A 1019836-nucleotide genomic window follows, 5' to 3' on the forward strand; every position below is an offset into this window, starting at 1 on the left:
CGTTCTATGCGCCTAGGAATCAATAAAACAAACCATGTCCACACTAATAGCCAATCGGAAATGGAGACGAGGCCGACTCAAGAATCGGCTAAGTCTGTAAGAGTCTCGATCTAGCACCGTCCGTCCCGTGTGTGGCCGCGTGCCAATTGAACGAGAACGCCGCGATCGCCAACTGACGGGACTCACGGGAGCAAACTGACTGCACTACCAAGCGTCGCAAGCCTGCAATAATGGCATCTCGGCCGATCTCTTTGAGAGTGGGCCTCTAATTACTTTGGTCAAGTTCGACGATGGAACAGGCAGGCGAGCACCAAGGAAATCGAGTACTTTGCCATCTCTCACGTCCGGCGGGATTACAACTGGCGCTCGATTGACGGTATCGAGGGAGAGAAACGGATTTCACAAGAAAAGGCCGATTTTTTGAAGAACAATTTGACTGTAATTGTCGGCAACACTCCCTTCTGAACGGATACGTTGTCGGTGGATCAGAGAAACACTGATGACGCCGTTGCAATAATTCGCGATATCCTAGACATCTTTCGCGATGTGGTACAGACCATTGCCATTTGAGAACCCGATGGCTTCTAACACTGCTGTAAGGAGGCGAGGCATAATTGTCAAGGCTGGCCAGACTTCAATGGCAGACTCATGGCCCACAGTGGAGAGCATCACGATCATCTCCGGGAGGAGTCGTATCTGCGCCGGTTGTGGACGCTACACGAGTGTCCCACATCATCCAGTTTGCAGTTGCCCCGACAAGCAAGTGAACAATTTGACATTTACCGTCTCTGTTGATGCAAACTTATTATAATACCAATCTCAGATGCGCCTCTTCCAAACGTAGAAGACGCCGGTCCCAGAACTGGGGGTGTCTACGCACATCAAAATGGCATGGAGATGCTTCCAGATTGACTCTGGGTCCTACCATATTCTTTCAACGGTACCTATTGATAGGACGATAATAAAGTCATAAACACCTTTATCAAGACATACCTGAATTGGGGGACTATTATACGAGTAAGGTCGCTCGATCGCACCGCGGAGGACACTCCCCACACCATCGGAGGCAAACAGTTCCGTCTCGTGAATCAAGCGTCGATCAAGGCTGTGGAAAAGTCACAAGACTACATATTCGCCAACATGGCGCAGTTCCCATGGCATAAGTCTCCCTTAAATGCCAACGATATGTCATCCACCGAGATTTTAATAGACTTGCATGATCAAGCCTCTGCAGCTGAGCACAGATTTTCTCTCAAAATATTCCAATCCATGACCGGCCCGGATGGAGTTAACGGAGATGCCTGGAAACAAAGCGATGACCAACTCGAGCCCGCCTACCTCGGCGATTTGATCAAACTCATCGGTCGCAAAATAGGGCCCTCTCTGCAACTCATTCAGCCGACCCTTCAAGTGAGCCTGCATACCACGTCGCCTATTAGTGCCAACAAGAGTTAGTGCTACGGGTGATTGAAAGCGCCATGACTAGCACAAGGGACGCGAGCAGTCCAAGTTCGGCGTTCGTCTTATTAGACGTGGCCCTAATAAAGCGAGTATTAAGTAGAAGCTGACACACTTATCACGCTATACGCATATAACTACAAGCGGTACGATGTGAAAGACTAAAAATGTCAACAATTGAGAGGTGGGATGGGTAATTTAGTTTGCTTGCACTATTGCAAAGACCAGAGTGACACCAACTTTGGGGGTATGCAAGTAGGTAGGTAGGTAAGAATAGCCCTGGAGATGTGAAGTAGGGGAACAGATTTACGTTAATAAATACAATGAATATTGCTATTAGGACAGTATATATCACGTAACCCCGCCTTTTTCGCTCCGCATTTCAGATCTTCCCTCTATTCACACGAAATTTACATATAAGTCAGGGAACGAACGAACAATAAGTGAATTCAACAGTTGCCGGCATACCGCAACAACCTGTAGGCCCGACCACAGCCAAATCGTTCAAAAAAAAACCGCATCTCTACAGTTTCCCGAAAGGCTGTAACTTTGGGCCCGGCCTAGCTGCGGCTGTAAGGGCCCCAGTTGCGTGGCCGCGATGACTTCCTCTGTGGCTGCCGGAAAAGTGGGGTCACGTAATGCATACATACTGTCCCAATAGCAATACTCAATACAATACCCAGAACTCGCTACTCTACCTATCTGCACTACTCTCTGGTGCAGATCACCATGGGTGCCGAGCACCGTAACGTACACGGTAGCTTTGAAATATACACCGAGCTAAACTTCAACCGGAAGAGATCGCCACTCTCCCAATCCGTTCAAGTCCTGACTTAACAGCCACAACACTTGAGAAAACGCCCCTGGCTACCACTTCCTTTTTAGCACTCTCCGCCAGGATAATGCACGCACTGGCGGGTTCACAACGTAAATTACACCTTTGAAGGGATAGCCTGAGTTTTATAATCCAGGCGAGCAAGCTACTGCCGTGAAATGATAATTGCCGTCAAGTTGGTGCTGCTATTCTGCCAGGTGCTTAGAGAGAGTGGGCTGTGGCTGAACTGTGGCTGGAGTGTTCGAGGTTGACGCATTCAGAGCGGCGACCTGTAAGTTATTAGGCTTAGCTGCGGTGTACATTACACATGCTGCGTTCACGAAGTACTGCGTACGTTACGGTTCTTATGGATGCCACCCTTGTTAAACCTTAGGCAACTGTGAAGGCAGTTCCAGCGTCGCAATGATGCTCTGGATGCGCGTTTCCGCAGTGCCCACCGCAGCAGCAATCGATGTGGTTGGTTGAAATCCCGGCGGTGGGCGATGGTGGGGTTCATCCGCCTCCGCCAAAAACCTGCCGAGGCCGTACGTGGGGCCAGCGTCCCTTGACGTTGATTCGTGGGGGATTCGATCAGACCTGATCAGTGAGAAGTCTCAGTTCAGATACCTAATTAAAGGGAATATGTAGTAGGAATGCGTAGAATAAAGATTAAAAAAACACGTACATTTTCTCGTGGACAATAGTTTAGGACAGAGACAGGATGCTATGTGAATTGGCGTTACTGATGAGAGGATCCTCAGGGAATTGCGTCTCGATATTTAAGTAAACTCCCAAGTGAAGGCCCTTCCGGTTACAAAAACAAAAAAGTACAAAGGTACATGCCTTCATTGATTTGAGCTGTTCGCCTGATGCGTACTGTTCGCCTGGTGTGCGCACCATTTACCTCTTCCCCAACAATGTTGCCTTCTTTTGCCACTAAGTATGCCATGCGAATGAGAAAGCTCGCAGAGATTCGTACAATTGCCGAGTTCTTCAACCATGTTGCCTTCTTTTGCTCACCCTCTGAGGATATCATGCGAATGTGAGCCTCAGCTCACAGAGATTCGTACAAGCGCTGCCAAGTTCTTCAACCAAACACAGGTGGGTTGCTTTTCCCCAAGCTGGAATCACTGGGCGCACACGTGCGCATTACATTTGTCGGACGATTGTGATCCCGTCGGTGGGATCTGACGGTCCGAGTAGGGGGCCTGTTGCACAGGGAGATGCACGATCAGATGAGGCAAAAATAGCCTGATTGAATTGACGACACATATGACCTCGTTGGCGATGATCTAGTTGATGAATTGACTGTATTGTAATGATCCTGATCTCAGCGAGGGATTTCCCTTGGCTACGGTCTTAGTGACCCCCGCTTCCCTAATAATCACCCTTCGGACCAGATCCCTCCGTCTGACAACATTAGCTCACACCTAACCTTTCATAATCTCCATTCCACTTCGCCGCCTTGGTCCTCATCCACAACGCTTCCCTTCAGGCCCTGACCGGACGACTTTCAGCCAGGCTGGAAATATATGGATATCTCCTCCTTGGTATACATGTCACTTCTAAAAGGGAATTTTGTAGTGATGAAAACTGGCCATGGCTTCAATCTGATCACTAGGTGCAACCCCAACAGTTGCTAACGCCACGTTCCTACGCTACGACAGCTCCACAGCACATTGTAAGGCATCCATTTCTTTTCTTGACCATTCTTGATTATTCTTGCAAGGGCTATCGGGTGGTTCGCGTCCCTGCTCCGGTGGTGTTGGTGCTCAATTCTCCCTTGTACAAATTCCATGCGTCCACCACAGCGTCCAACACTACCACACATTTAGTGATTCGTGACAGAGATAGTGAGTAGCTCCCGACCCTTTGCTGTCGCCGTGCCCCCAACAGGGCAGTTCCTGTGATAACACTCTGATGTAGTGGCGCAAGTGTCCAACACCCAAGTCACCGCAGTCGCAACATGGTTGCACTCGGCATTAATATACCAGCGCCCGCTGTTTGGTACTCCTCGAATCACCGTGCGAACCCCATCGTACATAGCCTCGCAATAGCGGTCATTCGGCCCTCGGTCCCTAAACGTTTTGCAATAGCGGTTGTTCTTAAACAGCCAGAGATAATCTCGGCAAAGGTAGGCGCCTCCCAGATTGCCACTCTGCGCACCTTCTGCTTCCACAAAGCACCTGTGAGCTGGCGGCAGAAACTTCCCACCGTCCCCAACGTATCTGCTTCCGTGGGGCGCCATGTATTCATCGCGAGGTTGCAGTTCATTCCTGGGATCTGGCAGCCCTTGTTCTTGTCTCCATTTCCGGTCGAAGAAGTCGTGGACGGTGAAATTTTGGTCTTCGAAAGATGCGTCCTTGACATTGGGAAATAGTGATACCGTATCGACGTTCGTGTTCTCGAGGTAGTCAAGGAAGGGATCAGGTGTATCTGGGAATTTCGGTGTGGTGATGCCCGCGGCCGTAACTACCAAGGCCAAAGCCATCTGGCCGAGGATAAAATGTAGAAAAAGGCCACCCATAGTGTTGATATCGAAGAATTCCACCCTGGATATTGCTGAGAATTACCGCAGACGAGACGGAAAGCACTCAGAAGTCGAGACAGTGTACGAAGAAGACACCATCTGCAGATGCTCGTCTGTGGTGTCTGGTGCCACCAACACCCGTGAGGACCTCAATGGCCAGGGCGACTGCGAAAAAAGCCCTTCAATAAGTTTTTTGAGTATACACGGTTGAATAATCCCAAGCGGGTCAAGGTTGGCGTATATATTGAGAAGGTTCCACTCCGAATACTGACAACCGTCGCAAGGTGAGGTCTGCGGCATTGACTGTTCTTCCCGGTATACTTGCTCTTTTTAGGTTGTGATGGCGGCTTAATTAAATACAAAGGATTTGAAAGAATTCAATATATTCCACTGTGAGGTCTGTTATTGGCAAACGCTTACACGCAACGCCGGGCTGCATTATCTGTTGAGTGCCAGTCAGACGGGACCAGAAGGTTTACGCTGACCACGGTCGCGGAAAATGAGGGATCCCTAGGTATCTGGGTTACCAAAAGAAAAAAGATTCCTGTGTTTCGCCTCCTCTCCAGTGGTTCAGGAGTTAAAAATTGCAAAAAGATGCCAAAAAAGAAAATGTGTCAATCGTACGAATGCTTGTATAGGAATAGCCCGATGCGGGGGTCGAACCCGCAACCTTGAGATTGTGTACTCGTAAGAGTCTCACGCTCTACCGATTGAGCTAACCGGGCAATAACCGGTTTTGGTTGGAAGAAAGGGCTCTAATTGTACACTATATACCCGCGTCAGAATTCCATTCCAAGGTTGACTCAAATGCGTTGTCCTCTTGGAAAGGGTGGCCCAACACCTGAGGAAATGCCGTGTTCGGGTGACTTGAAGGGAAAAGGACTCCCAATAATCCCAATACAACCCTGAGGCGCTGCTAGAATGCTCACTTTATTCCAGCAGTGAAGCCATAGTTCCTTCACAATGTGACAGCAAGCCCAGATGGTGTTTCGGACAGTGGGAATACCAAGCCGTCTTAGCACAAAGACCTCGCCAGATCCTACCACAGCTTCAAGCCTCCATCATCGCCTTTACCTGGCCTAGAACATCGGTGGTCTTCCTTGCAGTCAAACTGGCGTGTCCGTCTTCCGGAAACAGCTTGAACTGACATCCCGGTAGCAATGCGCTTGCTTTTTCAGCCATCGCAGGAGGCACGTTCTTGTCCAGCCCTCCGTGCCAGATGACAAGTGTGTTCTCTTGGACCTTGACCTCATCGAGAGAAAAGCCCCAGTCGCTGCCAAACAGCTTGGCTTCGTGCGCTGAACCCGTCGCCCCGTTTTTCAACGCTTCGCGCAAGTTGCTAAGGACAATCTCCCTGAAGCCGCCCACATCCTCCCTCCACACGTCTGCGTCCACGCCGGTGCGAGATTCCATCATTTTGCCCACCGTCGCCGCAAATACCTCCGGGTGTTCGGTGTCTCTAGCCGCTTTCCCCAGACTATAATCTATCCCTGCTGCCACTAAGCCGGGCACCCACGGACCGAGGGCCAGCATCACGCGCAACTCCAGTAGCATTCCTTGTGTCCCCAGAACCCTGGGCCAGAGACCTGCCACTATCATGGCAGCCTTGAGCCTTGTGCGCGGGATCTTGTGGTAGCACGCGAGCACGTATGGGCCGCCGCCCGAGATGCCGATGCATGCGAACTGGGGGATTTGCAAGTGATCCGCAAGTGCAGTGATATCGAGTGGCCAGTCGAGGATGCAGCGCTGTGGTTGAAAGGTGCTTGAGCCCATGCCAGGCCGGTCCACGGCGATCAACTGGATGTTGTGGGAGGCCGCCGCATCGTGCAGCATTGCTCCCTCCAGTCGTGATGCGGGGTAGCTGTGGAAGTAAAAGGCATGATGAGATGGCGAGGAAGCACCGTAGATTGCGTATGAGAGGGTACGACCATCAGCCAAAACTAGCTGATTGGTGTTGATGTCTTGGCTCGAAGCTATGGTGGAGTCCATGTCGTCGCGATGTGTTTGGAACAGCAATGGATACAAGTCGGCGACAAAGTAAAAAAGAGGATACCCTCGGACATGATATAATTATCCGTAGCGAGCCTGCGGACACGTTTCTACCCGTCCGATTGGTACTCTGCTCTCGCCAGAGCTAACCATATTCGTAATTCGAATCCTTCGTTGTTGCGAAACCAGGTTCGAGTGGACTCTAATCTCGCCAAAGCCAATTATGCCTACCTAGGATCCGAATCCTTTATCAGTACAACATCGCCAAAGCTAAGATGATTTGGGATTCGCATCCTTCATTCTTATAAAACGGCTTGGTTCATTGCGAATACAGTAGCACCAGTGGCGCATGCTTAATTGAAGCTACGGATAATTTAACAGGCTGTTGTTCTCACTATGTAACGGTACTTCCTATCCACTGTTGCTAGCTACCCTTGCAGGCTATTGAGGGTGAATCTCGATTGTTGGATACAATTTATTATATTGCTCAGGTAGGATATGACAAATAGGATCTTGTTGTTTTCCATGAGCCTTCTCCCCGGCACCGCGCAGCCGGAGTCGGTCAGTCGTCTAAAATACGTGTTGGTACCTCAAACATATTCAGCAAATCCATCAATGCGAGTTCTATAATTCCATGAGATGGCTGCAGTCTCTCATTAGCATGATTCCCCATGAAGGCTGTGGTGTGTTGTGAACATACACAACTTACACGGTACCTGCATAATGGTTCGCATACATACTTGCAAAAAGGGTGCCTCGCATCAGGTGTAAAATCGATCAGATCTTGGATCCCGTAGCGCCAAGCAATGCAACTAATGAATCTTCCGACAAGGCTAAAAGCACAGCATTATGTGGCGCTTATTAGGCTGCTTGGTGGTTCAGCCGTCCCAAATGAGCGTCCCAAATGAGCTTGGTTGCCCGCCCACATCCCGCGATACTTACCTGATGGATGCAGAGTCGCAGCGCATATATTTCCCCACATTATTGATGAATGTAGATTCTATAATCACTTGCTCATAAGAACAAGGATGGTAACCCATGTTTCAATTTGCCTCAAGCTGCATGTGAATGCCGTGACTAGTCATAGTAACGGTACCAACGTGATGGTTCCCTTCTCATATTAGCCTAAACAATGATGGATGCCTATCGCTTACTTAGGTAGTTATCGGAGCGTTAGAACTGGTTCGCACTTATCTAAGGTTGCGAACACAGGAGGGAAGCCGTTGGTCCATTCTGCGCCCATTCTTTCTGCGAGGTTGTCTCGACAGAACCCTCTCACGCCAGCCTCCCCACTTCCCTACAACACCGTATTGTGACTCACTTCAAATCCTTCTCCGACGTTGACATGCAGAAATAGGAAATTGTGATTATAATTAAAATGCCGGGCTAACGCCATCCCATTCGGGATTCTCCAGGTGCGCCCGAAGCAGGATACCAGGCCAACTTCCACGAGGGAACTTCTGCGAATCCGGGTATGTCATGCTATCGATAGGCACGGCAATTTTGACCGCCTGCTTCACCACGGCATCTCCCAGAGCTTTCTCGATGTCCAATCGTGGAAGGAGCTCCTCAATTTGGGCGGCATAATCTCCCAGACCCAATCCAAGTCCGTCACGGTATGCCGGCGAGAAGTCGCTCTTGACGCCGTACCTGACCAGGCGAGAGAGCGAGCTAACGCGTTCGGCAATTCCGGGGCTCGTGTGGACTGCGATGGCGATCCAGACATCGTGGCTATCGCATTCTGTCGATCCATGCGCAAGGAGATGCGCCTTGGCAGCGTCGGCTCCCTCAACCTCGAATCGATGTTTGCCGTTGTAGAGGTCGCTGGCGCCCAGGTCATGGCACACAGCAGCGACGAAGAGCAAGGGCAGTCGGGATTCCTTTAGCCACTCGCTGTTCTCCTTCTCGGCTACGTACTTGGAAAGGAGAAAGACGCGCAGGCTGTGGTTGAAGATAGGTTCGGGGAGCACATCCTGCGCTATAGCCAACGCCTTCGTACAGACATCAGTCTGGGGGATGAGGTCGAGGACGCCCTGAGGCAGGGGAGTGCGGGATTTCTGTTCAGACATAGTTATCAGAAACGAGGCTTTAGCTGACCTCAATAACAATGGTTTATGCGTTGAATTTATAGTTGTTGGATATCGCCATTCTGCTTGGGCATTGACTCATATTTAGCCTCATTATTGAAGAGGGGCCGACTGCGGCGCATTACTCATCTCACCCCACCACGACACAAGCATTCAATAAAGTACCAAGAGGATGCTGACAGAGGCCGAAAGTCATTGGTCAATTAGTGTTGTATAGTAGTTTATCTCCCAAAATCTCCAAAGCTGCCTTAAATGGACGTCGTTCCCATAATTCTCTTAAACTCGCCCTCCAGGTGATCCCAGACCCTGTCTCCCATTCCTTCAGCCCGATACCTGTCGAGGAACTTCACGACAGTTTCCGATGCACTCTCGCCATCCCAGTCAAGGCTGTACACACCACTTCCACTCTTCCCGTCCGAACCCATCGCAATCGTCTCAGATGCTACCCCATTAACACCCTCTCCGGCTTCCTTGGCGGGATATCTCCCACTTAGACACAGCCAGGCATGCCTCTCGCCGCACTCCTCTGCGGGCACCCAGCTCTTTCTCACCACCATTGACAACTTGAACCAATACTTAGCAACCTGCAAGATCATTCCATCTCCACTGCGGATGAGGTTTGTGTCCACTGCGCCGGGGAAGTTGTGGATGAAGGATACTTCGGGGGCTTTGGAAGACAGCGCCTCGAGGGACAACGTGAGAGCGGTGCAAAGATGACCGCGAGCGCCTCGAATGGGGACTTTTCGCCCGGGAATATCGTCAGCGTAAATGGGGCCTTCTTTGGTACCGGCCATGACAGTGACGACGCGGCGGACGGAGGATGCCTGTCGGAGATTGGGAAGTAGATTGACAGTGAGGCGTGTTCGAGAGTATAGAGTCACTGCGGTGGTCAAGGGCAAGCCTTCAGCGGTGTCTTAAGGAGGAGATAGATCAGTAACGGACACTTGACGAAGCAATGGGATAACAACTTACTAATGCCAAACTTCAGTGTTCCTTGGCTCATGAAGAGCACATTGATTGCCTTCTCCTTGCTCTTGATATCTCTACACACTTCATCCACGTTCTTCATCAAGCTCAGATCCGTCTTGATGAAGTTGTACGTCCCCTCAGAATTCAGCGTTTTCAGCTCCTGCTGTAGCCGATCACCAGCCTCTTGTGAGCGACCGATAAAGTATATTCTTGGCTGCAGCGTGTGTTTGGTGAATGCTTTGAGGGCCATCTCGCCGATTCCAGCCGTGGCGCCTGCGAATACAGCGACGAGCCCGCTGGGGAGGGTTGAGCGGGCAAGGAGGTTGGACTCCAGGACTTTGGAGATAGCTACCATTTTAGGCGAGAAAGGGTAATACAATTTACAACTGGAGAGAAAATTATGATGGTAAACTTGGCCACAATGCTATGCCAATATTGAGTTCTGGAGTAAAACATTTCCCATACCATCTCTTGAGACCGGCCGTCTTTATAGCCCTTTCTCAACAGGCTAATCCCAAGCCACGTCTCCCATCGCATTCGCAAACTACCCGATCCCGACCTCGTTGAACTCGTTTCCCCTTTCAGATAAAGCACGGGTCATTAAATTAATCGTCGACGCAGCCCATGATCAGGTGCGATGGTGAAGCGGTTCAATAATGTGCCGGGAAAATACGAAAATGAGTTAGCGTCGGTGGTTAGTACTAGAGGCTTGTCCGTGGGTCGGCGGATGCGAATGCGAAGCCCCGACATCTGGCCAAGTGTGCATTTTCCACCTGATATTAGGCGGTCATCTGTATTACGCCGAGTCCCGGCACCTGGCATCGAGTAGAATGCAGTGACCTGCAACAGCCTAAGTCTATGACGCAGAGGCTGGGTTCATTGACAAGCTTGGTTAGCATGCAGTTTGGAATCTGAGAGAAGCAGAGCATTAATATTCAAAAGCTGAAGCCCTCTTTGTATTGAGCAATTCACACTTGATAAGGTAGGTAATGCAAGAAAAATAAGTCCTCCGTCGCTATCTCGTCCATGCAGCCCACTGCTCGCATCCCCATCTTTGTGTCCTTCGTGCGCCTTAATCCATGTATTGAAGTCGAAAAAGATTAACGCCGTTCCGTCCAACCCCGACAGTGTCACGCCGAGTCCTTGCCAACGAAGGTCCTCGAGCCGTGCCATTGTCTAGTTGTCATTGGTACAAGAGAGCCAAGTATAATACGTACAAAGGAAAACAGTAGTCCAGTCGGATATGTCCATGGTGGTGTCGTCTCGTCTCGTCGTTTGGTCCAGGCGGTATGCCGCATGCTGCATTATGAATACCGCTCATGACAAAGTTACAAATCCCCAGGATAAGATGTCGTAATCCCCGATCCCTCTAGCTAACATTCGCAGGAAGCCTCTCTTACAGTCTGATCCATACGAGCGATGATCATTGCTCAGAGTTGGGTGGTTGGGCCTGCCACCCATTAAGATATGCCATCAAGCCCACGCCGAAGAGCACGACGCCGAACATCGATGCGAAAGGCAAAGCAGCCTGCAGACGGTGTTCCTGTGCGAGTGCTCCCTTATCGGAGGTCATCGGCTTAATGGTGTTGGCTCGAGAAAGGCTCGGCGCATCGATCGACTTGGTGGTGGGGCCAGAGCCATCAGTCTGAGACTTCTCAACAGAGTCCTCGTTGGCTTCTGAAGTGGTTTCCTCGTCGACCTCGGCAGCCGTGGCTGCGGCAAGCCGCTGCCTTGATCGAGATCGAGCCTTCCTCTGGGCCTCCTCTCTGGCTGCCTCCTCCGCGCGAAGTTGGACAACCATCTCCGCTAGAGTCTTTCTGTCGGCATCTCGTTCAGATTCGGCAACCTCGCATCGCTGCTTCCACTCCTCCATCTGCTCTTTCATATCCCGCATCTGACTGTCCATAATATCGATGCGGGCCTGGAGAGCGGTAGCGGTCTCCTGAGCCGGGTCAACAGCCGGGTTGACCTCCTCGATAGCCTCTTGTTCCTGAACGTCTGCAACGTCCTCCTCCTCAGCCAGTGTGCCGTTGATGCCATCTGCCTCGCCATGGACAGCGGAGCCGTTTGTGTGGGTAGTCGCGGTCTCCTCCAGCCGCTTAGCCAAGTCTTCTGCCTCCTCACGTGCGAGGCGCTCCTTCTGGAGCATCTCTTCAAGCTCGCGCATACGGACGGTCTGCGTGTCAATATCTCGCTTGGCGTTGTTAAGAGCCTCTGTGAGTTGAATGATCTGGCTAAGGTTGTCTTGTCGAACAGGGGAACCATTTGGCGGGCCGGATTTCGGTCGCTCGGTTGGGCCTCGCTTCAGTGAAGGCACATCCGGCTTTTCGGGAAGTGGTTGTTGTGGTGGGGGTGCAGGAGGGTCCGAGAAACGCGCCTTAGGGTCGGATCGGAATGGAATACCGTTTCCATTAACCATGGGCTGCGGCTTGGGCGGCTGCGGAGCTTCTGGTTTCTCGAGGTCTTTCAAGTCTTCCTTCGATAGGAGTGTGTTCACGAATTGGTTCGTCCGACCCAGGTCTTGGGCCTGGACACGAGCGCTTCGCATTTCGTTCTTTCGAATAATTAGCGCAAATATCAGAGATTTGGAGATTGGTGACACATACAGCAAGTCGCTTGAGAATTTGATCGGTGGCAATTGGTGTGAGGAAGAAGGGTCTTTGTTGCGGAATTCCGTTAGGCTGCATGCCCATACCACCTCCATTAGACATCATCCGGCCATTGTTGGCCATAGAGACATTGCTGCCATTGCGCCCTCGCATTGGCATGGCGCCGGAGGGAATCATCATGGCACCGTTGGCTGGGTCAAGATCGCCAAAGTTCATGTCGAGTACGTTGTTCGAGGAGCTCAAGAACCCGGCATGTTCGACCTTGGCAGCCACCTTGTGGTGAACTACAGTCTTCTGATCTTCACTAACGATGTCGATACCAAGTTCAAGGTGGTCCGAGGTCTGAAGCTCATGGGGCTCTGATTCACGATTCTCCTGTGAGAGGCGCGTGCCGTTGACAAATGTGCCGTTTGAGGACTTAACATCGCGGATGTAGATTTTCCCGTTGCGCTCGGCATAAATCTCAGCGTGTTGTCTGGACAGCACTTTACTGTCAAAGAACCCGTTGGTGGGCGTCGGGATTGTTTTTTGGTTTGTTTGGCGGCCGATTCGTAGGCTATCGGGAGCAAAAGGAACAGCGATTGTTTTCCGTTCGAAGGTCCCGTTGAGGGAAAGAAGGTAGAGTACAGGTTGCCCGGGAGGAAACTGCTCGGCAGGCATAGGGCGCATCATGCCTTGCGGCGTCATCTGGACTTGACCAGAGCCGGTTTGCACCGGCCCATGAGATACCATCATCCCGGCAGTCCGATTATTGGCAAGTCTGGAAACGTCCTGCTGGAAGTCGCCTTTTCCGGCCGGCCAAGCGCTCTTGGGCTGAGGTCGCTTCCGAGGTGCTCCGTTGGCTGACCATTGGCTCAAATCAGTCGTCGAAGACATGGGAGTGCCATTGGGTTGAGATCCATTCGAAGCGACTGTGGTGGCAGATGAATTTGACGAGTTTGAAGAGACGGACGACGACGAGTTGGTCCGCGACAAGGTTTTGCGCGGCACAAACATGCCGATGCCCCCTCGTGCGTCGTCTGGGTTCATTTGGTGATTTCCGTTAATCGTGCCCCATGCTGGTCGTGAAATCTGCGGAAAGGTCTGTGGGTTTGCTACAGCCGTCATGAGGAAGGCTCAGCGGCGGGCCAGGCCGATGGACGAGAGGGGTGAAGATGGTGAAGGCCGTAGACTCGCGTTTGAAGCGTGCGGCTCTCGCCCGAGGTCGTCGTCGCCACCTCGCCACCGGTCAGGACAGAAGCACTTCCACTGGTGATGGCTCGATGTGGATAGAGATGGTCTCGATCCGGTGCGATGCGCTTCGCTAGAAAGGAGTATATTCGCGTGGCTCGCAGCTCTGCGTTGAAGAAGAAAAAAATGTCAGTCCGAGGTTGGGGCGAAGTTGGCGTAGGGGGGCGGTATCGTTGGCGACGGCCCACAACGCGTGGGGAAGTCGATCGAGGTCGAAAAAAACAACTGCCAGCGGTTGTATCGGTGCAAAACTCACCAAGAGAGAGGTTTTCGCGATGCCTAGGCGGTTTCGCGTCGCAGTGATGGATGGGCTCAAGCCGTGAGTGAGCTGATGGGAGGTTCTGGTGATTCTGTCCCCCCGTCTCGCTAAGCGCTGCTTGGCGTATTGAAATTGGGGGCCAGATACAGTGGAGCACACGCCCATTGACTCTGGCATGTGCTCGCAAAGCACCTAGCACCACACAACAAAGCGAAGGTAAGACAAACAACTGTCTAGATGCTCACGAGAGCTCGAGCAAATGCACAATCAAATGCCTCTCATCTTGGACAGGCGCGCTGTGGAGCCGGCTGTTGACCCACGAAGAGGAGCCACGTGATGTTTCTTCACAGTGACTGCTGACTCGCGGGTGATCACGGGCACTGTGCGCCGTGGTCCGTGCTGCGGAATAACTCTTTTGCCGGGCGCCATTCTCCTCATTCTTCTGCAGCCAATGAGAGAGTCGAATGGAATTGGATGGACGTTCTTGAGCTCGAAAGACTGGCGTGGTGAGAGCTTCGAACAAAAAGAAATCCCGACCCTCACGACCACACCACACCCCCGCCGAACCGTACGAATAGCAGAGCCGAACCTTCCAGAATCAATAAATCGAGCCGATAAGCCTGTTTCTTCGCCATGCCGCCCGTCGCGCCAATGAATGCTGGCCAGCATGGTCCCTCGAACGCAGACAAGTGTACGTTATCTGCCTCGGTCGCTCGAGGAGAGAGCCGAGGAGAGAGGAGAGGAGATGAACCTGGCTAACGCTGGAGGTGGTGCAGTCAAGATGGGCGCTATGATGGGTGGAAGTACGATATCCCACAGAATCCTCGGAGTCTCGACCTTTATTCTGACATGCTTGCAGCCGTGGGAGTGATCATGGGCTTTGTTTTCGGTAGCGCCTCCTGCAAAGCAACACTCGTGGGAAAGCTGGGATACCCAGAGCTGTCACCACACCAAGTGGCAAACCTTTGGCCCCCGCGCCCCGGAGGACTAGATCGATGACTGACACCCAGTAGGAACCGTCAACATCTTCCGCTATGGAGCCGGCCCCAACGGAATCATGAGGACGCTGGGCCAGTATATGCTAGGCTCAGGCGCTACATTCGGGTAAGGCGCATTTCATTGTTATCTCGTCATCTCATCATACGTGCGTAGTCACTGACAAGGGCGTCTTAGCTTCTTCATGTCAATCGGTAGTGTCATCCGATCCGACGGCGACCCCAGAATGCACGAGCTGTATATGCGAGCGCAGCGGCGGCCCATAGTAATGATGGCAAACCCCGCTTGGAAGAGATCATAGGGAGCGGCAGCGGCAGCGGCAGAAGCAAAGGCAGCAGCATCAACAGGATCAGCAAGCGAGGGGCATCTGCAGCTAATGCGAGCAGTTGACACCGATATTTCGCCCATGTACAGTCTGGCCGTCAACGGCCGCATTCTGTAATATATCAACCAAAGTTCTACCGCCTAGGGACAGGGAACAAGGGACAAGGGACAATCTGACTGTGCTTGTTCGGCGGACCGAATTCTCCATGCGTTTCAACCAACGGATACGAAGACAGTGCTTAACCTTTGGCCCGTGAGACGCGCCCGCGCCCAGGGCCACAGCCTTGCCGGGTCCGACGCCCGCCCACTACCCGGGACTGGATGTGGCTAACCTGAGGGCTCGAATGCGGAAGCGGTATGCAAGCGGTATGCTGGCACGAAGGCGGAACCCTCCCACACTGGTCGCCAACAATCTCCACAAAGCCAGTTGTGGCGTTGACCTCGAGGGTGTCAACTGCACATGTCGAAATATCCTTGAATGGCATGCAGGCTGATGCCGCTGCAACCCCCCGTGACCTGACACACCTTACAGGTTGATACGAGGTCTCGGAGGCTTTGTCAGTCGTGGCGCTGGTGCTAGAGGCTTGCCGGCATGCTCCCAAGTGGATAATCTGTTGGTCAGATAAGGTTTTCTGCCCTCTCAGCCCTCCCGTCTTTGCATCTTCAGCGTCCAAGAATGGCGTTTTTGGGATTCTGCACTGCCGACTGCAGATATTACCTGCAATCCATCTGCGCGGGACAAATGGCTCATACTGCGTAGTCGAGTGTTATGCCGCGATTGGTCCCAGCTCACAGAGATACCAGGATCCACCCAATCTGTGGCCAGCTGAGGCCCGACGCGATGTTCCACAACATCACGCATGTTGGGTCTGTCGCCCTAAGTGGTATATTTTTTTTCACCCTAGCTGACTGTAGTGTGACGTTGCTCGTTTGCCGTTGGCCGTTTACCGCTTTGCTGACGGTTGAACGGAGGAGCCTTGCACCATGCCCTCCCTGCTTTGCCCTGTCATGTCCGCTGTGCCATGCCATGCCATGCCATGCCATGTTTTTGGGGCTGACTTGCTGACACTCGCCATGCGATAGACTGCATCGATTACATGCAACAGGCTACAGGACAGCCACCCACCCCCTCATAGAATCGTCCCACCCCCAACGGCAATTGATATCCTGCCGGCCAAGATTCCCAAGACGGCACACACCGTCCCTTTCTCAAGCCTCCAGACCATCCAGACCTCGCAGACCAGACGCGGGCTGCAGCTGGACGCTGCTAAATCCTACGACAGGTTTGCGTGAGGTTACAGTACCAAGACGCCTGATGGAGGGCTGCCTTTGTGGCACCATGCCAGGGGCCCCGGACCTTGCATGACTCCATCCACGCCAATCACGAATGGCATCTTGAGCCCCAGACTCCAGATCGACCGCCAGTCGCGGTGCCGGTCGGGTCCGGAGAGGGCCAGGGCCAAGACGGCCTGCTGTGGGGCGTCTTTTCGATTGCCTCAACCTGAATCCTACATAGCCCCAGATTCTAGCTACATACGTAGCGTATACAAACCCCCGAAGATGCGTGATGACTTGGCGCTAGGCTAGGCCTACGGGACCCGAAGGTCCCAACTAAGACATGCCCGAGGCGGATTCTGACCAACGTCGTGGTTCGTGTTGTCTGTTGAGTTACTAAATAAGCTCTCCGATTGGCTCCGCCACAACCGTATTGCTTCTTTACTTAGTCACAGGAACGGCGAGCGCGATCCTACGGTTCCCACCACAATTCCTACCCCGTAGGGCACACCACTAGAGTCATCGTTTACACGAAGGGGTCTGAGCCCGTCCATCACTTCTCCCGTGTCCATGGGACTTCCCTGGACATCCGAGGCAACCGAGTGATATGACATCAGTCGGCTCTCCGTGAAGGGCTTGGTGCACCCTGTGGCTATTCTAAACGAGTCCTCTCGACACCCTGACCTGGATTGCCGATCATGTTGCTATTTTACACCCGCGTTTGAGGCTGAAGCCACCACACCTTTTTCTACCTCGGGCACTGCGATATGGGTCGATGAGATAGGATCTAGCGGCCTGATAGGCGGCAAGATGCCTTCACGAGTGGCCCTTTTCTTGCCTTTTGGTGTGCTGACTGTCATCCTGCTTTGCAGCTCTACCTGAGCTGTGCTTGAAGCCCCACATCCAGTCCGTGCTGCTCATCAACTCCTCCACAGATCCACCTCCGCTCTATCCAACATGGCCTCTCTAGGGCCTCGACCGAGCTTCTCACCACGTATCTGCAAGCCTCTCTTGAGATGAGCTGTGGGGTGCCAGTAGGAATCAGGCACGGGAGTTCGGCAGATGCGTTGTCCCCGTCCCTGAGAGCAACGGCGTCTTTGCCTTATTTCGCCCTAGCTGTAATCAGCTGCTCCCAGCGGCTCCCAACAGGCACGCGACGTATATAACTGGCAGATTCCGCCGTGAAGATGAAGGATTTTGCCCCAGTACCTTCAGCTCACACTCTTTGAGATCAGTCAATCTTTTTATCACTTGCTTGATAATGGGTAACGCCGCCAGCATTCAGGGGAGGTCCGTCCTCCCCGCCCAGATGGAACCCCGGGCCAGCCACTCCGGTCACTACTCTAACACTTCTCTTGGAGGAGCTTGGAGTCAGTCCAGAACCAATGGGTATGTTCCCCAGTTGTCCCTTGCCTACTCCATCACATGGAGCCCGGTGCTGACCCCTGTATAGCAAATCTGTCTTAGGAACGACGGATGCCCCTCAGCTCCCCTACTTCTTGACCAACAACCCTACCCCCAATGGGTTTCCTTGGAGCAAGATGAACGCCCATACCAACTACTACAAGACCTGCCCCCATACAGGTGTCATTAGGAGGTATGACTTCACTATCCAGCGTGGCACCGTTGCCCCTGATGGCTATGAACTCTCTGCCATCCTCATCAACGGTGCCTTCCCCGGCCCCACCATCGAGGCCAACTGGGGCGACACCATTCAAGTCACCGTTCACAATGAGGTTGAGGACGAGGGTGTCGCCCTTCACTGGCACGGGTTCCTCCAGAAGGACACCCCCTGGGAGGATGGTGTCCCCGGTATTACCCAATGTCCTATTGCCCCTGGAAAGAGCTTCACCTACCAGTTCCTTGCTGAAATGTACGGCACTACCTGGTATCACTCTCACTATTCTGCTCAATACGCTGCTGGTCTTCTCGGCCCTATTGTCATCCACGGCCCTCGTGAAAAGCGAGACTATGATGTTGACGTCGGGCCCATCATGCTCGGGGATTGGTATCACAGACCATACTTCGACCTCGTTGAAGATGTCATGAACCCCAACATTGGCATTGTTATCTCTGACAACAACCTTATCAACGGAAAGAACAACTTCAACTGCTCTACCCTGCCTGCCTCAGACACCACCACCTGCAACAGTGAGGCCGGTCTCTCCAAGTTTAAGTTCAAGCGCGGCAAGGTCCACCGCCTGCGCCTCATCAACTCCGGTGCCGAAGCCCTGCAGCGGTTTTCCATCGATGGCCATACCATGACGGTTATCGCCAATGACTTCGTCCAGGTCGAGCCCTATGATACTAAGGTTGTTACCCTCGGTATCGGCCAACGTACCGACGTTCTCGTCAAGGCAAATGGCAAGCTAGATTCCTACTGGATGCGCGCCAATATCTCTGTGCCCTGCAGTCTGGCCAGAAACGCTAACGCCTTGGCCGCCATCTATTACGATAAAGCCGACCAGACCAAGGAACCCGAGTCCACCGCCTGGGACATCCCTGACCCTGCCACTTGTGTCAACGATGACCTGGCCCTGACCGTCCCGTTGATGAAGCTCCCCCTGCCCGCCGCCCAGCTCACATACGATATGCCCGTCGAGTTTTTCGTCAACGGCAGTGGTAACACCCTGTTCAAGTTTGACGGCATCGACTTCCGCGGCAACTACAATAGCCCGACCTTGCTGCTTGCCAAGCTCGGAGAAGACGACTTCGAGGACCAGTGGAACGTCAGGAACACCGGCAGCGCCAAGAGCGTACGCGTTAATGTCATCAACAACACTCCCATTCCGTAAGTTGACTCAATTTCTCGCCAGACTATTGAATCACGCTAACAACTAAACCACAGCCACCCCATGCATCTTCATGGCTTCAACATGTACATCCTCCATGAGGGCCCCGGAGCCTGGGACGGTACTATCATCAACCGAAATAACCCTCAGCGCCGAGATGTCATCCAGGTTCAGGGCAACGGCCATGTGGTGATTCAGTTCGACGCCGGTGACAACCCAGGTAAACTCCCCCCATATCGCCCACTGCCCCAGACCTCTCGCTAACCGACTTTACTAGGTGTCTGGCCCTTCCATTGCCACATCGCTTGGCATGTGTCCGCCGGCCTCTTGGTCCAGTTCCTCACCAACCCGGACAAGGTCAAGAAGTACAGGATCCCTAACATCGTCGCTCAGACCTGCCGCGAATGGGGCAAGTGGACGAACACCAATATCCCGCTCCAGATCGATAGTGGTCTGTAAAAGCCCTAAAATGACCGCGTGCTCAGCGGTTTAAGCGTTGATTTCACTTCTCTTCTATCTTCTAGTCAAGAGCCGTGCCATGGTGATGGGTCGACTTTCGAGAGAACAGACGAAACCCAGAGGACCAAGTGTCCACTAATGACCGTACGGATGATTATTTTTATGACAGGCTCAATGCCATTTTCTTTGCAATTTTACTGGGTATAAGGGTTATAATGTACATCAAAAATTGGATTAATTATCGTTGGTCATAACTTCATGTGCTGCGTTACGTTATGATGTGATTCTAACGAAGCTCTTGTGCGACGCTGGTGTTGTAGCTGCATCGATCGGCACTCTCGCGTATCATAGCGTCGTCCTCTTGCATGTGATGAAAGCCCAACTAAGCAGCTTCTCGCTGATCCCTTGGCCTCTATCATGTCTCGGACGCATGGTGCAGTGGTACGGTGACCTATCTGAAAGCCCTATTTACAGCCCCAAAAAGCAACGGCATGTAACCCTCCCGCCACCTGTGTCAACGTGTTCAATAGTCTCAATAGTGCGCGCCCTAGTCAGCCGCTTCTCCAGAGGTTTGATTGGCGCCACGCGTCACCTCTCCCACAATTCTGATGTCAGAATGTTGAGGTTGCTCCGACTCCTTGGGGGCGGCTTCGTTCGAATCTGTGGGGGGCGGCGGTGAGCTTATCGCCTCGAGCTGGTCGGTGTTGTGTTTCGCATCCCCCTTTTCGCCCTTTTCGGTCTTCTCGTCGTCTGTTTTGGCGTTTTTGACTTCGGGGGCGCTCGCCGGCTTCGCAGGATCCAGAACAGCTGCCATCCGAGCGACATGCCCCTCCTCTACCTTCGCGTCATTGTAGCTGCCATCGTCCTTGAAAATCAGGACGGACTCGACCTCGGCTGCTAGCTTCTCCACTTCGTCCTCAAGTCTCTCCTCAGCTTCAGCCTGGTCGCCCAGTTGTCTCTCTGCCTCTTTCTCTCCAACGACTTCTCTCCACAACTGCTCTAGCTCATCTCGCCAACCAAGCTCATCGGCAAGCTTTCGAATACCGGCATCACAGGAGCCAAGCTCTGTGACGTCGTCCGCCCTATTTCCAATCTGACCCACTCGTTGCATGTTGAAGAGAACTCGAGGTTTTCCTGGCATAGTCATCTCCGGGAGACCCGCAAAAGGGTAGACGCTCAAGCTCGTCCCGATAATCAACACCAGGTCCGCCATGGCCGCCTGGTAGGTGTTGTTGTCAAAGATCTTGGGGAGAGGCTCGCCAAAGAAGACAATGTCTGGCTTGACAAGTCCGCCACAGTCCGTCTCGTCACAATGAGGGACCTCCCCGTTGTAAACGTGTTCCCTTATCTTGTCATCCAGATACTCTGTCTTGCATTCAATGCAACGCTGTGTTGCGAAGCTACCATGCGCCTCGATGATCTTTTCCGATGGGACTCCAGCTGCACGTTCAAGACAGTCGATGTTCTGGGTGAACAGCATCTGGAGAAGCCCCTTGCGGGCGAGGAGCGCAATGAAGGCATGAGACACGGTGGGGTGAAACTTTCCGGGGTAGAGCTCCTTTGCAAGGACGTAGAAGGGTTCGGGATGTTTGCGGAAGTAGGAGATATCGAACACGGCTTCGGCGTAGGGTAGGTTGAGGCGCGCAAGGTTGTTGTAGAGGCCAGTCTTGGGCGATCGAAAGTCAGGGACTAAATGCCACGGTTAGAGACGCACTGCAGAGGGATCGGATATACACACTTCCAGCAGACGTAGAAATTCCCGCGCCAGTCAAGACAACGATTCTCTTGGCCTCTCCGCTCTTGATGTACTCGGCGACGGCGGGGAGACTCCGGTCAGTGAGAGTCTGAGGCGGGCCATCGGCGAGAGATGATTCCTCCTGCCCCATTCTGAGAGCAACCCAACGCGGGACGCGGGGCCCTAGCTTGTTGCGGTTGCGGCGTCGTCGACCTATGTTGGCGGCGTGAGCGTGGGAGTCGAAGAGCTGGAATCAGAGGCGTTTGGAGCGATGGCGCATAAAGTTGTAAAGATGCGAAACGCGAGGATTCTCGAAGGTGGGGTGGCTTATGGTGGTGGTTATGGTGGAGTTACTCGCGGGGCTGCGCTTATCGATAAAAGGGTGCGGGTGCCTACAAGGCTCTCAGCTCAGGACTTGTGCAGACAATGTGGCGAGGATGCGGCTCAAAAAAAAGGACTTTTGACAGGCAATTAATTGCCTGGTTGACCCTTGTTAGTCGATGACGAGATTTCAAAGGATGCGACATCACTCAAGTGGAGACAATGAAAGCATGATTTAAGTTACCCCAAACACCGCCACCGCTTCCATTCAAGAACGAAGCCTTGTGAAGTGTCTATAAGCGATGGTGAGAAATAAGTCGAGCCAAACCGGGCCCTCAAAATCCAGAGCCCATACCAAACCGGTCCTGTACGTCAACGCCTAGCAATGCCAATTCCCACGCCCATTCCCTCGTAAGATGCCTCAACCGTGTCGTTCCCGCGCCTGGGCAAACTGCTCCTCCTGCAATCGAGCGAGCTCCTCCATCGACATCCCGCTATTAGCGAACTTATCGGCCTTCTTCTCACGTCCCTAGACTAGGGTTAGCACGGTTTCCCTGGATAGATTAGAAAGGCGAAAGCGGCTTACCTTTTGGGTTTCCTTGTGTTCAGCAGCTGCCTCCATCACGGCGGGGACATAGTCGGTGAAGCCTAGTTGTTCAAGAGCCTTGGTGATATGGTCGCATGCGATGGTCTTTTTGGCCTCCTTTTCCGAGATTTCGTTGGCCTCGGAGGAGATGAGAGTGATGAACTCGACACAGCACTCGATGAGTAGATCACGGGCCTCCTTGGCGAAGGCGACGCCAGCCTGTGGGGGCAAGATTTCGGTCACGATCTTTTGAACGGTAGCTATCGAGATGTGTCAGCGCACTGTGATGTCATGGTGAGGGGTGCAATATCATACCTTTGGGGAGCGACAAGTCATCGTTGGCTATGAAAGAGACAGTTAGCGCCATGCTCGAGTCTAGAGTGAAGGTGGTGGCGGACAGGTGCCCGCGTCAAACTGCGCCCAGTAGCGATCTTGAGCTGGTTTTCGCATGGTGAAAGCAAAGATGAGGCAGTAGCCAGGCAAGGGTAAAGGGGCATTTGAGAGATAGGAAACCAGATGGAAAGTGGTGTGCGTGGCAATAGATGAGATGAGGATTCAAGAGCAGACAGCTTCGCAAAGGGATTTTATACGGATTCGAACATGACAATGAGACTCGACAGTTATTCACAAACGCTGGTTTGGAGTAGCCGCGCAGTCAAGCAGTGACGCACAGCAACAGATGGCATCACCAGCTGCTCCGGGATGCAGATGCAAACGCAGATGCAGATGCACAAGGCTTGCTCGAAGAAACAGAAAAAAAGACTTACCTCCAAACTCGTGGTCAGACATGGCTACAGCAGGCGCGGTGCAGTGATGCGTCTAAGTTGAACGGGTGGTGATGTTGGTTGAAGGCAGGACAGCAGAGATGATGCCGGGATGCTTGTATGGGTACGAGGGAGAGTGGCGGCGCGGGCTGGCAGAGTGCAGGGGGGCCACGGCGACGGGAGTTTGGCAAACAAGGCAGGAGAGGAGCAATAAAGCGACAAGAGGGACCGGATGCCAGAGATGGTGCGCAGTGAATGGGTTCCTAAGGCGGCAGCTGCTTCGTTTGCCTGGGTGGATGCTTGATGTCCGCCCCGTGGTTCACCGAGAGGGCGATTTGCAATAGGCGCAGCGTGCTTCGGAGTAACAAGTGCGATCAGAGACGGATGGTTGCTGATGGGCGATGAGTGGTGGGGCAAGCCTCTTTTGTATCCGCGCCCTCATCACTCCTACGTGCCAAAAAGGGCCAAAAAGGGCCAAAGGGCCCAAGCAGGCCCCAGCAGGGTCCCAGCCCACTGAAAAAGGCCCCCCGACCCAAGGGCCAATAGCCCAATGACGGCGGCGCTGGGGCCCCGGCAAACCACAATGGAGGAACGCAGAGCAGTGAGCACTGAGAACTGAGAACACAGAGAACTGAATCCAGCCATGCGAGCCATGTACTACGATCCAGCTGCATGCACGGCCGGCACGGAGCAGGTACGCATCCAGCCCTTGAGGCTCTAAGGGAGGGCCCGTACCTGCTACGCGCCTGACGTAGGCAGACAGGCAGATATGGGGCTGAAGAAAAAACATGATGCCCGCCCGCGCTCGCCTTCTCAGCACGCGCCACACTCACAAGCAATCTTGTCTCTTTCGCGTCGGGCCCCCTGCCGCTAGAGGTAGTGGGGAGCGTGCACGGGCCATCCAGAGCTTCACTTTTATCAGCAGAAATTTCTCTCTGGCAACTTTCTTCCTTCCTCTTCATCACCATCACCTTTCCAAGCAACACTTAAAGAACAACCGCACCATGCTGTGGCTGCCTTGAGTCGTGGCAATGGGTCTCCCTCTGCACTCTACGACTCCTCCTCTCTCCGTTTCCTGAATCCCCGGGCCAGAGCAGAGCGACACAGCGGAGTGCGCCAGGTCTGATGCGTGGTCGCAATGAGCCTCTATGATCCCATTGGTAAGACATTTTCCTCCACTGCCTTCTTCACACAAGCACACCCCAAATCGAATGACGAGACCTTTGTCGCCCCAGTCTTAGGTGGTTCGACAAGCCTCCTATGCTGAATGACCTAGTCTTTGCCAAATAGACGCTACTGATCGACTTCAACCTCACACTTTTTGTCTGACATCTTGTGTTGGCATCTCGCTAACATTCAAAAAGATTAGGCTTGCACTCGTCCCGTCTCGGAACTAGAAGCGCTCCTCCGACCCCCTTGACCGATCGGCCCGCGCGATTCTCTTGCTATCTGGTACCATCGAATGCCGACGTCTTAAGACGGAAACAGTTCGATGGCCTGACCACATTTCAGCCACTGCCACCTTGGTATCCTTCATCTGGATGATGCCGAGTTGACGGATGGTCGAGTGTTGCGGTCTTGAATTATGCCCGAGTCACTTGACATCCTTCGACTCACTGCAAACTCTTCAAGCACAAAGGTAATACTTTTTTTTTTTTTCCCAACTACTAAATGCTGTGATGACAAAAATTACATTCCATGCTAATCCTGAATCTTAATGTGGATTAACGTAAACGAGACTTTTCATCTTTCGACTGACTTTGCATATTTGATCTTCATTACTTGTTTATAACTTTGTCATGATCCAAAGCTAACATTGCTTGAGATTAGGGAAACCCGATTCTTCCGCTTATGCCTGATACACGGCGACCTCAGGTGAGTTCCATCTATGAAGTTTGTCAGTCTTGTGGAGTTGTTGTGTGTGTTGTGAACGTACGAGAATGCTTTGCCGGTCAGCTCCCTGAGCGGGTTGGCCACAAACTTAGCCATGACATGCCCAGGCTGCTCTGGCTTAAGCAGCGTGCCCTTCTCAAAGGCCTCCGTAAAAGTGTCGTATTGCGACTTGTCCATAGTGTCCTTGCCCTCCGACCTCAGCACGCCTTGCATCTCGGTATCTACTCGACCGGGTGCAATGGCAACGCTGATGATGTCGGGCTCTTCAACAGCGATGTGAGAGGAGACGGAGTTGTAGACCGCCTTGCCCGACCCGTATGAACCCCATGCCGCGTAGGCCTTCGTTGCGGCGCCCGATGACACCCACACGATGCAGCCTTTGGACTTGCGCAGCTCATCTAATCCCGCCTTGGCCTGGAGATGATGTGAGCGGGCATTATCGTAATTGGAAGCATGAGGCCTACCATGGCGATTCCACTAAAGACATTGACGTCGTAAAGCTGCTTCCACTCTTCAATGGTGCAGTCGGCGAATCGCTTGGGCGCCAAGACGCCGTGGTTGATGACAATGCCATCAAGCTTGCCAAATGACGACACGGCGAGGTTGGTCAGTTTCGTCGGCATCTACACACCATTCGTCAGTCTCAAACAGGACCATAGATCAAGTGGACTTGTCTACCTCAGGCTCGACCATGTCTCCTGCAATGTACTGCACTTGACCCGGGTGCGACGTTTTCAAGGCCTCCAGGGGCTCCCGGGACCGTGCCGTGATGACGACATTGTGAGACTGCTGGAGCAGGTATTTGGCAATGGCGGCGCCAATGCCCTTGCTGGCGCCCGTGATGATGAAGACCTTGGACACCATGGTTATACGTGTTTGTACTGTTGAACGAGAGTTGAGAGGGTGTGATAGTGCGGGCAAAGAATCCCGAGTCTTTTGGGAGGTGGGGGTTTATGGTGTGTGTGTGGGTCGGGTTGTTTGAGGGACAGAGTAGGAGTAAAACTACCCTGGAGCTTCACACCCAACCCCTAGGAACACGTTACATCTGTAGGACTAGGATTCTTGCATACCGCACCCTGTGCTTGTAGTATAGCCTTGGTATAATAATAGTAATGATAATAATAGCAAAGATCCCTGGTGTTAGCCAGACGGTGAGCCTATGCAAGGCTGAAAGAATTGAGTGCTGATTCTTGGTTGTCTGTGGAGAACATCTGTATTGGCTTCAACACAGCATAAAAACAGTGCCCTTCTCCGTAGAGAGATGACAGTGGGTCAATAGTCCCCATTTGATGACTTGTTTTTTGCTTCTATTTTATTTTATTTAACCGAGTAGAAGACCTTTCAGTTTTGCAATGTCGTCGCTTGTTGCTCGACAGCACCCACCGACGACAATGGTCGGCCAGTTGCCGCGCTCCTGCGTGGCCTTGACAACATCCGTCACTTGCGTCTCCCATGGGCCACGGTCCTGGGCCTTTGCGCCCTCTGGCAACTCCCACTTCTGGGTTGTTGTGTTGTAGACCTCTCCATTCGTGCCATCGGGGTAGAGGATGAGGGCAGGCCACGAAGAGGCGCGGCCGTCCTCGACCATGCGCGCAACAGTGGATTCGAAGATGCGAAGCATGGCGTCCAGCTTGTGCACCTTGGTGCAGTTGATGCCAATGCCCCACGGCACGCTCGCAGACAGTTTGGGATCCAGCATGGCCTCGACGGCAGCCTCGATGGAGCTTCCGTCGGGCAGGGTCATGTCCTCGCCTGGGGAGAGGCACGCGGTCCAGAACGGCAGATGCGCCAGCTCCGGGGTGGAGGCGACGGCCTTGCGCATGGCGATAATTTCGTCCAGGCGCGGGATGGTCTCGAGCGCGACGTAGCCTACGCGCGAGCCGACGTCGGCAATGGAGCCAAACAACTGCATGCGCTGGCGATGCCACTCCTCCAGCGCGGCGGGCGAGTCGTGGGCGGCGTCATACTTGCCGCTGTACTCCTGGCCGGGGATCATGCAGGCGCCGTACGGCCCGCAGCTGAGAGCGACGCGGGCATCGCCGTGGATGGCCCTTTGCGCGATGGCGACGGCGTCGTCGAGGAACGGCGGGACGGCATTGGCGCCGATGCCGTCGGGGAACGTCTCGTTGCGGGTGCCGGCGAAGCCATCCAGCGAGACCTGGTACGTGGCTGTGAGGAGCACGTCGACGGGGACATCGCCAAAGTCCTTCTGGCACGCGAGCAGCGTCGCGGGGCTGGACACGAGCAGGTCCGACGACCACAGCGGCGTGGCGCGGCTGAAGGTGACGCCGTACTTGGCCTCCAGCGAGGTGCCAAGGCCGCCGTCGAGGATGAGGATCTGCGAGGCCATTGGGAGTTGTGTGGTGAGTTTGTTTCTTTGTTCGATTGTTGCCTTGTCTTGGCCGAAAGAATGAATGAAACCATCGCCGATGGCGGGGCAGTGAGACCCCGCTTGGTGGGGTGGATTGCCTCATCGCTCGGCATTTATTTCGAGAAAATGTAGTTTGTCTATTGTCAGGGTCTGGATTTGGTATTGGGGATGCAATAGGAACTGGGTAATAATAATATGGGATTCGCCCAAAAAGAGGTTAGGCAGAGATGCGAGTCCTGCTCCCACCCTGCTGAGTCCATACATTGTCATCCACACACACACACACGCACTCTCTTTGAGTTGTATTCACAGCTTCCGCCAAGAACTGGTAACCCATCAGAGTTGAATTCGTGTACCGACACCTGCAACTCTGCCCATTCGCCAAAAGCAATCTTCGCTAACCATCGATTGTTGGTTTCGAGCGAAATGCCATATTTTGGCACATGGCTTTTGACAATAACAGCCATTGTGCAACAATAGCGGCATGATCGACGGCAACTCACACCTCTTCCATGTCAGTCGCAGCTGAACAGAGGATTTCCGCCAAGGAAGTTCAGGCCTGTGGTGCAACCAACTCTGATGTGGTCGTGGAGGTAATTGGCTCACCGTATGCTCCGTGGCGCTTTGGGCTACAGCCTATCTGGAATGAGTGGTCGGGGTCTGTTGTGCGCGTGTGGACGCCGGGTCGGCTCCCGACTACTTGTGAGATTTCCTGACGTTTGCAGCCGCGCAAGACGGAATAAATGGGAGTAAGACTGTTCTGTAGGTTTATCTATAAGAGCTCGGATGCATGGCCTGGATTTCTGGAACAGTTCTTGTGTCTCTTTATTGGAAACATTTTCACCATTCGTTGAAGAGCACTATTTGTCAAGTCCAATAAAAACAATACTGGGTTCTCGTTACACTAAGACATCAAGATGTCTAAGTCCTCTATCCGTGAAGAAAAATCCAGTCTTGAAGCTGCGGGTACCCCAGACAAAGACCATGCGACTATCAAAGAGGCAGAACGTCACCGAGACGGAGTCGAGACTGAAGGGCAGAGCGAACCCCAACCACATATCCATGCAAAAACATTACTGGCATTGTTCGCCATTTGCCTCATCTACTTCTCTCAGACCTTTGCGCTAGTTGGTACTGGAGCGGTGAGTAAATCTCCCTGGACCCAAGACTATTCCAAGACGTTCCGGAGAATGGACACATCCGTAGAGAAGGTCCTAACATTGGCATCATAGCAAGGTCAGACGATTGCGGCATACTTGGGGCGCCCGGGAGAAGCTGTCTGGCTGACGGCAAGTATTTCTATCCCGAGTGTCGTCCTAGGCCCTGTCGTGGCCCAGTCAGCCGATTACTGGGGCCGGAAGTGGTTTCTCGTCCTATCCAGCATTCTCGGCGCTGTCGGCTGTGCCATCGCTTCTCGAGCCGACAACTTCGCCATGTTTATCGCTGGAATGACCATCACGGGTATCGACTTTGGAGTCCTGCCGCTCCTCCACGCAGTTCCGTCTGAGATCCTCCCACGCCGGTGGCGCGCCCCGGCCCAGGCAGCTGTCATGATTGCCAACTCCTTCGGTCTCATAGTTGGACTGATCCTGGGGGGTTTGTTCAGCCGGAACGGGCATTCGGATGGGTTCCGCAACTACTACTACATTGCGACAGGGATGTTCGCGATTGCGGCAGTGATTTGCTTCTTTGCATATCAACCACCTCCGACGACATTGCAAGCATCTCTCAATCTCCGACAGAAGTTGGCGCGACTCGACTGGATCGGCTATGTGCTCCTGGCGTCAGGTTTAGTCTTGTTCTGCATGGGCCTTGCCTGGTCTCAGAACCCCTACCCGTGGTCAGATCCGCATACGTCTGTACCCTTCGCCATCGGGCTGGCGCTGGGGATCGCGTTGGTGGTGTACGAAACCAAGTTCAAAGCTGATGGCATGTTCCACCACGGTTTGTTCTCTAGGGAGGACTGGAACTTTGCTATCTCGCTAGGTGCCGTCTTCTGCGAGGGCCTTGCCTTCTTTGCCGCGACGGTCTATTTCCCATTTCAGGTAGCCATGCATTTGGAACGAGCAAAGAGACTTGGACTAACATGGTTCTAGGTCAGCGTACTGTACGAAGAGGACCCGTTGCTTGTCGGCGTGCGGTTCAGCATTGCCTTCATCGCGACAATCCCGGCCTCTATCTTGACTGGTCTGTACTGTACCATTACGAAGAAGGTCCGGTGGATCACTGTATTCTCGTTCATGATTTTCGTCGCCTTTTTTGCCTGCATGGCAACTTCAGACGAGTCTTCGGATACAAATACCTGGGGATATCCGGTTCTACTTGGCTCGGCCCTTGGAATGACACTCATCACCCTCCTCACAGTCGCCCAACTGTCTACTCCAACGGAACTCATATCAATCGCAAGCGGTCTGATGATCAGCATGCGGTCTCTAGGTGGGACCGTTGGAATCGCCATCTGTAAGTCATGAAACCCCGCAACTGCTTGTGATGAATAATATAGACCTGACATGTTCCCTACAAAGACAACGCGGTTTTTAGAAATGCGGTCAGCCAACTGGGTGATGATATAGCCGATGCTGTCGTGAAAGCCGGCCTCCCTACTGAGTCCGTTGGACAGTTCGTGGAAAACATGCTCCGCCACAATGAGACCGGCGTAGTACTAGTCCCGGGCGTGACACCGGACATCATCGAGTCTGGTGTCCACGCACTCCAAAATACATATGTGAGGGGATTCCAGCATGTGTGGATAACGGCGGCGGCCTTCGTTTCAGTGTCGACTCTGGGTAAGTGATCCATCATATTTTTTCTCTGCCAGGGATTTGACTGACAGCTCTTCAAAGCCACGGTATTTCTCACAGACCCGAGCAGCGAGTTTAATAACAAAATTGATGCTCCGGTTGAGAACGATGAAAACTTGTATCATGATCGAACATGACAGGGAAAGGAATGATCCTTGTGGGGGAAAAGACTTCCATCAACATCTCCATTTACCCTACTGCTCCATGCCCCTCACTGATACATTCGCACTTCGGCGCCGTCATTTACTTGTACAACGGGAGAAAAGATTGTCACAGAAAGATCCACGGATGTTGATGATGTATATACATCCTGGTGGAAAATATAAACGCATTAATTTGGCTACATGCCCACTGTTAGTGGTAATCAAGTTCAGAAACTACGTAGATGGAGAGTAAAGTTCTCCGTCAACACTACTCTCGAAATAATTTAACGACCTAGGGACACTGTCCGTCGGCAAATGCAAGAGGATCTCGGCGTTTTGCAACGAGTCATCTTCTACAGCGATGGCCACCTGTATCAGTATCAATCCACCATACCCCCCGTTTTAAAATCTCCGAGCCCCCCTGAACTTCTTCAAGCTTCGGCGCTCCGAGCTCGACCTGATTTTGCCCAAGTATAGTCTCGATCTTCTACCTGAGCACGATTTTCGATGTTGAGTTTGCCCTAACCATAACCCTTCCGGCCCGTGAATTTTGCCTTGCCCTCCAAGATAGTCGTAATCAACTGCTACCAAAACCCCTTCTGGTGAACTCCGAAGTTGAGCTGTGTTTCCTGACTGTTTCTGGCAGTCGCCTGCGAGCTCGGGACCAGTCCCACACTGGGCACTGCCTCGCTTGCCTCGCCTGTGTCTATCGAGAAGAGGTGTTTTGCCGCCCTCGTTCCGTCCTCGGCCACTGATCTGGCGATTGCCGCGGATGCGTTTCCGTCCCATCCGGGAGAGTTACCTCGGATCGCATGGTCCGCCGAATGTGCATCTGCTTGAATATGCGACGGACAACCCGGTGAGCGAATATGAACCCCCAGTCCATCTGGCGGGCGGCTAGTCGGTACAGGTCTGGGGATAGTACACCGACTTTAGCTGTGCCTCCCACCCGGCCTCTTAGGAAGAGAGTCATGTAGGGACGCAATCCAAGCCAACGACGAGAGCAAACGAGTTGAATCTGCATCTGACCACCGACCTCAGCTATGCCTTCCACCCTATTCAAAATGTAATAACACATGAACTATCGGCACTTGAAGTCGACCATGCCAAGGCCGTCGAGATGATGCAGAGCCGTCAGAGCTGTCGCTGTCAAGACCAGGTTCCAAAAACAAACCTACATCGGCTTTCGTCTGGGGGATAGCATCATAAAAATTTTCGTCTGGGGTATGGCACCAGAGAAACTTTCGGCCTGAAGTAATGGTGCCTCGCTGGCCTTTCGTGCTGCATCTCATCTGCATCTCATCTGCATCCCATCGTGGACCAGGCCCAAGTGTAAGGAAGTGTGAGAAGAGCGATCTCGTTCTTGCCACTGTGCCACGTCGGGAGCCCACTGGACGAGAAATTTGTCTCTGACTGCGAGTAGGATCGCGTAGACATCATGCCTTGGTCGACGGAGTTGAACGTATTTGCTAGCCCGGCCGCATAAGGTATGTTGTAAAATGTTGATAAGTGCCGCGTTATCTAGATCCGCCGCTGGAATGCAGTCAAACTCATGTCATCCACATCGAGTCCAATGACGCGATAATGTCGCGGAGCAAATTCGAGAGTGGCGTGCCATCCACCTAGAGCAGACGCTCCCACCCCCAAATCTTCACCATACTGAAATACGAGCCAGTAACATTGCGGGCCATCTGGGCTTCGTCTGCAATAATGGTACCAGCCCGTCGAGAGAAGTGAGGCGATCAAGCACATTAACGGTTGTGTTGGGACAGTTTGAGGTCTTGTCGTGCGGGTTTGTGATCTCTCTATCCAAAGATAGTGTGGTTTGTGTCAGATTTGTCGAGCACTCCACCAGAGTCTTGATCGTTTGTTGGAGCGAGGAATTCGACGTCATTCTGAATGGGACGGAATTCTGCCACCGCGCGTTAGGGCTGAATGGAGTGGCTGCTCACTCATGTATATAGAAGCGTATATACTAAAAGGCTGATGGTAGCGAGATCGTTCTCTGCTGTCATGGCATTCAACAACTCTAATGTTCTGGCCAAAGTGTGAGGGTCAACGCGTTTGAGAAACACTTGGAGCTGCGCATCTTCTCTATCTGTGTGTATCGTGAACCGGCAGACATCGTCCCAGCCGTTCAAAGTGTCAATATCTGCCGACACTAAGTAGAGGTAGCACTGGCGGAAAGTGCTCGATCTTGTCGATTCGTACGGGCGAGATGCAATCCATCCCCGAGTTGCAACAGGCGTTGCAGTTCACCTATTGCTCTCTGCCATAACTCTGCGTATGTGGATATCATACAGCAGCCCCTTCACAAATTGACCAGAGTGCGATACTTGTGGATGGGTTTGGTCCAGTCCGACGGGAACGAGCATCTTTGGTCTTCCCACGTTCCGTAGAAGAGGAACTGAAGGACTTCGGCATGGCCCAGAGACGATACCCAGACTGCCTCCGTAGTCACGGCCGCCGTACCGGATCTCCGGCCCAGTTGGCTCCGCCGGCCTGAACAAGCAATCCTCCAATTTGGTACTGTGATTGAGGTTGTCGACTCCACTGGCACCATGTCCAGGAAGAAATGTGTGATGCGCAATCTCCTGTGGCATGCCTTGTAGATATTGATCCGAAGGCAGACGGAGTCAATAAAGTGGCCAAATAATATAGAGGCAATCCATCTCCCTAGTGCCAGCTGTGAGTAGTGTGGCACGCTGTTGTCTTTGTGGCCCACTGTTGTCTTTGTGGCCCATGAAACTTGCGGTTCGTCGTCCAAGGTCTATGTCCGACTCGAAGATAAAAACTCGTAGCAATGTCGTCATCTCATACCGAGGTTGTGTATATATAACGGGGTGTCTCGTTGGTGAGCCGTCTGAAATTGTGTTGTTGGGGTTGGCGGAACAGAGCTGCTCCAGGATTGTCCCAACCAAATCACCAGCATCCGCGCCAGTGATATCGGCGTGCGTGGTCGGGTTGTCTTTCTTCCGCTGTCTCGTCCCTTCCCGCTGGAGTCGAGCACCTTCATCGGAGTCGAGCATTGCGTTGGGCGTTTTACCCTCCTTGACAGGAGGCAGGCGGTCGAAAATGTTGCTGCCTCTGGCGCGGCGGGAGATGGCGTAGTAATAGAGTACGACCACTCGGATCAAATCTTCCATCTGCAACATCACATCGACTTTGATCCACTTCCAGCGCCATCATCTCGACACGGATCTAATCGCTATTAGTTCTTGATCGCAATCTGTTGAGTGTTTCATTCAAATTTGCGTACCACAGGTCAATATAATATCTTTCGCCCTCGGCGTCATCGTCCTCGAGCTCATGAGGAGTCCTGGCATCATTATGAAGTGACCACACTTCCGTGCCAGTCAGGGGAGTGAGCGAGCAATGGCTGCACCGATCCGTAGCGTGTAAACATGTCCCTCGGTAGGGCTGGTGAGGGCCCGCGACGATGTCTTGTGCTGGTGAAGGGGGTTGGGCCTTGGTCCAAGGTCTCGATGTACGGGAATGCAATGGGCTTCGTTGTCGGTCATCAAAATGTTTGGGGGTGACGACCATGATTATTTTTGGTCGTTGTCGAGGAGCGTCGGGATCGAGTTTCGTTTTATTCGTTCTCTTCGGAGTAGTGGAAGATGCACAATTCTCATCAAGGAGCTTGCGTTTATTTGGAGCAGGGCCATTGCATGTTCTTTTCGTTGTGCGTTTGTGTTCCTTGTCATCTGGGCCCATGTTGTATCGCTTCGGTCATGACTGTGCTGGTTGGTCACGGGATAAACTGTTGGCGTATCTCGGAAGGTTTCTATCCTTGTCGAGGACGGAAAGGGGGTAAGAGAAAAGTATAGTATAAAGAGGGTCGAAGATGAGATGAAGCCGAGGAAGATGGAGGTGAGGGAAGATGGAGGTGAAGAAGAGAAGGATGGTAGAGAGAGGGATGAGATTTCCTGAATTTATAGAGAGAATTTACTCTGATTTCCTGCGAATTATTCTGGCACTTTCTTTCCATTTCATTGACGTCAACGTCCAGTGATTACTACTAATTGGTACCATCCTGAAGAGCAAACAATTCATCTTCGCTGCTCTGTCTGTTACGCAAGAGTCGCTACCCGAATGAGCGGTGGCTCACCGACATGTAGGACTTAACTTTACTCTCTCACTGGTTTCATTATGTAACTTCGGTTGAATAGCAGTTATTTACTGATCTTGGGTCTTACTCTTGCGCTCTCGTACTCGCCACTCAACCCGCTCGATGACATGCGTTTAATGCACAATTGGGTTGGAGGACTATAGGCTAGTAGGGGACAGGGTGGCAATTTAGCTTTCGTAGGACTCCTTCTCGCGTTTTTAGACTCTATCAGATTGTTTGGTTTGACAGCACGGAGGACTGCATCTCCACTACATGCACTGCAGTCTGTAAAGCCACGTTGACAGCACAGCAAGAACAGATCGGAGGGGAGGGATCAGCATGTTGGGTTATTCAACCAACGCAGGTGTGCTGGACTTGCAGGGCGTCAGTTCATTCAGACCCAGAGCTAGCTAACACCCAATCTATCCTTATCTTCTTTATAAACCCCTCCCATCTTCTACCGTTAAGGCTTGCAGCAAAACACTAGTCTCTTTGGTTTGTGATAGTTGCGCCTTGGCTCACAGACTCACTCTGCGATTCTTGAGCATAAAGACTGCTGGGCAAGACTCTTCTACGGATTCCAAATCGTAGACGTCATCCAATGTTCAAGATGCAGGTATTCTCGACTTGGCAAACCCTATTTTCTGTCATTTGTCAACAATTGTCTCGTGTTGGAAACATATGTGCGATCTCATGTCCTGTACAACCACATGTAACCCTAGCAGTGCCCTACCTGCATCACCAGAACTGCTGAACGGCCATCACTTACAACCAGTCGAGTTTTGTGATAGAAGACGTCACATGGCATCCGGTTTGCCTATCTTGGTTTCGCTGTATCGATAATCAAGAAAGCTGCAAACGTGCATCGTCTCACAATCCGGCGTCGCCCTAGGTGCGAAGCAACCGTCGCAGGTGGTCCCCGGAACGACAACCTGCCGATCGGGTTCTCGGCGGGTGGCGCCAAGCACGGCTAGGAAGATGGCTCGGATGATCGCCGTTGAGACAGCTGGGACTGCGTTTGAGAAAGACTCCGACGATGGTCACGGTGGCTCCACAACGACACAGAAACCGGTGTGAATGTTGCGACATTCAACTGCCGGTGAAGCAGGACCAGCTGCCCCATTGGACCTTGACAAATGCCGCAGTCCCCAGAAGGCTTGGGACGGCTTGTGCAATGGAAACGGCGCTGCACTCTAATCCATCGCGGGTCGAAATGGAGCCACTCTGTGGCTGCCGATGCAAATTGAGGCCGCTGGTTGGGCGTGGCGGTGCGGATGCAGGCTCTGGTAGATGAGGTTTCGTGGGTCAGGGGTAAAACAGTGCGAGCAGAGATGGGGAAGCGGCTTGGACAGGGGTGAATCGGAGAGTTTCAAGGTTTTGAGCATGTGTATCGACGTGCTACATCGGATGAACCGGAAGTTGGGGACGGGGACAGAAGCGCCGAAGAGGCAGCCCGTGGGTTTCGCGATCCGCTTGGAGAGACGTTGTCATCGGAGCGGAGGGGGAGCGGAGGGGCAGCGGCAGTGCGTATGTAGATGGTGGGCGAATGGCCTCACATGTTGTGGCAGTATGCTCAATGCCGTGGGACTGTGCTCCGTCCTCCCCGGCACATTCACATTTGACGGCTTGAATCCTTGAGCATTAATTCCATCCGTTAATGCATTCATCAAGAAACTTTTCTCAGGATATGGGACTCCTTGACCGCCTCGTCAGATCCGAAATTGACGATCCGCCCAATGCCAAGGCAATATAATGGTGATATAGGGCGCCATCCGGCTGCGACTGCGGCTGCGACACCTCCACATCACCCACACCTGTCATCACGGTCCGTATAAGGCAATACTTGGTGGCACTCTCAAGTAGCACTCTCAAGTAGGGCAAGGTAGCGACGCGTGTTGCTCAAGTGCTTGGTTGGAATAAGCTCTGCGCTGATCAGGCCGTTTGGGGATGCGATCTGCTACCGCCGGTGCAAGGCCAGACGCAGGTCTGAAGCACGACATGACCGCCTCAAGCGCTTGACGTGTGAGGATCTGGAGGAGCGGCTGCGAAAGGATGGCCCAACGACCCCGCAACGTCCGTTTCTTAACGCCATGATTTGCGCCATTGCAACTCTGCGAGTGTCGGCTTGGACGCCATGGTGCCCTGTGTTGCGGGAGGGCTGGGGATGCATTCCCGGCGAGGACGGTGGAGCACTCACTTGGTAGAAACAAAGCATTGACGGATATGACTTCGTCGCGACAGGACGGGAAGGGAGGGATCGAGTGCGCGGCTCGAGAAACGGACTTTTGCTGCGGCGGCGGCTGTCTGGTAGGCGGAGATGAACTTGTCGGGAGCCGCGATGCGATCGTGGCGGGTGGAGGGCCAGCCACTCGCTGGAACTAGCACGACACATTCCCTTACAGCATTTTTAGCTTGTAGGTTGGACGAGGAGACACGCGAGCAGCGGCAAGGCAAGGGGTATTGACTGTCGTGTCTCTCGTGTGCCCGACCGCCTGTGCCATTTTAGGGATCTGGGAGAGACAGGCGCCGAGTCAATGGGCTTTGTGAGCGCCCTACACATGCAGCACCACCTCATCCTCGCCTTGGAAGGGCAAGCCCAAAAGGAAGGGAAAAAGCCGTGGGCCATTGGAGGTGCGGGCCACAGCACGTCGATGAAACTCGCCCCGTCGGGCTGGCCACGGGGTCCGCTTGTGCCTCGTGCCTTCGCGCCTTGTGTCTTGAGTGTCCGCCGTGCCCCTGCATTGGAGGCAAGTTCAGGCTTGGGTCCGGCATGGCCTATCGAGGCCGTCGGCGCCCGTGGCACCAGCCTCTGGCAGCCTATCGCGGCGACAGCGCAGGCCCCGGTCGAATCTCAAACGGACGATTGTGAGGCCCGTGGCGGACGACCCCAGATCCCGGCGAGCCAGGATGGCAGGCATGCAGCTTCACGGCGCGCGCGAAGAGGGAGGAGGTCGTTGCGTGTGGTGGTGCAGTGTTCTACGTGGTATTCCATGCTGGCCTGGAGAGCGGCCGGGCGACAGGGGCGAGGGAGATGCAGCGTCATGGCGAAAGGAAAGCATGGCATTCCTGGCCATGGCGGCGATGGATGGATCACGTAGGCTGGGGATGTAGGATGGTTGGATGGGCCTTGACGACACCACTGACAGCCGCTGGAAACCACTGCAACCACCGAGCACCAGTGACGAAGGCTCCAAGACGTTCATTCCTGCGTGAGCCTGGCTGCTGCAACATCCCACGTCGATCCGGGACGAATAAGTTGACGTCGTCTCCCGCTCGCTCACACGGAACCTCTTGCCTAGTTTTTCTTTCACGGTCTGGCCACCTCTCGTTCACTTCTAAATTATAGCCCAAAAAACCAACATCAAAAGCTCGACGCCATTACACGACACCATCCCCACCAACCCGCGCGTTGAGGTACGAGTCCCGTCCCTCGCAACGAATACGCCTACGACCACAACCACGACGACTACACGACGAAACGAAACGAATTTTAGGCCTGACAGTCGCTGCGACCCAGGCCCTTGAGAGACTCCACCGGTTCTTGCCCAATCACCGGGTCAATCCCTCGCGATTCCGTGGCCAAGGCTCTCATCAATCTCCTGCCAGATACGAGCCATTTCCATCCATCCAAGCCGGAGGGTTCGAAATCGTTGGATCCATCCGACAAGCCAACCCGTTCCTCCTGCCGTCCATACACACCCGTTCGCTCCCGTTCACTACGCCCCTCTCTTGCTTTTCTCACGTCTCCCTCACTGCTCGAGTCTCACGCATCCCGAGCGCCACAGTCAGGGGCCGCCTCCAAACCCACCACCACTCCACCGCGCTCCCCCTCGCAGCGAATAATCGTGCATCGCCGCCCATCCTCATCGTCTGGGCCCAGCATACGCCCTTCATTTCGCTCGCCCGAACGGCCACTAGCTTTTCGCCAGCCCAGGCCCTGCACGCGCCCTGGACTACGCCAACGGGTTTAGCCTGTCCCCCGGCGTGCCACTCTCCCGTCTGTCTCTGCCCTGCTGCCCTGCCGTTCCTGCTGCCCTGCCGGCTCCTCCAACCAGAGACGGGTTGAGGGTTGAGTTTATGCCCTGTGGCCCCAGTCTTTCTTCGTGCTCCCTCCCTTATTACAGAAGGCGTACGCACTGCAACTAAGACCCGGGCACCCGACCGGCCACAGCCAACCCGTCCGACTGAGCCCTGACTGCCCCCCGTATTCGACTGGACGGCAGCCACCTACCGATTTATTGGGTTCCAGACGGCGTCGCAACACCCCCTTCGCTGCCACACCGCAGCAAAAGGCTCCCACACCACGCCCAAGGTGCTGTTGCAACGCTACGCTACCGTGTGCCGGGCTGCTAATTACTGCTGCTTGTGTGCTGACGGGCGGGCTCTGCCACTCTGCCACTGCGCCTCTCCGTCCTCAGGTCTTCAGCTCAGCTCCCGGGCAGCCCAATTTGGAACAGACCATTGAATTTGGCGTTTCCATTTCTACTCTCCGGCTCCTGCTCACGCCCGGTTTCCCTTCCCAGCATACTTCCTACTCTTCTTCGTTTTCTCTTTCGACCTGATTGATTCACTGCTTCGACAACCCCATACCTTTCGTTCCAGCCCTTTGGATCCCACGATTCCAAGCGCTGCGCCTCCTTCGCAGCCACCTGCAATCGAGGCAGCCCTTGCTGCTGGACCAGGCACCCGCTGTCCTCTTTACCCCTTTTGTCTGTCAGCCGATCTGACAGGCCCGGACCCCGTTGCAAGCACGCTGCACTCGACTGTATACGACTGTATACGCGACTCGGATCGACTAGACTCGTCCCGACTCAGCAGCTTTTCGTTCTTTGTTCCTGGCGTCTGTCTCCTCTGCTCTGATCTGACGAGTAGCCTGCAAGTGCCACCTTTGCGGAGCATTTGTGTGTGTTGTTGGCTGGTGCAGCCCAGGACAGCCCAGTGCAGCACAGCGCATTCTTCTTACGCCAGCCAAGTCACAAGTCACAAGTCACTGCTGGCCCATCTCACCTCACACACGCCGCCCAGGATCCCCCTTGTCTCCGCGTTTTTAACTCTACGTACCCGCTCGCATCTCGCCTCTCGCCCTCTTGTCTCTCCCGCCTCCCAACCACCCAGATCCTTCATCCCCTTCCTCCCCAATCGTGGACTTGATCGTCCTAACATAGTCATTCCTTTGATTCTATTTTGTGTCGTCTTTTTTTCTTCCCCGTCACGCCCGTTAGCACGGCCCCCAACCGACCGCATTCTCCGCCTTACGTCCTTCCTCTCTCTCGACGACTCAGCACAGCCCAGCGTCCTGCGCCGAATGCTCCGGTAGCAATCGCGCCTCGTCCGACTCTCAACAATCAACCCCCGATCAAGAGGCGCTTCCTCTCCTTGACTGCTTCGACCCCGAACTCGACTTAATCACCTTCTTTCCTTATGCCATCGTACGGCTCGCTGGCTTCTCCGTCACTCGCGAAAATGGACAACTCGAGAATGATGTACGGCGCCCGCCGCAAGGGGATCCAGATGGGCAACATCCTCGGCGATCCCTTCGCTCTGGCCACCATCTCCATCGCCACGGTAAGGCCTTTCCCTGCACCGCTAAATGCTGCCTCCACCTAATCGCAGCGCTAACTTTCGTCCAGCTTGCCTGGTGCATCACCTTCATCGGCTGTCTCATCGGACAGGTACAGAACCACAATGAGGTCTTCCCGACGTACGCCTGGTGGGCTTGCGTCTACAACCTCATGCTCATCATCGGAGTCTTCGTCGTTATTGGCAGCGACTCGATCCATACCTACCACGTGGCCGTGACCGGCTTCCTCGCAGCCGGAATCATCACCGTCACCTCCAGCATTAACCTGCTGCTCTACTCCGGCAGCGGCGCAAGACAAGCCGCAGCCGCTGGTTTCATCCTGTTGGCAATGGTAGTGGTAAGTTCCAGCCCATTTGTGCCTCACACTGACCTCCAACGGATCGCCATGCTAACATGACTTGGCAGGTTCTCTGGACCTTCTACTTCGGATCAAACCCTTCATCAACTCCCCGAGCGTTCCTCGACTCATTCGCCCTGGCTAAGGAATCCACGACGATGCACCGATCAACAATCAACTACGGCGGTACCGGCCGCCCCGAGACTTCCAACTCGGTCCAGCCACCTCAGATGTACACTTCAGCTCAGCTCAACGGCTTCGAGAACCCTTCCCCCGTTGGTGGCGTGTCTCAAGTAAATGGCCGTGGTTCTGCCGTCCCCCAGAGCTTCACCAACTCTATGATGCAACAACAGCAGGCGCAACATCCGCAACATAGCCAAGGCAAGCCGACCAACTCTCCTGATGCCGAGGTCGTACCGCCGACCGAGTACCCCTACCGGGCGAAGGCCATCTACAGCTACGAGGCCAACCCAGACGATGCCAACGAGATCTCATTTTCGAAACACGAAATCCTCGAGGTGTCAGATGTCAGCGGACGCTGGTGGCAGGCTCGCAAAGAGAGCGGCGACACGGGTATTGCACCCAGCAATTACCTCATTCTATTATGAGCAAGGACTCAAATAAACATTCTCTGGGATACCCGCCATTGTGCAATTATGAGCCGCTCAACACCATCGGTGTCGGAACGGGCTGCTTGTTCATCTATTTTGTTAACGTTTTAGAGTCACGACTCCTCAACTTGGTTCGTTATTGGGATGGGAAATGTGTTGGATGGTGTATATTTAGGACGAAAGGCCCCTTTACAAACGGCCCACGGCGCCTGGCAAGTCGCTGCATTCTTTCTATCTTCAATGTCTCTTTTTCTTCAGTCGTCATTTCTGTTTCTTCTTCCCTTCATCTATTCTCTTGAATCCTACGGGACTCAAAACCCACTTGTGCAGTGCAGACGAGATCAGCATCAAAGCCAAAGCCGCTCCTGGTGCTGTATTCACAAAAGACATGTGGATGGAATTCAAGCATGACGAGGAATTTGGGTCAAGGGCCACGTAGGTTGGCCGGTGGGCGGAACTATGCCCAAGCAAACAGGACAGACCATGTGCAGTACCGGTGCAGGCGCACAAGTAGGCGCCAACTACACAGGCGGAGGCGGTAGCTAGAACGAGGAGGGACTCACGATGTCCCTCGTCTTGGTCAATGTGAAAACTATTGGAATGAAGTGGCCAACCTAGCCGATGCCGCGAAGTCTCAAATGTTACTGTTAATATGCTGTCGACAGTGGATACGGTCACGGAAGATATATACCAAAGCACCGGTGACAAATTAGGTTCACTGTGAGCCCGGGAGCATCGTGAAATGGATATCAAATTTGTCATTCGAGACTTGAACGCGTGTCCGGTCTCAAGAAAGCTTGAAGCTTCCTATTGAAACATGGTGTACTCCTGACTCTCTTCTCTTCCCGGAGCGGCCAATCGTCCCAGACGATGCCCTTGCTGGACGGAAGTCACAATGCCGATGCCAACTCGGAAGGGGTTGGCGGACGACGGATCGGCATGCATCCACTGAGCATTTTGCTCAGCCGTTGCATCTCGACTGCCGATCATATTCGGCTCGATCCGCCCCTTTCCTATCTCGATTGGACACCCATCATTGCCCATTTTGTACGTTGGGTCCCCATATCATCAATCGTAGATCATTATCCCCAGGGATTTGGGGATCCCTGGATCTGTTGTGTCCCACATCGCACGTGCGAGGTCCTTCAACCTTCAAGTCGCTTCCTCAGCTCCCTCTCCTTCTGTAGCACCTCGAGCTCTAACCTCTCAACGCCATACCGCAAGGCCTCCTTGCGCTGCCGTACCGCGCGAGCACGCAACCTTTCCTCGGCGGTGAGCCGGCGTCCGTTACTACCGTGCTGCCGGCGCTTTTTGTCGAGGTGGATATCGGGGTCGCCATCATCGGACCGGGCGAGACGGCCCTGCTGCAGCTCGGCGCGGGCCTTTAAGGTCTCGATGCGGCGTTCCTGGCGCTCGATTTGAGAGTCGGCGCGGGAGAGGAGCAGGGCGATGTAGGGGCCGATGTCGTCGCGAAGTGAAGCCTCTGCGGCGGCGAGTGTGGGCTGGGGGATAAGTTCGTAGTGCTTTTTTCTAACGTTAGCAAAGACGAAGAAGATTGCATTGTGATGGACGGGAGAACGCACGCGAACAGACTTCAGCACGTTGACAAGGCGGGGGAAGTCAGAGACGCCATTGTCGAGGGTCTCAACGGAGGATTCGAGGAATTTGAGCGAGGTGCGCAGGGATGTGACGCAGTCGGCGTAGGTGGAGAGATTGGCGGTGGAAGTGCTGGTCGCCATGGCCGGTGGTGTGTATCGTAGTGTGTATCGTGGGGTGTTTTGGGAGTGCGACGCGGGGCAGACGCTGCGAACAAATGCGAGGGAACTATCGTGAGTGTGTTGTCTTCATTCCCGAGCGGGGGAGGCGAGCTGACTATTCCGCCAGTGGTATTCAACGGGAATGTCGTAGGATTGGAGATTAGGCTTAGACCCGGAGAGGGAGGGCAAAGGCGTGCAATGTTTGGGGGTATCGTGAAGGGAGCTTTGGCGTTGAGGATTGTTGTGATATCACGGTTGGAGGCAGGGGACGGGAGTCAAGCGCCAAATATGCACGGGCCACACCACATATGTGGGGGCGGCTTCCTTCCCCCCGCGCTCCGAGATATCAGGGGAGCACGTCACATGCATCGGATTTCACTCCATCTCAAGTTCTCGATAAAGCCAGGTGTTTGCGGGCGTCGTCGTTTTCCTCTGTCTCAGTTCCTCACGTCAGACCATGAGAGTAGGGGACAACGAAACCTCTGCGCACGGTGTTCCCACCTTCGCTTCGCCGTGACTGGATCCCCAGCGAGCTGCTGGAATGCGACGGCTGCATGCCTCATGGGTCTGATGGGAGGGGACACAGCCGTCGGGGCTTGGAGTTGCGGCGTTATTCAAGAGGATGACCGTGGTGAGGCGAGGTAGTGCTGAGTGGCCACCTTGATCCCCACATGTTTGGTCTGCTCGATTTCGCCTCCATCGTGGACGTTCCCCCGTCGACTCTTGGCTGATCCGCTGTAGATCTTTTACTTCTCTTTCTGCGGCCGAGTGGTCCGCTATGTAATTCCTCGGCATCTACCGGCAACTCCATTGATCCGGGGCTTGCTGCTAGGCCGTATGCTGGTCTCCTGGAGAAGATATCTATCTGGGGCATATTGTACTACTGGGCTGCTTGTTGAATTTGGATCTATCAGTGGATGGACAAAGATAGCCCTAGGATATCGGACTTCGACCAGCCTCATCTGACACCTTTTGATGTCACCCGGCATCCGCCACACCTACTCGCAAAGGATCGGTGATCCATGGCCCATGAGAGCCCAAGACTTCGCCACGATGCGACAACGGTAGACAAATGAGACCCAATTCACGGCCAACTAATCTCGCATCACTACCATTGTATTGCTATGGGATGGCCAAGGGGACATCCGTCATCCTTGGCTCCATTCGGTGTCGTAATTGAAGGCCGGTCACTCGCTTCGGCGCTTCTCCTCCCGGCTCAATGACTAAATCGACTGAGTCTCCCTTGCCGGGCTGAGACCTTCAATCATAGGCATTCTGTCCGACACCCCACCCCCCGGGTCCCGAGGCCACTTTGCCTATATTACTTAATGCCCGGCTTGTTCTTCCCCCCCATGTTCGTGTTTGATCCCCACCTTTCCATCTGGAACCCCCCACGGGTTTGGCAAAGTTCCTGTGGTTTATCTATTTGCATTGCGTCGTTGCCATTACCTTCATCTCTCCTATCCTTCTCGCCATTTTTGCCTCCCATAACACTATAGATGGATAACAGCCCTGGCGCCACACGCCGGGATTCCGAGGGCCATGGCCTTCGCTTCCTCAACGAAGAGTGGAACGAGAGTATCTCCAACGGCGAGCTCTTTACGCTTGTGTGGAATGAAACGATCGAGGGTTCAGATGCCCAACTGGGTGTCTTCCGGATTACATACCCCCGAGATGGAGTCAAAGAATACGAGTTGGTGACGAATCTGACAGGTGAGTGTTATACTAATCTGTGCTCCTGTTTGCTGTGTATTTAAGTGCAGGCATATATTAACCAGCACTGTAGAGTTCATGGAGTCGACGACTTGCGAATGGACGCCTGATGAATTAAACGATGACCTCTATGCCATGTGGCTGACAACGGTCAGCAATGGGAATCAGAGCTGGACCATTTCACCCCCCTGGAAGTTAAGAAACTATGTGAGCCAGTCCCACAAATTCTCTTCACTACCTCTACGTCGTTACACTTCTCTCTAACACAGCCCTCCGATAGAGAGGCCGAAGACTCCATTGGGCTGCTCCCGTTGGCATCCCTATTGTAGTCATCCTCGGCCTCTATGCTCTCTGTTTGGTGGGCTGTCTCTGGTACAGGCGTCGGAAGCGCTTGAAGCGTGAACGGGATGCCGCTGACGGCGACGACCACACCAACGAGGCCACCGATACCGAGGACGCTGCAGGCCGGCACCCCTCTGTCAGTTCCGTCGAGACGGCTCAGACATTTGATGAGCCCGACTTCAAGAAACCTGACACCGTGGTGGTCGTCTCTCATGAATACCTCGATTTGCCGACTCCAGAACGGGAGCAACTACGAGACTCCCAGCGAGGTACCTGGATTGAGACTGTGCACTTTGATGGCATCAGATTTGATCGAGGTCGACGAAGAAGCAATGACAGTGTGGACGATGAGGAGCGTCAAGGTCCACCGCGAAGGCCCGGGGAGTTGTACGTGGCGCCTGGTACGGCAATATGATGGATAGTCTTTGATCCATTTCAACATGAATTCAAACACATAGCGAAAGAACGAGACGCATGAGAACGACGACAATGATTAAGATGCTCACATAGGATCAACAGGGGCTGGGTTGGCGGAGTAAGAATTGGGGCTTGAAAACGAAATATTGGAGCATCGGAAGCTGTAATCCGGTTCATAAACAATACCGTCTTTAGCTTGAGTATGTTTTTGAAGTGGGAACTATTAACCTCACCGACAGACTCCGTTACGGCAGTGAATATTATATTTTGAAAATACTAAATTAACCTGCACCCTTTGATAATTCAGAATCCCCCACCCGCACTTCAATGTGATCTTGGGTTCCTCTTTACAACCATAATGGCGCATGTCAAAATGGCGGCCGGGTGAAGACCTCAAGCCTGCCCAAGGGCTTCTTTGCCACCCCTGCAATGACAACTGGTTCAGTCACGGGCGAAGAGACATTTTCTAGCGAAAACTTCATTATGCTAGAAGAACTAGGGAGTAGATAGTGAAGATAGGGTATTCGGCAAAATCGCCGGAAACGGACTGGAATTTGGGCCATGATCAAGGCATGTCCTGGACTCTTGAAAGTAGGGGCCTCCCTGTCGATCTCACCGCCCACTACAAAAGTTCAAGGGGCGATCCACGTTCGCGAAGCTTATTTAGTATGTATCTATGTCAGATGGAAGTAGTTACCTGAGATGTCACAAAATTGTATCTCCCATCTCCCGTCTGCAACGGTGTCGCGGCGACGGACAAGCCTACATCGTTCATGCTTTGTAAGTGGGCGCATCTACACAACCCAGTCTTTCATACTCCATAAGCACTTTCCAACCCAACATGATTGAAAACCCCACTCAAGGATTAAATCCTAAGATTTTGCTCTCAGTTACTATTTGGTCTATCGTTTGGCAGTGAGGTCTTGGTTGTCAGTTGTTCGAATGAGGTGTCACGTGCACCACCATTGAAACCCGGAAGTGACCGGGGTTCGGGTCCACTTTGTTCCATTTCCAGCCTTCGCGGTCTGTGGCAGGCAGGAGCCTCTTGCGTGAGCCTCGTCACTAATCCAGCTCCGTCCATCCAAATCCCAACACGCCCCACGACACTCACATCCATCGCATCCAACCCGATCAACAATTCCCACGAGATCGATCTTTTTTTCTGCGACTCTCCTTCATCGCAACTACCATTCGACTCATAATATTACACCCCCGCCTCGCCCATCATGTCTGAGGGAGCTCTGAAGCCCGAGAAGGACTTCTCGAAGGAGGTTGACCAGCAGCTTCCCGAAGCTGAGAAGTTGGCTGCGGTATGCTTCCTTTTGCTTGGCTCGCCAGCCCAACCATCTGCTAACTTGTTGCCCTAGTCCAACAACCTTCAGGGTGCGATTGAGAAGCTCGTTGCGCTTGAGAAGCAGACCCGACAAGTAAGCCCCAAGCTCCACAGCTCCGCAGGGCGTCTCTGACCCAGAACAGGCCTCCGATCTTGCGTCGACATCCCGAGTACTCGTCGCCATCGTTACACTTTGCAAAAATGCCGCCGACTGGAGCTTGATGAACGACCAGACCCTGGTCCTGTCCAAGAAGCACAGCCAGCTGAAGCAAGCCATTACCAAGATGGTCCAGACCGTCATGGGCTTCCTTGACGAGACCCCCGATCTCAAGACCAAGCTTACCGTTATCGAGACTCTGCGAACAGTAACAGAGGGCAAGATCTTTGTCGAGGTCGAGCGCGCTCGCGTTACCAAGATCCTTTCCGACATCAAGAAGGAGCAGGGAGACCTCAAGGCCGCCACTGAGATTCTCTGCGAGTTGCAGGTCGAGACCTTTGGATCTATGGACAGGCGAGAGAAGACGGAGTTCATTCTGGCCCAGGTTGCGCTTTGCATCGAGAGCGAGGACTGGACACAGGCTGGCATTTTGGGCCGCAAGATCAGCACACGATACCTTTCACGGAAGGTGAAGAAGACTCCCGAGCAGCTGGAGAAGGAACAGAAGGAGCGCGAGAAGAAGAAGGCCCGTGGCGAGGAGGTACCCGAAGTGAAGGAGGACGACACAACCGACCTTAAGCTCCGCTACTACGAGCAACAGATCATCCTCGCCAAGCATGACGAGAAGTACCTCGATGTTTGCAAGCACTACCGACAGGTCTTGGACACGGAGGCGGTGGAAGATGACCCCGCCAAGCTGCACCCTGTAGGTACACTAGCTTGCGTTGCTCGCTTCGCCACTAACTGTTTTCCAGGTTCTGCAGCGAATCATTTACTTTGTCATTCTGGCCCCCTATGACAACGAACAACACGATCTCCTCCACCGCATCCACAAGGACACCCGCAACACTCAGGTTGCGGCCGACGCTGAGCTTCTCCGGCTCTTCACCGTCCACGAGCTGATGCGATGGCCGGAGATTTCCAAGAAGTTCGGTCCCCAACTGTGCAGCACCGATGTGTTCGATGTTCAGGCTGGCCAGTCATCAGACGAGAAGGCGCACCAGAGGTGGAAGGATCTGCGAAAACGGGTCATTGAGCACAACGTCCGCGTTGTTGCCAAATACTACACCCGCATTCAGATGGGTCGACTCACCCAGCTGCTCGATCTCGACGAGGATGAGACGGAGAAGTACATTAGTGAGCTCGTCACATCCAAGACGGTCTACGCCAAGATCGACCGGCCTGCCCAGGTTGTCAGCTTCGCGAAGCCCCGGGATGCCGATGATATCCTGAACGAGTGGAGCCACAACATGAAGAGCCTCCTAGGCCACCTGGAGAGGATTGATCATCTCATCACCAAGGAAGAGATGATGGCTCGTATTCAACCTGCAAGCGGAAAATAAGTCTGGGCACCGGGGTTACATGGCGGTTAGATACATATTCATGACGGTTCTGGGTGGAGTCTGTAATGATACAGGTTAGATAGTCCTCGGGGTGAGGATATGTAACATTTGGCGCATGAGTGCATTGCGCTATTCCCGTGTCTATTCCGAATGTCTATATGTATCGCCAACCAGATTAGTCTAGGAACCAGCTTCTCAAAGCTCCGCTTTGGGTTCTGCGTCGTAAGCATGCTGCTTGATGAAGCCAGCCAACGGCATCGCCCACTCCTTGGACACAGGTACGTGATGTCCGCCGGGATGGATCACGACGACAGGCTCCTCGCACCGATCCACAAGCCCCTGACTGCGGCTTTCCTCAACGACGGTATCTAGGCTTCCCAGGTAGTGCAGCGTCGGGGTCTTGATCTTGGGTTCGTAGCAGAACGCGAGAGAGTCCACGGGCGCAAAGAAGCCTGAGTAGCTAACGGCAAACTTGACAGGCTTCCCGCCGTTGGCCTCCCTGAGTCCTCGTGCCCAGTTGCCCTCCTGGCCCTCAGGCGTCGGCCGGTCCTCCAGCGCAGCCGCCACAAGACCGGCCATGGCACCGCCCTGGCTGAAGCCGCACACGGCATCGACACCGCCGGCCTCGCGGATGGCATCAGCGACAGTGGCCATGCCCTCGTCAAGGTAGCGGTAGGCGCCCGAAGCCTCGTCCTTACGCCACCACGCCCAGGTGTCGGGCTGATAGTCGTCGGCTTGCGGCTCCGCGGGTGGCTGGTAGCCCGGGATGTCGGCGGCCGTGAGTCGGTTAGGCGCTGTGGGGTAGATGGGCACCGGGAGCAGGGCGAGAGGTGTGAGAACCTTTATGAGGAGCTTCTCCAGGGCACGGGTCTTGGCCCGGAACAGGGGGCCAGACTGTGTGAAGCCTGCGATGAGGGTTAGTGAGTGGCTTTGTGTGAAGGTGAGGATGGCAATCCAGGATAGAACGACGAAGTACACAACTCCTTAGAACGCTTCTCATAAAGGAAGTGACAACTCCTGTTTGGTGACTTACCGTGGAGCATTAGAATCTTGACTTCCTTCTTGCCTCCATTGCTCTTAGGCTTCTGTTGGTTTGCGCCCTTGGGCCCCGCGGCGGCAGTCATGGTGAAAATCAAGGCTCTAGGTGTAAAAACAGGAGGTCTAGTTGTGAGTGGTCTAGCGGTGGCAAAGAAGCCAGAGAGGAAACGCATCTACAAGAGTATAAATGAAATGTATGATGACAAAAGACGGACGTATCTGGCTCGCCGTGTGAGTCGTCGGATCGTGGTGTGAGCGATAACGGTGATTTGTCAGAGTGAGATTTGGGGGATCTTAGGCCCGTAATTCAGGACTGGAGGGATTCCGGTTTGATCCCCCCACATGAGGACAACCTGGGCTCTATAGATATGGAGATATGACATATTTCTACGGTCTATGAGTTTGGAGACGCCTAATTACTATGATTTCCTCATTGTGCCAAGCCAAGGCCACAATTGGAGGTCCACGGTTGACATATTACACAAGTTAGATTACCAGCGAAAACGCATCACGTCGGCAATAGATATATAAGCTACGATAAGAAAAACTTTCTCGAGAGCTCTCAAGGTGGTAAATAGCCAATGACACGGCCAGATCCTCTCAGTCGCATTTCCAGTTTCCAGTTTGAATGGTTCGATTGTTGTGTCGCATGGACAACAGCATTGGGGTTGGCAAGCAATCCAGGCACGTGGGACGTATGTCGAGACGATTCGTTTTGACAATAGGTCAATTAAGCCCCTTATGCGACTCTATGATACAATTCCATCTCACAGGATCCGGGGCTCGCGCTCGAGCGGATCGATTGTGTTTTCTTCGACGAAATCTCAAGTTCCTCCATGTCCGATTTAGTGGCCGCCAGTCTTGGCGTTGGGGTTGCGGGCGTCGTTCTTCCACTCGGCAGCTATGGGATACGGTCAGCTCGAGATGACCTCGGGGGGGTTCTTGTCGTAGGGGGATCGTACAGCTCATCATGCTGGTCTGGATAGAGTTGACACCGTAGGCGATGACAACACCTGTATATTCACGTCAATTGCTGTCCAAACTCGTCAACGCATCAATCGGGGTCGGCGCGTGGGGGAATGCTCGTCGAGGACACGGTATCGTCGGGAGAGCTGCGCATTGTCACGTACCGGCAGCGAAGAAGGGCCAGTACGGCTTCACTGTTAAGAAACTGGTTAGCGGGACACGTCGCTTCGGCAACACGGAAGGAGTCGCAATTGGAACCGGAGGGACGCACGGAAGGGAGCCGGGAACTTCTTGAAGGGTTGGACACCGAGCCACGACATTTTGAAGGTGTTGGAGGATATCGCGAGGAAGGGGATCGGTTCGGGTTGATGGAGGTTCGGCAGGGTGCTTTGAGATTGAGAGTCTTCAAAACGAGCGCTTTTCGATGCAAAGCTCCGAGCGGGTTCTGCCGAAGCCGAGCACCGGAAATCAGTGGCGGCCTGAGGCAGCGAGGCAGGCGGCTGATGCAGAAATGCCAAGCAACTGCACGGGCCAGGCCCCACCTACTACGCGCTCGGAGCCGCATAAACCATTCTGCCGAACCCCGCGTTTTCATGCAGGCGCTAAGCACTTACACGTGATGGTGTCCTGGCAGGTGACATCATGGGGAAGCTCAGCGAGCTCGCAGCTTTAAGAAGAGGGGATACGTACTTGTCTCACCCAAGCTTTGTGCTTTGACTTCTTCAAATCAGCCTATTCTGCGACCGTTGAGACTCGTCAGAAACTCGTCAAACTATCCCAAGTGCGGGGTGAAGATACCTGGAACGTAACAGAAGCTGTTCCGTCCCTCCAATACCACGCACCCACTTGTCTTGTCTCGTCCACCCTGGTCATTGCCAACCCTCCCTCAACTCTACAGTGCCGCCAAGGGCAAGCTCGAACCGCTTCGCTTCCCTCCTTCATTCTGTGCCTTGCCACTGTCTGCCAGCTGCCGGTTGCCTTCTGCCATCCGTCATCTGCTTCTGACGCAACCAACTGCCTATTTCGTCTTCTGCCTCTCCCTCTACCTCTGCCTCTACCATTCAATCTTGCGCCTCCTCTTGCTCTCCGATTGCCGATCTTGCAACCTCGGCTTTCCCGGGAGATCACCCTTGTTTACCTCCCCTCCTCGTGTCGTCGCACACCTCCCCGGAGCTTCTCATAGCTCCCAGGCCTTGCACCCTTCCACCTCTCACATCCAACCGCCCTCCCTCCCCAACATGCTGAGCCGTCAGTTTGTCCGTGCCGCCGCGGTCGCCCCGCGGTCTGGCCTGCGAGCTCTCAGCACCAGCGCCCTGCGGCAGAGCAAGACACCTTCGATGGGAGATGTCAATCCTTCGCGGGCAACCGTCGAAACGTTCAATCGGAAGCAGATTGCGTTTCGCGAGCAGCAGATCCAGGCACAGAAGAACCGGGAAGCTAGTGCGTTCACCTCACCCCCGAAGTCGGCTGACGCTGCCTCCAAGCAGCCAACTCAGGGCTCACAGGATGCGAACGCAGGGCGGAGCGCCGAGACCAAGCAGCCTGAACCCGACCGAAAGGCTGGTCCGCTGACGAACCTCATCTACGGAACAAAGGAGGGTCGCGAGCTGGAGGCCCAACTTGAGGCCAGTTTCAGCCAGGTCCTCGCCCGCGGCAAGTACGTTCACTCTATTGTCTTCCACGAGGTCAAGCCCGACAAGGTCGATGAGTACGTCAAGCTTGTAGGCGATTGGTACCCCAAGATGGCCAACACCCCAGAGAACAAGGTACACTTGGTGGGCAGCTGGCGGACAGAGGTCGGCGATTGCGACACATTTGGTATGTTTCCTTGCTCTCTTGTCCGGCTTGTTATCTTTGCCTGCCGTTTGACGTCAACCTCAGAAACACAATTGCTGACTTGAGGCGGGGTTATAGTTCATATCTGGGAGTATCAGAAGTACGAAGGCTACCACGCGTCGCGACACAACATCTCAAACCACCCCGACTTCGCCGAGTTCGACAACAAGCTCAAGGGCATGATCAAATCCAAGAATATCTCACTGATGCAGGAGTTCTCATTCTGGCCCACTACCCCACCACGAGAGCTTGGTGGCGTCTTTGAGCTCCGGTCTTACACCCTGCATCCGGGCAACCTACTTGAGTGGGAGACTCACTGGCGCCGCGGCCTCAAGGCCCGTCGCGAAGTCATGGAGGGTGTCGGTGCCTGGTTCGTTCAGATTGGCGACCTCAACACCGTTCACCATCTGTGGCAGTTTGCCAACCTCGAGGAGCGCCGCACTCGTCGCGAGCAGAGCTGGCAGGTCGAGGGCTGGAGCGACACGGTCCACAAGACGGTGCCCTTGATTCAGAGCATGAAGTCACGCATCCTTATCCCCATGCCGTGGTCTCCTGTGGCTTGAGCTCGCTCCGTGTCAGCATGGACTCGCCGTCTAGAGCTCAATGTTTCACTGCTCGGCTGTGTTGCCATGACCACCGGCGGACTGGACCCCCACTGTTTGACAGAAGCTGGGGCATCATTTTCCTTTGTTGAAATGCATAGCTCATTTGGTTGTTGATGGCGTGAGGATCGGATCGGATGGGTGGAGAAAGCGAAGCAAACTTGTCGATGGTGAATTGCATGTACAGATAAATCTACATTCCTACCAAATTGTGTGAATTGAGTCATGAGCCAACAAGAGAAGACGAACTGCGCCGATACTTTGCCATGTTTCCGATTCCCATATATACAAACCTGTCTACTCTTGACGCCGGGAATATCTAATTCCCATGTTAACCAATGCCCCTCAGTCTTCCGAGTCTACGCCCATCACGGCACTCAAGTTCCTCCTCGCCTGGCCGAGCATGTGACTTAGGAACCCAAGCTTTGATTGCAACGAAATCAAACTCGGGTCCGCGCTCTCGACCCGAACCTTTTCCCTCACATAGACTTCCTGAATATCCCTACCGTTACCAAAGAGTGGAGGTGTAGTCCTGGGTTCTGGGGTGTGTCTTGCGCTGCGGGGTCTTGACTCTCCGCTGTCGCTGCCCTTGGTATTGTACTTGAAGATTGTATCCATTTCATCGTGTTCGAGTCGGCGGAATGTGCCAATGGCAAGACCGAGCTTGGTGCCGAAGTGGACCGGGGCGTCAACGGGTTCGAGGGCTCGCAGCCAGAGGACAATGGAGCTCTCCTGGAGACCAATGTAGAAGCTGAGATTCGGGCCGGGAGCCGGCTGGAAGTGGTAGGCTGGACAAGACGCGGCTTGCCAGCCAGGATCGGCCTCGGTGAGCGGCGGGCCCTTGAGGAGGGCAGCGGAGTCGGTGAGTGAGTCGGCGAGGAGGGCAAGGGTGGAGGCTAGGGAGCTCGGGTCTTGGGGCTTGGAGAGGGTAATGGAGAGGAGGTCGATGGCTTGTGTGAGATGGGTGTGGAGTGAGTCGAGGGCGTGAATGTGGATGGCGTCGGAGTGGGAGAGCGAGAGCGTATGCGCGGCCATGGTTCGGAGTTGAAGGTGGAGGGACTGCATAGACCCAGGGGGTTAGTTTTCTAGCCACCGCGAATAGGGGACTGATGCGCTACTTACGCCCTTGACGATGCGGGTGCCCACGCGGGTGAGGGTCCCCTTGACCTTTTCGTTGCGCGGCGTGCTCATGACGAGCGTGCTCCCGGGATCAATGGGCGCGAGGAGCGCATAGCAGTCGTCCAGGTTATGCTTGAGGTTGCGACAAATCTCCAGCGTCTCTTCGACGATCCATTCAAGCTCTCGTTCCTTGGAGTAGTAAATCAGCATGATGGCTTAACCCTTTGCAATCCCCGTTGCAGTGTTCGTGGACGATGACGGAAGCTCCTCGTCGTACCTGGGTTGCCGCGGCTTTAAGCCTGAGCTCGTCCGGCGAGACAGCGGGCCAGACTGCAATGGACATGGTGGCCTATCGAGACGGGAGTGCGCGGGAGATGGTATAGGCAGCCATAGAGAGGCCCGAGACAGCGAGCTCTCGGGAGGGGAATGGCGGCGACGGCGATGGCTGCGGATGGGCGTTCGCGACGGGCGAGTTGGAGGTGGAGGAATCGCCAGACGCCCTCGCAAGGTTGGCCCGTGGCATGTTGGAGGTGACGTGGGAGGGAGCCGCAGTGGGGTTTGCGCTGCAGTAGCGCCGTGGTCCAGTGGAGACCCGCTGGAAGAATTGACGGCGCCAGTGGGGTAGCTTTTTGACGACGGGCGACTAGGCAGAGAGAAAAGTCGACGACGGACCAGTTCGGACTTCAGACTCACTCACGACGAATACCCGGCACCGCTTGGCATCTCATCGCTATAACCCTGCGAGCTAGGATCTCACAAGGAGCGACTTTAATATTAGGTTGCATTCATAACATCATCGCCCACCAAGGGTCTTGACAAGCCACTGCCATTGGCTCCTCTTTCGGCCGCTCAGTCACACATCAGTCTTCAAACTCATCTGCCTATCTACCCGTCTAGGTAGCAACACCACAGAAACAACACCATGGCTTCAAGTAAAGCCACCGATGCTGCTTCATCCCGGCTGCCTGGGACATTGACCAAGCTCCCTCCTATTCCCAATGGTACTATCCAACTCCACGGCCGACCTACTACGCTCTGACTAACCTCACCATACAGGCGCCCGCGTCGAGAAGCGGCCCCTAACTAGGCGGCAGCCTCCGGCATCGTCCAAATCGCGCATCATCTACGTGTCCTCGCGCACGCCCTTTGTGGCCGTCGTCAAGCGGGTGCGCAAGCAACTCGACGCCTCGCTGCAGACCGTCGGCGCCGCGCCCAAGAGCGCGTCGGTGCACTCGCGCATCCAGGCGCTGGAGCGGATGGGCGGCGAGATCCAGGGGGACGGCGGCGTGGTTACTGTCATGGGCACAGGGCGCGCCGTCGAGAGGACGCTGGCCGTGGCGAGCTGGTTTGAGCAGCAGGACGATTGTCTCGTGGAGGTGCGGACGAGGACGGTGGGGACCATTGACGACGTGGTTGTCGAGGATGGGGATGTTGAGGATGCGAGCCGGTTAAGGAAGATGAGCTGTTTGGAGGTGACGGTTAAGCTCAAGTGACACTTTCACCAGAGTTGGACGACTCTGTTGAATTGAACTGCATAGGGCTGAACAGCATCGAGGTGTGAGGAGGTGGGTGCAGACCAGACCAAGAACGGGGCTTTGCTAACATCCGTCCAGACATGCTTTTTCAGGGCACCCATGGCGGAGCTCGTGGGAAGCCTGATCTAAGTCACGAAGGCCGATACCAGGGGCCTGGCAACCTTGTCAGCAACATATTGTACTTTGGCGTGACCGATGCCTCCGGAATTGCGGTTGCCTCCCATCTACGATTTCTGACTTGCATTCCCCGCTTGGCCCGACCTCCCAGGCGGGCCGCATGCCCGGCGAAGGTGTCAGTTATCAAGAGGTGCGAAGCGAGCTAGTCGTGTCACGATGGCGACCCGGGGATATAGCTGCCTACCCGCGGCCATTGGCTGATGACGGCCGTTGGAACGTGGCATACACCATCACGGCCAGGTCTCACACCGCATATGTCAGCGGCGAAGTAAGGTCTCTCCGCCAGCCATGCCTTGTTCGGCGTATCTTCTGAGCCTGGACTTAACCGGAGTTCCGAATGGGGTACAAAGAATCGCTGTCTAGTGTTAGTGAGAATCAAGCCTGCTTAAGTGCTTAGCAGGTGGCGGATAACCGCGACGAGAGCTTGCAGTCGTTTAATAATCTGAGTGACATCTGATTAGAAACGCCCGTCTCGCGGATCCGGAGTCGGTCGCGAGCATCACGGCGAGGTTATACAGTCGATTCGAGGAGCGCCAGAGTGAGCCGGAGTGACTGTGGAGTTGCAAAGCCAGCCCCCCGCTGTGCGTTTAAAAGTTGACCAGAGTTGTCATGTTTCTCGTAGACCCGTCAACCCGGTGAAGACAAAAGAAAAAAATATGCCTAATCAAAGTCCCAAAAGTCGAATGCAAGTTCCGTCCTGCGCCGGGTTCCAATGCACCGTCCCATATTCGTAATCCCCTCCCCCCCCGCGGCCGACGTTGAAATCGGCGGCCCGCCAAGATTGCTCCCCCCCGTACGCCGAGCTCCGAGGATCCATGCCAATCAAATCGGATCCATATGCAATGCTAAACGTTGTTTGGATGTCATCATCCTCAAACCGTCTTCTTACGAGTCCTCCTCTTCGCGTTCATATCTATGTGACGCGGTACGCACTAAGAAACCCCGGGAGTCAGCACACTGCATCTCATCTCATCCCATCTCATCCGGCAGTCGCAGGAAAGGAGGGCTGTCAAGGGGGAGTTGCTTACTCAATGACGAGGTGCTCACCACGCCAGGCACCGCTAGCCACCCACAGGCCGCAGTTGACAATCTCTGCATAGCGCTTGTCGGCTGTCTTGATAGTGGCAAACATGCGAAAGCCGTAGCGGCGCGGGTCAATGTCCTTGGGGCTGCGCGGGCTGAGGAGCGCATCGAGGACGTCCGACGGGCCCGAGAGGGAGCCGCGTGTACGCATCTCAAGTCTAAGTGTGAGGTTTGGTCAGCGTCGTGGACTCACTAAACCATCATGCAGGGTTGCGGGGTGTAAGAGGGGAGGGCTTCGTACACTGCAGGTATCTCGTCGCTAGTCTGCACAACAAAGGCGCCTTCAACGAGTCTCATGGGTCGGAACCCGCGGGCTTGGCCGAGATCATATCCACCAGCCTATAGAGATAACTCAACTTGGTCAGCCGCAAGACATATACAGAAGGAGAGGCATATGAGATGCCTGTCGCAAACTCGAGGTGTTGCGATAAGGGAACGTACCATAACGCGGCCGTGGCCAAATGAGCCAGACCATACGCCGGCAGCGACCGTTGTGATTTCCTTTGTAGCGCCGGTATCAACACGGGCGGGTTCCTGGTTGAGTCGGACGGCGAGCCGGAAATCGAAGTCGAGGGCGGGCATGGGAAAGGCAAGGCCCGGGCACGGGAAGTGATTAAGAGAGCGCTGGCAGGCTTCTTCGACGGTCCTATAAAATTACCCAAAGAGAAAGTCAGCAAGCCGATGGCTTTAGTGAATGACGGATTCATCTCCCTCAATATGAATATGAAAGTGTTGGAGATGAAGGTTGGGGGTTGACATACTTGCCGGGGCCTTCTCTCATTTCCATCTCGGCTTGTGCGCGGTACAACATGCCACCATCGTTAAAACACCCCGTTCCACTGCTATTTCCACTTGCACTTCCGCTTCCGCTTCCACAGTCGAAAGTAGACGGCGTCCCGATGCCATAATGCGGAAATGCCGAGGGGTGAGGCATGTCCGGCATAACTAGCTTAGTATCCCAGTCGGCGGCCGCGGGCACCTGAGGGACGGCCTGGAACGGCGACGGGAAGCTGGGGTGGGAGTTGGGCATGCATGTCGACTCGGTGACGTCTGTGGGCGCGGTGCTGGTGGGCAGCGACAAGGTGTCGGTCTCGGTGGCCATGTCTTGTTGTTGCGGTGGTGGTGATGTTTGCGAAGCGGATGACGAGAGGGAGCAGACGGAAGTGTGCCGCCCGGTTTCTCTGGAACCCTGGACTTCGACGGGAGAATTACGAGCACATCGAGACCTGGGGGTGGCGTGGCGTAGTTGCTTGATTCTTGTGCTTGCTCTCTGTTTGCGAACCTTGGTGGTCATGGGGTGAATTAAAATCGGTTGGGCGAGGTGAGGCGAACAAGAGGCTGAGTGAGTCGTCGGAGCGGGTTGGTGAGCCGAGGTGTAGATGGGTTTTGTGTGAGCGTCGTCCGGGGGTTGCACGGCGTAGTAGCGATGTCGCAATCCTCAAATCGGGGGAGCCTTTGGAACCAACCACAAGGTGACTCTGCGGCGCTGTAATACTTGAATTCCGGATACCGACGTCACATATAATGGAAAGGATAGAGCAGAGCAGAGCAGACAGGATAGAAGGGCCCGGCGGAGGGGGGGAGCAGGCCAAGGCTGGGTATTTAAAGCGGTTTCCCATCCGGGAATGCCTCGAGCTGCATCCCGCCCAAGCCGACGGAGCAAGGACAGGAGCCCAGGCGCCTGAGGTGTCTAGGTGCTGGTGCTGGCTGCTGCCCTGGGGCGGGTTTTGTCATGCTTGCAAATCTCCGAAGCCATGGAGCACTCTTCGGCCGTGGGGACGGGGGACGGAACTACCTTACAGGTGGCACTGGGTCTAGGCTTGGGCGTGGGCTTGGGCTTGGGCTTGGGTCTCGGCGTACGTTATCCAAACTCAACCAATTCAGCCGTTCGGCGTCTTCTCTCAGCCGCTGGCTTCAGTGGGCTGTACCTAGGCTGTGGGCTGTGGGCTTGCCCTCCAGTGCACACCTCGCGCCGCACCACCACAAAGTCCGAGACGCTCGGTAATCCAAAGAACCCCCCATATCCGCCGTGGGAGGGCACACATAAGCCTGGGCCTAGGCCTGAAGGGCGCCGGTACATCCCTAGTACAGCCTGCCACAGCGCATCTTATTACGCCCTCCGGCCTGCGAGGTGCGCTACTCGCTGCTCGGGTGGAGTTTGCGTGCGCTGCGTCCGGGGTGGTGACGCCCATCTCCCGGTCTATCGGATCCCAGAGCCCTACCAACACGCACCCCAGCACAGGCTTACCAGGATGGCTTTTGATGGATTGGCTGGTGAGTTTTGCCCAGCGGAACTCCGCAGCATCAGCAGCACCCACGGCAGCAAAGTCCCCATCTTCGTTCTGCCTGATGGTGGTGTACCAACTCTCCTCGGTTCGGGCGTCTTGGTTTGGGTGGATAGAGCCTCTCAGCGCGCCCCCAAAACTCTCCGCGGCGCAAAAGCTTCAGCCCCCGGATGTCAACCGACTCAATCGCCGATGGCGCCGGGAGGAGGGCCCACGATGGACCATGGACTTACACCTCCCGCGCATTGGCTCCGGGGTTTACGTACGGAGGCGGCACGCGGCGCATCTTTGTCATTCAGTGAGCGACGCTGCTGTCTCTCGGGCGATGCCCTTACAAATGGGCATGCGACATGATTACGGAGTCAAGGCCAAAGAGACAGGCCTGGGAGAACACACACCCATCCACAAAACACTGGAGCAGGGCGACGACCAACTCCGGCATTGCTGGGATCCTCATGTACCTGCCGGATACAACCCTCCTCTCTCACGTCGCAGGGCACGCACCGTCGAGTTGCATGCAGAATGCAGATGGCAGCCAGCAATCACTCACTCCGCGCCGGCTGCTTTTGCGCGAAAGGTCAGCTCCAAGCTCCCCCCAGCGCGCAAACGCAAAGGCAAACACACAAAACGCCAGGATGCACCTCGCTGGGATTACAGGGCTTAAGTCCGCGTGGGAGCGGGGCCCCCCATCCTGTTCGCCGTCCGGCATCCTCGGACGATTCAGACTCTCCGAGGCCCGGTGCCAGCAACTCGCTTTCGCTGTGTAGCCTGCAACTCAGGTGGCAAGCAGGTTTCGCCTTCGCATTTACTAATTTTTTTGGCCTTCTCACCAGCGGCCGTGATTTGTATTTCCAGCAAGTCGCACTCCGTAATCTCACTCGCGCTCCGAGCGGGGCATCCTCCTGCGGAGTTATTTCCAGGCCGATCGGAGGCTGCTCGACGGGCCTTTCTCGCCGTTCGCTCTCGGGTTCCAGAACACCCTCCGCGCTGGGGTGATCCACCCGCGACCCAAACGAGCAACCACAAGACAACCTCCGGAATCCGATTTCCCACGGCCGAAAGCGCCAGGCACTTAGGTAAGTGTTCCGTCTCTGGAGCAGGTGGTTTGCTACTACGTAGTAAGGCTCTCTCTCCCACTTCCCTTATTCGTCTCCCGTCTCTAGAGTAGGTGGTTTGCCAAGGCTCTCTCTCTCTCTCACACATTTCCCTCATTCGTCGTCTCTCGCCTCTTCGCCTCTCGTCTATCGCAGTTACGTAGCACATGGGAGACATTCCGGGTGGTGGCGCCCGAACCCCCGAGCGCGAACTTCGTTGTGCGGCTGACAAATTGGCGACCCAACCATGACAACGGAACCTAGACAAGTCTGCCCTCGAAATACTGGCCAGTCCCCCGACTAAAAATCCGAGAACCGCTCCCGCACCAGGGGGAGGGACATCGGCCATCATTAGCCCGCATTCTGATAACGTTACGGAGTAGAGGGCACCCTGTTCCATGTAAGTTCCAGCGCGGATGCAGTGCTGCATTTCCCCAAATCTCACGACCTCGTATTGTAGATACCTATACATGTTGGATGCTCCGCGACAGAGAGGGCGACATGTGCTTGCCAACTAAGCTATGTACATGCGCAGTACAGCACACGGAGAGATCTCGATGCAACTGATACCGAGCAGTAGTAGTTCAGTACAGTACATGTGTATGTCCGTAGGGTGGGGGAGGGGCTCCTCTTGAAGCTAGCCCTACAGAACTCCGAGGGAGGGCGTCATGATCTCTCAAGCTTGTCATCGGCTCGTCGTGCCAAGGGCGCTTGTTCCCTTGATCCCTACCCCTTCCCCCTCTCCCATCCCAAGCAGCTTCCTTATCAAGAAACATCGTCAGCCAAACTCTTAGAGACGGTCGTGTCGTCCGTCCCTCCCGGCCGTGGATCGCCACGAGAAGGGCGCGCGCCGTGCAAGTCCCGTATGCGAGTCCGAGCCGCGTCGGAGGGCTGCGCCAGCGTCGGCGAAGACTATTAATATGCCCCGAACACGCGTTGTCTCGCCTCATCGTGTAGCGGCGACAGAGAGCGAGACGTGGCACTCGGCGACATCTCCTCGTACGGTGCGTGGCTGCCCACTGCCGCAATGGCTGTCCGTGATGAATGCCCGTGATGGCTGCCATAAGTTAGCTTCCAGGCCATCATGACACCCGCGCGCGCGGTCATGGGCTAGGAAGCCGGGGTCTGCATGTCACATCGTCCCGTTCCGAACGAGCTCCAAGTCCCCTCCCCCAACATTTTGGTTTTCACATCGAAACATTTCAGCCCGAGCTAGGTAAAACCAGGGCAAGGGCAGAGTTGATTTTGGGCCAAGCGCTGGACGACCGGTTCAAAGATTGACCAAGGCCCCTTTCCCGCGATGGCGGGGGATTCGGGCTTGCTGATCAAGCAGGAATCTGCTCTGTCAGCCAGTAAGGGCTAGTTGATTACGCGCCACCATGAAATACATCAAATTGCACCCTTTTCCGTTATAGTTCAAGGCTGCATATGACAAGGTGGAATTAGTTTCCGTAGTGTCGAACTGAGGGTTGCAATGACTCTCCCTCGCAAAGGGTGAGGCTGGCCTGGATACATCCAAGTTCAGTGGACAAGGAAGTGAGCGGGAATCAGCAGCTCCGGTTCGGAGTCTGTTTCAGCCCACCTCGATCTCCGTCAATTATACTCACTATTCCACCATCACTTTCTAATTTTGGCACAAGTAATAGTTTCTGGGCTTTGAAAAGGAAACGAGTGTGAAAATGTGGTGTGGCGTTCTGCTACCCTTTAGCCGTAACATGTCTCTCACACAAGACACTCTCCGCAACATGACAGCCAAGAAGGCTTGTTTTGAGACCGGTTTAGTGGCCAATGTATGATACCTCATTCCACACAGTATTTCGCATACAGTTGAATTTGCCGTAATGCGGCGAGAGCCACTGGTCCAAGTCCTGAATTAAACGATTGTCCACAGACGGAAAGCATCGCGGAGAGCTCCGGTGAGTTGTGTCAAGGAGAGGCACCACGTTCCCAAGGAAGCTTGTGTTTCTGAGACTAGGCGAGGCCTGTGCACCAGTTGCGAAACGCAAACTGGACTTGCAAGTCATGCAAACTAAACGCTTTTCCCGACAAGCATATCCCAGAACCTGTCAATTAACTCAAGAAGTCATGACCAAAATGAGAAGCTGGACGCAATGTCGGCAGAGACGGGCTCGAGTCCATAACCTTGGGCAACTCTGTCTTTGCTACCCTGAGCAGGCTCGCCACCATAAAATTTCGACAACTGACGAGAATTGGATGGCTTCATGAGCAATTGACAGTTCCTCGCCAGGCAAGCGTGAAATTTCCTGGCCCGCTGCGTCATTGCGCCTCTTCGTATGACGAAATGGAGGACCCGCGTATCCTTTGGCCGTTCAGGAGTATCACGGACCCCTTTTTACGGTGGAGCCGAGGGCCCGCTCCCGACTGTGGTACTTGGCACCATGTACTTCCCTACTTCGTATATAGTACAGCATCGTATAGGAAAGGAATTGTCGGCCAATTCTGATTACGGCGTCGGGTGCCGACACCCTCTTTCCGTGGCCTCGTATCTCCACGCGAGAGTCGGATTCCCCGCCTTGAAGTACGTCTTCGGGCGTAGACCTTGGGTGTCAGAGGGAGTAAATGCCTGCGCGCGCGGCGGCAATCTGACTGATGCTGTGTGGGACGGGAACGCTGAAACAAGCGGCGACGCTCAATCTATCTGAAAGTCTAGAGGAAAATCCAAAGCAATCCGTCCGAGAAGCGAACAAGGGGGGCCCTGGCCATCCCATCGCCCAGCGGTGTGTCAAATCCATCCAATCCCCGGTGGCTAGCCTCATGCCGTTGTCTTCAACGCGGGATTGCCCTGGGTTCTAGCTTCGGCCTGGCTTTGGGTTGTGGGTTCTTTGTCTCGACCTTGTCTTGGGTTGCACATGAAGACTGAATCTGCAATGGATTGTCGAAACTCGCGTGCAACAGGGTTGTTCTGATTCGCCACCTCTTTCCCTTCTGGTGGCCTGCACCGGACTGAACTGTGCTCCATCCTCCGTGCAGCTTCCCCATGAGCGGAGGATGGTATTCGTGTGCGTCCGCGTCAGCTTTGTTGGTGGGTTGTTAGATTCGGAGCTTCGATGTGGCTGTATCTTGTTAATAGACTTCCATCCACGTCATATGCCTCGAGTACCGTGATCAATGACGCTCTGGTTTGGAGTACGAGCTCCCAGTGGCAATGGTAAATTGGCCTAGACAGAAAACAACTTCTGCAGCAGACCGAGATGGCATCATTCTTGTCTTCAGTGCCATCACACTGACTTCCTTATCTGGGCTAGTAGTTGGTCTGAAACTAAGACACAGAGCCAGTAACGAATGGCTGTCGAGGAGTTGGAAAACGGACCGGGCTCGGGCGCCAGTTGGCGACATTGCTTATCCCTTCCTTTCTGATTGCCCATTCTCTGCTAATTCTTCCGTCCCTGGTCGATATCCGGCACCGTGCTCCCTGAGTCCATGGCGATTTGCGCAGGTTAGGTTTGGTGTCTTGGGGCTGTGGCTCTGGCGGTTCTTGTTCTGCCCCACGTCCCCACCGTCGAGACCAGGGTCGCATGTCGTCGCTGGGCCCATCTCCCTTTCGTCGACGACAGTTGGGTGGTTCGTAGACGTCGAGGTACTCCAGGTTCGGCAGCATGCGTGTACTATCCCAATTACGCAGCGCAGTAGGTCCTCCAGTCACCGTCGTCCATCGCCCATCGTTCAACGCCTGTCGACCCGCGGCGGCATGTGCCACAGCGGCCTCTGCGCCCGATCTACAGCGCAGTACATCCCCTAGAAGTGCCTCCCTAACCGGATCCCCCACTCCCCGAAAGGGGCTCCCTCCTGTCGCTGCGAGGCATGTTCGGCAGGCTACCGACTGGGACTCTTTCAAGCTCGGTGCTGTGTCCACCAACCACGTCTCAGGGGTATCTTCAGATTCAGGGTACCTGAGATAGAGGTACCAGATAGCCCCGGACCCTTGGTCCCCTCGATCCATCGTAACTCTGTGGTCTGGGCCTCCACGTCACTTTCACTCGTCGCTCGTGCCGTCCATAGCTCCTTCCACGTATCATTTCTCCTCATATACCTACCTACCAGTCCCGCGACTCGCACGTTGTGGCGTTGGCGTCTTGTTCGCTCAGCCCAACACAGCCAATCTTTTCCTTCCATCTCCTCGTCATCCTCTTTATTCACCCAAGTCCCTTCAGCAGCTCCCTCCCTACTGCGAGTAGTGCGAATAGTGCGAATAGTGCGCACCTGAGTCGATAGCCGCTCGCGCCTTCTGCAATCAGCGTCAAGGAATCAACCCTCACCACTTCCCCTTGCTGGCTTGGCGGATCCTTAGCGAAAACTCCAACGTCGAAAGCGGTGCCACATCCTGCAGCTCCAGAGATTGCGCGCGACCTCATTTTGCCTAGGGTGCAACCGCTGCTGGGGCTCTGTGCTAGAACCGCTGCTAGAACAGTCCCTGTGCTGCGCCAGGGCCAGGTTGTATCCAATTGCGGATCCCCTACAAGACTCCCCTTCCCGCCGCGACGCAACCACCAGGGACTTTTTTTGTTGCATCTTCATTCTTTGCCCGTTGTCGTCGTCGTCGCCTCGCTTCTTCCCCTCGTTCCTCCCGACCGCCCTCTCTTCTCGATGCGCCTCTGGACCTTCACCTAGTGTTTCTCCTCCTCCGCTGCTGACGGCATCTCCCCTGTGACGGGCATCCACTCCTTTAACTATACGAGAGCACCCTCAGCACCGCCGAATTTCGTCGCTACCCGTCGCCTGTCATGCTCAATTCTCGGCGCGCCATCGTGGCCGCCATATTCATCCTCACTTTCTTCTTCCTCCTCTCGAGATCGCACGAGTCTCCCTCAGCTCCCTCGACCCCTCATGCCGCCGCCTCCAACAATGACGCTCCTGCCTCGAACCCCGATTCTACAACCCCCAAGCCTGCGGAACCTAAGGAGATGGAGGTGAAGCCGCGACGCATGAGGCCCCGCATTGACATGTCGGACATGTCCACCGACGGCAAGCTCGCCTACGCATACCCCTACGATGTCGAGTCCAAGTTCCCGGCCTACATTTGGCAGACTTGGAAGTACAGCCCCGACGATCCCAACTTCAAGTTCCGTGACGAGGAGGCGTCCTGGACTGACGAGCACCCGGGCTTCGTCCACGAGGTCATCACTGATGATGTCGCTGTCAACTTGCTTCGCCTTCTCTACGCCTCGATCCCTGAGGTGCTTGAGGCCTACAACGCCATGCCCCTGCCTGTCCTCAAAGCCGACTTCTTCCGCTACCTCATTCTCTTTGCTCGTGGTGGTATCTACTCAGATATCGACACATTCGCCATCCAGAGCGCATTCAAATGGATCCCAGAGGAGGTTCCCCGAGAAACCGTTGGTCTTGTCATTGGCATCGAGGCTGACCCTGACCGCCCTGACTGGGCAGACTGGTACAGCCGTCGCATCCAATTTTGTCAGTGGACCATCCAGAGTAAACCTGGACACCCCGTCCTGCGCGATATCATCGGCCGCATTACCAACAAGACGCTCGCCTGGAAGAGCGCGGGCAAGCTCGAAAAATTCCAAGGCAACGATGTGGTGGAGTTCACAGGTCCGGCCCTGTGGACAGATACCGTCATGGACTATTTGAATGACGGGCGCTACTTCGATGTCAGCGCAAGCAAGGAAAAGATTGATTATCGCCAATTCACGGGCATGGTGACGAGCAAGCGGGTGGGCGACGTTGTGGTCCTGCCCATCACAAGCTTCTCTCCAGGTGTGGGACAGATGGGCGCCAAAGAGCCCGATGATCCCATGGCCTTCGTGAAGCATGACTTTGAAGGTAAGCAGATGCTCAGAACAAGGGCGTTTGCGGACAGGGCTGACTACTTCATTACAGGTACATGGAAACCCGAGAGTGAGCGACACATGGGCGAGCAGCAGGAGGAGACCGTACAACCGCCAAAGCAGCAGGTCATTCAGCAATAACCTCAAGCCCCCGGCTAACAACAATACCAATACACCATTACCGACGAGACTTAATGCTCCACGACGACCTACCTAAGATACGCTTCTCAACATTGTATATTTCAGTTGCTACTCTATTCTAATGGCATCCTTCAATGCCTGTTTTGGGCTGGTTTCCACTTTATGTGGCTTCCCTTCGAGCCTGTTCTACCTACAACGATTGCATTGCAGAGGAAGCGCAAAAAAATTGGGGGCAAAGGGGACTAGACTTGATTTCTTTTTTTTTTCCTCCGTTGGAGTGTGTACCTGTGTTTTTGGGATAGATTTTGGACTTTTTCTACTTCTCGTTTGAGTTGCCATCATCGATGTTCTTTCTAGGGCTGTTTGCAGTTCCTGAGGTGTTGTAAGGGGCAAGAATTTCATGGAGTAGGAGTACGATGACTACTTTGACGGACATGGCCGATTCGCTCGGCTAATGCATATATTTATGTCATGAGCAAACGCGAGGAGTCGAGGTGGCGGACATGACGGAGATAGATCCGTCAACAGCATGGGCTCGGCCTTGAAGGAGACGAGCTGCTGCTGCACTGTCGCGATATGGTTCCAGGGAAGGGATTTTAGACAGTGCCCAAGAGGCACCTCATCAATCAGAACCGGCTATGAGCGAGCAAGTTGCCCACTAATATTCTTGACAACTTGTAGTATCCATCATTCTTGAAGGGCAATGTCATGCGCATGATGGCCATCTAGCCATCGACCAACCAGATGGCCTTAGCTTTGTTACCCCTTGTCAAGGTTACGTCCGTCCACCCGTGTCAAGGACATTTTATCTTTCAATTTATTTTACGATAGAAACTGAACTGTTACAGAATTTAAGACGGATATACGGAGGGCTCTTTCAAAAGTCTTATCTAAGCGCTAGTAAATTATATCTATTTATCCCTGTCGGTTACCTGAGATATATAAAGCTGTTACAGTCTCGTTAAATGGCTGCTGTAACTTCAGGAGTAGTACGCTGCTGATCAGGATATAGCAGTTGCTGTATACTATAGCCTGCTATTCTTTAGAGCCTATAGAAATCAGGAAGTACTTAGTGTACTTATTATCTAACCTAATGATTAGGACTTACTTCTTATAGATAAGACTTTTAAAAGGGCCCTCCGTACAGACCAGGTAAATTATCTCATATTGGACTCGGGTGTAAAAAATTTGTCCTTACATGTCATTAGTATTTTGAATATGTGCGAATAACAATACTCTTCCTTATTCAGGTTGGTTGGCTCAATTCAGTTCAACCGCCCAACTTGGCTTCGCGATTTCTGCTGCAACCCCGCATTTTCCCCAGATTTGGCACGCATGCGCCTCGCTCTCGGCCCCATTCATTGGGCGAACAGCTGAGGGGAAAGGAACTTGGGTTACGGTTCCGCGCCCCGTCCCCCGTCTGTCCCGCATGCATGCCGCTCAAGTGGAGAGGGGAAAGGGAGCGGAGGCACGGCTATCATTGGCGATGGTAGCCGAGGCGAAGGGGGGAAGCAGTGATGATGTTGGTTCAGAGCTGGGGCAACTGTTTGTTCTTCGCAAAGGACGGACGAGAGACGGGACATCAGCCGCCAGACGCGAAGTGCGAGTGAGACATAGTGTCCGCATACATCAGCAACTAATCGATTGGCACGCCGAGACTGAGTGTGAGCTCCATCATCTCACGGCGACAGAGCTATCAGTCGAGAGAGAAATCGGCCACATCTTCAACTCAGCCGCCGGACCCAGCCAGAGTTTACTCCCGTCAATGCGGGCACAACGGCGACAATGATAACGATGCGAGGACTGGCCAGACGCAGTCTTGCGAGCGGGGCGGCGAGCGGGAGGAGGACGTTGCAGCAGCGACGGGCAATCGCCACCGCAGGGTTGAGCCTTCGATGGGGTCCTGAAGAGGTACGTGTTGGCTGGCTTCTTTTCAGTTTGTTGGTTTGCGCGTACATGTCATGATGGGAATGGGGAGGCGGATACACGGGCAAGTGTCCGTGGCTGGGGATGGTGTCCTTCTCTTCAAGCAATGGCGACGACAGCTTTGGGGTCAATGAGGAGATTGACATGCTGGATGAGTCCTCTGTCATCTGTTGGCGTCAACGCAAGTCACGTCATCATCTCATGATACTACACATCACTAACACCCACTCTCTCAGCCCGCCCTGTACACCGGCACCATCCCTCAGCACTTCTCCTCCATCGTCTCCTCCCACGGCGACCGCCCAGCCGTCATTGCCCGCTCCCCATCATCGCCGCCACTCTCCATCTCCTCCGCCGAAACATCGCTCTCGTACTATGCCCTCGACCTGCTCTCCAACCGGCTCGCCGCGTCGCTCGCTTCTCTCGGCGTCCGCAAGGGCGACAGGGTCGCCGTCTCGCTCGGCAACACACCCGACTTCGCCGCCCTCACCTACGCCATCTTCAAGCTCGGCGCCGTCCTCGTGCCCCTGAACCCGGGCTTCAACGACCGCCAGGTCGCTGCTGCGCTGCAGCACCTCGCCGTCGAGGTTCTGATCATCGGGGCTGTTACGGATCTGGCGTACCGGCCTGGCAAGGGGAGATGCAACCAGCCTCTGCTCGAGAGCATAGTTGGCGATCTCGACGCTTCATCCATCCAAAGCGAGACTGTCCCCTCACTAAAGAAGGTCATCGTCGTGGATAACCGTGCCAGCCACCCTGATATCAACTTCAACCTCGAGGGTTGCCGCGCCCTGACGCCCTCCACCATCCTCCTCGAGGGCTCTGACCGTCCTGTCACGCCGGATGAGCCCCTGGACCCAAACGAAACCGTCAATATCCAGTTCACCTCCGGGACTACGTCAACACCCAAAGCCGCCATGCTCTCCCACCGCTCCATCCTCAACAACGGCGCCCTGATCGCAAACCGCATGGGTCTCGTGCCGCAAGACCGCATCGTCGTGCCGCCGCCCCTGTTCCACTGCTTCGGCAGCGTCCTGGGCTACATGGCAACGGCCACCACGGGTGCGGCCATCCTCTTCCCTAGCCCGGCCTTCGACCCCGTCGCCACGCTGCGCATGTGCGTCGACCACGATGCCACGGGCCTCTACGGCGTGAGCACCATGTTAGTTGCAGTCCTCGAGGCGCTCGACTCAGGCGAGGTGGTGGACTCGGCGCCCAAGAACCTCACCAAGGGCATCGTCGCCGGCAGCAGCGTCCCCGAGTCGCTCATGCGCACCCTCTACGCCCGGCTCGGCCTCGGCGACGTCGTCATCTGCTACGGCATGACCGAGACCAGCCCCGTCAGCTGCATGACGTCGCCTTCGGATCCGCTGGCCAAGCGCACCGCCAGCGTCGGCGTCCCGATGCCGCATACCGGCGTCAAGGTCGTCGACCCGCACGACCGGAGCCGCGTCCTTCCCCTCGGCGAGCGGGGCGAGCTCGCAGCCGCGGGATACCTCGTCATGAAGGGCTACTACGGGGACGAGGCGCGCACGGCCGAGGTGCGGCTGGCGGACCCCGAAGACGGCACGGTGTGGATGTACTCGGGCGACGAGGCCGAGATGGACAAGGACGGCTACGTGCAAATCACCGGCCGCATCAAAGACCTGATTATCCGCGGCGGCGAGAACATCCACCCCCTCGAGGTGGAGGACTGTCTGATGACGCACGTGGGCGTGCGCGAAGCCAGTGTCGTCGGCGTCCCAGACGAGCGGCTGGGCGAGGCCGTCGCCGCCTTCGTGATCCCAGCGCGGGGGTGGAAGCCGAGCGACGACGAGGCGGCGACGGTCGAAGAAAGCGAGCAGCAGCACACGCTCACTCCCGAGACGGTGCGGTCGTGGGTGGCGACGCGGTTGTCGAAGCACCTGGTGCCCAAGTACGTCTTCTGGGCCGACGAATATCCCAAGACGGCGAGCGGCAAGATCCAGAAGTTCAAGCTGCGAGACACAGCGCGGGAGACGCTCGGGTTGGAAGAGACAAAGTGAAGGACATGTGACTCGGTAAGGAAGAGCAGGGTAAACGATGAATGAATCTTATTGATGTAGATGGCGTCTTCAGGGGTTGTATGTCCCCGTCTCATGTCTATAGGGAAACCACATAGCAAGTCAAGACAAGATATCTGTACAAAACCCCAGGTCCAAAATGCACCCCAAAACACGCAAGCAAACTTTTTTATGTTCTCTCTGCTAGGGCCGTCATCGTCTATAGGACGTATGCTGTTGCTCAGTTCATGCGAGGTGCCTGACCCCATCCATCTGTTCGCGCTCCAGCTCTGGAAGAAAAACCCAAAAATCATCAAGGGAGCGCTCCAACACCGGGTTACGGGTCCAGAGCACATGGATGTGTCAAAAACAAAAACAAGAAACAAGAAACGACAAGACCGCATCATGGGGCGAGTCTGGCGTGAAATGGCAACATGGCCCCGTATAACTCCCCGTCTCAAGTCGTTTAATCAACCTGCTTCTCGCAACCAATGCGACCCAGCAACTCCTTGCGATCGCTATGTCCCGGCAGACTGACTCCAGAGCTGCTAGCCTGCTTCCTGAGGCCGTGACGACGCTCCCAGTTCCGAAGGTCAAGATCCTCGACGCCGACCTCCTCCTCGAGGGGCTGAGCTTCCTCGTAAATGAATTCGTCTTCTTCTTCTCCCTCATCCTCCTCGCCGTCACTCCGGACATCATCAGAGACACCCCCCTTGAGGACTTTGATCACAACACGAATAATCATGGTGAACCAGATGAGGGTGAGGACCTGGAGGAATAGGAGGGGCGCTAGGAAGGTCCACTTGACGGTATCATTGAAGCAGAGCAGGCCGCTGGTGTCCATGAAAGGCTGAAGCATGTACGAGTGTCCAGGAGGCGTGTCAAAAGGTCCGACCCTATTCTCATTGTCGCCGTGGAAACAGACGTTGCCTGTGATTTTGGTCGACTGTGCATAGACAGACCAGCAGGCCGTCAAGTACAGAACGTGCCGACAAACAAACCATGAGACGACGAAAAGGCCAAACATGGCGTCGCAAAGCGTCTGGAATCCGCAGTACTTTAAACATTTGGCGAGCTGTGTATATATGAGCATGGTTCTTCCACACAGGACTGTTGGGAGCGGTGCCACTTACCGGTAGGATCAAATCACCCAGATCCATGATTACCAGTATGAAGTTGCCGATGCGGGTATGGCCGTAGCAGTAGCACGCCCAGATGAGGGCTGTGGTGACGAAATGGTGAGTGAGCATCTGCCAATGGTCCTTACGACGCTCTTCAATATGGATAACAATGAGTTGCTGCAGCCAGAATGCCCACTGGACCAGCAAGTAGCTCTTCATGAGACCACCGAGCTCGCGGTTGGGCCAGCTGGTCCAGAGCTCCGTCATATTCAACCAGTACGGCGAATTGTAGTAGATGTACTGTTCTCAATGTCAGCGGTGCGCTCTCGATGCTCGCGATTCACTTTTGAGGACTGACCATTCCCAGGGGCCAGAAGACAGTGTAGAGAGCAGTGAGCCAAGCTTGCTCGCTAAAGCGGGTCAAGGCTTTCCTCTTAGTGATGCCCTGAAGCTTGGCGAGAGGCGCAAGCAGGTACTCCATGGTGGCGGCGCGGAGGCCGGTGAAGGCAACAATGCCGAAGACGAGAAAATAACCATCGTCGAAACCGATGCCGTACTCGCCGGACAGGGGGTTGTAATAGCTAAGTTGGAAGAATTTGGTGGTGTGAATCCTAGCCCTGGGGATGAAGCTGTGGGCGAGGAAGAGAAGCGCGACGAGGTTGAAGGAGAGGCCTAAAAACAGGGGGTTCCTTGGTTAGCACAGCTTGGCGACCAGATAATACAGCGGCGCATCACATAACAGATGCCGACTCAGATAAGGACGGACAGGGCAATGGGACGGATGCGCAAGCGGAGCGAGAGAAGAGGGGACGTCGTGCCAGCAATCGGCGGTGTCTGGAAAGTCTCGGAGGATGCGCAGGGGTTCGGATGCAGCTATGCCACGCGGGGTGATTGGAGAGCGGGATTCATCCGCCTCTGAGTCCGCATCCGTATCCGCATCCACACCCACAGCACGCATCTCACAGGTGTGAGAGGGGGGGGGGCTGGAGGTACAGCCGGGTAGGACTCGGCGGCATGGGGATGGAGAGATTGGGGGATTGGGGATTGGGGACTGGGAATGAACGGGATCAAGTAGACGTACCAATCTGGTTCTCGACAAACCAGCGGGTGAGGTGTTTCCAGGTGCTCTCGTCCTTTCGCTTCAATCGCCGGACAAGAACCACGCTATTGCCTGAGGTCTGCATGTAGAGGGGGCCGTTCATGTTGGGCGTGCTGTGGCCCGATTTGAGTCGCGGGCGCGGGGCGGCGACGTATGTCGTTTTGATCTTGGAGTTTCCGTCGCCGTTTTGGCCGTTGGCGGACCCAATGGCCGTTGCATTGGCTTTTGGGCTTGCGGGAGCTGTAGCTGTAGGTGTAGCTGGTCGGGGTGCATTTCCAATTGCATGGTCATTGGCGGGGGAGGAGACCGTGTCGTCGACCTGCGACGGCGCAGGGGAGCCCGAGGCGCTCATGGTTGAGTCGCTGGGGGAATACGGAGGAGGGAGGAGGGATTCGCAGTGTTGAGATGAGGAATTTCGGGTGCCTTGTCGTGTGTATCGTGCCGTCTCGTTAATTTGGACTTTTCGCCAGTTGTCTCGCTCAACAGGTAGTTGTGGCTAAAAGGTTGGGGGGTGGCGGGAGGAGGGAGAGCGAGCGAGCGATTGCCAACTGGCAAGAGAGAGACCCGGGAGAGCAAGCAGCGACAGCTCCAGATCTCGTACAGCCACCAAAAAAATAATAGGAGGGGTGGAAGATGACAGATGGGAGAACGAGTACGACTCCCTCAATGGCTTTTTCCTGGTGGTTGGGGTTGTCGACGGCGGGAGGCGGTCGCCAGGCTGCCAGCGATCTCGATGAGCTGTGGATGTCGAAGAAGCAAGAGTGCTTCAGGTGAAAGCCTGAGGTGAGAGCCCGCTGGTGGGGAAGAGAGCCAACCCTCGAGACTCGCAACAAACGAGAGAGGGATCTCGCAAAAGGCCAGAGCACGCAGAGGAGGGGCAGGAAGTGACGAGCAAAGAGGGAGGGAAGAGTAAATACGTCGGCAGTAATTATTTAGCAGCCACTGCTACAAAAGGGAAACGGGAACCCGATGAATTTTGAGAATCCCCGATCTGAATTGGCTCGACAGATCCATGTGCCAAGCCCCGTCGGGGGGGGACCCGGGGGAGTAAGGACGACGCCTGGAGCCAGAACACGCCCCACTACGGGCAAATCCCCAAGGCGGTGAGCAGGGCCCTGGAAAGGCCCGTGGCCCCGGGTGTGTGGGTGCAGCAAGAGCAGCAAGAGCGCAGTGCGCAGTGCACACCACGCATCCAGAACCTGTCGGCACACTGGCCTGAAGCCCTGAAGCCCTCCTGGGAACTGGGAAACATTTCAAGTGTGCTGCGCGCTGTGGAGCGCTGTGGGGAGTGGGAGGGGCCGGAAGGGGGGGTGTACCAGTCCCGGACAGGACGCCAGGCCCAAGGAGACTGGCCAGACTGCCAATTGGGGGTCTCCCAGTGGTCCTCCAGTGGGATTTTGTCGAATTGGTGGCTCCCCAATGGAACCAAGGAACGGTCCTTTGGGCAGGGTCTCGACGTCGCGCATCTGGGCTTTTCTGGTGCCATCCAGATTACAGGTGGCTGTTGAGCGGCGGCAGATGGCCCCCGGTAGCCCCCTCTCTTGGTGGCCCTCCCCTGTCTTCCCCTCCTCCAGGGCCTCCACTACGGAGCACCTCCACCATCCAGCTCTCCCTGCTTGCGACTTCTTTCATCTTCACTCTCCCTGCCGAGCATCGTGCGCCAGTCCAGGCCGCTCGCCTAAGGCATTCCTAGGAAGCGTGGGAGGGGGACTTTTTGGCTCCCGCACCCTAATCTGCACCACCGCGCCGGAGCGTCTGCAGGTAGCGGCTTTGTCCTGGTTGGTCGTTCTGCGTTTAGCTCCCCCGGCTGGCAGACGGCGCCCATCCCATCCAGCCACCAGGTACAGTGGCGTGCTAATATGGTACGGAGTACATACCGGCTCCCATGCCTTCATGACACCAAATCCAAAACGTTGAGGACCCAGAGGCATGTCGACCCTCTCCTCCTTGGCTAGTAGCTACCCCCCTTCCCTGCGGTCCCTGACCCCTTGTCCCTTGTCCCCTCGTGCTCAAGTCGGGTTGTTTTTAGCTGAGGCACGCCGCCCACGAGCAGCAAGCACCCAGCACGGTCCCCTCCGCAGCCCCCAGCAGCACGCACACCTTTGAGGGACTCCCCTCTTTGTTTACTAGAGTTCGCAATCCAATGTATCCCTCACACCCAAGCTTACCGGCATACCTAATCTGCGGTACTTTTCCATCCAGGCAGCGTAGCATTTGGAGCAGCTCTTTTCTTCCTACGTAGTCCCGCGTGGTTCCAGAAGCCTTTAAACTTCCATGCTGGCCGTTTAGCTATTCCCTGGACCCCTAAAGAGCGGCTTTGACAGTTGGCGGGTGGCGGCACACGGCCGAAACCCTAATATCCATCCTTCACCCGCCCGGAACCGCAACAGCGAGAGAGGATGGAAGAGAAAATCGACTGGAAAAGATGTTTACCTTGATCCCAGCAAAACATCCAAGCGAGGTATCGGACCCGGTGCACATGGCCAGACATGCGCAAGGGCCTAGCATTCGCCCTCTGGTTCCCAATCGCCAAGGGTAGGCAGTCTGTCCCGGACTGCTGCATCTCATCTGCGCTTGTTTGGGCCATGCTCCGTCGACTGCCGCTACTGATTTCGTGCCTCGGCCGGGCTGCCCTGCGGCATGGGGGCTGGTTTGGTGAGGTGCCCTGTGAGCGCGCTGTAGCTGCCCTGTGGCCTGGCGACGGGTGACGAGCTGGGCATTTCCGCGCTTCTGGTTGGCTGGCTAGCCCTGCTTTCGCTGCATCCTCGCTTCCCTCAAAGAGACGAATTCCCGGCCCGCCTGTATCCTCCATTCTTCATTCTCCGTGCCCTGTGCTCCGTGCGACGGCCATGCTGTAATTATTCGCAGATCCTCAACAAAGTCCGTCAAATGTCTTACAACAAACCCCGTGGTCAGAGCTTCCAGAGCCGCCCTCATTTCTTTCGTCTGGTCCATGTGCTACAACGTCCAGGACATCAACATTTGGTTCAGCCAACCACCACTACCCTCCTTCCCCCTTTGTCGTGACCTGCCTACCCCCTCACGCCTCACATCCGTCCTCGGGTGCGTCCAGTCCTCCTGTAGGTCCGTATATCAACCGGATGATATCGCTACATATCCGCCTGTCGCATCGCGCATACGGCGCTCCGCGTGTATAAGACGCCACGTCGGCCACTCATCACATCTCGAAAATAATCCCAGCCTCCCGGCTGCCGTCCAAGCACTTTGCATACACCATAACCTATCATACCTTATCAGCCATCCCCGTGGATTCTCGTCCCCGGGTCCATCCACCGCCAAACTGACAGTGTTCTGATCACATCGCCCCTCACTTTCCGACATACATCATATCATGCGCATGGCTGGATGTGACAAGCTGTCCAATTGATCGAACCGGAGCTAAACATTGCACACACACATCTTGAACTGCGTATTCACCCTTCTATGAATAGACATCATAATCCCGGGAAATAATGATAGCTCGGAGTGTCGGTGGAACCAGAAATTGCGTACCCTCCCAAGCACGTAAACTACGCTACTGCGTGCCGGGCATGTGTTCCCCACCTCTGTCGGGTGCGGTATGCTATACGAAAACTGCCCGCCGTGACGCCCCTGCCCAGAATAGGACGCGGTGAGAGCATACAAGCCTAATACTGAGGAGCCTCCACGTTTGTAGTATTTATCTAGAACTGAAGATTGTCTTGAGAACCAAACGCATCTGATGCACCGTTTCGCATTCCTGATGCTGCCCCTCCTACCCTAGACACCGGGGCTGGCTGTGTGGGCAAGGAAGCCTGGTTCGGCTCTAGTGCCCTCACATCAGCAACCAGTCTTTGCGACAAAGTTGTGGAGGGCAATTATTTAAATGGTTTACTCCAAGTCAAGAATCCGTATCATGGCAGTGCCAGATTCAGAGCAAATAAAGCCCCTAGCTGCCTGTAAATACACAGCGAAGCGTACGAAGGCTGGCGCAGGAAGTTTGGCAACTTTCCAAGGTATAGGTACACAGCGGCCTACAGTACAAGTGCAATACAGAGTGTAGGCGGTGTCTTTCAATACCTAACCAGCCCCTCAGACCTTTTATTATTTAGTCCTTGGGGTAATGTACTCAAGTTTCATTCTTATTTTTAAAAGCAAGGGATTACTGCTACTGCTTGCCTTAGGTAGTTGATCGATTGCAGATTATACTGTGGGGGCTGTCCTGATACCATTTGAAGTCGTCAAACTTCCTGCGGCAGCCTTCGTACTATAGATGAAGCTTCCCTCAATCAATGAGCTCCTGCACACGTCGCAACGCCCCAATGTAGGCACCTCCCCCCCAAGCTAGCGCCACAACCCGCACCGCCACACAGTGCTTATCTACCTGTAACACCTGCCTAGCGCCACAATCAACTCCGCCCTCCCACATGACCTCCAAGCGCTCATTCGGCCAGGCGTCATTACCCATTACCCATCGCCTCACATCGCCGACGTCCTCACGCTCTACACAACATCGCTCCCACCATCATCACATCACAACTAGCCCAACTGCGTCCCACCCAGAACCTGAGCGAACCTCACCGTTGCAGCAATGGCTTCCACCGCAAAGTACCAGCCTGCGCCCCAGCAGGAGCCTGATGACGACTTCACCAGCGCGCCCCCCGCATACGGCTCCTCCTCCCGCGACGAGGGCCTCTTTGGCGCTCCGCGCGACAGCGAAGACAACATCCCCGATGACTTCAAGGTGAGCAGAAGGATGGCCCTGCTAGGCGCCGTGGATTGCGAAACCTACCTCCGGATAGATGGAAATTTGGGTATGATGGCTAACACGCCCTTTGTAGTTTGGTGGTTCCGTGGCCGAGGCTACCGTCGACATCCGCAACCAGTTCGTCCGCAAGGTCTATACCATCCTGACCGTCCAGCTTCTCGCCACAGCCGGCGTGAGCTCCCTCACTTTCTTCAGCACCGGATACAAGGAATGGATTCAGAGCCACCCCGGCGTCGTTTGGATTTCGGTATGTTGTTCTGGTTCACCACCACCCATCTCGCGGAGACGGCGGTTAAGCGAGACCGAGGGGTTATCCAAAAGAGTAAAGTGCTAACACAAGCCACAGCTCATCGGCGCCATGGTCTTCATGGGCCTGACCTACTGGAAGCGCAAGTCGTACCCTACCAACCTTCTCTTCCTGTCCCTGTTCACCCTCGCCGAAGCCTACACGATATCCGTCATAGTGTCATTCTACAAGACCGAAATCGTTCTCAACGCTGTCATCATCACCGCCGGTATCTTCGTCTTCCTCACTGCCTTCGCCTGCCAGTCCAAGTACGACTTCACCTCATGGATGCCCTACCTATTCGGTGCCCTGTGGGGTCTAGTCCTCTTCAGCTTCATGGCCATGTTCTTCCCCTACAACTCGACCGCCGAGCTCATCTACGGAGGTGCTGCCGCCCTCATCTTCAGCGGCTACATTCTGGTCGACACGCAGCTCATCATGCGTCACCACCACGTCGAGGAGGAAATTGCTGCCGCCATCAGCCTGTACCTCGACATCATCAACCTCTTCCTCGCCATCCTGCGCATCCTCAACAGCCAGTCCAACAACTAAGCTATGCGCAACATGAATGAAAATGGTGAGTGTATGTGAATACGTGTGCGACGTGTGCGACGGAGTGGGAGATTGCTCTAGTGATGGAGTTTCCTAAGTCAAGATTTCCTTGTGTCTCTTCTAGTGGAGGACCTGTTGTTTCGGGTAGTCTGTTAATTTCCACGACACCCATTTCGTTGCCCGAGTAAGAGATGGGAAGCTGCATGGGTTACATGGTTAGGCGTTCAAATTGTAGTTCTCATCCACTTCTCGTTTTTACAGACAGCTCGTTTAGTAAGATAGTGCGACCGTTAAGCGTGCTAAGTTCCCAACCACGCTTCATTCTGTGAGACATGCACGCGCCCAAGTACCTGTGGCATATTTAACAACGCTCAAGCACACCCAAGCACTGACTACGCTTATCTTTCAGGTCCAGATCAAATCATGGGAGGATTAAGAAGTATCGAATTGATTTGATATCAGCATTAGAAGGCGACTAGAGAAACAGGAAAAAAACCAAGGAGGGGTGGTCTTTGAGAAAATGGATGCCCAAACAGCTAACAAGATCCGCTGACTTGGCTGGCGGAGAAGCACATAAAACAAGACAAGGTCCTCAGGTCGCCAGGGCGTCAACGGCATTGCATTGAATGGTCGTCTCCATTCCTCTGAGATTCTCCTCTCCTTGCCCGGCTGCATCCTCCGCAATGTCCACGTAAATAAACCCCCTCGCTAATGGCCGTCCTCCGTCATGCTTCCACGGGTGGCCCCAGGGGTGGTATCTCTACCGTCATATCAAAATCGTGGGCAGCTTTTGGTGGGTGTAGCAGGGCGGTTGAAGAAAATAGAAACGACAACTCTCAGTTTCGCAGCAGCAGGGGGAATATTCTCATCTTCTTTCTCTTTAGTCGTGGGAGAGGAAAAACCAACGCCAGCAATAGACAATAGTCCAACGTCGCACTTTTTGGAGTACCGCGGAAAGAACCAATATGTGATGTATGATGGGTCTAGTTGGTCTCCTCGCCGTTGGCCTCGGCCGCCGGGGGGTTGGCCTGGGCAGCCTGCTCTCGTTGCATGCGAGCTTCGATCTCGCGAAGCTGGGACTCGCGAGCCAAGAGCTCCTGTCGCTTCTCGTTGATCTCGCGCTGGACCTTGAGTTCGATCTCGCGGAGCTTCTCCTCCTCTCGTCGGAGCTGCTCCTCCTTGAGGCGGACGGATTGAGAGGCAAGATCCTCAGGGTTCATTGAACTGTCGATGCTACCAATATATTAGCAACTGTGGTTATTCATCGCGATAAGATGTAGAACATACCCGGAAGCACCCTCAACGCTCTTAGAAAGCTTCTCGGTACGGTAGTTCTCGTACAGGAAGTCGTGGGTGATTTCCTTCAGATCAGCCAAATGGCTGTGGAGCAGCGCGGATCGGATGGCCAAGAAGTCGGAGTGACGAGGGTTGTCGACCTCGACAACGCCCCAGGGGTACTGGCGGGCGCGGACCTTGCGACCGCCAATCTCGACGACGTCTTCGGAGCCGACAATGGCGAAGGGCATGAGACCTCGGAGCTCAGCATTCTCCTCAACGGTGTCCTCATCGTCCTCCTCAATGTCGTACGGGAAGTTGTAGACGGGGATTCGGTAGTGCTCGATGTCCTCCATGACCAACTTCTTGGATTCGGCCAGCTCAGCGGGGGTGAGGGAGTCGGCGCGGCCGATGACTGGAATGACGTTGACACGGGGAGCGAGGCGCTTCATGAGCTCAATGTCGAGTTCTCGGAGACTGCCATCGAATGAGCGAGTTGCGCCAGACAAAGGGTCGCAAAATACTTACCCATGGCCAGTGGGGGTGATGAAGTAGAGCATGGCATGGACTCGGTTGTCTCTGAAGCGGGGGTTACGCTTGATACGAGACTCCTCGGCGAGAATGTCGTCGTATTGTCTCTCGAGGTAACCGACGATCTCGGAGAAGCTGTGACTCGTGTGAGCATGTCGTATTGGGGTGCATTTGCGAGAGAACGGAGCTCACCTGGCCTCGTTGTCGATCTGGTCTCCGAATCCGGGGGTATCAACAATGGTCAAGGAGATGCGGGTGCCCTCCTCGTCCAGCTCTAGCTCTGGGGGGTGAAATCAGTAAAGGTGTTCCTATGAATGGGCGAGGGAGGTCGCAGTGTTACGCACCAACGGTGATGGGCTTGATCTTGACACCATCCTCAACGTGGGCGCTGCCGGCGTCGTCAGAGTCCTTGTGAGTCAAAACACCCTTGCCACAGAGGGTGTTGACAAAGGTGGTTCGGCCTGTGTTCGATGGTGAGCTTGTTGTGCAATGGTGGTGATGTCGAATGCAAGAGCGGCGTAGACATGATGGTAGCATTTCTTGAATGGGGCCACGTACCTGTGCCAGATGCACCGCAGACCATCAAGCAAAACTGGATACCCTTCTTGACATTCTTCTTCCTACGGATCATCTTCTGGAGAGTAAACATGTCAGCAACTGGATGTAGGATGCGGTTCGACGCGCTCGAGCTTCGGGGGACGCCCGATGCGGTAGCGGCAGCTCTATCGGGTGGCCATGCCTTGCAAGGACGGCCAGGACAGGACGGGGCAGCGAGCACGCGCTACAGGCGTTGAGGAGAGAAACGTACGGTAGTGGACGACATGGTGGGCTGTCTCGGTCTCGGACGAGGTCGGGGGAGAGGTAGCTGAGAAGCGACGGGCAAAAAGTTGAGGTTGTCGAGATCGAGAGGACGAAGGTCGACGATGGAGAGGCGTTGCGGTGGGCGGTGCGTGGGAAGCAAGGGGAAAATGTTAACTTAGGTAAAGGAGAGGGAGGATGTTGACCTGAAGGGGTCTGGCCAATTTCACGCCTGGCCAATCGCTCCTGCACTGGGACTGGGATGGGGGATGGGGACTGGGTCACTGGGATTCAGGGGGTGGAAGGGAAGGTGCGCACCCAGACTTGCCAGAGCAAAGCAGACAGGTCCAGCGCAGCAGGAACTGAGGGAGGAGCCACACTGACCACCCCTGGCCACGCTGCACGGCTTGCCAGACCGCCTGCCCGCCCCCTCTAGTGCACCCCCCCAGCTACTAAATTTCGGCGTGAGGCTGGTGGCACTCACTGGCTTTTCCTCCTAGGCTCCTTGGCTAGGGGCTGGGGAAACGGCAGTTCGCCGGGACGCGTTTAATTGACAGGTATGTCCAATGTCGCTTCTCACGTGACACTTCATGTGCCGATATGTCTGGATTGTAGTGGCGTGGCATGGCATGGCGAGGGTGAATGGCATGGGGGGAGCTGAAGATGGGCATGCGGCGCACCGTGCGCCGTCCATATGATGATGAGTGTGGCTTGCGTGGCTCGTGGGCGCTGGCAACGTGTGGCTCCGGGTGTGGCTTCAGCTCTCCCTTCTTCATTCGGGAGGACGAGGGATGATGAGCTCCACGTTTCCCGTTTGGTACCTGCAAATGAAGGGTACCGGTTGAGTTGCCCAGTGAATGAGACCGTTTTGGTAACGTCGCCAACCACGGATCTGTACGACGTGTGTCGCGGGAGAAGCAGACTCTGCTTAACCCTGTGGAGCGCAACTGGACAATACCCAAATCAAACAATGCCGCCACCCGGAGAGATATCCGCCAGGTTTGTTTTGTAGCTGTCCGCCGGTGGTAGTTGTCGTCGGCTGTCTATCCGCCATCTGTGCCCACAGAGGTACTGCCCCGATCTCACAAAGGTCAGCCGTAGCGCCTCCAGCGGCCAAGTCAGCACCGCACAGGTACCCGTCCCGAGCTTTAGCAGCCCCAAACGGGTGGATCTGGCCATGTACAGCAGCCTGCTCGGTGACGTCCCGTTGTTCATCGCCCATCGCCCTCATCAACCCGCCTGGCCGGCTTCGACATGCCCAGCTTCCTACTTCTTATGAGGCTCCCCTAACGCTCGCTCACAAAATCTTTATCCTCTCGCAACACCACTACCATCGGCCGGGCGTCCATATACTGCGATCCCCTCAGCTTCCGCCTGGCCACGCATTACACTACCCCTCCCTCCAGACCAGGCTCATTTGGTGACGCTTGCCTTGTCCTCCTGCAACCAGCCCACAATCTCAAGATGAATGTCCGGCCCCCCATAGAAGCGTCCAGCACTGAGGCTGTCTTGTCCGTGTCATTCAACAATGATGCAAGTTGCTTTGCCGCTGGCCTAGACTCTGGCATCTGCAGTAAGCCACCACATCACCCGCATGCCAATGCCATAACGTGCTGTATCCATCGACGATGGACCCTCTCAACTGACAACGTACCTGCCAGTCTTCCACACCAAATCATGTCTTCTCAAGGCCTCCAGAGGTATGCTTATCACATAATGTATCGCGTATGCATATAGAAGCCTAACTTATTCTAGATTTCAACGCGGGCATCGGCCTCGTCCAGATGATGGGCATGACCAACTACCTCGCCCTCGTTGGCGGTGGCAGGTCCCCCAAGTTCGCCATGAACAAGGTGAGTCGCTTCCATCTCAACATAGACACCCGCAACTCACACTGTACGCGCAGGCCATAATATGGGATGACATGAAGGGCAAGGTCGCACTCGAAATCACAGCCTTGACTGCAGTGCGCGGCGTGCAACTGGGGAGAGAGCGCATAGCCGTGGTCCTCCAGAATAGCGTCCGCGTTTACTCCTTCGCAAAGCCCCCGGATCTCCTCCATGTCTATGAGACCGCAGATAACCTCCTCGGCCTCTGCTGTCTTTCAGAAAAGAAGCTCGCATTTCCAGGGCGCACCGCCGGCCAGATCCAGCTGGTCGAGCTGGCAACTGGCAACGTCAGCATCATCCCAGCACACTCGTCGGCGCTCAAGGCCATCACCTTGAGTCCGGATGGCGAACTCCTCGCCAGCGCCAGTGAGATGGGTACTCTGATCCGCGTCTACTCAACAAGCAACTGTGCCCGCGTCGCTGAACTCCGCCGCGGCATCGACCCAGCCACCATTTTCTCCCTCGCCTTCTCTCCTTCTGGCACCGTCCTCGCCTGCACCTCAGACAAATCCACACTCCACGTCTTCGACGTCCCCCACCCACGCAAGCCCCCCATGCACCGCAGCCAGCAGCTGGGGACGTCGGGTGCGGACGCTGGGGACGGGACAGGTAAATGGGGCATTCTTAGCAAGATCCCTTTGATGCCGCGGGTCTTTTCAGACGTCTACTCGTTTTCGTCGGCACCGTTCGAAGCCGGTGACGAGTCCATGATCGGGGGCATCCCATTTTCAGAGGGCACTGTATTGGGCACATCAAGGCCTCCCAAGGGTGTCATTGGGTGGATCGCCGAGGACAGCCTAGTGGTGATCGGCGCTGGCCAGGATGCGAGATGGGAGAAGTTTGTCATCGTGGATGGCGAAGATGGAAAGCGGCATTGTGTGAGGGAGGGCTGGAAACGATACCTGGGCAATACTTGAGTGTCGGAGGTTACAAACCTCTCGAGACATCTCTCATTATGTGCGCGGCGAATTTGGGGAGGCGTTCTAGGCGGATCAAATCATCAGACTAGGTCTGTTGTTGGCTTTGGATTTATCTGTGTTTTTGGTGTATTTTACTAGATTATGGGCTTGTCTCTAGTCCTTGTGCCGTCGTGGCGACCGACTTCTACTCTGTCTTCTTGACTTCTTGTCAGGGCGCTCATCGTCCCTGTGCCTCCTGTGCTTTGAGTCGTCTCCACCATCCCGGCCCTGTCTTCGATGGTCTCGTTCACGATCTCCCCGTCGTTCCTGATCCCGATCCCGATCCCGGTTCCTGGGTTCGTCGCCATCTCTTCTCTCCTTCCGTCTGTCACCGTCCCGTCGGCGGTCCCCTCCTCTCTCATCGTCAGGGCGCTCCCGGAGTCTCCTTGAGTCCTTGTCCCTGCGTCGGTCCTCCCGGTCGACTGTAGGTTCATCTCTTCGAGATCTTCGATGTCGATCCTCTTCGCCCCCGTCTCTTGTTGATCGGTGCGACCGGTGGCGGTGTCTGTGTTTGTGCTTTTGGTCTTTCTTGTCTGCTTTTTGGCGCGCCTCTTCAATCTCCTTCTTCTTCTCCTCGATTAGGAAGCCCTTCATCGGATCGTCGTCGTCGTGATCTCGTATGAGCAACGCAAGCTCCCGCTCCTCTTGCAGCATGGGCCGGGCCTCCTCTTCGTCGCTGCTCTCGTCCTCGGAGACGGCCTTGCCCTCTCTCTTCAACATGTCCTCCCAGCCGACCTTGAATTCGTCGGGATCCTCATCGTCGCGCGCTGTGTACCGCGCATGGTCGACGCGAATTAATCGCCCGCTGATCTCTGCGCCTCCGATGTTGTCGACGGCCAAGTCGGTGCTCCGCTGGTCCTCATACTTCAGCCATCCGAAGCCCTTGGACTTTCCGGTCTCCTTGTCGCGGACGAGTTTGAGGAAGGTGGGTTCGCCGAACTGGGAGAATATGGTGACGACATCGCCTTCGGAGAGCTCGTAGGGAAGGCCACCAAAGTAGATGTATGCTGTGTCGCGGTAGTCGGTATGCCAGGAAGCTTCGGGGGAGCTGTGTCGCAAATGTCAGTGTTAGCAGTGGACGGAACGTGCAGGTAAGGAAAGCGGAGAATCAGGGTATATGGAGGGACGTACATTCCGTTTTCAATCTCCTTCTTGTTGAGCGCCTGAATTGCGCGTATTTGGTTCATCTCGAGGTGTTGGGTTGTGCTGCTGTGACGCAAAGCTCTGCCAAGGTTAGATCACGAAAGGTTGGATGCAAGGCTGAGAGGGTGGCTGCGTGTCTGTGAGGCTTCGACCTAGTATAAAAAAAAAGACTGGATCCCACTGAAGCTCGGCCAACATTTAGAGGAGACTAACCAATTAGCCCCCCGGGACCGTGCGTTGGTGTGTTTGGCTTGGTTATTACAGCGGATAGCGCAGCAGATCAAGGCGCTGAGTTTGTGTACCACAGGCGGACAGGCCCCGGAAGGCCCCCGGAAGGCCCCCGGGTGGTTTGGTTAGGTACCTACTGTAGGCGGGTCAATTTCCGGACCAACAGTAGACAGCCAGTGCAGACTCCGTGCTAAGCAACCCACCCCCGTCGCCTCAACTATTGGCAACCCTGGCACGTAGGGAGGTTTGTCGACGGTCGACGAGACGACGGAAAAGAAGCCAGAACCAGCTGCAATAACGGGGTGCCTTGTCTCCGGCCGAGACCCTCTGACGATCCGCCGCTGAGGCTACGCATCCGACCTTCTGCTTGTCTCGCTGTTGCTGTCCGCCCTGTGCGACAATGCCCCTACGACACCACCAACAGCCCTCTTATTAACATCTTCCTTTGTTCTCCTGTGACGATTACCATATCCACCGCGTTTCCCTTCTCCACCACGCTCTCTCCGACCTACCCATCCATCGCCCAGGCTCCTGCTCACCACCTATGATCTGAGCACCTGCGATCCGCTCCTCGTTCCCCGGTGCCACTGTGCGTGCGCGTGCCTCGCGGAATTTGCGGCCATGACGGCGAGTAACAACCGGGTGTCGACCTACACCACGGGGTCAGGGGACGACGCCCGCAATGGCGAACAGAAGAAGGACCTGTGGACGTCCATGCTGGAGTCCGTCGCCAGCGGCAAGCGCCTACCGGAGAAGAACCTCATTGTCCTAGGTATGCTTGTGCTTGTTCTCTGAGCTCTGAGCTCTGAGCTTCCCCCGCCGTCGCCGCTATTCCCACCGCTCTGCCGCATCCGATCCCGAACCTGGCCAGATAGCTGGTAGCTGATTTCTTGCTTGCGCTCCAGGCGGCACTCCCGAATCGCAACGGGACTTCCTCGAATCTCTGTCCGGCTCCGAATCCAGACGCAATGCCGACCGCCATAAGACACCGCCCATTGCCAACAGCTTCGCCCTGGGCTACACCTACTACGATGTCCTCGACGCCGACCAAGACGGTTCGTCCTCTTTGACACGGCACCCGATATCTTTGGACTAACAGCTTCAGATACTCTTGCGCGCGTCTCGCTCTACTTCCTCTCCCAGCCCTCCGCCGAGTTCGCCTCCCTCGTCGCTCCCCTCCTCACGCCCGATGCCATTCCCAATACCGCCCTCATACTACTCCTCGACTGGTCACAGCCGCATCTGTGGCTGCGTCAAATGTGGACCTGGATTCAGCTCCTCCAGGAGGTCCTCAAGAAGGTTGATTCCGAGCAACATAACCTGATGGAAGACGTCATGTCGGCTTGGAAGGAGAGAGGTCGCGGCGGCGCAGCTACCAATCTTGACGGAACGCCCTCGGCCACCGCAACGAGCGGTGACGGAGACAGCGCGTTGCCACTGGGACCAGGAGAGTGGGAGGAACCGCTGGGATTGCCGCTATGTGTGGTTTGCCAGAACGTGAGAGCAACCCTGAAGCGTGCGCTCTACAGATTGACTGACCAGACACCTAGGCCCAAAAGATGGAATTTCTGGAAAAGAACCAGGGTTGGAAAGAACCCGACTTCGATACAGTATTGCTATACCTCCGAACCGTGATATTGAGACGTAAGTCGAGCCAGCTAGAGTCTATGTCTATGCCATCAATCCCTTTGACGCTAACATGTTCCCAGACGGCGCTTCTCTCATCTACACCTCTCAAAACACACCCTCCCAACTGCCAACACTCATCCACTCAACCCTCGGAATCACCTCTCTTCTCAAGCGCAACCCCCTTAAAATCAACGTTATTGACCGCGATAAGATCGTGGTGCCTACTAACTGGGACTCGTGGGGCAAGATCCGCGTTCTTGCCAATAACTTCGATGCTGAAGTCGTCTCCAACAGCTGGTCCGAGGATATCAGCTCCTCACCGGCTGACATTGAGGCCGCCAAGAAAGCTGCTGAAGAAGACGACACGCAGCCCGGCCAGCAGCGCCCGCCGAGCAACTCCGCCATCGCGCGGTATGAGGAGTGGTGCCGGGATCCCAACAGCGGCGGGCTGGCCGTGGTGGAAAGCGCCATGCATGGAGACCACTGGATCAATGTCGATAGCGACGACACGCAGGTCTTCCTTGAACGCCAGCTCAAGATCCTCGAAGCCTTCAAGGCCAAGGTCCCCGAAAAGGCGCCCGAGAACGCCATCTCCCTCACCAGCAAGCGTATGGAGTTCAGCGACGAAAAGTCCGTCAGCGAGCACATCGGTCCGGTACAGTTCAACATGGGCGGCATCCAGGTCGATGCCGACGATATGTTACAGCGCCTCAAGGTAAAACTCTCCCCTCTACTATTGACACAACCCCTTATTAAGTCTCCGTCCAGGACCGCAACGCACATACCGCATCCCCCGAAGGAGAACACGAAGAAGGCGAGAGCCCCGCGGACAACATGGTCAAGGAATTTGACAACGACCAGCTGCAGAGCTTCTTCACGGGCCTGATGAACAGAACGGGCAGCACCTCAGACACACCCCGATCCTGAGCCAGCGGGACCCGTTGTGGGAGGAAAAACAGACGAAACCTGACTTCTAAGAGAGAACTCTGGGGAGAAGACCACACTCTGATGTTCCGTTTTGATGCTTTGTACTAAGAACCATGATGCGGAATGAGATGGGCGTGGGAAGGGGCGGGGAGTGGCTGCTGTAGATTAGATACCCCTGAATGACAAAGATTTGAACACACTCATTTTGAACAGCTCGCTAACGTTAGACGTGGTCCAGAGAGCAGGTCATGGTCATGGTCTAGATTTGATATCTCTAAAACCTATTCATCAAAGCACAATATGTAGTACTAATTCATCCAAAATAAGGGGGACAGACCCGATGCAAGAGCTCCTAAATAACAACCCCCCCCCCCAATAAGGCCCGGCGTCCAAGATGAGTTCTCCAAAAAGGCATGCGACGAAATCTCATAATGTCCCCAACATCTTCCTCTTAGTCCCAATTAGGTACTTAATCTAGCAGGCTTGTATGCGACCTTCACGTTACTCTTGTCAACACCCAACCGCGCGGCGACGACACCACCGAGCAGGCCGGGGAACAGCCAGGGGTGCTGGAGCATCTCGACCTCGAATGCATTGATGGCCTGGCGAGCTGAGGCAGAGAGAGCATCGTCAGAAAGGAGGTCGGCGAGGCGGAAGAGGTTGGCAACGGTGACGGCGTTGGTAGAGGGGAGGGAAGTATCCATGCCGTCCTTGAGGCGAATGATGGTGTGTGGGGATGACTCCGTGGTGGAGAAAAAGGCGCCATCGGGGTCAGAGAACAGCGAGATTTGAGATTCTGTCAAGAGTAAGTGATCAGTTTATGAAGCATGTTATTGGATGACGGGCCCAGCAGAAGACTTACGTTGGAGTGTGTCAGCAAACTCCAGGAAGGATTCGTCACCGGTGGCCTTGAAGAGATCGAGGAGGCCTTGGGTAAGGTAGGCATAGTCGTCCGCGAAAGCTTTGATCTCCCTTTCACCTTGCCAGATCCGATATAGGGTCTTCTCATTGGCAACCCATAGCTTCTCCTGGATGAAGGCCACGGCTTTCTTCGCAACGATGAGGTATTTGTCGCTTCGCTCTTGATCGAGAGTCTTCAGAGCCAGGCTAGCGTGGGCCAGCGCTGAGATAACGAGGCCGTTCCATCCCACGACAAGCTTGTTATCCAGATCCGGCCTGGCACGATACTTGTCTCTCCTCTCCTTGAGGGCAGATTTGGCCGTTTGGATGGATTGCTCAACTTCCTTGGCGGGGATACCAAACTGCTTGCTCAGTTGCTCGACGTTTCGGTCGACCTTGAGGATGTTCTGGTTTATGAAGTCGTCGTTTGGGTCATGGCGCTCATCCACGTTACCATCTTCATGGACGCCCCAGTGGATTGCTACAAGTGGACTGATGTTTTTGCTCGCTGCGTCAAGCACCGAGTCGAATTCACGTCTTGTCCAGGTGTAGTACGCGCCTTCACGCATTTCCTTGTCACCCTTCTTGGGATACGAATCGGACGCTTCGCTCGATGCGAACCCGCCCTCGGGTAGGGCGATCGGGGCTGAGGAGAGGTAATCAGCCAGTTCCAGGACAATGTCGTAAAACTCGCTGTCCTTTTTTCCGCCGCTCGACTTCCACGCTTCGAGATACAGAGAGAGAAGCAGGGCGTTGTCCACGACCAGCTTTTCAAAGTTGGGAATGCTCCAGTCAGGTGTGACTGAGCAGCGCGAGAAGCCTGTGCCACCAACGTGATCACGCAGAGCACCATCGCGGATCTTCCGCAGGGTGTCCAGGGCAATTTCTGAGGCATGCTTGCATTCGGCTTCGCCAACAACATCCTGGACTGCGCTTGGCGCCTGTGAGAGACCTAGGAGGAAACCCAGCTTTGGGGGCGTAAGGAACTTGGGCGCAAGACCAAACCCTCCGTAGACAGGGTCGAATGTCCCGGCGATATGGGTGTACGCCTCCTCCAGCTGATCGAGGTCCAGCTCGCTGGAAACCGCGGTATCCTTCTCCTTGCTCCCATCGCTGTGGGTTGGGGCTGGCGCACCCCACCCCGAGGGCCCCAGAGACGACGTAGCTGAGATGCGACTGGTGCCAAGGGTACCCTCAGCAGCGAACTCCCTGAGCTGCCCTAAGACCTCGGTTGCCTCCTTTCGGCAGCGGGCCTCTTGGTCGCTCCAGATATCCCGTACCTTCTTCACGATTGTGAGGAAATCCAGCACCTCATCCGCGTTCTCATCAGTAGCACGACGTCGGTTGCCTGGGCCGGGCCAGTAGGTTCCACCGAAAACGGGCTCCAGGTTGGGAGTCAAGAAAAGATTCAAGGGCCAGCCTCCAGCATTGCTCACGGCCTGGACGTAGTTCATGTAGATGGTATCCAGGTCTGGGCGCTCTTCTCGGTCGATGATGACAGGGACGAAGGACTCGTTGAGGACAGAGGCGCAATCCGGGTTGGAGAAGGACTCGAGGAACATGAGTCGGCAGTCTAAGACTATTAGCAGTGGCTATGAGACGCATCACACGGGTAAGACGCTCACAGTGGCATGCCTTGTATCCAATGTGCAAGAAGATGAGCTTGTTTTCCTTTCTGGCCCGCTCCACAGCCTCGTCGTCCAGCAGCTGCCATGACACCAACCCATCCGCCTGGTCCTTGACGTAGGGGCTTCTGCTGGCGGCCGCGCGGTTTCGAAGCGCTGGGAGAGGTTCGGAAGCAATGGCGGCGTCTCCTGGGGTCACGGCGGTGGTGCGCAGGGCCTTGGCCGAGGCAGTGAGCTCTGAAGCGACCATGATGCGAGGCTGATCTCGCGCGCGTACTCTCAGTCTCTGCGACTAGTTCGGGGGAGCTAGTGCGAAGGAGATATCGAGGGTCAGCGGCGTGACGAAGATGTTGGACGATCCAACACGAGTGCAAGTGGAAGGGCAAGTGCAAGCGCAGGTGGGAGGTGGGGGAAAGTGACCGCCTGGCGGGTGGTACTCCGTTCAGAGGTGGATATTCAGAGGTGGAGGTTTAGCAGAGGTGGAGGTTTAGAAGAGCTGTAGGAAGCCACTAGAATGACACAATCTCCAGCAGCAGCAGCAGCAGCGCGTGGTGCACCAGGGAGCAGGATGGGGACCGATCTGTATGTGTAGATGATACCGGAGAGGACGAGATAGCGACAACTGCGACGGCGATATGGACGGCGGCGGTCTGATTAATAAATTAGCCTTTAGCACCAGAGTCCGAGCAGCTTCTACAGTTTGCTGCTGCGTCTCTATTTAGAGGCACACTTTCTCAGCAAGGGCCAAGTCCGGGCCAAGTTTAGGCCAGACGAGTGAGGCGATAGCGGGGTCGTGGGACTGGGAAGCAGCCGCGGGGCAGTCATTCATGACTCAAACAGTTAGATGGGCCTCTCTTCCTCGCGGTTTGCTCCAGTCAACGGTTTTCTCATGTTATGGTACTAGACTGCGTTACTTAATCCGTCCATGTACATGTATCATGCGTCATTCATTCATTCATTCAGTCATCCAGACTCAAACCGCCGACCGCAATCACAATCATCACACACTCCATCATCATGCCCGGTCCACCTTTTTTCCATTGGTCGCGGGATTGAGCCGGTTGGGCCTCGATAAGTTCCGAAATCCGATTGATCGTTGCAGGGGTCTTGCCCGTAAAATCCTCCAACGGCTGCCAACCCAACTGGCGATAGCCAGCATGAGAACAAGCCAATAATCAGGAGAATGCTTGCTGTCAAACATGATATCAAGACCACTTTCGTCTGCCCGCGTAATATCAGCCTTGCTATATGTCTCCACTTATGCACAAGCAGCCCGCCACTGCAACTCTCTCGCCAGTACTCCTGACCTCTCTCACCGCCAGTGGACAGCTGCTCCCATACGAACCCCTTACCCTCGCTCCTATGAGCATGGGTTAGGAAGCACAAACCAATCTAGGATGCTCCTTGTTGGCATGGGCCTTCCCGAGTGACTGCGAATTATATCCGATTGTCCGTTACCGGGTCACTTTTTTTGTGCCTTGTATGTCACCACCCACCCAGGTTTAGTTGCAATCATGCCTCAGGAGGACAACATTTTTCAACTCGTATCCATGTAAAGCAAACGGATTGGCTAGGTGTATCAACTACACCCCGTATGACTTAATTTTACTAGCACGCGTGATTGGGAACACAGGAAAGTAATACGAGCGCAAATGTAGGACAAGTGTTGCTTTACCATCCCAGCAACTAGTAACGAGAGGAAGACAATGACCCGGGTCTAACATGATAGGGCTAGGGTTGGATGAGAACTAATTCGTGTAACTTTGTGATGCTTCTTCAAATTTGGTTGGAGATTCCATGACCATGTCATCTCAACAAACACAATTTGCGCCCTCCACTCTGTCGAAAGTCATCCTACGAAATGTCTCGATATGACCCTTCCATACCGAAGTCTGGCGAAAACCGGACGACAATGGCAGACACAGAAAGCCAGGTTAGTCTGGCATACGGTGTGGCCGTTACTGAACTCGACAATATTCTTAAGCTGGTTCGCTTAGTTGAACCTCCGCCTACGGAAGACGCCAACGCCTTGAAGAGATACCCGGACCTGGTATTCCACCATGTCAAAAGGTTGGCAAAGAAGGTCAACTTTAGCAAAAGATACCTCAAGGCCCGCGACACACAATTCCACTACAGGGCCAAGCGATTGCGCACCAAAGACCGGGTCAACAGGTTGCGACTCTGGAACAGAGAAAAGAAGCAAGAATTGGAAGCCTGTCGATTGCAGTCCGGAGATGCTGGGCTCGAGGCGGCTCAGCACCGGTTCGACGAAGAGAAGCGCGTCATGATCAAGTGCTATGGCCTAGAAGGGCTATGGGAAAAAGCAATGAAGAGGGAAGAGTTGAGCAAGATGGAAGGAGATGACTTGTCAAGCGGATGCGAGACGAGCATGGAGGAATAGGACAATTGGGCTATACCGTGTGATGAAGGGGACGATTGAGGGTGGTGCTCATGCTAGACATTCCTGTTTCTCAGAGAGTGGGTTTATATATATGAGGTCAAGACAATGGTATTAGTTCGGGATCAAGGAGACAGCGAAAGAAGAGCTACAGCTAGTAAACGGTTATTGGCTGGGCATGATAATGTTGAATTGCTGAATCTGGATGGATGGCTTTTTCCACTTCATGAGTTGACCGGGTGGGGCCGGTGTCCAGCTGGCCAATGCGCCCACTATAAGGCGGCAGCTTATCGATAAGTCCACCCCGGACCCTGGTAGCTCACTGCAGGTACCGGCCAAGCACCTTCGTCACCGTCCTCCTCTTCCTCTCCCTCTCCTCGACTTCTTCCCTCCTCTCCCATCCGCCCTGATATCGCGTCCATCGCACGGGCGGCGATCCACACACCATGACCGACCCTACCTACACCGTCTTCATCCGGGTGCCCATGCCCCGTGGCGACTTTGTAGATCCGCCGCCGGTAAGCTGAACTGCAGCATGATGCTCGTCATGGGCCCGCCGGAAATGGCTGCGGAGGGGCTAACAGCCTGCGACAGGTTAACTGGGACTCCAACAAAGACGAGGCGCTCTGGAAGATCTTGTCGGGGGCAGCCAAGAAGGAAATTGATTGTATGTTTGATGAATTATTGCTGGATATTTGGCATATCGCTGACACATGCAGGGAATCACATGTATGTGTAGATCGCCGTTCTCGGCTGCTCGATGATACTGACCCTGACCAGTGCCGATCGCTTCGAGGTCACCGTCGATTTCCTTCTACAACAGGTCGCCTATCTCACTGAACGACATGCCTCCCAAGTCCGCGCCCAAGTTCGAAAGGCTACTGCCGCCGTCAGAGGTTCGGCCGCCCCGTCACCCATCCCTAGTGACTCGGCTGGACTAGGCCATCAGCGAGCGCCGTCGTCCCTCTCCATGCGAAGAGACTCGCCCATGCCGCGCAACGAGCATGGAAGCGGCACCGGAACGCCCCTCCAATCATCGATGCGACCAATCGTCTCGCGAAATCCTTCAACTAACACCACAGTGCTGCGAGACATGATGGGAGGGTCAGCATCACCCCGGCCGGGTATGGCAGTTACAGGCCGTAGCGGAGAACATCGTCGGCGGCTATCATCGTTACCCATCACTTCGAACACGACCAAGTCTCCCGAGAGGGAGCCGCAACAAGCACCCTCGCCCGCACTGCGGGACCGGAGCCCATCACCAGGCCCGGCTGAAGATAGCTCCACGGCGACTTCGGACGACGAATCCAGTCCCGCCCAGTCCCGTATTATTCGTCGCCCTCCCCGCTTTCAGCAACATGACGCAGCGCCGCCCTACGATGACGACGAAGACGATGAATCTGAGCCCGCATTTCAACCGTACAAGGCCCCAGACCAGGCGTCGGCGGGTGACCTGGGATCAACACTCAAGGGCGACGGCCGCGGCTCGTCCAAGAGGCTCCCGAGGAGTCTGGGCAAGGGTGCCATACACAAATCTCAGACGTCCGACTCTTCAGCCAGCTCTGCAGCGATGGTTCAGAGGCCAGGTAAGTCGCGCGAGCAACGCCAACCAGGTCCTCTGTCTCCCCGTCGCGCCGAGCTCGCTGCTCAGAGCCCAGGCAGCAAGAGTAGGGGCTATTCTCGCGAAGGTAGTGACGGAACGCCCAGCATGGGCAGTAGTTTCAGTGATCTCGATGGTATGGTAGCCATGTATCCTCCCTTGTTCGGGCCTTGCTGACCTGATTTCCTCTAGATGCATCAGTCACACAATCAGCGTTGGAAGAAGCTCTTGCAAGCCACATGAATCGCGGAGCAAGTAGCCGGTTTAGTATCAGTCAGGCATTCCGCAGCCGGTACACCCCCAGCTCAAACCAATGAGCGTTGTTTAACTTGGGGGGATTTCATTTGCGTAGGCATGGTGTTTGGATTGCAAGTCCGATTTCTTGTCGGTTGCATACAGGATAGGCGTTGGATATTCCTCTCTACATTTCGCATCGCATTTAGGACTAGCGATGGCCAAAGATCCCATCTCCTCAATTATGAAGCATGTCAATCACAGCCCATTTTTCGACGCAATTGTTTGCATGACCTTGAGAGTGCTGATGGTGACCTGTTGAGTGTGGTTACACAACAAACATCTCGATTGGTTAGCTTGTTTGAAAGTGTTGGAATTTTGCTAGCTTGCCGGGAGTTTGCATGGTTATATTGGAAAGCAAGCAAGTCAGCTTGGTGTGCTCCGTGAGTTTTAATTGCGTCCTCCAGTGATGAAGCGTAACGTGGTGGAAAACTGGAAATCATCCCGTGCTGAAAAACAGGCCGGCTGCGTGCACCTGCAACACTCCTGGCCACCTCCTGATCACTTTGTCTTTCGCCAATACCCGCACCAGGGCCTCTTCCCTCTTCCTTCTTCACTCTTCCTTCATTCCAATCCCCTTTAATCACGGTAGTCGAACACTTTTCTGCATCTCCTCCCTTCAAGCATCTGTCCAACAGGCCGATCGCCATGTTTCGCCGTCACTGGTCTGGCCTCCCCAAGGACGCCTCTTTTCCCTCCGACCTCGCCGGCCTTGGGTTCGTTACCCTTTTCCACCCGCCCCTTCTGTAAAACTAACGAGGAATTAGGTATTTCGTCAACAGTGACGATGAAATTCGCTCTATTGAGAACCCGAACTGCTACTTCAAGTTCTTCACCAGCCGCAACACACGGGTCAATGAGCGCCAGCGTTTTGCGTTCAACGGTATGGCCTTGACAGATTCTACCATCGTATCTGAGCACTAATTTGCCTCTTTAGGAGCTATGGAAAAGATCATACACGACCGTCTCGAGAAGGAAGGCCTTCAGAAAACAACTCTCCCCCTGGAAGCCTCTCGCTCGCAGAACCACGTTCCGATTTTCATATCCCCTGACCTCGCCTCGTGTTCCCGCATCGTCGTCATCTTCGGTGAGCCAACCCAAGACCTCGGCATGCTGGCTGGTCGCATTGCCAACGGTCCCGGCGGGCTCGCAAAGGGCAGCATGATCTCTATCGTCCGCGCACTCCACCAGCAGACTGCTTCGCCCACCGACGCATCCCCGCCAGGTATCGTACTTGCGAACATGGGCCAGAGGTACTGGTGGCCCGAGGGACAGCGTGCTCTCACTATGTCTGCGAGTGTAGATACACCGCTGCCAAGTTTGGTTCATTCAGGAACGCGGCATATCCCTTCTTTGAACGACATCCCTGGTTGCGAAAGCCCACTTCGACACATGGCGACCGTCTTCCAGGATATTCTCGCCAGAATTCCGGAGTGCACGGCCAAAATCGACTTGATTGCACTGGGAGAGAGCTGCGAAGTCGTTGAGAACTACTTTGATGACCAGAAGAATTGGGATTCGTGGGGTCACAGACTCAACTCCATGGTATTGCTTGGTACCGTTTTCGAAACGGACAAGCTCGCCAACGAGGCGTTTAAGGAATTTCTTGCCCAGGTGAGTTGAACAACTCGAAAAGTCCAAGATAACTGCTAATACCACCCTCTTTTAGCGTACGCGAGGCTACCTTGTCTCCGAAGAACCATTGGACACGCCCCTTGCACCCCCCGAAGGCAATGCATCTCTCTACATCGAGAACCTCGGCTGTCCCTGCTACTCCTCTTCCGAGCCACACTACGCCGAGCTCATCGCCATTCGTGCTTTTGGACCTATCCTTGGCTACATTCAGGAGGTTGCCATGACCCCTGGCTTCACCAACCCACCCATCAGTGTCATCGAGCGCCCCAAGGCCGACTTCACCGACAGCGACTGGCAGAACCTGCCGGACGAGAACAAACCATCGATCATTCAGATTGACCCAGAGATCATGAAGAGGGAGGTTAAGCAGGCGAGAAGATGGAGACGGTTTGAACAGACGGGAGAGGCGCCAAATTCAGATTCAGAGGACGAAGATGAAGCCAAGGATGCCCAGCAAGGTGATAAGTCGGTAAGAGATGAGAACGCCCCCTGGTAAGAGGACCAAGACTTTACAAGACAGTTCGTAACGCAGTGAGAGGCGTATCTCATTCATTAGATGTGAATTACACAGCCGCTCCAAACAACTAGAGCGTAGCCAAAATAAGATACAAGACACAATCTCGGCTCGTGCCAGTGACCGATGACATTCCCAAAACCTGTCCACATAAGATACATCAAAGTGCCAATTTTACGCCTTAAATAGAGCTGCCAACCCAGGGTTCTCTTTCCTCACTTCTTCCACCAACTCCTTTGTCCTCCGCACGCGCTCCTTGACGACCGCATCCTCCGCCTCCCAACGGCCCTCGACGGATTGGGCTCCACTCCAGAAAGAGAAGACACTAGAGCGGTTCGCAGCCTTTTCACGGAGCTTCTCCTCCTCCTTGGCGAGCTTGACGACCATCTTACCCCAATTATCGAGGCCCGCGGTGAGGCACTCGCGACATGTCTTTACGGAGGCCTTGTCGTCGGTGATGGGGCCGAGAGCGCGCAGCTGCTCCTCTGCTATGTCGACGCTGTCGCGGGTCCACGATAGGCCATCATCGCGGGACGAGGATGCGTACAGGATCTCGCCGATCCAGAGGCTGAGGGAAGCCTCCTGGCAGCGCTCTTGGGGGCTGCGCCAGGGGGCTTTGGTTCCGTCGGGGGGAGGCGACGGGTAGTCGGGTTGGGAAACGGCGGAGATGATTTGGTTCCAGAGGGATTCGCTGGGGGGTGGTGCGCGGGCTTGGTTGGGGGGGTCGTTGGGGAGGAAGCGGCGGGCTTTGAGTAGGGAGAGATAGATGGGGAGGGCGGCAGAGAGGTCGCCGTTGCGGGCCTTGTGGGTTGCAATGGCGGTGATGGCATCGAGGAGGTTCAGCGAGGGGGGGCCGGCCTTTTCGTTCAGGATAAAGGTCTTGGGGTTGTAAGGTGGGTTCGACATGTCGAGGCCTTGGGTGGCCTCGGCCAGCGCCAGGTTGTACAGAGCGTCCGGGCCTTCTGGTCTCTGCTTGAACTCCATAAAGCTGGCGTACTCCAATGCCGCCTCCAGTTTTTGCCGCGCAGTGAAGCCCTTGGTGGCCAAGATCTTCATATACCAGTTATCGGCGCCCGGATAAGCGATTTCGCAATCCTCCTCTCGGGGCGCATGGGGCTGGCCCGGTGGGATCGGCACCGGCCGCGGGTTGGAAGGCCCAATGACAAACTCCGGGGGCGATATCACATTGCGAGTGAGGTCTCGTACCCAGCCATCTGTGTGTTCTGATGCCTTGGCGGCTAGCATAATGGCTTCGAAATAACCGCGCCTCCACTCCTCGCTTTTCCCGGAGATATCGCACGGGTTGAATTCGCCCGGAAACTGGGCACTCGGGTCGACAATATCGGACAGCTTCGTGACGCCTTGCCCGTCGACCTTGGCGTCTTCAAGACGCAGAACGCCGCCACGAGATAGCTCCATGGCCTGGGCCCAATTGACCTCGCCGTTTTTGGGATCCTTGCCGTTGTTTGCGTCCCTCAACAGCTTCCTGGTAATAAAGCTCCACTCGTGGGGCGTCGGGAAGTCCCTCTCCAGCGATTCCTCGTTGATGAAAAAGTAGATGACACCCATGCAGGTGAGGATGCCCCAGAACGAAACGGTGTACCGGACCGCCATCTTGGCCTCGTGCTTGAGCCATTGTCGACGCTCGGTGGTGAAGCATCGCACGGAGTGGTTGGTTACGGGGATCGCGAGGAAGGGCAGGATCGGCCTCGACTTGGTGGTGAGCTGCGTGTAGTAGGTGAATGTTCGGAGGCAGGGTGTTTGCGATCGGAGGGCTTGCCGCGGGGTGAGCCTGGCCCGGCGAACAGCGAGCCGAGGACGCATGGCGCCGGCTGGATATCGTCGCCCCCGGGTTGTGCGGGTTGTGCGGGTTCTAACTGGGATGCTTCAGTTGCGGGCGTCGCAGATGTTTCGTCCCATCGTCGAATCTAGCGTCGATTGATTGATTTGCGGCTCAGCGTCGCAACTTTTACATCATGCGTCAGTGGTCGGCGCGGCTGCTGACTAAGGCGCTTATCGCGGGATTGGATGTCAAATTCTGGAACCCGGGCGAACGCATGATGTTTCAAAATTCCCGTGAAGCGGTGTGTATACGTCCCTAGAAGAGTCGCTTACAATTTTCGTCCCATTATGGTCTGAAAACATGGCTTCATTCTTCTCAGATACGATTTCGAACCCTCGCTTCCAGCTGCTTGCGACGGCTGTGGTTTCCGGAGCGACAGCCGCCTCCCTGCTCCTCGGCTACCAGGCGCTTGAGAGGAACGAGAGGATCTCTCAACTGAAGAACTCCATCCCAGACGATGATGCTGTCAGCTTACAGCGAGTGCGTTTGAAACCTGCATGATTGATATGGTCGCTCAGGCCCGCTGACACAGTTTGTAGTTAGACAGTTTTGGTGGCCCCTTGGCTGCCCCTGTCGACGAGGAGGATGCGCGGAACATGGCGCTCGCTCGTCGAGCGCAAGCCGGGGATTTTGACGAGGAGCTGATTATGGAGCAGCTTGCGCGCAACCGCGTCTTCCTGACCCCGGAGGGTCTTGAAAAGCTGGGGAGCTCGTTCGTCGTCGTCGTCGGGTGCGGCGGCGTCGGCTCCCACTGCGCGGCGGCTCTAGCTCGCTCAGGCGTGTCCAAGTTGCGACTCATTGACTTCGACCAGGTCACGCTGAGCTCGCTGAACCGCCATGCGGTGGCGACGCTGGCGGACGTGGGAATCTCCAAGGTGCAGTGTCTTCGACGGCGACTGATCGCCATCGCTCCCTGGGTCAAGTTCGATCTGCAGCAGGAGAAGTTCGACGAAGATGTCGCTGAGCGATTACTGAGCCCCTGGGGTGGGGATGAGGACGGCTGGGCTCCGGACTATATTATCGATGCCATCGATAACATCGATACCAAGGTCGCCCTCCTGAAGTACTGTCACGACAACGGCCTCCCTGTGATCAGCTCCATGGGCGCCGGCTGTAAGAGCGATCCAACACGAATTATCGTTGGGGATATTGGGACAAGCACAGATGACGGTCTGTCACGGGCAACGCGCCGACGGCTTAAGCTCAAGGGCATCACGAGTGGAATTCCCGTGGTGTACTCAAACGAGAAGGCAGGCGAGGGCAAAGCAGAGCTGCTACCCCTGGCCGAAGAGGAGTTCGAGAAGGGTTCCGTCGGGGACCTGGCAGCCATGCCTAGCTTCCGCGTACGTATCCTCCCTGTGCTAGGCACTATGCCTGCTATCTTCGGCCTTACTGTCGCCAACCACGTCATCCTGAGCATCACGGGCTACCCACAAGACTACCTCCCGGCCAAGGGCCGAGACCGCATGTACGACGGCATCCTGGCCTACGTCCAGAGCTCCGAAGACAAGCTAGCGCGGATCACGGACGGCGGCGACACCGTCGGCCTCAAGATACCCCTGACGGTTGGCGACGTGGCTTTCCTAGCTGAGGAGCTGTATAATGGCCGCAGCGTCATCACGGGAATCCCGACCAAGCTGGTCCTGATTCGTTGGCGCCGTCCCGAGGGCAGCAGCATGACGGTTCTTGGCGAGGGCAAGGATGTTCAAAAGTGCTCGACAGTGCGGTTGGGCGACTTGGTATGCATGACCAAGGAGGAAGCAACACGCCATGAGAAAGAAGTGTTCAAGGCCGGGAAGCCCCTGAAGAAGGTGTATGACGCCGCCACGATCGAGCGGGTCAAGGCGAAGCTGAAGGAGGCGAAGAAGTACGAAGCAATTCGATGACAGGGTTTCTGGGTTATAAAAACGTCGTGCAATGTACTTTTGTCTTGCAGTAGAGCAATCTAAAGTGTTCCTAGTCATCCGCCAGGTATAAAGGAGCGCGGTTCCCCCCACACTTGACACTTTTCATCCTCCTCTTCACACACTTCACTCTGTTCTACACACCTGAGCTCGTCTTGCGCCAAAAACAACCCGAAGTTACCCTCACTCGTTTTAATTGGCAATTTTCCATTGTCCATTTATATTATATCTTCAAAATGGGTTGACTGTTGCAGAGGCACACATGCAAGATGAGGCCTACCCTAAACCCATCCACGAGACTGTCCAGATTTCGCACAAAACACTTCAAATGCACATCAGGAAGTCGACATCCGGAAAGAAAGCTACAATTGCAGTGCAGAGTGATGATATCATGAAGAATGATAGGAAATATTTATCAACACACATGGTTACAGTACTTGCTCAGAGTTGTTCTCTCCATTGATCACGCGCACACCAGTCACCAATCAATCATCGACGTTGGAGCTGCATATTCTCTCACTCGCGAGAAGCCTCTGAATGGCTGGATGACGCAACAAAAACTATCTATCACCTGCATCAAGCAGCCTCACTAGGTGATGGTGCAGCATCCTCTTGACTCCTCCCGTTCCCAAGGGCAGCTTTGCAGCAAGCTTGACTTTGCACTAGATACCCGATCTACCCCGCAAGCGCATGTGCTAAGTAGAGCATCCAACAGGAAGTTGCACTTCGACTTTGCGGTCAACGAGTTGGAACAGTCTGGGCCGGGAACGTGCCTAAGCGTGAGTTCGCTGTTCTTTTAGAAAGTGCCCATTCGCCCAACTACAATGGGCCATGGGGGCCACAAGCTCAGGCGACTGTCGGTGTATCAAGGCGACTGTTGCAGACTTTCTTTTGCTCAATTTCCCCCCTTCACTGTTTAATGCAGGTGATCGAGAGATGGGCCACAGAGCTACGAGGATCGGTATTTTTTTCCAAGAATACAACCTGATCCCTTCATGCTGACAACAGGTCACAATCCACAACACCCTGCCTCCCTGCCGCCCTTATTTCTGAGCGCGGGTCTTGGGGTAAAACAAGACGGATGCTCAGCCTCGTTGCCTCTCCGGGTGAAATGACCTAAGACATCCGATGGCTTTAAGGCGTGCCAATTGTGTGATCCGCGGCCGGAAGGAGGCGGGGGAGCGCACGTCCGAAGCACCCCCTTTGACCGGGATTTATATTGACTTGCAACATCAATTCTAGGCAGAGAGAGAGAGAGGCGGGACACAGGCACAAGCAAAACGGCACAACAGGAAGCGACCCGTTCAGCCGCACGGCTTCTTGGCTGGTTTCATAAATAGAACGACGCCTTTAACCACAAGTCCTACGGAGAGGGGTTTGCTGAGATACCGTTGCGGCCGCAACCACACGAAAAAGGGTTAGGGAGAAGGCAGAAGGCGGCGCCAATGGCAACCCGGTGTTTGACAAAGAGTTGCCTACTGGCCGCCATTGCAGCTAGCCGTCTGGTACAATTCGGAATCGCGATGAGCAACAAACGGTTGGCTGCGTCGCAGCGACTTGCCGGATACGAAGTGTATCTGCAAGTTTGTGCGTCGCGTCGCGGCACAACCCTCAATATTCTGAGAGGGTGATACAGAGGCAACTGCACATCTTTCGGTGAGTACCTAGCTGATCGGTTGGGACCAACCGCGAGCTGCAAGGGATGGAAATTGAGGGTCAAACATCTGGTCAGACCTTGACCTTTGTGTGTAGGTGAGCCGCACTCAACGACTTGGATTTGTGGATAACTTCAAAAAGATTGGGGTCGCTAGAGCCGTATCCAGCTCTGACAGCTGCTGTTGAGAAGACGTTGTTACCCCGCCAGTTCCACACCCTCTGGAGCTGGGCTTCGCCGAAAGCGACGAGCAAGAGCGTTGAAAAACGTCGTCTTCACGTCGTCATTGCTCACACGATGGAAGCTTAGGTTGCACATTTGCGACCTAGCGCATGCTATTACCTGTCACAAGTCGTGATACTGGATGCATCCCGAGACTCTGTTTGCATTTTATTGGTGACACGGTCGATCTAGGCACTATTTCAAGGAGCCTAGATCGACGTGTTGGCATTGGCTCATGGGCCCAAATTGTGGTCGCGTCGGTTGGGCGTGACGGCCGTTGATGGGAATGTGTATCAATATATGCGATCCGCTGCCTCGAGGAGAGATGTCACGTTCTGCATTTTAACTGGAATGTGACTCCGGTCCCTTTGGTGGTGTCCTGGAGCACTGGCAGGGTGATTGGGCTTGCTTTCATTTGGGGGCCAGCTGATCCCCTCAACGATACTGGTGCCAGAGCCTCAAAATGATGGCGACCGTCCGAGGCGAACCGCAAATGCCTCCCGAGGCAACACAAACAGGCCTACAGCCAGCCGCCTGGAAATTTCCTGTTTGGCGGAGATGTGACGGGCGCTAAGTGATAGGCTGAACCCTGGGTGATCCAAGGATGCTTGCAGCATAAATGCTGGGTCAAATTAGGGGATTCGCAGGGCGTTGACCAACCTTCTGGCGACCTGCCGTTGTCGCGGAGGTACTTTAGTAGTCTGGTCGCCTTATGCCATACTTTGGACTGGATGGATGGCCCGGCTTCAAATCAGGCCGCCATTCTCTTTCGGCCCTGCTTAAAACCTTGAGCTTCATAGATATGCACCGTTGCCTCGTTAGGCTGTGCTCAACCCGTATATCACGAGCTGGCAGCGTTGGCCTTGGTTGGAAATCGCTGATATCGTGTTTAGACGCCAGTGGACTGCGACTCTGGCGGCGGGAAGGGCCTCAAGTAATGCAAGGCAGCAATAGCAGCATCGAATCAATGACACGTCAACACGTCAACACGGCAACCAGCCTGTTTCTGATCTAGGGTAAGATCAATGCGACCGACCTACGCTGGATGCAAGCGCATCAGCCCGGCCATTAGCGAAATACCACGCGCCAAAGTTGCTCGGGCCGCGCACGCGGTTAGGGTGCAGGAACTGCTTTACTAGTGCCAAATATGTCCTGTCGCAACAACATTGCAGCGCTGACATAACTGCATGATTTTGCTCAAGCTTGTCATGCATAGTCCTCGGACCGTGGTATCATGAATATTGATACTAATAATGATCAAGGGTGGCCCTGATCCGTGAACCGCCAGGGTGCTCTTCATCACATCGCAGACCGGTCGGCCACGGTGAGGGACGGGTTGCCTATGTTCGAACATGCCGATGCACAATCACCGAATTAGCAGCCCCTGACAGGGGAATGAAGGTGCCGTGTCGCAAAATCGTCACATGGCGTCGTGTATCAACTCCGGCCTCAAGACGTGAGGCCATTCGTGCTCTTCTTCTCGCTGTGATTCACTGTGATGACATGCATCACTGGAGGGGGGCCAGCATAGATACCCATGTGATAAGCAGGCAGAGGCTAGGATGCCTCACTTCCATCTCTGCGTTGCCTTTATTGATTCGTGTCGTCTAGAGAGTAGACTTGTCAGCCAGCCTCAGCCTTCCTCGGAGTGGACCACGATACAATACAGTGCTGTTGTCACAGGCTGGCCTCTAACTTATGGCCTCCATAATATCAGCCCCTCTCAGGATGTGCACGCTCGCGGTTCCCATTCGTTTTGCCGGTGTTGCCGCCTGGAGCCGCCGAGCTACATGGAGTATCCCATGCCAGTCATACCATCCCTTTTTTGATACCAGAAACGTTGTAATAGGCTGGAAGTTGCCATGGATGACCTGGCGGGAGGAGAACATTCGCCACGTGAGCCTCGCCTCCAAATAAACTTGCTTTGTGATATGGGTGATCGCCATTGATATTCGTAGGCAAATGATGAGGCTTCCGTGTCAGGTGCCTTTTATTGGCATGTAGATGAGTTGATACTGGAGGAAAATATTGAGGCTTTAGCCAATGTTAGTTAAGGGCCAGAGGCGCGTAACTTAATTCGTCAAACAACAGGCTGGGCGTTTCGCCCCATCGCTAAGCCAGGAATCCAGGTCCAGATGGGTCGCCACCTCTCTGGCATTCTGGGCTATTGATATCGTAAGGCGACAGAGACTGTCTCAGTGATGGTCATTCCAACCCCCGTGTGTAATTACCGCCCTGGTGTCTGAGGAGGCTGTATGGTTGGGGTCCGTTTGCGGCCATTGGCTGCTAAAACGAACTATTGACAGACGGGTTGAAATAGATCAAAAATAATAAAAAAACCACCATTTCTGGCTGAGATAGGTGGCTGTAAAACTGGCCACAGGCGGAAGGCTAGTATTCCTATCACCTGGCTTATGAGTCTTAGCTGCTCCGGCAAAGAATTGGAGGAGATGAAGATCTGAATGGTGGACCACCAGAGGGCTGGGGACCGCGAGCTCAATGCCAATTCCGGCCCCCTTTGCGCCAGCTGAAAAGCAAGTCTGTCGCCCGGCCACGCAGCGGATGAGAGGTCGGGTTGGGAGTTGGGTGCGAACGGTTCGCATTCTCGAGGGGGGATCTAAATTGTAGTCAGGCTGTGGTGCGCGGGCAATGTCTTGAACCGCTGCCAGGCGAGTCACTGGCATAAGTAGTCATAGGCTGATGTGTACAAATCTGAGCACGAAAATAGACTGGAGTATTGGAAGGGTAAGAATGGAGATTCTGGGGATGTTCAGTGAATGTGATGATGGAAGAGAGAAGTGAACGCACTTGCCAAGTTGCAAGTTGGCATGGAGAAAACGAATGCTACACTCAGAGACACATAATCAGACACGCAACCATTCACGACCGTGACTAATTCACGCATAGACTAGCCTCCATTAATACCCGACGGGACCGAGCAGTTGCGAGCTTGAATAAATCTCGGGGACCTCAGCGCTTACTTTACTTGGCCCGCCACCATCCAAGTTGCGTTCTCCTCGGCCCTGCTCTGGGAGCACTCAATCATTGACTGCTCTGACCTCGCAACCGTGATTCATATTTTGTGCATTTTGTTCAGAGTAGAATCCCTCCATCACGATACAGAATTTACTTTCATTCAATGCATATTCGACCATAGATTGCAGGACTTGAAATACCAGCCTCACCCAGGCCCAGGCCCTGGTCTCTCGGTGTAAGACGATAACGTCACCAGGCTTCCATTCACGACGGGGCGCGAACATCGGCAAACCTACCCCGGGCGTGAGCCATTCAGCCTCAGTTGGGGGCACAAATCACTATACGAATCCGGTTTACTATAAAGAACTGGACGTGTCTTCCTTCTGGCTCACACAGGGCACTCCTGTATTAAAACGATCTCCTGCTTTTCCTGGCGTGCACCGCCGCATGGCAGATTACTTTTCTTCGTTCCGCCACCCAGTCGAGGGCCTGCCTTAGACCCGGGAGGAAGGAGGTGGGGCAGCAGCAGCAGAGCCGCAAGTCCATGGTTCGCGCACCAAGTAAGTTTTGCGAACCAGATTAAGGCAACCCTTTTTTTCCCACACCGATGCCACCCCCCTCCCAATTTTTGAGAGAGATCTTTCGGGCCAACAGTGTTGCACTTTCTTAGGTCGCTCCTCCCACCCGAAGTGGCTCTCCATACCTGCAACTCAGTCCCCATCCCTCTGATACCCAACCACCCCCCTCTTCGCCGACCACCACGGTTAATCAACATCGCTACGGCTGCCAGCAAACGCTTAGCCCACACTGGCGATTTCGAGGCCATCTCAGGCAGTGCTCACTTGAACTCGTGGACTCTTTTGACTGGTTCATGCTTGTTCGATGTTGGTGTCGTTGGCCTCTATTCACGTACTCCGCACCCTCAGGTTCAGGCACCAATTCTCCGCCCTCGGCAACGTCACGCTTCTGCTTTTTCTTCTCTGCCTTGGGAGCTGTACCAGCATCTCCCCCAGTGCTCATTTCATTGCTTGTGCCTCCGGCGTCTTCGACGTATTCTTCGCAGTCCCACCCCCGTTGGACTTCCGGCCAACTATCTTCCTGAGCGGCGTCGACGTCGCGCCCAAGCTATCTGCTAACCCCGCGGTGCCACCACACCGGTACATGACCTGGACACGACGACGGCGGAAAGCACTTCAGTATGGACTTCACCAAAAGATGGGTCACCCATTTGCGGAGCAACCACCGTCAGGAAACCTCCACTCATACGTTTTTCTGTCCTCTTTGCAAATCTGAGTTGCCCAGCGACAGCGAGGACCTTTTTCGGTCCCACGTTCTTGAAGATCGTGAAAAGCACGCCGACTGGGCCACGGATGAAGAGATATTTAACGCCTACAAGCGCATCACAACTAAAACGTGAGTCCGCTTGTCCCGAAATCCTGACCGAAACCCTGATCATCTCTCTCTAGGCTACAAGAAACGCAACAACAAACGGATCGATCCCGCAAGCGTCGCGTATCGGGTGACCCGGAAGACACCGGCGATGTGGCCCAAGAAACTCCCGGGTCGAGCCCGGATCCCGGAGGCGGCGGCGGAGAGGGCCGGACCTTTAAGAAGCGGTCTCCGTCGGTGGATCACCAACCGGGCCCGTCACCGCCCGTGGCCACGAGTATCCGCAGTCGCGCCAGAGTAGCCGACCCGGGAGACAACTTCGACCGAGGCCCGAAGAATCCTTCTGGAAGACAGTTGTGGACTGACGGTGATGGCACTAAGACCCCCCAAGGCCGTTCGGTTCCCGCAGCCTCGTCCTCTGTCGCTCGACAGCCACCCTCAAATAAGGCAAGCCGGCAGTCTCAGCCTTCCTCCCACGTCAACGAGGCTGAGCCAGTAATCCAAATGATGCGCCAACCAGAGACCAGACCGATATCGCAAGATCAACTGGTCGCTGAAGTTAAAGGAATATATGCGGGCCTGGTCATGGTCGAAACAAAGTGCATTGAAGTCGACAATGCCCAGTCGTCAAACACAGATGCTAACAAACTCAATAACGAACAATGGCAAGCGCTAATCGCCCTCCACCGAACACTTCTGCACGAACATCACGACTTCTTCCTCGCTAGCCAGCATCCCTCAGCCAGTGTACCACTACGTGGCCTTGCTTCAAAATATGCCATGCCTGCTCGCATGTGGCGCCACGGCATCCACTCCTTTCTTGAACTCCTCCGGCATCGGTTGCCGGCATCTCTCGAACACATGCTTACCTTCTTGTATCTTGCGTATAGTATGATGGCATTGCTATATGAGACAGTGCCAGCATTCGAGGATACTTGGATCGAATGTTTGGGAGACCTGGGTCGCTATCGCATGGCGATCGAGGACGACGATATTAAAGATCGAGAGGTCTGGACCGGGGTGAGCCAGCACTGGTACAGTAAGGCTTCGAACAAGTCTCCAAACACCGGTCGCCTTTACCATCATTTGGCGATCCTGGCTCGACCCAATGCGTTACAACAGCTTTACTACTACGCGAAGTCGCTCTGTGTGCCGATTCCATTCCTTAGTGCGAGGGAAAGCGTTATGACCCTCTTCGACCCTATCTTGGATTCTGATCCGCGTCACCTATCAGAAGTCGATACCAACTTTGTCCGGGTGCATGCAATTCTCTTTTCGGGCAAAGGGGACGAGGACAAGCTTAAAGACTCCATGGAAAGGTTCCTGGTCATCCTTGATTCGAAAATTGCTGGACTCACAAAAAAGTGGCTTGAAGCTGGGTGTGTATTTTCGCAGCTCTTGAGGAATATCTATTAACATAACTTAGTTATTTCATGGGCATTGCCACCTGTTGTTCGCTCCTCGGTTATGGCAATGAATCTAATGTTCTCATGAAGGCTATATCTCAGCGACCAGATGAGACAGACGTTACCATGGGTAACTCGGTACTGGAGGTACCCCCTAGTGAATCCTTTAAGAAAGCACTCGAGTTTGCGGTCAAGACATATGAGATCGTCGTTCTCCGCTGGGGAGATACGAACACTCTTCCGTTCGTTCATACAATGATGGTACTCATCCACAAGTTGGCGCAATACCCGGCTGCTATGTCATACCTTGAACAGGTGTTTCCTTGGAAGTTGACTATGGTCATGTTAAACTACCACTTGACTTCGTGCGACTTCGAACCAAGAATGGACGGAGACTTCCCTGGTCCAGAGAAGGATGAGGCTCCCAGGCCTTTACCGGAGGATTATGCCATGCGAGGCCTTATCTACGTTGATGACTACTACCCTAAGTTGTGGTTCGTCAACGAGAAGATCGACGAGGACGAGAAGTACTTCGAACTCGCGTCAATGGTCGACCAGCGAAAGGAGCGAATACTGTATCTTGGTTACAAGATTGCAGCTCAGGGCACATGGTTAAAGTTTGACGCTGACAGTCGGCAGTTTTCCGTCGCAGACAAGTATGATGAGGACTTTGGTATCGTTTCTCGGCCAGCAGAGGCCCAGGAAATAACTCGGGAAGTGAAGAAGGATGGAAGGGACTTGGATTTAGATAACCCTCCTCGATTTCCTACGGATGAAACCTTGGAACAGAAGCTACCACTATGAGTGGCGTGGCGGGAGAGCAAACATCATATTACTGGAACTCGCTTGGTTTTTGGCCTACTGGAATGAGCACGTGGGGCTTTAAGACTTAATATTGCATCAACTTCAAACCCAACCAACCCTACTAGCTCTACCATCGACAAGCCCACGAGTTTGCAACCGTCAAAGACGCCACACACATGTGTTGTCGCCATGGCTTCATTCCGGCAATACTGAGAATGATGGGCTATGGATCTGCCTACTATAGCACCTGACGTGTCGCTTTGGTGCAAGAAACGGTCGTTGCGACTTGCAACCTTGACACACGCTCATGGTAGCGTTGGTACTCTTGCTGGTAGGCGAGTATACCGAGAGTTGGATTGATGGATATGCTCAAAGCGCTCTGAGACGTTGGACAGCTTTCTCAAAACGGACATTTCCTTTATTCTACTTCACTTATGGTCCTCACCACTATCCTTGAGAGCACAATATGTCGTCCATCGGTTCTGGAGTGCCCATAGGGCGAGATTAGATATATTTTGGCGGCGGTGTCAAGTACACCCAAGTCTTAGGTGGTGGCAATAGCTACTTTGTCGGTTCAATAAACATGCAATATCTTTAATCAAACCCCTGGCCCTTCTGCGATGGTTTCCTTTGCATGGCCCACCTGATGTAGTACATACAGAATGACTGTCGTTCACGGCTCCGACGGAGTGGTCTTGACGGCGGGATCGCTGTGGATCCCCCACGCTACTGGACTCTGCTGCAGGGTCCGACTCCGGGGGGGATATACAGGCCCCCGCCACCCATCTTTCCCTAAAGGGACAGTGCTGTTGGTTATGGCCCCCAAATTTCACTCCCAGGTTCGGCTGAGAACAGCCATGTGGAATTTGTATTTCTAATCGCATCGTCTTGCTGTGGAGTCGCAATTCGTAAGGAACGAGGCATATTCATTTGATTTTCGCACGCCGCGTGGAAATTCGGGGAACTTGCCTTCGGGTCAGACAGTGGCAAGTTGAAGGGAGAGGCGAACGCGACTAAGCAGGCCCGAATCCTCCGCCGAACCCGGCGCCATGACGACTGGCGACGGACGCCTTGCGACACACGCCTTCGGGGGCGATGGGCTTCGTTGGGTCTGAGCAAACTGCGCAATGGCGACGATGGCAAAAAAGCATCACGGGGGAGGATTTTTGCTCGCATTAACTGCGCCCCCGACTGGATTTTCAGCTCTCTCACGGATTTCGGGCGACGATGACTTGCGCCAGCGAGCTAAAACGCACAGGACTCTTACGAACAACCCAATCGGGGTAAATCTGGGGGGCCATGCGGGATGACGAAGAGCCACGTCGGCCGTTACCTTATTCTGGGTTTGCCATCAAGGCGCAGTCACCGACGGCGTGACACGGTGAGCAATCGCCGGCCAGGTTCACCGTGGGCGTTCGTGGCGAGATTGGGCGCAATTTCTTGCGTTGAATAGGCAGGTGACGGGTTGCTGCTCTTATCTGGCCGGGCTCCTCGGTGACGGGTTGGAGCAAGGCCCGTGGGGTGAGAGAGGTTATCGGGAAGCAGAATAGGAAGCTGGCTTCGTGGTTGAAAAGACAACTGTCCTCGTGGGGGGGACCGGTGATCAAGACGAAGATATAGGCGTGGGGGTTGGATTGTTCAATGGCATTATTGATGAGGCGAGAGCTGATAGTTATCACAGGCGGTATCACTTTTGCGGCGGGCAACCAACTATCTTGACAGACCAGATACTGGCCAGAGCTCTATCAAAATTATTCTCAAGACCACGGACGGTATTGGACCTCGATTGGTTTAATTTGTTGGACGTGGGGGGTTGCGAGATTGGGATTTGTGAGTGTTGGCAACTGACTCACGGGAGAAACACGATGACGAGTAGGGAAACTCCTCAAATTGCTACACCTTGTAAGTATTTGGCATCGTATGACTGATTTTCGTTAATGGAGGTAACAAGGGACCAGAAACTCTAATATGGGAAATGTGTTCCAACTACAACGACTGTCGTCTTATAGAATCCGCGGTCCTCGGAGATGATTGGCGGATTTCCTTGTACATACGTACGCGACTAGGAATCCTATTTCCAAGACTCAAGTATCGATATTGGATATACCGTTGGGTCTTTGGTACTCACTTACGAGTCATTAGCGACTGACACATCTCCGGGCACCTGTCAGTCAACCAACCCTTCACGTCTCTCCGTGCACGGCCAGCCAGCCAGCCAAGCGAGTGGAACCGCCGCCTCGAACTTAAGGGTCCATCGCTAAGCCCCTGGCCGGTCTGGAACTGCCCATATTAATTAGGTCGGTTGCCTTGGCCGGAGACGAAGTAGACGGCTGCCTACTCACCGCTACTCGTGATGCTAATGCTAAGTCCGGTACGCCTCGCATGGCGGGATTTCATGTGACGTGTTGATGCCCCTTCCCCCCTCGCGTGCTCCAGAAGGCAACCAGCGCCATTACAAAAAGAATTGCTAAGGAGCCTCCACTCTTGTTTGCCTTCTCTCGTCGGTTATGTCTAATTACGGCTTCTAAGCCCCCTGGCTTACGTTTGCCATAGCAACGTCAGCGGGCTATGAAAAGCCCCGTTTTCAGCTGGAGAGCTGAGCGAACAGCAGCCTAGAGTTACCCATGTAAGAACAACGGCTTTTCCGTAAGCAACCGGGATTTCGACTCGGTTCTTTTATGTCAGCGGGGTCGGATAATATGCATCTCCGTTTGTCCAAGCGACTGGTTACAGACGCACCCACCACCGAGGCATTTGGTTGCCTGGCAAAGCAATGTGACGACATGATTGCTTCTCGATTGGCTCTCCGGCTATCATGTCTTAGTCTAGGTTAGGTGAGCATGACACTGATAAGTTCTTGTGGACGAGCCGCAGCACTTTGACGCAGTGGTGATACTGGGTGGGGGAGGACACCCTCTGGATTCGTCCATCCATTGGTGTGGTGCTCGCCTCACTTTCAGAGCAACCCATATCGGTGTGTAGGGATTCGACCACGATATCGCCTTGGACGTGGGTGTATTCTTTTCTGAAGGCAAAACCACCCATGCTTTTTGGCCCATCGTTATTGGGAGAAAGACTGGGGATCGGCTCCTTAGCCGCACCGTTTTCTTGTCGCCTTGCGGAGCCTGGTTCGCGAATGTGAGGCTCAACGAAGATCCTTGCACCTTGGGAGTCTACGAGCTTCCCCGCAATACCTACATGTGTCAAACTTGCCGATGGCCATGTGGGACCGGGTTGGTCTTTGCTTGAAAGCCGGCTCTTGTGATGATGGCCGGACCCGATCAAGAGTTCCTTTCAACCCACTTCCGTCTTCTGGTGACCCTATCTGTGGACGCAAAGAACAGATCTAGCCCGGGCTTACTGCCTAGATCGGAAAATGTCTAGAAGGCGTTCGTCGATCATCAACCGGCGGGCCGGGGCGATGGAAGTGGCCGAAGACCCCAAGCCGAAAGTATCGCAGGCCGAGGTATCATTGCCGGCCCCGGATGCCGACGGCTTTCCGGATTCGGAGCCCGGTAACTCGGTCCCAAGAACCCATCAATGTTTAATGCAAGGCGAACCGAGTCTTGCGTTGTCTCTCGTAGAACAGATGTGGGGTGTTCTGTCGTTCGAGTGGGGAGTCGAGTGGCCGGTTTGATCGGGTGACATCGCCCTGCTTCTCCGAAGCGGCGAAAGAAAAGAGCCCACATGACGATAACTTACCTCACCTCGGGGAAGAGCTGCACTTTATGATAGGAGAGAAAGCCGTTTTGCACAATGCAATTATGGAATCGTGACGTGGATCTGCCACGTAGGGTCACGCAAGCAGGAATGGTGTACACCCTTTCCGGCTCTGCTCAGAACTGCAAGGCAGGCCAAGCTTCGAGTTAGAAGCTCTTGTTTCAAGCCCCACGTTAACGGCTACATGCTCGAGGCGTCCAGTTGCCTGCCTTATGCACACCGGGTGGGAGAGGTGGTGGTCAGATTTTACCTGCATTCAGGCCGTGATCGCCGTGATGGCACATGTGAGTGGCCCTCAATGCAGCCCCAGAACAATCCAATGTGCGCAGACGCCTTTTTCATAACAGGCCACGAATCAAGAGTAATGTTTTGGTGAAAACGGAAATTAATAGGCATCCCGAATAACACTAATGCAAGTCTTCGTGTAATCCCTCAGGCGTAGACCGATGAAGAACGCGATATCGCTCGAGGCATTTCTGTCCAGGGCAAGAGGCAGCGGCTAGTTCAAAGGCGTAGCGCAAGACGCAAGGCAAATTTAAAGGCAGACCCTGCATGATTGGAAATCACTGAGCGGTTTTCTGGTTCGATGTCACTGTTGCATTGGGCTCGGAAACTGCCGGAGGAGTGCAGTTACCAGGATCCAGTTGAGTCTACAGGGGCCATAGAAGTAAAAACGACGCAAGGGAGAAACTAGTAGAATAGAATAGAATATATGTTAACAAGGAAGAGTAGAAAGGTATATTGGTATTGTCATTTGTTTGTTTGTCAAGCTCATGAATGTAGAGTTCCTTTTCTAGCTATTGCGGTTTGAGGGAGAGGATCTATTAAATTTGAGAATCGGAGAAGTAAAAGATAGATCCCACGAGATACCCACTATCGTTCCAAATCGGTGGAATACCTAAGGGCTTGCGGTTTGTTTCCTAGGTCAAGTCTTACTGCGTCTCTGAGATCAAGCACACATCAATTTGGGAAGTCTAAGGCGGGCCAAGCAGGTTTCTAAATAGAAATAAGAGTCTCAAAAAATCCCGCAACACCTAGTTTATATCCCAAATCATAGGAAATTCAAGGAGCTGCCTTTTAAGCCTTTCTAAGTTCCCCTAGTTGGAGGCCAACTTCTTTCCCATGCAGAGCCAGGGACGCAGTGGCTAAGCACCAAGAGTATTGTGGCTGTCTCGACATGATTTAGTGATCAGTCCGTATAAAGAAAAAAGAATCAGAGGTGAACATAATCCCGGGTCAACCAAGTCTGGTTATCTTCGAGTCCAATGTAAGCGCTCTGCCAATAGTCTCTGGAACCATCGCCAACCTCCGCCCTCGACGCCTCCTTAGTTGCCCCAACATCCATGATGACTATAAGCTTTGCCGTGGGGGCACTGAGACATATGCAAACTAAACAAGTTGTCCACCACGTTCGCCAGTTCTCCCGTTGATTTCGGTTGGCTTCATCGCTGGTTATGAAGAGATGGCAGCGGTGGCCTCAACATCCAGTTTATATGTACTGAATATTTACAAAGATTTCATCGAAGTTTAATAATTTTAAGGTATCTTATCTGGACATAGAATTAACAACAACCTCTCGAATTTCGCCTAGGATTGAGATTGCCGTTCATTCGTTGACGTTGATTATGTGGCGTCTACTGATCAGGACCCACACTCAAGAGGAGTTGGGTGACAGGGAGAACATTAAAGAGATGCGTGGTTGCCTGAAAATAACAGTTATTTGTAAGGAAGCACATAGTAGTATTTGTCGTGGTCGCCGGCAACACATAGCAGCTTTTCGTTATTAGATACACTTCATTCAATCTGGATGTGACTCGTCTTTTCGACGCATCGCCGAGTTGTTCAATGTCAACCACTTTACCGCAAGTTAAGCCCGCCTCTAACTTATTCCTTTCATCCAGTTAGACATGTCTGGCCTTTACTTATGATGAAGCGCGAAGCAAGCCGAGGTATGTCTCTGCCTTTCTGGTTAGGATGGCCACACTCTTAGGCTCAGGTGATCACCATCGAGTACATCCGGGTTAGGAACTGCGTCCTTGGGCATACTGTTGCGACGAAACACGCACCTGTTGAGCCTGCTGTTGGCTGGGACGTAGATGCGCTCTTGTCACGACCAAAACACGAACAAGACCGGTAAGAGACATCGTCAAATCAAACACATCATTCTCAGGAGGCTAGAAATCGTCGAAACCCGAGCGCCAGAGACCCCGCAAAGGAGGAGAGTAGCCTGACTGCGAATTATGACAAATTTCATGTGACGCTTCCTACTCGGAGCGGAACTGTTGCACTAATTTGGAACTGGGCTCTCATTTAGAAACCAGGCATCCCAAAACGCCACGTCAACGCAGTTAGCTGCTATCGCACAGACAACGGGTGATCTAAGATAGGCAGTAAATTCCCGACACCGAACACTCAACTCGAATAGCAATGAGCAGGCTCAATCTTTCGCTCTCTTCTCGAAGTCTGGCTGTGAGGCTTCACGGGATGACCCTCTGCTCCCGTGAATCTCCGTCCCATACCGGGGTTAAAGATTGGCGAGAAAGGGTAAAATCGGTCAAACGGACCATTCTGTGTCGCCACTCAGGTAGTTGATGGGGAAGCAATCTGAAATCCCGAGCACTGTGCCATGTTCACCTGTGTAGGAGTATGGAACTGCGAGGACTGTGCATGCACATTTTCGCCGCAAAAGACGAGCGCCTATATCTACAGCTGCATCTGGTGGCAGCCGAAATTTACCACTGGCACGTTTCTAGGACCTTTAGTACTATGCGACCTGATGCTGGTGCTATTCCCCTACTTAATCGTTGCCGTACTCTGGTTATCGGTCGGGCAGGACGATGCTTGATGACTTGGCGGGCAACTCTGCTCACTTACGGTCTTCTCTACGTATCAGTCTGCACTCCCATCATTATACTAAGAAAAGCGGCATCCACATTCTCAAAGCTAGCCTACAAGTCCTGCAGCGCACCCAAGAGTGGTCCAACGACGATCAATACCCAGGGGTCAGTTAAGACCAAACTAGACGGCGATATCTCAACAAAGAAGTTGATTCAGCACCGTAACGAGGCCAAGCATCACTGTTAAAAAATTTTCAGGCTGGGTACCTTGTAGGATAAGAGCTGAGAGCACAAAAACGTTGATATTTGCTCGTTTAGATTGCCCAGTCCTTCTATCCAGGTGCCCGCAACCCTCAAATCGTCCGTAGGCCCGCAAGGTTGTGAAAAGTCTTCATCAGAAAGAATTTAAACCATTTCAAAATCTGATCTCTTCTTTGCATTCGTACGTTATTCCCAAATACTTCTGTATCTTTCATCCTCGGATCACGCAGCCGCAATGTCGCAGGAACGTCACAAACGGAAGATGACCTTCAAATATGCGAAACTATCCAGCTTTCCGGCCCCTGTCAAAGTTGCAAGTGACCTTGGTAATGCCTTGCGCAGTCTTTTGCGTCCGAACTCACCCTCTGGCTCCGAACTGCCCAACGTGGACCATCTGCGGATTCCCAAGAACGTCGTCGAGACTCGGGTCACCCCACGGCAATGCATCGCCCACCTCCACCTGTTGGAAGAGTTTGTATCGGCAAAGACAAAAGTAACAAGGTGGGCTGACCATAATATGATTCACCGCGAGTCAGCCTGGAGGTTTTATGTCAACATGGCGGTTGAGCGGATGGCGAAGTGGTTCGAAGCCTCCTATGAGCTTAACTTGAAGAATGTGACTCCCCCACTGGATGTGTTGATGGTTTGGCACGCCTTTTTACAGAGTCCAAAGGAGTGGGATCGATTTTCAAACCTTGCAAGAATAGATCATCATAGTTGGAACTGGGATTCTTTGGTAAGTTGGCTCCCTGCAAGTCAACACGCCGGGCTGACATATTCCCAGCTCAGTGCACTACGGACGACCGACACTTGCAACTTTGAGATCCCAAGGGACTCAATTGATATCGTCCGACAAATCTATCCCGCACCTGATCTATTGGAGCTTATGGACCTCTCTACATCGTTTTTTCAGTCGCCAAATCCGGACGACACAACCGAGCATCTTACCCATCTCTATTTACACAGAAAGAAAGTCCATTCTTTCAAGACGCCCAATCGGCATTTAAATATCCGCTTCGATTTCCACGAGGCGGTGGGTGCTCAACTAGGCTTCGCAAATCGGCTGCTCCAATACTCCTGGCATCGGATGTACTCGGTCGAAACTGCCAACGAGCCACAGTTCGGCGCCGCTATCGAGCGATACAAGAAGTTCATGAGCCTGATCAAGTTTTCGTCCGGCAGTCACTCCAAGGAGCCACTAGCACGCGCGGTACCGAATCTCGTCCCCGCTCTGGATATTGACCTCGTCTGGAGAACCCATATGCTATCGCCCGGGGAATATCGTGGATTCTCCAACCACAACCATGGCAGGCTCCTAGAACACAGACCAAGCCCTCATAACGCCGTGTCCAGACTCAAGACTGCTGGTGTTTATCAGCATGTATTTGGGGAGGAGTATGATTTGTGCTTGTGCTGGCCCTGCGTTGATGGTCGAGAGACTCGAGGCTTCTCTCCGGTAAACTGGTCTCCGAGGCCGACTTTTGACGAAGAGCGGGCCGCGGAACTTAGCCGCCGACTTTCTTTCATCATTGAAATCCCCTTGACCTTTAGCATCAAGCAGTGCAAGAAGTGCGGATTTCATAGTCGTCGAGGCTGCAAGCCCGGGGACGCTTTCAACGGTCCAGACTGGCAAGTTGAACCTGCTCTCCAGAACCCCCGAATCCCAGTAGTCATACGGAACGAGAGGATCACGCACAGGATCCCTACTCCGTGGGCTAGATCAAACCTTGACTCGTCGCCGGGACTTAGAGCCATCCGCGCTGAACTGGGCCTCCCACCCGTTGGACAACGCACCGGACCGATGGTCCCGCCTCCCCGTCATCAGTATAGACATATCGCTACGCAAGCAACACCATGGGCACGTCAACTTTCATTCAACAGCTCTAAGAACAAGGGCCCTGCTCGAGCCCTCTCCCAAAGATCCCTTCATTCCGCGGGTAGCGAGAGGGACACCGCCCAAGAGAGTAATTACACCCACCTCCCGGCTTCCTACATGCGATCGCCTAATCATGTGGCTGAAGCGGGACCTTCCACCATCAACAGAAACCGGGAGGAGTTATATGAGGGACCGCTAAGTGATCCTGATTTTGCGGATAATGTTGGCAGCCGAATGGGCATCGATGTGGGCTTGTGGATGTCAGGAGTGGTACCATCTCCCTGATACTTGCCCTGATACTTGCCGGCCGATGTCCCGATGACGGCGGCAAACAATGACGCCCATTTGAGTTTGGCTGCATAGCTTAGGGTCTTTTGTCGATATCGTATTCTGCGAATTAGACTAGATTAATCCATGTGTTTTACCTCTCTTGCCCCTGGACATGCTCCACGAGAAGTCTGAGCGCAACAACGACAATTCTTAGCGATGGCACCATGGGAGACAAGCCCAGGATGAGGACAGAACTTACCTGACAGCTAGCCAATCCTAAATGGTAACACCTAACTCTCCTAGGCTAAGCTCGTCTCGAATGCACGCATTCGAATCGCGAGTCTTGGTGTATGAGACAGGGCAGTGCGATAATTTGTCATTCTGTGAAGGTTTTGCCGCGGGCGCCGCTGCTAGACCATTATTCATTGTTAGCATTAGCGGGATGGCGATCAGAGCATGGCTCTGACACATTCTCCCCTCGTGGATTCAGAATGTCTGAGATTGCTTCTGGAGCATTGCGGCGAAGCTGGTTCCACGTTCTAGTCCCGGGACGGAGACTCGGTGTTGATCCCAACCCCGGGCGATCCAGAATCCGATGGGATTCGAATGGCAAGCCTCTCAATCTTACTGAACATGATCTCCGCCCTGTCGTTGCTTTTCCTCGCTCTCGTTTACTCGTAACCGCCAATTGCCGCGGAGGCACGGTCTAAGACATCTATGTATCACTCCACATCTAGAAACGTCGACCCCCAACCGCCACCCTCCAGCCACCGCGTCTGACCTTATCCAAATGTGATATCTGACATCTGTGGCTCCTGACATGAATGTCTCCCTTGGCGGGCGTACAGGCATTGCAAGGTCTAACACAAGGCCTATGCACGGCGCTACCCTCCAATTCCCCGGAAAAAGCAACGGGCTGCATGCGGAGTGGCGTTCAACTGAAGTGCGGTTGTGTGGGAAGAGTCTGCCACTTTGCTCCTGCGAGGCAAAGCAAGGAGAGTCTACCGGAGGGTCGTACGAGTATTAGTGTGACAAGGCGAGCTACGAATGGCAGGAAAAGGAAAGGGATACATTGCCGAAGGTATAGCCACCGTCAGTATAGCCACCGTCAATATAGCCACGTTAGCGTCCACATCGCGGGTATTGGGACGGAGCTCTCACCGAAGACGTCGAATGAGCCCCGGACACACGATGCCCATACCCCCATTAACACACCAAGGGACTACACCGAGGGAAGGACAATAGCTCTACCTCTTCTCCGAAGCGGAAGCCTTGTAGACATATGAAAGACGGAATATCGCCTTCGTTAAGCATGGTCCAGACACGCTATTGTTCCACGGTAGCGCCACCTGCCATGTTGCCTTCCCCAAGCAGCTTGACACACTCCCAGTCACAAGTCTCACACACCCAACGTTGCCCTCGGGTGGCCTGGGTTCAACATCGCAGAAGCTACGCCAAGATATTGAGCGTATTAACACAGTCTTACAATGCCTTCTTTTCTCGAAACAGGGCTTGCGTCCGGTGAGTTATGTGGCGTCTCTGCAAGGGAGACAATCGGCGTCCTGCCAACAAAATCGGCAGCAGTGGTAAGAACGTGGCACCCAGCCAGACCACTCTGTGGACTCTCCGGCCTGGGCAAGACTGGGGTTTTGGGGCGGAGCTGTAGCCGTTAACGCCGACCAGATCTCGACATATCAAAGCTGCATCGAATGCCCCCAACACTGCAGGTGGGACAAATCATCGCGGCCAGCCCCCATAGGCGCCGGGTAGCCCGAGCTGCCATCGTCCCCTGTGCAGATGATCAGCACGAATCTTTGGTACGGCCCGAGAGACCAAAGCCTGGCTCTCGACGAGGGGGTGGATGGGTACGTCTCATGCAAGGTGGTTACATTGAGAAGTCTTAGCTACAGGAGACTGTTGATTAGGAGGCGCTTATAAATCCGGGGGGGGGGGGTCAAAAAGAGCCAGGACTGCGAATTGGGAATGGGGCGTGTGGGATGCCGGCCGTGGGATGCTGGCAGGCGCAATACGGATGAATCGTGGACCGCATGTACATAACGCAGTACACCTGGAGGGATCCTTGGGCATGCCGGAAAGTGGGTAGTCAACCAGCGGCCAGGCTGTGTCCAAAACTCTTTTTGCTCATTGAACACAGAGGGATCCGTGGCGTCGGTCATGACAGCCCCCTGAATAGCGTCACGGCAAATTCTGTAAATCATGACGCGATACGGCTCGCACACTCCCGTGCCAAATACTCCGTCTTTGCTGCCCGTTTGAGGTGCGAGTTCCCGTACCCGCAAGCGGCTAAAGTGGTTTCCTGTTCAAGGGGCGATCACATACGTGCCCTTCGCTTGCAGAGCCCTACCCCACGGATCCAGACAGGCCAAGCCCGATGACTGAAGAGTTGTGGCCACCCTCCCAAGGGTTCGGCCCGCAGGCCGATTTGGCGGTGCTCTACTCCGTACTGCAGAAAGGTGCAGCTGGCGATCCCCCAGCTTGTGACAGGGAGGAGTTCTTGCCACCTCAACTATGTAGGTCAATGTGGGAGATGATTCGTGGAGGACCGACTGACCACCCTTTACGAACAGGGTTTCTTGATGGCCGTTATACGTTCGCTTAAGGGCCTTGCGGTCCCCTTATTCGTAGCTAATAAACAGAACCAGCCAGGAGGCTTGGCAATCATTGTACTCGTCCATGTCATCGAAACCAAGAGGGGAACGGCAGTTGTCGGCGGGTCGTAATTAGCCTATCGTTCTCTCATGAATCGTACACTCCAGGATGTACAGACACGGATATCCCCAGTTGTATGGTTGATGATTGTCCCCCTGATCGCCATCCATACTCCTCTGCAATGGGAATCGTACCCAGTGGCGTGCGCTTTAGAATTGGTGAAAGCACCGAGTCCTACTACGGACTACGTAGTAAAGCGGGCTCGCTGGCCCAACGAATCCCACCGTGAGGCCATAACCCGCAGCTAGATGCACCCACAAGGTCATCCTCGATTGAGCATAACGCAGTGTAGTTTTATCTCCATGAGGTTGAGCACGTTGCCGCAAATACCCCTGGAAGTCGGCAGGCAGGCAAACTTGCCACAGCACGTATCCTTGCCAGCCAGGGCAAGGGGATTTGGCTCTTGGGATCCGGAGGACTAGGTTGAGGATCTTACATGCCGAAGATCTCTCTGGCAGAACGAAGGGACGTGAGTAGGCCGCGACGGGAAACTCGGAACAAGGAGGTTCATGCTAGTTTGTTCGCGCCTGACCCTTCACAAATGGCAAGGCAGTAGATCAAGTGTCCCCGTCCCGGCCGATGGTTGCCAAAAAGGGTAATCATGTCGTCGCAGTGGAGTCCTTGAAGGTATGTGGCCCGTGGGCATTCGGGGTGCCTGGTTCTCGAGCAAGGAAGAGGGTGTTTGTCAGTGTGAAGGAATACGGATGCAAGGACAGACAGAGGCTGACAGGGGATGGGTTCCATGTGGACAGCGTTGCCGTCAACTAATTAATAGAATGAGAAGAAGTCGAAGTCATGGCATCTCCGAACTCAATTCGGAGGCGACGCGTTGCGATGGCTCGGGTCTTCCATTGCCCTATGCATCCGGCTATGGCTGCTGCTCGCCCACATAGTGAAGTTGAGAATGCGCGATGCGCCCTGTGCCTCGATGCTGGAGGTCCGCACAAGATTCAAAGCCAAGCACCAAGCCCAAGCCCAAGGCAGCGCCGCCGCGCCGTGTCCTCAACGCCCGCCGCCTTGGGGCCAAGTTAGCGTGGCCTAGCCCTCACAACAGGGCTGCAACTGATGGTGCCAGCAGACGCAAGAGATTAGTATCAGGCCACTATGGACGAGTGGAGCGTAGGGTCAAGGGGGTGGCTCCCGAATCGAGTTAACCCACATCTCGCGTGGCCTCCATCGTGGACCAACCGGGGTCACCCCTGCTGATCGCCGCGGCCTCTGGAGATCACAGGAAACCTCGTGGGGACTGTCAAGTGAGGGACCAAACGGGACGCCTCTAAGAAGTAGCTTGGCGTTCTCGACCTCCTGGGGAAAGTTGCCTCATGACCGGCCTCCGAAGTGGGTTCCGCGGCGGCCGGAGGTGGTCAAGGTCGTACTTCGTTGGACGGCTTTTTGCATTGCGCCTCGGCCAAGAAAAGTCCGGACAGGATGAGCTGGTTACTGTTAGTTCAGGCTGTGAATGAACTCTAACGGCTGGTGTTATGAAGTCCCCGCCCATCACCCAAGGATGCATGGTCTGCGATGATGGTGACACAGATGCGATCCGGAAATTGCGTACCTGCTTCACTCAACACAAATAGCGAAGCCAGAGAGGAGAGGTAGCGGAATGTGGGACGGAGCGTCCCGGCATGCAACTGCAGAATGGTGAGTGCGACGCTGCAGTGGACACGGGAAATGGAGACTGCAACGCAAAAGGAGATGGGGATGGGCATGGCATTGAGACGAAGATGGAGATGAAGATGGAAATTGATATGGGGATGGAGACCAATACCAGGACGCATCATCTCAAGGTTCGCCGATGATGTTCATTGCATGCATTCCTGGGAGGGCCAGCAGTGGCCCCATGCACGGGGGCAGACCTCTCCCATATCCGTAGTTAAGCCGCAAAGGGAAGTGGCGGAGAATGTGATTTTAGCTTTCTGTGCAACGGCACAGTCAACGGTTATGACATGGATGGTGAAGACGATGGAATGAACGGATGGATGGCATCGAGTGAGTGGAGTTGGAGAAGTGGATGAAGGTTTGATTTAGGGACGAATACAGTAGAGTGTGATCAAAGCACGCACCACGTCATTACCACGGGTACGAAATGCGAAGCACGAAGCGTGAATGAGAAGGTACGTAGCAGCGTGATATTGCAAAATGCATCCATCAAGGCAAGCGCTCTGCCGTTGTCGGCGCGTGCAGTGCCTGGTTAAGGTCAGGTCGTGCCTACGTCAATCTTGCTTCGGGCGGGAAGGACTGGCTGAACTGTATTTGACCGCGGCACGACCAAGCTTGGTTCAGGGCCCTATGCCTAGATACACCGGTACTACGTAGTACGAATTGACGTCGGTGACAGGCCCCTCGTACAACCTACCCGCCTAATTATGGAAGCCCACCCCTGCTCGTTAGGGCTCACTCCAGAGTTCAGTGGGTGGAGGAATCCCAGTTGGAGGGATTCCAGAGGAGACATTCCGGGCGAGGGTTTCGAGGGAGCTACTCCTTAGCTTGCCAAGGAACCTTAGGCTCCTGGTTGACACCAACTAAACCCAGCGAATCCAGCCTCCCGAAGGCCCCGAGGGAACGAGTCCCTTCCAGCAGAATTCTAGGCGCATCCGAAAAACCGGCGTCTGGTGGGATGGTTGTGTCAGGTTCCTTCCTCCCAGGATGTCCCGAGCGTGTCCCAAGCGTGTCCTGAGCGTGTCCCTCGTCGACGTCGACGGTCCACTTAGGTGGGGCCTTTTCCTGCATGCATTGGATCCCTTTGCCTGCAGCATGGGAGATGCAATGGGGAGCGCGTCTGAGGCATCTCACATCTCACATGCGGTGCCTTCCCAGTTCCCTTGGCTGTCGTCCACGCCGTCCACACCGTCTACGAAACAGGCAGGTACCTGCTTCGCCATCGCTCCTTCACTAAACTGGCGGCCGTTGGTTCTTCCGAATCCTCAAGCCACGCGTCATCTCATATCTTCCTCCGCCGGGGCTCCGTCCGTCCTCGGTTCCTAAACTCACCCTTCTCCCGCGCCGCCCGCGACTTGGGAGGCTTGGGAGAATGGGGATAGCCACAACATTGGTCGACCCGTCAGCACCAACACACTTCCAGCTCACTCCTTCAATCTTTGCTTTTTTCAGTGCGACCCTCGCCCCCCTTCGTAACGTCCACGGCAAACTTAGTCCCCACCGAACGGTGCGGGAAGCTTCCCCCAGCCCGCCAGTCCTGTACTGATCGACAGATTTCTTCACACCCTCAACCCTGTCTCGCATCGACCAGTTCTGGAAGTGCCCCGGCACTACGGAGGCCCAGACGGATATTCCCAGCCAATTGTGCCGCCTATGCTGGAACCAAATTGCATCCGATTGACTGGTCGTCCAACTAGCATTACTGTAAGGCTTGGTCTGTGTGGTGTCAACCGGCACCCATTTCCATCCTTTCCTACGACCTCTCCATCTCACCTACAGTTGGAGCGCGGTCGTGGGGGTTCCAATGCCAACAAGAACCTCCCTGTCTCTAACCCAAGCGAGGTACAAGCCTTTCGCCAGCCGAGTTTCCATGGCTGCCGCAGCTCCCGTTTTCACAGACCCCACATCCGCCGTCGGCTCTGGAAGCGCGTTTTAAACCAAGACACGGCACTAACATGGCCACCGCCCGAACTCGGAGCCGGGGCAGACAGGACAACCGCTTACTACGTAGTGCTACCACCGCACGTTAGCTCAACTCAACTGAGGGCGAGGCTACATTCGGTTCGCAGCACATCATCACCTCGGCACGCTACCCAGTCTTGAACTGCAGCACCGGGAACATGTTTCACCACTCTAATAGCTCGGCCCTGCATTCTCGGGAGGACCCTCCATATCTGAGCCGCTGATGAGCTATTCCGCTCTAGACCAGTCTGGGGAATCCTCCACCGCTCTCTTCCTGCTCCCACCGCAAATCCCAGTTATCGCATCACCTTGCCCGGTCGAGAATCTTTCCTCGTCAACATCCACTTGGTCCTTGAGGCATCGCTGGTTCGCTGCCATCCCCTGATCATCCCCCTGCCTCTTGCTCCTCTCTTCTCTCAGCAGTGGGTGTGAACTGTTTTTTTTTTCTTTCTTTGAGGAAACATGACCCCTACCTGCCGAAGATTGACATCGACGGCCCTACAGTATCATTGTCTATTATCCTAGATGGCCCACCATTTTATGCTGCGACCCACCGATCGGCATTGCAACAATCCCGACACTGACGGCCTGACCGGCTGTGCCCCAACACTAGCTGCCCAAGGGCATCATCACTCCTGAGATCCAGATACTAGCAAATCTCCGAATGGTCAACACTGGCTGCATAACCACATTGTTGGGTCCTAGGCAGTGGGCAAATGGAGAAGCCACCGAAGTACCTCCGCTGCAAAAGTGGCCTGAGAGCACAATCAACCACGAGGCTTCTCAAGAGGTAAACATTTCCAGGATGCCCTGGGGAATATCATCGGGGATTATGGAGAACTAGGAACGGATGGCCCCAGCATTTGCGCACCTCACTTTCGTGGAGTGAGACGAAAGGTCGGCACAGGAGACTCTATCCCTTCCCTTTACGACAAGCGATTAAGCCAGCACTTGCTTAAACCCACCATCTGGCATCGCGATGCATGACGTTGATATGCATTTCATTTGCAGGCACTGATTTGAGTGTCGTCCTGCACTGACTCCCGAGATTTTGCCCTATGCATAAAGCTAAGGAAGGATGCATACAAGACATCAAAGGCTTAGACGAGCACCCACAGTTCCTGCTCCCTCTTCCAAGGCGCGGCTTGTCACCGACAATCCGCGAAACTAAAGCATCCCTAACAACTGCCGACAGAGGCTCAGCACCACGAGAGGATAGCGCTGAGAATTGCACCGGCGTTGCCTTGGCAGAGGGCGGTGCTAGTTGGCGTGGCTGGTGATGGCGCGGCCACAGGGAAATGGCAAAAGCAACGCCAGGGCTTCACACGTGTCGTCGCTTAAGGTTTGACAGACGCGGATAGTCGAGGCGTGTCTGGCTCTGTTTCAAAGGCGAGCACGCGCCGGTTACCCTGGTGCAAACCAAATATGTGCTCGCCTCCTTGAGGTTCTGGAGGAGGTATGCGAACGCGATGTTTGGGTATCTTCACCATTCATCCGTGGGTTTCAATACCACAACTGGCGAGCCAATGCATTCTCACCCACCAACCAGAGTTTCATAGACTGTCAGAGGTGATTTTTGCAGCCAGCCGCCGTCATTCAAGGGGAAGCCGGGCGCTAGCCTACCCCTCTTCAAACGCTTTGTCGATCAACGAAGCCCGTGCCAAGGAAGCCCACCATTGTAAGCGAGGAAGGGAGGCGCCCGCTAAGGCGACGATCATCCAAATTAGCCCGTTTTCCTCAGAAGGATGAAAACACGACCCTTAAGAGACAGGGACGCAGATGTCAGATGCAGCGAGCCCTAGCGCCCAACCACCACAGCCGGGCCCGCGGGATAACGCGGTGCCGACACGCCATCGTCGCGCCGTCAACTCGCTTACATGGTCACAATTCGACCCCACGAGACCAGTGCATGAGAATCTGCGAATCTGCAAGCGATACGCGCCGGCCGGCAGGAAACCTCTCCCACACTCCCGAGTCTCCCGCGTAGCCACACCTTACACCGACACGTCTCAGTTCCAACTGATCCAACTCCAACTTGGTTGTTTAAAGATGGGATGAAGAGTTCAGATCGCCCGGATACCCCGTGTCTGTGTCCTGCCCTGGCGGAAGTGCGACGGTTCGTGCGGCGCATGCCAGTTGCCACATGCCTTCCGTCTCGTCCAGCCCGGTACATTAAATTCTAATTTCCAGTCAAGAACTGACTAGGTCCCTTGAGATTCTGACGTCCTCTTCATAACCATATCCGTCCTTGAATTCGCCACTGAGGTCAAAAACCTGCTTGGGGGATACGAAAAGTCAATGGAAATTTGGCATTTAAAGTTTACCCCTTGCGACAACTTAGAAAGGCGTGCAGTCGCCATGGAATACCGTGAGAGCTCGGGTATCGCGGTGAGAGGCAGACAGGCAGAGAGGCACTGTCCTGGAACAGAGACGGCAAACCCGCGACATCTCAGACGCCTGGCGTTGGATGGCGGGTGGCGTTCAGTCACCCCGGCATGATGGCAACTCGAGAATCCGGTCACATAGAGCACACACGAAACGTGACTGAGATTCGTGAGAGAGGAGAGTTTCGAGTCCAAGACGGTCTCAAGTTGCACCCTGAGCGATTCAAACTTCGAGGGCAAGGGCTCCAGGGTGATAGCCAGGACCCTGGTCTCAAAACACAAGCCACGGGTGACAAGACAAGGGTGGATTGGGAGCGGGGCCTCAAGTGCTCTGAACGGCACTGACGTCCTAAACGGGAAATAGTGGTCCGGGACTCAAAAGTACGACGCCGCCGCCGAGATGGCAGGGCTTGACTGGGTTGATTTGGGATGAAGACTGTAGGTCTGGGCCAGGCGACGTGGACGGGCCACAGAGCGCGCCGCGAACCCAAGGGTCGAGTTCACCATGCTTGTTCTTGCCTGGTTTGCCGAGGCGGACAATGCGAAGCAGCGCAGGACCCCTTCAGATAAGCCGTCGAACTCAAGGCAGGAGCATAATATGGATGGGTGGGAAGGGAAGGGAAGGGGAGGGAAGGGAAGCACGTCAAGCAGGCAAGACGACGATCAACACCACACACACACACACACGCACACGCACGGCACAATAGGAGGCAATCCAGTGGATGCCAGGGAACCAGGATCTCGATGATTTGCCTATTGACCGTTGACCACGCAGCGATCCATGAGGATCCTGGCGCCGGGCCACGCACTCTGGCACACTCCCTCCTGCGTAAGGTAGGAGATCTCACCCTCGCCCACACCCACCGCTCATCCTTCCCCTCCGCGCCGTTTGGCACACCCACTCGCACGCCCCTCTTGATCCTCCAAGACGCCACGGGGTGGGGACTCACTGCCGGGACAGACATCATACCAAGGCCCATCGGCCAGGGAGGTTCCGTCACCGTTGCGGACCACGCCCCCCCTTTCCTTTCCTACCCTCCCCTCGTCCCCTCGTCCACCTCCTCAAACCCTGGCCCTTTCCCTTCGTGCCAGGTTCGCCGTCCCGGTAGACGACCCACTCTTCATTTTTTGTGACAGGTTTGGGCCTGGAGGGGGTACGCTCCAGGATGACCTTGACCGATTCGCAGATCTGATATACGGCGCCGGTACCCTTGACAAGCTTCTTTCCCACCCGAGAAACGTACTTAAGTTTCCCAAGGCCCCCTTCAACCACCCTGCAAGTACTGACCTCTTGGAAGTCTTGAAATCAACCATCGATGACCTTTTGACCAGCCAGCAGACTCTTGGGCTCTTTAATCAACAACCGACTTACCCCTCTCTCTGCACCTAATACTCTCCACACCGACTCTTCATTCCTCTAATTCACCGGGGTCCATCACTCCCTCGGAGACAATCACCAGTGTCTGCGAAAGACCAGACTAATATCACCCATCTACCTTACTCCCGCGTACAAATGCATACCGCGGCCGCTACCTTCATGTCCAGCCAGTACGCAGCACAACAAGGAGGACCTCAAAATTCCCGCCAACATCCGCAACCCCCACCTTCGCCCCCCATGGACGACTACAAGTGCTCCCTGCCTTCCATCTCGAACCTCCTGGGTCTCGCCGATGCCGGCTCCCCAGTAAGCGAGGCCTCGCCAGTGTCAAGACAACACTCGCCCCAGCTCGAAGGTGAGGAACATCAAGCGGCGAGAGCCACTGTAGAATCAAGCAACTGACCCTCTCTCCTAGCTGGCCAACAACAACGGCCCGAGACGACAACTGGAAGCAAGGCAGAAAGCCGGCCTGGATCTGGCTATGCCAAGTCCTCCCATCAACGTGGACTGCCACCAACGCCACCAATGAGCACTGATGCGTCTTTCGAGGGCTACAGCTCGCCTTCAAACAAGCCCGTCACCCAAGTGTACCCCAACTCAGCACCCAGAGGATACTACTACGAGACGACACCCCCTCTGGAAGCCGATATCCAGCGCCAGGTGATGGCATCCAACGCCGTCCCTCGCTCAACACTGGCTCCGGTTCAAGCAGCATACCCCCAGCAGCAGCAATACGCAGCCTCCTACGTCCACCAACCGCCCATGGGCAGCTACTATCCCCCCATGCAGCCCACGCCACCTCCCCAACACCAAGTCATGAACTCCTACTACCAGCGTTCGCTCCCTCAGACGTTCCCGCCTCCGATGACCATGGCGGCACCAAGTGCGACTGGGGCGAACCCATGGCAACATCACCACTACCTGAACCCCACCGGCGGTGCGGCGTTCCCGCAAAGCCAGGACCGCTACATTTGCCAAACATGCAGCAAAGCATTCAGCCGTCCGAGCAGTCTGCGAATCCACAGCCACTCACACACCGGAGAGAAGCCGTTCAAGTGCCCCCATTCCGGTTGCGGCAAGGCCTTTAGCGTGCGGAGCAACATGAAGAGGCATGAGCGAGGCTGCCACAGCTTCGAGTTCAATGCTTCGGGGTCTGTTCTCCGATCCTAACGGCTTCAGCGACCTGGGAGAACAGATGGGATTCACAAGTGGAGCCCGAATCATCTGGATTTGGGGAAAGGCCGCTAAAACAAACTATACCCCTTGAAACGACCGGATCCGATACGACTTTGACACTTTTCACCACAACAAAAACAACACACACACACACCCACCACTGGATATTTTATTCCTTAATCAATGTCTTTCTATGGCTTTACGTTACTGGCATGGCGTTTGAGAAACGGTTGGAATTGGAGGGGGAGATGGGAGGGGAAACGGGAGGGGAGCCTACATTCGCTTCGAAGGCATACATGTGTATTACTGGACACGCTTATGGTCATGTTTTTCCCTATGTTTGTTGAGGTACTCAGTGGATATGAACTTTGGCGCTTGGGGGCAAAACCAGCTTGGTAGCAGCATTTACACGGCGTTCTCTTGGCGTTCGCTTGAGCAGGAGGAACCTGCAGGAAGGCGAACAATAGCTAGTCGTGGGGCACAATTATACCAAGACATTGGAGTTTCATGCGCTTTCTTCTTCCACTCGTCCGTGCGTGATAGCTACGTGTAATGCGGTCATCTCCGAGGCTGTATGCGCGGTCCGTGAACCAATCTGAGCGACGAAGGTCCAAAATAGACTACGGGACGTCATCGGGCCATTGACCAAAAATTCATCGATGCGTGCGTGCTCGGACGAGGTCTGTTACCCCGGCATTGGCGAGCGATCATGGTGCGGCCCCGGACGGAAGCACATACATAGTGTGTCGTATGTATGCAAGCTGTAGATTGCGGCGGCTACGTTGAAGTTGGGCGCCGAGACACCACGAGCCGGGTGGATCGCCGTGCAGAGTGCAGACGCCGCAATGCACGAGCGCATGGAATCGGTGGCTCTATCCAATTCAGTTCATCAATCTCCTTGTCGAAGCGCCAATTCATGCTGCAGGCTGTAGAGGGAGGGACGAGCAGCACGACGCCAGGCCACAACGAGGCAACATGGAAGACACGCTCTCTCCATGCGCTCCCCACGAGGCCTGGCCTACTACGTAGTAGGCTGGGCTGGACTTGACGGCTTGGAGGCTGGAGTTGGGGGCCAAACCGGCGGAAAAGTTAAAGAACCTGAGCCGCTGATCAAGCGGAAGCCAACTTGCCAGACCTGACATGGCATTCCCTGCCGTGGCCGTTGTGGTCGGCCCTGTCGACGAGGTCCGAGTCATGGTCAGGTGCGAGAAGGAGTGGATAGTTGTCCGGGCCCGGGGCGCCGGGCTCCCGAGACTTTGGAGAGATCGTGACGAAATCGAATCGACATGGGGCTGGGTGAAGCGGGAGGTTCGGCTTGTTCGCCTGGTTCGTAGCGCTTCATGGGCTGCCGGTAAGATCGCTCACGGGGACGTATGTATGGTAGCGAGGCAGGGCAAAGTGTTTGGGGTGTGTTTCGCCCTGGGATGGCTGTCTGCCTGCATCCGCGGGTCGCTTTGACATGAGGGATCTGCATGTCGAATGGAGTATATCTAATTATGATGGAGTAATCGACATCACAGCTTGACAGGGGATGCAGGTGTTGTTTGTGGTGGTATTGCTGTTATTGATACTGTCTGTGGACCGAGTTGACGGAAGAATCCGTGTGGTTCCCGGGTTGTCGTCAGCGCGCGAGGAATTGAGCCACGATGCGCAATGAGCAATGCACAAAATTTGGACCAGACGAGGATAATCCCTAGATAGTCAACGGGCAGTGCTGCTCGGCATGTACATGGTAGAATGGGATAGGAAACAGCACTATGAGGGCGTGATGTAGCTGCCGGGCTTCACCAAGGCCATGACGATTGCCGTCGGGGACCAAGGGATCAAGGGATCGGCGAGGCGCTGACTGATGTGCCAACGGTCCCCGGACGGCGCGGGCACTGGGCAACGTCACCAGCCGAGCTTAATTTCGAGCGAGTCAAGGGCTTGGAGAGGCTTGGGGGAGGCTTGGGGGGAGGCCATCTAGGCCACGTTGTGGGCGGAGATCCTCTGAAGGGGGGGCAAGGGAGCAGGGGAGGATGATGGACGGAAGAGAAGGCCGGGGGCAGATAGATGATGGGCGATGGAATGGGCGATGGAATGGGCGATGGAACGGGCGATGGGCGATGGGCGATGGGGAGGACAAGAGTGACAGGGGGTACGGAGACGGGTTGATTGTCAGAACGCCATGAGTAACTGTACGTGATTGCTCCGAACTGACAGAGTAGCGTAGCGCAGAGAGCTAGAGTCTAAAGAGCTAAAGTCTAGAGAATTGGATAACTAGGGCAGCTACTCTGTGGGAAGCTAGTCTCCAGACAGAGGGGGCGTGGAAGCCCCAGATGCCTTGACGAGGTGGGATCCATGGATATGCGTGAGGGGGTGTGTAAGAGCGAGATGAGACGCGCCGCAGAGTCCAGTGCATTGCAGTGCATTGCAGCGCATTGCAGTGCAGCGCGGTCAGTGCAGACACAGCGAGCGTGCGGTGGAGAGGGTGCCTGAGACGCGACGGGTGCGCCTTTGCCCATTTTCCCATTTTCCCACATATTCCTGCAGAGGTACTATTTACATACGTACGTAACTTAAGTAACTGGTTCGTTCCCTGGGGAATAGGATCCGTGTGGATGGACAAGCCGCTGGCCCAGGAGCAGGGTCATCAGGGATGCGCGCAGCCGGGGCTATGCCTGTCCCCGACCAGAGCTACGGGATGAAGCAGCATCCCGAGAATGAGGCGGCGATACGACGGGTGCCCTGCGGACGATTGGGTGATGACGCGGGGAGGGGGGGGGGGGCGTCCACTGTAAGTGTAGGGGGTGGGTGCGCTGGAACCGTGGACACCACAGCGGACTCGCTGCGTTTGGGCCGCCTGCCGTGGATCCGGCGCCCAGGCTGTCGGCGGACGGGAGAGTATCCATGGGATCCATGCCGCAACCTGAGTTCAAGAAAGACTGAAAAGAGCCCCCAAGGCTTCAAAAGACCCCCTAAACCGCCCTAGAAGCAACAAGACCACCCCCGGCCCCTCGATGATCCCTCCTGGGGCCGGAGTGTCAGAGGTGCCAGAAGGACAACCCCTAGCCTAGGCCGATGGGATAGGGCGTGCGTGTGTGCGCTGGTAGCGGTAGCGGCCTTGCGTAGCGGCCCTCAGTTGGCTGCCAGGCGCGCTGCAGTGGGGCCCTCCCGCTAAGGCTGGCCACGGAACCTGCTAAACCCCAGAAGTCCAGAAGGGTCAAAGACCCGAGCGCCACTCCACACCCTTTTCGCACTGCCGGACCTGGGCTCCAGAAGGCGGGAGAAGTGGAGAGAGCGATACCGAACCCGACGTCCTGTCCCAAACGTGGGCTCCGGGATCCAGGGAGTTTCCCCTTCGCCCTGGACTCTGGCACCCGCGCGCTCTGCGCGGCGGAAACGGGGATTGCCCTGCGGTTTTGGCAGCAGGAAAAGACGGGCTGCCTTTTCTTTTGACCGCTGCGACGGACGGTGTCGGTGCGCGGGTTGCGGGTTGCGGGAAATATTTCGCCGCCCTGCGCTTCCCCATCCCACGGTACAAGCAGAGGCAGTAAGGATTAGGGATGCAAAATAGACACTGCAGAGTCTTTCCCGATGGCTTCATTTCACTTTTTTCCTCCGAGATCGAGAACGTGCGTCTTCTGCGCTTCTGGCGTGACTCCTGCCTGCGCCCGGCCGAAGGCGTCTTTTGATCAATAGCTGCCCTGTGTTATAGACGCATTTCCTGGTTCTGCCCTTACCGCCGAAGGGGGGACCACCGTGGCCGCAATGCCTCGAGACGCGGCCCGTGATTTACATACACGAGGGATCGACGCGTGCCTGCCGTGCTGCCATGCGGATCGTGCCATCAAGTTCTGCGGCGTCGTTCTCGACCGTTTTCCGCTGGCCACGGTGCCCTTGTTGATTGAGCCTGTTGAGGTCCGTTGTTGCGGGTGTTAGTGCGCCGACGGGAATATCTCGCCTCAACTCTTACACCCAACCTCCTTGCAGAGCAGCGAAACCTCGTCTCTTCCCTCAACCTCATCCCCTTTTAGCCTCGAGCACACAGCATCATCGTCCATCGTCGTTCAGGCACCGCCCCCCGACGATTAACCGCCCTTCACCCCTGAACGGGCCCCCCGCGGACTGCCTGGCCTGCAGCCGGAGAGGCTCAACTGCAAAGCCCCTGCGGACGCGCCGGCGGCAGTAGAGACGCTGGGAAATCGTGGGATCGCATTCACGGCCGCATGCTAACGGCGTCGAGTTTCCACTCGTGATGGCACCGCAGCGGCCGGAGTGGACTGGAGGCCTGGTAGGTCCGCTGCCTCGGCGCCTCGCTTGTCAACGCTCAGTGTTCACCCTCCCTCTCCCTACCGTACATCGTACAGCACACACACTACGATGTATGCACGTACAGAAATACACAGAGAGTATAGTGTCGTTGTGCCGCTATTGACATGTACAGCAAACCACATGCAGCACGGAGACGGGCGAATCATACGGTTGTTTGACGTCTGCTTTCCTTGTCCCGCTCGGACTGGCGCCTTGGACTTTTGCTTTTCCTATTGTTTCTTCTATCTGCCGGCGCATATGTACTCTATTGTAGGCTTAGAACGGGCACGGCCATGTGCTCTGCCACGCGAGACAAGACGAGGCAGTAGTCAAGACAAACGTCCCTCTAAGGCAGAGTGACTGAGACGACGCCGTTGGTGTGAGACGGACAGGCGCACGCACACAGATACACGTGTGTGTGGGTGGCTCCTCTCTCCCTCCCTCGCAGTGTCTCACTCCTCACATCTCATTCCTCCCTGCTTGCTCTGTCCAGGCGCTTGGATCGTCTGCAAGTCTGCAAGGCTGCCGACGTGATGGGGGATGTGAGACAAGGCCCCCCTCCCCTGCAGCACATGGCAGATCCGGGAGAGTAGCACAACAGACAGCCAAGGCTTGAGATGTGTTGGAATGCCCTGGGACACACACACACACACACACAAGTCCACATAACATGGGACGGCATGGGATGGAATACTCTCAGTGGCCACCGCAACCCATCTCCAGTTCTCCACTGCCTCTCCGCTGTCGCTCAACTCTCCTCGTCGTCATCGGCCAAGCACACAAGGGTCTGCATATCGCCACCTCCTCAAGAACCCCCCCAGAGACCATCCCTGAGGGCATCACTCCTTCAGGCCGGTGGCATGTCCTGAACGGGAAACCTGCCTCGGCGCATGCCCAAGTGGCATGTCGTGAGCTAGTCACAGCACGCGGACCGTGGAAGATACCCACCTATCTGTGCCGCACAAAGGCATATTCATCGCATCTGCGAAAGTGGTCCTTGCGAGGATGTGATCCCTCCGGCATGTCATCCAGACCCGGACATGATCGACGGTGCTGCACCGCCGTCTATCACTTCTGGGATTCTGAGAAAAGGAAAACAACAAGAGACAAGCTTCTTGAGTCGTTTGTGACTCCACACCAAGTCCGCCCCTTACTCATCCATCAGGAGGATTCGACACTGCTTGCTTCTGCCGCCCATCCACCGACCATCCCCGTCTCATCCGCCTTTGCGTCCGGCTTCAGCACGCCGCTGTTCGGTCTGATATGAATCCGCTACCCGCCCGGCACAGTATGTCCAATCCAAGACATATCCACCATGGCAGCAGCCGCCGCGGGTCGAGGACGGACACTCAGTCTCAGGTAATTACATCTTGTGGCTAATCAAGCTCACGTTGAGACAATGGCGTGCGGCACGTCCTGCAGAAGCCGTGAAGGGAGCTCCCTCGATATCGTGTCTTGTATTACTTCTCCAAACACGGCGCCTAAGACGGTGTTGCTACCCCAGCGGTAATATCGCCCTCGGCTCCGGTAGTGTGCAAGAGACTCAACGCCTGTTTGAGATCTAGTTGTTGCAGGCTCTAAAGCCTCGGCGTCGGGGCGTTTCGATGTTTCTCAGGTGGTTTTACCCCAGTTTCGATGCTCTCCCGTTTTTATCCCTAGTTGTCTTAATGGCCAAGATCTAGTCTCTAGCTGAACCGTAGCATCGCCTAGGTTGGTGCGGTTGGCTTAGAACGCCACTCCGCAACGACTCAGGCCAAAACCTCCCACGACTCGCTACGTCACCTCCTGACCTCCGTTCTAAGCAATTCACGCCCAAACTAGCAGAAACACCCGTCAACGTCCTGAAAACGACACCGAGGCAGCGGAACTTACCGTCCCAGCCTCCCACGCCGCCGGACCCTGAGGCGTTTCAGGTTTCGGGAGGAACCTGTCAGGGGGGGCGGGTCCCCTTCAGAAGACAACACGATGTGACGATGCTTCGATGCTACGATGCTACGCGGCACAGAGATGAGAGAAAACGCCAGCCATGCCTTGGGAGTGATCGTCGACCGGGTCCCCCTCGTCCCTGACGCGCTGGCGACGTGACCCCCAAGGTCCCAGATGCAGGGTTCGTCTGCCCGATGATGCGGTGTGCGGTGAAGGCGCCGGCGCCATGGTCCCCCAGGTCGGAGGTCCGAGGGGCCGGTAATCTCGCCCGGTTGGGATGAGTCCCTTGCCTTGACTTGCCTTAATGGGTAGGTGATTTCGACCTAGGAGTTATTGGAGGTAATCTAGTTACAGTTGCGGATAGCTTCTCGCTCGCACTAGACTCGTGTTGGCCATCTTGCCAGAGTTCCATCTCCGGAAACATGTCTCGCTGCTACCAACCAAGACTGCCAAGTCAGTCACAGACTCAACTCGCGCCCGTTTCACTCTCACCCTCGCTCCAATCTCACTGCCGACCTCTGATCTCCGTCCTAAATACCCACACTCACCGCTACGTACCTACAGGCGGCAAGATGCAAGATGCAAGAAACGTAAAGCCCCCTCTCCGACATTCCCTGCCCTGCGTTGTATTCGGCGAGCCCGCTCTCCGGCAGCAAGCACGATGAGATGGCCCCCGGATCCCAGGTGCTGCTCCCGCTTTTCATCCGGGCGGGTACTGCTGCTTCTCCGACGCGCGGTGTGGCAGAAGTGCCTAGGATGATGTGGTTTGGGTGCCGGTCGGAATCTCCTCAGATCGGCTTGGTCGAACCGGTTTTGGATCGCCGGTGTCATGTCGGTTCACTTGGCCGATCAGTTTCGACGGAATGCAATTGCGATTCTGTTGGGTGTGGCGGTGTGACGGCATGAATAGCATAGGACCTATTGCCTGGGTTTAGTAATGGTTGGTAATGGAAGCAGTGCTTGGCTTGGTTACGGGGAGTATCGCCAGAGTTGCGACCGTGTTGATAGTCTTGAAAGATGGCGTATTTGACCGTATCATGAGGGGCATTGTATAAACGAAATGGCAATAACTTCAGACAGGTGTTGATTTTGTGGTTCCTCACTTATATACTCTCAGGTTACGTCTTTGGACAAGTCTCTAGCGGGCTCTCAGCCCTCACTTGAACTGAAAACCGAGTGTTCTGGAGTGAACTCTCCCAACGTGACAAATTAACGCATCACGCCAGGTTGTATTCAATGCATTACTATGAAGCATAGTCATTCCATATAATTCCGCCTAATCCTCATAATTAATATCATGAGGCAGCCCAATGTTAGCTCTTGAATGGCATTTCGGGGCTGAGTTCGAAGCGAGTACAGGGTAGGCCGGGCTGCAAGCGACGAGGTTGGTGACTGTGATGAGAAAGCGATACCGTGGAAAAGAATAAATGTGGGTGAGAATATTGTAATAAGCTAAGACACCTTTTTATTAAACTGCAATACTTCTTTGTCCTAGGAGTGGTGAATGTCGATGTTGAAGTCATGATAGTGCTTCTGGAATTCTTCCGGACGACACTCCTGTAGAGACTCATTTATCTATGTATGCCCGGAAAGGATGACAGTAGTAGAAAGAAATTCCCAGCGGCCTTGGATTCTAAGTACCATGGTTATCAGGTTGTTCTAGTCAATGGTGAGCTTCCCAGACCTGGATGTCGCGGATGAGTATCTGTCAACCACGGCAACAGTTTCCCACAACAAAGCTGACACTGCTGCAGGATGCGTTGATCGTAAATCACTGACTCAAATTAGACATGAATCTTTAGCTAGTTCAGGGAACATGGATGCACCTGTAAGATCTAAAAGTTCGCGCTGCGTTGTATACAGAGGTTAAGACTCACCCACTATCCCCCTTGGCCGTCCCGAACCAACCGAAATACTGGCGGAGTAGTTTCATAACACTGGAAAATTACCTGGTAACTTTACATTGCTTCTCTTGGAGGATATCGGGACTCAAGTCGGAAGAGTAGTCTGGTGCCTGGGTCGTCTCACCCGGATGGAAAAGGCGCTGCCACAAGCCCCTCAGGTCCTACATTGCTATATCATCCGGGATCAGCTGCGCATAGGACTTCGTATCAATCGGTGTTTTGGAACGTAATTCGAATTCAGAGAGTGGCCGCTATGTCGCTAATTTGTAAACGAATAATCTATCCCAAGTACTGTCAAGGGGCAGCCATCTTGCCTGAGCTGCTGAGGTGTCACAGAAGATTCAGGACATGAGAATAGAACTGAGAAAGATCCAGTTCTATGAGTGCAGAGACACGAGGGTAAGAAAGCAATGCGGCTAGATATGCTCCTGGGAATGATTCGCGGTTAGAACCCTATTATCGCAATCCTGCTACGGTAAAGGGAACAATCACTTCTCTTGCCGGTAGCGTTATTGTAATCTCCATCTCCGTCTGACACTTATGAAGACAACGAGATACAACGCCATGGTGACCGCAACAGCCACAATTATAGAGGTGTGGCTGGATGCTTCGAGAACACATCGGACGACGCTTTACAAAAGTGATATAACAGTGATATAATAATGCTGGACCCTGAGCCCCCCAATTTCATTGAGTGCCGAGGGCAGGTAAACCAGCTCGAAAGGAGGAAGGATGAAGGTGTGCCTACACGTTTGAGACTCGATCTCTCTTAAGCCAATATGTTTACAACAAGTCATATAAATACACGGATGTATATTAATGTTGGTAGACGACCTTAGTTCTCTTATTGATCCAACCGCGTCACCATTCGACTTGGAGCTGGGGTTACGACAAACATGCACTTTGATGACACTCAACAAACTCAGCAAATTTAATACTCATTTGTATAGATTAAATAGGCTCTCGCAATATTACTCTTTTCAACTTGAGTCTGCGCCAAGAAAGATTTACAATAATATGCGCATGAGAAGATCAATGCCACAAGTGTAATCATAGCGAATCGCGCACTAATTGCCTAGAGAAGCGGGAGAACGTCCGAGACCAACAGCGTCGGATTCGCGGACTATTCTAAGTCTTGTAATGTACCTGGGTATTCAGGTCCCCGAATGGGATCCAGGGTTTGATAGAGAATGATTGATTCCACGCAGCAGCAGCCAGCTTGACGAGGATGTACTCACCGCTTGTCAAGAGCCCTCAACTCCACGGAACACCAGTCCTAATCCTAAACATTATTACGCTTATCAGCATAAGCGCCTTGGGATTTACAATGTGAACCGGCCTATCGATACACAGAGTGTCCCAAGACATTCAGCAAGGAATACCAACATATTCTTGCTCCCTGTCTCATTACTAACTAGAAGACCAATTCTAGACCTCCGAAAGATAATCCAGGCCCGTATGAGTTATATGTGATACCATGCACAGACTCTTTCAGCACGAAAACGTCTTGTCTAGAGACAACAAGCCTGAGTCTGATTGGTAAAACCGTCCAACGACCGAACGGTTGATAACCAGGAGATTCGCGCTCCAGTCACATTTCAACAATATCTGCTCCCGCAGACGATGCGGTTTGCCTTAGAATTGACAGTACTTGAGATGCATTTGGACAAACCGGCGATTGACTTGCATAAGAGGTCGCCTGTTGAAGGTGCTGTTAGTGATGGTGGGGCTGTAGCGGGATCTTGAGGATGAGAAAATTGGTTGGACAGTTGACGATAAGATTGTTGTTGGGTCGACAAAGTAAACAAACTACATGGTATACATTTCTGTACCTGGATAGAGTCGCATGGTGAGGTACTCGATGCTAGTACAGAGTGTCCGTTGTATCAGCATCGTGAATGTTTCCATGTCCTCTGTAATACTGCGTGTAGGCACTCGTCTCAGAAGCAACGTTTGACCAGATCCGACGTAGAGAATAGGCTGCACAAGAATAGTGCCTACCTTGACCTCCTCAACGGGCTGCGCATTTCCCTCCTAATGTTGAGGTAAGAGATGCAGCTTCCTCACCAAATGACGGAGATAAAGTACCGGGGTTTCAATAAGACCATTTAATTCGATTTGATGCTTTAATGCGTGTCTTGTTCGGGTCGTTGAGCTGCCTGCTCCAAGCGGGCGGTAGCTATTCAACCACATCCGAACTCATCAGTACGAGAGGGAAGGCATGGCGACGATGCAATTTATCCGAAGCGCAGAAAACTAAAGATACATAGAAATGTGCTGTCTGGAACGATTATTGACGATATACTGGTTGAGCGCTTGGGTTGCACCGATGTATCGGCCACTGGTGAATCCTCCATTAGGCGCACCCTAGCAAGTATCTTCCACCATGTCTTTGTGCCCGCCCGTGAGATGAGGATTTTGCGATCAAATTGTCGTAATGATTCTTATCCAAACGCATGATCCCGGCTAGGTAGATGGAATGGACTGAATGGAGTCAATCGAATCAGTGGGCGGTTTCCCTCAGCCCAGGCGGTTTCCATTTCTACCAGATCATCCACAACCAACTCTCGACGTCTTAGATCTTACCATTCGCTGTTTGTTCTTGTCAAGTCGATTGTGGCAGCGTTGGTCTATAGATGCCTCCCTTGATCAACCTCGGTGACACGAGTCAACGGCGTTGCGGTCCGATCTGGCAGTTTTGGGGGCCGGTACCAAATGATCCTTAGCAGTGACGGCAATTCCAAATGAATACCGCAAATTTGCGCCCAACAGACAAACAGTCGCATTCCTATGGCCGCGGACCTAACCGCCGGTTCTTGGTGTTATGATTGGGAGTATATGAGACATGCTAAGACTGTCACACGCGCATGCGGTCGGAAGCGGGAACGGGAATCCCTTACACCCCGTTTCCGAGACCCATGGAGCTTTAATACAGCAAAGGTAATATGAAGATCATGAATCCACCGCAAACCGGCACTTGGCCGCGTAAGTTATCATGTTTTTACAGGTAGAGCATGTCATCCAGCATATAAGATGAAGAAGGAATTAACTTGAGGATGAATCGCGTACCCTTGTACACAAACGGTCAACAGGCGCATCAGAGGGTCAGGCGGTAGAAGCCGTAAATCTCCTGTGAGAAACGGCACATGAGCGGGCCTTCAACCCGGACAGAGTCACGATCTGTGCGGCTAAATGGATGTTGGCTGTAGGGAGGGCCGGGGTGGCTAAATCCCCCATTGTCAGGAAATCCCTGGAACTGAGGTCAGAACGAAGACATGTAGTCATGCCTTGGCCATGGCAAGCGTAAGCGGCAAGGAGAGGAGACGATTTTCTGGGGAAGCGAGGGAGACACAAGACAGGAGTCCTTGGTGTTACTTCGGACTTCCGACCATGGATTTTGTCTTGGTTACAGTATGATGACGGTCGTAGTACAGGATCAGTTGAGGAACTTGAGAGACCTTCTGTTTCGAAGATGGCTCCTTGAACCCGGAGGCTGTAAACTTTTCGACAGGGGTCCACCACACGGTCACGCTCGCGGGGGGAGGGACTAGGTTGAGCCGAGGGTAGAATGGATTTCTTGCAGCGGGAAGATGCACTCCACGCAGTTCCTTGTCTGGGCATCTCCTGTCCTCGTGCCTCTGGCGCACGATGCAACCTTGGATTCCAGGAGGGGAAGAAGTTAGTGGACCGGAGGGAGGGTACACCACCGGGGCACGTATCCGGATCCACGGAGTTGGATGGATGGGTGGAGGATGGGCGGAGGATGGCTGGAGGATGGCTGAAGAATGGGCGGATGGTGGATGGATGGATGGACGGATGGGGAGACGGAAAGAAGCGGATAGGGGAAACGGGAATTGATAGAAGGGCTTGCGGCGTTCAAGATGGGAAAGATACCCGGCGAGATTAGTCGCGCGAGGTTGATTGAGAGTGCTCCGTAATGGACAGGCGCGACTGTCGCTGGCGTCATTGTCGTCATGAGGCTCAAGGGTTGCTGCAGGTCGGCGGCGAGCTGCATAGTGCAGATGCAGTGGACGATGCAGTGGCCGATGTTGACGAACGTGGGCGGGTATTGGAACGAACCTAGGAGCAAATGATTGCCTCTGATGTATGCGGGCGAGTGTTTGTGTGAGTGTTGGCTGGTGTGGTTGGCTGCTTTTTTAGACCATGTTGTTGATTGCTACTGGGATTGTGTTTCGTCTCGCGCGCGCCACAGGCCGGGGCGCATTGCGTGCCATCCTGAGACCCGCGTTTCCATGCTCCGTGGGCAATTGGCAATTAGTGTAATGAGTGTCTCTGGTACGGAGTACTGCACAGAGTATCTGAGGAGGCCTGGATCAGAGACTCGGTTGTGAGACAGGGCGGCGGGAATTGCGGGATGCTGTCTCGGGGCCAGGCCTCGGCGATTGGATCCCGTTTGATGGCGGATGCGAATATCATTGGTGGACGATTGTGGCCGCCGGTGAAGGCGCTATCGAGGTGGATGGGGAGGGAGGAGACAAAGATAGGGAATCTTGTTGAGGAGGCTTTTACAAAGCAAAATGTCCAACAATCAATCATTGTTTGAGCCATGACGGTGATGGCTTTTCCGCAGTGGTGGAGGTTGCGAGGCTCGACGAGTGGGCCAGGGCCGTGGTGCTTGGGTTTGGGTGCACACGTGCGCATTACATTAGCTCGCACCTACCCAGTTGGGCAGTCGGCCAGGCGGTAGGTACCTAGTAGGGCTGGTGGTGGTTGTGCACCGACTTGCGTGTGTGTGGTGGTGACCGAGCAGCTCTTTTCTTTCCCTGGCCTCGCCATTATCATGAGTCCGCAATGCAAGGAGTGCCCATGTAGTGCGGGTTTTTCTTCTTCTCCGCGGGTCTGTTTTCTGTTTCCATGTACGAATACGTCGCCCACCGCAGGCGGCACGTTCCCTCCATGCCCCCCCCATCCGTGATGGGCTTTCGAGGCTCCAAGACATACCTTAATCGGCTCGGTACTGCTCCCATTGGCGCCTCCGCGTAAGCCAGTGTGAGGTCAAGGTGGGATTGAAGGTGGGCTTATTAGCTGAATGGCGGGAACAAGCATGGCACACAAGACGAGATGGTGACGTGACGTGACATGACGGCTTCTGCGTCTCTCCTCAGCGGTGTCCTTTGCGGTGTGCTCTGCGGTCTCTCCTCTGTGGATTGTGGCCGGTCCCCTCTCCGTCCCTGTCTGTCTGTCCCTCGGACTCTCGTCGTGTGTTCCGTCCTGTCGGGTCGTATCTCCTCTCGGGGCTCCTCATGGCGGTTCCCCGTCGTGGCTAGCCGCGGTGGCTCAGGCTCCCGGTCGGCGCGGGTGGCCTCCCTTGTTTTTGCTTTGCTCGATCGAATTCGCACTCTGCTGGGTTTACCCATCCTCATTAGCACCGTAGCAAAAAGTGGCCTGGGCTGGCCTGGGCTGGGTTCCCCCATCCATCCGTCCCCTCCACTCCACTCTCAAGGTGTCAATGTCCCGAGGTGGGCTCGCTCGCCGGTGGTGGCACGGTTCCGTCATGGTCAGCCGAGACGACACCGAGATGGCGAAGAAATGCACAGAGACCGAAGCGGGATCCAATCCTTGCTGGGGAGGCTTTCCATGGGTGGAGGGGCTCTCTGTGGCTCTCGCTGTGGCTCTGTGCTCCCGTGGCTCCATGAATAGATGTTGCAATTCCCGAAGCCGACAGACAGACAAGTGTGCTGGGAATTAGACGTTTGACGTCGTCGCTCCTCGTCACTCCGCCTGTCCCCCCGGCCGTCTTTTTTCCTCGGTCAAGGCCAAGAGGCAATTCCTCACGGACCAGGTGCCATTAAGCGAATAGGCAGAGAGCGCCGAGACGAAAGCGAAAAAGAAAGGGACCAGAAGAACAAAAAGAACAAGACAGGGCGGCCGGCAGCGGTGGGCGGTGGGCGACGGGGCTCATGACCCGGGATTCCGGTTTGTGCGCAACGGCATGGAACCTGGACAAACATACGACGGAGCAGTCGGACAGCGGGGGGGACCTTTCTTTTCCTTCTCTTTCATTTGGGCTCCGAGTCGTACGTAGGTAGTAATGGGGAGCGAGCAGGTGTATGAGCACCGCAACAGCAGCGTGAGAGGATGAGGGGGAGGGGGGTGTCTCGCTGCAACGCTCGGCATGAGGTTGGATCATGGAAGGGCGGTCTCTGTATCATGACCGTCTCCTGACCCTCTCGAAGCGTGGTTCTGGTGTGCTTTTCCCCGTCGCGTCCAGGTCCATGGATGGACATTGTTTTTCCCTCGATTCGACTTCCCTTGCCCATCGTTCCATGTCTCTGTCCATCTGTCCATGTCTGCATTCCCCTCCGGCCACCGAGACCGTCGTCGTTGCGTGCTTTCCTTCGTGTCGTTCCCCCCTCCCATTTCACCGTTTACCGAGGACTGCCGCTATATCCTGCTCTCTTCTCTCCTTCTCTACATCTGAACCTTCCTCTTCCTATTTCTTTTCTCTCTCCGTTTTGGCTTAGCTCATATTGCGTCTTTCACACGCGACTCGGTGTCTCGAATCAAGCCTCCTCCTCTCACCGACGGATTTTACCAGAGCAACAACACCACCACCAAGGAGCCCTTGCATCCTCACCCCCATACGACGGGGGGGACCATCCTGCACTACTGTACCATTTCCCACCGTTGTTTGCTTTTTCGTCTTTCCTCTACCGCTCCGTCGGTCACAGGCCCTGCCAGAAACCCTGGAGATCGTCTCGGTTGCTTCTGAGGACGCTGAAGCTAGTTCGGTTGCTACTGGGATCTAGAGGCACCAAGACTGAGCAAAAGGAAACCAAGAGGCAGCCAGAGCCATCTAGAGAGAGGCAAGTGGGCGTCGGCTCGTCCACTACCTAGTCAAGGACTACTCCGCCGGTTCCCGTCTGTCGGTAGCCCAGCAGCCCAGCAGCCCGCAGCACCGCCATCATCGTGATTCGGGTTGTTGTGGGTTGTCATTTGCGTCTCACCATCAAACGTCCAAGCGACAGACAATCACATCACTCACTTGGCCGATTCACTTTGTTGTTGTAATCCGCGGCTCAACGATTGCACGTGCCGACGACAACTTCCACAAGCTTCTTCTTGTCTGTGCAACACTGCGCATCCTACTCCCCATCACCGTCTCCCTCAGCTACCTACCTGATTCTCACATTCGCATCACATTGGTCACGTCCGGCCCATCACCACAGGTCACCACCACCCACCGCCCAACCGAGTCCTCCTCAACCGCCGCCGCCGCCGCCGCCGCCGTCTCCATCGTCGTCCGGCGCCACCTCCACCACTTCTCTCCCAAAGCCGGTTCACCCCCCTCCCCCAAACTCACCACCCAACCACGATTTGCCGGGCCCGCGTTACCGCCCCAAGTTCCTCGACGGCGGGTTATCAATCGAGCAAAAAGGAAAACACCCCTGCTTGTGCATTTCACGGGGGCGCCGCCATCTCTTTCCTCCCACGCCCAAGCTGCTCACACGGACTCACACGGACTCACACGGACCGTCTCGCGCTGTCTGAGTGCTCTCCCCAATCACCATCAGGCTTAATCGAGATTCAGAGTGAATTGCGGTCTCGTTAATCAACAAAAGAAACGAGTGCGCTCCAGATCCCGCGCCGCCACTGCCCACTCGGTCCCACGTCCTAATAACTTGCGTCCCACGTCCCACGCGCAAGCCCAGAAAGCCATCCCAATCAGTCCATCCCCAGTCCCCAGTCCCCAATCCCCGAGTCTCCCCAATCCCAGAGGCTCCCCAATCCGAGAGTCTCCCCAATCCCACAGATTCCCACACACACAGACACAGACACAGGACGCACGCACACACACACTGACACTCACACTCACACTCACACACACGGACGACGGTCTGGTCTCGCACCCACACGCACTCACTCACACCCCCAGTCCCAGTCCCAGTCGCACAATCCACGGGCCTGCCCACTCAATCCTCAGGCGGCTGTCCACTCAATCCACGGGCTGCCCACACAGTCCACTGCTCCCACTGAGTCCACTGTACTCTCTCCAGCCTCAACCCCAGTCAAGGTTCCCAGCGCCAACGCCAGACCCAGACCCAGCGGCCAAATCCAGCCCATCATCCCTGCCTCTCTCACCGAAACCGCGCCGCCCGCCCTCCGTCGGTATACCGGCCTCCCTCAATACCTGACTACCCATACTGAGTAGGAGCTTGGTACCTACCTAAGTTAAGGTACCTAACCTCCACGGCCCTCACAGCACGGTACCGACAGTTTACCCCCCTCCTCTTGCCGGCCCATTCTCCAATCACCGCCGCCCATCTTCTCCCCAGAAGCAAAGCAACTCTCTCTGTCTCGTCTCGGCGCACTTGCTTTCTCCGCCGCTTCTCTCTCTTCTCCTCTTCCCGGTCTCCTCTCTTTTTCATCTCTCTCTCCGCTCTCCGCTCTCCCTCTCTCACTTGTTTCTCTAGCTTCCCTCTACTGTTACGTCAGTACGCAGGGTAGCTAGAAAACAATCATCCCTTCTCCCCTCCTCTTTACTCCTCCCCATCCTCCTCCCGGTGCCCCTCTTCCTTTTTCACCGAATTACCAAATTACTAAATCACCAAATCTGTCTGTTCGCTCTCCCCCACCGACGATGCCCATAGTCGCCGTCATCCCGATATCATGATGCTCTGCGCAGCACAGCATTCGCCAATCCCAAGGCCCTTGCCGTTGTTGTTGTTGCCGCCGTCGTCCTCGTCGTCCTCGATATCGCCCGTCGCATCCTCGCCGGCTTCATTGACATCATCGTCACCATTGTCGCTGTTGCTGCCCCAGACCCAGTCCCAGTCGCCATCCCAAAATTCACAATCGCACCCCCAATCGCATCCACAGGCGCACACGCTCTCGCCCATCCCGTCGAATTCAATCGACAACGGCCCATGTCCCGAGTCCCCGCTGTTCTCCTCTATACGCACCGAATCTCTCCCCACCCTCCCGCTATACTCGCATTCGATCATCGCCCATAACCATCACCACCAGCGCCGTCCCGAGCCGCCGCGCGATCCTCCTGACCTCGGCCCTCTCCGCCTCCCCGCGCCGTAGCGCCCCTCGAGCGGCTGCCCGCAATGTCGACCCAGGCCGTCCCGGACACCCAGCTAGGTCTCAGCGCCGAGGAGGTCCAGCTACTGCGCCAGGGCCAGGCGGCGTTGGGAGGTGGGGGGTCCAGCAGCTCGCGCGCCGCCAGTCGGGCCAGCAGCCAGGGTCTCTTGCTTCTCGATAGTTCCTCGCTCTCGGCGTTAGGACGGTACTTCGACCATCTCATGGCAAGCATTGAGCAGCGCATCCAACATCTCAGCTACGAGGCCCAGAGGTTCACCCAACTGCAGTACGACGAGGCCGATGGCATCATCGGTGGTGCCGACGCCGAAATTGCCCGCTACACCGAGATCCTCCAGCAGCTCGACGAGCTTGAAGTCGACTTCGACCGCATCGCCCACATCAAGGAAATTGTCAAGGGTTACAGGTCGAGAGTTGAGACGCTGGAGCGAGATCTCGACAGTAGTGGTTCTAGCCGGCACAGGCATTCCTCGTCGCATCATTCCTCCTCCCATCGACATAGCCACTCCCATCGCCACAGCAGCTCCCATCGATCACGGCACTGAACGAATCACCATCCCCTTCCTCAGCATTCACGGCCAAAACGGCTGCTCTCCCCATAAAGCAGGACTTAATCCATCCGGATCGGGGGACGCAACACAGACAATTGGTTTCAAGAATACGGATTCGCTATTACAAAAAAAAAAGATCTACACAGATTGGAGGAGAAGGCGATGTTCCTGCGCGGGTTTACACAGGACCGCCATGCACGCTCGCACGCATGAAGACACACACACACACACACACACACGCACACACTGACACACTCAAGACCCGGGGGGGGGGGGGTTCATCCCCTCCTCTCGTCACTTGAGACCGTACGACATGGATTCTAACGGAGGCGCCTGGATCGTGGTATTGGAAGATTGACGGGCCTCGCGGCTACGCAAGATGGAATTGGCCTCACGGCTGGTTAATGTTTGTTTGTTGCTTTTGTTATTTTTCGGATTGGTGGCTACCGGCGTTGATCCCCTTCTATTGCCTTGATGCTTGCCGGAGGTCAGACTTGGAGGCTTCTCGGCCTCGTGGCGTTTATTCACGTCTTAAACCCCCCCGTATTTGCAAAATGGCCGGGTCAAAGTGGTTTTTTATATGAAAATACCCCCTTTATTGTGTTGAATTATTTGGACTCTAAACTCTAGTTTCGCGACATACAAAACAACCAAGATGATCTGGCTCGAACCGCTGTCCGTTTGCCTGGGGTGCCTCGTCCTCAAGTCCCCGAAGTCGTGACGCATGCGTGCAGCTGTGAGATAACATGCCCGATGCTAATGCGCAATCCCAAAAATGAAGTTGGTCTTCTCAAGACGGCTTAGGCCGCGCAGTAGCAGGGCTCTGCAAGATGCAGCCTCTCATCACGCACCGCCCTGCCGCAACGACTGGCTGGGGTGCAGCTTCGCACGCAGGGCCGAAGGGTTGCGTGGCTCGCGTCCATGGGCCAGAACCAGGCGACTGGTCGTGACGCAGTGCTGCCCAACGCGGCGGATGACGATTGTCCGTCTAGGCTTTTAGGGGGGGGGGTCTTGGAGTGGGGGAACACGCGATGAATGGTGATCGGGGCGATGCTGCACTCGGAAATAGGAAATCGAGATGGGGGTAAGCTTCGTTTTGCGGGATCCGCTGGAAGCGATGCCACGGGCTGGCGCATCGAATGTGACGGCGGCGTTTGGCTGCTGCTGTATGTTGTGGATGGCCTCGGTATGCAGCCGAGTGTAAGACGACGCCTCCATTGCGCTCGCCGTGGGTGTTGCTCCGTACGGCAGCGTCCAGCTATTGGATGCACGTCTGGATAATCCCCGCGAAGTCCGGGGCAGCCGATTCCCCGATTAGGAAATGCTGCGACCTCGTGTTGGCCTTGGAGAGCAGAGGCGTCGACAGAAACCCATCATCCGATGTCCCGACCAACGGATTCGGGGGCATCTGCTGGCAGCAGAGGGTCCTGACAGCAGAGCCAATCGGTGCTGGCAGCGCTGCAATTGAGCCCGTCGCTCGAGTCATACGTGCATGTTAATCGGCCGGGTGCCTACAGGGCTGGCGATTCACACAACTGCCGGCGAGGATCCACAGTTGGGTTTGTGTTGTTGGAGATTGCCAGCGAGGAGGCTCTTCGTTGGAAGTGATGAATCGGAATGAGGTCCGTGGCCCGTAATCGTCTTCGTAACTCTGCAGCTGGATGGTCATCCGATCACCCGGGCAAACCTTGCATTATCAGGTATTTCGTCTCAGCTCCGGGTTTCTGATGCGCTGTAAGCAGAAGCCACGATGCAGGCTGTAGTTGAGATGATGCCGAATAATGGGGGTGAAGGGTTGACTGGCTCTACAATAAACAGTAAGTAGACACCAAGACACCAATTGACACAAAGATTCGAAAACTGCGCCCTAGATGAACACTCAACCCAGCTCAGTCATTTGAGACTCCTCAATGCAATTCTGGATGTCTAGACTAGGTGCCGGAGTTTACAACTGCGCTACCCAACTGCCGCGCTGGGAAGATCATTACTTAGTCGAGTCACATCTAGTCACCATCAAGTGCACGCTGCAATATTTCGTTGACAGTAGGTTTTTTACAACGTCTAAAACATATACAAAAACAATTCCCTGGCAACAGCTTCCAACGCCCGCCTAGAACGATCGACCATCATCAAAGTAGTGCCAATCCGCCCGTAGTTCATCCCAGAATCCAAACCTCAACAACAAAAAAGGGGAGAGGTAACAACACAACCATTGACATGTTGTTCCCCACACGCCCAAACGCCCGAAGATCCTTTCCAAGTTGCCACTTGTTTCCACGCCAGTTTCCAAGCACCCTCCATCAGATGTTGATGAAGGGCACGACATCCTCCACCCTCCGCCGTGTCATGCAACGTAATACCAACCAGCCCCTACCCGTCCAAGTAGTTAATTCCTCCGCTGCCAGTTCATTCTGTAAAAACACAAAGGAAAAATAATATGACAGATGTTTGTGGCTGTCATGCCGTGCGTGGTATCCCCTCCCATCTATCGTTCATCAACAACTCTCATCTCTTCTCTCCAACTTCTCCATTCATTAAGGCGCTTTGAGTGACCAACGCCGAGGTAGACTACACCCTGGCGATACGTCGCGCGCGTACCAGGAAAGGACTCGGCATCTCATCGCAATCCGGGTCCCAGACAGCAGGCTCGTCGCCGCTGGACTTGCGCTCAATGCCCAGACGCTCACGGAATGCCCTCTTGGGGCTCACGTTCTCGCCAGTGCTGGGCAAGACAACGGCGCTGAGAGGGCGGCCACCTGCGCGGGCCTGCTGAAGCTCAACGAGCGTGCGGCCCTTGATGTTGTTCTTAGCCGCGACCTTGCCGAGACCTTCGTCGCCACTCTTCTTCAGCGACTGCTTGCGTGTCAAACCGACGCCAATGTCGGCCTGGAGGCTCGCCGCCGAGGGGATCTTGCTGAGGCGGCGGTTGGGCGACCGTGGGCCAGACTCAAGAGGGGGCAATGTGCACTTCGAGACGAGGCCTGGGTTGGACGCCTGAGGCTTAAGACGGTTCATAGGACCCGACTTCTGCGAAGTGAGGACAGGTCGTGACTTTGAGGTGAAGGGGTTCTTGGATGATCTGATGTTGCGGGTAGGCGACGGGCAGATATCCTCCTCATCCGAGTCAGTGAAGGCATCACGGGCGAGGTCCCATCGTGGGTCGCCCGAGCTGCCGTTGGCATTGGCAGCGAAGATGTTGCCTGGGTTATGAGTGGGAGCCTTGGTTGCCCCGTTGCGTCGCGGCGACAGCGACAGCGACGCAATGGCAATGGGACTGGGTGAGCCCATCTCAATGTCCATGGGCGTGCCGGCATGTCCAACAAACATTGTCTGCGCGCGACCAAATGGAGTACGCGTGGCCTTCTTGGTCTCCCGCGAGCTGTCGGGACTGTCGATAGAGTACTCGGAAATATCCGTGGTGGAAGGGAACTCGTCGCCGCTGGTGCCGACAGATGACTGAGGGTACTCGTGCTTGCTGAGCGGCGGGAACTCCTCATTCTGACTCTCCGGCCGGGACGGCGCGAATGATACCGTCTTCTTTTGCAGCTCGGCCTCGACGCGTGCTTGGATCTCGTCCTCGAATCGCTTGTTTAAGCGGTCCATCTCAGCGTTGACCAGGCGATCAATCTCCAGACGCGCCTTGACCTCCCACTCCCGTCTCATAGAAGAGTCCAGCTCCTCCCGGATCAGGTCCGTCTCTCGTTCCAGGTTGGCCAGTCTCTCGTTGACCTCTCTCTCCTTCTTACGGAGAGCGTCCTCCCTCGCCTTGAGATTCTTGTTGACATCGACAACCTCCTTCTCCTTCCGCATCAGCTTGACCACGGGCAGGTTTAGGAGCTGCGTTGTGTCTGGTCTTCGGTCCGGGTTCACTCGGAGGCAGTCCTTGATGACCTGGCCGAGCTCAGGCGAGTAAACCTCCGGCAACGCTGGGAACTTGCCTTCCTTGATCTTCTGGACCAGCTGGAAGTGAGTCTTGGCGTTGAAGGGTGGCTCGCGGGCGCAGAGCTCGTAGATGATGCAGCCGAGGGACCAGATGTCCGACTTGAGGGTGTACTTCTCGGCGGCACAGATCTCAGGCGACATGTAGAATGGGGTGCCAACGTATGTGGAGGCGAAGTCGTGTGATTTGATCATCTTGGAGAGACCAAAGTCGCCTAGCTTCACGGAGTTGTCCTCACCAAGGAAGACTAGTATAGTGTTAGTCGTGTGACTCGTGTTATTGTTTGAAAACGGGATCCGGCCTGCTTACCATTCTCGGGCTTCAGATCTCGGTGCAGAATTGTCATTGTTCCAGACGGCACCTTGGGGTTATCCGAAGCAGTTCCCTGCACAAGTCCCAGGACATTGCCGCCAACCTCTGGGGGATCAACGCCGTAGTGGCATCGGTAAAGAGCCATGACAAGCTGGCTAAAAATGCTCCACACAAAGCTCTCCTGTGCCCGCTGGCCCTTGAGTGAAAGGTCCTTGATCACGCGGCCCAGATCTCCGTTCCCGCAGTACTCCATATAGAGGTGAAGGTCCTGGCTGACCTTGAGGTGCTCGCGGTGGTAGTAGGCGACGATGTTGTCGTGTCGGAGGTGCGAGAGGATCTGGAACTCGGCGTGGAGCTGCTCGCGCTCCTTCTGCGACATGCGGAGGTACGAGATTTCTTTGCGGCACATGATGAAGCCGTCGGCCTTGCGACGGACTTTGCGGATGACACCGAAGGAGCCATGGCCTGTGAACGTGAAGAGAGGCAACGGGTTAGCTCCAAATCCGAGCGAAGCGCAACCGCATGGCAATTGCGGTTGAGGGAGAGGCGGTGGCTGGACTTACCAATCTTCTCCAGCGTTTCGTACTTGTCCTCGGAAGACATGATGATGCAATTCACGGTCAATAACCGTCGTGACTCTTAACCCATGCAGTAAGGGTTCTCTGACAACCTGCACGGGCGGCGTTGACGATGGGTCGGGTATCAGTGAATAAATGAAAGGCGACAATGGCTCATCAAGAAAACAAAAAGCACACAAGACAGAAAACCCTGCTGTTGTTAGTAGCGAACCCGGTTGTTTGTTGCTAAGGTTCAGAGGAAGAGGAGAGAGAGCGGTGGAGAGTTGCGGCACTTGAGGTTTGATGGTCGTGCACCATCCACTTGCGGACCCTTGTTCGTCGTCCCATCGGCGGTTCTCATTGGAAAGTAAACAGCTAGCCCGGGTGCCATGGCAACGCCCTAAGGCGGCCGGCCTGTCGGTGGCCGAAACTTGCCGGAGAAGAGCCGGACGGGCTTATCGATAACGATACGGTCGCCGGAGATAAGATGACGTCGTTCCGGGATGTGGGGCGACAGGGACGTGGGGCCGGTGATTGGCTGGCCCGCAAGTGGGATTGGTGATGGCGACTTTTGGAGGGGTTTGGAGGGGGAACGAGTGCTGGGAGCTGCTTTGATAATCACCATCAAACGAGCAACCGCTAAAAAAGGCAATAAGCCGGGGAGGAAAAAATTATACAAATTATCCCTCCATCTCTTTATATCTCTTGTTTCATCCCAAAGACTTATATCCCCCGCCATGGTTCTCCGAAAGGATGAGCTCGAGGGCACGCTCGCCCAGGAGGCAATCCTCATAAAGAGCGGCGTGCTGCGCGATGAGAACCCGCTCGACGACAGCCCCGAGTTCCACGAGTTCCTGACGGCCTGCCGCCATGGCGATCTGCGAACCTGCCAGGAGCTCATCAGCCGGGGCGTCAACATCAATGGAAAGGACCACTTCGACTATACGCCCCTGATTATTGTAGGTATCGAAGGCGAAAGGCGGGGGTCCGGAGATAGTGACTATGAAGAGAAGAGATGAGATCGAAACGGGATTCTGACACTGTGACAGGCTAGTCTCTGTGGACATTATGAACTTGTTCAGCTTCTATTAGAAGCCGGTACGTCGATCGATTTCACAAGCCATGTTTCTCATGGGTTATTAAGTCTATCAAGTCTATCTTATGTCCAAAGATGAGACCTGAGACAACACTCAGACATACACTCACACATCCCATCTCTAGGCGCCCTTGCGGAACGTAACACATTCCAAGGCGAGCGCTGCATCTACAACGCCCTCAACGACCGGATCCGCAACCTCTTGTTGCAGTATGACTTCTCCAAGTCCACCGACCCCTACGTCTACTGGACCACCCATATATCGACTCTGCTCGGTCGCGTCACCCCCAGAACCTCCGATGTTGCCCTCGTCGCCAACGACCGCTCCTTCAAGGTGCACAAGTTTCTGCTCGCCTCCCGCTCACCATACTTCCACAGGAAACTCACCGCCGCCCCGGGTACGGCGACGTTGAAACTCGCTGATGCGATCCCGCCAGAGGCGTTTCACATTGTGCTAAGGTATCTTTACCTTGGCGAAGTCCCGCGAGATCTTGCTCCGCAGGGGGCGTCCTCATCAGAGGAAGACGTTGCTAAGGGCTTGGATAAGATCAGCAAGCAGCTCGAGGTCGAACAGCTATGGGAGGCCATTCTCGCCGGGTCAGACAGGCGACTCGCCCGCCAACGGTATCAGGACGAGATCGAGCGAGCACGAGGCCAACTGGAGAGATTTTTCCAGAGCAGTGTCAAGGGCCACAAAATGGTTGTAGACACGGATCGTGTCAAGGATGTCAAGTGGCAGTACGACAACGCCATGTTCGCCGATGTGCTCCTGCGTGCAGATGAGCCGAGTGACGCGGAGCAAGATGAAGATCCCAACCCGGTGGAAGAAGCCCCAACCATCCCCATTGGCCCAGCCGGCGACGGTGGCAAACCCTTCAAGAAGAGGAAATCCGTACTCTACCCCGCGCACAAGGCCATGCTTATCCGCAGTGAGTACTTTGAGAAGATGTTCTCTGGGGACTTTGTCGAATCGCGGCGTGCCGACCACCTGCGCGTCATCACCGTCGACTGCACGCCGGCCGTTCTCGAAATCATCCTATCTTTCATATATACTGAGACTGTCGTGTGTCCGCTTGAGCACGCCCTCGACCTACTTTATGCTGCTGATATGCTATTCCTTGACAATCTCAAGACGAAAGCCGCCGTTGCCATCAGCACGCTTGGTAGCGGCACAGCTAACGTTCTCGTTGACCGGACTCATGGACACGAGGCCGATACCGAGAATGGAAAGGCAGTTAATGGTAATCAAGAGACGACGGAGCAAGTGGAGATGGAGCCAATCAACATCTACGACGTCATCCACGCAGCATGGGATCTGCGCGTGCAACGTCTCGAGGAGTTTGCAGCCCGGTACCTCGCCTATCGTCTCGAAGACTACATCGACGAGCCGGAGTTCCAGGACCTCATCAACGAGAGTGCCCAGCGCCTGCACTCACGTGAAGAGACTGACACTATTGAATTGCTCGATGATATTCGATACTACCTCTCAGATCGCTTCCGCCTGCGCTTCGAGGATGCCGGCCTCGACGAGATGATGGACGAGGACGGCGAAATTGAAGCCGAACTGGCCGCAGCCTTGGCTGAGCAGGCGACTATCACCGAAGGTGATGCACCCACCACTATACCAGAGGCGAATGGGACTTCGAACGGTGTTGAGAGCCAGCGCGAGGCGGAGAAACCCGGAGCGGTGCGCACACTTGATGGCGAGGTCGCAGAGGATGAATTTGCTTCGGATGCCATCAACTACCAGATCCTACTCGGAAAGATCGATGCCATGCTAGACCGACTAAAGCTCGATGCTTAACTCATATTCTGATTTGCTGCGCCAAATGTACATTTGAGAGCGACTTGTGCTAGATACCTTGGGCATGGGAGATAGGTGGTGCGTCTAGATGCCATGATAAGACTCATATAAATATACAAGAACAAATTCGTAAAAGAGGAATGATTTTATTTCTTTTTTTCTGGTTATGTTTGATATGAATGACAAAAGTAGGTACAACAAGAAGAAGAAAAACGGGAGGATTTTAGACCGAGTTAACAATCTCATAACCTTGCTTCTTAGGTTCGGTATGCCAGCCTGCCTAGTTTGGCGCCCAGTGACTGGAGGCCACCTCGGCCATCATCGGCATATTTGCAGCTCATTGCTACGCACCTAGACCAGGTTCTCAACTCTCTAGAATGCATGTACGTCGAGACCTCATAAAATGAAGCCCTTAGTAATCAACAATCTTCAATCGCGATTGCAGCGCTTTCGGTAACTCCTCAGCCTTGACAAGTCCAATCTGCACGCAGTCGCCCCAGAAGAACATGGCTCGGTCCTGGGTATATCTCAGGTAGTCAAACTCATCCGGACCCACATCCTCTTCTGTAACTGATTCATCGAGGCCAGGGACCTTGGCCTGCACGATGCCCCACGCAATCCACTGGGCATGGTTGGCGGGACGCCACAGCTTGGTCTCCTCCAAAAGCTCTCGCACGCGCTGGTCGCTCTGCTCCTCATTGGCGCGCTCCGCAGCAGTCCATCCACCAGGAGGGACGCGCGCATCAAGCATGAAGTCGACAATGGAGTTTGAGCTGGGACCGGGATGAGCTTGAACAAGCGGTGTCGAGGGGCCACTCGAGAGGCTTCCGTCCGAGGGTGCCATGAGAGGGGTAGAGGTAGTGGTCGAGGGGAATCGGGGTCGGTGATCGACGTAGGCCTTGATAAATCGCTTCTGCTCCTCCACGGTGGGGTATCGCCGCTCGTTACAGGCGTATGAGGTCACGGCATCGTGGTAGTTGTACGTCCACTCCGTAAAGTGGTTCGCAAATTCGATGCCCGGAAGATTAGCGCCTGCGTACTCAAAATCGATGACGATCAGCTGCTTATGCTGGTTGGCGGGTTGGAGCAGCGGCGATTTTTCATCGTCTGGCCGAACTCGAAGGATGTTGCCGTATTGTGTCTGTTGAGGCATTGTGAGTAGCATATCAGACGACAGGGTATTGGGTCCACTTACATCACTGTGGGCAAACACGAGTCGGTTGTTGATGTCCTTCCGACCATTGTAACGGCCCTCAAGGTAGGCGCGATATTTGAACACCGCCTCCTTGAACTGCGGCCAAGGGGCACCGCATACATAGCCACTATTCTTCCACGCGTGGAGGACGGAGTCGTGTTGGGTAGTTTGTGTCTCCTTTTCGAACTGATTGTCCAGGAAGGTAGTGATCCGATCGACATTGTCTAGCCATTGGTCCCAGTTCCTCCACACGTTCGGCCCATTCTGTCTCTCATGCGGCAGCAGATCGATGCCTATGTGGAGCTCGCGCATACGCTTGGCAATCTGTCTAGATATGTACTGGTCGCGAAGATCCAGGGGTGTCAATGTGATGGCGTTGAAAAATTGCTCGAAACGACCATTCTGGAAAGTGCCTAGCAAACGAGGTCCGATCCTCTTCCGGGCGAGCCTCTGCAGGACCTGAAGCTCATTTTCACGATCAATCAGGTGCTCAACTTGAGGCCCATAGACGCGAAGGAGGATTTTGGGCGGGGGAGCTTTGCCATCAACTTCGCCCATGTCGGCAGGAGGGTTCACGACGTAGACAGCGTTGGTCAGAGCGCCACTCAGACGCTCAACGGAGATGCTGTCACCACCGCCCAACGGGATTCGCCTCCATCCCTTGAGTCTCAGGGTATGGGTGATACGAATGATCTCGTTCTTGAAGCTCAGCCAAGCCTCGCGCTCCTTTTCGACCTTGGAGTCGGAGCCCGAGGTGGCGTCTTCTGTGCCTGCAGCACCACCTCCGTAGCTCATGGTCTTGGAGTTGTCAAGCCAGGCATCACAACTAGGAACAATAGCATCTCCGTCGACATAATCAGTGTCAGATGAGGCAGCGCGCAACGAGTTGCGTGAGCTTGACTTGCGGTGTCGAGGGCGAGTCAACTTGGGGCTAAAGTGCGGAACTGAACTGAAGCCCATGTGCGCCATGGAGTCCTCGAGAATGCGTTGGAGTCGATCAAAGGAGATGTCGCTCGACTGGGAGTCGACAGACTCTGACCGGGCACGGCCATTCTGAGACTGGTCTTTGTCCTCACGGGTAGGGCGCTCACTGTCTTGTCCGTCTCCCTTAGGAGGGGACTTAGACTTGCGTCGGCGGGGCTTCGGCTTCCGAGCTGTAGCCTTCCGTTTCTCGTGCTCCAGCCAGTCGTTAACCTGAGCAAGCAGCTTCTCGCTGTAGTACTGGCGGCGATGGCTTTGTTGTGGAGAGGAGGTAGACGTGTCCTCGGTAGGACGAATAGACGCAGAGCTCTCACTGAGTGAAGACCTGGATGAGCCATTGGGAAGCTGGCATGGAGGTAGCTTTCCACTCAAGCGCCGCTTAGGGCCGGCGGGAAACTGCCTCATGGGCTGGGACTCATCCTCGAGCAGTTGAACCTCTGGCTCAGTGTCGGCAATCTGCACAGCTGTTTTCCATGTGAGCTCCATCCTTACATTCCAGGGCACGGTTTCATGGGCGAACTCCATTTCTTGGCAACAGGCAGGTAGAGTTTCAGCAGAACAACGACGAGTTGAACTTTGAAAGAGAAAGAAAAGGCACTGGCGAGAAGGCACTCACTTGAGCGCAGAGCAGGGCCACTCGTGCCATTCTGCAATCTCACAGAGCAGACGTGGCCTTGCTGAGTGTCACCACATCATGGCATGGCATGCCCACCACACTGGCGATAAGACATGCCAGGGTCCCAACCCGAAGGTTGCCAGGCTCAGCAGTTGCGGCACGTTCGAGTTGAACAGGGCTGACGACTCAGCGCAGGACAGGGGAGTGCAGACGGGTAAGGGATCGAACCAGGCCATAGGCAATAGCAGACGAGGACTGTGGTTACAAATTGCATCGGAACGTACCTTTCAGGGAGCCGCTGGAGGGCGGAGGGCGGTCGCCATCGTCATCGCTCTTGAGAGCCGAGCGCAAAGGCGGATGGAGGCCATTGCTCGGCGCGGGGTTAAACGAGGGCGCCGCAGACATGACGCGCGAGAAGTCGTGTTCAAAGGCACAAATTCCCTTCAATTGCTCGAGAAAAGGGAGGAGAAGAAACGCGGTGAAGGGTAGTGAGGAAGGTGAGTGAGTCAAGACGGATTGAGAAGCTGAGATGCAGGTTGGTACATGCAGATGCAGGAGACAGCGCGCCGGGTCGTTCTTCCCCCCCGCGCACCAAAGTAGGGAGGGATGGAAGGCAAGGGCTAGCTGCAGTGTGTGGGAGTGCGCTTATCAGGCCGCCGGGGGTGGGCTTTTTAGAGGCTGGTCGATTCGTTGCCGTTAGCCCAAAGCACGATAAGGAACGGCTACTCGGCTTGCTGGTTAAATAAGTTGGTAATAAAGGACACGAGACTTATCCAGACAAGAGGTAGCCACAAACGGGAACGTTCAAAGGCGGAAGGAGAGAGAACTACTTAAATACTCGAGAGGAAAAGTGTTGACACCACCCGAAGAGAAGAAAAAGAGCCCGCCCCAACAACAAGTACACACCTACATAACCAAGCAACCACATGATCCCCAGTACGAAAACCAGTCCGCTTGACCAACCGGACCTCAGCTGAGGGTGCACAACCAGGGAAGCAAACGGGACAAGGGACGTCACCGTTACCGTCGCCAGCACCGAACCGGAACTCGCCACCCCTTGTTCCGGATTTCCACTTGTCTGGGACCAAACAAGGGCCACGGCTAAAAGGCCGACGCAACTAATGATAAACCTGCGTCGCAGTTTGGTTGGCTGTCTTGAGGCTGAGCGGCAGCAACTCCATGGCGCGCACGACACCCGCAGCCTCTCCCCCGTGGAGATCCTTGGAGTGTATGGGGGGGCCTGTGCAAGGCCGGGTTCACACATGGAGCGACAAGGAGTATCATGGAGCACCATGGAGCCGCCCCGACCGAAGCCACCTCTGTGCATCGCCCGCGTGACGTAATCTCGGGTGGCTAGTGACGCTAGGCCGCTTTCTGACGCCTTCGGTCACGGTTTTTGGCAGTGTCTCACATGCTCTCGGCAGGGTTGCGCTTCTGGGCCTTGAAAGACTGAAGCCTGGATAGCCTGGAGAGTGCCGCTTTTTGGCCAGTGGGGAGAAAATGCGTGACCCCCACCGTGCACTCCAGTGACGTGACTCCACTGTGCATAATTTCTCATACGTTGTCACCCGTTTTGTCCCGTATTGGCATGGCGTTTTAAACTGTCCTCTTCATTTGTACATGTCTCCATGCTGGTTACTATCTTGCTCCTACCATATTTCCTCAGCTTACGCATGTTTCTCGTTGACCAAAACATATCTATACCGTGCCTTGCCCTGATCCAGATCGACAATGGCTTGGTTGGCTTCACGGAGCGGCCGCGTCTCAACCCAAGGCGTGATCTTCTTCTCCACCGCGAGATCTAGCATGGCCTTGATGTCGGCTGGTGATCCGATGGCACTGCCGCCCACCTTGATTCCGCTCACGATAAGAGAGAACGCGCTAATAGGAGGTAGATTACCTCCGTCAGGGGCCCTGTGATCCTGGTTAATTCCTCACGTCTACAGATGAAGAGATAGATAGATGAGATGACTTACCCAACCTGAATAAACGTGCCACCAACCTTGAGTAAACCCAGGTATTGAGTCAGTGGCATGTTCGAGCTGGAGACCGTGCTGACAATTAAGTCGAGAGTCCGGGCATTCGTCTTGTCCCAGTCCTTATCATCCTCTGTGGCGATATAAGCGTCAGCTCCGAGGGCAAGCACGTCGTCCTTCTTTGAGCTCCGTCGTGAAATTCCAACGACCTTGTCCGCTCCGAGAGCCTTGGCAAATAGGACACCGAAGTGACCCAGGCCTCCTACTCCGACAATACCAACCGTCTTTCCCGGTCCGCAGCCGTTATGCTTCAACGGGGAAAACACGGTGATACCGCCGCAGAGCATAGGGGCAGCGGCCTCTGACGACAAGCCATCTGGGATCTTGAAAACAAAATGGCCATTCGTCCGGTTGTAGTCGGCGTAGCCACCGTAAGACTTGCCCTCGCCGTTAGGGTAGACAGAGCCGTATGTGTTGACGTTGCCTCTTGGGCAGTGGTTCTCCAGCCCCGAAGAACACTCGACACAATCAGGTTGAAGACAGCTTCGAGCCTGTGCACCAACTCCAACACGGTCTCCAACTTTGATATCCTTCACATTGCTGCCAACGCGGACGGCCTTGCCCACAATCTCGTGGCCAACGCAGCATGCTGTTTTCAATAGAGTTAATCAAGTATTCCCGGCTTAGAAAGGATTCACACATACGATATGGTGTCTCGCCCCAGCCAGAACGAAGCGTGTGCAGATCTGAGCCGCAAATACCACAGTGGGTGATTTGGATGTCCACATCCTCTTCTTCCCACTTCTTAGGTTCGAAGGCTCCCCATTCCATCTTTCCATTGACTGATTCCGGGGTAAGGCCCAGCCAACCCTCGAACACGTAGTCTGTCGCCATGATTTCTGGTGTTTCGAATGATGCCAAGAATTGGCGTTAAGGAGATAGATGAGAGGTGGAAGCAAAGATGATGTTTGATTTTCTGGATGCAGAGGAGACCTAGAATATGGCCGGCACAGTAATGAGTCTATATATACTCGTGGGTCACATCTGCATTCTGTACCAAACTTCAACAGCCGGACTTAAGACGCGGAATTTTTATATACAGCTGGCGTCATTCATCCCCACTAGACAAATCTGATTTTCGGTGATACTACTATCGCCGATGTCATGCCATCTTAGCACTATTCTAGAATACAATTCTGGTCAGGAATAGCTAGTTGCCGAGGTATGCGACGGTTCCATGATTCATTTGGCTTCCACGGCCCACATCTCGGACATAGCGCATCAGCGGGTTGCATTAGCGGGAACCCAACACATGGGAAACAGCGTCATGATAAGGTTGGCAACGGCTGCGGGCTCGCATAATGTGCTGACTGACGTGTCCCGAGTGAGTGGTATTAATAAAATATCCGGTCGCATCGGTTGATTACTTGTCCCGGCGCAAACAACGGACTTACTGTCAGCAAGTTGCATACAAAGGTGGACGGGCCGGATCAAATTGCCAGGGATTGAGGTCCTGCTCCATACTCTAGAGGCAACTGCCGACCATCCCGAACCAATGAAGGCGCGAATCCCTCTGACAACCCTGAGCCTGGAGACAATGCCTAAGCTGTCAGAGATGTGCGACCCCAACGATGATTGGACAGGGAAGACGAATGTAGATAATAGGAGAAGACTTCAGAATCGGCCCAACCAGAGGACACAACGCCATTGCTTGATGAGACGCACCACCTAAGCACTAGAACTGATGCTTGTTGGCGGTCTCTAGGGCGAGGGAAGAAGCTTCAACAAAAGCACCTCTCCGCGCTTTCCGCGAGTGCAGACATGAAAGATGTAGAGTTAATGCTGCCACAGTGACAAGCCAACAGCGGATTTCTTCTTCCACCATGCCCTCAGTAACTCGCTCGATTTATCGCCTTCACGAAAGGGCCTACATGGAAAACAGCCTAAATACACCGCGCCCGACATATCTTCCAGTGCTAATCATACCAAACGTCCCCAATGCCTTGTCACAGAATGCCGCTGCTCTGGGGTTCCCGCTGGAAGGCCAATGTCATGGTGAGGCTATATCGTCCTTCGATCAATTTGGCCGCCGACTTCCAGGCCGACTTCTGGTACCACCGTCCTGCTGGAAAAGCTTTTACCCAACCGCTGTCCAGTTGACTGTGACGCATCATCCTTGATCTGACCTTTTACCATTTGCCCGAATGCGCGAAAACATGCTCAATTGCATCGCTGCTGGCAAGTTTGACGAAGATGAACTCTGTTATAATCTTTTGTATGCGGGGGACGAATTCGAAAAGAGGAACCTTAGCTTCTTGTGCGGGGATGATGGTGGGATGTTCGGAGCTGGGAGGTAAGCGTTGCATTTCTAAGGAAGCGGGGTTGGTTGATTCAAGGATGTCCTGAGCTCATTGAGTCGACCAAGCAACGATACGTAGATACAGTCTTATGAACGACATGATGTCTTGACTCATTCACACTTACTTACGGCTGGGCAATGCATTGTTAAACTAGGATGCAAGATAATTGACATCTCGTTAATCTAGATCCAGAATTTATCTTTAATTATCAATCACCCTAGCATTGACGTGCGGAAGTACCACTGTCAATACTTGCAGTTGAACTCTCGGTGGGTGGTCATCACTCCTACCTACAGGCGGAAACCCAACGAGGACAGTCAAAAACGTCGACAACAGAAAGCCACCACGATCCACCATTTCTGACCGTTTTCACTGCACAATTGAGCATAAAACAGCTGACCAGTCACAGAACTGCGAACAGTCATCACTAATTAACGTCGGTCAGTAAACTAAGAGCGGCAATGACGCTATGCCTAATACGCACACCGGGCTCTTAACGGCCCTCATCGCACATCCCGGAGGCATCATCACGGCCCTCACCGCTGTGGCTCTTAGACGACATGGGACATGGATCGTTCCAGACCCAATTGATAATTTTTTTGTTCTTTTTGCCCTTCATCCCACTCGTTTCTTCACGTTCGGCCCGTCCCGGGCCTGGCCATTTGACGCATCCCCGAAGGAATCGCCCCCGTTACTCCACCGTCGGGCACCGACACCGTGGGGGGAAACGCTCGGAATACGGTACGCGTTGATGGTCAAGATTTCATTGTGGACAAGACGTCCACTCATATTCTATTCATTGCCCGCCCGTGCCTGCCCCTGGATCCTGCTTCGAGATATTTACATGATGCCCACCTGATCACAACGCCCACCCGAAAACCCCCACGCCGAGAGACACTTCGGTGAACCTCATTGCCTCAAAGGTTCGCTTCCGAGGCTTCCTTCACGCTCGGATGTAACGATGGGTTTTCGCCCGAACTACCAGGATGATGCTGTCCCTCCAATTCCGGCAACTTGATATAGCCCTTGGTGTGAGACAAAGCCGACAAAAGCCATTCTCTGGACGCCTTCATGCCTTCGTTGTTGAGTGCCCACACTACCGCATCTACTACGTCATCAACAATGACCGCCGGCTTGTGTCGTGGCTCTTGCTCCGTTGCCGTCTGACGCCAGACACCTGTTCGTACTAGGATAGGAATCCACTCGGTGCCATCGTCGGCATTGAAGTCGTTTGCGCCGCGGATGTCACTCTCCGGGTTGTCACCAATCATGTACACTCGGCGTAGGGGGTGGCACTTGGTGGCATCATGGTCTTTGTCTGCTTGCCCGCGGTGGCAAGCCATGTCGTGGTAGTACTTAAGGAGCCGGTCATGGGCGTACTTGTAGGTATGGTTAGACGGCTTACCCAGTGCGTCGAACTGCAGCTCCATCCCACCTGTCGTTGTTGACCACAGCCCCTTGAGTGCCTCCATGAAAGCGCCGGTGCCGAACCGGTTAAGAGGATAATTAGTTTTCCAAAGGAGATCCATGTTGGATATCCATAGCCCGGGTTGGCCGTCCTGCTGCCATCCATTGTTGGGCAGCGACTTGTCGCCGTTCTTCCTTGACAATGTGCCGAAGTAGCCCTTGTGCGAAATCAGGAGATCATGGATGATTTGTGTGTCCACTGACCAATCCCGGGGGTCATTCCAAATGAAGATCTGATCAATCTTCAGAGCGTCCTCGGGGATGTCAGTCGTGTAAGGATCAGCCAGGTTCAGCATTCTCTTTCCATCCGGCAAAGGGACGTGTTTGCCGTGAAGCCCGTCTTTGGTGAGCTCGAAAGGGTACACGTCTCTGCATGCTGCCAGGATGTCGCCGGGGGTAACGACACGTTTAAAACCGTAACTACTGAGTGTGAGTGAAATGTGCCAAAGTATTTGTAAAGAATTGGGTAACCAACTCAAGGGCAATCTGGCGGGCTTGCTCAGGGTGAGAGCCTGTGATTAGCACCGTGCCGTTATTCTTGAGGGATTCATCCCAAGCGCTCATTGGCGTATGGGAAAGGATCATTCTTCCGCGTATAACATCATCATGCTTGCCAAGTTGAAGTCGCTCTTGCAGCGTATCTGCCTTTTTGTTCTCAGACACGCCGCCTCCGTTTGTTAGGAACACGTATCGTATCCCGTTGCTCCTGATCATCTTAATCACCTTCTCAGCTCCTTCCACGCGATCCCGGCCTTGATACAAGACACCATCGATACTGTATCCGGTCAGAAATGGACCAGAAAGGGAGGGGAACTGCCGTCAAGTTTCTGGAGAAGCTATGGGACATGGCGGGCGGGTGGACAGGGGTGAACGCACTCGAAGGCAAAGGCGAACTCGGAGAACAGCTTGCTTGATGCATCACTCGGCTCCTGGAGCTTCTTGGGGTCCACACCCAACGAACCCTTCGGCTTTGAGGCAACAGTTGCAGAGACGTGGAACGCTCTTCCACCATATCGCACGGCGTTGGAGCTTGCGGCGAGGCCGGCGATAGGCGCTCCAAGGCGAGGCTGCATCGACCAGCGACGCGCAGCGAATCGGCACTGGCCGAGCACGCTAGAGCGTCGCATTTTAAATCAGAAAGGTCTCCGGTGATTGCAAGGATGTTTTGTCGGGAATTCAAAAGCAAGATAGTCCAGATTGTGCTGTGGAAAGTAAGGGAAACGTGGGCTAGCTCAAGTGTGACTGGACTCCATAACGCGATAGCTGCGATGTCGTCGGCAAAAATCCGCCAATATCCGACGCGCTTGATAAACGTGCCAACCCAACACCAGTCGCGCAACAACTTCTCTCAATAGAATGAGCACAAATAAGTCTGTCAACTAAATATTCCAGCACGACATCTTTTGGACTCTACAATATTTAGATACACATGCGAAAAATTACAATGAATTGAGTGGTTCTTACCCTCGTGGCATCCATCTATAGGCGATTTTGGTACATGGTACAATGCTTTACAGAACCCGCCACTCCTCCCTTATCGTATCAGTCTGTCTTCTTTTGGGTTATGGGCGCCAATCCTTATTTGCTGGTCCAATCCTTCATATGAGCCAAGATGATCTGCGCAGCTTGATCCGGGGAATGCTGTCGGCCCAGAGCCTCCACAAAGTCGCCTTCAGGGTCCATCAAGTAGAAATAGATGCTGTGATCCACCAAATAGTCTTGTCCAGGCTTGACATTCTGGGGCGTGCTAAAGTAGACACGGTACTTCTTGCAGAGCGCCTTGATCTGTTCGTAGGTGCCGGTGAGGCCGATGAACTTGTCGTGAAATTCGGCGAGGTATTCCTTGAGGGCCTTGGGGTCGTCTCGGGCGGGGTCGCAGGTAATAAAGAGGGGCAGTAAGGCGTCTGGGGCCTTGGCTTCGACGACGTCCAGCATGCGGGCCATTTTGTCGAGCTCCTCGGGGCAGATATCGGGGCAGCGAGTGAAGCCGAAGTACACCTGAAAAACCATGTTAGCCTGATCACCAAAGTACGCTTGCGCAGGCACCCCAGGTATCACCCCACGTTCCACGTACCAGAGAGTATTTGCCCTTCATCCTCTCGCTGGAGAATGGCTTCCCGTCCTGATCAATCAGCTCGAAAGAGCCGCCCACCTTCGGCCGACCAACGCCTTTGGCCGCCTCTGCTATCCTCTTGCGCTGCATGCGACTCTTTTCGAACTCAAAGTACCACACCAGCAAGCCGCAAGTGCCCACAAACAGCAAGCCGGACTTCCAGGAAAAGGGCTGTCGGACATTTGTCAGCCTCGAGATTCCGCGACTGCGAATCAATTTTGTCGCAACTGCTCTCCAATCGCTGTATATCATACCCCATTGGCATATCTGCTCTTAGCTTTCTCGATCGTGTTGTACTTGGTTCGTCGCTGGGTAATGGGCTGTCGAGACTGCATGGGCGCACGCGGGAGGGTAGGCCGGAGCTGCTTCGGTTGGAGAGCGCTGCTGGAGAAACAGCGCTGGCATTGGCGGGCAGGCAGCTGGGCCAATATGCCCTGGAGGCCCTTCGAGGTCGCGATTGACTTGGACATGGCGGGGGAATTCCGATAAAATCGTCTGGTTTGCTTGGAAAGACGAGATCGACTGTTCCAAGCTTATACCTTTCGATCTTCACGAGCAAATTGCCTGCCGAGCTTTTACCGGCGGATGACAGCCACCGCCACAACGGCGGTTGGCTTAGTCATCTGGGTCCCCTGTCCACTCATTCGAATACCGACTTCAAGCCGTCCTTGCAAAGGGAGAACCGCGATATAGGACTGGTGACGGCGGGTTTCCGAACACTCTTCACTTGTGGCTTTTAAATAAAGCAAACACTATATATATAGGCAAACGGTTTGGCGTCAAGGGGCGACCACTCTCCTGCGCGGTGATTCAGAGACTCGGGAACAATCACTGGCGCCTTTGTTGCGCTCAAAACAATGGAGCAAACAGGCTCAACAATGGCACCAGGTGACCAACCTCACTTTGAGCTCACTGAAGATGGTGTTGAAAACGAGTCGGTGGCCGACGGCACGCCTCAGTCATCCTCAGATGTCCCTCCTCCATCCTCGAAATCTCCCTCCTATCCACCACCAACATCCACAGACTCAGCCAACATGGCCGTACAGCAGCATCCAGTCCTGAAGAAGAAAGGAACTGCGGCGACGATAAAGAAGGCGCCCAAACGCCCCAATAACAGTGGCCCCAAACCTGCTAAAAAAGCAAAGCCCACGCCGCCTCCGGGTGCGGTCCCCCAAGATGGGAGCTCTGACGACGACATGGAAGAGGACAACGGCCCATACTGTCTTTGCCGCGGCCCAGACGACCACAGGTGGATGATTTTTTGTGAAAATTGCGAGGACTGGTTTCACGGCGAGTGCATAAATCTGAGCAAGGAGATTGGAGAGTCCCTCATCGAGAAGTTTATCTGCCCCAACTGCACGAATGAGAACCTCACGTCACTGTACAAGAAGTCGTGCGCCTTGAGCGGCTGTCGTAGGGCGGCTCGCATGACGGAAGCGAACCAGAGTGTATTCTGTTCAAATGAACACGCGCAGAGTTGGTGGGAGCGAATGGTCGCAAAGTTGCCGAAGACTAAGGGCAAGGCTGGATTCAACGATCAATTGGTTCAAGAGGATTTTATGGCACTATTGGGGAGTGGACTCTCCGGCCTTGACGAGGAGGGAATGTGGAGGTTAGTGAAAGCGCCATTCTCTGACGATGCTCTAAAAGGGGCAGATGGTGCTCCATCCAGTGAGTTTCACCTCCCGGCCATACCTCCTGGTGCCGAACTGACTTTTCTCGCAGCTGATGATGATCACCTCGAAAATATTCTGTCTGAGGAGGAAAAGGAATTTCTCGACAATGCAGCTACAGCACGTTTCCATCTAGCCGAGGAGACCATTCTTTGTCACAAGATGCTCACCCTCATCGAGCTCGCCCAGGAGCGCCGGCGCGCCGCCATAAACGCTGGCCGTTTCGGAGAAGACATCTGCGGTTACGACCGGCGCCTCGACACCATTGGCGCGAGAGACGCTTTCGCGGCGTTTGCCAAGTCGCCCGAGGGCGAAGTCATCTTCAAGGCGTCGAAGATGGGAGACCCAGCCGGCGAAGGCGACGAGGTCCGGGGCATGTGCGAGCGGAAGCGATGCAAGGTTCACAGTGGATGGCAAAAGATGTTGGCACTGGGGATCAAGCACCAGATCCGGGAGATGGCAGGCCAGGCTACAGAGGTCGGCGAGGAGGAGAAGGTGGTGAGGGTGGCGGCCGGCGAGCGGTGGCGGAGGAAGAAAGCTGAGAAGAACTGGGTGGAGGTTCTGGATGGATGATTATGTCGGGGGTTATTGAGAGAGGCAGAACAGATTGCATGGTAGGAAAAGAAGGATGGTTGTGGCGTTGCTGGCGTAAGTATACCTGGATCGTTTTGCTTGGAGGTTTGGGAGTTCTGGGAGAGCTGCCTTACAACATACGACAAGCCGAGATTGGAGATCCAGATCAATTGCTGGGTGTATATAACATATAGGAAACAAATTCATGATGCGCTATTTGTGTTATCATCATTAGAGAGCGACCATTCTTGGCATAGACACCAAGAACTCGAGAGCATTTGAACAGCAAAGCTAGTACTCGAGGAAAGGATGATGGGCATGCCCATGAGTATTCCAGAATATATCAAGGTCAGATTCGTGAGGAAAGACGATTAAAAATTAGCCCGGCAGATCCAATTGAGCATTGGGACGGCCAGTCATTGACAGACCTTTCCGAGGGCAAGGCGAACGCGACTTTCTCTTAGGACCTGCCTTTAAGAACCGCTAGCACCACACATCACCATCGATTAGATGCAAGAAATTGTCTGTTTTAAAATTACTTCTTAATAGTAAGATAATGAATGCGAAGAGACTAAATGTTAGTACAATATTATTTCTTCATTGGAGTATCCTTATACTCACTACGAAAGCAGGCATTATAATAAACAACTCATCTGGAGCTAGGTGAGAGTTTTACACATGTGTTTGTTATTTTAGGATGGTATTGTTTGAAGATACTGGTATAATAAATTGATGGTAACCTTACTGCATGGGCTATCTTGTCTTCTGTATTGGTTGTGGTGCTAAATGTGCACCTCCATTATTTGTATAGCTCTGATCTATCTGGTCATCTGGTAAAAGAAAGAAGAGAAATTTTATAGTACCAATTATCTATAATTACTCGACGTCCAATGCTTAATGAACCACATCTTGTATCAAAGATATCACGATTATGACGTTGAAGATGATGTCGAAGATTAGTTGAGAGCTGAATGGCTTTCGAACAGAACAGAGATACCTCTGAGCGACCGAACGCGAAAAATTATTTTGCCACTATAGTACAACCATGCCCTCAAGAAGTTCATAAGGAGGTAATGTTGGATTGCATATGGGAGTGGTGAAGGTCAGTTCAAAGTCCACAAAAGGTTAGGTCGTGTGCACGTGTGTACACACTCGCCATCTTCAATTCTCAGCAGCCACTCTCTCATGACTTGGGTCAAGTTAACTCTCTGCTGTTGGCAATTGGGAAGTGGCGCAGATAGAGAATATTGGTTGTTGGTCTAGGCCGCGGCTAAGTGATGAGCAGTGATTAAGGTTGCAGTCTCCTGTTCGCCATGGAAATAGAATAGTCAAACGTAGAAAGTATCGAGTTAGCTGGAAGAATTAATTGGCGGCGTTTTGACGTTTGTCTTATTGGGAAAATGGATCGAGGGTCTTTGAACGGTATATCTAGTTACCATGGCCGACGCCAAAGGTGCGAAGCGATCTGATAAGAATCTGGTCGACAGCGGGCAATCGTAAAACCCGCATGTGTTTCTCAACGTGCTCCATCCACCTTTCGTGATATTGCCGCAGGGATCCTGGATATGACATCCACGGCGAAGCCGTTTGTCGGTGGTGTTGGTCGTGATTTCGCAAGGGCAACGCCAACACAGGCACGGTGCAGTAGTTCCACGCAGAAAAATGATTGCTCAGGATAGCTCATGATGGGCCAACCAGCTTGGCATGGAGACTACGCGGCGGGTTCTTCCTAGAGTCTGTTTGTGACTTAATTCTTTTGCCCATTTGTGTTGTCTTTTGTCTTTCTCAGTTGGCGACGAGCACGAGTTTGGGCCATTCTGCATCACAGCGAGGCTTTCTACATAAGACGCAAACTTACTGTTGGGGCAAACGCATCACAACACCGGACGACGGTCGGCAAACCAGCTAGATTCCATTGAGATTGAGGGGAAGACGGTCAAGTAGGGTAAGCGGCCGGATCAACTGAGAAAGCCGAAATAAAGGGCGCCCTCTAGTGCATATATTGACGGGAGTAGGAGGTCAACTAGCAACCAGTAGACGGCAAATATTGTCCACCTTCACTATGAACAACATTACAATCGTGGGAGCTTGCCCACGGAGAACCTCACAGCTGCACCTTGTAAGGCCATCATGAGCAAAACAATCGTCGGTGTCGACGATGCGTCCTCCTGCCTCCCCAGCGCCTTTACCTTGGTTTGCTACTTGTCTGGTTGGAATCACCCACGGGCTACGCGGCACCCGTGTCTTGCATCAGGTCTGATCAGCATCGACGCCACCGCTTTCACAGTGACGTGCTGCCCAACCCGTGTTGATTTGGTCCTGACCCAGCGTGAAATATCCGAATACGCTGGCCGACGGGACCCTGCAGCTCTGCACCTGCAGCGCCGGCTCCCATAAGACGATACTTCTAGTCATGACGACGAAGGTGACCAAAAATACGGCGGTTACCTTGACGTGCGGTCAAGCCATCAGTGCTTAAGAAACACGGATGGTTTACGAGACGAGCGACAACTCGACTGATACGGAAACTCTGAATGCAAACCCAGCTCGACGTATTCGCGCTTTATATCAGCATCAAAATTTCTATCATTGCTAAAAACTCAGGCTGCCTGGCGACAGGGGCCAGGATCACCATCGCCGTCGTGATACCCTCGTCCCCATGGCTATGCTAAGCGCCGTCTTCTTCTGGTTCGGCCGACGCAAACAGCACGAGCAACACTTCACGGCCGCCAAACAGAGACCGAATTTCCCAAGGAGGTACCTCCAAGCCCATCGCAAGCGAGCTCTTTGACCTTACGGGTCGACGCAGATTCTGTCGCAGGATATGCGGGCACCCTCAGTCATGCCGGAGCTGCCCGGCGATACTCCGAGTGACATGCTGTCACCGCTACCACCAAGACCACCGACATTTCGCCTAGGCGACTCAGAACGAAGCGGTGTCGTCGCCAGAAGTGAGCTTGACGGATTTCAGGAGGATGTATGCGGTGTCACCGCCCCTGAGGCATGAGCACACCAGTTTTGATAGAGCGGACCCTGTGTCACCAGCCATGGGTGTTTCTATTGGGATCAGGGCAAACGCACCATCAACGGAAGATAGTAATAATACGCCACTGTCATGACATGAATGGGTCACATAATATGGAAAGTACAGATAGCTACTAAGGGAGCAAACTGAGGGAGGGAGGACAAGACGCGAAGCGAGCAACAATTCTACCAGCGGTATGAAGATACGCGCCAGCAATGACAACAAAGAGATCTAAAAATATCTTCATCACTTTCTCTTTCGCCTATTCTACGAGGAATCGCTGGGGGGGGGGGGGGGGGGGGGAGTTTCTGGAAACCATGGCGAGGGCAATTCTTGGATCCGGTTGGTGCTGTCGGCAATTTGCAACTCTCAACTGCACAGTCTCAAATCAAAGTCTTCTAGAGTATGCCAAAATTATGAGTTCATTAATAAGATGACTTGTAAATTTGTGTTTCGATCTGTCAATATTCTTTGACGGTCTCCCCTTAGGTGCCTCTTCAGCAAGCTGCCAATGGTGTACAGGGCGATCCAAACACAGCCGCCGCAGGTGTCCATGCATTTATTATAGCAATAACATCCACTGTAGTCAAACAGATCGTACTTCGTTACATATCGATGACATGCAAGTAGACCAGTCAAACAAATTAAACTGCCAGGCCGCCTGTGCCAGCGATCACACCGTGTGCAATGTGCTATAAATGCATGTCTGCCTTGTATCCCTCCACACTTTACTTCCTCAGTATCCTCCCCATTTGTTACAATCAGAGAGCCCCCTTTTCCCGGCGGTCGCAGGAAATTTTATCCTGCCATGGCGGAAGCATTCGGTGTGGCCGGGAGCGCCGTTGGGGTTATTTCGCTCGGCATCCAGGCAACCCAGTACCTCTTCGACTACTACACGGCGGTCAAGGACCTGGAGTCCAATGCCGCAGACACGACCAAACGACTTGGAGGACTCCTGGAACTTCTTCAGATTCTGCATGATCAAATGAAGAACCCGAAATTTCTGGATGAGTCGGCCTCGCTACGTGCGAGAATTGCAGCGTTGGTCGAAAATTGTGTGGAATACATCGAAGATCTCCAAGATAAGGTCAAAAAGTTCCAAGAAAAGCCCGCCGACGACATCCTATCCAAAGCAAGGGCTGCAGGCCGTGTTCTCGCCTACCCATTCCGACAGAACACGTTGCGAAATCTTGAAGCTGGTATCGATGGACTGCTCACCCACCTGTCTCTAGCACAGAATTTGATGCTGCAGAAGGACCTAGCACGTGTCAAAGACGATCTTGGGGACATGAAGGCAGTACTTGACTTGGTCAGAGCTGGCCAGGTCTCCGACAACATTCACAAATGGCTCCAGGCTCCCGACCCTTCCATCAATTTTAATGCTGCTTGCGCAAAGAAACATCCCAGTACAGGGCTTTGGCTCCTCGAAGACGCTTCGTTCAAACTTTGGCTTACCCAACCAAATTCCCTCCTGTGGCTTAATGGGTTTGCTGGATGTGGTAAATCAGTGTTATGTTCCACGGCCATTCAGCATACCTATCGATACCAGATTTCCAAACCACGACGCGTCGGCATCGCATTCTTCTTCTTCACTTTCAGTGACGAGCGCAAGCAAGACATTTCAAGCATGCTCCGTTCTCTGGTGTTGCAGTTATCAGGCCAGTTGAAGAGCTATGCGCTTCTCTCCAGTCTACATGGTAGCTACCAGAACTCCACGCCGCCGGACCAGGCCTTCTTAGCCTGTCTTCGTCAGCTCATACGCGGATTTGACGACGCATACATCTTTTTGGATGCTTTGGATGAAAGCCCGCGTGATAAGCACCGCAGCGCTATGTTGGAGGCCCTGGCAGAGATGCGCGAGTGGTCGGAACCCGGCTTGCATCTCCTCGTGACAAGTCGTGACGAAATCGACATTCGGGAGGAGCTACGTGCGCAGCCAAAAGAATCGATTGATATGAGAAACAAAAATGTCGATACTGACATTGCGAATTTCATCTCCCAGAGTCTCCGGCAGAAAAGAGGACTGCGAAAATGGGAACAGCATTATGGCCGGATCGAAGCTGTGCTCACCGAGCGCGCTAAGGGAGTGTATGTTTCCGTTATGCCGACTCAAAGAGACTTGCTAACCTTTATTTTTGTTTCGTAGTTTCCGATGGGTGGAGTGTCAGTTTACAGCACTAGCTAGCTGTCCACGGAGCGAGGATTTACTTGACCAACTGCTTTACTCCTTACCCGACACCTTGGACGAAACGTACAGACGCATGCTCGCCAACATACCATCACATGCGAAGGCTTATGCTCAGCGTATGCTTATGTTGCTCTGTTACGCCAAGAGACCACTCGAAGTCACGGAACTCATTTGCGGCATCGCTGTGGAACTCGGTGCGACTCCAAGATTCAACCCCAAGCGTCGGCTCATGGACGAGGTTGCCCTCCAAGAAGTCTGCCCTGGATTTACTGAATTGCAATCGATCCCTGGTCCGGTAACCATCCGTATCGCGCACTTTTCCCTCCAGGAATATCTGGAATCTGATCGGATAAAACAACACAAGGATGTCGAATTTTTCGGTATCGTAAAGGAAGACGTCCACAATCAAATTGCAAGTATTTGCTTGACTATCTGCCTACAGCCAAAGTTGAAATGGGTCGAAGGCCAGTCTGATCTCTTGAGATACTCTTCGACACATTGGCCAGACCATTTCAAGGATGGAGGCAATAAGCAATCTATCGAGATCCAGGCTCTCAAGCTTTTTCAAGATCTAGAGCCTCCATCTAGGGCGCACCTTGGACATCCTCCGAGTGATTATCTCAACGCGCCTTTGCACTATCTTGCATTCCACAATCTCCACTCGATTCTGTCCAAGATTCTGAGTGAAAAAAGTCTAAGCTGTACTTCAACAACAGATAAAAAGAGGCTTGCTAGGTCACTCAATAAGTTTAGTGCTTGGAAAGAGACCCCCTTGGCAACAGCATCAGAAGAGGGTCACATGGAGGTTGTTCAACTGCTTGTTAAGAAAGGAGCTGATATCGATGCAAGACACCCCCGAACTGATATATATTGCCTGCCGTTAACGTCTTTCCGGGCTAGGAACAGGAAACTGTTACGACCTTGCCCAAGTGCGTTAGAGGGTGCATCGCAAGGTGGTCACATTGGAATTGTTCAATTTCTTCTAGAGAGGGGAGCCGATACAAGTCCGCACCATTCTCGTGTTGACTCAGTAATTCAATACGCATCAGCGAAGGGGCACGAAGAAATTATTCGGCTGCTTGTTGAACACGGGGCCGATGTCAATTGTCGGAGTGGCGCCAGAGGAAGTGCAATCCAACAGGCGTCGTGTGGAGGACATCTTTCAATCGTCAAGTTTCTTCTTGAACACGGGGCCGATGTTAATTGTCGGGCTGGCGCCAGAGGAAGTGCAATCCAACAGGCGTCGCTCGAAGGGCATGTTTCGGTCGTCAAGTTTCTTCTTGAACACGGGGCCGATATTAATTGTCAGGCTGGTGTCGGAAGAAGTGCAATCCATCAGGCGTCGTTTAGAGGGCATCGTTCGGTCGTCAAGTTCCTTCTTGAACACGGGGCCGCTTTCAATGAGCCAGGAGAGCAGGGGACTGCGCTCCAAGCAGCAGCTTCTCAAGGCCGTACGGGGGTCGTGAAGCTACTCCTAAAAAAGGGTGCTGACATCAATTTGCAAGCTCTCTCGACCAGGGTACCTAAAACTGCGCTCATAGCAGCAACAGTTTCAATGTGTGCAAAGACTGTCAAGTTCCTCCTCGACAATGGTGCGGATATGGAGATTCAGGATGAAATTCACGGAACCGCGCTCCAGGTAATATTACGAGCCTGGCAGAGGTGGATAAATAACTGGCAAGGACTACTCCCACAGTCCATCGAGATCTTCAAGCAACTCGTTGAAAAGGGGGCCAATACTCAGGCTGCACTACAGAGCGCGTCGCCTGAGGTGCGTGACCTGATGTTGCGGTTTTCGGGAGCTAAGGTCAGTCATGGTGGCGCGGAGTAACATCCAAGGCGGTGATTCTTTTTGGGCACTTCTTTTACCAAGGTACACCGCATTCAGTATCACTGAGTAGTACGTACAAATAAAATAGACTTAAGCCTTTCTTGTGAGCGTTAATTAGCATGTAACTTAGGTGGCAAGGTTATGATGGAGCAGGGGTAGCAATCTATGCCACCGCCACCCCGCATTTCGAGTGAAAAAAATCAACCACCGGCGAGAAAAAAATTACTATCCAACTGCTTATCAAGCAACAGCATCAAGCAACGCCTCCAAGGGGCAATAAATACCCGGCATACCACGCCCGTGACGGACTGAAAACGCAGTCAACACTTTTCTCAGGGGCAGCCTTTTTTCCCCAGGGCTCGTTCTCCATCTCATTGCCTTCAACAGCTGCAACAAATTTACCCCGCCATCATGTCCTCCTCCGAACCCCGCGATCCCCACGACCTCCAGATCGACGACATGGACGAAATGCTCGACGCAGACGACATCGCCGAGGAGATTCCCGAGGACGATGACCACGCCATGGACTCGGATGACGATGGCCAGCAGGAGATCATCCAAAACGACTCCATCGCCTACTTTGATGAATGTCCACATTCCCTCTTCTCAATCGCCCAGCACCCCGTCCACCCGAGCCTCATCGCTGTTGGAGGCTCTGCCGGCAGGGAGCAGTCAGACGGCGGTGTGGGTTGGGTTTTCGACACCTCCGTTATCCCGCCACCCCCTGTCCTGCCTGCTAGCTACGAGAGCGACCCTGCCGCCCGCGAGAACACCCAGCTGAACTCGCTCGTCAGCATCGAGGGCCACTCGGATACGATCAACGCACTGGCCTGGACACTCCCCAGAGGCGAATTCCTCGTCAGTGGCGGTTACGATGGCCGTTTACGAGCCTGGAAGGCCACGGTGGAGCCTGGTTCGCCCTTCCAGATGGAATTGTTCGGCGAAAACGAGGAAACGACCGAGATCAACTGGATCGAGCCCTGCCCGTCCCCTGCTTACCCCAACCACATCGCCGTGGGCACCACCACCAAACCCAAGAAATCCAGCTCCAAAGAATCCGACTCCGAAGAATCCAACCCCGAAGAATGGGACCACCTCGTCTGGGTCTACAAGATCGATCCCTCCAACACCAACAACCCTCTCGAGATGGTGAATTGCTACGTCCGCAACAATGGCGCCTCCACTGCGGGTGCGTGGACCCATGACGGCTTACTACTAGCCACCGTCGCCCAAGACAGCAGCCTCTACGTATGGGATGTCTGGGGCGAGGCCGCTGCCAAGGGCCTGGGTGCAGGCAAAGACCGGCCTCTTGTCGCTTTAACCAGCACAAATGAAAAGTTCTACGTCGAGGGCGGACTGCTCTCCATTGCTATGGATCCCCATGGCGCCTGGGTTGCTGTTGGTGGTGGTTGTTCTCGTGATGAAAAATCGAAGTCGGGTGGTGGGTTCATCAGGATCATTTCTCTCCCGCGCTTCGCCGCTCGTGGTAAGAAGGCCTCTGTCAAACCAAAGGCTGGTGGCGAGATTATCGGGTCCTTTGCGCATAGCGATGAGGGGATCGAAACACTCAGCGTAACCATCGCCTCAGTAGCTCCTCCCATGACCCTTCTCGCCGCCGGCTCCAACGCCGGCTCCATCGCTGTCTATGACATGACACATTATTCTCAGCGCCGCCTCATCCCGTCCGCACACGATGACTACTCCGTCGTCAAGGTTGAGTTCATCCGCAACACCTGGCTGCTGACCAGTTGCGGTACGGACGGCGTCGTGCGCCGCTGGGACCTGCGCGGCCGAGGCTCTGCCGAAAAGGAGTGGAAGGGCCACCGCCCCCTAATGGAAAAGAAGAACTACAACGCCGACGGCGAGGAGAAGGGAGGCGGCGGCGAGGAGGGTGGTGTCATGGGCTTTGTCCATGGCGAGACTGGCGAGGAGGTAGTAACGGTTGGTGATGACGCCCTGAGTTTGGTCTTTAGGAGGTGATGGTGTCAAAGTGGGTTAAAAGAAAGCATGTTAATGAGCACATTAGCGTACATAGAAGGTGGAAGACTGCGAGGTATTACGACAATCAATGATCCAAAATCAATCCGAGAGGATGATGCCCTAGATGGTAGCCAACATCACTGATGTTCCTTCCGTGGTATTTTTCAGGGACTACAGGAAGCCTAATCCGCTCCAGAAGAAGCTTCAACCAGAAAACCGATGCGGATGACGATGCCAAACAAGCAAAGCACATAGTTCATTTTGTAACTGTCATCGCATGTAAATGCCACAAACCACTTTCTCTTTATACCAATGTTGAGACTAGTTGGCTTCCGTAGCCACCAAGTGCCTATGATGTTGAATTGTAATCTTCCCAAACTCGGGGGTCCGATCCTCGCCTGTCATGTCGGGATGCGTTCTTTCCATGTGACCGTCAAAGGCAAACATAATTAACAAACTTGCGTAATTCGCAAGCACAAGATCGATTGATCCAGCGACGATTTCTTAGGCGAACAGCATCTCAACAGGGAGGGATACTACAGGCTTATCTTCTCTGGCTTTTCGATAGGGTACCATGTCGTTTCCCATATTCAATTTCTGAAGCTTTTACGCAGAAGTGGTGTCCTCAACAGGAGGGCGCGTGCAGAAGAGATTGACGTTGCCGTATTCTAGACAAGATTGTTGGTTAGATGATCGTAAAAGGGATATACAGAATCAGATGGAAACTTACTGTCGTCGATACGACTAACTGAGGGCCAGAACTTCTTCTCTTCCAAGTATGGCAGAGGGTAGGCAGCCTTCTCCCGCGAGTAGGCCGCTCCCACTTGCTATTACCGTCGCCCATGATGAGATCCCTCTGGGGGTGAGGCGAATTCTTGAGGACGTTACCTTCACGGGGCTGCTTACCCTCCTCAATCTCGCGGATCTCCTCATGGATGCTGATCATGGCATCAACGAAGCGGTACATCTCCTCTTTGCTCTCACTCTCTGTACGCTCAATCATCAGAGTGTTGGGGACAGGCCCGCTCATGGTCGGCAGGTGGAAGCTCTAGTTCTGGAGACGCTTGCGACATCGATAACTTCAATGCCCGACGACTCGCGGAAGGGCCGCGCGTCAACGATAAACTCGTGCGCGCAACGGCCGTTAGCATTCATATAGAGAATGGGGTAGTGGTCTTTGAGACGGGTAAGCATGTAGTTGGCGTCGAGAAGGGCAGTCTTGGTGGCGTTGAGAAGGCCATCATCACCTAGGTATTTGAAGTCAGCAACAGTAGGCTATTTCAATATTGTCGTGCTCTGGACTTACCCATTGCAGAAATGGACATCCAGCTGATGGGCAAGATGCTGGCACTCCCAAAAGCCGCGCTCAAGATCTGGGACTCATCCTTGTGATGTGGCAAGAAAGGGTTGAGGAAGCCCTCAACACAGATAGGCCCAACGCCAGGCCGGCCTCCGCCATGGGGAATACAGAACTTGTGCAGACTGAGGTGGCAGAAGTCAGCACCAATTGCACCAGGCGAGGTGAGACCGACCTGGGCGTTCATATTGGCACCGTCCACGTACATGAAGCCTCCGTGCTCAGGCACAAGTTCGCAGGCCCTTCGCACATCTGGTTCAAAAACACCGTAGGTGTTAGGATATGTGATCGTAATAGCACCCAGTTCGTCGGTATGCTTCTTGCAGTTGTCCTCGAGATCCGCCATATCAAGGTTACCAGTTGCGGTGTTGCACTTGATGGGAACAACTTGCATGGCAGTCCTGGCAGCCGACGCGGAGTTGGTGCCGTGTGCCGACACAGGGATGAAGCAAATGTCACGCTTGGAACCACCCTTTTTCTCAAAATATTTTTGAATCACATGGTGGCCGCGCTGAGAATCGCGCCCTGATTGTGAACCACATTCGCAAGTTCTCGGAAGTCGTGCACTCCTCCGTTTGTGTCCGGATACTGGACAAGAACGCCAACCAGGTCGTCACCCAGATCTCAAATTTCTGAGCCGCATCAGGGGCTGATACGTCCATCTGCTGGAGCTTAATGCCGAATCCCTAGGCTCGACCTTCCATGACCCAGGGCTGCCACGGTGCACCAGGTGGGACACGACATACGTCTTGCCTGGTCGTTTGGCCCGCGAAGCTGGCAGACTGCTCATCGACATAGTCATGGCCTCAGCAGCAGCAGTTCCCTCATTAGACAGACTTGCATTAGCGATGGTGATACCACTGTCTGGAAGTGAGCAGCGACTCCAGACGGCCCTGGCTGATTTCGGGCTGATAAGGAGTATAGCCGGTGTACCAGCCGGGTTCTCAAGAATGTTTCTCTTGATGACTGGAGGGGTGGTGATACTATAGTAGCCTCTGCCATTCATCCATACCCTGCTAGAATTCAGGTCGAAGAGGATAGTTGAAAACGTTAGCGGCAGCGGTCTTGGTGAAGGTTCTATCCTGGATTTTAGATTTGGGGGGAGCATGACATCCTCTGGGATGACTTGGAAAATTAATGCGCCCATAGCCTCAGCTCCACGGCCTAGAGTCTTGAGCATGTCTTCAATATCGTATCTCGAAGTCAGACGTGCCTCGGAGGGAAACGAGTCCACCACTTGAGATCGTCGACAGGCTCGGAACGAACCTTTACTCTCTGCGATCTGACGGGTTTAGGTGCATCGGAGTTCCATCGACGAGCCAGCTGGCCGTGGAAACTCACTGCGCCAACATATGGCTTACTGGAGGTTTGCGTCGGAGAGACGGATTGGTGCCCGCCAGCGACGTAGCAGAGAGGCCCCGCGTGCGGACAAGGACTTGTCTCGACGCTAGAGTGTAGAAATTATCTCTTCTTGAGCAATTGAGTGCTGACGAGATCGATTTATTGCAAGGGATGATTATCTCAATATGAGTTGCGATACGGCTCCGTTCCGTTGAGCCTAACTTGGTCGCCACTGGGCACGACCTCGATGCAGATTGACTTCCAGGGCTACTCAGAGACAAAGAAGAACAAGCACAGGATATACCTAGAGCAATCACAGAAGATTCGACATGCTGTATCTATGTCTAGAAAGAAAATGAAAGCAAGGACAAAGCGTGACAGACACCCTGATAACCACTCCTACTTACTCGTTAAGTTATGTGACTGGAGAGTGCTCCTTCTTCCCGTCCGGCGCCAGCAGGGCAACAGGCGGGTTTCCTTATCTGATATCTGATAAGCCCGCGCCGCCTCCGGGCCTGCTCGGGCCGAAAACTGGAAGCGCTTGCCACAAACCCAAAGATGGTCCGTGCGTATGAACTCCATGCAGGTGCCAATTTTTTATGGCGGACTCGACAACTCGCTGCACCGGAATTCGCGATAGCATCATAGCCCAGCCAAAACCTCCAGAATCGTGCTTCCTCGACCTCGGACCCACCGCTTCCATTCTACAACAACCCCGTCGACAGACTCAGCAGACAAAATGTTCGGTGGATGTACGGCCGCCCCGTGTTCCCCGCCATTGGCCGCCAGCAGCTAACCCCCTCGCAGTCGCGCCCCCCCAGCAGTCCCAGGAGGAGATCCGAGCCCTCGAGGCCGAGGCCAACTTCACCGTCCAGCAGGCCGTTGCCACCGTTGTCCTTCTGTACCTTTGTATGCCCGCCCGCTGCTCTGTCTATCCTGCGTGTCGCTAACTGGCCCGCCAGCTCCCTTCGTTGTCGACCTTGCCAGCAAGGTCTTCTAGATGTGTCACATCTACCATGTACCACCCACCACCCCGCTACGAGCAATGACGGCACAGCTCCGACTCGATTCGGAGGATGCATGAAGTAGCCGACAGGCACGAGCCTTGTTGCTGTGGGGGTTCAGATGATGGAGCTCCCCTGTACGATATAGACGGACGGATTGGATAGACGACAGGAGGTTTACGGTCTAAATCTGTATCATTATACGAGGGCATGGATGGGTCTATGCATCTCTATATTCCTCCCAACACATACACGTTCAATAGATGCGCACTGCGCACTGAAACACGTTGAGAACCCCGACTGGTTTATTATCGAGTCAGGCACCCGAATGTTCATCCAAAGACGGCTCGACCACCAGATATCTCCAGAATGAACGACCGTGGGTGGCTTGTTCTTATTCTCCACATGATGCAACCAAAAACAACCTTGAAACAGTCCAAATACTCCTCTTTTCGCTCCAATGCTGACTGGGCGCCACCACCCATCCCAATTACCTCGACCGCGAGTGAGGGTTTCTGCCCTTTTCCCACTGCGTGTAGTCGACACCCAAAGCTTCGAGCTCCTTCTTCAGATGCTGAATCTGCTTCTCGTAGTCCTCCAATACCTAGATGACATCATGTTAGTTTCGGGGATTTCTGTCAGGGGAAGTTTGTTAACTCACCCTCTTCGCCTTGCCTTCCAACTCGGGGTCCAGAGCTTCGCCATCTCCTCCTGCAGGCTTATCCATCTCCTTGTTCAACTGATCCGCATACCCTCGCAGAACGATGAGTCTGCTCCACAGCTCCTCTTCCCGCGCACCAACGGCGGGATCCTGCACCTCCCTCTCCAGGTTCTGTAGCCGGCTGTTCAGGTCGTCCTCGTCGCCACTCAACGCATAGCCACGATTCCGCAGGACCTGGACCCGAGCGGCGAGTGCCAGGCACCGCTCACTGATGGTCGTCTGTCGTCGACGCGCTGCGACGGCGCGCACCTCGGTCTCAAGTTCGTGGCGCTGGAGGATTGCATCGAGGCTGCCATTAACCTGGTGAAGGCGCGTGTTGAAGTCGGACACGGCTCGCTTTTGTGTCTTGAGACGATCGGCGACGCCAGCATATCCGGAACAAAGAACGGGCATGAATCCCGGCGCGGGCTTGTTCTGCAAAGCTTCCTCCCACTCCCGGGGGTCCTCGTGGGCTTGGGGCTTGTAGAAGGGGACGTGGGACTCGTCGACTTTGTTGTAGAAGTAGTGCTTGAAGACACAGTTAGGATTCGCGGGATCCCATTTCTCGGTCACGAGCTTCATCTGCTCGAGGATAGGCTTCTGGTCTGGGAGCAAGAGTCAGTGTCATGTCATCCAGCGCTGTTCGTGAGTATAAACAAAAGACATACGGGGGGTCTCCTTTCCGGGCTGCCATAGTGAGTTGGACAGCTGAGCCTGTGACTGGGACAGCGTGGGCATCTGTTGAGACTGTTGTTGTTGGACCATGGAGGCGCCAAGTGTGTTTGCCTGCTGCTGAGTTCCATTTAGATTCTGACCCTGCCAATAGGGAAAATTCGAGGGCTGTACCGGTTGCGGAGTCTGTACGGTCTGAGTTTGCCCAAAGAGCGAGGGTTTGGCTTGGCCGAAGAGCGACATGGCGGCGGTTGTGAGGTGTCGCAAAATCCGAGATCGGGGTGTTGACGGAGGTTGGTCTCAGCTCCAGAGCTGGAGCTGTCGGCTGAGGGTGTAGCGACTTGACAAGGGATAAATCACTCCACACCGGTCGCGACGAGTTTCCCACCTATATTCTGATGATCTAGGACGGTATTCGGTCGCGGTGGAGGACGTCGTCGTGGCAAGGCTGAGGACAGTCGTGGTGCGCTTTGTTTGTTGGAGCCTCAAAATTATTGGAGCTGGAACGCGAAAACATAGCTTGGCTGGCCTTGGCCCAACCGCAGCCTACCTCGTAGCCTCGCCCCACCCGCCGACCAATCACAGCAAGCCAATTCCGACATCAGTCAGTCAAATCCTAGCCGAGCGACCTCACCTTCCCACTCCCGCATCTCGAATCACCGCAACGCTCGTCGTCCAGCAGCGCAAACACCAGCACCATGGCCTCCCGAAGAGCTCAGTACGTCCCCTCACCGACCGCCGACCCGCCGAATCGTCCCAGCCGCCGCATAAGGGCAATTGGGCCGCGTGGAAATGGTGGGAAAATAAATGGCTAACCCTCCGGTCCAGGTTCAATCAGCAGTTGCTCATTGACACCACTCCTCTCCCCGAGAACATCCCGGCTGTCAAGGAGATCGGTGCCAGCTCTGCGCCGCTGCTCTCGGCCTCCTTCTTCATCGGCGCCCGATGCCGCGACTACAACGATGACTTCATGCAGTGCAAGACTGAGAACCCCGGCCGGGGAGAGTTTGAGTGCTTGAAGGAGGGCCGACGAGTCACCCGATGTGCCTCCAGCGTGTACGTTTCTCTCCGAATATCAATTTCCAAATCATTATCTTCAGAAATGGCTGTGCCTTGAGATAATTGTGGATTTCCGCTGACCCATCTATCCAACAGCATCCAGGACATCAACACCCACTGCCTCGCCGAGTTCCGCAAACACTGGGAGTGCCTCGACGACCGAAATCACCAGCTGTGGCAGTGCCGCCCTGCTGAGTGGAAGCTCAACAAGTGCGTCTTCGATAACCTGGTACGTCACCATCCGATCCCCCCAGGCCTGGCGTGGAACCCTCCGGGACTAACCCTCTCTGGCAGAAACTCGAGAAGAAGATCCCCGACCAGCCCAAGAACGTCACCCCCGTTGAGCTGCGACCGACGCAGATCTTCTCCGATGTGCGCATTGGACCTGGCGACGGCAAGCCCTTCATCGCTGGGCAGAGCGAGGCGAAGCAATAAGGAGCAGGGAACTACGGAAGATCGGGATCGATCATGTACGTTTGCAAATGAATCGAAGAGAGTGGATTGCCAATCATTGAAACCAAACAAACATTCCATCACCATTGGGTCCGTAAAACATCTGCCTGAGAAGTTAAATGTGTGGCGAGGATCCAAACTCGACTTTCGGATATTGATGATCACGGGCATCTTGGTCAGGAGAGGCTGCATTATACAGGCAGCGCTGTCGTGTGATTGACATGGCCCTAACATTTTACATGTCAACAGACCACTTGGGGGGGCATATCCAACGGCGCCCAATGCTTTGCAATACCTCCTGGAGTCATAGCGCAACCCTGGACATGCTTGCGTCAACCCATGGTCTGTCCCAGTCAACTGTCCAATGAATGCCCATGTCCAGAGCTTTACTTATCATTTTGGATATGCAGTTGCAGGTCGCAAAGTCGAGAGGCTGGTCGCTAACGCAATGGATGGGGTCTTGACTAGAGCATGAGCATAATGCATTAATCGTTCGTCTTGACACACTACATCAGACAACATCTAGCATAAGCCATCGCAGATAGATATGCTGCCCATGCAGCCTGTTACGTTTCGCCTTCAATGAGCAGCTGTCCCTCATGCCTTAAGGGAGCTGGTTGATGAAGTATTACAATGAGCAAGACTCCAAAATGATGAGCCCAGCCACATAGTAAGCTAGGCGCCTGATGAAACTCCAGTTGGGCATGTGTGGAATAAATTGATACATCAGGCGGGAAAACGACGTTAGTGTCTACCAACCGCCAGCGCATTCTCCGCTGTAACACAAAACGGACAAGGTCGAAGATGCAAGTGTTTCCAATAAAGAGAGGAGGGAGTTATGTGGCTTTGCTCCTGAGAGTGCTTAACGCTGCTTGCGCGAGGCTTACCCTAGAGCGCCGATGGGAGATCGGTTAACCACTCCGCGAATGCAAGACCAGAGCTAAGACGTCTCATCATCCAGCACAACAGTTGTCTTGGCGGAATTATTGGCTATCGCATCATACAGGCAACACGGGCTGGCTACTTCAACGACCAAGCAAAACTGACAAACCGATATCCGCTTTTGAGCCAAGGGTTTCGGGGGACACGACAACCACTCGGGCTTCGGAGGTGCGGCCAACCGTCGTTTCGAGTCTCACAAAATTAATACGGAACGCTCATTGTGATACCGAATGATTTATCGTCCGAATATGTACAAACGATAACTGCGAGGCGTGCGGGGCTGAGGGCTGAAGCTGGGCAAGGCGAAGACTGAGCTTGGCACCGGGCAGCGGGAGACTACTTCCCCGAATGCACCAGTTCGCTCAGGCGCCCGAGATCCCGAGGCTTGGAAGTGACATTTCCGGCGTCCGGCTGAAACATAGTAACGAGAACTTTGACGACGATATGACATAGATCATGACCGAGGGATTACAACATTGGGTTTAAACCTTGTCTGAGGCGACTGGCTGGCATAACATAGTGCGTGGCATTGAGACTGTGCTTGAGCCGTGATGAGCCTGCCACTTAAGCAACCTTATGCCGCAGGAGCTGAAAGAATCGGTCATAGTTCTATTCAAGTGGCTTGCGACGGGTTTCTTTTCTTTTATTCTTTGTTTAGGGAAGTTTGGGCAATTGCGCGCTTCTGCGCTTCGTGAAACAGGCCCTTCCTTAGGTTTGACGTCTGGGTGGCGAAAGCTGCTGGTTGGTCGGGGCGAGGTCAGATGAATCTAGGGGCACGGAGGGGGCGCAAGCAAAGAGGCAGAAAAACAAAACCATCAGAGACAGGATGCAGACGAAAAGAGTTTCGAAACGGTTCGCCTTTTCGTTTCGAGGGATATGCGGCCGGTTGGTGGGTTTTGTTTCTGCAACTCAATGCAAGTATACGCGAGCTGTGGCTGCGGATGCGTGACGTGGAGATCCATTGATCAGTGAAGAGGGGGCAATCGATTGACTTGGACTTAACGAATAGCTCGGCGGCATACGGCGACTTACCGCTATTCGGCCGGGACAAGGAAGTGTGTTTATATTGTGTTGGGTAGTTGTCGAGTAAATCCACCATTCATGGCAATTGCAGACCACCCCTCTGTGCCACGACGATTCCCTAGTGGCGCACACTGGCCGAGATTGGCTGAGCAGGGAGAGGGCCTCGAGGCGGGATGTCGTGCCAGAAGGCAGGGTCCTTCCTTGGATGCTGATAGCCGTATTCCTTCTGTTGGGAGTTGGTTTTTTTTCGTCTGTTGTCCCCGGAGAAGTTGAAGGTGGCGAGACACTGGGCTGTAGTGTGATGAGAGGGTAAAAGGGGGATGTTGGCAGGTGGAGAGTCGCCGGGATTCTTGGATCCGGGATTGTGCGATGCTAGGATGACAAGCTCAAGCAACGTGGATATTGAGGGAGGGGATGTTGAGCTTTGTCACTTCACAGGGTCACCCATATTCTGTGTTCCATTGCATCGACGAGCTCGGAGTTCTTCGAGGGGTGCCAGCTTCAGCCATCGCCACGGCGTCCTTCACGCATTGTAACGTGGACGAAGCACAGTGCTGGGTCTGGCCCGGGGCTGCTGCCCAGGATCGGTGAAACTGCGAGGTTCGGACGATTGGTGATGTGTGCTGGGGGGATAATATGCCTTAGACGACCGTTGCTGCACGAGGCGCCCTTCCACTGTCGGGCTTCCGGGCATGTCAACCCTAGCGAGACAGCCGCGGCCCCTAGACGGCCGCCTAGGTCGATAAACGAGCGATGCAAGTGTGCGGGGACGCTCGGCATCGAATAGACAACTCAAGTGACTGATCGACTCTGACAATGGGGGTGACCCTTGACGTTGCAGCTCTTGGCCGCGGCCTACTTTGCCGGTGGCTCGGTCTGGACTCGATGGACTCCGGCAGGCCCGGACAGCGGAGAGTAAGCGGGCAGCGTTGGGGCGGAAGCCTCATGTTACGAAGCAGGCAGGCAATGACAGCTTGGGGTGGTACAAGGCAGCCCTGCATAGCATTCCCGAAGGTCGGAGAGAATGGCTTTGGGAGGCGGCACGTCGGGGATGAAAGAGTCACGGGGGTTGTGTACGGGAGGGGGCCTTGGGACAGACAAAGCAAATAGAAACGACGGATATGGAAGTAAGAGAGAAGCGATCTGCTATGGATACTGGTATGCCAAGGTGAAGGCAATGAAATATACGAGATGGGCAATGGGGTGCCATTCTTTGTGTTGGGTCTTAAACTTTCTGCAAAGTCTGGGCAGTGGCGGTCAACTGCTTCCAATACGAGTATTTAGCGTCAAAGGCTGCAGAAGGGGGTGCGTTTGTTTGTCGGTAGAACAAAACCAGGACAGAGCAGAAGGAATCATCAGGTCATGTTGGTTGTTTGGGGCAAAAGAAAACGCACATGGGCGCACAGCTGCAAGTGGTTCGTGTTCTGGCATGCGAGGGAACCGTGAAGTGACCGGAGAGAGGCGAGAAGAGCGATGCAGCGCGGCGAAGTGCCGGGTTGGGGCCGTGACCGTGTAGCTGGGCTGCAGAAAGCTGTCATTCTGTGACACGCCAGTGCATGGGGCATCAAGCTAGGCAAGCTGGCCAGGTACCGCAGTCGCTTGGTTGGTGACGGGGAGATGATGGAAGAGAACTACGTAGACGCTTGCACTGGGACTGGGACTGACACTTACACCGGCATTACCAAGTCTGGGGTTGGAGTTGGTTCTCCCAACACGCCAAGTCTTTAGCGATGTACACTTTCAATCCGCGACTTCCTCTCCCGTCTTTAGAGTGAAGAACACCCGGAGACCTCATAGCAAAATTACCGACTCCTGGCGCATGATGGGCGAGGTACATGGCTCCTGCGCGGGAGATGAAGAGGGGAGCAGCCGCTGCATTTAGGCCGTTTCAGAGAGATGGAGAGCCGGGCCCCACATCCCAGTTCGTGTCAGGGGGGAAGATTTTTGCTCTTCCACTTGGGGTCGGTACGTAACCCCTCGGAGCTCGCCCACTGGCTGTGGCACCAGGCATGCGGCTCTCCACCCTCGGCGCATCACCAGGGGAGCTTGTTTGGTGGATCCAGCGCTAGAAGTGGCTTCTAGGATTCGCTGGCCATGATCCCCGCCAGGGTCGTCAGGGCATGTCGTTGCATGCTCAGATCGAGTAAAGCCACACTTGTTCTGCAGGGTACGGGGCAGGTACCTTAAGGGCGGCGGAGGGTAGTTGGAATTAGGGCCTCAGCGTCTCAACATAGATGAGATTAATGCGTGACCTATCTTCGAGGGCGGCTCAGACAGTCAGTCAGTTAGTTGGGCTGGGCTCAATAGAAATGCGTTTCGTATGTGCTGGCGGTTTCTGCAACTGCCCTATTCTGTAACTGCCCTACTGCTCGCCGAGCGTCTAAGCTGTCGTGAGTAGAGTGTGTTCGTTGGTTGGCGTCCAATTGTTCGTGTTGCCATCCTGCTCCTCCGACACTGTTGTCCCAGGTCAGCTGAGAGACAAGGCACACCGACGGAAGGGTCAGCTACCTAATAAGGTATGGAGACATTGAGTGAGGCGTTGCGGCAAGTGAGACCGATATCCCTCCCGGCTCTTCATTCTAATGTGGATGCAAATGTCGATGGGCCTGCCTCTTGAAGCTTGGCTCATGCTTGGTTCATCGCTTGGGAATTAACGGCGCGCTGGCAGCTTGTCATCAAATCACACAACTGGGCCCATTCCCCATCAAGATCAATTGCGGATCATGGATCATCTTGAAAGGTACTCTGTACGGATAAGCGGGGATCTTGGAGGAGGGGCTTCGATAAAAAGCTATACAAAAGTCAGCATCTAGAATGTCAGCCGGCCGAGTTAGCTGATTAGCCAACAGGCGTTACGGACCGGACTGACTCGACCCCCGACTCGGATAGCCAGGATGCTGATCGGGTGTGTTAGCTGGCCGGAGATGAATGCAGTTCGAAGTAGAGTAACCGTATTTCAGCACGAATTGCGATGATGGGGAAAAGGAGCTGAGAGCTGCATGTTGCCCGTAAGGCGGCCGCCCCGGATGCGAATGGAGATTGATGTGGACTGACGGCAATGTGGGAAAACAAGAACAACAACAAAACGGAAGGCGATCAAACGTCTAACCGAACCCAGCAGAGCCTTGCAATCAGAGCCAGCGCGGTTGGTAGATGAGATATTAATTAGATGGGCGAGCCAAGGGTCTGGGTGCGTTGATTGCCTCATCCCGCTTCTGTTTGAGGTTTGAGGTGCGGCATGGGCCTCTGGGCATCGACTGGTCCGATACTATGCTGAACCTTGCAGGCCGCGCTTGCAGGGCAAAACAAGCACACGCAACGCCTGGACACCGCATACGTAATCCAGCAGGTTCTGGTTGTGATCGTTGTGGCCACGAGATCTAGGATCTCGTAATTGGCGGACGGGGAGAGTAGGAGACGAGCTGGCTTCGCAGCTGTGCCATGCGAGAGGCGGTGCGAGGCCGGGACGTGTCGGGCGTTATCCACGCCACTACAAGCCGTCGAAGCCTCGACGGCGCTGGATAGCTCGGCGAAGTCATCACCCATGCAGAGTAATATGCCGTGTAGAAAAGGCCTGGGATTTGGTAAGCGACCGCTGGTGCGGCACCAGGCGGTTTCCTGGGGTCGTATCCAGCAAGGCGACAGCTCGAGCGCGCCCATGGACGTAATATGGCAATATGGCCAGGCCCGCTAGCGCTTGGTTTCTGGCAGTGGTGGTGCAAGCAATTCGTGGGAAGCAGGCCAGGGGGATTACAGGCCTGGAGTCTGGCGTCTCTCGCGACAGTGGACGGGGCCAGTGGAAGGCGATAGCGAGGGAGAGCCCAGGATCTAGGGGTGGGCAGTGGCCGTGGCGCTGGACGTGCACGCTGCCGAGGGGCCGACAGCTGATCGGACAGCTGCCAGGTGGCGGCCGAGTGCGCTGCAGCTGCCCGTCGCAAAGCGCCTGAGGAGAAGCATGGACGCCTGAGAGCAGCCGCCGGGGCAACACGCAGTTGCTGGGAGGTACTCCGTCCCGTACCGCACTAGCCACAGCGGGTGCCTCGGGCAGTGCCTGGGGAGCCAGGGGCCAACCCTGGGGTGCCTGGTACCTTGCAGGAAGGGCCCGCGAGGTGGTGTCGTGCCCCGCTAATTTTGGCGCCGGACCGCCTGTAATTGGGGGCGCTGCAAGGGCTCCTCGGTTTGTCGGCTTGGCGTGCGCGCCCCAAACAAGCCTCATCTCCTCCCTCTGGCTGCCCTCTCCCTGCTGCGCTTCCCGTGCTGGGGCTCTCGATCCTCCTCATCATCATCATCGCCAGCACCTCCACACGCCTCCACATCCTCATCCTCACACCCACACCCACACCCCCGGTCGGGTGCCGCGAGCGAGCAAGCGTCGAAGTTGTGGATCTCCATCGCCCCCTGGAACCCCTCGTCCAATCATCCAGGGTCCCTGGACCTGCCCACTGGCCCTGCCGTGCTGCGACCGCTCGCGACCTCTCGCCGTTCCTTTTTAACGTCGCTCCCGCTCCGGCCCATCCCTTCGTTTTCTCCCTTAACTCGCTCCTCCTCACCCAGAGTATCTTGTCGACCGCTAGTCAGGCCCGACCGTTCTTTCTGCCACTCCTTTTTTGCGTGTCTAAGACATTGCAGTCCATTCCTTTAAACCCCAAACCCACCCGCTGGTCGAACCACTCAAATACTCGTCGACTCCGTCACCTCTTCAGGTCCCACTTCAACTTCCCCAGACCTCAGTCTTCGACTTCCTGTTTCGGTTTCTTCCTGTCACTCCTTGTCTATTCAGACGTACCTTCCTTCGAAAAACATCGCCCCGGAATCCTAGACGGATCCCTACCTCCAGCAGTGCTGTCAAACGTTCCAGACCGGATCTGAAATCCCCCGATAGCAACATCATTCCAAACCAAAAGTACGTATCATGATCTGTTGTTGCATTTGATGTATTCACTTTCCCCTGTCGCATGACCGCTGCCGCCTTTCATCAACCCGTTTTCTTTTTCGATATTCTCAGCCCCACCCACAACAATGCTTGTCACAACAAAGACGTCCAACCTCCCTGCTCTCGATCACAATGACTTCGCCATCGCCATCAAAGCACCGCCCACATCATTGGCTCGTGATGCAACGACTCGAGTCTATATCTAGACGGGTTCTGGACCTCGGAATGTCTCGACACATTGGTCTCACAGCTCTGATTAACCTCGATCACATTCCACCAACAACGTTCCTTAGCAATTCGTCCGACAAGGTTGAGACACTGTGTCAAGCGGCATTGAATCACTACCTCGCAGCAACAAAACTCGTTATTCTGCTGGATTCAGAAAACTAACGAGCCTTTAGAACTTCAACTCTATCAAAATGAAGGCTTCCGTGTTCATCGCCGGCGCTAGCGCCATTCTGGCTTCCGCCAGCCCCATCAACAAGCGTGCTATGGAGACCGAATGGGTCTACGAGGTCGTCACCGTGACCGTTACTGAGGATGCGGTTCAGGCGGCTGCTGCCACTGACTACGTCTACCAGGAGGTCAAGCCCTCAACCACCACTACCACCAGCATGAAGGCCAAGGCGAAGCCCACATACGTCCAGCCCGTTGTGTACACCACTATCGTTGAGGCCGCCGCTGTTCCCACCACTTCCTCCTCAAAGGTTGAGGCCGCCGTTTCCACCGTCTGGGTCGACGCCTATGACGAGCCTACCACCACCTCTTCTAAGAAGACCACCAAGAAGACCTCCACCACTGCCGCCGCCGCCGTCGAGACCACTGCCGCCGCTGAGTCTGGCTCTTCTACCGGCTCTCTGTCCCTGGACCAGAGCTACGAGGCCGTTATGGTCGACTACCACAACCTCCACCGTGCCAACCACTCCGTTGACGCTGTTACATGGGACACCACCCTCGCCGGATACGCCCAAACCATCGCAGAGACCTGTGTGTTCGAACACGACATGTAAGTTTTTGAATCCTGTCACGCACTTTGCGGGCACTAACCCATTACGCAGGACACAGGGTGGCGGCGGTTACGGTCAGAACCTTGCCTCTTGGGGCTCCACTGGCGATATCTCCGATCTTCAGAACAAGTGCGGTGCTCAGTCTATCACCAACCAGTGGTACAACAGTGAGATGGACAACTGGTCATACTACGGCCAGGAGAACCCCCCCAGCACCCTGGGTCTCGACCTCTACGGTCACTTCACCCAGGTTGTCTGGAAGGACACCACCAAGATCGGCTGCGCTACCGTCCTATGCACAGCTGGCAAGATGTACGACTTTGACGCCTGGTACACCGTCTGCAACTACAAGAACCAGGGTAAGTCATGGATTGAATCTCAGATCAGAACCAAAGCTAACGAAATCAGGCAACTACGGTGGCGAGTACGGCAAGAATGTTCTGCAGCCCCTCGGCGAGAAGATGGTTGTCGTCTAAGCAAAGGTCCACTTGGCCATTCTCCCTTGAGCGGAACAGGCATGGTTCCCAACTCGAGACTGCGTACTGGTCTCGTGAAATTGGTAGCCATGGCATATCCTTTTGGTTGGGCAACGTGCTCGCGGTTGCTGGTACAAAAGTCTTGACCAAGAGCCCGCAATCAAGGCGAATCCTTTGATTTCGATTCTCATCTGTACGTTATGCAACGTCGTACTTAACGAACTCTTTTTTCTCAAACATGGCCACTTGGTCACCTTCTCATGGTCTTGTCTCCACAACAATCTGCCTGGCGTCTTTTGATGATGATGCATCGGATGGATATGGCGCGTACGGAACGGTAGGGGGAATAAGAAAAACATCTGTGCTGGTCCTTTTTTTCTTGCATGCATAGCACGCATTCATTTCGTTGCTTGGTCTTCGGGGTGGTGTTGCACGGAATGGTGGTTGTACTTTTCAGGACACTGCTAGGCCCGCGACGCATTCCAAGACCTTGGCCTGACTTGGGGTTCAAACAAAGGGGGTGTTTGTTATTTACTCATGGAGTAACACGTCGATAGCATTGAATTGCAAGTTGTCGCAATCATCATCTCGTGAAAAGTGTCTTGTGAATGTTTGATCGTCAAGTAGTCCTCTCCTTATAGGGTTTTGATGGATGGATTGTAACGCGCGGTAATGACAACGCAACTAGCAACACGAAGCGACGCCATTGCCCTGAAGGTGCACGGTGTTTGAGAAGCCGGATAAGCATGTTGGCATCGTCAGTGTGTAGGACGGAGTTTACGTACTCTGATGCAGCGGCAGGTGATACTTCTGAGCAACCACCAGAACCCGCGACAAGATCACTCGTTGTATCGTAACGCAAAAACAACGTTGCAGCAGCCTCACGCACAGCTTAAGGTACGTATGTACTTTGATGTACCGCCTTGCCTATGATTGCTCCCCGCGAGTTGCGTTGCACACAACGTGACCGGGCGTTTACCCCACCCCGTTGGCCCGCTCTCCGCACTCGGGAATCGCTGGAGATCAATCTGGGGTAATAAACTGTCCGGATTACCTTGCTTGGAATTATCCTTCATCTCGCTTTGAGACTGTCGAGTTTCTATCCTTGGCGTTTGTTCGTGACGCTAGGAGACCTGTTCCGATATTGCGACACCTGGCTTGGCTGTCTGTCACCTCCACTGCCACCACCACTGTCATCTCCGAGGTTCACGCGTTTGGCTTGCAGCGGAAAGAGAGTCTCAGTCTCTCCTTCGCACCCTTCAGCTTTCTTGTCAAATCATCCTAGCACCCTCCTCCATCCCACTTGATATCAACATATCGCCTGCAATCTCTCGACCAATTCCAACTGCAACAATGGAGACGTTGGCCACGGCTGGCTTGCCGCATCCACTGGCCCAGCTCTCCCGGGACGAGTTCACCAGGGCTCGCGACATCGTCGTCAACCTCCACGGCCCGGAGGCATCTCTGTTCTTCAGGTCCATCTACCTAAACGAGCCGAAGAAGGCTGAACTCGTGGCCTTCCTGGAGGCTGAGCATGCAGGCACGCTGTCCGAAGCGACGCAGCGGCCTCCCCGGCAGGCGTTGGTCGAGTATGATTTCATCACGACGGAGGAACACAAGTACACGCGTGCTGTTGTCGATGTAGTCACCGGGGACGTGGTTTCAAATGAGTCTGTAGGGCGGGCCTCGCAGCCGTACCTTACCGTGTAAGCCAGGCAAGTATCATCGTCTGCCGGCCATGACTGACAAAAGGTCCAGCGGGGAGATTACTCAGTTTCAAGACGCCTGTGCTGAATCTGATCTCTTCCGGGACGCCATGACCGAGGTTACTCTTCCTGAGGGCTTCGAGGTGAGGATTGACCCGTGGCCATACGGCGGGCCAGACGCTGCAGAGGGGACTCCACCACGATACATGCAAGGCCTGGTGTTTGCGACGGATGCATCCAGGAACAATCCGGACTCGAATCATTATGGCTACCCGATCCCCATCATACCTGTCATGGACTGCTTGGTCAATCAAATTATTCGGGTCGACCGGCTTGCCACGGGCGGTTCGGAGGATGGCATGGCTCCAGCGGAACGCAGAGAAACGCCAAGGAAGCTCTTTGAGAACAGCAAGCCGGCGGAGTACGTCCCGGAACTGATTGACGAGCCAATTCGAACTGATCTGAAACCGCTCGATATTGTCCAACCGGAAGGTGTTTCCTTCACTGCGCATCCAGATGGTCTCATTGAGTGGCAGAAGTGGCGCTTCCGCCTAGGTTTCACTCCCCGTGAAGGTGCGGTACTACACGACGTCTGCTACGATAACCGCTCTATACTGTACCGTCTTAGCTTTAGTGAGATGACGGTGCCCTATGGCGATCCCCGTCCGCCATTCCACCGAAAGCAGGCGTTTGACTTTGGGGATGGAGGCATGGGCAGAGCTAGCAACAACCTTGAACTTGGATGCGACTGCTTGGGCGCCATTCACTATGTTGACTCCTATCTTGCAGCCGCCGATGGATCTCCAACTCCAGCAAAGTCGGTCATTTGTCTCCACGAGCAAGACAACGGCATCATCTGGAAGCACACCAACTTCCGAACCAATAGGGCAGTGGTGACGCGCATGAGAGAGTTTGTGGTCCAGTTCATCGTTACACTCGCAAACTACGAGTACATTTTCGCATACAAGTTGGATCTTGCTGGGGGAATCACTATCGAAACGCGGGCGACGGGCGTCGTGAGCGTGGTGGCTATCGACGATGGCAAGTCAAGCAACTACGGGACTGTCGTGTCTCCTGGTGTGCTTGCGCAGAACCACCAGCACATTTTTGCCGTGCGCATTGATCCAGCCATGGACTCGTATGCGAGCGTAGATACGCAGATCGTTGTCGAGGAGAGCGTGAGCCAGAGCATGAATTCACGGACGAATCCAAATGGCAACTATTACGAAGTGCAGCGACAGACTGTCAACAAGGCAACGTGGATGGACGCAAAGCCGCGTGTCAACAGACTGATTAAACTGGAGAACGCAACCAAGAAAAATGCTATATCTGGACGCCCCGTTGGGTACCGGCTGGTCCCTCCTGCGACACAGACGCTGCTAGCTGACGAGCGGAGCACCGTGGCTGCGAGGGCACGATTCGCCCAGCACCACGTATGGATAACTGGCTACCGAGATGGGGAGTTGTGGGCAGCCGGCGAGTTCACGAACCAGAGCAGAGAGGAGAAAGGTGGTGTTGCAGATATGGTGAAGCGTGGAGACTGGTTCACCGACGAGGGGCGGGTGCGTAACGGGGTGATGCCGGGAGACAGGGTTCGCGCCGACGGAACGAGACAGGGTGATGATGCGAGGAGGAGCAGTCCCGTTGTCTGGTCCGTTTTTGGACTGACGCATAATCCCCGCGTGGAAGACTGGCCGGTGATGTGAGTCTTTCATACCTATTCACTTACCCCTTTGCAGACTTCTCGCCACACATTGACTGACCACGATTGTCATAGGCCGGTTGAAATCAATCAGATTCACCTCCACCCTGTTGACTTCTTCACGGCAAACCCTGCACTGGATGTGCCTTCGACCAAGAACAAAGCCAGCGTGCTGCTGTCGTGCTGTGGGAATACGGATGCAGACAAGAAGCCCTCTGTACAGGAGGACCCGGCGAGTCACTGGCAGGGCAGCGGACCTGACATCGAAATGCAGATGGCAGGGGCAAATATTGACGACGGAGGTCACTCCTAAGAGAGAGATGCTACTGAAGACTTAGTACCACGGTAGCGCGACTTGGAGTCTACGGATATTGTCATTCCAAATGTCTAGACAGATAGACTAAGACAAGTTGAACAACAACAGCCATTGCTTTGCACAGGGCACGATTGGGACCAGAGTCACCGAGGTTGCAGATATTATTTACCGTATTAATCTTGTTTCCTTTTACATCTAATGCTCGATCTTGAGGGAAAAGTCTACGTGAGGTACCCCCTGGTGGATTGAACTCGTCGAGATAATGTCCACGTCTAAGACAGTTAGCCGTCCCAACCCAATTTACGGGATGAGAACATTTGGAAGGGGATTCAAACTCACCATTGCACACGTACGGCTTCACATTTTCCGGTGTCAGTCCTCCTGATACCTCGAGGAGGAAGTGTCGCTTGCCCTGCCATCGCTCCTTCAGACTCCGCGCCGCAATCTTGACGCCGTCACCAGTGAAGTTGTCAAGCATGACAACATCAGCACCCGCCTCGATGGCCTCGTCCGCCTCGGCCTCGCTCTGTACCTCGACCTCGATCTTAACGCTGAAGCCGCCGACCGACTTGGCGGCCTTGACGGCGTCGGTGATGCTGCCGCGGCTCCATACATGGTTGTCCTTGAGCATGATCATGGAGCTCAGGTCCATGCGGTGGGCGTCGGCGCCGCCAACCAACATGCCATACTTCTCGACGAGGCGGAAACCGGGCGTGGTTTTGCGCGTGCCGGCGAGAATTCCCGTGTATCCCGCCGCGCGGACGCGCCCGACGAGGTCGCGGCTGGAGCGGGCGATACCGGAACAGCGGGAGAGGGTGTTGAGGGCGACGCGCTCGCCGAGGAGGATGCCGCGGACCGGTCCGCGGACCGTGGCAACGCGCATCTTGCCGCCGTTTGCGGACAAATCAAGCTCGGTGCCCTCCTCAGCATGCCACTCGACGGTGCAGCCGCACTGGGTGAAGACCTCGTCGAAGAAGGGTCGGCCGGCGATGACGCCCGCGGATTTGCCCCAGAGGGTAGCGACCCGGGGGGCCTCGCCGACGACGAAGCCGGCGTAGTCCATGGATGGCGTGTCTTCTGCGAGCCAGGCGGTGACGGAGGTCTTCCACGAGGGAGGGAGGAGGTCGGCCAGGCGGCCTTGGTGCGTGGAAGAGGCCATTGCGATGGAGTCGAAGTTCGTGATCGGTAAGAAAGAGGGGGTCCGGTAGGATTAAAAGAGAGAAGAGAGGCTCCCTAGGGAGGAATTGGCAACTGTGGCGAGGTTGTAAGCCTACTGTACAGCGGATCAGTCTTGAGCGGTTTGTCCGGCAAAGAGAAGTTATCCGTAATCCGGGCGGAAGATGCAATCGGAGCTGGGTGTTCGGATGACGGAAGATGCATGTGGGGGAGAATGGAGGGGCAAACGTGAATGGCGGGGTAGTTTGCCGCAGGGCCGCAGCGGGCATTGACTTCGGGGCAGCTGCCGCCAATTGTCCGCTGTAACGCGGGCTTGATTCCACTAAGATGGTCCATAGTATTGAAATTACCCTCATTACGCTATTTATCATGACAATGACACCAAAATCGGGATATCTACTCGTGAAATGGACGATTTAGGACATTGATTCCAAGGCCTCATCCAAGGCCTCGTCGAGGGTCCTCATGTTGTCTTTCGCGGTGACACATGATGGCAAACCGGCAATCATGCCAGCAGACACACCGTCGACGCCTCGCTTCAGCGCATGGAGGATGTTGTCCATAACTGCAGCTGCTGGACCACCCGTGAGGACATCGCCTTTGCTGGTAATGGTGTTTAAGAATTTTCGCTGGACCTTGGTGAACTGCCCAGGAATTGATTAGTTCTCTGTTATTAGGGGGGAAGCATCAATTGGGCTTACGCTGTCGAATGAAGAGCAGATTTCGCCTTGGACACTGTCTCCTCCAATACTGTCAAGACCGCCGAGGGCGTTTTGGACCTCTCCAGTAAGAAGGCCGATAATATTTCGGGTGTTGACAACGAGTCTCTAAACGCACCTCTATTTAGTGCCTGGTAGTAATTTAGTGTAAATTGTGTGTCTGCTTACCGGTACTGCGCCGCGATAAAAATTGCCTTCAATTGAGTGGGCAATTTGGGTGGCATCTTCAACCAACCCGAATACCTTTCCGACGGACGCCGAGACGCTTTGGACAGAGAGCGCGGCCTGGACCTGCGAGGCGGCCAGAAGGACGAAAAGGAAGGAAAATATGTTGAATTGCATGATGGAAAATTGGATGGGCCCACGGGGTTGTCAATTCGAATGATTCCAAGTGCCTAACTATGGCGATTGCAGCAGATAGTCGCTATATAGGGATATTTTTTGTATTGATCGCAGGCGCATCATTCCAGAATCTGCACTATATTGCTCGGAGACTAAAAACAGCTGATCTTGCGCCTCTTTACGTCTAGAATACCTGATCTGCTCTGATAATCCGATTTGCGCACGAGGCTTTGCGAATTGGCAACTGACAGCCAATCATGGGAGGCGGGAACTCAACTCTGGAATGAAGGGGTCTTAGTATCTTGCATCATATTTGACCATGAACTCAATAGTTCCTGAGCAGAACTAGACCCGACGGGATGGAATTGTGCGTAACGGCTTCTGAGTGGTCGATGGGCGTCGTTCTAGATCGGTCTGTCGCTGTTTCACACGATACATGATACATGTGTTTAAGGGGTTGCTCTGTCGGGTTACAGAGGAGCATGTTTTGTTTTGTTTGAGATCTACGAGACAATGTTTATGTCAATGCTTCTATGGCGACTTCAGACGAAATATTGCAATCCATCTACCACACATAAAAGCAAACTGAAACCCTGCAAGTTGATATGTCTCATCCCAAGATTACTATTACGTGCTGCCACTCAAGGTTCACATACGTCACTGCCACGCTACGTCCCACGCCATGTGCCGCGTCAGCCCTGCTCAAGGAAGGTGAGTGGCGGTTCTAAGATTAAACATCAATCGGCTACAGCATAGTGGATATAATAGGTTACGTCTTGTTCTTGTCGATAAGATGGAATACGGTTTCGTTTAGAGTCTGAACATAGGCAAGTCACATGGGATTTAGGTTGGCAAGAATGTTAGTGAAAATGATTTTATACAGAATAAGATATGTCTGAAAGGTCAGAGCTAAATCTATGTACACAAACAAAACGCCATCTAAGTAGATGCGGTATCCATGCAGGCCAAGGCAGGCAGCAAGGGGTGGAAGGGTCAACCAAGTCTCCACGTCACAGACGCTGAGCAACAATGTCGGCCGAGCAGGCTTTTGCAAGCTTACTGGTTGCCGCTGAGCTTCTTGATGTTGCGGCGAGCGTTGCGGCGGCGACGGCGACGGCTGGAGCAGCCGGAGCCGGAGCCGGTGCTGGGAGCAGCGGTGGCAACGGGCGCCTCAGAGGCGACCTCGGTAGCGGCGGCAGAGGTGACGATGGTAGAGAAAGAGGGAGCGGGAGTGGTCTCAACGGCGGCGGGGGCGGTGGTGACGGCGGCCTCAGCAGCAGAAGTGGTAACAGCGGCGGCAGAGGTGGCAGCGGCAGCGGAAGAGGTAGCGACGGCGGCCTTGGTGGTGGAGGCAACGGCGGTGTTGCTACCGCCGCTGGAGCCAGAGCCGGTCCAGACCTCAGGGCCGGGGATGTCGTAGCTGGTGTACGAGCCGTAGAGGTTGAAGACGATGCCGGGGTCGGCGTCGGTGTAGCCGGTGTTGAAGTCGAAGTTCTGGTCAGGAACATCGCTGCCAGAGCCAGTGATCTCGAACTGGATGCAAGAGGGGTAGAACTGAGCGCCACGGGCAGAGTTCTGGCTGTAGGCGGTGTCACTCTCGTGGTGGGCAATGATCTCCTGGCGGATCAGGTACTGGCCAGCGGCCAGGCTGGAAGGCAGAGTGAAGTCGGCCTTGCCCTTGGCAGCGATGAGCTTGTCAACAGCCCACTCGGAGCCATCGTAGCCATCCTCGGCGATCTTGGTCCAGATGGCACCGGTGCCATCGCCCGCAGTGTAGGGAGCAATGTAGGTGATGACGGGGCCCTTGTGGGAAGAGGCGATGATGTCGTCGGCGCGGTTGTCGTGGTACCACTCGACGGTGAGCTTGTCACCGGCAGCGGCAGTGACGAAGTCGCTGACGGCAGTGCCGCCGTTGACGTTGCAGGCAAGGTCAGCGCTGGTCAAGTCCTTGACGGGGCTGTTGTTGGGAGGGCTTCGGATGTAAGCCGATCGGCCGTCGCCCTGGTCGACGTCGTTGACCCAGACGCCGTAGACTTGGGCGTGGGCGGCAACGGTGCTGGCCATAGCCAGAGCGGAAACAGCGGAGTAACGCATGATGATAGATGGGTTATGCTTGTTGGGTTTTTGGTGGTGTTTTGTAAATGACTGGATGAAGCGAAGCTCGCTGGGATATTCGACTTCAAGTGGGTTGAGTGAATGAATGGTTGGCACAGCCAATAGAAAGAAAGTGAAGATGAAAGAGAGAACAAGCAACAAGGACTGATATGCAAGGACGAGTGTAGAGAGCGAGGAAGAAGATGGTTGAGGGAACACCAGCTTCGACTTATATATCGAGTTCAACCTCCTGGCCAAGGCGTCACTCCGCCGGGTTGGCCACAGCTCGCCGCCGCCCATCTCGGTTCCAATGGAACAAAAGAATCCCCAACAAGGATGATCCGCAAGTTCCGCAGCCAAGGGTCATGGGCTTCATTGCAACATGGCCTCTCGGGTGGTGCCAAGGCGCACTTCAGACATGGAGCGTTGGGGATCTAGCCAAGGCGGGACATGTGGCCGTGGCTCTCAGGGCAGCGGCCCCTAAGCGACGTTGGGAGGCGGCAGTTTACAGGCAATCTAGATGCAATACGGCTGGCCACGGCGCGAATCTCCTGGGCGAGATCCTGGGTTCAGGGCAATACCGAGAGGGCTTCGCGGTGGTGGCGCTGGGACACGCTGGGATGGGCAGCATGGTTGCGGGCCCATTTCCGTCCGTCTGCCCCTGGCGAAGCGGAGGCCATCCCATAAATCCCAAGCGCCTTTCAGGGACGTCCACTTTTATCCCCGGGCTGCCATGAACATGATAGACGGAAAAATCGGGGAGCCTCAGCTAAACGGCGCCGGGGGGTGCTTAACCGACCTCCCTGCGGCCCTCGGTTTGAGCCTCACCGGGATGAGGCATGGCCCGTCCCATTATTGGACAATGGGTGGATCCTGAAACCCGGTCGTCCTGATCGCTGCAACCCTTCAGGTCCCTTTCATCACGGGAGAATCGCTATTGGAAATCTAGCGCCGGCCCCGCTGACCGCTCGCTGCGATGCCAGGTCTCGTCCAACTCCAGGATGACCAGGAACCTGCGTGTAGACGGCGACGCGCCGGAGGATCTCTGCCTCCCTGCCCATGTCAGCAGCACTCTATTCTGTTCTCTTCCCGCCTGCTTCGGGATGGTTCCATACGAGCAATCGGCGCGCCCCGCTGCCCCCTGAGGATCCTCTGCTTTGGCTTGGCGATTAACTCACCTTACACCTGAAACGACCCGAAAATCATCTGATCGACGGGGGAACGCTGGAGTCTGCGTGCGAGCCCACCGCAACGTGAAAAACAGCGTGAAACTTCGTGGGTCGATGAAAACCCGTCCAATATCGGCGTCTACTGAGAGCAAACGGGTTGATGAAACAGCTGCTCATGTGCGTCCAGGCATTGGAGCTTTTCGCATGAGCTGATGTGCCCAATGCTGCCTGGCCATGCGCGCAGCAGCAGCAATGATTCTTGTTCGCATCCAGCCGAGGCGAATCTCGATGCTCCATCCATCCCAGACCCTGTATACATACTCAATGCTTTTTTGACAATCGGGAAATTCGGACTCCGTCCATTGCGGTGACTCGAGAAAAGCCAGCGACGGACCCCGTAATCTCCACAAGTCAATTCGAGGTGACGGCGCGGGTGCAAGGTTGATCCAAGGCCAATGGCATCGAATTCCATACGTTTTCATCAGTGAAGGACAAATTGGCAGGGAAATGGAGGGGGGACGTTTCGTTTGAGGGGTTTCAGGATATTTCATCATTCTGGCGTGATGACGCATCGGCATAAACAAGCGTTGTCCTCCAGAGACGGAATTGTTGCTTTCGTCCAACTCGTTGCGGCACGCATGAAGTTCTTGAACTGAAATCTTTATGCTTAAAAAACCAATAAGCTCATCAGTAAGCTTGAGCCCATGATAATTATTTTTAAGGTTAATCGACGATGCAACAAAGTCAAAGTTGATTGGCACTAGCCGATCTCCTGACCAGGGTGTACCGTCGCAGACTCGCAAACGGCGGGATCACGGTACCAGCAAAAGTATCCCCTACCCTACGCGTTGATTGACATAATTCAACAAGCCATAAAATACATGCTTTCCTCAAATAATTATGCTTAAACAAATTTACGTAGTATGGTGTTTTGAATTGATACTTTAACGCTCAATTATCGAGGTAGGTGGGTGCCTCCATTTGGTCCTATTTTTCACTTCACGATGCAAATAATGAAGGAAGGTAATTTCTCAACACTCGGCTTTATACACAAAAGTGACAGTCATCCTTTCACCGAGCCAAGTCCAGACATAATCATTGTGGTATAGGGTAAGCTTGTTGAATATCCTCTCGGGTAGATCGAACCACTGTCATCGACCATACATAACACACACAATCAAGTACTATACCTTGCACCAGAAAGTCCAGCAACTCAAAACCCACAAGCTCTTCCGGTGCTCTAATACGTCTTTTCCTTGCCAAAGCACAACACACACTGCGTTTCAACCTTAATAAACTTGTTTAGCTCCTTACCTCACTGGTAAAGTTCTCTTGGTCCATGATGATCCCACCCACAAGCAAGTCCTCACCGTCACTCTTGGTTACCAGGATATGTATCAACAATGACATTCACCGCTCATTTTCCTCGGAATTCGTTCATCCTTGGCCATGGCTAGTTCGACCGCGCTAATGTGGCCTCCCTGTGAACTCCAAGACATCATCTGGCGCTTCGCAGCCGAAGTTGATGACTGTAGCGGATTGGTGAGGTGTTCCCAGGAGACAAGGCGCGAGTTCCTTCGCCACTGCACCTTACAGACGATGTGCATGAGCTCAAGAGGCCCCCTGAAGGAGTCACTATGGATGCGCTAAAGTTGAGGGTCATTGCCAAAGTTGATGAGGTATATCGTCTACTTCAGATAATATCTTCGACATTAGATTATTGGTGTTACTGGAAGCTTGATAGCAGTCGAGCACAAACACGGCGCTATGTCACAGGCTCGGTCACCATCTCATTCACCACCAAGGGTGCGCAACCTGTACAGTCGACTGAAGAAACAGGCCATTTTGGGAGTGTCAATCACCCCGTCGTTTCCTGAGCCCTTGGATGAATCTACCAATGGATCTGGTTCTGATACTATTCTATTCCGAGTGCTTTTTGATCATCATTCCCCCTTGGTTCCACGGTGAAATCAATATCCAGTTCCTAACCTGACCCTGGTACTACGTCTCTACATTAGCCTTGGAATCTAATATATCCCAGATCGCTTATTTGCCGCCGCTGAGGAAGCTAGCGAACCATTGTCATGTTTCGTAATGGGCGCGACTCAATTACCACATTGGCCGCCAAGATGACCAGAATAATGTTTTCGAAACGCGTTTGTGTGATCGGCGAGCCTTCTGGTACTCTTGATAGGTGGAACTGTATCGAAGCGCATTATAGATACTCGACACGTCGACTAGCCTTTCGTTGGAACGGTGTAGTGGGACCAACCAGGGGACCCCGGGATGCACTCCGCCTCACCGTTTCAAGACCATGAGTGCTTTGGGAGCAATTTCTTCGTTATGTTATCTTAAATGGATGGACTATTCTTAGCGAACGTGGAAGTGATCACTCCAAATTGCCTTGACGCTTGAGGTCCCTCTGACCTTGTTGAGATATCTCCTTACCGTTGGATCACCTCATAACCTTGGCTGCCCTTCTTGAATGCAGAGTCAAACTCCTTGATTGACATAACTCGAACATTACCCAGATGACGCGTGTTCTAGAGCGGTTTTGTTTGTCGACCCCCTGCGAGAGTTTTGGTTTGAAACCCGAGGAAACAGGACCAGGTGGCGTGGTTCGACTATTGCTGGGATTGCAAGTTTGATGCAGCGGTTGAACCTGCGTCCAACAAAATGTCCGGAATTGAAGTAGTCTACTTCGTATGACCCCTTCCCCAAGTCTCATCCAAAGTACGGCTGGACGTATCTGGATTTTTGAGTTCAGTTAGTGTCGGGTGGCTTTCTTTGTTTGTCGGCAGCCTCCTGGCATCCTTAACGCTTCATAGGCCACACCCGAAAGGTTCTCTTCACACGCTTAGATTAATCCTCGGTATTTTTTCTAGAGGAAGTCCGGGACTATTTGAGCCAATGTGTACTCAATTGAAGGGTTATGATGATAACTGAGAAAGTGTTATATTTTCCGATGCCATTTTTGCTCTCCGTACAACGCTACGAAGATTTGATGCTGCTCCTCTGGAGGCTAACAGGAGCAGCCTTGCTCCCTTCATTCTAAGATCCAATACCCAAGTGTTTTTACTTTTTTACCATAGTAACCTCGGAGAAATTTGTGAGGAACTCACCGCCTACATCAAGGTGTAATCGTGGCGGCCAAAGCTGGTGCCAATCATCGGAATACCGGTCGCAGCATTGCATCCAAGATACCTTGTCTGATGGCAAGATACCAGGATGTGGCCCAGTTCTGAGATTTTACAAGCCATGTATACTCTTACGCTTATTCCTGCTTTATTGATCAACTAGAAATTTCCACGAGATCATTTCTCGGCTTGTAGTAGCTGCTTCCGCATGGCAGACAAATATGGTAGGGCCTCCGGTGGTCTATACATGAATGGGCAGTACATCACCTTGTTAAAAACAAGACGATACATTGTTCGACGTCAATAAAATCATATTTAATCTATGGAAAACCGTGAAAAGCCATTGCCTCGTCAACCACTGACCATCTGCATGCCCCTGAGGCCTGCGTAGGTCCCTTGACTAGAACCCAATACCGAGGTCTCAATTCTGCCGGTCTCACGAAGTAGCCTGCAATATATTACTACTTAGTTGTTGCGCGGCAGCTGGAGAATTGGCGTGCGATGTTTGTTCCCTGCTCGACTCATGTGGTCGCTCCAAGTATAAAGCTGTCTTGCTTTGTGACTTCGGCTTTGCTAGTATCGGTGGCCCTGACTGTGTCCGCAGCCTATCAAGATAAACTAGTTGATGCAGAAACCCGATCTTTTCATCTAACTGAGACTAACAAGGCTGATGTTCTCACCACTCTTGATGAGCGGGAAATCGAGCTACGGAAACCCGCCCAGACTCCCAGATGCATCTAGAATATTGCCTTTCGCCGAGAATGGTATGTTAACACCGGGTCTCTGGTAAATGCATAGGACTATGATTAAATAACAGTGGTTCGCTCTTCATAAAGGGGAGGCTCTTTCATATTAAAGCCGTGAAGCGTCTTCAGGGCTTACCGCCCGGACGCCTCAAATTGTCTCCTTGGTGCCCAGTCTTTGAGTCAGTTTCTACTAGCTTGTTTCTTGCTGGATAATATATTGCCCTTAAACTAGTTTGGCGACTTCATCATGAAACACATCCAACAGACTCGTACTATCCACTGCACTGGCAGTTTCATGCCGTGGCATCGGTGGTTTGTCGATCTCTATGAAAAGCCCTTCAAGAGGAATGTAAGTATACCGGATATCAACCTGTAGAGTCCTCATCATACGCCTTTGTAAATTTGAGCTAATCTTTAATCTGAGTGCTGTAGCTGGCCAAAATATCCATCCGCACCCGAAAATTCACACATATTTGATGGAGATCCCGTCGCTTGGGAGAAAACGGGGAGTATGTCCTCCATGACGGTCTCGTAATTTCCCCTCCGGAAGGTATTGGTGGCGGAGACGTTCTACTCTCGCCGTGGGTAGGTGGGGAGGTTGTCATCGCCGGTCCGTTTTCCGATATGGCCCCAATCTTGGCCCTGTAGGCGGTTTGAAGTGGAGAAATACCAGTCCTCACAACAGTCTTGAAAGCCATCCTCGTCGACTGAAGTAAGGTGTAGGTCCAGTAATAAACCGGAGACATGCGAACCACACAGCTGTGTTGAGCAAGTTACCTTGCAGCATCTAGCGGCCAATTTATGAGTCCCAGACTGCTATTGAAGCCCAGCATCTCCAAATATCGATTGCTTTCTGAAGGCGTCCCATACAGTGTAGATCTTGGTCCCCACGGAGGTATTCATTATACTATCGGGTAAATTCCTACTACTAACAGACGCAACTTGATGAATTTCCCCATGACTCCCCTGGCGACCTTGATGTTGATCTTTTGACTTCTCCTGGCGATCCAGCCAAGTCTTACCAGCAGATGTAAAGTAAGAAAAAGGGTCCCAGCGTTTATTCATGGCATCATTGATCTTGAGGGAGGGTTCGGTGTGTCCCATGTCGATAAAGTTGTCAAGCTGAGTTTCTCGGTGACCGGATATTGGCCCACATGATATGCCCACAATCACTTCCATTCATGCCCTCGTAGCGCCTATTAGGATAAATAGCTTGCCTAAAAGTATGTATGAGTTGAGAGGCTACTTCAGACATCTAATTTCAGTTGCAGTCCACCAAAGTGTCCATATTCTGTCTATCCGGCCGTGATGCACCCAGAAGGTTTGAGATATGCGATACATGCTGGATTAGTCCCATCCTCAAGCACATGACTTGAATACTTACCAAGCGTTAGGAAAATTTTATAAGTATAAAATCTCAATGATAGTTTGAGCTCGGCTGAGCATCTATGCATGCAATTGTTCCTGTGTAGAACACATGTAAGATGAATAAAAAGCGTGTGCGATTCGGCATCGTTGCACTTTGATCTTTAAGTTACCAATCACAAAACATCATGGATATTGCGTCGCTCCTTATAATTGAGCTGTCGCTGGGCACTCTTGGCAAACTAGATCTCATAAAACAGCTCCTTTACGGCCCCTTTGAAGCCAGCATTGGGATTCCATCCAAGATGTCCCCAGACTACGCGAATGCCATAGTCGAGAAAGGCGCGGTAGCAACATTGAGTATTTTCATAGGCCAGTTGGCCATGGTTCCTTTTTGCAATCGCCGGCAGAGTCGTCAGTGTACTTGTCTGGCGTGGGGTTACAGGTCGTGCCTCGCGAGGTCAAGCACACCAGCTCGACAGCTTTCCATATCAGCGTAAGTCTTTTTATATATTTAAGACATGTGTTGTCTCTGGTTTTACAGTCAAATTATAATTTCTGGCGATATTAAAGTGCATGTTCTGTGACAACTCTAAGCAACCTGTTGTAGTAACACATATGACGAAGACGAGCGGATGCTGGTGTCGGTAATCATGGGTTCCGGAGGCTTATTATAGGGGAAACAGCATGTTACGGGGAACAAGGGACGTAGGAGTCATAGTATTGGAGGAATGAAGCTGGTGAGCTTTGTAAGGGCTGGCGGAGACATAACTGTGGGAGCCGTGATGGTAGCTGCGAAGGGTTTGATGCGCATAGGAAGGACCTGGCTCGCTGAAGGAACTATTGGCAGACGACATGATTTATTGCCCTGCATTGGGGGAACTGGGGCGTTATTATATGATTGGTGTCGCCAGGCGGCGAAGCAAGTTAAAACCCAATAGTTGTGCACACAGTCTTCGAATTTATAACGGACCGCCTCTTATGGTGCACAACGAACTACAGAGCTCGACGCTAAATAGGCTGGATTGAAGTTCCCATATGGTTAATTTTAGGTATTTAAGCTCTTTTAATGAGTTGAGATGGATCAAAGCAACAAAGTGGATTCCGTAATGTGGCGCGGTACCACGACATAGGTACGAGAGCCAATATCAGAAGCCTAATAATAGAGGCCAGCAGCGGCAGAAGCCGTTGGAAAACTGTACCACTCAACTGCTCAGTATCGAATAAAAAATCCATTGTACGAGCTGCTCCAACAAGGGTATTGGGGAGAGGCCGAGATTCGGGCTTCACCTTGAGGCGGCAATGGTCTCCCATGAGCCACTAACTAATCAACCCGGGCACGAAGATACACAAAATTATGTGCGTTATGTCATTTATCGCGAGATATATGCAGTGCTAACACATGGTGTATGTTCATCTGCGTGGGTCCTCCAGAGCAGTGGGTTCCCTGCCGCTCTCCTCCGTCTGGCTCGGCTAGGCAGCCAGGGAATCCAGCGAGATTTGCGAGTTTGTGCGACAAATCACATGAGTCAACCTCAAATTGATTCGCAGGGCACAAGACGTCACCTCGGAACTTGCGCTTGGATCAACAATGGCTCCTAGGCAAGGGGCACAGCTCAGGGGTCAGGCTGTCTGGGACAGGCGGTGACCATGGCCAAGGTTGATCTCTGGCGTCTACCACACCCACCTTGCAGTTGAAAAGGGAACCTTGAAAATCACCGGCGAATCATACAACACGGCAACGCTCCTTTTGGCAAGTTGCCTCGGCCGGGCGCAGCAAGTACCCGCCGTCTCCTCCCCTCGGGCTCCTTGGCGCAGTCTAGATCTCGGATGTCATGGACGAGGGGCCGAGCGATGACAAGCCCCCGAAGGTCCAGACCTAGATGAGGCGGGGAGAGCCTATCATAGATGCACTTCTTCCCCTTGACGCCCTGTCCTTGGTGCTGCCCCTCGACGTCAACGGGTCACACAGAGGCACGCCATGCACGTCGACAGGTCCGTACACATCTTCCCCGTGTTGTTAGTACTTCCCCAGACGCATCAGCGGGTTCTGTATGGTCATTGGCCCAAGTCCCACCGACATCGTGCCATTGTTCCGAGCTCTCATGGCGCCGTTTGATGGGGCGGATAAGTGAGGCTGACGACGTACTAGTCTCCTCATATCCCGAATCACAACGCTCCAGATGATCAACTTGCAGGACAAGAATAGCCACCCATGATCCTTGTACTTGCACTCCATCGTGGCTCGAGCCACCTGCATGTGGTGGTTGCCAAGGGGCCTTGTCGTCGCGTGGGAGTGGGTGCGAAATGCAAGCCTCCCGTTGAGAGGAGTCTGGCTGCGCACATTGTGTGGATGACTCCATCTTGATTCCTTCCGATACGATTACTCCAGACCTAGGCAGCACAGCCCCGGTTTAGTGTAAGTGTCATTGCCCACCCATCGATACGTCATATGTGATATATCTGCAGGCCCGAAACATCACCTGGCCACAGGCCTAAGCACGAGCACCCCTGGCTTCCAAAGGCAGTGTCACTGGTTTGTCCAGCATAGCCCATCATCTGGAGAGTCTGGGGTTCACGCTGCGGTTGGCTGCCATCGTCCCTGGACGCTGTCCAATGTTGCCCGAGACGTGGAGCTGGTCAGATTCGTCGTCCAACAGATTTGTTCAATCGACGACGTGTCGCAGCAAGGCCAGCAATCTAATTCTGCCGCAATAGTCGAGGCCGGTTTTCTGGATAACCCAACCAAAAGACGTCCGTATTCGAGATGGGCGGTGAGGAAAGCGATTGATGTCGATGGCGAATGGTAAATGCAGCACGTAGCTAGAGTAGTAGCGGTCTGGTTTTTTTTTCAACCCCCCTCACCAACAAGCCTATCGCGACTTACACCAATTTATCCATGCAATTTTTTCTTGCATTTGGGGTTGGGTTGCAATATGGAGAGTCCTAAACCTAGCCGCATGGGTTCCAGCCGCTCGGGCGGAGGCGTCAGATCCGGCACGTTGATCGGTGCGTGGAAGTGACAGGACCGAAAGCGGTCATTTGAAATATGACTGCTCAGTATATCGAATTCTGGACCAAAGTGGATGCGACTTGCACTTTGCGGTCCGGGGACTTCTTTCGAAGGGTAGCTTGACAGGTCTAGCGCCAAAACACGACGTCCGAGGCATTTATTAGGACCTAGTTGTACCAAGTTAGCAAGACTTCGCAATAGTTAATAGACAGCACATGTAAGAAACTAGTGGCTTGTGGGAGATTAATCCAGCCGCATGTCTGGCATCCTCCGGGCGGATTCGTGAGTTGACAGACCGCCTGGCGAGGGCACGTCGTCAGTTGGGCATGGACGGAGTACGCTCTGGTGCCTCTCCTGTCGGCGCGGCCGCCACTTGCCGGTCAGACGGATGAATGCCACAATCTCGCTGGCAATTATGACACGCTGGCATTTTCCCTTTCATCCTCCGCCTCATCCTAGCGGAACGGGGTGTATCGACTTGCATGTGTGAGTGCGCGCCGGGACACGACACGACGGTTTTCTCCGTTTGAGGCGGGCCAACTTTCAACGGCTTTCGAACTTGAACTCTCGGTCTTTCGCGTCGGTACTTTGGCGTCATACCCCTGATACCTGGAGCCAGGCTACAAGTCTCCCTGCCGTGCTACCCCGAGGCACAGCGGCTGGGTAACTTCAGCAGACGGCCAGGTAGACGCAACTTTTCACGCCGCATTCGAGCCCAATCATCCCGCCCATGTGCCAAGTCATACTCGAAGCCGATGCTGTAGTGACACGGCCGTGGAGGAGATCAAGGGGCTTGGTGGCAGCGCCTCTCCCGCCCGCGTCAAACGACCAGGGGAACTCTTCCAGCCTGGGTCGTGATCATCTTCAAAGCCAGCAAAGTAGAGTAGAACCAGGGATCAAGTGTCGGTCTAGGTCTATGGCCTCAGTCTCGGCTTGGAGGATGATTTGACCGACTAAGCCTCGCAGCTCGAGCGACGCCCCTCTCTCGCCGGCTGGCCCTGTTACACAATGAGAGCACAATGACGAGAGCGCACATCTTTGCTCATAGAGGAACAAGCTGTTGCCTGTGATGTCTCACCGCTCTGGACCCAAGCCTCCCGTCCGTCTCCTCAGCCTCTCTGAGAACCTTTCAAGGTGCCACATCACCAGCTCCGGCTGGGCACACCTGCAGTACTTGGGGTGGCTTGTTCTGGAAGAGGCCCATTGACGATCCGGTGTGGGAGTGATATCACCACATGTCCAGGGTGTCTTTTTGCAAGCTAACCCGTCTTCGATGGGAGCAGCGGCGCATCGTGAGGCTGAAAAGGATTTCATCCAGCTACGATGCGACGGACCCCAAGGCCGCGAGTGCATCGTTGATGCCAACACGAGACGACTCTACAAGGGGGCTCTGCTGGGAACTTTTTTCCAGCCTACCGAAGATTCTTCTCTCCCCTTGGTCCTTCAAAGCCCCTGGAGGCTGATTCATAGCCAGTAAGATGCTGTGGGGCGTCAGAGCTGGCACCTATCGAGACATACCGGGATGGAGATTTTCTGATAGCCCGCAGGAGTCTCACTACGTGATCTCTGCGGCTTGATCCATCTCGCAGACCGGTCAACCATCTGGGCCATCCATCCCATCTATCATTGACGGGGCTGAGAAAGCCGGTGACGCCCAACCCAGCGAGTCGGAATCATGACGGCCAAGAGCCTCATTCCTTTACCGTCTCTTTGAAGCCGCATGTTGACTTGAAAATGATATAATATGAAGCGTCCGTGCGACTCTTCAGCCTTGGGTTCACGATTTTCGCACCTCACTGCACGAGCAAAACGCCGGCTCCGTTACAATGAAACCTGTCGCCATTGCAGGGGATACCTCGCCGTCTCTTTATCAGGGATCGTTCACTTCGCGATCCGCGCACCAGGGCAGCCGATCGTCAAGGTATGTCGTGCTTGGCCCCAAGATGCCTATACCCTTGAAGAACATGTCACCTAACCCATGAAATGTAGCAGTACCCGCGATTCGAAGATGAGCAAGAAGAAATCCGACAACCGCAAGGCCAACAAGGCCAACAAGGCCACCAAGGCCACCAAGGTCACCAAGGTCACCAAGCCATCACTTGGCGATGTTGTGAAGCAAGGCAAGTCAGAGAGGATCATTTCTCGGGCTGTGGAGCATCTCTGGCATCCCGACCGGCCTTGGGAACCTTTTGAGCCTGGGCCAGCCTTCTCTGACCACGGAGCGGACACATCCGATGCGGAGTGTAGTAGGAATACAAACTCCGGCCGCAACGTTACCCAACAAACCTCTCAAGATGCCCGAGGCTCCTAAGCGACTCGCTCATAGAGAGGAGGGGGAGAAGATGCTGTGGGGGCGAGCCTTGGCGCAGATGGTGGCTGCCGCATCAATATCCCAGAAGGTCGAAGATGGGCGATCTTAACACTCCCCAGAAACCCTGGTTGAACCTCGATCGCTCGGATGATGGCTGAAGAGTTTTCCCAGAGGCCTTTACTTGCATTGCTGTTCATGATCGGTCCCGCGGCCTTCCATCCCGACTTGGTCGGGGTCTCGGGGTCCTCTACACAACCGGGGCATAGTACAGATTGATTGACCTGCCGCCACCCTCATCCACACCAGCACATCACGCCACGCGGAGGCAAGGGGGAGGGGGCGAGAATAACAGCGTCGTGCCGCACAGCGACAGCGCAAATGCGAGTGCTTCCCTTGCTTGACTAGGGCCCAGCGCAGGGAATTGCAGGCGTGGATCTGCGGGTGACGCGATCGAGACGAACTACGGCTTGTCAGGCTGCACACGGCAACTCTGCCGCCGGAGCCGCCGCCGCCAACAATGGGAATGGCGCGAAAAAAAGAGCTGCGAGAAAGCCGTTCGGCTTGCCGGTTTCGTCCCGGGTCCACTCCCCGTTGAGAGACCAACAGCTGTGGCGGCTGGGCTGGCAACGGGCGTCAACTTGTCGGCGCGAGATCATGGTTGCGCGTGCTGTGGCTTGCAGAAGGAATATGGGGTCGGTTGCGTACCGTGTGAAGAGAAGGATAGAACCAGCAATGGCCTCGACTTTGAGCGATATCCCATGTAATAATAGTCGCGATTGAGATTGAATTGAACACCAGCAACGAGCATCTTTCCAGCCGAGTAGCATTGCGTATGCGTATCTTCTTTCAGCCGCAACGCACAACCACATCATCGACGTAGCACCAACACCACCCACCACCCACCACCACCGTGTCAGTCCAAACCCATACGGTTGCAACACTACACCAACCACCCTCCCGCAGCTCAGCTCAGCTCAGCTCCCCGCACGGCACGGCACACGGGAAGGATGCCCATTGTACGGTGCTACCCAAGTCGAGTTACTGTAGTTTGGCAGCGGCGATAATGGAGATCGTCCACGGTCCACCGCTTGGGTGCATGAACCCACTGTCGCCATTCGGGGAGGCTCCCCAATGCGTACGAGTACTGCGTTCTGCGGCGTCCGATATCTTATGTAGCGTGTCGCTCGTGGAGAACACACCCCAGCAGTTCCCTAGTTATCACCAGTTGAGTCGTTCCGGCTAGATCGCTTCTTTCCATATGCAAGCGCCGTCGCAGTGAGAGGTGAAATGCCGCCACAGCGCGGCTTTGTGTGATTCGGCTTGCTTCCATGCTGGTGATGATGTCTCAGTGTCTCACCACCCACACTTCTCCTCGTCTCCTTTGGGCAGTCTGCATCTTCTATCCACCCCCGTCGTGCTACAGACGGTGAGGTGAGAGAGTAAGCCGCTGGGATGGCCGGGAATACAGGGCCTCTGTTGATACAGGTCTTCCATCCACGCCTCCTGGCGGCTTCCGCTGACCTTTTGCCAGCCCATATCCACTGCCCTGTCCTCGTACGTAGCCGAGTTCCCGGGGATCTGTGTCGAGGATCGTTAATAAAGAAGGCTGTCTGCCGCATGCTTAATCCCCCCCACAAACCGTCTTTTGACCATTCTTGCCCTTCCCATTTCCGAGGCATTCTGGGAAATGTCTCTTCTCTCTCCTGCCCATAGCCAGGGGGATCACCCCAGCCAGCCAGACACGTGCGAGTTTGCCTGAAAAGCCCCCTACTGCTGGCAGCTTTGCCCGCGAACCACATCCCGCACCGAGGGCAGACGATTCAGGCCACGGCCCCAACAACAGAGACACGCCTAGCCTCCGTCCCGCACAAGCCTCTCTCTCGACTGCGTCACGATCTGCCTTGCACGACCGAGTCCCTGCGACGCCTCACTCTTCGATACTGCGCCTCGTGGCCGAGAGGTGCTGGGATAGATTCAAGCCAAAGCCACACGGTGGAGCAAAGGCTCGCCGGTCTTGTGCTTCCCTTCACAGCGCCATGCCCAACAAAAAGCAATAGCGGTCTGCCGCGCCACAATGGTAACAAGGCAGGCCAGGGGGCTTTTGGGAGGGCATTCGTCTGGGCTCTCGCCGGTCGGTAGGGGCAGTCCTGTCGTTGGCCAGCATGGCTCAGGCAGACACAGGCATCGAGGCTTGTCGAAGGCTAGACCAGCGCCTTCTTGCTCTATCCCGGGTCTTTGAGCGTCATTCGCTTGTCGACTCAGGGCTATCCATGTTGGACACCTTTTTCAACTTGGCATCCGCCTCAACCAGCACAAGAGTCATGGCAAGCAGGCGGTTGCTAAAAGCCTGGTATGGCGCAGCGCTTCGTCCTGACCTCGACCTGGGATACATATAAAAGACAGTGACCCTCGCCAAAGAATCTGCCACCTCGTGGAACCAGTTCATCATCATTGCTGATAGTCTTCTATCGCCTCGATTCTCTCTTCGCCCTCCCATACCACTTCGCTGAACACATCGAAAGACTGTTGTCATACACCATGTCAGGACAACAGGGTTATTATCCTGGGGCCGTTTATGGTGTCGGATACCAAGATCAGCAACCACATCAAAGCTATGATCCACGACAGTACCCCCAGCAGCCACCTCAAGGTTACGGTTCGCCGCAGTACTCTCAACCCCAGAACCAGCAGTACTACCGCCAGCCTTCTGGCAGTGACGACAGGCAGTCTGACCTTGTAAACTGGCAAGGAAGGTTCGTAAAATGCCAGTGTCGTAGACAAGGCGCGTTCTAACGGGTTGATAGCGTTTCGAGCGGTTGGTCGAGCGAGGAACCCAAGCACCCCTCCCGACGAGCAGACACCGACCCCAATCGAACGAACGAGTTCGTTGAGGAGGCCCGGAGGGGCCTAGGCGGGTCCGGAAAAAAGCATTCGACCAAGTCTCGTAAAACCAAGGATGACCACAGACGCAAGGCGAACAAGAACATCGACCAGTTCGACAACAGCTTCAACACCGCAGGCACTCAACCAACTCAGCAAGACCAGCAGAACTGGCATTACAACCGGTAGGGCTGTACAGACTCAAACAAGCATAACGGAGACAAGGACTAGCGCTCTGAGTCGCGGCTCTTGATGAACGGTGTGTGGGTGGCTTGGCTCGACTATCATTCCCTAGTCGGGCGTGAAAGGGTGTTTTGGAAGGAAAATCACTCGATCCTTTTGGACGGTGTGGCTTGTTTGGCTTGCTTGTTTTGGCTTCTATATCCCCCCTTGCGTTGCTCTTGTTTCGTTTACCCCATAGAATGCTGCGCCTCACAGCGGCCGATATACTGCTGTATCGCCCATGATCCGTCTTCTCTTAGTCCCGGACTGGAGAGTATGCGGATTCAGGGGGCTAGTATTCGGCACTCTCCTTAGTTATTGTATATATTAGATAGAATGACTCCAATAGATCGTCAAATTTCTCGAAAATCACGCGCCCAAGTGGTGGTGGTGGTGGTGTTGATTCACTTCTCTGCATTGCTAGGGTGAGACAGACATGTGTTGGCTGCAAGCACTTCAGAGCCGGTCCGCTAGGATTACTGCATCTCCAGCGGGTGATCGCACCTGTAATGCTGTGCTAGGTTCTGTAGGTCCGAATAGAGCGAAAGTGGCTAGCCATCGGGCTTTCCAGTGGCTATTCTGTTGGGTAGATGGTGGTTTTGGCTGGCAAGGGCGCCTGCAATGCTTCCACACACCGGTACACTGCATCTGTGGCACTCAGCCAGGTCACACGCATTGTTCAAGCCTGGACGAAAACACAAGCTCCTCATAGTCACACACCTCTTCAGGCGGAGGCTCTGCGGAGTCTCGTAGGGACAATGGAGGCCGCCCTCTTCGCGGCCCCCCAGATCAGAGCCCACCCCACTGAGCGGCCCTCGCCTGTCTGTCCTCGTAGAGGGTTGCATAGCATCCCAGGGAAGTGTATGCGCTAGATTGTCGTCGGCCTGCGATGGAACGCCGCAACTGGCGCCAGCAGCAGGCCGGCATTGTCGAGTCTCCAGCTCCCAGCTCTCGGCAGCTGAACAAGTCCCAGCCCGGATGTAGCATTTCTGCAGGTCTCCAAATCAGGCGGAGATGGCGGCCAGGTGGGCACGCAATGTCTGAGTTGGTGAGATCCCAGCCCTCTTGCGGGCGGTTATGCTTGTAGGGAAATGGGCTGCAGCCCACGCTGCAGGATGGATGGGTGTCTCAGGAGTTGTTTAACAGCACCTTCTGTCCCAGTTCTGCTTTCCTCGTTCTTTCGGTTCATTTTCTTCTTGCGCTTCTTCTCGTCTTGGCTGATTCCCGCTGCCATATCTGTACGGCGTCCAAAATGGGTCGCCGTGCTGCGGCAGACACCAGCAAAGCCTCCTCAATCCGCTCCGCCATGCTCCTTTGCCCCGTTCCAGGCCCTCCAATCGACGGGTACCTTCCCCTCCTACCGCGTCGACTATCAAGCCCATCGACCGCCCCTCTAGAGATGAAGCCTTCCAGCACGATGTGGCTCGGGACACGGATATCCAGGGGGTATCCTAGATCAAGTGTCATCTTTCCGAATGTCCCACTGGGTTTTGGGGCGTTTTATTCGAGGAGAGCCCGGTGGCAGAGTGAGTCCGGCTTATAATCATCGAGCCGGTGTTGTGAGTGGCTACTAAGGACCCCTGGCCGTTTGTACCAAGGCGGCCACCTCCTTCACCGACCGAACCTGATGCCCTCTGCTCCGTGCTTAACTTCGTCCACAAGGTGATGACGACCTTGCTCCTCCTCAACACAGATTCTGGCCGTCCGTCGATTCCGTGAGTGCCAACTTGTTCCGAGAATATCGGTACAGAGTTCAACAGCACCAACAAATCGAGTCTCCATCTCGGCCAATCGTGACGGGCCTTCGATGCTGCCTGCGCCAACACATCCATCACCTCCTTTCAACCTCCTCGTGCTTGACTTAACCACCCGATATAGCCATCACTCGTGTCCAAAAGCCGGCGGCATCGGTCCCATCGTCGTTGTCGTTGTCGTGGACTCTGCTATCTCGTCATTTGACTTGTTCCCCGAGTGGGTTGGTTTCGTTCCCTTTCCAGCCCACAAACTTGGGAGTCACAGACTTCGCTTCCTCCCCGCTTCGACGCAAGACGCAGAAGGTCTTGCTTCCATCCCTCTACCATTCAGGTTATCTTCCTGCGTACTGGGAAATTTTGATCCACCCTTCGCCAGTTCTTCCGTCAAATTCGATCGAAGGCATCGATAACATTCAACTCTCGCCCCGTCGATTATCGACAACGGTCTAGTCGTCACGGCCCACGCCCAGCACCGCCATGGCACGCTCGCACCAGAACCGGGGACAAGACGTCCCAGCACCGGATCCTGGGCACCGTATGATTGGTGGCCGCCTCTACTATTTCGACGGGCATGGCCAGGCAGTTCGGGTACAGGATGACACTGGCACCCAAGCTGCCAGACCTGCCGAACAGGCACGGCAACCACCGCCGCAAGGCCTTGGCAACGTCGGACGGGCCTACAGCACGACATTTGATGGTGCAGTCGAATCAAACACCCATAGCTCGGCTGCCATGGATCCCAGGGCGTATGCAAGTGGTGAGATTCAAGATCCTCGGGTCCAAGTATGGCGTCGACGTGTCTTCTTATCGTCTTTCCCTGGTGCTGACGAGAATACAACAGGTCCAGAACTCCGCCCCGAGCATGCAAGACAGTGCCTTTCAGAACGGGCAACCAGCCTCCCCGTCCTCGACGATGACAAACTTTGGGAGTTGTCCAAGGTATGCAACCGTTCCAAGCCGCCTGGGAAGAGAAGCTTATCGTGCAATAGCACCACCGGAAGCTACCTTCCAGGAACAGACACTAGTCCAGTCCAAGTCCCAAGCCACACGAGGGACATTGATGATTCGAATGCCAACTATAACTGGGGTATGGACCAGTTTGTCGCGAATCAGACGGTGCACGCGGGAGCGCGAAACAACGCCCCATCATTGTCTATCGAAGTTTTGGATACCATGGGACAGTATTATAAGAGTTTTCCTAAAGACGCAGATCAAGGTCGCCGTGGTAGGAACCTCAGTGATTCAGATGAGAATGGGAGGGGCCGCAAACGCCGAAAAGCGTCAAAGACGAAGTCGAAGGACGGAACGAAGAAGAAGCCCAAAGATGATGGAAAGGATGAGAAGAAGACGAAAGACGACAAGAAGGACAAGAAGGACAAGAAGAAGCCGAAAGATGACAGGAGGGATAAGAAGAAGGGGGAGCCAACGGAATAAGGTGGGCATCCTAGCCGGAAGCTAAGAGGTGGAAGAGTGAGTCGAGATCCAGACCAGGAAGTTGAGCCACGCTAATGTCTGCACCAGGACGTCGAATTATTCCTTTGCAGTTGCATGTCTAGGAGTCATCATACCCCCACCCCTATTTGGCGAAGGTCGGATGCCGTCAAAAGATATCCATGGCGTTGAGAAAGAGCCACGATCACATCGAGTGGCTCATAGATGGGAGACATGGAGTTCCGAATTGTTTCAAGAGGCGGCGGCCTGTTTTGATTTCCTTTCTGTCGTTATCGCCGAGACCGGATTTTGAAGGCCGTGTTGATCGAATGCGCGTGGTTGCTTTGGGTTGCGGGACAGACAATGCAGGAGTCTTCGACTAGATTGGATACTACCAGAAGATAACTGATTTCATTATCGCTCGCCCCTGAATATTGAGTGCGTGGCGTCTCCCCTATGTGGCGACACAATGACTCGCTCTTGGATTTTTCTAACCTCTCGTAGCGTTGGAGTATGGCACTGCCGAGCTGAAGGATGCATGTCGCTGAATCGGCCCACATCACACCTTGGTCGAGAATTGCCACCCCCCACGTCAGCGGAGAGACAAGAATCCGCAGCCTCCAATCGCCAAATCATATCTGTGAATCCAAAGCAGACGACGCCAACGTCATCCAGGCACCTGCCATGGCACTAGTCGTGGCTGGGCCGTCCCGTCCTTTGATCAGCCTTAGTCAGGGGGAGAGTCCCGGTCGCTGGATCGCGATGATACATTTCCCCACATTTGGAGTTTGCGCAGCAGACAAGGGAAGCCAGCAGGATGGAAAAGATGAAAAAGATGAAAATGTGAGGAGAAAGAAAGACGCCGGAAAGGGCCGGAGAAAAGATAAATGAAACGACGCCGTGCAGAAAGGACGCTCGCGCCACTCCACACGCGCTTGCCTTCCATTGTTCATGGCTTTTCGGGTACGTACCTCAACCCTTGACAAGAAGAAACATTCCACTTACCTCTATGATCAATATGTCCCAGGCAGACAAAACCAAAGGCCAAAAGGTTCAGAACTTCGGACGTCGTGTCGGCTTCTCCTTGCGCTGCTTTTATACTCTCACTCGGAGCTCACGGATATCCACGTCAGCTGCATCGCCATAGCCTCGCTCGAAATAGAGAAACGGAAACGGCCGCCTGCTGATTAAATCAAGGGTCTTTTCGATGACTTGCATACGGGACTTTGGAGATCCCCGAGGTACTACAACCCTCAGCAATCTTCTCTCCGAGTTGGTTGTCAGCGGAAGCGGCGCGTGTTGGCACTAGTCTCACATAGGCCTTGGACTCATACGGCGTGAGTCAAGGAAACTTCGTCCTTCATATTGTCGACTTCGAAACCACCTCCCCTGGCGGGCTGGATATATAACATCTCGATCTTTTCCACAAACTTCTTCCGAACTCTTTTTCGCCTCCCTTGTGGCAAGACCACGGTTCGCCCCCTGCAAGTTCCTCATCCAGCGCGTCAAGCCCATAAGCCACCCACCATTGCCACCCATTCACAACCAACGCGATGAAGCCGATCGAAATTGACGGGAGGACTGGAGAAGGTGGCGGACAGGTCGTTCGCGTCGCGATTTGCCTGGCTGCTCTCTCAACGCAACCCGTCGTCATTACAAATGTCAGAGGCAGCCGTGGAGGCCCAAAGGGTGGAGGTCGGTGATGCGGCTGATGCCCCAGTCCAACCGAGGAACAACAGCTGACCCAGAACACCAATAGGCCTCAAGAGTCAGCATGTGACTTCCATCGAGTGGCTGGCTGAAGCCACGGATGCTGAGGTGGAGGGCCTCAGCGTGGGCTCAAAGACAATATTGTTTTCCCCCAGACGTGCTCCCTCAGAATTGGTGCAAAGAAACGTCAAAATATCTGCTGCTTCAGGGTCTGCGAGCACCCTTTTAATACTGCAGGCCATTCTTCCATTCATGGTCTTGGCAGGCAACGATAAAGGCGACCCAATAGAGGTCGAGGTGTCAGGCGGGACAAACGTGAGTTGGTCGCCCAGTTACGAGTACCTTGACCAAGTCCTACTGCCTGTGCTCGAGGAACGGTTCGCCCTTCAGGTTGAAAGGCGGCTCATTCGGCGAGGCTGGAGCCTGGGGCCTCAGTCAAGAGGTTCGATCTGGCTGAAGGTTTACCCACTCGCCCCTGGACAGGCACTCCAGTTCAAGGCAGCAGCGCCACTTGCAACCCCGGATGTCTGTCAAGTGTCCAGTGTAGACGTCACCATGGTTGTGCCTAACACGTTCCACGAGGAGCTCCAGAACGCCTTGGTGAAAGACCTTGATGTTCTTTTCCCCGGCGCCGACGTCAACCTCAAGCTAGTCGAAGACTCCCGCCTCGAAACACGGTGGTATATTCTCCTCGTGGCGCACTCAAAGGATGGGAGAAGATGGGGCAAGGACTATCTAGGCTCGATGCCGAAAAAGCACAAGATGAGAGGTCCCTTCACGCCCCAGGTTTCCGACAAGCTATGCCGAGGACTGTTTGAGGAAGTAAATCACGGGGGCGATGTTGACGAGCACCTCCAGGACCAGCTTGTCTGTTTCCAGGCACTCTGCAGCGGCTATTCGTCGTTTCCTCGTGGCGACAGTCCTGATGACTCTTCCCGGCGCGTGATTATCGATGCTCTAGGCAACCTTGACATTGGAGACTCCAAAATGCGGAAAGAGAAGAATCACGAGCCTTTTGGTCACGGTTCACTGCATACCCAGACCGCGAGATGGGTGGTGAGCGAGCTGCTGCCTGCGGTAGAGTTTTACAACAAAGGCGACTTGGTCAAGGGAGCTGGGACTATCATCAAGGCTCAGGACGGCCTTTAAGTCCCAAGCTACCTTATCCAAATAAGACAATATGATGAGCCGCTCATATCCGGAGATAGAAAATATATAGAAATGAGCCTGATGAATAATGGCCTTAGGCCCGGTCGGACATTAGTGCAGCTGTGACGTGGACGTTTCAGACCTATAGATTGTTATTATGCGCTCCGGCTTCCTGCAACCGCTTCAACTCTGTTTACCACACCAGCACCACGTTCAAACACACCGTCATGATTTCTCACGTCACATAATCCTTTAATTGAGGTCGGGCCAATATTAATGCCTAAGTGGCACGATCGCACCCGATGTGATACGGTATTTTGTCAGCTAATCCTGCTCGAAACCCATGTGGCAGCTGTTGATGCCCAAGCCCCTATCCGATCACAACTTCGGAGCGGAAGAGACCTCAGGAACGTCGCCGAACCTATATTGCGCCCATCCGAAGCTACCCTCGTGCAACGTCCAAGTCTGCTTTCCCCAGTCCTCTCCCGCGGCTCCCGCAGCGATATACACGGGCATCAGGTGGTCCATGAATGGATGCGCTTGGTGGGCGTCGCCGCGCTTGGTCACGGCGGCCATCTTATCCTCCCGCAGCGCCGGGTCAACCTCGACGGCCTCCTTCAGCGCGTTGTCGAAGCTCACCGTGTACGGCATGGGCTTGTTGTTTCCCTCATACATGTAATGCATGTCGCGGAGGTTGTGGACCGACATGCCAGCTCCGATGATGACAATACCTTGCTCTCGCAGCGACGCGACGGCGCGACCCAGAGCATAATGAGCATGGGGGTCCTCGTTCTTGTAGAGCGAAACCTGCACCAGAGGGACATTCAGAGGGTTTGTTTCTGGGTTAAATGCTGTGACTTGGGTGAGCGTCTATCCTGAAAGTCAGACCTCGGATGCGCGCCTACCAACGTGGAAGCCGGACCAGACGCCGTGGTCAAGACCGCGCTTGACTCCATATGACTGGATACCTGCTTCAGAAAGCATAACCATGATCTTACCCGCAAGCTCGGGGTCTCCCTTATTAGGATATTTCGCCTTATAAAAATGGTCTGGGAAACCATAGAAACTTGGTTCTAGTTAGCATCTAGGCCTGGTCGGCGAGGTAATAAAGACTCGAGATCGTACTCATAGATCAGGTCAGTGTGCTCCTCCTTATTAACATGGATAGCACCCTCTTCACCCATCCAATGGGCTGAAAACACAACAACAGCCTTTGGCTTGACCTGCTGTGTAATCTCCCTGCCGATCTGCTGGAGAATCGGGTACACAGGATGCTTGGTTTGGTACTGAACATCGGGCTGTGTGGGGAGGCGTGTTAGAGGACGACAATTCTCTCAACGTCTATAAATCGGCCATAAACTCACCCCGCCATGGCTAAAGAAGTAAACGGGCGTCTTTGATGTCATCGACATCTTTGGTGATGTAGACGCACTGGCACTGGCAGCACTGGTACTTTGCTGGGTTGAGAACCAATCCAGGCCAGCTCGCTGCAGAGTGGATGTGAAGGCCTTGAGGGGGGAGGTGCCGAGGAAGGCGAACATGGCCACGGCAAGTGACAGGCCGATAAGCGCGCGGAAAGACAGCAACTGGCTCATGATGGGCAATTGATTTGCAGAACGGGCCCCTCCTTTAGGGAATCGTCGTTGTGATGTACTGGGCGGCGCCCCGAGTTTTGACGCCCCCATTTACATCCGTATTTCCAGCCCCGGAAACTCCCTTGGCGGACCAAACTGAACTTGGAAGCCGCGCGCGATTGACTTTACAGTGGAGACGGAATGGTTTTACAGTGGGATGATGCTGATTCAGCCCGCTAAATTACCACGTAGAGCTGCCTATCATATGCCGGCCTACGCGGATAGCTGGTCCCGTTTCGCCCCTGTCCCAGCACCATCTCCCGAGTCTTGGGTGGTTTGTGTTAGCCCGGCTGGACGACCATGAACTGTAAACTAGAAGTACTATTTGTTTCGAGATGATTGGTCTTGACATTATTAAGCATACATACGCAGATCCAGGGGTCTTACATGCCTAAGAAGGTCCTTCGTCCTCAAGGGCTGCCTAGCTCTCGGCTGGGCTGCCTAGAGATCACCGTGACCTAAACCAAACACTGGCCAGATTGCTCACAACGCCAATGGCAGTGTCTCAGCACCAAAACCTGTTGACGACCGGTTGAGTAAGACTTCACACTCAAGTACCCGTGGGTGCCTGAGCCTTTTTCAATTGAAAAGTTCTGCCCCCGATGCAATGGCCAACATGTTTGGTCACTTAACTCGTTCCCATTCAAGCAAAGAAGATTACAGCGCGGGTAGCGACCGACAAGTCCGACTCCAGATATTCGCACGACACAATTGCACGAATGCTCCGTTAAAATAAACATTGGCAAACCAAATATACGATACTATGAGGCATCAGAACATAAAAATAGAACCCAATTCTCGTCATGTTACGAACAAAGAGTCAAGACCACCAACGTGAACGGTTCACGGATAAACCATTCCCCGCAGCATAGCGCTGTGGAAACCTAGCCTCTATTTGTTTGGTTGCTCTGCCAGAAAATCGTCCCCAGCGCAACTCTAGCAAATTTGGGCATGTGAGCGACCGCGAAACGAGCCTCATCCCAGCACCATCGATCACGACACTTCCTCCTCGCCGCCCCTCGCTCCACCTCCCGCGAGTCTTAATCCATCTCAGGGAAGCAGCACCCTTGCTCGCCCATACCCTCCCGGCTTCCTCCTCCGACCGCCTTCCACCGGCCATTCTCCAGCTTCCACCCTCCAGCCATGGCTCCTCTCATCCTCCACAACGTCCCCGACGACGAGTGCTACGTCGGTGACGATGGCATCAAGCGACCATACGCCATGTACTTTAACCAGTACGATCAACTCGATTTCCCTCGTGGCTCCGCAAATACTGACCTAGCTGTGCTCCCTAGACAAGATGCGCCTTCAGGGAGCGCGCGTTCGCGCCGCAGCGTCGCCGAGTCCGGTTCCTTTGGTAAATCAAACCGCCGTTCACGCTCTCGACCTGGTACGCCCGCCCGTGGCCGAGAGAACCCAACCCTCGCTGCCGCGGATAAGCTCTTTGGGGACTGGGTCTCCAACCAGGCCGTGCCGGCTGCCACCGTCCAGCGCAAAAGCAGCGGCATGCTCCAGGAAGATCCCGCGCCCCAACGCACCATCACCTCCTCCCCTGTAGAGCTCATCCTACGCGGCTACCGCTCCTCGACCCAACAGTACGCCGCCATCTCACACTACGAATCACTCGCCGGCAGTATCCTCGAGGACTACCCTCGCGAACCCCCGGCATCCCAGCGCCGGTACAAATCTGAACTGCGAGATCCGTCTTTTACGCGACGCCGAACACTGAATGCGGATGAGAGGGCACTAGTCAATCGCGCGGATGGAGGAGAGCACTGGGTCAAGGTCACGTTTGAGAGCTCAGAGGACGCTGAGGCTGCCATGTATGCCAGCCCCCAAAGGATACTGGGACATTTGGTCTACGCTGAGTCCTACCGCGGGCTCCCGCCGGCCAAGGACGAGCCCTGCCCTGATGTCGACGCCCTGGTCAACGACCACACCCGGTCCAACAGCATGCCCGCTGGCTTCAACGGGACCAAGCGGAAGAGCGTGACCGGCATGCCTACGTCCTTCAACAGTCGCCTCCTCGACCTCTCCCCTTCTCACTCGCAAACCTCCAGCCTGACCATGGACACGGGCACCATCGCCAACTCGCACACCTCCAGCGCCACCGTCACTGAAACTATCCCCCTTATCCCGAAATCCTCCACCTCGGGTATCGAGCCTCTCGAAATCCGTGAGGTGGACAGCGTCTTCTGCCGGCGAATCCCCACCGCGCGCCGCGCAACTCTCCTCCCGGCCGAGCAGGCCCTGCTTCCCCAGCAGTCCGTTATGCAGCGCTTTCTCAACGCCATCCCCTTCGTCAAGTGGTTTGGCGGCAGCATGATCGGTAATGAGGTGCCCCGTACTGAGACGGGCGAGTTTGACTGGAACCGCGCAAGCCTTTACTGGAAGCTCATCTGGTGGCTGGATGCCACCTTTGGGCTGTTTGGAGGTGATGTGCTGAACATTGACAAGGATGACTAAACCAAAGGAGATATAAAAGGTGGGTTGGGGAATATACGACCTCGAGGGCAGTTAGACTGTACGAGATGAGAGATGAGCTTCAAAGAGTGGCCGCAGCATTTAAATCACGGCTCACGGCGTCAGGCGTGTCAATGGATGGTGGGGAACTTGATCTGCTTCGACTAGAAACGGGGCATATAAAGAACCGTTATAATGTTTGTACAACAACAGAGTACCTATGCAAATCTATTACCAGTGCACGCCGTACCGCACCGTGATCAGGATGCCTCCAACATGTCCACATCAACGCCGACAGATATAACCCAGTACAACTCAAACGCGCGCCCCATACATCAAACTAGTGTCTGGCATCCTCGACGCTCCCACCCCACGCAGCTTCGGGGGAGCTCTCATCCGTGATGAACTCTGGTGATTTTGTCCCTTGCCTCTCCGGTTCAGGCGAGATCCGGCCTCGTAGATCCTCCTCGTGCCCGTCTTCGTTTCGTTCATCGTGCTCGTTCCCATTCTTGAGAAGTGCGTCTTCCTCGTCTGCATCATCGGCCTCGGCCACTGGCAGGAGCAAATCGGCTCGTGGAAGATCGTCAATGTCGTCGTTAGTGCTGCCGGGATCTACCACTCCGAACCCAGCTCCAAGAGAATCGAAGGTGACGTCGGTGGGGATGCGGCGGATAGGCTGCGGTGAAAAGGGGCGCGCGTTGCGAGGCTTGTTGAAGTCAGACGAAAAGACGCTGTCGCTGTCTCCGCCACCGCCGCTTCCACCGCTTGGTTTTGAGTCCGTGGCCAGGGCCGCAAGAGATTGGTATCGCTCCGTATCGACAAGCAGGCTGTCGCTCCTGGCGTGGCCTGGTCTGGATACTTCAGACCCCGAGTCGGGGAGGATACTCTTGGGGGGCAGTATGGAGAAGAGCTTAGCCGTCTCAGCGCTGCCGCCAGCACCGCCATAGCTTGTGTTGTCGTCCTCAGTCGCGAACAGGTCCTGGCCCTTCTCCAGCAGATCGTCCAGGCCGCCACCGGTCCAGCCCTTCCTCGCCAGGCTTTCGAAGATGTCCACCTCCGCCCGGACCAAGCTGCAACTAGCATCGACAATCCTCCCGCTCGTCTCCTGGCTTTCCCTCAGCAGCGTTCGAGCATGGTCTGCGTGCAACGTTGTCAGACCGTCCAGCTTCGTGGTCAGCTCGACCAAATGCGCCCGGAAGCGTGCAACGTCTCGCCTCCGCTGCTTGTGCAGCTTCATTCCCTCCTTTTCGAGGCGCTTGATCTCCTTGCTTTGCGCCCTGACCTTCTGCTTGTACGTTTCCTCCTCATCGTCGATAACAGTCTGCCACTTATCGAGGTCGTGTAGGAGGGGCACTTCGAAGGAGCGGTAAACGGTTTCGGAGAGGATCTGCTGGTGGTTTGCGACGAGGTGGTGAACGCCCGAGGCAGACATGAGCATATCGGCGGTGCATGAGCCCTTAGTCGTAAAACTGGCCGTCATGTTGGTCGCGCCGGACGGACCGATAGGCTCGGCGCGGGCTTCCTTGAGTCGCGCACATGCTTCGAGGGCAGAGCCGAACGTTGATGCAGCAGTTGAGAGGCTGGCGAGAGCGAGGCGGTAGGCCTTTGCGGAGGAGAGGAGATCGGAGTAGGCCTGCTGGGACAGCCCGAGGTCGGCCTTGGAGAGGACGGCGTGGGCGGGCCGCGGCGGTGGCGGGAGCGGCAAATTGAACTGGGACAGAGGATTCGCCGTAGATGCGATGGAGTAGACGGGAGAGCCGGGCACGGGCGGGAGCTGGGACGGCGTCGGTGAGGCCGGGCGCGATTGTTCCGGAGAGGAAGCCATGTTTGTTTGTTTATCTACAGTCGAAGACCGGGGCCAGGGAGGGCATCACAGGGTTTCGACGTGGGACGGAAGAGGGCTCGTTCAGCCAAGGCGGTTCGGCGCGCAGGAGAAAGACGGCGAGAAGGGCATATCGTGTCGGGTGACTAGACACGTACGCTATCACCCAGGGCAGACCGGCGGAGCAAGGGAGGAGGTGAGTAGATAGCAGAGAGAAGTTGAAGCGAAGCGGGAGGATCAAGATTTAGTGCAACCGTAGTGGAGGTTTAGTGCTCTGCAAGGTGAGGCGTGCACTGTGCAAGACGAACTGTTGGAGAGAACCGGGTGCTTCACTGGACCACCCCCACTGTAAACACCGCCCGCCCCACTGAGCGTCGGGAGCGTTTAGTGGCCCAGGAGGCTCTTGGAATGCACGTCATCCCGCATCAGAAGTGCGCAGTGCGCTCACTAATTCCAGCAAAATGCTGCCTGCTGCTAAGGGAAGACATGGCCTCTACCGACATGTCCCGCCGCATCACGGGGCACCATGTAAGATGGGTGCCACGCGGCAATCGCGGATGCACGTCATGATTGGTCTGCAGTCTGACTCGTGGATGTACAATGTGATGCCGAAGCATACTGTGCCCTTGAGGATGAAAGTGTCTCTTTCATGTGAGTGAGGGCTCCTACGCCAGCTGTCTAATCTCTAATAGGGCAGAGCCTGATGCACCCCAAATGGGCCATATATAAGCAGGTCACATCTCATCATTTACAACTCTCGCTCCCGGGTTGCAGTCTCTCCAGCAGGGGGGAGTCTCTCCCTCAAGAAAACCTCCACTGCATCAAGCTCCTCCAAGCAGGCGGAGTGGCCCATACCGCTAGACATATTGTTAGAAGGGATATTCATGCGGGCATCGATGGTTCTTTTCAGTAAACACTCACGGGTAAGTCGTCCACGAGACGTCGTATCCAAGCTCCTTGAGCTTGTCTGCGCTCAGCTTGCCACGGCTGGTGGGAACGATAGGGTCCTGGTCGCCGTGGTGCATGATGACGGGCGTCTTGTGGTTGGCATCATCAACCGTGACCATGTTAGAGAATTGCTGGGACATCAGCAACCAGGCCGAGAGGCCCACGATACCAGCCAGCTTGGCCGAGAAAGTCAGGCCGGATAATAGGGACATGGCGCCGCCCTGGGAGAAGCCGCCAAGGACGATGCGGTCCGAAGGGATGCCGGAGTCGATCTCCTCTTGGATCAGGTTGTGGAAGTACTTCTGGCTGAGCTTGATGCCCTCAGTATCCTCGTTGCGAATGAGGGTGTTAGCATCACCGCCAAGAGCAACCTAGTTTCGATATCAGATAACTTCTAACTCATCAAGTCCAATGTGAACATACCACGTCGAACCATCCCGGCATCCTCATGCCTCCATTCTTGTCCAAATATGTCAGTGCATTACTCCAACTGCCGGTGCCCCGTCGCACCAGTACTATGGAAGCAAACTCACGACGGTGATGGGGATTCTGGGAGCATGAGGCAGGATGAACTTGACCTCATCCAGCCGCTGTCGTCGACGCCAATTCTCAACGGCCGAGGCCCAACCGTTGCCCGTATCGCCCAGGCCGTGGACAAAGATGACGGTAGCCGTGTGCCGGGACGCAGCCGGGAAGACCAGGGGAGCCATACGTTGGGCGGACATGGTGGTGGTGAGTAAAGGGGATGAAGGACGGACGGGGAGATAAGGGAGAGAGAGGGCTGAAGAAGAGAAGTTGATGTTGAACGGGCCGGATATATGTGTGCTGAATCGGTTGGCGGTCGCAAACTCGCAGCGCAACCAAAAGTGGGGTTCGGATGCCGGGTATCTTGCAGCAAGTGCCACGATGCTGCAGGGTCTCTTACCCTACACGTTTTTTCGTATCTCGAACTCGGGCTTTCTACGTGGAAATTAGTAACTAGAAAATTTTCCGGAAGGCGAACACGTTAAGTCTCATATTATGTTGCCCCGTTTGGAGTGTGTGCTTATAGTTGGGGCTGCGTAGTGTTGTAAGCATCAATAAGCGACATTTGGGCGAGGCCCCTCGGGTCTAAGCAGCAGAGAAACGAGCTCCAAAACTTCTCTACGATTGATCAGCTAGTTTTCTTACACTCGACGTACTTCGTCGTATCGTGTTCCTCTTTAAGTGTCACGGTTAACCCCATGACGAGAAAGTAACCTCCACAGGGCGTACATAAAACCACAGACACCCACAGGATCTGAAGGGACTTACAGAGCCATACTAGGCCATCGGACTCCGTGAAATTTGTCATAATGCTATTTCTCTGCCGAGTTATTTATGTGACTACTCAAACTATGGCTGTTGATTTGATTCTTCCACAATTGTTGGCGCAGGATATCCTTCTGGTACTCCCCAGCTACCCTTTCCTGTATTCGTCGGCCCGCATCGCCAGGAACATCCCCTGTGAATAAACGGCACCGCCGTCTCCCCCTCCGCCATGCTCAGTGGCACGGCCCGCACTTGGGCGGGACCATCTTGTGCCACGCGCTCGCAGGTCCTGATCTCCTGCCACTCTATCCACTCGGCAGTTGGGACCACAATTGACTTGCTACAGCGAGAGCATCTCAAGCCGCCAGCCTCCTTCTGCCTGATCGCTCGCTCGAGGAGCTCACGGAGGTGGGAGAGGCCATCGGGGATATAGCATCCCATATCAGGAAGCTGGCCGCTGCGGTAGCATGCTCGGAGGGCTGTCTCCAGGAGGCTCGGTACCGCACTTCCACCTGTGAGGTTGCGATGTATCTCAGCAGTAGTCTGTTTGGCATCTGCTGCACCCTCGACAGGGAGGATAAGGGAAGAGGGACCGGAGGGAAGCCTGAAGTCTGAAAATATACGACCAATTGTGTTGGAGAGCTGTACTGGAGAGCGGCCAAGTGACCTGCCCACGAGATGTGGGACTGACAGATCCTCAGTATCCTCATACTGGTACAAGACCGTGTTTGGTGATTGAGCTTCACCATCAGCCGGGCCTTCGTTTTGTAGATCATGCTCTGGCTGCCAGAAGGGATTGGGGTGAAGGACAAGGGTATGGAGACTGCCGTTTGCCTTCAGAAGTTCAAGCAGCTCAATCGGAAGGTGACGGAGGCGATTTTGAGAGACGTTTAGCTCTTTGAGGTTGTGCAACTTGGAAATTGCGGGAGGAAGCTCCCTGAGTTTGTTGCCTCGAAGGCTAAGGATGGTGAGGTAGGTGATGTCGAATATGGCGCCGGGGACCCTTGTTAGCCGGTTCATGGCGAAGTACACCTTGAGCTCCGGGTCCTTCTGTTCAAACGCAACATCCTTGGTAACGAGAGGAATGCATGAAAACTGTGAGAGGGGGCTGATAGTGTCGTTTGATACGTCTTCCAGTCCCATTGACCAGAAATCAATGGTCTCTTGTCCCTGATCGAGGCATGCCCGCACCTTGTCGCGCGCGCTTTGCTCAGCTTTTGAGATCCGGCGCACAGCAGCGCGATCGAGCTGCGGCAATCTCGGTTTGGTGGGAATTTCCAGCTCGTCCATCATGTCATCGCTCTCATTGCCGTCACTGCCCAGATAAACACCACTGTCGAGCTGTCGCGTCCATTGCCGCCGCTGCTTGGGGACTTGAATTGATTCCCCAAAGGTCGAGTCTGAAGACGTGGGATGCTGTTGAAACCATGACCCAACGTACCGTTTCTTGCGCCGTCCCTCGACATAATTGTCTAGAGCCGGGTCATCATCGCTTGAGAAGATGGCCGGGTCGCTGGAGTTGTACTTGAGGGATGGCGCGTGGTTGGGACCCTGTTGGCGGACGCGTTTCCGGGGATTGTTGCTAAAGCTCTGTGACTGTTCGTCCCAAGAGACGGCAGCCGGCATATGCGGCAAAGACGGTTCGTCCGACATTGTATAAATAGAACCAGCACACGTTTTAACGGGTGTTTGCAGCAGATTGAAACAGAATAGATGAATGGTTCAGAGATGCAAAAGTCGCAAGTGGCTTGTCTGGGTCTTAAAGTGACGACGCGCTCGACGCCGAGGCGGACGGGGACGTAAATACCAGGGTTCGGCCCCACACGCACGGGAACGCCTCGACTAACTTGCCGATGCGCACGTGCCACATGAACCGCGGGGCTGGAGTGAGTGAAGTCCGAGGAACGGAGCTCGACATTGTAACTGGCCATCGACGCGTATTCGCACGTAGTACTTCAAGCCATGCATGGCTGGTCCTTGGCCGGAATGCTCGGTACCTGCTGGGATTGGTTCATAGGCACCAAACTTTGCTTTTGCAGGTAGCCTTGTCCCGTTACAAACAGGTTGCCGTCTGCCAACATCAGGCATCAGCGCCTGGAGACCAAATGGCATTTTATGCACAGTCTCTAATTATGCTCATTCTTGTCGTTGATTCATACAGGTCCGGGTCGTGTACCTCACTAGAACCGGGTCGAATTTGAGGTTTCGATGGCTTGGTGTTGAACACACTTGATGCCGGAAGACCGTGTTTGGTGATCGGCATGTTACTTTCGTCACTGACCAACATCAGAGTAGGTGAGTTACCGCGCATACAATATTCTTAATCCCAATCATCATCGTCGCTGTCGTCCACCTTGCGCGACCTCCCGGCAGTCCCAGTCTTGATGGTACTTCCAGCCAGGCGTTCCTCCTCGGCATCCTCTGCGGCTCGCCTCCGCCTCACGACACGCATATCCGAATCGGGCACTGCACCAACCTCCACAAGCATATCGTCAATCCTCTGCATTTTGGTGCGAACGCCGCCAATAGTCGCGAGCGTCACGACTTGCTTGATGATGTCACCGTTCTTGTACACCAATATGGTCGGGCAGTTGCGATCAGGGTAGTTTTCGATCGCTTGGCTTGCCCTAATTTCGCAGAACTTGATCTCGCCGTACTCCTGGGCAGCTTGTCTCCAAAGCTCAGTCAAAACTCTTGACTCGACGTTGTTTCCCATAGATGATGTGAGGTTTACAAACACGGGACCGTTCTTTGAGGCATCGGTGACCTCTCGCTGGTATTCGGGCTTCGAGAGCGGGTACACGGTTCCATGAAGGGCCTTCTTTAAGATGTTGTTCATCTCAGCCATCCGCTTTTGCCGATATTGTTCGAGAAAGGCCTCGTCCTCGTCATCTTCGAGTTCGTCGAGTTCGTCCAGGTCCTTGCCCTCCAGGCGATTCTCGTGCGCTAGCCTTCTACCCTCGAGAATAGCCTCCTCAATCATGGGAGTCGGGCTGGGAGGCTTCTCGGGGATGACGCCATGTTTCCGTAGAATCTCATTCCTATGGCGGGGTTAGAGCTTGATGGAGGGGTAACAGACAGCAGACCAACCATTCTGTGTCGGCATTGGGATCGTCGATAGGGACAGCAATCCGCTGTTCTGCAGGCGCCGCCATGGTGACTGTGGTGTAAGAAGAGAGGACGCAGAGTGTTCAATCCCTCAATGATTCCTGAAGCACTCGCGGAAAGCAGTTGCCTGTTGCAGTAACTTAGCTCACAAAGTCACCGCCTGGCGCTGTGAAATTACGTAGAGGCGCGGGCAACGGCGCGCATAACGTGCACAAAGCGCACACCCCACTAACCGCACGTGCATAAAGCTCATCCCTCCGGCTCCATGTTGCACCGACGCTGTTCTGGCCCAATGGAGCTGGGGTATTCCACATCACGTGTGCTTGGGTATGAAAACCCTATTGCACTAATCTGCTTTTGGCGAAAAATGGAGCTGGAGGCAAACGAGATCCTCCCCCTCAAGTCCACCGAACTTTTCCTCGCTTACCTCCTCCCACCCATCTTGCGAGCCTCAAATCTGCCACCGGATTTCGTCAAGCATCCCCGTTCTCGCAAGACTCGACCAGAAAATTCTCCCCGAGAAAATCAGTCAAGATGGTAAGCGACGCACCTCTCTGATTCCCCCTTCGATGGACGGACGATGGCCGATGGACGAAGGAAAGGCGACGGACACGTGTGTGAATTTGACGAAAATTCGACAACGGTACTGGGTGGTGTCGGAAACACCAAGGCAATGGATACCGGGATCGACAACTGCTGCGAGGAAATTTTTGGAGCAATCTTGGGACAACTACGACACCGATTGAGACATTTTGCTAATTCCATGTCCCACAGGTTCTCGCCGTTGATCTCCTCAACCCCTCCGCGGCCGCCGAGGCCAAGAAGCACAAGCTCAAGGTACGATAAGACATCAACGCGCTTTCGCCACCCGACGACCCATCTAACGATGATGACTTCCAGACTCTCGTCCCTGCCCCCCGATCCTTCTTCATGGACGTCAAGTGCCCCGGCTGCTTCACCATCACCACCGTCTTCTCCCACGCCCAGACCGTCGTCATCTGCCAGGGTTGCACCACCGTGCTGTGCCAGCCCACCGGTGGCAAGGCCCGTCTGACTGAGGGCTGCTCTTTCCGAAGAAAGTAAACTGCTTGACGGCGGTTTCTTTCCTTGGGTACTCATGACTCTTACGGTTCATCTCATGGTGGTCATCTCGGATCTGCAAAATAACAACCTCGACATGGGCGTATAGACAACCAAACTTGCGAACATAATCAAAACTCTTTGCAGATAGAAGATGGGGCACCCAGAATAGGGGCGTTTGGGGTCTCCGGATATCTTGCATGGCACATCATTCTTCTTTTGTTTTCCGTTGCGCGCCTTGTACCAAAGAGTCGTCCGAGGCAGGAAGGAAAAAAAAACACTGCATGGGTGGACAGCTGGAGAAAAGCCTTCACGAGTGTCGGAGCGGCCTGGATTGGCGGGCTCGGACGCGAGGATGTGGAACCGCTGGTTGATGATCGCTTCATACCCCGGTGCAGTGGGTAGCGGAGGATGGTCACTGTGCTTATGCGAAATTCACGATGGTTTCCACAATCCGGTATCTCCATGACTCCGTCTGTACCTCCACGTTATGTGATGTTGGGTGGTTGTATCGTAGTGTGTTGATGACGCTGCCGTAACATCCTACCACAAGCCATGTTTAGCGGCAATCGATGACGATGGCCGGCTGTAGCCCCAGCCGCTGGGATAAGCCCACACCGAATTCACTGTCTCGAAATCAAGCTTCCCCAGACTTCCGTTGGATCCCTTTGACCGTCCTACGCTCGTATGGCCGTATCAGCTTGCTGGTAAGATAGGCAGCATCTGTAGCGGAGTTAGTTGGTGAATGAGTCACTACATGGCTCGCTGCCTAGAAGGGCACGGATGACGATACTGAAGGAGTCTGACTCTCTTTGTCCTTCATGTCGTGCATGACGATTGCTACGCTAGTTGGGGAATCCGGGGTATTGGATAAGGCTGGGGTTGTGTGACAAGGCAGCGGTAGTCTGGTTGGGGCGGTGGGACTCCAGGAGGCATTTGTTGTCCATAGAGCTACTGTATCAAGGTGCTCTTCAATCCCCGATGATGCGATCAACGGTGTGACTGTTCTCTCCAAGCCGAATGATAGATGTCCGAATGTGACACTCAAGTCTCTAGATCAAGTGTTACTCTGCTTATGGTGTCGGACATCTACGGGGACTCGCGTGACAGCTTGTGTGACAAGGTTACAGATGCAACCAAGATATATGCAAGGTAAAAACCCCTCATTTGGTACCTTTGTGAGCATGAGAAAGGTCTATGGCGCCGGTACTATACTCAGTTTCGACCTGGCAACCCGGTGTTTTGCGAGTATCAAGTACCTTGACAATCACCTGGCCGGCCTTTCGTTGATTAGGTATCGATTAGATCATCAGCTGTCACACAGAAAGAAACGGCTCGCTGCTGGTTCACTGGCTGGGCGGCCGATGACTCAGCAAAGCCAATCGCCAAGTCTGCATTAGGCATGTTCTGCAGAGCTTGCAAGGGCCTTTGCAGGACTCGACCACTTAACGCGAAAGCGGCACGAACCGATCGCGTTAAGACACGGGTACCTCGCCCCCGCTTTTCCTGGTTTTGGCCGGGGGGCCGCAGAGTCTGGAATTGCCCTGTTTTTAGCTTTTTGGATGGATGACCTTGTTGGCGGCGTTGGCAATTGGTCGCCGTCCACGCTTTGTCTCCCAGGGCCCCAACCTCCAGACCCTTCTTTCCTCCCTCCTCTCTCGTCCCCTGTTTCCGCCCTCATCTCGCCCGTTACCACATCAACCACCGTCGCTTCTCTTGGCCTGGTTGTTTTCGTCGCCCGCCGTAAACGTCACTGCTGGCCGTGCTTCAGACCCTCTCCACTCTGCTCTGCTTCTTCCCCTTGTTCTTTGCGATTACTTGCAGCTTGCGCTTGTGGTTCTCCATCCTGCAAGATCGTCCATTCCTGACAACTTGCGACGTCATCTCCCATAACTGAGACAATCACACAAACTGCAAAATATTGCGTCACAATTGGCCACCTGGGCTCCATCAATCCTCGCCACCACTAACAACAACAACAACCCCTGGATATCATCCTCCAACTTCCCTCGTCCATCTCACATTCTTTGCACCCTCATCCATCTCGTCCACCAAACCTCAACACAGCTTCCCAGCTTACTCCTGTCATCATGTCGACTCCCCGGACCAAGCGGCAATTCGCTGGCAGCTCTGCCGACCCTGCGCAGCGCCAGATCACTTCCTTCTTCAACAAGTCTACCAGCGGCGCTCCCACCACCAATGCTGAAGCTGTCCGCACGCCTGAACTTCCCTCGTCCGTCCAGGCCAATCTCCTGAGCGTCGGCATGCGAGTCCGCAAATCCGTCCCCGAGGGCTACAAGACTGTTGGCCCCAGCGCCTTCAAGCTCTGGACAGACAATGCCCCTCTGCCTACCCCCTCCACTGCCCGTGCCCCCATCAAAGCCTCCTCCCGAGAGCTGCTGCCCTTCTGCGGTATCAACAGAGTCGGCGGATTGGACACTCAGCCTGAATTTGAGAGCGACTTTTTCGATGTTCCCGAATTGGATGCCATCCCTGAGCTCACCATGTCGCAAGAGAGCACCGAGAGCGTCGATTCCTCACCTGAGACCTCCCGCAAGCGAATCTTCGATGACGAGGAGGATGTTGACTTGCGCCGCCAGGCTAGTCCTGGCACCCTGACCCCCGGCGGCAATGCTAGGGCAATGGCTGTCCCGCGCTCCCGAGCGAAGAAGCCTGTGCCCTTCAAGGGCTTCGGCCAGGAGAACATGGCTGTGGATGAAGACTTCGAAGATGCCGATTTCCTCGTGTACAGCGCTGAGAGGGAGATGGACCTCGCCAACTAATGATGGTCCATCCCTATCTATGCCGGGGGTAACTGAACCGTTTAATGCATTTTATGTTTACAGTATTGTATGTATGAATTTTGGGTGGGATTTTGAATTTTGGTGTATGGCGTTGAAGGTATTAAAGATACATGAGCTCCAGAGCAGGCTGTAGGACTACGGAGCGATGCGGATATCATCAATTGGGTGAGGATTCGGCACCTCGTGGAAGTGAAAATAAAATTATAACGTTGATACGAGAGATGTTCAACTTGTTGACTCCGTGTTTTGCCACTCTTACATACACTTACATACCCACGAACGGCTCGCGAAACTCGAGCAGATCTCGCTGCCCGTAGAACTCGCCCGCAACCGTCAAAATCATATTCAACGTCGCCCGCAGATTCGCCCGGGATCGCTCCCGAGCGGCTTCCTGCTCTTCTTCCTCGCGCGCCTCGCTGTCGGAGGGGGCGTTGTTGAGCTGGGCTAGGAGACGGGCCTTTGCATCCTCGAGGTTTCCCTCGGGTTGGGAGGCAACTTCGCCGTCCTCGGCCTCTGAGTCTGATCCTAGGTCCATGGCGACGTCCTCAGGTTCGTCGTCGTCTATCTCACCTTCTTCAGTGTCGTCTTTGGGTGCTGGCTCGGCGACTTTAGAGGTTGGTGGTGAGGGCTCCTCCGTGTCCTCGTCGTCGCCAGGGGTGTTTGCGCCTTCGACTTCCAACTCTTCCGTGTCCAGAAGTATCTCCTCGTCACTGCTGCTTCTATCCACAGTTTCATGGGCGCCCAAGCCCCCTTCAGCCAACTCGTCCCTCAACGCCGCCATCTCCGCAAGACTCCTCCCCAGCAGCACAGCTCTGCGCCCAAGGTCGCGCACCCAGCCAATCTCGGTGTGGTTCAGTTCGCCCTTGTCCGGCAGCCGGGCGAGGAGCGCCCAGAGCCAGCGGCTCGTGCGCTCGGGGAGTGTGTAGCCGCGGCGGAGGAACTTGCCGCCCAGCAGGACGCGCAGGATGTGCAGGATGGTGTCCTTGGACATGAGGGCGACTTGGAGCGGGTGCGGGTCGGTGGTGCGGATGAGGCGGGCCCAGAGAGCGATCGGGGAGGATTGGCGGCCGAAGCCGGCGGCGGATGTGGGCTGGGATGAAGAAAGGCGGGAGAGGGCGTTTGGAGGAGGTTTTGAGTTGAGGATGGTTCGGAGGTGGAGGTATTGGTCTAGGACGGATGCGAAGTACGCCTCGTGTAACGCTCTCTCCTCGTCAAACTCCTCCTCCCCTTCTTCTGGAGTTTCTCCTTCTTCGTATTTATGATCCCCGCCCCAAGAATCCGGAACTGCAGTATATGCGCCATCCTCATAGTACCCTCTCGTATCTCCAACACCATCGTCGTAGATGGTCCGATCGATGTCTTCTTCGCCGTCGGGGTGCGTCTCGTCTCTCTCGAAATCAGCAGGCAGCTGCGGCCCAATCTGGACCTTGGGCGCAACAAGCAAATGGGGGATTCCGGTGGCTTCTTGTCTAGAGTACTCACCATATCAGCATGTGCGCTCTGCTACAGGGCGGCGGAATCTTCAGCAAAGAACGACAACAAGGGGGGGAGGAACGAGAAAGGGGGAGACGGTACCTCACGGAGTTCAAGTATGCCATGGCATCTGCGTCGTCTTCAAAGTCGTCCTCTTCGCCGGCGGGAATCGTTGTGGCGTTTTCCTTGCCCGAGAAGACGTATTTCTGACCCCAGGTGGGATCGATTCCGGAGTTTTGATGCTGTCGCGACTTGGCATTGTGCTTCTTTGGTCGCTTTAACTCAGGTTCGGGAATTTCGCCATCGTCGACATCGTCGAGGTCTCGTTTCGAAACCATATCTGCGACGTGGTGTTCGGGGTCGAGAAAGCTGAATGTGACTTGGCGATGCTAACGCGATGGTTAAAGATGAAGCTTGGAAAATGACGGTTGGCGCCTGCCAACGCGCCTTATCGATAAGTAGTGCATCCCGCTTTCGCTGGGGTGACCAACCAAACCTGGTCGACTTTTTGGAGCTTCACCACCACTTGCACCAGAACCAAAGCTTGGAGCTTGTTTATGGTGGGCAATTCGCGATGAGCGCGGCTCTGGTACGCCGCTTGGCTTCGAAGTCTTCTGCTCGCGGCATCGCCGGTCGAGCTTCCTCTCAAGTTGCGCCTCGAGCGCAATTGGCGAGGACATCATGTCGCTCACTTAGTAGCCACAACCACTTCGTCGACAGCAGTATGTTGCACATCCTCTCTCAAGGCTGCTACCACCCATTGACAATAAACTAGACCAAACCGCCGCTAATTCACCCTCATCTTCACCGCCCCCGACCCTACGTAAAGATGCGCAGCCGTTCACCCTCGCCGTCAAAGACAACATCGCGACCGTCTCCCTCCCGACGCAATGCGCCTCCCACATCCTCTCCTCCCACCCCTCCCCATTCGAGGCCACTATCGTGCGGCAGCTGCGCGCCCGCGGCGCAACAGTTGTTGGAAAGACCAACATGGACGAGTTCGGCATGGGCTCACACTCGATTAACTCGGTCCATGGCGCCGTGAAGAACCCGCTGGCTGAGGACGGGGACGTTTCCGCTGGTGGGAGCTCTGGTGGTAGCGCCGTGGCTGTGAAGCTGGGAGATGCCGATATTGCGCTTGGGACGGACACAGGTGGCTCCATCAGACTACCGGCGGCGTATACGGGGACTGTGGGATATAAGCCTAGCTATGGCATGATCTCCCGGTTTGGCGTGGTTCCGTATGCCAACTCTTTGGATACCGTTGGAGTGCTAGCCAAGGATGTTAAGCTAATCTACGACCTCATATTCGGCACTGGTCTCTACAAAGAACACGACCCCAAGGACCCGACGTCGCTACAAGAAGCTTCCCGGCAACGTTGCTCTGACTCATCACCATCCAGACTGCCAAACCTGTCCCAGATCAACATTGGCATCCCCATCGAATACAACATCTCCGAGCTCGAGCCCTCCATTCGCGACGCATGGGTCGCTGCGGCCTCAAAATTCGAATCCCTGGGCGCCCAGCTCATCCCCATCTCGCTTCCATCCACCAAGGAAGCTCTCTGCGCATACTACGTCCTAGCCCCTGCGGAGGCATCTTCCAACCTCGCCAAGTACGACGGCGTTCGTTACGGCGTCCGCGGCGAAGGAAGCGATGCTGTTGGTGAAACGCTCTACTCCGAGGCTCGTGGCGCTGGCTTTGGCGAAGAGGTGAAGCGCAGGATCTTGCTGGGAACGTACAGTCTCAGCTCCGAGGCCATGGACAACTACTTCATACAGGCGCAAAAGGTCCGAAGGATGGTGCAAAAGGACTTTGATCGTGTTTTCAAGCTTGATAACCCCCTGTATGAACCTGAGCAGTTTGACCTCAGCGACATGGCTGAGGCTACAGGCATGGAGGACAAGCGCGGTCCGATGCAGGTTGACTTCATCCTTTCTCCTACAGCGCCTACGTTCCCTCCTCGGTTAGAAGAAGTTCAGCGGCAGAGCAGCGTGGATGTGTACATGAACGATGTCTTTACCGTCCCAGCGAGTCTCGCGGGATTGCCAGCTGTTAGCATCCCAGCTAAGGTAGAGGGGAGTAAGTTCCCAGCCGGATTGCAGCTGATTGGACAGTACTGGGATGATCAGAGGGTGCTGCTCATGGCAGAGAAACTAAAAGAAGTAGTGGCTGCATGAGGTCAGGATGAACGTAAAATTTACTAGCCATTGATGGCATAGTCTTGTATAGTATCTGATCTGAGGAGCTAGCTGGCATATAGAGATGTTATGACACAGCAACTTGATCCGGTGTGCTGCCTCAATCATGTTCCTCCTAATGCTCATGGTCTCTGCCGTCAAGACAGCTTTCCATCTTGACGCTGGCCCAATTCTTCCCTCCTCAGGACCCTCCTACATGGCTCAAAACTGCTCAGTTCGATACTAGGAACATCAGCACACAGAATATGTTATGCGCCTTGATGTGAGCTGCGAGGAACTATCGTAGCATCGCTTCCAAGGAAATGCAGAAATGTCCTCAGAGCTGCGCGCCGAAGAGGTCCCTTGTTGCAATATGTCGTAGCCCCTACTTTCTTCGTGAGAAAATCGAGGTGCAGGCAAATGCCCTGTGGTAAATGGGTGACGGTTACGTCTAGTCGTATCGGTTTTGTCTTCCATCGAGGGCGAGGACTCAGGGTGACCGGCTTCGACTCCGGCTTCGGCTTTGGTTTCGACTTCTGGGTCTCTCCTCACGATCCACATCCATGTCGTCCCTGTCTGATACCTCACCAGACTCCTGTCTAGACCTGTCTCTGGAGTCGTCTCTAGACCTGTCCCTAGATTCGTCCCTAGACCCGTCTCTTGACTCATTCTCCTTCTTGTCTGCTTCATCCTCCTCCTCCAAGAGGTCCTCCAGATCTCCCAGCGCGCTAACCCTCGGATCAAGAAGTTCCAGATCTTCCAAGACCTCTCTCTTCGGCATCTTCCACAAACTTGTCGCGCATATTCGGTCCTTCGTGAGGAGGTCGTCCACAAACTCGTCCACAAACGTCAACGATGTACCGGCCCTGCCCTTGCGCCTCAACTTCCGGCGATCCTCCAAGAACGGCTCCAGCAGCGTGTGCACGTCCTTGGCTTTTCGCGTCAGACGCACGTAGAAGCAAGCCAGCGCGCGCAGGTACTTGAACGCCTCCCCGCCGTACTGGAGATATTCCTGCAAGATCGCGTCGCTGGGTCCGAGTTCGAGTAGCTTAAAGGCCAAGCACAGGAAGGGGCTGGGCTTCTGGGTCGCGCCGTGGGTACCGCCGATGAAGTTGACGTGCTCAACGACGCGGTCGACAATGTCGGCCTCGTTGAGCGCGAAGCATTGCTCTTTGTAGAAGTATGAGTCGACAATTCGGTCCTTGACGGCCTTTTCCATAATCGTCGCTGGGTTGAGGCCGTTGGGCGCGAGGGCCGCGTTTGACCCGCGCTCATCGAGGAAGCGGCTCGCATCGGCGTGGACGGTGTCGGACTTGAACCTAGACATGGCGACGATTGGTGTTCGTAGGATGGCGACGGTTGAAAGTGACGTTGGTGATGGTGGGGGCTGCAGCTCGATCTTGGTGTTGAGAAAAGCTAATGGCGATAAGATTGTTGCTGGGCCGACCGAGTAAGCAACCCACTACCAGGTTTCCGCTCGTGTACGACGGAGATGACGACGGACAGGCCAGAAAGCTCCGTAGCCCAACTCATCGTGTCCAAAATTATCTCTGAAGCATTCCACATCGAATTTCAACCATCAAGTGCGGACCAAGATGGGAAAACTACTCCTCACGTCTTCGCAAGTCCAGGTCATCGCATCTGGCTTCGTCAGTAAGTCGCATCCCACCATCTCCACAGCGAGCCCCATTCCAAGCCAGCTCACTAACGTGGTGGTGTCTCCAGTATTCCTTTGCACTTTTGCCCTCTTCTTCAGTGGTTACATGATACAACAGCGTACGCTCCGTGAGCTGCGCGTCGCCATCCAGCCCCGAGGCCCCCCGCGAGGATCCCACCGCGAATCACAACCATCATCCCAAGCTTACCTCCCTGAACGATTCCGCACGACGACGACAGAGCTCGAAGATGGAACGATTGTGCAAATAGAGAGCGAGGCTGAGAGAGAGGCCAAGGAGCAAGGCGTGGTGATCGAGGTGAAGAAGACGAAGCCTGACATCAAGGCGGACAAGGTAGCGGACCACAAGGTGAATCCGGAGGCGAAGCAGAAGAACATCGATATTGTGGAGCAGCTCAAAGCCAAGGTGGCGGAAAAGATGGTGCCTGTGAGCCGCCCTGACATCCAAGCCAAGAATGATAAGCCGCTCAGCAGGGCGCAGAGGCGAAAGATGATCAAGCAGGACCTGCAGAGGTCGGCACAATTGGAGGAGCCAGCATACTACCAGCGACGAATGTGGTAGTTCGTATACATATATTGCGTGATAAAGGATAACGGATCATGATGATGCTATATGGGTTCATCAAGTAAAGGAATATGGATAGGCAGGCGTTGACTTCTTTCTATCAATTCGAGCTTTGGAATAGCCTCGTTCCTATATGTGCCACACACACTTGTACACTAAGAAAATAAACTTCTGGTACCGTTTCTAATGTGGTTATGTAGGGAGATATAGGGCCCGAGACATAACCGTGTTCTCATTTGAATGAACCCCCATACACGTGTAATCGATGACTCTAATCCAACATCATTCCCAATCCATTTCGGAAAGCAGAACCTCTGGCAGATCACTGTCCAGCTCCTCTATGATCTGACCGAAAACCATACTCACGCGGCTTTTCAAGCTGTCAAGACCATACATTCCCTCTGGGAGTTCTTCCACAATGCTTTCTATATTCCTTACATCAACCAGCGTGTCGTGGATGGAAAATCCAGATCGCCAATCCCCCACTATCGAATCAAACGTTGATTGGACAATATCAAAGGATACATTTGCTTTCCCCGCTATTAGATATGCGGCGGCCATGTAGTATCTCTCAGTGACGGTCCACCAGGTTGTAGCTTGCCACTGATGCTCCTCAAGCCAACTTAGGACACCCTTCAAGTCCTCGTGGCTTTGAAATTGGACAAGGGCGATGACTGCTTTGATCGCCTCGTCTGGTTGTGACGTGGTCTCCATATGCTTTGTCCAATATTCTTCATTGAAAGCTCTTCTCTCCCCAGATGATACGAGTTTGGGATCAAGAACGTCAAAGATATCCCAGGAGCAGTAGTTGACATACATTTCCCAACAGCCATTTTGCCTGAAATACTTTGAGAGAGTGCTGCCTATGACGCTACACAGGGTTCGGATCGCCCTTGACTGCATGGGACTGCCTCTCCAGTTGAGAAGCATGGAGAAAGTCCTTGAGAGTGGATGGCTGGAGCCCTTGACAGCTGCGCAGACATCTCGTGCCAGAGTAAGCCACAAGGTCGCGATTTCCGGTCGGGAGCGATCAGAGTCGGCATATCTGTAGATTATACCCCACAGTAAGCCGGGGTGCCCAATGTGGATTGCAGACCGAAGTTCGTCAAATGCAACTTGCAACGTGAAGTTGGCTACCCTCCAGTGTTTCGGTGGAACATCTTCCTTGTCCAATAGTGATACTGCGTTCCATAGACCCCCAGAGGACAACAGCCCCATACGGGACCAAAAGCTACCATCACCAGTCACCGCAGCCGAGTTCCCATGAACCGAGAATTCCGCCTTCGTGTAGTAATTGAGGGACACCATCAAGGCTTCCAAAGAGTGAATATCATCATCGAGTCTGAGGGGTCGAGAAGGTGTCAAGACGATGATATGTGGTGGCAACAATGCCTCGATGTGTCCCTTTAGAAGTACATCTTCAGGGACGTGCTTCTTCAACTGGGTAGCCGTGTGCGGATGATCTCGGAGGTATCGCTCAAGCTTCGCCGCTGTAACAGGCCGGCCATATCTCCAAAAGTCGGCACCGACGCCAGTTGCCTGGCGACGAGATTTGACGCGAGCCATGGCGAGAACTTCTTCGGGACGAAGACTCTTGTTTAAGTTCCAGCATTTGATACGGAACTTGTACATTCTCTCACTGGTGTTTGTTAGTTCAAGTGAAACTCTACTGTAGCTTGGTTCGCTTACGTCGCATGAAGGCCATGATGTCGTGCCATGATATCCATGATCTCTGCCAAGGATTTGTCCTCGCGGATGTAAAGTCGCGTGATGGTTTCTCGATACTTTGCCCATGTCGTCGGGCTAGGCCCTTGGACACTTCGACACGGAACCTGAATTGAAGAAGGCACGAGTGACATGGCGATGAAATGGTGTTGGATCGGGTCTGAAGCAGACGTTGAATCAAAGAGAAACTGGAGAAAGACGTCTGGTTCTTTTCGAGGCATCATGGAACACCTGCCCTCTTTTATGTGCGAGAATATTTCGCGATCAGGCTGGGCTCGCCAGCATGGCTGAACTAGTCTTGGATTCATTGGTTCTTATTGAAAGGACATGCATGAGAGAGTGCATCCCAAGGTGAGCAACAACTGATGGTGATAGGTTGGGAAAAAAGACAATGCAGGACAGCTCAGCTCAAAGTGCATAGGTCAACTGCCTCACTTGACAATGTCGATGAGTGGCTCAGAACGTAAGGACCACGAGCTAACTCTTCGTGTAGGGCTGGCATCTTGAAGTCGGTGTGGCTGTTGATACCTGACCCAGCCACACGCGCCTCATCTTACTCTATCATCTGCTTCGGTAAGCCAACCTGACCCCTTGACGAATAGCTACCTCACTTAGCTAGGTACTTAGTAAGTAGGGGAATAAGGTTCGCTTGAGGAGGAATTCATCATCCAGATGCCTTCAGGTTAGTTCCAGACGGCCCTCAAAAAAGGTAGAACTGCATCAACCCGAGGTACGCATGGTCTTGAGAGGGACCTTTGGGTATCATCAAGAACTTACACGAAAAATCTGACGTGCTATGACTGCGCTAAAAAAGACAATAGCTCGTAGATGAGAGAAAGAGTATCCGACCGCAATGGCTCAGAGCTCCTCTTGTGTGAAGAAGTATCCCAATGTACCACAAGGGCCTACGCGGCATTATCAATCCGCCAGGATCAACCCGACTCTACGGGATGCCATCGCGAATTTCGTAAATCTACCTTTCGGGCGGAACCTTCCAACCCGTGTGCTTAGAGTTGTTGCGGACTCCGCGGAAGGGCGGAGCCGCGGCCGAAACGCACTGCGGCCCCATACTACCGGCACTTGCGGATCGACGTCATCCATGCAGTGAGGGCTTTGAGCCTGAGCCCGAATCGCCGGGAGCCACGGATGTCGATTTGACTTTGGATCGGCGGCGGTGATTTCAAACCTCAAGACGATGTCCGACGCGCAATACACCGCACCGCACCAGTGCTTCAAAATGAACACAGTTTCCCTTGCGGGCGCACCAAGGCCACGACTCCTCAGTTTGACCCGGCGACCTGGGAGACCGGGGGAGGAAACGAAATACGACGCCCGCGGGGGGCGGTGCTCCCCTGCTTCGCTCGGATTTTATCAGATCCCCAGAACTTCCATGCCGGGGCCAGCCTTACACCCCCAGACGAAGGTTCGTGCTGGCTGGTTGACGGAGGCGATGATCACTCGGCATGCTTACGAAGCTCAAACGGCGTCGGCCACCGATAAATCCCGTGGCCGAAGGTCCCGTCTGAAATCTCCGTCGGGCAACGACATGAAACCAGTGGCTGGGGGAGTGACAGATTTCACTTTGATGACCCAAACTGTGAACTACGAACGACTCCGTACTCAAGAGTCAAATGTCAAATCCTAGACAACACGGCACGAGATAGCTTACCTGTCCTCACCCGTCCTCGCCCCTGGATCTCAACGGTTGCCACATTCCACCGCGTGAGGTCATTCCTGGTCTATTTCGCCTCCCCCTGGCCGCTGCGCCCCTCGGTTTCCTGTTTGCTCCCCAGATGAGCGCTGCACGTGGATCGGCGGGTGCAAGGGGCAGTTCTCGCGTTCGCTTGTCTGACATGGGGAACTTGTCTTGTCACGCGCGGGGACCGTCACGCGAGAGAGTTGGGGCATAATCTCGTTGGTAGACAGTCTTGGTGTTTGCGTGCCACGCCCGTTCACAGTGTGCTCCGTGCCTGACGTAGTTTCAAGACAAACTTTCTCAAGTAATATCCCGTTCTCAATATGCCATGCCGGCCACCTGGGACACGGACGAAACCATGTGTCAGCGGCACTGCCATTGACGTGGCGTCGGTGCGCAGAGATGAAGACGAAAAAGTGCCGGTCTGTGCGGCGGGCACTGATGAGGCTATCATCAGTCTTGTTGTTGTTTTGGAACGTCGTACTGCATGCTCCGTGTTATGCCTGGGGCTTGCGCCCTTGGGCTTCTATTTTTTTCTAGCTCGGGAGCTTGGGGCTGTGGGTTAATTAGTTCCTGGGGGCCGTTCAGGGTTCAGGGCTCGGAGCATTGTTGGGCTGGTTGATGAGGTCAAGAGTGCACGGTTCGGACAAGCCCGGGTGGAGACGGTTTGGCAGGGCACGAAAGATTAGAGAAACCTATTTTGACGTTGCTTTGTATTTTCGCATGTCGTTGTGATATGGGGTAATTTCACGGTTGACATGCAGCAGTCGTGAAATGAAGTGGAGGCCAATAGTGGGCTTGCCAAGGGAGGTTGGGTGAAGGAGGATGAGGCTGCAGATTTGTGGAGATAGATAGGCAAATATTGGTATTGGTTTGCTTTGTTGTGGCATGAAGCCTGATGCTAATAAGGAAGAGAATGCCGTAATAGGCAGAGAGGTGTAATAGATAGGAGGTAAAGTAGTACAATCCCGTACGTGGATCCCATAAAGCGTGTCCCAGATTCCATCCGCTTTTTATCAAATTCCGATCGCCAGGCGCGAAGCCAGATAGGTCCATAAACTCCAAGCCATAGTAAAGAAAAAAGTCAATCCCGTCACTGGGGGGGAATATCGCAGTGATGAATCCAATCCAACCAGCCAAGCCCAAAATGACATGCTCCCAAGTGTAAAAGTTCAATGTAGTCAACGAAAGACGTGAAATGTAGTAAAGGGTGTAGGGGTATCGAAGAAATCATGAGGCATGGAATAAAAAAAAGTAGTAGAGAGGTAGTGGTAGTGAAGGGGTAGCGGCTGTTAACAGCTCGCTCGCTCAGCGCAGCGGTTGGAACCGTCCATCTCCTCGGAGTGGAAGACGATGCCACGTCGCTTCCAGCCGCCGCGGCGGATAAAGTTGTCGACGGTGTCGAGAGATCGCATGGGTGGTCTCTTGGGGGCGGCGGGGTGGTTGTAAGTGAGGTTGAGGCTGAGAGTCTGGAGGGCGGCAGCGCGGTCGGAGCTGCGGCGGGAGATGCGGCGGGATAGACGACGCATCTCGAGTACGGATTCGTCGTCAGAGTCGTCGAAGGTGGCGGTCTCTTCGTCGTCGGAAGAGTCATCCTCGTCCTGTGTCACCTCGAAGTCGAGGGTCTGGACGGTGGACTCTGACCAGCGAGACTTGGGCATGGGAGGACGCTTGGCCAGGGCGGCGAAGAAATAGTCTCGAGATTCTTGCCTGTCATGGCCGACGTCCTCGGGGCTCACATGAGGCGGCAGAGCCATCTCGGTAGGTGTTTGCTCAACATCGTGCTCCACCATGAAGTTCTCGACATGCTCCTCCTCCTGCGCCTCGTCACAGAAGACGGGCACGGCGGTGGTGTCCTTAAAGGCCCGCTCGAAGAGCCGAGGCGGGGCGTGGAAGGTCGGGTTGAGGTTCAGAGGGTCGATGTCGGGGCGGGCGGTAGTGGGAGTACGAGCTGTGGGAGTGGCGACGGGAGTAGACGAGGTTGATGATGAGAGAGAGCAGCCGGAGGAGAGCGAGGAGCCGGAGAAGGAGATCTTGCGGATGTGAAGATCGCGTGGGCGGCGGTTGGAGGACTTGCGTCGTTGGCCGAAGCCGTGGCCAAGAACATGCATTGTGGTGGATGTTGTATGTATCGATTGGTGGGGTGGATGTGGTGTAGTGTAGTCGAGGTTGTCAGGACCGAGGAGTGGTAGTAATCTGGTTCGGTAGTACTCTCGAGTGTGAGTGCGTGTAAGCGAGAGGCAGTAATAAAGACGAAGGCCGAGTATTAGAGTAAGAGTGATGAATCAACCGGTGATGCTCACTGAGGCAACAGTCGTCGAGTTTGACAGGACAGACTAGCCCAGGCATCGGGGGGCGTCCCAACTCTATAAATAAAAGACGTGGGCGATGAGAGGCGAAGGCGAAAGTGGACGTCACCGGCCGTCAGAGCCGGGAGCAAGGCTACGTACTCTCCACTCCTACGTAAGGTCGGACGGGGACAGGACAGGGGGGCAGCAGTGGTACCTACTTAGGCAAGGCACTGGGCACTGGCATGGGGCGCACCCAAGGCTCAGGCATGTATCGGTGTGGGTGCAAGACTGTAAGTGCAAGCCCCCGGTCCCATGCTAAGACACCCCCGGTCCTGCGATGACTTCGTAGCCCCACCCACACAGAGTGGCTCGCATCAGCGGCATCACGCACAGGGCGATCCCTGTCCGCCTGGGAACGGGGGGCCTGGGAACTGGCCGACCTGGCGTGCACCGGAAGCAGCAGAAAGGAAGATGAGATGGCCGAAAAAGAAAAGAGAAACGTGTTGACGGCCCAACATTTGATCGGGTTGCCGTGTATACCATCTCGGCCTTGATTGCCCGGCCCGCCATATCCCAGCTGCCAAGTCATCATCGGCATCATCATCCTCTGGAATCTCGCCGTCTCGCCGCCCACACGTCCACGCTACCACGCCCTCTGCAACCCTCCTCTCCTGCTCCGGACGGACTCGCAGCGCCATCCACAGGCCGACGGACTTCACTGAAGGGCCTCTTGCTCCTCCCCACTCCCCCCCGATCCACACCCTTGGGGGCTTGGCATGGGCTTGGCTCGCTGCTCTCACAGAGACGGGACGAGAGGCTGAGGTACCTCTGGGTACCGGTTCGTTCGCTGTAACCTCGTTGCCCTTCTCTCGCTCCGGCTGCGTCGTAGGTTTTTCGCATTTGCGCTTCGCTCGCTTGCTTTTTGGCTCCGAAACTCCACCCGGCTCTCTGCGTACCCGCCAAACTATCACCAAGACATGCCTTTGCTTGTCGAGAGTTCAGATTGCCGCAGAACAAGGCGGGCCTCAGACTTCCTGCTCATCTTCTCCTCGCCCGTGGTTGTTTCGTGCTCCGTTCCTGAGCTTGCGCCCGCCCGCCCGCGTGTGTCTCGCGGCTTGAGTTACCCCGTTCCTGTCTTTCCGCTTCCGGGCTTCCCCATGGCCCTTCACCGACTTCCTTTGTCTCTCGTGCCTGGGCTCCCGTGCGCGCTACCACCACTCCAAACCGCAGACCGCAAGACGCCACCAAAAAAACGATGTTGCGGATTTTTTGGCCCGGCCCGGCCTTGCTGAGGTGAGGCGTAAGCGCAGCAGTGAAGCAAGCCCGTCTGCGTGCGGCCTCGTACCGGTTGGGGTTGTGGGCGCCCTTCTTCCCGCGTTCGCCGCGAACAGGTCGAGTTACGCCCGGACGATGCCTCGTCCGTAATTAATTTGCCAATATTCCAATTTATTGCCTTGCGCATTCCCCAGCAACCAGCCCTTCCTGCCTGGCCATCTCCCATGCTGCCAGCCGGCCCAGCCAGCCATCTATTGACTCTTCTTTCTTTTCAGTCATCCAATTCAATTACATCGACATGCCACATCCCTGCGTCCGGGGGGGGTAGTCACGCCCACAGTCCACGCTGGCAGATGGAGACCGGGGTGCCTGCACGGTGGGACCGATGTGCGGCGCGGCCTGGCAGGCTGAAGTGTAGGACAAAGGAAACCTCTTAGCTCCTAGCCTGCGCGAGCACAACTTGCAAGAAAAAAGCAAACCTGTGAGGGGTCAGCCCTGGAGATTCGGGCCCAGAACGCTTTCTTGACGCTGGCGTGCTGCGTGTTTGTGACTGCGAGTGCAGGTGTCTCGCCTGACAACCAACACTGTCTTGTCCTGCGACGCGAAAAGCGTGAACTCGTGAGAGCGTAGGCAGGTTGAGCGCGAGCGCGAGCTTGAGTGCATGCATGTCCCATCTGCGGCAGGATGGACCATGTCAATTTTTTTTTTCCTTTTGCGGGCATTATCAATTCTAGATCTGGGCCTTGTTTCGGTTGATTGGGCATGCGTCCTCGCCAGTGTCTTGACTGGCACAATAGTCCTTGGAGCTGAGAGCACCGTGTGATGCAGGTAAGAGCCTCGAACCTCGAGTCCGAGTCTCAACGTGAGGAAAAAGGCATACATCGCGAGAGAGGCCAAGATCTAGGCCTAACTAGATACGAAACGAAACGCAGCCCTCATCTGAGTGGCAGCACCTGTAAGGTGTATCAGATGACAGCTGGGACCTGGATTTGGCAACGGGTGGTCCTGGCTCGAGCCTGCGTGTTTCCTGTTCCTGTTGCCTGTGCCTGTTTCTGTGCCTGTTCCTGAGCCAGGCCCCGGTCAAAGGCCCTAGTCCAGGGCCCAAACTGGGCCTCGACGTCACCACAAAATTATCCATTGATTGATCCTCCCTCCCTCCCTCAGCCTCAACGTCCGGATTACCGCAGCTCCGACGCCCCAGCCGGCCCAAGGCTCCCTTTGTTCGCTGGCTCGGCTCGGGCTTCGATCTATTGCCGCATCAGACGACGATTGCTGCCCGTACCGCACCGTCCCATCACCAAGTTACCTCCAATTTCCTCATTGCCCTCACCGCCCCGTCGCGCGGCAGGTTCCTCGTTCCCGCCGCTCTCTATCTCACAGACTAATCCCTCGGGGCGATCTCCCTTGCAGCAGAATCCCACGAGGACGAAGAGCCAGCGAGGCCCGGCGCCGGACGGACGAGGCACCGGTGCGCGGCCGCCAAGCCCTGCCGTAAAGTGCGAGTGGGGGCAGTGTAGCCTCGTGATGCCGTTTGCCGTGTGAGCGTGTGGGTGACTACTCGGCGAGAATGTGCCTCCCATGTACCGGCTTACTTACACATGCGCCTCATTCTGTAAAATCGGTGAGCGAGGGAGGGCGCTGGGTGAGAGAGGGGCACAGTGACCTGGGGCATCGGCGTGGCGTTCTCTAGGTGGCCTTTGGCTCTTTGTCGGGTTGTCTCCCTTGCAGCTCGAGGTGCTTGCTACGCCGCTTCCAGCACGAGGAGCACGAGGCTAGCACCAAGGTATGCTAGACTGCCGAGTGGGAACGCTGTGCCTGACCAGCGAGAGCGTAGGATGCCAGATTAGCAGGCGACGATGCAGCTGAAAGGCTGCCATCGGGCCCATCGCTGGGTTTAGTTGCGTGCGGTGCCTTGTACCTGCAGCCCATCGTCCATCACGCACATGAAGCGAGCGAGCGAGCCCCTCCCCCTCCTAGGATGTCAATCTCACCTGCAGGATGCATAGACTACCCCATGCCACCGATGCACCTCTCAGCCTCTGCCCCCTCGCCATGGCATGCTAAATTCCGCCGGCAACCACTCAGGCTGCGCGGGATTGCTCCTCAAACGCAATGGACAGACAGACATTCAGTCCGCGCAAGCCTCTTGACTCAAGGGGAGAACGTTCCGCAATCTAAACGTCCCGTGAGCGCCTCACATGTCGTCCTCACCGCAATTCCATGTCTCCGTTGCTGTGTCTCTACTCGTGTGAATGTCTCTACTTCCTGTCGACGGTCCATCTAGCCTCTGCCTCAGCACAGTCCTGTCTCGCCGCCTCGTTCACTCTGACTCTTCGACTGTTTCTTTTCTCAATGCCGTCGATCATCGCCTTTTGCATGCTGGCCTCCTCCACCCATCCGTCTCAGTTCAATCTCGACATTCCTCAGCGACGCGTTAATCACTCGCCCGGTCGTCACGCTATCCGCGGGGTCAAAACGTAAGTCAGGCACGCCACGCTCTTGACTCTCGCTAAAGGATTCCAAAGGTGGAGTGTTCCCGCAAGCCCAAGCCTGGCCAAGCTTCGCAAGATTCCGATGCCCCCCTTCTGAGTGTCTTGCCCGTTCTTGCGAAGACTTTCACCGCCAGATTGATAGCGCGCACGCTTTCGTCCCGCCCCGTCCCATAGCTTGCCAGTCCGTTCCTCACTTCGTCCGTGCTCCGTCTGCACCCGGCAGTGGTTGTCTCTGCGGGGGCCTTGGCAGAATTCCCCATCCCGTGAAGGCTCGTGAACGATCGTGAAGACGGGCTGTCACCGGAGATTGAAGCCCCTATGCCCCTCAGATGTCGCCGCAAGCGTAATGCACGCTTCGAGCTTTCAAATCAAGTAGCACATGCACGAGCAGCTTTCATGCATGCAATCATGTACTGCCGGTATCCATCACCAACCGGCCATCCCTAGCACATTTGGCATCTGTTGGCTCTCGTTGGCCCCAGCACTACGGGCGTGGCGTCGTCCGTCCAGCTCCCCAGCTAGCCGAACAACGAGCCAGTAGCCATTCATTGTCCAGGACGGCTGATACTCGACTCGACAAGGCTCTTGGTTGGGTCCTCGTCGTCGCTGTCGTGCTGAGTGTGGAGCATCACAATCGAGATTTGCCGGCTCGTTGGGAATCGGTGTGGTGGTGGCTTTGCTTCTTCGCATCGCCCGCCTTTGTTTTTCCAGCTCAATCTCATCTCCATCGCACATCTCCAATCTCATCTAGCAGCTGCAGCCTGCATGGCCCAGGGCCTCCACCGGCCTGGGCCTGCGCAAAAGAAAAACATCCCAGGCTGCCAGAGCCGGCCCCGGCCATCAGCCAGCCCAAACCCATCCAGCTGGGACAGATGGACGGCCGCTGCGACGCTGTCTCCGAAGGGCTGGCAGGGGGTTGCTTCACGGTAGCGAGAAGAAGGGTGAATTGGCCGCTCTGATTGACTGAAGGGTCTTTTTTGGAGAGGATGACATGCTTTTTGCGTTACATCCGGGGATGATCGACGAAATTGTTTACTAATTTTCAACCCCGAAAGTGAAGACCCATGCAAGCTGCCTCCCAAGTCCTCCACTGTCTCCAGCCTCCACCTGCAACCCTTCCCAGCTGAGCTGAGCCCCCATCCCATCCCGAGATACCATGTCGGACCCGACAGTCAAGGCCCGCATCTCCGGCCAGTCGTCTTTCAGCATCGCCGACGCTGAGAGTTTGCAGCCAGTCACGGCGAAGGCGTAGCTAGCGACAACAACCTTTCACTCCATGGCCGAGTCTGGGCAAAGGCTTGCGTGGCCGCAAGTAAGTCAACTTAATCTCGAGTATGCTTTGCTTTTCATTGGCTGTTAGTCGCCGGTCCACGACGCCCTCGCTTCGTATCGAATTTGAATCGTGTGTATAGGTTCGTGGTTTGACTTTTGCTCTTTGAGAGTGTTCGGTCCTTTGCCGGATCCCCTTTACGAGATATGGAGCAGATACTAAGTACATACAGTACTTTACTCTACATGTCACCCAATTCTATATACTACAACAACTTTTTTGCCATGTTTTATTTTACCTTTCGCCATATAATTGTAATTGTAATTCCAACTGCCAGTATTACCCTATACCCCTGTGTACTCCCTCCTGGCCACCAGTCCCCTCTTCGGCCAAAGTTTTCCGCACCTCCCACACAGCGGAGTGATGGACTATCGTCACACGCTGCACCGAGACATACAGACAAGCCTATTGCACTAAGTTCTGTCTGATAGTCATGATCGCCGCCTAAAAATCCACAAATGACTCCAGCTCACCGATGCTCTCTAGGCTTGTCTCTTCAGCCACCTGCTCACCCGTCATCTCTCATTGGGCAGCCCCTGTGAATCCCCCTCATCTTCAACCCACGCCGCGCTCATCATCTCTGCACATGAAACACCTTGACCGCCTCACGACCGCACATCTTGCCTACACATCTCAATGTCGCGGGCAATCGAAGATGATCACCTCCTTGAATTGAAAAGAGGACCTGTTTTTCACTTCCACTTAATACCCCGTACATCGCCCCTCATGCCAAGTATCGAGCAATCGTCATTGACACAAACCTGATCCGGATCGCCCCTCATTGATAGCGCTGCAAGTCAAACTCTCTTGCATCGCATCTCGTCCAATCACCAGCACTACACGAATGTCTTACCACGCAGTACTTGTACTCTGGACCGGAGTCCTTTGGCGCGTGGCGTCCCATCGTATCCGCAGTCTACTGGCCGCCACACGAGACGGATTGAGGCGGGGCGCAGTTAGCCTCTCGCAGGCCGTCTTTCAAGGGGTGCAAGGGCTCCCGTTCAATAGCGGCCGGTATGGCGTCTCAAGGCCTCGCACTATTCCGTTGACCCTCGGGCTAAAGAGGTCTCGAGACCAGAGATCTACACCCACTTTACGGAGAACACCGGTATTAACTTCGTCGTCAGCCTTTGTACCGGACTACTAAGTGATTCCCCTCACCAGGCCCCGCCCGGCCGTCGTCACAGTCACAAACATGTCACTGCCAAGCCAACAACTCGATTGATTCTCGATTCGCTTCCTCCCTCCTAATTACAAATTCCGAACTGCCCCTGTCCAGCTGCTTATCGACCGAGGCTATCCTCCCACAGCAGTACCGAGTTAGATCGTTGCAGGGGGTTGTCATCGTGACTCTCCCTCGCATGAGAAGTGACAGGTGATGATGATACGGTGATTTAACTATCCCGTCCGTCCGGGGCACCCGTAATCCGGAGTTCGGATGTGTATGATCACGGGAGTGCGTGAAGCCGGCGAATGCTGACAGGACCCAGAGTTGATAGATGATCTTGCTCATCTCCATCAACTTGAAACACCGTGGTCGCGGCTGCTGGGTTAAACATTGAGAAAGCCGCCTGGTCATCGGGCGCTTCGTTCATTCATCCCGTCTATTTCGTCATTGACCTACCAACTACGAAACATGCATCCGCATAACTTATACAGTATGTGCGTTTCCAACCATGTACATTACGTTGTCCAGCATCACGCCCTGCGAATCCGCTGGGGAATATGCACTGATTGCGCCGAGTGCACCGATAAAAAGAAAAACCCATTCGACCTGTCATTGCCAGGCTCCAAGATCGTAGATCATACATACCCCTGTGACGTTTTGTTTCCCAATGCTGCATAGTAACTACGTTGATTGTTGCGTTGGCTGCGCGGGATCAGCGAATGGGAATGACGTCTTTGACGTATTCCATGTTTGAGGCGCGCTGTAAGCAAGGGTGGCCAGATCACAAAGTGCCATCATTCTCGCCAGGGAGACGTTCCACGCGCTTCTGTTCCCAGTCCTCTAGATCTTTACCAGCCAGTCTCTGTATGCCAAGTTAGCCACATAGTCCAGTCAACCATGCATGTCCCTTATCCTCCGAGACGTGGCGGAGAGCGAAGGGTTCGCAATAGGCATGATGGTGACGGAGATGATGGAGATGATGGAGATGACGCACGTAGTACTCCTCCTTCATGTCCACCTTCCTCGCGGATCGGCGGACGTTGAGCTCCTCTTCCTTGGTCATCTGGCGGACCTTGCGATCATAGCGCTCGTATCGGACGGCGGTGGCGGGCGTTAGAACGAAGGAGCCTGCGACAATGACGGCCATGAAGGGCAGCCCGAACATGAGGAAGGGATGCCTGTTCATGACGCGACGATACCGCATGCCGATGGAGTTCATCTCAGCCGCGCTGCGGAAGCGCTTGCTCTGGAAGCCCATCCTTGCGGCGGGTCAATTGATCGGTTAGTCCGGAGTTGCGGGCTTGCCGGTCGTTCGTGTCGGTGGTCGTGGTCAGTCGGCCGGAGGTGGGTTTGAGCGATGGACTGCGCCGGTGGATTGCGCCGTTTCGGGGTCAGACGAGGCTGCGAATTGAGATTGACGATGGATGGGTGAGGTTGTCGCCAAGCCCACCGCCGAGACGAGAGAAGATTGTGCAAAGTGGAGAATTGGCGGGCGGAGTGACGGTTCTGCTTTGGGCGACTTTCGGCCGATGGTCTGATGATTTGCGGTTGCAATTTGCTGACGAGAATAGAAGCATTGGTTCGGGATAGAAGGCTCCTCTTGTCGCCCGTTACTAGCGAATGGCCTGTGCGGCGAATCTATTTTCCTGGGCGAGTTCACGGTGGAGACTCGCCGTGGTGAAGGTGAATACCTTTCTGCCACTCAATCGCAAACGAATAACCATTTTTGAACTAAACCATACCCACAGCTCACGGACCAGACGAACACGCTTCTTCTTTCAGCCTCATGGTGCGAGAAAACATCGTCTAGCACTCACGGACCACGCAATCCAGGGTCCTGAACCCACTTCATTTCTTCCATGGAAGATTCTGCATGACACAATGCCATGTACCCCCGAGTACCTCGTGCACAACCATTGAACGAGCCCCATCGTGGAGGAGAAGCCCCATCTTGTGCGATGGCAGACTCCATCTTCGAGACGACAGACTCCATTCGGTGACATCCTGTCCAGCATGTCCCGGTTTAGATAGTGCCTCTCCTCGGAAATACGGTAATTGCTCGCGTGACTAGCCTCGCCCTGTTCATCCTCCGCTGCCATGTCCATGTTTTGTGTCCCGAGAAGCGCCTAAACGCACGGTGATGTTTCGGTATTCATTTACGGTTGGTGTGTCTCGACCGCCGCTCACTCGTCCCATTGTCACAAGTGAGGGAGAGAAAAGGCGGATGAAAATATTTTACAGGCTGGTTCCCTGTCATGCCGTGAGTTGAGATCGTCAACACAAGAAGACCCTTCTTCGGAGGTGGGGCAAGAGACATGAACGCTGTTCCTGGCTGTCATGGAATAGTCGACTGCCACATGGTCGGCCAATCGTGGTATGCCTGAAACAAATCACTCGTAAATATGGACTCATAGGCACGCGACCGCAGTGAGTTTTCTGAGAGTTGGTGGATCATCACGGTCAGCTCACTTAGACGAAGTGATACTGTCCAATTGATGGATCTGTCTTGCGACTACCCTGCACTTGCGCAGGATTGACTACCATTTACCTTCACATTGGTTTCACATACCAGAAATAACGACACTTAACTGGTATTTATTAGTTTTGGTGACTATAGTGATAGTCTCATTCTAATGGGAGGTGCCTTTCATAGGTAGTTTATAAAAGCGTGAACAAGTGAACAACGTCACCACAGATACTGATCAATATTGGCAAGAAGTGTCATTCGTCGCATCAGATGAGTTATGTGAATAATGAGTTTTAATTTGAAATAGTCTTCTAGTACCAATTGAGGGTTACTGTGGCTGGTGATGTCGTAAGTTGTTGAAATGACCTTTCTGAAGCTGGTTACGGACTTTCGGGTTGAGGCCAAGCTAAGCTCTAAGGAGTTATCTTCGTATAAGAACTGTTAAAATATACAAGCCCTTCGAGTATTCTTCACGAACAGGGATCAGACCGTAGTGCGTTGTAGCTTAACTTCCCACACGGGAGTGACATTCATTCTTCGACAACAGCGGCACAAGACCTATCCCTGAGCACCTCCACCAAAAGGACCAAAGTAGCATTGGATTTAAGGCTTGGATGCAACCTGTTAAGGGCCGTGTCGAGATTTGGGTGCCGTATTTTTCTCTTCAAATGGAACTCTCCATCACGAGCAGCGGCTACTCGGTACAACATCGCCGCGTAAGCTAGACATGGCTGATCTAGTTTATGCAGCCATTGAGGGTTATCGAGTGTGTACAAGACCAAAGAACCTCAAATCTATTTATTTTGTATGCTGAGAACGCTTTATATGACTTGCAGAATTTCCTTCACTGTTAAACACAAGACCGATGAGCTGTTACAGGGACCAACAGTAGACCAATACTGTAGTTAGATCTCGCGCTCTGCGACAGAAAGCAATGATAGGGCTGAGGTCCTAGCTGATTTAAACTAGAAATTCTGCCACCAAGTAACCTCGAAAGCAATTTCTAGCTCAAGAACTTTACGCGATATTTTAGGAGTCCCGACACACGTGGAGCAGAGGCGTGTCCCGCTCGAGCGAAATGTCGAATGCTTTTTAGAGTATAAGAAATGAAACCCAAGGAGTCCGTGTAAAAATTTGGCACTCTAAGGAATAGAAACTAAGAGATGGTCATCGTGAATCCCAAGACCCAACATTGTCAACTGATCATTCGCGATCTCAGCATAGTGTTACAGTAGCAGCCAGGTCATGTGTAAGATCTCGAGTTTAGGGGAGGCATAGAACCATGCGTGCCGACGGGGGACTAACTGTTATTGCTGAAGGCGCTACATACAAAGATTTTGAGACAGTGCTGGCGGCGAAATGTATCTCATGAGCGGCGTAGATACTCGAACGTTGAGCTAGTGGCATTGCTGCTATTGACGACCAAAACAGCCGATAGCACACATCCCACAATTGACTATCCATCACCTCTGCTCTTGAGGATGCCTTACACATGAATTTCCCACCGAATGGAGCGATTCCCCGCAATTGTTTCATACAATGGCCGCGATTGATGATACTGGAAGTCCCATTGTTGGATGATGTCTCTCAATTTTGTGATCACTGGCTCTTGAGTGGTGTTGGGTGATTTTACTTCCGTTACGAATTAATTGGTTCCAATTCTGAGACGTCAGCTTGCTTGATTTCTTGGGCCCCGTCCTCTAAGTTTGTTGGTTCACTCTTGACCCATTCGTCCAGTGGTTGTTGATTGAGGTGAATTTTGCGTCAGTGTAAGCTTGCCATTTGTACAAACACTACCACTGCATGCCGATGCTGTGACAACTTTCATACCATAGCATTTTCCCTTTGAGTCGTTGAACCGTGTTTATCCCCAACTCTATCTGTGTCATTACTCTGACCTTGTGTGTATTCCATTTGTCAGACGATCTGGAGATACGATGCGCAGGATATCCCGACAACTTCGTATGCCGCACCGATCCACCATACCAAATTGAACCAAGTAAGAAGAAGAGGAGGAAAAAAAAAAAATAGTCAAATCAACAAGACCTTGGAAGTTGATCTGTTGAAATGGCAAAAAAATCAGGTTCCCCGAGACCTGGCTCGAACAGGTGACCTTTCGGTAACGAAGGGGCAATTACAGCCGAACGCTCTTCCAGCTGAGCTACTCGGGGATGAGTTGTTGCGTTCCGGGTCCGATAACACTCCTCATAGAGGCTCATTGATCTCAACCTTGGAGATTGTCACATGCGTGCTCTCTCTGATTCGTCCATTGTCACATGCGTTCATGATGAGTCGGCTGCTCGGTAGAGAAGCAATATCGAAACGTGAAGTACGAATATACATGAATTCAAGGTTGGTTGAATGAGGAGGGATTGAATTAATTAGGTAATTTAATTGTACCATAAGCATTTATATGTGTTGCTGGAACTACATATTGGTTTACTCCTGGAATGTGTCTCAGCTTCTGTCGCATGGACAACAACGCATGAAACTGCCGGATGCGTCATGTCTCTCTCCGACAATCGCTTTCATGTTGATTTGCGGTTCTGCATGCTTTGTGAGATTGGCTCATAACGGCCGCGGTCTCCATCCTATTGGGTCATCTTGGCTTCATGACGATCACCATTCGAAGCTTCCAGGAACCACGGCCCGCGTGCATGTTTTCCCTCGCCCTCTCGATGGGGAGGTTGCCCCTTGTTATGTCTGCTACCCCGGAGACCTTAATTCAACCGGAGCTAGGGCTGAGTGTTTCATATCTCATCTTCCTCCTCTAGCTCTCTCTCTGCTCTCCTGACCTGGCGCTCGGCGATTGCCACCCGAGATTCTAGATCGGCCATGACACTTGAGTTGTCAAGAACTCCACTCTCGTACCAGGATCGGATGATTCTCTCGCTTCGTCTTCGTAAGTCGGCCATCTCGGCTACCTGGGCAACTTGGGTCGCCTGGACGGCCTTCATGCGGTCCCCTAATGCGATGAGGGTGGTGCTTTCGGTTGGATCGGGGATCGGGCTGTCCTTGATTGCAGTCAAGGAGGAGAGTGTGGATGGAAATGATGAGGCAGAGGCGAGGACGATGGATTGGATGGCATCGGTGGAGAGCTCGGATGGAGGATCGGCGGGGTCGGCGGCATGAAAGAAATCGGGGTGTGTTTTATCTGCAACAAATTGGGTATGAGAACACGATCGAGGGGCATTGATGCTGAGGGTTTCGTACAGATCTTGAGGATCTCGCCGTAAACACGGATTTTGGAGATCAAGGTGGAGAAGCGGTTCTCGAGGTCGCCAATCTTTTCGACGGCGGAGTAGTCCTGGGCGAGGGAGGGCGACACGGTCTGGCCGTAGAGAAGATGCTCGACGCGCATGAGGCGCGACTCGAGCAGGTCAAGGGTGGAGAGGGTGGTCTGGTCCATGGCGGGCGAAGTCGGTGACAACGCAGTCGGTGGCAAAGCAATCGGTGGCAGCGAGGTCGCAGGGAAGCTGATGCAGAATGGCGGGATTGACCGGCAGACCGAAAGATTGACCGGTAGACCGAAAGACTGACAGACAGGATGACAAAGAGGTCAAGGTTGCGGGAGAGGCGGGCGGCAAGCGCAGGAGCGGGGGGTCAGGAAGTTTGTCAATATCATGAACAAGAGAGCGAGACATGTGGAGCCATGGTGTACTGTCGCAGATGAGCCAGGCAGTTGATCCCTGGCGAATGCGCCTGTGGTAATTTACGTGAACGTCACTCAGTTGTGCTTGTGCTTGTGCTTGTACTGGTGTCCAGGGGCGTTGTACCTAGCCGCTTGTAGCCAGCCGCCACTGTTCCACTGGAGTCCCCCCTGAAGCCATGGGGATTGTGGCTTCCCCCAGCAAGGCTGCGAGCGGCGGTAGGGCTCTGATTGGCCCCGCGGAAAGAGGCGATCCCGTTGTGTTAGCGCAGCCAGTGTGTCAGCGCGTGCTGAGGCAGGCGGCTTGTGCTCGGCGCCCCCGCAGACCGCTGTCGCTGGCTGGTCAGTGGTCATCAAATCCAAAGGATCGTGGCCCAGACGTGGGAATTCCGCCAAGGCGCAGCATCGTCTCCTGACCAGCACCTGTTGCCCTTCTTCATCCTCCCTCAACCACCACAACCTCGCGACATACCGGCCTGCGACTCGCTTTACCGCACGTTTGCGACCCGACGACCGAATTTCTGTGGCCTCGGTGCCGCGGGACGGTGCACTGGAGCGGTGGAAACAGCACGACATTAGCCACGACTGTTGACGCAATCAATCGCCACGCCTCGTCCTCCCGACTCTTCCTCCCGACTCTTCGGACTGCCTCATCTGCCATCCCACGACGCAGACGTACACACAACTGATAACGAAGTGCGCATTGCGTCTCGTGCGCCGCCGAAGCCGAATCTGCGACCTCGCTGCCACGAGCACGTCGGCGCCCCATGACGACCTACTCGGCCATATCTGATGGAAACGCTTCTAACACGAGAAGTGCCGGCGTCATGTCTAGGTAAGACCCGGCTTTCAGTCGCCAGAGCCACCCGGCGCTGTCGCTCGCCATACTGACCCGATTTCCCTCGTAGAACTCGACTCCGCGGACACAAGGATGGCGGCCAGGGTGGCCAGGCCACCACCATGAGCAGTGTGGTCAATCTGCTGAATACGAGTGCGTCCCGAAATGCGCCCCCCCGCGAAGGCAGCGGCTTACTGACGGATCCCTACAGTTGTTGGCGCTGGCACGCTTGCCATGCCCTCGGTCATGTCCCATATGGGCATCATGCTCGGCGTTCTGATGATCGTCTGGTCTGGGTGCACCTCCGCCTTTGGCCTCTATCTCCAGTCGCGATGCGCCCGATATCTCGACCGCGGAACCGCCTCCTTCTTTGCCCTTTCGCAAATCACGTACCCCAATGCGGCCGTCCTATTCGATGCCGCAATTGCCATCAAATGCTTCGGCGTGGGCGTATCGTACATGATCATTATTGGCGATCTGATGCCAGGCGTCGTTCTTGGTTTCGCAGGCGCAGCGGCCGAGATCCCGTTTCTTGTCGACCGAAACTTTTGGATTACTGCATTCATGCTCCTCATTATTCCTCTGAGCTTCTTGCGAAGGCTTGATTCTCTCAAGTACACCAGTCTTGTGGCTCTTGTCTCAATTGGATACCTGATTGTCTTGGTCGTGTATCATTTCGCAGCCGATAAGCATGCCGACCCCCGCAGCATTCGAGTCATTCAATGGGGAGGGGCAGTTGAGATGTTCAGCGCCCTGCCAGTGGTTGTGTTTGCTTATACCTGCCACCAAAACGTGAGTTCTATTGAAATACCCTTTATTGACCCTAGCTAAACTGTCCCAGATGTTCTCAATCTTGAACGAACTCAAGGACAACTCGCCCTCCAGCATTATTGGTGTCATAGGGATAAGCATTGGTTCCGCTGCCTCCATTTATACCTTGGTAGCCATTACAGGTTACATTACATTCGGCAATGCCGTCGTTGGGAATATTGTCTCAATGTGTACGTCGTCTCTCCTTCGCTACCCGAGCGATGCTAATGTGTTACAGACCCTACTGGAGTTGCATCGACCATTGGCAAGGCGGCTATTGTCGTTCTGGTCACATTTTCGGTGCCGCTACAAGTTCACCCGTGTCGTGCTTCTCTGGACGCCGTCATGAAGTGGCGGCCTAACCGCTCGCAGGCGTCCATCGGACGAACAGCGTCGCCACTCTTGAATACAGCTGCTGCACCACGAGGTGACCACGCAGCGGGTTCCATGTCTGATCTTCGCTTTGCTGTGATTACCACTTTTATTCTGATACTGGCGTATTTCACCGCCTTATCGGTAACCAGCCTGGCTCGTGTGCTGGCCTTTGTTGGCGCTACTGGATCGACATCGATTAGTTTCATCCTTCCGGGACTTTTCTACTACAAGATCAGTGACCCCGACAGCAGCTTTCATCAGCGCTTAGTTAAGGAGGATGATGACATCGATGAGGATTCCTCGTCTGATATTGAGGAGTCCGCCGCTCTTGCTCAAAGCACCACAAGCATCCGCAGTGCCGCTAGCATGGCAAGCATCGCTAGCATGGCCAGCAACCTCAGCGCCCACAACACTTCAAACTCGTGGCGATGGCGGAAGAAGTGGCGCTGGGACCTGGAGCACATCCACCACGCTAATCTACGACGCCTATCACTGGCGCTTGCGATTTATGGAATGGTGGTGATGGCCGTGTGCTTGGTCCTCAATATTTTTTTCTCTGCCGCTCATTAGACTTACATTTTTCATGACGGCCGCATCGGAGAAGAGTATATGCATATTGGCTACGAGATGGTTCATGGTGGCATACGAGGAGTCCTGACAGCGAATTTGTAGTCGCTTTTCCAGATAGGGTTGGCGTTTAGTTAGACATTGGTTCTTGGATACACGTTTCAATATAAGTGTCTAATCATGACATCCAATTCTCGTTCATATAGTCCCTGTTTCTTGACAAACCGGACCTTGGCCTCCAGAGCAGAATTGTACAGTTGCTGAAGAGCGTGCCTCCACATGACATGATGTCAACAACCACAAATAGTATCTTGGGCCCGGTATCTTCTGGCCATCATATGCTGCTGGTTTCGCTCGAAACCCTCGCATGCATCATACCCAAGTCAACGCCTTGAAATGCTTTTGTACATATCATACACCTCGCGGCTTCCAAGCAATCGCCCGTCCCGTCCCGTTTATCGCACTTGCGCAAAGCTTGTCGTCAAGGTCTTAGTGCCCTGTTCCTTCTTGGGGCCAAACTCCTTCTTGGGCACGATTCCCACCATGGAGAGCAATCGCCACGCCGTGTCGGTCGGCTGAGCGCCCACACCGATCCAATACCGTGCTCGGAACGGGTCGAGCTGGATGTCCTTGTGGAGCTTGCCGGAGTTGTCGTACGGGTCGGCCTTGGGGATGGGATCGTATGTGCCGATGACCTCGAGGGGTCGAGAGTTGCGCGCCGTCCTGCGTGGGATGTCAGCATTCGTGGACCCGGTCGCCGAAGCGGGAGGGTGTACCGGGCGTGGGCGACGACAATATTGTAGAACGGATGGTTGCGGCGCCCGAAGCGGGCGAGACGGATCTTGACGACCATGGCGGCAATTGGCGAGAGATTGACGATTTCTTGCAATTGACGACCGCGGTAAGGTCACCGTCGAAGCTGTGGCATGGCGATGGTGGATAATTTCAACTCGGGAGCGGAGCTTGGGTTTTGCCGCCCCAGCCAATAACAGCGCTTGGATGGGGCCACCCTCCTTCCCCCAAACGCTGGATGAATCGGGAGGCGCTGCGGTGCTCCGAGGAGATCAGTTCACGGCGTCGAACTAACGACGACGTCAACTCTTCTTTCTTCCTGCATCACTTGCATCATCACTTACATAACCGGCCCTGCGTCTGAAAATTGGTACCAATTTTTAACGATTTTCGCACAACCTCAAGCGTCATTTCACGATGGCGATCAAGGTATGCGTCTACGGAGTACCTACTACACGAATGATTCCGCGTTCCTCGTATGTTCTGCACGAGCTGACTGACACCCATGTTTAGACACTTGGAGCTAAGGCAGCAGCCGCTCTAGACCAAGAGCTCATGAGCTCCGGGGCCTTTTCCATTGACCAGCTGATGGAACTAGCGGGTCTGTCTGTCTCACAGGCAGGTCAGTCACATACTTACATTTGACGTCCGTCCTTGGCAACCTCCCTGGACGGGCGTTATTTTGGGACACGACTGATCAACGGGGCAATTAGTGTTTCGTTTTCAACCCCCGAGCCAGGGTCAACGGGTCCTCGTCGCATGCGGTCCAGGGAACAACGGTAAGATCAGCGGGCCTAGACGGATGCCGCGTATCTTCACACCCTTTGCTCACTAAATCTCCGATAGGAGGTGATGGACTGGTGGCCGCTCGCCACCTCCGTCACTATGGATACCATCCAACCGTGTTCTACCCAAAGCGAAGCAGGAATGACCTCTACCAGGCAAGCCTTATCCCGTTTTCTTGTGTCATTCACCGTCTTCACACGACCGGGCTCGGCCGCACCGTTGGAAGTCTAAACTGCGCGTGAGCTCCGGATAGTCCAGTGGATGTATTGTTTCTAGGGATTTGTTTCTCGTCGTGTGTTCCTGTTATCCCTCGGAGGTGTCGATGGTAGAAGCGGCATTCCCGGACCCTACTGCCTTGCCTTCACTCTTCATCCAACAACCCCTCCCCTGTATCCCATATCTATCCAAAGAGAATGGCTGCTGATCGTGTGCTTAGCGCCTCGCAAAACAATTGGAAGACCTCGACGTTCCATTCGTCGAAGATTTTTTGTCAGCCATGAGCTCAACAGATCAAATCGTGGATGCCATTTTCGGTTCGTGTATCGGTCCCTTCGAAGGGCAAGACTTTGACACCCCAGCCTAGGATTTAGCTTTTCGGGTGAGGTTCGCGAGCCGTTCCCTGCCGTGATCCGAGCTCTTCAGGAAACAAAGCTGCCGGTGATGTCTGTGGATGCGCCCTCGTCCTGGGATATCGAAAATGGTCCCCCACAATCAGGTCTCGGGAGTTCCTTCATGCCTACAGCACTTGTTAGCCTTACGGCCCCTAAGCCGTTGGTAAAGCACTTCAAGGGGCGTCATTTTGTCGGTGGACGGTACATACCCCTGATGGCCTCTCCTGCCGACTGTGGCTAACTCCTAACATAGCTTCGTTTCCCCTTCCATCGCTAAGAAGTACAACTTCGAGGTTCCCGAGTATGAAGGCATCGACCAAGTTGTCGAGGTTGGGTTGACTGGGCGAAAACTTTGAGGCCTAAACAGGAATGTCGGGGAATCGAGGTTCGGTCGTGCCGCTCCTTGGGACTTCTTGTCGTGTGTTTTCCTTCGGTCCTTCGGATGATATTACATGACTCGACAACCTCCTCTCAAACTGTTGGGGCAGACAGGACTAGGGCATTGTCCTTCCCGCATGCTCTCACGAACAAACAGCATCCCCCGTGGACAAACGAGCTGCGGAGGATGGAACTCGTGACAGAACTCAACATAGACGAGATATTCTTTCCTGCAGACCTGGCATTCGGCCGTATGCTGCTTGCACATTTATCGTGAGCTCGCGTGTTCTTCAACAAGCCCCTTGCAGACTGAGACTTGGTGACGGTTGATGTAGGAACTGATTCCTGCACGAACGACATGAACGATTGCGACCCGCTCCAACCGACCGAAAAAAAGAAGAAGAAGAAGAAGAAGAAGAAAAAGAAAGATCAATAGCCAGGGTCTGGCACACTCGACGGTTTTAGCTGTGCCTGTGGTTGCAACTTGTAAGTCGAGATGGTCGGATATGGCTAATATAAAGGCTGTGGCGCTGTCTGTGTCCTATGTCCTGTATGGGCAACAGGGCCGATGGGTTGCCACCTCAGACAAGGGCCCCAGCTGGAGCTTAATCGTGTCCAAGGCCAAGGACGTGCGGACACTTCCCCCCCAATACCAGTATGTCAAGCTAGGCGGCGGCCTCGTGGCGAAAGAGAAACATGGCGACAGCGGATGACACCACCACACCAGCGGAGCAAAGGCATGCGACGGCGAGCCATTTTGAATAAAGAATAAAATCCTGTGCGTCCGCAGGTAGCTATGCTGGTCGAACACTGTCTGATCTAATTCGGGTCAGGAGTCCATGAGCCGGAGCTTTTGCTCCTTGACCCGCCTGATAGGCGGGGGCGGCACTGCGGCGCTTACAAAAGAAAGCGAATGCCAATGGATCCGCTTTTCTCAGTATTCCGAGGGTCCAGCTTGATCCCTCCCATCTCGCACGCTTAGGGCTGTCCGCAGCGGCTTGCATACGATGGCTGATCGGGGGTTGGCAACTTGAGATTCTTGGAATCTCCTCGAACCGACCGAGGAGAGAGAGCCTGAGTCAGGGTGTGCGGTGAGTGGGGAGGGGGTGTGATGATACGCCATCTAACCTCTAGTGCTGGCAGAGGTGCATGATTTTCTCCATTCGTTTGCCTTCTTGGTCCGTACGGCCCCTCAGACGGGCGCCGTTAGCGCAGCGAAACACGTCCCTCAATACGGAGACTGGACGGCCTGTCTCTGGGGGACTCGTTGAGCGCAACGGCCCGGATACTAACAACCCGGGGGGCTGGAGCGATTTGCCGCCAAGGTTCTCAGCATCATCTGGAACCCCTCGATCTTTGTAATTCCTTGTCCACTGATCGCCAGGACTGGGAGCTTACACTTTATCACCCGAAGCTAACGTCGGGACCGGGATGCTTGTTTGATGTCCGGTTTGCGAGGTGCGTCCAGGATGATGCATACGCATTCGAGATTGAATCAAGCTTCTGCAATTTCAATGGACAATCTTCACCATCTTAAGCGCTGACGACGTGACTGGCAGCAGGCCCCAGCGAAAGTTTGCGGAGCCTCAGGTGCCTCACTCCCGGTAGATGCAACCGGGTGCTGAACCCTGACGGTCTCGACCCGAGTGGGCCCCCACATTCCTTCGATGGCGATGTCTGTGCCAGCTGAGAAAATTCCTTGACGATCGGGAGGGCATTCGCAAACCGCCGATTGATACGCATTCCCCCAGGGAGGTTAAGTGTCAGCCCTTGTTTAGCGGCCACTAGCCCTGACAGCTACGTGGGTGGGCCGTGGTGTGGCGCTGACGGCGCCTCCAGACTTGGCTTTCAAGGGTTCTGTCGTAAGACAAAGAGTTCTGAATTGTCACCACGAAGCCACTACGTCTAAGGCTGGATGGTTCTAGTGGTTCTCAAGACCACCGAGGACCCCCACAATCGAATTCGATGCTGTGTATCCACACCGAAAGATTCCCGTGAGGCGTATTCCTTCTCGGCGTGTTGCATGTGAAATCAAGTATGACGGCCTTGTAAATGAGCCGTTGACTGCAGTGAGCCTTACTGATTACGGGGAGATGTGGCACTGCGCAATTGTTAAAAATGTGATTCATCATATGCCGAAGGATTCAACCATTATATAAGATGACCGAGAAGTGATCGGCGCAAGCTGTGGCTTGAATCCATCCTTGCTTCAGTCTGAGCTTTCCGCACTTCTCTCAATGGTCTCAATATTCGACCCTCTTCGACGCAACGCACGCATCTGAACATGGGTGTCTCGAAACAACATTTGAGGACACGGTAGGTGTGGACCAGCGGGGCAGGACGCACCCTACAAGCGCATTGTGCACCCGCAAGTCCGCGAGCGGTGTGGGAGAAATGTCCCGCTCCAATGCCAGGCACCATTCAACGGGGGCGGAGAGGCTTGTCCGGGGTGGACCCGCGAGAAACAATAATCCAGCCTGATATTGAGGGTCCACTGGCCCAGCTTTCACCCGGTGCTTCGGGCTAGCTGGATGATTTCCAGGGTCCTCCAGTATACGCCTAGCTGATGGCGGAGGGTTTACTCCTCCATCTCTGGAGGGTCCTCCGCGCTGGCTCCGGCCGTTGCTGTAGGACCCGACAAGCTGGGTCCCCGCCCGGACCGGGTGGGTTGAGGTGGGGTCAATATGATCGACAAGTTGACAAGCCTCATTGACGTCATCCGACTACCCCATCTCGAACTCTGTCGAATTGTGTCCAAGCTCGAGAAGATTCCATGCGTGCTCATGCAACTGCAAGCACCGCAACAAGGATCCTGCGTCAAGAATTGACATTCACGTCACTTTGACACTGCCTTGGTCACGTTGTTCAGCTCAGGCGCCTGTCTTCAGGGTCCAAAAGTTCAATCCGTGCCACATTTGTATTCCCAATCCAATGCCGGGATGCATCGGTGCCATGGTAATGCAGGTTTATTGCCGCTAAGAAAGACCCCGGTGGCGCTCGGGATAGGATTTTAAAGAGGATTCGAGAATGCCTTGCGTACTCGGTCTCGGTTCTTGGGCAGCGATGGAACCCCTTCATCGGATCCCGGCGATTTCCCGCTGCTCGCCATCGATGCGATCTTTTGCCGGCAGTTTCCACTCTCGGTTCCGAGGGAGCGACCACAATCCGTACATCACCCCTGCCACTGCTGGTGATTGAGGGGCCGGACAGGGGATCTCAATTTTGTGGTGCGCAACGACGCTTATTTTTCCCTTTTCCTCTTCGCTCGCAGTACAGTCCCCCAATGAACCATAACTAATCTCCTGGTAGACTTGGCCACACAATTGTATTCTGAAGTGAGTTTTACACAATCTGCTTTGTTCTAAGCAACATGGCCACAGACTGTGCACTTCGTTATATAGAGTTGGCACTTGATGTTGTGCACAAGGTTCTTCTCGTGATATCATTTCTGTGCACGTTGAATCATAAATTCCTCGCAAAGTATTTTGCAGGCATCTCTCAAGCCCTTTTATGGATGTATTTAAGCATAGTCCCGGGGCTCAGGCCCTTTTTAGCGATGATGAGTTATTGTTCTTGGAGTCTTCTTTGGCAACGGGGTTGGTCTCGTTCAGATATTCCGCATCGAACTCACCATTAGGGAACGCAGATAACCCAGAATGTACTGCTTATATGTTTTTATAGTAGGTAAGGCTCTTAGACACTCCCCTAGAGTATTACTATTCGCATTTGTAACTACATGCTCGACCCTACACAGTACCGATACGTATCTCTTATAACGTCTAGTAAAATAAAGCAGTTTAGGAAATAAAGTTTAAAGGATGGATTAGTATTTATCCCATGTAATAATAACCATTCGTTTTCTCTATTCAATCTAGAGGGGAGATGTATACTTCATCCAGCAATATGCCCTCCTACTGCACATATCCCTTAAATATGTCAGTCTCCAGTACGTTCACTGCAGGAATATCCCGGAAGTTGGATAAGAAAACAGGAGACATACTCTTGTACTCACCTACAACAGGCAGCAGCAAAAGTTCCATCGATTATTAGTACCAAGAAGATCTACATCGAATAGCCCAGAACCACACCTTGACTGCTCTTGCCACAGATTCCTCTGCGTCAATGGCTCCCAGTCGGGATTTTGTGGAGTAGGTGCAAACTGGAGGCTTGCTACACTTAAAGGGATGTACATTAGTTTAGCTTCGGCTTTAGTGAAACAAACAGGTTATGATTGCGCACGAATAGGAATGTTTCCGCGTTCGAATAGCAATACTCTTCTCTTATCAACCGTGAGATTGCAGTGAATAACGATGCATCCAAATATCGCTTACACGGTGACTAGCCACAGCAGCCAAACAAAACCCATCGTATAAGATACGGGATCTTCCTGTCCGACAGTCCCTGATTGCCACTGATCGGTTGGCCGTGATTTGTCCGTAGTTGGCGTGCACTTAACGGTGCGCATGCACATCGCGCTCTGCCGCTCTATCGCAAACACGACTGCAAGCTACAACCTCACAAATACCATTTTGTACCGCTGAAACCACTGTTGATATTGTCACTGTATTTGTATTCTCTTTTGGCTTCTTTTCGTAGTAGTCCACACAAAAGCATAGTGCTCGGGTCGTTACCAACAGCTTTGACCGAACAGTCTGGACACAATCTGTACACAGTCTGTTTTGCATAACTGAAAACTTTTAAAAGTCATTCCTCTCTCAAGCAAACGCTTCAATGTCTGGGCTTTGAATTGGAAAAGGCTTGTGCACTTATAACTTTTGTTGGGGAATTTTGACGATATATCTCAGCATCGTTTGACGAATGGGCAACTCGGTGCCGTGGGGCTCTCTTCAGTTCGATAAGCTCTTAAAGAATTCCCCAAATGGCACTCTACATGTCTCAGACTTTACCACAATTGAAGGAATCTACAGTCTTCACCAATTGCCACGTTTTTGAAGAGATGATGTTGCCGATAAGAATCATAATGCCTAGTTTTGAGCCGCTCATTCACAATAAGCCTAGCTTAAGGCACAGTGGCAGAGTGGTCTAATGCGTATGACTAGAAATCATATCTCCTCGGAGGCGTCTGTTCGAATCAGGCCTGTGTCGGCTAAAGTTTCTTTTTGTCATTTGTCAATAGCCTCAAAACATTATTTTTGTTCTTTGCATGTTTTATTTTGCTTGGCGTCGACCTGGACCCATTAAGAATGCATACATGAACGTATTCCGGGGTAATTTGGCGCTAATCGATGGCGACTTTGACGCTTGCAATTTCTTCCGGAAGTTCGGCATGTCTAGTCAACATCATCCACAAGTAGCGGCTGACATGAGTTCGCATTCTACGTTGTTACGGCGCAGATGCAGCGACTGTGCAGCATGAAACCAACCCCTTTGAGAAAAAAAAAAAGAGCATAGGGAAGTAGGCTACTTCATTCTACCCGGTATCAATATAGTGGCGAATTCTCTTCCCTCGTGGTGCACCTTCGCGATTGTTACCGACTGAGCAGCATTCCATAAATCACCTGATGTGGTGCAAGGTTCCACCCGACAGCTTATTTGAACCGTGAGCCGTTGAAGCGGTCAAAGATATTTCCCATTCCAAGGTCGCTCGAGCTGCTTCCCGTTGTCTCACGTGCCGTGCACCTCAATTGGACGTTTGGGCCATGAATCGCACGTCGCGGATAGAGCAGCCGTACGAGGGAGACGGCTACAACCAGAACCCCAGCCCGCTCTCCAATGGCGTGACAGCCAACGAGGACCTCAATGGCGCCGCCAATGCCCGAGAATTGGAGAGAGTCCGTCAAAGTCGGTCAATTGGTAATGCGCCTCCAAGTGCGCCTGATAAGCCCAGTTCGGATCCAGACGTCCGCCATGCAGGGACGACTCCCGCGCTGGCCAATGAAGTCGCCGTTGGCCAGCACTCGGGAGAGGATGCGGCATTGAACTCAACCGCACCTCTCCCCTTTCGCTCGCCATCTCATGCGTCTCGCCGTGGATCCTCCAACGACGGCGGAGATGGCTCAAATCCCATTCGACGCTTGAAGAATGCAATCCTCAAGTTTGGCTCTTTCATCGGGCCAGGGTTCATGATCTCCGTTGCATACAGTAAGCCGCCATTCATTCCTTGGCACAACCCCACAGACGAACTAATGCACTGTTTGCGAAGTCGATCCCGGGAACTACTCTACCGACGTCGCCGCTGGAGCAACCTACCGCTTCAAGCTGTTGTTCGTCGTTCTTCTCGCCAATTTATTTGCTATCTTCCTTCAGAGTCTTTGCATCAAACTTGGCACAGTCACTGGTCTCAATCTCGCCGAGTCCTGTCGAGCGTATCTCCCGCGGTGGCTGAACTTGGTCCTCTACTTCTTCGCAGAGATCGCCATCATCGCAACAGACATTGCAGAAGTATGTCCATCCAGGATCTCGCGTCTTCGTCGCGCTGTGCCATGCCCTGAAAAAATGAACCGTCGAGCGCTTACAATTCATTTAGGTCATCGGCTTTGCTATAGGCCTGAATCTACTTGCCCCCGCCATACCCTTGGTGGCCGGGTGCGCCCTTTCGATTCTTGATGTGATGATCATCCTCTTCTTCTACCAGCCCCACGGATCTATGAGAGGACTAAGAGTCTTTGAGTTCTTTATTGTCTGTTTGGTACTCGCTGTTGTAGTTTGCTTTTGCTTCCAATTATCCTTGATCAAGGGCACGCACGTCGGAGATGTCTTCAGAGGATATTTGCCATCTAGTGCGATCATTGAGCAAAAAGGGTGAGTTCTTCTTACTTTTTTAGACTCTGAGTTTGTGGTATCTGACGAGATGAAGCCTCTACCAAGCATGCGGCATTCTTGGCGCAACAGTCATGCCGCACAGCCTATACCTTGGCTCGGGAATCGTCCAACCTCGCCTCCGAGCCTACGACGAAAAGCATGGCCTTTTGCCTCCCCAGTTACAGGAGTCTTCAATCAGTGATGGCATCGACAAGGGCTTTTATACCCCGTCCCTGAGAGCCATAAGATACTCGATCAAGGTCGCAACAGCGGAGCTTGCCGTCGCCCTCTTCACTTTTGCGCTGTTTGTCAATTCGGCTATTCTTATCGTCTCTGGAGCCTCGTTGTACAATGACCCTGACGCACCTGATGCCGATATCTTCAGTATCCACCGCCTGCTCTCTAAATCTATATCTCCAGCAGCCGGGACAGTCTTTGCTCTCGCATTGCTTCTCTCTGGCGTCTCGGCCGGCGTCGTGTGCACTATTGCTGGACAGATGGTCAGCGAAGGAGCCTTGGATTGGAGAATGCGACCCTGGCTTCGCCGACTCGTGACGAGAAGCATCAGCATCACGCCTAGCATCATCATCGCCGGAGCGGTGGGCCGAACTGGCTTGAGCCAGGCACTGAATGCATCCCAGGTCGTCCTCAGCGTCGTCCTGCCATTTGTCACGGCTCCCTTGATTTACTTCACGTGTCGCAAAAAATACATGACAGTTCAAGCTGGCGGCGCCGGGTTCAACACCACTCTTGTCGGAGAGAACACCGCAGTCCGGCGCAACTCGGGGTCCACGGAGCCAGGGAGAGCCAGCGATGGAAGTGTGAAGATGGCCAACTCTTGGTATACCGCTGTCTTTGCGGTGTTAGTCTGGGTCATCATTGCAGGAATGAATATAGCCAATCTGGTTCTCTTAGGAAAGGGTCAGTAAACGGAAAGACAATATTCTGCCCGGTGTCGAGCCATTTTCGTCCTGCGCTGCAGGTTCTGAGATCCGATGTTCTCGCAGTTTGGGGGTGGTTTCCCCCGCTATATGGAACCTGTAAGCTGCGTGCCTGGACTTGGTTCCATTTTCCCGGTTGCTGAGGTACATCTACGTCAAGCGTGGGGCAATTGTATTGGGAGACAGCATACATGTTGGCAACGGCTAAGGTGTGCTGATTTGAGGCAATACCTCTATGAGCTTTTAATGCAATAATTCAGTAAATTGTTAATGACACTTTGAAGATCTGGTGTTGTTGATCGACACTTTTTATTCCTGGTAGAGGCACCGGTTTGTGAAGGAGGCCTCCTGTGGAAACCCAAGGCAATAGACGGTCAGCCCTGTCATTTCTGGTCGACTTTACCCTTGGCAGCGTTTGTTCAGTCAGGTGATAAGGAAAAAAAACCCTTTACGTTATATCATAATTCCCATCCGCTTTTGAGTAAGATCTGCGAGCAACACCCCTGACACACAATAGGGCGAGATGGGTGTACTTTCGGCACCACCGTGGTAGCCTCATCTATTTTCAGAATCGAAGGCATGCATCCGCTGTCGCGCACCACGTGGCCATCGTCGGCTACCTCGATTTTCCAGAATTAAGAGTGTCCTACTCTCTCACGTTTCTTATCAATCTCTAGCCGATGCCAGATCAACCTGCTTGCTGTACGCAGGGGTGTCCCCTCCAACTGACAGCCGAATGCAACATGATTCTAGACCGTGGCCAATGGTCTAGCGCCAGTGATCCACCCGTGACAACTTCCGTACCACGTAGTACTCGAAAGATCAGACCACTTTTTGAATTCCTGTCCTCGGACCGAGCGGCATGTGAGAACGCGGACTTTTCCGGTACCGGAGAAAATACCGAGTTCTGCTGTGAAACCTTCTTTTTTTCCTATTGCATTTTCTCCATGTAACCTCAATTGCGCCTAATCTCGTTTTCCCACCTCCCGTCCTCCCTTTCACCTACTCTGTGCAGCTGACATTCGAATTCATTCCGTTTATCTTCTATCTGGGTGACCTGTCCCCGGCGGCCCGCACCAAATTGACTTGACGTCAGTGAGCAGTAAGCAGTGAGCCCTTGAGGCAGTTTTCACAAGCCAACACGCGACCAGGCATCCAACGGTCAGCATCGCGGGTTTTCCAGTCACCCAGACATCCAGGCATCATGATTGTCACCCGGGCCATTTCCGTGACCAACTTCGTGGTAGCCAGCTCCGCGCTGTGTTTCCAGGTCTTCGTGCTGTACCCGTGGCACAAAGAGCTGGACGCCGGATTCGAGGACCTGAAGAAGGAGCACATGAAGGTCCTGGATGCCGTGGGAACCAAACTGAGCGACCAAGAGCGGTCGAAGTTCTCTGCAAAGCTCGATGACCTCAAGCGACAGAGCTCAAGCCGGTGGTGGTGGTCCTAAGCATCGCCATCAAATGTTTTGACGGTTCCCTTGGTCCGACAAATGACCTCGACATGGTTCGCTTCCCTCTTCAACAAGAGTACAATATCCATCCGAAATGAAGTAAGCTAATGGTAGGCTCGCGATTCTTCAGGCAACCTAACACGGGAAGCGATGCCCGAGCAGCATGGACAGTCGTGCTACTAGCACATGAGATATGCCGCATTTCGCCCACGGCCGTCCAGAAGGGCCGTCATGTCTAACACCTTGTACTATTCTCGTTCAATGATGTTCTGTGCGACTAAGATAATAACATGGAAATTATATACCTCATGGAAAGTTCATTTGTCTCTGCATAACAATATTTCGGTGACCCTGATTTTGAGCAACCCAACCCGTCCAAAGTGAGGCAGCTCACTGATTTCCTCATTTGAGAGACCAAGGCATCTTCAAGCAGGCCTACAGTGATCCGTGACTTTTAAGCATGAAAGGAATCGTATCCATATCTATCTAAGTTCCAGAAGGCTTGTGTCAACAACTTTTTTTACACCAGATCACAACCACAACGCAACCTTACGTGCGAGAAGTAATAGAGCTCAACCCGCAAGATACTGGCTCTGTTGGGATTATAGGATGTCATGGCTACACAAAGTTAAGTGTGACCGTGTTGTTCTGACACCTATTCAACAAAAAATCCCTTTAATCCCAAACCGATGACTCCCCATACAGAAGCCCCGACTGTGAAGATGACCATTCTGATTATGTTAGATATATGTAATTTCGGCTAGCTTACCATATCTACTTACTCCAAACCCCTCTTCGCTTTCCAGGCAAGATAGATGTCTGCCCCGCAGATGATCATGGTGCTTAAAATCACGGTACCCATCTCTTCATGCTTGTCGGCCTCATGCAGTGCGAACAGGGCAGCGGCGACGGCGAAATCTCGAGAGCCGAGGATGACTGCGATACCCGTATTGTCGGCCTTACCACTGGGCTCGGTTGGTGATGATACTCCGAATATTTGTGCTGATCGAGCTGGTTGGAAAATGCCGACTAGACCGAGTGTGACCCACGTTACGGCTACTCCAAGTCCAAGTGAGCTCCAGGTAGATGAAGATGCCGAGGCCATATTGTGGTGATTCTATGGACCGAAATAAATATCTTCGTCAACCGTCATATGGCCTGATTCATGTGGAGGAGAACAGAGTCTCGAATGAAGCTGAGTTGGTTTAGAGTTGAGGTTATTTCTCGGATCGAGGATGACCCGACCTAAGTTGCGCCGATGATAGCCACCCCACTTTGCGATTCCATTTCTACCCTGAACAATGACTTGAAGTATTTCCAAATTGGTAATATCAAGTTCCGTGTTGATTAGGAATGTTTTCCTTGTCTTCAGTTTTTTTGTCATGATTTTGATACCCCAATTTGAGCACCCAAAACTACCACTGATCCATGCGGCACTTGTTAGACCCAGACCTAAAATTATATTCACGGAGCCGAATGTTGATTCTTCTTTGATGGGTCATTTGCAGATAAAAACGACCGCACTGGATCGAAATACGGACTGACGTCAGGGAATAAACCCGGAGAGCCTGATTTAGAATACCCAGCTCACCAGAGCTCGTAGAATCATGGAGAAAAGAATGTAGGGCGAGACCCGTAAAATCAGATTCCCTGAAGGAGTAGCATGTTGCGGCTTGAGGTGTTGCCGCTCATGTGACGTGGTAGTGTCTCCTTTTAAGTCTTGAGTCTTATCTCTAAACGTCGAGGATATCTTTACTGTCTGCTCTTCATATTTGTTGTGCAATTTCGTCCGTAAACAGACTTAGAGCACTACAAATATTCAAAGGGCCAGGCGCATGTGTTACGCTCAACCGACCCTAGTCCACCTCTCCCTTCTCAGATGCCGACGGATCGATGTTGAAAATCGTCCCTAGAACGATGGTATAAAAACTGGACTGGCTCAGGTATAGATATTCAGAGGTCGCGAGAGTGTTATGGACTAGCCATATATAATTAAGGTCTACCTACTAGCTGCCGAATATTCGGGGTTCCTGGGGACAAATCCAGGAGTGTCTTTAATAATACGATATTGTGTGCTTTGAATGCATGTAATACATTGTATACGAATGGAAAAGGAAAGAGAACTTACACAAGAGATTTTAGGGATTGAATCTTAGACATTAAGTTTGTAGTGAGGTGTGTCAATTGGAGCACTGATACATGATGGATAATTTAGAGGACACATGATCAATTAATAACACTTAGACCGCATGCAATTGTTCGAAATTACAAATTGTTACTGATAATCCTGTACTGACCGTCGTTGTGCCATCAACTATGAGGGAACGAAATTTATTACGGCAAGGGTGTTTGGATACCCATTGATGAACATCATACACGACTATGAAGCCACAGTTTCCTATTTTTCGTCAATCTGGTAAACTTGCGTAACTACCAATGGCCCTTTGCACTTTTAAGCGGCCGTGATGAGCTGATTTTCCCCCATCTGCCTTCGAGTATTTCGGTCTTCCAATAGCTATGGACCTCCGTCAATGACACCGCAAAAATGTTGCCTAGAAGACAACACCCATGCCCTCAAGATTCTTGAGTTTGATATTCTTCATCATCATAGTCCAAATAAGACTCGAGGCCATAATGACTGTTCCGGCGATCAACATGTTTCTCTGCGCCACTCCATAGGCTGCGACGATGGCATCTCGCGTTTCCGAGCCAACAGGGTAGGTCAGCTGCACTGTGAGATCGTCGTAAATAGTCTCCCATTCGGCCTTTTTGTCTGCTGGCAGGAATTGACGCAGCTTCTTAGGCATGGTGTTGGTCCAAATGGCACCTGAAATGCTGTTCCCCACGGCGCCGCCAATATTGCCAAATAGACTGAGGAGAGCCAGCATTGCCGCGTAGTCCTCGTGCTTTGACGCCGCCATGACAGCAATCTGTTGAACAAGAATCATCGTACCACCTCCAAAACCCATGAACAGTTCGCACATGACAATCAGACCAATGTTATGGCCGGGCGACCGGAATTGAATCATGAGGCCGACGGCAAGCATGTACAATGGGACAGCAATGTACAGAAGCCACTTGAATCGTCCGGTGTATCTCATCAGGAATCCCGCACCCAGAAGCCAGACAGCCGAAACCATGTCAAAGATCGAATTGATGTAGCCTGCATTGGTGAGCGAAGTATTGTACACGACCTGCAAGTACGACGTGAAGTAGCTGTTCCAACAGTAGTACGCAATCTGGTAAGCAAAGTCTAGAAGGCAAGCACCAATGACTGTACGCGAGGACAATAGGTGATAGGCAATGAATGGCTTGGGAGCGAAGAAACGTTCATAGACACCAAAGCATATGACAAAAACTCCACCGAGGACGATCATGGCGATGATGTAATCTGTCTTCCACTTGTTGCCTTGCGACGCGGCGAGGGTGAGAGGGAGAAGAAGCAGAGAGAAGCCTGCAATAAGTAGAAAGACTCCGATCACTATTTTTAGAGGCATTCATCAGCATTTTGTCTCAGGTTAGTGTTGGTGGTGATAAATCAGCTGGTGCCTACCATCAAATTCCACAAAGTAATATTTGAAACTCTCCATCCAAGTTCGCGTCGGGGTCGTGTCCTCAATAACGTGGTTCTTCAGCGCCTTTTGCTTTGCCAACCACCAGGTAACGAGGAGAGGTGTTGCAACAACAGGCAACAAGATCGAGACAGTACCGTAAGCCCATCGCCAGTTGGACTCGTGGAATTGCTGGGATAGGGGGGATCCGGCAAAAGCGGTGATAATATTGGGGGAAGCTGTGAAGGCGAACGCGAGACCTCTGTTTCGCAAGGACGAAGTGTCAGATGTTATCACGTCGACGGTGAAAATGAGACCAGTAAATCCAACAGAGTACATGACCTATTCAACATGTTAGCGATTTATGCGCAACCTGATTCGCGCGGTTTACTGACTTGTGCCGCACAGTATGTAGTAATGTTGTGACAGGATGCCATGACGATGAGACCGATGATTGCGACTACCATCATGAAAGTAAAGCCAACAGTACGGTCCCAGATATTGAGAACCTTGGCGATCGGCATCGTGCAAGCTGCGGTCATGATGCTGGTCATGGTACTGATGACAGTGAGTAGCGAATGCTCTGAAAAGTCACTGGTGATGTAGGCCGAGAGGTTTGACGTGAGATTGTTCTGAAGAGCGTTCACAAAGTACAAGAGCCACATGCTTTCCAAGTATCAGTAAAAACCTTCAGTCTGTTTCGGCTCCTCGACTCACCAGATGTACATGACGATCAACGATCTCTTGGTCCAGGACAAAGTGACTGCCTCGGCTAGTTGGACACCATATTGGACCTTCTCGATCGGCTCCTTTATCGGCTCCTCCATCTCGAAAGGCACCGGTTCGACCCCGTCGGTCCTTGGCGCTATCTTGTCGGCCATGTTAAACAGATCTTCGGAATACAGGCTGCAGTTGTGGCCGAATATCGACAGTGAATCTACCTCTCTCCCCTTTCATCAAAAGAAGGGCCTGCAATGGTTTAAATAGACGACCCCCAAAACATTTTAGTCATTGATTTACCGGCCGTGTGGCACCGGTTCGTCGCTTGCGTGGGGCGGCGTTCATCGCGTGGGATACAGCTCGATCTGATCATGCCATCAGATAAGATAACCTCGTAGAATTGTGCATTAGTGGCCGCACGAAGTCGATATCTGCTCGGAATCACAATGCCCGTTTTCAGCTGAAGATCCCGGAGCCAGGTGCCTGGCAAATCGCCACTGCACCGCGGTCAATGCTACGATGCCACGAGGGCCATTTTACTAGCTTCCAATCGAAGACTCACCTATTGAAAACGATATTCGGGATTGTCTGACGAGGTGCGTACGTTGGTCAAAGGAGAAGTGTTACGTACATACTGTTGGTTTAGTTTGAGTGGGCAAAGCCAAGCCATGGAGGTAATACGACGGCTAGCCCGGCAACAGTCGAGATCCACATATCGTTACAGTTTTACGATTGAACGAATGAGAATCCCATGTTAAGGCGTACTGGAGCCTCATCCCGCGAGAGCCCCGGAAAAAGAATGTGCTCAATCCTGATTTTAGTTAAAGATCACCTTAATGGCGTCTTGTATTTGTCACTTATTTAGGACGGAAGGCCCGGTTGCATATTATGCCTGTATTTACAGTTGGTCTGTAACAGGTCCTAATATTGCGACCTACCGAATGTTGGAGGAGAAACAATGGAGAAGAACCAACAGCGATGACGCACTCATAGCCGTATCTGACTGAACGTGGTATGTCAATGAATCTCGAATCCAGTGCTAGTGGTTTTACGTTAATGTTTCACGGTGCTGGGCCCTACATCTATGTTACTAGCTCACTAGCTCACAGAAAAACGCTGAAAAAATAGGCTGATTCCAAGTCTGTGAGCCTCGGTTGGCGAGCATCCCAGCTGGCCACAATTTCGTGGCGTGGTTATCCATCTTTAATACGAAGTTGGCGAAATCGTACAACAGTGCAGCCCCCCCTCATTCTTGGCATTTATCAACATGGAAGCTGCCGAACTGACAAAAAGTTTGTGATTTTAAGTTGTGTCTCCCGCCTCTATATCGTTCTCTTTCTCCCGCGGCTGCCCGACCCTTGTTTCACCTTTACCTCATGTCTGTTCTGATATCGCATCAGCGCATGCGATACATCCAAGGCGACAATAGATCTCTTAGTCAAAGAGAAGCTCTGACAAACGTTCTCTCGCTTTCTCTGGTTCCCAGTCCACAATAATCCTTTCCTTTGACTCAATCAACTTGGTTTCCACGAACGGCTCCATTGCCCGCCTCTCGTCGTCACTTAACAAATGTATTCTGGTCTTCCATAAAGCTTCTTGAGGAATATCGCTTTCCCGGTCGCCGAAGAATTTCTCATCGAGGTACCTCCAGTACATAGTGTCGAATGCCCAACTCTTCCTCGCGCCGTAGCTCAGCCAAAACCGACTTGTCTCCCAGCTTTCTCGCATATAGGTAGACAATGGAACAGGCAGAGAATGAAAGTCTTGGATGTTTTCTTCAGCTTCGACACGTTTCATAGCAAATAGCCAGGTCTCGAGGCGCATTTCGTATATGTGCTTCCAGTCGTCAATGCCGGAGGCCCAAGTCTCGGCCAGATCGAGGAGTAGCCACCAAGGCGGATCGAGCGCAAATTGTGTCGGAGCAGCGTATGAGAACTCCCAATCGATGAGAGCAGCGATGTCATCAGAGTCGGTTAGAAGAATGTTTCCTGCTCGAAGATCATCACCCCACAGTCGAAAGGAATCTGACCCAGATGGAGCCGGGGAGAGGGTTGAAGATGCTAGTTTGGCCGATTGGGCAGACCAATCATCCTCTGCGAAACCAAATGTAGAAAGTCGACCTTGTTTCGCCAACATCCGGAAGATTTGGCGGGCAACGTACTTATTGCGACAATCGTCCTCTGACGATATGGCATCATTGTGCTGAAAGACGAGCTGCGCCATATGCATCTCCGCTAAAGCGACGTACCATTCGTCTGCAGTGCCATATGCTTTGTCTTTTGGGGGAAGAACCGCGCGAGGGATGTTAGCGAGCCGGACCATGTCAGCCATATTGTGGGTAATGGGCCGCCCAGCGATGTTGTAGGAGCCATCTTCGGCTTCAACTAAAGATCCAATTCGAGGAAACTTAAGTCGAGAGAGCTGAAGAAGACAACGGGCCGCCTTCCCCTACAGATTGTCTAACGTAGCCTCCGAAATGTTGGGGTTCAGAACGTGCTGGGCATTTGGGTCGTCGTTGGGTGCCGTTAGTCTCGCCGACATACTTCCGCAATTTTGGATGTATTGTAGGATAACAAAGGGTCCGACAGGAGAATCTGGACCGTAGAAGTATTGTTTGGGAACAGGGACTTGGGTGTTCTTCGCAATGAAACCTGCGGTTGCAGCCTCCTGAATGGTCTTTTCCTCTGGAAACTGGACCAGATTTGGACAGGGCAGCCGAACCATAACATCGCAGGTTAGTCCCTCGAGGGATATTCTATAAAGAATATTGAAGCCCCCAATGATTAATGACGACATCAGTGTTGCTTTTTTCCCAAACTTTTGTTCCGAGAGGTCTTCCACTTGGCGACATCTGGTTTTGAGTCGCATTTGCTTCAGTGATTCATCTCCGTCGTCATCGTTTTTGTCCCATACAAGATTGTCAAGCTCTTCTTGGCCGTCGTACATGGTGAAAGTGGTTCGCTCAAAAATGAGCCTTGGCTAAACCGTGCAATATGATAGCCCAACAAAGAGGTGGATGGGTAATTGATCTCTCAGTTGCGCAATAAAGTCTCGGCATGAAGGGGGCGACTTATTGCGTCAGGTCGTATGAGCATATAATGAGCATCGACGTGGTGTGAAGGGTTGGCGTTGGCACAAGCGACATATTTATTTTGGAGATAGGAGCAGGAATAAACTTATCCCCGGCCAGTGTCTTATTGAGGCTAGCAAATAGTGCGTTGGCTGGGCTGGTCATGAATCTGGCCTCCCCCGCTCGCTTGTCTTGTTAGTAGTCGAGGCAATTTTTAATCTGATTATCCAATCCGCACTTGCGCCAATTCCTCTCCAGGATTTTCCAAGTTTCCAGAAAACTTAGTCTCTATCGGTCTAATTCATATTTGTTAATGATATGATATCAAGGTAGTAGTATTTAATTACATGTTACTGGTGATATTGTGAACCATATTCCCTCAATCCATCTGCTCTGGTACGAAGCGCTGCGAGGATATCGTGTAGTGTAATTGCGAGTATTAATATTGACTACTCTATGAGACCATGCGTCTATGTACGCTTATTTACATTGATATATAATGCTAGAAACAACCCATCGCTTAGGCGATCCAGAACCAGACCTTCTCAAGGAAGTTCCTGGGCACAGGAGGCACATCTGAAGCCTCGAGCTCGTCCATCTCACGTTTGCCGGTGATGGCGTCAATGTTCTGGATGCTGATACACAGAGGAGTGCGGAACCAAAGCTTGTGACCGATGTACAACACCAAGAAGATGGGGAGGGTAATGTAAGCGGCGATGAAGCTCTGGGTGTTCCAGTTGTCACCAATGAACAGGGAGAAGCCGTTGGTGAGAGTGAGGATGCTGACGATGAGGAGGACGATCCAGGTGGCGTAGGGCTGGAAGTGGGTCCTGTAAGGCAGCGACTCGAGCAGGTTGTTGAATTCCATAGCGCGGCGGAAGCGGAGGTAGGTGATCATGACAACAATCCAAGCGATGAAGCCGGAGATGGTAGAAATGTTGACAAACCAGTTGAAAACAGTGGCGCCGGAGTTGGAGACGTTCAGGAATGCGAGGAGGCCAAATGCCCAGGTGAAGAGAACAGCAACCCAGGGGACACCGTACTTGTTGGTGATGCGGAACCACTTGGGAGCCTGGTTGTTCAGAGCCATGGAGTAAAGAACTCGGCTTCCGGAGTAGAGAAAAGAGTTACCGGCAGACCAGGCAGAGGTGAGGACGGCGGCGTTGATGATGTGGTTAAGAACAGGAATACCGACGTTCTGGATGCCGATGACGAAGGGGGAGGCGCTAGCATCGGAGGCGCCAAGCAGTTGAGGGTCGTCGGAGGGTACGAGAATACCAATGAGGAGGGAGGAAACACCGTAGAAGACGGCGAGACGCCAGATGAAACGACGAGCGGCCTTGGGGATGTTTCGTCGCGGGGCAACGGCCTCGCCAGCAGAAATGGCGATCAGTTCCGGGGAGGTAATGAAGGCGAAACCGGCGCTGATGAAGGCGCTCCAGTAGGCGAGGAAGTGGCCTGTAGAACCCTTCGCATTGAATTCGATGAAGGCTCCAGGAGTCTTCCAGTAGTGGAAACCGCGAATGTGATCCTGGTTAGGGCCTCCGCCGAAGAAGATGACGATGCCGAGGATGATGAGACCGCAAATGGTAATAAGCTTAATACTCGCGAACCAGAACTCTGCCTCTCCGAAGAAGGAGACAGCGATGATGTTGAGAGCCAGCATAACCACAAGGACAATGGCAATCCAGAGGCCAATGTTGACAGGAGGGTTCCAATAGTCAATGATGATACCGGCCGCAACCGCTTCGGCTCCGACCAACATGGAGTAGGCGTACCAGTAGTTCCAGCCGGCGGCGAAAGCCAAACTGGGATCAACGAAACGGCCGACGAAGTAGGGGACGGTGATGCCGCGCATGGGAAGGTAGGTGACCATTTCGGCGAGGATGTTCATGATGATGCAGACCATCAGCATCATGGAGAGGTAGGCCATGAAAAGAGGAGCAGGGCCGGTTCGAGCGAGGATAGCACCGGAGCCGATGAAGAGACCGGTACCAATGGCGCCACCTATCGCGGAAGAAGTCAGTCATTGTTGTTTTCCATTTTGACGGGCGAATCAGCACATACCCAGAGCCAAGAACTGAATGTGTCGGCTCTTGAGACCTCGCTCAAGTTGGTCGTGTGAGTCGGCAAGGTTGTACTCAGTTGTCTGGCCTTGGTGGCTGCCCTCCTGGTTGAGGTCGAAGCCATTGCCGCTATCCTTCTCAGCCATAGTGGAGTCGTGTATTGGCGAGTCTGTGTATGTGAAAGGGCCGTCCAGATGAAAAGAGAAAGGATTGGCGTGTCCGGGGAGAAGAGTCGAGTTGACAAGAGCGGGTGGATGGGATATTTATCTCTGTCCCAAAGTTTAGGGTGTCGCCTGCGAGCTGGGGCGAGTGGGACTTTCGGGGTAAGGCGGGGAAATGGACCTGGGGAGCAGATGGGGAATGCGCCGGTCTTTTTTGTCGGGGTTGGGGTCAGTGGCCGACTGGTTGGTAGGTGTGACGGTCAGATGTTACGTTTACCTAATAAGAGGTAACGATGAGGCGGGGAGACCGGGGTGGCCAGAGTCGATGAAGAAGTACGGAGTACTCCGTAGCCAACCAATGTCAAAGGAAACTAGAAATTGGAGATGTGGATGGGAGACTGGGACAGCGGGAGACGCAACAGGGTGGCAACGTCTTCTTATTACACCACCGAGGCAATGCGGGCTCCAGACAATTGACTGCCTGCTTCTACACATATCAATGACTACGATACCGGCCACGAATAAACGAGCGAGTACTGACGGGGCTGATAACGGCGGTGGTAATGGATGGTCCATTGCGACCCCTCCCATACGATGCCAAGAGCCGTCTACATGGAGCCTTGGAAGTGGGATTCCTTTCAGGAAGGGATCCTACATGGCCGGCCCAGTCCTGTTCGCCGGGAACTGTGGGGACCGAAGAGAGACTGCAACCGTCCCATCGATCGCTCGCAGTGAATTATGGGTCTTTGACCCTGGGATACATTGTTCCCAATTGCTTCAGGTGCCACTTGCGAGATAGGTTTGTCATCGTGAGGGTTCCGGGCCACAACTATCTGCTGCCGCAAAGCCGTCCAACTGCTGCGGGCCGCTGCATCGTCCTTTGAGACATGCTCCGGCGAGACCGTCGTTGGCCCGGGCGCGTTTAGACCGCGCATCGCGCATCGCGCCTGGGGCGTACGAGGGGTCCCTGACAGTCAGAGAAGGCCGACAGAAGCCGGCTCAGTTGAAGTCTCTCAGCGTGAAAGCGGCCGGCCCAAGTCGCCGTTGGCCTTCATCGTCGTCTTTGCGCCGCTGTTGGGCGTCGGCTTACGGCGGCGAGCGACGGGGACTTTACAGGGGCGCGGCCGCTAAACCAGGGCGTGGACAAGGGTGTGGGGGCCGCGATGGTGGGGAACGCTGGGCCTGAAGCGGCAGCGTTCTCGAAGAGCTCCAGGCGCTTGGCCGTGATAAGGGGTGGTGGTGGGGGGGGGGTTTGGATTGGTTGAAGCATGGCACAAGTTATTCGCCGAAGGCGTCCCTCAGGGCGTGATTGATCCTCCAAGGCCAGAGGGTATCCGTTCTGGAGCTGCGTCGACAGGGAGTTTCGAGCTGTGTGACATGGCGCAATGATTCACAGAGCGGAGCTGTTGATACTGAACCTTGGATGAGCGCATTTGTTGCTTTCCCACTCTCGACGGCGATGCGATTCACCTGATCGCTGCGATAGAGCCGTCGCCCGTGGTTGGCTTCGCCATGATCCGAGCCGCCAAGCCTAGCGGAAGGGATCTCCGATGGCATCCTCACGCCACAGACAGAAAAAATACACTTTTACTTCCCAGTATGGAAAGGGTTCGCGGCTCCGTCATAGCAAGGCGCAAGTGGCATGGGGAGGTGGCGAGGGTGTGACGGTGCCACCAGCTGTTGGAGTTTTTACCTTGGGGATTTGGAGCTAGCAGAAAAATCATTTTTCGGCTGTTTCTCCAACTCGCCTCTCACCAGCCAAACCGCCAAGCCACCTGCGCGGTACATCCAAATGTACGTAATTTTCTCCCCGTTGGCGACTTGCGCCCTGCGCCCATTTGCTCAAATGGCGCAGTGACGAGGGTCGTCGTGACAAAGGTTGATATGTCACGGCTTTCACAGCTTGGCGCACGTGGTCGAGACCAAGCATCTCCAGGCTTGCGGTCTCCATTCGCTCGATTCTCCAGTGAGTCTCCATCGCAACGGTTCTGGGCGGACAACCGAGAAGCTCCATCTACAACCGATACGCCGCGTTGGCTTGCCGTTTCTGGAGTCGGCCGTTGGTTGCTCGCTCGCCGGCCGGACAGCTATGCGGGAGTTCACTTCGCCATATCCGCAGCGCCACGCCGTAGCAATGCTCCCGTATCTCCGGCGGGCGACGACGCAACGGAGTCCCGCCTCCGTCCACTCCCAGCGATTTCGGCCGCGGTCGGCTTTGGAGCCTCATCCGCTCCGTGTTTCCATTCCCGCTTCCTTGTGTCTTCTAGTCTCTCGGCTCAGCAAGGCCCAACTCGGCCTGCGTTAGCCCCAAGCTAACCTGGTGCGACGGCGTTTTCCTCTCCACTGCATGCTGGTCGACGGCCAATGCTAAGCAATACGGCTCTTGTTACTTTTGCTCCGTTCGTGACCGCATGCAAGCGCATGTCTTGGCTACACATTCCCTGCACTGGCCTGTGACTCTCATCTGGTCGAGTCGCGCACCGCGGTTCAACCTTGGGCGGCGTATCCCTGGCTAGCCCGTTGGGCCATCGCAGTTCGTGGTTGGTGTTAGTGCGCGCCCTTTACGCAACAGTCGTACTACCTGCCGGCCCTAACTCATCTTCGCCATTGTCGAACTACACTCGATGGCGGCCTGTCCAGCTGGGTTCGCACGCATGTTGCTTGTCTTATCATCGTGCATACATGGATGCTAACAAGACGGGCGCGGTGGAGCTCAACCCATGTCTGCTGCACTTCGGCGACCTCAACCATGCAAAGGATGGATTCCTCCCAGAAAGACTAGACAAAAAGCTAGTCGTTCCTCCGCCGATCACCTCGGTCGCGCGCTGATTTCTTGTTTCCTCTTCTGCATGTCTTGGCGCTCTCTCCAGAAGGTTTTAACCACTTCTCAAGTTGTCGCTCGTGGTCCGGCATCTGCACGCTCCGCAATGATCATCTGGTGATGGTGCGTGGATCTAGATACAGGTGGTCTCATCGAAACCCACCGCCCCATCAGGCCCCGTATTATGTATTGCTTTTCCTCCTGACTCTGGGGACGTAAGCACTGTTCCTCGCTTCTGGCCTCTCTCGTGAGGTCTTGGTATCTGGGGAAAGATTCCATTACATAACATCAACAACGCTCTCCGCATAATAGGCTCCCTTGGCCCGACATGGTCTGTTGGAGGCCTGCACTTGGTCAAAGACCTCGGCTGGCATTTTCTTGGCTTCCCCAGGCCAAAAGCCTATCCACTGTGACTCCAAGGTCTTGGCTATATCTGCAGCCGGGATTTGGGCCACATGGCGGTTTGCCTCGTTTACCGCCCAGAAAATCTCACCATCCTCAGCTGGCGCAAGATCCGCAAGACCATAATTGATATGCGTGCGTACTCCGAAGGATCCGTCCGCAGAACGTATGCTCCACGCGGTACGCAACCATGGGAATGGCTAAAGGCGGTTGGAAAGATGTCTGAGCGCGGTGCTGACGACGAGGGGGGCCCAACAAGGGATCTGCAGTTTCTCTCGACGAGCATCTCGCGTGCCAAACTGGCGGAATGTCGCAACACGTATTAGGGGTTTTTGTTAATCCTTCCGGGATCCAACATCAACCTCTGTCCAGGGAATCCTGACGAACGCTTGGCTCGGTCCTTTACCAAACTCAATGGCCGCGCCCACTCTTACAAACCAGGGAGATTGGGCCGCAAAAGCCAAGACTGTACCGCCCGCATCAAAGGACCGGCTTGGCTTTTGGGACCCGCTTCCATATCCTCGCCTGGAAACGCTCGTTCCAGTGCGACCTGAAAATCATGTTACGGGCGTTCATCAGGCGGCTGCAGGATTTTCCTCAGCGACGTCAAATTACAAGTTGCTCTCCGTGATGGAATAGCCAAACGCCACACCCGCCAGGTGCATGGCGCCAGCCCGGCTACTCGCGGCTTCGCAGATCTCGAGCGCCTGTTTTCCTAATTTAATTTTCCGCAATCCATGCAACACAACACTCGATAGCATCGAAAATGGTTTCCGCGCAGCGTTTCGCACTGACCAGTGTTTCTTCACTACTGACGCCGAGCTCCCGGGACCTCCGGTAGGCCTGGGTTTCAAACTCATGGAGCCACCCGGCCGTCATTCCTGTTTAGGGAGCTGCCTTGCATTGTGCACCCCTGGTTGTTTTTAGGTATCGATATTCGCTCACAAGTACACACCTTTCTTCGTACTAATACACAGTGAGGCTCAGCTTAATCCATGCGCCTAACTCATGCGTGTTGTTAGGAGCAGGCTTAGGCTAAGGTCATAGAATAAGATAGAAATAAAACTAAAACTAATTAATAATAAATACCAATACACCGAGTCGGATTACCATTGCTTTACTCAAATATTGTATCAAGTACGGTATTATCGAGGATTCTCTTTCGTATTGATGTACTTTACCGTCTGTGCAAATAGCAATACTCTTTGTTTTTGCAGCCTGTTTTGATCCAATGTCGAATTTAGGCGAGGGCAGATTGACTTTAAGGATGGCCCTGCCTTCGCCTAGTTCTAGCATCTCATCCCCCATGACACACCGGCGAGTGATGCAAACACTCGTCTTCCTGCGCCTTCTGTCCGCTCTTAACAGACAGTGTCTATTCCTGACAGTACACACTTCAGAAAGAAGGAGAATGATGCAGCTGACGATGAGAGTGGAACTGGCGCTTTCATTGACCCCCCACGTCCTCACTCTGCGGTCAAATTAGCTATCTACCAGACCACACATGAGCCCGCTTTTCGTTCAAAAATCTTCCGACTCTCATCCGCATGTACCATACCTGCCAGGACCAACCGGTCCTTAACCCTTGTGCTGCGCCCGCAAGCAGCTTGGAAACTAGGGGTCCACGTCCCTTTTCCGATGTCGGCGTCATATACCCTGCCTGCTCTCGGGAATCGGCAACAGGGATGTGTATAACGCTGCCCTTGCGTAATCACCGGGTATTGCATAAACACGTTAGACTGCAAAGGTCAAGATGACGTTGAGGGGCATTGTATTCACGTATTTATTGGTCATGCATGCAGAACGGGCGTGAGAGGCTTGGCGTTTCTTAACATGTTGCAAAAAGGTCAGGTCCCGAATGCTTAGAAGAGGTCAAGACTTTTTATTGGAGCTATCTGATCTTAAGCAACCTCTGATGGGCATTTTCGGCATTGTAGTTGTGAAAGATTGGTCGTAAGGGGGGTCAGCATATTGATCAAAGTATCTGGCTAGACCTTCATGCTAGGTTGAGCAGTCTCTCCAAACACTTTCGCTCGGTGTCTCCGACTTAGAGATTCATAGGCACGAATCGCCCATCCAAGTCTAATGCTTACATACCGAACAGTGTATCAAACTGCTCATCGAGAAGCCTGACAGGTTTCGACTATAAAATCTTGCATCTGCGAGAAACCCATGACGTCGTGTTAGACGATCGATAGACTTTAACCTTCAAGTTGTCTCATTCTCTCAATTGATCCGGTCGACTCTTTTTTCTCCTTCCATATTACGGCTTCATGGCGGAGGCACTTGTAAGATAAGAAGGATTGTTCAATCATTTTCTAACGAGCATAAACGCCCTTTCTCTCATGGAATAGTGTAGCACGCATATTTCGTCCTGCTTGCTGTTGGATATATCCTTCTCGTGGAATCATCAATTCATTACCCAGTCTTTGAACAAGTTGTAGATGATATCTTTGCTCAATAATCGTGCCCATGGGTTATCCTAAAATCATTCTTTGCTGTATCGCCCCCCGGGATTTAAATGTGAGTAGATATGTTGAGCGGTGGCTTATCATGTAAATCCTGAACAGTTGAACTGCATCTGCATCTGCTTTTACAATTCTTGGTAGACCGGAGTTTGTTGATATACCAAAACCTGGGGAAATTAATCCTCAAGGTTTGGTGTAGGAGTACAAACTGTTACTTGAAATAATGGAAGTGCCCACGTTTATTTCGAAGATAGCAATCCTTGTCTTCACCTTGCCGCAAAAGGCAGGCGAAAATAGTGATGGCGGGAAGGCCTGTACCCCCGCACCCCGGAGATATTCTAAGCTAACCTTAACTTGAGTTGGTAGCTTAAGGCTGAACTATTAATTGTATAGAATCCTCTGGGCAGAGGTCGAAGTTGCATTGAGTAGTTTCGACCTATCTTCACATCTTTTTGGATGCTATAGACATGGGAATTGTTCTCTTTGGGTAGTTGCCCAACCTGCAACAGCTTTACAGCGACCCAATTGAAAGAATAATATGAGAGGTACCTTGTGAAACTAGGTCCATTAAGAGATCTATTTACGACTAGTAAGCGATGATCAATTATCTTTCCGGCTCACCTGCCTAGGTAGGCGTCAACTGCCGATGCAATAACCCCGCTTGGTGAAGTGCACCATTTTTGGTCGGGAGAATTGACGGCCCCACCTTGAGCCCCCCCATGACATGTGCGAGGACAATGATGAGGTGAAAGTAGTTAGAGGCAGGAGGGAATGTCGGACGAAGAAATTGGATAATCATCTGACAAGATATATCAATAGGCATTGGGCCAAGCAACTTTAATACTGCAAGATCCCGTTGATAGCTTGTTGCAGACCACAGGAGAGCGGGATTTCCTGTCACGGAGTAAGGTTATCCCGGATCCGGCAATCCATCCCACTTGCAATTGTGACTGTATTCACCCCGCGGTCATGGGCGATAGACATTTTTTTCCAACCCCGCCACAACGAGACGACGACGTCAAAGCGCATCCTGCTTTGAAGCCAACGCGCAGCGCAGCAACTTTTCACCATGCACCAGGTTCTGGTCGGCGAGTCGTGCTTCACGGCTTCGGAGTTGCAGAAGCTCGTGCAGCGCATCAACGATCAGAGCTCTGTCAAGGTCGCCGAGCTTTCCGGATCATGGCAATACTATGTCGATCTCGAGACCGAGGACCCGGCCGTTCTCGCCAAGGTCAAGCAGATTCTGCAGGCCATTGAGCATCCTGCCGCCGCTACTTCGACCGGAACTAATGGAAAGACTGTCGAAATCTTCATCTCCCCTCGAAACCAATCGCCATGGAGCTCCAAGGCCTCCAGCATCGCCGTCGTTTGCGGCCTGAAGACCGTGAACCGCATCGAACGAGGCCGAGCCGTTACCGTCACATTCGAGGAGGAATACAAGGGAGAGCAGGACCTGGCCTTCAAAGATGTCATCTACGACCGCATGACCGAGCTCTTCAGCACTTCCCCTCCTGTCCTCGACGACATGTTCGCTCACGGAGCCCGAAACCCCCTGGTTGTTGTCGACATCTTTTCCGATGAAAAGGGTCCTCTCGCTGCTCTCGAGGAGCATAATAAGAAGGCTGGACTTGGCCTTGACAAGCCCAACATGGAATATTTGGTCAAGCAGTACACTGCCCTCGGACGATCGCCCGTATGAGCCACTTTTTTCAACCCCACATCCAAGTGACTAACACATCGTGATGTAGAATGACGTTGAGCTTTTCATGTTTGCTCAAGTCAACTCGGAGCATTGCCGACACCACGTTTTCAATGCGTCTTGGACCATTGATGGTGAGAGCCAGCCCAACAGCCTCTTTGGCATGATCAAGAACACGCACAAGAAGAACCCCGACTATGTCATCAGTGCCTACTCCGACAACGCTGCTGTGTAAGTATCCTTTTTTTTTTGGAAGCCTTTCTCCAAACATTCTTTATGGAATTGTGACATGCTTTGATTTAAAATGGTGCATGCTGTTTGATATATTCATTAACATTTGTCTGGATAGTATGTCTGGCGAGGAGGGCAACTTCTGGGCCCCTGATTACTCCACTGGCAGCTGGAAGCTTACCAAGGAGGTTGTCCAGCCTTTGATTAAGGTTGAAACCCACAACCACCCCACCGCCATTTCTCCCTTCCCCGGTGCCGCCACGGGTAGTGGAGGTGAGATCCGTGATGAAGGTGCTGTAGGACGTGGCTCTGCCCCTAAGGCAGGTCTCTGCGGTTTCTGGGTTTCGGACCTTTTGATCCCTGGCAACAAGCAGCCCTGGGAGGTTGATATTGGACGACCTTCCCACTACGCTTCCAGTCTCGACATTATGCTGGAAGCTCCCATTGGTTCCGCGCGATTCAACAACGAGTTTGGTCGCCCTGCCCTTACTGGAACTTTCAGAACTCTTCTCACGAATGAAGCTGAGTCTGAGGCCCCCGAGTACCGGGGTTACCACAAACCCATCATGGTTAGTCAACCCACAACTTGCAACACTGATGATTCACCTCATGAAAATACCTTATTCTATCCGTATCTCTGATTTCCGGCGGGCATCCTTTGCTGACTTGGACTTCATAGATTGCTGGTGGTATCGGAAGTGTTCGACCTCAACATGCCCTCAAGGAGGAGGCTCACGTTGAAGATGGCGCCCATGTAAGTCACCATTTATATCCAACCTCTCCTGAAGCAGAATCAACTGTCATTATCAATTTAATATCAGGTTCTGTTGGAGGTTATTTTGAGAGTGACTAACTTGAATCCCCTAGGTTATCGTTCTTGGAGGTCCTGCCATGCTTATCGGACTTGGTTAGTATTATTATACAATGATCTTGCACTAGCAAAAGACTAATCGATGTCATAGGTGGTGGCGCGGCCTCATCAAACCAAGGCACTGAGGATACCGCAGATCTTGACTTTGACAGTGTCCAGCGTGGAAACCCCGAGATGGAGCGACGTGCTCAGATGGTTATCAACACCTGCGTTGCCTTGGGCCCTGAGAGCCCCATCGCTTTCATCCACGATGTGGGTGCCGGTGGTCTTTCCAATGCTCTTCCTGGTCAGTAGCTTCCAACCGTTTGTGAACCCAAAAATATCATATTTGCTAACAACCTACAGAGCTTGTGAAGGATGCTGGATTTGGTGGCAAGTTCGAGCTTCGACAGGTCGAAAGCGCCGACAACTCCATGTCCCCTCTCCAGGTGCGTCTGATTACAGGATTTTCACTAATCACAAAAACTAACGATCGTCCGTTTGATAGATTTGGTGTAACGAGGCACAGGAGCGATACGGTATGTGCTTTACTTCAACGTATGCTCTTTTGCAAGTTCACGACTAATCTCGAATCCCAGTCCTCCTTGTTAACCGAGATGGTCTCAACCGCTTCACTAGCATCTGCCGACGAGAGCGTTGCGGATTCTCCGTCGTTGGAAATGCTGTTTCCCAAGCAGAGAGTGGCGTTGCCAAGCTGGTCCTGACAGACCGCGAGCCCACTGCTCAACCCCCCATCGACCCCATCAACCTCCCCATGGATGTTCTCTTCCCCCCTGGACGAAGAGTCTCTAAGGACGTTCAGAGAGTTCAGAAGAACCTGCGTCCCTTCGATGCCGTGAAGAGCATGACGGAACAGTGCGGTTCGTCCGATCTTGGCCAGATGATCACCAAGGCTACGGAGCTAGTCTTCAACTTGCCCTCCGTTGGATCCAAGAGCTTCCTCATCACCATTGGTGACCGTACTGTTGGTGGTTTGTCTGTTCGAGACCAGCTTGTTGGCCCCTGGCAGACTCCTGTCGCCGATGTTGCTGTCACCCTCACTAGCTTCAGCGTCGACGAGAAGACTCGTCGAGGTGAGGCCATGGCCATGTAAGCGACCCCCAGAATCTTGACTGTTAAAAACAATTACTAACAGCCTTTCTAGGGGAGAGAAGCCTACTCTTGCTTTAGTCTCTGCTGCCGCCTCCGCCCGAATGGCTGTTGCCGAGAGTTTGATGAACCTTGGTGCTGCTGATATCAAGCCTGGTCCTGTCAACGGAGACTTGAAGCGTGTCAAGCTCTCTGCCAACTGGATGGCGGCCGTAGGCCACCCTGGCGAGGGTGCCGCCCTCTACGATGCCGTTCAAGCCATCGGCATGGAACTTTGCCCTGAGTTGGGCATCTCCATCCCTGTTGGCAAAGACTCACTGTCAATGAAGGCTTCTTGGAAGGACAAGGAGACTACCGAGTCTAAGACTGTTACTGCTCCAGTTTCTCTCGTTATCTCGGCCTTCAGTCTGGTCGAGGATGTACGCAGCACTTGGACACCTCAGCTCCGTCGTGTTGAGGAGGTTGGCGACAGTCTACTTATCTTTGTTGATCTTGCTCAAGGCTTCAAGGCTATGGGGGGTTCTGCCCTGGCTCAGTGCCTAGGCCAGATCGGGAACGAGGTCCCTGACGTCCGCGACGTCGAGCTGGTCCGCGACTTCTTCGACGCTATGTGGCAATTGCACCAGGTATGTTTCTTCGGCTAGGCAAGATGATTGATTGCTGACACAATTTTGATAGGAAAATATCGTCCTGGCCTACCACGATCGCTCAGACGGAGGTTTGCTTACCACTGTCGCCGAGATGATGTTCGCCGGTCGATGCGGTGCTGAAATCTCCCTTGATAACCTTGCCAAGTCTGACGCCGAGGTTCTTGACACTCTCTTCAACGAAGAGCTCGGTGCCGTTTTCCAGATCCGACGAAGCGACGAGATCAAGTTCAAGCGTTGCTTCGCTACCTGCGGTCCTCCTCCTGGCTTGATCAAGACAATTGGTTACGTTCGACCCACATCTAAGCAGTCTCTTGTCGTCAGGTACAAAGCCAAGGCGCTTGTTGACCTGGACCGAACTCAGATCCAGCAATGGTGGTCAAGCACTTCCTATGAGATGCAGAAGCTCCGTGATGACCCCGCTTGTGCCCAGTCAGAGTTTGATTCCATCAAGGATAACAAGGACCCTGGTCTTCACTTCAAGTTGAAGTTCGACCCTGCGGACGTCAGCCTACCGACCATGACTAACCTTAAGAGCCTGGTTTACAAGCCTAGAGGTAAGCTTGTTTGAATAATTCGGTAGAAGGATGATTGCTGACAGGCACTCCAACAGTTGCAATCTTGCGAGAGCAGGGCGTGAATGGCCATGCCGAAATGGCCTTTGCTTTCCGAGCCGCGGGCTTCGACGCCGTCGATGTCCACATGTCCGACATTTTGGACGGCTTCTCACTGGATGGATTCCGTGGTTTGGCTGCCTGTGGTGGTTTCTCTTACGGGTAAGGAATATCTGACGCGCCCATGTTAAATGTGTTGCGAGACTGACAGCTGTGTTGCAGTGACGTTCTCGGTGCTGGTAATGGATGGGCTCAATCCATTCTCATGCATGACGGCGCCCGCAAGACTTTTGAGGCTTTCTTCCAGCGAGCCGACACCTTCTCCTTTGGTGTCTGCAACGGTTGCCAGATGCTTACTAGACGTACGTCGACTTCCAAGCTCTCTGTTTCAATATGAGCGATTACTAACTGTGACTGTTATAGTCAAGGAGTTGATTCCTGGAGCCGAAGCCTGGCCCACGTTTGGTATGTCTCCATATAAGTATTTCACCTTTTGGCGATCAATCACTAACCCCGTTATAGTCGAGAACGCGAGCTCCCAGTTTGAGGGCCGAGTTTCCATGGTGACCATTGAAGATAAATCAGCCAACTCGGTATTCTTCTCTGGTATGACTGGATCATCTCTCCCCATTGTCGTGTCACATGGTGAAGGCCGAGCCGAGTTTGCTTCTGATGGCGATCTGCCTTCACTCAACGGCAACGGACTCATTCCACTCCGTTACATCGATAACTATGGACAGGTCACGGAGCAGTACCCTTCCAACCCCAACGGCAGCCCCCAGGGTATCGCCGGTGTGAAGAGCAGGGATGGCCGTGTTGTGGCTATGATGCCTCATCCGGAGCGAACCATCATGGCCGATGTTGGATCGTGGAAGCCCGAAGACCAGCTTGCTGAGTGGGGCCAGTATGGACCTTGGTTCCAGCTGTTCTTGAATGCGCGCAAGTGGGTTGGCTAAGTAAGAAAAGAAAATAGGTTCGTTCATTGAAAGGTGTTTTGGGATTTATGGATGATTTTACGGCTATGGATGGATAAGAAACAGAAAAGATTTCGATGATGGTTTGTAGATGAGGGTTTACCTAAGGTATTTATATAAGTGAAAAAGGGTTAGGGTCTAACTCTAGAAATAAGTATTATCTAGAGGCTTATCTTGCCCTTCTGCTTTGCCTTTCCGCCAATTCTCGCTTTGTACGGCGCCGATGCTCCCGAAATGACCCCCCTCCCCGCAAAGTTAACCCACCCCGAGATCTTGCCATTCTTCACAACAAGCTTGAAACCCCCGCGTGCCGGATTGTAGACATCAGCAAAGAGGCCACTCCTGGCATTGAAGACTGAAAGTTGGTTGAATGCGGCGATGGAAGTATCGACAGAGACGGTGACCGTGCCGGATTTAGTTGATACTCGTGCAAAGTCGGTGCGGAGCTCGTCCTTACTGCCACTAAGCAACGGGTTGAGGTAGCGGTTGGTGACGTAGCGGATGCTCCCTGCGATAGGGTTACCGGCTGGGTTGCCAATCGAGATTACCACGTCGACGGGGTTGGCGCCGTTCTGCGTCCCGGGAGACGGGATTCGCTTGATGACGAGGAGCTCGCCCTTGACCCGGAAAGGTTGCAGGTTTCCTTTATCCAGTCCGTTGAAGATGACATCGTATAGGACGTAAGTCAGGCTGAGGGCGCGTTTCTCGATACCCTCGTCGCGGCCCTGGGGTGCCGTAAAGTTGAAGTGCTCAAGGTCGGGCTGGTCCACGACAGGGATGGCATCATCGTCAAAGATGGAGAGCTCAGTGTCGGGAGTGGGCGACGCCCAAGTGCACACCAGCAGAGAAACGAGAAGTAACAAGTATTTCATCATCGCGGCTCAATGCTTAGCTTGCGAAAATGTCTACAAAACAAGTGTCAAGCCGGGGGTTTAAGGATCAGATTATGGGGGAGAACAAATGAATATGTACGGAGCAGTCGGGGGCTACTGGCACTTAGATTGCACTCACATCACAGTTGTGGCTTCAGCTCTCTGTACTAAATCGGTTAATCGCCTCACTTGTTCTGGCGCTATCGATTTACTTAACCTAAAAACTTAAGTTGCGAGATCAATTCTAGGCAAGCCGATTGTTGATTCCCTGCAACTTGTGCTACTTCAATTGGCTGGCACATCAACTCGCGCTAAGATGCTGACCAGCCTGGAGGGCCTAGAACCCCTTCAGCCGCAAGCAAGGGTTGAACTTGCAACTGAGGTACACAACTGCCGAAACTGTTTGGGTGTGCCTTGCCTGTTGCAGCTGAAAAGGAAGTGCAGAATATGGTCGTATGACCACAACCAATATTGATATTGGAGTCTCGAACGGGCTCGGTTCCCACCTTCTGGCTACCAGAGAACTCGGAGGCGAAACTGAAGCACACTAAAATCCATTTCGGTTTCCAGAGCTGAATTCTTGGTGGGCTGCGCGAGGGGGCACACTTTCGGAATCACAGGTCCCGACTGCGTCCCAGATCTAGGACGAATTTGGCGCGGAAAAAAGGTCGCAAACAACATCTAAATTGCCCACCTCCCAAAAACCGTCCAGCTTGACCTGTTAGGGCCTGACCAAAAGACTCGATTGGGCTGCGATCAACTCCATAAAATAGTTAGAAAGAAGTGAAGCATCTCATGGAGCGCTTTATCTAGTCGGTCGCTGAGATTGACGTTGGCAAGGCTCGGGAATTAACAGTATTGTCTCGAGAGTTGTAAGTGTAGCAGACTGGGTATCGACGGCAAAATGACAGTCGATAATAACACCGTGGAAAATTTGGAGAAAAAAACGACTTTAAGATATCTGACAATATGATGTCGGCGGTAAGGAATGATAACTTGACTCTAGGAAAAAGAACTCTCCGTGCAACGATAGTATCAAATCTAGGTTCTCGCAGCCGAACTGGTCCCCCGTATACCCCGGAGGCGACTAGCCAACCCGCTGACCCTTCCTTCCCTGCTTCACTCGCTGTACTTAATTCTACAAATTTTGTGGTTCCCTTCGCGAGTGCACTACGGGTTTTCGATCCGCCAGTGCACACGCTGTTCTGGCGGAAAGTCTTCAAGATGAAATGATAACTAGAGGTTTTGGCAGACGATCATGACCTACTTGGCTAGCTGCGGTTCGCATGACGGGACTCCAGTCTTTAAGCCAGAGGCGACGGCCTTTCTTTGTATGGTATTATGCCCGTCATCGGTGATCTTCATTCGTTACTTGTACAGTAGATATAACATCTGTTTCCCAGTCACACGACTGTCTCTCCGCTGTCCTCAACACGCATCTTGAAATATGGCTGCCTAAAGTTTCGGCTTGTCGCTCTCTCGTACTACCGTCGGGATGATCCGAGTCCAGGCAGGGGGGCCTTGTTGGCTCTGTGAAACGAGCTTCGCATTGGTCAAGATGCGATTGAATGTCTGGATATGGTGATCCGCGCGGCACAGCTTAAATCCTTCAGACGTGCATGGCACAGACACGGACAGCAAAGGACCAAACTTTCCGTATCCAATGCAACATCGCTAAGGTCGAACCGATGAGACTGCTGGGCGAGTCCCTTAATACGTGTGCCGAATGCTTCCTGTTCGAGATTGACGCCTCCTGAGTAGGGCGAGTTTGCGGGTCTTGACATCCCGGAGTGACGGGAAGACCATCCGTTCTCAAGTCTGGTCGTAACATAGTTGTGCGTTGCGCTATGCCTCTAATGGCTTCTATCATGCTTTTACCTGTCATCCCACAGTTCTATCGCCTCGGCTAGACCCGAGGCAGGGGCAGGGGCAACCTTCCTTTGAGGGGTATTTTCTCAAAGAAATGGATGCCAAGCCTGCAGCACTTGGCTGTCTATTAGGTGCGCACTAGACTTCCTCATTGGCCTGAGTACGACGACTTCGAGTCCAGATCCCGGTTTCTACGTGTGGCTTTTGATAGAGATAATAAGAAATTGCAAGGTACATTTGCTAGTGGGAGATGTACTTATTGCAGACCGCACCAAAGAGAAAGAAAATGTTGCTACTAATAGTAAGGTCGAAGAGAAGAAGTCATGTCAGGATAGGTCAAAGGATGGGAGAGCAATCTAACGCTCGGAAATACTTGACACGGTGTTTCTTAACGTGGCCAGGTAGCAATAAGGCAGACTAGTGACAAGAGCTGCTGCAACGGCTGTTGTAAGGAAACAAGGTAGGACAAAAGGTGTACTCAGATTGAGCAAAGGGAAAAGGCGCAGTGGGTTTAAGATTTTGGACCGAGCTGCTACTTTAAGTAGTACTATTTTATTTTATTTTATCCTTATTTTTTATTTATTTTTTATTTTATATATTTTATTTTATGTTTATTATTTTACATTTATTATGTTATATTTATTATTCTATATTTATTATTTTATGTTCATTATTAGTTTAACTTTATTAATAAACTCACGCATAAGCCCTGAGTGACTTGTGTTGGTATGTTGGTTTGCATGATGGCTAGTTGAGGTACTGGCACCAGGCAAAATGTATGTGTGCGAACAGCAATACTCTTCCCTAGCATCTGGCCCAGGACTACCTTTTTGAGCAGGCACTGGCGTACATTGACGTTGATGGCCGGGACAGGAAATCCTGTACTCCCGCCATTACCTGTCATTGACCCCTGACCCCTTAGATCAAACGGAAATGGCCAGAAGTGCCTTGGTCTGATTCTATAGAGATGTCACCCCTAAAAGCCCGCATGATTAGACAGTTTAATGAGCGGAGAGGCCATTGGAAGCAGAACCTTGGTTTCCAAATACATATTAGGGGAGTAGAGCATGGAAAGGTAGAAGAGAATGGCAAGGAGGGAAGACTCCATAGCGGAGATGGGACTCGGCGAGAAGTCCGAGAACAACCTCCCAATGACGGAGTCCTTCATCCCCACCAGCAATGTTTCCGTCGATCCAGATGATGGCATTTCGGCAGAGCTTGGTTGGCGTCGTTCATCTGCGGGCAGGGTTACTCCGCACGAGAAACGTGGCGGTGTTGGAGGTGTCATTCTCCAACGGTCCTCCTCCTGTCGGCGGTTCAGCTAAGACGCAATTCACAGTCGGCATCGATGATGTCATAAATATTTTATATCAATGTTTGAAAAGACTGGGACAGCGCCAGAAGATACAGCGCTAAAATTGTGATCAAGAGAAGGGATCCCCACTCAGTCGCTGGCCAAGCATCTCAACAACAAAGTCTATCGACGCACGCAAGGCAATGTAAGAATCGGTCGCCCACCTTCGCAGAAAGCCAGGCTAATGCTTGCCGCGGGGGCCGAGTTCTGACAAGCCTGTTGAGCCTGACTTCAATGCGACGCTTTCCAGACGGAACGGAGCCGCCGAGCTCAAACGAATTGACTGGATTGGATGCTCTGCGTCAGGAAACTTTTGGTCCGGCGAGTTTTGGTGCGGAGACAGGGCGGAGTCCCCGCACCCCCTCCACTAAAATTCTTGGGGGAGGGGTTTCCTTACCCCAACACAGGGCTAAGCTATGGGGATCGCGGACAAGTACACCATCCGCAAGTGGTCAGGGCTTTCGTGAGCTGATTGTTCGCACAAGCCTCTGTCTCCGACAGGAAATTGCCTTGGGCGGGCTTGGTGAGTGTCTCAGTGGTCTAAGGCGAGACTGGGTTGGATGGACATAGAATCGATGCTGTGATGGTTATAGATTTGGTCTCTGCGGCCATTGTGGAGAGACGACGGACGACGGATCAGGCTTCTAGTGGCGGCTTGCTAGACGAGCCCAAAACCAATCAATCAAACTGATGACCACGTGTCAACCAGAAGAAGAACGGCAACGGAATGCCATCAGGGAATACCATGACAGGAACATCGGGCTTCTACACGACCTGGTTTGTCGCCCCATCCCAACACGAGTCAAGCCGCTGCATTACCCCAACACCCATCACCAGCCCTAGTGGTGCCTCAAGTCCAAATATGACAAGTCGCGCCGGGTTTTCCTCTTTGAGGCAAGACGGGCAACTAGGGATCTGCATGCGACGTTAGGGGGGCGTGCCACTGCCGCTTTTTTCTCCGTTCGTCTCCGTGTGGGTTTCCACCGCGCCTTGATCCCTGTGCAATTATCATCATCCATGTCTATCCAGCAAGCCTCGGATTCATGAGCCGCAATGTGACATAATTTCTCTGCGTCGCCGTCTCTCGGTCTGCTCCCCGGACACCCTCGGAGAGCTCACCGGCGTCGTCTAACACCGTCTTGATTTATTTGAACACCATTGTTGTCTTAAGGCGTCTCAGTATGAAATTCATTGTGTACACGACTGAACCAGCCATTATAGGTCCTTGATGACCATCAATTGGATTCCAAGACAGCCCTTATTTTCTCCCTGGAAATGTACCTCCTAGATATTCAATCCTGCAGGATAGCAGAGTGATTTTAATGTTATTCTAAACTAATTTACTGTTGTGGTGTCCTGAAATACTATCAATATCCTCAAGCGAAGCCCCGGGACCTCGTTCTTCAAGTGCTGCCACTCACTGGCAGATCTTTACCCTGAAATCCTGACTTAGCCTTGCAAAGATATCCCTCACTGAATAATATACTCCCTTCATAGACGCTAGAGGTTTTACCTCGCGGCACGCGCTGATCTTGGTCCGGGAGTATCAAGTCAGGTCACCGGCTGGCATGTTGCGCCAACATACGGCTATCGGAACAGGATGCGGACCACAAACGGCGTCATTGCAACACACCTTCCAACTCGTGCTCACCTTCTAAAGCAACTGGTGATCACTCGAGACTATCAGAACATACGACGCTGAGCTAATTCATGGCTGAGAGGAATAGGTCTGGCTTGGCGATATGCCAGGGCCCTAGCTACCCGCATGACTAGTCATAGATGTTTGAAGTCGATCATCCGCTATTGCCGGCTTAGCGCAGAGGAGTGGCTGCGGAGAGTTTGTGGCTTGCAAGTGTCTTGACATTTGCTCATAGCCTAGTCCAAAGTGTGGAGGCAAAGTGCTTCCCCAATCAGTACGTGCCTTGGCTCAACCCAGGGCTGGGAGAATGCATCGTAGACACTTCCCCGTCGTTTGCCGGGTGACTACGGGATGTCGATTACCATTCTTATCCATGGAGAAAAAGAAACCGAGGACAGAAGAAACCCCCCAGAGCCCACATCAAACCAACTCGTCCAGTCGGAAACGCAGTGATTACATACCGGAGACTGGGTGGGCACAGTAACCCCGCAGTCGTCTCCAGGATTTCTCCATGTCCAGCGTCTCCTCAGGGGGTCAACTGCTGGAATGCCCCCTGTATTTCTCCACAGCTGGGCGGGGATGGCCTAACGAACCTAAAGCACACACAGCCACGCCCCACGTTTCTCTTAGTCGCCATCTTTGCCGTGGCGTCATTTTGCGTCGCAAGGGTGACCCAGAACGAGGGAATCCTAGGCCCAGAGCCAGAGAAGAATCCCCGACTGGCCGGAGGAGCCCTGCGGGAAGCCGGGGGCGTCTGGGGAAGGCGGATGCGAATTCGGGGGTGCCTGATGGATGGGGTCGAGGGCTGCTAAATGTATGGGTGCCACCACGCTACTTCATCAACTAAAATCCGTCCATGCCCTGACGCCTGCTTTAGGGATGGTGGTGAGGCGGTGACATCCTTGGACGTTGCGTATTGGGGGAACTCCTCCTCGTCCCGCCCGTACTACGAGTGTCCCGGACGTCGTTGTGGGGGGAGCATGACATCGCCATACCGCTCTACTCACGCTACACGGACCTCAGCACCTGGACTGACCTCTCCCGCCTCCATTATAAAAGGTCTAGATCCTCCCAGTTAGTGAATTCTTCTTCCACTCCATCCAGACATCCAGCTTTAGAAAGTCTTTCGTCCTTTGGCCTCGCATCTAGATTTGAGCCTTTCTGCTTTGCTTCGCATCCCATGGGCCTCTACCTTAGTTACCCCTTGCTTCTTTAGAACAACAAACCCCCAATAGAGCCTTGAACATCACCCCTCAGCCATGGCCGACTAAAGTCCAAGGATGAACGGGTCCTCTCCGGAAAGGAGGACGAGTTCGGCACCGTCGAAAACATCGACCTGATCCATCTCCCCTCCCGCCTCGCCGAGGATGTCTCTTACGGTCCCACCGGCGCCGCCGGCCTCATCCAGTCGCCTTACGTTCTAGCCGCTGCCTTCCTCGCCTCCTTCGGCGGCTTCTCCTTCGGCTACGACCAGGGCGTCATCTCCATCATCAATGTCATGGATCAGTTCCACGCTGTTTTCCCCGAGGCCAAGAGCGGCTTCGGTAAGGGCTTGATAGGCATGCTAGAGTTTGGAGCCTTTCTCGGCTGCTTTTTCATGCCCTGGCTCGCCGATAAGATCTCCCGAAAAAGGGCCCTGACCGTTGTTGTAATTATCTTCAACATCGGCGCTATTCTCCAAACTGCTGCTGTCAATTACGAGATGCTTGTCGTGGGACGAACAATTGGTGGAATTGGCGTTGGTACGCTTGCTATGGTATGGAAATTTGCCTTTCGTCTCATACCACCTCAGCAATGTATAATCTAACACTCAACTAAACAGGGCGCGCCTCTCTATATTGCCGAAATCGCTCCTCCGAACTTGCGAGGTACTCTTCTCGTCCTCGAATCCATCTCTATCGTTCTCGGCGTTGTCATCTCCTTCTGGATCACTTACGGCACACGCGACATGACCGGCGAGATCGCCTTCCGCCTGCCCTTCGGCCTCCAGATGGTCTCTGCTACCATTGTCGGGGCTGGCATCCTCTTTTTCCCCTACTCTCCCCGTTGGCTCGCTCTTGTTGGCCGCAATGAGGACGCCCTCCAGAGTCTCTCCAAGCTCCGCCGTCTCCCCACCACGGACGAGCGCGTCCAGATCGAGTACCGCGGCATCGTCGCCGACGCCCAATTCCAGAAGACTGTCACTGAACGCCGCCATCCTGGAGTTCATGGCCTTAAGCTCGAGGTTGTCACTTGGCTCGATCTCTTCAACCCCAAGACCTGGCGCCGAACTGCCGTCGGCTGCGGTATCCTATTCTTCCAGCAATTCTCCGGCGTGAATGCTTTTATCTACTATGCCCCCACCCTATTCCAGTCTCTTGGTCAGTCTGATGGTATGTCTCTTATTATGTCGGGGATTTTCAACATCCTTCAGCTAGTTGCTGTCGTCATCTGCTTCTTCATCATCGACCACGTTGGTCGACGACCCCTCGCCATCTGGGGCGCTGTTGGCGGCGCAATTTCCTGGGGAGTCATGGCTATCCTTGTCGGTCTGTTCTCCAAGAGCTGGGATTCTCACCCTGCTGCTGGTTGGGCTGCCGTCGCTATGGCCTTCATGTTCATTATGGTTTACGGAATCTCCTACTCCCCGCTCGGCTGGGCCCTACCTTCGGAGGTTTTCCCATCAGCCACCAGGTCTAAAGGCGTTGCCCTATCTACGGCAACGTGCTGGATCTCTAATTTCATTGTAGGAATCATTACTCCGCCTATGCTGGAATCTCTTGGCTTCGGAACTTACATCTTCTACGGCGCGTGGTGTGCCGTAGCTGCTGCTTGGGCCTACCTGCTTGTTCCCGAGACCAAGGGCAAGAGTTTGGAGCAGATGGACGAAGTTTTTGGAGACAACAGCGGACAGGAAGAACGAGAGATCATGAGAGCGACTGCTGCTCAGGCCATGGGGGTCATTCCAGCAACCCGGGGTGTGTGATATCTGAAGTATTTAGCCAGCACTTGACTTGACGAAGCGTATACGACTATCAACCAAATGAATTAAAATGACACAGTAGCCAGAACGTCTTTGACACAACTAGCACTACAATATCCAATACCAGAGGAAACAGTATTCTAAGTGAGAGAGTTGTTATGCACCCGCCTGAACCTTTATTTCTCGAGCCTTGCTGCCCGCAGGACCTTGCTCAAAGATGCTGCCTGTCAGAAATAATTATACATTGTCTGCCCGTCGCACGTAACGACTTTATCCCGAATGGCAGCAACAATATGTCTTGATATCTCTCGTCAAACCCAGAGGTCGACCTCTCATCTCAATCATCACCTTTTGATTGGGGGGAAGTTAGGCTGGTTGACAAAAATGAAGATCAAATCTGCAACAAAGGATGACATGCGCAATGAAAACGCTACAGTTTAAATATTAAATCCCCTCATCGATGGAGCGCCTGTAACTGTACTTCCTTGAACATTTTACCGTTCTTGAACTGGAGCTGGCGACTTCTCTAAGCCAGAGTGCAGAGGGTCTGTCATATATAGCAATGGAAACGAGAATCCTAGGGGGAGACGCCATCGATCTCTTTCTATCCAATAATGGTCTGGACCAATCTCCAGTGTTTAATAAGACTCAACCTTAGTATTTCATAAGACTAAGTCTATAAGATTAAGTCTATAAGAATAAATATTATTTAATAAACCTAATTCTTATCGCAATGTCACTACGGCAAAAGGGAATGATCACTCCTCTTGCCAGTGGCGGTATTGTGGTCCATGTTTCCGTCCGAAAATTCTTAGAATTTAATAAGACTAATTTTTAGTGTTTATCCCTTCTAATACATCTTAAAACATAAGTTCCGAATCTGAGACACTCTAGCATGGGCGGGACGATAACAACAACACTATGATTGCGGCGCTTCTTCCTCGGAGATGGCATCTTCCGGTGCGGGAAGGGGGTCCATACCCGGACTCTCGACACCACCTTCATCATCAGAATCCTGGCAGAACTCTGACTCCTCACCAGCTCCAGACAGAGCAGCAACTTTGATTGGTGCCCGCTGCAGCTTAATCATCGCCGTAAAGTTAGGCACCTGGCCTTTCTCCATTGTGATGGCGAAGGTGTGGCCCGAACGAACAGGCCGGCTTGATGGCTGAAAAGAAATGTTTGTGGAAGGATAATCCGGTGCTTTCGCAACTATTCCCGATGGTCTGCTTCCCTGTGAGAACCGGCCTCATATTAACGATAAGCTCTGATAGGCATGGTTTAGGCACAATTATGCAGGCAGCTGCGCTGCGCAGGCCGAGTTCTAGGTGCATCAAAACCAATTGCTCAAGTGCTATATGCACCACGACTTAGGTGTTAAATGCACTGTAAGTTAGGTGTTGAGTCCCGGCCCTAATTTGGGCTGGTTGCGACTTCCCGAACTTGTACTCTAAGCCATCTCCACTACCTACCTACTGGTAGAGCCAATGTGCGATTGTAAATATGCAGCCTGATAACTCCAAACATTCATCACCATCACCTCCACCACCACCACCATGGAGATAACCGCCACCCACAAGAAGATTCGACAGCTGCGCCATATCGCCATTCAGAATGGCTTCGTTATTCAGCTGGGTAGTCTGCACTTCTGGCGAAAAAGACCGATCTCGAGCAGTTGCTCAAAGATCGCGGTTCGAAACGTGCCTATTCTTCTGGCCCGAGCCACCTCCCTTTACTCCCAGGAGAGCACCCTGGCTGGTGCCGGGTCCAGTTGGCGGACAAGAATATGGCCGGGCGCGCGAAGGGGACTTTGAACAATGTCCGGCTCCGAGAAAGACCCATGAAGATTGGGTTCATCAAAAGTCCTGCTGTGAGTATTGCACAAGACACGCAAGGGAACTTATGTGACTGACGTTATTAAGTCGTGATTATGCCGGAGGTTGGCCAACTCTTGTCATCGAAGCAGGGAACTCGCAGACACTACCAGGATTGAGACAAGATATGAGATGGTGGCTTAGCACGCCAGACCATCACGTCAAGATTGTTCTTTTGGCCAAGTTCCGCCGCAGGACAAGCAGCATCATACTCGAGAAGTAGGTCGAGGTCGCAGCCCAGATGCGATCGGGCGCCGCCAACACACGGGCGGCGGCCGAGCCCCAGCCTGAATGCGACCAGGTTATCACCATCACCCGGAATACTGGGAATCCTGTGTCATACAATATCACTAGTGGGGATCTACGACTGGAGTTTCACCTCTTATTCTTAAGACAGCCAAACGCAGGAGAGAGCGATATCATTATCGGCGTCCAGCACCTAATAGAGTACGCAGAGAATGTCGGGGAGGAGGTGGTTTAGTTGGGAGGAATGTCAAGCCGAAGGAATAGGGATTGCACTAAGCGTCCAGATCCTGAGCCAGCTTATGGGAATCAACATCATAACTTACTACGCCGCATGGTTTTCACCAAACTAGAGAAGAAGAAATGAAGAAGAATTAACAGCTCAGAGAAATTAGGCAGCGTTGACCAAGGAGACTAGATGCAGTTCAACAAAGAAATCAGATGCTTTTCGGCTCAAAAATCATTTTTCTTCCACAAAATTAGACCGAAACCCCTCCCCAATCAAGAAATAACAATAAAATCAGAAGCCTTTCGGCAAATAGATCAGATCTCCTCCACAGTGGATCAGATGCCTTGCACAAACTGGACCAAACCACTTCCCCACCAAGAAATATCACCAGTGCTTTTAGCAAACCGAACAAGAATTCACGCCTCCACTTGCACCTCTGCCGATAAACCCACTAGAAAGGTGAAGGCATCCAGCGTCCAGGAGCAACCTAGATGCCAGCATTTGCTCTCTGAGCTCGAGCCTTGTCGAGAGACGCCTTGACGTTGGGCTGTCTCAAGCCTTTGTTGCCACCTTTTTGCGCCAGGTTGAAATCCTGGAAGTACTCGAGATCCTGAATGCTGTTAGTAGGTGGAAATTAAATGGGTAGAAAAACGTACAATAAGCCAATCTGGGTCCACAGCTGTGATGTTCTGAATATACTGCCTGCCAGTGTGCACAAATTCGCCAAAGATCACCCACTCATGGTTGACTCCCACAAGGGAGCTTTCCGGGTGAATTCCTGCCGGCCAGTTGTCGTGTACAGTCGCGTAGATATCATCGCCCTTGTCGGAGTAGATTGCCGAGCGATAGAAGAAGCTGCGCGCCAGGGCCTTTCGAATGTTGGTGTGGCAGGCTGGGTCACCAAAATTAGCCGCCTTGAGCGGCGCTTGAAGGAGTCGTTCAGCCATGTTCTTGAGTTGAATCCGGATCTGGATAACTTCGTCCAGTGTGCGGCGGTCCAAGAAAGCTTCAAAGCACCACATGTCCATATCCACCTTCCCTTGAGAGGACACTCGCACATACGCGTGGAGTGCGTTGAGCTGGCTGATGTGGTCTGAGACGGAACAGGCGAACTGTTTGTGCGCCAAGTCTGCGACATACCGCACCTTATGGGGACGGGCAAAAATCGAGTTTTGCGTGCTGTTTAGTGCGGCAAGGCTGATTATGTCGTCGCTGCAGTTAAGCTTGTGCCCTTCGACGATGGCCTTGTACCAGGCAGGATGGGTGGGCAGCTTTGCTGCTAATCGACCAGTCTCCGAAATCCCCCCATTGTCATTAAGATAGCCACTATAGTCCTAGATTAGCATGTTACGTTGATGATACTCGGATGTACTTACAGAGCTCTGAGATCCTGTAGACCACGGAAGAATGTCTCACGGTGAGGAGGGTCAATAAAGTCAAACTTAGCTACATTATGGTAGCCTATAGTCTTGAGTAGCAGGATCTCCGATGTGATTTCATTGTCGAGGATCCCGGGGATGGTGTTTGGGATGAATATCTCCTTAAAGGTCTGTTCAGTGTAGAGTCGGTAACACACGCCTGGCCCGGTGCGGCCAGCACGACCAGCTCGCTGCCGGGCGGAAGCTTTGGAGATGGGCGCGGTCCGAAGAGTTTTCAACCCCGTGCGCGGGTTGTAGCCGGCATGCTTTTCAACGCCTGAGTCTATACTTGATCATTAGCCACTTTGCTTCATTGGGGATCCAAGAGCTTCATGCTCTACTTACCAATGACATAGACGATCCCGTCAATCGTCAGGCTAGTCTCAGCGATATTGGTCGTGACGACACACTTCCGCAGCGACGAGCTGTCGAAGACTCGTTGCTGCTCAGCTCTTGCAAGCGCGGAATACAGGGGCAGCACCTCCAGGTTCTCGATACCCAATCGAAGACGAGAGCAAACCCTCTCGATCTGATCCACGGACGTAAGAAAAAGAAGAATATCCCCATCCCCCTCATTGTGGTGGATATGGTTGACGAGATTCAGGGAAAGATGAATGTAATCTGGGGTTGCCTCCGTAAGATATTGGATTTCGACGGGATGAACCCGCCCAGTAAACTCAAAAGTTTCTGCGGTGCCAAAGTACGCGGTAAACTTTTCGGCTTCCATGGTAGCCGACATTATAATAACTTTCAGGTCAGTCCGGGATGCCACGGCCTCCTTGAGCAAAGCCATGAGTATGTCGGTGGGCATGGTTCGCTCATGGGCCTCGTCGACGATGATGCAGCTCTGTTGTTATCATAGGTGAGTTTGAGTCTGAGAAAGCTTGGAAACGATGATCACATACGTATTTGGAGAAGCTAGCATCCTCCATCGCCTCTCGCAGTAGGCGGCCGTCTGTTATATACTGAAGGCGGGTCTTCGGGCTGGTCTTATCATCGAACCGGACGCAATAGCCCACCTCCTCGCCCAACGTCACGTCCATCTCTTCAGCGACTCGCTTTGCCGCGGAGGTTGCTGCCAGGCGTCGCGGCTGTGTACAAGCAATGCGCTTGCCGCTGGCGAACTCATCGAAAAACACAAACTGGGGGATCTGGGTCGTCTTTCCAGACCCGGTTTCACTGGAGAGAACCACAACCTGTTGACTGTTAATGAATTTCTGTACGGAATGAAGCGTTTCATTACTTGTGTTTTGTGGTAGACGTCCAGGAAGTCCTGGCGCCTCCTAGAAACCGGAAGTTTGCGGCGATCTCCCAGAATCTTGAAGTAGTTGGCCGAGTGTGACCCAGCCCGGAGGGGATGGTCGTTGCCATCCTCAAGTGCAATAGCCTGGCCGGCCGTCGTCATGTTGCGCTGCAGGGATTTTATAGCTGCGTTCGACATGGTGGTTTGTGTGGTGGTTGTGTTGGTTTGTGATGAAAGTGGCGACGGTGACTGTTGGTTTGTTTTCAAGAGATTTTCGGACGGAGAAAATCACACCCACGCGTGATACACCCGTCAAACAAAAAAAAAATACCCCGGTTGTTGGTTGCCTACGTTATCAAGAAAAGTGTTGTGATTCACACCCGTGGTAGTAGTGTGCGCGTTTGCCCTCGTAGGAGGCCCCGTGTGGGCTTCCTCGGCATGAAATAGCAAAGGCTACATTATTTCCCGTGACGTATCCCTATAATATACATGTACACTGCGCGTGCAAATAGAAAGGCTGCGCTTGCGAATAGTTCGATGATGCGAGATGTCTCTTAGTGCCCGTCTCACCCAAGGAGCGTAAGGGTCCTCACACACACAAACACCACACACACACACACACAAACACACACACAGACATCGCCATCGCCATCGCCATCGCCATCAGTAAGCATTTATATCCTCACATATTGAGTCCCCTTGTCCTTGACTAACAACGAGTAGTGTCGAACCACATGAGCATCAAGATGCTTCCAAGCCACGCCATCGAGCAAGCTGGTGTCATCCACTTGTTTGGCCTTAATTTCTCGGCCAAAACAACAGATCTCGAGAAACTCATCGTAGATCTTGGCTATCCCAACTGTCTTTACTATTGGCCCGATTTGGAACGGGGTTCTTCACATAACCACAAAGGCTGGTGCCGTGTCGTGTTTGTTACCAAAGAAACCGCGGAGAAGGCCAAGATTGATCTGAGCACCTCCTCTCTCCTGGGGAGGCCCATCAACATTGGTACAATAACCAAACATGCCGTGAGTTTCTTCCACCCCAGTGTCTTTGTTATCATACCAACACGATCAAGTCTGCCCCCCGAGCATCATCGGTGCAGCCTGCGTCGCTCTCTTCATATTCTTTGGTGGAAGCCGTCGACCATTCTTCGCTGGCAGCCGAGATTCCCAAAGCCCTGCGCCTTTATAAACACCCAAATGAGTGGCATTACAATCCCAAGGACCCCGACCTCGACGTTACTTCATACATGTCCAGGGTGAAGCTTTTGGAGAGCGCGAACAAGCAGGTCAATGTCATCCACTGGCCCAAGTCCATGAAGAACGAGGAAGGCAAAGACCTCCTACGCTCGTTTCAGTTTCCTAGCCCTGCCGCGCATAACGACGTCCATGCGATCGGTAAGTCGTTTGTGTATGTGAAAAAGGGTCAGGGCAAGGAGATCCAGTTTGAGATGATCGATCTGGTACGCCTCGCCGAGTACGAAACCAACGACTAGAGTGAGTGGTTTCATCCAGGCAATCCCGTCGACAAGGGCACCGATAAAGAAAAAAGAATGATTTTGAAAATCGAAGATGTGTGGACGACCGACGCTCCATTCAAGGACACTGAGAAGATGTTTGCGGAAGGCATAGGGCTTTCCGGCCAAGAATGGCAGCCCAATCAAATTCTTGGAGACCCTGGGGTTGAAGCCCTCATATCTCACACCCAAAAGTTCTTGCCCCCCAGCGAATCGGCCACTGATCTCTCATCTGCGACCTCACGACATCACTTGGAGAAGTTCGCACGCCCAGGATCTGTGGGTGCTGGTTGGGGTGACCATGACCTCTTCCGCGAGTGGCAGTTGCATGGACGCCAGGTGAAGAAGTCCATGGTGGTGGACAAGCAATGGCGCGAGGTCAACAAGGAAGTCGTTGAATTCGCCCCTGCTTCTGACTCGGCCGCTGGAACCCAGGGTAAATCTGTCGTGATGGATCTGGAGCGCTTCCCATCCGACGTCAATTTCCCGCCGGACACCCTGTTCGCCAAGGTGAACCCCATCAGGCCTGGTTTTGCACAAGTTGGTCAACAAGGTGGAAATCGCGGAGGATACGGCGGGAGTGGTCAAGGAGGTCGAGGTGGTCGAGACGGTTTGAAGAGACATGCCCAGGAACAGCTGCGCCGACAGGGTGGAGGAGTCAGGGGTTGGGGTTGGTAGATGGCGGGCGGCATATGCCATGCTTTTGTGTTGGATTTCGGGTGAAAGCTCCCTGGCATTGTTGTATCTTGGGTGAACGTGTTCTGATGTTGGTGAGATCAAGGGTGGAAGCCCTCTAGTTCGTGTTGGACTTGTCTTTTCTTTTTCGGTTTGACGCCTTCTAAATCATCTTTCTTTTCGAATCATGTATCTAATGAAAGCTTTCAGCTTAAAGTTTAAAGCTACAACTTTACCAAAGGCCCATCCACCACGGTGTCATCAAGGATGTACTCAAGATATGGCTTCTTTAATCCTGCAAACATGTCAGTCACACACAAACATTGTGGTTTCATGAACTCACCTTCTCAGTCCCTCTGTGACGGTTGCCGGATCTTGCGTGTACACAAGGCGAAACCACCCCGGCTTCAGCGAATGCTCTTCTCTCGGATGCAGAAACACACCCGCATCCACCAATTTCCTCGCCAGCGCAAACTCGGCGTTTGTCTCTCCACCCAGCTCGATGGGCAGATATGGCGACAAGTCAACCCACAAAAAGAACCCGGCATTGCTCCTGGACAGATACTGCACGCCCATCTCGCTCAACCCACGTGTCACATGTGCTTGTGCGGCTGCGAGCTTCGCCCGGGAGGATTCGATGAAGGTACGACACCATGGCCTATCTTCCAAAATGGCGGTACCAATGGCGAGGCTGGCACCTGAGGGGTTGTGGAAGCGCATGACGCCCTCGATGGCGCGCAGGACGGGTCGACTCCGCGTGATGATGGCACCGAGGCGGAGACCCGCGGCGCCAAAGTCCTTGCTAAGACCGTATGTTACGTGGAGGAGGTCCGGGTCGATGAGATCTGTCGCGTCGATGGAGAGGATAGACGTGAATGGGGTGGTGTTGGGGTCGTCAGTTTCGAAGACGGAGCAGGCGTAGATTTCGTCACTCAGGAGGTTCAACCGATGCTTTTGACAAAATTGCATGATTTTGACGAGGGTCCCTCTTGGGTAGCATTTCCCTGCGGCTTGTGAGTCTCTAGTATCGAGAGCAACTGGAAGCTGAAGGCGTGACACCAACCTAGGGGGTTATTGGGGTTGACTATCAAGACCATCTTCACCTTGACACCCTCAACATTCGACCTCTCCAACGCCTCCTCAAACCTGTCCACGACTGTTTCGTCGAAGCAGTTTTCAGCATCCGTGTCCGCATACACGATTCTGGCCTGGGACTTGTTTCCAAAGTCGAGCTCGAAGCGGCCGTACACGGGTCGGCTGGTCAGCACGCCATCGCCGGGGTCGGCGACGCTCCATGCTAGGATATCGTGCATGGCTGTAGCGGCGCCGACGCATTGGATCATGTCGGGTGTGATGGGTGCGTGAGGTTGGAGATACTCGTTTAGGTGGGCAGCGAGGGCGCGTGGAAATCGGATGCCGCCAGCTTGGGTGCCACGGTAGAGGAAATGCTCGGCCGATATGGTGGCCTGGATACGATACCCGTGTAAGGAAGTTGTCACTTACCTCACGAAGGAGATTGAGTTCGCCGTGCCGTTTAACTTACATGCTTCTTCGCAAAGTCCACCACGTCGTCGGTAACCAGGGCCTGTACACTCTTCAGTCTCAAATCAATTGCCCATTGTGACGCTTCAACTAACATTCTCCGCCGTCGCAAATGAAATGATCCCTGAAGGGTTGTTGTCTGGGTCGTACTGCGCTCGAGGAGCAAACCTCCAGGGTAGATCTAATGTGCGCACGGTTTGTGTTGCCCTTTGAGAGAGAAACGCGGCCATGATGTAGCTGACGTCGAAGATGTTCACTGCTGCCCTTTCGAAATTCTTGGTGTAAATACAGAATGTCATCATCTCTTAAATTACCGATTTGCTGGAACTTGAGGGGTTGATGAGTCATCTAAATGCATAGTGATATTCCCTCAAATCCTCTCACAGATTTCAAGACAAATACCACTCTATGGTCTTTGGAAGAGGTTGATTTTTTGTAAAGTGTTTCTCTTTTAGTCGGCTTAGGCTACTTCTCTCGTCAAAATAGAGGTTCAGAGTCGGCGAGAAAGAGATTTGACATGACCTTATGGGTAGGGACTCCGCTCGCTTACACAAAGAGTTGCCTTCTAAAATGGAACAAATGTTCGAATGGTATTCGAAAGAGTATTACTATTTTCACACAGGTATAAGCTTCTTTAGGTACTAAAGCATCAGCTGGGCTAAGGTGCCATCATACCTAAACCAAGTGTTTATAGTAGGTAGTCAAAGACGATACTAAAAATTAGAACTAATAAATAAAATAAAACATTATCGCTGTAGAAATAAATACCAAAAATTAGTTCTAGAAAATGAATATTCTAGGCTGCTCTAGTTAGATATTGGATGATCATTAACAGGATTAAGAATGCAGGCATGTCTGAAAATAGCAATAGGTATGTGTACGAATAGCAATATTGATTCAAATCCAACTCCTAGAAATGCTAGAAACCCGCTATGATGATATCCTAACTCCGATAGTCTCTCAAGACTGACGTCTATATATAAAACCCACTCCCACGCTCATTCGTGCAATTTCTCCAAACCCATGGTAAAGTCTTCCACTTCGATCCCCCGGAATCCTTCCTCGACAACCCAGGTCCGGCCCTTCTCCTTGCTGTGGAGGAACTCGCAGGCGCGTCCGACGACCAATAGGCCCGGAGGGCGGCTGCCCTCGGCCTCAATGGCCTCAGCAACATGCTCCAGCGTCGTGCGGATGACGCGCTGGTCTGGGCAGCTGGCACGCTCGATGACGGCGCAGGGGGTGTTGCCCGGCCACAGGATGCGCTTGTTCTCGCCCATCGTGAGAGAGACTTGGTCCGGTGATGGCAGGGGCGGTGATTGGGTGTTTGTGGCATCCTCAGTGGCAGGGGAGAGGGGCTCCAGCTCAATGGGCGTGGTGAGCTCGCGGACGAGACCGACGATGCGGTGCAGGGCCATGAGGAAGACGACAGTGCGGCTCGGTACGTACTCTGGAGGCGTCGGTGCCTTGCCCTTCTTTCCAGTACCGGTGCAGATAAGAACTTGATCGGCGACGTCGCGCTGGGTAGGTGGGATGGCGGCAAACAGGGGCGCACTGAGAGCGCTGGTGATACCCGGGAGGACAGAGACGCGGTCGCCGAGGCCGTGTTCGCGGAAGTAGGCAACCTCCTCGCCACCGCGGCCGTAGATGAAAGGGTCTCCCTGCTTAAGTCGGAGGACAGTCTTTCCTTCTTGGACGCCGGCGAGGGCCATCTCAAGCAACTCCTCCTGGGCGCGCTCAGCATTGCCCGGGAACTTGCGGGCGATCTGGACAGGCGTGCGGCGGGGGATGAGATCGAGAACGCCAGCCGGGACAAGCTTGTCGGCGAGAATGAGGTCGGCCGACTTGATGGCCTTGTGGGTGGCCTGGGTAAGGAGGTCGGGGTGACCAGGTCCGCTCCCAGCGAGAATGATGCTGCCGACTCGCTTCTCGGCAGGGGGGGTGCGCTTCATATCGGGACCTGTAGATCCGGGGTAAGACTTGAGAATCGACTCGACGTCGTCGTCGGTGATGGCGGCAAGGCGCTTCAGGGGCCAGTATTCGCACACCTGGCCGAGCCAGCGGATGCGGCGGTTCTTGGCGTCCTCCTCGGTGACGAGGCGGTTGAAATGGGCGGCCTGGTCGACGGAATCCTCGAGGGAGGACTCGTCCTGGGCGAGACTGTCCTCGTTGTGGATGCGCCTGCGCACATCGCCTAGACGGGCACACGCAGGCCCCAGGTTGGCAGGCAGCAAGGCGGCGATTTCGCGGCGGATGCGCGAGGCGAGCTTGCAGCCGCGGCCGTTGGTGGTGACGCCGATCTGGAGAGGGCCGTCGGTGTGGGTGGACAGGAGGGAGAAGGTGCAGAGCTGGGGCGAGTCGACGACGTTGACGGGGATGCGATGACGTTTGCACAGGTTCGAGATGTGTAGGCCTGTGTTGACGGGTCAGTTTGCGATTCGCGTGGTTTCGCAGAGACAACTCGACTCACTCATAGGATCGCGCGGCCCGGAGGTGACAAAGACAGCGTCAACGACGCGGTCGACCTCCTCGCGGCCGAGCAGCAGCAGGTCGGCATCCTCAAAGTCCTTTTTGCACCACTTGACCTGGCCGTCGTCGATGCGCTTCTGCAGGCTGTAGTGAAGCTCCGAGCCCTCGGGGGCGATGAGGATGGGGTGGGCGCCGGCGTTGATGGACTGGCCGCAGCGGGAGGCGGCGAGGGGGTTTGTTCCGACGACGAGGTGGACGCTGTCCCTGCAGTTGAGGGCAGCGAGGAGAGAGGTTGCCATGATGGAGTTGAGTGCGTGTTTGGTGGCGCTGGTGGGAGTGGTCGCAGTGGTGGAGAGAACCTAAACAACTCGTCCTAGGTGGAACTCCGACGGCAGTGTCCTGACTCGTGAATAATCAGAAACCGGAAACTCTCCTCTTCTTCAGCATTCAAACACCAATGGTCCAACGACGGCACAAAAGAGACAATGGGTGAAATGGCTCTCGTCGCGATCAACTCGAGGCGTCCACACCAGACTCCCGCTGGCTTATAAACGACGGCGCATTACCAAAAACAATGGGACCCTGGCCGGCCGCCCGCAGGAAAAAAAAGGATCCCCCCACCATAGCACTCGCCAGAGCAATGAACCCCTCTGAACCCCTCCCTCTCACAAGAAAATTCCGCTTCCTCATACTGGCTCGCGCTGACGCCATTGCCCGTGATTTGCGCGTAGTGGATCGCGCGCCCTATCAGAGCCTCCGGCCTGTCGGCGTCCCGCCCGCGAGCGGCAGTAGCATTTGCGCTGACACCACCGCCGACTTCCGCGGCACCGCAACCGGAGATGTCGAAATCCCGCTGGCGCGCTGGCGGCTGGTGAATGCATGAGATAGGAGATGCACAAATCCCCAGGCATTTTCTCGGCATTCTGCATACTCCCACGTGAATCTGAACCGGCCCCTCGGTTTCTTATCGGGATAAGGTACGTACCCCTCCACCAATGCGGCGTCGAGAGATGTTGAACCTGCTCATGGGTAAGGTCGTCATCGGCCTAACTGACAGATCAACGTGTCCTTGTACAATCTAAGCTTGAGAGTGTAGCTGTTGGAGGTGAGCTGGCGCCAGACAGGATCGTAGCGGTTCTAAAAGTCCACCAGCAAAAGAACGACGACTAAATAAGCCTCAACACAGTCGGTCTGGTTAGGTGGAACAAGAATCTCAACGGTTGCTTCATGGCCACCATATATCCTGGGTCTATGCCTGGATTACTGTCGCAAGATGAGCGTTGTCGTCGCCGTACGTCTAGGTAGACAGGAACTGAGAGTCCTTATCGTTGTCATTGCCGCTGTCATTGCCCTCGTTGTTGTTTTTGTTGTCGCCGTCGTCGCCGTCGTCGTCGTCAAAAAGAGTGCCCTTCAGACTAAGCGCGCACTCCATCTAAAATCTCCTCATTTTGGTGGTAGGGGCGGAAGCGGGATTAGAATTGACAGAAGGAGCGGGAGGCGGAGAGGAGTGAGGTTGCTTGCGCTTCCTCTGGAGCGTCTCACTGACTGAAGACAATTGTTCGGTCCGGTGTTCTTAACTCATCCGAACAGGGAAGAGAACTTCCACGGGGAAACTTCCTGATTCTGGTGGTAGAGGTGAAATCAGGAGTAGAATCGAGAGAGGGTGTAGGAGGTAAAGAGGGAGAAGGGGAGGCGCGGGAGGCATAGAGGAACATGGCCGCTTGCGCTTCCTCAGAGGCGTCTCGCTCCTAAGATATTTGTTCAGTCTAATGTCAGTAACAAATATACCTAGAGAAGCTATGGCAAAAATACTCAAGCTCCCTAGGGAAATGGTTGTGTTGTCATCGCAGCTTTTCCATGCTTGTACCCACTACCAATCGCTTTGTCCCATGCAAGCTATCCCTTACAATTGGCTTCAATTTTTGGATGTATGCGGTCTTCATGGTGAAAGAAAGTCATCTAGGTTATCTGCTTCCTAGCGGCTGTCCCGTCGAGCTCCACGTTGAATATAAACTCATGCCGCCTAAGGGGAATCAACACATTGCGAGACTTCGCGTTCCTGCTGTGTGTGATCACTATAGAGGGTGACCGAGAGTTACATGATCACAAAGAAGTCAATGTTGTCCACGTCTTGGCAGCTATTCACGAAGATGATCGTGCGGCTAGTTGAGCAGGGCCTTGAGTTCCTCAGGGCGACCCCGAACCCGAAGCGGCCGCCGCCTCGACAGCAACGCGGGAACGCTATCAGTGGCCCTGGACTGAGCCTTGCCAGTCGACCAGCCATGCCTGAGAAGGCAAGATCGCGGAGGCAATGCAAGGGAATCGGCTCGAGAAGGGCGTTAAGAGGGCTGGGGTTAGCGCGGAGGCCAGCAGCGACACAAACACAGAACTGCAACTAGCTGAAGTGTTTACGCAGCCGCAGCGATGCTAGCTCAGAGACATACTCGAAGGCAGCGAGGCGTGCCGCAGTGCGGAAAGCTTAGGAAACGACTAGATTGCACGACAAGGTCAGCGATAACTATGCGACAGCGCCAAGGGCACCGCAACAGGCCTGCGCCCTCTTCTACGATATGTCTTAGGTGCCACACCACTATGTACCGCCTTCCACTGGTCTACTGTGGTCTAGATCTGCCATTTGCCTTGTTGGTGGGCACTCCACTTGAGCCGCCAGCGAAACGCCTAAGCTGCTCAGCCCTGCTCTCGAAGCTCGGCATGCATGCTCGAGCAAGCGGACGTCGGAATCCAGACCAAGGCGCAATCAACAAGGTCATGCGACTAGACAAGCTCCATTGTTGTTTTGCCTGAAAGTAGCTTGCATATAGCCTGCATATGAGGCGGCCGAAAAACAAGGTCCGAGAGCGAGCACAGCATGAAGCGGCAGCAGCACCATCTTGCCGTCGCGTCCCTACCAACCATTGAGTTCGCCCTTCCAATGCGGGATTGAGGCCAACCGGCAGCTTATTGTCCATCATCGCCGACCAGGTGACTCAACATACAGATGAGGCTGTCGAGAGATCAGCGACGAGCTCTCCCTCTGCCACGTAGCATGCAACTACCAAGAATTGTCGTCATGTGCCACCTCGCTGCTTGGTTATTGGGTGTCGACGCAGCCAATCGTCGCGCAACTCCGACTTACCCTAAAGTTTGTTTTCGGAGTCTCGCCGAGTCGCATCCCATCAACATGTGAATCCCAGGAAAATGATGAGAAGATCAATTGCTTTAAATGGATATCTGTGGCACGTTCGCTCAAACATTCCTGCACATTTCGGTTGCCAAAGAGTCATTCTTCTTTACGAGTTTGTTGACGTCAAGATCCGCTCTCAACCACACCGTCAAATTTCCCCCTTCGTTATGGGAATCAACTCAATGCAGCATTTTTCAACCCCATAGTACCGAAGTTTAATCCCTAAATAACCAAGGGAGTTATTAGTATTCATTCTTTTACAATCCTTGCTAATGACCCTTGCCGCCTTAGCTCTGCTGGCGGTGTTACAAATGCCCAACTCTGATCAAGGTGAGTTGTACATCCGACTTTAGTCACCGCACAATGGTTTAGTCAGTGAATGTCGACGATGCATGAAATAAACGTCGAGAAGAAATGGACAGCAAGTATGATGGGAGATATATTCTAGGTATCGAAAGAGGTACAGCTCCGTGCAGTTGCATAAACGGTCTTCCTAACAACTGACTCGTGTCAACGTGGACAATCCTTCTTGTAATCATACAAGGTCTATAATGCTATAACTAAACAGGCTATCGCTTCCAATCCAATCTATAATGGGGAAAAGGGTATAATCATTGTAAATCCAAAAAAAGACGCTCGCTAGTTCAATTTGCGACCGAGACCAAGAACCTTGGTTCGGTTTGTCCAACCAACGTGCAGATGAAGTTGAGTCAAGCTGACTTGGATTCCATACACGGCCATGCCGTCTTGATCTCTCTGTATCCCGGCAGCGGCCAGGTTCTCTAAAAACTGCCCTGAACTTGACTTCCCGTCAAGTGTTGTCGGATGGAGATGCCCGTCGCTGCCGCAAGCGGGTAGAAAGATATCTGTCAGCCTGCCCAAAGGCGGCTGGTTATCCGATCTGACACTGTGCCTCATTCTGCAAGGGACGTAGACTCCTGGCTACTGTCCCGAGACGGCGGCGTGCCGTTTGTCGATCTCTGTCCAAGTGGTAGGACGGACCAAATGGACAGGTGGGGTATGTTGGGCCAAACAGAGGTCGACTAGTCCATAGGACTGTTAAGTGGACCACGAGTTATGGCTCAAGAGTAAACGGGATCGTCCGGGTTGGCTCCATATCAACCCGGCTGTATCTCTCCAATAGCAGTGTTGAAGTACTCCGGAAATTCCTCCTCTAGCATAGATCCAAACCCTGAATCAGTATGTACATCCCCGGCGTACTTTCCAGAGGCTTGTGTTCCATTTTGCCAACCTGCCGTATTTTGAACAGGCTGAGCTGACAGAACAGGGACAGAATACAAAGGAGGATTTGCCTCGAGCCAGTCAAAGGTTTGGTAGGCCATGTACTGTTGTGACATTACACTGTCAGGGTACATGTCCAAATCTTGATGCGACGAGGCGGCGGCGGAGTATGTTGACGCTGGTTGTGGAGGCGCAACAACTGGTGTTGCTGGATAGTAGTTGCCTGAGTAGGATCCGCTGAACGGTGCATTTACCACTCTGAGCGGAGAAGCCGGAACTTGCGGAGAAGGAAGCTGAGGAGGCAGCTGAGGAGAATTGCGAGGATGATGTGGTAATCCTTGAGTAGGTTGTGTGGAAAGAAGTCTGGCCCCAGAGGCTGTCGCCTGGCTCTTGTTCTGATTGCTGTTCTGGCTGTTGTTCTGGGAGTTGTTCTGGGTGAGAGTTGGCTGTGCTGAGGGGCGCCGATTGCCCTTCAGGTTTCGTTTTCGGGCGCCGTCTCCTCGCAACTCACCAGGTGGAGGCTGGAACTTTGGTACTTCATTTGGTGCACAGAAGGTACTATACAGTATCCTCACCTTCTTCCGCATCGCCCAGTCCTCGTTATAGACGCAGATATTCGGCTCATTCAGGTGGCGGAAGAGATCGGCCTTTGTAGGCAGCTGGGCATAGCAGCGAGTGCAAACAGACTCGCCAGCATGCACCTCATTTGCCAAGTCTTCCTCGGTCCAATGCTCGACGTCGTTGCAATGAGTGCATGCGGCCTTGCCTTTGGTCTCGGCATTGTGGCTTGCACATCGGGTTAGGTAGCGCTGGCTTTTGCGTCCCGAGTGATGGCCTCTAATCAGGCCATGGTCCGAGACTGCATGGGTAAGGATATGCGATACCTCAGCACGTGGTTTCCCGCACGAGGTGAAGGGTTTATTGATGTACTTGAAGGGTTCGTAGAGGTAACAGAAGCAATACTCGCAGGAGTCTTCAAAGTCCTCGTCCACAAGCTCCCTGATGGCATGGGCAATGAATCGTGGGTAGGTAGGGCGGGTCTCGTCGGTTTGAGTGTGAAGAGCAGTAGAAGGAGGAGGAGGAAGATAAGGAGAGTGGGAGATGACTGTCTTCCGTCGTGGATTGTACCTCTGACCTTCGTATTGCTCATCGTCGCTATCTGATTGAGCGCGTCGTCCGGCTCGAGTTCTTTTCCCTTGCGCAGATGTCGCTGCCTGCATAGATGTCGCTGCCTGCGTAGATGTCGCTGCTTGCGCAGATACAGGTGGTGTAATCGGAGCACTGTCCCTGGGAGGCGCTGGTGTTGGTTCGGGTGTTTGCGCGCCTGGAAAGACGTTTGTGAGGCTGTCAAGAAAGTCGGTGATGCCCTGCTTCCTCACTGGGACGGAACCCTGCCAAGGAAGGAGGATATTTGGTGCCTCCAAAAAGTTGGCCCATGTAGGGCCCCAAGAGTTGCTCTCGAGGTTGTCTTGACTCAACCGGCTCAATATGTTGGCGCTGGAGTCGATGTTCGGGACATTGTAGTCCTCGTCGGCACCAGTCGGCTGTTCCGAAGAAGAGGCGTTGTTGCTGTCCTCATACTGCTGGAAGGCGAAAATGCCGGCGTCATCGCGGCCGCCGTGAGGAAGTCGGTAGGAAAGAGACATTTGACGACATGCCGAGAAGTCGAGCTCGGTCTCTGTGTATGGGAAAGGCGACGGCGACGGCGATCGGTTGGGGATGCGATTTGAGGGGTTGGGCATGGTAGTGAGATGCTGGAGCTGGAGCTGGTGCTGTCGCATCGGGTGGGATGACGCTGGATCGAAGGGGAGACAACTCGACGGCGCTCGACGGCGTGGAAGAGCTGTCACCCAGGAATACGGATGTGGGTGGGTAGAAGGCGGATGGCGAACCGGGCCACCTAGATTTCAAAAGAGGCAACGGCTTTCTCGCTTTCTGTGAGGAATGAGAGAACGAGGCAGCCTTCACGGGGCATGTCGGCTTTTTCGCTCTCGCCCATTTCTTCCCTCCCCCATCAGAGTCCAGCTCTTGGCTGCCCAAGCACGTCAGCCGCCAAATGGCTACAGAGCCCATCCCCTTCGCCGGCGTCACATGATTGGCGTTTAAGACGGCACGCAGGCGCGGAAGCTGCACATTTGTTCTTTCAACTCACCCCCGCACTTCAAGCCTCACGTTCGGGCTGGGAGGCTACGGCGCTGGCTGGCGTGCTACTCTTGATCGAGTCGCACTCTGCTGTGTAGCAGGTGACTGACCGACCGGGATGGCTCATCCTCGCTGTCTGTGCTCCCGGGAGCATCGCCCATGAGATCATCGCCGGGCTGGTTCGCCCGTTGGGTGCCAGACGAGGATGATCTGTGCAAGGAAGACCCTGGGATCGGCGCAACCGTTGAAGCCCGAGCGAGGGCATCTTTTTCAACAGACGGCGGTCCAGGCTTCAGAATTGCCCCAACGATCCGTCCAGTCTGGTGACGGAGATGGTGCAGTAGCTGGCCTTCAACCAGTCCATTCATTGATGGCGTCTTGGGCTTTGAGGCCCCCCTCGATGCAGCCACGTCACAACTGAGTCGGAAAGGTTGGGCAGCCTTCGGTCAGTGTTGCTGGATCCTGTTTCAATTGCCGTACGAATCGCTGCTGGAGGGGCTTAAGGCGTCGAGAGGCACTGCCCGCCTCGCCACCATTTTGAGGCTGCTGAGACATTGGACCATCCCCACTGGAGGACCGGTCCACGGGCCGCCCCGCCCTCCCCCCGTAAGCCTCGTGGTCGCTCCAAGCCATGCTCCGGAAATCGCCGATGTGAGAGAACAGGCGAACCGCTGGCGAACCACTAGGTCCTCAGCCTCAGAAAGCTTCTCGAGCGTCGCCCTTTTTCGGAATTTCACCGAAGTGTGAGACGTGAGATGAGATGTGCGGGCTGCCACTCGGCAGAAAAAGCTTGTGGTAGTCTCGGTGCGGATTCCCCTTCGCTGGTGTAAACGTTGACGACACCAAAACAGCAGACCAGGCTGAGTGACGACAATCGGTGCCACAGAGTAATGGAGCCCAAAGGTTTCGGTGCACCCGTAGATTGACCGGTCATGTTGACCGTGGTGGTACAGCCTTGCTGCACTTTCCGCGACCGTCAGTTTGCAGCTGGGCGCAGGGACTGGCCATCGTAAATAAACCGTTGTGTCGAATGTGATTTTCGATATCAGGCGCCAAGTCGTCATTTGAACTTCTGTGATGAAAGATTAACAGCGGCACACAGCGCTCTTATAACACTGCTGTAGGCGAAGATCCACTTCGCCCCCGGCAGGCAGGCCAGGGCAACCTGCGGCCGCCTGGAAGACCGCAACAAGGATGATGCTGCGAAACGTGATTGAAGTTGAAACCTGCTATAATTATGCTGGAGAAATCTCATCAGGAAAAGGATCAGCATATTTTGTTTTTGCTGAACCAAGCTGTTGAAACATGCTTCATGGAGCCCCGTGTCGAAACCGGATTTTGGCGTTCGTAGCGTGGTTGCTAAAATTCCAGGCTAAGGTAGCACGAACGCTCAGACTAACTTCATGCCTGGGCTGGTAAGAGAGGATGAAGCGCATATTGTCGATTTTTGGACACCGTCATGAAAGAGGCTGGTTCCCAGCACGCTTATGAGAATAAAAAAGTCTCCTGATATAATGTGATGCCTGAAACTTTCTCTGCTTTGGGGGCAAACGCATCGGGGAGGGAAATTGTTCATCCGATACTCCATGATAGATCATAAATGTAAAGGGGCTGGTGTCTTTTGCCACTGGTTTATCCTTTTGCTATTGCAATCAATTGTATGACGCAGTTTTCTATTGGATATTCTTCCTAGGGACTCGGGCATCATAATATCAAGATAAGACTTGGACATTCTCCCTAAAAATAAGGGGTTATTAGTAAATTGTTTATTTATTATTACCAAGAACCCAAGATATATAGGCTCGAGCGATACTCCAGATGCCATGTCTGATCCTTGAGGATTGTTTCTCTGCCTTCAATTTGTCGCTGGTACCCCAACAACATCTTTCGGTACACTGGTGATTGTTTCGGGCAGTGACCGAGCATCACGCCGAGGGGCGTTGGGGAGCGAGCAGGTGCCCCATCTTTCCACTCCGCTGGGCGGAAAAGCAACCCGTCTGCAATGAGCTGCGCCTCAATCTTATCTAGAGATGGGATCACCGGGCGGTCTGTGAGTCGTTCACTCATGCTGGGGCTAGTGTAGGTCCTCGTAATCGTTGTCGCCAGCGAGGCAAATGTTGTTTCGAGTGTCCAAGACAAAACTCTATCGGGGATTGTGGTTAGCTGAAAGAGTCGGTATTCTCCCTAAGACATGAAAACGGTGCCTAATATGGTTACAGATGCCCTACAGCCGACGTTCATTCTAGCAAGCGACTGAACCCCGACGCTTCCTCTGTTTCCCTGTTCACACTTGTTTTGAGGAGAATACTTAAGAGAAGGCCCATGTGCCGTCGCAATAAGTGAATTGCCTTGCAGGTCTGACCTACAAAATGCAATACCAGCTATCTAGTTGAGCTTACAGTCAAAATCGAAGTTGACTGACATCTCCGGGGTTCTTCGTATAATACAAACGCCACCTTAGATGTCCTGGCACTGCAGCCTCTGAAGGCACCGAGCCTCGCTATTTATCCCCCTATGTGTCGGCCCAGAACAGAAGGATTGAAAGAGAGAGAAGAGCCCTGATAGAAGGAGCTCGAGTTATCTATATCGACACCAAGCTGCCCGTGCAGCTCTGGTTGCTCTATATGGAGATAGGCGTCTACATGTCACTTGACTTCCTGTTTCATCCAACAAGGGAACTGAAACCCCAATACTTACAGAACATGTTTCGAATCAGGAAGCCGAAAAAGCAGTGGCAGAAGCAAGAGAGCAGGCAGCTAGGCAAGCTGAGAAGTAATATAATGTAAGAAATCTAGGGCTTGTGGCACCAGAACCCTCGGTCTCGCTACAGATGGGACTGGCAGCTGAAAATGAGATTCTAGAAATTGAGAAGCCATTGGCCTTGATGCTGGGCTCTTTCGGCTTGGCCCCCGAGACTAAGACGGAGCCCTCGCGGGATAAAACGGAGCGGCAAAGGCACCATTGGTCCTCCAGGATAACCTCAAATGTCTGCTGTCTCTGACTTGCGGGGTGGTGTTGACGGGTGACCAGCCAAGGATGGATTGCCGTGTTTCAATCATAAGTTAGATCCAACTCCGTTTCGCGAGGCCAAATGGAGCGTGGAAACTTGAAATGTTCCTGAAGGACCTGGATTTAGTCTTCAATACAGTGTTGGCTGAATAGACAGTTCTAGATCCATAACCGCTGCTTATACCGTCCAAGCTAACAGACCCATTTGGAGGTCATCGGCGACGATACTAGTCGGCTTTTATCTACAAGAGCAGTTGCTGCAACCACTACATGATTATCGCGCCTGCATTGTTCTTCGCAGGTACGGTTGGGGAGCTGGAATGCACTATCCTGGAGTAGTCCTTGAGGGTGCCTAAAACAGCATGAGGAGTCTCGTTCTGGAAGGATGTTTTGGCAATCCTCAACAGCTTCATCCTGATTGTGAAGCGGTTTCCGCCCGCGATCATACACCCCCTACCGAATGCCATCCCTGTTCTCGCCCCATCCGTTGCTAGCGACATCAACGGGAGGTAGAATTCACCATGAAAGCCGGGAAGCCCGTGGACCTGCTTCGCAATAGATGGGTTCAATTTCTATGACTTCAGTTATGTTGAGCAGACAGGTTCACCCTGGCGGTGGAACGAAAGACTGAGACTTTGATGCTTGATGGTGTTGAGATCTATTAAATATCGTCTACCACGTTTCCAACGTAAACGCCCTTCCACGTTACCACGTTACCATTCCAGTACATCCATACCTCGGCATCCTTGCCGTCGCTTTTGTACAGTCTAGTATTTTACATTTCGTTTCGTAATACAACTCATGATCGCCCTCGTTTCCTGTCCTCCCGGTCGAGTTCAGCCTCAACCTCTTCGTCCATCTGCTTGCCAATCATACGCTCCTCTTCCTCTTCGGCCTCCATCAACTCCTTGATCAGGTCCTGTTTCCTGTTCTTCCTGTTGTTTGCTCGCCTCTCCCGGGGCGCATTCTTCTCACCAGCACTGATTCCGCCAGGTCCCATGGTGATCTCCACTCTACGCGGCTTTGCTCCCTGTCCGGCTCGCTTTCCGCCGTCGTCGGGTCCTCGACCAGCACGAGCTTCCCGTGCTACTCGCGTCTTAGCACCCAAAGCCCACAGGTCTCCCCATCTCGCCTTGCGGGCATCGTGGTACGCGAGCTTGCTGAAACTCTTTGGTACTGTCCACCGCTCAAGTCTTCCCTCCGGTGTGCATAGATCAAGTGTGACATGTCCCTTGCGCTTCAGAGGGCGCATAACCGTTCGTGGGAGGGTCCCCATATCCACCTTCTCCTCTGTATTCTGGAAGCCCTTGAATGCTGCGAGTGTGGCCTCCTTACCCGTCAACGGGCTCTTCTTTGAAACTCCTCGGCGAATGGCTACGTAGCTAAAGTCCACGTCGCCTTGGTTGTGCTGGCCCGAACCGAGGACTCGGCTGTAGAAGTTAGGGCGGACAAATCGCTGGTTGAAGGAGCAAAAGTCCTTGCGACCACGGCTCTTCCCAGGGATTTGATACATCGGGCAAACGCCTTGGTTGGTGCAAGGTGCGACGATATGGCCAGGCTCTCGCTCGCGTTGGAACGCCGGGTTGGGGTTCTCTGGAAGGTTGTCCGGCTCCCCTGATTGCGGCTGGAGGAATTGCTTGAGCACGGTGTCTCGGACGTGGGCCACGGCCTCGAAGCCTCGGGGATGGGCCTTTTCTACAACAATCAGAATTCCGCCGTCTTTATTTAGCAGACTCCAGAGGTTGTTGAGGACTGCTTGTCGGTAATGGTCCTGTTCCTGTCCAAGGAAAAGGTGCGATGCAATGATGACGTCATAGCTCTTCCGTGGCTGCGGCTTGTCTCCAGCATCAAGATGCCCACCGCGCATCTCTCCAGAGTGCTCATAGTCAGGCAGTCTCGGCAGGAACGTCGTGTTTTCCAGAAACGTCTTGACACGATGCCGTAACCGGTCTGATCCCACCACAACAGTCTTCTTGCCGGGAGGGTCTAGAGCACGAGCCTCTCCCTTATCCTTCAACAGATCCCACTCCGCTCGAATAATCTCATCCCAGGCAACCAAACTCGCGCCACCAGATCCAGCGTCCAGAACATGGAGTCCGCCGGACTTCAACTTTGACTGTAACCACTCAGTTCCAACCCGCTTCCGCACCTCCTTCAAGATGGACATGGAGGAGGCATATGATGGGGGCATGGATCCCGCGATGAAAGCATCCGCCTCAATCTCAGTCATGTGCCGCTGGTCTGCTGGTAGACCAACTCCCTGCATTGGACCAGTCTTGTTCCATGACGGAGTCGCCGGCGAATTGGGTAGACCCGCGCCGCCAAAGGCTACTTCGGCCGCCTTTTTGACATGGTCAAGGTGGGTTCTGTCTAGAAGCTCGCGAATGGGGCTGATCAGCTGATCTCGAGGGAGAACAAGCTCGACCAAATCATCGTAGAAGCGACCCTCGACCGAGAGAGGATGGAACCGGCGAATATCGGCCAATTCCCTTTGGCTGTACTCTTCCTCCTCTGGCCAAGTCCTGGCCTCATCCATCTGACGTTCCTGCTCTTCCTCCTCCTTTGCGGCGGCCTTGTTCTCGGCCTCTCGTTGCTTCTTCTGGCTGACCTCGAAGTCTTGGGCAAGTCTCTGCATCGCATCGTATTCTCGCTGGCTTCTTGCGACCAAGTCGACATATCCGGGAGCTCGATGAGCCAAGTATTCCGACCCTGGTTCTTCGAGCTGCTCTTCCGGGGCCTCGTTGTTGGCTTCCTCTCCCTCTGCGCGGGGGATCTGATACGCAATTTCTTCAAACTCGCCGTCCTCAAGTTCCCGGATTATAGTCCCTTCAGTATCTGATCGGGGTGGTTGCGGCCCCATGTCGGAATGGGTGTCGATGCCAACATCTTCAGGCAGGGTCTCTCGTAAAGGTGGTCCATACAGTCGCTCGTACAGGGCGTATTCCTCCTCATTCAAGTAACCTTTCGGGAGGGTATCTCGAAAGCGTTGCTTAGCCTCTCGCACAACGTGTTCGATTTCCTCTGGCGATTGCTTCGGGGCGGCCGAGGTGGCGGTGACTTCCTGTCGCAAGCATCTCGATGTCGAAAAGGTTTGTGTAATTGCCGGGCTCCTATTGGCTTGGACGAAACGGGTGGGAGAAAAGGCTTGCGATCGAGCCAAGAGAGGATTGAAGGTGGAAAAACGAGCAGTAATTAATGAAGTAGACAAATTACGCCCCGGACAGGCATTCCGGATGCCTCGTGCGGACAGCATCTTGGTATTGTACAGATTTAGTAGTTGACGAGTTCAAGGTAGTTCGCATCTGGAACTTTTTTTGGCCATTGCACGCTGTCGCGCCGTCACGTGATACGATGATCGTCATCATGGCACTTCCATTTCATCACATTGGAGCATCATCATAACCCGAAGATCGATGATCAAGAAAGATCAGAATAATAATATAGACCATAACGCCAAATTCCAGTCTTTCCTGTAATATAAATTCCTTACACACAGAATGAATCCTCTCAACGCCCAATATCAATCACTCCGATACATGGATTCGTATCATTCACCACCCAAGTCGGCCAGCGTCTTAAACACAGGTTTCTGTGCCGGAGCCTTTGCACCACCAGGTCCAGCTTTTGCGCTCGTGGTCGGTTGTACTGGTTTGTGGGTGTTGAACATCGACTTCTCTGCCGCCTTGTAGGGATCGAACTGGCACCCAGTCAGCCTCACTCTTTTCTTTTTACTTTGGGGTACGTACCGAAAATAGAGACACCAAGTAGAGTCCCACAAAGACTATCATCGCATTGAACAGCCGGCCGAGGCTCCATGATGCCGAGGAGGTCACGGCACGAGCGCGTGACGGGGCAGCTCTCGGGAGACCCTCGCCACCGAGCTTCCGGCCGGGTTTCTCGAAGACAGCACCTCCACCTGCCTTGCCTGAGTCGCCAAGCTTGATGGCGTTCATGATGGCCTGTGTCAGGGCAGGCGGGTTGGCACCCTTGATGGTCTCGACACAGGTACCGTTGTGGAAGATCTTAAAGGTCGGCATGGCGGAGACGCTCTGGGCGCGGGAGATAGTGGACTGCGTATCGACATTGACCTTGACAAAGGCAACCTTCTTGGGGCGCGAGTGTTCGTTTGCGAGCTTCTCGAAGTGCGGGGCGATCATCTTGCAGGGGCCGCACCAGTCGGCGTAGACTATCGAGCGGGTGTTAGTTGCGCTGGGGAACTGCGAAAGCGGAGGGGCCGGCAAGTACAATCTGCGATGACCACATTGGTGCCGGAAAGGATGCTCTGCCACTCAGCGTTGGAACCGATGTTGACCGTCATTATTGCGGTGTTTGATCGAGTGTCGGCGACGTTGTAGAGGAGGAGTCGTGCTGGAAACGTGGAAGAAGCCAGATTAGGTTGCGTTGGTTGGTGTTCATGGCTGGATGTGCTGACCAAGCTATGAGCAGCGCCGGTTAAGGCAGGCGGTGGCCAAAGCGGTGCGGTTCTGCCGATGCTAGTGCACCCCACATTCCAGTTTGGGCTAACTTGCTCAATGACGATCGCCAGTGACATCTTAGATGCAAGTTTATTAGCGATCTAGCTAAATTCTAAGAATACACGTTCTTTCTCAAGAAGCGCAACTAGGACAGCCAATAGGAACCCATATTTAGGTCCTTGTCACCTTCTGGGACCTCCTCAGGTTGAGTGGCCATGGACAATGCGTATCTGATTCTCCACCAGCATCCCTCTGTTATGACATCTAGGCACCCTCTTGACCAGTTGATCATCGGCTGTGTTTCAATTTATCTGTCTTATGACCATGATACCCTGTGGGTTTTTATTAGAATTCATCAAAATTTGACCGTTTTGCTGGCCATGTCTCTATTTCCGAATTGCCATAATCCATCGACTTCTTCATGGCGAGTACAGAGCCAAGGTATCCGCAAAGGTGCTGTTGTTCTCGATCGCCCTGACCCAGTCCACGCCGTCCCGTTGCACCATGAATTTTGTCCCCACCGTGCTCAACCCCAAAAACCTCGTTCCATCTACCTCACCCTCGACGCTCAGTATTCTCTCCTGGCAGTACTCTGGAGATTTGTTACTTGCGCATGAGTCATTGTAGTTGTTGAAGAACGAGTACAGTCCTGCCCCGTACACGGCCACATTCCTTGAATTGAGGACTCTCATGCCCCATCCCATGGAACAGCCTGCTGCAGGGTCATTCTGACAGTCGGCTTGGAAGTCTGGGTCGTGAAGGAGAGGTACCGGTGGAAAGGGGTAGAAAGCGGGAGGAAGTGGTTGAAAGTATGCCTGTTCCGTCTGAGCGTGGCCGATGTACACGTCCCGGGTGTTGACAAGCTGATACTGGTAAAGGACATGGTGTTCCGAGCCAGTAGCGCTCAACCAAATTCGACCCCTTAGTGACTCAATTAGCAGGCCTCGCCCCGCAAAAATGGCAACACGGTGATACACTTGATCTTCTAGATCATGGTCCGCAACCCAGAGCCAACAGTTCTCCGTGTAAAGGCCGCCAGCAGAGGCTGTGATGTGCATACTCATGTACGCAGCAATGCAGCTAGAATTTCCCGCATTGGCACCTTTGATAGCAGGGCATTCGGAGACTTGCAAGTATGTTCCTGCAAACCCACCCACACGGGTGTGTACATCCCACATGCCTGAGGGAGTCCCAGGGGTGAACAGGTTGTATTCGATTAGAACCGCACCAGCTGCAGGTCCGCGAGTAGATAAAATGGTGTCTGACCACTCAATTCGGCCCACATCTCCAGGGCGGCCGACCTGCATAACAGGACGAGGGTTGCGCATGTCTTGGAACTTGGGTCCGGTGGCCATTATGATCGAGGCCTGGGCTTCTCCCACAATCTTTGCGTTGGCCGGGATGAAGACGGTATCTGTGACGATGTAGATTCCAGCATCTAGGTAAGCGATCAATCCATTGGTAGCTGTATAGCTGAACAGCCTGTTGAGTGCTTGGGTATCGTCATGGGAAGCGTCGCCCGCTGCCCCGCTGGCTCTCGCCGAGGTGAAGTATTTACTTGAGACTTTCTCATATTGGGGCTAATATTGATTAGCGGGAATCATAAACTCCAACAGGCTCCTGACCTTTGATCTCTCGTAGTACCTGTCGCCTTCGAGGAGGTTGGCACTGCGGCTTGTAGAGATGTTGTAGTACCCTGTCTCGTCGAACAGACCGCCAGGGTCCGCCAAATGGCCCTAGGAACTGTCAGTATGGAATCTCCACGACGCAAAAATGCTTACCATCACAAAAACACCGCTCCCTCCCGGGTTCAGTTTGTTTGCTGCAAGGTCTACCCCCCCAAGGCCCAAGAGCACGGCATTCACGTTCTCAAAGTGAACATTTTCCATCACGAATGAGCCTCCAGTCCCCACTGAACCACTACTCATTCGAGTCGTAGAGATTGCGGTGGCCACATTCTCAAACCAGCTGTCGATGATGGTGATGGAACCCACACCATGGGAGACATCATCCATTTTGATGCCGACCCGACAGCCCTTGAAAACTGTACTCTTGAACGTCCATCCCCAGTTCCACGTCATCCAGATCGCGACATCCGCACCGTAGAACCAAAGATTTCGTGCAGTATACTGCTGGTTCCCTAAAACGGTCGCATTGCCTCCGCCGTAAAAGTACAAGTCATTCAACAAACCACCAGAGCCTTCCTCAATGAAAAGGCCCGTGTGATGGTTTCCAGATACGGTCGAGAGACGAAAAACACAGTTGGTGACAGCTGACGCCTGAGAACAGGGCCAATGGATGCCGACAGCAGGAAAGTCCGGAGGGAGAGCCGTGGTGTCGATGATGAGATTACGGATCTGACGATAAAATGTGTTTGTCGAGTTCCAAGAGAGGGCACCGGTGAATAGATAGGGATTCGCATCGATGAGCGCGAAGCTGTCTTTGGAGAAAGAGCCGGATGCTTTGATGGTTGGTCGGTCATTCGGGTCTCCGATGAGCTGCGTGTAGTAGATATCAATGATGGCGCTGCTGATCAAGTAGGTTCTAGACAAGGTCAGGGCCAATTCTCTCGATATTCACTGAACAAGGCATACCCAGAAGGGAAATAAACCGTCGCGGGAGAAATGGTGCTCCCCTTGCAAATCCCCGGGGCACATCGGCTACCAGCACTGATGGCAGCGTTGATTGCGGCCGTGTCGTCAGTGACTACTCTGTGTGAGCTACCAATATGAAACTCACGGGCAGGATACACAAACCTCCATCACCCACGGCGCCGTAATCTCTGACGTCTCGGAAAACGCGGTAGTGGCTGTCGGGGAAGTACGGAGACCTGCCAAAGTGGCCAATCTCCTCCATCCAGTACTTGGCCTGCGCTGCACCCGCGAGGGCGAGGGTGATGATGGCCGTTAGCTTCATGGCGTCGCTGAGGGGCTCGTCAAAGTGTTCAAAGAAGCACGAGAACCAGAAATCCAGAAACTGGTGAGGTTTGAAAAAGAACAGCGAGCTGTTGAATTTTAAGCTCGTTGGGCTCTTGCCAGTCCGTATGGCACCTGCTCAACGTGACCCAACTAGAAGGAGCGACATACGGGTGAAGCTCCCTCCTTCCCGCCTATCATGCGCCGCGAAACATGACCTGTGCCTTTCCAACAACCACGTTCGCGAAGGAAACGGCCAGTCCGAAACTCCAAGATGCCACGCTCGACGGCGGATGACAACGTGCGCGTCATTCCATGGATGACGTACCGATATTTACAGTGATACAACTCCTCTAGACTTGACATGCGACACCACGCTGGTCCCACGGATCAGAGAGTCCCAATGAAATCCATCACTCCATGCCGTGAATCAGTGGCCTTCTTCGATCAGTGTGCGTGGGGACATGTCGAGGAATCGCAGGTGTTCTGTTTGGCCGACAACGATGCTGTGATTAAGCTAACGGAAGTTGTGAGAACAAGCGATCTCAACCCATGGCCGGGAAGTGATGGTTTACGTTTATTGTTTCAGTGTTATATAGTGAGTTGTAAGTTTGCGCAGGGTCCTTGTTGAAGACCACTGCTTCTATGTTGAGATCGCATCATCCAATCCAAGTCCAATTTTCAACGCCATCCGTGCGGCCACCGCCGTGTTCATAACCCCATTATACAGCGATTACTGGTGCTTAAACATCAAGAGAATGTGTGAGAAAGAAAAACCGTCTACAGTTCAAATCGTCGACCGGTTCTCTGAGTCGAGAGCAACTGCCTGGCCCAGAGCCCCAGACGCCATGCCCTTCTCGCCCGATCGCTTCCGCAAGACATTCTCGATGAAGGACTCACCGGCCTTGTACGATGAGCGCACAAGGGGTCCGCTGGCACAGTACAGGAAGCCCATATCGAGGGCTCGCTTACGCCACATCTCGAATTCGTCGGGAGTGACATACTTCTCGACCTTGAGATGACGCTTGGTTGGTCGCATGTATTGACCAAAGGTGACGACATCAACATCGACCTTTCGGAGTTCTGTCATAGCGTTAGCATGTTTCATGGGCCAAGTGGATCCTAGCTCTCGTACCTTCAAGCGCCGCTTGGAGTTCATGCTCCTGCTCGCCAAGACCGAGCATGATACTCGTCTTGGTGATGATTCCCTCCTTACCCTTCACATCCTTGACGTGCTTCAAAACAGCCAAGCTCTGTCTGAAGGTAGCCCTTCGGTCTCGCACATACGGAGTCAGGTCCTCGACAGTCTCGACATTGTGCGCATAGACGTCAAGCCCGCTCTCCGCCACAGTGGCCACCATGTCCAAATCGCCGCGGAAGTCACCGGTCAATGCCTCAACAAGCAAGGTCGGCTTCTTCTGCTTGATCCTCCGAATGGTCTCGGCGAAATGCCTCGCACCACCGTCTGCAAGATCGTCTCGGTCGACGCTCGTCAAGACGACGTAACCCAGTCCCCATCTAGCCAGAGCCTCTGCAGTGTTCTCGGGTTCGTGGGGATCCAACGGGCCAGGTGTACGGTTGGTCTTGACGCTGCAGAAGCGGCATCCTCGGGTGCACGTGTCGCCCATCAACATGATGGTGGCGGTCGCGGCACTCTTATCGGAGCCACCCCAGCATTCGGATATGTTGGGACATCGAGCTTCCTCACAAACGGTGTGCAGGCCCAGTCCTCGGAGGTCCTTCTTGATGCTCTTGAAGTTGTCGTTTCCGGCAGGGATCGGCGTCTTGAGCCACTCTGGCAGTCGCGTAATCGTCTTCTTCCTGCCCTCAGGGCCGACCTCGGCGGTTCTAAGAGAAAAGGCCTCGGTGGGTGAAAGGGGCTGCGCAGCTGAATTAGTGGACACAAAGTCGGAAAATGATCCAACTGCGGTGTCCTTGAAGTACGTCTTCCGTCTCGGCTTGCCGGCTTCTTTGGGGTCGGAGGGGATGGTAGCGAAAGACCGAATGGCGGGGGAAGAGGTCGCGCTCAGGGCTCGTCGGAGGGGGGCCTGAGCCCGTTTGAGAGAGGGGGCCATCGACGCCATGATGCTGTCGCCGAGCAATCAAGGACGGCAGGAGGCTCGACAAGGAGATATTGTGTTGAAGGTGGGATGTTCGGACAGGGATGGAGGTGAGCAAAAGATGGCTGCAGCTTCCAATGCAAAAAGTTGGGGAGCGACGCCGATGCGACCCGCCCAGACGGCTTCAAGCGGGTTGCTTCCGCCGTTGGCCAATAAAAATACCGCGCAATATCCTTAATCAGCCCCATCCCAACACCATCGCCAGGACCTTGACGTGATTCGGAGCGCGCTCCCGACAGCCACTTAGTCATCGGTCCGCGTGTCATAGATACCCGAGGCCGGACCAAGACGCCGAGAGATCAGATCTGACAGGTAATAGAGATCAATTGCCGAGTTTCAATACATTGACGAGTCACAATTCAACAAAACAAAAGTCGGCGGGGTCAGGTAGTTATGAGCAGGGCGTATTAAGTACTATTGCTCTCCTATCTACGATATGCCTCTTCACGGCTCATTCAGTCGTGATCCGCTCAAAAGCACCAATCCCCCTTTTCAATCCAAATCCCACCCCACCGAATAAAACAAAACTCATACTCCAAACCACAATCCTTCCCTCCAACACTCATGGGACCTCATCATACAATAAGCTGTTCGTCCTAAGAGAATGACAGAGCATTAGATGCGGGTCCCATGACTTGGATCACCTTGCTTTCCAAAGGGGTATCGCCAGACAGAAATGAAATAAAGCCAATTCATCCAAGAAGCAGAGGTATATGGAAGTGAAAATAGTATTGTTTCCGCGTCCTGACGTTCGTCCCCATCTCCTCAGTCCCGGCTCCCTGAGAAGCAAAAGAGCCAGGTGAAGGGATGTTGACGGATAACAATGCTAATGGGTCTCCAGCCAGCGAGCAGGCACCATGTCATCGTCCTAGCGATCTGGAATATGGGGATTTGTCATCTCAAAGCCGCCAACTGTCATGTCCCGCCAAAGCCTGGCAAGTAGCAGCTCAAAGGAGCGCTGTGAAATGTGTAGTGAATAAGTGTGTAGAAGACGAACAGGCTTTGGGGGACCCAGGCAGCTGGCGACTACCCTCCAGACGCGCCAGGATGGTGAAACCAAGGAACCAATTTCAGGAAACATGAAGAAAAAGTCGAGGCTATGCGCAGCGCAGTCAACGCGCGCGGATGCCTGCCGCTGGGGATGAATCGAAACATTAAATGTTGAAACCCGCGAGGTGTATCGACAAGGAGCGGGTGTGCATATGTGTGCGTGTGCTCACGATGAAACGAAGGAGGAAGTCGAAGCTCTCCATTGGGGCAGAGTCAACCAAAAATTAATTGAACTCATCAGTTGAAGCAGAATGGTGCTAGACGGCGTGGGCCGTTCTGCAGTCGGTATCGTGGCGCTGTTTGTCGTTTTATCGTTATGCCAGAGAAGTTTGGGCCGCGCTGTTGAGCAGGCCAAAGAGGCAAGGGTTGCAAAAGTTGCACAAGTGACAAAGGAAATGGGTGAGAAGATGATCGCATCGCAGAGCTCGGTTGACAGTAACACGGTTTCTCGTTCTTCATAGAAACCCTTCCTCCCCTTGGTAGCGCACCTGACGCTTTACATCAGGGCGACAACGACCATGCCGGCGACACCAGCCAGGACAACCTTGCCAGCATCCAGAGCAGAGCCAGCGCCCTCCTTGGAAACAGTGGTGGGCGTAGACGCGTCGGCAGCGGTGGAAGCAGCGCTGGCGAAGCTGGTAATACCGGTAGAGCCGGTAGAGCCGGGGGTGCTGTAAGCCGGGGTGGAGATCGGGGTGGTGCTGTTGGCGGCAGCGGCCGTGGGCTCGCCAGTCCAGGTCGAGGTGACAGTGTGGACCTCAGACAGAGTGTAGGTCTTGGTAAGAGTGGCCGTCTTGGTCTGGGTGGTGGTTCCCTCGTCGCTCGCGAGCGCAAGCGCGGGGAGGATGGCCAGGATCAGCTTAGAGAAGTGCATTGTGACTGCGTCGGTGTTAAGATATCCACGGTGTCGGTGTTGGTTGTGTATGTGAGTGCTTTCAAAGCGGGCAGCGGTATGTCGCGCGTGGTGCTAGGTGTATGTAGCTGGTGGTGAAACGGATAGTTGCGAGGTGGACAGCGAATCTCAGAGACGGCGTCGTTTGTTAATCCTCGGAGTCAGTCAAGTCGCAGACGAGTTGTTGTTGTTGTTGTTGTTTGTATGTTGTGGCTCGTGTAAGAGGCCAAGCGAGCGGATCGCGAGAGTGAAAGTGTGCGGGTTGGGGATACTCGGTATCCAGAGCGAGATGCAAATGCACAGGCTATGTAAGCGGGGAAGATGAATGTACGAGGTGAGTAGACTCTGCCAACGAAGTCTGTTGTAGTTGAAGGTGAAGGTACAGCGCAGAAATTCGAAGGATCGTGGGAAGGGTGGCTCAGTCGGGGGGAAGGGATCCATGAAGTACTTTGGGGGGGGCGGTGCGACAGCCAGCGCAGGGCAGCTAGTTGGGCCTACGAATTCAGACCAACTCAGGCCAAGGCACTCTCAGCTCCCACTTCGCAGCGCACCACACGCGCCAAAGCACTCAACGCCAGGCACGAGTTTTTACTGGGCGCCAAGGCGAGACTGGCCGAGATTGACCAGGGCTCCCCCCAAAGGATCCAGCGCGCCCCCCCAGGAACGGCCCCAAGTGCCGCCAGGCACAAACGCAAAGCGGCGGGGAGGGGCCAGAAACAGAGGGAGGGGGAGCCAGGAGACCCAAAGCCCTAGGAGGCGCGGTACCTGCGACATGGAATGCGCCCAGCCCGAAGCCATGTCTCGGGTACCGGTGACCTGGCAACCGGCTTCGCGACACACACTCCAGACACCAGACCACCAGGGCTCTGCACCAGACGTCGCGCGGAAATTACCACGAGCCCAACTTCAGGCACACTCCCGATGGGGCCTGTCTGCCCTGGCCTGGCTCGGCCTGGCCTCTGCTGCGTTCTGTCGTGCCTCAGCGTGGGCCGCCAGGCCTGGGCCTTTCCACCGACGACGTCGTACTATAGACGCCGACCCGATGCGACGTTGAGACTGGCCGCATCACGCTTTTCCTCGTCATCCCGCCCCGGTGTTTGTGTGTTTCTTTGGTGTGTCAGTTCAATGGCACGCGGTACAAGCGGTGCCACAGCCGCGGCCAGAGTTGTCTTCAACATGACTGTTACTACGTAGTACGTCCGCGTAGAGGGCCCTGTCTGTAAGTGGATTGGGAGGGGAGGGCTCTCATGCCTCATGCACCATGCATGCAGACTCTGCATCCATTCCACACGGGTTGTCAAGGGAGATCGACGCACGAGTTCCCGCGGCTGGACACGCGCATACAGACAGCTTCTAGCCGCTCTCATTGCCCGTGTTCCTAGCCCTGCGGGAGATGAGTGAATTTTACGAGGCATACGAAATCAAATCCTGCCCAAGTGGTGTGCCGCCGCTTGCAACAGTGGCGTTTGAGCCACCCACTCGCCACCACTCGTCCACATGGCGGCATGGAGCCCACCAGACAAGCTCAGCGCAATCAAGCCCAGCGGGTTCGTAGCGGGTTCGTCGCTGGGGCCGCTCCCCACTGTTTCGCAATCCCATTACTCCTGCTGGGTGGACGGTTTCCCTGTCTTGACTCGTCGCGGACTCGATGGGGTCAATTAAGTCCCCTGTCATTTTGTAAATCGGCGCGAACAACGGACGTGACCTTCTTCAAAAGAGAGCCAAATGATATTTAATCTCCCGGGCTGAGCGCTGATTGGCCGCCGTTGACACCACCCGCCGGCCTTGCCACTCCCGTCTCTAGCCCCCTGCCGTACCTGCATCGCTTCGCTCCGTCCTTCAGCCCTTGTGCCTCGTGCGCTTTGCGCTGTTCCTGGGGCGCTGCTTGTGGCTCGTCACGCCGTGGCTTTCACTGGGCTACTGGCTTCGCTCCCCTGAAGCTTTTCCCATTGAGGCACGATGCCCGTGCCACGACCAGACGAGGCTACCTGGCCATCTAGCTCTGTTTGGCTACTGTCGTGGGTTTGTCACTGGACTCTGGGGAAGCCCAACGGAAGAACTGACGACAAGGGAGCCGTCCAGGTGCTAATCAAATGTCGATCGACGTACGCGACGTGCCATCCAACCTACACGGCAAAGAGTCGCGCGCTACTGCATAATTTAGATGTGAAATGAGCTCCCGCTTGTTTAGGTAGGTCGCTCGTGAATTCCACCGCTTCGGGGCTTCTCATCTAAGCTGACCGCCTCCATCGTGTGTTGCCTCCCTTCTCTCGGTGTCTCTTGGGGGACTGGCTAGATGGGCAACAGGATGGCTCTGAATCCTCCGCCTGTCTGCGTTATTTTTGGGGACTACGTCGTTTCTTTTGCTGTTTGAAGTTCGTGGTCCCTACGCCCAAGCTGAAACCTCGCCAGAGAGACAATCCTGGCCTGACAATGGGGCCGCGAGCAGCACCTGGCCATTCATGAATCCTGGCGCTCGCCTAGACTGCCATGGAAGCAAACGGTCGGCCGTGCTGGCGTGCTGGGAACCAGGGCGTTCCAGGGTTGTGGGCTCTCGGCCACTCAATGAATCGCTCTAAATCAGCCATGGCGAGCGAACATAAGCACTGATCGGATACCCGCCGGTGCCCCGGATTTGCGACTGCCAGCCACAACGGTGCCGCCTCCAGTTCGCGTGGCTTCGAGGCTGCTGTCGGGCAAAGCTGCTGTACGCACTCTAATTAGCCATCTCGTTAATGTACGCACTTATGCATTGCTATAAATGTGCGACTATGCATGAGGTCGTATTCTCTTTATACCTTACACCAATCAATTGATCACAACATCGACTAGTGGGCGGTGCTTGTGCCAATGAATGAATGCCTCGTTGTTGGCGTGTCACGACCTATTCTCGTCGTTGGCCGTGGCGAGTCGGCGGAACGCCAACGCATCCGTCTGACTGCCACCTTATTTAGGCGGTATCATTAGTGCGACAGAAAGGCATCGCGTGCCCTGCGCCCCAGAAGGCGGCAATTTTCCGTCTCTGCCAGCTGTGGTCGACACCCTTTCATGCCGTATCATTCCCCTGCACTGCATCCTTGTGACATGTGCCTCAAACTAGAAGTCTGCACCGCTTTCCTAATGACGACATTTGCTCTCAAGATAGACCAGTCCACACTCTGCGGCAGGCATTGATCCATATCGCTCTCATGATTAGGTAGCTTAACATGCTAACCATCAATGTAGGTACTGGTGCGCAGAGAAAATCGACTCTCTAGCAGCATATTGTGGCTAGAACGTTGGGAGTTGAGCGGACATCGCAGAAGTCCCTGTACGATAAGCGATCTTCGATCTATCTTCCATGTTAGACATCACCCGGTCGCTTGCTTTCTCCAAGCTCCGCAAGGATGTTTGACGAAGTTATGAATAAGCAGCCTCGGTGCGTCCTTCTGGCCTTCTAAGCCTCCTCGCTGGCTTAATTGTTGCTGCAGTCTTTTGCCACCTTGGGCCTGGCCTACTACCTTGCACTGCCTGGGACTCTGGAACCGACATCCTCGAGGCCTCGCCGATGAATCCATTCCGGCTGGAATGTCCGAAAGCCCCCACTACCAATTCTTGTAGATCAGAAAGCTTTCTGCGGCGGGCAAGCGCCGACTATCGCTTTTGGGAAGGCCGGCGGATGTGTCCAAGCCAGGATCCATGTCACACTGAATGGATAGGATCGGGATGATGAGGATGAAAGCTCTTGATTTCCTAACCAACGAAGGGCTAGGGAACGGTCTAATGGATGAAGATAAGGGCGGCCTCCAGGACTAAGGTAGGGTCCGAAGGACATATCTCCGGAAAGTCTGGGACTGGAAGACCCGCCGAGGGTCTGAGACCGTATTCCTAGCAGCCGGTCTGGAAGACGTTCCGGGCGTCTCACGATGATCCCAACACGTAGCAATCTACAAGCCGCAACACCAGAAGGCGTCTGCAAATCATTCTCCAAGAGTCGTCGTCCTTTGCAAGGGACACCGAGCCCGCAACGGGTCGGAGTTATCTACATACTATCACATATCATTGTTACGCCTAGAATTCCATTCTTGAATGGATCAGTCCCTCATTTTGACTTGGGCCTCGACAAAGAGAAAGGCTGCGCGTCTGGCCGGTCCGTCCTGGAGGGTATGGCCTCGTTATCGCCTCGTTATCGCCTCGTTATCGCCCCGATCTCAAAGCAAAAGAAAAGGCTAGAGCCTCGATTTCTTGTTCTTGTGCTGGGAAAATTGCAAAGAAAGACGAAAAATGATTCGCCCTCTTACGCAAGACGGTGGGTTTCAACGAAAAGGATTTGACTAGGTTGTCGCTGATGTGCTTCCTAAAGTGCAAAGAGCGAGTATGATGATTCGGGTTCGCCTGAGTTTCAACAGATGAGTCCGCCCCTGTGCCCAGATGGCTCTATTACCCAGGAATTAACTGAGAAAACCTCTGATTCTGCCGGTTAAGGACTAATCCCGCTCTCGCAACAACCACCCAGCCGATAGCATGGCAATTTCTTAGACTAGCTGTACCAACAATCGCCAAAGCAAGGCCAGATGACTCAACATCCCAAGAAAGCATGCCATGGAGGGAGCAGGATTGAGCCGCATTGTCACGCTATTTCGTTTAGACAAGACATTAGAGCTGCTGCACTTTCGCCAAGACAGATGACACCAAATGTGCGTTCCAAAGACACCCAATCCGGCCGTCAGTAACATTAGACGGCCTAACGCACACCGCACTTCAACCTTCAACCCGTTTACTTTAGTGATGAGGCCGCAACTTCAGCAATGTATTAAATTTGATACAGATTGAAGCCCAACTTGCCGCGACGTTCCTTGCGGGGTCATGCAACTTACACATGTTCCTTCTGTCACATTTCGGTGCTTTGCTTCAAACTCATGGCGACCCTATAGCTAGATGATTTTTGCGAGGACGGCCGACAAAGTAAAACGGAGATGGAAAAAGGATTCAATCTAAGGAGATTTGACGTCGCAGTCTTTCACTGGAAGAGCGGGTCGAGGGCGGTAATATGTGAACGCTTGATAGCAACGTGGATCTGAGATCCGAGTCAGCAGTTATAATGTGGACCGAGAACAGAGAAGGAACCTTACGACCTCGAGTTTCACAACTTCTAAGTTCTGTGATTTTCCCTGTCGTGGCTCATCCATGACAGAAAGATGCTGACACAAGACTGCGACGCGAAATTGAATCCAGATCCCATAATATCGTCTCAGTATCCTGCTCGCAATGGTCCCGGAAAAGTACTCAAGGGGGATGCGACAATACTGCAGCGACAAATCGAACCCAAATCCGTGATTGCTTCCCCGGAGATCCTGACGACCCCAAAACGCGGCTTCAATCGTGCTGCGCGGGATTGCCTTCGCCAAACCAATTTCATTTCCATTGTCATATTTTTGGAGACGTCTCTCCCCCAAAGAATTGAGTGCCATACGTCAAATTGAGCCTGATCCTGACGTAGTCCTTTTCTGGAGATGTGACGCCCTCAACGAGCCCAGTATCGTACCAAATCGACCCCATGACCAGACTGTATTTCTGGAGGTGGCTCGCCACTGTCGCGCCTAACACAATTGTAGTCAAAGGGGTCCTCTTACATGGAATACGAGACGAAAAACATAAAAACAGGGATGGCCAATAAGTCGGCTGGCCTCTATGTCTCGACCTTCCGGTCCGACCACGCGTAGCTGTCCACCGGCGCCATTGCTGACAAGCCGGTACTTCAAAACTGCCCAGCTGGACAGAAAAGAAAGGCGAAATTAGTAGAGATCATTCAACCATTTAGGAGATACTACTGCTAATTGAACGCCCACGTGGAGCGCGATAAAGGGTCTTTTAGGTGCTGCTCGTCTCGTCACTTCTCGCGATGGACATCTTCTACAGCACTTTGTTTATTGTTTTGCCAACAAGCTTGTTGCCCTTATGGGTATGGAAAGCTTCTACCATCTCAATATTTTAGACTTACTGACTTCCACATCATTCAACTGAGCGCAAAGCAAGGCTTCCCATAGACACGGCCAGATATATATTGACCAAGTTATACAAAAACAACTCCTCCATGCTCACCTCGTTGATCGGATTCATGCGAAGTATATTGATACAGATGAAGTTAAGAGCTTAGCAAACTTCCGTGCGTACCAGCCAATAATTTTGTGCTAGAGCTTGCAAAATAGAATCCCCTTTCTTGACAAAGCCAAATTTTGAAGCATCATCTTTGGATTCCACTCACGAAAATGCCGGCCAAGTTTCCATAACAAACACAGAGTTCTGTTTTCATCGTGGGAGGTCCAACGGCAAGCGGGATCATGATTTCCGCAGATCAAACCCACATGACCAAAGTGATTGAAACAAAATGCAACTGCATTATCTCTACGGCACCAGCGTGTATGCGCCAAACACACTCTTCCGTCCAACTTACCCTGATTCCTGTACCATGTCAATTCTGGCATCTGACCTACGCATGCTTGTTTGGTCGCCACTACCAACAATATCCGAAAGAGCGAACAAGATCCCTCGGTGTAAACAAAAACATCAACTCTCCAACAGAAGCTCGTCATCTCAACCTTCCACACTCTCATGTCGCATCCAGGCCATATCCGGATGTCTTGCAAGGTGAAACGTCATTTCCATCGGCTCAGAGTGATGTTGGATTCCAGCCCAGCATTCTGGCTCAGGAAGACGGAGTGTTGGCTCGATGTCCTCCCAGCGAGCATCATCCCATAGCGCAGCGCTCCAAAGATCAAGACGGCCTTCCAAGCGCAATAGTTCGTAGTCGAACATGTCGGACCACACGGGGTCGTCGGTGGACATGGTAAGTTGTTTGGCCTCGATCCTTTTCCACATCCGAATGCCCGCCACGTCGCCGGTCCAAAATGGTTTATACTCGTCGAGAGGCTTAAGCGGTTTGCGGGTCCATGTGTGTCTAGCACCCCTGGAAATCACCATGCCAATTCCATGTATTGGCTTTTCAAGAATGTCTTGCTCATGCTGAGAGAGGAAACTGTCGCGCTCCGAAGGATCGGTTTCGCAGATGGCTTTGTGGAGGAAAGGGATCCCATAACTCAGAAAGCCGGGCATCACCCGCTCGCTGCGGTACTCATCTCGTCCTACAAGGCATGGATCAGCAACTGGCTCTCCAAGTGAGAAGGGGGTGTCAAACTCACCAAAGCCGTGCAACACTCGTCTGAAGAAGGACTGGATTGCAATCACCTGGTACATCTCCCATGGCGCCAGCGTGTTTTCCGTCAAGTTCAGATGCAGTTCTCCAAGCTTAAAGTAGAGGTCGACGTAGTAAGCCTGGGGCTGATCTCCCCCCACATACATCTCTTGACAGAAGATTCGTAGAATCTCGAAGAGGTATATAGATTGTTGAATCCGAATCTGTTCGGTTTTGGACAGCTGTCGCTTGGTCAGGGAGTCTCGGAACGGGGCGAAGTTCTGCTCTCGGGTTTCGGCGCATTCGCGAAAGCAAACGTCGGCGAGGTCAACCACCTTGCGGTGCAGTCTTGAAACTGAGCTGGCTGAAGACATATCTAGGTTGTGAAAGGAACCTGTGTCCCTGCAGGTTGTGATTTTCCGGACCGCATGGCTGATGTCGTCAAGGCTGAGGTTGTCGAGGTTCTTCATGGTCAGTTTGCCAGCGAGGAAAGCGACCCCAGCATGTGTATATACTTCCTCTGGAAGCTCATTCTTTAAGACCTGGGTGGCGAGGCGGTTATGATATGCGCGAAACAAGTGGTATATAGTGGGATGGGCATGCGAGGCGTTCAGAAGAGAGGCCAAATCGGGACAGAACTCCAGAATAGCCAGGATGAGCTCGTTGGCCAAGTCTGTCAGCCTGACATGGCGCCGAACGGCAGTCATTAAGCAAGGACGAGGCGAAATCGGCACACCCGCTGCCATACCTGATATAAGCAAAGAGCAAAGAGTATCTATAAAGAGAAGAAATGATGCTGGAGAGTGACGGCAGAGACGCTAAAGCTGGATGATGGAGAAGCTGGATGATGGAGAAGCTGGAGTAGACGGACAAATCGAAGGCAGCAATGCGGCCAAGGTGACACATGGGATATATTTCGAGGTTTAGGAAGGTGAGTCTTTGATTGCCAAACTCTGGAGTGGAAGGGCCAGAGGACCATCAATGCGACTGACAAAGGGCAAACGCCAGCCATGGCCTCCTGAGCGCCGTCATGCGCAAGCCATGGACCGTGATTCATTTCGAAAAGCGACTCTGGTTCGTAGTTGGGTCGAACTGGATGCAAGTGGCGACAGTGAATCGATGGGGCATCTGGCAGTCGTAGAACATGTCTAGGGTAGGGAACGAGGCAGCCGTCAAGCGATGGTGAAGCATGTTAGAGGGCACCACGGCTAGCGAATGACGCCCAATTCTGGAGAGCCCAGTCGGCGGGCATCTCTACGTCGTCGAGGCGGGCGCGCGGAAGGCCATGTTTCTTTTATTAGGACCCTTTGTTCATGATGTCCTTTGATGCTAATTTTACGTCCGCATCCACTGGCGAAACTGCAAAAGAAAGGAACGCAGGCAGACTCCCGGCCCGTGTCGGTTCTTGGTCTCAATTCAGGCGGGCTTGCTGCAGGCTGCCCGCGCCACAGATGCAGGTTCTGTTGCCTCGCCCGAGTCAGCTGGCGAGTGCAAGCCACGCATTCCCCGCAAGAGGCAGATTTCGATAGAGAAGATAGAGCGCAGAGACGCAGGCGAGCTGTGCGGTGGTGTGCGGTGACGTGTGGTGACTGGCCGCTGTCACTATCTGACGCACCTTGAACGAGATATCCGTAAACGTCGGGGCAAGTGGATGGCGGGCCGAGGCGCGATGGCTTACGTTAGGGCGCTGTTGGGGTGTTTCTTGTTTCCTCAAGGGTCTTTATCATTGGGGCCCCGCGAACCGTTCGCACCCACGGAAGCGCTGCCGGATCTGCAACCGCCGCTGCGTTCTGCGAGGCGTCGCCAGTTGGCAATGCCACTTACTTAGTACTTACAGTAGTGTACTGCGCAGTGCTTAACCGACCTGCACAAAACAGACCCAGCATTCAGGTTAAACACGCCAAATCCTGGCCTAGTTCCCCATCACCACGCGGCCAAGCGGCGAAGCGGTCTACGCCGAGACTCCAAGTGGACCACTCACCGTCTTCAACCGTCATATCGGGTGCTGCCAGGCGACTCTACCACTCTCCCCGGTCATGTCAGGGCCTGTCATTGCTTGTCAGACCCCGACGGCGTCTTGGCTTTCCCTCCACTCCCCCCTCTCCTCCTCTACCATGGCCACGGCTCTTCTGCATACCTTATGTAGTTCCACTCAGCTCTTCTGCAGTCTTCTGCAGTCCTCTGCAGTCCTCTCGGATCCCTCTGTCGCCCTCGAACCACTCTCCGTTCGTCTTGGGATCCTGTCTGGCCCATTCCGCAGGCCCAAGTCCTCTTTCCCTCGCTTACATGTTCTAGTCTGAACCGTCCTCGGGGTCTAGCCGGTCTTCCCTCCTGCTGGACCCTGTCAGAGCTGGTGAACAAGTCATTTTGCATATCATTCTCCCTTCGTACTTTCCCATTCGATTGGACCAATGTGCTAAAAGCGATGCATCTCAAGTCGGCCACATGAGAAGTTGAGGCAGAACGTACCCCTCCCTTGAGGCACTTGTCCCGGTTCTTGCCAACTCGTCGACCTGATTCCTCTTTTGTGTCGTTTAATAGTCGATCCTCTGATGTCTCATTCTGCATCTGTGCGTCTTCCTTGATCTTTGACCAAAAATCCAAAGAGTCTGAACCGTCCGGCTCGCAGTTATGGCCGGCCACAACAGTGCATTCACCCTGGTCCGCGAGTCCAGCAAGTTCACCCTCCCCAACAAAAGCCCCTCGTAGGGGAGGGCCACGACTAACTGAAGTTCACACAGGCTTCTATGACCGCATGTTCTTCATGTTCCATCGGCTCGGAATCCAGTCCAATATCCTTGTGTCAGCCCGTTATGCTCCCGCTGGACTGGACGAGGGAAATCGGCTCTCCCGGACCGCCATCACCGCCGCCCTTCGGTCCGTCGTTGAGGCCCACTCGGCGCTCCGCATTGTTGGGGTTGTACAACAGTCACCCAAGGGCGACAGCCACCACCTGCATATCGGCATGTTGCACAGCATCGACCTTGACCACTGCATCGAGTTTGTCGACGATGTCGATGGCGCCGACGCTGACTTCTTTGAGAAACTGCACAACAAATGGGAGTGGTTCGAAGAAGATTCAGGCCGTCCCTGGTGGAGAGTATATGTGGTAGGAGGTCGTGATGTCGTCTTTGTTTTGCATCATCTCGTGGCCGACGCCAACTCGGGTATTGTCTTCCACCGGACCTTGCTTCGAGGGCTCAATTCGCTCCCGCTTGTAGGGCTGGCATCGGTCGACCCAATCGTCACCATTGACCCGAACACGGCTTCGCTCTTCCCGGAACCCATGAGTCTCTCTGACCATAAACCCTCTATCCCGGAGTTAATCTGGGGACAAATCAAGCGTTCCTTGGTCGGCCTCATATTTGGGTTCACTCTCCTCTTTAGTAGTTTGCAGCCCGCAAAACCATACTTCGCGTCAATTACAGAGGTCGCACCGCCTGAGATGCGCACTGTCACACGTGTCTCGTCTCTTCGGATTCCGGCGCGCAAAATGTCTGCTGTTCTCGCAGCTTGCAGAGCCAACGGGACTACCTTCACTGCCCTCCTCGCGGTGATGTTGCTGGCGACGTTTTCCGTTGACCTCTTTCCTCAGGAAAGGTTGGCTGCTCTCGGTACGCCTTCGACATTCGGCCCTATATTCGGATGCCCAGGCTCGGTGGCGTACTTGCTAGCGATGGAGTCATGATGAACGCCGTTGGCGGTAGCTTCCATACGCACTGGCTCGGGTATTACCGAAGCATTGTGACCAAGCACAGTGACAAGAGCGGCAAGTTGGAATATGTCCCATCTGTTAACGCTGAGACGACCTGGAAGCTGGCCCGGTCCTATCGACGATCGATGCTGAAACACATTCCCAACAAATTCATGAGGTCGTGGATGGCAGGGACGTTGCTGGGGGGCGATCTCGAGAGCTTCGTAAACAAGGCACTTGAAGGGATGGGCCGAGTTACCAGCAAGTCGTTCTTCGTTTCAAACCTGGGCGCGTTTACGGTCCAAACGAGTGGGGCGACGGGAGAGGAGCAGATAGAGCAACCACGGTGGGGAATCGAGGACGTGCAGTTTTCGGCAGCAACCGTCAACGGCAATGTAGGCAGTCGGGGTTTCGTATTCAACGTTGCCGGGGTCAGGGGGGGCGATACCGTGGTCAATGTATCCTATGAAGAAGGCGTTGTGAGCAGGGGACAGGCAGAGGACTTGCTGGCGTTGACCATGGACAAGATTGAGTCCTTGCTGGAGTCTGAACAGAGACGTATTGCAGGTGAGTCATTAAGGAGTTGATCGCTTGGCTGGGAGGGTGCGACATGCTAACTCGGAATAATCGACAGCATCGGTGGAGGAGTAATATTATGTGGGAAATAGTGGAGGACACTTATGTGTGTGATCCAGGTTTGGCGCCTCCAGACCCCTGGGACTTCGGGGGTGAAAACATGGTAATCAGGGAGTCGACGAGCAGGTTTGAGTCAATAGTGGGGACGAGGGTGATGCCTTTCCCATCGCAGCCGTACCTGGTGCCGAGGGTGGATTTGTGGGTTATGGCAAGTCGGGACTTGGATGTTGGATACCGGCCAGTGCTGGTTGGTAATGAGGGGGAGAGTCTCAAGACTGGGGAGGAATGCAAGAGGTCGACTCGGCGTGGGATGGGGCGGGGAATGAGCACTTGGCAGTCGGTATCTCCGGTAGCGTCGGTAATGAGGTCAATAGGATTTCCTTGATTTTTGGATGACAGTGAGGCCAAAGCGAGGAGAGTACGAGAGTTTGGAGTGTCGGACTTGGAGGACGGGACGGGACGGGACGGGACGAGGCGGGATGGCATGATATGAATGGCTGCAAGCAGGAGAATAAAAGAGGAGATGAGGGGACAGACGATGAAGCCTCGGTTTGTGCGTAGTGGGGAGGGTTGGTTACATTCCCGCCAACGTCGTACCTCTTTCCCGTCGTCAGCGCCTTGTTCAGTGTACTCCGTGTGCGTCACCCTCGAGTGTCATGACGGGTGAACGCTGAGATGACATGACGACGGCAGGCAAGACACCGTACCGAGCTAAAGAAAGCCAGATTTGACATCCCAAGGGTTAATATTAGTGCTAGCAGACGGTAGCGCCCTCGACGCCCGCGGGCCTGCAAGAACGCACGCAGATTCATCATGGTGGCTCTGAAAGTCATGGATACCCGACACGGGAGTGAGACAAATATGGAGAGCCCGGACCCCTCAACTAACAAGATAGATCCTTGCCCCTTGCATCCTGTCACCACTAAGTTTCTAGCGGCCTCTCCCGAGCCAATGGCGGCGAGGCAAATCGCCTTCAAACTGGCCACAGGGTCCTCTTTTTCGACCCGTTCGTCGGTCTGCATTGCGCCGCCTTCGCCAGCCCATTCGTAGCTGGTCGGGTTTCTTTTCCACGACGTAGGCCGTTTTGCTGGACCTGTTTTCTCTTTTCCTGTCTATGTTTCCCCCCTGCTCACTTTACTTTCGAGTTGGATCCGGGGGAGGGGGGGGCGGAGTTAAACTTTGCTTTTCCTTTCTTGGCTGATGCTCTTGCGGGCTGGACTTTGTCTATGCACAAAAGGCTTGGCTAATTTGCTGGAGATAGATTGCCGATTTATTGTCCGCGAGTACTTTGGAAGGGACGAGAAGCATGAGAGAGAACAGGCTATGCCCGGGTATCGGGGAAACATTGCTGTAAGTAGAAAAAGTAGCAGGGTTGTCCGGGCTGGAACCGGGCCCGAAGATGGCGCTGCCCCAGAGTCCCAGATCAGAGCAGATAGTCCATCAGGTAAGTAGTCGGGAGTGTCTTTGGCGTGGCATTCCCGTTCCTCTGGGTTCTTCCTATTCCGCCGCCCCCTCCCAAAGAGGCCACCATAATACTACCGTTCAGCATTACCGTCCATGCCCTCGGATTTGTCACTCGGCACTCGTCGCTGCGCCAGTCCTGAGTCCTGAGTCCTCGCGTTGTGGTGGCTTTTACTCGCCATCTTCGACCTCAAAGTGGTCCCTCCTGCCCAGCCTCATTGCCTGCCTACTTCCTTCCTTGCTCTCAGATTGCTACTGCCTCGCCGTTCAAGTGCGGACTTTTGGGGTAAGAAGTAAGTACCAGCCAGCCTCTTTAGCCCCCCATACGACTCTCCTATAATTTCCCCCCACTCTCACGCTCTCACACTCTCTTTCTCCTCTCACACCTCCACCTGGTCGAACTCTGTGTCCATTCCAACTCCGCCAAGCAAGCAGGCCACCAGGTACCCGCCTACGGCCAACGGCCACTGCGCTGCCCACTGTACTGCCTTGGGGGAATGGCAGACCTAGGTGAGTAAAAATGCCTATGTACGTCAAGCAATGGTGTTATCCGTCGAACCCGGGCGCCTAATACACTTTTGCTAGGAACGCAAACGCTCTTACTTGCGCACATATTCACGTCTTAGCTCCCGCTGTGCCGTCGATGCGTCGCTACCACCCATCGCCCACAGATCGATGGTCTTATTAACCCGTAATCGATGCGTCGCTACCACCCATCGCCCACAGATCGATGGTCTTATTAACCCGTAATATTCCCAGTATTACCCAGCACCATTCGCCACGCTGTGGCCATCCTATAACTCTCATTCGTTCCGCCCCGTCCTTCTGGTCTCCCGGTCTGGCCTGAGGTGGCTCTGAGGCGGCTTCCAGGTGTGACCTCGCGCCTTGCTTGTCTCTCCTCCTTCACTCCCTCACTTACTCGGTCTTGCACAACAGATCAGGGCTCAGCTTATCCGGCTCGGACGCGGGTCTCGAAACCCCGGAACCCGTGACAACCTAGAGCTGCCGCCCGCTGCTGGTCATCGTGGGCATATTGATTTTATTTTCCTGGACTCCGGCAGGCAATCGCGCGACCTTGCAGGTTGCACATCACCCTATCTGGCCGTCCCTGTCATCCCTCACCATCTGCCGCCCAGGCTGGCTCTGCCGCCTACTGGGCTGGTTCGTCTAGCTGCTTGGGCTGGCCGGCCTGGCTAATCTGGCCGACCTGGCTGGCTGATCTAGCTGATCCGCCTGGGTTGTTGGCTTGTTGGTCTGGTGGTCCGGGTCTGACCCGCAGGGAACTGGCGTCCAAGCTGGCTTCCCGCGTTCCCGCTTTGCAGCTGCTGGGGGTCCAAAAGCCACCCATCCATCGCCTTGATCCAGAGACTAGAGTCGAGTTTAATTCCTGCGGTTCCTGTCCAGGTTGTACAACAGTTCCCACGCTCCACCTGGGAAGTCGCCGTCACACCATCACGGCCAGGCCACGGCCACCGTCGCGGTCCCCAGCGAAACTCTTCTTCTGTTGCCGCTACTGGACTCGACGCCTGCCGGGACGCGCTGCCGCCGCCGCTGCCCCAGAGGCACACTATGGACGCCGTCGCCGCGATGGCCATTCCTGGAGCGATGCCCGCCATCCTGGGGACCACGGATGTCCCTGACCGTACTATCCATCGTGGTAGTACAGCCGCTACCATCAACGGGGACTCAGACCCAGACGCGCCCGGCGGTGCGACTTCTGGCATCGTGGGCGTCATCAAGCGCCGGGCTCCAATTGCTTGTCGAAGGTGGGTTCGTTCTCCGTTCCCCTGCGGCTCCGGCGAGAGTATCCCTAGTCGGCTCCGTCGACGGCTCCGTCAATGGCTTCCATGCTGCGGGTTTCCGTCGTTGCGAATGCCCTTCTTGCCTGTGACCCATGGCTAACCACCCCCGCTCCTGTGTAGATGTCGCCGGATGAGGAGCAAATGCGTCCACGACAAGGCACAACCACCATGCAAAGCTTGTTTCGAATCAGGGCTCAGTGCCCAAGACTGGTATGCCATCACCACGCTCCCGTTCGCGAGACACTAGGAAATAGTCCCCGCTGAGACAATGGTTGTAGTATATTTCCCGTCCGAGGCCAACCAGACAATGATCGTGACTTCCGCCACCCACGCATGAGGGCCGAAAAGACGGCCAGACGCGACCCCGCCAAGGTGCGACGGGACATTCTAGAAGCTCCTGTCGTGCGACCTCCAGGCTCGAAAGCCGATGAATGGGATCGTCTACCTCCCCTGCCGGACCTCATCGACGGTATCAACCGATTCACCCGTCACTACTTCCAACACGGCTTCATCCCCAAGCAACAGTTCCCTGCCCGGCTCCACCATGACCCTCGCTCTGTCAGCGTCTTTCTTGTCGTTTGCATTCTCAGCATCTCGGCACGCCTGACTCCCGCTCTCGCTGCCCGGTATGGCTCTGGTATCCAGGCCGCCGAATTCTTCATGGAGCGTGCGTCCCAGCTCGCATACGGTGAACTCTACCAAGAGCCCACTCTCGAAAGATGCCAGGGATTCTATCTACTTAGCATCGCTCAACAAGGTAGCGGATTAAAAAATATGAGCTATGTATGTTGGTCTGTTGAGAGCACGTATAATTAGCGCAGCATGCTAACAACATAGATTAACATGGGAGTTTCGATGCGAATGGCTTCCTTGATGAGACTTCACCGAGAGGAAACTTACCAGATCCCAAACCCTAGCCCCGAAATCATCATACGAGCTGAATCTGCTCGAAGGACTTTGGTACGTCAAACCTTGCCCCAAGAGTCGCCAAAAGAAGTCACTAACTCGTATCCAGTGGATGCTTCATAGCCAAGACCAACTACACTCTAGCCCCTATTCGCCTGTCTCCCTTGCTGCCTCAGACATCACCGCCCTCCTTCCCTGCGACGAGCAAGACTTTGCCGCAGGTCGTCAACCTCGCTCACGTGCCGCCCTTGAGGGTACACCCCCGGCAGACGAAAACCCATCGCTCGTCTTCGATCCGAATCGTTCGCTTTTTGCATCTATGGTTCAGGCTCACCACTTCTGGGGAATTGTAAGTCGCCGTGCAGTCAACTTTGCCAGGAGCGCCAGCCCCTGGGACCCCAATAGCGAAGCTGCTATTATGATCAAGAGGTTGCGCGACTGGGAGCAAGGTCTACCCCAGGAACACCAATGGAGTCACTACTACTTCAAGGAGTACAAGGCAGACGGCCAGGATTTGGTATGTTCCTAAGATACATACTCTTACAGGAACTAACGCGATCAGGCATATCTCGGCGTGACTATGATTCCACGGCTTTGCAATATTGTCTCCCGGCGACCCTACTTGACAGAGTATGTTACTCTGTAAACTCCCACAAAGAACCTCGGCTGACTCCACAATAGCTTCTTGACCCTCGGCTCCAAGGACGAACAAAAGCAGGCCTACTTCTCCAACCTCTCTCTTGAGCTCTTCCACAATGTCCGCCGTCTCTTTGACCAAATCGACGCCCAGTTCACTCGTCGCTCTCCAGATGAGAGTGTCGGCGCCCAGATGGCCGCCTTCTGTGTCTACAGTTGTGGCCTCTTCGCCACCTACCTTTGCCGGTACCCAAATAGTGCGTCTCACTACCAGTTTTAACCTCTTCTCACAGTCAAGCTTCGACCATGCGTACTAAAATTATTCCGTAGTCTGCCCAGATCCCATGATTACCCGCGACGGTCCCATGATGCTTCATCGTACCCTTAGCATCCTCATGGAGTGTAAAGAGGTCTGGCCACTGGCTTCACGCTGGGTCGACGCCCTCGAACGATTCGCTCGCGACCCGAGCGGTTCTCTCGGCGCTGATGGCAGCATGGCCGATGGCAAGGACCCTATTCCCAATCCCGTCGCCGTCGCCACCACATCTTCCATCAACCCCCCCATGGCATCCCAGTCAACTTCTACTTCTTCACTTCCATCACCATCCTCTTCATCATTCTATGGCAGGACGCGCGGCTCATTTGATGCAACTCAATCCTCCTCCACCCTCCGGTCACCCTCCTCTCACGAACACATGACGCCCCTCACGACGCCGACTGCCCACATCATACCCTTGCACTTCGCCCAACAAGGGCAGCAACCTCCTCGGCAGCAACAGCATCATCAGCCGCAACAAAATCACCGGCCGCATCAGCACCAACAGCAACACCAGCAGCAGCAGCAACACCAGCAACAACACCAGCAGCAACACCAACAGCCCATTTCCGTCCCTGACACCCAGGTCTACTCTCAGCAACAACTCCCTACGCACCTCTATATGGCCGCTAACACCAACACCGGTAACTCCAACGGTCTGGGCATGCTTGTCGAGGCCTTCGATTCTTCTCCACAAAATACCACCGTAGTATCCGTCCAAGGCTATCCTCTCCCCAACAGCAACACCATTGTCGCCTCCGAAGCGCCTGGCGCCGGTCTCTACCCCTCTGCTGACGGCTTCGAGAATGAGTTACAATTTTATATCAACGGCCCGCAGGATTGGATGCCGCCCAGTGGTGTCTTTGACGGATACAGTTAGCAATTACTCCCGCGCCATCACCAGACACAAGCTTATGTATCCATATTCACGTTCATGTTTCATATCCTATCTAGTACGCACCCTCCTATCACCACCTTGTCACGAGTGATGACGCTGTCCTTTCGTTGGTCTTCATTTTCTTCCTTTTACTTTTCATCTTCCTACATCTTGTTAGACTTTTTTTCCCGTGTTCTTTTCAGAACATATTGCATGGCGAGCTCGGCAGCGAAAATAAAAGGCGGTCGGTGGGCGAGGCCTCTTCAGCCTCGGGGCACTGGGGTTAGCATGCTTTGCTAGACATAACCTCTTTCTCTTTTGTTAATACGATACCTAAATGCGGATGACAATCAGGCTTGGGGGAAATACCATGGATAGAGCAAATTACTTGGAAATGCGGGTTACATATCACCCCGAGAAACACTTGCAGTTACATCAATCTACCACGTACTGTTCACCATGGTCACAATACATAGAAAAGCACACAAACGATGTTTGTAGGGGTCAACTGGTTCTTGCGCCACTGACTACCGCTGACTGTCGCAACCCGAACGAGATCACTTGATACTCTAGTTCGACTCGCCTCATTCGATTTCTCTTGGTTCTCGTCTGCCATTTCTCTCGCTCACTCTGGCTCTAAATAAATCCCCTACACGCTCCTGGATATGGTATTCCTCTGGTTTCCACTCGTTCTCCCTCACACGCAAGGCATGTCTGAGCACGCCATCACCGGGCCTTCCCAATCACTTGAAAGGGAATCCAAGAATGACTCCTGATGGGGCGCAAGGCGAGCAAAAAAAGCTAACAGACAAAAACGAACCGACCGCCTTGACTCCCCGAGCCTCTACATGAATTTTGGATCGCCGCCGCTGTTAATCCGCGCGGGGCATACATGATTTCTCTATTCCTTCATTGCATCTCTGACAAAAAGTAGAAAGGGGGGTGGTGCTGTGACGTGTAGTGTAGTGGTGGGGTTGGGAAGTGAATACATATGGGGAGCTGGGGTAATGCTGATGGATGATGATGGGAAGGGTCGTGAGGGGGTATTTCAATTACTGTAGTGTCGTATGGGGATCTATATACATGGAAGCGTCATGGGGATCGTGTTATGTTGTGGCAGGGGGTGGGGAGGGGGTGGAATCATTTTGCCGGGATATGCCACAGACTTGACACTCCAAGAGTCAGTGGCCTGGGTCCTCGGCATTGTTCATGACATTATGGTCATGTATCACGGATGCACCGTGGGAGCTTGAACGCTGCGTCGACAACATTCAGTTCTGGGCCATAACGGTCTGGCTACCGCCAAGCTGGCGCTTAACCTGCTCGCGAGCCCATCGAGCCGTCTCAACAGTTCGGGGCTGGAACTCGCGGTTGGTCTTGGTCTCCTTGATCATGGTGGTGAGCCAGTCCTGACGGAAAGCGTCAACAAGCTCGCCGTTGGGGTAGGCATCGGCAAGATCACTGAACAGGGAGTTAGCATTGGTGTCAGTATGTTTGGGGGAATGTAGCCTACCCGATGACACCCATAGAGGCGCGCATGAGAGACTCGCTGCGGTTCTGGTCGTTGGCAATGAGGCCAAGGAGCTGGAAAACAGCGGGCACGTATTGTTGGAGAGCTTGGGCTGCAAATCATTAGCATAAGGTAATCTTGTTGCAAGCCAATCGTCTTACTCTTCTGGCTAGCCTTCATGGCACCAATAATGCCGCCCCAAGCATCCATGATACCCTCGCGCAGTGAGACGACGTAATCGTACATCTCGTAGGGACCCTCAGGGGTAGCAGTGACGGTAGAAGCCTGCTCGAGGACCTGGGCCACAACGGACAGGTAGGTCTCAAAGTGGCCACCAATGGCGCCAGCAATGTCGCCGAAGCACTGCAGAATAGCAGGCTTGAACTGGTTAGCCAGAGTAGTGCTCTGTTGACTGTTAGATAGATTCTCGAATAAAGGTTTCGGAACGCATACCCTCAAGTTGTTCAGGAGGTAGTTCATGAAGTTGTCGCAGTAAGGCTGGCTTCGCTCGCCCAGAGACCGGGTGATGTCGCTGACCAGACCAATAGCCATGGAGCAGAGACTGGGCTCCTCCTGGTTGCCCAGGGCGTTGTACAGGAAGGGCGCAAAGGCATCCATGTACTTGACGAAGTCCTCCTCCATTGAGGTGGAGAGGCTGCTGATGGTAGCGAAGATAGCGTCAGGAACGCTAGACTTGCCACCGACGCTGCTGAGAATCTGAAGAAGAATCTGCATGATACGGTCGCCTTGGGGAATGATCTCCTTATCCAGGCGAGAGATGATGGCCTGAAGAACAGTGCACAGGCTGTTCTGCATCTCCTCGAGGGTGATCTTATCTTCAACGCTGACGACCTGGCTCTGCATGGGGACAGTCTCCTCCAGACGCTTGATGATAACATCTGACAGCGAAGCAATGGGCTGCAGGCTCTCGGAAGCAGCGTTCTGCACAAAGACGTTGAGCACCTCGTAGGAAGCAGTTCTCACGGAAGTATCGGCATCTGTGCGAGCAGTAACATCGAGCAAAGAGCTGACGGCCTGGTTGAAGTGAGGAGTGATGGAGTTGGTGGTGGCACCGAAGTCACCGGCGAAACGCTCAGCCAGGTTCATCAGGGCCCAGCAGCAAGAAGGAGCCATCTTGGCGTTGCTGAGGAGACCCTTGAAGAGGGACTCAATGAGAGTGGGGAGATGAGTCTCGGGGTCGATAGCCTCGGAGCAGGCCTCAGTGATGCGGCCCAAGGCATAGGCGGTCGAATCTCGGACGTGGAGGGACTGATCATCCATCATGGTGATCAGAATAGGGAGAGCCTGCTTGACAATAGGGTCCAAGACCTTCTCATCCGGACCCTCCATGATGGCGCCGAAAGCAGAAACGGCGGCATCTCGGTTGTGCCAGTCCTCAGATCGGAGGTTACCCTCAACGAACTGGAGAACAGGGGTGATGATGGTCGCACCAACGGCCTGGGCGTACAGCTGCAGGCACTGGTAAGAGGCGCGAGAGAGGTTGTACTCGTCGTCCGTAGCGTCCTCATCCTGCTTGGTCAGGAGCAGCAACAGCACGGGAACCACCTCATTAGCGGCAACGCGTGCGAAGTTGTAGAAGGGGCGCATCTGGTCCGAGCTCTCGACCTGAGCGTTGTCGTCCTCGATGGAGATCTCCTCCTCGCAAACGGTACTCCAAAACTCGACGGCCAGCTTGGCAACATCCTCATCGGTGGACTTCATGCCCAAGATGGTAAGACCGAACAGAGCCTTCTCCATGTAGAAGCGCATGTTCTCGTAGTAAAGAGCCATGATTCGGTTCAGGCAGCCAAAGGCGCCCTGCTGTATCCGGGAGTCATCGGCCTGGGTAGCCTCGCAGACGACCTGCATGATGTAGTTGCGCTCGCCCTCATGCTTGAAGTTATTTCCGACAAACTCGAGCGAGTCACCGAGAGCGGTGATGGCAGCGAGGCGGACCTCGAGGTTGGTCTCCTCCTTTCGAGCACCCTGAACAACAGCGGTCAGGATAGCATTCGAGTGTGCAACGAGAGCAAGGCGCAGCTCTGAGTCTTGGCTCTCGCAGATGTAACCGATGGTGGTCAAAGAGGTCTGCTTCTGGTGATCGGCGCCCTCGCTGACGTTCTTGACAAGGAAGGGCAGAAGGTCGGACCACTGGTTACGGGGAAGCTCGATGACGGCGATGGAGGAGATGACCTGGGCAGCGGCAGTACCGGCTTGGATGTTGGTGGAGCTCAGTGTCTGCAGGGTAAGCTGCTTAACCTGGGCCTTGGTCTCGTCGTCTGTTTGTTGCAGCCATTTTGACTGCAGCTCTAGCAGACGAGCCGAGTCTCGGGCTGTGAAGGCGTTCTTGAGGGCAATACCGGCAGCGGCTCGGATGGAACCATCGGCAGAGTCGTTTGCAAGTTCTTGGACGAGAGTTGCGAGGTATAGGGGCTAGGCGAGCGGAAATGTTAGCCAAGTCCACGCCGAGCTAAGGAGCGGTGGGCGAAGGGGGGGGATTAGGGGTCGCCTACAAAGTTGCTCTCCGCGGCTTGGGTGAGTTGCTGTTCGGCGGCGTTTCGCAGGTTCGCATCTGGGAATAGCAGTCAGTACGATGACGTCCCTCGATCACCAGCGGAGGGGAGACGGAGTGCACGGGGGGTCAGCATCGCCAATGGGCGGGAGCGAGAGGAGGGGGAAGAGTTTTGGGGGAGGGGACCGCTGGGGGGGGACCCAAACTCACCGGGCGACAGCGAATTCGCGAGCACCTGGTTTATCTCTGAGCTCGACATGGTGGCAGTATTAGAAGAGAGTCGTCATGCGGCTTCAAGGAAAAGAAGTCTGAGGCAAGCGAGTCGACGAAGAAGGTCGAGGAAAGGCGCACGTGTCGACAAGTAAAACTGGTTTCGGCGGAGACGCGGGGGTTTTTTCCAACGACGGCGGCCTGGGGGGCCAGGAGAGGGAAGGACCGTGGGAGTAGTGGGAGGGGGGGCGGCGCGGCGGCGGCGGCGGCGAAGGCGCGGGTGGTATAAAGAGGGCCCAAAAGAGAGAGGAGAGAAAAGGGATCTCGCGATGCCAAAAATTGCCGGAAATTCCGTGACGCCTGGGAGACTTGCGAAGCCCGATCGCGCGAAGAGCCAAGGAGCTGGGGGAGACAAGGAAGGGTCGGTTGCACACGGAGGCACAAAAGGAAGAATGGGCGGGTTTGGAAGGGAAGATGGATGAAGAGGCGGTTGTGTGGGAGGAGGAGCTTTTGGCTTTGGTGACGGGACGCAAGGTCCCGCCAGCAGCGCCAACAACCGCCGCCCCGACCGCCTGCGCTGCCCGCTGCCCGCTACCACGACCGCCTAATTTTACCCACTGTCCCGGGCGCTCTTCACTGCCTGCAGCCCAGGTCACCGGCCGCCACTTTTTTTTCCCCTCTGGCCCTTGGCGCTGCTCGCACTGTGCCACACGGTGCTTATGCTGAAGCCCAGCCTGATGCTGCTAACTCCTGATGTTCAAACACTTCTCTTCCCCCCCCCGGCCCGCCCGCCCGGGTTGCTTGTTTAGCATGCAGAGAGTCCCGGGCCGGGTGTGAATCACTTTCCCCGTAAACAGGCACTGCAGCGGGAAGCCAATTCGCGGTCTTGAATGTGCCATCTGGTGATGACGGTGTCTCGTCTCAGACGCTCTCACCGCGACCGCCATTCTTGCAGGCAGGCAACGAGGCGAACGCACGCTGCACCCATGCACCACCATTCGCCCACAGGCTCGCTCTCCACAACGCATCAGGTGTGCTGCGCAGCGGAGTGCAGCGCAGCACACTGCATTACAGCAGCCTCACACATCCCCGTCCAAGCATTGTTCCCCCCTCCCACGCTCTGCCATTTGCACTCGAGTCTTCCACCAACCTTATGGCCAGTCCCTTGTCCGCAGACGGAACGATGTTTTTCCCACCTTCCTCTTCTCCACACCCGGGCTCTGTCAAATCAAAGGCCGGCGAAGTCGCCCGGGCGAACCTCGCTTAACGCCATGGCGAGATGGCTTGCCCCTACTGGAAAGCCAAATCCCCTGGCCCAAGAGTCATCGCGGCGTGCGCGTCCTGCACAGTGAATGCCCTGGGGCCTGCATAAGCCGCCCGCTCCCCAGACCGTGAATTTGAGCCGCCCACCGCATTTCCCAGTACATTGTGCATACAGTGTGAATAACGCAGAGCCCCGCCGTGCCATGGTCATCCATCCCATTCCATTGTCCTGGCGGGCGCACGCTCTTCGCACAGCCCAGAGCGCAGAGGCACATGGAACATGAATGCGACAACAGGGTTTCCCCCTCCAATACTCTATCCGAAGCGTAGCCTTTCCTTTGAAGCATGCTCCAGCCAATCTATTGACTTTGGGAATACCTTCTCTCGCGACAATTACTGCCCGTCCTTCGTTTGCACCTTCGCCTTTGTCTGCTGCATGCCCCTCTTTGACTCACAGCGGCCATCCACCGCCAGCTCCTCCTAACCCGCTCTCGTTGTTTGTATTGACTCCTCAGAAAGTAAACAAGTGTCCCAGGGCAATTATCCCGCGCCCCCACCCTTCCCTGGCAACCACCGCATCATTGCCCGCCAACCTTTCCATGCTGGGCCATTTGCTCATCTAACTCATCAAAAGATGCCCACGATCCCCGCGATGCCTGTTGGTCCTCGAGGTCCAGGTGGAGGTGCTAGTTTTTATGAGTACCAGGTGGCGTCCCGAGTCTTAACACGTTGCGCCTTGCCAAGATTACGTCGAGTTGCTTCTTTGTTCTTCTTTCACTTCATTCATTCTTTGAATCCAACTACAGGACTCGGCTCAAACAACCAACATGCCTAACATGAATGCCGGATTCCCCACCATGCAAGATGCGAAACTACATGATTTTTCCAGTCCCTTGCAATGCACAATTCCCCAAGGTCATGGCCAACGTGCAACCCGCTGTCATGCCTGTTTTTCATGTTTTCCATGAGCCACACATCCCAGAAACTAGAAACTCAGACTCTGCAATCCCCGCGTGTTCGTCATGAGAAAGAGCGGCTTTTTGGTGTCTCAACCCTTGAGCACCTTTTGTTCCCTGTCCATCTGCAATGCCCCCCACTGATACCCTGTCCATTGGCCTTCACATGCCATTCGCCTTCTCCTCCAACATGCTCACCACAGTAGAAGGCACATTTGCGCTGCCGTTGGTTCCGTTCAGCGTCAGTGTCTCTTCCACGGCTTCCGGCGACGGCTGGCGGATAAAAGGGCTGCCAGGGCGGCTGGCAGCAAACTATGATTTCATGTCAGCACATCAGATCAGATAAAAAGAGGGCAAATAATACGTACGTTGGTAGCAGCGCTCAGGAGAGCGACCAGGGAGCTTTGTACAACATCCTCGTGGATGCCAACACCCCAGACTCGCTGCTTGCCCTCGTTTGTCGTACACTCGATGTAGGTCGCAGCCTTAACTTCGCGGCCCTTTCCAATGGCGTGCTCCTTGTAGTCTTGGACGTCCAGATTCACACCAACGTTGCGGAGAGCGTTGGCCAGACTGGAAATAGGGCCGTTGCCACGGCCATGCAGCTTATATTCCTTGCCGTCAACCAAGACTACTCCGTCAAAAACCCGCTTGAGGTTCTTGGTATCTTGGGTCTTGCCAGGAGCGGGAGGAGCCGGTGACGCAGCACGATCAGGGGTGATGCTGTAGTCAACGAGGGTGAAGCGAGGGTTCTCCTTCAGGAAGTAAGTCTGCTCAAAGAGGTCGGTGATCTCATTTGACAAGAGCTCTCGGCCAAGCTCGTCGGCCTTGGTCTGAACAACACGTGAGAAAGCAACCTGGAGGCCACGGGGCAGGTCCAGGGAAAGCTTGCGGAGAATGATCCAGGCAGCACCACCCTTGCCGCTCTGGGAGTTGACGCGGATAACGGCCTCGTAAGTACGACCGATATCTGCGGGGTCCAGGGGGAGGTAAGGCACCTGCCAGCGGTCCTCGTACTTGAGATTGTCGCTCTCCCGGATCTGAAAACCCTTCTTGATGGCGTCCTGGTGAGAGCCGCTGAAGGCACACACGACCAGAGCGCCGCCATAGGGAGCACGGGGGTGGACGGGGATCTTGTTGCACACCTCGACGGTGTCAATAATGCGCTGCAAGTCGGAGAAGTCAATGTTGGGGTGGATGCCCTGTGTGTACAGGTTCAGTCCCAGGGTCACCAGGTCGACGTTGCCGGTACGCTCGCCGTTTCCAAACAGGCAGCCCTCGACTCGGTCGGCGCCAGCCATCTGGGCCAACTCGGAACTGCTGACTGCGGAGCCTCTATCATTGTGGCAATGCACGGAAACGGAAATCTTCTCCCGCTCGGTGATGTTGCGGCAGAAGTACTCGATCTGGTCGGCAAAGATGTTGGGGGTGGACATCTCGACGGTGGCGGGGAGGTTGAAGATGATGGGGTTCTCGACGGTGGGTTCCCAGGCGGCCTTGACGGCCTCACAGACCTTGAGGGCGAAGTCTGGGTCTGTGTCGGAGAAGGTCTCCGGGCTGAACTCGAACGCCCACTCGGTGCCCTGCTGCTCGGGGTCGTCCTTGGTCAGGGAGCGGACATACTTGGCGCAGCGCGCAGCCAACTCCAGGGTCTCCTCCTTGGAGAAGTTGAAGATGACCCGCCGGAAGCAGTCGCTAGTGGCGAGATAGATGTGGATGATAGCCTTCTTGGCACCCTTAACGGACTCGACGGTGCGCTTGATGAGGTCCTCCCGACAGGGCGCCAGGACCTGCAGCCAGACATCGTCGGGCACGACGCCGGGGGTCTCGATCAGGCGGCGAGTGAAGTCGAAGTCGGTCTGAGAAGCCGAGGGGAAGGAGACCTCGATCTCCTTGTAGCCAATATCGGTAAGCATCTTGAAGTATCGCCATTTCTCCTCGCCGTTCTGAGACACGGGTGTTAGCGCAAATCGACAAGCAACGGGGGAAGCGGGCGACATGCCATGGGGTCAACCAGACTCTGGTTTCCGTCGCGCAGATCGGTCGACAGCCAGCGCGGGGGCTTGGTGATAGTCTTCGAGGGCCATTGTCGATCGGGGAGGTTCAGCGCAGGGAAGGGCTTGTATTTGGTCGACGGATCCTTGAGCCTGGCAGCGGAAGACGTGGTGTTAGTCAAGGCGAGGTCCCGCGACAGAAGGAGAAGAGGGAGTTCAAGTTCAGGGACCACAATCCAAGAGCAAGTTGCAACCGCGGACGTTCGTTTACTCACATCACCATCTTGACTGAATGCGGGGCAGACCACGATGGGGTCTGGGGTGGTATGAGGAAGGAGGGGTGATAATTTTTGGAATTGGAATTGGAATTGACAAAGCTGTCCAAAGTCTGGAGTCCAAAGACGAGCCGCGTATGGGCCTTGATATAGGAGAGCACTTGAGACAAGAATGCCAGTAAAGGATCCAAGAGTCACAGTCGAGAGGCTTGAGTCACACAATCGACGTTCACGAACCGAGCGTACCCAGGCCAGGACGCAGAAGAAGACCCGAAGCCGCCACTGCCCGCTTTCATAATTTTTTTTTCCCGTCCCTTGCTGGGCGCTGCGCCGGACCGGCACTTCACAAATATTGGCTGGTTTGTGCTAGGTGCTGGTGCAGGGTGGGGCGGCGAACCCGTCTCCATCGCGGATTGGCTTTTAAATCGCTGCGTCAGCGCCCATCGGCCATTGTGCCGCGCCCTGCAGTACGCCCTTTCCGTGATTCGAAGCGTTTTCTCCTCTGTTCTCTCCGCATCGGCATGCTTCCAGGGCCTTTCTGCGTAGTATTTAGCACGTATCACGTAGTACAATGCATTCTCCAGTCACTCTTCCAGTGCCCTCCAGCATGATTGAGGCCCCCGCCAGCCCCATCCGGCTTCGCTACGTCGTATCCTCCCCCGTCCAGTCGCGGGGTCGCAGATGTGGGGCACGCTAGCCGTTCTTCTCCCGACAGGATTTCTGGCGGATGAGGTCACCGGTCTGGGAGACTCCCAATCACCCGTTGTCTGCGCCGCCTCACGTCTCCTCTCATCCATCCTCCAGCCAATCTGCCCATTGCACTTGTTGCACTTCGTTCATTTGTCTTTCTTGTCATAACTCGTGATTGATTGTCATCGTCCTTAGAACGACTTTAGCAAAGCATCTACAAACATCCAAACCAATCCCATCCCATCCAAGCTCATCTCGCGCCATATTGACCCGTTCATTATTCATACTCCGTACATCCTCTGTAACCCAGAGGACACGGATTCAAATCTCAAGTCGCCGAATTGGTCACCCAGAGTCCACAACGCTCACCACGTCATCCTTAAGCAAGCTTCAAACATGGTCCAATGTCCTGTAGTCCAAGAGTCTCCAACAAGGTATTCGTAATCCGACAAGGGCTGCTGTCCTCTCTCTAGCTTGCAACGTATCATCGTATGGTCTTCCTGCCCGATAACGCCAACATATCAAGCTTCGGAAACTGAGGCAAACATGCTTCTGCAATCCGTTTATCGGATGTAGCCACGAGGCGGCGGTCGACCCTCATACACTAGGTCACGCTCCACGATCTCGTCCCACCGGGATCCCGGGTGACGGTGACGGCTGCGCTCCCAATCTTCCTGGTATTCTCGCTCCCACTCGAGCTCGCGGGTGCGCTGCTTTCGGGCTCGGCGGATCTCGTCCGAAATGTCAACCAGGTGAAGAACGTCATCCTATGCAACTGTTAGAACTCGCTTCTTGCAGTGTCAAAAATCTTGGGAGCAGACTTACATATCGCAGGTAGTCCATGATATAAAAGAACTGGTTCGTCTCCTCATAGTCGTAGCCCAGCTCCTCGATCGCCTCCCGCACTACGAGATCCTTGGTGATCTCAGTCCACATATCCTTGGGCGGTGGGGCAGGTCGCGAAACTCGCCGATCCGTGACCTTTTCGATATCAATTTCCCTCTCACGGTCATAGACCGAGACGTTCACGCGGTCACGGCTGGGCGGGGGAGAAGGATCCCTCGGTGCCGGTGCCGGGGCACCATCTCTCTCGGGGATGAACTGGGTCCTTCGAACACCACTGTATCTACTCCAAGAGGTGTCGGTGCTTCCACCGCCGACGCCATCCATGCGAATGCGCTCGGTGCCAGGGGGAACATCCACAATGGCCCAGTCCTTAGTGGCACCTCCCCAGGCTTCACCCATACGGCCACGTGAGTCGACCTTGGATGTAATATAATCTCCTTCTTCGTCAACGGCATTAGGCGTGGGGGCTGCCGAGTGGGCTCGGCGTCGATTGGGCTGGTCATCCCACCTGACACGCTCGGTGTCTCGTCGAATCACCAAGTCGTCATCGTGGTAGTGGGAGCGTCTCTCGCGACTCTTGGATCGAGTGCGAGTCGTCCGCGAGATATCAACTTCAGTCTTGTTCTTGGTCAAGGAAATATCAATATCTGTCTCACGCTCCCTCACCCGCGAAGGTGCGCGAGGCGGAGGAGGAGGAGGAGTTGGAGGCCTGGCCTTGATGACACCTATTGGCTGTTAGTTTCTGGTCTTGGGGAATTTTTGAGGATTGTGCTTACCATGATCAATGTCTCGCCAATGTGTGATAACTTCTCTTTCAATGGTTGGTCCGCGAATAACTTGCGGAGGAGGAGGAGAGGGAGTGGGCTCGCGCCTCGGGGGAGGCGAAGGCACCTTCTCGCGCTCCACGATACGCGTGCGAATGCGCTCGCGCTCAATGTCAATGTCATGATCCTCTGGAGAGGGCGACCGTCGGGGCGGTGCGACGTATCTCACAACACGTGGTGAGGGAGATCGCTTCCGAGAGGGCTCTCTAACACGTTCGCGCTCAACCACTCTTGTGCGAGAACGCTCGTGCTCGTGGTCATGGCTGCTTGGGGAGACGCTCCGGGGCCTCCGAATGATACGCTCCTCTCGCACGCGAACAGGGCTGGGGCTTCTGGGATGGTGGCGGTCGATGGTCTCAACTTGTCTTTGACGAAGGACCATGGGGCCTGCTTCAGGCCGACGACCTTCGCCTCGCAGGAAGGCCGGAGCGCGCTCTTCTCTGCTGGGAGGGTCGATAGTGACAGTGCGGCGACGGTAGTCGACCTCATCGGTCAGATCGGGGGCAGAGCGACGAGGAGCGGGGTAATAGTCCCGCTCCTCGAACTCGGTAGTTCTGACACCGCGTGCGGACATGACAGTCAGATCAAGAGATCCCAAATGCTTTTAGTTGTGGTGTTTTGTAGATTCGGTAGGCAACCAGCTCAGTGGGCAAATTCGGTGACGTAGTTGCTGGGGGTGGTCCGGCGAAGCGGGGTCCGTGGGGTGAGCCTCAATGTCGCTGAGAGGAGCCGCTATCAAGAGTCTTGAAAACTGGCAAAAACCAACGATGCGACGATGTTGAAGGAAGAATGAAGGAAGAATGAAGGAAGAAGAGATGTGTAACCAAGGAGCCAAGATCGACAGGTGGTTTTGAGAGTCAGGTGGATTTAATGGCGCGCGAGCTGGACGCCGCAAGAATCAGGGTGGGCAACGACAAGCAACGTCGTCATCCGACAGCAATGATGAAAGGACCCCCCGGCCAAGAATATAGTCAGCCGCGACCTTGTCGGAGGGGCTACAGGCTAGAGCGGGGATGGAGGGTTGTTGCTGGGTCGGCCTGGCCTGGCTAGTGACGAGTGTGGCAGCGGTCCGCTCACGGGAAGCGATAGAAGCGAGGATGGAGGATGGACGGGATTCAACAGAGTTCCTTGTTCTTCTGGAAGAAGCAAAGAGCGGCAGTGTCGGGAACAAGAAGAGGGGGCGAGCCGTGAGGAAGAAGGTGGAAGGGGCAAATGGGACGGGAGGGTCGAAGGCTTTTTGATGGCCAGGCTGAGTCGCAGTCACAAAGGGCCAAGGGCTCTGCTCGCGCTGGGGGCCGCATGGATCGCGTCGCATTACCGCCCTTGAGCCTACTACGTACTGACTGCGTCCGCCTCCGCGACCAGGACGAGGACCGCTGGGCTGCCTGTCATCCGGCTGGCCTTGCCACACATTTGGCAGCTTGTCTAGCCATCAACTGGTCTCACCAACAAGGGTGCCATGGCGGCCCAATGAGCCGAGCTCCTCACCCACGCGAACGCCGTGATGGAGGGTCAGTCGCGCAGCCGGCAGAACATGAGACCATCCAGCCTGACGACGCCTTTCGTTTGGGGTCGGCCGGTATCCACCGCTGTCTAGCTCTCTCGTCCGGCTTGAAAAGACCACCGGGCGGGACGATTGGGGAGGAACCGTGGTTTCTGTCCCTGCTCTGCCCGGGATCATGATTCGCAGCATGGATGAATGTCTGCCAACTCTTGGTTGAAAACGCCCAGGTTTGCCAGGACCCCGCGACTGCAATCCTGGCGTCAAGATCCAGGTGTGGATATCCGTTGACGCAATGGTGCAGCAGCTCACACAGCCCACAGACGGCATCCACAGGGCACAGGGCCACTCACAGCCCACTCCATGTCTTGGTTGGTCTCCAGTTTTGGTCTCTTTCTTGAGCGGTAGTTTGAGTGGCAGGGCAAGGCGGAAAGCCACCCATGTTAGCGCCAGAATGCACCTCTTTTCAGCGTCTCGCCCATGCTGCATTTGTTGCATCTGCAGCCTGGGCTCGACTCATCGGCAGCCCACAGCCTGCTCGGTGTGAAGCGCCGCCTGCATATTGCTGTACGTATCCCCGAGTCCACCAGGCTTCAAGACGGCATCTGGGAGCCTGTCCGGTCAGAATTTTCACGGCAGCAACTTCAAGAACGCCATGTCGGAGGGATGGGCGAGCGGTTTGTTGGGCATTGAAATCATAACAGGGTTCCCCGTCACCGCCTGGGCACTCAGCGGAAGCTTTGATTGCTTGGGTATCGTCCAGAAGCCTGGAAAGTGGACGAGAACGGGGATGTTGCTGGTATCGAGGCAGCCCGACCGTGGGGTCTGGGGGGGCCACTAAGAGCCCGATGAGAACGGTTGTATCCGTACCTGGGAGAAGTGTAAGATGTTAGCGGTATCGCAGGCCATTTCCGCCGATCCATTGTACCATAATTCCCCAATTCCCTCCATCCCTCCAGGATCAACTTCGTCATCTCAGCGTCGCGAGGTTGTCTGTCACATGCAATGGTGAAGTGGGTCGTGTGCGCCTGTTCCCATACCTGCTGTGGCTCAGCCTGACAGCATTGGCGTAGGGCTGTGCGGCCGCCTAATCTCCAGAGCCCAGCCTGGTTTCCTCCTTGTCCACCTCAACAAATTCCTGTATTTGCACATCAGAATGGAGGGAAAGTGCAATAAACAAGGATTTTTCACTTGTGCTCCACGGGACGGGACGAAGCGGGATAGGTGGTGCACCCCCAAGTCCCAAATCACGGCTCTCTAAGCGGGACGCTCCTTTGTTGCCTGGGAGGCCCCTTGAAAGGGCAACTGGGCGACTTACCCTACACCGTACCAAATTTAGGACCTCGGATTCTATTCACCCAGGCGGAGATGCAAACGCCACACTTTTAAATAGGACATTCATGCTGTATGTCTCTAGGCTTAAGTGGACTGGTATAAATAACCGAACCAGTATAAAGATGTATGTTTTATTGGAGGTCTGATGCCCAGATTGAACCATGAGGCCTGAACTAGATTTCTCGGATATCTTGGTGAAGACAGTGTGGCCGTTGCACGTCTATTTTGAGTTTTTGCTTACTTTGTAGAATACATTGCCGGACCACATTTTAATCATGATGCTTTACTCTGTAGAACTTTGACAAGCATAATAGACCAGTGTCTGTTGCTGCTTTGTAATAAGGTATTGTGTTTCTTTGAAAAAAGAAACTTCACCTTAACTCTTACCTTGATCCTTATGTTGGCCACACACTGTACCCTAATATAGACCAGCGTATTGTACGAGCGACTTAGATCGGGTGCAACCTTTGTGCATCCCACTGTATCATCCTGCGCACCCAGGTCATATGCTGTGTGTATCGTACGGCCAAGAGCACTGCATGATCATTTAAGGCTGAGAGGTCAAATATGTCCTCATCGGATTGGATCGTACCCTGGATATAATTTGTTCCGCATTTAACCCCCAATGCTGTCATAGAATAAGACCTCCCAGAGCTTGATCGCCTTTTAACTTTATTTTCCATCATCCGAGCAGCTTCTTGTCCCACAATCGCTCTTCTACCGGATTGGTGAAAATGATATTCAACGTATTGAAGAGCAGTACCGCGTAACATAAAATACAACCGCGAAAGTATGGTCTGTACTCCATCGTCAAGTACCTGATGATACCAACCTCCCATCGTCGTGCCTCTCACTCTGGGGTGCTTTTCCTCAGCACCCTTACTTCCCAGAAAACCTGAGGATCAATCTTGATAAACCTGCGAAGAATCCCAAGCATATACTACAGGATTTCGACCTGAGGTCACTACAGTCAAATTATGCATGTAGATTGCCACCCTTTCGATAGTCGGCCCAAATTCTGGCCACCCGAAAGCGTCAGATCCTCCTTTTGATGAACGAAACTTACACGGAGAACAACACTAGCTATATCACCTGGTTCAGTCGCTATGGCTATAATTATCTCGCTGTTTTTATATTAGCTTGAACATGCATTTCGTCGGCTTACTGGTTTGAATTGATGCAAAGAGTTTGCTGGTTTGAATACACTAGCAGCAGTCACGCAGGAACTGAAGAGAACAGAACCACGCAACAAGATGATGACCTGGAGTCGATGTGAATATTTTAAATGCTACTCCAGAAGAAGCTCACTGTTTCGTCTCAATATTGGCACCCGGTCCAAGATGCCAGGCCAACGTGATCTTGGAGCAAAACGCCATCTGAGCACCCTGCCCCGTCCATCTCCAAAAGACTCAACCGTTTATTCTGTTCTTAGAGCCGGTTCCTCCGCCTCTAAGTTGAAACACCACTCTTGACACCATATTTTTCAGACGTAATCGATTTATTGAAAATTCTTGCGCACTCCATGGCGTCAAGGCCAGAGCTATGCTGCTTTAGCTGCCGTTCTTCTCTTACCATCATTCCGAGGCATAAAGTACTGAGTCTGCCAACCCCAATAATGGCGAAGTTTAAACAGTCGAAGCAACTAGACATTGTGTCGAATCTCCCGCCCGAGCGACAGATGAAGCCCCACAGCTGTGGGTGGCGCAAGAGCACGAATTGGATAGACTACTCACGTCAAGTTGCCAAAGTAGAGGTATGTGATCTATGCTCATCGGTAGGATGTATGAGCTAGAACCCACTGCAATAGGGTTGATCCATGGATACAAGGGGTATTGCCTGTTCTCGACCGGCTTGCTGCTGAGAAACCAGACATTCTTGCTCGCGTGTTCATGGATCAGCTCCCATACTAGAGTCTCGATTCCTCCATGGAGTCCTCGCGTGGCTCCCTATATTTTCGACTTGGAATCATCATTACATGAAGAAACCGACAAGAGTGAAGATATTTCAATATGAAAGCGTTACCGAGAGTAGTTAGAACTTGCTTTTTGCATGAAATAGATCAAGTCAAGAATATAAGAAGACGGAGAGGCCTGGAAGAGAGTCGGCCGGAGGTGAACTACCCGGTTCCTAACCACCTAAGTCTCGTTATTATTATTGTGATAGTACACTTGAGCTGCATGGGACAGGCAAATCTCATCAATTGCGGAACATTCTTAGCCATTATTTTGGTAGTACATGAGTACCAGGACTGGCCATCCTTAACAGAAGAAATCCAGGAAAACCCCAAAAGGAAGAAGAAGTTACGTCCTTGTTGGAATCAATTACTCCGGATAACTCAACTATTATTGTCACGCGTTTTATTCTTGTTACACCTCTAGGTATAAAGTTACATGCCATTACTTACCCTCTTGAAGCACCCTTCTTCGTATTGGACTCCCCTATAGCTTGTATTGAAAAGAGGGTCATGAACAACCTCATAATTTTGCTATCACCACACTTGCAAACAGTGTTACCTTGGTTACGAAAATGAACTAAGTATAAGTGCGCACAGTGGACACAGTGAACTGGGCTTTAAATATTTGCTATTAATAATAACCTGTAGGATCGAGAAGCATTTTGTTTCATTGAATTCAACCAGTGTCACAACTTAAAACCAAACTGGGATTACTGCAAAATCAGGCTCTTCACAAACCACGTTTCATGTCTTTGGCAACTAGGCCCGTCAAGCTCTTCTCCGGCTTGGGATAATCGGGTCGACCACCCAGAATATTCACAACCTCAGACAAGCCCATCCAGTGAGCGCTCTTGGGCCGTCGGTTGGGCCAGTCAGTACCTGTCTCCTCCAGCTCCTTCATGGGAGTGAAAACGACCTCGGAGCCCTGGATACCAATGACGGTTGTGCTGTTAGGGTCCTTCTTAACATGGTTGTGAGCATTGCAGCCAAAGGCCTCGAGATGCTGGATGCACTTGATCGCCAAGCGGACAGCTCGGCAGCGATCCATGGGGGAGGGAACACCACCCTGCTGAACGTGTCCGGGGATGCTCTCTCGGCTCTCAAATCGATCGTGAGCTTCCTCACGGATGATGTCCGCGATGAGCTTAGCATTGTAGACCTTGCTAGCCTTCTCGTTGACAAGAATAAGGCGACCAGCGCGGGACTGGCCCTTGTCATTGTTGAACACCGTCTTGAGATGCTGGACATCAGCGTTGAGCATCTCAAGGCTGATACCTTCCTCAGGGATGTAGACGGCTGAGGCGCCGACATCGAGGCCGCTCAGTGTTGCGATGTAACCAGACCTGCCTCCCTGGGTCTCAATGACGAAGACGCGACGGCGGGTAGCAGACGCCGACTGCTTAATCTTGTCACAGTAGCTAACCAGCTCGTTGAGGCAAGTATCAGAACCAAGCGAGTATTCGGTTCCAGGCACGTTGTTGGAGACGGTCGCGGGAAGCAAGCACATGGGGATACAGAGGGAAGGATACTGGTCCCTGGCCTTTCGCATTTGCGAAATGGAGTGGAAGGCCTCGAATCCACCTACTAGGAAGAGGGCGTCGAGTCCGTACTCCTCAATGAGGTTGGCAATCAACTCCATACCAGAGTCGCCGGGGAGTTCTCGGTTAGTGCCAATCTCAGAACCACCCTTGCTGGCCCAACCATCAACTTCAAGCCAGTTGAAAGGACGGACGGATCCTACGGGATCGTCACCGTGATGCCTGGCAAACCCAGCAAAGCCATTGTGAATGGCAATGGGCTCATGTCCTCGCGACAGACAATACGCAACGGCGGCGCGGACCGCAGCGTTCATGCCACCAGCAGGAGCACCGACATTGATGAAGCCGATCTTCATGCGCTATGAGGATGTCAGCAACTATTTGACCGATAATCCAAGAAAGAAGACTCACGTCTGTCTCGGGTAGCATTTTGTCGTTAACCATAACGTTAGTTGTCAACATGTACGAATTCCACTGGTCTTCAAACTCGGAATCTCGGAGTGACATGGCTTTTTCAAAATCCTTGGAGTCCACAGCCTCGGAGCATTTCTTGGTTTCGGCCACAGCCTCCATCAACGGCTTTCGAACAATCTTGTTCTCCGTGATGGCGATGAAAGGAGTTTCAGTCTCGGGAGTGGCATCGAGGACTGCCTTGACAGCCTCCACACCCTGCAGGGTAGCAAGCATTCGATCGTATGCCACGGCGGTACCACCTCGCTGGACATGTCCAAGGGTGGTGATGCGGGTGTCGAGGGCGAGACCACCTTCGGACTTGTCGGCAAGGAGATCCTTGATTTCTTCAGCAGTGATCTTGGTGCCGTTCTTGTCGCGAGCGCCTTCGGCCACAATGACGATGGTCTTGCGCTTGCCAATTTTACGGTGCTATACTACGTTAGCGTATGTTCAACTTGCACGTCAATGGAATTTTGCTAACTCTTCTGACAACATTAACCATGTCTTCCTTCCAGTCGTGCTCCCTAGGACGTTCAGGGATGAAGACGAAGTCAGCTCCAGTAGCAACACCGGCCATTAGGGCCAGCCAACCGCAATGCCTTCCCATGACTTCAATGACGAAGGCCCGAGAGTGTGAAGAGGCAGTTGCCTCGATATAGTCAACCATTTCGCAGATGCGAGCGAGGGCAGAGTAGCATCCGATGGTGGCATCGGTGCCGGCCAAATCGTTGTCGATGGAGCCGACGAGGCCGACGATGTTGAGGTGCTGGTAAGGCTTGATCTGGTCAGCGGTCAATTCGCCGTTGCCGACCAGCTCCTCCAAAAGCGAGGGCCATTCTGAGCGGAACTTGTCAGCACCAGTCAGGGAGCCGTCACCTCCGCAGATGATGAGGGCGTCGATGCCGGAGAGGACCAGGTTCTTGGCGGCTGTCAAGCGTCCAGGACGCTCGTAGAAGGCCATGCACCGGGCAGTTCCGATGAGTGTACCGCCCTCAGACAGCCAGCCGCGGACATCATCCCATTCCATTTTGCGAATGAGGTGGCCACCTTGCACCAGGCCCTCGTATCCTTCGTAGACGCAGTAGGCATCGCAGCCCATGTGGATGGTCATACGAACGACGGCGCGCACGGCAGCGTTCATGCCTGGGGAGTCACCTCCCGAGGTCATGACGGCGATCTTCTTCTTGGGAGCCATCTTTGAAGCCTCGATGGCAGTTCGGAGGGTCGATGGCAGTGTCGGTCGATTCGGATGCAGGCGGAAAGCCAGCCAGAGTTTGTTGAGGAGAGGGCGCAACAGGCCGGATACGGTATCGAGGGGCCAAGAAAATAGCTGCAGATAAGACAGGAAAGGCATTCAGCAACAGATCATGATCAAAAGGATGCGCGAACGCTCCGGGAGGCAGGAGAAGAAGTAGGAGGCGCAATACAAGGGGATTAGGAAAAGACCATATCGTCTCACCAGCTACGGAAAGGGGGGAATAATTATGGCGCCAGAAAGCCTTCACGAGCCAACCTGGACCAGGTGGTGACGCAGATGGGCGCATCAGCACACAGGACAGGTCAGGGCAAGGTCAGAGAGCTCAGGGCAGGTCAGGCCCGGCTGGCAGGGGAGCATGGCCAGGCGCGACAGCCCTGACCGAGCGAGAAGCCCCAAAAAAAGAGGGGAAGGAGCTCTTATCGCTTATCGGCCCGCGCGGGGTGGTCAAGCAGGGCAAAGGTGGGCAGAGGTGGGCAAGAGGGCTCGACACCTCAGGAGCTTGCCTATAGCGAGCTTAGGCTTCTGCCACTTGAGCTGTTTACTAAAGGGAATGAACCATACACCACTGGATAACACCGAGAACCCCATCTTTACCTAACCTTAGCCTTTAAGTTCTGTCAACATCAACTGGGTGCGTGTGAGAAATAATGGCTCACTCTCGGAGCCTCCTCTTTTAACTGTTGGGAAGCCGGCACAAGTTCGGGCCTATGGAAGCCACTTGTTGCGGGATAATGTGCAAAGGTCTGCAATGAGGAGAAGAGCCTGGCACTGGGGTGTAATGTGCTCCAGCCAAGACACGTGCCGGGAGATGATAAAAGCCTCTCATAACTGGAGCGTCATAACTGGAGCGAGCCCGGCCAAGCTGGATCATCATAAATTCTATCCCATTCCCTACGGCTGTTCTCCCTCGATAGAGACGGGGTCCACAGCCTGATCTCAAACAAGCGTGTAAAACAAGCGAATAAACAAGCAACTCAGGTGTACTGCCAGGTAGACGGCAGAGGACATGTCGAGAGCTCCTAGAATGCACAGGATAAAACCCCCTGCAGTCGAGGTGCGTCCCTAGAAAGCCCCATCTGTGCCCTAATAAGACCTGTTTGTTTAGTTCATCGCGGCTCCGCTCACATACAGCTGATGGCACGCAAGAGGAGAAGCGGCCGCGAGGCATTCAAGGGAGGACAAACCAACGTGGCCCAGATCTCCCGATGCGAGGGCGGACAGGGTAATATGTAAGACAAGATCGAGGAACCGAGGAACGATCGAGGTGTTCGCTCCGTAGTCCACGGCCCATCCCGACCGTTCCTCAGAAGATGTACGTCCGCTGTCCTCCGTCTAGAAAAGACTCCCTCGTCCCGGTGAGATCATCGGGACCTCAGCCCTGGGCCAAGACGAAGCGGAGCGAGAGGACATGGGAGTCGGGAACCCGCAGTTCGAGGGAAGCAATCACGGCTCGTCTGCGCTGGCCGACGTACCACAATACACCGCCCAGGGAACACCGCCCAAGGAACACCGCCGGCGGCTGGGAGAGTGGCGCCGGGGGAAGTTGAAAGTGCTGAAAGCGGTTCGGCGAGCGGCAGGACAAAAACAAGCAAGTAGGGCGCAGTTTGCAAACTTGCAAGACGGGAGGCTAACAGCATTCCCTGCTGTGCTAGTATAACTGACCAGTCATTGAGAGAACTTGATCAGTGCGTCGAAGCCGAGACAGCCTCGGTGTGTCCCGCCATTTCCGTACGGCAAGGCAAAAAAAGAAACGCCCCAAATTTGAACCTGGGACACAGTCATGCGGCTGGAGAGACAGTTTTATGCGCTGGCAAGCTGGTGAAGGTCATGATGACAACGACTGCTTGCAATTGGAATGGGCGTGTCTGGTGACCTGGGCCTGAGCCGCCCACCCCCACCAGTACCTGAATGATGGATGCCCTAAGGGATCAGTTACGACACCTGGCCGAGGCCCCAAACACCACCACTCCAAGGCCACCATCAAGGCGGCCATCTGTACCATTATGCGCTGTCAATCTCGCTGTGACGCTGTGACTGGCCGTCATCGCCAGGTGACCTGCGAGCCCCAGGCATCACCGTGAAGCCCGCATCCGTTTGGTGAGATGGAGGCGAATATAGTTGAGGAGCGTTGAGTTGGCGGCATCATCGGGCTCAATGGGCACGGCGGACTTGAGCAAGAGGGCATGATGACCCTTCGGACTGACTGCTACGTAGCATCTCCTCGTGTCTATCACGCAGAACCAAATTGTAGATGGCCATCATGGGCCCATCTATCTGACCGAGAGGAGCTTGTGGCCTGGACAGGGCTGGTCTCGTCCGATCTGCGCGGCATCTACGCCATACCCGCGGCCCCGGTCATCATATCCCATGATCTGGGTCGTGCGCACCTCAGAACGTCTATCAAACTGGAGATTGGGAGTCCAAGACGGGAGTCTGGACTTGACTGGACTGGACGGGACCGTCGACTTGATGATACAGCCGCTCCGCAGCCCGCTCCACGGAAGGTCTCAGGTCAGGCGCAGCAAACGGCGATCACCCAGCTCTCGGCGTAGTCCAGGGCAGCTCAGTGGTAGGTTTCGCGGAGAGGAGGCGAGGTGCAGCGTGCTGCGGATGACGGAAACGGCGAAATCTGGGGCTTGTCACGGGGTCACCTGGGACGCAGCGGCAGGGCCACTGGCCACTGACCACCACTGGCCGGGGTTGTCACCTCTGCCCCCCGGAACCCCTTGAGGTCAGTCACTGATGAATGTGCGGCATCAATTCGCTATGAGGGCCTGACGGGTGCTGGCATTGGGGCAGTGAGAGCCTGCCCTGGAATCGGAGTCGGTGATGGATGCGGAAGGCTAATTGATCGAAGCCGGAAAGGGATCAAACGATTAGAGAACGGCTGATGGCATGACCGAAGCCAAAGGGGATTCATTCCATCCCGTCCATCCGCGACACCCATCCATCCCCATCACATCCGCCTCATCATTGATCCCACTCCGACGTTCGCCCGTCAATCGCCATCACGAGGTCTGCGGGCCAGATAGACGCGAGGCGAAATTGCCCAAGAGTCTGCCAGTCTCTGCTGAGTGTCGGCCAGCGGCCCACTAATCCGCCGGACTCGGGGGATGGTTGGGAGATTCCCCGGGAGATTCCCCGGGAGGCGAGGTGGGGGCTCAGTTTGGGGGTTTACCTCGTGGTGCTCAGGGCCTGAAGGCCGTGCCTGGTGCCCAATTGTTCGAGGCTCTGATGGACGTGGGCCGTGGGGAGCTCACAAGTCGTAACGGACCGTTTTCGGGGGCCAGCCTCGTGATTGACAGGACGTTCCAGAATGAGCTGACGGAGGGACCTTTTTGCCTCATTGGGAATAGCTTAACAGTCCGCTGGAAGGGCGCTCCGAGACACGCCAAACCCATTGGGGCAGTGAGCTAAACGGTCGGATCTGGACAACGGACCCTCACCGAATGATATGTGGGGGTGGTAGTGGGACCTGAACGGAGCTGCCAGGGGAACGGATCCGCAAGCGTCTCGGGAAATGGGAAGTGGGAAACGGACGCCAGGAGAGGAACCGCCACATGACAGGCACAGATCCGTCTGAGGAACTGGGCGGCGGGGCACTGACTGTGCCTAAAAGGGTAGCTTTGATATGCCCCGTTAAGGATTAGCGGTGATGCGAGGGTTTAGGCCTAATAGGGCACCAACGTCCCCGCCAAAGCTAGAGCACGCGGACACAGATACTGCCCTGTTAGGCTAAGCGGGACTGGGACTGGTCAGCAGGCAGGGCCAAATTCGCCGCCCCCTCTCTGGTACCTCGGGCCTGTGCTCTTGTCTCCCCTGGCGGAACCCCGGTCCCTGTCGCAGTGGGCGTCGGTACACGCTGGGTCTGAAAGCTGGGAGCCGAGCCCTGGCGTTCGCTCCCTGGAATCGCGGGTCTGGCTGGAGTCACAAGGGAGCCCTGGGGCGAACCCACGCCCAGCGCAGAGGGCCACAGGACAGGCCCAGAGCAGAGAGCCGCTCTCAGAGCGCGGGTTCCCACAATCCGCCCACCCCCTTCGGACCGCTCAATTGCCTACGCCCCTCCATCCCACCCAGACACCCAGACACCCCAGAGGGCGCCAGCTGCGCCAGTCTGCGAAGCGGCTCCAGCACACTCTCCTCCCCAACTCACTCCAGCGCCCACCCAGCTGCTCGCAGCGGTACCTCCGGCCTGTACTTGGTGACTTGTGGATCCCCAGCCAGGTACGTACCGCGTCCCCCGTGTGCCTCCCACACCCCGGTCGCCAGACCCCCGGCGTGGGCGACGGCGTGGGCGTGTGCGTGTTCGCTGTGGAGGTATTACAGTACATTACACTGGACACACCGCGACTCCCTTCCCCCATCCCGTCTCCCACCCGCCGTCTGGCTCTACCCACAAACCCCAAACAAGAATATCTAACAAGTCGCTCCCCCAGACTTGTTCGTCCTCCTGGTTCCGCTTCCCACAACAACACCAACTCTCACCGCGTGTGTGCCTACAACTACCAGCTACCAACTACCACTCCAAGCCCGTCTACACTCCCATCGCATGCATCGTACATGACCGCCGGCATCATCTATCACGGCATCCTCTCTCACATCTCTCACCCTTGTCGCCGCCAGCAGCACGTCGACCCGATCCCACTCCGCAAAGACCTCCTTGCGACTTCAGCATTCTTAGACGACTGAACGCCCTGTCATCTGCGCAGACACACTTTCACCCTTCGAATCTTACACCCTGGCGCCTTGTCGGCTACCAACACGATAACCTTTTCGTGCTGGACGACGACTGAATTCCACCTCGAAACTCAATATCAGCTACTCAAACCCTCGCCCTGCGACACCTGGCCGAGTCCACCCTCACCTTTCTGTCCTCCGCGACTCCTGATCGAGGCAATCGACGGGTTCTACACACAACAATGCCCTACCGGCTGGATACACACGTTCTCACTGTGGATGCAAACGTCATCCACAAGGTCGATACAGGCAATCCCGCTAACCTATATAGCATGTGGACTGGTAAGTGCAATGCCCCCGGCAGCTCTTTGCCACTTGCCCTTGACGCTGACCAACGTGAATAGTCTTCTCTCGGTGCGCAGATTCCGTTGAACAAGGCCGAAGACTAGAAAACCTCAGCTGGAGACTTTGGCAACGCGAGACCTTTGTCGTCGACAACGACCTCAAGGACGCTTCCAACGCCTCATCTCCCAAAACACTCCCCCAGAACATTCCTTCCGAGATTCGGATACCCGATCTTCCCCAACTTTCTGGCAGCGTTGAGTCTCTGGCCGACGAGGAGGCCGTTGACTTCACTTCAGTCTCAGCTCCCCTTGAGATCTGCCGTCCCAGGATACGCCGCCAGGATTCGTGCACCAGCAGCCGAAGCAAGCGAGAACGACATATCAGCTCTGACGACTTCGAGAAGATGATCGTCTCCATCGTCAAGGACAAGGGTCCTTTGTCGGCACCGCCACACATCGCCCCTGTGGCCGCTCCTCTCAAGGAGTCCCTCTCTGCGCCACCCGCCTTCGAGCGCTCCGGCTCCACTACCACCGAGTCCCAGTCGCCTTCCAAGTCGATCAGCGACCGCTCAGAGGCATCACCCGAACCCTCTCCCATGACACCTTCGCGCACCACCGTTGTCCGTGGTTTCTCGCCATCCCAGATTCCCGTTCCTCGAACTATTCCCAGTGCCGTCCAGTGCGCCACGTCCGACATGATCCCTGAGCCTACCTCCTCCCCTGCTCCCAAGCCCGTGCAGTCCAAGAAGCAACCCACAAAGTTCTCTCTTGGTGGTGCTTCCTTCTCTTCAACTGAGCAGGATCAGAGCCTCGACAACCACAAGCCAATCATCCCCATTGTTAAGAAGTCAATGTTCCAGATTGGCGGCTCTTCCGAAGAGGACGGTTCGCTCAAGAGCGCCCTCGCCTCTCGACCTAGCTCTCTTCTCTCTCACCAGAAGAAGCAGGCTTCCTTCAGCACCAACGTCATGACCCGCACCATTGAGGACGAGGCCGCCGTGGACTCTGACACCGACTACATCGACGAGAGCGCCATTGATGACGACGACGACGACTCATCGGATTGGGAAGACTCCATCGAGGACAGCGGCAAATCTAGCATTGATGACAAGTTCTTCCAGCGAGTCGACTCCAAGCCCAACCTGACTTCTAGACGCTCTCTCATTACTCTCATGTTGGCGAAGAACGACCGCGCGCGCAACCTGGGCAACCACGCGTCCCAATCCACATCGGCTATTCCTCGATCGCGCATGGCCCCCAACGGTCCCTCCCTGGGCGCTTCCCCCAACGACTCGGACGAGGCTCCATTGATGATGAAGGGCATGCGTCATCCTACCCTCAAGCCTATTCACGAGATCCCTCGATCCACCGCCCAGCCCATTGTTTCCCATGCCAGCCACATCCAAGGCCAAGCCGCTCTGTCGCCTCGCACGACCCGTCGCAACATGCTGGCAACTGAGTTGACCGAGTCGCTCCGTCGCCACCTCCTCTGGGAGCGACAGCAAAAGTCGTCAACGGCCAATGCAGTCCTTAAGCGACGCCATACCTCGCACGATGTGGCCAACCTCAGACAATACCCTGAGAAGTCCTGCATGAAGACTAGCGAGGATGTCAACGCCACTAGCTGGAACCAATACTTCTCCAAGGAGGCCAGCAACGGATACCACTCAAAGGGCTGGTGAAGAACGACCAGACATTATTATATCATGATACCCGGATAACAACCACATATCGACAGCTTATACCACTACGCGGAACTCATTTGGCACGGCCTCTGGGGAGGCCTGCCGTGTACACTTGGGCGGCGCATGAGACGGCATCACAGGAAGCATTAAGCGTTTTCTTCAAGCTGCATTTTGCAGCCCATTACGACATTTCCATAATCAGACAAGGTCTACGGGGCCTTCGTTGTTTGATTACGATGCAAGTCGGGTTGCATCATTCTACCGGTCTTTTTGATTGTTCTTTTTTTACACTCATGGCGGCGTTTTTAACGTATGATACCATGGTCTCATCACTCGGCCTTGTTGGCCCGGATCATTTCATGTGCGATTTGATTTTTTTATTCATCAGTTATCACAAGCTCAGGGCAATGGTAGTGTGTACTCTAGTTACGACGAAGACGCAATGACCGAGGGCAACCTTGGGAGGAGAACATGCAAGGGAGGGGTTGCGGAGCATTATGGAGCCTCCAACGATTTTTTTGCACGCGGAGCGAGGATGAAGGAAGCAAAGCGGCGAGGACAAAAGTGGAGAGGCCGAGAAAAGCGCCCCGATGGGGAGCAGGAGGTTGGGAGGGGCAAATCTCGTGGCCTCGTGGAGATCGAGGACGGGCAGTGCAGTTTCAAAAGGAAGGAAAAAACAAGCAGTCGAGACCCAAAAAAAATCGCAAAAGGCGAATGTCCATGAAAAGAGCTTCTGCAAAAACATGAATAAAATTCAACGTTAGAGATTCAAAACACAACCCGGTATCCCTGCCTAAAAGTGACCTCTGTGAGCTGCCATGTGTCTTGGACGTTCAGCTACGGTGATGAATGTGATGTGGGAGCGGTCGCAGCAGCAGTCAGCGGTGGTCAGCTCAGGTGGGTGGTGAGCGATGACGCGCATTGATGGCTAAAGGCCAGGATTCCGGCTTTGAGGCCTCGAAGGCAAGGATGGCCCGGAAAGTCCGCAAGGCCAGCAACCAGCCCAGGGCGAGGATCTAGTTGTCATGCATCGGACAGAGGTTTTTAGGAACCCGTTTGAGGAACCCTGGATATTACGTTGTGCTTCCCGCCTCTGGATGACTTTGCATGTTGGCGAGGCCGCATCTCCACCACGGCCAGCACATGGCGGCGGAGCCCATATTAGTTGTTGAGTCACTGGGTTGAACTTTGATGGGCGATGGGGATCTGGTGTATGCTGGTGTATGACTCTACCATGCACGACGAATTATTAGGCCGGTCACTTGCATCGGCCGTGGGGGGGAACCCAGCCCTGCAGCGCGCAGCAACGGCGTTGGCGCTGGTTTGTTGTCGGCAGAAGCCGTAATCCCAGAGGCGAGCGACGGCGGTGAAGGCCAAAACGGGGAACCAAACGGGGAGGAGAGGGATAAATGACAGGTCACGGCCTCTCGCGGTCCTCGCGCGTGGAAATAGCTGGATTCGGGTTGGAGAGCAGGACAAGGACATGGAACAATTTGGGGGCCCTCGTGGAGAAATTGGGAATGTTGTATTTCGTACTCGTGAGGGCGGGCAGGGCATGCCATGTTGAAGCTTACCAAGTGACAGACGTGTTGGGAGTTGGGGAGCAGCAGGCTCAGAGTCTGCAACGCGCACATGCAACTAAGGGATACGAGGGTTTGATTTTTCAAGCTGAGGATCAACACTCGGAGATCTGCAGGGCATGGCCGAGACGATGCGGATGTGACAGCTGGAGATGGGAAATGTGACAGTTCGGCCATGGCGACGGAAATGGGTTTCGGGGGCACTGAATGAGCTCTTGATCCGTTGGTCTCACGGGGTTGAGGCTGTCGCTGACACGGCCCCCGACGCCGCGCGTGATTGGGTCGCATCATCCCCCATTCGCAAAGCCCACTGAGGCCCATCGCATCTCGGCACCGGCAACGCATCGGGGGCCACCTCATCCTCCGAAAAAGATGTCGGTCTAATTAGTTCACACATTCGAGTATCCGCTCCCGCCTCCGTGGTTCGGTCACTCGGTGGTTCGGGGCGTGTCCGCTCGGGGTCTTTAAACCTGGACCCTGGATGCAGTCCATTGGCACCTGTGGGCGACGCATAGCCACCTCCTCCATCATTGAGCATTGGATTTGATCACGGGGCTCACGACGACGACGACGACGACGACGCCTTCGCTGATGGGTCTGTGGCTGGCTGATGTAGTCGCCCTTCTTAACTCGGACCGTGCCGCCGGGGATGTTTGTACCATCGTAGAAAACAAACGGTATCGCAATCTCGGTCGCTTTGACGGCCTCCTGGAGGGCCAGGAACTCGCGGCGCAATGTGTCTCGCTCGTCGGCTTCTTTTCGCAGCGCTGCCTTCGTCATGGACTTTGGCACAATTCCCACAGCGGCATTGGCCTTGAACTTCGCCTTGCCTTTGGTTTCGCTGTCGCTTCCGTCGGCCGCGGTGTCTCTCAGCTTCGAGGTCGGTCTCGGTGATGGCGCGTCCTGCCCGTCTTCCTCGTCGTCAAACGAGAGCAGCTTCTTGCCCTGCTTCTTCTTCTTCTTCTTCACGGGACGTGTTCCGTTTCCCGCGTCACTGCCAGCGTTGTCAGGAGTGTCTGTCACGGAACGATCCGGTGTGGACGTGCCTGAGAACGCAGCCTCGTGGGCTTCGCGCTCCTGCTGCTCGAGGACTTCGGCACGGCGCTTGCGGAAGTCGGATAGCGCGACGAGGCCGACCGTGTGCGTGGAGAGTCGTTCATTAGTCGTCTTGTTCTGCGGTGTGAACCGCGATGAGTTCTTGTCGGACATCGTCTGGGCGGCTGCGCCAGGCTGGATGCTACCTGGGTGACCATCATGACCGGCGTCTCGTCCATGCCGGTAGCTCCCTCATACCGTAAGAAACGCTCTAGACCAATCGCGAACTACGTCAACGCGATACCAAGCTCGGAACAAGTGCCAGCCGCGCCATTCAATCCGTCATTGTCGTACTTGAATCCATCTGTTGAACCACCACCGACGAGATCTACAAGTCTCTCCACAGTAATGCCATGGAAGGACCATCTAAACCAGGGCTGGGCATGCCGTGTCCGAGCCCTGAGATCCCGAGTGTTCGCCCACATCCCACAAGACCCTGCGGATCTCCAAAGCCCGGATTCCAGTTGTAGCATTGACCTTTGTGCCGCGTCCGATAGGTCACACACCCTGCCCTGGGGACTAAAAACCTCACCTCTCTCACATGCTCTTACGCAAGGCTGGGGAGCAAGTGGCGGCGGGTATGGATCATGTTTGCGGAGCCGCACTGAGCACAAAGGGTGTGGCACGCCGGGTTTGTCTTTTTCCTCAGGTCCCCCTTAGCTCGGTTGCCCACACGCCATTTTGCTTCTGCGAGGGAGATGCTGAGGGAGGGAGGCATGGCGGCTGAACTGGCCGCAAAGCCATCAACAACTGCTGGATCATGAGGTACGTAGTGCTTGGCAGAGGGAGGAAAATACCGGTAGAGGGAAGTAATACCAAGAGGAGACATGCTTAGCAACCCTAGCTGCCAGAACACTATGATGATTGGCTTGTTCCTTTCTTTTTCTCGCTTCTTGGCTTGAATGTAATCATTTGCATTTGATATCATACACGGCATTTCTCCGCTGGTGTTAGAGTGGGCCATAACTCAGGGCGCGCTGTTATCCCACAAAAGCAGCCCTGAGAGCGAGAAAACGACGCCACTCCGCTTCGGGCTTGTCTGGGGAACCTGCAGCGACCGCTTCCCTATACGGGTAGGTCGCCAAAGCACACGCACAGCACGCACGCCGCCGCACAACGCCCCCCAAGTCCCGCCTCTGCAGCAGCCAAGTGCGCTGTATCGGCAAGGGCGCAGGGACACGCATGGGTTGAAAGAACGGTCAAGATTGATTGATTAAATGCGTGCGTCTACGGCGTCTACGCTGGAAAATACCAGAGAGTGGGATCTGTGAGGGCCCGTCTGGCATCTCTCCCACGCCTCCTCACTTCTCCTCACTCGAGACCCATTCCACCCCGCAAATCTTGTCAATGCCGATGACCTCAAAGCGCGTCCCGTGAGATGACGAGGGAGCTGCCCTTTGCACTCGGGCTTGTCCCCGCGGCGTTGCGTGTGACCTTTTTTCCGGCGGTGGCGCGTCCTTTTTTTTGTTTTTCCGATTGCTTTTTCCTGGTCCCTTTTTCCCTGGCGCGGCGGGATCGAGGGAAGAAAGACAAATGGCGTAGTTCAAGGAGTGGAAGGGGGGGGGAATTGCCGGTGGGGTCTACCGTGACGTTGCGGACTCTTCTTTTTCCCACGCTTGCTTTTTAATTTATTTATTCATCTGACATTAAATATTTCCGCCCATTATTTTTTTATTATCCTTAGAGCATTTTTTGAGTCATTAGGTACGCTTGGAGGGCGGCTAGCTAGAAATCCTGACAAGGAGGGGCGTGTACTCCGCAGTGCTTGCGCGAAAAATGATGCCTGGAGCTGTCTTGCTAAACATTAAGGCTAACGTACGGCCGGGTAAATTGGGGCACGAGGAGGCGGTGTCAGTTGTCTCGTCCCCGGCACCTTGTCGGTGGGAGGGGGAATTGATTGCTGGACGCAATTAATTGAATAATAAATCAATTCAAATCAATTGGGTTCAATTAGAACGGTGCGGGGACAGATGCCTCGGGGATCAATGGACCCTGCATGAAATGGGGGCTGGAGATGTGTCGGCCTTGTGGAGGGACGTGCCTGGTGTTGGTCATGGTGGTTGGCGCGTTGGGATCCCGGTTGTGTTAATGCCTGCAACTCCTGTCATGAGGCATCACAAACTTGAAGGGCGTGACCAACGGAGGCGAGTTGAAGAGGCAGCCGTGGCAGAACAGCCGCGATTAACGGGACATTGGAACCGTTGCCTCGGTCTCCCTCCTTGCGAGTGCCATATCACTGTTTGTTATTACAGGGCTCATCTGTAACTATTGAAACACTCAGCTGTGCACGGATTGCCTATTCAAGCCGGGCAACTTCAACTAAGCAAACACCAGAACAGCAATCCCTAGCCCCTGCTGTCAAGCCCTGCACGGCACTGCAATTGTCTCTCACATGGCAGAGCGCATTTTGCCAGCAACGCCGAACACGCAGCTGTTTGTCAGCTGTGTCCCGTCAAGCCAAGGCTCGGGCTAGTCCGGCTCGGGACATGTCGGAGACGGCCCCGTTGCGTGTTTACCTTGGTGTGGTAACTAATTATCCGACTGCCGTTTCTTCCCCAGGTTCTGTCCGCCTCTCCGCGTTCGGTGAAGGGCCGAGGCTCGAGGCTATGGCGAGAAGGCGCAAATGACGGTGGCCCAGGCCCGAGATACAAACCCGGACCGACGTTTTCGGAATCCGGGGTGGTTAACTTACGGGGTAATTCGGCGCACGACTGCGTCGGGAATGGCGGTGCGCCGTGGGCGTTTTACATGTCAGAAGCTATCGAGTCAGAGAATACTAACTCGAGTTTGTGTGTGCGCTGTGGTGAGAGTGTGGAAGAGGTGTGTGTACCTTGTACAGTGGGTTGTCGGCAGCCGACAAGCGACGGCAGTGGCATTAACGCTGTGGCAGTGTTGATCGGCTTAGAGCATGGCAATGTCACCTCGAGCTCCACCACTTTCTATTCCCTTGGCCGCGACGTCCCTGATTCATGGCCTGCGTTCCTAACCAGGGACGCGGCCTCTCTTTCACCGCTTGAAATGTGTCGACCCGGACCGACAATTGAGCTTGACATGTCGCGGACCTTCGGAGCTGAAATGGCCAACAAGCAAAAAACTTCACACCCTTGTCGGGAATCGCTCCGATGCATATTTCCGCCGCCCGGTAAGGGTGCAAACCACTCTTTGCGCTGGACACGCCAGTCATGAAGCTTGTTCCATCCCTCGCCTTGTATAGTACCTGCCAAGCCATGTACCGCCCTTGAGTCGATCACAAACCACCGCCCGTGGGCGCGAATACGTATATCGCTCACTCACACCTTGCGAGTCACAGGATGTCCGGGAGCGTGTGAGCGTCTTAGTATTTCTCAGCCGCGCTTTTCCTCGCCACGCCGCCGGCTAAGAGAGGCTCATGTTTCGAACCAAAGAACAAAAACTGTTTGCAGGGCACGCGGCCATGCACAGGCTTTGCGCAAACGACTTCGGAGCCGTGTGATCGCCAACGAGCCCACGCCCCGAGCTCCGACCCAGGAGCTTCCTCTTCCGTCATGGCTGGGTCATGCTCGCGCTCAAAATCAAAGCATCGCTGGCACACGCCCCCCCTTTGGCAGTGTCTGGCTTTCTGGGGAACCGTTTTTTAGGCTCGAGATTGGTGATCTGGACGTTAACCGCCCCCGCTCGCCCGCGAACTGTAAATCCCGGACGGCCTGGGGTAAAACAAAGAAGGCCAGCTGAAAGTTATTTCGCTCGCCGATTATTCTCGGTGAGTTTCCAGTGCCCACACGGCAATCCTCCCCGGCTCCGGGGAAGGGAGAGATGCGGAGAGCGGAACCGCTTCCATCCAGGGTTTCGCTGATGTAGCCTGGTTAGTCGCCGCGCGCGCACGAAGAGATTCCGGGACGACCAGGAACGATGCCCATTGCAGGCACGCCGTCAACACACCGGGTTTCTCTCGTCCTGCAAGGGGTCTCCCTCGCGGAATGTACAGAACGGGATAGGAGATGTCTGCGCAGGGTGGGAAGCAGGACAGGGCCCCCATGACGATGCACGCCCAGGGCGGCACCTCGCATGCATCGCATACTGCTGCCAAGTACCATGTTTGGGTCTGCAAGACACGACACCTTGACAACACCATGGCAGGGTAGGACGTCACCATCTAAGGCGGGAAACTCGGACAGCTTGGATGACATGCGTTGATGGCATGCGGGTTGGTTGGGCCTTGGTTACTGTGACTGGTTGGCCGCGGTTTCCACCCCCAAATCTGCCTGCTGCACGCAGCGCGCACGTACCCGTTGCGGTTGTGATTGTAATATCTCAGCTTTTGGTTTTATGACTGTTGCTTCACCGACTTTTAGGACGGGTTTGGGGGCAGTTGAACGCAACGTTGATTGCAGGATGCGAAGGTGTCGACGTGTTCGCACAGCAAGAAGGGAGGCTCGCCGTTCAGGAGTTCAGCGTTACGTCAATGCTGACCTCGCCGTGCTCGGCCGAGTCGAATGTTATTTCATCGTTAAAATAACCTAAGCGTGAGAATTGCCGAAACGGGAAATGTGTCTTCGAGCTGGATCGTGGCGGGGTTGGAACATGTCGTCTAAACAGTTAAACTGGTTGCAGCTACGACGCGAATTAGTTCGGGCTGAAAAGGGCGGCCGTATCTATGACGATGATGCTGAAAAGCGTCAACTATGCAGGGCCCAGAAGCTGGCGATTCTGACGTGCCATCTGCGGCCATCATAATCGACATCCAGATCTGGGGTTTCACGATGGGGTGGGAACGGGGACAACATGGCGGGGAGATAGCTACGTCATAATCTGGGGGCCTGGGCTCGGACCATCTGCTATCGAGGATCCTGCCTCGAAACCGCATGGCGTCACGCGATGTATGGGCCGAAATCTGGAATTGACGGGTGGCAAACTAAGTCCATCATCCGGATGAGGTGAGGCCTTTATTTGCGAGCTTGTTTGCGGGGAAATAATCATGAGGCGTACTCATGCGTCTCGCCCCATAACTTTGTTCCTATGGGGCGTTGGTCCTGGGGGGTTCTAGTGAGAGTTCCTTGTGACGTTGCGACTGTGTGAAACTATGCGTTGTCGGTTACACTAGTTAGGGGGTATACTTTGGCTACTCTAGTATTGTACGAGAAGAAGGACCGAAACAGCTTCTCAAGACTTGATTCTTGCCAAGCTGCAGCAGCCACTTTGGTGTGCGAGGAATGGACAGGTTGGAAAAGGAAGGGTTGGTGGGGTGTACCAGAACACGCGTAGAGTCGTGCTGAGGCACAGCAGTGACAGAGGGTTGCAGCGGCCGATATAGGCGACACCCAAGCTGGTAATATCTCAGATCCAGTGGTTGATTCTGGTTGCCAACCACCGGATTCAGCGAGTGGGGGAGAGCACACACACTCAACACACCTCAACACCTTCACGATGATGACGGCCAATCAGCGACTCCCCCAATGCACACCAAGTCAACAGGAAGGTTGACTCGCCAGCCCTTGGAAGGGTTTCTAGAATATTTCTCCCGCAGGTGGAGTCTGTCACTCTGGCACGTCATTCAGCATTTGGGAGTGAATGCACCCTGTCAAAACCAATCTCAATCACGCGGTGACAGCGTTTTGGTGGTGCCAGATTAGGATGAACGAGGACACCACCACCTTACACCACCACACCCTCAGATCCATAGATCCATCCCACTCTTTGCGCTTTTTTATTTTGTTGTTCCCCTCTGCAAATTTTTTTTCCTTCTCATTCCTCTTGTGACCCTTAAAAAAACACTTGCCATTGGCCTATCAAGTTTCCCACCCGTGACATGCTCTGGTTTTGTGACTGGCAAATGACACAACAGAAATAGCCATATCGGAAATCCCATATTACACACTCGGCAGATTAGTGGATTGGCGGAGCACACTACGCAGTACCTCGTCCGTGCAGCCCGACTCATTCGTTTCGGCATTACCGGCCACGTAATTAATTCTCCATTTCCTCTCCATGGCGAAATCTCGGAAAGTGGGGAACTGAGTAAGAGCCCCATCGTGACCGTTTGTGAGACAGGCATTGACCATCCACCAACGCTGTCAGCCAACCCACATGCTGCGCACTACAGGGCTGACCTCTTGGTTGCTTCCTCGGACCGACATTTCGTTTCCCCGAAGAAGCCCCAACTTGCACGCGTAGACGAGTACGACGGTGTTGGTGGCGAACAGGTGTATTCGGTAAGGGCGTTGGCTTTAAGGACATGATCTGAGATTAAACGCACAAAAAAAAAAAAGCCCAAATTAGCCATGCGATGGGTGCGGTTGTAACTGTACCACAAGCCCCAACAACAACACAACGCTACAGCTTCGCGCTCCCCAACCGTCGCTTCGCTGACCACCCGATCTCCCATCGCTAGATTTCCCGTGGCGCGCTTGGAGTACCACCCTTCAGGCAGTCGCTGGACGCTTTTGAGCTCCGGTGAAGGCCCCGGAGACGAGCCCGTCGCTAGCTCCAAGGTGAGCCACGGCGAACGAAGCCGTGGCCTAGGTACCACACTAAAGTACCGCTTGTACCAGCCCTCCATCATCGGTGCTAAGCCACTTGTCGCCAATGAGAGCCCTCGGGGGGCTAGTAGCTGTTTCCGGCACTCCGCGGATCCCCCGGGGGTGGGGCCCCGTCACTCGGTCGTTGGTCGGTCCGTGGTCGGTTCTTCTCTCCCAACACCATCAAATCGCCTCGAACCGACCAGAGCCATGGCGTCGAGGACTAACGTCTCGGTTCCAATTTGGTCAACCACGCCGTGTCCCAAGGTTTGGCGCTACCAGCCCAACACTAGGGGCCCCCTCGAAACGGGAATCTCTCCGGCAGTCCAGCAACACGTGAAATTCGCGTGGTCTCTGGGTCCTCGTCCTCACAGGGCTTTTAGGTGCATGTCGACGAGATGCCAGGAGGGGCGAGAAGATGGGGCCTGGAGGCCCGACTAGAAGGGCCGAGTCTGGTCCGCAACAGGGGATTCAAACAACCGAGAGGAGTCGTCCCGACCTGCTGGGAGAGTGGGAGGAGATTGACAACGCAGCCCCAGAATTGCCTACATGTCACATGTTGGACACAAGCAAAATGGTCATCTCCCGCAGCCAATTGTCTTGTATCGTTTACGAAGTTGACGGAAGCCTTGCGTAAACCTTCATCCAACGCGGCAAGTTGACCGTGCGCGAACCGGAGAGCCACGCGGAAATGGCTTCCATTTTCCGAATCTCCCTGTCAAATCCCGATCGATGTGTCAGTGCGACGGCGAGAGAGAGCGAGTTGGCCAGACCGGAGTTGAACCTTAAACCACAGCGTCAAGACCTACTAATTCGGGGAGAACTCCCTTTGGCCTAACACGGGGGGGCACTGACTCTCGGGAAGACGATGTGTGTGGACAAGTTTAGCCCCGAGGCGAACTGGGAGGTCTCTCCGCCGCCGCTCGGGCGGTCCTCAGCTACGCCGGGGCACGGGAAGTGGCCATGGCGTCTCCTCTCGCTCTCGGGACGCCTCATGACTCCCTCATTAGAGGTGGCTCGAGATGGCGGTTTCGTCGTCCGCTTGCGCTGCCGCAGGCCATATCCGAGCGGGGGGTGGCCGAGTTGCGGCCCGTTGGTGTCTGCACTTTGGGGGTATGTTCTTTTCCATGACTCTGATGGTATTCAATGTACCACCCTTCTGGCGGCCATTCCGGTTGATCTCTGATGGCCGTCCGCCCCCATTTTCTTCCATCGTGACCGCCACGTGGAGCCGTCCCCGCGCGTAGAAGCTGGGGAAGAACGGCATTAGACCTTTTGCCCCAGGCAGCCCTCTTGGGCAATGAGCCTTCTCCCAGTCGCGTGAGATCGCCGTGTAGGTTTGATTGCCGTGGGATCAGCGCCACGTGTGGTTTAGCAGCGCGTGCATCTGCCTTAGAAGGATGGCAGCTGCGCTCACACTTAGATGCCGATGGCTAATGCTGAATTGCCGTCATCAATACCGAGAGTACCGAAATGCCGAAGGCTACTCGGGTAGGGATAGCCACCTTTGAACAGATGATCACCGCCTCGCAGTCATAATCGAATATTAGAATTCAATTACTTGCTAGCGCTATTGTTGCCTGTCGATTAAATCGTGGTGGCGTCAAATGCATCGTGCCCTCCGTTTCGACTTTGACGTCAAGGTTGGTGTAAGTCGAAACGGTCCGTTTTGTCAACGTTCGCAGAGGATGCGCCAGACTACATGTTGTGAAAATTAAAATGAAATGGAATGGCTACTGTGAAATTGTATTGTAGTACACAGCCGATGCGTGATGCCCTCTGAGGCTGGGGTTGTCTCATATGATGATAGACTCTTTTATCTGCGCGCTTCCGAGTATCGATATTACATGCATGGCTTCCTATTCACGCCAGTGAGTTTGCACAGGGGAGGTATGTTATTATAACCTGAAGTGATTAAATTAAAATCAAGACCAGTTCAAGTACCATAAAGCAGTTCTTGTTGTCATGTTAAGTCCAATCGACAGTCTCTGAATCTATCAAGCTCCCAGTTGGCCCAAGCCACTTCTCTAGTCACGGCTACTGTGACTCTAAGGATCATAGATGCCGTATTTATTTGACTCTTCGTGGCCAGCATGAATTACCCTCTCTGGTGTTCATCTCCAGTATCCAAACTCACACTTGTTTGTCCCGTATCATTGTGGTACGGATATGCCGAGGAGAAATCCAGTGCTAAAAAGGAATCACACAATCCGGGACTGTTGGTCAAGAAGATTGCATGCAGGTCACTAAGATTGTATTTCCGAAATGAAACAATTATGCATTATGATTTTACTGTGGTTTTATTCTGCCTTATGCTTGCCTCTTGTCCTTGGTGTCTGTTGCCGACAACGTCTCGCCATCCGCCCCCATTCATCTCGCTGACGTCTCACATGACTCGGATGACTTGGATACCGAATGCGGAGACAGAGAACAGGAAGAGCACAACTATGTCAAAAGGGCAAAAAGAAGGGATACATACAACACTCGGCATTCGCTAGTCGTCACCGACCTAGCTACTACTCAAGCGCTCCTCAGCTTGACTCTGGGAGAGCAAACGGGATCCTGTATTTTCTGAGGGCTATGGTCGTATGTGCTGGGGAGCGGTGTTGGAGAGGGCTATTGGGAGCCTCAGAAGAAAGGGCTGGAAGGGTGGGCACCAGGATACAGCAATGGGCAAGAGCGAGAATCGATATGCAACTGTGCTGTCGTCATCGGCTGGCGGTGTATGATGTCGCCTCCCATCTGTCTCACTATTTGAGTTGAGCTGACCCAATGATACTCTGCCACGCCGTGTAGTCAAGCTTATTCTACTACCTTGTGCAATAACACAGAGTCCTCTCTGGGGCGAGAACAAGGGGTTAGCCAGCCACTTGCTTCGGCCTTAGTCAAGGAGTTCTTGGTCAGGTCATTAAAGATAATATCAATAACGATTTAATATTTTATTGTTTAATTGGATTTATCATTTGCAAGTTTTCCACCCGAGGTCTCTCATCTCTGCTATCAGGCTAGTTCTATTCCCTGCCACCACCCACACGGCATCGTTTGACAACTTCCCCGCGTCCAGAGCCCGGGGTATGGGGTAACATCGACCACCCCGGAAACCTCATTCGATTCCAGTCCCAAGTCCGCGGTTCTGATGCCCCCCTGCTGACCCGGGGCCTCTTTGGGGGAGGGAATATGGGGGTGTGTACCGCACTCATCAGCAGACGGAAAAATAGCGCCGTCCTGCGTAAACACCCCCAAAGGACAGGTCGTCGGGGCGAATGTTCGGGTGAAAGGCCCGCGAACGGGAGATTCAGACGGTCATGGGCTTGAACATCCGGCAGTTTTTGCAGCGAGGCCGTCGGTGAACGGGCAACATGTGACCGCGGGGATCGAGGCTGGGGTTGGGGCTGGTGATGCGGAGATGGCCTGTTGTTTCGTCGTCTGCGGGCTGCGGCCATCTCATTGATGCGGGACATGGAGGCGGGACATGGAGACGGCCCGGTTTCGTGGCAGGCAGTGACGAGAAACCGAGAAACCGAGAAACCTGGCCGAGGTATGGTAAACCTCCACGGGAGATGGAAACATGGAGCGTTCCTTGTACCGTAAACCTGCGTGTACTTCTAGCGTCCACATGTGCAAATCCTCCGGCGGCACAACCGCCACGTGAAGAGTTGATCCGCACCCTCCCTCCTCTAACGGCCCGCGTCCCAGACAGCGAAGCAGCACATGGTCGTGTGATGTGGCTTCCTCGGGCGATTGAAGATGTGTTGTCAGCCACGGGGTAATCATGACAGCTCGAACATCAGGCCGCGGGATATCGGGAGTGGGCGCCAGACCGCCAGGTGCTCCTTGCAGCCCCCCGATTCTGCATGTGAGGCCTGAAATTACAATTCAAGACCCGGGGAAGTGCATGGCTGCAGAGCGGCTACAACCGCCGCACGCGGCCCTGCGTTGAGGGGGTCCCTCCTGATGGAACACTCACGTTGACGCAGCGAAGGGGTAAGTATGCACTCTGGTGGGAGAAGCAACACCATGGATCGTCCACCAACGGCCGCATCGGGAGGCAGCCGCGGGAAACGCTTGCGGCCCGGCGGCCGTTGGATGCCTGGCACATGGAGTTGATCATGGGGAGGCTTTGACAACCTTGCTCGACCGAGGTGGTGGATGTGACGTCCTGGTCGCCGTTAGAATATGGAAGATCGCTGAGACAACCATGAACTTATCCGGAATCCTATGGCTCCTTTGAGAATCACCGTGCAGCTGTAACGGGACGCGACGATCTTCTCCGTTTTGCCGTACGCGGGGGGGTTTACGATGTCGACAAGGGGTCAATTACATGCAGCCTTCATCATGTGCCATACAGGAAGGGGAAGTGAACAGCGTTTAAACTAATTGAAAATTAAATAATCAATTAAGCCGGCTAGTTTAAAAATTATTGCAGCATTAATTTGCTTTCATTTCTTCCGGATCAGCTTCCGCAACCACTTCCTGAGACCTCGCAGCCTCAAAGCCTAGGGCCTTGAACAACACCACAGGCATGGAACCTGCGGCTACGACGGCCGCCCATACCTTCAGGCTGGTAAGAATGTCCCGGAAGTTTTTGAACCAGACACCTGGGTCTTGCAAGACCTGCGGGCCGGAGTACCGAATCACCTCCTTCGCCATGAAGCATTGTGTGACGAAGACGCAGAGAATGGAAAAGACCATGGGGCTCACAATTTGACTCTTCTTGGGCCTGGCATCAGGTGCTGCGGATTTCGATGCTGGCCTGCGAATCTTTTGCTTGCCCGCAAGGAGTACTTCCGAAGCGAAGCCAGCTGCAATGACGGCGCCGATGAGAGCGTAGTCGGAGATGATGCCCGAGTAGGAGGCGTTGTCGGAGCGCAGCTGACGCGCAGCAAGCTCGTAAACAAGAATCCATAGTTCAATTGCAACACCTACGCTCGTAAGCAAGGCGTGTAGAAAGGGCGCAACCTTTGAGTCGCTAAGGGAATCGTAGATCATACCAGGACTCCGAATTAGCTGGCTTATAAGCGAGGCTCCCAAGGCCAACGTGCCAGCCTCAGTCAGGTTCAAGACCTTGCAAGCCAGGAGCCCGACGGAGATGAGGAAGACTGTCAGGTTTGCGCGAGCCACCCCAAGGTGTGCCTTGGTCGCTGTTTTATCAAGCTTGGCCATGGCGGGTGCCACGAGGATGGGTTTCTCATCTTCGTCTTCAGGGTCGGGAGGCAGGAAGTGTGTTGCAGCGTCTTTGATGGAGTAGTAGTAGGAAACCTTGGCAAGGGCTTGAAAGAGAGGCACATTGAGTGCCAGCGCACCCAGGATTGCCGATTTCCCAATATCTAGCGTTGAGCTGGAGATGGAGTACGTCCACCCGGCGACGACGAGCATCCCGTAGTGAAGATACAGATCTCGTCCCCACGGGTCTGTTTCAGAAGCCTTGACAGGATACACAGCCCTCATTCCCATGGCACTTGTCAGACCCAGGCCCACTCCCAACAGACCAAGCAAAGGCAGCTTGGTCAAATCAGAGGAGGTGAGGAATTCGGTGTGATTCATGCCGTAGATGAAAAGCGTAGACAGAAGAGTCGTGCCAAAGGCCGTCCCAAGGAATATGTGGGACGTCGGGAGAGTCACCCTGTTGAAACAGACGATGCTGTATGGGCGCAGGGGATTGCTTTTGACCATCTTGAGCCACTTCAGGTTCCGGTACGCTCCAAAGAGGGAGTACAAGGCCCAAAATAGAACACAGAATGCCCAGACCCAATCGGCAATCTGATATGGGGACTGCAGAGCGTTTCCAACGGACCAAAACCCAGTGCCAACTTTGGACATGACGAGCCAGCAGGTCGACGCCAGCACGACGCCGTACATTACTTTAGACGATTCAGGTCTCAGTCCGGCCATCTTGAGGACGACAATCGTCCCTGGTCCTAGATCTCCGAGCTGCGATGCAAACAAGATGTACAGCATCTTGATCTGGTGAATCGGTGGACTGAGCACCACGTTGATCGAGACCAGGAGGCAGACAAGATGGTGCACGAACAACTCGGGCGAGTAGTCTCTGATCATTCCCAGCTCAGTCGCCCACACAGTCAACTGGGACGCAACGCAGATGTCGCCGGCGCGCGAGAGCTGCTTGTCAACGCCCCAAGGCGTGGTGAGGGCAGCGTAGGAACACGAGGGAAAAGTGACGAGGACACCGAGCACCACACGCATCGCCATCATGATCATGGGGAGAAGCTTCCTGGTGCGGGACTCGCTGTCGAGGCGGTGGTAGAGCGTTGGGTTGATCTTGCGGAGGCCTGCCTCGACGGCCGGGAACACCGACCACCAGGCGATTATGCACATGACGAAGCCGCAGAAGAGCACCGGGCCGCTCGTGGATGATGCGTATGTTTCCATGATGCGTGCAAGTGATGTTTTGAAGGTGATGTACTCCAAGGGGCGCGAGTGCGCGGAAAATGTGGGCGAGTGTCTTCAGATAGAACGAGGGGATGTTGCAGGGGAATGTTGACGAGGCAGGTTCACGCTTCCACAGATGGCCGATGACGGGGGATCAAATACTACCCTTCATCTCCCTTCGCTATCAAGGTTTCTGTTGAGATTCCCCTGAGTACGTGGTAAGTTTTCGCGCTCTCGTGATGTTGACTTCGTGGCCGCAGGTTCCATGAAGGTTATCACGAACGACACCCATCAACAAGCCGCGCCTTCTGACGTAGATGAACGATAATTCGGTAGCAGGGTATCGATGCCCTAATCAACAAATCTCTCGAGTTATTCATTCTTCCCATTCATCCTTCGTCATCAACATCTTTGAAGGACAGCGTCGCCTCCTGGCCAGCCCGTCATGGACTCTCCTACCCCTGAGAAGCAGCCCGCCAGTTCGACATCCGATGGGAACGGCGGTTCACCACTGGTTGAGAACCAACCCACCGAGGATAATCGGCAGACGCAACGATCAAACATCCTCATATTCTCTGTCTTGAGTCTCGTCACTCTCACCCATGCCTTCGACGCAACCTGCATTTGTGTCACCCTTCCGGTGAGCTTCCACCATCTCGCACCCTCCTCCACCCCCTTTACACCAACACTTCACACCTGCAGCCACTGATCGTCCGCAAAGGCCATTGCTTCGGATCTTGACGCAAGTGTATCAGAAAGTTTGAGCTTGGGCACAACCTTCCTGTTGACTACTACCATCACGCAGCCCATCTTCTCGGCGCTGTCCCACGTCGTGGGTCGGAAGCCCGCCTACTTGGGGTCTCTGGCTATCTTCATCGGCGGCACGATCGTATGTGGCCTCGCCCGGAACAGCACTGTACTCCTCGTCGGCCGCACGGTCCAGGGTGTTGGTGCTGGAGGCCCTCAGGCGCTGTCTGCTGTGATCCTGACGGACTTGTTCGCCGTGCGCCAGCGAGCGCGATGGGTGTCATTCTTGAACATCCCCTGGGCTCTGGGAACCATCGCAGGGCCGCTTATTGGGGGTGTCTTTACGCAGAATGAGAATATTGGATGGGTATGTTTTCCAAGGTTTTCATTCTAGCAGAGGCTAACTTGTGCGTAGAGATGGATCTTCTGGATCAACCTCCCAATGCTGGGAGCGAGTGTGATAGGGGCGTCCATTCTACTGGGATACGACAAACCTCAGCAGCGAGTTTGGCCTCTACTTGCGCAAATAGACTGGATTGGTATCACCCTGTTCGTGATATCCGCTGTGGCCCTCTTGCTCCCGTTGAGCTGGGGTGGTTCGTCCTTCTCCTGGAAATCCCCCCAAATCATCACCCCGATGGTGGTCTCAGCCATGGGCTTCATCACACTGGGAGGTTACGAGAGGTGGTACGCTAAGAACCCCATGTTTCGTCCCAGCATGTTCCGCAACTACTCGACGATCATGCAGTTTGTCAACACGATGATCCACGGTGTTATCATGTGGATGGTACTCTACTACATGTCTCTCTTCTATCTCGGAGTCAAGAGCCTCTCGCCAGCCATGACGGGTGTCTGGGCCCTCCCGGCCACTCTGACCGTGGCCCCGATGGCTTTGGTAGTGGGAATTGTCGTATCTAAGACGGGACACTATCGCTGTTTTCTCTTAAGCGGATGGTGCCTAACCATCGTTTCGCTCGGCCTCATGATTCTCATTGACCAAGATATGCCCGACGGGGCTTTAATCTCAATCACCATGGTCCTAGGCATTGCGATGGGCAGCGTAATCCCGGCCATGTCAGTCGGTGTCCAAGCAACGGTAGATAGAGTCGACGCTGGGCACGCCATCGCAATGATCTGTGTCCTGAGATCGGCAGGTCAGTGCCTAGGCGTTGCCATTGGGCTCAGCGTCTTTTCCAGCCGGCTCCGGTTGGGACTCGAGGAGCTCGGCCACGGCAAAGACGCGGCCCAGGACACGATGAAGGCAATTCGACACTCCCTCAAGACCGGGGGCCTTGCGGACGCCGCCATGCTCGATGCCGTGGTCACGGCCCTAAGCTCCGTCTGGGTAACAGGCTGCGCAATAGCGGCCGTGGCAGGGATTCTGGCGGTATGTACGAAATGCCCCCGTCTCCCACCAGATGAGGCGGGCCCTCCACTCCGTAACCAAGCCACCGGCTCCCCCCAGGCGGAGAAGAAACTCGATAAGCCCCAGGAACGAAGCTCGGGGCATTGGCGACCCGGGACAGCACTACACCCGTAGATGGCGTCAAGTCCGGAGATGGTGTCAAGAGGCATGAACAACGTGGCTGGGAATGGCGAGATATCCCTTTCATCGTGGCCCAAGCTTGAGCGCAAGATGAGATGAAAACATTTCTTGGGCCACCCTCTAGCGGCCAGTGCTTTGAGAATTAGATATGGCAGCGCAACCGCAAGCTGAAGGAGCGAGATTGCTGAGGGCCCCCCCAACCACCTTGAAGCGAGCTACTGACCGGTGATCACGGAGAAGGCGATATCTGATACCGTTGCAATGTCAAAAGTTCGGGGCCAGACTTGAGCCCCGGTGAAAGCCAGGTGATGTCTCCAGTATTGTCCCGAGTTCTCGGGAGTATTCGTGGCCTCCCCTGCTGTCGGCACTCCCTACTAGCATCGCGGCCCAAGGCGACGGCTCCGGGTCAGCTAGTCTCATGACCCTAGGTTCCAACTACAAGCCATTGTCAAGATCGACCACACTACCAGTCACAGACTCCTGTCTGGTCGGAAATCACGCCTCCTCGCTTCGACTTGAACAGTGTCCCAAGACTCGATCCTTCCCCAGCGTCTCCCTCGTCGGGTCCATCAGGGACGGAACCCAAGACACTGGGAGCGCTGCTATGGAGTAGACCAACCCTTGGACACGAAACCACGGGTATTACCAGCAAGGTAGACAATGTCCAATCATGAACACCGGTTTGGGTCTCGGGAATTCGCCTATTAGCTACCAAGCAACAAAATAAAACGAGGTATCCCCCGGCGGCGGGTCGGGCGGTTTCCCGGGTCGTGCTCCGTCGACGCTAACGAGCTCCCGGGATGAGATTGAGCAGGCTCCCTGGTGGCAGACCAAAGAGTCGGAGCTGTCAAAGGCGGTGATTCTGAGGCAGGGAGGCGATGGTGTCAAAGCCAGGGGGCAGAGCCTAGTAGTTACCAACGCGGTGGAACGGACCGCGTGATTTCGTTGTTGCGGGTTTTCCGAGCTATCATTTTCCGGCCGAATGAATTTATTTCTTTTCGTTTTAATTATTTTCACATGTATTTTCAGACGGTAGATGGGAGTCCGGTGGTCGGAAGCAGCCTGCGGCATTTCGGAACAGCGACTGGTTTTGGTCGGGCTGTTGGTCTTGTTCCATCCGTCAGCACTTCTTGCTTTTGTGACTGCAGGTTGCACAACAGCCAGCAGCAATGTCATCAACTCTCGTAATACGCCAAGCATCAGACATTCGATGCGACTTGTCTCCCTTTCCTCAGTGTTGTATTTGACTGTGACAGCTGGGCCTGTCCAGGTGTGATCCCAATGTGGCCACCGTTTCGCATCCACGACCCCCATCGGGCCACCGTTGACCAGGTTCGATTAAATCAATAAATTGGGGAAAAGAAAAGGGAGATAAAATGGACGATAAATCAAACCAGGGCCCCACGCACCCCCCTCCCACCGACAAGCCGGGTCGCGGGCAATTACCCAATTTCCACGGCTTCTAGAAGAACGCTCCCATGACCACGGCCTCAGACAGGCCAGGGGGTTGGCCCTGGCGCCGGAAAGGCATCCGCGGGAGAGGCCCGGACGGGTCCCGACAGGGTTGACGGGGGCTTGACGGGGCCAGAGCAAAGGGCCCCTGACTCGACGGGGATGGTTGTGAACTTGTCCAGATAGCCGGGGGGAGCGCTGGAGAGGCCTTGTCACTTGGGCGCGGCGCCACGCCGCGGCGAGCAGGGGAGGCAATCGCTGAATCAGATGAATCGCCGCGGGGGCGTCACGAGCACGTGTCGGTGTCTGTGGCCGCCGGGGCTGGCTCCGGGAGTTCAAGAAGGGGCAGGCGTCGCGATGCGTCGGGAAGGCTGACCGACGACAGTTGAAGAGGCTTGGGCCTGATGGTGTGACGGAGGCCGTCTCCAGTTGGCCACGTGCGGTGGGATGACTCGGACGACAGCGAAACGACGAAGACGACGAGACGAAAGGGGCCGGTCCCTGCGAGCCAGAGGCCTGAACGACGCTGATACGCGTGTCCTGGGCATCGCCATCGCGGTCCAGAGGCTGGGTTTCAAGGAACTGGACGTGCGAGCCCTGCAACACGCAACACAGGCCAATGGCAGAGGTTGGGGGCGGCCTGTGGGAGCATGACAGCCAGTTGACTGGACTCTTCAGCGGGAAAACAGGGAGGGAAGCGGGGTTTACACGGATCTCTCTTCCCACATTCCCTTCCCATGACAATGACGACAGTTGACCAAGGCAGCTCCTACATCCCTAGGTAGGTACATAATATTTGTCGGAAAGGCGAGACGACGAACGCGAGAAGCGCCGGAGAAACCAAGGCACAAGCTGCAACCACTGTAACCTTCCCTAACCTTACCTCAGCTCACAGCCTGCACGCCCCCCAAGGCCACCCACCAATGTAACAATCAAAGCGTCCCGCACCCCCCGGAAGGTGACAAACCGCCTCTACATCGCACGCATTGCGCCCATCACGTAGTGCTAAAACAAAATGGCGGTGGGATATCTTGCCAGTCCGGGCACAAAACAACAGCAACAATTGCCAAGCAATGGCGTAAAACACCAGGGGGTCAGCTTTCTCTGCCGTGCATTCGTCCCAATCGCATCCAAGGCCGTAGTGCAGAGTAACTTAACGCCATCAGCCAGTCCGTCCTGTGACGCTCCCGTGGCGGTCCGTGGCGGCCCTCCCGTCCATCCGCCGCTGGTCTGAGTGCCCCAGAGCGCAACATCTCGCCCCTACGAGGCTCTCGCTAGGGCACCCGGCCGCCTTATCGAGCCATTCACGTGTCGGTTTGGCTTAAAGAGGCGGCGGCGGCCTCTGCGCTAAAGAAAGCCAGGCCAGCCAAAAGCAACGAGAGACATTCATCCGTGGTCACGCTGTCTCTCTGTCCCGCGTGGCGGTCGGAAGATGCCTCTGATAGCAGACGACTGCTCGGTAAAAGAGGCAACGTCACTTGCGCATGGCGAAAGGGGGAGTTGGATGGGGCCTTTGCCATTGTGCGCAGCGCGGTACCACAACTCAGCCAGGCGAGGCGTCCACTCGCAAGGTGACACCAAACTTAGCATACAAATCATGAATGAGGCGCGAGTCATCTGGTCGTATATCTGCCCACTTCGATACTGACATGCCCCCTATCGCAAACCGCCATTGCTATCAATGCACCACATCTCCAGTTCAGCATGCTCTCGGCGTCGATGACGACACGAATCCCAATGTGGTCTCATGGCAAGCGGGGAAATGGGGCTTCTTCAGTGTATCATGCTCATCTGCGCAGCAGTCTCTCCATTCCCAAAATACCCTCAGCCAGGTCCCCCTCCCTCCCCAAGGCACAATCAATGCCCCAAAAAGGGTCCTGTGACGCCCTGCAAACAGGGTCCTACCATGGGGCCCAGGTGTCTCGGAACGCTGTGGGGTAGATTGGTATCGCACCGCATTGGTCTGTGTGAACGGATTAAATGAAAGGCAGCGTCACTTTGCCTCAGTGCTTTGAGACTTCGCGACGTGGGCTGTGGATCCCGATGACATTTGGAAGAAACAGTCACGGAGATGGCGAAGGTCTCTCTACCTGCGGCTGCATCCACTACGCATCAACACACACACACACTGGCAACGTTCTGCCGGTCTAGAAAGCCCGTAGAACGCAATCGTGAGCCGGGGCCGGACCGACTTGAATCGCCCCGAGGAGAAATGCTGCACGTCCTGACGAACGGTTGGATGGATCGTAGGCCAGTACCTTGCATGATGCGAGTTACTGACTCGACGAGCCATGTGGTTTCGAAAGAGGAGGCCAGCAACGCCAAGGAGATACTTGGCGATTCAGACAGTCTACATGGACGGCCAAAGGGGGATACATGCTCCAACCACCTAACTCGCAAACTTACTCTCGACATTCCCTTTCTAGACACCTGTGCTCGTGTGCCGTGTCAAAGATTCCAGAAGCCCGCCATTCGCGCTTGGACTGACATGCCATGGTTGTTGATGCCGTTATCTCTCTTCCCAACCCTCACTGCCTCAGCGCGGCGGACAAACCACCACTAACAAACCACCACCTCGCCCACGCACTCACACACAGCATCTCGATACCACCCACCCCACGCCCCCATCCTCCATCTCATCACCGAGCCCAAAGCGTCCATCCCGCGCGGAATCCCACCACCCATTCCCCTCTGTTCCTCCGGGGTCGGTCACCCAAAAAGCCCCGGCACGCCCCCATGATGGCCCTGACAGATCCAATCCGGCAAGGCCAGCAACCACCACGCCCCCATCCATCCCCTCCCTCGATTCCCCCAGGGCTTGAGCCGTTCCCTTCTTTCAAAAGAGCCCTCTGGTAAACTTCCTCTTCTGGAAGCTCGCACCTCCGGACACTGGGGGCCGGCGGCGGCCTGCGGCTGCACCCCGAGTTCGCACACGCGCAAACATGGGAAGGGGGGCCTTGTTCCTGTTGCCCTTTTGCTCTTCAGACAAGGGAATACAAAGGTAAAATGTGCCGCACCGCGCCCGAGGCCCTGGGGTCGTTCGGTTCCGCGTGAGGCCCCCCGGCTTACAGGCTGCAGATGCCGTCACATTCACATCTCGCGGAGGAGTCGCAGGTTTTGGAGGATCGCGACGTGCACCGTGTGTGTCGGAGCGCTCCTCAGGTGGGATCCCGTGACGGGTTGATCCCTTCGCCGCGATTACTTCGAGAGTTTAAAACCCCTTGCCGCAGCACGATGTGGTAATGTATAGGTAGGCATCAGGCTTATTCCTTGGCCGTTGAAGAGTCTGGTGATGAGGCGGATCCGCATCTGGGACCTGCCCTGTATCAGGTATCCGTATCTGTACGATCCTCCAGATGAGGCTTGCCCGTGCGCTCTGTGCGTGTTTCTCCCAGCCAGTCTATAGTCATGTCTGTATTACTCAGAGGCCCGGCGACTTTCTTACGGATCAGTCCCCGATAGTTATCTTCATCCCAGGCTTCCAGGCATCACCGCATCACCGCCATGCCATACCCGTGTCCCTCAACCCCTACACCATGTCGCCGTCCCCTCACCGGTCAACCATCTCCTCCAAGCGGCTTCGTCCCTCATCACACCAGCCCCCCAGTCATCCCACCGATCCCCGGCGTTGGATTTCCAACGGATTTCCACCGGATTTCCACTTTCCCCCTCCTCGTTCCCCGCGCACGCAAACAACAAAACACCAACCACTTTAGCCGGCAAACCTCCCCCAAACCCGTGGACCTCCGGAAGTTCGTTGGCCCACTTCCCCGGCCAGCCTCAACACTCATCTTTTTTCTCCGCATGCAGCGCGATAAGTGCCGCACACCGATAGAGATCAACGGCCATTTCCGCGATTCTCCGAATCACTCGGGGGCTTCCCCGGCGGTCACCGCGTATTCTTGCCAGTAGGGAATGCGCAATCTACGAGGTTTTCCAGTGAGGCTTATCGAGGAGGGGAGCAGATGCAGTAATACTGGGGACGGAGGGTCGAGGGTGAGTTACTCGGAAGTACCTACCGTATCTCACTTAATCATGTTGACTAAATAATCAATTAATCGATTTTATTATTTTCGAAGAGATCAATTAATTATTAGTTGGATTAAATGATTAATTGTATTATCTCGAAATAGCAGTCTGGGGAACATTGCGCAGAGATAGTACAGAGTACAGCCCAACCACGGCCATCTGACTTACACCTAGCCGCCCATACTCGCACCAAAACAAAAGGCCGCCCTCCAACTCGCCGCCATCGCTGCGAACGGAGCCACTGCGAATCACATCGTCCCGTAGCACGGCATTCGCACCCTCTACCAGGAGAAACGAATGACATCTCACAGCCCGGCGGATACGTGCAAAAGAGAGGCCCCCAAGAATAGAACTAGAAGGGGTGCCATAGACGCCGGCCGCGTAAACCCCTCGTCGTTTCACACGGCTGACACTTGGCGTGCTTCTGCCGATCCTGTGTGTGCGAGCCCGGGAAGCGCAAGAATGGCATGCCGAGCATGCGTGACTAGTCCGGCGCGGGTCATGCGGATGCAGCAGCTCGCTGCGAGTGAGCGGCTGCGACGTCTGGTGGCGCGGCTGCAGCCGCTGCGCGACGGGACTTGTGATGTGACGGTGCGAGCTCAGCAGTCGTGATTGGGGGCCGAAATGCGTCTTGATAGTCGTGATGTGACGGCCCGGCGGCTGAGATCGCCGTGACGATACTTGGCAGCTGGTGGCTTCACATGTATTCTATCTCAGCTACAAGTACACCAACGAAGGACATGGCCACGACCTTTCGCCATCAGCAATCACCATCAGCGGCCGTCGCTAATACGCTGCCCTAATCCTTCTTTGCCGCCTGGCTTCCTGCAATCCTCTTGTGCTTCCTTGGGTCCTTACGGCTCATGGTTCTCTGGTCTCTAGTTCCCCGTCCGCCCTCCCAGAAGCCTTTGCCCTTCCTTCCAATGACACTCCGTCCGCAGAAGCCACATGCCTCGACTGCATAGTTCTGCTCCCGACTGCACCACCCGCAGATCATGCGGTTCGCCCACTCATTGACATGGTCCTCATCGTCGTCGTGGCACTTGTCACACGGGTGTACACGGCTGCAGCACGAGAAGCGGAACCACCGGTACGACTTGCGGTAGTGCTGGCATGCTCCTTTGTTGGGCAGCGGTTCTCCCGCATGCAAACCAAGCTTCTCCTGCTTGCGTCGTGGGCCCGTAATAGGCGGCGGGAGTGTCCCTGGTGTAATGAAGAGAAACTTGACCTCTGGAATCTTGAACGTAAACTTGGCGTGGCAGTCCCGGCAGACGTTTGTCACCGTCTCCCCCCGGACCGAAACGAGTCCGAGACTCGGCGTAGAACATCGCGCACAGGTGGGAATAAAGGTGCTCGGCAGCATATCTGCCACCTTACATCCAGATAGATCAAGGAATCCAGCCCTCGACGAATGCTCGTGAACCAGCTGTGCCCTAAACGTAACAGCCATAGGGGACGCACACTTCTTACAGCTCAACGGCTTCTCCACGTCGGGTTTGAGACCTCCTGCTTCATTGAGAGTCTTACATCGCTCACATTTGACGCTGAGGCTCAAGATGGAGACCTGGATGATCTCAATACCGTGAAGCTCGATGGACGGGAACGACATCATGGTTCCCCGCTCAGGGATATCAGTAATCACAGGCGCTGTCTCAACGTCCTCCTCACCCAGGACAACACCTCCCTGGCCCTCATCTTCAGGATCAGTATCTTCGTCGGTCGAATCGTCGTCTCCGTAGACCAAACTCCACTCAGGAGGACGTGCGATGACCTGAATGTGACTCTTCTCCCCTGAAGCCACTGACTTTTCAGTACCATCTTCTTCAACTTCCTGGGTTGCCACTGTGGCTTGCAGCACTTCAGCCTTGGCGGCTTCGGCCTGAGCCCGAGCCTGGACCTGGGCTTGCGCCTGCTTTGCCAGTTTGTGAAGATTCTGGGCAAGGTAATTCAGGTGGCTCATGAGCGTCATATGTTGCTGCTCTGCTGCCTTTTCGGAAAAGATGTCCTCCAACGGTTCGGCATCATCGCTGTTCACTTCGTTCAGCTGGATCCGAAGATTCTGCAGCGGATAGATCAGAGGGATGATGAGATGAAGCGTTTGAACTCCCTGTAATCCAGAGGGTAGTTCAGACCGCCGTTTCGGTTCGATGGGTAGAGTATACACGATGCCATCTGGGGATCGACGATACGTTGGCATCCTCCCCATTCGTGCCTCAAGCTGGCGCACCTCCGTAGCTCGCCTAGCCTTTGCAGCACCAATTTGATCTTTGGTATAAGAAGGTTCCGGGACATATGCCAATGGCGCTGGTTTGACTGGCTGAGCTGGCTGAGTTGGCGCAACTGAAGCAGTGGTTTCCTCCGCAGCTTGTGCGTCCAAATGTCTCGTGTCCTTGAAACTCACGAGCTTGACCGTATCGACCTTCTGCTCAGACAGGAACGTTTCCAGGTTCTTGTCCAGCTCTCGGGTGAGGGCCAGTAGTGTGGCTCCGGGTCGCTCCTCCACCAGCTTTTCCCAGCCCCTCTCGATGTTGATGCCGAACCCTCTCGGGATATCCTTGTTCTTCACGAACAGAACCGGCTTCTCCTCCGGGTATTCCCACGGAACGCGGATGTCGCAATCAAGGTGGGCCAGCTCAAACGGAAAATCCGGGTCAGAGGGCGCCAGTTTGAAGACGAACGAGGTCGCTCCATTGGGAGCGTTGGACTCTTTGGGCGAGTATCGTCGACGCAGCTGCTCGATCTGATACCGCCTTGGGTCCTGGGCCTGCGACTCTGGCACAGGCTTCGGTACGATGCGCGAAGAGGACGGCTCCGCCACAGCCTGTTTACGGGTCTGTGGGGAGCCATCCTTCTGACTCTTAAGAGACATCATGGTGGGTGATGTTGAAGTTGCGGCTGTCTGCGGAGGAAGCGGAATAATGACGACGGGGTGGTGATGCAAACTAAATGAAGGAAGACACAAAGGAAAGCTAAACGCCGGCGCCAATAGAATGAGAATGTGATGAAGTCTCAAGTAAAGGCACTGCCTGTTTCAAGACGTTGATGAGGCGGGTCAACTCGACGTTTTATTGTCTCGAACTGCGTTGAGAAGGAGATGGAGTTGGTTGTGGCGAAGTATTGATGCGGCTCGTTCGCCCCACCCTCAAAGCGAGCCACGATGTGGTCAGATGCCAGCGGGAGCTAATTGGGACAATTAGTGCGGTGACTCACAGCGCGTCATTCCAAGCTATTGCGCCTGCCAACTGGGGAAATGGGGAGAATTACCGCTTACTAGACCCAGTCAAGAGATTTGCGTCTGTGTCATAACCCAATATTGATGATTCCCCATCAGAGTCATCAAGGGGCAATTCGTGATTTTCGTTTAGCGTCTTTTTGTGAGTCAACAGCTTCGTACCTTAGGTTTGACTCCTCCCTCAGCACTCAGAGTCCCTGCAGAGCTACCAGACTTAGAATTGTCCAATAGTGGGTTTCGGAAACTCGAATGCATCAAGCACCTCATCCATAGTTGGTCAAAACGGGTCTTCATGAAATTTCAATTAGAAAGTCGCCCTCAAAGCTAAGTCAGTAGAAAACTGTCCCCGCGTCCGAGGTGCTCAGATCAACACAATGAGTGCATCCTCATATCCCCCAAGCGTAGACTTCAACACTCAAGATGGCTCCTATACACCCAGATGCGTGTGATCTATAGGACAAGCCACACCGAAGTAATCTGTGCGATGATATTCGAGTTCACGTGGGTGAGGAACTTAAATTGAATTGGGTATCCGAAGCTCATCGACATTGTAGGCCTAAGGATTAGTCCGCAGACAAGTAACGTCAACTTAAATGGGAAAATACTTTCGTTGAGTCCTAGGATTAAATTCTCGACCGTATATAACGGTTGGTGTCTCTCGGTGCAATCGGCGAGCTCTCGCTTTCGGCGAATACTGCAGATGGCCCGCAGACGCAAGTCGGAGAAATGGCATGCCTCACCTTGAGCAAGCGAATCACAAAATTGACACCCAAGATACCTAAATGAGAACATCGTATTACTTGGCTTCTTCCCCATAAACAAACCATGAATCCATGACTAAAAGAGCATCTGCCAAGAGGGCTAGTACCGATGGCACCTCTTCAGAGATTGCGTTCACTCCTCGGTGAGACGTTGAAACCGGTGATCAGATCTTTCCTTTTTGAATGACATCAAGGTCACGTTTACTCAAATCAATCACACTCAATGGGGTGCTTTGTTTGCTTCGGCGCACGGTAAGCAGGGCGCAGCCTGTCCAGCCTGCGCACAAAGAGGCGACAAAGTCAGCTCTTCAAGTCATAAATTCCCCCTCACCGCGTGGAGGTCAGGGTGACATGCAGTGGAGTCCTGCATGATGGCTTGCATGAGGCGAGAGCCTGAGTGGCAAGGACACGCGGGGACGCAACAGGGACTCGATGCGTGATGCCGCTGCAGTGGAGGGAACACAAAGTGCGCGTCCACTTGTCTGGAACAACCGATGGCTATCGTGGAGATACATGGTTCAACCAATGATGACCGGGCGGTTGTATTGTCGGAATAAGAAACGAAACTGCGGATAATGAGTCACGGGTGTTGTGCTCCGTGGGGGACGACGTGCTGTGGCTGACGGATCGTCGAGAGAAGAGATATCAAGCCCCAAAAGTCCCAATTTCGGCTGGTGGTACCTCACGACGAACAAGGAATCCCAGCTCCCCGGGTGACCTTGTCGAGGTTTCACGCTCTCGAGGCGGCCTCCAGATCTATCACAAGTACCGCGGATAATGGCACCGATACCTCAGCAAGGGGGTCTGTTAGCCAAGCCATGCTGATGCCCAGGCTGACGAGTCGCAGCCGAGGGCACGTCTCACATTGACACAGGAAGGCAAGGTCCCGAATATCGACCGAGTGTACCTGTGAGCCTGTGACAACAGGGCTGCTCGGTTCCCAACAGGGTCGGCGATTATGACATGTTGAATTTGGATGAGAGCCTGAAATGGGACCGGGATGGTGAGGAGGAAAGAGAAGAGCCGAAAGCGGCAGCCGGATGTGATGGGAGGGAAGTATTGGCGGAGAAGTGATTTATTTGCTGCTCAATACGAGACCCATCCGTGGCGCTGTGGTGGCACCCGAGTGAGATATCAACTTGGACTAACGGGACAGGAGGTCTGGTGGACAAGCAAACATCGGGAAGACAGCAAGATGCAAGGACATGGAGTCTCAATAGAGCCAACCAAGAGGGGAGAGCCAACACACAAGACATCAAAAAAAGAAACGAGGGGATACAAACAACCCAACCTGATGGAGGTCAATTTCAAGCCTTGAACGCCAACCAAGCAATCACGGCGAGCTGGACAATGGATGAACAGCCCTGCATAGATGATGGACGAGGGATGAATGCCTTGAAGAGCCCGCCACGCCAAGGCCAACCACAAGCCACCAGCCGGCAGTCTGTGGGATGGCGCGCTCCACCGTAGTGCCGTGGTGGGCTGCTCCTTAGCTCCCTGCAACATCGATCAGTCACTCGCGGGCTGGCGAATGCCAGGTGCCATCCGTCATCGACTCGGCTTGCATATTACAGGGCTAGAGGGACCTGGGCCGCGTCCCGTGATCTGTGATAGGCGAGCGAGGGCGCCAGCAGATGCGACAATGGCTACTCAATTAAGGTGTGGAGGGTCAAGGTTGAATGGGGGCCAGGGAGTTCAGGGCCAACAGAATGGCGGGAGGCTTGTGGTGTGGCCGTGTACAGGAAGCCGGGGGAGGGGGCCGTGTTTGAGGGTGTGGGATGGTGGACTGTGGAACGAATGCGGAGGGGTGGTGTTGTTGAGGGCTTGAATGAGAGTGTTGAAAGAGTTGTGCTGAGAGGTACTGACTGAGAGGTGTGTACGAGGTGTGCGAGGTGTGAGCGAGGTGGTGTTGACGTGATGGAGGGAGGAACTGCAAAGTTGAAGATGGGTGGGTTGGACGGGGTGGGAGCACAGAAGTCGAGATGGTGGGAGGGTGGGCTTGCCAGCTCATCACCCAGCTCATCACCCAGCGAGCAGATGACCTCTAAGTTGCCCCCAAAATAACCAGCCGCCCTTGAACCAGCCCTTGACAAGCCTTGCCGCTCATCGACACGCCTCGGAAAAACGCCCACACTATGCATCATCTCCCGACCGTCTCACGGGCGGTGAGCCCGGGAACCCGGCTCGGGTGGGTGCTTCCCCGAAACAGCGGGCATTGGGTCTTGAGCCAAGGCTTGTTTTCTTTGCTTTGTCGCTGATGAAGCTGGGAAATCCCTGGTGCCAAGGTACATTGGGCTGGAAAACGGGGGGTGGCGATGTGGAGGTGGAGGTGGAGGTGGCTGGATCCTAGGACGGTGAGATAAAGAAAGAAAAGCAGATAAAATAAAATAGGAATTAAATAATAGCCTGGGGGTATTATTATTTTAATTAATATTGTTATTTACTAGTTATTCTCCCACCGTAATGCCCGTTTGGTTTGCCCTGGGGCTAGAAATGGTTCTCCCACTGCTGAATACGCCGGCGGGGTTTGTGATGGTTGTTTATTTTATGCTGGTATTCTTGGGGTCGGTAGTGCATCGAGCCCCTCTACTCCCCCCATTACCAGACCTCCAGTCGACGCCGAATATCCAACATTACAACGGAAAGTCCATCCAGAATATATTAAATAAATCAAATACATTAAATATTAAATCATTTTTTCTCACCGTTTCCTCTTCCCATCCTCAATGAATTAATCTCAGCCCGCCGGGATCCACAAACACGGGGACATACATGCAGACGGCGGCCAAGCTTGACTCACTCACATGCGCACCAACGCAGCGCAGTACCACGCGTGGCCTCCGTTCCCCCCTCAAGTTCGCCCAGTGGCGCCTCAGCTGTCGCGTCTCGGGCTGCGACTCAAAACCATCGGTGAGGAACTGCTCCCTGCAACACTCAACCAGCTGGCAGCCTCCATCCGGGGGGGTCCTGACCGTTCCTCGCTGGCAAGCAGAGGTGGCAGTGCAGGGTAGGGCCGCACCGCCGCACCGCCGCACGGGGGCTGCCTGATCAAGCCGCGCGCTGGCTGAAGGCGAGATGCGACGGAGGCCAAACCGGTCAGACGAGGTCAGCTTCTTTCACATGGAAAAGGGCAAAGTAGGTAGTAAAGTAGCAAAGTAACAAAGTGTATCGAAAATACTCTGTTCACGCGAGGCCAGACACAAGCTCGATGCAGTCATCTTGCCATCCACCCATCAACCCTCGCATTGGCCTCCCGGTGGCGGCGGGAATCTCCTTCTTCCCCGACACAGGTCATTCTCAAAATCTACATCGAAAAACATGTTCATTCGCTTCCATTTTCCAGGCGCATTTTCTTGGTCAGTGAACCGTTTTCATGCGGTATTGCCTGTCGCCTGGCCGCTATTGCGGTGTCATGACCCCAGAACAGTCACGCTTTCATGCACCTCTCAACACCATGACACCCAGCCCGTCCCCGCGGCCCAGATCCCAATCAGCTGCCTCAATTGCCATAACTAACCGCCGGGTATCATCCCAATGAGGGAACCTGATACCCCTGGAGGTGGATCTGAGTACATCTGTACCTAGCGCACACCCTTTTTACCCTCCCTAAAGTTGCCACAAGCGTTCCCGGCCGACAACGGATGATTACGATCACAAGCGTCTGGATGCCTGTTGCGACTTTATCGCGCCATCATATGCCTCCTGACCTCACAATGAGAAATTTCGACTCAGAATGTCCAAAGGTGAGCGAGTGTCTCGCCCATGTGAATAACTTCATCGCGTGAGGATTCGTTGCACGCATGCATGATTAGCTCATGCCTGGTTCACCTTGACCTGTACTGTTTCATGATGCCACCGTAGCTGTGGACACCCGGGTGTTCATGATCGCGTATCTTTGACTTCCCTAGCAGAGTTTTCAAGCCAGCCTTCACATGTTAGAGGCCAACCGGCTTTTTAACTGGACCTAGAACTCTTATCACTTTGCTCAAGATGACGCCGACCCGCGTGTAATCAACAAGCACGGCAATCATGGGGAGTGTCGCCGGATTCGGCAAACGAAGATACCATGATCGCCCACGCAGCGATGATGCTGATTTTCGCCCAATACGGCAAACGAAGGACGCACGATCCAATCTTTAATTTCTCAACTTTAGCCGCATCTCATGTCGTAAGCCGGGGCAAGTGTAAACTGCAGAGCCTATGGCGCCAAGGGCAATCTTCCCGGTATTTAGGCCCCCTGATTGGTCCTCGCATTCGTCGCTTCCAAGCCGCGACGACACGGAATGAATTTCATGTAAGAGCTGATGCAGGTCCCCCCGAAGATCTTCAGTGGCCTATGGTCAGCGCCAATCATGCGCGGTGAATAACTTCAGACGTGGGAGGTGCTCGCTTTCAATCCGACAATTGCGTGGCTTCGCGTTCCAGGTAGTATAAAGAGAGCATTCGCAAGGAAGAAGAAGTAGGAGATTTATCGTAGTAAATGTAGCCAAATACTATTCAGGCCTGCAGCATTTTACACAAATTATTCTCCTCCTTGTCTCCTTTACCAGGCTTCAATAATGGCTGAATCAGACTCGATCTGGATGTACAATCCATCCTTTGCCCTCGCCATCCTCGGAACCGTCGCCTATGGAATTATCTTCATCATAACCTCTTACCAAACACTCATCAAGTACCGGGCATGGTACTTTGTTGTGGTTCCAATTGGTGCAACCGTTGAACTTGGGGCGTACATTTTTCGAGCATATTCAGTCCAAAGCCAGTCGGCGTTGGTACGGTTGCCACTCTCTCCCTGCCCTCCTTCTAGAGGCTGACGACAAATAGACCCCTTTTATCATAACTCTCTCCCTCACCGTTCTCGCACCAATCTTCATCGCGGCAGGGAACTACCTCCTCATCAGCCGTCTCATCATATCCGTCCTGCCACCGTCGAACCACCGCATCCTCAAGATACCTGGGCGACATCTTACACCGATTTTCGTAGTCTGCGACGTTATCGCCTTTTCAGTCCAGGGTGCCGGTTCAGCAATCGCAAGCACGGATGAATGGACAGGGGACGGAGAAAGGATCGGACGACGAGTCTTGATCGGAGGATTAGTTTTCCAGCTCATCGCATTTGCGGTCTTCCTTTGCTTATTCCGTAAGTTCCATGTCCTTGGGAATCAGCTCGAAGTCGAAGACGCTCCCAAGGGCTGGAAGACTGTAGTCCGAGCTGTGTACATTTCGAGTGGCTTGATCATGGTGAGTTACTCCAGGGGTTCGGGTAAGACAGTGCTGATTCGAATAGGTCCGATGCATCTATCGTGTCTGCGAGTTTGCCGAGGGGATGAACGGATATGCCTTCCGCACCGAATGGCTCTTTTGGGTCTTTGAGTGTGTACCAATGATTGGCGCTATTGGCATCTTTTGCATTTATCACCCAAGCCGTTACCTGGGAAAGCACGGTGCCCGACGCAAGGCTCTTCAGTCAGATGAGACCGAGTTGTCTGGCGGATCGACCACATTGACCTAAAGGATATGTTAAGGTCATTAGGTACACACTGAGAAATGACAAAAGCTATACAGAGTGGGACACACAGGAGCTGCTGAGTACTTTTTTCCTTCTTAGCTTTACTCGATATCATCGATAGATCCAAGCCATGTAGTATCTGTAAACAATAGAGACATACATGTAGTACCGCACCTCAGGGAAGACAGTAGCTATCGTAGGCTTCACGTCCAGAGGATAGACAAGCTGGCAGTTTCAGGTCCCGTTGGAATCTCGCAAGATAGTCTCTAGAAGAGGGTAAAGAAACAACTGGGGAATCTTTAGTGTCTCCGTCTACGTCAAGATATAATTCATATGGGCAATGGATCCGTACTGTTGGATCTCTGCCCGATAATGCGGCGTTGACTATCAACGTTCAAGCCTGTGATGGCAGGGTGGCTTGGAGACTGGAGTTAGAATACAGACCCGGAAAACCCATGGGTTGCTTAACTTACTCTCAAATAGTTGATAAGGTTCCACGCTCAGAGGGCATGGTGGCTGTCCCGTTGTTTAACAAGAATGGCCTCCAGACGTCATGGTCTTGCTCAAAGGAGTAATTTAAACCCCGAACAAAATTGACTGGCCACTCGGCGTATTTTTGGTACTCGAGAGGGAGCCTTTCCAGCATCTGGTCGATCCAAATCTCGGACATGCCTTTCCGGCAGTCGTATCCTTTATTTGATCCCTCGGTTCTATCGTATTTGGCGCTTTCCTCAGACACCGTCTTTCGGCTTATGACATAGTCCAGCACGAGCATGTGCATGATGACGAGCTGAGACACGTGATTTTCTGGATCGATAAAGACAGAAAAGTCTTGAGATGTGAGTTCGACCAGCCCCTCATAGAAGAAGGAGAGTTCATGTACGCCTTGGAGATGTTAGCACTCTTTGAGGACGAAAAAGAGCATTTGACATACTCTGAGAAGGGTCCGTGACCGCTAGACTTGCTATCTTCTGCATATGCGCTAGATATCGCAACTCCGGTACACTCTTGCACATGGGGCTAATCTGCCTGGTGCTGTTGCAGAACTCCTCGGCAATGATGCTATTTAGACGGTTATCTGAGGTGCTGAAACGAACAAGTTCTTGGACCTTGACGATATAAGAAGATCTCGCAAGGGTTTTGAATTTGGATATTTCGATATTCGGAAGCGAATGCATGCCTATTAAGAAACCTGTGGAGCAAGTAAGTTTCAGTGCCAGAGAGATGGCGACGGGGTATCCATACAGCCTCGAACCATGGTGAGAAAGTCAACCAGGCCGTCCGCCATGTAAGCTGCCTGGAAGGTCAGATTAAGCATGGCGCCGAATGCGGCTTCAGCGTCGTGTGTCGAGAGATTGGGTTTTGACAGGTGTTCATTCAATGATGTGATGGCAGTGACCCGATGCTTCAAAGCCAACTTTTCATAGCTTGAAGGTGATGCCAGACTTAGATGGGAAGCACCAATGGCCAGCATGGAGTGGAGCAAGAAGTCATACTGTCCATCTATTGTAAGTCATGCTTCAATGATCGTTGAGAGGGGCTTACTTCATGAGAGAGCCGAGAGACATCTTGCCACACGGAAAACCCATCAATGGGAAGAGGCGGGTACGCTTCAAACAAAAAGTGCCGGAAGAAATTCATGTCATTGACATCGAACATGGCTGGGGTTGTCCGCAACGGCCGGCTCACGCTGGTTGACGGTTCGACAGGACTACGACGCTGCTTCGGCTGGTATTCGCACTCGAGCCCCAGGCGGAGACAGGGCCCGCATTCTGGCGAGACCTCATCGCACTTGACCTTCCTCCTCTTGCAACTGGAGCATCCGCCCCGGGACTTGGTGTGGCCTTTTCTGGGGATGGGGCGGCGCTTCGTCGTCCCTGGTGCTGGTGGGCCTGGAGTTGCTGATGACTCGGAGGCCGAATGATCCGACATGGGACGGTGTCTCACTGGTAGATCTCCAGGGTAATATATCACGAATATTGAGAGGGGTCTGACGCGTAAATTGTGGGATTGTGGAAGAGGTGACTTTGATGATAAGGCGAAACTCCGTTCCAGTGTTGATTGAAGGCCGCATTAAGGATGACGCGCATCATTCATCCGCAGCACAGGCCATTCTTCATCGCCAGCAGCTTCAACCTAATTGTTGACCCGAGACAGAGTCTCAGCCACGCGCATCTACTATTCTGCTGCCCGTGCCCAATTTTGACATGTACAATAAATGCATCAAGCATAGGCATACCATCATTAGTTTGGTCAGGTGGCCTATTTCCTTTTACCTAGCTGTGGGGCCATCGTCCTGTAAACATACATCCCGACCAGTATGATCACTCATTGGAACGCAAATTGGAACACAACATAGGCTATACATGACCTCATTTGACAGGATAAGAAGCAGGTTCTATTCATCATACATGCTTTTGATCTAACCCCGGCAGCTTCCCACTTGGCTTACCATTCGTTCTCATCGGCTCCAGCCACAATGACATTGTTGACCTTCAAGACCATACGGCATAATTGTGTGGCCAGCTGCAGCTGCTGCTTCTTGCCAATCAAGGGGTCAATGACGAAAGCTTCCTTCATGTCATTGCTGCCCTGTCCCATACAGTCGACACCAAGTCGTCCTCGGATCTCCTTGCCAGCCTTCACCTGCTGACTCTTGACTTCAGCCAGGGTTGCAATGGGGTTGAGACCGCTGTTCTCAGCCAGGGTCATGGGGACAGTGTCGAGAGCCTCGGCGAAAGCTCGCATGGCGTACTGCTCCAGACCAGGAGTCTTGACAGCGGCGTCCTCGACTGCCAGTGAACAGGCAATCTCGGCAGCACCACCGCCATAAACAACTCGGTTGTCGCGCACCAGGTTTCGCACCACGCAGAGAGCATCGTGCAGAGATCGCTTCGCCTCATCGATAATCTAATCATCATTAGCTGGTTCTTGGCCACTGGGGTCAGTATTTGTTTTACCATCTTGTTGCTGCCACGGACAAAGACAGTCACAGCTCGGGTATTCGCACACTCCTCGATAACCAGCATCTTCTCTCTCGTAGTACCAAACGACATCTCTCGCACTATGCCAGCTCGGCCAAGCTTCTCAGCACTGAGATCCTCGAATCGAGGCACGATTCGGCCGTTGGTAGCGATGGCAATAAGCTCGATCTCGGGGCCACCAACCCACCGGACGGCGGGGAGCTGGTTCTGGAGCAGCAAGTGGTTGGCCTCATCGTCGAAGCCCCACTGGCAAATGGCCAGGTTGGCGCCGGTGTCCTTGATTTGCTGGATCATCTCAATGAACTTCTCCTTCTCGTAGTTTTGCAATTTCTTGAACTCCTCAACGCTGGTGATGTCAAGCTTGTGCTTGGTCTTGGGCTTCGGGGGCTCGAACGCGCAGGTCAAAATGGCAATCTTGGCGTCGCGCACCTCGGAAGGCATCTGGGGGTGAGAGAAGTCCTTGTCGACAATGACACCCTTGACGAGAAGGGTATCCTCGAGAGCACCTCCAACCTTGCCGTCCACCTTGATCAGCTCGAAATCGACGTCTTTTCGCTCGAGGTCGGCAACGGAGAGAACGGCATCGACGGCAATGTTGGCGAACTGGTCGTGAGCCTTGGAAACGATCTTGCTTCCCAGACTTGTTCGGGCAACCTTGACAAGGTTAGAAGTCTCCTCCTTGGAGAACTCGATGACATCGGAGATCTTCTCAAGCTCTGCCACAGCGATATCGCAGGCCTGGTCGTAGCCGTCGGCAATGCGAATAGGGTGGATACCCTTGTCGATCAGGTCGGCGGCCTGCTCTAGCAGAGCACCAGCGAGGACGACGACACCGGTCGTACCGTCACCGATCTCATCATCCTGCGATTTAGACAGCTCAACTAATAGCTTGGCCACATGGTTTGTAATCTCCATCTGCTGCAGAATGGTAGCGCCATCGTTCGTCACGGTGATGTCTCCGTCGGGGGAGATGAGGATCTTGTCGAGGCCTCGGGGGCCGAGGGAAGTCTTGACGATGTTCGCGACGGTACGGGCGGCGAGGATATGGGACTTGACGGCTTCGTTGCCAAACTGGCGCTTCTTCCTCCCCTGACTGGGAACGGTTAGGAGGGGGAGCTCGGCGGGGAGGGAACATGAACGCACTCTCTCACGACGATGAAGGGTCGGCCTTGCTCATCCTTCATCACCGCCGCTATTTGTGAGCATGGTTAGCCAGGGAACTTCGGGGTGGTCGTCTCGTCGGGCGGGCAGTACCATTCGACACATCCAGATCTGTCCCCTCGTTAGCTTCAACCCCTCCACAATATATTTGTGCGAGACTCACTCATCGCCATGTTGGCAGTCGGTCGTCCACCGCGGGGAGCTGTACTCGCTAGAAACGGGGCGATTACGGCAAAAATAAACAAGATCCCACGAAGTACGGTGGCAGACTGTAGCTTCCAAGCTTCTCTTGATCAAGCCCGAATTTTTTGAGGATTTGGGGTTGCCTTGCACCACCCACCGCATCAACTTCGGGCGGCGGTGAAAGGAAAAGTCCGGCAGTCAGGGGCTGCCTGGTCGTGGAGTGCCCCAAGCGTTCACGTGGAGGGGGAATTTACGCACACACCTTAAGCCGAATTGGGGCTTCTTCAACGGCGCTGCCTCCAGGATTCTATCCATATTAAGCTTAGTCTCTAATAAATCTCAACTGTGGCGTGAACTTTTCACCTACTCTACCAGGCCCCTCCCGGCGTGACTGCATCATTCAACCCCGCCACAGCTGCCCAAATGCCCGCTGTTGCCCCGCCATGAGCCCATGACTGCCCTTGATCTTGGACCTCAGACGTCGACCTTGAAGGCCCCTCTTCACGTTTCGTTTCGCTTCTTTCTGTGCTCCGAACCCAAACCGGCGACACAACGGTGCCGAAAACCGCCTACGTCCGCCGCAAGTCCCAAGTTGGCTTTCTCTATTTCGGGAAACCTCGCCACGATTTACGACTCTTTTCCTACATAAAGATACCCATCCAGGCTTCGTTTCTTTTGCTCAAGCTTGACACCACCACTCCCCCATCCACATCTAAGCCCGCGAGGCGCTCCATTCCTTTCTGGTTCCACGCCCAATCCCTTGCCCCCGATTACGAACAATATACTCAACCATGTCGCGCCATCGAATTGTCCATACGTTCAACCCCGATGATATCGTGTCCGAATTTGACGGAGAAGACTATGGCGAGGAGGAGGATGAGCTGAGCCCTGAGGACAGAGCCGCCATGACCCAGGGCACCACTGAGGTTCTAAGAGCTCTTGGGTCCGAGGCCAACAAAGTCACGACAGAGCAGATCCAGGAGGCACTATGGCACTATTACTACGATCTCGACAAGTCCGTTACCTACCTCATGAAAACGTACATCGCCCCGCCACCACCAAAGCCAGTTACAAAGAAGGCTCCAGAAGGTACGTCTAGCGCAGTATTTCTTTCTGCTTCGCAACGCCTTTTTGTGCAAGGAAATGGAGCAGGCCACGGTCGTCGGGCATATGGAGACAGCTTGGGTTACGACATTGGACCTCTGCCACCCACCTCACACTTTCCGGTTATTCAAAGTCCTAAAGTCTCTCATTCCGGGTTCTTTGACGACATGCCGTGGTTGAACGTGCCGCAAGACCGCCTGGCGGTATTCATCGAGCCTGTCCGCCCTCGGGGAGGCTTACTCGGCGGTGGCGAAGGCGCACCAAAGATGTCTAAGCTTCAGGCCCTCGCAGCGGCAAGGAAAAAGAAGAACGACGAGAAGAAGGAGCAGGATAAAGCACTGCAGACAGAAAAGGGCATCGCAAAACTATCCATCGATGATTCAACACAAAAGGAAAACCGAAAGCCACCCATGTCCGACCTGGCAAAACGACAAAAGACCACGGATCAGTCTACTCTGCAATCCCATACCCAGCCGTTGGCGCCCCCGAATTCCTCTATTCCTCAATCAACAAACCAGACCAAAGAGGCCGGCGTCGTTCCAGGCGGCTTGGAACGGGGGCATGCCGACATGCTTGTCAGTCCTCTCACGAAACCCGATGAATCTGTGGTCCCGACCCAAACAGCTGCTCCATCTGCATTCGCTCAGACTCTCTTTGGACCTGCTCCAGGAGTCTTTGGATCGCACAGACCTGATGTTTACGCGATGCCGTACACATCTTCGTCCTCCTTTTTTGCCCAGGCCTTCGCCGAGCCAAGTCCAGACGACATTGTGCTCGCGGCTCAGGCGAAAGGTTCGAGTTTTGCAAGGACGAAATGATGGGCTAATTCTAATTCCTTTCCAGCGGGGAAGAAGACTGCGGCCGCTCCAAAGGCAGCGAAGAAGTCTCAAAAAGACAAGGCCACTCCGGAAGGAGAAGCTGCCAAGGACATTTCAGCATTAGAAATCAGCGATGCGCCGCCACCCAAGAGCAAGGGTCTTGACGTTGTTAAAGAGTTTGAGAACAGTGCAAACAAGAGGAGCATCAGTTTCGTCGTTGTTGGTAAGTCAAGGAGTCTAATATTTTGCGTAATCGAAACTGATGTCGTTAGGCCATGTTGATGCAGGCAAGAGTACTCTCATGGGCCGCCTACTCTTGGAATTGAAATTTGTGGAGAAACACACGATTGATCGTTATCGAAGGCAAGCTGAGAAATCCGGGAAGCAGTCATTCGCTCTGGCATGGGTTATGGACCAAAGAAGCGAAGAGCGAGAACGAGGTGTTACCATTGATATCGCCACCAACCACTTCGAAACCGATAAGACCAACTTTACGATTCTCGACGCACCGGGGCATCGAGACTTTGTCCCTAACATGATTGCCGGAGCCAGTCAGGCCGATTTTGCAATCCTCGTCATCGATGCAGACACTGGGGCCTATGAAAAGGGACTGAAGGGCCAAACACGGGAACACATCCTACTCCTTCGAAGCCTGGGTGTTCAAAGGTTGATCATCGGTGTAAATAAGCTGGATGTGATCCGCTGGAACCAGGAACGGTTCGATGAGATTTCCGAGTACATCGGAGGCTTTTTGTCTGGCCTGGGGTTCCAGGGCAAGAACGTGACCTTCATTCCGATTTCGGGTCTCAATGGAGACAATCTTGTTAAGCGAACAGAGGACGAGGCGGCATCATGGTACACTGGCCCGACTTTGATTGAGGCACTGGAAAGTTCAGAGCCATCGGCTGCGCGGGCTCTGAAGAAGCCTTTCCGAATGGCTATTTCAGAAGTCTTCCGGTCACAACTAGGAACGACCACCATCGCTGGCCGCATTGATTCAGGGTCTATCCAGATTGGTGACCTTGTTTTGGTGCAACCAAGTGGCGAGGAGGCGTACATCAAGTCGATCATGGTCGACTCTGACGTGCAGGACTGGGCAGTTGCAGGACAAAGCGTGAGCATCGCCCTGACCAACATTGACCCGATCCACATACGAGTCGGCGATATGCTCTGCCACAAGACGCAACCCATCAGCTGCAGCGATACGTTTACCCTTAAAGCCATGGCATTCGCGCATCTGATGCCTATGCCTGTGGACCTTCATCGAGGGCGACTGCATGCCGCCGGCCAGATTCAGTCCATCACTGCGACGCTCGACAAAGCCAGTGGTTCAATTGTCAAGAAGAAGCCTAGAATTGTGCAACCAGGCGATGTTGCACGAGTTGTTGTCAAATTAGCATCCAAGGCTCCTCTGGAGTCAGGGCAAAGGGTTGTTATTCGGAGTGGAGGCGAGACTATCGCGGCTGGCCTTTTAGAGTAAGCATAGGATATGGAAGGCATTGTACCTGGATTAAATACATGAGAGAAAAGCTACATAAATGAAATTTACAAAAGGCCTCTACGATATACTACGTGAAGATGCAGGTTATTGATACATCATCAGTTCTCAGCAAGGCTCCAGTCATCCTAGCTACCGGAGTATTATGCGGCTGCGTAGAATCAGATTCAGTTTTCACTTGGTGCTACGAACATCTCAAGCATTAGCATGCGCGGTGATTCTCTGAGAATCTCGAAACAATAGAATCAGTTAGCGTCGACTTGCTCTAATCTGAGGGTGGCCGCCCAGACATGGATCAAGAACTCAAGGCGTATCATTGTCAACATATGAGAAGTATCGTACTCTTCTAACCTAAACATTGAATTACAAAAAGTTACACTGAATGCTCTTTCAGCTCCTCTTCGGTCCAATCCCACAACTTCTTCGCTAAGCCATCATCCTTTCCGTCGTCGCTCGCCAAACCCCCAATACCTACAGGCTCATAGTACTCCCCACTCTTGACATCATTTGACACCGAAGCCCAAAGCTGGTTTCTGGCACCTTGCTCGACAGACTTGAGAAACTTGTTTCCAACCTTTACCAAGACCCTTACAACCGCCGGCGTGGCCGTCGCACCATCCATGAGCTGGGTACGCACCACGCCTGGATGGATAGCTGCAACTGTGAACTGAGGATACAGCTTCGCCAACTGCCTTATCCAAAGCACGTTCGCTAGCTTGCTCTGGTAATAGCGCCCATAAGCTCCCAGGCTGTCAGCCGTGGTCTTAGCCGTGTCCAAGCGACACCCTCCCTTGGGAGCGTATGTATGCCCATACGATGTCATTGAAACAATGCGCACATCCGCCCCTGTGTTGCTCTTGGCCGTCTTTTCCAAAATTGGTAGCAAGAGCTTGGTCAAGAGTGCATGGCCCATGTGATTCGTTCCGAACTGGATCTCGTAGCCATCTTTAGTCAGGCCTGGGGGGACCGCCATGATGCCAGCGTTGAGCATGAGAATGTCTAGACGATCTGACTCGGATAGAACCCTCATGGATGCCTTCTTCACTGAATCGAAGGATCCAAGGTCCAGTTCCAGAAGCGTGATTGGTGCATCCGGTACCTGTTGCTTGATCTCGTCGGCCGCTGCCTTAGCTTTTTCGAGGCTGCGTGAGGCGAGCCATATTTGCTTAGGCTTGTGCCGAGAAAACTCGAGGACTGATTGCTTCCCAAGGCCGGCGTTCCCTCCTGTAACCAGGATGACCTTTCCGATGAGGGACGGGATGTCCTTCTCTGGGTCGAAGGACACAGATTTGCTGCCAAAGATCATGTTGAGGTATAAAAGGAGGAAGTTGTTGAATATTCGATAATGGGCTCGGTTGGGTTGTCAACGCAAAATGTTATGTATGCTAAGATGATAGAATGGGTAGGGCTCTGGGGTGGGTAGAAGGTTTATATAGAGAAATTAGGAGGCCAGCCACATGATCAATATTACACAGGTACCATTCCTTTCAGCCATGCACCACCATACGATATCTTTCCCGGTTGTATTCCAGAGGTAGTTGGGAGCCATCGATGGACAAGGGAGACGGCGACGGAGAGCCAATGAGCATGGGTTTACCATCACAGTGCAAGGGTTCATAGCCTTCAAGAGAGACGCTCGCCGCAGTATTCGACCCAGTATTTGCAAAGATTTCCAAGCACGGGAGGATTTTGGCCCGATAAGCACGTCATTCTTTTCGGCTCATTTGAATTGTTTCCCAGGTTTGGTCAAGTTTTGTGAGGCGCGGGACAATGGCAACTCCCAAACATGCCTCTAGCTTGCACAGTATAGCAGCCACAAGCGGCTCCAGGGTGATCCTGACCATCACACCATTCCCAAAAGGGAACTCAATCTGGTCTTGGCGGCAGCAGCCTAGGACCTGCCGATGTACTACGTAAGCGGCAGCATACCGTGGCAGCCGTTCTCTTTCTGGCAAACAATCTAGACTACATGGGACATGTCATCGAGAGCATGACTCTGTGACCATCCGCTGCGACTAACTTCCATGAAATCATATTGTTCTGGCCCTATTATTGGGTGATTCTCATGCCCATGCCGACTCAGCCCTCGTTTTCCGCGGCTAGTAAGTACACTCTGGACGTCGATCCACTTCATTCACTCCATGCAAGGCTCGATGTTGACCTGGGCCCATGACAGACCAGGCGTCTGGTCTCTTCATCGTTAGTACATCTCTGGACAAACCAGATAAGGAGACGCGCAAGTTCATCCGCAGCCATGTCATGCGCGGGAAGAATACGCGCAAGTCGAGACACACCAAGGAGCTAGTCAAGCATTCTGAATCGGTCGCCCAAGACAATTCACAAAATGCCAGAATCCAAGGGCTCCAGACAGAGAAGAGCCAACATGAAAGAAACGAATGGAGTCTTATGTCACCCCGGATGATTGCCTCCGAGATCCAGCTTTACGGGTATGTAGAGGAGTTAAGACCATATATGATGGATCTCATCCGAAAAGGTATGCTCCCCGACATTCACCAGTGGCCTGCCAAAGCCCTTGCTTGAGCTTCTCCATCCAACATTCTTGCTAGCTTTCACCATCATCAAGCCAGCCACCTACACCATAGAGGTCACTCTGGTTGAAGGTCAAAGGACTGATATGTTGTGCTTCTCCAATTTCTCCCAACATCCCGCCCTATTTCACTCCATCCTATTCACCTCCCAAGCCTTCTGGGATCTATCACTCGGACAGGTTTATGGCACCACTGCACAATTCCATTTAGCAAAGACGTTGTTCCATCTCCAGCAAAGTTTGCAGGACGACAATGAAGCGACGACGACTTCCACAATGACGGTCGTTATATCGCTGGCAGCCGCTGCCGCCATCCTCGGCGATCTCGAAACAGTTGAGAAGCATATGAATGGACTCCGTCGGATGATTGAATTGCGTGGTGGGCTACAGACGCTCCGTGAGGGAAGTATCGTCGAACACAAGGCTCAAAGGTGAGTACGGCATATTCTTCCACAATATCGGCTGGCATATTTGATTAACCATACTGTGAAGAATTGACTTCGGGCTGGCCTTGGCAACTGGGAGCAGCCTGAGGTTCATGAATGAGAACATATCCTGGAACCCTCAAATTGCTCATGGAGTATCAGTGACCAATTTACCAGAACTCAGCATGATCGATCCACGGCCAGACCCACGACTCTTGAACATATGGGCTGATCTACGAGTCTTTTCGAGAGTCGCAAACGAAGCGACGAAAACTGGAGTGAAGATGTCAGAAGCCTTCTTCTCTCGACTCAACACCTCTGTTCCATCCCGTCTGGTCGCTCTCCGGTTCGATCCGACATCAATGTCGGAGCTTTTGAGACTTTGCATGATGGCTTTCATGAAAAGTCTTCTTATACAAATTGAAGGCCTCGGGCCCAAGATGACATTTCTTGTCAATGGGTTACAGAATGCCATCCTAGCGCAAGAGTTCCCTCCAGCTCCTGAGCAAGCCAGTGTTCTCCTCTGGGTCTTGTTTATCTCGAGTCTGTCTATTTTTGAGAACTCCGACCAGGAGTGGCTGAAAGTGGCCTTGGTGCAGACAGTTTCGGTGCTTGGTCTCCAAACTTGGGCAGAGACCAGGATCGTTCTGAAAGGTTTCCTATGGGTTGACTTAGTCTACAACCAATTGGGAAAGCGCTTGTTCGAGCGATGGATCGAGAGTGAGGGTAACAGAAACGAAGGCCAAGGGACCCCTAGGGCTAAGAACAATAAATCTAGATCGAGTGAGGCGGATAAGAGAGGAAGTCTTGCGACCTAGTGGGACGACAGATCACCGACACTGGCGCGAGAGTGCAGTTGAATAATAATACCTGGAGGTAGGTCACGGCATCCTGTTTGAGTTCAGTTTAGTGAGATCACTTTTAGCAGTCGTCAGACCACAGCAAAGTGAGACAAATTTGCAAAAGTCAACAGGAAAAGTGTATTGACACTGCAAATGCAAGGGTGGAAGGGTGCAGATGTCTACCACTAGAGCGATCCCTTTGGTTCTTGATTTGGCCTAGAGAAGATTATACGCGTACATTAATTCACAGCGATGTGCTCAACGCCGTGACAGGGGCAGTCTACCTACTTCAGCCCAATCATTTTACCGATCGAATAAAATCTTGTATTTTGCCCTCTTCATACCTATATTCGAGTCGCTATTGTGTCTCGCTCCTTGACGTGGTGCTGGGTATAGGGTACGTCCCTATCGTTTGGGAGACCAGGAGTTTGCTTCAATTTATGGTTATCAATAAGGTGAGCTGGCCTATTCGTCCTAGACAACGGACACAGTGGCCAGTTAAAAGTTGAGTGATTTGTAAAGCAAGTGGCCGGGAGAGGATCAAGGTAACACGGCATAGTTGGCCACGTTTCCTTTGGTCAGCGGCAAGCAACAAGGGTGCTGGTGGTCCGGTTGTGGAAGGTTTCGTCAGTTGGCTCCGTCGAAGGATTTCATGGGTGGGTTTGAACTCGGCCGGTATTAAGGACAGGTAGCAGGTCCTCTCTCGTGTTAGAAAGGCAAAAAGGATCGGTAGCGTGGCTCCGAGAGCCCCACTGCCCTATTAGGAATATTCTCGAAATTGGAGGTGTTTTGGAAGAGTTGTGAAGAGGCCACTTTACACGGCTGCCGATGACCCATTTGGCCTCCGGAATGGATCAGCCACCTTGTCGGACTATTCAAGGTTTGTTTGTCACAGCCGGCCGGGCGGCGGCAGCGTGAGTCACTATTTGCCGCCGATAGAATGCTATAGAATTGATTTCCCTTGATGGACGTAGCTTCGAGTCAGAATCTCAAGGTATCCCACTCAGCAAAGTCAGACTGTTGGTGGCGCAGAGCGGCAAAAGCAGTGGGCGACAGGTGGCTCCTCGGAATGCGATGCGGCGGCAGGCGCTGAGGCGCTGGCTGTTAGAGCGCTTGGGGCTTCGAGCTGCCAGGGTGCCCAAGCTACCCGATGTATCGGTGTGCAAAAACTCTATCCTCGCACTGTGAGCACCTTTGGGGATGACGTACTACAGCAGTAAATCGGCAGCGGTACTGGTGCGCCGGCTGACACAGGCACTTGCGGTAAGGCTGCCGCACAGTGCAGACCCGCGCACCCCACTGGATAGACCCCTGTCACGTGGGGCACAGCCAAGGGGTGTGGCGGGTGATGTGAAATCTGGCCTCTTGTGCAATCTGGACACCTCAACTTTTTTGGAGACGGTCTTCTTAAGCTCCGGACTTCCTTCCTGCCCTCCAAATCCGACTTTTTCAACCACACACGATACCCCTCCCACCCGAATTGAATACGCCAGTTTGAGGATACAGAACCTCACTGCGTTGGAGCACATTACCACTTTTCCCTTTATTTTCTGCCGCATTGCTTGACTTGAAGCAATAACCACAACTCTCCCGCCATGGCTCGTTCAAGGAGCTCAATGGCCCTGGGCCTGGGACTCCTTTGTTGGATCGCCCTGATCTTCTCTCCTGCCGCCTTTGTCCAGACTGTCAGCGCAGATGATGTCGACAACTACGGCACCGTCATTGGTATTGTACGTGCCCCGCGCCGTGCGCTCTGGCTTGCGCTCTGAGCTTCCTTCTGGAGTCGACCATGCTAACCATTGACCTACAGGATTTGGGAACCACCTACAGCTGTGTCGGTGTGATGCAGAAGGGCAAGGTCGAGATTCTCGTCAACGATCAGGGTAACCGAATCACTCCCTCTTACGTCGCCTTCACCGAGGACGAGCGCCTCGTTGGTGACTCCGCCAAGAACCAGGCCGCCTCTAACCCCACCAACACTGTCTTCGACGTCAAGTAGGCAACTCCAGACAACGCCCCAATTGCATGAAGACACAGTCGCTAACCCTCTCTATAGGCGTCTCATCGGTCGCAAGTTCTCGGATAAGGATGTCCAGTCCGATATGAAGCACTTCCCCTACAAGGTCGTCTCTCGCGATGGCAAGCCTGTCGTCCAGGTCCAGGTCGACGGTGCTGCCAAGCAGTTCACTCCCGAAGAAGTCTCTGCCATGATCCTTGGCAAGATGAAGGAGGTCGCCGAGTCCTACCTCGGCAAGAAGGTCACCCACGCCGTCGTTACTGTCCCCGCCTACTTCAACGTAAGTTTACTTCCCAGTAATTGATCTGCGCGCATATCGCTAACTTGGCCACAGGACAACCAGCGACAGGCCACCAAGGACGCCGGTGTCATTGCCGGTCTCAACGTCCTCCGAGTTGTCAACGAGCCCACCGCCGCCGCCATCGCGTACGGCCTGGACAAGACCGACGGTGAGCGACAGATCATTGTCTACGATCTCGGTGGTGGTACTTTCGATGTCTCTCTCCTGTCCATTGACCAGGGTGTCTTCGAGGTCCTGGCTACCGCCGGTGACACCCACTTGGGTGGTGAGGATTTCGACCAGCGTGTCATCAACCACTTCGCCAAGACCTACAACAAGAAGAACAACGTCGACATCACCAAGGACCTCAAGGCCATGGGCAAGTTGAAGCGTGAGGCCGAGAAGGCCAAGCGTACCCTGTCTTCTCAGATGAGCACCCGCATTGAGATCGAGGCTTTCTTCGAGGGCAACGACTTCTCCGAGACTCTTACCCGCGCCAAGTTTGAGGAGCTCAACATGGATCTTTTCAAGAAGACCATCAAGCCCGTTGAGCAGGTTCTCAAGGATGCCAATGTCAAGAAGGTCGAGATCGACGACATTGTCCTCGTCGGTGGTTCTACCCGTATCCCCAAGGTTCAGTCCCTCATTGAGGAGTACTTCAACGGCAAGAAGGCCTCCAAGGGTATCAACCCTGATGAGGCTGTTGCTTTCGGTGCTGCCGTCCAGGCTGGTGTTCTTTCCGGCGAGGAGGGTACTGAGGAGCTCGTCCTCATGGATGTCAACCCCCTGACTCTCGGTATCGAGACCACCGGTGGTGTCATGACCAAGCTCATCGGCCGCAACACCCCTATCCCTACTCGCAAGAGCCAGATCTTCTCTACCGCTGCCGATAACCAGCCCGTTGTCCTGATTCAGGTCTACGAGGGTGAGCGATCTCTCACCAAGGACAACAACCTCCTCGGAAAGTTCGAGCTTACTGGCATCCCCCCCGCTCCCCGTGGTGTTCCCCAGGTCGAGGTCTCCTTCGAACTTGATGCCAATGGCTTGCTCAAGGTCAGCGCCCATGACAAGGGCACTGACAAGCAGGAGACTATCACCATCACCAACGACAAGGGCCGTCTTACTCAGGAGGAGATTGACCGTATGGTCGCCGAGGCTGAGAAGTACGCCGAGGAGGACAAGGCTACCCGTGAGCGTATCGAGGCCCGAAACGGCCTTGAGAACTATGCCTTCAGCCTCAAGAACCAGGTCAATGATGAGGAGGGCCTTGGTGGCAAGATTGACGAGGAGGATAAGGAGACTGTGAGTTCAGCCCCTATTGATGTACTTGAAGTTCCAGTCACTAACATGCACTTTAGATTCTCGATGCCGTCAAGGAGGCTACCGAGTGGCTCGAGGAGAACGGCGCTGACGCCACCACCGAGGACCTCGAGGAGCAGAAGGAGAAGCTGTCCAACGTCGCCTACCCCATCACCTCCAAGATGTACCAGGGTGCTGGTGGCTCTGGTGGCGAGGATCAGGCTGAGGATTTCCACGATGAGCTTTAAATGCATAGACGTCGGTTTGTAAAAGGGAAAAGAAACATAATTGCTCCACGTTTTCGGGTGTTTGGCTGGTGATGAATCGGGATGCGCCCTGTATTGTGTCTGCTACATTGGTCATGTAAAGTAGAAGAGCGCATAAATTTGAGACTTGAACTTCATTCAGCAATCAAAGCTGGATTCTTTAAGCCAGACGTATAAGTGTTGTGCATGCTTGCTTACTATGTTTGTTCCCCCGTCCTTACTTACAGTCTACCTCCTGAAATTTATCAGCGCGAGACCCAAATATGGCGTGAGTCTGTTTTTGGAAAACAGCAATAAATCAACCCTTTAGAAGCTCTAAAAAAGACATTTAACAAGAGTATAAGTATATCATAAGTAGATCAGCTCGTGATCTAGCTATATACTCACGGTACCGATATGTTGTATTTCTTGTGAATCTGCTGTTGAGTTAATCGGCGAGAGTGATGAACCTACAAGGGTGGACCGTAGTTAAGCTGAGGAATGCACCCTAGATTGGCATGCCTTCACAGTATTCAATGCAAGTGCTCTTATTAGATGCCAAATAGACGAGCAATATAAACCTGGGAAAGTTTAAGCATACCGGTAACCCCCGATTTCCGTAATGTTCCCCATGTTCGCGCTTGACGCAAATGTATCTTGACTGTCTTTGCCCACGACAAGGGCACTGGCAAGCAAGAGACAATCGCATTTACCGACGATAAGGGGCGTGGAAGCCGGTATACGGTCCTTCTGCATACAAATAACAGTGCATTGTGTTTTAGAATATTCCTCTAAGTCTGGACAAGTATGCCGGCCTCTAGAAAACTCCAAGGAAGCTTCATTCCAGCGCTGCGCAGGACTATACACTCCTGAAAAGCTGACATCCTTCAACCTCCAATGCGAACCACATCATTTGTGACATTTGAGAGATCCAAGCTTCATTCTTACTGGTCTGCAGCCCCATGTTTCCAAATATAACGCCACAAATACAAGAAACACGTCCCGCCTTAGCTACCTATAGATCACTCGGGGTTGCTATCATCAGCTTCTTCCTCTGCCTCCTCCTCTTCTTCGTCATCATCATCGTCTTCGCCACCCTCGTCCTCATTCGGATCTGGCATCACGATGCTATTCAAAAACGAAACCTTTCCACTCGTAAGCGCTCCGAACACAATTATGCTGAAACAGGGATACCACTTACAAACCCCATCAGCGGCCGGAGAATCTCGGCGAGCTTCTCCTGTGCATCTTCGCTGGTAAAAATGTCGTCGTTGATCTTCTTTCCCACTGTAAAGCACTTCAAGCGCAGGAGTTCAATGTTAGGGTGGTCACGCCGGTAGCCCTATTATTTAATCCCCTTAGCATGCCCACCTCTACATTACTCATGTAGTTTGTATGATTACATACCGATGGGGCCATCAACAGTGCACCCTGCTTGTTCTCCGCCGCGAACGCACGCATTGCGGCCTTCTCTTTGGCGTCCGGTTTCAGTTTAGGGAGGAACATACGCTTGAAATCCGGGTCGTTAAGTGCTCGGTGCCAGGCTCTTGGCCGTCGATCGATGCTGCGACGGAGTGTGAGAAGTTGATCACCGGCCGGGCCCCATATGCCACCGCCGATGAAGGCCTTCCCCGGCTCGCAGTGAACGTAGTAGCAGGCGTAAGGGCCTTTGCGACCGGTGCGGGACCAGGCGGCAGAGAAATGAGGCTGTTGTAACGAAGGCGTCAGCATGAGGTATTCGAACGGGACCGTAGGATCGAACCTTGTAGGGTGTAGGATCTTTGCTAAATCGGGTGTCTCTGTAGATGCGAAAGATGACGTCCTTGGCGGGCAGCTCGGGTATTGTCTCATCGACGTCGATAACAGTCTCGGTCGTTCGCATCACGAAAGACTCCCAGTCTTTTAGAGCGCGCCGGTACTCCGCATCATGCGCTACGTTGCCATTAGCATCTGTTCGGTTTTCCGCATGTCAAGAACGTACACTTTAGCCATGGCCTGCGATTGTTCGACTTGAGTTCCTTCAAGAAAAGGACTGTATTCGGGTGCAGCTTCGCATCCTCATACTCAATACCGCCATTATCGAGGAGTTTCGGCAATGGAATGAACGTCACCTTTGGCGGCGCATCCGAATCGTCCGAATCCTCATCGTCATCTTCCTGCTGCTCCTCCTCGTCCTGATACGGCTCTTCGGACTCTTCCTTCTTCGGGGTTTGCTTTTTCGAGGGTCTTCCGCGCTTCCTCTTCGGCTGCAGGTCTTCCTCCTCGACTTCTTCGACCTCGTTGCTATTGACCTCGTCGCTGTCGTCAAAGTACTGGCTCTTGGTAGATGTGCGCCGTGAACTCCGGCGGGGAGCGGCGACTGACTCGTCGGCGGTGCGCTTGCGAGGAGGCATGGTTATCAGGCGAAAAATCAATTGAAATCAGATGATACAAAATGATCAAAGTCGCTCCCATGCAATCGCGCTGTTGGGTTGAGAACGGTGTCGTCATATCCTTCCCCTCGCGTCGCGCGTAATGCGAAGACAGATTAGCACGCGCTGTCACGTGGGGACCGTGGCCACTATCTCCTCTCTCACCAGTTCAGCATTCAGAAACCACAAATCACAAACCACAAGATGAAGCACGAAGACACATTATGAGGTGAAGTAAGAGCGATATTCCATTTTCTGTCTCCGTTCCGTTCAGTACTCTATGATAGCAAGTGTCATGTCCCTTATCCATTGTAGCATCCGCCATGTCCAGTTCCCAAAGTCATCGTCATCATCATGTTTCATCAATCATCACTCGCGCGCATCAATCAACAGTCAACTGCCAGCTTCATCCGTCTGAACCTTTGCATCTTCACTCGTCCCAGTCCATGTCGTCCTCTCCCATCTCATACATGCTCTCCTGGGGGCCCTGCATCAGCTCCATAAACGCAAGCTCGTCCAGAACATTCGCAACCCAGTCCGCGATGCCGTTGTTGGTCAAATCCTCGTCCACGGCCGCCGTCACCTCAGAAAGGATGGCGCAGATACGCACTGCAACGCGACGTCTCTCCCAGTTGATACCACGGCCCCATTTGCTACTGTGAGTGATTGCTTCCTCGGAGTGGTAGCAGATTCTGACGAAGGTCATCCGGCGATCGTCAATGTGTTGTTGATCAAAGGCACATGTGGCGGCGTGTTCAAGCAACCTCTTTTTGTAATGGGCCCACATCTCGAGATCGGTGATGACGGAGTTGTCGATGAAGAACTTTAGTGTCTGCGAGATGCGGTCGGTGACGGGGAGGGCAACACCAGAACTGGGGAAGGCCAGGTTCATCGCCGATTTCTTGTAAGCCTCCCACTCAGAAGCACCCTCATTGGCCATCAAGTCGATGATCTTCGCAACCAAGTCCGGCTGCTCTGGCTCCGAGATTTTGTTGGCGGTAACATCCTTCATCATGATGTCTTGTGGGACCACAGGCTCGTCCTCGTCGGAAGAGGAATCCGAGGAAGAATCCGAAGAAGAATCCGAAGAGGAATCGCCGTAGCCGCCCTCATCAGCAGGGTCAATGGATTTCTTTGGCACGAATGTATCGGCGCTGGGGACTTGGGCAAGGTTCATCTCGCTCAGAGGATACTCTTGTTTGATAACAGCAACGTCCTGCATCAGTACGTCGCTCACACTCGCATCCTGCTCGGCCGACTCCTTTTTCTGAACGGAGATGGCATCATTTTCGTCTTCAACACTTGACGCCTCTGTCTCGACAGACACCTCAGACTTCTGATCATCTCCCGGAGAAGAACACAAAGAAGTCATGCTGGTCGGGCTCGATTGGGTGATGTCCTCGACAGAGTTGATAGCGGCCTTGAGGCCATCAGTGGTGGGAGTGGTAGAAGAAGATTCTGTCGGCTGGACAGTCGCAGACGAACTCTTGTTGACCCGAAGAATGATCCGGCGGCGGACAGGGGTGGTGGGTTGCTTGGACTCTGTCTTGGGCTCGACGATTTTGGGCTCGGTGCTCTTGATCTCAGTGTGGAGCTCAGCCTCGTTGGACTCGACAGTGGACTCAATCTTCATGGACTCAATGTTCTTGGGCTCGATCTTGTCGGACTCGATCTTGGTGAACTCGGTCTTGGCGGACTCGGTCTTGTCGGACTCAGTCTTGTTGGGTGCTTTCATGGCGGCAATCTTGGCCTCGATCTTGGCCTTCTTCGCGGCCTGCTTCGCTGCCTTCATGGCGGCAGCCTTGGCCTTTCTGATGGCCGCCATGGTGACATTGGCCATCTTCCTTGCCTCCATCTGAGCCTTCGTGGAGCGAGGCTTGCGGCTACGCTGGGGCACCTGCTTCTCAATCTCGGCTTGAAGGATTTCGATGAACTCGTTGCCGGAAGACGCCGTGTCTAGCTGAGCCCGGGTCTCGTCATCAATCTTCATCGTGCAGGGAGGCAGCTGGAGGTCGGTCATGGGTCTCTTGTCGTCGGTAAACTTGAGGATGCAGTTGGCGCGGGCTCGGGCAACTCGCATAGTGCCACAGTCAATGAGAAACTTGACGAGAGGCCCTCGGAAGCAGGCGAACTCATCGGCCTTGGTGTCTTTCTTCTTGGCGGCCGCCTCGGCGAAAAGGCCGCAGAGAGAGGCCAGGAAATCGGCACCTGGGGGAGGCACCATTGTTGCTGATGTTGCGGGGGATTGTAGCGAAGAACGGGTAGAAGTGATAGTAAGGAGAGATTTGGAAAGTCTTGAGAGAATTGCTGGCTTCTCGTTTCTTTGGAGTGGAATTGTGGAAGAAGAGAATTTGTAGAGTGCAAGTGAAGTGAAGTGAGGTGAGGTGATATTTATGTATGTGAATGACACCCGTTCCGCTAAGGGCGGCGGCAGAATCGTGATCCTAATCCTAAGTGAAAGTGAGTTGCTTCTGAGCCCAGCCACGTTTTGTGTTATTGACTCCAATCAGCGACATCCATCCAAAACGCCCAAGCCTTGTTGTTCTCCTCACTGCGCACATCCCATTTGGGAATCGATTTCGCCCGCAAGGCTGTCGGTAATTCGTCAACGGCAAGCCGTTGCGATGAACGAACCAAAACAGAACCCTTTTTCACAGAAACGCCCACGATGTTGGAAACCCATACTCCTCGTCCATTAAGCGGTTATTTTAGGAACACTTGCATAGCATAGTTTGAAGACATGTCAATCAAGGTGCATTCCTTAGCTCTACTAAGTAATGACAGTGGGACAAACATAGTTAACCATAAAACAGAATGTTCTCAGGGGTGAGACCAGACACTGGCCAAGGCTGACAAGGCGCTTGAGCATGGGGAGGAAAACGGCAGAACAGTCACCACATATTTGCGCCACACTTATTCGCTAATGACTAATTTCTTTTGGGATGACAATTATGTCTTGTGTCTACCATATCATGTTCGGCGTTACCAAGGGTTTGCCTCAGGCAATCACTTTGCTACAGCAATCCTCCTTGACTTTGCTACAGCAAACCTGATTGCTTCATGGCAAACCCAAAGCTAAGGAATGATCCAGAAGCGTTGAGTAGGCTGGGGCTTTCTATAAAAGGGCTGGATTCACCCCAGGAGCTAGAGTTGGATCTTCATCCGGAATATATACATGTCATCATTGATTGGAAAGCCCAGCTATTTCCATCACTCCAAACAGCCAAATCTCTTTGCCGGGCGCTTTGATTATATGACTGCTGCGTGGATGCACCAAATCTTGAGCTCGCCCACCTGTTTTGATTCTCCATCCTACCCCCATCAAAGAATCAGCCGAGATGGATGGAAATGCTATCGTCGGCAGCCGCTGGATGCTCATACCCTCATCTCCCTGACACTCGATGCTGCCCTTCTCAACTAGACCATGAACAAGCAGAGCAGAAAGCACAAAGACCACATGAACAATATGTGACGACGCCAACACCAACGGCTCCCAGTTGCCCACCCGAGCCGATCGTCACAGGCGGCATACAGCCATCGTTGCAGCCGTCGTCTCAGCACTGCCCATACTACCAGGATCATTTGTGGCGTTCTACTCCTCAAATGCCATTGGCATCACTCAGGGCTACACAACGGAACTCTGGGCTGGATAAACTGGACGAAACATCTCCGAACACAAGCTGCAAAGTACGCACTGAGTTCTTCGCCTTCAAGCTCGCTGCCGCCAATGCGATTTTGTTCACCGACGTCACTATGTGTTCAGCCTGCTGGAGATTTATACAACTACACCCAACGAGCGTTGCACGAAATGCGCGCTTTGCTGAAGAGGATATATGTCGACGACGCCAGCGAATGAGCGCCCGGCGCTTTATATATCTATATATATGTGTTGCCTAGGAGTCGGCGTCAGCGTCTACCGCCCACACCCATGTCACCGCTGATGCCAACATTGCGTCTTCAAGACTACCAGGTTACTGCAGTCCGAGGGATGGCCGGTCGAGAGGGTTCAGCCCTGCACGTGGAGTAAGCTCGCTCGCCCTAGCCGCTGAATCTGTGGTGGGCAGCTCTACGGGAAAGACAGAGACAGAGACATAACTGCCCAGGAGATGCTTCTTTATGTCCCCCATGCGACGGAAGAACATATGGTGGTGGCCCAGGATTACAGTCTCCGGCTCGAGCTAGGCGCAGGCGAAAGGGTCACAGACGAGACGCAGCGGCGAGGGCATATTGAACAAGCAACCACCCGCACAACCAAGTATAGCCTCAGGATTGGTCCGGCGACTGCTTGGGATCGACGATGGGAGCGCTCACGCTTCATCCTTGTTGGCGACGACCCTGTCCGACTCAAGTTCTAGATCCTCGGCCAAACCTTCAACAACTATAAATCACACAACTATATAGCACGAGAATACCCAGGACACGCCATGTAAGACAACTGCATCACGTCGTTTATGGCGGCCGCCGGGTACAACTAGTGTGGAGGTTGTTTCCGACACATTTCGGCGTCTCAGTTTGCCAGGCACTGCTCCGAAAGTCGAAAAATTCCATGCCGATTTCGCCATCAACTTCGAGTTTTTTTCCCTTTGAATTCTGGCAGCCTGCACGAGATTTGGCAAGTTTCCATCGTTGACCTACTGGGGAATCCCATCACAGAGGCTGCCTTACACGAGGGACAGCAGTTGTTGCGCAGCGGGAACTGGAAAAGGCCACCAAACTTGCCTTTGACGACGACCTCGCATTCTCGGCGAAACTTTTGCGGCATCTGGATTCATGTCGTTTGGCTGATCGTCCCTAAGAGTTGGGCACATGCGGCAAGAGGGTTTAGTGCCTAGCCTCTGGAAACGATTTTCGGGCTGCTACATCGAAATACAGACCAAGGCAAAGCCACACTGGACCAAGTATGGATTGACCAACTACCACGTCGTCCGCCATTGTCTCAATGGTTATACCATGAATCTTGAGGGCCAGGGAAACTCGACGAAACACGTCATGGCTCCCCCTTCGAAACGTTCGGAGCTTTGAGAAGTGGACGAGAGGGGATATTGGCCATCCCGGGACGAAGACAAAAGGTTGGTCGAGAGTCCTGCCAGGACGAAACGCAACTACACCATTTGGTGGTTAAATGGAAAAACCCAGAGCTGTACTTAACTGCTGCACTAAGAAACCTCAAGGGGTTTGTTGGGACTTCCACCTAAAGAATAAAGACTAAGAAAATGCAATATCATGTGCCTAGTAATGCTTCTACGTAGGGAGCATATGGGATACGATTGAGGGGATCACTGATAGTCTTTTGTCGCTTGTCCTTCGGCAAGGTGGAAAGGCATGAGACTGAAAATTCTCACAAACTGATGGGGTGCATGCGTTATCACCAAGGTCGTGCAAAACGAGCGAAGGTCGAGGATGTTGGACAGGAGCGTGAGGGAACTCTCTCATGACTACTAGCTAAGTAATATATGTATGAGGAACAAAGACTTTTGCAAATCGATCTCGTCCTGCTTTTGTCACCGGCGATGAGTACTTATGTGACGCTCAGGTAAATTGTGAATCCAGGCGATGGCATTAGGATTTGGATTAGAGTCGGACTAATAATATCTGACCCGGGTTTCTGATTACAGTGATAACACTGTCCAGTTATTATATGAGGCCTCCTTTTTTCCTTTCCACGAATTCAACTTTGCAAAACCACAAGCCAGGAATCCTGGCCAGCATATTGCCTCCTATTTTCCACTCCACATTATCGCCACCTTCATGTCCATTCAAGTCTTAACATAACTCATCAATATACTCGTGACCACTTAACACAGGTTGAAGCGCGCAACACTGGGATCGTGATCGCTGACCTGGTCGTCAAAGTTCTGCCACGTGTTGAGGTGCATGTGCTCATACTTGACGCCAGTTCGCAGGTTCTTGCTGATGAACATGTGGTCGAGAGCCTCGCAGTTCATGTCGAACAGGTACGTGTATCGCTCCACCTCGGAAATCTTGGCCGCATCGTCCATGTCCATCAGGCCCGACGTCTCTAGGAAGGTCTGCATGGGCTCAACCTGCACGAATTCGTTGAAGTCTCCCGCCACAATGATGTGAGCCTTGCGGTCGATGGCGCTGATCTGGGCGACAAACTCGGCAGTCGTTTGAGCCTGGAGAGTGCGCTTCTCGACGCCCTTGTTGACGGGAGGGCGGGGGTCGCCGTGGAGCGACGAGGAGCCGCCCTTGCTGCCGAAGTGCACGTTGACAGTGAAGAAGGGAGTGGTGCTGCCCTTGACGGGTTGCCACATGGCGACAAGAGGCTTGCGGCTGTCGGACCAGCAGGAGTTGGCGGGATCGATCAGGCCTGGGTTGTATTTGAGCGTGGGGCCAGCGAGGACCTCGTTGGCCTGGGTGGCATTGCCGGGGTTGACGTCAACGAGCTTGATGGCGTCGGGGCGGTACAGGTAGGCGACGCGGATGTTGCCTCCGGGCTGGCCACCGTCTTTGTTGTTGACGGGGTCGACGTCGATGAAGGCATACTCGACACCACTGGCCTCCTCAATGCCGGTCGCCAGCGCAGCAAGGGTCTCGTTGGCTGAGACGACGCCGTTGTTGGTGGCGCCGGTGTTGTCCTGCACCTCCTGGAGGAAGATGAGGTCGGGGGTGAGCAGCTTGTTGACAATCTGGTCGACGACGAGGGGCAGGTGCGCCGATGCCGGGTTGAGGTTCTCGGCGTTGTAGTCGGCGACGGTGATGCCCTTGCAGGAGCCCTTGGAGGTGAACCCGACAGCCGGGAACTCAGCGGAGGAGGGCTCCTCGACCTTGACGGACGTCAGGGGAAGGATGCGGTAGAAACCAAAAGCGTTGTAGACGACACCGGTGATGTCACCGAGGTAGTCGCCCAGCTTGGAGTCATCGGGGTTGGTGGAGCCATCGACGGGGGAACCGATGATGATGGCCTCAGGGGTGGCATCTGGAGTGAAGTTTGAGGTCAGTGAAATGTCCATTAATGAGCACAGGAATTGAGGAAACCATACCGCGATCCAACATGGTCAAACCACCATGGCCGTTCAGGCCGGTAACCTTCCAGTCACCACGAACCCAGACATCGCCGAAGCTGTTGGGACGGCTGATGGCGTAGGCATCCTTGATGGTGACCAGCTCGCCGACAAGGCTCTCCCAGAAGTCGAGGCCGTACGTGTTGGGCTGCAGCTTGGGGTTCTCGACGGAGATGCGGTACGCCTCGTTGGGGACGGCGAAGATGTCGCCGCCGTCGAGCTTGGAGTACTGCTTGGTCGGCGGCTTGGGGGTGTCGACGCCAATGACGAGGGGCTTGACCGCCGTGCCCGAGGACTTCACGACGATGTTGACGGGGAGGGTGAGCTCGGTGAGGTAGAGGTAGTCTGCAGAAGACCTGTAGAGGCAGGGTGGTCAGCACGTGTGCGGTTCACTTACACCACGATTTGTGGCGCGTGTGGCGCAACGCCAGAACAGTGTCATGACAAGCACCGCCATGATGGAACAACTCACCTGTACTCCTTGACCAACCCATCCAGCGTCACAATGTCGCCCACGGCCACCAGCGACGTAGCCCTGCTGCCGAATACATACAGGCCCTCGGAGGTAGTGCTCTTCTTGTCGGGCGTGGTGGAGCGCAGCCAGAAGCCCGAGCTGCCGACGGCAGTGACCAGGCCGGTGACGTCGGTGACGTTCTTGTTGTTGTACGGCGACAGGTACTGATCGCCGTTGATCTGCGCAATCGTCTCGGCCGACACGCACGCGACGGCGGCGCTGAGCAGCGATGCGGCGAAGGAGGCCTTCATCGTGGAGGAGAGGGCTGAGGATGAGAGAGGAGGAGGAGGAGGAGGGATGGGATGGGATGGGTGCTGTCGTTCCTGCATCCCTCCCCGGGCGACTGAAGCTATATATCTGTATTCTATGGCTCGCCCGCATCTGATCATTTACACTGCTCTCGAATGAGACGGCATCGTCCCGCGTATGCATCTCGGCCCCCTGTTCGCATGCCAATGCCACCAATGCACATAGCCAAAGACTAAAGCCCATAGGAGTGCGAATCCCCGGGGCCAATTGCCCATGTCCCTCCAGCCCTCTCCCGAAGCGATACCGAATCTCTCAGCCAAGAAAGGCCATCATGCCTCCAAGAGCCCCGATGCGCTGACCGGCGCCCTCACGGCTCTGGAGCTCACCCCTGGTCGTCCCGTATCAGCCGTCCTATCGATCCGCGGCGCCCTGGCACGTTTGTCGATGCGCCGCCGGCGATTCGGCCACTCAGGGCCGCCATGGATGCCAGGATCACCCAGGAACATGGGGAACAGGCCGATCACCACGGCGCACCTTGCCGCATTCTGCAGGTGTCTCGGTCCCTTTGGCCACCTTAAGCCAAAGCAAAAGCTGACCTCGTCCGCGCCAACACAAGCACTTTTGCAACTCTATCTCGTCCAGCGTCGGAGCACGCCCGATGCTAGAGTCGTCATTGGCCGATCCCCCGCCCTGGAATTCTACCGTCCTGCCTTTCGTGCCCCTCGCGTGCCTTTCTCGACCCCCTCATTCGCGTAGCCCTTCAGCCCGGACTCCCCCTGCAACTTCTGGTGGATAGAGTGCCGGACATGGCGGAGTGCGCCGTGATCCAACCATGTCCAATGGACGGAATTGCATAATTGCCAGGGCCGCCAAGGCAGGTATCGTGGTGCAATGAGCCCAGCTTCCTGATCCAGACAACGTTTGGCCTAATAGATAAACCGGGGTTCGCCGACCGACGCTGCATCTATTAATCTCTCCCATGACAACTGCTCTGCTATCAACACATGGATTTGGCATGTGAGTCTACAGGTACAAAGACTAGGCTTAGGACCGCCGGCGGCCACCTTTCCTTGCCCATTTGTTTACACAGGCCCTCGTTCTACTGTAGGTCAGTTGTGACTTGCATTGGGCACCACTAACTTGCCTAGCGGCTCGTCGGCAAAGGCCAAGCGATTGCCTCCACTATACCGGCCGGGGGGTTTATAAGACGGACCCTGTTTCCTCGACATCGAGTCAACAGAAGTGTTATCTCTTGCAGATAACTCCCACACCGACCCTCGCCTAGACTACAGCCACAATCGTTTCGGTCACATCTCCAGATTCGAACGAAAGTCATCCCAAGTGGGGAGACTGGACGGAACAGACGGTTGCGGGATTCTCCCGTCTTGTGCCACCTCGATTCATGGAGGAAAAACAGATACTGCCGCTCTGATGGCGGATTCTATCGGACAGAAAGAAGCATTCGCTGCTAGCTCCGCCCAAGACGCCGTTATCCCAAAACCAAAGAGTGTTCAATGTTGCCGCTGGGAAATGAGCCCAAGAAACCCCATATCCAAGACAACCTCCTTCCCGCCTGGTCAGCGCATGTCATATGCCGACCTTGTCTTTTCAGCCCAAGAAGCCAAAACGTTTCCGACTCGGCCGAGGGCGGGACCGAGGCGGCGAGCGCTCCACCTGTGTGGTAAACCATTAAGATCCAAATTTGGATCCCGCCAACTAACTCCAATTCCCAGAGGCTGCCGGCCTAAACTTGTTTCTCTTGAAGGTGCGGTTGGGAATGTCTTACTCTTCGAGAGCTCCAGACCTGTCCCGTCGAACTGCGCTCGTTAAACCTAGTGCCCGGAATGCATGGGCGAGATGAGGACGGTTTTGTGTGTGAAAATGAAGGACTCGGCAAGCGCCGTTGTTCAACCCTCGCTGGGACCAGCCACAGACATGCTAGAGTCAGCCTTTTCCTTGCCCTTAGAGCCGTTGGACATGTCGAGGTCGCGGTAAAGGTGGCTATTCTCATAAATATAGTTTATGACATCATCAGGGATCCTGAGAGACACAATAGTCAGCAAGGGTGCAAGGGGATATTGACGAATGCGACGCACAGGTAATCGATGCTCATGTCTCGCTTCAAAAGCAACCGGATCTTAGTGCTGCTTATGTCGTTGGTGACGACCTGGTCATTGGATGTTAGCCACGTGGCGGCAGGGAGGGATGTATGCCCGAGAAGGCAAGGCGTGGGTTCGTACCTGGCGCATGATATGGATGTTCTTCTCCCATTGCTTCAGGTTTGCTAAGGCCGAGTCAAGCTCGGTTCCGGAGCGCTCAAGGGCGAAGACGCCGTAGTTTCCGAGAATATGGTCAAGATCGCGGGCATCCCAGACATCAGGAGTTGACATAGTCTGGATGAGGTCAAGGCCAGCGAGGAGGACGATACGGGCGCGCTTGCGGGTGCCGTCAGTGCACTCAACGCCACCCATTACCTCGTTGATTTCATAATCGAAGTGATCGAGCACCCGGGCCGTGGGAATGTAGGTCGAGTTCTCGGCTTCCCAAGGATCAACCATCAACCATCTGCGCGAGAGTTCATCTCGGATTAGCGCTATTATCCTTGCGGTGAGGTCACCCGTCGGGCAACACTTACTTGGAGTTATTTTCGGTAGCTAGTTCGCACATGCGGACGCGATCCTGGGCGGGAGCGAGGCCCTTCTTCTTGTATGCGCTGGAGACTGGCGACATGTCTGGACGGCTTGTTAGCTAAGCCACTTCTCACCCACGTTCGATCACAGTGACTTACATCCGCCAATGACTTCGAACCCTTCATTCTTGCCATGGTCCCGGCCCATGGGGAACAAACGGAGATGCAAATATGTTGGAGGGGAGACTGCGCGAGGGAACTGTCAGCTATGATGCAGGCTTCGGAGATGATCGGGGGCGACGTACATGAGCCACAAGCGACCAAGACCAAGGGAGTGCGGTCCGAAGGAACTCCAGTGCGCTGGAGGCGATGCGAGGGGAAGGAGTAGCCCTCGGGGGTCATGTCCTTGACGTATTGGTAGTCGCAGGCCATGATGGGCGATGCGATGCGTGTGACTGTGGTTGCGATCGTGCGACGGAGGGTTTGTTGTGGTGATGCAAGTTTTGGTGGTCGAGTGCGGCGCAGATGACGACGAGGGGTTTCGCAGGGTGGAGGCGGCCCAGATCGCAACGGCCGGGACCGATGGTTGAGTTGACGGGCGTCGGCGGAAGGGTACGAGCGTATTATCAATGCTCCGGAGTTAAAAATACCGAGTTGCAGTGGTGTTCGGAGGTAATATCCCAGGATTACAGAGGCTATAGCGCTGAGGTGCTGCTATAGGGACCTGTAAGTATGGCGGAGGGACTTCCGAGGCGTCGGGGGCCTCGGGGTGTTCGGGGGATGCCTAGACGGCGGCACGGCAGCGCCTAGGCACAGGGCGGATGAGCACGGGATTTGGTGGAGGGGTAGTGATAGACAGCACAGTCGCGGCAGGGCCGAGAGCGGGCGAGAGAGTCGGAAGGGAGCGGGTTTATCGGCTGTTGTCGCGTTGCAGTGGCTGGCGCACAGAGTTGTCGCGGGGTGAGGTTATGGTGAATTGGCTAAGAGAGAAATTGCGAGGAGTGAGATGGAGGTGGAAGAGGAAAGAAGAGAGAGCACGAAAGAGGGCGAGCGAGGAAGGGAAGGTTTTCGTTTCCGGTCGTCTCTAGTAGATCCTCAGCGAACAGGCGTGCGCCGCCTGGACTGGCGCTGGCTTGGGTCACTGTAAGAAAAGCGGGGCCCCTTTTGACAAGTGTGCTCCCCAAATCTTCATGCTGCACCATGCGGACCATCCAGCCATCCGTTGGCCAACTACGACTCTACGAGTCTAGGCCACGCAGGCGCACGCACGCACGCCATTCCACGCCGTTGCCACTGCTAATGCTTGCTATGTACCGGCCCTCTGCTCCCCCAGATGCCTGCTGCGAAGTACCTCCTTCGCTAGCTCCAATGTTACGGACCTGCAAATCAAACGCATGTGCGCCGTGAGTGCACGAAGCGAAGTACCCTCTCGTGGATACGGAGTGTTACTACTACGCAGCACGTATCGCTGCGACTATGCTCTGCGTGCTGCGGGGCCTCTGTCCTCCCCTCCGGCCGACCCTTGTCTCATCCTATCCAGGTTCTTCTGTCTGGTTACGGATACCACGCATCGCCTACGTATCCTTGTCTGTAATGCTCCGCTCGCTCCAAGGGAACTCGCTACTAGTTCGTTGAGTGAGAATGCGTGATTGAAAGGAACACACTCCCGGTCTAATAGGCTTTGGTGCCTTTTAGTGGCGGGGAATGACGAATGGCCAGTGCAAGCCCCTCTGGAAAGTCCGCCGTTGCCCCGGGTCGAGGGAAGCTCGCTCATCTAAGCACCATCCAAGCACCATCCATCCAAGCACTGTGCTATGACTGCTATCCCGCTCACTGGTCCCTGAACCTTCGAACTAACGCAGCCATGTCACCCACACATGGCCAATGTCTCGTCTTTTTAGCGGACGCCTGTGGTTCGTCCACGGCACCTAGAGGGTGTTGATCCGATCTGCGGAATCATGGAGTCCGGGGTGTTGCCGCTGGCTCTGGGGATCCGGGTTTCCCTCTGGAGGGTTGCTAGAGGGTCACCTGTCTGGGTGGCTCTGCGGACATGACAACGCCGCCCGCGCCCACCGCGCGGTGAGGTACCACAAGCGTACCGCACGCATCCACACACCTCGCCTCACCCAGTCCAGGGGATATTCGTCAGGGCTGAGATCGAGGCCTCCGGATCTCTTGGCTGTAGTGTCATACCAACAAGGCGATCTGTCCCACTGCCCTCCCACCGTCAGCTCTCTGGCGCCCCCCTCACGTGAAACACCCAGTGCCTATCGCCGTTGCAAACCGGAGTTTCTTTCTTCGAGTCTCAGCCTTATTCGCGCTCCTCGGCCCTCTCTGACCGTTTGGCGCTGTCAACTCGTTGGCTGCAAAGCCACCAAAACCTTGGCGCTCCGCCTTTCAAGCCCAATGACATAAAGGCGCCGCCCAGTCTTACTTTTCGGCGTTATCCTCGAACCGTTTCCGGCCTGCCAGCAGCCAGCCCCCCTCGGTATTGTCAGCCCAGTGAGTCAAATCAAGCGGGCCACTTACCGATGGGATGGGATGCTTTGTCTCAAAAGAAATGTTAGCCAGGCATTGGGTTGGTTGTTTCTTTAACTACCCCACGAAGTGGGTTTGCTGGGTGCTGAGTTGGGGCCTTTTATCTCCCGAGGCCAACCATTACAGAATCCCTTTACGGAAGCCCTTAAACTGTGGGATGGTTGGGTTTGATGAATACGGGCAAATTGTCCGACTTGTGTTACAATATTGGGTCCCAACATTGCTCGGCGCTTACCAAGCGCAGTACATCAACAACACCGGACTGTAAATATCGCACAATCCCAACCCAACGATCAATCCGTGCTCCCGGTCACCTAGGTACGTACTGCGTTGTATACAGACATTGCCTTCCAGCTGCTGTCTCACCTCTCACCTCCACCCTCCCGCTGTCTGACCTTGAAATATTCCCCACGACGACCCGCCCCAACTTTTCTTCTCCACCCTCCTAACGGCTTATTGGCAACGCGTGACAAGAAATGCACAAATGTACGATTCATCATCCATCATGGCATCCTTGCCTGGCAAGAATCACGCAAAAACCAGGTGATGGTTCCCATCGCTTTGCATAACTGTTGCCACTCTGGCCCACAGTTAAACGAGAGAAAAGTCCTCAGACGAGGCCCGTTCCCCGGAAACGTCGAGCATGCTTAGAAACCTACCGGGAGACAATTTTCGGTCCCAGTTTTCCGATTCCCCGATCTTTAATCCAAGCGGTTCATTGTCGCTTAATTCACTCAATGCGTCGTGGTCACTCTCAAGCACAATGGAGCTCCTCCTGTCCACGTGCTATTTTTGGCGGCCCCGTCATGTTGATTGTTAATCTGTGCTTCAAGCGACGCAACGATACACAAACCAGATAATCGTGGTTGTGCCGCCCACACGAACTCGCACATAAAAGATGCTCTTCTAACACTCGTTTGCTTATTCCCTATAATTCCCTCTTATTCCTCTTTCAGGTGTGAACTAAGTGTAGTGAAATCAACAACAGCAGTGTTGACCGAGCCGGCGAGAGCTGTGTCCCAACTCCAAAATTGGCGAGCGGTTCCGCAGAAGAACCCTTTGAGGAGGACTCAACCCATGCCAGAACAGGTTCTTAAGCTTCAATTGCCTTGAATAGGTAATACCGGTGACTCTTCCCTATTTGCCCTTCAAGGCCTCTGAACCCACCGTTTGGCGGTCTATGCACAAGTTCGGCGCTAGGTTCACCTGCTCCACCTGCCCGGTGGACCGGAGAACTCATTCCGTTCATATCAAAAAGCGCAATTCTAGCCGCCGACAACGGACCCAGAGGTCGCTTGGGGTCGTTTTTGTCAAATTGGATTCGCCAAAAGTTTGTAGGAGGAACCCAAATCTCCCTAGTCGAAGATTGTCAATGGTCCGGTCCGATACATTGACTTCCCTAGATACACCGAAACCAAACTGCATTCTCACTCCCTTCACACGGCCATGAATATTCTACGATTTGGCTATTGATGATCATATCTCAAAGTTCACTCATCTCCCCGACTTTTTGTGATTTGCCCAGGTTGTAGATTCGCGATTGCTTGAGGAACTCTCTACCTACGTGCCAGAAAAGTGTGGCTGTAAGATATCCTGAGTTCAAATGCCAGTTCAAACATCGCCCCAGCAGTCATCATCCTCCGAATACTCGCCAGTCTTGCTTGCCTGAGCCAAGATATTTTCGATTGATTTGTCGCCAGCTTCAGCTGCCCACCAGAGTGGCGAGCGACCATCGTTATCCCTCAATCCTATATTGGCATTGCCCGTCTCAAGGAGGATATTGATAACCTCTCCTCTCCCCCCACAAGCAGCCCACGAGAGCGGAGTGCGACCATTGTCATCTTTTGAGTCTACATCAACTGCACCGGACTTAAGCAGAAACTGCATAGCGTCCGGGCTGGCACAACTGGCAACCCAAGATAGGGGAGTGCGACCGACGTTGTCTTTTGAGTCCATATCAACACTACCTGTTTGGAGTAGGAGCTTCATAATAAAGACGTCATTGACTTGGGCAGCCCGTGAGAATGGGGTGCGACCATTGCTATCTTTCAAGTCCACTTCAATGCCGGACTTCTCGAGGAGGAGCTTGATGTTTTGTCTGTTGCTATCACAGACGGCCCATGAGAGTGGAGAATACTCAAAATCGTCTTGTGAGTTAATTTCAACCGCATCTGTAGCAAGTAGGAGCTCCAAAGCTCCTCGTGCACTGCTAGATGCAGCCCATGAAAGTGGGGTGCGGCCACTGTTGTCCCTGGAGTTTATGTCGACATTCCCTGTTTCGAGTAGAAGCCTGGTGATTCCGACACTTCTGGATACTGCATAAGAAAGCGGAGTCCGACCAGAATCGTCCTTGGAGTCGGGAAGGAATTTCCCAGTTTCGAGGAGAACGGAGAACAGCTCCAGGTCTCCCATCTCTAACGACTGTGACAGTGTTGATCTCCCCTCTGAGAATGAGAATCTGAACCGAGGTATCATATCGAGTTGACTTCTCCCTACTTGGAAAATCCGGTTGCACTGTCCCCGAAGTGTGCCCGATGGTGGCAGACTCTCAAGTAAGGCCTCCCAGAATAACTGGAGAGCTTCGTTGCTCTTCGAAGCTATAGCAGCGAAAAAGGGACAGCCATAACTTTCTTTGTCTTCTTCATCAATGCATGATAAAGGATCTGTATGGGTCCTAATCAAGTACGGCATGTTGGCTTCCGCTAATATGTAAAGCAGGCTCGCTCCAGGTGTGTATAGGGTCTCGTAAGGATTTCTCACAATGTTGCGAAGGCTGGTCCACATTGCTAGGTCGAATCTCTGGATGAAACTTTCCTGCGAAATGCCACGATTTCCCGCTGCTTCTGCATGGTACAACACATTGCGGACAGCATACTCCAGGAATGGAAATGCGTTGACTACTGACCGGCCAACGCCTATTTGCCGGGAGCTGTGATATAGACTCACCCCGTCAAGACCAAGCCGAGTAGAAATGCCTGGGCTGGTATAGTTGAGACAACACTGCTTAAGCTTGTCGTGACTGTATCCGACGAGATTATCCTTAAAATCAGGCCAAATATTGCCCAACCCATTTTCCTTGACTAAGAAGTCTTGAACCGACTCGTGTATGAACTGGATGGTCGGGATTTTAGACTTCGTCTCTTCAGTGAGGCCTTTGGAGCAGTCGAGGATGAATCTCTTCATATCCGCCAGAGAAATATCGTGAGGACCCCACGAGGATAGGGCCCTTGGATTGCCAGACAGAATAGCAAAGTATAGCTCCTCTGGTTTCAATGGCCTTTTTGCAAAAAGAACCCACTGGATGCACAGGAAGAGATCCCCCTGGTCCTTGCAGTCGCGGAACAAAATATCCCGAAATAATTCGTGCAAATCATCAGGAATTTCCTCGAGCCGCTGCCGGAGTGTGTGAACGCGCCCCCGATCGTACTCCTTGTTCAGAATCCCAACCACGAGAACCACCCACAAGAAAACACTGGACGACTTTTTTTGAAGCTCAGCTCTAATCGTCTGGGCCAGCTGACCACCGCCAATCTTTAATTCGCTGCCAACGAAGTTGGCGATATCCTGGCTGTGCCCTTTTTGGTCTTCGAGAATCAAACTCAGACCATGCTTCGTCGCAATGTGTGGGTAATGCCTGCTCGAAAAGCAGACCTGAAATTTGATGCCAGCGGACACGGCCAATTCGCTAGTGTGTTCAAAGAATGAGACCATATCTCGGATTTGACTGTCGTCGCATTCGTCCAAGGCATCGATGAAGCAGACCACAGATGACTTCCCCAAACTCTGTATCGCTTGTTCAAAAAGTGACTTCAATGAGTCAATATTCCATTGATATAATGCCGCGCTCGAAATTGGTATTGTGAGGGAGTCAAAGACGCGCAGAAGCGTTCTAAGCCGTGTCAGAAGCTGGTGTAACAGGGACCTATACATTCCCATTGTAGACTTTTCGAGGTCGTCTCCTCGTGCGTTGAAGAAAAAGTTGATGATGACTACGTTCTCCATAGTCTGGGTAGCCTTAGATAGGACAAATTTCATCAATGTCGATTTCCCGGCACCGGGCTTTCCTTTTATCCATAAGAAACCGCGGTGTTCCTTAAGCTGACTAGGATCCAGCCAGTTGAGGTATTTGGTATCTCTTAACACCCATCGGCATGTCTCACTGTGAGCACTTCGTATGGTCAGATGCCGAGTATCAATTTGTCCAAACCATAATGACTGTAGAAGTCTCAGGCTAGAATATTCATCCATGCCCTTTCTCTCTCGTCGATTGGGCGAGTTGGTAGCCGCTAATGTCATCCTCCGAAGAGCAGCACCGACTTTTTTGAACTCGGGGTCTTCCGTTCCCGTGAACCGAGTCATTCCCATATGATCTCGGCCAATGTGCTCTACAAGTTCGATGTCCGGGATATGTAGACACGATGATCCATCCTCGACGACCTGTCAAAATGTTAGTAGTGCATGTGCATATTCCGAGCTACGCGTACCTTTTTTCCCAATGTGCTTTTGGCTCCGTATTGTTCTTGGAAAGAATGTATGACCCAATTGCGCTCCCGAGCTATCGGGCCGAACACATCCCTCAACTCCCTAAGACGCTCTGACGAAGGCAGTAAAGAGTTGACAACCTGCTCATTGACACGATAGCCGGATGCTCTGAAAGCCTTCTCCGCAATACTCAAGAGAAATCCCCGAGGGTCAGCACCACCATGTGGCGTGCCGAAAAACATGACACCGATTGTAGCGTCGAAAACGCTGCCAAGATGACTCTGGGCCGCGCAACAGCCATGAGACCTTCGTAGCAATTCCTTGACGACAATCCCCCCGAGACTATGTGCAATGAACAACACTGGTCTCAGTAGTTCTTCCCGGCGCTCAGCCTCCAGGGCGACCAAAAAGTCCCAGGCAATATCATACACCGTGTGTGTGCTCACAGGCGGGCCTGTCCAATGTTGAATCTTGGAGTCATACCCGTAAGTCAGGACTCGCGCACCAGGGATAATTTCTGGGAGTAGATCTTGTGGCCAAAATGTGCCAGCATTTTCAGTGCTGGTTCTTCCTCGGTAGACTTTAGATAGTATGTTTCGTCTTCGGTTTTTGGGTTCGATAGGTTCTGTCTGTTCGACGTGCTTGCTATTTTTGTACGTCCAGGTTCGCTCTGGATGACCCTTGAACCCATGGACGAAAACAATACTTTCTAGTTAGCAAAAAGCATGCGAGGCAGATTGAAAAGCACGTACTCCAAAGATGGCTCGTTAGGGTCAACAACCACTGTCAAGCCAGTTGGTGTGATCGCATGTTGCCGGCTTGCGGCTGTTCCCTCGCTCATGGTAAATAGACACCTGTGTAGAGGATCGCACAGCTAGAGACTTTCCAACGAAAAAGAAAACATTCCCGTTCGATCGCGGTCCCAATGAGTTGAAGCAATTAGAATTGGCGCAGCCTGACTCGCTGATTAGGCAGCAGTTGGGCATGTGTCGCAAGATGCACACGATAGGACAGTACCTCGCGTTGCGCTTTTGCTGCATGGTACCTACCAAGGTAAGGTAGGTATGGTACTGCGGTACTTTACCCAACGCGCCATGGGCTTTGATTACTGAGCGCCACCTTCATCGCCACAATATTGTCGCTGTCTCGTTGGCATCATTTGCGGCGGGTTTGTCTCGGCTCGAGATTCGAACATCTTTTCTCCAGCGCTCGCTATCAGCGATTGAATAGGGATGAGCATGCCATCATGGCGCCGGTAGATAGTCGGGTAGGAATTTAAGAGTCTCGAGGGGTGTGGCGAACGGTTCCTCGTCCCCATACGCCTATTAGCAGTCTGTGTCTGTTCCCCTATCCATGACGAGATCGTGGAGCCGACTCCTTTCTTGCTTTTCGCACTATCGCAGATCGAGAACAACTCGAGACACGCCTTCGACATAAACAAAGCGAATTCGATAACATTGAGCACATTTCCGCTAAGGCGCGGTACAGGTGGCTTCCCTGAATGCACTTCCGTCCGAGATACGACATCGTTCAGAAAAATGTCGACTTCCCTATTAGTGAAGACATTGTTAGGGAACCTCCTGAAGAGTTGATGGCAGAGAGATCGGCATGGACAGACAAGACTAATTTCCGGTTGGACGGGCGAGAAAGGAGCTTTTGTGAGCATTAGCGAAACCAAGACAATGAGACTGGGATACAATGAGAATGCACCTGTACACATTGAAACACATACACATAGTACTGGTTCATTTCAGCACACTTCTCTAATGTACTATATTGTTGGTCTCCATGTCATCGATCTTTCCTTGTCAAGATTCTCATTCACAATTTCTAGTCTCATCTGCCTAAACTTAAGTGCTTTTCTGACTGTTATCAAGCCATCCCCGTTCCCCAATAGTTCTATTCCCCGCACTGCACTAGCTAATTCTAGCCATCTGATAAATCACCCAGCAGCGAGACATATTAGTTCCTCAGCTAGTGTTGAGACATCCACGCTCTATCATCCCGGGCTCCTTGCCTCCCTTCAACCGCAAAGCCAGCCTCAGATACTGTATGGGCCATTCTGCCGGGTGGTGGCTGTGACGATATATCGCCTCTTTGCTTGTATCTTCCAGTCTCCGTCAATTTACCCTCTTAGTATCCAAAATCTTCCCACACAACCTTCTCTCCTTCCAACCAGCCCCCCAGCGCCGTCAGCAACGCAGGTCCCGTACACAAAAAGAACCGCGCCCCGCGCCCTTTCAACTCCTCCACGTCCCCACGTCCCATCCTCCGCCTCTCCACCTCTGTTCCCAGCCGTTCAATCTGCTTCTGCTCCGCCTGTCCGGTAATGAAGAGTGTAGTGGCGGCCGCTAGTGCGGGGATCTTAGCAAACGTGTCCGCAGCGAGGGGTATGTCCTCCCCACGGAGAGTCCAGAGTAACTTGAGGGGAACGCCTTCGTCCAGGACAGATTGGGCCTGAGCGAGGAGAGGCGTGATGCCTACTCCCGCAGCGATAAATATGGGCTGTGGTGCTTTTTGGTCTGCAGGAATGCGAAATTCTTCTTCGCCGCCGAACCCAAGGACAGGAATGTCCAATGGCACACGTAGGTTGTGCTTCCACAAGAAGTTCGTAACAGGCCCATGCTTCCTTGCTGTAATTTGTACCTGCTTTGATCCTGGAGGACTCGACACCGTAAATGTTCGGACGTAGTCATCGTTCAAGCTCTGGGGATCTTCATCCCGCATATGTGAATAGCCCGCGCTCACCTCCTGCTGGAAGTCAAACGTGACATATTGACCAGCATGCCACTGGAGCACACGGTCTGACCTCGACGAAAGTTGAAACGTAAAGCGGTTAACGGTCGGTGTCAGCGCCTCGCGCTTCACAAGACTCGCCGAGATATCTGACTGTGAGGATCCAACGTGCGCATCGTGCTCGGACAGGAGATGTCGGGTCGGTGGGTTATACGGCGAGCGCTCCAGAGCATAACCACGGAAGGGTAGACCCGACTTGACAAAGCGGGCAGCAGTGACGGAGATTTTGACTGCGAGTTGGGTTCGTGCGAGGAGGCTTGATGCTTCCTCACCAACGAGGATGGAAGCCGAGCCTGTGAGGTAGAGCACGTCCGCCGTGTCGAAATCAGGAATCGCTATCCCAACCAGAGGGTTGACCTTGAAATTTCCCAGAGTCTGGTACAGTCTGTTTCCGGAGACTTGCAGTTTGTTAGCATTTGGAATTTGAGACGTGCGTGATGGGAGACTTACACTCTGGGTATATCAACTCCAAGCCATCTGCATGGTTTTTGACAACCCTCACAAGCCCAGGATTTCCACCCCGATGATTCGTATCCATAGTCTCCCCATTCGTGCTGGAGAGGAAGAACATGTCGGCCTTATCAATTAGGTTTAATGCCTCCTGCGACAAAAGCAGACTGTCGGAGACTAGCTCAGGCTTCATCTCGTGCGTCACAATATCCTTCTTGTTGAGATACTTGGGACAATTACCCAAGCTCCCTGTCACAAGCATGGCCATCTGCACATCCTTGCCGCCGTTAACTGCAGCGCCCGCCACCATCTTCCCCATCAGCTTGACACGGTCCCTCGTCTCCAGATCAATCGACAAACCCGCCATCTCCTTCCCCTCTCCGCCTCCGGGCCGAACAACCGTGTCGGCCTCCGCATCCTTGCCCTCCCACAGCGCTTTGAATACCGGGTCGTATTGCGTGTCGACAGAGCTATTAAACGCGAGCACACCTTCGGCGACTGGCCTTGCGAATCCTCGGTCGCCGCCCCAGACGGTTGTCCACGGTCGGCCGGCGTCGTCGAGCGTGCCCAAGGCGACGAGCGACGATTGCATCACTCGCATGCCGTACCGCATGGGCAAGCCGGGGGCAGTGGGGTCTTCATTGCGCGGCACCTTGAGCAGCTGGTGCATGGCGCGCTCGCCTTCGTGGAATTCTGAAATGAGAGACGGCATCGCGGCGAAGGTAGCCCAGGTCAGTGAAGTGATGATGCGACTGACTCCGAAGGTCATAGGTACAATACGAATCGAGGACAGGTATCATATAAAGAGATCTCACGGATGTCTCGGCTGCAGAAACGTTGAAAGGAAACGGGCAAATACAATGGGATGCATTCGACGTAAGCGACATGGAATCAATTGCCTTAACTTTGGCGTTGACAAATCACTGCACAGCAAGGGCGCGCATTACAGATGGCCCATCGACCATGACATCAGCACGCCGGCCACTCTGGAATCATCAGGCCAGTCACGTCACGGTCCAGTCAGCCCTCACTGCAACATCGCTGTACTTCGCCGAGCTAAACGCGACTTCAAATACCCCAATCATATCAATTCCAGCCCCCTGAATGCAGAATAGGATATCAATATTACATCAGACGCTAGGCCTCTTTTCAATGCCAACTCCTTGGCCCCGGATCGTTAAAATCGTTAATAAGCCTCCTCAAAATCGATCCTTAAATATCCATCGACGTCATTTCTTAGTTCCAGCGTTCTCGTCCCCTTTGAGATTCAACATCATATCCTTGAGGTGGCCCACCAGGGCCAGGCGAAGGACCCATGCGAGGCGCAGGGGAAGCTCTCATAGCATTCTCTGGGAGAACCATCGAAGAAGGAGCAACTGAATTGGAGGTCACTGAGGAAGTCGTTGAATATCGGTCTTGAAATCCTCCAACTGGCGGAAGAGCCTGCGTTGGGGCCGTCATGTTCCGTTGCGGAGGGTACTGGGGTCCGCGGGGAGGAAGTGGCCCAGTAGCACTTCGCATGGGTTGGTTCATGGGTCTTTGTTGCCCACCCCAGTTGGAGTTGACCGTAGGTGCTGGGCTGGCCCGGCCGTCTGGCTGCAGTGGAGCTGTAGCACTTCGCATAGGCTGATTAATGGGTCTTTGTTGCCCGCCCCAGTTGGAGTTGGCCGTCGGTGCTGGGCTCGCCCGGCCATCTGGCTGAGGTGGAGCCGTAGCGTTTCGCATGGGTTGGTCCATGGCTCTTTGTTGTCCACCCCAATTGGAGTTGACGGGGCTCGTCTGGCCATCTGGATTATAGGCCTCGTATGATCTTTGAGCTGGCGCGGATATCGGCGAAGATACGAAAGATCCTCCGGATTGCGAATAGCTGTCCATGGGTCGCGCACTCGGCGCACGAGCTGGGGGAGGGAATGGCAGTGTCTCGCCACGCATGGGGGCAGGGGTTTCGGTAAAGCGATCCCCACTCGAAGTTGACAACATTGGGCGGAAAGGAGCCTGGGGACCGAAGTTGCCATGCGAGTTAGGCATGGTGGGTTGGGACTGGGGATAGCCATCGTAGTCCAGGTTGGGTACCTGAGGGGTAGGAGAAGGCGGCCTCCCGTAACCCATCTCAGAGGCGGTAGAGATCAAGGGCGCTCGTGACGAGTAGCTTGAGTTTGACACCCCGGTGCCTGTTCTTGAAGGCGCGGGTCGTGGTGGATAGCTTGCGTTCGACGCCATGGTACCCGTCCTCGAAGGTGCCGGTCGTGATGGGTAGCTTGCGTTTGACATCCCGGTGGCCGTTCTCGACGGAGGCGTCCGCTTTTGGTCCATGTTACTCAACTCCACGCCACCAGGGGTTCCGGGACGCGACGAATAAGCAGGAAGTGTCGCCATAGTGTCATTGCGTCCCAGCATTGGCATGCTTGGAATCTTGTCGTCGTCCGTGGGGCCAACATTTGGCAGGGTGGGAAGAGTTGCTATACGCTCCATGGGAGGTTTCTCGCCATTCTTCTTAGCTGCTTTGAATTCGGCTTTCAGACGGTTAGCCTCTTCCCTTGCCAGTGCCTTGTTAACCGTTTTGGTTACAATCTTCATCAAAGTCTTGGTGACCTTGCGTGAGCAGTAACCAGAGAGGCCACCATCAGCACTAGGAATCCAGTGCCAGAGGAAGAAGAGCCAGAAAAGCACAGCAGCGAGAAGAAACAGTGCTGAGAAGACCCAAATCACCAGGGTGAAGCACATGCCTGAGAGGGTAAGCGCTTGGCGGTAGTCAGACTCCGCAAGGTCCTTGATTTTCTGGAAGAAGGCGGTGATGGAGCCCCCGACAGAGTCGGAAGTAGCAGCAAGCTTTGCATCATACACCGCCTTAATTGTGAAGGCATTGATGACCTGGCGAGGCCCGGAGCAGATGATGACACGAATCCACGCTATAGACGAGTTAGCAATCTCAATATCACCGTCCAACGGCACCACAACTTACACTGGAAGCTGAAGTAGGTAAAGAGGGCGATGTACTCTGCGCCCTTTTTACTCTTCGTAAGCTCTGCGAAGACAAGGAATCTCCTGAAGCCCAAGCCAGAACCCAACCGGATCGATTCCCATCGAACTGCAAGACTGTCCATATAGCATTCGGCAACATTTCCTCGCCGAATAACTTTGATGGCACGAATACCTTCATATCCGAGGTTGAGGAAGGAAAGGATGATACAGATGGAGAAAATCCACTTGCTGATATCGATGTTAATGGCTGGGTCAATGCCTCCAGACCAGCGGTTGAAGGCGAGTAAATTGACGGCGGTAAAACTGTCGACGGCGTATACGGCAATGGAGATGATGAGCATGAACCACAGGTAGATGTAGGCGAAAACGGTACCGCAACCCTTGGCCTTGAAGTCCTTCAGGTTGATGTACTCCCATCTCTGATCGGCCGTCTCCGCGGTCTGCTTCTTGCGGTGGCTGAGGCAACCCATGTTGTGGAATTGAACGTGAGTAAAGGAGTAAACGGCCTGCCGAATCAGGGGAATTGCTGGAAAAAATGGACGAAGGGAAAGTCGTAAATCGGGTATCGAAGTTGAATGAGAGTAAATGACAGGTGAGCGGTCCTGCCGTCGAACACAAATCGATCTTCGCCTGCGAAGGGTTCGACAGTGCTGCTATCCAGAGCAAGCGTACGAGGTCGATATCGGGTCGGATCCTCGCCAGGAGACTGTAAGGAGGGAGAAGAGAGAGTGAGATGTCTCAACACAATGGGTGGACGTAAGTGGATGCGCAGGTGTTACACCGGGGGGGCTAGGCGACGGGTCGGTGCGCGAGGTGGGCCGTCAGGATCGCGAGGACGAGCGCATGTCGCTAATAGAGAGTGCTGAAAGAGCGGTTGGGAACATCAACAGCCTAACGACTGATGAGGTTTGGCAATTGGGAGATGTTGGCTACGCGGTACGACGCGGGGCGCACACGGAAGGGTCGAACCGTCGGATGCCGAGCGGAGATGTTTGAAGGATCCGCGCAGGAGGAGGAGGGAGAGACGGTGGATGTCTGGGCGCGCTGCAGTTGGATGTGCGCGAAAGGCGAGAACAAAGGAACTGGGATAGCGACAGGGTGTCGGTATTGTAGTCTCGGGTGGCTGCAGGATTTAACGCAACGGGACAAAAGAGTGACGAGAACGGCAGAGGCCTATTGTGGCGGCCATGACAATAGCAAGCCGGGAGGATTTGGGATGAAAACGGACGGAGATGGGAGCAAGTGTCGCAAATGAAGGGGAGGCCGCTGGTAGTGGTCTCTAGAGCGCGCCTGTCACCTTCCACCTTCCCACTTTACCACCTTCCCGCCGGAGACGGGGACGGAGACTAGAGCTGCTTTCCGGGAGATGCAGCCTGCCGTCCATAGCGGGCGCCAGAGCGTGGCGCCATGCCCCGTTGCAACGCAGGTACCAGCCGCCCCGGGCTGTTTCGGGCTTAGTGGTTGGATAGCGGCCGTTTGGGAGGAACCATTGTTGAGGCGCGCCGTTTGCTGATTGGCCTTGAGGATAACCGGCACTAAGCTTCAGAAGGCCCATATCGTCATCAGGGGGCCTTTGACACTATCCATGGGGATCTTCAGTGGTCTCAGAGGCCCCCAAGACCGGGAAAATGCGCAGAGGGCAGCACTACTGCGTTCTACATGGGAAAGCCATTCAGAGGGCATAACAGGGGACCCGGTTGCGGGTGGCGCCAGGATTGCATTGACCACTCAAAGCGCTCCCTTGTTGATCAGAGCCTACCAAGGCAGATGGACCCATGCTCAAACGAGGGTCCAACCGCCACCGGAAATCCAACGCGAATGCATCTCATCCAATCCTGGTTCCTCCATCCGGGGACAGACGAGAAGGCAACGCCTGCGGGTTAGCCGCCAGCTGTCAACGGCGTCTGCTTTCGCTCATCGCCGTTCCCGCTGCCGTTGCAGCTATTCTGCGAGCGGTGACGATAATAACATCAAATCCCCGTGGCTGCATCCGAATCGTCCAAATGCGGCTGGCCGACGCGTTGCACGACTGATTTCGGTGCTTCCACCACGCCGGCTTTCCCGTCTAGCGACACCAACTGTTTCAGACCGGTTCCATCACAACGAATCCCACAAATCCCACGTCGCGCCCGACGCATTCAATTCTCCCTCTCCCGTTGCGGATGAAACGGGCTAGACTGACTACCCGGGCTACCTCCCCCGCCCCAATTCATGACACCAAATGGCACAAGGCGCCTTTGCGGAGGGAGGGTCTTGGTCTTCCTCCTCGTGCAAATCGCCGTCTCCCAGGAAGAACCAAGTCCCCTACGAACGCTTCGGTTGGGCAGCCGTCACCTGCAGTCCAGACGCCGGCTTCGGCGCGCCGGGAGATTGACGGCCCTCCGGCCGGCCTTCTTGATCGCCGTCCACCCGAGAGGTGTTGGTTCGCTGATGTAAATCCGACGGGTGTTTGAAGCAAGGTTTAGTCTTGACAAAAAGGTCCCTTGGTCCTCCCATTTCAAGCTTGGCGTTTATCATGGACATGGTTCTAAGCTTCAGGCTAAGCTAAAGCTTGTGGATTTGGCGATGTGATGCGTGACCAAACAAAAGGGTGTCTGTACGAAACAAACACAGCCCGCTCAATATCGCGCGAGCATGAACTAAAACTCAACAAGGAACACCCCATCTCCTCACAAAAGGCAATTCTTTTTAATTTATTCGATTCTCCTCCTGAACGATGAAGTTTATTCAACAGGCTCACATTCTTGGGTGCCGCTGGATCACCACCTGATTCCGCACAGAAAGCTCTGTGCTTGGGAACCCTCCCTGGAAGTGAGAACAAAGAAATCTCAGCTGAGGGGTTGGCACACATCAATGCCGTCCAAAATGGTACCATTGACGACCTGTGCGATTACTTCTTTGTTTGCTCAAGCAAGGGATGAGGCAAACGCCCACCCAATATCTCGTGCCAACATGGCAATGACGACAACAGACATGATATATCCCCAGGATTGATTCCTATCTTGCTCACTTGAACACCTTCTTCCATAATTGTTTTGTTTCGTTTAAGATATCATGGATCAGGGTCAAGCGTCCTCTGGTGTTGCGGCTGCTGCCAGGAAGAAACCTGGTGGTCCCAGATTTGAACTCGTCAAAGAAATTCGTCACGGTGTATGGATCGCCGTCCGACCAGGAGACCCTCGTGGAGAACAGTACCTCGCCCGCCCCGTTGAGGACTTCATGAAACTTCGCAAAGGTTCCGACACTGCCGCTTGGGAGAAACTACGCGACGAACACAATCAGGCCCATGTCGTAGCCCAGATCCTCAACCATGAGAACCTCGTCAGCCTTGTCGGCCGCATCGACAGTCGACCTTTTTCTAAGATTCAGAAAAATCCCAAGACTCATAAAAAGGATGACAAGATTGATTCCTATCTGGTCTGGGACTATTGCGACGCCGCAAATCTCAGCGCGCTCTTCAAAGAGCACCCGTGCAAGGATTCTTCCTACTATCTCCCCGAATCTCTCTGCTGGCATGTCCTCCGAGCCCTGACACGAGCCGTTACATACCTGCACGATGGAAAGCGGCTGCATTTTGATGCGGGCCTCCTGCCTGGCGCGTCCAGGGCGTGGAGGACCGTTGACGCCGATTGGCTTTCCATCCTTCACCGTGCCATAGAGCCCGCCAACATCTACTTCCAGCATCCCCGCGGCACCGAGACCTATGGCCAGTGCAAGCTGGCTAACTTTAGCAAGGCGACAGTGACGAGCCATGTCGCCAATGTGAAGAAGAAGCTCGGAGCCAAACCGTCTGGCATGTCGATGGCCCGTTATCGAGGCAACGAGCCGCTGATCGAAACAATGGGGAAGTATTTTAGAGAGCCTAAAGACGATTCAATGGAAGACTCTTCAGTGGAAGACTATCCATTAGAAGACTCTTCAGTGGTAAGAGTTGGACTTCTCGCAACCGTCCATCAAAACTCACACCTTCATATAGGATGAACGCCCCTACACTCTGATGCAGGAGCTCTGGTCCATCGGCGCTGTCATCTTCACCATGATGACCGGCAAAGCTCCCGCATTCAGCTGCAAGAAGTGCGGCTGCTGTCACATCCGGTATTGTCAGGCAGAGAGCTGTCTGGAGAACGCAGCCTTTCGAGATGGCTGCAATTGCCTCCTCGGGGGCTGTGAGCACATAGGCAAAGAAGATTGTAACGAGCCATATACGGTGTGGAAGGCGTGCCCGCCCCACCACATATGCGAGGAACCCATCATCAACATCCACACGTACCTCGCGCGGGCCAAGTACACGACGATGCTGCGCAGCGCCATCAAGGAGCTGATCATGTACGATCCGAAGCAGAAGAACTTACACGCGGCTGTGGCGCTCAACCACGCGAAACATGTGGAGGCGTACTACCAAGACTGGAAGAAGCAGACAGAGGAAGGGAAGGAGTACCGGGATCTTGAGGACGACATGGCTGAGCGGTGGGTGGTAGCAAATCCGTGAACAGGATGAGGGGAAGAGGCGAAGCTGTATTGTCGAGGTTTCTGAGACGCCATTGTTGCCGACTGACAATCTGCTCTTAAAGACAGAATATCCCTTGTACTCGTTCATTTCACAAACCCATTCATTCATTTATTCAGAGATTCCATTCATAATTAGTGCAGCTGTTGCAAAGCACCCGATCCTATCCATGACAATTCGATCCAATGATCTTACACGACCAGTGGCAATCAGCGAGGCCCAATTGGCGTTGGGCTCCATACTCTCCATACTGGCATCAGGCCCACGACGCTCTTGCCAGTGAAGGACCCCGCACCGCTACCGCACTGAGACCCTGGCGTTCCTTCCCTGCTCGGCCTGGATCAGTGCGAGTCCATGAGCCCCGCCATCAGTCGGTCCAACAAAGCTGCTGCCCAGACATTCCCTCCACTTCATCTCGTCAAAGCTTCAACCGTCATCAGCTCTCCAGACATCTGCCCATTTTTCACGGCCGTCAACAACAACGCTGTCCATCGTCGCGCATACTTCAGATCGCTTCACAGCTCGTCCTTGTCTCGCTGCCGCCTTCGCCGTCACTCACGCAAATCCCTCGACCCGCAACAGCTGCCCTTGAGCTCTAACCCGCGACGCACCTCGGTCGACCTCCGATCACCTCCATCCGCCCGCGCGCGATATCGCATCCCCAATCAACCACTACGCTCCCAAATGTCCCATCCGAATCATACACCGCCGCTCCTCCTCACGAAGCGCCTCACGGCCTTCCTCCACGCCAACCAGACGGCCTCGCTGCCCACCTTGCTCCTCACCACCCCTCACGGGAAGCTCCTCGCGCACGCCAGCCCCCAGCCGGTCTCTGTGCTGCGCACCCACGCTACAGTCGCCGCCTCTCTCCTCTCGATCCATTCTTCCTCTTCGCCCGTGCTGCCCTCCGCTCTCCCCGGCTCCCGCACGCCCGATCCCATTGGCAGCTCCCCACCCGATGAGGACGAGGATGAGGACGCTGACGACGAGCTGTTAAGCCAGTCCCAGCACCAATATCAAAACGCCCCCAAGATCAAGCCCATCAAGCCTGCCACAATCACCGTTCAGCTTAGCGGCGGTACAGTCGTCATTCGCCGCCTCAAGTGCGGCCTACTCTTCGTCTGCGTCGGCCCCGCCCAAGACGGCCCCAGCGAACATTCTTCCCACCTCCATCCCCACGACCGCTCGGGCGATGTCTCTCACGTCGGCAGCCCCGGCGAGGCCGATAGCATGATCAGCACCGGTGCCCAGACAACGGCCAGCCTCGAGAGCTCCGCCGGCACGGGCGCTGCTGCCATTGCCCTCCGCCGTCATGCAGCCGACCTCTCCCGCTGGCTCGACGACAAGCTTGGCACGCTGACCGTCCCCGAAGAGGGTGTTGGCGTCCAGTAATTTTGAAGTTTCAAGCGAGTGACGGTCCTTTGAGAAATTGTGGTGTAGCATTGGCGGCGTTGGAAAGCTGTGCTTTTGAGATACAAATATTCCTTGCAGAATGGACAGAGCAGATAGCTCTATTGTCTCTTGTATGGGCTGGCGTTCGGGGTTGAACTAGGTAGATACCAAAGACAAAGACAGTCGATATCTAAATCACACTTGGGAATCATATTATTACTTAACATTCCGCTTTTATTCCGCTACCTCCAAGTTGAGGTGTACTACAAGCAAGTAAAGCTGGCTTCTCTAAAAGTCTAACAATACGCCTGTTTTCCGGCGGAGGCCCCAGGATACTTTTTCTCTCTCGCTGGTCAAAAAGAAGCAACAACGCCTATCCGTCCGTAACGCCCCAGGATGCAGTACCAAGACGGCCGTAAGTCCAAGCCGAAGCCAAGTTGCCCCAAACAGTTTGCGAGGGGCGATGCCAAAATAAACTAGACAAAAAAGTGGATTTTTGAGCAAAGAATGGCCTGTATCAGAGTGCCTACTCAATGCTCATCCGCATGATACCGTCGTGTGTATCGATCATTCCCTGGAAACCGATTCGTCCCTTGCTAAGGCGGCCAGAAGGTGCAGCAGAGGAGCTGGCGCCGGACAGGTTACCTGGAGTGCTGCCGGACTCGCTGGGTGCACTGCTGCCAGCCTTATCGCCGCCATTGCTTCCAGGTCGGGAACCAGAGGTCCACGGCTGGACATCGCGCTGAAGGGGACTCTGCATAATGGGCGAGTTGTGGGCACTCATACCGGGGCTGACAGCGCGGCGCTTAAAGCTAATAGGATCAAAGTCGTCATCGCGGCGACGTTTGCTATTGATACGACGAGTAATTTCGGCTGCACTGGGTGGCTGAGGACCGTAGTTCTGGGACGGCTGTGAGAAGTTAGAACAAGCAGACTAGAGCGGACAGGGAAGGGTTTACCGGAAAACCAGGAGGTCCGCCAAGGGACGGAGAGTCCATCGCAACATCTTCGCTAACGCCAGAGGAGGAGCCTCGTGCCAGGAAGGCAGCTGGGGGAGGTGTAGTTCTTGCACCACCCATGCTACTCGACTCGGAGAAGTTGTCCCAGAAAGTCTTGCCTTTAGAATTCTTAATGACATGTTGCTTAAAACTGCTTGAGAGGCCTGTGGACAGGTCACCCATCATGTCGTCCTCGGCGACATCACTCAAGGGGTCCTGCTGCGTCATGTTGGGCGAGGAAGGCGCCGTTGTCGTGGTTTGAGTAGACTCTGTGACAGTTGCTTGAGGGATCCTAGGCTCAAGGTCCATGTCGCTTTCGCGAACCTGTTTGACCACTTCCGCTTCTCGTCGAAACTCAGTATCAGCCGGTGCGCTTTCCTCCAGGAGGGCCGCCCGAATTCGAGCAAATGTCTTCGTCTTGGGCTATGCGGATGTCAGAACGATTGCCAATGCTGAGTATCAAGGAATGGTAACTTACCAGGAGATTACCACGGCGCGTAACTACCCTCCTTATCACACCCCGCTGCCCGTCTGCTCCGAGGCCATCAATATCGCCCATCATCCTCCCCTCGTCTGCGTCTGCCCCAGAAATGTGTAATTGGTTCGCCTGCCAACTTATGCTCTCTCGTCTTGCACGAGATGCACTGCTAGGAGGCGATTTGGAAATAGACGCTGAAGCACTGCTAAAGCCAAGGCTCAAGTGTCCGCGCGCCTTCTTCTTTTGTTGCTTGCGCGGACGCTGGCGTTGCTGGAAGCTCATCAGGCTGCTCATGGCAGGAGATCCGAACGGGATGCTTGGGCCTTGAGGACCCATGGCCGGGCCCATCTTAGAAACCTGGGGTGTTGTGACATAGGATTCGTCCATGTCCTCATCCATCAAATCATCGTCATCCGAAGAGCTCGAAGAATCTGACCCGACAGCGTGGGTGCTCCCGAGAGAACTACTGACGTGCATCTTCTCCTGATTGCCCATGACGGACCACAGGGATGTCGAAGTCAGCTCTGGCCCTCCATAATTGCTCCTCCGGCTCGGTATGTTCATCGCCCGGCCACCCGCGGTAGGGGACGAGTCTGGAGAAGACTGCTCAGCGAGGGTCGAGTGGTGTAGGCTCGTCGCGGCGCGCGAGAAGTCGAGGCCGCGGGAGCGACGAGGAAGGATGTTTGTCGGCGAGGCGTATATTTGTGAATGGTCGAGCTTGGGAGAGAGAGGAGCGGGTTTAACGTAAGGATTCGAGGCTCCAGCGGGAGGAGTAAACTCGCGACGGGGTGGAGGGAAGCCGCGAGAGTTGAAGTCTGTGCGACGGGGCGTGACGGGGGTAGGGGTGTCGCGGATGGTGCTGTCGTCTTTAGAAGTTCGTCGAGATGCCTCGACAATGTGCGGCGAGGGCGATAGTTTCGAGGGAGTGCCTCCTCCATCCGACATGGACCGAGTCTTGGTCAAGGGCGACCGAGCCTGTGTTCTGGATTGGGCGTCGGCACCTGCCTGATCATCCATGATAACTGAGTCTTCGTAGGGCTCCCCCATGAGGTTGCGAGGGCGCTCCATCTTCGGGATGTTGGGGGGTCTCGGCGTCGCACTTTGACGGTTGGTGTTGGTGATTGAGCAGGCGGTGCTGGGGCGTGTTGAGGATCGTCCAGGCAGGGCGGTATGACGTTGTGTCGTCCTCATAGAATCGCAGCGTCGTTGGTGATCAAGGCGCGATATCCATGAGGGTTGAGGAGACAAATAGCATAGCTTCGCATACTAGACCTCCAGTGTGATTCAAGAGTCGAGTAAAAATGGGCGGAGGAGGAGGATGAGGCTGTACGAAGTCGAGGCCAAGCTGAGGCGGGCGGCTAATCATACAGTCGAAGAGCGGCACACGGTGCGGTCGACAGACTTTCCAGCGATGGATGGGGGCCCCGCAGTTGCATCGACCCCCGGCTGGCAGTGGCAGTGGCACTGAACCAACAAGGGTCCCTTCAACATCCCGGTCAGAACCTTGAAGGAATCCAACCATGAGGGTTGCGAAGATTTTCTTTGCCATATCTGGATCGAGATGTTCGTTTCGACCTCCATGCGCATAGCAGAGTACATATGCCGCGAGGTCGAAATCCAGCATCTGGCCATGGCTGACTACCTTCGTCCTGGCGTCAACTTAGTCCAGGGAGAGCTTCCTGCTAGCAATAGCGACATCTCATTCCCCACTGCCAGATGAGACTAAGTGCTGATTCTTGGAATAATAACACCAAGGTTCTTTATTGAGAGTAGATCCTGACTTAAGGGCAGAAATCTCGCTAATGAAATGAATCTCAGTCGAGTGTACAGTGCTCCTCGACTTGTGGCCCTACCCTACACCCAAAATATTGGTGACATCTTGGACGAAGTCGTCGATGGATACATAAGAATTTCAGTGTTTGTGTGCCCATGATTCACAGGATGGAATATGAACTGTGCACACTGCTACCAAACTCCTTGGATCCGTGGCAGTGCCTGGGGTCGTATGCCGGGATTGGCTGCATATCCATATGTCACGATGACATAACTGCCGCTTCAATGAGACAACACTTGTAGAAGTTAGGCGTCACGGGCCTAGTGCGTCGTTAACTTTAATGGTCTTCGTAGCAGCGGTTAGTCTCCCTCTTCCCAGAGAAATATCCCGGATACGTCGTTTGACGTCAGTACAGATGCACCCTCGTCAAACGCGAAGTGGGGTAGCTAGAATGGAGGGGTTCACCCACATTCAACCGGCGAGATTATTCAGCGTCTTGCATGTTCTACCCCAACGATAAGACATTTGCCTCATCTCAATGAACGCCGCAAGAGCTGTGCAACGTCTCAGAGCCATCCAGAACACCCTTTCTTTCCCTAAATCAACCTCTGCCACCTTCTCCAGAGGTACTCCCTCGCCACCCCCGCTTCGAGAAGCCTGCCACTGACTGGAGCCAGGAAACCAAGTGAGATCAGTAACCATGGCGGCCACCACGGATACCAACAACTACAAGTTCAACCACTCGATGTAAGCCCCCGGATTTGGCCCCTCAGCTGTGCTAGACCCACAGGCACTAATGCTAGGCAAGGATTCGAGTCAAGGACCCTAAGGAATCTGGTACGTCAGCTCACCACCTTGATGACCTGAACTCGACCAGGGCTTGACATAGCTGCGATAGCTTTCCACAGAATGTTGCATAGGCTATCTCGCTAACTTTATTTCCCTTCAGTCAAGTTCTACGAGTTCCTGGGCCTTAGCCTCATCAAGAAGCTCGAGTTTCCCGAGAACAAGTTCGACCTCTACTTCCTGGCCTACGACTCCGCCAACGCCGTCAGCTCTGGCAAGTCGGTTTTCGACAGAGAGGGCATTGTAGAATTAACTCACAATCACGGAACGGAGTCAGATCCTGAGTACAAGATCAACAATGGCAATAAGGAGCCTCACCGTGGTTTTGGTCACTTCTGTATCAGCGTGGACAATATCCAGGCGGCGTGCCAGCGCCTCGAGGATGCGGGCTACAAGTTCCAAAAGAAGCTTTCTGACGGCCGAATGAGGAACATTGCTTTTGTACTTGACCCTGATGGCTACTGGGTCGAAGTCATTGCCCGAAACCCGTACACTGAGACGGAGGACGTCAAAGTGACTGATGTGTCCACCTACACCATGGTATGGATGCATCAATGGAGCTCAAATGGTTCTCAGCTGACTTTTATAGAACCACACCATGCTTCGAGTCAAGGATATCGAAAAGTCTCTCAAGTACTACAAGGATGTGCTTGGTATGACTCTGATGCGTACCCTGGAAAATCCCGGCGCAGGCTTCAACCTCTACTTCTTGGGATACCCTGGCGACACGCCTGTGGTTGAAAACGGCGACATCTCTCACAGAGAGGGACTTCTAGAGCTCACTTACAATCATGGGACAGAAACTGATGAGAGCTTCCACTATCATGACGGCAACAGCCAACCCCAAGGATTTGGGCATATCTGTAAGTTGTTCTGCGTGCGCGCTAGACTGGACCATTCCCACATGGACAGGGTGGATGGCACAAACTAGCAGGACTTTTCTAACTGTGCGTCTTTTTAGGTATCTCGGTTGATAACTTGGATGCCGCCTGCCAACGGTTCGAGGATCTCGAGGTTAGCTGGAAGAAGAGATTGACAGATGGACGGATGAAGAACGTCGCGTTTCTGCTGGACCCCGATGGTTACTGGGTTGAGATTGTCCAGAACGAGAAGTTTACTGGCAAGGCAAACTTTTAAAAACGCAGCAGTAGAGAGATGAGCTACAGTATAGTTCCGCTTTTTAATTTGAGTACGGGAGGCTTGTTGTCGTATGGGCCTCTCATTCACAAAGTTTTCCCTCAGCTCTCCTAGTGGTTATGGTTATGCTTGCATGGGCCCATGGGATCAAATCAAACTGAAATTGCAATATATTGCGAGACTCATATGCTCTGTCTTTAGCATTTGCCCCCGGTCGCGCGGTCGCAGCCCTTGGCCTGGAATATCCAACCGACCGGAGATGGCTTTACTTGCAAGTGGTGGATGCTAGGGCGTAAGTAACTACTCTATCACTCAAAATCATCATCGAGAGGAAATTAATATACCCAAATCTAGTACAACTCCCTCACCCCGTCCACTCTTTGCGCCTCCGATCCATAAATGCAAGAAAGCCTCATATACCACTGACCCAACACAACAAAACATGCCATCTCGGCGTCGTGGCACAACTAGCCGTGGATAGCACTTGTGCGGAAAGAGAGATTGACTAGCATGATCAGGTTCAAGAAGCCCGACGACGGACATGCTTACCGCTACGAAAAAGCAATACGCGCGGGCGACCATGCATGAGTCTGATACAAAGTGTGGTCACAGCATCACCATGGGTCCAGAAGACATCCAATGACGGCACAAGTAGGCGGCAGAGGCGCCCTCTCGTTCGCGAGGGATGCAGGCAATGGCCATCTCACACCCCCAATCGTTCCGCCTCAGCCCACCCTGCCAGCGCAGCAACCCCCAATGCCTCGATGCCTCGATCCCTCAAGCTGTGCCTATTCCGGGTGCCGCGGAAGGGTGGGCGGCATCGAGGCTGGAGCACCGTGGCCACCCAGTCGATCCATTCCCCACGCCCACTGGCCTTGTGGCTTGCAGTAGTTCAGCATGGGGAAAATGAGGGGTTGAAGGGTTAAAGTTCGGGCTCGCGGTTCGTCGAGCCGCCTCACGTCGTTGGACTAGCATCGCCATCCCCCGCCTGCGGTGCGTATGGTGGCCAATTTGTGTCTCATCCTCCGGGCGTCGGCCTCAGCCCGTTAGCGGTAGGAAGATGTCCCCCCGCGTCTGGGGACGCTTTAAGACATGCAATCTTGGCGTGGGGAGGCCAGTAATGGATATTAGTCGAGCGCGGGACGGGACACCGCATGCAATGCGGCCTGGTATGAGGGGCTTCCGTGTCTAAGGCTTCATCGTTGACCTTCGGTTGGCTGGGCTCTGTTCCGTCGGATTGGACACGGAGAGAATGGTGGCGGAGCGCCTCTCGTGCTCCTTAAGGCGGTGGAAGAGGGAAGAGTCAAGAGAGGGGGTCAGGGCCTATATCCTGCACGTCATCTGGATTCTTTTCTCCCGATTTTTACTTACACGCATCTCCACGCTTCTCATCGCAGCTTGAAGACATCACCCATACAAATCTTACATAGTCACTACTCTCCCACCAAATTTCTTGATCACATACACTGAGATCGTACACCTACCAAAATGGCCCCTTCAGCTACTCATGATCCCCCGTCGTCTGGGAGCCCAGCCCGGCCCCGGATCTTGGTTCCCGAGAAGGTCTCTCCGGACGGCCTGGCACTTCTCACTCCCCACTTTGACGTGGACAACAAGCTTGGTCTCTCGGCGGAGGAGGTCGTCTCCCTCATCCCTCAATACCATGGCCTCATCGTTCGGTCTGAGACTCAGGTCACGGCCGACGTATTACGAGCAGGGAACAAGCTCCGGGTCGTCGCTCGAGCCGGTGTCGGCGTCGACAACATCGATGTACCGGCTGCGACAACACAGGGCATCATCGTTGTCAACTCACCCGCTGGCAACATTCTTGCAGCAGCAGAGCACACTGTCGCACTCCTCCTAGCGACGGCCCGGAATCTGGGCCGTGCCGATGGGACTGTCAAGGATGGACGGTGGGAACGCAGCAAGCTCGTTGGCGTAGAGGTCAGCGGCAAGACACTGGGTATCATCGGTCTGGGCAAGGTCGGTATGAACGTGGCCCGGATGGCCAAGGGCCTGGGCATGACAGTCGTTGCGGTTGATCCGTACGCGAGCGCCGATATTGCGCGCCAGGCCGGCGTCCAGCTTGTCCCCGGCTTGCAAGACCTCCTACCTGTGGTGGACTTCTTGACAATCCACACACCTCTCCTGGCAACGACCTTGGATCTTATTGGGGAGGAGGAACTAAAGAAAATGAAGAAGACGGCCCGCGTCCTCAACGTGGCACGAGGTGGCGTGTACAATGAGGCAGCGTTGATCAAGGGCTTAGATGAGGGATGGATTGCCGGAGCTGGCATTGACGTCTGGTCCTCAGAACCGCTCCAACCAGACTCAGCAGCTGCAAAGCTCAGCAAGCATCCCAAGGTGGTGGCAACGCCTCATCTCGGCGCATCCACCGTTGAGGCCCAGGAGAATGTTTCCATGGACGTATGTAAACAAGTCCTTGAGATCCTCCGTGGTGGCCTCCCCACGAGCGCCGTCAACGCACCCATCATCCTGCCGGAGGAGTACCGCAAGTTGCAGCCGTCTGTGCAACTGGTCGAGAAGATGGGCCGGCTGTACACGCAGCACTTTGTGCGCAGCAAGGGTGGGATGATGGGCAGCCGGCGATTCGAGTTGATCTACCACGGCGACCTGGCAGGCATGCCCAACACGAAGCCTCTGTTCGCAGCGTTGGTCAAGGGCCTGGTAGCGTCGTTTAGCGACTCGCACGTCAACATTGTCAACGCGACACTCATTGCCAAGGAGAAGGGCATTGTGATCAGCGAGACGCATTCTCGCGAGGCACAGCCGCCGACGTTTGCCAACCTAGTGACGCTGCGGTCCTACGAGGCCGGCAACAGCGGGAACGAGCAAGTCATCGAAGGATACGCGTCTGACAAGCAGGTGTACATCTCCAAGCTGGACCGGTTCAACGGCGCCTTCACGCCGGAGGGCACGCTCATCATCCTGCACAACTACGACGAGCCGGGCAAAATTGGAGGCGTGGGGATGGTGCTCGGCGCGCACGGCATCAACATCAAGTTTATGCAAGTCGCCAGCCTCGACCCACAGCAGCAGCAGCTGGCTGCCGTGCAGGACGGGCCGTTGGATGGACCCAAGGGCAACGAGGCGTTGATGATTTTGGGTGTTTTGGGGCCGGTGAGCAATGAAGTCCTCGAAGGGCTCAGGAATTCAGAGGGCGTTTTGGATGTAAGTCTAGTCAAGCTGTGAGAGGAGCGCGCCTAGACATTTTGCACTCGGGAACATGGCGCAACCTCGGATTGCTGTGCAGGGAGGGGAGAGGTTACAATCGCATCTTGTTGGTGGATTCTGCCAACTTGCCCAGGGCAGGGATGCTATCAGCACCCAACACCGCAATTTAGACCATGCGACACAAGCCATGGCATTCATTGTCCGAGAGTCTCACCGTTGCCGTCCTTCATCTCCCTCCGCACACTGCAGCTGGTCGCGTGACACCTTTATCGCCAATAGAGGTGAGACATCAACTTAGCTAATCGATAAAGTTTCCTGTTGCTGTGCATCAATCGTCGAATTTGTTTACAGATGGATGACTCCCGCTTACACAGTTCCGGTGGAACATTGCCAAAGCCGTGGTAATTAGGGTGATACCTTGGCAGCCACCCATTACCCACTGCTCACTGCCGTACTGCCGTATCGTATTACAGTTACACGACAATTAGTGGGACAGAGCGCTGTGATATGGGGCCTTTAGTGGCGTTACCGCTGGATGCATCGGGCATTTGCACCTGGGCTAGTGGGCTTCCGGCCAATCAGGACCCATCGCCCTCCGCTGAGAGCTCACCCTGTTGGCGTCATCGTTCCTTGTGGTTCCCTGTGACCCCGTCTATACCTAGTGGGTTCTGTCTCCAAATGTTTGTCCGTGCCTCCCAGTTCTTGTTTCTTCACCATCAACATCCGCCTTCGGTGCGAAAGGGTCGCAACGCCCGTAGACTCAGTCAATCCCGCTGCTCTTCTCCTTTGAACGGCTTCAGCGCGACACGGGTACTGCAGTCGATCGCCCACTCCCCGTCTCGTATTGCCCTCTCGACATTATCGCAGGGACATCCTTCCTTGACTCCAGTTGCTCGCGCCGTCGAATCAGAGCGAGTACCCAACATCAACCGACGACACAACCGAATTGGCCACCACTTCCAGTATCACACCACCGAATTGAAATCGCCCACCTTCGCAAACACAAACGCGCAAAGATGCGACGAACAGCGAGGTACAGCGCACTGCGGCCCGCCGTGCTGGGCTTGGGCCGAATCCTTGGTACTGGTTTGACTGCCGTTGCGGCGCACCCGCTGTCAAAACGCAGCCCTCACTCTCATGAGCCTGACAGCGAAGGCCCGAGCCTCGTGGTGCTTCTCGTGGCCTCAATGACCCTGGTACTGCTCGGCGGTGCATTCGCGGGCCTGACGATTGCGTAAGTCTCCTCCGCTCGTTTCCTTGGCGAATGCTGACAATGCCAAGCTTGATGGGGCAGGACAGCATTTACCTCCAGGTTCTCTCAGGCGATCCCACGGAACCCCAACATCGTAATGCGAAGCGAGTTCTCAAGCTAATAAACCGAGGAAAACATTGGGTTTTGGTCACACTGCTTCTCTCCAATGTCATCGTGAACGAATCATTGCCCGTTGTCTTGGACAGGACCCTTGGCGGTGGCATTGCAGCCGTCGTCGGCAGTACGGTGCTTATCGGTACGCAGCACCCTTGTAAATTGCCCTCACCTGATGGGTGTGCTAACCATAATACAGTTATCTTTGGTGAAATCGTCCCCCAGTCCGTCTGCGTCCGATACGGTCTTCAAATCGGTGGCTACATGTCAAAACCTGTCCTCGCACTTATGTACTTCACGGGACCTGTGTCCTATCCCATCGCAAAGCTTCTCGATTGGATCTTGGGCGAGGACCACGGTACGCTCTACAAAAAGAGTGGCTTGAAGACGCTCGTTACGCTCCACAAATCCCTGGGCGAACTCTCTGAGCGACTCAACCAGGATGAGGTCACCATCATCACCGCGGTTCTAGACTTGAAGGACAAGCCTGTGGCCGAGGTCATGACACCCATGGATGACGTTTACACGCTTTCGGAGGATCACGTTCTGGACGAGAAAACTATGGATGATATCTTGACCTCGGGATACTCGAGAATTCCCATATACCGTTCCGGAAGCCCGCTCGACTTTGTCGGTATGCTCTTGGTAAAGACGCTCATCACCTACGACCCCGAGGACAGGATCCCAGTCCGCGATGTCCCCCTTGGCGCAATTGTCGAGACAAGACCGGAGACAAGCTGTCTGGACATAATAAATTTCTTCCAGGAGGGTAAGTCCCACATGGTTCTTGTTTCGGCTTTCCCTGGATCGGATCATGGCGCTCTGGGCGTTGTTACTCTTGAGGATGTGATTGAGGAGCTGATTGGAGAGTAAGTCAAACCCATGCATCACCTAGTTCACCAGCCGCTAACCCACGAGCAGGGAAATTGTCGACGAGTCGGATGTCTATGTCGATGTCCACAAGGCAATTCGACGCCTTACTCCCGCTCCCCGAGCTCGCCGTATTCATGCCGAAGCTGCCGCCGTGGCAGCTGCCGCCAGCAAAAGCGCCCCCGAAACCGCCATCTTGGTAGATGTAGCCCCCGACCTGGATGATGAAGCGATAATGGTTGGCTCCTACCACAGCAACTACGATGGCGGATTCCACAACGCCGCTAAGACGGCGATTCACATGAAGCGACGTACCTCTGACGGCGGCATCGAGGGTCCGCCAGTTCTGGTCAAGGCGAGCTTGGATGAGATGAGGCAACACCTCCGGCTCGGCCCCGCCAACAGGGCGACCCGGCCGCTCAACAATACTCGGGCTAGTGTATTCAAGATCAAGCAGGGTCTTGACGCTGCCAGTAGATTATCACCGCGGCCCGCGTCGCATCTCGGCGTGAGAGACTCACAAATTGCCACAGGCGGCAATGAACGAACGCCGTTATTAAGTGCAATGCATGAAAATGCGGTGGATGATGAGCCGTACAGCTTGGATGGTGCTGCCAAGACCAACGGTAACGGGACTGGAAAATAGTAATTGATGGGATTCGTGGGAGACAGAAGGCATTTGATAAGGAGTATCTGTAAGATGTAGCTCAGGATAGCAGAGTTTCCAGAGCCTGGGATAAAGGAGTCTCGACCAATGACAGAGCCTAATCTGGCTATATTGTTTTATTACAGTCGAGATTTGCCCAGTCACTTTCACGTAAACCTGGCACGAGAGGTGGTATGAGGACATGTATTCACTCTGTACGGCCGGTGAAGGTGGGTGGCACGGGTGTGACGAGTTTTCCTCAATTAGTCGTAATTCATTGGATTTGGCTTTATGTTCCTTGTATGCATGATTGGGTCCTGCCGCTCTAGGAGTCTAGTGTTCCTGCCCTTCTATAGCTTAGGTGTTTCCTTATACGTTCCATCTGCTTCTGCGGCTAGTCAATCATGCCAGATGGCGTTCATGCCAAATCCGGGCTCAGGCACGCGAACCCTCGCCACGCGTGCTAGGAACTCATCCTTCCAGCGGTAAATCTCGAGCCATCCCTCTTGGTCGTCGGTGATGGCGACCCACTCGTCCGTCCACGGCGACGGCGAGACGGCGTTGCTGTGGCCGCCACTGGTAGGCGTGGGGTTGAGCAGGATCTGGCGCTCGACGGCACCCTCCTCGCTGAGGGCGAAGGCGGCAATATAGCCGGTCAGGTCGAACTTGTTGGCGCGTGAAGAGGCGAACAGGTAACGGCCCGACGAGGACAGCGTGCACACGTCGGCGCGGTACTGTGTCCAGCGGTCGCTCTCGGGGATGCCCGGCGGGATGAGAGGCCAGTGGCGGCGCGTGTAGATGGGCATGTGCGTCTCCTGGTCGATGACGAACTCGCGGATTTGGTTGCCCTTCTCCATCAGCGCATACAGGTAATGGCCGGAAGGATGCAGGGCGACCCAGCGGGGGTGGTCGCGGGGCTCGGGGGAGTCGACGGAGCCGACGAGGTCGAGGGCCGGGTCTTCGGCGGAGCGCCGGCGGTGGACCCAGATCTTGTTGGCGCGCAGGTCGGCCGAGTACAGGTAGGTCTCGGAGGGGTCGAAGACCATGCCGTGGATGCCCGAGTTGGGCTGGTACTCGTAGTTCTGGACGTTTTCGAGCAGCGCGCCGGTGGCCGGGTCGGTGGTGAAGACGGCGCCGTGACCGGCGTGGTCGTAGAAGGGGTTGCAGTAGACGGCGTAGGGAGGCTTCTGGGCGGCGAGGAGGAAGATGGCACGGGTGTTTGTGGTAGAGAGAGAGGCATTGGCTGCGGACACAATGTTAGTCTTGTTTTAATTAAAGACTCGAGAGCAGTTGGACATACGGTCGTGCTGCATGGGGTGAGAGGCCTGGTGGGTAATGGTGGTGGGCGACTCGACAGCGAAGCTGGACCACTTCTTCATGGCGGCACCATAGATGGTCTTTTTGGTGTGCTGTTTGAGGGCAAGTCAGCAGGTTCGTTCAATTGAGTCCCAACGTTTGGTTTCCATCCAATTGTCACATTTGAATCAGGCCAATTGAGTGAGTAAGTGATGGGTGAGACCAACGTTAAACGTCATCCACGAGATGGGTTCATCCTCGGCAATCGGGGTCCGCTTGACGAGCTTCAAAGTCAAAGCCTCATCGTCAAAGGCGAAAGTAAAGATGGCGCCTGGAGGCGTCCAGGTGCCGACCATGAGATGGTGAACAGGCATTGCGGCGGGTGAAGTCGAAGAAAATGGTCTTCTCGCGAGCGTTGGAATGATGGGGAGAGAAGCAGAAAGGGAGAGGATGGAAGTGGGCGACGACTGCAAAAAGCGAAGCCTATGACGATGGGCGAGATGCCGTATCATATGCCGGGCGTCGGTATGAGACCGGGGGTAAAATGCGACAGCAAATGCACCTGCAATCAGGGTGGAACTAAGAAGCGGCAGCTAAGCATTGGGCGAGTCGACCAGTTCAGCCAGTGCCGGGTCAGTCAATGTAAGAGGCGATCAACCAGCGACGAAAGGAGTTATGGGATTAGCAAAAATAGACAAGGATCCCGAGATTTGGTTCCTCAGACGGCAGAATGCAAAAAGACATATCCTGACAATGGCACAGATGACGATGGAGGGGTATTCGTGGGTTAAATATTTATCCCAGCAAGTCTTGACTGTCAGTGAGCGAACTGCCCCGCCTCCAGCGCCGCGGGGACGCCGGTTGGTCTCTCGCGCCGTAACACGAGACCAGGCCCCGGACGAGCGAACTATTTGCTTAATGGCTTGGGCTCTCCGTTCCTATCTTTTCATTCCAGGGCTACACGCAACTAGGGAGCGACTTACAGGGTCCAGCGTCGACGTGCCCACGCCGCAGGTTCAAAGAGGCGAGGACCACGATGAATATTATGCTGCATGCGGGGCGAAGGGTAGTGGGGAAGTGGGGGATGACGAACGCGGTAGAAAGAGTGGTTATGGGGACAAGTCCGGGCGGAGTGGGCCCTTCGGTAGCGGGCGGCGGCATTTGAGACAGAGACAGGCGCAAGGCGCAAGGTGCAAGGCACAAATTCCCACGATATGGAGAATGGACGAATATTGAGCCAGTTCCAGAGGGTTTCAGTTTCAGCATCCACAGTCTGGCCATGACAGGGAATTAGCGAACAGCGAGGTACTCAATCGGGGCTCTGGGGAACTCGGGTATGTAAGTCCACCTCATCCTTCATTAAGCCCTCTTGCTCTCTCTCTCTCTCTCTCTCTCTCTCTCTCTCTCTCTCTCTCGCTCGCTCTCGCTCTCGCTCTCGCTCACTAGGACCTGTAGACAGATCTACTATTACATAAATTGTTGTTAATAAGTCTCTCCATTCTCACGTGTCTCTGTCCTTCTAGCCTGTTCTCCCCGTCCCTGTCCCCTTCTCTCGCTCCCGCTTCTCTGGCTGATGGGGCTTCTCAAGATCCGCCGGACATGCATGTTTCCTATGTTCCCCGAAGAGCAACTGCCCAAATCGACGAGCGACGAGTCCACTTACCGATCACTCCAGCCGGGCACTGGGTGGTCCACCACCGGGATCTCCAGCCAGTGGAGACGAACGCCGACAAGGGTGTCGTTTGGTGTGCTGACCAAGTCGCGGGACGCCCACTCGTCCCTTTGCAATGCCCTAGAAGCTAGTCCACGTCGCTGTGAAGGAGACCGTCTTCTGCCTCTCGCAGTCTTTGTAACAAGTAACACCTTTGCGAGTCCAAGACTCTAACTAGTACATGCGGTATATGCACCCTAAAGAAAGCCTGCATCCCACGAAATGTAGAGTCCACACCGTCCAACCGCACATGCAGTCCAAGGCCTACATATGCACACGTCTACCGCCCTGCCCAAACTCTTCCACCCATGACCACGGTCAAGACGTTCCTTGCATTTCGCCTCTTGCACAACGAACCGGAAGAGCCTCAGATACCCTAACGGAATGAACCCGGGTGCTCTCTCTAACCCCTGTGTTGGTTCCGGCAATAGTCCACAACCTATAGATATTGACGAGGCGCTCTCTGCCAGCGCTTTCCCAGCCCATGTTTTACTCTATATCATCAGATAAATCACAGCCATGCCGTATCTGGAAATAATAGGGGTACACACTTAGCATACGCCCAATTGCGGGAGATACAGCAACTCACATAATAAAGGTGTTGCGCCTTTACCTTCACTTCAATCCTTTAGTTCAACCTTCACGTCTTCAACTTTGCTTTCTGTGTGCATTTGCCTTGTCAGTGGACAAACAGGCTCATCCTGAGCCATGCGGTATATAACGGGCATCTCCCGTAAAGTCGGGAGGTCAGTCTCCAATCCCAGGAAATAACATCTTCCAACCACAATACTAATATATCAAAGCTTCTCCAGTGTCCAACTCTATTATCCTCCAGGTTCTTTCTAAAGCAAAAAATAACTCGACCCATATATCGCATAGAACATGCTGCCACCATAATGTGTATATCCCTATGACCTTGAAGATGAAGCAGGTTTTCCATGGAAAGTCGGGGAGGGTTAGTAGCCTGTTTTTCCAAAGAAACATTAAAGCGTAGGATACTTTCGTTTCTCTGCTCCGTCTTTCTGGTCGTAGGGGTATCCGATATCACGGCAGTAGCTTGTTATGTATTCTCTATAGCTCGGGCTCTTATTTGCTTATAGAAAACCTGGTGGATGGTGGGGGTAGGAATTAGAGAAGTCATGATGCATTGAAGTGTTGGGTTTGGCAGGCTTTCTTCTTGGAGACCAGAAGCTGACATTTCGACTTTGCGGGAGACGCCCCCCGTAAATCATGATTCCGTTCATCCTCTATATATGGTTCCTATCTCGAACCGCATCACTGACTCTTTCCTCCTCCTCTTCCCGCTACTCCTATTGCAATCTCCTCGCCTTCGTTAGCTGTCGCACAATGCGCCCTCCCCACATCCATATCCTGGTGGCCATGAGTACAAGCGGCAATGAGTGTGCATGTGAAAAATAACCTAAAAATATTACGATTGAGCGATGGTGAGCATCGAAGAAAGGCACGTATCTTGAACGGCATTTGAGGATCAGCTTCTCTAATCAGCCGGTATTCGTGATGCATTATTTCGTCAGGCGTCGTCGGACATGATGACAGCCCGTCGGTCTATTTACGGGCAGCACCAGCACCTTAGCACCCATTGATTGTTGCACTAGTTTAGCGTTGAAGTATCTTGATCTGTAAGTTACCGAGTAATTGAATGTAAGTACGCATCTCCACATACCTTTACCCGAAACACATGTGACAGGGTGCTATGGACGAAATGATGATTGCTCCCCGAGAGTGGTTTCAGAGTCTGGACTGCCAGATCCCCAAATCTCAAAGTGAGAACTTCAGCCTGATAGAGGCACCCATGCCCATATATCGAAGTAGTCAGGTAGAATTCTGGAACGTGGAATGAAGCAGGGATCTACGAGGTAGATCATCACGGATCGTCTGCCGAGTGTTGGTTGGGCGACGTCATCCACCCGTCAATCATACACCAGCATCGCGCATCAATTGGGCCGGTCAGATTTTATGTAGGCCCCCCGATTTATCCACATTCATAAAAGAAGTGAATTGGGAGAAGCCGACATCGACAGTGACGGAATCTCCTTGTATGTTAGCTAGAGTCCGGTTGCTATTGTTTTTTTCTCTTTGTGTCCGCCCGTTGTTTGCTGCGAGCTACCCTGCGCTACCACCACACCATGCATCCGCCATCCACTATCTGCCCCGTGCGTCCACTCCGATAAGACAGCCCACCCCGGACTTCCGCCGTCTCCCCGGCAACACAGTCACGATAAACAACCCACTCGTCCACCCTCGCAACGGCTGACTGACCGACTGAGCGAACGTGCCGTGCTCTTCTACTCTTAACTCTGAACCTCTTACCCCGGTTTTATCTCTTCCTCTAATCCACAATGGCATAGTTCCCATCTCGAGCATTCTTCTTGCAGTCCTGCTTTCTCCTTCTCTCCCACTCACCAACGGGGTGGGCGTGAGCTTCCTTTCAGTTGTTTCGTTTCTTCTTCCGACATCGATTTCCCCTACCCTTCTGTACTCGCATCCGCCCGCCGATAAACCTGCTTAGGAGGCTACCCGTGTCACCCGTGTTGCAGCGTGGCTTGGGCGTCTTTCTCTGATCGACGATCGAGACCGAACCACCCTCGTCTTCCGGAGCTGCCGATTGGGACAGAAAACCTGTCTCGTTCTCCTCGACAGCTATGGACAGCTTCGACGCACCCCGACGGCCCCGGCCGAAGTCCTCGATCCTGGAGTCCTTCATGCACCGCCGCCAAGCGTCGAACGGTGACGCCCTGGCTTCGCCGCCGTTGCAAGGAGGCTATTCATTCTCCAGTACCTACGACGACCTAGCCATTGGCAACTTCTCCAAAAACAACCCTGGAGCTCTTGGCGAGCTGCAGCAGAACCAACAGGAGCCGGCTCCCCGGCTCTCTCGCCAGTCTCGAGAAGACTTCCGAGACGACCCTCGCGGACGGTCCCGATCACCGACCAAGAACGCTCTCGGCAACCTCACGGTGATTACATCCATGGCCAAGGATACAAAGGCGGCCAAGTCCCGCGAGAGCTCCCCCAAGAAGCCTCAAAAAACCAAGTCCGGAACCAACCTGGCTGCGCTGCTCAGGCCCAAGTCGCTGCGGAATTTACACAAGCTACTGTCCGATGAGGATATCCGAATGTCCAAGGACAAGGAGAACAGAACACCGGACGAGCCGGTAACGACGCCACCCATCTTCGCCCAATTTACCAGTGACCCGCTGTACCAGCAACCAAGCAGACATGCGAGTGTCGAGGAGGGACGAACCAATAGTGACACGGACCTGTTCATGAATACTCGCTCGGGCTTCAAGGAGCGACCCAAGTCGTTCCAGGTCCCTATCCACTCCAAGACCGACCCCTCCAAGTTCAGATTCTCTCAAGAGGGTATGCGGAAGGGCTCCAAGGACTCCAGCTCATCCAAAACAAGCGGCAAGTCCAGTCGGTCCAAGGCTCTGGGTGCTTTCTCATTTTCTCACGGCCGGTCCAAGTCGACGTCGGCGAGCCCCAAGCCTGAGATGGCGGAGCCGCAGTTCAACCCCCAGGACGTCGACAGACACCTCGAAGCTATGCTGGACCGTCGAAACATTCCCGAAAACCAGCGGTACAAGATGCGCAACTTGAATGATACCATCAAGATGGAGTTCATCCGCCAGGATTGGGCGGAGATGGTTGCCGCCAAGAATGATCGACCCGGATCTACTGGCAGTGTCAACAGTATCGATGGATCGGCCATCGCCTCGGGCAATGCTATCGAGGAGAAGCCTAAGCGCACCCGTGGCAAGAGCTTCACTCTCTCGAGAGGAAAGAAGGAGCCGAAGGAGCCAAGCTCCCCTACGAAGAAGTCCAAGGGTGACACTCTCGGTCGTCACTTCAGGAGCAAGTCGACCGAGAGCATCATTAGTGATGGTCCTCCCGGGTCTAGCGGATCTTCCTCTAACACCGGTCTCTTGGCCAAGATCAAGCTCCAGCAGGGCCCTGCCGACTATGTCGCGTATCTGAGAAAGGTACAGAAGCCCCAGCTGGTCGAGGTTGGCAAGATCCACAAGCTTCGCCTGTTGCTACGAAACGAGACGGTTGCATGGATTGAGGATTTCATCCAACAGGGTGGCATGAAGGAGATTGTGAGCCTTCTCACCCGGATCATGGATGTTGAGTGGAGGTAAGTCTTGGAACCATTCTTCACCATGACATGTGACTAACTTGATTATAGGGAGGAACACGAAGATGCACTTCTCCATGAGAACCTCTTGTGCCTCAAGGCGCTGGTTACGACAGCACGTGCTATGCAGTATCTTCACTCGATCCAGGGTGAATTGTTCCCGAAGCTGCTGCACATGCTTTTCGACCCTGAGAAGAAGGGTCCCAGCGAATTTACAACACGCAACATCATCACATCAGTCTTGTTTACATACATCGAAAGTGCGTCCCCAGCGGAGCGAGTCTTCAGAGCCAAGAGCATCCTGGCACACCTCAGGGACCCCGAGCCAAAAGAGGATGAACGCCCAGTTCCATTTGTCATGGAAATGAGACGTGACAGGCCGTACCGCGTTTGGTGCAAGGAGGTGGTCAGCGTCACCAAGGAAGTCTTCTGGATCTTCCTCCACAACGTCAACGTGGTCTCCCTCTCATCCGACAAAGCAAATGCTTCAGGAGTGAACGACCCTTCATTCCCGGGTAATAACCGAGCATACTCATACATGCTTCGACACTTCCCCCAGGAGCGGCCACCGGTCCCGGCAGCCCCGTACGTAGGTGGAGTGGAGTGGGATGCTACAAACTACTTGGCTTCCCATCTGGATCTCATGAACGCCATCCTCGCCTGTGCGGCTACTAAGGAGGAGCGGAACAACCTCCGAGGGGAGTTTAACATCTCCGGATGGGAGCGATGCCTTGGCGGTAGTCTACGTCTCTGCAAGGAGAAGTTCTACGGCAGTGTACATGATGGTCTGCGCACCTGGGTCGCGGCGGCGGCCGAGGATGGCTGGGATGTCAAGGATGTAAGATATGGACCGCCGCCGGAGTCTCGCAGCTCGCCCAAGAAGGCTGGAGGCGGTCAGAAGATCAAGGTTGAGCCAGCCCCCAAGCTTGAGATGCCCAGGCTTGACTTTGGGATGGATAAGCCACAGGCGCCCAAGGATGACGGATGGCTAGAATGAGACTATCTGGGCTCGGCGGCAGGGGTTTGATGCGCTACTCTCCAGAGCGTCGCCGGAGACCGGCAGGCAGGCTGCACCATGATTTCCGGGTTACCAGGTTGCTTTTTTCTTCTCTCTTGTTCTTTTGTCTACCGGGTTGTTTGGTTTTGGGAAATCACGGGTCCATTGTTGGTAATCATGGGCGCAGTACTGTTTTTATGATGGCATGTTAATGAACTGATGACAACACGGAGTTGCATTCAACGAAACTTGAATTCCAAGTCGTCTCAAACTTGTGCCTGCCGTTGTCCTGCTTGTGATGTACGCCATGGATTGTGTCTAAGGCGTGAGTGCCTCCAAACCTTGATCGTCACTTCTCTTGCAGGCTGCATTTCAGCTTCTTGAGCCGAGCGAAGCGAGTGAGTAGCTGTGTGTCATCAAGCCCAATCATCTTTTGAAGTGTGATCCGTCATTCTGACAGCCACGTTTCCGGCAATCGTCACAATCACACGTCATCATGGGTGGCACTAGAGGAATAGGCATCACTCAGAGGTTGCTCCGGTGACGTTTGAAGGCTTCGTGGACCGTCACACCCTTGAGCACATCCTCCTTGACCTTGTCATCGGCTGATGTCAACCTCGGGAGCAATTCCAGCACGGCAGAGACCTTGTCCTTCGGGATTATGACCACCCCATTGATTGGGTCGCTAAAGGCTAGGTCTCCCGGTGAGACGAGAGTTCCATCGATATCTAGCGGCACTTGTGTGGCCCAGGGGACGCTTCCGCCCCCGGCGCCGACGGTGGAGAGCCCTCGGGCCCAAATCTGCACGTAGGTATTAGGCTTTGGCAGGGTTGCGAGGATGAAGCACTTACGGGAAGGGCCGTACTCTTTAGTTCGGTAATGTCCCGTGCTCGTCCGGCCACGATGATCCCCTCGGCTTGACAGACTTTCATGCGAACTGCCATGATGCCCCCGCAGATGGCATTCTTCTGCCCCTCCGGCTGCTTGAGCACCACGATGGTTCCCGGAACTGTCAAATCGGCCCAATGGACGCCCTTGGGGATATTGGACGTCGGCTCAGCAAGGTCCTGCCCCTTGGCGGCGAACAAGACGGTTGAGACTGGCGCAATGGTCACTGAAGCCGAGTCGCCAGCGGGTGGGCTGTAGAGGTTGAGGTCAGCGACGAAGCCGGCGCCAGGGACTTTCAGCTTGAGCAGGGCGTCGGAGATGTCGCATGCGCTGTACTGCTGGAGCTGGGCTATGGCCTCGGCTGAGGAACCCATGGCGGATGACGTCAGAAGCGAGTCTGCACTCGGAGCCGGAGCGCGAATCAAGAGGTGGAGGGACGAGTCGGTGAGTAAAGGCGGCAGGGAGGAGAAATGAGGCTGCTGTTGGTCAGTGGAGTGAGGTAGATGTGGTGTTTTGTCGTCGTCGATGTGATGCGGCCCAGCTCCGTGATTCCGGGCCGCTCCATATGGCCGGCACCCAATCAGGCGGGGCACCGCGGAATAGTTGGATGTGACGGGGTGGGGCATCCCACTTTGACGCTGTGGAAACTTGGGAAGCTTGATAGAGAATCATTCTTAGTCTATCCTGACTCACCCAATCCGCTCTATTAGGTGTAACACGCCACAATATCAAGTGGTCTCATCTGAGCATGGACCACTCGAGAGTCCAAGACAAGACTGGCGCGGGCTGGATTGTCGTTGTCACTGATGGCGGTTCTTTTAAGAGCACAACACAATCCGACTAGTGTTTGACATTAAGATACGTCCTTGGTACAGGTGAAGAAAATATCATCAGACAAGATAAAAATGTACTCCTTATCATAGGTATACAGAGCGAATTGGGGACTAAGAGTCGAAGATGCGTCTCATCTTGGTTTGCATAGCACCTCCGTTCCCACTAATCAAAAGACACAGATACCTTACGCCTCGGTAAAAGGCTAGCCATGAGTAGTCATGCTCTCGCCGGAATTCTTCAGGTGCATGGCGTTGATGGCCATGAACCCGCTGGTATTCGTGGGCGAGAAAGTGTCAAGTGAGTCCATTGGCGCGTTCTCTTCGCTGTAAAGATTGCTGATGTTAGTGTTGCGGTTGAAAACGTAGACTTTGCCCTTGCAAATCATTATGCGGACCTGACTGTTGGCTCCTGTGAGTGGGGGATCATATTTTTGACGACCTCTCGCTCAGATAAGAAATAAATTCCGTCGTAAAGCTTGTGAGACCAGGAGATGTTAATAAAACTATAGGCGACTAAATCGTCACGGCCCTGGAACTTGGAAATAAACTCATAGATTTTATAGAGAGAATCACGTTAACTGAAGTGGCAATGCCTTACACGCGAGCTCCAATAGAACCTGATCGCCGCCCTTGCCAGTATCCATGTAGGGGCGTGTTGCAGTTGCGCTCGAGACCTGAGCTTGGGCGATGATGAGTCTAACGAGCGAAATTCCCAGGAGATATCGATCCTCGTAAATCATGTGGCAGTGGATGGCGCGATAAAAAAAGCTACCCGACGAACTCCTGCTGGAGATCTAGGACAACCATCTTCCCAGCACTAATGGCCAGGGCCTTCATCTCGACCGCATCTCAATCCTCAGGCTGGTTCACATTGCCAAGGAAGCACTATATTGCGGATAGGAATCAATCAATCAAAGGCCACACGGGTGAGAGGATATACCCTCGTTGACCAGCCATTTCGGGATGGTTGAGGTCTCGAGACCTTCAAGTTCCTACCAATCATTGCGTCATTGCACTGGGTGGTGGAGGGGTAGAGGGGTAAGTTAGGTATTTAAGTAAAATGTTACTTCCCAACCGATATCGCTTGCAATTATCGCCTTAGTGCGAGTGACAGGGGTTTTCGCACGCTTACTTTTGAGTTCGCGATCCTGGTTCTTGCTCCCATACATGATGTGTAATCATGGAGTTACTGCGCCCTGGATCCTTATCGTTCACGTTATCGGCGTCAGATCACACACAGAGGGGACGCCAATTAAACTTGCCCACTATTTCATCGGTGACTATTCCTACCCTGCCGGTTCAAATGAACAAACCAATTTATTTCACATGGATTAGATTGTGACCAGACTCAGTGAGTGGAACTGGAACCGGAATCGTATAGAATAAGTGAGTGTGCATTGAGTGACATTGCTCTCCAACCTCTCTCGATGCCTCTATTCTCAACACTGTGTGAAATGAGGAATGCAGGCATGCTATGGATGAACTGCAGAATCTCAAGGAGGATACATACTCGTATTAACCTGGATAGCAGCCGGGACTTTGATAGATTTAGCAAATCGGTTTAGCATGCATGACTGCGCACCAAAATTAAAAACCACCCTGCAACTGAATCGAACATGCATATTGTATGTTTTCGAGTTATTCATCCCCTCATATGCCTTGAACCTAATAACGGAGCTTAGAATGCCTGATTTCTGGGCTCAATCTCACTCCGGATACGTGAGGACACACGCAGCCTTGCAGGTACATTGTCTTACAGCAAGTTTTGGGATCCGCAATAACTACTCATATCTAGCTCCATATTGAGAATCTCTCGTGATGCATAGGTTGATGGTACTAAGTTTAGATTCAGGCAAGCGTTTTCGCCGTGGTTGTTTTCGGAAACAATACGCTGAATACATGTTCAAACCCATAAAGGGGAGGTTCTCAAAACCCCAAGTCTTTCTAGTGGTTAGGTCTAGACACTTTTAAGAAGAGGCTGTGTGTCTTTGGAGTGCTATAATCGGAACGCTATCATATATATTTGGAGAGTGCCAACTGCCATTGCGTACAAGATTTGACTGTGATGAGATACTGTTGTTTTATTTGTCCCGAAATTGAAATTACTCTTCGCCGACACTCAGCCAAGGAATCTTATTGCTCGAGGGCTGCCCTGGTCTCCAACTGGAGGACGTAACTTTTGGGCAAGGTGCAGAAGAATGAGCAATCATTCTCTGACTTGTTTTGGACCCGAGGGTGACCTCAGCACACCTTGCCTAATACAGTCAAGTTCAGAGTCATGAGATATAAACCCATAAGCAGATGCTGACCAGTGCACCCCTAATAGCGTGTATTATCCAAGTACCCCCCTTACCCTCAAATTAAGAATCCCTGAGGTTGGGGAGTATATTAGTTGGTGGCTGCTTACGTCCGAGAGTGCTGAGTACCAGTGTGGGAGCCTAGTCGACCCAAACTATAACAAGAGGGCCGAAGGAATTTCTTGCTGATGCTGGACTAGAGACAAGCATCTTGCCCAACGCGGCAGAAAGCCAACAGCCATCAAGTATATTCACCGCAAACAGAACTCGATGAAGATCATAAAGGACATTAATTGCGAATTTCTTTGAAAAATTGAAACCAAATTCTTGAGCTTTGGGTCCTTCTTAGATCGTAATACACGTGTCAGCTTAGCTGGTCCAATACGACCTGCGTACTGCATATGATGAGTCCAAGTATGTTCTGGACATTAGTTGAGAGAAATTCGTGGTGCGGAAGTAAGGCCTCATTGGGGGTCGGATTTTGGTAGCTGTAGTACCGATACCGATACCGAGTTTAATGGTTGTTTGTTTTGGAGCAGGGAAAAGCCATGCGCTGCCATCTGTACCAGGTCAGATATATTACCTTTAGTTACCCTTATTCCATTGAAGAAACATATGTTGATTCTAACAACAATGAACAAAGAGCGAGCGAGGAAAGATGTAAAAACTCGGCTGCATTTGCAGAGTTGGCGCGGCTAACTTGATTTGGACCGAAACCATTTTGATGACTGACCACCACATTCACCAGGTCCCTGATGCTCCTTGTAATACAGACAATTGAGTTAAATTTGGAGAACCAGGCTATGTGCTGAAGCTGGTGGCTAAAGTTGGGAGGATGACTGCGATCATTGCATTTTCGACATTGTAACACGTGGAGACGATAAACTGGTGGAACACCTCCTGCCAAAGGATCATGCATGCCTTAATTACGTAGGCAGAACATATCGCTTCAGTGATCCAGAGTTAGGTGCTTGGCTGTGATGTGTTGGAGACCCGTGTCCTCTTGTGTATCATTCGCACGAGGTCCGGTTACGGTTCATTAGTCTGGGGTTTTTTCGGATGGACCTGCCCTTTCCATGCTGTCACAAATTGAGGCACGCTGTCACTCGCAAGTGGGTGAGCGACTCATGTGGGCGCTGGACGATCGTCGGTGAGTTGTTGGCCGAACCAGGGATGTCACTAGTCTGGCAGTCGGTGCAGGGGTTATTCGCGGCCGTACATGACATGGGCCCGAATCCATGGATCGAGGTCATCGTGAGTGAGACATGGCGGTTCCTCAGCATGGTATCGCATTGGTTCTAGGCTGTCGGCCGGCGGTGGCTTGTTTTTATGGCCTTGGTGCTGCACTCGAACCCACGGGGATTGGCCACGGCCCAGCCTCCATTGACCCGTTCATTGAGCCTGCAGCTGGAACGTGGGGCGGGCATTGCATGGGGAACATAGGCTCACCACGAGTGAGAGAAGAGTCAACAAAGCGACGTCATGGGCCTCGTCGGATCTTACAGGCGGGAAGTGTTGTTGGTTTCCGCTGCCGAGGGCGAGGGAGTGCATGGCCGGGGAGACTATCAACTCTAGTCCCGGACTGAGTCGGTGACGAGGAACCTACAGCCGGTGAGCAAGGAATATGGGTTTTCTGGGGTGGGCGGCCGACAAGGGACAAGGGCTGTGATGCGAGAGAAGCCTGTTGCGGAGGTTGCGATGCCTTTTTTTGCGGTTGGGTTGCCGCGATTATCGTGGTTGTGGGATGCTGGGCAATGCCGAGTCATGATGGTTGTGTCCAGGCAGGCAAGGTTCGGGAAAAAATGACACCCCCCGCCACGAGGGTGACATTTAGGGAAGTTGGGGAGTACAGCAAGCCAAGGGTACCTATAACTCATGCGGTATCCGTTTGCTCTGGGCATCTATGTGCGTTGAGTTGGTAGAAGCAGAGTCGAGGGTCTCTACCGATGTCGCAAGGAACGCCATCCTTCGAGATTCCGGGTCCGCGACTGGATCTGGTCTGGTCTGCTTAAGGTCAAAGGAGATATCTTAGTTGCTCATGAACGAGATAGGGCAAGCAGGTACCTACCAGAACCAATGTGTCGGGGTTAACTAACTCCATAATTGCGCTGCTGCATTGACACGTAGGTTAAGCATCCCGGCTAGGGTTATATGGTATGGAGGCAGAGGAGGCGAGGTACTGCTGGAATCCAGTCGAGGACATGCATGCAGGCGCAGAAACACCTCGAAGGCAGTGCAGATAGGGCCCAATGCGTGCCGGACCCGACGAGAGCCATTGTCGCTTGCAGAACGTGCTTCTTGTCCCTGTTCGATATTACTCGGGTTGGGGCGACTTAACGCACCTGAATAATGGCCGGAGCAGTGCGGTCCAGGAGTAGCGCGCCCACGATGCCAATATCGGCTGTTCTTGAGTGATTCCGGGCATTTGGGCCATTCTAGTTCGTCGCTGGAGAGCGGGGCAGCAACGCCAGTCGGCGTCCACGGTGGACAGGACTGCAGACGGACTATCTTTGGTGGGTGGGTGGTTATTGGGAGCTTTCTTGTCCTGGACAGACAGAGTCTTGATATGGCAGTTGTGTAGCGAGGACGGAGAGGGAATCGGAGAAGACGCCGAGTCCGCGTCAAATTCCCTCTGCAGGACGATCCTGGACGGGATGAACCACAAAGTCCCTTCGGAAAGCAGGACGGCGCTCGCTCGCTTGTTGGACGGGACAGTTCATCAACCCGGTTTTCCCGGTCCTTCGAGGCCCGGTCAGCGGCCAACCTCATTGCTGGGATCCAGGCCAATGCAGACTAGGCCATGCATGCCATACTTGGTCTGGGAAAACATGGAAACATACCCCTCCCAGCGCAAGACCATGATTCGCAGAGCCGGGCGCTAGGTACTCGGTGCAAGTTCACACTGGCCCCAAGCCATGCGCGTTGCTGCACTGTCACCGGCTGCTATCGTTAGGGAGATGGACGACCGATCCTCTAAAGCCTGGGCAGTGCAGGGACTAAAACTCCCGCTAACAAAGAGCCAAGACGACTTAGCAGGCGGCCAATGGGTGACAGGTCACTCTCTCTATGCTCGAGAAGCGCTGATCGACCACCCTAGCTCGACGGCAGTTGGGGCTTGCGAGAACGTGTTCGCCATGGTTTGAAGAAGAGGATACGGGAGGAGGGGACCAAGGTTTCGGGTCATTCCGTGCAAGGATGGAGGAAACATGGAGAGGTGACGGGGGGGAGGGCATTTATCGAGGGGCCTTGGTGTTGGGGGTGGTGGCCAGCAGCAGTTGCGTTGTTGTCAGAGTTTGCCGCATCGCGTCTTTGGCGGCAGACGCTCCAGCATCCGGGCCGGAAAACGCGGATGATTAGCTAAAAACGGCGGGCTGATCCTAATACGTGAGATACATATGAAGAGGGGAAAAGAAAGAGGGGACGGGGACGGGGACGAGGGGCGGCCGCAGGGGGCCATCGGAGTTGGGAGGGGACGCCCAGAGGAGGCAGAGAGTGAGATGGTGCAAAATTCGACATTCTTAGAAGGTGAGCGCGTGAGACTAGAGACTGGAAAGAGCGTGTAGGTAGTTACCTACCTTAGTTGTAGGCTATTAGTTTATTAGTGCCCCTGTACGGGACGGGAAGTGCAGTGGTGGCGGATGGCATGACCAGGCTGGAGCCTTGGAAGTGGCCGTGGACCTTCGATGATTCTATCGCGTTGCTCTTTCGGGCAGCTTGCAAGCCTCACAAGCCTTGCAAGCCCTCGCAAGCCTCCCACGTCGCACACGGGCTGGGGAACTGGAGAGCACCTCAGATAACTACCTTACCTAGCACTACGACTGACCAGGCCTCCCTCGTACCCTACCTCACGGCACGTGGTGGGCAGCCCGATGGCGCAGGGCACCGCGGCAGACGACTTCATTGGCTGACCTGGGGCCGAGAATGGGCAGAATCCTCGCCATTGTGGCCAGAGGAAAATGGGAGCAAGGTCCATATGGCCCATTTCACAATCACGGGTTGCCAGTCGCAAGCACGTACCGTACGTGCCGCAGAGTAGCGCGTCGGAAGCCCACTGGAGCCCTGTTGGAGCCACCCGTCAACCAGGTTCACCATCGCAGATCCATGGTGCGTGCCTCGCCTCCCAGCAAGTCCCAGCAAGTCCCCCCAGCAGTCCCAGCAGCGGCTCACGGCTTTAGGCTCGTCTTGGGCTGCTCACCAGCTCTCAAGCTCACAGGCTGCCGCCTCTCGCAGCTCTCAAGGGCCCCAGCTCACAAGCTCACCACCCCCCAGCCAGCAGTAGCATACGCAGCATACCTACGCAGCACGCAGCACGCAGGCAGCTCAGCCCAACGCAAGCCGACAAACGCAGTGTAGAACCCACCCTGTCGCCCAAAACCTCCAAGGCCCAACTCCTCCGGCTGCTGCATCACACTGTGCTCCGATCTTCCTTCCCATCTTATCCCATCCCACCACCACTCTCTTGCCCCTCGCCTCGACCCCTCGACCCTCGACCCTCGACCCTCGACCCCTCGCTCTCCCGTGCAGTTGTACCGTCGTCACCCGTCCGTCAACCCGTTGCCCGCCCCAGGACCCAGGACCCAAGACCCAAGACCCAGGACCCAGGATTCAGGACCCAGGACCCAGGATCCAGGACCCGGGATCCAGACTCCTCTTCCTCCTCCAGTCTTTTCCAGCCTTCCACCCGCCGCCGACCAACGCCAACGCCTGCTCCTGCTACTACCGCCACTTATTGCCGCTTGCTTGCTTGGTCGCTCGCCTACCTACACGCCTCTCGCCTCTCCCCTCTCGCCGCTCGCCTACTCGTCTGCTCGCCTACTGTACTCGCACTCGCCTGCTCGTTCGCTCGCTGCCACTGCGACATCACACCATCCATCCGCTCCGCTCTGTTGCTCGCCCCCTCGCCGCCCCTCGCATCGCCCTCGCTCTACGCCCCCGTTCGCTGCCCGCTGTCCGCCCTCCGCCATCCGCCCGCCAGAACGCAACCGCTCGCTCTCCCTCCCCACCTCGTTACGGCATCGCTTCCAGCCTCCCAGCCACTAGCCACCCGCTCCTGGCTCTTGTCCTCACGCTGCCTTGCAAGCCAACAAGCCAACAAGCCAGCCTTGACACCAAGCCCAAAGTCCAACCCGACCCACCCCACCACGGGACCACAGTCCACAGGACCACAGGGCCACAGGCTCCAAGATCTCGGAGCTACTAAAAGCTGCCTGCACTGCACGTCCTGCCGGCACGGAGCCTGGAGCCATCCGTCCTTGAGCTAGGGTCGCTAGAACCCTGTCTGTGACAATGTCAATAAAGTAAGCCTCCTTCGCGAGTCTCGAACCTCTTCTTTCCCTTTCGCGGTCTCCCCTCTTCCTGTCCTTGTTTCTGCCCCTCTATCTGCCTCCTCCTCCGCCGCCGTCGCCGCCTCTGGCCCGTCCCATCGTCCCCCCTACCCCTTCCTCCCCGCCGTCCGACCCCCCGTCCGACCACCCCCCGTCACCTCCGTGTCACCTCCGTCCCTGCTCCGCCCAGTCCGTCCGTCGACTGCCCCGCCACCTCCGGCCCATGTAGTCATGGACCCCGCCCGACGATGGACAATCCTCACGACTATCTCATCACGAGCCGTCCTCCTTCGCGGCCCATCGACCCTGACAATGCCGATAGCTGGGTTATGCTCAACCAAGGCGGTTTCGTCAAGCTCGGCAACGAGCGCATCCTCCAGAAGCTAGAATCCCGCATCTCATGCGACCTCTCAGTGCCCCAAGAGCTGAGGGCGCGGTGCGAGTCGTTTCAGCGCAAGAGTGATAAGGGCACCCTATTCCTAACAAACAAGAGGGTATGTTGCTAGGCTCTGTCCGCCGTCATCCTCCTACCCCCGCACTCTCCAATTGATTAACTCCTCATCCACAGATCGTCTACCTTCCCTCGAAACCTACTCAGGAGCCTAGATTCGAATCCTTTAGCGCCCCGATCCTCAAGTTCCAAGACTCCACAACCTCCTCATCGATGTGGTGGGGATGGGTCTGGAAGTCAGATTGTATCCCCGTGTCAGGAGGCGGGATTCCTCCAGACATTCCTCGAATCGAGGTCAAATTTACCTTTTCAGATGGCGGCATGATGGATTTCAATGAAGCCTACATTCGACTACGAGAACGCCTATTCCAGTATCAAGAGATGCGTCGTGAGATGGGCCCTGGCGTGGACGTCCCCGATGAGCCATTACCCGCGTATGAGGCTCAAGCGAGCGAATCAGCGCCACCACCGCCGGACGGTTCCCTGTCGGTCATCCGGCATGATCGATCAGATAGTACCACCAGCCGAAGAGCGCCAGATGAGCCTCCACCAGACTATGATGAGGCCCAAGCTCAGCAATTAAGTATCCGACTTGAGGATCACATCCGAGGAGAAATCGACAGGGGGGATCAGGATCGCGAAAATTGAACCTCCAACACTGGCTAATCACGCGAGTGGAGGGTGCCCGTGTTACCAGTTTCGTGGTTTCGGATCCTAATTTTCGTGAAGCAATCTTCATCACATTGAAAACCCTATACCCCCTCCTTCCCCTGCTTTGACCAGGGATTCCCTCGGTCTTTCTTCATGTTCTGTAACGGACGATCATTTTCTAGAATTTGGTTGATAAATTGGCGGCTGGTTGGCATTCGGCGCTCGCAAAAGGGCTTCACGACATACATACGAGACTAGAACAAAGATTTTCAGTATTACTACTTTAAAAGGATCGCTATGGATGATTGGCATCCTGATCTTGTCGCCTACACGGCCATGAAGTTTTGAAGCAAACACGGCTGAAGTCTGGCTCCGGTTTTTGCCGTCTTGGGCTTACCTAAGCCATTCCGGAAGACAGGAAGCATGCTCGGATGAGTCTTGTCACGTGCTATAATTCGTGACCTGCGCCGGCTGAGCAGGACCAATCAAAATGCCTCAATTCCGCATCAGTTTTCATTTCGTGCCTCTGGCCGAGAGCTTCCGACCTCTTACGATCAGGAACGATACCCTCAATCGAAACCACCACACGTCATTGTGAATTCTTCAGCCTGTCGCAATGGGTATCTGGGACGCCTTTTCGGACATTGTCGAGGCCGTGACGCCATGGAGCGTCGTGGAGGCCGAGGCTCCTGCTGAGGACAAGGTACGAGACACTTTTGTTTTGAGGAGCAGATTTCTTCCCGACGACGAAAGCAATTGGCGCACGCCCGATCTGGGGAGCCTATAAACCATCGTACAATCGTCATCGAGCCGTGCTGACGAATGCGATAGGAGGAGCAGCCCGAGGCCGAGTCCAAGGACGACGACGACGAGGATGACGAGGAGGAGGAGGATGACGATGACGACGAGATTGTCGACCCCAAGGATGTGCTCGAGGAAGGTCCGTTAACCCGTACTGCAATCATTCCCGAACCCCGTCTACGTTCATTATTCCGATCACGTTCTCGGTCACATTCCGGACCCGAATATCTCGATCTCGACCGCAACGAGTGATTTAGGCTCCTATCGCTCTGAGCTACCGGGATAAGATGTTTTGGTACTCATTGGTCGATTTAATGCTGACCAGAAGAACAACAGAGTGCCGAAACTCTGCTCAGTGCCACGGTGCCAAGCACCACTTCGACGAGTGTGTCGAGCGTGTCCAGCAGCAGGAGAGTGAGGACGGTGCCAAGGAGGACTGCGTTGAGGAGTGTACGTGCTATTTCCATATCCTATATGCCTCGGCATTGAGTCACCGTCAGCGAAGCAGCGCTTTCTCGACTGGCTACGGCTGTTGGAATCTTTGACTAACCTGAGGACAGTCTTCCACCTCGCTCACTGCGCTACTGCCTGCGCTGCCCCTAAGCTGTGGGCTAAGCTCAAGTAAACGTCTCGACACGACCCAATCCGACCATCCGAATCGATGCGATCTGTACCGACGAGATGACGATGAAATGTCGAAAAGTCACCCAAATGCCGGAACGAGGCAGTGTCTGCTCTTGCAGCACCTGAGGGTGTCCCTTGTACGATCTGCCTGTTTCTCGGATGCCGATGCTCACCAAGAGCCTCGTCTAGGAGCGGCGGCCGTCTCTGTATCATACGCTGCAACGCCCTGAATAGATTTCTACCTATATCCTGTCCCTTATTTGTGTCCCTCTTTTTGCCCCTGGTTGGGCTATGCTGTTATCATTTGTTCGATGTGTCTTCCTGCCGATAAACCCTCGAGCCCCTCTCGCTGAATCGGCCGTGCCTGTTTGACCGTATTTGTGTCACTGGAGCAATTGGATGACAATTGTGACCAATATGGATTTCCATACTCAGTGTACCGCTATTAACACTGACGACTAGTTCACGGTATAAGGCATACCGCGACCATGATTTTTTGGGTTCGAAAACCTTGAGCGTGAATAGTCTCTGGCTCAGGAAAGGTACGTCAACGATTTTGAGCAACGTGCTCGAACTTGATGGATTCTTTTTTGGGACACTAAGACGAGGTCTTATGCAGGAGTTCTTCGCCTTGCTTGAAATACCAAACCCTTCCCTAGAATGGAGGTTGCTGGCATGATTTGGTGAAACGTGGAGGCTACTGTGTCACTAATTCGAGCTCACTTTCCAGTCTTGATTTTAGACAATACCGTCAACATACGGTATGCAGAGCCGGATCATTGCTAACCCCTGAGGCAGAGCGAGGAAGGTAAACGTTTGGAAGGGCTATGAATAGTTGCTAGTGGATGCTGGGATCACATACGAATAGCATTGAACGGGGAGACATGTGCAAGGAAGAACTCAAGTTTAAACGTCTGCTTACGGCTCCTATATGACAATGCGTACTTGGTACTATGGACAGTGTTTCAATATTCAAGTTGAAATAGAGCTACCAAGGGATTATGTACCTGTCGATCGTTGGAACGCATACGACCCTGGACGGGGTGAGGCACTTCGCTAGAGCATATGGAACGCCTGTGGTGCCAGGGGGAGAGTTGGAGCCGGCAGCAATGACAGGTGGGCTCAGTAGGAATGATGGATTGTCAAACCGTGTAAGAACTAGACTGGAGGATACACATCACGTTGCCAGCATATTAAATCGGGAAGGATTTTGGTCTCCAATCTGGGTCGATCTCACGATACGACGGACACACGGCGCAGCATGTGTCCAAGGCGGAAAACAACCCGAAACCTAGGCCTACAGACACCAGATAGAGCAACTCTGGTTCGGGGCATTTTTTTCTCTTCTCTATCACGTACCATTTTGGACAAACCTGCTTCCTACTTCCGGGATCCGACATGGGCCATCTGTATTCCAACATGGACTTCAAGGGTTGAGATAACCCTCCGCCAGTCGGGGCCGGGTGAGTTGGCAGGGCCCTGGCCGGAAACAGGCCCATGGCGGATTAGCGGGCGGGGATTTCTTGATGGGGATTTGGGAGCCAGCGCCCTGAAAGAACCGGATGTCATGTTGTGTGAATGTGTGCGGCGTAGTTCAGAAGCAGCAAATCAGTTGGGAGGTGAAGTCTCGGACTCGATGCATCACCTGTTTCGGGCCTCAACGTTTTTTTCCCGCATTTCGTTCCAAGGGCGAAAAGTCGCAGTTGAGAAAGCCGACTGTCATGTTCGAGTCTGGAAGGTGCAATCTGTGTAGATGGCCGTGGGGGTTAATACCGATCTTCATATTGTCAGTTCATCTGTAGATAGCGGCCAGACGAACGGAGCAACAGCATGGATGGGACGAGAGCAGACTGGGCAGAACAGGGCAAGACGGGGCATGGACGGCCCATCATCATGTGAGAGCGGGCGAATCTCGACGATGGGAAGCGAGCCGAGGTAGCTAAATCGGGCAACGAGGTCCGGTGGATGGCACCCTGGGCGACCTTTGGGCACCCCGCAACGGGTGAAGCGCATGAGCGAGTGCATTGGCGAGTTGTCGAGATGTGAGGAAGCGAGAAGCTGGTCATGGGGTTGGTTGGAGGGTGTGCCAAGAAGAGGATAGCACCAAGAGGAAAGCAGGCAAGTAGGCAAGTGTTTCGTAAGGAGTGCAGAGGATATCTCTGTTGGTGAGGAGTCGATTGGACGGATGAATGCAAATGCCTGTTGATACTGATACTGCTGCATGTTGACTTACAGCTGCTGGCTCACCACGGCGGGCTCAGCTTCCCCTCCTCTTGGTGTTTTTATACCAGGGAATTCCCACCCCTCCTCCTGCATCTGCCTCCAAATCTCCATCTGCATCTCCAGCTCAAGCCCATTCCCGCCTCGTCAGCTGCTTACTCTACGCTTCCACCACGGCCAAGCCCATTTTTCGCACTCTCGCACTCCTCTTCAGCCACAGGGAACCCACCCCGCGGCCAATAGCGCCCTCGCACCCCTGAAGTGAGCTCACCTGCAGGCGACCAGGCGCAGGTACGCACAAACTGAAACGACGACACGGGCCACCCTTGGCTCCATTCTCAATCCTCCATTCAACAACGCACGACACACCAAGTTCCACGGAACCACGCTCCGGGATTCAACGGGAGACGCAAGCCAGCGAGACAACAAAAAGAGACAAAAAAAGACACGACAGGGGGTGGGCTTCGCATTGGAAATACTCCTAGTGCATCTTTTTACCTAACGTCGCTGCAGCTTGTTGGCGCCGCCCTTGCTTTTTGCCTTTCCTCCCCCCGGCTTCTGCCACCAAACGGATCGCGGTCTAGGCCTGAGTTCGGTTTCACGCATTGATTCACTGTTGACCAGGCCGCTTTTCTGCCTTTCCTCCTTTCCACACCACTGAAAGTCGCCCGATCCAACTTCAACAACTCTCTTTCACCCTCCCAACGCGGCTACGGACCTGTGCCTTTCTCAATATTCACCGTCCGACTCGTCTACGTCCGCAGCGCGGCATCGTGCGCGCCTTGTCCCACCACAGCACAGCACAGCACAGCACAGCCATCAATTCCCCCAGAAACCCGCTTCATCGCGCGCCCCACGTCGCGAGGCCTGGAACGCCGCTAATCAATCGACGACTCCTCGACCACGTCGATCTCGAAAGTCGGCTTTCCGTCCACGACCAGCCGCATGCCTAGGAGCGAGAAGTCCTCGGAGGAGCAGAAGCAACAGCAGCAGGGATCGCGCGGATTCCTCGACTCCATCGCCAGCATGAGTGGCGACGCCCCTGGCGGTCGCTTCTGGCGCAAGCAGAAGCTGGGCTCGGGTGACTACACCCTCGAGGAGCGAACCACCACCGAGACAGCTGAGGGCGATGGCGACGGTGGTGCAAGTGACAGCGTGAACGAGGGTGTTTCGACCGAGTACCGCACCTACAAGCGCCGGTGGTTTGGGCTGGCCCAGCTGACGCTCATGAACATCATTGTGTCGTGGGATGTAAGTTACCTCACTCATGATTGAAAGCAATTATATACGCCTACTGACCCTCCGCAGTGGATGACCTTTGCTCCCGTCGCCTCCCACGCCGCCGCATACTACGACGTGAGCGAATCCACCATCAACTGGATCAGCATCGCCTTCTTCCTGGCCTTTGTCGCCGTCTTCCCCATCAGCATCGCCATTCTTCACCGCGGACCCAAGCTGGCCTTTATGACCGCCGCCGTCCTGATCCTCATTGGCAACTGGATTCGCTACGCCGGTTCGACAAAGTCCTCGGGCGGCAACATCGCCCACGCCATGGCCGGCGAGATCGTCATTGGCTTCGCCCAACCCTTTATCCTCGCCGCGCCCACTCGCTACTCCGATCTGTGGTTCACCAACCGCGGCCGTGTTGCGGCGACTGCTCTCACCAGTTTGGCTAATCCGTTTGGCGCCGCGCTGGGCCAGTTAGTCACCCCTCTCTGGGTCAGCAAGTCTAGCGACATGTCCAATGCGGTTCTCTATGTTTCCATCCTCGTAAGTCACCTCGCACTTAACCTGACCTCACATCCCCCTCTTCACAACTAGCTCAACTCGCTAACACAACTCTTCAAGTCGACCGTGAGCTGTGTCCCGGCCTTCTTCGTCCCTGCCAAACCGCCGACGCCCGTCGGCCCGGCCTCCGAGACCCCCAAGCTTAGTCTCCGTGCCTCCGTCGGCGCCGTCTCCGGGTCCCTCGAGCTCTGGCTCCTTCTCATCCCCTTTTCCATCTACGTCGGCTTCTTCAACTCCATTTCGTCCCTCCTCAACCAGATGCTCAACCCCTACGACTTCTCCGACGATGAGGCTGGCATTGGAGGCGCAGTCCTTATTGTCGTTGGTCTAGTTGCCTCCGCAATTGCCTCTCCGATTATCGACCGCACGAAGTCCTTCCTGTTCGCCATCAAGCTCCTTGTTCCCGTTATTGGCCTCTCCTACCTCGCCTTCATCTGGATGCCCCAGACCCGGGTCCTGGCAGGTCCCTACGTTGTCCTCGCGATCCTCGGCGCCTCTTCTTTCTCTCTCGTCCCCGTCGCTCTGGAATACCTGATCGAACTGAGCCACCCACTTAGCCCAGAAGTCACCTCTACGATTGCTTGGGCTGGCGGCCAGTTATTCGGTGCCATCTTCACCATTATCAGCGATGCTCTGATCGCGGGACACAATGCCAACCCCCCAAAGAACATGAAGAATGCTCTCATCTTCCAAGCTGTCATCGCCCTAGCCATTGTGCCTCTCCCCTTGTGCATCGGCCTCTTTGGCCGCCAGGACAAGGTTGCCCTGCGTCGTATCCATTCTGACCAGGAGGTTCGCTCACGTACCGTCGTGACTACGGAACCGTAAGCGTGTACTTGCTTCAGAACTACGCAAAGGACAGGTAGCGGAGCGGGACCATCCTTGCTGGATATGACTTTGGGGGGCCGGCGTGCCCTTTCACGAACGGAAGTAATCAATAATTAATGTCATCTGTATATCTTTTGTTATGTATGCGTGTCGTTATCGCAAGATACCCATCAAGTCGTCGCCCTGCCTGCTTTTTGGCTCTATATTGCATTCCCATCCATCTCGTGGCGTCTTACTTGCATACGCCCCCGTTGATGCAAGTATCCGCGAATCCATTACGCCCGTTTGACATCAATAATATTTGCCCATTCGTGCCGTAGATCCTCCATCTTCTTCCAGCACTCCGCACCCAGCGCCTCAAACTCGACGAGGTCATCCTCGGTGACATTTTGGGTGCCCGACTTCCTCCCGACCGACTTGTTGAGCACGCCGACGGCCGTGTCCGCTTTGGGGTCCTCGACCTTGCCCTCCCATCCCCAGCCCTCAACCTCGGTCTTCTTGACGTCCACCTCGAGCTTGCGATTAGAGGAGCTGCCCCACTTGACGTGCTCGGCATCGAGGTCGTCGAGGGCAGACTGCTCCTGCAGCACGACCCAGGCGGCCGACTTGGACCCCGTGTAGGGGTCGACGGCGTGCCAGGGGGAGCCGAGCCAGCGGGCGACTACGAGGGCAAATGTGTAGATCCCCATGAGGAACCAGGGGACGGGGAAGATGGTGCTGGCGACGATGCCCGGATGCGTGAGGTAGAACTTGGGCCGCACAGGCTTCGCCTCGGCTTCCTTAGGATCATCGAGGGTGAGGAAAGGAATCGAGTAGGGCTGGGAGGAGGGCATCGTGGTGGTGAGGGAGAGGGCGTCGGTGAGTCGCTTGGAGGACTCGTAGGGTCCAATGCCATCGAAGCACTGGATATCTGACAGATTCAGCGAGTTGCGGACTGCCTCAAGACTACCGGACCAAATAATACGACCGGGGGTTTCGTTCTGGGAGCGGCGGCTTAGGAGAGGGAGGAGCTCGTGGGCGAGAATGTAATGGCCGAAAACACAGGCCGAGAAGACCTCGCCGAGGAGGGGCTTGGCGGGCTGGAGTTTTGGTCAACATAAGGGACAAACATAATGATTGGGGGCGAGGGGGGAATCATACGTAGCCATATTGGGCTTGTTCGTTCAAGATGCAGGTTGGTAGAGCATCCTTGAAGGTGGGCCATGTCACGGACTGCGTCAAACCCTTCGTGAAGAAGCTCCAGATGGCCAAGGGGTAGTTGCAGCCAGACCAGCCGCCGTATGCGGCATTGCACACGACACTGTCCAGGCGCGGGATGTACACATTTCGGAGATACTCGTCCTGTAAACCCTCGGGGTTGCTCACGGGCTCGTTGACCAGGCGGTCAGCGAAGGCGTAGAGGCCGCGCACATCGCACAGGTCGAGCTGCAGACTCAAGACGTGGACTCGGGCGACGGTATCCTCCCACCGGTATTTCTCGCCGATTCGGGATCGCAAAGCCGTCGACGTCTGGGCGGCCTGTTCGGCGTAGGATCGCAGCGCGCGGATCGTCTGGAGGGACTTGGACTTGGAGCGGGTGGTGGGGATGAGGATGAGGTGGGAGGTCAGGGAACGCGTAGCGAGGAACTCGTCAATGAGGCGCTCGCCGATGCTGAGGCCAATGCCACTGTAGAAGATCTGTCAGTATGTCGTTGTCTTCATGGAAGCTTTGCAATTGAGCCTGCGACTTGGCCGGTACCTGTTGGCGCCTGTAATGAGGACGAAGAGCTGCTCGTGGGGAGGGACGGCGTCCCAGGGCGCAGGGACAGGAGCCAATTGAGACCCCATCTGGTGAGATGCGACGCTTGACTGGAGCTACAACCAAAATACTACGCGATGTTCAGGGTTCTCCAGCTTCGGGAGGTTGCTGGAGCGTAATTGAAGAGGAGCCGTGTCTAATTAATCTTGGATACCGCCGCCACTGGGTAGTGTTAATGGGGTGCTTGCTTCTGTCCCGCCCCACGTGATAGATAGACCCAAGCGTCATCCAGGGGGACCACTTACACGTCTACGATGCAGCCTCATAAAACGTGTCGCTACATAGCAGGATTCTGTAAATCTGGCATTTCTACTGTTGGCACTTAGTTCGTCATCATTGCCAGTTAGACCATGTCAATTAGACTCATAGCTTCAAGCCTGAGCATACGCAGACCGAAGAGTCACCTTGAATACAAATAGAGCTCGCTAAATAAATCGCCCCTGGAGGAAACCCCGTTCTACTTGAAAGCAGTCCGCTACGAAAATTATGCAATACCCTTTGTTACGAAGAGAAAAAAAAATGGGAGAATGCACGTATCTCTCGCGAATGAGAATCCAGAGAATGAATAAGAATGCGAATAAGATAGGTGCGTATACGAATACGCTCTACCCCTCCACACAGCAACCCTAACCCACGACGTACATTACCTGGCCCGGCTCACGGAATCCCGGGTGCTGTCATCTACTACTACTACGAAACATCAGGACCGGGCTTACCTCAACATCGATTAGATATCACACAGCTACGACGGTACGGAAGAAGTCAAAGACGAATTGGAGAATAATCATAATCATTACTTTTTGCTACGTATTGCAGTGAACTAGCCTGGGCATCTGCAACTGCGTAGCCTTAATAGCAACAAGACGCTGCATCAAATGCAATGCTTCCCGTTGCAACATACTCCATAGAGATTATCATGACTTTTCTGGATCGACATTGTACCCAATGCCCCGGCTAAGAATATTGTTCCCCTGCGCACATTCGCAAACCATCATTACTCCCCGGACTTGTTAATCCCCTCCTGAACAGCAGCCAGGATCAGATCCTTGGCCATCTCAACACCCTCTTCGGTTCCGATAATCTCAATGGCCTCATCCTTGGCCTGGTCTCGGGGCACTTGGATCTTGCAGTTGCTCTGCTTGCGGATCTGGTTAACCTTGGAGCCGTTGGGGCCAATCACATGGCGGTAGGTTCTGGGGTCAGGAAGAACAAGGTAGCCAGTGGCATCGTTCTTCTTGGCCTGGTCAAGTGCCTTGGCGATAGCCTCCTTGGCCTTGGTCACATTCTCAGGCGTGCCTCGCAGGACCCAAGGAATCTCGCCATCCTCGCCTGAGGAAACCTGGACAACCTTCCACGAGTGGGCATCCGTGGTGGAATCCTCCTCGTCCGTGATCAGGGGCAGGGCACCCACGTTGGAGCGGGTAGTCGAGTCAGGCTTGGGAGGGAGAGGCTGACCGGCATGGTCAACAGTGACCTGGTGGTTGTTGCGAAGCTGGCGGAAGAATTGACCGCCGTTGGAGACGGAGTGGTGAAGGTTGCGGGGAACCTGAATGGTCTCGCCCTGCTGAGCCTTGACCAAGGACAGGATGTGCTCCTTAGCCTTCGCCACGTTCTCGGGTCGCCCAGTCACCTTGACGCCAGTCTTGCCATCGCCCTGACGGGGGACGTCAATGGAGACGGTCAACTTGGACTCGAGCTGTCGCTTGACATCACCGCCACGACCGATAAGCGAGCGGTGGTTGTCAATGGGGACCTCCACGATCTCAGTGACCTGGTTCTCGCGCTCGGCGACAATCTCCTGAATGCGCTCAATAATCTTCTGAACAACGTCGCTACGGCCCTCGATCTTGATGGTGTTTCCATCGGCCTCCTGCTTGGGGAACTGGATGGTACGGGCAAGCTCGCGTCGATCATCAGATCCACCGGCCTTGACAACAATGTCTCGAAGGTTAGCACCTATAAATAAGTCAGTTATCAACATCTTCGATAGCATAGTAACGGGAATCTTACCGCTCGCTCCGATCAGAGCCTTGTGATACTTCTTCTCGATATCCAAGGTGCGAACCACGGTATCGTCAAAGACAGCGCGCTTCTCCTCCAAAATCTTCTTCGCCTTAGCAACCTGAGCAGCCGTGCCCTTGATCTGGATTTCCACAATATCCGTGTCCCGGTCAGCAGGTACGTCAATCTTGGCACCACTGGCCTGTCTGAGCTCGTCAAGAGCGGCACCGGCTTGACCAATCAGAGATCCAACTTGCTTCTGCTGTACAGCAACAGTGGCAGTGGCAGAATGCTCCTCAAGATATTTGTGCAGAGAGAAAAGCTCGTCACGAGCCTCATCCGCACCCTTCTTGGGACCTCGGATGATGACCTCGTTAGCAGGCTGCTGTCGGCGGGGCTTTCCAGTCTCGCTAGCAGCGTCCGCGTTGGACTGATCATCCGCAACGTTCTTGGCAGATCGGGGGAAGAAGATCAGGACCTTGTAGCGGGTCTGCAGACGGTTGATCTGGCTGCCCTGGGAGCCAATAAGCTCGCGGTGGTACTTAGGATCAATCTTCATGATGTGGGTGGTCTCATCAGCCAGTGTGCGAGCAAGGCCCTGGATATGCGAGCGGCAAGTCTCGGCCTTGGCCTTGGGACCCTTGAGCTCAACCTTCCCATCCTGAACCTGGATCTCGACATCGAATCGATCACGGAGCTCACGGATGTTACTACCACCCTTGCCAATAAGGTGGTTGGCATACTTCTGAGGGAAGTCGAAGCTCAAGGTGAAACCACGCTCCTTCTCGTCCTCCTTCTCCTGCTCCACAAAGGCATTGGCCTTCGCGGAAAGTGCCTCAACGGCCGATGCGGGGCCTCGAAGAGTAATCGTAGTGCCAACCTTTGTGACTCTAACAGGGATCTGATCAGATGAGCGGCTCTCCTGCTCCTTCTTGATGAATCGCCGAAGCCTCTCGTGGAACTTTAGAGGGACGTCGAGGGAATCAGTAGCAATCTGCTCCTGCTTGTTGATGAGATCGAGGATATGCTTCTGGGCTTCCCGGAGACCCTGCTGGAAAGTGCGGACATCGGCGTCCGTGGGCTTGTTGCGGGGCAGCTGGTAGGGACCTTCAGCAGGCTCAGGACCTTCAAACACAAGCAAAACGGGGGCACCAGGCTCCGACGCATCGGGGACAACAACATGAACACCGTATTCCTTTTTGATCTTCGGCGTGATGTCGTTTCGGATATGCTGATGGAAGAAGGAATCAATAGGCACTGCACTCATGCGTGAAGGGGGTTGACCATTGATGATGCCAGTAATCTCGGACTGGGCACGAATGGCGTTCTTTCCTTCACGAGAATAGAGCTCCCACGGCAAAGCACCATCCTGGGAAAAGGGGGTGTTGATGTGAGTGTTGTACAGCTTCTCCAGACGCTCAATCTCCTTGCGCTGACGGAGGTATCGAGTGACATAGCCAGCGTGAGCAGCAGCACCCCCAGGGGCATTTCGGTGGAATCGGGCAATGTCAAGGTTGGACATTTGCATACCCATTGCGAGGTCCATGGCCTTCTCTAGACCGGCCTGAACCTGATCGGCAGGGCCGATGACGGTCACGGTGTCATCATCCGCATCGGTGGGCAGAATGATGGCGCAGCCAGTGTCAGCGAAGAATTCCTCAGTGGGAACACCTCGGTCACCAATAATGAACTGGTGTCGTCCTCGCTGAATAGAGAGCTGCTCAGCCTCGAGCTGTTTGTGAAGCTCAGCAACCTGGCGCTCAATTTCCGCGCGAACCTTCTGCACAGCAGCGCGGTCACCCGCAAGTTGAATGTGATTCTCCTCGTGCCCCGCCGGGGCGAACACAGGTCGCTGGCCAGCGCTGGCGGCAACAGGGGACGGGCCAGGCGTGTAAGCTTGCAGAGGAGGCACTCGCATCTGGATGCCGTGGTCCTCCTCCAGAGCATGGGCGAGGGCGTTTCCAGGGCCGGCAATGAATGGATAGAAGGCGGCGGGGATGCCGCGGACCTTGGTCTGGACGTTGGCGGATCGCTCACCAGCAATCTTCAGGATCTCGTTGCGGGCCGAGGCGGCAGAGAGAGCATTGCCCTCAACGATGACGTCAATGGTGGCATCGTCGTCGTCATCAATGGGCTGGTTCTCGTCGACCTTGGGCAATTGAATCTTGGCGCCAGTCTTCTCCTGAAGAGCCTTGATCATAGATCCACCCTTACCAATGATGTGGGCTCGAGTAGACTGGGGGATCTGGACGGTGATGCTTTGCTGGAACAGAGTTAGCTTGTATCACATCAGGGGGTCGGTGTAGAACATACCTTGGTGCCAATTTGGAAGACCAGGTCCTTGAGTGCCTGTTGAGCGACGTCTTGAGGACCAGTGGCATCAAACTTAAGGCGGCCGTTGGAGGCGGTGGCCATGGTAATGTTGGCACGAGATTTACGGTTGATGTCCTTGATGATGTCGGGGATGGGCCTCCTCAGTTGGTTACGGGGCATGATATACTGGGGATCAAGGGTAACCGATTCGACATTGCGGCCGGGGATGAACATGGACGGCATAGCGTTTTGGGGAGTTGCAGTTCCCGACGCGGGGGTCGAGGAGCGGGAACCGCCCTTGGCTGCAGCGCCGTTGGAATTACCGTTGGCGTTGTTCTTGGCTCCCCAGATCGGCGCCACGTTGGCGCTTTTACCCTTGGGAGCTCCGAGCTCAGGGAATAATTCGTGCGATTGAGTATCAAGAGAGCTCTTAGGACCCTGCGGCTGCTTGCCAGCGGACTTTGCGCTGATAGGTGCAGCCCAGGAACCAGAGGCATCGTTGGAGACCTTGACGGGGAGATCCTCATCCTGCGCATCTTCGACGGTGACGTGATGAGGAGCCTCGGCGTGCTTCTGGAGAAGCTTCTGCGCGGCAGAAACCTCGCCGAGGTTGGTGGTATCGACGGGGGTCTCGGAGGCCATGATGGAAGCTTTGCTTAAATACGGCGACTCGGGAATCGTGATATAGTAGACGGAGAAAGGAGGAGTGTGGTGATGGCTAAAGAGACAGCTTGTTAGAAACGGGCATGCACAGGAATTGCACTCTCGGAGGAGCGTGTAGGGGCCATTGCCAATGGGCATGGGGTGGGCGTACTGGTTCTAAAGGCTGCTTGAAGCACTGAAGCTTGCAGCCAGAAAAAGCTGGAGAAGACGGTGAAGAGGGAGCTCGGTACGGGTGACGGACGACAAATGACCAGATGTTGTGGAGTCTGGGGTCTCTAGAACATTGTGCAAGAAACCAACAGACGGCGATGACCAGGAACCAGGAGGAACAACCAGAGATGTGGCAGAGACCGGAGAGCGGAGGACGGACTCGGAGGGAGGCAAATGGAGATGGGATGCGAGAGTGAGGTTGAGAGGTGAGGGTTGAGACTTGAGGGTGAGGTGGAAGTTTCTCCATACTCACCAGAGGTTCTAGCCTCTGGGCCGCTCTAAGCCAGCAGGGATCGTGGAGCCAGTGCCTTTGGAGCCACCTACACCTCTACACCTCCAGACCGACCCTCCGGAGCTCTGGCAGGAGCCACCTAAAATTTACGCGAAGCTTGTCCGGCCCGGAGCAACCAGTCGCCAGAGGCCAGTTCATGCCATGGCCTCCCAAAACCGGGAAAGACCAAACGACGAAAGGGGGTCTCCGGGTCACGGGATACCACATGTGACATTTCCCCATACCTCACCATTTCGGGTTACCCCCAATTGCACCGGTGTAAGACAGTCGAGCACGTGATGATGGAGTGATAATGCATGTCCTTCACTCTCCCTCATCGCCTTCATTTAGCTATCTCGGACATTATCATCGTGCTGACCGTCATGGGAAGTGATTATGTGCTGCTGTCCTGACTGGTTCGCTTCCCAGGTCAGTCGCGTACCTAGTTCGTGTCAAGAGGCGCCGGCAAACGTGCCAAAGGCCAAGCAGTCTCACTTCTGAATGGCTATCGGCAACCAGAACTGACGCAATTGCACCTAAAATTTCTTCCAATTTGCCTGTAAACGGAAGCTCCTCGCGAGAAAACAGGTGCTTTTCACTGGGAGACCTGCCGATGGGTGGCCAGATGTCCCCGTCTAGTCTGAGAGAGTGCGTTGGCCAGCAGTGGGGTCGCAATTGGAACCCTCAGTGTCGGCTTTCAAGCCACCAACCAAACTCGCCGCTACTCATCTGGGAGTGTTGCAGCCGACAATGAATTAGGTTTCACGACAAATCTCTCTTCTCTCGTCTCTATTAATCAAACAAAATAATAGTGCTCGGATTCAACGACTTGGAGAATCTGGGTTCAACCTAGCCGTAGTTATGCTAGCATATGTGGGTAGCTCGGCGTTCAGGGGAAAGCATGGGATTCTCTCCTTGATGTGGGTTGAATTTATACCTTGTCCAAACTGGGCCGCATCCGATTTCCATCATAGGCTTTTGGGAGTGGCCTCATGTAGTGTAAAGGAGCAGATACGATGCAATCTCCGCTCAGCCATGTCGAGCTCCACGCGCCATGACAGGTCGCCCGCCAGTGCACGAAGATCCCGAGACCCGCGGTCTAGAAAGGTCAGGGTTTCCTTGCCACTGTTCCAACCTCAGTCTAAAAACACCCCGCTATTAAGGGTTGTTTAGTAGAATGATAACTCAGGATCGTCAAATATAGTCGAGAGAATGAATTTTGACACAATACCATGCCCCTCTCTTAAGACCGGAGAATTAAATCGGGACGGAGAAAATTGATTGCCAATTCAATACTGCAGGCCAAAATTGCCGAATTTCTGAGATGTGACTGAACCCTGTCCTTTCTTCTAGCTCCTGCACCTGGAACTCCCGCGACATCTAGGTCGTCTGCAACACCGAAGATTCCATCTCTCGGCTACTGCAGGTACGGATTTACTACGTAGATGGCATGCGACACGGCACGGAACGGCAGGGCAAATCTAGTGATTCAAATATACACACACGGTACTTGGGTCAGTACTGTACAGTGCACAAGACCTCGACCTCGCTAATGTTGAAGTCTGTGTCTTTATGTACTACGTATGACGAGAACTTTGTTGGACTGTTGCGTGGGGCCCGATTGGAGTCACATTCGCTTGGAGGCCTACTGCAAGTGCGTACGCAGAAGAAATTAGTGTTGACGACGTGTACAACGAGGGGAAAGAAGCATTGGGAGTCCAATTCCAGCATTGGAGGAAACTGGGACGCTTATCGAGCAGCTTCTTAACCCGCGGGATGCGAACGAACACGTACGCAGGATCCCAACAAGTGCTAAACCACAGCTGAAGGATTTGGCGGCCGTATCAATGGGGGCCAGGGGTGCTGAGGGTGTGCTCACCACTTCTCATGATGCAGGACGGCGTAACCTCCAGTGCCAGCGAGGACAGAGTGTGGCACAATTGGGTAGGGTAAACCAGGGCCGGTGAAAGGATCCCCCAGAAAACCAGATGCGCCACGGAAACTGGGCCATCTAGAAACGCAGGTTGTGCAGCAGATGTCGTACTCGGTGGTGAAGGTCGACAAATGACGGTTGGCTAGCTGGCATTTGTCACTTGGGGGCGGCATTTGGCAGAGAGGATCCGCGAAACAGTACCGTAAATGGTAGCCGGAGACCCAGAGACTTGGATAATTGGGCAGCATCCATACGCGACGGATGCGAGCTTTGTCGCCGTTGTCAGTCAGGGTGGAACAATTCCTCGTATCGCGTGGCGGCCTTGACCCGACCCGCAGGCCGGCAAGGTAATGGCAGGATCTCGTCAAAGACGGCACAGGATGTACGCGTCCAAGATGTGGTAACTAATGAACCGCAACCAACGGCAACGAAATGCCAGGGACGAGACATGTTTGCGGCCATGTCGAAACCCGGGATACCTCCAAAGTATCGTCGGCGGCTGGTGGGCCAAAGTCTATGGATGTCTCGCATCGAGACGCCAGGCGGATGTCCGGGCCCAATCCAAAGGGCTGAAGCGCCCATGACCCGCCGCGTGCCTGGGAAAGACGGCCGTGGAGGTGAGACGGAAGCCCCTGACGTGAAACGAGGAAGCGCCTCAAGCATCAGACGGCAGCAGTAGCAGTCGCAGTTTAATAGATTAATCAATTCATCGACAGAGCAACTCCCGACGTGTAAGGGTCCGTTGATCACACAATTGCAGTGGGATTGACTTCGGACAGCCAGTCGATAAGTGGAGAAGAGGCTATCACATCTTGAGAACGCTACACCGGCTCTCAGTCATTAACTAGGTACCCAGTTATCTTGAGCGACCCTCCGAGGTAACGAGGATGGGATGAGATGAGATGACGACGCCGTCTCTCGTCTGAGCAGACGCTACAGCCGCACGCACACCCGGCACCAAAGCAAAGAGATGGGAATGTGAAGGACTAGACGCCCCGTCATCGTCACGTCTCTCCCATGGCTGCAGGCCTGTAACCTGCTTCAGAAGTTCAGCCTCCAGGGCATCCTGCGGTTCCCGATGGATCCAAATCGGCCCCACTGGGACGGCGTCTGCGCGAATGAATTTGCGTACCAGTCAAGGGAATGGCTCCGTCGTAGAGGAGTGTTAAAAAAAAAAGTGCCGAGAGGAAGCAGCGTAGCCGCATAACCTTTACGCCGCGCGCGCTGGACGGACAACCAGGCTTACAAGCTGCAACGGGCCAGTGCGGATGTTGGACAGTTGGAGGAGTGACACATCAGCAAAGGGCGACGACCCAAGGCTTACCCAGTCTCCACCGGCCACGAGCGGGCGACAAGCGGACAATACGTAGTCAGCGGCGGGCTACAGTAGCTCCAGTCGGCGCAAGCCATCAACCACATATCAATTGCAGCACCACTCGGTCTGCGTCGCGGACGAGGAAGCGCCACCCTAAAATTGTCCAAGGACCAGGAGCTCCAGCCTTGGAAACCCTGGAGCTGGGAGTCTGTGGTGCTCTGACCCCTCGCGGCGCTCGTTCAGAAGTCTTGTCTCCGCACCAGAGTTGCCAGATCCCAGAGCTGCTCCACCCGCGTCTCCACGCACGCCCGCTCCTGGTGCGTTTGCAACGCGCTTAAGAGTGGTCGTGGGCCTTTTCCAGACTGACTGGCACTGGCACTGGAGCTGGGACTCGCAATGGGCCCCCATAGGGCTAACACCACGCCCCGTCCCCACTCTGTTTCTCCATGTCCCGACTCGTGAGTCTCGAAAAGGACCCAAGAGCCGCGTCCAGAACTGAGAAGCCATCAGACTGTCCGAGACAAAGTGGGGGACGGGACGCTGAAGACTGGAGTAGGGGACCAGAATCTACACAAACTAGTCGGTGGACCTGTGCCGTGCTTAGTGTGGAGGCGCCATTTCCACTTCCGTGCGGTCAAGCAAGGTACAGTGCAGCGCAGTGCAGCGCCGTGCAGGAGAGGGCATAACAGTGCATCACAGTGCGTGTACCGGTCCTCCAAGGCTGTGAATGTGGACCTGAAGTGTATCGTCGCCGTTCATCAACATTGATCCGGCCCAACAGACGGACATAACCAAACTCCTGCCCGAAACGAAGACGCCTCGCTTTTACAGTCGACGTCGTGCGCCGTAGGTTAGGGCACAATGTACTTCGTATGTCGCCAACTGGAGCAAGTCAGGACCCCTGTATGCCAGCATGTGTCAGAGCCACGGCTCGCCAGCCAGCAAAGACGACACAGCCCCCTCGGTCTGCAGCTCGCCGCGTCCCATCCCCTGGAACTCCCCAGTTGGGGGTCCTTTCACACCAACCAACGGAGCACTAAAGCAGAGTCGCAGCAGAGCGTAGCATCCCGCGAGCGAATCGCCGAGGCTCATCTTGTACAGGGCGGATGAAGAGTCCCCAATGAAGTCCCTTGAGTCCCTTGACGTCCCCATAAACTCTGCCGGTACTGGTTGTAGCCAAGTTATTGTCCTCGACTCGTGGAAGCGAGAGAAGAAGGCCATGGAAGGCAGGGTCTCAAGGCCGGCCAAAAGCCAAAATGTCGACCAACCATGGCAGCGGTCAAACCACCATGTGCTTGCGGCGCGCTTTCGCACTGTCGACTTGTGCCAACGGCCCGAGAGTGTACTATGTCAGGGTTTGTGGTGCAGCGCCAGTCGGGGGCAGTTAGGTGCCAGTAGCCCAGCAGCCACAAGGTTCCAAGGCCGCTGGGCTGGCCAGGTACAGTACCTACCTGCCTACTTACCGGCCAGTAGGCTCGTCTCGGGGGGTGCGACCCATCATCCGTCGCCCACATGGTCCAATTGCAAGCCAGCCTAGCCCAGATGGGCTTCATGGATCGCAGTCCCAGCATTGCACGCCTGGTTCTGAATGCCCAAAGCACTGCACTGGCACCATGCGCAGACACCCCGTTCAAGCACGTCGGGCAGTCAAATCAAGCAGAATTCAAGTCAATCCAAGTAGTTTTTTCATATCAGACCGTCAATGGGCCATTGATGCATCCATTCATTGATTCACGGCCCGTCCTGTTGGCCCTTCCTCAACACCAACTCTCCTCCTTCGACAGCATGCCCACTCGTCCAAACTCACTCCCTCCATCATCCCCCCACGCGTATCTCTCGCTCCTCTCTCACGCTTCTCGCTACAGCGCGCATCCCCTTTCCCCTTTCACTCATTCGTTCATTTGATATCCCCTGGAGGCAGAACTGGGGTTCAATCAAGCTCTCACCCATATCTCTCTCGAAACAGGCAACCCGCATTCCGCATCCCGCATCCCGCACCATCACCCATCATCCACCTGTCCGTCAGCACCAGCAACAGCGCCGGCGCAGCACAACACGGCACAGCGCACAGCACAGCGCAATACGAAGCCGTTCGTAAAGCTCGACGCCAACAAACAGGCATAAAACAGAAGCTGGTAAGCCGGGCCTTGATCCTGATCCCGATCCTGATCCGAAGCTGGACCCAGGCGTCATTGTCCTTGTCACTGTCATCGGTCCGCACCCCATCATACAGTATCCCACACCCATCCTCAGCCGCCCGCATTCCCGCATTCCATCTCACTCACGCACTTTCACTCTGTCACAAACATCGATATTCTTTCATACCACCCGCACAGTACCATCGCACTTGGCGCTCGCACATACTCACATACAACGGTACCCTCTCCCTATCCGTCCCAGAGTACCTGTGTACGGAGTACGTCCCACTAGGCCCCCTCCTCGCCCCTCCCATCTCCCCTCCACGCCCCAATCCCAACCCACCTTGGCCACCTTGGGCGGTCCGCGTCAAGCAGGCTCTCTATTCGGAGACAGCGCCTCAGTGGCCAACCGCTTTTCCCTGTTCCCCAAGTCTCAGTTCCCAGTCGCAGCCCCCTCCCCCCCCCAGCGCCGAGCATAATCACATCCAAAAAGCACAAAGCACAAGCTCGATCAAAGGCACACGCAGGAGCAAGGCCCGCCCGCACTGCGCTGCACTGCATCGGAATTTGGCTTTGTTGGCTCTGGCTCTGGCCGCCAAACCCGCGCACCTTTTCCTCCTTGCACACCCTGCTGCCCTCGCTCGACCCATTCATTATCTGCATAGCCGTCCTGAGACCTTTTTTTAGCCAAGCCCGCCTGCTGGATCATGGACGGCCCCGGGTCTACCTCCTCCTCTGCTTCCATCGCCCCTTCCCATCGTCGCAAACTCGTCAAGAAGCCTCCATCTCATCACTACGCCCGCTCATCCTCCGGCTTCGATGGTGGTGGCGGCTACGACGCCGATTCCCTTGGAAGCAAACGCAGTTCCCAAAGTCTGAGACGAGCCCCAAGCGCTCCCCCAGCACGCTCCAACCCCGCGACCGCGTCGGGACACACTCCCGCCAACACCTTTCGATCGAACGCATCACCCATCCTGCCGCAGGGCGATTTTACCACCTCCAACGCCTGGACTCCCGTCCCTCGCAATAATCGCCTCTCCGACTCCCACCTTCGACCCCTTAGCAAACCAGCCGCCCCCGCTGACGACTTCATCGGCGCCCCCTTCGACGGCGCCGCCATCCTCAATCGGATTGAGTCGACAAAGGTGCCGAGCCCCCAGGGTCCAGTCCACCGCCACCACAATCATCAACCCCCGCTCCTCAAGATCGGTGCCGATTCCCAGCTCGCGACCCCCATCTTGCGGCCCTCCGCCAGTTTTACCGGGATGGATTCGTCTCTGTCTGAGAAAGGCCTCGGGCCACGCGCTCCTACCGATGGCTCCATGGGTAACACCAAGCGATATTCAGATGATGGCAGGGAGCCCAAGTCGGCTGTCCTGCGAAAGAAGTCGGGCTTCTCAGGCTTCATGAACAGTCTTGTCGGCTCGCCCAAGAAGCCTGTCATTTCCGCCCCCGAGAACCCTGTTCACGTCACTCACGTCGGCTACGATAGTACGACGGGCCAGTTCACTGTCAGTCTCTCCAGTCCCGCCTTGTGGCGTCCCCGCCCATCCATCCACGTTAACATCATCGTAGGGCCTGCCAAAGGAATGGCAGCGGTTGATCAACGAAAGCGGCATCCCCGAGAAGGAAAGGCGAGAGAACCCTCAAACGATGGTTGATATTTTACAGTTCTACAAGGAGACCACTGAGAGGCCCCACGAGGATCAGAGCCTCGAAAAGTTCCACCATGCTGGCGCCCAATATGCGGCCAACTCTCCTGCGTCTGCAGCATCTCCGGGCACGTACCCGTCAAATTATATGGGTATGTCACCAATCACTAGTCCATCTGTCGAACCCAGGTTTCCAACTGTCAATCATGAAGGAAGTTTTGAGAATCCCCGAGCTCCGCCGCCCGTTCCCAGAGGCCAGGTCTCGGGCAAAGACCTGATGCCCAGTCGACCGGCCCCGAAACCGCCTATCAGCATGAACAACCGACACCATCCCCAAGGTGCCTACACTGCCAAGGACTCTGGCATTGGCATGTCGCAGTCTGGTGAAGAATCCTTCGGCTCCAAGGACAACAGTCCCATGCTCCCCGAAGAACACCGCTCTCGATCGAACTCGCGCGTTCAAGTACCATCGCCGTATGCCCCGACAGCCCCCCAGCAGAACCAAGTCGTCCAAGCGCAAGCTGCCGCTTATCAGCAGCAGCTCATGCAGCAACAGCAGGAGCAGGCGATGGCTCAGGCCCAGGCTGCTATGTCTGGCCAGGTCACGCGGGCTCCTAGCAAGAGAACGCCTCAGCATCAAGTTCCCGCACCAGTTGGCCAGCCCAGTCAGCCTCCACACCCCAACACGGCGTATGGACGTCCCCCCGAGGCCAATGGCGTTGCGAACGCCCCACGGCAACAACCCGGACCCGGAGCCATTCCCGGAGCCATTCCCGGAGCCAGGCCGCGACACCGAGCTCGGCAAAGCGCTGCGTTCGATGTCGTTGCCTCTCTTAAGCGAATTTGCTCTGAGGGCGATCCTCGCGACATTTACCGTGGATTCAACAAGATCGGTCAGGGCGCCTCAGGTGGTGTCTACACTGGCCACGAGCGGGGCACGAACCGTCTTGTGGCCATTAAGCAGATGAACCTTGAGCAGCAACCTAAGAAGGATCTGATCATCAATGAGATTCTCGTCATGAAGGACAGCTCGCACCCGAACATTGTCAACTTCATTGACAGCTACCTCTGTGGCGGAGAGCTGTGGGTCGTGATGGAATTCATGGAAGGTGGCAGCCTTACGGATGTTGTCACCTTCAACATCATGTCCGAGGGCCAGATCGCCTCCGTGTGCCGGGAGACCTTGAAGGGACTGCAGCACCTACATTCCAAGGGAGTCATCCACCGCGACATCAAATCCGACAACATTTTGCTTTCCATGGAGGGTAACATTAAGCTCAGTATGTCGCCGTTCAACCGTTGGAGAGCCGTTGAAAACCCGTTGAAATATTCTTGATTGGACTACACTAACTGGAAATAGCTGACTTTGGCTTCTGCGCTACCATCAACGAAGCCCAAAACAAGCGAACAACCATGGTGGGAACACCGTACTGGATGGCCCCCGAAGTAGTCACTAGAAAAGAGTACGGCCGGAAAGTCGACATCTGGTCCCTTGGTATCATGGCCATTGAGATGATTGAGGGCGAGCCTCCATACCTAACAGAGTCCCCCCTTCGAGCCTTGTGGCTGATCGCGACCAACGGGACTCCCAATATCAAGAACGAGCAGGATCTCTCGCCTCTCTTCAAGGATTTCTTGTACTTTGCGCTCAAGGTCGATCCTGAGAAGCGAGCAAGCGCCCACGATCTGCTCCGAGTACGTTTTTTCCCTAGGCCGTTGCCTCCATTAGTCTTTTGTACTAACCTTGGCATAGCATGAATTCATGAAGCAGTGCGTTGATCTTACACAACTGTCGCCATTGGTCCGAGCCGCTCGAGAACAAAGAGCGCAAGAGAAGGCCCGCAAGGGACAATAGGCTGGTCCATGCGGTATTCCAAGTCGCCGAGTAGCTCCCCAATTGGGAGGGAAGACGGTCGGTTACTGGCATCGCTAAGACGATAAATCGATCTCCCCTTCCAACCAAATAGCCGAGGGTTCGCTCCCCCTGCGCAATTTGGATATGACGACACGGGCGACAGCGCAGTTGATCTGAAAGCTTGGCCAATCGAACTCGCGTCCCCGGCGGATCTCGCACCTCGATTCTCAATCATATAATGACCATTTTTTTCGGAAAGCCTCTTTTCGATTACCTTAACATAGCAGGCCTTGCATCTTAAAGTTGGAGTTGGCATTGGTGCCGCGTCATGGGACTCTGGCTTGCGCAGGGAGACGCAGAAGACCGAGCACAAAAGGTGCCAGCAGGTGACGCGGATACGACGCCTGAAAGCACATAGAAATGACACGCTGGATATACCCCCTGCATACGAACAAGTTACTTCACAAGTTACTTCCGCCGAGTTTACCTCGAGATAGGTCTATTACGTTGCTAGACCCTTCTCTCCTCACCAACTCCAATCATAAAATTTTGTTTTGTTACTTCGCCTCGCAAGATTCACAGTGTGTACGCGGTCGGGGGTGGTTCTGTCGAGATGAAGGGATACTTGATGAGTTTGATCAAACTGAATTTGCTATCCGTTCCAGCTATCCGCCCTAGGTATCTGTCCCCGCCACACGCGCCCGCGCAAAACATAAACATAAAACGCCCCGAGAATAATGCGGCATCTTACCCTAGTTGAGACGGGCGGCGTTGCCGTGGGACAGAGCATTCCCCTGCTCCCAATTTTGGTAGATTGTGCTCATCTGCCGGCGCAACCTCGCGCCCTCTCCACGAGCAGCATCCACGCCCGTGGCGACACTGGACTTGACCTTGCCCAGCATAGCGACGGTGCCAAGGGCTGCTGGCCGCGGCTGGTGCTTGAGCTTGTCAGTGCTGGAGTGGAAGTACATGGACTGGCGGACCGTCTCGCGGACCGATGCGGCAGCGCGTTGGGTGGTGTTAGAGGCCTTGAGAAGTGCGGGCTTAAGGCGATTGCGCAGCTTGCGGGCGACGCGGAGAGGGAGAGAGCACAGAAGTTGCATTGCGAAGTTTTGTTGGTTGGTTGTGGGTTGAGTGTTTTCGGCGTCGTTGAGTTTGGGGATTGCCGTTTGCAGAAAGCGACAGTGATGTGATATGAGCTTGGTCGGGTGGTTGATGAATGATTATGACTCGTCGGGTGCTCGCCGGCAGCTCAGTTGATCTCTTGATCTCGTGCTGGCTTGTGCTGTCACCCGGTAGATGGGAATGAAGTGGATGGGACGAGATGGATGAGGTTTCTGAGGGTAGCGGTTTCGTTTCTTGGGCTCCTGTTGTCTCTTTGACCAACTCGAAAAGTCGATTCTCCTGGTATCTTGCTGCAAAATGTAAAAGGGCGTCTCACGATCCCGGGAGGGGGGGGGGAACAGCCTGGTTTTCTTCTTCATCTACCGTGCCATCCCCCGCCACCCGGACCAGACGTCTACTTCGACGAGGGTCCCATCGGCACGCGCCGTCGGCTTAATTACATGCGGTGTAAATCCTACTAGAGCATTGATGGGTCCGGTTTCGTGTAACGTGGACAGCACTGGTTCGTTGAAGGGCCGCTTCGGGGGGGAGGCAGGCACGTCAGGCGTACGTCGCATGGAAGCGAGAAAGGAGACGGGGCCAGTGCGTGATTGGGAACGCGGGAATGCGGGAGAGCGGGATGCGAGCCTGGCGAAGAGGCGGTGTCTCGGGCGGCGTCTGGCTGGGGGGGAGGGGGGGCTGGCTGCAAGTCTCGCGTGGTGTTTTGGCGCCAGCGTCTGACTTTGGCATTTTTGGTGTAAGGATTGGATAGTTGTTGGTCTCTCTCTGCGTTGGTCTTATCACTGCAATCCTGCTTCCTGCCCTCTTATCCTCTGCATACGATTGCATCCATCTCCATCATTCTTACTTGCCCGTTCCGATTGTAGGTTTTCCCTCTCTCTCTCTCCATCAGCCGATGTTGGGCCCACACTGATCTGCGGGCTGGTGGCGGGTATTGGCGACTGCGAGGAAGCGGTGAGACGCGGCGGCCGGCGGTGGGCGGGCCTGGCGCTGGGAGAGGGGGCAGCCGGAACTGACGATGCGATTTCCCTTTTCATGAGCCCGGCGGCGTGCCTATTGGTTGGCCGGGCGGGCCAATGCGAGGCGGGGAATTAATTTAGACTACGTGCATGAGGGGATCGTGAAGACATGGAGTTATGGAGCTATGGAGCTACTACGGAGCATCGTGTAAGACGCAGTGAGTCAATCACTCTAGCGCCATTCCTCTCAAGCAACCACAACGACATAAAGATACCACGGCATTCAATCGCGACACGAGGACAAACAGCCTCCCAGAGCCAAGTAATGAGCATTAGAATTCTTTAGTGTCAACTATAACTCCCGCTGCCACCGGACATTCCAGTGCAGTCTCTCATATCTCTCTATCATACCATCCCAGGTTCTCTATTGTATCCCTTCAATGCTTCCCATTTTTTTCGAGGAAAGAACAGCTATCCTTCGATACCCTTAAACTCCGAACAAGCTTGAGAAAAGAAAATCAGAAACAGATCCGTCATTCGTGACTGAACTGTTTGTGTGCGTAAAACCCCCCCAAGGACCTTTTTGTTTGTTTTTGTGGATTCTTTCCAGAAATGCCCATCCCTCCAAACAATGTATAAAAAATTGGCTCGGTCCTATCCAAGCCGACAAGCGAGTTGCTTAGTAGCAGGTGTAGCCACCGTCGATGATGCAGTTGGAACCGGTCATGAACTTGGACGAGTCCGAGGCGAGGAAGACACACAGGCCGTTGAGCTCGTCGACGTTACCCAGGCGGTTCTGGGGGGTCAGAGACTTCCAGATCTTCTTCTGGGCATCAAGGGCGGGAACACGGTTGAGGGCGGTGTCCATGTAGCCCGGGGAGATGCAGTTGACACGGATCTCGTACTTAGCCCACTCCGCAGCGAGAGACTTGCCAAGCTGGATAACACCAGCCTTGGAGGCGTTGTAGCAGCTCTGCTCCTGGGGGTAGTTGACAACGGAGCCAGACATGGAAGCGACCAGGACGATGGAACCGGGCTTGCCAGCGGCCATCATGGCACGGCCGACGGCCTGGGACATCAGGAAGGAGCCGTTGAGGTTGATGTCAATGAGACGACGGAACATGGCGGGATCGTAGGTCTCGGCCTTGATGTTGGAATCGGCAATACCAGCCGAGTTGACCAGGACATCAGGGGCACCGAAGCGCTCGACAACGTTATCGACGGCAGCGTTGATAGCAGCACCATCGCGAACATCAACCTTGAAGAAGGAGACGGGGAGGCCAGTCTTCTCGTGAAGCTCAGCAGCGGACTGGTCACCAAGCTCCTGGTTGGCATCGAAGATGATGATGGCCTTGGCACCAGCTTCGGCGCAGGCGCGAGCCATGTAGTTACCGAGACCACGGGCACCACCAGTGACGATGATGGTCTTGCCGAAGACACTCATGTTCTTCATGGTCTGGGGCAGGGCATCGAAAACCTTGCGAGTCAGGGGAACGACAGCCTCGTTCTCAGCAGGAGGGACAGGGGTGTCGTGGGGAACCTGGGCAGCAGCATCGGGAACCTTGACGGTGTGCTTGTCACCCTGGCCAGCACCGTAGATGGTGGCCGGGACCTCCTTCTCACGAACAACACTCTTCTTGTTGGCAGTATCAGAGACACGGCTGATACGGGTGGCCGAAAAGAAGCGAGCCGAAGAAGCGGCAGGGCGAGCCACGGGGGCAGCAGCCCGAGAGAGACGGAGGACGTTTCGGGCGGCCGAAGACATTGTGTATATAGTGACGTAGTGCAACGAGAGAATGTGATGAAGGATGAGAGATGTGGAAGAGGATGAAGGAGGAGAAGAGTAGAGGGAAGTGTGTATATTTAATCAAGTGACTGAGGGAGAAAGTCGAAGGAGCAGAGCGTCAGTCGACAAGAGGAGGTCTTGATATAGGTATGCGCCGGCGGGCCAGAGTTAGACGGAGGTGGGGCGCAAGGTGAAGGGTCAGTCCAAAAAAATTTGGGCCGGGGGCGATCTTTTTTTTGGAGAGGGAGAGGGTCAAGTGGCCGCTACTGCAGGTCTAGCGTGGCGGGATGTCCGTAAGGCGAAGATTCACAATCAGCTCAGCTGGGCTGGATCTGGTTTGTAGTTAGGGGTGTCGGACTGAATTCGGTGGTCCGGGAGTCGTCGCAAAGCGTGTCGATCGTGTTACCGATTTGTGTTTGTGGTGCAAGATTGGTGGTAAGGGGTGGTGAATGAGAAGTTAGCTCCGGGGAGGGAAGCTTCGTGGTATGACGGTGACTAGGACGGTGACTAGAGACTAGGTGACGGCAGGTGGACCAGTACTATTCTCAGGGATCCTCAATAGCGACGCCAGAACTACAATCTGCGGACCAGGGGGAAGTTGTTCACGAGATGCGGAGATCTGATTGATGCAATTGCGATGCGGTTGTTGCGGACGAGTGGGTTGACGGACGAGACGTCAGGACTGGATGGATGAGGAGAAGGTGTGGTTGGGTGTCTGCAAACAGGGTTCAGGTCAGCCAAAGCAGTTCCATTGTCGTCCTTTTAAAGAGAGCCTGGATGGCCTCCTCCGTTGGGCCGCTCCTCGCCAACAAGGCGCACGACGAGGGGAGATTGCAGGGAAGCATACCACTTTGTTGTGCGGGGTTCTCGAGAGCTCAAGAATGCAGAGTGTGACAGGACCAAGGTGGTGTTTGATGTGTGTTGTGTGGATGAGGAATCAAGAAGAAATGTTGTGACCGCCAGCTCGTCGAGCGTTTATATACTGAGAGAGTGGAGCAATACGCTGACCGTTTTACACCGACGGTCTGCCCCCTGATATCGACGGTGAGCGTTGTGATGTGATTCACTGTTGCCCCTCTCTCTCCCTACCTTGATTGTCTGCTCAAGTACTTCGTACATTCCTTACCGCACGGGAACCACACCTCCTAGTCGGGGCCCGATGTCGCATGAGCCAGGGTTCATCCACCAAGATGCGACTGGATGGAGACGGCGGATGGTCACAAGATCCAGCACCAGGGGCGCCAGGGGGTGAAAGAAGCAACGAAATTCTGTTTGTCAGACGGACCAGAGATGCCATGCTTTGGCGATGTGGGGGGGCGAGCTTCCAAGCCCGAGCAAAGTGCATGCGTTTCAGTGATAAGGTGCCTGCGAGGAGCCAGCATTAGGGAAAGCTAACGTGCTAACGTGCTTCCGAAGGGGTTTGTTGATGGTGGAGGTGGAGACGGTGGTGTTGTTTCCCCGTTCCCTGTCCTTCCACTCCAATCCGCCTACACACTTGCTTGCTAGTTGGCTGTTGTTTTGACTCCGTGCCGGAAATGTCTTGTTGAGGCGGCTGAGGGTCGGTCTGGAGGTACGAGGGTCTGAGGGTACGAAGCAATTAATTAGAGTGAGTCTAAGGTGACGAGGGTCGTTGGTGGGCGAGAGGGGCATTGGCTGTCAACCCCATCCATGATGGCTGCGTGCCTTCTGTCCCCATTATCTCCGTTCTCGATTGTCGTACGAATGGTGACGGTGACATTGTAAGAGTTTTTTTTTTCTCTGCTCAGGCACACGCACAAACCCATCCCACGCATGTCCGCCCGGCCCGGGTCGGGACTTTCTGGCAGAAGAGGAAGGGGAGGGAAGGTGTGGTCAAGAGAACAATGCGGGTTGGTCGCTCCTACCGACACTCCCACCAGGCCTGCATATGCGGCTCCTGGCTTGTCGCAGCTCCCCCAACCCTTCGGCGCTTCGCTGCTGAGGGATTCCGTATTACCACTCACCTCTCACCACACCTAAGGTACATGGACGTGTATGTGCCTACACACACCTGCGTACCTAACACCAACTCAAGCGCTGGCGGCAGTGCTCCGTCCGAGACGAAAACACAGCGTCAGCCTCAATGACGATGCGAGTGCTAGTCTGTCCTGCGCATCACAAGACAGCAGGGCAATCGGCCAGTCAGCAAAGCCATTGGACTCTGTCAGACATAACCAAACTGACGCCCCCATCCAGACCCCTTGCCCTTGCTTTGTGGCCGTCCAGATGACCTTGTGCCACGACGCACGGCGCCCTCCGCCCCGTCCAATTCCTGCTTCCTTGGGATTCTTTCTGGGGCCTCAATGCCTAGGGACGATCAATCCGCGGCCGCGCCCCATTCCGTGGGGAGCTATGGCGGGGCCTGGCCCGGGCTCCAGGAGTCCAGGGCACCGTCGACGCCATCACAGCACCCACGGCCCGCTAATTCTTAGGGGCTCATGGGGGAAGCACAGGGGTAGCTCTCTCGGTAGCTGCCATGGACGATACCCACCGCATCCACTGCACCCTCAGCACCCACTGCATCCACCCGCGGCGCGCACGAGCCTGCGCACCCTCCCATGCCAAAACCTTGCGTCAACCGACGAGCATTGTTCCAGGAATTCACTGCGTGGCAAATGGAAGCAGATTCCCTGGACACGCCGGGTTCTCTCCCCATCTAATTTTGGAGTGCCGTGCTTCTTCTTGTTTTCGGTATGCAGCTGACCGGCCGCCCGGCAAAGATGCACCAACCACACCTAAATCAGGCGCAATGGACGCGACAGCCTACAGTCAGGCCCATGGCCACGGAGGGCCAGCACCGCACCGCACCACACCACACCACCCACACACCAACCGCAACAAGAGATGTTGGCATGATCGCTCTCAACCGACTCGCGCTCTCTGCCACTCAAGCTGGGTGACACCCGTTGCGGCTTGCAGTAGCCGAAGAGGTGGGATGCCAACACGGGGCCGGCGTTTGGTGGTGGCCCCCATCCTTCTCCATCCTGTCCAGGCAGCCGAATTCCCCTACGGAGTACGGTAGTCCATTCGAAGTACCTCCATCTCACTCACCTCACCGCCCATCCAGAATCCGAGTCAGATGGAACCGGCCCAATTCGCAAAGCTGGTTCGGGGCCGGGTGCAATAGTTTCAAGCCAGGGTTCTCCGAGATGAGCGACAGACATAATTTACATGTCCCGGGTCCCCAGGGCGGTCCCCAGGGCGGTCCCAAGCCTCAAGTGCCAGTGACCTGGGGCAGCCGGGGGCTTCAAGTCTGTGGCGTGGGGTGCCCATGTCCGGGGGGTAAGGACTAGTTCACGCCTCACCGAGATGGCACAACTCATTTCACGCAGGCCATCATGTGGACATGTTGTCTTTTTGACATCCCACGCCATCCAACGAAGGCGGCCAAGCCCGACACGGGGGAGCTATGCGCTGAGCCGTCCAGACTATGATCGACACGAGCCTCCAGCCCGCCCGACTCAGCCAGCGTCGTCGCTCCCTTAGGGTTGCCATTGGTTTCCAAATTATTACCACACAGCCCGAGTCTCGCCAATTGACAGTAGTGGAGGGCAAGGCTTGTAATTGAATGAGGTGGCGGAGTTCCGTCATGTAGAGCCCACTCATACAGGCATGGACAAAAACTTGGAGCCTTTGATATCACTTTATCAAAAGAGGGCACAACGGAGCAGAGTTGGTTGCATTCCCTGGAAAACGACGACGCTAAACCTCAGATTGCCAAGACAACCTTAACGCCAGCCCGAGATTGGCCCACTTGCACGGAGCCGGACTCCCTCCCCCCACCCTCCGAGATTTTTTTCTTTCTGTTTTCTCTTCCTCGACTAGCTCCGGCTTGCGTGGCAGGAGGAGAAGCCAACTCTCCGAAACAAAGGAGGGATAGAAAACGGTGACCAAAAAGGTAGGTTGACAAGCCAGTGGGGTTTGTTGAGCGGTGACCTCGCTGCGAGACCGGCTGATCCCTACATGTGTCCCGAACCCAAGGGCTAGGGCTTGCATTCATGACAAGATGGAATGTCAACCACAACATTGATGTCATCCGTATTCAACTAGGATGTGGCAAGTCGTGAATTATGACGACAACTTACGGTCGATGCCACCACCACATTCTGGCCAAAAATCGCCCACACCGAGCCTTCCGTGCCGAGCTGAGTTGAAACATGCCGCTGTGGACACAGCGGCTTACACGGCATGCTCTGAGCGGTGTGTGAGTGTCGTACCAGAGTCTTGCTTCTAAACCCATCTCGCTCTGAATACCTTCCAAAGTGTCAATTTCGCAAGTCTGGCCGGCCTTGGCAGGTCTGGACCATCAGATGATATTACTCCCTGCATCTAAGGGAATACCGCGGGGCATCTGCATCGCCATCTGCACGCCCGCATAGTAGACAAGCCTCTTTTGACCCTGGCCAGCGCTGCATGCATTTCGCACATTGCAGGCTCGGACAACGTCCATTCTTGAAACGAAAATGATATGGAGACGAAGCGGGAGAGCAAGTCCGTGGTTAACGTTAGCCATCTCCATCCAAGATCTTCATTCAAGAAAAAATTCACCTCGTTTAGTACAGGCAGCAGGATTCTTTGATGGAGCCCAGGCAGTTTGGGCGCCTCAGATGGGTCCGCTCTCATGAAGCTGCTGTTTAGCGTCAGTCCCAGCGCTGTTTCGATGGTCCATGCTTGTATAAGTTAAGGATGATCTAAGCATACCTAGCTTAGGTTTGAAGAAGGCCTGGCCTGGCCGGTCGGCTCTGGATCAAGATGGAGGCGGACGAGGGTTGGGCCGAGGCGCCTGACGCACCCGATCTGCATATGCCGGGCTGCGATAGATGAAGGATGGGACGATGGGACGAGGGTACGGTGTAGGAGATGGCCCAGTTCTGGCTGAAGCGTCCCGGCCACGAGGTTGGGTGCCGGCGTGGGTGTGGTACGGGAGGACTGGTGGGCTCTAGCTGGCTCTGGTGGGCTCTGATGGTGCCCTGGGGGGGGCTGCCCTGAGGATCCTGATGTAGCTCTAGGGTGCCCTGGTGGCTCTGGTGGTGGGGGAGCTACCACGCTCCCTGCCTTGGTTCCAGAATATCTGCAGAAGCTGTCGCCCTCGCAGCCATCGCCGGTCAAGGCGCCGTCACAGACGCATGCACCTCGAATGCGCGTGGGGAGTGCCGCGCCTATCCGCCGGCGCACGGGCCTGACACGGGCCTGACACAAACCACAAGTCCGGGGTATAAGTGGGATCCTGCCGCGACATGCCATCGACATCGACATGTTCCGACACAACCATGCTGCCACGAGAAAGAGCCGCCGAAGCTCGATAAGCCATGCCTTTCGTAACGCGCCGGTCGCCGTTCGGGCGAGCGCACTGCTGCTCCGGGAGACGGGCCATCTCGCGACCGGGGCCCTGGGAAACTGGGGACCGGCCCGGCGCCGTGCAGAATTGCCGCGCAGTTGGTGCCAAGGCCTCTTGCAGTCCGGCCCGGTGAGTCGGAGAACACTCATGCCGATGTCGAGATATTGGATGTTGGATGTGGATGTCAGATGTGGATGTTCAGATGTCAGATCGTCCCAGCTCAGTGGGACGCCGTCGGTCACCGCGTATCAAGGAGAAATGTCAATATACCCATTCGCCAATGTACGACTATCTATCCCACAAGGAGCGCGTCCGAGATGCGACATGGCGATACCAGACTGTCACTAGCCCGTCGACCCTGTCCTTCTCGCCCTCATCCAACACCAACCAGCCAGCCCCCGTTCCAAACGCCGGCGGGCAGGGTATTATTACACAAGCCAATCCAGATACAATCAATTGAGCAATGCAAAAGCCACGCTCATCACCCCCTGGCCTTCCTCTCGTCCGCACGCAACGCTCTGAAACCCCTCGTCTCGTTGAATCTCACTCATCGAATCGTGTCTGCTCCTCATCTCTGTCCTGCACCCCAACATCGTCTTGCAGGTCAGCTGCGATCTCTGTCAGATTCCCTTGCCCCGGCCGACCTGTTGGTCCAGGCTTTTGCTATTAGATCTATCCCGCGAGGATGGTTCAATCTCGCCACCGAGCCATTAAAGACTGGTCTGGGCGTCACTTGGTCTGGACACCATCGGCCAGGGTCCGACCCACACGCTCGTCACTCGCCTATGAATCTCGTGAATCTCGGCCCCACACGGCAACTCAACGGCCTTGGCCGTCGTTGTCGATTCGGATCAGATCCAATAGTGACGCAATGTAGGGGCTCTGCGAGATTTGTTAGCACTAACACACCATGTAATTGGCTCAATCGGAGTAAGTAAAAGTGACTTACCAAGGCTCGGTTCTCTGCCAGAATCTCAAAGAGGCGAGGTAAGATCGGCCGGAAGAGGGTCTCGTTCCACCCACCGGATTCTCCACCACTCTCTTGCATCTTAATTAGCTCATCCTCAGCCTCCGTCTTGACGACGTTGCGGGCAATGTTGCGCAGCACAAGCGCGGCACTCAGCGGGATACCGGCAGCCTGCGGGGGCGCGTTAGGATTCCGCTCGTCCCGCACCGTCATGGTCTCTTCATAGGTCACCGCCATGGTCTTGGCGGGGACGATCCAGGGTCGGTCTGGTTTCCGAGCCTGCGCTTCCGAGGTTGGCAGCATCGCTGACACATGCGTGTTGATATGCCGCGCAAAGTCCTGGAGGTACAGCTTGGTCGGATTGACGAATCGGGAACATTCACCCCAGGTGCAGACGAATTCCTTCTCGGTGTTCTCATACTGGTCGTCTTCGTTCTTCTTCTCTTCCATGTGAGTCGTGAGGATATGGTTCCACATCTGCTTAGCCTTTAGATAAAAGTGACCGCACTTCTCATTCTTGTTGGTGGGATTGGAGGCCCAAAGACATCGACCGTACTCCTTTCCATCAATGCTAAGCGGTCGAGGGCGAGCGCGAATGCCGTGGATGATGAACTTCTGCTGAGGATCGCCGGGCTCCCTAAGAACCTGCGCATTCGAGTCCTTATACACGGATGTACTGTTCCTAATGAAGTCTGCGGGAGTAATAAGCGGTTGACCAATGGCCTTAAGCGGTCCAACAAAGGCGGTTTGGTACGCCTGCCATGCGGCCAGCTGCGTGACGAATGAGTCGCGGTCCTCCTCAAAGAAGCTGCGGACCCAATGATGCACACGTTCAGGCTCCTCGAGCTTGAGCATCTCCTGAAGGAGGTCCTCGGGCATTGGGGCAATCTCGTCGCGAGCAGGCAGCTTCTGCTCGGGAACAAGGGTGAACTCGCGCTGGACCTTGCGGGCGCCATGGGCAAGGAGGCGGGTGAGGTGGTCGACAAGGTTCTCAGGTGTCAGAGAGCGGATCAGGTTGTCCACGTTAGGCACGACTGCAGTGTACTGGTAGAGGAAGTCAAGGCATGCGTCGATGAGTTCGTCGTCGTTGAGGAGAAGCCAGCTGGCGATTCGTTGCAGCACCAGTCCGGGGACGTTACCCAGCTTATTGGTGGCCTCGAGGTTCATTGAGAGCCGGCCCAGAGCGCGGAGAGCTGTCAAGATCGCACCGCGGTCCTCGGATGCCATCTGTGCAAGCAGTGTCTTATAGAGAGGGTCATCTGACTCCAGTGCCATAAATGGCGTCAGCTGCTCTGCGATATCCAACGTCAAGTGCTTAAGTTCGATGAGGGAGTCTTTGTGCGGTAGGTGCAGAATGATGCAGATGAGGTCCTTCAGGGGGTAGAAATCAGACATGTTATGAGCATTCTCCGGGAGAGTGACCATGTTCCGTATTGTCAGAACAGCTTCGGTTACCAGGACCAGCTCATCAGCGTAGGCCTCAGTCTGGAGGACATCTGGCATATCCTTCTCAATGAGATTATGGATCCGCTCCAGGATATCCTGGGTGCCATTATTACCATCAAGAGTGTCAATATCGCTGGAGTCGATACTGGGATCCCAGGAAACGACCCAGTTAACGTGGTAGAACAAACTGCCGACTTGTAGGGCCTTCTCCACAAGGCCTTCTGCAAGGCCAGGGAAAGAGTCGAACTTATACTTGTCGCCTCTTTCATACGAAATCTTGACGAGATGGTTGAGAGCAAAGGCCTGCTCTGCAGGTATATTAGACCGCAGAGCATTAAGGCAACGCATGTAGATATTAGGGCCGTCAAAACCAGCTGTGACAGGTCAGTTATTGTTAACTGTGCAATAGGGGACATGCAAGACTTACTCCCAGGCTGTAATGGCTGGCGGGGGTCCACAATACGTTGGTTTTGGCGAGCCTTTTGGAACTCATTGGGAGCATTGCTAGGAGTAGCGACAGCACGAAGCTGCAGGGGCTTGAGATATCGTGGCTGGTACGATGTAACCAGGTTGGAGGTGTTCTCGGGGTTGGGAGGATGGTGTAGGATCGAGGGGCCCCTGCCTTGGTGGCTTTGTGGTTGAGGCATAGGGGGCATGCCGTGCTGATGCGATGGAGTCTGGGGTTGGTTTGTGGCGGGAGAGTTCTGGTGGCTAGCATGGTGCGCTGACGCATGCCTGGTCGTTCGAGTTGGCCCAGTATCGGGTTGGAATATGACACGTTGAGGTGGTGCCTCGCGCAACCCGCGAGATGCCCGGGCACTAGCAGCGGGATCAGGGACGGGTCGTTCGCGAACGGGTGTGCCATCGTCTCCAGAAGCGGCCGAGTCTGTGGCACCGATGTTACTCTCGCGCTTGCCACGGAAGTTCTCGCGCGTTCGGGACAGGAGGCCGGCACCCTTGGCAGTGACATCCTCGAGGATATCTTTTGGCGGCGGCTCCTTTCCATGGACAGTGCTTATTTCAAAGGCAGCAAGGTTCTTGTAGAACTTCTCCTTCAGGGAAAAGGCGGTTGAGGCTTCGTTGTTAGAGAAGATGCCAAGCTCAGCGGCCATGCGCCGCCATGCCAGCTTCTCCTCGGATACCTTATCGTAACCTCCATTGGCAACGATATGGTTGAAGACCTTGAGAAGGTCGAGATGTGTCGCGCCAACCTTGGGCTCTGCGTCGAGCGTAGTGCCGCGCTTGGTGTGGTACTCGCGCAATCGCGACATGAAGTCTTCATACTCGGGGGTGCGCTCGATGGCGTGCATCGGAATGTCCTGCCGTACGGGGGCCATGGTGTCGGCCAATGCGATCCGCCACAGATCGGGCGTGTTTGCGCGGAATTGGACGAGGCTTTCGGAGGCCTAAGAAGATGTGCGGTCGTACTCGCGATGGGGGACGTCGGGGTGGTCGTTGAGATCGGCTGGTCGATGTGCCAAGTCGCGTCGAGGGTGCAAGAGTCAGCACCGTCGATCGGACGAACAGGAGCGCCCCGGTCTGGTTTCAGCAGACCAAATGAAACTCCTGGTGGTAGAATTACAGAGCTCGTGGGGATGTGGTTCTTCACTACCTCAGAGGTTATGTCGAAGTTCCGCCTAGTCCAGTCGGCTGGCTGGGGTCTCTGGTGGTTGGACCTGCGCGCGCCGCCTCGAAAATCGCAAGGATGCGCGGCTGGCTTATCTGCACGTGATTTGGCGGGTCCTACACCTGACAGCCAATCGGGTTGTTTCCCTCAGTAACGTCTTTCAGGCACAATCCAGTTCACCTACCCCGGACTCAAAGTTTCCCATGTTTCGAGGAAGGTGCGAGGTGCAGCCACGGCAGTAGCTTGCCTAGGTAGGTAGTGACAGGACACACAGTAGACACCTGAGGTTGCATGCAGCGCATGGAATTTCTCGCCTCCAGTGCAATGCTCCCATTCCGATTGTTCAACAGCTGGCTTCACAGAGTCACCCTTGTTCACTCGGAGCCGCCCTAAACTTGTGACACTTCTCGAAATTCAAAATGCCTGGGCCACCAACACCTGTCTCTGGTTGTCCACTCCAGCGGTTGGAGATCCGCGACGGGGCCTCGACCAGGGTCTACCATACTTGTCGGCCAAGAAATGTTTTCACCTTAACTCTGGAAGGCGAGCGGCCTGTTGATTCTAAGACCGGAACCCTGGTTCTCCTCATTCACAACGGACAACAACGACTAGTACGTGTGTTCAAGTTCAAGACCTGTACCTGGTGCGCGCTGTATTCCTAATGGCGAGAAGATATCAATTCGCCTTCATGATCTCCTCAAGAACCCTGTCGGATCCACCGACATCGTTAGCGTCGAGAAGCAACGAAACGAAATGTGCATCATTATTCCAGGCCACAGCCGTGCGATTGTCGCTCGATTCGAGGAAAAGAGAGATTTCAACCTTGCCGTCTATATGCTCGAGAAGTCAAATCTTCGCATTAACGATTCAATAACCTGCGCCCCTTCAACACCCATTGCAACGTCCCTGCCTGCTGCTTCTCTTGACGTCCAAACTGCCTCAAACTTTGGTCCGCGCCTCTCCTCAATCACGCCCCTCCCTCAATCTTTCCCCTCCAACGTCCCTTACAATCTCAACAACCACTCGGATGCTCCATTTACGTCCCTGCTGAATTCACCTCTGCCGCGGGAGACTTCTGAGTCCACATGGGGACAGCCGGCACCACCTCAATTCCAATACCCCCAGCGAATAAATTCTCTCCCGACTTATGCTTCAGTATCGGCTTACTCGCCCTTTGGTTCGGATGCTGTGGTGCAGCAACTCAACCCTTACAACATTTTCCTCAATCGGAGTAACAGTCAAGTCCACATGCCTCGGGTTAGTTCGCCGCTCAGACAATCGTTTCCCCCGGAAGAAACAACAAGACAGAGCCCAAGCCCAAGTGTTGGATCGAGTCCGTGTATGGGCGGTACTTACGCTCTACATAATATACCGAAAATTTCTCCTAGCGTTCTTGGAGCCCCAAAAATCCAGGATGCTTCCCAATCGGCGGGGGTGGACGGAATGGAAAACAGAGTGCCCACCGCGTCTTCTTTCCCACAATTCTCGAGTGATAATGCCAGCCCAGAGCCTCTGGCTGGAGATTCGGACCAGAGCTTTCGAGATCTCATGCCAAGACCTCGTAGGCTCCCTTTTGACTCTCGTCCAAAGGATTCAGGGTCAATGGAAACGACATCATCACCAAAGTTGGCAACTAAGACGGCAGCATCGCTAAAGGCGTTGGTATCACCGAAGATAACATCGTCACCAAGGACGATATTGCCTCCCAAGAAGGACCAAGCTCTGACGCAGCCATCTTCGAAACAAAAACCGAAGCTTAGAGGAACGAAGCGCTCCAGTGCAGCTGTTGATGAAGGAAGCCCTGGTGGGGAAGTCTCGATGACTGTGGATGAATCATCCACCCGTATTGTCGTGCTACCAAACACTAAGGTCAATGAAGAACATAAACCTAGTTCGACCATAAAGGTGGCTGGCGCAGAAGATTCCCCATCTGTACCTCTGTGGTCACCTGCGCAACCCCATAAAGACCCGGAAGTAGCAGTGCTGATCACGGATCCTGGAACGCTAAAGGACCTGGAAAAACTGACATCGAAACTTTTTGAGCAGTATGAAGTGGATGTGGCAAGCGGGATCGATGAGACAGATTCTGCGAAGTTCTACATGGATCGTATCACGGCTACACGCAGGGAATTCTGGCTCACCAAGCTGGAAGAAATGACGGCAAGCTGACGGGCCATTGATTGAAGTTTCATCACAATCCTTTCAATACGCAACGCTTGCAGGACAGCTATCGTGGGTTCTCGGTTCTGACTGATAATGGAAAGTGCCCCATTAGTACTTGGTCCGGAGAGCGTTGACGCCTTCTGCAAATTGACCCCAACGCCGCTTGTCGCTTGCTATTGAGCAAAATGGGAGTAACCTCATTACCGAGTTTGATTTGCACCTGCACTTTGCATTTCAGATACGAGGAGGACCTGTCTTCTCTTGCCCCGTGGGATAATTCTCAACTCACATCTAACATCAACCACACCAGTTGTGCTTTGCGACGATCATCTTGTTCCCAGGATCATACTACAATCATCTCGTATGCTTTCTCTTGGTACCATCCAACCTTGAGTACCACCCACAATATGGCTACACCCAGCAACATGGAATTCTTCCCAAGGAACCTCTTTGAGCCCGCCAGAGTTGGACCATTGGGTTTACAATCTCTACCCTACTTCCCGAAACAGTTAGCATCGCGTTCCATGCCAACCCTTTTGTCGGATACCTCAATGGACATGGCCACGGCGAAACGGGACTCTCATCGTCGAACAGAAGAAGATATAAAGCCGAGGACCACCCCTGCTCTTGCTCCTGACAACTCTCCCCGCAACGTATCACTCGAGGTCGAAAGATCTCTCAGACACCCCTCTCAAACTTCTTCAAGGCGCTTTCTCAAGATATTGCCCAAGTCCACTTCCCACGCCATTTTCAAGAGAGAATCTCCATTTAAACTCTGTTTCACGGATACCGACCCCAAGCCTCATTACACAACACCGAACAACGACACAGCCAACAAAATGACCACAAGCTGGTATTGCAGCCGCGACGGCATCCTGGACCTTTTCCAGGACCTCAATCTCACAAACGTTGAAACCTCCATCGACAAGTCAGACGTAAGTCTCTTTCGACTCGTGAACGATCAGGCTCCAAATCTGCCACGACACATCCTTAAGTGGGGTGAAGCCAAGAACAACGACATTGTCATTTGGAGCCTTCAGGAAGCCCGCTCGTCAAATACCGACCGCAAGATCCATATTACCGTTCCCACCACTCGCCGCCGAGGCATCCGTGGCGAGGTGTGCAAGCTGATGGCCGACTTGGACCGTGGGAAGGGAAGGGGGCGAGAGTTGGCCAAGAGTTTCAAAGTCATCAAGGTCAAGGAGGAAGCACGTGAGGCGGTTTGGCACCTCGTCAGGCGCCCTGAAGCAAAGAGCCCCACAATCCCTAGAAAGCGAGTTGAGGCTTGGGTGGCTTCGGTCGCTACCTAGTGGCCCTTCTCATGGTCGAGAACGTTTGGATGCTAAGCAAGGGGAGATTGGTTGCGGGATGTAAAGTACAAACAGTGTTATAAGACCTGAGCTTGTAGCTGACAAGGCTTTCAGTCACATGCAAGGAAGGATTGGGGAAAATGTTGGGAGTAGAGGTATAGACAAAAGTTTAGCTTGCGCAAAAGCTCTGAATCACGTTCGCCTTTCGCATGTGATACTATCGTAATTCCCAGTGATACACACAGAGGGAGTAGAATTTTGTTTCCATCATGAACACGTCATGTCCTCATTTTCATTTCATCTCCTAACATGGTAACGACTAATTCACCTTCATACATCAACCCATCATAACCCCAGTCAACAGAGCTCGATCAAATTTGGCATGGCCAGCAGTGAGGCGATGATTGGTGGATGAAGCAAGATGAAAACCAAAAAGGGGAGGGAGAAGATCTCTTTCGAGATGACTTCTTCTCCCTGACCACCAGGAGTATCACAAGAACGCAAAAAAAGCAGTGGTGGTATGATACCAATGGCCGTACCGCGTGATGGTTAGAAAAGAAAAGGAGGCAGAAAAAAGAAGAGATGTATGGGGTATGAAGAGCCTGGCCCATTCCGACAGAGAAAAAAAAACCGTTGTCCAAGGGTGTATCTCTCTAAGCAGCCGCGGTTTGATTTCCCTTTCCCTGTTGAGTTCCTCCTCCTGAAGTTCCGCGCGCCTGGTGCACCTGGGTTGGTAAGAGCGACGCCTGAAATAGAAATCATGGATCGCGATCAAGTGAGAGCTGGTCTTGATGGTCGCAGATCGGGTGTTGTCGTGTCGTCGGTTTCGTGGTTGTGTCTGTCCATTCCAAGACAGTTTTCGAGGTGGTGATTCGGGTTTGAAATGGCATGATGCACACCCTTATTCCTTCATTTTGACATAGTTGCTAGGGAAGATGCCCTGCCTCGAGCCAATCTGGCCAGTCCTGGGGAGAGAGTTAGGTATGTTGATGGGTGGAAAGACATGAATACATACCACCAGTCGTTCTCACTGTCAGTGCGCTTGAGGATGGTGATGACCTCGCCCTTCTTGAAACCGAGATCACCAGCCTGGTCCGCGTCAAAGTTGTACACGGCGACCGCCTCGTTCTTCTTGAGCAGCGCTTGCTTAGCGGCGAAGTTCGGCTTGGGAGCCGCCGGCCGGCCGGGACCTGTCTTCTTCTCTGCACCGAAAGCTGGGCTGGGGGTGTCCTTGTAGACATAGTCATCGTTGTGGCCTCCTGCGAAGGTATTCGACCTTGAAGGGGTCGCGCTGAAGCCGCCTTGTCGGTCGTAGACGTCATCTTGCCATGTTGTTGAGCGCTTGGGAGCGCCAAAGCTGTCGTTGTCGCCTGTACGATCGCGCGACACGCCCTCGCCGTAGGCAGAACCTCGTCGACCGTTCCATACAACGTCATCATGTCTGTCGTCGTATACGGGCGTCTCGTTGTACATGCCGTCTTCAGTCATGCCGGGGCCTCCCATGCCGCTGAAGACCCTCGAGTTAAGGATGCCCATGAGAGGAGCAGCCTGGGGTGGCGGCCGAACGGAGCCCGTCAGGAGCTGCTGCGCGGTGTAGCGAGTTCCATACATCTTCTCGTTGGCATCGCGACGCTCGATAATGGCAGAACCCTCCAGGGAGACACCAGCAAACAGACCCTTGGTCTTGGAGTAGCTAAAGATTCCCGCTACGCTCCTAAGAGAAGCAGCACCGGCGGCCTCGGCGTTGCGACCGACGGGACCAGCAGCCAGAGACACATTGCCACCAAGGGTCAAGGAACCGGCCTGGGCAAATGTCTTGACGGCGCTGGCATCGTTGAGGATGAAGACGAAGTCGGTAAGTTCGAAACCAATCTGGCCACCGAAGCCGGCGCCAGCAGTGGCGATAGCACTCGGGGCGCTCCAGGTGCCATCGGGGAGGCGTGCGACAACGAGGCCACTGCCGAAGCGACCAGATCCGAGGAAGCCGGCCTTGAGGACGGTGATGATGGCGAGGCCCTTGGCGTTGGCGAGAATGTTGGGAGGGATGACCTTTTCGGGGCCGAAGGTTTGGCGCGGGCTGATGAAGGAGGAGAGGATCTTGCCGCACTTTTTACATTCCGCTGTGGACGCGGAGAAGTGATCATGTCAGCGGGTGCTTCGGCGAGGCTGGGCTCGGATTGGGAGAGAGGGAGAGGGAGAGAGGTGCGGGGATGGGGATTGAGGGGCACGACTTACACGCCATAGACGACGGGAGGGGGTTGTTGATGCCCATCTTGACGGAATTCCAGGGAGCGGCCGAAATCACGCAGGAGGAGTTGAGCTGTCTGCGCGCCGGTTGGTGACGGAGCAAGCTCACGGTATCCGGAACGATGTTATGGGTGGAGGCAGGTCGGTCTTGGTGGGTGGGGTTGCAGCTTGGCCGCGGACGTCACCAGACAGTGAGTGGGAGAGAGAGCGACGGCGCCTGGTTGGGCAGAGTGCGCGCTGTAAGCCGTCAGCTTGGGCGGGCTTCGGATGATCAGAGACGGGACCAACTGAGAGCTGTTGTGGGAGGAGGAGAGATCAGAGAGCGCAGTGAGACCCGAGACTGACTCGTACTATGTAGCAGAAAAGACAGAAACGCCCAGAAGAAGACGCCCAGAGAAAGATGAGCGAGGGGACGAGGCTATGCACGTCGGCATGGATGGTGACCAGACGAAAGCCAAGCTTCGAATACGTAAGTCCGCCATGCCTCGTGGTTGTGGCGCAGCAACTCCCGGAGTCTCGGGCACACAAGACACCATGGGACACTACAGACTCGCAGCACGCCACGCACGGCATTTGCTTACTCACTGAAGCGGCGCCTGCCAAAACGCGGCCGGCCCCCCCTCCCCGCTGTAAGCTAGGCCCTTCGGGGGACCTTCAGTACCCATAGAAAGGCTTCAGCGGCGTCATTGGCGGCCTGCGGGGGGGCGGTCCTCCACCTTGAAAAACAAGGCCGGATGCTAAACAACCGCTGCAGTGGAGCATCAACTGGCTGGTAGAGACACTGGGCATCTGCACTGAATCCCAATGGCAGCGTTCCCATTGGGTTCTGGCGTGCGCTGGCTTTCCCCCTACCGGGCTTAAAGACGCTGCGATGCTGTGGCGGTGCATGTGCCACTGGCCTGGCGCTACTGTAGTGGAGCTGGCCCCATCCCCAACGCAATGCTTCTGTCCCGGGCGAGTTCGCTGGAGCCTCGGCGGTACGTACCGGGTCTTGGAGAAAGGTCTGGGCGGCCCGGAACATCGTCATGGGTTTTGGTTTCGGGTTCGGTTTCGCCGCCAGTGTCTCTCTGTGTTCATCCTTTGGTGAGAGCGCCATCTCAACTCCTTTCACCACAACCTCGTCCTCGGGCTTTTGCCTCCTGTACGCTCCCACGCTCCGCCATTCGGCCGTCTCACCCTCGATCCGAACCCATCTCACTGACTTGCCCGATTGCGTCTCTGCAATAGACCATCCGCCCCCTGTTCCAACTCGTCGATCGCGACGCCAACTCTGACCGACGCATCGACTGCCCGTCCTCCGTTCTCTCCGAGCCCGCCATCATAACCGCCCACCATGTCTGAAGCCTACGAACGCGAGCGCCAGAACAACGCTCGGCTGGACGAGCTCTCCGCAAAGGTCACCGCCCTGCGCGGCGTCACCGTCGACATCTACGACAACGCGCGCGCCCAGGATGTCATCGACAACACCGTCCGTCTATTCCTCCCGCCTGTCCCGCCTCTCGCCATACTAACTCGCCCTTGCAGTCCGACACCTTCTCCTCCATGTCGACCAGCATCAAGGGCTCCGCCGGCCGCCTGACTCGCATGGCCGCTTCGGGCAATCAGGTTGCCATTATGAAGCTCGCGGGCATCGTCATCGTTACGTTCCTGGTGCTGTACTACGGCTTGAAGATGCTTTTCTAAGCGACTATTCGTCCCGTTGCCGCCCGCAGTTGATCGCGGGATAGGCCAATTGCGCATCGCGAGATATGATGAAACGTGGAGATTTCTGGGTCTGGGATTTAGGAACCATGGGTTTGCGACATGAATAGAGCTGCTTTCGGTCCGTCAAACGTTCAGGGCACTCGTTAGAAGAAGACGGAACACTCGCCTTATGAGTACAGCATAGGGGGACGCACATCGTTAAAGAGAGGATAAGATACGGGCTCGACAGCGAGCGGTTGGAGGCTGGTGTCCTCTGGAGGACTTACTGCTGTGTTTTATCTTGTACTGAGGCCCTACTCTCAGCGTTGGGTTTGGCGTTGGCTGCAAAAATATAAATAAACCACCTAATATTTTCACTTCTGCTGTTGCATTCCAAATTGAGAGGTCATCACGCTGCGAGGTCGTATAAAGTTCAAGATTTAAAGTCCCCCCTGTCCCCCTTTTGTACGATCTACATGGACTCCTAACATGCAAAACACCCCTGACATGCCCGTAGTCGTTATGTTCAAACATATCATATCCCGTCTCTGCACCCCCTTTCCATCCTCTTTAAAGTCATATAGATGCTTCAAAAGTCTCCTTAACCCCACACGTTAGAGAACAAGTCCTCGTCGCCACCAAAGCCTCCGCCAGACTTCTTGGCTCCTCCACCAGTAGCGGAAGGACCGGTGCTGCTGGTCCATCCTCCAAACTCCTCATCTGCCGAGACCTTCGGCGGTTGCGGGCTGAATCCGCCTGAGGCACCGGGAACGATGGGTGTGTTGGCAAAGGACGAAGAAGGAGCAGCGGCGGCAGGAGAGTTCCCCCAGCCAAAGTCGTTGCTTACAGGCGGCGGCAACGCAGGGCTCTTATGGGCAGCAGTCGGCGCGGGGGCTGGCGCAGCAGGGGTGTTCCATTCGTTTCCACTTCCCCAGACATCAGCGCCCGAGAAACCGCCCATGGAGCTAGTTGCTGTCGTGGTGGCCGGCGCGGGGGCAGCGGGCTGGGGGGATGAGAGGTTGAAGACGGAGTTGGAAGTCGGGGGCATAGTTCGGTTAGAGGGCGGAGGGGGAGAAGCCTGGGTCACAGGGGCGGAGAGATCGAAAAGGTCGCCCATAGCAGAGGAGGATGCCTGGGTTGGCTTCGGCGCAGCGGCGGGAGCGGGCGATGAGAAGCCGCCAAAGCCTCCGCCAAGGGACATGGCGGGTTGATTCTGGTGCACGGGAGCGGCAGGCTGGGCGGGCTTGCTGTCGAAAAAGCTCCCTCCGCCAAGTCCACCGAACGCGCTGTTGCTGGAGGTAACCCGGCCGCTGCCAAGACTGGCAAATGGATCCGGAGCAGCCGGCTTTGGAGGAGCGGCGTTGGAGATGCTGAGGCTGCCGAATGCATCACCGAAACCACCAACAGATCCCTGGGACTGGTGGCCGAATGTCGGGGAGGGCATAGCTCCAAAGGCGCCCTGGGGAGCCTGCTGAGGAGCCTGTGGTCGGGGAGCAGTGGCATAAAGAGACAGGATCGACTGCTTCAGATCGGGACGAGATTGACCGGTAGCTGTGTTGGTACCTGTTGTGCTTGCTGGTCGCGGAGGGGCTGAAGGCTCCCCAAAGAAGTCCAGTCCCAGCAGCGAATCCTTGGTGCTAGTGGATCGAGGGGGCGCGGGTTCGCCCTTGGGAGCCACCTTGGCAATGGGAGGTGCGGCACTGCTCGATCGAACTGGAACGGGATCTCCGCCGATGAGGTCGCCTTGGGGGGGTGGGATGCTGCGAGGAGCACCGGACTGTCCCAGTGAGGCCTTCCGGATCGACTCCTTGCGCTCTAACACCTGCTTCTCCTTGACCAAACTCAGGGGAACATCGTCATCACCGTCGGCATCAAGGGTCGCAGGGTCGGGGATGGGGCCATCCATGGTCCATCGCTTAAGCTCGTACTTTGTGCGGATGAAGTTCTCGATCTTTCCCTCAGAGGGGGCGTGACCAGCGGCCAGCTTGGCTTCCCAGTACTTGTTGGCGCGCGCGTTGCCCCAGCTGAGGATGCTCTGCAGCTGTTCGTCGGTCCAGGAGTCGAGGTCGACGGACTTGACTCGGCTGATATGGGTGCCCATGCCACGGTGGATGCCCGAGCATCGGATGCAGACGAAGACACCTAGGTTCCAACTGGCCCATCGGGGATCTAGAGGGAATCGCAACACATGTCAGCACATAATCCCCGCGCAAAGCAGTCGACGAGCGACGAGAATGGGAGCATTGGTTTCCCGAGAGCCACGTACGCTTGTTCCTCTTGCAATCGGCGCAGACCTTGTTGGACTCCAGCTTCAGGAGGTTCTTGATGGTAGCTGTGTTTTGCGCCGCCCGCTCGGCGGCGGGGTTCGGGGCCCTCCTTGACATGGCGGTGGGAGGCGATTCGTATGGGAGCAGCGGGGATGTGAGAGGAAGATGGACGACGGGTGGTGAGCGGTCCGAGAAGACGTGAAGCGAGTATGGGGCTCCGTGGGGGGAGACCTTTGTTGAATGTGGCAACCTGGACGGTCGACGGTCGTGTGTGTGGTGTCTCGAGTCGGGTAGGGAGGTGCCAAGGTGGTCGGTGGTGCTGTAACAGAAGCCCCCAGCGGAATTAGCACGCCCTGAAGCTAATTAGGTATAGAGTAGGAAGGCCCAAGGGTGGGAAGGCCCAAGGGTACCTAGGAAGGGTGGAACCTGGACACTCTGGCTCTCGATTTTGGGGGGCTTTGGGCACCATGATTCACCAGCCACAGCGCGCAGTGGGGGGACTGGAGGTTTCGTCCACCGAGACGCTTAATCTAGTCGATAAGGATCCTGAGGCAGCAAGAAAGGAACGCAGTAGCATTGACGACTGCCTTGGAGGCACCCATTCATCATGACTTCTCCGACGGCGCATGAGATGTCGATGACGACACGCCGATTGCTTAATCTGTCCCGTTCCCTCTCCGGCCCACCCTGCAATCGATTGACGAGCGCTCAATGGGCCCGGATTCCAGCATTAACTTCGCCTACAAAGATTACTCAGAAGCGCTCTTAGTGCACGGGGACATGGGTGCTCTTCCAAATACCTACCCCGTCCGCGGGGAGCTTAGTGTGGCTGTGACACTCAGACACAGTTGATGATGCAACTCGAAATGCCCTTGAAATCCCCCGAAAGATTCCACATCGCGGGCGCCCCTCATTTTCCCCCATCCAGATCTGTCACGTCCCGCATCGCCACCACATTGCTTCCACAAGGATCAGAGCTCGAACAAACCACTGATCTGATACTCGTGCATGAAACTAGGTCCCGACAACTAGATATAAGGAGGAGCTCGTCACCTTCTATTAACTCCCTCAATCCGCTCAACTCACCCATTCACTCACACCCTCGTCGCGATCCATGCGATTTTCTCGAGCATCATCAACTCTCATCCGCACCCTCTCTATCCGCGTAAACCCGCATCTGCCCCTACGCCGTGCTACCCTACGGCCTGTTCCCATTCGACCCATGTCCTCTTTCCTGGGTTCTCTCTTCGGCACTTCCTCCTCCAAGTCCTCCAACATGTCGTATCCCGATCAGCGCACCAACGATGAGTGGCAGGCAATCCTAAACAAGGGTATGTGTGCATTACCCCTCTCCGCATCCGATGGCCGACATTAACACTGTCTCACAGAGCAGTTCCGCGTCCTGCGAGAGAAGGGTACCGAAGCCCCGGGTACCGGGAAATATAACAAGCACGCCCCGGAGACCGGCGTCTACACCTGCGCCGGCTGCGAGGCGCCGCTGTACAAGGCCACTCACAAGTTCAGCTCTGGTTGCGGTTGGCCGGCCTATTTCGATAGCATTCCTGGCGCTGTTGTCCGCCACGAGGATAAAACCCTTGGCATGTCCCGCACCGAGATTGTCTGCGCCAACTGCGGTGGCCACCTCGGCCACGTCTTCAAGGGCGAGGGCTACGCCACGCCTACAGACGAGCGCCATTGTGTCAACAGCATCAGCTTGAATTTCTCCCCTGAGGATAAGCCGGTAGCGAAGTAGCCGATCCGTCTGGCGACAATCATGGTTATTTTAGTTTTTCTTAGTGTATCTGGTTTAGTGTTTGTCAGGCGAGGTGATCAAGCTATGCCTCTCGACTAGAGAAGCCACTGGGTCTTGGACGGGGTGTTAGCATGGAGTGGAGATGAGCGTGATCAGAAAGAAGCTATTTTAACGAAAGAATAGAAAAACATAATGAAGTTAAATATCATCGAACTTCGTCTTGGAGTTTCCGAATGCGAAAAACATGATAGGTGGTGAACTTGAACAGAGAGGCGCTCAAGGTCTATGGCTCCATACCGAGAAATTTGAGCCGAGCCGACGATGATGGAGATGACAGAAGCAATGAAATGGAAAATCGCGATGGACATCAATGTGATCCCGAGGCTTCATTCTGGTGTTGGGATCGGGGTCTCCTATTTGCCTGAGGAAAGGGGGTCGCCATCAATTCAGCTCCAGCTACTCTCCCATGTTCGCGAGCACGTTCTCACCGCCTACGAAGCTCTGATATTAAGTCAAACAGGGTACAAGGAGTGGAGGGAATCACGCCAAGTTCTCCTATTATCCCTTGAGCTCGAACCTTGAGAGCTTATTCAGTCTATGTGGCTCAAACTAGAGCGAGGAAATTATACTCTGACGGCAACATCGGGCTTTGGCCCCCCCATCTTCATCGCCCTCAGGTTCCAACAGTTAAAAAGCATGGGAAGATATACGGCGACGGACCTGTCAATGGAATAGTAGGATGGAGGCTGGAAATGGGCGAGGCGAGGAATGAACTTCTGTTGCGAAGGCCAAGGTTTTATATCATGCTCTTCACACTGAGATCGCATGGCACGACTTGGAAGATTCTTCGTAGGACATATCGCAATGTACCGGCAGAGTATATCGTTACCTTTAACCAAGAATTGTGAAGCATGTCTGGAGCAAGTCTTAACTTTTGTTGGCCAACAATATCGTAGTTACATGTATTCCAATTAGCCATACACGATGTACTGAACTGATTGTTTGACAGTTAAAATCCTCACGCTAAGTGACTGGCCGTCAATATCGCTGTTGCAATGGGGAACAATGTAGCTACGAGGCAACCGGGGCAAGATGCTATTTACAATTTCGATTGCTATTGAGAAATCTAGGGTTTAGTTTACGGCATCGGGCTGCTGTAGGGTAGTACCTAACATTCAAGACTGGGACAGATGGACTGACATATCCATGGTCTCGCATCCGTACAAAGTACTCCATTCTAGGAATGAACCTGTTTTATTGGCTCTGAAATTTTGTTGAGTATGCTATTTATTCCCACGGGCTACCACGGTGTCCAAGTAAGCAAGCAACGCTCCAATCATGCGGCCTCCGGTAAATATCGATCTGTTCCAGTAACCGAGTATGCTTCATTTATCAGTTCAACGGTCCAATAGAAAACTGGAGCTCCATACCAAGATTCAAAAGTTTACAAATCAGACGATCCATCTTCTATGCATCTTCTCAGTCAAAGGCGTCAGGGAAGTACACCCATTCTTCATCTTCGTCGTCCCAATGTCGGAATTTTTGCTTGTCTTTGTCCCACTCCCAATAAGTGTCATCATCCACTTCACTGTCATCGGAAAGTTCAACATCCGGGACTGGGAGGGTTTCACCAGAGCTGTATATCTGCTCGACCAATGTGCTGGCTTCCACATCACAACCCGGCTCGGCCTGGTCAGCAATTGCCAAACAAGATAACTTCTGTTGTATATCACTCAACACAGATTTTGCAGCCTCTTGGTCCACTGGAGGTGGTTCCTCCCCGGATGGGGTGCTAGATTCCGTCTTTAAGAACAGATCCTCAGATGGACTCTGGGGAGTAACGTCCAATTGGCCAGGGTCTCCCAGTTCCAGATTCCAGTATTCGGACCCTGGGTATTCCGCGTGTTCCAGTTTATCAGGCCCTTCCAGATTTGGTCCAATGGTCCTACTTGGAATTGTCCTGGCATATTTCCTGGGTACCTGGCATGTCTCCGAACAAACTCGTCTATTTGCGGGACGGGCCCATCTTCGTCGCCTAGATCCAGCCTTAATAAGACAACTCGGCCTCCCTGCTCGGTGGATAGAAAGGGAAGACAAAACAGTCTCGCCCGAGTCCGGGACATGATGTGGGACATACGAACCCTGAGACTTGACTCGATTAGCTTACAGCCGTATTGTCTTATCGCTCGGCTAACTCGAACCTTTCGGGCTGGAGAGCTGCTGCGTAAGCAAAGACTCTCGCTCTTGGCTTCTATGGCACTTTTCAGCCAAGTCGGGCTATGATGTGCAACCATTCTCCAACGGCTAGCCAAATCTTGTCCCGGGACACAATGGCCGCCAGGGGTGGGCGTTGGCGTGTTGCTGGTAGACGAAATGTTTACGGGCTGCCCCTCTTCAGCGTCTCCCAAACACACCACCGTTGACATGGGCTTCAAAGTGTTAGACATGGATATAAAAATTGCATTGGTCAACATACTGATGCCCAACAATGTATTCTCTTGATACGCAACCTGCGCGAAGCCAAACGATGGGATCGAGGATAGCGTTCCTGCCAGGCCTTGCTCTGCAATCATCAACAAACATTAATCCCGAGAGCAAAGCTTCGATTTAAACCAAGTGCTATACTCGCAGTTTCGCCTCATTTTCCAGAAGTCCCTATTTCCAGGGCGATTCTTGAAAACGGGGCGCTCAATGCCTGGTGACGAAGCCGCCTCGGTTACAGTTGGCTTTATGCCAGTGCCCCACGCTGAGGTGCCCGACATCCATGGAAACAACGTCACGTCTTGTTGGCTATCTTCGGACTCGGAAGGATGCCTCAAAATACCTTGGAAGCGGCCGGTTTCTCGCATCAGTCATGGCAGTGTCAGCATCGCAATTGAGGGGCTAAGGCAATCTGCAAGAGCGGTCACGCGCGATGAACATCAGCTGGTTATCACGGGCAGCCTCAGTCAACCTAAGATGCAAATATATTTACAAATGAGACACGTAATGAGACACGTGTATTGCATCGTGGGTGAGGGATTTATTCAAAATGCAGATGTTCTGGTCAGTTTTGCACTTTCTACACCGAGAATGCAGGGCTCACCGGTTGCACTTGTCGGGAGCCCCGCCGAACAGCCCCCTTTGTATTGTCATTTCGCTCTACTTTGGAGTTTTACTGTCGAATAGGAGTGGTCAAATTTGAGGGTGTCGTGCGAAATGGCAACCCGACTACCCCCATCCCCAAAGAGTAATGCCGAGTTGAAAATAATGATATCAGGCGCAGACTCCCAACATGGCGAAGTACAGTCCGTCGAGGATCGATGTGCTTATTTATGCTATCATTACAATACATTCAACAGCCTAAGCACCTAGGTTCTTAGCAAAAGAGTTAAATTTGAACACCTCAATAATGCTTGGCTGTTATGTTAGCCTGGTGATCTCAGTGCTATGGTCCGTAGGAAATTGCTGTGTTGTATGACTAAGGCACCTTACAGACAGAGAAGTCGATGGTGAAATATAGGTACCTCTAAGAATGCGTGTATCTGATCTCAATACGCCCACCCTAATTGGGATATGCACCAACTTCAATACCAGGGCAGAATCGATTAGCAACTCCATCGCAAGGTGCTGCATTTGTGAATTGTATGGCCGCCTTGCGCATCGATACGAGGCGACCGACTATTGCCTTTTACAACATCCACACAATGCCATACCACAGCCCCATTTTCTTATTTGTGGGGATGGTCTTAAGATGTACTCGATGCCCAGGCAATGCCAATCGTATGTCAGCTTTACATGAATCTTTATTTGGAGCTACGATCTGTTCTTTGGTTCCACCGCCGCATTCGTATCGCCGTGTTGTTCTTCGGGTAGGATCACCTTGTCTTATTTTTGTTACGATGACCTCTGAACGCGTGATAGATTGCCAGCAAGCCTCGGGACTCGAGTGGCAGGGTATCTGATGGGGGGGCACAAGCAACGCAACCCGAAGTCGCTGACGGCAAACAAAGTTCTCGAATCTCCGCCGCGCTTCGAGATCTGGAACCCGTACACGATGGGGCCCCCTCTGCATCCCATCGGCCTGATCCCGCAGTCCCGAAGTGCCACTCGGGCCTCTATTCTCGGGTCTGATGGTTTACCGGTCCACAGTTTTTCTTCAGACGCAACATCGTCGATTAGACAATCTGGAAACAGAAGCTCAGATGTGAGCCCCCTGCCTACTTGGCCAGCACTTGGAAGCCACTACGCTTTTGACGCCGGAGGCCATTCCTCGGGCTTTACAAGTGACTACAACACCCCGGGGGGCTCAGCGTATCACACACCCTCACAGTTTCCCACTAGGAGCTTCGGTGCTGAGTCTGGGCCAACTGAGACTTCATTACAGAGCCCTCCCCAAGATCCGTCTTTGTTGACGGTCCCATCAGAGCAGTCATGCCTTAGCCAGTCCGGCTCCTCTGACGCAACAATCGTCGCTCAGCCTCATTTCGAAAGCGCCGGGGTTGCTGAGCCAAATCGCGAAGTATCTAGAAGGAGTGCCCTCAAGCAATTACGCCCAGCTATGACGATGAATATTAGTCATTATCAGAAACCTTCCGCATTTACCACATTATCGGTCCCTCAAAACTTTGCCTCACCAACGGTGCCTTGGATATATGATGGAAAAGTCATTCGAATCAACCTTAAGTTTCGAAACGGAGAAGAAATCCCCTGTTTAGCGAGGTGCTGCCTGGGTCGCCGATACAGCCTCACCGACATTAAGATTGACCAGTACATGCCATTGAAGCGACGCCCCGTCCCCCTACTGCGGCGCATGAACCAGACAACCGAGAAGGCTCCCAGGTCGTTCTGTTTTTTCGACATCGCCGAAGTAGAAAACATTGGTCGCATTGATTTGCGATTAAGTATCCAAATGGGTCAACTCGGCGACCAGCACGTCAGCGTCGAACTAGGTTACGAAGCCCTGGCACAACTCGGCTGCGTTTCCGTGGTTGGGCTTGAACAAGGCAAGTCATATTACATGTATCCAGGCCAATACGGGTTGGAGAACGATATGAATAAGAAACTAACTAAGTAGCACCTGCTATCTAGATGCTCACATGCAACAGCTAGCAGTGCCGGGGTCCGCCCCGACATGCCTACAAACCTCGGTCGAGGGCAGGGCGACGACATTCTTCCAGCCCTCTCAGACATCCAGCCATGTTGCATTTTATCCTGGGCCTGCTTCTACGCCGGCTTCTGCGTTGGCGGGAAGTTCCAATAGAGGCTCATCCGACGACTGCAAGCTTGAGCCAATGACGCCACGCTCTGGAGGATCGGGTTCCGGGCTGGTGTTCGGCGGGGGCTTTGGATCTGCGTCGTACCCTTACACACCATCAACAGATAGTACGGGGCCGTTCTCACATGATAGATAGGTCCCGACATGTCGAACCGCTATCACTGTCGCAACAATAAAGAAAGTACAGTACCTGGCGAGGAACCACAGAACTCGAGGTAATTTCTTTTTTGGCATTTCGGCATTTTGAATTTCTTTATTCGCATCTGATGATTTGCCATGGCAATTATCGGTTCAATTTCCTAGACTTTGATGATTGTCTTATACGTTCACCATGTAAGCAGAAGACAGATTAGGTGGTAGAGGGCTGGCTTGTGAAGATGACCGCAGCTTACCGTACCACGCACTACGAACCACTCACTACGTACTTCCCGGCCGCCTGCAATCCAGCCATCCCCAGGCCGTCACAGCATGTCCCTCGTGGGGGGGGGGGGGGGCAAATAAACGAGGTTTGGCATTCATCAGCGGCTCCTCGTGACGCAAATCTGGTTGCCCACGGGCGGCGAGTACAAGGCCCAGACGCCGAAAAGCTGGGGAAATGGCATGTGAAAGGCGCTAAAGATGTAGCGCATCTACGCCAAGACCGGGGCGGCGAGATGCCTCGGTCGGCGGCTTTCCCCAGCTGACATCAGCGGGTCCCTCCTCCAGACACCCTGGAGCCCCAGGAGCTTTCGCCGCTTTCGCATCCAACACTCCGTCAACCTCGCTCCGTCTCCACCACATCCGAGGTCTGCCGACCGCCGTGTTATATTACCTTTGTACATCTCCCTGTAAAGCTTCTGAACCTCCATTCTTCTGTTTCCCATCTCTCTGCCCCGTCCCTCATCTCATACCGCGAACCCTCGACCGACACCGGCGCATTCCTCTTTCATCCGCAGCTACCAAACCACTGAAGAGTCGACATCATGGGTGGTATGTGGCCGCTCTCCTCCCCAACTCCACATTTCCAAAGACGCCCTTGCTAACGCTTCTCTCTCTGCTCCCCAGCTATGGACCGAATTACTCAAATTGGCGGCCAGATCTCTGGTAACCCGACCGCTGGCGGCCGCGACAAGATCCTGGAGAAGCGCCCAGATGACGTATGGAGCCTCCCACCCCTTTGCGCCCACGACCACGCCCACGCCTAACCACTCTTCCTCTGAATAGATCGTCGTCACTGCTTGCTGCCGAAGCGCCTTCACCAAGGGAGGCAAGGGCGGTTTCAAGGATACCCACGCCTCCGACCTCATGGCTGGTATCCTCAAGGCCATCATCGACCGCTCCAAGATCAACCCTGCCCTCGTCGAGGATGTTTGCGTCGGCACCGTGCTGGCTGCCGGTGGTGGCGCAACCGAGATGCGCGCCGCTGCTCTGGTTGCCGGCTTCCCCGAGTCCACTGCTGTGCGAACACTCAACCGACAGTGCTCTTCAGGACTACAAGCCACTGTCGACGTGGCAAACCAGATCAAGACTGGCATGATCGAAATTGGTATCGGTGCTGGTGTCGAGAGCATGAGTCTGTCATATGGGTGAGTAGCCATCCAAGATTTACTGGCTGTACATGGCGCTGACTGGTAACAGACCCAATGCCGTGAGCGAGTTCTCTGAGCTGCTCGAGAACCACACCGAGGCCGCCAACTGCAAGGTCCCCATGGGTGTTCTGTCGGAGAAGATGGCCAAGGATCTCAACGTCTCCCGAGCCGATCAGGACGCCTTCGCTGCTGCGTCTTATCAGAAGGCCTTGAAGGCCCAGAAGGAGGGTCTCTTTGACCAGGAGATTGTCCCCCTCACTGTCAAGTTTGAGGACCCCAAGTCCGGCGAGACCAAGGAAATCACCGTTTCCAAGGATGACGGCGTTCGCCCTGGCATCACCGTCGAGTCCCTAGGAAAGATCCGTCCCGCTTTCGCCAAAGACGGCACCATCCATGCTGGCAACGCCAGCCAGATCTCCGATGGCGCCGCTGCTGTTCTCCTCATGAAGCGCTCCACCGCCGAGAAGCTCGGACAGACCATTATCGGCAAGTATGTCTGCGCCTCTATTGTGGGAGTCAAGCCCCTCCTCATGGGACAGGGCCCCTGGAAGGCCATCCCCAAGGCCCTCGACCTCGCTGGCATCTCCAAGGAGGATGTGGATATCTTCGAGATCAACGAGGCCTTTGCCAGCCAGTGCTTGTGGTGCGCCAACGAGTTGGGTATTCCTCAAGAAAAGATCAACCCCAAGGGCGGCGCCATTGCCTTTGGTCACCCGCTGGGCTGCACTGGTGCTCGACAGGTTTCCACCCTTCTGTATGAGCTGAAGCGAACTGGCAAGAAGGTTGGCAGCACCTCCATGTGCATAGGCACTGGTATGGGTATGGCTGCTGTTTGGGTTGCGGAGTAAGGAAATCATGATAGCATGGATGATAAATTGTACCATTAGAATGTCGCCGAATGTCATGTGTTTCGAGGTTACGAGTCTTATATCGTCCGCTATAGAATATTGCTGTCTACTCTATCATCACTGATCCAAAATGAAATCCTCCAACTTTTTGCATTTGGCTGAGTTGGCATAGCAGTATTAGAATCCTTCCACGCATGTACCAATCTTCTTCTCGTTGGCAATCTGGATCAGGTGTACCCCCACTACCAGATCCATCAGGCCGAGTCCCACACTCTTGTAGACGACAGTTCCATCCCTCAGCCAGAGCGAGAGGCCATCTTCTTTCTTCTTCCTCTCTGCATCCGACGAGCTACCGGAGTTCTTGCGGAAGTGAAACATGGAGGAGCTCTTTCGAGAATCCGAGCCAGTTGATCCACTAGGGCTGCTAGACCGAGGCGAGCCGGGAGTATTGTTGAACACAGCGGTCATGGACGGGACTTTGTCGTTGACGACCAACTTATCCAGGTCAGAAGAGATGGATGCCTGGCTGCTCGCAACTTCGGCGTCAGATTCCTCCAGAGCTAGGCGGTGGAGCATGACGAGCTCTCCGAGTCTACCATTTTGTTAGTAAACTATCATCGCACAGGGCTAGGCAACAACTTACTCGACTAGTTGATGGGGGTCAACTTTGCCCATGATGATCTCACCGGCCTCTTTAAGTACACCCTCGAGATTGTCCACTATAATAACACCGCCGTCCCTGGCGTGCTTATGGAAGTGTCGGTGTGGCCGATCGTGGTGCTTCACGGCCATCTGGATCAGATCATCCGGCAGCTCCCTCATGTTAGGCGTGTGGCTCCCCACCGCAATAATTAGACGGCCCTTCTTCCGCCCCTCGTGAGACGTCAGGATAGAACCGTCAAAGAGAGCCTCCTGTGACGGGGTGCAGCAGTAAATCACGTCCGCGTCGCGGATCTGGTCCTTGATCAGGCGGCTGTATTCGTGGAATGACGGCGTCAGGAGCCCGAATTGGGCCTCTGTCCAGCCCTCGCGTTGCTTGATAGCTTGAGGGATGCGGCCGAACTTCTTGAGCAGTCCAGTGGCATTGCTAGAGAAGCTACGGTTGATGACATTGACGTGTTTGATGGTGCTGCCGCGCATCATCAGGGCGAGTCGGACATGCCAGTATGCCTGCATGCCGCTCCCAAAGACGGTGATGGTCTTAACATGGTTCCGTCGGTTGAGGAGACAGGCCGACGCCAGTGCGGTACGGAACGCTGTTAGGGCGCTGGGATGGACGATACCCAAGGGTGATCCGTCTGGTTTGAACAGGGTTAGCACACCGTTGGGGTGAATGTGCTTAAGTTGTTGGTCCTTTACGGCGTCGGGATTCAAGCGCGATACCACTGAAGAAAGTTAGTATCATGTCTGTCTGAAGGCTGTAGTACAAGTGCTCACCTTTGCAGCCCATCCCACAGGGGCCACACGATGACATATACGACGTCTTGACTTGGGTTTCTGGGTGGAGTGTTGAGACTCCATGCGGTTGCTGGAAGCCGTCCTCCGGACCCCTGACGTTGGTAGAGAACTCATGAAGGGCCTCAGAAAGAACACTTCGAAACTCATCTAGCTCATCCGGTGTGAGGCCCTCGAATACAGCATTGACCTGGTCGTCTGAGAGGACGGTGAGCGGCATGTTGATGGCTGATGATGTTGGCAAAGCCCCGCAAAGCTGACTGTCGTCGCCGTATCTCGGAGGTATGGAGGAGAAGATTGCAGGCGGGCGGTAACGATATAGATATGCCCTTCCCGGGTCGAACGGTGCGTACCCCCGAATAATGTTTATTCAGCAAGCCGAAGGCGATGTGAGATGCTACAAGCTAGGGCTAGCCCACTTGGATTGGATGCTGAAGAATGATGTAATTGTCGCTGTTGTTAGTTCTGACTTCGCCAGGACCGGCGGCGCTTTCTCCACAGCGCTAAGATGGTGTACATCCGCAGGACGGACTTGGTCTTGACTGACTGGGGCGGAGAGCTGAACATTCGTTATAGTGAGGAATCAGGCCAGCGATATCTGGTGATATAAAGACATGATATCGCCATTACCAGTGAGAATTCGTAAAACATTCCGACGTAGGTTTATTTAAGGTGGTGATTGCATCGGTTAGTCAATGTCACCTGTCCAACTTCAACCAAGACACACATTTCAAGCCCTGCAGCTCGGGGCCCTTGTTGCTTTTCCATATAGTCAGTCAATCGCACATCGTGAGCCTCAATATCACGACTACATTAAACGATGGATCTCGCCAAGACGGTTGACGGAAAGCCAAGACACGAACACTCACCATGTAGGGTAGGTGGCGGCTTGGCGAGCCGTGGCATTCTCTGGATACGCTGGAGCCTGTGGATTAACTCGCTGCACGAATGCGAATGCTCTGTCGGGACTCGGAACGGGAGGCTTGGCTGCCACGCCGCGTACACCCGTACGTCACTCTGCCGGTGCAAAATAGAGCTGCCTACAGCGATGGCGATATAATTAACAGCTGCGACGAGTCCGAATACGACAGAGTTCTTTGCCTCCGATTGTACCTCCCGACGCATACTCGACATTAAAGCAGCCCGTCGCCCGGGTGCCTGAATCACATACCACGTAATATTCTCAAACGCCAAATATCCGCTGCTCCCTTCTCATTAATTGCTCTCTCGCCAAAAATCGTCCGTCGGGCCTGTGTCTCATCTTGAACGGCGACCAGCACCATCTCCAGTGGACCAGGTCCCCTATTGCAGACTCGTCAGGCCGTCGAAGCCCCTAAAACGCCGACCCAAGGGCCCAATCACAGCGCCGTATCCGCCCTCGAGCCGCCTGTCAGCAAGTGTCCCGCAGCCAGCAACCGACCGTCGCCCCCCCAGCCAAGCCAGCGCCAGCCTCAATAATTGGGACCAAGACAGGCCAGGGACTGGGTGTCGGATGCCCCTTCGCGAAAAGGCTACGTGCATCGTTTCCATCATTTCCACGACATAATCATCTACGACCTCATCCTTTGTCCGCATCGCCGTCGCAACCACATCGACCCAAACATCGAATTTTGCTCATCGATAATCTCGCGCACCCGATCCGACTCCCTTGCCCGCATTGTTTGCCGCGCAACCCTCCGTCGAACCAGTATCCCCAACCGATTACGAGGCCCTAGCCCCCGACGTCAGCTGTCAATATGACTCTCAAGGAGGAGTTCGAGACCAGAAACTTCAGTATGTGGCTACCCGGATGCCATGCGCTGGTCCGATAATGATACTGACCGTCTTCATAGGCATCTACGGACAATGGTAAGCTCACTTCGATTACCCCGGCTTCCCATTAAGCTCTCGCGATGCTTGCGCACTCAAGCTCCGAGCAGAGCTACCGAGACCGAACCGGCCTTGTCGCCCAATGACGACGGCGCAATTGCGCTTCGAACATATAGCTGACCGAGAATCTCCTTGCAGGCTGGGCATTCTGTCCATGATCATTTGTCTTGCGACTGGAATCTCTAGCATCTTCACCACCCACCCTACCAGAATCATTTTCTGCGCCCTAGCCATGTATGTATCCCCCGTGCTTCTGCGCTCCTGGGTTGACACGGCGGTTTAAGAAATCCCCTGCTAACTAAACTCGTGCAGTGCATCGGCGTTCATCATCCTGTTTGTCGAAGTTCCCCTCCTGCTTCGAATCTGCCCGACCTCGAGCAAGTTCGATGCTGCGATTCGCAAGATTTCCACCAACTACCTGCGAGCCGCCGCGTATGGCGTCATGGGTGCCCTCCAGTTCGTTAGCATTCTCACCGGCGCGAGCAGCTTGATTGCCGCCGGTGTTTTCCTGCTTCTGACAGGCGTTTGCTATGGCCTAGCCGGCATCAAGGGACAGGCCTTTGTTGGCAGCAAGACGCTTGGTGGCCAGGGCGTCGCCCAGATGATTGTGTAGAGATATACATGATCTGACTGCGCAAGCAAAGAAGGCGACAATAGAGCAACATCTCAATAACCAACGACCGTCAAATGACGAAGTGGCGCAAGTCGAGGGTGATGTTTGCTACGAAGAAGTGGGTTCTGGTGCGGAAGAAAGATGGAGATGACAACAAACACTGTGGAAGCATGCACACGGAGGGTGTCTGCTAATGGAGCAACCCTCCAATCTCACATGAAGTTACGGCCTCTGCTGGCGAGCACTGGCCTGCATACCCGGCTAGGGATTCGGCGTCTGGAACGAGGAACGGCTTTTACGTTTTTGACTTGGAAGTAGTTGCTTTGTATTGATAAGTTTATTAGTGGGAGATACTATGAGTTGACGAGCCTTTGCTACCGCATTCATTGAAACCAGAGCATCGTCATTCGTGTTGGCTACTGTAAGGTTTGCTGCGTGTTCCTAGTCGTTCGGGACACAGAGTTGAGACGCTTGCTGGAGAGAATGCGGGCCACGAGCATCCTCCCTCGGGTTTAAGGAAACAACTTTTGCACTCAATGGAGCTAAGGGACTAAGAGGAGGATGCTGTTGGTTGCGATTCTAATGAGTACTGGAATAACTGCACCCCCTCAGGCGTGGGTAGTCTTTGGCAACTTAATGGCGATCACCTTAAAGAGTAGGAATATCATTACAGGGGCTTCAGAGCAGTGGAAAGTAAAGTAAGATAAAAAAGAAACCACTACATTACTGAATATGCGTACTCGGATAGATACCTTCTGAAGTTACTTGGTTTGATGTCGACAACGACGAACCAACGATCCCGAACCAACAGCATTCCATTAGAGCTGTCATGAGCACCCCGCTTTCCCTAATCACCCGAGTACACTTTGAGCTTCACATACCTACCTAGGTACTGACAGCTCTAAATACGCGCTATGGACAAAGTAGGGTTAGTAGCCCAGCGTCGGTTAGGAACTACTTGCGGTGTAGAATTCGTAGCAGTCGCAGGCAGAGGCTGCGAACTTGAACCAAGGCAATTGCCGAGTTTTGCATTGTAACTACCATTTACAGGAGCCGTTCGGTGAGAGCGAGATCAGATGACGGTTCTAGATGCAGTTGACCCAACTTGTCGATCAGCGGCGTCAAGCACCAGCCGGGCACTGACCAGCCAAGAATAGCTGGAGGGGCCGGGGCAAAGTCCCTGTGGCTCCTCGTGATGAGTTGAGATCTCACCAGTGCCCGCAAGGGGGATAGCGGGACAGGCACTGATGGCCTGGAAGGCGGCACCTGTACCGGGCACTGTGGATAACGCCAGCGTGTGGAGTTACTCCCTTCGTGCTACGTAGATACGTACTCTGCACTGCATGATAACTGGTGATTGAATGGGGAAGCTGGGCGCTGACCGAGATACAATAGGGCGCCGACTCGAGGATGGAATGGGGGATGAGGGGTTAACGTGGGATGTGATGGAATGGAAAGGGCTTCTCGACCGGCCTCGTCCACGGTGATGGAATTAGATTTGAGAATTACACTTAGACTTTTCGTGGTGGAGGGCCACAGGGCACAGGACCGCTGGGCCGGACCGGCTCTGGATCATGGACTTGCACTTCCAGGCCCCCAGGGGCAGCGGCCCCTCCATCGCAGCACTGGAGCTCTGGCGTTGGGCAGGGCCTGGACGGAGGGGCAATTGGGCATGGCGTCATGATGGGCGTAGACGGAAGAACCGCACCGTGGGGATGGATGTGCTTCCCGGTGGCATCATGTGCCCGCTTGGTGACAGGTCCGGGCTTGAGGGAGCGGGACGGGTGAGGTGCGACGTGATTCGACTGGCGGACGCTGCATCTGATCGACGGGGTTGCTGGCCAGGGGAACAGAGTTTTTTCCATCTTTCCAGAGGCGATCAACTTGCCCAGTTGTCCAGCTTCCCGTAGTCTTTGGCCCCAGTCTTTGAGAGTCATGAGCGATGACTCTGTAGAGCGCTCCCGGAACTCCGGAGCCTTTACAGCAGGTAACCGGGCCACCGCCGGCTAGCTATCTCCCCAGCTCCCAGGCCGCTGAGCAGCCCGTCGTCCTCACTAGGACCAGTTTTCAAGGTTCGTTTTGACTTGTACCATTTCAGTAGACAGGTCTTTGCACGTTCGAATACATCTAGCTGCGTCGCCGGGGTCATACGACTGCAGTATTGGTTCTTCGTCTGGACCAGTAGGATGCCGGCGAGTAAGCGTCATTCCCTGGCATCCCATGGCGCAGCGACACCGCCTGGCATCTCCTAGCTCGAGCAGAAGCACCAGGAGCTCAGTTCGATCGGTGGGGATGCGGCGCTGCAGACGGGTCCCCGCCATGTGGGAGGTACCTACGTTGTGTTCGGTGGGAGCGAGCCAAGGTACCTCAGGTGTGGGCGCCAGACCGGGCCTTTATGCGGACTCTGTACTGTACCTCATGACGGTGTACGTACCTGAGGTACTGGACGGTTTGGTACCGTCACAAGCTCTCCCCAACAATGTCAACCAGGGGCCCATTTCTCGTCAGCTGCTCTCTTCGAGACAGGGCCAGGGCGGGACCTGGCTTTTCGGGGTACCGGCGGTTGCATTGACGGGGGCTCTTCCCTGGTTTCTTTGCTGTCTCAAAATATTACGAGGTGAAGACAACCGGCGTGTCTGGTTTGCTGTCTCCCAAACAGCCGTCACTTGAGGTGGATCATGGACAAGTCTGAGGCCGGGTGCTGCAGCGTCTGCAGGGAAGAGAAATGGCCGTTTCCGTCCAACAACCTGCGCGTACGAAGTACACTTGGATGGTGGCATCATGCGGGGTGTGGCGCACTGTGTCTGGGCCTCCAGGGACTGACGCAGCCCCGGGCGAACTGGTCAAGCTGCGAGTCCCAGGGCAAGCTGCTAGACGATGAGAAGGGTGCGAGAAAAGCGGCCAATTTGTGCAGTCAGGTGTCGCCCGTCCGACCAGCTCATTGAAAGACGCCAAAAAGACATAGGGGGGAGGGCCCTGATGACGGTGACGAGTCTGGACTTGCAGGATGCACACGTCAAGAGCAGTTTGCCAGACGAGGGCATGGCACAAGCGGATTGGACCATCGGCTGCTTGATTACAGTGCGTGATCGGCCACGTCTCACACCGTGGCCTTGGCGCCATTAGCATCCCTGTTTTCGCCAACAAGTGACGACGTACAAGGCCGTCCAGCTTTTATAGCACTGTAATAGTAAAGTGGCACTGACCGTCACCTGGACGCCGCCGAGGTGGATGCTGCTGGAGCATATAAAGTGACAATTGGGGCCGCCCGCGATCGACCGGAGCCCTCGAGCCTCGAGGTACAAGCTCAGACCGATACTCCAAGGCGTTTGACGTGGGCGAGACGAAGACCTGGCGCAACAGCACTCGAAGCCATCACCACGCAACCTCGACTGTCTGTGAAGGCCACAGTAACATCGCCATCACCCATCGGCATCGGGGGATTTCCCATACCAATCACCGCCACCCCATTGGTAAGTTCCGTCCCCTGACCGTGGTGTGCGGGTGGGCTGCGGCGGGCGCAGTGGGCGCCATGGCATCCCTCTATCTCTGATAGCGCCATGAACCATCTCGATGGCGGTGATAAGCCGTGGCTCTTAGCAACGCTCCAGAGTCAGAGCCACGCAGCTCCCGCGCTGGAGCGGAAGAAGCTCTGCGATTCCCCTGTCCCGCCCCTCCCCACCCAGTCGCCTATCTGTCGTCGACTCAATTCGGCTGTGCTGCAACAGTTGTGTCGTCGAAACTCTATGCTGACCGCCGGCCTCTTGTTGGCCCCTCCAGGAGTCTAGTCGTCCCGGCGTTGCTAGTATACAAGACCACGACGCCCCTTCCCGCTCCCTCGTCTATTCGTCGACCTCTACACACACTTTAGCTCGTCCCGAGCATCCGAATAATCAACAATGACTGCCGCAACTATGCAACAGACGCCCGTCATTCCTCCCCGGCCTTCGCGAGGCCAGGACAAGGATGACTCGGCCGCGTCTGCCCCCAAGATTCCTCCTCGTCCCGCTGCTAAGCGCGTCATCAACCGCTCGATATCTCCCAATCCCGACCGCTTCGCTCCCTCGCCGCTCAACGATGGCATCCCCCAGAAGAGCCCCAGAGCCCTCCACTTTAGCTCTAACGATGCTGTCGACTCCCAAGACCCAATCGACCGCTCCAACAGCGTCGCCATGCCCTCTGTCGGTGAGGAGGGCCTTGAATACAGCGCTATGACCGAAGAGTTCGCGGCAGAGAAGCAGGAGCAAGAGCGATCATCATCGCCGGAGCAGACTCGCACCGTCGCCGAGGACCTCAAACTCCATGCTCCCAAGCCCTCGCTGCCCGCTCAGAGCGCCAAGCAGCGAGTCCAGACCGTCACCCGCACCGACTCCGACAAGGCCGCTGCCTTTGGCATTGGCCGTCCTGCTTCTCGCGATGCTCTGAAGAAGAAGTCCAGTACCGCCTTCTCGGCGACTGAGAGCCAGCCTGATGTGGATGACGAGGGCATCCCCGAGATTGGACAGCGCGTGCCTATGAACCCCCATCTGGGCGATGTTCAGGCTCCGTCTCCCGCTCCTGGCTCCGATGAGTTCAAGAAGCATCACCATCGCAAGCACAGTTCTCGCGGTGGACCTCCTGGAAGCTACGGCATGCATGGCCATGGTGTTGCGCCCCAGGACAAGCTCGACAAGGCGTATTATGAGAAGAACCCTCATGTCTTCGACAGGGAGCACAAGACCCCTATTCACGACCGCCAGAATGATTTCGCCATGAGCAGAGATGACCTGAACAAGCTCGTTCGAGATACTGCAAGCCGCGGATCGGGCCTGGGTAAGTGCTGATCATACGTCATGCGACACAATGGACTAACAGATTATGCGTAGCAACCTCTTCAGAGTATCATGCTGCCCCCACGGAGGAGGTCGGTTTCCAGGCCAGCGAGGAGTACTCACGCATCTCATCACCACTTCCCGCCTCAAATGGTAGAGACCAGGCCAGCGCTCTGTCCTTCAAGTCTGAGATCACCAGTCCCGATGGCGAGAAGACGGTTCACATTGATGACCCCGAGCACCCTCAGTATCGTTCACCTGGCGATAGCGATCACGCCGTTGATGAGGAGGAGCAGGAGTACACAGCTCCTATCCTGGCCCCTGATGAAGTCGGCAAGGACAAGTCTCCGTATATTCAGCAGCCGGCAGTTCATCCTCCCGAACGCCGTAGAACCTCCACTGAGATGGAAGAGTCCCATAGCCGACCTAACAGTCGGCCCACGAGCATTTACAAGGAGAACCCCTCTCAGGACTTTGGTTCTACACCTCTGGATGATGTCAAGGAGTACGAGCCGCTTTTCCCCGAGGAAGGCAAGGATGAGGCGCAAAAGGCGGCTACTTCTGAGGCAAAGGCCCGGCATTACTTCCCCAGCAAGGACGTCTGGGAAGATGCGCCCAACAGCGTACACTACACTGCAGAGGTTTCAACGCCTGACTTGACAGAGAAGATGAGGACGTTGTCATCAGGGGTCCAAGATCGTCCCCAGACCCCCGCTCACGCCTTTGCCCAAAAGCAGGAGGAGTTGGCAGAACGTGAGGTGAATGGGCCTGCTGATGTGAAAACCACCACTAGGAGCCAAGAGAAGCCAACCTGGACTGAGCCTGAGACGAAATCCGAGTCCTTTCTGACAAATAAGAGACCGGCACTCAACCAGCGTTTCCCTAGTCGAGATATCTGGGAGGATGTCCCGGAAAGCCAGCTCTATGAGGCCACTGTCTCCGCGTCAATAGAGGAAGAGAGCAAGCCCGAGATTCCATCACGACCTGCCAAGAAGATCACAGAACCTTCAGAACGGCCCGCCATTCCTGATCGTCCTAAGCCCAAGACTCCTGTTGACGACACCCAGAAGTCTAGGCCTCCGGTTTCGGACAAGCCAAAGCCTCAGATTCCACCCAGACCAAGCAAGAGTTCGTCTGGAGATTCTAAGGACGGCGAGTTCTCCAAGCCGAAACCGCCCGTGCCCAGTAGACCGGTGGGAGGCAAGATTGCCGCCTTACAGGCGGGTTTCATGAGCGATCTGAACAAGCGCCTCCAACTGGGACCTCAGGCTCCCAAGAAGGAGGAACCTAACCCTCAGGAGGATCTCACTGAGGAGAAGGAGAAAGCTCCGCTTGCCGATGCCCGAAAGGGCCGCGCGCGTGGTCCTCAGCGTCGTGCTCCGGCTAAGAGCCCTGCCGCTCCTGAGCCTGCAAAGACGTCTGGACCGACCCTGACCTTCTCTATGCCGCAAACGTTTTGGTCTATTGACCCTGAGCAAGGCAACTTGGCTGTTGTTGGCGAGGAGACGCCTGCCCCGGTCGTTGAAGAGGAAGTGGTAGAAAAGACTGAGGAGGTCCCCGAAACGTTAGTTTCGGAGGAGCCTGCTGAGGAAGTCGAGGCAGAGACCTCGGAGGACTCAAAACCTACACCCGAAGAGAAAACGGAGGCGGCTGAAGAGAAGACGGAGGAGCCTCAAGAGAAGACGGAAGCGCTTGACGAGAAGACGGAGGCGCTTGAAGAGGAGACGGAGGCGCTTGAAGAGGAGACGGAAGCGCTTGAAGAGAAGACGGAAGCGCTTGAAGAGAAGACGGAGGCGCTTGAAGAGAGGACGGAGGCGCCCGTTGAGGAGGAAAAGACCCCCGTTGCTAGCATGGCGGCGAGTATCCCCGAAGCCAGCGTTGAGAAGAAGAGCGGCAATGAAGTGGAGCCCGTGGAGGTCTCTGAGGAGGTTAAGGCTTGAAAAAGAGTGTAGATAGTGCGCCTGTCTTGGGGTTCTTGACAGGTTTATTTTGCGTTGTACCTGACAGAACATGGTGAATCGGCATTGATGCCGGCGTAGTGTTGAATCATATGGGTTTCTTTCGAGATTCAGTATTACTTTGTGTGCCTCTCTCGTCCGAGTAGGCGTAGTCCCGCAATTTGTGATTGAAGGCACAGTGTAAACTCTTGAAAGTTTCTTTTCTTTAGCCCTGGATACTATACACATAGGACATGAGCTGCGAGGCCCCTATTGATATACAATTAGATACACTCCACCTTGGCCTGTTCCCTTTTTACCGGCCTCCCCACTGTCGGCTCTGGTCATTGCCTTGCCGCTCTCGCTCAAGCATCTGATCAAACTCCCTCTGTGCTTGTCCCTTGCTTGAGGTCGTCTCCTCGTCCGCACTGCCGTACGGGTAGCTGTCTTTGGACCCACCCCACTCGGAGCTTGTGTTGGTGTTGCTACCCCATCCAGAGTCAGACTGGGATTGAGACTGAGGACTGCTGGCACTAGGCCAGCCGCCTTGGACTTGAGATTCGGCTTGCGGCTGTGGTTGTTGGCCGGACTGGTTCTGGCTTCGGAGGCGTTCCCATGAGGAGCCTCCAGAGGTTGTGGGGGTTCGCGCATTCTTGGCGGTGGCGGCAACAGGGGAGGCATCATCATCGTCGTCGAGGACGCTCCAGTCGTGGCTGGACTGTTGGGGTTGTACAGGAGGCAATGGCTTTTGAAGATCCGCCCATGGCGGACGCGCCTCCATGAGGCGCCTCCTGGCTGGGAATGGATCCCCATCGACCTCGTCACTACTCTCTGGTTTCTCGTCGCCACTCTGCCTCCCTTGTCCCGACTGAGTGTGTCCTGAACCTGCAGAACCCTCGAGCATGACCTTCTCAACTCGGGTGGTAGCTTCCTTGATGAATTGAGCGAGGCGTGGATCCCGAGCCATGGCTGACTCAGTTCGAACGAAGTTGACGGAACGGAAGACAGGCTCTACCATGAGCATCGTGACGGCGGCATAAGCTGTGAAGCGGAGTGTGTGCCAAGTGAGACGCGGGTAGGGACCCCGTATCTTCTTGTTTGTGAAGATACTGGTGGCTTCATTCGGGTTGAACCTGCCGCCCAACTTGGGCTTATAGAAGGGAAATTGCCAGGTGTGACGGCCACGATACGTCATGTAGGCAGCCAAGCCGATGGTGGCCCATTTGAGCGCTGCATTGGTGTGAATATTGGTCAGAGTGTATTCAGCAATTGCCTTGGCCTCGGAGTCTTCCAGGTCCCGGCCCAGAGTGGATGCAAAACCCGAGACTCTCGATGTCACGACGAGGAGGTTTCGGTCCCGGCGGAAGCCGACGGCCGATGCATACCACGGAGGGGAGTATTCCTGGAAGCTCCGGTTGATCTGGGCCTTGACGCGCTCCTCATACTGGCCTCGGTCGGCGAGGGCCTGCTGGCGCCACTCATCCATGGTCTGCCGGTAGGCCTGGGGGCCTCCTCGCGGGGGCCCGCCATTGGTAGGTGAGTTCATTATGTTGGCGAGCAGCTCCTGCTCAAGGTCGAAATTCAATTGACCAGGACAAATTGGTCACGGGGTTGAATAATTTCAGATCAAGTGACCAAGAAACAAAAGAGAGGTTGAGGAGATGGGGTGACGGGACGAAGCGGGATGAGTGACGCAAGTGGAGGGGATGACATCGATATGCAGGCTTGGTAGGCGGCGGAACATCTATGATCTGGGGCAAGCTTTATCGATAAGAGATGCACATCACGTGCTGGTGGCGATTCAATGTCAATTCCAGAAGCGGCGCGTGTTGCTGTAGCGGGGTGGGTCGCGACGCGGTCCAGACCATTAAACGCGTCCACCACCGTACCGCGGTTGCTCCCTCCGATTTCCGATTGTGGGCCAAGACTTGAATCAAGGCTTCCATCTCGCACTCATGGACAAGGCTTGTGAATCCCCCAAGCCTGATTGCCATTGCTGAATACCATGCCTCTCCAAAAGTCCTATTCCGACTATGTTGGAGTGTCTAAGGTAAGTGTTCTTCCTGTGTTGTGTTTACACGGCCCCCAGTCCGTTAATCACTGTCAACAGAACCGCTCTCCGTGGCAGCGATCGAAGAGCAACCCCGTCTTCCAAACACCAAAACCAAGAGCTCTACGACCGGTTTCAGAGGTCACGAAGAGCAAGCTGAACCAATTTCAATACCAACCAAATTCCGACGATGCGGCCACAAGCGACTCAAACGATGGGCAGAAAGCTGGTGACGCCTCCACCGATGCGCAGCGGCCGTTGAACCGCTCCAAGGACGACAGCGCCGTGACACCGGTGACTCGGCTGACTTGGCGAGATCTTATCGAACCAACTAGTGCTGCCGAAGACGAAACCCACATCTCCCCGAACGACCGACTGCTCTGGGACAACAGGCAGGACACCCTCTACGTCTCCGCTCTGTCTCCCATGATGCCCCGAAAGGGAAGGAAGCGTGCTAGGAGCTCATCGCCGATATCATCGCCAGCAGCGGACAAGCCGAATCCCCCCTCAGTCAATTTCAAGAAGCTCGCCCAGGCATTGAAGTCACCTCACGCCGACCCGACCCTCGAGTTGTGGGATCGCTACTCCCTGAACGGATCCCAGAATGCAAATACGCCTTTGAGCATTACGAACCCGGCATTGGCTCAGTTGATGGTGTCGTCATCACCAAGACCCTCGAAGGGACCAGCAGCACAATCCGCTGATGGTAACCTTCGGCGAGCAATCAGCTGTGGATTGAACTACCCCAAGAGACGAAAGGTCGAGAGGTCAATATCAGGTGGACGGGCTAGTGGAGAGAGAGAGGAGCGGGAGGCTGCATCCAAATCCTCTTTTGTCACGGCTTTGCTAGATACGGTCACGAGCAGCATCAACGGACAGAGCGAGGTTGAAATCGAAGATCTAACTGGCGAGTCTCCTTCTCCTAAGAAGAGGCGGATATCCGCTACATCCGTTGGGTCACCATGCCGAGTAACACGCGACACCCCCCCGAAACCAGCCTCTTCAGATTATGGCGATGACGATTTCGACGACTTTGATGACGACGCTATGATGGAACTTGAAGCTAGCATCAACGCAACACAACTTGAGACCCCCGTGGCTAACAAGAATAATGTAAATGCTACGGGGCAACAGAAAAAGGAGGCCGAACCTCTTGTGGCGGACGAGTTCGAGGACCTGGACGACGACATCTTTGATGAAGCGGAGGAACTCATCACGACAGTGGAGTCTCAGCATGCTTCACAAGCACCAACCGGAATCCCTCGACCTAAGGCCCCGAAGACCCCTATCAAAGTGGAAAAAGACCTAGGAGACCTGGATGACGAATTTGGCGATGCTTTCGGTGGCGACTTTGATTTTGAGGCGGTAGAATTGGCAGCAACTCAGGCAGCGAAGCAGACCCAGGCCACCCCCGGAGACGTACGTTAAGAACACCACTCGAGGCAACATTCACTAAGTAACTGGCAGCGCAGCCGGAAGCCTAGGACGATACAGCGATACTTGGTGACAAATATGCTAGAGGGCGAGTACGTCAACCAGTATGGACAAGTTTGCCCTGAAAAGGTCAGTTACAATGAACTGAAGGTGTTGCTCTCACTAATGCCGTACTAGATCCTCCTTATCCAAGCCGACAGGAAGAAAGATACGAGAACGGTTCACCTTCGGGCTTCATGGTTCGATACACCAGCTCACGCAGATGCGTATGTCCATGTCATCGGAGATTTCACACCCAAGGGGCAATGCGTTGTCGACGACGCTCATAATCTACTTATCCTACACCCTGACCAGCTGATTTCGGCCACTGTGGTGGCCGACTCGTTTGGCTGCATGCGACGAGCTGTGCTGCAAGACCGAGTCAAGGCAACCAGTGAACCTACACCGCCGTTGGTTTATGGAACGATGCTCCATGAGATCTTCCAGGAGGCATTGCTCGCTAATCGGTGGGATCTTCGGTTTCTGGCTACGGTAATTGACCGAATTATGGACAAGCATGTGGAGGATCTCTACATGATCAAAGTTGGAATGGCCGTGGCCAAGGAGCATCTCCTCTCAAAGATGACGGAACTCGGTTTCTGGGCCAAATCGTTTGTGTCACCTCAACCAAAGGTATGTGGTGTTGAACTGTGTCGCAGGCCACTGTCTAATTACTCTCTAGGCCGACGCCGTCGTTGAGGACCGAAACGGGAAGAAGGCGAACATGGCTGTTACAAAACTCTTGGATGTCGAAGAGCATGTCTGGTCCCCCATGTACGGACTCAAGGGGAATATAGACGCAACCGTTGAAGTCGCCATGCAAGACGGCAAGCAGATGCGAACCTTGACCGTTCCTTTCGAAGTCAAGACGGGCAAGCATGAAAACAGCAACCACATGGCCCAGACAGCTCTATACACCCTCCTGCTATCCGACCGATACGACATTGAAATCGCATATGGCATCTTATACTACATGGAGACTTCCAAGACGATACGGATTCCTGCGATTCGACATGAACTCCGACATATGATTATGCAGCGCAACCAATTAGCATGTTATATCCGAGAAAGAAGTGTTCAGCTGCCCCCGATGCTGAAGAACAAGCATATGTGTGGCAAATGCTATGCGAAGACATCATGCTTCACTTACCATCGACTAGCAGATGACGGCGATGGAGAATCCAGCGGCATGCACGAGAAATTTGACGAGATGGTCAAACATCTCACTCCCAAGCACCAAGACTTCTTTGTCAAATGGGAGAACCTTCTGACCAAGGAAGAAAAGGAGAGTCAGAAGAACAAACGAGAACTCTGGACCATGACGAGTGTTGAACGAGAAAAGAAGTCCCGATGTTTCGCAGATGTCATTATCGAGGAAGGATCAGCATCTGTCGATACTGATAACCCAAAGATCAATCGCTATCACTACGCATTTATTAAACGGAACCATCCCCCCGGATTCTCGTTCCTGGAGTCCGAGCTGTCTGTTGGAGAGCCTGTGGTTGTCTCCGATGAGGAAGGACACTTCGCTCTGGCGATTGGCTATGTGACGGCAGTGAAAAGACAGAGGATCAATGTGGCGGTGGACAGGAGACTTCACAATGCTCGGATTCGACAACCTGGATTTGACGAAACCGACAACCAGGTCTTCGCCAGCATCATGGACGTTGCCCATGAAGGTGCCACTCAGGATGAAACCCGCGGCAAGATCAAAGAACCGCCAATCCGATACCGGTTGGATCAAGACGAGTTCAGCAATGGAATGGCAACTGTCAGAAATAATCTAGTTCAGATTATGGCGGATGACGTACCAGGAGCTCGGAAGATTCGACATTTGATCGTCGACCTCATGGCCCCGAGATTCAAAAGTGCACCGACCCAGTATACGATATCGGATCGAGACACACTGAATATTGATCAGCGGAGGGCCATTGAAAAAGTTATGAGTGCTGAGGACTACGCATTGGTTCTTGGTATGCCTGGTACCGGCAAAACCACGACCATCGCTCACATCATTCGGGCCCTCACCTCCCAGGGCAAGAGTGTGCTATTGACGTCTCACACCCACACCGCAGTGGACAACATTCTGCTCAAGCTCAAACAAGACAAGATTCCTATTCTTCGTCTGGGAGCTCCTGCAAAAGTCCACCCAGAAGTTCAAGACTTTGCCGTCCTCGCTGGTCAACCGATGAAGTCCTTCGATGAGATCAAGGACGCATGGCATGGGACACCGATTGTCGCCACAACGTGTCTTGGCATCAACCATCCCATCTTCCATGAGCGTTCCTTCGACTACTGTATTGTGGATGAGGCATCGCAAATCACGCTGCCCATTTGCGCCGGCCCCATCAGGATGGCTCGAACGTTTGTCCTTGTCGGCGACCATAACCAACTCCCCCCTGTGGTCAAAAACGAGGAGGCTCGGGAAGGAGGTCTTGACGTGAGCTTGTTCAAACTCCTTTCGGACACCCATCCTGAGTCAGTCGTCAACCTGGAGCATCAATATCGTATGTGCGAAGATATCATGACCCTTAGTAATACCTTGATTTACGAAGGAAAACTACGTTGTGGTACCGAACAGCTCCGAAAGCGTAAGCTTGATATCCCGAGAATGGATGCACTCAAGCAACGACATCACGATGCTTCAACTCTGTTTCACGCGGGCAGTCCTCGGTCATTCTGCACTGGCCCAGGATCGTCTCGGTGTTGGCTGTATGATATTCTAGATGCCGAAGCTCGTGTCCGCTTCATCAATACGGACACCGTTCAGCCTCTGGTCCGCGAGGAAGCCCAGGGAAAACGCATCGTCAACTCTGCTGAAGCCCGCATCGTCTCTCAGCTCGTCGACTCCCTCCTCACTGTGGGAGTTCCAGACGTGGAGATTGGTGTCATGACTCACTATCGGGCCCAATTGTCACTGTTAAAGGACAAACTCAAATGCTTTCCCGGGGTGGAGATGCACACGACCGACCGCTTCCAGGGGCGAGACAAGGAGGTCATTGTCCTCAGTCTCGTGCGGAGTAACGAGGCCTGCAACATTGGAGACTTGTTAAAGGACTGGAGGAGAATCAACGTGGCGTTCACTCGTGCGAAGACCAAGTTGCTCGTGATAGGGAGCAAAAGCACATTGAAGCGAAGCGGTAATGAGAACATGCTTAGCAAATTCATTTCGCTGATGGAGGAACGCGACTGGATCTATGACTTGCCAGCTGATGCTCTTGAGAGCCATTATTTTGAAGACTTGGGGACTCAAATCACCGCTACAGGACCAACACAGAGAACCAAATCACCCAAGAGAATTACGAAGGGGAAGGTTCCCCCTGCCATTGCAGGAAAGGAGAACCGCAGGCTGTCGCCAAAGAGAGCGACAATTGGAGAAAGGGCGTTATTGAAGGGAAGGCCGATTACGAGAGATATCTTGAATGAAATGACCAACGGCGCATATTAACGTGGTTTGTTTTGGCCGGACACAGCCGGTAGGTATAAGGGGTATAGAATACAGGGCGGTATGGCAGATTTTAGGGTATCAAAGGAAATGCAAACAACATTAACGCCGTTCGTTGGGCGGCGTATCTGTTTCGGAGTCAGAGTCTTCCACGCCCTTAAATTTACCCTCAAAACTATTGTAAAGTCAGCAAATAATTTCCATATCTTGTATGATGAGGGGGAACTCACCCCTTTTCACCCACAATGACCTTGGTGAACTTCTCCAACTCCTCAAGCTGGGCGACACAGCCTGTCAGGCTCTCGTTGTACGAGTAGCTGTATATGTCGCTCCACGTCTTTTGTCTCTCGAGTTCCTGATATTCGACATTCTCAGCCATCTCCTTCGCAACTTCGCCGGCTTTTAGAAGAAGCTTCTTTCTAGCTGCTGCGGCACTGGGAAGATAACGCTGTAGACAGTTAGTTAGTACATGTGCTATAGAAAGAGCGCTACGGCAGCGGCACGATTCAGACCCAGCCGTCTTGAGGAGCGAAAGAGGGAAGCATATTCACTCACGGGTACTTTTCGCTGAGATCGTAAAGCCCCAGCTAGGATGTACAAGTTTCCTAGGATAGATGCCACGGCATCCCTACGATAACTGAGAAGCTTCTCTGCGGCGACTGGGTTGTCGCGGATATAATTTGGGTTGTAGAAGAGTGCAGACTGGCGGACGGCAATAAGGTACTCGAAGAAGCGTTCGCAGGCGCCTGCCAGGGCGGAGTATGGCAAGGGATCGAAGGGAGCACGAAGCCGGAGTTCGTGGCGGGTCATGACCTAGGGGGCAATTGTAAGTGTTAAGCCGAGGAGTTTCAAAGCTCAGGGGGGACATACTAGGAGTTGTCGAACTCTGACGAAGCCTTCGCGCATACGACTTTCCAGCATCTCAGATCTTGTAATGTCATCAGGGGTCGGATCTTCGCCCTCGTCGAAGTACACATAGTTTGCGACAACATCTGAAGGCGTTAGAGAAAGGCTATTCATCGTAGATATTGGGATTGGCTCACTTCTGTATATGACGCTCATGAAGAAGAGCATGGATGAAAGTGCATATCGGAGCTCGTGCCGCGCAACGAATGGCCAAAGAACCCAGTTAACAATGATCGGAGTCGTGGTGCCGACAAAGAACACTAAACCCTTGTGAATCGCGAGAAGAGCCGCGGACGATGCATCGGACTGGTTCTGCAGCCCAAGAGAGATGACTGTGAATGAGAGACATCCGACCAGGCCCGACCGCTGTGAGATAGGTTAAAACAGGTATAATCGAGAGATATATGGGTCAGTATCTTACTGGGTGTGAGCTTTGAGTGAAGCGAAATAGCATGGGGATCATGTAGATGGCAGCAAACGTGGCCATGACGACGGGATTTCCGTTCCCAGCAGCGTAGGCAGCACCGCTCCAGACAGCACCCAAGATGGCCGCAAAGGCTCGTGTTACGAGATCCTGCACATTGCCACCAACTCTTGGGTGCATCATGATCCAACCCATGCACACAGCCCACCAGGCTTCGTAGTGATCCCACCACTTCGAGTCGCCGGTCAACCATGCAGGGATTGACAGCAACGAGACCAGGATGGCAACTTTGAGGGCATATCTGCTCTCGAACCCCTGCATTCGATGGAGGATCATCCAAATTCTGTACCCAAGCTTATCCCTCTTTGAGGCTGGGTGCCCCCTAATGCTGGACTCCATCGTATGGGGTGTGCTCTCGACCTTTGTAACGGCCTCGTAACTTGGCCGCGGCCCCGAATGACTTTCCTTGGCTTTCATGACGTCCAGCATGTGCGAAATCTCCGCAAATGTCGCCTGATATATGCCAGCAGTGACACCGCCGCGGTCATGTCTGACCTGGGCATTGGTACGGTAGACAGCCTTCCAGGGAGGGTATGTGGGGAGGTTCACCCGCATGCGGTCACAACTGATGTACATTTCGTGAACTTTGACCATGAGATTGGAAATAGTGGCCGCAGCCTCGCGGACATGCCTTGCGAAGACGAAAAGCTCGACCGTCTCAGACTGGTCGGCGTAAGATTCAGGGATGTCGCTGGAAACCAGCAGGCTTGCTTCTGCCATGTCAAAAGTAGCTAGGGCAGTCGTCATGCGGATTTGAATAGGGGTGATATCTGGCGAAATGTCGGCAGGTGGGCCGAAGTAGCTGCGATGACCGGAGAGATCCATCAGCGCGGCATGGCATCTCTTCATGCTTTCTGCCATGCAAGCGAGGACTTCTTTCGTAGGTTCCGACAGGGTGTTGGCTACCTTACGACGGACGTCTTCCAAATCGAATAATGACTCACACCTTTCGTCTGACGAGTCCGGATCTTCAACCGAAGCTGCATCCGGATCGCCTATAGTGATCTCAACTTGTTGCTCTTCCAAGTTCCAATCCTCAAAGAGGAGAGTTTCCGTATCCATTGACAAGAGCGCCCTCACAACACCCTGCACGAGGTTACGCAAATCTCGTACATCTGCAGGGCGGAACCGAGTTACGGTGATATCGATTCTCATGTCACGATACGCCAGTGACATGTCCATGAAGGTCTTTGCAAGGCGTCTTCTCAGCCTCCTATTCCTGGGGCGAGGGATGATGAGAGCTTCCTGAGGATTTCAGTACGGGGGGAGCACAAAGGATATAGGTAAGACACACCTGCATAGTCCTGAAAGACTTGTCAAGGGCCGCGGTGAGCGGGCGGTTCCCGGCATTGGGAAACATGACAAGATTGATGACTAGAGCGATAGCCTGTCCCAAAAGCCAGGGTACGGCATAGCTTCGCAACTTGGCCCACCCGATGTCTCGACTACTTGTCTCTGCAAGTGTAGTGAAAGCAACGGCCAGTCCAGCAGCCAGAACTGCCTGGTAAAAGCGAATGAAGAAGGATCGGATGTATCCGACACTGGCCATGAACAGAGCGAGGAATATGGTCAGGATACCACCATAGCCAGCACTTGCGGAAGGTGTGGAAGTAGAAATTAGCAGGCCGATGGCGCCCCAGGTCAACCCACAGGCGGTGCCGATAATAGTGAAGACAGCACCATCTATTTGTGATCCAACCGTACGAGCTGGATGGTTGACAATGACGGATATCGCCATGACGTAGTCATATCGACCCAGCCAGCTTCGCACCGCCGGTATAAGACAGAGAACATACGCCACAAAGAAAGCCGTAAAGGACTTGAGAAGCTTGATACCAGCTCTCGTGGTCGTAATACGCCTCGCCACTGACTGCAGCTCATGCCACTGGCGAGGGAGGAAAGCCTTTGGAGAGAGTGGATGACTCTTGTCGAATTCCATTGGCAGCGCTGCCTTGGAGCTCTCGATGACTTCGCCTGGGGCGATGGGTAGGGGCTTCAGGAATAATGCATCGAAGAAGCCATCTCGCATTTCGGACACTCCATAGGTGTCCATGTTGATGCGGTCATCCGTGATCATCTCGTCGATCTGAGCGACACTCAGCATAGAGCTACGCCGAGAGCCTATGTTCTGCCGGGCGAGAGAGCCTCCCGCAAAGGATATGGATGGCGGAGAGGCCGATCGAGGAGCCATCGGGTTGATTACCCTACTCGGGTCTAGTCGTTGAAGCTCAGTAGCCATCGCGTCCATTGCCCCGGCCTTGAATGGAGCTTCCCCAGCATCCAGATGACTTGACTGGTTCGGCTTTGAACAATCTTGTGCCCTCAAGGTTTCGCCAGCCATCGCGATCTTGTCGCTGGCCATTGTGGTTTTGGATAGCCCGAGTTCAACTAAAACCCACAGCCCAGGTTCAACCGTGCAGACGGCGCGAATCAGTGAGGGTGAGTCGTGACACAGACAAGCTCTTATCAACCTCCATCGAGAACTGAGATTGTCGTTTTATTCGAAATTGCCGGATATCAGTCTCTGACTCTATCGCCACGGTCTTGAAAAGGTCGCTACGGTTGACGAAAGTTGATGACGAATACCCGGTTGATTGTTGGCTAGAACGAATTGTATCCGGAATAGCGACCGAATTAGCCGATGTATAATACCCGTAGTGGAGAGTGGCAATATGATCAACGCCTACAGCCAAAAGAGTGGAAAGAACTGTGTATTGAGAAATCCAGGAGAAGATTTTGGAAAAGCATGCTTGCAAACTGTACTAAGGAGTGCAAAGACTGAAGATGGGGGCCCTCCTTGTCCATGCGATGTTGCTGTGGCATTTGGGCCGCAAGCTGGTAATTACACACGGTCCAGATGCACTCCATACGTGCCCGATGGGTTTCATTCCAAAGCAAAACTTTTCGAAGAAGCTTATGGCATTATGATAGAGATTGGATGTATTTCAGGATAATTTCCATCTTCTTGAGGCAACATTACTGTTGCATAATTAATTGTAGTTAATCTCTGTCAGTTGAAGCAAGCATGTTTGCTGGACCTGAGGGGGTGTGTGCCTTAGCCTGCATTTGAGGCGTGGTCTTATGACCCCCTTCGGTCACGTGAATTCAGATTCCGATCCGCCGGCCTCGACCTCACCAACAACGTCGAGTCTTCAGCACCAGCTGCCATCACGCCTCTCCACTCCAGCCATTGAGGCACCGCACGACCTCCCGCACCGCCGAATTCCCTCGATTCCTCGACGAACAATGGCCATCATCCGCCACGCCGCCGCGCCCCTGCGTGCGGCCCGCTGCGTCCGCCAGCCCGCCTCCGCCAGAGCCTTCTCCGTGACCGCCCGCCGACGGGGCGGCCACGGCGAGTCGCAATTCGAGCCCCCCTCCGGATGGCTCTGGGGCATCAAGCCCGGCGAGAAGGCTGAGCCCGAGGGTTGGGAGTGGCCCATGTACTTCTTCTTCGGCAGCCTCGCCGCCACCGGCCTCGCCCTTGCCTTCAAGCCCGACACGACGTGAGTTGCGCGCAATATTCCGTTCCCGGACGACGAAGCGGCTGTCCCGCGTGACGAACGGCCCCCGGGTGGTTGCCATTGAAGGGAATCCGGGCCTCAATGGCGAATCACGGCGATGCGGCATTTTGGCAGGGTAACCCAGTGCTAACCAACATCTACAGTGTCTCGACCTGGGCTCTCGAGGAGGCGCGAAGGAGGTTAGAGCAGGAGGGCATTCTGCCCGACCCTACGAAGCAGGAGAAGAAGGATTGATTTCGCAAAGGATGAGTCGACATAAGAAAGGAGGGGACTGGTTGTGATGGGACGAGGGCAGACTTCTCGTCGGGCCGTCAAACTTGTACATGTTATCTGCATTTTTGGGAAGACGACTTCCTTCAATGGTTCAAATCACTAGACTGGTTGTTCGGGTCACTACGACGGGTCACTACGACAGGTCTCTTTGCTCTCCGCAGTTTCGTGATTTCGGTATTTCGTGGTTGCAGGCATATATGCATGCAATGCAGTTGGTCCCTTGCGAGTGAGTCAGCATTGGCACCTCACCTGCCCAATACGGACTTGATGCAACAACATGCACATGTATTCAACGTCGCGGATGCGTGCGAGTGCAGGGAACTCTCTTTTATTCTTTGCAACCAGCGCAAGCTCCCAGTACCGTCTTAGAACGCCAATACATCCAAGTACCTAATCCGCTTTTTAGGAAGATGCGACGAAACTCCACTCGTGCTCCTCATCACCGTACTGGATAGCCTCCATCCACTCCTTCATCTGGAGAGCAACCTCACCAGACTCCTCATCCTTGGCTAGGCCGCAGTCAACGAGGTCACCCTTCCAGGAGATAGAGCGGATAGGGCTGACGATGGCAGCGGTGCCGGCACCAAATGCCTCGATGAGTCGGCCCTCCTTGGAAGCCTCTGACAGCTCCTTCATGGTGTACTTTCGCTCCGAGATCTTCCAGCCCTTAGGAGCAAGACGCTCTCGGGCCAAAGCAAGCACAGAGTCGCGGGTCACACCCTCTAGGATGGTGCCGTCAAGGGGAGCGGTGACGAGCTCATTCTGACCAGTCTCCTTGTCCTTCAGGGCCACGAACATGTTCATGGTGCCCACCTCGGTGACGTACTCCTCCTCGCCGAATAGCCACAGGTTCTGCTGGAAGCCGCGGCTGGCAGCCTGCAGCTGAGGGAGGATGCAAGGCGCATAGTTGGCGCCGAGCTTCTTGTCACCGACACCTCCGGGCCAGGCTCGGACGGCGTAGTCGGTAGCCTCAAGTGAGACGGCCTTGAAGCCAGTGGGGTAGTATGGGCCGACGGGCGACGCGATAACGTACAGAAGAGCAGACCCAGGGGGGCCAACGCCAAGGGTCTTCTGGGTTCCGATCATGGTGGGACGGAGATACATGGAGTATCCACGCTTGTCGGGGATGAAGCGCGAGTCGAGCTGGGCGAACTTGGAGATGAGCTCGATCAAGCTCTTGTCGTCAAAGGTCGGCAGGGCAATACGGGCGGATGATTTGTTCAACCGGGCCATGTTCTTGTCAGGTCGGAAGAGTCGCACCTGGCCCTGCTTATCCTTGTAGGCCTTCATTCCCTCGAAGCACTCGAATGCATAGTGGAAGACGCAGGTCGCGGGGTCGAGTGACAGATTTTGGTAGGGGGTGATCTTGGGCTCCTTCCATCCGTCCTCTTTGGTCCACTCGATGGCGAGCATATGATCTGCGAAGCGCATGTTAGCCAAGGTCGCAAGGTTGATTGATGATTAGTGGTCAGGTTGGGGGCTTACCAGTGAACTCGCGGCCGAAAACGAGGTCCTCGGCCTTGCTCAGGGCCTTGGGGCTGGTGGTCTTGGTGATGGAGAGCTTGGAGGCATCGAGTTCGCCGGCCTTTGCGCTGTAGAAGCGCGAGGCCTGGCAGAGCGGCAATAGCCTCGAGCTGGAGACTCTGGTTGCGCTCCGGAGAGCGGAGCGGGAGACGAACAAGGGTCTCATTGTGAATGTGGTTCTGGGGGGGTGTCGGAGCAGGGTTTTCGAGCTCGAGAGCAGACAAGTAAGGTCCAATTGATGCAGAAGAGGATTGCGCGACGCTCCCGAGGAGTGTTATATATCTGTGGTAAGCCCGAAGCCGATTGACGGTGAGGATGAGCAGAGGCAGTCGGGGGTTTTTATTTGCGGTGGGCGAGGATTATTGCAGTCATGGCGCTTCGGAGTTGGATCGGACACAGATAAGTCGACGTTCCACTCTGGATTAGAAATTGCCCGATAGGCTGGCCGCCATCAGAATACCCAAATCCGAGGTACTTAGAGGGACATGCCGTTGCCAGCCGCTACTGCCGTGTCCTGCCGCGCGGGAGTGGAACCGAACGTATCCGTCATGTCCTGCATCGGTACGCCTGCGTGTCAACTTACGCTGTGTCGAAGCTCCCTCCTGGAAAAGAGCCCTAGAAGCCGGGCGAGCCACTGTGCTGCAGTGGTGTTAGTGCTGGTTACATCATCCGGCTAGGTACCTTAGGTACGGAGGGCCCTTTCAAAAGTCTTGTCCATAAGAAGTAAGTCCTACTCATTAGGTTAGATAATAAGTACACCAAGTACTTCCTGATTTCTATAGGCCCTAAAGGATAGCAGGCTACAGCACACAGCAACCGCTATATCCTGATCAGCAGCATACTACTCCTGAAGTTACAGCGGCTGTTTAACGAGACTGTGACAGCTTTATGTATCTCAGGTAACCGACAGGGATAAATGGATATGATGTTACTAGCGCTTGGATAAGACTTTTGAAAGGGCCCTCCGTAGACGCGCCTGGGATCTAGGTATCTGGGGCCGCCGACAGCGCTGAGCCTCGTCGCACCAACAGCGACAAGGGGCCTCCACTAATTAATATGGAAGGGTTAAGGATTATTTGTCAACTCCACGCGCCTGCTGCTGTCGCCGTCGTTGCAACCAAACATCCCACGTCATCCCGCTAACCTCGACAATCCCACGATCTCGTAATCTCGCGACCCCACGCTCGTTTCGACTCAAACCACGCTGCCCTCGCCCTGCCCTCGCCCTGCGCCTTTGTCTCGCCGGATCCGATCTTAGGGAGCGGCGATTCACACCGGGCAAGTGCGCTCAAAGCACTCGACTGCCTCCCCTGACCATCCCTGGCATCTCGACATGATCGGGATAGCTGCCCAATCGCTCCCCGCGTAAACGCACCATGTTCTCCTCGGCGTTCAAGTCCATCTCCGCCACCAACATCACCGGAAACTACTCCATCTCGTCTGCCCCGACTTCGACGGCTGGTCCCTGGAAGATCTACGACTGCAAAAAGAAATCCACCGGCAAGGCCTACAGCGTCTTCGTCTTCGACCGCAAGTCGCTCGATGCCCATGGCAACTCGCTAGGGCGCTCAGGCGCCACGTCGTTCAAGAAGACGGTCGAGGAGGTTGTCGAGCGGTTGAAGAAGGAAGCCTCCAGCTTGGCCAAGTTGCGCCATCCCAGCATCCTGGAGCTGGTCGAACCGGTAGAAGACACGAGGGGTGGAGGCCTGCAGTTTGTAACTGAGCCGGTGACGGCATCACTTTCGAGCGTGCTGCAAGAAAAGGATGAACAGGAGCGCGCTGGAGGTCCTGGCGGACGGTCCAGTCGGTTCGTCACTGAAGATGCCGACGGAGTAAAGCGACGACGGGAGCTCGAGATTGATGAGCTCGAAATCCAAAAGGGATTACTGCAGATCAGCAAGGCTCTCGAGTTCTTGCATGAGAACGCAGGCCTTGTTCATGGAAACATCACCCCCGATGCGGTCCTTATCAATGCCAAGGCACGTCAAATCTCCAAGTGCTCACTTGCTTTTGAATCTATTAACACCATAACAGTCTGACTGGAAGCTTAGCGGCCTAGCGTTTTGCAGTCCGCCAGAGAACTCCGATAAGCCAACTTCCATCCAAGGGATCAGTCTTTACGAAGTGCTCAACATGGATACCCGTTTGCCCAAGACAGTTCAACTGCAGCTCGACTACACCTCACCCGATTATGTCGTGGACAACAACATCAATTACTCTGCTGACATGTTTTCTCTTGGTCTCTTGTCGGTAGCCTTGTACAACTCGCCCCACCAATCCCCCTTAGAGTGCCATGGCAGCCTCTCTACCTACAAACGACTCTTCCAGTCCTCGTCCAGCGTTCCTTCAACCAACAACAACTTCCTCTCATCGCGGCCGCTCCCTAAAGAACTTTCTTACCAGGTTCTGCCACGGCTCATCACAAGACGGCCTGCTCAGAGGATGACGGCCCGTGAGTTCCAACAGAGTGAATACTTTGACAACATTCTTGTTTCGACGATCCGGTTTCTTGATGGGTTCCCGGCCAAGACCCCAAACGAGAAGACACAGTTCATGCGTGGTCTTCTCAAGGTGTTGCCTTCTTTCCCCAAGTCGGTCATGGAAAAGAAGGTTTTGCCTGCATTGCTTGACGAGCTCAAGGATCGCGATCTCCAGGCGCTCATCCTTCAGAATATCTTCAAGATCATTGACTTGCTTCCCTCAGCTCGCCGCGCTTTTAGTGAAAAGGTCCGACCAGCCCTACGGGAAATCTTCGTTCTCAACGCGAAGCAATCACAAGAGAAGGACCCGGCTAGAGACGCGGGGTTGATGGTCGTCCTAGAAAACCTTTCACCAATCTCCAACAACTGTTCTGGAAAGGAGTTCAAAGATGGTATGTATTTCTTCCGCCTCCATCTTTAACAATCGTTAACACTGTCTTTAGATATGCTTCCAGTAATTCTGGCCGCCATTGAATGCCCGACTCACTCTATTGTCGACGCGGCACTACGAAGCTTGCCGGTTGTGCTCCCAGTACTCGACTTTAGCACAATCAAGAATGAGTTGTTCCCCGTAATTGCAACCGTCTTCAGCAAGACCAACAGTCTCGCAATCAAGGTCCGTGGTTTACGGGCTTTTGTGATTCTTTGCGGCGGGACAAATGAGCCGGGGGGTCCAGACGATGGTTTGAATGGTCTCGCTTCAACCAACAAGAAGACGTCCTCCTCGAGTGCCCTCGACAAGTACACTATGCAGGAGAAGATTGTTCCTCTAGTGAAGGTGATCAAGACCAAGGAGCCAGCGGTGATGATGGCAGCCTTAAATGTCCTTCGGGTTGTGGGCCAAGCCGCTGACGCGGACTTTGTGGCCATGGACATCCTCCCTATTCTCTGGAATATGAGCTTAGGACCTCTTCTCGACCTGAAGCAGTTCCAGTCATTCATGGATCTCATTAAGAGTCTTTCAAAGCGGGTCGAAGATGAGCAGACGAGGAAGCTCCAGGAGCTCTCTGGAACTTCAAATGGCGGCACAGCTGCTCCTAACGAAGACTTTATGGCGTTTGGGGGCGTCACAGGTACCACGTTTGATCAGGGCGGAGCGACGGAAGATGACTTTGAAGCCCTTGTCAAGGGAAGGGCCGTGATCAGCCCCAGATCGAGCACCGCAGGCGGCGGCGGCGGCTGGGACGACCCTCAGGCGGCAGCGGTATCTACCAACCGGTCAAACTCGAGCACTCCAAACACACCGGCCTTCTCATGGTCGACGCCGCCTCCGGCAACAAACCCAACGAAGCCCCCAAGCCAGCTTTCCGTCAAGCCTCAGCCCACCTTCCGGACGGTGACGCCCGACCTGGGTCGCTTCGAAACGCTTACACCGAGCTCGACGCAGTTCAGTCAGCCTTTGCAGCCGACACAGGCGAGCTTCGCACCTCCGCCTCAGCCGCCTCATCAGCCTCAGCCGCCAGCGACGTCTGTCAACTGGGCGTCAGCTGCTGCGCCAGCGAATCCTTGGGGTTCGGGGCCTTCGACCCCCTCCGCCTCTGGATTTGGAGGCAGTATGAACTCGTCTATGGCCAGTATGTCACTTGGACAAGGTCCTGCGGCAACTTCCCGGACTCCGTCCTTTACACTGCCGCCGCCGCCTCCACCGGGCGGAGGCATGGCGTCGGCCTCTTCCTCTTTCTCCATCGCTCCGCCTCCTTCGAACCCCCAGGCAAGCGCATGGGGATCAAGCAGCACGAACATGGGAATGGGCGGGCGGGGCATGGGCATGACGGTCTCATCGAGCATGGGTAGCATGGTGAACCAGGGAGCGAGCAACACGAACACGAGCACAATGGGCGGCGGGCAGCAGAAGTCAGGTTTGGATAAATATGAGAGTCTGATTTAGAGGAATGGCGTTTTGGGGAGTGCGAGGGGGGAGGCGGGAGGGCATTGCAGCGTCTATGGATATGAATAGCGTGTGAGACGAGAGGTTGGGCTTATTCGAGGCCTCGTGGAAATAGAAGTGATTTTACATGGTAGTATTTGCCTGCATCGAATGGATATCAACTGCATCAAGGTTATCTATCTGGGTGTAAAATAGTTGGCATTCCCTCGACGACATGTTGTTCTCAATGGGAGTCATAGGCAGAAAGCAAGGGTGTTGGTCTTTATTCACTCGCAGGTTGCCTAAAGCTGGATGGGCTCTTTGGCTAAGTTACTCCACCAGGTCATCGTCTAATCCAATCCTAGTGTCATGCATCCTCCCCTCTCCCCTCTCCTCTCGTCTCCTCTCCTCAGCCAAGCAACTAAAGTACTAATCAAACCAAGCCGCCTTTATTCCCCCCTCCTCTGCGCCACGTCCCCTTCGCCTCTCTTCTCTGTCAGACCGGTGTAACTCCAAACCCCCTCATCACATGCTTTCTCTGGGTAACTTGGCTCCCAGCCAAGGCAGAGAGCGCCAGCCAACCCCGCCGCGGTGACAGCGCGCACACACTTTCACGCGCCCTTTTTTTTTTTTTTTTTTTTTGTTCGGTGCTGTCTCCACTGCGAGTGTCGGTGAGAGGAGGGGAGGGCCTTTTTTTTATTTTACTACGTTTGGTGCGAAGTGGCGAGTTGTTCTCCGGATGGCCGGCGGTGCTGTGTAAAAGGTTTCGCGGCGTGGGCGGGCGACACGATAGCAGGGATACAAGTTGCATTCCGTCGAGATACATACACGGCGTTACTGTACCTTGTAACTTAGAGATAGATAGCTTATCAGAATCCCATCATGTGGCGAAACAAGTCCAGCGTTTTAGGTCATGGGGCCACCTCCTCTTTTTTCGCTGTATTCGCTCATCTCCAGCTTCTTCGCGCTGGTTCTACCTAGGCAATAATAGTCTCAAGCACACAGTTCCAGGGGGGGTCCCAAAAAGCCCTACCCTTGTCAACCGAAGCGTCGGGTCTCGAGTCCTCTCCTCTCAGGTCTCGAGTCCTCTCGGGTCGCCGTCCACTCTCCATTTCCCTTTCATGAGTTGCCCCATCTGATCACATCACATCACATCACATCATTTCCACGCACCCTAGCCGCGCCACCTCCACGCACCCCTGTTATCAAGCTTTGCTGGCACAGTGGCACTCGAGTGATGACGGAGGCGCACAGTAATTAATGCGATGATGCCTCAGATGACCAATTCAATCGGGGAAAAAATAAACACATCCATTTGGAATAACATTAACAAGCAAAACATTGGGGTAGATGGCTTGAACCAGACCTCCATTCCCTGGAAACGCCCATACGCCTGTGCCATCCGTCTGTCCGTCTGTCCGTACGTCTCTCTGTTCGTACGTCTGTCTGTCCGTCTGTCCGTCTGTCCGTCTGTCCGTCTCTCTGTCCGTCTCTCTGTCTGTCTGTCTGCCCGCCCGCCCGTGACGCCGTGCCGCCCACCGCCATGACAAGTAGGATTCCAAAAGAGAGAAACCCAACCAACCAGACGCGAAAACCAGGCAAAGGAAAAACATGAAAAGAAATGTCCACCAATCTCAGCCATGAAACCTCGTCACCTTTTTGGTCCCGCGCATCATGCGCACACAACAGTAGTCGTTCTCGTATGTACCAACATGGTCTACCAGGGCGTACCAAGTACTCCCGCAACGCGTCAATAATCTCGCTGTGTCTAGGGGCTAGACTTGGCGCCCCGAACCTCAAACGTGTGCCGGCTCTTGTAACCCTCTTCTGTAGCCACGTCAATCTTCTGGCCCTTGGGCACCATCTCGTGCTTGAAGGGCCAGCTCAGGCGGCGACACAGCTCCGTCACGACAACGTCGCAGTCGCCCAGCAGGTCAATGTCGAAGTTGATGTGCGAGACGGCCTGGCGCGAGATGTAGATCTGGGGGATGTGCGAAGGCAGCCAGCTGACAATCTCGGACACAGGCGTCACCTTGAGGGATGTACCAATGACAACAACCAGGTCGACCTTGTCGCGGTCGTTCTCCGTCAGGCGCCTGGAGAACTCATCGGGCAGCGCCTCGCCGAAAAACGTAATGTCGGGCTTCATAACGCCTGCAGTAGGGATGTCGTACTCAGAGTCGTCAGAGCTATCATCCGCGCTCCAGCGACGGCGCTTCTTCTCCAGACCCGCGGACCTCTTACGCTTGACGGTACCGCCGGCTGTGCGCAGTGTCTGGATGCATCGCGGGCACCGGGGGATCTTGTCTGCCTTGATGTCTGGGAAGATCTTCTCGCCCTGCATCTTGTAGCCGCACTGGACGCAGGTGGCTGTGCCAAAGGACCCGTGGCACTGGATGAGCTTCTCTTTGGGGACGCCTGCCTTGATTTCAAGGTTGTCGATATTTTGCGAGTAGTTGGTCAGAAGCTTGCCGCGCTCGTTGAGCATGGCGATGAACTTGTGGGTGGGTGTGTAACGGTCGGTGTTGGGCAGGATGTCCTTAGCGACCGAGTAGAAGATGGTAGGATCGTGTCTGAAGACATCGATGTCAAAGACTTCTTGGGGATCATTTAGACCCAGATGTTCAAGCTTGGAGTAGAGACCAGTGCCCTTGGAACGGAAATCGGGAATGCCCAGCGAGGTCGAGATACCAGCGCCGGTTAGAAGGATAATGTTCTTGCTCTGCTGGATCAGATCCACGGCATCTTCGAGCGAGTTGTATTTGGACAGCTTAGCGCGCTTGGACAACTCGCGGGTGATGGCCAGCGACAGTAAGCTGAAGTAAGCCTCGTCATCCTCGCCCTCGAGGAAGTTTGGCGGACGGATTCCAAAGGCGCTGAGAAGCTTCTTGGCCGTGTAGCGACCAGCATCGACAGTGCGTTCACAGAAGACGGCGGGGCCCTGTTCTCGGAGTTCCCGGCGAAGCCTGCTAGCCTCCTCGGGCGTGCAGACATCAGCATCTAGAACGGTCGATGATTAGCGAATGGTTGCCACATTTGGGAGGATAAACCGAAAACAACTGCGTGATGCGTTTCCACACAGGCAGATAACAGCGATGAGATGCAGAAATGCCTCGGATCCACTTGGATCGCGGTTGTGAACAAGAGGAAATAAATAAGTCGGGTGCGGGAATGAAGAAGGAGAGAAGAGGCGAGATTGCTCGAGATAGAGGAAATGAAAAGAGAGGGAAGCTCACCATCACTCCCATTCGGGGAATTAGCAGTCAGCTCCTCAAACGCATCTTCAAAGAGAGATTCCGTCTCCCACGAGTCGCGGACATCGGCAACTCTCTCCTCGAGCTCAGCGAGGGCGACATTGGCGGCGGCGTTCTTGAGCTCGGCTTCTGTTGGGTTCTCGCTCAACTTGTCAAACGCGTTTGCCTGGGCTTTGCGCTTGGCCAGCGAGACGCCCTTGGCGGCACCTCTCTTGGTATTCATCCTGCGGTGCGGAGTTGCAAAAACGCAAGAAAGAGTTGGAGAGTCTAGGAGCGACAAGAGGGGGAAAAAACCAAGGTCGAAAGAGAAGCAGATGGCCAAAGACGGAAATGAAAAGAGTTGAGAAAGTGTTGTTTGTGGACGTGTGGCGATGGGTGCGAATTTACCCGCGGCAGTCAGCAGCAAATTAGGTATGTAAGAAAGCCGGTGAGCGCCCAGGAGATTTCGCTGTCTCAGTTTTTGGGGCGATAGGCGAGAGGCGTCGGAGACCAGTTGGCCTTTTTTATGGGGGAGGGGACGGGGGTGTGAGAAGGGGGTCGAAGCGTGGGTATGTAAGAGGAAGAGTATGGGATCGTTGAAAAAGGCAGAAAGAGGAACAGAGAGTAGATGCAGAAGAAGCGGGTCAGCAGCGACACGAGGATGGCATCTAAAATTAAACCGATCGAGAAGGGTCGGCGTTCAGCGTATAGCGTATTGCGACTTTCTGTCACTGTGCTGTGCAAGTCGTGTGTGTGTGTGCGTGCGTGCTTCACTCGGAAAGGCTCCCCGACGTATGCGGTCGCTCTCTCAAGGTTTGGTGGTCGGGTGAAGAGGGAAAGGTTGAATGAAGGAGGGAGGGAAAAAAGGTGCGTGAGTGCGTGTTATGTGAGGAAAAGGTAAAGGGCTGCTGAGCGAGGACAGACGAGTTGCTAGACCCAAGGCAATTCAGCTGGCTTCGTCAGGCAGACCAAGGTAAGACCGGAAATAGGTGCGGAACGCAGGCAGACAACGAACGCAATGCCAGTGGGTTTTTCTGAGAGCGGCCCCAAAACCCAGGCATGCAAAGAACAAACGGAAGGACAGCCAGGTGTGAAGGAGACGCGGAAGGGCGGGAGACACGGGAAGGGGTTTATCGTCTCGGTCTCGCGATCAATGCGGGTAGCCGTCAATCACAGGCTCACAGAAGCCGACAATCCCGACAAGCGAGAGAGAGAGAGAGTTGCAGTGCGTGGGTAGGTAGGTAGATAGAAAGAGAAAGAGAGAGAGAGAGAGAGACCGGATCCCTGATTTGGTCTGATTTGGGTTGCGTGGCGTGCTGGGATATGATGGGATGGTCTTTGTGTCGGGCCGTCACCACACTTTTGATTATGTGTGTGTGCGTGTGTGTGTATGTGTGTGTGTGGTTTTTCCTCTCCTGGTTGTAAATCTGTAACCTCTCTGCCGTGTGTATGCGTCACGGCAAGTCGTAGGCGAAACTCGCCGATTGACAAGGTAAGCACACGTCGGGTGTTGTATGCAAGGAGGCGCGAGCGCGAAGAGAGCCAGGCGCGTATGTGGGTTTTTTGGTGAGAGGAACCGGGGGTTGGGAAGGGTTGGGAAGGGTAAGGTAGGTATTGAAAGGAAAGAAGAAGACAAATGTCGAAGGGTGGGGAGAATGGGAAAATGGGAAAATGCTCCAAGAGATTGGGCAAGAGGAGATTGGAATGGATGGGCTGGCTGAAATGGGCGGATGGAGCGATTGTACTGGCTCGACCTTTGCTGGTGGTGAATGGTGAATGGTGAATGGTGAGTGGGTGAGCGTGAATGGTGTGAGAGAAAGAGTGAGCGCCGAGTGACTCGAGTGACCGAGTGACAGGCAAAGTAAAACCAGACGAGTCGCAAAGCCAGGGGGAAATACCACGAACGAGTGTCCGACTAGGTACCTTGCTTGACGCGACCCTGGATGGATGGATGGATGGGTGGATGGACAAGGAAAAGGAACCCGGTGAGTCTTGTCTTTCGCCTATTTAATACCGTTGATTCTATTCCTTTTCTCTTCTTTTCTTTTCTCCTCCTGGTTGTTCCATTCCGTCCTTGCTCGCCAATTATTTCCTTTTCTTTCTCTGTCCTTTGCTCATCAGTCAGCCTCCGTTGTGTCTAGCAATTGGACCCGGCCCAGCCAAGTCCAATCCAACCCATTCCGCCGCCGCCTCCCCCAGCCAAGCCAAGCCAACCTAATAAGCCCAGTTTTTTCTTCTTCTTCTTCTTCTTCTTCTTCTCCTTTGCCCGCCTCGTTCCTCGTTCCCCGTTCCCAGCAATTCATTACGCAAGATAGCCCCGATATCGCCAGCAAGGTTTCCTACAACCGCCCCCTCTGATTCTCGCATGTTCCACCTGCATTCAGTAGGAGCAACTAGAGACGATCGGCATTCGTAGTACATCAAAGACCGCCTTTTCGTGTCTATTCCCTCACATCGTTTCGTCTTTTCCTTTCTTTTTTTTTTTCGCTTTCCTTTTTATCATTGTCGCATACAAAAGCGGAGCAAGGGCGGGACGGCATGGCGTGTGTGTGCAGTGCGTGTGTGTCAGTGTGGGTGTGTGTGTTGTTGTTGCATGATATGATGGGCCTATTATGCTCTCTGCCTTTGCCCGTCCCTCACTCACTCTCTACGCCGCTCTTTGTCCATCTCCCTTGCATCAGTTCTCTCTTGTTCAGCTCCCCGTAAGCCCATCTTCTATAGCGATAAATTACTTGCCATCCAAGTGTCCCGCTTTCCGCATTGTCTCGGCGGCTCCAATTGATGACATCCATTTCCCCAGCTGAACGAGAACATGGCTCTAGCCGGTTGGCTGATTGGCTGATTGGCTGGGCTACTATCCAAACACACCCAGACACACAGACACACAGACACACAGACACAGACCGACGGCCTGGATTCATTTAGCCTTTCCACCACTCTGAGGCAAAAATGTCCACTCTCGGCTCTATTAAGCAACCCTCGCCATCATCGCCGCCAGCACAGCCGCCAGCATCGTCTATCTCACGGTGGAAATTAAGTGCCAGTTTCCCTCCCATATGTGTAATTCATCAGGAATAAATGTCTCTCTTAACAACCACGGTGCCTTTCGCTCGCTTCCAATTAGTTGCCACTCGCACTCTCCCCCCCCCTTTCCCTCATCTCCCGCATCCTCCCGAGAACCCCGACCACGCCAGGTAGATTAAGACACCATGGGTGATTGGCGGCCGACGCCGTGTCCCAGCCCAAAGAACCAGCGCTATCGATTTTTTCCTTCTTTTCCCTGGCCGCCAGTTTCACTCATCCGGGCCGTGTACCCACCCCGGCACCTTGGTTACACAGCATCCAGATGAAGTTAACAACCGCTCCATTCGTCTATGCACATGCACAGCATCAGAAGCAAACATTGCATCGCCACCTTCCCCTACTTCCCCTGCTCAGCTCGCCCTCTTCCAATATTAAGCTTCACGGGTCCAAAAACTCCGGGGAATCGTAGCCTAAACCTCCCCTCAAGCCTCAGAACTCTACTCCGTATGCCGCCCAACACTGATGCGAAACTCCCCCAGTCATTGTCGACAAAGCAAGCAAGGGAGTGAGCCACTAACGGTACCTATCAGGAGCATTCCACGGCACAATCCAATCCCAGACCGCCCCCTCTTCTCACCGACGCTTGATTGCATCCCTAGCCGCCAGCCACCATCCAACCTCACCAGGCTAGGATTTGCAGTTTCCCCTCTCCCAGCTTGGTAGAACATACCGAAAATTGGTATCATGCAAGGGCAACTGACCAACACTAACACGTAAGAAACGACGAGTAGTTCGCCCTCACTCGATACGAAACCTTCGCCATATGGAACTTAACCCTTTGTGTACGAATACCCATAGCCCGCACGTAGCCCGTAGCCCGTAGGGCACAACCCCGTGGTGTCCTCGCTGCGTTACTCGCTGCTTCACACCGGTCAGGTAGCAACCAACCCGGCCCTGCCAGCAGCAAACCGAGCGAGACAAAGCAAGAAGGAAGGAGAAGCTGATAACATCGAGCCAAAGCGCTAAACTGACTATCCTGCGAATTCTTGCCAGCACAGTGAAACCTTGGCCACGCGTCGCAGAGGCAGTGCTAACTCTTGCGAAACGCTTTCTGCTCTGGATGCCACTATCCCGTTTACCCTGCCGATCCTCGAGACGCTGCCAGCCATCAATCTACATTGAGCGCGAAAGCGTATTGGAGGGAATGACGTATGTAAGTATAATATTACTGATATTTATGCATCGGCTCGCAGAAACGATACTGTCTATCCTTGGTTTTGTAGCCCAACGAGCAAAAGAAAAACAAAAGCAATGCTCGAACCAGTTCTAGTAGCTCCCATATGTTACAAGCCGTATTACTCCTTATTTGTGCGCCTCGTTATCCTGCGTCCCATTACCCTGGGTCTCGCCCTCCATTGCTGCCCGCGTCCTTGGCTGCCACCCTGCTGCCACTCCGGCAGCAACGATACCGGCCATCACTGTAGGCGCTCCCAGCGCAGAGTTGGAGCGCGAGCGGTTCGATCTGGGTCTCCTGCGAGAGTCGGGAGTCGCCACTGGAGATCCGATACCATCCTCCTGGACAGGTGTCTGTGGCATGTTGATAGAGTTGGAGCGCGAGTGCGAGTTGCTTCTCGATCGCTGCATGATAGTCTCCTTGGGATGCTGGATGGCGAACTTGAGGTTGTTCAGGCGGCCTCCCTTCATCCGCCTGAGGAAGTTAAGTTCGTCTCGCACATCCGCCAGCGGCTCAGGATACATGTCCATCTCCTCATCCGAGATCGTAAGCCCGGGCACCTTATTGGCCCGGTTCTTGAGGAACTGGGGAATGAGGGCCAGCATGACCTTGTCGGGGATAAGACGGATGATGATACCAACGGGAATCGAGATGAAGCCAAGGACAATGGCGATGGCCCAAAGGGTACCACTCTGGCCATCCTCCGCAATTTGGAAAGCGTCACCACCAACGAAGATGATCAGGACCTGGCCACCACACATAATGGCACTAATGCCGATGAAAAACCAGTTCTTGGTCAAACCCTCAAAGATGTTGAACTTATTGTCAAGGCGACGGTTGCTACATATATCGTTAGTATGACTGCGCAGAGCTGTAATGAGTAGGAGCTACTTACTTCCACTGGTTGAATATTTGCATCCAGACGAAGGTGTTGAAGACCAGGGTGGCAATCTCCTCGTCTGAGGGGATTCGGTTGCCAGAGAGAGGAAGAATGCCCTTGGGGGCTCCGTAATACAGGAGGAAAGTGATGGCAAGCTGGTAAACGGACTGTCCCAGGATCATCTTCCACATGGTAGTGGAAATGATAGCGGAACCCTTGGGCTCAGGCTTCCGATCCAGCACGCTGTCATGGGGGGGTCCGTGGCCAGGGCGAGCGCAGCCAGAGTATCCATGATCAAGTTAACCCAGAGCAGTTGTACTGCAGTCAGGACGGCACTCTCCTCGTCGCTAGACACAGCAGTCACAAAGGTCAGCAGAACAGCAGTCACGTTGACCGTGAGCTGAAACTGAAGAAAACGCTTCACGGCATCGTTAACGGCGCGGCCCCACTTGAGAGCCTTGACGATGCTTGCAAAGTTGTCGTCCATGAGAATGATAGCAGAAGCCTCCTTGGCCACCTCAGTACCTGAGATGCCCATGGAGAAGCCTACATCGGCCATCTTGAGAGCAGGTGCGTCGTTGGTACCGTCACCAGTGACGGCAACCGTCTCGCCCTTGTCTTTGAGGCGCTTAACCAGGATACGCTTGTCCTCGGGACTGGATCGGGCCAACACGTGAAGTCTAGGAATGATTGCCTCCTGCTCAAACTTGGACAGGTTGCGGAACTCAGGTCCTTCCATGACAATGCTGTTTGCCTGGAGAATTCCACATTCCCTAGCAATAGACTCAGCAGTGATTTTGTTGTCGCCGGTAACCATTCGAACAACGACGCCTGCCTTCTGGCAAAGTCGGACAGCCTCCGGGACGCCCTCTCGCAGGGGATCCTGGATTCCGACCATACTGATGAAGGACATGTCAAAGAAGAGGTCCTCAAAGACAACCTCGTTGTTGCCACCTTCGACAAATCGAGCAGCCTTGGGGGGCCACGACTCAAAATCCTTGTAGCAAATACCGATGGTACGCAGGGATCGCTTGGCGTAGCTCTCGATGAGCTGGTTGACCGTGGCGATGTTATCATCGGACATTGACACAACGGAGCCATCTGCAGCAGGATCGCGGAGGACCTGACTGCACTGCGAAAGGATGATTTCAGAAGCACCCTTCATGAAGAGTCTGGCGCCACCGTTGGGAAGGCTGACCACAATACCCATGCACTTGCGACCAGAATCGAACGGAATAAGCTGGAGAGTCTTGGCGTTCTCTCGCTCCTCACTCACAGGTCCCATTCCGAGATAGGTGCGAGCGAAGATGAGCAGAGCGGTCTCAGTCTTGGATCCAATGAATGTATTCTCTCCGTCGACTTCGCCCTCGAATGCGGTGGAGTTGAGCGAGATGGATTTGAGTAAAAGTTCCTTGACTGGGGCACTGAGCATCGAAGCAAACTCCGAGGCTGAGATGTCACCACTCGTGTCAATTGGTGTCGATTCGCCATCACTGCCCTGGGTTCCAGGACGACCGCCGCCGAACCTATGGCTGGTTCCGATAGTTCCCGAGACAACTTGCATCTTGTTCTGGGTCAAAGTACCGGTCTTGTCAGAGCAAATAGTTGTTGCGTTACCCATGACTTCACAGGCCTTCAGATGTCGCACCAAATTGGCGTCACGAAGCATGCGGGTGGTAGCGAACGCCAAAGCCAGTGTAACTGCGAGCGGGAGGCCTTCGGGGACAGCGACCACGATAATGGTCACAACCATGATGAAAATGTTAAGAAACATTTGACCCTTCTCGGCAGGAGAGACGTCGGCAGGCTGCTTAGGTAGGCGGACCAGGAATTCGATGAACAGGACGATGAACAAGAGCAGACCAGCAGCACCACCAAGCTTGGCAATGTAGGTAGCAATGACGTTGAGCTTCGCTTGGAGAGGTGTCATCTCGGGATCATCGTTCAAAGCCATGAGGGTCTTTCCGTAGGAAGAGTAAATGCCGGTGGATGTGCACATGAAGGTGCCAACACCTTCCATGATTCGAGATCCAGACTGAATGAAGGGATCCATCTTCTTGAGTTCGTCATTGTTTTCGATGGCGGCATAAACTTCGTCGGCGGGTCGTTTCCGGATAATATCAGACTCGCCAGTGGTCTGCGACTCATCGCACTTGACATTGAAACCATCGATGAGAATTCCGTCAACAGGGACCAAGTCTCCTGGCTCCAGATGGAGAACATCACCAACCAGAATGTCGAAAACGGAGAGTTCCATGATCTTTCCAGAGCGTACAACCTTGACATCGCGATCCTGTTTCTTTTTGTTCAATTTGGCGAATTGGCGTTCCTTTTGGTAGTCGTTCAGGGACCCAACAATCACAACAATAACAATAGCAGCAATGATTGCCACACCCTCGATCCACTCCACCTTGGGCTCACCCGGCTTGTGCTCACCACCAAAGGTTTGGTAAAGTCCGACAGCCAAGCTGATAACTGCAGCAATTGACAACAGAATCAGCACCTTGTCGTTATAGGTGATCCACATGAGTTGCAGCAGGCTCTTGCCCTTCTTCTCCGGCAGTCGGTTGTCCTTAAAAACGCGGAGTCGATCCACAAAGTGGCCGCTTTCACCACCGGGTGAGCTTACATGGATCGCCGGAGACACGCCTTCAGATTCCAGCTTGTAGTTTTTGGCGGTCGCTTCGTCGAAAGAAACTTGGCCATCCAGATGAGTTTCCTCAAGGCTCAAGCCGGCCTTTCGATCAGTTCGCAGACCCTTCTCGAGGCCCTTCATGCCACCTAGCTTATAAAAGGCGGCAATATTCTTGGGGTTGAACATCTTGTTCATCTGACCAGGGGTGAACGCAAAAGGGTTGTTTTCAACTTCGAAGTCAGCCTCCGTGCCAACATCGGCTTTCAAGGCCGTCTCATCGTTCATAATCTTATGAGAGCTCATGTCAGACGACTTGTACTTTTCCGCCTGGGTCGAGTTGGATCCAACCACAGTAGTTTCGCCGTGCGAGGTGAAGGAACGAGACATGTCCTCCGAATCGACCGAGTTCTGTCGCGATCGTAGGGTTTCTGGGACTGCCAGGAAGGCAGCGCCACGGTCGCCATTTCGTGATGTCACCGGGCTCGATACATTATGAGGGCTTGTTGGCCTACTGTCTCGGCTCTCGAAGGAAACAGCTGTGTTGAGGTCGGGTCGCGGGTTTCCAGCTTGGCGTTGAGATACCCAGCTCGTAGACAACGGGTCTGCAACAGTAGTTGTGGGACTCACGGCATCGTCCTGGGGAGAGATTGGTTCGTTGGGCCGCTGTTGTTGTTGGGAATTGGATGCCATTTCGGGGGCGTTGGTACTAGGGTTGACATCCGTTGTGTCAATGGTAATGGTCGGCCTAGAGAGAAGGGAATCCTGTCAGTAAAGTACAAGGCTGAATGATATGCGGCATCGGATGCCTCTCGGGCATTGGGGTGACATACGCGCGCCGCCTCATGGGCGGATTCGGCGTCTCGTCAGCCATGATGGGCAGGCAGCCCCCGTTGCGGAGGAACTAGGCAATCCGAAACTCTGGGAGGGCTCCCGTGGCAATCGTGGCAGCGCAGCGAGGCTGAGCAAGAGGCGAATGGCTAGACAATGTTGATGGTGACGGTCGAAACAAAGGAAGAGTTAGGAGAATGGAGACGGCGTGGAGCCAAGAGGGCCGGCATGGGCGATGTAGTAAGTTATGAAGGAAAGAAAGAAAAATGGGACGAGGGAATCCCGGAGAACGGGTTAGTCTGAAATGCCGGTCTGGCGTCAAACAGCGGTTCTCTTGAATCAAGACAACCTACCATTTGCGACGTGAGGGGAGTGTAAAAACGATGGAGTGATAGAAGAGCGAGGAGTCCGTCTGGCTTGCCGCTTGCCACTTGCCAAGCAGAGGCAATGAGGCTGTGCAAATGCAATGATTGGCCGTGTGGGGCATCACCCGGCTCGGGAGGTGACCAGGTACGTATCCTTGTTGTCTAGGGGAGGAGCGATGCAGGGCCGGCCGGAGCTACCAGCCATGGGTACCTCCGTCCCTAAAATGCCTGTCAAGGGACATCGGGCAAGCAAGCATTGGCGATGTAAAGAACGAGGCGGGTCGCGCTTTGGCTAGGCGCTAAACAGCGTCAAATCAAATCCGCGGAGACTGTCTGCGTCGTCGCCTGGTAGCGCTGAGGTACTGTTCGCCATAATCTGGCATGCCAATGACTCGAGGGGACTTTGACCACAACTAGGTACCTACCTTACCTAGGTACCTACGGTAGGCCTGGCCATCGCATCGACGCCCCTAGTACCAACCAATACAATGCTAAACTAAACGACTCTCGCCCCTGTAAATTCTTGGGGTCGGCCACGGTGCCTCCTTCGCGGTGCAGCACGTTGCACAGGGCTTGTTCCATCTCAGTCCTGCCTGCGTAAGCTGGCTTCGTGTCGTACGAAATCTCGGTCATCGCCAATAACAAAACGTCCGAATCCCAAGCATTTAGAGAAGGCCTCGGTATTGTTCTTTCTCTTGGAAATTCTCCATGGCTCGGAATCCAAGAGATCTCGACTCTGGGCGGCCTCTCGCGAACCGACGCACACTGATGGAGGCTGAGTCGCTACACTTTGCCATGTGAGCTGAACAAGTGCGAAATCCACGAAGCTCTGAAGCCGAGTCGATGACGGCTCTAGCATGCCTTGTCCAGGCAGCCGGTCATCACTGTTGGACAATGCTGCTGCATCGAACCCTATTTCCTAGGCATGCACCATCTGAATACCATACCAACCTTTAGTGATGACATCCCCCAGCAGCGACAGCCAAGCGACATTTCATTCGATGACGGATCCTGAATACAGTGCGGGTGGACGCGCAGATCTGGCAGATGGTGCGACTGGCAGCCAAGGCTCTAACTATTTAGGCGTAGTCGCCGTCGCAGTGGCACGACTTGGCGTTGTTCAGCGCACTCCGTACCCATCTCACGATCCATGAACTGGGTTTCCCATTTCCCGGGGCCACTTGCTTTCGCTGACAACCGCGATTGCAATTGCGAACGGGAAGATCGACATCGCTGCTCATCACCCTCTAGGTACAAGCTCAGGATACCTAAGCTCCCGCCTCGGGAGGTACCAAGAGTCGTATTTAGATGGAGTCGCCGTGCTATGCAATCAAAATACTCGCTACCATTTCCTAGCGATACTTAGCATCCCTGCAAATTCGCATGCAACATTAGGTACCTCAGACACGCGCCACGCGTCCCGCGGCTTTCTAGAAGACCTCTGGGAACCGCTCAACGGCGCCCTTTGGCTCTTTTCCCCTGCCCTGAAGGACACCCGGTCCGATACAATCAGATCTGCAATAAGCAATCCTCGCGCTGGCGCTCAGTTCCAGTCACAGGTCACAGGTCATTCCCACCGCTGCCTTCGACTGATATTTCCCTAGCGGTCGACATGACGACGACGACAACGGCGGCGGCCGCGGCGGCGATAGAGGCCGAGGTCGTGTGAGACTCGCCTTCTCCACCTGCTCTCTTAGGGCCCCTGATACGGGGCAGGACGTGTTCCCCGGAGAGGCAATCTCCACGCCGAAGACGCCAGGGTGAAGGAGGCCGATGGTACAGCTGCTTGATTGAGATGGGTCCAATGCGTACGACTCCCGTGGCAATTTCCAGGCCAAATTGGGGCGGTCCCTGGCAGAAAGCCCGGCCACATGGCTGAGCTTATTTGTCTTTTCGGCCAGTGCAATTCTGGGGCTCCGGAAATGAGGGTGCATACGTCGTCATCAATCCATGGCACCAAAGGCATTACGATGGTGTTTATTGGCGGGCATTGCCAGCTGGGTCGCTGAGTGACTCTCTGGGTAGGCTCACTTTGTCCGGCCGTCTCCTCCGCCAACCACGTATTCGGGCTGTCGCAGGCAGTGCACACGGAGTAGGCGCGGTGTCTCCTTCGCCCCTCTCGCTTTGAGCTCGGAGGCATCCGTTGCCAACGGATCGAGTCTCGTCCTCGGTCCGTATGAGCAGTATTGGGCCGTATAGACAGTGAGGACTGCATGGAATCAATGATTTGGAGGCTGCTCCACAATGCTATCCATTAAGCTATGGTGCTACTGTCCCGTATGTAGGCGCCCGCGCCGCCCCCTGTCAATAACAAGGTTGAGCCAAGCTGGAACCCCAAGGCCAAGCTTTTCAGTTGATGTCGCTCTCATCCCATCCCCATGCACACTTTATCTCAGTCCCCCCTTGTCCCCATCGAGCTACCCATCTGGGAGAAAGATGAGAGCCAAGCCAATCCGCCAGGAACCCCGTCGAAGAGGGCCTTGGTTGACGGCACTGGCGGTCGGATGAGCCAACCTCGTGTCCGCAGTGACAATTCGACGGGAATCGCCTCCGGGGCGCAGTACAACGTCCTCGAGGCTTGAGCCGGATTTTCGCAGGGGTTTCGCGGGTTTCGTTGACGTCGTTGCCACCCTCAACGCGAGCGAGGCTTTCTGCGGCGTCACACCGTCGCCCTGGCTTGGTGCAGATCACGCTTCTTGGCCCAAAACACGAGGCAAAAAAAACTTGGCAGAATTGGGGACGCCCTCCCACGCTCTAAACCGCCCCAACATTTTGGTGATTGCAGCTGAGCAGTAAAGCTACCAGCAGTAGACACAACCCTTTTCCAGCACAGCCTCCGTGTTGGCTACACAGGACCCAAGAGCCGGGAGGTCTGGAGTGGTGGAAATGCATGGAATTGTATGCACGCGCGCGCGTGGTCGCCTGAGTCAAACCACAACCGTAACATGGCCCATGATGTGCGACGGTGCATTGCGGCCCATGACACTCACCTATGGCTGCACTTCACTACCAAAGCCCGACTCCCCATTCTCTCACGCAAAGACGGGAGTCCATCCCCGGAGATTTGTTCCGTGACGATTGAATTTCGGCCCCATCGTCATCATGTGTCGTCGAAAAAAAGTTCGTTCGTCCCGGTTTGCCCAAGTGGCACATCACTTCAGCAGCCAATCAACATGCTCTAGTCTGATAACCTGGCAGCCACCAACAACTTCCTGCATATCGCCAGCAAAACCAGGTCTCGGATCCCCTTGCAAAATGCCCCGGCGGAGTTGGTCGCTACCCAGGCGACCAGCATTCTGTTGCGGGGGTCTCACGCCCGAAGTCTGATTACTCCACGACGGCGCGTGTGCAGAGGCGAAAGAGCACCACTCCGACCCTTCAACTCATCCTACTAGTCCCTTTTAGGCCATTATGGGATGTACAGGGGAGTGCTCAGCCTCAATCATCCCAGGTGAGCGACGAATCTATGCCAATGAATTAGTGGGCCCGTACATTTGGGCAGGCATTTGGGTTACTTACAGCAATCAGAGACATGGAGAGCTTTTTGCTCCAATGGATCCAGACACATCCACGGCATGCCCAGAAGAAACAGGGAATGTTTCGGGGACCTTTGAAACCTCCTTCTTTAAGAAGCAGGTGCCCGTTGATCGCGCGAGAATCCTCAAATGATAGTCAATACACTTTGATGACCCCTGTATCACTTCAGTTTTACTTCCGGGATCACCTGACTATTGTTTCGTCAAAACAATCCGCCAGCCGGCAAACCCTCTCTGAAAGTCTCTCGCCCAGAGTCAGTTTACCGCTAAGAAGCTTAACTCCTGCGGGAGTGCCAAGATGCCTAGTGGTCCCCACCCCACCCCGATTACCTCACTGAAGCCATCATCTCCTCATGAACCCAACTTGGCAGCTGCAAATCCTCTCAGATACATGCGATAGATCGAGGCCCAAGTCGTGGCGGCATGCTATCAAGCTTCCGAACCTAGCTCTCTAGATCGACCCAGAGGGCAGTGCTCTCGGAAAACTCAGTTACCGCCTCCGCGGCCCAGGGGTCTAGCCAATCGGTTGACATAAACCCTCAAGCTTGTCCTTTCACCGCCAAGCTATCCCCATCTTCAACGTGTGGAGTTGACACTTTCCGCCTGCCTGTTGTCGGGTGAGGAGGCGGGGAAGGATGGGTCCCAAACTGAGCCATGAAGACTGATGTAAGCCCGAGAGGGGACTTTGGGTCGTTAGACGTCTAAGCCACGATGGGTATGTTGCGCGGCCGAGGCGAGGGAGGCGAGAAACATTTGCTGTCATCCCGTGTTTGATACTTGGAGCAGCAACAACCAGCCGTCTCACTCGGCGATGGGCCGCATTCCCTCCAAGCCACAACCACGGTGACACACCGTACAACAAGCTCCAGTGACATGCCGACCAGGAGAGCTCAATACTGCCCAAAGCTATCAACACTCCCCCTCCGGGATCTCTTGATATTGACGGACGCGATCCTTTCGGGTCAACTCCCCGCGGGGCTGGCAACACCAATTTCGCAGGGAAGACACCGTCTAATGCCATGATGTGGCCTCTAAGCCACCGCGAACATGACAAGCGTTCCAAGCTTGGTGAGGGCTTTTGAGTCCATGATCCGTCTTTGGGGCTGTAAGACCTCATCTGTAACATCTTCCAATCCCACCAGGGCTGTGTCGGCGGTCCGAAACGAGTGGTTTGCGAAGGTAGCCCAACGGCTGTGTAAATTGCTCCAGAATCAACCTCGGCTGCGCACTACTATTCGATTGAGGGCTGAGTCACATCCTCACCGTTGCGAATGTGGTATATCACATGTAGGCTGTAGCAATGTTTATTGTGAGTGGTTCAGCAAGGTTGACCCAGCCGACTTGAATGCAATTGGTTCCTTCTCTCCGAAGCCTCCCTGCTACGCTACCATCTGCAGGATACATATTCAGGCTGCTCCGTTGGAGATGGGAGTCCATCTGCTTGGGCTATGTCCATGCTACTTGAAACCCCTTGATACACTCGTTCCAGAAAGATCGACGGTGCGTAAGAGAGAAAACATAATTTCCACTAATCTGCTCCGCCAAGTTCTGGCCAAGAATTAGTTAATTCGCATATGTCGTCACAATTAACTCTCCCACACTAACTTAGAATACGACCGCCATGACCATGCCGCCGAGATGATCAATCTGCTTCACCGACAAGAGAGACCGGCATTGTTCCTCCATCTCCACAACTGTGATGCGCAAACATCCCTCTCACCTGCTCTGCTTCCGAGCTCTGACATTCATGTGCAGCGTTGGTTCCAAATCTGCGTGCAACCCAAAAACTAAACTCCGTGCACCATGTATATCCACCACACTCCGGCAGCACTGCCTCGATGCCAACACAAGTGTTGCAGGCAAAACCCCTCGTCCTCGCGTCGGATCCCGCATCTTCCGCCAGAATCAGAACCAACCGGCGCCAAATGCCGTTACGACGTGCTCGCGGTTTCCCCTCTCCAAGACGTTGCCTGCTCCACTCATGTCCCGGTCTCAGCGTGGCTGTGCTGGCTGCCAACACCAATCCGAGGGCTTTTCATTCCCTGTTGATGAAGCCATTAACGCCTACCGTGGAAATGGGCGGTAGGGCATCCGTTGAATTTCGGTGCAGTCCCGAGCGTGCCAAGTGTAGATGGCGTCTTACGTGGGCTGGTGATGATCAAGCTTTGCTCCGTGCGTAGATGATCAAAGGAAATTCAAAGGTACCTCAGTTTCGTAGGTGTCATGTAGGGTAAGGATAAGGGAGATCCTAGGGGTAAGACTTGCTTCTGGGAAATGAGGTGGGCTATGCAAACATGTTATCGTGGGGGTTGGGGATCCACGTAATATCTCGGCATCAACGTCACTTTGTCACTGCGTGTCATACGACGGTGGGAAGCTCGCCGCGATGTGTTGTCTGGAATGAGAAGACACATTCCCTTGGCTTTTCGATGTAAACAGTTGACTTTTGACGAACCCTACCGTAGTTTCTACGATCCTTATTCATGTGCAAACCGGCCTCCATACCCTATAACCCATGTTGACCTTTTGCCCAGTCATGGTACTCCCCAAGCATTGTAGCAAACCTCTATCCTCTGCCCAGGTCAACTCTTCTGACAGAAACCATGCCCTCGGCGCCCTCCTGGTCCTTCAGAGAATTCGATTCGATACCAAAGAATGGCGCAACACCATGCCTTAGAACCCCCTTCCAGAAGCCGGCCACAATATCCTGCAAGTCCCCTCCGGTCTGCTTGAAGTCTGGGAACGCATTCACCTCGAGAAGCCATGCAACCCCTTTCGTGTCGACGAGGAAGTCCAATCCAAACACCTCAAACGCATTGGGCATCGTCTGGAAATGCACAGGCATAGCCTTCGCCGCGCCTTCGAAGACCTCGCCAGTGACCTCGCAGATCTGGCGGAAGATGTCGTCACGCGTGGCCGCCGGCAACGGTAGGTCCCAGAAGCGGCGGACTGTGTTCTCGTTCGGCGAGTCCTGTAGACAGGTGTTGGTGAGGAAGGCTTCGATGTCGTCCGGGGCGTCGGCCGGTGCTGCGTAGGGCTTTCCGGCGAAGAGAGCAAGCATGTGTTTGTAGACCCAGACGTTGAGACTGCCGGTGCAGAGGACATATGTTCGAATGTGGAACTTGCGGTTGTTGTCCTCCAAGAGCAGAGGTGGGTGAATATACGGCTGGGCCACGAAATGTCTCAGATGTGAAGTCGTGATGTAGTCTCCATCATCGTCGTCGACCTTATTAGAGGCATCACCCCTGTCCGCATCATCCTCGTCGTCGCTATCAGGACGATCCTCCTCCCAACCGTCAAATATGGCCTGAAGCTCGTCCATTGAGCTGAACAGTCGGATGCCCTGTCCTCGGTCACTCATGCCAGGCTTCAAGATCCACCACTCCTTCGCAGCGGCTTCTTCGTCAGTTAGTGCCTCGTTTCGGTCCATGCTTTCTCGGAGATCAAAGGCCTCAACTAAAGCATCGTCGAGGAACTCGGCGTAATCAACCTCGAAGGCTTCGCTGCGCTTGATGTGATCCTTTAGGACGGAAGTGGGGTTCTTGGCCACCCAGTGGTCGACGGTTGTCGAGAGATAGTGCTTTCGGATCAGCGCTTTTCGGATCATGTAGCTGTTGATGAGCGACGTCTTCTCGTGGCTGCCTGCATATTCGAAGTCGATGGACTCATAGGCCGTTATCTGCAGCACCTTCGTATCCGAGGAGGGGAACATTCGCGAGACAACGATACCGTCGTCGGACGCTGGCAAGTCGGTGATAATGTTGACCAGGTTATTTGGGAATAGTGAATTCATGGCTGAGAGGATCAGGGGTTGGACATAGGAGTCTTCGTAAGAGATGATGGCCTGGACAGGGGCTTTTCCAGCTTCATCTCCCTTCAACCGCAGGGGGATCTCAACTTTTCTCTTGGAGCCGTTTGCCTCCACTGACTGACTTGGACTGCTTGACCATGGTAAGAATGAGATCTATTTGGAGAGATGCTTTCTGCATAGAATACAGGCAACAAAATCATGCATCGTTACTCATAACCCAGCCCGAGATGCCCCAACAAAATCGACGCTGGCGACTTTGGGGAATACACTCACAGTTCTAGCTCTTTCTGGTTGAACTCGCCAGGTCCATGCATGAAGTTTGCCTTCAGAGGAGTGACGCTAGAATAGGGTCAGTAATTGGGTCGTGGTAGCGGTTAGGGGTAACTCACCTCGTTTGTCCTTCCTTAACGGTCCATCCGTCATTGCCAGGCTGGGACTCCTCCACGCTCTTGTAAACGTCGGTGAACTTAGGCGCCCACTTGAAGTGCTTGTGGACATGTCCCTTTCTCGCCTCGCCTGACTTGCCTCCATCATTCACTTCCCCATCCATGCCCTCTCGTATCCTCTCCTCTTCCTCCTTCTCATCACCGGATTCGCCCTCAATCTCTTGAAAACAGCCACCCTCTCGCCAGTAGTTCTGCAGCACATTGGTCCAGATGGTCTTGTGACTCTCAATGCCTTCGACAAGGGGAACGTTGACGCTGTAGAGGTCCGCGCTACCATCCGTCGGCCACTGCTTATAGAGCGCCTCAACGACCTTCACGCTGTGCCGGCAGGCAGCCTCAATGATGACGGGGTCGTGATTCCGCGAGAAGAAGGCAAAGCTAAGAGCGATGGCCTTGTGCTGGCAGACAGCAGCCTCCAATGCGGCGCCCAGGGTTCCGGAGCTCAGGGCAAATACAGCCGTGGTATTTCGACCATAGTTGGGGCCACTGACAACGAGATCAACAGGACCACGCTCCTGGAAGAAGTGGTGAAGGCCAATCTGGACGCAAGAAGCGGGGGTTCCGTCAATGAGAATCCACTCCTCGACATCCCCCGAGGGTGAAGGCCGGTGGTGGGTGGTGCCCTCAGAGTCCTCGCCGTGGATGTTGGCGGAAGGTCGGTAGTACAAAGGCTTGAGAGTCTGCCCAATCATGTGCGCCTTGCCGATCCATGAACGCTGGGTGTGAGGCACACATACAGATACGATGTGACCAGCCTCCTGGAGCTTTTTGATGAGGCAATGGACATAAGGCGACGAGTGAGGCGATGGTGGCCCGTCGTCGTTGGTAACGAGAATATGCATCTTGAAGGTGCTCGAGTTTAGGGTAGGCGAACGAGCGACAGAGACCAGAGGGAGGGATGGAGAGCGTTTAGACCTGGCAGGTGAGAAACTCTTCAGGAAGCTGGAGATTCGAACGAAGCAGATGCAGCTTGGAGAAGACAAGGTTGGGCCGTCAGCGATAAAACTCCGGCGTAGTCGGATCGGAAGGTCAAATCGCAGGGCCGAAATCGTAGGTGAGGGGCAAACGTGGGGCAGCGAGGACCGGAAGTCGACGGGACAGCGCTAAGCACGCAAGCTCGCCTTGGATTTGGCTCAGAAGCACTTTATTCATGGCTTGGATAAGGTAAATGGATTTAAGTCCTCGATTTAGGCTAACTAGAAGTAAGAGCATTCATAACTCGATTTATCGGCATACTCGCCATTCTTTCAGGTATCCTTCCATCCATCTGTCTGTCACCCATTTGCGTTCCCTTCCATTCCTGTCCATTCGTCACTCAGTCCACCCAAAAACTCGTCTGCTATTCAGACCTTACAGTTCCAGTCAACGCCATAAAAGCAGATCCTTCCTCAGTTTTTTAATCCCTAGGCCAGGGGAAAAACAAAATCGACATGGAGAAGTGAATTCAAAGTCGGTTGGTGAAATCCAGCTGCAGCCGACAAGCTGTGTACTAACAACACCACTGAGGCCATAGTGCAACCGAGCCAATTAAGAAAGCCGTAAGAGGGCCACTTTGGTAAAATATGCAAGGAAATCAAAATAACTCAAGTACGGGCGCGCTTGGCGTGTGCCGGAGTGAGTGTGTCGCCTTGTCGCTTGGATGTTGATGCCGCCTTGTGCTCCTTTGTTCGGCGCCACGAGTCGAAGGGGCTCTTCCGGTCGGTGGGCTTGATCGGAGTTGATTGTTCTGCCAGCTTATTCGTAGATCTCGTTGTTCGCCTGGTGTCTGGAGGCGATACAGGTGCGAACTTGGGAGCCTCAGGGGTGCTTGCACGCTGGTGATGGGGCTTGGCAGGAGTCTGAGGCTCGGCAACTGGCTGATCGATGTGCTCATCTTCGACATCGGTTGCGGCCTCCTCCTCCTCAATCATGGCCTCCGTCTTTGGAGTCTGGAACAAAAGACGGGGCTTGATGGAAGAGCGAGTGAGAGGTCGAGCTAGACGGACCTCATCTTCATTCTCATCGTCTAGCAACTCATCCATATCCTCGTCGTCGTTATCAGAGAACTTGCGGAAGAATTTCTTGCCACGGCTGAGATAATAGTTAGTTACCATATAATATGAGAGAGTGAAGGTTGAACTTACAAGACGTATACCATTCCATCTTCGCGACGAGAAGCCTCATCGATAGAGTAGGCTCCCTCACCGGGAATGTTGACCTGCTTGCGCTTGCTTCGGCGCTTAGTGGGCTCGGCAGGTGCAGCGTCATCTCCGTAGAAAGGGTTGGCATCGCTCTCGTCCTTGGTGGGGATGCGGTCTTGCGAATCAGTGAAGATTTCAATAGGTTCCTCGACCTCCTCAACCTTGAAGCTGTTCATCGATATCCCAGTGTACTTCTTGGTACGTCTCTTCTTCGGGCTGGGCATGGCTTCTTCGGTTTCAGAAGGGAAGAGGTTTCGGGCGATGGACATGATGTTCGCGGCCGTCTTCTCGTTTGGTGGCTTCTGAGGTGTCTTGGATGGGGTAGGGAGCATTCCGGCGGCGCGGGTGACGCTTAAGTTGGCTGGGCGTTGAGCAGGAGCGTCGAGTCCGAGAGCAGTAGCGGCCTGGATACCCTGGGAAGCCATGAAGCTTGAAGCGCGACGGACGGAATCGAGAGCCGGTTGGCGCTTCTTCTGAGGAGAAGCCATGGGAGAGATGGATGGGTTGGTCTGTTTACTGGACTTCTTCACGGTGCGCGGCGATCGGGGCTGTTGGCGATGCGAAGAGTTCGGGGAAGGAGTGCGAGTGCGTTGAGAAATGCGTGCGGACTTGCGAGGGGTGAAGGGCTCCCAGTTGTCGTGGTAGCCGAGACGGGGAGTTGGGGGAGTTCGGATGCCCGTAGGGGGCGGAGGCGTAATTGAGCCATCAAAGGTTGCAGCCATCTTGAAGGACAGGAGCAGCGGCGCGCTGCGTTGAGCGATCGATGAACTTATCGTCGAGGCGGATGTCGTCCGTCAGGGTGGTGCGGCGTCGTGACTCGAGAAGCTGGATCACCGGTTGGGCCAGAATTACCCGGATGTCGAAAGCAATAGCGCGGCGGTGACCGGGCGACAAGGAGACGGCGGATCGGAAAACCGCGCGATTAGGGCTGTCGTCGGGCTGCACACACGGTAACGGTCGGACGGCGCGGCGAAAATAGCGATAGGAGCAAAGGGCGATGGGAGAATTGCGACGATTGATTCTCGGTGACGATACTTGGTGATGGGAGGAGCAGAGATGATGATTAGCAGGGTCGTATGGTTGGACTCAAATGCAAGAGGAAGTGGAGGGAGACGGGTGGCTGGGGCGGGTGGTGGAATGCCAAACTACCTGACGATTACCCTGGAGCGTCTCTGGGCACCAGCGCACAGGCCCCCAGCCACCGACTTTTCGCCCTATTGTGGTCAAATTTCGGCCTGGGGACCCACCGTAACCCCTTCAACACAACGCGTCCCGCCACAGCGCGTCCGTTTCGCGAGCCGCCCTGTCCAATCAGCGACACACGTTAGGTAAAGTGGCTAGGGCCCTCGATGCAAGGCGGGCTGGTTGCTGAAGGCTGCCCCTCATCGCCAGCCCACCCACCTCACGCAGCCAAACACTCAGCGCAGCACGGCATAACACAACACAACAACCCAGGCCTGTCGGAGCGAGGCCTTGCGTGGCAGTCCACCTCCACTACGCGCCCTGCATAACGTCACTGTTTACTAGGCACTGGCCCATCACTGGTCCATCCCTGGTCTGTCACTGGCCGGTTACTGGCCGCTGTCACCGGCTCTTGTCCCTCGTCATTCGGCACTCCCTCGCAACAAAGAATCTCCGCTCGTGTGCTCACTCGGCTGATACGCCGCCCTTTGTTGACTTGACGCACCTTCAATAAGGGTTCTATTATCCAAAACACGGCCACTGCCGGCCAGGCACTCCCGTCCATTCATTATCCACCTGTCTATCCTCAGCCGACCCTCGCCATGGCCGACGATACAACACAGCTCACCGAGTCCGACATCTGGGCCTCGCCCTCTCGAGTCAATGCCCCACTTGCCTCTCGACCACGAACACCCAAGACACCCAAGACTCCCAGGACTCCGAAGACCCCCTTAGTCCAAGACCGTCCCACCGAGCCCATCGACCATGAGGCTGCCCTGCGCAAGGAGCTCGAGGGAGTCCGGGGTATTAATGAGGGCCTCGAGGGTGTAATTGCCTCCCTGGAGCGCGCCGGGGGTAACATGGATGTATGAGCCAGCCAGCGGCCCCTGAGCTCCTGAGATCCCTACTGACCGCTCTTCTAGACCGTATTCAAAACCGTAAACAATGCCTCCGTTCTCCTCAGCAGCTGGACCCGGATATTATCCCAGACCGAGCACAACCAGCGATTAATCTTAGATCCCGGTTGGAAGGGCGCAACCGAGGACGTCGCCGAACAAGAGGCCGAGGCGCTCAAGAAGCAGCTGGCTGCCGAGAGACGAGCGGCCGAGGAAGAGCAGAGGCGAGAAGAGGTCCGTCGCCGACGGGAAGAAGAAGAAGAGAGGCGGAGACTGGCGCCAGTTGCCTCCACCCGGGGTTCTCGAGGAGTTGCCAGAGGGACGCGGGCGAGAGGTAGAACCACTGCTCGTGGTACTAGCACAAGCTCAAGCTACCTGTCAGAAAGCAGCACATCGGGTCTGCCCAGCAGTCGCGGAACATCCAAAATTGGCAGAGGGTTTGGCATTGGGAGAGGTCGACCTCGAGGGGCGTGATGCGCCAAGGAGCTGGCGCTCGCAACCCAACCGACTGCAACCCTTCTCCCGTCACGTCTTTCCACGACCCAGATACCCAAAATACAGAGCCCATCCGTTTCGGCTATTTCTTTTTGAAGAAGTCGCTCATCTTCTTCATGCCCTTTGTGTTGACTTTTTTGAGCTCTCGAACACCGCGACTTTCCGAGGCTTTCTTCTTCTTTTCCTCCTCCAGTTTCCGCTTCTTCTCAGCACGAGCCTCGTCCTCTTCTTCGTCACGGTCGTGCTTGCGTGAATAGTCGCCCGTTGACCGAGATGTCATGGCCTCCGTGCGTAGCTTGGAAAGCTTCGTGAGGTACTCATCCAAGGGAGAGAAATCGGTAGAGGTTGTGTCAGCTTTGGAGAGGGATTCCTGGAGTTGGGCGGCGAGTGTTGGTGCAACGTAGTTGGAGCAAATGAAGTTGAACGCAACTCGGAGTCTCTGAAGTTGGATAATCTCAGCCGGGGCCTCCATGGCACTCACGATGCTGTCGGTGGATTGTTCTTCGGAAAAGGACGTGGCTGCTGTCGAAGGCTGCGATGCTGACGATGCTACTGTGTCGGCTGATGCGACGGTCGATTGTGACTCTGTAGATTCAGTTGGCGGAGTCGATACCTGAGAGTTGGCGTTAGAGGGGGCCGTCACCACTTCGCCCCCTTTCATCTCTCGCTTTTGGACAAGAATGGGCGCCTCGAGCGCTTTCTTGACAAATTTTTCATCCATGCTCGGAGGAAGTCCTCCTTTGCTCATTCGCTTCGCCTTGGCAAGGATGACACTGACAAGCTTTTTCTCATCCAACCGGAACATGACCTCGTCGCCAGCTTCAACTGTATCACAGATCGCTCCCATACGCGTCTCGATCAATGCGCGGGTCTTGGGGCAGCGCAAGATTTCAGACAGGTGTGAAGACTCCTCGGGGAGTTTCTCGAAGTGATCATCGCTTGTAAGGAACATGCGCTTTTGTTCGGCGGATCCCTTGGATGCTTTCATCTCTGCCAAAGCTGGGAGAGACAGAAAGAGAGGGTCGATTGCTGTCGCCATGTACAGCTCCTGGCCGGTGGAAGTCTCCGCCTGGAGATTTGTGTCATCTTTTTCTGCTTCGGTACTCGTAGAAGTGGGTGTTGTTTCAATCAACCAACTTCGTGGCGTTGTCTTTGGCGCCGCGATCTTGGTGAATTCGTAGATGCCTGTCTCTGGGCAAACCAGGTATCGAGCAGGGCGTGAATGTCTAGGATTGGGCAGGGTGACGATTCGGGCTTCGGCAGTGGCTTTGGATGGGAGGATGAAGAGCTTCGAAGGATTCTCAGCCTGAGGGCCCAAGGTGAATTTGGAGGACGCAGATTTCGAATCCGTGGCGGGTTTCTTAGGAGCCGGAGCAGCCTTGGTGGACCGGGTCCTCGCCATGCTGTAGAAAGGTGAGGGCGAACGAGTGAATGTGGTCGATTGATGCGTAGATGGTGTGTCAAAGGCGACTGACTATCGTCAATGAGCAATTGTATTCACTGCCAGGCTCAGCTTGTGGAGAGACTGGACGCGCGTGGTGTTGAAGTTGAGTACTGGATATTGGATGTTGAACGCCAGAGTCGACGGTTGCGGTGCCAAAAGTGCAGGGCGAACACGTCCCGGCGCGTAAAGCACAGAGCGTGCGTTGCAGAGCGATAGCGTGTGGTGCGCCGATAGCGAGCGCGTCAGATGTGATGCAGGGGCCGCCTAAAATCGAACGGCAGTTTACAGGTAAGTTAGTGGCTAGAGGTACCTAGTCGGTGACCACTGGCGCTGTCCAATGCCAGCCTCCCGCCTGCGCCAAGACCCAGTCCCAGCCCCAGACGAGTCCAACAACTGGACCCGAACTGGACCCAGAGGAACCCAACTCAATGCAAGAGCCGGGTCCACGATCCAGGCTTGAACGCCTCAAAACATTTCTCCGCTTAAACACCAATCATCGCATCTTGAACCAGCATCGTTTCTCTTTACATACCTCTCCCTTCTCTGCGTGGGCTCCACTCCATACGCTCCTCGCTCCTCGCCTCGTTCCCAGCTCCCGCCTGGATGGCTGTCGCTCTGTCTGGGCCAAACATTCGCTGGACTTGGGCCTGACTTGAGCCTATGCGAATGCCACACCGAGAGTTACCCAACCCTTTCTGAGCTTTCTCTGTACCATCTGGCTCCGGTTTTTCGCTCCCCGCCCGTTCAGACCCTCCCTCGGCCTGATGGCTCCAGGTGAGTTTTCCTTTCCATGCCTCCATACCTCTTTCTCCATCGTCGACAATACTGACAGCTTCTCTCCAGCTGCCCCAGCCACCGAGCCACAATGGCCGCCTCGATCTCCTCACGAAGCTCTGGTCAGCACCCCGGGCGGTCGCCAACGATATCGACAAATGCTAGACCAGACACCGCCTTCTCCATCGCCGTCGAGGAGGACCCGTACCCTGCCAGCAGTGAACCTGCTCGCCGAGATGGACCAGGACGACGACGACGACGACGAAGATGAAGAGACACTGCAGCTCAAATTGCAGGAGATCCAAGCTCGGTTGAAGTTGAAGAAGTTGCAAAGTGCTCGGTCAAAAAAGGCGGCCGAGGACGGAGTCGACAGATTGGATGCCACCACTTCAGAACTTGCCATCACCAGCCATGTTCGCAACCGTCCCGCTCGAGGCGTCACACCTGGGGAAAATGAAGGCCAGAGGGCACCGCCGCAAAACCAAATTCAAGTACCTGCGTCACCGGTCCGGAAACTCCAGGCTCCTCAAATACAAACGTCACCGAGCAGGGTGCTACTGGGAATCGACAAAGGCTTGAAGGCCAGAGATATATCTTTGAAGCGAGCGCCGAGTTACAGGGATTCTCAAGTCGCTGGCGACTCGCTACAAACGGGAGGGTACCTGAGAAGGTCGAGGACATCGTCCAGCGTGACTACCTCCTCAGAGACATCGCGCCCGATGAGTTTTAATGAGCGACTGGCGTCCGTGAGGACCGAGGAAGCTACTCGCGCGGAGAGGCAGAAAAAGATCCAAGGACTGAGATCTAATGCGTTTGGAATCGGCCAAGACGAGATGGACAGGTACAAGAAGAATGCCGTCGATATCCCAGATGAGCCTCTTCGCGCCCCTGTCTTTTCTCGGGAAGAGGTCATGTCACAAGCCATACCAGCCAAGCTAACATCGGGAGGCCTGAAACGAAGTAACACCGCACCAAGCATCCGAACGATCTCGGACGCGAACAGCTTCGCCTCAAGCTCAACTGCCAAAAACGACGATACAGCCGAGACAGTGGTGCCGCAGGATGTTTCCGAGCAAGAGGCCACTGCATTTGAACCCTACTCAAGTTTTCATTTATCGAAACGTATCCTGCCGCATCGTGTCCTCGCCCGACATGTATCCGGCAAGAAGGCCTTTAACATCAAGGACCTTCTAAAGGTTGTCAAGGGCCCAGACTTTGCCCTCCCGGACATAGAGCAGGACATTGTAATTTTTGCAATTCTTGCCAAGAAATCAGAACCCCGCGCCCACAAGCCAACGGTAGGAAAGAATGGAGGGAAGGAGGAGGACCGTGGAAAATACATGGTCATGACTCTGGTTGATCTGGAATTTGAACTGGACCTGTTTTTGTTCAATACAGGATTTACGCGATTTTGGAAGCTGACGGAGGGAACTGTGGTGGCGATCCTCAACCCGAATATTATGCCACCCCCGCCTGGTAGACAAGACACTGGACGATTCAGTCTTGTCATCAACTCGGATGAGGATACCATCGTGGAGATTGGCAAGGCTCGCGATTTAGGGTTTTGCCAATCCTTGAAGAAGGATGGTGAGCTTTGCGGTTCCTGGGTCAACAAGAAAAGGACCCACCATTGTGAATTCCATTCCAACGAGGCAGTCCGGAAACAACGAGGAGGACGAATGGAGGTAAATGGGGGTGGCTTTGGGTCAAAGCAACCCAAGAACCGGGAAGGGTCCAGCTGGAACAAAAAATCACAAGATTCCCAAGACGGCAAGGCAAAGAACTATGACTGGGAGTCGAGGACGCAATGGTTCGCCTCTCGCTCGATGAGCGCGGCTGATTTGATCGACGGGAAGGACAGGACCGCCGCAGATCGGAAAGACAGGGCCGAATTCTTGAAAAGAGACCTGGAGGCTAAGGAGAGAGAGCGGGAGATGATGAAGAAACTGGGCCAGATTGGCAACGCGGCCGGCAAGGAATACATGCGATATACTGGATCACGGCCCGCGAACGGACAGAGCTCTGCCATCTCAGCATCCCAACTGGCAAGCTCCCAAGCTTCCCCGACCGAGATACAAAAGCCAGACGCAAAGTCGCTCGGGCTGTTTACGAAAGGTTCCGATATCCACCTAAGTCCTGTCAAGCGCAAGCGCCCAGAGAGCTCACAAGCTGGGTCATTAGCAAGTAGTGGGCGCTCAGCTCTCGGCTGGGGCAGCAGCCTGAAAAATAAGTTGTCGAAAATGAAAGAAGGCGAGAAACTGCGCAAGGAGGAGCTGCCGCCGTTACGGAAGAAGACTCGATTTGTAACGGACAAGGGGATCCGCGAGGCGGGGCGGGAGAGTCTGGGGACTGATCTCATGGAGCGGCAGGTCACGCTCGAAGATGACGATGACGAACTGGTCATTCTAAAATAGACGTTGGTTTCTGGATACTTGGCGTACTGGCATACAACTGGCTGGTTGGAGTTGAGGGGATGGATCCTCGCCTTTAGTGTGCGAGCATGAGTTACGACGATAGCAGATTCTCTGTTAACATGACCTTTCGATATCTATTTCAATGGACAAAATTAAGAGTTTCGTTAGAAATTACCGAAGCGTTCGTCTTGCGGATCGTGGATGATTGCATCTGGTGAGTGGGTGATGGGTGGTCTCAACCTTGCCTCCTCAACAAGGTAATAAGGCTGTGTGATAACAGAGTACCATTTCCGGGCCAAAGGCATGGCGACAAGACCGGGGCCTCGTGATATGGCCTAACCGATCCAAGGTAACGATATTCACTCTGGGGATGATGATGGTGAGGGGAATATCTGCACTGGTAGCCGAGTTGCGGGGATGGCCTGCATAGAGGCTGCATCGTCATCCGACTTTCTCTCATGGCCTCAAACCTCACAGGATGCTGACGCACGTCGATGGAGCCAACAAGAAGATGCTTCATGGGGATATTCAGCAGCTTTCTCCGCGCGCCGGATTTCTCCAGTGCTCCACCCCCAACGTTACTCGAGATGCTCGGCGAGGGCTTCGGGTAATCCGAGAACCTGATTTCCCCGCTTCCTGGCAGAGGAAGACCTGGGATGCGCAATCTGGACTGCTGCAAAATGATGGCACGGATGGAGTAGCGTGGATGGAGTAGCGTGGATGGATGAGGTTCCGATATCAAGAAGAAAAGACTAGGGGCTTTGGGGTGTAAGGGGCCGGAACTCACCGGCTTGTGGAGAAAGGGAACAATGAAGATGGGGGCATCCGGGGTGCGCTCCCGAGAAGGAAATGTGGAGGTGGAGGTGGAGATTGGGATCGGTAATGTGAAGGAGGAGGAGGATGAGGAGGCATTGGGAAGAGACAAAGTCTGGGCATCAGCTATCTAACTCGGGAGAAGCCGCAGCTGCTATGGTGTGTGGCCTCCGAAGATGGTGGGTAGGATGCGGTCTGGAGAGCTCTGACGTTACCTCGTGAGCAACGAAAGCAGCGGAAGCAAGGTTACGAGGTACGGGGAGACGGGGAGACGGGGGAAATCAGGTGGAAGCGAAGGAGAAAGGACCACTTTTGATTAAGAATCAACAGGACCAGACAGAAGCCGAGTCTACACCAAGTGACTTTGAGATATGGGCGGTGAGAGCGTGTCGACGTGTACTGGCTGGTGCATGTAATCTGGAGTAGGTATGTTTGCCCCCGCTTGACTGCCCCCAAATCTGTAGCTTGCTACCCCGCTTTTTGCCGTTTTTGGCTGCCCCCAAGGAACGACTCGAGTGAGGAAGGAAACAGTGGTGCGCTTTCCATTTCGAACTGATCATCGCTAACACGTGAAAATGAATGAGCCATCAACCACCCATTGACTTGGGCCTTGATCTTGACTCTCGCCTCCTTGTAAAACTTGATTCAGGTCTGACTTGACACATCCCCTGCGGTCTACGAGACAAGTCAGGCACCAACGCAAACCTCATCGTCATCGACCTACACCGACCAGCGCACAACTTCTCAGGCCTGGATCCATACCATGCAGTAGAAAAGCAAACTACAACATCAATGCGGGGTTCTCCGGGGCAAGAAAGCGTCGACATCCATGGAGGGCGGGTCACGAGCGTCAGCTTTCTGACCATGGCATCCTCAGCCTCATGCGCATCAGCAGTGATGCTGGTTGGAGACCAAGGTCTAGGCATCGAGTTCTCCGCAAAACCCGGTCGTGGGGCCCCGGATGCGGCTGTGTTCGTGGACAACATGAAAGTTCCCCGTCGGGGGGGCTATTGATGCAGCAACTTCGGCACCATATGCAACCGGTTGCATTTTGCTCGTGCACGTGTGGTGAGCACATGCGCGCACATAGCCACTCATCACCGGGGTGGACTGCTGGATCTGATGTTTGAGAGAAGAAATTTGACCGGCAAGAAACGTGGACGACGCTGGTGTTGTTGCGCTCACATCGAGTTGGTTACACAAAGACGAGCACCAAGCCCGGAACGGACTCCGGTCAAAACCGCGGCCCCGTGATGGCACTCGTGGGTTCCTGGATGGTACTTGGGTTCCTCTCGAGGATGCTCTCCATGCCTGGGCAAAGACGCCGTCATTCGCTGAGATACCGTCCTTGGGCCGTCATAATGCAGCATGTTTGACCTAGCTTGGGTCTGGACATGCAGAGTATGCATTGGACCAACCAAAAGGGCCATGTTTCTCCTCTGAGTGTGGTCACCTGCTGGTCAGGTACAGCGTCGGACCGGCGATCATTGCGCCCCAGTCCTGCAACCCAACCCCAATTCCTGACTATTTTGGAATGCTCTCCCTGTACCAATCCAAAAATTGACCAACTGGCACATTTATCGCGGGCCGCTTAACGCTAACCCCCACAGCTCTGTCCGTCCGCTGAACGACTCGGGCAGAAATCCTCGAGAGCTGAATGGATGCTCAACCCCGGATTTACATCAACTTGCGGTCCACTAGGCGCTTCCTACACGTTGCGTCGTATCATTGCCGTGGTACTCTATCACTTTCACTCTAAAAGCCGACGCAATTCTGACGCACGCTGGCGGAGTTCATGGTTCGTTTGACCCAATCTCGGCAATGTCGTTCTCCCTGACGAGGATGTTTCCCTGACTGTGCCCCATTGATTGAGTGACGGCCTTTTTCTTCCACCACAACTGCCGGATATGAGCTGTCTTTTGCCAATGTCCCCATCCAACAACGCAATGCATCTTCTCCATACGAGGCCACCGTGATATACCCCTGGCAGGTTAGGATGAGCCCAGGGCAAGTATCGAGCCATGATCCACTGGGGCCCGAATGCTCATATAAAGAGACGGCCCCCCTTGCCTTGTGTCTGCATTCACAACCATATCAGAAACCGAGCATACATTCCCGCTATCCTTACCCGCACACTCCTCACTTCCTTCACACATCTTTGGATGATTGCTATCATCATAACCTTTGACACACATCGATACTTAGAGTCGCACTTCAGTCCTACGCCTAAAGTGATTGCCTGTTCACCACAACTATAAAACCATGGCACCTCACAACGACGCACCCTCTCCCGCTGGATCTTTTACGGACCACTACGGAAACAACTACTGGAATTCCTCTACCTCAAGACACAACAATTTCATTATTTCAGCAGACGTTCCATCATCACCCAGCAACAGCTCCATGGATGACCACTCACTAGACGTGGGGTCCCACATGGCACGACCGCTCCAGCGTGGTGTCTATGTCCCAACCATGTGCTTCTTCAAGCCAGATACGGAAGACGTCGACACCACAGCCATTGCTGCTCATGCCGTGCGACTCGCACGAGCTGGTGTCACTGGTCTCGCTACTCAGGGTTCAAACGGAGAGGCCGTCCATCTGACGCACTCAGAGCGGCAACTGGTCACCGCTACCACCAGGGCGGCCCTGAATGAGGACGGATTCAACCACATGCCCCTGATTGTGGGCTGTGGTAGCCAGAGCACCCGTGAGACAATTGAGTACTGCCGAGAGGCTTGGCAAGCCGGCGGTGACTACGCCCTGGTGCTCCCTCCGTCCTACTACGCCACGTTGTTTGCCCCAGCCTCGGAAACCATCATGGAATATTTCACAACAGTGGCGGACAAGTCGCCTATCCCCATCATTATCTACAACTTTCCTGGTGCCGTGGGTGGTATGGATCTGTCCTCCGATACTATCATCTCGCTATCCGCTCATCCCAACATTGTGGGCGTCAAGTTGACCTGCGGAAACACTGGAAAGCTGAACCGTGTGGCCGCCGCCACTCGCAAGCTCGCGAATGTTCACGACTCAACACACCCAGAGTTCCTTGTTCTGGCTGGTTCGGCAGACTTTCTGATCCCGTCGCTCGCTGCTGGCGGTCACGGCATTCTGGCTGGTCTGGCAAACATTGCCCCGAAGGCTTGCACCCGAACTATGGAGCTCTACCAGGAGGGACAAGTTGCAGAGGCATACAAGATGCAGGAGGTTGTCTCGCAAGGCGACTGGACCGCCATTCAGGGCGGTGTAGTCGGGGTCAAGGCCGGCCTGCAGGCGTGGATGGGTTACGGAGGCGTTGCCCGGAGTCCACTGCCGAAGTTGACCACGGAGCAGACGAAGCGGTGGAAGGAAGGTTTCCGTGAATTGGTGTCACTGGAACAGACCCTATGAGGGACCTGTTGCACAATATCGCTGCAGTGACATCCTGCATTTCTGGCCCCCTAGGATGTCGGTGTCGGGTTCCAGCTTAGGGAGTAGGACGAAAATAACGTTGACATTTTAGGGTCTTTGGCGGTTGTATGAACGAAAAAGTACACCGGGCGATGTCTGATGAGGTTGACTCCAGGCGAAGTGTTATCGGTCCTTTCTAAGTGACAAGGGCCGAGACTCAACGGAGACTTGTTGGGGGTTCGGAAAGGTTTCACTGGCCGACTTTGAGCAGTGAATTCGAAGGTGGAGATGGATGATGGAGGTAGTCTACCCGGTTGTACCCTGTAAGATGGTTGATGAGTTTTGATTATCTGTATATAAGTGGCTATTTCGTCTAAACAGGCTCATGAATTGACAACAAGTCTTCACCGTGTCCCCACCCCATCTCAATAGTGACTCCATGCTGTTCCCGTCATGTCTCCGCCGTGAATACTCCGTACCTGGTTAGCAGATGATCTAGAAGCGGGAGTAGCTGACGAGACAGGTGGGGGAGGAGTTGGATGGACGGGACAGTGGGATTTAGTTGAGGATACTAATGCAGGAACACAAACCTCCCCTACTTTGTGAATGGCTGACCTGTCGATCACCCTGTCTCTTGTGACGTTCCTGGCTGAAAGTGGCGAAATCGTGCCGTTTGACCGATGGGGAAATTGGGGTGTTAGACGGAGGGTCAATGCTCGACGACGGCGGCGCGTTTCTGGTTAAGTCGAAGGGGATGATATTGTGGATCGGAGTCAGGATAGATCGTTGATTTTGAGTGGTGTTTCTAAATATAAAAAAAGGCTGCAACAAGAGAGGCAGACAGGATTGACGTGGACTGTAGGGTGTAAGGAAAGCGGGAGAATCTAGGGCTTTGCACTCTAGTGGAGGAGCCGGTGGCAAGGCGGCCATGGGGATTCAATCAAGATGACGACGTCTCTTAATCATGGCTGACATAGCGTTGAGGCTACGCTGAGCACTCTTCACGGGCGTCAGAAACTTGACGAATGAATCACATTGATCGACCTGTCTTGTCTTGCCAGCGCACACCACACAAAGGGCGGCGTCTGGGCGCCAAGGGAGCGGCATCGGGAGGACGATCAATCTCCTTGGCAGAGACGAGACAAGAGGCGCAGACCAGGAGCGGAGCCATGTCTTAGCAGATTTCAGCCTCGAGAGTCGTGAATGTGTTGGTGAGTGAATAAGGGAGTGAATATGCCGTCGTTGGGAAGAGGAATACGGTAGGGCGTTGTTTCTGTCAAACGCTCGCGTGTTTGGCTTTGATGGGGTCGCGGCCGGGCGATCTGCTCCACTCATGAGATCGGCCGCATGGTACGGAGTACTTGACAGCACATGGATAAGTTATTGGACATGGACGAGGCCGCGATTGTGCATGTGCATTGCTGTACGTACGTGACTTCGTATTCAGAAGAAAGGGGGATACATATGCAGATCTCAAAATGACAAGAATGACAAAAATAACCACAAACAAAAAGAGGGAATCTCAGGAGAACCACAAATGATTGATTGATTGCCGTCGCATTTTCCCAATGCATCCGAGGTTCCAATTCCGAGGTTCCAATTAAGGGCGGTGAGAAACAATGTCCCAGCCTGTTGGCCGCCCCGCTCTCTCTCCGCGGCCCGGATGTGACCATAATTACCCCGTGCGGTTGCAGTTCGTGGTGTCTCTGATGATGTTGGCTCTGTGCCCCAATCAGCCACAGATGACGACGAGGGCTGCGATGATCGCAATGGCGGCCAATGTCAATCATGCAGGGGACAATGTCTTGTGTCACAAACAAAGCCGCCGCCTCCCCGTAGCATCCGCAGGAACCGTCCAATAGACAACCTGGGGGGGGGGGGGGGGGGGCTGAACAATGTTATTGTGCCAATGTTGGCAGCACCAGCAGCAACACCACCAGGCTTTTGATGCAGGTACGAATAGCAGCAGCGGCAGCGGCAGTCGCATCAAGGGCCCCAGCAACTAAGCATACCGGCACCTACGGCACCGAGGTAGTAAGTAAGCATATCTTAATTTAGGAACTTGGTTCTGCTGGCTCCGCCGCGAGAATTGGCCAGTTTCATGTGGCCTGGGTTGCCAACCTTGACCGTAACCCGCCGAAGGATCATCCCTCGCCCAACAGCGACACAGCGCACATCTATCCCGAGAACGGCCGTGGGCCCAACCCCGAGACTTTTGTAACTTGCAAGACAGTTTCTTTTCCCGGAAGGATTCTCTCCACAGTTGAGCGCAGGGCACCAAACGATAGGGACGCTCGGCCCGCTGGCTGGCTTCGTTCGTTGGCGCCCATTCCAGCTCCTGATGCAGTGAGCTCGCAGCCTCAGCGGGCCGCCGTTTCGAATCACGCTCCTACGCTGCGCTGTTTGCCAACAGGCGTCGTCCAGGCTGTTCTACAAGCCACCGTTGTCCGAGCGAACGCGCCTTGCACTGTAGATTAGTGACGTGCTGTACCTGCAGGTTGGGCCGTGTGCCTGTGGCTGGGCCCAATGCCGGCAGATGCTCTCCTCTCCTCTCCACCAGACCAGAGCCGACTCCTCCGGGGCTCCGTGATGCGCCCGGACTGAGTGGTTGAATGGTTGAGTGGCTGGCCGACGGACTGCCTTACGGGGATGGTAAACAGCCGCTGGACTCAACCAATGCCTGCCCAAAGAAGCACACGAAGGATCCGATCGGGGTCTTTTGTTGTCGCGCAGCACAGCGCAACGGTGAACAACGTCTGTACGCAGGGCGGCCGGCATCCGCATCTCACATCCGCACCGCAACATCGCACATCGCACAACGCACGCCCGGGGCACAGACATGTGGCGTTACGAGGAAGCAAAAAAGAAACGCGCACGGCTATGTGTCAAAAGGCTCTCGAGCTAGTCATCCTAGTATCCTGGCATCCTGGTAACTTGGATCGTCGTTGAGAAAAGGGCACCGGCTGGTATAACACGACGAGCCTCCCTCGCTCTCAGGCCGCCCTCACCTCTCCCTTTCCGGCTCTGGTTTGTTGATTGTCCTTCTTGTTCGGGTCGCACAGTCGTTTCTGTTGACAGCAAGCAACACCTCTGAGGAAATACACTCGTTCATTTTCCCTCTCCTTCTCCTCCTTCTTCTCCCTCTTCTCCTTCTTCTTCTTCTTTCCGCCCTCGGGGCTTCAGTTAAGACACCATGTTGCTACAATTCTCCTTGACTGTGGCGCTGAGCGCCGTGTCGCTTGTGAGCGCCCAGGATCCCATCACTATCACCGGATTCTCCATTTCCGAAGGCAGCGCTGTGCCTCTGAGACAGAACATCAATGAGCTGCAGTCTGCCGGAGGCGCCCAGTGGTATGTTGGCAGCCATGTTGTCGTTGGGTTTTCGGCTAACAAGTGACAGGGACCTCTACCTTCGAGCGTTGGCTGAGATGCAGAGCCAAGATTCCGCCGATCCTCTATCGTTCTTCCAAGTAGCGGGTGAGCTTTCTTGCCTTCCTATATTTTCCTGAGCGAACCTAACATGGCTAAATAGGAATTCACGGCAAACCTTACATTGAGTGGAACAACAGTGGCAAGATGAACAGTGATGGGTGGCAAGGATACTGCCCTCACGGTGTAAGCTGTCCATCCTTGCAGCTTTCAACACACTGGAGCTAACTCACAATCCAGGAACGACTCTTCTTGACATGGCACCGACCCTACGTCGTACTCTATGAGGTAAGCTCCCACTATTGAAACCATCGATGAGTCCTCTAATCCTTCCCAGCAAATCTTAGTTGCCACCGCCCAGCGCATAGCAGCGGAATATCCCCAGCGATATCGCTCTCAATATGTTGCCGCCGCCCGAAACCTCCGTGCGCCTTTCTGGGACTGGGGCTCCGACGACATCCCCAACGCTGTCGTCCCTTCAAAGATGACCGTCAATATTCCCAGCGGCAACGGCATCAAAGCTACACAGATCGATAACCCACTCTCCACCTTCAAGTTCCCTGCTGCGGCGCTCAACGGCACCTACGGTTCATTCGATAGCCGGAACCGATCCCGTATCTCCCGCTGTCCCTCGCCGGACAGCTTCCCCGACTCTGCGAACCAGCTCCTGGCCGACCGTCCCTATAAGTCGTGGGTGGTGAGTAGATATCACTAACTAGTGTCTCAAGTGCAATACTAACTTTGACAGTACGATGCCTTTACACACACAAACACCTTTGACGAATTTTCCTCTACCGGAAACGGCGGCACGAGTCTGGAGCAAATCCATAACGCCATCCACTGGGACGGAGCTTGTGGTGGACAGTTCCTCGCGGCCGACTTCTCTGCCTTCGACCCTCTGTTGTAAGTCGATCACAGTAATCCGGTGAGATGGAAGCCAAACTAATCGCCTTGATAGCATGCTCCACCACTGCAATGTCGATCGACTCTGGGCATACTGGCAAGCTATGAAACCTGACCAGGTCATGTTCAACCAGTCGTACTCTGGCGGCGCTCGCTGGTCGACTCCTCGCGGAACCACCATCACACCCAAGTCTCCCCTGGTGCCCTTTTTCGCCGACTCTGAAAACTTCCACACCTCCGAGTCGGTGGAGAGCATCCAGACCTTCGGCTACGCCTACGAGGGCCTGGAGTACTGGAGGAAGTCAGAGACCCAGATGCAACAGGACGCTACTCGCCTGATCAACCGCTTGTACTCCGACACCGAGACCATGGCCCGTCGGGAGACCCGCCGCAGTGATTCCTCAACCCGCTTCTTTGCGCGCGTCAAGCTTGACGTCACCGAGGTCGAGCGCCCTTGCTCCGTGAACCTGTACCTGAACGGCAAGAAGGTCGGTGGCCAGGTGGTAATGCAGCAGCCCACCTGCGGCACTGTCCACGGCGAGTTTTCGCTCGACTCTGCCGTTGATAGCACCGAAATCTTTGGATACCCGGTCGATAGCGTGGTTGATACGATCATGGCCAACCTCCAGGTCGAGATCCTCAAGGTACGTCTTTCCACCGAAATGAACGTTGAATAGTTGCAGAAGCAGTCGACTAACAACGGAACCACAGCACGACGGAACCAACATTCCTATCGAAGGTGTCCCTAGTTTAAAGATTGAACTCGAAGATGTCCATTTCACTCCCCCTACAAGCGAGTGTGAGCTTCCCATCTACGAAAATGCCCGCCGACGCGCGACGACTCCCGTCCAGAAGGCATCGAGCCCGTGCGGATGCAAGGACTCGAGCGCCGACAACACCTATAGCGTCAAGGGCCACTTCGGCAAGGACAAGGATCGTCATCATCATGTCGTCGGAGGAGTCCACGTCAAAGTCGAGTATGGAATTGGAAAATAGATGCGCGAAGCGAGGAGGGGAGGACCTGGGTCCCAGTCAACCCGGCGCTTATAGCTTAATGGTCTAGGTTTCTTGGTATAAATCTTGCGGATCTGAAGTCCGTAGCAAAAGGACATAAAACCCTCTGTTAATAATGGTAGTCACGGACTGCGTGTTTAGGAGTCTCTGTATGTTTTGAAGGATATGTATTCAGAAATTGAATAACCTTCAGCCCCCGTTTCCAAGAATAAGGTTGTTCATTAACGATGACACGAGTGAGTGTTTGACAAGAAAAAAGCCGAAATGGATAGGAATGAGTTCGAGACCATAGGCTCTAAAGATTCCCCCAAACTCGTTTGTTCCCGTCTTCCAAGATCTCGGAGCTGACGATACCCTCTCTTGCTGGTTGGTAGTGGTATAGCTTCGGTACCTCGCAACCTGGCTTTACTCATTCAGTCCATACTCATCGACCCAACTCCCACGCAGCCTACCTAGTTTGGAGCAGCAAGTTCCCCAGTTCGGCAGTCGCCTCGGGATACGTATTGGGTAAGTCCTTGCTGTTGTCGTTATCGTCAGTCGTCGCTGTTCTCCGGTTTAGATCACATGACACGCAGCAAATTATCTAGATTAGTAGTTTCTACAATCGTGTGCTCTCTGGATGGTCCATTTCGCCTTCTAACCACCAGCATTCACTTATACTCACTCAATTCTCTCTCGACACCTAGCCATGAGATTTGAGATTCTTGTGCCCTCAGAAAATGACGCTCCAGAGGTGGCCAGCACGCACTTGGCTGCCATGGACGCCAACCTGCTGATGCACGCGCAATTCCCGAATGCCAAGAGTCGCGAGTTTCTTGGTGAATATCTTCGCAAAGACACTCTGGCACACATCGCCGACGATGACACTGGGGTGCTGATCTCTCGGAGTGCCGACACCGGGAAAATAGCGAGTTTCATCAAGTGGAACGTCCAGCGGCAGAGGCGGCCCAACGACAAAGACGAGCACGAGCACGATGAGGAAATCCCGGAATGCTGCCGACGGGAGTACCTTGACTCGTATGCCGAACTCACCAAGAAGGCTAGGCGCAATGTTCTGGGCGACCGGGCACATTACCGTAAGTCGCTCACTCATTGAAATCGCTAGGAGCGGGAACAGGAGCAGGCTGCGGTGGATCTCGCATGTCGCCCCGAAGCCCTGCCGGACTAGCTCCGCGTTGAGCGCATGAATGAGTTGTCAACTCTCAACTCTTGACGTGCTGCGGTTGGTCGATTGAACCTGTTCCCAGAACCCAACTCAATCCGAGTTCCCTGACAAAGTGTTTTTGGGGCTGCAAGTCGCTGACATCAAAGATTTCTAGATGTGACATATCTCTGTACCCATCCCGAGTGGAGCGGCCAAGGAGCTGCGTCCGGATTGTTGCGAAGTGTGTTGGATAAGGCAGCCGCCGCCGGCGTGCCGGTCGTGTTGGAGGCCACGATGAACGCCGTTACGTTTTATGAGAGACTCGGCTTTGAAATCCGGCAGGAACTCACGATGATGCTGCCGCCACGTGGGTCAAACGAACCAACGGAGCACTATGCTGAAAGAACGATGGTCTGGACGCAAGCCGAGATGCCCTAGTGAAGCGTGGGTCAGGGCAGTTATCCAAGTCATGATTCAGCAGATATCCGATATCCGATGACGGTGAATAAGAAGGACGGACTTGAGATACGAGTAAACGGAGAGCCCGATTCGGAGATACATCTCGTGCGATGACGATAAAATTACCGTCCCATCCCCACACTCGCGTGGTATTGTCGGGTCGAGCGACAGATTTGGAGCACAGAAAGCCGGGGCTCCACAAACCAGGGTCCAGGCGTTCCATCTGGAGGCTGACACGACTGAGAGCAATTTTTTTGGATCAATGGAAACAAACGGTGCCAGGGAAAGGCTTCACCGCTCCCAGCGTCAGCAACGGATCGACGGCCTTGCAAGTGGAGGATGGAGCCGTACTATATGTCGGCGCCTCCTTTTTGTCTCATCCCATGCCGAACGTCGTGTACAGCCTCAGACCGGAGCCCCGGACGAGCGAACGATGACGCTCCCGGGGTGGCCTCGCAGGGTCCCGGCCTTGGCACGATGAGTCGGTCTGTGCAGGAGCAGGAGAGGGACCGCTAGGCCAGGACCACACCCCCTGGAGCCCCCCACGACGCAAGGCGGCTTGCTGCTTGGTGCTGCTTTCTGGGCCAGATTGCAGTGAGCAGCGAATGGGTGTGCTGGACGGGCCGGGTGGGTAGACGCTGGCTCCAACAGGCCAGGGCCAGCACGATAGGCGCGCATGCGGGACGCACGCACATACATTGGTAGTACAGCCAAGAGCCTGTACGTCAGGGACAGGGACGTATTCGGATCACAGACGATATCCAGTGGCAGCTTCTCCAAAAAGATGGAGCCGGTTAAAGATCCAATCACAGACAAGGTATTTGGTTCGGGGAGTGCGGAGGGCCGGACAGCTGTGAAGCGGTTGATAATAATGGACTGTTGTGTGCGGTGAAGCCGGCCGGTCTGCTCTCGGGATGGCATCCAAGAGGAATTGGGTAAGAGCAGATGACAAGGCCACGGTGCGGTTACTCATTGCGTCGCATCGCACGAATGTCTCTTATCGATGTATGACACGACAAGAAGGATGGAGGAGCCGGCCTCCTGCCCGACCGGGAATTAGTTGATGGTAATGGGTGAGTTGGCTAGCGACTCGCCCACGCTGGGCGGCATCGGAGCATGTCGGGGCTGGAGGCGTCAAGTTGCGGCCGGGGATCAGCTCGGCGCGAAAGGGGCCGGGGCGATGCCGAGAGCGGTGGGCGGCTCCGGAGCGACGGGGATGAAAGGCGAGAACGATCGTGGTGTCAAAGCAGATGAATGTCAGCAGATGGGCGAGTGTGTATCAGCGAGCGACAGGGCAAAAAGACGGGGTATTGCCAGGAACTAGGAACGGGTCGGTGCTGTGCTGGGTTCTGGCCTGGGTTGGGACGATTCTGAGCTGCCTCTGTTGGGATGGTCTGGCTTCGCAGTTGTCGTTATCGCGTCGGTCGCCGGTCGGTCGTCGGCGACGGCGTTTGATAGACGGTGGATGGATGGAGATACGGAGAGGCCGCGTAGATTAGATCTTTGGACTTCGTATATCGCGTAGGTAATTATTACCTACTACGTATACTGCCGCCATCGGGTTGGTCGAGGTTTCTCCGGCGAGCAGCAGTTCCCCAACGCAGCGTGACATGGTTCCTAGGTAGGATAGATAAGTTAGCACCCACAGAGAGAGCTATTTGTGGTTCTGCCTTCTGGTTGAGGACAGCGCCCTGCAAAAAGGTTATTTTAGCCGCCTCGTGCTGGGGTGGACCGTGCGGCAGGGCACCTCAGTGACCTCACAGACTCGCGACAGGCCACCGTCGGTAACTTACTTGGGCCATCCGTTTACCTCTCCCGTGCTTCCATCTCAGACAGAGGCTGCTGCAATAGTGGGTGTGCAGCGGTAAAACACTCGCCCTGCTGCACTGCGCTGCAGGCTCTTGGTCGTGCAGGGCGGGCCAGAAGCCCCCGGGCCCCCATAAGATGACTCCGGGCCCTACCCCCCCGGACGAGCCATTACGTTAGAGCAACTGCCGGACCATGCAGAATGAGGGAAGAGATGGCCTCGATGGCTTTTCCATTTGGTAATCGGCGTCTGCCTGCGCCCTGGGCACAGCAGAGCCGGACGGGCACATCGAGGTACCGCATACACATCAATTGCCATGTTCTTCACGGCGAGTTCATGTCACATCGACCTGGAAGCTGTAGGTTTGGACAAGTTGGAGGGAGGGGTCAGGTTTGAGGTGGACGAGTTACAAGTCGCTATGTGGTTCTGACGAGGCGCGAAGTTTTTTGCGTTGGTCCTCTTTTTGATATCAGGTGTAGTTATTATCTTTTGCCATTATGTATTTCTATCTCCTCTTCGCTTCTGCCCAGAGATAAGCATGTTGCTTTGCTTGCGACGTGCCTGTCTCGCGACCCGACGCCTTCTTCTTGCTTGATACTGGGCCCGCCTTTTGCCTCTCCCTTGCCCGCCGACGACTCATTTATCCTCGGCTCGGGGCGACTCACACGCTCGCATTCTCGCCGGGGCCTGGCCGCCGGATCCGCAGCTCGTTGAGCCATTGGGTCCCTTGGACGATGGGTGGTGAAGCGACGCAACGCGATGCGGTATGAGGCCGTTTGGCCGTCGCCGCCGCCGCCGCCGGGAAAATGCTCTTTACGCTGTTGGCCTCGTCCCATCCTGGGGATCCGTTTTCCCCATATCCACATCTGGATGGCTGATGTCCGGATAATGAATGGGTGGACAGATGGCTGATCAGGGCCCCTCCCTTCGGCGCTCTCTCTGTCCCCTCTGCCCCGGACACCACACCGGCTGTTTTTATTCGGAGATTGAGCGAGGAGCTAGGGGCCGTCTCTTGCTAGGCCGGTGCAAACGCCATCAACATGTGAGGGACCCTGGATTAACAGGTTCCAGATTGTTTGTCCATCGTCGACTAACACATTACGGTTTGCTGACTTGCCGCCGCCCGGGTTATGGCGGGGCCTTTTTTGGGGTTGTTCCTGGGGTCTCTCTGGCTGCCGGGCCTTTTTCAATTCCATGACCGCAGCCAAGGAGCCAAGGAACCAAGAAACCCACAAGCTACTGATACGCGCTTCTGGTTCTCGTCGGCTGGCTCCGCGCAACCTGCCAAGGTTTGGGTCGAAAGCAGCCTGGGAAACGGGTGCGAGAAAGGAAGCTTTCGATGGGGGGGATATGCAGCCCCGACGCAAACAATGCCCGAGTCCTGGGGGCGGAATCTGGGCGTGCGGTGAGAGGCGGAAGCGGAAGCAGAAGCATCGACCTTCTGCTACGCAATGACTGGACAAACCCCAAGGCCGGGGCGGCTGTCCGTCCCATGTCCATGACTCTCGTCCTCCCATCCTCTCCCGTTCTGGGAAGAAAAGAGTACGTAGTTCCCCATTCCCGATCCCATTCCCATCCCCATCCACACCCCAATCCTCCCCCCAATTGGACCCTGCCCGGTTTGGGGTGGGCTGGCGTGCGCCTGGGCTTGGACTTTGGACCTGGCGACCTTCCGGGGGTACCTCCACTAGAGCGGTATTCTGGGTGAGCGCCCAAGTACCCTCGCTCACATGTCCGTCATTGTCTCGTTTCCCCCGATCCATTCACTTTTTTGGTCCAGACAATTGAGTCCTTGGGGATCTGTCGCCTTTTCTTTTACGTCTTCGTTTCCCTCGACTCGGCCTTATTTTGCTTTTCTCTCCTTCTCTCTCCTTTTCCCCCCTCTTTCTCTTCTCCTCCTTTCCAGCTGCTCTGTCTCGCGCAGCCTGATTCCCCTCTGCGTCCTCCGAGGGCCCGAGTACATACTGGCCTCGGCCCTGCTTACACGCCGGCAAGTCAGCGACGTCGTGGCACCCTCGCGGGCGATCTAGAGAGTTTTTAGCCCAGCACCCGTTTTCCAATGACGCCGATAGGTCTAGCTTATCTGGTCCTTGTCTCCATCGTTACCTGAAAGCAAGATCTCCTGCTGGAGTCTCTATTGGCACTCACCCCCTCCACTTTCATCGCCCGCCCCTCCCCTCCTCCAAAGGGCAGAGAGAGAGAGAGAGAGAGAGAGAGAGGACAGACGCCAAATCATACGTACCTACCTACCTATCTTGTCCAGTTTTGCCTTGGGTATCAAATCAAGACGACGGCAAAGAAGAGGATCAAACTGCCCTGCATCCCAACCCAAGTCTAACCCCGGTTCCCCCAGTCCCCCAAGGACCGACCCCAGGCGCAGGGCCCCTCTCTGTTCACAAATCGCACACCGTCCCATCATATCTCCCGTACACCCCCCTCCCCGCGAGAGAAAGAGAGACAGAGAGAGAGAGAGAGACGGGACTAGAAGCGGCACACAACAGCCACAGCCACAGCAGAAGAAGAGAGGCAGCATCAGACGCAGCGGGCGCACACAACCACGACTCAACCACTCCGGCTGCGTCGCTTTATCGCCGGCATCCCGCCTCACGCCGGCTGGTCGCATCGGGTGGCCGTCATCAGTTCTGTTCTGTCATCGCGGCGCGCTCGCAGTGCAACGCAACGCCGCGCTACCTCGGGCGGCAGGTCGCTATCGGAGATCTGAGAGGGCTGCGGCGTGAGCATTACATACTTCGTACAAATACCTTTTTGTTTGACAACGACTCAACCACTCACCCAGACTCGACCAGACACTATCCCCGTCTTAGTGGCTCCCCGCTTGCCCGCCTTATCAGCTAACCCCCCCGGTCTCCCGTCTGACGACGGTCCCCATCGGCGCCCATCTGCGCCCGCCATCCAAGCTTCCCTACCTTAGCATCCCGGCCGCTCGGATCCCACCCGTGGGCGCCCACCATCGCACACGCACACGCACCCGCACACGCACATCAACCACTTACACTTACCTTAGACTTACTTACACACTCTTCTCTTATCTTTTTTTCTCCCTCCTTCGCATACTACGTACAGCCTCCCCCCGTACCATCCCATCCCTCTCCGCTTCCCCAGATTGTTATCTCGCGCCAACCATTGCCTCGCCGAGCCAGAGCTACAGGGCCGATTGCCCGTGCCATCGACTGATTTGCATAACGTAGCTGTATTAGCTATCGTTAACCGGCTACTCGCTGCTCACTGGTCGTAGCTCCAGGCACATTGCGTCACTGTCGCCGCCCCCGTGGGGCCGTCAGTCATCGTTATCACGAACCGCCCGAGTCTATCGTTTATCGTCAGCCAACACATACCAGCCCGCACGCCTGCCCGCACACGCACAAGCTCACGGGGAGGCCCGTTGCGGCTCAAGCATCTCCGCGCCCGTTCATCCTTGGGCAACGGGCGTCGTGATCCTCCCGCGCCCGCCCCTGACGGCAACGCACACCTCGATACTTGCCGCTTGACTGCAAACCCTCCACACAAGCCCGCGCCGCTGCCCTGGCATTGGATTTCCATCCCCTCGCACGGCCTGCCCTGCTGCCTCCCGCCGCACCCCCCGCTATCATGTCCCAGGCTTCGGTACAGAGGACGGCGCCCATCGCCATTGCGCCCAAGCCGCCCCGGCTCGAGCCCGCCTCTTATCGCCAAGATAGCTTCCATAGGCTCGAGATGAGCCAGGGAAGCCTGCCGGCCACCAGCTCGGCGTCGACTGAGCCGGCTTCGTTCAACGGCTCACCCGTCCCGCCCTGTCTCGCCTGCCGGTACTCGCGTGCCAACTGCGTCATGAGCGACGACGAGGATGGTTGCGTGCCGTGCCAAGTCACCGGCTCCGAGTGCTCACTCGTCTGCAGCCCACAGTCCCGGAAGAGGAAGCTTCACGGCGATGCAGCCTCTGACGACGTTATCGGCAAGAGAAGGTCAGTCCATTGATCCATCCATTGATCCATCCATCCACCCCATCCCGTCCCGTTCCGTGTTATCGCAATCCCCATGGCCTCCCATGGCATCCCCATGGCCTCCCTTGGCATCCCCATGCTGCCGAAACTTCTTCCCCACGCGGGTCGACCTGCTTCTTGCATTGCCCATCATTCTCGTCCGTCCACCTGCCCACCAACACCTGCCCAACTCGTAGCTCCCCACCAACACCCACACCTCTTCTGCCCGTGCCCGCGCCTCTTCTCCCGCGCTTCTGTCTCTCCCGCCCGCGCTTCCTTCTCCCAATCCCACTACACGGCACCTGAAAATCTCCGCCTCCCTCAGACCCTGCAATGCATGTCCCCTTGCCTCCAAGCCTCCTGTCTGACATATGATTGGCCTCCTACAGCTCCCCGGGTCTCGCATCCAGGCGACGAAACCACAACTCTAGTCTTTCCAGCACCGCCGCTAGCAGTTCCTTTCTTGAGGAGATGGCCAATGTTGGCGGTCCGACCATGCTCAAGCGGACTCTGGGACTTCAGGACGATCGTTTCAGCCAGTACATCGGTCCCACCACCGACTTCGAGCCCTCTCTCATCAACCTCTCCCCCTTCGATCCGCACGACGAGAGCCTGCTGTCCCGGGGCACCCTCCGCAAGGTGAGCGACCACGATACCTTCTTGATGCTGCCCGACCACAGCACCCCGGGGCACGAGCATGTGACGCAAGATGCCGACCACGTCGAGTCCATCGTGGGGCCCCATGGCCGCAAGCTCATCGACATCTACTTCCGCGTCGTCCACCCCGGCTTCCCCATTATCCAGAAGCACGTCTTCTTAGAAAAATACGAGCGCTCCTATCGAGAGTTCTCTCCGCCCCTCCTCGCCGCCGTCTATATACTTGCCATCAATTGGTGGGACCAAAGCGAGGAACTCGCTCAACTACCCCGCCCCAACGTCAGAGAACTCGAGAGCATCGTACGCACCACTCTGGAGGATGCCTGCTTCCGCCCGAAGCTGTCCACAATACAGGCCGGTCTGCTGTTGTCTCAGCGACCCGAAGGCGACCAGTGGGCACCAACAGCCCAGCTCGTCGCACTAGGACACGAGCTCGGGCTACATCTAGACTGCTCACACTGGAAAATACCACCATGGGAAAAGGGTCTAAGAAAGCGGCTGGCATGGGCACTCTATATGCAGGACAAATGGGGCGCTCTTGTTCACGGGCGGCCGTCTCACATCTTCGCAACGAACTGGGGCGTCCAGGCACTCACATCCAACGACTTCCCTGACGTTGAATGGGACGAGAATGATCCTGAGGAAAAGTTGGATGTTGAGAGGGGCCGAATGCTGTTCACGCGGGTGGTCCAGCTCTCGGAGATTCTATCGGAAATTCTCGACACCTTCTACACCCTACAGGCGATGCAGACCGTTACAAACGCGGGTCCTCAAGGCACACAGCTCGTTCTGTCGTTAGCTAAGCCAATCCAGCTGAAACTCAAGGAGTGGTACGGAGGTCTGCCTCAGTTGATCCGCTTAGATTCTTCGTACTCGTCCAGCAACCCGACAACCAGCAGGCTTTCCAGCATTGGATACCTACACCTGGCTTATTTCGCGGCGGAAATTACACTACACAGACGCATCATCAGATCGCTGGCCTCAGCCTCGGCGGCGGTTGATTCATATGTGCAACACATTTGTCGCAGCGCTGCGAAGGCCCGCCTCATTTCCGCCATGGACTTTGTCAACCGCCTCACTCCCAATCACCTCAGATCGTTCTGGTATTTTGCATCCAAGACCAACTTTGCCCTCATTGGCACTTTTGGCTCCCTCCTCTGGGCCACGTCACCAGGACGCGAGGAAGCCGATTGGTATCGACGACGTCTCGGAGAGTACCGCTGGACTCTTTCGGTGAGCTCAAAGCCTGGTGAGGGCAGCAAGGGTCTTACCGAGTTTGCCATGACGATGCTCGACATCTCAACAGGCTTGCTCAAGCAGCTCCCTGAGAAGCCATCCATGAGCCGAAACGGGAGCCTTGCCGACCTGTCTGCCTCAGCACCACCAACTTTCAATGGAGGCGGAATACTTGACAGCTTGAGTAACCTCGCTAGCGCCGACGTCAGCGAGATGCACACTCCGCACAGTGGGGACGACTACAGCAGTGATGATGATATGGAAGATGAGCCTTTGGGGATGTGATGAGAAGGGAAGGAGATGAAGCAGTCACAAGAGGCGAAGCAATGCAGAGGGAGTGGTGGTCATTGGTGACCATAACCCCGAGATTTGGGATGTTTTGGGATTCAAAAGACTTGGCTACGGCATGCATTATTCAAGGCGTTCTGTCGTTGTTGCTGCATTGCGTTATGGCACGGCAGAGGAGTTGTTTGGACATGTTTGTTGTCATATTTTTGGACTCGTCTTTTTTGTACCGGTTTCGAGGGGGGTTTTGAAGATGATTGATACCTTCTCGGCTGCGCCCCCCTGGGGAGGGCCCCGAGGCATTTCGAGTTTTCAACAGGAGAGGACGCATTGGACTGGGAATGATGGGATATGATCTGGGATGGAAGGGATTTCGACTACGAAGGATGGAATTATGATGCTTAGATTGTTATGAGACTATGTCGAAGAATCGATGAAACGACATGGTATCACTGCCATGACGTTGGCAATGTGGTATTTGCCATACTTTCAAGTGGCCTCAATATGCTATAGACAAAGCGATTGGATTTTCAAACTCTACGATATCTCAACGATGCCTCTGTGGTGTGAATAATGGTAGGGTTTCAATAAGTGTTGATCCAACGTCTTATTGATAATGGGCTAGACTCCAGTTCCAACTCTAATCCTTATTATATGGAGGCTCGTCCCCTCTCGCAAACCGGATCATATAAGTCAGAACCTCAGGGGGGGCCTTGAAGGAACTTCTTTGCCCTTTTGATCATCTTTGTCGACGGGTTAATCAACTTGGAGAGGTCACTATCAAAAATAACTTGCGGTATTGTGCGGTCAGTCAACCAAACAAGGACAAAGAGCCGCCACTTGACACCTGTCTAATTAAAATATTATAGCCAACGCTGTCATCACCGAAAATAATTCGAGACCAACACGGCCATGATCAACCAACATTTCAGTGACCCTATTGTGATCAGTCACTTTGTAATTACAGCCGGTCTTACGTCGCCAATCTCCTGTGTCATCGCCGAGCATACACCACCAGGTCCGCAGAGTCTAAAGGAAGGAATCATCTACGTCGGTTAGAAACGACTATGATCCCATTAGGATGTGAAAGGCTCAAACTTAGCAATTGGGCCGAAGGAGTTGACGAAGTCACTTATCTATGTTAAATTGTTAAGTCAATGGTTTGAAGACAACCAACGTCTCCGCCACTATTAGCGCATGCTAATTCGACCTTCGCGTGGCCAATGAACGCCAAACCCACTCTCCCGGCCACACCCTTCCGGCCTCGGAGCCGACACGCCCGGAGCCCCACTAGCTGTCCCGGCTGTCTGGTTTCGGCCTTTTTTGGTGTCTTGCATAGGACTGGTAGTTCATTACACGATGAGAGCCTGGTGCGAGCGGGTTTTGTCCCTTACTGGGTTTTGTAGATGTAGACGGTGCTTCTGTTGTGTTGGTCCAGATTAGTCCAGCTATTGCGCTGCAAAGGTTGGAAGATGAGGTGCAGTGAGGTTTGGTCAGTGCCGTGCGGCTCTATGCAATCTATAAGGTTAATGCGTAGCTAAAGGAGCACGCATGCTGGGATGAGTAGCTCAGATAGCGAGCTAAGCCGTCGTAGCCGATCCGCAACGCCGGGATTCGAATACGATGAGATACCTCCTACGTAATACCGTGTCTTCATCCAGTTATCTTCAGTGTTTTTTCAGCACCTCTACAACCCTGAAAAATATCGCTCTGTACCTCCAAGATGATCACTGGTACCATCTCCCGTGCATCACTCCAAGTGTCTACCCCTCCCAACGGAAGCCGACCCCGGACCGGTAGCGGTTCCCGGTTCCGGAGCCAGACAAAATCAACTCTCTTCCCGCCGGGAACATGTGGTAATGTCCGGGAGTTGTAATCTGCCTGGGGCTAGGCTTTGGGACAAATGGGCAGCAAGCTTCATTCCGGAGGCGGGTGTCAGCAGGACACAAAATGGTGTGGTCGGGATGGTCCGTTGGAGTGTGGTTCGTGGGTTGAGTTAGTGTGAGGGACGGGAGGAGGGGTATAAAGGGGCCCCACGTGATGATCGTGGGTTTGAACATTAGTCCCGCCAAAGCTGAGATCTGGCTTTATTGAATAGAGGGCAGGGGTCGTAGGTGGAAGTGGAGGTGTGAAGGCTGAGAAAGACGGATGGTCGGTAAGGAGAAGATTCAAGGGCTGAGCATGTCCAGCATCACGTTTCGGGCATATATAAACGGAAATGGATGGGCCCATGGCCATGGTCGGGTCAAGTGCATGCTTCACTCGGCTAGGGGTCGGACGCTTACGAACTTAATCTCGTCATATACCGACGTCAAGATAGAGTCACAATTTAACTCATAAAGTTGGTCATCCTTGTTCAGTCAGTGCAGCGTCCAGGAGGAGCTGTGAGAGTTGAACAGCCGATTGAAGCCAAGCCTTGTAAGAGCATGTCGAGATTGGTGCGAAAATAAGGCCACTGTTAAAGCTCCGGGACAGTTTGGGCCGACTTGAGGCCCCTGCGCTGGGTTTCGGAGGGTGCAAGCCACAGCACTAGCCACGAGGTCTATCCCTAGCTAACAACGAGCCTCTAGCTCCACGTATGCCTTCGGATCAATGTCGCGTCGACATCCACCCTGAAACGCGAACAAAATCAACGGAGCTTCAGGTGCGGGCCATTTGAAGTCGCTGGGCGATACTTAATCTGCAATCTTCATCGTTTTTGGTTCTGTTCTTCCATTCCTCTTTCTTGCCTTGTACATATTTTCTTAACCGCAACTCTCCGGCGGCTACATCGCAGCTATCATGGCTCCCAAGAAGAAGACCGCGGCGGCATCGTCCAAGGCGACTGGTGCGCCAGACAGCATCTCGCCTGAGCGCTTCGAGAAGGAGCTCAAGAACCTCGCGGCCAAGGCCAAGGATGACAGCTGGAGCAACAGCACTCTGGGACAAGCGTCCCTCTACCTCAAGACGGCCATCGTGCTGGGTCTTCTCGGGGTCGCCTCCAACGCCTCCCAGCTCGCTCTCTCGCCCGTCTTCGGCTCCATCCCTGCGGCCATCCCTCACTCGCCCGTCATCATGGCTGGCTGCTTCGTTGGCTGGGCTGGCAACCTGTTCCTGAACCGCATGCTGCCCTTCTCCACCGAGCTGCTTCTGCCGCTCGTGGCGCTGCACTTCCCCATTGTGCAGTTCCTCCTCGGCCCGTACAGCGACAAACTCGGCTCGTGGTGGGGACCTGTTGCCATTGAGGGTTTGACTGTCTTCCCCCTGGCCGCCGTAACTGCGGCATGCGTGGCTAATTACCTTGAGCAAGCGGAGCTCGGCGCGTTGCCGCAATTCGTGGCAGATGCGGCTCCAGGCATCGGCTCCTGGGGATTCTTCAAGTTTGCGGAGCGAGTTGCGAACCAGCAACTTCAACCCTTTATTGGAAAGACATTTGTTCTGACTCGCATCGGACTGCAATTGCTCCTCGCAGCGACATACGCTGTCCTCGCCCCGTCCAAGTATCTCGTGCTGGCTATCCCTGCCCTCCTTCACACCGCAGTGCTCAACACTCACGTCATGACGCCCATGGCGACAAACTCGCTAAACAGCACTTTGCTGGCGCAGAATTGGACCCTGTTGGATCGCCGTGAATCGCTGACGGGGTACGTCTCCGTCCTCGAGGACCTTGACAAGGGAGTCAGAGTTCTCCGTTGTGACCACAGTCTTCTGGGAGGCGAGTGGGTGCGCTATAAGGGACCCATCATCTCTGAGCCGATTTATGGCGTTTTCGTCATGCTTGAGGCTGTTCGACTCATCGAGAGGGAGGTCCCGATTGTGAGCAATGAAGCCAACGCCCTCGTTATGTAAGTGCATCGCAAGACGCCTAGGGAGCTGGTTTGCTAACACCAATGATGCAGCGGTCTTGGTATCGGAACTACGCCTTCTTCTTTCGTCACCCATGGCATAGACACCACTGTTATTGAAATTGACCCCGTTGTGCACGAGTTCGCTGGCAAGTACTTTGACCTTCGCGAAAACAACCCACCTGTTATCGCCGACGCTGTCAGCTACACAGCCAAGTTGGCCAATGAATCGACCACCAAGTTTGACTACATCGTCCATGATGTGTTTACTGGCGGCGCAGAGCCGGTCGATCTCTTCACGCTAGAATTTTTCCAGGGTCTGAACGCTCTGTTGAAGGACGACGGATCCATTGCCATTGTATGTCTATTTGCATGGATCGCACGCCGAGTGATATTCGACACTAACTCTTTTCCAGAACTATGCCGGTGACTTTGCCGCCCCTACCCCGAAGATGATCATCCGTACCATCACGAAGGTCTTCCCCTCCTGCCGCGTCTTCCGTGAGGCCCCCCGGGTTGAAGAGACGGTCAAGGCATGGGGAAATGATTTTATCAACATGGTCATCTTCTGCCAAAAGACTCCTGGTGAACTGACTTTCCGCCGGCCGGTTCGGGAGGACTACCATGAGAGCCGTTCGCGTCATGTCTTCCTGGAGCCGCGTCACGAAATCCCCTCGTCTGTGTGGCTTGAGGGTGACGACAAGAGTATCCTCACGGCGAACAGCACTGCCAAGGTGACCAAGATGCACCAGAAGAGCGCGACGGGTCATTGGACAATCATGAGGACCGTTATTCCCACCAAGATCTGGGAGATGTGGTGAAGATAACCATTGTATTTCTTTCCTAATCAAGAACCTATGTACCAAGTAGTATTTTATCACCGATATGGCTGGTAATCTAGCATTCGATTCAGAGCACCATAACTACAGAGCGCAACTCCGTCCCCAAGACCCTTACTCAACGTCTTCTATAACATCTTTTATTGGTCCTTTGCGGCGTCAAGAGACAGTTGCTTGTTGTCTCCGTTGAAGTCATTAGCAAAGTCAGAGATGTAGCCAGGCACGTCGGCGCGGTTATACGGGCTCGCAACTGGCTCGCTCATGGTCTGGTGAATAGGCAGGACACCAGTCCAGACCGAGTCCCGCACAGTCTCATTCTCCATATCGTGCTTATCGTCGTGGGCCTGGCCGGCGCGGACTTTTGCACTTCCGGAGGCAATCCTAACCCTGAGAATACCGGTACTCTGGAGCTCGGCACTGGTAGGCGGCAAGCGAGTATGGCGCCAGCGGTCAGGGACAACGCTGTCTGTAATGAGTTCCATGGCATACATCTTTTCCGCCTCATCTGTCACGAGCGTGGCATGTCCGAACAGCACAGCGGAGCGATAGTTGTAGCTGTGAGAAAATGAGGATATCGCAAGGACAAGGCCGTCGACATGGGACGCGGCGACACACACGGGCATCCCCTTGGCCTCCTCGCCCTCGGAGCCGGCTCGGCCGAGATTCATGATGCGCGAGGAGACGTATCCGTGGAGGTAGAGGTCCAGGGGGTCGCCAAGGTCGGCGCTAGGACGTTCGAATGAGCCCATCTGGCCGATCATGGGGAGGATGACAGGGAAGGGTTGGGATGGCGTGGTGAAGGAGACGTGCAGGATCTGGCAAGAGTTGACGATGCGGTGGATTGACTCGAGGGCATAGACACCGCGGTCGTTGAGGCGCTTGACCGTGTTAGTGGCCTCTTTGGGGTATTCAAGGTCGTAGCGGCCCATGGCTGCGGCTTTGCGAGGTGTTGGGAGGTTGAGTAAATGTGGTTGAGGGTGGTTGTGTGAGATAAAGTGAATGAGACGTTGCAGTGGTGATGTTGGGTCTGGTCTGGTATGTCTCAGCTCATAGTCCTGCAGCATAGGCGCCTTATATAGTAGAAGCTAACAACGATAAGTTATCACTTCGGAACCGAGATGCTGTGGCTACGGAGTGTTAGCTTGACTCATCTAGACGGGATCAAGATAGTGGAACTGCATCGTGATGAAATAAGAGGCGGAGTAGCCACATGGCGGAGAACAATCTGTGCATATGCTGTGTAAGTAACCTCGTAGGTACGGGAGTACGCTTGGGTCTACGTATGACAACTTTGTACCAGGCTGGTTCCCTTCCATGTCTGCCCGAGTCGAATGGGCCTGCAACGTCGTCGTCGTGCGGCTGGACCGGCATCTGACCATCAGGCGGGCGGCGATTGGCGAGTCAAATTCGTGGGGAAATGGTGGAACGTAAAATGGGTGGTTTAGTGGTTTACAGAGGGCGTCGAAGCACCTAATTTAGCTGCAGATCCACGATCGGTCCCAAACTGCCCAACTAGTTGTCAGGGACGAACCATGGTGCTAACCATGAGAGGCAAGTAGATAGAGTCACCATTTGTGACGATAACGGAACTTCCTTATACAAGTACTGCCTGCGCCGCCCCGGATGCAGCCCGTCGACTCGGCCGGGAGTGTTAGGTGACGATTTGATATGCGGGTGGGATGGAGTGGGTTTGGACGGTGGACGGACATCCCGTTCTGGGGATGGTTCATCTGCGTTAATGTGTAATTACAGCATGGCCGGGCCGGTCAGATGAGTGAAAGGCAACCGGCAAGGACCGGGAGTCAAGGCGGCGGAGGGAGATGAGAGGTGGTTTAAGGCGGCATGTGTGTAATGGAATGGTTATTGTAGTATTAAGGGCGTGGGTGGTGACTAATTTGTGAGTGCGAGGGAGCGTGGGTGGTGAGTTGGAATGTGGGTGTTGGTATACTGGCATAAAAAACCGACACCTTCGTGTAAGTGACATGGCGATACAAAACAATACCAATTGATTCATACAGTGAAAAGAAACCCGATACTGTCTGCAGTACAACAGATATTGAGGTGTTGTGGTCCAGGGTAAGCAGACATGCAGATGACGCAGGTAATGTGTGGGATGTTCGGGTTGATGGAGCAGAAGCTTAGCCCTAGCTAACGTTGACACACAATGCCAAGCTGCCCAACTCCAGTCGGAGGCCGCTGACTCGACAAAGTATTGCCATGTCCGTCTACTGCTGCATGTCTAGAGCACGTGCGGTCTGGTGGACTCGACGATAACCAAGCTCTCTGCGAGTGGCGGTGGTGCGTTGAGAAACAGGCGCAACATGTAGGACCCGTATTGTACAGGCGGGGTGCAGGCGTCGGCAGGTGTCGACAGGTGAGGTCTGATGATGTAGTGTTACAGGCGCATCGGTACCTGCCAATCAGCACTTGCCTCTTTCCACCTCACCACCCACGAATAACGAATGCAACCTACCGTCGCACCGGCTCAACAACCTCAACCTCCACATCCACAGCCAAAATACAACACATCTTGGAGCCCGTCGCCGCCGCCGCCACAAGGCATGGACATTTCGCCCGTCTTGAACCGTTCCCCGAAGGAACTCATTTTCCTAGCCCAATTGGGAAAACCGTCCCCATTGCCCCCAGGCGGGAAAGCCCCCTGCCTGCCGTTGCATGACGGGTGACGCTACTGCGCACCAGCAGCCGGGTCCCCCCGTCCTCTGTGTCCCGACTCTCGGTCACAGTCCGAAGGGCTCGTGTCTTGCCGCTGGGCGTCTACTCTTCCTGTTGTGCCCGACGGGTCGATTCATTTCTCTCTTCTATTTTTCTTCCCGTTGCTTCTTTCCTTTGATCGCCAGATGGGGCATTTTGACACTTCTGATGGTCCGCAGGTATCGCCTCCAACTGTCGCCCGCTTGGCAACGGCGATCCGGCTCGGCCATTGTTTTACATGTCACCTCAGCAGGCGGGCCCCGGCCTGTCGCGACGCTCCCGTCCACTGGGTAGCTGGTGTCGCCCACCAGTATTACGACAGCAACGGAGACCAGACGGAAATGGAGCCCTAAGACAGAGACGACGTGTGGGCGCACACCCGATTAAGAGCTTTCGCTATGCCCAGGACCCAAGGCATTATCGATCCCCCAGTGTATTTCGTCCATCTGGCGCGGTGGCCACCGGCCCTTCCGCTCGTCTCAGGTTCTTCGCCGTTACAGATCCATGCCGTTTCTCGACACGCCGAGTTTCACATGAAACCATACTACCGTCGACGCGCTACCGACTCCTCTCAGCCTCGCCCAGTGGCCCAATCATGCTCCCCACCGTGCTTGATTATCGCGAACCTCCAGAGCCGGCTCGAACACGGACCTGTTTGACCTGAGGTCGCTTGTTTGAGACCCCCATTTTGCCCAGACGGGTGCAAGCGCACTCCATCCTCCCGCTCTAACCCCATGCTCTGGGTTGTCTGCCCAAAGTGTCAGACATGCAACGCGACGCTGTTCCTTCACAGTTTCTTTTCCCTTTCATTCTCATTGTCTCTCATTGTCTCGTACTGTCTCTCCTTCGTCGGGGCTTGTACCGATACTCAATGGCGCAGTGACTATCGCTCGCGATGCCTTCATCTTTCATTTGTTCCATGGCACTTTAATCCGTTTCGTCTAATTGCTTCTTTCTATTCTGTCTTTCTCATTGACTGGGATCTCCTCTTATCTTGCCTTCTTATACCGACCCAGATGCCCCGGATATCATCATGGCGGACTCAATCAACACCCAGGCCTTGACTGCGGCCTTTTCCTTGTCAGTCTAACCTACCCATCGACCAACACCAGAAACCCCGCAGACTAATCGACGAACACAGTGGCTTAGTTGTCAATGCCGCATCGGGCGCTGTCTTTCTATATCTTAAAGGTCATGCCTCGTCGCTGTTACGAGACGGCCTGAGGCTGGTCCTCGTTACTTTCCTTGCTACTTCCGCCCTGTGGGCTCAAACAGATTTCATTTCTACCCTAATCAACGTAAACTCATCAACAGGATGCCAGGTCGCCATCGTGTTCGCCTCCATCTTTGACCAACTCGCCCGGGTATCCCTACAACAAGCCATCATTTGGGCTGTCGACCACCATGGCCAGGTTCCGCAAGCCGAATCCCTCCTCACACAAGGCGCCATCATCATGCGATTTATTCTCGGTGCCGTCTTCGTCGGGCTTCAGCGACCCCAACTCGATACTGTCTGCATTACCACTACGTCGCTTTTGCCCTTCGGCGTTGTCCTCCTTGCCGCCGACTTGGCTTTCACGACTGTCATTCTGATCCGGGTTATCTCCTTTGGATTGATCAAAGATATGCAGCAAGGAACGGCTACATCAAGTCGGAGCAGGGCTGCCATTTTAACGATTGCTGGCTTGGGAATCTGGACTGCGGTGAGTCTTTGGCATGAGCGTTGCGTCACAGATTCAAGTTCTAACCGAGAACCACAGATGAGCGCTCCCCTGATGCTGGGCATCAGGTCAGCCGATGTAATTACTAGGACCGCGGTTCCCGCTACTGGTCTCTCGATCTTGATTGGTACGTAAAGTACCGCCATCGAACGGCTTCCACTTACCATTTGTAGGCGTCTTGACACTGTTCAAGGACAGTCTTGTATCCTCTAAAGAAGACTCTACTAGCCTAACCGAAGATGCAACAATGCGAGGCCCCCATACGACTCGACAGTTGCAGAGCCGAGATATATCGACAAGCGACTCCACGCTCCCCCCCAGCCGATACGAGGAATTAAAGGACGACGCACTTGCATCATTCAGAGCTGCGGCGCAACTGCAGACTTCCCAACTCGTAACAGGACCAGGAGGACCGCCAGGCAAGCTTCCCGTCATAGCAAGACCGTATGCCGGACAAGCTGCGACCGGGATCGGAGGTGTTCCCGTGCAAGGCCAGTTCTTCCCTCCGATGAGATCACAGACACTGCCGGTTAGCATGGAAGCTAGGGACATCAACAAACGCCCTGGGATGGTCACGAGAAAGGGCACTAAGTTGACCATCTCGAACCCGATCTTGAGCGAAGCGAGCGAGCAACAAGTCATGACCAAGATTCCGACTATCGACTTGGCTACCGCAGCGCAGAACGAGAAGGATCGAGCGAAAGCAAGCCACATGTTGGGGTCCTCAGCACCGTTTGTGTCCCGCACGGAGCTTCAACCACCGCCAATACCCGCCAAAGCGGTCAAGAGGAAATCGCTAATCTCGAGTGGCGATGCCGTGGCAAACTCATACGCTGGTGGAGGAGGGGCCCAGGTTCCTGAATTATCGTCTATGGAGAAATCGATGGCGACAACCTCTGCCACCATGCTTTCCCCGGGAATGGAAGAACTTCGACGAAGGTCTCCTCGACAGGCGACAAATATCACTCAGCCACAAGCAGCAAATACTCGTCGTCCGCAAACTAGTGGTTCATCTCAACCAGAGCCGCAGTTCCCTACTCGCATGTCATCTCTCCAGCAAAATCGGATATCCTCGCTTACGAAGCCTCTACCAAATGCGCCGTTTCCTCCGTCTAAGGTCAACTTCTCCTTTCCAGTAGATCCACGAAAGCCGGTTCTCCCGCTCGAACACGAACCGGCCAAACAAGGTATCCGACCCTCCAGACAGGGACCGGAGCCTCCAGGTCCTAAAACCCCTTCTACGACAAACCTACCAGCCCTCACTCCAGCAAAATCTGGATTACCAAGCAATCCCAGGGCAATTCGGATGAATATGGACCGAATAGTGGCTCAGGATCAGACTGTCATGTTCATGAAAAGCATCGAGTACAATAACCCAGCTGCTGTTAAGAGGGTTGTGGATTCGGCGAAAGATAAGCAGTCGATGAAGTCTCCAGGACGGTCTGCTTCGATGGTTCATAGGCCAAGGCCCATTCCTCGACTACCTTCGATTGACCGCGCCATATTCCCTGCCGAAGGATCTCCAAACATGCACCAGCACAAGCGATCACTCTCTAATGGCCTTTCCCGGACCAGGACATTGATGATGTTCCCGGCCGTCCCGAATTCTGGCAAGCTTCTTGCACTCCCGCCACTGCCAAAAAGCGCCGGAATCCTACTTCGGGCTCAGCCAGATGATGCCAGAAGCATGACCTGGGACGAGAAGATGGACATGTTTTACCCGCAAAGTGGGAGTGCAAGATCAAGCATAGCAGGGAGCATGAGGAGACGATCACGATCAGTACCCGATGTTCCCATCATGCCGATGATGCTGTCGGACGACAAGGTGGACATGGCATCTCCCCGTAACAGCATATATCATACAGACGCGTCGGCAAGAACATCTGCAGCGACTCAAAGCATATCCATCTTGCTTGAAGACTTCCCTCGACCCCAAGAGAGTATTAGCTCCTCGAAAGCCAAATCAACCGACCCCCAGAGCGCTAATCGCGAACTGAAACCGAAGGCATCCAAGTCACCAACGCAGAAAACTTCATCCAAAAACGTAGCAGATCGACGATCATCACCTATTCTTCCGGCCGAGGACTTGAGCATGTTTTCCCCTTACAGCGAGGCCAGGAGCCGAGATGACGAGGCCTCAACCAATTGGGGATCAATCCACTCTCCAGGAACGTTTGTCAATGTGCAAAAAGCCCGAGCTGTCGATGTGCCAGCTGTTCCAAAGCTGCATCTACTACATAATGGTGCCGAAGTCGTGGTCGGCACACTGCCCCCACAGGGCCGGGATGAGGACATGGGGGCCTCGACTGTTATGTCGGAGACCTCCGCGGACAACGTTGTCGTAGCGGCTGAGGAAGCACAGGCAATTACTGAGAGCGAGCACGGATGGCACCGTCGGGTCGGGGAAGAATGCCCGTCATTCTCAGACAGAGGACAAATTGTGAGACCTCGAAAGGTCCCTCCACCAGCGCCGCTGTTGCTCAACAGGACCAACATGGTGCCTATGGCAGTTCAGGCTGAAGTGTCACCGCTCGAGTCGCCCGAGCACGCGCTAGCCATGATTCAAGAGCAGCTGAGAAAACTTGAGGATCCGGGCAGAGAATCGGCCAGTAGCGGACAAGGAGAGAGAATGACCCTCTTAGCCGATCTCGAAACGGAGCTGGGCCAGCAGGAGCATCAATGGCAAGGACTCCGGGGAACGCTACTGGTGAGAGATTCGCAATCGACGCTTGGGGCTACACCAGACCTAGATTCACTGCTTGGGAGCGCCAGTCGATCATTTGCGACACCGCTGAGAGAGGACTATCTGCAGGCCGCCTCTACGAAACAGGTATCCCGGCAATTGCTCCCGGAGCAGGTTGCTGGCAACACTGGACACCCCTCATCCCAAGCTTCAGACCCCACCCATGGCGGCATGCCACAACAAGCATTGGCCCGAGACCAGACCGCATACGTGGGCAGCCGAGGAGACCTGCCGACTAAGGCGGCAAACAACAAAGAAAGCTTGCAGGTTGCGGGTTCACGCGAGCCTTTATTTTCATTGAGCAAGACCGCTCCTCAATGGACTGATGACGCCGCCGGAAGCGAATACGACCGAGAGTCCAGGGTCGCGCATACACACCCTGCCAAGACGCTGTGGTGCCCCATTTCCTCTGATGCAGCAGTATCTGGGGCTACACGGGCATTCCTTTGGACCCCAGCAGCTAAAGCTGCGGCTTCAGAGATTGTTCCTAGTCAGATTGCTCTAGACACGGTCCGACGTCGGATTGACCAAAACTTGGAGCCTCTTACAATTGAGAGCTCGCATCTCTGGAAGAAGCCCGTATCTGAACGCCGGTTTTCGCAGCATGGAGTCTGGCGATCAACGTCGCGCCCCGTCTCTGGGGGCGAGGACCAACTGCAGGTCAAGCCGGAGCAGGAGCCAGCCATGGAGCCAGTAATAGAGCAACAAGTTAACCGGCTGGCGACTCAAAGGCCCCCACGCAAGAGCAAGCGGATCACCCTGCTACCAGACATTCTGGAGAGCCCCAAGCCCCTCGATAGGCGTGGAACTCTGGGGATCTTCCAATTTCCCTGGGGCGAGATGTCAGACATGCCCTCTGTCCCGGCTCGGCCGCTGACCATGATGGCCATGGCCGGCACGATGACAACGGGACAGGGACGGGAGCGGACCGCAATGGGCAGCGGGAATGCACCGGGCTCAACGTCGTTCTTTGAGGACTATGAGGCGGAGGAGGATGGAGACAGCGACTACGGTAGCTACTACTCGGAGAGCGATGAAGACGACGACGACGATGGATTTGATGAGACAGTGTTGTGGGAGATTGCCAGCCTGCTCAAGCCGAGCCAGGAGAGAGGCAGCAGTAGCGGATTTTTCCCCGCTGAAGACGCACACTACCAGATTCCCCAGCGCGGAGAAGACGGCGCTACCACGCTTTACTCCGACGAGGCAGACGGTGTGGAATTTGTGAGGAGGGACGACCCTGAAGCGCTGCGGTTTATCACTACTAATTTCGCGTCGTCAGAGACCAATTCGCCAAAGACAGGACTCCCAGGACTCCCAGCAGTGACGGGCACACCCAAAGCCCGGGACACGCCAATGACAGCGGGGACACCAAGGACACCTAGGGCCGCAAGCGCGTCACCACGCAGTGACGGCCCCCACGCCACAGCGACGCCAATGGAAACGGACCAGGGCCCTGGGCGGCTGCACGGGGTTATGCATGGATTTTTGCAGGGTCGCGAAAAGCCTGTTGCGCAGGCGAGCGCCAGCGCGGGCACGGACGAGGCCAATCTGAACTCGGCAACCGATGCCGCGAGGGGCCTGTCGCCGAAGGCCGAGCTTAGACAGCAGGGCAGCGGAGATGGTGGATTTGGTGGCCACGGTGGAGGTGTTGATTCAATAAGCAACTCCGACTCTGTGCTTCCTAATCGCCTGGCTGGCGCGCCAATGACGACGGCCCCCTCCGATCATGAGCCGTCTGGCACCCCTTCTGCGAGCCCCATCCCTCGCAATCCTGGTCCGGCTCAGACAGACCCTCACCACCCTCAGCGCACCCTCGCTCACGACGCCGACGACGCCCACACCCTAGTTGCGGCGTGGACATTGAATTCCGTCGAGGCCAAGGCGCCACCCCGCCAGGTCCCAGCGCATCCAGTTTCCCCAAGGGTTTTGCTGCCCTCCGCAGAATACTCCGCCAACGCCGACGAGGACGCTTTTATACAAACCTCCCCCTCCGCCGACTCTGCAACCCTCCCCAAGTTTGCTCTCTCATCAATCTCTCACTCGTCCTCTCCATTGTCGCCATTGTCCCCAGTGTCGACTCAGAACTCCGTTCCCCAGCAACAGATCCTGCTCCGGAACGCCCACCACTTATCGCTTGCTGGTCCGATGGCCATGTTGTGGTCCCCCCCAGCCGCTCCCATCCTGCGCCCCTCCAAGGGGCTCTCTCAACCTGACGCCTCAACCTGGAATTCCTATCTTCCCATCGACAACGCTGCTCGTGCCCAGGCTCGCAAGTCCGAGCTCGCCACGCTTCAGAGCACTGCCCTTTGGGTCCAGCCGCCGCCCCAGAGGGCCCGCGAGCCTTCCCTCGATGGACTCTGGACCCCCGTTTCGCCCAAGGAATTGACGGCGACGCTGCCGGCCATGTGGGCGCTGCCCCCGGCTATTGAGCGAGTTTCCTACGGTCTCCCCCAGCCCGATGCGGAGTTGTGGGCGACCTATCTCCCCGTCGACGAGGAAACACCACGCGTGAAGCAGCGAGAGGCTCACCCTGCCACCATTAAAAGCCAGGCCATGTGGACGAAACCTTCCAAGGCGACCATCGTCAGTGGTGACGGACCCCTGTGGACTGCCCCCAAATCCGCCAACGGCACTGTGGATGCGCCGCTGGAGATTTCTAGCTCAACTCCCGAAGCGGTCAGCTTTGGCTTGTGGGCGCCTGCTCCCGCCGCCGCCGAACCCAAAGAACCCGTGGGCCTGTTTAGCCTGAGCCATGAGCGTTCCGATTTCCGGACCACGTCACTATCTCCGGCCGCACTGCTCATGGCTCGTAAGCCCCGGGCCCCGCAGCCGCCGTTCGCGGACTTCGGCTTTACGCATCTCTGGAACCAGACTCCGCTCTGGGACGCCGCCGCTGCTGCTGCGGCGGTCAAGATGCAGCGAGAGATTGACGAGCTTGTTCATGAGGGCCTGTTCAGCCTGAACCACCGCCGCACCAATTTCCGCACTACGTCCGAGCCACCCGCCGCGCTTGTTACCAAGAGCAAGGCGCGCATCTCGCAGGAGCCTCTGCCGAAGCTCACCTCAGATAGCCTCTGGTCTGTGCGAGATCAGTCCCCTGCAGTTGAGCTAGACTGGCTTGTTATCTCGTCCTCCAAGCCCAGGACCTCGTCTGTCGATTCGTCGTCGACGGACACCGAGTCCCTGGACGCCACCAAGGCTTCTACTACCGCCTCGTCGGTCGCTTCTTCTGTCACTTTCGAGGACGCCTCTACGAAGCCGGCCCGTCGGTTGGATGCAACCCCGGCTCAGTGGCTGGAGGCTCTCCAAGCTGCCATCTCCGCAAGCAAGGATACCGCAACCCTGGCAAGCAAGGACCATGTGCTTGACAGCTCCGACTCCCCATCCTCTGCTTACCAACTCTGGTCCAAGCGCGATGATGACATGTCAGAAGAGGAGGCTGATGACAATGCCATGTGGCGGCCCTCGTCCTCGCCCACCAACCGCTACCTGGTGCTCACGTCGACCCCCGGCGAGCTCGACGACAGCCAGCTCCGCGCCTCGTCGGAGACGTTGCGCCGAGGCGGCAAGTTGCAGGCCCGCCCGCCGCCGCCGGTCTTCCACGGCTCGTCCGTCTCGGCCTTTGTTCCCGGGGTCAGCGAGACGCCGCGGGACTTCAGTGCACAGGCGCTCTGGACCTCGGACCCTGCTGCCGTCGCCGCCGCCACGGCCGGTGCAACGATTGAGGAAGAGCGAGCCTGGCTTGACAAATCGCTCCGACAGAGCATGTCCCTGGTGAAGCTTTGGTAAGCCAGGAACCGGAATTAAGGTGGACTTTGCGGAGGCTCGGGGCCTCGGAGGCTTTCTTGCCTCGGAGTGGGGTGTCCGTTGGGGGATCCTTTTGGGGGCCCTCGGCATCTCGGGGGTGCTGTATGACGACAATTACAAAGCACCGTGGCGCGGGACAGCGCATGACTTGGGACTGTTCGGAGAAATTGGAAATTGGAAATCCTCAACGAATTCGGGGGAAGAACATGTGCGATGCAAAAGTAAATGCACGCACTATTTGTGGAATGGCGCAAGCGAATTTGGAATAAGTTTTGATTTGGGTTTGGATTTATTTGCCCATCCTTGTATACCAGCGTTCTCATCATGATGTACCTAGCCAGCGAAAGCAAAATCATGGATTCTTTTTTGTCTCACGACTGTCTGGTTCCGCCAGTCGCATTGATTCTGTCCCTGCACATGTCAGAGCTATATCGTGTGATATCTGCGATATCTAGTCGTCGTCCCTGTCCAGGATCCCCGAGAACCCTTTTTTCCATCCTATGACGCAGCGGGAGCTGTCGTGTGATGTTTTGATTCTTTCGGTGGTTCGGCTTCGCATGTCCGTCGCGGGCTTGTATGTCCGGCCAAAATCACTTCATGTGAGCGCGGGGAGTGTCACACATGACGGCCAACCCTGGCGTGCAGAACATGGCAATGTGAAGCGCAAAGGCACGAACAATTGCCAACGAGGAGCAAGGTGGTGTTGAGATGGTTCGACGTAGGAACCAGCCCCTTCTCGCTGCGTATCCATCCAAGTCGCAGCAGGTGTGAGTGGGTGATGCTCTGGGGCTACTCCTCCCGTGAGGGCATGCGCTGCGAGGGTAGCCGTAGCTATGCGTCCCTATCATTGCTCATCTGGCCCATGAAGTGGAGATGGCCCTGGACTGCTGTGATGTGGTGTTGAGCACGCTTCGTGCCGGCGGGCCGTGGATAATTGGGCCTGGCGGTGGTGTTGAGGTCGGACTAGTGCACGTTAAAGGCGCAATTGCTCACAGGACGTTTCTTGGGTCATTGTAGTCGTTCGATGTTTAGTCCTGCTGCTCTTTCGAGAAGTCAATGTTTGCAGATTGAAGGAGGGGGGTGTGTAGCTGGCTCAAAACAGGCCCGACTTGGGTTGGCATCACGATAACCAACAGGAGCGGCATTGGTTACATACACGCTGCGAAAGACAACATCCCCGTCAGTAGTTTATTGAAGTAAAGAATCGGCGGCATTTCTATTCCCACGTACGCACACCCATGGACCCTTGCACGCATTGGATACATGACTTCCGGATGGGGCACTGCCAACTCCGACGGTTTTATGTCCACCAAGTACTTGTGCGTCTTAGACGTTGACAAAAGAAAGGACTTATCCACGAACGAAGAAAATTAGTAGAATAATCAATATTGCAATATCTGTGAACAAAACAAAACAGTTATGTCATATTTGGCATTTCATTTGAGAAAGGACATTGCAATCAATGGCGAAATGGTAGGGTACATATTCTGCTTGCGAATAGCAACGAGTGTGCCTGTAAGTATCAACACTCATAAACAAGTCAAGCCTTTCTTGATTTTCTCCAATGACTTTCTCTTGCCCCACATCCGCCATATCAATCCAAACTGTCAATGTTCTGTCATGCCCAAGTTCGTAACTCGGCGCACCACTCTCACTCACACGATAGGACTCCGTTTTTAGAGGTAGTAATAAATCATCATGGCGTTAAGCTCTATCCATGCATGCAATCATAAAAAACAAACAGAGCGTACAAGTATACGCTTAATGCGACGTGAAAACCCTTTCACTTATCCTCTTCTCCTCCTGCACCATCCTCCATCCCCCGTTTCCGTATGTTTACCCCTGCCCATCCCAGCCTTTATGTTATCCCAAACCCCGAAAAGTCGAAGAAAAAAAGAACCCCCGGCGTTCCATGGAATTTTTTTGTGTGCTTCTTCCTCATCCTCATTCCCCTCGTTTTCTTTCCTCTCTTGTAGCTGTTTTCATTGTATGCATGTATGTGTGCTCCTTCTCTCATCCCTCCTTCTCGCTTTCTCCCATCGCAATGCGTGGCATGAGTTCGTGCAAAAAAAGTATTCTTTGTCGAGAGAAAGAACATCATCTTCTCGAGAGCATCGTCTTTCCTTCCCATCGCCCTTTTTCCTTCCTTTAATAATCGTCAAAGCATTAAGGTGTGTCAGAAGGACACTAATAACAGAGAGAAGAGAACAAAAGAAAGTGACGTTTCCTCGTACCACACAAAGGGAACAACACAAGAAAATAATCCGTTAAAAATATAACCCTCACAAGTTATACCCGTGTGAACAAGTACCGACATGAACCGCCGTAGCGTTTGTTTGTCCTGTCTACCTATTACTTGTGAGGGGCTCATTAGAGAGGCGTATCCTCGTTAAGGGCATTTCAATGTATGTATGCTCCTTAAGTTCGCCTCTTGGGGTCGTCCATCTGGCGTGCAAGTCGTGGCCGCACCAGCTCTCCGTGAGCTGCCATGGATTCGTCATCACCACTGCCATTGGATTGGCAGGGCTAACGTAACCAGCGTTGTCGAAAGGAAACCCTCCGCCAAGAAGAAGCCTTTTCAGCCGAGTAGTATCCAGACAAGGTCGAGAAGATTCGGGTACAGCTAGTGGACTGCAATAATGTCGTAGCTCCCCGGGGCCGATCATCACCTATATTGAGGCGAGCGTACCCTTTAAGCCATGCGGATGTAATCGCATAAAAACCCTGGACCTCCGAGACCGTCGCTATGCAAACAAAATTCCACAAAATCTTTTGTACACGCTCATGCAAGAATGCAGAGCACCTGTTCAGTCCTCCAACAGAGTGACTTTCAACCGACAGTCATCATCTGCATCCGTTGGGGCAGGCTGGAGGGAGAGTTCTCTGTTGATGTGCCATCCATGAGAGGGATGTTTCCTCGACCCCTAACTGTTCGTCGTGGCGGGCTCGAGCCTGGGTCATCGAAAACGCGGGTGAAGGCGGGGCTCGATTCGAGTTGGCGTTCATGTCGAGGCGTTCGCGCAGGACTGTGTGTGATTTGGTCTGCTCGTCGGATGGCATCTGAAAGGCAGTCGCGTAGATCCCCCGCCCTTTTGACCAAGGCCTTGAGACTGTTTGTGTCAAAGTGTACCTTGCCATCGTTAGGAGAAACTTCGTCAGGCTGTGTGCGATGTTGCATAGCTTCCATGACAGAACGGACAACTCCGGACACATCATGGGTTTTGTGCGATCGGTTCTCGGGTGTTCTAGGCCGGCTTGACCGGTTCGACACATGGTTTGCATCTGCTAATGGCCAGTTGCCGAATATGTCATCTTCGGGCGAGAAGACGGATCGTCGCCTGGGAGAATGCCGTTCCCGTACCACGGCCGTTCTTGACATCGCGGGTTCCCGACCGTCAAAGGCAGCATCCAGGCGGTCCATGGAGTGCGCGTCAAATCCGTCGTCGCCAAAGCGTTCGTCAATTTCGAAGGCGTCAAAGTTGATCGACGACGTAGATTTCTGGTCATCATCCTCTTCCTCCATCGAGTCCTCGTCCGGCGATGCCAAGGCAATGATGCCTTCTGCTTCTTTCCACAAGCCTCGTTGTGACCCTTCGAGCATATCCATGTCCCGGCCATGGCGACAGAGGCGTTTCAGATCGTTGACGAGGAGAGAAAATTCCCGGATGTGCCCCGAATGGGCTTTGACACTGGGTTGTGTGGCTCGGATCGACTCTGGAACTGCAAACATCTTGTCATCTTTGTCGCCGGTTCCCATGCCACCACCGCCAAACTCGAAGTCATCATCCCAGTCTTCGCTGACTGTCTTGGTACCCATCCCCCACGTGCCATACTTGGCTCCGGAGGTTTTCGGGTCATCTGGAGAATCGTGGACGACGGGGACGCTTTGGCTGCGCACATGGGTCGGCGTGGGTCCTTTCCGAATAGCTGAGCGGCCGCCTCTAGAGTCCATCTCTTGCTTTGCGTACGCAGTCTTTGGGCGTGGGGAGCGTCCCCCGACTGTGTCGTACTTGTCGTGGGTTGGAGGCTCGCTCCAGTCAAACAGATTGCTTAGCGGTCGTTCGCTATGGCTGTCGTTGCCGTTCATGTCGAGCATCCCGTTGCCACTGATGTTGGCAAGGGCCAGTCGCACGTTGGGGTTAATTCTTCTGGAGTTTAGTGAGTTGCCCTTGGAAGGAGGTGACAGAGGGTTGCACGGAAAATCGTCGTCCCTGACCCAGTCTTCGTCAAAGTCGTCATCCAAGGACATGCGATTGAAGTCCTTGGTGGGGATTGAAACATCACGGGGTGAGGAGGAGTCAAGCCTGAAACGGGGCCCAGACATATCTCGGCGCGCGAAGCTAGCCTCATTCCGGTGGACTGTGCGAACCGGCGTGGGTACACTCTCGTCCTCCTCCATAATCTTATCGTCCTCGTCCCACGTCCGGCCGAGGATTTCCTGAATAGAGAGGCGTTTCGTCTTTCCGTTGCCAGCGGTACTGGGCGGCGACTCGTCATACATAGACTCCAGAGGCGTCTCAACCGCCCGTGCGCGGCCGGATGCGACCGTCCGCAGAGAGTCAAACATGGTGTCACTCTTGAAATCCGTGTCGTCGTCGTCTACCGACGTACAGTCCCGAGTGTCGGCCTCGGAGCTCTCCATCGTAGAGGTCCTGTCGTGCTGCGGTCCCCTGAGTTGTGACATGGCAGCAGAGCTGGTCGAACTTCCAGAGGGTTGATTAGGCCGAGTGTGGTGAGTGGGCACCCCGCTGGAAGACCCTAATCGCGACGCATCCACATGGAAACTTGAAAGTCTTGAAAGCGGGGGGACTGGTGACGATGAGTTCCTTTTACGCGTTCGCAGCGACGAGATGGTAGCTGAACCAAGCGCCGACCCCTGCCGAGTAGGCGATGCTGGCGAAATGGCCAATTCTAGCGGGGGATTGGCTGGAGATTCTGCGCCGGTCTGCGCGCCAGTGAGTGGTTCTGACACATGTCGCTTATTTCCGTTTCTGGACTCAGCGCCTCGCTTGGGCCGACGGATACTGCCCGAGGTCCTCGACACCCAATTCCCTGCCGACGTAAAAGGCATCGAAATGGACTTTCGCGGTCCTCTTGAGGGCGTGCCCTCGGGGGATGGTGAATATTCTTGAACTGGCAGAGTTGGTAGACGGCGTGATTCCTGAATGTCTGCAGCAGGCAACAGTCTTGACGGCACTGAAGAGGCTGAAGGTACTGAAGCGCCTGTGACCAGTCGCGGCTTAACGAGATGGGCCCGGTTGCGGTGTTCGTCCTCGCCGGTGCAAATGCGCTTCGAGTATACCAGTCGAGCATGCGGACTGAGATCGCCAAAACGGCCGGGACTTGCCCGTGAGCTCACACTAGCCGTCTTGGTGTGGAAAAACGATGTCCATCCACTTCTTGTGGTTGATCGTACCGGGGTCACGATCGGGGGTGAAGCGAGGAACTCGTGGGGTTGTGAGTGATCGCCGAATGAGAATTTATGAGGCTCTGTCGGGGTCGTCACAGTAGAATCGACCTGGAACCTCTGAAGAGTAGCAGAGCGTTGATGGCTCGTCGCAGGTCGTCGCAAAGTCGGCAAGTGAGACTTTGAACGTCGGCCTACGTCGGCGTTTTCGTCGGTATATTGGGTCGACGTCGATCGCTTAACAAGTTTATTCGGAGGGAGAGATGGCGCAGCAGGGTCAGAGGGGAGCATCGGCGCAGCAGAGCCGTGGGAGAAGATGGAGGGAGTGTCGGGGCCAATGCTGGATCTGGGGCTTTCGTGACGGGACAATGGGCGGAGGGATAGGCGCCTCATCCACGATCCATTGGAAGAGATTGAGTCTCTTGACTCGGCGATGGGAGCGGGTGACTCTGTGCGCCTAACGAAAGACGACTTCCTGCTGCTAACCTTGGGAGGTGGAGGCGTCGCTGTCGCCTGGGGTTGAGGTTGGGGTGGCCGTTGGTAGCGGGAGAGGGGAGGTCTTGAAGCCGTCGCGGGTCGCGGGAGGGTGTGGTATTGTGAGCTCCCGTGGGGGTTCGACGTAGTGCTCGTTGCGGGTCGTGAGAAAAGGAAATTGGTCGCTCGAGGGCGAAATGTCGGCTCGCGGTCGGTAGAGGTTCGTCTACTGCGGGTCGAAGGTCGGAGGGAGGGAGAAGCGGAGTTTGGTTCGGTGGGTTGGCCGAATACCAAACCGCTGGCCGCTGCAGCAATAGCAGTGCCCGTTCCCACGAGCTAGAGACAAGAGTCGACGTCAATGATTGCTGCAAAAGGAAACTGGGAGACAATCCACAAAAGAGGGTTTGAAGAGAAGAGGGCCGTGTGATAGAATGCGGAAAGGCTATTGCTAGACGTGGGGATGTGGTGTGGTGTGAAAGTGGTGATGTTGGTGGGCTCGATGGGCTGGGTATGTTTGATGTTGACTACGGATTGCGGAACGGGTGACGAGAAATGGGGGAATGGTCAACAAACTTACACTTGGAACGGCCTGCATGATTGCGAGGGACTCTCAACTCAGGCGAGAGAGAAGACAACGGCTAGCATTTCTAGGGGAGGGTGACGGTGGTTCTGGATACGGACGGGTTGCGCATCGTCAAGCCATGGAGGGTTGATTGACTTTGTCGGCGTGTGTTGCCCAAAGGTTGAAGAGGCGTTGTAGCGATGCAACCACACCCAAAATTGCCCCAGAGGTCCGGGACGACGATGGGGCAGACGAAGGCGAAGCAACGCGAGACGGCAAACAGGTCGAGGACTTGGCGAGAGGCTGTGCGCTGGTCGGTGCGGTGCGCTCTCTGGTTCCTTGGGGGACCGGCGACGAGGATGAGGCCGAGGGCGAGGGAAATCGAGGGCGCGGTGGGGGGAACGAAGGACGCGCCGGTTCAAGGTGAAGCAGCCGCGTGATGGAGCTGGAGGTGGTCTGAAGCCGCCGCCACGGAAACGCCGTTGAGAGCGTGTGCGAGGGGGGGACGAGGGGAGGAGCGTCGGTTTCGGGCTTTGGGGCAAGATCGGATCAGAGAAGAGGTAGGAGAAGGAAGAAAGATAATATGCGATCTCTCTTCCTTTTTTTTTTTCCTGCTCTCTCGCAAGTCCCCTGGCCCTGGTAGGTTGAAGGTGAGTTGACTGGTCGTGGGATGAAAACCAGCTGCGAGGAACCAAGGCCAAGCAAAACAGGAGCTGCTCGACGACTGCGTCGCGACCACAGACCACTGGCCGGAGACTGCAGCACCGTAACATCCACTCAAAAACACACCCGCGCGGACCAAAGCACCAACGGCCTGCGACCTGGAGATTGCAAGTGAGATTTGGGCGAGGACGGATCGCCTCTGCAGGGATGAGCATCAAGCCCGCGAGCCAGGGCCCCCAGGGCTCCGGCGGGCCAGCGTCCGCCTATTCCCCCTCTCCCTCGGGCCTCAGGGCTCCCCCCAGGCCCTCTTCCAGGGCGTTGTACTATAGTAAGCATCGGAAGGTACCTCCGGACGCACAGCGCCCCCTCCCCCCGGAGCGCCGAGACGGCGGGGTCCAGGGCTTGCGTCTTTGCCCTTATTAGCGGGCGGAGCCACTGAATGTCTAGCGCCGCTGCGGGCCTGTAGGCGGGTGGCCCAAACAACGCTGAGGTGTGAGCCTGCGAAAGGTGCGTTGTGGGCTTGCGGCGCCCTGCGGCGCTGCGCCTACAGCAGCCCACAGCAGGCTCGACGCCGAAACGTACAGAGTACCTGGCGCTTGATTGGGCCTGCGGCCTGGCGATGGGTCCATCTCAGCAGCACGAGAGATTGAAGCTTCTAGATCGAGTGGAGGGCAGCAAACAGTTGAAATTGAATGACAACGAAGCGACGTGCAGGACCTACGTCGTACAGTAGTGGGATGGGGATTGTCTTCGCCGCGCGGGTAAAAAAATAATTATTTTAAAATTGAGCTGCCGCTGGGCGCATGCAGACGGATAGGGGACAAGACCACAACATGTGAGGCTCGAGATCTCGGCGCTTCTCACCCTCAGTGACTGTCCGCCTGTAGTTCTCGCTGGTCGCGCTCTCGTATCCTCCCTCCTGAGGCCCAACCAGGAAGACCCAGTCAATATCCAAAGACCAAGGTACACAATATAGCAACTACTTCCAAGAAATAAAGGGAGCCTGCATCTAGGAGTTTAGCGCCTACGGGCGAGCCGCGTATCAATTTGCCGTGACCCTCTCGTCCATCATGATCATGGCACGGCTGCGGAAAGGCACAATTTGTGTTGTGCAGTGCGCACGCCTGAAGTATTTTGGGACTCATTCCGCTGTCCGTCCCGCCTAAGCGCATTCTCATCACTCTCGCACCCCCGGCCCCAGGGGACATCTCCGAGCGGGACACCTCACCGGGGCCTCCTGGGCTGGCTCCGGGGTTACATCTCGGGCTATGCCTACAGCGGCATTTCTGCACTGCGGTGGTGCGTGAGGAGAGAAAACTGCTGGTTGGGGGAAGAAAAGGCCCAGGACGCGAACCCGATGGGATGGCGTTCACTGCGGGAGCTGGAGACAGCTGGGGACGAGCTGACGAGACGACTCCGGAGCCATGTCAGGCGAGGTGCAGGATCCCTTACAGCGCCCCTTCCCCTCCCTCCCCCCCCCCCTTCTTTTCGTCTGTTTCTTTTTGACTTCCCCAGGGTCCCAGCGGCCGAAGACGACGGCAACGACGACGCCCCGACGGGGGCCCTCGACGGCCAGACGTTCCCTTCCGGGTGGCTCAGAGCACAAAATACCCCTTCCGTCGTTGACCGAGAAGAGAGCCCTGTTCCGTTGCTTGCGCAACGCAGGGCAGTAAAACCACCGGTCGAGTTTGCCTTCAGCAGATGCCTGCGTCGTTGTCGTGTCACCCGTCCAGTCGGCTTCTGCAGCCACGCCAACGCTGTGGCACCCAGCTCCCAATGAGGGATGATGACGCTGGGAGACAGATCTCGTGCCCCGAAATCTGGCCATTGATCCGGTGTTGGGTGATGCAATCCCATCCCATCTGCATCATCCAAACGTGTACGAAGTACGTGCATGCCACCAAACTATCTCCGGCCGGTGGTGTGTAACACAACAGGCTCCGGGGGGGTGTGGCTGTGACCGTTGGGGAGCTCGCCTGCTGGGCCGGTGTCTCAATAACGTGGTCTCGCGACGGTTTTGATGAGTATTATAAGTCTCCGAGCATAATATGCAGGCACCTGATATCGCCCTACGCCTTGTTTTGGGGCGGAATCCGCGAGATGATAGGAGACGGCTTAAATAAGGCGGATCCCAACGAACCTATTACCGCTTAAGCGTGGCTGTTGTATCTTACAAAAAGGGGGTTTGTGCTTCCATCAATCTTTATATCCTGCATCTGTATTGCACAAGTTTGTAAGATGAGATCTTGTATCTGACAGCACACAATTGTCCCCCACCGACCCGCCTCTAATTAATTTGCTGTGCGCATCGTAGCCTCATGTTACAGTCCCTCAGCTTGTTGTGTTCCCAGACGTCACGCTAGGGTCACAGATTGGGCCTCCGTCCCGTGCGTGTGTGTGTTTAAGTGTGTTTCTGTTTTGATCCCAAGAAACATCAACAAGGCCACCAGCGAGGCCTTGTTGATGATGTGATGTACTCGGTACTGGTCCGACAAGATACGTCCCTTCAGCTTGCTTCGTCCAACTCCACACTTCCTCCTTGGTACTTTATGGCATCCCTGGAGGGTGGACACGCGAGCCCCGCTTCGAGTGTACGGCCGCTGGGGAGCCGACCAACAACACAACAACATTACAAGCCCCCAGAGCAGGTCGCCATTTCTGTCGACTTTTCAAGTGGAGGCAATTACCAAGAAACAAACATTTCGTATTACTGTGTCACAACGCAACTGGGTTTTCAACTAAGGCTGTACCTTGGCCATAACAAACCGGCGCAAGGGGGCCGACTTGTCGTAGCCGTTCGGAAGATCCATTCTTGTTGGCAACTGTTGCGCAACCTTTGCATGATGCGCCAATCATGACCTTTGTAAAGCGGAGCGAGACAAACTAGGGTCGGCAGGGAGAATAATTGCAAAGGCTATGAGCTGGAGGTCAATGTCTCTGAGTAATAGAAGCTTGGGGGAACAGGGCCAGACATACTACGTAGTAAGAGCAGGGCTTATGATTATGCCCGGTCCGACACATGCCTCACGGTGTTTTCGTAGACACGCAGCATTGTGCTCTAATTGCTTGTCGTGGTCCCACTAATCCCCGTCTATATTCACTAGATTTTATGGATCCAGACGCTGATCAACTGTGCCGAGTTATCATAGCAGAAAACCTCTTCATTCCAGAAACAGGGCGCACGTGTATCGCACTCCCTTGCGTAGGTATGCTACATTGCTGACCCTCGACTCGTGTAAGCAATCGCAAAAGCAATAACTGTCCAGCTAGCTCCTATCCCGGTATCCCAAACCCGAGTTTCGAGACTGGGAAGACGGAAGCCAAAAGGATTCCTGCCCCTGTGTGTGGTAGTTGCGGCGGGCTCCGTTGAAACGCCCACAGTGATTTCGGCGTCCTCTCACCCGGATGCCATGGGTCTCCAGCACCTTTAGTCCACCAGTTTTTATCAAGATCCGACGAGGCGCTTGCGCATCCTGGTGGGGCCGGATTTTCTTGGAGATGGCAACGATTCCAAGGCGGGCACCATTCACACGCTGCTGTTGCAAGTTTGCAAGTCCGCGCCGCAGCCTGGAGCAGCAGTGATCTCCTCGTGTCCAGGCGGGTGCCCACCTCCGAGAGCCCCGGCTCCAGGATCCAGCCCGAACAAGGCTGGGCCACACGATCGATTTTCAGGGATGCGGCCTCCTCCAGCTGGAGCTTGCAACCCAGTCGACGAACCGGTTTCTAGAGGATGAACCTACGTCGTACGGCACTTGCAACCGGACCTGTAAACGGCGACGTAGGGAATGGCTCAACTCCGACCTGAAACAAGGCAGTCCGAAAAGAGAGGGGAAAATCCCCTCTCTGCATCCTCAAAAGGTGTCTGTGCTGGGTCATTCCTTGAACCATGCAGGACCAGTGCACACGTAACTGGGCATATCCATCGACGAGCAAAAAAACGAAATCAGCCGCACATGTGCCAGCCTATCATTTGCCACTAGAACCATCCGAGTGGGTTTCGGAAAGGGAAATCTCATCCCCTTCATGACGTGCGCTGCCGTCAGCAAAACCTCCGGATTCAGCATCCAGCGTCGACTATTCGGTAAGGGGACTAATCAGGTCATCCAATGCCAGCCTCCCAACACGTGAAGAGGCCAATTGTCCAATAGCTCCAATTTCCACTCCTCATCCTTCCGGATATTGATGGGAGCTGATGGCCATGCGTAGTGCCCAAGGGTTGGAGCTGACGCAATGGGTGAGCTGCTTGTCTGTCGATAGCTCTAAACTTAAATGCCATGGGATGCTTGTCCAGATCCCACAGGTCCAGGTTGGGACTATTTGCTTGGACAGCGAGCTAGTGAGGCAACCACCAACAACACCCCCTCTCATCGGTTTCGGGCCATTGTGGCAACTCGGCAGTCTGAGGCTCGTTGGCTGTGCAGCTAGTTTAGAAGAACCATCATGCTTCCCCGCAATGAAAATTGACCAGCCATGGATCTTGAGGACGAAGAATGGGGTCAATTGCCAGCATGACCATCTGGACATGCCTTTCCTAAACGATCATGTTGTTCCGGATGTGTCTGTCTCATGCAGCTACCGACAATGCGAACGCAGCAATGCATGATGATGCGGAACAGGTTTGCCCGCATGCCTGGGGATGGATGGAACATGCAAGGCCGGATCCGAGGCAGATACATGTCGTGCGCAAACTCAAATCCATAGACGATGTCGGCGCCTTTTCGGATCAGCTGGCAATGTGCAACTCCTCGTAAAGCTGACTTTGGCGTCGTTTATTCCTTGGAATCCAGACCGGAGATAACCTGTTCGTCTTGCCAATTTTGGCACTCGCTACGTCCCGGCATGGACCAAACTACCGGTAGCGTCAAGAGCGCACGCCGCCAAGTGGAGAGACTACTGTCGGTGACGTGGGAAAGCCATCGCGTGCCCCAAGCGGTGCTGGCGAAAGCCCGTCCAAAGCCGCTCGCTCGTCTGTGAGCGATGAGGGCTGTCATTTTGGAGGTCGCAATGTGAGACAGAAAGTCATCGTTTGTTTCAGGCCCCCTGGTACAGTGGGGAGCAGAGCTGAGCAGACTGAGACCTCGGTCAGGGCAGCAGTAAGCATTGGCTCGGCTGACAAGGAGCCATGTCTTGTAAGTGAATGAGCGGGCCGGCTCTGTCGTGCAGAATGGACTTTACACCGATCTCTGTAATGCCTGTAATGCACAGGACGGTGGATCTCCAATGCAGTGTTGTGCAGTGCCAGTGCGTGCCAGTGCTGTATGGTTTGCATCTGCTATCGGATTGCAGATCCCAGCAAAATGCAAATGCGGGACTCGGGGCCTCAATTGACGAGGGTAAGCGAAAGAAAACATCAAAGTTGGGCTGCTGTAACGCGATTCGCGTCGTCACGCGTTGGAGTCGCGCTTTTGTATTTAGGGTTGGGGCGCCCTGATTGGCTTATCGCAGCCCAGCTGAGAGGCTCCTGAAAACGCCGCAGCCAGCCCGCATTTGTGGCTTCGCACCTCATCATGGCCAACCCAGGCCATCCAATCCAATCCAATGATCCGTAGGCGACAACACTATGATGATAAGCGTTGATGGACCTCTCCTGCGTGCATTCCGAGGGGCTTGTCATGGACAGGGTCTAAAGCCCGACTACCCGTGCCTAACGGACACCGAGTGGGCAATGGATTGGCTGATAGCCGGATGAATTCTCCACGTCGGATGCGAACAGGCGAACCCTGAGACGCAGGCCGCGTCTCCGGCATCTTGGCTGGACCCGTGGGAGAATCGGGCGCCGCTGATATGTCACGGGGAGGGGAAATCGGGCGATAGCTGCATGCCCGTTAATTTGGCTTGGGACAGAACGGAACGGAAAACTGGAGTTGGCGGCGGCATCATCCTAGAGTCTTGGACCCTCACCGCCAGTTGCGCTCGTATTGGCGTCGTCTGCTCTGGCCACAACGTCTCGCCATGATTACTCTGCACAAGCCCCGAACGCCCAGTCATAAATCGATGAGGCTGTCGCGGAAGACTTGACTACTGCAGGAGGAGATTGAGGTTCCAGGTGAGGAGCTCGGGGCCCTTGAACGTACCGCGTAGTACAACGGAGGTCTTACTCGCCACGGGCACGGCACGGATCGGGTTCGGCGAGACATGTTGCTTTGCATGTCAATGTACCAGAGACTTTCCAATTGAGATCCGAGTAAACTGTATTATTGAACAAGGTGTATTCCATAGAACAATTCATAGAACAATTCAACCTTGTGCTAATCCCCACGTTGCATCGTGGCCCGGCATCGTGGACTTGCAAGTTGAAGCTTTCATCCATGGATCGGCCCTCGGGAGGTTTAAGCGCCGACCTTGCCAGTGCTCGCCGGTCCGATGTGGGCCGGCAACCCACAAAATTCAACGACCACAAGTCCACAGCCTTGGCGGGGCACATCACCAGCCAGCAAAGCCGAAGCAAAAACGTAGAGGTGACGCTGAATATACCGCCCAACCGCCCGCACACCCTCCAATACCCCGTTGTAGGCGCTCATTATACCGCCATCAATTCTTCAACGGCCGTTTTCCCTCATTCGGCTGTAGCTACAAGCCTTCCACACCCCCCTGCGTCTTGAGCCAGCCCTACGCCACCTTCAAGATGGAGGCTGATATCAGAGCTGTCCTGCCCAACATCGACCCCGTGGTCTCCGAGTACTCCGTGGGCTACCTGACCCATGCTTCTACTACATGGTCGGATGAGGAGGACCCCTCTGGTCCTTCTCCTCTGAACGAGGCTGCTGCTACCGTCACTGACCTGCTCCTGTCCGCATCAGGCGAGGTGAATGCCAACGTGGAGGAGAAGATCAAGCAACTCGTCGAGAAATGGGTGGACAAGTACACCGCTGCCAACGGTGCCCAGAGGACTGGGCCTTCGATCGTGAGGCGTCTTGATCAGACTATCCAGGTTAGTTCGCAGCGGAACATGTCGTCGACGTTGGCGGTAGCGACGGGCGGTGTCGACTTGGAATCGGCGAATGTGAGAAAGGTTGAATCCAAGGTCGACCGCAAGAAGCTTGAGAAGGCCGAGAGAAAGATTGCGGCCAAGCAACAAAAGAAGACGTTCAAGACCGTCGAGTACGAGGCGTCGAGACTACTCGAGCTGCCCGAGTCTACGCAGTCTTACGAGGAGTTCTACATGGCCGTCAACCCGCTTCAACTGGGTTCTGGCGCCGGAACCAAGACCAAAGACGTCAAACTCGACAGCATCGATGTTTCTATTGGTGGAAACCGCATTCTTACAGACACCAACCTCACGCTCGCTTACGGCCACCGTTATGGTCTGGTTGGTAACAACGGTGTTGGTAAATCCACGCTGCTCCGAGCCCTCTCCAAGAGAGAAGTCGCCATTCCCACCCACATTTCTATTCTTCACGTCGAGCAGGAGGTAAGTATCTCTGTGGTCGTGGCGAATCTTTATGTTAACATGACTAGATTACTGGCGATGATACACCAGCTATCCAAGCTGTGCTTGACGCAGACGTGTGGCGCAAGGTTCTTCTCAGGGACCAAGATGTGAGCATTATCTCGTTTCCTTGACCAATTCGCACTGTCTGACATTGTTTTTAGCAAATCATGGCACGTTTGGCAGAGCTGGAAGCCCAGCGAGTTGGCCTGGCCGATACTTCAGCAGATGCGGCTAGGATTGATCGCGAGAGGGAGACCCAAGATAACAAGCTTGGAGATATCCAAGGAAAGCTGGCCGAGATGGAGTCCGACAAGGCTGAGCCCAGAGCGGCCAGTATTCTTGCTGGTCTTGGATTCTCTCCCGAGCGACAGCAATTTGCCACCAAGACGTTCTCCGGTGGTTGGAGAATGCGTCTGGCACTGGCACGAGCCCTCTTCTGTGAACCTGACTTGTTGCTTCTGGACGAACCGTCGAACATGTTGGATGTTCCCTCAATTGCTTTCCTTTCCGACTATCTACAAGGCTACCCCAGCACTGTCCTGGTCGTCTCTCACGACAGAGCGTTCCTCAACGAGGTCGCTACCGACATCATCCATCAGCACTCACAGCGCCTCGACTACTACCGCGGAGCCAACTTCGACTCCTTCTACGGCACCCGAGAGGAGCGAAAGAAGGTGGCCAAGCGAGAGTACGAGAACCAAATGGTTCAGCGTGCCCATCTGCAGGCCTTCATCGACAAGTTCCGCTACAACGCGGCCAAGTCCTCGGAAGCCCAGTCCCGTATCAAGAAGTTGGAAAAGATGCCCGTCCTGGAAGCCCCAGAGGCTGAGTACAGCGTCAAGTTCACTTTCCCCGAGGTGGAGAAGTTGTCGCCTCCTATTGTCCAGATGTCCGGCGTTACCTTTGGATACAGCAAGGACAAAATCCTTTTGCGAAATGTCGACTTGGATGTCCAGCTGGACTCCCGTATTGGTATCGTGGGACCCAACGGTGCTGGTAAGACGACGATTCTCAAGCTGCTCATTGGCAAGCTGGAGGCTTCCACTGGTCTGATCTCGCAACATCCTCGTCTCCGCATCGGCTTCTTTGCACAGCATCACGTCGACGCCCTGGACTTGAATACGAGCGCCGTGAGCTTCATGGCCAAGAACTACCCCGGCCGCACAGACGAGGAGTACCGACGACGACTCGGCGCCTTTGGTATCACGGGCACAACGGGTCTGCAGAAGATGGAACTCCTGTCTGGAGGTCAAAAGTCGCGTGTGGCGTTTGCCTGCCTGGCACTGACGAACCCTCACATCCTGGTGCTGGACGAGCCTTCCAACCATTTGGATATCGAGGCCATGGATGCGCTGGCGGAGGCGCTGAACGAGTTCCAGGGTGGCGTGCTGATGGTTTCCCACGATGTGACAATGCTGCAGTCGGTGTGTAAGTCACTGTGGGTGTGTGATGGCGGAACGGTAGAGAAGTTCCCTGGCGACGTGCAGCAGTACAAGAAGAGGATTGCTGCCCAGGCCAACGCGGCCGGTGTCGTCAAGGCTCACTGAAATGAGCAAGAGTTAACAGACCATGATATATATAAATACTACATGGGTGCTCCTTTGGTGCAATATGCAGCTTGTGATTTTGAACACATGTTCCTCAGCCGATGAGTCCTCCGATTTAATACCTATAGGGTAAGTGATGCGCAAGTACGATCCCCTTTCGTGCACAGGTAAGTAGTGGTTGTTATTATCAAGAGTATGATTATCCGTAGACACATGCACGGCTATCTATAATTTCAAGACGTAGTTGACATTTAGTCATAATGCAATATATGTTGTGAAAATAAAATACTTAATCTATATGTAATGCGTGCACTTATTTGTTTGATATTTACGAATAATTCGCGACTTTCCCTAACCAACATGCCACCATACCAACCAGATGAAGCTATTTCACCAGGTGGTGCATCCATCTGTAAGTCATGTATCCAATGTGCGCGAATAAAACACGTGTAAGTATTTGTCTTTCGATTTAGGCTTGAAACCGAAGTCGCATTCGAGCCTGGCTCGTCGATGTAGGGTAGCTCGAACATGGCCAGATGCCTTCTGGGCGGACTTATCACGGATAACCATAATCGCACACTCCTGGCATGCACAGGATTACCTACTCATCGTGTCCGTTACACGGGGATGGGATGCGCCACTCCGACCTGGGAGAGCATACATGGGATTTAGCGTTGTACGTAGCTCATTTGATGCTCCTGGAATACCAAGACGCTGCCGCCTCACTTTCCCCTTTCCTAGCAAATGTCCAATGTCGATCGTCCAATATCCCCAGTTGACCCGTGTTCTGCCCCATCCACTGGAGCGGTGCAATTGTCCAGCAAGCTGTGGGGCGAGCTCTCGTGGCGCCCCGGGCCGTCAGTGGGAAATACGTGGCTGGCCTCCTGGCGGTCCCAGCTTTTGCTGCAGAGTTGCTGGTGCCAGTTTGACAGGTCTGGATGTGAGGATCCTGGCATCAATGCCGATATGACCGTTGTTAGACGGTGTTAATCCCTCTGGTGTTTTCCACGTTGTAGAGACTCAGCTTGGCTCGTCCGGCGTGAAGAACTACTACCCGCATGCCCTTTGTTCGGTGCGGCGTGGTGTGTCTCTGGCCAGATTTTGGCGGGTGTTGGCAGGTGCCTGAGCTGGCGCCTTGCCCTTTTCGGCCACGCACGGGCCACTAACCAAACAAGCGAAAGTGCACTGGGCGGCGGCCCCCTTCAGGCCCCTAGGCCCCCCTCGCCCCTCCCCTTGCCGGTGGGTTATTGGGGGGGCCGTGGCGGTGAACAATTTCACGTCCCGCTCTCCAACAAAAATCAACAACTCCCCTTGACCGTGTCACCTTCCAACCCACTCAGTCAAAGCTAGCTCAGCTCTCGACGTCTTTCGCCCTGCATCTTCTCTCCTCCACGACACATCCTCTTACAGCTACATCCATCCCCAACCGTCAACATGCGTGAGATTGTAAGTTGCCTGCATCTTGTGGTTGCCCGCTCCCAACGACGCGTTCTGTTACCCGCTCGGGCGATGCTGCTGCCCCTGATTCTACCCCGCCGCAGCATTTCCACCGCCTTCAGGACAACAAAGCTCGGGACTTCAACCACGACGTGATTTTGGGACAAGATGGCTGACCATGACTTTCTTCTGCAATATAGGTCCACCTCCAGACCGGCCAGTGCGTAAGTGCTTCATCCTCTTCAACGATCCGACGTGCAGGCATTCGCTAACGATGCGTGGATAGGGTAACCAAATCGGTGCTGCTTTCTGGCAGACCATCTCTAGCGAGCACGGTCTCGACAGCAATGGTGTCTACAACGGTACCTCCGAGCTGCAGCTCGAGCGCATGAGCGTCTACTTCAACGAGGTACGTGAAATCTACCCATCTGCCCCTATCCAAGAGCTGTTGAACTCACACTAGGCAGGCCTCTGGAAACAAGTATGTCCCTCGCGCCGTCCTTGTCGATCTCGAGCCCGGTACCATGGACGCTGTCCGTGCCGGTCCTTTCGGCCAGCTCTTCCGCCCCGACAACTTCGTCTTCGGCCAGTCCGGTGCTGGCAACAACTGGGCCAAGGGTCATTACACTGAGGGTGCCGAGCTCGTCGACCAGGTCCTCGATGTCGTCCGCCGCGAGGCTGAGGGCTGCGACTGCCTCCAGGGTTTCCAGATCACCCACTCCCTGGGTGGTGGTACCGGTGCTGGTATGGGAACGCTGCTCATCTCCAAGATCCGTGAGGAGTTCCCCGACCGAATGATGGCCACCTTCTCCGTCGTTCCCTCCCCCAAGGTCTCCGACACCGTCGTCGAGCCCTACAACGCCACCCTCTCTGTCCACCAGCTGGTCGAGAACTCCGACGAGACCTTCTGTATCGATAACGAGGCTCTCTACGACATCTGCATGCGTACCCTCAAGCTGTCCAACCCCTCTTACGGTGACCTGAACTACCTGGTCTCCGCCGTCATGTCCGGTGTCACCACCTGCCTCCGATTCCCTGGTCAGCTGAACTCTGATCTCCGAAAGCTGGCCGTCAACATGGTCCCCTTCCCCCGTCTGCACTTCTTCATGGTCGGCTTCGCTCCCCTGACCAGCCGTGGTGCCTACTCTTTCCGTGCTGTCAGCGTTCCTGAGTTGACTCAGCAGATGTTCGACCCCAAGAACATGATGGCCGCCTCCGACTTCCGTAACGGTCGTTACCTGACCTGCTGCGCCATCTTCCGTGGCAAGGTCGCCATGAAGGAGGTCGAGGACCAGATGCGCAACATCCAGAACAAGAACTCTTCTTACTTCGTCGAGTGGATCCCCAACAACATCCAGACTGCTCTTTGCGCCATCCCTCCCCGTGGTCTTACCATGTCTTCCACCTTCATTGGAAACTCCACCTCCATCCAGGAGCTCTTCAAGCGTGTCGGTGAGCAGTTCACTGCCATGTTCCGACGCAAGGCTTTCTTGCATTGGTACACTGGTGAGGGTATGGACGAGATGGAGTTCACTGAGGCTGAGTCCAACATGAACGATCTTGTCTCGGAGTACCAGCAGTACCAGGATGCTGGTATTGATGACGAGGAGGAGGAGTACGAGGAGGAGGGCCTTGAGCCTGAGGAGTAAACAGACTCTTAATGTGTCTGTAACCCTGCAAGCCTGTCTCTTTGTTTAGATGCAGCTTGATGTATAGTCGGCCCAGGCCAATTCTATTCGGGTGGTGGTAGTAATTGTTGAAAGGGGTTTCTAGATATCCTCGACAGTGGTAGTACAATTCACTTGACAATTGTAAGCCAATAAGTCCACAAGTGCACATGCACCAACTTATTTCTCTATTCTACTATAATTCGTGATTAATACACTTTTGATTCTACGCGTTGTGCTGTAGCATCGTAGAAGTGGTCTGATTTGATTATCTGAGCTCCGTGCACATCTTGGGAGCACACGTGACGCGGTGACTAAGCGCCAAAAAGTAAAGCTTCGACGAGCATCTCGACCTTGGCTACGACCGACATCCACCCTTAGACCCGTACGAACGTAGGGTTGAATCAATGGCTGCCATGTTTGCTCCCAGTCGGGGGAAGGCATTGGGACGAGCCATTGCTGCCTCCTCACCAACCCCGGTGACGCTCCCCGGATTCCTCGTACCAGCATGGCAAACCGCGACGCCGCGCTCCGCCTCGGCAGCTCTTTTCTCGACGACCTCGAAACGACCCTCCAAGCTAGGCCGGACGCCCATCTCGGTGCCCCCAGGCGTTGAGCTGTTCATTGGCGAGCCCAAGGCGAAGAAGGATATGACGACCTACAAGAGGATCTACAAGAAGACTATTACAGTGAAAGGGCCTCTTGGTACGTTTTTTGCCTGACGTTGGAGGCTAGGACAAGAAGCAGACGTAAGGAATTGAGTACATTTTTGCTGACTGAAATGTGTAGGATCGTTGGATCTCGAGGTCCCCGAATTTGTGCAAGTGAAGCACGACGAGGACAACCGAATGGCAATCCTGACTGTCCAGGACTCGGATGTCAAGCAGCAGAAGGAGATGTGGGGTGAGTTTCTGTCCTTCTGCTCTACCCCCAAGGACCATTTTGCTAATAAGCGGTCCTTTGTTGAATAGGCACATCCTGGGCGTACCTCAAGAACTACATTATGGGCGTCTCTGAGGGCCACACTGCGATCTTGCGCCTTGTCGGTGTCGGTTACCGAGCCAGCGTCGAGGAGCGTGGTGCCAAGGAGGAGTTCCCTGGACAGCGATTCCTGTGTCTCAAGCTTGGATTCACGCACCCTGTTGAGGAGGGTATCCCCCGCGGTGTCACCGTTACGACACCATCGCCCACTCGCATCCTGATCGAGGGCATCGACCGCGAGGTGCTCATGTCGTTCGCTGGCCGCGTGCGCAAGTGGCGCCCCCCGGAGCCATACAAGGGCAAAGGCGTCTTCATCAACGACCAGACGATCAAGCTGAAGCAGAAGAAGATTAAATAAAGGACTTTTGGATGAGATCTTTGTGGCTGGTGGCCACTTGGAAGAGGTGGGTGACTGGGCCGCTGGCCGACTCGGCGGGACGCAGCTTGCGTGTGTATTATAGTCTCGTGTACAGACGTGTACTATCTGTGTCAAGGCATATACAAAAACTACTTCTGAATTCTCGCTTTTTTATTCCATTTCCGTCACATACATTTCCTGTTTTCCTGAACCCTTTCTATATATTTTTATATTGCGACTACGTTGTCCGTTCATGCCTGCTTGGCACTAAGAACCTCTTGCACGGCCTGCAGGACCTTGTCGTGGACGGCAGCAGGCGCGGCAATGACACCTTTGTTGTTGGCGAGTGTTCGGCCAACTCCAAAGTCAAGGCGTTTGCCGTGAATGTCGGTGACCTGGCCACCAGCCTCGCGGACGATGAGGTCACCAGCGGCGTGGTCCCAGATCTTCTCCTGGTAGGTAGCCTTGACGGGCAGGCGGAGGTAGATGTCGCCAGCGCCGCGGGCGATAGAACCGTACTTGGCCTGGCTGTCCATGCGGACGCTAGGCTCAGTGATGCCGAGCTTCTTGGAGATGAGGGCCTGGTCGTCGTGGGCGGAATGGCCGGCCTCAACGCTCTCGCAGAAGGTGGCTTTGGAGAGGTCGTCAATGGCGCGCATGGCGATGGGCTTCTCAGCGGCGAGAGCACCGGCAGTCAGGGCACGGCTGGTGGCTCCGTGGCCCTGGACGGCGGAGAAGAGAACACCACGGCCCTCGTCAGTCGCGTTGGAGCCAATGTCGGTAGTGAGGCGGGCGGCATCGTCAATGGGCAGGTTGGGGCAGCCCAGAACGCCGACTTTGACATCGGCGTCGACCATGAGGCCCAGGCAGACGGCGTACTGGCCGCCACGCAGGAAGCCCTTGGTGCCGTCAATGGGGTCGATGGTCCAGATGCGGCCAGAGGAGCCGCCGAGGCTGTTGCCGCGGTCGATGAGCTCCAGCATGGAGTCGACGTCCTTGATGGGCCCGCCGAGAAGCTCTTCAGCGGCGGGGTCGTCGAGCTTGGTGGAGCTGACGAGGTCCCAGATGGTCTGCTTCAGGTTGTCGTCGTCGCGCAGCTGGGCGGCCTCCTCCTCGGCGACAATGGCGTCCTCGGGGAAGTGGCGCTGGAGGGCGGCGATGATGAGAGCCTGGGCGCCAAAGTCGCCGATGGTGACGGGGCTCTTGTCGTTCTTGTCGACGGTGCCCTTGGCCTTCTCGTGGAAGACGCGCTTGGTCAGGATGGAGGCGCGCTGGACGGCCAGCTGCGCAATCTGGAGCTCGGAGGCGTAGGCGGGGGCGGCCATCGTGGAGGAGGTCGTTCGACGGAGCAAGACGGACGAGGATGAGGCAGTTGCGGTGAGGAGGTGGGCAGAGAGTTGGCGGAGACGGGCGAGGAAGGACGGCGAGAGTAGCACAGCCAGCGTGAGGAGGAGCAGTGAGAGCAGGAGGAGGCGAGGATTGATAATGGGCATGAAGAGGCGATGCGACGATGATTAGAGAGAAAGCACGACAACGGCTGGCGGGTCGTCGGCGGGTCGTCGGTGTGGTTTGGTTGGTGTTTAGGAGATACTGGTTTGCGTGTGTGTGGGGGACACGACAGAGGAGGTGACGATGACGTGGGGATGGTTTCGTAAGAGAAGCGCAATGGACGCTTGCGCGGGATGAAAGGTTGCTTTTGTGCTGCAATTACGAAGCAGGCAACGTAATGCCTCCAGGGGTTGGGGTTGGGGTTGGGATTCTATACATCTCCTTATATCTCGCTGCGTCTATGTGTTTCGCGTATAAATGCTTCCGCGGATGTGATGCCATCTGCCCCTCCATCACCACATCCAATTCCAGGGACCGCGCGGCGATGAGGGGCAGCTTTCTCTGGCGGTCTCGGCGGCCCCTCAGCGCATCAGCAATTTTTCGGCCCCAGCAAAAGCGACTCGGCGCTCTGATTGGGCGGGAATTCCAGACCTCCAAACCTCCCATCACGCCGTAGCTCTCCATCTTCGGCCTCGACATCCCTTCAATTTATCGATACAATAAATACAACCAACCGCCCTCCGCCAAAAATGGCTTCCGCACCGGCCTCCCTCCGCTCCCTCTACCGCTCCATCCTGCGCGAGCTGCCCCCGCGGCCCATCCTCGCTGCGCCGCGCTCCCCGCTGCACATCCGCCTGCGCGAGTCCTTCACCACCACCGCCTCTTCCGCCGCCGCGGCGCCAACGGCCCGCGTCGACGTCGCCGCCCAGGCCATCGCCTACCTCCGCTCGCAGCGCCTGTACTCCACGCTGCTCGAGCGGTACAACCCCGGCATGGGCATGCCGACTGATGAGCGCGTGCGGTTGACGGCCCGCAAGGTCGGCATGGATTTGCCGGTCGAGTACGATGTTGAGAAATAGGCTTGGGATCGGGATTGAAAAGGCATACGAAGCGGTCCTTGGCGGGCTGGGACCGATGCGCTGGGTGCGCAATTGGGTCATGAAATATGGCCACGAGATGATACATCGAACGAGGAAACACATACCACCACACACATCAACGAACCAACCACGCAGCTCGAAAGAACGCAGCCAACAGGCAACTCAACCAAGGAGGAGGAACAAAATGTACAATTATAGGCCTCACCACAGGGGGAAACCGGCTCAGCCACTGGCTTTGATCTCGGCTAACGATTGTACGACTAAGTGTGGAATACACAGAATTGATACTAGAATCCACCATTATCTGCGGGCGTCATTTTGGGACTCATTCGTATCGTGTCTCATTAACATGGGGTGCGTTTGTTCAGTGCCGCGTCGACTCTCAAAAATAGGTATATACAAGAAGCCAAGTCCAACGCTCAAGCCATGTCAAGGCCATAGGGGTATCAACGCCTCTCTAGTCTTGCCCTCTTCGTGTCCCCCGTCTCTTTATTTTCTCCTGCGTCTATCCGGGCAGTTTGCACATGCCACCGTCTAGACTGAGCCAACACCTCCATCCTCGAGCGCCTCGTCCCACCCGCCCATCTGCAGCAGGTACTCGCCGAGCCGCTGCTTGACTTGCGTGACGTTCTCGCCCAGCGCGCTCTTCCACTGGTCGCGCACAACGCGGACCTTCTCCTTGAGGTCTTCTGTTAGGCGACTCTCCTCGGCCTGTCGCATGTGCTGCGCACGGGTGTCGCGTTCCGCAGCCGGGATCGGCGTGCCGTCCGCCTCGGCCGTCTGCGTTTCTAGTACCTTGCCCTTGGCGTGTACGACAGCCTCCTTGACCTCATGTAGTAGGCAGAGTAAGTTTGTGTGTGACTCAATGAACTGGTACGAGCTCTTCTCGGCGTGTAGCAGAAGGCTGAACAGGTACTGCATCGGGTACACGTGGTACGATGGGTTCTCGTCGAACTCGGCTGCGGGGATTTGGATGTTGAAGCCTTCGAGGTCGAGCGGAATGTTATCGAGTAGTCCACAAAGCGGCGGTGCAATGTCCCAGAAAGCTGAAAGCTGTATCGCCACACCGCGTTCGACGGCCTCTTCGACGACGGAGCGGAAGTCCCGCGCTCGGTTCAGGACCTCGTTGGCAAACGCATACTCCCGCCTGGCCGAGTCCTCAGCAAAGAAGGCCTCGGCTGACTTGAGCTTCTCATCGTTGCCAGAGAGTCGGTACGGAGTCATCACGACGTCGCAATAACGGCCGTTACGATCCGAGAGGATGTCGTAGATGGCGCGGTGCAGAGACTCGCGAGCCTCAAAGATCCACTTGAGGAGTGTCAACTTTTCTAGGAGCTCCGGTCTATCGTCGCCCTCCTCTTGCGGCATGTCGGCATCGTTCTGTCCATTGTCGAAGAGAGTGCGAGACAAGTTGTCAAACAGCTCGGTGGCGCGGCTGATACGGCCCGTCACCAGTTCATTCAGGGGCACCACCACTTGGTCCTGGAACAGTTCGTACTCTGTCTTCTCCAGCTCCTTCTTCTGACCTACCTCGCTCTTCTGCGAATCGGACTCAATAGCGGCTGCATCTGCGTAGCTGATGTTTCCCGAGTTGATTTCCTGCTGCAAGTTCGTTCTGAGAGCCGTTTGTCGCTCAACCGCTGCCTTGGAGAACTGCTCCCGGCGTTTCGCGCTGTCGGCGGCGAATTTCTCCTTGGCAGCAGTTATTTCCGACAGTTCGCTCAAGGCCCGGACTGCCAGTCGGATCGAAGTCAACTGGGGGTGGCTGTTGTTGACGGCAGGGTGATGTCTCGGATAGGGGGGTGGCATGGTGACGAGACGGGAAACGTCAAAATACTCGCGGTTAGCCGTGGAAACCGGACTTGAGCCCAGCGAGGTATTGGGGAATGTCGTGGGTTGGGGAGTCAAACTCGGCTCCGACTGATCATGCCAGCCCGTCTTCTCTGGAGGGTACTCCGAAGCCGAACCTTGCTCACTCGTGTCTCCGTGGCTTGTTGAATTCTGATCAATCTCAGCCCATTGTGTCTTCGACACACCCATGTACTTCGACTCTCGCTTGGATCGCTCTAGGCGGGGGGACTGGCCACCCTGAGAGTCTGCCTCCCACCAGCGACTCGGCGGCCTTCCTCGGGAGCTGCCGTTTTCGTGGTTGTCACTCACGCTCATGCTGAGAATGGGGGACAGAGATGGCATATAGTTGGTGGCCCAGTTGACGTTGGGTGCGGGACCGCTCGGTGAAACGGGTACACTTGCGGAACTGGGAGCTGAGTGAGAGTTGCTCTCGGGTCGGTGATTTGAACCAATGGATCCGCGGTGGGAGCGGGTGGGTTCCGAAGAGTCTGGAGTGAACTCATCCCGTGAAGTATTCGATTCCCGTCGTCCCTGAATAACCATAGGGCGGAAGAGATCGCGCGTCAGGTCAAAGATCTCAGAACCCATAGCCCCAATAGCCCCAGAGTATCGTTCTCGTCTGATCCTCGATTCGTTGACAATGAAGTCAGCAAACATACGGACTCGGTCTGCATCCATGTGAGCCGTCGCCTCCTTGGCAGCAAATGCCTGGAACCGCTCAATAGTATCGGCTGCAAACTGTTCCGCGGTTTGAGTGATGATAATGTGTTTTGAGACGGGGTTCGACACGGATGCAGGAGGACGTGATGATTCTCGAGGACGTGATGATTCTCGTGGGCGTGAGCTTGAGGCGGAGCGGACGTGAGGTGGGGGAGTTGGAAGAGCTTTGGGAGCCACTGCTGTCGAGCTGCTCCCGCCGTACTGAGCCTGCTTGACGGGATACGGAGAGAAGGGCGGCGTTGCTGTTTCTGGCTGAGGGAGCTTGCCAGATGGAAGCGCTCTCGGTGTCGAGTTGCGAGAGTCTCCTTGAGGAAGGGAGTCGCCGGTTTTGGGTGCGAGCTCAGGCGGCGCCCTTCCAGCGCTTCGTGGAGTTGACCTGCTGATGGTAGGTCTGCGTGTTAGTCCACCTGCTTCGCTGCCAACCACGATGTCCGAGATGGAATTTGGCACAGTATTGTCATCAATGGAGCCACGAACGCCTTGACGAGTTCTACTCTCCGTCCGCCGCTGAATGATCGTCTTGTCATGTCGCACAGCCCCCGTTCTGTTTAAGCCACCGGCGCTGGATGCAGAAGAACTCACTGAGTCCACCGGTGCCTGGCTGGAACTACTCGCGCCGACGGTATCAATGGTCAGCCCAGGAGAACGACCTCGAGCTCGTGAGATCGCCTGATTATCAGAATCAACCCAATCCGCTGGTGTCGGCGGGACAGGGCCCAGAGTCGTCACGCCGGTAGGAGGTCGGCGCCTTGTGGGAGGAGATATGATGGGAACTGTAGTTCGATCCATGCTCTGGACGCTTTGTGATCTCGATCCGGCAGGGGGCGGACCAGGTGGAGGTGGCGGAAGAGGCATGCCCGGTTCCCATCTAGTCTGTGAGTCTGATCGTGAGCGGGCGGAGGTTGGCGTTTCGATGGCGCCAGCCGAAGCAGCTCTACGTGCAGCTGGGGGAGCGAAGCCCGACAGGGAATGATCTAGCGGTGATGGGTGGAGGTTGGTTTGTATTATCATGCTCTGTCTGTGGTGATGTATAGCTGGATGAGGGCCTGGTGAACTCGAGTTTCGGTCACTTCGACGGCTCAATGAAGGCAGCCCAAAGCGACGGGAGGTCCCTCCTGGGGGAGGAGGAAATGAAGGATTAATAACATGCTGCGGCTCTGGAGAGGGTCGGTGGATGCTCATATTCGTGTTGATCCGAGGCGGAGGTGTCGGAGTGGACGCAGGTGAAGACTCAAAGGCTTGGCTCATTGGTCGCTGCTGCTGGCTCCTCGGTGGACTATATGGAGGCGGCGGCGGTGGTGAGACTGAAAACTGTTAGTGAGCATGATGGTTACAGAGAAGAGAGAGGCCGTGGAAGACAGCATGAAGCTTACCTTGAGCCTCGCCAGAAAACTGGCTGGGTCGCTCTGGGCCGCCGCTGGGCGCGGCGACCCATTGTTGAGGATTGTAGGGCTGAATGGTGCTGGCGGGGGTATGGACAGAGTGAAGATGGGACGAGGTCATGGAGATGGCAGAGATGGGCGTTCCGTGAGGATTGGTGTAGCCGCCCAGGGAGGAGGTAGTGAGAGGATTGAGACCCTGACGGAGTCGCGTGGGATCGCGAGGAGAAGTCATGGCGAAGGCGGGCTCCATGACAGAGTCGTTAAGACGAGGCGGAGACGGGCTGGTCTCCAACCAACACGGCGTCCAGGGTGCGGCGCAAGTGGCAGCGCCAGGGAGAGCCACAAGTCACAGCTAACAAGGGTCGCCACAGCGCACCAGTGAAGACAGATGCAGGCTGCGTATCAGAGGCTGCGAAGTTGGCTGCGGTAGGTGTTTGGGTGGGCGGTTGGCTATGCCGGCGCGCGCGGTGGTGAGACGATGCTCAGACGAGAGGGGAGCCAAAGTCGCCAGTCGGCCGTTGAAGAGAGCACTCTTGTTGCCCCACGCATGCGCGCGTGTGTGTGCGGCGATCTGCAAGCTGGAGCAGGAGCCTGGCGCCTCGAAACCCACTGGCCGGGGGTTCAATTGTCCTGGGTCAACCAATCCATGAGGAGGAGCGGATGTGGTTGTGCGCGGTGAATGTGAGGATGCGTGCGAGGGAGAGGCTGGGAATTGGACCCCGCGGAAGGATAAAATATTATGGCAAAGGCACCCTCGCCCGGCGTACTACGCAGTAGTCGGCGGCGACGGCGACGGCGATAAAGGCCAAGACTTTCTCCGTCGCAGAGAGAGAGCACGAAGAGAACGACTGGTGCCGGCTTGCAAGTTGCTGGGGTGGAGAGAGGTTGGATGTTGCGTGCCGGGCGGACGAGGGTTGGGGTGGCATGCCACTTTAGGTGGGACAGTCACAGAGCGAGATCATGGTGATAACGCGAGATCTACTTGGTCCGGCAGCAACCCGCCGCCCACTACTCCGTACCCACGGTCGACGACCCCGGCTGGGTCTTGGCCGATGGCCCTGCATGGCAACATGGCTCCTCCGTAAGTTAAGTTACATGCTGCATTCATGCTACTGTGCGCAGGACACGCTTGACGCTTCGGTCCAGGCCCGTGGCGGGCCTATTCCCACAGTCCCACGTTCCCGCTATTCCCACGCTGCTCTGCTGCGCCGGCACCGCGCAGCTTGTCAAACGGAGACGAGCCGAACGCATTTGCAACCCTCGATGCAAACTGGATACCGGAACCGACTGCGTTGGGAATGACCAGGCTGGCGCAAGTTCAACTGGTCCCGGTTGCCCCTCAGCTCCAGTTCCGTCCCAGCAGCCCGTGCCAGACCCCAGATGGTTTCTTTTTTTAAAGTCGGGACGCCACATGCCGCGGCCCCAGTTGTCTGAGCGGGTGCTGTCCATTTCAAGCTTGATTGATCACTCAAATCTGTCATTCACTTGGGTACCCGGCCGCTGGCTCGAGCTCCTTCGTCCACAAGCGCCGAGGACGAGTCCTTTTCAACGGCATGATGGAGCAATCCTTGCCGCATGCTAGCCTTCCTGGTCCGTCCGTCCCATCCCTCCAAGCCAAGCAAGGGACAGTCACTGAATGACCGAGAGGCCTTTTTCAAGGTCTAAAGAGAATCCGTCCGGTCCCCAGTTCCCTCTTGAGTGGGAGGAACCCACCCCCGCTGCAGCCCAGAACCGAGAAGTCGTGGAAAAGGGGCCCGCTCTGTAAATCCATTGGATGGATGACGACAACCTATTTCTATTCTTAGAGTAGCCCCATGGTAGACAGGGATTCTCATTGGCTGCATCGGTTGACGATGTAGGTGAAGGAGTGGATGCCGGCGCTTAAAGCGTCCCCTCTCCGCCTGTCACATCTCAACATGGTGAGAACTGAGTCGAAGGCAGAGGCGTCACCGGAAGACGGCAAGGCATCGATCGCCTTTTTCGGTCTGCACAGACCTACACGGTGCATGATGGCGGCGAGCCCATGTGCAAGGGCCGGCCGATGGTAATGGAGGGTGAGTCGGCAGGGTCACTGGCTCGCGTTGATGACTTTTAAAAAAGAAAGGCACCGAAAAGACGGTCAGCAGTTTGTTGGAACCTCCGGAGTGGCGGGGATGCAACCTGGTGGCGTTCCATCAGCTTTTTGTCATGAAACTGGCCAGCCTTCCACATACGGAAGTATGCCATCGCCGGAGTCATCGTGCATCGCCGGGGATGGGAGCTCCGGGAGGTGGATCCATACGAGCCTCGGCCGACGAGCAACGCCGGTAGCCCACGGCGGCGCAGGCCCGTGAACTTGCGTATCCCGGGAATCTACGTGTCTCGAGAGGCCCTCAGAAGGCCCAAAACCACACGGGCGGACGGAGTCCTTGTTTGGGATGAACTACAAAATACTTCCAGCACCAGCTGACCATAATCCCGGAATAGCCCCCCTCCACCGGCTTTGAGCCAGCCCCTTCTACGCCCATGACAAAATCACGGCCTTGTCCATGAGACTGGACGCTCGGGCGCCTTAGTAAGCCCGGGATGTCTTTGTTCATCTGACTCGTCACCGATATCATGGGGTAGATGTGATGGCAAGGAGTGATCCTAGACCGGTTGGAATAGTCTTGGTATTTATAGAAGGCGGCGCTTGTCGCGTATCCCGCCCAGACGCGGACCAACGCGCGAGGGGGCCCGTTATGGAGGCCTGGTAAGGCGATCTGGGGGCCAAGGGCAGGGCCTATTTGTGATGACTTCCGAGGATGCTTCAAATATCTTGACCTTGACCTATTATCGATGAACCTTGCCGTCGATATGGACGTGTCGCAGGAGTCTAAGCTGACCGCTGACTAGCCGGATATTTTGCTCCGAGTGACAACTCAGCATATCAACTTACTTTTTGGGCAGGACTACTTTCTCTAATTTCTTTTCAGGTGCAGTTGGATATTACAGTGGCACTTCATGGCGTTTCCAGATAATGGGATGTGGCGCCGGCGGAGTAGACTTTGCAGTCTGGCTGCAGATTAATGAGCTGGGCGGATCCAGGCCCATCCCGATAATGGAGGTATTCACCCCGAAGCTTGAACCAGGAAGAGTCTATACATCCCGGGGTTTCGACATTTGATCAAACGAGGTCGATTCGCACTCGGATGGGAGCATTTGCAGAGCCGACGACGGCCACCATTGAGGGATAAGATCTGGATCGTGCGTTCTGCATGGCCATATGTTTTCCTCCCCCATTTCAATTCCAATACACTTTTTTGCGCATTCTGATTGAAGACCTGTCAATCGTCGTACCGAGGCTGATACAGACTTATGCTCTCGGCTGCGAAAGACGAGGCTGGGGCTTGGCGGAAGGAAATGAGCCCCACAGTGGCTCAAGGTGGGGGCACAAGGCTCAGCAAAATTCTAGAGGGTTCTGAGACTTCTCTTCCTCACTTCTCCATTCTCCATTCTCCTCTCCTCCCAATTTCTCCATCCCCAACTCCCAAAACCAGCCCGCTCCTCCTCTTTTCTTTTCCTTCTTCTTTCCATTCCTTCATAGCTTTCTCCCACCCTCTCTACTCGCAGCCTCACGAACTTGTAAGTACCAAGCACCACGTTTCCTTGCTCATGCACCCTACCGTCGCAATTTTCCGTGATGAGATATCAGCTGGCACCAGTCATAGAGTGACTTGTACTCCCTTCATTGATGACCTAAATGCTGTGGTCTAAGACCATATCTGACCTACAATTGCGAACTCGCCTTTCTTCAGCTTTTTGCTACAGCCCATGTCTGTTCTTCAGCTGACCCAATCAAGCTTCCAGATCTTTTCCCCGCCTTGAGCCGCTCGCGCCGAGTCTCCCGAATTCACAATGGTTCTGCACAACCCCAACAACTGGCACTGGGTCAACAAGGACGTGTCGGAATGGGCTAAGACGTGGTTTGAGAACAACCTCCTCAAGGTTGAGGCCGAGAACGGCGATGTCAAGGCCAAGATTAGCAAGATCCAGAGCATGGACGGCGATGTCGACGTCAGCCAGCGCAAGGGCAAGGTGATTACCATCTTCGACGTCAAGCTGGTCCTGGAGTACTCTGGTAAGGACACGTGCCATGCCTGGATCGTTTCCCGGTACTAACCCATGTCCTAGGATCCGCTCCGGGAGAGGACGACGTATCGGGCACCATCACCGTGCCTGAGGTCGCCCACGACACCGAAGAGGATGAGTACGTGGTACGTGAAGCTCCCTTCGCCCTTGTGCCTTCGGTGTTTTGTCGTAGAATATAGCTAAGTGCCTCGTAGTTTGACGTAGACATCTTTGCCGAGTCCAAGGAGAAGCAGCCCGTTAAGGACCTCGTCCGGTCCAAGCTTGTGCCCCAGCTGCGCGAGCAGTTCCAGAAGCTTGCTCCAGCACTGATCGCTGAGCACGGCAAGGATATCCAGCATGCCCCTGGCTCCAACCCGTCTAGCGGCTTCACGACCCCTAAGGTCCACCCACAGAACGTTGCCCAGAAGGTTGCTTCGACCTCGACCTCCCAGACCAGCGTTGGTGGTACCGTGAACACTGTCACTGTCACCGACAACGAGGAGTTCCGTACCACTGCCGACGAGCTGTACCAGACCTTTGTCGACCCCGGCCGACTGGCTGCCTTTACTCGGTCTCCTCTTAAGGGGTTCGAGGGCGCCAAGAAGGGCGGCAAGTTCGAGCTGTTTGGCGGAAACGTCACCGGCGAATACCTTGAGCTCGAACCTGGCAAGAAGGTCGTGCAGAGCTGGCGCCTGGGCCAGTGGCCTGCCGGTCACTACTCCAAGCTCCAGATCGAGTTTGACCAGAACGACGTCGACCACGTCACCGTTATGCGTGTCACCTGGGACGGTGTCCCTGTCGGACAGGAGGACGTTACCAAGCGCAACTGGCTCGAGTACTACGTCAAGAGCATTAAGCAGACCTTTGGGTTAGTCTCGTAACCCCTACACGTCGTGAAGCCTTGTCACTAACCATGCTTGATAGCTTCGGCACCATTTTGTAGACGATCCCGCAAGGGTGACCAAACAGAGTCGGGGAGTCGGGGAACCACGGCGGAGGTGAATTTGCAGAATCAATGCGCTCTATCTGGGGGTAGTACCAGGGGATCGAGGAAGCTACCATGGTGGCGGGTGGAAGACGCACTCGCGTCTTCAGTGGTCTGCGCAAGGCCAAGGAGCGTGTGGATATGATTACAATGAGCGATTTGAATGATGAATAATGGGTGGGCCTCCTTCATTGGCCAAACAAGATGACCTCGATTGACGCCTCGAGTGATTATATGTGAAGACTGTATGTAATTTGGAGGTTTCCAAGTTTAAGATAAGTATCTATGTGTAAACCGAAATCTATTAACCGTTACTGCTACTGAGTGCGACGTCTCCGTTCCACAATGAGCTCGTCTCCCCTGTTGCCGAAGTTGTAGTTGGGCACAAAGACATCAAGAAGGTTGTCCCAAAATCCCAAGTCGTACAAGTTCTCAACGTGGTTCAGACTCCACACCTTCTCCCACGGGCCTTCTCCCGGTATGCGGCCGTCTTGTCGGGGCGGCTCACCATCCATCGTGGTGACAAGGACCTGCTCCGTCTCGACCGGCCACCGCGTGCACGTTGGCTCGACCATCTTATTCTTAGGCGAGTTGGGGGCCATCGGGCGGCGGAACGCGTAGCCGTCCTGCATGTCCTCTTTCCACTCGGACCACTTGAGGGTCTCGTTGGTTGTGGTGCCGCAGTACACGAGGTAGAGCGTGTAGATGAAGAGACCCCAGACGAGCGGGCAGGTAAGCAGTGCGAGCAGCGTCGTGGCGCCTATGTTGACGTTATCCTGGATGCCCCAGCCCCAGGCACCCATATACTGGTTCATGCTCATGCCCTTGGGCGGCCACATTGACCACGTCGGTGCCTTCTGGTAGATGCGTGCCGTGAGGTGTGACAGGCCTAGCAGGCCACCATAGGTGCACAAGATGGCCGTGGAGGCGAGCAGGAGTAGGAACCAGTGCTGGTTGCCGTAGCCGACGCAGGAGTTGATGAAGATGCAGTGGTGGTCGGACTTAGCAACACAGCGCTTGCAGATGCTGCAGTGCTTGGAGCGTGCAGGTTTGAGTAGGTGGCAGGTCTTGCACTCGCGACCCGGGGAGAAGAGCGTATGGTCGTACGGGTAGAGGGAAAGGTGATAGTTGACATTCTCGGGCGTGATGTAGCCCGGGTCGCTCGCGCAGGCGAGGTAGAGGAACGTGTATGGCATGGTGACGGTGATGACGACGGTGAGCTTGGTGAAAGCGCCGATCCTTGGCCACATATGTGGGAGATACATAAACTCAGAGACAACTAGGATTGCGAGAAAGAATCCCTGTGATGGTTAGTTGATGCCGGCTGCGTGCACTGTAGTACGGGTTTGAGGACTTACCACAACGGTCCAGTGTCGGTCATACATCATGGAGTTACCAAACCTCGTTAGATATCTCGATATCCTTCCACCAGTGAGAGCCTGGTCCATAGCCAGCACCGCCTTGGGAATTTGAACCCATATTAACTTGTGCAGCTTGGCAATAGGAGTACGTCTTGACGAAAGTCAGCAAGCCTGCGTTGCACGATGGGCTAATACATACCTCAAAGCAGGCAATCTCCCAAAAAAGGCTACAAAGACCATAAAAGAGATAAACAAAATGAAGAGCACGATTGTTTGAAATGAGAACATCATTGCGGCTCCTCAGAGGCTTAGACCCTGAGGGCGAGTTGAGAGTTAAAGACCAAAATGCACAAGTTGTACTACTTGGCAACAAGGTTGTCAGTTGAGGCTGCGAGCTGCGATTAGGCTCCCATGACCATGAAAAACGAACCAAATAATTAAGAAAACCGTATTTGCGATAGAAGAAGGATGAGCAGAGCCCAAAGAGCAGAGCCACAGGAAGTATACACGTACCCGTTGGCATTGTGGGGCAAGCCGCCTACCAACCTCGTCCCGAGGTTGGTCCGGAAACCCTGTGTCAGCCGGGAAAATGTGTGTCAACGTAAGCTGCTGCCTTCAAGCTGTAAAATCATCAATTTCAGGATCTTTATCTTTCAGACTTTATGACAGAGTCATTTAAAAAGGAAATAAGCCGTAACTAGGCTCGTTGGAAAGCTACGAAATAGCTGAAAACACACGAATTGACAGAAAATAGCGGAAATCACATTTTCGGCCTCAATTGCGCCGCCTTTTCCTAGGGCCTGATTCTGGCTGCCGATCAGGATCCTGTTGACGATGTGTTGTCTCCGCCTTCCTAGTAGCCTGATCGTCACGAAATTCCTTCAGCATCTTCTTGATGTTATCGTATCTGCGTACTGTTGGCATTAGGTCGGGAAGTTGTGGTGTTGTGATGTTATCGTCATCGGCGTCATCGACTAGATCCAAGGCACTAGGGGGCGGCGATGATGTTATCCCTGGAGGCGTTGTAAGATCAGGAATTTCCTCGCCGCCTAGGTCACTGAACCCTATGAGATTGACTTCATCATCTTCATCGTCTTCCTCTTCTTGGAGCGGTCCTGTGAGGGTGAATTCGACGTCATCATCATCATCAGGCCAGGCACTCTGATCCATCGCGATAATCGGTCTTGCGGCACGGCGGGCTTGTTCTTGGGCTTCAGAAAGTGACTTCTTTGGCCGCTGGCTAAGGGAGTCATTATGATGCTTTCGATTTGCTTCGAGGTCTTTGTATCGGTCGAGGTGGCCGGTCTCTTCGAGCCACTGGTTCCAAGTTAGTCTCGGCAGATAACTGACTCCCCGGGACTGAATTTCCTGCCGCCAAGCAGCCTTGAGAGCCCTTATCTCCTGAAGAATGATAGATCTGCCTGACCGCAGTTGAGAACGCTGTTCCTTGGCCTCTGCTGCTGCCATAGCTGCTTCATGTTGAGCCCGAATCTCAGGAAATCCAACACTTGTGACGAAGTCACCACTTGGCCGTACGCGCTGGCCGGACCTCCTTCTTTTCCCGTATTTCTCGATACGATTAAGCCGGTGTGAGGCAACGGCCTCACGTTCTCGATGCAGCAGTCCCGCCTCAGTCACAACGTCGCGGATGTTGGCGATAGCTTTAAGGGTTGGGGAGCTCATGACCTCCTGGTACCGCCTGTAGATCCGCTCTATCTGGTCTTGAGCATCCTGAAATCGAGTCTCTGAAGGCAACATCTTAAGAACAGACGGATGGATCGCATTTCGCTCTCTGCGGTGCTTGGCGAGGATGCGGTTGATCACGGGCTTCGAAGATGTGGGCCAAATACCGGCTTTTTCGAACCCTGACATGATGTTATGTCTCTTGAAGCCGTCTTTATAGATCCTTGAGAATGCAGAGGCGAAGTCTTCGCGGGAAAACGTTATGTTGCCTTCCCGAATAGACTTCCTAAGTTCCTTCTGATGTGAGTTCTTCATCGGCTGAAAAACACCAACATCAAGCGGCTGCGTGAGGTGTGTTGAGTGTGACGGCAACACGCAAATGATGATATCAAATTGAATGCAATACTGAATAGCATCGAAGCCTAGGTGGCCGGAGAAGCCGTCGATTACGAGAAGTCGGTAGATTCTATCCTCATCATTACGAATAGCGGGAGGCGCTGTCAATGTGATGTGTGGCGATGAGGCATCTCGAAGCCATTCATCGCAGCCGAACCACTCTGTGAGAGTTACTCCTTTCTGCTTAGCCTTTGTAGAAGCAAGCCAGGAAAACGCATTGAAGTGATGAAGCCATTCGAACGTGATATGTTGGTTGCTGAAGCCGGTATCTGACTGTGCGATCCTCATCCCTGGGATAGCATCTATGTTGGCCCAAGACGTTGTTGCTAACGCCTTGAAGATCAGCCAAGGAGGGATACTATCCCCAACCGCATTAGCACACCCAAGTTGTGTGCAAGACTCACGGTTCGAGGGATCAACAACTTCATAGCGTTGTGACCGCGTGGTGCGGACCACGAGGACTTGGATCCGTTCTCGAAGGCATCCGATGCGAATACCGCACTCGTCTTCATTCCAACACTCTGAAGGACCGATATCGTGGTCACAGATAACTTCCTGAAGGTTGGAGAAGAACTTCTTGATGTCTTTGACGTCAGAAACTTCAAATGCTTTGCGTGCCTTATCTATGCCCTTGAGGAATGACTTCCTGAGCTCGAGATGACGACCACGGAAGTCTGAGTACCAGGACTTTGACATATGATCTTTCTCGATGCCTCTAGAATGCAGGAATTGTAATGCAGTCTCTTCAATTTGTGACTTTTCTGCTGCAAAGCCGGATCTTTCCCACCAGATGATGTACGCAACCAGGGCGGATTCTTCAGAGGCTGTCAGAAGCGGCGGACGGCCGGGAGGCTTCGGAGGAACATAAGATGATGATGACCTCTTAGCAGCACGTCTAACGGCCTCTCTATTCTCGTCAATTTGGTCTGCAACAGCGCGCAATGAGGGTGGTGATGCAGCAGCTTTGGCGGCACTTCGTGTGTTATACGGCGTATTTGGATTGAGTGCAGCGAGCACCCGTCGTGTCAGATCGGCCCGATCTTTATCTGACGGGTTCCTCAGAGGCTGTTTTACTATAGGAATGCCGCGTCTGCGAGGCATCTTGTGGTTGCGCGTGGTAGATCTGAAAAGACGAAAATTTGGTGTGATTTTGGGCTGCGGTTGATGAAGGTCAGGCAGGATTTAGTGACACATAGTTTCCCGGCTGACACAGGGTTTCCGGACCAACCTCGGGACGAGGTTGGTAGGCGGCTTGCCCCACAATGCCAACGGGTAGATGAACGTGGCTTGGAAATCGTCAGCGGCTGGCGTCCGAACAGTCCGGATATGCTTATAGACGGACGCCAATGCACCGGTAACTCGATACGCTGACATCGTGGTCGTGGACACGTGATCGCGCGACAGCACTACGCGTCCAAGGGAGCGTCAGGCTACAGCGAAGGACTTAGTGAACCAGTGAGCAACCGGCGGATTCAAAGAGGGCGACTATCTGAGCCCGTCAGCGTGATGAGCCGTAATTTTTCCCTTTGACTCGCACCTTTGGGCCGAGATTTTCGAGAGTCCTGAGTTTGGCAGCGCCAAGCTCATCGATGGACGAGACGGTCGATGAATGAGGCGCCACCAGCCAGTTCTGCAGCGACAGCTCACTCACCAATGGCGGCGGTGACGTACGATGGCGTCGAGAGCGCCGAGGGGGGTAACATCTTCAAAGACGTCAAGTTCTGGGTGGCGACGCGAGTTCCAACGAGGAAATCGATCCTCGAGATGGTTACGGTAGGTCACCCCCTTGATAGAACCATTCACGCTGATTCTGACGATTTTACAGAATAATGGTGGGACGGTTGTGCCTTTGGAGAAGAATGCAGACATTCTCATTGCGGACCACGCAAGGAAAGACGTCCCCGCGGGGTCCTACTCGTGGAAGTTTATCACTGAGTCTGTGGAGAACGGCATCATTCAGATCAAGGACCGATATCGCATCGGGCGTGACCCAGATCTTCCCAGGCCGGCAGGCGGAGGTGTTCGTGGTACGAAATCGACCCGAACGCCGTTCACTACTGACGATGACGCGGCGCTTGCCAAGTGGGTGCTCGCTCACACGGTTGACCGCACGGGAAACAAGATCTTCCAGGAGTTTGAGAGCATTGTAAGTTTTGTTTTGAACGTAGGGGTTGCCATGCTGACTAGTTTAGAACCCCCGACATACTTGGCAGTCATGGCGGAATCGCTTCGTCAAGACTCTCCAGCTACTCCCAATAGACCAATTGCAAAAGATTGCTGCTTCGGCCCCAGAAGAGGAATCGAATAGTGCTGAAGGCCAAGCCGAAGCGACTGCAACTGCAACTGTCCCGACCCAACCACAGGAGACTGTCAAGGAAATTTCTCATCGGTCTGTTGAGAAGAACTCCCCGCCACGATCTGAAACGGCACAGCCGGCCGAACCAATTCTCGAGCCTATTCAGACTGAGAATGACACCCACCATGGTGACGAACAAGATCCTGATCTTTCGGACACAGAAGACAGCACAATAAAACATGAATTTTACAAAGACCTGAGTCAGTTTGTATCTGCTGACGGACTCGAAATTAAGCTGCGACATTCGATTGACGACAAGATAATCGAACTTTGGGATCTCGCCAAAGCAGTCAGTGAGAAGCTGAGAGGGCCCTTAGAGGACCTGGAAGAAGAAGACTGGGCCGAAATCGCCATGGATATGGGGCTCCAGGCTGATGAGACTACAATTGCTCAATTGCAACAATGCTTTGACGAAAACCTAGCCGACTTCTTGGACGCTATGGGGAGCTTCGACGGAGTAGAGGATGAGGATGAGGATGAGGATGAATTTAGAGAGCATGATCCGAGTCCTCTTCTTGCTCGTGCATATAATGCACTGGAAGAGCCCGACTTTGAGGATTTGTCAGAGCAACACTGGCCAGAGGCACCACTGTCTCATGACGCCCCTGAAGAGCTGCCACCAAGCTATGTGAGATCATCGCCGCCGGTCGGGGCGAAGCGGTCTCTTGGCCAGCGGCCACTCTCTTCGTCGGGGCCTTCGACCAAGCGACCACGGTACAACACGAAACTGGAGATTCCTTCAACCCCAGACATAGAAGTCGCGGCGGGTCGAAAAGTCCCCTCAGCCCAATACTTCTCCCCTAGCATTCGAAAGAGCCTGTCACGGCAAGATTATGTGGATGCCAGCGAGACTTCGCGGCAGCTCTCACCTTTCCACGTTGCGCAGAAAGACCACCCGCTGGAGGAGGATGGAGACGAGGGCGAAATCCAGATGCTCGAGGTATTGAAGCCAATGGTGGTGCAGCCACAGTCTCCCCTACTTGGCACACAAGAAACCTTGATTAACGACACAACACCATCTCAGCAACTGCGCACAGAAACGTTGAACTCTAGTCCTATCCCTTTCCGCCTAAGCAAGACTCGCCAGACCAAGAAGACAGGCCTGGAAAGATCTGGTTCTCAACCCAAACATAAATCAACGGCTGGTTCAAATCAACATCAAGAAGGCAGCTCAAAAGAGCTATCCATTCCTACAGAAGAGCCCCCATCTACCGCCAAAAAGGAACTCAAACCTGCCCCACGACGATCTCTCCCCTCCTCATTCAACTCCAATTCCCGCCCAAAACCTCCTGCCGCACCAACGCCAGCTCCAGCACCAGCTCCAGCCCCAACCAAGGCACCGCGCCCGCGGCCTCTGCCTTCCGATTCCAAACCTCGCGATATTGACGAATGGATCAAACACTACGAGTCCGCCGGCTTTCCTCGCTCCATCGTAATCGAGGGCCTTAAGCGTACTACCTTTACACCTGGCGGCCTTGCCAGCCTGGTCATGCAGAGCCTCCAGGATGGCAACGACGTACCCTCCCACCACGAGGGCATCTGGACAGATCGCGACGATACCGACCTCAAACTAATTGCTTCTGTCGACCTCAGCCGTGAGCCTTCTGGTCCGGTCGATGAGCGCCGCTATCGCCATGTCCGCAAGGCGTCTGATCGGCTTGCTAAGAAGCACGGCCTAGCGAGGATGGGGCTTAGAAAGAGCTTTCTTGATGCGCAGGTTCCAGATAAACCATGATCAGGGGTCAAGGGTCTTATTTGCTGGCTCATCTTGACACCCTGATCTGGGGCTGATTGTGACCCAACGGCCAATTCGCTTTGCTTTTATTGCCCCGAGTTTGATTAGATGGGGTTTGGTGTATTACTAAGGTCGTATGGCATGGAGTGGAGTTCTCATTTGTTGCTTCCAGAATACCCAGAACCAGTTCATTGTCCATGTTTCGAATTGGAACAATTTCCATTTGTTAAGTATTGCTATTAAGGCTTGACTCCCGAATACATGATCCGGCTTTAGGCCTGTCGCTTTTTAATCTGCTGATCAAAGAGATTCGCTGTCCAGGACGGTGCTTGAAAACAAGTCCAAGCATATTTCCCATGCAACCCAACCGACCCAAGTCTCCCAGCGTATCCCAGTGAAGTTGTTGAAGCCCGAGAAAGATAAAAGTCGAAAGTGACAGCCCAAAACGCCCCTGAGATCCACCAACATATCCCGTCACCCAATTCGATCCGAACGCAATATGATGCTCTGAGATGTTGCCTTACTGAAAACTGGTATGAATAAATCGAAGATATCCGCCATTGGTAGCATCGCTTTGGTAATCCGCAGGCTCGTTCGCGCCGAAGGTTGTATTAAGCGTTGTCTGTCTTGGACGGGATGGTGGAAAAAAGATGCCGGTGTACAGGCTTGCGCTTGAAACAACACAGCCTATTAATTCTCCTGTGAAATTGTGAGAAATATAAACCAAGTAGCACCTTTGACACATACCGACACCAACAAGCCATAGATTACGCCCGATTGACGGTTCGAGACCGTAAGATCCCATGACGAGAGATGCGACCGGGAAGAGGACGTACGGCCACAGCCCAGAGAACCCAAAGCCGCGAAAGAATGAGTTTCTAAAGGCTGAAGCTGATACAGTGGCAGCGTCGAGGGTGTCCAGAATTTGTGTGGTCTTTTGCTGCGCTTGTTCTAGCCGTCCTTCATGCTTGTCGAACTTTACAAGCAAATGATCAGCAAGTCCCTCAAGCCTTTCCATTCCCTTCAATACGTTAGCGACAATCTACTTGGTTTTTTTGTATTAACTTACTGCTTCGAGCTTGGCTTGATTCTGAATCATCTCTCCTGTTTGGATTTGCGTTGCTTCCTGGCTTGTATTAACACCCACAGTATTTTCTCAGGATCTGGACTTACCATCTGATTCTGCAACGAAAGAGAAGATGAAACGGTCGCAGCCAGGACAGTCATCAAGGTCTCAATCTCCTGATTTGCATTTTGGGTGGCAGTTTCCAGAGCGATTTCGTGTGCTGCAGCAACCTCCGCCGTTGCATCCATGGTTGTGCGTAGCAATACTGCCAGAATCCTCTGCAGACCTCTCGCGTCCTCAAGCCCTCCTTTGACCATCTTACTCGATTCCTAATTGCATTAGAGCTTTGAAACAACTTGGAAAGTTTGAATTACCATTGCAGTACGGTGCAGTTGGCCTTGTATGACTTCATCCACCATACTAAGCCCCGTTTTGATCTCGTTAACTTGGGTTGCAAAAGTGTCAACGGAACCGGCTGTTTCATGGAACGCGCGATTAAGTGATCGTAACCGCTCCTCCAGCTCATCTTCAATTTGAGTTGTGAGTTTCTCGAGAATTTTGGTCACCCGCTGATACACATGGATGCTTTGTGCTACAAGGGAATTGTCAGCTTGGCAGTTCCATCACTAGGTAAGGGGCGCTAACTTTTTTCATTGTCCGCACGAGCTGCTTCGCAAAACCTCAAGGTCTTATGGCGGTAGCTCACCCAGGTATTCCAAGCAGAGTCCGACTGGGCCAGACCCTCAAGGCAGTCGTCAATCTCAGGCGTCGAAACGTGAAGTTGTGGCTGGGTGGAGATGGGGAGCGCAGCCAGAGTAGCCTCGCGAAATAGGGAGCAGGTAGGAGGGATCACAAAGCTTCCCCTCTCCAGGTCACATATGGCAAGACTTGCCGCGTACGAGTCCACAAAGTCCCTTGCCGCTCTTCCACTGTCCATGTGGACCGTCGCCTCATCTTGGCCGTCCAGCAGGTGGCAGTTGTTGACCAGTAAACGCGCAGCAATTCGGTGGCAGAGGGGCTCAGACTCTAACTCCTGAAGCTCATTTAGTGCGACGGTGTGTATGTTGGAGAGTCGGTTCTCGTTGCGGACTCCTTGCGATGGGGTGTAGCTGGTGGGATCCTGGTGCACGGCTTTGCTTCCTTCTAATCATCGTTAGGGCTTCTGTCGCACATTCGACGTTTCACACTCACCATGATTGCGCTGCTTCAAGCCCTACGAGAAGCCTTGGGTATCATTCGGGAAGAAGCCGAGAGCAAGAATACCCAGAGGGGGAAAGCTGAGTATCGATGGCCGCATTGTGCCTCCGGCACACCGAGGATGGAATGCAAGTCTGAAGCAGGTGGCCGACTCACCGAGTCGAGGTGCCTGTGGGTTGATGCTCGACTTTCCGATTAACTCCTCAAAGGAGTTTCAGAGGGGTAGAATGAGGGGGAAACTTGGAGACGGAGGAAGTGGGATGTCCGAGTGAAGATTGACGCGGGAAGGAACGGGGGGGAAGGCGCGGGTGTGCTCGGGAAGCGCATGCTCAACCGAAACGGCTACCCACATGCATAAAACGGAAATACCGAATACTTCTTCTCTCGCCCACCGCTTTTGGGTCTGTGATTCAATGCCAAAGGGAGCAATCTATCTAGAACTCTGAGAGACATGGGAATGCAAACGTCCGCGGGCTGGGCTTATGAATGGCAACCCGACAGCGATCGGCAAGGCCCGATCGCGATTATTGGAGGCGGAACGAGCGACAGGCACTACCTACGATACGTGTACCGAGTGTTTTCAAAATCAATTCAAGTTTGTAAACGAAGGTGATGTTGTCAAACGCGAGAGGATTGCGGGTCTACGAGAGACCAGCCAAACGCAACAGTGATCGACCATGATGATAAACAAATTTCCGGGTAACATAATACTAATCGTACAAACACGCTCAATCACAGACCAAAGAGCTCGACGAGGATGGTGCTTGGCTCAATGCTCACATCCTCCCCAGTAGCCATAAACGAAAAAGGGTATGCTTCTAGTGACTCTGTCGATGTTGATGATGGCCCGGCAGCCTCGGTTTCCGAAGCAGCTGTCGTCTCAATTGTGGTGAAATCCTTTGTGACGGGGACCTCAGTCTCATCTGTCCCAGTCGGCGATGCAGATGTCTGTATACCCCCCGCGGGCATTGTGACTTTCTTAATGCAATCGTTCCAATTCGTCAACTCCCTCATTTCATTTCTAGAGACGCAGGCCGTTTCTCCCCAATGCAGTAAAACGAACACCGATTCAGCCTTATCAGAATGGGTCACTCCTCTGAACGAATCATCGGGGCCTATAAATCACAGCAGGCTAAATTTCCGTCGAAGGCACCGGATCCTTGACACCGTCGTTGGACCCATGTTCTCAATAGGGTCACCATTGCGATGGGACACCCCTACCAAACCTATAATTAGACCCAAACTGGAGATCCATCCAAGGGCTGATTTGTCTGATTGGCAAGTTAAATATCTGTGCGCAACCCTAGATCCAGTGTCCATCCCAAATCGAGGGTGTGACGGATCGTGGTTATTTCGTTCGTATTTATTGCAAGCCCTCATCCTAGCAAGACCTTTACGGTCACTGACCCCGGAACCGAGAGAACAAATCAATGTGTAGTCATTAGAACGAGTCAACTTTGGGGCCTGAGGCTATCACGAGACACTGGGGACTCTTGGTTGCAGCTACCGAAGAGAGATTATTCCCAATTCAAACAAGCTAACTACTACTCACACTTCCTTACACTCCCAAAAATAGGCCCATGATCTAATAGGGTAGAGCCTTTTATTACAGGTCGGGCAAATACCATTCGTCTTCTCCTGGGATGTACTCTTCGTACAAGGCCGCCGGTGGATCGTTAGTTTCACGCTCGATGCTCAGTCCTAGTCTGGGGGTTAGCAATCAACAGCTCTAGCGGAGAGTTCAAGCATCTCTAGACCCTCAATGAGCTTTTTCAAAGTCACTCTAGCCTCCTCAACCCTCCCCCGCATCGCGGGAGTGGTATTCACATCGGATAAACTATCAATCTTGCGACAGGCCATCGCCCGATGACTCTCCTTGGAAAGAAGGGTGTCTTGCGTGGTGTACAGGATGAACATTGCGTGATTGTGCACGTGTTGTACTACCTCAATGGGGGATCTTCGTGATTCGTGAGATAGATTGTGAATCGCCAATAGAGTCAGTTTCGTTGAGAAGACGAGAAGGAAACGAATCTTTGAGAATCGGGAGAGAAGCTGGGGAGATGGCGGCAACAAATAAGGATGCAATCTGGAGAGCGCGTGACTGCTATGTACTCTGGGCTGTGAGAACGTCTTCTCAGCTGACACTCAGCCCAACCAGAAGGTGCATTGCAATGAATGCAGTCTTCCAGGTGTACACATGTCAGCCAACAGCTGTGGGTGTGAATGAAGCCTCATCAATGATGCAAACGACGCCGCATGTCACAGGAACATTTTAACATATTTTCTCCAATTCAGCATTGACTGACTGTCTGACTACGGTATATTCATATCGTGTACAGCCATAGGAATGACCGTGTTTCCGAGTCAGGATAGGTGCATATGCTTGACAGCAGGGCCTGCAGCTGACCACTGACGTACTTAATAACGCGGAATGCCGGCAGCATGCATGGCCTTTGCTCCTACTCAGTCTTACTTTATTTTCACTTGATATCAATTCGGAGACTGTTGGAGTGAACAAGACGACTGAGTAGCCCGGTGTGTGCCCCATTGCCAATTCTGTCACCTATTTCAGGGTCGCTAGCGCCACGCGGCGTGGAGATAGGTTTCCGGGTGCGACGAAGCGCATGACGATGGCTTGGCTACTGGGGCCATTCACAGATAACGGCGAGTAGAGTGGTCCGAAGAGCGATGCGGTAGTACAGTATGTTCACTCGTCAATAGCGAATCTGCAACTCTGCTCTAGCAGCTCCAAGTACCTAGCCAACGCAGAAGCATATCACCCACAGGGCCAATGGAAGAGAGCAGGGAGGTCGTGCATAGTGTTCAGCTAGGGTCAAGTTTGTGATCTGTCACCCGCGTGGGCGTTGCTAATCGTTCACCAGCAAGAAACGACAAGTCTCAGTCAGACTCGCTGCCACTAGCCGACTCGAATACGACGAAGCCATGCGCCGCCAGCATCCAATCATGGGATCCAACAGTTACTACGGGTCATCGTTGGAGATTCGGCCTGTCAAACGACCCGAGATTGGCGACGCCATCTTGGCCGCTGCTCCCCGGGCTAGAACTTGGGGTAGGACCCCTCCAACGACCGCTGGGTTGGTCGCACGATGGGAACAGAGATACACAAACGGAGCGGTGAGATTCGCGCGAGGACGGACGCCAATGTTGCCGTAAAAAGAATATTGGTGTTGTACGGGCTGCCATCTTGGGTATGCGGTGTCGGGTTGGTGGATGGGATCCAGTGGTCTGCTCCAATCCTTCGGCCATCACCATGAGAGGTTTTCTCCCCGTCACCCAGGCGGCAGGCACTGCAGTCGACTCGAGGTTCTCACGCGACCAGCCTAACTGTCGCTACCCACCTACCAAAAATCCACCACCTGGCAGACCTCTCGGTGTCCCAACCGGCAGCAATTGCTACATATGGGAATATGGGACGAAAAGATTGCCCTGCCCGGCACCGCCTAGGGCGAATACCGCCCTGTGCTCACCATTTGTCGGCTCCGTGTACACACTTGACGACCCGCTCGCGCGCAGGGTTCCGCTCATGGCGCTTCCTTGCCGAGAGGCGGGAGGTGGAGAACAAATCGTACGAGCCTTTACACACCAAAGCGCTCTCGACGAGGCGTGCCAGGCCTGTGCCAGCCTCTGAAAGGCCCCAAGCGTCCTGGGCTTTTGGCCACTCGCCAGTGGTTCGCTAGAGACCGCCGAGGAGCGGTGACAGGATACAGACTGGCTCACAGAACGAGGGGGGGTTGCCCTGAGCATTAGTCTCGGCCACGAACTGCAGCCGTGCGCCGTGGGCGTCGTGCGCTGCAGCCTCTGCAGGACATCATCGTCTCCGCGGGGCAGGGGTCCCCTCATCTCGCCCAACGAGAAGAGTACATTTGATGAGTTAGGGCAATGCAGGTTTGGCGCCCCCATGAGAGGCATCCGGTACTCGGGGACGCAGGCCGGCTGTGGTTGGTAGCGATTCACCGGTTTGTCAGGGGCCGTGGCTCACTACATACAGTACGGCTTCGTTCGACCACGCTCTGGTGTTGAGTATCGCACACTTTGTGTCCTCAACCACACAGCATCAGTCCTCGGCCGGCCGCGCGTGCTGTTATTAGACAGCCCCCCAAGCGCCGTGCAGGAAAAGAAGCGCATAGTGTCAGAGACCAACTGGCCGTGATTGACGGAGGAACCACAGCGGGAATCATCGGGCCACATGGCGGGCCACAGATCTGAAGCACAGCGGCGGTTATCAATCAATCACTCTGGAAAGGTAATTATCTGGAATATTGATGGAAATTCCCCCGTCGTCTTGATGGCAGAGGAAACTCACCTCAAACATAGACCTGTCACGAAGAGCCTTTATCCAGAACTAGAAGACCTCACGACAAGACCGAGAGTGCTATTGACACAAACAAACATGTGTACGCAGGTGGATAAGCAGTGGATATGCGGCCATATCGGATACTACCAGATTCGATGGTGCGACAAGGCACTTAACGGGTGCAAGGGCACATCCGCAGCTCATGATATTATCCAGGTCGCCGAGAAATGCGACGACTGCATCCGAAAGGATACTCTCCCACCCCCGTTGGATATGAAGTGAGGCGTAGGAAGTTACAGAACGCATCGCCAAGGGGATGCAGGGAACACACCATAGAGCAACCTCAACCATACGGCGACTTCGATTTTATGCGCCGGTCAGCAACGTTTTTGACCGGTGAGTTTGAGCTATCGTTACAACAAGTATATTACCAACATAATTACCACTGTATTAACAGACAAAATTGAGAAGTTACAGTACAAACAGCCATGGGCAACAGCAACCTGGCAAGGAGATCATAGAAGTGAAAATAAGAATATAACGGCAGCGTCCCGGGGAGCCGCATGCCCACTAGCCTCCCCATTTCCTCGACTGGTACGAGGCTCCACTCCCGATCCCTTGGTACAATGCCCTCGTTCGCACTAGGGAGTGCGAAACGGCGACGTATAGGGGGGCCGGGAAATCAGTCATCGGATGGCAGGAAATCACTGTCGCCCTGCTGGCCCTTCCGTGTGTACAAGGCGTTGTTGGACCTGGTGTGGTAGTGTCCTGCGAGGAAGCAGGGGCAGGCCGAGCTGAACTCCTTGCAACCGTTGCAGAGTCTGCCCACCTTGCCAGGCCAGTCCCAGTCTTCCTTGCATCCTTCTGCAAAGACCCTGCTGCACATGCTAGAGGCCTCGGCGCGGTTCTCGTCGTTGCCTCTGCTCAACTCGCCAAAGGCGTACCAGCAGTCGCCAAATCGGCATTCGTTGTAGTTGGGCACGGGGGCTTTGGTGATCTCGGGGTTTTTGGTCTTTGTCGTCATTGTCTTTGTAGACTTTGTCGTACTTTTGGGTTCCCCGGATGTCTTTGTTAGCTTAGGCTCAGGCTCATGAGTGGCCGATGGAGCGGCATCGCCAGAGCCTCGAGCTTTGACACAATACCACGTATCGGCGAGGATCTTCGTAGTGCAGCATTGTTCGCCACCGATGGCAGGGTTGATACGGAAGAACTCGTACCAGTCGAGCTGAGCCGAAGCAATGATGGAGTTGCAGTCTTCTCCTGCAATGGCGAGGTGGAACTGCTCACAAGCGGGAAAGGCTGGCTGGAGCATTGGACTTGGGATGTTGATGGGGTTGGCTACTGCCTTGACCAGGGACAAGGTGTTGGTGAGCAAAGCGGAAGCCGCAAACAGTCGAACGGAGGGTATCATCTCTAGGGATTATTTGAATTTAAATATGTCTGAACTTTGGTCGATTGGCGACGTAGAAAAGATGCTCGAGAGCGTGTTATCGACATGTTGAAGTTCGGATCGCATGCTCTTTATATCTTGAGCAAGAGGGCTCAATTCATCACAGTTACGCTTGATATCTAATCTTCCAAGTTTCGAGATCCGTTAATGGTAGTCAATAGCAGCTATTGATCCCCAATTGCGGACGAGGTTTAGTGTTGAGACATGAGAAGGACCGTCACGGCAAAGACGAAGACATGGTTCAGTTGCTTTGACTGACCAAGACTAGTTCAAAGGGCTAGCAAGACAGACAAAGAGCAAAGAGCTGAATCTCTTAGCGCATGCTTTGAGTAGTTGAGAAGATCATTGGCCCCCTTGTCCAGGAATAGATCTAGAAACGTCGATCAGCGCCGATGGGTCCAGACCAGCCAGAATCCTGGGGTCAGGCGGGAATAAACACAATTGTACATGACGAAAGGCACGGGGTCGCAGTTCGTTGGAGACGCAGACGCAGACGCAGACGCAGGATGCGCGCGCGCACACAAGCAAACACGCAGGCGGAGCGCAGCCACGGTCTCACTTTTCAGCTGGTGGCGGTCTGAACAGACAACAGAGCGCATGGCGAACATGGAAGAGTTGAGACAACAAATCCACTTTTGGCCACATGGGAAGAGAAACAAAAAGTCGAGAACCTGGACGCCAGCCAACCGCGTGCGGGACACTGAGACAACAACGGCGAATCGGGTCCACTGGCCACTGGGGCAGTAGTGTGAGTGGGAATAGGCGTGGGAATGGGCGGCGCGGATTGGGCTTCTTATTCGGCTCGCAATGGGGGCGGGACGAGGCTGACGGCTTCCAGGCCTTCTAGACTGGCGCCGTTGCCAAGCGCCCGAGGGAAGCGGCCCCAGTGACAGGCGAGTGGGCAGGGCCTACAGGGTTCTACAGGGTCTAGCGGCCTGTAACTTGGTGAGAAACAGGGCATGGAAGTACCCGACAGCGTCCAGCACAGCATCCAGTGCATCCACACAGCATCCATTACAGCGCTGGACAAGGGCGGCTGAAGCCCAGGCAAAACCCGACAGGGCCTCGCCGCCAAACGGACCGGGGCAGAAGCGGGTGAAGGGCAGCCCCCCCGGCCATGTGTGCGCGAGCCAATAGGCGGCGGCCTTGGGTCTGCATCGTACAATTCTCAGAGAGCTCGTTGATCATACGATGTCTACATCTGGTGGATAAGTCTCTGCGACGCCAGGGTTCAGGGCCCCCGGGGCGACGGGCAGCCATGTCCAAAGTCACGCCATTGCGGCCGACAAACATCACGACCTCTTCGTCTTCCCGGCAGTGAAGGAAGCCCCCCGTACGCCGCCCTGTTTGGTTGTCTCTCCCGCCGCTTCTCTGCTGGGCCTCTGCGTCTCTGCGTCTCTCGCAACCCCAAACATCCCTCCCACACCTGAGCAACAACAGAAACGGGGCTCTCCAGCGCCCTCCGGTGCCCTCAATCCAATCCTGCCGAACTCGACACGCACGCACACACAAGTGGACAGGCCGCTTTTCACCTTGCGAGCCCAGTTGCCGCCACTGAATCCCTCCCTGCCGCCCTGCCGCACCCCCGCGTCTTGTCCTGCCTCCTGCCTCCTGCGAATTGGCGAGCCGCATCCTGGCCTATCGTCCTATCGACTGATATTCTGCAAAATCTTTCACCCTGCGATTCTTTGGTGAGGCCAACCTCATCAAATTCCTCCGCTGCCAATCCTCCGCCTGGGCCGTTGCCGCCATCGTCGCCCGTCGCCGTCGCCGTCGCCGTCGCCGTCGCCGCTTCCGCCATTTTCCGTCTCGCGACCCAAGTTAAGCTCATCCTCTAGATCTGGCATCAATCTTAACGACACCCCACCTCGCTGTGTCGTCTCCAGTCTTCCGTTTCCAGTCTCCGGTTCTCCAACTTCCAACTTCCCAACATCCATCAGCAAACCGTCAGCGTCAGCGCCGTCGACAAATCTCTCTCCATCGCCCCAGTTGCGCTTGCGGGACTCCCACTTCCACCACCGCACCCGGCGACCATCGGCTTGCCTCCCGCGCACCTCCGCGTTGACCTTAACAACGCCTCAACGCCCTCATCGCCGTCACGACGCCCCTTTCGATCCACTCGAGCCCTCTCCCGAATGAGCCTGTTGGTCCGCTGAGACAATCACGCCCCGCCGCGACCCTCTCTCGTCGCCCTCGCCGTCTTGCACGAATTGAGCTCGCGTGAGCCTTCTCCGGGCCGCTGACACGAGATCCCCCCGTCTCTGACCACATTCGGCCTCCGTGGCCTGGGGATGCCGTGTTAGCGATGGATCCTAATCTTCTCAGTTTCTTTTCGGTGCCAAACAATCAAACACTGAACCCGGTGGACCAGAATGCCGAATCGTCGGCCGGCGCCGTCCCCCAACAGCAACCAGATCCCGCATCATGGCGACCAACGGGGTTAGACGCCAACATTGGCCTCTCCGACCGGACCTCTGCGCCGTCGGGAGCCACCATCCCGACATACGATAACACCTCGACTGCCCCGTCCGACATCTCATTTACACAAGCCCCCATGCCGTCGCCTTACACCCAGCACAAAACATCCCTACCTACGAGGGGACACCCACGAAGCCACCAACACCAACGGAAAAAAGATGCGCATGAAAGGAAGCGCACCAAGGTTGACACCGAATCCGCTTTAGAGTCGCTAGACTACTGGATTCAATTTGACGATGAAGAAGCCGACAGAATGGGAAGTTTTGAGATTGACTTTTCCAAGCGTTATGACATGACGAATCAGACCAGGTTTGCATTCCTCCCGGCTATTTCAGAATTCGACTAATTGATACTTCGAGACCCGCATATGCGACATCAACGACGCCAGGACTCGGAACAGGCCTTTACGCCTCCGCGCCCGCTTTCAAGGGTGCCGACTTCCTCGACGACAACGCCCTCGATAATGCGCTGTCCGACGATGAAGAGGGCTTTGACTCCATTAATCTAGAGGAGCACTTGGCCAAAATTGAGACCATGCCACCACCAGAAGTGCCCCCTCGAGAGGGCCTTTATTCTACCCCACTGAGTTGGGAGAGGCCAGAACCCGGTCTGCGAATGGACCAGCCTTTCGGAGTTGGTGAAAGCCCCGGAAGTATGGGAGGCATGGGAGGCATGGGAGGCATGGGAATGGGGGGCTATCAACAGACGATGCCCGGCGTTGGCAACCAAGTTAATCAGGTTCTGAGCAACGACGAGCAGCGGCGCCTCCTGGCCATTGCCATGAATACTGGCCGAACACCGGCGAGTTTCATGCCCCCTAGTGGATTTGGCCTCGGGTTTGGCGCTGGCTTGGGAACTGGCTTGCCCCCAGAGTTCAACGCCAGCATCGACTCCATTCTTGGCGTTGGGGATCACAGCCAAAACCAGACTCCAACACCAGCCGACAGCTCCAAGGCTCTGGGCGCGGAAATCAAGCGTGAGACCTCCTCCAATGACGGCTCCACGGCTTTGAGCTCCTCTGGGGTCCATCACTCCATGTCAGACAAGGGCAAGGACAAGCTCAAGGCTGGGGATCGGACAGCTCATAACGACATTGAGCGAAAATACAGAACAAACCTCAAGGACAAAATTGCAGAGCTACGCGACGCCGTGCCGGCTTTGATGTCCATACCTGAGGATGGAGAAGACGACGGAGAGTCGTCTTCAAATCCACAAAGAGCCCCCAAAGTGAGCAAGGTCAGTCAAAGACCGCCCATCTACGGGCAATGGCCGTTCTTTTCGTTCTCGATGACTGACAACTTTTCCAGGGGACTGTTTTAACAAAGGCCACCGAATACATCCAATACCTGGAACGTCGCAACAAGTCCATTTTGAAGGAGCACCAGGAGCTCGCCCGGCGACTTCAGGCGTTTGAGCAGCTGCTCAGTGCTTCGGCCCGACAGCCATTCCTGATGCCCAACCACAGCCGAACCCTCTTCGACCCGAGAGGGTTCTGCTAGAATAGACATTGCTTTATTCCAAGGTTACTTGGGATTGTGTATAAAATATACCCCAGAGATGATTCGTGCCGTACACACTGCTCATCCTATTTCTCGTACATTTTTTTTGTTTGCTTTGTTTGTTGGGGCTTCAGCCTTGATTGTGAGCTTTGGTGTATATGCGGTGTGTGTGTATGGTGCTTTCCACCCTTGCGTGCATAATAGAGCTACGGGTGATGAGATGTTATATGGGCTGTTTATTTTATTAGATGCGACTGTTGTGTTTCACAGCTTATCTGGGGCTGACAAGGGTTGTGTTGGGATTGGATTTCAGGTGGACGTTACCCTAGATGAATGACTTGTCGATGAATTATATAGAGTCTATGATTGGCGGCTATACACTGTACCTAGCAAGGTGGCTTTGGTTATGGAATGATCAATTGATGACACTGGAAATGATATTTCTCGATTGGACAATTCGTATAATCCTGGTGTCCGTTGTTTTAGATTCGCGATAGGTAGCAAGTCGGTTACAAGATGTAACCGAAGTAGAGAAAACGGGCATGGATTGGTCGTGGATTGCTCCGTCATGATATCTTGTACTTTTACTTACAGGTACTGTACACTTTTACGTCTATATAATCATTGCACATGTCATCGTAGAGCCTCAATATCGTCGACCTCTTTCACAGCCTCGGTGCTAAGAACATATGGTGAGTCGTCATCGACACACACGCTGTCTTCAATGCGCACACCCATGCCCCGGAACGCGGCAGGCCACCTCTCATCGTTGGGAACGTAGACGCCCGGCTCGATGGTGACGCAGTGACCACGGCGCAGGATCTCGCGACGGCTGTAGCCGGGGCAGTCGTGCACGTCGAGGCCAATGTAGTGACCGACGTGGTGGGGGAACAGCTGGTCGATGCTGCTCATGGAGACATTGAAGCCAATAGCGCGCAGCTGGTCAACGAGGCCGCGGGCAGTGATGTTGTGAATGTCTTCCAGAGACATGCGGGCGCTCGCGCGACACAGTGAAACGCTTGTGCGCTGGACCTTGAGGACGGCCTCGTAGAGGTCGCGCTGGGCAGCCGTGAACTTGCCCGAGGCGGGCCACGTACGTGAGATGTCGGTGATGTAAGTGCCGTACTCGCCGCCCGCGTCAATGAGGATGAACTCGTCCTCCTTGAAAGTGCTGTTGTTGACCGTGTAGTGGATGCAGTTAGCGCGCTCGCCACCAGCGACAACAGGGATATACGCGGGACCATCGCACCCATTGACGATGAATTGGTAGTCTAGGAAGGCATGTAGATCCTTTTCGCGCTTCCAGGGCTGGCGCATGGCGTCGGTGATGGCGCGCCCGGAGATCTGGCCCGCGAGGCGCATGTTGGCGACCTCGGCGGGGCTTTTGATGACGCGAAGTTTGTTCATGACGGAGAAGAGGGGCGTTCGCGTGGGACGGGACTCGCGGCCGGAAAAGAAGCGCCACAGCCAGTTGGCCGGGTTGTTCTTGGACGGTTGGAAGTCGGCGTAGACAAGCTTGGCCTTTTCGAGAAGCCTGGGCAGAAGCGACTCCGCCTCGTCGATGGAGTGCGCCTCGTCGGCGTTGAAGACGTCACGGGCGGCCTCGATACCGTTGCGGTAGCCGGACCATTGCTCATCGCGGGGGTTCTTGGGCTTGACGAACATGTGGAAGGCGTAGTCGCCCAGGTTCGGCCCCGTCTTCTGGACCACGGCAATGGCATCGCCTTCCAGCCAGCCCGTCAGATAGAGGAAGTTGGACTCTTGGCGGTAGGCGTGGAAGACAGCGCCGGACTTGTATTGGAGGGAGGCAGCGTGTAGCACGGCGACGCTGCCTTCGGTCATGGAGTCGGCGAGGGCGGCGCGGCGGTCGGCATATTCCTGCGCCGTGATACCGGGCGTCACTGGAAGGGAGACTTGTTAGCAGGGCGTCGCGGGCTAGCATTGGCCTTGAGGAGGCAAGGGAGACGAACGCTCGCCGGGTTTTAGGATGTGAGGGTGCGTCTCGTAGACGGGCTGGCCGAATCTCAACTCGGCGGCGGAGACGGAAGTGGCATAGCAGCGGCGGCCGGCCGAGGGATGTTGGCCATGCCGATGAGTAGAGGCGGCGAGTGTGAAGTTGCGGGTTGTTGCGGGCGGTGTCACTGCTGCTGTGGACGGCGTTCGTGGTCGACGAGTTGCGGTTCGGAAGGGTATGGAGGTGTACGGATCGAGACTCCGGAATGGAGCTCGAGGGAGCTTCATTTTTAGGCCTGGAGGAATTGGGTTGAGAGACAAAAACCGGAGGGGGAGCAGCGAAAGTGAGGGGCACGGGACGGAGGAGAGTTGGAACTGGGCACGTACGTATGTGTGTATGTGTGTATGTGTGTATGTATGTGTCTAAGTAACGCAAAGCGAGTGAAGAATTCGTCTCGGCTTTGCTCCGTACCCGGACGATGAGTCTTTTGGTGGTGTTTTCGGTGGTGTCTTTACGAATCGAGATTAGATAGAGCTGGCAGCGGGCGGGATGCGGCTGTCAAAGAGTGGCGGTTGTTTGCGGGTGACCGAGGCTACCCGGAAGCTCGACGAGGCTAGCTAGTCGGTGTGCGACGAGGATGAATGAATTGACCAACAACAGCGGGAACAGGGTGAGGGATATGCGCGAGAGGGATGATGAAGCCAATGGTCAATGCAATGCAATGCAGCAATGCAGCCATTCCCGCAAATACGTGGGTGACGGGTACATATCTCTACACGTCAACCGATGATTGCTTCTTAATTTTTTACTTCTTCTCATGTAATGCACCCTGCACGAAAGCCATGCTGCCGATGTTGATGTGGATCTGGTCACTGGATGCGGAACAACCGAGTCCCCTCTCTGTTGTTGACATTCACAATACGGAGACGGGCTTCATTTCCACCCTAGCCCTGCGGCCTGGTGGCCTGTGTTTGTGTAATCACAGACTTGTTTATCGCGGCAGAGTCGCATTTTGGTCAGTTTTCGGACATGGTGCTGGGCCGGTTGCTGGCGGGCTTGGGTTGGTTGCTGGTGCAGCCGCCCGGGCCCGTGCGTGTTTTTCCCACTGATTCCCACTGAGTGGACGCTGGGTGGGAGGCCGGCCGAAGCAGGCATAGCGCTGTTGTGCCAAGCGCGAAGAGGGCGAAGAGGGCGAAGACGGCTCCACTCCCAGTCTCGGTCTCCAACAACACCAGCTTCCTCCCACGCAACCACCACTGCCAACCACCACCACCACCAGCAGGCCGACCACACAAAAACACCCGCGTCCGGTCTCTTCGGCTTTGCTCTTTGTCTCAGTCTTCCTCCTCTTCTCTCTGGTCGTCGCCTCCACCGCCGCCCATGTCTTGGTAGCAGTTTTTACCCTCCTTCCCTCTCCTCTGCCGCCTCGCCAACACGACGTGTCGCCCTCCGCGTCGCGTGCTTCTTCACGGCTCCTCCTCCCCCAGCCCCTCCTCGTCACCAACCAACCAACAACCAGCAACCACCCACGCCTTAGCAACGCTTAGCAACGCTTAGCAACGCCGTGCACTCCTCTCTCTGAGCTGATAACTGACAACTGACTCTTGCTCTGGTTTCTCCCCCCAGAGCATGCTGACGGAGTCATTTTATGGCCACCATATCTCTATCGCCCACGCCCGTTTCCATCTCGGCCATGTCCTCGAGACGGGGCCCGCTCACAAACAACCCGAATGTCGCCAATTCGCCTTTGCGAGGAGCTTCCACCCTGGCTGCCTACGCCAAGCAGAAGCGCTCCTACGCTACCATCCAGCGTGAGGAGCCCTATGGTCAGCCTCCGCCTTTGAAGAAGCAGGTTCTCGACAATGGCGGCCAGCGTGCCATGCGGTCGCCAACACGCCCGGTCCGCACCCAGGTTCTCGTCCAGCGTGGAGCTACGCGTCCTGTCGCCAAGGAACGTTCTTCAAGAACCGCCTCGACTTCCAGGAATCAAGATGCCGACACTGAGAAGGAGCAGTGGAAGAAGCACCATCGGGCTAAATTCCCCAAGATGGTCTTCTATTTCGAGAGTATCCCAGATGATATTCGGGCTAGGCTAACTAAGAGAGTCACCTATCTTGGTGCTGTATGTTTTACCCTTGTCGAAAAAAATATTTTCGAGCCCCGGCTAACTCCCAATGCAGCGTCAGGAACCCTTCTTCTCAATTGCAGTCACCCACGTCGTCACCACCCGATCGATCCCACCCGAAAGGTCTGAGGCCGAGTCTGAGCAAGAACCTGAACAACCACAGCACCATGAGGAGCACGAGCCCGAGGAACAACCCCAGACCATCAACCCTTCGTTGCTGGATCGAAACACAGAGGCTCGACGCAAGCTTCTGTTCGAGTTCCGAAATGCACCCATGCGGTCACAACAGCTTGATGACCCTACGAAGCGAAGTAAGGCGAGGAACAATGATGTTCTGCACAAGGCTCGTGAAATGGGAAAAAAGATTTGGTCGTTGGACAAGTTCCAGACCATGCTGTCGGTTCTTCTTGAGTCGGAGACCAGCCACAGCAACTCTTACAGCTCCAGGTCCACCGCTACCCGTGGGCACTACGGAACCTCCAAGTCCCACGAGCCCAATCTGCTTCAGCTGTTGCACAACGAGCGTCTGAATGGTCCTTCGGATCGGGACCCGACTGCCGTCAACCGGGAATTGTGTTACTTCAAGGGTCCCCACCTTTATATCTGGGATATGGATGAAAAGCAAAAACCTATCATGGTTCGCGAGTATCCCAAGGTGGCCAACAAGGCCGACGGAGAGTGGCCGCAGTTCCGAAGTGTCGGCAACGGTCGCTGTCCATTCGTGGAGGAGATTGAGGTCCCTGACAAGGAACATCGCAGGCAACGCGAGCAAGAAAAGGCTCGCGCTGCTAAGCGAGAAGACTCTGTCCCCATTCTGAAGGCCCCCCAAATCCCAGTGCCGGTGCCTGTAACAGGGAAGCGATCACTGACGGAAATGGAAGACGGCCACAATAAGGCCCGTGCCGTGACTCCTACAGAGATTTTCAACCCGGCCAAGGCGACATTGTCAAAGCAGACTGGACAAAACGCCTTTACCAGCCGTGCTGGCACCGGGCGCCTATTCGCTGGCGAGCCCGTGGCGTCAGGTGTTCAGCCGTCTAACATCACTTCGGCTATCCGCTCGCAGATGATTTCATCTACGTCTGGTGTCAATGGGGCTAAGGCCGGAACCAGCAAAGAGGTTCACGGTCTCCAACGAAAGGTCCTTCAGAAGGCTGCCCCCGCATCTCATGATGTGAGCTCGCGCCGCCTGGCTGAGGTGTCGATGGATGTCGCATCTAGCAGATCGACCACGATGGGTCGACACACTTCGCGTCCTGCCGAGGTCCAAGAAGAGGAGAACCAGAAGACCACGGAGAACAAGGAGCGAAAGACACACACGTCATCCTTGAAGAGCAAGAAGGACCTCAAACCTGGCTATTGCGAGAACTGCCAGGACAAATTCCGAGACTTTGATGAGGTGAGTTTGAGCAATCAGAGCACGGCACTTGAATTAAGCTAACACGTCTTCTAGCACATCCTGTCTCGAAAGCACCGCAAGTTTGCCGAGAACGATGACAACTGGACCGAGCTGGACTCTTTGCTGGTTCAATTAAAGCGAATGCCGAAATACTCATCAGGATCGGATGAAGACGACGGGTGGTAAAGAAACCCACCCAGCTACCGATTCAATCTACGATACATTGCATCGCCTGCACATAATGCGCCCTTCTGAAACCGACAACATCATCTCGGTCCCTTCCATGACTTTTTAGCTCCACGAGCTCACAACATTTGGCACCCTTTGAGACGGGTCCCATTCTCAGCTCCATTTTGCGCATCTCGATACAGATTCCCACCCCTAGCACAGAAAACAGCAACAAAGATACCTCGCGTGTTTGGTTACTTAGTGGTTGACGGTCGCATTTCCCGAGCGGTCTTTGTTTTTTGAGATGATTAATCTTCGTACCTACTTTTCATTCGAACTCCATTACATGAACTGCATGCGACGGCGTATAGCGGCATGGTTTGGCACTTTCTTCTTCTTCTTGTTTGTTCTTTTCCTGGAATGGAACTGCATATACTATACTGGGGCGTTTGTCGCGATCCATTCACACAACATGACAGACACGGTAGCATGGAATTGCATGGTCAAGGGCTGGGATGATATTGGGGGACTGGGGAGGCACACGAGGGGGATGGGTTACGATGGGACATGGCGATGGCACGAGCGGCCCAGGGGTCGATGTAGATATCCGGTTAGGGCATTGCATGTATATGTAGCTTACATATTACAATCATGAAGTCTTCTGAACAATAAACCGAAGAGCCAGTGAACGATGTATCTGAATGGAATGATAGCCTGTGGGTGTCTCAGGGTGATGACATGTCTCAGTGTCCACTACCGCGTTGAATTCCTAACCTGACTTATGTACCGAGGAGCTGGCAAATGGGCGTCTGTAGAGGCAATTTTAGTCAAGCAGTGTCGTGAGAACTGGCACGAGCGACCGGAGCATGGCCGATCTAATTAACAATCATTCCACCTAACCTGACAGGCGGCAAATGAATAAACAAAGTCAGACCTAGGGGAAAGGAAACGTACGTAATTCCTGACCCAGCCCACGACTAGCCATCAACCGTCGTTCCTCAGGGTCCACGCAACCCGTTGCGTGTGGCGTAAATGGCGTCGCAGTAGCCACCTCACTAAGAGTCATCCTGAATGGATGAAAGGGGTAACCTGAAGCTGCTGTCTCTGATGAGTCAAGCTCGATTGTCTGATGCAGCGGCTGCTTGCTCGGACCCCGCCCAGTTTGTCTCTGTTGCAGCTCAATCAGTGTGATGGATGCGGTGCATCATGCTCGCTGTCTGTGATACAAGGTAGCAAACTAACGATGCAGAAGTGCTTAAAGCTTGGCAGCACTGGGCTTTTGAGTTTGCAAACCATACAGGTCTAATAAATGACCCTAGGCCTTATGGAGAGGAGGGAATTGATTCCTGGCGGATTCTGGCTTCCGTGGGTTTCCGATGGGAATTGTTCCTGTCCTCTTACAAGACCGAGTGACAGGCGAGGCGTTTCTTTTTTTTTTCTGCCTCTCGACACCTGACAGGACGTCTCACCGCTTCCTGTCTGAGGCGTCCAAGGTGAGAGATCGTTACACAATCTCCCTTTCCAGGGTTTTCATGTGGAAGCCACAAACACATCCCGTCCAGCCCCTCTCCCATAAAAAAACGCCCACGAGCAACGGACCCAAGATATTGGACCAGACCCAAGCCAATTCGGTCCAGCCACTGATAAATCTCCATCTGTGACTTCTCCTGAGTCTCACATTGGGGCTTACAGCTCCGACATCCGGCGGTTTGTCTTGCTTTTTTTGAGATTTTCCCAAAGAACAAGTACCAACATTCTGGGGCCACGTCGTGGACTTAACGGTTTCCCACCTTAGACCCTCCCTTTTCTCCATCCATCCCCCCTCGTTCCGCCTCCGTTGGGCTTAGACGGAATATAAGACCGGGAACGGGTACTGACGTCCTAATCGCTGGCTACGACTGCAGCCTTCCAGCTTCCATCATGAAGACCTTCGAGACGCCGGCCCACGCCACCTCGACGCTGGATATATGGCGTCGCCTTCAGGATCTCAAGACCGGAAAGAGCAAGATAGTCCTGGACGGCAACAGCCTTGACATTTCCTCCGTAATTGCCGTGGCCCGCTATGGTGTCAAGCCTGAGATCAGCCAAGATGAGAACCTTGCTCGCCGTATCGCCCTGAGCGTCGACGCCCTCAACAACTACCTGGCCAACAAGTATGTCGTGTACGGAGTCAATACTGGCTTTGGTGGCAGCGCCGACGTGCGCACCGATGACTGGATCGAGAACCAGATCGGTGTCCTGCAGCACACGCAGAGCGCCATCATCACATCCCTTGACAAGACCCCTGGAAGCAACTCGGAGCGCGAGCCCTCGCACGTCATGCCGCCTGAGTGGGTGCGCGGAGCCATTGTCGCCCGCGCCAACCAGAACATGCGAGGCCAGAGTTCTGTCCGGCTTGAGGTCCTCCAGAGGCTGGTGAAGTTGCTGCATCACGACATCACCCCCCTGGTGCCGATCCGAGGCACCATCTCTGCGTCGGGCGATCTCATGCCCATGTCGTACATTGCTGGCGCGGTAACCGGTAACCCGGACATCTTCGTGCAGGTTGGCGAGGGCCAGGCGGCCAAGGTGATGCCTTCATCCGAGGCGCTTCAACAGAGCGGCCTCTCAGCCAGCGGCCTTGGCCCCAAGGAGGCCCTTGGTCTCATCAACGGCACTGCGCCCTCCGTGTCCCTAGCCAGTCTTGTGCTCCACGACGCACAGCAGCTCGCCGTTATGGCCCAGATGTTGACGGCATTCGCATCCGAAAGCATGGGCGGCAACGTTGAGTGGGCAACCCCCTTTATCCATGCTGTACGACCACACCCTGGCCAGATTGAGGCCGCAGCAAACATTCGCAGCTTCCTGCGCGGCTCCAGCTTTGTCGTTGGTCTGGATAACCGAAAGAGAACCGGCGAGGGACTCTGGCAGGATCGGTATTCCACGCGGACGAGCCCCCAGTGGATTGGGCCTTACCTGGAGGACCTCCTTCTGGCCCAGCGACAGATCTCTGTGGAGCTGAATTCCACGTCGGATAACCCCCTGGTTGATGCATCGGAGAAAGATGGCAAGGCGGTGGGAGAGGTCTATTCAGGAGGAAACTTCCAGGCCGTCGTCATCACCTCTGCTATGGATAAGACGCGGCTGGCGCTACAGATGATTGGACGTATGCTCTTCTCCCAAGTCAGCGAGATCATCAACCCCTCCACCAGCAACGGCCTCGAGGCCAACCTTAACGTCAGCGACAAGGAGAACTTTACCATGAAGGGCATCGACGTCAATATGGCTGCGTACATGACGGAGCTGGCAGCGCTTGCGCACCCCGTCTCATCCCACATCATGTCTGCCGAGATGCACAACCAGGGCATCAACTCTATGGCACTTCTCTCAGCCCGGCGAACTATGGAGGCCGCGGATCTGGTTGCTCATATGTGCGCTTGCCACATTTACATCTCGTGCCAGGCGGTTGACCTCCGTGCGAACCACCGTCTTTTCCTGGAGACTCTGCGCGACAGATTGGGGGATACCACGCAAAACGGACCGTTCCATGCCTTTGGACTGAACGAGGGACAAATCGGAAAGCTCGCCGAGGTTGCATTTCCTGTCATTGAGTCGGCTTGGTATGCCCACAACGCTGGCTCCTGGAAGGATCGCGTTTTGCCGACGGTGGACGCTGCAATGGCGCCCGTCACCCAGTTCCTGGCGACTGAGAACATGGATTGCTCAATCTCCAGCATTGCTGTTTTTAGAGCAGCTTTCCACAAGGCCGTCGTCGACACGTCATCATCCATCTTCTACCCCAACATGGCCGTCCGCCCTGTTGATGTGGCCACTCAGCTGGGTGACGGTTCTGCCCAACTATATACTTGGGTGCGATCGAAGCTGGGTGTGCCGACGCAGTGCGGAATTGACGACGACCCGCTATACAATGCTCAAAAGGGACTTCCGACGGAGAACAAGAAGACTATTGGAAGTTGGGTCAGCATGGTGTACGAGAGTTTGAAGGGCGACTTGATGGACATGGTCATGGAAGCCATGGAAACGTCGCGACCTGGACCCCGGACGACTGGGGAATATGATGAGCTATGCAAGTCTATGAAGGAAAACTACTAAGTAAGAGAAAGCGTCCATGAGAAGGAATTGGTTAGTGTTGTCCTGGTTAGATTAGAGCCGATCTCACCTCATAATATTTTTGGCAAGGAAACAAAGGCCTAAAAAGTTCATCTTCATTTTAAACCTCGCATGCATTTATTTTTAGAAAAAATCATGACCTAATAAGCGAAGCAGGACGAACTTGAAGTTATATAGGAGAACTGAAGTTGTCTTGTATCTTGAAGCCAGTGCACGGTGCTGAGGGCGCCCCGCACTGTCCCACTTCACCCACGTTCTCTCACACCTCAGGCCGTAGGCAATCATTCGGCAGCCTGATCACTTGCATCAGCACATCTGCACGTTATCATTCAAGAAAACTCCGCAGGCTTCACACCGACACACTCAAACCTGCCAGAGCCTCATATTCCAAAACACCCCCTGTTTCGCTTCTCGGAGCAACCATGTCGGACTCTCCTCCACCGCAAGATGGCAGATCGTCCCCATCCCCACCGGCCGTCGACGTCGACGCCGAGACCGACACGCCCGACCGCGCCGAGTCTCCAGACCTGCTACTGACCATGTCTGCCTCCGTCGTCTTGGCGGACCTGCCTCGAGACGCGAGTGCCGCGCTGGCCAGCGTAGGCGGCTTTGCCGTCGACAAGGTGGTGATCAAATTCAAGCCCGTCGGATCGGCGCCGGCGCTCGCGCAGGACGTGTGCAAGATCAGCGCAGCGCGCAAGTTCGAAGAGGTGGTGCGGTACCTGCGGCGCAAGCTACGGTGCAAAAACTCAGACAGCGTGTTCTTGTACGTCAACAGCGCGTTTGCGCCGTCGTTGGATGAGGTGGTTGGAAACTTGCACCAGGTATGTCCTACCAGGCTTGATTGTTGCCCATGTGCTAAGATGGAGATGTCACAGTGCTTTAAGAATTCACACGGCCAGCTGATCGTTGCATACTCGATAACTCCTGCATTTGGGTGAATGATGAAATGCCCATGCGGGCTGGTATGCTTCGAAGGATGCTGAAGATACAAGAACAAATAAGGGCCTCTGGTTCAGCCCAACTCAGAACTCCGCCATATGCTAACTCTAATGCTTTGCTATGCCATGCACTTGGTTGCAAAAACGCTCGTCTTTATCCTCAAAACGCTATCACAAAGTCGGATCCAACGACTAGCTCGTCATTGCCCAACACATTACAAGTCCTTTACCGCCTTGGTAAAGGTCTCAAGCTCCTCGGAAGAGATCGGATAGGTGTGCTCCGGTGCAGGATACTCTCGGCTTTTGACCTCATCTCGGTACGCCTCGATGGCCTTCATGCTCTCACCCCAGACATCGCCGTACTTCTTGACGAACTTGGGGAGGAACCTGCCAGGAGGGAAGTTACCTGTCATGTCTATCTGCACGAGAACTTGGCCAGAGCAACCGTTGCCAGCACCGATGCCGATGGTCGGGACGGACAGCTTCTCGGTGATGAGAGCGGCGACCTCAGCAGGGACAGCCTCGATGACCATGGCGAAGCAGCCTGCCTCCTGGATAGCCAAAGCATCCTCGAGGATGCTCAAGGCACTGCTGCTCGTCTTCCCTTGAACGCGAAAGCCCCCAAGGGCATTTTGACGCTGGGGCGTCAAGCCGATGTGACCAAGGACGGGAATGCCAGCGGTGGTAATCTTGCGGATGGTTGAGGCCATCTCCTTGCCGCCTTCAAGCTTGACGCTCTGAACACGACCTTCCTTGATGACGCGGATAGCTGAAGCGAGGGCTTGCTCAGGAGAAATCTCATAACTACCCATGGGCAAATCACCAACCTATTTCTGGTCAGCGCATGTTCAAAGAATGCAAGCGGATGGAGTCCTTACAGTAAATGCTGATTTAGTGGCCCTCGCAACGGATCGGCAGTGCAGGATCATTTCGTCCAACAAGATTTCACTGGTATCCTCCATGCCAAGTGCGACCATGGCTAAGCTGTCACCGACGAGGACGACATCCATGCCGGCATGGTCGGCAACATGTGCACTTGGGAAGTCATGAGCCGTCATGACGGTGATGGGCTCCTGCTTGCGGTGCAGCGACCGTATGGTGCCCAGCGTAACCTTCTTGCGTTGGTTGGTTGGCGTCGAACCCATTGGGGAATGCGAACTGTGCCGGGCCTGAGCCACAGCGAGGGGCCGGGTGGCGCTGCCGAGGGTCCATGATGCCGGTCGGAGGGGCCGTGTGCTCCGAGACAGGAGGGACGAGGCACACGACCTCACAAAGGGTGCGACAACCGACGACATGAGAGCCAAGTGAAAGGGGTGTATATGAAGAGGATTGGGTGGGTTGCGCCACGGTCTAAGAACTCGTGACACTTGAGTGTACCTTTAAGCCCCGAGTCTGGGATGGGTTCCACCAATACCAATGACTAATGGAAAAAAAGAGGGAAAAAGACACAGAGAAAAATGTAAAATCGGATTCCTTAGTTGTGAGAGACAAAGGAGCTTAACACAGCGCGAGTCGTGAGAATGGGCGCCGGCGGCTTTTTAATCATCTTGACTGTGATAACCTGTACGTTGTAATTGTGAGACTAGCGATCCGTACAATTGAGTACAATCTTAACCCGAAGTGCGGCGCTGTAGTGGTTTTTTCATCCCGGTGGGGCCAATTTGGCCTTGGTTGTGGGTACGTATATTCTCAACCGGTGCAGCACAGGCAGCAAGCTCCGTGACCGAGCGGCCGAGGGGCCTAATACCGGGTGTTGGGGAAGTGGCGGGGCAAAGTGGAGAATAATTACAGGGGATTTGGCTGCCATTAGTGAGCCTACGTCAGTGAGACAGGGCATACCCGTGTGCTGCGCAGCGTGCCTGTGCCTGGCTTGGACGTGCCGAGGCTGTTCGGCCGTAGGGCGGAGATCCGGGGGTGGGGCGGTGACGGCGGCACGGGACCGGAGTTGGTGAGAGCGAGTAAGTCAATCACTATACCGAGGAAGTTGACAAAGATGGATTCGGAAGTTGATGCGGGAGCTTTTAAAGGGTCATGAACTGTTGTTATATTGAGAGAACGAAGAGGATAGAGTTTGAGTTGCCATGCACCCAACGGTCAGGAGTTAACTGCACCCCCAGACTTTTATGAATCAGGGCCAATGGTGCAGATTTGTATAAGCGAGTCAAAAAAAGCGAAGAAATGAATGAAAGTGGCTTTCAATACATTTATTTAGATACAGGTTTGTACCCAATGTTTTGAGGAACGATGCACTGGATTATTGCACCGCCATGTTAGTGGTGGCGAGTTACAGGGTTTCAACGCCTCTGCGATTCCAGTAACGTGACATATTACATGGCCGCCACATTGAGGCCAACTCCAACGAGCTTTCAATGTCATCAAATCTTCACCACCAAAAATGAAGCCAAAATAAAAACGAACAAAAAAAACATACAACAGTGAGGATTCCCCGGTCGTCACCGACCCGAGTACTAATTCACCGCTTCTCAGCTTGACTAAGGGAGAGCGGACGGGATCCCGTATTTTCTAAGAGCTATGGTCGTATGTACCAGTTCACGCATCAATGTGACTTATATGTGAACGGGTGCAATTCAAGCCCTTTCGGCATCTGAGGCTGTTACCGGGGATGACACCACCTATCCCTGAAAAACACCCTTGTGGATCTTTCAGTCGATGCAAGCGCAATTGTAGGTTGTAGCGTCTTCGCTCCGTGAATGTATTCAGAAAGGGACGCAATAGTAGGGCCGTGAAAGTACCCCTCATCGTCCTTGGCACAGGAGGCCCCATAGAATGGAACGGATGCAAATTATCCTGAACAGGATAATAAATTTTAATTGCAAGTATTTCTAGTCTTCCTCAGACTCTGTACCGCATGCAACCTGTTACTGGCCTTGAGCGTTACCCACCTGTCCTTACATCGCTTTGAAGAACGGCTGCCTGCAAGGGTAGCCGTCCCAGATATTTTTAGGCTCGCCTCTGGCAATGAGACTGAGATAGGTACGGTTATATTCGGTGAGCAAGAGCTCAGAGGGATGAGAACCGGTGAGACTCTCGGAGGAACCGAGCTGGCGGTCACCGTGACTGTACTCCCTGCCTTGCCCTGCCTTGCCCTGCCCCCTGAATCCCTACACCTTAACCCGACTGAAATGCCCTCACTAACATTTGCCTCTATTTCCTATAGCTAATACTATGCTAGAGCCTCGATCCTTGTCTGGCGGACGTTTTCGATTCGCTGCACGACGTCTTGGGCCAGAAAGCGCTTACCGCGGCCGGCATCAAATGTGTCGGATAGCACAGCGACGATGAGGTAGCTACCGAGGGCGCGAGCGCGGCGGAGCTGGTCGAGGTGGGCGTCGTGAAGGAGGTCGAGGGTGCCGTATGTTATTACGCGGCGGCCTGGCTAAATCGGGCTTTGTGCCTCACTTCATAGCCGTGGTGCAGTGGCAAATGGAAGAGTACGATGGAGACGCATGCTCATCTCGGTGTAATCGCGCTCATTATCGGCTGTGATGATTCCATGCCTGATGAAGAAATCGATCATAACAGCCGCAGAGTTCGTCTTGAACTCCTTCCGAAGCAATGCTGTTTTGATCTCGTCAGGCGTCATGAGGTAAAACTCCTTAACCTCGCCATCGTGTGGCTTTGGGATCACATCTTCAGAAAGCTCCAAGTCGTATACATAAACCATGTCCGGCTTGACAAGACCTCCAACTTCCCCCTGACCCTGCTCGAGCAAAGTGATGTACGTGAGCACTCCTGCCGACAGAACATCTCGTCGAGTGAGATCTTCGGTCAAAGACGCTTCCTCTTCTGCTTCTCGAATGATAGTCTCAAATGGCGTGTCCTCGGCGGAGATGCCACCGGCGACGGTGCTGTCCAGCTTGTTGGGGAATGTACTTATCGTAGGACTTCGACGAGGGACCCAGATCTTCAACCCGCTTGATGTACGGATGTATGCAGTAAGATGGGCACCTTGACTGATGATGCCGAACAGGGATGCAGCATACCTGAAGAGACGGACGGGATACTGGACGCCTACGATCGCGAACTCCTCGTATTGCTCGCCCTTCAGGTTGAAGAGATCTTTCTCCTGGCAGGCTGTAACCACCTTAGCGAGCGCTTTGTTGCAGGCTGCTGACGTATCTTTGCCGTCGGAGCTGTCCAAAACATCGACTCTCCTTGGGTTCTCGTGCGTGATCTTGAAATCTTTAGTCCATGGCATCTTCTCTACAACCTCCGGTAGTAGATAGCCATGGGGTCGGTCATCCCTGGGCAGATAAAGGCGGTAAAGTGGGTCGAAAGACGAGGCGTTATAGGGATAACTGTAACCACGAGGTCATTAATTGTAATTGTGTGATTCAAATCCCTGGCTGTCCATACCTATCGTTGACTGCAATGAGCTGCAGCAAAGTTGTCTTCTCAGTTTTGTCGTTCTTATTGTTGTTGTCGGCCATGATGGGAGCGGTAGTTGGTGTGCAGAATCTGTGATGAGACTCCTTCTGAAGTTCTTTTAGATGCCTGGCCGCCGTGGTCAGTATTGAGAAACATCGGTGCAGCATGAATATTGTTTCTAACTTCGATGTGGCCGTGAGTAGGTTACTAGCTTTCTTTTTTGAGGAACATATTTCGATTTTCGGAACCGAAGAAAGTTGAGAGTTTGAACTCAAACCTGCTTCTTTTTGGCAAGTACACTCTAGAGATTGCATATTTGTAGCCCCGAAAGCCCATATTGTGAATTCAACCATGGAGTAGTCATTAATCTTCGTTAAGAGATCTACCTGATTCTAAGTATTATCACTGTGTCCTCATCATCCACGACGCTTGTTTCATGCCAACCAGGATAAAGGCTTATCTTTGCCGCTATGAAACCCGAATCTCGTCTAAATAGTTTGGACAACATTCATCGTACTCATTCCTTTCATACTATCTCATCTAATCTGACAGGTCTTGGCTCCGCATGCGAGTTCCGTGTCCTGCGAATTGATCCCCAGCATCGCGTAGAGATGCCCGTCAATCGTTGGGGTTTTTGTTTTTTTGTTTTTGTTGTTGTTGGGTGTTTACTGTAAATCCAAACTGTACTTCGCGAGTTGAATCGCAGCCTCTACAGGCTTTAATAGCATAGTCGTATCTTCGGGGAGGGTCGCAGTGCTAGCGGTACGTATCAGCACGTTGCCTTTCAAGCGAGGAATTGGCAAACCGTCGGAAGACTTACGCAATGCCACCCTGGGCGCGGGACATTGTCCATCTTATCAAAAGACGGAATAGTTGGCGGTCATCGGGAGTGTACCCGAGTTGGCCACAATGTTGCACAGGGTCTGAGCCGTTTCGCGCTGAGGGTTGGTACCCCCGACCGAGTTCAAATCGTAAACGGCCCTGTCAAAGAGGCAGTGGACAACGTGAACCAAACAGTCGACAAGATTGACCTCGTTGGTGCGCAAGAGGCCAATTTGGTCGCCCTGCCAGCCAGTAGGCTGAGCCCCGACAAGCAGCTTGCGTCCAATATGGTCGTCGAGCGTATAGACGAGCTCAATGTTGAAGCAGCGCTGCGAGATAGGACGGGAAGCGCCCTGGATATTGCCAAGCTCGCCTCCAGCAACGAAATCGAGGTAGGCACGGTAAGTGTCGCTGAGTAAGAACTCAGAGGGATGAAAACCGGCGAGTCTCTCGGAGGAACCGAGCTGGCGGTCGCCGTGATTGTACTTCAAGTCGTCGGGTTCGGTTGGTCTCGGCCAAAGCTGGGAGAGATGGTGGACGAGATGGTGGGAGCGATGCCCTGCCCGGTCGAGGTCAAGCTTGAGTTCCTCGAGGTACTGGGCAAGAGTATCGTCCAGCGAAAACTCGGAAGAAGCCCTGGCGTTCTCGTAAAAGTGCCCAGGGATACAGAGAGTAGCCATGGCAAGCGGGCGGTAGCGAGGCGATGTTTTGGAGACAGTCGGCTGCTGATGTTCTGTTTGAGTGTGGTGGTAACTATCAATGCCACAGATTGCGTGCGAGCTCAGTTCGGTGGAAGCGGCATTAAAAAGGGCAGCCTGACTGTGATGCCTACTTATAATTGCCGGGCTTGGAGGTATCTAGGTACTCCGATGTTCCAGACCAATGTGATTGCGGACGATGCTGGCAGACGCCACGATTATCAAGGACGAATCATGTGAACAAGATGCCCAATCCGAGCACGTCGGCCTCCCCCCCTGCGTCTGACAACACGCGTAGTACGTGTTCTCGCACCTTCACTGACACCGTGAGCGAGGAAACGTGCAGAAAGTTCCATTCGGCAGCTGCGCAAGCCTCTAATTCTGCCTTGTGGTGGAGCAGAATCTCTGCGATGCTGTCGTGTCCGTTCTCTATGGCCAGCCGCAACGGCGATCTTTGCAGCACGTCTGCGGCATCCACTGTTCGTGATTTGGTGGTCAAGAAATTTGTGTATGTCATCTTGATGTGCGCGAATCTCAAGCACATGAAGGGTGGCCCCGCTCTCTTCAAACACTGAAAGAATCTCTTGGATGGATCTCAGAGTGGCGAGGACGCTCAACCTGGAAGTTGCTTGAAGCTTGAAGATTTCCTCCAAAAATCTCGTCCTATCCTCTGTCTGGTATTCGTCCAGAGCGCCGATAATGAGAAAGACTCTCTCATATGAACTCATTGCCGTGACTAGACAACCAAGCAACTCGTCCATCTGTGGTCGGCACCCTGGTGGCTTCGACTTGTACTGCACAAACAACTTCTGTAAGTCTGTTGGGATAGACCTACTCTGTATCAGTTGCTTCAACAAATTTGCTAGTAGATCCTCGGGGCATTGCTCCTGCTGAGAGTTGAAGTCGCAGAGCAAGAATGTGACGCATGTCTCCCGATCATGGGAATAAATCTGTTGCAAATAATTTATAATTATCGAGGCAATGAATGACTTGCCAGCTCCAGGCATCCCGGGACAGAGAAGGATCGTCTGCGGCTGATCAAGCCAGGCCTGGAACTTTTCTGAAGCAATAAGCCAGGTGCCTGTCCCTGGTTCTCGTCTCCTTAATCTGTCTGTGTGCAGTTTGCCGAAATCCAGTTGGGTGAGCCAGGCCAAGAGCTGTTGGCCCTCCTGCGTATTCTTGTACCCAACCAGTGTCTCGACCTTTTGATGGGTGTCCCAGATGACCGGACTGGGCAATGGACTTAGCACGGCAATTTTTATCACTGCCGACCAGAGTCTCACTTACGTGTTCAATAGCGCCATGAAGTGGCTAAGCATGGCATTGTAGTGAGTTATTTCCTGCCGATATTCTTTGATCGTATCCGGCTCGAATACTAGCCTTTTGCCTACCTTTCGGACGTGGCTTCTTATACCGTGTGACTCATCAGCAGCAAGAGTGTGATTTTCGTTGTACATTGTGCGGAGCTTGTTGAGGATGGTCACGTAGCCTTGGAGGATCGACATCAACATGTTTCTTTCATATTCGGCGAGGTCGCGCTCCCTTCTTTGGAGGATGTTGTGGGCTCCCTCTAGCACACCCAGTAATCGGGAGATACTACTTTCTGGATGAGATGGAACACTGACAGAACGCGAAGATAAAGGATGTGCTTGGACGGAACGTACTCATCTGCTAGTTCTTTTACTTGATTTGGAGCGTTTCGATACGTCGCCACTACACTTTTGGCTAGACCAATCGCCTTGACGATGTCACCAAAGCCGACCCCGAAGGACATGTCGACGGTTCACACTTGGAGAAGACCGACTGGTTTAAATTGGTGTTGATACACAATGTTGGGGTTTAAAAGATTTAAAGAAATTCCTGACAGCCTTGTCGAGAAGAAGATGTCTTCAGCCTATTCTGTCAACTGAGGCGGAGGTGAGGCGGGGTCAAGACCTTGTGGTGAGTCAAGCCCAAAGGTGCATTTGTTATGGCAGCCTATGGGGCTAGACGCTCCGCATGCTGAGTCAGGTAGACTAAGCTGGATAAATCTTGGGTCTCTCTGTATTCCTGCTGCTGCTGCTTCTTTTATCGTCCATATAAGGCCGATTTTTCCACCTACGGCTTAGGCCGAAATAAGGCCTGCATGATGGAGGGGTGTGTGAGCGAGGCTGCATACTCTCTTGTCTTGTTCAGAACACCGTTTGAAGCGGCTGGTAACGGCTTTCCAGTGACTGAACGGCCAATTTTAGGATCTGGGGGATCCCATATTTTCTAAGAGCTATGGCCGTATGTACCGGCTTCTCCATTAACGTGAGCCATGAGGGCAATCATGGCAGCGTTGCATTGTGATACCTCAATTCGAGTGTCCTGGGTTTGGCGATGCTATGTTATGTGAAACCGAGCACTGCATATAGTTCTTTAAACCTGAACCCATTAATTCGCACACTCGCTTTTCTCTTCCTTCGCGAAGATTGCAGTGGTGTTGTATGTAGTTTCGGCTTCCATACGACGCCCATGAAGAACGGACATTACGACCAAGACAACATATAAGATAACTCTAGACCAAACTCAAAAAGAGTACAGTCGCAATTATAACCAAAGCTAAAATAATAAGCAGGAAACCGCCACATTTAAGAATTCGTTGCAAACTGAACCTTCGTAGGTCCGCACGACGCCGCAAGCTCTCCCGGGAGCTTGAACCCCCACCCCGCTCTGACGAGACGATACAGGCCATCAATTGCTTAGACATGGTTGTTGGAAAGTTGTCTAGGGTGACTGAGACGTCAATGTGATGGCGGTGAGATTGTCTGATTGCCTAGTGGCACTGACAAGAGAATATTATGGTTAGGATGTTGCACTGCGTAGTGAAATTGCCATGAGTCAATGTGAGAGAGCGACAGAGATTCGCTCAGCCATTCTTTCCTGCGAGGAATTCATTCAAGAGCCGCTTGCTTAGGGTCTTGAGCCGCCTAATTTTCAAGTAACCATTGCTTCAGGGGTACTGCGCACCGCCAGGAAAGAGCCATAGTTCTCGGCCGCATTTGACAGGGATGCAAACTTCGGTGCCGGTGCAACACAGTTCCACACGGATGGCTCAACGTGTGCCAGGTATTCTCTGGGAAAAGGAGGCGGAAATTGGATCTCTGTTAGTTCAAGGCGCCATAGAAATTGATCGAGAAGATTGCCTTCACAGCAGGGGGGGGGGGGGTTGCTGTAGGTCCGGAGGGCACGCTCCGTTTTGGAAAGCCCAGAAGTGGAGGTACACAAATAGCAAACGGAAATTTGGCCGGACTGTATTGCGTTGTGACCTCACTTCAAAGTGTTCTGGGTTTGGTCATGCACTTATGTGAAATGGAGCTCCTGTAAAGTAATATGGCAAGATCATTTACCACATTGCATGTGTCGCATCGTTTCCCACCCTTCGAGCCCACTGAAAGGGTTCAATAGGTGCATTAGTTAGGCATAGACTTGCTTGGTCTATGCTGGCAGGGAAGATTGCGAAACTGAGAAACTTGATTGCCCTTACTACAGTCGCTCGTGCCTGTGTAAATTAATATCTTGTCTATCTCTTGATCTTCCCGCTGACGGCGGCTTTGCCGGAGACTTCTTCGAGCGTGATAATCGGAGAAGTGGAACCTGGTGTATATATCTAGGTCGCTGGTTCCTGTGCTGGCCCTGATCTCGTGCATTCCCTTCGACTCAGTTAACGAAGCGTGGCAGCTCCCAGCTACCCACGGTAACGATTCTTTGCTTACACGTCATGTTGTGCTAGAAATAAGCTTCATAAAGTGTTTGCCAACTTTTGCGCCCTTCCCCGAAGGTTGTCTCGCAACCGACTGTTGATCACCCATGCATGGTACCCACCCGAGTACTTCATGCCGCTTCGGCATCAGGGCCCAACTTAAATGGTGCCTTGCTTACCGTTTGTGATTAATCATTGAGCCGGAAGACTCGGGGAAATGTCATCGGGAGCCTAGGACTGCGAAAGGAATGAGGATGAGTGACAGACCACGCAGGCCTCGCCTGTGACTCGCTGACAGGCCACTAAGACAGGGTCCATCTGTCCATCTAGCCACTTGGATTTAGCAGCCATGTTCCATCAACAAGCTCAAGTGCCCGCTTCGTCTGTGAATGCGACACTGGTGCAACATTGTTTCGTCGACTGTGAAAGCATGTGAACAAATCCCCGCCTTTTTGTTGACGTGGCGCCTTGGTTTGGAGCAAATATTGATGGCGCGTGGCTTGGATAGGCCGTGTCGTTGGATGACGCTCACTGGTTTCGCATTCCTCGGCGAGCGGAAAGCCGGTTAGGGGTCAGCCCAGAGAAGTAATAGGGCTTGGGCAGTCGTTTACAAGCTTTGATGCCCGGCCCTGCAGCCTCACTATTAGTGCTTCCCAGCGGTAATGTCGACGGATGACGACGGATGAAACGTGGCGTGGTGAGGACATGATGGTTTCAATGCAGACGCACAAGGTAGCTCAAGTAGGTACCTACCTGCCTATCAAGGGCACTTATCGATAAAGACAAGCCCCGCAAATACTCGGCCCCTCTTTCCGCCTGCACGAGTGGCTGTCCACGACACCAAGGTCGGTCGGTCCGCGTGACTTGTGACTTGGATTCACCTCCCCTCACCCACCACCTGCGCTCACTGCTCTCAACCACATCGACATCTTCTCGCCATTTCCCGTCGTCGGCCACGAAGGCAGTTCCAAACCGCTTCAATCTTTCTACCGAGGATTATTCCGCCTCCGCTCGTCTACGCTTCCATCTCCGCACGCTCGACCGGTCCCCGAGTCCTTGGATAACGCTTCAACCCCACACCCACCCCCAGCGCCGCCATCTACCGCAATAATGAGTAGCCCACGCCGCAGGATCGAGACAGATGTGAGTTGAGGTCCCCCGAGAGGCCACTGGTGCCATCAAAGCTGACCACGACCTGGATCTTAGGTCATGAAGTACGCCGGAGCAATCTACCCATGGAATATGGTCTGAGGTGCTAACAGTGTCGCAGGATGTACGATGCAGCTCTGCGCAACTTTGACGGCGACTCGCTAACAGATACAGGCTCATGAGCGACTACGAAGTCACGTTGGTTAATGACAACAGTAAGACTCACCGGCACCAACGATGGTAAATATACTGACATACAGCAGTGTAAGCGCCGATCCTCCCGACCGACACCTCATCCGCCCCTAACCTCTTCCTCAGGCAAGAGTTCTTTGTCCGATTCAAGGGCCCGGCCGAAAGTCAGTACTATACAGAGCCCCTCAACTAGGTGTGTCCGCTGACACCTGGCAGCTCCTTTCGAGGGTGGCATTTGGAAAGTCCACGTCGAGCTCCCCGACACCTACCCGTACAAGTCTCCCAGCATCGGATTCGTCAACCGCATCTTCCACCCCAATATCGATGAGCTGTGAGTGAAATTCAACATCCAAATTGGAAGGCCTGGTTGGAAATGGGTGTACTAAAACGAGAGCCTTAGGTCTGGATCTGTCTGCCTCGACGTCATCAACCAGACATGGTCCCCCATGTTCGATATGATCAACATTTTTGAGGTCTTTCTGCCTCAGCTCCTGCGATACCCTAACCCCACCGATCCCCTCAATGGCGAAGCTGCTGCCTTGTTGATCAGGGAACCCAAGAGCTATGATGTCAAGGTCAAAGGTGCGCAACACCCGTCGATCTTCATCTCCGACCCAATGTTAACTGTGGAACAGAGTACGTGCAGAAGTACGCCAACAAGGACGCTGCAGATGAGGCTGGCGCCGAGAGCGAGGATGATGATGACTTGTCCTCGGTCGCTAGCTTCGGCGACGACGACGACGAAGAGCCCGCGGGTCAGATGGATGATGTATAGAGCGCCCTATCGGCACCGTATTAGCTCGACGAGCAATTGTTTCTCACGGCGTAATGGGATCAAGGCACGGCAAGGAGCCTTCATTGGACGGAGTTACAACCACCCCGACGGCCTCCACCCCAGACTGGGTTGGATCGAATTTTGTTTCATGGGTTTAAGGTAGGTAGGGATATATCACTGCGCTTTTGGCATTTGTTGGGCAAGACCAAGTTGGGGGACTGCTGGGGAAGAGCAGTCGAAATCGACAAGGAGCTTCGGCATCCTACAGCTGGTTTTGCTTGCCTCGTCCGAGGATTTAGCAGACAGAACCGCAGAATATTTGAATTTCAATAGGATTGCATCATAATAATGTCCCGGGGTATCTTAACTATATAATCTATGCTGTCCATGCCGTTTTTCATCAATTAATTCATCCTTCATTAATCAGAGTCGTAATTAACCAGTCCGGTCGAGACGCTCGCTTCCTGCACGAGGGTCTTTGGAGCCGGAGCTATATCTTCCTGTAGAGTGCGTTTCCGTTTCACTCCTGGCAACCTGGCAGGGGGTTTGGTTTCTCCAGCTCGAGTATCCCGTAGGAATGGGTCCTGGGTTGCTCGAGTGTTGCCTATGAGTTCTGACACTAGGGTCTCCTTTCTCCGCGACACCTCCTTCTCGGACTTGAGCAGGACGCCCTTGGATGGAGCCTGGGGTTTCTTGCTGGAGCCACCGCCGAACAAGGGCTTGGCGAGGGCGCGGCCTTGAGCTGTGTCGTCTACGGGACCAAAGTCGACCAGGGCGGCACGGCGGGAATCTTCTTCGGTTGCCGGCACCAGGTCGATCCCCAAGCTCATGCGGTCTTTGAGGTCCTCCGTTGCCGCAGCGGCGGTCTCGCGGCTCTTCCTACCCACGCGGAATGCGCGCCGCAGCTTCTGGTTCTGGGTGTACGGGTCGTCCCAATGGCGCTGCGACGCCTCCTCCAGATCCTCGATGCGCTCCGTCGCCCGCTTCAGCTGCTCGCGGTCCGCAATGGTCTTCTCGAGGCTCGCAAAGGCATTCTTGCGCAGGGCCTCGCGCTCCTGGTCGGTCAGGATGACGGCGTCGCCCTCGCGGGCGCGGTCCTCGCCCGTGTCGCGCTTGGCGGCGCCCTCGACGACGACGTACGCCGTGTTCTTGGGGTCGGTGCGCATCTCGATGTCGCCGCCGCACTCAGCGTGGCGGAAGCGGAAGGCCCAGACGGGCGTCGAGTGGTAGTTGCCGACGCGGCGCTTCTGGGCGTTGAAGCGCACGCCCTGGCCGATGACGGTCGGCCGCGGGCACGACGAGCACCAGATGGCGAAGGGCATCTCGAAGCGCACCGTGAGGGCGCCGTGCGAGGCGAGCTTGGAGGCGCGCGCGCCGAGGGCGTGTTTGCCGTGCAGGCGGTTGCCCGACGTGGTGCCCTCGACGTCGGGCGGGACGTAGCGTCCCATGTTGAAGCCCTGCATGATGGGCGGTTTGGGTGGGAGGAGGATGAGGGCGAAGACGAGGGCGACGAGGGCGACGATGATGAGTTTTCGCAGTATATAGTTCGTGGACGGTGGGCGTCGGGCCTCAAGGGTCGGGAGGTTGTAAAGGTGGAATCTGCGGATGGGTCATGGTGGCTGTTATTTTATTCGTCGTGATATTCTGACTTGTCTGCCTACAGCAGTCATGGAGGGGAAAATCGGCCTAGACGTCACTCAAGCTTGGACATTTTTAGTGTAGTCGGAATTTCTTCAATGTCCCCTCTCGTCATGACATCGCTTCCCGCCAGGGCAATATCCGCCGAAACACGCCAAAACCTAGCCATGCCATGATCTTACCGCCTGGAGTTGGAGAGCCAGTCGTCGACCAGGACGACAACTTTGATTCCGTGGGCTAACCTATCCGTTGCGGCCACCTCGGAGCATCCTAAGCTCTAATTGGCCATCTCAACCGCGTACATGATCTGATAGTAGAGCGTGACCGAAATCAAGATGCCATCCCTTTGCACTTGCTACAAACTACAATTCTGAAGAGGAAACCCCCAGCGCTCTCGACCCCACTAAACTCACAATTGGGACACTTAATTGTCTTTGTCTAGCTTCTTCCCGCCCTCCGGAAGCTTCCCGATAACGGGCTCCAGCAGCAGCGGCATGTATTCAGCAGCGTCCTTTCCAAAGGCAAAGTCGCCAGGCTTCACCTTGAACATCTCGTCTTCGTTTTCCGCGTCGGGGTTGACGGTTACGATGCGAGCCCCAAGCGCCTTGGCCCGCGAGATGTAGCCTGCTGCTGGCCAGACCTGCGCCGACGTGCCAATGACGAACATCAAGTCCTAGAAACTGTCAGCTTGATGAACTCGCTACCCAATCTTGTCCTAATAAGGGCTGGACAGAGGTATTGGGGAGGTACAAACCAGCTTCCCCGCCCTCATAAAATTGTCTATCTCAGCCATTACCGTTCCGTCCAAATCCTCACCAAACCACACCACGCCAGGTCGCTGAAGCCCCTCATTGCACGAAGGGCACTTGGGGATATCCTCCTCGGAGACGTGCTTAATCCGGTGGTAAGGGTCCAGCAGCGGGAGCTTCTCTCCCGGAGGCATGTCCACGGAGGCGGGGGCGAGAGCCGGGCAGAACGGGTCATCGTAATTGTCATTTTGAATCCAGTCGCAGGCGTTATTGGAACACTTGATGTCGAACAGGGAGCCGTGGAGGGTGCGCAGTTGCTCCGGTGGGTGGTCTGCCCGTTGCGAAAGGTCTTTGGTGGAGTCAGTGCCTCACTCCATGTAAAGACGGAGATTCCGCTTAGACGGATGGCACTTACTATCAACATTTTGCGTCAGGCATAGGAATTCCTTGTTCTCACGGGCCAGAGCAGCGAGCGCATGGTGGGCAGCATTGGGCTCAGCTCTCAGGCACATGTGGCGACGGTAACCATAGAACAGCCAGACGAGGCCCGGGTCGGTGCGAAAGGCGCTCATGGTGGCGAGTTGCGTGGCCTCATAATTGCGCCAGAGGCCACCGGCGCCGCGGAAAGTAGGCAGGCCGGAGGAGGCAGAAAGACCAGCGCCGCAGAGGGCGAGGATACGTTTGCTAGAGCGGAGGACCTCGTGGAAGGCCTCGACGTCGTTGTAAGGCGCCATGGTGCTGGTGCTGTACGAGCGTTGCGGGGTTGTGATGGTGACGAGGGGAAGTGAGAGTCTGGATGCGGCTGGAGTCTCACAAGGGTGGACAATGGGCGCGATGAAGATGCGCGTGACCGCGATAATAAACGTTCACAAAGAGGGATGGGATGGCATACATATAGTCCTCGTCGCAATGCAGAAGCCATCGCCGTACCAATGGGGCAGAGTCACACCAGAAGTCTGCAGTGCTGCATCGCGTGCTGCCTTGGACAACCCCACGACGATCACTGTAGGCGAGGCCTGTTTGTGGGACGCCGCAACCAGACAACAGGGAAAATGCACGCAGCTAAAGATTACAACATGTAGATTGGTGTGACTTGTCGCCTGCAGCACGCAGCACGCAGGTGACGGCCCTCATGAAGCAAGGCAGAGTGCGTGGAGGCTCGTGTCGAATGAACCGGCTGGGGTACGTTGGGGGAAAATGGTGGCTATGGACGCTAGGGATTGGCTTCCCTGCGATGACGTTAATTTCCGGGCGGGGCGATCTACAGGGGATTTCAGACTTTACCGGTTCTTCTGCCTCTACTATTGAGGTGCATCGGTAGTTAGTTTGGGGCAAGCAAGATAAAACCTCGATACCTTGATACCTGGGAAACGAATTCAATATGGTGACAATGATGATGTGATCCCAGGCTCCATCACGTATTAGGTTCGATCACATCAGGGCTGAGACTCATGGAAGTTGGCAAAAGACATGTCTGGCCATCTCATTTCCATATACGACTCTTTCTTCAATTATATATATACCAATACAATACACCTTTCTACTTGGAGGATGATCCGAAGATTTCCTTCAAAATTCTGACCGGACCCGATTTTTTTCCTTTTTCCCCGTTTTTGGAAAGCAATTTGTTCAGCCAATACTGGGTATCCAATGTATCAGGATGCTCTCCGCCCAATACCTTCTTCCTAAGAGATAGGTTCTTTCGGAATGCCTCCTCTGCCTCGTGATATCTCTTCTGTCGAAATACTACTTGAGCAAGCCAGTACTGGGTATCCAATGTATCAGGATGCTCTCTGTCCGATACCTTCTCCCTAAGAGATAGGTTCTTTCGGAAGACCTTTTCTGCCTCTTGATATCTCTTCTGCTCAAATACTACTTGAGCAAGCCAGTACTGAGTGGATACTGTATCAGGATGCTCTCTGCCCAATACCTTCTCTCTGAGAGATAGGTTCTTTCGGAAGACCTCTTCTGCCTCTTTATATCTCTTCTGCTCAAATACTGATCGAGCAACCCAGAACTGGATGTTTAATATATCAGGATGCTCTCCACCCAATATCTTCTCCTTAAGAGATAGGTTCTTTCGGAAGACCTCTTCTGCCTCTTGATATCTCTTCTGCTCAAATACTGATTGAGCAAGCCAGTACAGAGTGAGTAGTGTATTAGGATGCTCTCTGCCCAATACCTTTTGCCTAAGAGATAGGTTCTTTCGGAAGACCTCTTCTGCCTCTTGATATCTCTTCTGTCGAAATACTGATTGAGCAAGCCAGTACTGGATGTCCAATATATCAGGATGTTTTCTCCCTGACACCTCCTCACAGAGAGATAGGGTCTTCTCGAAGAGCTCTTCTGCCTCTCGATATCTCTCTTGATCATATACTGACAGAGCAAGCTTGTAAAGTGAATTGCACGTCCTAGAGTGGTTCCTTCCTGATACCTGCTCGTTGATATGCAATAACTCTCGGAGGATCTCTTCTCTCTCTTCACGTTTTCTCTGTTTCTCAAGACAAGAAGACACCCTCTCCATGGTTTCAATCGTGTCAAGATGATCTCTGCCTAGTTCCCTTATGTCATGCTCAAGAACTTTTCGAAACATCTGCTCTGCGCTGTGATACTGCTTCTCTCGATAGTAGGTTTCGGCGCGTGAACGTATATCTCGAATGTTCTCGAAGTCTTTGATGCTGACCGGGTCCTCTCGGATCGCTTCCGTTTTCCCAGTTGGCTCGCCTGTTGTCGAAGGTAAGAACTGCGGTCGAAGAGTCACATCCTCGGCATGGTTTTGGATAGTATTTCCCTCGTTGTTTGGTAATGTGTCACGGCCTTCTCTGGCGATGGGTGTCTCATCTTCAACTGTTGGCATTTTCGCATCATCTCTCGTCCCTTTCGTTGATAGTGATTGCGAGGAACTTTGGTGTACTACTTGAATCTGAGCCGTATTTCTCGTGATGCTTGGTGAGTCGTAATGATTGCCCGTAGTTGTCCACTCAGCAGTCGCCAACATGTCGTGGTTCATCTGCGGCCGGAATGGCACCTCTAGAGACCACTGAGAAGACTCATCAGAAGCGTTTGGAAGGCGTACATCTCCTTCCTCTGGTGGCGTCTGCGTGTTCAGTTTGATCCAACAATGACCCAGTGCCTCGTCTGCCGTAAGCCGTTTCGATGGATTCGAATTCATTACTGAACCAATGAAGCCGATTGCATCTTCACTTGCCCCCAAGTCCCTGAGAGCTGCACCAGGAAATTGGATTTGGTTGTTGCAGTATCTGTTGATGGATGTCGGGTTATCAAACGTAGGTTGGCCAGTAAGGGTTTGAAAGATGGTCTCTCCAAAAGACCACATATCTCCCAAGTATGGATCAGCAGCTTTAGAGTCTCCAATGAAACCCAGAATCTCGGGCGGCATGAAATTCCGTGTTCCGGGCACCATGGTAGATCCTGAGAAATCTCCAATCCGTTTGCTGAGACCAAGATCACACATCTTCACCCACCACGGTTCTGGTGGGTGGCTCTTGATGAGAATGTTCTGTACATCGGTGTAAGCATTATATCTTGATATTGGTATGCCTATTCCATAGGGGAGTCTTACTGCCGGCTTTAGGTCTCGGTGGGCGAACCGCTCTCCATGCATCATTGATAAGGCATTGAGGACCTGCGATGCAATGTCTAAGACTTGATCTTCAGGCAAGCGATTGTCAGGGCATTTCCGAGCATCAGAGAGATACTTGTGTAGATCTCCGAGCTCACAATACTCCATTGCGATATGGAGCCATCCAGGACTTGTATACCAACCACTGAATTTGACAAAGAAATCCGTATACTTCAATTCCTGTTTGTTAGCTGGCAAGAATTGTAGAGTATATAACAAAGCCCACCTTTTCATGGGAGAACTTGGCAAGGGACTCAAGCTCCCGAACGTATTGCGATCGCTTTGACTTGAAGTCGTTCTCCGACACACGAATGCTCTTAACCGCCCGATACTGAGGCAGACCAGGATTCGGCGCCTCCTTCAGCTGTAACTGTACAGATCCATATCCGCCAAACCCTAGTTCTTTTTTGTGTATCCATATGTCTCGTCTTTGCCTCGTTCGATGACCCGCCGATCGGGTGTGTATCGTGCAGCTTTGCTGTCCGTCGCTTCGGAAAGTTGCTTGCAGCCTTGAATCCCGCACCAGGTCGGTGAAGCCGTCGGATGGATTCAGATTCGCCATGTTCGATATCCGAAATGGAGGGTGTCAATCGGTGCGATATTTCAGCAGGCCAGTATCGGCGCCAACAGAGCTGACTAGGACCTTTGTCGAAAACGTTGCGAGGATGAAGATCGGAGGTAGGCAGTGCTCGAGGCAGGCCGCCAACACTTCAGCCCATCACGTGGGAGGATTTCGGGCTGCAGATGCGCAGCCTGATACGGCGGAGTGTTTCGGTGGCCGACGAGTCTCGGTTCTCAGAGGATGCAGTACATATGCGACCGTATTCGATGGTGACGGCAGAGGTTAATAAGCCGTCATTCGCCTAGATTTCCCCAATGTACGCCCCGCAAGACGAGGCATTTCGTCGCTAACAGCCAGGCTTAGGCGCCGGTAATTCACTGCCACAGCGCTCCAGATGGCGTGTTGGGACCAAGACCAGGCTTCAATGGCTTCCATTCCAAAGTCCCTGTACGCCTAGCGAGCACCTGTGTCATCACCCATTCCCTGGAGGGAGCACTGGCTCATGCCAATATTCCGGTATTTGGATTTGGGTCGATCCCCTCTGGCTTACAGATGTCTTAATTGGACGGCTTATTTCATGCCTTGGTCAACCAATATTGCCAAAACGACGGGCTACTATATAATCACAGAGGTTTAAATAGAGTATGGATGAACAATAAATTCTTGTCCTATCGTCAATTTTTGTATTTTAGTCGTAGGATTATCAATACTGGCTCAAGAATTACTATTATTATTAGAATTCTTAGTCAAATTTCCTACCTTTGACTTTATGTACTTGCAAGACCAAGGCTCGGCTGATGGTTACAATTTCTCCAGACATATTCTTCAAATGCTCGCATCCTCCTCCGCCGAACTTGGCGCCGGAGCGCGAACCATCCGGCCATTCTTGTGAATCTTCGTCAGAACACGATGCAGGGGGGCGCCTCTCATCCACTGCTTCTTGCCATTGCGGCTCATGACCTCAAGGGAATTTGTCTTGTCCCCGTCCTCCTGCTTCTGCTTCCTCTCCACCCTTCTTCCCTCGTCTATCCACTCCACCACATTAATGTCGCCAACTATAACTAGCCCGCTCTTTTGGCGACTGGTCATAACATTAAGTCGCGGCTCATCCGTCGTGAACCCTGGGCCGGACCTCCGTGTTGTGCCCATGATGACAACGGCAACATCCCCCTCGCGGCCTTGGAATGAATCAACCGTCGCTGCGGGCTGCATGCCAGAAATTATCGAGTAGTCCGACTTCTTGCGCATTGACTCAATGACACCGACGTTGGCCTTGTAAGGCGTGATGACAATGATACGGGCAGGGCTCACCTTTGTTGCCTTGACAAAATCACGAATCAGATCAAGTGCGACTTTGACCTGGCCGCGGTTCATCCTTGAGCCAGTAAACTTATCTACGGAGGTATTCGAGCGCTCGAGGTGTACAAACACCTCTTGCATCGTCCCGGGTTGAGCCGGAGTCAATTCTGGGTACCTTTGGTTGAGGAACGTCTCCAGCTGGCGGCCAATTTGGTGTCCTGGGAGGCCAATATCGCAGCCTAGGCCGTACTCGATAGGCACGTCGCTGTAGAACTCATCGTGGCCGAGGTCGAATAGCCCATTGGCCATTCGGAGCTGGGTTCGTAGTCGGTATATCGGCCAGCCAGTTGCCTTTAGGAACGATAGAGGAGAGATTTTCCCGTCGTTGCCTAGGCGGTTCAAGAGGTTTCCGCCAGCATCTTTGTCGCCCATGGTCATGACTGTAGGAGATAACTGCATCTCGTCGCCCGCCATGAGACATGGCAGGAGGGTGTTGCCCCACACCGTGTACAAGTCAGGCCGGCTGATATTCGCAGCCTCATCAATAGCAATTCCCCGAGCGTGCTCGTTCTTCCAGGTGGCATATGGCTCCTGACAAGATCGCACCGGAGTCGTACACACGATGTCGGCAGCGAACACAATCTCTCTCATGATCGCCTCAATCTCGAGTCGGGGAACAGTGACGCCTTTCTCGTACTCGGCCATTTCCATGGCACCAGACCCGTAGGCGCGGAGTCGCGCCAAGTCATCCCTCTTGTCTATTGTGTCACGCAGCTTGAAGATAGCTACACTATCATCTGGATGAAGTTCTTGAACACCAGGGGAACGTAGCAGCACAAGTAACCAGAACGCAAGGGATAAGTGCATCGTCCATTTGGAAGGGGGCGTCCACCACCGGTTAGGGGCTGCTGCATTGCCAATACGAGGGCTTTTCAATAGGTTGAAGAAGGCCTCGACCTCATCATTTATCTTGTTGCCACGAATGACGAGCAGGCGGCGAGCTCGAGAGGGATCATCAGCCTTCTTGTCCTTGTTGTAGCGGTTTGTGACACTAGCCGTGATGCAGCCGAGGCGTGCAGAGAAGTTCTCGACAGCAACGTGTGTTGGTCCGCTGCCGTAGATCTTGCCTAGTGAGGACATGGCGATCGTTCCAGCAGCCAACGCAGTCGTCTTTCCAAAACCCGGTCCCTATCTCATGTTAGTGCCAATTAATGGTTAGGACAAAGCTGTGACTTACTGCGGTGATGATACCTAAGCCAAGGGGCCGCTTGCTGAGGTACTTCTGGAATCCAGCGCGATCACTCGGAAGAGCCTCCATCATTAATGCCTCTATGTATCGCTCATCATTGGTTTCGAGAAAGTTGGTCATAGGAAGAGATCGAGCCTCGTGATCAAAAAAGTGCGGGAACTCTCGCTTCGCTTCAAGCCGCCAAGTAGGGTAGAAGCCAGTGCCGCGCATGAGGTCTCGGTGCAAACCCATGCGGAATCTGATCTGAGCGTCGGTTGGGACTGTGATCGGGCGGGTGTTGGGATTCGTGGACTGTACCTCAGTTGGCATCCCGTATGCGGCAACGTTGGTCGGCGTTGCATTGGGGTCGAATACGCAAACCGCCTCAACCCTTCGCTGAACATCCTTGAGTTGAAGGTCGAAGTTTAGGGCAACCAAATTCTATCGGTCACTCCTTTCTTTCAATGACGAATTGGCAGCTGTACGGTTTTCGAAGACCTTGACCTCGAAGTCGGGACCACGATCTGTATACTCCTTCAGAGGCCGGCGGACAAGAAGAACTATATCGTCTTTGTTCAGGGGGTGAGAACTGAGAGTAGAACTTTTTCCAGGATGCGGCATCAATCTGGTATCCCATTTAGCTGGTCGTTCGTCGCTGGAGTTCTTGTGAAGATTGAGCTGAAGGAATTCATCTTGGGTAAGACGACGCCATGCAGCGCTGTGTTGCTTACGCCATTTCTGGGTGACGGGTATGATGACGCAGTATTGATCCTACTGTTTGGTCTTATGAGGGACAAAGTATGCCCGAAACTTCGTGTCTTTGATGTCTTGAGCAATCTGGTGAACCCAAAAAACGTCCTGTACTTGAGACTGCGTCAAGACAGCCAGGTGGGCATTGTCGTCATCGAAATACCAGGCGGGTGCAAACCGACCACCCTTAGCCTTGTTGAGCATGGTCTTGTACCGATCCTCATCCCAGCTGTGTTCCGTTCCGTACGGGTAGCTAAAGGGGGGAGGAAGCCTTGCCTCAGTCCACTCCTTTTGAACAATGTCCTTGGCTGCAAAGACGACGAAAATAAACTCTTGCTGCTCCAAAACACTTAGTAAAGTGCTGTCACCGACAACAGGTTTGTTCCCATTCAGCCATCCCTCGCTCTCGTGGCCTGGGTTGGCGAAGGGCATACCCCATCCTTGGACCTTGCACTGGGCGTGTTTATTCACCGACACCTTGAGCAGTGAAAGCTCTGTACTAGAATCGGGGAACAGGCTACTCAGGTGGCTGCTAGGCTCGATTGCCTCGACCTGGGAGGTGAACTGGTCGCGAGGAAACTTGACAGTGATGTTATGCGTCTCAGTCGGCACTGCCCTACCATTCAGCCCAAGTGCACGATCCACTGCGTCGCGTTAGCAAGCTCTTGGGCTCTAGCAGGGCACAGTTAGAGCCAAAACTTACTAGCATGGCGTGTGCCAAAGCCTTCATCTTCGTTGTTCGGGCCAAGTGGAAACTCCAGCGAGAAACCCATGCTGGGGTCGGTGTCGGCCAAGCTGGGCAGGAAGAGCTTTGTCGCGATGTCACTCGAGGCACCGAGGCCTTTGCCACCAAGTACAGGACCATCTAAGTCGCCAATGACGACGGTACAGTGTTTCCACCAGACTTGATTGGCAATAATGGCGACAGGCGTCGTAGTTGAGGGAACGGCGGGAGTTGAGGAAGGGGAGGGAGTGATAACAGTAGGTTGAGACATCGTGATTCCTTCACGCCAAATCTGTCGTCCAGCAGCTAACTCCTCGATGTCGTAGACTCCTCTGCGGCGGCTCGATTCGCCAGATTTTTTCAGGGTTAAAGTGAGATCACAAAGCCAATCAAAGGCCAAACTTCATACGAAGCCGGCGGCCAAAGGAGTTATGTTGGTGAACAGAGAGCCGTGAGATCACCTATTCCAGCGTCGCTCAGCGGGCTACCTGAACCAAATGGCAGCAAGGGTCTTTCGCGGCGGGTCAGCAAAATCCGGACAAACCCCTAAAATTGAGAGGAGGGATACTGAAGAGTGAATTCATACAGAGTGTGTTGCAGAAAAGAAGAGTGGGACTGGAGAAGGCAAGTTATTTTAGTTGAAGAAAGCCCACAGCAGCCAGCGGTGGCTCCGGCCTCAGGCAGCCAAGACCTCATACAGGCCCCGTTCCATTATCCTAGCTGGCTACTTTAGTGACAGCCATCACAATACACACATGTTTGACCTCTTGGCGGGTTTTGTTTGCCTCTTTTAGTGCATGGCTGTCAGCCAAAGTGTTTGGGTAGGCCAGCTGCCATTAACCGAAACAAGCAAATCGTATCAATATTAGTCGTCGATACCGAGTTTGCGACCAAGCTCGTATTTATTCTCCGTATTATATGCTGTTTGCGGCCCCCAGGTAGTATACCGAAATTAGGCGGGCTGTGGAGAACGACAAAGACAAAGTCAAGTTGGCCCTGTTACCCTCGCGAATTGCTCCGGAGACTTTGGCTCTTAAAAGAGGTCTGTTATTAGCAAACCTACACGTTTTTATGTGCATATGCAAGTGCATTTTCTGATTCTTAAGATAATTGTCCATCATATACTTAATACAGCAGCTTATAGAATAAGAGTATAAGAATGGTGCTTAGTATTTCTTTATATCTGCTAATGGTATCCTTTGTGGGAAGAATTTATTAATAAGAACAATTCTCGGCATCACCATACATCATTTAAATATGCATTTTAGGCATATTGATTTAGCTGGGGCTTGGGTGAAGGGGCTTGTGACTGTGCAGTCCTCTTTTCTCTGCTCTAATGCCGACCATCTTGGCAGTAACTCCCATGCGAGAGGAGGGGAAGCGCCAAAGCACAATGTCGTTATAGAATATACCTTTATTACGGAAACGCATCAAAGAAGTCTCGAAAATAGACAAGCGAAAATGGCAGCCGTGCTATGGTTGAATATTTAATTTTCGATTTTTACACCAGAATGGGATGCTAATTATTATTTCCAGGGAAGCTTTTAAAACCTGGCAACTCGCGCTTGATTACGGAAAGTCCCATGTCGCCTCGTATTTCGACACACCACCGCATCACGCCCAGCACAGTCCTGTTCTGATCACAGCGGCCTATCATATTCTTCCGGCTATGATGGGGAAACACGGTGCAAATACACTGTCATATCGGCCAGAATATTAGCAATTTAAATAAGAACTGAGACCACTTGTCTGTTCGGCAGTGAACAACAAATGGTGTAGGTCATTTCCATCATCCATCTTGGAAAGATTATCATCCCAAACTCCTCTTACCTAACACTAACCTCAAACCTCACTCCCAGTCCTAAGTATTATGCCCTCTTAATTCGTCAACACGTAGCGATACCGCGCCTTGCCGGCTTCCATATCCACAATCGCCTGGTTCGCATCACTCATCGGTCGCTGCTCGACCCACGGATGCACTTTCTGGTCCGCCGCCAATTGCAACATCTCAGCCATCTCCCGAGGCGACCCTGTGCTTGACCCTGTAAACTTGATGCGTCTCACGATGAACGTGATTGGGTGCACTGTGTACCCGCCGTCGTCGGGGTTGCCCACCTGCACAAACGTGCCGTCCGTCTTGAGCAGGTTGAGGTAGTCCTGTATCGGAACCTGTCATAGGTTATTAGTAGATGACAATATGAAGAGTCGCTCAACTTACCTTGGAAGAAGATAGGGTTGAGATGATGAGATCCAGGCTCTTGTCGTTCTTCTTGGCCCAATCTGCATCATCCTCCGTCGCGATATACTCATCCGCTCCCATCTTCAACACCTCATCTCTCTTGCTCGTACTCCTTGAAATGCCCACCACCCTGTCTGCACCGAGTGCCTTTGCAAACAACACGCCAAAGTGTCCCAGCCCTCCAACGCCCACAATGCCGACCTTCTTGCCCGGCCCGCAGCCGTGGTGCTTGAGCGGCGCGTACAGCGTCAAGCCGCCGCACAGCATCGGCGCCGCGTATTCCGACGCCAGCCCGTCGGGGATCTTGGCCACAAAGTGCGACGGACATCTGTGGTGCGTCGCGTGGCCGCCCATGGACTTGCCACCATTGTAATGCGTCGAGCCGTACGTCACAACCATCTTGGAGCAATAGCTCTCGAGTCCCGCCGCACACTCGTCACAATCGCCCTGGCGCCCGAGGCACGAATCGTTTTGCGCGCCGACGCCTACGCGATCGCCCACCTTGATACCGCCTTCAGCCTGCGAGCCGACACGTACAGCGATACCGACAATTTCATGGCCTACACAGAGAGGGTACGGAGCCTCACCCTACAGCCTCATTAGCTCTCGTCATCTCATCACGCATATGTCGTAATTGCTCACCCAGCCGCTACGAAGCATGTGAATGTCAGAGCCGCAGATACCACTGTGAGTGACCTGGATATCGACATCGGTCTCCTCCCACGGCTTAGGCTCAAACTCCTGCCAGACCATGTTCCCCTCGACGGACTTGGGGTCCAGGCCAAGCCAGCCCTCGAATTTGTAATCTTGCGTGGTCATTGTGTATGAACGGTGTATTAGTTAATTGAGTCTACGAAAGTCTAGCCTATTTAATTCTGCAAAAATACTCCATGGAAAGATCATAGAACCGAGGTTGATGACTTGAAGCCGGAGGGGTTAGTGGATATTCATGACGCTACCCACTACTTTCCTGCTGACCCCGCCCAGCGACAGTTGGCATAGTCGGTTATAGGAAGAATAAGTATCCATTTCTTTAGGAAGTTTATAGGATCGAAGGTAGTGTTGAAGGCCTTGGGTAAGAGCTTGCATCTCCTGGGCAGCGAGGCGGGGTTTCGACAACTGATAACCTGTTCCGATGCTCTCCCACTTATTTCAGACGTCATGATGCGCCTCAAAAGCTTTTCCGGAGTAGAAAAAGCGATGAATTAGGACGACAAGCCACCTCAGAAGGCAGCGCCATCACTCCTTCAATGCAGTAATTTTTCTATTCCAGCGCTGTTGGCACCATTTACCAGACCACCGGTACCCTTCTCTCGAGTGTAAATAGGCTTAAATGTTGTCACACCAACTGCGCTGGCCGCTGGAAAGAGACCCCGCAGCGACCGCTGTGGTGGGAATGCGGGGACTGCCTGCAGCCCACGCCTAATTAACTGTGGGACGAGGCAAGCCATGCTGCTGCCGTGGAACAAGTTATCCGAAGCCATCTTGGCCCAACTTCCTGTCATTCCTCGGCTGCACAACAGGTTTTGGATAGACAAAGAGGCGAGATGAAAATCTTCCGCACAAGGAAACCTCATTTCCCTCAAACAGTCTGCAGGAATTGAGGAAACAACAAGTCGGCCTGTTGGACGAGAGTTTAATCCAACCCATGGCCCTGGAATGATCCAGGCGCATGACATCAGTTTCATATAGATTTCAACTCTCGGTGGGACGAGGACTGTCCATAGCCATTCCACCCCAACTTTTCGTTGGTAGTATTGGATCCTCACAGGGAGGTCTTTTGTACCAGATTTTCTTCCAGGTTGATCCCTCGTCATGGCCCGCCCAACAGCACCCAACTCGAACGTCGTTTCCGACAGAGGAGCCCCATACCGGATAGACGCCGAGTGATCAGCACACGTCTATGTACAACACTAGAAAATTTATTAGTCGGCAAACACAAGTATCCAATTGATTTGCCCGTAACCTTGACGGATCCATCCCAAAAGCATAGTCCAGGTACCGATCGGTGACATGCGGTGGAACCTCCTGTCACAGAATTGTGGGCGCAACCCGCGCACCCCGATCCGATCACTATTCCTGGCCTCATCGCCGGATCCGGACGCCGGAAACGCGAGTGGAAGAACGGCCGGGTAAATGAATGGTGCCGTACACCACAGCCGTGTCAAGCAACGGCGAGAGCGCTCACTTGGTGTTCCGTAACGGGCACCTCGCACCCGGTCAACTGATATTCGCCTAGAACAAGCGAGGGTTGTCATTGCATCATGATTGTCATCGCTGCACACGAAGAGTGGAAATAGGGCCTCGTCTGATACACTGGGACAGTGGATCAATGATGGATCGAGGGGATTCTGTTGGTTGCGACGAGGTGGGAAAAAAGGGGAGCAACGATCAGCTCGTGTCAAGTGGAGTTGATTATCGTGTCGTGTTTCGGGGTTGACTGTTGGATCTTCTGGTTCTCCACCAGGGTTGCCTGTCACCTTCTGTTTAAAGGTTGTCAGTCAATCAATTTCAGTCGTCTAGAGGAGAATAATCGCGCGGTATGGTGATCGCTTGGCAGTTTAGCATAACATTGTCCGCACCTAGACGGACCGAGGTGGTTCGATGATCCTCTTGGCTTCTGAAACTCAGGGGTTCGTTTCGAAGCAGGGGGGTCGTTCAGCGGTTGGCCTCCGAGAACAATTGGAAGGTTTGCAGGCTGGACAAATCCGGAGAGGGAGAGAACGAATAGCGGATCTCATCAGTCAGCGGCGGCAAAACGAGATCCGACGAGGGGATCGGCTCCGACCGAAAAGGTCCTTCTCCATAATATTCGTACACTTCAGAGATGGGGAATTCGGGTTTCCCGCTTTCGGTGCGGAATAGAGCGGAAGGGCGGTCTACGAGTCCGAGCCGATATGGCTGGTGAGTACGAATCCGAGACAGGAAGGCATTCCGTAGGATCGACGTGCGTAGTGTCAAGCTGGTCGCAGACCAACGCTGTCTCAGGCCGTGAGGGTGAGGCAAGTGCCTCCGGAATCCCACACAGCACACAGAGGGGAGGAAACAAAAGCAACACATGGGGTCTGAGGTGGTGAAACACGCAATCAGTGTTGCCGAGCGCATGAGCGGTGAAAAGGCAGTGAGACTTGGCGTGGCTGCGTGGCTGCAAGTTGTGAGCTGCCAGTCGAATCGCAATTGAATTTGCAAGACATGCTGTCAGCATTGTCAGCACGAAAAGCATGATCTAGAAAATGTAAAGGACTGCAAAGATGACAGGACCCTTCGTCATGTCGCAGGCGGCAGCCAGAAGCCACGCCAACCATGCGGCCACCATGGCTGCAGCAGCGCCCAAGATCGCACGTTGCATGAGTGAGGGGCGGGAGGCGACGCGATTCGCGAGCGGGTGGCCCTGGAGCAAGCTCGCGGTCGTCCCAGGCCATCCCAGGCATCCCAGATGGGCCCAGGAAGGGAGGGAGAGCGAGTGGGAGAGTGCCGGGGTGTGATGGGATGGAGGGGAGGATGCGCCGCTGACTGGTCGCCGGACTTCCATCCCACAAAGGGCTCAGACAATCCCTCCCAATTCCCCGACCCCTAAAAGAAAAAAATCACCGACAAGCAGCCCTCCCCTCCGTTACATTGGAGCGTGGCCTGGCAGCGGCAGACCTCGCCCGCCACGGCCATGCCAAGTGCCTAACCCCAGGTCGGCCAAGAGCTGGAATAAAATTAGAAAATGTTCCTGAGGGAGGGTCGTAGCTTAGCGCAAACCTAGACGGGCTGGGCCGGTCTGTGGACTGGAGTGAAGCTCGTGATGGCAAACCTCTTTCGGGTTATTTTGGGTTGGTGGACGGAGTGGTGGTGTTCCGCATCCCGCGTGCCCAAGTCCTCGTGTCGATCCGGCCGGGAAGAGAGCGAGAAAGTGACGTCGAGGGTCCAGTCCAGAACAGGCGGGATGGGCGCGGTGGAGACGGCTGGTCGATGGGACATGATGGGATCATTACTACCATACTACGTAGCATGGAAGCATGGAGATGGAGGGACCCTGGAACGGCCACTGCCCAATCAGTCTCTCACAACGTCTCACCAGGCTCACCCGCCTCGAGCTTCACCAGCCCGCCTCAGGACTTCTCCCATGCAATGCATCATGCAATAGTCGACCAGCCACGGCGCGGGAGCGGCACCAACAGCAAGCCGTCCTCAGCCATGTTGGAGGAAGCCACAGCTAAGGCTCACTGAGCGGCTGCCTTGGGCGTGCCCTGGAGCCGTCCCACCCGTCTGAGCAGTGCCGTTCATACCTTTGGGCAATACCAAGAGCAGGCTACGGGAGACCAAGAGCCGCTAAAGCCAGCCGCGCGATAAGGGCCTCATCTCTCATCTCGCAGCATTTGCCAGCAGCCGTGCCCCGAGGCCTAGAGCCGACTACCCCCAGGGACTAACGAAAGCCAAGGACGGTGGAATACGAGTGGTTGAATAGGTCTCTGGGCGGGACTAAAGTCTCTGGGCGGGACCCAAAGCCAGGTGAATTCTGGTACTGATCGACTTGGGGTGACCCGCGCCAAGGTGCGAGACCGAATTGCTCTCTCGTGTTGCCGTTGCTCAGGCTTCATACCTACCCTGGGCGGGTGACCTTTTTGGGCTCGGCGTTGCCAAGACCAGATAGCAGGTCTCTACCGAAATGGGTGAAGTGAGGGCGAAAGAGCAAAAGGACGAGGGGCGACGAAGCTAAAGAGGCACAGGTGGACGGTGATACGAGACGACGGGGGCCGGCAATTGTCAACCGCCGGGGGGGTTACATACGTCGCTGCGCACGGCGAGCGCGATGCGATAAGGTACCCAAGCCGACAACAGAGCGCACAGCGCAAAGACAAGGTCAGCAGGACGGCAAGGACATGAGCAAGGAGCAGAGAGAGATCTGAAAGCCGTCTTCGCCGTTTGATCTAGGATTCCCTTGCTTTCTGGCGTGACCAAAGCGTCCATCTCTGCAGTGCGTCGCAGCCCAGAACGCACCAAGGGCTTCCCAGGGAGCGAATCAAATGGGCAAAGCCGTCGCTCCACCGGCCATAGGGCGACGACGGACTTGTGCACCAACCAAACTCCAGGCTCTCCAGGCTGCGGGCTGTGGGCTGTGGTCCAGGGCCCAGCTCCACAGTGTTGGCCGCTGACCCTTTGAGCGAATGCATGAACGGGCAGAGAAGCCAGGTCGTTGGCGGTTTGGCGGAGACCCTTTGCTGGCGACCAGCCCTCTTTGAGTCAAGCAGCGGGGAGGCGCAGGGGTGGCTTGACTTCTCGGCGTTGACGGCACACACCAGTCTCGAGAGAGAGAGTGGGTGGCCTGGTAACAATCCCCAGAGCCTTACGTAGTGCTGCCCGCTGGAACCTTCTGTTTAGATGCCAGTTGATGGCTTACAGTTGCTTGCCAAGTGCTTGGTGAGAAGTGAATAACAAGGTGCTTTGTTGTTGGGAATGCAAAGCATTACGATAGCTCCTCTTTAGTGCAGAGGCAAACATCAAGCCACTCAAAGCCTGACACCTCGTGACCCGATGCAGACTGGCACTCCGGTCATTTCCCTTTGTGCCGTGCTGTGTCAAAACACTACACCATCCGGGGCGGTTCGCGGCATTCACGGGCACCGCACAAAGCCTCAAGCATGAAATTGCCCTCTGAAGATAGAATGCGCGCCTCGTATCGCACATGCCCTCCATGCTTTGACCACGAGCCTGTTTCGTCTGTCGCGCTCCCCCATGTGGACCCTGGAAGACTGGAGGAGGGGGGGAAGACAGTGGAGGAACGAGCCGATCACCCAGGGCATTACGGCTATCTCGTGGGCGTTGCTGGGGACGGGCAGCTTCGTGACGGGTCCGACGGGGCCCGCCTGGCACCACTCGGCCGTCTCGATATGGCAGGGAACGCAGGGAACACAACACGAGAGGGAGAGGGCCCTTTCGTCATCGGCGGATAGGGCACCCAGGCGGCGGGCGAGCAGTACGAGACAGCCAGAGAGCAGTTCCCGGGCCGGGTGGTGGTGAGTCGAGCGCACCCACAGGCCGTGAAGCTCGTGTTCTAGACGACGGACAATCCGACGACGGTGATGGAATCGCCTCCGGCACAGAAGTCCGGGATGGCGGCACCCGACAATGGCCATCACGCGCACGGCATAGGGCAGAAAGATGCATAGATGCAGATGCAGATGCACAACCCGAATGCAGACTTGCTCGGTCATGCCTTGTCAGCCTGGAGGCAGCTCAGCAGCGCCTTGCGACGCATCTGGACCGTGGCGCTGGCGAGGGAGAACTGGATTCGCTGCAGTGTCTCAGCCGCCGACGCCCCCGTGGGTTCCCAAGCTTGGCCTGTCTTGGCTGTCTTGGGCTGTCTCGCTCGCTCTGACTCCCACTCTCTCTCGCCTCTCGCAGCCCACTCTCGCTCTGACTTAGTGACTCTGCTTCGTACAAGGGTCTCGCATTCAGGGATCCGGCCCCTCGCGCCCTCGTTAGCCCCCTGTCGCCTGTCGCCTGTCGCCCTGTCGCCCTTGGCAGGCCGGCGTCAGGGGGTCCTCGTCTCAAGCTCCACAGCCCCCAAGGCGAAGGCGTCGACCCTCTGCCCCAACCGTCGCCTCTAGTTCAGACTGTCCCGGCCGGCCTTTTATTAATATCCAACGCTTCCGCCTCTCTTTGACAGCCTGCCCTCTTGCTTCTCGTGTCCTTCGCTATCAAACTATAATACCTTCTCTACGGTACATCTGAGGCTGTCTCATCTCTCGTTTGACGCCCAACCTCGAACTTGCTTTCGTTGCCATTACAATCGCTCCTGCAACTGTTATTCGCTTCATTAATTCAACGACAATGTTCTCCAAGTCCATTTCCGTCGCTGCGCTGGCTATTGCCGCGTCCAGCCTGGTCTCTGCTCAGACTTTCACCGACTGCAACCCTCTCGAGAAGTGTATGTCCCCCGCATCGTCAACCGCAACATGTCCCGTAACTAACACCACATCCAGCCTGTCCCGCCGACCCTGCTTTCGGTGCCCAGACAGCCGCCTGCGATTTCACCAAGAATGGAGCCAGCTGCGACATCTTCCATGAGCTGCCTGGCACTGACCTGACCTACAACTCCAAGGGTGCCAACTTCATCATTCAGAAGGAGAGCAACGCCCCCACCGTCCGCTCCAACAACTACCTCTTCTTCGGTCGTGTCGATGTCGTTGTCCAGGCCGCCGAGGGCCAGGGTATCGTGACCAGCGCCGTCCTTCAGTCCGATGATCTCGACGAGATTGATTGGGAGTGGGTCGGTGGTGACAACGCCCAGGTCCAGACCAACTACTTCAGCAAGGGTGACACCAGCACCTACGACCGTGGTGCCTACCACCCCGTTGCCGCTCCTCTGACCAGCTACCACAAGTACTCCATTGAGTGGACTTCCACTGCTGTCAACTGGCTCATCGACGACGCCATTGTTCGCACTCTTCTCGCTGCCGACGCCCACGGCGCCAATGGCTTCCCCCAGACCCCCATGCAAGTTAAGCTCGGAACGTGGGTTGCTGGTGGCAAGAACACTGCCAAGGGCACTGTCGAGTGGGCCGGAGGTTACACCAGTATGTCCCCCATCCTAACATCACTATAGAATGCGACTAACAAGCGCAAGACTTCGACGACGCTCCTTTCAACGCCTACTACCAGAGCATCAGCATCACTGATTACATGGGCAAGGATGCTCCCGGCCAGAACTCGAACGTGAAGGAGTACGTCTACGGTGACAAGACTGGTAACTGGGACAGCATCGTTGTCAAGAAGGGTGACGGATCTGACGACGCCACCACCACCACCTCCAAGGCCAAGACCACCAGCACTGAGGCTGCCTCCAAGACCAAGACCTCCGCCGCTACCAAGTCCGAGGAGGAGACCACAAAGACCACTGAGTCCAAGACCGAGGAGACCACCAAGTCCGAGTCTGCCAAGGAGTCCAAGTCCGAGTCCGAGAAGACCACCTTCAGCACTGCTGCCGCCACCACCACCGCCGCCTCCGAGTCCAGCTCTGGCGCTGCTGCCACCACTGGCACTGCCACCTCTTCCAGCGCCTCCGAGACCGTCAGCACTGTCCCTGCCAACTCTGCTTCCCGCATGGGCGGCAACATTGCCATGGCCTGTGTTGGTCTCTTTGTTGCCCACCTCCTGGTCTAAGTCTTCGTTTCTGATTGTACTATATCTTCATTTGGGTCACGAAGCATGTAGAGACTTTGCACCTGCGTGCGGAGAGCAGCCCATCTAATTCACATATTTCAAGACGATCCTTACGCTTGCCAGGCGACCACCTTGTCCAAACCATGGGATAGAACAACAGAAAAGACTTAGGAGGAGAAAAAAAAGATGACAAGGAGCTTGGCGAACAATGCATGTTTGAGGGTTCAACGTTATAATGGGGCTTGCACTCCGTTCGTCGCACCCATCAAGATACTGCCACGACCCCTTGGCTTATCTCCCGGCGCCGCCCGGCACCAGGGCATAAGCATGTGGCACGATCTTTGGGGCGCTTTGTTCGGGACGACTTTTTACATGGGTGTTTTATCGGAGGACATGATCAGATTTACGGGGAAATGCATTGCATGGATGATCACAGCAGTTGAAGAAGTTGGGTAGATTATTGATTTATATTGCGTAGAGCTGTTTTGGCTCCCAGCGATCGATACCTTAGCACAGATTTATAAATGATAGATGGCAGCGTTTGATACCTGCAATTGTTTTAACTTGCATGCTCCAATTGTCTTTGCGATTTACGAGGTGGGCGGTCCGAACCCGACAGTGAGTGATTTTCGGAGATGTTTGAGAAGGGGGCCCGAAACTTCGGTCAGCGGCCAATCCGTGCCGGTGACTTGTCGCCGAACACGAGCTGTAGGCTGTCTCATCTCGTTTGGGGCTGTCGCACGCCCATGGCTGCTCATCTCCCTTGGGGCCTGGGCAGCCCTGGGCAAACAGCACTATACGGACTAGCGGGCTCGCAAAGGTGACAGCGCGGCCGAATGGGGGACAGCTCACAGGGGAGAGTCGGGAGAAGCGCTAAGAGAGATCAATGCCGGGATCCGAGGCGCGAATGCAAGGGACGGCCGACTTAGGGCTGGGGTGGGTTGTGGCCGCGGGGATTGATGTCATGGCGGCAGGGGTAGGGGGGATTTTTGACATGGTTGGAGATAAGGATGAGGGGATGATTTGGACGTGAATATGAGATGCTCGTGAGAGACAGTCGTGATGAATATGAGATGTATGGGTGTCGACATTTCACTTGCGACAATCAATCTTGTTGCTGTGCCGTGCTGCGGTGGGCGACAAAGAACCAAGAGACATTCTAATCAGCAGAGTCGCCAAGAGTGATTTGTTATGATCCGCACGCGTTTGGGCTAAGTTACCGCCTGAGCGGTCCTCACTGGGAAATGAAGACGCTTTATTCTGCGCGGTCCTGCTGACCAGCGCTGGCTGGAGTCTGGGGACGCCAGCCGGCCCCTTGAAATTTAGTCCCTTATCTTCTTCCTTTCATCCCGTCTTACGCGGGGAAGAGCCCTGCAAGGATGCCCCTAGTCAGAACACCATCAAGAAGGAATACGTTTTCGCTGATCGAGTTAGCGGCTGATCTGGTGATGAGAGCGAAAAAAAGACCCGAACATCTCCGGGGAGGTGGTCTTTAGCCGAAGGGTAATCTTGGTCCTAATATGAATACCAAGACTTGGTTAGACTGAGACTAAGGCCAAGACCAATAAGAAGGCCGAGATCCAAGGCTTTGAACACGAAGTAGCGGTGCTCGGACTACTGAAAATTAGTTTCTGATAGATGTAAAGACTCAGGCACACACTCCCTTGACTATTGTGATGTTGCGAACAGTTCTTAGTCGGCCGAAATTAAGTTTCCTTGCGCGGAATTCTCAGGTCCGAGACAGCGTCCACCACTTCCAAGTCAACAGCCATCGGTCCTTTCTTCATTCCGCCACACCGTGTCTCACTGGATATCATCGTATTGATCCGAATCAACGATGGCTTGCTTGTCTCGGGCTTAGCTTGACTCTCACACGCTTAGAAATGGTGAGGCTGGAGCTGGCAAATGATGCAGGACGGGAGGTTACTAGGTGTGGGAAAGGGTCGGCGTGGAGATTCATTTACTCGAGGGGAAGATATCGCCTCGCATTCAATGAGGAGCTCTGGGGGAGAGACATAGCTGTATTGGGGATACACCGGTTGCATGAGAGTCGAGGTAGAGAGTCACTAACACGATGGGCACTGGCTCAGGAGGGAACGTGGTAGATATTGGCTCAAGCACAGTTTCTTGGCCATTACATCCCCATCTCCATAACCGCTTATATATAAGAGTATTTATTGAAGCTCGCTTCGAATTACCATGTTTCCCTTGTTGCGATGGACTCCGATCATCTATTGAAGAACAGTGTTAGCTACCCTAAAGTCGGCCACTTTCGTTGAGATTTTTTTGGGGAAAAATGCAAGAATCAGAACAAGATATGGGATAAGAATATTGTGTATTTTGGCTATGTCTGTTTTTATTTCGATACGATCCTGTTTAACATAGCGCATGATTTTGTTCAGTTGTTCAGTTAATTGTGCGGTGCGATTAATGAGTTACGATCATTTATTCCGCGGAGCGTCACTTTAGTATTTAGGATGTGATACATTTATGTCCTCCAAAATAAAGCAATCTAACACCCTTATGTTAGTGGCGCAGGCGAGTCCAACATTGCCTAAGGTGATGGTCCCAGTAGCCTTCCAAAACTGTACCCCTTGTAGTGGTAGGGAATCAAGACCTCCCGTCGAGGCGCCTCCCATCACACGCCACGAGCTCGCACGACCCAGCCTGGGGTAGACAGCAATATTGTCGATGAACCCATTATCTTCAAAGCTGATCCTGTGACGCCGACGTCTCGCGGCGTCTCCCTTGCGTCTCCTGCTCAACTCAAGAAGCAAGCGGGCAAGTCTTCCAAGAGGGCTGCCAAATCTGCCAAACGCGTCCTGGATTCCGATGATGGTGAGGTTAATGCGTTGGCGGATGTCGCTCCGGGTCTCGATAATAATTCTGATGGCGATGTACGTTCGGCTGTATGGCGCCGTCGTAACGTCATGTCTGCTACTGATACAGAGGCTGTTGTTGGTTTTTCTGATGACCTTTTTGTCCCCGATGCTGAGCACCTCGAGCGACTTCTCACTACCTTTGAGGCGCCGTCTACGAATGATAAGTCTGTTCTGACGTGTGAATTGTTCACCCCCGTGCCTGCTGTCCGACGAACCCTTCGCGATCGTGGCGTCCCCGTTCCTCAGGTTCGTTTCGACCCTTCTGCTTTTGGTCGTCTTCCGACCGCTCCTTCGTTACCCAAATCGGGTCCCGCCTCCTCTAAGGCCATCACGGTCACAGCCTTAGAGTCAACAGAGACGAAGGCATCATCAGGGTCATTGCCATCCTTGAAGGTCGTCGACTCAATGACCACTTTAGCGCCTAATAAGCGGCTGGGACGCAAGTGGCACCGATGCCTACGCGTGGCCAGTAAAACTGCATATATCTAGATGCAAATCTTCTGTATTTACTTACTCGTTGATTTAGTTAGTATCGAGTATAAGTTGGTTGATGATTTGACTGGACATGGCTGGCGCTGAGAGAGGTCGATGCGAGACGTGACTCTTCGCCGACTCTAGGCAGCATCTGTGGCCGATGGTGGCTGAGGGAATTCTACCAGCTAGCTACACTAACAGCGAAAGCAACAAATACGAGCCATCTACGTATAACCGGGACGAAGTTGGATTCAGATCGAGCCCAGACAATGAATACGAGAACGAAGAAGCCGATGCTGCGTTGATCAAGTCATCAAGACCGGACACTGGCATCGCAGTTTCAGCGCTCGAGTACCCATGATGGAAGCGCGACCCCAAATCTTCATCCTCCCTAACTCACCCTCCTGTCGCGTCCTCGATCGTTTCAGCGACCTGCCCGAAAACATCATCGTCGACGAGGATGAAGCAGGCCGGATTCCCTTCTGGCCTTTGTTGCGGCATCTTCTCCAAGAGCCCGTCTTATCAGCAGCACACCTTATCGACAGACTGCAGACCATCGCTGCCAACGCTGAAGGAACCCATGGAGACGACTACGGATCCTTGAAGAGTTTTCTTGCGAGTGATGACTTTCAGGCAGAGGAATTTTTCTGCCCGACATGGCTTAATCTGCGCGAGATCGCACTTGACCTCCCGCTCTACTTCCCCGAGGGACAGCTCGACCTCCTTAAACTAGGACGCCCACTACGTCTGAGTCGCGGCCAAGTCGCCTGCTTGGTTGTCCATCAGTTCCTGTGTTCTGCACTCCTGCAAAGACAAGATGATGGATACCAGGACTTCAGCATCTGGTACGCTTCGAGACAGAGACACCCGGCTGCAGTTGAGATGTATTTAACCTCAGTGTTTGCGTATTTTGAGAGTCTCCCTGGGGCTAAAGCTTTGATGGAAGATCACAAGACTGCCCCTGAGGACCCCGGGAGGTATGTTACGTATGCGTTGCATAGAAAGGATGAGGTGTCTCTCGAGGGAGTCTCCTTGGGGACGGTGCATGTCGATTACCTGGACGACTACAATACGGAGTCTCACCTACTAGAGGTTCAAGGCCCAGCAGGCGCCGCTGTCATCTCTGCGAACAAAGTTATCGGGTTTGGCCAGTCCGCCACGCAGGAGGAGATATTTGTTGGGATTGCCCCTGAGGCCTGTCCAGTTGTCCTCGTCGCACCACACCTCCTTGAAAACACCGTCATCACCGTCTCCGGAGCAAGAGCTGTGCTGAGCGTCAGCGGTCAGAGGCGGGATATTTCTTGGGTTGTTCAGTCATCGCCGTCTACGGGGGACTTCGACTCATGGGTGCGAACTTGGCGTGGGGGCCGCCTCATCTTCATGGATGCCCTGGAGATGGATATGGTGGAGGCATCTGATGAGATACTGCCCGACCTACTGCCGGCAAACGTTGACCGCGAGTTACTCAAAGCCGTGGCAGGATTCGCCGCGTACCCCGATTGCAGTGCCGTATGGACGGGGCTGTGGGGATGTGGTGCCTTCTGCGGTGACCCCGGCGTCAAGCTCATGGTGTTGTGGCTCGCAGCTTCGGCGGCGGGCGTCGAGTTGCACGTAATGCTGAGTCCGGAGCAGCACGAGATGGGGCATCGATTCGAGGCGGCGGTGAAGACGTGCGAGAGAATGTCCGCCCGGGATCTGCGGAGTCTGCTGTCAGATGTCCCGGGGGGGCTGAAGAAGATGGAGATTCTTGAGTGGATATCAGGAAGGGCTTCGGGAAGTGGGTGACAATTTGTCGAGTCCGGCTCTTGGCCAACACTAGAGTAGTTGGCGCCAGATTGGTTCGAGTTTTGCGAAGAAGAATGTTTCAAGCCACGAGTGTATGGAGCCACGAGTGTACTGCGTAGGATGTTTCAGGAACATGAATTGGAATCCCGAAACTGGTTGAAGAATGCCAATAGAAAAGATACTCCAGCGCGAATCTCGGTGATCAAGTGAACTCAGGAGGAGGCTCACCGGTCTGCCATCAGCCTGCCATCTTGGCTTCGCGCTTAGCCTGTCATCTGGGCCTCTCGTCTTGGCCTCTGTATGCTTGAGCCCACCCAGCGAGACTTCAAGCTGGGAATTCCCTGGCTTCGGCTCCTCTATTTTCTGCCTCTGAGGGAGTTGTTCGGAAAAATCGGTCCGAGCTGCTCAACCGAGGAGGCTCAAACCGCAACCCCAAATCAGGTATACCGTAAGGACCAACAACTGTCGTCGTCGTCGTCACTCGATTGTTAGCTTCGATGTCGACATACTAGCCAATCCTAAACTTTTAACTTTAAGGCTACTCACCTGAAACAACGATTCATGTTGTCATCCTCAAAACAGGAGAGGGGGAGCAATTTTGAGCCTGGCGTAAGGAATTCTTCCGCTGTCGTCGACGTTTGGTCGTCTGGGACTTGGCACCGTGGCAGCGAAGCCGTGTTATCCGTCTTGACATTCCGCGGCAGGGTCTGTTGGGTCTTTAAATGGCATAAAGTTGCGTGGCATCAGATGATCAAGGGTGTCGTAGCATGGGCCATTGGTGGTAGCGCACCCAAATCGAGCGGTTGATCCCGGGGCCCCTGGTAGACTTCGTACTTGGCGATATATCGGCCAGGGGAACGGTGAGCCACCCTGTCGGATTAGTTGGGCCCGCACTAGACTCCCACGTACTACGTACGCAGTAATCCTTTGGCGGTATTGCGGTTCTCACCGTCTGGACGGTGTCTGAATCCGTCTAGCATGTCCGTCAACAGGCTTGTGAGTCTACAAACTGACACGGCACGACCGGAAATTTGGTAGCTCTATTTCTCGCCAATTCCTGAGGTATTCTTTCTGCTGATTGATTACGCGTACTCGTACTACTGCGTCGGGAGTTCAGGTCCTCTTGGCATCCCATCAACTGCATCCCCACACCCAAGAATCGCAATATCCGCCACGACAAGGATGCATCACGTCTTCGCTCTCGAACAAGCAACCGCGGCTTTCTGATCGCCGTGCCGCCGAAGACGTAATGCCGGGACCGCATCTAGGTGCTCTGTCAGGCTGTGGCATGCTTGGCATCCCCCACAGTCCATGAAGGCCTCGTGAGCTTTGAGGAAAATTAAGGGTTATGCAGCTTTGTTGCACAGCGTAAGATTGAATCCGCTACGCTAAGGAACGTCACCCCTAGTCTGTATTTCAGTCCCACAGAGGCGTTGAGGTGGCTGTCCGTTGCAGGCCGCGTAGGCAGTTTTCCAGTCTCGGGAGCCCATGGTTTAGCACCGTAGCTAGATCCCGTGAGAACGGCCTGAACCGACCGATCACTGTAGCATGCCGCAAAGCGAATTCTGTAACACGCCGTTCAGGCCAATTCCTGAAGGTGCAGCTGGGCTGTTCTTCCACTCGAAACCTGGGCTGCTTTTCTCAGTGGGGTGAACCTCTCACCAGCCATTCAGTGAGCACGTTTGGCCGGATTCGTCCCGATCGGGCTGCAACCTCCGTCCTCCGACGTCCAGCGCCGAACGCCCCGGCCCCACCTCCGTTTCATCCCATCACCCATCGACAGCCGGGGTGTTGTTCAATCGCATGGGCACGAGCCCGTTTTCGTTGAGCGAGGTCCAGAACGTGAACGGAGAATTCTCCTATTGGTGTAACTTCCCCCTGCAGCGCGCACCCTGGCCCTGCTTCCCTGGCATCTGGACCCCAAGCCGGTGTAAGTCTGGTCGTCGACCCATGGAAGCCTCCTTGTTCATTCCATCGTGGCGCTATGGAGCCTAATGGCATTAAGATAACTGTGTAAGGTTAATTCTAGCGCGGAGCCGCCACGTCCCGCAAAGATATATAAGATCAACCACCACGGCCATGTTGTGGTTTTTGTTTCTGTAGTTCTCAGTCCTTCACAGCCTTCTTTCCCCCTTTCTCTCATTTTTTGATCACATTCGTTCTCGTGTCTGGACCGGTTCCGCACATCCCCACAGTCTTTTCAAACAACCACAAAACTTTACAGTCTTTTATCACCCTAACATCAAAATGAAGTTCTCCAGCATCTTCCAGCTTGCCCTTGTTGGCATTGCCAGCGCCGCCCCTACTCCCACCGTCGAGCAGGGTGCCACCAACGCTCTTGCCAAGCGTGCCTCCATCACCGAGACTTGCACCATTGGTTACGCCACTCAGAACGGCGGTACCAAGGGTGGCAAGGGCGGTTCCACCACCACTGTCTCGACCCTGGCTCAGTTCACCAAGGCTGCCACCGCTTCCGGCGCCAAGGTCGTCTACGTCAAGGGCACCATCTCTGGTGCTACCCAGGTCAAGGTGACCTCCGACACCACCATTGTCGGTGCCAGCGGTGCTAAGCTCTCCGGCGTTGGTCTGTACATCAAGGGTGTTTCCAACGTCATCGTCCGCAACCTTGCCATCTCCAAGGTCAAGGCCACCAACGGCGACGCCATCAACATCCAGGCCTCCACCAACGTCTGGGTTGACCACTGCGACCTGTCTTCGGACAAGAACAACGGCAAGGACTACTATGATGGTCTCCTTGACATCAACCACGGCTCTGACTGGGTTACCGTCTCCAACACCTTCCTCCACGACCACTACAAGGCGTCCCTTGTCGGACACTCTGACAGCAACTCCAGCGAGGACAAGGGCAAGCTCCACGTCACCTATGCCAACAACTACTGGTACAACATCAACTCTCGTGCCCCCTCCGTCCGATTCGGCACTGTCCACATCTACAACAACTACTACCTGTCCATCGGTGTCACTGGCGTGAACTCCCGCATGGGCGCTAACGTTCTTGTTGAGTCTACTGTCTTCGACAGCAGCAGCTCCGCTGATGCCCTCACCTCCGTCGACTCCAAGACCACTGGCACCATCACCGTCAGCGATGTTACCCTCAACGGCGCCACCAACAACGCCCCCGCTGGCTCCTTCAAGACCAGCAGCATCCCTTACAGCTACACCAAGTACGGCGCCAGCAGCGTCAAGGCCAAGGTCTACGGCACTGCCGGCAACACCCTCAGCCTGTAAGCTATGCAACGTCTTGTTGCGGCGGGCCCTTGAGAAGTGGCTACAGACAGCAACCGCCGGGACGGCGGCTTAATTGCCATCTGATCGAGAGATGGCCGCCATTAATTACTTCACTTTATTCTTGCGGTGTATATATTCCCCCCTTTCGATAGATTAGACCGCCCCCCCTTGGGGGCGTGCGATACTATCGCTCAAAAAATGAACTGCGTTGGCCAAGGCAAAACAATTTGACCCATATCTGCATTGACGTGACTGAAACATAAATAAGACAAGTAGTGGTCGAGAAAGACACGTAGAAGGTTTTGAGGACAAACGTATCTCGCTCATAGTTGTCCATGGGGTGTTATGTGCTTACTGCCTGAGGCCGCCGATCTTCCTTCAGCATCAAGTTGAAGATGCAGATAGGTTCCTCCACCCTAATTTGGACTGAGGTCTCAAGTGAAATAAGTGCCCCTCATAACCTCGGGTGTGGGGGTCCCCTCCTTAAATGACATCCGTACAGAACAAGGCGCATAGGAACCGTCATACTAGGGGAATTGATACAAACAGTTGTTACCGTTAAGTGTTGTAATTAATAAAATGCCTACCTTGTTTTCAACGACGTGAACATAATTTGTCACTGAAAACTTTGTCTTCGGGATGCTCACTTGAAAGGCCATCTGTCCTGACATTGGATCGAATCCTGATCGAAGGACGGTACGCAAACTAACGCTGACATCTCTAACAGCCTCGGTACTGTACGAGTACCTCGGAGGTCACTTATCGACTTAGGTTCAGTATATTGACATAAGTTATGCAGACGAAATTCTTTATTGGTGAGAGAGAAGAAGAGCAATCATCAAGCTCTATTGTAAACTGATGACTTAGGTTTTGTATTCGTACTAACACTTCCAAGGGATCGTGAATGTGCCCAGGACTGAAGACCAATCAAAGGACATTGCACCAGGAGTCTGCGCTTGAATCCTAAATGCTGCGAGTAACTCCGACGTCGGTCCAGGCCTTTCGGACGATCTTGGCGGCGTCTTCGCCAAACTCCTCCTCGGCAGTCTCGACAGTGACGTCCGCAAACTGCCTGAATTGGCTCCTAGCCGCAATCTTCCCCGAATTCATAGACTTCCACCAGATCTGGCCAGCCTTCTCCCACGAGTAACCACCAAAAGCCACCGATGCAAGATAGAAGGCTCTGTTCGGGATTCCAGAATAAATGTGCACACCTCCGTTGTCATCGACCATGGCCTTGTAGTCCTTCATGTGAGCTGGCTGTGGATCTTTGCCCTGTTACATCGTTAATTATGGCCGTTTGTCACTTTACTAGGGATATTGATCCACATACAAATCGAGGGTCGTCGTAGGCGGTTCCGGGGGCCTTCATGCTTCGCAGCGCAACTCCTTTGACTCCAGGCAAGATACAGTCTTCGCCAATGAGCCAGTCAGCCACATCGGACTTTTCGTCCTGAACTTGCTGCTTGACCATGATGCCAAAGACATCAGAGACGTGCTCATTTAAGGCACCGGGCTGACCCGAATAGTCGAGAGGGCTAGTGTGCTCAGTGACGGCATGTGTGAGCTCGTGTCCGATGACGTCAATGCAACCAGTGAAGTTGTTGAGAAAGTCGCCACCGTCACCGAAGACCATTTGAAGTCTCTCAGGATCCCAGACTACGGCATGTTAGGATCGCAAGCGAGTATGGGGAGGCGCATAGACACTTACAAGCGTTTTCGTAGGCTTCACCGAAATGAACGCTGCTTATGACGTCCATGTTCTTGTTGTCAATGGAATTCCACTTGAAGTGCTTCTTGTAGAACTCCAAGACGGTGCCGACGTTTTCGTAGGCATCGTTGACGGCTTTGTCCTTGACCTTGTCTTCGCCTTCACTGCGGATCAACTTTCCAGGAAGCTCTGTCTCGTCCGATGTGTTCTTGGCGTCATAAATGGCCCGATGAGGTGATTCTTTCTTCGAGTCCTTGCTCGCACTTAGGGTTTGCTGGGTGGACGATTGGGCTGGATTGAGAATGCCCTGTTAGCCGTGGAGAGAATCTACAGAGCGTTGACTTACCCTGCTTCTGACTCATGAGACCTTCGAGGTGCTCGAGATCTCGCTTGGCGCGGACGCGCGCGGGTTCATCGACTTGCTCGGATTCGGAGATGTTTCGGAGCATATCCGGAGGGACGATTTGCTGTCGCTGGACGCCGGAAGGCCCTTCGCCAGAGCGCTGATAGCCACGGGGAGTGGCCAGGGCGGCGAAGCGATCGCATCGGACCTTGGTGAGTTTCTCACGGGCACCGAGAGACTCCAAAGCGGCCTTGCGAATGTGATCAGGGTTGACCTTGCTCTCGGCAATGCCGCGGAGGAGATGCGGGGGGACGATAAAATGACGACAGGCCATGATGAGAATTCGTAGGTGTTGCGTGAGAGTCTGGTATTGAGGGTTCAATGTGATGGTATGTAGCTATGATTTGGTGTGGACTTGAAGGATGAGGATGTAGAATGAAGGAGTTGGAGAGACGGGAGGCAGGCTGCTTTTGATCCCCGCGACGTTGGGCGATGGCGTATGACACCTGCCCAAAGTTTGAGGCAAGAAGCAACGTGGGATGGTGGCCTCGCATAAGGCGCCCTTGCCATGGTACCTCCTTAGGTAGCCCTGTACTTCCAAGGCAGGTAGCTTGGTTGCATGAAATTGAGTGATGCATGATGCTGATCGCACGTGTCCATGTGTAGCATCCAAGGTTGCTATTCGAGGCCGCGACTTTAGGAGTGACGTCGGTGCAACCAACTTTAGGTGCCTGGGTAAAAGCGGGCGCGTTCTGGGCCTCGATAGTTCAATGTGGGCATCTCAGCCGTGTCTCTCCTAGCTGCCGCAGCATAGTCAGGCCAGTCAACTGTCTCGGTGAGAGTTGGTGGGCTGAGACACGGCGTGGCAATCGGTCGAGTGGGACCCAACCGGCGATAAGCATTCGCAGCCGGATGTGAAGGCGTTTCTCAGCTTTGAACTCGTCAGCCGTCAGGGCGAGACGGGCGTTGGATCCCTGCTTGCTTGGAAAAGAGTTTCTACATTCGTGCAACTCCAGTCTCGGGGTTTCAATCACTTGCCCAATGGGCACTTGTGACGACCGACATGGTGTACGCGGCATGCTTGTGCAGCTAGTCCCCGCCCACTCAGCGTCGTTTCTACATAGTAGGCGCTGAAACTCTCCGCATGGATTCGGCGAGCAGGGCCTGTCCCGCTATCTCTGAGGTATCAAGAACCTGTCGTCGACGTCACCAGGACCTGATCACTGCCGGCGCTAACACGGCGGAAGCTACCGAGTGTAAGCCATCCCCCGAACTCTCAAGACTTGGACGCCGGACACCTGGCACCTATTGCCAATACGCGGCTTTCGCACGATCCCTGCCAATGCGCAAGCCATTTTCTTGGCTACCCCAGATGCGTTTCCTTGGCGATGTGTCTACAGGAGAAGTTGCCTTGGCAGGCGATGCGACGTGGACAATCGTTACCCCTAGGGAGTAGCATGCCTACCTATAATTAGTCGCGAGGCCTATCAACGTCAGGTTGCACACAGTTCTCGCCTCGAACCGACTTCATAGACGGACAGAACCCGAATTGCGTTGTTCGCGCCCCGTACCCACGATGATTATGCGATGTGTCATTAAATGTACCACAAACGCCGAGTTGTCTTGTGGCGCCTTTCGGCCAGTCATTAGCGAAGAGACTTGCGCATGGCGTTTACAGCACTTTCTAGGTCTTACTCCCCATCTCAGCTGTCTCTGCACCGACCACCAGAAGGCAGTTTTTGTTCAGCTGTGGCTTGAAATTAGCGAGCCAGAGCTAGGCATACTGAAGGCAGCATTGCGAGTCTTCTCGTAATAGACGTCGCGGCAGTTGTAGTCATTTGGCCCACTCGTGGTTGAGCCTTGTGGGCGGAATCACACCCAACGAGGCAAAGTCGAAGCAAATGCTACATCGGGGGTAGCCCGCCAACACGCCATGCCAGTAGAACGCGCGTCTCATTGACTAGAAAGTGCTTAGTGGCTCGACCCAAGGGCATTTGTCTTCCATCATATAACCATCCTCGCCCATCCGCAGGCAGATTATGAATTTTGGTCTTTTTCACAGTTTTGCTGTTCCGAGGGTTTGCACTTGCCGTGGAAGGTGCACTTGCCGCCTGCTGATTTCGCCAAACATGCCCCAGGCATCAACGCCAAACATGAAGAAACACAAAACAACTCGCCAAAGAAGCGAGTGCTTTTCCAAGATTCCTCGTTCTCCAAAGTGCGACGGGATTCGAACTCGGTAACTCTCACCTGGCACATCAGACCTCTGACGGTGTGACAGAGTCGCATCGCGGCCAGTGACCATGGCTACACCGAGCCAGCTGAACCCAACTCCTTCGTCCACCATCGATCCCTTGGAACGTGTAACCTCTCAGCTTCCAGTTCCATCTCAGGGCTCGAATGAAATCCAGATGCGCTACAAGCTGGCCTCGACAACCTTCAAAACCCTGTGCACCATCGGCAAATCGCCGACCCGCTCCGACATCCTCAAGAAAGCATGTTTTGCAGCCGAGTTTCGCTCGTTCCCAATCAAACAATCCGAGAAGGCATTCCTCCGAGAAGTCAACGATCACTCCGCAATCCCCTACCCAATCACGGGGAACCTCAATCTTCCATGGCACAAGGCCTTCCTCGTCATCCAAGTCGATCTCTTACGAACTCAATGGCCCAATAAGCTCTCAGCAACTGCACGCAAGGAGCTCCATCAGGAACTTGGCCGTATGCACAAACTGCTGGACCGAGTTCTGAGGTGTCTAGTGGACATCTTAGGGGAAAGACAGGATGGAAAGGGTGTGAATACCGCCCTTGATGTCTTGAGAAGTGTCAAGGCTGGGGTTTGGGAGGACAGCGAGAAGCAGTTGCTACAAGTCGACGGAGTCGGCCTTGTCAAGATGAACCGCTTGGTCGAGGCTGGCGTCAAAAACATTCGACAATTGTCACGGTTGGAGTTTTACCACATTGAGCGGTTGTTAAGTCGCAACCCTCCATTTGGCCAGAAAATGCTGCACGAGCTTGCCGGATTCCCAATGCTGACTCTCAACTTTGAGATGCTTGGACAATACCGCTCACCACCACACCCTGGATCTTCTGCTGCCAATAAAGATGGGCTGCTGATGGCCGAAGCCGTGCCATCATTGCCTGTCCCGACTTGGATTGTTCGTGTGGTGCTGGGATTTGAAAACGAGCAAATTCCAAGCTGGAAGAAGCTCAGCCCCTGGGCAACTCTGGTGGTGGAGGGCCATGATGGAAGACTCGTGTGGTTCTGGAGGGGAAGCGTCAAGAGATTGGAGGGAGACAAAGAAATGGTCATCGGCTTGAGTGCAACCAAGGGTGAAGTGCTGAAGATTGTCTTTGCGTGTGAAGAAATCGTGGGAACAACCATACAGAAGTCTGTTCAAGTGTGAGTGGAGAAGTGCTTAAAATATCAGGTCAGATTCCAATCGGATGGTAGTTTGCCAATTCAACTGGCCTCAATGCTCTAATGTCACCCACCAGGTATCTATATCTGGTCGCCTACTTTAGTAACAGACAAAACAGGGCACGACGATCAGAACAAACAGCTCACGAGCAGGTTCTCGCTGGTGTACTAGCTGCGATCAACACACCCACCCAGGCACCAGGCCAATACCGATGCGACTCAATACAGCCGCGCCAAGCTCATTCGGCTGTAGCACGCCTCGCGAGGCAGATTTGGACCGTCGGTGCGGGGTTGATACCAATAAGATCGGACCAAACTGACCGCCCGAGGAGCCTTTGGTGATGAGGGTTATTCGACTGCCCAAGGAGCTCCGGATATCCCTGCGCATTGCCGAGGAGGGCGCTACCATTGCAGATCGCCCCATTGGGAGATTTTCCTGGGCATAGTTACCGCAGGCACACGGACGTTTTCTGCCCTATCTACGGGCCCCTGCGTCGCGATGCAAAACAACCAAAGTCTCACAGACCGATTCATCACATCAAATACGACCAGTACGAGTGGTTTCTGGCAGACGAATGGTGGACCGGCGGAGACATTGCTGCCGTCTTCTGATTCCCGTTGGATGGGCGGTCCGAAATTTGACTACCCCGGACCCTGCACTAAGAAGCCTAATCTTAACGTTGTTAAGGCCGTGGTTTCATTTTCAGCCCAGTTAACAATAAGCAACAAAATTCTTGCTATCACTAGCACTCCGACCGATGTGACAGCATCCCGGCATGCGATCGACCTGGGGTCCTTTCGCTTCAAACGTGGGCTCACTCTTGGCCGCGGCATTTCAGTCGTGAATCATCCAGCCGTGAGCCACGACATGTTGCAGAGACTTGAGGTACGTGGCTGTGCTGGTGTCTGGACGTGTGACCCATCGCGAAGCTTGCCTCACAAAGCTTGCCCCGAGGATCGGCTTTGGCCTTCCTTTCTTGTCGAAAGCGAGTCCCAAGCTCGAAAAAAGAGCTAGGGTTCTGAAGAGCTGAAAGCCCAAATCCCCACCCAACCAACCAGCAATGCCAGCCATCCTTGGGATGGGTTCAATGTCACCAATCCACGGACTCGTTAGAGTGCGGGCGGAGGTTAGGCCGTCTGACGACTAGGCTTGTGCTGGTGCCTTCCAGGATGCGACGGTTGGGCGGTCAACAATTTATCATCTCTGAAGACCGGACGATGCATTGGGAGGTTGTGGTAGGGAAGGTTTGTCGAAGAGCCATGAAAATCAATATGAGGCTTGTCAATGCAAGTGCGTCAACCTGGTAGGCAGCACAGCTTTCGGCCCCGTGAGGCGCGCTGTCGAGCTGTGGGCGTTGGCTAGATTGGCGCGGGTGCCGTACCCGCGCGTACCCGTGTGAGTCCATCACCAACCCACAAGGCCAGCCCCAACATCTCCAGCTTTCCCCCTTCAGATATTGGTGGCGCCATGTGATGCATGGAACCCCGGCTAGGCTGGTTGAGCTGGAGCCTACTCTCCCGGCTTGGTGGGGAGGGGAGCCACAAGGCATTATTATCCATGATGCAGGAGGCTGAACAATCACAGCCTAGGGCTCGTGTGTGTTGTTCGACCGTTGCCAGTTCCTTATAAAGAGAAATGAAGCCCTCCTCGGGATCTTGGGTACAACCATTCACCCCATCGTTGACCTCCCACACTGACTAGCTCAGTTCTTTCTTTCTCTGTCCTATCAGACATCATGCGGTCTTCAGCCTTTCTCTTCGCCCTTGCCGGCGTCGCTACGGCTACTACTCCCCTCAAATTCAACTCCCCCAAGACCGGCCGGAAGGGTCTTCTTCTCCCTGGTACTGGCTCCCAAGCTCTCAACCTTGGCTTGACTGGTAGCTGTGATGTTGGCAAGACTGAGTGCGGAGATGGTTGCATGCCATTGACTGGCGAGTGCTGTGGTGGCAACATTGGTTATTGCGACCTCGGTTATTACTGTGTCACCGAAGGCTGCTGCAAGGACGGCTCGATCTGCTCTGGCCCCGCCTCCGGTTGCTCTGACGGCAACGAAATCTGCGGCGACGGTTGTATGCCCGAGGGCTCTGTCTGCTGTGACACCGGCTACTGCGACGCCGGCGAGACGTGCGGGAGCGATGGCTACTGCTCTACCGGCAGCAGCGACTCGGGAGGCTCCTGTTATTCCTTCCAAGAGGAGTGTGGTGATGGCTGTATGCCTTCTGGCGCTGTTTGCTGTGACACTGGTTACTGCTTCGCCGGCGAGAAGTGCAATGGTGATGGCACTTGCAGCCTCGCTGGCTCCGGCAGCGGTGGTGACGATGATAGCTCTGGCTCCTGCTATTCCTTCCAAGAAGAGTGCGGAACTGGCTGCATGCCTTCTGGCAGCGTCTGCTGCGACAACGGCAAATACTGCTTGACCGGCCAGACTTGCGTGAGCGATGGCACCTGCACCTACGGCGACTCCTCCGGTGACTCCTCCGACTCCGACACCTTCACCTTTAGCCTGACGCAGACCTTCGCCACCACCAGCGCTTCCAGCGCCAGCGATTTCGCACCCGAGAGCACGAGCGAATCCTCTAGCGAATCCTCCAGCGAGCCCTCTATCAGTGACTTGTTTTCCGAGCCCTCGACGACCGACTCTTCCGCCCCTGCCGCGTCCACATCCGCGGGGCCCCAATCGGGCGACAACGGCGGCGGCGCTGGCGCTATCAGCGTTCCCATCGCCATGGTCGGCCTCCTGGCTGTCGTTCCTCTTCTGCTATAAGTGCATTGTGTGAATAAGGAAGCTACAATGTTGGATGTTTGAGGAGGATTTCCCATACAGACTGTTCAAACTATCATGAGTACATCTTCACGGTTTCAAATACGAGGACCGCTGATTTCTTGGACACGGCCAATGGGTGGAGGAACATAATTGCCCTGTTTGAGACGGGATGAAGTCTTTTCGGGCACGCCGATATCGAGGCCAGGAGTGCCTTATCGTTTTACATATACCTTTTTCTTCATATTCTCAAATAGACGACTATTGACATGACTGAACGGAAACTGCCCCTCTTCCAACGTCCGTATTGCCGTGCATAAATTACTCTCCTGTGATACGTGCGTCCCTTCTACATGATCCGGACGTGAAGTGAGGTCGGGTTTCAACTAACGCGAGGGGAGATGAACCTCCTAGCGCCTGCAGCGGGTGGCGGCCGCGCCCCTTTCTTGGTGCAGATGGAAGTGTCAGCCACGCATACCAACAGAAGACTAGCATGGAAGCGCCAAGTTTTAATGTTATTTGCGGGACATGCTTACATGGCTCCTAGCCGAATGAGAAACGCAGTTAGAATTGTAGGAGGGAACGCCACGATGAGAGCTCCGAGCCCGGTGCCACCTTGAATGTCGCCCTGCAGCTTTGACCATGACACTGTGGCCAGGAAGCTGGCGAGCATAGTAATCATGGCGAGAATGAATATTGACTCTCTGTTTGGGCCTTCAATGATGTGCACTACCCAACCGAGACACGTCTCATCACAGTCGATTACACGCTTGTCCAGGCGCTTTGGCAGGCGTGGCAGCCAGTCATGGCGGGCGGGACTGAGGTCGCCCTCACCGTATTCGAGGCAGTGAATAAATATCTCAAGCGGCATCGGAGGGAGTGGTTTCATCGGTCGGGGGAGGTACAGATAATTATTCATGTCGTCGGAGGGTATGGCGTTTGGCCTGTTGCAGACTGATACATAACCACCGCGAATATTCCAGAGAGTAAACTGGGAAATTCAATTAGTGCAGAGCGCCTTGAAAATCATCAAAGCTAATGACTTCTTACCTGTATGAATCCCACAGTGATTGGCCTGATAAGGAGTTTAAACCTCGACCGGAACCCACACTTCTTCAAATACTCCTTCTTCATTACTCTGAACGCTTCTTCGTCGCACGCTATCGTCTCGATACTGATATCCGCGAGGGTCTTGTAGATTCCACCTGTGTTGACACATAGAGCGAGGAACGCGGGTCGTACGGCCGGCCGTTGAACGTCCTTGACAGTTGTCCGGCGTCCCGTTTCATGAACTGCGGCTGGAGTGGACGAGCCTCTAAGGAAGTTCCGCCAGACTTGCTCCATACTCCTGAATTTACCGGCTCTATGCCGAGCATCTCATAGCAACGTTCTCGAACCCTTGGATCTGCAGAAGCATCATCCTTTGGAAATGGTTTGACGCGTTGAGGACATGTGGACCCATGGTTCTTGTGCCCTGTGTTGGCCCCCGGGTCCTCGGAATGCATATCTGGTATAGGAAGAAGGGAGCCTATCACATCAAGGTATTCGGAGTGCGAAGCCTCTATGCGAGCAAACAAGTCGGTGAGATTGCGTTGGGTGGTTTGTGGGTTACTGTTCTCTTCTGAATCCATCGTCTAGTCTGATGTTGTCTTGCCATAGAAGTGGATACAGTAAGTGCTAAGTAACTTGTATATACGTTTAGGAACGTCTTCAGAGGCTCCTCGGGAAGGATACTCTCAAAGGCACACTATCAAGGCGACGGGCAGCTATCAAGCATTGTGCCAAGTAGCCTAGAGTGAATCCTTTAGGCACTTATTGTGGGGGGGGGGGTTTACAAAGCATTTAATTTTCTCAGTCCGTGATATCAAGGTGAGTTGCAATGCACAGATAGTTCCATTATATCGACATTACTCAGCTAACATGGAAACTTTAGGATTTGTCCAACTCGTTGGAGAGCGTTTCATAACATGATTTTGTCTTTCTTTTAATTTTTTACTTGTTTGAGTTAAGAGGTTGTTTCGTGACAGATTAGGCGGCGTTGACGAGCATCTTGTTTTTGTTTGTTCCCGTTCGGCTTCGAAATCGACCATATAATACACATTTCGCTTCCATGGTTCTCTTCCCCATTGCTCTAAGAGTCTGACAAGATCCCGAGGGATCTACTAAAAGTACACCCGCTAAACGCCGTTTTTGTGGTAGAGTGTGTTTGTGTGCGTGAAATATGTGTGGGTAAACTGAGTGAGTGGGTGGATGAGGGTGCCTATCTCCTCCTCTTCAGGGTGTGAACGCTCTGGCATTCGGTTCGGCCGAATGGCATATCTAGTTCTTGGCAGCAGTCTGGTCGAAGACATCGAGGACTGTCTCCTTCACATCAGTCGGCGATGCGGCGGCCTCCTCGGGAGTAGAATGGTTCGTGGAGGACTCGGCAGCAAGAGACTTGGCCATTGTGCGGGCTTGGGCCTCGCCGACCTTGCCATAGACGCTGAGACCAGTTGCAATCATGCCGCTGATATCGCCAACGTTTCCAGGAACAACAATAGCGGTGCTCTCGCGAGCGAGCTTGCCGAACGCATCAACGTACTTCTCGGCAACGCTTAGGCTGATAGCGGCCTGGGCACTGGCCTCGCCCTTGAGGATACTGCGAGAAACGTCGTCGATACCCTTGGCAGTAGCGGCAGCCTTGAGCCGGATGGCCTCTGCCTCTCCGTCGGCCGCGTTGATACGCTCAGCACGCATGGCCTCGGAGGCGAGGATGACACTCTGCTTCTTACCCTCGGCGATGTTGATGGCGCTCTGGCGCTGACCCTCGGACTCGAGAATCTCGGCTCGCTTGGAGCGCTCGGCGGTGACCTGGCGGTGCATGGCCTCGACAACGGGTCCGGGTGCGTGGATATCACGGATTTCGTAACGCAGGCATGTGACGCCCCAGGCCTCGGCAGCATCGTTGATGGCAGCCGTGATGTTGGTGTTGAGAGCGGCGCGCTCCTTGAGCACGTGGTCGAGGGTCAGTTGGCCGATCTCGGATCGCATGGTCGTCTGAGCAAGCTGGGAGATGGCGTACTCGGCATCTTCAACACCGTAGCTGTAGACAAACACAGAGTGCGTTAGCAATGGGCAATTATAATCGACAGCCGTTCAGCAATGGCGCCATTGGCACGCACTGCCTAGACTCGGAACTCACCTCGCCTTGTACGCATCGAAGACACGGGTAAAGAGAACACCGTCGAGCTCGAGGGTGACGTTGTCGGCAGTGATGGCGCTCTGGCTGGGAATCTCAATGGCCGACTCCTTGAGGCTCTTGACGTAGGCGATGCGGTCGATGAAGGGCACGAGGATGGCCAGGCCGGGCTCGAGGATGCGGTTGAACTTGCCCATGCGCTCGACGATCCACGCCGTCTGCTGGGGGACGAAGCGCACGACGGTGTTGGCGGGCAGCCGGGGCTTGGAGAAGTACGAGGTGACGACGGGGGGGCCGAAGCCGGCGGGGAGGAGGGCGCGGGCCGAGGTGGACAGGGTCCGGCGGGCGGCGACGGCAGAGACGGCGGAGGCGGCGGTCGCGAGGAGGAGACGCGACCGGGGCACGCGGAGGGCGGCCCTCGTGAGGGAGGTGGCCATGGCTGCTGGCTGCGTGGGTGGACGGCGAGGCGGAGAGTCGCAGCAAAAGTGAGGGTCAGGATGCCAGATGCCAGATGACGTCTCCGGGCTGGAGGGAAAAACTACTCGTCGGAGCTTCGCTTGCAGGAGGAAAGCTGGGGGAGAGCTTCCGGGGCAAGGTTTACCCGTAGGCACATTTCCGCTGACGCGAGTGGCCAATGCAGCAATGCAGCTGGGCCGCGGTGTGGCGGGCTAGCCTTATGTGGCTCGTGCTCCAGGGAGGTCTCGCGTGAGTGAGGCGGGTGTGGCTGTGCTCAGGTCGCCTGGTATCAGTCCCCCTCCCAAACCAATCTGCCCCGCGTTGTCTTTGAATATCGCCAAACCGCCATCCCACCTCCCGCCATTCGGCCATCCATCCTCTCCCTGACACCACAACCCGCCATCCAACGTTTCTTTTGTCACCCTCAGCCACCCGCCCAGGCCCGCCTCTCCCGCCCCGTTTACAACAAGCGAGACAACCTCAAGACCTCTCCGGCAAGAACGGGTCCGACATAACAGTCATGGCCAAGGTCCCGCGCAACTTCCGCCTGTTGGAGGAGCTCGAGAAGGGCGAGAAGGGTCTCGGCGCCGAGGCTTGCAGCTACGGTCTCAAGGATCCCGATGATCTTTTCATGACCAACTGGAACGGCACCATCTTGGGCCCACCCCATGTAAGCATACCCGTTACCCGCGCCTTCAACCAACCCGCAGCCCAACTATAACCGTCATGGTCACTTGGGCCAGACTGGACAATGCCGAGTTGAATTAAATCCCCCCAAACCACCACCGCAGCCCTTAAAAGCCCCTCTTCCCAAAATTGTGTTCAAATGGGATTAACAGCCCCAACCCATCACGCCCAAGCCTCACCGCATATACGTTCAAACGCTAACCACAGCCATTCGCGCCCTCCTCGAACACAGTCCGTATACGAGAACCGCATCTACAGCGTTGAAATCACTTGCGGCCCCGAATACCCCGACCGCCCCCCGGAGGTCAGGTTCACTACAAAGGTCATCCTGCCCTGTGTCGACGACCGAGGCCTCGTGCTCAGCAGCATCCTCCCCTGTCTGAGCGAGTGGAAGCGCAACAATACTATCGAGACTATCCTGATCGAATTGCGAAGGTATGTTTCAAAGAGGAAATGAGCTGGAAAAGTGGTCGGCTGTTGGCTGGAATAGGCTAACGTGGTGCGAATCGTCGAATACAGATACATGGCTGCTCCCCAGCATAAGAAGATCCCTCAGCCTCCTGAGGGAGAGGAGTATTAAGCCCAGTGCTTCAGAATTGGACGATCGGTCGCTGTGCAACCAACATGGCGAATTCATCTCCCGAGGGGAACATCACAAATGAAGATCATCACAAGTGAACAAGATTAACGAACCAACCACCTTCCATTTCATCACCCCTCTCTCGGGGCCGAGACCGTTCTGCGACTATTTCGCGTGAATTACAATATGATACACATTCGACTTTCTAGCCAAATTCAGCTTTAGCTGACATTATGAGTTTGCCTCCCCTGTTCGTCACATTCATCAAGTTCGCGATTCCACCCTGTAACTCTTTCGTCTTTCCCATCTCTTTCTCCATGCAGTTTCTAGACGACGAATGCCCCCCAGATAAATCATCTCGAGAATTCGTCAAGGAAAAAGAACGCCGCCCCATCCACCGGGTATTTCCATGGCAGGGGGAAGCCTTGCTTTCAAGCTCCCCATACCCGCAGCGGTGTTGAATAAACAACCACCGTCTCATATGTAACCGAGAAACCCCTCAAGGAATCCAAAATAGTTGTTCATGTCGACAAAGGAAAAGTGTATGTGTGTATGTGTGATCATCGCGTGATCAAGGTATCCAAAAATGCTCCAGTCTAAGAGCCATATCAAAGGCTGACATAAGAAACGAATGTTAAAAACGCCCGTTGTTTTCGATCCATATTAGGTCCCGTATTCGATCATTTACTCTTCATAACCCCATCGTGCGGGGCCGACGGCGCTGAGACGTGCCGTCTTCTTGTTCACCGTTCCCCGACGCGGCATAGACACGGGGCAGGGCGAGATAGGGCTGTCGGGGCGGGGCACGTCGAGCTCGCCGCTGCGGTCGGGAGATAGGTCCGGTACTCGCTGTCGGGTCACAGCCTCGGAGCGACGCTTGGTGGGTGCATCTCGTCTGGAGCGGCCGCTAGAGTGGCTGGACTGCGATTGATACAGGATGACATCGGAGACGACATCGGCAGAGTCCTCAGACTCCTCGGCCTCAAACTCCATAAAGTCACTCAGGTCGGGGCTCGGTTCAGCCTCTTCAATGGGGCCGTTCTCGCCTCGAATAGGGTGGTCGAGGTAGAGGAGAATGCGTTCGTGGTGATCGGAGCGGGACAACTCCTTCTGAGCCTTGAGGACCGCCTTCTTGGACGAGGGGAGGGCAGGGCCGGCCCGGGGGAGGTTGTCCGCAGCACGCATAGGCTGGAGATGTGTCTGAGCCAGGCCAGCGCGAAGGTCAATGACGGTGGTGCCATTCGCCGCGACGGTGGTCTTGTCCTTGCACATCGGGGGGGCAGGGAAGTCGAGGTCAAATGTCGACTCGGTAATGGTGGCCTCTGAAGGCTTAGAGTAATGGCCCTTGGGGATGCGCCTCTCGGTGCCGCGGGCGCTGTCCTCAAGCTCGGAAAGGATGCTCTCGCGCATGACCTGTCGCTTGTGGCGGAGCGCAGCCAGGAGCATCTCCTCTTGGCGGGTGACGGCCATGATTCGGTTGTGGCTGCCTTGGCCGCTGTGGCTGTCTGCAGAGGAGTGCGCGGAGCTGATATAGAAATCAACGGAGCTAGGGCTCAGGGGTGGTGTTGGTTGATCCGCCGCGTGGGCAGCGGAATCTCGGGGAAGGAGAGCTCGCGGAGGAGATGTCTCAACATAGGCCTTGGGCTCAAGTATCCTTTCGTCCTCTCGGTTCTTCTCTTGCTCCTGTTCGGATTCATAGTCCGCCTCGTCCTCATCAGGGCCCTTGGCAGGTTGCATAGTAATGGCCCGGGCTTGTTGCAGTCCGAAACCGGTCTTGCTCTGCCAGGTCATCATCGTGTTGACGGACGATGAGTTGGAGATGCTTGACAGTTGCGAGGGAGAGCGGGGGGCGGTGCCCTCCTGGATGGTGTTGGAAGAGCTTCCGGAGAGAGAGCTTGATCGCGCGGAAACGACGGGGGGCTTGATGTGGTTGCCGCTCGGGATAGTGAGGAAGTTGCTCGAGGTCGCAGTACTTCGCTTGCTCGCCTTGCTGTACGTGCTTGCTTTGCTATATGTACTCGCCTTGCTGTACCGACTGTTGTTGTTGTCGGCGCTTGCGCTTGTTCGGGATGTCGTTGGGCGGGGATCAAAAGCGGAACCGCCATCCGAGGTTGGGTAGTCAGGAACCGATGAGGGACCATCCAGATACATGTCATCCTCTGAGTCGGAAGACAGCGACAAGACGCTCTTTTCCAGTAGATCCGACTCCTGGAAGCTATGATCAGTGCGCTTCGACGCCTTGGAGGTGCGCGTGTGACGGCTAGATACGCTAGCAGCGTAATCAATTGGGGAAGACGGGTCGGTTTTGCCGATGCTAGAGGTTTGAGTTTGAGGTGACTGAGGTGTTTGTGGGAGAATGCGTTTCGCATATTGTGAAACGACCTGCTCGTCGTGGTATGGTGTGTGAAGGTTGTGGGCGGATTTGCTGCCAGACAGACGGTGGATTTTGGCGGGTTGCGGCTCTGGCTGCTTCTTGGTCTCCTTGATCTCCTTGTTCTCCTTGTTCTCGCCCTCTGAGGGCCTCAATTGCTGGTTCATGATTTGGTGGAATGACATTTGCTCGTAGTGCTCATATAAGTTCGGCAAGCCTTCGAGGTGGTTGTTGGCTCGGTGGTTAGTTTCGGTAGTAGCTGGCCGAACAGGCTCTGACCGCAGGCTCTCCTTGGTCGGTCGCTTGTGCAGTTTTCCGCGGAAAGGTGGCGATGCGAGAGCCGAGACCAAGGACGGCGACTTGACGAACTGTTCGGAATCAAGCATAGGACCCTCCCAGGGTGTCGGCTCGTGCTTCTTGGACTTTCGCGAGATGAGATGCGACAGATCGAGCTTGGCGGGCTTCTTCTTGGACTTTGCATTCGACTGGGTGTGTCCCATGTCCAGTATTTTGTGCGCCTTGGACGGCGGGCCCTTGGCCATGGCCGAATTGGACGTCTGTTGGGAAATGGACAGCGGCTGCTTGGACTTGTCGTACCACGATACCAGAGTAGACGAGGATTGTCTCTTCCGCAGGACGCTGACCATGTCGGAAGCGATGTCGTCGTACTCGTCGTAGTCCTCATCTTCGGGGAGCGCATTGCCTCGGAGGTGGCGAGGAACGACGTCTGACTCGTCTCCCCATTCCCTGTCCGGTTTTACGAATCTGGGCGACGCCATGATAGACGACGCGTGACTGACGGCGGTTGACCGCTCAGTGGCAGCAAGACTGACCTTGGAGCCGGAAAAGTCGCCGTCGAAGTTCATGGCACTGGATCCGAGGATCTTTTGGGCCTTGGTTATAGCCGGGCCCGTAACAGTCACCTGGGGCGGCTGCTTCTTGCGGTTAAAGGAGAATTTGCCCATGATGGCGGTTGTGCCGGAGCCTCTTTCTAGTTCCTTTGGCTGCGCGTCTGCGTTGGTCTTCCAAAACCAGGCTCTTCAAATCCCCCTTGGGATGCTACTGTCAGCGAAAAGGCGAGGGCGCGGCGGGGAACGACATGTGCGAGACGCGGTGATGCGGGCGGAAACGGTTGCTGCTGCTGGAGGTGGTTCCTGTTTCCTGTTCCGAACGGTCCACCGGTTGCCCCTCTTCGTCGGAAGAACAAGGTGCTGAGGAACACGGGCGTGGGGTTCTTGGAGGAAACGGACGGTGGTGCGTCTGAAGCGGTGGGTTGGAGGTCGAGCAAGTTCGAAAATGTCGGCGTCCCAAGATATACAAATGGCGAGTCTACGGGCGTGCCATGACGTGTGGGTGATGGGTGGTGATGGGTGTGGTCGTGTTTAGGCTGTTGGAAGAAGGGCCCGGGTGCTTGGTTGAATGTCTCGGCCTGGCGGTTCTAAACCTTTGGTGCTTTGTCTGGTTTGTCAACAACGTTCGGCGATGGCCAGTGCCACGAGGGAGGAAAAGGCAAAAAAACCAAACCAGGGCCGGAGGAGGAGGAGGCTGGAGGACGGGCAGAGGCAGTTTAAGGGAAAACGGGATACGGGATGGAGGCTTCGCGGGCCCAGCCAAGAGGCGGCCGGCCAGGCCCCCCAGGCGTGAAATGCACTATGCAGTCGGTAGTACAGCGCACTTGGTGGGCGGGCTCCGGGGCGCGCGGGCGTGGGCGTGGGCGTGGGCGTGGGCGTGGGCGTGTGCTTGGGGCCGGTCGTAGGTACGAAGTTAGAGGGAGGAGCCCTGTGCTTGCGGGCTTGCAGGTGGGCTCTTCCCCGTCGAGAGCGTGTTCCGGCGGGCGGGCGTGGGTTTGTGCTCCGCTATCCACACCTGTCTAAAGGTACCGTGCTACGTATTTACTACGTACAGCGCCCTCAGTCTAATGACCCCTAGTCGCAATCTGCCAATCCTGCCGAGCGATCAGGCTAGCATTGAGCTATCCACCTGCACGCGAGAGGGAGCAAATGAGATCTAGCCGAACCCCCCGTTGGCAGCGGCCTGGGGATCGACTGAGGAGGGAGGCGAGCCCGCGGGATGTGACTTTGAGCTGTCGTGCTGTCTTGCTACGTGATGAGCAATGCGGGACGAGTTGTGCGGGACGAGTTATTACGCGGGACGAGTTGAGCCGCCGTCTGAGCGTCTGCGGATGCCGACTTCTCCTGTCTTCCGTGCAGTAGTCCCCAGCATGGGTTTCGTGGGTGGGAAAGTTCAGTTCCGTCGCTAACACCCTCCCGGGATGCGGCCGGTGGCGGCAAGAAATTCAAAAAAAAAAAGATGTCCCGGTCCTTTTTTACTTGGTCCAAAAGTCAATTTGTCTCTGGCTATCACGGGCCCCGGGTGTGTTTGAGCCAGAGCTGGTACATAGATGAAGCGGAGGATCCAAGGAGCACGCCGCCCAGCCCGACATGGCAAGCCTGGCGCATTCGCCGGCGCGTGGTCCAAGAGCGCGTCCGCCATCGTCCCAAGACGAAGGGGTTAACTTAATACGTGCTGTAGCACATGGTGACAAGAAAGAGAGTCATGGCCCCCTCGTGTGAGTCGCAGGGGTCCGCATCGTACTACGCAGTGACATGACCGTCCATCATCGCCCGCATCGGTCCTCCGCTGGCTCTCGCGGTCTCGCGGGCTGACTGACTGCTCCGCGCAAGTGAGGCGACGGGTGTGGTTAATTTACCTGCCTCGGATTCAGCACCGACCATATGGAGTAGCACTGTGACGGTGAGGACGAAGTCCTGTGGCAGCCCTCACTAACTCATACGCTATCGTGTTGGCGCGGCGGATGGAGTTGGACGCTTTTCTGTACCTTGCAGCAGAAGATTCGATGACAATTCCATCAGCTGTGCGTGAACCGCACACTGACATCTCGGTAGCCCTCCGCATTGGGTCTAACATGGCTCGGCGGTGGTGCCTTGTGCATCAGGTGAACGAGATCCCTCCCCTGTCGTCGTGGCCATCGTCAGTTCTGCGGCATCTCTTACACGCTGTCTCCCCTCGTCCTTCCAAGCTCCTCCGGTGAGCAGCATCAGGGGTGATCACACGCGCAGCAGAGGAGCAGCTGGTGGTGGTGGTGTCGGTGGTTGAGCCGGGGTCCCGGTGGAGACTTTTTGGCCGACGGGGGGCAAATCCCATTATCCCAGTGCGGGTCTGGCTTCTTCCCCAAAGATCCCCCCTTGCATTGGGACGCCAAAAGCGCCTCGTGCTGGTGATAATAGTCGATCATTAGTACGTACCCCCCTTGCAGGGTGCTAGAGACTGCTGAAGAAGCCGCTGAGGAACCGCTAAGAACAAAGAGATGCATCCGCGGGAAGGTCTGTGTGCACCTACGTAAGGCGCCAGGTCCCTGACAATCGCCGCCCCGTCTGAGTGGGCATTCGCAGCTTGGGGGCTTCTCTAGCGGTACCGTGTGCCGGGTCTGGACTGGGAATCCTTTCGATCCTGAGTTTGGGGGGCCAGTTTGGGGGGGGGGGGAGTTCGGCCGGCAAGACTGGAAAGGAAGCAATGTAAATCCCCCAGAACGCCCAGAGACTCAAAACCCACCAACGACAGCGATGCAGGGATCACGGGTGGACATGTCGTTGCTTCTGTTCGAGATCTCTACATCGGCGGCGACGATCCTCCTACTGCCTCAGCTGGCCAACCCCCCGGATGGTCGCCTGGCGTCAGGGGGCGAGAGGGGTTGAATTTGCTTCTGGCAAAGACTTGGCTTCGCGGCATGGCAGCGCCCAACATGAATCTTCCCGCCTCAGCTCCCAGCCCAGCGGACAAGCCTCGTTGAAGGACGCCACAGCGAAAGCCAGCTGGCAGGCTAGTCCCGAGAAAGCCAAGCGGAGCGTGGTTCTGGGATGGGACCAGCACGACCAGCATTACCAGCATTTGTGTCCGTTTAGCTCGGAGGAGGGCCATCAAATCTCGCTGGCCGGGGCCCTGCGACCCCTGGCCGCGACCTGAGGCGTGCGGTACGGTGGCTGGAGGACCTTGCGCGGTGGTGTAGGCCCTGGACGCGGCCGCAGACGAGGGGCGACACAACCCTGGACGACTTGGAAGCGGTCGTGGAAGCTGGAAGCTCTCCAGGCGGCCCAGTTGTGACCTGCTGGGGAATGGGACCTGGACACTGCGTGGGCGGACACCTGGTCGTTCGATCCATGTCGCCATAGCCTGGATGCCGTGATGATGCTATGCAGATGAGGTCCTGGCCTGGCTGCTCTCGGCTAGGCGGACTCTCGGGCCCTCGTGGTGGAGGGGCGGCCGTTCGTAGAGCGCCGCCTCCGGTGAGGTTCCCAAGGCCCAGGAGCTTGGGGAAGCTCGATGGTCATTAGCACGATGCTACGACACCACAGCGTGGCAGACGCCCAATGAGCCGGCGCCGTGGTTGAGGTTGGAGTGATCTCCCCATGGATACCCCGTCCAATCCCGTCGCGGTGGCACTCCCACGCAGCAGACCAACGAACGCCGGAGCCGCAACATCCTCATTACACAGCACATATCCAAAGGTCCGTCTGGACTACACAGCAGGCGGCGGCGGGTCGGGTTCTCGCGGCCCTCCCCGCCGCCTCTGTTTCTCGCGGGTTGCAGATTGACAAACAGACGGAATTGAAACAAGACAATGGGGCCGAGGGGGTTGCGCACGAGCACGACGCCACGACTTCAGCTGGACGGTTCGCGCATTCTGCACGCGCCAACCCACATTTCGGCGTCCTGCGGCCTTCTTTCCCGGTTTCCACGGCTTCTATATGGAGCTTGAAGAAGGTTGGTCTGAGACTCTGTACTGACGGTGAGCCGTGCGTCCTGCACGCGGCACGGCACGTCCTTGTCTCCCTCTCCTCAGCCTCACGTAGCAGCCGACTAAACGCCGACGCGGAGGATCGGTTTTTCTGAGACAACGGCGGAGGAGATGATTTGGACGACACCAGTCTAAGGGAATGGGAGGGCAGGTTGCTTGTGTCTAGTCACGAACCGTCGGCCAATCTATCCGAGAGAGTCCGATTCATCTTCAACCAGCGCTACCATACACGCGCTGCCGGGTCCCAGCGTTTGTCCGTCTTCCCCGGATTTATTTCTGTCGGGATTGATTGATATAGACCGACTACGCAGGTATGTGAAGAAATTTCGGGCCGTGTTTGCGATACCTTGCTTCATATTCGATGCCACATATCCCCAGCCGCATTCCTCTCGTCTTCACTCGTCACCATGAGCTGCTGGGTCATGACTCTCCCCGACTCAGGTACGTGTAGCCGATCCTCTCCTATCTGGCACGTTGGCATTGAAAGAGGTTGATAACCATTGATTCGGGTTGACTTACTCCGGATAGCTCTACGCCATTTTCTACCCCTGGCCAACTACAGACTGCCCTGGTCCAAAGCCACGAGGCCAGACTGACTACTGTGTTAGACAACACCAGTGCCAGCGGGTGTCTTGGGCCGGACCAGGCGTAACAAGCACCAAGCCCCATTGCGGCGGATCACTGTCTTCTGTAATCACCATCTAGAGCTCAGTAGTCCCATCGTCCAACTACGTACGGAGTAGCAACAGGCTAAAACATCATCACAATCAATGGCTACCCACTTCATCAATGGCGCCAACCTGTCCGTCGGTCTGCCAGCTGCGTGGAGGCGCTGTACTACTGTCCAGTCCCGGCCCCAGCGCATGACTCGCTTGGTGGACGACCCCCTGGCGGCGCACCTCGCGGACGTGCTCCGGAAATTTTACAGCGGTGACGGCGGTCCACGACCCATTACGAGCCTCATCTCAAGGCAGAGCTCGTGAGATTGGATTGCCTGTCGGAGTGACGGACATGACTCTTCTCCAGAGGACCCGTCCGCAACGGTATTTTTCTTGATGCTCCCTGCCGCAGCTCGTTCCCCGGGCTTTCCAATATTTGCCCGGGGTCTCGGACAGGGGATGGGAGCCCTGGCTGGGCGGACAACCCAGTCTTGCCATGCTCTTGCTGGGCTGCCATGGCAAGCCACGGGTGCAAAGGGGTTACAACGTGCCTCTTCACCGACCTGTCGCCCAGATCCCCACGTTGAACATGGCTGTCCTTTTTTCCGTTGCTTCGCCTTACCAGCTTAGACTTGGACAGGCCCTCCCCGAAGAACCTGGGCTAATAAGTAACGTAGTATAATAAAATGTTAATGCGCACCCATGCCATTGGGATTATTGACAGCAGCCCAGGCCCAGGCCTAGCTAGACCTGCTTCTAGTTCTGTAGATGCCAATAGTTCACGAGCTTGTGCCTGGTGCCTGGATCGGCGATGTTACGTGTAAGCGAACAATGGACAAGTTAACGCAGCATGGGAAATGATAAATGACTCGGCAGCTGGCTGAGCTGTCATCGTCGCTCGTACGATCGACAGTTCTACAAGGGAAAAGGGCCCAGCCATGTAATATGTAGTGACATCTCCCACCTGTTCAATTAATCTCCTCGTGCGTGCGCAGAAAGCCGCCCCGTATCCAACTGGAATGTTACCCCCCATCCGGACCCTCCCAACGAGCCAAAACTCGCGCCAGCACGTCATTCTTGCAAGGCACGTCAATGCCGTCCGAGCGGCTGCCGGTGGTTTTCTGACAGTAAAGGAAATAAAAAGCAAATATGACAACGTAGACGCAGCACCAGGCCCGCAGCTGCGCACATCCAGCCAGACGCAACTGCACGGTCGTCTGAATCCGGCAATTGAATTGAATGGGGCCAAGACACAGCACACTAATAAAGAGTCAAAGTCCGAGGTGATGCAATTTGTAAATTGTCGGTCGCATGTGAAATCCGACCATGTGATATTCCGCGATTGTCAACTCCCGAGACATTGATAATATTTTCAATACTGGGACAATACTCTGTAGGGGGTTCACCCCCAATGTTTCTGTGACTCAATCCCCCTTCAGCCTTGAATTCCCCCCTTGATGCCCATTGACCAAAGAAATTCTGACATGTCACAGCCCAGCCCATCCTCATCTGTATGTATTTGCCGTGAATGCAACATCGTCAATGCGCGCATGCAACAAGCTCCCCAAGTTCCCATTTCATCTCCCCCACCCTATCCTGCATGAAGACCCCCTCATCCATCCATCCCACTGGTGCTCAACAAACAGAAAAAGAAAAACCCATCGCCAACAATCCCCGTTTCGGTCTGCCCTGGCACCGGGAGAACCCATGCTCCGGAGGCTGTTGTTGTACAAAAGCAACTCCCGAGAACTTCTTGCGCGCGTTTTTGCTGACGTGGTGCCATTTCTTTCTACTTTTTTCTTCCTTTTCCTGCCCGTCCGGCGTGCTCCGTCCCTCGACACAAACAATGTTTCCTTGATTTTGTTCCTATGGGCGGACTTCACCGCCAGCTTGTTACCATTCGCTCTCTACCCAAGAGCTGAGTAATCTCAAAATTTTATCCATTTCCGTTCGGTCAATGCTGCAACCCACATTCCGTGCAACCCCTGCTGCGTCCCCCCCGAACGACTTCGTCGATGTTTGCGGCCAACGCTCGCTGAGATCGGAGTGACCGATGCGTACGGGCATCCCGATCCCAACCCGTCGGTCCTCCCGGCAATCCTCGGGGGTACGAAATCATCCCTTGTCTTCAGATGCCTTGCTGCACGCAATATCGAGCCCGCTCGAAGCCATGACGTTGCAGCGGGAAGAAGCCCCGGCTTTTCTCACCGATCGGGCAACGTGGTTCCGTTGTGTCGCCAATTGATCTCCCGGCTTATTGTATTGGTTGTCTTAACATGGTCGCTATGGCCGGGATCAAATACTGACCTCAGGACTCATATCGTTTATCGAGCCGACTCCGGTACCGACTTCTCATCGCGAGGTAAGGCTGAATCGCCAACCCTATTCGCCGATCTTACTAAGTGATGCCGGTTATAGATGCATCATCGTGTTCCACTGTGTGGAATCTACCATGTTACTTTGATTTATCTAATAATATTGGCAGAACTATTTGGCTATCCTAGATTTACTCAACATCATCGGATCAGTCACGGCTCGGGAGTTGTTATAAGCAATAGACGCAGGCATAGCAGCACATCCAGTACCGAAAGATACACTAGCTTAACATTAAGGTTGTTCTGCACTTGTCTTTGCTTCAATGCATCAATCCAACCCCTCTGTCTTCAACCTAGCTACTGATGGGCAATGACTTTGTTGTTTGTGGCAAGTTGACAGAACCAGACTGTCTTAAGCAAGGTCATTGTCCACAGGCAGCAAGGCTATTGCATATGGTCGACAAGGCTGGAGACAGAGCATTAAATTGAAAGCTCGAGGCAAAGGTGAGTGTGCAACAACTTTATTGTCAAGCTACTGTATCTTCTGGTACTGGGTGTAGTACTAAGTGTATGCTTCTATGGTTTACAACAACTCCCAAACCTTGACTGATCTGATAATATTGAGTAAAGCTTAAATACAAATTACGTAAAACATCACCGGGGCGTGTGTATAACTATGACATGAACGTTCGGCTCTCTTTGACTTTGATGTCCAATCACTAGTTTTGTGCCGACTTGTCTCACAGAGAACAGCAAAAGAAACAAAGGGTACAGTGAACTCGTACCGTTCGTAGACTCCAAATGTAGGTGGCTATCACCAAGTGTGTACAAGGTTGACGCTCCTCGCAGTAGCAGCAGCGAGTCGCGAGGTCGGTATGGTCCAGCTGCGTGACTTGAAAATTTCCTTTTTACAAGACCTCCCAGGTAAGAAATCACAAACATTTTATTGCATTGAAGTCACAAAGTGAATTGCATGGATGTTTTGAACTTATTGAACAGAGTTTGATATCATATTTACTAGCCGCAACTATTCAGAACAGGTTACTGATCTGACAGGGCATACTATATTTCTTTCCGAGGACTTCTAAATTACCACATCTTCTCCCAGCAGCGTCTCGCAAAAGACATTTGCGCGAGCTCCCGCTGCCAGTTCTCCTCGATGCCACCCTCTTCCCAGTGCCTGCACTCCTCGTCAACCTCCTTCTTGCCGCTGACCAGATCGGCGGTAGCGGGGTCGGCCATCTTGGTCTTCTTGAAGATCTTCCAGAAGATGAACAGGAAGGCAGTGTAGGGCAGGCAGAAGTAAGCGGTGATGAAGCTCTGCACGGTGAAGGGCTGGATGGAGTCGAAGCCGACAAAGATGAGCGCAGTGCAACCCAGGAAGAGACCAAGGTAGGCGGCATAGGGGTTGAAAGGGGCGGTGTAGTGGAGCGACTCAGTGTTGAGACCCTGAGCGATGCGGGCGCGGTACCACCCAAGGAAGACGAGTAGCATCATGGTGTAGGTGGCAATGAGGCCGGTAGTGGTGAGATCGACGAACCAGTAGAAGACGGTGACGGAGTTGTTGGAGGAGACGAGGAAGGTGATGCAGGTGATCAAGCTGACGCAGCCGACAGCGTAGATGGGAACACCGGCCTTGTTACACTTCTGGAAGATGGCAGGGGCTTGGCCATCGCGGGCAAGACCGTAGAGGGTTCGAGAGGCGGAGTAGAGGTAGGCGTTTCCACAAGAGAGACCGGAAGTGAGAATGAGGAAGTTGATCAAGTCAGGGAGACCAGAGATGCCGAGGTTCTCAATACCAATGACCCAGGGAGAGGCAGCAGCACCAGCGGAGCCGTCGCTCAGGGCACCGAGGAGGCGGTTGTCGTCAGAGCTGCAGATGATGCCGACAGCCAGGACACCGAAGACGTAGAATCCGATGAGGCGATAGAAGATGAGCTTGGCGACGCGGGGGATGGTTCGGCGAGGGTTCTGGATCTCACCAGAGGCGAGGGAGATCATGTCCGGACCAGCAATGGTGAAACCAGCATAGAGGACGACCTTCCACCAACCGCACAAGCGACCAACATCACCGGTTCCGTGGTATTCGCGCATGGCTCTGCCGTCACCCCAGTATCGGAATCCGTAGGCATCCTTCTTGGGGTTGCCACCACACATGGTGATGAGAGTGATGAAGAGGAGACCGAATAGGAGCAGGACCTTGAGCGAGGCCATGATGAACTCGGATTCGCCGTACCACCTAAAGAGAGAATTGGTCAGAAACGAAGCTCCCCAGATAAGAAAATATTAAGGAGGGTATTGACTTACTTGACAGCGACGACATTGAGGAGAACGCAGATAACCATGGCCATGGCAATCCAAGCTGCCGGATTGATATCCGGAACCCAGAATTGCATCAGAGTTGCGACAGCGCTGTATTCGACACAAACAAGCATTACACCAGCATAGAAGTATGTCCAACCCATGGAGAAACCAAGAGCGGGGTCGATGAAACGGGAAGCGAGCTCGAAGATGGAACCACGGATAGGCAGGTAGGAGCACATCTCGGCGACACACAAGTTGCAAGGCCAGACGAAGAAGACACCCCAGATGAGGTAACCGAGGACGACAGAGAGGGGACCGGCTTTGGAGAGGACACCACCGATACCGACGAAGAGACCAGTACCGATGGAGCCACCGATGGCCATCAGCTGGACGTGACGAGGCGACAGGCCACGCTTAGTCTGGCCGTACTTGGCCTCGACAGTGCTGTTGTCAATGAGGATGCCGGGCGCGGTGTCCTCGGCGGTAGGAACATCGCCGCCCTTGTGTTCGGGGTCAGATGGGACACCCATGGTTGCGGAGAGAGAATGAGGGAGACAAGAGTTGTTCAATCTCGACAACTGCAATTGGATTCTCCTTAAAGAAGGAAGTCTAAAGAGACTGTGGAGATGGTAACAAGGGAGCAAGGTGAGAATGCAACACCGGCTTGGTCATGACATCGTGATGAGAGGTGGGAGGACGAGCCTTCTTAAACAAAGCTGTAAGTCGGAGCTGACAGCTCGAGGGTAGGATCCAAGAGCAAGGGCCAGGACCCAGAAACGCAGGCCCTCATGACAACCGGGCCGGTCTTCTAGAAGATCAACCTGGCCATGACGCGCCAACAGGAACCACTCATTGGGACCGCCTTCAAGCTGGGGGAGAGCTGGGAACACCGCCGGGGATGGGAAGTCCCCACTGCGGCAGCGAGACTCGACACGGTGTGGTGCCATGATAAGCCATGCGTACATGGTATGCATAATCGCACTGGGGGACAGCACACAGCGTACGGCGTACGGAGACAGCGGGCGGGCCTTGGGCGGTGATGGCCTCGCGTGGAGGGGACACCGCGTTTCTGCCCGTAGTCGTGGGATCTTCCCCAGGGAGACCCGGGCCGGTCCTGAGAAGGCAGAAGTAGACCGGGGCAGCTCACAAGTACTCTCGATGTGGGGGAATGCGAGACATGACTCGGCTGGTCGGGTAGTGGGCTGGCGAGAGGCAGGAAAGGAAAGGGATTTTGCCAAGAAAGATGGCAATGTGCAGCATCGGTAGCTTTCAAGCTAAGGTTTAGGAAAAGCACGAGCAGGAGCAAGACGAGCAAGAGTAAGAACAGGGTTGCCAGGGGCGAACAGGACGAGTGCGTGTGGGTTCTCCCACGGGCCCGGGGATGCGGTTGGTGGGTTGGTTAGTTGGAGGGATGGAGGGTGGTGGTCTAAGGCAGTTTGGAGATGCTAGGACGTCGGCGAAAGAAGCTAAATGCTAACCTTAGGTGTTAGCTCTGCCGGGGAGACGCGGCATCCACTGCCCTGCGTGCCTTCCGTTTTCCTGCCAGAGCCCCAAGCGAGCGCTGCTGCAGCCTTCGTGGTTGTTGGTCGACTTCGGGCATGGCGGGATCGAGCATGGCTTGCGCCCATCTTCCCAAGTCGCAGTTGCGCAGAGAACGAACGGCGCAGCAAAAAGGAAAAAAACACCAGCCTGCTGTCGATCTTACCCCGGCATGCTATGCGACTCTGTGCCCTGTCTTCCTAGTCTCGACAATCCCGGAGACCGCCACATGACCCCTCGTCCGCTCGCCTCGACAGCTGACGCTCTCCTCCTCCTTCAGGTCCAGATGCTCCGTTCTGCGGTGATCGCCTGGAGCTGAGAGGCTGCCAAGACACACCAGCGAGCGCCCAAACAGAGGCCGGTTCTAGGTTGACGAATGTGGGTTCGCCGTCCCCGAGTAATGGCCTGTAGTCAACCCTACAGATAAGTCGCCGATATCAATACTGCGATCCCACCTCACCCGCTGTTGGTGGGGACTCGAGTCTTCCGTCTCCACCGGCCGCCGGCCAACTTCATACTCGTTCATCTTGGTACTGGAGGACACCCTGACTATCCAGACGTCCTGACTGGATCCCAAGACTGGCCCCAATAAATCATCGACGGGGACTTTACCTTAATGTCAGTGATGGGGGCCACCTTCGGCCAATTCGTCACTGATAGGCAGTTCTTTTTCGCCTGGGGGCCACTCAAGCAATGACGAACCCACCGCGGCAAGATACAGATCAGATCACAGGCAAACGAACGGTATGGGTTGCGGCCGGGTTTGCGCGACAGGATTTCCAGCAGCCAAGAAAACATAGCGCAAGGGTATGCCCGGTGGGAAACCCGTTCGCGGCGCACATTTGGGCTCCGAGCCGCGCACCGAACCGCATCTGCGACGACGCAACCGCAGTCGCAACCGCAACCGCACCACAAATCATGTCAGCCCCATGTCTTCCGTGTCTCCGAGGAACGAGCTGCGCATTGTCATTCGTGTTGGGTTGGGTTGGATGGCGCTGGACACGGGACAGCAGCAAGCGTGTGGACGACGACAGGTGGGGGGGATATTTCCGCTCTCAAAGCCAATGGAAGATGGCGACGATGTAGATGGCGGGTTCAGGCTGAGGAATTGACAAGGCCGAGATCTCGTTCGTACGTAACCCCAATGTCGAACTCCATACCGCCTTCTTCGAACCCGCGAACCATCTGCTCGAGCGCGCTCTGAGGATCTCGCGGTGCATTTTGCGGTGCGCCTTTACGGTGGGGGGGACATCGGGGCTCGACCGTTTCTGTTCTTGGCCTGTCGCTTACGCCGAAAGTTGGGCCACGAGGAGGGGCCCGCTGTGGGGAAGAGGAAGAAATAGAGACGGGCAAGCCAGCCAATGTATTCCTCCCGCAGGAACACACGCAACGGTACGTCCAGCCGCAAAAAGCAAACAGGCTGGGAGAAATGCGGGGAAATTGGCGCTGGTGGCCTCTAATTTGGAGTAACGACGGGGACTAGGGGCCCAATCTGCTCCGTTTCCGGACTGCAGCCGATGCACCGCGTGGTTTTGGCTTGTCCCAAGGTGCGCATCGTCCATGTAGTCATGGCCATTACGAATGTCCTCGGCTTGTGGCCAGGGGACAGGGGTTGTTGGGTGCCAAACTCCCCTGTGGACAGCCTGGGACAGGGGCTTACCACTGATTACCTATCTCGAATGCCCCGTTGCTGCACAGGCCCTCCCTTGCGCCGCTGGCGATGGGCGCGCGCTGCCCTCCTCCAGCATCCTTATCTCGCCGTCCCTCTCGCTATCTACAGCCTCCCCCAACCCCGATACCGCGAGTTGGAGAAAGGGTACACGCCCGCACACCAGCGCCAAACGCAAGCGGCAGGTACCCCCTACCCCTCACGAACCGTCGGGGGAACACTGCAACCCCAACTTTGGCTGCCGTGGCATCGCGCTCTTCACCTAGCCTTCACCTCAACCTTCACCTTGGCGAATCACGACGCTCCCAAATCTAGATCTCAGCTTTTTGCTTCCCCCGTCCCAGATCTCTCCGCTTTCTGTTCGGGCCCCAAGTTCTCCAGAGTCTCCAGCTTTCGCGTCCCGAGTCGAGCTGGAGCTCGCGGGGCCCCAGGAATTGCTCGCCCATTGAAGGCACCGCCAGTCGCGCCAAAACGTAATAGATACTACACTTGTCACCAGACGTACCATCCAGAGACCACAAAAGTGTGACGAGAGCGGAGGGGGGGCGGAGGCGACGACGAAAACAATGGGCCCGAGGCAAGCCGGGGTAGGCCATGGCCATCTTCCGGTTCGTGTTTTCGTCTTTGCTCAGGGAATGGTCCCCGTTGTTTTTTCGCGGCCTCTCTGTGTCTCTCATTTAGTGCCAGCTTGGATCGAGCGAGGCGGCGGCGCTTCTTTCTCGCTGAAAATCTTCTCAACTGACCTGACCTGGGCTGACCGGGAACGGGAGGGGAGCCGTGTCTCGTGCAGTAGCGGGAGCGAGACTGCCGCCGGCCGGCATTGCCATTACGGCTGCTGCGTCTGCCGATTCAGCTTGGCAGAACAACAAGCCTCAAGCCTCAAGCCTCCCAAGACAATGTGGAGCGCCTTCGCATGTACGGAAGTTGGAATATGGGCTTCTAGAAACCCCCGACAGGCCCTGGAATGGGCGGCCAACCCTTGCGGGCTTTGCAGGGCCCTGGTCTGCAGTGGCCATCCCAGCCAGGGTGTGTGGAGAAGCGCCGTTAGCCACTTGGTTGCAAAACGATATCGCAGCCGCTCTAATGTCGACGACCGTGACTAGTCTCACCTATTGCGACCAAGGACTCCCGCTGCCACAGCGTTGACGCGCCATTATGCGTAAATCTCGGTACTCGCGCGGCCCTGTCAGTGTCTATGGGCGCCAGACCGGGCCGGTCCCCCCCAGATGCCAACATGTACCATGGCATATTGTCTATGTTCCTTCCTCTCTGGCTGGCCGAATGTCTTGGCAGGGCGCGACCGAGAAGTGAGATTGCGCTTTTCTGTGGGCCGACCAAGGACAATTGGCCGTCAAAACATCGACGCCGCGGTATATTGCCCTTTCGGGGCGTGCCATGCGGCGAGTGGCATGCGATGGGTGGCATGGGGAGATGCATCACGCATGGGTTCGTGCTACGTATGCCGCGGGCGGTAATCGACTGATGTCTTGATGGCATCGCTTCGATCTCGACGCCCAACTTCGGTATGGGCTTCAGCGTGTCAACGAGTTTAGCTTGGCATCTGCACGTCCGTTTGCATTGCTTCGTCTTTGCCCTCATGTTGCTTAAACACTATCATCAAACTCCAAGCTAAATGCCGCCCCTTTGATATCGTCTTGTGCCGGGCATGGAAATAAACCCTCTCATCAGACAGTCAGTCTCGGTCTTGAGAGCAAAAAAGGCCAAAAATAAAGACTAAAAGAAAAACCCGCTCGCCACATAATGATGGACGTGTTCATGTTAGCCCCCCACCCTTCCCGAACCCTTCCCCTTTTTTCAGTTCCGATTTCCGACGATGCCACGCACATGCGGGCGCAGGCACACACATAAACACATATGTATGTGCGCGCAATACTGCCCCCCAACTTCCCAGATTCCAGGGTCCAGGTCTCAGGTCCCGGGCTCCCGGGATTGTGGTCACCAATCCACCCGAACCAACGCAACGGGCGCCCTAGAGATATCTCGTCTTAAGCCATTCCTCATTTCGGAGGCCAAGGTTGAGTCCGTTCTGCGCCCACCATCGCCGAACCGCGCTCTGGTCCCCGATGCTGTCTTCCAGCGCCTCTTCAATGTTGCATGTTCGGAACTCCACCATCTGCTTGCGGCCCTCCATGCCTTCCAGTTCTCCATAGGCAAACTTGCGCCACCACTCCAACACTGCCACGTGCTGATAGATAGTCGGCGGCACCAGCACCTCAGCGTCAAACACCAGCTTGTCGTCGCCTTTGAGTTGTCTCCACGTCTCCAGAACTTCAACGAGTCCCCAACGGCTAGCCATCTTGGCTACACTATCCCCATGCGCAACGGGGATTCCCGATGCGTCCCACCAGCGTAGCACATCAGCCTGTCCGTATTGAGTTGCCCAAAGCAACGACCGGCCCGGCCGCAGGACGACTTGATCGTCTTGTGCAGCTGCGTCGCGCCACCACTCCAATACCAAGAGGTGGCCATTTCCACTAGCCTGCTCCAGCGCCGTTTCGGTGTATCGCAGCGACAGTCCTGACAGCCTCCACCACCAATCCAGTACACGGACATGACCGTTCTTTGATGCGCCATCGACAGCTTCGGCGTCGTACATGTGCCGGTCTCTGAACCACCTGCTCTGCTTCCAATAATCCAGTACGTCGGTCCGGGGGAAGTAGGCTGATGCCTTAGTCGGCAGCGTTGTCCCATCAAACGCCTTGAAGAGATCCGGTCGGTTGGCTTCCATATACTTCAAAACGTCGATAAGGCCAAATTTTATGACCAGCTTGACCACAAGCGCCGATATGTCGTGAAAATTGGGTGGAGACTGCGATAACTTCTTGCATATTGCAGCCGAGTTGCATGTGAGGACGCTCCACTCCAGCTCGTGCTCGTAAACTTTGAGGGCGTCCGATGGATCCTTCGGCTGGAAGGACCATTGCGCAGGCATCTGTAGGTTGGTATACATCCCTAGAGCCTTGGCAATCTCCCAATCTCCCGCATAGTCGAGGATGATGGTCCAAATCTCAGGCGGCAGCTTGGCCTGGACCTTGATGTCACCATCAGCAACCATTGCCATACCCGTGGCTATCTCGACGTCGCGCCCCAATCCCAGCAGGTCTGCTTGGTTTCTGATAATTCCCAGCACCTCGTTGAAGCCATTCCAATTGGGAACTCTCTTCGGATTGGTGGTCCCCTCATAATGCCATAGGATCGGCGCCACCACACGGATCCAGCTCCATTTCCTGTGCAACTTGCTCAGGTGCTTCTTCGTCATTGGATTCGACCACATGTGGGTACTCATGCCGGGTACCATCACAATGCTCTTCTGTGTGTCCCATCCCCGCAGCACTTCTCCAAGGAGGGTATCTGTCACTCCGGCCAGCATTTTGGCAATGCTGTCCGCATCCAGCGGTACACAAACCATCAGATCTGCCCATTCCACCAGCTCAAAGGCTTGTTGTCGGTAAAATTCGACATCGTCCGCCCGATCGCCCATGCCCAATGCCAGGCTCCGATTCTGCATCACAATGATCGTCTGCGTCAGTCGCGGCACCACATCGTCAACGATCGCGCGGGCCTCGATCTGCGGGTTCTTGGAGAGTCGGACCACCAGGGCCTGCGCCCAGGAGGTATCGCGGGGTCCGGTGGCGGCGACGAGGAGGCGGAGCTTGCGGTTGCGTTGGGCCATGTCGTGAAGGGACGAGGACGACGGAAAGGCCGGGCTCAGCCGCGGTGAAAATGAATGATGTTGCGCCATGCTGGAAGATGACCTGGATCCAACATGGTTTCCATGCGATAGCTGAGGCGTGCAAGCGGTGTGGTGACTCGAAAGCGGCGGGCTGTGACGGGGCATGAAATCACTGGTTCCAGGAGGCGAGGGATCACGTGTCGGCGCTGTGAGTTGTCACAGGTGGTGAATAGGATATATCGACGGCTGCTCGTCGTGCGCGGATGTTCGTGCTGTGTCGGTCGGGATCGAGATGTCGGGCGCCGGATGAACGTCTGGCGGATAATCGGGAGTTGGCAGATGGATGATGTTCGTAGCCGCAGGGAGGGTCGGGCGGCGAATTGCCTCCAGATCCACAAGAACCCGGCCACAACCCGGGGCCAGCCGGCTGGAGGGGCTTCCTCCAAGAGCCCGCCGAGATGACTTCGCGCGAATGGTACAAAAGATGAGCGCAATGGCTTCAGAAGGTGTATATTTGTTTTTGTTTTTTAATCGTAGATGACTGAATGAAACTGATGCCACCAGTTTTCAGGTCAAACGCAATCTCCATCGCCACCAAGCGCCCGTCCCGCGGTATCGATGATATCGGCGGCTGAATCACATGACTTGACAGAGCCCATCCAGAGCGCTTGATGATGGCGTTTTACTCCACTGCCGGAAACCCGTGATCGAAAACTCTGTCCCTCATAAGGGTTTGTTAGTCATATCTGGTGATTCAATCTCGGCATCATCCTTGATACTCATTCATATCAAACCTCTACGTCAAAAAAACATCCTTGCTGGTATCCTGTCCGCTCACGGAACGTGCTGCGGCAAAGAGAGCATCCACCTACTTTTGTTGCCGCCAAAAAATCTTCCGCCCCGCTTCTTTTTTCCTCCTTCCATTCCGCAATGTTGGATCAAATGGCAAACGAAATCAAGCTCATCGCGGGAAGCTCCCACCCGGAGCTCAGTGCTCTTGTTGCGAGTCGGTATGTCGAGATGGCATCTCATCGGCTTGGGTGAGCCGGCGGCGAGGGGGTGGTGTGCTGATATGGCTTCAGACTCGGCATTGACATCGCTAACACGATGAGCCTCAACTACTCCAACCGCGAGACCAGCGTTTCCATTGGCGAGTCCGTCCGAGACGAGGATGTCTTCATCCTTCAATCCACCGCTCCCGGCGATGTCAACGATGGTCTCATGGAGCTGCTCATCATGATCCACGCCTGCCGCACTGCCTCGGCCCGAAGGATCACCGCTGTTATCCCCAACTTCCCCTATGCCCGCCAGGACAAGAAGGACAAGTCTCGCGCTCCAATTAGCGCCAAGCTCATTGCAAACATGCTCCAGGTCTCGGGATGCGTATGTCTCCCAACTACCCCAGCATTGACCGCTCTCTGACTCTTGCTCCAGAACCATGTCATCACCATGGATCTACATGCCTCCCAGATCCAGGGCTTTTTCAACGTGCCTGTTGATAACCTCTACGCTGAGCCTTCCGTCCTCCGCTGGATTCGTGAGAACCTGAACGTCGACAACTGTGTCATCGTCTCCCCTGATGCTGGTGGTGCCAAGCGTGCCACCTCAATTGCTGACCGTCTGAACACCGCCTTTGCTCTTATTCACAAGGAGCGACCTCGCCCCAACGTTGTTGGACGCATGGTTCTGGTTGGTGATGTCCAGGACAAGGTGGCCATTCTCGTCGATGACATGGCAGACACCTGTGGAACGGTAAGTCGACCATATCCTCGTTAATTTGACCACCGTATCTAACGCGTATGAACAGCTCGCCAAGGCTGCTGAGACAGTCCGTCAGAATGGAGCTCGTGAGGTGTATGCCATTGTAACCCACGGTATTCTGAGTGGTAAGGCCATTGAGACCATCAACGCATCGTGCCTGGCTGGTCTCGTTGTAACCAACAGTAAGTTGCCTCAAGTAAATCACCCTTTAACTTAATACTTGCTAACTTTTTTATTAGCCGTTCCCCGTAAGTACCCGAGTTCTTTAGGGTCTTTACGACATTACCCTTTCCTGTTATTTGGTTTGTGGATCTTGCTGACTCCATTTCCAGTGGGCGACAAGGCTGAGCGATGCCCCAAGCTCAAGATCATTGATGTGGCGGGAACTCTAGCCGAGGTACGGATCCAAATAAAAAAAAACCTACAGCGCAATTGCTCACCAATCAACAGGCCATCCGAAGAACCCACAATGGCGAGTCTGTGTCGTACTTGTTCAACAACGTTCCTGTTTGAACCATGGGTCGTCACCACATAAATTGAAAACATCGGGTTATGGAGTTGGTACGTAAAGACTTATCATTATCTCTGACCGCAACTAACGGCCTGTAATCAGGGGAGTCCAACATTTAGAGCTATGGCTTGGGCCAAATGCATCATCATCTTATTTGATACTAGTTACACCGACACAAAACCCAAAAACAGCGTCCGGGTTAGTTGCAAGGCAGTAGTTTTAGGCATTCAGTACTATTCTTGTGCCAATGTCCTCCTGCCAAGACGAAATGATGTCGCCGCCGGCCCACGATCCCCTTGTACAACCATGGGGTAGTATAGGGTAACACCAACGACGTAACTGCTGTAACTTTACGATACAGCGAGGCCCTTGACGATTGTTTGTCTGCAAGTTGCAATGATGGCGTAATATATAAAGTGTCCAAGGAAGGTTGGCCCCTTTAAATTTGTGATTCTCAAGGGGATAGTTTTGGAGGCCGCGCACTCCACTAATCTTGGCTCGCTAACGTATTGTGACACGCGTGTATCCTTGGTAACAGGTTTGCGAGATTGAGGTTACACTGGCCGATTCAATAAACAGCCATCATGGTGCACATGTCGATTACCAGTTCTAGCATGATGGCGATGGTAATTTAACATTTGCCAACTCCAAAGCCGCAGCCGTTGTGAGAATACTGTTGAAGCGCTGACCCGACGGATTGGTCGCTGGGATCATCCTCCCTCCGCAACCCCACGTGAGTTCCGCGGGCGGTGAGGGATTCTGCCGCATCATCTACAAGGGACACATCACTGCCTACGACGACCTCGAACAGCGGCTCAAGCAAAGGAGCATCTTTGGACAGCCGGAAATTTGGGTGCTGAAGCTGCATGGACTCGAAATAAAGGTGCATGCTCACCGGTGAGCTGACACGTGCCCTGGGTAGCCAAAGATGACGACCCAACTGCTAGCCACGGAGCTGGCCAACCTCATCCAGGAGAGCAAGAGGAAACACAACGATCTTCGACAAGTGAGCCGCCCTCCCCGGTCAACCACGACCCTGTCGCGTCTCCCGGTGTTCGGTGTCTCATAATGTGTCCAGGCTGCAGAGAAGTCGCTGGAGGAGCTGAAGAATTTGAGGAACCCTTCCGAACAGACAGCTCCCGAAGGTCCGCATCTCATCCCCTGTTAGCTCGCGCCACTCTAATGCCGTGTTATAGAGCTGTCCCAGAAAGTCAACTTTGTCAACCCGTTCATCATCGCATGCGGTACCAAGAATGCCAAGTTCACCGCCATCGCCATCGTCTGCCTTCAGCGGCTCATTGTCGCCCGCGCGCTTCCCCGCTCTAAGCTAGACCAGGTACTGGAGGCCTTGATGCAGGCCGCGTCAGCTGGTCTGGACGTGCAACTCAAGATCCTGCAAGCTCTGCCTTCGCTGTTGCAGAACTACGCCTCCGACCTCCAAGGAAACTTGCTTGTGACTGCCCTGAACATTTGCTTCACCTTGCAGAGCAGCAAGAATGCCATCGTTAGTCATACTTCCGCGGCAACCCTCCAGCAGCTTGTCGTGTCCGTCTTCGACAAGGTTGTCGCCGAGGACAGTAGGTCTTCCTTCTTTATTCCTAAATCAATACTGGATGCTTAAATTCTTTAGAAAAGGCAGGCGAAGGGCCCGGGGCCGGAGAGTCCATGAATGCAGATGGAAAGCCCGAAAGCCGTCCCGCTGCACTAGATGCTTATAGGGTATGCCGCTCTTCATTTCCGATGCACAGTTATTAACCTGACTAGATCTTCAATGATCTTTGTCTCATGACAGAAAATCAACGCCCCGAGTTCTTGCGATTTTCGGGGCTTCCGCAAACATTCGGCCTGGAGCTCATTGAGTCCGTCATTACCAACCATGCCAGCGTGTTCACGAACCACCCTGAGCAGGCTCAGATCTTGCGTGTGCGAGTAATGCCGCTCATCACGAGCGCCCTGAAAGGAAGACCTAATTTTGCCACGACCGTGAGGCTTGTTCGTATCCTTTATACCATGCTCCGGCGGCATATCGCCATTCTGCCATCAGAATGCGGGGAGTCTCTTGCAATTCTGACACAGCTTCTGGACCAAGACGATTCACTCTGGAAACGAGCTCTATGCATGGAAGTCTTCCGGGGGGTCTTTGCAGAGCACGCCCTGCTCCGACGCATCTTCTCTATTTATGATGCGAAGGAAGGGGAAAGGGATGTCCTGAAACCCATAATTGCAACTTTTGTGCGGCTCAGCACCGAGAAGCCAGCCGTCATTGGGCTTGGACACCAATCGACTATGCCCACCGCCGATGCGCAGTCGAATTCCGCAATGGCATCTGACCAGGCCATGCTGGAAGCTGGAGTGACGGGAATCATCGGCGGTTCCGGATCACCCGAGACAACAAACACTGGCATCAGTACCCAATGGAGTACCGTCCGAGTTCCATTTATTGACCAACTTGATAAGACGGAGGCACCTCCTATTCCGGAGTCATACATTTATAGCCTTGTCCTGTCCTGCATTTCATCCGTATCTGATGGATTGGCCAAGTTTATTCTACCCCTCACCGTGCCGAGCGACACGAGAGGACGACGCAAGCCCTCGAAGGAGAGTGGGCGCGATTCGCCCACACCATCCCAGCTCGACCCGGATCAAGCCTCCAAGGGTAAAGTTGAGAGATCAGCGTCTTTTAAGAGAAACCCTGTTCCTCTCAACCCACTTGCTTTGGTAGAGCACCCTCTGTATTCTGAGATCAAGACGTGTGCTGCCATTGTTGATGAGTGTTGGCCCGCGATTCTCGCAACATGCTCCACTTTCCTTTATGCAGCTCTAGATTCAGAGTACTACCATGGCCTAGTCCGGGCTTTTCAACGGTTCGCTCATGTTGCGGGCTTGTTGCATCTGTCAACTCCCAGGGATGCCTTCCTGACGACTCTGGGGAAGGCAGCTGTCCCACCTAATGCCATTACCGCTTGTCTCAACCTTGGACAACCTCGCCCACAAACCCCAAACACACCGACTGAGACGTCAAATAGCCTTTTCAGCAATGCTCGAGGTCTGTTGAGCGTTGATAGTCTGACACCGGCAACCCCGACGGGAGAGAAACAGCGGCAAGGATCCCTCGAAGTCGCTTTAGCTACTCTAAACACCCGGAATCTTTTGTGCCTTCGGGCACTGCTAAACCTGGGCATCGCCTTGGGCCCAACGCTTGGCCAGGCTTGGAGCATCATCCTGGGGACTTTGCAGCAAGCTGATTTTGTGCTTTTCGTGACTGGAAAGGCCCCGGGAAGGACCCCATCTCTCAACCGGGGAACTGACCAGGGCGGTGAGAATGATGCTACGTTGATGGCCAATTTCGGCTCCGAAGTTCGCGCTGTGGAGACGGCTGCATCTAGATTGATTGAAAGTACGATTGACTTTCCGAACGAATCTTTCATGGAGGTCGTGATAGCAATTTGCAATCTTGTCCAAACGGAGTCCGAGCAAACCGATGCAGTCGACCAATCCCAGGCCACGAATAGCCAGCAACTTCAGGCTCCGGCAGCCAAAGCTGCTCGACGACTTTCGGCAGTGTCAAATTCTGGGTCCACCCAAGAAGACCAATTTGCGCTGGCAAAGCTTGGCGAACTCGCAGCTATCAATATCGAAAGGTTGTTGGAATATTCTCCGACCGAGTCAGGCTGGGCGGCTTTGGTTGGTGAGCTGATTCGAACTCTGACGTCTCCAACCACGAACTCATCAGTGAGAACCCGGGCCGCGGAAATTCTTGTGAGACTCGCACTGGAGGCTGCTACTGTGACAGCTACGTTGCCCGACGAATCCCGCGGGGAAATCCAACTCCGGCTGTTAGAGGCCTTAAGAAGCTCGCTAGTGCCACTGCTCAAAGCAGATCGAGAAGTTACCGTCGCAACCCATACCACAGACATTGACATTCACAAAATCATCCTGGAAGGCCTAAAAAGCATTATTGAGAGTTGCGGAGAAAGCCTTGTCAGTGGTTGGGACATCGCCTTTGAGATCATCGGTACCATCTTCATTACCAAGAAGTTCAACCCTGTCGACCGTCGTGGCTCGCTTGCCAACCCAATTCTGCTGGATACCCGGTCCGGAAGGCTCATTCGAGCCTCGTTCAACTCACTCCAGCTTATCTGCTCCGACTTTCTGGCCTCCTTGCCAAACTCGTGTTTCTTAATCCTGGTGGATACTTTGTACAAGTTTTGCTCTCAAGACGATGATCTTAACATTGCATTGACGGTACGTGCGCATTTCGTGATGAGATACAACTGCTAATTGTATTAGACTGTCACATTCTTCTGGGTTGTGTCCGACTTTCTCTCGGCAAAGAACGAATCCCTTGATATCACAGCGGAGATGATGCAGGGGACCGGAGTGTCTGACCTTGAAAAGATGGCTGCCGAGCAGAGCTCCAAGGGCTCCGATGCAGCATTGTGGATGCTCCTACTGCTTCGACTGACGACCGTCACCACTGACGACAGACTTGAGCTGCGTAACAGCGCGATTCAGACACTGCTAAGAATCTTCGATGCTTATGGCGACCGGCTTAGCCCCGAGGCATGGTCGATTTGTATTAAATCAGTCATCTTCAAGCTTCTATCGTCGATTGAGGAAGAGATCCGGGCCGCGGAGTCGGACGAGGTGGATGAGACCGATCGTACAGAGTGGACCGAGACTGCCGAAGTCGTCCTCAATGGTATTTCGAGTCTTCTCGCCAATTACCTCGACATCCTCACTGTCCACACTTCCTTTGACCAACTTTGGCGGGAACTTCTTGGGCACTTCACTACTTTGTTGGAGTTCAAGATTCTCAACATCAATACCGCAACTTTCAAAGCGTTGGGTCACGTCTTATCCCAGACTAGTGATGATGGGAAGCCCACTTTCAACAAGACGACAATCGACGTTGCTTGGGACTTGTGGTCAAGAGGAATCCCGATCTCCAAGGCCCCCAAAGGCAAAACTGTGGACAATCAGAATTGTCTCATTGCCTATGTTTCTGCCCTATCCGAAATCTACCGCCTCATCTATGAAGGTCTCACAGTGGACAGGGTTCGGATAATGCTGAAACTGCTACGAGAAACTCTGGAAGAGGCGTCCATCAGCGGCTACGTGCATGACATTGAGTATGTCACGCCCCTACAGGCGCATATTGTCGAGGCTATCCAGATGATCCGTACGGATATTGCCGGTGTTCCCTCTGCAATGATTACCCAAGTTGCTGAGTTTGTCATGTTGGCTTTCAGCCAAACTGATTCAGAGAAATCGGGACCGAAGCGAACGTACATTGCGTTGTCGAAAGCAAGCATGAAGACCATGGAGAAACTCATCTTGATCCACTTCTCGGACCAGGATATTTACCGAAGCGGTGCGTTTTCGGAAGCCATGAATGCCCTGTGCAAACCAATTGTCCTGAAGTATCGCTTCTCTACCATCACCAAGTCTACACAACCCTGGAGATTGGCCACGTCTTCAGTTCTGGTCATCTTGGATGCAACTCTTTCGCAACTCATCGATTTAGATATTCCTCGCAGTATGACGCAGACCATTTGGTCCACTATCGTCGCTATTGCCGACGGAATCCTCGGTGCAGACTGCGACCGCGCCACATCGGAGACAAATCTCGAAAAAGACGAGTCCTTCGACATTGAATCCTTCCATACGCTTCGGGAACTCATCATTCCGGCTCTTGGTTCCGAGGTTGTTTCTGACAAGACTCGGAAGGCCTATGGGGAAAGTCTTTTCAGGGCATCCATCATTCATGCTCCTTCGCCGACTGAAGTGGCAATGATTAATGGCACTCATGAATTGGGGCTCTCTGCACTCTATTCTCCACGACCTGGTCGGACAGTCTCTATTCCGCCAACCAAGCGAACTCGAATGGCGTACGTCGCCTGTCAAGAGATGTTCTCATTGGTTGCTTCCATCGATGAGCCAACAATCGTCATACAACCACCGACTCCAAAATCTCCAACCGCAAAGCGCCATTTTGCAGAAGCTCCCAGCTCGTTGCACATTCGCATCGCCAGCACTTCCGCTCCGTTCCTCATCCTTCGGTGCGCATTGACTCTCCAGGCCTACATCGCCGACCAGCCATTGCGAGGAAAGATGCCGCAACCCCTGAGCCAGCGGAAGGAGCTCTTGTGGATATTGCGCAAGTTGGTCGACCTTAAGAGCGAGAGTGACGCAATTCCAGAGTTGAGTGGGGTGGAGAGTGAGAGCAGGAAGCACTTGCTGAGGTTGTACCCTCTGATTGTACGAGCATCAGGGGTGGTTGGAGATGAAAAGGTGTTGGGATTACTTAGAGAAGCATTGGAGGTTGTGGGCGGCGAGCTGGGAGTTTAAGGGATTTGATTAGAGCCTAGTCTGTATTAAGCATATGCACAAACATCTCAACGCTGGTCTGATGTCTGTATTTCAGCTGTATTTCAGGGATATGTCGACTAGTCGTAAGCCTGCTCGATGAACTGATATTCACTACTTTGGGTGCAATGTGTGGCACATGAATATTGTTGTTTCAAGGGCCAGTCAAGTGACCGTAGCGGGTCAAGAATTGACATCTGACTGTCTGGATTCCCTGGATCTCTGCTCAAAGTATCGCGCATGTGAACTATCTCTAGAAATACGGGATCTTGTCTAGTCGTTACCTACCATCCGCAATCTCCTAAATCTCAACGCATTTCCTCCTAGCACAACTGTTATCACGGGCTAGGCTCTGTAATCGCGGTGAGTAGCCCTATGCATTCTGCTTTTCTTTCCGCTTCTCGATCTTGGCCAGTTCCTTGTCAATCTTCTTGAAGCTCCAGGACTTCCAGAAGGAGGGGTACAAGAACGGACGGAGGTCAAATCTGTTGTCGTCTGGGGAGTAGTCATTGCACTACATCTTCAGGGTTAGTATTTCCTCATTAAGATGGTCATGGGCTTTGCATCATCTGCCTCGGAGACATACGTGCAAGGAGGGCCTATACATGCGAGTTAGTATCTATCAACACTGGGGGAAAACACACATACGTCAAGGTTGTCATTTTATGGCGATTAATGGCACTATGACGAGTTAGTGGTGGTTATGATAGCTGCAAGGAGACACAACGAACTAAAAGTGGAAGAACGCTATAAACATGGTCAGCCAAATGGTTCAAAAATCTAAAGTCAGAGTCCGAAGGGTAAAAGAGACGGCAAAAGGGCAAAGGTTGTATGAGCAGCTCTGGGGACATACTTTTCACTTTATGAGCCACTTTATCGGGCGTATAAAATGGAGCTTCATCGCCGGGCACGACTTCTCTATCTGCGCTCCAGTCATGGACAAGCCGTTGGAACACTGAGCAAAATCAGAGTTAGCGAACACTGCTTTCGGAATATTGGAAGCGCCAGGCCTAGGATTAAACCCATAGCAAACGAGAGAGAATAAGCACTGTCGGGATAACTTACTGCCGAACGGACCCAGCCGGTTGACTTTGCGTAGACGTCCTATTATTTCTCGTTGGTAAATCTGCGCATTACGAAGCAATAAACACCAGCATCGGATGGCAGACATACCCAGTATCGTCAATTCAGGATAAGTGAATCCCATATCTGCCTCGTCGCTTTGAACATACGACTCGGTGATCGGTTCCTGGGGTTGTGTGAATTAGAAGCTGGACTCTATGGGGGATGCACATGACAACAAGCGGCTCAGATTACTAACCAATTCGGCCGTTGGGACAGCAGTCAAGAATTCGTGGAGACAAGGAATTTTGAATTCCTTTTCTGCCCATGCGATAAACCTCTGGGTTGTGGTGTTAGAATGGCCCGCGCTAGCGTTGGAACATGGAGTATATACTTTGAGATCAGCCTTGTCAATACTGCCTATCGGGTTAATGTCTGCGCCTAAATTCGATGTCAGTATAGGCTTTAAAATAGACATGCGGAAATGAGAGGTGATTTCTCGTCACTTGTCTTCGGTTGTGGTTGTCCTCTGAGCGAACCACGACACAATGCCAACACATGCGGTGGGATGTAGCTAAAGGCACAACTTACTGGAGCAATCGTATCTAAAATCCTGTTAGCAAAGAGTCTCTAGAGGCAAAGTGAATTAATTACTTGGTGAGGTATCCACGGAGAGACTGCGATTGTTAGCTACTGAATAGATGGGACAAGCTAAAGGTGGGCATAGTAATGACATACCTCTCCAACATTGGCACTTCCCAATACCAAGAGACTTCCGCCATCAGGTCGGGCTCGCGCCGTCGGCAGAATTTGCCCAAACTCATAGGCTGTCACCATGCGGATTCTTGCCTGCAGGCACTGTAGGGTCAAATTCTCTTGCTGCGTTCCGCCCTCGACAGCAAACTTGGGCTCAAACTGCATAGTGCTAACCAGCAGGCTCTTCTGGGCTTGGTACACGTCGTCAATATCCAGGTTGATGTGGTAACTGCCAATGGCTTCGGCAAGATCCTTGGCACGCTGGCGTGTCTCGTGAGAGCTCTGCTTCTTCATGCCCATGTAAATGGTGTGGAAAATCTGGTTGCAAAGCTCTTGTGGGGTTTTGGGAAGGACATCGTCGCCTTTGTACTTGGCTAGACGTTTGACGTCTTCGATTACTTGAGCATTGCCTTGTTCAATGGCTTCAACGGCCATGCGGCACATAGAAAAGACAATTGCTGGGAGTATGTGAGCAAGGTATCTAAATGATCGCTCGTAGACTGGGAGAAGTGACAAGACTTACTCGCCGTAGCACATGAATCAATTCCGCCGCTCAACGGGACCAAGTATCCGGCAGTGCCAGATCTTCGGAGGTACTGTAGGTTCCAAGAGTCAGTTTAGTTGACGAGGTATGAAATAAATGCACTTACATCCCAAAGGTATGCGCCAGCACAAAGCGCAATCTCCTCTTCCACGGAATGAAATCGTGGCTGGATCGGCCGCGACGGTTGCAGGCTGGCATCCAGGTCTTCGTCCTCAGAGCCAAGCTCAAAAGGAACCTGTATGCGCTGATACTTGGCTTTGGAGGTTGCGGCCTGGAGTCCTCTGCTGATGGAGGAGCGGTAAGCGCGGATTTCTTCCAGGTCCACCGTCGCCGTGACCACCTCGACGTCAAGAAGACCAAACTGCGATCCCTGGGCAACCACGTCTCCATTCACCAGAATCATGCAGCTACCATCGTAGAACAATCTGTCGCCGTCACACTGCGATTTGTTAACAAGAAGCAATCAACCTATGTTGGAGTATTGACGTACGCCTTTCTGGTTGGCATAAAGGTAAACGCCGCCACATTTTCGTGTGGCCTCAGTGATGAGCTGCAGGCGAAGATCCAATTTTTGGAGCGTCTTGAAATTTCGATGTCAATATGTGTTCCAAGGAGATAAAAGACTCCAGTGTACTTACGAAGTGGCTTCCGGAACTGTTGGTGAAGACCTCTGCGAACGGTGAGCGACGTCTTTAGCGTGGAGAAAATAATACATACCAACTCCGTCCAGAGACATATCCTAGAAGGGTCAGCCTTTTTTCCTCAACATCAGCACAGAATTAGAATGGGGGCATACAATGTGAGGTGAGCGTGGCGTGAAGAGCTCCTCGCAGGTCTCGGCGCCAAAACAGGTATCCGGTGTCGACACCACAGCGTCTCCGAAAGTGACATGGGTCGCCCCCTGTAGTTCCTGGATCATACGAGGCAGATGGTATTCCTCCGTCTCTCGCGGCTGCAGCCAGGGCGTGAAGTGGCGCATTTCACGGTAGTTGCCGTCGTTAGCGAGCCACATCTTGGGCTACTCTATATGTGAGCGTAGCCCTTGGGTCGGTAGGAGTAAACACTTACACGAATCATTAGGATCTTGCCGTCCAGGCAAAGAACTCGGCAGTTGAACCGTTGGTTTCTACAAGTATGTTAACGAAGCCAGAAACTGGGGCTTTGGATATAAGATGAAGCGTACCTGTGCTGAACAGGCATGCCAATGTCAAGGACGCAGCCGTGACAGCTCTTGTCAAGGAGGATGCGTTGAAGCATCTCCCAGCAATGGAGGTACAGATCTTGCTGTTATGTGTGAGCATGGTGGTGCTTCCATGTGTTAGGTGTCTCGTCGAAGACAACTCACCTCGAGCAGATGGTCGAGGCAGCCATAACCGCATATTTCCAGTTCCTTTCATTGTCGTTAGCTAATGCTTTCACTCGTGACCTAACTGGGGTGGTACTTACCGGGCCTACACGGAGACGCGCGCCAGCCGCCTTTGCTTGGTGGATGCTTCTGATAATGCGTTCCGTGTTTCCTTCCCACTGTTGTGTCCTAACGTTAGCGATCGATACAGAGCATGAACACTTGGAGCGTTTAGGCGTGGTAGACAGGGGTCGATGGCTTCCCTGCATGCACTTACATCCAATGCCCATTGGTTCAGGGAACACGTCGCGACGGTGATGAGGTGGCCCATCTTGAGAGTCCGGCAAGCGGGGTTCAAGACAGTCAGGAAGGGACTAAGAGAAGCGGCGACCTCTGAGTCTCTCGGACGAATGAGGTGGACCTATGCGAGGCTTCGAGGCTGAAAACTGCAGTGAAACAGCTTACCAACCAATGCCAAGAAGGAAGCAGGTTGATGTGGTCAAGAGGCAGGTCTCGTGCGGGACATTCCTGGCTGCGGCATCAAGGGACCTGAGTCAGCTATTCTATCCGAAGATAAAGACGGTTTGCCTGGCAGCGGCGTTCTGATTGGCTGGTTCCACAAAACTGGTGTCCTCGTCCTTGGAACGACTACGTAAGGTACCAGCCTTGTGGCGCTTTTGGTACTTGGACTGATTGTAGGCATCTATTTTAGGAGTTTTGCCACCCTAGCCTGCGATGTAGACTTTTTGGGAGTTGTCCTAAAGGTCATGACCTTGCTGGGTGAAGGTTTACCAGCATTTACTTTCACTCTGAGAATTCCTCGGTTTAAGTACCATGTATGTTTATTCGAACACTCTCTACCGTGAATCATAGTTCATTGGAAATATATTACTGAAGAAAGCCTAAATACACTGTCTCCTAGTTACTGAAACTTGAAACAAACAGCGCTTTCTCAAATTCCACGTCGAGAATGGCAATATCAACATGTCTAGGGTAGCTCACCCCACCATGAGCTTCAACCCCACATTGACGCAACGCGGGGCACCAAGAAATTCAAAGGCGTCTCTTAAAATTTCCATCGCAGTTCAGAACTCGCAACTCAACCACGCACAATGGGAAAATCCTCCAAGGACAAGCGCGACGCCTACTACCGGCTCGCCAAGGAGCAGGGTTGGCGCGCCCGAAGCGCCTTCAAGCTGCTGCAGCTCGACGAAGGTCCATTGCCCCTCGTGTCCCGCCTTCTAAGTGCGCCCCGCTGACATCGTTACCCCTCCAGAATTCGATCTCTTCGCCAATGTCACTCGAGTGGTTGATTTGTGTGCGGCACCGGGTAGTTGGTCGCAGGTGCTCTCGCGCGTGCTGATCAAGGGGGAGAAGTTTGGCCGGACGGCATGGCACGATAAGGAGGCCCGGTTCCGACAGCAGATGCTGGGCATTCTACCAGAGGACGAGCAGAAGGCCGAGGCGGAAAAGACAACCGACGAGCAGCAGGAGGAAAACAAACCGCGAGAGGACGTCAAGATTGTGTCGATTGATCTGCAGCCCATCTCGCCGCTGGCTGGCATCACGACCCTTCGCGCCGATATTACCCACCCCGCGACGGTGCCCCTGCTCCTTTCAGCACTCGATCCCGATTTCGATCCCAACGCGACCGGAACGCAGGCCTCGCACCCGGTCGACCTGGTTCTCAGCGATGGTGCCCCCGACGTTACTGGTCTCCACGACCTCGACATCTACGTCCAGTCACAATTGCTCTTTGCCGCACTGAACCTCGCGCTTTGCGTGCTGAAGCCCGGCGGCAAGTTTGTGGCCAAGATCTTCCGCGGCAAGAACGTCGATGTTCTGTACGCGCAGCTCAAGATCTTTTTCGAAAAGGTCATTGTGGCCAAGCCGCGTAGCAGTCGAGCCAGCAGTGTCGAGGCATTCATAGTGTGCATCAATTTCCAACCCCCAGCTGGGTTCCGAGCCAGCTTGGAAGAGCCGCTTGGAGTCGGTGGCCGGCTGGAAGAGATGCTCAAGGAGCGGGAGGCCCAGAAAACCGATACCGAGATGAAGGATACCGCGGGTGTCAATGAGCAGGGAGTGGTGGAGATGGAGGTCTACGACGACACGCCCGAGGATAAGGAGAGAAACACTCGGTGGATTGCACCATTCATTGCTTGCGGAGATCTAGCCGCCTTTGACTCCGATGCTTCATACCAGCTACCCGAGGACTATGTCTCTCTAGACCCAGTCCAGCCGCCGATTGCTCCCCCATACAAGCGAGCTATTGAGACGCGAGCCGCATTGTCTGGGTCGCAGCGCTAAAATACAAGAACCAAGAAACACCAAGAAACCCTATCGAGGAGAGGCTTCGTCAGAGGAGGACGCCATAAGAGGACACCAGAATTGGTATCGCATGCAAGTTTGCAATCAGTGGTGCGTGGGGGTGGGCTTTTCCGCTGGGCCAGGCAGCTCTAGAAGCACCAACCCAGCCGAGGGCCCTTCTTCGAAGTCGAGCGCACCGAGCTCGCGCTTGTACATCCTCGCAGCGGATTCGTCGTGGGTCATGAGGAGGAGGCCACGCATGTCTTTCCACTCATTGACTATCTCCTTGAGCGACCGCATCAACCACGAGGCTAAGCCACGACGTTGATATTCCTCCACGACGAATACGTCGGTGAGATAGGCGAAAGTGACATAGTCGGTGACAACACGAGCGAAGCCGACCATCTTGATCTCGGAGCCGTCTTTGGGTCGTGCGATACCGTTTGCTGCGGTTATGTTAAAACGAGATGAACGAACAAAGGCAACCAAAGGAACTTAAACCACCCACCCTTCATGTCAGCAGCGGTCTGAGGAACCGAGTATACCGCCAGAGTTAGACAATTGTTCAAGAGCTTATGCAATTGAGGCTGTTCGAGTGGACTGCTCCACCACATTTGTTTGAGGAATTTGTTGAAAACTTGGGAATCCAGATAGGACTTGTCATTTGTGAGAAAGAAGTTATCGCGGTACCAGAACCGAGGTTCGCCCTCGGGCTGCATGGTGATTCCTCGAGAACCCATCTTAGGAGACAAGACGGTGATGTGATGCGATAGGATGTGATGAGCCAAGACAGGACCTTTTGCTTGTGTCCTTCTCCCTGGTTGCTTGATGCGTTGTTCTGGTTGTACCACCCCTCTTCTTTTTCTTGATGAAATATGAAGCTTTCAAGTTGGTGTTCTAGTGGTACACGAACTGTCTTGGTTTGGTTAGGGAATGTTCGGTCCGGGTAGTGGCGGCTCTTACGCGAGTGGTCCGGGGGTGCCGTGTGATCGATCTTGGGGCCGCGTTTTTCGTCACCAGGCCGCGTTTGGGGAAACGGTTGGTTGGGAAGTGGACTTGTGATCAGGTGGGAGAAGAAGAGTCCAAGGCTTATTTGCGGGGAAGTCAAAGGGAGAAGAGTAGAGCAATGGGAGATGGGATGACTGCTTCCGTCACGATGGTCGTGGCGGAGAGAGGCGGTGGGTTGAGTCTGGGGAAAGTGTGGGGAAGAGAGCAGAGTTGAGGATGGAATTGATGCTTGTGGATTGATTCCTCTGGATAGGATCGAGCAGGTAGGTTGAATGGAAGAGCAAATATGAAGTGGAAGTGGAGAGAAGAGGACGGTAAATAAGGCGAGATCTCGGCTATGACTTGAGATTCTGGACGACTCCTTCGCTGCAAGTTGCCAAAGAATGTTGTCCATCGCGCCCTGCAGGACTTCTAAACATGCACTTGCCTATCCTGCACGTTACCTATCGCTACTGTCGCCGGGCGTAGAGGCGGTGGAACACGAGAGGGCTCTTGACGGCGCCGTTCATTGGACGGCGGCCATCGAGATAAGGAAGGGCTCGTCAAGATCCCCGGGTGCCACTCGTAGGGCGCGTTTGGCGTCTGACGCCCGGCTCCACGGTGGCGGAACTGCGCCCGTTGGAGGCCGGAGGATTTCCATTGTTGCGATGCGGCGAGCGCCGGGTACATTCGGTGCAATTGCGTCAACGGCGGTTCTTTTTACGTACAACTTTTCCCGCGGAAGCCCATTGGGAAGGTGCTGGGGTTGGCCGGTTCTGGCGGGGGAGTTGGTGTTGAAGTGCGTACGTGACGGCATGGCGATGCTTTGAATCTGGGTGTCCATGTATGCTGTATGCAGGCGAAAGGAGATGGATTACGCGGCGCATGGCATGGATGGCTGAAGGGAACTACAGATTTGGTCCAGTGGCTCAAAGACTCTGGACGTATTATGATTATTGTATTAATCCAGCTACTTGGCAACAAGGCAATTGGGCAACTACAGCATCCCGACGTAGACAGCAGCACCGGCCATGAGGCCCATGATGGCGCCGGCGGTGGGCATGGAGGCGGCACCGGCGGTAGACGAGACGTTGGCAGGAGTCGTCTCGGCGGAGCTGGAACCGGAGGCCGACGCAGCGGAGGAAGACTCGGGAGCGGCAGACGCCGTGGTCTGCTCACCGTCCGACTCTACGACGCTCGTGCTCAGCGTGGTCTTGTCCTTGGTCCCGGCGGCCTTGGTGGTGCTGGGCGCCTCAGTGATGGTAGCCGTGTCGTCCTCAGCCGCCGTCCCAGACGCCTGCGCCAACTGGGTAGCAGCGGAAGCCTCCTCGCTGGTCTTGAGGTCGAGGTACTGGGGCGAGTAGGTCTCGGTGCCCTCGTAAGCGGGACACCCGGGGACGGTGGTCTTCGGGGGCGCGCGGCCGCCGCCGCAGTCGAGGAACTCGCACAGCTCGCCCGTGTCGGGGACGTACCAGATGACGGTCGCGTAGAGGCCTCCGCCGTTGCTGGCCGTCGCGACTGCCGCGGAGGACGTGCAGCCGGCGATGTCGGTGCGGGCGACGGCCGGCGAGGCGGCGAGGAGAAGGGCGGCGAGGGCGAGGAGCTTGGAGGCGGACATGGTGGTTGATTAGGGGGCGAGTGGGTTGGTGTTGTGGTGTTGCTTAACGAGTGGACGACCGTGGTCTGGGGGTGAAGATGGCAACAAACGAATGACGATTGACAGTCTTTCCCTAAATTCCCTTTCACTTGCCTTTCCCTTCTCCTGGGGAAGAGCAATCTTTTAAACAGCCAGACGGCTGCCGTGTGCCGTGCAACAACATCATTACGGAGCATGCATGTCGATCCAGAACAGTTCCACTCGATCTAGTCTCAAACTGCCTACCGCGCTCCAGCTCGCTCCCTGGGCCCCTCCGAGCACCCCAGACCCAGCGTTCCTCGGCGAATCCCAGTGCCGTAACCTGCTGTAAGGGGGCCGCTGGAGTCTCCTGAAGCAAACGGGCAGTGCTCCCAAAGGGGCTGTTTGGTCTTAGGGCCCGAATAGCGGGCTAATTTCAGCGGTCCTTGGTTCGGCCGCTGGTTGTTTGGTGGGCGAGTCTTCGCTTAGCCGGCACGGTGGGACGAGACGGGGGTTGACTTATTACCGGGAATTGCCAAGACTAGAGGGATCTCGCCTTACCTGACACTAGGACCATGTTATAATTGGACACGGTGAGTACGGATATATGGGTGTAAAATTGTTGACTCATTGCGCAGCGCCGTTGAGCCGTTAAGTTGTGGGTGACGGGGTTGGTCAGGATGGCTGCATGAGCTGAAAGGGGTAACTTATTGCACGACCAAGAGTTTCCATTCGTCCAGATCTGTTTAGCTGGCTGCATCTCATCTTGCATAATCTCTCGGTTTTTTTTTCTCATGCACCCCATATAGCTGCCATGCCTCTTGTAGAGAATCAAGCCACTGCTCCATCCAGTGTGTTTGGTTTAAGGGGGCGGGAGTTTGGATGGGTAGCTATATTTCCACGGATATGAATATTGGTGAACATATACCTTTGTCGCGACAAGCGGGCCAGAGTTGGCTCTAGTTACCTCACCCTAAGATTACTACGTAGTAATGATGGGCCCCAGAAGTATGCTGGGTTTGTCACTTGCCGAAGTCGAGCACATATGGGTTTGAATCCCAGGGGTTTCTCTTGATCTACTAAAACTATTTCCACCTATATAAATTAAGCCAGCAAAGCCTTTCGCCTGATAGAATCTCGTCATTCTGACCGACCCTCTACAAACTAGACCAAAATTTTATGACGAGCCACTGTTGTCGGCGCACGAAAACGCGGAGCTAATCTGGCCGCTCGCGTACGCATCAATGACCTGCTGAATAACACCGTACGTTCCGCCGACAGTCAAGAACGCCGCCAGCGCAATCAGAACCCAGTGCAACCAGTAGATGACCATCTTGCCCAGCGAGCCCGTTCGGTACTCCTTGTGGTCAAAGATCCAGAGGTATCCCGGCAGACCCAGGGCGAGAGGCGCAAAGGTCAAGCTGCCAGCCAGGGCCAGCAGGTAGTTGAAGATGGGGATGCCAGACGCCAGCAGGAAGGACACGATGCTCATCGATCCCGTGCAGCCCAGCCAGACACCCCAGTGGATGAGCGAGTTCTTCTGCAGGTGCACCGAGTTGCGCAGCAGGCGCACGAACATGTACTTGGCTGCAACGTGGATGTAGAGACACGCGCTGACCAGAAGGCCGATCAAACCAATACCATACGACACCTTCTTGATGGTGCCACCAGCGCTGCCCAGCGAGGGAGACGCGACCCATTGACCGCACCACCTGTATACAACCAAGCTGAAGCACAGGTAGCTGGCGCCCACAAAACCCATGCACAGGTAGACGGCCTTGTTGTAGTCTCGCGGCTTTCGCATCTCCGAGATGACGGGCAAGAACGCGGAGGTTCCAGCGCTGGAGCAGAAGATGGATGCAACTGATGTGATTCCTGCAACGAAAGACGGGTGGCCGATGACATGGTAGCCCAGGTCAAAGTCGCCGGTCTGAGGAGCAGCCGCAGGGCGGTCGATGACAGTAACTCCGATACTACAGCAAGAAGCTCTCAGTTAGCTATATCCAGGATGCAATGTTGTTTGCATGCGATACTTACACGACGACGAAGACGGCCACGAAAACGGAGATGAATCCGACCCAGGTCAGCCAAGCAATCTTCTCGAACTTGCGCACGCTGGCCAAGAGGAAGACGATGAAGGTGGCGACCAGCATGAAGTAGTTGGTGCAGATGGAATGGTCCGACAGCGCATTGAGGGCCACGGACGAGCCGAACACGCCCGAGGCGCCGACAATGGCAAACGTCACCAGGAAGACGATGCCCACGATCTCACGCATCCACTTGCCGCCCACGACCTCGGCCATGTCCGCGATCGAGTGGCATCCCGCGTGCGAGTTGCGGAAGTTGCCCTGCACGATGGCGCAGTACGTGTTGAGGAGCTGCCAGCCGATCACGTTGATGGCGCCGGGCAGGGCGCCCAGCACGTACATGGACGAGGGGATGGTGAGGACACCAGTGGCGAAGATGACTGTGGTGTTGTTAGTAAGATGAAGTTCTTCTCGTAGGACTACAGGAGGAATGGAATTGGACAGGGCACATACCCTTGAGGAAAATAACGGCCGTGTGAATCCAGCCGACGGTTCGAAAGTCGACGGTTCCTTCGCCGCGCTTGAACACTTCAAAGGCATCGTCCGAGTTGTCAACCTTGCCGGCATCGACACTGCTGCTGCTGCTGGTGCGCGGCTGCGCAGGGGTGATGGCATCCGCACCCTTCTCAGAGCCAGTGACAGCCATGGTCAAATTCGTCGAGGGATTGTCGACTTGAAAATATGCAAACAAGTCCAAGTAACCAAGTCTTCTTGAGAGATGATGTCAAAGAGGTATTGAGATGATCTGTTTCATCCAGGCAATATGATCATCAGCCCTGGGGGCTATATAGTAAATATGGAGAGAAACAAGGAATGCCCAGGATAGTGAGTTGCACTGGAGTGCCGTACCACACCTGCGCCAATCCCGACCCAATGTCACCCTTGAACTGGTGACCAAAGGCTAAGATAAGCCATCTGGGGTTTTAGCGCGTTCTGGACGGGCTGATGGACGCATGGTTCCTGATACCGCTGGGTTTGCAGTGGAGATTCTGCGCATTGAGGGGGGTTGATAGCGTTGGAGTGCATTTGGTGGAGTTGGAGGCTAGTGTGTGACTCTTGGGGTCGTTGGAGCAAGTTTGGTCCTAGACACTCCAACAAGATGAGTTGGAGATAGGATATGCCATTTCCAAGAGGTTATTTTTTTAGGGTCTGTAGTATATCGTTGCGTTGGAGATGAGTTCTAGATTGTTGAGAGATACCGGCGCTGTTCGGTGCTCGGGGTATCAGCTCTGTGTGCACGCGACTAACTCACCCCAACTGCTCTGGTCTAGATCCTTACCCCAATGCCTAATGGCCTAGATTTTGAATCTCTTGGTATGTTGGAGTGATAGAGCTTTTCGCTTGGAGTCTAATTCAATAACATTTCAAGAGAGCTATCATTATGTGTGTTCTATGTTAAGCACTGCCGAGTCTCGGTAGATAGACGATACCCAGACTTTACTACACAAGACTAAGGTAGATGGAATAGTCCGCGGTGCAGATTACCGAAACGCACGTCAATATCTGAGTTCACAGCTAGGTACCAGGGAGCAAACGTCAGAGGCAAAGATTTGTCGGCAAGTTGACGAGGTCCAATAATCGCACCAAGTCTCGATGAGGGTTCGTTGATCATATCAAGTCAATCAATTCATACCAGATAGAATTTATTATACAGAGGTAAAGTTAACATCACTTCTTCAACATAGCGCCCGCTGCCGCAGGCATCAGCGCTCCAGGCGCTGGCTTGTTCTTGCTCTTAAACTCATCCGACATCTGCGCCATCGTCACAAACTCGACGCCCTCGTGGCTTTTGAAGTGCTCGATAAGTCTGCCCAAGGCAACAATGTTAGCAATCCGTTCCAGGAATTGAATCAATGCCACTAATCAATATCCGCTTACCTCTCGTGCATCAAAAGCGCATGCGGCCGTCCTGACACGTCAGGGTGGACGGTCATGGGAAAGATGAACTCGTCGTACTCGCGGTAGAAGTAGTCAAAGTGGTCGCGCCAGATATCCTCAACGTCGCGCGCATTGACGAAGCCGTGGCTGTTGGGTGCCGCCTTGATAAACATCATGGGCGGCAGGTCGTCGAGATACCAGTTGGTAGGAATCTCAACCAGGCCCGTGTCAGTGCCCTTGACCAGCGGCTTCATCCACTCCTCGGCCTTCTTTTTGTAGTCGATCTTGGTCCATGACTCTCCCGTGTTGAGATAGTATGGTTGGCAGTCGTGGTGCGCCATGCTGTGGTCGTATTCGATGCCGTAGTCAAGGAGGAGCTGGGCGCCTTCGCCGCTGGTCTCCCACCTGTAGAAGCTCTTGTTAAACGAAGCTGTAGGGGGTATTGAAGGAACAACTCACCAAGGTGCGACGCTTCCTCGGGGCGGCTTGCCACCGCAGAAGTCTGTCAATTGCCGATATGTCTTATCCAAGACATCGCGCTGTTGTTCAATTGTCATGTCGGTCGGGTTCTCGTGCGAATAACCGTGCAAGCCAATCTCGTGACCAGCATCTCTCACAGCGGCCATATCCTCGGGGAAAGAGTCCAGACTGTGACCGGGGATGAACCAAGTCGTCTTAATGTTGTACTTATCGAACAGCTTTAGCAGCCGTTGCGTGCCCACCGTGCCCGCGAAGATGCCTGTCTCAGCGCATTGTTGTTAGTCAATCGCATCACCTGGGAGCTTCCCCGCGCGGGGAGAACGGACCTCTGCTGATGTCGTTTGGCGAGTCTTCGCCGCCGTAAGAGCCCAGCCAACCTGCGACAGCGTCGACGTCGACGCCGTAGCTAATGAGAACGCGCTTCTTGCCCATTGTAAATTTGGTGTTTGGTCAAAGTCTGAGAATTGGTCTGGATGCAATGCGCCGGAGAGCAAGGTCAAGAACAGGGAACCGAAAGCAGGGAAATATGTCAAGTCACAGAAGCGGGGAGCTAACCGTTCGCCGGCGATGAGAGTCCTTATGATAACGGCGCGAACAAGAAGCTAGACTGAGTCAAGGCCAGTCGTATCATCACTAATCCCATGACGGCCGCAGCATCTGGATGCATCGCGGGGCATTGAGTTGGAGCTTAATGGCGCGTATCAGTTGGAGGCTTGGATAAGCTCCCCGCTACTGTTGGAGTCGTAAGCACCAATGATGGTTGGTTGATCATGTCGGTTGAATGGAACGCGGAGTCGCAATGTCATATTAGTAAATCGCATGGTACGATTTGATCGGCAATGGCGGTATCTGGTGATATGGAGTTGTCGTCTTGATCTCGTATCCGATTTGCATGGCGAGAACGCTGAACCATCACCGACCCTGCAATATGTCACAGCAATTGCCGCGACAAATGAAAGCGGCACAAATACGTGAGGTGTGTGCATTGAAACCTTGTCAATTTCAATCCATATTGACAATGAAATAGTACAACGCGCCGTATGAGCTCGTTTCGATCGAAGTACCCAAGATCAGAGACCATGAGCTCCTTATCAAGGTCTATGCGGCAGGTTTCTGCCACTCAGACCTTCAAGTGCTCCGTGGCCAATTCACATGCAAACTGCCCATGATACCATCGCATGAGCCTGCTGGAGTGATTGTCCAGATTGGATCTAAATGCAGCGGATCCTGGAAAGAGGGCGACCGGGTAGGCGCGTTGAATTTTAAGAACGCGTGCTCTCAATGCACCGGATGTGCGTTGGCGCTACGGCGTCACAGCAAACTGGACCCGAGGTTCTGTGAAAGGCGAGAGATGGCTGGGTTCAAGAACGATGGGTGTTTTGCTGAGTATATGGTTGTCGATCCGGCCACCACGGTTTTGTTACCAGAGTCTCTACCGTTTGACCAGGCAGCACCGCTGATGTGCGCCGGGGTAAGTCTTGTTCAACAATGTCCGACCACACGAGAAGTAGAGAAGCTAAACTTGGAAATGCAAAAGGCAACTGTATGGGGAGCGCTCGAAAAAGCAACAGCAACCCTCGAACCTGGCGCTGTTGTCGCGATCATAGGAATAGGAGGTCTCGGACACCTTGGAATACAATTCTCAAAGGCAATGGGATACCGCACAATTGCCATCGACACCCGAGAAGCTGCGAGATCCCTAGCGAGCGAAGTTCCTCCCGGACTATCACCCGATCTCATCATCGACTCTACTTCAAGCGAGGCCGCCACCACTCAGATACTTGACTTTACAAAAGGCGAAGGAATCGCCGCTACAATTGTCTGCACAGACTCCCTCGATGTCAACTCCTGGGCATTGACGCTCCTGCGCTTCGGGGGAGTCATGGTTGCTCTCGGGTTACCTCCGGAGCAGTGGCGGTTCGATCCCAGTTTAATGGTGTTCCGCGAGCTGGTCATCATGGGGAGCTACGTTGCGAGCGCAGACTCTGTTAGAAGAATGATGGAAGTGGTAGAGAGGAGCGGCGTTAGATCTCATGTCACGCGTGTCCTATTCAGCGAAATTCCTAGAATTGTGGAAGCATACCAGGATGGGGCTTTCAAGGGAAGACTAGTTGTCCAGGTAGCTAGCTGAGTAGCCCGTTTGCTAAGATGGGTTGAGACTTTGAACAAGTATTTGCTGTCGATTCTTGCTATGATCACTGGTTTTCTATAAAGCGCTTCGACTGTAGTGTGTCAGACAGAAACAATCGATTGACATACTGAAACGAGTTTCTCCTACAGAGGTGCTGGATGTCTGGTATCGCTTTCATGAACCAATCTCAAACTACTAGTTTGGCGTCAACTGGCGTCCCAAGTAACCGGGATGAATTTCCGCATTCTAGATCGTCCATGTGACTCCCAAATCGCAGACCAAAGTAAAATTGCTTCAAGCTCAAAGCCGGTCATCTCCAAATCTGAATTTCTCAAGCACGTCTTGGAGTCTTCCGCCCCACCCGGTTATTGGCGCACTGGTCGCATGGTCTTAATCATGACAATCTCAACCACTGCAGATATCATGATAGTCGGCAGCAAAATCATTGGTCATTAGATCAAATCCCTACTCCAGACCCATCTTAACCGTTTATCTGGGGGAATTGTCTCACAGACACGTCAACGAGCATGCGGAACGGTGTCATTTTGGGGTACCTTTACCTTGGCGGTGGAGACGGACTTATCAATGACTCCAACGACTCCAACTCGGCAAATCCTCCAACACTCCATCATCTGCCGATCACCAGGAGCTAACTCCAATCCGTAGAATCGCGAATGTTACGTTGAGAATTGTTAAAGTCATTTGTCATCTAACGTTTCTTGGCAATCATACCCGTAATTCGGATGGTTCAAATTAAGCCATCGCATAGAAAGATTCGGGGATTGAATGCCGATACTTTGGAGAATGTTCCCATTGTGCTACTCACATATTAGAAACAAGCGTGAACTTCAAGTACTAGGAGGAAAGCCCAATCCTAATCTACCTCACACTACCAGATAAGGATCAACTGCCACGATCGACATGTCTGTCTTCTTCAAAGAGGCTTCGCCGTATGTACCCTCATGATAACGTCCTGTCCGTATCTCTCGCTGACATTTCCCCCAGGAACAATCCGGTGAAGAAAGGTGATGTCGATAACGTCTTGGGGCGAATCGGCGTTGCCATCAAGGAGCAAGACTCGGACGACTTTCACCAGCTCCTGGCCGCTATCCATGACTGCGCAGAACACATCTCCGAACTCCCCGACTATCAACCCACACCCGACGTGAAGAAATACCCGCGCGAGAACGTGCATCGACCAACAGCCGACCAACAAGATTTCGGCAACGCATGGGCGCACAAGTTCCTTATCAGAGGTGATCCCAATGGGTCTCTCTTGAAGAACCGGTCGGTATGCCTGAAGGATTGCATTGCCGTTGCAGGTGTACCACAGTTCTACGGTAGCGATGCTTTTCCTGCGTGGACTCCAAGCACGGATGCGACCATCGTAACGCGATTACTCGATGCGGGCGCAAGCATCGTGGGAACAGCGACGTGCGAGAACTTTTGCAACTCGACATCTTCCTTCACCAGCGCTCAGGGGATTGTTGATAATCCCCATAGAAAGGGTTACTCTGCTGGTGGAAGCACTTCAGGAGGCGCCGCGCTGGTGGGATCTGGTTTAGTTGATTGCGCCATTGGAGGAGACCAAGGAGGAAGTATCCGCGTACCTGCTTCTTTGTGCGGATGTAAGTTACTTCTCCTCTGCCATCGTTATGATTGAAGCGCTGACTTGAAATCTGAACATAGGCGTTGGATTTAAGCCTACTCATGGGCTTGTTCCTTGGACTGGCATCACTAGCGGCGATGCCATTGACGATCACGCTGGGCCATTGACCCAATCCGTTTACGACGCTTCCCTATTTCTCGACGCTCTTGCCGGAAATGACGGTATCGACGACAGGTCGTTCGCTTCTGGAGCCCATGGGTCACATGGTTACGCAGAATCGCTTGTGAAGTGGAATGATCAATGTCCCAGCTTAGCCGGTGTCAAAATTGGCATTTTGAGGGAGGGATTTGACCCAGCGGTTTTCGATCCCAACGTTAAAGAAGTTGTCCTCTCTGCTGCCAAAAAGTTTCAGCAGCTAGGCGCCACGGTTGAGGAGGTTTCTATTCCCTCCCATCTCGAAGGCCCAGCTATCTGGACCATACAACAGAGGATCTCGGGATCTCTCACCATCCTCGGCCAAGCTCATGGAAGAAGAGGACTTCAACTCACCGAGTTTGAGCACGCAAGACTCCCTTGGACCACGGAGAACTTCCAGAAACTCTTCCCGTCCACCCAAAACACAATCATCAACGGTCTCTACCTGATGGACAAGTTCCCAGGTCTTTACGCCAAGACTGTGAACCTCGGTCGCAAGATCAGCGACGACTACGAAAGGGCTCTATCCAAGTTTGACGTCCTCGTCATGCCGACAACGCCTTATGTGGCCCCTCAGCACGGTAGCCGTGGAACACCGCGTCAATGTTTTGAGCCCAGCATCGGTCTTACATCTAACACTGCCGTGTTCAACGTAACGGGTCACCCAGCCATGTCGTTGCCAGTGGGATTCGCACCCGCCAAGGAGGACTCCAAGGTCTTGCTGCCGGTTGGCATGCAAATAGTCGGGGGCCTGTGGCAGGAGAAGAAGATTCTCAAGGTTGCGCATGCTTGGGAAACTGCTTTTGACTGGAAGTCAACCCCGACTACTGTAAGCGGGCCTGACATGGTTGTGTCTGGAGGTTTGGAGAATGGCTGGTCGAAGCTGAATGGACAAGGCAAGATAGAAATCAGCGAGCTCACAGTGCAGTCTTAGAAAAGAATTAGATTTGTTTTAACATGGTTTTGTACATTCATTCCTCCATTGCCTAGTTGATAGTATATCCACCGTCTACGACCAGAGCATGTCCCTGAATGAAAGATGCCTGACTCGAACATAAAAATAACACAGCGCTTGCCACTTCATCTGGCCGGCCCATCCTCCGCATAGGCGCAATGTCAACCGCAGGCTTTAGTCGCTGCGTCACCTCCTCTGAACCCGTAGTCAATGGGGTTTCAATGACACCTGGGCAGACGCAGTTAATACGGATTGCGTCAGCCGAATAGTCGATGGCATCAGCGCGGGTCATGTTGATGATTGCCGCCTTCGAAGCGCAGTATGGAGCTATTCCAGGAGTAAGGTCAGAACCTTGAGCAGTAATGAAAAGGAAAAGGGAAAGCGTACCAGCTCCGGGCCGCGCAACTATTCCCAGTTGACTGGCAATGTTGACAACTGCGCCCCTCTGTTCAGGATGCTCCTCGAGGGGCTCCTGCTTCAACATTTGTGCAAGTGCCGCCCGCGAGCAGAGCCATGAACCACGATAGTTCACGCGAGTAATCAGATCAAATGCAGCCGTCGAGGTCTCAGTCGAGCGCAGAGACTCGCCCAAGATACCTGCACAGTTTACGGCATAGTCGAGGCGCGAGAACCTGTTGGCGACGTCGCTAGTCATGGAGGAGACAAAGGTCTCATCCGAGACGTCGCCCACATTCGTCAACACTTGAGCCTTTGGGTTAATGTCCAAGATGGCATCTCTAGTCTGCGCAAGAGTGGTTTCGTTTATGTCTGTGATGGCCAGCCTGGAGCATCCTGACCGGGCAAATGCTTTGGCAATAGCGGCGCCGATTCCTGCACATGCGTGTAAGTAACATTTATTGAGACGAAAATCAGTGCTCGCCATACCAGTGCCGCCAGCTCCAGTGACCAAGGCCACGCCTGGAAGCTTCGTAAACAAGGATGCCATTGCGATAAAGGTTATTTAGATTCAATACGACGTATGATGGTTGATGGCGGGCTGATGTCTGAGGGGACGAGCGCATATCACCTCCCAAGAGTTGGACTCAATTGACCGGTGACCAGATTGTCAAAGAGAAGATTCCTGCTCCAAACTCAAGCCATTATCTTCCCAATTCAATCACGATAGTCTCGTCCAATAAACCGGTGATCCCTCATTACTCAGACTAGTGACACCCCAGAACTGATTGTGGAGACCTCCACTTCATCGAGAAACTTACCCCAACTCCAAGTGGAGAGCTTCCGAGACGCCGAGATAAGCCCCCCAGCGAGTCATTCACCCAGCTAACAGCGACTCCAAAGACTAGTCTCCATGGCCCCAGTTTGTCGCTGTTCGCCTCGCACCTTTCTCCAACTCAAGTCCAACATCGCCTCCAAGATGCTGGAGACGGAAGTGGGCGGCCTTCAACCGCCTGTCCAGCGCAGACGACGCCGTGGAGTTCCCCACGTATGTTCGCACTGCGCAAGGTCCTTCAAACGCTCCGAACACCTGGAACGACATGTTCGTACTCGTGGGTTTCCCCAGACTTGAAGCTGAGAGTTGAGATGGCCTCCGGGGTCTGCCCCAGCGGCCCACTGTGCCCACTTGCTCATCGTCGACAGATACCAAGGAGAAGCCATTCCTGTGCAGCTGTGGAGCGGCGTTTACGCGCCGAGACCTCTTAACTCGACATCAGCGCATTACATTTCACCAAGGCGATGCGGTGGATCAAGCAATATCACACCGGCCGCTGGAGCCAGACCTGGCCGCCGCCGCCGCTGCCGAGTCGCTGTCGACGCTGTCCGGGCTGAATGCTCCTCCGTGGGTTCAACCGCCTGCCTCCGCTGCAGTGTATGTAGATGTGAGCCAGCGTGGGATCGTGTCACAGACGATATCCGCCGAGGCATGTAATCAGACTCTCATGGCTCCCCAGATGCTTGACCAGGGTTTGTTAAACACGACAGAGTAGCCACAAGTCCCGTGCTTATTGTTCTAGTAGGCCAAGACATGAGCGGCCTCGATCAGTTTCGGGAGTTTGCAGAGTTTCTCGACGGTGTAGGCCTCCCGGCTGAGTGGAGTCCATACTTCCAGAACCCAGAAAGAGAGTCGGAGGCTGGAGACCAGGAAACAGGAGAGCTTGAGGCTTCAGCTGTCCATCCTCACTCAGGGCCTGTCACTAGGCCTGGCACCCCCTTCAGCTCTTGGTTGCCTTCCGCACCTGAAAACGACAGAATCACTGGAGCAGGTTCAGTTGAAAGCACGTCGCGGGTCCATCATTGCATTTGACTTATTCCCAGCACTAACAATCTCAATCAGATCCTCGAGTTCATGAATTCTCGCCTCCTTTATTCAAAATCACCGATGAGCAACGATCTCGATTAGATCAATCGCTGGAACCGTTCCGAGGGGTTCTCGATCCTGACTTTCGCCTACCTTCACGACATGCCCTGACCAGATACGTTACGTCGTACTTTGAAGGATTCCACACCCACTTGGTGTTCATCCACGTCCATACTTGGAAGGTCCTCGATAGCCCATTGGAACTGGTCCTTTCTATTGCCGCCCTCGGTGCACAGTACTGTCTGGAGCACCGAAACTCTGAGCGTCTGTTCCACGCAGGGAAAGCAATTCTGTTTGAGAGGCTATTTCACGAGCGCGACAAGTTCGGGCCCAAGACAACCAGTCTTCTAAGCATGCAGACTGGCCCTCAGCAGAGACAAGCGCTGAGCAACGGAGGGTCTGTTATGTCCGGCATGTCTGGTATGGATTGTGGGCTGTGGGAGCCGATTGACACTGTTCGTGCCCTGATAAACCTCATGGGCTACGCGACATGGGAGCCCAAGGAGTCTCTGCTTCAGGAGGCGTTCACGTTGCAAAGCCTGCTGGCGCAAGTTCTTCGAGACGTCGGCCTAGAAGAGGAGAAAGAACCAGAGTGTTCTTCGGATCTTGCGTCTTTGCACACGGCCTGGTTAGCATGGGTCCACCAGGAATCCGTCCGCAGGGCAAAACTCATCGCGTTTTCATTCATCCACATCCACAGCGTCGCCTACAACGTCTACCCGGCGCTCAGAAGCAACGAGATTCACCTGAGGCTGCCCTGTTCGACCAAAGAGTGGAAGGCTCCAGCGGCGATGCAGTGGCAGTTGGCTCGGCAAGAGGTGCGGAAACAACAGCTACACTTCCAGGATGCTTTAGGGCTGCTATTGCGTAACCTTGATTGCGGAGTGGCATTGGACCCAATCCCCACGCCACTCGGGAATTATGTCTTGTTGCATGGACTATTGCAACGAATATATATAGTTCGCGACCTTTCTTTGCCAATCATGGATCACTCTGCGTCTCTTCCAGCCGAGGAAGTAGATAAACTTGAGTAAGTTGTATCCGCAGCGCGCCATTCTCACTCCATTTGGGGATTCAATATCTTGCCAACTTGGCGATCAAGCTAACAGCTTCGGAAATTAGGCGCGGCCTTCGGTCATGGACTACAAGCTGGCAACAGGCACCAGAATCAAGTCTTAATCCCAACAACGAGAATGGGCCGATTCCTTTCACCTCGAGCTCCTTGCTTGGGCTCGCCTACGTCCGCATATATCTCAACCTCGGCCCATATCGACAACTAGACACCCGAGATCCAACGCGGATAGCAAAGGCCATGTTAAAATGCCCTGGTGTTGAGCGAAGCGACGGCGTCATATCAGCCCTGCTGTATGCTACTCATGCGTTGAGCATCCCGGTCCGATTAGGCGTTGACCGTGTCGCCCGGAGCCAGGCGTTCTTCTGGAGCGTTCGACATTCGCTATCGGCACTAGAATGCGCAGTTCTTCTCAGCAAGTGGCTTTGTTCTCTCCAGTCTTCGGTAAAAGCGGTACCTCTTACTGGTGTGTATCAATCGGACTCCGCATCTTGTTGACGACTAACATGACCTCCACTCAGGCAGCGAAGATCGCATATTACACTGGGTTCGGTGCATTGTCGAAGAAGCGTACGCAGTAGTAGACTTTGACGAGGAGGAAGAGGCTGGACTCCGGCTGGACCCCCAAGGTCTCAGTTTCGCCGTGTTGAAAATATGGGCTCACTTCTTCAAGAGGAACACCCAGTGGCCCTTCATCAACATTCTCGGTGCAAGCCTGGAGAAGTACAGAGACCAACTGATGCGCAATTGCCAACAGAGACCATGATACGGCGCAGTGCCAACCCATCAATCCAATCACTCGACGGCATCACGCAGCAGACTCCGGGCGGTGGAGACTCGGGGACTTGGCGCGCAGAGACGCTCAAGAGAACTCTCTGATCTTGTATCAAGACGACTTGGCAGTCTCTCTGTTGGCAAAAGGCCCCGTGCTAGAGGTCTGGGAGTAGAATTAAGGTCTAGTGCTATCCCATTGCGGAAGTTGCTTATCCAGCGACCAGTCCTTGACCCTAGAGTGTCGGCTACAGTTCCTTGAAAGGTGGGATCTAGAACCAACACACTACTAAATTGGGACTTGGGCAGACGAAAAAAGACCAGGATCAACACCAACCGCGTATGGGCATGACGCTTATTGCACAGTTCCGGTCCCGGATAGCTTATCGGGAACTCAATTACACTGGTTGACATGGGCCGAGGCATCACTGGAGAATGGTTGATGGGGACTATGAATAGACACAGTCCCAAAATCGACACGCGCCAGGGGTGGGTAACGCAGACATCGTCTAATCACGGCTTGGCAGATAGTCCGAGGTGGCGATAAGGAATCCCATGAGGTGATCCCCATACCCCAACACCACCTCAAAGAAGCGAAGTGCAGTGGGATGAGTTCAGGCCATTATTGGGCAGTAGCGAGGCCAATGCCCATTCTCCCGGTATTCTTGCGGCCGCACCCGACATGGGCGCTGGGCCGATATGGCACCAGTGTCCAGGTGGAGGTTAGAAGCAGGTAGGAAGCAGAGTGCCACGAATTAGGTTTCAGATAAGGTGTTGAACAAAAGTCCCGAGGACGAACTCTGATGAAATAAGACGAGCACCTAATGAACCCCATGTCTTCTGGGGACGCAAAGACCTAGCAAGATCCGTCGCTGTGTTCCCAAGGCTCTCGATAGCTCGAATTAACGAAATCACGACTTATCTCAGTGCTCCAAGTCATCGGAACCGCGTATAGACAGTGATCGAGGTCCACTGTATCCTAGCAGCGTGGCACGCGTCGTCAACAGCGATCAGCATTGCGTGAGGTGATCCGTGGCCGAAATAGGATGGTGGTGATGGAGAGATAAGTAAGTTACGGGCATGGGGGTTGAGGACGCGGCCTAATCCCATCTTGGGGCCCCGCATTGAAACAGGAACTAGTGCAGCATGTCAGAACCATAAGGGTAACTTACTACGTAGTAGTTAGCAAGCCATTCCCGGATAGAGGATCTTGGCGTTGGTTGAGAGTGCGGCCGACGAAGTGCGAGAGAACTTGGAAAGTCTCCTTTTCGACAAAAGTTCCAGAGTCAATCTCTACCTCAGGTATCTAACCAACGGCCATGTCACATGATTTGGCCATGTGCCTGGCCACGAAGAGCACGCACAGGCCAATCCCGGCACTTGCTTGACGTAGCAGCAGCATCTCCGCCGTGGCCCGCTTGGTGACGACGCCCTTGAACTTCCCCATCTTCACTCCTCTCCACGAACCCAATCCGGGCATCTACACCGTGTCTCAGATGTGCGAATATCCGAACATGGGCCGTCCCGTTTGTACTGCTCCACGCGTTCCCGCCGCTGCGATATTTGTGTTTCCCGTGTGTGAGTGTGCAAGGGTGCAGATTGCAACTGCAACACCAACAGCTCAGTCTGAGACTGCGTCTCCTTGACGGTGCTGCCTCGGTCCATCGTGCATAGTGTCAAGACGCCTCGCGACCTTATTGATGGATTGGGAGAACGGCCACTATACAACACACCACAGCACACGCAGGAAACTGGTTGAGGTTCCAAATCCAACCATCTGTCAGTCTTGGCAGGACGGCCACCTTAACACGCCTCAAAATTCAGGACTGCAGAGCAAGTATGTCCTCGTTCAGCTATTCACCTTGATAGATTCCATCCCTGCACCGGGCATTAGCTTCCTCCTTCGGCCGCCCTTCAAAAGTTCCCCGTGAATACAGTAAGAGACTGCGGGAGCATCAATACAGCTACTACATGCAGCTCCGGTAGGCGAATGAGCGAGTGCGGAGCCTCGTCTGTTGCCCACGCGTCGGGGAACATCCAAGATAATGCCCCCTGGCCCGGCGTCCGCGCCTCTCTTCAACTCCGAGCCCCCTCCGCCGACGTCTCGCCATACATTATCGATATCTCGAAATTGAAACCTAGACGATGCGTTGATCCCACATTGCGGCGCCTACTTGATAGCTGCATGGCCTGACCCGCGGCCGCTGGCGCCGTACAACTCTACGGCGTATGCTATCTCCAAAAGTTCCTCAGCGTATAGTTGCCAAGACTCGGACCAGAGTCCCAGTACATCACCACCATGTCGGAACCAGCACGTATCAAGAACGTCTCTGGGACTCTCCACACATGACCTAAACCTGCGATAACGGCTTGCGACTCTAGGTGATGTACAGACATGCGTTAGGCGGCTGGTGGGCCACGAACCGCCTGCATCCTATACCCATACCACCAGCTCCTATTGCAAAAGATCCCTCTCCCCCTCATTCGGGGCAGGTCGTTTGCGGTGATGCAATCTATCCCTATCTTGCTATCATGTCGAAACGATGTTTTGGCACAAGGTGGTTGGTACTACTTTGTATCCGAGGTGAATCGTGATACCTTGCCGTAGTACAGCTGCCTTTCACTTGATAAGTTACCATTCGCCCCCTTGAGACATGGTGCCGTTCCTCTCTACTAGTGATATGCCAATGGTCTGTTAGCAAGCATCACAAAGGTAGTCTTTTAGGTTTCCTCTTACATGTCTTGACTGAAATGGCCGAGGTTATCAAGAAGACGGACGCCCCGGCGCCTGCCGGCGGCGTCCTTGAGAAAGAGGTCGGTCTTGATCTGCTATCCTCATCCTACATTCTGTAGGCCTACTGCTCACTCTCTTCGCAGCCCTTCGACACTGTCACCAGTTCTAGCGAACCCGAAGCCGCTGTCCAAACTGATCTCATCGTCACCGAGGATGATTTACTCGAGGCCAAGGAAATTGCTGCTACTCTATCCCTCGAGGAAGTTCGCACCGTGAGTCCTCTCCGCAACTACTCACTGGCGACACACTAACTCTCCCGCAGATGATGACCCAGGTCTACGCCCTCCACAAGAGGGACCCAAACTTCCCTCTCTCCATCATCGAAAAGATTGAGGTCTTCATAGGCAAGCAACACCCCGTTAGAGCCTCTATCACTATCGTCTAACATGCCCGGTTGCAGGAAACGAGGCCATCTTTGAGAATCCGGAGAAATACGAGCAGATCATCCAGGAGATGAAGATCGAAACCGCCTTGATCACCAACAACTCCCCCTACGCCGAGGTCCGTGCCGTCGTCGACAACCACGATGATCCTACCATGCCGTGCTCGACAATCCGTGCGTGGGTTATCGGTCTCTTCTTCTCCGCTGCCATCTCGTTCATCAATGGATTCTTCGATATTCGCCAGCCCAGCATCTATGTCACGTCCAATGTCCCCCAGCTCCTCGCCTATCCCGTCGGCAAGTTGTGGGAAAAGGTTCTTCCCGATGTTGGCTTCACTCTCTTTGGTGTTCGGCATACTCTCAACCCAGGCCCGTTCAACAAAAAGGAACATATGCTTATTACCATCATGGCAAGTATCTCAAAGGATGTCCCGTACACCAACTACGTTGTCTGGATGCAGTATCTCCCAACCTACTTCAACCAGTCCTGGGCAATCAACTTCGGCTACCAAATCCTCATCTCCCTGTCCACCAATTTCATCGGCTACGGTCTCGCCGGTCTCTGTCGAAGATTCCTCGTGTACCCATCCTACTGTGTGTGGCCCGCATCCCTTGTGACGATTGCCCTCAACACTGCCTTCCACAGCCAGGGCAATATTCCCGTGCTCGGCCCACTCAAGCAGGTCTGGCGGTGGTCGCGCCTCAAGTTCTTCGCCATCGCATTCACAGCCATGTTCTTTTACTTCTGGTTGCCCAACTATCTCTTCTACGGGCTGAGTTGGTTCAGCTGGATGACGTGGATTGCTCCCAACAACGTCAACCTGTCGGTCATCACGGGCGGTTACAGCGGCATGGGCCTGAACCCCTTCTCCACCTTCGACTGGAACGTCTTCATCTACTTCCTTGATCCTCTCATGGTGCCATTCTTCAGCACCTTCAATTACTTCATCGGCGCATTCATCACCTTCTTCATCGTCGTCGCCATCTTCTACGGTAATGCGTACAATAGCGCGTACCTGCCCATCAACGACAACCACGTCTGGGACCACTTCGGACAGAGATACAACGTGACGAGCATCCTAGACGAGCGCGGTATTTTCGATGCCGAGAAGTACGAGGCTTACTCGCCTCCGTTCCTCGCGGCCGGCAATATCGTGGTCTACATGTTCTTCTTCGCTGTGTACACGTCCACCATCACCTACGGCATTCTATACCACCACCGTGAAATCCGCATGGGCTTCCGCGACCTGGTCAACAGCTTCCGCCCATCCAAAAAGGATGAGGTTGAGAGTGGCCAAGTCCTGGATGTTCACAACCGCCTCATGAAGTCGTATGCCGAAGTCCCGGAGTGGTGGTATCTGATTGTTCTGGTTCTCGCTGTCATCCTTGGTGTTGTTGGTATCGCGGAGTGGCCGACTTACACCACTCCTGCTGTCGTCCCTTACGGTATCGCACTATGCCTCATTTTCGTCGTCCCAGTCGGCATCATCCGAGCCATGACCGGTGTAGAGGTGACTCTCAACGTCTTGGCCGAGTTCATCGGTGGCTCCTGGGTCGAGGGCAACGCCCTGGCCATGTGTTTCTTCAAGACATACGGCTACGTGACCTGCGCCCAGGCTCTGAACTTTAGCAACGACCTGAAGCTCGCCCATTACCTCAAGATCCCCCCTCGCTTCACCTTCTGGGCCCAGATGGTCCCGACTGTTGTCTCGACGTTTGTCTGTGTCGCCATTGTCCAATACCAGGTCCACCTGGACGACGTCTGCACCGACGACGCCCCTTTCCGGTTCTTCTGTCCCGGTATCAACACCTTTTTCACCGCGGCCGTGCTTTGGGGCACCGTCGGCCCCAAGAAGATGTGGGGTGCTGGTGGTCAGTACGTCGAGACGCTGGTCGGCTTCCCTCTGGGAGTTGTCGTTGTTGTCCTCTTCTGGTGGCTCGGTAAGAAGTATCCCAAGAACAAGCTCATCCGCAACACGCATCCCGTCGTCATCTTCAACGGCGGCCTCATCTGGGCTCCCTACAATTTCACCTACATCTGGCCGGCTGTTCCTGTTGGCTGGTTCTCCTGGGTCTTCCTCAAGAAACGCTACCTCGGTCTGTGGTCCAAGGCGAGTTCACTATTACCCTCTATACTGTCATCTGTACCGACCAAGACTAACAAATTCCGATAGTACAACTTTGTCCTCTCGGCTGCCTTCTCCGCAGGTATCGCCATTTCAGCTCTCGTCATCTTCTTCGCGCTGCAGTACAGCAATATCGAAGTTACATGGTGGGGCAACACCGCGCCTTTCGACGGCTGTGAGGGCAGCGGTGCCTGTGTCCTCAAGACCCTGCCTGAGGGCGAGTATTTCGGACCTCGCATTGGAGATTTCCACTAGTTGTAGCGCGCTTAGGCCGGAAGGGTATTTATTCCTGATATCCAAGTTCGTTGTGTTAGTCTTGTCGTCGTAAGGGAGCACATGCACGTCTAGTCTCTGCTTGGCGTACTGTGTTGCCTATCATGATTGTCATCGAATGAAACATTCGTTATGAAAGCGTTCAGGTGGAGAGATTTTGGAGTTCATCGCCGTCGGTCTCTTATTATCTTGCCAACAAGGTCGTTGATACTATACTAGACCTATTGAATCGAGTACTATAAGTGAGATAGTCATTGTTATATCCTATCGAGTGCTTTAGTGCAAATATGTTTGATACCATATGAGCTAAGATTCAGACCTGGTGGCTTGTGTCAAACTTGTGAATAGGTCATCATACGGCAACGGCGCATCGTCAAATTGTCTCTCTTCTACTAAAATCATAAGAATGTTGAGACCGAGAATCTTCATTTCAAGCGAGAAGTGGCATAATTTATATATCTACCGAACGCAACATCCCTAGTTTAAAGGTAGGCCGAGACTTTCAGCCATCACACGCCTCTCTGGAGGAAACGTAGGTGGAAAGGAGTATATTGTCCGAACCAAGGAAAACAAGACATTCCAGTCACAAAAAGTATCATGCAAACATTGAGAGAAGGCAAAGTTGATTGATAAATATCAAGTACAGAAGAGTTGAAGAGAAACAGGATCCATTAGGCCGGAAAACAAACACACGGCGGTCCGATCATTAACTTGACGAAAGAAATTCCACTTTTACTTTTCATGCTCCAGAGTGAGCAAGAGCGATCTTCTTCCAGTGATCACGCTCAGCTTCCAACTTTGCAATCCTATCCTCCAGCTCATCAAAGCGCTGAGCCTTTCGCTCACGCGACTTTCGTGCCGCCAGGGTGTTTCGGGCACGCTTCATTGCGATGGTGTCACTGGGGTCCTCCACAATGATGGGAGGCAGGGGCTTGTCTCGCTTACGAGCAGCCACTCCAGAAACAGACGAGTGACGAGTGGAAGGGGGTGAGTTACCCGGCTTCCGACGAGCGGAAGATGGACGCTCCACCGACTCCAGTTCATCCGACTGCTGGGCAGGGGAGTTGTCCACACTAGGCTGTTCAGGGACAGTGGTGGTGTCCTGGGGAAACAAAGGGAACCAAGGATCACCAGCACCCTCGAACTCGGCGCTTCCAAAGTTCGGCGACACATCGTATCCATCGGTGAAGTCAGGGGACTCGTTGTAGATGGATGGAGAAGTCAGGGCCGTGAGAGCTGACGAGTTCGGTGCAGACATGAATGGCTCATGCATGAGCAGGTCCTGGGGGGAAACAGTGCCCAGGTTGGAAGTAGAGCTTGAAGCACTGCCGTTGAAATCAAAGACAGTGGGGATGGCCGGCGAGGAGAAGGCTGTGTTAGCCCCGCCCTCGAAGGCCGTGAACTCTTCGAGTTCGACGTCTGCAGGGGATGGTGAGCCAGTGGAATCAGGGGAAGAGGTCAAGGGTGACAAACCTGCGGCGTTCATCATATTGGCGGTTTGTTGGACGCTACCGGTGCTTTGAGAAAAGAGGGGGACGGGAGGTCGAGCAGGACGAGACTGCTGATTCAATGTGACAGACGACGAGGGAGCCGACGATGCGTAAAACTGGTTGTGTAGACGGCTGTTTGAGGTTGATGATGGATGACCAAAAGCCTGGAGTAATTGGGCTACTCGTTGGTTCTGAACAGCAGGGGAAACTGGCTGTTGGCGACGATATTGCAAATGTGACGAGTGACGACGCTGGGAGAGCAGCGAGGTGGTAGACCGATTAGGGTGCTGACGAGGCTGAGGCTGGTCGAACAAGACAAAGTCCTGCTGAGGGGATTCGGGACTCTGTAGCTGTTGATGCGCGGGTGGGGCCGGCAGGTTCGTACTGGAGGGAAGCCATGGTGACTGGGGATCCGTGGTGAAGACTGGAAAGTCTTGGGGGGAAATGTTGGCGGTTGTGAGGGAACTGGAGCTGAAGCTATGCAATGCAGGGCTGAAGTTCAGGTCGACCGGAAGGTGAGCTGAACGGGGGGATTGAGTGGAGTGATTTGGTTGAAAGTCCTGGGACTGAATTTTGACTGAGGGGGGGGAGACACCGAGGGGGGGGTGATTTAAAACATCTTGATGGTCGCCTTGGGCGCAGAGTAATAGCTGGATGTTGTGTGTGGATAGTATTTTGGAAGTTGGGGGGAGAAAAAGTTGGGTGAGGAGGAAGAAGGAGGAAAGTTGTGGACTGGAAAACCGGGAGAATTTGTATTTCTCAGGCAGCAAAGTTGGCCAGCGGGCACGAGGGCTGAGGGCTGTGGCCAGGGCAGGCGCGGGTGGTGGGCTTTGCGCGGGCTGTACAGAGAAGGTGCATGTACCCCATACGGCGAAGGGAACGCGGGGCATGGGACCGCACTAACGGGCGCATGCTGCGGACAGGGCGCGGCCGTGTTAGCCGGGTCTTCCCAGGTGTAGGTACCCTCTGGTGCAATCGTACCGCGACGCCCTTTCGGAGAGACATGGCTCCGCCGATGAGTCACACCTGATGCGCCAACCCGTTTGGGCCTGGCCGGTGCTGCCGGGTGCAACCAGCGCCTGAGACGGCGCCCTGCTTTCGCGTGCCCTGTGCGCCCTGGACGTCCTGGCGCGCCTTTTGCCTGCCAGGGTACGTACCTGTCTTACCAACCCTGCCGTGGAACCAAGGACGCTGTCGCTCGCGTCCTTCGTTCCGCCGTAGGACGCTCCTTTAGCCTGGACAGCCCTGCCAAAAGGCCTGGTGGCTCGTCTCTCTAGTTCCCCCAATCCCTCTCCCGGAGAGCAGGCCTAGCACAACCCAGTCCGCTGCGCCCCAGCCCCAATTGGTGCAAAGCCCCCATTGACATTAGCATTGGGATACAAGTGTGCAGCCATCGCACAGGAGGCACAAGAGGCTCAGGGTTAAGGCGGCCGGCGGACCAATGCCCTGATTACCAATGGCCCGTTAACCCTCCATCGGCCCCCATCAGCCACCACTAACCAGTAGCCGCTCAGCATTTACTTCAGCTGACGACGGCCATGATGGAAGCAAAGGACGAATGCTCTGCAGTAGCTGCATGCACTCAAGGATCAAAATCGTTGGCGCCGTTCTGCCTTCCTGTCTGCCTGTCGACCTGCGCCCTTCGGTCTCCCCCTAGTTTCGCTTTGTCCAATCCCGCCATTCCTAGCGGGCAGTCAGTCCGAGGACATGTTATTATTGATCTCCAGAAAAAAATCATCTGTCTCATGAGACGGCTCCTTATCTCAGACACAGTGGCCGCTGGCCCACACTGTGTTTAGAAAACCGTCCCAAGCAAAGACGGCATTGTTAGGAATCCCCCTTGTCCATGTCAGCAGCAGCCACAGACTCGACAAGTCTACAAGCCCTGCGGCACAAAATTTGGAGGCATTGGCATGCTTGTCAGCAACCAGAAAAAAAACCCGTATTCCGATCTCGCATGCACCTGGTCATGCGCAGTCCCGTGGGGAAAAACTTGGAATTCTCACAACAAATACAAAATACAAATCGAGGCAAATATTTACATCTGCGGAGTGCTACCTTAGACACGATATCAGGGTTAGTCTTCCGCACGGTAGAAGCTAAACACGACGAGTTCCGCATTTCCTGCCTGCAAGATGGAGGTGTGGAAACGCAAGCCAGGCTCCTCCATAACTGAGGCCAGCATTGTTAGCTTGCGAAACTGGGGCCGCTCTCGCTTCTCAGTTCCCTACCGTACAGGACTGCCAGCTCCGTACGGATAGTACTCCGTCTAGTCGGCGAGGTTTGTCCAACACCACGTTAATTTGGAACAACGGTACGGACTGCATAGTACTGTACAGTACGAAACCTCGTTCGTATGCTATGCCACAACCAACTTTAGCCGGCCATGGCAATGAATGCCTCGGATCCTCGGAGCCACCACATGCAGTTAATTACCTCGTCTTACTTTTTTCCCACCCATCCATCCCCTGCGCGGCCATTGGATCCTGCCGTGGCCGTGGCCGTCCCATCGCCGTTCGTTGGCGCCGAGGTGGCATACGTAGTCGTATCCGTTCCGTCGAACGGGCCAAGAAGCTGCCCTCGTGGAAGTCGTTCTCACTCCCCTAGGCCGTCCAGGAACGAGTCCGCCTGCCGCTTCGCCCGCCGCGCCGCCATGTCTTGTCTGCGCCGCTGGATCTCCTGCCGCCGTGCCTCCTTCTGGTCCTCTCGTGTCCGGCGTTGATCCTCCGTCCGCTGCCGCTCCTCCCCCAGCGATGTCATTTCCGCCATCCGGGTCTCCTCATCCTTGCTGAACTGATAGAATCCTGTGCCCTTGGTGCGGATCTCATGGTTCGCATCGTAGTGCTGCGCTGGCGGTGGTGTTGCGCTACGGTCTCGCTTGCGCGCCAGCTCCTCCATCTTGTCTGGGTCCTCGGGGTTGAAGGCCATCGACTGCACTGCGTCGCCGAATATCAAGTTGCTTGGTGCGCTTGGGCGTGCTGACATGCGCTCAAGCTCCTCGGCTCCCAACAGGCCTCGCCGTGCTCTTCGTTCCAACCTCTCCTTCTCTGCTTTCGTGACTTGCCGCGCACGCCCAAACTCATCCTCGTACTCGACCAGTTCACCGTCATCTGTGTCGTCGTCATCGCTGCTGGTCAAATCGGCATCCTTCCCCTCAACTCCCTCTGCCCATTTCCGATCAAAGTCTATCAAGGGTGCAGCCTCGTTTTCCTTGGGCACGTAATCTCCCCTCTTCATGGCCGCGTAAACCCGTGCTTTCTCCTCCATCCTGCGCTTTGCCCGCGCCAGCTCTTGCGTCTCCTCCTCGGTCCCAGTCACCTCCTTGAGCTGCAACCGCTTCGGTCCATCCCCGGTCTCCTTGGTTCGTTTTTGTTTACCCTTGAAAACATCATCTTTGCGCTCCTTGGGTGGTCGTGTTCGTCCGGATGTCGCGCTTGATGGGGCGTTTGATATGAGTGATGTCAGTTGAGCCGTAAAATCTAGCGAGGTGGACAACGTTGCGTCTCGTTTCTGTTTCTTAGGCGCCCGCTGGCCATAGAGGTTTGGATCCTGTGGCATATTGCTTGCTGATTTGATCTGGAGTTTGCTGGTTTGTCGTAGGTGGTAGTCCGTGGCTCGGATGCTGAATATGGTGCTTGTTGACGGGATAAGTTTACAAGTTGGTGTTGTTTGAAGAAGCTCGTCGCGGCTCAGCCTGAGGCAATCAAAGATCCCCATGGTCTGTCAACACTTACTACGCCAACGCAATTGAGGTGACTTATATCCTCCAAGCCCTCGAGAATTCATCATCACCGTCAATTTGCAAAACAATTACTACCACATGAATTTCCCAAACAAGCTGTGGTCATCAGCGAGGTGGATTTCCCGTGCATTTGCTTGTGGGCTATTGGTTCTTTCATGCGAGAGGTCCCGTACCGTACGTAGGGTAGGTTACCGCGGGGTTAGCTGGCGTGCTTGGATGCCCACCTCATTGCCCCGCCATCCGCGACCGGAACTCAAGTTTGCTCATCATTAAAAGCTCCCGGACGAATTCGCAGCTCAACAATAGTCATGGCCGCCCCTAAGCAGGTTTTCATCGCCATCATTGGTACTGAGACTTCTATTTGATCGATGTTATTCATCAGCATGCTAACCATTAATTGATCGACAGGCGCCGGCGGTGTCGGCAAGAGCTTCATCAACCAGCTCCAGTCCCTCGCTGCTCGAAAGCCCTCCCCCAAGTTGACCCTTGCCTACATCGCCACCAGCCGCAAGGCTCTGTTCAATGACGACTACTCTGGCATCAGCCTGGAAAACGTCACCGACACTCTCGCTGCCTCGTCCAAGGCTCCTCTCGCCCTGACCAAGGTCGTCGACTACCTCGCCGCGGCCCCCGCCAAGGTCGTCCTGGTTGACAACACGAGCTCCCAGGACGTTGCTGAGCTGTACCCTCTTGCCCTGAGCCGAGGCGTCAGCATCGTCACCCCCAACAAGAAGGGCTTCTCGGGCTCCTACAAGCTGTGGCAGGACATCTTCTCCGCTGCCGAGTCCTCGGGCGCTCGCGTCTACCACGAGTCCTCCGTCGGTGCTGGTCTGCCTGTCATCTCTACACTGAAGGACTTGGTTGAGACCGGTGACAAGGTTACCAAGATTGAGGGTGTCTTCAGTGGCACCATGTCTTTCCTCTTCAACTCCTTTGCCCCTACCGAGGGCCAGGGTGGCAAGTGGTCTGACGAGGTTAAGAATGCCAAGGCACTCGGATACACTGAGCCTGATCCTCGGGATGATCTCAACGGTCTCGACGTTGCCCGAAAGCTGACCATTCTGGCTCGTCTGTCTGGCTTGCCTGTTGAGTCGCCCACTGCGTTCCCCGTCCAGAGCCTGATCCCCAAGGAACTCGAGTCCTGCACCAGCGGCGACGAGTTCCTCGAGAAGCTGTCCGCCTTTGACCACCAGATGGAGGAGACCAAGGCTGAGGCTGAGAAGGCTGGCAAGGTTGTTCGATTCGTCGGAAGCATTGACACTGCTAGCAAGCAGGTCAAGGTTGGCCTCGAGCAGTTCGACCGCTCGCACCCCATTGCCGCACTCAAGGGCAGTGACAACATCATTAGCTTCTACACCGAGAGGTATGGAAGCAACCCCCTGATAGTCCAGGGTGCCGGTGCTGGTGGTGACGTGACTGCCATGGGTGTCACTGCCGACCTGATCAAGGTTCTTGGGCAGATTGCGTAAAAAGCTGGATGTGATATAGCAAGAATAAAAAAGGCTGGATGTAAGACTCCACAAGCGCTGATCTATTGTTCATCTCGTGTCGTAGAGCATCTATAAATGTAGGGTGGATGTGTCTACCTCCTGGTTAAGGCGGAGGGCTTCAGCTTCGTCGCAATGGGGACGGGAGGCGTCGAATCGTGAGGCAGGGTTGGAGTCCTAGACATGCGCCGCAACTATAGAAAGAGGTCTAGAATCATGAGGACAATAATAAAGTAGGAACATAAGCTCTAAGCGCCCTAAGCCAAAACACCTGAAGGTGACCACGTTCGGGTACGTGGGCGACGGTTCGTCGAGGTGAAGTCTGCCTGGATCTGTCCCAGTTCTGTCTTGATGGACCTTGTTCGCGCTTCGTTGATGTAATTATACAACGAACGCGTTGGAGGTTGGGCGCTTGGTTGGTGTCTTTCCGAGTGGGTTGTTTGTAAGAGAATGCGCCGTAGTTGGACTAATGGGTCAAATAAACGGAATAGGCGAGTACACTGGCCCGCACCCTTGGCTCTTGGGGCGTCCCCGGAGGTTGGTCACAATGGTGGAGTGGCGGTGGACTGGATTTGCGGGAACTTGTCGTAAATGACTTTTTCGGGTTGTCTGGGCCTCCCAGGCCAGCGAGAATAGCCTTCTCTTCATCTTAGACGACTGGGGAATTAACCGCATTGGCGGTTTCGGGTATTGGTAGATGGGGGCATGTTGCCGTCACTGCTCGAGCCACTAGAGCTAATTATACTTTGTTACAAGCCATTTAAGCGGCACGTGGAGGTACTGCCTTCGGGGGAGGTTGGTTGGAACTTCTTTGAAGTGTTTGATAGACAGAGGAGGGAGCCCGGATTATTTCGGCGCTGGGAAGGGTGGCAGGGTTGCGAGAGTCTCGAAGGTCTAGCCAGTGTAAGTCCAGGCATTCCGGTTGATGAAGCTATGGGCAGGCTTGAGACCGGATGTTTTCGCATATTCCTGGAACTGCGGGTGCGTCTAGAGATGTTTGTTGATCCAGCGGATCGTTCGTTCGTGAGGAGTTGTACTCGTTTCCGTACACCTCATGGACACATCTCAAGAGAAACCCATTGCCCATATTTTGTGACTTTCGCGACTTGAGACGACGGTGATTCCAGTTGGTCCTCTCCGCTTTCAGCGTGTTCGGCGGTTCACCGGAGCCGGGGCGTCCGGTAGGGCAGTTTGCACAACTACCACATCATCGTGACCGTGTCTCTCGTTCGGCGGGGTTGGAGTCCTGTACATGCGCCACACCCATAGAAAAAGATCCAAAATAATGAGAACAGTAATGGGGATGAGGAAGAGAAGCCCAAGACAGAACTGTCCGTTGGTCAGCAACACAGTAACAGAGCTAGCACGAGGAGGGTGGAAGGGAGACTTACACAGACAAGGGAGATGCAGTGGACGACAAATGAGTACTCGGTCACCAGGGGACCGAGCAGATTCCAGGACGAGTCTTGCGGTGACTGAGACATCGTGAGTGCAGTGGTGAGGTGTTCAGGAGAAGGAGGATCATATCTCATGAGCAGCTGATTTTGACCGTCGTAGCTGGGATCACGGGCATCCGCGGCAGGAGTCCGAGCTGGATTCTGACGCAGGCAATGGCCCACTATTTGACCAGGGGTCCTAGCTCACCGCCTTCCGTATTCGGCCGAGCGCAAAACACCACGCCAGCCCACAAAGGCCCTGCCTCCAAGGCTTGTCTCTGGGCGTGCGACGCAAGAAAACATTTCAAGGCGCGAACCATGGCGGGACCTCAACCCAAGCGACACAATCGCGACAAGCAGCGCGCAACGGTAACGAAAGATGGAGTTACTCAAATGCCCAAGAAGAAGTTCTTCCGCCAGCGTGCGCATGCCAATCCCTTCTCCGACCACTTGCTAGAATAGTACGTAGTCTGTGCCTGGTCTCTGCTGTCACATGCCATGGTTTCTAACTTGCGTATAGTCCTACGTCTCCAGATGATATGGACTGGTCCGAATACTACCCGGACTATGTTGAAAAGGACTCATCAGAGAGTGATTCTAAGTCCCATCGCCTCACGAAGGATGTTGAGATCGTCGATATTGGGTGTGGGTTTGGAGGGCTTCTGGCTGCTCTGGCCCCCATCCTGCCCGACACTCTCATTCTCGGTGAGTAGGATGAGAATAACTGGACGGCGAACGGCTGCTGAGAAATTATAGGCCTTGAGATTCGCACACAAGTGACGCAGTTCGTCCAAGAACGAATACGGGCATTGCGGTCGCAAAACTCGGACAACCTCTACCAGAACGTAGGCTGCATCCGAGCCAACGCCATGAAATTCCTCCCCAACTTCTTCAAGAAGGGACAGCTCTCCAAGATCTTCATCTGCTTCCCCGACCCCCACTTCAAGGCTCGCAAGCACAAGGCTAGAATCGTGTCGACGACGCTCAACTCGGAGTATGCATATGCCCTCAGACCAGGCGGCATTGTCTACACCATCACCGACGTCGAAGCCCTGCACGAGTGGATGGTGCAACACCTGGATGCTCACCCCGCTTTCGAAAGAGTCTCTAAGGAGGACGAGGCAGCTGACCCGTGCGTCAAGGTCATGACGGATGAAACCGAGGAAGGGAAGAAGGTCTCGAGAAATAATGGCCAGAAGTTTGTGGCATTGTTCAGGAGACTGGAGGACCCGGTATGGTAAGCCGCGAGATAAGGAAAAGTCAGAATGATGCGACCCCTTGCATGGATCAGGACACGAGATGACGATTTACTCGAGTATCACATGCAATCTTGAGGCGAGTTGTGGTTCAGATAGAGAGCTGTTGAATGCATGTTTAAGCGGGGGAAGCTCACACGAGTCATGATTGCAACTTCAGAGAGGCATCCAAAAAATGCTTACAATATATTAAAAAAAATACATATATACTCAGCAATGCAAGGCGAGAATCGCTTCATTAATCTAAACTGGAGGTGAGCTCAACGTACGTAGTACCTGCAGATGTTGGCTGGCCGGGGCGTGCATGGGCTTCCATGGGTTGACGTTTTGCAGACAGGGGTGGATGCAGCAGCACCCCGTAATCGTAATCGATAATGGCCCGCCAGCGGATAGCACCGCCGCCATCCCGACATGACACCTCACCAGACGATGCGGCTTCAACCACTGCCCCGGCGATGGCCCTCAAGCGAAGAGATGCGGCTCTAGCAGGACTCGCCGCCTTCGTGGCCTGGGGGTACGCCGTCAACTGGCTCCCCGTGCTGCGCTGGGCCGGCCACGCCTTTGTCACCGGCGCCCTCGTCACCGTCGCCGCCCTCGTGGCCTCGCTTGTCCTCACTTCGCGACGCCCCCGCGACCGCACGCCACGGCCTCACGGCGCCGCCTTTCTCGGCTCGCAGGCCTGGCGCTCCGAGGTGCAGGCGCTGCGCAGACGACAGCTGTACACCCGAACCCCCGTCGATCTCGACTCGCCCCGCGTCTCCTCGGCCGTCGACGGCTTCCTCGATCTTATACTCCGCGACTTCGTCGGCAGCTGGTACTCGCACATCAGCCGCAACCCCACGTTCCCGAATGAGGTCGACCACGCCATCCGCCAGGCCCTCATGGGCTTGCGCGACTCGCTGCGGGACAAGGACCTGGCTGAGATTGTCACCAGCCGCTTGGTGCCCCTCTTGACCGCCCACTTCCGTGACTTCTGCGAGGCGGAGCGGTCGGTTCGAGGGAGGAAGCTCAACCGCTCCGTCACGGAATCCGAGGAGTTGGACCTCGCTATTGCGTCCAAGTTCCGTGATGGCCGCCTACACCCTGCTGCGTCCCTGTCGTTCCCCGATACCAAGATGGTGCAGCAAGACTACCTCCGATCGTTGGTTACCAAGATTGTTCCCAAGCTGCTGCCCGAGAACATGCTGGCCAGTCGAGCTGTATCCATCATTATACGTGAGATCGTGAGCTGCGCCGTGCTCTTCCCAGTCTTCCAGCTCCTCTCCGAACCCGATACCTGGAACCAGCTCATGGAGAACTTTGGCCGCTCAATGCTCCAGGACAGATCGACTGTCCGCAAACTCCGAGCAGCTCTCGACCAGCACGCCTCCCCAGCGCCCAGATCCGGCAAGCCAGCTTCGACACCTCGCATTACCCCCGGCGACAGTGAGCGCAAGTTTGAAAAGTTCATACGAGCCATCCGCAAGGTCAATAACCTGTCGGATGCGCGCCGTTTCCGCTCTGAAGTCGCCAGTCAGCTCAAGCGCGATTCCTTGCAAGACAACCAGGACCAGGTTTATCTGCGTCGACTGGAGATGGGAAAGCGCCTTCTTGACCAGAAAGTCAACCACCTGGCAGCTGGGGGCGACCGCCGTGCACCGATGCCCGCCCCGTTGCCAGCAACCTCCTCCCAGTCAAGACTGGAGACGGCGTCCCTTGCCGAGTTGCTACGAGACTCTTCGGGACTGTCCTACTTCATGGAGTACATGGATCGCCAGCGTCTTATGCCTCTGGTACAGTTTTGGTTGGTTGTAGATGGCTTCCGTAACCCACTGGAGGACGATGGCCAGGAAGACGAACAGTTGCCGTCAACACTGCCCATGTGGACCGAGTCTGATCGACTGGATCTTCAGCAGATCGACCAAGCATATTTATCTAAACCCGAACTCAAGATTTCGGCTTCTTCAACGACAGAACTTAAGGAGTTCCTCAAAGCCGGCAAGTCTGCCACACCGGTACAATACCACAGGGCCCGGAGAGCGATTCTGAAAGCTCAAAGTGCTGTTCTGGAGGAGATGCAATCACGTTTCTTCCTGAGCTTTAAGAAGTCCGACCTTTATTACAAATGCCTTGCGGCTCAGGAAGCATCCAGTTCCAACACAGTCCGACCGGTGCCACCACCAGAACACCGCCCTATCGTGAAAGCCGCGCAGTCTTTTCAAGCGAAGCCTAGGCCAGTATCGCGCCTTGCCCCCCGGCGATCTAGTCCTCTAGGTAGACGATCTGGTTCAGCGTCTGATTTGAGATCTGCCAATGTTAATGGCAACGGAGCTGATCCTCTATCTCGACCCCGTCGGTCACTTGATGATGAACCACCGAACCCGCTATTTGACGATGATGAACTGGAGCATGATGGTCTGGTTGATTCCGTACAGAGTCTCGACCAAGAGCCCGCTGGAGAACAGCCTCCGGATACCCAGGTTGTCCAAGCAGTGGAGAAGGCTCTAAACAACATTATGGAGGACGATCGACCCTTGACCGCTGAAGACCTCCGCGCCTCTCTATTTGAGGGCCCCGTTGCCCCTGTCGAAGACAACGCGAGCATCTTTTCCGGGAACGATAACGATTCCCATCGAGGCTCGATAGACAGCGGGATAAAACCTTTTCTACTTGGCAAGGAGATTGACAAACCAAGTCTTTCATCTCTTGGCCTGGTGAGTGCGGCGTCAAGAATTGGCGTGTTTATCGACGATGATCTTTTTGGCGACGAAGACAAGTACGCTGGAGAGGAGGTGGAGGATGGAATGCCACTGGATGACGACGACGAGGTACATGAGGCTGCCCCAGGCGATCTTGGGTTAGCAGAAGCTATTACTGCTCTAACGAATGACATCGACCGCCTAGTGGCTCAGGAGGCGGTCGTCGAATCCCTTACAAGGAAAGCAGAGTTGACCAACAACACTGCCGAGCTACGAATTTTGAGAAAATCCAAGGCCAGTCTCCAGAGAGAAATCCGGCGGAAAGAGCTCCAACGACAGCAATATGTCGTCCAAGAGAGCGACAACAGTCTTTATGGTCGTTCTACAATCAGGATCAAGTCGATTCAAGTCGGAAGGGAGGAGGATGGCAGAGAATTTGCCCTTTACGCTGTCGAAGTGCAGAGAAATGCTGGAGAGCAAATGCCGGCAGCGTCATGGGCGATTTCAAGACGATATAGCGAGTTCCATGAACTGCACCAGAAGCTACGATCCAGATACCCTTCGGTACGAAACCTCGACTTTCCTCGACGGCGCATGGTCATGAAGTTCCAGAGCGAATTTCTACGCAAGCGACGAGAAGCACTGGAAAAGTACATGCGGGAACTGCTGCTGTTGCCCGAGGTCTGCCGTAGTAGAGATCTGCGGGCTTTCTTATCCCAACGTGTCATCGCAGAAGGCCAAGACCTGATGGACCGCGAGGACAAGAAAGACATGATGACGCGACTGTACGATTCAGTCACGGATGGTGTTGAGGACATACTGGGGAACATCCCGGTGTTGGACCAGATCTCCGTTGCTGGACAAAACTTGATCGCGGCTGCTACGAGCCAGCTCAACACAGTGCCACTCAACGACAGCGAGGAAGCCTTCCCTGCGGCCGAAGCCGAAGCGGAACTGAACGCCTTTGAGAATAAAGAACTCGAGCCGTTTATCAAGCCCATCTGCGACATCTTCTTGGAAGTGTTTGAGCTGAACAAGGGAAACAACTGGCTCCGAGGACGAGCAGTGGTTGTGGTTCTTCAGCAGCTCTTGGGTGGTACTATCGAGAGAAAAGTGCGCGACAACGTCAAGATGCTTGTGCAGGAGGATTCGCTTCTGCGATACATTGGCATGGTGCAGGACAGCATGTGGCCAGGGGGGCAGCTCCAGCGAGATCGCAAACCACGGACAGCAGCGGAGAAGAAGAAGACGCGGACAGAGGCTAGTTTGATGCTGGCGACCCTCGTACCAGACCTAGCAGGGAGTGTGGTCGGGAGAGTAAATGCGCAGGCAGCGAGTCGACGAATATTTGCGACGTTAAACAATTCAAGGCTCAAGTAAGTGGAAGAAGCAAATATGGAAAGAATAGGAGGCTAACAAGTTGACAGCGCACACCTGGTGTTCACGATGGTGGATGAGATAATATCGGTGCTGTTTGAGGAGTCTTAGCAAGGAGAGTGTCATCTTCCTGTCGTTTCTATGATCACATGGCACGCGTACACACACACAACACACACACAACACACAGAGCATGGCGTTTGGGCGTCGACGGGGGATATTTGCGAGAAGTCAAGGAATGGCAAAGGATGGCACGAGCGGGTGGGGAGGGCCGGGGGCAAGGCAAGGAAGGCCCAGGAAGGGCAAGGCAGAGAGTGGATATTGGGCGCCGTCGTGTAGCTCTTGGCTCTCGGTTGGGTCGATAGGGACGGGGATTGTACGTAGTAGGCCTCGGACGAGATTTTGATAGAGGCGGAGAGGCGGCAAATAATGAGGAATGCACTTTGAACCGGCGGTTTTCTCGGCGACCCAGCGACCCAGCTTGCCAGATAGGGAGTGCAGTGACAGAGGAGTTCGTGGGAGGCAGACCGAGCTACTGTAGGTGGTAGAGCTACTGTAGTCCGCGACCCACAGGCGTGCATCTGGGGTTTGTGTGTGAGCGAAATGCATGTCGCAATGTCGCATGCTGGAATCTGCAATTAATGCACAATTTGATCACAGCTTCCCACTGGAACTGGAGCCCACTGGACTGGAGCCCACTGGAACCTCCGCAGCTGCCCACTGGGGCTAGGTCATCTCACTGGAGCTTCCACTGGAGCCACTCGCTTCCTGCTGCAGAACTTGGTCCAACCCGGCGCCATTGCCCGATTCGGAATTTTGCCACCGCTCCCCGCCCACGCCGGCCACCAGCCTTTCCGTCGCAAGTCCACCACCCTCGCACGCGCGCACGCCTCTTTCTCCTCACCAACACCACCCGTCACCACCACCGCCGCCATCCCATCCCATCCCAAGGGCCCTCCCTCCGCTTCAATCCCCGACCCGGTTCCGATCGTGCGACTGGCCCCGGAGTCCCGGAACTTCCTTGGCTGCGCTTTCCATCCCAGAGACCTACCTTGCTTTTCCTCTCGCCCGCCTGGACCTCCCTTCGATCGAAACCGGCCGTTGATCTCGATCCCCGATCCAATCCCGCCCCGACGGCAACAATGACGGAGGTATCAGCCACCCGGCTGTACTTGGGGAACCTCCCTCGCAATGGTCCATACTCACAGCCCTGACGCTGCTAGCTATGCCACTGACTCGCTGCCGACAGCTACCAAGGCCGATGTTGAGGCTCACTTTGCGACTCATGGCACCGGAGAAATCACCGAGGTCAAGCTGATGAACGGCTTCGGCTTCATCGAATACAAGGACCCTATGGATGCCCGCGACGTTGTCCCGGGTAAGTTGCTCCCCTCCCCGCCCTCTGCGCTGAATACTGACTTATGCGCCCGCAGCCTTCCGTATGTCACCACTCTAGACCTCGCTCTCCTCTGCGCTCCATGGCTAACCTCGCTGCCAAGACGGATCTGATTTTATGGGAGAACGACTCACCGTCCAGTTTGCCCGCGGTTCCCGGCACCGGGAGGGCACCTTCGGCACCCATGAGCGCGCTGCGCCACGGCCTCGTCGAACCCCTCACCGGATGCAGATTACGGGACTTCCAAACGAAACCAGTTGGCAGGTCTGTTTTTCCTTCCCGTTGCTTATCGCTGGACTCCATGGACTCTCCCCCCTTTGTGCCCCGCGCGGAGCTCCGGCTTCCATAGCCTCGACCCGTCGGGATTGCGCCAGGACTCGGTTTCGGGAACGGCGACTCTGGACCGCTTCTCCCCACCCTGCCGGTCCTGCTCCCTGGTTCTTGACTTGACCGATGGCTCTCATTTTGTGGATTACATGGACTTCCCGGCATTACCCTACTCCTGGACAGCGACTTACGTGGATTCTGGAAATAGGACCTCAAAGACTTTGCCCGTCAATCTAGCCTTGACGTTGTCTACTCTGAGACTGGCCGAGAGTCTAACGGCCGAGGGTAAGTTTAACAACTTGTATCATTCTTTCATCCCTAAGAGAATAGCGATTAACCGCCATCGATAGATTTGTCGAGTTTGAGACCGCTGCAGACCTGAAGACTGCTGTGGAGAAGCTCGATGGCCGCGAGTTCAAGGGACAGCGGGTTCAATGTGTTGCTGACGTATGACCTAATGTGGTATTCCCCCGCTCCGAATATGACCGTCTGACATGAAGATGTAGACCCAGCCTGATGTACCCCAGCGCGAGCGCGGACGCTCCCGGTCTCCCAGCCGTCGACCCTACCCCCCTCCCATGGACGACTATGACCGCCGCGGCCCTCCTCGTGGCTATAGCCCCCGTCGAGACGGATATGGTTACCGCGACCGAAGCCCACGACGCGAGTACTACGAAGACCGAGCTCGGTACCGATCGCCTCCTCGCCGTCCCATGGAAGAGTACCCCGCTGCTCGTGGACGCTACGATGACCCTTATCGCCGGGACTACCCTCCCCCACCTGACCCTTATGCCAACGGCCGGCCACCCTATGACCGACCTCCCCGAGACTTCCCTCCCCGCGAGGGCGGATATCCGCGGGAAGGATACCCGCGCGAGTATGAGCGTGGCGGGCGTTACTGGTAAACCCCATTTTCCTATCTCTGCTTAACCGCGCGTTTTGCGGGAACTGTCCTTGACCGGCGGTACTAGATGACTACCCTGCTCGGATGCACCAACTGTGGCATGCGCATTCTTTTTCGACTAGCGAACGGACTGGATCTGGGATTTGCAGCAGATAGGCAGGTACGGCGGATAACTTGACATGACCAGAGAGCGCTACTTCGATACGGTTATATGAGATTGGAATGAGGTGGTGGGACCGGAACTGTGCTTGACGAAGACAACGAAGGAGATGGCACTGGAAGGGGGCGCTGCGATTGCAAATACGGGAACTTGGGTAATATGATCACAGTGTATGATTACCAGGACGGCTGCGATGCTTCTTCCGCGTTTAGCTCTTTTGTTTCCTTTTGTGCGTATAAGTTTATCTTTTGGTGGGCAAATACCTACTTTCGTTTGGACCCGTTCGTTTCGAGTTAAGGCAGCAGTTCTTACAACGAAAAGCACAATCAGACTTTAGCAAAAAGGAAAACCAAGTTTCATTGAGTCCCAACGAGTAAAAAATCTATGGCATGGCAAAGTTGCACGGGCAAAACAGAGAATATGACTAGCAACCGGCCACCGATCAGTTTACTCCCGTCCTGTTAGTAGTATACACCAAAAGACATTGCAGTTTGTGCGAGAGGATAAAATTATGAAAGAGTGCGTAGGATGCGCGTGTGGATGGGTGGATGGGTGGATGGATGTGTGAGCGTTTTGTTTTGTCGGGTGGTGGAAGGACAGAGGCGGTTGGGTATATATATCTCCGTTTAGGCGGCTGTCTTCTTCCATTGGCTGTAGACTCCGATAATACTGCTGATGGTTCCAGTGAGACCAACGACGCCATCGTCGAAGGCGATCCAGCCGACACCGGAGAAGGGGACGGTCATGTCGCAAAGATCGCAGAAGAGCTGGAGCTTGCTGGCAGAGCGCTCGCTGGGAGAAGGTTAGCATGGAAGTTCATACGGTATTGCGCGAGGAGTAGAGTCGCAGGAGTGAGGTACTTACATAGAGATGCGCTTGCTCTCAACGACGCCCTCGCCATCCTTCTTGTCGACCAAGGCCTCGCGCTGTCGCAGGGTGTGCAGCTTGTAGAGCTGGCCGACGACGCTGAAGACGATGCCAATGGCCCAGAAGCGGTAGGCCTCCTGCTGCATGCGCTTCGCGCCGGCCCACTTGCGGACGCCGGCAGCATCGAGGACGGTGGCGGCATCGCAGGTCAGGTAGCCGGCGTAGCCCAGCTGGCGGCCGACCGAGGTGTACCGCAGGACGGGGTCGCTTGACTTGGCGTCGGCAGCGGTGGCAGCGGCCTTGAAGTGCTCGACATTCTTGCCGATGCGCAGCAGCTTGCGGGCCAGGCCGAACTGCTTCTTGAGGGCGTCCCAGGGGGCGATGGCCGTGGCGGTGCCGTTGGTGCGCAGCAGGTACCAGGCGTAGAAGCGGGCAAAGTACTGGACGATGCGGAGGAGCTTGTCGCGGCCGACGGTGGTGCCAATGAAGCGCAGGTAGTGGGCCACCGAGGGGTGGTAGATGAGGGCGTCGGCGACCATGGTTGCGGTGGTTTGGTGGTGATGAAGGAGGAGGAGGAGGCTATCGGAATGTCGGAATGTCGGAAGTCTGGCACGTGCTGCGGCGACGAGCTCGAATGTCACGGATGGGGTGGATTCACGGAGATGGCCGCAATACGGAAGTCGACAGCGATTGGGACGATGGCGACGATGATAGATGACGCGATAAAGGAATGCTCACGTTCCGATGGTTGTGGTGGTGGTGATAGAGATGATGGAGGTTAGGAGAGGAGTCGAAGTTAGCGGCCGTGGTGGAAGCGGCGGATAAATCGGAGAACGGGCTGGTTGGATGGAAGGAGCGCGCGCAGTGTCAGAGTCGCAATCGAGGTCCAACACAGAAAAAAGCTGGGGAATCGGGAATCTGGCGCATGGGGCTATTATGGGCGATTGCGTATGGCGCACAAGAAACCCAGTCCACAGCGTCGGACACTTGCCCGAAGGGACGGCCATGGAGACGGCTTCACATGCCGAGGTCCCCTCCCGAGCGCGCTGGATTATAAAGGGTGAGGGAGCGACGAGGACCCCTGGCGCAGCGCTGCCGTGGTTGGCTGGCTCGGCGCGAGTCCCCCGCAAAAACGTGCTCCAGGGCATTACAGGTGCTGGCGCGATACCGAGGTCAGCGCCGCCCACGGCTGTTTCAGCGGCACGCAGTGGACCGCGGCGCTGGCTCAGAGGCATGAGGCCGTTATCAGCGGTCCTGCCAGTGTCTCAGCGGTTCCTTATTAGCCCCCTTCAGGAGCTTTGCCTCGGTGTCGCGCAGCTGGCGTTTGATGCAGATGCCGCTGAGCTTCCCTTCCAGAGCAAGGGAAGGGAGGCAGGGGTTTGGCCGTACAGTAATTACCTGTCGCCTGTTGGTTAGTTAATTCCTGGGCAAAAAGCACAGCAGGGCGCATTTTTCTGGGCGGTGACTTGCCTAATAAAAGCTCCTCCTTCGCTCTCCTTTTCCGTCTTGCATTCTCCCAGCCCCGGCTGGCCGGATAACCTATTAACCCGATGGGGAGGTCCATCTGTCTGGTCTGGTCTGATCGACATGTGCAATGCATTGCACGGCGGGGTTACACGTGATAACATGCAATGCAAGGACATCTTGATCTGGCAGCCTCAGGCGAGCAAGATGATCGATGTTCGATGTCAGGCATCAAATCTTCAACCCCCAAAGTCTCCATTCCCGACGTTCCCCCCGGGTTGGTCCACTCCTCCCGCAGAGTCAGATCCCTCTCCTAAACAGATGTCTTTTCCGGGTGGCCCCCAGACCAGACGCAGCCACATGCAGGCTCGGCCGAAGACCGAGCGAGCCACCCCCACCGGGGCGGGGGGAGGTGAATTGACGGAGGTGTACCCCCGACGATGGGGATGGGAACTAGCATTGGATTCATGACAATCGACAATGGACGTCCGCGGCAAAGCTTACAGGTCACAGGCGCAGGCACAGTCGTTAACCGTGGCTTCAAGGCGGCCCAGGAGCCCCGTGGGACATGCGGGACATGGGGGGTCATCCGGAATGGAGCTCCACGCTGCGGCTTCCAGGCCCCTTCAGCCTTTCAAAGACAGCTTGCTGAGCCAAGCGCCCCTCCACTCCACCGACGGCGGACTGGAGCCGGCGACGCCAATTACTCAAGATGTGGGGAGAACCGGGACCGACCCAAACATCAAGCGGCTCCCGCAGCGTCGACGCCCCGGGAAATCCTCTTGCGACGCTTCCCCTCGGCCGGCAGCGACCCAATCGACCTCCAATTCGAACCCGCCGTCGGGACCTGAAGGGACTCCCCCAGGCGGTTGAGCGGTTGAAAGTGCGTAACACAGTCCTCCAGAGCCGGGCGGGCTGGGGGAACGCGGGCGGGTCACGCTACCGCCGAGGGGCGTGTGTTCCCGAGCGACGGGCGACAGATGCTGTGGCGGGCGGGCCACGAGACCTCGTCGTTTTGATTGCAAGCCGTTTTGGTTCTGGACACTGGATGCCGAGCGTATCATGGTCATCTAGCCCCGGGAATTGGATTTGAGGGATGCTCCTATTCTCGTCTCCTCCCGGGCCTATCTCGTCGGACCCTACTTTCTTCTTCTCACTTTCTCTGGATCCTCTTCTTTCTCTTCCTCTTTTATCCATTCCTCCAATTCCTCTCACTACCCCGCCCTGACGATACCCTCTCCGCCTCTCTTCAACAATCCCTTCAGTCGACGTCGGCTTCCTCCCGTGACGTTGAAACCTTGTACTTCGGCTTAAGCTCCCGCCACTCTAGCTTCCCCTCCTTACAAAGCCTCCCCTCATCCGCTTCTCCAGCCGAACCTTTACCCATTCAGTCACAATGGCGACCAACGGCAACACGATGCAAGAGTCTGAGAAGATCAACACCAACATCGTCACCCTCACCCGCTTCCTCACTGAGGAGCAGGCTAAGCACCATGAAGCCACCGGTGACTTCACGTAAGGCTTCCCCCACCACAACCCCACCCCCACCACCAGCCGTTCATGCCGACGGCTTCAATCGGCCACCAACTGACCCGTGTACCTAGACTCCTCTGCCACGCCCTCCAATTCTCCTTCAAGTCCATTGCCTACTACATCCGCCGAGCTACCCTCATCAACCTGACCGGTCTCGCCGGTTCCTCCAACAGCACCGGAGACGACCAGAAGAAGCTCGACGTCATTTCCAATGACCTCTTCATTGAGGCCATGCGCTCCTCGGGCAAATGCGCCCTGCTAGTGTCCGAGGAGGAGGATGAGATTATTTACTTCCGCGACAGCGCCGACGCCCACTACGCCGTCGCCTGCGACCCAATTGATGGTTCGTCCAACCTCGACGCCGGTGTCTCAGTCGGCACCATTTTCGCTGTCCACAAGCTCCCTCCCGGCTCCAGGGGCACAAAGGAGGATATCCTGAAGCCCGGTACTGAGCTGCTTGCCGCCGGTTTCACCATGTACGGTGCGTCTTCGCAGCTCGTCATGACCATGAAGGGCGGCACCGTCAATGGTTTCACCCTCGACACTGGCGTCGGCGAATTCATCCTGTCCCACCCCAACATGCGCATCCCCAAGGCTCGTGCCATCTACTCCGTCAACGAGGGTAACTCCTTGTACTGGGAGGAGAAGACCATTAACTACTTCAACGGTCTCAAGCTGGCCCAAGAGAACGGCAAGCCATACAGCTCCCGATACATCGGTAGCATGGTTGCCGATGCGTACCGAACCCTGTTGTACGGAGGTATCTTTGCCTACCCTGCCGACAAGAAGAGCCCCAAGGGCAAGCTCCGAATCCTTTACGAGTGCGCTCCTATGGCTCTGGTCTTTGAGAATGGTAAGTCTTGACATTCGCCTGTTTTTGTGGTTTCCCGATTTGCTAACAATGTTTCTCTTCAAGCTGGTGGTCAGGCTGTCGATAGTAAGATGAACCGAATGCTCGAGGTGGTACCCGAGACCATCCACGATAAGGCTGGTATCTTCATGGGTAGCTTCGATGAGGTCGAGAGGGTCAAGAAGTTCCACAAGTGAGTTAATTGCGGAAGAGCGAGGGAACGGGATTAAATATGGACATACGCCATGGGAGGAAGGTTTTTTGAAAGCAAGTAAAGGAAAAAAATGTCAAAGCCCATGAATAAAATGAGCAATTAATGATCATGACACCTCGAGCCATCTGTTACACTTGCCCACAATTACATCATTCGCTATGTGCTGCATGGGGTTATCAACAATTTCCCCGCAACTAAATCAATCCGCTATGTGGATGGAGGCTGTAGTAACGGCTGTATTTAGTGTTGCCAATCCAGTGTTGTTGAACCACTCAGCTAGCGAGACAAAAGAGGAGCTCCGTGGGTACCTATTTACTTACAACTTGTCGGTAGTATATCTCCAACAAGTGTTAAATATTCTCCGCATGAACCACATTTGCGGGCCTTGTAATGCGAATGGAAATATAATACGACGTACACTTGTAGAGCTTCATCAATCCACCAACATGCCATAAAAAGCAAGCCTGTCTGGATGGCACCCATCACGTGTTGGCACAGCCTGATATGCGTCGATTGGCTGAGGCTCCCCGCGAGATGCATCCCTCATTTCCCCCGCAAAGCCAGGGACAGTCAGCTGTCTTCATCCATCTCGCCCACCATTTCCGTCTCCAACGTCGCATTCAGTTTCGCGAAAAGGGAAGCGACCACCTAGTACACTCAAAAGCAATCAACCGGTATTCCAACTGCCGCATGAGTGGCTTGTGTTGATCAGCGTTCCGTACCGATCATCATGGATCAACCAAGCGCTGGCGAGCGTCCTGACAGATCCCCACCCCCGGCACCAGAGACTAGGAACCTTCCTAGAGACGACAGGTCGTTTCGTATCCGTGGTGTACCGATTAGCTGGGAATTGAAGGATTTGAAGTCCTTCCTGGAAGACCACCAGAGCTCTGCGGGCCCAAATGTTAGGTCCCTCGCCCGCGAGGTGCATGGCCGTACCAAAACTGCCACGGTGACCTTCCGGAACGTTCTGCCATTCCAAACTCTTCACAAAGATGAGATCTGGCGCCTTTGGCTACCAGATGAGCATCAATCGCCTCGGAATCCATACCTAGCGGTCGAAGATGGCTTCCTTGGTATCACTACCCTCTACTCCCCGCCGCCAGAGGGCCACGAGGTCGAGTAAGTATATCGGCTTACCCAAGGGAAATTTACTAACTGTTTCAGTATCATAGCAATATCCGGCCTCGGCGGACATGCTTTTGGTTCATTCAAAGAGCGAGGCGGAGCGTTCATGTGGCTACGAGATGCTCTACCGTTTGATATCCCCACGGCGCGGACGATGATCTACGGCTACGAATCGACTGTGGTACAGAGCGAGAACATACAGAACTTGGAGGATCTTGCAACTTCTTTTTGCAACAGCCTACTTGCACTACTTGATGGGCCAACTATGAGGCCAATTCTCTTCATTGCCCATAGTCTGGGAGGGTTGATTGTCAAGGAGGTGTGTTTATTGATATAGCTAGATCTGTCCGGAAAATGCTCACTCAATTAATAGGCCCTGATCATATTGTCGAAGTCTAACAGAGAGGACCATACACGACTTAATCGGGCCGTGTACGGAATTGCCTTCTTTGGAGTTCCACATGACGGCATGGATATTAGCTCACTTATCCCGATGGTTGGAGACAGTCCGAATCGATTCCTTGTCGAATCTCTCAGTCGCATCAATTCTCAAATTCTCAGCACCCAGCATCGAGAATTCCACACTGCACTGGGTAGACAGGGTAACTCTGAAGTCATATGCTTCTACGAAACACTCCAGTCACCAACAGCGCAGAAGGTATAGTTGTCCACTCTCGATTAAAACGCATGCACTCATAGAGAACAGGATCAACATGGCAACTGGAAAATGGAGGGGCCGAAAGCAGTCCTCGTCACCAAGTCTTCAGCTACACACTGCCGTTCCTGGGAAAATGGCCCAGAGCATATTTGTGCCATCGCCCGTACGCACTCTAACATAGTCAAGTTTGGGCCTCAGGACCATGAATATGACAAAGCGTGTGAAAGCCTCAGGGGGCTCGCAACAAGAGCGCTGGCGGCACAGAATCCTATGTCAAAGACCTCGCCGAATAACCATCTACAGCCAGAGACTGTGGATGCCGAGGAAGTGATATCACCCCGTTGTCAGTATTGGACCGCGATGGTTGCGTTTCATAGCTAATACTATACAGGCAGGACATCCTCGGATGCAGCACCTTCAGCCCGTTAGTGCAGAAACATCCACCTTTGTGCCCTCATAACTGATGTATAGCAGGTAAATCATGCTTCTGTGTTCCATTATCTACGAACAAACGGTTTGTGGGACGCGACGGAATCCTCCAGACTCTCCAAGAAAGTCTCTTCAGCTCTCATACACACCAAAGAGTTGCGCTCGTGGGACTGGGCGGTATTGGCAAAACCCAGGTTGCTCTGCAACTAGCGTATTGGGTCAAAGAAACCAAGCCTGATTGCTCGGTTTTTTGGGTCCCGGCGTTCAGCCATGCCAGCTTCGAGCAGGCGCACACGGATATTATGAAAGAGGTTGGGATACCTCGTGTCAACGAGGAAGATTCGAGAGAATCAGTTCAGCGGCATCTCAACTCGAAGGATGCGGGAAAGTGGTTTCTTATTATCGATAATGCCGATGATATTGATGTTCTCTTCAAGTCTTCAGGGCAATCAGGGAGTATGTACGACTACCTCCCAAACAGCGACGAAGGCCGGATTCTTTTCACAACGCGCACTCGGAAAGTAGCGGTTTCAGTTGCAGGTAACGACTTATTTGAGCTGCCAGAGATGAGCGAAGAAGAAGCAAAGAGTTACCTGGGGAAGTCTCTGGTCGAGAGAGACCTCCTTAGGGATGAACAAGTTGTGGCCGACTTTCTCCGAGAGCTTACGTATCTCCCGTTAGCGATCACGCAGGCGGTGGCTTACCTAAATACCAACCAAGTCACCATCGCAGACTACCTCCGACTCTTCAAAAAGACCAACCAAGATAGGATTGAGTTAATGAGCAGCAACTTTCGAGACAGCACTCGATACAGAGACACACAAGATGCAGTGACCACCACGTGGCATATATCATTCCGTCAAATTGGTACAACCGACGAGTCTGCGATAAAACTGCTGCTATTTATAGCATGTCTGGAACCAAGGGCTATACCTCGATCTATCCTACCCGATGTTGGATCGGAACAAAAGCTGATGCAAGCAATCGGTACCCTTTGCGGATATAGCTTTCTAGCTAGAAGAGAGGACGGCTATATGTTCGACATGCATAGGCTGGTCTATCTGGCTACGCAGTTGTGGATTGAAGAACAGGGAATTGCGGAAAAGGTCCAGTGGGATGCAATTAAGCATCTGAAGATGGTATTTCCAGATGACGAATGGGAGAAACGCGAGGTGTGGCAGCAATTTCTACCACATGCACTCAATTTGCTTCGAGTAAGCGTAGAAATTGAAGAGGAGGAATTTGCCAACCTAGGCTTCTGGGTAGGGAGGTGTTTATCAGTGGATGGAAGAATCACTGAGGCAGTCAGTTTGTTCAATAAGGTGGTAACAATACGCGAGAGGACCTTAGCAGACACGCATCCCGATCGACTAGATTCACAACATACGCTTGCATCAGTATACCTTGCTAACGGGCAGGTAGCGGAAGCAGTCCAGCTGCTTGAAGAGGTAGTTGCAATACGCAAGAGGACCTTAGCAGATAGACACCCACATCGACTAGCATCACAACATACGCTTGCAACAGCATACCTTGCCAACGGGCAGGTGGAGGAAGCAGTCCAGCTGCTTGAAGAGGTAGTCGCAATGCGAGAGACCTTAGCAGACGGACACCCCAATCAACTAGCATCACAACATGCGCTTGCAACAGCATACCTTGCCAACGGGCAGGTAGAGGAAGCAGTCCAGCTGCTTGAAGAGGTAGTCGCAATGCGAGAGACCTTAGCAGACGGACACCCCAATCGACTAGCATCACAACACGAGCTTGCACGAGCATACCATACCAACGGGCAGGTGGAGGAAGCAGTCCAGCTGCTTGAAGAGGTAGTCGCAATTCGCAAGAGGACCTCAGCAGATAGACACCCACATCGACTAGCATCACAACATGCGCTTGCAACAGCATACCTTGCCAACGGGCAGGTGGAGGAAGCAGTCCAGCTACTTAAAGAGGTAGTCGCAATGCAAGAGACCTTAGCAGACAGACACCCCAATCGACTAGCATCACAACACGAGCTTGCACGAGCATACCATACCAACGGGCAGGTGGAGGAAGCAGTCCAGCTGCTCGAAGAGGTAGTTGCAATTCGCAAGAGGACCTTCGCAGACACGCATCCCGATCGACTTGGGTCAGAAAGCCTCCTATTGTATTTCTATAACTTATCTACAAGCGCTTCAAATTAAAAATGAGTCTTCTTTTGCAATCGTATAATACCTGTGGTGGTGGAAAGGGCCAACTTGATGCGTGATTTTAAACCGTAGCACACTCCAGTTCTGGCCGTCTCTCAACATGCTCCGGTAGTCGATCAACGAAGTCTACAGATAGAGTAGGATAAGTTAATCAGTAGCAGACACACAATAGCCCAAGCCTCTTAGGCAAACCTCCACTTGGGGTTAAAGCCATAAGTTACTCCAGGCATAACCCAATGAACTCGACAAGTGTATATGTTCTAGCAGAAACCTCGCCGTACTATATCCGCACAAGCTCACCATCGCTACCAGAGCCGAGGAATCACTTTGGGTGTATTCTTCTTCCACTCCTGATAATCCTCACGGTCGCCATACCGCTTGTCGTACTTGGCCTCGCTCAGCGGCACTCCGGACACCTTGAGCAGCAGCAGCGATGCAAATGCCGGGCTGGCGAAAGACAGCGCCGTCGTTGCCAATACGCCTGCATACCCGCCAGAGAGCCCCAGGGCCAGCTGAGCAGGCTTTCGAGCGAGAACGCCCATGGCCGCCGTCGCAAGACCGGTCCAGAGCGTCATTTCGCCAAAGTAGTTGGGGTAGCGACTGCGTAAGTCTGTTAGCCTTCTTATATTCTCGATATAGACAATGTTCCCATGTTCTTACCTGCAGCTAAACAACCCTCGCGTCATAAACTCCTCATCATGCACCTTGTCTCGCTTCTCGCGCACCCAGCGGCTCTTCTGCGCATCCGCCACGACCTCGCACGCGAAGCCGCCGACCCAGAGCCCCAGCCCCAGCACATCCGTGACCATGATGCCCGTGGCCAGCGCGGCACGCGGGACGGCGTTGACGAGCAGCACGGGTGTCAGGCAGATGGTCACCCACAGGGCCTGGAAGAAGAAGGCCGTGGAGAATCGCAGCGGGGAGTGCTTGATCTCGGAGAAGCGCGAGTCGGCGCCGTGGACGACGTTGCGGTAGAAGAGGTAGGATCCCACTGAAGTTAATGTCAGCCATGTTCCGTGGTGTAGAGTTTTATTGACCGTGAATTCACAGAACCAGTGCCAGACACGACGTCACTCACATCTCACGGCCCAAACTCCCACAGCTCCCGTCAACGCAATCTGTCTCCAATCCAGCCATCCCGCAAGCGACGGCCCCCGTCCCGGCAGCACCACCACCAAACCCGACAGAACAGGCGCACCCGCGGCGCGGACTGAGGGCAGATACAGGCTCAGCGCGCCAACGGCGAGGTACGTTGCCGCACCGCTGAGGTCGTACACGCGATCCGAGTGAGCCGCAATGGACGGCACCGCAACCGCCGCCTGCAGCGCGAGCGCGGCGGACAGCGGGGGCAGCAGGGCCTTGAGAAGAAGCGGCATCGTCGTTTGTCGTCTGATGATGGGCGAGCTACGGCGGCATGGTTTGTGGGACGGCAAGGCGAAGGAGGGTTGCGTGCGTGCGGTGAGGCATATGTATGTGTTGTTCTCCGTACGACCGTGAGCTGAGGCGTAGCTACGTGCAGGGCTGCATCGATGGTAGAGCAGAGTCGTGACGCAATCCGTTTTTGGGTCCATCGCCGCAGGTGAGACCGGCCGATGGGCGGCGGGACGGGGTGGCTTCCGGATCGGAGGTGGGGCTCCGGGAGCGGCCCGCCAGATGCGGAAAGCCGCGGGGTTGAGATGGATGAATCGGGGGAGGGGAGCAAGTCAAGGGGTAGACGGACGGGGTATATCATTGTGGTATTGTGTTGGTCTAGGCGAGGTTGCTTGGGTATATACATGGTTTCAGTCGGCAAGACAATGATTCTCGTCGTTGCATGTCGGCAGTTTCAGACCTGGAGTTGTGAGGCTCATAGCAACCCGCAGAACAACATCCGCCACCACGACCGCGCTGGCGGCGTCTCATCCTGCCTTGCAACCTTAACAACTGGCTTTTGCAAGCCATCGCCCTCATCATCCGAGTCACCGTCTTCGGAGAACGAAGCCTTGGCCACAATGGCATGTATCACAAGCTCAAAGTCGCCGTCCTGCGCTCCAAAGAAACTGTGCATCAACGTCAGCTAACCAATCCACATGGCAGATACAATGAGGGTTCTCACCTCCGCAACATCAAAGAAACCCTCTTGATAGAGCTCAAATCCAGCGGCTCCGCATCGGGCTTGTCTCGTCCCCGGTACGTCGCGCGGAACTTGTCCCACGGGAGCAGCACATCGCCACCCTCGCTCGGCGCCTCAAAGTCCGTTTCCCAGCTGATACCGGCCTGATCGCGGCCGTCACCACGGTCGCCGGGGATAGTGTCCTTGAGGGTAAGAGTATACTTGTGGCCCGACCCGCCGCCGCCGAGGGATAGGACCAGGCCCGCGTGGCCGGACAGGTCGAGGGCGAGGACGCCGACGGTGCGCTGGGACGCGAAGCCGGCGCCGCCCAGGGTCTTGGTGTCGAGATGGCCGTGGAAGCAGGCCCGCTCCGCGTCGGTGACGGTCAGGTACGACGTGCTGGAGCCGCCGCGGACGCGGTCATCGGAAGCCGTCCATTTGGCGGCGTCCCACGGGCTGAAGGTGGACGGGTTAGCGTCAGGTCCAATTGGCGAGGCATTGGCGCTGGAAAAGGGGATTGAGTGCTTACCTGTCACCGCCGAAGAGATAGAGCGATTCGGTCTGCATTGTCATCGACGGATATGTGCGGCGGCGTCTCAATTGGGAGTCGTGGGGTCCGTAACGGCACGAATAGTTGTATCGGGCTTCTTCCCCAGAAAAAAGCCCCTTGCTCAGTGGCTGGCATCGACGTCTAGAAACTTCCCGCCCCCGAGCTTTCCGCCTTCCGCATGATGACATAACGCGAGACCGCGGCCCCACAGCTGCCCCGGTATCTTCATAGCACTCACAGCCCCCCCGCTACAGGCAAAGCAATAACCTAAACCCAACTGTCGGAATTGGAGAGCTGTTGGCTGACGCTCCCGACGAGGAACGTCGCCAATCACTCTATCTGGCAGCCGTCCTGTCTCTGTCGACCCATTTGTGCATAGCCTCCGAATCGACGTACGCATCCTTCCTTGGAAAATGCACTTGCAGCTCATGGCGCCCCGGCACACACGTTTCGCTCCTCCTCGCCAATCAGGCCGCCCGTGCCGCTCCGTCTGCTCCTGCGCCTGCAGCACCTCTCCGCCGGCGAGCTGTATTCGTCGTTAGGTGCGTAGGCGGTTAGCAGGACGCTGGCGCCGGATTCCAGACCCGCCGATCCTTCTGCAAATCCTCCCGCGAATCTCAAACCCGGCCATTCCCACAACAAGGCTGGCCCGATCAAAAACCCCCCTCCCCTCCCCTGGAAGACACGGCACTGGGCATTGCCTAATTCCTAATGCAGCAATCGCCGGGGGACTCACTCGACTTTGCGCTGCAGGATGAAACTGTGCTCGCTCGCTTCTCGCCCGCCCCTCACTGGCGCACACCGGTCCTGCACGGACAAGGACCCCGTCGCAACCGCGCGTCACTTACACTGGCAGCCTGGGAGGGGGGACTCCAGTAGGCCGATTCGTACGGGCATGGCACGGCATGCATACAGCATGTGCAGTTATGTGCAGCGAAATGTGCAAGCCCGACAGGCAGCATGTGCAAGCCTGCTTGTTCAGCTGGGCAAGGCACTGGGCTGTTTATGGCTTTCCACGTCGCTGCTTTGTTCTGCACGCACGGCAGCCCAAGAAGGAAGCAGAGTGGTTGGGGGCCAAAAGACCAACTCAACCATCACATACCGTCACATCACATACATCCTACGTGGTAGGTAGGTAGGTATTTAGGTGGCCTATGGATACAGTATGGACAGCACGGATGGACGCACGCATATACCTAGCACACACTTTACTAACACACACACAGCACACACACACTCACACACACTCTCGTACAGATGTCCGCTCTTCGCATTCTCTAATCCATCCGACATGATTACGTAGTTCCTACGATGCTTCGCCCTCTACGCTTCATCACCATCACGAATTCCTTCCCGCATCCCGTTCCCCATCCCACGTCCCCATGGCGCCATGTCCCCCGTGTCCCCATGTCCCCGTGCCTCGCCCGTTGTACCGTCCGTCCGTCCCCCTTCCTCTCCGAGCCTCCCGAAGACAACCCTTCCGCGGAGCGTCACCCTCACCGCGAACGCCTCTTCCCCGAGCCTGATTCGAATCATCTGCCCAGGTTTCTCCTCGTACCCCCCTCCCGCTCCCTCGTGCGTCTTGGCTTCTCTGCTTGTTCGTGCTGCTTCCATGCCCCTGGCCTTCCCTTCCATCGACTCGCCGAAGTGCCGAGTCCTACCCTGCCCCGTTTGTTGACGACGCCTCGAGCCCCCTTCGCTGTACATATTCCCAGCTTCCAAATCTTCCCTCTTCACACAGTCCTTTCAACCTCTACCCCGAGACCTCCGCTGCACTCCCCACCCTCCTCCGACCCGCCCCCCGTTAGCCTCCGCCTCCGCCGCTGCCGTTGCGTATGTGCGATGCCGAGAGCAACACTGCGTATTTCCACACACCTGTTATTTGCCTTGGTGTATTCGTACTTCGTAAAAGACACGAATGGCACTGTGCCTCGTACCGCCAGCCTACCGTAGCCCACCCTCACGACCATCCCCATGTTCCATCTCCATGTCGCATCTCCCCAATGCCTGGTAACCCACTCACGGCCCTTGGTAACCCTCCTCTACCGCCCATTCGCATTCGGGTATCCCCATCCAGAGGGTCCAGACCCACGGGTTAGATTGGCCCGCCTCCTGCACCACCTACAGCACCAGTTGCCTCGTTGTTTATTAATTCCATCCGCCTCTTTGCCTCCCGCAAGGCGTCGACGCCTTCGGTCGGACTCGATAGTCTCGCAGCCGAACTCTGTAGCACTTTGGCCCATTCGCCCATTCGCCCATTCACCCATTGGCATGGCCGCAGGAGCCCACCCATCCTGAACGCCATGCCTCCACAGCTTGCAAATCGCACCGCCCAGCCCCATGGCGCTCTGCACGTGCGGACGTCAACCGTATCGGCGCAAGCCAAGAACCAGGACACCACATCCTTGCCTTCTTCGGCTGCGCCGCCGCGCTGCAGCTGAAGAGACCAGCATGCACTGGACGTTGCCCGTACGGTATCGAGCTCCAGGCTCCAAGCTCGACATTGCACAGGCACAGGGCACCGGGTACCGTTCACGGGACCGGGGGGTCATGGTTGATGGGATGTCTTTGACTGGGATGTGTTTGACCGGGATGGGTGGCATGCGAGACAAGGAAGGTCACGTTTCGTCAAGGCTGGCTCCAAGACACAACACGGGCAATACGGGCTGTGACGCCCACACGGCCGGGCCTCACAGTCGGCGACCAGGCTGGCTGGACCTCTGCTTTTGGAGGGGCTTGGGCTGGCTCCCATCGTCATTGGGCCAGGGCCAAATCAAGTTGTGGCAAGTCAGGGGTCTTGGGGGGCCTCATTTTTAGGACATTGTAACAGGTGATGGTAATAGGTGATGGTTGTTGCACATTCATCATCTAAACAATTCGATGGCTCGGGATATCTACTCAACCAAAATTCAGAAAGGCTCGCCACCGCTGCTGTAGCCGCCATCGATCACCATCGCTTTCAAGTATCGCTGATCCTCCCATCCATTCTTGAATCCGTCCATCCGACCAATCCACCACCCTCATCATACATAGCCATCCGCCCATAAAAACGCCGCATGTACCATCTTTTCCCTCGCCTCAAATAAACAAAGTTCGTGGAGCAGCCGTATCATCAACCAACAGAGTCGAGCCCTTCGACCACTGTGTTGGGGGAAAAAAAGAAATATAGTACGGGAAATCCCTCCGGTAGATACCAGAGGGCCGTGTCAAAAAGTCAAAAAAGGAGCAGAGTATAATCCAAACGACCGATGAAGCCATGATGTGCTTTGCAAGGCTTGTCCTGTACGCCTTCGCTCCGGCAAGGAGCGCAAATGTCCCACGTTTCTTTTCCCTGTCCCAATGCACCGATGCGGGCTTGCCACATCCAGGGCCAGTCTCCTCATGCCGTGCCCGTCGACTGCATGTATTATCGCAGTCAATTCAAAAGCCGGTGAGGAGTAGCGTGTGGTGAATGCCGCGGCTCCCTAAACTCAATGTTGAGGGTGAATCATGCCGGGAGATCCGGGCATGGACAGAGGCGTGGTGGGGTATTCGTAACCGGCCTCGGAGCAGTTTGCGGAGTGGTCGAACGAGTGAGACAGTGGAGGAGTCTGCCAACCCGATCAGCAACGAGGATCTCTGGGGGCCGCGAGGGCCGGGTGGCTGGCGTAACTCACATGAGGGTTGGACTGATGGTCGTAGTGACTAGGAGCATTGAGGTCCATGCCGGGCATGAAGCCATAAGGCATGTAGGGGTTCATGCCATCGTCACTGGGGTACGACTCCCGCTTGACGGCATCGCTGAAATGTGTCATGGAAGGGAGCGTCACGGGGACGGCAGAGGTGGTGATGTAGTTGGGGTAGGTGTCGGCAGTGGTCATGGCTGTGTAAGGCTGGGCGGCGCCGTAAGGGTGAAGGAGAATCTCGTCGGGAGCCGGGTAGGTCGAGTAGGGAAACAGAGGAGGAGTGTGAGAGCGTTCCCGGTCATCGTAAGAGCCGGGGTAGAAGAAGTCGTCCTGCTCCATGGGAGGCGTGTACTGGCCTTGAGATGGGAGAGTCTTGGCGGGGGTAGCAGGCTGGGCCTTGTGAGACTTGGATGAGGAGGAACGTTTCGACTTGGTGGACGACTGGGACTGCTTCTCAGACTCGGCGTCGTCAGAGGATCCAGCACGGCGCTCGAGGTCTTCGAGGCGGCGCTTAAGCTTCTTGCCTGTATTGCGAAAGGCGTGTCAGTTCACCTGTCACCTGTTGGGGAGGCGGAGTTAAACGGAGACAACTTACGGTAGTTGCGCTGGGCAATGCGGTTCTGTATCCTTCTGCGCTCAGCAAGATCGGAGATCTTGGTCCAGTCCTCGTCGGGGTTGGCAGAGCTGCTGAAGGCGCTGCTGGTGCCATGACCGGAGTACTGGCGAGGAGCTTGAGGAGCGGCCGAGTAGGCGTAGTGAGGTTGTGACATGGTGAACATGGACATGTTGGCTAGAGCGGGATGTGATGGAGGGCGTGGGAGAGAAATGGTTGGAGAGCTGCGGAGCTGGAGAGCTTGGAATGCCGTGTTGCTCAGTTCTCTGTACGATTCCGTTCTGTACTGCTCCACTGTTGTATCGTCCTTGGTAGGCAGGAAACAAGAAGTGATGAGGAGGAGGAATGCGTGTTGATGGAGTATGCTGGGGGGATGAGGTGAAGATATAAGCCTGAGACGAGGTGGGATCTGAGACTGAGACTGGAAGCGAGGCAGAGGCTGTAGACAGAAGACGACGTCTAATTGAGACTTGAGATGGAGTGGGATGGTGGATGAGGGGGAAGAGGCTCTAGATTAAATATCCATCGTCCCTCGACGGCAAGCAGCCGCAGCCAAGCTGTAGCACGGCCAGCCCAGCGGAGAGTGACGAGGGATGAGCCGGGGGGGAGGACCACGCCTTCCTTGCAACCCATCCGCAGCCCACACGCCCACACGCCCCCTCCACCCCTTCCTCGAGAGCCAGGGAAGGAGCGAGGGGGGCGTGGCTGGTAGGACTTTGGTCGGGCTACCAGCACGCCCTTGCCCGCCCGCCCCCCGCCGGTCCCACTCCAACCCAAGTGGGAAGGGGGCACCCTCCATGATCCATCCGCCATCCTCTTGCCTCTCCACCCTCAACCATCCTGCAGGCCAAGCCCACAGCGCCCACAGCGCCCACGTCCAGACTACTGCCTTCTACTGCCTGCAGCCTCCAGCCCAGTGCCCACTCACTGCTAAGAGCCCTGGGCCCTGGGCCTGGCGCCGGCCTCACAGGGCTGCCCGCCCATCAATCATTGACGCCGCATTGCCCCAGTGCCCCATCGCCCTTCACCCTTCACCCTCCGCTCATCACGGGGACCAAGGACACTGAGCCTGCGACCGACCTACGGACCTAGTCTGCCATTCTCCCCAATTACCTGCGAAGACGGCGGCCCCCAGAAATCCCCGTGATTTGCATTTCCTCTGTACGGGCGCCATGCAGCGATAACCTTCGCCTGGCCTGGGCCTGGCCCGTCTCGGTTTGTTTCCAGTCGCCATCGCTTGCTAGCGCTGTTGCCATCGGGCTCCTTGGGGAGGAGGCGAACGCAGGCCGCTGGAGCATGTGGCTCTGCGGCTGCGATGCTACAATGGAGAAGACCGAACGGTGCACTTCACGTCCCATTGACGTGGTTGACAAATGTGCTCGCCGACTCGCCTGCCGCCGACCCCGTGTCCCTCCGTGTCCGTGTCTATCTGCCCCGGAAGGCCGGTTGCCTACCAGTCTGCCTGCCTGCAGGTGCGAGTTGAGTGTGCGAGTAGCGCGCCGCCGGTCTGGCCTCGTCAATCCAAATCTGCAGCCCAGAAGAAGCGGAGCGGAGCATGATTGTCGTAGGACAGGGAGGGGGGGTGCAGGCCTGATGGAGGTGTGGCAGAGGCAAAGATACCAAACCAGACACCGACAACCACGAACAGGCGCTGGTACACACAGGACTGCGTAACGCACGCCAGAGACATTGGCTGGCGACTTTGGATGGGCATTTGAGTTGCAGTACGTACGGTACGGTACGATTGCTGCGAGGAAACTTGTACCGTACCATCACGTAACATCACTGGTGGGGAGAACGATTGGGCGGAGGCGGTGGTGGAATGGCGGAGGATGGCATTGCTGCTACTAATGCAACTGCTGCCACTGCTTCTCGGGCTTGGGCTGGGCGCTGCCGTCAATAGAACTAGAATCAGGTCGCCGCGTCTCCACCAGGACCAAGTAGATGGAGCACACAGGATGGAACGCCGTGCAGCACAGCGCAACGTACGTCCAGTATTGCTGTATTGTCTGTCCCGGATCCTGTAATAGGACATCTTCCAGGGCACAGCGCCAGTGCCACCAACAAACAGATGAAGCCAACCTCGAAGCCGGCCAACCTCGACGAGAGACCATGGCCCGCCAGCCCTGCCACCACAAAGCACCCAAATAAGACCCAAACCGAGTCCAAGACCTACAGCGAACCGGGCTTGGTCCCCAGGGCCAGGTAGGTTCCCAGGCCACGGCCCATCCCAAGCCATACCATCCCAAGCCATCCCAAGCCATAGCGTGTGCCTCTTCCTGCTTCCTCCAAGCCCAGTGGAGGGGTACAAAGTGGAACCCCGAGCCTCAGTAGCGCGGGAATGTGGGCAAATTTAGCCCAGATTCTTTTTTGGCATCACCACCACAGCTTTTGCTCCGCACTAGACTACGCCTTCCGCTGAACAGACGCCCATTCACTATTAGCGGCAACTCCCACGCCCCCCCTTCCAAACGCCCGTCCCAAGGTCCCCATTGCCATTCCTCCCCCATCCCAATTCCCCAAACCATTGTCCGTCCCAAGGTTCCAAAACGTCCCAGCAGCGCAACCTAACCCCCGACACCACCTCTCACGCCTCGAACCAACCAAGCTCTGTCCCCAAAGTCCGCCCTCCCGGGGGCCCATGGCCGGGCCGATCATCTGCGTCTGGCGCCGTCGTAGGGCTGTGTGACGACAGCATCGTCATCCCCTCCAAGAGCCATCACTGCATCAGAGCACCACCACGGCCAGCACGCACTGCACTCTGTCCAACCGCTGGCGCCTGCCTCTCCTCCCAGCCCAAACGCTCAATGACACCGACCCCAAGGGGCATGATGCTTCTCCTCACTCGACTTGGCTCTCTGGACCCCTGTCGTTCCAGAGTTTCCATTCACACCCACCCAACCACACGGGATGGCTCAGGCACCACGGCTTCAGCGCCATCCGCATGGCTCATCCTCATGGCCGTTTGGCCCCCTTGGCCTGCCATTGCCTGCTAGTTCTAGCATACGTAGTGAATTAAAGCGAATCAGCGACTTGGATCCTCGATTGATTCGCTAGGAGCAGCCGTTGGGATACAGAACCACCGACGACGCTGCGCCTTGACTTGACCTGGCTCTCACAACACCACAAGATGGAGCGGCCGATCCCATCCACCTAGTGACAGGGCGACAACGGTTCATCCAAGGGAATAAAAGTCAATGCGCCAGAGTCACTGCGGAGCAAGAGTTAAACCCCCATTGTTCATTTGGAATCTTCCACTGGCGGCAGTGGGGTGATGCAACGGGGGCGTATCCCCGGGCCTGTTGTTTATCCCCCTCGGGGCCGGGTCCCAGCGCCCGGCTCCTGGTCGGTGCGGCCTTGTCCCCTAGTATCTACAGGCAGTCGAGCAAGACTCTCCAAACTCCGGCATATTCTTTGGAACAAAGGGTCCTTGAAGTCCGCCCGCACAAGGCCTAGCTCCGCAAAGGGTAGGCATCTGGCTGACGCCATCCCGCGAATAGGATACAATTAGGATTGATTTCTCATCGTTGCGACTAGCGAGTGAAGTGGCAAAGAGTCGGGGCGGGACGATTCCCAACCACCAGTAGAAACTGACGGAGGGCCGCTGCGATGTCCTCCCATGCACATCATCCGCTGGAGCTCGAATCAGAAGGCCTAATCAATCACTCGCGATGACACTTGAGCACCGCCTTGCACGGCTCCAGAAGATCCGTCCCGCCTTTTCGCACCGCCAGTGCTGGCAGCTGGCTTCGGGGATCCCCATCGGTGATCGGAACGTTGGGCTACCGCGTGGCTCAGTGCCGCGGTAGCGCGGAAGCATTTAGGGGAATTCCATGCGAGGTGAAAGGGGGCATTGGCGGTGTTGGGGCGCTCAGCCTGCCGGGATGTAGCTTCGAGCGACAAGAGAGACAACTCGAGATGAAAGCCACCAAGACTCAGAGTGCATAGAGGTTAGGTGTCAAGCTAAGGAGGGCCGACGACAGCGGGTGGCTCGTCCACTGTCGACGACATTTGGGCAGAGAAAGCAAAGCAAGCAACGCAAAGCACTAAACATCTTCATCCCATGCATCCCGTCCCCATCTCATCTCATCTCATCCGAGACGGTTGCCGTGGGTGTGGGAGCGTGAGTGTGTGCGTATGGGCACCGGGGACCTGGAACCGGGTCCTGACGCACATCCTGTATCTGTGCTACGACCTGCTGCCTTACTGCTCCCTCCAGCCAACAGCCAACAGCCAACAGCCTACGGGAAGGGGTTCACCGTTGGCATCCCCATCCCCCATGCCCGTCCAAAACCACATGGCAGGGCACGCCCGCCCGCCGCCCGCCACGCAGGTTGGCTTCGTTTGGCTAAGCAAAAGGCGGAGTTGCTGGCATGCCAAACCCCCTCCCCCCCCTGGTTGATGATCCCAGTTTGACTGTGGCCCACCGGCCAGTCACGGACGGCATGGCAGGCTTCCTTCGCAGGCTGGAGACGCGCCAAAGAGAATGCGCGATGGGCCTTATGGGCCTTTTGGGCCTCATCAAAAGTGCGAGGGTTGGAGTCCGAGGGTGTGTGTGTGACCGTAGGAGTGACCGTGGGAAGGCGAATGGGTTCTGGCAGGGCCATGGATGACGAGGGAGGCATGGGGAGGCTCCTCCAACTTCTTCTTCTTCCCCCCCCCCCCCCCAGCCCGTGCGCGCTTTGTAAGGTCCCGACAAAAATAAACCGACTTACAAAGCGCCAGATGCGCATCGCCGGCTCGCCATTGGCCCGAGTCCGAGGGATTGTCGACAGCGCAGCACACGCGCGCAAATCTTCCCCCCTGTGACCCCCCTCCCCCCCGTTCTCGCCCCTGTCTGCATGGTTGGCAGGCCCCCATGTCGACGCCGATTCGACCACCAGCCGCACAGCGTCGTAGCGCAGCAAGCGGAGCATGGGGGCCCTCGCGCAGCCTGTCGCAACGTTTCAACCGCCCTTCTTCTTCTTTCTTGGGTTCCCGTTCTTTGTGCTAACAGAACAACCCGTTGGAGGTTTGATTATCAGAAAAACTTATTTAATATCGACAACCCGACCTCTCCGCTCTTCGAGGAGGGGGTGTCCATCATCGCCTGCTTTAGAGTTCCCTGCTGCGGCCGGTGTTGCAGCGCATCCAGCCACTTGTTGTTCGTTGCTGCTTGTCGTTGTTCGTTTTGCCGACCTTCCCCGGGCTACGGGTTGCGTCGTCGCTCAAGGTTTGGACTAACGGCCCAGGCGAGTTGCATTTCTGCGAGGATTAAAAATCTCCGAGCCCTCCAAGGGGACCGACCCAAGAAGTGGGGGGGGAAAGGGTAAGGGGGGGGGGAGATGGATGATCCGTCGGCGTCCCGTGTCAAACGGTGAATAGTGAAGTTGGCGGTAGTACGTAGTATGCCTTACGGATACAAACTGCACAGATGCAAGCTCGGGCCGTCTTGGGGTGTGAGTTTTGCGCCTTGTAGGATGGGCCCTTCTCGCCAGAGGAAGGGCCTCTATCATGCGCTGATATTGCTTGCTCTTCTCCATTGACGCGGTCTCGACGTTCGTCGATCATTTTTTCCGCCGCGGATCCGTTTGTTACTTGCCATTGTGCCCTGTCCCCTGCCCCCAGACAAAGTAAGAAAATCTCAAGCCAGGGCTCTTGCTTTGCGTCTGGGGGTTGTCCCAGCAATCGGACTCTGACTCGATTCCAGGATTCGGATCTACACATTTTTTTTTTTTTTTTTTTTTTTTGCTTGGGCCTCAATTTCCATTCATTCATCCATCCATCCATCCATCATCCCCCTCCCCCTCCCCGCCCGAACGCCCGCACACCCACTCTCGGGTCGGCGACCCGACGGCGGGTGTTATGACATATCCCGGAGTTGCGCGTTCGTTTGGATTAACAAGCACTCCGATTAACAAGCATTCAGAAGGCAAAGCTAGGCAAAAGGAGGGGTTCCATAATAATTTTTAACATGTCTCTTATTTTTTTTCTTCTTCCTTTGAACCCCAGGCCCGCCGGCGGGTTTCCCAGCATCAGGGGTCCCGTACCCAGAGGGCAGGGGGGTTCCAAGATTTTCCGGATGCAGCTACCCGTCCTTGGATAGCAATGGCATGGCAGATGTGATAGAGTGCTGTCACGCGGAGGATTGGCTCCCCTGGGGTGTGGGCGAACGTCGACGAAATCCGGAAATGCGTGTATCAATCTGCGCCGCCCGCCATGTACGGAGTACGCGGTGTATCATACTACGTTCCTACCTCCGTAGGACTCTGTTCGTGTCCGTCTCTTGTCTTGCGCGGCCCGGCCCATGTCTGAGTCATCCGCCCCCGTATTGAACATTGCGTGACTCTGTAACTGCCGTTCCAGCTCGCAATGGATTCCCCAATCAGGGAATGATGCCACTGGCTATGTTGGCAAGCAGGCAGGCAGGCAGGCAGGCTGCACGATGATCCAACAGGCGGAGGGGCAGAAGGTGCTGGATGATCCAACTTACAACTGGAGCCTCACAAAATAGAGGAGCGCCAGCACCAACACCAACACCAGCACAAAGCACGCGCCAACACCAGCAGCACCAAGACGCATGCTCGTCCTGATTAACTTAGTCGCCTCGTCTATTTCGCCTAATGCGTCCGCAGGCCGATGCGCATTCCGCCCCATCTCGCCCAATCCGCCCGGATTTTACTGTTCGCGCCGGTCCCCGCACCGGGAGGTCGAATCCCTATCGACTTGCGTGCGTAGTCGGCGGAGGCTGCTCCGTCGGACGGTTGGAAGGATGGAAGGGGGGGACACACATAGAAAAAACCCGCTACGCCTCAATGCTCCTCCTTTCCCCCCCTGGCGCCCCAAATGGCCCCAAATCCCCTCTCATTTCTCCGGCGGGCCAATCGCCAGCTCCCCCACAAGTGTCGCGAGTGGAAAATCAGGCGACTTTTCCGCTCCCACCTCTTGCTAGTTAAGTAGTTACAGAGGAACAAGCGTGGAAAGCGTCCGTCCCCTGGCCCCAGCGCGAGAGCCCAATAGCTGGCACGGGCCGCGGGCGGGCTTGTGGCGAGCGTTTCCAACTTGCTCGTCCCGGCTCCGTCTCGTCTTGTTCCAGGGCTGCTGGCACCGCCCACGCTACGGCTACCGGGACTTGACGCACTGGCTGGCGGGTGGATTGATAGCCTAATGGATTAATGGGTTAACTTAATGGATCAATGGCCTAATCAATTAATCAATCCAATATGGACGAGCGACACGGCCCGTCGGATGTCGGGTGAAAATGACATCCTTCATCCCTGACGGGACGGAATTCGTCGCTTCTTGCTGGCCCGAGCCTTTCTTCAGCGTTCTGGCACAAAACGGTTCCCCCAACGCGCCGTCATCTCCATCAATCCATCCGTCCCCGTCCCCGTTCCCCCCTACAGCGACCCAATCCAGGGCCCCGGCTAATTGCACTCAGCCTTACACCCCAGACCACCGGGACCACCGTTTTCGAGAAGCAGGGAAAAAAGGAATCCCAGAGAAGGAGACGACGGAAGCGAAAAGAGAGGGCAAAAAGAAAAAGAAAAGAAAAAAAAACACTCAAAAAATTACCACAAGGTCAAACCCGCAGCTCATTTGCTTTGACACTTGTGCATCGCCATAATGTGTAACCCTGGTCCTTCCCCTCACATCACAACGCTAGAACACACAACTGCCCTACACCTTGCTGGCTCTCACTCGGTCGTGCGCGAAGTAACAGACCTGAACCCCGTAGGAATTGCTCCATCATCCGAGCCCCTCAAATCGTTGTCGTCGTCGTCGTCGTCGTCGTCGTCGTCGTCGTCGTCGTCGTCACCGAACACACAGCGGCCCCCTCCCATCCCTCCATCTCGTCGGGGAGGCACTTTTCCTTTGCTTGCATTTTCCAGGGCTGCATATGCGCGCGTCCAGTAGGACCTCATCCACTCACTGGCTCTCTCGAAATTTGAGGCGCAATTATGACACCTCGCCCCCCTGATACTGGGGACTTTCGCGGCCCCCAACGACGGTCAAGACGTTTGAGCTTCCCCAATGCGGTCATATCAATCGAGACCAGATGGGGGGGACCCCGAACCGCTTGTTCAGCCCTTTCACCCCCCCGACTGCCCTTCCCGCGCCTAGCTGGGCAGTCATGTACCATTCTTGTAGGGCAAATCAACTGTACCTTGCGGCCTCCACGTCGAAGCTCTGCCCAATCGTTCCTCGCCGTTCCCAGGCTGCCGCCCGCTTCCCCTGACGCCGGCATAGGGACTCCTGGACGAGGCCGTACGTGGCACCGTTGGGCAAAGCCTCCCTTTCTCCATTTCCATGGGGAATCGACACCATCTTTTGGTATTTCAAATGTCCTCCCATCACGGCTACGCGGCCGGGGTACAGAGGACAGAGGGGGTCGCAGTGTCGCAGTGTCGCACGCACTTTGTCAATTGTCCCGCATCAACCAAGAACCAACCAGCTCATCGTGACGTCCTCTCCCTCGCTCGGCGGAGCGCAGCATCTCTCCGCCGTGCCACTCTCGACCAATTTTGCGTGCTTATCGCTCCAAGCACGGCCGCTGCATTGATCCCCGTCATCTGGGTCATCACTCCAGCCCTATGAGGCCCCCCCGGTGATTTCCCCCCCCCCCCCGTTTCTGGGTGTGTCATCCGCGGGTGCAGCACTAAGCTCGTCCACCCCCAGCCGCCCTGATTCCAAGCTCAAGCTCCGAGCGGGCCAATCGCGGTGCTCCAAAGTCGAGCTTCCCTGCCTAGCACCTCTGGCAGCCCGACAAAAGATCTTTGGGGGCCAAAGGCACGGCGGGCGGGCGGCCGCCGGGTCCCTGCCACCCAGCGAGTCCAGGTCCTCGGGAACGTGGGCAATCTGGCTACCTACCAAACCGCTACGACCTCAGAAGCTAGGCTTGCTTGCCGGCCCCAGCAGGCATCTAACCAGTACGTAGAGTACGTAGTAGTAAATCATCATGGCTCCTCAAACACCATAAATCGTCTGCTATGGCAGAGGGTCGGCCCCCAGGTGTCATGTCGCGCAGCTTCTCCAGTGCCGTGTCTTCCGACAACTCCCGGACTTTGCACTTCTCCTCCGTGACTGGTCGGCAACCGCTCGCCCAAGCGTTGACCACGTAGATCAGATGAGAAGCCCAACGGGCCAAGGTGCCATGATACGGCCATCTGATGCGGGGCGGATAAATGGACAGCAGACACATCGCCAACAACACCGTAGCTGGCAGTGGTAAACAATAACATCAATAAAACACGAATCTTCGGCCTGGCCGCTGCCGTTCTTCATGCATGCAGCATACAGCACACAATAACAGCCTCAATGTAAGAGAACATTCCGCCAACAAGCGCGGAAGCAGGACCTCTGGACGCCAAGGCCCACCAAGCGAGTCTGCAGGTACTGTCAAGGAGGGGGAGCTTGGCAACGGCCGCCAGAGCTCCTCTCTGGTGACAGTGACAATCCGCCGGCCACTGGTTGACCATGACAGGGGAGCCTACAGGAGGGGGTGGCGACCCAAGAAGCCGCTTGCTCAGCCCAGCCGAGTGGAGTATTCGAGCAAATGCCTATTTGAGCCATCTCCATGGTCTAAAACTTGGGTGTCCCGGGAAGAAGGGGGGACGGCGTTTAAGGTTCTCACGCTCTCAGCCACTGGGTCGGTTTGTCGTGGACAGTCACTGATCCAGGCGTGTCGTAGGGGACCAGCCGAGATTTGGAGCAAACACGCCCCAGCAGCGTGGGAATGAGACGACTTGCCGGTTGATAATTGCTTCTGGGCAGAAGGGGGCGTGTGGCCTCAAGCATGGCATCACGAGCCTGGGATGCAAGTCCTTGAGGAATCGGAGACTTTTCTTCTGTCGTGCTGTCGTCCTGTACATAGTACTGCCTCGCGGCTTGACAATGGGTCGAGACAATGTCAATTTTTAGGATTTGATGGTCTGGCCGCGCCGATCAATGGCCCGGGAACTTTCCTCGGCCCCGGTTACCCACCCCGTTTGCTGTCGGCCGCCTGGTGCTAAGGGTGGACGGACGTTGTGTATCGCAAAAATGGTATCCATAGGCGAGATTCCAAAGCACCTCTTCTTGGGATGCACCCCGGTCCCTGCCAGCAAAGGTGCTGGGCAATGTTACATACAGACGCCCTGTGGACACGCGACTTCCCTTTCACTTCGAAGAATGGGACTAACTGGGTACTAAGTCGTGGTCGAAGTTCTCCGGCTGTGCTGTGGCTCCTCGGTTGTGTACCGTCGTCTCCTTGGCCCTATGGAACAGAACCAAGTTGCGAACCCTGCCGTGACAAATTGCACCCGGTTGATCGAAGGCTTACAAATTTCCCGAGCTCCTTTGCATCTCGCATCCTCCCGGCCAGCTAGCAAGTTGTTTGAACCCACCTCAGAGGGAACCCGTCGCGCAATGAGTCCAGATGGAGCAATAGCGTCTAGATGTTATCAAGGCCTCAATAACGATGCCAGCCTCAAATCTCCCCGCCCAGCCGTGTGAACCAGTCATAGCATTCATGGGGGCAGAACTCAAAACAGAAGGTCAAGTCAAAGAGGGGTGGACGTTGAACTGTCTGTGACTCCAGGGGCTTGGATGGGTTGCATGCGAATGCGAGTGGCATGAGTAAGAAAGAATGTGGGCTAAATTCCGGATTCGACTTGGGACCCGCTCAGGCGATCACGTGAAGCCGTACACCCCTCCCCGATTGCCTGCACCACCGTAGTCCCATCTGGTGATCTGAAGCGAGTGTGCGGAAAGACGCTTGATACGAGGTACCATGTGTATGCAGATCCCAAGCATTGACGCCAACGAGGAGTGCAGCGGTGACAGTAACAATATTCAAAGCATTGTCGGTGGACGCGATGGTAATAGCGGCGAACTGAACCCAAAGCTGAAGCAAAAGGTCCTGGTGGCACAGGCAGGGCTGCAGCTTGGCGATGCAGAAACGCGTGTGAAGTCATCGATGACGGGTGAAATGGGGTCAAGCGCGCCGCCGCGCCGTAACGTAGTGGACAAGGTTGACAGGCCTGGCCGATGAGCTATGGAGCTTGGGAGCTGCCTCGAGGTGCCTTGTCGAACACGTAGATCCCGCCATTTCCTGATACAGACGGAAAGGAGGCGGGAGGTGCTGCTACTGCCGGCTCCATGTCCGTCCCGGTCAATGACTGTCTCTGTGACCGATGCGGGGAGGGGGGGGGGCCATGGCACCGCCAGAGTCGGCACTCAAGGCTGTAGGGCTGCAGCAGAATGGGCTGTTCCTAGCGGTGAGTCTAGCAGCAGCCTTCGGCGTGTCCGGGACACCCACCAGGCCCTGCGGCCGCGGTTGGGTGGGTGCTGCTGTCGCGGCGTCGAGGGACTCCGGCACGCTGCAGTCTGTATGGACGGCGGGCGGTAGGTGGTACAGGAGCTGGAAGGTCGTTGCATGCAGCACGCAAGCCCAACCCCGGTCTGCAGGCGACAGGGCCAGGTCATTCCCGAACGAGGCAGTTGGTGGATGCCGCGTGTGGGCCAGTCGACTGCTCTGGCGAGCAAGAGCCGGCCGCCGCGGGTCGGGAGACAGGACAGGGTGGAGGAGAACAAGGCGTGAGGCGTGAGCGTGAACATGAGCATGAGGCATGAGGGCGGATGAGAGTGGATGAAGCTTGGACGAGATGGTGAAAATCGTCGACGATCCGAGGAGGGACGGGGGTGTGGCTTGGGCCGGGGGTGTGGCTTGGCAGCGGGTGGAGAACTTGGCGGGCGGGTGCAGGCTTGGGTTCCAGTGATGGCCGCGACAGGGGAGGGCGTGTGGCTCGCAAAGGGTACGTACCTCGTAGGGCTGAACGGGAACAAGATGAGATGTGGGCCCTGGTTGGCCCCCTGCCCAGGTCAAGGCCAGGCCAGGTCGGTCAGTGCCAAGGTCAGTGCCAGGTAAATCCCATCCGGCCGCACATCAAGCTGCCTGTGCATGCATGTCGGTTTCCCATCCTAGGCCCCATCGGCGACGCAAGCGAACGGGAATAGGGGAGTGCGCGCGGCTGGGGGAGCTTGGGCCAAATGATGCGTTGTGCGTGCGAATATGTGCGTGTGTGTGCGCGCAGTAAGTTACGGGGTACAGAAGTGCCGTGCCGCACCGCCCTGTGCTGTTTCTGTTCATCGCAGCGCCCGTACCATGGGTTAACAACCTGCTCTGCAGCTGGGGGGGCCCCTGGGGGAGAGGAGTTTCTGGGCGTTCGATAGTTGGACAGATGGCATATCGGAAATGGCAAATGGGATGGCCCTCTCCCTAAACCGGGCGCAGGATATCACCGGGAACGGCCTAGCCCGGGCTCGCGGCTGCGGCTGTCGCAGTGATTATGGTGAGACATTGCGACTGCGGCTCAAGACATTCGGAAACAAAGTCACTAGCTAGCAGACAACAACAGCCCGTCGGCCGCCTTGGTGTCAGTGTCTGTACTACGTAGTGCACGCTGCGTATTCCCGGACATGTGCACATGTTGGGAATAGGGAATGGATGGTGGCTGCGACAGAGGCGTCATTCTGCTTCTCGAGCTGCATCAACACCAACAGGCAGCCATTTAAAATCAGAAGCTACTGACATCACCGGCCATGTTTCTCATGTCCCCATGTCCGCATCGAGCAAGCAACCGCAGAATGATCGGATCCCCAGTGCGTGGCCAGCGGGGGTCCGACGCACGCAGTAGCGGCAGCAGCAGCAAGCAGCATGATGCTCCGCCACTCCCGGCCGAGCCACCACTCAACGGCGGCTTGCAGATGAACTGAGGCTGGAGACGGGAGAAAAGACAACGTTCCATAGGCCGCATCGCATCGCCCCCTCCCTTGTCTGAGTCGTCTCCCCCTCCATCCATCGCCCATCGCCCCCATGCGCACCAGAGAAGCCCCCGCTCTCCCAAGCCCCAAGCCACCCTGTGCCCCACATCTTCCCAAGTGGCCGGGGTGCCATCGACCGCCCTTTCAACGTGGGCGACGCTGTGAATGTATGGCGAAAAGGCGGAGGACGACTCGACTGGCCCCCAGCAAGGCGGTACGTACCCAAGTTACCAGTCACCTCAGTCTCTCCAAGGGCGCACAAGGCCACAAGGCCACAAGGCCACAGCGCTGCATGCCGCATGCCGCACACGCCGCAAAGGCCGCAAATGCGACGCCATCAACCCAGCCTGACGGACTCGCTACCACTGTTTGCCCTCGATGATGAGGTGCCTTTTTCCCCATCCATCCATCCATCCTCTACGTATCTTACCAATCTACCTACTCCGTACCTGTCATCGTACCAACCATCTTGTCTACCGACTTGACGCCTCCCGACTTGACGCCCGCCTAACCTTCCTTCCTTACGTACCGACTCCACGCCTTACCGGCCGGTACTCAACCCCTACTACTCCGTCCCTCCATGCACGTTCCAGCCCTTCAGCCCTCTAGCCCGCCATCCCATCCCAACTCTCCCGCCTCGTCGCACCCAAAATCCAAATATCGCCGAGCCCCTGCCGATGGGTTGCTTGTTCTCTGCTAGCTCTGCAACTGCCTCTATCCGTCCTCTGTCCCATTCCTCCGCTTCCCCAGGCTCCCACTCTCTTCCCCACGCCCCTCCTCCTCCTCCTCTCCTGAAACCCGTGATGTTATTCGCACAACCACAAAACCGGCTTTTCTTGGGTGCCATTGTTCCCAAGGCGTGCCAAGGGCTTCCCAATCCTGACTCTTCGTCCGTGTTGGGTGTCGGTGGTCTTCGGCCAACCCGTGATGTTGACATCCAGTCATGCTTGACTACTCTCTCTTTTCGTCTTGGCGGCTCTATCTCTCGCCCCCTACGCTGGTTCCCCATTTGCTCCTGCAAACGCCCCTGCTTCTCGATGGCTTCGTGAACAATTCCGCAGAAACGACAACGCTCCCGCCCTCGCCAATGACTCCGTTGTCCGCCACCACCCATCGTGGCAGGGTGGTCGCATGGCGGCAATCAAACAAAGGGACCCTGCGTCGTCGCCGTTCGTGGCGTTTTGTCATTCCGCTCCCTTCTCGTCGTCGGAATTGACCGACTATTGCATTTCGCTTCGCATTCGTACAGGTTGTCGCTGTAGTTACTTGGCATGCTTTCTGCAATGTCATCAACCGTCGTGGATTCCAAATCACTTGAGTCGTCTTGGTTGCTATTGCGCCCTTTGGCGTCGTGTTCTCTTCACAGCCATCCCGTCCCTTCCGGTGTAAAGACTCACACCCCGTGTCTCAATTCACTCCCGCCTGGTCTATCTTTGGTTTCGAAACCCTAGTTACCCGTTGCCTGCACCCCCTTTCGTCATCGACGTCGTCATCTTTCCCACGATGCCGGAGTTGAGCATTAACAAGTCCGCAGTGTGCTGCCAAGACATAGTAACATCGACACTACGGGTTTGCTACTGCGAAGGATGGGCGTGTATGCCACTAAGACTCCGGAATTGGAGCATTTCAACGCCGTCCCGCTGGATGATCGACAATGATCCCCAAGCCGCAGGGCGCCAGGGGGGAGCACTATCAACGACAACCCAACCAAACTGATTTCCAAATGGCTACCGGCACCGTTGACCTTTGTGGCTCAACCCTAATTAGCTCTCCTCTCTCCCCGGCGCCGCGCCGTCGAGTAAGAGACACGGTACTAACCGGCCTTCCGGTGCCGTAGCCTAGTGGTAGCTTAACAACCGGTGTCCTTCGGATCAAAGCCACGACAACAAAAGATCCGCCCCGTGAACACGGATTTAGAGTCATCTAGTTGCTCCCAAATCCGAGCCTACCGCCCGGGGCCCGATAGGTCACCGCTGCCCCCCTCTTGCTCGTGAAGTTTAACGTCTAAGCCGCGACAACCCAACGCAAGCAGGCACAGAGCGACCATCCGCATGTCACCGGAGGGCCAAGTTATGGGATGCGCGGCCGCTCCCAGGCTGGCCATTACATGTGAAGATCTCTGTAGCGCCATCGCGGGTCCGGTGCCCTGGGACAGCGGGCGATTGGGTCCGCTCCACGGCCCACGGCTGGAGTTTACAAGGAGATAACGGAGGGGAGATACCGCGGAGTTGTCAACGTGCGCGCTTGTGGTTTGGGATGACTGCATCACGCCCTTCGAAACGTCACATTGCCCCAGTGTGCCCATCCCAGAAGGCCAAGGGTGTGAAGGCGAGCGTTTGTCATGCTGCTTGTCTCCCCTCGCCAACTCCTGTCTTTCCCCAACATGCCCGCCGGCTGCGGGGATCCCAACTTGACCGTTTTGAGTCAGAACCCAATCGCTGGCCCTTTCTCCATCATCCCAGCGCTGCCGGGCCTTGCTGACGTAGTTTTTTTGGTTCTGACTGTGCCATGCCACCGCATGTCCAGGGTAGCTTTCATGTTGCCCTAAATATGGAGAGATTGGTAATCTGCCCGCCGCGGCGGTGACGGCGACGATGCGACGGTGCTTAGGAGTCGATTACGAATGCCGCTCTCTTTTTAGACCTGACGGGTGTGCTGTCACGGGTCGGCCTGGGTTGGTTTGGGGGCCGGCTTTGGAGTCTCATGGTTCGTCGACTGGAAATTTGATAGCCCGCTTTAACGGGCGTTGCTATAGTCCTTATTTCTCACCATGTAAATGAGAACTGAAGGGGTAGAGGCCGGCAATGAGGGTGGAGTCGGGGTTCAGTCATTCACCCCCTGCTGCTGTTGGTGTTGCAGCTTTGGTGTGCAACTCGAAAAGAAGTCCTACCAGGGATTCTGCGCGACTATCCAGAAACGAGGCCATCGTGCTGCCTTGTGTCCAGCCTCCAATCCCGCACCCCCCTTCAGTCTCCCAAGCCCAAGACTCCGCCTCAATCATCATCCCATCTATCTGCAGTTACGAAGCGCCAAAAGTTTTCAATCCTCTGAAACCAACGGCCCCCACGCCAGACCGTCGATCCCGGGAGCAATGCATATCAGACATTCCAAGCCACTCAGCTACCCTGGACTTAATTATGCTAAAATCCTTTACGCGGGAATACCAAGTTCTGTAAGTACTCCGCACAGCTTGTCCAAAACGCCAGACGTCTCTTACTTCAGTCCCGTGCCGGCCTGCTAGGATCCCCTTGGATCGGGACGGGGCGCTGCAGGGTAATTGATTATCGTCGGAACATTCGATCCCAGGTTTGAGTTGAGTTGCCGGTATCTGCCCCCTTTGGTTCATATGTCTCTCAGCTAATTCAACCCCAGACAACCCATCCGTTATCGAAGCCTGCTTATCTCATCATTCCATCCGCCGAGTCTTTGTAAGGCCAGTCGATTATCTAATCAATCAATCTTCGCTTCCACGACCATCTGTCTGCTTAGGAATCAGGAACGATTTTGCCGAACGCCTATTCCGAAAACGCAAAGTTGCGAGCGTTGCTTTGGATTCTCGGCGCGAAACGGCGAGGTGATGGTACACTTGATTCGCCATTGGACGACTTTCCACGATGCAATCGGGACCCCGCTGCGGATGTCGGCATGGCGCAACCAGCTCGTCTAGCATTAGTTGATATCGTCATTAAGCAAGGGAGGACCGAGGGTTTGCGTTGGAGATATAAGGGACGGATGCGGCAGCATTGTCGCGGACTCTGTATACTCCACATAATTAACTCCCAGTCTGCTCGTTTCGCTCCATTGACCACGTCAATTTCATCGCCATCACCTCCATCTGTAAATCCTCAGTGACGTCCAGTCGCCAAAACCACAGAGACACCATGTCCCGTCCCACTGGTCTCATCGCCAAAAAGGGCATCGAGCTCCTCACCTGGAGCACGCCCAACGGCTTCAAGGCCAGCATCCTCCTCGAGGAGCTCAAGGAGGCGTACGGCCTCGAGTACACATGGCAGGGCATCAACATCGGGCAGAACATCCAGAAGGAGCCCTGGTTTACCGCCATCAACCCCAACGGCCGCATCCCGGCCATTGTGGACCACGACAACAACGACCTCGCCGTGTTTGAGGGAAACGCCATCCTCGGATACCTGTCGCGCAAGTATGACCCCGAGAACAAGTTCTCGTTTGCCGTCGACGAGGACGACTACACGCGCGCCGAGTCGTGGATTGGCTGGCAGCACGGCGGCCTAGGACCTATGTATGCCCGCATTCCCGATACACTCTAACGCTGGAGATATACTGATAGTCCCCCGCAGGCAAGGCCAGGCCGGCCACTTCGCCATGTTTGCGAAGGAGAAGATCCCCTACGGCATCCAGCGCTACGTCGGCGAGACAGAGCGCCTGTACGGCATCCTGGACGCCCGCCTGCGCGACCGGGACTACGTCGTGGGCGCCGGCCGCGGCCGCTACTCCATCGCCGACATCGCGCTGCTGGGCTGGGTCAACGGCATCGAGCGCCTGAGCGTGTCGCTGGACCAGTTCCCCAGCATCCGCGCCTGGCTGGAGCGCGTGCTGGCTCGCCCGGCCGTGCTCCGCGGGCTCAACGTGCCCGACGCGGACCCCAAGCGGGCCACGGCTCTGGATGAGATCGACGACAAGACCAAGAGTAGCAGGGCTGAGCTGAAGAAGCTTGTAGATGCAGCCAAGGAGCAGTACGGATACAAGTATGCCTCTCCGTAAGTGGGAGAGTGAAATTTGGACGCATGAAAAGTGAAGGATCAATGAGATAATGGGACCGAGGTTCAAAAACGGGAAATGCGCGGGCTATCAAGTTAATACTATTGATGACAACAACACAACAAGAAGTGGGTTGAATTGTGATATTTGATACCGACCTCAGAATGCCAAACCAAAGACTGCAGGACGCAAACACCATCTTACCATAGGACCGAACTGCCACAAAGATACAACGCAACTTGATGCAATCACTACAAACGCAATGCCCAACGCCGGCCCAAGCTATTGACATGTACTTTCTTTCTTGGCCTACCTATAAACACTACAAGACCTAATCAAACACCGTGACTGATGCAAACCTCCCCGATCCAACGCCCAAAACACCCCCCGGTACCTATTCCACAACATGGCATGGAGGAAATGTTCCTCTATATCATCTGTCTATCTTGACCCCCCCCCAGCTAGCCACCTAGCCACCTAGCCCTTGCGCCAAACGCGGCCACGCTACCATCCCTCGTCCTCCATAAATCGTGTCCACCAATCCCATTTCAAACCCTCCTAGAATTGGCGAGCCCAGATAGAATAAGACCTGGTCACTAGATAATAAAAAGAGTAAGGGAGAAATAATGCGCAGGGCCCTGTCGCTCTGCAACAGTAGGACACGAGTCCTGGGCCCAGCTCCGAGATACACGAAACAAAATGCAAGCCCAGAGCCGTCAACGAAGACGAATGTTTGAAAGGGGCGAGCCCGGTAGCCGTTGCTGGCTAGGGGCCCCTTTCGATGCAACGAGCCGGAGGGGTTGCGGGTATCGACGATGCAGAATGCTTTTGAATCCGCTTCCTTTGCTTTTCCCAGAATACCATGAAAACATATCCACCCATTCTCCATGAATCGCCGATATCAATGCACAAGGGGTATTGTCACAATTGGGAGATACTCTCCCACTTCTCTCGCTCCGCCTTACATGTTGGAGACGCCAGTCGAGCCGGGATCCACCACGTTGTCGGAGAGGTTAATGAGCAACTGAGCCAGACACCGCTTGGTGGCGGCATCATCTCGAAGGACGGAAGAAAAGGTGGCATCTCGGAGGGGTTCGGGGAGACATTGGCGGAGCGCTTCGCGGGCTCGGGCGTTATCACTCAGGCTGGTAGATGATGATTAGTTTCTTATCAGAGTGTGTCAAGACTTTAGCGCTTACCGAAGGAAGCACCGAACAACGTGTTTGAGGAGGCGAGCCGTCTGGGACTCAACGAGCTGAGCAACCATGTTGCTGAGGACAGTGCCGACGGCGTAGAAGCGCTCGTAGGTAGCGCAGATATAGTTGAGGCCGTTATCATCGAGGAGGATCTTCTGGACGATGAAGATGGCCACGGTCTTACTAAGTTCCGAGCCCGTCTCCATGATGCGCAGGCAGAGAGGGATGATCTCGGTTGTGAGGAGGAAGTTGATGACCTCGGAAGAATCATTCTTAACGAGGGCGCCGATAACACCCAAGCTAGTGAGACGGAGGTATTCGAAAGGTCGAGACTTGGAGGTGGTGTTAAGGAAGGGGTAGAGGAAGAGGGGAATGTGCGCTGGGGAATTGTAAGTTGAGGATGTTTATGAGGGTTGGAGGGTGTGATGGACGTACCGTTGAGGAACAGGGTTCTGGTGTCGTTGTGGGATGCCACGCACTGGAGGAGGGCGAGGGCGTTGCAGACGCGGTTGGAAGCAGCGGCGGTTAGCTGCGAAGGGTTGAGGAGGGTGTAGACGGAGATGATCTCCTGGAGCAGAGAGGTCATGACGCCTGCAATCAGTCAGTTCGCATTCTTGGATTCTTGAATTCATGTATATCTTGTAGACAAGGGCGGGAGGACACGCACCGAAGGAATGCCACAGGATGAGGGCCAGCTCGGGAACCTGCTCGCGCTTCTTGCTCAGCTCGAGGAGAGCGGCCTCGCGGGTGTTCTCGTTGAGCAGATCGGCAATATAGGCCATGGTGCGGCGGTTGTCCTCGGAGACGTTGTCGTGGGCGGCATCCTGGGCGTGGGTGGGGATCTGGCCGCCGCCGACGGACGAGTGGCCGCCAGCGGCGAGGCGGCTGAAGTGCTGCTGCTGCTGGACCACGGAGGCGGCGGCGGCGGCTGCGGCGGCCTGTTGCTGTTGTTGCGCATGGGGATGGTGGGCGGCGGACTGCTGGTGCATCCACGGCTGGTCAGCGCCCTGGGGCGTGAACTGGTGGTGTCCGTAGACGTGCGCCGCGGGCATCATCTTGGGCGGTGCGTCTTGCGGAGGGAGGTGGTGTGCGTGAGGTGGAGATGCGAGGGAGAAGCCGCGCAGGGGAACCGTGCGAGACGTGATTCCGTGCGCAAAGATCGGTTGTTGGCGGTCGGTCGGCCGTGGAGGGAGAGGGACAGTGGGCGACGAGCGTATGCGGCAGCCAAGGTCCCGGCAGATGGGGAAGAGACGGCGAGAGATTTCGGAAACGGGCCTGTCGGAGAAAGGCAAAGCGTGGGCGCAGGCGCAGGCGCAGGGCTCCAAGGGAAGGATGGACGGAGAGAGATTCCGGAGAGGGCTCGCGGCGGAAGTGCGTTTGCGTGTGCGTTTGCGAGGAGCGTCGACAAGCAGCCGCGGCGTTGGGGCGGATGGCGAGAACGGACGGGGATGGGATTGTGGCAGTTGAGAAGAGTCGAGGTTTGGTGTGCTGTGGTGGTTGCGACTTGGGGCCACTTGGATTGGCTGCCGGCCCGCCATTGGCTGCGGCGTGCACCCTCGGCGAGCCCAGGTTCTGGAAGGAAGGACCGCAAAGGCCAAAGGCCAAAGGCCAAAGGCCAAACGGTGCATTGGTGCATTGGTGCATTGGGCTGCTGTCGATGGCGCATGGCCTGCGGGACTTGGCGCTCGGACCCGACCTAGGTACCCCGGCTGCTGTCGATTGCGTGCCGGGCTACTTGCACTCGGGCGTGGGGAGAGGTCACTCGTGTCTCTCCTCGGGCCCTGAACGTTGCTTTAGGTGTGCTGCTCTGAGCCAAGCTCCAGCCTGAAGCCCAGACACACATGCTTCAGCCACGTCGTCGTCGTCCCCGGCACCAGCCTCACTTCAACAACCCCTGACCGTCAACGGGTATATTTGCTTCTTCCTCAGCCTTGTCTTGAATCAATCCCGTTGAATCTATGACGTCCATCTCACATCACCACAAGTCACCTCGTACCCAACGCGATGCTTAAACATTCCGCATCACAACTAAACATTTGATTCTCGAATAAAGTACGTGAGCCAACGTAAAGTCTCCTTCAATTACACGTCCCCTTAGTCTGCTACGCCTTCGCACCCCTCCCTATCTGTCATTACTACTATATGTGCTCCTCCACGACTGTCCATATGTCTGCCGATAGTAAAACCCCATCGCATCCTCCCATTCACGCATCTCCTATACAAACAATGCCATGCTTCTGGCTCTTGATCTGCAATCGCTCTCAAACCAGCAATGTCAACCGAGATCTCGCACCACGACTTGCGCCATGTACCTATCCCAAATGCCTGCGCCATCTCCGCTATGCTGTCTTCCTCTCATGGATGGCAATCACCATCGCTGTCCTGCTCGCTATGAGACCTCTACAGCCTCACCTCACGGAGGATCTGATCCGCCATGCTCTTGTATTGCCAAGTGTTGCCCGTCATTCGCTTGAACTGGATTCCGTGCAACGAGAGTAGAGGCACCTTGACAATGAAGATCTCAAACTCTAGTACCATGCTTCCGCCGAGGTCGCTCTGCACGTGGGTGCTCGTTTCTCCTGGCACTCTCCTTGACTGTCCATTATTCCTGTCCGAGATGCTGTTCAACGAAGTTTCCGAATTAGAGTAGCTGCGGTCTCGGTCAGATCGGTCCCTGTCAGATCGATCCCGGTCAGATCGGTCTCGGTCAGACCGACCCGGGGTCCGCGGCGTGGTAGGGGGACGCTCCGAGTCTCGGAACTCGTCACGGTCTTCACCTCGCCTGAGACCGCCGAAGCTGAAGCGTCGTCGGTGCCCAGATGTTGGCCCAGGACTACCAGGCAGGTCCTGCACCTTGTTCAAGTCGATGCTGGGCGCATGGCGGCAGCTGAATCCTCCCCTGATCTCCGTGTAGTCTACGTTCAGCTGTCGAAGCACACGCTTGATGTCGGTTCGGATTGCCGGCACAGACTTGCCAGACGTTGTCGACACGCTGAAGAGGCCCTTGAGATACACCGGCTTGGCCAGTTCAGTTTCATCAAGACGGTCTGTAGAGACTCCGCTCTGCTCCAGTTCTTGGTCAGTCTCCTCCGGCACATTGGCTTCTTGGGCTGCCTCCCTCTTCAAGCGACGCCGTTGGATGCTCTCGCGTCGGGCGTGGCCAATCGACTTATCCCTCATGCTGACTGACCGCGAGTGTCCATGGGCTCGATGGGCACTCAAGCTGTCGTCATTATTGAGTACAGATTGGTCAGAGCCGCTGGTTGGTGGAGGATCCTTGGCGAACCTGGCATTGTCGCGGCGCCTCATCTCGGCCGAGTTGACACTCGTAGATCGGCCCAGGCCGCCTGTCCGCCGGGAACCCTGGCCGCCGCCAGCAGACATGGGAGGACTAAGTAGTTCGCTATGCTGTGGCTGGCTGCTGCCTGAGCGGAAACGGGTATCGATTTGCTCCTCTCGCTCACGACGACCGCGACGGATGCTGAAACTCTTTCGGGGCGCCAGCGGGGATGGCTCAGCCGGCGAATGAACCTGCACCACAGGAGGATGAGACCGGTCCTTATCCAGCCGCTCAGGTTCCCTGCGTTTGCGGGTGCTGAAGCGTCGCAGAAGACCGGCGGCAGTACCCTCCTTCTTCTGAAGCATTTCAACTTTGGGATCTGGTGGAGGTGCTGGCACCTGCTTGGGAATCTCAGGCATATCGTCTTCCCCATGAGTGCGGGCGCGAGGTCTCGATCGTCCCCCGGTTGGCTTCTCACCCGGCATCTCGTAGGCCGTGGCATTGGTGTGGGCCTCCTGAGGAGGTGTGATATCGGGCAGCATCTCTGGCTCCTTGGCCTTTTCACGCTCACGCTCACGCTCACGCTCGCGCTCCTTCTCCCGTTCCTTCTCCTTCTCCCTTTCTTTCTCGCGAGTACTGTTGGGAGCTTGCGGGAACATCTCCGCATGATCTCGATCTTGCTTCTCCTTTACTAAGTAGTAGATGGACAGGAGAGGGCTGAAAGCATTCATCGGATCATTGCCCAACTGCAGAGCATCGGTACTGGGACCGGTCAAGGTATCCCGGCTGGTGCCCGAGTTTCTCCTCTTGTAGAAGTCGAAACCAAATGGTCTCCTCTTCTCGGCATCCTTGGTGGGCGGGGGGGTTTCCTTTTCCCGCTGGTACATCTTGACGGCACGGTGATACTCTTCCGACTCGATTGTCTTGGTGAGCTGCGCGTTGATTGCTTCCGGAGCGCCAAAATTGAAACCCTGCATGGCATGGATGACCTCTGCCTCTAATGGCGTTGTCAAAGGCTCGCGGGTGGGGAGGTGGTTTTCGGGGGGGCCATTAAAGCCCTTGATCATCCACGGATGATTCAAGACCTCCTGCATGGTAGCTCGCTGTTTCGGGTCTGTGACGAGCATCCGAGACAACAGATGCTTACACTCTGGAGCTTGGTTAGCACGGGCTGTTTAATGAGGGGTAGGGGCTTGGCGTAGGCTTACCACTCGAGAGCCACCCGGGATAATCTACAAGACCTCTCTTGATCTTGGCATGGAGCGCGGGCATGCTCTGGTCGTCAAAAGGGACTTTGCCGCAGACAAGGACGTAGAGAACGATACCGAAGCTCCAAACGTCCACCTCTGGGCCCGTGTAGGCCCTCGCCTGTAAGAGCTCGGGAGCGGCAAAGTACAAGCTGCCACAGAAGGTCTTGAGGTGGCTGCGGGGAGCAAACAGGTTACTCAGGCCAAAGTCGATTATCTTGATATCACCCGTCTTGCTAATGAGGATGTTTTCAATCTTGAGGTCTCGGTGAACGATACTGTTTCGGTGGCAGTAGTCAAGGGCGCTCGCGATTTGACGACTAAACTTGCGGGCTTGCTTCTCCTTGAGCTTGCCGTGAGAAATAATGTAGTCGAGCATCTGGCCGCCATTTACATATTCGAACAGCATGTACCAGTGGTGATTGGTGCGGACGACATCGCGCATGCCGCAGATGTTGGGGTGGCTTAGGAGGGACACGATGGCGGCCTCGCGTGCGGTACGAATCTCCTTGGACTGGTCGGCGCGCTCCTTGTCGGCGCGTGACTGGTGGCCATCGTCGGTCGAGCCACGGGGGATAATTTTGCAGGCAACCTGCAAAGGGGATGCGAGTTAGCAAGCTGCACAGCGATGGCGGATAAGGCAATGATGTAGATGCCGATAACAAATGAGCGACGGCGAGCGGGAGGACGGTGAAGGATGATGATGGATAGAGGGCGGAGAGGGCAGTGAGATGAAGACAAACCTGTTCACTACCATCCTCCTTGCGGGCAAGCTTGACCTTGCCCATACTTCCCGCACCGATGGTCTTGCCCAGGATCCATTTGCCAGACTGCGTGGGGATGATGGTACGCGACCTGCTCTGCTTGGACGTTGATGCCCGAGGCGGCGCGGGAGCATCTGCATGGCCGTGCTGGGACGCGGCAGCGCTGGCGGTGCCATTGTGGGAGGCGGTGGCCGAGGGCGCCATGTCGGGCTGTTGATTGTGGTTGTGGTGGTGGTTGGATCGAGTGCTGCTTCGTCGATGGGGCCGCGAGGGATCGGGGCCCCTTGCCGGGGGCGGTGGGCGGTCTCTGCTGGAGCTTCGCTTCGAGGAGTGGGCGGAGGCTACGTGCGAGGTGTCGTAGTCATTTTGGGGCGCGGGCTGGCTGGAGACGGGGCGGCTGGAGGACGAGGTGCGGCGGTGGTGATGCGGGCCGTGATGGGAGGTTGCGGCGCCGTTGGTGCTGGCGTTGTTGGTGACGGAGTTGGAGTTGGCGTTGGCGTGCGGGTGCGAGGAGGAGAGCTGGCGGCTGTGGTGGTGGGCGGCGTAGTTGTGGGCGGCGGAGGCAGTGGCCGCGGTAGAAAGCGTCGCGGCTTGGGGGAACAAGGGAGAGCGCGCTGGAGGAGGAGGAGGAGGTAGCGCAGCGCTTCCACTGCCGGCACCAGCACCGCTGTTGGTAGCGGGAGCAGCCAGCGGCGGGGGCCTTCCTGAACGGGACGAGTGGGCTGAACGGGTCGAACGGGCTGAACGGGCTGAGAAGCTCCGGGATGGGTGCTCTCGAGATGAGAGATCAGCAGCAACGGCAGCTGTTCTCGTGCCCATGGCGCGTGCTTGTGAGCTGTAACCGACGGGTTGACGTCGCAATGCAAGCCAATGTACTGTCTGTTACTGCACCGTCGTCGTTGCGGGCAGCGGCGGTACCTACCAACCGGCAACCGGGCGCTGGGTTTTGGGCTTGTGGCCTGGCGTGTGCACTGTAATTGCGGGCGGGCGGGCGGTCCTTCGCAGAGTGGGGGAGCGGGCGCCTGCAAATGGAAGCGTGTGCCCGGGGTTCCAGGACGAGGCGAGGGCAGGACGGACGACGGACGACTGCGACGGCGGCTGAACGACGGGGATGTAAGGATGGGATGTAAGGATGGGAAGAAAAGGAGAAAAATCCGAAAAATATCCAGCTGTCGAGGATTACCAAGTCTGTCCCGTCATCGCAAGTCGGGGGGCGGGAAAACGGGCTCTGCTGGACCGTCTGGTCTGGTCTGGTCTGGTCTGCTGCGTACAAGGCCCGACCTACCTTAGTGACTTGGTCCCAGCGGGCGGATGCAGCGAGGGCCCAGGATGAGCCTGCCTGTGGTGCGTACAGAGTCGCCCAGACTGCAGCTTGCGGCGCCTACCTCGCTGGACCGCCTACTAGTTTGCATGCTGTGTGCCCCGTTGTCCACTGGAGCCCGCTGTAGCACCCTCCGATGTCTCAGTGACGGGGCCTTCGTGGGCCGTCTACGTACGCCCAGCGGCCAGTGCCCAGCGCCCCGTCTTGGCCCCCCTGACGACACCACCCAGCTCACTGCCAGGTACTTCCTGCATGGACGCTAGCGGGACAGGAGGCCAGGTAGGTACCTTGGCTTTAGCGGGTAATCACATATGTCGCCTCGGTACCTGGCTACTTCCGGTCTGTCTTGGGCCTTCACCAGTTCTGCGAGCTATCAACCACCACCAGACGCCAGCGATGACAGTACCACAGCGCCTTGTGGAAACTGTGGCACTCTGGTGGGAAGACGCATGACAAGGAGAGTGTTGAGAAACCCACCAATACCACACTCTGAGCTCCCTCTTCAGCACCAAGACCGCGACCCCCTTTTTATTTTATTTTTTTCATCCAGCCCTGATGTAGCACTTTCTCTGTAGCACCAGTGACAACGAACGAGTGAGCGATACAGAAGTGGGTATTCGTAGATGGGCAAATTTTGGTGGCTTGCCGACGAGGGTCGAGGGGCTGGGAAACGGGGGAGCTGCTGGGGGACAAACAAGGGAAGATCGGGCACCTATTGAGTTGGGGATAGAGATCCACGGAGATGGGGATGACCCATTCGACCCCATGAAAGCGCCTTTTCTTCCTCGGTATTGGACTCGGTGAGGCTTAATTGCTCCCGAAGCCCTTCAATGCTGCCATGATGTTGCCACTATGCCGACAAAACCTGAAAGACGCCTTCCTTCTACCTCCCACGACCGATCGATCCCCTGATGTGATGTGTGATGTGATGCAATGCCATGTCCATGCCATGCGGGCCAGTTCGGGTGTGGCACGTACGTGTGCGTCAGTCTGAAGCGGAATGTGCACATATCAGGCTTTGGGACAACGACGACGACATCGACGAGGACGGCGCCTGGCTGGACGCATATCTTGATGCTATTCGTCCATGTCCGCCCTAGTCTGCCTCGCCTGGATAAGGCATCGCCCATCACTCCATATTTAGACGGCTTGGTCTTCCCACCTCCGTCTCCCGTCGCCCCTCCTGACTCAACGGGGGAGAAGGGGCGCAGACGGAGGGAGCTGCATCATTGTCTCCAGGTACTGCATAGTGCTCCGCTTACCGGCTGTCCATAGGACGTGCTTCGTGGGGAAGACGTTGCACAGACAGCCCACATCCTCACCTTAAGCACCCGGATTTGTGTTGACGGATCCTCTCTGCATACTATCAGCGCATGATCGTGTTGGGCAGACCAGGGCGAAATGATCTAGACGAAGGAGCAAATATTGATCTCACCGCTGAGAGGGGAAGTTGGATCGTGACGGCCCTGCCATCCATGGGTCAGAGACCATTTGAGCCCGTATTTGCTAGTGGAGCTGATCCAGCCGTCAGGGGCTGGCTGGTTATCAATGGCCAGCAAAGAGGCCAGAACTAACGGCCCACCCCATCTCCAGCGTCATGGCTGACGACAACGGAGGGATGGACAATGGGTGCTGGAATTAGGCTTGGGAACGAATCCATGTGCTCTGGAGCAACCAGCTTGAAGCCTCCTTTCCAGGAGAAGTCGCTTTCGCTTTTTGTAATGTCGCGCCAAGTGAGGCTTATCACGCGGTATATCCAAATCTAGACCGGGGCTAGAATGCCCTCCGTCATCCTGCATGTCCATTCCCTTCAGCTCGCGCTCACTTCCCTTTCCAAATGCAATGCGCCATACCGCCGAGAATCAAAAGATGTGTAGTTGAGACATCCGCACATTGTGTGCTATAGCCTGTGTATCTTAGGTGCTTGGGAAAATATTCAGAAACAAACACTGACGCCTCCATACTTAATATTCAGGAATATTCAGGGAGCTGTCTATTATTGCAGTCCTGACATTAATCCAACGAGGGGAATCCAAATTGAGGAATCCTTATCGATAAGACCCACGTAAAGCGTAAAGCCGCCAGCTGCAACTCTACACTTTTGGGTCATAGCTTCAACGCTCGAATCCTCATCAGACACAACGTCCAGCGTCCCCCATTCCCTCCACGAGCCTCCACCTCGATGCCCCTCCACGGTCTAAATCTTCGCGACGGCATCCCGACACCCTAGCCCCATGTCCTACAAACGATCCCGCACGACATACGAGGCAGATCTCCATGCGCCATACGCAACATTCGGCACTCCTCTGCCTGACGACTCCGAGACACGCGACGATGGCTCCTACCTGCCGCTGTGGAAGCAGGAGGTGAGGGACGAGAGGGGGCGCAAACGCCTCCATGGCGCCTTTACTGGTGGCTGGAGCGCAGGGTAAGTTGGAACTACAGCCGGATACAGTGGACGCATGCGCTGACATAAATTTCACAGCTACTTCAACTCGGTCGGGTCCAAAGAAGGATGGACGCCTTCAAGCTTCGTCTCGAGCCGCAGCAATCGTCGCAAAGATGACACGAAAACGGCGCCGCAGCAACGTGCCGAGGACTATATGGACGAAGAGGATCTCGCCGATGCTGCCGAAGCCCAGCAGCTCCAGACGTCGCAAGCCTTTGCTGGCCTCGGCGCGTCAACCCAGGGGCCCAATGCTGGAGGTCTGATGGGCTTGCTTAAGGCTGAAGGAGATACCATGGGTCTGAAACTTCTGCGAAAGATGGGCTGGAAAGATGGTCAAGGCATTGGGCCCAAGGTGCGACGAAGTGCTCGACTCGACCTGGCAGGAACGGGACCTGGAGCTGGCGATACACACCTTTTCGCACCCGATAATACCGACATGATACACTTTGTGCGCAAAGTTGACCGGAAAGGCCTAGGTCATGACGGAGAGGCTAAACTTGCAGTGTTGGGTAACAGTCAAGTCACTGCTGCTGCGGATGAGGAAGAGGCCGACGACGACCCGATGGTTGGCAGGCTACGGAACACATCACTGGACACTGTGGGTAAGAATAAGCCCAAACCTGGACGGGGAGGCATCGGAGTCGGAATCCTCAACGACACAGGGTCCGATGAAGAGGATCCATACGAGATTGGGCCCAAGATCCGATACAACCGTGTTATCGGAGGCGACAAGAAAAAGAAAAAGGCAAAGAAGGCTGTTGCTGCTGTCAACCCAGCCCTTCGGAATGTGCCCGTATTTCTCTCCAAAACAGCACGGGCGGGCAACAGCCTTGGTCGGTGCCACGATGGCCGACTACCCTTGGATGGCTTTGTTCTCGCCAAAATTGTCGAGGACTTGACAGAGCTCTTGTCCCAATATGCTCCCCCTCCTGTTCCCTCAGGTTGGGTGTCGTCCAAGACACCGGCAGACGGAACCACTTCGTCTTCGTTTGTGTCTACAGCAGATGCAGCCAAGGCGTCGACTCATGACGCAAAGTCACGGGCGGCACTTCTGGGAGAGAAGAGCCTACCGGGCAAGTCCGTCTTCGATTTCATTTCCAGCACTGCTCGTGACCGACTTGCTACTGGATCTGGGAAGACAAATCTCCCTCCGGGTCTTGGCCAGGTCCCGGAAGGATTTGCCATGTCCGAGGAAGAGAAACAACAAGCCTTGTGGGACGAAGCCCCCAAACTGGACCGAGAAACAGCTGTGGCAGCAATATCCCGGGGTTCTTCAGGCCCGTACGCCGATGACGAAGCCAAGAAGGCTCGATACAGGACATATCTAGAGCACTTCGCAACTGGTACCCATCCATTGCCATCTAAACCAATGGGGATGACTGGCGATGAGTTTCTACGAGAGTTGGGAGAGTTTTACAACTGCTCAAGGATCTTCAAACCCATGACAGGATTCATGGCATCGCGGTTCACCACTGCCAAGAAAGCTACGCCGATATCTACGAACGGGTCAGCGGATACAGAGCTGCTCTCTAAGCCGGAACCGAAGCTGGCGGATCCAGCAGAAGAGGCGGCCAAGGTGGGCATGTATGGTAAGCTGACGAGGACGGTCGAAGACTTTTATCCGACGCGACTACTTTGCAAACGCTTCAACGTCAAGGCTCCCGCGCATTCACAGCCAGATAACGATGCAGAGCCGAGCTCAAGGTCAAAGGCGCCGAATGTCCAGCCGACGTGGATGGATCGAGAGGCGGAGATGCGGCCACTTTCTAAGCCCATGTCTGGGGAGATGAAGGCAATTGAAAGTGCCCCTCCGGTAGTACCAACGCCACCAACGGCGGAGGCTGAGGTCGGCATCAATCCCGACAAGAACGAAGCGGTAGAAGGGAAGGCAGCCCACGATGAGGTGCTCCGGGCGATTTTTGGAGATAGTGACAGCGAATGAAAGGCCATATTCCAAATCTGTAGACGGATGGTCCCTCGAACTCGATTCATTGGTGTTGTGTGGATACACGTAGGTGCTGCAGGTGGAAGGTATCGTTTAACATCATGACTCGGATCCCACAGCGATCTGCCTCCGGGGCGAGGACAACGTGATTGACTGCTGGTTTGGCGGTTGGCTGAGAAGGCACGATACGATGATGTGACGATATTGACAGTGGTGGTTGTGACAAGCAAACCTGAACGCATTGAGTGCTGGGTTGCAATGCATGTCTCGTCCCAGCTGGTCGCTACAAAACACGTCGCCTGCGTAGCTGGGGCAGCGAGTGACGCCCCGCTCGTCGCACTCCAGCACCTCCACTCCACTGGAAGCCCTCCCAAGCTGGGCGGCTAAGGCCCCGGCTCGTCGGTAGCGAGCGCTACGATTGGCTGCTTGCGGCGCCCAATTTTAGGTTCCATGCGCCATGGCCCGCTGAGAGCCTCTCCGCTCACAGAGGCCCCGGCCCCAGACTCAGGGGAGTGAAGCCCAGAGCAGCACGCTTCAGCCGCCCAGCCGCCGAATGGGGGCAACACGGCCGGGGGGCGTCTTGTGTCTCTCGGCCTCCCCATTGTTCAACCCCAGCCAACCGCCAACCGCCAACCGCGACTCATCTCTCACACAACCGACGAACGCTGCGACGATCGATCCAATCTCCCGCGACCTTCTGTGCTGCTTCCTACATGCGCCTGCGAGCCTGCTGAGCCTCGTCCCTCTTCCCTCCGCCATCTGCTCGCCCTAGACCGGTGAAGCTCTCTCGTGCTCCTCCGCCTCGGTCTCCGCCTCCTCGAAACACCACCCATCTGTCCCGTCTGCCCCCCGACGGCTCCCAGCAGCCACCTGCATCTGCACGCACGCACGCACGCACGCATGCACCCGCGATAGCACAATCCGCCACACTGTCTGGGTCGCAGGAAACTGGTATTGGACCGTCCGTGTCCCTGGAGTTTGAGAAGAAGACGCCGTCTGCCACATCCTCGTCGGCATCGAGCAGCATCCGGACTACGTCCATCCGCCACCTCGACACCTCCGATCCCGATCCCCAGGTCCACATCCTCCTGAGCCGCGACCAGTCCCCGCCGCCGCAGTATCCCGCCTCCGAGGCGTCCACGTCCCGGCCCCCGCCGTTCTCGTCGCTCTTTTCCCAGTCCGACCACGCCCCCGAGCGCGTCGGCAAGTTTGTCGCTGTTGTCGTTGAAGGAGAGGCATCTGGCTCCGCAGCCGCACCCGCATACGAACCCTCTGCTCCACGAGAGTCTCGGCCCTTCGACCCGGACCACTCTGCCAGGGCTTTCCGCGACCCTGTCGCTGAGACCAAGCGCGCACTCCCCAGGGATACCAAGGGGGATTCTAGTCGCAAGGACGACGACGCCGAACCGCCGCCAGCATACTCGGAGGGTGATAGTCCCCTCCTCTCTTTCTCGTACCTGATGGCTGCCGCCGGAGGAGCCTCGAGTATTATTACTCAGGTTCAACAAGCTGGACCGCCAGTTAATACCATCGGAGGTGAGTTGCATATCGTAATTCTCATGGTGGAGATTACGCGAGGGTGATAATTTGGCTGACTGACGACCTTAGATGTTGGAGCTGACGAAACCATTGCCCTGGACCTACGGTAAGTATCCCTTAAATAGGATCAGCTCAGCTGCGTTTCTGGGAGACTAACGGCCTGAATAGGGGTACCCGATTTTGCCTCTCCCGAGATGAATTGCTCACCTTGCCCGAGTTTGTGTTGCTCTCCCTATTCCCCAACGGATTGTTTCCCGAGGGACGTTCAGGCGGCTTCGCAGATGGCGATGTGGTGCAAGTAGACGTATGTCAAATTACATGGGCTGACCTGGACCACCTCGCTGACAATGGGCAATAACAGTATGACCCAGCTTCGCTCCAGTACATGCTCGACTTCTTCCGGGGTGTGGCCGAGTCTATTCCTACAGATTCTGGACCCAACTCCCCTCCAGAGGAGGACGTTGTGCCTCTCGGAGGTGCCCCTCGAGACGACGCCAAGCGCGCTGGTATCATTGTGCTCCGCGAGGACCTCGACTTCTACGCCATTCCCCCTCGACCCGACATTGACCAGATCAACATGATCGAGGTAAAGCGCGCCGCTGCCCAAGCTCTGCAGCAGCAGGACGGCATCTTCTCCGGCCTGAAACGCAGCGACGAGCCTGGCACGACCGAGGCTCATCTTATCGAGATGCTGACAGCAGGGTAAGCCTACATCCTAGTCCCCCAGACCCGTAAGCATTGCCAATTGCTTACACTTTCACAGAGGCTTTGACCATGACGACACCTGGGGTCACCGTGCAGGTGAGCCCAACAAGGCCGTCATCTGCAGTCTTGCACTTGCGCGCCTCCGCAGCGATATCCGCGGTAACGAGATGGGCACCAATGCCATGGGTATGGCCCAGAAGCTGCTGCTCTTCTGGCGCAAGCCTGCCCGGCGCTGCTGGTGGGAGGGCGTTGAGCTCGAGAACGTTGCGGGCGTGGAGGGCAAGCTCAAGGTCTGGATCCGAAGGGTGTGGACGCTGGAGATGAGCGTTATCGGCCTGCGTTAAAAAGTCCGGTTGGGAGGTGTCTCTCTTTTTCATTTATTTATCATCCCCCATATTCCATTCCCCATTTTTATTATTTTTCGAGACCCGAGTCGACAGGAGCGTTGGTTGAGGTTGTTGGGGGAGTATACGCGTAGAGAAGGGTCGACAGAACTGCGGGCGGGCGTCAGGGTGCCACTGGACTCGGTTTTTTCTTGTCGATTCACACACACAAAGAATGTATGTAGCTTGTCTCTTTCGGCTGCCTTTTTGAAGATTGACGTTTTGGTTGCATGTGCGAGCCCAAAGGTGTTTTACTCTCATTTGAAGTTTTGTCCTGGGACTACTATGTGCCGTAGTTAATAAGACGAGAGGGCATATTAGACTAAATTAGGGTAACGATATTTGCATGAACCACTCGTTGTCTTCAATCAAGGTATACGTTGACGGTTCCTTCTGTGAATCGTCCTCGCCTGGCCCCCGGAGTTCCCTTGACCCCGTGAAGATCTAACCACAACTCCCACGCCTACCCACGTATGCCGAGGCCACCTATCCATATATATCACATTCAATAGCGTAGTGTTCGTTCAACTTTTGCCGTAGCCAGCAATGTGACAACATAGGTCTGGTCCAACCCAGATCTGGAAACGAGAGCTCAATGACTGCATCGCCCATTAAAATGCAATCGACTCTAACCATTTAGTCGCCTAGAACCTTCGTTTTTCTGTAGCGGGTGACAGATCATGACCGTCCAGTGCAATGAAGACTTGAGGCACGCCTTTCACTGCTCTCAGAATGCTTGTTCAATCTTTCTCCGGAGGCATCCCCAAGATTCTCAAGTGTGATAGGGTAGCATCGGTGATTGGCTTCATTTGAATTCACATGCAAGTCGCGCGTAAGCATCCGAAGGATATCAATCTTACCCAGACCGTTCTCCTAGTGATTTTTGAAACACAGCGCTTATATAACAAGGACTTTAGCCAGGCAAACAAGTCCAATTGGGTCAACGCTTAAATCTTCACCTAAGAAGCATCATCTATGGTGCTCGTGATAAGACAAGATGAAGGCGTGAAATAATGCTGGTAAAAAACAAACAATTCACACCGCGAGAGGTTGAGTGTTACTGAGCGGCCCACGCTATCAAATACTTTGCATCGGACTATTTGGTGGATGCATACCGTTATTCGCCGTTGTTTGAAGACTGCCTTGTAAGGTACAGCCCTTCTAAAACATGCAGGGAGGATGTTGGTTTCTTTCAAAACTGGTGTCTGAGTGTCCTTTACATTGTGAAATTAATCACCGAGTTGAATTACGGACCATCGATAGCCTCGGGCTTGTATACCTTTTCTGCCCGGACTGAACATTGTTTCGGTTAGCAAGGGGCTGAGATGGCCTATGTTCCTAGAGAGACACATAACCTTGCTCTGAAAATGTTAAATTAGACGACTCCGTGTCTGGGGGGTTTCACCGTTTCTTGTGGAAGGTGACTAGAAAGACTGCGCTATGATGTGAACGAATTGATGTAATAGCAGACTACTCGCTAGTTACCCGTGACTTCTCATATGCTGTGGCTTCACGAATCAATCCTCCACCTCCACGGTTGTCAGCCAGCTGAGTTCAGGGGTTGCGGTCTCGCCGCCGCTAAAATGCGGCTGTGAGTTTATTTTGGGGCAGGCGATGCGATAAGTGATAAACGCGGGTGATTACATCAGCCAGATCCGCCAATCAACGGTCGGGCTCGAATACCCCGCCAAGCGTAAGCGGCCACCAGAACGTAGACCCCGCCAACACTCAAGCTCAGCTCTGAGTCAACCGCCAAAGTCGCGAAATTCTTCCTACAAATACTACGTGGCCGACCCCGAACGCTTCCACTGCAGCCCAGTCGACCCGTTACAACTTCGCTAGAGTCGAGGCACAATGACCACCATGGAGCCTGCCGAGCGACTTGCCCTCATCCGTGAGAACCTCGCCGAGGTCCTCAACCCCGAGATCATCGAGAAGATCCTTAATGAAGGAGGGAACCCCAAGATCTACTGGGGTAAGCACTCTAATTCGCCCCGGACCGCCTTGCCGGCAATTATACTCCCGCGAGACAATACTAACCTTCGCCTCGCCAGGTACCGCCACCACTGGTCGTCCTCACTGCGGCTACTTCGTCCCGGCCATCAAAATCGCCCAGCTCCTCGCTGCCGGCTGCGATGTCACGGTGCTCCTCGCCGACATCCACGGATTCCTCGACAACCTCAAAGCCCCTATTGAACTTGTCCAACACCGTGCCGAATTCTACCGACGTACCATAACTGGAATCCTCCAGGCCGTCGGAGTGCCCACCGACAAGCTCAAGTTTGTGCTTGGCAGCTCCTACCAGAAGAGCCCCGAGTATGTTATGGATGTCTACAAGCTGTGCTCTTTGGTCTCCGAGCACGACGCCAAGAAGGCCGGTGCCGAGGTTGTCAAGCAGACAGACAATGCTCCTCTGAGTGGCCTGCTTTACCCTATTCTTCAAGTTCTCGACGAGCAGTACTTGGATGTCGATGCTCAGTTTGGAGGTGAGCCTTATTTGGCAACGTATACCCCGTAACTTTACTAATATCTCCTAGGTCTTGACCAGCGCAAGTTGTTTACTGCTGCCAAAGAGTGGCTACCTAAGATTGGATACGCGCAGGTAGGTCTATTGATCTTGACTGGGTGAATCTTGGCTAACATATTCCAGCGTGCCCATCTCCTCAACCCCATGGTTCCTGGACTCCAGGGTGGCAAGATGAGTGCCAGTGACCAAGGTAAGACCGATATTGTAACCCACTAGGAACATCCTAACATCAAATAGACAGCAAGATTGACTTGCTCGAAACCCCCGAGGCTGTCACCAAGAAGATCCGGAAAGCGGCGGCGGCTCCTAAGGTAGTTGAGGAGAACGGAGTTTTGGCCTTTGTGGAATTTGTTCTCCTCCCTGCCTCACATCTGCGTGGAAACCGAGAATTCCGCGTTGACCGTGAGCGCGATGGTTTGGAACCACTGGTTTACACCACCATTGCTCAGATGCATGATGATTACAGGAACGACGTGGTATGTTTAATTATTCATTGTCCAGAATATTTCATAAATGCTAATCAACTACATAGCTATCACCTCAGATCCTGAAGCCTGCAGTGGCAAAGGCTCTCAACGAGCTTATGGCTCCGATCCAAGAGGCCTACCAAGCTTCCACCGAATGGCAGGAAATTACCCTGAAGGCCTACCCGCCTCCACCTAAGAAGGAGAAGAAGGTCAAGGATAGGGGTTCTCGATTCCCTGGAGCGAAGGGAGAGGCGAAGCCAGGAGCTAAGGCGGAAGCCAAGCCAGAAGCCAAGCCGGAAGCCAAGCCGGAAGCGACACCGGAAGCGAAACCGGAAGCAAATTGATGAACATAAGCTGGCCGTCCGAACGGAGCTTGATAAAGAGATTATGTGGAGTTGTGGTAACGCGATAATCTGTGCAAAGAATAGAAAGGAACAATTTTTGATACAGAATAAACGGATTGAACTCTTATATCCTTTGAACGCGTTGGATTTTATCCTTGAGATTATCGGTGTGAGTGCTCCCATGTACCTAACCACACCAAACTATTAATCCTCCAACGCTGGATGTGTCTTTGTTTGATTCTGAGTAGATATTCTGCTACTCATAGGGGTTTGGACTTGATTTCTGTCTCACTTTGCTCCCAAGGCAGTGCTGGCAGTGTTTGCCTTGAGCCCCAAAATGTCAGAGCAATACAAATATCAGGTGAAGGCACTCGGAATAGAGAATCTACTGTACAATCCTAAAGACAAGCAATAATGATCCGCCTAAGGAAACCTTGAGAAAAATTCAAGTCAATAAAGACTGATTGTCCGTGTTGTATCTCGCCCTAATTATATTTTCGTCTATTTATTTGTTTAATGCAATAATGAATAGCTGAGGCCACTTACTACCTACACAGATCCACAAAATGGCGCAAGATGATCGTGGTTGGCTGGCTGGGTCATGTCAAGGCTACAACCTGCAGGCAGCAGCTCGTCGTTCAGCATCTCTCTCCTCTTCAATTCCAAGTCCTGATAAATCATCGTAACTCGGCTTTGCAGGTCTACAGTACGAGCCAATTTCTCATATACGCTACATCAGCGATACAGCATCATGGCCGCCGTCGACACCACCGCTACCTCAACACCACGCTCACCTCTCACCGACATTCTCTCCTCTTACGCAATCCTCCCAACCCTTGCAACGTGGCTCTCAACTTTGGACCTTTACCACCTCGCTCTCACCAATCGCTCCAACTTCTCATCCATACTTGAATCACGCAAGATTTTCAAGTCCCTCAGCCGCCATTGCCTCTGTGACGGCCGCGGCCTCGTAAGGCGCCAGGAGTTTCGCAAGCCGTACAGCATTGGTCCTCGCGACTATGCCTGGGGCAGACGTCGAAAAATTTACAAGGATGAGCCCATCGAAGTACGCCTCTACAACGTCAAATGCGACGAAGCTGGTGCCCTTCCATGCATCAAGTGCGGCATTAACCTCTGTGAGGAGTGCCGCTCTTATCCTCGCGAACCGCTTGAACGCCCTAAGCGGCGACCACACCTTGACGCTGCTTATCAGCTCAGCCACATCATGTGCTTGTGCGAGCTGTGCGATGCTGCGGCTGAGAAAGAAGTCACTGGGAAGTTCCTCAACGAGCTCTGTGACTGCGACATCTTTGAGAGGTGGATTTGTACACGGTGTGAATCAAAGGAGGTTAAATTTATGATCGAGTACTTTCGAAAACACACCAAGATGGACCCGGATGATGATACACTCCTGCCTTCAAAGCTCATACCGGATCACCAATTTGATCGCTGTGTAAGTGCCCGCACCCAAACGGCCAATTATGTCGGAGAGGCACAACACTAACAAGCTTTGGAATGGAGTTCTGGTGCATATGCGGCGCCCAAGTCCCTCAAAGTACGCGCGCGAGGTGTACTTGGTGTAAGAGACGCCATCTGCCAGAAAGCGAGTGGTCAAAGGAGTGGGATGAAGTAGGGTCGAAGATGCCCTGGGTTGACGATGTAGGCCGTTTCTATTCTGCTCCTATTCCATACTGACACCAGTTGCCTTATAGGACCCCGACTACCCCCACTGGGTTACTGATGAGTTGGGGAAATACCCAAACCCGTACCCAGAGCTTGGTCACCGTCGCAACTGAGAGAAAGAGCTGCCACGGTGAAATTCTGAGCCAGTATGGTCTTGTGGTTTGAGCCGTGCCATGCTTCCAGGTGGCCAGACCTACAAAGATGGACACACTGGGACAAAATAGTCCCTTCCAGCATTGCCCATGTTGGAAATATCTGCTTTGCAAGAGAAGGAAATTTTACCGTTTGATTTTGTCTTGTGCAAGTTTTACCGCCAGGAGACGGTACTTCTGTTTAAAACCCTACACCCCACCATCCTTTTGTTTACTTTCATTTCTTCTTCGAGAAGGCACTCAGGGTAGGAGAAATAGTGAAGACCAACAAATCTTCAATTTTACGGACCCAAGACCACTGAGGCATACCGATTATTCCAAGAGGGCTCAACAATGCAATTATCGAGCGTCGATCGTCATCAAACAAGAGCCACGCCCGGTTAGCTCAATCGGTAGAGCGTGAGACTCTTACGAGTACGCAATCTCAAGGTTGCGGGTTCGACCCCCGCATCGGGCTGTTCCTATATTTCGATTGCGAGCGTGAGCGAGGCTTTCTTTTTTTGCTGGGTTTGAAGTCTGAGCACATGACCAATTATAGATGATGGATTGGGAATGCTCCCCCTGCTCTCTTCCCCCCTCATTTTTGATACTATAGCAGCTTAAGTGCTATACGAATCTCGATTTGAGAATTTTCCTTTGTCGTGCCGGAGCTGGAACTAATGCTGGTGTAACGTGAGTCATAACTGCGCTACCCTGAGCCATTGACCAGGGCTTAAGAAAAGTGAGAAACCATTCCTATCCATGCCTTCGCAAATTCGTTCAGAGAATTCCTTGGAAGGGAGTAGAGTTACTTTCTTCTTCTTCTTCTTCATTAATGTCCCTAGCTAACGTACTTTTAGTCTTCAACGAACCGGTGTTTCAAAGTAGATAGTGTTTCCCGAGGTCTAATAAGAGGGCGTCGCCTGAGTGATTCAAGGGTACCTGAGCCAATACCGATTCTGGAGCCCCTCCCTAAGTTGTTGGCTCTCCTTGCTTTGAACTGACTGACCTGCCTGAATGCTAGGCCAATAACATCTTCTTAGACTAGAACACCGGTTTCATTACCATAATCATCAGAGCTCTTGAGAGTGCAAGCGGCTTTCGTAGCAGCATCCGCCTGAGTGTTGCAACTGCGCGGGACCGCCCAGAAGGAAATCTCGCATCCGCTTTCAGCATAAGTCCCCATCAACTCAGACAGCACCTCCCAGAGATCGCGATTAGCAGTTGGTCTACCAGCTGCAGTCCGCCAGTTATTGTTGGCCCAGTTCCGCAGCCAGGTCGTGGCCCCCTTGCACACATACTCGGAATCACTGATGACGACGATACGCTTCCAACCTTCCCCCCACCACACGCGGAATCTGAGAAAGGCGATGACGGCACGCAGCTCTGCCCTGTTGCTCGTATGGGTTCGTACCTCGCCGGTTGGGCCTTTGTTCTCAGGGGGCCATGCTTACACGCCATCTGACGTGTGGTTGAAGACAAAGGCAAAGGCACCACGCGGCGCAGAGAGACCGTTGGAAGCACACGCGCCATCCGTGTAGGCAGCCATTGTCTTCAGATCCGTCACTGCGGGTGCAAACCTGCGGCGGATACAAAATCGTTCGGTCCTTGTGTTGTTGAGGTTGTTGAGGTTGTTGATGAGGCGGACCGGAAACATGAATTCGGGAGACAAGTCGGCTGGGGCTTCGAAGATGGTTCCCGTCCAGACGCCGGCGCTAGCCATGGTCAGTACCTGAGTGGACATGGTTTATCTCTGTATTCCATGTTTACTCCGTTGCCCATGATGCGTTTGGCACGAGCGATGGACTGCGGATCTGACACGAGACGAACGGCCATCACACCGCCAGGTCCGACGAACTGGAGCGCCACTTCGGCTAGTTCATGGAGCTTAAGGACCATTCGTGGTTCGGTGTTGGCTAGAGTGAAGTCTCCAAGAACCGGAAGAACAGTGCGAGGCTGGTCGTCATTCTCGGAATCATAGTGCGCCATCTTGAAAGGTCACGGAGCCAAAGGGAACGAAACTGGAACTGGTGAAGAATGGATAAAGGCAAAACTGGCGAGTGTTGAGCACGAGGCAGTGCGGAGAGTTAAAACTTGAAGAGCGTACTTGCCTACCTACCTAAATAGTCGCCCTCGATAGTTCTTGCCGTCCCAATCCGTTTCTGGCGCCAGACCCGAGCTGTCGCCGCTTTAACCTGAGTAGAGGTTTATCAGCTAGTTAAGGTCTTGACATCGTTTCCGGCCCCTGTTTGTTCATGCCAGCACACAGTTGCTGACACGGAAGGGAATACTGTGCCAGTGCTCTGGACACGGCCCGGCTCCGGGCTCCAAGCAGACAACGTTGGTTGAAAAGAATGCGAACTCTTCTTGATATCAGTGCTAGCTCTTTTTAGTTCCCTAAGCTAATGTAATAGGTTCGGAATCGTAAGAGAATGAACTACTAGCTATTCATAGCTTCACTCCTGATCATATAGTATGCTTTGCCCGGTCGCACCCCAATGCCCAATGAGCTTGGCCGTCCTTAGTATTTTCCTAGGGGCCATTATCAGATTGGGCACATGAGTACCCATGTCAAAGCAGTATTGTTTCAATCGGTATAACCCTTGAAAAACTAGCCCTATAAGTATTGATTCCCAGTTTTATAGCTAAAATCCGAAGAGGAGGATACCATCTAGAAGTATAGTACCAGTAAAGGAAGCTAGATCTCTGGGACAGAAGGCAGATATATAAGCTTAAGAAGGCTACTCTGAAGACTTATTACCTCTGATACCAGATATTATAGTTAACTAATTGTAAAAAAATCATTAAATTCACGTTGTATTTAATTAAACTTAAAATGGCATCTACTCATTATAGTAATACAGAACAATACTAAAAACGGAATAAATATAGCAAGGAACTCGCTCAATATATTAGTAAGTTAGATCTAACTCCATTTTTAATAACAGGCTGATAGACTTAAGGCGCTGGACGGTGTTTGTGTGCCTCGCGAGGCATGGCTTTGCGTCGGGTCTTCTCGAATGGAGAATGCGTCGTCATTTCGCCGGCAATCAAGACGATACTGATCCAGCCTGTGATAGCTGACCTGTCTTATCTGATCTGGAGAGGCGCATGCCTCCGGTGGGGACGGGTAACGGCAGCGTTGTTCCTATCCTGAGAGTATCGAGATCATCGGGACATTCTAGGCGGGGGGACCGCTTCGGCCGATTCATTTCGAACAGTTGAGCAGACTAAGAGCTGTGTATCCATGTTGAAAGGAACGCCATTTCAGGTACCATGTCCACCAGTCATGTTGTTGAATGCATCCTCGTCTGGCGTGGACCCAAAACCTGAGTCCGTGAATGGATCCCCCTGGTATTTCCCGGCCGGTTGTACTCCGTGTTGTTGCCAATTGTGCGCATTTTGAACAGGTTGGTATGGTAATGAAAACTCAGGAAACATGGGATCGAAGGGTTCGACTGAAAACTCGGGCATGGAGGAGAAATCGGGGTAGCCCAAGTTGTGAGACGGCAGTTTCATACCGGGATACCACGGCTCGTCCGGGTGAGGCCCATATGGATGGGGTTGTGATGGGTATAGCATCGGATTGCTTTGCTCCGTATTGACTGATGTTGGAGCAAGAGAAGGATTTTGGGGTGGACTCAGATGAGATGCGGCAAGTGGAGAGCTGGTTTGAGAAGACGTCGGTTGCGAGAGTATTTGACGTACTCGACCTGGTAGTCGTCCGTTTTTCTGGCGTCTTGCTGCTGGCAATGAGGCCTGATCTTGGCCACCCTTCAATCTTCTCTTTCTTACGCCGAGGGAGAACGGCGTGCTAACTGACGGGTGAAACTTGGGCACTGCAGTTGAAGATGCAAAGGTGACGTAGAGATGCTTCATTTTCTCATTGAGAGGTAAATTCTCCCGATATGCGCAGATATTGAGCTCCTTGTGGTGGTTGACCAGATCGGCCCTGGTGGAGAAGTGGGAATAGCACCGCAAGCAGACCGCGCCGCCAAAATGCGTCTCGTCTGCCGGATCGTCTGGGTCATCTTGAGTCCAGCGGTCAGATTTGTTGCAATATTCGCACTTATTCTTGCCCTTTATACTAGTTTTATGTAATATACATTTGGTGATGAAATGTTGACCACGTCGGTGTGGGTGTTGACCTCTGATGAATGCGTGATCGCTCACAGCATGAGAGAGGGTGTGGGTGAATTCCGCCTTCGGTTTTAAGCACAAATTCCAAGGTTTTTGGATGAACTGAAAGGGTTCCATGAGATAGTATGGGCAGAATTCGCAGTTGTCTTCGAAATCACTGTCTTTAGGCTTTCTGAGATCGTCATGTATAGATTATGGATACACGAAGCTGGTTCCATCATCGCCTGGCCTACTCCTCGGAGGAGGGGCAATTGCTGTGTTTTTGTGCGGATCGTGCTGCGTGCCGATGTCCCGGTCGTCATCATCACAGTCGTCGCTCTCCGATAGTGTTCGACGTGCAGACCGTGCTCTCTTTGCCTTTCCGGTAGTCGGCGTGTAGAAGGATGTGTACGTCGTGGGTGGGAGTAACTCCGTTGACGCAGACGCAGGTGCCCGGACAGTTGGGGGGGCTAGGGTTGATGTGGTTGCTGAGGGTGGCGGAAATACGTCAAGGTGTCAAGGAACTCTTCGAGTTCTGTTCTTTTGTTTACGGACGAGATCGATGGGAGAGTGGCGCCAGCAATAGGCGACACTGGTGACATGAAGGGACTCGACACCCAGCCTGGGCCATCGAGGCTCCTGCACCCATTCATGTGGTTGAATCTAAGGGAATTGCTGCACACGAGAGCACCCTCACCGAAGTGACTCGACATGAATTGGTCACAATCGATGCTCTGGGAATTGAAGGCCTCGTCAGAGGCGACCGGGCGTTCGGACGAGCCATGCGCGCAAGCTTCATATGGCTGACAAGCGTTCATATCAGCGTCGTAGTCGCCAGAGCTGTCGCGGTCACGGTCGTGGTGAGGTAGGTAGGGAGGTAGAGGGGATTCTCTAAGAGTTGGTAGGGCGACGACGGTAGCGGCGGCTTCGAAACACGTTCACGGCTTGGAGATAGATTCGGCACTGGCTCCGACGGAAGCTCGGAGGGGAGGCCGGCAGACTGGCCAGGCATGTTGGGCGAGGGGTCACAAACTCTCGTGACGACAGGATGGCTGATTGCAGATGATCGTACGCTCGGCTCTCCATATTTAGACGATGGTGGGAGCTGACGGTTGGCAAAGGCCATGCTCTCTAATGGCTGTCCTCGGCCGCATTCTTTGCCCAGCTCAGCCGTGATGTTCTGGAGAATCTCATCTGCCGAGACGATGTACGCCACTCTCCGTTCGATGCTCGCGGCCACGATGAAGCCGTAGATCTGTTTAGTGTTCTGATCGATCACGAGCGAGCCACAGTCCCCCTCGCTGACAGCATCAGGGAGGCTGATGGAGTAGAACCGGGTGAACCTGCTGCTATATGGGAGTCGCATGAGGGTGGGTCGTCCGTCAAGCAAGCCGTTCATCAAGCCGCGCGATGGCGTCATGACGGAGACTGCGAACTGGCCTGCGTCGATGCGCTCGACTGTCTCTTTTGAGATGCAGCGGAGCTCTTGATGGAAGGTCTCGCCATCTGGGACCGGAATAAGAGCGTAGTCGTGCTCTGGCGAGAAGATTTCAAAGCCTTCGGTGGCATGAGATGGCTGAGTCGAGTTTGGCCGCTCGGCGCGACTCCAGCTACCGGAGAGGCCGTCCTGGACAATATCGTCCGTTGTAGCTTCGGAGTCGGAGGAAAAGTCTGATGGCGTGGCACTTCCGGCCCTCAGCATCTCGGATTCACAGTCCGACTCCGAGTCTTCCATGTCAATGTCCTCTTCGGGCTCCTCCGGCGGGCGGGGCATGAATATATGAGCCGGTGCGAAGAAGAAGTCGTCCTGTCCGACCCTCACAACGCAGCTCAGCATTCCAGCTCGAGATGTCTCTTCGCCATCGTTCGTCGCGATGATTGAAAGGAGGGAACTGTTCGGAACCTGGTTGGTGACTTTCGCATTCCCCGATGCGAGCCGCCGTATGTCAAACTTGGAGCATCTGTAGAGCAAGTTCTTGTCGGGCGCTTCTCCCTTCTTCCCAGTCATGATGATATTCAGTGCTTGCGGCGGCCAGTCCCACTGATCCACCTTCAGGCCAGGGTAACCTCGCAGCAGGGGACCTCGTCTGAGATGCCTTACTGCGCTCTTTCTGTGTCGCTGGGTGGTGCCCGCGAGCATTACGTAGGCGGTGCTGGAATCGAGAGTCTTGCCTCGGAGGAAAATGTCGATGAGGACATGCGACGACCGCGGAATTGAGCGGCACCGGGAAACCTCCTCGCAAACAGCCTGGAGGATGCTGTTGAAAGGTTCTTGCCTGGGATCCCTGATCTCCCAGCACTCCAAGTTGTCGACTCGCCCTCGATGGTTGCCAGCGTATTGCGCTACATCGACGATAAATGGCGTTTCGTCACTTCTGAAGAGATTCATGATAGGGACTAGAATGAAGTCGCCGCGTAGAGGATTGTGCTTGGCTGTGGTCTGCCCATAATAATAGTATGTGGGCTTCAATAACGGGACTGCATCACTATCAAAGCCAGGAGGTCCTCAGGGGAGGGGGAGATTCTCAGTGGAGGGTAAAGGAGGGGGAAAGTGAGTTGTCGCGTTCCCATGATGCACTGCCTCCGCCGCTTTGCCTCGCCAAGAGAGGAAATTGAGGCCTTCCATATGCATCATGGGGCTTATATACTGCGCAGGTTGGCGGGGCATACTCTGCCCTAGCTTCAGCTGCCCGACCAACGCGATGTCCACGGGAGCCCATAGGCTCACTGGGGTCCTCGGGCATCTCTGAATCTCCCAGGTACTTAATCTGCCTTGTCAGAAACAATGTATTTCGCGACTAGGGCGGCTTCAGCCTCGACACAGCTCGGCCCATCACTCGTACTAGTACCTACCGGGCGACCATGGTGCCACGCGTTTTTCCTCGTTGGTCCGCGGACTGAGCCATTGTCAAGGCAAACGACCAGGCCAAAATGAAGGAGAACGCACCATACCTATCAGCCTTGCAAACTGTCTCTTCTTATTGCATGGGGCACCCATGACAGGTAGAGGGGTTCCATCGTGGCGATTCAACCCGGATTCTGTAGTGACACGAGTACTGATAAGTCCATCTAGCCGTCTCTTTGACCCGTAGGATTCTGCAATTTCTCTCATCACATCCGTCTCGCTCAGATGGCCTCACTTCCAGCTGGGAATACCACCCAGCTAGACCATATCTGCTCACCAGTTCCTATCGCCACCCAACTCAAGATCGCAAATGCTTTCTGGGCTGATGTCACGCCAGCCAGCTATAAACCAGCCTCTCTGCAACCTTACTCTGAATACTACACCGAGCAATGCAAGATGGTATATTATTCTCTTGGGGCCAACCTCCCATTCTCGAAACATGAGGGCATCATTCAGCTGGCCCAGGAGATAAAGCAGGGCTTGACGCGACAGCAGGTTGTTCAGAGTGTCGAGGGCAGATACCGGGGAATCGTGTCAAATGCGCAGCTTGACAAAGCCGAGATCATAAACGGGGCTGTAAACCTTGCCACCCGTCTGCTCCTGATGGTTGACGTGGGGAAACCGGCGACGAACAGAATGTGGACCGGGAGGGCTTTCAGGTCTTGGGACCAGGGCACGATCCGTGATTTCACAGCGAGCATCTTCCCAGTGCAAGGGTCAAACCGGCACAACGGGATTCAGCTCGACACCGACTTCAACGCCCGCAACCTAGACGCCATCGGCGGACTCAAAGTCGAGCTCACCAACAACCTCCTCGACCACCTAAAGGTGATCGACATTGAAGGCGAGACTACTGTCATGATCTTCCACCACGCCTCCTTCCTCGAGAATCAGGAGCACCCGCTGTTCCCGGACGGCTTCGTCCACGAGACGCTACAAACGCTCGCCCTGCTCTTCCCGCAGAACAAGTGGTACAAGAACAGCAAGGCATGGTACCATAAGCACTTCGAGTCCACCATGGCAGACACGGACACCGGCGTGTTGTCGTGCGGGCCGTTGACTATGACTGATATCGACGCGTACCAGTTCTGGGGCGATAGGCTTGTACGGTTGAAGTTGGTGTTTGATCAGGCGAAACCAAGGACACTACGCCAATGGTGGAATGATAGGCGGGAGGGTACGCAGTGGTATGCCTTGTGGGTTGTGGTTGGGTTCACGATCTTCTTTGGGCTGGTGCAGAGTATAGAAGGGGGAATACAGGTTTATAAGGCATATCAAGTTGAAGAGAACGGAAACGGTTAGCTCTGTTGGATAATGCTAGCAATCTGCGCCGTTTCGGTGCGGCCTCGTTGGGAAAAGAGATGGAGTTTTTCGCTGATATGTCGCCAGATGCTTCTTTGAATGCGCCCAAGTCCCCATTTACCCGGGACACCCATTCGCAGGCTCCTGAGTATGCCCAGGTGTCGGCAAGGGATGGCAGCCGAGATCCACCGGCAAATCATCGAGAGCCGAGTGAAGCCGCTTGATGTGATCCGGCACTCATTGAAGATATCTATGCATTGTGATTCCGTTAGCAGTAAACCTGTTGCGGACTCAGTCACTCAACGCTGGGTGAGTGGCTTGGGATCGGTTGCCCACAAAAGCGGTGACAAGCTGCGTCGAGATTCGCATGGTATAACACTATCCGCACATTTACAAAAGCCTATGCTTACCCTTTTTGACTAAAGAATTTAAATGTTCTCTCCCAAACTTTACTCTTCCCTGATACCGAATTTGTAATGGCAGAGGAGATCTTGGCACGAAGGCCATTATATGTAAGTTAATTTAAATGATGGGTCTTATTTGATGTCACGGCTCTGGTTGGGACTATACGGCCACAAACACAGGCATCGGGTCAAACCAACCTTGTGTTTTTTATTTTATCTAATCACATAAGGAGCGATACTTGGGGAGCGTTGGTGATTACTGAAGCAAGAAAGCGACAAGGCGTATGGATATTGAAAGAGCTTGGATACTTGTCTAGGAGGCCTGGATGGGACAAGACGAGGTGGATTTATTGGAGCTCAACATATGCCTTGGTGGACTTGGTTCATAGAGAAGAGGTGTGGATAAGTGTTAGTGAGCACATGGGTGTAGGGGGTATTCTGGAATAAGCTTATGTTTGGTGCTCCCAAGAGTGGGCGAGAAATAGGAGGTGGCCTGAATTTCAGGTAATTGACTCCATGGCCCGGTTCCTCCTTTTCGCCATGGAAGCGACTGCACCGGTGGCCAGACTCCGTGAAGTTTATGAGAGTCATCATACGCGAGTGGCAGCTCATGAACAGCTGCAACACACTTTCCCAGCCGTTAGGCCATGGCTTCAACCATCTCTAACCTGTTATACACACCGCCCCTCCAAATGCGTAGCACCTCCAATCCGTGAATGTCCCCGCATAACCCGTTGCATCTAGCAGATGGAAATGAGCATATGTGTGAGAAGTTCTTACTATTATTTCTATCTAACAGGGGGTCTTCGGGTCAGTCTTGTAGATGAGGATGACCTCGCATGGCCACGGGAAGCCGGGAGGTTCCGGATGCTTCGGAATCTTTGGCTTTTAGCTAGCCATTGACCCGATCAACGGAAAAGCTAAGTCTAGGATTAGGCTGGTGGCGGCGGACGCCGACGATGAAGGAAGAAAAGCTTCACTATCGCAATAACCGTAGAAATCCGATATCCGACATAACCCTAGCTCGCCTTGATTGCCGCAGAGGAAAATGTGCCGACGGCAGTTGCGGTGAGTTTAGATACGAGCTGCTTAATTTAGATTTCCGTAGTATCAGTAATTGATGTGACCTGTCACCCCCACTACCGCGTGATTTGGGTCAGTGTTGCTGTGCCTCATAGATATTGTTCTTTAATTGGTTGAACATCCCTGGAGTGACCAGACTGGAGGCGCTGCAAATTGAAACAGACAGAATGGACGCGGCTGGTAGATCTTCCCGGAATGGTGCCAGAATCAACGAAGAGAGTGGCTCCAGAAGCAATTATGGCCTTGTGGTCTCACCGTAAACGATCACCATACAGCCTGAGTTGACCGTCATAGTGTAGGCCATCATACTACGAGTCTTGTCTGGTAGATTGCAGACTGGCCGTACCGCCAGTCACGATCCTGGGACCTCAGGTTGAGACATTCCCTATAGTTTGACAGCGTTGCAATAAGTTACACGCGAATTGCGATGGACGAAGCACAGCGTTTGAGCCTCGGCGCTCAATTGGCATCTCGTTGTTGGGCTCAGAACGCCGCCGAACATCAAACATCTCGAATTCAGGAGGCGGGGAGATCTTCTCCTCCGCTCGGCTTTACGCACGTGCGGAATTGCCTTTTCTCCGAGAGAGATCGTTAGCGGCTGTTATTTGTCACGGTCGAGAGAAACTTATGATTTAACGGTCAAGTGTTTTCAAGGGTTTGATATGACGATCGGCATATATGATGAGATGATCGGCAGCTATGCCGAGATGATCAATTGAGTTTACTACACCGATCCCAGTAAGGAACTGACAGTTACCGTCCCGATGTACAACCACATTGGCGGCCATAGGATAGGGGTGACTTGTTATAGAAATAGGACCAACTCTGCTGTTGAAACATAGTCTTGGTCTCTAACTGTGTTCCAGCCAACAAACCAGTCCTTTCCAGTCACTCTCTACACCCCTTTGGAGACATCGTTTCTCCAGCCATTCATTACTGAAATTCACAAGATGCGCGCTTCTACTCTTCCCATCTTGGGAGGGCTTGTGGCCTTTGCCCAAGCCTCTCCTCACCTTCTGGGCGGTCTTGGGGGCCTTGGTGGTCTAACGAACCAGATTAGCGGCATTGCACCAGCGACCTGCAGCTTGGCTCAAGACTTGGAGGATCACACTCTCTTCGCAGGGTATGTATCAACGCAAACTGTGAGCATAAGTAATTCATACTGACATACTCATAGTATCGCTGCCGCGGAAACCGAGACTTCTGCTGCCATTTCTCTCGGACTGCACCTACCCAAGGCCCAGATCTCCGGCGATGTCACTCTCGAGCTTCTAAAGGAGTTTTTGGATGAGCCCAAGATCCGAGTTGGCCTCGGAGGCATCCAGGCTTTCGTCCAGGTCGACATTTCTGCCTCAGCTGCTGTCCACGAGTCTGTCGAGCTGTTTGCTTCCCCCGCGCTCAAGCTTATGATTCCTGGACTCCTCGATGTTGGAGCCGGTGCCGCTGTTGCTCTCGATCTTGTTATTGGAGTTGATGCGGCCATCGACCTTTCGGCTGGTGTCTACATCTCCTTTGGCGCGGACGCCTACGTCGACATCTCTCTTCTGACCAAGGATATTGTTGATGTGTCTCTGACTGGACTTGTTGCCAAGGCTCTGCCTCTTGGTATTGGCGCCGATGTTGACCTGTCTGCTGAGGTTGCCTTGCAACTTGGACTCCGCCTGCGAACCGAGATTGACCTCAAAGCTGACCTTGATATCCCTGTCCTTGAGATCGAGGCTGGTGCCAAGATCGCCATCTGGATCAGCCTGTTTGACTACACTGCCATCCTCATCAACACTCCCGACTGCATTGTCTCCGTTTCTGAGGTCATTGCCCTCACTCTCGGCCTTGCCGTCGAGTTGAACGTGGAGGTTGGAGATATTCTCGACCTGAGCCTGGCCCCTAGCTTGACAGTCACTCTTGGTACTGCCGCCAACGTCGAACTCTGTCTCCCCGACCGTGGTGTCCCTGGCGTTTTCATCGAAAGGTTCGATCGTCCTGGTACTGCTACTGTGTCGGTCACCAGCGTCTCTACCACCACCGGTTTCGCTTCGGCCTCCGCTGATCCTACCACCACTGGTTCGGCCTCCGCTGATATTGTCCCCACCGCTTCCGGTTCAGCCTCCGACTCCGTCTCTGATGCTACTATCTCTACCGCCTCCGGTTCCACCTCCGCTGATTCTGATGCTACTACCACCGGTTCGGCTTCCGCTGATGCTGATCCTACTACCACTGGTTCCGCCTCTGTTGACATTGTGCCCACCGCCTCCGGTTCAGCCTCCGACTCCGCCTCTGATGCTACTATCCCTACCATCTCCGGTTCAGTCTCCAACTCCGAGGCCGTCCCTACCGCTTCCGGTTCCGACTCGGGCTCCGAGTATGCTGTCCCTACTGCCTCCGATGATGACTCGGTCACCAGCGTCCCTACTGCCTCCGGCTCAACGCCTGTTGCTGCTATCCCAAAGGCCTCTGGCGATGGCTCGATCACCACCACCCCGGCTGCCTCTGACGCTATGGCTGCAACCACACTCCGGCCCATCACCACCCCTGCTGTGGTCCACGGCAACTCAAGCGCCGTTGGGTATGATGGCGGCGACATCACGAGCACTGTCACGTCCACCCACGTCTACACCATCACCAGCTGTGCTGCTTCTGTTGTGAACTGCCCCGCTCGCTACACACAGACGGTCATCACATCCACCGTTGTTTCTAGCACCTACATCTGCCCCGCTGGTTCAAGCGGCGCCGTTTCCGAGTCAGCATCAGCCTCGCACTCGTCTTCAACCCCCGTGTCCGTCACAACCGTCACCGATACTCTTGTCACTATCGTGCCGTGCAGCGAGCGCAGTACCAAGACCTTCCATGCGCCGACAAACTCGCCTCCCCCGGCGCCCACTGTCACCATCGTCGACCGAACCACCATCTGCCCTGCGACTGAGGAGATTACTCAGAGCACCGCTACCTCTTGCGCTACTTCTGGTCTGCAAACCTTGACCTCCGTGGCTTCCACTACTTTGGTCCCTCAGGTTTCTAGTTCTAGCGCTCCCGGCTACGAGTACTCTGTCCCTGAAGCCTCTACTGGTATTCAGACCGTACCCGTTCCCACCGCGTCGGCTCCTTTCCCCGCCTATAATGGCACTGTCTCGACCAGCAAGCCGATTCCTGGTGCTCCAGAACCCACCGGCTCTTTCACTGTCCCTGCTATTTACTCAGCTCCATCTGCCATTCCCAGCGTGATCTCAACCCCATCCACTGCCCCAGTCCCGACTACAGTCCCACCGGCTAGCAGTGGTAATATCATGCGCGGTAGCCTGATGATGGCCCTCCCTCTCGTCCTGGCCCTGCTTGCTTAAAGTAAAAGATTAGGGAATGTCTTTTATGGATAAGAAGCCTTAAGTTGCTAAGAAAGAGGAACACGATGTAGTGAAGGAGGGTATATGCAGTGTATTAATAGTAGTAGTTAAGCCTTGAACGTTGTCAATAATCTTTACCATTATTCCATGAAAATTTCAAACTTTGTAAAGCAGATAGTCGACATATTTATGTTGACTTTCATGGTTTCACTCTTGAATTTTGATGAGGCAAAACTCGTACGGCACTAAAATCCGCGGTTCCCTTCCTCAAAGAACATGCGCGTGTGACGGGTTTGGCGGCTAGGAGGACTTGGCCTTCAGTGATTCTTTGCTTTTCATATTCGCTAGGACCGTAGTTTGGCCCCGTGTCCAAGCTTACTCATGGAACAGGTTTCAATCTAACGAGTGTTGTGAGCAAAGATTATACAGCTTATGTATTATCTGGACATATTTACAACAATCTTGCAGATCTCGTAAGACATGACTAGTGTTCTTGTCACTTTCTGCCATGATGTTGCTGCGCTTACTATCTATCCATAGGCGTGGAACTGGACCTAAAACCGTTCACACAAGAACTTTTCTACCCCATCCGCCAAAGCCTTGTGAACTCTTGTTCCACTTCATTCAAATTAGTTTGGGCTTTTGGTAGAGCGGAGTCCGATATGACTTACATATGCCCGCTATTAAACCAGAAATACTCGGATACAGGAACGCATCCAAACTGGGTAGGGTCTTCAACCACTTGAGGCCATTGATTGCTTGCCGAACAGTAGTCTGTAGTGTTAGTAATGCCGTAAGAACTTGGCTTATCTAAGACATTCTTGAGCAGTTTGTTGGCATCAAAGACGCCTGTTCTGACTCCTTTATGTTTTGAGGCAAATTTCCGAGTCTGTGCTTGAAGTTCACCGTTCCACGTCTGGATCAAGGTGTCGTTCAATTGCCCCTTTAAACTCGCCCAGTTCAGTGGGCTTTTATCCAATGGAGGAAGGTTTAGGATGAGGAAGTTTTTGTAACCAGCTTTTACCAGAGGCAGAACAGACTGTGCCAACATAGTCTTAATGCTTTCTGCATAAAATTCCGGCGACGCTTTATTTAACAGCTGGGCATCAATGATGTCGTTAATGCCAATCCAAATAGCAACGACGGCATTGGAAGGATCTAAACCGGCGTGTTCTCGTAAAACGGAGTCTCCGTACTGGAGGAACTGTTGGGTTTGGTTGACTAGAGGGATAGTGTAAGGGTGATGTAGAGGGAGGCTTAGTATGCGTATTAGAAGACCGAAAGCCAAGATCTTGGAGTCAGATTACTTACAGCGCCTCGGCAATATTAGCCCCCGCAAAGGCAAAGTCCCAAAGTTGGACATCGCAGTCAAGCGGCGAGTGATAGCCGTCTTCAAGGGCACAGCCCGTCAGATACTCTATCCAATTAGGACCACCGGCAGATTGGCTGGTGTAATTTTGCGAGATGCGGTTCTCCAAGAGACGTTCAGGCGTGAAGGCGAAGTCTCCAGGAAGATAACTGCCGATGAAGCTGTACTTTGGGTATCCATTGGTCCCTTGAACGTAGGTATATGAGTCGCCGAAAGCCACACTATGAGTGTTAGAGGGAAGTTCTCAGAGCTAATGGATTGACTGAGAAGCTCACACGTGCTTGGTGCCAGACCATGAAAAAGGTGGACGCACTGTTGGGACGGGGCCTGATGAAGCAGGGGAGATGGACATGGCCACAATGGACAACAACACGGTTTTTGACAACATAGTGAAGATGCTTCTGCAATTAATCCAAAAAGACATTGTGGTTGGGGCAGTGAGAGGCTTCTATCTAATTGCCATCTTCATTAACCTCTTCACCCATTGGTGGAATATTCGATGATTGGAGCCCCTCATTCTGGTTAAGTTTCTAGGGTAATTACCTCATGATCTCGCCATAGCCATGTTGCGTGTCGTTCCGGGCTCAATGTGGAATAGCCAGGGGTTTCTCGGTGCCAATTGCCCCGGGCCCGAATGGCGCAGCCCTTGTTCAATGACAATTCCGGTCTCTTGACATGGGGCTTGGAGCTCGGGTAATTGGACAGAGGAACATGGGAAAATACACCATGTCCTAGCACTTTGGGTATTCCTCAGTGTATGCCTCTATTATTCTCAATTATTCTCAGGTTCGATATCACCTTCGACTTTGGGTCCCAAGGCAACATCAACACTCAATCCTTCAGTTCGCTGCCTTCTAACATTTACAATCTCTGACTACTAAGGATTATTCCTTTGAGACGCTCTCTGGACTCCTGTTACACCCCAAAATGAATGTATGGGACCCAAGGAGGTGACGACATCTCTTCCGCGTCATCAGTATCACATAAGATAACATCTCTTGGACGCCTCGCATCCCTCCGAGGACCACGGCTCGCACCAGGAGCGCCCGTCTTCGCCGACCCCATGGTGATGCGCATCTTTCTGATCCGTCCGCTCCTACGCCTGACAGTTCCTTTTTTATCCAGCCAGCGACCCCGAAGCTCTCTCGTTGCCTTATGCAACCCCCAACAGACTGACCTGTCTGTCAATCTTCCGCTCCCGATTGCCTCATATGTAATTCTGGCCATATCAACGCATAATTTGTCGTCAACCTCCCAAAGAGTGCCAATAACGTGGCGAAAGCCCGCTAATTGGTATCCGCCGATGAGATGGATACTCTCATCGAGATACGACTCTTCCTTGATCTGCCCAGTTCCACAAGCTGAAAGATAGGCCAGAAATGGTGAGCGCTCGCGAAGATTTATATCCAACAGAGTGCCCACTGTTAATTCTTCGGAGTCTTCTAGGATCAGATGGCTCTGAGACGGGTCCATCGTATCAGTATGGCCATGCCCCGCAAAATGGAAGATCTTGCATTCCTTCAACTGTGATATCATGTCTTGTTTGTATCTCCTTGGTTTGATGGGATTGAGTGCCATCGATTTGCATAGCCCGCTGACCACCTTGATCTCAGCGGCTGCGAAGGGAAGCCTAGAATAACCTGGTGTATGTTCCATGGCAACAAGGAGCGCACTAGTTGTGGATGCGACAACAGGACGTCGACGGCCATGTACGAGAGCTTTAACAGAAGAGCTATATGACGACATCACTCGATCCAACACCGTTTCGGAAGAACTCCCATCGTGGTGTCCAGCTGCGTGAAGCGGAAATTCGGCGAGAAGTCCAGTGGGAATCCACCACACATGGGGCCAATTCTCGCCAGACGGGTTCAGTGGGGGTTGGGTGAAGCCCAGAGCATCCAAGATTGGTTTCGCAGCGACGTCCCAAAGCCATGATAGAGTTTGGAGACTTCCCCAAGAGCCTTTATCAGCCTTTTCATGGATATCCTTGGTATTCAGACCGGGGAGGGGCAAGAACCATATTCTCTGCGGCTGGATCAGTATGGCATCGCAACCATGCTTGCTCGCATTGACGACAATAATAGGACCATCTTTTGCAGCGGTTTCCATTTCCGCCTTGTTTGGCGCCAGTAGGAAATCCTCAAAACCGGGCTGTTCCCGAATTTCCATGATCAGTCTGTCAATGTTTTCATTTGCGCTGTGCTGCCGATTCAGTTGACGTCCCCCTGTTTGCTGAAGAGTATCATCACTCAAGATGGTACTGCGTACAACGGGTTGTGTAAGCTCGCTTCGAAGGCTGTCGAATTTTCTCGCCAATTCGGGATGGCTCTTCTGCAGATCCAGAACGTCTGTTCGCATTTCTTCGAGAGATGTCGCGAGAACACCACGCCCTTGTTCGAGGAGTTGCAAGGCATGGAATGGTTCTTTCCGTACACGGAGTGCCACTGCTGCCGTGTCGGAAGCGAGGAAAAATGCATGTCGGAGTAGGAAATGGTTGTCAGGATTATCGGATGAACGGGATATGAGCTTCGGGACAAGATTGACGGCAACTGTGGCAGCTTCATAGCCTTGCTGCCATTCCGAAATAATGGCAGAGCAGTCGAGGATTTCTCTACCCGCCAACACCCGGCTGGTAATTGGCGATGTAGATTGATGCAAGACAGATTGATAGTAGGAAATCGACTCTTCTATGTCGACTCTTTCGGTTTTGTGAAGCATGAATCTGTCCCGAAGCAGGGCCGCGATGTTTATCAGCCATATTGCTCGGAATGAGGTGTCGTCCGGAGAAGCTTTCACTGCCTCCCGTCCAGCGAGGATAGCTGCGTCAAGAGTCTGCCTAGATCTTGTCACCCCATAGTTTGCACGGAGGTAAATTGAAAGATTGTTCAGGTAGTTGGCTCTGTCAGCATGGCCCTCTGGAGTCGCTTTCACTGTCTGTCGTGCGATGCTGATAGCCTCTTCGATGTCATCAGATCGTATTGGTGCATCGGGGTCATCGTGTTCCCTGATTGCCATGTATCTATCGTGAAGATGGAGGGCAAGGTTGCTTAAGCGATGTACTCTCTCCGCGTTATTGTCAGGGGTCAAGTCAACTGACTCCTGCCCAAGTCGAATCGCTTCTTCAAGGTCACGATACTCCCCCTCCCTGGAAAACCTCAGGTGAAGATGAACTCCAAGAGTGCTTAGACATCTTGCGCGTTCCGGCGAATTGGCTGAGATTCTGTCAATCGCGCATCGTCCAAGCTGGATTGCCTCCTCCAGGTCGGCCATTATCCCTATTCTCTTCCCAAGCAGAATGGCCAGGTTGCCTAACCAAATTGCCTTATCCGGGTCGGTCTCTGGAGTGATGCTTACTGCCTCCCGCCCAAATTGGATAGCTTCTTCGAGTACGGCGAGATCTTCTGTTGTCGAGTATTTATGTCCAAGCTGAGTACCAAGATTGCTCAAACAAGTCGCCTTGTCTCGACGATTGTGTGGGGTTAGCTCGAGGGCCTGAATTCCCTCCCGTCCTAGTTGGATCGCAGCTTCTAGGTCGTCCGTCATCCCTAGTCTAGTAAATCTCCTATAAAGCTGGGTTGCAAGGGTGTTCAAATATCTCCCACGATCTGGTGAATCTTTTGGAGCTTTGTCGATTGCATCTCGTCCCATTCGGATCGCTTCCTCAAGGTCGGCCATGTGACCCGTCCTCTCGTATTTATCGCCAAGCGCGGTAACAACATTACTTAATAATGCCGCCATGTCAGGGTAATCATCTTCAGCCGTATTGACACCTTCTTGTCCAACAAGAATAGCTTCTTCAAGGTCAGAAAGTTGTCCGGATCTTGAGTATCGACAACGAAGCAGAGCCCCAAGGTTTGCTAAATATACCACCCGGTCTGGGTGGTCATGTGGAGTAAGATCCACCACTTCCAATCCTATCCGAATCGCTTCTTCGAGGCTGGCCATCTCCCCTACACTTTCGAATCGGTCATGAAGGAGAGTTCCGAGGTTACTCAATCGTCTTATCTTGTTCGGATAATCGCTTGGGGTTATATCGATTGCTTCTCTTCCAACCTCGATAGCTTCGTCAAGGTCAAAATTCATTCCTGTTATCGAATATCTGTCTCCAAGGCGAAACGAGAGGCTGGTTAAGTATTCATGCCAATTAGTATGACTCTCTGAAGTCATACCGATCACCTGCCGGGAGATAGAGATGGCCTTTTCGAGATCCACGACCGCTCCTAATTTCAAGAATCTTCTGTAAAACAAAGTTCCAAGTTTTTGAACTTCCGTTGCTCCCTCAGCATTGTTTTTGCGAGTTCTGTTGACAGTTTTTTGTTGAAGTCGAATCTCTTTGGTGAGGTCGGCCATGACTCCGAATGAACTGCTGCAATGGAACTCGGTATCAGTTGCAACTCATGGTTTCGCGACCCACCGTCCTAATACTGACCTGTTGTTATAGGGCGTCTTTCGGGCCTTTAAGCGAATGCATAGACAAGAATGTGATCCTTATTCAGGCGACAGTATGTGATAGCAAGTGCGGCGATTTGTTCGAAACCCGACGGGAGCGATGTCGAATGATTTTCTTGGGGTTGCCTCGCTGCAGCCTGCACTAAATAACTCAGGAACGGTTTACTGAATAACGGTTCAAATGTGTCGGTAATTGCATGCCTGCTTATCATGCCGCTCATTCTCGGCCCCCAATGTCGCCGTCGGTTCTGCTCTCAATTGGGTGGAGTTGTAATTGTCGCTACCACCCTGCAGCCTAAGCCCCAGGAGTCAGGGTAGACCCCTTGAAACTCCAGCTCCCTAACTGACCATCAAGGATCCCTGTTACAATAGTAATGGTGGCAGTCACTGAGTCATGGTAATACTAGATAGTTCGGGCTTGAAGAGTAATTCTCAGCATCCTAGCCGATCGACCAGACTTACGGGCTGCTGGGTTCCTTATTGACCTAGATTAGTAAACACTTAACATTCGTCCTACATCTCAACTAGCCAAGTTGAAGTGACACCTATTCACATGACACGGCAAGTATTAAAAATAAACAAATAAAATTAAGCGAGTATTGCTTTAGCATAATATTCGTGCCCGGGGATGTGTGAGGGGCCTATCTTAATGAGCGTTATTAACTACACCTTCCGACTGCCGAGAACAACAGGCTGCAAAAAGAAAAAGAACAAAGATTAATACAATTTTGATAGATAGCCCCCGTCACATAAAAGCCACCAGCTTCTAAGGATCGTAAACCTTACCCCATCCCCCATTCCAATCATCCTGGCGGATTGCTTTACCACCACCACTTGCCACGGTTACGCTGGCTAGACTGGCCAGGGTTGCTAGACTGGCAGCAGCCACCCTGTCGAGCCCACTCCTGTCCAGTAGGACAACCACAGGTCTTGGTGTCGGAGTCGAAGATCTGGCCGCGCTTCGAGCAAACACACTTCTGCTGCCATGAGTTGTATGTGGCGTCACTGCCGCAGTCGACGGTGCAGCAGTTGTTGACCATGTTCTGGCCGGTCGGGCAACCACAGGTCTTGGAGCCGGCGTCGAAGATCTGGCCTGTTCCGGGGCACTCGCACTTGTACTTCCTTGGGTTGTACGTAGCGACCGAGCCACAGGAGACCTTGCAGCAGTTGTTGACGAAATCCTGGCCATAGGGGCAGGCACAGCTGTTATCCGCAGAGTTCAGAACCTGGCCCCTGTTGATGCACTTGCAGTTGCCATCATTGCCTCGGACGGCATTGGCACCGCACTTGGGCTTGCACTGATTTCCAACAAGCTCCCCGTTGTTAGGGCAGGTGCAGACTCCATTGTCGGCGCGAGGGGCACAAGCAGGGCACTTGGGCACGCATTGGCTTCCAACGAGATCTTGGTTGTTAGGGCAGGTGCAAACGCCGTTGACGCGGGGAGCACAAGAAGGGCATTTATCCAGGCAGTCGCTTCCTACAAGCTCCTTGCCGTTGGGGCAGGTGCAGACGCCGTTGACGCGAGGAGCGGCAGCTGGGCACTTGGGCACGCATTGGCTACCAACAAGGTCCTGGTTATTGGGGCAGGTGCAGACACCGTTGTCACCACGAGGGGCACAAGCCGGGCACTTGTCCACACATGCAGTGCCAACGAGATCCTTTCCATTGGGGCAGGTGCAGACGCCGTTGACACGAGGAGCAGCAGTTGGGCACTTAGGCACGCACTGGTTTCCGACAAGGTCCTGGTTGTTAGGGCAGGTGCAGACGCCGTTGCTGGCTCGGGGAGCACAAGCTGGGCACTTGTCTACACACTCAGTGCCCACAAGATCCTTTCCACCAGGGCAGGTGCAAAGTCCGTTGCTGCCACGAGGGGCGGCAGTTGGGCACTTGGGCTTGCATTCATTGCCAACGAGATCTCCGTTATTGGGGCAGGTGCAAACTCCATTGCTCGCACGAGGGGCACAAGCAGGGCATTTGGGCTTGCACTCGGTTCCAACGAGCTCTCCATTGTTAGGACAAGTGCAAACCCCATTGCTGGCCCGAGGAGCAGCAGTAGGGCACTTGGGCTTGCACACAGTTCCGACAAGATCTCCGTTGTTAGGGCAGGTGCAAACGCCGTTACTGGCTCGAGGAGCACAAGCAGGGCACTTGGGCTTACACTCGGTTCCAACAAGATCTCCATTGTTCGGGCAGGTGCAGATTCCATTGCTTCCGCGAGGAGCGGCAGTCGGGCACTTGGGCTTACACTCGCTTCCAACTAAGTCCTGGTTGTTGGGGCAAGTGCAAACCCCGTTGCCGGCGCGAGGAGCGCAAGGAGGGCATTTCGGCACGCATTCGTAGCCGTAGTATTCGTAACCTGAGGCGCAGGTAACTCTGCTGAAAAGGCTGCTTCTGCCAACCAATCGAGTGTCTCTTGCCTCAACACCATGTTCGTTGTAAGGAGCGTTTGTAGCGGCGCCGACTGAGGCGAGGCCGAGAAGGGCGCTGAGGGCGACGTGGAAACGCATGATGGCAAGTTGGGATGCCGTCAAGCGCGCGGTGAAGGGGATATAAGCGAGTGTTGTCCTAAAACGAGAGAGGACTGGATTGATGGACAAGAATCATCTAGATCGAGGGATTAGAGAGCGGCTGCCCAAATATATATAAGATTATTGGACATACAATAGGAGACGGAGTCACATCAACAATGGCGGCACCTCTGGTGAATGATCATTTCCTTCCCCGGAATCAGGCTCACTGCAAGCCCCAATTTCCCGCGATAGGTGGCGCTGTTCCTTACAACAGTAGTCTAGACCACACCAAATGTAGCCAACTTCGCGCCACAACTGATGACGCCCGATTAAGCTGCCTTCGCCCGAGGCGGGAAGCAGACTATTGACCAACGATGTTTGTCTAAGTGCCTCCCATGCACACCTGAAATGGAACCAGAATAAGCCTCACTACGGCGATACGACGCGGGCATCCTAAACGCTAACTATTTCAAGGAACAACTAGACTGGTCTGGCGTGTTTACTTGCTTGTTCTAGCCCGGCCTCGGTTTTAGCCTGATACATCACAAGCGGCGCACTCGAGCGACTCAACCCTGGATTGTGAAAGCCAGCGAGAGTACTACATTACGTAGTACTCGGGTCATCACCCGTCATCTAGCTTATAAGCTAGGCCAACACACATGAAGCGAGGGTGTTGAGAAATCAGCCGTTGATCCCAAGCCTTAGCATTGACAGTGCAGGTCACTCCGCCATGTCTCATTCCGATACATCGTCTTGTGCCTGGCGAGATCCGGTGACGGCCGTCCGGGCCTCGGGCAGCCCAAGTCCCAGGTGTGTTAGCTCGTGCTCGCTGCTCATGTCCGGATAGTGCCATGTACTTCGCAAAATAGTCACAAACGGAGCCAGCTGGAACTCCCGCGTGCCGTTACCCCTGTACTGTGGCGGCAACCGTTCAGGGGTTCCCTGTACCCCACACTTGTTCCTGCAGCAAGCGTCGGCAAAGTTCACCGAGAGCGCCAGGTTGACCAGTCGGGTCCCTTACGGTGATCTACTCTGAATTATCATACATGTCTGGAGGGCACGCCTCACCCGTGTAATCATCTAAAGGTTAAATTTAGAACTGTTTGAATGCAACATGTAAGCCCAAATTGGCCACAAAGCAAGCACTAAGTAACCAACGCAATCCTTGTCTCTGTTGCAGGAAATCCACACATCACTGCACTGGAGTTGTCGAGTTCAGACATCTCAGCCAACACCGGGCTCTCGGAGTCAATGCTCCCAAGCGATGAGCCGGAGGCTGCAAGCCGTGCACCAGTGGTAAAGCATGCACTATGATCACTATGATGGCACGCACACTCGTATCGAGCATGCTCGGTCCGCCAGCTAATCCTCTCTGAGAAGCCACGGACTCTCACCGTTCAAATAGGTCGAGCGCACCGGCCGAAGAAGAAAAGGAAGGAGGGTGTTTTGACTGAACAAAGCTAGCTAGCAACGGTCACAGTCCGTCGAGGGCTAGTCTAAGCCACGCAGACTACATGATTGGCCGCCTTCAGTCTCAGGTTCAGCCGACCGTGATGGTAACGGTAAAATGAAATGAGGGCTCGGAAGAGCGGCAATACCCCTGCCTGGCGGCAGAAGTTGGTTCATGGTTGTAAGCCCCTTCCCCTGGGTCTCGGCACGTCGCCGTTTGTGCTTGACCTGCCCGTTTGTTTCGCCAAGGAGCGTGGGTGAGGAGTATGGTGGGCCAGCGGCAGCCAGCGAATGCGGGATGGATAGAAGTTTCATCTCATCCGATTGCCATGATTTGATATCAAGTATTCGACGGCCCATCATGTCGCTGCCATGTCGGCGCCTTTGGGTTGTCCTTTTGCAAGCGTGCCTCATTTCACGAAATGAACGATTAAGAATGAGATTAGATTTAGGATAGGCAGTTTTTTTTTCTCCGTATGCATCACACAAGTCTATGAAAATGCCCGATTGAAATCACCTGTCCATAGCGTACTTACCAGATGCGTTGTAGGGCTGGCACGGCATAGGGCTGCTACGAAGAGGCCTCAGGGGTGTGGAAGAGGCTAGCGACCGTAATCTCCCCTTCCCCCTTCCCTCTCTGGCTAGGCCGTCAATAGTCATCCAGAAGGAGAGAGGGGACCGATGACCCGGGTGGGAACGCCCGACATGCGAAGTGTTTCGTTTGGTGGCCCGCACCATGTTCCGATGTGCTGTAGGGTAGTTAATTGAGAAATCTGGGCTTGCTAATGACTGCAGTGGTGATGCGTCCACAACAACAAGGCAGACTGGGGTTAATGGAAACGATTAAAATAGACGAGAATGTCTGATACAATTTTGAGTACCGTCTGATCAAATAATTTATTCAAGGATAACACAAACTTTGGCTAAAAATACGAGCAATTGATCATAGGTGATTAAAACTGCAACGGCAACGGATGACAAAGCACATTTTTTATTAATCTAGTAAATCGAGGATTGAGAACCAAAAAGCAAGTATTTTCAGGTCTACTCAAAGTGGGCTAATTTAAATAATATATTATAAAAGTCGTTGTGCATTATTGCATTGGCAAAGCAATACATGTTTAATCTTCATAGGAACCGACCTGAGGTAGTACTGCTAATAGCTCAAAGCCGTCCTCATTTCATCCTCCGCTGAATATAATAATCATCTCCCATACTGTTCTAGGGCGACAGAGTTTATGAAGGTGGTTCCTGCAAGTCGGAAGGTATCAGGAGTCACGCCAAATGTCTTGGGTGTCAGGTGGAAGTTCTTCCCGTAGCCGCCAGTGGCATTATAGACCGGCCACTTATCGACACCCCGGACTATAAGTTCGGTCAGACGCAATTTTCCATGCCATAGAAAAAATTGATTACTCACTTCCGTGGTTATTGGGATCGAGGTCATGAATAAAGCTTATCCACATGCGGGTGGTGAGCTTCGCCAAAGCCAGCACATCCTTGCTAGCATTCGCAAGAGGGTTAATGGCGGCAGCGTATCCTAGGCCAAGTCTGTTGTAGAAAACGTAACCAATCTCTGTGAAGTGGGTGGTTCCCATATACTCCCCTACAGTATCAAATGAAAGAGCTTAGTCGATCGTCAATGTGCAGTTTCTGGGAGGCTACTTACGAGAGGTGAGAGGGGATTCGAACAGGTAAGAATACGCTGGAACTCCATGGTTGAACCATGCATCAGTCCTGATGCGCCTCCATGCGAGGAACAACTGATCAGTATTTAAAGCAACTGCGCGTTTATACTGAGCCCCGACCGGACTAGTAGCTGTCACGCGGTAGTCGGTTGGCAGGCCAAGTGAATCGACGTTGGGATACAGTGCCATGAGAATTTTGGTCGTGCTGTCATCTGGCCCAGCTGCTCGGATGATACTTTCAATCTGCTTGTCTGTGCTGATATCTGTGCTGGTAAAAAGCGTGCCCTCATCCGTATTCGTGCCGAGCAAGATGGGCGTTTTAGTGAAGTTACCGTTGGCAAGTAGCGTGGACGATAGATCCGGGACAAGATCTCCATCCACAACTGGGTAAAAGCCGCCAGAAATCTTGGTGATTGTGGCATTGAGCTCATTGAATGGCACCTTGCGCAAGCATGCAAGCTTGTCAACCTCGGAGTCACATCCAACCGCCTTTACAACGGTGTCATAGCGTTGCTGGGGCGCTGTGAGATTCTTTATATCAGTGCCTTCAGCACCGGATTCCGCAATAATGCCACGAAAGAGGCCATCATCACGACCACCGAAAGCAGTGGCGTGGTAGCCGACGTTTCCGCCGCCAGCGCTCTCGCCCCAGATGGTAACCTTTTTGGGATCTCCGCCAAACGCCTTGATGTTCTCATTGATCCAATGCAAGGCGAGTCGCTGGTCCTTGAGACCAAGATTGGCGACGCCGGCATCAAGGATATCCTGGGAAGCCATGAACCCCCAAAAAGAAAGGCGATCTAAGTGGAAAATTAGCATCAGGCTCACATGGCGTTAAAATATGAATCAGTATGGAAATACTTACAGTCCACGGAAACACCGATGAATGGTTTCCCAGCGTTAACAGATTCCTCAACAATGAAGCTTAAATTGTAGACCCCGTTTGCGCTGTAGTCCTGGGACCAGCCTCCGCCATGAATGAACACACCGACGGGGAGGAGTTTATCCTTGTTGCTGCGCTTAGAGCTGGCGGGCTTGACGATGTTTAAGGTCAGGCAGTCTTCGCTCAGGGTGAAGGGCCACGCGGCGCTGTTCTAGAATCGGAGGCGTGTGAGCAAAAGGAAATAACAAATAGTGTCAAACTCCAATAAGGCATCACTTACCCCATAACCGACACAAGAATCAGCATAATCGGTGGCACTTCGTTTTTTAAATGTGGTATTCAAGTTCTGAGGATTCTGGAGGCGGAGATTTCCAACAGGAGCCTGTGCGTAGGGAATGCCAAGAAAAAGATCTTGATCATATGAAGCCACATATTTGCCTTCATACGTTCCGTTCTTGACCTTAGCAGTCGGTGAGGCTGCGTGCGCTTTGGCACCAAACACACTCTGGAGCAGCGGGAGAGCCGCAAGAGCAAGCCTGAGATATGGCGCCATAGTTGGATGCTGAGTCTTGTGTTGTTACTTTTCCAAGGACTGAAGAACCATGATATATGATTAGGATGATGTAGTTCTTTTATATTTATCGACTTAGCGGTAAGAGCCTTAACTCAAGACCCGAGGCTTTGGTCAACGATGGGTCAGTGATTGAGTTGCCCATTTAGGCCATCATAAGCGCACCAGGGGTTCCTCAGAGCTCTTTTCCATTGAACCGGTTAAATAAACCTTGGCATCAGCGCTCATTCATTGTCGATCTCCACGTCAAATCCGGGGGACTTAATCTAAGTTGATCCTAGCTCGTGGAGAAGAATGCCATTTATGTGCGGGGAGCCGGTAGAATACGTGACGCCCGGACCAGTAGAAGTGGTGCGGCTCTCGGTGAGGATCCTTCCCCACAGATTCCCCAGAGATTCCCCGGACATCATGGGTTGACCCATCGCCAGCACGTTCAAAGGTGCAGTCGTGCAACTCGTACCTGCAGGTGTGCAGATCGAATCGGCTTTCTAAAGGAATTAAACTGAAACTATGGGTTAGACATATACATGTTGTAATAGTTCCGGAGAAAGCCTTTATATCCTCCTATGGTGATAAACTCGTTCTCCTTTGCGGCCTTGCCCAAGATTTCGTCAGGGATCGTTCCAATTGAGAACTACCGTAGATTAGCCAATAATATCTGTATGACCCCCCTTGCAAGCTATAGATCCACATCAGTTCGAATCACTCTATGGGGAAAGTCGTGCCTCAGACTCCTTAATCCAGTCGTCGGCCTCGGCCAATGGTGCAGTCCCGAGCACGAAATACACACGAGCGGAATGACCTCATCGCAACATACGATTCGGTGGGCTAGAATCCTAGTATTGCCCGGTGACTACGTGGGGTCGGGTGATGGTTCAAAGCATCCATTCGATAAAATAGCCCTCTAAACCTGACCAAACTCGGTAACTAGAATAGAACCACCAATCGCTTGTGTGGCGTGATTGAATACACCATAGCGATATCTGGGAAAATATTCCCACTCCGCGTTGAGGTTAAATTCCGAACCCATCGGCATGGATATGGCACCATCAATGCTATAGGAGAATGATCCCTTCTTTGTGCCGCTCGCTTGGGGGTCCATAGTTCCCCGGAGCCAAATGCTGCCCTGATCAATTACAATGGTCGCGGAAATACTGCCGAAGCCTTGCGTTTCCCGGGATGTATTGAGTTTGATTCCCTCTCTCACAACAATCGCATAGCTACCCTCAGAGCGTTCGATGCCAATAGAGCACTGTCATCTCGGAACGCGGCGAGGCAACAGCGATCACCATTGGCCATTTGAGAAAAAAATGATCAAAATAATCGCCACTGTACTAGGGCCGTGGCCGCGAAGGGTGAGCGTGTTGCGAGCGCTGAAGATATCCTTTGTTGTTGTCGCGGTGAAGAGCGTGAGGCTATCATCAATGCTAAATTTCGTCTCATCAAGGTTGTGGTTGCATTACCACGCAACCCCGAGTTATTTCCTTCAAACCTATCAGTTTTAGTCCATTGAGCGGCGCCATATGTAGTAGATATTATCCTTCTGTTGGAAGCGATTTCCTTCAAGATAGCCAGCTCCATCAAGAGCACTCAGGACCTGCCATCGATGTCTAGTTCAGCAATAACGGCTTGGTTGGTGCCGTAGACCACGTATATCATGTCATCGTCGTCAATATGCAGGCTGAAATCATAATAGCAAGTGTCCATGATTGAAGCCATAGCCAGGGGCCACTCGCTTCTGGTGCGGTAAAGACAGAAGATTTGTCAAACTTAATGCCGTCAATCCAGTGCCATAGGCCGTTCTGGCAGAGTAGAAGCCCATGTTCCTTTGACGTAGGCGTTACCATCCGACAGTTGTATTGTGGTAACCAGTTCAAGAGGGAACGGACTGTGCGATGATCTCCCAGTCCCAAAGCGTCGGGACGAACTTATCTGGCGAGGTAATAAAGTGAGCAGCCATCATAGATTATTCATGGAAATACCAACTCTGAATTGATTCTGCAGCCCAATCATGACTTTTTAAATCACTGTTTTGGAGAAACAATTATATTTTCCATGTTTACATACTGGTCTTCTTTCCCTGGGGCGCTAGCTCCGCAGGTTCCCGATCGGAGGTCGCCGGGTCGCCGCCGGCGAATAGTCGACGCCTCCGTTAACGCGACGGACGTCTCCGATAAGAATGCGAACGCCACGCATCAGCCATGATAAAAGATACGGCATCCAACGTTATATCTTGAAACAACTCCCCCTCATTTCTTGGTCTCTGAATCATTTCGGTAATCACATACGAGGCACAGACCAAAAATCTTTTTCGACATGGCTTCCAAATCTCCTGAAGATATTCTAGTTGCTCTCCTCCACACCATCGAATTTGATATTATCCCACTCACTCGTGCCGGCGTCTCCTCCGGCAGCAAGCTCTTCGGTGCTGCTATCCTCTCGTCTTCAACACTGGCGCCATACACCGTCTCAACCAACAATGAGCGCGTCTCTCCACTCCTTCACGGCGAGATCAACTGCATCCAGCAGTTCTACACCGTTTCCTTCCCCGACGCCAGCACGCGGCCCAATCCGCGCGACGACTGCGTCTTCCTAGCGACGCATGAGCCTTGCAGCCTTTGCCTGAGTGGCATAACATGGTCAGGATTCAAGGAGCTGTATTTCCTGTTCACCTATGAGGATAGCCGTGACCGGTTTGCCATTCCGTACGACATCGACATCCTCGAGGAGGTGTTTCGGGTGCGGGCAGCTGACGAGGACGATGAGGCGTTGAAGAGCAGGGCCTTGTATAACAAAGTCAACAAGTTCTTTACAGCTCGGAGCCTGAACGATTTGGTGGAGAAAGTCGAGGACACCGAAAAACGAGAAGATTTGAGGTCGGAGGTGGAGAGAGTCAAGGGGTTGTATGACGGACTAAGCGACGTGTATCAAGAGGGCAAGAAGAGGGGAGCCGACAGCGCGAGTACATGGAAATAGGTGAACGTCAAGCTCAGAGTGGTGGCTTTTCCTTTGTGTGGTCTGGCGTATGTTTTGCTCGACGATCGTGGGCGGCGGAGCTTTGGAATATCTCTCTCCCTCTTCTGAACTAGAAGTAATGCGAAGTATTAGGACGTGGCGTTTGAGGAATCACAAAGAGCCCCTTCTTCGAATTCCGCTCATCCATAAACTGAAGACACGCCTTCTGTAATATCAGAGCACATGGACAATCGGAACAAGGCCGAGCTGTTGCCGATTCGCTCGGTGTCTGGGCCGGTTGGCCAACATGCGAGCCGGCACAACTTATGACACACCGAAATTCATCCCAGAGAAGTTAACACTCGCCGGCATGCTAGTGTTAATAGAAGTCAATGACTCTAGCGCAGCGGGGTAAATACAATATTATTGCTGGTTGGAGACGCTTGTGGGGAAGTACTAATACCAGGACTCGGCTGTCACATCTAACAGCGCGGCCCCACCATTCGGAAGTCGGGCCCGAAGGCGCAAAACAATAAATTAATGGGAAATAGGCCTTGAACCCTAGGCCTTGAACCCTTGGCCCAGGATCTCGTGTATATAAATTCTTCAATTCATTCATCAACCTCTCCCCTCGCTCCATCCAACTCAACTTCTTCTTTTCTTTTCAGACCAACTCTCCTGTCCTCAAATATTTCCAGCTATAATGCGATCGTCGGCTGATTCTGCAGCTGTTGAGCTTCGACCTCTTCCTAACGAGGAAGACTCACTTGGGCGCGACCATGACGAACAGAACGGCAGCCACGTTCAGGTTCTACCCCCAGTTGACCAAGGGCCCGAGGCTTGGAAGTTCCTTTTTGCTAGCTTCTTTGTCGAAGCGTTGCTTTGGGGTAAATCATCCCCATCGCCGTTGGTAATTCCAGTTGCTAACAGTCCGGCATAGGCTTCCCTCTGAGTTATGGTGTCTTCCAAGACTACTATTCTCGCCAGCCTGAATTTGCTGGGGATAATAATATTGCCATTATTGGAACTTTGTCAACAAGCATCTATTTCATTGGCGCCCCGTTTGCGATGCCTCTTGTCAAGAGATACCAGCGATTCCAACGCTACATGGTCGTGGCTGGCTGGTCTGGCTGCGCCCTGTCCCTCTTCGCTGCATCCTTCTGCACGTCCGTCAAGGGCCTCATTGCTACTCAAGGCATTTTCTACGGAGTTAGCTTCTTGATGCTATACTTTCCATTGCTGCGCATGCTGAACGAATGGTTTGTTCAGCGGCGCGGATTCGCCTACGGGGTCCTCTACGGCGGAGGCGGTGCGAGTGGCGTTGGCTTGCCCTTCCTCCTCGAGATGCTGCTGTCAAAGTACGGCTATCGAAAAACCCTTCAGGTGGTCGCAGTTGCTCAGTTTGTCTTGATTGCACCAGTCCTCCCTTTTGTCAAGGGCCGACTGCCCACTTCAGCTCACTCTGCATTTCGCACAGTCGACATTCAATTTCTCTCGGAGCCTTTGTTCTATTGCTTTGCCGTATCTAACCTTTTTCAAGGGTTTGCATACTATATTCCCTCACTGTATCTCCCCTCTTTTGCTTCTGATTTGGGCTTGTCTACCACCATGGGTGCTCTTATTCTGGCATTGAACAACGGAGCGACTGTATTTGGACAAGTTGGATTTGGTTTGCTCTCTGATCGGGTCAACAATGTCCTTATTCTTGTTTGCGTGTCCTCACTTGCATCTGCGATCGCATCCTTCACTCTGTGGGGGTGTGCACGTTCCCTCGAAACGATCATGACGTTTTCTCTTGTCTATGGTTGGTTTGCTGGAGGATATGTTGTGTTTTGGACCAAATTTGGCTCGGTTCTATCTGAAGATCCACAACTGCCCTTTAGTCTCATGGCTTTTGGCAGAGGTATTGGAAATATCGCGACTGGTCCGCTCGCTGCGAGCTTGACAACCGGCTCTGTGATGTCGGGGTATGGTTTGGGGAAGTTCCAACCCCTGATCATCTTCCTTGGAAGCTGTATGCTCTGTTCATCGTTTGGTATACTTGGCTACCCTCTGAAGCGACAACCGGCAAGATTATAAGTTGAAAACGTATCCGTCTTCATGGGAGATTAGCTCTCGACTAATAGGTTGCGTATTCCGATAACATGAAGCCGGAAAAAACAGCTGGATGGAAAAGATTGTAATGGAAGGTAAATTTTGGGGGTTTGAAGTTGTGTGAGCAAGGTGGGTTTGTATTCAGGCACCAGAATGACTTCGGGCGTTGGATTGAGCAGCATAACAAGACGAAAGGCGGACATAGCATGTCAAGATACTCTTTTACTTATAATTTGATGACTCTTATATACTATCACGCCCTTTCAGGTTGCAACTTCCACTACTCTTCCAATGTTCTCACAATGCTCGCAGTCGAGACCACCTTCAATAGCTCGGTTTGCCTGAGCAACCACATGGGTTCGTGATTCCACCAATTGCCCTCACTTACGACAATAAAAGTCTTATAATGTAATCCATCTGGCCATCCACGTTTTTGTGATTTGCTTCGCTTCGTCCACCAAGCCGAGATCCAGCAGCATCTGCACGGTTCCTCTTGTGGCGCTCTCCAAAGCACTGAAGATCCACGCGTGCGTGAAACTCGTATGCTCACCGATAAAGACAGTGTTAAACTCTGTTCGCCAGAAAGCGGGAATGTACAGCTGCTGCTGCCCAGTAATAGGCGAAGCCCATGAACCTGCGTGGTGCTCGTCATGGTCCCAGCACTGACGATCCCAGTTACCGGTCCAGTTGTCGTCGGCCACAGAGCCATGGATGTCAACTACGGCCTGTTGGACGTAGGCGACGTGTTCTTCATCAGTCATGGCGCATGCGGTGTTGGCGTTTGGACCCGAGATGTAGGTGGCCAACAAAACACCAGGGCCGGTGCCGTTGATATCAAAGGGGGGGTAGCATATCGAGCCAATGAGAGGGATGTTGACGCTGCCACAGCCGCCGTAGATGGGGAAATCAAGATGTTCCCAGAAGCGAGTCTCGTACTGGATGGCAATCTTGGCGGCAGTGCCAAAGTTGTATCGGTCGATAGCACGTCGCATGAGGCTAGAATATCGAGGCAATTCCCAGAAACGAAGGAGGTTAAGGGGAACAGTGTTGAAGAGATAGTCAAACTCCTCAGTGGTTGACTTGACCTCCCGGGGGTTGCTACCGAGCGGGCGGTAGGAAACGGTGAGGGTATCGTTCTCGCTATTGTGCTTGACGCTGTGGACCTTGGAGTTGAAGATAACGCGGCCTTTAAGGAGATTCTCAAAGGCGGCAGGCAGGCGGCTGAGACCTCCGTCGATCGTGCGCCATTTGTCGGCCATAAAGTAAACGGTGTCGTACTCCCACATCGGCGAGATACTAGTTGAGGAGGCCACCTCGTCGGTAACGTTGGGATTGGTCTTCATCACATAGCGGAGGTACTCTACTTCTGAGAAGTCAAAGTAGCCCTCCTCTACGGCTTGCTTGTGGGCCTTGAAAACATTGGTGGCATAGAACTTAAGCCTCTCCGACGTCATGTCCTTGAACTCATCAAGCGCTTCCTCGGCCTCAGCAACTGCCGTAGCATTTGAATATACCGTCGCTTCGGCATACGCGGGGTCGTTTGCGACTTCGCTTTTACCGGGAAAGGTACCATCTGGGCGTCGCTTGTTGGTGCTCACCGGCACATTAGCACTCGTCTGAATCCAAGGGATGAATTTGACTTGTAGGGTGTCATTGCCGGTGTTTAGTTCGTTGAGAACGTCGGCGAGCTGGAACACCATTCGATGGTCCATGATTTCGTAGGTGGCGTTGGTATCGGGGTCTGTTAGGGATTGTGGGAAACGCATGGGACCAAGTTCGTGATACTGGTGGTCCTCCGGCTTGGAGTTGTTAAGATATGTCGTCCTGACGCGACCACCCACACGGCCAGAAGATTCAATGATCTTCCAGTTGTGAATACCCACCGAGTCGAGCAACAACTATAGTATTTTGTGAGTCTAATTGTACAATTCGAACTTGTGATCATAGGAAATGAAGAGCGACTTACGGATGTCATAAGACCAGACATACCACCTCCAAGGATACCAAACGACTTCTTCTTAGTCGCAGCGACGAATACCTCGTCAGGTTCCTTCTGTTTCATGTATTCGACGCCATCGAACCAGGCACCCAGGGGCTCAGCCACGTCAGCCAAGGTGGCTCGACGGGTCAGCTTCCTCTTCTTGACACTGACTTGCTCAGACCTCCCAACGAGTCCGCCGTCAACAAAAGCATGAAGACAGCCGGAGATGACATCACTGGGAGTCACCCAGACGAACTTGGTCGGGCGTTGCTCATCCCAGTCCAGGTGGCGCTTCGCGGCTGGGTGGTTGCCAATGTGCGTGCGGCCAATTTGATGGTGCGCCTGGGACGGCGAGTCGATGGTGCATGAGCCATACACGATCGTCAGCTCGCCATTGAGCTGTTCATGATATTCCACATGGATGTTGTGGAGACCGCCCTGCTCTACATCAAAAGGGCCCTGAAACGAGACCGATTGGCCAATGGTCGGTTGAGCGACGCAAAGACCGTACAAGGCTGTTGCAACGCCAAGCAGCTTAGACATGTGTGGAGCCATGATGATGTCGTCAGGAATCCTTTGGCGTCAATTGGTCCGTCTTGCAAAGCTAGAGGCTGTCTCGTGTCATAACTATCGGGAGGGAGGGCTATCTAATGATTTATATCCCAATGATTCTAGTACTCTTCAGTATCCGGTTCACTATCATCCTATGTGCTGCCGGGTCGTCGGTCAGAGGCCTCGTCATCATCGGAGTCTTCCGATGCTCCGATAATCAAGCTTCGGATCCAAAACTGTTCCCAGGACCGGCCCACCTCGAAGAAATCGGGAATAATTAAGCGGATGGCAGCTATAACATTTACGTAATTTTCATGACTCTCTTGACACAAAAGAGTAAGGATAGATGTAGACGCAGGGAGCAAAATCAGTTCTACCAGGTTTGTGAGTGATATCGGTGCCTATCTTGAGCACCTTTGATAGCCCACCTACAACGTAGGATTGACCTGCGCGTCAAGATATCGGCTACGGGTGAACTCTCAGAAAAGTCCCGAAAGGGGAAGAAACACCAGGTCTGCCGGTCCCACGTGTGTCTCCTCCCACGTGCCCTTTATCTGGCTTCCTTGTTGCAAGTTTGGCTAGTTTTAGAGCCCGATAATTTTTCAGGGTTGTTGAGACATTAAAACTCAATAAACTGGAACGTTACTTGGCGGTGTATCAAGATCGTGGAGGGCCTACATCATACTCCATATTCCTTCGGCTTAGGTGTCTGCTAGCTAGTATAAGGAATAGCGTGATTCCGACGGCCGCCCCGATCCTTTCTTATTTCTTGAGTTTTTAATATGCTTACTCTGGGTAGGGCATTTGCCATTCCCCCGACCTCGCCGGGGCGGAACAGGCCTGCCCTGCCGAGGGCGGAGCACCGCTTAATTGCCTGTTTTCGCATGATGCCTTATCGTCCTCGTCCATTCAAAGAGGCTAGTGTCAAGCTTCATGATGCAGTTCGTTCATTATCAGCTCTACAATGTGGAACGTTCCACTTTTGCTCGTTTAGTTGGTTGTCGGCCAACTTCTTACAAGTGTCCGGCCCCTCATTGTTGTTGGCCGTGAACGGTAACATAAGTTCCGCAGATCTCATTCTTAACAACCCCGCTCAACGTCACCCGCAATCAGTTCATAACCGAAGGGTCGAGATAAGAAACTGCATCCAAGGTGGAGACTCTTGCAGGGGATACTCGGAGCTAGAGCTTTTAAGAGAGACCCCGTTCCTCTCTCCACGCCGGGTTGTATCCCCGCACTCTCTCCCCGGCCGAATATCGCCGAGGGGTAGGCCTCTTATCATCCAAAGAATAACCCTTGGAGATAAAGCAAATGGAAATGGACCGGGCCGGGTGGCAACTTGGGCAACATCCAATGCCCAGATGTGGGTGTTTCCACTTATTTGCTTGCCTGCCTGCTATCAGCGAGTTATCGGTATCTAGTCGCTCAAGGGCGCGGAAAATGTAACTCTGCGAGAGTAATGCTTACGAGAGCGCTCCCCCACTTGTAGCATTGCTAATCCAGAGTGCTGAAGGTCTTAATTGGACATTCTAGGAGTAACCCTTGCTTCCGTGTTCATAATTCTGAACGAAGGTCATAATTGCAATGACCTTCGCAGGGCCATGATCGCTAAGCGTGGGGGGTTAGTTTAATCACCAGGCATAAGACACATTGCCAACTATTCCTCAACCTTGATGGCGAGGAAACAACCACGTCCATTCTACTTTCAATCTTGAATCTGAACCACTTTGCTATAAGTTCCGATTTAATGAATAGAAATACCCCTCTAAAAGCCGAGTCATTACAGGCAACGAAGATACATCCATTACCTTTATGAGTATTCTTAGTGGTCGAGCAGTTGCATCTGCAACTCTGCATTACGCATGAGAAGTTTCTTTCTTTTTTTGCATATCGTCCATATTTTTCTCTTAAGTAAGAAATCATTTCTGCAAACAACTACGGACCAAATGAATTGCGGAGCTTGTTCCATACTCTCTGCTATTTGTTAGGCGCAACTTGATCGACAGCCTCAATTCTGGTCCTGTCTTTATCAATTTTCTCATCGAGCCTTTCTTCAACCTCTGGCTCCAGAAAGACGTTTATCAGTACACAAATTCGTAGTTCTTGTGAATGCGCTCTAGGCGCAAGAGAATTAATTGGTGCCTTCTAATATCTCAAAGCACTCGCTCATCCTGTCTTGAAAGGAGTACCGAATTTTTTTTTTTTTTTTTTTTTTTTTTTTTTTCCAAGATTGTAATAATGCGATACTTAAACTCGTCCAGAATATCTATGGCTTCTTGGCGTGCCGTGGCTTCGATCTCATGATCACGTCAAACTGTTGTCTATTGACAGTTAACGATAACGCTTCGGAATACTAAGAGGGCATAAGTACACCAGTAATTTGAGCTGATAGACATATGCGTCAAGTAAGACGACAGAGGGCCCAAATGCCGATCCTGCTCGCTAGGTTAGCAAAGGAGCAATATCTTGGCTTCGCGGAAAATCCAAAATTGTTCAGTGAAGTGGTCTAACTCTCTCTTCAAAGAAACTGGCTTATCTCCAGGATGGTGATGTGCGAAAGATCTTTGCATTGCGCCATGAGTCGTCGTTATTCAAGCCTCGCACTCTCTCTTTCATTACATGTACCAGCAGACAAGTTTCAAGACAAATTGAGAGCTTGGTGTTCACTTATCAACCCTCAGGGCCCAATGACAGCAGCTTAAGTGGGTGGTAGGACCGTAGATAAGCTCAAGCAGCTATCTGAGCCGCATGTTTCCTGTACACACTCTCTCGCACATTCAACATATTCGGCCCAAAAACAAGTCCAATTTATCAGGGAGCTCGAACACCTATTAGTTCATAATTAATAGGCCGTGGCCGTTTATTAGGCCCCGGAGTAAAGATCATACCGCTACGAAACTCCAGAGGAAAACACATGAGGTCTTTGTGCCATGTCCCTAACGAGATATTCGGCATCGTCTGCATTCATAATTTGAAGCAACTTATTGCCTCTTAAATAAGGGTTGTACTGAGAGCACCGCAATTTGTAAAATGCGATCCATAGGTCTTTTAGAAACACAACTCCCGGCCCATTTTGTAGCTCTATGAGTTCCTGTTTCAGACTAAACCATCCTTGGATCAAAGCAACGAGGTTGGGGTAAGCTTGCTACAATTTTCCGCTTTTAATTTTATTCAAATTTACCGTACATTCGCCCTCGTCATAGGGACGTAGTCAGGTTCTTTTAAGCTCTCCTCTGGAACAAGCCCGTACAGGTTGCAAAACATAAGCTTCGAGGTTAGTCTCACCAACTGAATAATATTCCCAGCCACCGCAATGACCTCATTTGTGCATACGACGTAAGAGATGCCTGACTTAGACTGCCTGTAAATAAGTTGATCACAATATGTAATAACATAGACTGTCACCCGAGTTGTAGGTTTTAGGTGCAAGACCGGTAGTTAGAGGAACATGTGACTCTTGGTTGTTTTATATCATTATATTCCCTGCTTTCCAGATTAAGTTAAGAGGATATACCGACATTGATGGATAGAGTCCAACTCAGCTGGGTTTTTTATAGCCATGAGCTACATGGGTACTTATACACCAATACCGAGTAAATCAGGCAACCTATAATCGATGATGAGCTTATCTCTCTGTATATCATAGCCCTCCTTATCTCCCAACACACACAACACATCCCATTACGATCCATATGATTGCACATTGGATTGAAAGAGGTTAGACTAACACTATCAAGAGATTGGGTCAGCGCCTACCCCACAGCTGGCATCTGACAATTAAAGCGCTCCACTAAAACTTCTAAAAGAGGTTACTGGAAGCGAAGGATATCAATGCCAAAAAGGAATCCGACGGGTAATTCAACAGCACCTGGCCTGGTCATGTTACCAATAGAATCCTAAATGCCGTTTCTTTTCGAATCACAAAGTCCATACAATCCCACACCAGTCTGTTCACACATTTGTCTTTCTCGCGAATTTTTGTGAATCTCCAATACCATTGCATCAATACATCATGGCAGCTACCACGACAAACCCGACGTTCAAGGTCGCCATTGTGCAGATGAGGCCAAAGGTACCCAGATGACACCCTTATTAAACCAGCTTTTATACAAGGCCTTTTGTGGCGAAGCATGGTACTAATTTTCTTGGCAGCCCCTCGATGCCGAGTACAATTTTGCGCATGCCGCTGGACAAATCCGGCTAGCAGCAGCCCAGGGAGCGTCGCTGGCTGTCCTCCCGGAATACCACTTGATGGACTGGGTCCCGAAAGAACCATCATTTGCGTTGGCATTTGAGGATGCCCGTCGATTTCTACAGCGATACCAAGACTTGGCCGCTGAACTTCACATCAACATATGTACGGGAACAATCGTCTCGGAGGCGCCAAAACACGCCCCTCCTCAAGGGTCCAGCAATAGCACTGAAGCTTCCAGAAGAACCCTTCTCAATACCTCCCATTTCATTGACCACAATGGTCGGGTTCTTGGCAGCTACACTAAAACCAACCTCTGGATCCCAGAGCGTCAGCACCTGACCTCTTCTGTCGACTACGCGAGACAAACAACAGCTCACGCCAGCTCGTCTAACCCTCACCAAGTAATCAACACCCCCCTAGGGCCACTTGGCATCTTAGTCTGCTGGGACCTTGCCTTTCCTGAAGCTTTCCGACAGCTTGTTCTCGCGGGCGCCAAAATAATCATCATGCCTTCGTACTGGACAGCTTCAGACATGTCCAAGGAAGGGCTTGCATATAACCCAGACTGCGAGAAGATGTTTGTGCAATCTACGTTGATCACTCGAGCATTCGAAAACACTGCGGCAATCATATACTGCAATGTTGGCGGACCTGCACAGGAAGGGTTCTTTGGGTGCAGTCAAGTCACGTTGCCTATCGTAGGGGCGGTGCCCGGAAGCTTTACGGATAGCGAGGAGGGAATGCGGGTTTTGGAGGTAGATATGCGGACCGTCGAACTCGCGGAGCAGAATTACGAAATCCGACAAGACTTGGGAAGGGAGAATTGGCACTATGGGTATACCCAGGGTCGAGATGGGGTCAAGCGGGCTAGTAACCTATAGCAAGTCCATGTAGATTTGATGCGATGTACTACAGACATGATGTCATCAATATAAAGACACTTAGAGAACTCAAAAATGCCTTGTTACTTCATATCCTAACTCCTTGACGTCAGTCACTCTTGTGACTGTAACCTTGTGGCAAGCATCTGTCAAGAATAACCAACCAAACCTACGCGCAGCTGAGTCGCCCAATAACGAAGACAACACACATCCATATTCCATGGGCACATAGCACCTAAATGGAATAGGGTACTTGCTCGCAATCCGCATGAGGCCCAAATTTGTGGGACTGAATAACCTGATGATCATAATACATATTGTGTCGACTAAATTTAGAGTGTCTATGAAGCAATACACAGATATACGTCTTTCTGATTTGGCAGCGATAATTGGACCTCAGACAGCCGCCGTCCCAAACCCCTGGGTCATTCAGTGCCAAATTATGTACTGCACACGAAAGCCAATCCATATCAATCCAGAGGCTTTGAATGAGAGTCAGAGATTGTGTCGTTCTTTAGCTCCTCCGAAATCGAATTCGCCACGGGCAGATCCTTCCCTAGGATAAGATCGAATTTTGGACCATTGTATGACTTCTTCTTAAAAATCCATAGCACAGCCACAAAGACTATGAAGATTCCGGCCACTGCTGTGACGTAATCTATTACGCATTAGATATAGTACATATACAAGAAGCGGAAAGGTGCGTACTCATGGTAGATATATTTATTGGGATGGCCGGGGGGAAGCAGAAGAACTAAGTACGAGGATATGTCAGTATTGCTCCTCAGTGTTGTATTAGGATACTTTGAGCAGTAAGGGTATTATAGGACTCACAACAGAGGTGACAATCACGAAAATAACCGCCGTGTAATTCATGACATATCCCCAGACCTTTCCGAGGCAGAACTCAGGGGGGTTGTCTAAAACGAGATCTCGGCCCCGTATAAGCAGAATCATAATGGGAGCAGCGTAAGATAAATTGAGGAATAGCGTGCAACTAGCAATGTAGGCATTAAAGGCTACCTCCGGTCCTGAAGGTATATTAGAAATGATAGTATTGGGCGTAGGTAGACGAGTATTACCGAGGTAGATGAGACCGAAGAGGAGATTGAAGACTGCTTGAGCAAGGATTGCGCGGACGGGAACGTTGAGTTTCGGATGGAGATGGGACAAGCTTGAGGGTGTGTCAGTAACTTTGGCTTTCAAGGGAGCAAGACGGCTTACTATCGAGAGAATGGTGTGCCGTTGTCTCGTGCCATGGCCCAGAGCAGGCGACTACCAGATGTGACACAGCCGTTGGCACCATTAACGAAACACAGCGCAACGGCTACACTCAATATAGCTGCAGCTGCACTACTGCCGGTTGATTGATATATTAATTCGGTGAGTGGACTTTGCGTTGGGGATGCGAGAAGAAGGCCGAGGTCAACGAAGCAGAAGAGCATCACGAGGATGAAGGCGATACCTCTACATATGTGTTAGGACACGGCATCACGCATAGGGTGGGAGACTAACGTTACGCCGCCTACGAGGACAGCAGAAACCATAGCTACAGGGGCATCCCTGGCAGGGTGAGGCATCTCTTCTGTCATATGAGCAACAGCATCGAAACTGCGGCCGTGTTAGCGATCCTGCGATGGAAGCTGGAAGCTGGTTACCCACCCAATGAGACTCAGAGCGGACTGGAGCAACCCGAGCATCCAGGCCGTGCCATCACTCCAGCCGGTCGTGTTGGAAAAGTTCGTAAAGACAAATTCCGCGTCGGCCTTGGGAGAGGTGGCAAGAAGCACAATGCTGATCACGACGACGCTCGCCAACGACCAATACACTGCATGAAGTTAGTAGGTTATCATGGTGGAATGGAAGTGACGTACAGGCGCCCTCATTCCAGCGGTTTTGGATGGGATATGCGAAAATGTTCAACAGCACGCCAATGATGGACACTGCGACGAACATCAAGTACGTGCTCCATTGGGTGATTTGGTAGGTGCCGCCGGAGCCGACTACCGCAGCTGCCACAAGGAATCGAGCTGTCTGATGTCAATACGCTGCCCTTTGCAAAGATTTTGATGCCATACCTCCAAAGTAGGCCGCCGTTGTGTTCAGCGTAAGCCAGCCAGCAATGTTGACCCATCCGACGAGGAAGCTCTATTATCCGTAAGCAAATGCAAGGCGCAGGAATAGCTTGACTTACGATCGACTTCTTCCACTTTTGAGTGCACAAGGCATAAGCGTGGTGGTACTGCCCTCCAGCAGTGGGCCAGAGCGACGCCAGCTCTCCCACGCTGGCGCTCAAGCACACATTGCAAAGTACACAGAAAACAAAGCCATACACAAACGAAACGGAGCCGCCAGACGGCATGACGAGGCCAATTGACCCAGCGAGAGAAATCCAGGTGCTGGGAATATTAGCTTGATTAAGTAGTCGCGTCGTGGGTTGGCATACTTTAGAATAGCGAAGGCCATGCCTATCATGGTAATCTTCGAAAAGCGCTTCTGAAGGTGGCCCTCCTGTCCTGTAGCGTGACCAGCCATGATGTTTGTCACAGCCTGAGACTGCCAATGTTCTCAGAAGTAAAAGATTTGGGAAGCATTGATGTCCATTCCTTGGCGTCCTCGGTAGATATAATATGATGCAGCGCACCTGGCTATCTAGCCATCTGGGCCGGAAATCAGTTTGCAATAGCGAATGTCCAGCCAATTGGACACCGGATCAAGACCCCGGTATCGCCAAGGCATCATGTGTTCGCAAGAAAGACGAAGCGATGAGGAGAAGGCTAATCCCAGAACGGCAGTCTTTAGCAAAGGAAAAGACATTCGCGGGTCCGACGGATCAGTTGTGGGGTGCCTTCGGATACGGAGATAAGAAGTGCGATGCGTGCGATTCCTCCAAGTGCTGCGGTAACTTAGCGCCAATTGCCTGATGAAATGGCTTATCTGACGGTATCTTTCGCCACACGTTCCCTATGGAATGGCGTTGATGGCCCTGCGCGTTGGAATTGATACGGAATACCTCCTTCTGGGGTCAGCCAACCAAGCATGCTTCAAGATTCACACCCATCATCAATTGGTTCCCTATTAAATAATCTTATATTGCAATCACCTTAACCCATCAAAGTTTCGTAGCTTTTCTCTATCATCACATCCATCCAATAGACATCCTCCTGTTTCTCGTCCATCCAAGCCCATGTCTCTTTTATCAGCAACAACATTCGCCGTATAGGTTTGGCCGCCAAGACGTTCTCGAAATACGAGAGACGAGAAATGACAGCTCTTCGTGCTTGTAGAACGTCCATGGCCGTAGGTGGGACCTTGATCCGTGGACTAGACGTAATGCTGGCTACAGGAACTCTTTGCCGGCCGCCGATCGGGCAAAATGAACGACTGAGGGATAATTCACTGCAAATGCCAACGAGTAGCAGCGGCTGGATGGACCGGCTCCGTGACGATACAGCGACATCCTCTACTAAATCAAGAATGTGAAGGGCAAGGCAAGTCAACCATGTATCCAGCAAATGCCCGGTGTCGGTAGAATCATAGGTGCCATCAGGACTGTTTGGCGAGCCCGATTGACTGGCAGAGTCCCTCGGTGACGAGTAAAGTGAAAGCAAGTCCGGGAAATTTCGATAGAGTTGTAGTAAGCCCATACACCTGTAAGCTTCAGCAATCTTCAGCAAATGGGCTGTGGGGGTCATTTCGTCTCCCGAGTCAACAATCGAATCCTCCTTCGGTAGGTCGATTGCGCAAAGCTTGACGTAGAGATTTTCCGCAGTTTGAATGGCTTTCTCGGACTGCTCAATATCTTCCCTCGATGAATATCGACGAGAGCGAATTCGCTTTCGCTCCCTCCTGATCAGACTCCCAACTTTAGCGACCAGCTCCTGCACCTCGATTCCAATACCTGTTTGTGGATGTGGCATGCGCAGTTCCCACGGCTGGGCGATTATTGACTGAGACGGCTGTGGCCGATGCAGGATTGCTGGTGATGTCAACTCCTGATCCGTGACGAATGACAGTAACATCCTCCAGTAGATGAGCGAATTATAGAAGAAAACTTTCTTTTGCTTGTCTGCTAAAGAAAGGCTGTCGTCATGAGCCTCAAAAAAACAAGCTGCTTTAGCAAGTAGTTCGAACTCTGACTGGCCCAGACTGCCAGCGTCATGCCAGGAGAGGCTCATGCCAAGCATGACCAATGCCAACAGAGATGGAGTCTCCATTTGAGTGCGTTTGGTTTCTTTCGATACAGAGCTCACTGCGGCGTCTCGGAGCTGGCGGCTGACTTTGGCGAGATTGGGCGACACCTCAGACAGGCAAGCAGCAGCCATGCTCTGGATGATGTAGTAGAGAGATTGGGATTGTGACCATACGTTGGAAATTACCGTCCTGTATGGATTCATTCGACTATCGTAGCAAGACATGAGCCCACACACTTCTTTGAAATAATACTCGACTAAAATCGACGAGTGGTCCTGCAGGGATTTGGAAAGCGGAATTTCGTAGCGAGTCCCTGAAGATGGTCTCAGCGATACTCGGCGTTCCTGGATGCCAGAGTCTTGCTGTAGAGGGCTCAGAAAGGTATCCGGCCATTGTTGGTCTTTGTTCAGGTCCTGGTGTCCAATTTGGGGACTTGGTCGTGGCGTTGGCTCGATGTCAAGTTGCTGTGCGGTGCTCATAAAGTTGTCTTGCCACAGGTCATCCTCGTTCGGCTCCTGGTATTCAATGTATGAAGATGGCCCTGGCGTTGGATCCATGTCGAATTGCTGTGCTGCTCCCAACGGTTCTATAAACGACAATGGTGACTCCAGGCTGTCATGTTCCTGGAGGCGAATGCCTCCTGTGTTGATAATATCTGCGAATTGCTCTGAGAATTCCGAGTTTTGGAGATCGATGGTAGACTGGTCGTGGCATTGCGGCTGGTCGATGGCATATCCAGACATTTCCGGCGGGTTTCCTGATTCACTTATCTCCAGAGTATTCGCTTGGGGGGTGAAAGGCTTGGATCTCGTCGACCATTTCAGAGGTTTCTTATACCCTGGACACGGAATGCCCAGCCTCTCACAGCGCGAGCAGGAGGGCTTGGCTTCATCGCACTTGATCTGGGAGGAACGGTCAGGCATGCTTGGCAATAACAGGATCGAACACAGGTTTCATACCCTCTTGGATTTGCATTCTGCGCATCCATTGCGCGATCTAGTGATGTTCTTTCGAATCGACAACGACATCAGGGCATTCAAGGCTCCGCTCAGATTACACTATAACGTTGTGTGAATTCCGAGTGATGTACCGGATGACAGAGCATGAGTGGAGCATGCGCGCGATGGTGGAGTGAGAAATTTAAGTGTTAGAGGCTCACGTGCGAGTGGCAATCGGTAATCGGTCACTATGGCCTTCCGTATTGGCTAGTGCGCACTCACCGTTCGCAAGTTGAGCAGTGAGCCTTGCTGCATCCAAGCAATCATCACATAACCACCCACTGACAAATTAGAACCTGTTTTGAACCATCGAATTTTCCCAGCAATTCAATGGAATCCAGTATGCGTAGTTACTGAAGTGGTTCCAATGAAAGACCCACGCAAAACAGTGCAACTCGGTCCATGCCTTACTTCTTTTCATGGGAAGAAACCCGAACCCAAAGGCATAGGTAGTCAACACATAAACTCCCTATACTTATCTGGCACCGAAGAGCATGAAAAGACAGGAGGGATGATTTTTACTTTGGCGTCAAGGAAACCCAGTTTATTTGTAGTGCAGTTTAGTTAATATCACACCATACGCACCATCTATGTGTCTTCCTCAAAGCCTCCATCGCCCGATCCTTGTCGTTTGTTGACCATGCCCAAATCCATGCAGGCTTCTTTCGCGAATGCCCGTGGTAAAGGCGATCATTTCCAAAGCGAGGTGAAAACCCAAAGTTATGCACCATACCGTTGGCCAAACCCATTGCGTTGGCCATTTCCAGGTCCGTCTCAAAATCCTTCTCGTCTAGGCCGCAGGCAGGTAGGTCTAGCCATGTTTGTAAATCGGCATAATTCCTAGGACCATCCATGAACTTAAAGGGTCCGAGTCCGACAGATTTCAGAGAAGCAGCTCTCCCGCAGCGAGACCTGACGATGCGCTCGAGTTGAGCCCGAAGAGCTTCTTCATGCGGAATGTCCCAGCCCGGGTCTTCATGGTGGCCTGCACAGACATCTAGGCGAAAGCACATAGAAAGGTTTCCATCAGCAGACTCGTGAAATGTGTGAAATGTGCGCAACGCCAGGTTCCAAATATAAATGCTCTTGTGGGGGCAGGTGACTTGTTTGTCCGATTTTGCTGTCTCTTTGGTCGTCGGTTCGCATGTGCCACACTCCTTTGCCAGTGATGGAAACGGAGCGTACACGCTTGACAAGTCCAGGTGAGACAAATACGGATGTTCAACGGGCTTTTCCAGGTAATCGAGCACCAAGCGTTGTAATTCCAGAGGCAGCCTCCCACCCATGGCCCTGCTTGCAAGTCGCTCTCGTTCTTTGACCAACCGCGGATACATGATTTGGCGTGCGTCGAGGATGAATTGTAACGCCCGCCACCGCTTCGGCCCGTGGTGCCACTCTTCAGAGTCATCGTCAAATAGGCAATAGGTCATGTCGAAGCGGATGGGGCCTTCAGAGTATAGCGTCTGTTTGATGACGGGCTGTTTTCCCCCAATTTGGCTTGGTTCTCCAAACGATACCACGGTGGCAATGTCAAACCCTTCATAGATGGGCTCAGCGCCCGGCTCCGGCACCCATTGCTGCGTGCCGGTCATTCCTGGGACTTTCCATAGCTCGGTGGGGGATAGAGCCAGCATGGCGGCTTGGTTATAGTCTGTGCGGATACAGTGGTTTTCGTGATTCAGATGGGTCATGGCCCAGCGAAAGGACTCGTTGTTCCCACTCTCCTGCCAGATGTTGCGCAGAACGGCCAGCAGAGTCTCATTGAGCGTGAGGCCAAAGTCCATCTGCAACCGCACTCTATCTCGACTAAGGTCCGATAGTGGGAGGTCAAAGGGGAGAGCGTCTTGGAACATAAAGGCCATTATGACGAACAGCGCCATACGTGCAGCGAGAAACGAGCCGTTCGGGATTGTTGTCCATGACGACAGGGCGCGGATCGGGACGAAGAGAGCATACCAGGCTTCTAGGACAGCCTTGTCGGCCTGGATTATTTCTTGGTCAGCCACAGGCGACTCTGGCTTGTACTCGCTGAGGTCGCAGATGGCGTTGTAGAAGCGTTGGAGGAGCTGACGAACGGCATGACGACGGTTAGTTTGGGGGGTTTGTGATTGAAAGTCCTCAATATCGGTGGCCAGCTGTTGAGTGCGAGCCAAGAAGCGGGCAAGAAACTCGCCGCGCTTGGGAGTCTCCATTGGTCTTGTTTCAACAGAGCGTTTCGTCCACTCGCAAGGCAGACTATCCAAGGCGTTTGTCGCGAGCTTGGTCCTCGGCGCTCGGAGCTTGGAAGCTAGACTGGCCCCGGTTTTAGGTGGCGACGGTGGTGTTGTTTTTAGGTGGTTGGGTTGCGGGGTCCAGGCCGGAGGGGCCCGAAAGAAGCCTGGTTTTGGCGTCGGGATCCACTGATCCGTTGGAGCCGGTCTCGGTTTCGGGGTCAAACGCGGGGACGGACGGGACAATGGAGGCTGGAGCGAGAATACGGATCGAGGACGAGGGAATACGACGGCCGCTAAACCTTGATTGTTCTTTGTTTAGAACTGGAGAGATGAGCCGCGGGATCGGCGACGGGGGAGTCCCACACGAGAGTTGCGGCACGAGGCACAAAGACATGTCTCAACGGCGAGGCGAGCCGTCGGTTGTGGGAAGCTGGTCGACATGATGCAGCCAGATAGAGAGAGATGCGTCGGAATCACGGCCGAACAAAAGCCGGCCATGTGACGCAGCGCGGCAACTCATCGCCCGCCGTGGATGGTCATGGGTTCCATGTAACTTGTGTGGCTGTCGACCTTGGCGAGGCGTGGGTGGGTGGACCATGGATGCGCTTGTGGGCTAATACTGGGGATTGCACATGGAATCTGGATGATCCCCTCGACCGTTTATCTCCTGCCTGTGACATTTTGTCCTCTGCATTGAACCCGACGTCGTTCACCATGAGCCAGCCGTGATTGATATAGATCCCCTCGTCCTCGGTCGGCCAGCTCACGTCCTTCTCCGCATCCCGCCTCCACGCCGCCATCATGGTGTCTCTCGGCCGCCTCCACACCTTATTCTCCTCCACCCTCGCCCTCGCCTTCACAGCAACCCTCGTGACATCCGCCGCCCTCGTCTCGGCCGCCAACGACTCCAGCAGCTGCTCCAACGACCTCTCCGTCGCCTACGACGAGCCGGTCGCCGCCGATGGCTGGTCCTACCGCCTGGTGGCGAATGGGCTCGAGCGGCCGCGGGGTATCTTGTTCGACGCCGAGGGCGCGCTGTTGGTTGTCGACTCGGGCGTCGGGATTGTGCATCTCACGCTGCGGGATGACGGCGGGACTTGTCTACAGGTGACGGACAAGAAGACGCTGGTTAAGAATGAAGATGTGAGTATACCAATGACTGATCTGCTGGCCTACATCCCGACATGGGGTTCCATTCCCAATGCCTCAAGACACCAAAAGACAAGATCCAGAGACATCAAGACTTAACACGCAAGATCCAAATCCCCAGGACCCAACTCCCATTGCTAACTCTGCCAACTCCAGCTCAACCACGGCATCGCCCTCTCCCAAGATGGCCGCACGCTCTACGCATCCTCCTCCAACGACGTCTACTCGTGGACGTACGACGCCGCCTCCGCCAGCCTCAACGCCTCGTCCTCCCGCACCCTCGTCACCAACATGACCAACTCGGGCCACGTCTCCCGCACGCTGCTGCTGTCCCGCAAGCACCCGGACATGCTGCTCGTGTCGCGCGGCAGCGAGGGCAACGACGACGCCGCCGCCGCCGACCGCACCTCAGGACACTCGCAGCTGCGCGCCTTCAACCTCAGCGCGCTGTCCTCCGACGGCTCATCCCAGAGCTCGTATGGCTATCTCCAGGGCACGCTGCTCGGCTGGGGCCTCCGCAACTCGGTCGGCGTCGCCGAGCACCCCGCGACGGGCGGCATCTGGTCCGTCGAGAACTCGGTCGATAATCTGCGGCGCCACGGCGAGGACATTCACGCGGATAACCCCGGCGAGGAGCTCAACTTCCACGGCTACCTCAACGGCTCTGGCGAGGACCAGGGTGGCAACTACGGCTACCCGCTCTGCTACACCATCTGGTCCACCGATGGGTTTCCGGACCTTGGCGATCTAGATACGGGCGACCAGTTCCCGGCCGACCAGTCCGACAATGTAATCACTATACTAAGCGACAGCGAGTGCAACACCGAATACGTGCCCCCGGTGCTCGCTTTCCAGGCCCACACGGCGCCCCTTGACATCAAGTTCAACGAGGACGGCACCAGGGCCTACGTCTCCTTCCACGGCAGCTGTAAGTCCCACGAACCCACCCCTTGAACCTATTCTTACAGACCCCCCAGGGAACCGCGACGACCCCGTGGGCTACGCCATCTCCAGCATCTCCTTCAAGGACGGGCAGCCCGTCGAGCCCTCCAACAGCATGGACGCGGCCAGCGCGATCCTGCGCAACCCGGACCTCTCCAACTGCCCGGACAACTGCTTCCGGCCCGTCGGCCTGGCGTGGGACTCCAAGGACCGCCTCTGGTTCAGCTCCGACAGCACGGGCGAGCTCTTTGTCCTGGCGCGGGACTCGAGCGGTTCCGGGTCAGACGACGCGGGTTCCGACGAGGGCGAGAGCGGCAGTGATGATGACAGCGCTGCGTCTCAGTTCTTCCCCCCGCGGTCAGGGGCCGTGGCTGTGACGTTTGCGGCGATCATCATGGGTTTATTTCTTGCGTGATGAATCGACTCTCAACATCAGGTAGAAGGGACAGTGACGGGCCAAGTCCCACGTGGCACGAATTATGAAAGGAACAACAGGTTTTAAAGGCGTTAAGGAATACTGTCTATATTATGGTATGGATGGAGAAAACTGCCGGCCTAGGTCGGTCAGGGAGTACATTTGGAAGGCACATAAATGTTGTTTTAGTCCATTACTATATTTCATCACGCCTACATCTTCATCAATGGTGGCGTAACTGGGATTGATGACGCTCACATCCCGATAACCCGACCACCACGCTCTCGGTCAACTCAGCCCAGGATCGTCACCCAGGCATGCTCCCCAATTGATGTATCCTTCTGTAGGCATGTCCTTGGGTTCGGGGAGCCGAACCGGGCCAGCTCCGTCACCCCTTCGCATCAAAACCGGGACAAAGAGGTCATAGTATATCCACCCGTTTTTGCCTTGAACGCCTTGCTCTCCTAGTTGTACTGGTCGCCGCGTAGGTTCTACTCCTCAATCGACTTGACACACTCCCACTCGCCCCGCAAGTTCTCCTTCCACAGCGACACCTTGTTGTCGGCGCTGCTGACGGCGAGTACGTTGCCGCTGAGCGACCAGCTAACGCGCCACACGGCCGCCTCGAAGTTGAGCACCTTGAAGTCCCACTGGCCGGGGTTGGAGGCGTCCGAGGTCCAGATGCGGACCGTCTTGTCCTGGGAGGCAGAGGCGATGTACGACTTCTGCAGGACGGTGGGGGACCAGGCGACGTCGCGGACCCAGTCGGAGTGGCCAGTCAGGGGCTCGCTCTCCTGCTTGTAGGACTGCGAAGCCGGGTCAAAGGCCCAGATCTTGAGCACGTTGTCGCAGCCGCCGGTGACGAACCGTCGGTTGCCGCTGGCGGCGGGTCCGGGAGCGCTGCTAACGATGCTGCCGGGGGTGGTGGCCGGGGCCCAGGAGACGGAGTTGACGCCGAGGCCGTGGGCAGCGAAGGTGGTGTGGTCCATGGCGTTGTCCTTGAACTCGAGCACGCTCACGTTGCCGTCGGAGGAGGCGCAGGCCAAAAGGCAGCCGGCCTCGTGGGGGGACCAGGACACGATGTTGACAGAGGCCTTGTGCAAGGGGAAGTCGTAGATGCGCTGCCATGAGCTGGTCTGGCCGCCGTGCTCCTTCCAGATGAAGACCTTTCCGTCGTAGCCAGCCGACGCCAGGATGTTGCCGTACTTGGGATGCGCCCAGGAGACGCACCAAACAGCACCCTCGTGGCTATATGCCAGCCATTATTAGCGTTCGTTCTTTGCGTTGGTCATTTGCAACCAGGGGGACGGCGAAGCCCACTCACCCCTTGAGAGTCTCGATCAAGCGCTGGGAGTCGCCCTCGATTTCGAAGATCTTGATGGTGCGGTCGCTGGAGCACGTAGCCAGCTTGCGGCCGTAGTAGTCGAGGACAGCATCATGCTGCGGGAGCTGCTGTCAGTCCAGGCCAATGCACACGGGGTTGGTTCGGTCGAAGAGAGCTGCAGCAGGGCATTGCGCAACTTCGGATCGCATCGAGACGGAGGGAGGGAACGTACAATCATGTCATCATGACCAGAGTTGGAGATGACTTGCGCCGCCTAAGGGGGCCAGGAGTTAGCTTTCGTGCTTGCCCGGATCGCTGGTTCGGCGGCGTGCAGCGCTTGCAGTGGCCATCTGGAAGACGTGCAACATACCATCTTGTCGGATTCAGCGCCGGGGATTCAGCGCACGGGAGAGAGTGGGAATATGGAAAAGTTGGCCGACTGAGGACACGATACCGCCCATGACCTAGAGCTCCCTAGCCTCGCCCGTCGTGGCGGTGGTGACAGTTGGCCCGCCGCTTTGGCGTCACGTGGCAGAGAGCGTGACCAGCCCCCACCTGCCGCATCCGTCCTTCGCCACGAGGCAAGGTACGTACCTCCTTCCTGTGGTCCCTCGGCGCATCGCTTCCCCGGACGGCAGAGCGGAGGAATCACGAGCCACCGGCCTTGCATCGGACTTTGACGCCATCGTCTCTTATTCGTTTGCCGCGAGTTTCCCACGTTTTCCCGATTCCACGTTTGCATCCTTGTTTCAACACACAACAACACCACTCTTGCTACTGTACTATAGCCTCCTCTCCTTTGTTTGTACTTGACAATATTCAATACCCAACGCCCGCCGTTTCCTGTACCATTACCTAGCTATATAATCTCTCTTTTCCCCCGAGTTCTCAAGGGAAAAGCCGCCACTTGCACACACCCCGCAGTCGCCGAGGCATTCCGCGGCATCTTCTCCGTTCCTCTCTTCAGTCACCTCGACACCACACATCTTTCATATACCTTTACAGCAGCAGCTGTTCCTGTCTCTCATCATGGCCGACGATTCTTGCAGCGGCGGGAATCCCTTTAAGCGCCTCACTGAGCAGCAGTCCCGTGATGGCAGCCGTCACCAGGACCGTCTTGTAAACCGCCCCGGCGCTCAGGCTCCCGGTGTAAGCAACCCCTGACTATCCGCCACTCATTACATGTCCACCACTGACCTTTTATATAGTCTTTCAGAACCGGACCCCAGGCCGCACAGGGTCCCAATGGCTTCAACCAGTTCATGGATGGCCCTGCTGCTCTCCCCGGCATGTCTGGCATGGCTCCCATGGCTCATCAGCACGCGGCCAACAGACTGGCCACTCATGCCACCGCCTTGCAGCCAGCTCATGCCCCGGGCTTTGCGCCTCAGAACCCTCAGTTCCAGGCTCGTCATGCTCCTGCTGATGGGAGCAACTGGGCTGCCGACTTTGGCCGCTTCACCCAGCAGCGTCAGCCCCAGAACGGCTTCACCCAGGCGGCTCCTCAGATGCGCATGGCTCAGGGCAATCCCCAGATGCACATGGCTCAGGGCAATCCCCAGATGCACATGGCCCAGAGCAACTCTATGCTCGCGTTCAATCCCGCCGGCTTGACCTTGCCCAACGCTGGCTTCTCTCCCCTCTACGGCCCGACCAACGGCGGCCACATGGATGCCAGCTCCGCCATCGCCCAGCGTCACGGCGCCGAGGCCGACTTCGACCGGGAGATGGATATCTGGATGTCCCGCCATGGCAGTCGCGCCGAGGACGTCGTTGCCGTCATGGAGCGGATCGCTGACGAGGCGGAGCTCAACGAAGCCGCCTTCAACAATGCCGAGGCTGCAGACCAGGAAGCCGCAGAGGCAGAGACTCGCTCCGATGGCGACTTTCAGACTCCTGACATTGCCGCTCTTTCCCTCGAGACCCGTGCGCCCGTGGAGTCGGAGTCGACTGGACCCGCCAAGGCCAAGTCTGAGGTCTCCGAGGCCGCCGAGCGACTCCTCGAGTCAGTCCAGCACGAGGAGGGCGACAAGTGGAAGAACTCCACCTTTCTCTCTCTGATGCGCGACTTCCGCGACGGCCGCAAGGACATCGTCGACAACGAGATCCGCGACACGCCAGAGAGCGACGAGGAGGGGCCCAAGGCCCCCCAGTGACGCCCATCTCCTCCACGAGTTGGGGTTGTGGCTCACCGAAGCGTTTGCGCACAACATGAGGTTGGTTTGTTGGAAACCCCCGCAGAGTTTGGTTCTCTAGATGGGCATGTCATTGGGCCCTCCGGGCGACCCTCGGGTTCGTCACGGAAGGCTATGGCATCTCCCAAGTCTTGTGCACACCATCTCGGTCATATCACGTATTGAGACGTCGATAGTCGGGCAGTGAAGGCATTCAGCAGAATGGTCTATGGTTTCAAGTTTGATGTGTTTCAAGGTTAATAAGTCTCGGCAGCGGCAAGAATCACGGTTCACGCCAGCGTTTGTGATGGAGGGGGGGCAAGGAGAAGCAAGTAGCCCCGGACTCAGATAGCTAGAAGTTTCAAACCCGAGCAAGCTTGAAAACCCTTTACAATAAAGCGGACGAGCATTGATGTGACAATTGAAAAGTTTCTTCTCTCGAGTATAAGTTGCCAGTCGCACCACCCTTATCACATGGATCCTCGTTGTGTGAATGATGATTAAAGTCAACACTGGTTTTATTTCTTTCCCAGATGCCAAGTTCCTCTCCAGGGGTGGTACCATCCAAATATGATCGTATATACTTCCAAACATAACACAACACGTCGGGACACCTAGGCCAAATACAGCCGTGTCTCGAGCCCGAACGAGTATGAGTAAACCTTTCCCTTCCCACCAGATCTAGATACTTGTTTAACAATAAGCTCACAGGCTGAAGAGCAGCGTAGTGTTTCATTTCCCCTTTTCCTCGCACTCAAGCGTATACGCACTCTCAATCCCCTGCCGCTGACCAGCTAGCTTCACAACGATTACGAAAAGCGAGAACAGCTCGAGATTCGTGATACCCAAAAACAGCCCAATAACACATTTGGCAAGGCAGCCTTCGCCCTGAACTCCAAAATATCCATTTCATCCAACTGTGACCAAATGCGAGCCGTACGCAAACCCATTTCCGAAAAACAAGAAGAGGACGATGTCCTAAACAGAAATCGAAAGGCGACTGACAAAATCACGTCAATAAAGCAACGACCGCGTCTTGCGTGAGACAACGCCGGTCTCAAAGGCCAAGACAAAGTCGAAAAGACAAATAAGCAAGCCAAAATCGTAGCTCGCAGTTGTAACCCCAGTCCCGAATATGCCAATGCTAATAAACGATGCAATTATATGAAGTAAGACGCGTGTCATCCATAGATTTCCTCAATCTATGTAGACCACCATAGGCAACCGCAGCTGGTGAGTTCCAATCCCGTTCCTCGATTTTGTAGTATATCTCGGACGTGCCACCGTTTCGGCACTTGACGGAATTTCTGTTGAAACTTCGAATTCGTTGCAGCGGTTTCGACAAGTGAGATGACAATGGGATCCTTGTTGGCATCAAGGACGGGCTTGCAGCCTTTGCCGTCGTCGGTGATCTCAACTTGGCGACAAGATGCGGAGTTGTCCTTGGTCCAGTATCGCTGTTCCACCATCTTCAACACCTTGGGATACGAGGGTGGAATGTCGCCAAACGAGCTATCGGAAGTGGCCGTGGCGTAAGCACCCGATGTGGTGGAAGTTGTGGATCCTTGTGTAGTTGTGCTGCTGCCGAAGCTGCTGCCACTGGTGTTTTGGTTTGGGTAGATGAAGATTCCAAGCCGCACATTGGGCCAGGTGCAGATCCACGGTTTGTCACCCACCTTTGCACCCCAACTCTTCTTCTTCTTGAACCCAGGCGGAGGCGGGAAGTGGCCCTTCTCTTTCTCGTCCTCGTCCTCATCTCCGTCCCATCCGCGCTTAGAGATGGTATGCAACTGGTCCTCGGGCACGATGACGGTCTTGTTGAGTTCCTTCGTCGCCCACCACGCAGGGCCGCGTCCAAGCTCAAATGTGTCATTGACCAATTGAAGGGTAATGGGAGTATCAATGCTGGGAGCTTGAGCGCCCCAGAGAAACTCAGCGTTGGTTGCGTTGATCGCGGTCATGACGAGCTGATAGGCCTGGTTTTGGGGAGCTTTGGGAATCTCGGAGACATCCATTGAATAGTAAGAGAACTTGATATCGCAGCTCCAGCCCGCGGACTGAGTGCTGTCGTTGAAACATGTGTTGGGTTGTGCGCTGATGTCGAAGGGCGGCAGGCCATAACCACCGGTGGAGATTTTGGCAATCCCGGTCGGGACGGCATCATAAGTCTGGATGCCTGACGTCGCCGCTGATGCGGAGCTATAACTGATGTTAGATCAAGGGAATACAGGATAAGCGGGTATTTCATGGAACAACGTACTCATCTTCATAGGGAGGCTTCTTGTGTCGGGTGAGCAAAGTCCCAATTACAGCCCCCATGATGATTCCCATGATAATCAGGCCAACGGTCAGAAGACAGATGGCCCAGTATGGAACAATTCCCCACAGCTTCTTCTTGGCCCGCCGTTGCCATTTGTTGATGGTAGGCTTCTCAGCGACATCTCGAGCTGCAGTATTTACATCATGCTGGCTCAGCTGGGATGTATTGCTCCTCACCGAAGGACGTGCGCGTGGCATACCAATATCATCCTCGGTCGAAGAGAACTCCGGGTCTCGGGTCGCGATGCCAATTCCCCCAGCACCCGCAATTGACCGGCTAGGCGAAGTGGGCTCTGTGGTTGGGGTAGCAGCAGTGGCCACTGTGGCTCCTCCAGCTGATGTGGCTGCTGGGGATACTGCGGCGACTGTCGTCTTGGGGACAAAGGCGTTCTCGGCATATCTCGTGTACGGCGGTAGTTCCTCCATATGACCCAATGGGCCGATCATGTCACCAGCTTCCTCTCCATCGGGGCCAATTTGTCGTTGGTAATTTCCTCCCATACCATTGAAGCCGACGGGAATTGGGTCCGCCTCGGGTTCGCCCGTAGCCACGGTGTTTTGGGGGTAGAGAGTGTACGGATGAGTCGGACCACGAGGACCTGTGTAGGATTGATCCTCGGGAATGACAGCGGCAGCAACGGCGGCTGAGGTAGAGGTAGTTGCAACGCTCATGGTGCGTTGAGGATACATTTGGTAAGGGTGTGAAGGCCCTGATGGGCCCCTGTAAGGACTCTCAACTCTCATGACCGGGGAATCCGATGACATGCTCGACACGCGGGGAATGTGGGCTGGGCCTGTGACAGAGGCGCTTGCTCCGTCATTGCGGAGGGCTAGAGAGTCGTGGCTTCGGGGCGGTTTCGAAATGCTGGAAGGACGAGTTCTCATGTCTGTTTTCTGTGAAGGAGAGGCATTGAGGCCGGGCGGAAGCTGCTGAAAATTACCGATCGGCGGAAGCTGTGGTGCCTGGGAAGTCGGTGTCGAAGGGCGGTAATCGCCGTGTTGAGGTTGTGAGGAGGGAGGTAGAATGGAGGTAGAGGCAGCGTTATCGGTTGGTCGAAAGCCGTCAGCGACCATCATCGCACTCAAGTCGTAGTCATCATCTTCGGTCGCACCATGCGAGGTGGAGAGCCTCAAAGAGCGTCGGACGGAGGAGCGGCGCTCAAAGTTGGAGGCCTTGCCGTTGGAAGGGTCCATGGCGAGGACTGAGGAAGGGCCTCCTCGAAAGGCCGAAACCGCCGACCAAGGCGTGCCCTAGGAGATGAACGTCGTTCGGTCGAGGTCACGCCGTATTCCAGGGGGCTCGAGGATCGCGAGGAGACGGTCGAGACGTCAATGGCGGCACGGACGACGGTGTGGACTCGAGAAGGCGGGAGACGGACGAGGAGGGGCGCGGCGACGATCGGAGGAGATGATGAGGGGATTCGGGGTCGATTTGCTGATGGTTGGATTTGTTGGATGGATGAGAGGGATGGATCGCGGACGGCTGATGGTGGATGGTGGATGGGTTGGGATGGGTGGACGGGTGGATTGATGGAATGGACAGCGTGAGCGAGTTTGGGTGGAGGTGGTGGCTCCGAGTCCTGAGCCCTGAGTGGACGAGCGACGGAGGGGCCAGGGCAACGGGCCAACCGGAGAGCAGCAGACGCGAGATGGCACTTGGGCAGGAGACACTGGGACACTGGGGGGGGGAGACGCTGGGGGCAGGAGAGACACACTGCAGCGTGAGCTGGACCGCGCTGCAGCAGGTCTCAGGCGTCTCGCGCAGTCGCTCAGTGCTGGGTTGGCGCCACACACCACAGAGACTCGCCAGGAGAGGCCCGGCCGGACCCAGTTCTCACCGCGGGCTTGCCCAGTCAGGCCAGGGCAGGCAGGGGACCAGGAAGGGGGAAAGGCGGGGCGGCCGCCTATACGGGACTAGGCCTGCAGGGTAGGGCAGGATTGGCGCCCTTTTTTCTCCCTCCCCTTGGGAAACTGTGTGGTGGGCGGGCGCCGGGATACGGCAGGGGAACGGGGGGCAGACAGGGGAAACGATCCGGTTTCTGTCGACGGGCGCTGCATCTTCGCTGACTGAGTTTTTCTGGGTTTGGGTTATTGTTATTGTTATCTTTTTTTATCGCCTGCGAAGCCAACGATGAAGAATCACTTCCCTCACCACCGCGCGAATACCCATGCGGGTTTGGGTTTTCACGCTGCAGCCACGGCGAGCGGGAGCGAGTCAGAGGGTCTGGGCTGGGTTTCGGACTGCGCTGGGGCCAGGCCGGCCTCGTCGTGTGATTGATTGGTGGCTCCATGGCGATTTTGGAACAACCTAATGGAGCAGTGAAAGACGTGCTCCATCAGCCCAGCGCCGGCCAACCCACTGTCTATTGCCGGGCGAGTTCAGCCTGTCGTCGGCCCGTCGTACGTCGCACTGCAGCCGCTGGGTGCTGTGCCAAAACGAAACGCAAGGAGCAGCAGACAGCTCGAAGCGGTGCCTGGACTGAGCGCCCGGCGGCCCAAAACGGGTGCTGATTCCTCTTCCCTCGGGGCCTCAACCTGGTAATTCTGTCTCCGTGTGCGGTCGAAGGTGACCCGCGTGCCGTGTTTCTCTTCCCATTCAACCTCTTACATAAGGTGCGGTAGCCTGTGTGCCGAAGCCTGTGTGCCCCTGTGTGAGTGCCACCCAGCCATGGAGGGCGAGAGCGTAGAAGAGATTGACCACAGCCGCTGCCCGCCGACGTCTGGTCCGCTGCTACCACCGGCGCCGCTGACAAGTTCCAAGGCGCCCCAGCCCGGATCTCGGCAACTATTCAGCATCCGAGGGCACCCATGCTGCGATTGGGATGCGAGAAACCCCATCGTCTCGTACTCAATCAGCATCACCAGATTCATCCTCCTCGTACTTGGCGGCCAAACCGTTTTGGCACTGCGTCCCAGACACCAAGGGGAATAGCGTCGCCGTCTAACAAGAGTCTCCCAAAATTCAAAATGTTCCCGAGCTTAGCCGTGCGCCCCACGACGGGTCATATTTTCTCTTCTCTATGCTATGCGGTCATCACCAGTTTCCACGCCCCCAAACCCTATCCATCACTAACGCAGAAGCATCTAGCATGAGGTCCTATTTACGGTACCCAAGAGGCACAGGAATTCAATCATGGCTGGCCTAAACTAACAGCACAGCACGACTGCCTTGGGAGCCTTGTACATACAATCTCGCATAGGATGGCCCAGCGATCCCAACTTCGATACAGTATCCCGCGGATTCCGTCAAAGCTCTTCGTCTGGTCTGTTTCCAACTGCCCCAGTCTGGATGGGTCCCTCCGAAAATGCAGCCGATGGACTCAGAACTCAGACGCCGATCTGGGTAAGAGAACCCTTAGACAGGTTCCTCCTACTCCGTACAAGGACATCGTCTTGCAACGGTTGCATGCTACTCGCATAGCTTCTAAATCATGAACCATCGTCGGGAGTCTGAACCCCACGTCCCGACGGTCGAGACGATGCCGTCCCTCTTGCCTTGCTCACTTCTGATCGGACGAAGTACGTACTATGTAATGCAGTCATTCATCCTCCCCCTGTGCCTGGCCAAGACTCACCCTGGTTCGTGATGCGCCGCTCTCCCCATCATCGCGACATGGCCTAATCGCCCAATCGCCCTGCTCCAGCGTCCGTAACCTTACATAAGGTTTTGGGAGGATTTTCGAAGCCCGCTGAGAAAGCATGCGATCCCACAATGGAGACTCGCGAGCGTTAAAAGGGTCCACCCGTCAAGGCACGCTCGGATGCTTCCAGGCCTCTTCTATTCCCCATCAGCCAAGCATCGGCATCGCCTTGCTGATGCCGGGCGGCTTGGCGCGCATGTCGTCCAGCAATAAACGGCCGCAATATCGCCATTTTCCCGTCCCTTCGTCTCTGCAGGTCAAACGCCAGAACAGCCCGGCTGGCTCTTGTCGATGATCTGATCCCAATGTGGTGACTACTCCCGCCAGCCAGCTTCAATGCGGTGGGCTGCCTCCCTCCCCGGTGTTACATGCTCCGACGTACGCAGCCCAGGACTGGACAACTGCTCGGTGGGACACGGGCACAGAACACCAGACGGAGCAGGTTCTACACAGGGGCCCGTTTCAGGGCGGGTACCACGTAAGGCGTCAGGTTTTCCGTCCTCCAGGGCCTCCAGGGGCGCGGGATGTGGAGGGGCAGAGGACCAGACCCGGCGACCGTCTGTTTGAACCTGGCGTGATGTTGTTTCCAATGTCTTGATTGACGGATGAATGGGACTGGAAACAATCGGCTGTTGAGGGCCCTGGGACTCTGGGCATGCCAGGTCCCAGAACGACAATACCAACAGCCGTCGGCAATCGCTCGTCTGTTGGCCGATCCAAATCGAGGCGGCTAGCGGAGAAAGCCCAGCCAACGCCGTGCAGTCCCGTTCGCCTCATAATATCTGTCCGCATATGCAAGACAGCTGTTGACGACACCCTCACTAACGCCCGTCATATCTCGGGCAGAGAGAAAATGTGTTTTCATTTTCCAATTGCCGAAGCTATTGAATCGGCCAAGAATTGCCTTGCCCTGTCTGGGTAGCCGTTGCGTCCCTCATCGACGATCTGATCTCGCCTGATCACCGATCATCCTCACCAGTGAGACACGTCTTGTAAAACAGCTACCCTAGACCATAGTCGTGGACTGCATCCTTTTCAACCCGGCACCCTATCGGGTTGAGGCTCTGTGTATCTTGCGCCTCGGTAAAACACTGCATTGATACCTTATTCAACCTACCTCATCACATTCAACCTCTTGAGCCTCTTTGAAACTCTACACGTAAATCCATTCAACCTCACTTTCGTGTTTCTTTCACCGTCCTCAAACGGCCAAACAAACATGTGAACCCACGCCAACGCAGAACACATCCTGATGGTGTCGTATCTTGAATCATGCCGACCATCTCTGCATGAGTCCTTTCCAAAAATATGTCGCCATTTCCGTTGTGCATTACTGCTTATCGTCCTTTGTCCTTCGTCCGCCCTGTCTCGTTGAACTTTCAAGCCTCCGTTGCAGCCCTGAACTGGGCAACCAACCAACGACACCAATGCTCGCAGCACAGCGTTGCACTTCGCAGCGACCTCGCATCGCTCCAATCACGACGCACCGGCACTGCAACTCGTCGACCTCACCGAAACAACGCCCCCAAGCGTTGTCCCGCGCGCATCTCACCCACCCGACGGCCAGAGATGTGCGTCCGTGTGCGACGCCGCCGTCGGTCGTGCCGCCTCACCATCAGGGAAAGCAAAGTGTACGGCTGCTGCGTTGTCGTGCGTTGCCGCTACTGCTGCAGTTTGCGCACAATGTGATAGATGGGATGGCTCACGGGACGGAATGGTTGGTCTGGTTTCGCTTCTCTCGCTACCGGCGCTGGGTCACCGCCGGGTGCAGATGCGGAGTTGTTGCCACTTTGTTTCGCTCTCGTTCTTCGTTGATGCACGCCGCCGTGAGATGGTTTCTCGTCCCAGGCCTCTTGGCCATTCATTCGTGCTTACATAGTAGCTGCGTGAACTTGACCCGCGCACATTGTCCCGCACAATGGATCGTAGGCTGGGAGGCTCTGTAGGGCGTAGGCTGTTTGAGAGCCGCTGGTTCACGAACTCACGCAGAGTTGCCCCGTACCTGATGATCGGTCCACCCTGGAGCTGCGTGGAAGCTGGCGAACCATTCTGACGTCCATGCACAAGGCCAATTCATCACTCACCACCACCTCGTCCGCTTCACGCAAACCACTCGTCCTGGGGCCTTGGATCTCACGCGGGCTCCCACACACCCCCGCGCCTAGGACCTCCCGTCTGGCTTCCCCTCCCGAAAAGCGAGGCGGACAGTGGCGCAAGATCGCCCAGCTTGCCCAGCTCGCACCGCATCCCGGTCACATTCCTCTTTCCCCTCTATGCTGCAGCCGCCTGCAGAGCCGCTCGCCTACTCCGCCGCGATACCGAGACGAGACCGGCTGCCTGGTATCTCACTGCTGCGTGCCGCACCGCATTGGTACACGGCGGCGTCGTATCCCCTCGTCCAGTCGGCTTGGCCAAACGACGTATCACACACACCCCCCTCGCCCGAGGCGTCCATATTCCTTTTTTTTACTAGCTGACTCAATGTGCAACGGCTGTGAGCTTGTCGCGTAGACTGTCGCCCGCATAATGTGAGAACGCTCCACGAGGTATAGGCAGACATTGCGGAGCTCCCTCAGCGCGGCTTGGGGGCCATGCCACTGCCCGCTCCTATTCGTATTGTCATCGAAGCTCTCGGGGTATATCTTCCCCCAGCGTCCCGTTCCAAGGTGCCGTTCCATTTGTCTCATCCCTCTCCCGCAAGCTGCTTTACTTGATCTTCATCTTTGTCCAAGGGTGAACCCAGTCACCCTATGTTGCCAGTCCATTGATCCTCGACACAACCTTGGATCGGTCTTGCAATTCTAGTTCTCACACTGCCTAGACACTAGGCATTGCAAGACACGACACCGCAGAGGAATGACTAGTGTCATCGAGTGGTGAACAGCTACACTCACGCCAAACAAACCAACCACGCACCGTCTGTACTAGTTACGGGCGACAAATCCTCCTCTCACTAAACCCGTATCACCGTCACATCACCCGCAATGCCTTCCCGATCCCACAGGAGTAGCTCCGTCTACTCAGACGACAACATCGACGGCTTCAGCACCACCTCGTCCGAGTGGACCACCACATACAGGAAGCTCCCGAAGAAACAGAAGCAGCCTATGTCCATGCGTTTCCTCTCCTGGGCCGCTGGTGCACCTCGCGGCGCCACGGTGGTCAAGAAGAAGACGCGTGACATCTCCGACGACCACTCCACCTACTCCAACTGGTCATCCGCCTCCTACTTTGAGCCCGACACCCAGCTGTACTGGGTCAGCACGGCCGACGACCGCTACTACTACTCTGGCAGTAGCAGCAGCGGACGCAGCAGCCGTAGCGGGCGGAGCAGCCGGAAGAGGAGTGGGTCCCAGCAGAAGCACTTCAACGGGGCCGTCCCGAACCCGATGCCGATGCCCATGTCGATGCCGCCGCCGCCTGCCGGCTTTGGTGGTCCCATGGACGGCCACTTTGCGCCGCCACCACCCCCTGGAGATATGGGCGGTCAGTTCGGAGGAGACTATCCCGGAGGAGACTATCCCGGAGGAGACTATCCCGGAGGAGGCTTCCCTCCGCCACCACCCCCACCCCCGATGAACGCTCCGGCGCCTGGTGGCGCTCCTGCCTTCTTCAACGTCACCGGGCAGAACCAGCCGGGGAACCCGTTCCAAAACGGGCGCGGACCACCCGCCGGCGGTTTCCATCCGGGATCCGGGGATGATGGCTATGATTCCTATGACAGCGACAGCACGAATGAATGAATGATTGAGCGAATGAGCGAACGAACGAGCAAGTGTACGAAATGATGACCCACGGCCTTGCTGCTTGACTTTTTTCTTTTGGGCCTTGTATAGTTATTGAGTTGATGGATTCAGCTTCGAAGGCGTATCAGGAGTTATATTGGGAGAATGGATAATGCCAACAGGAAGGAAGTCTGGGTGCAATTTGTCATAATACATACTCTTCAGGGCAGTGGACCAGTCGCTCCCGTCGGCTGGCACTTTGCTGGCACGGTGCCACAGCGGTGCCAATAGGGCGCCTCGCCACTACGATATTCTACCATGGACCGCCCACAAGACTTTCCTTGTATGCACTAAGTGTCTCTTGTGAGTTGAAAATGATATGGAATGAATGCATAATTCAAGGTGAAGACGACTTTTGAGAGTAATAAAATAGAAAATATCGAGCCCCAAAAGAAGACCACCTACTTCGCCATATGAATTTTGCAGGAGCACTAGTCACACACCTAAGCCTTGAGGCTGAGGCCTACATCCTAAGGAGGTCGCACAGCTGGACATTGTCACAAATTATTCTCTCACCGTGCCACACCAAGAGACCGTTCAGAATCCAACTCTACCAGCATATCATAACGCCATAGAAACCAGAGCTGCTGAATTAAGCTGTATGGCAAAGACAGAGGCTAATGCTCGTGATGGTGGCCTCTGATGAGGATGCCGATGGCGCCGAGGAAGAAGAGGAAGACGAGGACGAAGACGCTACCGCAGAGATCCTTTCGGAGGATCGCCATGAAATAATTCACGACAGCGACCTTGAATCTTACTATACCTAACAAGGGCTCAGACGCTGAGTCCTTTGGAAATGTTGAATTTGGACCAGGGGAGCAGCTGTCCTCGTCGGAGAGCGAGGAGCAGCTTACGTAGGACGAAGGAGAAGAAGAACGCAATGGCGACAATGGCAGCGAGCAGACCACCGAACTAAACATCCGCGGCGAGTTGGTAGACTTGATGGATGTTGATGACCAATGACAAGAGAGGAAGGAAGGGGAGGAGGGGTGCCTGTCAACTGCATGTGGCCCGTTCCTTCTCGATGGCATGGAGAGTGGCCACCTCCCTCCCACCTCTTCTTCACGCCCCAAATTTTCCTCCTCCTCCTCTTTTACTTCCTCTCCATCCAACGACCCTGTTGTCGACGATCATCGACCTGTTCACATTCATCTTCGTTACTACGATGGGTGGAACGGAAGCCCCGACTCGGGATGGCTCATCGACTCGGGATGGGACTCCTCTGACCTCGACTTCGGGGAAGAGGAGCCGGACAGATTTGCCCATCTCGGCAAAGCCTCAGTGGACTCTCCGTTGAAATCCGCATTGGAAGACCGAAAGTCTTCAAAGATCAGATCGAAAAAGCTGAAGCTCAACTCGAACGCGCCGGGCACTCAGGTGCTCCTGTCGCTCAGAAGGGGACGAAGTAAGTACGCCCACTCTTCTTGTGAATGGACCATCATGCTGATATGGATGACACACTAGGGGTGAGCCACAGAAGAACAGGGACGTCGCGATTGGAGAAGTATGGATCCATAATCCAACGTCTGCTGTCCCATCAAACTCCTACTCATCTGGGCTCTGCGTGTAGGCGCGGTCCCCCAGACAAGCTGGGACGAACTCCTCACCAACCTGCGCGCAACAAAGTCCATGCTGTCTGTTGGACTCGGCCAGACTACCCAGGTTTCTGCGTCATGTATCATGGTAAAGGGTTCAACTTACGCTACGACGCCCCCGCCACCATAGCTGTGGGAACAAGAACTCTGGCTCGTGGTGCGGCGCTCGTCGGACTCATGGGGTACGCTACATCACACGACATTCGTCGCGGCGCGGCGCGAGAGTTAGCAGGCATAGCTGCTACTGGCACGAACGTCGAGGCTGCTCGGGTTGGCCTGGGCCACTCTCGCAGAACGATGTTTGAGGGTGTCACCGATGAGTATATTGGCGGCGCCAGAGTCACTGCTGGAAGAAAACTCGAGCAGGAACATTTTCAGGCATGGCTCGCCGAGCAGGAAGCAACTCGGAACGGGGCTCCATCTCCTCCCACCACTGCCCCGGAGTGTATGATGCCACCCGGGCAGTCTACATCGTCCACCGAGGGTTGTCTCGCAGAGTCTGATCTTGAAGGAGACATGCCCATTGATCCGGTACTGGGGAACTTGCAAAGTTTGCTCTTCGGTGAACCCAGCGATGCCCAAGAGGCCATCGTGCGGCAAACTGGCCTAGCTGCTGGTCATTCAGTCGAGATACCCGACAGCTGCAAAGTCATATTGGCCGACAGAGCAGCTTTTATGACATTCTTCTCTCAAGTCAATGCTACTACTGCGCAGTTGCCAGCCTTCAACAGACGCAATCACATGCCATCCATGTCAGGGCACACATCCAGGAGCGAGCCATCCAGACACCAGTGGCGGTGCGCAAACCACGCTTGGGTGCGAAGGGAGTTTTGAAACGGCCCATTCAGCAACACGGCATCATGCATATGCACGCTGAATTCGCCTTGGGTATCTGGGGTGCTACGGGTGCCTACCTTATGTGTGTACCTAAAAGAAAGGCTCAGTACCTAAAGAGAACGAAATTACCCTATAACTAAATTTAGGTTACCTAAAACCTAAATTTATTTCTAAACAATAGAAGATTTCAGGGCCAGAGCGCTGGCTCGAGGGCGAAAAGGTGAGACAGGATTCTGGCAGATGGATCATGGCTAACCTTGGGCCTTGGCAACTGACGTGCACAACGAAAATGCAGTAAATTCAAACATTGGGTTCTCTCATCGAGGGTCAACTAAATGTATTATTCGTATCCCGAGAATTGGAAAGCCTGGCCACAACCGTCGCGCCAGCACGAACGTCACCTTATTGTCTGGCTGATATCTATCTCAAATACAAGCGACATCGCCGGTCCCTTCTCTGGCGCCCCCAAAGGTTCCCCCATGGCTCCAATGTTCGACTTGCTTCAATGGCGCATGCGCGAATTTGAAGATACGAGAGGCGCTCCGCCGTAGCACAGTTTCAATCGAAAACTCCCGTCGGAAAGCCTTCGCGGTGGGTCATGGTGAATATTTCCCCGGACGTGACAACCATCCTGTCACTGTCCTGTGTACTGGTTTCTTGCGAGAATCTAGGGAACTTGTCTAACAAGTACATTTGCTCAAGTTGCGGCAAAAGAGTGCTGAATCCACGGGCCAATCTTTCACGCCAAGTGTCGAGTTCATGGAATGTAAGATAGGGATTACCGTTAGGTGCATGTCCTGCTCGCCCATGAAGGAAACTAGACCGCACTTGGTTGGTCTCCATGGTAATCGACAGTCGCTTCAGCTCAATCGTCTTCCTGATGTTGCTGATTGCAAATCCCATGCATTGATACTGTACAATAGTTAGCCGCTGTTTATGGATTCCATGGATGGCTGTGAGAAAAGGGTAGTCTGTATGGCCTATTAGTACTCACATGAAGGGCCATGATGCCGTCTTCCAGTCTCCTTCCAAGCGGTGCCGTCGACCCACTGGAAACAGATAGCCATTCGAGTTTCCTGACGGATTTGGAAACACTGTCTATGGCCATGACGTTGAAATAAACTCCCAGATCGCGAATTCTGCTAACGACACGTAGCCGTTTCAGTTCTTGGCGTCATGGGACTTGTCCATTCTCAAACATGTAATCTCCTTGTTGAGTTCGCCGTACAGGGATGAGTGCAGTGGGGCGTGAATGACTTTCCGCTGTTCGCCACGTCAATCGAAAAGGAGTGGATGGTACTGTAGTCTGCGTTATACTCCATCCAGTCGTCGTATTGTTGGTGGAGGAAAGGTCCGTGTTCGAGGAGCTCCTTCACAGGAAAGTTGGCACTGTCGAGGATAAATACAAGAAGGACGCATCTCCTATTTAAACGCATCAATATGTGACCGTACAACAGAGGGCATGACATTTGCCTACCATCTTGTCGTGCTTCTTAATCTGATCGCATTGGTGTTGGAGATCGGTGTGCCCTCCAGGTGCGCCGTCTCCCAAATATAGTGGCAGTCCCGCTGTAGCTTCCTCGCGCAGTAGCACACCCCGCACTGGAAAACAGCGTGGCCACGCCGTTAAACCCCCACTTCTGAAATGTCAATCGCACCATGCAGCCACAATGGGGCAACATTTTCTCCCGTTGCTCGAGAGCCGCAGTCAAAGCGGCCAAAGCGGTCAAAGACTTACCGATTCCAACAGCAAGGCACGAGAAGCCTCCTCGGAAATCTGAACCGGCAAGAATCTTGAGTCTCTCCTTGCCTGTAAGTTGCCAGTCTTGTAATTCGGTCCGGAGCCCTTGGACCGGCGTCGGCTCCAGATCTGTCCCAGTGAAGGATGCCTGTCCAACCTGGTTAGTTAGTGCGATGACCCGTAAATGGGAGAGTGAAAAGTGGGAGCACTGCAGGTTTCTAGCAGATCGAGAAGAGTTTACTAAATGTTCCCTAAACCCAGGGTTGTTGAGATGATCAAGTATATCCACAGCCTTCCAAGCAACTCTGAGGCAATCCGCGATGTCTGAGCCATTGAGTATGGTGGCGGCGGCGCTCTGCATAGGTATCGTAGATTCCGTTTCCAGGCTCGTCCCATCGTGGATGCAGAGACGCTTGCTGTCGAAATCTTCCGACTCCAATGCGTCAAGAACAGAGTCGCTTTCGGTTGGGTCGTTCACGGCATTATCTTTCCGCTTCCCTGGTATCGTCGATGCTGCCGTGTGCTTTTTCCTTGGTTATGTCTATGGTGTATAGACCAGGGCGAAAGTCGCAGTCAAACCACCGTGTCAGGTGCTTTTCGCTATTAGTGCCTTGTCTTCGCATCGCCGCTGGAAATCGGCGGCTGCCTCTCGGAGCGGGCGGTGGAGAGTTTCCGGTGTCTGTTTGAGACGCGTCAGGTCTGTTGTCATCTTAGTGTGCGGTGGGGGCGTCTGATGATGCACAAGAGAATGATGCCTGCAGTAACTTGAGGAAGCCCTGACTTCTAAAGAAAGTGAAACGGAGGTGAAGTTAAGGTAACAGTGGCGGCGGCAGTGTCTAATGATGCACAAGAACAATGTCTAAAGCAACTTGAGGAAGCCCTACTTTTGATTGGTAAAGCAAGGTGAAGTTGTGGTCGGCTCACTCACACGGGGGTGACGAGGCATTCGCTCAGCAACACAAACAAATTTGTATGGCAAAGAAAGCAATCTACTCTCTTATGGCGTGCCGCACTGCTTTCAGGCTGCCTTTTTGCGCGCAGTGATTCACGGCATCAAGATTCTACATCAGCAGCCCCAACTCATTTCTCTCTTCAGTCCTCTTTCCTCCTTCATACATTCAGCTTAACTATAACCTCAACATCAATCCCATCGATTCCGACGACTTCATTTCTATTATATGGTCCCACGCCATCCACCCCAGGGATACCGCTTAAAGCAGCAATTCCGACCGAAAAACCACTACGCACGAACACCCCAATTCCAACGACTATATTATCCTACACCATCCATCCCGCGGTGAACGCTTAGAGCAGCAACTCCGACCGACCAAACTCTGCATCTGGAGCACGCTCCCTCGAGCTCGACTTGCAACCATTCAAGCATGGCAGACTCCAGCACAGAGCCTATCCTTCATAGGACTCCGCCAGAGCTATTATCTTATATCGCATCATTCGCCGACAATGAAGGTCTCAATGCCATCACCAGAGTCTCCAAGTTCTGTCGGGAGGCCTGTTCCCGTGTGGTGTTTAAGACGGTCCGCTTTCGGGATACGCATAAGCGTCTTTCGCGCGCCTTGGGTATGTTTATCGATGGAAGGACAGACCAAAACATGGCTCAAGTGCGGGAGCATATTCGGTAAGTTTTAATTATGACTGTTGATGAATTCTTCTAACATAATAGCCACGCTACGATTACGATTATTCAGAACTTCAGTGGAGATTATGTCGTCCCAGGTACTGGGACTGAACATACTTCAGACTGGAGTAATGACTGGGATGTTCAGTCTCCAGCGGACGATACACTGCCGCTACGCATCCTTCAATCAACCCAGTTGATGGCGAACCTACGGATTCTTGCTCTTGACCTTAGACATTTGTCTCCAGCCCAGGTGGATCCCATGGTACTTGCCATGTCACAGAGCAGCAAATGGGAAACGGTTACGCATCTGAAATATTTCGCCAGTGATGATCTCACATTGGCTGCAATTTCCCATTGTGTTAGAGGCACTCTGCAGGCATTGAGTATTGATGTGGATATTGATTCACTGGCATACAAGAGAGCTGTCAGGGAACACCGAGAACGAAGCCTCCCAGCTGAACCGTGCCGTCCGATCACTACGATACTCGCACGCGTTTCTTTTGACAGGAACCCCTGTATTCAATACATGGGCGGATTTGGCTGGACAGGCAATGGTGCTACCTGGAGGGGGGCCCTTTGTTAACCTGGAACACTGTCGCCAACTGTTCTGCGGGACTGATGGCGAGGGCGAGGGCGAGGAGGCGTTGTGGTGTACCAGCCGCGAGGTGCCCGGGACCGTATGTTTCCAGTGCTTTTCTCGGCAATAATGATCGGTCGTCCGAAGTCACTGCTCAACCTACCCGAATTGGAGGTCAAAGATGTCGTCTTTAATCTTGAGAGCAACAGGATGGAATTGCTCCAAAGCTCCCACTGTGTGTCGACCGGCTTGCGGCTTCTATCGAGCAGAAGATCCGGCATGCACAAGAATGCTTTGAGCTGCAAACAGGAATTTGCGCAGCTTTCTAAAGCCCAACGACCGGCTGCGAATCCCCTCCTTGTGACGATTCCCAAGATCCTTCGAAATACTCCTGAGTCTGACGAAGATGAGCAGGAGGCCGAAAATCAGGATGTCATCTTTGACAAAGAGATTAAAACCGCCCTAATAGATTTTTTCAAGAAAGAGGCGCTGCCGCCGGGACTCGATTTGTGTGGGCTCGACTCTTCTCAGCTTCAAGGATTCCAAGATATTTTCAGGAAGGAGCGCAATAAACTATTAAAACAAATTGAACTCAGGTTTTCTTTCTGTCGATATTATCTACTCTCCTAATATAATTGGAGCGACTGGTCTACTGCCGTAAAGAATTTTTATCCACAGCGTGCATTCAATCTGATGACGAGACTGGCTTGGATGGTCAATCCAACGTGGATCCGGATGCGAATGTTCAAATTCTGGGCGAGGATGAGCTCAAGTCTGAAGATACTTCTGGAGAGGAGACATTTGATCCGAGACGGCCGCAGGGTTCCATCCGGGATCCGGGTTAGATATGGATTTTATTTTTATTTTTATTTATAATTTCTTTATTTTATTCTCTTAGGCGTTATCTGCAAATTTGGCAAACCTGCGAAGCGGGTTTGTCTTTACTTTTTCGAATTCGAAATACTACTCTCAAGAGGGAGCCTTCATGACATCCAGTCAATTGGCAAGCAGTTGCATTGTTTTTGCCACTCTTCCATTGAGACGTCCCAATGGAGAGCCTCGCAGTTAGCCCGCCCACCCCTGCCCACTAAGTCCGCCTCGCTAGTTTGGAGGCAGTGCATCGGAGCTACCCTTGGCCATATGATTCATCCGGGAAACATCAAAAGTTCTAGTTTTGTAGCTGGGGTCGATCAACGGTCTAGGGAAATTACTGATCTGTTTACTAACCGCAATGAATTGGCCGAACAATTGTGGCACAGGCCATGATCTCCCCCGTTACGATGGGCGACGAAGACTCTTTATCCTGGGTCTTGATTTGGGCACTTTTCATTGGCCACTTCGTAGAGCACACCGATTGACTCCCACCGGGTGGGCGTGGCTGGTGAAGGCGCTGAGCCACTGAGCCGCTGAGTCCCTTTGAGACTGGCTGCCGCGAATAACGGCGACGCCGGCGTGAGTGTGTGGATGCATATGCAAGGGGGGCCGGGGTTGCAGGACTACGAAGAAGAGGTTCAACCATCAATTGCCGTGGCTATTAGGAGCAGTCTTGGGAGTCTGTAGATTGTGTTGGGAGCGAGTATACGTCGGGCTCAATCCGGTCTACAAGAAGAGGCGCAGTCGAAAACATTGCTTGAGGGAGTCATTACGGCCGCTTGCCGACTAACAAGATACTTGGTTCTATCGGTACCACGATGCGCATCGCCTAACCAGCCAATGGCGGAAGTGGCTGAGTCCAAACGAAGGCCATGACGATGTCTTGCAGCAAGTCGCAAGGGACTAGAAAAAGCACGAAGGAAATGCTTGGCTGACGCCGTCATGCTCAAGTGATCAGGACGCAGTTTGACGGATGCGGTTGTGCACAGTTCTGCTGCATGCACAAACAGACGCACTGCCAGCGTGGCTCACCCGACATGCCAGGGGCTAACATAAGATCCATTTGCAAAGTCCCGTTCCTGCGCGACGACACGAAAAGGAAGCAGCCAAGGCAAACAAGACGTCATGTGGCAAGGCCGTGAAGTACGACAGATAGGACGGGATAGGACCAGGTTGATTGAAGCGATTGCCATTGACGAGTCACAGCGCAGATGGCCGAGACGCGGGGGGAGCGCTGCCTAGACTCCTCAGGCGACAGCGCGGTCTGGGCCAGTTGATGCCTGGCGGAGGGTTGTCAGACGAACCCACCACGTCCACTACAGCATCCACTACAGGGGACAACTACATCCACTAATTATAGCGGACAACCACGTCCACTAATAACAGCGAGACAACCACACCATCCATGCCATCTGCCGCAAAAGACGGAAACCAAGGCAGCATGTAGCACACCACAGAGCGTCATTCATGGGGTCATTCGCGGGGGCCCATGTGAGTCAGTCCGTCTGTTGTCCACTCATCCCTGTTTGCTGGGACCCACTCCCTCCCTCCCGCGCCTCGTAAGGCTGGCCCGGGTTGCCTCTGCTGGGATGCCTCTTCCGGATGGCGAACAACATGCATCGGGCGGAGCATTTGATATCGTCTACATGCATGGCCGATAGAGCCGTCTCACGTAAACGTCCGACCTATATAAACTCCTTCCTGGCTGCGTTTGTCTTTTTATCCTCTTCATCTACACTCGCGGCTACATCTCTGATACCGGCCTCTTTCTCTTCTGTGGTTTGGCTTGGCTCCACTTCCACCAAGAGCTTCTATCAACCAACGAAGACATCACTATGGAGTCTGTGAATACTTCTAACCTCGGCGAGGGCCTTTCCGGCGCCGACCTTCTTCGGCCCCCTCAGTTCGCTATCCTGGATTACCTAATACCCGGATTCTCCGTTTTTTCCTCCGCCATCCACGCGTACATGGGCATCGACCTCAACCTCTACATCCCGCTTCTCCTCATCGTCTCCGGCCTCACCTTTGCCTGGACCTACCTCAGCGAATATGTCTGGAGCATGATTGAGAAATACGGCATGTCCGTCGTACGCATTCGCACCGATGACGAAATTTACAATATAATAATGTCGTGGACGGCTGCTCAACGCTTCGCCAAGTCGTCCCGGCGCTTCATCGTCAACACCAACATCAACTCCCGCAGCTGGTTCCTCTGGCGGTTTAACGAAGACGAGGAAGAGGAAGATGGCGAGGGAGACGGTTCTAACGGCACTGCTCCTCGCAAGAAGCCTCTTCAGTACACACCCTCATTCGGCACCCACTTCTTCTGGTACCAGGGCCACCTTTTGCTGTTTGAGCGTCACGAGAACCGCGAGCAGTCGGGCTTCCTGGTTGTTAGTGAGCGCGAGGAGATTACCATTTCCTGCTTCGGCCGCAACCCTCGCGTCCTCAAGGAGCTGTTGCTCGAGGCCCGCATGGAGTACATGAAGAAGGACGAGTGCAAGACTCTCATCTACCGCGGCGCCGCTGGCACCTCTGGAGGTGACCCCAGCTGGCAACGCTGCATGACCCGTGCCAGCCGTCCCGTTTCCACCGTCATTCTCAACGAGAAGGTCAAGGAGGACCTGATTGCCGATGTGACTGATTACCTCAACCCCGCCACTCGCCGATGGTACTCCAACCGCGGTATTCCATACCGCCGTGGTTACCTTCTCTATGGCCCTCCCGGAACCGGAAAGAGTTCGCTCAGTCTTGCGCTGGCTGGCTTCTTCCGCATGAGAATCTACATGGTTAGCTTGAGCTCCATCATGGCCAACGAGGAGAACCTGTCCTCGCTCTTTGCCGAACTTCCACGTCGCTGCGTGGTCCTCCTCGAGGATATCGATAGCGCTGGTCTTACACACACTCGTGAGGATGGAAAGAGTGATGATGGCACTACTGACCAGACACCTGTTGCTACGGTCCCGTCTGGTCCCGGAAAGCTTGCCACCATCACAGGCGCCCCCGCTCTGCCTGGTCGACTCTCACTCTCTGGACTGCTCAACATTCTCGACGGTGTTGCCTCTCAAGAGGGTCGTGTTCTCATCATGACTACCAACCACCTCGAGAAGCTGGACAAAGCTCTCATCCGACCTGGCCGTGTTGATATGATTGTCAAGTTCGGCCTTGCCGACGCTGACATGACCTCTTCCATCTTCCGCGCCATCTACGCTCCTTATGATGGAGAAGATGTGCGTGGATCTGGTGACCCTGCGCCTAAGCAGTCGGAGCTTCTCGATGCGGACGAGACCAAGAAGCTGGCCGAAGAGGCTTCCAAGATCCGCGCCGAGACCCTCGAGCGTGTCAGCGGCCTCGCCGCCGACTTCGCCGCCAAGATCCCTGAGCACGAGTTCAGCCCTGCCGAGATTCAGGGTCTGCTCCTCAAGCACAAGCGCAGCCCTGAAAAGGCGCTCGAGAGCGTCGATGAGTGGATCGTGGAGACGCGCAAGGAGAAGAAGAAGAAGGAGCTTGACGATGCCGAGACTCGCCGCAAGGAAGAGGAGCAGCGCAAGAAGGAGGAGGACGAGAAGAAGAAGGAAGAGGAGAAGACCAAGAAGGAGGAGGCTAAGAAGAAGCGCAAGGAGGAGAAGGCCAAGGCCAAGAAGAAGGCGGCCAAGTTGGCCAAGCTGGCCAAGCGCAAGGCCGCGGGCGAGGAGGTTGGCTCTGATTGTTCATCGGATTCTGATTCCGACTCTGAGTCTGAAGTCGAGGACAAGACGAAGAAGGACGAGGTAGAGGGTGCTGAGAAGACTGACAAGACTGAGAAAAAGGAGAATAGCAAGGCCGTAGACAACAAGGCCGAGGCGAAGGAAGTCGAGAGCAAGGACGGGCTGGTCGCGGAGAAGCAGTCCAAGGGCTCTTCCGATTCTGGATACGATACCCCCGAAACCATCTCAGCATAAGAGAACGAGTAATGACATCACATAACGAGCATAAAAATACATTGGATCCGATATATTGGATGGAATTGCACCGCATACTACCACAGACCCAAATATCACATGACTGCATCAGAGGAAAGCAACCAGAATGGGCTAGTAAGGATGACGTGGGAGGGCGAGGAATGGATGGTTCTATGGAGAATTGTTTACGTACCGAGCTCGGCAAGCAGCGCCGTCGTGGGGGCATCTGCTGCAGAGATTTCTGCATCATGTACTGTACCTTTTGAGATGTTCCAAGTTGATATATGTCTCAACTAGAGAAAAATTGAACCTCCTCTTTTCATTCATTGGATATCAGCTGACAGTAGATGCGTCCGTCTGCATTGGAAGTTGCACCTTGCCCGGTTTGGACGTGGGACACAATGGCGCACACTTACATGCGTGGATTCACCCTGTCTCTTCTCCATCTTGCGACAGGGGTCCATGTTATCAGATCGACGTAAAGTAGGAAGCATAGTCGGGTCCTTTCCCGTTTCGATAGGCTCTGCCGGACGTGGCGTGCTTCCTGTGGGTGGCTTGCGTTGTACATTCGTGTACCGTCCCCCTGGAGCGGGAGCGGGAGAGGGATATTCGGCAGTCGACCGGAGCTGCTTAGGTAGCCAAGGCGGGAGACGGAGGGGACATGGGGGGCGTCATGGAGACGATGAATGGTTGACGACGGGCCCCGTGGGACAATTGGAAAAGTGCAGACAAATGCCATGACCATGACGTGCCGAAGCGGGCAGACGAAGTGGCTCCCGCTTGTCCCGGCCGGCGTACGGAAGCGATGCGGCTTAGACTCAAGTTAGAAGATGGGTACCAGGCGCCTTACGTACAACGTGCCCCTGCCGGCTTGCCCTGCCTCCTGGGACGAGCTGAACGAACGGCCAGGCATGAAGCAGTCTGACTGGTGCCTGGGATGCAGATGCAGGTCTGCTGCACGTTGATTATCTTGGTGGGATGGAGCCCGGAGCTAGTTTGCAAGAGGCGTACTGCGTAGCGGGCGGGTTGCGAGCGAGGGGCCTGGAACTAGCGGGATCAGCACTAGATGACCCACGCCGAGCAACGGAACGAGAGGATTTTGGCTGGTGGCGGGTGGGTGGTGAGTTGAATGTTTCGGTTTGCTGCGAATGGTTGCGTTTGACGAGGGACAAACCGGGAGCCACGGCGCTAGCGAGGCGTCGTTTTAGCATGGGATGGGGATAGGAGAGGGAAATAATGTCCTCATCGGCCCAGGGATCAGGTGTGGATGGTTATGGCTCGGTGGGAAGTGGGAAGATGAGGGGAAGAGGTGGTGATGATGGAGACGACAGAGTTGACGATGGGGGCGGCTGAGATATACGTTATATAATGCAAGGCGGTCGTTGCTGCGGATAGATCTAGCTAGATAGACCATTGATTCCGAAGGAACTGAGATAAGGCAGGAACTGAGACAACGCAGGAACGTGGGAATGTCTTAGGTAGTCAAGTGGAGGCGGGACACGAGAGACAAGAGTTGCGTGATCCCAAAGATGTGTGTTCAACCGAGGGCATTAAGACGGCGGGTAACAAGGGTAGACGCGCTATGTTTGGGGCGTTGTGGCGGGCTGCCGATGTGGGATGGAGGGGCATCTGATAAAAAAAAATGCCTCCACGAGGTTGAGACAAGATGGAGATGGTGGATAATGCCGACGGCAGATGCAGACAAGAGGAATTAGGGAGGGTGTGTGGGACGGTTCCTAGCTGGTCCATGAGCAAGGGAGGGGAACAATGGCGACGGCTGAATGCACGTGGAAGCAGGAGTATGAGGCGTTACATATTGTTCTTTGGGGTTGAGTCTAGGCGGTGGGAGTTGGGAAGCAGTCAAGGGAAGTCCTGGGACAATAGAAAATATTTAGAGCGTCAGACATGGGAAACTATGAGAGTTGATGTTGACGATGGTATGGCGATGGCCGAAACCTAGGCCCGTGGTGGTGAGGGGCAGAAAAAAAAACGTCAGGCAATGGAGGCAAATGCAGGTGTATAGTGGGGCTGTACAGGTCTGTATCACAGCTTGCGGTTGTGGTTTATTAGGGAGTATTGGAGGGCAAAACTCTGAGGTCAAGAGCAAGGATACGGGGGTTTCTCAACCACTGGGTAGATTGAAGAATGCGTAGCGGTAGTCCGTATTTTTGCTCTTGATGTCAGAGCTTTGTCTCTCGCTCATGTAGAGCAATACATACCTTGGTGCTTGCCATGCCCCGCGGCGACAAAAAAATAAAAATAAAAGTTATTAGGAAATAAATACCAGAATTAGTCTTCTAAATAATTTACTGGAATAGTACCTAGATACCCAATTATCAACGGGATTGAAGCATATGCCTAGTTATGTGTGCGAGTAGGTAGCAATACGCGTGTGTGCGAACCCCTCCAGCTCCTCATCGCCCCTGTCCGCCGACGGGCTTGTCTCGATCCCCCTGCGTCTCCCCGTCCCGCAGGCCGGGCTTGTGGTTTAGGTGCCCTGGAGAGCTCTTCAGCAGCACTCCCCGCCCGGCTGGTTTTTGTTTTTGGGCAATTTGTCTCGGCTTTTGTCTCTGGATGAGAAACAGAAAACCGCCCGATGTGGATCACCCAGGCCGGATCCCGTCCACGGCGGGGGTGGAGTGAGTTTCGTAGGAGCCTGTGAGAGTGCGGCATCGGATCAGATAACTCATGTGATGGACGGTGGTTTTAGTACGCTTTTTGAGTGAGGAGGATGGATGTGCGGGTACATGGCGTGTACTTGGGGGAACATTGAGGGAACCGGGCGAGCGGTAGGTTTGACGATTTCCGTTATGGGGGAGGTTGGTGCTTAACGGCCGTGGTGATGAACGAATGGGTTTGGGAGGAGAGACGGATGAGATGAGAGGCAGTGGAAGTGAGTGATTCTCGGCTAGCCAAAACAACAGCCCGGACGGAGATGTAGATGCAGGCACAGGCAGACACAGATAGAGACGCATCGTATTCGCAAACCCAACAAGCACCACTGACGCACTCACGCGCCCTCACTCACGTACCCACGACGCACCAAAGCACTGAAGCACCCACGCACCGACACAGGTATAAATTGCTTCCGTCTTCCCCTCCTCTTCGCCGGTGGCCTCATTCATTCTCCCCTCGCGACGCCATTGCATCCGTCTCGTCTTCGAATTCTCTCTCACATCCGCTCCCCGTCAGTGACGTGCTGTGTAAGTCCCCCTCTCTTCTCTTCCCCTACCCACCCCCCGGCCACCTCACAGGGACCCTGTTTTCCGTCATCTCCACTCCCGTGGTACAACCGCCCGCCACCAAACCAACGCCCCCTCCAGTCACTCTCCACAACTGTGCCAACCCAACCCGAACAAGGATGCGCCCGCCCGCCAGCCATCCTACCACAACTCGCCCAGCCCACGTTTTTTCTTCTTCCTTCTTAGGCGCGCCCCTGGCAGCAGGAGTGCCCAGCTTGGCCAGCATGTCTCTGGCTGCAGCAAGGTGCAGGCTGCTTGTGGCTGGGTGGCCGCGCAGCTTCTGTGTCTCGTCTCGTCTCCTCGTCTCCTTTCCCCCCTACCACATCCCTCATACCACATGGGGCATAACACAAATCTTGCCGCACACCACATGCCACACGGCACGGCAACTGCACTGGTGCACCGCCCAGCTCGCCAGGCCAGGCCAACTAAGGTCCCTCCAGTGGCAGCCTGCAAAGGGCGGTGAATTAACCCTCACCAATTCTCGGTTCCGGGACTGTAAACACACGCACGCACGCACGCGCGCAGAGTGACAAGTGAAAAAAAAAAAGCCACTAGCTAACTCAACAAGTACGGATAAGGCCCGTTTTAGTCCCCCCCCTTGTTCCTTGGTCCCCTGGCAGTTCTGGCAGTCTGGGAGTCTGGCTATCGACTTGTTGCCGTTCTGTACCGGCCGAGATCTAAACCAGGTTCCATCCAATCTCAATCCTTTGTCCAAGGCCACAAACCGCCCCGAAGTCCCCCAATCCCAATCTCGCCCCGTCCTCCGTCCTCCGATTCCTTCCATAGGTAGCCCCTCCTCTACTACGAATACGTACCTAAGGTATCCTCTATCCTCCTCCATCCTCCATCCTCCACCCCCCTACGCCCTTTTACTCCTCCCACTCCTCCTACCACTCCTATTATTCTACTTCAACCTCCTCCTCCGCCATCTCTCTTTCTCCCTCTCCCTCTCTTCCTCTCAAGACATTCCCCGTTGCTCGCCCTCAAACAACTCTCCCACGATGGCCTCCCGACCCCAGAACATTGGCATCAAGGCCATTGAGATCTACTTTCCCAGCCAGGTAAGGGTTCTCTCGCTGCTCCGTGCGAGCTGCAGTCTGCAACGTCGACCCCTCCTCTCACCTCTGCCCTGTGTTGCGTCGCCGCCGGTGTCGTGTGCCCCTCATTCACCCAACTTTTTTTTTTTGCCCCTCGTCCGCCGTTTTGAATGCTTCGGGCGCGAGCTGACCACCACTTTTCCACTCGTTTAGTATGTCGAACAGACCGAGCTCGAGAAGTTCGATGGCGTCAGCACCGGCAAGTACACCATTGGCCTCGGCCAGACCAAGATGAGCTTCTGCGATGATCGCGAGGGTATGTCTCTTCCCTCCCTCCTTGAACGCCATTTCCTCTCGATTCCCGTCGAGAAAAGGGCTCCAAGTGCTCTACGAGCTCTCATTGCCTCCAGCGCAAAAAACATGCAAAAGACCAACACAGCTGACATGGATCCCCCCCAGACATCTACTCCTTCGCCCTCACCGCCACCGCCAACCTCCTCAAGAAGTACAAGATCGACACCAACTCCATTGGCCGCCTCGAGGTCGGTACCGAGACCATGCTAGACAAGTCCAAGTCGGTCAAGTCCGTCCTGATGCAGCTCTTTGGCGACAACACCGACATTGAGGGTATCGACACCATCAACGCCTGCTACGGCGGCACCAACGCCGTCTTCAACACCGTCAACTGGATCGAGAGCTCCGCCTGGGACGGCCGCGACGGCATTGTCATCGCCGGTGACATTGCCCTCTACGCCAAGGGCAACGCCCGTCCCACCGGTGGTGCCGGCGCCGTCGCCCTCCTCATCGGCCCCAACGCCCCCATCGTCATGGAGCCCGGTCTGCGAGGCAGCTACATGCAGCACGCCTACGACTTCTACAAGCCCGACCTGACCAGCGAGTACCCCTACGTCGACGGCCACTACTCCCTCACCTGCTACACCAAGGCCCTCGACGCCGCCTACCGCGCCTACTGCAAGCGCGAGGCCAAGCAGGCCACCAACGGCACCACCAACGGCGACTCTGCCAAGACCAGCCTGGACCGCTTCGACTACCTTGCCTTCCACGCCCCCACCTGCAAGCTCGTCCAGAAGTCGTACGCCCGCCTCCTGTACCACGACTACCTCGCCAACGCCGACTCCCCGGCCTTTGCCGACGTCGCCCCCGAGCTGCGCGACATGGACTACGAGAAGTCCCTGACCGACAAGGCCGTCGAGAAGACCTTCATGGGTCTCACCAAGAAGCGCTTCCAGGAGCGCGTCAACCCCGCTATCCAGGTCGCTACCCTGTGCGGTAACATGTACTGCGGCAGCGTCTGGGGTGGCCTTGCTAGCTTGATTAGCATGGTCGACAACAAGGCTCTCGAGGGCAAGCGCATTGGTCTCTTCAGCTACGGTTCCGGCCTGGCTGCCAGCTTCATGTCCTTCCGCATCAACGGAAGTGTCGAGAACATCTCCAACGTCCTGGACCTCCCCAGCCGTCTCGAGGCCCGCCGTTCCGTCTCCCCCGAGACCTACGACCAGGCAAGTTCTCACCTCTTTTTACCTTGATTCACACGAACTAACCAATTCTGTACAGATGTGCGACCTCCGAAAGCAGGCCCACCTCCAGAAGGACTTCGTCCCCAAGGGCGAGATCTCCACCATTGCCCCCGGCACCTACTACTTGACCAAGGTCGACGACATGTTCAAGCGAGAGTACGCCATCCAGGCATAAAGGTCCCTTAACGCCTGATGATGACCCTTCCGCTTCTCGTCCCATCATTTCTACCCCAGGGATATTCTTTTTTTGCTTAGTCGGCCTGGCTCTGCGCCCATGCTGCCAGGGCCCGGGGGACATTGCGTATAACCATGACGACTTTCACGGAGGAAATAGATGCATTGGGAGGCGAACCGCAGCTATTTGATGATGATGATAGACTTGCACGCGCGCAGAAGGGATTTGCGCCAAAGGCCCCTTAATTGAGCCTCATGTGGTGGCGAGAACACCACGGGCTTGTGTAAATACCGGTGGCCGCGGCGCTCCCCTGCCAGTTCACTTGTTGGAAGCTTGTTAATGGCCCCCATATAGATGATTACTTGGCGCTGAGAAAGATTTCGATATTTAGGAATACAAGACTTTCTATTACTGTATGCTTTTTGTGCCTGTTGCTTCAGTATTGTACACGCTGGTCTATTTGTCTCTTGAGTGACGTTCTAATATTGTTACGTTCTATCCAAGCCAAACGAAGTTGCAGCCCTTATCTTTTTGCCATATGTCGTACAACCATACATGAGACCTTTCCTTCAATCGTCTTTTATTCTCATCCATCTTTTCACCTATCCAGGGTATCCCAATGCTCAATTCGTCGTCTATTTCTCCTCCTTGTACTTCCACTCCGCTCTTCGGTGCAGCATGTAGTCCTTGCTCGTGATGCTCTTCCAGATGCCGTACAGGCCGCCGAAAGGCCGCTGGCCCTTGAGGGACTGCTTCAGGCGGCGGCTCTGCTCCTTGCGGGCCTCGACGTCGACCTTGACCTTGTTGTAGACGGTGGGCAGCGTGGCAGCGTGGTATTTCTCGCGCAGGGCGTCGTACCACGGGCGGTTGCCGTACACCTTCCAGAAGTCGTCCTCGTCGTAGTAGGTGTGCGCGTACAGCCACTTCATGCCCCCCAGCTCAGCGAGCTTGGCCTCGAGGGCGCGGTTCTTGGCGACGAACTCGTCCTGGTCGACGGGGCCCCAGCCCCAGAGGCCGATGTTCAGCGAGGGAGGGGTGGTGACGGTGCCGTCGGCGGCAGTCTCGGTCTCGCCCGTGTGCGGGTGGAAAGTCGGCGGCGCGGTCTGCTTGAGGGGGCAGAGCCACAGCGGCCAGATGTTGAAGTTCTCGGCGGTGTAGTCGACAAACTTCTCGGCGGTGCGATAGGGGAGGCCGAGGTCCTGGACGATGAAGCGGGCCGACTCACCCGAGGCGTGGAGGGCGCGGTACAACATGCGGGTGTGGAGGAAGTCGTCGAGGAACCAGCGGAAGAAGCGGTTGAATGGCACGCCCTTGAAGTAGGTGAAGCCGGCGACGCCTACCCAGAAGCCGCCACGGTCGTAGCGGAACAGGTATTCGGGGAGGGGGATGTAGTCGACGGGGGACGAGGATTCGGACGATTGAACGGCGGCCGGGCCGGCGGAGGGAGCGTCGCGGGTGCGGTCCTGGACGTGGAGGTAGTACCACGGGTCCCAAGCGCCGCTGAAGGTCTGGATGGACTGGTCGGCAGGCTTCTCGTTGGTCAGCTCGCCGGTGACGATGACGCCGTGGTCCTTGGAGAAGAGGATGCCGTCGACGTAGTCGTTGGCCGGGTTCTCGGCTTCGGCGCGGACGCGGGCGACGGCCTCGGCCACGCTGTTGGTGCGGTGGTACGTCGTCTTGACAAACTTCTTGGCCTCCATCAGCTGCAGCTCGATCAGCGTGGTGACGCCAAGGGTGCCGACAGCGCCGGCAGCGCCGCGGAACAGGTCGGCACGCTCCTCGCGGGACGCGGTGACGACGTCGCCGTTGCCGAGCACCATCTCGACCGAGTTGATGGTGTCGTTGAAGAAGCCGTGCTTGAACGAGGAGCTCTCGCCGGCCGTGCCCGCGAAGCCGCCGCCAGCCGTGATGCCGGGGAACTCCATGACGACGGGCGGCACGAGGCCGTGGCGCAGGGTGGACTCGACGAGGCGGTCCATGGGCACGTTGGGCTCGACGAGGGCGGTGCGGGCGGCCACGTCGACGCTCAGCACGTTGGCGAGGGCGCTGATGTCGACGGCGCGGGCGTGCTGCTGCGGCCGCGTGCTGTTGGTCGAGCCGTGGAAGATGCGGTAGGGCTCGCGGCGCTCGAAGTAGCCGCGCACGGCGGCGGCGATCTTGCCGACGGCCTGCTTGTGACGCTCCATGGCGGGCGGGGGCGCGGGGAGGGGGCCGGAGGGGTGGTGCGGGAGGGCAATTGGGATTGCCGGCGGTGGTGTTGAGGAGGAGGAGGATGGGACGTTGAAGCCAGAGCTGTGAGCAAGGTATCGCAGGCTTTCTTGGCGGGGGCCGATTGTGGCCGAAGCTCCGGCTGTGGGGGTGGAGCCGGGATTGTCATCGGAACAATGAACCGCTAACTGGAATTGCACTCGCTGTGTCATATCAAATCGGATGAATTGCTATGGAGATGAATATTACTCAGTATATGGCTTGGTAATTACTCATGAGATATCGCCGGTTCAATGATGTTGTGTTGGAAGGAGTAGCACGGTTGAGGAGAGTGATTGCGTATGGACGATGTAACAATGTATCTCAAGCTTCACCTCAATACCGCACATCTCTACAAAGCCATTATATTAACGCAGGTAAATAACTGAAAATTCTCTAGCATACTTTGATCTGCTGCCTCATATTGCTCCATAACAAACGCAACAGCTACGCCACCAACAATATCTACACTAACGCCGGGCTCATGAAACAATCTCCCCATCCAATGCCCCGGATCGAAACAATTACTCACAAAAACGCCGACCCTCGTCCCTTGTCCGCCCAAAACCAACACCGTCACAGCTTCGCCGCAGAAATCACCGGAAGCTCGCCTGCCTTGAGCAGGACCCGCTGGCGCATCTCGTCGTCGGTGACGCTGCACAGGTCCTCAAACCGCAGCGGCTCCTCGTCCAGCGTCCTGGCCTTGATGCGCACGGCGCTCGAGGCGATGGCCTCGGCGTCGTCCACCGCCGCGCGGATAAAGCCCGCCCAGCCGTCGTAGCACCGGTGCGTGGACGGGATGTTGCGCAGCAGCAGCGCAAAGCAGTGCGGCATGGCCTCGTACTCCTCGAACACCACCGCCACGCCGTCGGCCTCGAGCTTGCGCGCCAGGAACTTGCCCTCCCAGGCCAGGATCTCCCAGCCAGCGCACATGTAGATGGGCGGCGCGCCCTCCCAGCTCCGCGCCATGACGAGCGACGCCAGCGGGTGCGGCAGCAGGTCGTCGTCGACGTAGATGTTCTTGCGCGGCGGCTTGGCCGGCCAGATGTCGCACGGCGGGATGGCCAGCTTGCTGATGGACTCGGGCTTGGGCAGGAAGTCGTACGGCGTCGGCGTGGCCATCTCCCACGTTGGCGCGCTCTGCGTGATGTCGAGCCACGGCGAGTTGACGGCCACGCCTGCGGGCAGCGGCACTTGACGCAGCTCGCCGTGCCACAGGATCGGAGCGTCCTGGTTCCGGAGTTCCATGAGCAGCTGGAGTAACGCCAGCGCAAGGTTTCCGCCGGCACTTGGGGAGTCTCGAGTCAGCGCCACCACGCGGGGACTGGGGAACTGGGCATGAAGAACACGCCGAGATTCGACAAGGCTTACCTGTCACCGGCAATCACAAGGTGCTCCGGCTGCACGGGGTCGTGGTAGGCGTCCGGCGGCGGGTACAGCAGCGTAAAGTACGACACGAAGGCGTCGAGCAGGGCCGACGGGAAGGGATGCTGGGGGGCGAGGCGGTAACGGACCGAGTAGCATCGGCCGCCCGTCAACTTGGCCAGCTTCTTGGTGGTTGGGCGGTGCGTGGAAGGGTCGCAGAGGTAGTAGGCGCCGCCGTGTAAGTACAGGACCGTTGTGGGCGTGGTGCACTCGCCCATCATGCTGTGATACCTCTCGCGCTCCGACATGCTGGGCAACGGCTCGGTGCGCGCTACTCCCGCGCGGTACCCGGTCCACTCGGCCTCTACGTCGATGAGGTCGGGCACGGGAACCCGGGGACGGCGAGACTTGGAGTCCCTCGGGCGGGCGAGGCGCTCGAGCGTGTCGATGAGGGCATCGCGGATGCCCGTCTCGGACGGCCGCGGCGAGGCGTACCGGCTGACCCAGATGGAGCCCTGCGGCCCGCTGTCGCGCATGGTGAGCTTCTGGATGTCGGTGATGCTGCGCGGCTTGGAGGTGACCAGCATGGCGCGGAAGACGGCGATGAGGAGCGAGCTGCGCAGGTCGAGATACTCGGCCGCATCCGAGAGTTGGAGGATGTGAAGCAGCGAGACGCGGGCGATGAGCGGGAGGAATGACAGGGAGGCCCAAGCAGCCTTGATGGTTGCCGTAGTTATCTTCATACTGGGCAAGGCTCAAGGCGGGGATCAGAGGAGACAGCACTTGGGGAAACGAAGTTGGCGGTGATGCAGGGCGGGTGTCCTCGGTGATGCTGCTAGTATGGTGCCATCCAACTGCTGTTAGCAAGATGCCATTCGTAAGGGCCAGCCTATCGACAATCAACCCCAAAAGGAAGATGGGAAATGCAAAAGAATACAAGAAGAGGGTATAAAATTTGCTAGAAATCGCTCAGGAGGGCGAGGAGGGAGAGAGATGGTTAACTAGGCGGTGGATGGCCATGGAACCCCCAGCGAGCCGGCAACCGCATGAGGCGGTCATGAAGATGAGCAGACGCTTCTGAAGAAGGATCGATCGAACAAGCAAGGACCAGCACCAGAGAGGGATCCAAGGCCCAAAGGGTCTAGCTGGGGCAGCATCGCCGTCGATGATTCGCGCGTCGCATGCAAGCCCAAGAGCGGAATGGTTCTTCCTCCTCCGTCTACTGTTTGAGCCTCGGCATGGCATGGATGGCGGGGGAATCCATCACGCTTCCCACGTCCAGCGCACTAACACACTGCCTGTTTGAGTAAAAGTTGCGCGCCAGTTGGCTGGCATTATGCTATTCCTCACTGAGCTAGGTTCGCGAGGCTTGGGGGATTAAGTTGGCGGCCCTCGCTTTTGGCACTTTGGCCGGTGTATTGGAGCATGTGGCTGAAGCAATACCCAGGTTTATATTAAAAATTACGCATCGCTGAATCAGTATTTTGTTACCGTGCAGCATTTTCCCGCAGACGCAATGTTTTATAGATGTCATCAAGGTACCTTGCCACCGGATATAGTAGGCTGTAAGTTAGTGCGGGGAGTTTGAGTCCCGAATGAGCAACTGGTTGTACCACGGGTCACCCGGAAACGCGGGGACCTGCCCACAGGATGGCATGATTATTCTGCATGAGCGTATCGATGGGTTTTACTGTCTTGCTTCGTTGGAGAGTGAGGATTTTCAGGTTACCACTATTCGCGTATACAAAGTACTGGCCGCATACGGAATATTGGCACACGGCCTAGACGAAATCCAACTACCTATGAACACGATGAATGGACCACGACTAAGGGACCTACCAAAGTACTGAATCTGAAAAGTAAAGATGGGAAAATAATACAGAGAGTTCGCCTTACCAAGTCTACCCTAAGAAAAGATGCATTATTAAATACCACAATTGAAACCCGCACGTATTGTGTGTGCAAATCCCAATTCTTGACATTACAAAACCACTGTCTGCCGCCGCATTTATTCGTAACCATTGTTCCTGCCAACTACCACTCAAGGAATCCAGGTATTTTGCGTCCATTGAACCTAAAAATCATCAGTCATCAATACACTCTCAAAAGACGGTGTGCTCACGTAGCTAGCGTTGATCTCATGAAGATTTGTAACACCTAGATTGGCCGCATCAACCGTGACCTCACGGTTCAAAAGGTCGATTGCGTGCCGCACGCCCTCGATGCCGAACACATTGGCGTACACAAAGGGGCGGCCGAGGCCAACAGCCCTGACACCCAGAGCCAGCAGCTTGAGGATATCGGTCCCGTATCTCACGCCGCCGTCGGCATACACTTCGAGCTGTGAGAATATCTCGGGGGCTTTCTGGCGAATCTCGAGCGCAACTTCCAGGCTCGAGGGACTGCCGTCAAGTTGTCGGGCACCGTGATTGGATAGCATAATGGCCTTCACTCCGTTTTTCACAGCGTCTTGCGCATCGGATACTGTCAAAATGCCCTTCAATACGATTGGCAATGAGGTCATCGCTGTGAGGTTATGGTAACGTTCCCACTATATCCTTGTCAGTCAAGCTGGGCTGGTCGGGTCTTGACTCCAAAAGATGACTTACAGTTAACAGCGTATAATCTGGCTCTCTGTGTCACGGGATCATTAGTCTGAATACTTCAATAGTCTCCAGAATTGTTGTTTGACATACGGAGGCCCACCGCGAAGTCGGAAGGCTCGCTGGCGATCCCCACTTACAGGGGCATCGACTGTGAGAACAATGGCAGCGGCACCGGAGTCTTCTATCTGTTTCACAAGCTTCCGAGTTGTCTTATCCGAGTTGGGTAGATAAAGCTATCAATCTCATTAGAATGGCTATTGAATTGTGATGATGGAACTTACCTGTTGAAACGTGACCTGCCCTGCCGCCCTCGCGGCGGCGATCTCTTCAATACTTTTCGAGGCTTTCAATGAAGGCTATGACGATTAGAATGGCTTATACTCGGGAAAGATAGCACTAGGGCTCAGACACCATACCACATATAGTATATTGCTTTCTCCTGCCGCTCGGACGAGATTGAGCTCCGCGTCAGGGTGGGCCATATCCTGCCGTGCTGCCGGGCTTATGAAGAAAGGAGATGAAAATTTATGACCAAGGATAGTTGTGCTGTTACCACATTTAGTTTCCATTTCCTTGTATTGACCTGATATTTGTGGGTAAAGTATGAGGGAACAAACGACGCATACATACGGCAATGTGGCTTTCACATTTCTAACATCCATCATTCGTCGTGGAAGTAAGGAATATCGTTGGAAAGCCTCAAGGTTGTTTCGATAGGACCACTCCCCACCAGCAGCATTGCGAAAGTAGGTATAATTCTGTAGAGGCAAGAAATTCCGCGCTGCCCATTCGAAATCCGGAAGGCCAGCAATGCTGTCAAGGTCCGGGAGCGAGCCAACCGCAAAGTCGCCCAGAAAATCATTCAAGCCTGTGTCTGGCTCGTTGAGAAAGGGCCGAGCCGCCAGTGTGCAAGTAGCAAAAACAATAACTGGTCCAGAGATCCACATGATGACGGCTTGGCTGGAAAGGAGTGATCGAGGTAAGGAATTAATCTTCACTTTTCGGGACAGGAAATCTCGGGGCTTTTATGGAAAACTCTTGCCGTATTTCTCATGGACGATCGGCATCTTTCCAGAACTCGAATGTGTAGTTAAGGAATGCTAATTGACTCCCGTAAAAGCTCCACGGATCGGGCAGCCTAGCGTCGCATGAAGTGTCGGGGTGGCCAATTGTATTCTGTATACCGTAACTCAGCAAATCCAGTAAGGGTAGCGCCTCGGCAGAGTGGAAATCCCCGGATACTACATCGTATACCGCACGTACCGTAGTAAAGTCACATTGAGGCTTTTGGGAGTGATTGTCCGTGGTTTTGTGCCAATAAGTATGCTTATCTTGTCTTTCAGAGGTCAAATTTATCCACAGTTAGCGCCAGGATCTGCAGCTCTCCACTTTGCCCAGGGACTACCCATCCTGAATGGGCTGAGTTCTCGCGGTATCTAGGGGTATGGCTATAACTAGGCGATTAATAGAGAGAGTGGAATGGCTATTTGAGCTAGGCAGCCTGGATTAGATAAATTTTTACGATAGAATGTAACGTGGGCTAATGAAGCGAAGAAGAAGCTATCCTAGTAGGTGCAAAATGAGACACTGTGTCTTACTCGCCTAAACTCAAACGTGCCGATGGTCTATTTGAAGTGTTAGGGAGCTGGAATCATGGAAAAGTGAGGCGGACATAGCTGTGTGTGGCGCGGGTAGCGGATCCCGAAGTCCCGGTTCAAGGGCGTCGGCATTCCAACGTTCGGGGCAGGATGTTATGGACATAATCAGAGTAGGATGTGATGCAACAAGTACTATTTGACCACCACACTATAGTGAAATTGTGATCTGCGATTGCACTTGCTGGCACTCAAGTGACGTCTTCACTTGATTGCAAATCGGACCTATCATGTAAAGCGGGCTGAACGTATGGTTTCGTCATGGAGGTCTTAGGGATGCACCCCCATATCATTCAATATCTAGTCACCGTCAATCATCAAGTATCTCTGTCTTTTGAATTGAAATGGCAATTGTTATATGGGAATCTGTGAGATCAGTCATTGAGAGCTCGGCTTCCGAAGCCGACTTCTTGGATCTCACTGCCCACGTTCCGTCGGATCGGCCTGCCGATCTGCCCAAATCGTCGCCAGTCGGACTACATAACTCCGACCTATCCCCCTGCAGGTTATGTTGCTTCCTTTTTTAAACACAGTCGTCAAAATGAGTCTCAAACTTATCCGCAAATCACCCATCTCCCTACCTCAGCTGGCTCGTGTGATTTCGCCACTCCGACCGCTATATCCCCAACCGCCGCGACCATTGCAACCCAGAAGATATCTCACGATGGCGGTTGAGTCCGTTTATACCGACAAGTGCTACAAGCGTGAGTATTCACTTGTCACTCGCGCCTTACTGCGTACTATGACTGACAATGGATGGCCCGACAGCATTTGCTCACTATGTCCGTAAGCCCCAGCCGAAAACTACTGTGACTGGATTATTAGCTGCTACTATCGATGCATCGCACGAAAAAAAGCGCGGAGACCAACGCTTACTGTTTATTTCTCCTTTATAGTCCCAGGCAATCAAAGCCGGAGGGCTCGTTTGGTTGTCTGGTCAAATCCCAGCAGACGTGAACGGCAAGCTTATTACAGGATCCGTAGCCGACAAAACGCACGCTATCATCCAAAACACAAAGGCAATCCTAAAGGAAGCTGGCTCGAGTCTTGAGCAGGTGGTTAAAGTAGTTGTGAGAACCCCTGGCTTACTTGTTTTCATGCCATGGTCACTAAATGTCACGCAGGTGTATGTACGTGACGCTGGAATTATGCCCGACTTTAACGCGGTTTACAACCCTGCGTTCCCACAGAAGCCTGCACGGTCGATGGTGGAGGTGTCGAATCTACCAGCAGGCGTCGACATTCAGGTGGATTTTATCGCAGTTGCTGGGCCTGTCGAGAAACTCTAGTAGCTCAACTCCACATTTCATGTTGAAGATAGTGACTACGGAGAGAAATAGTGTCCTGGGAGTCTGGGACTGCCAAGGGCTGGCGTAATTAAGATTTCATAAATTTGATCAAGTGACCACACTACTAGTCCGATTAGAAATCAAGGCGTGTCTCGGAGAGACCTAACACTGAAGTCTCAAGGCCGAAGCCGATGTTCAAGACCGGGATCACGTTCCGACACCCCAAGCTCGCCTCCTCTCAATCCATGCCGATAAGCGGGACCAGGTCCGAACATATAGACAACCACACACTGGCTTATTGGGGAACATCCACGTAGCAGTTAATCTCGTCGATGGCAAACCAATTGTCAAGGCAGACCTGTGGGCTCTGGGCCGTAATCCAGATTCGGTTCTTGCCACTGCTGGGCGTATCGAAGGAGAACGAGCCAGACATCCAGTGACCCGCATCGGCGTCGCTCTCAGGGTAACGATTACCGATTTCGTCGTTGCCGTTCCAGATGCGAAAGTAGGGCACATATCGGTTAGGTGTGATGTAGTATTTGTTAAAGTACCACTGATATGTGCAGTAGACGCGAGTGTTGGGGCAGGTCCAGGTGTCTTGGTACATCTCTAGGTAGACGTTGTCCTTGAACTTTGTGGAAGTGCGGAATGTTTTGGACGTGCCGAAAGCCCCGTTGGAGCCAATGTAGACGCAGGCTTCGTTGTCATCGGAGAGAACCCACGGGCAGAGATCACCGCTCTCAAAGTTCCCGTTTTTGATGGGGTTGACGTTGGGGTCGCATACTTGTTCCAGTTGGGCCTCGCACGTTTGTCCAACGCTGGTACAAACCGGCTCAGGGGTGGCTTGAGGAGTCTCAACGCATACTGATGTTGTATCGGTATAATCGGGTGTGGTTGTGGCAGGAGTCGTGGTCGGTGTCCCTTCAGTAGCGGATGTGGTGAGGCTTGTGGTTGTAGTTTGGTCGACCGGAGTCGTAGTCGACGTTGCTTCCGAAGTGGTTTCCGTAGTCGAGAGGAGGGCCGTGGTGCTCGATGAGGCCTTGCATGGCGACGCAACAGCCAGTGAGCTGAAAAGTGATGTTAAGAAAAGCGAGTGGATCAGACGGCGAGCCATCTTGACGGATTGTTGTCGCGTTGAGAGCAACTGTGCACTGGTCACCGGTTTCACTGGAGGAACGACACACCGAAGACCCCCTGGAACGCAACGCGGGGGACAGAGGCATTCTTTTCATCTTTTCCCTCCAGGCTTAATAAGCTTGGGTAAATGGCATGCCGATCTCCGAATTTTGCTGTGACTTGTTCGGTAAGCGTTGGTTGCATGCTTGCGAGCAAGCTTAGCAGGACTAAGAAGCGTGTCTTGCCTCGGGCAATTGAGACATACACAAATCGGCGCATAAAATGCCCAAAAAGGTTAGGTTTTGTGAAAGACGTAAAATGAATATAAGCACTACGATTAGCACTTGCCAATCAAGACCGAGAAAGAATCAGATACGAGGCACTGGGGAGACTACTGATGGATCTAACCCTTGTGGCGCATGCGGTTTCCTTTTTTTCAACGCTATTGATTTATAGTCCAGGAACAGCAACCGAGTCGCCAGCTGAGGGCAGGCTTGGCCCCTGGCTAGCAGGGATGAATCAGGTACCAATTGCGTCATAAATGTTGTTGGCTTTCCGTCGTGGCGTTGCTGGCACACGAGAGACCCAATAGAGGAACAATCACAACACTTGGCGAGAAAAAGGGTTGATGAGGCCCGACAGGAATTCGGAACCCGCGCCGAGAGCGGGTCGTGGTCGGTAGCCGGCAACCTAACTTAATTGTGACACCCGGTCTCATGCAGGGAGAAATTAACGCGTAAAGCTGTGAGGGAGCCGGGCGATCATATGGATCACGAGTCAGGTACATGGGCTCAGGGGCGTCTTCCTGTTCAAGGTCCTCAGGAGCCATTTTGCACCTGCGGTTGATGTAGACAGTGAGGGCCACTCATCTACTGCCTAATACAAGGCTCAGCTCTTTGATGATACGAACCATAATCTTATGATATTCCAAGTCGGTTAGCTTACACCTCGAGTCCCATCTTCTAGCCACCCATAGCCGCTATCCTTTTGCTCCGACGTCTGTACTCGGTCACTCTCCGACAGGCAATGCACTGCCCATCCTCATCGAAATAGTGCTCATCCAACTCAACCTCGCATAAGTCATGCGGTTCCCCCTCATAACAGCCATCACAGGACGGTTGACGGTAGGTACAGTCCCACAACCCAGATACAGCATCCTGCCAAGCACTGCTTAAGGTGCTCTCATGGCTAGGTGTCTTCCATCCATCCAGGGCTTCCCTAATACGATTGATATCGTCGACCTCCTCAAGGCCAAGAAAAGCATCTCGTGGCTGTTCACGAGCACAGAGAAGTCTAGTCTGAACTGGCGGACACTTTTCGAGGCCCGATTTCTCCACTTCAACCCAGCCATGCTTCTCACCATCTAACAGGGTGTCCTCTTCAATATCACAGTCGTACATTTCCGTCTCCATCGCGGGTGTGATGTCGAGATCAAAACTGACTTGGTAGATCCCCTTCTCAATGACATCTTCCCACGACAGACATCCCTCTGGCAAGACGATAATCCAGCTTCGATAACGGTTCGCGTCATTGTATTGGGTCCAGAATTTCGCAGATGGGCACCAAGTTGGTACTATATGAGGCAACGGCTCTTTGCCCCGGATTTCGTTGATGAGCTTTTCGTTTGCAGCTTCCTCCGACAGACCCGCCACAGCATTCTCTCTCATGTCTTGGACGGCTTGCATTCGGTACGCCTTTTCACGACGATGATGGTCGACGCATTCTTCAATGCTGCTGAAATTGGAGTGCACATCGACCCTCGGCCACCGATTTCTCGCATTTCCCCAACCCTCAATAGCATCGCAATTGAGAAAGCTGTTCCCTAAATCCTCCGGCGATGGGTGAGGGCTGCCTAAACAGTAGAGCTGGATGCCAAGCTTGGCAATGTTCTCGGACAACCCACCACCACGGACAACCGTGTAGGTTCGGCCAGCGTGATCTTCGAAATGACTATAGCGAGCCGACATGTTCCTCTTCCTGGGAGCTTTGCCACCGGTTGATTTGCGTCTCGTCTGCGTGGGCGCCATCGTTAAAAGCCGCCAAATATGCAGTCTTCGAAGGCGAAGTTGATGGCTTCTATCTCAATTCTGGCATAAAGGTACAATAAAAATTCAAGAGTACGCATCAGTGAAGTCCAACGCCGCAGAGAGGGGATCTGGGTTGAGGAAGGCCGTACTGCTGCCTAGAAATTCACAGCACACCACCCGCTGTGGCCCACATTTACCATAAAGGGAAAAGTGCATAATGTTCGTGATCAACTCCACCGCTTCCAACACCGCGCCATAATGTAAGTCATGGCACCTCTTTGTTCTGAGAAGTCAAATCTATGATTCTTTTCCGCAATGGATAAAGTCCACCACTATCAATTACACCGGATGAGAAATTTTGCCTGGCAACCTAAACGCTTATTGCCCACCAATTCCATCTTGTTCCCTGGACCTATCCCCTGTCCTTGAGGTGAAGGGTTGTCCTGTCTTAACAACGACCTGGAGCCTGGAGAATCAATAAAATATTATGTTTCTATATTTATAGTTTGCTAACTCTATTAAATGGGCATAAACCTGACTAGTTGCTATTTTATCTAGATCTTTAGAAGAGAGATCTCATAGAATAAAGAGTCTGGAAATAGATACTCAGTAGATTCCAGAAGCTTAAGGTATTATTGTTACTTGGTAAACTCTTTCTTAATGAATTATTACGACCGTGGAAAATAGCGAGGTACGTGTTGAGGGGAATCTGAATATGGCTGGAATACTGCCTGCTTGATTAATAAAGATATGGTATGTCCTTCGTGCCGTGTGGCTTGACCTGAACGCTCGAATTATAGTCTAGTAGATTATCAACCAAGCTCCGCTGCCCGGGCCGCTACTGCAATCGCTGAATAACACTTCATCGGCCAGGGGATAAGCCCGAACGGAGTGATGGCCATATCCCTAGTACTCTGTAGCAAATACCAGCACAGTGTCCTCCGTGTGGAATAGGCATCCAACTTGGCTAGATGGTGCTCGAGGAGCTCTACATCAGCTGACCCTCAATCTTGTTGCAAGTCATCTTCCCAGAAACCCATCTTGATCAGAACACTCTTCCGCACCCCCTTCTCCATAAGAAATGCTGCCATGTCTTTCCTCATCTGGATTGGAACCCAACCCCACGATATCGCCTCATCCTCATCTATCCATGGCTCCCATTCGTCATGTATCCATGTGTCTCCAGGTAGACGCCAGGACGCCGACGTGGCATCCCCACCGTCATCTTCGATCAGATACCTGAGCCTGTCGACCGACCCCCAAGACCCAGCAACAGCAGCCGCGAGAGGGCTGCCATATAGTCCACACTCCAGACGAGCATTCACGTCGGCGCCATGCTTGATCAACAGCTCATCACACACGGCCGTATACCCCGCGGCAGCTGCTACGAGAGGACTCCCAAAACGGCCGTTCGTGGTGTTGAGGTTAACATTTGCTCCATACTCGATGAGGAGCCTTGCCAGCTTCAAGTCGCCCTGGTGGCATACGACTTCTAGAGGGCAGCCGTAATCGCAACCCTGGCCACATTGGAGGTTTGGGTCTGCTCCTGCCTTGAGAAACATTTCGACAAGCTCAGATTTATCTCTTCCACGGGCGGCGATGCAGAGGGGCTTCACGTTGCCGAGATTCAGATCTGCGCCGTTTGAAAGAAGTAGTTTCATCGTCCCGACTTGTGATCTGTCAACAGCTTCAGCCAATGCGCTTCCCAAGACGCTACTCAAACGTCTGTTCACATTGCCTCCTCGCGCAATGATTGCGTCGCAAAGTTCCTCGTGGCCATACTTTGCGGCAATTGCGAGCAAATCCAGTCCTGCGTTGTTGACCTGTGAGACGTCGATGGCTTCGTCCCACCAGTCTTTGAGGCCATTGTAAAGGCCAAAGATGCATATCGCGAAGACAGGGCTATCTATCGGTTCCAAGTCTTTCGCATCGAATAATATCCGTAGGCCGGGCTCGTACTTCCGCAGATCCTGATGGCGCATAGCCCAATCTCGGTATTGTTGACTAGAATGGAGGCCCCCGCCTCCAGACCCCAAAAACCGCTTGAGAGTCCGCGAGACGGCCATGTTCCCTGGCTGCTGACTCAAGACGGCTGGGACGAGCTGAGCCCAAGTGACTAGTATGTATCCAAAAAAGCTAGCTTCAAGGTCTCGTTGATTAAGTTGCCACAGCTTCGGGGCGCGGAAACCAGGTCGCTTCGAGAAGCCTTCGATGAGACATAACAGAGACAAGTGTGCCACTTGGGAACGGGCATCCTGCCTTGTCCAGCGTCGCTTAAAGTAATCCACGACGGATGCATGAGAAAAACGCCATTGCTTGCCTTCGACAATCATTAAGTGGCGGCAAATATGTTCCAACGTCGACTCGGCCAGCGTGCTCAATATTTCAAGAGCTTCTTGGCCGTCGTCGTCGATTGTCACGCCCAATCGAACAGCTGGGAGCAGTACGCCGATCGACAAGGAACCGTCAGCGCACATTAGCCATTTGGCTGCCCGCTCCAGGATGGTTCGGTCGTGCCCTACATTGTTGTGATACAGTTCGTCATATGCAGCCCACAGATCCTCGGGAAGATTACCGAGTCGCGCGCGGATGTTCTCCTCGGATTGTAAATCCCTGAGCTGCTGCATTTGTAGATACGCCCACCTGAACCTACGTAAATTGTAAGTAAGTCATGGAGTCGAGTGATGGAGTCTAAATAGGGATGGATAGGGTGCCCTACATCCCGTTGCTGCGCGCACATATGGTTGTCTTGACTTGCCGTCTGACCTCGGGCGAAATTGAAGCCCAGCCCAAGTCCATCTTGGCGACCTCTTCGTCAATGTACTTTTCAATATCGGCTCCGCTGTGCTCGGGGGTGATCTCAATGAGGCTCTTCCAAGGGAGGAGTTTTTCAATGTCTCCTTCTTTTCGGCTCGAAACGAACAGCTTGACGGGACGGTTCGCCTCCTTAACCAACGTTGCTAGAATTCGGATGAGGCTGTCCCTAGACCACTTGTCGCATTCGTCTAGAGCGTCCAGAACCAAGATGGTTCGAGGGTAGACATCCAATAGCTCAGACAATGCCTGCTTACAATCATCGAGGCTTAATGCTTTGCCGAGTTTATGAGCAACTCGGTAGTGCTCCAGAACCCGGGTTTGTACTTTCTGGGGATAACGTGGAAGCGTCGCTAGCTGACGAACATAACTCCGAAGAATCGACTGGGGTTCCTGAAGGGCCGGGTCTTCTTGGTTACAATAGAAGAACGCAAAGCCCTCGTCGCACTTGCGTTCTCGGTCACCGGACAATCCGGGGTCAACCCGGTAGCGATCAATGACTCTCGATGCGAGGTACGATTTTCCGGCACCCACTATGAGTCAATACAATGTCAGTTATATATGCTACACGTTAGGCAGTACCATATCGGGGGATTTGGCTTTGAGGGATTAGATAAGTAACTTACTCTGACCACGGAGCCATAGGATCGACGATGAGCTGGACTCTTCCCATTCGAGGAATATAGGGTGCTTCAACAACCACTCACACGTCCCTAAAGTCCTCGCATCATGCTTGCTTTGATGGTGGTTGCCAAATCGGATAGGACTGATATACTCCAGGGCCTCGCGTAGTTGTGCCTCATCGATATTTTCAAGCAGCTCTCGTATTCCATCGTCAACGTGGCGGAGCGGCGTATCGAGACTTTGCAAAAGCGCCTTATTCTCGGCTGCGAGGACTGCTCCGCAGGCTTGAGATGCCGCCGTCAAGTCTTGTTCGAGCCGAGAGAGGTCCGACACTAACTGTTCACCCTGTACCGGGTCGACGAGAGCGCGGAGGAACTTCTTTCCCCAGCCCTCTTCGAAAAGCTTACCCGCGTTGGCTAAGAGCTCAAGCGCCTTTCTGTAAAGATCTACAATTGCCTTTCGCAGATCCTCCGTTGCGATATTGGCACCAGCTCCGACAATGTACACACTCACGTAGACCTTGCCCCTCCTCACCAGACGGAGAACTCTTTCGGCACACCCGAAGATGGCGACAAGGTCCTCACATTGAGAGACATTTGCCTACCATGTTACTTAGTAATGAGGAAGCGGTAGATCCAACTTCTGTGCGAAAATACCTCCAGAAGGACTTTCAGAGCTGCCCATATCGCCGAGCATGGCGCAGGGGCGAACTGGACCGCGATGTCGCCAATTGCCGTCATCCACGCCACCACCCGATCTGCGTGGTCCCTCCATATGATCTCGCGGTCTCCAACCTTGATCTTTGGCGTCGTGTTCTTGTATTCTTGCTCTCTTTTCCGAACGAGGGCCACCAGTTCCTTAACGTGCGCTGCGTCGTCGTGACTTGGGGAAAGCTTCCCGATCCACTTTCTCGTCCTCTCGTCCGCCTTTTGATAAGCTTCAAGCCAGAGATCAGGCTCTACAGTGCTCTGGGTTAGTGTTGAGCCAGCCGTAGCAGGATCGGGGGGTATGGTTGGGCTTGGTGCGGCAACAACTTGTAGCGCTAGAACAGGGGCAGTTGGAGCGGAGGCGCCTGAGAATCGACGATTGAATAATGATGCAACAACATGACGACCTTTCACACGGCCACCGACCGCTATAGGTTGCGAAGAGCTGGCCATTCCCTTGAGGTGCTGCGTCGAGCGATTAGCTGCTGCCTGATCTATCTCTGTCGGAATGGGTTTGGCTTCATCAAAGATGGTAGGCGGACGCCAGTCTGGAATTGACAGGAATTTGCAAGGTGTGGGATGCTCGACGAGTGCCTAACGAGACTCACCGACGCCCAGAATGCAGCCACGGCGGCGAGGCTGACAATCGAGAGCCTATCAAGCCTCCTAGTAACGGAGCAGGGGATATTCCGTCGTGACTCGGCCTATGAGAATATAGATCCAGAAACGGAATGAGGTTTTTCCGTCATTGTAAGTGTCTCCTTAGCCGTCCTCGCTGCGCTTGTGCTCGTTAAGTTACTGGCTATTGCCGCGCCGCCCAGGGCCTCTTGGTCCTCAGCAACCCTATCATGGTCTTATCCGACGTAGCCGTAAGATGCATTACGCTATCGCAGCACAAATCACTAGCTAAAGGCTCCTAAATGAGTGTAGTCTTGGGCCTTCAAGCTGTACCGAACATGGTGTATCTTAGCAATAAAAATTAGCTTTACCCTCACCTATCTTGCCTCTTTCACTCGCCGTGCTTCTTCTTATAGTACACCTCATCCGCCTGCCTGTCTTTCTTATAATTGCTCTAAACAGATTTTATTAATAAACTCTTTAGGTAGGTATTGACCATTGTGTCTAGTCACTCTACTCAAGTTGGTTGCTGCCATGGTAGCTGAGGATTTCTTTTATTTAGCCTACCGATTGAGGAACACATAATGACAGACAATTGTAAATTTCGTCATGTAGTACTCAATTGGAGGCCAGTAGCACTCAATTGGAGTCAAGTAGCAGACCAACCTGGAAGCCGTAAACCTCAGGCACTCGTAGTGTCTCACTTTAGCGACAACAACAACAACAAACTAACTTTCCTCAAGACGATCTAGACCTGGCTGCGCCACCGCCAGTGACGATCAACAATGACGCGAAGCGCGTTTTCAATCCCAAGCGGAGCACGAGACAGATTCTTCTCCACCCCCTTATTTTGATGTTTAAATTGACAGCGGCATTGACAATTGTATCGCCACTTGCAATTGCATCGCCACTTGCACTGACTCAACCCAGCTTTTGTGCTATTTCAGGCATTTCCAACGCACCTCAACTCACCATGGCGAGCAACCACGCGCACTCGGGCGGCGCGGGCCACGACGAGTCGACCCCGCTCCTCCCAACCATCTCCAACCACGTCGCGCAGCATCACGACGAACACCATGGCGGCCACGAGAACGAGGGCGAGAGCGGCAGAAGCGGCTTCCACCCGACGCATTTCCTGGCCGTCCTCTGGCGCAGCTCGTGCACCGCGTCCATGCTGGTCAACGTGCTGTGGCCCTTTGTGCCGCTCGCCATTGTGCTGCATTTCCTCCCTGGCTTGCATCTCTGGAAGTTCGCCACTGCGTACATCGCCGTCATTCCGTCGGCGAACCTGCTGGGCTTCGCCGGTCAGGAGTTTGCGCGCAAGATGCCCAAGGTCGCGGGGATTCTGATTGAGACGACGTTTGGCTCCATCATTGAGATCATCCTGTTTGTCGTCTTGATTGCCAAGCATGACGCCAGCGGCTCTGAGGACAATGGCGATGAAGGCAACCTGATTCCCATCATCCAAGCCGCCATCCTCGGCAGCATCTTGACCAATCTGCTGCTGTGTCTTGGCCTCTGCTTCTTCGTCGGCGGACTGCGCCGCGTCAGCCAAAAGTTCCATCCCGTGGTATCCGAGGTTGGCACTGGGCTCTTGCTGGTTGCCGCCTTCGGCCTGCTCATCCCCAGCGCCTTCTACTCGGCCCTCAAGGCCGAGGTTGTCAAGAGCTCGCATGGACTCTGGACGCTCCATGAAAAGTTGACCGAGGAAAAGCTGCAGGAGGACGTCGTGCGCATCAGCCAGGCCACCTCCATCGCCTTGATGGTTGCCTTTGTTCTGTTCATCTGGTACCAGGCCAGCAGCCACCACAGTATCTTTGACGCAGTCATTGAGATGGACGAGCACCACGATGCCGACCGAGAGACGGATATGGAGAAGCCCAAGTTCACCATGACCGAGGTCGTCGTTGCGCTCCTCATCTCGCTATCCTTTGTGACCCTGCTCCTGGTCTTCCTTGTCGAGAAGATCGAGCACGTTGTAGAGAGCGGTATCCCGGACCAGTTTCTGGGATTGATTCTGCTCCCGCTTGTTGAGAAGGCAGCTGAACACTTGACCGCCATTGACGAGGCCTGGGGTATGTTAACTTCCTTGACTGCTTGACTTGAACTTTGCTAATCTGTCACAGATGGTGTCATCAATGTCGCCCTGTACCACTGCCTTGGCCCATCCATTCAGACCGCCCTATTTAACGGCCCATTGGTTGTCCTCATCGGTTGGGCAATGGGAAAGCCCATGGATCTCAACTTCGAAATCTTCATGGTTGCCCTACTCGTCCTCTCCATTCTCGTCGTGGGCAACTTCCTTCGCGACGGAGAATCGAACTGGCTTGAGGGAGCTTTGCTTGTTGTATGTGTACCCATCGAACTTGAGCGTCTACAGGGACTAATAACCATAGGTCGTATACGTCATCATTGCCATTGCGTGCTGGTACTACCCAAACCCAGACGTGGCTACCTCGAATGGCTTCGAGGGCTCGGAGCTCATCAATGTCACGATGAGTGCCGATACACTTCGTCAACTGCGGCAGCTTTTGAGCGTGAAGTTGGAGCTGTAACTGCGCGGCGCATCGTCACGTCCATTGGCTACACGCAATCGCGAGAGTCTGCACCCACTTCTCGTCTGATGCATATTCTCCCTAGCAACGCTGCCTGATTATGCTAGTCTTGGTGGGCGAAGCAATCACTGCTCCACTGGCCCAGCATCTGCAATCAGCCTTCGTTGGGCCTTGACTAACCTCGTCCGTGTTTTGGTTACTCGTTCGTCTTAGCTTGCTGATCTTTGTGCTGCTCCCTTCATGTCAGACCCTAAATCGTACGTCCTTGCCAAGCCCATGCGTCCATGGGTTTATTTTCTTCGTGCCGCAGGCTACTTGAAACAAGCCAAGCTGTCAGTTCTATTTGAACCTTTCGTTGAAATTTCTTTTAGGCTTTGCCTTCTGCCAAGTCTTCAAAAGTCCATGAACTTCCCTCAATAGCATAACGATGTTGCATATCAGCTAGTCACATTGAACCGTGACGTACTTATTCCTGCCAGATGCATCATTTGTGCAGGATATACAGCTGTGGTTTTGAGTGCAGGCGATGGGGAGAGTCTATTTGGATTTGAGAAACAACTTGATCATTGAAGGGATTTGGCCATCTGAATAGCTCTACTGCACACATCACAAATGAAACAGGTCGAGATTGACATTCACCACAAGCTTAGGTTCGCTAAAATTACTGCATCAGCTTCAACCAAGTAACTGTATCCATTTATTGCAGCCTCAAGATGATTAATGAGAATGGGAGGAATACGGCATGAGGTTGTGGGACTTGCGAAATCATTTCTTCACCGAGACTGCGCGATATCAAAATGAGTGTAAACACAACGCAAGACATGATTATTTACGCCAGCCCCTTCGTAACCCTGAACTGATCGCCAAATCCCTAACAAAAGACCGCCAAGAACTCGTGCACATCACATCCTGAACTGGCTCATCTTCTAGCCGCTCGTCTTGCGTTTTCCCGGTTAATCTTCTTGAAGAATGGGTTGCTCTCTGCCTTCTTCTTCTTGGTGGTCGCATTGGTCGTCTTCTTTTGGCCCGCTTGCTTATTCTTGTTGATGCCTGCCGTGTCTTGGCTTCCACTTGGATCGCCAAGTGTTTCGACAGCCTGGCTCGTCGCACCCATCTTCTTCTGACCGCCGGGCCTATTCTGTTCGACGTTCGTCACACCTTGGTCGCCAGGCGGCTCACTTTGTGTCTTGGTGGTTCGACGCGTGTTAAGCATCTTCTTCAGACCTGCTCGTTTGTTCTGTCTGGTGTTCTTCACGTCTTGATCGCCAGGTGGCTGGCTGGGTGTTTTGGTGGTTCGGCGCGTGGTAAACGTCTTCTTCTGACCCGCTCGCTTGTTCTGTTCAATGTACGCCATGTCTTGGCCACCACTCAGGTCTTTGAGTGTTCCAGCAGTCCGGCGCGCAACTGCCAGCTTTCTCTCCCGGCCGCCGATCGTGCCACTGTGAAACAGGTCGTCCGTGGTGTCCTCATCCACCGTCTCATTCTCTACCAATAATTTCTGCAGCAGCTCACGTTGCTCAGCCTTCGTGGCAAATGCGAGGTCGGGTAGATTTTCTGCATTCGCGAGCTGCGTGATGACTTTGAAAGCATAGCCTTGGTCCACGAGGAAAGCCTGTCGCTTCGAAGAAAAGTACATTTCTTGTGTATCTTTTGACACCAAAGAATAGAAAAATGCGTTGAAACCCTCATCATTTCGGCGCTTGGCTCGGAGGATTCGCCCTAATCGTTGAGCCTCCTGGCGGCGTGATCCGTAGTGGGAGGAGATTTGGATGAGGCATGTAGCCTCGGGTAGGTCAAGGGATGTGTCTCCAATTTTCGACAGAAACAGTGTATTGACTAGAGGGTTATGCTGAAAATTTTCGAGAACCCGTAGTCTTTCCTCTTGGCTTGTGCCCCCATAAATGAAGGCCTTTCCGAGCTTTAACGCATAGGCTTTAAGAGCGTAAACGTTATCCGAAAAGACGATAATCTTATCGCGCCTGGACTCGTGATAATTGATGAGGTACTGACAGGCCTGGAACTTGCGAGGGTTCATAATATACAACAAGTTCTTCTTGCGAGAGGGCGCCTTGAGGTACTCGTCATAAAAGGCTGTCGGCATCGGGCACCAGACCTCGGCACATTGAACCTTCGCAATGTAACCCTGCTTAGACAGCTCCATCCAATTGGCCTCGAACAGCTTCGGCCCAATTAAGAAATTGAGGTCTGAGATCTTATCATCTTCCCGAAGAAGTGTGGCTGTAAGTCCTAGCTTTGAGTGTGTTTTAATCGTCGATGTGACCTTGCGGAAGATATTGGCTGGCACCACATGGACCTCATCAAGAAGCATCAGACCCCACTCGCGGCCGGTCAGAAATCTCATCATCTTGTCAGCGTCGTGAGACCGGGTTTTTGACTGGGTAATCATCGAATAAGTGGTGATAATAATTCCGGTGCTTCCAGTAAACATCGAACCCCTTTTTGAGTCCGACGTAAAGGCGACGATATCATCTGGATTGATGTTTGACCATTTCAAAAACTCCTGCCTCCATTGAACCACAGACATAGAGCTGGTGCAAAGGACAACAATGCCTTTTTTTATAGTACAGGCAGCTGTAATTCCCACAAGGGTCTTGCCAGCACCACAGGGCAGGACGATTAGACCACTCTTGGCTCGGCCATTACCGAACATTTTGCTGAGGCTCTTTTCTTGGTACGGGCGAATCTGTGTGCCGGGCTTCAGGTCGATATCGAGGGTTGCGTTGGCTTCGTCTCTCCGGAAGTCGTATTCCTCGAGAACCGGATACCCGAGGTTAAGACACTCCTTTTGTACTGTTTCAACATTGCTGTCTGGGATCTCGAACGAATGGGTCACTTCTTCGTCTTCGTCGTCATCCTCGGTCAATTTGGTGAGGGCGTTGTCTTCTCGTCCAAGTTCACTGGCTTGCGGCTGCTCTCCGTTTGCTTGCTTGACTCCCTCTGCGTCCTTGGTCCCTGGAATGGCAAGGCTTCCAACCTTAGGCGCCGCAGATGTGGTGATTTCTTCTGTTCCCTGTACTCGAAGAGGTCCAATCTTTGGGTTCTTGAGCAACATCTGCAGCATGTTCGGGTCTGGGCTCTCCACATAGTACTTGGTGTTCTTCAAGACCAGCTTGATCTTTCCGTAGCTCTGCGTGCAGCTGTTGATAAAGGCTCTGATTTCGTCCGGTAGTTCCGTCTTGAGAAATCGGTCAAGTGTCCCTATAATGTCATTTGGGGAAAGGCCAACAGAGACAGCAGCATACAGGCTATGCGTTGTGAGGGCATACTCATGTACAAGGGTCGGCCGCGACAAGGGCTCGGCAACGGTGGTGAGGAAGTCCTGGGCTTGTTCTGCGAGTGGATTGTAGCTCTCCAGGATGATCCTACCCTTCTTTGGGTCGATCCAGAGCGGCCTGTTTTGATGATCTCTCTTGAGGGTGAGATACGAAAAGTCTTTGTTTCCGAAAATATGCGAGAGTGGCTTCGAAATAGCATGCTTCTTCTGGTGTCGGTTGAGCGAAAACAAATCTATGTTTTTGTTGATATCGCGCTCTAAAAGTTCGTCAACCGGCGAATCGTCCTTATCCGGATCCGTGTTGGTCTTGTTGTCATTGTCAACGGTGGCAGAGATTGGGACTCTAGGTGTTGAGAGGTATGAGGTTCTCGCTGCCTTTGCTCCCCTTGGCACTGATGTCTTAGCTTTCCTCTTTGTCGTCATCTTGTCGGCGTTTCGCGACAGCTTCTCAAAAAGTCCGGTTGGGTAAGGTGAATGGAGGAGCGTGGTGCAAGAAGGGAGTGGCAGTCGTGTGTTGAGAATGGGTTGGTCCAGACTTCTTTGTTTGTTCGGTTAGGTAGCACGCATGATTGTCATTCCTGAGGCACGCTCGTACACACTAAATTGATCTACAAATCGACGCCGCCGCAACGTGTCGTTCCTTTGTGCTCAAGGTGGGGACATCAAAAACAAAGAATTTCAGGGCCGTGATCTCTAGGAGAATTTGATCCTTTCCCTCCAATGGCTCATGGAGAGGAAAAATTCTAAATTAAACTTGTTCAAAGACCGAATGCCATGCTTTAGGAACAAGATACTTCATTGGCACAAAATGACGACATCTCTTACTTCGGACTCGTCGTCCGCAACATGATGTACTAGCTGGTCGGAGGCTTCATTGACCTTGCTGTAACTGTTTGTGCATTCTTGGTTGCGCCAACTTTGCAGATCATTCGGTATGAGCTGTGAAAATCACCTTCATGACTGCACAATTAACTGTGGGCGCTCGAACATTAGATGAGTCGGCAAAATGAAACAAGAACAAATCGGTCATGGTGTATTATCCTAGTGAAGGTGAAAGTTACCTCCTTGGTTAAATGTGAACTCTTTATTCATCAATCTCGAGCATGCCATTAGCTGACAAGAACAAAGCTTCCTTGTTCATATACTAGGCTTTGTCAGTCTCTATATCAATTTTTCAACACATTGTCAAAATGTGTTAGAGTCAAAACACATAAAAAATCCTCTTTGTTCAGATATCAGCAGGTGTTAATCTCAGAATGGACTTCATGGGACAGTAGTGTTCATTGTTCAGAAGCCCTTTCAAAATTTGAACCGAATTTGGGAGCAAGAAAAGAAATGGTCCGTTTCTCTCATTCATAACAGCTGGTTTCCCTAAGTGAAGTTGCAAAGGCCCATAGAAACCTGTATTTATCTCTTGATCCTCGGATTTATCAAGTTGATCACTTCGACAAAGTCATCCAGTCCGTACAAAGATATACGCCACTCCGAGACCAAACACAGTCATATTAGCAACCAACCACTATTGGAAATCGGCTTCCATACTATATACCTTGATAATACAAGTCCTCAGACCCATTGTTTCAAGGTACATAAGATTTCTCATACCAGCGTCGCCCCAATTTCCTCTTAACTTGGCTGACAGTATGTATTCAGATGGCCGTTACCGTTTATGACATGAAACAACTGCTAGCAGCCCTCCAGAGAATGGGCTGCCCTGACCGTAAGTAACTTTCGACAATACTGTTGAAAAACATGTGATTTCATACTAACCATAATTTGGTGAAACCAGACAATGCCAACATTATTTTCAAACCCATCGATACTTGGACCCGAATATGATCCTCACTGGACATGATGAAATTCGCTACTATGAACTGAAGCAGCAGCTGCACTCTACTCAGGTTAGTGACCTGAAGATGGATCAGTTATCATGTCTGGACCACTCGCCAGCGCATGAGATGGAGAAATGGTAGAGAGATACCGATGTTTTCGTTCATGGTATACTATTATTGGATAATTTGGTGACGTATAAAAGATGGATATATTTGGGAGGATCACGTTAAAATGCCGCCTATCAGAGTCAATGATAGTGTCAAAGTTTTGAAGTCCATTGTGACTTATCAACGAGGCATTCTTTTTTATTGAGAAGGATTTTGTACAGTTAGTAGATGGACTCAGAATGATTCGACACGAAAGGCGTGATGTTGCAGTGTGTTTGGAACCTTTGGAGTTGGTATGGCGACAAATAGGAAGTCAGTTGCAAGGATTTTAAGTAAGCAGACAGGATCAATTAATTCGTACGGTCACTCTTGGCTGGTGCCAGTCTCGATTAAACACCTCTATAGCCTAAATATTCCACATTGAATCTTAAGTATTACCAAAAGGGCGTTGTGAATTAGTTCAGAGACGCACTAGGCTTTTCGCGATGGTAGGCTGGAGTACTAAAGCTCTTGAGAAATTATTGACGAGACCTCGTTAAGAGAGACATTTTTCTTTGGCTGTAGGTACAATTAAAGCTTTAGAGCGATGGTTCATCGGTCATACTAGCCTGATTTGGGGAGTATGAACACGCTCCTCAGCAGAACAGAGCCTTGCTGGGGATTAAGGAATGTGTCGCGTTGCTGATCCTAGCCCTGATCAAACTTAAAACACGTTGCCGCCCATCGCGGAGCTATTCAAATTTCCTTAATGATATACTACTATATGCTGCCCGGGTGTCTCAAATTGGCTTGGTCGAAAATTTCCAGAATCGGGCAGTGTTGGATGGTTAGAAGAAGTGTTAGTTAGCAGCCACTCTTCGTGTAGTTTATCCAACCCCCGACCGAGTATTCCATGAAGAGTTGAGGTTACATCTTTGTTTGACAATGATAAAATCTCACGAGTTTGTAGTTCTTCAAGCAAGGTGAACGGTCGTTGCTTTAGGAAAATCCAACACACTGGCAAAGGTCTTCGCATATATCGAGATTTATACAGGCCGAAGGATGCCGTGGCTTATCCGGGAATACAATGCCCAAAATATCATACCTTTCTCGGACTCTTAGAGACTAGGATTAGACTTCCTCATTAGTTCCCGATCTTTTGTGAGAGATGCCGTCTAACTTTAGGGGTAGATTCTAGGCGTAGTACTTCTGTCTAACGTGGCTCCCGTGGGTTTCCTCGTTTGAGAAAATAATCAAGCAGCAAGCAATAAAAGTCCAGTCTATGTTTTCCAGCCAAGCGTTGTTTAACGCGAGAGTTCTTGGACCTATCGGCGGCTAATGGCAATACACACATGCACATATAAGGACGCCGAAAGAAAACATCTAATAGCCGATATCTAATTTTCAAGGTACCATTAAGACCCAAGGAAGGAGTTTGCATGGCAATTATGTTATTATCATCACAGAAAATCTCAAGTTTCGAAGAATGGACACAATGGACGAGGAATATTATGCACTAGCGAGTGGCCAGGTTCGCAGCCGGCGTGTCAATGACCCAGGGAATATGAGACGGGACCGGGAGAGCAACGGAACATGACAGGGACCAATCGCATTGAGAGACTGCTGAATGTCTTGCAAGATGTGGCCGAACCGAGATTATTTCGACCCATTTTATTGCGGAAAAGACCCATCAGGCATTTGGCTGCTGGACCCAAAGAGATCTAGGCAGGCTGTTTTGTGTCTTTACACATGAAGTTGTCACATATTATTTTCCAAAACACAACACATTATTTCCCCTTCGATTGAGTGAATCGCTGACGCGCGTGGCTATGGAGGTAAATGTGGCTTGGAAGGTGAAATCTTTGACGCTTGCATCTCTGATGACAACTGACGCCTTTCCCTGTCAAACAGCGGAGAAGAGTTTTTCTGAGGAGGTTGGCCAGTGTTTTTGGCCCCACGTGCAGGGGCCGCAACGTAAATTTTCAGAAGTCCAGGTCGCCCATGTCACGTGAAATGACGAAAGCGGAATAGCGCCATTCTGCCGCAAACTTCATTATAAAAACTCGTTTTCCCTCGCGCCTACTCACAGAGATTTTTCTTCTTCATCATCATTGTAGGGTATAATTTACTATGTAAAATATACTTTAACGGCGGCTCCGCACTGCGGCTTGCTGAGGGTTATCCTGACCTCCTTGGATCTCCTTCCGTTCCCGGCCTCCCAGAGTAACGTGAACGCCTTCCTATCAGCCACTTGCGACCTCAGAGGTTTGTGACTGTGGGGTGTTCTCGACACTTCTTGGATATCTTGGTATTTTAGTTTGTTCTACCGTAAAATTAGGGTCCAGCGAGCGGAGAAGCCGCTCGATTTCCCGTCCAGACGTCGAATGGACTGGGAAGCCCATAAACCTGTGGATGGCCTGACCCGGCTCTGCTGGACACGAAGAGACACATCCAGGTGGCTTTAGTCCTAATCGACGCCTGAAAGTAGTACGCTCTCGTCAGATACCTGAGCGAGCTCTGTTCACGCATCCATCTGCGCTCAGTAGACATTCGAGAACATGACGGCGAGTGAATCCTGGTCGCCCTGGGCGAGCCCGTATCATCTCCGCCCACCACTGTCATCTCGGTTGGAAGTGTGGCAGCTGTTGTGACTTCCCTTTTGCTTTTGCTCGATATCCTCCATACATCAAGGCAATGCAAGCAATATGGGTAGATACGTGGCACTGCACCTAGCCCCAGAAGATACCGCAGCTCATACGATATGGTGGTTGCACACTTGTCAATCACCTCAAGCTGTCAATTCAATCCCTTTGTCGCCGACCTTGTTGACCTTGGGCAGCAGCCTTGCCGTCTGTGGGTAATGACACTGCCCGCAAAGACAACTGCTTATTTAGTAAGATTGCCGTTAAGTCGGGGATGGCCTGATGCACTGGGTGTAGACTAGGGATGGCGCGAAATGGGTGGTTGACCGTAGTAGAAGGATTTGTGAGTGAGCTGTGCCAGTCTCGACCATCACTAGAGACTCCTACTTTGCATGTCGCATCCGAAATACAACTAAACCAGCGTTATTATAAATCAGAAGGCATGCTAGTTCAGAGAAGTGCGAGCTTCGTCGTTTCAGTTTGAGGGAATGCTTGAAGAATTGATGATCAGTGCAGGCAGATGGATTGCATCTCTTAGTTACGGTGATCTCAAGCAATTGTCTATCTGGGCGGTTTACTCGAGCCCATAATTGCACTAGAACTACGGCACTGTCCGAATAATTGATTCATGGTGGGCCGCACGAGCAGTTTAGCTATGGCCGTGGGCGATGCAAGATAATCAGCACTAAAGCGAACGTCTTCGTTCGGCTCTACATCTCCATAATTTTTCCAGAAATGACTCAAGTTACTTATCTAGCTCCCCAAATGGATCGTCAAATAGGCTTTTGTCCAGCTCAAAGTTATCACCCAGCCCCCGGCTGAAGTCCAAAAGAGTATCGACAGAGTGTGCCCCGCCATAGCCGGCACGCTCTTCATGGTTTCCATCATCCCCAATGGTCTGAATAGAGGATCCCGGTTGAATATCGCCAGTGACTGAAGGTGTGAAGGTTGTCATGTTCGGTAGTGGGGTGCCATCCTGGTTCTGCGCGAGAAGAGTCCAGAAATCGGCGTCCCTCTCAGCATCTGAGAAGCCATGTCCTGGGGGTTCACTCAACAGCTCCTGACTCTTCGATACAGAGCTATTGTCCACCAAATGACCCTCTGATGCTTGAACCTCCGGCGCTTCAACTGTGGTCATCCGGGTGACTTTATCATCGATTGTCCGCCAATTGTCGTAAAAATTGCGCATGTCCCGACTTATTATTTCGCTCAGTCTGGATTCCCTTTCAGCTTCCGGCGTTGATGAAAGAAAGGCTTCTGAAGAAAGTAATTCTGAGCGTAACATTGCCACACCGAGGCCTTGGTAACACTCTCTGAAGATGCTCATCTCCACAGACAAGGATGGGTCAATAAAGACGGAATCAGGTTTTACTTCACCCGGGAATAATATGTCCCAGATAGCAAACCACTGATCCGTTTCGGAAAGGCTAGGCTTGCTCTTTCGGCTAAGTTCCCTTAGCTGGTCATATGATACGCGCATCAAATGCGCAGATGGGTCGTGGGTGCAGTTAGCGTTGGTAACATGTTCTTGGTGGCTGTACTCCTTGTCAAAGACAAAAAAGCAGCGCTGGCAGTAAAAACGTGGTGCGTGTATTCTGGAGAGATGTTGCTTGACGTCTCTGATTCTCGTTAAACGTTTCGATACACAGCCCCCATGCTCTTTGGGGTCACGTTTAAAGAAGGGGCAAGCCAGGCTCAGCGAACGCGTTTGGGTTTGACCCCGCCTCGATGTTCGTGACGATAGCAAAGGCTGGCTATTCCGGTCGCTACTTTCTTTCATGGATTCATTATTGACACCCGGAGTAGGTGACTGAGATGTCTCCAAGACGCTCATTTCGGGTATGGCTGACCTTGAGGCGGCTGGTGTTTGATCTTCGGACGATAGACGAGGAATGAAGGCGTCGATGCTTGGGGTCGAAATGGCTTCAAGGTTGGGCGGTTTGACGAAGTCCTTATCCATCAAGACGTTAGATCTTGTAGGGGCTTCAGCGTCTAGGCGGTGCCCCAGGGCCGACTCCTCAATGGCGGCTGGACTGGCTTTCTTCGACGAAGACTGTGTCTGCACAGTCGGCACAATAGCGGAAGTTGATGAGGAGTCCGTATCTTCGTCTAAGGTGGCCAATGTCCTTGGAAGTGCAGCGAGAGATATTTCTCGAAGATGGCGAGAGACATGCCTATAATAGTCTGAGTTTCTTTCTGTCATTCGTGTCGTGCAGAATGGGCAGTCTCCACTGAGAAACTGGTGGCTAGCCTCGTGTATCGACCAGATGTAGCTCGATTTGAATAGTACAGAACTTTGGTCGCAGTTTTCAATAGTGCATACATAGGGGCTAAGATCTTCGAAAATATGTTCTCTAGCATCATCTATTAGCGAACAATAAATGGAGAGGTTGGGCAATGCCTTACTTCCAAGCGGGTCTGCTCGTGATGCCATTGAGCTGGTTGGAACAAGTGAGACAATCGAATGGCTTTCCCTCACTCGCCCCTTCGGGCAGGGGTGGAATCCGCGGGAGGCCGCGGTCTATTGTTGAGAGTGTAGTTGAGAATGACGCAAAAGTGGCTCTCGAGGCAGTGTCGTTGGGAGCTGTCTGGTTGATAGACGCAGAGTCAAAAACGGAACCTGAGTTCAATGTAGATTTCGTCGTTGCAGTAAATCTTGGCGCGCTCTCGGAGAAAAGAGACTCTTCAATGTCTTCGATGATTTGTTCATCTTTCATTTGAGGAGCATCCCTGCGTTCCTGGATCATGGCGGCTCGCTGCGCATTCGCTTCCCCCAGGCGTTCAACCAAAGTCAAGGGAAGCTTGCGAAAGCGGTCTCTGATCATTCCGCAGTAACTTAATGCCTCATGACAAGACAGATGGAATGTCTCTGGTTCCGGCCGATTATCTATGATGCCAGGCTCTTCAACCTGAAGATCCTCAATCAATGGCCCAAGGTCGACAAGACACTCCACATTGGAACGCAAATTGGATGCGATCCTTTCCAGGGAGTCTTCGGGCGGGGAATTGTATGAGTTCTCAGCATTGTATTCGTCTTGATCATCGGTGAGAATCAGCCTCAACCCTTCTCTAGCAAGGTCATGTGTGGTTTTGGACAGGAGCGTGATCCCGTCATCCAGTAGTAGGCCACTAGCCCCAACCAGACCTAAGCATGATTAGCAATTAAATGACACAATATCTTTCAAGACTACTTTACGTTGTGTGAGTATCTGGCTTATGTCAACCAGAAATCCGAGTGTCAATGCCCGCAGATCTGACGATTGCAGGAGGGCTCGATCAAGGGTTCCGTTAGGAGCCTCGTGCGTCTTAGCCCAAAGTACCAAAGTACTGAAACTTCGCTCGATGTTACGATATAAAGGCTTCCCAATGTCGGCTCGTGAGACAAGTCGTTGGAGGATACTCTTGTAGAGCTTGGAGCAGGCCAGGTAAACCCGAGCAGCGATGCCGAGGTCGTCTGGCAAAGGCGCTGCAGGCAAATTTCGCTGCCATTCTTCAACTCGATCTTCAAACTTATCTCCCTCTGCGCGGCGTTTCATCGTAAAGTATGAGCGATCCCAAAGCAAATGGTGAAGGATGTGAAATTAAAAGTCAGGAATTGCCCCTCGTAGCCTGATTGTATCATATGCCTCGACGACCACCCAACTTACGCCAATCAAAAACTGCCACGGATTATGCCAATACTGGTTGCCTAACATGTGTTTATGCACAACGCCCCAAAATTCGACCAATGGATAGAATGATGAGGCGCGGGGAAATAGATGCGAGTAAATTCTACAGCAACGCAAATTTTTCCCCTTCTACATCTACCCTCGCGCATATGGCTGAAGCTCTTGCCATTATCCCTCTTTGCTGGGAAGCTATAAAATTGGGCAAATCCCTTATGCCTAAGGCGAAGGCCGCCAGTCACTATGTCAACGAAGTCAGAGACTTAAGGACGAAGTACGGAGTACAAGCATTCAAACTACGCTTTGAATGCGACAAAGTCATAATAAAAGCATCGAAGGAAGCTGAAAGTGCAGATACCTTTTCACAAGACTTCACCCTTTCCTCTCTATCGTCGTCAGATTTAGAAAGTCGACTTGATGCCTACCTTGGATACTCTCGAGAACTCTTTATAGCCACATTGGAAGATGCCTGCCAGAAATTAAAAGGTTTCGAGGAATTCTTCAGTCGATTTGATGTTACTGATGATCACGGAAAAGAAGTGAGTTATACCGAGCTATGGATCGTATGAGTGGGAATTTACCAAGACTAGGGCGGCTCAGTTGCCCACCGGACTCAAAATCGAATTGACGTTGCCACCAATCTAAAAGGAAAGGAGAAGGATCTTGAGAGTCTCAAGGGACTAGTTGAAACCCTACGGGACCTTCGAAATATAGCTGATGAAGAACAACTCCAGCGATTAGTGCCTACGAAGTCTGCATGTCTGCCTACCCATTACAAACAGACCAGAGACGCTTCGGCGTCCTTGTACCAAGTCTTGACAAGAAAATGGTCATGTTCTAATCCTGAACACTTCGGACACACAGCAAAACTAGTTTTGCCTTGGGAAAACAGGTGGGATCAACATGCTTGCCTCGACATTCTCGTTCACAATGAAGTTCAAAATGACACGGGTGAACTGTAAGTTGTTCTTTTTCTCTAGGAAGTAAATCCCAGGAAAGGGCTGAGAGTAACGAGAATGTCTCTCTTAAAAATGGAACTTTAACCCTTGTTTACTGATTCACTAACCCAGATGATAGACACTTGAGACAGTACTGTATTCGCTCTAGCCAGTTGGGACTCCAGACCCCTGATTCATTGTCGATGGAAGAGCCCCAGCGACAGGTGAAGAGGAGAAAGGTACGATTCGCGGATACTGCCCAAAGTTCACAAGATGGCACTTCTACCTACGCGAGCGTTTCAACGCCAGAGACAAGCCAATCTGAACTATCGGACTCCATCCGTTTGGTACCGAGCGGTACCCCAGAGAAGCAAGACATTTGCGCGCACTTGCGCTCTGGTAGCGTCTTACGTCTAGACAGTGATGAATTTTCACATCAATTCTTACCTGGGCACATAAGCAGCAGACGAGAGAACGCCATAGTCGGAAGGCCGGTGGAGCTGAGTAGGATTTTCCAGCTGCCACTAGACGAAGCGCTATCCGATGTGCAGCGCCTTCGGCTGGCTGCCACTTTGGTCAAGTCTGCTCTCCAGCTCTATTCTACTCTTTGGTGGCCGGAGGATTGGACACCGTATGACGTGTCTTATTTTGAGACGGGAGAAGAGGATCTAAGCAACTCATTGCAGACATTGCACCTCACCTCGACGCTTTGCCCGAATGCTTCCTGTCCACGTTCCACGAGACGTGAATTAAGCGAAGGAATGACAGACCATGGCATTCACAACATTACGCTCTGGGGGCTTGGGGTTGTTTTACTACAGATTGGTTTATGGGAGCCTATTGATATAAGCTCCCATAAGGAGGTTAGAAATCGAGTGAGAGACTTGAGGTTTCTCGGACGTGAGTACCAGACCATCACAACACAGCTTATCAACTGCGATTTTGGGCTGGGGAAATATTCACTACGAGATCAAATGGTTCGTAATGAAGTGTACAAGGTTGTTCTAGGCCAGCTTGAGGAGGCCATTAGCACTCTCCGTGTAGCAGGACTATAATTAGTGTGAATTATTTCAGATTTAGACAAAAGCCTTATGGCGATGAAAATTTGGTAGTTTATATCCGACAGATAAGTTAGGTGAATCCCGAAGCTAGGGAGTGTCCACCATGCACCCAGCTTGCTGCGAATCCACCCTCGGAGTCGACCTCCGAGGCCTCACGCGACACGTCAAGCCGATGGACATTCGGAATCATCGTATGCATTGCCAACTCCTCCGAAGTCCAATTAATCCGTAATAAATGTATCAGCAACGCAATCAATTCACTCCTTGATTCTCTTCGAGACACACTTTCAACTGCATGCAACTTACTCGGATCACAGCCATGTCAGCCATTAGCCAAAGCTACGTAATTATTGGCGCCGGCGTCGTCGGCTTGACCACCGCTCTGGAACTGAAACAACGCCGACCTCTTGCGAAGATTACCATTCTCGCAAGGGAGATACCCGGTGATTCCGCCCCGACATTAGCAAGGTCAACATTCTGAGCGAGCATACGGGTAAGGTTTGGTACGACGGTCTTGTAGGTGGAATCAGACATCTCGAACATGGACAGCTCCCCGAAGGAGCCAGATTTGGATTTGAGATATCTACATTTGTCATCTATGTCCAGAAATATTTGCCCTGGTACGAAACACTGCCCCTTGGCGGTTTGGGGTCTCAGAATGCTGACAGAGGCTAGGCTTCAAGCAAAGTTGACAATGGTTGGTGTCGAAATTCATAGAGCGATTATTGACGATATTGCGGATATTCCTAAACGGTTTCCGAACGTTTCCGCCATATTCAATTGCACAGGTCTTGGGGCATTCTCGTTAGGAGGAGTGAAAGATACAAACGTTTATCCTGCAAAGGTGGCCAACCTTTCAATTCGATACCTTGGGTCAAGGAGAATATTGCTAACTCTGCTATGCCTATTCAGGGACAAATTTATCTCGTGGAAGCCCCGCGTGGAGGAATTTCGAAGATGTCCTTTCGGTCCGGTGAGCGACTCGGAAGTAACAGCACTCACGTCTTCCCAAGAGGAAGAGATGGTGGCGTAATTCTTGGCGGATGCCGTTTCAATGGTGATTGGAGTGAAAATTTTGATCCAGAAATCGGAGAAGGTATTAAGAAGCGCTGTTGTGCCTTAGTTCCTGAGTTGGGGAAGCCCGAGGATCTACGGATTCTGAAGCAAGGAGTTGGGCTCCGGGGTAAGTGCTTCCTTTGACACACTGTTGATTGAACCTAATCCTCCGCGCTAGCTTCGAGGAAAGGCGGTGCCCGGATTGAGAAGGAGAGAAAGAATGGCACGACTGTCATACACAATTATGGAGCTGGAGGGGCTGGCTATCAGGCATCCTGGTGAGTTGATTATTTCTCCCCCAAGTGCCCCACACTTTGGAACCAACACTGACTCGATCGCCACACAGGGGAATGGCAAGGGCAGCGGTGGACCTTCTCTTTCCGACGGCAATGTTGTAGTAGCTTGTGCTGTAATTTGTGCGGGGAGCTCGCTAGATTGGATCTGCCGTAGAAAGCAGTCTTCAATAATAGACATGTTCGATAAAAACGTGACAATCGGTATATCTTGTGCTGCTTCATACTCCAAGATCCGGTCCATGAGATATCAAGTCGAGATACCACCGTTTCTAATTTCTAACATCGTCAGATCGTAATCTCTCGTGCTCAATTCTACGCTTAGTTTGAGATAGAGCCATATTATCTCCCTCTCCCTTCCCGGTATCATCAGAGTGGCGTGTTATCCTCCGCTGACCCGTGAACTTCAGCTTGATATCTGCTAGTACGACGGAAGACTGGGCTGTGGTGTTCTAGACCCCTAATTTTAGTCACGTTTTGGCTAAGGGATACGTGGCTCGGTATCAACAACCGAGGATTCAAAAGTCAAATGACGCCACGCTGAAGATAAACAGGATAGCGCGTCTGCCATTAGGTTCGATAATAGCACAAAATAACTGCGGGGCCCCAGATTTCGGGTTTCTTGGATCCACCCCTTATCACGCTTCTCTGGCTTCGGCTGTCATGGCCGAGACTGACGCTGTACGCTCCATGATCCAAGCGCCTTAACAAGGAAGTTGAAATATACCAGTCTGTTCCTTGGATTTCTCAAGGCATCCTCCCTTCGACTCTGAGTACTCCACACACCATTCAATTCATTGTTTGAACAAATTGTTACACGGCAATCCCTTCGCATCATGGCCCTGATTGACGACGAGAAGGAGCAGGTCCATGACCTCGCTGCCGTCGAATCCAACCATGTGGGCGAGTCTGAGCAATCAAATGAACTCCGCCGTGAATTCAAGCCTCACCAAGTGTTCATGTTCTCGATTGCTTGCGCAATTGGCACAGGCTTAATCATCGGCTCGGGTACTGCCCTTTCCAGGGGTGGACCTGGGAGTATCTTGATTGCGTACCTAATGATCGGTGCAACGGTGTTTTTCGTCATGACTGCCTTGGGAGAAATGGCTGCTTTCCTTCCCATGAACAAAGGATTTGGCGGATACGCAAGCCGGATGGTCGATCCAGCCTTCGGGTAAGTACACACTCTTTACTCTTCGATATAACAAGATTCTAATACAGACGGTAGGTTTGCGACCGGTTGGAACTATTATTTCAAGTACATCATCGCTACTCCAGCTAACCTGACGGCCGCTGGGCTGATCATCCAATATTGGAGACCTGACCTCAATGTTGCGATCTGGATCACCATTTTTGGAATTGCAATTGTTGTCGTCAACGTATGTTCCTCTCCATTGCTTTCTCCAACACCAATCATCTAACCTTTACACAGGTGATGCATGTCAACAGTTTCGGCGAAACCGAGTTTTGGCTTGGCTTCGCAAAAGTCCTGATCATGACAACCTTGATTCTCTCCACCTTCGTCTGCGCCATGGGCGGCGGCCCCAACCACGAACGATCCGGATTCAAATATTGGAATGAGCCAGGCGCCTTTGCCGAGTACTTGGCGGAGGGCGCAACAGGTCGCTTTCTTGGGTTCTGGGCCTGTATTTGCCAGGCATGTTTCGCTTTCACCGGTACTGAGGTTGTGGGTATGACATTCGGTGAAACCCCGAACCCACGAAAGAACATCCCTCGGGCAATTAAGCAGACCTTCTGGCGGATTGGAGTCTTTTACATTCTTGGCGTTCTCGTCTTGGGGATGGCTGTGCCATACAACAGCGAGAAACTGATCGGAGCGACGAAGCAGGCGACAAGCGGAGGTAGGTTTCATGTTCTACTCTTTCTTACATTTAAACATCGTCGTCTAACTTAAAAATAGCTGCATCGCCTTTTGTTGTTGCCGTTAGTTTGGCTGGCATTGGCGTCTTCCCTGACATCATCAACGGGTCTCTGCTCATCTTCACACTCAGCGCAGCAAGCTCAGGTATGCAACAACTTCAATTCCAGTCAAAAAGATTTAAATATTGACAACGCAGATATCTACTGTGCTTCTAGATCACTCTACGGACTCGCCAAAGACGGACAAGCGCCTGCTATCTTCGCCAAAGCGCGCAAGAATGGTAACCCCATTTACGCTGTCGGCGCTGCGGCAATCTTCATTCTCCTGGCTTACATGAATGCCGTGAAGTCGTCCTCAACGGTCTTTGGTTACCTTGTTAGCTTGGTCACCGTCTTCGCTGTGCTTAACTGGGTTGCGCTCCTGGTGTCTCACATTTGTTTCCGAAATGCACTCAAGGCTCAGAACATTTCACTTAACGACCTTCCCTATGTCGGCAAGTTCCAGCCATGGGGCTCTTATTACGCCTTATTCATGTCCGTGCTGGTGATCATTTTCAACGGTATATATCTGGTGCCCCTTCAAGTCCCAAAATAAAGTACTAACAGATATTCTTGCAGGCTACGATGCGTTTATCCCTCACTTCAAGCCGGACGTCTTCGTTCTCAAGTATCTCGGAAGCTTTCTCTTCGTTGGAAATATCACCTGGTGGAAGATTTACAAGGGAACAACCAAGATTGCGCCCGAAGCGGTGGATTTGGTTTCCGGAAGGAGGGAATTCGAGGAGGCGGAGAGCACTCAAGATTCGCGTTGGAATGGGAGCTTTTGGAAGGATACCATTAGCAAGTTGCGACGCTGAGGATTGAGTCAAGCCCACTCTAGCCATGTCAATGGTTTGAAGTATCTGGAAGTTGTCTTGAAGATTTATAGCTCTGTTCATTTCGCAAAATTCGGTCTCCGATGTATTTCTATTCAGTGCATTTAGATTACCAATACCGTCTATTTTTTCAATCACTGCTCATCAACTCGGTCTTCTTAACTTTTGCGAGTTCTTAGACTGCTGGATTACTAAATGTATAGCTGCAAATGGAGAAGCTCACAGAATATTGATCACATTTACGAGATTATACCGCGTCGCTATTCTTCGTTGTTACGGTCACAGTCTGAACGTATCACTGTCCTCAAAAGGCCTTCCAGTAACTCTTTTCAGACTAGGGTCCTTATCTTTTCTACTAGTTTCTTCATGGCAAGCTACACTAAGTACTATTTTCTAAGAGTTCAGACGCAGCACATGTTTTCGAAGCTCAGCAAAGTCTCCCACATCTTGGCCTGTTAATGCCCAATCCGGATCATTGAGCAGTGACTGGTAATGGTTGTAGTAGTCCTCAATAGGCGGGTCCACAAGTAGATTTCCCACATGTGCGCTTTCAGCCGCATTAGCATCGACAGGAGGAAGCCAAATGTCGGAAATACTGTTCCACATATCCGTGTCCCAGGGAACAGACTGATGCTCCACCACAGAGACGCCAGCTTCAACGTGGGCTGTGCCCACCTCGTGATCCTCTCGTAGCTGGTCGCCGGTAGTGCTCGGATTTAAGTGCTCATGGCTCCCTGCTAGGTTTATTACGGCGGTCTCTTTATCGTAAAATTGTCCACGGTTGTTGGGTACCGAGCTGTCTTGAGCAAGTGGGTGGTTGATTGATGCTTGTGGTACTTCGAGAATGGTTGAGACGTGATCCCAAACACTCTGCACTTCTTGAAATCGCTGCATGGCAAATGTGTTGCCTCGACCAGCCAGATGCTGCAAAATTTCCATCGCTTCCCGCAATCCTGGTGTCGGGTTAATTCTTTGGTCGGGTTCACAGGCCGAGTCGAATATCATCGTGAGTAGCATGATAAAGGCTGCGGAAAAGGTCGCATCGCAATCGAAGAATCCAAAGATGGCTACAAGAACTTCAAGTCAGCGGATGGGGTTCTAAAGCTGATAGAGGGGGAAACTAACCAACAAGATTTCTGTTCTTAAGCGCAATTATTGCTTTTAATAATCGCCTCGCTGCTTCTGAGCAAGTTCTGAATAGCTTCCCAAGAGTACCGGCGTGAAGTTCCTCGCGGTTGGGTTGAGTACCACTCAGTATGAGTTGAGCTACGTGGAGCATAAGAGGTCTAATCGTCAAGAGCGTCGCCTTGTAAGAAATAATAGGTCATTAGCATTTCCCTAATCGAGTTCATTAGGATTAATTCATCTGTATACCTGGTATATCATGAGGTGTAGTGAGGCCGTAGTCCTAAGTGCCAGGTCTGAGTTGTTTCCAATGCAACTAAAAAGTTGCTCAGATGGGATCTCTGTGGATATTTCAAATAAATTCCTTATTATTTGTTGAACATTATGCACGAAATCATCCTCGGTTCGATGCGGGGGTCCGTATAAAACTGAGGTAATAGTTAGCATTGTAAAGGTAAATCCTCGCAATTTACGCTGCACACTTACCTGCAATCACTTGACCTGTGACTCGGGCTATTTTCACATTGGCCCTGAGAGAAGCACTTGGGGGGAAACCACCTGAGTCCGACGGCAGAGGCAGATCAATCATATCGTCATTAATGCCCGATGGCTTTCCAGTTGCTGCAGCTAGACGTCTAGTATCCGATATGTAAGCAACGTTGCCATAAGTTGAGAGTCTCGTTTTGAACTCACCTTTCTTGCATGTAGATAGTCCACCATAGTCTGTTTAGTTGTACCCTTTCGGACCGCAGCATCTTCATCCCTGTAGCCTTCTGATGATAGCCATGGAGAACTGCCAATCGTAGAGCAGCGCTAATCTAGTGGTCGAAGGTTAATGGATTGAGCGACACTTTATTTCATGGTTAGTACTCACGTATAGGTAGGCCTCTTCTTTACGATCCACCATCTGGAGATACATTGCCATCAAGGCATGAACCTCAACCCCCAGCCTACCGTGGGCATAATGCACACTGATGGGAGGGAAATTCTGATGTGCAAACTCAAAGAGTCGGGATCCGGGAAATTTGCTCCCATCATTCTCACAATTGGCAGTGAATAGCTTCCCAATTGCTAAAATGAGGATCATTTCCATATACCAGAGGTCGTGCGCTTGAATTGGGTCATTCATGTTAGCATAGAGAAGACCAACCCGATCTGACAGCTCCCGTTGGTCAAAGTGGGTTTGTGATTGACCGATGTAAAAGCTGACGACCTCTAAAAGTTGATATGCTTCTTCTTCGAGTGGTAGTTCTGGAAACCTTCCGGTCGGCACGGTTACTCTGAGAGATGATGTGCCGACAGTGTTGTTTCCAGGGCTAGAAGTGGTGATCTGGGTTCCGCCAGACCGAGTTGTGCTAGATCTGATTAACAAATCTTGGACCTTGCTCCCAAACGCATTACTGGAGCTCAAAGAAGACTCTGCGGGGATCCCTTGCGGGGTGTGAGCACCAAAACCCTCTGCCCCTGCCGAGATGGAACGTGTGCTAGAGTGATTCGAATTTCCATAAACGCTATTTCTGGTATCGTCGCCTCCAGTTTGGGCAACTCCCGTTCGATTTGGAGTTTGAGGTCCATTGCTGCCGGGGTGGGTGAATGGCGGCACAACAATGTCTGGAGCCCTGGGATGGGAGTTTGTCGCGGAATCGTGTGGCGACGAAGGAGCCGTCAAGGCTGGAGATGTTTGCGGTAGACTTGGATTTGCCTCTTCTGTCTTGGTATGAGCAGCTTGATATGAGAGGAAGTAAGAAAAAGTGCTGGGTTTCTACCATACCATTCTCATTGGGATTGCTGGCTTCGCCATGGTCCTCGTATCTGGCTAAACGACTTCGGAGTTCCTCAATTCTCCTAGATTTTTTAGTCGTTAACACGGATCATACATTGTAGGGGTACTTGGGAAGAAGGTACGTCACAGAGTAAACCCGTCTTACACCATGGGGAGGGAGAACACAGGATAAGCCTCGCTTAGAACAATATTGACAGGGAACCGTCCCTGAGCATTTGACCTTCTTCAGGCGACAGGTTTGGCAACTAAGGGGATATCAGTACATTATTTTGACGCAACCTCGGGCAGATGAGCAGTGAGGCATGGACCGCGAGAAGTTGGTGGTTCTTGATGACCAGCACAACATGCCCAATAGCATCAAGACCAGGGATAAGGTACAAAATCTGCACAAGAAGCGGGGTCAGGACTAACGCAATTACACCGGCTGCCTTCTGGACGGAGTCCCGTCCCGAGGCAGTTCTACCAAGCGGGTTCCTGGCCCGCTTCGAGGAGTCGGACATGACCCACTGCAGATGGCCAATCGGGATGGTCAAGTGATATCGCCCAGCCAGAGAATAGTAATCCCGGAGATCTCTCGTGCTGCAGTTGGGTCTGTGGAGAGCCAATTCTCAATATCAGGTTGGCTTTTAGGAGAGAAGACGTGACGCCGAAGTCAGAGGCTCGGGGGTGAGGAGCGAGGAGTGAGGAGTGGGGTTCGGAGACGGCCACCGAAATTGCAGACCAAGTAGTAAAACCCCCGAGTCAGAAGCCGTCACCAACGATAACATGACGTAAGTTGGGGTAGAAAATACCAGGGATCAAGTTCTTAATATTCTTACTAGGGATGGTAGACTTGTGTCCCCGGTGTCTGTCATGGTCAAAAAGGCACGATATTGCAGTGGTGAATTACTTGGTTGGGGTAATTATTCCGTACATCTGATAAGGAAACCTCTAGAGCTCGGTCGCTCGGCCCGCACCCGTCGTAACAATCAGCCGCCTCTACTCGCGCAGTGGAGATTCATGACAAACTTGCCCATTCTATCACTCTTCACTATCTATGGAGAGTGATACTCTAACAATAGTCATCTCACAAGTGCACCTGAGGTACGGCTCCAGCAGCCCTGCGTCCGCCTCCGGAAATCAACGACAGGTCTTGCTGAACGAGGAGAAACCTCGCGCCCAAGACGTTGATGAACCAGTCGTGGATTTTGGGGTCGTCGTAAACGCCCGCCACGCCGAATATCTTGTTGTGCTTTTTGCAGGCCGCGCTCACCTTCTCCAGTGAGGAACGGTAGGCCTGGCTCTCGAAGTCACCGGGGACTCCGATGTCGATGCTCAAGTCATTGGATCCGACAAGCAGAACATCCACGCCCTCAATCGCCGCGATCTCATCCGCATTTTTGACGGCTTCTCCGCTCTCGACCATGGTGAACACTGTAGAGCCATACTTGTTGCCGAATTCAATAGCCTCCGCAATCGAGGTGGAGCGCATGTTGAACAGCGGCATGGTTCCAGTCATCGAGCGACATCCTTGTGGAGGGTATTTGCAGATGTTTACTGCCGCTCTGGCCTCATCTAGTGAATCAAATTATCTATTAGTCACGACTTCTCCGAAAGAATTTAGTCATGACTTTGATTCATACCTGCATTTTGGATGTGGGGAAATACCACACCCATCGCACCGCCATCAAGTACCCGCTGGACGAATCCATTACCGCATTGATGCGGTACACGTACGAACGGCGTAATGCCTGCCAAATGTCCAACATTGCAAAGGTTGCTTGCCTCGGCTAGCGTTAACCAGCCATGTTCAAGGTCGATGAACAGTGAGTCGAATCCGGCATGGCGTGCGACTTGGACAATCTGTGCGTTCGACGACACCTTGATGCCGAATGACTTGCACACCTGGCTTGAGGTGATGCACCTCAAGAGGTTATTGCTGTAAGTAGGAGTAACCATCTTTGAAGAAGGACCTTTTAGACTGTTGGGAGATTGTCAATCGAGTAAATTCTGATGCAGGTCTCACTTCAATGTGCTGAGTGATTGGGACGAGTCTCGGGCTCAAGAGTTCTATTAAATGCCTTGCCTTCTTGATCGCAGGAGGCCCGCTCGGGGAATGCCTCGGGGGTCATCTCCAGACGTTCATCAAGAAGATCTACACAAAGATTGGCTGTGATGATACACTTTCATGCGCTCCGCAGTTGGGAGTGGTCTAGCTCGGGCCGCTCGGTGTCGACCCCCGAGGACTAAGATGACCGACTTTTGATCGGGTGCCGAAACCGACGTTTTCGCAGCCCGGATGAGTCTTACGCAACGTGGATAATGAATTAAAGCGTACGAAACATGATAAATAACTCGGTATTTTTCTATCTTCCCAGAATGCAGCGAATCAATATCACAAAGCCGAGCACTGTTCGCCACCTCAGCACAATGTTCTTCAACAACGTAACGAAAGCTGCCCCAGATGTCATGTACCACCTCAAGGTACAGGCGGATGGGGACACCAGTCCAGTTAAGGTCGATCTCGGTGTCGGCATCTACCGAAACGAGCAGGGCGTTTACAATGAGATGAAGGTGTTGAAAGATGTCAGTATAGGGCAGTCTTACAACTCGTCTAGTTCTCGTGCTGATTCATTTATAGGCTAAAAAGGACATGGCTGCTGCCAATCCTGATCACGACGTCAGTATTTGTCCCCAGATGTCTATGAGGCGTGTTGACTAATTCTTTGGGTCCTCAGTATGAAGTAACCACCGGCAACACTAGCTTTCTAAAGAATGCAGCGAAGGTCGTTTTCGGCAAAGACTCAACTCTTCTGCAGGCAGGCCGAGTATGACATCGCTCCAAATATCTTATGACACAACGCTGATGGAAAAGGTCGCCTCTGCCCAAACCATTTCTGGTACGGGAGCAGTGCACATCGCCTTCTTGCTGCTGAGCCGCTCCGTCCCTGGCATGTCAAAGGCCGTTTATGTAGGAACACCCACCTGGGGGAATTACGTGCCCATGCTTGACTTGGTCGGTCTTGAGGTCAGAACATACCGGCACTACGATCCCAAAACCGGCACCGTTGACTGGAAGTCGGTCCTGAACGCTGTGCGCACTGCTGAGAAAGGCACCACGTTTATTCTCCAAGGTTGCTGCCACAACCCGACGGCGGCAGACTTCACCAAGGAGCAATGGCGGATACTGGCCCAAGAGATGAAGAAACGCGAACTGTTCCCCTTGTTCGACATTGCGTACCAGGGCTTGGGCAACGGTCTTGAAGAGGACATCTACAGCGTTCGACACTTTGCCGAACAGGGATTCGAGATGCTTGTGTGTCAGTCATTCTCCAAGAACTTTGGGCTATACGGCGAGAGAGTTGGCGCGGTGCATGCCATCTGTCCCATGGCAGATATCACCGCCGCGGTCCACGACCAGCTCCGTTTCCTGATCCGCACTGAGTTCTCTTCCTCGCCGGCGTATGGAGCGCGTCTGGTTGACATAGTACTTTCCGATCCCTCAAGGGAAGCTGTCTGGTAAGCTCCCCGTGTTGGCTTTATGGTTATTCTAGCTCACATATTTCCCCAGGAGAGAAGAGCTCGAAGCCATTTACGAGAGGCTGCAGGGGAACAGAGCCAAGCTTTCCAATCTTCTCATCAATGTCTACAAGACCCCAGGTGACTGGAGTATTATCACCAAGGGAACCGGTCTTTTTAGGTAAATCTTATTCCAAAACTGTCATTTTGAGATAAAATCGCTTACACCATGATTAGCCTCTTGCCACTCTCCCAGGCCGAATGCAAGGAACTCCAGGACAAGTACCACATTTACTTAGTAACCAATGGACGAGTTACAATCTCTGGATTGAACGAGAAGAATATTGATTATGTGGCAAAGTCTATCGACAAGGTTGTCAGACAGTCACAGTTGGGAATTAGTTCTAAGATCTAAGTGGCTGCGATGACGAAAACTTCATAGGCAAAGGCGCCCATAGCCTGAGATCGGCATGTTAGAAAATGCATACAAAAGCACTAATCCAACGCAATGTCCTCTATTTAAACAAATTCGCATTGTCAATGTTTCGGCTCTGTGCAATCACCGCGACTTGTTCGAGGTGAGGCGTTTGTCTCGTACTGATCATGATGCCTAAGCCGAACACGTAATATTTACTCTCCAGCCCTTAATGCGAACCGAGAGACTACGATGGGTCATCATATCAAAGTCCATGGTTTCGCATGAGAGGTAGTGGCACGGATATAGCCGACAACAAAAATAAATGGTTGCATGCTAAACACCAAGTCCGACAAATGAACACCATAACAATTCACCCCCATTATTCCGGATACAAAAACCCCGAGGATCTAGATACATAGGTAAATAATACAAGCAACTTCTCTTAACAAATGTACTCTTATGAGCTGCTGCTGCTACCGCCCGCTGCGGGTTCGTCAGCCTTGACCTGCGTGGACGATGTGTCGTTCTGCTTGGCCATGGCCATCTGCCACGCCGGAATTGACGCCTTGCCGGTGGAGGATCCTAGTCCCGCAGTAGAAGCCCGGTTGAAGTGGCTGCCAGTGGTCTTGGGCACAGGGGTGGTGACGGCAGGAGTGGTAGGAGCGGAACTGGCGGCCTCGGCGGACTTCTCTCCGTTGGTGGCCGGGGTAGCGCTGGTCGCGACGGTTGACGTGGCCGGCGCCGGGGTCACGCTTCCGCTTGTGCCCCGGAGGAAGCTCGGCGAACTGATCGGGGCCGGTGTGCTGCTGGGAGCCATTCGCTGGGAGACGAGAGTCTTCAGGCTAGTCAATTCGCTGTTGATCTCCTTGAGCCGGTCATCCGTAAGCTGCTTCTGGTTGTCCAGAGCCTTGGGGATCGCGTCCTTAAGGGATTGCACCTCGTCTCGGATGCGTTGCGAGTCGTCCTCGCGTCGTCGGTTGGCCGCCTTCAAATCAGTCATGACCGTCTCCAGCTCCGAAATCGCACTGTCAAGCTTTTCCGTCCTTTCCTGCTCGGCCTTCTTGAGATCCTCGGTGTCTTGGGCGAGCTGCTCCACAAGGGTAAATGCCCGGTCGAACTGTTCCTCGATCGATTTCTTATCCTGCTCCAGCTTCTCGGGTGTCGGAGGCGCGACGAGTGGGTACACGTATCGCTATTGCGGCAGGTTAGCAGAGAAATTCCAGTACAGGCACCGTGACATGGACATACCTTGCCGAGGGAGTAGAGACCATAGGAGACACCGCTGACTACAGTAGCCATGATGAACCAGTCCCTCCAGTCCCTTCTAGGAGGGGCTGGTGGCGGCTGCCATGCAGCCTGAGGAGGGTAGGGTTGGTAGTACTGCTGGGGAACAGGAGGCCCTTGGGGAGGCGCGCTGGCATAGGGAGCGCTGGGAGGAGGCGGCGCATTGCCACCAGCTCGAGACATTGCGGCGTCAATCTCTTCCTGGGTCAGGTTCTTGGTTCGTAGGAAGGAGATGCGGTTCTCGACGGAGGAGGAAGCGACGCTGGGGTCTAGCAGGACTGCTCAGGGTTAGTCGTGTGCCGAAGGTCAGGGTCGAATCTCGGGATACTAACATTGCGCCTGGTACTGGTCAGTCTCTAGGTCATTCGCGTGGTGGCTGGGAGTGCAGATAGGGGAGATGACGTACCGCAGATGCGACTAGATCTTCACGAATTGCCATGTTGACTGTCGCCGATGGACATTCACCGCATCACCAAGTCGCAGCGACGTGGAAAAGAGAGATGCGATGATCGCGGGTGGCGGTTGGAGAGACAAAATGCATGTGCTCCGGGGTAAGTACGGTATCTGCGGAGGCGGGAGCTGGGCCCGAGCCGGGGAAATGCGTGACCGATCTTGGGCCGAGGCAGGCTGGGAAGGCGGACCTCCCTCCGCGGCTTCCATTCGCGACTGGGATATTAGGTAAGCCGAGAACGGATCGCGCCTCGGCGAGCTTAAGGCTGTGTCACGTGCTCTCCTGCATCCAGGCTGCCAGTTTAACCAAGCCCCACATTGAGCTTGGGTCAGTGCCCCCAACCAATCACAGTCGCTCTACCCCTTTGTTTACTTTCCCGCCGAGCAACACAACTTTTGTGTCCCAATCTGCGGTGACCCAATCTCGCATCCCACCTCATCGAGACACCATCGTAACGACGCCCCCGCCGCTGCCACAACTTCCCACGACGCTCGCCGATATTGCGCGCACCAACCATCGCAGTCGCCAACTGCTCGTTACCTCAGAACATGTCCCAAGATACAGGCCTGTGGAGTGTCCGCAGACCCAGGGAAGTGAGTGTACCTGCACCGCAGAGGCGGTCCCCAGTCGCATCGAACACAGCTTGAGCAAACTTCTGACCTTTGGTGCAGACACTCGGCGGCATCAGCCTCAACGCTGCTCTCCCCCAACCCGGCTCTACCATGAAGCGATCCAATTCTAGCAACACCGCCAACTACCCGGGCAGCCATGTCCGCTCCATGTCTGGATCTAGGCAGTCCCTCGCCATGTCGCGCCCCAATCAGCCCCTCTTCCAGCGTTCCTCGTCCGGCACCAACCTCGCCGACCTTGGGCTGTCGTCGGTCAAGCGTTCGTCGTTCCAGCAACCGAAGGGTGTTTTCACTCCAGCGCCCTCCCGCGCACCTCGCGCTTCAATGGGGGACGCCGACCGACGCAGCAGTGTATACCGACCACGCCAGTCCACAGCCGCCCCGACGAGCCACCAGAGCTTCTTCCAAGCTACTCCTCAAACTGCCGGTGTGCCACGAGACCCGCGTCCGCTCAAGGACCGATCGTTCCAGGCCCGGATCGGACAGGAGCTTCTGGACTACATGGTGCAGCACAACTTCGAGATGGAGATGAAGCATGTCCTCTCACAGAATGTCCTCAAATCGCCAACCCAAAAAGACTTCAACTACATGTTCCAATTTATCTATCATCGAATCGACCCCAGCCACAGGTTCCAGAAGAACATCGACCAGGAGGTACCGCCACTTCTCAAGCAAATGCGATACCCATTTGAGAGAAGCATCACCAAGAGTCAGATTGCCGCTGTTGGAGGCCAGAACTGGAGCACCTTCCTGGGCCTGCTTCACTGGATGATGCAGCTAGCACAGATGCTCGACGGCTACGCATCCAGCAGATATGACGAGGCCTGCATGGAAAATGGCACTGATGTCAGCGGCGACCGCATCATCTTTGACTTCCTCAGCAGTGCATACAGGGACTGGCTTGCCATGGATGAGGATATGGGTGACGAAGAAGCCGAGCGCGTGCTGGCGCCCCACGTCCAGTCAATGGCGAGAGCTTTTCAGCGATCCAACTCCAAGTACACGGCAGAGCTCGAGATGCTTGAGGCAGAGAACGCGCGACTACTCAAAGAGATTGAGGACCTGGAGAAGTCAACGCCCGACCCCGCAGTCCTGGACAACAATTTCAAGATCATGGAGGAGGACAAGATCAAGTTTGAGGAGTACAATGCGTTGGCCATGCAGCGATCGGAGAAGTATGAAAGCCGGGCCGACGTACTGCAGGAAGAGCTGGAAAAGTTGATGGAGGAGCTGAGGGAGGCGGATGAGGAGCGACGTAGTCTGCAGAAGGCAGTTGATGCTCAAGGGATCAGTATGCAGGATATGGACCGCATGACGTCTGAGCGTGAGAGGCTGCAGAAGGGCATTGAGACGGCCGGTCAGAGGCTGGAAGAGGTGAAGAAAAAAGTGTCCGACAAGGAAATGGATGCGAGCCGGAAGCTGGACGAATTAGAGCGCATGGTTGACCAGTACAATACGCTGGCATACCAGATCGCGCTCATTCCATCAACAGCGGCCAATGCCAAGGGCAAGGACTTTGAACTCCAGGTCATGGTCAACGACAATTCAGACTTTACGTCGTCCAACCTCTTGGGCTCTGCCGGGCCCTCGTCAGCAGATCGGTTGCTAGCTGATGCGACAACTGGCTACCTACCCGGACATATCCTCAACTTGGACCTCCGGGGCCAGATCCGAAGCAGCTTCCTAACACTGCGCAAGGATATCTCAGAACGACGCACCGCAGCCATGGACGTCATGATGAAGGACCACGACCTACTCGACGGCATCAAGGAGGCCATCGAGGATAGAAAGAGCGAGGTCGAGGCCCTCAATCATCGCGTCCGAGCAGCGGAGGAGGAGTACGAAAAGACCAAAGAGGTGACAACAACACAAAAGTTGGCGTCGGACGCACAGATTGAGAAGATGGAGAAGGAACTGTCTCGAATGCGAGCGGGGCTGTCAGAGTCTGTGCAGCTTTTGGAGCAGCGCGAGATCAACACAACTATTGAGTACGAATTACGTCATTCACCGAGACATGCAAGTATATACTAACTGAAGTCTCAGATATGAACAGCTGGTTCTGCGAGCCAATTCTCTTCGAGAGGAGCTGCATACCGAAATTGATCGGATGCTGAACGACGTCATCAAGTTCAAGATCCACGTGCAGAAGAACCTCGACGACTACGAAGGATTCGTAACGGAGGAGCTGGAGAAGGAGCTTGGCAGCGAGGATATGGGTGAAGACACACGGCCAGTTGACCTGTGATGCGAGACCCTGAATGACTGAAATGAACATTGTGTTGCGGAGGTGCTTCTTCCGGCGTTTGAGGAGGCGGAGTCTTGGCTGACCGGCTGGGTGGCTGGATGTCTGAAAACGGGCATGCCGCGTTTAGACTATGTCTTCGTCCTGTTCTTTTTTTTGGTGGCCTGGCTTTTGAGAGCGTTTTTTTACGACGGGATATGATGGATGATGTTGCTTGTAGTTGAGATAGATACCAGGCCGAGGGTCAAAGGTTGGGAGGGGACTTTTCCGGAGATGATACCTTTTTGACAGAGCATTCAATACGTACATGGATAATTTCAAGGTTACATGCAAATTATGGGAGGGGGGCTTCTTGGCATGCACAATTCTTTAGCTGGCGTTCGCCAAGGAGAGTTACCAGTGTCGAGACCCTGCATCGTGATGTTCGGATGTCAGGGGAATTGCTTCTTGAAGCTCGCGCACGGATGCGCCTCGTGGAAGTCTATTAGGTGGCTCCCCACTGAAACTCCACTGGAACTCCGCTAAGTACGGTGTAGCGCCTCTCGTGTCTTCAAATGCGCGTAGGGTGGGAAGCATAAAGTCCTATCCAAAATATTCTAGTATTGCTGCCGCACTTTGGCACTTTACTCTGCACTCCATTAAAATAATAGGGTAAAATATTCGTGGTTCCATTAAATTTAAAGTAAAATAAAAATCAATTTCATCGTTTTATATATACTAAGATTTACTTATATACAGCAGGGTCTGACTTAAAGATCTTGATACTCACCCCAACCCGAACCCCTAAATATACTGTACCCTAATGCAGATTAGTTGTTGCAGAACCGAGTACAATACTTTCGATCAGGACTTTGTGCATCCCGCTGTATGCGTCATTGGAGCAATTGGAACATTGGAGCCATGGGGGGAACCTTTGGGGGCGCCAGAGAAGGGTCCGGATCCCTGCCGAGCCACGGGGGATGGCTCCGGGTCGGATATGGTGCCACAGGGGACATCTACACGGGCCTGGGCTGCCCTGGAACTCGCGTGGCAGGCGTGGGATGGGCTAGTGGCCTTCCGGGGAGGCGTTTGCGTTGGGTGGGCAAATGCCATGTGCGGACGCGCAGGGATAGGGGACCGGGGATATGAGATGGCGAGCCGGCTGAGCATGGGAGTGAATGAAACTATTTGCTTTTCGTTAGGTCACTTAATGAGGGAGGGAGATGGAGAGAGGATGGTAGGAAAGATAGACGAACCATACCCGTTCCTTTGTTGACTGACTCGTCAAACTTGGCTGTCTGCCTGTGTGTCCGTCACCATCTGTGCACTCGTCATTCCACAGCTTTCCCGTCAGCACTTGGCAGCCGCGCCGCAGTAGAGTGATGCGGCTCGCTCCAAACCCGTCGGACTCGGATAGATCGTGGTCTCCGATCCGCAGACAAGCTCGCAACTCGGCGACAGGTACGCTAGCGAGTTGGGTCCGGAGCCCACCAAACCCACCTACCACCTGCCATCCCCCGGTCTCGTCCCCCATCGCGCATCCGCGTCTCGCTGTCCGGCGGATGGCTCGGGGACGGGGAATTGGCGGCGTCAGGCCGGGCGTAGGTCGTACTAACTCCGCTAATAAAGCGTGATTGGGGACGACGCGATGCTGCTTCGAGGCAAGGCACAGCACAACAGCACGATAGCTGTTTGGTGGTGTTTGAGAAGAGGAAATCAGGGCGTAGCGTGCGTAGGGGTAGCACTCAAGACGTGCATGCATGGCATGTGGTGTGAACCACGGTCTGGCGGGTGGTTGTGAGCTGTGACCCAGCTGCTCTCGTTCTTTTTTCCTTCCATCTGTCTCGCTCGTCGCATTCGGACTGGGCATCGCGAGCTCGGACTCGTTCTGAGATCTGACAGCGGAGCCTCGTGGCCGTTGCCGTAGTGCGCTGAGTGGGCTGCGGGTTTGTGGGTGCAGGCTGTACGTACTGTACGTAGTAGGTTGCGGAGCTGAGGTGCGATCCTTCCGGAGTTTAGGTGTTGGTCAATGTGGATGCGGCCGGCGAGAAGCCTCCTTCCACCACTACCACCACTACCACCACCAGGCCCAGTAGTACCTGCCTGACTTTCTCCCCTCCTTCTCCTCCTCCTCTCCGTCATCTTCTTTCTTCTTTCTTCTTTCTTCTTTCTTCTTTCCTCTTTCCTCTTTCTTCTTTTCCACTCCTCCCCATCTCCCCCTCTTCCTCTTCCTCTCCCTCTCCCCGCCTCATTCATCTCCAATCCGCTGCTTCTGGGGCTTCCCTCTCTCCTCTCCTCACTCTCCCTCTCCCTCTCCTCCCGAGCTTCATCACTCGCTCTCTCTCTCTCCTGACGATCCACCATATGACACGCCTGCTCCGTCTCCCAACCCGTCGTCTTTGGCATCAATCGACCAAAGCTGCTGCTTCTGTCGCTGCTGCAGCCACCAACATGTCCGTCCCACCATCAGCTTCCGACGCTTCGGCGAATCCTCCCACCAACCCTCCCGTTGAGGCTCCCGCCAAACTTTCTGTCGATGCGCCCGCCAAACTCTCCGTGGACGCTCCCGTCAATGACCAAGCCGACACTCACACTACTGTGAACGACACCACCACCCAGGTCATGTCATCTACTACCATCGCCGCCTCCATCTCCTCCACCACCGCGGTCTCCAAGATCCCCGGCCGCTCCACTCTCCCCGAAGACGCAACTTCCAACCCGCACCATCTTGTCAAACGCGGCGAGGTCGTAGGCTTCAAGAACCCCTACCCTTCTTGGTCCCACAGCGTCGGCTTCAGCACCATCTTGCGAAGAGTCGTCTGGTAAGAACCGTACCCCAGTTCCCTTCCCCGGTCGGGTCATGGGCCCTTGTTTCTGCCAATCTGCCAAGCACACGTCCAAGCTAACGTCTGTCTCCCCTTGCAGGCCCACCATTACTGGTGAGATCAAGCAGCCCGACACTTCACCTCCTACCGTCCCTGTCGTCAAGCCCGAATGGCTCCCCGATCGTTATGCCTCGGACAAGATTCGAGCCACTTGGCTTGGTCATGCCTGCTACTATGTCGAATATCCCTCCGGCCTGCGCATCCTCTTTGATCCCGTCTTTGAGGACCGCTGCTCACCATTCACTTTCATGGGTCCCAAGCGCTACACCCCGCGCCCCTGCGATATCAAGGATATTCCCATTGTCGATGCTGTAGTCATCAGCCACAGCCATTACGACCATCTGTCACATTCTTCCATCCTCGAAGTTCAGAAGCACCACCCCGAAGCCCAATTCTTTGTTGGTCTGGGTCTAGAGACGTGGTTCCGCAAGTCCGGCCTTAACCACGTCACTGAGCTCGACTGGTGGGAAGACGCCGACCTAACCGTTACAGTCAAGGACGGTGACAAGCAGCGTGATATCACTGCTCGCATCTCGTGCTTGCCCTGCCAGCACACGTCGGCCCGGACCCTTTGGGACAAAGATACCACCCTGTGGTGCTCGTGGGCCGTTCGCTCTTCTGAAAAGTCCGTTTGGTTCGGTGGCGATACAGGTTACCGAGGTGTTCCCTACCTGCCTCCGGGCACCGACGACTACAGTGCCGACTTGGACCACCTGCCTCGATGCCCCCAATTCAAGCAAATTGGCGATCTTCGCGGGCCTTTCGACCTTGGCCTGATTCCCATTGGCGCTTACTCTCCCCGTGCCGCCTTCTCTCCCATGCACGCCAACCCCTTCGACTCGGTGGAGATCTTCAAGGACACACAGTGCCAGCGCGCCATGGGTATCCACTGGGGTACCTGGGCCTTGACCGTGGAAGAGGTGCTAGAGCCCCCTAAGATGCTTAAGGAGGCCCTGCGCCGCAAAGGCATCGCCGAGGAGGGAGTCTTCGACGTGTGCAAGATTGGTGAGAGTCGAGAGTTTTAAGGGCTCCCCTGAGCCGAAGAGGAAAGAAATAAAACAGTTCGAGGGAACGGGGAAGAGCGTTTGGTTGGAAATAGGAGTTCAATGTACAATACCCTTTCTTGTAAGTTGATATATGGGATGTTGGACATTGGTCGGGAGCTTGGTTGGCCATGTCGCTAGGGATGAGGTTCACCGGGGTCGGCGGGGCTTGTGAGATTGAGCAGTGTCGTCAAATTTAGGTGTAATAGAACGACCGGACCTCCCTTATATGATCAACATGACATATCGCTATATTAATCGCTATTGGCCTCGTGAATGTACCTACGACACTTGGCTCAGCCAATACCAGATGGAGACAATGCTTACTCGGAAATATGTGCCTTCAATCAATTGGTCAGTTCTCTGCAAGACTATGGAGTAGGCTTACGAGCGTCTCTTGAATGACGTGAGAAAGTAGTGTCCATCTTTAACAATGAAGTCCACAACGTCCAGATTATTTTACCATGGACCAGACAAGTCTTCGCATACCGGTGCTACATAATGCCTAGTCGTGGCGTTGCTCTTCGCCCTCAGCTTTGGTTGCCTCTGAGCAGGCTGGACGGTGATTCGCCACAGCATCAGCCACACTTGTGGACGATGTTGGGGATGTGACGTACCGCACTCGCCACACTGCGGTATAAGACGGCCATCAACCACCACCAGAGTAAGACCTCGCAACCCCAACTCATCACAATCCGTCAGCAAATACATCCGGGACACCATAAAAAGACCCTTCAAATCCCCACTTCTCTCCACGCAAAATATCCCACATCGCAAACATGGGCCTCCCCATCTTCTCCTCCTCCACCACCACCAGCCAACCGGCCGACACCACCACCCCGCAACAGCAATCGCAGTCCACCCCCGCCGCGGCTGTCGCCACCGGGGCCGGCGCCAACTCGGGCGCCGGAGTGACGCGGCCCAAGACGGAGGCCGAGAAGGAGGCCGACCGCCTGTATGAGGAGCGGATGGAGGAGGAGTATGCCAAGCGAGATGGCGGTGCGTGAGACTGCTCTGGGATGTTGCGGTTACGGCGGATCCAGATGATGAACGCCCTGTTGTACCTGTAAGAGAGAGACGACATTTTCTCAACTCTAATAATACATTTTTGGAATATATTTGGGCTCATTCGGCATCTCATTCAATTTGAAGTAGCATAATTGATGATTCCGTAATAAGCCCTCCCTCGCAGCCCATCTCCCGTAAGTTTATACTGTACTCCATAAAAGCGAGAAATTCATCTCAGAATCCCGGTACGTGTTTATCATTTGCTGAAACCCAATATTTGTTAAGGACTAGATCAATTTGTGTGCAGTGTCAGGTCCGAACTTAAGTAATTAGATTTTAGAGTGACGTTGGATCCCTCGCATCCTCATCTCATTCAGTCTCTCTGTCCCTCATGATAGATGCTAGTTGACGTTGGGAAATTCGTATTGTTCGCTAGTAACCCTCAAACTCATCGCTATGGCATCCTTCGCTGTCTATAGTCTCACAACGATTATCATTTCTGTTTACCCATAGCGCCATGTCCCAACCCATACAAATCGAGAAGTTATACAACCCTCCCTTCCAACGAACTTGCTCCTATGCCACATGCTTGTCATACATCCATCCTCCAGGAATCCCATCTTCCTCGCCAAAGGGTTTCAGAGTCATGGTCGGCAACGTGTGCCCTCCCTTACACGTCCTAGGTGGTGAATTCTCTGGGAAACCAGAACTGGATCTCATGTCAGATGAACTTGTGTTGCTGAGAAAACCACCGTCAGTGGGATGGATCATCCAATGCATCTCCATCAGGTCCCTCGTCGCTTTCCAAGGAACCAAAGTCGACCCTATTTGCCTCCTGATAGAGGCAATTCTAACCAGTAGGACCCAGTAGTCATGGTTTTTTGGGTGCTGGACTTCTCCCAAGAATTCCCCACGTCAGGGTTGAGCCACACCGCTGGTAGTCGGCACAGATGCATTCCTCCACAACTTAGAATCGAATCGCACTTCTTCCTCTCCAAGCTCTTTACACCCACTTCCACACGTCTCGGTCATTTGCCTTTTGCATTTGCTCCCCAGGTAGACCATACTTGGTTCGGCAGATCCAAACCACGCAGGCAATAGCCATATGGCTGTCGGTCATGTTCAATTTCCAAAATGATTCCCGCTTGCAACTCCATCATTATTCCAAGGGAGTTAATGGTAGTCGATTCCGATAGTCTCCCAGGCATGTTTTAAGATCGTGATTAGTGAGTGGTCTCATGCGTGAAGGTTGCATCTTGGGAATAAGCATGAACGGACGCTAGAGACGTAAAGCCTACTAGGCCATCACAAGTTAAACCTAAGCCGTCTTCACGCACAGAACAGCCACAGTCGCCAAGGACACTAGTACTCGTCTTCTGAGTCGCTGTGATCGTTGACTCGGATGGCTCGCCACCTTCTGTCTGTCAGATCCTGCGCCGCGGTGCCCTCACTCTCCGGATCAACGTATCCCTTGCCACCAGCAATGCTCAAGGCCACTGGCAGGAAGACCAAGGCATGAAGAGCGGCGAAGACGACGAGGGAGAGCCAGACACGGAAGTAGTAAATCTCGAAGATCTTGGAGCGGGTAAATGCCAGAACACAGACACCCAGGAGCTTGGTGACTGTGATGCCGGAAAAGACGGAGCCGCCAACATTGACAAGGGCAGTCCAAGCGCGGGCATCACGGCCGCGGAAGGCATTGCTGCCAGCCTCCATAACAGTGCGGGACGGGAACATGAACGCTCTAGCGATGTGGGCGCAGAACTCGACGGAGATTCCGACACAGATGATGAGATTGACAAGGGAAACGGCGTTAAGAGAGACGTCGAACACCGCCATCGCTCCCATGATATCGACGACGCTCATCACCACGGTGAGGGACACGACCAGAGAGGTGAGCACCGAGCCAAGAAGTAGGGCTGCGACGACGAAAATAATGCCGACTGCAGCGGACAAGAGGCCGGCTGTAAGGGGAATAATGCTCAGGTACTGGTCGAAGAAGATGTAAAAGACGCTGTAGGGGAAAACATCAGCGCCAGTCCTCTCGCCAATCTCCGAAGCGATGCGGCGGGCTGAGGAGTAGGCGTCGATGAAATCTTGCTGGCTTCTCAGAGGCGTGTGCGCAGTTCTGAAATGGCTGGCTCTCACGGCCTGGCCATCTTCCTCAAGAACCACAGCTTGACCGTAGGCAGCTTCGCCACCTAGGGGGCATCGATCGTCCGTCGGGCTTGCAAGGAATTTCTTGAGGTACTCGAGGAACTCTTCGCTCTCTGGCATTCCGTAAAGGGTTGTATTCCAAGCAGGATCCCGATCAGCAAAGCATGTTGAACCATGCTCCACGCAGCATTCTTCGTAGATCGGGTTCAGCCACAGAAAGAAGTCATCAATCCAACTCGCGGTGGGAGAGGAAATGAACGAAACCTCTGGCCTTTGCCTCTCAAGCTCGAGGCTGTTGGTGAGGGAAAGCGATTGGCATGTAGTGAATCGTGAACAGACTTCTTGCTGCTGCTCGCGCTTGGAGATGTCGGCTCCGCGCGTGACAAAGTATACAGGCGGACCAATCTCCAAGTAATCGTACAGGTCATTGAAATAGGGAATCAGGTAGGAGCCATCCGGGATCGCAACTCGCTGGTCAAGGCCGAGCTGGATCTCTGGCAATAATGCCAGCGCAGCCGCGAACATTCCGAAGAAGATGGTGACAACAGCTAGCTTCACCTTCTTTCCCAAAAGGCTTGGGGCGTAAGTGTTCTTGATGAAGACCTGCAACAAGCTCTCCTCTGCCATGTCAGAGCCTCGGCTTGCGCCGTTTGCATAGCCATTAGTGCCATTGAGATGGATCCTTGCCTTAGTGATTTGCCACCATGGCCACAGCTCGCATCGATGATCCTCCACTCGCATCTGATTAAGTGACAAGAAAGAAACAAACATCGTCATCTGGAGAACGGCGTTAACCAAAACGGCGCCGGCAGCGTAGGCGGCAAAGTTGCGGACTGCAGGCATGCCAACAGCAGTGCCGAGGGCGAACGCAACAGTTTCGGTCAGGGCAGAGAAGAGGATAGAGGGGCCCATGCGACCAAGAGCCCTAGCAACACGTTCCTCAACCATCTGGTCAGGGCAGCTGACGTTGACTCTTTCAAGCTCGTGTACGATCAAGAAGATATTGTCAACACCAACGGCAAGGACAATGAAGGGAATGACCTCGACGATGATGAGAGTAGCCTTCAGGCCGACCCATGAAAAAAAGCCAATAGATGCAGCAATCGACATGAGGACGATGATGATACCGACGAGTCCTAGCGTCACCTTGGACTCAACGAGCAACACGGCAGGGTTCCTGAAGATGTGCTTCAGGGGGGTGCCAAGTGCCATGCAGGCGTAGAGAAACATGACGAGGTAGCTGATGATGATGATCTTGGCGTCCGTGTTCGTCGACTTATTGAGCTCCTGCTCCAGACTGATTTCGGTGTTGAAGGATAGACGCAGGCCTCTGCTCTTGGCCTCCTCCTGGACGTCCAGAAGCCGGTCACGAAGGGCATTCTCCCAATCAATGGCGCGTGCGAGGGCATCAGTCCCTTCCTTGGCATTGTTAACAACCCATGTAACCGTTAGGGCTTGCGCATCGGCCACATCGCCATCGTAGCCACCTAGGATCATGTCGGGATCGATAGGTTGGCCAAAAGCAGGTCGACAGTCCACCGGGCTTTTTGCGCATGCACGCAAATCCTCTTTCCAGGACTTCGGGTCAAGACCTCCGTTGGAGTACCAGTAACCCGTGATGGACTGGACGACACAGGCATCGTTGGCAGGCTTGAAGCAAAGATCGTTCAAGAACTTGCCATACGTCGGGCTTTCCAACCTCTCAATACTCTTCTCGACATCCATCCACCATTTAAGCGTCTCGTAGCTGAGAACGGGTCCAGGTCCGGAAGGGTCGGTGTCGTTGACCAAGAAGATCTTTTCAGCACGATAGAAGGGTCCAAAGTTGGCATCGAAGTAGGCCTTTTCTTGAGCTGCCGAAGAAGACGGGCTGACCCAAAGCCGTGCAGGCTCCATCTCAAGGTCGAATCGGAACCATCCGGCGCTGAGGACGGCAACAACGAGAAGACTCAAGCCGATGGAAAGCCCCGGGAATCGAGCCGCTGCGTGACCGAGTTGATAGAAAGCCTTGTCGCATTTGTCATTGAGCCAGTAACGCTTAGTAGGGCGGTCGCGCATGGCTTCCGTCTGAACCGGCCCACCTTCATCCTCGTCATCGCTATGCGAAGATTCGTGCAGCAATCGGGTCCTCTCAACACGACGCTGGGCATACTTCTTCCACGCGACATGACCGAATACTGAGGTCGCCAGGGCAAGGAGAAGAATGCCGTACACAAAAATGGAGGCAAACGAGAGGCATGGCAGGATGCCAACATGGCAAGACTTTGAGCTCTTGACATCCGGAAGCTCTGGGCACACTTCGGGGCAATCCACACAAACGCAGCGATAGTCGGGATCCTCGTCATTGCACTTTTTGGGCTTCATGTCGATGGGGTGCATCTGCGGCTCGGTATACTTGGTTGGGTAGTTGATCTGGAACGGCGAGCCGACCAAGGGCTTCTTGTCGCCGAGGAATTTGAGCATCTCGGTGTAGTTCTTGGCGCCGCCTCCAATCAGATCCATCGCCCTGCTGTTTGCTCCTCCAAACTTGACTTCCTTGCAGCTGTCGTAGAGGCCAGAGCCATACTCCTCCGAGATCAACTGGTCGAGCTCGGTGACGAGGTGTTTATCGCCCTTGGCTGCGGAATCGGTGACGTTGATGAATAAGGACTGGTCGGGAGAGCAGGTAAATGTGCAAAACATATTAAAGAAGTTCTCTTTGCACGCTGGGCAGGATCCGATGAGGGTGTTTGGGGTACCGAGTTCGGACTTGAGAGATTGGACCTTGGAGCTACGTCAGTCTCCCACTTCATCGGGAATGCGCCGCACTACGCTGGAGATGCTTACCTGGTCCAAGGTGCAGCACACGGGGCCAGTCTTCCACTTCTGACCGCAGAGGTCGACAAGCTCTTTGCGGAGCTGCTCATCTGGGTCCTGGGCAAGCTCATTGTCCACGCAAGGCAGCTCTTTGCCGAAGAAGCTCTGTTTGCCGCAGTGGCCGCGGAATGCACAGCGTCCCGGTTCGTGTTTGGGAGTATACAGCTCTGCGATTGCTGGTCCGGCGCTTGTCAGGCCAGCGCCGGCCAGCAGCAGAGCCGCAGCCCCGATGCGATGATGCATCTCGAGGGTGGAGGCCGCTCAGCCACGTCAATGATGGCCTGGATACAGCTCGAGTGCAGGTTTCGGGGTTTCGGAGGCCCGGAGGGTCAGTCGTACGAGGAATACGGATGTGGTTGCGGATAATGTTGGTGCTCGAGGAGAAATGCTACACGTTCCGGGAGGTGATGAGAAAGAGAGGTAACGATGACGATGCTATGTCGCGTGGAGTCGGAGAGAGGGAGGGTGGGAGGTGGGTGCACCGAGGCCGGGGGAAGGCACGGGCGACGTAATTAGTGGCGGGAGCTCGGCGAGCGGCAGCTTGAGCGAGAGTGCTTCGTACCTGCCTGTAAAGCACTGCATGTAATTACAGCAGGACCGACCTAGCACTGTCTACTTATGGACCCGATTTTCTCAAGACTAAATAGTACTTGGAAAAATAGCTGGTGTACCGCCGAAACATTAGGAGGGGCATTAGTATTCCCTTTGTTTTGTATCTTGTTGAGAACCGAATGTTCTTCGACACATTTTAATCCTGGTGCTCTGTAGCACGGAGAACGAGCCATCCGAGGTACCCATGGCATGTTTTGGGCTGTGTCGCAAGTCACCTGCGTCATTCGAATGCTTGGACCTTACCCCTGCCAGTGGTGAGGGACTCGCTAGCTCCGCATGACTCGGTGGCTGGTGGCTGATAACTTATGTTGGGGACTCGACCAGGTTGCTCGGGAGATGGTGCGAGCGCCAGCGGATGCTCCATTCCAATATGCCTACCCTGTACTTGACTCAGTCAAGTTGTGGGCGCGAATACTCCATCACGGCCATATAATCATGTTCTTCGGGTTTACTGAGATGGCTGCGAAATTTCTCTGTGTTTTTTTTTGGGTTTGAAAAGGGATGAAAGCTTTGGGGATTTTTATGGTCAACATTGTTCATTTAGTCCTTCATTTAGGGGCTTTCGACTAGTTCGGCGCCACAAGCCTTTCGCACTGGCAAATTCCTCTTGAAACCTGACTCTCAGACATAATAAGTTATTTGTTGGCAATTATCAAGAATCACAATCTTAACAACGGTCTTGAATTGATACACAAGCCCTAGCAAAGTTTTTTCCAGCTCAGTTCATTACGTTTGTTTTATACAGGCAGTCTCTCTTTTGGCACGTGAATACAAAGAAGCCAAAAGTACATGTATTATAGGACTACACTTGAACTTGACACATCAGAAGTGATGTATCTAAGGGTACGATGAGTAGCGCCATGAACAATAGTACAGAAACAACGCATTTTAGTCCAGCCTAGATCCCTCTCACCTAATTGTACATATTTATCGGAACAGCGCTATGTCAGCCGACGAGAAGGCTCACGCAGGGGGCAAAAACGAGGCAAAAAGGCCTCCTTGTATGCTTGCATACATGACAATGAAAACAGTGACGGCGTACCCCCACCCTTGCCTCTTCTTGTCCATCATGCACGAAGCCACCCACCAATACCACACTGGGTAGCCCGAAGACAGGCGGCTGATGATCTGGACATGGTAGTTGGTGATTGCGAGCACAGCTAGAATCGTCTGGGTTGCGGCCAACGTGCGCACAAAGATGCGATATTGCTCGGTTGTCCCAGAGCCCATACGTCTCAACCCCCGAGATGGCTCTCGGAGGGTATCAGTGCCAGATTTGAGGAGTATGGTGAGCATGGGACCGGCGAGGAGAAACATCGGAATTTGATTCGGAGTCCAATACTTGAGGAAGCCGACGTTCCTATTAATTTTTGTTAGGTAGAGGTTCTGAAATGGCAGAAAAGACAGGTCTTACCAATATTCTTCCTGCACAAATGTGTAGATACTTGGGATCAAACGCGAGCACCATGGCCGCAACTCAGCTTCAGGAGAGTTGCCTCCGCAGTACCTCATCCAAGCGATGACCTGTGGAACAATAGCCCCCGTGGCGACTAAAAGCCCACCGAGAATGGGAGCTACAAACCGCAGCACCTTGGAGAAACTGGGGGCGTCGATGAAAGCTAGCAGGCACTGGACGACTTCGACAGCAAACAGAAGGCCGCTGAAGAGACCGTTGCTGCGGAACGTGTTGGATAGACCAAAGACGATGCCGGCTCCAATGACGGCGGCATTGCGCCTCAGTGAATCAGGACTGCTCTTGAAGCTCAGGGCAAAGAGGAGGTTGCCGACAAAGGACAAACAGGAGAAGGGACTCTCGGCATATGGCGCCGAGAGGAAGAGTCCTGCCGGGGAGAGGATGTGGATGACAGATGCCACAAATGCCAGCCTCCTATCGTTGCAGATGGCGATGGTGAGTTTATACAGCGCCAGCACAGCGATGAGATGGGATACGTGAGCGACTGCTACGGCGGCGACAGGCTCCCACACTCCAGTCAAGTCCACGCCCAGCGCCGCGAACACGCGGCCGATGGCGCGCACGACAATCGGCAGGCCCATGGCAAACGCCCACTCCTGCTCGTAGACGTAGCCCCGATGCGCAGAGCTCATAAAGTAGAGGGCGTCCCATCTTGTCAGGCGTGCAGCGACGGTGGGCACGGGCGCCTCGCTGCCGTAGAGGACGTCGAAGAAGACGGACGTGGAGGTGTCGTAGTCCGAGGCTCCGGCTGCGCCGAGCGCGATAGCGAGCAGGAATGCCTTCCACGCGGCGAATGCGGCCGTTAGAGAGAGAAAGGGTCGGGATTCATGGTCGAGGAGACTCATGATGGTAATGCGCCCGGCGGTTTGGGGGTTGTGATTGAGGCGGGTAGTGATGAACTGTCATGATAGAAGTGGGCCAGCAGACACCGTGTCGGGAAGATACAGTGGTGAGAGTCCGCTGGCGATGAGATTTAACCAAGCCAAATTTACAGTCATAATTTACCTGTCCTGCTTTTGGAAAAGTAAATGACTCGGGAACAAGATGAAAATTCAGTTTAATGAGAATTAATTACTTCTACTGAGATGCCAGATCAAGTCAGCTTCCGGCGCAGGCCACCTGAGCTGGCGGATCCAAGAGGTGGTCGCAGACTTTTGTCCGGTTGGCGAACCATGCTGTAAATAACAGGACAGTTGCTGGGCTCAGAACTTCCCCATTTTCACCAGCAGCTCAATCCACGCAGTTTTCTCTCCAGGCGGACACTCCCCTTTTACCAATATCCTGATTGGGAACCTTTGAATTGGGAACATCAATTTACTGTGCAGTATCCTGGGCTGTCGCGTTTAGCTTGACGCTGCTGCAACCTGCTGCTGC

The 1019836-nt window shown here is 54.1% G+C and overlaps 348 protein-coding genes and 4 non-coding genes across 352 annotated transcripts in view; 162 read left to right on the plus strand and 190 right to left on the minus strand.

Moving 5' to 3' along the window:
* Positions 1-4057: 4057 nt before the first annotated feature.
* BGZ61DRAFT_447623 (uncharacterized protein) lies at positions 4058-5015 on the minus strand. Its single transcript, XM_046245375.1, has one exon. The coding sequence runs from the start codon at positions 4797-4799 to the stop codon at positions 4104-4106; it is 696 nt and encodes a 231-aa protein (XP_046106749.1). The 5' UTR covers positions 4800-5015; the 3' UTR covers positions 4058-4103.
* A 429-nt stretch (positions 5016-5444) lies between these two features.
* Positions 5445-5527, minus strand: BGZ61DRAFT_t94. Its single transcript has one exon. It is a non-coding gene; the product is annotated as a tRNA-Lys (tRNA).
* Positions 5445-6820, minus strand: BGZ61DRAFT_447624 (Alpha/Beta hydrolase protein). Its single transcript, XM_046245376.1, has one exon. It carries the CDS (start codon positions 6789-6791, stop codon positions 5853-5855), a length of 939 nt encoding a protein of 312 aa, XP_046106750.1. The 5' UTR covers positions 6792-6820; the 3' UTR covers positions 5445-5852.
* Positions 6821-8164: 1344 nt separating this feature from the next.
* Positions 8165-8860, minus strand: BGZ61DRAFT_348271 (metal dependent phosphohydrolase; the record flags this gene model as incomplete). Its single annotated transcript, XM_046240046.1, has 1 exon — positions 8165-8860. One exon carries the CDS (start codon positions 8858-8860, stop codon positions 8165-8167), a length of 696 nt encoding a protein of 231 aa, XP_046106751.1.
* Positions 8861-9087: 227 nt separating this feature from the next.
* On the minus strand, positions 9088-10278 carry BGZ61DRAFT_447627 (uncharacterized protein). Its single transcript, XM_046245377.1, has 2 exons — positions 9851-10278; positions 9088-9791 (listed from the first exon to the last, which is right to left on the minus strand). Exons 1-2 carry the CDS (start codon positions 10200-10202, stop codon positions 9127-9129), a joined length of 1017 nt encoding a protein of 338 aa, XP_046106752.1. The 5' UTR covers positions 10203-10278; the 3' UTR covers positions 9088-9126.
* A 992-nt stretch (positions 10279-11270) lies between these two features.
* On the minus strand, positions 11271-13563 carry BGZ61DRAFT_475845 (uncharacterized protein; the record flags this gene model as incomplete). Its single annotated transcript, XM_046248737.1, has 2 exons — positions 11271-12401; positions 12454-13563. 2 exons carry the CDS (start codon positions 13561-13563, stop codon positions 11271-11273), a joined length of 2241 nt encoding a protein of 746 aa, XP_046106753.1.
* Positions 13564-14578: 1015 nt separating this feature from the next.
* BGZ61DRAFT_346908 (reactive mitochondrial oxygen species modulator 1-domain-containing protein) lies at positions 14579-15242 on the plus strand (the record flags this gene model as incomplete). The annotated part of the gene is made up of 5 exons (XM_046239927.1): positions 14579-14636; positions 14722-14748; positions 14805-14834; positions 14956-15049; positions 15119-15242. 5 exons carry the CDS (start codon positions 14579-14581, stop codon positions 15240-15242), a joined length of 333 nt encoding a protein of 110 aa, XP_046106754.1.
* Positions 15243-19416: 4174 nt separating this feature from the next.
* On the plus strand, positions 19417-19791 carry BGZ61DRAFT_475846 (Cupredoxin; the record flags this gene model as incomplete). The annotated part of the gene is made up of 2 exons (XM_046248738.1): positions 19417-19552; positions 19610-19791. The coding sequence occupies 2 exons, from the start codon at positions 19417-19419 to the stop codon at positions 19789-19791; spliced, it is 318 nt and encodes a 105-aa protein (XP_046106755.1).
* A 227-nt stretch (positions 19792-20018) lies between these two features.
* BGZ61DRAFT_416377 (DHS-like NAD/FAD-binding domain-containing protein) lies at positions 20019-21814 on the minus strand. Its single transcript, XM_046243387.1, has 2 exons — positions 21530-21814; positions 20019-21480 (listed from the first exon to the last, which is right to left on the minus strand). Exons 1-2 carry the CDS (start codon positions 21675-21677, stop codon positions 20339-20341), a joined length of 1290 nt encoding a protein of 429 aa, XP_046106756.1. The 5' UTR covers positions 21678-21814; the 3' UTR covers positions 20019-20338.
* Positions 21815-21943: 129 nt separating this feature from the next.
* BGZ61DRAFT_447640 (TBP-binding repressor protein) lies at positions 21944-23624 on the minus strand. The gene is made up of 4 exons (XM_046245378.1): positions 23201-23624; positions 22749-22775; positions 22434-22693; positions 21944-22376 (listed from the first exon to the last, which is right to left on the minus strand). The coding sequence occupies exons 1-4, from the start codon at positions 23220-23222 to the stop codon at positions 22269-22271; spliced, it is 417 nt and encodes a 138-aa protein (XP_046106757.1). The 5' UTR covers positions 23223-23624; the 3' UTR covers positions 21944-22268.
* On the minus strand, positions 23370-23987 carry BGZ61DRAFT_572118 (uncharacterized protein; the record flags this gene model as incomplete). Its single annotated transcript, XM_046256088.1, has 1 exon — positions 23370-23987. One exon carries the CDS (start codon positions 23985-23987, stop codon positions 23517-23519), a length of 471 nt encoding a protein of 156 aa, XP_046106758.1. The 3' UTR covers positions 23370-23516.
* An 858-nt stretch (positions 23988-24845) lies between these two features.
* Positions 24846-26183, minus strand: BGZ61DRAFT_447645 (uncharacterized protein). Its single transcript, XM_046245379.1, has 4 exons — positions 25769-26183; positions 25555-25713; positions 25134-25504; positions 24846-25083 (listed from the first exon to the last, which is right to left on the minus strand). The coding sequence occupies exons 1-4, from the start codon at positions 25952-25954 to the stop codon at positions 25047-25049; spliced, it is 753 nt and encodes a 250-aa protein (XP_046106759.1). The 5' UTR covers positions 25955-26183; the 3' UTR covers positions 24846-25046.
* Positions 26184-26411: 228 nt separating this feature from the next.
* Positions 26412-27440, minus strand: BGZ61DRAFT_347755 (Homocysteine S-methyltransferase; the record flags this gene model as incomplete). The annotated part of the gene is made up of 1 exon (XM_046240007.1): positions 26412-27440. The coding sequence occupies one exon, from the start codon at positions 27438-27440 to the stop codon at positions 26412-26414; it is 1029 nt and encodes a 342-aa protein (XP_046106760.1).
* Positions 27441-28378: 938 nt separating this feature from the next.
* On the plus strand, positions 28379-30603 carry BGZ61DRAFT_572120 (major facilitator superfamily domain-containing protein; the record flags this gene model as incomplete). Its single annotated transcript, XM_046256089.1, has 6 exons — positions 28379-28603; positions 28694-29057; positions 29118-29506; positions 29558-29921; positions 29987-30247; positions 30305-30603. 6 exons carry the CDS (start codon positions 28379-28381, stop codon positions 30397-30399), a joined length of 1698 nt encoding a protein of 565 aa, XP_046106761.1. The 3' UTR covers positions 30400-30603.
* A 2438-nt stretch (positions 30604-33041) lies between these two features.
* BGZ61DRAFT_475853 (uncharacterized protein) lies at positions 33042-34122 on the minus strand (the record flags this gene model as incomplete). The annotated part of the gene is made up of 2 exons (XM_046248739.1): positions 33042-33578; positions 33751-34122. The coding sequence occupies 2 exons, from the start codon at positions 34120-34122 to the stop codon at positions 33042-33044; spliced, it is 909 nt and encodes a 302-aa protein (XP_046106762.1).
* An 847-nt stretch (positions 34123-34969) lies between these two features.
* Positions 34970-36988, minus strand: BGZ61DRAFT_196730 (uncharacterized protein). Its single transcript, XM_046237863.1, has 2 exons — positions 36714-36988; positions 34970-35160 (listed from the first exon to the last, which is right to left on the minus strand). The coding sequence occupies exons 1-2, from the start codon at positions 36906-36908 to the stop codon at positions 35122-35124; spliced, it is 234 nt and encodes a 77-aa protein (XP_046106763.1). The 5' UTR covers positions 36909-36988; the 3' UTR covers positions 34970-35121.
* Positions 36989-39997: 3009 nt separating this feature from the next.
* Positions 39998-41042, plus strand: BGZ61DRAFT_348300 (uncharacterized protein; the record flags this gene model as incomplete). The annotated part of the gene is made up of 3 exons (XM_046240048.1): positions 39998-40081; positions 40147-40434; positions 40503-41042. 3 exons carry the CDS (start codon positions 39998-40000, stop codon positions 41040-41042), a joined length of 912 nt encoding a protein of 303 aa, XP_046106764.1.
* Positions 41043-41792: 750 nt separating this feature from the next.
* Positions 41793-43074, minus strand: BGZ61DRAFT_447653 (DASH complex subunit Spc19). Its single transcript, XM_046245380.1, has 2 exons — positions 42629-43074; positions 41793-42568 (listed from the first exon to the last, which is right to left on the minus strand). The coding sequence occupies exons 1-2, from the start codon at positions 42782-42784 to the stop codon at positions 42191-42193; spliced, it is 534 nt and encodes a 177-aa protein (XP_046106765.1). The 5' UTR covers positions 42785-43074; the 3' UTR covers positions 41793-42190.
* Positions 43075-44063: 989 nt separating this feature from the next.
* BGZ61DRAFT_447655 (uncharacterized protein) lies at positions 44064-45555 on the plus strand. Its single transcript, XM_046245381.1, has 3 exons — positions 44064-44515; positions 44589-44722; positions 44796-45555. The coding sequence occupies exons 1-3, from the start codon at positions 44302-44304 to the stop codon at positions 45270-45272; spliced, it is 825 nt and encodes a 274-aa protein (XP_046106766.1). The 5' UTR covers positions 44064-44301; the 3' UTR covers positions 45273-45555.
* A 945-nt stretch (positions 45556-46500) lies between these two features.
* On the plus strand, positions 46501-48107 carry BGZ61DRAFT_346874 (PCI domain-containing protein; the record flags this gene model as incomplete). The annotated part of the gene is made up of 4 exons (XM_046239923.1): positions 46501-46584; positions 46642-46701; positions 46751-47470; positions 47520-48107. 4 exons carry the CDS (start codon positions 46501-46503, stop codon positions 48105-48107), a joined length of 1452 nt encoding a protein of 483 aa, XP_046106767.1.
* A 195-nt stretch (positions 48108-48302) lies between these two features.
* On the minus strand, positions 48303-49231 carry BGZ61DRAFT_475859 (serine hydrolase FSH; the record flags this gene model as incomplete). Its single annotated transcript, XM_046248740.1, has 2 exons — positions 48303-49012; positions 49141-49231. 2 exons carry the CDS (start codon positions 49229-49231, stop codon positions 48303-48305), a joined length of 801 nt encoding a protein of 266 aa, XP_046106768.1.
* A 291-nt stretch (positions 49232-49522) lies between these two features.
* Positions 49523-50512, minus strand: BGZ61DRAFT_447662 (ATPase, F0 complex, subunit J). The gene is made up of 4 exons (XM_046245382.1): positions 50383-50512; positions 50276-50305; positions 50108-50158; positions 49523-50046 (listed from the first exon to the last, which is right to left on the minus strand). Exons 1-4 carry the CDS (start codon positions 50429-50431, stop codon positions 49991-49993), a joined length of 186 nt encoding a protein of 61 aa, XP_046106769.1. The 5' UTR covers positions 50432-50512; the 3' UTR covers positions 49523-49990.
* Positions 50513-51349: 837 nt separating this feature from the next.
* BGZ61DRAFT_530421 (uncharacterized protein) lies at positions 51350-52510 on the plus strand (the record flags this gene model as incomplete). Its single annotated transcript, XM_046253559.1, has 2 exons — positions 51350-51929; positions 52026-52510. The coding sequence occupies 2 exons, from the start codon at positions 51350-51352 to the stop codon at positions 52508-52510; spliced, it is 1065 nt and encodes a 354-aa protein (XP_046106770.1).
* A 384-nt stretch (positions 52511-52894) lies between these two features.
* Positions 52895-54011, minus strand: BGZ61DRAFT_475861 (RAVE subunit 2/Rogdi; the record flags this gene model as incomplete). The annotated part of the gene is made up of 3 exons (XM_046248741.1): positions 52895-53608; positions 53672-53857; positions 53946-54011. The coding sequence occupies 3 exons, from the start codon at positions 54009-54011 to the stop codon at positions 52895-52897; spliced, it is 966 nt and encodes a 321-aa protein (XP_046106771.1).
* A 579-nt stretch (positions 54012-54590) lies between these two features.
* On the plus strand, positions 54591-55161 carry BGZ61DRAFT_530423 (Rpp20 subunit of nuclear RNase MRP and P-domain-containing protein; the record flags this gene model as incomplete). Its single annotated transcript, XM_046253560.1, has 2 exons — positions 54591-54669; positions 54725-55161. 2 exons carry the CDS (start codon positions 54591-54593, stop codon positions 55159-55161), a joined length of 516 nt encoding a protein of 171 aa, XP_046106772.1.
* A 1132-nt stretch (positions 55162-56293) lies between these two features.
* BGZ61DRAFT_492369 (uncharacterized protein) lies at positions 56294-57565 on the minus strand (the record flags this gene model as incomplete). Its single annotated transcript, XM_046250544.1, has 5 exons — positions 56294-56312; positions 56409-56621; positions 56705-56802; positions 56905-57109; positions 57225-57565. The coding sequence occupies 5 exons, from the start codon at positions 57563-57565 to the stop codon at positions 56294-56296; spliced, it is 876 nt and encodes a 291-aa protein (XP_046106773.1).
* Positions 57566-58217: 652 nt separating this feature from the next.
* BGZ61DRAFT_475864 (uncharacterized protein) lies at positions 58218-59102 on the plus strand (the record flags this gene model as incomplete). The annotated part of the gene is made up of 1 exon (XM_046248742.1): positions 58218-59102. One exon carries the CDS (start codon positions 58218-58220, stop codon positions 59100-59102), a length of 885 nt encoding a protein of 294 aa, XP_046106774.1.
* A 3864-nt stretch (positions 59103-62966) lies between these two features.
* Positions 62967-63803, minus strand: BGZ61DRAFT_572140 (uncharacterized protein; the record flags this gene model as incomplete). Its single annotated transcript, XM_046256090.1, has 1 exon — positions 62967-63803. The coding sequence occupies one exon, from the start codon at positions 63801-63803 to the stop codon at positions 63123-63125; it is 681 nt and encodes a 226-aa protein (XP_046106775.1). The 3' UTR covers positions 62967-63122.
* A 781-nt stretch (positions 63804-64584) lies between these two features.
* Positions 64585-65790, plus strand: BGZ61DRAFT_475866 (nucleotide-diphospho-sugar transferase; the record flags this gene model as incomplete). The annotated part of the gene is made up of 2 exons (XM_046248743.1): positions 64585-65644; positions 65702-65790. 2 exons carry the CDS (start codon positions 64585-64587, stop codon positions 65788-65790), a joined length of 1149 nt encoding a protein of 382 aa, XP_046106776.1.
* Positions 65791-67584: 1794 nt separating this feature from the next.
* On the plus strand, positions 67585-69740 carry BGZ61DRAFT_347373 (uncharacterized protein; the record flags this gene model as incomplete). Its single annotated transcript, XM_046239964.1, has 2 exons — positions 67585-67701; positions 67953-69740. 2 exons carry the CDS (start codon positions 67585-67587, stop codon positions 69738-69740), a joined length of 1905 nt encoding a protein of 634 aa, XP_046106777.1.
* Positions 69741-70203: 463 nt separating this feature from the next.
* On the minus strand, positions 70204-72042 carry BGZ61DRAFT_347011 (TLC domain-containing protein; the record flags this gene model as incomplete). The annotated part of the gene is made up of 4 exons (XM_046239936.1): positions 70204-70812; positions 70871-71158; positions 71217-71530; positions 71940-72042. 4 exons carry the CDS (start codon positions 72040-72042, stop codon positions 70204-70206), a joined length of 1314 nt encoding a protein of 437 aa, XP_046106778.1.
* A 4297-nt stretch (positions 72043-76339) lies between these two features.
* Positions 76340-77841, plus strand: BGZ61DRAFT_447677 (inhibitor of apoptosis-promoting Bax1-domain-containing protein). The gene is made up of 3 exons (XM_046245383.1): positions 76340-76680; positions 76778-76951; positions 77051-77841. The coding sequence occupies exons 1-3, from the start codon at positions 76528-76530 to the stop codon at positions 77540-77542; spliced, it is 819 nt and encodes a 272-aa protein (XP_046106779.1). The 5' UTR covers positions 76340-76527; the 3' UTR covers positions 77543-77841.
* Positions 77842-78525: 684 nt separating this feature from the next.
* BGZ61DRAFT_492374 (septin) lies at positions 78526-80171 on the minus strand (the record flags this gene model as incomplete). The annotated part of the gene is made up of 7 exons (XM_046250545.1): positions 78526-78775; positions 78830-79294; positions 79346-79483; positions 79541-79628; positions 79693-79809; positions 79907-79982; positions 80157-80171. 7 exons carry the CDS (start codon positions 80169-80171, stop codon positions 78526-78528), a joined length of 1149 nt encoding a protein of 382 aa, XP_046106780.1.
* Positions 80172-81112: 941 nt separating this feature from the next.
* BGZ61DRAFT_447680 (WD40-repeat-containing domain protein) lies at positions 81113-83057 on the plus strand. The gene is made up of 4 exons (XM_046245384.1): positions 81113-81719; positions 81808-81846; positions 81902-81999; positions 82053-83057. The coding sequence occupies exons 1-4, from the start codon at positions 81611-81613 to the stop codon at positions 82950-82952; spliced, it is 1146 nt and encodes a 381-aa protein (XP_046106781.1). The 5' UTR covers positions 81113-81610; the 3' UTR covers positions 82953-83057.
* On the minus strand, positions 83058-84423 carry BGZ61DRAFT_504826 (uncharacterized protein). Its single transcript, XM_046251816.1, has 2 exons — positions 84126-84423; positions 83058-84042 (listed from the first exon to the last, which is right to left on the minus strand). Exons 1-2 carry the CDS (start codon positions 84179-84181, stop codon positions 83109-83111), a joined length of 990 nt encoding a protein of 329 aa, XP_046106782.1. The 5' UTR covers positions 84182-84423; the 3' UTR covers positions 83058-83108.
* Positions 84424-84986: 563 nt separating this feature from the next.
* BGZ61DRAFT_348349 (dynein light intermediate chain-domain-containing protein) lies at positions 84987-86921 on the plus strand (the record flags this gene model as incomplete). Its single annotated transcript, XM_046240053.1, has 6 exons — positions 84987-85137; positions 85271-85420; positions 85465-85862; positions 85916-86009; positions 86075-86709; positions 86763-86921. 6 exons carry the CDS (start codon positions 84987-84989, stop codon positions 86919-86921), a joined length of 1587 nt encoding a protein of 528 aa, XP_046106783.1.
* A 246-nt stretch (positions 86922-87167) lies between these two features.
* BGZ61DRAFT_447684 (uncharacterized protein) lies at positions 87168-90099 on the minus strand. Its single transcript, XM_046245385.1, has 3 exons — positions 89447-90099; positions 87784-89394; positions 87168-87717 (listed from the first exon to the last, which is right to left on the minus strand). The coding sequence occupies exons 1-3, from the start codon at positions 89694-89696 to the stop codon at positions 87383-87385; spliced, it is 2196 nt and encodes a 731-aa protein (XP_046106784.1). The 5' UTR covers positions 89697-90099; the 3' UTR covers positions 87168-87382.
* A 1088-nt stretch (positions 90100-91187) lies between these two features.
* On the plus strand, positions 91188-91967 carry BGZ61DRAFT_447685 (uncharacterized protein). The gene has a single exon (XM_046245386.1). It carries the CDS (start codon positions 91308-91310, stop codon positions 91845-91847), a length of 540 nt encoding a protein of 179 aa, XP_046106785.1. The 5' UTR covers positions 91188-91307; the 3' UTR covers positions 91848-91967.
* A 323-nt stretch (positions 91968-92290) lies between these two features.
* BGZ61DRAFT_492380 (Arb2 domain-containing protein) lies at positions 92291-95869 on the plus strand (the record flags this gene model as incomplete). Its single annotated transcript, XM_046250546.1, has 7 exons — positions 92291-92362; positions 92439-92515; positions 92625-93593; positions 94377-94454; positions 94506-94621; positions 94676-95352; positions 95408-95869. 7 exons carry the CDS (start codon positions 92291-92293, stop codon positions 95867-95869), a joined length of 2451 nt encoding a protein of 816 aa, XP_046106786.1.
* A 192-nt stretch (positions 95870-96061) lies between these two features.
* BGZ61DRAFT_347045 (uncharacterized protein) lies at positions 96062-97711 on the minus strand (the record flags this gene model as incomplete). Its single annotated transcript, XM_046239937.1, has 1 exon — positions 96062-97711. The coding sequence occupies one exon, from the start codon at positions 97709-97711 to the stop codon at positions 96062-96064; it is 1650 nt and encodes a 549-aa protein (XP_046106787.1).
* A 319-nt stretch (positions 97712-98030) lies between these two features.
* BGZ61DRAFT_475879 (uncharacterized protein) lies at positions 98031-99616 on the plus strand (the record flags this gene model as incomplete). The annotated part of the gene is made up of 2 exons (XM_046248744.1): positions 98031-98210; positions 98270-99616. The coding sequence occupies 2 exons, from the start codon at positions 98031-98033 to the stop codon at positions 99614-99616; spliced, it is 1527 nt and encodes a 508-aa protein (XP_046106788.1).
* Positions 99617-105684: 6068 nt separating this feature from the next.
* Positions 105685-108085, plus strand: BGZ61DRAFT_530438 (uncharacterized protein; the record flags this gene model as incomplete). Its single annotated transcript, XM_046253561.1, has 3 exons — positions 105685-105899; positions 105953-107254; positions 107302-108085. 3 exons carry the CDS (start codon positions 105685-105687, stop codon positions 108083-108085), a joined length of 2301 nt encoding a protein of 766 aa, XP_046106789.1.
* Positions 108086-115165: 7080 nt separating this feature from the next.
* On the plus strand, positions 115166-116512 carry BGZ61DRAFT_347739 (uncharacterized protein; the record flags this gene model as incomplete). Its single annotated transcript, XM_046240006.1, has 2 exons — positions 115166-115639; positions 115688-116512. Coding segments are annotated over 2 exons (1299 nt in total), but the record flags the coding sequence as incomplete, so codon positions are not given.
* A 1182-nt stretch (positions 116513-117694) lies between these two features.
* BGZ61DRAFT_197219 (uncharacterized protein) lies at positions 117695-118547 on the plus strand. Its single transcript, XM_046237864.1, has one exon. It carries the CDS (start codon positions 117874-117876, stop codon positions 118333-118335), a length of 462 nt encoding a protein of 153 aa, XP_046106791.1. The 5' UTR covers positions 117695-117873; the 3' UTR covers positions 118336-118547.
* A 3244-nt stretch (positions 118548-121791) lies between these two features.
* On the minus strand, positions 121792-123441 carry BGZ61DRAFT_516124 (uncharacterized protein). The gene is made up of 4 exons (XM_046252280.1): positions 123219-123441; positions 122774-123134; positions 122576-122633; positions 121792-122529 (listed from the first exon to the last, which is right to left on the minus strand). The coding sequence occupies exons 1-4, from the start codon at positions 123311-123313 to the stop codon at positions 122258-122260; spliced, it is 786 nt and encodes a 261-aa protein (XP_046106792.1). The 5' UTR covers positions 123314-123441; the 3' UTR covers positions 121792-122257.
* Positions 123442-125214: 1773 nt separating this feature from the next.
* On the minus strand, positions 125215-125737 carry BGZ61DRAFT_197250 (uncharacterized protein). Its single transcript, XM_046237865.1, has one exon. The coding sequence runs from the start codon at positions 125574-125576 to the stop codon at positions 125277-125279; it is 300 nt and encodes a 99-aa protein (XP_046106793.1). The 5' UTR covers positions 125577-125737; the 3' UTR covers positions 125215-125276.
* A 1665-nt stretch (positions 125738-127402) lies between these two features.
* On the plus strand, positions 127403-128335 carry BGZ61DRAFT_347523 (uncharacterized protein; the record flags this gene model as incomplete). Its single annotated transcript, XM_046239986.1, has 2 exons — positions 127403-127520; positions 127581-128335. The coding sequence occupies 2 exons, from the start codon at positions 127403-127405 to the stop codon at positions 128333-128335; spliced, it is 873 nt and encodes a 290-aa protein (XP_046106794.1).
* An 11077-nt stretch (positions 128336-139412) lies between these two features.
* On the minus strand, positions 139413-141033 carry BGZ61DRAFT_572172 (uncharacterized protein; the record flags this gene model as incomplete). The annotated part of the gene is made up of 2 exons (XM_046256091.1): positions 139413-140473; positions 140772-141033. 2 exons carry the CDS (start codon positions 141031-141033, stop codon positions 139836-139838), a joined length of 900 nt encoding a protein of 299 aa, XP_046106795.1. The 3' UTR covers positions 139413-139835.
* A 312-nt stretch (positions 141034-141345) lies between these two features.
* On the plus strand, positions 141346-142415 carry BGZ61DRAFT_197325 (uncharacterized protein). Its single transcript, XM_046237868.1, has one exon. The coding sequence runs from the start codon at positions 141565-141567 to the stop codon at positions 142123-142125; it is 561 nt and encodes a 186-aa protein (XP_046106796.1). The 5' UTR covers positions 141346-141564; the 3' UTR covers positions 142126-142415.
* A 3031-nt stretch (positions 142416-145446) lies between these two features.
* BGZ61DRAFT_197315 (uncharacterized protein) lies at positions 145447-146315 on the plus strand. Its single transcript, XM_046237867.1, has one exon. The coding sequence runs from the start codon at positions 145539-145541 to the stop codon at positions 146073-146075; it is 537 nt and encodes a 178-aa protein (XP_046106797.1). The 5' UTR covers positions 145447-145538; the 3' UTR covers positions 146076-146315.
* A 481-nt stretch (positions 146316-146796) lies between these two features.
* BGZ61DRAFT_197313 (uncharacterized protein) lies at positions 146797-147396 on the minus strand. The gene has a single exon (XM_046237866.1). The coding sequence runs from the start codon at positions 147215-147217 to the stop codon at positions 146882-146884; it is 336 nt and encodes a 111-aa protein (XP_046106798.1). The 5' UTR covers positions 147218-147396; the 3' UTR covers positions 146797-146881.
* A 1253-nt stretch (positions 147397-148649) lies between these two features.
* On the minus strand, positions 148650-150936 carry BGZ61DRAFT_530444 (kinase-like domain-containing protein; the record flags this gene model as incomplete). Its single annotated transcript, XM_046253562.1, has 3 exons — positions 148650-150268; positions 150331-150798; positions 150897-150936. 3 exons carry the CDS (start codon positions 150934-150936, stop codon positions 148650-148652), a joined length of 2127 nt encoding a protein of 708 aa, XP_046106799.1.
* Positions 150937-151507: 571 nt separating this feature from the next.
* Positions 151508-153984, plus strand: BGZ61DRAFT_447724 (uncharacterized protein). The gene is made up of 3 exons (XM_046245387.1): positions 151508-151849; positions 151940-151988; positions 152112-153984. The coding sequence occupies exons 1-3, from the start codon at positions 151628-151630 to the stop codon at positions 153788-153790; spliced, it is 1950 nt and encodes a 649-aa protein (XP_046106800.1). The 5' UTR covers positions 151508-151627; the 3' UTR covers positions 153791-153984.
* A 218-nt stretch (positions 153985-154202) lies between these two features.
* Positions 154203-156987, minus strand: BGZ61DRAFT_475888 (kinase-like domain-containing protein; the record flags this gene model as incomplete). Its single annotated transcript, XM_046248745.1, has 4 exons — positions 154203-154931; positions 154986-156540; positions 156583-156613; positions 156867-156987. 4 exons carry the CDS (start codon positions 156985-156987, stop codon positions 154203-154205), a joined length of 2436 nt encoding a protein of 811 aa, XP_046106801.1.
* Positions 156988-157197: 210 nt separating this feature from the next.
* Positions 157198-158170, minus strand: BGZ61DRAFT_197351 (uncharacterized protein). The gene has a single exon (XM_046237869.1). It carries the CDS (start codon positions 157907-157909, stop codon positions 157409-157411), a length of 501 nt encoding a protein of 166 aa, XP_046106802.1. The 5' UTR covers positions 157910-158170; the 3' UTR covers positions 157198-157408.
* A 4-nt stretch (positions 158171-158174) lies between these two features.
* BGZ61DRAFT_447729 (zinc-binding dehydrogenase) lies at positions 158175-159673 on the minus strand. Its single transcript, XM_046245388.1, has 3 exons — positions 159263-159673; positions 158559-159207; positions 158175-158496 (listed from the first exon to the last, which is right to left on the minus strand). Exons 1-3 carry the CDS (start codon positions 159450-159452, stop codon positions 158250-158252), a joined length of 1086 nt encoding a protein of 361 aa, XP_046106803.1. The 5' UTR covers positions 159453-159673; the 3' UTR covers positions 158175-158249.
* Positions 159674-161806: 2133 nt separating this feature from the next.
* On the minus strand, positions 161807-163710 carry BGZ61DRAFT_197394 (HAD-like domain-containing protein). The gene is made up of 3 exons (XM_046237870.1): positions 163262-163710; positions 162861-163160; positions 161807-162805 (listed from the first exon to the last, which is right to left on the minus strand). The coding sequence occupies exons 1-3, from the start codon at positions 163510-163512 to the stop codon at positions 161836-161838; spliced, it is 1521 nt and encodes a 506-aa protein (XP_046106804.1). The 5' UTR covers positions 163513-163710; the 3' UTR covers positions 161807-161835.
* A 168-nt stretch (positions 163711-163878) lies between these two features.
* Positions 163879-165160, minus strand: BGZ61DRAFT_197398 (SCO1/SenC-domain-containing protein). The gene is made up of 3 exons (XM_046237871.1): positions 164753-165160; positions 164460-164669; positions 163879-164383 (listed from the first exon to the last, which is right to left on the minus strand). Exons 1-3 carry the CDS (start codon positions 164966-164968, stop codon positions 163964-163966), a joined length of 846 nt encoding a protein of 281 aa, XP_046106805.1. The 5' UTR covers positions 164969-165160; the 3' UTR covers positions 163879-163963.
* Positions 165161-165532: 372 nt separating this feature from the next.
* On the plus strand, positions 165533-166744 carry BGZ61DRAFT_348393 (uncharacterized protein; the record flags this gene model as incomplete). The annotated part of the gene is made up of 2 exons (XM_046240056.1): positions 165533-166169; positions 166224-166744. 2 exons carry the CDS (start codon positions 165533-165535, stop codon positions 166742-166744), a joined length of 1158 nt encoding a protein of 385 aa, XP_046106806.1.
* A 3833-nt stretch (positions 166745-170577) lies between these two features.
* Positions 170578-173788, plus strand: BGZ61DRAFT_346985 (ankyrin repeat-containing protein; the record flags this gene model as incomplete). The annotated part of the gene is made up of 3 exons (XM_046239934.1): positions 170578-171857; positions 171916-172836; positions 172888-173788. The coding sequence occupies 3 exons, from the start codon at positions 170578-170580 to the stop codon at positions 173786-173788; spliced, it is 3102 nt and encodes a 1033-aa protein (XP_046106807.1).
* A 214-nt stretch (positions 173789-174002) lies between these two features.
* Positions 174003-176115, plus strand: BGZ61DRAFT_447740 (WD40-repeat-containing domain protein). The gene has a single exon (XM_046245389.1). It carries the CDS (start codon positions 174200-174202, stop codon positions 175766-175768), a length of 1569 nt encoding a protein of 522 aa, XP_046106808.1. The 5' UTR covers positions 174003-174199; the 3' UTR covers positions 175769-176115.
* Positions 176116-176163: 48 nt separating this feature from the next.
* BGZ61DRAFT_516136 (pyridoxal phosphate-dependent transferase) lies at positions 176164-178305 on the minus strand (the record flags this gene model as incomplete). The annotated part of the gene is made up of 5 exons (XM_046252281.1): positions 176164-176436; positions 176499-176816; positions 176849-177015; positions 177075-177676; positions 177872-178305. The coding sequence occupies 5 exons, from the start codon at positions 178303-178305 to the stop codon at positions 176359-176361; spliced, it is 1599 nt and encodes a 532-aa protein (XP_046106809.1). The 3' UTR covers positions 176164-176358.
* A 900-nt stretch (positions 178306-179205) lies between these two features.
* On the plus strand, positions 179206-179466 carry BGZ61DRAFT_530454 (mitochondrial outer membrane translocase complex, subunit Tom5; the record flags this gene model as incomplete). The annotated part of the gene is made up of 3 exons (XM_046253563.1): positions 179206-179218; positions 179274-179375; positions 179429-179466. 3 exons carry the CDS (start codon positions 179206-179208, stop codon positions 179464-179466), a joined length of 153 nt encoding a protein of 50 aa, XP_046106810.1.
* A 494-nt stretch (positions 179467-179960) lies between these two features.
* On the minus strand, positions 179961-181085 carry BGZ61DRAFT_347684 (nucleoporin complex subunit 54-domain-containing protein; the record flags this gene model as incomplete). The annotated part of the gene is made up of 3 exons (XM_046239995.1): positions 179961-180074; positions 180132-180775; positions 180839-181085. The coding sequence occupies 3 exons, from the start codon at positions 181083-181085 to the stop codon at positions 179961-179963; spliced, it is 1005 nt and encodes a 334-aa protein (XP_046106811.1).
* Positions 181086-181540: 455 nt separating this feature from the next.
* BGZ61DRAFT_475897 (uncharacterized protein) lies at positions 181541-182336 on the plus strand (the record flags this gene model as incomplete). Its single annotated transcript, XM_046248746.1, has 4 exons — positions 181541-181560; positions 181671-181898; positions 181998-182130; positions 182196-182336. 4 exons carry the CDS (start codon positions 181541-181543, stop codon positions 182334-182336), a joined length of 522 nt encoding a protein of 173 aa, XP_046106812.1.
* Positions 182337-187368: 5032 nt separating this feature from the next.
* Positions 187369-188535, minus strand: BGZ61DRAFT_572185 (uncharacterized protein; the record flags this gene model as incomplete). The annotated part of the gene is made up of 2 exons (XM_046256092.1): positions 187369-187937; positions 188074-188535. 2 exons carry the CDS (start codon positions 188533-188535, stop codon positions 187524-187526), a joined length of 876 nt encoding a protein of 291 aa, XP_046106813.1. The 3' UTR covers positions 187369-187523.
* Positions 188536-189671: 1136 nt separating this feature from the next.
* Positions 189672-190735, plus strand: BGZ61DRAFT_348082 (CAP domain-containing protein; the record flags this gene model as incomplete). Its single annotated transcript, XM_046240030.1, has 3 exons — positions 189672-190258; positions 190311-190618; positions 190668-190735. 3 exons carry the CDS (start codon positions 189672-189674, stop codon positions 190733-190735), a joined length of 963 nt encoding a protein of 320 aa, XP_046106814.1.
* Positions 190736-191770: 1035 nt separating this feature from the next.
* BGZ61DRAFT_572191 (copper amine oxidase) lies at positions 191771-194487 on the plus strand. The gene is made up of 3 exons (XM_046256093.1): positions 191771-192441; positions 192494-194143; positions 194219-194487. The coding sequence occupies exons 1-3, from the start codon at positions 192089-192091 to the stop codon at positions 194454-194456; spliced, it is 2241 nt and encodes a 746-aa protein (XP_046106815.1). The 5' UTR covers positions 191771-192088; the 3' UTR covers positions 194457-194487.
* A 116-nt stretch (positions 194488-194603) lies between these two features.
* Positions 194604-195838, minus strand: BGZ61DRAFT_447755 (Quinolinate phosphoribosyl transferase). Its single transcript, XM_046245390.1, has 2 exons — positions 194799-195838; positions 194604-194731 (listed from the first exon to the last, which is right to left on the minus strand). Exons 1-2 carry the CDS (start codon positions 195616-195618, stop codon positions 194655-194657), a joined length of 897 nt encoding a protein of 298 aa, XP_046106816.1. The 5' UTR covers positions 195619-195838; the 3' UTR covers positions 194604-194654.
* Positions 195839-195952: 114 nt separating this feature from the next.
* Positions 195953-196787, minus strand: BGZ61DRAFT_586660 (uncharacterized protein). Its single transcript, XM_046256455.1, has 3 exons — positions 196523-196787; positions 196337-196462; positions 195953-196279 (listed from the first exon to the last, which is right to left on the minus strand). Exons 1-3 carry the CDS (start codon positions 196694-196696, stop codon positions 196052-196054), a joined length of 528 nt encoding a protein of 175 aa, XP_046106817.1. The 5' UTR covers positions 196697-196787; the 3' UTR covers positions 195953-196051.
* An 811-nt stretch (positions 196788-197598) lies between these two features.
* On the minus strand, positions 197599-199434 carry BGZ61DRAFT_447757 (glycosyl hydrolase family 61-domain-containing protein). Its single transcript, XM_046245391.1, has one exon. It carries the CDS (start codon positions 199088-199090, stop codon positions 197753-197755), a length of 1338 nt encoding a protein of 445 aa, XP_046106818.1. The 5' UTR covers positions 199091-199434; the 3' UTR covers positions 197599-197752.
* Positions 199435-203394: 3960 nt separating this feature from the next.
* Positions 203395-204319, plus strand: BGZ61DRAFT_586662 (uncharacterized protein). Its single transcript, XM_046256456.1, has 2 exons — positions 203395-204191; positions 204275-204319. The coding sequence occupies exon 1, from the start codon at positions 203598-203600 to the stop codon at positions 203835-203837; it is 240 nt and encodes a 79-aa protein (XP_046106819.1). The 5' UTR covers positions 203395-203597; the 3' UTR covers positions 203838-204191; positions 204275-204319.
* A 7254-nt stretch (positions 204320-211573) lies between these two features.
* Positions 211574-212700, minus strand: BGZ61DRAFT_197705 (uncharacterized protein). The gene has a single exon (XM_046237874.1). It carries the CDS (start codon positions 212328-212330, stop codon positions 211743-211745), a length of 588 nt encoding a protein of 195 aa, XP_046106820.1. The 5' UTR covers positions 212331-212700; the 3' UTR covers positions 211574-211742.
* Positions 212701-213892, plus strand: BGZ61DRAFT_197595 (uncharacterized protein). Its single transcript, XM_046237872.1, has 2 exons — positions 212701-213284; positions 213336-213892. The coding sequence occupies exons 1-2, from the start codon at positions 213070-213072 to the stop codon at positions 213598-213600; spliced, it is 480 nt and encodes a 159-aa protein (XP_046106821.1). The 5' UTR covers positions 212701-213069; the 3' UTR covers positions 213601-213892.
* A 709-nt stretch (positions 213893-214601) lies between these two features.
* BGZ61DRAFT_572193 (uncharacterized protein) lies at positions 214602-216821 on the plus strand (the record flags this gene model as incomplete). Its single annotated transcript, XM_046256094.1, has 4 exons — positions 214602-215159; positions 215296-215348; positions 215384-215608; positions 215838-216821. Exons 1-4 carry the CDS (start codon positions 214886-214888, stop codon positions 216819-216821), a joined length of 1536 nt encoding a protein of 511 aa, XP_046106822.1. The 5' UTR covers positions 214602-214885.
* A 1347-nt stretch (positions 216822-218168) lies between these two features.
* On the plus strand, positions 218169-219896 carry BGZ61DRAFT_197602 (RNA 3'-terminal phosphate cyclase-domain-containing protein). Its single transcript, XM_046237873.1, has 2 exons — positions 218169-218513; positions 218578-219896. The coding sequence occupies exons 1-2, from the start codon at positions 218372-218374 to the stop codon at positions 219675-219677; spliced, it is 1242 nt and encodes a 413-aa protein (XP_046106823.1). The 5' UTR covers positions 218169-218371; the 3' UTR covers positions 219678-219896.
* Positions 219897-220055: 159 nt separating this feature from the next.
* On the minus strand, positions 220056-221272 carry BGZ61DRAFT_475908 (Extradiol ring-cleavage dioxygenase, class III enzyme, subunit B; the record flags this gene model as incomplete). The annotated part of the gene is made up of 4 exons (XM_046248748.1): positions 220056-220528; positions 220583-220743; positions 220803-220975; positions 221042-221272. 4 exons carry the CDS (start codon positions 221270-221272, stop codon positions 220056-220058), a joined length of 1038 nt encoding a protein of 345 aa, XP_046106824.1.
* Positions 221273-222242: 970 nt separating this feature from the next.
* BGZ61DRAFT_416488 (uncharacterized protein) lies at positions 222243-223993 on the plus strand. Its single transcript, XM_046243388.1, has 2 exons — positions 222243-222546; positions 222607-223993. The coding sequence occupies exons 1-2, from the start codon at positions 222455-222457 to the stop codon at positions 223775-223777; spliced, it is 1263 nt and encodes a 420-aa protein (XP_046106825.1). The 5' UTR covers positions 222243-222454; the 3' UTR covers positions 223778-223993.
* Positions 223994-225898, minus strand: BGZ61DRAFT_447767 (uncharacterized protein). Its single transcript, XM_046245392.1, has one exon. The coding sequence runs from the start codon at positions 225597-225599 to the stop codon at positions 224115-224117; it is 1485 nt and encodes a 494-aa protein (XP_046106826.1). The 5' UTR covers positions 225600-225898; the 3' UTR covers positions 223994-224114.
* Positions 225899-226067: 169 nt separating this feature from the next.
* On the minus strand, positions 226068-227564 carry BGZ61DRAFT_447769 (acyl-protein thioesterase 1). The gene is made up of 4 exons (XM_046245393.1): positions 227078-227564; positions 226968-227003; positions 226518-226915; positions 226068-226453 (listed from the first exon to the last, which is right to left on the minus strand). Exons 1-4 carry the CDS (start codon positions 227267-227269, stop codon positions 226345-226347), a joined length of 735 nt encoding a protein of 244 aa, XP_046106827.1. The 5' UTR covers positions 227270-227564; the 3' UTR covers positions 226068-226344.
* A 276-nt stretch (positions 227565-227840) lies between these two features.
* BGZ61DRAFT_447770 (uncharacterized protein) lies at positions 227841-229591 on the minus strand. The gene has a single exon (XM_046245394.1). The coding sequence runs from the start codon at positions 229485-229487 to the stop codon at positions 227919-227921; it is 1569 nt and encodes a 522-aa protein (XP_046106828.1). The 5' UTR covers positions 229488-229591; the 3' UTR covers positions 227841-227918.
* Positions 229592-230154: 563 nt separating this feature from the next.
* Positions 230155-230989, minus strand: BGZ61DRAFT_347956 (thioredoxin-like protein; the record flags this gene model as incomplete). Its single annotated transcript, XM_046240023.1, has 2 exons — positions 230155-230875; positions 230925-230989. The coding sequence occupies 2 exons, from the start codon at positions 230987-230989 to the stop codon at positions 230155-230157; spliced, it is 786 nt and encodes a 261-aa protein (XP_046106829.1).
* A 730-nt stretch (positions 230990-231719) lies between these two features.
* Positions 231720-232025, plus strand: BGZ61DRAFT_347592 (ribosomal protein S27-domain-containing protein; the record flags this gene model as incomplete). Its single annotated transcript, XM_046239991.1, has 2 exons — positions 231720-231779; positions 231843-232025. Coding segments are annotated over 2 exons (243 nt in total), but the record flags the coding sequence as incomplete, so codon positions are not given.
* A 1607-nt stretch (positions 232026-233632) lies between these two features.
* Positions 233633-235046, plus strand: BGZ61DRAFT_447776 (ribonucleotide reductase inhibitor). The gene has a single exon (XM_046245395.1). The coding sequence runs from the start codon at positions 234113-234115 to the stop codon at positions 234803-234805; it is 693 nt and encodes a 230-aa protein (XP_046106831.1). The 5' UTR covers positions 233633-234112; the 3' UTR covers positions 234806-235046.
* BGZ61DRAFT_447778 (uncharacterized protein) lies at positions 235047-236695 on the minus strand. Its single transcript, XM_046245396.1, has 2 exons — positions 236402-236695; positions 235047-236295 (listed from the first exon to the last, which is right to left on the minus strand). The coding sequence occupies exons 1-2, from the start codon at positions 236635-236637 to the stop codon at positions 235092-235094; spliced, it is 1440 nt and encodes a 479-aa protein (XP_046106832.1). The 5' UTR covers positions 236638-236695; the 3' UTR covers positions 235047-235091.
* Positions 236696-236811: 116 nt separating this feature from the next.
* Positions 236812-238576, plus strand: BGZ61DRAFT_447779 (amidase signature domain-containing protein). Its single transcript, XM_046245397.1, has 2 exons — positions 236812-237021; positions 237075-238576. The coding sequence occupies exons 1-2, from the start codon at positions 236874-236876 to the stop codon at positions 238478-238480; spliced, it is 1554 nt and encodes a 517-aa protein (XP_046106833.1). The 5' UTR covers positions 236812-236873; the 3' UTR covers positions 238481-238576.
* BGZ61DRAFT_447780 (PRP38 family-domain-containing protein) lies at positions 238577-239851 on the minus strand. The gene has a single exon (XM_046245398.1). It carries the CDS (start codon positions 239805-239807, stop codon positions 238971-238973), a length of 837 nt encoding a protein of 278 aa, XP_046106834.1. The 5' UTR covers positions 239808-239851; the 3' UTR covers positions 238577-238970.
* Positions 239852-239985: 134 nt separating this feature from the next.
* BGZ61DRAFT_197985 (uncharacterized protein) lies at positions 239986-240895 on the plus strand. Its single transcript, XM_046237876.1, has 2 exons — positions 239986-240133; positions 240206-240895. Exons 1-2 carry the CDS (start codon positions 240076-240078, stop codon positions 240715-240717), a joined length of 570 nt encoding a protein of 189 aa, XP_046106835.1. The 5' UTR covers positions 239986-240075; the 3' UTR covers positions 240718-240895.
* Positions 240896-240952: 57 nt separating this feature from the next.
* On the minus strand, positions 240953-241709 carry BGZ61DRAFT_447782 (uncharacterized protein). The gene has a single exon (XM_046245399.1). The coding sequence runs from the start codon at positions 241648-241650 to the stop codon at positions 241003-241005; it is 648 nt and encodes a 215-aa protein (XP_046106836.1). The 5' UTR covers positions 241651-241709; the 3' UTR covers positions 240953-241002.
* A 1839-nt stretch (positions 241710-243548) lies between these two features.
* Positions 243549-244277, plus strand: BGZ61DRAFT_197996 (uncharacterized protein). Its single transcript, XM_046237878.1, has one exon. The coding sequence runs from the start codon at positions 243641-243643 to the stop codon at positions 244088-244090; it is 450 nt and encodes a 149-aa protein (XP_046106837.1). The 5' UTR covers positions 243549-243640; the 3' UTR covers positions 244091-244277.
* Positions 244278-245315: 1038 nt separating this feature from the next.
* On the minus strand, positions 245316-246390 carry BGZ61DRAFT_197993 (uncharacterized protein). The gene has a single exon (XM_046237877.1). It carries the CDS (start codon positions 246250-246252, stop codon positions 245434-245436), a length of 819 nt encoding a protein of 272 aa, XP_046106838.1. The 5' UTR covers positions 246253-246390; the 3' UTR covers positions 245316-245433.
* A 284-nt stretch (positions 246391-246674) lies between these two features.
* On the plus strand, positions 246675-247674 carry BGZ61DRAFT_572211 (uncharacterized protein; the record flags this gene model as incomplete). Its single annotated transcript, XM_046256095.1, has 2 exons — positions 246675-246722; positions 247018-247674. The coding sequence occupies 2 exons, from the start codon at positions 246675-246677 to the stop codon at positions 247549-247551; spliced, it is 582 nt and encodes a 193-aa protein (XP_046106839.1). The 3' UTR covers positions 247552-247674.
* Positions 247675-247923: 249 nt separating this feature from the next.
* On the minus strand, positions 247924-248858 carry BGZ61DRAFT_447788 (uncharacterized protein). Its single transcript, XM_046245400.1, has one exon. It carries the CDS (start codon positions 248587-248589, stop codon positions 248197-248199), a length of 393 nt encoding a protein of 130 aa, XP_046106840.1. The 5' UTR covers positions 248590-248858; the 3' UTR covers positions 247924-248196.
* An 8-nt stretch (positions 248859-248866) lies between these two features.
* BGZ61DRAFT_516160 (uncharacterized protein) lies at positions 248867-249761 on the minus strand (the record flags this gene model as incomplete). The annotated part of the gene is made up of 3 exons (XM_046252282.1): positions 248867-249261; positions 249304-249479; positions 249699-249761. The coding sequence occupies 3 exons, from the start codon at positions 249759-249761 to the stop codon at positions 248955-248957; spliced, it is 546 nt and encodes a 181-aa protein (XP_046106841.1). The 3' UTR covers positions 248867-248954.
* Positions 249762-251926: 2165 nt separating this feature from the next.
* Positions 251927-252405, plus strand: BGZ61DRAFT_447791 (uncharacterized protein). Its single transcript, XM_046245401.1, has one exon. It carries the CDS (start codon positions 252005-252007, stop codon positions 252203-252205), a length of 201 nt encoding a protein of 66 aa, XP_046106842.1. The 5' UTR covers positions 251927-252004; the 3' UTR covers positions 252206-252405.
* Positions 252406-253478: 1073 nt separating this feature from the next.
* BGZ61DRAFT_475921 (cytochrome c oxidase assembly protein COX16-domain-containing protein) lies at positions 253479-253955 on the minus strand (the record flags this gene model as incomplete). The annotated part of the gene is made up of 2 exons (XM_046248749.1): positions 253479-253559; positions 253692-253955. 2 exons carry the CDS (start codon positions 253953-253955, stop codon positions 253479-253481), a joined length of 345 nt encoding a protein of 114 aa, XP_046106843.1.
* Positions 253956-257249: 3294 nt separating this feature from the next.
* On the minus strand, positions 257250-257335 carry BGZ61DRAFT_t93. Its single transcript has one exon. It is a non-coding gene; the product is annotated as a tRNA-Tyr (tRNA).
* A 186-nt stretch (positions 257336-257521) lies between these two features.
* Positions 257522-258869, minus strand: BGZ61DRAFT_447798 (uncharacterized protein). Its single transcript, XM_046245402.1, has 2 exons — positions 258378-258869; positions 257522-258318 (listed from the first exon to the last, which is right to left on the minus strand). Exons 1-2 carry the CDS (start codon positions 258571-258573, stop codon positions 257915-257917), a joined length of 600 nt encoding a protein of 199 aa, XP_046106844.1. The 5' UTR covers positions 258574-258869; the 3' UTR covers positions 257522-257914.
* A 711-nt stretch (positions 258870-259580) lies between these two features.
* Positions 259581-261406, plus strand: BGZ61DRAFT_348245 (putative amino acid transporter; the record flags this gene model as incomplete). The annotated part of the gene is made up of 5 exons (XM_046240044.1): positions 259581-259642; positions 259722-259804; positions 259863-260443; positions 260493-260652; positions 260700-261406. The coding sequence occupies 5 exons, from the start codon at positions 259581-259583 to the stop codon at positions 261404-261406; spliced, it is 1593 nt and encodes a 530-aa protein (XP_046106845.1).
* A 169-nt stretch (positions 261407-261575) lies between these two features.
* Positions 261576-262465, minus strand: BGZ61DRAFT_447801 (ribosomal protein S16 domain-containing protein). The gene is made up of 2 exons (XM_046245403.1): positions 262180-262465; positions 261576-262126 (listed from the first exon to the last, which is right to left on the minus strand). The coding sequence occupies exons 1-2, from the start codon at positions 262254-262256 to the stop codon at positions 261859-261861; spliced, it is 345 nt and encodes a 114-aa protein (XP_046106846.1). The 5' UTR covers positions 262257-262465; the 3' UTR covers positions 261576-261858.
* Positions 262466-262612: 147 nt separating this feature from the next.
* Positions 262613-263948, plus strand: BGZ61DRAFT_492415 (NAD(P)H-hydrate epimerase; the record flags this gene model as incomplete). Its single annotated transcript, XM_046250547.1, has 7 exons — positions 262613-262624; positions 262709-262817; positions 262909-262974; positions 263042-263136; positions 263418-263514; positions 263565-263793; positions 263846-263948. 7 exons carry the CDS (start codon positions 262613-262615, stop codon positions 263946-263948), a joined length of 711 nt encoding a protein of 236 aa, XP_046106847.1.
* A 3205-nt stretch (positions 263949-267153) lies between these two features.
* BGZ61DRAFT_198262 (uncharacterized protein) lies at positions 267154-267764 on the plus strand. The gene is made up of 2 exons (XM_046237879.1): positions 267154-267197; positions 267280-267764. The coding sequence occupies exon 2, from the start codon at positions 267341-267343 to the stop codon at positions 267605-267607; it is 267 nt and encodes an 88-aa protein (XP_046106848.1). The 5' UTR covers positions 267154-267197; positions 267280-267340; the 3' UTR covers positions 267608-267764.
* A 1230-nt stretch (positions 267765-268994) lies between these two features.
* On the plus strand, positions 268995-269076 carry BGZ61DRAFT_t89. The gene has a single exon. It is a non-coding gene; the product is annotated as a tRNA-Ser (tRNA).
* Positions 269077-269484: 408 nt separating this feature from the next.
* Positions 269485-271949, plus strand: BGZ61DRAFT_447814 (manganese transporter pdt1). The gene is made up of 5 exons (XM_046245404.1): positions 269485-270072; positions 270134-270372; positions 270458-270732; positions 270788-271759; positions 271865-271949. Exons 1-4 carry the CDS (start codon positions 269631-269633, stop codon positions 271659-271661), a joined length of 1830 nt encoding a protein of 609 aa, XP_046106849.1. The 5' UTR covers positions 269485-269630; the 3' UTR covers positions 271662-271759; positions 271865-271949.
* Positions 271950-272585: 636 nt separating this feature from the next.
* BGZ61DRAFT_447818 (uncharacterized protein) lies at positions 272586-273435 on the plus strand. The gene is made up of 2 exons (XM_046245405.1): positions 272586-273179; positions 273257-273435. The coding sequence occupies exon 1, from the start codon at positions 272878-272880 to the stop codon at positions 273121-273123; it is 246 nt and encodes an 81-aa protein (XP_046106850.1). The 5' UTR covers positions 272586-272877; the 3' UTR covers positions 273124-273179; positions 273257-273435.
* Positions 273436-273781: 346 nt separating this feature from the next.
* On the minus strand, positions 273782-274231 carry BGZ61DRAFT_530487 (uncharacterized protein; the record flags this gene model as incomplete). The annotated part of the gene is made up of 2 exons (XM_046253564.1): positions 273782-273857; positions 273909-274231. 2 exons carry the CDS (start codon positions 274229-274231, stop codon positions 273782-273784), a joined length of 399 nt encoding a protein of 132 aa, XP_046106851.1.
* A 1105-nt stretch (positions 274232-275336) lies between these two features.
* Positions 275337-278016, minus strand: BGZ61DRAFT_447822 (siderophore iron transporter mirB). The gene is made up of 5 exons (XM_046245406.1): positions 277960-278016; positions 277395-277894; positions 277073-277343; positions 276680-277019; positions 275337-276607 (listed from the first exon to the last, which is right to left on the minus strand). Exons 2-5 carry the CDS (start codon positions 277556-277558, stop codon positions 275679-275681), a joined length of 1704 nt encoding a protein of 567 aa, XP_046106852.1. The 5' UTR covers positions 277559-277894; positions 277960-278016; the 3' UTR covers positions 275337-275678.
* Positions 278017-278831: 815 nt separating this feature from the next.
* BGZ61DRAFT_492420 (phosphotransferase) lies at positions 278832-280343 on the minus strand (the record flags this gene model as incomplete). Its single annotated transcript, XM_046250548.1, has 2 exons — positions 278832-279845; positions 279891-280343. 2 exons carry the CDS (start codon positions 280341-280343, stop codon positions 278832-278834), a joined length of 1467 nt encoding a protein of 488 aa, XP_046106853.1.
* Positions 280344-280987: 644 nt separating this feature from the next.
* BGZ61DRAFT_347443 (amino acid permease/ SLC12A domain-containing protein) lies at positions 280988-282679 on the minus strand (the record flags this gene model as incomplete). Its single annotated transcript, XM_046239975.1, has 2 exons — positions 280988-282474; positions 282535-282679. 2 exons carry the CDS (start codon positions 282677-282679, stop codon positions 280988-280990), a joined length of 1632 nt encoding a protein of 543 aa, XP_046106854.1.
* A 6115-nt stretch (positions 282680-288794) lies between these two features.
* On the minus strand, positions 288795-289203 carry BGZ61DRAFT_447832 (uncharacterized protein). The gene has a single exon (XM_046245407.1). The coding sequence runs from the start codon at positions 289182-289184 to the stop codon at positions 289011-289013; it is 174 nt and encodes a 57-aa protein (XP_046106855.1). The 5' UTR covers positions 289185-289203; the 3' UTR covers positions 288795-289010.
* Positions 289204-289247: 44 nt separating this feature from the next.
* On the plus strand, positions 289248-294712 carry BGZ61DRAFT_416533 (CobB/CobQ-like glutamine amidotransferase domain-containing protein). Its single transcript, XM_046243389.1, has 15 exons — positions 289248-290078; positions 290134-290315; positions 290434-290884; positions 290995-291069; positions 291183-291222; positions 291278-291472; positions 291532-291614; positions 291674-291704; positions 291765-292275; positions 292331-292901; positions 292954-293479; positions 293536-293698; positions 293759-293898; positions 293960-294001; positions 294059-294712. Exons 1-15 carry the CDS (start codon positions 289455-289457, stop codon positions 294490-294492), a joined length of 4068 nt encoding a protein of 1355 aa, XP_046106856.1. The 5' UTR covers positions 289248-289454; the 3' UTR covers positions 294493-294712.
* On the minus strand, positions 294672-295382 carry BGZ61DRAFT_347994 (uncharacterized protein; the record flags this gene model as incomplete). Its single annotated transcript, XM_046240024.1, has 1 exon — positions 294672-295382. The coding sequence occupies one exon, from the start codon at positions 295380-295382 to the stop codon at positions 294672-294674; it is 711 nt and encodes a 236-aa protein (XP_046106857.1).
* A 5373-nt stretch (positions 295383-300755) lies between these two features.
* Positions 300756-303209, plus strand: BGZ61DRAFT_492424 (uncharacterized protein; the record flags this gene model as incomplete). The annotated part of the gene is made up of 3 exons (XM_046250549.1): positions 300756-301058; positions 301524-302000; positions 302067-303209. 3 exons carry the CDS (start codon positions 300756-300758, stop codon positions 303207-303209), a joined length of 1923 nt encoding a protein of 640 aa, XP_046106858.1.
* Positions 303210-305908: 2699 nt separating this feature from the next.
* BGZ61DRAFT_386626 (P-loop containing nucleoside triphosphate hydrolase protein) lies at positions 305909-308457 on the minus strand. The gene is made up of 6 exons (XM_046242744.1): positions 308214-308457; positions 307876-308166; positions 307316-307817; positions 306929-307253; positions 306209-306878; positions 305909-306162 (listed from the first exon to the last, which is right to left on the minus strand). The coding sequence occupies exons 1-6, from the start codon at positions 308409-308411 to the stop codon at positions 306040-306042; spliced, it is 2109 nt and encodes a 702-aa protein (XP_046106859.1). The 5' UTR covers positions 308412-308457; the 3' UTR covers positions 305909-306039.
* Positions 308458-308872: 415 nt separating this feature from the next.
* BGZ61DRAFT_447837 (uncharacterized protein) lies at positions 308873-309784 on the plus strand. Its single transcript, XM_046245408.1, has one exon. It carries the CDS (start codon positions 308948-308950, stop codon positions 309476-309478), a length of 531 nt encoding a protein of 176 aa, XP_046106860.1. The 5' UTR covers positions 308873-308947; the 3' UTR covers positions 309479-309784.
* BGZ61DRAFT_475934 (uncharacterized protein) lies at positions 309466-310410 on the plus strand (the record flags this gene model as incomplete). Its single annotated transcript, XM_046248750.1, has 2 exons — positions 309466-309613; positions 309731-310410. 2 exons carry the CDS (start codon positions 309466-309468, stop codon positions 310408-310410), a joined length of 828 nt encoding a protein of 275 aa, XP_046106861.1.
* A 270-nt stretch (positions 310411-310680) lies between these two features.
* BGZ61DRAFT_530498 (pyridoxal phosphate-dependent transferase) lies at positions 310681-312248 on the minus strand (the record flags this gene model as incomplete). Its single annotated transcript, XM_046253565.1, has 5 exons — positions 310681-310702; positions 310751-311411; positions 311471-311873; positions 311951-311992; positions 312045-312248. 5 exons carry the CDS (start codon positions 312246-312248, stop codon positions 310681-310683), a joined length of 1332 nt encoding a protein of 443 aa, XP_046106862.1.
* A 699-nt stretch (positions 312249-312947) lies between these two features.
* On the minus strand, positions 312948-314714 carry BGZ61DRAFT_347511 (tetrapyrrole methylase; the record flags this gene model as incomplete). Its single annotated transcript, XM_046239984.1, has 2 exons — positions 312948-314359; positions 314417-314714. The coding sequence occupies 2 exons, from the start codon at positions 314712-314714 to the stop codon at positions 312948-312950; spliced, it is 1710 nt and encodes a 569-aa protein (XP_046106863.1).
* A 3903-nt stretch (positions 314715-318617) lies between these two features.
* BGZ61DRAFT_198485 (uncharacterized protein) lies at positions 318618-320718 on the minus strand. The gene has a single exon (XM_046237880.1). It carries the CDS (start codon positions 320620-320622, stop codon positions 318718-318720), a length of 1905 nt encoding a protein of 634 aa, XP_046106864.1. The 5' UTR covers positions 320623-320718; the 3' UTR covers positions 318618-318717.
* A 3908-nt stretch (positions 320719-324626) lies between these two features.
* On the minus strand, positions 324627-328403 carry BGZ61DRAFT_386635 (mitochondrial small ribosomal subunit Rsm22-domain-containing protein). The gene is made up of 4 exons (XM_046242745.1): positions 328238-328403; positions 327739-328178; positions 327602-327689; positions 324627-327229 (listed from the first exon to the last, which is right to left on the minus strand). The coding sequence occupies exons 1-4, from the start codon at positions 328308-328310 to the stop codon at positions 324792-324794; spliced, it is 3039 nt and encodes a 1012-aa protein (XP_046106865.1). The 5' UTR covers positions 328311-328403; the 3' UTR covers positions 324627-324791.
* A 483-nt stretch (positions 328404-328886) lies between these two features.
* Positions 328887-331383, minus strand: BGZ61DRAFT_492429 (pectate lyase superfamily protein-domain-containing protein; the record flags this gene model as incomplete). Its single annotated transcript, XM_046250550.1, has 5 exons — positions 328887-330047; positions 330093-330203; positions 330249-331011; positions 331062-331173; positions 331224-331383. 5 exons carry the CDS (start codon positions 331381-331383, stop codon positions 328887-328889), a joined length of 2307 nt encoding a protein of 768 aa, XP_046106866.1.
* A 521-nt stretch (positions 331384-331904) lies between these two features.
* Positions 331905-333625, minus strand: BGZ61DRAFT_386642 (lipoic acid synthetase). The gene is made up of 2 exons (XM_046242746.1): positions 332518-333625; positions 331905-332465 (listed from the first exon to the last, which is right to left on the minus strand). Exons 1-2 carry the CDS (start codon positions 333464-333466, stop codon positions 332170-332172), a joined length of 1245 nt encoding a protein of 414 aa, XP_046106867.1. The 5' UTR covers positions 333467-333625; the 3' UTR covers positions 331905-332169.
* A 1423-nt stretch (positions 333626-335048) lies between these two features.
* BGZ61DRAFT_475942 (uncharacterized protein) lies at positions 335049-335426 on the minus strand (the record flags this gene model as incomplete). The annotated part of the gene is made up of 1 exon (XM_046248751.1): positions 335049-335426. The coding sequence occupies one exon, from the start codon at positions 335424-335426 to the stop codon at positions 335049-335051; it is 378 nt and encodes a 125-aa protein (XP_046106868.1).
* An 89-nt stretch (positions 335427-335515) lies between these two features.
* BGZ61DRAFT_572247 (uncharacterized protein) lies at positions 335516-336498 on the plus strand (the record flags this gene model as incomplete). The annotated part of the gene is made up of 1 exon (XM_046256096.1): positions 335516-336498. Exon 1 carries the CDS (start codon positions 335884-335886, stop codon positions 336496-336498), a length of 615 nt encoding a protein of 204 aa, XP_046106869.1. The 5' UTR covers positions 335516-335883.
* A 5027-nt stretch (positions 336499-341525) lies between these two features.
* BGZ61DRAFT_516181 (uncharacterized protein) lies at positions 341526-343085 on the minus strand (the record flags this gene model as incomplete). Its single annotated transcript, XM_046252283.1, has 2 exons — positions 341526-342565; positions 342623-343085. The coding sequence occupies 2 exons, from the start codon at positions 343083-343085 to the stop codon at positions 342018-342020; spliced, it is 1011 nt and encodes a 336-aa protein (XP_046106870.1). The 3' UTR covers positions 341526-342017.
* Positions 343086-343645: 560 nt separating this feature from the next.
* On the plus strand, positions 343646-347650 carry BGZ61DRAFT_516182 (alcohol acetyltransferase-domain-containing protein; the record flags this gene model as incomplete). The annotated part of the gene is made up of 6 exons (XM_046252284.1): positions 343646-343689; positions 343996-344175; positions 344331-344653; positions 345357-346215; positions 346269-346876; positions 347005-347650. The coding sequence occupies 6 exons, from the start codon at positions 343646-343648 to the stop codon at positions 347328-347330; spliced, it is 2340 nt and encodes a 779-aa protein (XP_046106871.1). The 3' UTR covers positions 347331-347650.
* Positions 347651-349244: 1594 nt separating this feature from the next.
* Positions 349245-350240, minus strand: BGZ61DRAFT_198640 (uncharacterized protein). The gene has a single exon (XM_046237882.1). The coding sequence runs from the start codon at positions 350140-350142 to the stop codon at positions 349627-349629; it is 516 nt and encodes a 171-aa protein (XP_046106872.1). The 5' UTR covers positions 350143-350240; the 3' UTR covers positions 349245-349626.
* Positions 350241-353113, plus strand: BGZ61DRAFT_198641 (uncharacterized protein). The gene is made up of 7 exons (XM_046237883.1): positions 350241-350418; positions 350487-350991; positions 351046-351168; positions 351224-351631; positions 351677-351744; positions 351796-352007; positions 352081-353113. The coding sequence occupies exons 1-7, from the start codon at positions 350339-350341 to the stop codon at positions 352944-352946; spliced, it is 2262 nt and encodes a 753-aa protein (XP_046106873.1). The 5' UTR covers positions 350241-350338; the 3' UTR covers positions 352947-353113.
* A 1092-nt stretch (positions 353114-354205) lies between these two features.
* BGZ61DRAFT_198583 (armadillo-type protein) lies at positions 354206-357683 on the minus strand. Its single transcript, XM_046237881.1, has 6 exons — positions 357176-357683; positions 356967-357025; positions 354907-356886; positions 354615-354858; positions 354457-354565; positions 354206-354404 (listed from the first exon to the last, which is right to left on the minus strand). The coding sequence occupies exons 1-6, from the start codon at positions 357222-357224 to the stop codon at positions 354215-354217; spliced, it is 2631 nt and encodes an 876-aa protein (XP_046106874.1). The 5' UTR covers positions 357225-357683; the 3' UTR covers positions 354206-354214.
* A 1827-nt stretch (positions 357684-359510) lies between these two features.
* BGZ61DRAFT_198677 (2-isopropylmalate synthase) lies at positions 359511-361969 on the minus strand. Its single transcript, XM_046237884.1, has 4 exons — positions 361664-361969; positions 361397-361541; positions 359763-361340; positions 359511-359706 (listed from the first exon to the last, which is right to left on the minus strand). The coding sequence occupies exons 1-4, from the start codon at positions 361669-361671 to the stop codon at positions 359557-359559; spliced, it is 1881 nt and encodes a 626-aa protein (XP_046106875.1). The 5' UTR covers positions 361672-361969; the 3' UTR covers positions 359511-359556.
* Positions 361970-362487: 518 nt separating this feature from the next.
* On the minus strand, positions 362488-364759 carry BGZ61DRAFT_198700 (uncharacterized protein). Its single transcript, XM_046237885.1, has 3 exons — positions 363976-364759; positions 363179-363924; positions 362488-363120 (listed from the first exon to the last, which is right to left on the minus strand). The coding sequence occupies exons 1-3, from the start codon at positions 364595-364597 to the stop codon at positions 362917-362919; spliced, it is 1572 nt and encodes a 523-aa protein (XP_046106876.1). The 5' UTR covers positions 364598-364759; the 3' UTR covers positions 362488-362916.
* A 643-nt stretch (positions 364760-365402) lies between these two features.
* On the minus strand, positions 365403-366137 carry BGZ61DRAFT_198704 (uncharacterized protein). Its single transcript, XM_046237886.1, has one exon. It carries the CDS (start codon positions 366020-366022, stop codon positions 365456-365458), a length of 567 nt encoding a protein of 188 aa, XP_046106877.1. The 5' UTR covers positions 366023-366137; the 3' UTR covers positions 365403-365455.
* A 3406-nt stretch (positions 366138-369543) lies between these two features.
* BGZ61DRAFT_530511 (6-phosphofructokinase) lies at positions 369544-371999 on the minus strand (the record flags this gene model as incomplete). The annotated part of the gene is made up of 3 exons (XM_046253566.1): positions 369544-370710; positions 370763-371233; positions 371286-371999. 3 exons carry the CDS (start codon positions 371997-371999, stop codon positions 369544-369546), a joined length of 2352 nt encoding a protein of 783 aa, XP_046106878.1.
* A 648-nt stretch (positions 372000-372647) lies between these two features.
* On the minus strand, positions 372648-373326 carry BGZ61DRAFT_198743 (uncharacterized protein). Its single transcript, XM_046237887.1, has one exon. It carries the CDS (start codon positions 373228-373230, stop codon positions 372736-372738), a length of 495 nt encoding a protein of 164 aa, XP_046106879.1. The 5' UTR covers positions 373231-373326; the 3' UTR covers positions 372648-372735.
* Positions 373327-376981: 3655 nt separating this feature from the next.
* On the plus strand, positions 376982-378765 carry BGZ61DRAFT_347892 (uncharacterized protein; the record flags this gene model as incomplete). The annotated part of the gene is made up of 2 exons (XM_046240016.1): positions 376982-377081; positions 377144-378765. 2 exons carry the CDS (start codon positions 376982-376984, stop codon positions 378763-378765), a joined length of 1722 nt encoding a protein of 573 aa, XP_046106880.1.
* A 990-nt stretch (positions 378766-379755) lies between these two features.
* Positions 379756-380823, minus strand: BGZ61DRAFT_198807 (uncharacterized protein). Its single transcript, XM_046237889.1, has one exon. The coding sequence runs from the start codon at positions 380706-380708 to the stop codon at positions 379998-380000; it is 711 nt and encodes a 236-aa protein (XP_046106881.1). The 5' UTR covers positions 380709-380823; the 3' UTR covers positions 379756-379997.
* A 134-nt stretch (positions 380824-380957) lies between these two features.
* On the minus strand, positions 380958-381557 carry BGZ61DRAFT_291747 (XAP5, circadian clock regulator-domain-containing protein; the record flags this gene model as incomplete). Its single annotated transcript, XM_046238581.1, has 1 exon — positions 380958-381557. A coding segment is annotated over one exon (600 nt), but the record flags the coding sequence as incomplete, so codon positions are not given.
* Positions 381449-382235, plus strand: BGZ61DRAFT_198805 (uncharacterized protein). Its single transcript, XM_046237888.1, has one exon. It carries the CDS (start codon positions 381603-381605, stop codon positions 382101-382103), a length of 501 nt encoding a protein of 166 aa, XP_046106883.1. The 5' UTR covers positions 381449-381602; the 3' UTR covers positions 382104-382235.
* A 285-nt stretch (positions 382236-382520) lies between these two features.
* BGZ61DRAFT_447879 (uncharacterized protein) lies at positions 382521-383486 on the plus strand. The gene has a single exon (XM_046245409.1). It carries the CDS (start codon positions 382822-382824, stop codon positions 383068-383070), a length of 249 nt encoding a protein of 82 aa, XP_046106884.1. The 5' UTR covers positions 382521-382821; the 3' UTR covers positions 383071-383486.
* A 6646-nt stretch (positions 383487-390132) lies between these two features.
* On the plus strand, positions 390133-390676 carry BGZ61DRAFT_447884 (uncharacterized protein). Its single transcript, XM_046245410.1, has one exon. It carries the CDS (start codon positions 390214-390216, stop codon positions 390433-390435), a length of 222 nt encoding a protein of 73 aa, XP_046106885.1. The 5' UTR covers positions 390133-390213; the 3' UTR covers positions 390436-390676.
* A 227-nt stretch (positions 390677-390903) lies between these two features.
* BGZ61DRAFT_447885 (uncharacterized protein) lies at positions 390904-391628 on the minus strand. Its single transcript, XM_046245411.1, has one exon. It carries the CDS (start codon positions 391396-391398, stop codon positions 390949-390951), a length of 450 nt encoding a protein of 149 aa, XP_046106886.1. The 5' UTR covers positions 391399-391628; the 3' UTR covers positions 390904-390948.
* An 806-nt stretch (positions 391629-392434) lies between these two features.
* On the minus strand, positions 392435-394303 carry BGZ61DRAFT_289204 (uncharacterized protein; the record flags this gene model as incomplete). The annotated part of the gene is made up of 1 exon (XM_046238553.1): positions 392435-394303. A coding segment is annotated over one exon (1869 nt), but the record flags the coding sequence as incomplete, so codon positions are not given.
* A 469-nt stretch (positions 394304-394772) lies between these two features.
* Positions 394773-396826, plus strand: BGZ61DRAFT_572291 (major facilitator superfamily domain-containing protein; the record flags this gene model as incomplete). The annotated part of the gene is made up of 3 exons (XM_046256097.1): positions 394773-394967; positions 395049-395441; positions 395490-396826. The coding sequence occupies 3 exons, from the start codon at positions 394773-394775 to the stop codon at positions 396612-396614; spliced, it is 1713 nt and encodes a 570-aa protein (XP_046106888.1). The 3' UTR covers positions 396615-396826.
* Positions 396827-402806: 5980 nt separating this feature from the next.
* Positions 402807-405420, minus strand: BGZ61DRAFT_198869 (uncharacterized protein). The gene is made up of 2 exons (XM_046237890.1): positions 405366-405420; positions 402807-405281 (listed from the first exon to the last, which is right to left on the minus strand). The coding sequence occupies exon 2, from the start codon at positions 404971-404973 to the stop codon at positions 402901-402903; it is 2073 nt and encodes a 690-aa protein (XP_046106889.1). The 5' UTR covers positions 404974-405281; positions 405366-405420; the 3' UTR covers positions 402807-402900.
* Positions 405421-410653: 5233 nt separating this feature from the next.
* BGZ61DRAFT_475957 (RTA1 like protein-domain-containing protein) lies at positions 410654-411606 on the plus strand (the record flags this gene model as incomplete). The annotated part of the gene is made up of 3 exons (XM_046248752.1): positions 410654-410866; positions 410919-411335; positions 411382-411606. The coding sequence occupies 3 exons, from the start codon at positions 410654-410656 to the stop codon at positions 411604-411606; spliced, it is 855 nt and encodes a 284-aa protein (XP_046106890.1).
* A 246-nt stretch (positions 411607-411852) lies between these two features.
* On the minus strand, positions 411853-413611 carry BGZ61DRAFT_198888 (uncharacterized protein). The gene is made up of 5 exons (XM_046237891.1): positions 413149-413611; positions 412849-413098; positions 412538-412795; positions 412077-412488; positions 411853-412020 (listed from the first exon to the last, which is right to left on the minus strand). Exons 1-4 carry the CDS (start codon positions 413533-413535, stop codon positions 412079-412081), a joined length of 1305 nt encoding a protein of 434 aa, XP_046106891.1. The 5' UTR covers positions 413536-413611; the 3' UTR covers positions 411853-412020; positions 412077-412078.
* Positions 413612-413912: 301 nt separating this feature from the next.
* On the minus strand, positions 413913-416097 carry BGZ61DRAFT_447900 (chaperonin Cpn60/TCP-1 family). The gene is made up of 5 exons (XM_046245412.1): positions 415912-416097; positions 415842-415859; positions 415731-415779; positions 414564-415680; positions 413913-414513 (listed from the first exon to the last, which is right to left on the minus strand). The coding sequence occupies exons 1-5, from the start codon at positions 415919-415921 to the stop codon at positions 414052-414054; spliced, it is 1656 nt and encodes a 551-aa protein (XP_046106892.1). The 5' UTR covers positions 415922-416097; the 3' UTR covers positions 413913-414051.
* A 309-nt stretch (positions 416098-416406) lies between these two features.
* Positions 416407-419407, plus strand: BGZ61DRAFT_447903 (uncharacterized protein). Its single transcript, XM_046245413.1, has 3 exons — positions 416407-417827; positions 417879-418076; positions 418126-419407. The coding sequence occupies exons 1-3, from the start codon at positions 416723-416725 to the stop codon at positions 419331-419333; spliced, it is 2511 nt and encodes an 836-aa protein (XP_046106893.1). The 5' UTR covers positions 416407-416722; the 3' UTR covers positions 419334-419407.
* A 317-nt stretch (positions 419408-419724) lies between these two features.
* On the minus strand, positions 419725-420657 carry BGZ61DRAFT_347047 (short-chain dehydrogenase/reductase; the record flags this gene model as incomplete). Its single annotated transcript, XM_046239938.1, has 1 exon — positions 419725-420657. One exon carries the CDS (start codon positions 420655-420657, stop codon positions 419725-419727), a length of 933 nt encoding a protein of 310 aa, XP_046106894.1.
* A 632-nt stretch (positions 420658-421289) lies between these two features.
* Positions 421290-423326, plus strand: BGZ61DRAFT_198957 (uncharacterized protein). Its single transcript, XM_046237892.1, has 3 exons — positions 421290-421845; positions 421919-422330; positions 422392-423326. Exons 1-3 carry the CDS (start codon positions 421521-421523, stop codon positions 423140-423142), a joined length of 1488 nt encoding a protein of 495 aa, XP_046106895.1. The 5' UTR covers positions 421290-421520; the 3' UTR covers positions 423143-423326.
* Positions 423327-424562: 1236 nt separating this feature from the next.
* On the plus strand, positions 424563-427010 carry BGZ61DRAFT_416591 (molecular chaperone bip1; the record flags this gene model as incomplete). The annotated part of the gene is made up of 5 exons (XM_046243390.1): positions 424563-424896; positions 424977-425161; positions 425223-425463; positions 425518-426765; positions 426822-427010. The coding sequence occupies exons 1-5, from the start codon at positions 424762-424764 to the stop codon at positions 427008-427010; spliced, it is 1998 nt and encodes a 665-aa protein (XP_046106896.1). The 5' UTR covers positions 424563-424761.
* Positions 427011-428029: 1019 nt separating this feature from the next.
* Positions 428030-429400, minus strand: BGZ61DRAFT_347408 (uncharacterized protein; the record flags this gene model as incomplete). Its single annotated transcript, XM_046239970.1, has 5 exons — positions 428030-428152; positions 428194-428349; positions 428415-428714; positions 428770-428939; positions 428989-429400. 5 exons carry the CDS (start codon positions 429398-429400, stop codon positions 428030-428032), a joined length of 1161 nt encoding a protein of 386 aa, XP_046106897.1.
* Positions 429401-429609: 209 nt separating this feature from the next.
* Positions 429610-431798, minus strand: BGZ61DRAFT_447909 (uncharacterized protein). Its single transcript, XM_046245414.1, has one exon. The coding sequence runs from the start codon at positions 431640-431642 to the stop codon at positions 429849-429851; it is 1794 nt and encodes a 597-aa protein (XP_046106898.1). The 5' UTR covers positions 431643-431798; the 3' UTR covers positions 429610-429848.
* Positions 431799-432766: 968 nt separating this feature from the next.
* BGZ61DRAFT_475965 (uncharacterized protein) lies at positions 432767-433773 on the plus strand (the record flags this gene model as incomplete). Its single annotated transcript, XM_046248753.1, has 3 exons — positions 432767-433105; positions 433316-433441; positions 433483-433773. The coding sequence occupies 3 exons, from the start codon at positions 432767-432769 to the stop codon at positions 433771-433773; spliced, it is 756 nt and encodes a 251-aa protein (XP_046106899.1).
* Positions 433774-435213: 1440 nt separating this feature from the next.
* Positions 435214-437208, minus strand: BGZ61DRAFT_347810 (Endonuclease/exonuclease/phosphatase; the record flags this gene model as incomplete). Its single annotated transcript, XM_046240011.1, has 3 exons — positions 435214-436358; positions 436423-436799; positions 436916-437208. The coding sequence occupies 3 exons, from the start codon at positions 437206-437208 to the stop codon at positions 435214-435216; spliced, it is 1815 nt and encodes a 604-aa protein (XP_046106900.1).
* Positions 437209-439113: 1905 nt separating this feature from the next.
* On the minus strand, positions 439114-440267 carry BGZ61DRAFT_347311 (uncharacterized protein; the record flags this gene model as incomplete). Its single annotated transcript, XM_046239955.1, has 6 exons — positions 439114-439246; positions 439303-439373; positions 439447-439771; positions 439842-439938; positions 439995-440081; positions 440141-440267. The coding sequence occupies 6 exons, from the start codon at positions 440265-440267 to the stop codon at positions 439114-439116; spliced, it is 840 nt and encodes a 279-aa protein (XP_046106901.1).
* Positions 440268-443984: 3717 nt separating this feature from the next.
* BGZ61DRAFT_416603 (uncharacterized protein) lies at positions 443985-447161 on the minus strand (the record flags this gene model as incomplete). The annotated part of the gene is made up of 3 exons (XM_046243391.1): positions 446858-447161; positions 444680-446810; positions 443985-444379 (listed from the first exon to the last, which is right to left on the minus strand). Exons 1-3 carry the CDS (start codon positions 447095-447097, stop codon positions 443985-443987), a joined length of 2766 nt encoding a protein of 921 aa, XP_046106902.1. The 5' UTR covers positions 447098-447161.
* A 1827-nt stretch (positions 447162-448988) lies between these two features.
* Positions 448989-450813, minus strand: BGZ61DRAFT_346865 (uncharacterized protein; the record flags this gene model as incomplete). The annotated part of the gene is made up of 2 exons (XM_046239922.1): positions 448989-450049; positions 450102-450813. 2 exons carry the CDS (start codon positions 450811-450813, stop codon positions 448989-448991), a joined length of 1773 nt encoding a protein of 590 aa, XP_046106903.1.
* Positions 450814-451103: 290 nt separating this feature from the next.
* BGZ61DRAFT_199061 (uncharacterized protein) lies at positions 451104-453768 on the minus strand. Its single transcript, XM_046237893.1, has 2 exons — positions 453064-453768; positions 451104-453010 (listed from the first exon to the last, which is right to left on the minus strand). The coding sequence occupies exons 1-2, from the start codon at positions 453551-453553 to the stop codon at positions 451338-451340; spliced, it is 2163 nt and encodes a 720-aa protein (XP_046106904.1). The 5' UTR covers positions 453554-453768; the 3' UTR covers positions 451104-451337.
* A 2369-nt stretch (positions 453769-456137) lies between these two features.
* BGZ61DRAFT_492457 (uncharacterized protein) lies at positions 456138-457572 on the plus strand (the record flags this gene model as incomplete). Its single annotated transcript, XM_046250551.1, has 2 exons — positions 456138-457007; positions 457060-457572. 2 exons carry the CDS (start codon positions 456138-456140, stop codon positions 457570-457572), a joined length of 1383 nt encoding a protein of 460 aa, XP_046106905.1.
* Positions 457573-457928: 356 nt separating this feature from the next.
* Positions 457929-459208, plus strand: BGZ61DRAFT_447921 (uncharacterized protein). The gene has a single exon (XM_046245415.1). It carries the CDS (start codon positions 457945-457947, stop codon positions 458980-458982), a length of 1038 nt encoding a protein of 345 aa, XP_046106906.1. The 5' UTR covers positions 457929-457944; the 3' UTR covers positions 458983-459208.
* A 300-nt stretch (positions 459209-459508) lies between these two features.
* BGZ61DRAFT_348188 (uncharacterized protein) lies at positions 459509-461505 on the minus strand (the record flags this gene model as incomplete). Its single annotated transcript, XM_046240040.1, has 3 exons — positions 459509-459892; positions 459942-460403; positions 460459-461505. 3 exons carry the CDS (start codon positions 461503-461505, stop codon positions 459509-459511), a joined length of 1893 nt encoding a protein of 630 aa, XP_046106907.1.
* A 1231-nt stretch (positions 461506-462736) lies between these two features.
* Positions 462737-464373, plus strand: BGZ61DRAFT_447925 (Glyoxalase/Bleomycin resistance protein/Dihydroxybiphenyl dioxygenase). The gene is made up of 6 exons (XM_046245416.1): positions 462737-462858; positions 462910-462979; positions 463041-463069; positions 463182-463618; positions 463668-463941; positions 464040-464373. Exons 1-6 carry the CDS (start codon positions 462771-462773, stop codon positions 464213-464215), a joined length of 1074 nt encoding a protein of 357 aa, XP_046106908.1. The 5' UTR covers positions 462737-462770; the 3' UTR covers positions 464216-464373.
* A 936-nt stretch (positions 464374-465309) lies between these two features.
* BGZ61DRAFT_447929 (D-isomer specific 2-hydroxyacid dehydrogenase) lies at positions 465310-467582 on the plus strand. The gene has a single exon (XM_046245417.1). It carries the CDS (start codon positions 465704-465706, stop codon positions 467426-467428), a length of 1725 nt encoding a protein of 574 aa, XP_046106909.1. The 5' UTR covers positions 465310-465703; the 3' UTR covers positions 467429-467582.
* A 534-nt stretch (positions 467583-468116) lies between these two features.
* On the plus strand, positions 468117-470572 carry BGZ61DRAFT_416626 (putative DUF21 and CBS domain protein). The gene is made up of 4 exons (XM_046243392.1): positions 468117-468644; positions 468692-468918; positions 468976-469645; positions 469698-470572. The coding sequence occupies exons 1-4, from the start codon at positions 468427-468429 to the stop codon at positions 470290-470292; spliced, it is 1710 nt and encodes a 569-aa protein (XP_046106910.1). The 5' UTR covers positions 468117-468426; the 3' UTR covers positions 470293-470572.
* Positions 470573-470690: 118 nt separating this feature from the next.
* On the minus strand, positions 470691-471962 carry BGZ61DRAFT_492463 (uncharacterized protein; the record flags this gene model as incomplete). The annotated part of the gene is made up of 3 exons (XM_046250552.1): positions 470691-471535; positions 471593-471701; positions 471816-471962. The coding sequence occupies 3 exons, from the start codon at positions 471960-471962 to the stop codon at positions 470691-470693; spliced, it is 1101 nt and encodes a 366-aa protein (XP_046106911.1).
* Positions 471963-472263: 301 nt separating this feature from the next.
* On the plus strand, positions 472264-472824 carry BGZ61DRAFT_475977 (uncharacterized protein; the record flags this gene model as incomplete). The annotated part of the gene is made up of 1 exon (XM_046248754.1): positions 472264-472824. The coding sequence occupies one exon, from the start codon at positions 472264-472266 to the stop codon at positions 472822-472824; it is 561 nt and encodes a 186-aa protein (XP_046106912.1).
* A 3138-nt stretch (positions 472825-475962) lies between these two features.
* On the plus strand, positions 475963-478455 carry BGZ61DRAFT_346953 (armadillo-type protein; the record flags this gene model as incomplete). The annotated part of the gene is made up of 2 exons (XM_046239931.1): positions 475963-477458; positions 477510-478455. 2 exons carry the CDS (start codon positions 475963-475965, stop codon positions 478453-478455), a joined length of 2442 nt encoding a protein of 813 aa, XP_046106913.1.
* A 525-nt stretch (positions 478456-478980) lies between these two features.
* On the minus strand, positions 478981-479717 carry BGZ61DRAFT_475979 (ribonuclease E inhibitor RraA/Dimethylmenaquinone methyltransferase; the record flags this gene model as incomplete). Its single annotated transcript, XM_046248755.1, has 2 exons — positions 478981-479256; positions 479307-479717. 2 exons carry the CDS (start codon positions 479715-479717, stop codon positions 478981-478983), a joined length of 687 nt encoding a protein of 228 aa, XP_046106914.1.
* Positions 479718-483565: 3848 nt separating this feature from the next.
* Positions 483566-484143, plus strand: BGZ61DRAFT_199226 (uncharacterized protein). Its single transcript, XM_046237895.1, has one exon. It carries the CDS (start codon positions 483739-483741, stop codon positions 484057-484059), a length of 321 nt encoding a protein of 106 aa, XP_046106915.1. The 5' UTR covers positions 483566-483738; the 3' UTR covers positions 484060-484143.
* Positions 484144-484304: 161 nt separating this feature from the next.
* BGZ61DRAFT_199219 (uncharacterized protein) lies at positions 484305-485372 on the minus strand. Its single transcript, XM_046237894.1, has 2 exons — positions 484542-485372; positions 484305-484477 (listed from the first exon to the last, which is right to left on the minus strand). The coding sequence occupies exon 1, from the start codon at positions 485240-485242 to the stop codon at positions 484565-484567; it is 678 nt and encodes a 225-aa protein (XP_046106916.1). The 5' UTR covers positions 485243-485372; the 3' UTR covers positions 484305-484477; positions 484542-484564.
* A 2673-nt stretch (positions 485373-488045) lies between these two features.
* BGZ61DRAFT_530541 (uncharacterized protein) lies at positions 488046-488896 on the plus strand (the record flags this gene model as incomplete). The annotated part of the gene is made up of 2 exons (XM_046253567.1): positions 488046-488291; positions 488366-488896. 2 exons carry the CDS (start codon positions 488046-488048, stop codon positions 488894-488896), a joined length of 777 nt encoding a protein of 258 aa, XP_046106917.1.
* A 619-nt stretch (positions 488897-489515) lies between these two features.
* BGZ61DRAFT_530542 (ubiquinol-cytochrome C reductase hinge protein-domain-containing protein) lies at positions 489516-490325 on the plus strand (the record flags this gene model as incomplete). The annotated part of the gene is made up of 4 exons (XM_046253568.1): positions 489516-489602; positions 489731-489839; positions 490037-490150; positions 490261-490325. The coding sequence occupies 4 exons, from the start codon at positions 489516-489518 to the stop codon at positions 490323-490325; spliced, it is 375 nt and encodes a 124-aa protein (XP_046106918.1).
* A 3245-nt stretch (positions 490326-493570) lies between these two features.
* BGZ61DRAFT_347187 (major facilitator superfamily domain-containing protein) lies at positions 493571-495160 on the plus strand (the record flags this gene model as incomplete). Its single annotated transcript, XM_046239948.1, has 3 exons — positions 493571-493795; positions 493853-494314; positions 494393-495160. The coding sequence occupies 3 exons, from the start codon at positions 493571-493573 to the stop codon at positions 495158-495160; spliced, it is 1455 nt and encodes a 484-aa protein (XP_046106919.1).
* Positions 495161-495279: 119 nt separating this feature from the next.
* Positions 495280-497453, minus strand: BGZ61DRAFT_447951 (uncharacterized protein). Its single transcript, XM_046245418.1, has 4 exons — positions 497204-497453; positions 496899-497120; positions 496301-496826; positions 495280-496239 (listed from the first exon to the last, which is right to left on the minus strand). Exons 2-4 carry the CDS (start codon positions 496985-496987, stop codon positions 495436-495438), a joined length of 1419 nt encoding a protein of 472 aa, XP_046106920.1. The 5' UTR covers positions 496988-497120; positions 497204-497453; the 3' UTR covers positions 495280-495435.
* A 499-nt stretch (positions 497454-497952) lies between these two features.
* BGZ61DRAFT_475984 (putative RNA binding effector protein Scp160) lies at positions 497953-501914 on the minus strand (the record flags this gene model as incomplete). Its single annotated transcript, XM_046248756.1, has 3 exons — positions 497953-498914; positions 498969-501222; positions 501273-501914. The coding sequence occupies 3 exons, from the start codon at positions 501912-501914 to the stop codon at positions 497953-497955; spliced, it is 3858 nt and encodes a 1285-aa protein (XP_046106921.1).
* Positions 501915-506110: 4196 nt separating this feature from the next.
* BGZ61DRAFT_475985 (uncharacterized protein) lies at positions 506111-507569 on the plus strand (the record flags this gene model as incomplete). Its single annotated transcript, XM_046248757.1, has 4 exons — positions 506111-506307; positions 506406-506510; positions 506766-507102; positions 507138-507569. The coding sequence occupies 4 exons, from the start codon at positions 506111-506113 to the stop codon at positions 507567-507569; spliced, it is 1071 nt and encodes a 356-aa protein (XP_046106922.1).
* A 649-nt stretch (positions 507570-508218) lies between these two features.
* Positions 508219-511678, plus strand: BGZ61DRAFT_199429 (kinase-like domain-containing protein). The gene is made up of 5 exons (XM_046237896.1): positions 508219-509313; positions 509378-509606; positions 509667-510734; positions 510815-511149; positions 511208-511678. Exons 1-5 carry the CDS (start codon positions 508510-508512, stop codon positions 511307-511309), a joined length of 2538 nt encoding a protein of 845 aa, XP_046106923.1. The 5' UTR covers positions 508219-508509; the 3' UTR covers positions 511310-511678.
* A 383-nt stretch (positions 511679-512061) lies between these two features.
* Positions 512062-512412, minus strand: BGZ61DRAFT_475987 (uncharacterized protein; the record flags this gene model as incomplete). The annotated part of the gene is made up of 1 exon (XM_046248758.1): positions 512062-512412. The coding sequence occupies one exon, from the start codon at positions 512410-512412 to the stop codon at positions 512062-512064; it is 351 nt and encodes a 116-aa protein (XP_046106924.1).
* Positions 512413-514072: 1660 nt separating this feature from the next.
* On the minus strand, positions 514073-515158 carry BGZ61DRAFT_347077 (uncharacterized protein; the record flags this gene model as incomplete). The annotated part of the gene is made up of 1 exon (XM_046239940.1): positions 514073-515158. One exon carries the CDS (start codon positions 515156-515158, stop codon positions 514073-514075), a length of 1086 nt encoding a protein of 361 aa, XP_046106925.1.
* Positions 515159-521354: 6196 nt separating this feature from the next.
* On the minus strand, positions 521355-524285 carry BGZ61DRAFT_530549 (uncharacterized protein; the record flags this gene model as incomplete). Its single annotated transcript, XM_046253569.1, has 3 exons — positions 521355-521417; positions 521485-523322; positions 523376-524285. 3 exons carry the CDS (start codon positions 524283-524285, stop codon positions 521355-521357), a joined length of 2811 nt encoding a protein of 936 aa, XP_046106926.1.
* A 709-nt stretch (positions 524286-524994) lies between these two features.
* On the plus strand, positions 524995-526744 carry BGZ61DRAFT_530550 (uncharacterized protein; the record flags this gene model as incomplete). The annotated part of the gene is made up of 2 exons (XM_046253570.1): positions 524995-525186; positions 525248-526744. The coding sequence occupies 2 exons, from the start codon at positions 524995-524997 to the stop codon at positions 526742-526744; spliced, it is 1689 nt and encodes a 562-aa protein (XP_046106927.1).
* A 401-nt stretch (positions 526745-527145) lies between these two features.
* BGZ61DRAFT_530551 (uncharacterized protein) lies at positions 527146-528048 on the plus strand (the record flags this gene model as incomplete). Its single annotated transcript, XM_046253571.1, has 1 exon — positions 527146-528048. One exon carries the CDS (start codon positions 527146-527148, stop codon positions 528046-528048), a length of 903 nt encoding a protein of 300 aa, XP_046106928.1.
* A 901-nt stretch (positions 528049-528949) lies between these two features.
* Positions 528950-530320, minus strand: BGZ61DRAFT_492474 (uncharacterized protein; the record flags this gene model as incomplete). The annotated part of the gene is made up of 3 exons (XM_046250553.1): positions 528950-529013; positions 529064-530168; positions 530284-530320. The coding sequence occupies 3 exons, from the start codon at positions 530318-530320 to the stop codon at positions 528950-528952; spliced, it is 1206 nt and encodes a 401-aa protein (XP_046106929.1).
* Positions 530321-531209: 889 nt separating this feature from the next.
* On the plus strand, positions 531210-531646 carry BGZ61DRAFT_199547 (uncharacterized protein). The gene has a single exon (XM_046237897.1). The coding sequence runs from the start codon at positions 531321-531323 to the stop codon at positions 531567-531569; it is 249 nt and encodes an 82-aa protein (XP_046106930.1). The 5' UTR covers positions 531210-531320; the 3' UTR covers positions 531570-531646.
* On the plus strand, positions 531629-531978 carry BGZ61DRAFT_530553 (uncharacterized protein; the record flags this gene model as incomplete). Its single annotated transcript, XM_046253572.1, has 2 exons — positions 531629-531763; positions 531820-531978. 2 exons carry the CDS (start codon positions 531629-531631, stop codon positions 531976-531978), a joined length of 294 nt encoding a protein of 97 aa, XP_046106931.1.
* Positions 531979-532579: 601 nt separating this feature from the next.
* On the minus strand, positions 532580-534362 carry BGZ61DRAFT_348107 (putative GTPase activating protein for Arf-domain-containing protein; the record flags this gene model as incomplete). The annotated part of the gene is made up of 2 exons (XM_046240032.1): positions 532580-534147; positions 534245-534362. The coding sequence occupies 2 exons, from the start codon at positions 534360-534362 to the stop codon at positions 532580-532582; spliced, it is 1686 nt and encodes a 561-aa protein (XP_046106932.1).
* A 1159-nt stretch (positions 534363-535521) lies between these two features.
* On the plus strand, positions 535522-535998 carry BGZ61DRAFT_347162 (Mss4-like protein; the record flags this gene model as incomplete). Its single annotated transcript, XM_046239947.1, has 2 exons — positions 535522-535576; positions 535634-535998. The coding sequence occupies 2 exons, from the start codon at positions 535522-535524 to the stop codon at positions 535996-535998; spliced, it is 420 nt and encodes a 139-aa protein (XP_046106933.1).
* Positions 535999-537264: 1266 nt separating this feature from the next.
* BGZ61DRAFT_447972 (uncharacterized protein) lies at positions 537265-538556 on the minus strand (the record flags this gene model as incomplete). The annotated part of the gene is made up of 4 exons (XM_046245419.1): positions 538475-538556; positions 538200-538427; positions 537429-538146; positions 537265-537381 (listed from the first exon to the last, which is right to left on the minus strand). Coding segments are annotated over exons 2-3 (890 nt in total), but the record flags the coding sequence as incomplete, so codon positions are not given.
* A 1902-nt stretch (positions 538557-540458) lies between these two features.
* BGZ61DRAFT_447973 (uncharacterized protein) lies at positions 540459-541597 on the plus strand. Its single transcript, XM_046245420.1, has 2 exons — positions 540459-540983; positions 541069-541597. The coding sequence occupies exons 1-2, from the start codon at positions 540539-540541 to the stop codon at positions 541389-541391; spliced, it is 768 nt and encodes a 255-aa protein (XP_046106935.1). The 5' UTR covers positions 540459-540538; the 3' UTR covers positions 541392-541597.
* Positions 541598-541931: 334 nt separating this feature from the next.
* BGZ61DRAFT_386758 (Thiolase, N-terminal domain-containing protein) lies at positions 541932-543740 on the plus strand. The gene is made up of 4 exons (XM_046242747.1): positions 541932-542224; positions 542300-542391; positions 542459-542820; positions 542873-543740. The coding sequence occupies exons 1-4, from the start codon at positions 542218-542220 to the stop codon at positions 543669-543671; spliced, it is 1260 nt and encodes a 419-aa protein (XP_046106936.1). The 5' UTR covers positions 541932-542217; the 3' UTR covers positions 543672-543740.
* Positions 543741-543848: 108 nt separating this feature from the next.
* On the minus strand, positions 543849-545346 carry BGZ61DRAFT_348217 (uncharacterized protein; the record flags this gene model as incomplete). Its single annotated transcript, XM_046240042.1, has 3 exons — positions 543849-544263; positions 544315-545056; positions 545109-545346. The coding sequence occupies 3 exons, from the start codon at positions 545344-545346 to the stop codon at positions 543849-543851; spliced, it is 1395 nt and encodes a 464-aa protein (XP_046106937.1).
* A 1516-nt stretch (positions 545347-546862) lies between these two features.
* BGZ61DRAFT_530560 (uncharacterized protein) lies at positions 546863-547608 on the plus strand (the record flags this gene model as incomplete). Its single annotated transcript, XM_046253573.1, has 4 exons — positions 546863-546899; positions 546959-546974; positions 547134-547229; positions 547308-547608. 4 exons carry the CDS (start codon positions 546863-546865, stop codon positions 547606-547608), a joined length of 450 nt encoding a protein of 149 aa, XP_046106938.1.
* Positions 547609-551507: 3899 nt separating this feature from the next.
* On the plus strand, positions 551508-554359 carry BGZ61DRAFT_347533 (altered inheritance of mitochondria protein 21; the record flags this gene model as incomplete). Its single annotated transcript, XM_046239988.1, has 2 exons — positions 551508-552420; positions 552474-554359. The coding sequence occupies 2 exons, from the start codon at positions 551508-551510 to the stop codon at positions 554357-554359; spliced, it is 2799 nt and encodes a 932-aa protein (XP_046106939.1).
* A 156-nt stretch (positions 554360-554515) lies between these two features.
* BGZ61DRAFT_199666 (uncharacterized protein) lies at positions 554516-556080 on the minus strand. Its single transcript, XM_046237898.1, has one exon. The coding sequence runs from the start codon at positions 555900-555902 to the stop codon at positions 554673-554675; it is 1230 nt and encodes a 409-aa protein (XP_046106940.1). The 5' UTR covers positions 555903-556080; the 3' UTR covers positions 554516-554672.
* A 5470-nt stretch (positions 556081-561550) lies between these two features.
* BGZ61DRAFT_348148 (uncharacterized protein) lies at positions 561551-564905 on the minus strand (the record flags this gene model as incomplete). The annotated part of the gene is made up of 7 exons (XM_046240035.1): positions 561551-561772; positions 561880-562137; positions 562195-562316; positions 562368-562596; positions 562652-563017; positions 563135-563959; positions 564009-564905. 7 exons carry the CDS (start codon positions 564903-564905, stop codon positions 561551-561553), a joined length of 2919 nt encoding a protein of 972 aa, XP_046106941.1.
* A 1055-nt stretch (positions 564906-565960) lies between these two features.
* BGZ61DRAFT_530565 (ESSS subunit of NADH:ubiquinone oxidoreductase-domain-containing protein) lies at positions 565961-566472 on the plus strand (the record flags this gene model as incomplete). Its single annotated transcript, XM_046253574.1, has 2 exons — positions 565961-566220; positions 566382-566472. 2 exons carry the CDS (start codon positions 565961-565963, stop codon positions 566470-566472), a joined length of 351 nt encoding a protein of 116 aa, XP_046106942.1.
* A 441-nt stretch (positions 566473-566913) lies between these two features.
* BGZ61DRAFT_348050 (branched-chain aminotransferase) lies at positions 566914-568201 on the minus strand (the record flags this gene model as incomplete). The annotated part of the gene is made up of 2 exons (XM_046240028.1): positions 566914-567929; positions 567997-568201. The coding sequence occupies 2 exons, from the start codon at positions 568199-568201 to the stop codon at positions 566914-566916; spliced, it is 1221 nt and encodes a 406-aa protein (XP_046106943.1).
* Positions 568202-569295: 1094 nt separating this feature from the next.
* BGZ61DRAFT_199803 (kinase-like domain-containing protein) lies at positions 569296-572510 on the plus strand. Its single transcript, XM_046237900.1, has 3 exons — positions 569296-570014; positions 570070-570907; positions 570959-572510. The coding sequence occupies exons 1-3, from the start codon at positions 569412-569414 to the stop codon at positions 572401-572403; spliced, it is 2886 nt and encodes a 961-aa protein (XP_046106944.1). The 5' UTR covers positions 569296-569411; the 3' UTR covers positions 572404-572510.
* Positions 572511-574150: 1640 nt separating this feature from the next.
* On the minus strand, positions 574151-575859 carry BGZ61DRAFT_476010 (DHS-like NAD/FAD-binding domain-containing protein; the record flags this gene model as incomplete). The annotated part of the gene is made up of 2 exons (XM_046248759.1): positions 574151-575382; positions 575619-575859. 2 exons carry the CDS (start codon positions 575857-575859, stop codon positions 574151-574153), a joined length of 1473 nt encoding a protein of 490 aa, XP_046106945.1.
* Positions 575860-578143: 2284 nt separating this feature from the next.
* Positions 578144-578695, minus strand: BGZ61DRAFT_199837 (uncharacterized protein). Its single transcript, XM_046237901.1, has one exon. It carries the CDS (start codon positions 578534-578536, stop codon positions 578252-578254), a length of 285 nt encoding a protein of 94 aa, XP_046106946.1. The 5' UTR covers positions 578537-578695; the 3' UTR covers positions 578144-578251.
* Positions 578696-579814: 1119 nt separating this feature from the next.
* BGZ61DRAFT_572368 (uncharacterized protein) lies at positions 579815-584259 on the minus strand (the record flags this gene model as incomplete). The annotated part of the gene is made up of 4 exons (XM_046256098.1): positions 579815-580713; positions 580769-580935; positions 580968-584133; positions 584219-584259. 4 exons carry the CDS (start codon positions 584257-584259, stop codon positions 580002-580004), a joined length of 4086 nt encoding a protein of 1361 aa, XP_046106947.1. The 3' UTR covers positions 579815-580001.
* A 5230-nt stretch (positions 584260-589489) lies between these two features.
* BGZ61DRAFT_447996 (uncharacterized protein) lies at positions 589490-590569 on the plus strand. The gene has a single exon (XM_046245421.1). The coding sequence runs from the start codon at positions 589817-589819 to the stop codon at positions 590201-590203; it is 387 nt and encodes a 128-aa protein (XP_046106948.1). The 5' UTR covers positions 589490-589816; the 3' UTR covers positions 590204-590569.
* BGZ61DRAFT_447999 (survival protein sure-like phosphatase/nucleotidase) lies at positions 590519-593412 on the minus strand. Its single transcript, XM_046245422.1, has 3 exons — positions 592318-593412; positions 592202-592267; positions 590519-592055 (listed from the first exon to the last, which is right to left on the minus strand). Exons 1-3 carry the CDS (start codon positions 593214-593216, stop codon positions 590684-590686), a joined length of 2337 nt encoding a protein of 778 aa, XP_046106949.1. The 5' UTR covers positions 593217-593412; the 3' UTR covers positions 590519-590683.
* Positions 593413-593957: 545 nt separating this feature from the next.
* Positions 593958-595276, minus strand: BGZ61DRAFT_348191 (uncharacterized protein; the record flags this gene model as incomplete). The annotated part of the gene is made up of 2 exons (XM_046240041.1): positions 593958-594444; positions 594498-595276. 2 exons carry the CDS (start codon positions 595274-595276, stop codon positions 593958-593960), a joined length of 1266 nt encoding a protein of 421 aa, XP_046106950.1.
* A 1062-nt stretch (positions 595277-596338) lies between these two features.
* On the plus strand, positions 596339-597106 carry BGZ61DRAFT_530572 (DASH complex subunit Duo1-domain-containing protein; the record flags this gene model as incomplete). Its single annotated transcript, XM_046253575.1, has 2 exons — positions 596339-596602; positions 596660-597106. The coding sequence occupies 2 exons, from the start codon at positions 596339-596341 to the stop codon at positions 597104-597106; spliced, it is 711 nt and encodes a 236-aa protein (XP_046106951.1).
* A 103-nt stretch (positions 597107-597209) lies between these two features.
* On the minus strand, positions 597210-598529 carry BGZ61DRAFT_476014 (ribonuclease H2, subunit B; the record flags this gene model as incomplete). Its single annotated transcript, XM_046248760.1, has 1 exon — positions 597210-598529. The coding sequence occupies one exon, from the start codon at positions 598527-598529 to the stop codon at positions 597210-597212; it is 1320 nt and encodes a 439-aa protein (XP_046106952.1).
* A 458-nt stretch (positions 598530-598987) lies between these two features.
* BGZ61DRAFT_386788 (uncharacterized protein) lies at positions 598988-601927 on the plus strand. Its single transcript, XM_046242748.1, has 2 exons — positions 598988-599345; positions 599415-601927. Exons 1-2 carry the CDS (start codon positions 599336-599338, stop codon positions 601757-601759), a joined length of 2355 nt encoding a protein of 784 aa, XP_046106953.1. The 5' UTR covers positions 598988-599335; the 3' UTR covers positions 601760-601927.
* A 49-nt stretch (positions 601928-601976) lies between these two features.
* On the minus strand, positions 601977-602258 carry BGZ61DRAFT_448006 (uncharacterized protein). Its single transcript, XM_046245423.1, has one exon. It carries the CDS (start codon positions 602217-602219, stop codon positions 601995-601997), a length of 225 nt encoding a protein of 74 aa, XP_046106954.1. The 5' UTR covers positions 602220-602258; the 3' UTR covers positions 601977-601994.
* Positions 602259-604834: 2576 nt separating this feature from the next.
* On the plus strand, positions 604835-605965 carry BGZ61DRAFT_530575 (uncharacterized protein; the record flags this gene model as incomplete). The annotated part of the gene is made up of 1 exon (XM_046253576.1): positions 604835-605965. One exon carries the CDS (start codon positions 604835-604837, stop codon positions 605963-605965), a length of 1131 nt encoding a protein of 376 aa, XP_046106955.1.
* Positions 605966-609158: 3193 nt separating this feature from the next.
* On the plus strand, positions 609159-611293 carry BGZ61DRAFT_348348 (tyrosinase; the record flags this gene model as incomplete). Its single annotated transcript, XM_046240052.1, has 8 exons — positions 609159-609316; positions 609366-609442; positions 609498-609580; positions 609635-609682; positions 609732-610091; positions 610143-610297; positions 610353-610941; positions 611009-611293. The coding sequence occupies 8 exons, from the start codon at positions 609159-609161 to the stop codon at positions 611291-611293; spliced, it is 1755 nt and encodes a 584-aa protein (XP_046106956.1).
* A 569-nt stretch (positions 611294-611862) lies between these two features.
* Positions 611863-613106, plus strand: BGZ61DRAFT_199951 (uncharacterized protein). Its single transcript, XM_046237902.1, has 2 exons — positions 611863-612387; positions 612631-613106. The coding sequence occupies exons 1-2, from the start codon at positions 612000-612002 to the stop codon at positions 612891-612893; spliced, it is 651 nt and encodes a 216-aa protein (XP_046106957.1). The 5' UTR covers positions 611863-611999; the 3' UTR covers positions 612894-613106.
* Positions 613107-614000, minus strand: BGZ61DRAFT_199952 (uncharacterized protein). The gene has a single exon (XM_046237903.1). It carries the CDS (start codon positions 613833-613835, stop codon positions 613320-613322), a length of 516 nt encoding a protein of 171 aa, XP_046106958.1. The 5' UTR covers positions 613836-614000; the 3' UTR covers positions 613107-613319.
* A 4330-nt stretch (positions 614001-618330) lies between these two features.
* Positions 618331-620879, plus strand: BGZ61DRAFT_347692 (fungal-specific transcription factor domain-containing protein; the record flags this gene model as incomplete). The annotated part of the gene is made up of 2 exons (XM_046239996.1): positions 618331-618683; positions 619091-620879. 2 exons carry the CDS (start codon positions 618331-618333, stop codon positions 620877-620879), a joined length of 2142 nt encoding a protein of 713 aa, XP_046106959.1.
* A 2781-nt stretch (positions 620880-623660) lies between these two features.
* BGZ61DRAFT_492495 (S-adenosyl-L-methionine-dependent methyltransferase) lies at positions 623661-625524 on the plus strand (the record flags this gene model as incomplete). The annotated part of the gene is made up of 3 exons (XM_046250554.1): positions 623661-624703; positions 624758-625061; positions 625120-625524. 3 exons carry the CDS (start codon positions 623661-623663, stop codon positions 625522-625524), a joined length of 1752 nt encoding a protein of 583 aa, XP_046106960.1.
* Positions 625525-625682: 158 nt separating this feature from the next.
* BGZ61DRAFT_476022 (uncharacterized protein) lies at positions 625683-626471 on the minus strand (the record flags this gene model as incomplete). Its single annotated transcript, XM_046248761.1, has 1 exon — positions 625683-626471. The coding sequence occupies one exon, from the start codon at positions 626469-626471 to the stop codon at positions 625683-625685; it is 789 nt and encodes a 262-aa protein (XP_046106961.1).
* A 2816-nt stretch (positions 626472-629287) lies between these two features.
* BGZ61DRAFT_530581 (uncharacterized protein) lies at positions 629288-636510 on the plus strand (the record flags this gene model as incomplete). The annotated part of the gene is made up of 4 exons (XM_046253577.1): positions 629288-629334; positions 629396-629957; positions 630015-630102; positions 630149-636510. The coding sequence occupies 4 exons, from the start codon at positions 629288-629290 to the stop codon at positions 636508-636510; spliced, it is 7059 nt and encodes a 2352-aa protein (XP_046106962.1).
* A 1571-nt stretch (positions 636511-638081) lies between these two features.
* Positions 638082-639255, plus strand: BGZ61DRAFT_448025 (uncharacterized protein). Its single transcript, XM_046245424.1, has one exon. It carries the CDS (start codon positions 638227-638229, stop codon positions 638797-638799), a length of 573 nt encoding a protein of 190 aa, XP_046106963.1. The 5' UTR covers positions 638082-638226; the 3' UTR covers positions 638800-639255.
* Position 639256: 1 nt separating this feature from the next.
* BGZ61DRAFT_448027 (uncharacterized protein) lies at positions 639257-643359 on the minus strand. Its single transcript, XM_046245425.1, has 2 exons — positions 642987-643359; positions 639257-642745 (listed from the first exon to the last, which is right to left on the minus strand). The coding sequence occupies exons 1-2, from the start codon at positions 643002-643004 to the stop codon at positions 639359-639361; spliced, it is 3405 nt and encodes a 1134-aa protein (XP_046106964.1). The 5' UTR covers positions 643005-643359; the 3' UTR covers positions 639257-639358.
* Positions 643360-650259: 6900 nt separating this feature from the next.
* On the plus strand, positions 650260-652613 carry BGZ61DRAFT_530583 (P-loop containing nucleoside triphosphate hydrolase protein; the record flags this gene model as incomplete). Its single annotated transcript, XM_046253578.1, has 3 exons — positions 650260-651045; positions 651093-651173; positions 651228-652613. The coding sequence occupies 3 exons, from the start codon at positions 650260-650262 to the stop codon at positions 652611-652613; spliced, it is 2253 nt and encodes a 750-aa protein (XP_046106965.1).
* A 1103-nt stretch (positions 652614-653716) lies between these two features.
* BGZ61DRAFT_448034 (Tubulin/FtsZ, GTPase domain-containing protein) lies at positions 653717-655950 on the plus strand. The gene is made up of 4 exons (XM_046245427.1): positions 653717-654059; positions 654251-654274; positions 654337-654459; positions 654518-655950. Exons 1-4 carry the CDS (start codon positions 654048-654050, stop codon positions 655697-655699), a joined length of 1341 nt encoding a protein of 446 aa, XP_046106966.1. The 5' UTR covers positions 653717-654047; the 3' UTR covers positions 655700-655950.
* Positions 655951-656133: 183 nt separating this feature from the next.
* On the plus strand, positions 656134-657056 carry BGZ61DRAFT_347267 (ribosomal protein L6, alpha-beta domain-containing protein; the record flags this gene model as incomplete). Its single annotated transcript, XM_046239954.1, has 3 exons — positions 656134-656422; positions 656507-656620; positions 656689-657056. The coding sequence occupies 3 exons, from the start codon at positions 656134-656136 to the stop codon at positions 657054-657056; spliced, it is 771 nt and encodes a 256-aa protein (XP_046106967.1).
* Positions 657057-657307: 251 nt separating this feature from the next.
* BGZ61DRAFT_492502 (uncharacterized protein) lies at positions 657308-658381 on the minus strand (the record flags this gene model as incomplete). Its single annotated transcript, XM_046250555.1, has 1 exon — positions 657308-658381. One exon carries the CDS (start codon positions 658379-658381, stop codon positions 657308-657310), a length of 1074 nt encoding a protein of 357 aa, XP_046106968.1.
* Positions 658382-659134: 753 nt separating this feature from the next.
* BGZ61DRAFT_476030 (uncharacterized protein) lies at positions 659135-659464 on the plus strand (the record flags this gene model as incomplete). Its single annotated transcript, XM_046248762.1, has 1 exon — positions 659135-659464. One exon carries the CDS (start codon positions 659135-659137, stop codon positions 659462-659464), a length of 330 nt encoding a protein of 109 aa, XP_046106969.1.
* Positions 659465-660019: 555 nt separating this feature from the next.
* On the minus strand, positions 660020-663688 carry BGZ61DRAFT_476031 (uncharacterized protein; the record flags this gene model as incomplete). Its single annotated transcript, XM_046248763.1, has 2 exons — positions 660020-663360; positions 663430-663688. The coding sequence occupies 2 exons, from the start codon at positions 663686-663688 to the stop codon at positions 660020-660022; spliced, it is 3600 nt and encodes a 1199-aa protein (XP_046106970.1).
* Positions 663689-666908: 3220 nt separating this feature from the next.
* On the plus strand, positions 666909-668823 carry BGZ61DRAFT_448044 (activator of Hsp90 ATPase). The gene is made up of 5 exons (XM_046245428.1): positions 666909-667041; positions 667260-667537; positions 667591-667673; positions 667743-668395; positions 668452-668823. Exons 2-5 carry the CDS (start codon positions 667315-667317, stop codon positions 668468-668470), a joined length of 978 nt encoding a protein of 325 aa, XP_046106971.1. The 5' UTR covers positions 666909-667041; positions 667260-667314; the 3' UTR covers positions 668471-668823.
* BGZ61DRAFT_386826 (DHHC palmitoyltransferase-domain-containing protein) lies at positions 668824-670330 on the minus strand. Its single transcript, XM_046242749.1, has 3 exons — positions 670073-670330; positions 669871-670024; positions 668824-669813 (listed from the first exon to the last, which is right to left on the minus strand). Exons 1-3 carry the CDS (start codon positions 670162-670164, stop codon positions 668830-668832), a joined length of 1230 nt encoding a protein of 409 aa, XP_046106972.1. The 5' UTR covers positions 670165-670330; the 3' UTR covers positions 668824-668829.
* Positions 670331-673605: 3275 nt separating this feature from the next.
* BGZ61DRAFT_476034 (TRF2-interacting telomeric protein/Rap1 C terminal domain-containing protein) lies at positions 673606-676043 on the plus strand (the record flags this gene model as incomplete). The annotated part of the gene is made up of 3 exons (XM_046248764.1): positions 673606-673725; positions 673778-674098; positions 674145-676043. 3 exons carry the CDS (start codon positions 673606-673608, stop codon positions 676041-676043), a joined length of 2340 nt encoding a protein of 779 aa, XP_046106973.1.
* Positions 676044-676414: 371 nt separating this feature from the next.
* On the minus strand, positions 676415-678303 carry BGZ61DRAFT_572420 (uncharacterized protein; the record flags this gene model as incomplete). Its single annotated transcript, XM_046256099.1, has 7 exons — positions 676415-676742; positions 676791-677064; positions 677113-677169; positions 677217-677438; positions 677484-677701; positions 677755-678229; positions 678301-678303. The coding sequence occupies 7 exons, from the start codon at positions 678301-678303 to the stop codon at positions 676564-676566; spliced, it is 1428 nt and encodes a 475-aa protein (XP_046106974.1). The 3' UTR covers positions 676415-676563.
* A 1266-nt stretch (positions 678304-679569) lies between these two features.
* Positions 679570-680550, minus strand: BGZ61DRAFT_448055 (uncharacterized protein). Its single transcript, XM_046245429.1, has one exon. The coding sequence runs from the start codon at positions 680221-680223 to the stop codon at positions 680020-680022; it is 204 nt and encodes a 67-aa protein (XP_046106975.1). The 5' UTR covers positions 680224-680550; the 3' UTR covers positions 679570-680019.
* A 1033-nt stretch (positions 680551-681583) lies between these two features.
* On the minus strand, positions 681584-682375 carry BGZ61DRAFT_200334 (uncharacterized protein). The gene has a single exon (XM_046237905.1). It carries the CDS (start codon positions 682234-682236, stop codon positions 681721-681723), a length of 516 nt encoding a protein of 171 aa, XP_046106976.1. The 5' UTR covers positions 682237-682375; the 3' UTR covers positions 681584-681720.
* A 928-nt stretch (positions 682376-683303) lies between these two features.
* BGZ61DRAFT_476037 (uncharacterized protein) lies at positions 683304-684032 on the minus strand (the record flags this gene model as incomplete). Its single annotated transcript, XM_046248765.1, has 1 exon — positions 683304-684032. One exon carries the CDS (start codon positions 684030-684032, stop codon positions 683304-683306), a length of 729 nt encoding a protein of 242 aa, XP_046106977.1.
* A 2344-nt stretch (positions 684033-686376) lies between these two features.
* On the plus strand, positions 686377-688048 carry BGZ61DRAFT_476038 (helix-loop-helix DNA-binding domain-containing protein; the record flags this gene model as incomplete). Its single annotated transcript, XM_046248766.1, has 3 exons — positions 686377-686858; positions 686909-687785; positions 687857-688048. 3 exons carry the CDS (start codon positions 686377-686379, stop codon positions 688046-688048), a joined length of 1551 nt encoding a protein of 516 aa, XP_046106978.1.
* Positions 688049-688681: 633 nt separating this feature from the next.
* On the minus strand, positions 688682-690289 carry BGZ61DRAFT_346965 (peptidase M24, structural domain-containing protein; the record flags this gene model as incomplete). Its single annotated transcript, XM_046239933.1, has 2 exons — positions 688682-689949; positions 690019-690289. The coding sequence occupies 2 exons, from the start codon at positions 690287-690289 to the stop codon at positions 688682-688684; spliced, it is 1539 nt and encodes a 512-aa protein (XP_046106979.1).
* A 1406-nt stretch (positions 690290-691695) lies between these two features.
* On the plus strand, positions 691696-693712 carry BGZ61DRAFT_347912 (Dfp1/Him1, central region-domain-containing protein; the record flags this gene model as incomplete). Its single annotated transcript, XM_046240019.1, has 3 exons — positions 691696-692124; positions 692183-693526; positions 693581-693712. 3 exons carry the CDS (start codon positions 691696-691698, stop codon positions 693710-693712), a joined length of 1905 nt encoding a protein of 634 aa, XP_046106980.1.
* Positions 693713-695614: 1902 nt separating this feature from the next.
* On the plus strand, positions 695615-697786 carry BGZ61DRAFT_347404 (L-Aspartase-like protein; the record flags this gene model as incomplete). Its single annotated transcript, XM_046239969.1, has 1 exon — positions 695615-697786. The coding sequence occupies one exon, from the start codon at positions 695615-695617 to the stop codon at positions 697784-697786; it is 2172 nt and encodes a 723-aa protein (XP_046106981.1).
* Positions 697787-698104: 318 nt separating this feature from the next.
* Positions 698105-700040, minus strand: BGZ61DRAFT_572434 (ketopantoate hydroxymethyltransferase-domain-containing protein; the record flags this gene model as incomplete). Its single annotated transcript, XM_046256100.1, has 3 exons — positions 698105-698618; positions 698976-699572; positions 699624-700040. The coding sequence occupies 3 exons, from the start codon at positions 700038-700040 to the stop codon at positions 698154-698156; spliced, it is 1479 nt and encodes a 492-aa protein (XP_046106982.1). The 3' UTR covers positions 698105-698153.
* A 2126-nt stretch (positions 700041-702166) lies between these two features.
* BGZ61DRAFT_572444 (uncharacterized protein) lies at positions 702167-703899 on the minus strand (the record flags this gene model as incomplete). Its single annotated transcript, XM_046256101.1, has 2 exons — positions 703123-703899; positions 702167-703064 (listed from the first exon to the last, which is right to left on the minus strand). The coding sequence occupies exons 1-2, from the start codon at positions 703485-703487 to the stop codon at positions 702167-702169; spliced, it is 1263 nt and encodes a 420-aa protein (XP_046106983.1). The 5' UTR covers positions 703488-703899.
* On the minus strand, positions 703900-704755 carry BGZ61DRAFT_200442 (uncharacterized protein). Its single transcript, XM_046237908.1, has one exon. The coding sequence runs from the start codon at positions 704634-704636 to the stop codon at positions 703992-703994; it is 645 nt and encodes a 214-aa protein (XP_046106984.1). The 5' UTR covers positions 704637-704755; the 3' UTR covers positions 703900-703991.
* BGZ61DRAFT_200433 (uncharacterized protein) lies at positions 704756-706582 on the minus strand. Its single transcript, XM_046237907.1, has 3 exons — positions 706319-706582; positions 705942-706250; positions 704756-705884 (listed from the first exon to the last, which is right to left on the minus strand). The coding sequence occupies exons 1-3, from the start codon at positions 706426-706428 to the stop codon at positions 704876-704878; spliced, it is 1428 nt and encodes a 475-aa protein (XP_046106985.1). The 5' UTR covers positions 706429-706582; the 3' UTR covers positions 704756-704875.
* A 2503-nt stretch (positions 706583-709085) lies between these two features.
* On the plus strand, positions 709086-710882 carry BGZ61DRAFT_448080 (ubiquitin-conjugating enzyme/RWD-like protein). Its single transcript, XM_046245430.1, is given in 8 exon segments — positions 709086-709521; positions 709585-709593; positions 709606-709607; positions 709702-709742; positions 709845-709883; positions 709936-710050; positions 710120-710301; positions 710355-710882. The coding sequence occupies 8 exon segments, from the start codon at positions 709489-709491 to the stop codon at positions 710492-710494; spliced, it is 561 nt and encodes a 186-aa protein (XP_046106986.1). The 5' UTR covers positions 709086-709488; the 3' UTR covers positions 710495-710882.
* Positions 710573-712390, minus strand: BGZ61DRAFT_200576 (CWC16 protein). Its single transcript, XM_046237909.1, has one exon. The coding sequence runs from the start codon at positions 711955-711957 to the stop codon at positions 710914-710916; it is 1044 nt and encodes a 347-aa protein (XP_046106987.1). The 5' UTR covers positions 711958-712390; the 3' UTR covers positions 710573-710913.
* Positions 712257-713814, minus strand: BGZ61DRAFT_200587 (DHS-like NAD/FAD-binding domain-containing protein). Its single transcript, XM_046237910.1, has 3 exons — positions 713297-713814; positions 712887-713230; positions 712257-712805 (listed from the first exon to the last, which is right to left on the minus strand). Exons 1-3 carry the CDS (start codon positions 713613-713615, stop codon positions 712557-712559), a joined length of 912 nt encoding a protein of 303 aa, XP_046106988.1. The 5' UTR covers positions 713616-713814; the 3' UTR covers positions 712257-712556.
* Positions 713815-714421: 607 nt separating this feature from the next.
* BGZ61DRAFT_586794 (kinase-like domain-containing protein) lies at positions 714422-717297 on the minus strand (the record flags this gene model as incomplete). The annotated part of the gene is made up of 3 exons (XM_046256457.1): positions 716751-717297; positions 716465-716695; positions 714422-716401 (listed from the first exon to the last, which is right to left on the minus strand). Exons 1-3 carry the CDS (start codon positions 717084-717086, stop codon positions 714422-714424), a joined length of 2547 nt encoding a protein of 848 aa, XP_046106989.1. The 5' UTR covers positions 717087-717297.
* A 614-nt stretch (positions 717298-717911) lies between these two features.
* On the minus strand, positions 717912-721358 carry BGZ61DRAFT_530607 (AAA domain-containing protein; the record flags this gene model as incomplete). Its single annotated transcript, XM_046253579.1, has 5 exons — positions 717912-719573; positions 719623-720054; positions 720112-720331; positions 720389-721007; positions 721067-721358. The coding sequence occupies 5 exons, from the start codon at positions 721356-721358 to the stop codon at positions 717912-717914; spliced, it is 3225 nt and encodes a 1074-aa protein (XP_046106990.1).
* A 1607-nt stretch (positions 721359-722965) lies between these two features.
* Positions 722966-724145, minus strand: BGZ61DRAFT_476050 (zinc-binding dehydrogenase; the record flags this gene model as incomplete). Its single annotated transcript, XM_046248767.1, has 3 exons — positions 722966-723256; positions 723306-723914; positions 723969-724145. 3 exons carry the CDS (start codon positions 724143-724145, stop codon positions 722966-722968), a joined length of 1077 nt encoding a protein of 358 aa, XP_046106991.1.
* A 1868-nt stretch (positions 724146-726013) lies between these two features.
* Positions 726014-726960, minus strand: BGZ61DRAFT_200728 (uncharacterized protein). Its single transcript, XM_046237912.1, has 2 exons — positions 726588-726960; positions 726014-726521 (listed from the first exon to the last, which is right to left on the minus strand). Exons 1-2 carry the CDS (start codon positions 726856-726858, stop codon positions 726148-726150), a joined length of 645 nt encoding a protein of 214 aa, XP_046106992.1. The 5' UTR covers positions 726859-726960; the 3' UTR covers positions 726014-726147.
* Positions 726961-728716: 1756 nt separating this feature from the next.
* On the minus strand, positions 728717-729836 carry BGZ61DRAFT_200635 (uncharacterized protein). Its single transcript, XM_046237911.1, has one exon. It carries the CDS (start codon positions 729524-729526, stop codon positions 728948-728950), a length of 579 nt encoding a protein of 192 aa, XP_046106993.1. The 5' UTR covers positions 729527-729836; the 3' UTR covers positions 728717-728947.
* Positions 729837-730145: 309 nt separating this feature from the next.
* On the plus strand, positions 730146-731477 carry BGZ61DRAFT_530609 (concanavalin A-like lectin/glucanase domain-containing protein; the record flags this gene model as incomplete). Its single annotated transcript, XM_046253580.1, has 3 exons — positions 730146-730242; positions 730298-730891; positions 730942-731477. 3 exons carry the CDS (start codon positions 730146-730148, stop codon positions 731475-731477), a joined length of 1227 nt encoding a protein of 408 aa, XP_046106994.1.
* Positions 731478-733967: 2490 nt separating this feature from the next.
* Positions 733968-734848, plus strand: BGZ61DRAFT_572480 (uncharacterized protein; the record flags this gene model as incomplete). Its single annotated transcript, XM_046256102.1, has 2 exons — positions 733968-734036; positions 734084-734848. The coding sequence occupies 2 exons, from the start codon at positions 733968-733970 to the stop codon at positions 734846-734848; spliced, it is 834 nt and encodes a 277-aa protein (XP_046106995.1).
* Positions 734849-735068: 220 nt separating this feature from the next.
* Positions 735069-736733, plus strand: BGZ61DRAFT_448097 (uncharacterized protein). The gene has a single exon (XM_046245431.1). It carries the CDS (start codon positions 735191-735193, stop codon positions 736616-736618), a length of 1428 nt encoding a protein of 475 aa, XP_046106996.1. The 5' UTR covers positions 735069-735190; the 3' UTR covers positions 736619-736733.
* A 2004-nt stretch (positions 736734-738737) lies between these two features.
* Positions 738738-740084, plus strand: BGZ61DRAFT_448099 (pectin lyase fold/virulence factor). Its single transcript, XM_046245432.1, has one exon. The coding sequence runs from the start codon at positions 738866-738868 to the stop codon at positions 739865-739867; it is 1002 nt and encodes a 333-aa protein (XP_046106997.1). The 5' UTR covers positions 738738-738865; the 3' UTR covers positions 739868-740084.
* Positions 740085-740684: 600 nt separating this feature from the next.
* BGZ61DRAFT_416779 (uncharacterized protein) lies at positions 740685-742609 on the minus strand. Its single transcript, XM_046243393.1, has 4 exons — positions 741925-742609; positions 741579-741869; positions 741201-741526; positions 740685-741142 (listed from the first exon to the last, which is right to left on the minus strand). Exons 1-4 carry the CDS (start codon positions 742253-742255, stop codon positions 740831-740833), a joined length of 1260 nt encoding a protein of 419 aa, XP_046106998.1. The 5' UTR covers positions 742256-742609; the 3' UTR covers positions 740685-740830.
* Positions 742610-744053: 1444 nt separating this feature from the next.
* BGZ61DRAFT_200749 (Sec63 Brl domain-containing protein) lies at positions 744054-745928 on the plus strand. Its single transcript, XM_046237913.1, has 2 exons — positions 744054-745321; positions 745459-745928. The coding sequence occupies exons 1-2, from the start codon at positions 744225-744227 to the stop codon at positions 745679-745681; spliced, it is 1320 nt and encodes a 439-aa protein (XP_046106999.1). The 5' UTR covers positions 744054-744224; the 3' UTR covers positions 745682-745928.
* A 1054-nt stretch (positions 745929-746982) lies between these two features.
* On the plus strand, positions 746983-748385 carry BGZ61DRAFT_200757 (uncharacterized protein). The gene has a single exon (XM_046237914.1). The coding sequence runs from the start codon at positions 747076-747078 to the stop codon at positions 748102-748104; it is 1029 nt and encodes a 342-aa protein (XP_046107000.1). The 5' UTR covers positions 746983-747075; the 3' UTR covers positions 748105-748385.
* A 248-nt stretch (positions 748386-748633) lies between these two features.
* BGZ61DRAFT_347571 (uncharacterized protein) lies at positions 748634-749445 on the minus strand (the record flags this gene model as incomplete). The annotated part of the gene is made up of 2 exons (XM_046239990.1): positions 748634-749092; positions 749152-749445. The coding sequence occupies 2 exons, from the start codon at positions 749443-749445 to the stop codon at positions 748634-748636; spliced, it is 753 nt and encodes a 250-aa protein (XP_046107001.1).
* Positions 749446-750420: 975 nt separating this feature from the next.
* On the minus strand, positions 750421-751716 carry BGZ61DRAFT_492527 (uncharacterized protein; the record flags this gene model as incomplete). Its single annotated transcript, XM_046250556.1, has 2 exons — positions 750421-751183; positions 751283-751716. The coding sequence occupies 2 exons, from the start codon at positions 751714-751716 to the stop codon at positions 750421-750423; spliced, it is 1197 nt and encodes a 398-aa protein (XP_046107002.1).
* Positions 751717-752063: 347 nt separating this feature from the next.
* Positions 752064-753121, plus strand: BGZ61DRAFT_448106 (ubiquitin-conjugating enzyme). The gene is made up of 3 exons (XM_046245433.1): positions 752064-752405; positions 752655-752857; positions 752942-753121. Exons 1-3 carry the CDS (start codon positions 752256-752258, stop codon positions 753000-753002), a joined length of 414 nt encoding a protein of 137 aa, XP_046107003.1. The 5' UTR covers positions 752064-752255; the 3' UTR covers positions 753003-753121.
* A 565-nt stretch (positions 753122-753686) lies between these two features.
* Positions 753687-756338, minus strand: BGZ61DRAFT_348326 (uncharacterized protein; the record flags this gene model as incomplete). Its single annotated transcript, XM_046240051.1, has 1 exon — positions 753687-756338. One exon carries the CDS (start codon positions 756336-756338, stop codon positions 753687-753689), a length of 2652 nt encoding a protein of 883 aa, XP_046107004.1.
* Positions 756339-758929: 2591 nt separating this feature from the next.
* Positions 758930-759324, minus strand: BGZ61DRAFT_448112 (uncharacterized protein). Its single transcript, XM_046245434.1, has one exon. It carries the CDS (start codon positions 759310-759312, stop codon positions 759004-759006), a length of 309 nt encoding a protein of 102 aa, XP_046107005.1. The 5' UTR covers positions 759313-759324; the 3' UTR covers positions 758930-759003.
* A 4928-nt stretch (positions 759325-764252) lies between these two features.
* Positions 764253-765997, minus strand: BGZ61DRAFT_347463 (amino acid permease/ SLC12A domain-containing protein; the record flags this gene model as incomplete). The annotated part of the gene is made up of 2 exons (XM_046239978.1): positions 764253-765402; positions 765471-765997. The coding sequence occupies 2 exons, from the start codon at positions 765995-765997 to the stop codon at positions 764253-764255; spliced, it is 1677 nt and encodes a 558-aa protein (XP_046107006.1).
* Positions 765998-768491: 2494 nt separating this feature from the next.
* BGZ61DRAFT_200869 (uncharacterized protein) lies at positions 768492-769480 on the plus strand. Its single transcript, XM_046237915.1, has one exon. It carries the CDS (start codon positions 768524-768526, stop codon positions 769202-769204), a length of 681 nt encoding a protein of 226 aa, XP_046107007.1. The 5' UTR covers positions 768492-768523; the 3' UTR covers positions 769205-769480.
* Positions 769481-770470, minus strand: BGZ61DRAFT_200870 (uncharacterized protein). The gene has a single exon (XM_046237916.1). It carries the CDS (start codon positions 770272-770274, stop codon positions 769756-769758), a length of 519 nt encoding a protein of 172 aa, XP_046107008.1. The 5' UTR covers positions 770275-770470; the 3' UTR covers positions 769481-769755.
* Positions 770471-770665: 195 nt separating this feature from the next.
* Positions 770666-772369, minus strand: BGZ61DRAFT_347440 (flavoprotein; the record flags this gene model as incomplete). Its single annotated transcript, XM_046239974.1, has 1 exon — positions 770666-772369. One exon carries the CDS (start codon positions 772367-772369, stop codon positions 770666-770668), a length of 1704 nt encoding a protein of 567 aa, XP_046107009.1.
* Positions 772370-772623: 254 nt separating this feature from the next.
* On the plus strand, positions 772624-772957 carry BGZ61DRAFT_201078 (uncharacterized protein). The gene has a single exon (XM_046237918.1). The coding sequence runs from the start codon at positions 772713-772715 to the stop codon at positions 772908-772910; it is 198 nt and encodes a 65-aa protein (XP_046107010.1). The 5' UTR covers positions 772624-772712; the 3' UTR covers positions 772911-772957.
* A 342-nt stretch (positions 772958-773299) lies between these two features.
* On the plus strand, positions 773300-774643 carry BGZ61DRAFT_586807 (phosphoribosyltransferase-like protein; the record flags this gene model as incomplete). The annotated part of the gene is made up of 7 exons (XM_046256458.1): positions 773300-773379; positions 773452-773752; positions 773804-774121; positions 774177-774312; positions 774370-774378; positions 774463-774527; positions 774581-774643. 7 exons carry the CDS (start codon positions 773300-773302, stop codon positions 774641-774643), a joined length of 972 nt encoding a protein of 323 aa, XP_046107011.1.
* A 634-nt stretch (positions 774644-775277) lies between these two features.
* Positions 775278-781268, plus strand: BGZ61DRAFT_201053 (uncharacterized protein). Its single transcript, XM_046237917.1, has 6 exons — positions 775278-775647; positions 775720-775786; positions 775838-776218; positions 776272-776360; positions 776406-778886; positions 778932-781268. The coding sequence occupies exons 1-6, from the start codon at positions 775570-775572 to the stop codon at positions 780990-780992; spliced, it is 5157 nt and encodes a 1718-aa protein (XP_046107012.1). The 5' UTR covers positions 775278-775569; the 3' UTR covers positions 780993-781268.
* A 115-nt stretch (positions 781269-781383) lies between these two features.
* BGZ61DRAFT_348248 (carbon-nitrogen hydrolase) lies at positions 781384-785048 on the minus strand (the record flags this gene model as incomplete). Its single annotated transcript, XM_046240045.1, has 22 exons — positions 781384-781524; positions 781655-781691; positions 781742-781757; positions 781864-781965; positions 782076-782114; positions 782184-782259; positions 782332-782412; positions 782467-782513; positions 782664-782677; positions 782727-782749; positions 782811-783286; positions 783364-783424; positions 783479-783811; positions 783863-783952; positions 784011-784042; positions 784090-784111; positions 784169-784390; positions 784441-784498; positions 784556-784656; positions 784718-784762; positions 784819-784896; positions 784995-785048. 22 exons carry the CDS (start codon positions 785046-785048, stop codon positions 781384-781386), a joined length of 2148 nt encoding a protein of 715 aa, XP_046107013.1.
* Positions 785049-785829: 781 nt separating this feature from the next.
* On the plus strand, positions 785830-787024 carry BGZ61DRAFT_530624 (FtsJ-like methyltransferase-domain-containing protein; the record flags this gene model as incomplete). The annotated part of the gene is made up of 2 exons (XM_046253581.1): positions 785830-785932; positions 785994-787024. The coding sequence occupies 2 exons, from the start codon at positions 785830-785832 to the stop codon at positions 787022-787024; spliced, it is 1134 nt and encodes a 377-aa protein (XP_046107014.1).
* A 105-nt stretch (positions 787025-787129) lies between these two features.
* Positions 787130-787764, minus strand: BGZ61DRAFT_492537 (uncharacterized protein; the record flags this gene model as incomplete). Its single annotated transcript, XM_046250557.1, has 2 exons — positions 787130-787470; positions 787533-787764. 2 exons carry the CDS (start codon positions 787762-787764, stop codon positions 787130-787132), a joined length of 573 nt encoding a protein of 190 aa, XP_046107015.1.
* Positions 787765-789008: 1244 nt separating this feature from the next.
* BGZ61DRAFT_530626 (uncharacterized protein) lies at positions 789009-789629 on the minus strand (the record flags this gene model as incomplete). The annotated part of the gene is made up of 1 exon (XM_046253582.1): positions 789009-789629. One exon carries the CDS (start codon positions 789627-789629, stop codon positions 789009-789011), a length of 621 nt encoding a protein of 206 aa, XP_046107016.1.
* An 879-nt stretch (positions 789630-790508) lies between these two features.
* On the minus strand, positions 790509-792218 carry BGZ61DRAFT_448129 (transmembrane amino acid transporter protein-domain-containing protein). Its single transcript, XM_046245435.1, has 2 exons — positions 791664-792218; positions 790509-791599 (listed from the first exon to the last, which is right to left on the minus strand). Exons 1-2 carry the CDS (start codon positions 792053-792055, stop codon positions 790804-790806), a joined length of 1188 nt encoding a protein of 395 aa, XP_046107017.1. The 5' UTR covers positions 792056-792218; the 3' UTR covers positions 790509-790803.
* Positions 792219-793369: 1151 nt separating this feature from the next.
* On the minus strand, positions 793370-794799 carry BGZ61DRAFT_504974 (family 4 carbohydrate esterase). Its single transcript, XM_046251817.1, has 4 exons — positions 794398-794799; positions 794051-794330; positions 793592-793996; positions 793370-793520 (listed from the first exon to the last, which is right to left on the minus strand). Exons 1-4 carry the CDS (start codon positions 794501-794503, stop codon positions 793382-793384), a joined length of 930 nt encoding a protein of 309 aa, XP_046107018.1. The 5' UTR covers positions 794504-794799; the 3' UTR covers positions 793370-793381.
* Positions 794800-794999: 200 nt separating this feature from the next.
* BGZ61DRAFT_347720 (alcohol dehydrogenase GroES-like domain-containing protein) lies at positions 795000-796202 on the plus strand (the record flags this gene model as incomplete). The annotated part of the gene is made up of 3 exons (XM_046240001.1): positions 795000-795047; positions 795099-795542; positions 795609-796202. The coding sequence occupies 3 exons, from the start codon at positions 795000-795002 to the stop codon at positions 796200-796202; spliced, it is 1086 nt and encodes a 361-aa protein (XP_046107019.1).
* Positions 796203-797123: 921 nt separating this feature from the next.
* Positions 797124-803116, plus strand: BGZ61DRAFT_492542 (amidase signature domain-containing protein; the record flags this gene model as incomplete). Its single annotated transcript, XM_046250558.1, has 11 exons — positions 797124-797152; positions 797208-797830; positions 797892-798835; positions 800124-800189; positions 800250-800289; positions 800353-800469; positions 800561-800884; positions 800938-801183; positions 801255-802308; positions 802401-802816; positions 802872-803116. The coding sequence occupies 11 exons, from the start codon at positions 797124-797126 to the stop codon at positions 803114-803116; spliced, it is 4104 nt and encodes a 1367-aa protein (XP_046107020.1).
* A 3209-nt stretch (positions 803117-806325) lies between these two features.
* Positions 806326-808950, plus strand: BGZ61DRAFT_448139 (OPT oligopeptide transporter protein-domain-containing protein). Its single transcript, XM_046245436.1, has 2 exons — positions 806326-808408; positions 808472-808950. Exons 1-2 carry the CDS (start codon positions 806369-806371, stop codon positions 808676-808678), a joined length of 2247 nt encoding a protein of 748 aa, XP_046107021.1. The 5' UTR covers positions 806326-806368; the 3' UTR covers positions 808679-808950.
* Positions 808951-808969: 19 nt separating this feature from the next.
* BGZ61DRAFT_448141 (uncharacterized protein) lies at positions 808970-811194 on the minus strand. The gene is made up of 2 exons (XM_046245437.1): positions 810170-811194; positions 808970-810115 (listed from the first exon to the last, which is right to left on the minus strand). Exons 1-2 carry the CDS (start codon positions 811074-811076, stop codon positions 809436-809438), a joined length of 1587 nt encoding a protein of 528 aa, XP_046107022.1. The 5' UTR covers positions 811077-811194; the 3' UTR covers positions 808970-809435.
* A 1587-nt stretch (positions 811195-812781) lies between these two features.
* On the minus strand, positions 812782-813744 carry BGZ61DRAFT_347700 (uncharacterized protein; the record flags this gene model as incomplete). The annotated part of the gene is made up of 1 exon (XM_046239998.1): positions 812782-813744. One exon carries the CDS (start codon positions 813742-813744, stop codon positions 812782-812784), a length of 963 nt encoding a protein of 320 aa, XP_046107023.1.
* Positions 813745-814023: 279 nt separating this feature from the next.
* On the plus strand, positions 814024-815759 carry BGZ61DRAFT_201166 (homoserine dehydrogenase-domain-containing protein). Its single transcript, XM_046237919.1, has 3 exons — positions 814024-814111; positions 814205-814273; positions 814337-815759. The coding sequence occupies exons 2-3, from the start codon at positions 814237-814239 to the stop codon at positions 815395-815397; spliced, it is 1098 nt and encodes a 365-aa protein (XP_046107024.1). The 5' UTR covers positions 814024-814111; positions 814205-814236; the 3' UTR covers positions 815398-815759.
* A 799-nt stretch (positions 815760-816558) lies between these two features.
* On the minus strand, positions 816559-816947 carry BGZ61DRAFT_530637 (uncharacterized protein; the record flags this gene model as incomplete). The annotated part of the gene is made up of 2 exons (XM_046253583.1): positions 816559-816744; positions 816807-816947. The coding sequence occupies 2 exons, from the start codon at positions 816945-816947 to the stop codon at positions 816559-816561; spliced, it is 327 nt and encodes a 108-aa protein (XP_046107025.1).
* A 222-nt stretch (positions 816948-817169) lies between these two features.
* BGZ61DRAFT_492548 (putative intermediate filament protein MDM1) lies at positions 817170-822165 on the plus strand (the record flags this gene model as incomplete). Its single annotated transcript, XM_046250559.1, has 5 exons — positions 817170-817312; positions 817372-817556; positions 817608-818049; positions 818390-818391; positions 818534-822165. 5 exons carry the CDS (start codon positions 817170-817172, stop codon positions 822163-822165), a joined length of 4404 nt encoding a protein of 1467 aa, XP_046107026.1.
* An 887-nt stretch (positions 822166-823052) lies between these two features.
* On the plus strand, positions 823053-825301 carry BGZ61DRAFT_504982 (uncharacterized protein). The gene is made up of 8 exons (XM_046251818.1): positions 823053-823356; positions 823412-823540; positions 823596-823601; positions 823662-823822; positions 824094-824170; positions 824236-824332; positions 824392-824786; positions 824857-825301. Coding segments are annotated over exons 1-8 (918 nt in total). The 5' UTR covers positions 823053-823304; the 3' UTR covers positions 824858-825301.
* A 274-nt stretch (positions 825302-825575) lies between these two features.
* On the minus strand, positions 825576-826355 carry BGZ61DRAFT_492550 (peroxisomal biogenesis factor 11; the record flags this gene model as incomplete). The annotated part of the gene is made up of 2 exons (XM_046250560.1): positions 825576-825741; positions 825814-826355. 2 exons carry the CDS (start codon positions 826353-826355, stop codon positions 825576-825578), a joined length of 708 nt encoding a protein of 235 aa, XP_046107028.1.
* Positions 826356-828676: 2321 nt separating this feature from the next.
* On the plus strand, positions 828677-829860 carry BGZ61DRAFT_347314 (fructose-1,6-bisphosphatase class 1/Sedoheputulose-1,7-bisphosphatase; the record flags this gene model as incomplete). Its single annotated transcript, XM_046239956.1, has 3 exons — positions 828677-828795; positions 828885-829666; positions 829730-829860. 3 exons carry the CDS (start codon positions 828677-828679, stop codon positions 829858-829860), a joined length of 1032 nt encoding a protein of 343 aa, XP_046107029.1.
* A 570-nt stretch (positions 829861-830430) lies between these two features.
* BGZ61DRAFT_586825 (uncharacterized protein) lies at positions 830431-833544 on the plus strand (the record flags this gene model as incomplete). Its single annotated transcript, XM_046256459.1, has 7 exons — positions 830431-830999; positions 831045-831324; positions 831379-831663; positions 831712-832006; positions 832055-832087; positions 832138-833354; positions 833515-833544. Exons 1-7 carry the CDS (start codon positions 830608-830610, stop codon positions 833542-833544), a joined length of 2532 nt encoding a protein of 843 aa, XP_046107030.1. The 5' UTR covers positions 830431-830607.
* A 1036-nt stretch (positions 833545-834580) lies between these two features.
* BGZ61DRAFT_492554 (uncharacterized protein) lies at positions 834581-835651 on the minus strand (the record flags this gene model as incomplete). Its single annotated transcript, XM_046250561.1, has 3 exons — positions 834581-834875; positions 834936-835266; positions 835354-835651. The coding sequence occupies 3 exons, from the start codon at positions 835649-835651 to the stop codon at positions 834581-834583; spliced, it is 924 nt and encodes a 307-aa protein (XP_046107031.1).
* A 470-nt stretch (positions 835652-836121) lies between these two features.
* Positions 836122-836934, minus strand: BGZ61DRAFT_492555 (complex I intermediate-associated protein 30-domain-containing protein; the record flags this gene model as incomplete). The annotated part of the gene is made up of 3 exons (XM_046250562.1): positions 836122-836314; positions 836371-836823; positions 836897-836934. The coding sequence occupies 3 exons, from the start codon at positions 836932-836934 to the stop codon at positions 836122-836124; spliced, it is 684 nt and encodes a 227-aa protein (XP_046107032.1).
* Positions 836935-838812: 1878 nt separating this feature from the next.
* On the plus strand, positions 838813-839747 carry BGZ61DRAFT_448173 (uncharacterized protein). Its single transcript, XM_046245439.1, has one exon. The coding sequence runs from the start codon at positions 839258-839260 to the stop codon at positions 839732-839734; it is 477 nt and encodes a 158-aa protein (XP_046107033.1). The 5' UTR covers positions 838813-839257; the 3' UTR covers positions 839735-839747.
* Positions 839748-840387: 640 nt separating this feature from the next.
* Positions 840388-841352, minus strand: BGZ61DRAFT_530646 (uncharacterized protein; the record flags this gene model as incomplete). The annotated part of the gene is made up of 3 exons (XM_046253584.1): positions 840388-840507; positions 840574-841106; positions 841178-841352. The coding sequence occupies 3 exons, from the start codon at positions 841350-841352 to the stop codon at positions 840388-840390; spliced, it is 828 nt and encodes a 275-aa protein (XP_046107034.1).
* A 1675-nt stretch (positions 841353-843027) lies between these two features.
* On the plus strand, positions 843028-844191 carry BGZ61DRAFT_476091 (uncharacterized protein; the record flags this gene model as incomplete). The annotated part of the gene is made up of 4 exons (XM_046248768.1): positions 843028-843180; positions 843267-843400; positions 843462-843538; positions 843737-844191. The coding sequence occupies 4 exons, from the start codon at positions 843028-843030 to the stop codon at positions 844189-844191; spliced, it is 819 nt and encodes a 272-aa protein (XP_046107035.1).
* Positions 844192-848897: 4706 nt separating this feature from the next.
* On the plus strand, positions 848898-849736 carry BGZ61DRAFT_448182 (uncharacterized protein). Its single transcript, XM_046245440.1, has 2 exons — positions 848898-848946; positions 848968-849736. Exon 2 carries the CDS (start codon positions 849136-849138, stop codon positions 849637-849639), a length of 504 nt encoding a protein of 167 aa, XP_046107036.1. The 5' UTR covers positions 848898-848946; positions 848968-849135; the 3' UTR covers positions 849640-849736.
* A 691-nt stretch (positions 849737-850427) lies between these two features.
* Positions 850428-851090, plus strand: BGZ61DRAFT_448184 (uncharacterized protein). Its single transcript, XM_046245441.1, has one exon. It carries the CDS (start codon positions 850462-850464, stop codon positions 850912-850914), a length of 453 nt encoding a protein of 150 aa, XP_046107037.1. The 5' UTR covers positions 850428-850461; the 3' UTR covers positions 850915-851090.
* A 1262-nt stretch (positions 851091-852352) lies between these two features.
* Positions 852353-852783, plus strand: BGZ61DRAFT_448186 (uncharacterized protein). Its single transcript, XM_046245442.1, has one exon. It carries the CDS (start codon positions 852370-852372, stop codon positions 852760-852762), a length of 393 nt encoding a protein of 130 aa, XP_046107038.1. The 5' UTR covers positions 852353-852369; the 3' UTR covers positions 852763-852783.
* Positions 852784-857727: 4944 nt separating this feature from the next.
* BGZ61DRAFT_386953 (glutathione S-transferase) lies at positions 857728-858991 on the plus strand. Its single transcript, XM_046242750.1, has 2 exons — positions 857728-858236; positions 858295-858991. The coding sequence occupies exons 1-2, from the start codon at positions 857860-857862 to the stop codon at positions 858716-858718; spliced, it is 801 nt and encodes a 266-aa protein (XP_046107039.1). The 5' UTR covers positions 857728-857859; the 3' UTR covers positions 858719-858991.
* A 685-nt stretch (positions 858992-859676) lies between these two features.
* BGZ61DRAFT_530649 (cell differentiation family, Rcd1-like-domain-containing protein) lies at positions 859677-860966 on the minus strand (the record flags this gene model as incomplete). The annotated part of the gene is made up of 4 exons (XM_046253585.1): positions 859677-859860; positions 859915-860290; positions 860347-860502; positions 860579-860966. 4 exons carry the CDS (start codon positions 860964-860966, stop codon positions 859677-859679), a joined length of 1104 nt encoding a protein of 367 aa, XP_046107040.1.
* Positions 860967-862311: 1345 nt separating this feature from the next.
* On the minus strand, positions 862312-866021 carry BGZ61DRAFT_530650 (uncharacterized protein; the record flags this gene model as incomplete). Its single annotated transcript, XM_046253586.1, has 3 exons — positions 862312-864341; positions 864400-865030; positions 865182-866021. 3 exons carry the CDS (start codon positions 866019-866021, stop codon positions 862312-862314), a joined length of 3501 nt encoding a protein of 1166 aa, XP_046107041.1.
* A 2736-nt stretch (positions 866022-868757) lies between these two features.
* Positions 868758-873522, plus strand: BGZ61DRAFT_572571 (uncharacterized protein; the record flags this gene model as incomplete). Its single annotated transcript, XM_046256103.1, has 7 exons — positions 868758-868951; positions 869009-870900; positions 871833-872453; positions 872526-872562; positions 872625-872760; positions 872818-873158; positions 873220-873522. The coding sequence occupies 7 exons, from the start codon at positions 868758-868760 to the stop codon at positions 873503-873505; spliced, it is 3507 nt and encodes a 1168-aa protein (XP_046107042.1). The 3' UTR covers positions 873506-873522.
* A 1757-nt stretch (positions 873523-875279) lies between these two features.
* BGZ61DRAFT_448203 (uncharacterized protein) lies at positions 875280-877308 on the plus strand. Its single transcript, XM_046245443.1, has 6 exons — positions 875280-875519; positions 875599-876030; positions 876082-876146; positions 876195-876261; positions 876309-876547; positions 876604-877308. The coding sequence occupies exons 1-6, from the start codon at positions 875399-875401 to the stop codon at positions 876880-876882; spliced, it is 1203 nt and encodes a 400-aa protein (XP_046107043.1). The 5' UTR covers positions 875280-875398; the 3' UTR covers positions 876883-877308.
* A 190-nt stretch (positions 877309-877498) lies between these two features.
* Positions 877499-879001, plus strand: BGZ61DRAFT_201440 (uncharacterized protein). Its single transcript, XM_046237921.1, has 3 exons — positions 877499-878335; positions 878404-878541; positions 878595-879001. Exons 1-3 carry the CDS (start codon positions 877634-877636, stop codon positions 878676-878678), a joined length of 924 nt encoding a protein of 307 aa, XP_046107044.1. The 5' UTR covers positions 877499-877633; the 3' UTR covers positions 878679-879001.
* Positions 879002-879091: 90 nt separating this feature from the next.
* On the plus strand, positions 879092-879174 carry BGZ61DRAFT_t90. Its single transcript has one exon. It is a non-coding gene; the product is annotated as a tRNA-Lys (tRNA).
* A 561-nt stretch (positions 879175-879735) lies between these two features.
* BGZ61DRAFT_586836 (ribonuclease H-like domain-containing protein) lies at positions 879736-880685 on the minus strand (the record flags this gene model as incomplete). Its single annotated transcript, XM_046256460.1, has 3 exons — positions 879736-880087; positions 880151-880411; positions 880516-880685. 3 exons carry the CDS (start codon positions 880683-880685, stop codon positions 879736-879738), a joined length of 783 nt encoding a protein of 260 aa, XP_046107045.1.
* Positions 880686-881725: 1040 nt separating this feature from the next.
* On the minus strand, positions 881726-882575 carry BGZ61DRAFT_572583 (uncharacterized protein; the record flags this gene model as incomplete). Its single annotated transcript, XM_046256104.1, has 1 exon — positions 881726-882575. One exon carries the CDS (start codon positions 882573-882575, stop codon positions 881964-881966), a length of 612 nt encoding a protein of 203 aa, XP_046107046.1. The 3' UTR covers positions 881726-881963.
* Positions 882576-883629: 1054 nt separating this feature from the next.
* BGZ61DRAFT_572585 (uncharacterized protein) lies at positions 883630-885204 on the minus strand (the record flags this gene model as incomplete). The annotated part of the gene is made up of 1 exon (XM_046256105.1): positions 883630-885204. The coding sequence occupies one exon, from the start codon at positions 885202-885204 to the stop codon at positions 883630-883632; it is 1575 nt and encodes a 524-aa protein (XP_046107047.1).
* A 741-nt stretch (positions 885205-885945) lies between these two features.
* BGZ61DRAFT_516312 (uncharacterized protein) lies at positions 885946-887246 on the plus strand (the record flags this gene model as incomplete). Its single annotated transcript, XM_046252285.1, has 2 exons — positions 885946-887017; positions 887110-887246. 2 exons carry the CDS (start codon positions 885946-885948, stop codon positions 887244-887246), a joined length of 1209 nt encoding a protein of 402 aa, XP_046107048.1.
* Positions 887247-892398: 5152 nt separating this feature from the next.
* BGZ61DRAFT_347338 (uncharacterized protein) lies at positions 892399-893433 on the minus strand (the record flags this gene model as incomplete). The annotated part of the gene is made up of 3 exons (XM_046239958.1): positions 892399-892462; positions 892516-893100; positions 893156-893433. Coding segments are annotated over 3 exons (927 nt in total), but the record flags the coding sequence as incomplete, so codon positions are not given.
* Positions 893434-893976: 543 nt separating this feature from the next.
* BGZ61DRAFT_516314 (CHAT domain-containing protein) lies at positions 893977-897742 on the minus strand. Its single transcript, XM_046252286.1, has 2 exons — positions 897643-897742; positions 893977-897579 (listed from the first exon to the last, which is right to left on the minus strand). The coding sequence occupies exon 2, from the start codon at positions 897561-897563 to the stop codon at positions 894129-894131; it is 3435 nt and encodes a 1144-aa protein (XP_046107050.1). The 5' UTR covers positions 897564-897579; positions 897643-897742; the 3' UTR covers positions 893977-894128.
* Positions 897743-898483: 741 nt separating this feature from the next.
* On the minus strand, positions 898484-900169 carry BGZ61DRAFT_530658 (uncharacterized protein; the record flags this gene model as incomplete). The annotated part of the gene is made up of 1 exon (XM_046253587.1): positions 898484-900169. One exon carries the CDS (start codon positions 900167-900169, stop codon positions 898484-898486), a length of 1686 nt encoding a protein of 561 aa, XP_046107051.1.
* A 2656-nt stretch (positions 900170-902825) lies between these two features.
* On the minus strand, positions 902826-904742 carry BGZ61DRAFT_348324 (putative neuroligin; the record flags this gene model as incomplete). Its single annotated transcript, XM_046240050.1, has 5 exons — positions 902826-902983; positions 903039-903224; positions 903288-904106; positions 904172-904400; positions 904470-904742. 5 exons carry the CDS (start codon positions 904740-904742, stop codon positions 902826-902828), a joined length of 1665 nt encoding a protein of 554 aa, XP_046107052.1.
* Positions 904743-907010: 2268 nt separating this feature from the next.
* Positions 907011-908022, plus strand: BGZ61DRAFT_448213 (CMP/dCMP deaminase). The gene has a single exon (XM_046245444.1). It carries the CDS (start codon positions 907077-907079, stop codon positions 907734-907736), a length of 660 nt encoding a protein of 219 aa, XP_046107053.1. The 5' UTR covers positions 907011-907076; the 3' UTR covers positions 907737-908022.
* Positions 908023-908418: 396 nt separating this feature from the next.
* BGZ61DRAFT_347341 (major facilitator superfamily domain-containing protein) lies at positions 908419-909794 on the plus strand (the record flags this gene model as incomplete). The annotated part of the gene is made up of 2 exons (XM_046239960.1): positions 908419-908602; positions 908656-909794. 2 exons carry the CDS (start codon positions 908419-908421, stop codon positions 909792-909794), a joined length of 1323 nt encoding a protein of 440 aa, XP_046107054.1.
* Positions 909795-910210: 416 nt separating this feature from the next.
* BGZ61DRAFT_530662 (L-amino-acid oxidase) lies at positions 910211-912345 on the minus strand (the record flags this gene model as incomplete). The annotated part of the gene is made up of 2 exons (XM_046253588.1): positions 910211-911707; positions 911776-912345. 2 exons carry the CDS (start codon positions 912343-912345, stop codon positions 910211-910213), a joined length of 2067 nt encoding a protein of 688 aa, XP_046107055.1.
* Positions 912346-916196: 3851 nt separating this feature from the next.
* Positions 916197-917540, plus strand: BGZ61DRAFT_416887 (carbon-nitrogen hydrolase). Its single transcript, XM_046243394.1, has 2 exons — positions 916197-916414; positions 916495-917540. The coding sequence occupies exons 1-2, from the start codon at positions 916355-916357 to the stop codon at positions 917416-917418; spliced, it is 984 nt and encodes a 327-aa protein (XP_046107056.1). The 5' UTR covers positions 916197-916354; the 3' UTR covers positions 917419-917540.
* A 176-nt stretch (positions 917541-917716) lies between these two features.
* On the minus strand, positions 917717-920125 carry BGZ61DRAFT_448219 (amino acid permease). Its single transcript, XM_046245445.1, has 11 exons — positions 919865-920125; positions 919613-919817; positions 919497-919566; positions 919293-919448; positions 919081-919246; positions 918934-919029; positions 918643-918885; positions 918501-918592; positions 918253-918449; positions 918127-918172; positions 917717-918076 (listed from the first exon to the last, which is right to left on the minus strand). The coding sequence occupies exons 1-11, from the start codon at positions 919951-919953 to the stop codon at positions 917889-917891; spliced, it is 1548 nt and encodes a 515-aa protein (XP_046107057.1). The 5' UTR covers positions 919954-920125; the 3' UTR covers positions 917717-917888.
* A 208-nt stretch (positions 920126-920333) lies between these two features.
* On the minus strand, positions 920334-922698 carry BGZ61DRAFT_201579 (C6 zinc finger domain protein). Its single transcript, XM_046237923.1, has 2 exons — positions 922572-922698; positions 920334-922514 (listed from the first exon to the last, which is right to left on the minus strand). The coding sequence occupies exons 1-2, from the start codon at positions 922638-922640 to the stop codon at positions 920523-920525; spliced, it is 2061 nt and encodes a 686-aa protein (XP_046107058.1). The 5' UTR covers positions 922641-922698; the 3' UTR covers positions 920334-920522.
* Positions 922699-923170: 472 nt separating this feature from the next.
* Positions 923171-924802, minus strand: BGZ61DRAFT_476112 (uncharacterized protein; the record flags this gene model as incomplete). The annotated part of the gene is made up of 1 exon (XM_046248769.1): positions 923171-924802. One exon carries the CDS (start codon positions 924800-924802, stop codon positions 923171-923173), a length of 1632 nt encoding a protein of 543 aa, XP_046107059.1.
* Positions 924803-925624: 822 nt separating this feature from the next.
* BGZ61DRAFT_347148 (uncharacterized protein) lies at positions 925625-927329 on the plus strand (the record flags this gene model as incomplete). The annotated part of the gene is made up of 3 exons (XM_046239945.1): positions 925625-925966; positions 926129-926900; positions 926950-927329. The coding sequence occupies 3 exons, from the start codon at positions 925625-925627 to the stop codon at positions 927327-927329; spliced, it is 1494 nt and encodes a 497-aa protein (XP_046107060.1).
* Positions 927330-927820: 491 nt separating this feature from the next.
* Positions 927821-929026, minus strand: BGZ61DRAFT_476114 (WD40-repeat-containing domain protein; the record flags this gene model as incomplete). Its single annotated transcript, XM_046248770.1, has 4 exons — positions 927821-928577; positions 928654-928778; positions 928886-928927; positions 929024-929026. The coding sequence occupies 4 exons, from the start codon at positions 929024-929026 to the stop codon at positions 927821-927823; spliced, it is 927 nt and encodes a 308-aa protein (XP_046107061.1).
* A 656-nt stretch (positions 929027-929682) lies between these two features.
* On the plus strand, positions 929683-930809 carry BGZ61DRAFT_476115 (uncharacterized protein; the record flags this gene model as incomplete). The annotated part of the gene is made up of 2 exons (XM_046248771.1): positions 929683-929802; positions 929862-930809. 2 exons carry the CDS (start codon positions 929683-929685, stop codon positions 930807-930809), a joined length of 1068 nt encoding a protein of 355 aa, XP_046107062.1.
* Positions 930810-930880: 71 nt separating this feature from the next.
* BGZ61DRAFT_201620 (uncharacterized protein) lies at positions 930881-931725 on the minus strand. Its single transcript, XM_046237924.1, has one exon. It carries the CDS (start codon positions 931419-931421, stop codon positions 930951-930953), a length of 471 nt encoding a protein of 156 aa, XP_046107063.1. The 5' UTR covers positions 931422-931725; the 3' UTR covers positions 930881-930950.
* Positions 931726-932029: 304 nt separating this feature from the next.
* On the minus strand, positions 932030-934340 carry BGZ61DRAFT_492576 (uncharacterized protein; the record flags this gene model as incomplete). Its single annotated transcript, XM_046250563.1, has 2 exons — positions 932030-933026; positions 933088-934340. The coding sequence occupies 2 exons, from the start codon at positions 934338-934340 to the stop codon at positions 932030-932032; spliced, it is 2250 nt and encodes a 749-aa protein (XP_046107064.1).
* A 3300-nt stretch (positions 934341-937640) lies between these two features.
* BGZ61DRAFT_448231 (uncharacterized protein) lies at positions 937641-938924 on the plus strand. Its single transcript, XM_046245446.1, has one exon. It carries the CDS (start codon positions 938077-938079, stop codon positions 938731-938733), a length of 657 nt encoding a protein of 218 aa, XP_046107065.1. The 5' UTR covers positions 937641-938076; the 3' UTR covers positions 938734-938924.
* A 454-nt stretch (positions 938925-939378) lies between these two features.
* On the plus strand, positions 939379-941014 carry BGZ61DRAFT_448233 (uncharacterized protein). Its single transcript, XM_046245447.1, is given in 2 exon segments — positions 939379-940309; positions 940325-941014. The coding sequence occupies 2 exon segments, from the start codon at positions 939772-939774 to the stop codon at positions 940528-940530; spliced, it is 744 nt and encodes a 247-aa protein (XP_046107066.1). The 5' UTR covers positions 939379-939771; the 3' UTR covers positions 940531-941014.
* Positions 941015-941601: 587 nt separating this feature from the next.
* BGZ61DRAFT_476118 (uncharacterized protein) lies at positions 941602-943001 on the plus strand (the record flags this gene model as incomplete). The annotated part of the gene is made up of 2 exons (XM_046248772.1): positions 941602-941977; positions 942037-943001. 2 exons carry the CDS (start codon positions 941602-941604, stop codon positions 942999-943001), a joined length of 1341 nt encoding a protein of 446 aa, XP_046107067.1.
* A 345-nt stretch (positions 943002-943346) lies between these two features.
* On the minus strand, positions 943347-944559 carry BGZ61DRAFT_448236 (uncharacterized protein). Its single transcript, XM_046245448.1, has 3 exons — positions 944482-944559; positions 943999-944426; positions 943347-943916 (listed from the first exon to the last, which is right to left on the minus strand). Exons 2-3 carry the CDS (start codon positions 944110-944112, stop codon positions 943563-943565), a joined length of 468 nt encoding a protein of 155 aa, XP_046107068.1. The 5' UTR covers positions 944113-944426; positions 944482-944559; the 3' UTR covers positions 943347-943562.
* A 1568-nt stretch (positions 944560-946127) lies between these two features.
* Positions 946128-947127, plus strand: BGZ61DRAFT_572617 (uncharacterized protein; the record flags this gene model as incomplete). Its single annotated transcript, XM_046256106.1, has 2 exons — positions 946128-946381; positions 946427-947127. 2 exons carry the CDS (start codon positions 946128-946130, stop codon positions 946965-946967), a joined length of 795 nt encoding a protein of 264 aa, XP_046107069.1. The 3' UTR covers positions 946968-947127.
* A 2359-nt stretch (positions 947128-949486) lies between these two features.
* Positions 949487-952090, plus strand: BGZ61DRAFT_448240 (BCS1 N terminal-domain-containing protein). The gene has a single exon (XM_046245449.1). The coding sequence runs from the start codon at positions 949670-949672 to the stop codon at positions 951773-951775; it is 2106 nt and encodes a 701-aa protein (XP_046107070.1). The 5' UTR covers positions 949487-949669; the 3' UTR covers positions 951776-952090.
* A 3931-nt stretch (positions 952091-956021) lies between these two features.
* BGZ61DRAFT_492578 (hydroxymethylglutaryl-coenzyme A synthase C terminal-domain-containing protein) lies at positions 956022-957770 on the plus strand (the record flags this gene model as incomplete). The annotated part of the gene is made up of 4 exons (XM_046250564.1): positions 956022-956081; positions 956271-956373; positions 956517-957577; positions 957633-957770. The coding sequence occupies 4 exons, from the start codon at positions 956022-956024 to the stop codon at positions 957768-957770; spliced, it is 1362 nt and encodes a 453-aa protein (XP_046107071.1).
* A 403-nt stretch (positions 957771-958173) lies between these two features.
* On the minus strand, positions 958174-959965 carry BGZ61DRAFT_448248 (uncharacterized protein). The gene has a single exon (XM_046245450.1). It carries the CDS (start codon positions 959954-959956, stop codon positions 958406-958408), a length of 1551 nt encoding a protein of 516 aa, XP_046107072.1. The 5' UTR covers positions 959957-959965; the 3' UTR covers positions 958174-958405.
* A 628-nt stretch (positions 959966-960593) lies between these two features.
* Positions 960594-962125, minus strand: BGZ61DRAFT_476124 (alpha/beta hydrolase fold-domain-containing protein; the record flags this gene model as incomplete). Its single annotated transcript, XM_046248773.1, has 2 exons — positions 960594-961341; positions 961389-962125. 2 exons carry the CDS (start codon positions 962123-962125, stop codon positions 960594-960596), a joined length of 1485 nt encoding a protein of 494 aa, XP_046107073.1.
* Positions 962126-963068: 943 nt separating this feature from the next.
* On the minus strand, positions 963069-964966 carry BGZ61DRAFT_448252 (cytochrome b2). The gene is made up of 7 exons (XM_046245451.1): positions 964619-964966; positions 964405-964534; positions 964270-964344; positions 964079-964221; positions 963992-964016; positions 963505-963933; positions 963069-963456 (listed from the first exon to the last, which is right to left on the minus strand). The coding sequence occupies exons 1-7, from the start codon at positions 964933-964935 to the stop codon at positions 963424-963426; spliced, it is 1152 nt and encodes a 383-aa protein (XP_046107074.1). The 5' UTR covers positions 964936-964966; the 3' UTR covers positions 963069-963423.
* Positions 964967-965958: 992 nt separating this feature from the next.
* Positions 965959-967029, plus strand: BGZ61DRAFT_448253 (Endoribonuclease L-PSP/chorismate mutase-like protein). Its single transcript, XM_046245452.1, has 4 exons — positions 965959-966347; positions 966412-966425; positions 966540-966713; positions 966768-967029. Exons 1-4 carry the CDS (start codon positions 966152-966154, stop codon positions 966930-966932), a joined length of 549 nt encoding a protein of 182 aa, XP_046107075.1. The 5' UTR covers positions 965959-966151; the 3' UTR covers positions 966933-967029.
* Positions 967030-968467, minus strand: BGZ61DRAFT_448255 (uncharacterized protein). Its single transcript, XM_046245453.1, has one exon. It carries the CDS (start codon positions 968044-968046, stop codon positions 967228-967230), a length of 819 nt encoding a protein of 272 aa, XP_046107076.1. The 5' UTR covers positions 968047-968467; the 3' UTR covers positions 967030-967227.
* Positions 968468-968802: 335 nt separating this feature from the next.
* BGZ61DRAFT_448256 (uncharacterized protein) lies at positions 968803-970199 on the minus strand. The gene has a single exon (XM_046245454.1). It carries the CDS (start codon positions 970073-970075, stop codon positions 969011-969013), a length of 1065 nt encoding a protein of 354 aa, XP_046107077.1. The 5' UTR covers positions 970076-970199; the 3' UTR covers positions 968803-969010.
* A 726-nt stretch (positions 970200-970925) lies between these two features.
* On the minus strand, positions 970926-974858 carry BGZ61DRAFT_416922 (uncharacterized protein). Its single transcript, XM_046243396.1, has 5 exons — positions 974830-974858; positions 974170-974685; positions 973516-974113; positions 972795-973422; positions 970926-972724 (listed from the first exon to the last, which is right to left on the minus strand). Exons 2-5 carry the CDS (start codon positions 974671-974673, stop codon positions 971080-971082), a joined length of 3375 nt encoding a protein of 1124 aa, XP_046107078.1. The 5' UTR covers positions 974674-974685; positions 974830-974858; the 3' UTR covers positions 970926-971079.
* Positions 974859-975811: 953 nt separating this feature from the next.
* On the plus strand, positions 975812-977393 carry BGZ61DRAFT_347119 (Sodium/calcium exchanger protein-domain-containing protein; the record flags this gene model as incomplete). The annotated part of the gene is made up of 3 exons (XM_046239943.1): positions 975812-976913; positions 976965-977185; positions 977235-977393. 3 exons carry the CDS (start codon positions 975812-975814, stop codon positions 977391-977393), a joined length of 1482 nt encoding a protein of 493 aa, XP_046107079.1.
* A 919-nt stretch (positions 977394-978312) lies between these two features.
* On the minus strand, positions 978313-981111 carry BGZ61DRAFT_348354 (DNA repair helicase RAD25; the record flags this gene model as incomplete). The annotated part of the gene is made up of 2 exons (XM_046240054.1): positions 978313-978422; positions 978717-981111. 2 exons carry the CDS (start codon positions 981109-981111, stop codon positions 978313-978315), a joined length of 2505 nt encoding a protein of 834 aa, XP_046107080.1.
* A 4446-nt stretch (positions 981112-985557) lies between these two features.
* BGZ61DRAFT_516337 (uncharacterized protein) lies at positions 985558-988815 on the minus strand. The gene is made up of 3 exons (XM_046252287.1): positions 988446-988815; positions 987656-988394; positions 985558-987603 (listed from the first exon to the last, which is right to left on the minus strand). Exons 1-3 carry the CDS (start codon positions 988783-988785, stop codon positions 985995-985997), a joined length of 2688 nt encoding a protein of 895 aa, XP_046107081.1. The 5' UTR covers positions 988786-988815; the 3' UTR covers positions 985558-985994.
* Positions 988816-989051: 236 nt separating this feature from the next.
* On the plus strand, positions 989052-989899 carry BGZ61DRAFT_448266 (uncharacterized protein). The gene is made up of 2 exons (XM_046245455.1): positions 989052-989453; positions 989505-989899. Exons 1-2 carry the CDS (start codon positions 989067-989069, stop codon positions 989874-989876), a joined length of 759 nt encoding a protein of 252 aa, XP_046107082.1. The 5' UTR covers positions 989052-989066; the 3' UTR covers positions 989877-989899.
* A 54-nt stretch (positions 989900-989953) lies between these two features.
* BGZ61DRAFT_448268 (uncharacterized protein) lies at positions 989954-991025 on the plus strand. Its single transcript, XM_046245456.1, has one exon. The coding sequence runs from the start codon at positions 990056-990058 to the stop codon at positions 990905-990907; it is 852 nt and encodes a 283-aa protein (XP_046107083.1). The 5' UTR covers positions 989954-990055; the 3' UTR covers positions 990908-991025.
* Positions 991026-991369: 344 nt separating this feature from the next.
* Positions 991370-992367, plus strand: BGZ61DRAFT_347861 (uncharacterized protein; the record flags this gene model as incomplete). The annotated part of the gene is made up of 5 exons (XM_046240014.1): positions 991370-991533; positions 991589-991757; positions 991826-992096; positions 992148-992247; positions 992316-992367. Coding segments are annotated over 5 exons (756 nt in total), but the record flags the coding sequence as incomplete, so codon positions are not given.
* Positions 992368-992925: 558 nt separating this feature from the next.
* Positions 992926-995000, plus strand: BGZ61DRAFT_572642 (amino acid permease/ SLC12A domain-containing protein; the record flags this gene model as incomplete). Its single annotated transcript, XM_046256107.1, has 7 exons — positions 992926-992943; positions 993120-993436; positions 993491-993641; positions 993695-994124; positions 994184-994288; positions 994341-994703; positions 994762-995000. The coding sequence occupies 7 exons, from the start codon at positions 992926-992928 to the stop codon at positions 994998-995000; spliced, it is 1623 nt and encodes a 540-aa protein (XP_046107085.1).
* Positions 995001-995316: 316 nt separating this feature from the next.
* Positions 995317-998589, minus strand: BGZ61DRAFT_586867 (uncharacterized protein). The gene is made up of 9 exons (XM_046256462.1): positions 998338-998589; positions 998049-998171; positions 997915-997988; positions 997018-997850; positions 996837-996961; positions 996630-996778; positions 996393-996571; positions 996144-996324; positions 995317-996085 (listed from the first exon to the last, which is right to left on the minus strand). Exons 1-9 carry the CDS (start codon positions 998424-998426, stop codon positions 995412-995414), a joined length of 2427 nt encoding a protein of 808 aa, XP_046107086.1. The 5' UTR covers positions 998427-998589; the 3' UTR covers positions 995317-995411.
* A 403-nt stretch (positions 998590-998992) lies between these two features.
* BGZ61DRAFT_492588 (Pyruvate/Phosphoenolpyruvate kinase-like domain-containing protein) lies at positions 998993-999864 on the minus strand (the record flags this gene model as incomplete). Its single annotated transcript, XM_046250565.1, has 2 exons — positions 998993-999480; positions 999549-999864. The coding sequence occupies 2 exons, from the start codon at positions 999862-999864 to the stop codon at positions 998993-998995; spliced, it is 804 nt and encodes a 267-aa protein (XP_046107087.1).
* A 471-nt stretch (positions 999865-1000335) lies between these two features.
* Positions 1000336-1001839, plus strand: BGZ61DRAFT_530688 (aspartate aminotransferase; the record flags this gene model as incomplete). The annotated part of the gene is made up of 6 exons (XM_046253589.1): positions 1000336-1000491; positions 1000547-1000585; positions 1000644-1000733; positions 1000781-1001424; positions 1001477-1001605; positions 1001662-1001839. 6 exons carry the CDS (start codon positions 1000336-1000338, stop codon positions 1001837-1001839), a joined length of 1236 nt encoding a protein of 411 aa, XP_046107088.1.
* A 44-nt stretch (positions 1001840-1001883) lies between these two features.
* On the minus strand, positions 1001884-1003731 carry BGZ61DRAFT_416936 (peroxisomal membrane anchor protein conserved region-domain-containing protein). Its single transcript, XM_046243397.1, has 4 exons — positions 1003533-1003731; positions 1003459-1003465; positions 1003091-1003404; positions 1001884-1003034 (listed from the first exon to the last, which is right to left on the minus strand). The coding sequence occupies exons 1-4, from the start codon at positions 1003563-1003565 to the stop codon at positions 1002300-1002302; spliced, it is 1089 nt and encodes a 362-aa protein (XP_046107089.1). The 5' UTR covers positions 1003566-1003731; the 3' UTR covers positions 1001884-1002299.
* A 262-nt stretch (positions 1003732-1003993) lies between these two features.
* BGZ61DRAFT_448275 (HEC/Ndc80p family-domain-containing protein) lies at positions 1003994-1006915 on the plus strand. The gene is made up of 3 exons (XM_046245457.1): positions 1003994-1004170; positions 1004249-1006194; positions 1006250-1006915. Exons 1-3 carry the CDS (start codon positions 1004126-1004128, stop codon positions 1006449-1006451), a joined length of 2193 nt encoding a protein of 730 aa, XP_046107090.1. The 5' UTR covers positions 1003994-1004125; the 3' UTR covers positions 1006452-1006915.
* A 238-nt stretch (positions 1006916-1007153) lies between these two features.
* On the minus strand, positions 1007154-1008565 carry BGZ61DRAFT_448278 (uncharacterized protein). The gene is made up of 2 exons (XM_046245458.1): positions 1007689-1008565; positions 1007154-1007611 (listed from the first exon to the last, which is right to left on the minus strand). The coding sequence occupies exons 1-2, from the start codon at positions 1008295-1008297 to the stop codon at positions 1007444-1007446; spliced, it is 777 nt and encodes a 258-aa protein (XP_046107091.1). The 5' UTR covers positions 1008298-1008565; the 3' UTR covers positions 1007154-1007443.
* Positions 1008566-1009049: 484 nt separating this feature from the next.
* BGZ61DRAFT_347140 (beta-lactamase superfamily domain-containing protein) lies at positions 1009050-1010337 on the plus strand (the record flags this gene model as incomplete). Its single annotated transcript, XM_046239944.1, has 2 exons — positions 1009050-1009249; positions 1009353-1010337. The coding sequence occupies 2 exons, from the start codon at positions 1009050-1009052 to the stop codon at positions 1010335-1010337; spliced, it is 1185 nt and encodes a 394-aa protein (XP_046107092.1).
* A 614-nt stretch (positions 1010338-1010951) lies between these two features.
* Positions 1010952-1011528, minus strand: BGZ61DRAFT_448280 (uncharacterized protein). The gene has a single exon (XM_046245459.1). It carries the CDS (start codon positions 1011494-1011496, stop codon positions 1011044-1011046), a length of 453 nt encoding a protein of 150 aa, XP_046107093.1. The 5' UTR covers positions 1011497-1011528; the 3' UTR covers positions 1010952-1011043.
* Positions 1011529-1012725: 1197 nt separating this feature from the next.
* BGZ61DRAFT_476141 (sterol-sensing domain of SREBP cleavage-activation-domain-containing protein) lies at positions 1012726-1016619 on the minus strand (the record flags this gene model as incomplete). Its single annotated transcript, XM_046248774.1, has 2 exons — positions 1012726-1016283; positions 1016347-1016619. 2 exons carry the CDS (start codon positions 1016617-1016619, stop codon positions 1012726-1012728), a joined length of 3831 nt encoding a protein of 1276 aa, XP_046107094.1.
* Positions 1016620-1017641: 1022 nt separating this feature from the next.
* Positions 1017642-1019366, minus strand: BGZ61DRAFT_505024 (GPI mannosyltransferase 2). The gene is made up of 2 exons (XM_046251819.1): positions 1018403-1019366; positions 1017642-1018348 (listed from the first exon to the last, which is right to left on the minus strand). Exons 1-2 carry the CDS (start codon positions 1019305-1019307, stop codon positions 1017952-1017954), a joined length of 1302 nt encoding a protein of 433 aa, XP_046107095.1. The 5' UTR covers positions 1019308-1019366; the 3' UTR covers positions 1017642-1017951.
* A 281-nt stretch (positions 1019367-1019647) lies between these two features.
* BGZ61DRAFT_448285 (putative acyl-protein thioesterase 1,2) overlaps positions 1019648-1019836 on the plus strand; it is a 1296-nt gene continuing 1107 nt past the window's right edge. Inside the window, exon 1 of the mRNA XM_046245460.1 lies at positions 1019648-1019836. This exon is cut by the window's right edge and continues 1107 nt beyond it. The gene's annotated coding sequence lies outside the window, so the exon portion shown is untranslated.

Source organism: Ilyonectria robusta (assembly GCF_021365365.1).
Source record: "Ilyonectria robusta strain PMI_751 chromosome Unknown BGZ61scaffold_6, whole genome shotgun sequence".
Lineage (NCBI taxonomy): Eukaryota > Fungi > Ascomycota > Sordariomycetes > Hypocreales > Nectriaceae > Ilyonectria > Ilyonectria robusta.

What these genes read in the sequence shown, in the direction of transcription:
- BGZ61DRAFT_199837 (XM_046237901.1), bottom strand. Translation starts at nt 578,536, where the DNA reads ATGAATCCAGGCCGTCGGTCTGTGTCTGTGTGTCTGTGTGTCTGTGTG.
- BGZ61DRAFT_447884 (XM_046245410.1), top strand. Translation starts at nt 390,214, where the DNA reads ATGCATTATGATTTTACTGTGGTTTTATTCTGCCTTATGCTTGCCTCT.
- BGZ61DRAFT_201620 (XM_046237924.1), bottom strand. Translation starts at nt 931,421, where the DNA reads ATGTTTGGAAGTATATACGATCATATTTGGATGGTACCACCCCTGGAG.
- BGZ61DRAFT_448129 (XM_046245435.1), bottom strand. Translation starts at nt 792,055, where the DNA reads ATGTACGTGCTGGGCGCCCTGCCCGGCGCCATCAACGTGATCGGCTGG. An exon ending in GTGGCCGTCTTCGTCGTCGT is followed by an intron (nt 791,600 to 791,663) that starts GTAAGTATCGCA and finishes TTCTTGCTGTAG; the next exon opens with TATCGGAGTTACTGTCATCG.
- BGZ61DRAFT_197394 (XM_046237870.1), bottom strand. Translation starts at nt 163,512, where the DNA reads ATGCGACGCTCTAGCGTGCTCGGCCAGTGCCGATTCGCTGCGCGTCGC. An exon ending in GAGTTCGCCTTTGCCTTCGA is followed by an intron (nt 163,161 to 163,261) that starts GTGCGTTCACCC and finishes GACCGGATACAG; the next exon opens with TATCGATGGTGTCTTGTATC. An exon ending in GCCCGCCAGATTGCCCTTGA is followed by an intron (nt 162,806 to 162,860) that starts GTTGGTTACCCA and finishes CACACTCAGTAG; the next exon opens with TTACGGTTTTAAACGTGTCG.
- BGZ61DRAFT_448280 (XM_046245459.1), bottom strand. Translation starts at nt 1,011,496, where the DNA reads ATGAGATGCCGAATGAGCCCAAATATATTCCAAAAATGTATTATTAGA.
- BGZ61DRAFT_416626 (XM_046243392.1), top strand. Translation starts at nt 468,427, where the DNA reads ATGCGACGAACAGCGAGGTACAGCGCACTGCGGCCCGCCGTGCTGGGC. An exon ending in CGGCAGTACGGTGCTTATCG is followed by an intron (nt 468,919 to 468,975) that starts GTACGCAGCACC and finishes ACCATAATACAG; the next exon opens with TTATCTTTGGTGAAATCGTC. An exon ending in ATTGAGGAGCTGATTGGAGA is followed by an intron (nt 469,646 to 469,697) that starts GTAAGTCAAACC and finishes ACCCACGAGCAG; the next exon opens with GGAAATTGTCGACGAGTCGG.
- BGZ61DRAFT_200635 (XM_046237911.1), bottom strand. Translation starts at nt 729,526, where the DNA reads ATGACCGAGCAAGTCTGCATTCGGGTTGTGCATCTGCATCTGCATCTA.
- BGZ61DRAFT_197985 (XM_046237876.1), top strand. Translation starts at nt 240,076, where the DNA reads ATGGGAAAACTACTCCTCACGTCTTCGCAAGTCCAGGTCATCGCATCT. An exon ending in CATCGCATCTGGCTTCGTCA is followed by an intron (nt 240,134 to 240,205) that starts GTAAGTCGCATC and finishes TGGTGTCTCCAG; the next exon opens with TATTCCTTTGCACTTTTGCC.
- BGZ61DRAFT_448253 (XM_046245452.1), top strand. Translation starts at nt 966,152, where the DNA reads ATGTTGCTTCCTTTTTTAAACACAGTCGTCAAAATGAGTCTCAAACTT. An exon ending in AGCAGGTGGTTAAAGTAGTT is followed by an intron (nt 966,714 to 966,767) that starts GTGAGAACCCCT and finishes AATGTCACGCAG; the next exon opens with GTGTATGTACGTGACGCTGG.
- BGZ61DRAFT_447885 (XM_046245411.1), bottom strand. Translation starts at nt 391,398, where the DNA reads ATGTCCCGCATCAATGAGATGGCCGCAGCCCGCAGACGACGAAACAAC.
- BGZ61DRAFT_416533 (XM_046243389.1), top strand. Translation starts at nt 289,455, where the DNA reads ATGCACCAGGTTCTGGTCGGCGAGTCGTGCTTCACGGCTTCGGAGTTG. An exon ending in ACTCCATGTCCCCTCTCCAG is followed by an intron (nt 291,615 to 291,673) that starts GTGCGTCTGATT and finishes TCCGTTTGATAG; the next exon opens with ATTTGGTGTAACGAGGCACA. An exon ending in TGTGGTGGTTTCTCTTACGG is followed by an intron (nt 293,699 to 293,758) that starts GTAAGGAATATC and finishes GCTGTGTTGCAG; the next exon opens with TGACGTTCTCGGTGCTGGTA.
- BGZ61DRAFT_199547 (XM_046237897.1), top strand. Translation starts at nt 531,321, where the DNA reads ATGGGTTTTGGTTTCGGGTTCGGTTTCGCCGCCAGTGTCTCTCTGTGT.
- BGZ61DRAFT_447767 (XM_046245392.1), bottom strand. Translation starts at nt 225,599, where the DNA reads ATGGCTTCCTCTCCGGAACAATCGCGCCCGGCCTCACCGACGCCGTCC.
- BGZ61DRAFT_197602 (XM_046237873.1), top strand. Translation starts at nt 218,372, where the DNA reads ATGAAGCCGATCGAAATTGACGGGAGGACTGGAGAAGGTGGCGGACAG. An exon ending in TGGAGGCCCAAAGGGTGGAG is followed by an intron (nt 218,514 to 218,577) that starts GTCGGTGATGCG and finishes GAACACCAATAG; the next exon opens with GCCTCAAGAGTCAGCATGTG.
- BGZ61DRAFT_198869 (XM_046237890.1), bottom strand. Translation starts at nt 404,973, where the DNA reads ATGATGTCTCTTAAGAGTCAGAAGGATGGCTCCCCACAGACCCGTAAA.
- BGZ61DRAFT_199803 (XM_046237900.1), top strand. Translation starts at nt 569,412, where the DNA reads ATGTTCTCCTCGGCGTTCAAGTCCATCTCCGCCACCAACATCACCGGA. An exon ending in CGGTCCTTATCAATGCCAAG is followed by an intron (nt 570,015 to 570,069) that starts GCACGTCAAATC and finishes ACACCATAACAG; the next exon opens with TCTGACTGGAAGCTTAGCGG. An exon ending in TGGAAAGGAGTTCAAAGATG is followed by an intron (nt 570,908 to 570,958) that starts GTATGTATTTCT and finishes CACTGTCTTTAG; the next exon opens with ATATGCTTCCAGTAATTCTG.
- BGZ61DRAFT_386758 (XM_046242747.1), top strand. An exon ending in TGGAGAAGCGCCCAGATGAC is followed by an intron (nt 542,392 to 542,458) that starts GTATGGAGCCTC and finishes TCCTCTGAATAG; the next exon opens with ATCGTCGTCACTGCTTGCTG. An exon ending in AGCATGAGTCTGTCATATGG is followed by an intron (nt 542,821 to 542,872) that starts GTGAGTAGCCAT and finishes GACTGGTAACAG; the next exon opens with ACCCAATGCCGTGAGCGAGT.
- BGZ61DRAFT_448080 (XM_046245430.1), top strand. Translation starts at nt 709,489, where the DNA reads ATGAGTAGCCCACGCCGCAGGATCGAGACAGAT. An exon ending in CACCCCAATATCGATGAGCT is followed by an intron (nt 710,051 to 710,119) that starts GTGAGTGAAATT and finishes CGAGAGCCTTAG; the next exon opens with GTCTGGATCTGTCTGCCTCG. An exon ending in CTATGATGTCAAGGTCAAAG is followed by an intron (nt 710,302 to 710,354) that starts GTGCGCAACACC and finishes ACTGTGGAACAG; the next exon opens with AGTACGTGCAGAAGTACGCC.
- BGZ61DRAFT_416887 (XM_046243394.1), top strand. Translation starts at nt 916,355, where the DNA reads ATGGCAGCTACCACGACAAACCCGACGTTCAAGGTCGCCATTGTGCAG. An exon ending in TTGTGCAGATGAGGCCAAAG is followed by an intron (nt 916,415 to 916,494) that starts GTACCCAGATGA and finishes TTTTCTTGGCAG; the next exon opens with CCCCTCGATGCCGAGTACAA.
- BGZ61DRAFT_447776 (XM_046245395.1), top strand. Translation starts at nt 234,113, where the DNA reads ATGTCGACTCCCCGGACCAAGCGGCAATTCGCTGGCAGCTCTGCCGAC.
- BGZ61DRAFT_447779 (XM_046245397.1), top strand. Translation starts at nt 236,874, where the DNA reads ATGAGCGCGGCTCTGGTACGCCGCTTGGCTTCGAAGTCTTCTGCTCGC. An exon ending in CAACCACTTCGTCGACAGCA is followed by an intron (nt 237,022 to 237,074) that starts GTATGTTGCACA and finishes ACAATAAACTAG; the next exon opens with ACCAAACCGCCGCTAATTCA.
- BGZ61DRAFT_447788 (XM_046245400.1), bottom strand. Translation starts at nt 248,589, where the DNA reads ATGTATGCCTTTTTCCTCACGTTGAGACTCGGACTCGAGGTTCGAGGC.
- BGZ61DRAFT_386642 (XM_046242746.1), bottom strand. Translation starts at nt 333,466, where the DNA reads ATGGCGTCGATGGCCCCCTCTCTCAAACGGGCTCAGGCCCCCCTCCGA. An exon ending in ACTCCAAGCGGCGCTTGAAG is followed by an intron (nt 332,466 to 332,517) that starts GTACGAGAGCTA and finishes ACGCTATGACAG; the next exon opens with AACTCCGAAAGGTCGATGTT.
- BGZ61DRAFT_199666 (XM_046237898.1), bottom strand. Translation starts at nt 555,902, where the DNA reads ATGAACTCACCTACCAATGGCGGGCCCCCGCGAGGAGGCCCCCAGGCC.
- BGZ61DRAFT_447798 (XM_046245402.1), bottom strand. Translation starts at nt 258,573, where the DNA reads ATGGACCAGACCACCCTCTCCACCCTTGACCTGCTCGAGTCGCGCCTC. An exon ending in CGGCGAGATCCTCAAGATCT is followed by an intron (nt 258,319 to 258,377) that starts GTACGAAACCCT and finishes AATTTGTTGCAG; the next exon opens with ATAAAACACACCCCGATTTC.
- BGZ61DRAFT_199951 (XM_046237902.1), top strand. Translation starts at nt 612,000, where the DNA reads ATGAGATTTGAGATTCTTGTGCCCTCAGAAAATGACGCTCCAGAGGTG. An exon ending in GGGCGACCGGGCACATTACC is followed by an intron (nt 612,388 to 612,630) that starts GTAAGTCGCTCA and finishes AAAGATTTCTAG; the next exon opens with ATGTGACATATCTCTGTACC.
- BGZ61DRAFT_199061 (XM_046237893.1), bottom strand. Translation starts at nt 453,553, where the DNA reads ATGGGTTGCCTCAGCCACCGCAAGAAGCAGACCGCGGAGACGGCCGAT. An exon ending in TACCTACTTCAGCTTCCAGT is followed by an intron (nt 453,011 to 453,063) that starts GTAAGTTGTGGT and finishes ACTCGTCTATAG; the next exon opens with CGTGGATTCGTGTCATCATC.
- BGZ61DRAFT_447684 (XM_046245385.1), bottom strand. Translation starts at nt 89,696, where the DNA reads ATGGTCGCTTCAGAGCTCACTGCCTCGGCCAAGGCCCTGCGCACCACC. An exon ending in TGGATACAAGGCATGCCACT is followed by an intron (nt 89,395 to 89,446) that starts GTGAGCGTCTTA and finishes TAATAGTCTTAG; the next exon opens with ACTGCCGACTCATGTTCCTC. An exon ending in GTTTGCTGACACACTCCAAC is followed by an intron (nt 87,718 to 87,783) that starts GTAAGTCTTCTG and finishes TACTCTTGACAG; the next exon opens with AATCTCAAATCTCGCTGTTC.
- BGZ61DRAFT_448139 (XM_046245436.1), top strand. Translation starts at nt 806,369, where the DNA reads ATGAAGATCGAAACCGCCTTGATCACCAACAACTCCCCCTACGCCGAG. An exon ending in ACCTCGGTCTGTGGTCCAAG is followed by an intron (nt 808,409 to 808,471) that starts GCGAGTTCACTA and finishes AAATTCCGATAG; the next exon opens with TACAACTTTGTCCTCTCGGC.
- BGZ61DRAFT_448203 (XM_046245443.1), top strand. Translation starts at nt 875,399, where the DNA reads ATGACCACCATGGAGCCTGCCGAGCGACTTGCCCTCATCCGTGAGAAC. An exon ending in GAACCCCAAGATCTACTGGG is followed by an intron (nt 875,520 to 875,598) that starts GTAAGCACTCTA and finishes TCGCCTCGCCAG; the next exon opens with GTACCGCCACCACTGGTCGT. An exon ending in TGTCGATGCTCAGTTTGGAG is followed by an intron (nt 876,031 to 876,081) that starts GTGAGCCTTATT and finishes AATATCTCCTAG; the next exon opens with GTCTTGACCAGCGCAAGTTG.
- BGZ61DRAFT_447769 (XM_046245393.1), bottom strand. Translation starts at nt 227,269, where the DNA reads ATGTCCGCCCAACGTATGGCTCCCCTGGTCTTCCCGGCTGCGTCCCGG. An exon ending in CCAGAATCCCCATCACCGTC is followed by an intron (nt 227,004 to 227,077) that starts GTGAGTTTGCTT and finishes TATTTGGACAAG; the next exon opens with AATGGAGGCATGAGGATGCC. An exon ending in TGCCGGGATGGTTCGACGTG is followed by an intron (nt 226,916 to 226,967) that starts GTATGTTCACAT and finishes TATCGAAACTAG; the next exon opens with GTTGCTCTTGGCGGTGATGC.
- BGZ61DRAFT_447653 (XM_046245380.1), bottom strand. Translation starts at nt 42,784, where the DNA reads ATGGCGACCAGCACTTCCACCGCCAATCTCTCCACCTACGCCGACTGC. An exon ending in ACGTGCTGAAGTCTGTTCGC is followed by an intron (nt 42,569 to 42,628) that starts GTGCGTTCTCCC and finishes GTTAGAAAAAAG; the next exon opens with CACTACGAACTTATCCCCCA.
- BGZ61DRAFT_200433 (XM_046237907.1), bottom strand. Translation starts at nt 706,428, where the DNA reads ATGTCCTTCGGGGTCGGCTTTGGTGACATCGTCAAGGCGATTGGTCTA. An exon ending in GTAAAAGAACTAGCAGATGA is followed by an intron (nt 706,251 to 706,318) that starts GTACGTTCCGTC and finishes TCCAGAAAGTAG; the next exon opens with TATCTCCCGATTACTGGGTG. An exon ending in TTCATGGCGCTATTGAACAC is followed by an intron (nt 705,885 to 705,941) that starts GTAAGTGAGACT and finishes TCCATTGCCCAG; the next exon opens with TCCGGTCATCTGGGACACCC.
- BGZ61DRAFT_447999 (XM_046245422.1), bottom strand. Translation starts at nt 593,216, where the DNA reads ATGCATATTCTCGTTACCAACGACGACGGGCCACCATCGCCTCACTCG. An exon ending in GTTAAGGAAGGACAAACGAG is followed by an intron (nt 592,268 to 592,317) that starts GTGAGTTACCCC and finishes ACCCTATTCTAG; the next exon opens with CGTCACTCCTCTGAAGGCAA. An exon ending in AACCAGAAAGAGCTAGAACT is followed by an intron (nt 592,056 to 592,201) that starts GTGAGTGTATTC and finishes ATGGTCAAGCAG; the next exon opens with TCCAAGTCAGTCAGTGGAGG.
- BGZ61DRAFT_447680 (XM_046245384.1), top strand. Translation starts at nt 81,611, where the DNA reads ATGAATGTCCGGCCCCCCATAGAAGCGTCCAGCACTGAGGCTGTCTTG. An exon ending in TCTTCTCAAGGCCTCCAGAG is followed by an intron (nt 81,847 to 81,901) that starts GTATGCTTATCA and finishes AACTTATTCTAG; the next exon opens with ATTTCAACGCGGGCATCGGC. An exon ending in CCAAGTTCGCCATGAACAAG is followed by an intron (nt 82,000 to 82,052) that starts GTGAGTCGCTTC and finishes CTGTACGCGCAG; the next exon opens with GCCATAATATGGGATGACAT.
- BGZ61DRAFT_447973 (XM_046245420.1), top strand. Translation starts at nt 540,539, where the DNA reads ATGACGATGAATATTAGTCATTATCAGAAACCTTCCGCATTTACCACA. An exon ending in CGTGGTTGGGCTTGAACAAG is followed by an intron (nt 540,984 to 541,068) that starts GCAAGTCATATT and finishes CCTGCTATCTAG; the next exon opens with ATGCTCACATGCAACAGCTA.
- BGZ61DRAFT_447755 (XM_046245390.1), bottom strand. Translation starts at nt 195,618, where the DNA reads ATGGCCTCTTCCACGCACCAAGGCCGCCTGGCCGACCTCCTCCCTCCC. An exon ending in GAAGCCGTACGTGTGCAATG is followed by an intron (nt 194,732 to 194,798) that starts GTGAGTTTGAAT and finishes TAACTGTCTTAG; the next exon opens with ACGTGGACATTATCTCGACG.
- BGZ61DRAFT_448236 (XM_046245448.1), bottom strand. Translation starts at nt 944,112, where the DNA reads ATGGCCATAGACAGTGTTTCCAAATCCGTCAGGAAACTCGAATGGCTA. An exon ending in ACGGCATCATGGCCCTTCAT is followed by an intron (nt 943,917 to 943,998) that starts GTGAGTACTAAT and finishes ACTATTGTACAG; the next exon opens with TATCAATGCATGGGATTTGC.
- BGZ61DRAFT_201440 (XM_046237921.1), top strand. Translation starts at nt 877,634, where the DNA reads ATGGCCGCCGTCGACACCACCGCTACCTCAACACCACGCTCACCTCTC. An exon ending in ATCACCAATTTGATCGCTGT is followed by an intron (nt 878,336 to 878,403) that starts GTAAGTGCCCGC and finishes TTTGGAATGGAG; the next exon opens with TTCTGGTGCATATGCGGCGC. An exon ending in AGATGCCCTGGGTTGACGAT is followed by an intron (nt 878,542 to 878,594) that starts GTAGGCCGTTTC and finishes GTTGCCTTATAG; the next exon opens with GACCCCGACTACCCCCACTG.
- BGZ61DRAFT_198704 (XM_046237886.1), bottom strand. Translation starts at nt 366,022, where the DNA reads ATGCAACAAATGCAGCATGGGCGAGACGCTGAAAAGAGGTGCATTCTG.
- BGZ61DRAFT_201166 (XM_046237919.1), top strand. Translation starts at nt 814,237, where the DNA reads ATGGCCGCCCCTAAGCAGGTTTTCATCGCCATCATTG. An exon ending in GGTTTTCATCGCCATCATTG is followed by an intron (nt 814,274 to 814,336) that starts GTACTGAGACTT and finishes ATTGATCGACAG; the next exon opens with GCGCCGGCGGTGTCGGCAAG.
- BGZ61DRAFT_198640 (XM_046237882.1), bottom strand. Translation starts at nt 350,142, where the DNA reads ATGACGCCCACGATGCCAGAAGTCGCACCGCCGGGCGCGTCTGGGTCT.
- BGZ61DRAFT_447724 (XM_046245387.1), top strand. Translation starts at nt 151,628, where the DNA reads ATGGTTCTCCGAAAGGATGAGCTCGAGGGCACGCTCGCCCAGGAGGCA. An exon ending in ACTATACGCCCCTGATTATT is followed by an intron (nt 151,850 to 151,939) that starts GTAGGTATCGAA and finishes ACACTGTGACAG; the next exon opens with GCTAGTCTCTGTGGACATTA. An exon ending in TCAGCTTCTATTAGAAGCCG is followed by an intron (nt 151,989 to 152,111) that starts GTACGTCGATCG and finishes TCCCATCTCTAG; the next exon opens with GCGCCCTTGCGGAACGTAAC.
- BGZ61DRAFT_198888 (XM_046237891.1), bottom strand. Translation starts at nt 413,535, where the DNA reads ATGTCGGATCATTCGGCCTCCGAGTCATCAGCAACTCCAGGCCCACCA. An exon ending in TCTCTCGGCTCTCTCATGAA is followed by an intron (nt 413,099 to 413,148) that starts GTAAGCCCCTCT and finishes ATAGATGGACAG; the next exon opens with TATGACTTCTTGCTCCACTC. An exon ending in GGTCACGGACCCTTCTCAGA is followed by an intron (nt 412,489 to 412,537) that starts GTATGTCAAATG and finishes AACATCTCCAAG; the next exon opens with GCGTACATGAACTCTCCTTC.
- BGZ61DRAFT_447640 (XM_046245378.1), bottom strand. Translation starts at nt 23,222, where the DNA reads ATGTCTGACCACGAGTTTGGAG. An exon ending in TGACTTGTCGCTCCCCAAAG is followed by an intron (nt 22,694 to 22,748) that starts GTATGATATTGC and finishes ACATCTCGATAG; the next exon opens with CTACCGTTCAAAAGATCGTG. An exon ending in AACACAAGGAAACCCAAAAG is followed by an intron (nt 22,377 to 22,433) that starts GTAAGCCGCTTT and finishes ACCCTAGTCTAG; the next exon opens with GGACGTGAGAAGAAGGCCGA.
- BGZ61DRAFT_448006 (XM_046245423.1), bottom strand. Translation starts at nt 602,219, where the DNA reads ATGAGAGAAAGTCGGATGACGATGCAGCCTCTATGCAGGCCATCCCCG.
- BGZ61DRAFT_447685 (XM_046245386.1), top strand. Translation starts at nt 91,308, where the DNA reads ATGTCTCGATATGACCCTTCCATACCGAAGTCTGGCGAAAACCGGACG.
- BGZ61DRAFT_448097 (XM_046245431.1), top strand. Translation starts at nt 735,191, where the DNA reads ATGATGGAAGCGCGACCCCAAATCTTCATCCTCCCTAACTCACCCTCC.
- BGZ61DRAFT_386826 (XM_046242749.1), bottom strand. Translation starts at nt 670,164, where the DNA reads ATGATGTTCTCATTTCAAACAATCGTGCTCTTCATTTTGTTTATCTCT. An exon ending in GGGAGATTGCCTGCTTTGAG is followed by an intron (nt 670,025 to 670,072) that starts GTATGTATTAGC and finishes ACTTTCGTCAAG; the next exon opens with ACGTACTCCTATTGCCAAGC. An exon ending in ACCGACACTGGACCGTTGTG is followed by an intron (nt 669,814 to 669,870) that starts GTAAGTCCTCAA and finishes TAACCATCACAG; the next exon opens with GGATTCTTTCTCGCAATCCT.
- BGZ61DRAFT_198807 (XM_046237889.1), bottom strand. Translation starts at nt 380,708, where the DNA reads ATGAGGTGGCCCCCGATGCGTTGCCGGTGCCGAGATGCGATGGGCCTC.
- BGZ61DRAFT_200728 (XM_046237912.1), bottom strand. Translation starts at nt 726,858, where the DNA reads ATGGAAGTCCGGCGACCAGTCAGCGGCGCATCCTCCCCTCCATCCCAT. An exon ending in CGCCTGCGACATGACGAAGG is followed by an intron (nt 726,522 to 726,587) that starts GTCCTGTCATCT and finishes CAATGCTGACAG; the next exon opens with CATGTCTTGCAAATTCAATT.
- BGZ61DRAFT_447929 (XM_046245417.1), top strand. Translation starts at nt 465,704, where the DNA reads ATGGCCCCTTCAGCTACTCATGATCCCCCGTCGTCTGGGAGCCCAGCC.
- BGZ61DRAFT_504826 (XM_046251816.1), bottom strand. Translation starts at nt 84,181, where the DNA reads ATGAACCAAATACGCGCAATTCAGGCGCTCAACAAGAAGGAGATTGAA. An exon ending in AAGGAGATTGAAAACGGAAT is followed by an intron (nt 84,043 to 84,125) that starts GTACGTCCCTCC and finishes TTTGCGACACAG; the next exon opens with CTCCCCCGAAGCTTCCTGGC.
- BGZ61DRAFT_516337 (XM_046252287.1), bottom strand. Translation starts at nt 988,785, where the DNA reads ATGAAACGCCGCGCAGAGGGAGATAAGTTTGAAGATCGAGTTGAAGAA. An exon ending in AAGCCAGATACTCACACAAC is followed by an intron (nt 988,395 to 988,445) that starts GTAAAGTAGTCT and finishes AATCATGCTTAG; the next exon opens with GTCTGGTTGGGGCTAGTGGC. An exon ending in ACGAGCAGACCCGCTTGGAA is followed by an intron (nt 987,604 to 987,655) that starts GTAAGGCATTGC and finishes AGATGATGCTAG; the next exon opens with AGAACATATTTTCGAAGATC.
- BGZ61DRAFT_448266 (XM_046245455.1), top strand. Translation starts at nt 989,067, where the DNA reads ATGGCTGAAGCTCTTGCCATTATCCCTCTTTGCTGGGAAGCTATAAAA. An exon ending in CTGATGATCACGGAAAAGAA is followed by an intron (nt 989,454 to 989,504) that starts GTGAGTTATACC and finishes TACCAAGACTAG; the next exon opens with GGCGGCTCAGTTGCCCACCG.
- BGZ61DRAFT_416377 (XM_046243387.1), bottom strand. Translation starts at nt 21,677, where the DNA reads ATGGGGCAGGAGGAATCATCTCTCGCCGATGGCCCGCCTCAGACTCTC. An exon ending in AATTTCTACGTCTGCTGGAA is followed by an intron (nt 21,481 to 21,529) that starts GTGTGTATATCC and finishes CGTGGCATTTAG; the next exon opens with TCCCTGACTTTCGATCGCCC.
- BGZ61DRAFT_196730 (XM_046237863.1), bottom strand. Translation starts at nt 36,908, where the DNA reads ATGTGTCGTGCTAGTTCCAGCGAGTGGCTGGCCCTCCACCCGCCACGA. An exon ending in CAATGCTTTGTTTCTACCAA is followed by an intron (nt 35,161 to 36,713) that starts GTGAGTGCTCCA and finishes GACAAATGACAG; the next exon opens with AAAATAGGGTTTGCCAAGTC.
- BGZ61DRAFT_448034 (XM_046245427.1), top strand. An exon ending in ACCTCCAGACCGGCCAGTGC is followed by an intron (nt 654,275 to 654,336) that starts GTAAGTGCTTCA and finishes ATGCGTGGATAG; the next exon opens with GGTAACCAAATCGGTGCTGC. An exon ending in TGAGCGTCTACTTCAACGAG is followed by an intron (nt 654,460 to 654,517) that starts GTACGTGAAATC and finishes CACACTAGGCAG; the next exon opens with GCCTCTGGAAACAAGTATGT.
- BGZ61DRAFT_447623 (XM_046245375.1), bottom strand. Translation starts at nt 4,799, where the DNA reads ATGGGTGGCCTTTTTCTACATTTTATCCTCGGCCAGATGGCTTTGGCC.
- BGZ61DRAFT_572191 (XM_046256093.1), top strand. Translation starts at nt 192,089, where the DNA reads ATGGAGACGTTGGCCACGGCTGGCTTGCCGCATCCACTGGCCCAGCTC. An exon ending in TCGCAGCCGTACCTTACCGT is followed by an intron (nt 192,442 to 192,493) that starts GTAAGCCAGGCA and finishes CAAAAGGTCCAG; the next exon opens with CGGGGAGATTACTCAGTTTC. An exon ending in GTGGAAGACTGGCCGGTGAT is followed by an intron (nt 194,144 to 194,218) that starts GTGAGTCTTTCA and finishes CGATTGTCATAG; the next exon opens with GCCGGTTGAAATCAATCAGA.
- BGZ61DRAFT_416779 (XM_046243393.1), bottom strand. Translation starts at nt 742,255, where the DNA reads ATGGCCTGTCGTCATTTTATCGTCCCCCCGCATCTCCTCCGCGGCATT. An exon ending in TGAAGCCTACGAAAACGCTT is followed by an intron (nt 741,527 to 741,578) that starts GTAAGTGTCTAT and finishes AACATGCCGTAG; the next exon opens with TCTGGGATCCTGAGAGACTT. An exon ending in CCTACGACGACCCTCGATTT is followed by an intron (nt 741,143 to 741,200) that starts GTATGTGGATCA and finishes ACGATGTAACAG; the next exon opens with GGCAAAGATCCACAGCCAGC.
- BGZ61DRAFT_198583 (XM_046237881.1), bottom strand. Translation starts at nt 357,224, where the DNA reads ATGTCGAGCTCAGAGATAAACCAGGTGCTCGCGAATTCGCTGTCGCCC. An exon ending in AAGCCGCGGAGAGCAACTTT is followed by an intron (nt 356,887 to 356,966) that starts GTAGGCGACCCC and finishes CCGCTCGCCTAG; the next exon opens with CCCCTATACCTCGCAACTCT. An exon ending in CATGAAGGCTAGCCAGAAGA is followed by an intron (nt 354,566 to 354,614) that starts GTAAGACGATTG and finishes AATGATTTGCAG; the next exon opens with CCCAAGCTCTCCAACAATAC.
- BGZ61DRAFT_447822 (XM_046245406.1), bottom strand. Translation starts at nt 277,558, where the DNA reads ATGGCCGACAAGATAGCGCCAAGGACCGACGGGGTCGAACCGGTGCCT. An exon ending in TTGATCGTCATGTACATCTG is followed by an intron (nt 277,344 to 277,394) that starts GTGAGTCGAGGA and finishes ATACTTGGAAAG; the next exon opens with CATGTGGCTCTTGTACTTTG. An exon ending in TTACTTTGTGGAATTTGATG is followed by an intron (nt 276,608 to 276,679) that starts GTAGGCACCAGC and finishes CTCTAAAAATAG; the next exon opens with TGATCGGAGTCTTTCTACTT.
- BGZ61DRAFT_197351 (XM_046237869.1), bottom strand. Translation starts at nt 157,909, where the DNA reads ATGCACAGAGGTGGCTTCGGTCGGGGCGGCTCCATGGTGCTCCATGAT.
- BGZ61DRAFT_447655 (XM_046245381.1), top strand. Translation starts at nt 44,302, where the DNA reads ATGGATAACAGCCCTGGCGCCACACGCCGGGATTCCGAGGGCCATGGC. An exon ending in GTTGGTGACGAATCTGACAG is followed by an intron (nt 44,516 to 44,588) that starts GTGAGTGTTATA and finishes CCAGCACTGTAG; the next exon opens with AGTTCATGGAGTCGACGACT. An exon ending in CCTGGAAGTTAAGAAACTAT is followed by an intron (nt 44,723 to 44,795) that starts GTGAGCCAGTCC and finishes GCCCTCCGATAG; the next exon opens with AGAGGCCGAAGACTCCATTG.
- BGZ61DRAFT_200442 (XM_046237908.1), bottom strand. Translation starts at nt 704,636, where the DNA reads ATGGCTACTCTCTGTATCCCTGGGCACTTTTACGAGAACGCCAGGGCT.
- BGZ61DRAFT_198485 (XM_046237880.1), bottom strand. Translation starts at nt 320,622, where the DNA reads ATGCGACAGCACCAGCTCCAGCTCCAGCATCTCACTACCATGCCCAAC.
- BGZ61DRAFT_197595 (XM_046237872.1), top strand. Translation starts at nt 213,070, where the DNA reads ATGTCAGGACAACAGGGTTATTATCCTGGGGCCGTTTATGGTGTCGGA. An exon ending in CTTGTAAACTGGCAAGGAAG is followed by an intron (nt 213,285 to 213,335) that starts GTTCGTAAAATG and finishes ACGGGTTGATAG; the next exon opens with CGTTTCGAGCGGTTGGTCGA.
- BGZ61DRAFT_447879 (XM_046245409.1), top strand. Translation starts at nt 382,822, where the DNA reads ATGACGAGGGAGCTGCCCTTTGCACTCGGGCTTGTCCCCGCGGCGTTG.
- BGZ61DRAFT_448256 (XM_046245454.1), bottom strand. Translation starts at nt 970,075, where the DNA reads ATGGCGCCCACGCAGACGAGACGCAAATCAACCGGTGGCAAAGCTCCC.
- BGZ61DRAFT_447900 (XM_046245412.1), bottom strand. An exon ending in CCCTTCATCGTCGTGAGAGA is followed by an intron (nt 415,681 to 415,730) that starts GTGCGTTCATGT and finishes AACCGTTCCCAG; the next exon opens with TCAGGGGAGGAAGAAGCGCC. An exon ending in TCCGTGGCAGCAACAAGATG is followed by an intron (nt 414,514 to 414,563) that starts GTAAAACAAATA and finishes AATGATGATTAG; the next exon opens with ATTATCGATGAGGCGAAGCG.
- BGZ61DRAFT_448248 (XM_046245450.1), bottom strand. Translation starts at nt 959,956, where the DNA reads ATGGAGCGTCACAAGCAGGCCGTCGGCAAGATCGCCGCCGCCGTGCGC.
- BGZ61DRAFT_198700 (XM_046237885.1), bottom strand. Translation starts at nt 364,597, where the DNA reads ATGTCCGCACGCGGTGTCAGAACTACCGAGTTCGAGGAGCGGGACTAT. An exon ending in TTGGCGAGACATTGATCATG is followed by an intron (nt 363,925 to 363,975) that starts GTAAGCACAATC and finishes AACAGCCAATAG; the next exon opens with GTGTCATCAAGGCCAGGCCT. An exon ending in TCATGGACTACCTGCGATAT is followed by an intron (nt 363,121 to 363,178) that starts GTAAGTCTGCTC and finishes ACAGTTGCATAG; the next exon opens with GATGACGTTCTTCACCTGGT.
- BGZ61DRAFT_447903 (XM_046245413.1), top strand. Translation starts at nt 416,723, where the DNA reads ATGTCGCGCCATCGAATTGTCCATACGTTCAACCCCGATGATATCGTG. An exon ending in GCTCGCGGCTCAGGCGAAAG is followed by an intron (nt 417,828 to 417,878) that starts GTTCGAGTTTTG and finishes ATTCCTTTCCAG; the next exon opens with CGGGGAAGAAGACTGCGGCC. An exon ending in CATCAGTTTCGTCGTTGTTG is followed by an intron (nt 418,077 to 418,125) that starts GTAAGTCAAGGA and finishes TGATGTCGTTAG; the next exon opens with GCCATGTTGATGCAGGCAAG.
- BGZ61DRAFT_448252 (XM_046245451.1), bottom strand. Translation starts at nt 964,935, where the DNA reads ATGTGGATCTCTGGACCAGTTATTGTTTTTGCTACTTGCACACTGGCG. An exon ending in AATGTGAAAGCCACATTGCC is followed by an intron (nt 964,535 to 964,618) that starts GTATGTATGCGT and finishes ATGTGGTAACAG; the next exon opens with CACAACTATCCTTGGTCATA. An exon ending in ATGAGATCAACGCTAGCTAC is followed by an intron (nt 963,457 to 963,504) that starts GTGAGCACACCG and finishes GATGATTTTTAG; the next exon opens with GTTCAATGGACGCAAAATAC.
- BGZ61DRAFT_447662 (XM_046245382.1), bottom strand. Translation starts at nt 50,431, where the DNA reads ATGTCGTGGCTCGGTGTCCAACCCTTCAAGAAGTTCCCGGCTCCCTTC. An exon ending in GAAGTTCCCGGCTCCCTTCC is followed by an intron (nt 50,306 to 50,382) that starts GTGCGTCCCTCC and finishes GTTTCTTAACAG; the next exon opens with TGAAGCCGTACTGGCCCTTC. An exon ending in CCAGACCAGCATGATGAGCT is followed by an intron (nt 50,047 to 50,107) that starts GTACGATCCCCC and finishes CGTATCCCATAG; the next exon opens with CTGCCGAGTGGAAGAACGAC.
- BGZ61DRAFT_386635 (XM_046242745.1), bottom strand. Translation starts at nt 328,310, where the DNA reads ATGACGGTCAACATCGGTTCCAACGCTGAGTGGCAGAGCATCCTTTCC. An exon ending in CAATGTGGTCATCGCAGATT is followed by an intron (nt 328,179 to 328,237) that starts GTACTTGCCGGC and finishes CCCGCTCGATAG; the next exon opens with TCTACGCCGACTGGTGCGGC. An exon ending in CGCAAAAGCTGGACCTGGTG is followed by an intron (nt 327,230 to 327,601) that starts GTGCAAAGGCTC and finishes TGTCCGCACGAG; the next exon opens with GCATCCGGAATGCCTGTCCG.
- BGZ61DRAFT_447645 (XM_046245379.1), bottom strand. Translation starts at nt 25,954, where the DNA reads ATGGTGTCCAAGGTCTTCATCATCACGGGCGCCAGCAAGGGCATTGGC. An exon ending in GAGACATGGTCGAGCCTGAG is followed by an intron (nt 25,714 to 25,768) that starts GTAGACAAGTCC and finishes AATGGTGTGTAG; the next exon opens with ATGCCGACGAAACTGACCAA. An exon ending in CTGACCGGCAAAGCATTCTC is followed by an intron (nt 25,084 to 25,133) that starts GTACGTTCACAA and finishes CAAACTTCATAG; the next exon opens with ATGGAACTCACCTGAGGTCG.
- BGZ61DRAFT_448268 (XM_046245456.1), top strand. Translation starts at nt 990,056, where the DNA reads ATGGAAGAGCCCCAGCGACAGGTGAAGAGGAGAAAGGTACGATTCGCG.
- BGZ61DRAFT_447814 (XM_046245404.1), top strand. Translation starts at nt 269,631, where the DNA reads ATGAATCGCACGTCGCGGATAGAGCAGCCGTACGAGGGAGACGGCTAC. An exon ending in TCGCAACAGACATTGCAGAA is followed by an intron (nt 270,373 to 270,457) that starts GTATGTCCATCC and finishes CAATTCATTTAG; the next exon opens with GTCATCGGCTTTGCTATAGG. An exon ending in GCGATCATTGAGCAAAAAGG is followed by an intron (nt 270,733 to 270,787) that starts GTGAGTTCTTCT and finishes GACGAGATGAAG; the next exon opens with CCTCTACCAAGCATGCGGCA.
- BGZ61DRAFT_447729 (XM_046245388.1), bottom strand. Translation starts at nt 159,452, where the DNA reads ATGGCGACAGACTACGTGTTCGAGGGTTGGCTGGGCCTTACCCCGGAA. An exon ending in CTGGGGCGAGACACCATATC is followed by an intron (nt 159,208 to 159,262) that starts GTATGTGTGAAT and finishes TATTGAAAACAG; the next exon opens with CATGCTGCGTTGGCCACGAG. An exon ending in GGCACGTTTATTCAGGTTGG is followed by an intron (nt 158,497 to 158,558) that starts GTAAGTCATCTC and finishes CCAGGATCACAG; the next exon opens with GGCCCCTGACGGAGGTAATC.
- BGZ61DRAFT_448106 (XM_046245433.1), top strand. Translation starts at nt 752,256, where the DNA reads ATGGCCAAGGTCCCGCGCAACTTCCGCCTGTTGGAGGAGCTCGAGAAG. An exon ending in CCATCTTGGGCCCACCCCAT is followed by an intron (nt 752,406 to 752,654) that starts GTAAGCATACCC and finishes CCTCGAACACAG; the next exon opens with TCCGTATACGAGAACCGCAT. An exon ending in ATCCTGATCGAATTGCGAAG is followed by an intron (nt 752,858 to 752,941) that starts GTATGTTTCAAA and finishes CGTCGAATACAG; the next exon opens with ATACATGGCTGCTCCCCAGC.
- BGZ61DRAFT_200334 (XM_046237905.1), bottom strand. Translation starts at nt 682,236, where the DNA reads ATGCCTCTCATGGGGGCGCCAAACCTGCATTGCCCTAACTCATCAAAT.
- BGZ61DRAFT_447818 (XM_046245405.1), top strand. Translation starts at nt 272,878, where the DNA reads ATGATTGTCACCCGGGCCATTTCCGTGACCAACTTCGTGGTAGCCAGC.
- BGZ61DRAFT_447832 (XM_046245407.1), bottom strand. Translation starts at nt 289,184, where the DNA reads ATGATTATCCAATTTCTTCGTCCGACATTCCCTCCTGCCTCTAACTAC.
- BGZ61DRAFT_447837 (XM_046245408.1), top strand. Translation starts at nt 308,948, where the DNA reads ATGAGCATCAAGATGCTTCCAAGCCACGCCATCGAGCAAGCTGGTGTC.
- BGZ61DRAFT_199429 (XM_046237896.1), top strand. Translation starts at nt 508,510, where the DNA reads ATGGACGGCCCCGGGTCTACCTCCTCCTCTGCTTCCATCGCCCCTTCC. An exon ending in GGAGGGTAACATTAAGCTCA is followed by an intron (nt 510,735 to 510,814) that starts GTATGTCGCCGT and finishes AACTGGAAATAG; the next exon opens with CTGACTTTGGCTTCTGCGCT. An exon ending in GCGCCCACGATCTGCTCCGA is followed by an intron (nt 511,150 to 511,207) that starts GTACGTTTTTTC and finishes ACCTTGGCATAG; the next exon opens with CATGAATTCATGAAGCAGTG.
- BGZ61DRAFT_200870 (XM_046237916.1), bottom strand. Translation starts at nt 770,274, where the DNA reads ATGAGGGCAAAGACGAAGCAATGCAAACGGACGTGCAGATGCCAAGCT.
- BGZ61DRAFT_198743 (XM_046237887.1), bottom strand. Translation starts at nt 373,230, where the DNA reads ATGCCTCGCGGCCGCTTCTCCTCTTGCGTGCCATCAGCTGTATGTGAG.
- BGZ61DRAFT_447740 (XM_046245389.1), top strand. Translation starts at nt 174,200, where the DNA reads ATGTCCTCCTCCGAACCCCGCGATCCCCACGACCTCCAGATCGACGAC.
- BGZ61DRAFT_197398 (XM_046237871.1), bottom strand. Translation starts at nt 164,968, where the DNA reads ATGTCCAAGTCAATCGCGACCTCGAAGGGCCTCCAGGGCATATTGGCC. An exon ending in AGAGCAGATATGCCAATGGG is followed by an intron (nt 164,670 to 164,752) that starts GTATGATATACA and finishes AATGTCCGACAG; the next exon opens with CCCTTTTCCTGGAAGTCCGG. An exon ending in TGAAGGGCAAATACTCTCTG is followed by an intron (nt 164,384 to 164,459) that starts GTACGTGGAACG and finishes ATGGTTTTTCAG; the next exon opens with GTGTACTTCGGCTTCACTCG.
- BGZ61DRAFT_448231 (XM_046245446.1), top strand. Translation starts at nt 938,077, where the DNA reads ATGAGTCCTTTCCAAAAATATGTCGCCATTTCCGTTGTGCATTACTGC.
- BGZ61DRAFT_386626 (XM_046242744.1), bottom strand. Translation starts at nt 308,411, where the DNA reads ATGTCGAACGCAGCTATAAAATCCCTGCAGCGCAACATGACGACGGCC. An exon ending in CTACAGGATCTCAGAGCTCT is followed by an intron (nt 306,879 to 306,928) that starts GTAAGTACATCC and finishes CTAGGACTATAG; the next exon opens with TGGCTATCTTAATGACAATG. An exon ending in TGGACCCAGATTGGCTTATT is followed by an intron (nt 306,163 to 306,208) that starts GTACGTTTTTCT and finishes AACAGCATTCAG; the next exon opens with GATCTCGAGTACTTCCAGGA.
- BGZ61DRAFT_201053 (XM_046237917.1), top strand. Translation starts at nt 775,570, where the DNA reads ATGACGACCCAACTGCTAGCCACGGAGCTGGCCAACCTCATCCAGGAG. An exon ending in CGAACAGACAGCTCCCGAAG is followed by an intron (nt 775,787 to 775,837) that starts GTCCGCATCTCA and finishes GCCGTGTTATAG; the next exon opens with AGCTGTCCCAGAAAGTCAAC. An exon ending in CAAGGTTGTCGCCGAGGACA is followed by an intron (nt 776,219 to 776,271) that starts GTAGGTCTTCCT and finishes TAAATTCTTTAG; the next exon opens with AAAAGGCAGGCGAAGGGCCC.
- BGZ61DRAFT_504982 (XM_046251818.1), top strand. Translation starts at nt 823,305, where the DNA reads ATGACGGAGGTATCAGCCACCCGGCTGTACTTGGGGAACCTCCCTCGC. An exon ending in CAAACGAAACCAGTTGGCAG is followed by an intron (nt 823,823 to 824,093) that starts GTCTGTTTTTCC and finishes TTCTGGAAATAG; the next exon opens with GACCTCAAAGACTTTGCCCG. An exon ending in GGGTTCAATGTGTTGCTGAC is followed by an intron (nt 824,333 to 824,391) that starts GTATGACCTAAT and finishes ATGAAGATGTAG; the next exon opens with ACCCAGCCTGATGTACCCCA.
- BGZ61DRAFT_448219 (XM_046245445.1), bottom strand. Translation starts at nt 919,953, where the DNA reads ATGGCTGGTCACGCTACAGGACAGGAGGGCCACCTTCAGAAGCGCTTT. An exon ending in AAAAGTGGAAGAAGTCGATC is followed by an intron (nt 919,567 to 919,612) that starts GTAAGTCAAGCT and finishes TACGGATAATAG; the next exon opens with AGCTTCCTCGTCGGATGGGT. An exon ending in TCCGCTCTGAGTCTCATTGG is followed by an intron (nt 919,030 to 919,080) that starts GTGGGTAACCAG and finishes ACACGGCCGCAG; the next exon opens with TTTCGATGCTGTTGCTCATA.
- BGZ61DRAFT_448173 (XM_046245439.1), top strand. Translation starts at nt 839,258, where the DNA reads ATGGCGCTCTGCACGTGCGGACGTCAACCGTATCGGCGCAAGCCAAGA.
- BGZ61DRAFT_448055 (XM_046245429.1), bottom strand. Translation starts at nt 680,223, where the DNA reads ATGTTCATCCTGTACACCACGCAAGACACCCTTCTTTCCAAGGAGAGT.
- BGZ61DRAFT_447757 (XM_046245391.1), bottom strand. Translation starts at nt 199,090, where the DNA reads ATGGGCGGCGGCGAGCTGTGGCCAACCCGGCGGAGTGACGCCTTGGCC.
- BGZ61DRAFT_448182 (XM_046245440.1), top strand. Translation starts at nt 849,136, where the DNA reads ATGACACCTCGCCCCCCTGATACTGGGGACTTTCGCGGCCCCCAACGA.
- BGZ61DRAFT_586660 (XM_046256455.1), bottom strand. Translation starts at nt 196,696, where the DNA reads ATGCAATTCAACATATTTTCCTTCCTTTTCGTCCTTCTGGCCGCCTCG. An exon ending in TTTATCGCGGCGCAGTACCG is followed by an intron (nt 196,463 to 196,522) that starts GTAAGCAGACAC and finishes AGGTGCGTTTAG; the next exon opens with AGACTCGTTGTCAACACCCG. An exon ending in TCTGCTCTTCATTCGACAGC is followed by an intron (nt 196,280 to 196,336) that starts GTAAGCCCAATT and finishes ATTCCTGGGCAG; the next exon opens with TTCACCAAGGTCCAGCGAAA.
- BGZ61DRAFT_448044 (XM_046245428.1), top strand. Translation starts at nt 667,315, where the DNA reads ATGGTTCTGCACAACCCCAACAACTGGCACTGGGTCAACAAGGACGTG. An exon ending in GCTGGTCCTGGAGTACTCTG is followed by an intron (nt 667,538 to 667,590) that starts GTAAGGACACGT and finishes CCCATGTCCTAG; the next exon opens with GATCCGCTCCGGGAGAGGAC. An exon ending in CCGAAGAGGATGAGTACGTG is followed by an intron (nt 667,674 to 667,742) that starts GTACGTGAAGCT and finishes AGTGCCTCGTAG; the next exon opens with TTTGACGTAGACATCTTTGC.
- BGZ61DRAFT_416922 (XM_046243396.1), bottom strand. Translation starts at nt 974,673, where the DNA reads ATGGCCAGCTCTTCGCAACCTATAGCGGTCGGTGGCCGTGTGAAAGGT. An exon ending in CTCTGAAAGTCCTTCTGGAG is followed by an intron (nt 974,114 to 974,169) that starts GTATTTTCGCAC and finishes GTAACATGGTAG; the next exon opens with GCAAATGTCTCTCAATGTGA. An exon ending in TGTGCGCGCAGCAACGGGAT is followed by an intron (nt 972,725 to 972,794) that starts GTAGGGCACCCT and finishes CAATTTACGTAG; the next exon opens with GTTCAGGTGGGCGTATCTAC.
- BGZ61DRAFT_201579 (XM_046237923.1), bottom strand. Translation starts at nt 922,640, where the DNA reads ATGTCGTTGTCGATTCGAAAGAACATCACTAGATCGCGCAATGGATGC. An exon ending in CAGAATGCAAATCCAAGAGG is followed by an intron (nt 922,515 to 922,571) that starts GTATGAAACCTG and finishes CGTTCCTCCCAG; the next exon opens with ATCAAGTGCGATGAAGCCAA.
- BGZ61DRAFT_200587 (XM_046237910.1), bottom strand. Translation starts at nt 713,615, where the DNA reads ATGGCGCCTTACAACGACGTCGAGGCCTTCCACGAGGTCCTCCGCTCT. An exon ending in CCTGACGCAAAATGTTGATA is followed by an intron (nt 713,231 to 713,296) that starts GTAAGTGCCATC and finishes ACTCCACCAAAG; the next exon opens with ACCTTTCGCAACGGGCAGAC. An exon ending in TTATGAGGGCGGGGAAGCTG is followed by an intron (nt 712,806 to 712,886) that starts GTTTGTACCTCC and finishes GACAGTTTCTAG; the next exon opens with GACTTGATGTTCGTCATTGG.
- BGZ61DRAFT_200869 (XM_046237915.1), top strand. Translation starts at nt 768,524, where the DNA reads ATGCACCGCGTGGTTTTGGCTTGTCCCAAGGTGCGCATCGTCCATGTA.
- BGZ61DRAFT_447909 (XM_046245414.1), bottom strand. Translation starts at nt 431,642, where the DNA reads ATGGTGCCTCCCCCAGGTGCCGATTTCCTGGCCTCTCTCTGCGGCCTT.
- BGZ61DRAFT_201078 (XM_046237918.1), top strand. Translation starts at nt 772,713, where the DNA reads ATGATGTTCGTAGCCGCAGGGAGGGTCGGGCGGCGAATTGCCTCCAGA.
- BGZ61DRAFT_199219 (XM_046237894.1), bottom strand. Translation starts at nt 485,242, where the DNA reads ATGAGGTTGGCCGCTGACCGGGCCTCGAAGGACCGGGAAAACCGGGTT.
- BGZ61DRAFT_447791 (XM_046245401.1), top strand. Translation starts at nt 252,005, where the DNA reads ATGCTCTCTAGGCTTGTCTCTTCAGCCACCTGCTCACCCGTCATCTCT.
- BGZ61DRAFT_200757 (XM_046237914.1), top strand. Translation starts at nt 747,076, where the DNA reads ATGCGGTCTTCAGCCTTTCTCTTCGCCCTTGCCGGCGTCGCTACGGCT.
- BGZ61DRAFT_447627 (XM_046245377.1), bottom strand. Translation starts at nt 10,202, where the DNA reads ATGGTAGCTATCTCCAAAGTCCTGGAGTCCAACCTCCTTGCCCGCTCA. An exon ending in AACACTGAAGTTTGGCATTA is followed by an intron (nt 9,792 to 9,850) that starts GTAAGTTGTTAT and finishes CTCCTCCTTAAG; the next exon opens with ACACCGCTGAAGGCTTGCCC.
- BGZ61DRAFT_447770 (XM_046245394.1), bottom strand. Translation starts at nt 229,487, where the DNA reads ATGTCGGACGAACCGTCTTTGCCGCATATGCCGGCTGCCGTCTCTTGG.
- BGZ61DRAFT_448233 (XM_046245447.1), top strand. Translation starts at nt 939,772, where the DNA reads ATGCCTTCCCGATCCCACAGGAGTAGCTCCGTCTACTCAGACGACAAC.
- BGZ61DRAFT_198805 (XM_046237888.1), top strand. Translation starts at nt 381,603, where the DNA reads ATGACCGGCGTCTCGTCCATGCCGGTAGCTCCCTCATACCGTAAGAAA.
- BGZ61DRAFT_447677 (XM_046245383.1), top strand. Translation starts at nt 76,528, where the DNA reads ATGGCTTCCACCGCAAAGTACCAGCCTGCGCCCCAGCAGGAGCCTGAT. An exon ending in ACATCCCCGATGACTTCAAG is followed by an intron (nt 76,681 to 76,777) that starts GTGAGCAGAAGG and finishes CGCCCTTTGTAG; the next exon opens with TTTGGTGGTTCCGTGGCCGA. An exon ending in CCGGCGTCGTTTGGATTTCG is followed by an intron (nt 76,952 to 77,050) that starts GTATGTTGTTCT and finishes CACAAGCCACAG; the next exon opens with CTCATCGGCGCCATGGTCTT.
- BGZ61DRAFT_448141 (XM_046245437.1), bottom strand. Translation starts at nt 811,076, where the DNA reads ATGCCCCGCGTTCCCTTCGCCGTATGGGGTACATGCACCTTCTCTGTA. An exon ending in CAATATGATGAACGCCGCAG is followed by an intron (nt 810,116 to 810,169) that starts GTTTGTCACCCT and finishes CATCCCCTGCAG; the next exon opens with ACGTCGAACTCGAAGAGTTC.
- BGZ61DRAFT_448240 (XM_046245449.1), top strand. Translation starts at nt 949,670, where the DNA reads ATGGAGTCTGTGAATACTTCTAACCTCGGCGAGGGCCTTTCCGGCGCC.
- BGZ61DRAFT_447778 (XM_046245396.1), bottom strand. Translation starts at nt 236,637, where the DNA reads ATGGTTTCGAAACGAGACCTCGACGATGTCGACGATGGCGAAATTCCC. An exon ending in GCATACTTGAACTCCGTGAG is followed by an intron (nt 236,296 to 236,401) that starts GTACCGTCTCCC and finishes TGAGTACTCTAG; the next exon opens with ACAAGAAGCCACCGGAATCC.
- BGZ61DRAFT_505024 (XM_046251819.1), bottom strand. Translation starts at nt 1,019,307, where the DNA reads ATGAGTCTCCTCGACCATGAATCCCGACCCTTTCTCTCTCTAACGGCC. An exon ending in TTTGTGCAGGAAGAATATTG is followed by an intron (nt 1,018,349 to 1,018,402) that starts GTAAGACCTGTC and finishes AAAAATTAATAG; the next exon opens with GAACGTCGGCTTCCTCAAGT.
- BGZ61DRAFT_197325 (XM_046237868.1), top strand. Translation starts at nt 141,565, where the DNA reads ATGACGGCTTCTGCGTCTCTCCTCAGCGGTGTCCTTTGCGGTGTGCTC.
- BGZ61DRAFT_198262 (XM_046237879.1), top strand. Translation starts at nt 267,341, where the DNA reads ATGGCCACAGACTGTGCACTTCGTTATATAGAGTTGGCACTTGATGTT.
- BGZ61DRAFT_448186 (XM_046245442.1), top strand. Translation starts at nt 852,370, where the DNA reads ATGGCACCGCCAGAGTCGGCACTCAAGGCTGTAGGGCTGCAGCAGAAT.
- BGZ61DRAFT_516314 (XM_046252286.1), bottom strand. Translation starts at nt 897,563, where the DNA reads ATGGCCGACCTCACCAAAGAGATTCGACTTCAACAAAAAACTGTCAAC.
- BGZ61DRAFT_448275 (XM_046245457.1), top strand. Translation starts at nt 1,004,126, where the DNA reads ATGTCCCAAGATACAGGCCTGTGGAGTGTCCGCAGACCCAGGGAA. An exon ending in GTGTCCGCAGACCCAGGGAA is followed by an intron (nt 1,004,171 to 1,004,248) that starts GTGAGTGTACCT and finishes CCTTTGGTGCAG; the next exon opens with ACACTCGGCGGCATCAGCCT. An exon ending in GAGATCAACACAACTATTGA is followed by an intron (nt 1,006,195 to 1,006,249) that starts GTACGAATTACG and finishes CTGAAGTCTCAG; the next exon opens with ATATGAACAGCTGGTTCTGC.
- BGZ61DRAFT_447780 (XM_046245398.1), bottom strand. Translation starts at nt 239,807, where the DNA reads ATGTCTAGGTTCAAGTCCGACACCGTCCACGCCGATGCGAGCCGCTTC.
- BGZ61DRAFT_586662 (XM_046256456.1), top strand. Translation starts at nt 203,598, where the DNA reads ATGTTTGTTCCCTGCTCGACTCATGTGGTCGCTCCAAGTATAAAGCTG.
- BGZ61DRAFT_198677 (XM_046237884.1), bottom strand. An exon ending in AGAGTCTGGTTGACCCCATG is followed by an intron (nt 361,341 to 361,396) that starts GCATGTCGCCCG and finishes CCCGTGTCTCAG; the next exon opens with AACGGCGAGGAGAAATGGCG. An exon ending in TCCTGAGCGCTGCTACCAAC is followed by an intron (nt 359,707 to 359,762) that starts GTACGTATTATT and finishes ATGAAATCATAG; the next exon opens with TTTGCTGCCAGCCGCCCTGG.
- BGZ61DRAFT_448099 (XM_046245432.1), top strand. Translation starts at nt 738,866, where the DNA reads ATGAAGTTCTCCAGCATCTTCCAGCTTGCCCTTGTTGGCATTGCCAGC.
- BGZ61DRAFT_416936 (XM_046243397.1), bottom strand. Translation starts at nt 1,003,565, where the DNA reads ATGGCAATTCGTGAAGATCTAGTCGCATCTGCG. An exon ending in GTCTCTACTCCCTCGGCAAG is followed by an intron (nt 1,003,035 to 1,003,090) that starts GTATGTCCATGT and finishes CTGCCGCAATAG; the next exon opens with CGATACGTGTACCCACTCGT.
- BGZ61DRAFT_198641 (XM_046237883.1), top strand. Translation starts at nt 350,339, where the DNA reads ATGAGGAGCAAATGCGTCCACGACAAGGCACAACCACCATGCAAAGCT. An exon ending in AGGCAGACGGCCAGGATTTG is followed by an intron (nt 351,632 to 351,676) that starts GTATGTTCCTAA and finishes TAACGCGATCAG; the next exon opens with GCATATCTCGGCGTGACTAT. An exon ending in CCTTTGCCGGTACCCAAATA is followed by an intron (nt 352,008 to 352,080) that starts GTGCGTCTCACT and finishes ATTATTCCGTAG; the next exon opens with TCTGCCCAGATCCCATGATT.
- BGZ61DRAFT_200576 (XM_046237909.1), bottom strand. Translation starts at nt 711,957, where the DNA reads ATGCAGGGCTTCAACATGGGACGCTACGTCCCGCCCGACGTCGAGGGC.
- BGZ61DRAFT_447921 (XM_046245415.1), top strand. Translation starts at nt 457,945, where the DNA reads ATGAGCCCCGCCATCAGTCGGTCCAACAAAGCTGCTGCCCAGACATTC.
- BGZ61DRAFT_197250 (XM_046237865.1), bottom strand. Translation starts at nt 125,576, where the DNA reads ATGTACCGGGCTGGACGAGACGGAAGGCATGTGGCAACTGGCATGCGC.
- BGZ61DRAFT_447801 (XM_046245403.1), bottom strand. Translation starts at nt 262,256, where the DNA reads ATGGTCGTCAAGATCCGTCTCGCCCGCTTCGGGCGCCGCAACCATCCG. An exon ending in ATTGTCGTCGCCCACGCCCG is followed by an intron (nt 262,127 to 262,179) that starts GTACACCCTCCC and finishes CATCCCACGCAG; the next exon opens with GACGGCGCGCAACTCTCGAC.
- BGZ61DRAFT_199226 (XM_046237895.1), top strand. Translation starts at nt 483,739, where the DNA reads ATGGCGGTTCCTCAGCATGGTATCGCATTGGTTCTAGGCTGTCGGCCG.
- BGZ61DRAFT_386953 (XM_046242750.1), top strand. Translation starts at nt 857,860, where the DNA reads ATGTCCCGTCCCACTGGTCTCATCGCCAAAAAGGGCATCGAGCTCCTC. An exon ending in CACGGCGGCCTAGGACCTAT is followed by an intron (nt 858,237 to 858,294) that starts GTATGCCCGCAT and finishes AGTCCCCCGCAG; the next exon opens with GCAAGGCCAGGCCGGCCACT.
- BGZ61DRAFT_504974 (XM_046251817.1), bottom strand. Translation starts at nt 794,503, where the DNA reads ATGGGCAAGAAGCGCGTTCTCATTAGCTACGGCGTCGACGTCGACGCT. An exon ending in CGAGGAAGCGTCGCACCTTG is followed by an intron (nt 793,997 to 794,050) that starts GTGAGTTGTTCC and finishes GAGCTTCTACAG; the next exon opens with GTGGGAGACCAGCGGCGAAG. An exon ending in GCGCTTTTGATGCACGAGAG is followed by an intron (nt 793,521 to 793,591) that starts GTAAGCGGATAT and finishes TGCCTTGGGCAG; the next exon opens with ACTTATCGAGCACTTCAAAA.
- BGZ61DRAFT_197313 (XM_046237866.1), bottom strand. Translation starts at nt 147,217, where the DNA reads ATGCGCCAGCCCGTGGCATCGCTTCCAGCGGATCCCGCAAAACGAAGC.
- BGZ61DRAFT_448213 (XM_046245444.1), top strand. Translation starts at nt 907,077, where the DNA reads ATGGCTTCCAAATCTCCTGAAGATATTCTAGTTGCTCTCCTCCACACC.
- BGZ61DRAFT_448278 (XM_046245458.1), bottom strand. Translation starts at nt 1,008,297, where the DNA reads ATGCCCAGTCCGAATGCGACGAGCGAGACAGATGGAAGGAAAAAAGAA. An exon ending in GTCAGTCAACAAAGGAACGG is followed by an intron (nt 1,007,612 to 1,007,688) that starts GTATGGTTCGTC and finishes AAAAGCAAATAG; the next exon opens with TTTCATTCACTCCCATGCTC.
- BGZ61DRAFT_448112 (XM_046245434.1), bottom strand. Translation starts at nt 759,312, where the DNA reads ATGGCCCTCCTCCGAGCTAAACGGACACAAATGCTGGTAATGCTGGTC.
- BGZ61DRAFT_448255 (XM_046245453.1), bottom strand. Translation starts at nt 968,046, where the DNA reads ATGGCTCGCCGTCTGATCCACTCGCTTTTCTTAACATCACTTTTCAGC.
- BGZ61DRAFT_197705 (XM_046237874.1), bottom strand. Translation starts at nt 212,330, where the DNA reads ATGTGGTTCGCGGGCAAAGCTGCCAGCAGTAGGGGGCTTTTCAGGCAA.
- BGZ61DRAFT_197993 (XM_046237877.1), bottom strand. Translation starts at nt 246,252, where the DNA reads ATGCATGTTCTTGGCCACGGCTTCGGCCAACGACGCAAGTCCTCCAAC.
- BGZ61DRAFT_197315 (XM_046237867.1), top strand. Translation starts at nt 145,539, where the DNA reads ATGTCGACCCAGGCCGTCCCGGACACCCAGCTAGGTCTCAGCGCCGAG.
- BGZ61DRAFT_516124 (XM_046252280.1), bottom strand. Translation starts at nt 123,313, where the DNA reads ATGGAAACTCGGCTGGCGAAAGGCTTGTACCTCGCTTGGGTTAGAGAC. An exon ending in GCGGGCGGCGCGGGAGAAGG is followed by an intron (nt 122,634 to 122,773) that starts GTGAGTTTAGGA and finishes CCTGTTTCGTAG; the next exon opens with ACGGTGTGGACGGCGTGGAC. An exon ending in GAAGGCACCGCATGTGAGAT is followed by an intron (nt 122,530 to 122,575) that starts GTGAGATGCCTC and finishes CCCATGCTGCAG; the next exon opens with GCAAAGGGATCCAATGCATG.
- BGZ61DRAFT_448184 (XM_046245441.1), top strand. Translation starts at nt 850,462, where the DNA reads ATGCAGCATACAGCACACAATAACAGCCTCAATGTAAGAGAACATTCC.
- BGZ61DRAFT_199952 (XM_046237903.1), bottom strand. Translation starts at nt 613,835, where the DNA reads ATGCCATCCCGAGAGCAGACCGGCCGGCTTCACCGCACACAACAGTCC.
- BGZ61DRAFT_200749 (XM_046237913.1), top strand. Translation starts at nt 744,225, where the DNA reads ATGGCTACACCGAGCCAGCTGAACCCAACTCCTTCGTCCACCATCGAT. An exon ending in ATACAGAAGTCTGTTCAAGT is followed by an intron (nt 745,322 to 745,458) that starts GTGAGTGGAGAA and finishes CAGACAAAACAG; the next exon opens with GGCACGACGATCAGAACAAA.
- BGZ61DRAFT_447624 (XM_046245376.1), bottom strand. Translation starts at nt 6,791, where the DNA reads ATGGACTCCACCATAGCTTCGAGCCAAGACATCAACACCAATCAGCTA.
- BGZ61DRAFT_447782 (XM_046245399.1), bottom strand. Translation starts at nt 241,650, where the DNA reads ATGCTTCTCAACTGGAGAGGCAGTCCCATGCAGTCAAGGGCGATCCGA.
- BGZ61DRAFT_197219 (XM_046237864.1), top strand. Translation starts at nt 117,874, where the DNA reads ATGTCTCCCTTGGCGGGCGTACAGGCATTGCAAGGTCTAACACAAGGC.
- BGZ61DRAFT_447925 (XM_046245416.1), top strand. Translation starts at nt 462,771, where the DNA reads ATGAACGCCGCAAGAGCTGTGCAACGTCTCAGAGCCATCCAGAACACC. An exon ending in CTCTGCCACCTTCTCCAGAG is followed by an intron (nt 462,859 to 462,909) that starts GTACTCCCTCGC and finishes GACTGGAGCCAG; the next exon opens with GAAACCAAGTGAGATCAGTA. An exon ending in CCAAGGATTTGGGCATATCT is followed by an intron (nt 463,942 to 464,039) that starts GTAAGTTGTTCT and finishes GCGTCTTTTTAG; the next exon opens with GTATCTCGGTTGATAACTTG.
- BGZ61DRAFT_447951 (XM_046245418.1), bottom strand. Translation starts at nt 496,987, where the DNA reads ATGGGGTCTCAATTGGCTCCTGTCCCTGCGCCCTGGGACGCCGTCCCT. An exon ending in CTCATTACAGGCGCCAACAG is followed by an intron (nt 496,827 to 496,898) that starts GTACCGGCCAAG and finishes GATCTTCTACAG; the next exon opens with TGGCATTGGCCTCAGCATCG. An exon ending in AACAAGCCCAATATGGCTAC is followed by an intron (nt 496,240 to 496,300) that starts GTATGATTCCCC and finishes CCAAAACTCCAG; the next exon opens with CCCGCCAAGCCCCTCCTCGG.
- BGZ61DRAFT_198957 (XM_046237892.1), top strand. Translation starts at nt 421,521, where the DNA reads ATGACAGACCAGGCGTCTGGTCTCTTCATCGTTAGTACATCTCTGGAC. An exon ending in GATGGATCTCATCCGAAAAG is followed by an intron (nt 421,846 to 421,918) that starts GTATGCTCCCCG and finishes CATTCTTGCTAG; the next exon opens with CTTTCACCATCATCAAGCCA. An exon ending in GTCGAACACAAGGCTCAAAG is followed by an intron (nt 422,331 to 422,391) that starts GTGAGTACGGCA and finishes CATACTGTGAAG; the next exon opens with AATTGACTTCGGGCTGGCCT.
- BGZ61DRAFT_448025 (XM_046245424.1), top strand. Translation starts at nt 638,227, where the DNA reads ATGGCGTTAAGCTCTATCCATGCATGCAATCATAAAAAACAAACAGAG.
- BGZ61DRAFT_586867 (XM_046256462.1), bottom strand. Translation starts at nt 998,426, where the DNA reads ATGTCCGACTCCTCGAAGCGGGCCAGGAACCCGCTTGGTAGAACTGCC. An exon ending in CACAGGTCAAGTGATTGCAG is followed by an intron (nt 996,572 to 996,629) that starts GTAAGTGTGCAG and finishes CTATTACCTCAG; the next exon opens with TTTTATACGGACCCCCGCAT. An exon ending in TACACCTCATGATATACCAG is followed by an intron (nt 996,325 to 996,392) that starts GTATACAGATGA and finishes ATTTCTTACAAG; the next exon opens with GCGACGCTCTTGACGATTAG.
- BGZ61DRAFT_416488 (XM_046243388.1), top strand. Translation starts at nt 222,455, where the DNA reads ATGGCTCCTCTCATCCTCCACAACGTCCCCGACGACGAGTGCTACGTC. An exon ending in TACGCCATGTACTTTAACCA is followed by an intron (nt 222,547 to 222,606) that starts GTACGATCAACT and finishes TGTGCTCCCTAG; the next exon opens with ACAAGATGCGCCTTCAGGGA.
- BGZ61DRAFT_197996 (XM_046237878.1), top strand. Translation starts at nt 243,641, where the DNA reads ATGTCCGACGCGCAATACACCGCACCGCACCAGTGCTTCAAAATGAAC.
- BGZ61DRAFT_447996 (XM_046245421.1), top strand. Translation starts at nt 589,817, where the DNA reads ATGCGCAAACATCCCTCTCACCTGCTCTGCTTCCGAGCTCTGACATTC.